Genomic DNA, 1,153,433 nt, shown 5'->3' on the forward strand with positions numbered 1-1,153,433 from the left:
CAGATGCTTGCAGCCATGTCACCCAGGCTGCTCTTCTGCTAAGCCAGCCCACCAAGCTTGCCTGAAAACTTCCGGGACGTATTGTCGCTTACCATTTCTTGCTGGAGCTTCCTTTTTTCCTCTTCCTGAGCAGATTGCCAGTGTCTGAGAGCCTTGCAGCACTGCTCTTCTGCCCAGCGGAGCTCTTCAGCCATTTCTTCACACTGCTGCTTGCTGAGAGATCTTACAGCTTGCAGCTCCTGACGGAGGCCCTTCACATCCTCTGCAAACATGACAAACGGCAACAGTCAGACACCACACTAGCAGAGACTCTACTGACCTGAAGCCCTTTCAGTTTCAGGCAAGGAGGGACTTGTGCTCAGTTCCTTTCCTCCTCAGGAGCCCTGTGGACAGAGCTGCCTTTGGAGCAACTGCACTAGGCTGGGCCATCACCAGGAACAGAGCACACCAGGCTCTCACCGAGTATCACCTCCTGGGCCCGTGTGGCTGTGCGCACTTGGGCTTCCAGACGGCTCCTGGTGATCTCCAGCTCCGACACGTGCTGCTGAGCCTGCAGCAGGCTGCTTTGCAGGCTCTCCTTCTCTGACCTACAAGGTGTGAAGATGAAGAGAAATTGTTCCTGGCGCACAGGGGCAGTTGCTCCAGCTGGACATGCCTTCAGTTACATATCCTGAGCATGGAAAAGGGTGTGCATGCAAACTCAGCTACAGCAAGATTGTTTCTGCTACTTAAAATAGCAAAGCAGCCAACCTCCAGGTGGTTGGCCAGCTTTTCCTCATGACCTAGCCCAGCACAGAAAGGCCAGCTGAGTTTGATCTCAGCAGCCAGTGCTCAAATTGCTGTTGCCGGACACATTCCTCAGGGGTGGCTGTGCCCACAAAGTCTCTGCCAACAAGCAAAAGCCCAGCCTGTGATCAGAGCCCTGAGCTCATCAGCCCTTCCAAGTCACTCTGCAGGGGGACAGAAGCCAGTCTTCTCCTGAACACTGCCTCCTCAATGTTTACTGCTATTCCTAGTGCACCTAGAGATACTTTGTTTACCAGATGCTCTCAAAGTGACTCAAAGGGACTAAAGGAATGATAGATGGAAGCTCCACCTTCTACGAGTATGAGTAAGAAACCAGAACTAGGTTTTCTCTGATTTAGCAATGTCTTGGAGGAGGGCTGTCAGCTATCCTGCCATTTAAATTACTGGATTTTCATGAACAAGAATGCTTGCTCCCTTGATTTTTGCTAAACGGAGCCAGCAATGCCCGAATGTCTTGACACTCTTTAAGAAGGGAGCTGCCTAAGGACCTTGACAGGTAACAGAGGCGGGTGGAGAAGTGCTCAGCAAGAATCCCTGGACATTGTTGAGAAGCCACAAGACCTTTCCCTTCTTCTGCTGCTCCTTGTAAGCAACTTGAGGTTCCTGCACCATAACTGACAAGAGTTATGTCAGAAGGGTCTCAAGATTTTCAGCTCAACCCTGCAGCTTTCACCTGAAGCATCAGCACCCTACTGATAACCTTCACATGGAAGAGCCTTGAATTCTGGGAATGCCATGTTAAACTACTTGGCAAGGAAAGATTGAAGTTAAGATGCACTGAAGGAGAAAGCAAAGCCTGCGGAAAATTCCTGAGATCAGCAAACATCCGCACAGTTTCCCTAGTACTCCTAGATGGCTTGCTTTGCACTTGGCCCAGGAATGTGCAAGGGGGTCCCAGGCGGGCGCCCAGAAGAGCTTTGACAGGTGGAGCTGTCAGAAAAGTAACACTCAGGTCACAGTATCCTTTTCTTTTTTCTCTTGTCTCTTCACTTCTCAGACAGAGACACATCTGCAGCGCAAACAGGAGGCAGTAAATCCTGACTTAATGCTCACCCCCTTTGTCATTCCAGAGCCTCAAGAATGTCGCACCCAGGTGCTCCTCCCTGCCCTTACCTGGCCTCTGCCAGCTGCTCTGAAAGGCCTCGTAGGTCCCGCTCCGTGGCTGCCAGTCGGGCTTCCAGGGCAGCGTTCTCTTGTGCCTGCGCCGCCTTTTCTCTGCACACCCGGGGCAGTGTGTGCCCTTGGCGAGAGAACTCCTGCAGCAGCTTCTCCAGACCCCTGTGGGGTGGCCGCTGCCGGCGGCAAACCTGGAAGTGGAGGGGGCACCATTTTTCAAGAGGAACAACAACAGCACAGTCTCAGTCTTGGCTTGCTGCCAGAAGCAGCCTTAGGGGCCCGTCTTGCCAGGGGCAGCTCCCTGTCCCTAAGTGCTGCCTAGGAATAAGGTGAGCGTACCTTTGGCACCGCCAGAGGAACCTCTTCCTTCAGCAGGTTCCTCGCAAGCCGTGGTTCCTCGGCTGTCTCTGCTGCCACTTGCGACACCCTCTCTCGTGAGGAGTGGCGCCCGCTCTCAAATGCAGCCAGCTCCTTCCCTCTACAACAAGGGGACAGACAAGCAAGCCTTTAATTGAAACACAGTCTCCTTGCAAGACCAGGACTACACACCATGTCCCTCACAGGGCGGTCTCAGGGGCTTCCAACAGCCCTCTACTTCCACCTCAAGAGAGTGCTGGCATTCCCTCTCTAGAGCACCATCTCTCTTTGTCATTTCTGCAGGTGAAAGAATCACCAGGGAGGAAGTCAAAGTAGCTTTCAGAAGCCACAAAACATTTCCAGAAAGCTCAGGTACTCTCAGCTTAGCAGCTTCCTGCCTGCTAGTGCTCCTCTCTGATACAGTGGATACCAGACTTGCAAAAGTTCCTCTTTGGCTAAGAGAGGCCTGGTAAGTCCAGATGAGCACTCCCACAATTACTCTTGCTTTCACTAGCGCAACAAGGAAAGAGCCCGCAAGCTATAGCCTGGGGAGGACGTGGGTACAGATTTGCAATCCAATAATCAAAGGATCCCAAGATGGTTTAGCCCGGCAGGGACCCCAGGGAGCCTCTAGGACCATCTTCAGCTCCAAGCACTTGGAGTCAGCTATGGCATCTGGACAGGCCGCTCAAGGCCCTATCCAGCCGGGGTTTCCAAATTTCCAAGGGTGGAATCTGCACAAGCTCTTTGAGGCACTTGTTCTGCTGCCTCTGCAGTTCAAAGGTTTCCTTTCCATAAACCCAGCCTGAACCTCCCTTGCTTTTCCTCTGGTCCAGTTCAGCATACTTTTTGTCAAGGTTTGAGAAGGTTTGAGAAGTGAGTCCTAGCAGGCAGCCAGACCTGCCCGCAGATTGCCTTCCCCTGTCTATGCTGAGCAAGTCAAACCATGAGAAAGCCAAATTTCTTCTTTGACTCTGAACCTCCTGAAGCCCAGCAATGCCCAACCCTGCTCAGAGAAAGCGAGAAAGCTTAACCACACCTGAACTCCTGGGCACTGCACACTCTAGCTGTGCTCTGCTCCCTCTCTGCCTTTCCCGCCTGGGCCGAGGAGTTCTGAGAGGCAAGAAGCTCTCCTAGCGGGGCCTGCAAGGAATGGACAAAGAAAAAGGAAAACAAGCAATGAGGAGCAGGGAAGTTGCCTCCTGAGAGCTGCAAGAAGCAACAAGCGGCCACACAGCTCACCTGAAGGCAAAAGCTGTTGTGTGGGGCTGTTTATGTGGGTGACCAACTAAGCCTGTGTTGCTTTGAAGGTCTCAGAATGGAAGCAGGGAACATTTCCCTGCTCAGCTCTGGTCAGAAGGCTTCCCCTCAGGATTTCAAGCATTAGGAAGCAGCCAATAGGAACTGCATTCCAGCCCTTCAGACACAGACCTTGTCTCTGCCATGCAGAGCTATTCAGGATTCTCAGCAAACTTGGGTCATGTCAAAGTTAAGGGTGTAGTCAAAGCAGAGACTGTAGCTCCTTAGACAGTGCTTGGAGATGGGCAAGTCCCTGCAGCAACGGTGGCTCCTGTGTTCCCCACAAGGCTGTGAACTGCGCCTTGGCACCGCTCTCTCTGCTGGCAGCAGGGAGCCTGCACAGACACTGTGCACAACGGGGCTCACTTTCTCACCAGCAGCACTAAAGGACATCACGCTACAGCTTTTTTGACACCAAGGCAAGTTCACAGTCCCTGTCAGAATGGCAGGAAAATGATGCCTGCGTGTGAGAGTTCCGACCCCATTTCCCATGTGTCAGTGGCTGGGCTGAAGCGCTAGGTTATGGAAGAACTCCAGCCCTCAGCATCTTCAGCCACAAAGGGCAAATGCTGCGTGCTCAGAAACTTGCAGCTCTGCACTGCACCAAAGCTGAGCACTGAAGCAACCAAAGCTGCCACTGATTGCTGCAGGATGCTCAGGCCTGGACTGACAACACAGTTGGAGGTTTGTTGTCCCTTGCCTCCCCTTTACCCTCTGGTGGAAGAGAGCGAGCCAGAGCAGGTTCTGCTGCTGCAGCTGCTACTGTGCTGCTCTGCAGACAGAGAGCAGCATGAGGGACAGGCAGTAAGCTGTCATAGAGAACCTTATTTCTCCTGAGCTCTATCACCAGTGGTCCTAGTGAGAAGCCATGAATTTCACTACAAATGGGATCCTCAGTCACTAATACTCATGTCAAGTGGGCTGATGAGACTAATGTTTCAACAGGACTCCATGTGCTTCTGAAGGAGATATTTTAGCCAGGCTACAATCAGCATGTAGCCTTCTGTCAGCTAAACGTAGTTTCATTAGTTACATTAGTTAAAGCCTCTTCAAGGGAAAAGGAAGAAACTGAGGGAATTGTTTTGGTAGTGCTCATGCAGACGTGGACTGGTGTGGACTTTCCTTTGGCCTGCCAGCCTGGCACTCTACTACAACAGTGCAAGCCCGCAGCTTGCTGCATAATCCTCAGGCACCAGGAATGTCAAGGGTGCCCATCCCACTCACCGAACCGTAGACTTGACTCCTTCCACCTCTGAGGCGACCTGCCACGGCAAGAGAGAACAAACCAGGCGCTGTTACAAGACTGCTGGTGCTGAGGAATCCCACAGAACCAGGCCAGCCAAGCAGAGAGCATTTTCCTTTCACAACCTCCCTCCCGGGAGCAGCAGTTCTGTAGCCCAGCAAGCAGGACTGCAGGCCACTATCCTAGGCTGCGTCTACCTTTTGCTCGGCTTTGCCACTAAGGAACTAGAAACTTGGGGCCGGGAAGATGCAAATTGTTCCTTAGCAGTCACTGCCTGCATTGGAGCTCATTGTCCGCCCTACAACTAAAGCAGCTTCCTTCTCTTCTCCTTCCTGCACTTCCTTTTCTTTCTGTAAATTGCATGCAGCATGTGCCACGTGGTTGCTGTAAACAATTCCCCACAAAAGCTTCCACTGAACCCCTCTTGGCGCTTGCAGCTTTGTTTGGACACAGCACAGGCCCAGCTCTGGGGTTCAGGAGCCCACACTATCTGCTCAGCAGTTTGCCCTTCAGTGCAAAGCCAGTCCCTCTTGTGGCGCACAGAGGGGGGCCAGTTAGACAGGCACATCCTTTAAGGCGGGAATGCAGAAAAACGATGCCTTGCTTAAGTTCCTTTAGAGATCTGCACAGTTTACAGAAGGACGCCTGCACAACTCTTCCAGCCTGCATTTTGGAAGTTGTCCACACCCTGCTGGACAAGGGACACCCCCTTTTTGGCTGGAACTGTTGCCAGGAGCTTTACCAAAGTTATGGCATCTTCATGGCACTTTTCTTTCATTGTTCTGCCCCCAAGGAAAAAACTTCTACTTACGTCTCAGACCATTAACAATTTTGCGGGCTGATATCGCTGAAAAAGCCCTGCTGACTGCTCTACGGACTCGCTCCATCGTTTCAGCAGGGCTGCTTCAGTCGTCGGGCCGTAAAACAAAAATGGAAGAAAAACCACCTTGCACAAGTCCCCAGACTGTGCAAGGAAAAGAGGAAAAAAGGAGACCCGCGGCACTCTGCGGACTGTACAAACACAAAGTGAAAAACAAAAGACACCTGCACAAGTCTGCAGGCCGTACAACAAGAAAAGGAAAATAAAAGGACACCTGTAGGTGTCTGCAGACCCTACAACCGCAGGGGAAACAAAAGGATGCCTAGACGAGTCTGCCGACTCGTACAACGGCAGGCAAAAGAAAAAGACTCCCTTTTCAGGGCACAGACTGTTGCCAGAGAACTCCTCTGTACAGGATCCTCCTGCAACGAGAACGCCAAGAGCTGTTCTGGACGCTGAGGCCTCGCGTGCACCAGGGCAACCTCCTGATGACCACCATGCTGTGACGTGGCAGCTCTGCACTGACATCACAATAGCAGCAGCCCTGGGTTGCTCTGTGAATTCATGCATAGCAACCAAACCTTCTCTACAGCTAACACAAAAGAGAGCCTGGAAAGTTCTCCTCTGTCCCAAAGCAGCACAATCCTCTCCTTCAGTCCATAACCCGTAGCTCAAAGGATCCCAAAGGAGCACAAAGCAGGCACCAAGCGCACACTCAGCACTTTGGCCACCAATGCTTCTGACTAAAACAAGCAACCCTTGCTTCAATTCAGTGGATAAAATCACGCCTTGGTAATATCCCTGAGAGTTCCCTAAATTGGAATGCCTGTCCTTCCTGCCCATTTACTGCATGGCTAACATCTACCAGAAAACTCTAGGGCTTGCTCAAGGAAGAACAACACCTTAGTGGGGAAAATAACCTGAGGAACAAAGTACCCATAGGTGTTTGCATGGCACTGAACAGCGTTGGTGTTGTCAATATGACAGGGACACCTCCTCTGCACGGGGCAGTGCCCGTGTCCTCGGCATGGCAGGGAGTGCCCTTGGAGCAGCCCTCACTCTGTGGGTGCCCACATGGGCGCATTTGCTCCTTCTGTCCAGCACCCAAGGCAGCTCTGCCCCTGAAAAAGTTCTCTGTCCAACACTGAAGGCACTCCTGGTGCCTTTGCAGAACCCCACTCCCTTCAGCTTGTGGGAAATGGGCAAGGGCAGATTCCTCCATGGAAGTGGCTTTTAAGTCTCTATCCTGCCCACAGTGCATACTGCATAGCACTCCATTTTTCAGTCCTTTGCTGCACTCTCATTTCTGGCCTGCAGGAGCTCAGTGGCTTGATCGTGCTTTTCCTGGGCCAACTTAGTTTTCCCTTCCTGGATGGCACAGCTCACAGAACTGCAAACTCCATGTCTGCTGGGGATGGCTGCAACCACCAAATGGGGCAAATGATCCAAAGTTCATGTTTTGTGCAATGCTCTGCTGTCATTTCATTCTAGACTTCCCCACAATATGCCACAGGAAGGAGCAAACAGGTGCCAGTGCCATGGGGAACAGGAGAAGGCCGCAGGTCAGCACCAGGGGCTCAGCCCATGGCTACAGGAAGCAGAGGAATTTGCAAGGCAGGTGAGTGCTGGGGATGCTGGAGGCCTGCCAAGCTGCCTGCTCTTGTCTTGCTGCTGAAAGCCTGACCTGCAGTGCTCTTGAGAACAACACCTAAATCCCACTGGAATCAGCATTTCTTACAGAGATTGGCATGTGCTGAGGAACGATTTACACTGCTCATCCTCATGGCAGCTAACCCAGGCCATGTTTTAGATAGGAGGGACCTAAGTGAGTCTCTGGAGTTTCCTGCAAGGAACAAAGCCCTGTGACAGCAAGCAGCATTCCCAGGCTGCTCCCACAGGGAAAATCCCAACAAGCTGAAGACTCTGGATAAAGGGGTGACTGTGATTTTGAACTAAGTTGGCCTGCAATGGCAAGGTGCTGGACATGAAGGTAAGGGGCACAAAGTGCCCTCATGTCCTATTCCTGCATCCTTCTGGGAAGCAGAGGAATCTGGCTCTGCCTCTGCGGAACTGGGCCTGGGAACTAATACTGCCTTTCTGGTTTGGCTTTTGTAGATTTTTGTTTTGGACAGCAGCTCTTTGCAACATCAGCTGAGCCGGCCTCCAGCCTGGCTGATTGGACCCAGTCAGCAAAGGCCTTGCAGGAAGCCTGGAGAGGAGGCAGCGGTGCTTCAGGAGGCTTTGTGCTGCCCAGCTCAGCGCAGGACTGGCATTTAAAAGGCCTAAATCCTGAACTCCACGGGAAAATTCCCTTGCTGGTCAGCCTGCGCTGAAGCTGCGCATTGTCGCGGCGCTGTGCATTGCCCGGGTGCTGTGCTTTGCCCCGGCGCTGTGCATTGCCCCGGCGCTGTGCTTTGCCCCAGAGCTGTGCATTGCCCCAGTGCTGTGCTTTGCCCCAGCGCTGTGCTTTGCCCCGGCGCTGTGCATTGCCCAGAGCTGTGCATTGCCCCGGCGCTGTGCTTTGCCCCAGAGCTGTGCATTGCCCCAGTGCTGTGCTTTGCCCCAGCGCTGTGCTTTGCCCCGGCACTGTGCTTTGCCCCAGAGCTGTGCTTTGCCCGGGTGCTGTGCTTTGCCCCAGCGCTGTGCTTTGCCCCAGAGCTGTGCATTGCCCCGGCGCTGTGCATTGCCCCAGCGCTGTGCTTTGCCCCGGCGCTGTGCTTTGCCCCGGCGCTGTGCATTGCCCCGGCGCTGTGCTTTGCCCCAGCGCTGTGCTTTGCCCCAGAGCTGTGCTTTGCCCCGGCGCTGTGCTTTGCCCCGGCGCTGTGCTTTGCCCCGGCGCTGTGCTTTGCCCCAGCGCTGTGCTTTGCCCTGGCGTAGCTGCCCGAGGCTCTCCCCCCTCACAGAGGGGCCCCGCCCCGCCCCGGGCGCCCCCTGGTGGCTGCCCCGCCCCGCCCGCCCCGCGCAGGGGCTCTCCCTTCCCATGGCGCCGCCCAGCGTCAGCAGCCCCTCACTGCAGGCACAGAGCAGGGACCGGGCCCTGCTGCTCCTCCTGGCACTTGGGTCCCTCCTTTCCAACAGAGAAGAAGATCTCAAGGGAGGCATTTTCCAACTGTGTCCCTCTGCTTTATTTTTGGAAGCCGGAACTCTGCCCTGAAGGGGGCCCTAATGCGTCCATAAGTGCTGGAACAGGAAAAGTCTCCTTTGTTCTCCTACCCCTTGTCATTACTGACTGAAAAGCACCGCCCAGCTGTGGAAGGAGAAACAGCCCGCGGCACAGTCCTGCCATCCCTGCCCAGCCGAGGCTGTCTGGCACAGCAGCAGCAGCTGCAGTGCTTGCCTTGGCTTCTGCTCTGAAGGCTCTTCAGTGAAGGCTGTAAAATTTCAGTGGCCACATCAGTAGGAATAAAGGAATCACACTCACATTTCTAATTTTCCATTTCAGAAGTTTATTCAGATAAAAGTTGAGATCTTCCGAGAGAAGATTGCGTGCTTATTGCAGCCAGGGTGAAATGCCTCGTTCAGAAGCACACCTAGGACTGTCTAATGGGTCTCCTGAGCCTTTCTGACATTTAAGGCCTACATTTCAATTTCTTTCCAAACTTGCCATTTCTGCTTAGGAGAGCTGGTGATAGAGCTCGGGAGAAATAGGGGGCCCCATTCAGACAGAGCTTCCCCTCCTGGGACACTTGAGGGGCGGTCGGGGGCCGTTCCTGGACCCGGGCCCAGCGCCGCCAGCCGCCTTTGGCCCCAGGGAAGGCGCAGGAGGCCCTGCAGGGGTGAAACCGGCTGGGCTCTCTGCTGGGGCGCGGCGGCTGCAGCAGCGTCTGCAAGGGGACGTGCCTGGAGCACAGCGCCCCGGTGAGTGGGGGTCTGGCGGGGGGCAGAGGAGGGTGAGGGAGGAGGAGGATGGGGCTCGGCAGAGCGGGCGGGAAGCTCAGCCCGCTGCACCCCTTGGCTAGCAGGTGGCCGTCAAATGTGTGTCAGGGGATTGCACCCATCTTTGGGGTGAGTTGGTGAGGGAGTGGAGTCAGCAGCAGAAACCGGGGTGTGCTGGACGGGATAAGTTGAGCTCAGCAGGGTGGAAGGCACCAGAACGCCTCGAGGGAGAGCAAAGGGAGATTAGCAGAGGGCACAGAGCATCCCAGTTTGGCTGAGAGCTTCCAGACCCCTGGCACGGCATCAGTCCCACGGACAGCATCGTGGTCTTCCTGCAGCCCAACAGCACCTGCGTGCCCCAGATCAAACTGCTGGGCTTGGTGTCCACTGGGTTGCATGCTGTTGTCCAGCTCCTGGATTGGTTTAGGCGCTGCCAAAACTTCTTGTTGGTGATGAAGCGCCCAGAGCGATCCCAGGACCTCTTTGATTTCATTCATGTGCGGGCATTCCTGTCGGCAGACTGGTGCAGGGGCTGTTCCGCCATGTGCTGGAGGCTGTGAGGCACTGCAGCAGCTGCGAGGTCCTGCACAGAGACATCAAAGCTGACAACGTCCTCCTCCACCTGGCCAGCGGACAGGCAAAACTGATGGACTTTGCCTGTGGCACCTACCTCCAAGTCTGCACACAATTTGTAGGTGAGCCCACCCAGGGCTTTGCTCACGGTCCTGACATCTCATGGATAACCTTAAACGGCCCAAGCTGGGTGTGGCACTGGACATTCCCCTTCTTGCTGCCAGTCATGGGTGTACCAATGAGCCACAGAGGTGTGCCTCTAATGGTCAAGGAAGGGATTCTTCCAAATGGCTTGTGGATGTCTAGGATTTTTCTTCTGAGGTTGGCTCCGAGCTGGCATCGGAGAAAGGAATCCTGAAGTGCTCCTGGTCATGAAGATCTTTCCTTCCTTTTCATTTGAAAAGCACCTGGAGTGGAGATTTGCATGGCGGGTGCCCAAGTGATCTGTAGGAGGAATAGTAGAAGTCATGAAACAGTCATGATACAACACCAGTAGGAAACCAGCCCCAAAGCCAATCCATTTCTCTGAAGTATTTTGTCTCCAGTGACTGCCAACATGTCAGGAGTCTAAAGGGAAACCAGGAAGCCAACTATTCTGATCAATTTGGCCAGATGAGCACACACGCAGCACCCTGCTCAATGGGTCAAAGAATGCACAGGATGTTCCCAGCAGCTTCAGGCACCTCCTCCGCAGCTGGGAACATCCAGCCCTCTCCCACAGCTCTAGCCTGGCTCTGCCGGTGGCATCCTGTGAGAGCTCCCTCCTGCTGAGACACAGCTCTGGCCTTCCCATTCCCTTCACGCCTGCAATGCCACTCCTGCCTTGCTCAAATCTGCACATCACTAGTGACTTTGTGCCCTCCAGCTATGCTGTCCTAAGCAGAAATTTAGAAGGAGGATGAGCAGATGGGAGAAAAGGAGGTGGCACCTTCTTTTCCCACTCTGTCTCAGTCTGCCTTTTTGCTGGGCCCTCTCTCCTCAGGATTCCTGCCTGTTCTCAGAGGCTCCGTTCTCTACCTGCTGAAGTGGTCCTTGTCATCTCCTCTGCTTCCTGCATTACTTTGCTGCAGGGATGACAGCAATCAGGCTCTCAGAGGAGGCTGAAGAGAGGCTCCGCTAGCTTGAGAAATGGATGCTGCCCAAAGGGAAAAAGAAACCAAAGCAACAAATTAAAAGAGACCAAGGGAAAAGGAACCAGTATTTTCCAACTGAGCTTCTAACAGGGTCAAGCTGGGTTCTTCTAGGGCCCAGAAACACACAGACAGAAGGGGCAGAGCGCAGATGGATCAGCTCTGGCTTGCAAGGAGAGCAGTGTCTGCCTTGGCATGCCCCCCTCCTCCTGGCCTGGCTGGCATCTTCCTTCACAGCAGGGAGAGCCGAGGAAGTGGCGCCGTCGCCAGCTGCCTGTCTGCCACAAAAGGTGGCAGCAAAGCTGCAGTGGTTCTCATCTACTTGAGCGGGCCAGGCAGCAGGTGAGGCTGGCACAAATCCTGCTCAGCTGTCCCTCTTTGGCTGGCAGAAACCTCTAAGAGTGGGGCAGGAAGGACAAACTGGAAGCCCTTGGATGCTCAGTCAGTCCCCCGAAAGGCCCCACCTTCCCACAGAGCAATCTAGAACCGTTTGGCAGGGAGTGCTTTTGTTGTGTTCTTCAAGCCCCACTGCAGGCCTCCTTCCCCAGCACTGCAGTACTTCAGTTCCTTTGCTACCAGCTAAAGCTGAAAACAGCAGCCGAGAGCAAAAGGGGGCCTCAGCAATGACCAGAAGGTGGGAGCTCTCCTCTGAGGAACGGCTGGGAGAATTGGGCTTGTTTAGCTTGCAGATGGGCAAGGTCTCCAAGGACACCATTCAATATTTGAAGGGGCTCAGAAGAAAGATGGGAACATATCTATTAGCAGGGCCAATTGCAAGAGAAGAAGGGAGAATGGTTTTAAACTAAAAGAGAGTCAATTCAGAAAGGCTCTAAGGAAGAAACTCATTATGAGGAGAGTGCTGAAACACTGCCTCAGGCTGCCCAGAGAGCTGGGAGGTGCCCCATTGCTGTCAGCATTCGAGGTCAGGTGAGCTGGGGCTCTGAGCAACCTGATCTATTGGCAGGGGCTTTGGACTAGATGACCTCCACCACTCCCTTCTAAGCTTTACTAGTCTTGGATCCTTCTTGGTTCTCATTTGAAAAGCAGCCAGAGCAGAGATTACCCTGTGGGGGGCCCATCTGATGCCCTGGAGTTGGGCCGAGGAGCAAACCCAGACAGGGAGCAGCTGTTTGGCCTGCAGCCCCTTTGCCTCGTACCTGCAGAAGTTCCTTGGCAGAGCCTCTCCTGTCCACATCCATCTGCAGGCAGCAGCCCAGAAATTCACACAAGGCAGGGGGTAGGCTGAGCTTGTGCACATCTGGTATGCCTTGCGTGCCTATCAGGTGGTTAGCCTGAAGTGAAAGGAAACACAAGACTCTACGTGATTCTTCCACAGCCTTCAGTGCTCACCTAGAGCCCGTCTTTTAAGCCCCAGTCTGCAGTGGCAATTTCTTGCCTAGCAGATGGTTAGAGATGAGCCTTCTTCCCCAAAAGTAGAAAGGCCCCAGTGCAACTCCAGCTATTCCAAGGGGCAGCAGGTCTTGCCTTGACAGCTGATGTGAGCTGCAGGGACATTTTTAGGAGTGCACCTTCTTGGAACTCATCCAAGCTGCGGGAATGGGATTTAGTCAAATGGAGACAGACCAGAAGGATCCCGGATTCTGAAGCATATTTGCACCTTACCCTGTCACTGGTCTCCCAAACATAAGGAGCCTCTCCTTTGGCCATTTCAATTCCCACGATGCCAAGGGACCAGGTGTCCACTTTGGGACCGTAAGGCTCTCTTCTCACCACCTCGGGTGCCATCCAGCAAGTTGTCCCCACCATCGACCTCCGTTTACTCTGCTCAGGTGTGAGCAGAGCACAGAGGCCAAAATCAGCTGAGGAGAAAAACAAACACTGCTTCAAGTAGGAAAGCAAGGAAAAGATTTCCTCACTCTAAGTCTCAGAATGTAGTACTGAATCTAGCTGGAAAAGCAGCTGTGCTCTCTTTCCTCAGGGATGCAGCCAAGAAAACTAGCAATTGTCCATTTCACAAACCCACCACCATTCCCAGGGTGGTGGCTTCTCCTCATCTACACTGAAGGTTTCCACTGTGGCCTGCCTCCCTCCCTCTGGAAGGGACACACACAAACCACAGCTCCTCTTGATACTTGTTGCTCTTCTAGACTCCCAGCAGCCTACAGCTGTGCCCTGAGCAAGAATACCCACCCAACTTGACGGAGCCATCCCGGCCCAGAAGGATGTTGTCACTTTTGATGTCTCTGTGGATCACCTGGTTGGCATGAAGGAAAGCCAGGCCTTTCAAGCACTGAGAGAGAAAAAAAGAAACAGGAGGCCAAAAGTTAGCCTGATCTGATTTCATCACGTGCAAAAGGAAAGTGCTCCTGAAGATTCATGGATGTCAGAGGAGCAGCGAGTGCTGGCAAGAGGAAGAGCTTGCTGCTGCAACCCTGGGAGAGCAGGATCTCTCTAAGGCAAGGCCTATTGGCTTTGAGGGGGAAACAGCACGTGCTGCTCGAGACTGTCCCCTGCAAAGCCAGTCAGAATGACCGCTGCTGCAGCGGATGCGCTCTCCCCATTCAGAGGACAAACAACGGTTGGCCAAAAGAGGAGGAAAAGTCCCTGCTTTGGGTACCAAGGGCATCACTTGTCAGCTGGGAGACTGGAGGTAAAGGGCTGTAAGGCTGCCTGGTCAGCAGATTTGAAAGACATTTTGAGTCATTTGCCAGTTTTCAGCAGCAAGCACCGTGGTGGGTGCCATGCCCTCCTTTGACGCTGAGACCCATGAGAGATGAGTCTCTCTTGGCCTTTGCTGTTGGTTTAAAACTCACACACCGGCATCTTTGTGCTTACCGGCAAAGAAGGCAATGCAGAAAGGTTCTGGGCAAAGGCTTGGAGGGGCAAAGTGCAGAACAGAAAAAAAAAATTGAAAAGAGGCAGAGAGCACAGAGGCCAAAAGCAGATAAAGAGCAGACTCTAGTAAGGGCAGGGACACTGGCAGGCACTTCCGTCCAGATGCTCTTTCTTCTCTGAAGCAAAAGAAAGAAAGCTCTGAACGCGGAATCACTCACTTAGCAGCGCTTTTGAACTATGAGGCTGTCCAAGGCATCCCAAGCACAAGCAGGATCCCTTACCTCCTGACAGACAGTTGCCATGTGTCCTACGGCCATCCTCTTCTCGCTGATCACTTTTGCTAAAGAGCCTCCATCCATGTACTCCAACACCAGCAGGACAAACCCATTGGCAAGGTAGCTGGAAGATGAAAACAACAGTGTAGAGCTGAATGGGCACAGCTAAATTGCCATACGGATGAAAAGACTACAGCTGAGTTTTGCTTCCAGGTCACTGGGAAATGAAGACGGAATAAAATGGAGACACGCTCCACCCAGGCTATGCAGGGCTTGCAATCTGTGCCATCTAATTGCACACCCGTTGGAAAGGAGACGGCTTAGGGGGCAAGCAGGGGAAAACGGCAGTTTGTGATAGCAGAGGCAGATCTGGAAGCGGACACATCCCAGCAGCTGCTTCATTGTCTTCATACACAAATTGCACCATTAACTCCAACAGCAAGGAGACAGCGTTTTCACAGCTTTTTCAGAGGGGAGGTGCAGGTGCAGCACTGCCAACACCCTTTGGGAAGCCTTGCATAAAGGACAGCCACAAACAGGATAAAACTACCTCAAACCCGGCAAATAATGTGTCTCTTTTGGCATGCAAGGCCATGGAAAATAGTGGGAACAGCACAAGGGAAGTAATTTCTGTGATGCTTTCTCAGCACTTCTCTTCCGGCACTCAGAAAAAAAAATCACGCCTCAAAACAGCAAAGAAACATTCAGCAAGTGAACATAGAGGCTGCTGGCTTAGTAAGAGAGCCAGGTTTCTGAGAACAATCTTGAAGCTATTTCTGCCAGGAACCAGAAGAATGCCATCTCCTCCCATGCCTCATACAGGAGTGGACTGATGTTCATAGCAAGATCAATTTTCTGCCACTGAGCAAAGTGCTTGAAACCTTTGCCTGGCAAGTATGGAAACTGGCATTCCCATAAAAATACAGAACTACTTACCTTTCTAGGTAGGTGACAATATTGGGGTTCCTCATTTCCCTCATGACCAGGATTTCTTTCAATACTTCCTTGCAGCGCTGGTGCCGGAGATCAATTTCCTTTACGGCCACCTACAATGACGTTGAAAGCCGTTAGCAACAGACATTACAAGAGCCTCTTCCTCCGTGCACTCGCAGGCCAGGATGCCTTGTCACCTCGGTGAAAAGGGACTCTAAAGCATCAGCCACAATGTGCTAACAGCACTCTCGGCCCTTGCAGACTCCTCCGCAAGACCTCCTTTATCACTGCTGTTATCATTTACACGCGTTTTGCAAGCCAAAGGAATTTTGCTTCTGTGAAATGAAACTCAACTTGTGGAAAAGAGGTTAGCATTTCTAGGGAATTTGATCAGTGTGTCAGAAACTGCTGCCATTCTTGATTGTGCTCCAAAGTAAATACACCAATCCATTGCAGAGAAAATGCTGTCTGAAAAAGAACAACTCCAAGGCAACTCAAAGGAAAATTAACATCCTAGCACATCCTAACTTCTTCTGGATTTTGCATCTCTGAAGAACATTCCTCAACACAGTTTAGATGTGTAATTATTGAGTGTGTTAAAAAATGAAGAATCCTTTCTGTGGACCACTACGGATGCACTCCAGGTGATAAGCAGGGCTTAGGGCTTTCAGACTCCTTGTAGACATCCCTCCAAGTGCAGTTGCTGAGCACAGCACTGCAGGTGGATAAGGAGCTACCAGGAAGATGGAGTTGTATTTGCTGAGAGCCAGAAAGGAGAATTCAGCACTCTGAATGTTTAGCCCCAAAGAGCCTGGGACTCTCCAAGACACCAGCATGTCAGTTCAGTACCAAAAGCACCTCTGTAAAGGAATGTCAGCAACAAAGGACCAACACAAGGCGGTATTACTTAAGGCTCTTCATCAGCTTCTTCTCACTGATCCATGTGCGAGTGTCTGTGTGTAATTATGTGACCCTGGCTCCCTAGGACTGAAAGGCAAAACTGCGCTCCAGACAAGGCCTCTCCTTCTTTAGGTCTTTTCAAAGTGTACCTCATGATGAGAAACAATGGCAAATCCTATCTGTGTCTGAACCTCAGCTTAAGAGGAATTGGGCCAGAATGACGGCTGCTGCCATCAACTAATCTCTGCACACTTATCCAGGCAGTCCAAGATAGCATGGCCTTCTTGGAAAGACACCACTGCCATCCTCACATTGATTCAGAATGCGAGACAAAGTCTGTCCAAAATGCATTTTTCAGCCTGCCTCTAGGCAGCCTTTGCAGCAAAGACAGGTAACACAACGCTCTGGCCACAGATCACATCCCAAGGGAAAGCGCTCAAGAGCTGCAAAATCTGCAAGGGCTGTTGGCACTTACCGCTTGTCCTGTGGCAGCGTCCAAGGCCTTACAAACGGTTCCAAAACCCCTAGGAACAGAACAGCGGCAAGAACAGAGAAGCTGTTCAGTGCTGAGAAGCAAAAGGCAGCCCAGGCAGGAGCTCTCTGCTGCCTGGAGTGTCCCTCAAACACCAGCCTTTGTCTACTCTTCAGACAATACCACAGCAGCCCAGCAACCCTCTGCCATGCAGCTTGTCCAAGAGCAAAGCTGGGTCCAAGAGGAAGAAAAAAGAGCTGCTACAAATCTCAAATGTACACACCAGACTATGGATGTGACGGTTTGCTTTGCTCCTTTCTTGTTGTGCTTGTGCATGTGGTGCGCCTTTCCAAGCAATGAAACACACACAATCCTGTTGGACTCAGAGCTCTCTTTTGATTCTGTCTGCTAAACTCAGGCAGCATCACACAGCCTGTCCTATTGTCCTGAGCACTGAAAGTTGTGTTCAGCAAAATATTGGAAAGAAATGCTGCTGAGAGCTGCTGTCTGACAGCTCTCAGGGGGGAAGCTGCTCTCTCAGTTTTTTCTTCCTTCAGTTGTGGGGCCATCTTACTTGGAATCATGCAAAACCATGTCTGCTGGGAAAATGAGGAATATCGTGCCACACACTTGAGGGACAGGCAAGTGTCTCCTTGAGGCAGGCAAGACATTGGTTGCCAGCATGCAGTTATCTTTGATGATGCCTTGTGGCCAGTACTGAGACAGGGACAATCTAAAGCCAGGGTCTGAAGATGCTTGCAGCTTGCCTGACTTCCCTCTGGATAGTCCAGCAGCCACGTACGTGACCCATGGTTCTGGAGGAGTAAGCGTGGCTGAACTCACCCTCTGCCAATAATTCTCCATCCAGTGTATTTCTTTTCTGGATCTGCCACGCTCACCACACTCCCTGAAAGAAAGAAAGAACATGCAAGAAGCAAACTTCAAAACAGAGATCCTGACTTCCAGTGGATCAGAATCTCAGCTCCACTTTCTGCGGCGCGGAGCAATTTCTGGTGGGTTGGCTGACAACAGTGTCAACAAGAACAACAACAAGAGCAGCCGCAGTAAGAAGACAGGCAGCTCTGTAACACACGTGGCCTGCACAGAGTCTGATTCTGCACACTCCTTGGAAGAGGAGACTAAGCCCACGGAGAAACCGTCAGAGCAGACAGAGACCAGAAGAGAACTGGCACCGTGGCAAGTGGTTGTGCTCCACAAAGGGGAAGGAGGGCTGAAAAATCAGGACCCTTCCTTGTCCTGGGAGATAACACTCTCTTGTGAGATTCAACAAAAGGTTTCATAATTCCAAGATTTCAATGCACCTTGCGATCTGGGATGAAGTTTTATCAACAGCTGCTTTTTGCAGAGCTGAAGGAATATTGCAAAGTGAAATCCAGGAGAGGAGGGGATTTCCTCTACCTCTCAGCAGTTTGCCTAAAGAATGCCTTGGCATTTTCAGAGAACAGCAGCTCATGCTGTGCTACATCCAAGAACAATGGCTGTAAGAATTCGGACCCTCTTCTTTGATGAGCAGGCTAAGTTCTGAAGATGATTCTGCACCCATTCCCCATTTAGTGAAGAACAACAAGTCCATGTCTTCAGCCCGGGCTGCAGCAGTCACTAGCACTGCCCTCGGCCCCTCGGACACCAGCCACGTGCCCCATCTTCCCAAAGGGCACAGCCCAGACATGGAACAAGGACAGCGCCGCTCCTCAGGCGCTGCCGTGGCTCAGACACCTGCACAAACGAGATGCTGATCCTCTGACGAGTGCAGGCAAAGCTGCAGCAACGTGGTGGCTGCTGAAACCTCACAGCTAAGGAAGGCTCCAGCCCCTGCAGTCACAGCAGCCATCAGTGGCAGGGCAGGTATGACAACAACCTGGGCAGAGCCCACAAATGGCCACAGACAGGCACTGTGAAGAAGCCAGAGCCAGACTCAGCACTGCTACAAGCTGTTGACCCCACTCGAGACAGAACATGGGTGTCATTGAGTTCAGAGCCCAGGAGGAGTCGATCCATTCACCTCTTGTCCCTACAGCTGATGGCCAACACTGAGTAAACTGGGCTCTGTTCTGTACCTGCCCGCTTCTTATTCTCTGACAGCACTGCACTGGCAGCTATGACCAGTTGCAAGGAGCAACTGAGTTGCACTGCAGAGTCACCAAGGCCTTGCTGTGCTTTCCAAGAGTGCAGCCATTGAGGCCAATCCTTAGTATCCCAAGAGTATTTACCGGCTGGGCTTTAGCCCTGACAAAGTGCCTTGTACTGGAGGAAGATGCAGCAGAGGGGATGGAGGCTTCCTCCTGACAATTGCCTGCAGGGCAGTTTTATCTGGCCCTGCCACATAGAAGTGTCTCTTGATGCGTCTCCCTAGGCATACAACTGAACTATCCAAGGGGGATTGGAAAATCAAAATGTGTTTTTCTTTGTTGGCTGCACTTTGAAAACACCTCTTGCTCTCTGATTCCCAGGGATTGTTCTAAGAATACAATTTCTTAACATTTGGGGTGTGCTGAAAAGACCCCTTCCTCTGTTGTTTTGCTATGACCTGATGCTCCTTCCAAGGAGGTGACCCTAACAAAAATGAAGAATTTTTATCCAAGCAAACTGTAGAAGGAATAGTAGAAGTCATGAAAACACCACCAGTATGAAACCAGCCCCAGAGCCAAACAATTTCTCTGAAGTGTTTTGTCTCCAAATGCAGTCCAAAGGCAATCTAGGAAGCCAGCTATCATGATCAATAAGGCCAGACCAGCACACACAAGCTGACTCAGTCGTTGGATAGGTTGCAGCCTTCTGCTGCTCAGGAAACAATCTCTGCTTTTGCCTTTAGTGCACATGGAACCTCAGGCAAAGGCCACCCACACCCAGCTGCCCTCAAAGGCAAAAGGAGTGCCCCAAAATGCTCCCTGGCTGCCTCCAAGCACAACAATGGCTCCCGTAGGGAGTCCAGAATGTCTCCCCGACACCAGAGTCAGGAGGAAGATGTGCTACAGCTCATGCTGAGGCACACACCCCATAATACACTGCTGGATTGCACAAGGAATCCCCAGGACCTACTCAGCAGCCTCAGGCACTGCTTCTCGCTCTCCTGGACGGAGCAGGGCGAGTTGCTCCTGCTCGGGCTCTCAGGCTGCGGAGGGGAGGCTTCTTCGGAGGGTGCTGCTGCAGCGGCGCCTTCAAGGGCAGAGCCCTCGTTCATCTGGGACAAGAAATTTGTTTGTGTCAGAAATGTGGCTGGCAGAGATGCCCCTGACAGCACATTCCACAGGCATGCCATCAGGAACAACACTGGTGTTTGGCTGCACAAGTCAAAGCCAAACAAGCAGAGACTACAGCTCGTAACAGCCAGCCAGAGTAGAGATGCTTAAAGGGAAAGAACACCTTAAAATTTCACCCCGTTCTGAGACCTGCATTCACCGTGGAAAGGGACAACTTGTTCAGAATGTGCATGGGTCACCATGGTCACCTGAGCAAACTCCTCAATAAACAAAGTGGGCACTAAGAAGCCAGCAGAAATACATTCACAGGATTGCTGGCCCACCGGCCAAAGCACAAGCTTTGATGCCCAGGGCAGCAAAGCTGAGCTTCAGTGGCCCAGTAAGTGTTGTGCTGGCGAGCTGCAACGCAGACCACAGAGCATGGCAGTCAGGGGCCTTGCCCCCATCCACCTGCTGCTCTGCAGGGGAAAGGTGAGAAGAGCAGAGACCACTTGTTGCATGACTGCAGTGCCTACTGCTCTTTCACTCACCTGCCTTTGTTCTGCCAGCCTGTACTGCAGCTGGATCCTGCACATCCTTTCCATTTCTTCTTTGTGCCTCTGCGCCAGTGCCTTCATCATCCTCCAAGCTTTCTGCAGCTCTGCCTGCGTCTTGTCCTTGATATTCTGTCAAGAAAAGTCTCACTAGCTCCTGCCATCATGCTCAGGCTTCTCTATTCCAAGTCTCGTAGGCACTTCCATTCTGCTTCCCCACCCAGCTCTCACTCTTTCATCTCAACTCTTCTTCCTGGTGCACAGTGCTGGAGCCTGCCCGGCTCTGTGCTCCCAGTGCCTGCAGTAGTCCTTGCCTCCCCTCTCCTGAGATGTCCAGCTCGTGCCTCCATCACTGCCCTTCCCTCTGCAGCCTGCCTGGTCAGGCTCACCTGCCCATTCAGACGCTCCTCATTCAGCTGCTGCCTCAGCTGCTCCAGCTGCTGCCACCTTTGCTCTAGCTCCCATTGCAGCTGGTGCACCTTGGCTAAGAGAGCAGCATTCTGACCCTGGAGCTGCACAGGAGCAAAGAGAAGACGCCTTTTAACGTCCCACACACCACTTGTGTGGCAACCAAGATTGAGGTGCACACGCTTTCCAAAAACACTTTGTTCTCCTCCTCATGTTTACCACGGGCTGGCTAAGAGTCCCGCTCAGACAGACAGTGTCCAGACAAGCAGTGCCCATAAGGAGCCCAGAGGAGACCAAAGCAACACACAAACTCGCTTTTCACACTCTGTGCTGCCTCTTGACTGGCTCTGGTTCCTATCTTTTCTTATTCAGGTTGCCTGATGGCAACATCCTGCTTCATCTCAAGCAGCCTTTTCTCCTGCTCCCTCTGTACCTCTGCCAGGAAGCTTTCCCGTTCCTCCAGCATCGCCTGCGCCTCCAAGTGCTGCCGTTCCAGACATTGCTTCTGATGAGAGGAAGAGACACTTCCAGATGAAGTCCCAGCCGTGCTCCCCAAAGAAAAAATGACAGCATCATCCCTGCCACAAGCCCCCTCCCTGAAGAGTCTCAAGTAGTGGCTTTGTACCCTCCAGCACTTCTAACCAAGAACTTGACAGGAGGCTCAGCAGGTGGAAGGAAAGGAGATTCCGCCTTCCTTCCCCACTCTGAAGGCTGCCTGTTTCCTGTCTGCTCAGCATTTCTGTCTGCTCTCACAGGCTGTGTTCTCAAAGTGCCGCAGCCCTTTGATCAAGGAAAACCTGCAGGTGGACTGCAGGATGAGGAGGAAGCCAGCACCCCGATGCCCTAGTCACAGGACAGGCCACCAGCTGGAATACCAGCAACACGGGGCCTGTTGCATATGCTTCAAGCCCAAAGGGGAGACTCTCTGTCCACCGTGGAAGGACAGAATGCAAGGAACCCAGTTGCTGGGGCAGCAGAGTGCAGCAAGGTCAGCAGCCGTCTGCTGCATGGCACGAGGCTGTGGGCAAGATCCTTCGCTGCCATGCTTTGGGTGGTGACCATCCCGCTCTCTGGGAAACTTGGCTTATACCCAGCCTGAACCCGTGGCTGCAGGTACTGTCCTGGCACCATCCTCTTGGTCTTCACAGGCTCTCTAGTAGGAGCCCTTGAAGCCCTCTGCTGCCTGGCCCAGCAATGTGTAGCCTACAGCAGATGCTTGCAGCCATGTCACCCAGGCTGCTCTTCTGCTAAGCCAGCCCACCAAGCTTGCCTGAAAACTTCCGGGACGTATTGTCGCTTACCATTTCTTGCTGGAGCTTCCTTTTTTCCTCTTCCTGAGCAGATTGCCAGTGTCTGAGAGCCTTGCAGCACTGCTCTTCTGCCCAGCGGAGCTCTTCAGCCATTTCTTCACACTGCTGCTTGCTGAGAGATCTTACAGCTTGCAGCTCCTGACGGAGGCCCTTCACATCCTCTGCAAACATGACAAACGGCAACAGTCAGACACCACACTAGCAGAGACTCTACTGACCTGAAGCCCTTTCAGTTTCAGGCAAGGAGGGACTTGTGCTCAGTTCCTTTCCTCCTCAGGAGCCCTGTGGACAGAGCTGCCTTTGGAGCAACTGCACTAGGCTGGGCCATCACCAGGAACAGAGCACACCAGGCTCTCACCGAGTATCACCTCCTGGGCCCGTGTGGCTGTGCGCACTTGGGCTTCCAGACGGCTCCTGGTGATCTCCAGCTCCGACACGTGCTGCTGAGCCTGCAGCAGGCTGCTTTGCAGGCTCTCCTTCTCTGACCTACAAGGTGTGAAGATGAAGAGAAATTGTTCCTGGCGCACAGGGGCAGTTGCTCCAGCTGGACATGCCTTCAGTTACATATCCTGAGCATGGAAAAGGGTGTGCATGCAAACTCAGCTACAGCAAGATTGTTTCTGCTACTTAAAATAGCAAAGCAGCCAACCTCCAGGTGGTTGGCCAGCTTTTCCTCATGACCTAGCCCAGCACAGAAAGGCCAGCTGAGTTTGATCTCAGCAGCCAGTGCTCAAATTGCTGTTGCCGGACACATTCCTCAGGGGTGGCTGTGCCCACAAAGTCTCTGCCAACAAGCAAAAGCCCAGCCTGTGATCAGAGCCCTGAGCTCATCAGCCCTTCCAAGTCACTCTGTAGGGGGACAGAAGCCAGTCTTCTCCTGAACACTGCCTCCTCAATGTTTACTGTTATTCCTAGTGCACGTAGAGATACTTTGTTTACCAGATGCTCTCAAAGTGACTCAAAGGGACTAAAGGAATGATAGATGGAAGCTCCACCTTCTACGAGTATGAGTAAGAAACCAGAACTAGGTTTTCTCTGATTTAGCAATGTCTTGGAGGAGGGCTGTCAGGTATCCTGCCATTTAAATTACTGGATTTTCATGAACAAGAATGCTTGCTCCCTTGATTTTTGCTAAACGGAGCCAGCAATGCCCGAATGTCTTGACACTCTTTAAGAAGGGAGCTGCCTAAGGACCTTGACAGGTAACAGAGGCGGGTGGAGAAGTGCTCAGCAAGAATCCCTGGACATTGTTGAGAAGCCACAAGACCTTTCCCTTCTTCTGCTGCTCCTTGTAAGCAACTTGAGGTTCCTGCACCATAACTGACAAGAGTTATGTCAGAAGGGTCTCAAGATTTTCAGCTCAACCCTGCAGCTTTCACCTGAAGCATCAGCACCCTACTGATAACCTTCACATGGAAGAGCCTTGAATTCTGGGAATGCCATGTTAAACTACTTGGCAAGGAAAGATTGAAGTTAAGATGCACTGAAGGAGAAAGCAAAGCCTGCGGAAAATTCCTGAGATCAGCAAACATCCGCACAGTTTCCCTAGTACTCCTAGATGGCTTGCTTTGCACTTGGCCCAGGAATGTGCAAGGGGGTCCCAGGCGGGCGCCCAGAAGAGCTTTGACAGCTGGAGCTGTCAGAAAAGTAACACTCAGGTCACAGTATCCTTTTCTTTTTTCTCTTGTCTCTTCACTTCTCAGACAGAGACACATCTGCAGCGCAAACAGGAGGCAGTAAATCCTGACTTAATGCTCACCCCCTTTGTCATTCCAGAGCCTCAAGAATGTCGCACCCAGGTGCTCCTCCCTGCCCTTACCTGGCCTCTGCCAGCTGCTCTGAAAGGCCTCGTAGGTCCCGCTCCGTGGCTGCCAGTCGGGCTTCCAGGGCAGCGTTCTCTTGTGCCTGCACCGCCTTTTCTCTGCACACCCGGGGCAGTGTGTGCCCTTGGCGAGAGAACTCCTGCAGCAGCTTCTCCAGACCCCTGTGGGGTGGCCGCTGCCGGCGGCAAACCTGGAAGTGGAGGGGGCACCATTTTTCAAGAGGAACAACAACAGCACAGTCTCAGTCTTGGCTTGCTGCCAGAAGCAGCCTTAGGGGCCCGTCTTGCCAGGGGCAGCTCCCTGTCCCTAAGTGCTGCCTAGGAATAAGGTGAGCGTACCTTTGGCACCGCCAGAGGAACCTCTTCCTTCAGCAGGTTCCTCGCAAGCCGTGGTTCCTCGGCTGTCTCTGCTGCCACTTGCGACACCCTCTCTCGTGAGGAGTGGCGCCTGCTCTCAAATGCAGCCAGCTCCTTCCCTCTACAACAAGGGGACAGACAAGCAAGCCTTTAATTGAAACACAGTCTCCTTGCAAGACCAGGACTACACACCATGTCCCTCACAGGGCGGTCTCAGGGGCTTCCAACAGCCCTCTACTTCCACCTCAAGAGAGTGCTGGCATTCCCTCTCTAGAGCACCATCTCTCTTTGTCATTTCTGCAGGTGAAAGAATCACCAGGGAGGAAGTCAAAGTAGCTTTCAGAAGCCACAAAACATTTCCAGAAAGCTCAGGTACTCTCAGCTTAGCAGCTTCCTGCCTGCTAGTGCTCCTCTCTGATACAGTGGATACCAGACTTGCAAAAGTTCCTCTTTGGCTAAAGAGAGGCCTGGTAAGTCCAGATGAGCACTCCCACAATTACTCTTGCTTTCACTAGCGCAACAAGGAAAGAGCCCGCAAGCTATAGCCTGGGGAGGACGTGGGTACAGATTTGCAATCCAATAATCAAAGGATCCCAAGATGGTTTAGCCCGGCAGGGACCCCAGGGAGCCTCTAGGACCATCTTCAGCTCCAAGCACTTGGAGTCAGCTATGGCATCTGGACAGGCTGCTCAAGGCCCTATCCAGCCGGGGTTTCCAAATTTCCAAGGGTGGAATCTGCACAAGCTCTTTGAGGCACTTGTTCTGCTGCCTCTGCAGTTCAAAGGTTTCCTTTCCATAAACCCAGCCTGAACCTCCCTTGCTTTTCCTCTGGTCCAGTTCAGCATACTTTTTGTCAAGGTTTGAGAAGGTTTGAGAAGTGAGTCCTAGCAGGCAGCCAGACCTGCCCGCAGATTGCCTTCCCCTGTCTATGCTGAGCAAGTCAAACCATGAGAAAGCCAAATTTCTTCTTTGACTCCGAACCTCCTGAAGCCCAGCAATGCCCAACCCTGCTCAGAGAAAGCGAGAAAGCTTAACCACACCTGAACTCCTGGGCACTGCACACTCTAGCTGTGCTCTGCTCCCTCTCTGCCTTTCCCGCCTGGGCCGAGGAGTTCTGAGAGGCAAGAAGCTCTCCTAGCGGGGCCTGCAAGGAATGGACAAAGAAAAAGGAAGACAAGCAATGAGGAGCAGGGAAGTTGCCTCCTGAGAGCTGCAAGAAGCAACAAGCGGCCACACAGCTCACCTGAAGGCAAAAGCTGTTGTGTGGGGCTGTTTATGTGGGTGACCAACTAAGCCTGTGTTGCTTTGAAGGTCTCAGAATGGAAGCAGGGAACATTTCCCTGCTCAGCTCTGGTCAGAAGGCTTCCCCTCAGGATTTCAAGCATTAGGAAGCAGCCAATAGGAACTGCATTCCAGCCCTTCAGACACAGACCTTGTCTCTGCCATGCAGAGCTATTCAGGATTCTCAGCAAACTTGGGTCATGTCAAAGTTAAGGGTGTAGTCAAAGCAGAGACTGTAGCTCCTTAGACAGTGCTTGGAGATGGGCAAGTCCCTGCAGCAACGGTGGCTCCTGTGTTCCCCACAAGGCTGTGAACTGCGCCTTGGCACCGCTCTCTCTGCTGGCAGCAGGGAGCCTGCACAGACACTGTGCACAACGGGGCTCACTTTCTCACCAGCAGCACTAAAGGACATCACGCTACAGCTTTTTTGACACCAAGGCAAGTTCGCAGTCCCTGTCAGAATGGCAGGAAAATGATGCCTGCGTGTGAGAGTTCCGACCCCATTTCCCATGTGTCAGTGGCTGGGCTGAAGCGCTAGGTTATGGAAGAACTCCAGCCCTCAGCATCTTCAGCCACAAAGGGCAAATGCTGCGTGCTCAGAAACTTGCAGCTCTGCACTGCACCAAAGCTTTGCACTGAAGCAACCAAAGCTGCCACTGATTGCTGCAGGATGCTCAGGCCTGGACTGACAACACAGTTGGAGGTTTGTTGTCCCTTGCCTCCCCTTTACCCTCTGGTGGAAGAGAGCGAGCCAGAGCAGGTTCTGCTGCTGCAGCTGCTACTGTGCTGCTCTGCAGACAGAGAGCAGCATGAGGGACAGGCAGTAAGCTGTCATAGAGAACCTTATTTCTCCTGAGCTCTATCACCAGTGGTCCTAGTGAGAAGCCATGAATTTCACTACAAATGGGATCCTCAGTCACTAATACTCATGTCAAGTGGGCTGATGAGACTAATGTTTCAACAGGACTCCATGTGCTTCTGAAGGAGATATTTTAGCCAGGCTACAATCAGCATGTAGCCTTCTGTCAGCTAAACGTAGTTTCATTAGTTACATTAGTTAAAGCCTCTTCAAGGGAAAAGGAAGAAACTGAGGGAATTGTTTTGGTAGTGCTCATGCAGACGTGGACTGGTGTGGACTTTCCTTTGGCCTGCCAGCCTGGCACTCTACTACAACAGTGCAAGCCCGCAGCTTGCTGCATAATCCTCAGGCACCAGGAATGTCAAGGGTGCCCGTCCCACTCACCGAACCGTAGACTTGACTCCTTCCACCTCTGAGGCGACCTGCCACGGCAAGAGAGAACAAACCAGGCGCTGTTACAAGACTGCTGGTGCTGAGGAATCCCACAGAACCAGGCCAGCCAAGCAGAGAGCATTTTCCTTTCACAACCTCCCTCCCGGGAGCAGCAGTTCTGTAGCCCAGCAAGCAGGACTGCAGGCCACTATCCTAGGCTGCGTCTACCTTTTGCTCGGCTTTGCCACTAAGGAACTAGAAACTTGGGGCCAGGAAGATGAAAATTGTTCCTTAGCAGTCACTGCCTGCATTGGAGCTCATTGTCCGCCCTACAACTAAAGCAGCTTCCTTCTCTTCTCCTTCCTGCACTTCCTTTTCTTTCTGTAAATTGCATGCAGCATGTGCCACGTGGTTGCTGTAAACAATTCCCCACAAAAGCTTCCACTGAACCCCTCTTGGCGCTTGCAGCTTTGTTTGGACACAGCACAGGCCCAGCTCTGGGGTTCAGGAGCCCACACTATCTGCTCAGCAGTTTGCCCTTCAGTGCAAAGCCAGTCCCTCTTGTGGCGCACAGAGGGGTGCCAGTTAGACAGGCACATCCTTTAAGGCGGGAATGCAGAAAAACGATGCCTTGCTTAAGTTCCTTTAGAGATCTGCACAGTTTACAGAAGGACGCCTGCACAACTCTTCCAGCCTGCATTTTGGAAGTTGTCCACACCCTGCTGGACAAGGGACACCCCCTTTTTGGCTGGAACTTTTGCCAGGAGCTTTACCAAAGTTATGGCATCTTCATGGCACTTTTCTTTCATTGTTCTGCCCCCAAGGAAAAAACTTCTACTTACGTCTCAGACCATTAACAATTTTGCGGGCTGATATCGCTGAAAAAGCCCTGCTGACTGCTCTACGGACTCGCTCCATCGTTTCAGCAGGGCTGCTTCAGTCGTCGGGCCGTAAAACAAAAATGGAAGAAAAACCACCTTGCACAAGTCCCCAGACTGTGCAAGGAAAAGAGGAAAAAAGGAGACCCGCGGCACTCTGCGGACTGTACAAACACAAAGTGAAAAACAAAAGACACCTGCACAAGTCTGCAGGCCGTACAACAAGAAAAGGAAAATAAAAGGACACCTGTAGGTGTCTGCAGACCCTACAACCGCAGGGGAAACAAAAGGATGCCTAGACGAGTCTGCCGACTCGTACAACGGCAGGCAAAAGAAAAAGACTCCCTTTTCAGGGCACAGACTGTTGCCAGAGAACTCCTCTGTACAGGATCCTCCTGCAACGAGAACGCCAAGAGCTGTTCTGGACGCTGAGGCCTCGCGTGCACCAGGGCAACCTCCTGATGACCACCATGCTGTGACGTGGCAGCTCTGCACTGACATCACAACAGCAGCAGCCCTGGGTTGCTCTGTGAATTCATGCATAGCAACCAAACCTTCTCTACAGCTAACACAAAAGAGAGCCTGGAAAGTTCTCCTCTGTCCCAAAGCAGCACAATCCTCTCCTTCAGTCCATAACCCGTAGCTCAAAGGATCCCAAAGGAGCACAAAGCAGGCACCAAGCGCACACTCAGCACTTTGGCCACCAATGCTTCTGACTAAAACAAGCAACCCTTGCTTCAATTCAGTGGATAAAATCACGCCTTGGTAATATCCCTGAGAGTTCCCTAAATTGGAATGCCTGTCCTTCCTGCCCATTTACTGCATGGCTAACATCTACCAGAAAACTCTAGGGCTTGCTCAAGGAAGAACAACACCTTAGTGGGGAAAATAACCTGAGGAACAAAGTACCCATAGGTGTTTGCATGGCACTGAACAGCGTTGGTGTTGTCAATATGACAGGGACACCTCCTCTGCACGGGGCAGTGCCCGTGTCCTCGGCATGGCAGGGAGTGCCCTTGGAGCAGCCCTCACTCTGTGGGTGCCCACATGGGCGCATTTGCTCCTTCTGTCCAGCACCCAAGGCAGCTCTGCCCCTGAAAAAGTTCTCTGTCCAACACTGAAGGCACTCCTGGTGCCTTTGCAGAACCCCACTCCCTTCAGCTTGTGGGAAATGGGCAAGGGCAGATTCCTCCATGGAAGTGGCTTTTAAGTCTCTATCCTGCCCACAGTGCATACTGCATAGCACTCCATTTTTCAGTCCTTTGCTGCACTCTCATTTCTGGCCTGCAGGAGCTCAGTGGCTTGATCGTGCTTTTCCTGGGCCAACTTAGTTTTCCCTTCCTGGATGGCACAGCTCACAGAACTGCAAACTCCATGTCTGCTGGGGATGGCTGCAACCACCAAATGGGGCAAATGATCCAAAGTTCATGTTTTGTGCAATGCTCTGCTGTCATTTCATTCTAGACTTCCCCACAATATGCCACAGGAAGGAGCAAACAGGTGCCAGTGCCATGGGGAACAGGAGAAGGCCGCAGGTCAGCACCAGGGGCTCAGCCCATGGCTACAGGAAGCAGAGGAATTTGCAAGGCAGGTGAGTGCTGGGGATGCTGGAGGCCTGCCAAGCTGCCTGCTCTTGTCTTGCTGCTGAAAGCCTGACCTGCAGTGCTCTTGAGAACAACACCTAAATCCCACTGGAATCAGCATTTCTTACAGAGATTGGCATGTGCTGAGGAACGATTTACACTGCTCATCCTCATGGCAGCTAACCCAGGCCATGTTTTAGATAGGAGGGACCTAAGTGAGTCTCTGGAGTTTCCTGCAAGGAACAAAGCCCTGTGACAGCAAGCAGCATTCCCAGGCTGCTCCCACAGGGAAAATCCCAACAAGCTGAAGACTCTGGATAAAGGGGTGACTCTGATTTTGACCTAAGTTGGCCTGCAATGGCAAGGTGCTGGACATGAAGGTAAGGGGCACAAAGTGCCCTCATGTCCTATTCCTGCATCCTTCTGGGAAGCAGAGGAATCTGGCTCTGCCTCTGCGGAACTGGGCCTGGGAACTAATACTGCCTTTCTGGTTTGGCTTTTGTAGATTTTTGTTTTGGACAGCAGCTCTTTGCAACATCAGCTGAGCCGGCCTCCAGCCTGGCTGATTGGACCCAGTCAGCAAAGGCCTTGCAGGAAGCCTGGAGAGGAGGCAGCGGTGCTTCAGGAGGCTTAGTGCTGGCCCAGCTCAGCGCAGGACTGGCATTTAAAAGGCCTAAATCCTGAACTCCACGGGAAAATTCCCTTGCTGGTCAGCCTGCGCTGAAGCTGCGCATTGTCGCGGCGCTGTGCATTGCCCGGGTGCTGTGTTTTGCCCAGCGCTGTGCTTTGCCCCAGCGTTGTGCTTTGCCCCAGCGTTGTGCTTTGCCCAGAGCTGTGCATTGCCCGGGTGCTGTGCTTTGCCCCGGCGCTGTGCTTTTCCCCGGTGCTGTGCTTTGCCCCGGTGCTGTGCATTGCGCCGGCGCTGTGCTTTGCCCCGGCGCTGTGCATTGCCCCAACGCTGTGCTTTGCCCCAGCGCTGTGCTTTGCCCCAGCGCTGTGCATTGCCCGGGTGCTGTGCTTTGCCCCAGCGCTGTGCATTGCCCCAGCGCTGTGCTTTGCCCCAGAGCTGTGCTTTGCCCCGGCGCTGTGCTTTGCCCCGGCGCTGTGCTTTGCCCCAGAGCTGTGCTTTGCCCCAGCGCTGTGCTTTGCCCCAGAGCTGTGCTTTGCCCCGGCGCTGTGCTTTGCCCCGGCGTAGCTGCCCCAGGCTCTCCCCCCTCACAGAGGGGCCCCGCCCCGCCCCGGGCGCCCCCTGGTGGCTGCCCCGCCCCGCCCGCCCCGCGCAGGGGCTCTCCCTTCCCATGGCGCCGCCCAGCGTCAGCAGCCCCTCACTGCAGGCACAGAGCAGGGACCGGGCCCTGCTGCTCCTCCTGGCACTTGGGTCCCTCCTTTCCAACAGAGAAGAAGATCTCAAGGGAGGCATTTTCCAACTGTGTCCCTCTGCTTTATTTTTGGAAGCCGGAACTCTGCCCTGAAGGGGGCCCTAATGCGTCCATAAGTGCTGGAACAGGAAAAGTCTCCTTTGTTCTCCTACCCCTTGTCATTACTGACTGAAAAGCACCGCCCAGCTGTGGAAGGAGAAACAGCCCGCGGCACAGTCCTGCCATCCCTGCCCAGCCGAGGCTGTCTGGCACAGCAGCAGCAGCTGCAGTGCTTGCCTTGGCTTCTGCTCTGAAGGCTCTTCAGTGAAGGCTGTAAAATTTCAGTGGCCACATCAGTAGGAATAAAGGAATCACACTCACATTTCTAATTTTCCATTTCAGAAGTTTATTCAGATAAAAGTTGAGATCTTCCGAGAGAAGATTGCGTGCTTATTGCAGCCAGGGTGAAATGCCTCGTTCAGAAGCACACCTAGGACTGTCTAATGGGTCTCCTGAGCCTTTCTGACATTTAAGGCCTACATTTCAATTTCTTTCCAAACTTGCCATTTCTGCTTAGGAGAGCTGGTGATAGAGCTCGGGAGAAATAGGGGGCCCCATTCAGACAGAGCTTCCCCTCCTGGGACACTTGAGGGGCGGTCGGGGGCCGTTCCTGGACCCGGGCCCAGCGCCGCCAGCCGCCTTTGGCCCCAGGGAAGGCGCAGGAGGCCCTGCAGGGGTGAAACCGGCTGGGCTCTCTGCTGGGGCGCGGCGGCTGCAGCAGCGTCTGCAAGGGGACGTGCCTGGAGCACAGCGCCCCGGTGAGTGGGGGTCTGGCGGGGGGCAGAGGAGGGTGAGGGGGGAGGAGGATGGGGCTCGGCAGAGCGGGCGGGAAGCTCAGCCCGCTGCACCCCTTGGCTAGCAGGTGGCCGTCAAATGTGTGTCAGGGGATTGCACCCATCTTTGGGGTGAGCTGGTGAGGGAGTGGAGTCAGCAGCAGAAACCGGGGTGTGCTGGACAGGATAAGTTGAGCTCGGCAGGGTGGAAGCCACCAGAAAGCCTCGAGGGAGAGCAAAGGGAGATTAGCAGAGGGCACAGAGCATCCCAGTTTGGCTGAGAGCTTCCAGACCCCTGGCACGGCATCAGTCCCACGGACAGCATCGTGGTCTTCCTGCAGCCCAACAGCACCTGCGTGCCCCAGATCAAACTGCTGGGCTTGGTGTCCACTGGGTTGCATGCTGTTGTCCAGCTCCTGGATTGGTTTAGGCGCTGCCAAAACTTCTTGTTGGTGATGAAGCGCCCAGAGCGATCCCAGGACCTCTTTGATTTCATTCATGTGCGGGCATTCCTGTCGGCAGACTGGTGCAGGGGCTGTTCCGCCATGTGCTGGAGGCTGTGAGGCACTGCAGCAGCTGCGAGGTCCTGCACAGAGACATCAAAGCTGACAACGTCCTCCTCCACCTGGCCAGTGGACAGGCAAAACTGATGGACTTTGCCTGTGGCACCTACCTCCAAGTCTGCACACAATTTGTAGGTGAGCCCACCCAGGGCTTTGCTCACGGTCCTGACATCTCATGGATAACCTTAAACGGCCCAAGCTGGGTGTGGCACTGGACATTCCCCTTCTTGCTGCCAGTCATGGGTGTACCAATGAGCCACAGAGGTGTGCCTCTAATGGTCAAGGAAGGGATTCTTCCAAATGGCTTGTGGATGTCTAGGATTTTTCTTCTGAGGTTGGCTCCGAGCTGGCATCGGAGAAAGGAATCCTGAAGTGCTCCTGGTCATGAAGATCTTTCCTTCCTTTTCATTTGAAAAGCACCTGGAGTGGAGATTTGCATGGCGGGGGCCCAAGTGATCTGTAGGAGGAATAGTAGAAGTCATGAAACAGTCATGATACAACACCAGTATGAAACCAGCCCCAAAGCCAATCCATTTCTCTGAAGTATTTTGTCTCCAGTGACTGCCAACATGTCAGGAGTCTAAAGGGAAACCAGGAAGCCAACTATTCTGATCAATTTGGCCAGATGAGCACACACGCAGCACCCTGCTCAATGGGTCAAAGAATGCACAGGATGTTCCCAGCAGCTTCAGGCACCTCCTCCGCAGCTGGGAACATCCAGCCCTCTCCCACAGCTCTAGCCTGGCTCTGCCGGTGGCATCCTGTGGGAGCTCCCTCCTGCTGAGACACAGCTCTGGCCTTCCCATTCCCTTCACGCCTGCAATGCCACTCCTGCCTTGCTCAAATCTGCACATCACTAGTGACTTTGTGCCCTCCAGCTATGCTGTCCTAAGCAGAAATTTAGAAGGAGGATGAGCAGATGGGAGAAAAGGAGGTGGCACCTTCTTTTCCCACTCTGTCTCAGTCTGCCTTTTTGCTGGGCCCTCTCTCCTCAGGATTCCTGCCTGTTCTCAGAGGCTCCGTTCTCTACCTGCTGAAGTGGTCCTTGTCATCTCCTCTGCTTCCTGCATTACTTTGCTGCAGGGATGACAGCAATCAGGCTCTCAGAGGAGGCTGAAGAGAGGCTCCGCTAGCTTGAGAAATGGATGCTGCCCAAAGGGAAAAAGAAACCAAAGCAACAAATTAAAAGAGACCAAGGGAAAAGGAACCAGTATTTTCCAACTGAGCTTCTAACAGGGTCAAGCTGGGTTCTTCTAGGGCCCAGAAACACACAGACAGAAGGGGCAGAGCGCAGATGGACTCAGCTCTGGCTTGCAAGGAGAGCAGTGTCTGCCTTGGCATGCCCCCCTCCTCCTGGCCTGGCTGGCATCTTCCTTCACAGCAGGGAGAGCCGAGGAAGTGGCGCCGTCGCCAGCTGCCTGTCTGCCACAAAAGGTGGCAGCAAAGCTGCAGTGGTTCTCATCTACTTGAGCGGGCCAGGCAGCACGTGAGGCTGGCACAAATCCTGCTCAGCTGTCCCTCTTTGGCTGGCAGAAACCTCTAAGAGTGGGACAGGAAGGACAAACTGGAAGCCCTTGGATGCTCAGTCAGTCCCCCGAAAGGCCCCACCTTCCCACAGAGCAATCTAGAACCGCTTGGCAGGGAGTGCTTTTGTTGTGTTCTTCAAGCCCCACTGCAGGCCTCCTTGCCCAGCACTGCAGTACTTCAGTTCCTTTGCTACCAGCTAAAGCTGAAAACAGCAGCCGAGAGCAAAAGGGGGCCTCAGCAATGACCAGAAGGTGGGAGCTCTCCTCTGAGGAACGGCTGGGAGAATTGGGCTTGTTTAGCTTGCAGATGGGCAAGGTCTCCAAGGACACCATTCAATATTTGAAGGGGCTCAGAAGAAAGATGGGAACATATCTATTAGCAGGGCCAATTGCAAGAGAAGAAGGGAGAATGGTTTTAAACTAAAAGAGAGTCAATTCAGAAAGGCTCTAAGGAAGAAACTCGTTATGAGGAGAGTGCTGAAACACTGCCTCAGGCTGCCCAGAGAGCTGGGAGGTGCCCCATCGCTGTCAGCATTCGAGGTCAGGTGAGCTGGGGCTCTGAGCAACCTGATCTATTGGCAGGGGCTTTGGACTAGATGACCTCCACCACTCCCTTCTAAGCTTAACTAGTCTTGGATCCTTCTTGATTCTCATTTGAAAAGCAGCCAGAGCAGAGATTACCCTGTGGGGGGCCCATCTGATGCCCTGGAGTTGGGCCGAGGAGCAAACCCAGACAGGGAGCAGCTGTTTGGCCTGCAGCCCCTTTGCCTCGTACCTGCAGAAGTTCCTTGGCAGAGCCTCTCCTGTCCACATCCATCTGCAGGCAGCAGCCCAGAAATTCACACAAGGCAGGGGGTAGGCTGAGCTTGTGCACATCTGGTATGCCTTGCGTGCCTATCAGGTGGTTAGCCTGAAGTGAAAGGAAACACAAGACTCTACGTGATTCTTCCACAGCCTTCAGTGCTCACCTAGAGCCCGTCTTTTAAGCCCCAGTCTGCAGTGGCAATTTCTTGCCTAGCAGATGGTTAGAGATGAGCCTTCTTCCCCAAAAGTAGAAAGGCCCCAGTGCAACTCCAGCTATTCCAAGGGGCAGCAGGTCTTGCCTTGACAGCTGATGTGAGCTGCAGGGACATTTTTAGGAGTGCACCTTCTTGGAACTCATCCAAGCTGCGGGAATGGGATTTAGTCAAATGGAGACAGACCAGAAGGATCCCGGATTCTGAAGCATATTTGCACCTTACCCTGTCACTGGTCTCCCAAACATAAGGAGCCTCTCCTTTGGCCATTTCAATTCCCACGATGCCAAGGGACCAGGTGTCCACTTTGGGACCGTAAGGCTCTCTTCTCACCACCTCGGGTGCCATCCAGCAAGTTGTCCCCACCATCGACCTCCGTTTACTCTGCTCAGGTGTGAGCAGAGCACAGAGGCCAAAATCAGCTGAGGAGAAAAACAAACACTGCTTCAAGTAGGAAAGCAAGGAAAAGATTTCCTCACTCTAAGTCTCAGAATGTAGTACTGAATCTAGCTGGAAAAGCAGCTGTGCTCTCTTTCCTCAGGGATGCAGCCAAGAAAACTAGCAATTGTCCATTTCACAAACCCACCACCATTCCCAGGGTGGTGGCTTCTCCTCATCTACACTGAAGGTTTCCACTGTGGCCTGCCTCCCTCCCTCTGGAAGGGACACACACAAACCACAGTTCCTCTTGATACTTGTTGCTCTTCTAGACTCCCAGCAGCCTACAGCTGTGCCCTGAGCAAGAATACCCACCCAACTTGACGGAGCCATCCCGGCCCAGAAGGATGTTGTCACTTTTGATGTCTCTGTGGATCACCTGGTTGGCATGAAGGAAAGCCAGGCCTTTCAAGCACTGAGAGAGAAAAAATGAAACAGGAGGCCAAAAGTTAGCCTGATCTGATTTCATCACGTGCAAAAGGAAAGTGCTCCTGAAGATTCATGGATGTCAGAGGAGCAGCGAGTGCTGGCAAGAGGAAGAGCTTGCTGCTGCAACCCTGGGAGAGCAGGATCTCTCTAAGGCAAGGCCTATTGGCTTTGAGGGGGAAACAGCAGGTGCTGCTCGAGACTGTCCCCTGCTAAGCCAGTCAGAATGACCGCTGCTGCAGCGGATGCGCTCTCCCCATTCAGAGGACAAACAACGGTTGGCCAAAAGAGGAGGAAAAGTCCCTGCTTTGGGTACCAAGGGCATCACTTGTCAGCTGGGAGACTGGAGGTAAAGGGCTGTAAGGCTGCCTGGTCAGCAGATTTGAAAGACATTTTGAGTCATTTGCCAGTTTTCAGCAGCAAGCACCGTGGTGGGTGCCATGCCCTCCTTTGACGCTGAGACCCATGAGAGAGGAGTCTCTCTTGGCCTTTGCTGTTGGTTTAAAACTCACACACCGGCATCTTTGTGCTTACCGGCAAAGAAGGCAATGCAGAAAGGTTCTGGGCAAAGGCTTGGAGGGGCAAAGTGCAGAACAGAAAAAAAAAAATTGAAAAGAGGCAGAGAGCACAGAGGCCAAAAGCAGATAAAGAGCAGACTCTAGTAAGGGCAGGGACACTGGCAGGCACTTCCGTCCAGATGCTCTTTCTTCTCTGAAGCAAAAGAAAGAAAGCTCTGAACGCGGAATCACTCACTTAGCAGCGCTTTTGAACTATGAGGCTGTCCAAGGCATCCCAAGCACAAGCAGGATCCCTTACCTCCTGACAGACAGTTGCCATGTGTCCTACGGCCATCCTCTTCTCGCTGATCACTTTTGCTAAAGAGCCTCCATCCATGTACTCCAACACCAGCAGGACAAACCCATTGGCAAGGTAGCTGGAAGATGAAAACAACAGTGTAGAGCTGAATGGGCACAGCTAAATTGCCATACGGATGAAAAGACTACAGCTGAGTTTTGCTTCCAGGTCACTGGGAAATGAAGACGGAATAAAATGGAGACACGCTCCACCCAGGCTATGCAGGGCTTGCAATCTGTGCCATCTAATTGCACACCCGTTGGAAAGGAGACGGCTTAGGGGGCAAGCAGGGGAAAACGGCAGTTTGTGATAGCAGAGGCAGATCTGGAAGCGGACACATCCCAGCAGCTGCTTCATTGTCTTCATACACAAATTGCACCATTAACTCCAACAGCAAGGAGACAGCGTTTTCACAGCTTTTTCAGAGGGGAGGTGCAGGTGCAGCACTGCCAACACCCTTTGGGAAGCCTTGCATAAAGGACAGCCACAAACAGGATAAAACTACCTCAAACCCGGCAAATAATGTGTCTCTTTTGGCATGCAAGGCCATGGAAAATAGTGGGAACAGCACAAGGGAAGTAATTTCTGTGATGCTTTCTCAGCACTTCTCTTCCGGCACTCAGAAAAAAAAATCACGCCTCAAAACAGCAAAGAAACATTCAGCAAGTGAACATAGAGGCTGCTGGCTTAGTAAGAGAGCCAGGTTTCTGAGAACAATCTTGAAGCTATTTCTGCCAGGAACCAGAAGAATGCCATCTCCTCCCATGCCTCATACAGGAGTGGACTGATGTTCATAGCAAGATCAATTTTCTGCCACTGAGCAAAGTGCTTGAAACCTTTGCCTGGCAAGTATGGAAACTGGCATTCCCATAAAAATACAGAACTACTTACCTTTCTAGGTAGGTGACAATATTGGGGTTCCTCATTTCCCTCATGACCAGGATTTCTTTCAATACTTCCTTGCAGCGCTGGTGCCGGAGATCAATTTCCTTTACGGCCACCTACAATGACGTTGAAAGCCGTTAGCAACAGACATTACAAGAGCCTCTTCCTCCGTGCACTCGCAGGCCAGGATGCCTTGTCACCTCGGTGAAAAGGGACTCTAAAGCATCAGCCACAATGTGCTAACAGCACTCTCGGCCCTTGCAGACTCCTCCGCAAGACCTCCTTTATCACTGCTGTTATCATTTACACGCGTTTTGCAAGCCAAAGGAATTTTGCTTCTGTGAAATGAAACTCAACTTGTGGAAAACAGGTTAGCATTTCTAGGGAATTTGATCAGTGTGTCAGAAACTGCTGCCATTCTTGATTGTGCTCCAAAGTAAATACACCAATCCATTGCAGAGAAAATGCTGTCTGAAAAAGAACAACTCCAAGGCAACTCAAAGGAAAATTAACATCCTAGCACATCCTAACTTCTTCTGGATTTTGCATCTCTGAAGAACATTCCTCAACACAGTTTAGATGTGTAATTATTGAGTGTGTTAAAAAATGAAGAATCCTTTCTGTGGACCACTACGGATGCACTCCAGGTGATAAGCAGGGCTTAGGGCTTTCAGACTCCTTGTAGACATCCCTCCAAGTGCAGTTGCTGAGCACAGCACTGCAGGTGGATAAGGAGCTACCAGGAAGATGGAGTTGTATTTGCTGAGAGCCAGAAAGGAGAATTCAGCACTCTGAATGTTTAGCCCCAAAGAGCCTGGGACTCTCCAAGACACCAGCATGTCAGTTCAGTACCAAAAGCACCTCTGTAAAGGAATGTCAGCAACAAAGGACCAACACAAGGCGGTATTACTTAAGGCTCTTCATCAGCTTCTTCTCACTGATCCATGTGCGAGTGTCTGTGTGTAATTATGTGACCCTGGCTCCCTAGGACTGAAAGGCAAAACTGCGCTCCAGACAAGGCCTCTCCTTCTTTAGGTCTTTTCAAAGTGTACCTCATGATGAGAAACAATGGCAAATCCTATCTGTGTCTGAACCTCAGCTTAAGAGGAATTGGGCCAGAATGACGGCTGCTGCCATCAACTAATCTCTGCACACTTATCCAGGCAGTCCAAGATAGCATGGCCTTCTTGGAAAGACACCACTGCCATCCTCACATTGATTCAGAATGTGCGAGACAAAGTCTGTCCAAAATGCATTTTTCAGCCTGCCTCTAGGCAGCCTTTGCAGCAAAGACAGGTAACACAACGCTCTGGCCACAGATCACATCCCAAGGGAAAGCGCTCAAGAGCTGCAAAATCTGCAAGGGCTGTTGGCACTTACCGCTTGTCCTGTGGCAGCGTCCAAGGCCTTACAAACGGTTCCAAAACCCCTAGGAACAGAACAGCGGCAAGAACAGAGAAGCTGTTCAGTGCTGAGAAGCAAAAGGCAGCCCAGGCAGGAGCTCTCTGCTGCCTGGAGTGTCCCTCAAACACCAGCCTTTGTCTACTCTTCAGACAATACCACAGCAGCCCAGCAACCCTCTGCCATGCAGCTTGTCCAAGAGCAAAGCTGGGTCCAAGAGGAAGAAAAAAGAGCTGCTACAAATCTCAAATGTACACACCAGACTATGGATGTGACGGTTTGCTTTGCTCCTTTCTTGTTGTGCTTGTGCATGTGGTGCGCCTTTCCAAGCAATGAAACACACACAATCCTGTTGGACTCAGAGCTCTCTTTTGATTCTGTCTGCTAAACTCAGGCAGCATCACACAGCCTGTCCTATTGTCCTGAGCACTGAAAGTTGTGTTCAGCAAAATATTGGAAAGAAATGCTGCTGAGAGCTGCTGTCTGACAGCTCTCAGGGGGGAAGCTGCTCTCTCAGTTTTTTCTTCCTTCAGTTGTGGGGCCATCTTACTTGGAATCATGCAAAACCATGTCTGCTGGGAAAATGAGGAATATCGTGCCACACACTTGAGGGACAGGCAAGTGTCTCCTTGAGGCAGGCAAGACATTGGTTGCCAGCATGCAGTTATCTTTGATGATGCCTTGTGGCCAGTACTGAGACAGGGACAATCTAAAGCCAGGGTCTGAAGATGCTTGCAGCTTGCCTGACTTCCCTCTGGATAGTCCAGCAGCCACGTACGTGACCCATGGTTCTGGAGGAGTAAGCGTGGCTGAACTCACCCTCTGCCAATAATTCTCCATCCAGTGTATTCCTTTTCTGGATCTGCCACGCTCACCACACTCCCTGAAAGAAAGAAAGAACATGCAAGAAGCAAACTTCAAAACAGAGATCCTGACTTCCAGTGGATCAGAATCTCAGCTCCACTTTCTGCGGCGCGGAGCAATTTCTGGTGGGTTGGCTGACAACAGTGTCAACAAGAACAACAACAAGAGCAGCCGCAGTAAGAAGACAGGCAGCTCTGTAACACACGTGGCCTGCACAGAGTCTGATTCTGCACACTCCTTGGAAGAGGAGACTAAGCCCACGGAGAAACCGTCAGAGCAGACAGAGACCAGAAGAGAACTGGCACCGTGGCAAGTGGTTGTGCTCCACAAAGGGGAAGGAGGGCTGAAAAATCAGGACCCTTCCTTGTCCTGGGAGATAACACTCTCTTGTGAGATTCAACAAAAGGTTTCATAATTCCAAGATTTCAATGCACCTTGCGATCTGGGATGAAGTTTTATCAACAGCTGCTTTTTGCAGAGCTGAAGGAATATTGCAAAGTGAAATCCAGGAGAGGAGGGGATTTCCTCTACCTCTCAGCAGTTTGCCTAAAGAATGCCTTGGCATTTTCAGAGAACAGCAGCTCATGCTGTGCTACATCCAAGAATAATGGCTGTAAGAATTCGGACCCTCTTCTTTGATGAGCAGGCTAAGTTCTGAAGATGATTCTGCACCCATTCCCCATTTAGTGAAGAACAACAAGTCCATGTCTTCAGCCCGGGCTGCAGCAGTCACTAGCACTGCCCTCGGCCCCTCGGACACCAGCCACGTGCCCCATCTTCCCAAAGGGCACAGCCCAGATGGGGAACAAGGACAGCGCCGCTCCTCAGGCGCTGCCGTGGCTCAGACACCTGCACAAACGAGATGCTGATCCTCTGACGAGTGCAGGCAAAGCTGCGGCAACGCGGTGGCTGCTGAAACCTCACAGCTAAGGAAGGCTCCAGCCCCTGCAGTCACAGCAGCCATCAGTGGCAGGGCAGGTATGACAACAACCTGGGCAGAGCCCACAAATGGCCACTGACAGGCACTGTGAAGAAGCCAGAGCCAGACTCAGCACTGCTACAAGCTGTTGACCCCACTCGAGACAGAACATGGGTGTCATTGAGTTCAGAGCCAAGGAGGAGTCGATCCATTCACCTCTTGTCCCTACAGCTGATGGCCAACACTGAGTAAACTGGGCTCTGTTCTGTACCTGCCCGCTTCTTATTCTCTGACAGCACTGCACTGGCAGCTATGACCAGTGTCAAGGAGCAACTGAGTTGCACTGCAGAGTCACCAAGGCCTTGCTGTGCTTTCCAAGAGTGCAGCCATTGAGGCCAATCCTTAGTATCCCCAGAGTATTTACCGGCTGGGCTTTAGCCCTGACAAAGTGCCTTGTACTGGAGGAAGATGCAGCAGAGGGGATGGAGGCTTCCTCCTGACAATTGCCTGCAGGGCAGTTTTATCTGGCCCTGCCACATAGAAGTGTCTCTTGATGCGTCTCCCTAGGCATACAACTGAACTATCCAAGGGGGATTGGAAAATCAAAATGTGTTTTTCTTTGTTGGCTGCACTTTGAAAACACCTCTTTCTCTCTGATTCCCAGGGATTGTTCTAAGAATACAATTTCTTAACATTTGGGGTGTGCTGAAAAGACCCCTTCCTCTGTTGTTTTGCTATGACCTGATGCTCCTTCCAAGGAGGTGACCCTAACAAAAATGAAGAATTTTTATCCAAGCAAACTGTAGAAGGAATAGTAGAAGTCATGAAAACACCACCAGTATGAAACCAGCCCCAGAGCCAAACAATTTCTCTGAAGTGTTTTGTCTCCAAATGCAGTCCAAAGGCAATCTAGGAAGCCAGCTATCATGATCAATAAGGCCAGACCAGCACACACAAGCTGACTCAGTCGTTGGATAGGTTGCAGCCTTCTGCTGCTCAGGAAACAATCTCTGCTTTTGCCTTTAGTGCACATGGAACCTCAGGCAAAGGCCACCCACACCCAGCTGCCCTCAAAGGCAAAAGGAGTGCCCCAAAATGCTCCCTGGCTGCCTCCAAGCACAACAATGGCTCCCGTAGGGAGTCCAGAATGTCTCCCCGACACCAGAGTCAGGAGGAAGATGTGCTACAGCTCATGCTGAGGCACACACCCCATAATACACTGCTGGATTGCGCAAGGAATCCCCAGGACCTACTCAGCAGCCTCAGGCACTGCTTCTCGCTCTCCTGGACGGAGCAGGGCGAGTTGCTCCTGCTCGGGCTCTCAGGCTGCGGAGGGGAGGCTTCTTCGGAGGGTGCTGCTGCAGCGGCGCCTTCAAGGGCAGAGCCCTCGTTCATCTGGGACAAGAAATTTGTTTGTGTCAGAAATGTGGCTGGCAGAGATGCCCCTGACAGCACATTCCACAGGCATGCCATCAGGAACAACACTGGTGTTTGGCTGCACAAGTCAAAGCCAAACAAGCAGAGACTACAGCTCGTAACAGCCAGCCAGAGTAGAGATGCTTAAAGGGAAAGAACACCTTAAAATTTCACCCCGTTCTGAGACCTGCATTCACCGTGGAAAGGGACAACTTGTTCAGAATGTGCATGGGTCACCATGGTCACCTGAGCAAACTCCTCAATAAACAAAGTGGGCACTAAGAAGCCAGCAGAAATACATTCACAGGATTGCTGGCCCACCGGCCAAAGCACAAGCTTTGATGCCCAGGGCAGCAAAGCTGAGCTTCAGTGGCCCAGTAAGTGTTGTGCTGGCGAGCTGCAACGCAGACCACAGAGCATGGCAGTCAGGGGCCTTGCCCCCATCCAGCCGCTGCTCTGCAGGGGAAAGGTGAGAAGAGCTGAGACCACTTGTTGCATGACTGCAGTGCCTACTGCTCTTTCACTCACCTGCCTTTGTTCTGCCAGCCTGTACTGCAGCTGGATCCTGCACATCCTTTCCATTTCTTCTTTGTGCCTCTGCGCCAGTGCCTTCATCATCCTCCAAGCTTTCTGCAGCTCTGCCTGCGTCTTGTCCTTGATATTCTGTCAAGAAAAGTCTCACTAGCTCCTGCCATCATGCTCAGGCTTCTCTATTCCAAGTCTCGTAGGCACTTCCATTCTGCTTCCCCACCCAGCTCTCACTCTTTCATCTCAACTCTTCTTCCTGGTGCACAGTGCTGGAGCCTGCCCGGCTCTGTGCTCCCAGTGCCTGCAGTAGTCCTTGCCTCCCCTCTCCTGAGATGTCCAGCTCGTGCCTCCATCACTGCCCTTCCCTCTGCAGCCTGCCTGGTCAGGCTCACCTGCCCATTCAGACGCTCCTCATTCAGCTGCTGCCTCAGCTGCTCCAGCTGCTGCCACCTTTGCTCTAGCTCCCATTGCAGCTGGTGCACCTTGGCTAAGAGAGCAGCATTCTGACCCTGGAGCTGCACAGGAGCAAAGAGAAGACGCCTTTTAACGTCCCACACACCACTTGTGTGGCAACCAAGATTGAGGTGCACACGCTTTCCAAAAACACTTTGTTCTCCTCCTCATGTTTACCACGGGCTGGCTAAGAGTCCCGCTCAGACAGACAGTGTCCAGACAAGCAGTGCCCATAAGGAGCCCAGAGGAGACCAAAGCAACACACAAACTCGCTTTTCACACTCTGTGCTGCCTCTTGACTGGCTCTGGTTCCTATCTTTTCTTATTCAGGTTGCCTGATGGCAACATCCTGCTTCATCTCAAGCAGCCTTTTCTCCTGCTCCCTCTGTACCTCTGCCAGGAAGCTTTCCCGTTCCTCCAGCATCGCCTGCGCCTCCAAGTGCTGCCGTTCCAGACATTGCTTCTGATGAGAGGAAGAGACACTTCCAGATGAAGTCCCAGCCGTGCTCCCCAAAGAAAAAATGACAGCATCATCCCTGCCACAAGCCCCCTCCCTGAAGAGTCTCAAGTAGTGGCTTTGTACCCTCCAGCACTTCTAACCAAGAACTTGACAGGAGGCTCAGCAGGTGGAAGGAAAGGAGATTCCGCCTTCCTTCCCCACTCTGAAGGCTGCCTGTTTCCTGTCTGCTCAGCATTTCTGTCTGCTCTCACAGGCTGTGTTCTCAAAGTGCCGCAGCCCTTTGATCAAGGAAAACCTGCAGGTGGACTGCAGGATGAGGAGGAAGCCAGCACCCCGATGCCCTAGTCACAGGACAGGCCACCAGCTGGAATACCAGCAACACGGGGCCTGTTGCGTATGCTTCAAGCCCAAAGGGGAGACTCTCTGTCCACCGTGGAAGGACAGAATGCAAGGAACCCAGTTGCTGGGGCAGCAGAGTGCAGCAAGGTCAGCAGCCGTCTGCTGCATGGCACGAGGCTGTGGGCAAGATCCTTCGCTGCCATGCTTTGGGTGGTGACCATCCCGCTCTCTGGGAAACTTGGCTTATACCCAGCCTGAACCCGTGGCTGCAGGTACTGTCCTGGCACCATCCTCTTGGTCTTCACAGGCTCTCTAGTAGGAGCCCTTGAAGCCCTCTGCTGCCTGGCCCAGCAATGTGTAGCCTACAGCAGATGCTTGCAGCCATGTCACCCAGGCTGCTCTTCTGCTAAGCCAGCCCACCAAGCTTGCCTGAAAACTTCCGGGACGTATTGTCGCTTACCATTTCTTGCTGGAGCTTCCTTTTTTCCTCTTCCTGAGCAGATTGCCAGTGTCTGAGAGCCTTGCAGCACTGCTCTTCTGCCCAGCGGAGCTCTTCAGCCATTTCTTCACACTGCTGCTTGCTGAGAGATCTTACAGCTTGCAGCTCCTGACGGAGGCCCTTCACATCCTCTGCAAACATGACAAACGGCAACAGTCAGACACCACACTAGCAGAGACTCTACTGACCTGAAGCCCTTTCAGTTTCAGGCAAGGAGGGACTTGTGCTCAGTTCCTTTCCTCCTCAGGAGCCCTGTGGACAGAGCTGCCTTTGGAGCAACTGCACTAGGCTGGGCCATCACCAGGAACAGAGCACACCAGGCTCTCACCGAGTATCACCTCCTGGGCCCGTGTGGCTGTGCGCACTTGGGCTTCCAGACGGCTCCTGGTGATCTCCAGCTCCGACACGTGCTGCTGAGCCTGCAGCAGGCTGCTTTGCAGGCTCTCCTTCTCTGACCTACAAGGTGTGAAGATGAAGAGAAATTGTTCCTGGCGCACAGGGGCAGTTGCTCCAGCTGGACATGCCTTCAGTTACATATCCTGAGCATGGAAAAGGGTGTGCATGCAAACTCAGCTACAGCAAGATTGTTTCTGCTACTTAAAATAGCAAAGCAGCCAACCTCCAGGTGGTTGGCCAGCTTTTCCTCATGACCTAGCCCAGCACAGAAAGGCCAGCTGAGTTTGATCTCAGCAGCCAGTGCTCAAATTGCTGTTGCCGGACACATTCCTCAGGGGTGGCTGTGCCCACAAAGTCTCTGCCAACAAGCAAAAGCCCAGCCTGTGATCAGAGCCCTGAGCTCATCAGCCCTTCCAAGTCACTCTGCAGGGGGACAGAAGCCAGTCTTCTCCTGAACACTGCCTCCTCAATGTTTACTGCTATTCCTAGTGCACCTAGAGATACTTTGTTTACCAGATGCTCTCAAAGTGACTCAAAGGGACTAAAGGAATGATAGATGGAAGCTCCACCTTCTACGAGTATGAGTAAGAAACCAGAACTAGGTTTTCTCTGATTTAGCAATGTCTTGGAGGAGGGCTGTCAGCTATCCTGCCATTTAAATTACTGGATTTTCATGAACAAGAATGCTTGCTCCCTTGATTTTTGCTAAACGGAGCCAGCAATGCCCGAATGTCTTGACACTCTTTAAGAAGGGAGCTGCCTAAGGACCTTGACAGGTAACAGAGGCGGGTGGACAAGTGCTCAGCAAGAATCCCTGGACATTGTTGAGAAGCCACAAGACCTTTCCCTTCTTCTGCTGCTCCTTGTAAGCAACTTGAGGTTCCTGCACCATAACTGACAAGAGTTATGTCAGAAGGGTCTCAAGATTTTCAGCTCAACCCTGCAGCTTTCACCTGAAGCATCAGCACCCTACTGATAACCTTCACATGGAAGAGCCTTGAATTCTGGGAATGCCATGTTAAACTACTTGGCAAGGAAAGATTGAAGTTAAGATGCACTGAAGGAGAAAGCAAAGCCTGCGGAAAATTCCTGAGATCAGCAAACATCCGCACAGTTTCCCTAGTACTCCTAGATGGCTTGCTTTGCACTTGGCCCAGGAATGTGCAAGGGGGTCCCAGGCGGGCGCCCAGAAGAGCTTTGACAGCTGGAGCTGTCAGAAAAGTAACACTCAGGTCACAGTATCCTTTTCTTTTTTCTCTTGTCTCTTCACTTCTCAGACAGAGACACATCTGCAGCGCAAACAGGAGGCAGTAAATCCTGACTTAATGCTCACCCCCTTTGTCATTCCAGAGCCTCAAGAATGTCGCACCCAGGTGCTCCTCCCTGCCCTTACCTGGCCTCTGCCAGCTGCTCTGAAAGGCCTCGTAGGTCCCGCTCCGTGGCTGCCAGTCGGGCTTCCAGGGCAGCGTTCTCTTGTGCCTGCGCCGCCTTTTCTCTGCACACCCGGGGCAGTGTGTGCCCTTGGCGAGAGAACTCCTGCAGCAGCTTCTCCAGACCCCTGTGGGGTGGCCGCTGCCGGCGGCAAACCTGGAAGTGGAGGGGGCACCATTTTTCAAGAGGAACAACAACAGCACAGTCTCAGTCTTGGCTTGCTGCCAGAAGCAGCCTTAGGGGCCCGTCTTGCCAGGGGCAGCTCCCTGTCCCTAAGTGCTGCCTAGGAATAAGGTGAGCGTACCTTTGGCACCGCCAGAGGAACCTCTTCCTTCAGCAGGTTCCTCGCAAGCCGTGGTTCCTCGGCTGTCTCTGCTGCCACTTGCGACACCCTCTCTCGTGAGGAGTGGCGCCTGCTCTCAAATGCAGCCAGCTCCTTCCCTCTACAACAAGGGGACAGACAAGCAAGCCTTTAATTGAAACACAGTCTCCTTGCAAGACCAGGACTACACACCATGTCCCTCACAGGGCGGTCTCAGGGGCTTCCAACAGCCCTCTACTTCCACCTCAAGAGAGTGCTGGCATTCCCTCTCTAGACCACCATCTCTCTTTGTCATTTCTGCAGGTGAAAGAATCACCAGGGAGGAAGTCAAAGTAGCTTTCAGAAGCCACAAAACATTTCCAGAAAGCTCAGGTACTCTCAGCTTAGCAGCTTCCTGCCTGCTAGTGCTCCTCTCTGATACAGTGGATACCAGACTTGCAAAAGTTCCTCTTTGGCTAAAGAGAGGCCTGGTAAGTCCAGATGAGCACTCCCACAATTACTCTTGCTTTCACTAGCGCAACAAGGAAAGAGCCCGCAAGCTATAGCCTGGGGAGGACGTGGGTACAGATTTGCAATCCAATAATCAAAGGATCCCAAGATGGTTTAGCCCGGCAGGGACCCCAGGGAGCCTCTAGGACCATCTTCAGCTCCAAGCACTTGGAGTCAGCTATGGCATCTGGACAGGCCGCTCAAGGCCCTATCCAGCCGGGGTTTCCAAATTTCCAAGGGTGGAATCTGCACAAGCTCTTTGAGGCACTTGTTCTGCTGCCTCTGCAGTTCAAAGGTTTCCTTTCCATAAACCCAGCCTGAACCTCCCTTGCTTTTCCTCTGGTCCAGTTCAGCATACTTTTTGTCAAGGTTTGAGAAGGTTTGAGAAGTGAGTCCTAGCAGGCAGCCAGACCTGCCCGCAGATTGCCTTCCCCTGTCTATGCTGAGCAAGTCAAACCATGAGAAAGCCAAATTTCTTCTTTGACTCTGAACCTCCTGAAGCCCAGCAATGCCCAACCCTGCTCAGAGAAAGCGAGAAAGCTTAACCACACCTGAACTCCTGGGCACTGCACACTCTAGCTGTGCTCTGCTCCCTCTCTGCCTTTCCCGCCTGGGCCGAGGAGTTCTGAGAGGCAAGAAGCTCTCCTAGCGGGGCCTGCAAGGAATGGACAAAGAAAAAGGAAAACAAGCAATGAGGAGCAGGGAAGTTGCCTCCTGAGAGCTGCAAGAAGCAACAAGCGGCCACACAGCTCACCTGAAGGCAAAAGCTGTTGTGTGGGGCTGTTTATGTGGGTGACCAACTAAGCCTGTGTTGCTTTGAAGGTCTCAGAATGGAAGCAGGGAACATTTCCCTGCTCAGCTCTGGTCAGAAGGCTTCCCCTCAGGATTTCAAGCATTAGGAAGCAGCCAATAGGAACTGCATTCCAGCCCTTCAGACACAGACCTTGTCTCTGCCATGCAGAGCTATTCAGGATTCTCAGCAAACTTGGGTCATGTCAAAGTTAAGGGTGTAGTCAAAGCAGAGACTGTAGCTCCTTAGACAGTGCTTGGAGATGGGCAAGTCCCTGCAGCAACGGTGGCTCCTGTGTTCCCCACAAGGCTGTGAACTGCGCCTTGGCACCGCTCTCTCTGCTGGCAGCAGGGAGCCTGCACAGACACTGTGCACAACGGGGCTCACTTTCTCACCAGCAGCACTAAAGGACATCACGCTACAGCTTTTTTGACACCAAGGCAAGTTCGCAGTCCCTGTCAGAATGGCAGGAAAATGATGCCTGCGTGTGAGAGTTCCGACCCCATTTCCCATGTGTCAGTGCCTGGGCTGAAGCGCTAGGTTATGGAAGAACTCCAGCCCTCAGCATCTTCAGCCACAAAGGGCAAATGCTGCGTGCTCAGAAACTTGCAGCTCTGCACTGCACCAAAGCTTTGCACTGAAGCAACCAAAGCTGCCACTGATTGCTGCAGGATGCTCAGGCCTGGACTGACAACACAGTTGGAGGTTTGTTGTCCCTTGCCTCCCCTTTACCCTCTGGTGGAAGAGAGCGAGCCAGAGCAGGTTCTGCTGCTGCAGCTGCTACTGTGCTGCTCTGCAGACAGAGAGCAGCATGAGGGACAGGCAGTAAGCTGTCATAGAGAACCTTATTTCTCCTGAGCTCTATCACCAGTGGTCCTAGTGAGAAGCCATGAATTTCACTACAAATGGGATCCTCAGTCACTAATACTCATGTCAAGTGGGCTGATGAGACTAATGTTTCAACAGGACTCCATGTGCTTCTGAAGGAGATATTTTAGCCAGGCTACAATCAGCATGTAGCCTTCTGTCAGCTAAACGTAGTTTCATTAGTTACATTAGTTAAAGCCTCTTCAAGGGAAAAGGAAGAAACTGAGGGAATTGTTTTGGTAGTGCTCATGCAGACGTGGACTGGTGTGGACTTTCCTTTGGCCTGCCAGCCTGGCACTCTACTACAACAGTGCAAGCCCGCAGCTTGCTGCATAATCCTCAGGCACCAGGAATGTCAAGGGTGCCCATCCCACTCACCGAACCGTAGACTTGACTCCTTCCACCTCTGAGGCGACCTGCCACGGCAAGAGAGAACAAACCAGGCGCTGTTACAAGACTGCTGGTGCTGAGGAATCCCACAGAACCAGGCCAGCCAAGCAGAGAGCATTTTCCTTTCACAACCTCCCTCCCGGGAGCAGCAGTTCTGTAGCCCAGCAAGCAGGACTGCAGGCCACTATCCTAGGCTGCGTCTACCTTTTGCTCGGCTTTGCCACTAAGGAACTAGAAACTTGGGGCCGGGAAGATGCAAATTGTTCCTTAGCAGTCACTGCCTGCATTGGAGCTCATTGTCCGCCCTACAACTAAAGCAGCTTCCTTCTCTTCTCCTTCCTGCACTTCCTTTTCTTTCTGTAAATTGCATGCAGCATGTGCCACGTGGTTGCTGTAAACAATTCCCCACAAAAGCTTCCACTGAACCCCTCTTGGCGCTTGCAGCTTTGTTTGGACACAGCACAGGCCCAGCTCTGGGGTTCAGGAGCCCACACTATCTGCTCAGCAGTTTGCCCTTCAGTGCAAAGCCAGTCCCTCTTGTGGCGCACAGAGGGGGGCCAGTTAGACAGGCACATCCTTTAAGGCGGGAATGCAGAAAAACGATGCCTTGCTTAAGTTCCTTTAGAGATCTGCACAGTTTACAGAAGGACGCCTGCACAACTCTTCCAGCCTGCATTTTGGAAGTTGTCCACACCCTGCTGGACAAGGGACACCCCCTTTTTGGCTGGAACTGTTGCCAGGAGCTTTACCAAAGTTATGGCATCTTCATGGCACTTTTCTTTCATTGTTCTGCCCCCAAGGAAAAAACTTCTACTTACGTCTCAGACCATTAACAATTTTGCGGGCTGATATCGCTGAAAAAGCCCTGCTGACTGCTCTACGGACTCGCTCCATCGTTTCAGCAGGGCTGCTTCAGTCGTCGGGCCGTAAAACAAAAATGGAAGAAAAACCACCTTGCACAAGTCCCCAGACTGTGCAAGGAAAAGAGGAAAAAAGGAGACCCGCGGCACTCTGCGGACTGTACAAACACAAAGTGAAAAACAAAAGACACCTGCACAAGTCTGCAGGCCGTACAACAAGAAAAGGAAAATAAAAGGACACCTGTAGGTGTCTGCAGACCCTACAACCGCAGGGGAAACAAAAGGATGCCTAGACGAGTCTGCCGACTCGTACAACGGCAGGCAAAAGAAAAAGACTCCCTTTTCAGGGCACAGACTGTTGCCAGAGAACTCCTCTGTACAGGATCCTCCTGCAACGAGAACGCCAAGAGCTGTTCTGGACGCTGAGGCCTCGCGTGCACCAGGGCAACCTCCTGATGACCACCATGCTGTGACGTGGCAGCTCTGCACTGACATCACAATAGCAGCAGCCCTGGGTTGCTCTGTGAATTCATGCATAGCAACCAAACCTTCTCTACAGCTAACACAAAAGAGAGCCTGGAAAGTTCTCCTCTGTCCCAAAGCAGCACAATCCTCTCCTTCAGTCCATAACCCGTAGCTCAAAGGATCCCAAAGGAGCACAAAGCAGGCACCAAGCGCACACTCAGCACTTTGGCCACCAATGCTTCTGACTAAAACAAGCAACCCTTGCTTCAATTCAGTGGATAAAATCACGCCTTGGTAATATCCCTGAGAGTTCCCTAAATTGGAATGCCTGTCCTTCCTGCCCATTTACTGCATGGCTAACATCTACCAGAAAACTCTAGGGCTTGCTCAAGGAAGAACAACACCTTAGTGGGGAAAATAACCTGAGGAACAAAGTACCCATAGGTGTTTGCATGGCACTGAACAGCGTTGGTGTTGTCAATATGACAGGGACACCTCCTCTGCACGGGGCAGTGCCCGTGTCCTCGGCATGGCAGGGAGTGCCCTTGGAGCAGCCCTCACTCTGTGGGTGCCCACATGGGCGCATTTGCTCCTTCTGTCCAGCACCCAAGGCAGCTCTGCCCCTGAAAAAGTTCTCTGTCCAACACTGAAGGCACTCCTGGTGCCTTTGCAGAACCCCACTCCCTTCAGCTTGTGGGAAATGGGCAAGGGCAGATTCCTCCATGGAAGTGGCTTTTAAGTCTCTATCCTGCCCACAGTGCATACTGCATAGCACTCCATTTTTCAGTCCTTTGCTGCACTCTCATTTCTGGCCTGCAGGAGCTCAGTGGCTTGATCGTGCTTTTCCTGGGCCAACTTAGTTTTCCCTTCCTGGATGGCACAGCTCACAGAACTGCAAACTCCATGTCTGCTGGGGATGGCTGCAACCACCAAATGGGGCAAATGATCCAAAGTTCATGTTTTGTGCAATGCTCTGCTGTCATTTCATTCTAGACTTCCCCACAATATGCCACAGGAAGGAGCAAACAGGTGCCAGTGCCATGGGGAACAGGAGAAGGCCGCAGGTCAGCACCAGGGGCTCAGCCCATGGCTACAGGAAGCAGAGGAATTTGCAAGGCAGGTGAGTGCTGGGGATGCTGGAGGCCTGCCAAGCTGCCTGCTCTTGTCTTGCTGCTGAAAGCCTGACCTGCAGTGCTCTTGAGAACAACACCTAAATCCCACTGGAATCAGCATTTCTTACAGAGATTGGCATGTGCTGAGGAACGATTTACACTGCTCATCCTCATGGCAGCTAACCCAGGCCATGTTTTAGATAGGAGGGACCTAAGTGAGTCTCTGGAGTTTCCTGCAAGGAACAAAGCCCTGTGACAGCAAGCAGCATTCCCAGGCTGCTCCCACAGGGAAAATCCCAACAAGCTGAAGACTCTGGATAAAGGGGTGACTGTGATTTTGAACTAAGTTGGCCTGCAATGGCAAGGTGCTGGACATGAAGGTAAGGGGCACAAAGTGCCCTCATGTCCTATTCCTGCATCCTTCTGGGAAGCAGAGGAATCTGGCTCTGCCTCTGCGGAACTGGGCCTGGGAACTAATACTGCCTTTCTGGTTTGGCTTTTGTAGATTTTTGTTTTGGACAGCAGCTCTTTGCAACATCAGCTGAGCCGGCCTCCAGCCTGGCTGATTGGACCCAGTCAGCAAAGGCCTTGCAGGAAGCCTGGAGAGGAGGCAGCGGTGCTTCAGGAGGCTTTGTGCTGGCCCAGCTCAGCGCAGGACTGGCATTTAAAAGGCCTAAATCCTGAACTCCACGGGAAAATTCCCTTGCTGGTCAGCCTGCGCTGAAGCTGCGCATTGTCGCGGCGCTGTGCATTGCCCGGGTGCTGTGTTTTGCCCAGCGCTGTGCTTTGCCCCAGCGTTGTGCTTTGCCCCAGCGTTGTGCTTTGCCCAGAGCTGTGCATTGCCCGGGTGCTGTGCTTTGCCCCGGCGCTGTGCTTTTCCCCGGTGCTGTGCTTTGCCCCGGCGCTGTGCTTTGCCCCAGAGCTGTGCTTTGCCCCAGAGCTGTGCTTTGCCCCGGCGCTGTGCTTTGCCCCGGCGCTGTGCATTGCCCCAGCGCTGTGCTTTGCCCCAGCGCTGTGCTTTGCCCCAGAGCTGTGCTTTGCCCCAGCGCTGTGCTTTGCCCCGGTGCTGTGCATTGTCCGGGTGCTGTGCTTTGCCCCAGTGCTGTGCTTTGCCCCGGCGCTGTGCTTTGCCCCAGAGCTGTGCTTTGCCCGGGTGCTGTGCTTTGCCCCGGCGCTGTGCTTTGCCCAGAGCTGTGCATTGCCCGGGTGTTGTGCTTTGCCCCAGAGCTGTGCTTTGCCCCGGCGCTGTGCTTTGCCCCGGCGCTGTGCTTTTCCCCAGAGCTGTGCTTTGCCCCGGTGCTGTGCATTGCCCCAGCGCTGTGCTTTGCCCCGGCGCTGTGCTTTGCCCCGGCGCTGTGCTTTGCCCCGGCGCTGTGCTTTGCCCCAGAGCTGTGCTTTGCCCCAGAGCTGTGCTTTGCCCCGGCGCTGTGCTTTGCCCCGGCGCTATGCTTTGCCCTGGCGCTGTGCATTGCCCCAGCGCTGTGCTTTGCCCAGAGCTGTGCATTGCCCGGGTGCTGTGCTTTGCCCCGGCGCTGTGCATTGCCCAGCGCTGTGCTTTGCCCCGGCGCTGTGCTTTGCCCCGGCGCTGTGCTTTGCCCTGGCGTAGCTGCCCGAGGCTCTCCCCCCTCACAGAGGGGCCCCGCCCCGCCCCGGGCGCCCCCTGGTGGCTGCCGCGCCCCGCCCGCCCCGCGCAGGGGCTCTCCCTTCCCATGGCGCCGCCCAGCGTCAGCAGCCCCTCACTGCAGGCACAGAGCAGGGACCGGGCCCTGCTGCTCCTCCTGGCACTTGGGTCCCTCCTTTCCAACAGAGAAGAAGATCTCAAGGGAGGCATTTTCCAACTGTGTCCCTCTGCTTTATTTTTGGAAGCCGGAACTCTGCCCTGAAGGGGGCCCTAATGCGTCCATAAGTGCTGGAACAGGAAAAGTCTCCTTTGTTCTCCTACCCCTTGTCATTACTGACTGAAAAGCACCGCCCAGCTGTGGAAGGAGAAACAGCCCGCGGCACAGTCCTGCCATCCCTGCCCAGCCGAGGCTGTCTGGCACAGCAGCAGCAGCTGCAGTGCTTGCCTTGGCTTCTGCTCTGAAGGCTCTTCAGTGAAGGCTGTAAAATTTCAGTGGCCACATCAGTAGGAATAAAGGAATCACACTCACATTTCTAATTTTCCATTTCAGAAGTTTATTCAGATAAAAGTTGAGATCTTCCGAGAGAAGATTGCGTGCTTATTGCAGCCAGGGTGAAATGCCTCGTTCAGAAGCACACCTAGGACTGTCTAATGGGTCTCCTGAGCCTTTCTGACATTTAAGGCCTACATTTCAATTTCTTTCCAAACTTGCCATTTCTGCTTAGGAGAGCTGGTGATAGAGCTCGGGAGAAATAGGGGGCCCCATTCAGACAGAGCTTCCCCTCCTGGGACACTTGAGGGGCGGTCGGGGGCCGTTCCTGGACCCGGGCCCAGCGCCGCCAGCCGCCTTTGGCCCCAGGGAAGGCGCAGGAGGCCCTGCAGGGGTGAAACCGGCTGGGCTCTCTGCTGGGGCGCGGCGGCTGCAGCAGCGTCTGCAAGGGGACGTGCCTGGAGCACAGCGCCCCGGTGAGTGGGGGTCTGGCGGGGGGCAGAGGAGGGTGAGGGAGGAGGAGGATGGGGCTCGGCAGAGCGGGCGGGAAGCTCAGCCCGCTGCACCCCTTGGCTAGCAGGTGGCCGTCAAATGTGTGTCAGGGGATTGCACCCATCTTTGGGGTGAGCTGGTGAGGGAGTGGAGTCAGCAGCAGAAACCGGGGTGTGCTGGACGGGATAAGTTGAGCTCGGCAGGGTGGAAGCCACCAGAAAGCCTCGAGGGAGAGCAAAGGGAGATTAGCAGAGGGCACAGAGCATCCCAGTTTGGCTGAGAGCTTCCAGACCCCTGGCACGGCATCAGTCCCACGGACAGCATCGTGGTCTTCCTGCAGCCCAACAGCACCTGCGTGCCCCAGATCAAACTGCTGGGCTTGGTGTCCACTGGGTTGCATGCTGTTGTCCAGCTCCTGGATTGGTTTAGGCGCTGCCAAAACTTCTTGTTGGTGATTAAGCGCCCAGAGCGATCCCAGGACCTCTTTGATTTCATTCATGTGCGGGCATTCCTGTCAGCAGACTGGTGCAGGGGCTGTTCCGCCATGTGCTGGAGGCTGTGAGGCACTGCAGCAGCTGCGAGGTCCTGCACAGAGACATCAAAGCTGACAACGTCCTCCTCCACCTGGCCAGCGGACAGGCAAAACTGATGGACTTTGCCTGTTGCACCTACCTCCAAGTCTGCACACAATTTGTAGGTGAGCCCACCCAGGGCTTTGCTCACGGTCCTGACATCTCATGGATAACCTTAAACGGCCCAAGCTGGGTGTGGCACTGGACATTCCCCTTCGTGCTGCCAGTCATGGGTGTACCAATGAGCCACAGAGGTGTGCCTCTAATGGTCAAGGAAGGGATTCTTCCAAATGGCTTGTGGATGTCTAGGATTTTTCTTCTGAGGTTGGCTCCGAGCTGGCATTGGAGAAAGGAATCCAGAAGTGCTCCTGGTCATGTGCTCCCCTTCTCCGATTGATTCACTGCCTCTTTCCTTCCTTTTCATTTGAAAAGCACCTGGAGTGGAGATTTGCATGGCGGGGGCCCAAGTGATCTGTAGGAGGAATAGTAGAAGTCATGAAACAGTCATGATACAACACCAGTATGAAACCAGCCCCAAAGCCAATCCATTTCTCTGAAGTATTTTGTCTCCAGTGACTGCCAACATGTCAGGAGTCTAAAGGGAAACCAGGAAGCCAACTATTCTGATCAATTTGGCCAGATGAGCACACACGCAGCACCCTGCTCAATGGGTCAAAGAATGCACAGGATGTTCCCAGTAGCTTCAGGCACCTCCTCCGCAGCTGGGAACATCCAGCCCTCTCCCACAGCTCTAGCCTGGCTCTGCCGGTGGCATCCTGTGGGAGCTCCCTCCTGCTGAGACACAGCTCTGGCCTTCCCATTCCCTTCACGCCTGCAATGCCACTCCTGCCTTGCTCAAATCTGCACATCACTAGTGATTTTGTGCCCTCCAGCTATGCTGTCCTAAGCAGAAATTTAGAAGGAGGATGAGCAGATGGGAGAAAAGGAGGTGGCACCTTCTTTTCCCACTCTGTCTCAGTCTGCCTTTTTGCTGGGCCCTCTCTCCTCAGGATTCCTGCCTGTTCTCAGAGGCTCCGTTCTCTACCTGCTGAAGTGGTCCTTGTCATCTCCTCTGCTTCCTGCATTACTTTGCTGCAGGGATGACAGCAATCAGGCTCTCAGAGGAGGCTGAAGAGAGGCTCCGCTAGCTTGAGAAATGGATGCTGCCCAAAGGGAAAAAGAAACCAAAGCAACAAATTAAAAGAGACCAAGGGAAAAGGAACCAGTATTTTCCAACTGAGCTTCTAACAGGGTCAAGCTGGGTTCTTCTAGGGCCCAGAAACACACAGACAGAAGGGGCAGAGCGCAGATGGATCAGCTCTGGCTTGCAAGGAGAGCAGTGTCTGCCTTGGCATGCCCCCCTCCTCCTGGCCTGGCTGGCATCTTCCTTCACAGCAGGGAGAGCCGAGGAAGTGGCGCCGTCGCCAGCTGCCTGTCTGCCACAAAAGGTGGCAGCAAAGCTGCAGTGGTTCTCATCTACTTGAGCGGGCCAGGCAGCAGGTGAGGCTGGCACAAATCCTGCTCAGCTGTCCCTCTTTGGCTGGCAGAAACCTCTAAGAGTGGGGCAGGAAGGACAAACTGGAAGCCCTTGGATGCTCAGTCAGTCCCCCGAAAGGCCCCACCTTCCCACAGAGCAATCTAGAACCGTTTGGCAGGGAGTGCTTTTGTTGTGTTCTTCAAGCCCCACTGCAGGCCTCCTTCCCCAGCACTGCAGTACTTCAGTTCCTTTGCTACCAGCTAAAGCTGAAAACAGCAGCCGAGAGCAAAAGGGGGCCTCAGCAATGACCAGAAGGTGGGAGCTCTCCTCTGAGGAACGGCTGGGAGAATTGGGCTTGTTTAGCTTGCAGATGGGCAAGGTCTCCAAGGACACCATTCAATATTTGAAGGGGCTCAGAAGAAAGATGGGAACATATCTATTAGCAGGGCCAATTGCAAGAGAAGAAGGGAGAATGGTTTTAAACTAAAAGAGAGTCAATTCAGAAAGGCTCTAAGGAAGAAACTCATTATGAGGAGAGTGCTGAAACACTGCCTCAGGCTGCCCAGAGAGCTGGGAGGTGCCCCATCGCTGTCAGCATTCGAGGTCAGGTGAGCTGGGGCTCTGAGCAACCTGATCTATTGGCAGGGGCTTTGGACTAGATGACCTCCACCACTCCCTTCTAAGCTTTACTAGTCTTGGATCCTTCTTGGTTCTCATTTGAAAAGCAGCCAGAGCAGAGATTACCCTGTGGGGGGCCCATCTGATGCCCTGGAGTTGGGCCGAGGAGCAAACCCAGACAGGGAGCAGCTGTTTGGCCTGCAGCCCCTTTGCCTCGTACCTGCAGAAGTTCCTTGGCAGAGCCTCTCCTGTCCACATCCATCTGCAGGCAGCAGCCCAGAAATTCACACAAGGCAGGGGGTAGGCTGAGCTTGTGCACATCTGGTATGCCTTGCGTGCCTATCAGGTGGTTAGCCTGAAGTGAAAGGAAACACAAGACTCTACGTGATTCTTCCACAGCCTTCAGTGCTCACCTAGAGCCCGTCTTTTAAGCCCCAGTCTGCAGTGGCAATTTCTTGCCTAGCAGATGGTTAGAGATGAGCCTTCTTCCCCAAAAGTAGAAAGGCCCCAGTGCAACTCCAGCTATTCCAAGGGGCAGCAGGTCTTGCCTTGACAGCTGATGTGAGCTGCAGGGACATTTTTAGGAGTGCACCTTCTTGGAACTCATCCAAGCTGCGGGAATGGGATTTAGTCAAATGGAGACAGACCAGAAGGATCCCGGATTCTGAAGCATATTTGCACCTTACCCTGTCACTGGTCTCCCAAACATAAGGAGCCTCTCCTTTGGCCATTTCAATTCCCACGATGCCAAGGGACCAGGTGTCCACTTTGGGACCGTAAGGCTCTCTTCTCACCACCTCGGGTGCCATCCAGCAAGTTGTCCCCACCATCGACCTCCGTTTACTCTGCTCAGGTGTGAGCAGAGCACAGAGGCCAAAATCAGCTGAGGAGAAAAACAAACACTGCTTCAAGTAGGAAAGCAAGGAAAAGATTTCCTCACTCTAAGTCTCAGAATGTAGTACTGAATCTAGCTGGAAAAGCAGCTGTGCTCTCTTTCCTCAGGGATGCAGCCAAGAAAACTAGCAATTGTCCATTTCACAAACCCACCACCATTCCCAGGGTGGTGGCTTCATCTACACTGAAGGTTTCCACTGTGGCCTGCCTCCCTCCCTCTGGAAGGGACACACACAAACCACAGCTCCTCTTGATACTTGTTGCTCTTCTAGACTCCCAGCAGCCTACAGCTGTGCCCTGAGCAAGAATACCCACCCAACTTGACGGAGCCATCCCGGCCCAGAAGGATGTTGTCACTTTTGATGTCTCTGTGGATCACCTGGTTGGCATGAAGGAAAGCCAGGCCTTTCAAGCACTGAGAGAGAAAAAAAGAAACAGGAGGCCAAAAGTTAGCCTGATCTGATTTCATCACGTGCAAAAGGAAAGTGCTCCTGAAGATTCATGGATGTCAGAGGAGCAGCGAGTGCTGGCAAGAGGAAGAGCTTGCTGCTGCAACCCTGGGAGAGCAGGATCTCTCTAAGGCAAGGCCTATTGGCTTTGAGGGGGAAACAGCACGTGCTGCTCGAGACTGTCCCCTGCAAAGCCAGTCAGAATGACCGCTGCTGCAGCGGATGCGCTCTCCCCATTCAGAGGACAAACAACGGTTGGCCAAAAGAGGAGGAAAAGTCCCTGCTTTGGGTACCAAGGGCATCACTTGTCAGCTGGGAGACTGGAGGTAAAGGGCTGTAAGGCTGCCTGGTCAGCAGATTTGAAAGACATTTTGAGTCATTTGCCAGTTTTCAGCAGCAAGCACCGTGGTGGGTGCCATGCCCTCCTTTGACGCTGAGACCCATGAGAGAGGAGTCTCTCTTGGCCTTTGCTGTTGGTTTAAAACTCACACACCGGCATCTTTGTGCTTACCGGCAAAGAAGGCAATGCAGAAAGGTTCTGGGCAAAGGCTTGGAGGGGCAAAGTGCAGAACAGAAAAAAAAAAATTGAAAAGAGGCAGAGAGCACAGAGGCCAAAAGCAGATAAAGAGCAGACTCTAGTAAGGGCAGGGACACTGGCAGGCACTTCCGTCCAGATGCTCTTTCTTCTCTGAAGCAAAAGAAAGAAAGCTCTGAACGCGGAATCACTCACTTAGCAGCGCTTTTGAACTATGAGGCTGTCCAAGGCATCCCAAGCACAAGCAGGATCCCTTACCTCCTGACAGACAGTTGCCATGTGTCCTACGGCCATCCTCTTCTCGCTGATCACTTTTGCTAAAGAGCCTCCATCCATGTACTCCAACACCAGCAGGACAAACCCATTGGCAAGGTAGCTGGAAGATGAAAACAACAGTGTAGAGCTGAATGGGCACAGCTAAATTGCCATACGGATGAAAAGACTACAGCTGAGTTTTGCTTCCAGGTCACTGGGAAATGAAGACGGAATAAAATGGAGACACGCTCCACCCAGGCTATGCAGGGCTTGCAATCTGTGCCATCTAATTGCACACCCGTTGGAAAGGAGACGGCTTAGGGGGCAAGCAGGGGAAAACGGCAGTTTGTGATAGCAGAGGCAGATCTGGAAGCGGACACATCCCAGCAGCTGCTTCATTGTCTTCATACACAAATTGCACCATTAACTCCAACAGCAAGGAGACAGCGTTTTCACAGCTTTTTCAGAGGGGAGGTGCAGGTGCAGCACTGCCAACACCCTTTGGGAAGCCTTGCATAAAGGACAGCCACAAACAGGATAAAACTACCTCAAACCCGGCAAATAATGTGTCTCTTTTGGCATGCAAGGCCATGGAAAATAGTGGGAACAGCACAAGGGAAGTAATTTCTGTGATGCTTTCTCAGCACTTCTCTTCCGGCACTCAGAAAAAAAAATCACGCCTCAAAACAGCAAAGAAACATTCAGCAAGTGAACATAGAGGCTGCTGGCTTAGTAAGAGAGCCAGGTTTCTGAGAACAATCTTGAAGCTATTTCTGCCAGGAACCAGAAGAATGCCATCTCCTCCCATGCCTCATACAGGAGTGGACTGATGTTCATAGCAAGATCAATTTTCTGCCACTGAGCAAAGTGCTTGAAACCTTTGCCTGGCAAGTATGGAAACTGGCATTCCCATAAAAATACAGAACTACTTACCTTTCTAGGTAGGTGACAATATTGGGGTTCCTCATTTCCCTCATGACCAGGATTTCTTTCAATACTTCCTTGCAGCGCTGGTGCCGGAGATCAATTTCCTTTACGGCCACCTACAATGACGTTGAAAGCCGTTAGCAACAGACATTACAAGAGCCTCTTCCTCCGTGCACTCGCAGGCCAGGATGCCTTGTCACCTCGGTGAAAAGGGACTCTAAAGCATCAGCCACAATGTGCTAACAGCACTCTCGGCCCTTGCAGACTCCTCCGCAAGACCTCCTTTATCACTGCTGTTATCATTTACACGCGTTTTGCAAGCCAAAGGAATTTTGCTTCTGTGAAATGAAACTCAACTTGTGGAAAACAGGTTAGCATTTCTAGGGAATTTGATCAGTGTGTCAGAAACTGCTGCCATTCTTGATTGTGCTCCAAAGTAAATACACCAATCCATTGCAGAGAAAATGCTGTCTGAAAAAGAACAACTCCAAGGCAACTCAAAGGAAAATTAACATCCTAGCACATCCTAACTTCTTCTGGATTTTGCATCTCTGAAGAACATTCCTCAACACAGTTTAGATGTGTAATTATTGAGTGTGTTAAAAAATGAAGAATCCTTTCTGTGGACCACTACGGATGCACTCCAGGTGATAAGCAGGGCTTAGGGCTTTCAGACTCCTTGTAGACATCCCTCCAAGTGCAGTTGCTGAGCACAGCACTGCAGGTGGATAAGGAGCTACCAGGAAGATGGAGTTGTATTTGCTGAGAGCCAGAAAGGAGAATTCAGCACTCTGAATGTTTAGCCCCAAAGAGCCTGGGACTCTCCAAGACACCAGCATGTCAGTTCAGTACCAAAAGCACCTCTGTAAAGGAATGTCAGCAACAAAGGACCAACACAAGGCGGTATTACTTAAGGCTCTTCATCAGCTTCTTCTCACTGATCCATGTGCGAGTGTCTGTGTGTAATTATGTGACCCTGGCTCCCTAGGACTGAAAGGCAAAACTGCGCTCCAGACAAAGCCTCTCCTTCTTTAGGTCTTTTCAAAGTGTACCTCATGATGAGAAACAATGGCAAATCCTATCTGTGTCTGAACCTCAGCTTAAGAGGAATTGGGCCAGAATGACGGCTGCTGCCATCAACTAATCTCTGCACACTTATCCAGGCAGTCCAAGATAGCATGGCCTTCTTGGAAAGACACCACTGCCATCCTCACATTGATTCAGAATGTGCGAGACAAAGTCTGTCCAAAATGCATTTTTCAGCCTGCCTCTAGGCAGCCTTTGCAGCAAAGACAGGTAACACAACGCTCTGGCCACAGATCACATCCCAAGGGAAAGCGCTCAAGAGCTGCAAAATCTGCAAGGGCTGTTGGCACTTACCGCTTGTCCTGTGGCAGCGTCCAAGGCCTTACAAACGGTTCCAAAACCCCTAGGAACAGAACAGCGGCAAGAACAGAGAAGCTGTTCAGTGCTGAGAAGCAAAAGGCAGCCCAGGCAGGAGCTCTCTGCTGCCTGGAGTGTCCCTCAAACACCAGCCTTTGTCTACTCTTCAGACAATACCACAGCAGCCCAGCAACCCTCTGCCATGCAGCTTGTCCAAGAGCAAAGCTGGGTCCAAGAGGAAGAAAAAAGAGCTGCTACAAATCTCAAATGTACACACCAGACTATGGATGTGACGGTTTGCTTTGCTCCTTTCTTGTTGTGCTTGTGCATGTGGTGCGCCTTTCCAAGCAATGAAACACACACAATCCTGTTGGACTCAGAGCTCTCTTTTGATTCTGTCTGCTAAACTCAGGCAGCATCACACAGCCTGTCCTATTGTCCTGAGCACTGAAAGTTGTGTTCAGCAAAATATTGGAAAGAAATGCTGCTGAGAGCTGCTGTCTGACAGCTCTCAGGGGGGAAGCTGCTCTCTCAGTTTTTTCTTCCTTCAGTTGTGGGGCCATCTTACTTGGAATCATGCAAAACCATGTCTGCTGGGAAAATGAGGAATATCGTGCCACACACTTGAGGGACAGGCAAGTGTCTCCTTGAGGCAGGCAAGACATTGGTTGCCAGCATGCAGTTATCTTTGATGATGCCTTGTGGCCAGTACTGAGACAGGGACAATCTAAAGCCAGGGTCTGAAGATGCTTGCAGCTTGCCTGACTTCCCTCTGGATAGTCCAGCAGCCACGTACGTGACCCATGGTTCTGGAGGAGTAAGCGTGGCTGAACTCACCCTCTGCCAATAATTCTCCATCCAGTGTATTTCTTTTCTGGATCTGCCACGCTCACCACACTCCCTGAAAGAAAGAAAGAACATGCAAGAAGCAAACTTCAAAACAGAGATCCTGACTTCCAGTGGATCAGAATCTCAGCTCCACTTTCTGCGGCGCGGAGCAATTTCTGGTGGGTTGGCTGACAACAGTGTCAACAAGAACAACAACAAGAGCAGCCGCAGTAAGAAGACAGGCAGCTCTGTAACACACGTGGCCTGCACAGAGTCTGATTCTGCACACTCCTTGGAAGAGGAGACTAAGCCCACGGAGAAACCGTCAGAGCAGACAGAGACCAGAAGAGAACTGGCACCGTGGCAAGTGGTTGTGCTCCACAAAGGGGAAGGAGGGCTGAAAAATCAGGACCCTTCCTTGTCCTGGGAGATAACACTCTCTTGTGAGATTCAACAAAAGGTTTCATAATTCCAAGATTTCAATGCACCTTGCGATCTGGGATGAAGTTTTATCAACAGCTGCTTTTTGCAGAGCTGAAGGAATATTGCAAAGTGAAATCCAGGAGAGGAGGGGATTTCCTCTACCTCTCAGCAGTTTGCCTAAAGAATGCCTTGGCATTTTCAGAGAACAGCAGCTCATGCTGTGCTACATCCAAGAATAATGGCTGTAAGAATTCGGACCCTCTTCTTTGATGAGCAGGCTAAGTTCTGAAGATGATTTTGCCCATTCCCCATTTAGTGAAGAACAACAAGTCCATGTCTTCAGCCTGGGCTGCAGCAGTCACTAGCACTGCCCTCGGCCCCTCGGACACCAGCCACGTGCCCCATCTTCCCAAAGGGCACAGCCCAGACATGGAACAAGGACAGCGCCGCTCCTCAGGCGCTGCCGTGGCTCAGACACCTGCACAAACGAGATGCTGATCCTCTGACGAGTGCAGGCAAAGCTGCAGCAACGCGGTGGCTGCGGAAACCTCACAGCTAAGGAAGGCTCCAGCCCCTGCAGTCACAGCAGCCATCAGTGGCAGGGCAGGTATGACAAAAACCTGGGCAGAGCCCACAAATGGCCACTGACAGGCACTGTGAAGAAGCCAGAGCCAGACTCAGCACTGCTACAAGCTGTTGACCCCACTCGAGACAGAACATGGGTGTCATTGAGTTCAGAGCCAAGGAGGAGTCGATCCATTCACCTCTTGTCCCTACAGCTGATGGCCAACACTGAGTAAACTGGGCTCTGTTCTGTACCTGCCCGCTTCTTATTCTCTGACAGCACTGCACTGGCAGCTATGACCAGTGTCAAGGAGCAACTGAGTTGCACTGCAGAGTCACCAAGGCCTTGCTGTGCTTTCCAAGAGTGCAGCCATTGAGGCCAATCCTTAGTATCCCCAGAGTATTTACCGGCTGGGCTTTAGCCCTGACAAAGTGCCTTGTACTGGAGGAAGATGCAGCAGAGGGGATGGAGGCTTCCTCCTGACAATTGCCTGCAGGGCAGTTTTATCTGGCCCTGCCACATAGAAGTGTCTCTTGATGCGTCTCCCTAGGCATACAACTGAACTATCCAAGGGGGATTGGAAAATAAAAATGTGTTTTTCTTTGTTAGCTGCAATTTGAAAACACCTCTTGCTCTCTGATTCCCAGGGATTGTTTTAAGAATAGAATTTCTTAACATTTGGGGTGTGCTGAAAAGACCCCTTCCTCTGTTGTTTTGCTATCACCTGATGCTCCTTCCAAGGAGGTGACCCTAACAAAAATGAAGAATTTTTATCCAAGCAAACTGTAGAAGGAATAGTAGAAGTCATGAAAACACCACCAGTATGAAACCAGCCCCACAGCCAAACAATTTCTCTGAAGTGTTTTGTCTCCAAATGCAGTCCAAAGGCAATCTAGGAAGCCAGCTATCATGATCAATAAGGCCAGACCAGCACACACAAGCTGACTCAGTCGTTGGCTAGGTTGCAGCCTTCTGCTGCTCAGGAAACAATCCCTGCTTTTGCCTTTAGTGCACATGGAACCTCAGGCAAAGGCCACCCACACCCAGCTGCCCTCAAAGGCAAAAGGAGTGCCCCAAAATGCTCCCTGGCTGCCTCCAAGCACAACAATGGCTCCCGTAGGGAGTCCAGAATGTCTCCCCGACACCAGAGTCAGGAGGAAGATGTGCTACAGCTCATGCTCAGGCACACACCCCATAATACACTGCTGGATTGCACAAGGAATCCCCAGGACCTACTCAGCAGCCTCAGGCACTGCTTCTCGCTCTCCTGGACGGAGCAGGGCGAGTTGCTCCTGCTCGGGCTCTCAGGCTGCGGAGGGGAGGCTTCTTCGGAGGGTGCTGCTGCAGCGGCGCCTTCAAGGGCAGAGCCCTCGTTCATCTGGGACCAGAAATTTGTTTGTGTCAGAAATGTGGCTGGCAGAGATGCCCCTGACAGCACATTCCACAGGCATGCCATCAGGAACAACACTGGTGTTTGGCTGCACAAGTCAAAGCCAAACAAGCAGAGACTACAGCTCGTAACAGCCAGCCAGAGTAGAGATGCTTAAAGGAAAAGAACACCTTAAAATTTCACCCCGTTCTTAAAATTTCACCCCGTTCTGAGACCTGCATTCACCATGGAAAGGGACAACTTGTTCAGAATGTGCATGGGTCACCATGGTCACCTGAGCAAACTCTTCAATAAACAAAGTGGGCACTAAGAAGCCAGCAGAAATACATTCACAGGATTGCTGGCCCACCGGCCAAAGCACAAGCTTTGATGCCCAGGGCAGCAAAGCTGAGCTTCAGTGGCCCAGTAAGTGTTGTGCTGGCGAGCTGCAACGCAGACCACAGAGCATGGCAGTCAGGGGCCTTGCCCCCATCCACCTGCTGCTCTGCAGGGGAAAGGTGAGAAGAGCAGAGACCACTTGTTGCATGACTGCAGTGCCTACTGCTCTTTCACTCACCTGCCTTTGTTCTGCCAGCCTGTACTGCAGCTGGATCCTGCACATCCTTTCCATTTCTTCTTTGTGCCTCTGCGCCAGTGCCTTCATCATCCTCCAAGCTTTCTGCAGCTCTGCCTGCGTCTTGTCCTTGATATTCTGTCAAGAAAAGTCTCACTAGCTCCTGCCATCATGCTCAGGCTTCTCTATTCCAAGTCTCGTAGGCACTTCCATTCTGCTTCCCCACCCAGCTCTCACTCTTTCATCTCAACTCTTCTTCCTGGTGCACAGTGCTGGAGCCTGCCCGGCTCTGTGCTCCCAGTGCCTGCAGTAGTCCTTGCCTCCCCTCTCCTGAGATGTCCAGCTCGTGCCTCCATCACTGCCCTTCCCTCTGCAGCCTGCCTGGTCACGCTCACCTGCCCATTCAGACGCTCCTCATTCAGCTGCTGCCTCAGCTGCTCCAGCTGCTGCCACCTTTGCTCTAGCTCCCATTGCAGCTGGTGCACCTTGGCTAAGAGAGCAGCATTCTGACCCTGGAGCTGCACAGGAGCAAAGAGAAGACGCCTTTTAACGTCCCACACACCACTTGTGTGGCAACCAAGATTGAGGTGCACACGCTTTCCAAAAACACTTTGTTCTCCTCCTCATGTTTACCACGGGCTGGCTAAGAGTCCCGCTCAGACAGACAGTGTCCAGACAAGCAGTGCCCATAAGGAGCCCAGAGGAGACCAAAGCAACACACAAACTCGCTTTTCACACTCTGTGCTGCCTCTTGACTGGCTCTGGTTCCTATCTTTTCTTATTCAGGTTGCCTGATGGCAACATCCTGCTTCATCTCAAGCAGCCTTTTCTCCTGCTCCCTCTGTACCTCTGCCAGGAAGCTTTCCCGTTCCTCCAGCATCGCCTGCGCCTCCAAGTGCTGCCGTTCCAGACATTGCTTCTGATGAGAGGAAGAGACACTTCCAGATGAAGTCCCAGCCGTGCTCCCCAAAGAAAAAATGACAGCTTCATCCCTGCCACAAGCCCCCTCCCTGAAGAATCTCAAGTAGTGGCTTTGTACCCTCCAGCACTTCTAACCAAGAACTTGACAGGAGGCTCAGCAGGTGGAAGGAAAGGAGATTCCGCCTTCCTTCCCCACTCTGAAGGCTGCCTGTTTCCTGTCTGTTCAGCATTTCTGTCTGCTCTCACAGGCTGTGTTCTCAAAGTGCCGCAGCCCTTTGATCAAGGAAAACCTGCAGGTGGACTGCAGGATGAGGAGGAAGCCAGCACCCCGATGCCCTAGTCACAGGACAGGCCACCAGCTGGAATACCAGCAACACGGGGCCTGTTGCATATGCTTCAAGCCCAAAGGGGAGACTCTCTGTCCACCGTGGAAGGACAGAATGCAAGGAACCCAGTTGCTGGGGCAGCAGAGCGCAGCAAGGTCAGCAGCCGTCTGCTGCATGGCACGAGGCTGTGGGCAAGATCCTTCGCTGCCATGCTTTGGGTGGTGACCATCCAGCTCTCTGGGAAACTTGGCTTATACCCAGCCTGAACCCGTGGCTGCAGGTACTGTCCTGGCACCATCCTCTTGGTCTTCACAGGCTCTCTAGTAGGAGCCCTTGAAGCCCTCTGCTGCCTGGCCCAGCAATGTGTAGCCTACAGCAGATGCTTGCAGCCATGTCACCCAGGCTGCTCTTCTGCTAAGCCAGCCCACCAAGCTTGCCTGAAAACTTCCGGGACGTATTGTCGCTTACCATTTCTTGCTGGAGCTTCCTTTTTTCCTCTTCCTGAGCAGATTGCCAGTGTCTGAGAGCCTTGCAGCACTGCTCTTCTGCCCAGCGGAGCTCTTCAGCCATTTCTTCACACTGCTGCTTGCTGAGAGATCTTACAGCTTGCAGCTCCTGACGGAGGCCCTTCACATCCTCTGCAAACATGACAAACGGCAACAGTCAGAGACCACACTAGCAGAGACTCTACTGACCTGAAGCCCTTTCAGTTTCAGGCAAGGAGGGACTTGTGCTCAGTTCCTTTCCTCCTCAGGAGCCCTGTGGACAGAGCTGCCTTTGGAGCAACTGCACTAGGCTGGGCCATCACCAGGAACAAAGCACACCAGGCTCTCACCGAGTATCACCTCCTGGGCCCGTGTGGCTGTGCGCACTTGGGCTTCCAGACGGCTCCTGGTGATCTCCAGCTCCGACACGTGCTGCTGAGCATGCAGCAGACTGCTTTGCAGGCTCTCCTTCTCTGACCTACAAGGTGTGAAGATGAAGAGAAATTGTTCCTGGCGCACAGGGGCAGTTGCTCCAGCTGGACATGCCTTCAGTTACATATCCTGAGCATGGAAAAGGGTGTGCATGCAAACTCAGCTACAGCAAGATTGTTTCTGCTACTTAAAATAGCAAAGCAGCCAACCTCCAGGTGGTTGGCCAGCTTTTCCTCATGACCTAGCCCAGCACAGAAAGGCCAGCTGAGTTTGATCTCAGCAGCCAGTGCTCAAATTGCTGTTGCCGGACACATTCCTCAGGGGTGGCTGTGCCCACAAAGTCTCTGCCAAGAAGCAAAAGCCCAGCCTGTGCTCAGAGCCCTGAGCTCATCAGCCCTTCCAAGTCACTCTGTAGGGGGACAGAAGCCAGTCTTCTCCTGAACACTGCCTCCTCAATGTTTACTGTTATTCCTAGTGCACGTAGAGATACTTTGTTTACCAGATGCTCTCAAAATGACTCAAAGGTACTAAAGGAATGATAGATGGAAGCTCCACCTTCTACGAGTATGAGTAAGAAACCAGAACTAGGTTTTCTCTGATTTAGCAATGTCTTGGAGGAGGGCTGTCAGGTATCCTGCCATTTAAATTACTGGATTTTCATGAACAAGAATGCTTGCTCCCTTGATTTTTGCTAAACGGAGCCAGCAATGCCCGAATGTCTTGACACTCTTTAAGAAGGGAGCTGCCTAAGGACCTTGACAGGTAACAGAGGCGGGTGGACAAGTGCTCAGCAAGAATCCCTGGACATTGTTGAGAAGCCACAAGACCTTTCCCTTCTTCTGCTGCTCCTTGTAAGCAACTTGAGGTTCCTGCACCATAACTGACAAGAGTTATGTCAGAAGGGTCTCAAGATTTTCAGCTCAACCCTGCAGCTTTCACCTGAAGCATCAGCACCCTACTGATAACCTTCACATGGAAGAGCCTTGAATTCTGGGAATGCCATGTTAAACTACTTGGCAAGGAAAGATTGAAGTTAAGATGCACTGAAGGAGAAAGCAAAGCCTGCGGAAAATTCCTGAGATCAGCAAACATCCGCACAGTTTCCCTAGTACTCCTAGATGGCTTGCTTTGCACTTGGCCCAGGAATGTGCAAGGGGGTCCCAGGCGGGCGCCCAGAAGAGCTTTGACAGCTGGAGCTGTCAGAAAAGTAACACTCAGGTCACAGTATCCTTTTCTTTTTTCTCTTGTCTCTTCACGTCTCAGACAGAGACACATCTGCAGCGCAAACAGGAGGCAGTAAATCCTGACTTAATGCTCACCCCCTTTGTCATTCCAGAGCCTCAAGAATGTCGCACCCAGGTGCTCCTCCCTGCCCTTACCTGGCCTCTGCCAGCTGCTCTGAAAGGCCTCGTAGGTCCCGCTCCGTGGCTGCCAGTCGGGCTTCCAGGGCAGCGTTCTCTTGTGCCTGCGCCGCCTTTTCTCTGCACACCCGGGGCAGTGTGTGCCCTTGGCGAGAGAACTCCTGCAGCAGCTTCTCCAGACCCCTGTGGGGTGGCCGCTGCCGGCGGCAAACCTGGAAGTGGAGGGGGCACCATTTTTCAAGAGGAACAACAACAGCACAGTCTCAGTCTTGGCTTGCTGCCAGAAGCAGCCTTAGGGGCCGTCTTGCCAGGGGCAGCTCCCTGTCCCTAAGTGCTGCCTAGGAATAAGGTGAGCGTACCTTTGGCACCGCCAGAGGAACCTCTTCCTTCAGCAGGTTCCTCGCAAGCCGTGGTTCCTCGGCTGTCTCTGCTGCCACTTGCGACACCCTCTCTCGTGAGGAGTGGCGCCCGCTCTCAAATGCAGCCAGCTCCTTCCCTCTACAACAAGGGGACAGACAAGCAAGCCTTTAATTGAAACACAGTCTCCTTGCAAGACCAGGACTACACACCATGTCCCTCACAGGGCGGTCTCAGGGGCTTCCAACAGCCCTCTACTTCCACCTCAAGAGAGTGCTGGCATTCCCTCTCTAGACCACCATCTCTCTTTGTCATTTCTGCAGGTGAAAGAATCACCAGGGAGGAAGTCAAAGTAGCTTTCAGAAGCCACAAAACATTTCCAGAAAGCTCAGGTACTCTCAGCTTAGCAGCTTCCTGCCTGCTAGTGCTCCTCTCTGATACAGTGGATACCGGACTTGCAAAAGTTCCTCTTTGGCTAAGAGAGGCCTGGTAAGTCCAGATGAGCACTCCCACAATTACTCTTGCTTTCACTAGCGCAACAAGGAAAGAGCCCGCAAGCTAGAGCCTGGGGAGGACGTGGGTACAGATTTGCAATCCAATAATCAAAGGATCCCAAGATGGTTTAGCCCGGCAGGGACCCCAGGGAGCCTCTAGGACCATCTTCAGCTCCAAGCACTTGGAGTCAGCTATGGCATCTGGACAGGCCGCTCAAGGCCCTATCCAGCCGGGGTTTCCAAATTTCCAAGGGTGGAATCTGCACAAGCTCTTTGAGGCACTTGTTCTGCTGCCTCTGCAGTTCAAAGGTTTCCTTTCCATAAACCCAGCCTGAACCTCCCTTGCTTTTCCTCTGGTCCAGTTCAGCATACTTTTTGTCAAGGTTTGAGAAGGTTTGAGAAGTGAGTCCTAGCAGGCAGCCAGACCTGCCCGCAGATTGCCTTCCCCTGTCTATGCTGAGCAAGTCAAACCATGAGAAAGCCAAATTTCTTCTTTGACTCTGAACCTCCTGAAGCCCAGCAATGCCCAACCCTGCTCAGAGAAAGCGAGAAAGCTTAACCACACCTGAACTCCTGGGCACTGCACACTCTAGCTGTGCTCTGCTCCCTCTCTGCCTTTCCCGCCTGGGCCGAGGAGTTCTGAGAGGCAAGAAGCTCTCCTAGCGGGGCCTGCAAGGAATGGACAAAGAAAAAGGAAAACAAGCAATGAGGAGCAGGGAAGTTGCCTCCTGAGAGCTGCAAGAAGCAACAAGCGGCCACACAGCTCACCTGAAGGCAAAAGCTGTTGTGTGGGGCTGTTTATGTGGGTGACCAACTAAGCCTGTGTTGCTTTGAAGGTCTCAGAATGGAAGCAGGGAACATTTCCCTGCTCAGCTCTGGTCAGAAGGCTTCCCCTCAGGATTTCAAGCATTAGGAAGCAGCCAATAGGAACTGCATTCCAGCCCTTCAGACACAGACCTTGTCTCTGCCATGCAGAGCTATTCAGGATTCTCAGCAAACTTGGGTCATGTCAAAGTTAAGGGTGTAGTCAAAGCAGAGACTGTAGCTCCTCAGACAGTGCTTGGAGATGGGCAAGTCCCTGCAGCAACGGTGGCTCCTGTGTTCCCCACAAGGCTGTGAACTGCGCCTTGGCACCGCTCTCTCTGCTGGCAGCAGGGAGCCTGCACAGACACTGTGCACAACGGGGCTCACTTTCTCACCAGCAGCACTAAAGGACATCACGCTACAGCTTTTTTGACACCAAGGCAAGTTCACAGTCCCTGTCAGAATGGCAGGAAAATGATGCCTGCGTGTGAGAGTTCCGACCCCATTTCCCATGTGTCAGTGGCTGGGCTGAAGCGCTAGGTTATGGAAGAACTCCAGCCCTCAGCATCTTCAGCCACAAAGGGCAAATGCTGCGTGCTCAGAAACTTGCAGCTCTGCACTGCACCAAAGCTTTGCACTGAAGCAACCAAAGCTGCCACTGATTGCTGCAGGATGCTCAGGCCTGGACTGACAACACAGTTGGAGGTTTGTTGTCCCTTGCCTCCCCTTTACCCTCTGGTGGAAGAGAGCGAGCCAGAGCAGGTTCTGCTGCTGCAGCTGCTACTGTGCTGCTCTGCAGACAGAGAGCAGCATGAGGGACAGGCAGTAAGCTGTCATAGAGAACCTTATTTCTCCTGAGCTCTATCACCAGTGGTCCTAGTGAGAAGCCATGAATTTCACTACAAATGGGATCCTCAGTCACTAATACTCATGTCAAGTGGGCTGATGAGACTAATGTTTCAACAGGACTCCATGTGCTTCTGAAGGAGATATTTTAGCCAGGCTACAATCAGCATGTAGCCTTCTGTCAGCTAAACGTAGTTTCATTAGTTACATTAGTTAAAGCCTCTTCAAGGGAAAAGGAAGAAACTGAGGGAATTGTTTTGGTAGTGCTCATGCAGACGTGGACTGGTGTGGACTTTCCTTTGGCCTGCCAGCCTGGCACTCTACTACAACAGTGCAAGCCCGCAGCTTGCTGCATAATCCTCAGGCACCAGGAATGTCAAGGGTGCCCATCCCACTCACCGAACCGTAGACTTGACTCCTTCCACCTCTGAGGCGACCTGCCAAGGCAAGAGAGAACAAACCAGGCGCTGTTACAAGACTGCTGGTGCTGAGGAATCCCACAGAACCAGGCCAGCCAAGCAGAGAGCATTTTCCTTTCACAACCTCCCTCCTGGGAGCAGCAGTTCTGTAGCCCAGCAAGCAGGACTGCAGGCTACTATCCTAGGCTGCGTCTACCTTTTGCTCGGCTTTGCCACTAAGGAACTAGAAACTTGGGGCCGGGAAGATGAAAATTGTTCCTTAGCAGTCACTGCCTGCATTGGAGCTCATTGTCCGCCCTACAACTAAAGCAGCTTCCTTCTCTTCTCCTTCCTGCACTTCCTTTTCTTTCTGTAAATTGCATGCAGCATGTGCCACGTGGTTGCTGTAAACAATTCCCCACAAAAGCTTCCACTGAACCCCTCTTGGCGCTTGCAGCTTTGTTTGGACACAGCACAGGCCCAGCACAGGGGTTCAGGAGCCCACACTATCTGCTCAGCAGTTTGCCCTTCAGTGCAAAGCCAATCCCTCTTGTGGCGCACAGAGGGGGGCCAGTTAGACAGGCACATCCTTTAAGGCGGGAATGCAGAAAAACAATGCCTTGCTTAAGTTCCTTTAGAGATCTGCACAGTTTACAGAAGGACGCCTGCACAACTCTTCCAGCCTGCATTTTGGAAGTTGTCCACACCCTGCTGGACAAGGGACACCCCCTTTTTGGCTGGAACTGTTGCCAGGAGCTTTACCAAAGTTATGGCATCTTCATGGCACTTTTCTTTCATTGTTCTGCCCCCAAGGAAAAAACTTCTACTTACGTCTCAGACCATTAACAATTTTGCGGGCTGATATCGCTGAAAAAGCCCTGCTGACTGCTCTACGGACTCGCTCCATCGTTTCAGCAGGGCTGCTTCAGTCGTCGGGCCGTAAAACAAAAATGGAAGAAAAACCACCTTGCACAAGTCCCCAGACTGTGCAAGGAAAAGAGGAAAAAAGGAGACCCGCGGCACTCTGCGGACTGTACAAACACAAAGTGAAAAACAAAAGACACCTGCACAAGTCTGCAGACCGTACAACAAGAAAAGGAAAATAAAAGGACACCTGTAGGTGTCTGCAGACCCTACAACCGCAGGGGAAACAAAAGGATGCCTAGACGAGTCTGCCGACTCGTACAACGGCAGGCAAAAGAAAAAGACTCCCTTTTCAGGGCACAGACTGTTGCCAGAGAACTCCTCTGTACAGGATCCTCCTGCAACGAGAACGCCAAGAGCTGTTCTGGACGCTGAGGCCTCGCGTGCACCAGGGCAACCTCCTGATGACCACCATGCTGTGACGTGGCAGCTCTGCACTGACATCACAATAGCAGCAGCCCTGGGTTGCTCTGTGAATTCATGCATAGCAACCAAACCTTCTCTACAGCTAACACAAAAGAGAGCCTGGAAAGTTCTCCTCTGTCCCAAAGCAGCACAATCCTCTCCTTCAGTCCATAACCCGTAGCTCAAAGGATCCCAAAGGAGCACAAAGCAGGCACCAAGCGCACACTCAGCACTTTGGCCACCAATGCTTCTGACTGAAACAAGCAACCCTTGCTTCAATTCAGTGGATAAAATCATGCCTTGGTAATATCCCTGAGAGTTCCCTAAATTGGAATGCCTGTCCTTCCTGCCCATTTACTGCATGGCTAACATCTACCAGAAAACTCTAGGGCTTGCTCAAGGAAGAACAACACCTTAGTGGGGAAAATAACCTGAGGAACAAAGTACCCATAGGTGTTTGCATGGCACTGAACAGCGTTGGTGTTGTCAATATGACAGGGACACCTCCTCTGCACGGGGCAGTGCCCGTGTCCTCGGCATGGCAGGGAGTGCCCTTGGAGCAGCCCTCACTCTGTGGGTGCCCACATGGGCGCATTTGCTCCTTCTGTCCAGCACCCAAGGCAGCTCTGCTCCTGAAAAAGTTCTCTGTCCAACACTGAAGGCACTCCTGGTGCCTTTGCAGAACCCCACTCCCTTCAGCTTGTGGGAAATGGGCAAGGGCAGATTCCTCCATGGAAGTGGCTTTTAAGTCTCTATCCTGCCCACAATGCATACTGCATAGCACTCCATTTTTCAGTCCTTTGCTGCACTCTCATTTCTGGCCTGCAGGAGCTCAGTGGCTTGATCGTGCTTTTCCTGGGCCAACTTAGTTTTCCCTTCCTGGATGGCACAGCTCACAGAACTGCAAACTCCATGTCTGCTGGGGATGGCTGCAACCACCAAATGGGGCAAATGATCCACAGTTCAGGTTTTGTGCAATGCTCTGCTGTCATTTCATTCTAGACTTCCCCACAATATGCCACAGGAAGGAGCAAACAGGTGCCAGTGCCATGGGGAACAGGAGAAGGCCGCAGGTCAGCACCAGGGGCTCAGCCCATGGCTACAGGAAGCAGAGGAATTTGCAAGGCAGGTGAGTGCTGGGGATGCTGGAGGCCTGCCAAGCTGCCTGCTCTTGTCTTGCTGCTGAAAGCCTGAACTTGCAGTGCTCTTGAGAACAACACCTAAATCCCACTGGAATCAGCATTTCTTACAGAGATTGGCATGTGCTGAGGAACGATTTACACTGCTCATCCTCATGGCAGCTAACCCAGGCCATGTTTTAGATAGGAGGGACCTAAGTGAGTCTCTGGAGTTTCCTGCAAGGAACAAAGCCCTGTGACAGCAAGCAGCATTCCCAGGCTGCTCCCACAGGGAAAATCCCAACAAGCTGAAGACTCTGGATAAAGGGGTGACTGTGATTTTGAGCTAAGTTGGCCTGCAATGGCAAGGTGCTGGACATGAAGGTAAGGGGCACAAAGTGCCCTCATGTCCTATTCCTGCATCCTTCTGGGAACCAGAGGAATCTGGCTCTGCCTCTGCGGAACTGGGCCTGGGAACTAATACTGCCTTTCTGGTTTGGCTTTTGTAGATTTTTGTTTTGGACAGCAGCTCTTTGCAACATCAGCTGAGCCGGCCTCCAGCCTGGCTGATTGGACCCAGTCAGCAAAGGCCTTGCAGGAAGCCTGGAGAGGAGGCAGCGGTGCTTCAGGAGGCTTTGTGCTGGCTCAGCGCAGGACTGGCATTTAAAAGGCCTAAATCCTGAACTCCACGGGAAAATTCCCTTGCTGGTCAGCCTGCGCTGAAGCTGCGCATTGTCGCGGCGCTGTGCATTGCCCGGGTGCTGTGTTTTGCCCAGCGCTGTGCTTTGCCCCAGCGTTGTGCTTTGCCCAGAGCTGTGCATTGCCCGGGTGCTGTGTTTTGCCCAGCGCTGTGCTTTGCCCCAGCGCCGTGCTTTGCCCCAGAGCTGTGCTTTGCCCCAGCGCTGTGCTTTGCCCCAGAGCTGTGCTTTGCCCAGAGCTGTGCTTTGCCCGGGTGCTGTGCTTTGCCCCAGCGCTGTGCTTTGCCCCAGCGCTGTGCTTTGCCCGGCGCTGTGCTTTGCCCCAGCGCTGTGCTTTGCCCGGCGCTGTGCTTTGCCCCGGCGCTGTGCTTTGCCCTGGCGTAGCTGCCCGAGGCTCTCCCCCCTCACAGAGGGGCCCCGCCCCGCCCCGGGCGCCCCCTGGTGGCTGCCCCGCCCCGCCCGCCCCGCGCAGGGGCTCTCCCTTCCCATGGCGCCGCCCAGCGTCAGCAGCCCCTCACTGCAGGCACAGAGCAGGGACCGGGCCCTGCTGCTCCTCCTGGCACTTGGGTCCCTCCTTTCCAACAGAGAAGAAGATCTCAAGGGAGGCATTTTCCAACTGTGTCCCTCTGCTTTATTTTTGGAAGCCGGAACTCTGCCCTGAAGGTGGCCCTAATGCGTCCATAAATGCTGGAACAGGAAAAGTCTCCTTTGTTCTCCTACCCCTTGTCATTACTGGCTCAAAAGCACGGCCCAGCTGTGGAAGGAGAAACAGCCCGCGGCACAGTCCTGCCATCCCTGCCCAGCCGGGGCTGTCTGGCACAGCAGCAGCAGCTGCAGTGCTTGCCTTGGCTTCTGCTCTGAAGGCTCTTCAGTGAAGGCTGTAAAACTTCAGTGTCCACATCAGTAGGAATAAAGGAATCACACTCACATTTCGAATTTTCCATTTCAGAAGTTTATTCAGATAAAAGTTGAGATCTTCGAGAGAAGATTGCGTGCTTATTGCAGCCAGGGTGAAATGTCTCGTTCAGAAGCACACCTAGGACTGTCTAACGGGTCTCCTGAGCCTTTCTGACATTTAAGGCCTACATTTCAATTTCTTTCCAAACTTGCCATTTCTGCTTAGGAGTGCTGGTGATAGAGCTCGGGAGAAATAGGGGGCCCCATTCAGACAGAGCTTCCCCTCCTGGGACACTTGAGGGGCGGTCGGGGGCCGTTCCTGGACCCGGGCCCAGCGCCGCCAGCCGCCTTTGGCCCCAGGGAAGGCGCAGGAGGCCCTGCAGGGGTGAAACCGGCTGGGCTCTCTGCTGGGGCGCAGCGGCTGCAGCAGTGTCTGCAAGGGGACGTGCCTGGAGCACAGCGCCCCGGTGAGTGGGGGTCTGGCGGGGGGCAGAGGAGGGTGAGGGAGGAGGAGGATGGGGCTCGGCAGAGCGGGCGGGAAGCTCAGCCCGCTGCTCCCCTTGGCTAGCAGGTGGCCGTCAAATGTGTGTCAGGGGATTGCACCCATCTTTGGGGTGAGTTGGTGAGGGAGTGGAGTCAGCAGCAGAAACCAGGGTGTGCTGGACGGGATAAGTTGAGCTCGGCAGGGTGGAAGCCACCAGAACGCCTCGAGGGAGGAGCAAAGGGAGATTAGCAGAGGGCACAGAGCATCCCAGTTTGGCTGAGAGCTTCCAGACCCCTGGCACGGCATCAGTCCCACTGACAGCATCGTGGTCTTCCTACAGCACCTGCGTGCCCCAGATCGAACTGCTGGGCTTGGTGTCCACTGGGTTGCATGCTGTTGTCCAGCTCCTGGATTGGTTTAGGCGCTGCCAAAACTTCTTGTTGGTGATGAAGCGCCCAGAGCGATCCCAGGACCTCTTTGATTTCATTCATGTGCGGGCACTCCTGTCGGCAGACTGGTGCAGGGGCTGTTCCGCCATGTGCTGGAGGCTGTGAGGCACTGCAGCAGCTGCGAGGTCCTGCACAGAGACATCAAAGCTGACAACGTCCTCCTCCACCTGGCCAGCGGACAGGCAAAACTGATGGACTTTGCCTGTGGCACCTACCTCCAAGTCTGCACACAATTTGTAGGTGAGCCCACCCAGGGCTTTGCTCACGGTCCTGACATCTCATGGATAACCTTAAACGGCCCAAGCTGGGTGTGGCACTGGACATTCCCCTTCTTGCTGCCAGTCATGGGTGTACCAATGAGCCACAGAGGTGTGCCTCTAATGGTCAAGGAAGGGATTCTTCCAAATGGCTTGTGGATGTCTAGGATTTTTCTTCTGAGGTTGGCTCCGAGCTGGCATCGGAGAAAGGAATCCTGAAGTGCTCCTGGTCATGAAGATCTTTCCTTCCTTTTCATTTGAAAAGCACCTGGAGTGGAGATTTGCATGGCGGGGGCCCAAGTGATCTGTAGGAGGAATAGTAGAAGTCATGAAACAGTCATGATACAACACCAGTATGAAACCAGCCCCAAAGCCAATCCATTTCTCTGAAGTATTTTGTCTCCAGTGACTGCCAACATGTCAGGAGTCTAAAGGGAAACCAGGAAGCCAACTATTCTGATCAATTTGGCCAGATGAGCACACACGCAGCACCCTGCTCAATGGGTCAAAGAATGCACAGGATGTTCCCAGCAGCTTCAGGCACCTCCTCCGCAGCTGGGAACATCCAGCCCTCTCCCACAGCTCTAGCCTGGCTCTGCCGGTGGCATCCTGTGGGAGCTCCCTCCTGCTGAGACACAGCTCTGGCCTTCCCATTCCCTTCACGCCTGCAATGCCACTCCTGCCTTGCTCAAATCTGCACATCACTAGTGACTTTGTGCCCTCCAGCTATGCTGTCCTAAGCAGAAATTTAGAAGGAGGATGAGCAGATGGGAGAAAAGGAGGTGGCACCTTCTTTTCCCACTCTGTCTCAGTCTGCCTTTTTGCTGGGCCCTCTCTCCTCAGGATTCCTGCCTGTTCTCAGAGGCTCCGTTCTCTACGTGCTGAAGTGGTCCTTGTCATCTCCTCTGCTTCCTGCATTACTTTGCTGCAGGGATGACAGCAATCAGGCTCTCAGAGGAGGCTGAAGAGAGGCTCCGCTAGCTTGAGAAATGGATGCTGCCCAAAGGGAAAAAGAAACCAAAGCAACAAATTAAAAGAGACCAAGGGAAAAGGAACCAGTATTTTCCAACTGAGCTTCTAACAGGGTCAAGCTGGGTTCTTCTAGGGCCCAGAAACACACAGACAGAAGGGGCAGAGCGCAGATGGATCAGCTCTGGCTTGCAAGGAGAGCAGTGTCTGCCTTGGCATGCCCCCCTCCTCCTGGCCTGGCTGGCATCTTCCTTCACAGCAGGGAGAGCCGAGGAAGTGGCGCCGTCGCCAGCTGCCTGTCTGCCACAAAAGGTGGCAGCAAAGCTGCAGTGGTTCTCATCTACTTGAGCGGGCCAGGCAGCACGTGAGGCTGGCACAAATCCTGCTCAGCTGTCCCTCTTTGGCTGGCAGAAACCTCTAAGAGTGGGGCAGGAAGGACAAACTGGATGCCCTTGGATGCTCAGTCAGTCCCCGCAAAGGCCCCACCTTCCCACAGAGCAATCTAGAACCGCTTGGCAGGGAGTGCTTTTGTTGTGTTCTTCAAGCCCCACTGCAGGCCTCCTTGCCCAGCACTGCAGTACTTCAGTTCCTTTGCTACCAGCTAAAGCTGAAAACAGCAGCCGAGAGCAAAAGGGGGCCTCAGCAATGACCAGAAGGTGGGAGCTGTCCTCTGAGGAACGGCTGTGAGAATTGGGCTTGTTTAGCTTGCAGATGGGCAAGGTCTCCAAGGACACCATTCAATATTTGAAGGGGCTCAGAAGAAAGATGGGAACATATCTATTAGCAGGGCCAATTGCAAGAGAAGAAGGGAGAATGGTTTTAAACTAAAAGAGAGTCAATTCAGAAAGGCTCTAAGGAAGAAACTCATTATGAGGAGAGTGCTGAAACACTGCCTCAGGCTGCCCAGAGAGCTGGGAGGTGCCCCATCGCTGTCAGCATTCGAGGTCAGGTGAGCTGGGGCTCTGAGCAACCTGATCTATTGGCAGGGGCTTTGGACTAGATGACCTCCACCACTCCCTTCTAAGCTTTACTAGTCTTGGATCCTTCTTGGTTCTCATTTGAAAAGCAGCCAGAGCAGAGATTACCCTGTGGGGGGCCCATCTGATGCCCTGGAGTTGGGCCGAGGAGCAAACCCAGACAGGGAGCAGCTGTTTGGCCTGCAGCCCCTTTGCCTCGTACCTGCAGAAGTTCCTTGGCAGAGCCTCTCCTGTCCACATCCATCTGCAGGCAGCAGCCCAGAAATTCACACAAGGCAGGGGGTAGGCTGAGCTTGTGCACATCTGGTATGCCTTGCGTGCCTATCAGGTGGTTAGCCTGAAGTGAAAGGAAACACAAGACTCTACGTGATTCTTCCACAGCCTTCAGTGCTCACCTAGAGCCCGTCTTTTAAGCCCCAGTCTGCAGTGGCAATTTCTTGCCTAGCAGATGGTTAGAGATGAGCCTTCTTCCCCAAAAGTAGAAAGGCCCCAGTGCAACTCCAGCTATTCCAAGGGGCAACAGGTCTTGCCTTGACAGCTGATGTGAGCTGCAGGGACATTTTTAGGAGTGCACCTTCTTGGAACTCATCCAAGCTGCGGGAATGGGATTTAGTCAAATGGAGACAGACCAGAAGGATCCCGGATTCTGAAGCATATTTGCACCTTACCCTGTCACTGGTCTCCCAAACATAAGGAGCCTCTCCTTTGGCCATTTCAATTCCCACGATGCCAAGGGACCAGGTGTCCACTTTGGGACCGTAAGGCTCTCTTCTCACCACCTCGGGTGCCATCCAGCAAGTTGTCCCCACCATCGACCTCCGTTTACTCTGCTCAGGTGTGAGCAGAGCACAGAGGCCAAAATCAGCTGAGGAGAAAAACAAACACTGCTTCAAGTAGGAAAGCAAGGAAAAGATTTCCTCACTCTAAGTCTCAGAATGTAGTACTGAATCTAGCTGGAAAAGCAGCTGTGCTCTCTTTCCTCAGGGATGCAGCCAAGAAAACTAGCAATTGTCCATTTAACAAACCCACCACCATTCCCAGGGTGGTGGCTTTTCCTCATCTACACTGAAGGTTTCTACTGTTGCCTGCCTCCCTCCCTCTGGAAGGGACACACACAAACCACAGTTCCTCTTGATGCTTGTTGCTCTTCTAGACTCCCAGCAGCCTACAGCTGTGCTCTGAGCAAGAATACCCACCCAACTTGACGGAGCCATCCCGGCCCAGAAGGATGTTGTCACTTTTGATGTCTCTGTGGATCACCTGGTTGGCATGAAGGAAAGCCAGGCCTTTCAGGCACTGAGAGAGAAAAAAAGAAACAGGAGGCCAAAAGTTAGCCTGATCTGATTTCATCACGTGCAAAAGGAAAGTGCTCCTGAAGATTCATGGATGTTAGAGGAGCAGCTAGTGCTGGCAAGAGGAAGAGCTTGCTGCTGCAACCCTGGGAGAGCAGGATCTCTCTAAGGCAAGGCATATTGGCTTTGAGGGGGAAACAGCACGTGCTGCTCGAGACTGTCCCCTGCAAAGCCAGTCAGAATGACCGCTGCTGCAGCGGATGCGCTCTCCCCATTCAGAGGACAAACAACGGTTGGCCAAAAGAGGAGGAAAAGTCCCTGCTTTGGGTACCAAGGGCATCACTTGTCAGCTGGGAGACTGGAGGTAAAGGGCTGTAAGGCTGCCTGGTCAGCAGATTTGAAAGACATTTTGAGTCATTTGCCAGTTTTCAGCAGCAAGCACCGTGGTGGGTGCCATGCCCTCCTTTGATGCTGAGACCCATGAGAGATGAGTCTCTCTTGGCCTTTGCTGTTGGTTTAAAACTCACACACCGGCATCTTTGTGCTTACCGGCAAAGAAGGCAATGCAGAAAGGTTCTGGGCAAAGGCTTGGAGGGGCAAAGTGCAGAACAGAAAAAAAAATTGAAAAGAGACAGAGAGCACAGAGGCCAAAAGCAGATAAAGAGCAGACTATAGTAAGGGCAGGTACACTGGCAGGCACTTCCGTCCAGATGCTCTTTCTTCTCTGAAGCAAAAGAAAGAAAGCTCTGAACGCGGAATCACTCACTTAGCAGCACTTTTGAACTATGAGGCTGTCCAAGGCATCCCAAGCACAAGCAGGATCCCTTACCTCCTGACAGACAGTTGCCATGTGTCCTACGGCCATCCTCTTCTCGCTGATCACTTTTGCTAAAGAGCCTCCATCCATGTACTCCAACACCAGCAGGACAAACCCATTGGCAAGGTAGCTGGAAGATGAAAACAACAGTGTAGAGCTGAATGGGCACAGCTAAATTGCCATACGGATGAAAAGACTACAGCTGAGTTTTGCTTCCAGGTCACTGGGAAATGAAGACGGAATAAAATGGAGACACGCTTCACCCAGGCTATCCAGGGCTTGCAATCTGTGCCATCTAATTGCACACCCGTTGGAAAGGAGACGGCTTAGGGGGCAAGCAGGGGAAAACGGCAGTTTGTGATAGCAGAGGCAGATCTGGAAGCGGACACATCCCAGCAGCTGCTTCATTGTCTTCATACACAAATTGCACCATTAACTCCAACAGCAAGGAGACAGCGTTTTCACAGCTTTTTCAGAGGGGAGGTGCAGGTGCAGCACTGCCAACACCCTTTGGGAAGCCTTGCATAAAGGACAGCCACAAACAGGATAAAACTACCTCAAACCCGGCAAATAATGTGTCTCTTTTGGCATGCAAGGCCATGGAAAATAGTGGGAACAGCACAAGGGAAGTAATTTCTGTGATGCTTTCTCAGCACTTCTCTTCCGGCACTCAGAAAAAGAAAATCACGCCTCAAAACAGCAAAGAAACATTCAGCAAGTGAACATAGAGGCTGCTGGCTTAGTAAGAGAGCCAGGTTTCTGAGAACAATCTTGAAGCTATTTCTGCCAGGAACCAGAAGAATGCCATCTCCTCCCATGCCTCATTCAGGAGTGGACTGACGATCATAGCAAGATCAATTTTCTGCCACTGAGCAAAGTGCTTGAAACCTTTGCCTGGCAAGTATGGAAACTGGCATTCCCATAAAAATACAGAACTACTTACCTTTCTAGGTAGGTGACAATATTGGGGTTCCTCATTTCCCTCATGACCAGGATTTCTTTCAATACTTCCTTGCAGCGCTGGTGCCGGAGATCAATTTCCTTTACGGCCACCTACAATGACGTTGAAAGCCGTTAGCAACAGACATTACAAGAGCCTCTTCCTCCGTGCACTCGCAGGCCAGGATGCCTTGTCACCTCGGTGAAAAGGGACTCTAAAGCATCAGCCACAATGTGCTAACAGCACTCTCAGCCCTTGCCGACTCCTCCGCGAGACCTCCTTTATCACTACTCTTATCATTTACACGCGTTTTGCAAGCCAAAGGAATTTTGCTTCTGTGAAATGAAACTCAATTTGTGGAAAACAGATTAGCATTTCTAGGGAATTTGATCAGTGTGTCAGAAACTGCTGCCATTCTTGATTGTGCTCCAAAGTAAATACACCAATCCATTGCAGAGAAAATGCTGTCTGAAAAAGAACAACTCCAAGGCAACTCAAAGGAAAGTTAACATCCTAGCACATCCTAACTTCTTCTGGATTTTGCATCTCTGAAGAACATTCCTCAACACAGTTTAGATGTGTAATTATTGAGTGTGTTAAAAAATGAAGAATCCTTTCTGTGGACCACTACGGATGCACTCCAGGTGATAAGCAGGGCTTAGGGCTTTCAGGCTCCTTGTAGACATCCCTCCAAGTGCAGTTGCTGAGCACAGCACTGCAGGTGGATAAGGAGCTACCAGGAAGATGGAGTTGTATTTGCTGAGAGCCAGAAAGGAGAATTCAGCACTCTGAATGTTTAGCCCCAAAGAGCATGGGACTCTCCAAGACACCAGCATGTCAGTTCAGTACAAAAAGCACCTCTGTAAAGGAATGTCAGCAACAAAGGACCAACACAAGGCGGTATTACTTAAGGCTCTTCATCAGCTTCTTCTCACTGATCCACGTGCGAGTGTCTGTGTGTAATTATGTGACCCTGGCTCCCTAGGACTGAAAGGCAAAACTGCGCTCCAGACAAGGCCTCTCCTTCTTTAGGTCTTTTCAAAGTGTACCTCATGATGGGAAACAATGGCAAATCCTATCTGTGTCTGAACCTCAGCTTAAGAGGAATTGGGCCAGAATGACGGCTGCTGCCATCAGCTAATCTCTGCACACTTATCCAGGCAGTCCAAGATAGCATGGCCTTCTTGGAAAGACACCACTGCCATCCTCACATTGATTCAGAATGCGAGACAAAGTCTGTCCAAAATGCATTTTTCAGCCTGCCTCTAGGCAGCCTTTGCAGCAAAGACAGGTAACACAACGCTCTGGCCACAGATCACATCCCAAGGGAAAGCGCTCAAGAGCTGCAAAATCTGCAAGGGCTGTTGGCACTTACCGCTTGTCCCGTGGCAGCGTCCAAGGCCTTACAAACGGTTCCAAAACCCCTAGGAACAGAACAGCGGCAAGAACAGAGAAGCTGTTCAGTGCTGAGAAGCAAAAGGCAGCCCAGGCAGGAGCTCTCTGCTGCCTGGAGTGTCCCTCAAACACCAGCCTTTGTCTACTCTTCAGACAATACCACAGCAGCCCAGCAACCCTCTGCCATGCAGCTTGTCCAAGAGCAAAGCTGGGTCCAAGAGGAAGAAAAAAGAGCTGCTACAAATCTCAAATGTACACACCAGACTATGGTTGTGACGGTTTGCTTTGCTCCTTTCTTGTTGTGCTTGTGCATGTGGTGCGCCTTTCCAAGCAATGAAACACACACAATCCTGTTGGACTCAGAGCTCTCTTTTGATTCTGTCTGCTAAACTCAGGCAGCATCACACAGCCTGTCCTATTGTCCTGAGCACTGAAAGTTGTGTTCAGCAAAATATTGGAAAGAAATGCTGCTGAGAGCTGCTGTCTGACGGATCTCAGGGGGGAAGCTGCTCTCTCAGTTTTTTCTTCCTTCAGTTGTGGGGCCATCTTACTTGGAATCATGCAAAACCATGTCTGCTGGGAAAATAAGGAATCTCGTGCCACACACTTGAGGGACAGGCAAGTGCCTCCTTGAGGCAGGCAAGACATTGGTTGCCAGCATGCAGTTATCTTTGATGATGCCTTGTGGCCAGTACTGAGACAGGGACAATCTAAAGCCAGGGTCTGAAGATGCTTGCAGCTTGCCTGACTTCCCTCTGGATAGTCCAGCAGCCACGTACGTGACCCATGGTTCTGGAGGAGTAAGCGTGGCTGAACTCACCCTCTGCCAATAATTCTCCATCCAGTGTATTTCTTTTCTGGATCTGCCACGCTCACCACACTCCCTGAAAGAAAGAAAGAAAATGCAAGAAGCAAACTTCAAAACAGAGATCCTGACTTCCAGTGGATCAGAATCTCAGCTCCACTTTCTGCGGCGCGGAGCAATTTCTGGTGGGTTGGCTGACAACAGTGTCAACAAGAACAACAACAAGAGCAGCCGCAGTAAGAAGACAGGCAGCTCTGTAACACACGTGGCCTGCACAGAGTCTGATTCTGCACACTCCTTGGAAGAGGAGACTAAGCCCACGGAGAAACCGTCAGAGCAGACAGAGACCAGAAGAGAACTGGCACCGTGGCAAGTGGTTGTGCTCCACAAAGGGGAAGGAGGGCTGAAAAATCAGGACCCTTCCTTGTCCTGGGAGATAACACTCTCTTGTGAGATTCAACAAAAGGTTTCATATTCCAAGATTTCAATGCACCTTGCGATCTGGGATGAAGTTTTATCAACAGCTGCTTTTTGCAGAGCTGAAGGAATATTGCAAAGTGAAATCCAGGAGAGGAGGGGATTTCCTCTACCTCTCAGCAGTTTGCCTAAAGAATGCCTTGGCATTTTCAGAGAACAGCAGCTCATGCTGTGCTACATCCAAGAACAATGGCTGTAAGAATTAGGACCCTCTTCTTTGATGAGCAGGCTAAGTTCTGAAGATGATTCTGCCCATTCCCCATTTAGTGAAGAACAACAAGTCCATGTCTTCAGCCTGGGCTGCAGCAGTCACTAGCACTGCCCTCGGCCCCTCGGACACCAGCCACGTGCCCCATCTTCCCAAAGGGCACAGCCCAGACGGGGAACAAGGACAGCGCCGCTCCTCAGGCGCTGCCGTGGCTCAGACACCTGCACAAACGAGATGCTGATCCTCTGACGAGTGCAGGCAAAGCTGCAGCAACGCGGTGGCTGCTGAAACCTCACAGCTAAGGAAGGCTCCAGCCCCTGCAGTCACAGCAGCCATCAGTGGCAGGGCAGGTATGACAACAACCTGGGCAGAGCCCACAAATGGCCACTGACAGGCACTGTGAAGAAGCCAGAGCCAGACTCAGCACTGCTACAAGCTGTTGACCCCACTCGAGACAGAACATGGGTGTCATTGAGTTCAGAGCCAAGGAGGAGTCGATCCATTCACCTCTTGTCCCTACAGCTGATGGCCAACACTGAGTAAACTGGGCTCTGTTCTGTACCTGCCCGCTTCTTATTCTCTGACAGCACTGCACTGGCAGCTATGACCACTTGCAAGGAGCAACTGAGTTGCACTGCAGAGTCACCAAGGCCTTGCTGTGCTTTCCAAGAGTGCAGCCATTGAGGCCAATCCTTAGTATCCCAAGAGTATTTACCGGCTGGGCTTTAGCCCTGACAAAGTGCCTTGTACTGGAGGAAGATGCAGCAGAGGGGATGCAGGCTTCCTCCTGACAATTGCCTGCAGGGCAGTTTTATCTGGCCCTGCCACATAGAAGTGTCTCTTGATGCGTCTCCCTAGGCATACAACTGAACTATCCAAAGGGGATTGGAAAATTAAAATGTGTTTTTCTTTGTTAGCTGCACTTTGAAAACACCTCTTGCTCTCTGATTCCCAGGGATTGTTCTAAGAATACAATTTCTTAACATTTGGGGTGTGCTGAAAAGACCCCTTCCTCTGTTGTTTTGCTATCACCTGATGCTCCTTCCAAGGAGGTGACCCTAACAAAAATGAAGAATTTTTATCCAAGCAAACTGTAGAAGGAATAGTAGAAGTCATGAAAACACCACCAGTATGAAACCAGCCCCACAGCCAAACAATTTCTCTGAAGTGTTTTGTCTCCAAATGCAGTCCAAAGGCAATCTAGGAAGCCAGCTATCATGATCAATAAGGCCAGACCAGCACACACAAGCTGACTCAGTCGTTGGCTAGGTTGCAGCCTTCTGCTGCTCAGGAAACAATCCCTGCTTTTGCCTTTAGTGCACATGGAACCTCAGGCAAAGGCCACCCACACCCAGCTGCCCTCAAAGGCAAAAGGAGTGCCCCAAAATGCTCCCTGGCTGCCTCCAAGCACAACAATGGCTCCCGTAGGGAGTCCAGAATGTCTCCCCGACACCAGAGTCAGGAGGAAGATGTGCTACAGCTCATGCTCAGGCACACACCCCATAATACACTGCTGGATTGCACAAGGAATCCCCAGGACCTACTCAGCAGCCTCAGGCACTGCTTCTCGCTCTCCTGGACGGAGCAGGGCGAGTTGCTCCTGCTCGGGCTCTCAGGCTGCGGAGGGGAGGCTTCTTCGGAGGGTGCTGCTGCAGCGGCGCCTTCAAGGGCAGAGCCCTCGTTCATCTGGGACCAGAAATTTGTTTGTGTCAGAAATGTGGCTGGCAGAGATGCCCCTGACAGCACATTCCACAGGCATGCCATCAGGAACAACACTGGTGTTTGGCTGCACAAGTCAAAGCCAAACAAGCAGAGACTACAGCTCGTAACAGCCAGCCAGAGTAGAGATGCTTAAAGGGAAAGAACACCTTAAAATTTCACCCCGTTCTGAGACCTGCATTCACCGTGGAAAGGGACAACTTGTTCAGAATGTGCATGGGTCACCATGTTCACCTGAGCAAACTCCTCAATAAACAAAGTGGGCACTAAGAAGCCAGCAGAAATACATTCACAGGATTGCTGGCCCACCGGCCAAAGCACAAGCTTTGATGCCCAGGGCAGCAAAGCTGAGCTTCAGTGGCCCAGTAAGTGTTGTGCTGGCGAGCTGCAACGCAGACCACAGAGCATGGCAGTCAGGGGCCTTGCCCCCATCCAGCCGCTGCTCTGCAGGGGAAAGGTGAGAAGAGCAGAGACCACTTGTTGCATGACTGCAGTGCCTACTGCTCTTTCACTCACCTGCCTTTGTTCTGCCAGCCTGTACTGCAGCTGGATCCTGCACATCCTTTCCATTTCTTCTTTGTGCCTCTGCGCCAGTGCCTTCATCATCCTCCAAGCTTTCTGCAGCTCTGCCTGCATCTTGTCCTTGATAGTCTGTCAAGAAAAGTCTCACTAGCTCCTGCCATCATGCTCAGGCTTCTCTATTCCAAGTCTCGTAGGCACTTCCATTCTGCTTCCCCACCCAGCACTCACTCTTTCATCTCAACTCTTCTTCCTGGTGCACAGTGCTGGAGCCTGCCCGGCTCTGTGCTCCCAGTGCCTGCAGTAGTCCTTGCCTCCCCTCTCCTGAGATGTCCAGCTCATGCCTCCATCACTGCCCTTCCCTCTGCAGCCTGCCTGGTCAGGCTCACCTGCCCATTCAGATGCTCCTCATTCAGCTGCTGCCTCAGCTGCTCCAGCTGCTGCCACCTTTGCTCTAGCTCCCATTGCAGCTGGTGCACCTTGGCTAAGAGAGCAGCATTCTGACCCTGGAGCTGCACAGGAGCAAAGAGAAGACGCCTTTTAACGTCCCACACACCACTTGTGTGGCAACCAAGATTGAGGTGCACACGCTTTCCAAAAACACTTTGTTCTCCTCCTCATGTTTACCACGGGCTGGCTAAGAGTCCCGCTCAGACAGACAGTGTCCAGACAAGCAGTGCCCATAAGGAGCCCAGAGGAGACCAAAGCAACACACAAACTCGCTTTTCACACTCTGTGCTGCCTCTTGACTGGCTCTGGTTCCTATCTTTTCTTATTCAGGTTGCCTGATGGCAACATCCTGCTTCATCTCAAGCAGCCTTTTCTCCTGCTCCCTCTGTACCTCTGCCAGGAAGCTTTCCCGTTCCTCCAGCATCGCCTGCGCCTCCAAGTGCTGCCGTTCCAGACATTGCTTCTGATGAGAGGAAGAGACACTTCCAGATGAAGTCCCAGCCGTGCTCCCCAAAGAAAAAATGACAGCTTCATCCCTGCCACAAGCCCCCTCCCTGAAGAGTCTCAAGTAGTGGCTTTGTACCCTCCAGCACTTCTAACCAAGAACTTGACAGGAGGCTCAGCAGGTGGAAGGAAAGGAGATTCCGCCTTCCTTCCCCACTCTGAAGGCTGCCTGTTTCCTGTCTGCTCAGCATTTCTGTCTGCTCTCACAGGCTGTGTTCTCAAAGTGCCACAGCCCTTTGATCAAGGAAAACCTGCAGGTGGACTGCAGGATGAGGAGGAAGCCAGCACCCCGATGCCCTAGTCACAGGACAGGCCACCAGCTGGAATACCAGCAACACGGGGCCTGTTGCGTATGCTTCAAGCCCAAAGGGGAGACTCTCTGTCCACCGTGGAAGGACAGAATGCAAGGAACCCAGTTGCTGGGGCAGCAGAGCGCAGCAAGGTCAGCAGCCGTCTGCTGCATGGCACGAGGCTGTGGGCAAGATCCTTCGCTGCCATGCTTTGGGTGGTGACCATCCCGCTCTCTGGGAAACTTGGCTTATACCCAGCCTGAACCCGTGGCTGCAGGTACTGTCCTGGCACCATCCTCTTGGTCTTCACAGGCTCTCTAGTAGGAGCCCTTGAAGCCCTCTGCTGCCTGGCCCAGCAATGTGTAGCCTACAGCAGATGCTTGCAGCCATGTCACCCAGGCTGCTCTTCTGCTAAGCCAGCCCACCAAGCTTGCCTGAAAACTTCCGGGACGTATTGTCGCTTACCATTTCTTGCTGGAGCTTCCTTTTTTCCTCTTCCTGAGCAGATTGCCAGTGTCTGAGAGCCTTGCAGCACTGCTCTTCTGCCCAGCGGAGCTCTTCAGCCATTTCTTCACACTGCTGCTTGCTGAGAGATCTTACAGCTTGCAGCTCCTGACGGAGGCCCTTCACATCCTCTGCAAACATGACAAACGGCAACAGTCAGAGACTACACTAGCAGAGACTCTACTGACCTGAAGCCCTTTCAGTTTCAGGCAAGGAGGGACCTGTGCTCAGTTCCTTTCCTCCTCAGGAGCCCTGTGGGCAGAGCTGCCTTTGGAGCAGGCTGGGCCATCACCAGGAACAGAGCACACCAGGCTCTCACCGAGTATCACCTCCTGGGCCCGTGTGGCTGTGCGCACTTGGGCTTCCAGACGGCTCCTGGTGATCTCCAGCTCCGATACGTGCTGCTGAGCCTGCAGCAGGCTGCTTTGCAGGCTCTCCTTCTCTGACCTACAAGGTGTGAAGATGAAGAGAAATTGTTCCTGGCGCACAGGGGCAGTTGCTCCAGCTGGACATGCCTTCAGTTACATATCCTGAGCATGGAAAAGGGTGTGCATGCAAACTCAGCTACAGCAAGATTGTTTCTGCTACTTAAAATAGCAAAGCAGCCAACCTCCAGGTGGTTGGCCAGCTTTTCCTCATGACCTAGCCCAGCACAGAAAGGCCAGCTGAGTTTGATCTCAGCAGCCAGTGCTCAAATTGCTGTTGCCGGACACATTCCTCATGGGTGGCTGTGCCCACAAAGTCTCTGCCAAGAAGCAAAAGCCCAGCCTGTGCTCAGAGCCCTGAGCTCATCAGCCCTTCCAAGTCACTCTGCAGGGGGACAGAAGCCAGTCTTCTCCTGAACACTGCCTCCTCAATGTTTACTGTTATTCCTAGTGCACGTAGAGATACTTTGTTTACCAGATGCTCTCAAAGTGACTCAAAGGGACTAAAGGAATGATAGATGGAAGCTCCACCTTCTACGAGTATGAGTAAGAAACCAGAACTAGGTTTTCTCTGATTTAGCAATGTCTTGGAGGAGGGCTGTCAGGTATCCTGCCATTTAAATTACTGGATTTTCATGAACAAGAATGCTTGCTCCCTTGATTTTTGCTAAACGGAGCCAGCAATGCCCGAATGTCTTGACACTCTTTAAGAAGGGAGCTGCCTAAGGACCTTGACAGGTAACAGAGGCGGGTGGACAAGTGCTCAGCAAGAATCCCTGGACATTGTTGAGAAGCCACAAGACCTTTCCCTTCTTCTGCTGCTCCTTGTAAGCAACTTGAGGTTCCTGCACCATAACTGACAAGAGTTATGTCAGAAGGGTCTCAAGATTTTCAGCTCAACCCTGCAGCTTTCACCTGAAGCATCAGCACCCTACTGATAACCTTCACATGGAAGAGCCTTGAATTCTGGGAATGCCATGTTAAACTACTTGGCAAGGAAAGATTGAAGTTAAGATGCACTGAAGGAGAAAGCAAAGCCTGCGGGAAATTCCTGAGATCAGCAAACATCCGCACAGTTTCCCTAGTACTCCTGTCAGTGCCTAGATGGCTTGCTTTGCACTTGGCCCAGGAATGTGCAAGGGGGTCCCAGGCGGGCGCCCAGAAGAGCTTTGACAGCTGGAGCTGTCAGAAAAGTAACACTCAGGTCACAGTATCCTTTTCTTTTTTCTCTTGTCTCTTCACTTCTCAGACAGAGACACATCTGCAGCGCAAACAGGAGGCAGTAAATCCTGACTTAATGCTCACCCCCTTTGTCATTCCAGAGCCTCAAGAATGTCGCACCCAGGTGCTCCTCCCTGCCCTTACCTGGCCTCTGCCAGCTGCTCTGAAAGGCCTCGTAGGTCCCGCTCCGTGGCTGCCAGTCGGGCTTCCAGGGCAGCGTTCTCTTGTGCCTGCGCCACCTTTTCTCTGCACACCCGGGGCAGTGTGTGCCCTTGGCGAGAGAACTCCTGCAGCAGCTTCTCCAGACCCCTGTGGGGTGGCCGCTGCCGGCGGCAAACCTGGAAGTGGAGGGGGCACCATTTTTCAAGAGGAACAACAACAGCACAGTCTCAGTCTTGGCTTGCTGCCAGAAGCAGCCTTAGGGGCCGTCTTGCCAGGGGCAGCTCCCTGTCCCTAAGTGCTGCCTAGGAATAAGGTGAGCGTACCTTTGGCACCGCCAGAGGAACCTCTTCCTTCAGCAGGTTCCTCGCAAGCCGTGGTTCCTCGGCTGTCTCTGCTGCCACTTGCGACACCCTCTCTCGTGAGGAGTGGCGCCTGCTCTCAAATGCAGCCAGCTCCTTCCCTCTACAACAAGGGGACAGACAAGCAAGCCTTTAATTGAAACACAGTCTCCTTGCAAGACCAGGACTACACACCATGTCCCTCACAGGGCGGTCTCAGGGGCTTCCAACAGCCCTCTACTTCCACCTCAAGAGAGTGCTGGCATTCCCTCTCTAGACCACCATCTCTCTTTGTCATTTCTGCAGGTGAAAGAATCACCAGGGAGGAAGTCAAAGTAGCTTTCAGAAGCCACAAAACATTTCCAGAAAGCTCAGGTACTCTCAGCTTAGCAGCTTCCTGCCTCCTAGTGCTCCTCTCTGATACAGTGGATACCGGACTTGCAAAAGTTCCTCTTTGGCTAAGAGAGGCCTGGTAAGTCCAGATGAGCACTCCCACAATTACTCTTGCTTTCACTAGCGCAACAAGGAAAGAGCCCGCAAGCTAGAGCCTGGGGAGGACGTGGGTACAGATTTGCAATCCAATAATCAAAGGATCCCAAGATGGTTTAGCCCGGCAGGGACCCCAGGGAGCCTCTAGGACCATCTTCAGCTCCAAGCACTTGGAGTCAGCTATGGCATCTGGACAGGCCGCTCAAGGCCCTATCCAGCCGGGGTTTCCAAATTTCCAAGGGTGGAATCTGCACAAGCTCTTTGAGGCACTTGTTCTGCTGCCTCTGCAGTTCAAAGGTTTCCTTTCCATAAACCCAGCCTGAACCTCCCTTGCTTTTCCTCTGGTCCAGTTCAGCATACTTTTTGTCAAGGTTTGAGAAGGTTTGAGAAGTGAGTCCTAGCAGGCAGCCAGACCTGCCCACAGATTGCCTTCCCCTGTCTATGTTGAGCACGTCAAACCATGAGAAAGCCAAATTTCTTCTTTGACTCTGAACCTCCTGAAGCCCAGCAATGCCCAACCCTGCTCAGAGAAAGCGAGAAAGCTTAACCACACCTGAACTCCTGGGCACTGCACACTCTAGCTGTGCTCTGCTCCCTCTCTGCCTTTCCCGCCTGGGCCGAGGAGTTCTGAGAGGCAAGAAGCTCTCCTAGCGGGGCCTGCAAGGAATGGACAAAGAAAAAGGAAAACAAGCAATGAGGAGCAGGGAAGTTGGCTCCTGAGAGCTGCAAGAAGCAACAAGCGGCCACACAGCTCACCTGAAGGCAAAAGCTGTTGTGTGGGGCTGTTTATGTGGGTGACCAACTAAGCCTGTGTTGCTTTGAAGGTCTCAGAATGGAAGCAGGGAACATTTCCCTGCTCAGCTCTGGTCAGAAGGCTTCCCCTCAGGATTTCAAGCATTAGGAAGCAGCCAATAGGAACTGCATTCCAGCCCTTCAGACACAGACCTTGTCTCTGCCATGCAGAGCTATTCAGGATTCTCAGCAAACTTGGGTCATGTCAAAGTTAAGGGTGTAGTCAAAGCAGAGACTGTAGCTCCTCAGACAGTGCTTGGAGATGGGCAAGTCCCTGCAGCAACGGTGGCTCCTGTGTTCCCCACAAGGCTGTGAACTGCGCCTTGGCACCGCTCTCTCTGCTGGCAGCAGGGAGCCTGCACAGACACTGTGCACAACGGGGCTCACTTTCTCACCAGCAGCACTAAAGGACATCACGCTACAGCTTTTTTGACACCAAGGCAAGTTCACAGTCCCTGTCAGAATGGCAGGAAAATGATGCCTGCGTGTGAGAGTTCCGACCCCATTTCCCACGTGTCAGTGGCTGGGCTGAAGCGCTAGGTTATGGAAGAACTCCAGCCCTCAGCATCTTCAGCCACAAAGGGCAAATGCTGCGTGCTCAGAAACTTGCAGCTCTGCACTGCACCAAAGCTTTGCACTGAAGCAACCAAAGCTGCCACTGTTGCTGCAGGATGCTCAGGCCTGGACTGACAACACAGTTGGAGGTTTGTTGTCCCTTGCCTCCCCTTTACCCTCTGGTGGAAGAGAGCGAGCCAGAGCAGGTTCTGCTGCTGCAGCTGCTACTGTGCTGCTCTGCAGACAGAGAGCAGCATGAGGGACAGGCAGTAAGCTGTCATAGAGAACCTTATTTCTCCTGAGCTCTATCACCAGTGGTCTAGTGAGAAGCCATGAATTTCACTACAAATGGGATCCTCAGTCACTAATACTCATGTCAAGTGGGCTGATGAGACTAATGTTTCAACAGGACTCCATGTGCTTCTGAAGGAGATATTTTAGCCAGGCTACAATCAGCATGTAGCCTTCTGTCAGCTAAACGTAGTTTCATTAGTTACATTAGTTAAAGCCTCTTCAAGGGAAAAGGAAGAAACTGAGGGAATTGTTTTGCTAGTGCTCATGCAGACGTGGACTGGTGTGGACTTTCCTTTGGCCTGCCAGCCTGGCACTCTACTACAACAGTGCAAGCCCGCAGCTTGCTGCATAATCCTCAGGCACCAGGAATGTCAAGGGTGCCCATCCCACTCACCGAACCGTAGACTTGACTCCTTCCACCTCTGAGGCGACCTGCCACGGCAAGAGAGAACAAACCAGGCGCTGTTACAAGACTGCTGGTGCTGAGGAATCCCACAGAACCAGGCCAGCCAAGCAGAGAGCATTTTCCTTTCACAACCTCCCTCCCGGGAGCAGCAGTTCTGTAGCCCAGCAAGCAGGACTGCAGGCCACTATCCTAGGCTGCGTCTACCTTTTGCTCGGCTTTGCCACTAAGGAACTAGAAACTTGGGGCCGGGAAGATGCAAATTGTTCCTTAGCAGTCACTGCCTGCATTGGAGCTCATTGTCCGCCCTACAACTAAAGCAGCTTCCTTCTCTTCTCCTTCCTGCACTTCCTTTTCTTTCTGTAAATTGCATGCAGCATGTGCCACGTGGTTGCTGTAAACAATTCCCCACAAAAGCTTCCACTGAACCCCTCTTGGCGCTTGCAGCTTTGTTTGGACACAGCACAGGCCCAGCTCTGGGGTTCAGGAGCCCACACTATCTGCTCAGCAGTTTGCCCTTCAGTGCAAAGCCAGTCCCTCTTGTGGCGCACAGAGGGGGGCCAGTTAGACAGGCACATCCTTTAAGGCGGGAATGCAGAAAAACGATGCCTTGCTTAAGTTCCTTTAGAGATCTGCACAGTTTATAGAAGGACGCCTGCACAACTCTTCCAGCCTGCATTTTGGAAGTTGTCCACACCCTGCTGGACAAGGGACACCCCCCTTTTTGGCTGGAACTGTTGCCAGGAGCTTTACCAAAGTTATGGCATCTTCATGGCACTTTTCTTTCATTGTTCTGCCCCCAAGGAAAAAACTTCTACTTACGTCTCAGACCATTAACAATTTTGCGGGCTGATATCGCTGAAAAAGCCCTGGTGACTGCTCTACGGACTCGCTCCATCGTTTCAGCAGGGCTGCTTCAGTCGTCGGGCCGTAAAACAAAAATGGAAGAAAAACCACCTTGCACAAGTCCCCAGACTGTGCAAGGAAAAGAGGAAAAAAGGAGACCCGCGGCACTCTGCGGACTGTACAAACACAAAGTGAAAAACAAAAGACACCTGCACAAGTCTGCAGGCCGTACAACAAAAAAAGGAAAATAACAGGACACCTGTAGGTGTCTGCAGGCCCTACAACCGCAGGGGAAACAAAAGGATGCCTAGACGAGTCTGCCGACTCGTACAACGGCAGGCAAAAGAAAAAGACTCCCTTTTCAGGGCACAGACTGTTGCCAGAGAACTCCTCTGTACAGGATCCTCCTGCAACGAGAACGCCAAGAGCTGTTCTGGACGCTGAGGCCTCGCGTGCACCAAGGCAACCTCCTGATGACCACCATGCTGTGACGTGGCAGCTCTGCACTGACATCACAATAGCAGCAGCCCTGGGTTGCTCTGTGAATTCATGCATAGCAACCAAACCTTCTCTACAGCTAACACAAAAGAGAGCCTGGAAAGTTCTCCTCTGTCCCAAAGCAGCACAATCCTCTCCTTCAGTCCATAACCCGTAGCTCAAAGGATCCCAAAGGAGCACAAAGCAGGCACCAAGCGCACACTCAGCACTTTGGCCACCAATGCTTCTGACTAAAACAAGCAACCCTTGCTTCAACTCAGTGGATAAAATCACGCCTTGGTAATATCCCTGAGAGTTCCCTAAATTGGAATGCCTGTCCTTCCTGCCCATTTACTGCATGGCTAACATCTACCAGAAAACTCTAGGGCTCGCTCAAGGAAGAACAACACCTTAGTGGGGAAAATAACCTGAGGAACAAAGTACCCATAGGTGTTTGCATGGCACTGAACAGCGTTGGTGTTGTCAATATGACAGGGACACCTCCTCTGCACGGGGCAGTGCCCGTGTCCTCGGCATGGCAGGGAGTGCCCTTGGAGCAGCCCTCACTCTGTGGGTGCCCACATGGGCGCATTTGCTCCTTCTGTCCAGCACCCAAGGCAGCTCTGCCCCTGAAAAAGTTCTCTGTCCAACACTGAAGGCACTCCTGGTGCCTTTGCAGAACCCCACTCCCTTCAGCTTGTGGGAAATGGGCAAGGGCAGATTCCTCCATGGAAGTGGCTTTTAAGTCTCTATCCTGCCCACAGTGCATACTGCATAGCACTCCATTTTTCAGTCCTTTGCTGCACTCTCATTTCTGGCCTGCAGGAGCTCAGTGGCTTGATCGTGCTTTTCCTGGGCCAACTTAGTTTTCCCTTCCTGGATGGCACAGCTCACAGAACTGCAAACTCCATGTCTGCTGGGGATGGCTGCAACCACCAAATGGGGCAAATGATCCACAGTTCAGGTTTTGTGCAATGCTCTGCTGTCATTTCATTCTAGACTTCCCCACAATATGCCACAGGAAGGAGCAAACAGGTGCCAGTGCCATGGGGAACAGGAGAAGGCCGCAGGTCAGCACCAGGGGCTCAGCCCATGGCTACAGGAAGCAGAGGAATTTGCAAGGCAGGTGAGTGCTGGGGATGCTGGAGGCCTGCCAAGCTGCCTGCTCTTGTCTTGCTGCTGAAAGCCTGACCTGCAGTGCTCTTGAGAACAACACCTAAATCCCACTGGAATCAGCATTTCTTACAGAGATTGGCATGTGCTGAGGAACGATTTACACTGCTCATCCTCATGGCAGCTAACCCAGGCCATGTTTTAGATAGGAGGGACCTAAGTGAGTCTCTGGAGTTTCCTGCAAGGAACAAAGCCCTGTGACAGCAAGCAGCATTCCCAGGCTGCTCCCACAGGGAAAATCCCAACAAGCTGAAGACTCTGGATAAAGGGGTGACTGTGATTTTGAACTAAGTTGGCCTGCAATGGCAAGGTGCTGGACATGAAGGTAAGGGGCACAAAGTGCCCTCATGTCCTATTCCTGCATCCTTCTGGGAAGCAGAGGAATCTGGCTCTGCCTCTGCGGAACTGGGCCTGGGAACTAATACTGCCTTTCTGGTTTGGCTTTTGTAGATTTTTGTTTTGGACAGCAGCTCTTTGCAACATCAGCTGAGCCGGCCTCCAGCCTGGCTGATTGGACCCAGTCAGCAAAGGCCTTGCAGGAAGCCTGGAGAGGAGGCAGCGGTGCTTCAGGAGGCTTTGTGCTGGCCCAGCTCAGCGCAGGACTGGCATTTAAAAGGCCTAAATCCTGAACTCCACGGGAAAATTCCCTTGCTGGTCAGCCTGCGCTGAAGCTGCGCATTGTCGCGGCGCTGTGCATTGCCCGGGTGCTGTGTTTTGCCCAGCGCTGTGTTTTGCCCAGCGCTGTGCTTTGCCCCAGCATTGTGCTTTGCCCAGAGCTGTGCATTGCCCCAGCGCTGTGCATTGCCCCAGCGCTGTGCTTTGCCCCAGCGCTGTGCATTGCCCCAGCGCTGTGCTTTGCCCCAGCGCTGTGCATTGCCCCAGTGCTGTGCTTTGCCCCGGCGCTGTGCATTGCCCCAGCGCTCTGCTTTACCCCGGCGCTGTGCATTGCCCCAGTGCTGTGCTTTGCCCCGGCGCTGTGCTTTGCCCCAGCGTTGTGCTTTGCCCAGAGCTGTGCATTGCCCCAGTGCTGTGCTTTGCCCCGGCGCTGTGCTTTGCCCCGGCGCTGTGCTTTGCCCCGGCGCTGTGCATTGCCCCAGCGCTGTGCTTTTCCCCGGCGCTGTGCTTTACCCCGGCGCTGTGCTTTGCCCCGGCGCTGTGCTTTGCCCCGGCGCTGTGCTTTGCCCCGGCGCTGTGCTTTGCCCTGGCGTAGCTGCCCGAGGCTCTCCCCCCTCACAGAGGGGCCCCGCCCCGCCCCGGGCGCCCCCTGGTGGCTGCCCCGCCCCGCCCGCCCCGCGCAGGGGCTCTCCCTTCCCATGGCGCCGCCCAGCGTCAGCAGCCCCTCACTGCAGGCACAGAGCAGGGACCGGGCCCTGCTGCTCCTCCTGGCACTTGGGTCCCTCCTTTCCAACAGAGAAGAAGATCTCAAGGGAGGCATTTTCCAACTGTGTCCCTCTGCTTAATTTTTGGAAGCCGGAACTCTGCCCTGAAGGGGGCCCTAATGCGTCCATAAGTGCTGGAACAGGAAAAGTCTCCTTTGTTCTCCTACCCCTTGTCATTACTGACTGAAAAGCACCGCCCAGCTGTGGAAGGAGAAACAGCCCGCGGCACAGTCCTGCCATCCCTGCCCAGCCGAGGCTGTCTGGCACAGCAGCAGCAGCTGCAGTGCTTGCCTTGGCTTCTGCTCTGAAGGCTCTTCAGTGAAGGCTGTAAAATTTCAGTGGCCACATCAGTAGGAATAAAGGAATCACACTCACATTTCTAATTTTCCATTTCAGAAGTTTATTCAGATAAAAGTTGAGATCTTCCGAGAGAAGATTGCGTGCTTATTGCAGCCAGGGTGAAATGCCTCGTTCAGAAGCACACCTAGGACTGTCTAATGGGTCTCCTGAGCCTTTCTGACATTTAAGGCCTACATTTCAATTTCTTTCCAAACTTGCCATTTCTGCTTAGGAGAGCTGGTGATAGAGCTCGGGAGAAATAGGGGGCCCCATTCAGACAGAGCTTCCCCTCCTGGGACACTTGAGGGGCGGTCGGGGGCCATTCCTGGACCCGGGCCCAGCGCCGCCAGCCGCCTTTGGCCCCAGGGAAGGCGCAGGAGGCCCTGCAGGGGTGAAACCGGCTGGGCTCTCTGCTGGGGCGCGGCGGCTGCAGCAGCGTCTGCAAGGGGACGTGCCTGGAGCACAGCGCCCCGGTGAGTGGGGGTCTGGCGGGGGGCAGAGGAGGGTGAGGGAGGAGGAGGATGGGGCTCGGCAGAGCGGGCGGGAAGCTCAGCCCGCTGCACCCCTTGGCTAGCAGGTGGCCGTCAAATGTGTGTCAGGGGATTGCACCCATCTTTGGGGTGAGCTGGTGAGGGAGTGGAGTCAGCAGCAGAAACCGGGGTGTGCTGGACGGGATAAGTTGAGCTCAGCAGGGTGGAAGCCACCAGAAAGCCTCGAGGGAGAGCAAAGGGAGATTAGCAGAGGGCACAGAGCATCCCAGTTTGGCTGAGAGCTTCCAGACCCCTGGCACGGCATCAGTCCCACGGACAGCATCGTGGTCTTCCTGCAGCCCAACAGCACCTGCGTGCCCCAGATCGAACTGCTGGGCTTGGTGTCCACTGGGTTGCATGGTGTTGTCCAGCTCCTGGATTGGTTTAGGCGCTGCCAAAACTTCTTGTTGGTGATGAAGCGCCCAGAGCGATCCCAGGACCTCTTTGATTTCATTCATGTGCGGGCATTCCTGTCGGCAGACTGGTGCAGGGGCTGTTCCGCCATGTGCTGGAGGCTGTGAGGCACTGCAGCAGCTGCGAGGTCCTGCACAGAGACATCAAAGCTGACAACGTCCTCCTCCACCTGGCCAGCGGACAGGCAAAACTGATGGACTTTGCCTGTGGCACCTACCTCCAAGTCTGCACACAATTTGTAGGTGAGCCCACCCAGGGCTTTGCTCACGGTCCTGACATCTCATGGATAACCTTAAACGGCCCAAGCTGGCTGTGGCACTGGACATTCCCCTTCTTGCTGCCAGTCATGGGTGTACCAATGAGCCACAGAGGTGTGCCTCTAATGGTCAAGGAAGGGATTCTTCCAAATGGCTTGTGGATGTCTAGGATTTTTCTTCTGAGGTTGGCTCCGAGCTGGCATCGGAGAAAGGAATCCTGAAGTGCTCCTGGTCATGAAGATCTTTCCTTCCTTTTCATTTGAAAAGCACCTGGAGTGGAGATTTGCATGGCGGGGGCCCAAGTGATCTGTAGGAGGAATAGTAGAAGTCATGAAACAGTCATGATACAACACCAGTATGAAACCAGCCCCAAAGCCAATCCATTTCTCTGAAGTATTTTGTCTCCAGTGACTGCCAACATGTCAGGAGTCTAAAGGGAAACCAGGAAGCCAACTATTCTGATCAATTTGGCCAGATGAGCACACACGCAGCACCCTGCTCAATGGGTCAAAGAATGCACAGGATGTTCCCAGCAGCTTCAGGCACCTCCTCCGCAGCTGGGAACATCCAGCCCTCTCCCACAGCTCTAGCCTGGCTCTGCCGGTGGCATCCTGTGAGAGCTCCCTCCTGCTGAGACACAGCTCTGGCCTTCCCATTCCCTTCACGCCTGCAATGCCACTCCTGCCTTGCTCAAATCTGCACATCACTAGTGACTTTGTGCCCTCCAGCTATGCTGTCCTAAGCAGAAATTTAGAAGGAGGATGAGCAGATGGGAGAAAAGGAGGTGGCACCTTCTTTTCCCACTCTGTCTCAGTCTGCCTGTTTGCTGGGCCCTCTCTCCTCAGGATTCCTGCCTGTTCTCAGAGGCTCCGTTCTCTACGTGCTGAAGTGGTCCTTGTCATCTCCTCTGCTTCCTGCATTACTTTGCTGCAGGGATGACAGCAATCAGGCTCTCAGAGGAGGCTGAAGAGAGGCTCCGCTAGCTTGAGAAATGGATGCTGCCCAAAGGGAAAAAGAAACCAAAGCAACAAATTAAAAGAGACCAAGGGAAAAGGAACCAGTATTTTCCAACTGAGCTTCTAACAGGGTCAAGCTGGGTTCTTCTAGGGCCCAGAAACACACAGACAGAAGGGGCAGAGCGCAGATGGACTTGGCTCTGGCTTGCAAGGAGAGCAGTGTCTGCCTTGGCATGCCCCCCTCCTCCTGGCCTGGCTGGCATCTTCCTTCACAGCAGGGAGAGCCGAGGAAGTGGCGCCGTCGCCAGCTGCCTGTCTGCCACAAAAGGTGGCAGCAAAGCTGCAGTGGTTCTCATCTACTTGAGCGGGCCAGGCAGCACGTGAGGCTGGCACAAATCCTGCTCAGCTGTCCCTCTTTGGCTGGCAGAAACCTCTAAGAGTGGGACAGGAAGGACAAACTGGAAGCCCTTGGATGCTCAGTCAGTCCCCCGAAAGGCCCCACCTTCCCACAGAGCAATCTAGAACCGCTTGGCAGGGAGTGCTTTTGTTGTGTTCTTCAAGCCCCACTGCAGGCCTCCTTGCCCAGCACTGCAGTACTTCAGTTCCTTTGCTACCAGCTAAAGCTGAAAACAGCAGCCGAGAGCAAAAGGGGGCCTCAGCAATGACCAGAAGGTGGGAGCTGTCCTCTGAGGAACGGCTGTGAGAATTGGGCTTGTTTAGCTTGCAGATGGGCAAGGTCTCCAAGGACACCATTCAATATTTGAAGGGGCTCAGAAGAAAGATGGGAACATATCTATTAGCAGGGCCAATTGCAAGAGAAGAAGGGAGAATGGTTTTAAACTAAAAGAGAGTCAATTCAGAAAGGCTCTAAGGAAGAAACTCATTATGAGGAGAGTGCTGAAACACTGCCTCAGGCTGCCCAGAGAGCTGGGAGGTGCCCCATCGCTGTCAGCATTCGAGGTCAGGTGAGCTGGGGCTCTGAGCAACCTGATCTATTGGCAGGGGCTTTGGACTAGATGACCTCCACCACTCCCTTCTAAGCTTTACTAGTCTTGGATCCTTCTTGGTTCTCATTTGAAAAGCAGCCAGAGCAGAGATTACCCTGTGGGGGGCCCATCTGATGCCCTGGAGTTGGGCCGAGGAGCAAACCCAGACAGGGAGCAGCTGTTTGGCCTGCAGCCCCTTTGCCTCGTACCTGCAGAAGTTCCTTGGCAGAGCCTCTCCTGTCCACATCCATCTGCAGGCAGCAGCCCAGAAATTCACACAAGGCAGGGGGTAGGCTGAGCTTGTGCACATCTGGTATGCCTTGCGTGCCTATCAGGTGGTTAGCCTGAAGGGAAAGGAAACACAAGACTCTACGTGATTCTTCCACAGCCTTCAGTGCTCACCTAGAGCCCGTCTTTTAAGCCCCAGTCTGCAGTGGCAATTTCTTGCCTAGCAGATGGTTAGAGATGAGCCTTCTTCCCCAAAAGTAGAAAGGCCCCAGTGCAACTCCAGCTATTCCAAGGGGCAGCAGGTCTTGCCTTGACAGCTGATGTGAGCTGCAGGGACATTTTTAGGAGTGCACCTTCTTGGAACTCATCCAAGCTGCGGGAATGGGATTTAGTCAAATGGAGACAGACCAGAAGGATCCCGGATTCTGAAGCATATTTGCACCTTACCCTGTCACTGGTCTCCCAAACGTAAGGAGCCTCTCCTTTGGCCATTTCAATTCCCACGATGCCAAGGGACCAGGTGTCCACTTTGGGACCGTAAGGCTCTCTTCTCACCACCTCGGGTGCCATCCAGCAAGTTGTCCCCACCATCGACCTCCGTTTACTCTGCTCAGGTGTGAGCAGAGCACAGAGGCCAAAATCAGCTGAGGAGAAAAACAAACACTGCTTCAAGTAGGAAAGCAAGGAAAAGATTTCCTCACTCTAAGTCTCAGAATGTAGTACTGAATCTAGCTGGAAAAGCAGCTGTGCTCTCTTTCCTCAGGGATGCAGCCAAGAAAACTAGCAATTGTCCATTTCACAAACCCACCACCATTCCCAGGGTGGTGGCTTCTCCTCATCTACACTGAAGGTTTCCACTGCGGCTTGCCTCCCTCCCTCTGGAAGGGACACACACAAACCACAGTTCCTCTTGATGCTTGTTGCTCTTCTAGACTCCCAGCAGCCTACAGCTGTGCCCTGAGCAAGAATACCCACCCAACTTGACGGAGCCATCCCGGCCCAGAAGGATGTTGTCACTTTTGATGTCTCTGTGGATCACCTGGTTGGCATGAAGGAAAGCCAGGCCTTTCAGGCACTGAGAGAGAAAAAAAGAAACAGGAGGCCAAAAGTTAGCCTGATCTGATTTCATCACGTGCAAAAGGAAAGTGCTCCTGAAGATTCATGGATGTCAGAGGAGCAGCGAGTGCTGGCAAGAGGAAGAGCTTGCTGCTGCAACCCTGGGAGAGCAGGATCTCTCTAAGGCAAGGCCTATTGGCTCTGAGGGGGAAACAGCACGTGCTGCTCGAGACTGTCCCCTGCAAAGCCAGTCAGAATGACCGCTGCTGCAGCGGATGCGCTCTCCCCATTCAGAGGACAAACAACGGTTGGCCAAAAGAGGAGGAAAAGTCCCTGCTTTGGGTACCAAGGGCATCACTTGTCAGCTGGGAGACTGGAGGTAAAGGGCTGTAAGGCTGCCTGGTCAGCAGATTTGAAAGACATTTTGAGTCATTTGCCAGTTTTCAGCAGCAAGCACCGTGGTGGGTGCCATGCCCTCCTTTGACGCTGAGACCCATGAGAGATGAGTCTCTCTTGGCCTTTGCTGTTGGTTTAAAACTCACACACCGGCATCTTTGTGCTTACCGGCAAAGAAGGCAATGCAGAAAGGTTCTGGGCAAAGGCTTGGAGGGGCAAAGTGCAGAACAGAAAAAAAAATTGAAAAGAGGCAGAGAGCACAGAGGCCAAAAGCAGATAAAGAGCAGACTCTAGTAAGGGCAGGGACACTGGCAGGCACTTCCGTCCAGATGCTCTTTCTTCTCTGAAGCAAAAGAAAGAAAGCTCTGAACGCGGAATCACTCACTTAGCAGCGCTTTTGAACTATGAGGCTGTCCAAGGCATCCCAAGCACAAGCAGGATCCCTTACCTCCTGACAGACAGTTGCCATGTGTCCTACGGCCATCCTCTTCTCGCTGATCACTTTTGCTAAAGAGCCTCCATCCATGTACTCCAACACCAGCAGGACAAACCCATTGGCAAGGTAGCTGGAAGATGAAAACAACAGTGTAGAGCTGAATGGGCACAGCTAAATTGCCATACGGATGAAAAGACTACAGCTGAGTTTTGCTTCCAGGTCACTGGGAAATGAAGACGGAATAAAATGGAGACACGCTTCACCCAGGCTATCCAGGGCTTGCAATCTGTGCCATCTAATTGCACACCCGTTGGAAAGGAGGCGGCTTAGGGGTCAAGCAGGGGAAAATGGCAGTTTGTGATAGCAGAGGCAGATCTGGAAGCGGACACATCCCAGCAGCTGCTTCATTGTCTTCATACACAAATTGCACCATTAACTCCAACAGCAAGGAGACAGCGTTTTCACAGCTTTTTCAGAGGGGAGGTGCAGGTGCAGCACTGCCAACACCCTTTGGGAAGCCTTGCATAAAGGACAGCCACAAACAGGATAAAACTACCTCAAACCCGGCAAATAATGTGTCTCTTTTGGCATGCAAGGCCATGGAAAATAGTGGGAACAGCACAAGGGAAATAATTTCTGTGATGCTTTCTCAGCACTTCTCTTCCGGCACTCAGAAAAAGAAAATCACGCCTCAAAACAGCAAAGAAACATTCAGCAAGTGAACATAGAGGCTGCTGGCTTAGTAAGAGAGCCAGGTTTCTGAGAACAATCTTGAAGCTATTTCTGCCAGGAACCAGAAGAATGCCATCTCCTCCCATGCCTCATACAGGAGTGGACTGACGATCATAGCAAGATCAATTTTCTGCCACTGAGCAAAGTGCTTGAAACCTTTGCCTGGCAAGTATGGAAACTGGCATTCCCATAAAAATACAGAACTACTTACCTTTCTAGGTAGGTGACAATATTGGGGTTCCTCATTTCCCTCATGACCAGGATTTCTTTCAATACTTCCTTGCAGCGCTGGTGCCGGAGATCAATTTCCTTTACGGCCACCTACAATGACGTTGAAAGCCGTTAGCAACAGACATTACAAGAGCCTCTTCCTCCGTGCACTCGCAGGCCAGGATGCCTTGTCACCTCGGTGAAAAGGGACTCTAAAGCATCAGCCACAATGTGCTAACAGCACTCTCGGCCCTTGCAGACTCCTCCGCGAGACCTCCTTTATCACTACTCTTATCATTTACACGCATTTTGCAAGCCAAAGGAATTTTGCTTCTGTGAAATGAAACTCAACTTGTGGAAAACAGGTTAGCATTTCTAGGGAATTTGATCAGTGTGTCAGAAACTGCTGCCATTCTTGATTGTGCTCCAAAGTAAATACACCAATCCATTGCAGAGAAAATGCTGTCTGAAAAAGAACAACTCCAAGGCAACTCAAAGGAAAGTTAACATCCTAGCACATCCTAACTTCTTCTGGATTTTGCATCTCTGAAGAACATGCCTAAACACAGTTTAGATGTGTAATTATTGAGTGTGTTAAAAAATGAGGAATCCTTTCTGTGGACCACTACGGATGCACTCCAGGTGATAAGCAGGGCTTAGGGCTTTCAGGCTCCTTGTAGACATCCCTCCAAGTGCAGTTGCTGAGCACAGCACTGCAGGTGGATAAGGAGCTACCAGGAAGATGGAGTTGTATTTGCTGAGAGCCAGAAAGGAGAATTCAGCACTCTGAATGTTTAGCCCCAAAGAGCATGGGACTCTCTAAGACACCAGCATGTCAGTTCAGTACAAAAAGCACCTCTGTAAAGGAATGTCAGCAACAAAGGACCAACACAAGGCGGTATTACTTAAGGCTCTTCATCAGCTTCTTCTCACTGATCCATGTGCGAGTGTCTGTGTGTAATTATGTGACCCTGGCTCCCTAGGACTGAAAGGCAAAACTGCGCTCCAGACAAGGTCTCTCCTTCTTTAGGTCTTTTCAAAGTGTACCTCATGATGGGAAACAATGGCAAATCCTATCTGTGTCTGAACCTCAGCTTAAGAGCAATTGGGCCAGAATGACAGCTGCTGCCATCAACTAATCTCTGCACACTTATCCAGGCAGTCCAAGATAGCATGGCCTTCTTGGAAAGACACCACTGCCATCCTCACATTGATTCAGAATGCGAGACAAAGTCTGTCCAAAATGCATTTTTCAGCCTACCTCTAGGCAGCCTTTGCAGCAAAGACAGGTAACACAACGCTCTGGCCACAGATCACATCCCAAGGGAAAGCGCTCAAGAGCTGCAAAATCTGCGAGGGCTGTTGGCACTTACCGCTTGTCCCGTGGCAGCGTCCAAGGCCTTACAAACGGTTCCAAAACCCCTAGGAACAGAACAGCGGCAAGAACAGAGAAGCTGTTCAGTGCTGAGAAGCAAAAGGCAGCCCAGGCAGGAGCTCTCTGCTGCCTGGAGTGTCCCTCAAACACCAGCCTTTGTCTACTCTTCAGACAATACCACAGCAGCCCAGCAACCCTCTGCCATGCAGCTTGTCCAAGAGCAAAGCTGGGTCCAAGAGGAAGAAAAAAGAGCTGCTACAAATCTCAAATGTACACACCAGACTATGGATGTGACGGTTTGCTTTGCTCCTTTCTTGTTGTGCTTGTGCATGTGGTGCGCCTTTCCAAGCAATGAAACACACACAATCCTGTTGGACTCAGAGCTCTCTTTTGATTCTGTCTGCTAAACTCAGGCAGCATCACACAGCCTGTCCTATTGTCCTGAGCACTGAAAGTTGTGTTCAGCAAAATATTGGAAAGAAATGCTGCTGAGAGCTGCTGTCTGACGGCTCTCAGGGGGGAAGCTGCTCTCTCAGTTTTTTCTTCCTTCAGTTGTGGGGCCATCTTACTTGGAATCATGCAAAACCATGTCTGCTGGGAAAATGAGGAATCTCGTGCCACACACTTGAGGGACAGGCAAGTGTCTCCTTGAGGCAGGCAAGACATTGGTTGCCAGCATGCAGTTATCTTTGATGATGCCTTGTGGCCAGTACTGAGACAGGGACAATCTAAAGCCAGGGTCTGAAGATGCTTGCAGCTTGCCTGACTTCCCTCTGGATAGTCCAGCAGCCACGTACGTGACCCATGGTTCTGGAGGAGTAAGCGTGGCTGAACTCACCCTCTGCCAATAATTCTCCATCCAGTGTATTTCTTTTCTGGATCTGCCACGCTCACCACACTCCCTGAAAGAAAGAAAGAAAATGCAAGAAGCAAACTTCAAAACAGAGATCCTGACTTCCAGTGGATCAGAATCTCAGCTCCACTTTCTGCGGCGCGGAGCAATTTCTGGTGGGTTGGCTGACAACACTGTCAACAAGAACAACAACAAGAGCAGCCGCAGTAAGAAGACAGGCAGCTCTGTAACACACGTGGCCTGCACAGAGTCTGATTCTGCACACTCCTTGGAAGAGGAGACTAAGCCCACGGAGAAACCGTCAGAGCAGACCGAGACCAGAAGAGAACTGGCACCGTGGCAAGTGGTTGTGCTCCACAAAGGGGAAGGAGGGCTGAAAAATCAGGACCCTTCCTTGTCCTGGGAGATAACACTCTCTTGTGAGATTCAACAAAAGGTTTCATATTCCAAGATTTCAATGCACCTTGCGATCTGGGATGAAGTTTTATCAACAGCTGCTTTTTGCAGAGCTGAAGGAATATTGCAAAGTGAAATCCAGGAGAGGAGGGGATTTCCTCTACCTCTCAGCAGTTTGCCTAAAGAATGCCTTGGCATTTTCAGAGAACAGCAGCTCATGCTGTGCTACATCCAAGAATAATGGCTGTAAGAATTCGGACCCTCTTCTTTGATGAGCAGGCTAAGTTCTGAAGATGATTCTGCCCATTCCCCATTTAGTGAAGAACAACAAGTCCATGTCTTCAGCCTGGGCTGCAGCAGTCACTAGCACTGCCCTCGGCCCCTTGGACACCAGCCACGTGCCCCATCTTCCCAAAGGGCACAGCCCAGACGGGGAACAAGGACAGCGCCGCTCCTCAGGCGCTGCCGTGGCTCAGACACCTGCACAAACGAGATGCTGATCCTCTGACGAGTGCAGGCAAAGCTGCAGCAACGCGGTGGCTGCTGAAACCTCACAGCTAAGGAAGGCTCCAGCCCCTGCAGTCACAGCAGCCATCAGTGGCAGGGCAGGTATGACAACAACCTGGGCAGAGCCCACAAATGGCCACTGACAGGCACTGTGAAGAAGCCAGAGCCAGACTCAGCACTGCTACAAGCTGTTGACCCCACTCGAGACAGAACATGGGTGTCATTGAGTTCAGAGCCAAGGAGGAGTTGATCCATTCACCTCTTGTCCCTACAGCTGATGGCCAACACTGAGTAAACTGGGCTCTGTTCTGTACCTGCCCGCTTCTTATTCTCTGACAGCACTGCACTGGCAGCTATGACCAGTTGCAAGGAGCAACTGAGTTGCACTGCAGAGTCACCAAGGCCTTGCTGTGCTTTCCAAGAGTGCAGCCATTGAGGCCAATCCTTAGTATCCCAAGAGCATTTACCGGCTGGGCTTTAGCCCTGACAAAGTGCCTTGTACTGGAGAAACATGCAGCAGAGGGGATGGAGGCTTCCTCCTGACAATTGCCTGCAGGGCAGTTTTATCTGGCCCTGCCACATAGAAGTGTCTCTTGATGCGTCTCCCTAGGCATACAACTGAACTATCCAAGGGGGATTGGAAAATCAAAATGTGTTTTTCTTTGTTGGCTGCACTTTGAAAACACCTCTTGCTCTCTGATTCCCAGGGATTGTTCTAAGAATACAATTTCTTAACATTTGAGGTGTGCTGAAAAGACCCCTTCCTCTGTTGTTTTGCTATGACCTGATGCTCCTACCAAGGAGGTGACCCTAACAAAAATGAAGAATTTTTATCCAAGCAAACTGTAGAAGGAATAGTAGAAGTCATGGAAACACCACCAGTATGAAACCAGCCCCACAGCCAAACAATTTCTCTGAAGTGTTTTGTCTCCAAATGCAGTCCAAAGGCAATCTAGGAAGCCAGCTATCATGATCAATAAGGCCAGACCAGCACACACAAGCTGACTCAGTCGTTGGCTAGGTTGCAGCCTTCTGCTGCTCAGGAAACAATCTCTGCTTTTGCCTTTAGTGCACATGGAACCTCAGGCAAAGGCCACCCACACCCAGCTGCCCTCAAAGGCAAAAGGAGTGCCCCAAAATGCTCCCTGGCTGCCTCCAAGCACAACAATGGCTCCCGTAGGGAGTCCAGAATGTCTCCCCGACACCAGAGTCAGGAGGAAGATGTGCTACAGCTCATGCTGGGGCGCACACAGAGTCCATATCCACATCCACAGAAAAATTCAAGGTCAGGTTGGCTGGATCTCTGAGCAACCTGATCTACTTGATGATGTCCCTGGTCACTGCAGGGATGGTTGGAGTTTGTGACCTTTAAAGTATCTTCCAACATAAACCATTGTAAACGTCTACTTTATTTTTGTTTGAAAAGCTATGAGATCAGAGATTAATATGAGTTGGGGCCATCTGGTGCTTTGGAGTCTAGTGGATGGGCAGTTTTTTTATTTGCAGCCTCTTTGCATTTTGCCTCCAAAAGATCTTTGGCTGACTCTCACCTGCCCTTTTCCATGTGCAAACAGCAGTTCAGAAAGTTGTAGAACACAAGGAACAGTTGCTTCTGCATCATTTCTTTTTCTTCCATAGCTTTGAGACTCAGTGATAAGAGAAAAAGTAAACTTGTAATTCTACCTGTTTTTTTCATTTCCATATATGCTCACCTAGACCCCATACTTTAAGCTCCAGTCCGCAGTGTCAGTTTCTTCCCTTGCAGAGGACTGGGAAGAAACTACACCAAAAACTGACTCCAGTGGAGCCACAGCTTTTCAATATCCAAAGGATCTTTTCTGATTTTATTGGCTGACCTATTTAGTAGGAGCTACACCATCAGAAGCACAGTTTTCTTCTTTGAGGACTGACACCAGCTTGATGGCTATTTTAAACCCTGAGTTTTGTTTACTATCCTATTTCCAAGAATTGATATTAAAAATGCATCTCAGCAGTGCTGACTGGCCCCTGAAGTACAGTGTCAATTATCTGGCACAGAGCTTAACAAAAATATCTTCCTCATATCTTTATATTCCTCATAAAAATCATAACCAGATGACAAAAGTGAAACCCATCAGCTGGTTCCTTGGATAAAGAAACAGAGATATTTGGAACTTCAGTTTCATTGCAGACTCAATTGTATGCACAAATATAGTGAGATGAAGAAGCATAACTGGGCAGATTGCAGATGCCTGCAATTATGTGTTTCAGTAGCCTCCAAATGCTAGATGAACCTCATTTATGTGGACTTTCCATCCTCACCTTTTTTTTTTTGCTTGACTAAGCTACAATTCTTTCAAACATCTTAGTGACTACAAAGTTTTTTGTTTAAAGATATAATTATTTCTAACCTTAAATTTTTTTTAAGATTATGCAGAGTGTAGACTTTAAGTAATTTTTGTTATGGTTAACATTAAATTAAATACCTGGGAAATATATCCTATTTGTAGTCTGTAACAGTCTGCCAAACTAACTAAGTGACCACCCCTGTACCAGTACACTTTAAAGAAATTTTAAGGCTGGAGAATATTTCTAGCTTAGCTGAAGTGAAAAAAGAGCAAATTCAGATCTGAAGCTACAAGGTCTCACATAAGTAAATGATATGGCTCCCTCTGCTGACTACAGAAAGACAAGTCAGGTTTTTAAAATATAAATAAAAAAAAAAAAAAAAAAAAGGAGAGTTGCAGAACAAAAATATGAATAAAATCCAGCAGCTGAGAAACAACATAATTATATTAGGACCATAGAGGGCTATAGTTTCTAAATATTTATTTTATCAGCACTTTCATTAGCTGAATTACTTATATGTTGACTCACTTTATACACATAAGCAAGACTTTAAAAGTGGACAGAATAATGCAAAGACGAGAAGGAGCAGCATTTCTGGTGTGGCCCACTTGGATCCAGTCTGCAGCCCTTGGAAATTAAGTAAAATGGCTTTTGAGTCAGTGAAATGGACTATGATCCTATGATCCTCTCCATTCCCAGATGTATTCACTTTTGGTTGTAACAGTCACTAGTCTTCCAAACTTTACACTAGGGCATGAGCACTTGAACTCTTTCTGGTGAAAAATGTAACATCTTTTTTATCATTGGAGGTGAGTGTGTGTCTCTCCGGAGGAACAGAAGGCTGCTACCTCTGACTGAGGTAGACTGAATTCAAGTGTTAAATCCCTTGCTCCAAAGGAGAGGAAGAGCGCAGAGGCAACTGGCATGTAGTCATCCCCTCTGCAATCATTCCAGGCAGTGCACAGACCTGTGCAAGGAATTCAGGCTAAGATTAGGCACAGTGTGTGTGACACTAAAGATTTGGGTTCATATCCAAAACAGTCTATGAATGACTGATTGGCTAATGAATGAATAGGGTATAAAGCAATGTTAAAGAGCTACCTGGGTGTTTGTAGTGCAAGACATGAGAAAATGTGATTTTGAGCTGAGAGGCTAGCAAAACTAGACACATGGTAAATGCAAGCTGTGGAAAAGAACCCCCACAACATGACACTGAAGTTATTCAGATTGGTTATGGGTATATTTTGCTTCCATACAGTGAAAATTAAGATATATATGCGTGTATCTGAATTGTACAGATAATCTATAAAAGGTTTAATTTCAGGCTACTAGTTCTTAGCTGTTTTGCAATTGATCTACAAGAGTCTAATTCTCTTATTATTTCCTTTTCTCCTTTTACCACAAATCACAGATTGTCTTCCATTTTCATTTTTCAACAAATAATTATACTGCCTGACATCTTAATGAATAATCATTTCTAGAGAAGCAAAGTTAATGAGATATATCCTGCTAATTTCCTGTCATGGACTTTGAAAATGCTTTATGTTCCACACATAAACATGTATTCTATTTAGGATTATCTCCTCCCCTCTTTGCCCTCATTAAGTGCTCCAGGAGGGAACCAGTTGAGTGTACCAGAGCCAATACCACCTGCCCCCAGATTTTCTATTACATCATTTTCTATGATTTCTTTTCTTGGTTTTTCCCAAACAAAGTGCCAGAGGAGGCTGTTACTGACAAAAGATGCCCGCAAAAACACACACAAAATCCCTAACAACACCCCTAAAAAGCAAAGAAAGAATTAACTCCAGAACAGAATAAAATATGAGGCACTTCATAGTAGTCTAGAAACTAATTTCTCTTCATGAATTTATTTCTATCCATTAATTACAGAATTAGTTTTTTAGTTAAAGCTAGCAAATGGAGTATGTTGCATTCCACTTGGAAAGAAAACACAGATTTTCCCAAATCATAACTAAAAATATATATAGTGTATTCCTTAAAGAATGGAGTTCTAATGCCATTTCTAACATGATGATTCCTTGCCACAGCTTTACTCTGAACAGATTTTTAGCAATTCACTTTTATGCACTTGGGTTTGACTTCTAAGAAAAAGGTTTAGTAACTTTAGCCAACAAAGAGAACAAGACAAAAGGATTTGGACATTTCCTGATTTATTTTTTTCCCCTCCTCCTAGACTTAGGACAAAAAGCCTAAGGCAGAGTAGCAGAGATGCTTAAAAAAACCAAAAGAAAACCAAACCAAACACCAAGCAACCCAACCAACGACCCATCCACCAACCAAGGAAAAAAAAAAAAAAAAAAAAAAAAAAAGAAGAAACAAACCTGAAGAGCTTAAAGTCTGTACAGAAGAGACAGTCTTGTTTTCCTTTATTTAAATATAAAAGTATATGGGCAACAGCTGATATTTTTACTTTACTTTTAGAAGAGTAAAAAGAAAAAAGAAAATACTGTTTCAGTGTTTGGACTTGAAAATATTTAACCAGTAACGGTTTCCAGACCTTTCACTAGGAAAAGTAAAATACCCTGTCTCTGTTTTGTTTTGCGGAGAAAAGATGAAACCTCACAACTTCGTAAAAGTTGTAAAGTTCGGTATGCTTTATTATGACACGTGCCGGACGCAAGCCTCCCCAATAGGCAAGCGTACCTCTGAAGATCTCGGGTCTTCTTTTATCCCCCTCCCAAATGCATATGCATACAGTTTCACAATAAGTTCATACATATTCATTCCGCGTGACATTTAGCACTAGTTCTTCTTTATCAGAGGAATTCCTAGGTCTGGTGCAGATCGACCTTGCGGTAATTTCTGTTTTCCTTTCTCTGTCTCCTTGCTGTCTCTGGAATGCGGCCTTTCCTTCAGCTTTGGCCCCACAGACCTCTCACCTCTTCCCGGCACTTCACCTAATTCAAAATGGATCCCCACTTTGTCTCATTCCCCCCTTTCCTAGGAAATAAGTAAATTCTTTTACTTAAGGAAAACCCCTGCGACGATAAGTGTCTTTTAATGCTTCACCATGCACATTTGACAAAGAGGTTAGTACAGCTATTCGTTGTAGCATCCTACAGTTCCAAATTAACAATGTAATAGATAGTCCTAAACTTATCCCAACTAATATTAGTAAAACTACAATGGGGTGACACAACTTATTAAAGATTCCATTTGCAGTTGGTGACCACCCAAAGATCACATCCCACCAGTGATGATCCATATTTTGTTTTATTCTTTGTAGAACCCTGGTTATCTCCTTTGTATCGTGTTGGACAGTAATTAAGGTTTTCTTTCCACTTTCTTGGATTTCCTTCAGGATTTCCAATAAGTCTTGGTGCTCAATTAATTGTTTCACTAATGTAAGGTTCATCCCAATAGGGGTAGGTGGTAGTCTGTGATACATTGTGTAATTAGCTTTAATCAGCTGGTGGGATGTCACTGGGGCCAAGTACGAAAAATCACACCCGATAATCTTAACAAAATTAGAAATACAGAAGTTAGAATGATTTTTACTAGACAGAATAACATCATTGCTATCAATATTTACTGCAGCACAGGCAGTCCTTAGACACACACACCCTTTTCCAGTATATACGAGCACAGTTCTCTAGTCAGTGACTGGATGAATTTCAAAGTGACAAATACTCTGTTCAGTGTCCAAACACACATCCTGAGCATTAATAGTATTGCTTTCGCAAATGAATCCCATCTGTTCTCTAGTAATGCAGGATTCTAAGTTTACTGTCTGCCACTTTCCATTCATCTTTCGTGCCCACACTCTATGTTCTGAAGGATAGAGTATGGTTTTTTCATGGTTTAATCCTAGGGCAACGATGGGATGGATAACATAAACAGTGGCATTATGTATGGTAAGCACAAAGGCAGTTGCCACATTAGAAACAGGATCATAGGTGAAATTCACCATAGTCCACCAGGACTGAAATTTCCTTTCAAAATCAATTGCATTATCCCACACAACCTTCCGAATTTCAGCTGGAAAATCACCTTCACCCCCTTCCCGTATGATCAGAGCTGCTGTTGCCTGCATCCATAACTGTGCTTGTATACAACTGAAAGCTAAGGACACATTATCTTGAACTGTACCAAGTGCTTCTACTATCAGCTTGTGGTCTTGGTCCCCGGCCGTTTCCCATTTTGACAGAACTTTTGAAATCTGCCACTGGCTAGTTCCTAATGCCAATAGAGATGACTGCAAGGGTTGCTTCAATTTTGTTAGGCTACCTGCTGCAGTGGCCAGTCTATTCATCAGTATTTCTGAATCAAATCCATTTAAAACTCCTAATCCTGTCCCTAATATGCCAGTTAGATCCCTTCTTGTTCTGTTCCTGAGGTATGCCTGTTTTTGTAACCATGTTGTCCAGCCCCCAAATGAAGTTTTTAGGAAGGAGGAGCAGGCTGGTTGGATTTTTGAGATGTTAATTTGCATTATCAACTCCACACATTTGAGAGACCATTCTGGATTGAATAATAGTTGCTGCTCACCCACATTCCTTACTACATAGGGGCCTACCCCATACACCTCAGGTTCAAGTTTGGGTTGAGTCTGAACTATTTGAGTCTTGGTGTGGGCTGTATAGGGTTCTGCTGTGGTAAAAGGTGTAGTATCTATTTTGAATTTAAATGAAAGCCCGATATCTTCCTGTGCCCAAAGGCAAGTTATTTCTACAGGCTGTATTAAGGTGAAATTACACCAGCAGTCTGATTCATTTAGGCTATCACAGATTTTCTGGCGTTCATGTACACCAGGAGAGGTTGAGACACTAATCTCATTTGGTCTCTCATAAGCTGTCCCATTTATCATCCAGCATCCTACCTAATTTCTTCTCCTCTGATCCCTTGAAGTGTCCACAGCCTCCGTTCCTGCCATTCCTGCTCCCCATATACCTGATCTCCATGAATTACCACAGTGGATAGGTTTAAATCCTTTATCTCAGAAGGTTTTGCCATGGATCCAGTATACTGATTAAACGCCTGGGACCAAGGCCATTCAGCATTGCTCTGAATAAAGGTATTTTCAAGTTCTAAAACCTTAGTTATGATTACATACAAAACAATTCTACAAACTAAAATATGAGCTACTCCCGACCGCAATATACTCATTTTGCCCGAGTAAGTTTTAGTCTCAGTTCATTGTCTCCTGGCGTCACTCCTCAAGAGGTTTCTGGGCCTTCTTCACCCGAGAGTGATGAATCCAGGCGTTCTGCTCCTTGATTTTGATTGCAGTGAAGGTGGTGAGAAGCACTTGGAATGGTCCTTCCCACTGTGGTTCCAAGGTCTTTTCTGTAAGAGACTTAACATATACATAATCTCCAGGTTGTATATTATGTACTGGCCCATCTAATTCCCTGCTCCGAGTTCCAGCCACATGTTTCTCAATTTCCTTGAGCTGTTTGTTTAAAGCCACCATGTAGGTGGCTAGTGTTACCTCTCCAATATGGGTGGACACTCCCTTTTGTATTCCATATGGTCTTCCATAGAGTATTTCAAAAGGGCTTAACTTTTCTTTAGCTCGAGGTTTCGTTCGAATTCGCAACAGTGCTATTGGAAGAGCCTGGGGCCAAGGTAGATTAGCTTCCTGCCCCAGTCTTATGATTTGCTGTTTAATCAAATGATTCATCTTCTCCACCTGGCCGCTTGATTGGGGGCGGTATGGAGTGTGGAGTTCCCAGTCTATGCCCAGGTGGCTACTAATCTGTTGTACTATTTTGGAAACGAAATGTGATCCTCTATCTGAGGATATTGTGGCTGGAACTCCGAAGCGTGGTATTATTTCTTGTAATAATACTCTGGTCACCTCTCGAGCTTTGACAGTTCTGGTGGGGAATGCTTCTGGCCACCCTGAAAATGTATCTGTCAATACCAGCAAATACCGATACCCCCCTTTCCTTGGGAGTTCTGAAAAGTCAATTTGCCACTGTTGTCCAGGCCCATGGCCTCTCCCAATCTGACCGAGTTTCAGTCTGGGGGTATTTTTGGGGTTAGTCTGGAGGCAAAGATCACACTGTCGGGTCACCTGAGTAATAGTGGCATATAAATTCCTAGCAACAATTCTTTCAATCAGGTAGGTGTATAGGGCATCTATTCCCCAGTGTGTTTTCTGGTGTTCCTCCCTTACTAGTGACCACAATAGATGGGAAGGGATTACCAGCTTCTTTTCAATGGTAGCCCACCCTTCTTGGTTATACGTCCCTTTTTGATCTTCAATTAATTTCCTATCTCTCTTGTTGTATTCTGGCTTACCTTCAAGGGAGATTTGTCCATCTGGAATAAGGGCTCCTTCAGTAGCTACCTCACCTTTTGCTGCTTCTTTTGCCTCTCTATCCGCCAGCTGATTTCCTTCTTCCAATTCTGAGCTCACTTTTTGGTGTGCCTTAATATGCATAATTGCTACCTTTTCAGGCAGCTGAACTGCTTCCAGCAGCTGGATTATCTCTTGTGCATGTTTGATGTTTTTTCCCTGTGAGGTAAGCAGTCCTCTCTCCTTCCAGATGGCTCCATGTGCATGTATGACTCTGAATTCATACCTCGAGTCTGTGTAGATGGTTATCCTCCTCCCTTTTGCCCTTTCCAAGGCACGGGTCAGGGCAATTATCTCAGCCTTCTGCGCGGAGGTACCTGTTGGTAAGGGTCCAGACTCGATTACCTCTCTGTAGGTGGTCACTGCATACCCAGCATGTCGCTTCCCATTGGCAATGTAGCTGCTCCCGTCAGTGAACCAGGTCTCTGCATCGTCCAGAGGAGTGTCCTTTAAGTCTGGGCGGCTGGAGTAGGTCGCTTCAATGGTCTCTAGGCAATCATGGTGTACTGCTTCTCCTTGATTTCCGCTGAAAAAGGAAGCTGGGTTGACAATATTAGTCACCACTATCTCTACATCATCTTGTTCTACCATGATGGCCTGGTATTTCAGAAATCTCTGTGGCGAAAGCCAGTGGCCACCCTTTACTTCCAGTACTGCAGATACAGTGTGGGACACTAGCACAGTCAATTTTTGTCCCAGGGTAAACTTGTGTGCCTCTTGAATGTTCAGCACAACTGCTGCTACAGCTCTGAGGCAACCTGGCCATCCTTTGGCTGTTGCATGTAGTTGTTTAGAGAGGTAGGCAACTGCCCTTCAGTATGGACCGAAGTCCTGAGCCAGTATTCCCAGGGCAATTCCCTGTTTCTCATGGGAAAATAGGAAGAATGGTTTACTCACATCTGGAAGTCCCAAAGCTGGAGCTGACATGAGAGCATTCTTCAGCTGGTGAAAGGCCCGTGTTGCTTCTTTTGTTCACTGGAGATCTCTGCTTCCATCGGCAATCAGGGCATAGAGGGGTCTGACAAGCAGTCCATAGTTATAAACCCACAGCCGGCACCATCCTGCCATGCCTAAGAAGGTTCGGAGCTCTTTTATGGTCTGGGGTTTTGGGGTCTGGCATATGGCTTCCTTGCGAGCCTGCCCTAAAGTCCGTTGCCCAGCACTCACCTCGTACCCCAGGTAGATAACTTTCTGTTTCACTATCTGCGCCTTTTTCTTTGATACTCTGTATCCTTGGAGTCCTAGGAAATTCAAAAGGCTTACTGTCCAGGCCACACATGCTTCCCTCGTCTGAGTGGCCACTAGAAGGTCGTCCACATACTGCAAAAGCCTTCCTTCTTCCTGTGGAGCTTCCCAGGACTCCAGATCCTCTGCAAGTTGCTCCCCGAACAAAGTAGGGGAATTTTTCCAGCCTTGGGGTAGTCTGGTCCATGTGAGCTGGGTTTTGCGTCCACTCTTAGGGCTTTCCCATTCAAATACAAAAATTTTTTGGCTGGCTTCATGGATGGGGAGGCAAAAGAAGGCATCCTTTAGATCTAAAACAGTAAACCAGGTTAGCTCAGGAGTTAGGCAAGTTAATAAAGTGTATGGATTGGCTACCACCGGATACAGATCTTCTGTTATTTTATTGACAGCCCGCAAATCCTGTACTATCCGGTATGACCCATCAGGTTTCCGAACAGGTAAGATGGGGGTATTGAAATCAGATTGGCATTCTTTCAATAATCCTAATCACAGAAAATTTTCAATTATTGGGCTGATTCCTTCCCTATCCTCTTTCTTTAGGGAGTACTGCTTGATTCTCACTGGTTGCGCCCCCTCCTTGAGTTTGATTATTATGGGAGAGGCATTTTTCGCCCTCCCGGGCACATCAGAGGCCCACACCCCAGGAAATACCTGACTCAGTATTTCTTCATCAATTTCTTCCTTAATGCCAATAGCTGTCAGAGTTAAACTTAATAACTCTATGTATTTTGATCATTTACCTCCAGAGTAATTTCCCCCTTTTTGAATGTAATGGTTGCTTGTAACTGTTCCAATAAATCTCTCCCTAAGAGTGCTCTTGGTGAGTTAGGCATTTACAAGAATTTATGAATACCCCATTGTTTTCTCAATTTATACCTCAAAGGTTTACAAAAATATGCCCTTTCAGACTGGCCAGTTGCCCCCTGCACTACAACATAATCATTTTCCACAGGTACTAAAGCCTTATTTAAAACTGAATATGTAGCCCCCGTGTCAACCAAAAATTCCACCCCTCTCCCTTCTTCCCCCAGCCTCATTGTTATAACCAGTGGATCCGCTGGGGTAGAATCCCCCGGTCCTCCTCAGTTTTCTTGTACGTGTGCAGCCATCTGCTGGTTACTCCTTCTTCGTTCTGGGCATTGGCCTTTCCAGTGACCAATTCTTTTGCAGATTGCACACTGGTTCCTGTCCAGCCGAGGTGGTCCCTGTCTCGGCGGTCTCTGGTTGTATTTCCTCTGCCTTTCCTCCTGTACCACTGCCACCAACCTTTTCATTCCCTGTTTATATCCTTCCTCCCGGTTACTAAATACTCTCCAGGCTTCCTCTAACAAGGCTTCGAGATTCCTCCCATCTGGTCCCCGAATTTTCTGAAGTTTACGCCTGATATCTCCAGCAGACTGCCCCAAAAATGAATTAACTAGTTGATTTATCCCTATCTCAGACTCCGGATCTAATGATGTATGACGACGCATAGCATCCCTCAAACGCTCTAGGAATTCAGATGGAGTCTCAGAAGGCCCCTGCTTAAGGGAATATAAGGCAGACCAGTTTATGGTTTTTGGCATAGCTCTTTCTACCCCTGTTGCTATCCACTCTGGATACTCTGTTAATTTCTTTACCTCTGCCGACACATTAGGATCCCATTCTGGATCTTGGAGGGGGAAATGTTCTTTTACATCCAGCTGTGTGGCTTTACAGTAATCCTCTGCCAAATTCCCTGCTGTCTTTAAGATCAGCTGTTTCTCAGTCTCAGTGAAAGCATCTAGTAGTAGCTGGATGTCAGCCCAGTCTGGATTGTGTTGTTTGATAACATATCGTAAGCGTTTGGCAGTGAGTATCGGGTCAACACAATAATTCCTTGCAATCCTTTCCCATGCTTCTAAATCAAGGGTGGTAAATGGCACTTTGATCATTAATTTGGCCCCTTCTGGTCCCACTGCCTGTCGCAGAGGGGCCTGTAGCACTACTTGCCTCCTAGTTCTAGATGCAATTGGACTCCCACGCGTAGGGTGGGTTCTAGTAGATGTGCCCTCCCCACCTGAGTCCTCCTCCTTTTTGGGGAAGTTCCCTTCCTCCTCATCCTCGGTTTCAGCCTCAACCTCCTCCGCCTCCCCACCCCGGGGAGGAGCTGGAGGACCTTTCACCCACTCAAATGAGTCTCGTTCTTGCTCCTCAGAACGATAGACCTTATCTGATCTCATACACCGTTGTCCTATACTGCATGCTGAACAACAGCGTTTGATTTGCCCTCTCTTTGCCTTGTTATCTTTTTCGAGGGCCAAGACCAGTGGGTCTGAGGGTGATTTAATCCCACAGTCCTTTTGCCACTCTTGGTGATTCCTTAAAACAGAAAACATATCAGCATATGAAACCTCATCCCATTTACTTTCCCGTCTTAAAAACAACATTAACTGCAGTAAAGTATTATAGTCTAGGGTTCCAGTGGGTGGCCACCTTGCTCTGTCCCCTAACCTGTACAAGGGCCACCAGCGTGTGCAATACTGGATTAAATCCTTTTTATTCTCAGAGCCCCCCCGGCTAGTGATTTCCTTCCAGTGGGCCAAGATGCACCCTAAGGGGCTAGCCCGTGGAACTTCCTTGCTCTGGTTAGTTCCCATTATTTCCTTCTTGCCCTCTCTCACTTCCACCCAAACCTCTTTTCACAGGACTTCACAGTAGCTTCCCAGTCTTCCTCCCACACACTCCAAGTGGCAGGTACCAGATGCGATTTTCCACACAAAAGCTTTAAGATCTTAGACTCTGAATCAGTTCGATGAGAAACCTCTAACTTACACTTGGGGCAAGTGCCCCGTCGCCTGCTGGAACAGCAATACCAGCGTTTCCCACAAACTATGCACTCTAATAATACCCACGCAGCGTGCCAGCCCCTTGATGCACCAAAGGCTACTGGAAATTTCCCGCAAAGGCAAGCTATTCCATTTATTACAGGGAGCTCTAAATCCTCTACAGCAAGCTGTTCCCAGTCCAGGCTTACGAGAGCGCCAGCTGAAGTCCAGTAGAGCCCCTCTAAATGAACTCGTTCGTCTCCCCTATCTATCCAATAATTCACCGGATTCACAAACTCCCAGGGGTCGAGTCCAAACCACTGAGGCAGAGGAACCCCTCGGGTTCATCTAGCCACGGTGAGAGTGTACACAACCTACACCACAATTTACCACCTTTATTCAACAACCGTCCTCACCCACACTTTTCTACAGTTTACTCTGTTTTCCTCTGTTTTCTCTGTCGGGCGCTCCCCGCCCCCACAGCCTGCTCCGGCCGATGTTTACTCAGCCTCTCCAGCGGCGGGTAGGGCTTCCCCCCCTGCGCAGCCTGCTTCGGCCGGCACTTACTCTGCCTCTCCGGCGGCGGGTAGGACTCCCCTCCCGCACAGTAAAGCACTATGGATCTGCTCTCTTTTATACAACATACACTTTATACACTTGCACACTTGCATATATAGCACGGTGATCACTCAATGTAACATACAGCCACACAGTGTCTGGACACCACTCACACACACAGGCAAAGAAAACATATGCGGGTCCAGCTCTGCCCCATCAGAACAATGAACCCCAATACACGCATACACGGGTTCACCCAGCCCACCCCCAGAGCTGCTAGCGGTTCCACTCTATCAGAATGATGAACCCCGTCTCTAATACAGTTTTCAGCTGCTCTATCAGCTGAACTCAGCTGCTCTATCAGCTGATCCCAGACGTCTCTGGGTCTCTGGGTGATTTACTCTCTTGCTCTTCTTCCTCCCCCCCGGGGGCCCCTCAGTACATACCGTATCCTCCTCCGCAGGCCAGCAGGTCCTTGTCTGTCCCAGCAGGAGGCAAGCCGAGACGAGCAGAGCCCCACCAGGAAAATCCTGGGGCGCGCCTAGGAGTCCGTCGGTCCCCTCCCTGCCCCTGCAGGGACAGAGATGGAGACGAAAAGTATCTCCTTCTCCTACCTGGCTCGCCAAGAATGTTTTGCGGAGAAAAGATGAAACCTCACAACTTCGTAAAAGTTGTAAAGTTTGGTATGCTTTATTATGACACGTGCCGGACGCAAGCCTCCCAATAGGCAAGCGTACCTCTGAAGATCTCGGGTCTTCTTTTATCCCCCTCCCAAATGCATATGCATACAGTTTCACAATAAGTTCATACATATTCATTCCGTGTGACATTTAGCACTAGTTCTTCTTTATCAGAGGAATTCCTAGGTCTGGGGCAGATCGACCTTGCGGTAATTTCTGTTTTCCTTTCTCTGTCTCCTTGCTGTCTCTGGAATGCGGCCTTTCCTTCAGCTTTGGCCCCACAGACCTCTCACCTCTTCCCGGCACTTCACCTAATTCAGAATGGATCCCCACTTCGTCTCAGTTTGTTGTCTTTTATTGGTTCAAAGACCTTTCTCATTCACTCACTTGTACTGTGGGTTTCTCTGCTTTGTACATCTCCCTCTCCAAGAAAAGGAGAATGTCCCGTTCCACTATAAAAGGGGAAGCAGGGAGGATTCTTTTTGGCAGATTTCTCAGATGAAAATAAAACACAAATGCAGCAATATTATATCTTGAGAACCATTTATTGATGCGAAAAAGTAAGTGTTTCTACTAAAAAGAGGTTGGAAAAAGGAGCAGAGGGAAAAAGAGAGGGATAGAGAAAGAAACAGAAGAGAGGGACAGCGTTACCATAAGAAGGCTCTGTCAGCATTGGCATGGCAGACGGAGCAGGCATGCTGCCAGCCGCGGTGTGTCTGTGGCGGGCGGGGCACGATTTTCGAGCAGCAGCGGTCTGTGTGTCCCTTCCATAGGCGACGGAGACGGGCTGCCGTGGCTATGAGAGTGCTCCTAGAGAGAGCTGCGGGTTCCCGGGCCGGTAGTGTTGTAAGCAAAAATCTGCCAATTTTTTTGTGAGAAAAAGGTTACCACTGTTGCTGCTGGGGTGCTGTTTGTGTGTTATGATAATTATGGGTCGTTGTCGTTAATAGTTGCTTTTGTTTCAGTAAAAGCCCTAGCTGGGGCCGAGTTAATGGCTCTTCTCTGGGACAGTGAAGGGTGGGGACCTCCCCAAACAGTGAGGAGGAGAGACTTAGGAGGAGGGGAGACATGCAAAATAACCCCAAGACCAGCATGCCATGCGAAGCTACTGCTTCTAGCTTGTTAAAAAAGATCCCCAAAACAATGAGCCAACATAGAGTTGAGAGATTAGAGTGATGTCTGGACGTGAGGAACAACAGAGTGCTGAGCCTGCAGAGATGCTGAACACCTTTGTGACCTCTCACCCTGAGCACAGGAGACGTCGGGACCCTGAAGGGAGGCAAGGCTGGGGAGATGCAGTCAAGGGGTCACCGCGCACGAAAGGCTCCCCCAAGGACCGGACCTCCAGCTCTGCCCGTAGTGGACACCTAGTGGACAAAGCTGCGCATATCTTCCCCGTCTTCTTCGCCCTGGGAGAAGCAATGGAGACTCCAGATCCATTGAGCTGCCCAGTCCTGAGCTGATCACTTTTAATAAAGGCATTGAAAGGAGAAAAAGTCTCCTGCCCTGTTTATTTCAGGTAGGGGCACCATAGCTGCAGGCGTATCTAAGAGCAGTTGGCAGCGATGGCGGAGCTGCGGCTGTGGTGCCCTTGGCGGCCACAGGCAGGTCGCTGTGACCCAGTGCTGCGGCAGGCCATGCGGCGGGCAGCGCGGCAACCGGCGGCGGGCTGGGCCGGGCTGGGCTGGGCCGGGCCGGGCTGGGCTGGGCTGCGCTGGGCTGGACTGGGCTGTGCTGGGCTTCGCTGTGCTGTGCTGGGCTGGCTGGGCCGGGCTGGGCTGGGCTGCGCTGGGCTGGGCTGGACTGGGATGGGCTGGGCTGCGCTGTGCTGGGCTGGCTGGGCTGGGCTGCACTTGGCTGAGCTGCACTTGGCCGGGCTGGGCCGGGCTGGGCCGGGCTGGGCCGGGCGGGGCTGGGCCGGGCCGGGCTGGGCCGGGCTGGGCTGGGCTGGGCTGGGTGCAGGCTGTAGCCGCAGCCATTGCGGCGGCAGCCGCTCTGCTGGGGAAGCAGTGGAGCACGAGGTTGTCCCTGTGCTGAGCTGGTTCATGGAAAAGATGAAGCAGGGCAAAGCAGGTACGGGTAGGGAAGCAGGACCACGAGGGGAAAAAAGGAGACACGGGGAGAAAGGCCAAGATAACCCTCGCAGTGACCCTCTGATCCCTCCAAGAAACGGGAAGCAAAAATGGCTGGCGTGGTGTCGCAGGTATTTGCTTCAATGTGCTAAGGTTTCTGCCATAGCCCGACTCCATGGGCGTTTTTGGGAGGCTTCCTTTGCGGGCACCCCGGCATCTACCACCCCCAGCCTGTGGCCGGCTCCCTTGCAGCCCGATCGTGGAAGTTTTTTCTGCCCTGATTGGCTACCAGGTGAAGCCTCTTCGGGGACAGGGCTGTCACCACGTGTAGAGCCCTTATAGGAATCGTTTGCCTCATGTGTACCATGCGTTGAGACAAAAATAAAAATCAGATTGGTCCCCCTCAGGGAAGTTCATTTCATCCCTCTGAACATGTCTCATAACTGGGCTGGATCAAATAATGAGCCTTTGGCTGTGCCACAGATGCAGGAAATAGCCAGCCTGTTAGTGTAACTGTTTTGAATGAATGCATTAAGTCCACCTTGAATCCTGCAAAACCGCCTCCAAAGAACAGGAAATAGCAGCAGAATACAGTCCTGTTTGTCATTCCAGTCACCGAATGAATGAACGGCTCTAAGAAGGTTTTTATAACGCTTGCTTTTGTAGAGGTCAATTTTTCTGCCATGAGTTTGATCTCAGGTGTGAGTTTTGAGTTTCATTATGTTCCCATTACAATAGTTTGATAAATTTTCAGAGACCAGTTTGGATAATGGCAACCTGTGGAAATGCAGGAGCTCACAAATAAGAAGTAACAAACTAAAGACATTTTTTTTCCCAGCATGTGAAAGGGCAGTGTCAGAAACAACAGCAGTACAGGCTGGCCTTCAACATCACACTCAAGGCCTGCAAAGACCATCAACTTCTTTAGTTGTTTTGCTCTTTTTTTTCTCTGCTGTATTTTGTATTTTGGAATTATTTTTTTCCAATGGGCTGGTATAAAGAATGATTAATGTAGGCCCGTTGAATGAAATCAGCTCATGAAATGCTGGCTAATAGCAACAAAATGCTATGTCAAACTAAGGCAGTGATTTATCACAGTTCCTGCTCATTCCGTCCTCAGGAACATTCAGGTGGTTTGAGATAGAAACCCTGGCAGACACTTGACATTCATCTACCAGTAAAATTCAGCTTTTGGTGTGTTATTTGTAACAGACATTTTGAGGGTCAGACATACATCACAAAACTCAGGGTCATGCACTGGTGATTCTAAAAGTTGATTTCTTTTGAGTCAGCTCAGACTTCCTTCAGTTCAACCTTCTTCCCATTTTTATAACTATATGTCATATCCAAGTAACTCTGAGGCAGAAACACAGACTGGGCAAGTCTGATTTCATTGCCATGGATGATCATTTTAGAAGAAAATGATCAGCAGATTATTTGATCAGTGCATTTCAAACGCCACTACTAAAACAAAACAGTATTTGTGCAATTTTCTGGTTTTCCTACTGATTTTTTTTCTGCTAGGAAAATCTAGCGCAGAATTGCCTAATGAAGTGTGTCCTGTCAGTGAGACCTGTTATTTAAGGAAATTAGCTCTCCTTCCCAGGCACATGCACTCCCTCATAAATTGATTGACAAAATCATAGAACCATAGAGTGGTTTTTATTGGAAGGAACTGTAAATGGCACCTTGTTCCACCACCCCTGCCATGGGCAGGGTCACCTCCCTCTAGAGCAGGTTGCTCAGAGCTCCATCCACTCTCCTTGACCAGCACCTTGGGCAACCTGTTCCACTGCTCGGAGAGCTCAGAGAGCTCATAGGTCTGCCTTCTTTCAGTTTAAAGCCATTATTCCTTGTCCTATCACTACAAGCCTTTGTCAAAAATTTTAGGTCCTATTTAGGTATTACATACCACCCTGTTAGAGAAGGACAAATGCAGTATATTGGATTATTAGGATTTTGGGGGTGTAAAGAGTTTTTCAACTAGTAATCCCTTCACATTTTATCATGTCATAGCTCCCTGGAAATTAGGCAATCAAGTAGATAGATTAATTTACGATTGTTATGGCTGGGAGTGGCAACTGGGGGATCAGGTGACTTAATTCTTGGACTTAACTCTGCAGGTCTTACCTGTGTGTGTCCCTGAAGCTACTGGTTGCTATGAGATGGTTTGGACTGCACTGTTAGCTTATTTCTCTGATTATTTTCTAAGATAAAGCCTCAGAAAGTTTAAACAGGAGGTGGAATAGTTTTCTTTATTTTGTTAACATAGTACAAAGTGCATGTACATTTAGTTTACTGAACACTTGTCTTCTGGGACCATGATGGAACAGTTTGTGGAAACATCTGATTTTTACAGCTTGAGACCAGGAGAGGCTGAAAGACAGAGACTATGAGTGAAGTGCACTCCAGCACAGCGTGGTGAGACAAGGCTTGGATAATCACGTAAAGCTGACTTTAGACCTTACATCTGCAAACTCATGAGGTCTTCTAAACCTGGGCTAGAATTCTGTAACTATCACTGCATCCAGTGATTCTGTTTTTACTAATCAACATTGATGCCAGTGTGTAGAAAACAAATTGACGGTTTGTCTAAAAGGACAGACTGCTGAGACAGAGACCACCAGCAATAATGGATGCAGCTTTGTTCAGTTTGTTCCCAGCCATTTTGATGTTTTGCTGCTCCATCCACACAAGACTAGGTGTGTTCAGCAAGAGCTGTCCTCCGTTTGGTGAAAGTGATGTCACTTTTTAGAAGCCAGTCTCTTGCTATGAGGCCTTTCCAGTGCATGAGCTGGTGGCAGTTGCCCATTGCAAGTCAGAAAGGAACATGAAACATGCTTAACACCGAACCAAAAAAAACAGTGTCCTGATTTGCAGAGCTGACTAGCCTGACAAGATTTTATGATGCTCTAGGAGTACTCTTTGACACAGTTGATAGGATATAAATGCCAAATTTTATAACTAGTCCGGTTTTGGTTTTATGCTTTTTGTAGTTGTTTTTTTCACTTTTCAATGGATAGAATGTGATTATACCAAGAGAGCCCTACTGTTCATGCACTCTCCTCCTAACTACTGCTACCCTTTGTGCCGTATTTATTCCTGAATGGTTAGTAATTACCTACACTGTGGCTTTTAAGAGTGTAAGTAATGTGTGGGTTTTACTCTGCCAGAAAGGCTCTACTTTCCAAAATGCATGGATCAGGTGGGTGACACCTTCAGATGACCTGTAAATTTACTTTAACTGCTTTAATTGCCATGAAATTAAACACAATCTAAGGTTTCAAACCATAAGCATAATCTGTTTTGTGTCAGATGTAAATTTTTTTTTAATCAGGAAGATCTGCTTGTTTTTCACCTCATCACATGCTAGGTTTGCCTCACTTTTATTTTAGGCTCTCTCCAAGGACTGTGAAGAGCAGTTTGGAATGAGAAGGAGGCTGGATCCTGCTTTGCCATCATATTGAACAGCAGCAGGAAAAAAATTGTCCCATTTATGGTGGTAATGCATAGCTGAGACAACTTGGGTGGTGCAGCAAGGCATGTGAGCTGCAATAGCCAGTGTCACTTCTGCCCCACTCCTTCACTTCTTGGCTGATGCAGGGAGATGCTTTCCTCTTGCTGCTCAGCTTTCGCTGCTGTATGGAATCAGGATAGGAAGGCATGCAACAACATTTTATAGGAGAGTTTCTTGCTGTGCTTTCCCCTGACAGGGGAAGGTCTCTTCTGGCCTTGACAAGGGGATTGTGTACAGCACACTGAAGAGCCTCATCACTGCTGAACAGCCTAGATAGGCTGCTGTGGTAGCAGGCCCACCAAACCACTGGACTGGAGGCACTGCTGGCAGTCCCTAGTCCAATGCCACACTCAGAGCAAGGTCACTTTGAACAGGTTTTTCATGTTTGTAGTATGTGGTAGAGATAATTCATGCTATTAATGTACAAAATATTGTAAGATCCAAGCTATGTCTTTTGACTATCCCAGCTGGACAGAGTCTTATTCATCCAGTTCCCGGACGTTAAGATAGTATCAGGTCCTTTAATGCAAGAATGGAACCTTCCTGAGCGATGATCACTGACTTCCCTGGAATGCCAGGACCACTCAAGAGTGATTCCGCACCTCAAAGATTGCATCTACTGTGGTGATCACTGGCGCTACCCTGTTACCCTGTGAATGCCAACTTCTTCCGTGTGAATGCTGACTTCTCTGGAGGGCTCTGACAACATCCAGATAGCTGGATTGGACTTTTGTCTAACTCTGCACATGTATGGCCCTAGTTCTGCATGTGAAGGGACACAAAGGAACATTCGGTCATCTCTGCCTCAGGCAGAATAAACTTATAAAAGCTTGCTGGGTGAAACGGCGCGTGTGAACAAGGGACACTCTGACACTCGGGGGTCAGGTCCGTGTGTTCACCCAGCACCAATCCCAGGCTCGGCACTGCCTTGGCTGTGGTGGTTTTTTGCCTATTGAAATATTGTTTCGCTGACAATCTAATAAATCATTGCTAAATTTTCTTATAAATTTGGCTCTCGATTTGATAATTTATAACAATGTTTAACATGAAAACATGTTTAACACAAGTTTCCTGTACTTTGTGTCATTGGATGCCACTGAGAAAAGTTTGATTGTTTTCTTCACTCACCTCTTTAAATGTTTATATATAGGGATAACATTCCCCACTGGGCTTCTACAGGATAAACAGTCCCATCTCTTTCAGCTTCCCCTTGTGTGAGAGATGCCCTTGTTCATTCATCATGCTTGTGGCCCTTTTCTGCATTCCTCCAGAGTGTGCTGTCTCTTGTATTGATGCATCCAGGAGTGGACTTAGCACTCCAGGCATGTCTCACCAGGGCTAATCACAGAGGAAAGATCAGCTCTTGAACTGCTGGTAACACTCTTCTTAATGCAGTCCAGGAGGCTATTTGACATATTTGTCATGAGGGCAGATTACTGAGTTGTGGTGAGCTTGGGGCCCTCGGTCCTTCCCTGCCAAACTGTTTTTCAGCTGGGTGACTCTTGCATATACAGGCTGAGCCTGGTACTCTCAATTGCAGGACTTTCCACTTCTCTCTATTCAATTCCCTTCATGAACTTTCTCTTGGCATTTTTCTACAAACTTTTGAGAGCCCTCTGAATGGTGGCACAGCCCTCTGCTGTACAGAGGTACACATGATACCCTGCAAAATCTCCTGCTACTCTTGCAATTGGGCTTCTTTCAGCTTGCCAAGTTCCTCAGCTTCCCTCCGCAGCTGTTTTCCAGTTACTCCATTAGTCTCAACATCTCTACTCTTCAGTTCCTCCCCATGCCAGAGAGAGTCCAGCTCTCCTACTGGGTGTTGTCTCTACTGTGCCATTCTAAACCCCAATGCTCCTGCTCCCCTTGAGCTCCATACCTGACTTGTATTAGGTACAGTAATTTCAACATGTAATTATGCACATACATGTGCTTGTCGGTGCTTTAGGAATGAGGACAAAGAGAACAATGCAGTGAGGGCCACAGTCCATGTGCTGGAGATAGTTTCTATTGCCCTGTTAGAGCTCTTTTCCCTCTGTGGCAGCCAAATTCTAATTGAGGCTCTTGAGTTTTGTTTTTAGGAGACAAAACTTTGCCAGTAACTGGCTTGTTGCTACTTACCCATCATGCGTGGAGGCTCCTTGGAGTGTCTCACCAGGACTCAGGTAAAGGACATGATGAAGCCCATGAGTTACCCAAGCTCAAATATTTGACAGGCAAAAATGAGCAGGCCAGCTTAGCTGAGGAACAGCTACTCACATGCTTTGTTGCACGCCACAGTGTTGGTGAGAGGCTGGCCAGTTCTATCAGCATGACATTTGGTCAGTTTTTCTTGGTATCACATTGGTGACAGGAGGTCTGTGGAGCTGGTGCATTGGCAGTGATGGGTCTCACTCACCTCTGCATCCAGGGAGCCTGCCAGAAAATTCTGCTCTGTGGTATGAAAACCACATGCATTTTTCTTGCTGAAGAGTTAGAAGGCAAATAATTCCACAACACTTCTGCAATGTTATGTTTATTTTATTTTTATTTGTATTCCATTGCTTCATCTATTATGATTGGTTTGAAAAGTAAACTTTCCTTTTCTTTTAAGACTACAACAGTTAATGTTGGTCTCTCTTCCCATACAGTTGAACAATTATTTAATAACAACTAAAAAAGTCCAAGACAAATGTGACAGCATTAAAAAAAATTAACACACCAAACAGAGCTGATGCATGGAGGAAGAAAAGGAATCAACCACTTATTTCTCAGAAAGATGCATTCCCCTAAAAAATTACCAAAATTTAAATAAATGTATTTTATGGGAAGGAGCAGGGAGTGTACACGTGCAAATGCTGATGCTTCCACATCCATATCCCCAAACACACAAAGATATGTATATATACACACACATGCACGAACATAGACACACATGTATTAGACTGGACGAGTAACTTACTTTTTTCTCTGTGAGAAAATTATTATAAATTTTAATTATATTAATTATATCTGTCTTTAAAACAGGAAAACTTATTAAAACACAGAACAGAAACTACCTTAAGAGCTCTAACATAGTTGGCTAAACCTTGGAAATCACTGCCTATTTAGCATAGAACACATAAAAAAATCAACTTTGATAACTTTTTATTTAAATGTACACCATCACCAGGTTCTTAGTGCTGATTTGGCTTGCTTTGCCTTTGGAATATGCTCCATAATTATTAAAAATGTCATTTAATAAAAATTTCTTCCAACAGGTAGGAAGAAATATCTGACCACTATACTGGATGCCCCAGTGTTATCCCCTTTCTAAAGCCCATAGAGCATGCTTTACTATAGTAATCATATTTCTATTTTACATGTAGTGACTACTGTTTTGCTGCTCTTGCAGGAACCTCCTGTTCTTGCTTTTATTCTTCTGAAGAGATGGTAAACAGCCAGCTCTTGATGGTCTCTCTTCAGAGGGCATAGGTGAGAAGTAGCCCTTCTAGAGGCACGGAAGCAGGTGAGAAAGCTACTTTTTGTAACAGCAATGTCCTTGGGGAAGCAAAAGGAACACTGAAAGGCTGAAGGCTGGCTCTGAGACCTCCCATCCAGAAAATGAAAAACCTCAAGAACATGCAGAGAAGGTAAAAAGCAACAGGAAGGAGTAGCTTTTTGTGAGACATCTCCAAAATATGTAATTCATTTAACCCAAAGGTGCTTAAAGTCCTTTTAATCTGTTAATAGATACTTGACAAGAGTGGCTTCCCAACTACAAAGAGTATCATTCTCTGTATTCTCTCCACAGACAAGGAATTTGTGATCACTGAGGACAATGTTCACCCATTAAGTTTCTGCACATCTTGAGCTGTTGTCTGTAGGTCCCTGTAGAGTTTTACCTTATCTGTTTTCCTCTCTTTCCCTGCCTTGTTCTTAATGAATCCATTCATCAGGAGAGTCAACTTGCCTGATGTAAGTTTTGCTGCTTTAGAGCCTGAGTTCTTGGAGAAAACTAGTAAATTTCATAAGTCTCCAGCTTCTCTCAAATCTGATAGAAATCATCAATTTTGCTGTTGGGGATTAGTAAAAAACCCCACCCTTTAAAAGACTCTGGGACTCCATTGTTCATAAAACCTAAGGGAGGTTATGTTCAGATTTGTTTCATATCACAGTTGTCACTAATCTATGTTAACACAAACCAGAAATTCATTACAAAATCTCTTATTACAGAGACAGTCAATGAAAGTTCTCAAGTCTTTAACAACTGAAGTAAAGTTTGGTGTCATAGGATCCTTTCACAGCCTTTCAATACTTCAGAGTATTGCCGAGTTTCTATCAGTTGAAATGATTTCTCTATAAAGGCAGTATGAAGTGCCTTGAAGCTTAACACAACAGCATCTTTAAAGGTAAGTATCAAGGAAAAGAATATGTAAGAAAAGCAAAACCTGACTGAAGAACTAGAAAATTTAAAAACCACAACAAAACAAAAAATCCAAACAATAACCTCTTTTTTCTCTCTCCTTTCCCCACCCTCCCCAATCCCAGAACAATGTGGAATGCTGGCATTATCAGAAACATATGTAATAATAAGATCAGGTAGAAAAAGCATTAACAAGTGAAACACGGTTCTGTCTGTTTGTGGCCCTGAGAAAATTACCGATGAAGCTGGAATACTTGATCAGAAGATTCAAGAGGAAGCTGCTTTTCTCTCACTATGGGAAGGGGTAAAATGATAATTTTACCTACTGATGCCACATTCCAGACATTTGTATTTGCTTGTCAGCTACCACAGAGTGGAACAGGAGAGATGGCCTGTGGCATGTGATGGCCAGGTGGTGGCTCACCAGGTGTGCTGCAGAAGCAAGAATACCTGTTGGGAAATACTCAGCAGAAGGCCACACCTTGTCAGGTGGAGGAAGGAAACTCCATGTTCTTCCTAGCAGAATAAGCAACCAAAACAAGTACACTTTTCCCTCCTTTCCAGCTGGTTCATTTCCTGTGTAATAATGGGCTTTTACCATTACAGGGATTTTGGCCAGGTCAAACACAAATCCTCTAGAGTTCAACCCTGCATTTCACTCTTTTGCTTCATACAGTGTGCCATACCAGAAAATTAAACATAGGGGTTTGTGGGGAAAAAAAACCAGTTAAAAAAAGAGGAAAACACTTCCAACTGATAAGTTTTGCATTCAAAAAATGTATGCATTCACAAAAAGGTAATTTAATTTTTTCTCAGGTAACTTTTTCGTAGCCTAATCTTCTGACTCAGCTACAGTGAATAGTCTCAAAACAGCATGTGGTAAGTAATGTAATAAAATGAAGACTAAATTATGCATAAAACCCCATGTTTTTCAATTTGTGTAGTGACTTTGATCTTTATGTGCTAAATTCCACACCTTTGCATCTTTATGTTAATCTTTCAAATACAGTGTTGCCCAGACTGAGAGCACCACATGGCAACCGTCCATGGTGGCAGTGAAATTCAAGTGCACTGCATCAGCTACAGCTTCTGTAGCTTCATCTCAAAGAGTGCCATAGCCCAGGCACTTTGGAGGAGTTCAAAACACCCTTTATAAGCAATTAAAGTTGTAATTCCCGGCAGTTGCCAGCTACATGAATCACCCCAAAGAAGTTATATTTTTCATCTTCTTTAAAATGAGGCAAACTCAAGAGTAGCTGTGGCAGTGAATTCCAGAAGCTAGTTATATCCTGCAGAAGTGCCAGCAGAACAGAAATCATCTGTGTGTGCATTCCAATCCCCAGAGAATTAACCTGATTGCAAAGACTGCCAAAGGAGGTAAGAACACTTAGGTCCATCCCCTTGAAAGCAAAGGATAATGCTGCTTATGTAGTTCTAGAGATGCAGAAAAGCTCCCATCATAGGTATACCAAATGTTCACAGACAAAAGCACTTTTTCCCAGCAAGAATTTTACAAGCCCTGATTTAAACATGCAGGTAAATAAATCATCATGTGCTACAACATTGAGCTAGAAAATATTTGCTGTTCTTCTTTAGTGTCTGCTACCGCTCTATTTCAAATGTTCCAACCACTGGATAATCCATGAGATTTTCTTCTGTTTCTGTCTCAGAAGATGTAAACATACCTAAACTTATTCAAGGAGAAGGCAGCAACACGGTTCAGCACTCACTCAGGAAAAAGTAACTTTTCACAATAACACTAGTGTGCAAAATTCATTACAAGGCACAGAATACATAGATGTGTTCCACTTGATTCCCATTTATTCAGAAGTATTTGTCTTGTGATATTCTGTATCACTTTCATTTTTAAATTTTTTTTTTCAGAAGAAAGCCTCCTCAGGGCATATTTGGCATAGAAGATTTGATTTGCTGCAATGGATCGTTCTAGACTATCCATACACGTGTTCATTTTCCAGAATTAAGTTCTGGAAAAATGTATTGTGTTAGCCCAGTGTATAAAGCAAGTCACATTACTGGGCACTGTTCAGCTGCAACAGGGACCTTCAATTAGTCCCTCCTGCTCTAACCTTTTTTACTACTCATCTTTACTGTATCTTCCTGCAAGTTACCCCAATAAATTTATTTTTCTCTGAAAAGATGAAATTTTAGGGTGATTGCGAAGGATCATTTTCCTAAGGGGATAAAAGGATATGAAATTACATGACAGATTGGTGTACTTCATTGGGTACTTCAGGAAAATGATGACTGTAGCTGGTTTTTTTTAATGTAATATAGAGGTACTGAGAACATTTGCTGTCAGTCACAGCATGAATTCAAGGAAAATACCCCAGCACTGCAGAGCTATATTTGGATCCCTGTTCATGTATTTGAAATCAGAAATCCTTCCATTGTCATTAAATTATGAATCACAATGAAGCATACTCTGTTCAGCTGAAGGACATGGCTGTCTTCCTGGAAACACAAGGCTTGATAGCATTTGGGAATGGTGGCCAAGCTTTGGGTGGCCTGGAGCAGGGCAGGGGGCATTAAAGGCTAAGTGTTCTTTCATTCCAGAACCTCTTAATAGTCTGCTGCAGTTGGGAAAGAAAGCACATACCAAGAGACAAAATAAAAAGAAAGCAAAATTGCAGATTTCATTTTGAGACAACTGGTCTGGAGGTCAGCCCAAGGACCTGAATTTCAGTAAAGCTTTAGCAGCAGGGGCACTGTCTGCTATTGTCTGTGGCTGAAGAGGTTCTTATCCCTGATAAAGGAGCTAGAACTGATATAATTCTTTTTCTCAATAATCCATGTTCTCAGCTGAGGTTCCTAGCAGCATATTTAGGGTTAACAACATTGACACTGGAGAGAAGCATTTGTGACAGTAACTGTGGCTCCCAACTTTCCTGCTTTCAGGGATGAACAAGCAGGCTCAGTCCATGAGGGCTGTCATATTCTTGAACTCTGCAGTAAGAAGGAAATTGGACTTTGCTTTTGTTCAGTGGGTAGTTTTTAGTGACACATCCTGGTTGTCATCTCTTTCTGTAAAACAAGAAGAGGAAATAAAAACACAAATGGCATTTATGATGAAGTGTGCACAGGCCTCTTCACTGTTAGTGTTTCTGCAACTCTGCAAATTCATGTGGTTTTATATGGCACCATGTTTCTGCCCCTTTCTGTCACTTTCAAGGACAATGAACATACCTGCATGTAAAATACAGCATTTTGTCATTTTGACAGCTTTAATAATGTAATAAATCCCTACCCATGTCAGGTAAATGGTGCTGCATCCCCCTGCCCTAAGAAATAAATCAACTGCAAATGCCAGAAACCTTAAATTTAATGTAAGAAAAAGGATTCAAATCATTATCATTGAACCTGCAGCCAACAGGAGTCCTAGATATATCTTCTCTGCCTAGCTGTTTTACCCACAGGCACAAAGGGAACACAAACCTTGAGGACTTGACCAGAGCTGTGGCATTCATCTCCAGGATAGGGTTTTGGACCATTCACAGACTCCGTTAGGAACTGGGGCTTGGGATCCACATAGGATTTTATTTGATCTGATTTACAAACACTCTCATACAAACTCTCTAGTAACTGGCTGCCCTATTCTATAAAACTTCATATTTGTCAGCAGATTTCTGGAAAGGCATTATTTGACTAACAGCCATACACATACACCAGACCACACAGCATTTACCTTGGAAAATCAATTGAGATTTACCAAGTTACCAGAAGTCTCTGAAAAATCTCTTAGCTTGCTTGAACTTTTTTTTTTTATAATTTATCAGGTCATTAAGATCTAATGCAAATAGCGTCATGACAATTTTGTAACTGTATCTTACTCTGTGTTTAACAAATTCCTTTCCACCTAGAATCATACACATAATCATGGGACTTTCTCCTCCTTTTCTGAATCTTTAAATAGTTTTTCTTTCTTCTATATTTATCTTGCATTACATTTTATTTTGTTGCCATGCATGTAGCAGAATGGGATGTTGTCATTTGTTATAAAGACAATGGTAATCAGTACAGGAGTTTATACAGTAATATGTGATCTCCACAGTGATATATACAGTAAACTGAACCAGGACTGGCTTCTCCTCCAATTTGTTAAAGATGACAAAGCTGACTGTTAATGGAAAAGTCTGTCTCCTTTTCTCCTTAAATGTTTTTGTGGATTTCTTCGGGAAGTTGCTTTGTTTTGTTTTTTGTTTGTTTGTTTGTTTGTTTTCCTTAAATAGCTGGGATTAGGTTTATTTCATTAGAGCAACAAACACAAATGCAGAACTAAATAAAATTCAGCACAGTGTTGGACAGCTTCCTACTGAAGATTAATTAGGTGTCCAGGTATTTCAAGGCAGTTTTTATCTTTGCTGGCCCCTAATTTTACACATATTCGGTGTCTGCATGTTTGTAGTGTACTTCCTAAAATCAAGGCTGATAGATCTGTGAGGTAAAACACTGCAACTTCCTTCTGCAACTTCTGCTGAACAGTGATTTTCAGTCAGACTGTATCATCTTGCCCTGTTATAAAAACAGTCCAGGGAGTAATGTGGACCGTATCAGAGCCATTGTAAACTGGGGCACCCTCCTTCAGACACAGTGGGAGGCAAACTGCAATAGCATCAGAGGTAGGAGTCTCGATATGGATAAATGTGTCCAGGAAAAGGGCAGAGTAGGAACTTAGATGATCTATGCATAAGATGTAAACAAGAGGCCTTTATGACACCCATGAAGCATGAACCTATCATGCCATTTCTAACTTCTCTCTAGAGGCAGAATTTATTTTTTATAGTAATACAAATTCTCCCAAAGCCTCTCTCTCCCTTAATTTCTAACTTTTTTTGGTTATACTATTACATCCACAGTCTTCTCCCTAGATCCTATATCTCTACCCTGGAGATAGGAGAACATTGCTGCAAATGGCTCTGTAACTTCCCTCCTGCAAGGCCTTCTCTCCCAATGGCTGCTAGGCTATGGTATTGGAAATTACCCCAAAACTGTAAAGTCAGAAAAACATTTAACCTTAATAAACATTGACATCACTGATGCACAGAAACATTCTCTGTGTTGATGTATATTGTTAGTGGTAAATGAAGGGCACACACACAAGTACAGTCACAGTGCATGCCTGCATATATGTGAGCTTCTACTGATTTCACCCAATGACAGTGAATTAGATGTGCTTTAAAAAAAAGATAAAGCCCATGAGTCCTGTCATAGTGAACTGGTGCAAGCTTTGTGGGAGTGACCCACTTCTACTTGTTATTTTCCTAGAGGAATTCACAAAACAATCTGGAAATAGTTTCTCAAGAGACTGATACAATTTGGATGCTGGCAAAGAAAACGTTAGCTTCACTCAAAATGCTGGTGAGAAGGTGAGGAAGGGTCACACCCCTAGTATCCAGTCTTGGCTGGGTAGCAGCATGAGGCATGCTGTGTGCTGCAGAGCCTGCTGCTGAGCCTGTTACTGAACAAGCTGGTCCTACTTGCCAGACTCTGCCCCCTCAGAGATACCTACCTTTCAAAATTACCTGCCCCTCTTCTCAGAGCCTGCTGGCATATCTCTCACTGATTCTGACGGGCACCAGAGAACTTAGCACGCATCCCCCCCTCAACTCTGCAGAACAGTCCCCCTCAAACCTCACAAAAGATCTGATCCTTAGTTACTCTGCTGCAGCATTGCCTTGGGTGGAGCACTGTCTAACAAAAAGCTAACAAAAGTTTTTCACTGTCTCCTGAGTCTGCTTGGGTTTGTCCTTCTGTGAAACATCAATGTTCATTTTAAATTGGGAAAGGTGGAGAAGAATGCTCTTGACTAATAGTTACTGATTAAAAGCACAAAAGAGTATTTCCCAAACACGGCAGATGACAAAAAGCTATCAACTGACTCTTCTGAAAAGGCAGGAAGACTGGAAATGCACTTTGCCTTAAGGTACTGTGATACCCAAGCCCAGCTGGATCTTGAATGAAATATAAAGGCGAGGGAGTCAGAAAGTCAAACACAGAGACACAGATTTGCTTGTTAACAGAAACTCTCCACACCAGAACTTTTGCTACCAGATGCACTTCCTTTTGAAAATTAATTACAAGATACTCCAGAGCATTATTCTGCATTCAGACTTACTCCTGCTCTCAATTCTGTATTACATAGTTAACTCAAAAAAAAAAAAAATGAAGGCAGAAGTAGTTGTTTTTCAAATCCAAAATGCAAATCAGAGGCCTGGACCCATTCTATGTGTTGGATATGCCCAAGACTAGTAACTGAGGAGAATTTAACATGGAACTCACTTCTAAGGAACATAAAGAGAAACATTTGCTATTCTTTATGAAGTCCTTCAAGTATCTGCTTGCTGGAATTAATGGTAACAAGCCACTCTGTAAGCATCAAGAATCTATCTGATTTGTTGGGATTTATGAATTCATGGAAGGACACATTCCTGAACATTTTCCAGGGAATACCAACTTGATTTCACAGATGAAGGGAAAAAATAAGTATTTATAAAGGTCATCAATATTTATATCTAAACAATGTCTGGCCCTCTCCCTTCCATAATGCTCCAATATAAATTTCAGATACATTCAGCACATAAATCTATACCTGACCATTTCAATTTTTACTCCTCAGTTAACCTTTAAATGCAACAGGAGGAGAATGGAAAAAATGCAACATAGCTGGAAGTAGCTGAGAAAATCTCTTTTTAATGTGACAAATTTACCTGTGCAAACATATTGATTGCATCTGAATGGATTACAAGAAGAATGAATTTCCCATAAAGAATGATGTTCATCAAAGAAAACTGTGTTTCTGTGCTGATGAGAGTATAATCTATAGCTGCCAAAACACAAGGCAAAAACCCTTCAAACAAGTATCACCTTTGTACCAGTATATAAGAGAAGCCAGAGGACCCTCCTGTGCAAAAACTGATGAGAAAGTAGATGAAGTGAAAAAATAGTGTAAATAATAGTATTCTATAAAATAATAATAGGAAAAATAGGAAAAATAATAAATGCAATAATGACCGTCACTAAAACCAGTGTTACTTTAAAAACTCAAATCCTCCTTCAGTGGCTGGGTCTCATCCTCACTTCCAGTTCTCCAAATTGAAGCAAAGCATGTCTTGATATTCCCTCTCCTCAGCTCCTCCTGCTGCTACTTAGGAAGCCTAAGGATGATGTGGAAACATCTCTTTTTAACCCTTTGACAACTGTTTTAAGCATAGTGAGGTTTTAAAATGTATATACAAGGGTATTCACAGACAAGTGGGTAGAGAGAAAGCATTACCTGCTGACGGGCAGGGATACCTTGCCTGGAGGCACCCATCAGCCTGGAAGACCTGACCAAGAGGCAAGGAGAAGGACATGCCAGCAGCGGGCACCATGCCAATTACACTAGCCAAGCTTACTGACTCCACAGAGAGCCACTTATGTCTGCAACCAAATACTGCAACCAAAAAAACCCAACCCAAACCAACCAAAAAAAACCCCCACAAACAAAAAACATTGCCCAGCATTAATTGCAGTCTCACAGGTAAGGAACTTACAGTCTATTCAACCATCCTGTGAGGCAGTGCTGGGCAGAAAGGCAATACACAAACAGGCCTCCCAGTTTATGGACTCATAACAGTCCAATCCAACCTGACCTGAGGCTCTGCTGGGCAAACACAAGCATCCCTGGGACACACATTTCTCCTCCCTACTCTCATGGACAGAAATGCAATCCACAGCCACAGGGAATGGTATATGCACACAGAGAGGCACCAGTGCAGCCAGTTCAGAGTCTTTCTGTGGTTCAAATCACAACTGTAGAATAAGCAGATGAAAAAGAGAAAGATCAGTTAATCGAAGCACAAATGGCTATGACATCAGCTGCTTTTTATTGCTGCTTTCTTCACAAACCTCTCAATAGTTAACAAATAACTAACCTGTGGACAAAGTTCTTTGTGTCCTGATGACAAAAGAAGCTGTTTACAATGGAATAGCACTGGATCACCATGTCTGTGTTCCTGTGCTGCACAACTAATCTGTATTTAGATAGCTGATTGATCAGGATGGGAAGACTGACAACAGAATTGTAACAAGAAATTAATCTACAAAACTTTTTTTTTTTTAAATGGAAGTTTTAGTTAGAACCTTGTACCCTGAATATTAATTTAGAAATTGTTCTCCAAAGTTATTAAAAAAGAAATTCCTCCACTTCTTCCATTACTGCTCTCTCCGTATCCTGACTGAAAAAACCTCAACAGACTGGTAATTGCTGTCCAGTGGGTATATTGATCATCCAGTTATTTCCTTTGTTAGGTTTCACAATGTCTTCCACTTGAATGAGTCTCAATTATCATGATGCACAGCATTAAATTAATCTCTCAGACAATCTCTTTGGCTTCAGGGTAGTTATTTTGAACCTAAGGACAGGCTGACAGTAATCCTGTTTGGTTCCTCCTGAATTTGTTTGGTGATGTTTGCAGGACACAGATAATACTCCTGTCTGCAAATGTAACCCTTTATCACTGATGACAAAGGTATTTTATCAACTGACTGCAAGCAGGAACAAGATCAGGAAATTACCCTGCCAAATACTCCTGTGAGTAGAGCTAGACCCAGCTAGATACAAAGTGCATGCATTTGGATGACTGACTTGCTTAAAATTGTCATATTCCAAGGAGGTATTTTCACCTTCTGCATGTTTTTGTCTTCTGTAACAATAAAAAAAAAAGTTGGGTTTAGTGTACTTTACCATATTAAATGGACTTGAAATGTGTTACTTTTTACACTGAAATGAAGCAGAGTGAATAAGCAAACACTACACTATATTTTGCATAAAATTTTTGCATAACATTAATCAGGAGACATGTTAGTTCTCTACTATGAACTACAATTTTGTTGCATATAATAGGTATTTTGCATAGATTATTTTATACACTAACAGATCTGATTAAATGGGACAATAAATACATCTTTCCTCATTTCTTCTTTCTTTTGCAGAACTTCTAAGTTCATGTGACATGAGATTTTTTTTTCCTTGGACAATTAGAAAAAGTGGACTTGTTTCTCAGTTTTCTGGTTCTTGAAGGTTTAGAGAGAATATTAACAGTTCAATCCAACACGCAATCAAACTAATAGAGTCACTCAACAAGTACTGGTCAAATTAAGAAAACCCATACTTAAGTAAAGTAGCTTTTCTGAAATTTTTTCTGTATACTGCCTTTACATTTGCCTTATGACTAGCTAGACTATTGAAGGGAGCTGTTAAGTGCTGTAAAAGAAAGGAGATCATAGGCACTTTTTTAACAGTTAACCAAAATCTCACTAGGAAAGTCCTTCTGTCTTCAGTCAAGTACAAACAAAGCAGCTGATGCAATAGAAATAGTCACTAAAAATGTGCCAGAAATTATATATTCAGAAAATCCAGTGCACCTTAATTCTCTGCTTTCTTTGAGCACCAGCATTGAGAATTCTGTTTTGCAGCAATGTTTAATCCTAGATTCTCAATTGCCTTCTAATTTCCTGCAGGATGTGGAAAAGATGGCATTTACCTAAAACTGGTTTCTTTAGTTAGTGATCAGATCAATTTTTTAGAAATTCACACTGCTTGTACAATGTAAAGAAAATTCTGTTAGATATTAACACTGTAACTAGACTGGGGGCAGGAAATACTAGGTTGTTTGAGTTGGTTGGTTGGTTTTCTTGCACTTCTGAAAGAAAAAATGAACCCCTATTTTCTAGTTGACAGCAGTGACTGAACAAGTCTGAACAAGACTAAAAGTTACAGGTTACCTGCCCAAAGCTTAAGCCATCCTGGCAGCAGTCACAAACACACTGGGAAGTCTGGAAGGATAAACAGCTGGAGGTATCTTTAAAAGAGTGTCTTAATATTACTGTTGTCTTGCTTTTTCTAAGTGCAGTAACACAGGACACCTTGAAAAGACCTGAAGGGCTGTACTTTGATGGCAATGAGCAGCAGTATGAAAGTAAAACTGGGTAGCTATAAAGGATAATGACAACAGGAACACAGTAACTATAATGAGATTAGTTCTCCTGTACTCTTGATCTCAAACTGTCCTCTTCTGATTGGCAAATAATTTGTATTTCAGACTCTACTGATTTGTGGATGCATTCACTGCTTTCATGAAGTTTATAAGTGGATATACAAAGAATATGGACTGGAAAGTTTAAATTCTAATTTTCAGCATCAACATAAAAACATAGGTAAGTGGACAAACAGATATTTTGGGAAAAACTCCAGTGAATTAAAATAGGAATACTTTTATTTTAAAATATATGCTTGAAAATTTTGTCTGCATAAAAAATCTCTTCTAATCAACCTGTTTCACACAGCTGTGCCTCATCTGAGACACCTTTGTCAAAATGCCAATGTTTTTACCATGTTTTTCTAAACCTGCTACAGCTGAGTTTTCCACTCTGAGTTCTGAATGAAATTAGTGCCAGAAGTGTTAGGTTTATAGTATTTTTACTACATTTACGGCATTTCTGGCAATGAATTGCCTGATGAGCAAACATTCTTTTGTGGTATAGATAAAGATGCAACAAAGCTGCTAATTTTTTAGTGAAAAGACATAAATTAGATATATACCAGTAGCTACTTTGGCCTCATGCACAGAGGCAGAGTAACAAGACTTACAGAGCTGAGGGACTGATATTTATGAGGTCTGTAACCCTAGAAAAACAAAAAGCACAAAACAGAAATTCTCAAGTGTTTACCTGAGTACTGTATGACTACTTTACTATTAATGGCAGATTGTGAAATAGACAGAAGACTTGGTGAAACTTATGTGAAACAGAGGCTTCTTGCTTTGGTATCTTGACTTCCATGTCATGTTTTAGGCAGCTCCAAATACCAGATGAAAATGTTTTCAGAAACCAATCATACCACATGGAAGCTTTTACAGTGAGAATAATGAGGCAAGAAAATCCTAATTTCCTTGTTTATCCTGCAGAGGAAGTCCATACTCATAGAGGCAATTACCAACTTCACCATTTTTATACACTCAGCTTCACTGATGGTCATCACTTCCAGACACAATCCCAGCCAGTTGCTACTGTGGCTGATAGTCTCTGCATCTAAATGAAACCAACATTTCAAAAGTAAGCAGAATAGTGCATATAAGCAATATATTTCTCTACTTTTTGTCATTCAAATGTAATTGTTCCTTTCTGCTCTTATGAAAAAATGTTTATAAAAATTACTTTGAGAAAAAGCTCAATGTTTTCATAGGATATGATTTATTAAAAAAAACAGCTTGAGAAGAATAAGTGACGCAGATTACTGTATTCTGCTATCTATTACCCCAATCTCTGAAGAAAATTTTGCTACCATTAATAGTTTCCAGTTATTTAGGAATCCGCTGGGAAACTAACTGATTTGCACTGCTATCAAACTAGTAGGAGTGGGATGGACTGAGGTTCCCCTCCTACTGGCACCCTTAGTTTAAAAACCTCTTCACCAGCTTGGCAAGACTGTGGCTGAAAATGCTCTTCCTGTCCTCTGACAGATGGACCCATCAGCGCCCAGCCAGGAAAAGCTTGCTCCCTTCCCATTTCCACCAGTGTAACTCCTATAGAAATAGCAAAGCAAATCAGCAAACACCAAGTTAAGGAACACAGAAAGCTTTGGTCTTCCCATTTCTTTTGTATGTGGCAAGGATCTAGTTTGCTGCTGAAGGTAGGGTGTAGAATTAGGAACAAGCTCTTCTCTTGGTACAACTCTTATTTTGTGGCACCAGAGTACTTTGCAAATACTGTTAAATTCAGGCTCATAAGACTTCTGTCAAATGCTAGATATTTTTATATGTCACATAAGAAGATTGATGAAGAGACCTATTACCCAGAGATAGGCAAAAAGCCTAAAATAAAATTGGAAACAGAAACTAAGTCTTTAACCAAGAGATCCCATATGAACTTAGTTACAAGAGGTTTCTTTCTTACTGGGCCTTACTGGGAGGGTTTTGGTGGCAGGGGCTAGCAGGGTGGGTTGTGGTGGCAGGAGGTCATGTACTGCCCTGTGCCAGCCAGCTACTGCCATCTGCCCCTGACACCACTGCAATAAACCCACCGTGTGCCAAAATTTCTGCTAAACAAGCACATGGTTCCTCTGCTCAGATATTTAAGAAAGCAGCAGCTGTTAAGAGGAGAAGACAAATGGTGGCACTGTTGGGATGTGGTTGGAGACATATTTTTGGAAGGAAGGGCCATGTGCCAGAGCAGACACAGCCCCGAAGGGACTGTGGGTCCCAGCACAGCAGAGCAGGGACACTGTGGAGGGACTGTGTCCCACAGGAAACCCACGCCGGGGTGGAGGAACACAAGTAAGAATCAAGAAGCAACAGAGACCTCCCCAGTCTCCTGCATTGCTCCTCACCTCCATGAAGGGATTAGGAGTATCTGAATGTAACCTAGCAAACTCAAGGTGAGTGGAGACCTGCAGGAAGCAGGAATAAGTTTTATACTGAATTAGAGCCCAGGGAAGAAAGGTGTTTCTTTGCCAACTGTTTTGTTTAATTCCCTTTTTTCTCCTCAATACACAGATCCGTAATCAAGAGTTTTGTTAACTCGCAATAAATTAAATAAACTCCATGAACCAAGATTGTTTTTACTCATGATGTGTTTATAAAGTTATATGGTATATTTCTGAAGTCCTATATACTGTAGAATACATTGTCAGAGAAAAGGGATCCCAGGAAAGAAGTAGAGGGGCAATACTTGGCATAGCTGTACTAACGTTTGAACAACAAATTTATGTGCTGAGACGGCTGTGTACAGATTCTCACTAAAAAGTATATTTAGTTGCTATGTCTGAATTTTGACAAGCTGTCACCTAACAAAGGGTGAGGGTGGGATGGAGGTAATAGGCACTCCCATTCCTATGGTGTTTTGGCCATTGGATGAGGCTCAGAAGTGAATTAAGGTGAACTACTGACAGCGGGAAATAAAGCTAGCCACACAGGAAAACAACATGAAACAAATAACACATCTTAAAGCTAAGAATAGCCCCCCATAGCCTCCCCATGGATGCACTCTTTAAAGGTCTGAGAGCTCTCATGGTGCTGCCTTGTCTGTCTGTTAGCTGCAAAGAAGAAATCATATGCTTTCAGACATCTTTTTCCCTAAATAAACCAACTGGACATGAGTTTTTTCTTCAGGATGCCCTGTGGGGTCAGTGACTATGTCAGTTTCCTCTTTTGTCCCCATATAAAACAACTCTATGAAAGACTCAAGAATCTTGCAAATTGACCTGCTGATGGGTATGGGAAAATGACATGTAGCATTTTAAACTATAACCATCTCTTTGACTGCAGAAAGGACGAGTTATGCAACTCCCACATGGGAGGGAGAATTCTCTTTGAATTATTTCTTCATTTGATTTTATGACTGCTCCACTGGGTTGCAAAAGTCTGATAAAATCTATTTTAAACATAGAGCATAAGTCCTGCAGACTAATATTATGATTCATCTACTGCCCAATTCATCTAACTTCCCCAATTATTCTCCCTTCTAAAAGTTATGTTGATAAATCAGTTGTCTGCCCATTTATTAAAGCATGTGGCAGTCTGTTTATTTAATCATCTCTTGGCCCATTTTCTAATTAAGGGAAATAATGCAGGCTCATTTCCTGTTATGGTGAACCCAGCAGTCCACAGGTTGTCCTCAACCAACTACCCAAGACTATTTGTAATGCCTGATTTGTTTGGCAATTCCCTCCCTTCTCCTTGCTCAGCTGAAGAGAAAAATACAGGCATGTTTTTTTTTCTGCATTTCCACACTGCTCACACCCACCCAACTCAAGGACAGGAAGAGGGAAGCAGGTGAAGCTTTTATCTGGGAGATTGTGAATCTCAGCAAAGTTAATAATCATACAATGATTCCAAGGATAATTTTGTGAAGGGAGGAATACAAAACAAGGAAAGCACACACCAACTAGAGCACATTCCCATCTTGCTCTGTTGCTGGGCTTGAGTAACCTCCTGCACCACTCTGTCCCTATCTGTCAACTTTGTGCAGGGGTTTTGATACCCACTAACTGCAGCATTCAACCATTTTTGTCCTCTCTGTATTCTAAAGCTCTTGTAATAAACTTAAGATCACCTCTATTCCTATCTCTGAGATATTCTGATTTGTATCTTGCTTATGATTTAACTTCAGTATTTAATAGCTACGGGATAACCTAGCATCACTACTCTGGCAGAAAAACTCTCTTTAGCAGGACTGCCTTCTACCCCTTAGGACATATTTATATAGCATATTAATTCTCCTGTATAGAAAAAAAACTCAGCTGTCCTGTGATTCTGTGCAAAAAAAAAAAAAAACAAAAAAAACCAAAACCAAAAAAACCCTCCAAAAAAAACCAAGCCAGTGATTCCAGAACTTCCTAATAGGCTGTATGATACAGTATAGTCCAAACTCTAACCTATGGGGAAATGTCTCCCCAATCCCTTTTAAAGTTGGCTAGACACCCACAGTGAGGATTTGAACTGCTTTCTGAATTGTTCCTTACTTTTCCTTCTCTGCTTATATTTTTTTTTATTTGCATTTGCAAGCAACAGCAAAAACATTTCCATTTCTGGGTCCTTGCTTCTGGAAACAATGATTTTAATTTTAATCTATTTCAGTCCACAAGGAAGTGTCTGGTTTTGTTACACTGCTAATTATGTGAACCTCTGTCTCACTTCATCTATCTCACTTAGATTCAGAGTGTGCTCTGGATCTAACACACTCAATACCTTCACAAACACCTACTTAAGGACTTAAATAACCTCACAATTCACCTTTATATAGATAACTGTTCCCTTTACACGCATTTAAGTGACTGCTATGACTTAGTGCCATGCTGTTACTGACCAGTGAAAACAGACTGAATAAAATTATATACTAAGTATATAGTACAGGAAGAAGCAAAAGAAAAATTAACTTCTATTTTTAAATGCCAGGATTTTCCACCTTATATTTTTCCACACAACATACATTACACTTTTTTCTTTCTACAGAGCCTACTGAGGATTGCACAAATACTGCAGCAGAAAGAATGCAGAAAGGCAGAGTTAATCCCTTTAAATTGTCTGTGTGGGATGAAAAACCTTGTTCCTAGAGGAAGCTCACTGCAACAAGGATGAGAAAGTCTTGGTAAAGGGAGAAGGAAAATTTCCTAGAGCTTTTGCCCAGACCCCACACTTACCAAAGGCTCTAGTTCTTTGCGGTCTATGAGGTTGAGCTCTGTCACAAAATAATAAAAATGCTTGTAGCAGGTGTTGACGTGGGCCTCAGCCCCCATAAGGATGATACGGTCAAAGTGATGGATGTAGACATGAACGAACACCCGAAAAAGCCGACAGAGTATCTTCTTGCAGATCTGGAGAAAGTTCTTTGGAAAGGGAACACCTGTGAATGGAGAAGGCAATGTTGTCATAGCCATCTTGTCAATCTCAAGACAAAAAATTTACAGCCAAGTGTGAGACTGTAACTGCAAACCAGGTTATGACTTTCTAGGCCTCCCTTCCAATCCAGAATATCACTTTATGCATGCATTTCTTTGAGAGCTAGCACCAAAGATAGCCAAATGAATAAACAACTTTAATGGATCGAGGCTGACAGGAACAAGTTTTTTTTTTTCCTATATATAATTTGGTGAATCCATCCAGTATTGTAACATGGGTGATTTTCACTGCAGTGCACATCTATTAACATCAATGGATTTACATCATGCAGTAACTGTTCCCAAAAGTGATGCATACAGAGCACTTAGAAGTAACACAGTTCCTGCTCATGTTTCTCAACAGTGGCATTTCACAGCATCAAATTTAATAACAAATTTGAAATAATTGGCAGAAGGACCTTTTTGCTTTCAACTTCCTCACAGTTACATGTACCAATCTGATTGCTCCTTTAATAGAAAATCTCTTCAAGAGATACAGGAACGGCTCTTTCAAAACACTTTTAAAGTTACCCTGCTTTGTACCTGGGGATTCCAAATCAGATGCAAAAGCACTATTTGCTAATAAACTGTCAGGCATCAATAATGAGGCACAAATAATTTCTTCAGAACTGCTCTCCATTAAAGACTGATCTTGCATGGAGTTATGTGCCGCTAGGCTATCCCCAAAATCCTAAAGTTTTATCTCCTTTTATGATTGTCTCTCAGACATAATGACTTTAGTGCCATGCTTGGAACTTTACTGCTATTCTGCTTTGTTGTACAGTTTCCTGATTTTTTAGTTATCTAATTTATGCTTTAGTTGGATTTGAACCACATAAATGCAGCTATTTCTTCTTAAAAAATTAGAAAAACCCTCACAATCAAGCATTTCCATACTGCCTAAATGCCCATTTCATGCTCTGAACAAGAAAAATGTTTATTATTGGCAGAAAGAAAGTGGAGGTACTAAACTAACACTTTTGCAACCTTTCTAGTTTTCAAATTTCAGTCCCCTGTTAAATGTTGCTCAGCACTCATAAGAGTGGTGAATTGACAGACAAATTGCCCAGTTTCACTGAGGGTTATGTGAGGACATACAGAGAGAATTTCCATACCAAAATTTTTGATTACAGATGACATAAATTATCAACTGTGCTGTAACCAGTCTGCATCCGATCGACATAAACATGCATCTTCTTTTGGAATCCCTGGCCAAGGAGTTACCAGGATATACCCACTGTGGATATTAACATTGGTATGTCCAACAGCATGTGAGTAGGGAAACACATCAGCCTCCAGAAGTATCCTTGAACTGCTTCTATATTTGCCATTACTGAGGTGCAGATAATGTTGGGAAATATTTTGGGGTTTTTTGGCCTGTACTGGGTTCACCAGACATTTCAAAATCCTTTTGAAATAATTTTAAGTAGCTTGTAGACATGCAGTGCTGCTTTTCTTATTCCTGATGTACAAACCAAGGATCAGATGATAGTTGCATCTATCAAAGCACAGCTGCTTTATCTTCTTAAGAAATGTTTGCTTTTTGTTGTCAAATCCATTCATTTAAATGCTAAAGCTATTATGGAAGGTTAAGGAGAAGGCTTGAATGCTCAAGGCATGAACTGAGACATGGTTAAATTACAGAAATGACAGTATGTACAGATGTCTTGGCAATGTTTAAATCACAACTCCACACAATTACCCAAGCACCTGGATTATAACAATTGTTGTTATTTCCAAGGGCAAAATAAACATAACCTATCAAAAACATATTAGAAACTCCAAGTAGTTGCTCATTAACAAGGGGGATCACATTCACATTCCAGCCATCAGAGCATGGCTAAATTCAGGAATTATTATAACAGCAACCTGCTTTGCATTTCTGTAACATATACCTATACCAGAAATTAAAAAATATACCCAAGAAAATATCCAGTCTTTAAAAAGGAGGAAGGGGAATAACTGACACTTTTCCCTGCAAGTCAGCTTGCTGAACTGAGATTAACTCTTGAAAGCACTGTATTTTGTAATCCAGAACAAATATGTTCCAAAATGGAGAATAATTAGTTTCATCTTGCAAGGGCTGACACATAATTGTTACTGAAGAATGTTGCTATAATGAAGACATTTGTACTTCTGTATTAACTGACTAAAACAATCTGAATAAACCAAGCTGATAAATCCTTTCATTTCTCTTCAGGCCATGCTCCTTCACAGTTACAAGCAGTAACTACAAGAGCCGCAGAGCACTGTTTCTGCTGCAAGAGAGGATGTTCACCTGACAGTTCTTTAGATGCATTACACTGTCAATTTGAGGACATGTAAATAACATATGTTTAAAAATAGTTGGTATAGAACAGCCAAGGATTCATAATAAACTTGCAGTGTTTCCTCCTGCTCCTCACATGAATCAAGGTTTTAGACCAATTGCATAGTTTCACTTGCTGTTGCAGAATCTCTCCTATTTTATGGAGTTGTATATGATTCATTAACTCTTAAATAAACAGTGAAACATTGCTGCTATCACAAATATATCATTTGGGCACAGGAGAATTAGTAGTGGCTCTCCGATTTCTTTCACATTCCAGCAAAACTGATTTACAAAATGACACAGTGTCGTAAAGAGTTAAAAAGCATCTCCTAGTATCACTGAAAGCAACTGATAACTTTTTAGTGAGCTACCTACACTCCTCAATCTTGGAGAGCCTGTCAGTCTGTCTATCTGAACCTGGCACAAAGAAGAGGCTCAAATCTGGTCAGCCTCAAGGTACCAATGGCATATCAAGGTGCCAACAGCCCTAGTTTGAAGATACACCCTGCTGCTCTTTGTGCTCAAAATTAGATAAAAGAGAACAGATTCTGACCTCAATCACAATAGAATGAACTCCAAGTAATGTCATCAAAATTGAAAAAAAATCAGAGCAAAATGATTCTAGATTTATATTCTGAGGTCAGAATTTGGCCTCCTGTTTTGTTCCCATTGCAACTTTACAGTTATAAATATATCAGCCACAGAACAGAGTAATTACAAGTGTCTCTTGGGACTGGACTAACTTATATTTAGATTCATTTGATTTACTAAGAAGCCTGTTCTCTGTCCTTCATCTCAGCCACAGCAGTCTTTGCCTTAGAATCGTCAGTTGGAAGAGACCTGCAAGGTCATCCAGTCCAATTGTCCACCCAGAACTATCACTGTAGTCCCTAAACACTAAACCACATCACCAGCACCAGACCCAGGTGCCTCTTGAACATTTCCAGGGATGGCAACTCCACCACCTACCCAAGACAACCTATTCCAGTGCCTGACCACGTGGCAGAGAAAATATTTTTTCCAGTTACTCACATGAATTCTCTTGTCTCAGCTTAAGGCAATTTCCTTTTGTCCTCTCACTGCAGGCACATCAGGAGCAACCAATCCCCACCTCCAGCTGGAACTTCAGTTAACCAAGACTGCTGGTAGATGATGGAGAGGGGTTTGGCAAGTTCTTCCATCATTACTATGGGGTGGATCCCATCAGGTGCCATAGGCTTGTGTCTAACTGGCATAGCAGGTCACCAACCACTTCCTCCTGGATTATTTGGGCTTCACACAGCTCCCTGTCCCTAACTTCCAGTTCTGGGGGCTACATATCCTGAGGACACCTGATCTTGATATTAAAGACTGAGACAAAAAAAGGCATTAAGTACATCAGCCTTTTCCTCATTCTTTGTCACTACATTACCCTCTGTACTCAACAAGTGATGGAGACTGTCCTTGGCCTTCCTTTTGCTGCCAATGTAGTTATAGAAAGTTTTTTCATTGTCCTTAACTGAAGACCAAATCAAGCTCTAGCTGAGCTAGAACTTGGCCCTTCTAATCTTCTCCATCCATGGCCTTACTGCATCCTGACAGTCCTGTGAAGTTACCTCGCCCTACTTCCAGAGACAATAGATTTCTTTTTCCCCCTAAGTTCCAGCCAAAGTTCTCTGTTTAACCAGGTCAGTCTTATTCCTGACAACCTGTCTTTCTACATGTGGGGATAGCCTGCTTCTGAATATTTAACAATTCCTTTCTAAAACACATCCATCCTTCCTGGACTCCTTTGCTCCTCAGGGCTGAGTCCCAATAGACTCCTGTCAAACAATCTCCTAGACATGCCAAAGTCTGCCTGCTGGAAGACCAAGGTGAAAGTTCTGCTGGTCCTCCTCCTTACTTCACCCAGTATTGAAAACTAACATTTCATGGTTACTATGCCCAAGATAGCCACTGACCACCACATCACCCACCAGTCCTTCTCTGTTCACAGTCAATCAGTCCAGCAGAGCACCTCCTCTAGTAGGCTCATTTACAAGTTTTGTAAGGAAGATGTCTTCCACACACTTCAGAAACCTTCCAGACTGCTTTCTCTCTGTTGTATTTCCAGCAGACACTTGGCAAGTTGAAGTTGCCCACAAGTACTAGGTCTGGAGACTGTGAGACTTCTGCCAGTGCTTGCAGAATGCCTCGTCAGCCTGTTCATCCTGGTTGGGTGGTTTAACAGACTCCCACCACCCACCCTGCTGATCTTTGCCCTGATCTTCACCCATAGGCACTCAACCATGTCATCTTCATCATAATCACTGTCAATACAATCAGAACACTCCTTAAGGTACAGTGCTACCCCAACCCCTTTGCTGCTTTGCCCATCTCCCTTCTGAAGAATTTATAGACATCTATTGCAGCACTCCAGCCACGGCAGTCATTCCACCAAGTTTCCATGATGGCAAACACATCATAGCTTTTCTGCTGCACAACGGTTTCCAGCTTCTCCTGTTTGTCATCCTTGTGCACTGGTGTAGGTGCACTTCAGCTGGGCTGTCCATTGCACCAACTCTGGTATGTCACCCTCAGGCTCATCTCTAGAGAGCCTGGCCTTGTCCCCTTCCCCTTTTAATCCAGTTAAAAGACTGACTATATTGCTACCAGCAATGTGACACTGTAAAGAGACAGAATGTAAACCTACCAAACCAGACTGCTCAGTTACAGTTATTAAAAGACAAACAAAGATGTTACTGAAATTTTTGAGCTAGCTGAATCTTTCTGCAAGAAGTATTTCTAAATGAGTGAAATGGCAGCCTTGTTCCTATGTAGGATGAGCCCCAGTGCTGCCATAATGGAAAAAAGTAACAAAAGGATCATTTTGGTTAGGTTGACATTTGAAAGTCTAGAGTTCCCCAATATGTTCCAAGAATGTGCAAGCAGCTTTTAAATGTTTCAGTCACACAGCAAAGTTCCTTTAGCTCAGAATTACATATGTAATTGGGAAATAATACAGTGGGGCTTAGATAGGCATGGTAACAAGCTTTGTGAATACAACTGTTCCTGTACCTCTCAGGAGTGTGGGCCATACATGCCACTTTTGTACCAAGGGATGATGTACATGTGCAGAAAAGCTGCCCCAAATGCTCTGGTGAGAGATCACAGAATTGTTAGGATTGGCTGCTCCCAGCCTTTATGTTTTCAAATGGTACCTCCTTGTTTGTTAATACAAGGTTCAGCAACACACCTTTCCTCACTGGCTCCTCCACAACTTGCATCAAAGAACTTCCTGGACTGTGTGTGCTGGGCTGTGTAGCCCCTCCAGCAAATACCAGGGTGGCTGGAGTCCCCCAGGAGAACCAGAGCCTATGCCTCAACTACTTCCTTTTCCTGACCATGTAGCCTACAGTGAACAGCCACAAGAGTGCCACCCAAATTGTGCCTATCCCTAAACTCTCAGCTGGGTAAAGCTTGATACATTCCAGTTACTCTCTCACATAAAGAGCAACTCTAACACCTCACGCCTCTGACCTGTCCTTACTAAAAGGCAGATTCCCATCATACCTATCCATGGCAATATTCCAGTCATGTGTGTGTGGTGGTTTGACCAGGAAGAAGTGGGAATTCTGGGATGTTGTGGTCAAACCAATGGGTGCTTGGATTTTGATATTGGCACCTGGGATAACCAGTGGGTTTTAGGACACACCTCCGAGAACACACGGGGGTTAAAAGCAGAGCTTCGGCCCTGGGAGGCTCTCTTGGGACTTCGAGGGACGCAGGTCGGAGCTCTCCCCTGTCCAGCCGCTGCTGCTGGGCGGGGGAGGGGCAGCCCTGCGGTAGGCCTGGGCCTGGACAGAGATGGGAGTGAGGAGGCCCTGGAGGATGGAAGGGTGGAGAGCAACAAGAGACATCGGGCAGCCATTCCCCCCCCCCCCCCCCCCCCTTTTGGAGACAGACAGAGAGAGAGAGAGAGAGTGCAGCCTGTGTTACCTTGAAACTCAGTAAATATGTCCTGGCAGCAGGCAGCCCAGCTGAGGAGATGGGGGGGGGGGGGTGTAGCCAGGAGTCCAGCCGCCTGGAGGAGGTTTTTAACCCTTTTTTTGAACAATGAAGGCCTTACAGAACATTAACCCTTCCTAGACGAGTGATAAGAGAGGAGGAGGATGAAGGTAATGAACGAGTGATGGAGGTCTGGACCAGAGAGAGAGAGAGAGTGAGAGATGTTGAAAGAATGGAGAAGATGGAGTGGCATTTAATGCTGGACTCTTTTGTGTAGTCATGGACAGAGCTATGTTTCCGTGAGATACAGAGACTGAGTCCAGGGGAAGAAATGTCCCAGAGCCAAAGAAGAGTCAGTGTGTGGACCCCTCGGCCCCAGGGGGTATATAAAATATGGGGGGGACGGATGTCCCAGAGGATGAGAAGGTGAGATACTGTGCTTTTCTGGAACTGGACATAGCATCCTTAAAAAGACAACCCTGGAAGCAGCCCTGATCCCTGTTTGGTGGTGAGAGCACCGGAACAAGGACGGAAAAGGCCACCATGACACATGGAAGGACTCCCTCTCCTCTTGAGGAGTTGAAAGTTTGACCAATCTAAAGGGTGGTGCCAGACGGAGTGTGAATAATTTTGGGAGTGTGGATAATTTTGGGAGATGAATTGTACGGGGATCTGGAGGAGGAGGGGGAAGTGTTTCTGTGTAGTTTTCATTCTCCTTGTGATTTTTTTTTTTTTTCCTTTGTGTATGTGTAGTTTAGTGTTTGTGTGTAGTTTAGTAATTGTTTGTATGTAGCTTAGTTAATAAACTTTTCTGTATGTTGAAGTTGGAGCCTGCTTTGTTTATTCCTGGTCACATCTCGCAGCAGACACCGGGGAGAAGGTGTCCTCATGGGGGCTCTGGCTTTGCCAGGCCCAAACCATAACAGTGTGCAATCTCACCATGTCTCAGCAACTGCAATGAGATCATGGCCCTGTGTACACATATATTTTGAGTGCTTATTTATTTTTCATGCTGCATCCATTTGTATGCAGGCACTAATATATATTTATGTGTATATATATATATGTTTTATACATAAAATAATAGAATCAAGAAGCCACATTGCCCGGGAGGAGTGTAAGAGGATTCACCACAGCCATAAGCACCTATGATGTGTTTTGTGCTTGGATCCTCAACTCCAGGGGCAGCCAAGGTACATCTGACTCTGCAGTGGTTGCTATAACCTGCTTCCCAGGAGGAAGTAATTGCACAAATGTTGCCATTTGCACCCTGCCTCCCAAGTCCTTCAGTTTAAAGCCCATCTCACCAGACTGGCCAGAGTGCTGCTAATGATTCTCTTACCCATTTTAGCCAGGGGTAATCCACTTCCCCCATAACAGGCTGAAAATCATAAAAACACCACCCACTGTTATAGAAGCCAAAACCACCTTCATGCTTTTGGCCACAAACCCAGACACTGATTTGCACAATGTGTCTGTCTCTGGCTGTCCTGCTTTCTCTAACAGGGAGGACAGAGGAGGAGATGACTTGGGCACGGGGATGACTTATGATATTTTTCACCTGTCTTGTCAGCATTTAATAGTCTTCCTTGATCCCATCTAGTTTTTGGCTTGTGGCGTTATTTGTACCCATATGAAGAAGTGATGGGGGTAGTGGTGTATGACAGGTCAGGGTACCCTCTTGGCAACACCATGGATCCCAGCTCCTGGAAGCCAGGATAACCCTTGTGACTGTCTTTCAGGCCAGCAGAGAACAACTCAGTGCCCCTTAACAGAGAGTCAACCACTACAATTCTGTCTTTCTTTTTATGGTAAAGTCCTGCTGGCGAGGTTCTCCTTGTTGGCCTTGTTCATGGATATACAAAGCCTTTGAAGCAGCATATCTGCTTGTGGACCACAGCAGCATAATAGAAAAACCACACTATTTCCTTGGTGTGCCAGTCTCCCAATGCTCCTTTGATCTTTTTGCTTCTGTTGACTTGCTGGAAAGGCTACTTCTCACATAAAGCAGGGCTCTCTAAAACTTACAAAACTCAATTGGCCCAATGTATTCCTGAAGGTTTTAAGAAGGACCTAAAGTCTTTCTTAAGTCTTCATAAAATAGAGGGATTTTCTTTTTCTTTTTATAAAGGGCCATATACCCATGGATCTCCGTGGCTATCAACTTCATTTGTTACATTTTCTTAATTTGCTGTCAGGTGATCTGCTCCTGTGCTGGAGCGAGGATCCAGATCTCATCTACCCATCATCAAGCAGACCTACAGCGCAGTGCTTCAAAAGCGAATCATGACATTGATCTTTTGCCTTATTTCTTTGCATATTCCATCTCCATAACTGCAGAGAGTGTCATGGCCTTCCTCTCATGACTCACTCTCCAAAGGCACAATTACAACTCCTATCTTCTCAAAAAGCTGGTCACAATCACATGGAAATATATGCTGAGCATCTTGCACAGTGATTACCAGTAAGGTAATGATATGCTGGTTTAAAACATGGATGTTCTGATGTCATGATGAAGGCTCTAATTTAAATCCTGCTGATAGAAAACCTATTCTTTGCATGATGGAAAAAAAAAAAGGAGATGGATTAAGAAAGAGAGATTAAAAGGTAAAGAAACTTACTTAGGTGGGAATAAAAGACTCTAACTAAACATCTGAGATGAATGCCACAGGCAAAAAGCTTATCTCATTTGACTTATAAATCTTGAATCTTCTTACTTCAATATGCATCACAACGTCCCTGGAGTAGGTCAATGGTACAAGTGAGAGAGGAAACAGAAGAAAAGTCATTATACACATGGTCTTTGTTGCCTGATTTTCTCTAGGCAAGAATCAGAATGCATAAGGTCACAGAAAGACAATGTTGAGGAACCAGAGAGAACAACCTGGCCTTTTGTCTGCCACATTACCAGCAGTTCTCAACTGGCCCACAGTCCTCCTATCTGGAACATGCAAGGAAAATGATTGCCTAGTTAAACCTTGAATGATCCAGATGCATGACCAGTTTTACCTCCTGTATTTGTATGGCTTGAAATTTTTCTCTACTCAAAGCAGCTGTTAAGTCCTTTGGCAATTGTGCACAGAAATTTTGATGCACATTTGAAAATTCTTTTACAGGCCCCAATCATAATTCATTCTTTTTTAAAAATACATGTGGAGGGAAAAAAGATTGCATTCTCCCTTGTCAAAAGGATTGACACTATTCTATTGCAAACACACCTTAAGAATGTAACAACCTGATAAAACAAGAACTTTCCAATTTTATAATAGCTATCAAAGTAACAGTGTTAACAGACTCTAACAAAGTTGAGAAGTTAGGTGAACCAAACCGTTCCACTCTTCCTCCTCAAAGCACAAAAAATTGCAAAAGACGCCCTTTGCTGCAAAAGCATCTATCCTGAGCTAAGCCAATGTGTAATGTTTTCATAGTATGTTAGTCAAGGAAGTGTCTATCTAAAAGGCCAATGAAAACAATGTTAGTTTTGCTGGACTTTGTTCCTCAAATAAATAAGTAGATAGCTGCAAAATATTAGGGATAATCTACACTACTGTGTACCTATATCATCATGATACGGCCCTCCCTTCTGCTGCCAAGTCAGAGGGAGCAGAAGAAAGGAAAACAATCTTGAGATTATATGGCTTCCTTAGCAAAGTGGTGTACCACTTCCTTTTTAAATAGGAATACCCCTAACAGTGTTACTCTTCAGTAACATAAATCAGCAGGCAGGTCCACTGTCAGTTCTTCAACAAAAGTATTCATATGCTGTCCTGAAGAGAACTCTTAAAGGCAACAAGTTACAAATCAGAAAATTGTTGGAAGCATTGAAGCATTTTAACATCCCTAACAGCTCCCTCTGCTGCTCTATTTCAAGAAATGTGTGATGGCACTAAAATCTGCAATTTAATTGTCAATTTCACCACAAGGAAAATCTTGTAACACAAATACTGTGAAACAGTATGCAAAGTACCTGAATTAAACTCTTCTTCTCAAACTCAGAGTAGAGAGACTTAAATTTCGGCCCTGCAAAAGCCAGATCCCTTGGACTTTGAGCAAATTTACAGAGGCTGTTACTTGACTGCAATCTAAACTCCTCCCCTTTACTGATTACTTCTGCTGCTGCTGCTTCAGAGGAACAGAAGAGAAACTCTGAAATGCCACAGAGCAGAACACTCTTGCTGCCTGTTCCAAGCAAAGGCAGTTTTACTCCAGACAATAATCAGCCTGATAAATTCATTAGAACAGCTCTGTACCTCTTCAAGGCAAAGAGAACACTGACATAAAAAGCTGCAGAGTCATGATTATGTGTCAGTATAATTCATCTAATTCATCTGCCATGGAAGATTCATTTTCCATATAGTAACAAAATTAGGTTTGTTGGATTGCTGCATTTGAGCAAGTCTGTATGGCATTTATATACATACATATATATATATATATATATATATATATATATCTTAAACTGGCTTGGAAAACTATTAGAATACTTCTTAGAGCAGAAACCATAGTGCAGGTGCAAAATGCAGCCTCTTCTGGGACAGAAAATATAGCAGCCATTTGGCAGTATAACAGCTTAGGAAGGAAAAAGAGAATTTATTAACCCATTGAGTGAACATAAGGAGAAAGTATGTACATTTGTACAACACTGGAGCCTGGCCAAGTTATCAATGGAAAAGCATTCGTCCCTACTCGTTAATAGCCCTGTTCAAACAATACTTACAATGAACTGACAATTTCTGGGCAATTATGTGGTCTTGGCTTTCCATGCTGAGTGTACCACAGCACAGTTTTTACTTTATTTAACTCCTGATGTCTTCAATACCAAACATTCTGGCTGCCCATTAATTTCACAGGGACACTGGAAGACGCATGCAGTTCTACGGGCCCCTCTTCAGAAGGGCTGCAAGAAGCAGCAAAATGAAACATTATCAAGAGTAGCAAGCAGCACAGTCTTGGTGATGCACTCAGAACCAGACTTCCTGTCTGCAGCACACAGATATTCCAGCAGTTAGCTGAAAAACACAGGCCCCACATCTGACAAAATTCATCATGACACTAACAAGCAGCTGTAGTTGACAGGTTAATATCACAAAAGAAAATTTTTCTCTTAAGATGATTACTGTGCTAAATTCATTTTCATAGGCCATTAGAAGAAATAGAAGAAAGGCAACTTTAACTCCTCACACTGCAGCCCTTTGTGTCCTCTAATGCAAGGTGTTTTCTGACTCTGTGCCGACTTACAAAGCTCGTATGTGTACAACAATATTCTCAGTGCATATCAGGAGATGATTCATAAAAAGAAAGCCATTTCGAATTATTCTGGAAAAGGAACCAGAGTACACAGGAGTTTACACTCACAGGTGACAGCAATTTCCAAGAAATTTTAGGTTATATCAGTAGGCACACAGACGCACACACACACATGCAAATTCAAACACAGGAATACAGGGAAGGCTGCAGGAAAGCTATCATTGACTAACAGGTTTTGGGTCCAGCATAATTCCAAACCAGGAACACAACCCATATAAAGAGAATTTGAATATTTTGATTGCATATGCCCCATAACTCTTATGTTAACTGATAAAGTATAGGCCAAAGATGTTTGGATTTACAAGGCACTCAAAACCTATAATTGTCTGTGCAGAAGGAGCCACTATCACTTAAACAGATTATTCCAGTATGTCATTAATAGATGATAACATCTGACTCTTCAGATGTCATGGGGTCCATCTGATACCTGGAAATCAAAGAAAGCTTAGCCACTAACTTCCTTGAAAATAAGTCTGGAAAATCAATAAGCAAAAGTATCCTACCTCTTTCAAAGAAAGAAAACCTTAAGCAGAATAAGAATATATTAATGTCATTAGCTTAGTTAGTTACAGAATGTCATTAGCATTAGTTACAGAAAAAAATTCAAAAGATGAAATAACTAGACCTACACAAATTACTTGTAAGACACATTCCGGACCAAGTAAAATTTTGAAGAAAAATAAATCAATAAACATGAAATGCACAATTGGATAAAAAGTTTTGAAAGAGAACAAATTATTTTAAGACATAACTAGACAAAATAAGTTAATTTGCTCTGTCATCAAATTCAGCTGAAAAAGGGAGGCACTCTGATTTTACTGGAGTAAATTTTTCTCTTTTACAAATTAATTACAGGGTTAATACAAACTGATTCCTTCCCTAAGTGGGCATCCATCATCCAATTCTGAAGTAAGGCAACAATAAGAAAGTTAATTGTGTCATTCCCTGCAGTAGCACCTCATTAACATGAATGCTTATATTTTTCTGGGATGACCAATTTCAGTAGCCATTGAAGCTGCAGTAGAATCTATTTCAGCATTCTCTGTGTCTTGCTCTTTATTCTTTTAGCTCACCCACTCATAACAACTTGGCCTGCCTGACTTTCTTTGCCAGTTATTCACTTGGCAGTTGAGCCATTTTCTGCTATTCCAACTTAGTGCTCAGGTGAATTGCATCATCAAGAATAATCTCATACCCTCGCTGTATAAGACTTTTGTGAACATCTCCTCCCACTTTCAAGATCAAAGAAAACTCTTAAAACTTTCCTACTTTACTTTATTCCTTCAGGCAGTTAAGTTTCACCACACTCCTAGAAATTAACGCTGTGTATGGCATTAGATTGAGATGGTCCACTGCCATGAATTATGTACTGCCTCTTATACATTCCCAGCATCCACTGTAAGGCTTATCCAAAGAACCTTGTTTTTCTGCCATTCACACAGTTACATGATCAAATCGTTAATAATTTCTGAAAATTTAAAAGCTACTCCAAGCTTTTCCTTTTCCTTTGAGACCACCAGCATTAAAAGTAAATATTAAGAGAGTTTCATGCTTCTGCTTGAAAAAAAAAAAAAAGAAGAAAAACCCAATTCAAAATGTGGATGACATTGAAAAGCAAGTAAAATATAAATTGGAAACTTTGTGGCTAACTCTCTTGGAATAACCATGTTAGGAAAAAAGCACTGCGTGGAGTTCAAATGTGGTATGCAGATGATAAGTTTAATAGGTATCCTTAAGCACATTCCAGACCAAGTAAAATTTTGAAGAAAAATAAATCAATAAACATCAAATGCACAATTGGATCAAAAGTTTTGAAAGGTAATTTTTTCAGCTTGTCTCTGGCTAACAAGGGGAAATGGGTTATTAAAGATGCAGTACTAAGAAGGAGCCATCTGCCAAAGCCTTCAGAGGCTGGCTGGTTGAATAAGTGTCTGGGTCTACAGCTGAGAGGCCTTGTACTCATGTCTCTGTCTAACACAGTCAACAAGAATTAACAATAGGAAGTTTAGAAAAGAAAGCAGTGTCCATTTCGCTCCGCAAAGAGTACTGGAAGTTCCCCTACTTGCCTTTTGGGGATCATATTCTGACAAATAGATTGTTAGTCAAAACTTTACTCATTGGGTAACAGAATTGGTCGTGGAAGGTAAGAGCTTTAAATTCCTATCTGCCTGAATAAATCTAGACCAGATGAATATATACATTATAGAGGAGAATGTGGGGAACATATAACAGCCAAGAAGAGAGAAAATATAAACAAGAGAAAGATATTATTTGTTCTATTCTAGAAAAAAATATTATGAAGAAAAGGAAAAGGAAAAATAATCTGAAACTAGTAATCCTGATCTTCAATAGTCTAGTTTTCATAGTCAGGCATGCTACAGTGAAGGCAATTTTCAGTTTTAAATAATTTAAAATTATCTGGGATTTGATTAATAATCTGGATTTCCATCCTATCTTTTTCTCTTTGCCTACAAGACATATCATCCAAATGTATTTTCTGAACAAGTAAGCGTGTATAAGTAACTACACTCAAAGAGGTTTTATGGACATGGATTTTGCTTGCCACACCTTCTGTTATTCCTCCCCAGAGCCACCTGCCTGTGTCTCCTAGCAGCTGCCAGCTACACGGCCTCAAGGGGTTTTGGAAGAAGGGGTTTGATCCTCACCAGATACAGCAGAGAACATTTTGGCTGGTCAGATTCAAGCTAGTTTGCCATCCAGGGTTATACCACAAAATGCCATTTAAATGTAGTTACATGCACATCAGAAACTGTAACACTTGTTCTAAGTGACCACATTATAAATGTTGACAGAAGGACTGCAGTTAGAAGGGATGCAGGCTTTTAAGGAAGCAGAGACAAGCACGGTTATGTGGGGAATAACCTGCTTTGTGATAGCATTTGAAATGCAAACAGGTCTGCCTTAGGGCAGGACAGGAGTCAATGAAGAGCTTCTGCATCAAGATTAGTGGACAGACCAACACAGGCACTGTTAAGGTGGGAATGTGCTATGGCTTGCCTGCTCAGGAAACTGCAGATAATGTCTTCAGCAAACAAGCAGAAGTTTTCACTGCCTCTGGTCCTCAAGGGGAGCCTTAACACCCTTAAGGCCTCTTGGAAGGAGAGCCCAGCAGGACTCAAGCAATCTATGATACTTCTTGTGTTCCTCCTGGAACACATAATGAAGGAGTCAAGAAGGAAAGGTACTCTACCAAGTCTGATTGTTAAAGAAAATGGAAGAACTGTTAGGAAACATGAAAGTTAGAGGCTGCCTTGGCTGCAGCGACTTTAAAGTGGTTGAGGGCAGATCCTAAAAGGAGATAGGAAGGCAAAAATCAAAACCACAACCTTGGATTACACAAAAATCCACTTCCATCTCTTCAGGGGTCTGCCTGGAAGAATGCCATGGGATAAAATCCTGTTGAGAAGAAGGTTCCAGTAGGGCTGGCTGATATGAAAGGATCACCTCCTGGAACTCAAGAAAGATGTGTCCAAACAAGTATGAAACAAAGCAGGATAATCTGCAATGAGCATATTGCTCCTAACAGGAGCTGAAATCTTGGAAGGTATGTGAACAACATAGCAACAATGTGAACAACTTAGCAACAATAAAGGATTTTACAAGTAAACAAACTGCAAAAGAAAAACAAAGGAAAATACATGTCTGCTGCTGAATGGAGCATGGGAACTGGTGACAAATGACACAGAAAAGTTAGAGCCTTCCTAGGCTCAGTCTTTACTAATTAAAAGGGCCTTTAGAAACCCAAGGCCTCTAAGACCAAAGGAAAAGTATGGAAAAAAGAATCATTACCCTCAGTGGAGGAGAACTGACTTAGGGGAAGGTTAAGCTATGTGTTATCTAACATCCATAAATCCATGGGGCCTGAAGGGATGCACCCAAAACTGTTACAACAAGGCCACTCTTGATTATCTTTGAAAGGTCATGGTGATCTCATGCTGCTAGAAACAGGGAGAAAGTAAAGATCACTTCTATCTTCAAGAAGGCTGAGTTGTAAATGTGGGGAACTCCAGGACACAGAGCCTCACCTCAGTCTCTGGGAGCTACTGGGAGAAAATCTTCCTGAAACACATTTTCAAATACATGAAGGACAAGAAGTTTATTAAGAGCTGTCAGCATGTATTTATGAGGGGAAAACACACTTGTCCAATCTGATGGCTTTTACAATGAGGTCACTAACTAGGCAGATAAAAGTCAGGACAGAAGCTGATGTTCTTTAAATTGACTCCAGTGAAGTCACTCTATCTCTGCCACCACAGAGAAGCTGGAAAAATGAGGGTATGAAAAGTGGATAGTGACATGGATGGAAAGTGGGTTGAGCTGCTGGGCCCATAGACTGGCTTGAAATCCAGCTGGAGGTAAGTCAGTGTATCTCTATATGTGTATCTCAAGGCTCAGTACTGGGGCCAATACAGTTTAACGTTTTCACCAATGATCTGGTATACTGGGTCAGAGTTTGAAGAGGACACAAAGCTGGGAGGAGTGACTGACAAACCTAAAGGTGCAGTGCTCCTCAGACAGACCTAAAGAGGCTGGAAAAATAGGCACAGAGAAATCTCATTAAGTTCAGCACAGGTAACTGCATAATATTTTTTCTGGGAAGAACAATGGAGGCACCAGTACACTTTGGCAGCTGAGAAGCTGGAAGGCAGCTTTGCTGAGGAGAACATTTGAGCTCTGGCAGACCAAGCTGACCACAGGTGAACAGTATGCGCTCAGGGTGAAAAAGGCCAACAGCACCCTCGACTGCATTGAGGAGAGCACTATCAGCAGGTCAAAGGAGGTGGTCCTTCCCTCTCCTCAGCCATGGTGAGGCTGTACCTGAGCGCTCAGTCCCGTTCTGGGCTCCTCAGTAGAAGAAAGGATTTAACTGAACAGTGTCAAGCGCAGCACCCAAGAGATAATGGATGAAGGAACTAAAACATCTCTCATATGTAGAGAGGCTCAGGGGTAGGACTATTCACTTTGAAAATGGAACACTCAGGGGGTTTTATCTATGTGTAAAAGTACCTGATGAGAGAGAATGACGATGAGGGGCAGATTGCTCTGCATAGTCCAGCTGGCAGGACAAGAGGTGGCTGGCACAAATTAAGTCATGAAATACCACATAACCACTACAAAATGAGTTTTTGCTCTGAAACGGGTCAAGAACTGGAACAGGTTGTCCAGAAAGGTTGTGGAATCTCCATCCACGGACTGGACAACCTGTTCTACATGGTCCTGCTTTGAGCAGGATGGTTGGACGAGATGATCTCAAGAGGTCTTTTCCAGCCCAAATTATTCTGTGATTCTAATTTTGTCAAGTACAGCCCCAAATGTGAGGATCAGTGCCAGAGAGCTCACTGTCTTACCACGCTGCATTCATAGCCTTTAAGAAGCACCTTTACACCAGACCTGCTAGGGTGTGATTTAAGCATGATCACTTTAGGAGGTGAGGAGGCTTGTTCCCATCAACCAACCTGGAGCTGTACTGCACAGCTCCCATCTGGACTTGCACAGCTCTAGAAGTACTTTGAGAGAATAACTTAGGTACCAGACCTAGACCAAATGCTACAGATTACAGGTACTTTGACAGGTTCACAAAGCAATTCATTCCCCAACAGCAAGAGGGGAATGGACAAACACTTGCACTTCCATCCAGCAGCAGAGCCTAGAGTGGAAACAGATTCAGGGATGCAGACAGCTTAGGCACATCCTCAGCCAGGTACCTTGCTGAAGGCAAAGTATGTCTTTGGCACTGGACAGGTTGTTTTCTCATTGCTGGAAGAGTGAAATCTAGTTTTTTAGTTAGCCACTGGAAACATTTGTAAATATCTAGCTTGCAGTCTGGGGCCAGAAATTTAGCAAGTGGCAGTTTACATTATTACAATATGTATCACAAAATAAGTCTGAAAAAGACTTGTTCAGTTCTAAAATTAAATATTTCAAAAGTCAAACTATTAAAAGAAATGGGGACTGAATTCTCTAAAGGAACTGTATTTTAATAAGACCTTTAAATCCATTTGTGGCCTCCATAGCTATATATCCCCATGATACTGAAAGGACTACAGTTCATTAGCTGTTACTATTTCCAGTGAGCTTTTATGGGTTTAACTGCAGGATAAAGCAAGAATTGAAATAGCTTTCAAAGGTGGCTGCATTTTTTCCCACGATCACTGCAGCTGCTTGGCACAGAACTTTTTGTCAAAGCAGAAATCCAGTTTTGTTGTGCCGTGCATAGACAGGGTTTGGTGCACTACAGTAGTACTGGTGTACGTCTGAGGATCCCACCTGTTCAAGAAAATTTTTGTTTTGGCTAAGCAGTCACTTAGCCAAAGTGGTAAGTGGCACTAACTGCGAGTGGTGGAAAGAACTGTTAAGTTTTTTTTTTTTTTTTATCTATTTTTTTGTTTTGGCCTAAACACTCTGACATATTTCCAATCATTAGTATATTTCTCCCAGTTATGCCATAAAGAATCAGCCTGTCTTAGAAAGGTTTTATAAAAGATTCAGATTTTAGATTCAAGAGTGTCACTGAAAGTCAATGATATTTAGAGCCTGACTGTTTCCCCTATATTTATGAAACCAAGCCTGATGATAAAAAATATCAGGGGAAGTTGCACTACCAACAAAACACAATCCTGATACAATAAATATAGCTTTTGTTAATTAGCCCTATAAAAACATACATACAGACAAACCTGCTCAAAAAATTCAAGGAAAGTCCTGTTGTCACCAGCATTCACTTTGACAATAAAAAGATTTTTATGGTTTCTTTAAAGAGGAACTGTTAAGACATTGTGAATGAAGTTTTGTGTGCTTTAACAGCTGAGGCCTTATAAGAGGAGACATGCTAGAGTAAGCTTGGGCAAATGACAGGAGGGATTAACAAGGAAAACCTTCATTTTAGATAAGGCTATATTCCATGTGATAATTTTCTCATCTTGAATACATACAACATTGCTTGCTTTATGTCAAACGTTTCAGCTCACACACAAGCAGCTGAATCTTTAGAAAGACATCCTCAGTGTCCTGCAGCCCAGTTATCTGCAGGAGGCAGAAACTATGCAAAACTAAAACTTTATCTCAATGCTGGTGACAAATGTCCACATGAGTGAATAATGCTAGTTTCTTTGAGTCAACAAGGTTCAGCTGTGTTTAGGTTTTTTCCTTCTTTTCTCTTTTTCTGCTGTTGATTTATCAGAAGACAATTACATTATTGTAATTTTTTAAAGTTTCTTGACACCTTTTGCCATGCCTTGGGACATTTATTAAAGTCTGCAATCTCTGTGGCATAAATGTATCATGTTAGTTAACTGATATTCAACCAGCTTCAATTACAACACAACTTGAATACTAAAATTATCATTGCTTTTTGCTCAAAAATTTTGGGTCTGGCTGTGACTGCTACTGTGACATAAAATGTTTTCAACATACAACATATGCCTGTCCAAGGACAATTTATCATCTTCTCTTTTCTTTGCCAGGAAAATTAATGGGCAGAAATTCTCAATGCAGCCCAAAACAGTAGAAAATTGAAATGCATAAAATAGGGAGTCACCACCAAGATAAAACAGTAAGATTGTAATTTGTGAGATTTTCATTCTTACCAGAATTCCCCAAGTCAGAGAATATTTTGACTCCTCCAAGACAATCTCTATCATGCAGATTGCTGGAAATTGGGAAATAGCATATTTCCCTTTCTCTTTCTTACACTGAACAATGAACATTACCTGTTTGGCTGGAGGGACCCTTGCTTTGACCTTTACAGACTTGCTTCTTCAGATTGTGTGTTTAAAAGCCAGGGATCTGGGACCAAATGTTCAAATTGTGATCTTATGGGTCCAGAGTAAACAAACACCTGGGCAAAATCTTTCTGTTTGATCTACAATTTTAACCCTCTGTCATGGTTTGACCCGGAAACAGGATTTCTGGGATGCTGTAGATAGGGCCAATGAGTGCTCAGATTTGAATATTGCCATCTGGCCCAACCACTGGGCATTGGATCCACCTCTGAGAACACAGGGTAAAAGCAGGGCTCTCCCCCTGGCAGTTCCTCTTTGGGTTTCCGGCGGGAAGGAGTTGGGTCTCTCTCCCCCGGCCCAGTTGCTGGCTGGGCGGGGGGAGGGGAAAAGCCATGCGGCCCTGCCCGGGAGAGGTAGGCCTGGCCCCCCGCAAGGCTGGAAGGAAGAAGTAAAGAAATGCTGGGAAGCAATGAGCAGCCTGTTCCCCCCCCTTGGAGACAGACAGAGAGAGAGTGCAGCCTGTGTTTGTGGCCGTTACCTTGAAATTCAGTAAACATGTGCTGGCAGCAGGCAGCACGGCTGAGGAGATGGGGGGGGTGCAGCCAGGAGTCCAGCCGCTTGGAGGAGTTTTTAACCCTTCTGGGACAATGAAAACTTCACAGAACATTAACCCTTCCTAGACGAGTGATGAAGGTCTGGACCAGAGAGCGAGAGAGTGTGAGAGATGTTGGAAGAATGGAGAAGATGGAGTGGCATTTTATTCTGGACTCTTTTGTGTAGCCATGGACAGAGCCATGTTTCCGTGTAATACAGAGACTGAGTCCAGGGGGAGAAATGTCCCAGGGCCAAAGAAGATTCAGTGTGGGTACCCCTCAGCCCCAGGGGGTATATAAAATATGGGGGGGATAGATGTCCCAAAGGTGAGAAGGTGAGATACTGTGCTTTTCTGGAACTGGACAAAGCATCCTTAAAAAGACAACCCTGGAAGCAGCCCTGATTCTTGTTCGGTGGTGAGAGCACCAGAACAAGGACGGAAAAGGCCACCATGACACATGGAAGGACTCCCTCTCCTCTTGAGGAACTGAAAGTTGAGCATTCTAAAGGGTGGTGCTGGACCCAGAACTGGTGATTTTGGAAGACGTATTGTATTGTGAATTTAGGGGGGAGGAGCAGGAGAGTGTTTTTGTGAGGTTTTCATTTTCCTTGTGTTTTCTTTTCTTTTGTGTGTAGTTTAGTAATTGTTTTTGTAGTTTAGTTAATAAATTTTTCTTTTTTTTCAAGTGGGAGCCTGCTTTGTTTATTCCTGGTCAAAATCTCACAGCAGACACCAGAGAAAGTGTATTTTCATGGGGGCATTTGGCCTTGTGCCAGTGTCAAAACTTTGACACCCTCCCAGAAAATGCATCAAGCGTTCTCTTGGAGGGCTAGAAATGCATAGGATTTGGAGTCTTTCTAAAGCCTTTCAGTTTTCATTCTCTTTACTGCTGTGTATACGGAGCTACGAGTTTTGGAACAGGTAAAGAGTACGCTTGGCATCACTGACACTACCATGTGTTTGTGACCTCTTTCTGGATCAACAAACAAACAAACAAACAAACAAACAAACAAACTGCAATTCAAGAAAAATAATTTTTACTTAGAATTTCCTACCTGAACAGCTACTTACACACTATGTAGACTACTTTGGTTACCTGAGATTTGGCCTTCAATTTGACAAGTGAAATAGTAACATCTACCATGCCTTACAGGGCTCTTGAACAATTACACCTAATTTAACAAAACCAAACAAAACCAAGCCTTAAAAATCCAAAAGAAAGGCAGTCAAGAAATGCAACTAATTCTAAAGCATATAAATTCTAAACAGATGTGTTGTTATAATACCTAAATATTCATTGGCACTTTTCTAAAAGATATTATGTCACCCAGCATGTGATTTGGACATGTTTCTCCTACTTAGTACCATAGCCAGCTTCAGGGATTTGTCTATTAGAGGACTGAATTTTGTCTGTTAAGTCTGTTTAGAGTCAATGCTGTACAAATAAAATCACTATTATTTCACCATGCTAATGTTGACAGCATACATTCATTGGTCAACTATAATGTTTCTCAGTTCACCTGAACATCATCTTCTTAAATGAAAAGATACTTCTTTCCATATCCAGATGAGAGGTTAGTCTATCAAAGATACGCTGTTCATTGTCCCCCCTTTCCCCTCTAACTATTAATTGACTTTGATTATTCCCTTCTCGATTATCTCTGATTCCTGCTGATTACTCAGCAACCATCCTTTTGTTTCTAAATGAGTCAAAGTGCCACTGATTCACATTATGAGAAGGAAATACAAGTTTCCACTGTATGTTTTCAAGCATATGAAATGACACTGCCTTCCTGAAATTCCTAGACATGATTCACTGTGAGATGGAAAGAAATAAAAAAATCCCCTGTGTCAGCACTGTCAGTAAAGCCTGTTTCACTCCATAGTGTTGCTGAGAGGTTCTCAGCATTTGTAATGTCTTTCCTAATCTTTGAGTTTCCTGCAAGTGTTATTTTCTGCTCAGTAATACAAAACAGTCACTGAACAGGTATCACATATACCCCCTATTACAAGCATTCTAAGCATGACTCAGAGGATTTTCCAAGTGAAGCTAACTTCTGGAAAGGGAGACACATGGAACACTACATTGATCTGTGTGTCTAGGAAATTCCTATGTTCATGTGCACAAGGAGGAAGCTACTGCTGTGGAAAATCATCTGCTGGACAGCATCTTGGGTGAGTCTTCAGGGAAAAGGAAACTATTTATGCCTTGGCTTTTGTGGTTTTTCTCTACTTGGAAACAATTTTTCCAGGTTAAATGTGTAATCAAAAATTGTGTAATGACTTGCAGTTTCATATAAACAGTGTCAGGCACTAAAAATTATTTTATATTTTCACAGTCCACAATATGCACATGTAAGTTTTGTGACACTGTAACGGAAGAATTTGTATTATAAAGGCTGTTAATCCCTGCGACACAGAGCTTACAACTCAGCCCAAAAATGACTGTCAGGCTGCTGAGCCTTTCTCTGGGGAGCCTGTCATTAATGTGAGTTACAGGGTAGTAACAGCTGCCTGGTGTCTCAGTCACTGCTTAGGCCCACAGAGCCTACATTGAACAGTAGGGTAGGAGAAGGAAAGTTTATTGCCTCAATACAGCTTACGCAGACCTATCCACATCCACATGGCTTGCCGAAGGTAACAGAGAAAGCAACTGTTTACATTATTTCTTTTACTCATCAGCTCTGTTTGTAGTTCAAGCATTTGGCCCTGCCACAGATCCATTTACAAGATTGGCTTTAAATTTTGGCTTTGAACACCAAAAAGCATATGCAGGATGCAGTTTATTTTTTCTCTGCAAGTAGTTTCTGGAATGTGTTGGTTGATGGGTTTCAATCAAAACTGCTCAGCTTACAGTCAGTTACAGCATTAAGAAGAGAATGAAAGAGAATTATTAAATTCCAGATTCTGTTGTATATCTGTGCAATTCCAGTCAAATAGAAAGTAGATTTTCATGAGGTAACTATCCATAGTTACCTCTGCACAGAGGTAACTTATGGATAGATTAGAGACTGTAGATGAAATTCTACAGTGCTTAAAAACCATGACCCTGTGAAGTTGTACACCTCTCATGAACAATCACAGGATGGTTTTTTAAGGAGCAAGAAAGCAAGTCACATAGAAAGGCCTGTGCTGGTGGACTGGGAAAACACAGCTCCCAGTTACCAAAGACTCAACACCAATTAGCTCTCACCACCTACAGACATTCCTTATATTGGTCATCTTTATAGAAGTGTTTGCATTGCTGCTCTGAAAATTCAAGGCTTCTGCTTTGATTTTTCCAGGACATTGAAAAGGTGTAAGAAGGCATTTTATGCTTCCTTGGATAGACCCATAAATGCAGAAAGGAATAACCTGCCAAAGCTTCTAAGTTTTGTTTAGGTTTTCTGAAGTCAGGCAGTCCCTCGGCACATAACAGGTTTCCATGCTAGAACCAAAGCACAGATTTGCCCTATCAAAGCATGGAGCATAAGCTGGTGAGTATCCATTTTTGTTGAGTTGTTCTAGTGTTTTCAGTTACTTTATTTTCTACCATTCAGTATAGACCTATGCCTACTTCAAAAACTTTTCAGCTATATACTTTGCAAAGTTTCCATTAGCTAGGAAGTTGCAGAAACCCTGTCTTGGGAGTACTACAGGACTGCCAGCTAATATGAACAATTCTATGCTCAAACACCATTTTTGACAGGAAAACAATTTTCCATTTTCAATTTTCCATAAACAGGGAAAAAGCTCATTACTTTAAACTCATTACTGGAACATTAAATGAAGAAACATGTTTTACAGCAGTGTCACTAGTATTTGTGTACACAGCACCAGCTGTGAATTCTGTGTGGTACCAATAGTTTGACAGCTATGACAAAGGCACGAATGAGCTCTTTTCCCTTAGTGAACCAATTATGACTAAACCTGCTTTTAAGAGTAATTCGGCTTTTTCTGAATGTAGCACATAAACTTAAATCTGTTCTATTTTAATGAATGGCTGAATTACTCTATCACAGTCTTGTGGAACATACACAGTAAGCCTTGGGTCCCTTTGCTAAGGACAGAGGGACAGTGAATAAGCAGGAGGTTTGTGTGGACTTAGAAAAGTTTTCTAATAAAATTAACATTGCCCTTAACAATGCAAAGACTGGCAATGGTGCAAGACTGAAGTCTGCTTTTTTCTCCTCCTCTACTTCCCAAGCAACCTTATATGTTCATGTTCAGGGTTGCATGCACTTACATTTTTCAAAAACAAAAAGGAATCTGTTGTCCCTCCTACTTAAAGTTCTCTGTTATGGTCCCAGGCCTCTTACAACCCTTAATAATCAATACACTAGAAGAAATACAGCTGTCTTTTTCAGAATCACATTATAGTCTAGATTTCAAGTTGCTTACCTCAAAGTACTGAGTAGCTAAGGAACAGAGTATTGACAATCCTCTGCATAAAGGAACACAGTGGCGCGCATACCACAAAAATAGTGTATACAACAACCATAGAGCTAAAGGGAAGCCACTCAGAGTGTCTGAAATGAACTCCCTTCAAAATGACCCCCGTCGTCCCTACCTTTAACTTCTTTGGTATCACTATTACACATGTAAACACACTCATGCAGAAAAGAGATATGTAAGATGCAGTTATGCAGACAAGGACTAATCATGTCATGCGCAGCACAACCAGTAAGTGTTCAGCTGAAAACACTGACCAAACAAATATGATGCAGAAAAATCCATCCTCGCAGAAACCATACTAAACTGCTTTTCTTCCTGTTATATAATATAATAATTATATATATATATTTGTATAGCTATTGTTATATATATAAATATATAATTTTTCTTCCTGTAATCTCTTGCTGACTTTTTTTCTATGAGCATGTAAAGCTCCTCAAGGCAGAGAACTTCTGCAGAACTAGGCATAGAAATGTACAAATACAATTGTCTTTTAATGTTAACACACAAGTGACTTAATCACACCTATAAATACTCCTATTGAAAAAGTTTGATGGTTTTCTCTGTGGCATTATCAAAATGAACACTTACAGGTTATCTGAATATATAATTCTTGGCTCTGTGTTTAAAGACAAAAGAATGAAATTAATTAGGTTTGAAAAGACTCTTGAGATCAAGGTGAATCATAAACCTAACACGGCCAAGTTCATCACTAAGACATGTGCTCAAGTATCTTCTACATGACATCTACACGTCTTTTAAATACCTCCAAACGACTCAACTGCTTCTCTGGGCAGCTTGTTCCAATGCTTAACAATGCTTTTCATGGAACAATTTTCCCCAATATTCAATCAAAACTCCTCCTAGCACAACATGGGGCTATTTTCTCTTGTCTGGTTGCTGACTACCTGAGAGCAGCAGCTGACCCTCGCCTGGCTGCAACCTCTCATCAGGTGGCTGTAGAGAGCAATGCCCCCCTCAGACTCCTTTTCTCCAGATTAAACACACTCAGGTCCCTCAACCACTCCACATAAGACCTGTGCTCCAGACCCTTCACCAGCCTTGTTGACCTTCTCTGAAATCGCTCCAGCACCTCAATGTCCTTCTTGTAGGGAGAGGCCCAGAACTAGGCACAGGATTCACGGTGGGCCTCACCAATGCCAAGTACAGGGGGAAGATCATTGCCCTGGTCCTGCTGGCCACATTATTTTTGGCTTTTAGCTGCATAATGGTATTTTTATCCAACATATCTGACTTTCTTCAAAAAATACCTATAAAAGACATGAGAACCTCATTTAAAAGTAACTAATAAGTCTTCTCCCTCCTTAAGTTTCTGTTCTTGCTCCATATACATAATCTATATGAACTTAGAAGGCCAAATTTCTACTTGAAAGAGGATGGAGAAACTTAAAAGAGAGTATTGGTGTTTCTGTCTGAAGCAAAAATCTTCTCCTAGATTTAGGACTTCCAAAAGTTCCCTAAGAGCCACACTAAGCGTCACTCCAGCCACTCACCAGTGAAATCAAATTGAGGTTGTTGTTTAAACCAATTAGGACTAAATAATTTTATTTTCATGTTTCTATGATCACACTTCATTCTGATGATTTTTACCATATATCTGGTGCAGGTGATGATGTCGTGTTATCAGGGCATACATCTCTTCCCTTGGCCAGACTGTGCATAAAACATGCCCCAAAGTACCAGTGCTGTGCTCAGAAGATTGACCTTAAGGATGAAAATACATTTCTCAAAGTAGGGAGTACCATGAATTTTCTACAATATTTCTGAGCTTAAACAACAACTTCAATTTGGCAAAAAACATAAGCAAGAGGTAGTAACTAAAAAAATTTATTCCTCTGAATCTTATTTTGTGTTCCAAACAATGAACCAGCAAAGTCATTATGATATGTAAATTCTTCTCCTACACACATTCTGCCTTGCAGCCTGTGACACAAAGTCTTTTTTAGAAGGTTTTACATAAGAAGCTATTCTACTTGTTCATCACAGGAAGGAATTCACACATCACTGCAGAATGCAGAGTGCTCAGTTCACAAAAACCCACTTTCCAAGGTAAAGTATGTTCAAGGTACCACATTTCCCACACTTTTTGAGTTGGGCACAAGCTCAAGCCCAGCATGCCTACTTAAACATTGTAGACATCAGCTGTGCTGTGAAGGTGGCTAAAGAGAAGAGGTCACAAGTTCAGTTAGGGTAGAAGTTGTGGTCATGGCATTGCTGAATCTCTGAGAGGCTAATTTAAGTAATTCCCACAACATATGTACAGACAATGTGCTGGAAAGCTGAATTCCTTAAGAACAAGGGAGATGGCAGATATTGGACAAACCATCCCAGTTCCTACATGGGACACCATTTCTTGTGGGTGTTCTGTACTTTTTTTTTCCTCCAAAACCAGCATCAGACTGAGCAGAAATCCTGAAACCTTTGCAGAGCCACTTAATACATCCATTTCCGCTCAAATTTTCACTCCACCACCATTCATGCCACCACTTAAGTTGATTTCCTTCTATTTCCCTCAAGTTTGAGACACAGAGAATGGAGGAAGAAAGCCACTGAGACCTGCTTCTTAGTCTATTAGCCAAAGTGCTTTGTAGCCCTTAACGACTACCACAATACTGAAAACATGTCACACAAAGCATCAGACTCCCAGTACACATTCTCCAGGTGAGACAGCATTCCTTCATACCAGCAGCGCCAAATCCTTCTCATGGAAAAGCAGAGAATACACTAATAGATTTGCACTTAGTTTCTACTGCACGTATTTTCTTCTATCATCAAAACTAGATTGTAGAATGGGTTAATTCACATGTCTGAGCTGGCAGTGGACCTTTAGGCACCTCAAATGATACACAGAGCAACAGACCAAGGGGATACACTGAGGAAGGCTAGCAGGGATATGGCTGCAGGACCAGACTACTAGTCTAGACAACTCCCAAGCTTCAGTCCCTATTCTTGTAAAAGTAGAATACTTAAACTAATCAAGACATTTTAGATATCAGATACAAATAGGGAATCAAATTCCTCCAAGATATAATCAGTCAGCAAGAAAGTAATTCAATGCTAAGAAGACCAGATTGCTAACTGCTAAACTGCATCACTCGCCATCCAGATGGACTTAATGCAATTTTCATCAATCTTTTGTGATGATACTCTTGAAGCATGCTAGGTTTGTGGGCTGGTTCATATGCCAGCTTAGATTACTTTGAATCACCTGTTAGATCCTGAACGACAGGGGCAGGAAAAACGTGTGAGGAGGAGGAAGCTCAAATGTGCAATCTAGTAAAAATAGTAAAATATCTACCTGATATTTTCCAAGCACATATATTTCAAGACACCAAACTCTCTAAGAGCATAGCTGTGCTGCTGCTATAACATTCATATAGGCACAGAATTCATAAAGTTTAATAACTGAAAAAAAAGCTGTAGCCACAGGACAGTCTGTATTTTGCAGAATTTTCTTTATTTCATTGACATAAAGAATAATTCAAAGCTCTTGGCAGCCACATCCATGTTGAAGGAGTGACCAAGAAAGGGCAGCAACAGGGACAAGCAGGTAAACCTTACAAAATAAAACCCTTCCACAGACCAAATTCATCAATAATTTGCAAAGGTGCAAAGATCAAGCAGAAAGGATTGTTTGGATTTTACATTGGTCTTCAGGTGGTAGACTACAGCTGCATGTATTGAGGACTGGGTGACTGAATTACCAGTTAACAGATAGCAATCTGACTTCTCCCTTTGGTCCCTGGCAAAGCTTTGTCTTAAAAAAATGGAAACATACCAGCTATAGAGATTGTATATTTTTGATTGTGGGATGGGTGTGCATGAAACAATGGCAGTTCCTAGGTAGTGTGCGACACTACAACAATAGTGCAATTGCAACAGCAGAAAAAAAAATGAATAAAAAGTGTGTGCAGGAAATGCCAGCAAGCACCACTTTGCCCACACTGTGGACACTTCCTCATACTTTGGAACAGGAATAAGACAAACATAACTGTAAGAAAAGAAAACTGTAGAAAATTCCACAATAATAACTGTAAAAAAATCTACAATACCACAATATTAGGAGGAAACCATAGAAAATTTTGAATCATATCTACAAAGGCCCTCCAGAATCTTGGTCTGCTTTTGTAGGTGAATTGTTGTGACATACTAGGCTCCTTTCTTTGAAAGCAGCATCACACACATGCTCTGTGCAAAACCTGAAGCTGTTAGATACCAAAATTTGCTAGCCAAACATGGAACAGCCAAAGTATCGATAAAGATAGATTAATTTTTCAGCTGAAGTCCTAGGTTTTAAATATGTTTGAAGTATTTTTATTTTGATCAGCCATAACTAGGCTATTTGATTAATTAATAACTTTTAAAATCCTCCTATACAAGAACTCTTATACCTTAAAAGTGATTTTGTACATCCTTTAAATGTCAAACTGTGGTTTCTTAAACTGCTTAATCAGGTTTCAATTAATTAACTCTTTTAGTTCCTTAGGCAGCCTGGCAGTGCTGAAATTTGAATTAAGAATCACAGAATATTTAAAGCTAGCACTGGTTTTGGGAAGTCTGCATCCCACCAGATTAGGTTGCTTGGGGTATTATTCTGCCTGGTCTTGCAAACCCTGAAGGACGGAGATGGCACAACCTTTGTTCTCTCTCAACTACTTTTCTTCAATTTTCTTCTTCTTCTTTCCCAATTTTCTTCATTGGGAAAAAAAAATCATTATGTCAAGCCATAAAAGAAGTCAATTTTCTGTTAGTTTCAGCAACATTTTCTGTTGCTTGACCATCTTCTCATTTCAATCTGTGGACCAGATGAAGAAATCATGTGGTGATGTTCTTTGGCCTGTGTTATGCTGGTGTTCAGATTAGAATAAATGACATAATGCCTGGTGGCCTTAAATTTCTGTGTATCTTTCCCAGTAACTCTTACAACAGAAAAAACCTCAGCATTCCATTCGCTGAAAAGTGAATGGAATCCCAACAATACATAATTATTCTCATTTTATGGCTGCAATGAGTACAGGAAAGAACCTAAAGCCAATTGTTTTATCATGTTTTGAAATCAGAATTTAAAGGGAGCACAGAAAAATAGAATTCTTCTGTAAGAATTCTTTCCAAGAAAAAATTCTTTCTTAGCTCCTTTTTTGAGGTTGCCAAAACTCATTTGGTGAAAGCTGATACAGTTCAACAAAAAGTAAATCTTTTCCTAGGATCTACCACTTTCCATTCCAAATTATTTCTTCAGACTGTTTACCAAAGGCTGAGAAATATATTCCTTGAAAAGTGTTAAACAGTGAGACTAGTAGGTGCACTAAAGAGCAACTAGTACTTACCAAAGAATTTACTCTAAAGCTAAATAAACACCAGGCACATTACAAAAACTAATTTTGGAGATGGATAGATTCAGCAGTGGCTGAGCAGGTGTACAGACTGTTCTATTCCTGCATTCTCACCCACTAAGGACATAAGAACATGAACATAAACATGAACAATCTTCTACAGATGGTGAGGCCATTTTATAAAAACAGTCGTTCAAGGTTTGCTATACAAAGAAGTGGTCTTGATATTCAGCACCTGCTTTTATCACCTGCACACAATTCTCGACAGTTCTTTTTCCATGCAACCAGCTCCCTGTAACTGGGAGAGTGGTTGAGGGATGAGGCTCTTTATCATAAAATGAATAAACCAGAAGGACAGGGGAAAGCATAAAGGAAATCAGATCACATCAGACCACAGATGACTGGTAAGAGGCCACAGGCCATTGTGCCAGTACAAACACTGACAAGGTTAAATATAACGTTTATAACAATTTATAACTCAATTGCATTTGTGGGTTTTTTTGTTGGTTTTTTTTTGATTTGTTTGTTTTGTTTGGTTTTCTTTTTGTTTGTTTGGTTTTTTTTACCACTGAGGAAAACCACCACCACAAAATGAAGATCCCACCAAACCTTGCTATCCCTACTCAGAAATTATTTTCCTTGAAACTAGCTCCTCAGTGAAAGCTGCACTTAATTACAGTTCTTGAAATCCTTCTTTAGATAGTTTGCATAAGACATGCTAAATGAAAGAGGAAAAGTTTAATATGATTAAGCTGAGAAAAGTGTGTTCAGGGTTTCTGTGAACAGCACTTACTAACCCAGCTCTGGATCTCCTCATTAAACTTATGTGCTAATGAAAAAGTCAGCCCAAATACCATCCACTGGACACATTTTTTTTCCTAGAACAATTATCTTTAGACTAGAAAGATTCAAAGCAATGAAGCAATCTCTAATTTACAGCCACTCAACACTTTAAAACTGTTGTCCTATTAGTAAGGTCATATATAAGCCTGTTTTGTTTTCTGAGTATATCATCTTTCAAGATTTATTTCAGCTGCTGTGAAGAATGAAGAATTGTCGTATTCATCACCATTAATTTATGTGAATGAAAATATATATTTTAATTAGCACTATGCCTATGGTGCATAGGCTAACCAAAAGGCTGCTGCAGAACAGATAGGAATAAACAGTATCTAACACAGCAACAAAGGTTCCCTCTCTGATCACTTGTGAAATGCAGCACAGGTAACAATACACACGCTCAGTGAATTTCATTCAACAGCTTTATAATGCAGTACTCAGATAGGTTTACAGGTAGTATCACATCCAAATTTGGGACTGATATGAAAATCAACCAAAAATATTCTTTTGAAAGGCAACTTACCTCAGGAACAGATCCAAACTTCCCTTTGCATGTTTTGAGTCCCTAAGCAGGGACTTGCTCACATAAGAGATACCCAGAATACTAAATTCAACATACCATGTGTTTGTCCCTGAATTGAAAGATCTAAAGCCTCCCAAACAATTTTATCAACAGTTTCATATGGAAAGTGGTTAATCAAAAAGAAAATGAGAAATATGCAGGGGGCCAGCATGGTATCTGTAACAAAGGCTGAAGAGGAGGCAAGAAAGAAATAGGGGTACAAGCACTGCTCCAATAATGCTCTAAAGGTATCTACAGAATCTCTTTACAAGACTGTCCAATCATTTCAGTCTGTAATATGAATACAGCAAAATCCAATACAAGCAGACTTGTCACTTTCCTTTGGATCAATTCAGAGTAAGACAAAGATTTTTATGAACATTGGGCTTTCCTGTCTTTACTTTTATCAGAGTCCAGCCCCATTTTAGAGACCAGACGTCTTTCCCCTCCATCAGTTGTTTCATGTTTGATTTAATTGACAACAGCAGAAGCAGCTGGGAGAAGTAGACTGAGAGTATTTACTGATGTCATTCTTAGCTTACAATAAGTAAACCATCAGGACAAAGTTCCTTCAGAAGTGTCTTATTACAAATATAATGGTGGAGCATCTAGGGCTGAATGCTTGTGTGTTAGAGATTATTAGCTGCTTCAGTAAACCCCATCAGCACACCAGTTGTGCTACCTGTTCCCCATATCTGCTGACAAACACTTTCTACATATGCAAATGACACAAAAACAGAACAATACTGGAATACTCCAAGGCAGAAAATTGGTATAATGAAAGCCTGCAGAAATACCAGTGGAAGCAAAATCATATATTTCTCAGCACCTTCAGACAATCTTCAACTCCAAAAATCATTTACTCTGAAGAAACAAAAAGCAACTAGTGCTTGAGAAATCAAACCCATTTTTCACCCACAAAAAATATATGATACTGCTTCTGATATCATCCTTCTTCTTGCCATGTTGTCAAAGTCCAGATTAAAAATATAATTAATGCATCCTTTCCACCTATCAAAGTAGAACAGAAAAGTGATAGAAACTATGAAACAAACCACAGATTTGTCCGGATAGATAGCCATCAAGTCCAAGTGTAAGGTATTTCAAAGGTCTGAAACACTGATAGACACAGACTCTCGATGCATGATCTACCAATTAGTCGCAGGACCTAGCTGCCTATATAAACTCCAAAATATTGGGCTGAGCTTATCTAAACATATGGCATTCTTCCTGTTTGTTACTCATCTGGGCCAACTAATACATAACAACTTACATTTCTTACAGAAAGCCCCCAGCTTTTACATTTGAAAACAGTAAACCATTCATTAAAATTGCTAAAAATCAAGCAAGTACATTTTGAAAGCATAGCTTTTTTATTGTTCCATGCAGCCATAGGTAAATATTTATGCTGTCTGCACTATGCAATGCATTCTTCCACTTTCAGCAAGGATACCTCAACCTACTTGTGCCACTCTTCAGAGAGAATATTATAAAAGGAAATATGTGAAGCTGTTAACAGGTCTCTCATCTAGGCTGTCTGCTTAAATAATAACAATGCTTATTAGTTATATGTAGTACTGAAAACAATACTTTGGAGAATAATTGACAACTTGTGAGTTTTGGACGAGAAATCAAGAGAAGGTGGGAGGGCTAAGTTCATTGCATTCTTGATTCTCCACTGTCTTGTACATAAATGTACACTATGAGAGCAGTCTGACCAGTTTTGCTTTCCATCCATTCTGTATGTGAGTAGTTGGACAAAGGGCAAAGCCATACAAATTTGATTAATTTTCCAGAAGGTATTAATGCAATGCTGATCACCCTCAGTGATTAACCTGAGGAATCATTAGGGATAAACATTTAAGGCTAACAAACACTATCATACCTAGAAACCATAGTTAACATTTCATGAACTACATACTATTTCTGATCCCTCCTACTCCTCACCTGCTGTTCAACAGCTTTTATGTCCCTAAATATGTGGGAAGAGAACATGCTTAGTACAAGAATGAAAGGCAGTTTATGCTTTAGGACTTCTTCCTTACACTTACCTACACTTGTGGGAAATATATCCTCATTGTTGATTTGCACCTCAATCCAGTCCATGAGAAGATTCATATATTGGGGTGCAGGCAGTGCTGTGGGCTTCTTGTACTTCAAGTCATCCTGCCACCGATACTCGTACTTGGGGCCTCCAGACATCACTGGGCAACTCCTCTCCGTGCAGAACTCACAGATAGTCCCATAAATGAGGTTGATCCTATTGAAGAAGTCGACAACATGAACAGCCACCCAGTCATTCTGGTCTTCTCCACTGGGCAACTGCACAGCTGCTTTCAAGTCCACCCCTGAGTTGAGAGATGCTTGTGCTCGTTTGTGAAGTTCAAACCTCTGGGTTCCAGGCTCAAACTTGCGTTTTGGGCGGAAAGTCTTATCTTTATTAAAGACTTGCTTGAGTGCTATGGACATGTCTGTTAATCTTCTGCACTGAAGCAGCTGGCAGGAAAGCACGTCTGAGATTTAATGCAAGTGTCTGGAAACAGCTGCTCTCTATCACAGGCTTTCCAGGCCCTGCTCTTTTTCCCAAAGAAGATTGCATCAACTTCAGAGCAATTTATCAGCTCTTCCTCTTGAAAGCCCCCCTGAAAGGCTTCATTTCCCTAAGGATACAGAAACAATACACATCAATGGCAAATTCAAGTCTGGTCCCATCAGTTTGTTACTGTTTTACCAGAATTTTCTAGCAATTATAAGATGAAATATAATGTGTAATATGCTAGCCTTAAGAACTGCCCAAACCCTAACTAGAAGACTTAATTTTTTTAAGTGATTCATTTTTTGAAGTATTAAGGAATTAACTTCTCTGTTTTAAAATATCTACCCAAATAGAGGCTCTTAAGTTATAAAGATGGGAATTCAATAAATCTTGTATGATATTCAAATTTTAAAACCAACTTTTTCACTTTGCTACATTTTTACAGCCACTGTATAACATTCAAAATGTGCATATAAGTCAAGGAGAAAAAAAAAATGTGACAATTTAGAATCTTTAACTGCTCCTGAAGCTACCAATGGGGCCTCTAAGCATTTGCCATAGCTTCAGTGCTCATCTCTGTGGCAAAAAGAAATCAGCAAGCAAAACTTATCCATATTTGTTCTCTGTCTTAAATTACTGAGGTGTTCACTTTTGCACACCACATAGAACCAAATAAGAAGGATAACTATGGTATTACACAGAAATAATTCCTGTTTCCCACAAAACTGTATGGAGATTGTTACTTTTATTGACACATCTTCAGAAATTCAGTAGTGGACTTAGATTTTTATTGGATTGTGTAGAACTATTAGCAATTGTGAAGCCACCACTTTTTTATAGCTCTATTAATCTTCTTTACAGGGGAATACTTGGCATTGTCCTTACAAAAGCAAGAGCATAGACTTTGTGTTGTTCCATCTAACCTAAGCTGGCAGTGGAATGGTTCCAACAGTGAGCCTGACTGAACAAATAAATTACTGCATTACAGCTTTGTTTGCTCTCATGTATGTACAAGAAAGAAAGTATATTATTACTAAATGTATACACTTTGGAGTGACAGGATAGATAGGTGCTGCTTCAATTAGACTTTTGTTTTAGTACTAAAGATTTTGTGAATAAATATAAACATTTCATTCTGTGCAATATTTAAATTAAATAACACAATATATCTTAAACCTGCATAGCAATACAAAAATCCTCCCCTATTAGTGGCCAATTCTTATGGGATTGTCTGTGTTCCACTGTTTCCCTTAACCAAAATAATGTCCACAAAAATTTTACTAGGCAGTGTGTGCCTAGCACTAAATTCTTCTGAAGACAGTTGCCTAAGGCTTTGCTGAGGGGCAAAAAGGAAGAGAAAAAGGTGTTGCTTTCTTCTTAATATCCACAAGAAAGTAACACCTACCTTAGCAAAGAGAAATTTGGTGTGCTAGACCCTGTGTCCACACAATAGGATGTAAGTGCCACAAAAAAATCCTCTTCTAAATATGTGAAAGACTAGCATGCAAGCTAATTTGTTGGCAAGCAGAAGTCACATGGAATCAGCAGAGAAGTGCTTGCTTTAACTTTTCATGATGGCATGATGGAGGGATATTCCAACCATTACCTTATAAACAGTCAATTTTCCATATCTGCAAAATCCAAGAAGTCTTGGAATTAGCTCCAGGGAGATTATTGTCATATCTGACATGCCCCTTGATCTCTATTCAAAGACTGAGATCCTGAATATTCCAGTCCAGAAATTCTTTCCCTGACAAAGATCAGGGAAAGAAGACTTTAAACAAAAGTAGCCCTGGAACAGTTAAGTGTCATTGGCAGGAAATGAAGATACTTTTAAATAGTCAACTTTGCCCTAAAATTTGTTGCTTGTTACTAAGACCCAAAACTTCCAGCCTCAAATACTCTGGGGCAGCCATCTGTTTATTTAAAAGCCCTTAAAAACACACGTGAGTAGTGCTGCACAGGCTCAGCCTGTGACTGACACACCTTAAGATGGCATGGAGCCAATGTCCCAGTTTGTTATAATAAGCAGGTTAAGTCCAGAATTTTACAGCTCAGGTAATTACTTTCTTCCCCACATTAATACACCTGGTGCTCTTATGTGGTTTGACTCCCTTCATCACCTGCAAATATTCATCAGAATATGCAAGGATTTTTATTTAAAACAACAAGCTGAGCAGCAAATAAAACTCAACTTCAAAAGAGTCACTTTGAAACACAGTACTCACTGCAATTAAAGCTCCTTCAAGAAAAACAGAACACACTGTATTTTATAAGCTATTTTCTACTAAATATGCAAACAAAATGAATCACATTAAATAATGTTTCCCACTCCCCTCCATATATTCAGGAAATCTGAATAAAGTTAATTAATTCAGAGAAAATTCAACCAAAACATTCAGCAAACAACTCATTATCTCAAGTCTTATGTTGATGTTGAAGGTCTCTGTGGAAGCACACACACATTCTGGTCAAATTCACCTCTAAGACTCATCCAAAAAATTATTCTACTATGCAGCCAGTTAAACTGCTCTTTAACTAACCAGGCCAGAAATCAGAACAAGCAAGAGCTTCCTATACATTTTGTGTCTGGAGAACTTCTGTTCAGTATCCTGCAATAAAAGTCAAGGCTGTTCCTCTTTCATCTTCCTGTAACTTTACAAAATACAAAAGTACAAAACTTGTATCTCACTGTTTAACTTCTCTTAAGAGATACAGCTCTGCTAAGAGCTTATTTTTTCCCTCTTTCTCTGTTTAGAAATATGACTGAAGACTGTGCAATGCTAGGGGATGAACAGACTTGCTTTCTCATGTAGTCTCATATTCAAGAATGAAAAATAGAAAATTATAAGACCTGACCTTCACAAAATACTGCAGTGAATCAACCCTATGAAATACGGGGGTTTTTTTGCATCCTGGTTCTTGATGGTATTTGCTATCTAATTAACCATTATCTTTACTCAAAAGCTAACAGAAATGAATAAAGAAATAAAAATTTAGGCTTTTGTAAACATTTACAAACAACATTACCACTACTTCCTTGGAATAAAGAAGCTTTTCCTTTATTGACAGGAGACAAAGGAGCAGGCTCACCTTATTTTCAGTAGTGTTCAAGCACAGGCATTTTAGGTTTGGATCCTTCAGAGGCTGATGCTAATGGGAGAACTCTACACAAAATCATTGTGCTCTAAGACCATCTTTTCTGCTTAGGCAATAAAGTGGCTGGTGTTAATGACAGGATGGCCACTCCTTTGCTGAGGCCTGATTCACTAATCCGTTTCAGGAACTCAATTACCTTGAGACTTCCAGCACTCTCTGTACTGTGCTTGAATCAACAATCATGACAAGAAGTTTTTCATTTCATCCTAGACCACATACTGTCAATTAAAACTTTGTATCTTTGTATGGAACAACTTAATAATCAAAGCTATTGCTTCAAAACTGCATAACATCAGCAAAAATGAAAACTCATCAGATAGCTTCAACAACAAATGATAAACAAAATCTCACCATTTTTAAAGCACTGAGAATGTAACTTGTTTTTCCAGTCATCACATTCATTTCTATGACAGTTTTCACCTTACAAGAATGAAAAATGCTTCCAGTTTCATGATCTCAACTGGTCTTGGGGGAACTGCATCAAATCTGAAACACTGCGGACAATGTGATATGGGTCACACTGAATCACAACTCCTTGAAACCTGTGGTACAGTAGCACCCACTCTCATTCCACATAAAACTAAATTTGTCTCTTGGTAAGAGATACTTTGCAGTTTACTGTTACAGTAATGCCAACAGAACTGCTCCTGATTTATACTTGTGTCAAAACTGATGAAAACTGGCTTCTAGTCTTTATGACAGGTTCTAGTTATACATAAAGGCATAAAGAATAACTCATGGTTATCACTCATGGTATTTGGCTTAATGGTATAGTGGAACAGTGTCCTGCACACCCCTCTGAACTAAATGACAATCCTGGTATGGGCAGCTCAGAGAGGTAATTGCTCCCAATGATTTAGTTTCTCTTTTTCTTCAGAGCAATGTATTTCTGGGACAGGCACCAACATCTTGTCCTGGTGGACTATTCCAAAGCATGTATAATGCAGCTGGGTGAAATCCCTCGCTGGGGAAATTACCATTTTCAGAGCTATGCCTGAGAATGGTAAACACAGATGTGGAGATGGTCTCAGGACAGCCAGATCTCATAAGCTTCATCCATGGCATCAGCACCATAGTGACCAACTCTGTCCTCCAGTTTGTGCACAGACGGAGACAGAGACTTGGCCCAAAATCACGCATACCAACATCTGGAAATAATAAACCAGTCCTACTGATGCAGATATCATTAAAAAAAACCAAACACAACAAACACACATCATGACCAGCATCATATCAGAGTCACTGCTGTGTTAAAAGCATACTGTATACTTTCTCCACATATTTTCTATTAAATCACAGGGAACAAGAATGTTAAATGACACACGGTTTCTAGACACATACCTTTCATCATGATATTGTAGGGAGAGTTACACAAGCTTTAGAAGTCTGCTGGGAAGGTAGCTAATATAAATCCTCTTTTATTAAACCAGACAGTGAGGAAACATTACTTCTCCAAGAAAAAGCACACACAGAGATGATTATCCAGCAATGCACAATATGAAAACCAACTCTGCATCAGCTCGCTTCTACATTTTTATATTCTTCTTTTTAAAATCTAAGTCTCCACTCCTCATTCTATCAGGAATGATACTGGTTGAGTGGCAATTTCCTTTCCTCTAAAACTGCTGGGATTACTTTGTGCTAGTAACCAAAATAATGACCTGCAGACTCAAGTCACTCAGGTGGTTTAGAAAGAAGCCGTCTCACAGTCAGAAACACTTCTAACATATAACTATATGCATTCATCTGACATGCAATAACTGCCTTATGCTCTGTCTGGGCATGGGGAAAAAAAAGGAGCAAGAGATTTTGCAAGACTAGCAAAAAACCACAATTGTAAACAATCACAGGAATCAGCATATTGTTTCCATAATGAAAGTATTAAGGCCTAATGGAGCAAATATAAATAACCTTTGATACTTTTCTAAAGTAGAAGGCTGGAAAGGGAAAGATACAATGGATAGCTGTCCATAAAACAGTGTGCTTTAAAAATGAATGCAGCTATGAAACAAGAGAAAAATAGTTGCTAAATTGGATCAGCCTGAAATAAATGATTTATGGTTCTTAAAAATACTGAGGTTTTCATTGGGATAAAATTGAAAAATAATATTTGGCTAAAGAACACAATCACTGTCATGACTGAGTAGGAATGGCTGGGGCTGGGATCAGGGCACAACACATTACATTTGTAGTCATTCTTAGACTGATGCCCTTAAATACTGCATCATATTTTCCATGAGCATGTTAGGTGATGTTAGGTAGAACTATTGAATTTATGTATCCCAATAATTTACTTTAAAATATTTAATTTCAATTCTTTCAACAAAGTTCCCTCCTATACAAATGCAGATGCCCCTCTTTCCTTTTAGGAAAACTGGTTGTACAAAACAATTAGAAGTTGACTTAAACAGCAGTAATTTCTATGACGAAGTGCATCAGCTGTTTAACAGCAGCAGAATCAGGTATGAGTGCTCAAATCTTAGATTATAAGTGCTGTTTAACAATGTAAATGAAGCATGCTTTTTCTCGATGAGGATAAATGTCTATGTTTTAACAGATGACTGGCTGCTCCAGTAGTATAATTCTAGTACCTTTTACAAATCTTAAATCCAATTACACCTCATCTGAAATTCTGCAAAAGTACACTTGCAAAAGGGATTGAAAATACCATGATGCTTATTTGCTACAAGTTTATATTGGTTACAGCATCCATGGCATTCTAGTGAGGAATGTGCACTTCCTGTAGTATATAATTTAGGGTGAATTGAAGTAAGTATCTCTCAGAACTACAGTAAAGAAACTACAAAAGATACGTTAGTTAGATTACACTGAAATTCACCTTATGAGATCTTAACTCATGACAGGCTGAAAGTCATGCAGGGGTGTGCATGGCCACATTATTTTTCTAAAAACTCAGTCCCACTTCCTCTTCTCTCTTTTCATGTTCCTACCTTCTTGACATCTTCCCTATGATACCTCGTCCAAGCATTTATACATCCCCTTGCAGGGAGCTGTATGACACTCACACGTAAACTGTAATAATTAAAAAAAAACCAGATTTTTCATCCCAAACAACTTCTTTGATCCTGTTTGGTCACACAAAACAGAGAAAAGGAGAACATAAGAAAAAGTGTGTGGAAGGCAGAGGGTGAGACAGATGGACTAAAACCCTATGGGAGTGGTTATTTAGCCACAGCCACTTAAGTGAATTACAATGTTTGCCATAACAATTTCAGACCTCCAAAACTTTCAAGCAGATTGGGAACTCCCTTTAGCTCAGGCAACTACTGACAGAGTGACAGATCACAGTGAAGCATGCAGTTCTGACATTCCCTTTGAATGCTGTTTTTTTTTAATTGCACACAGGTTTTACCAGTTCTCTCTCTGGTTCACAAGCTTTTGACTGACCTGAGCTGTTGGTAGTACATGTGCAAGCACACTGAATCCTGTGCCACTAATCCTGAATCACTAAACCACATTTTCTAAGTACAAAACCAGCCTCTGCTTTCAGTTATCATGCGCCTGTTACCTGCCACATCCTTCCACACCAACAAAACAAAGCCTTCACAGCTGCACGTGGCTTGTTTCACCAGCTGCTGTTACAATCACTGCTCTTGTACACAGCTGACCATACTGTTGGACGGCGTGGGTCAGCTTACTAACTGCAGTATGAAGATCAACAGAACCAGCTCACTAACCCTGCTTCTGCCAAAATCTCTTGGTATCTGGGGACAGAGACTTCATGCCAACAGTGGATGGTTGTTAGGCTTTTGCAGTATGCATACTGCAGCATTTGCTGCAACAGAGAACAGTTATCCTTCATTCCTTTAAAGTCAATATACTAAGATCAGGTGAAAGGACTAAGGTAAAAAAGCCTTGAAGAAGAAGAGGACACAAATTAAAATACATTTTGATTCTCTATTATACTATAGCATGTATTTCCTCCAGCTTGCTTAACTTCTAATTCCAAGCCATTCCTGAAGATGAAATGTTGACTAAGCTGCATTCAGTGGGAGCTGTGATAATGAATTCAGAAAATAGAGCTAAAATTTTACAGTTACACTCAGAAAACTCTCCTTTACAAAACAATAACATGTCCTTATCAAATTGTGGTTGAACTTCAAAAATCTCTCTGTTCTGTTCAGCTTAAATCCTAAATCTACATTCTGGCTGTTAAAAGCACTGACAAAACCGAGTAAACTGTGAGAGAGTTAAAATATTACTTCCTGCCCTCTCCAACATTATCAGATCATCCATACAATTCCCATTATATGATAGCCTAAAACCAAGTCCACTCAATTCCACTGAAGATGCTAGTCAGCTATATGAGCTATAGGGAACAAAAAAATGTGCACACGCAAAAATGTGATTTCAGACCTCATTCCAGGGCCTTTCTGTACAAGGCCTATCTGCTAGAAGTCAGTAATTTATATGCCCTAGAGCTTCAGGTGTCCTAGTCTGCATGTCCTGGCTAAACTCAAATTTTATTTTTGGTCTAAATCTCAGCTTTAGGAAACTGTGTATCTGTTCTGCTTTACGAAAAATGTCTAAATCATATGTTACATCTCAGTGACATTTCAAATAAAGCCACTCATTTTCTTGTCCAAGTAAAGCATGCAAAGAACAGGGATACAATGGCAGAGTCAAGTTACAAACACTATGCTGGCAGAGACAAATAGCTAACACTGGGGTTAAAACAGCACTTCCCACAAGCAAACACACTGAAAACAAGATGTAAAAACTTCAGCTGACACCCATTTAGACCCATTAGCCTTAGTCTGGCTTCTCCTACCAAAGCTCAGGTTAATGCAGCGAGATAGCACAGACACACTGTTGGTGACACATTGCCTTTAGCAACTTTTCTAAGATATTCATGATATCAGAGGGATTTTCCAAAGCAGAGGAGGCTATGACATCCTTTAGTTGGTGCACTGCACCCTTAACAAACACTGATAAATCTGTACATGAACATAATGATTTTCAGTTAGAAAAAAATTACCCTTAACTCCATGTTGCTAAGAAACAAAATCCACCTAAAATCATGTGGTAGTGCAGCCCCTCAAATTAATTGCAAATAACTCAAAGGTGATAAGTTGATTGTGAATATCTTCCAATTATTTATACCATAAATCTGTAATCTTGTTCTGAAACGGACCTCCAGCAGCTGTAGGACCTAATCCATTAACTTTAAAACACAGCTCCGCATGATTATCAGTAAAGCTAAGTGTATGAAATAACAGCAGAAGTCTACTTTCTGCGGTTTGGATCAAAGCACTCAATATGGCAATAGACAGAGTGGCAGCAACTACAGCTGATTATCACAAAATTCCTGAGTAGGAAGGGACCCATCAGGATCATTAAGTCCAGCTCCTGGCCCTGCACATGACATCCCCAAGAGTCTCAGCATGTGCCTGAGAGTACTGTCTAAACACCCCTTGAACTCTGCCACGCTTGGTGCAGTGACCACTTCCCTGGGGACTCTGTTCCAGTGTCCAAGCACCCTCTGGAGGAAGAACTTTCTCCTGACATCCAGCCTTAACCTCCCCTGACATAAATTCAGGCCACTCCCATTGGTCCTGTCACTGTCATCCCAGAGAAGAGATCAGTGCCTGCCCCTCCTCTTCCCCTCATGAGGAAGCTGTAAGTGTAATGAGTCTCCCCTCAGTCTCCTCCAGGCTGAACAGACCAAGTGACCTCAGCCATTCCTCACACAGCTCCACCTCAAGGCTCTTCACCATCCTCATGCCCTCCTCTGGACACTCTCTAACAAACAGCTCAATATCTTTCCTGTTCTGTGGCACCCAGAACTGCCCTCAGTACTCAAGGTGAGGTTGCCCCAGTAGAAAGCAAAGTTGGGACAATCCCCTCTCTCACCTGGCTGGCAATGCTGTACCTGATACATCCCAGGATGGACATTTTCAAACTTATATCAAGGAGACAAAGGAAGGGTATTTGTACAGATGTCTTTTAAAGACTTCACAGGTTTATGATTTCACAGTTTGATAGGTCAAGCGCATGGTATAGTCATAGCCAGCAATTTGGCAAGTGATAAGATGATTTAGCAGCATGCAGTCACATGGCATAGCCTCTACAAGTGGTGGTGGGGTCATAATTGTCTAGTTGTGGGATTTGTGCTTTCAAAATTCAAGAAATAAATCATCCACAATGTTGATTTTACATAGGTTTTAACTTGCAGAACTGAACTGACTTGACAGCTGAAAAAAATTTTCTCTGGAGAATAATTTTGATCCCCACCATGTAAACTTTAGCATGTTCAAACTTGCCATTTGGCCAAAAAGACCTACTACCATGCATAGAGGAAAAAAAGAGAATCTGCTAGATGGAAACAGAATACCTAGGGTGGAGCAACCATCCACAGTAGAGCTCTAAATCAGCAGTCTTGAAGGACTCACTTGGAGGAAAAATCCTGTTTTCCTTGCCATCCATGATATGTGAAATATGAAAGCAAGTAAAGGAAGTCAGTGACATCATAAATAAAAAACAATATTAGAAAGAACACTTGAGCATTATAACTACTTCCTCTGAGGAATGCCAGTCTCCTCTCCAATGACAATACAACTAATTGTTGCTGTAACAAGGATTTTTCACCAGGAAAGAGTTTAGGATAGCAAAAATGTGCTGCTTTTAATGCAGTTGAGCATATAATAACCAGCCAGCATTGTATTGACTGCACAGCTCTGCAAAGACCAAAAAGTACCAGCACTAGAGGAGCAATGCACTAGCAGTATGCCCCGGGGAACAACTGTGGAATTGCCTTGTTCCCCCTACACACTGAAAAGTAACTTCTCAGTTTATGACTCTGCTTTACCTTTCTAGTGAACTAAACTACTTTGAAAGCCTTTTCTGCACACTGCCTAACCCCTGGTGTGTGTCAGAAGGAATTTAACAAAGCAAACAAAACTAATCACAAACTGATCTGGAATAAGGGTTTGGGTAATTTTTTATATCAACAGATCACTGTGGCGAAGCCCTCTATAATCAGGACAGTATTTGATTACTCTTTACAATTTGTGGTCAGAGCAAGTCTCACACAGTACAAGCTCTCCTTCTAACCATATACACAAAAAAATTACTGTAACAGAGCTATAGCACCAAACTCTTAGAAGGTATAAATAGAGTAAAACTACCTTCACTGCCAGTTAAAGATCTTGCTTTTCAAACCATGTTGCCCACAGCTGTGGCCAATATCCAATACTAAAAAAGAAAGGAACAAAATTCATTATTCACACAGCATATGAACATAACCAGCCAGCAGGGCTGAGTTCTTTCTCCTATGACCATTGCAAGCAGTTTACTCTGAAGCAAAATAAATGAGTGCTCCTTGTTGTCTGTGTGGCCACAGCTGCCAGCACACAGGGAAAGCACAGATGATAAGCTCTGGAAGGTGCCATCTGCATTGCAGTACAGTGGTTCCATACAGCCTGGCAGTGCCCAGTTTAGCTCTAAACAAAAGTCAACTGCTGATTTTTATCAGAAAATTGATAGTAAAGACGGCACAGTTTGAATGTAGGAGTTGTCAGGTGGCTAAGCTTCCTCCTACAGTATGCATTTATGCAGCATATTCCCACAGTATGTCCCCCATAATTTCTGATCAAGAAAAAGGAAAGCCTGGTAGCTTCTTACTTCTCCTTGCACATTTTTGTGCAGCACATGCTGTGACTCAACAGGAAGGTCTTTGTCTCAGATCCCAATCAGAGTACACCATAAAAAAACTTTAATTTGCTGCTCTAATTAAAAGGTCACTGCGGGGTTCTGTGGTGATGTTTATTCAGGACCCCTTGAAACCTTAAGGCCGCTTTACACCATTTCTCATCCCATGGCTTCACAGAAGAATTTTAGTGGGAACTGTTAAAAGCATCAAAATCTTTGCACTCTCTAAGACAGTGTAGATGCTAGGAAAATATACTGCAGAACAGGCTGTCTTATCAAAGGCACATCCAAACCAAAAGATGATTACTGTGATTACAGCAGTGGAGGAATTCACAGCATTTTCAGTATATCACTAAACCAGGCATATAACCAATTCACCAGTAAGATTCCTATTCTTCCAAGGTAAGATTTCATAAGACTGGCACACTCGCTTGACACTTGAAGACATCAGAAGCAGAGGTTGGTTCAAAGTAATCATAGCAAAAAAAGAAACCCAAACCCCAAAGCACCACCACTAAAATCAACAAAAACACCAAAACCAAACAGACAAACAAAATCACCTGCCAAAAACATTGTCTTCCCACTCCCCCCACCCTCAAACAACCAAACAAAGACCCAACTCAAAAGAAGTCCAAAAGCCAGAAAATCACTGAAGAGAGAAAACATGTGAGATAAGCAGGAAAAGCCACCAAAATGGTAGAGAAGTCACTGGGGCAAACAGCCCTGTATTATCTGGACTACCTGCACTTAGTCTGAGTCTTCTATCTTATTCTTTTAACAGGTTGTCCCCAGTTTGAGAATCTGAATATATGCCACTTTATTACAAGTTAATACTCAACATTGAAAGACTGAGTTAAAAGAAAAGCTAGGAGAGCTTCAAAATAAACCTTTGCAGATAATCTGGAGAACCTTACACAAATAATAATTCATACATTCAATATCATTGTATTCAATTGTAGAAAAATGACAACAAAGAAGATCCTCCCAAAACATCACTTACTGCTTGATTAGTGCCTGAGGTTGCTACCCTACTGCAGTCTTCTCCTCACTTCTGTGCATTCTTCCAAATGGGAAGCACTTGGATTGGCAATAGGTTTTTCACCCATTCATCCAGACCATGGCCTAGATGCCATGCCCTCTCAACATCATGACAGAAACAAGAGTATTTGTTGTATATTTGAATGTCCTCATGCCCAGGTTGTTCTATGTCCTTTCCTCTACTGCTTCCTGCCAGAGACACACATTCTTCAATGCATAAAAAAAATGGCGCTAGATTTTTTTATCTATGTAGCACTTCTGTTACATAGCTTTATTATATTTATTCTAACATTTTATTATCCACTAGAATTTGGTGGAATCTTTAACAACATGGAGGAAGGATACTGATTAAATTCACACAGATTTTAGCACTTGTAATTTGCTTCTGAATTGGCACAAAGCCAAAACAACCTTAGACCTACTTCCCCCTAGGATGCTTTCATAATTATAATTACTACATAATAAATGGTTAGGGAATTGCATTGCTACCTTGCTATTCTTTACCCCACTTCAATTACATCTTTTGCCACTCATGCATTCCATATGTTTATGGTTTGGATCCAGCCCACAAATTATTTGAGTATACCCAGCTGTATCACAAACAAGATCTGCTATTAGAGAGGCAGATACCATCAGGATTTTTGAGGTAGCAATCACCACAGATCCCAAGAGTACTCCCAAATAATAATATATCTGTTCTCTGAAAAGAATGCCACCCGGGTGACTGACAAGACTGAATCCCCATCCTAGTACAGCAGGGACTGAAGTCCAAATTTTCTTCAGAAAAATGAGTGAGAATCCTGGATAATGAGCCGCAAAACCAAGTTTCTAGGCAAGAGCCACTGTCACTGTCTTGGGGATCATAACTCTGGTGTCAGCAAAACTGGAAACTTCAACTATGGGTATGTCTTTAGGAGCCACTAGTAACACCTGAGTACCAAGGTGCAAAACAGGCAGGCGCATCTGCAGTTGCCATGATTACAGCCAATTGGATGATAATGAATAAACACACTGCTTCACATGCAGAAAACACACACCTCACTGATGCTGTAAGATCAGGCAAAATTCTGAAATGCTTTCCCATATTGTTCTTTGTGAGGAACTTCTATACCTTCTATTCCCTTCTTAATTTCAAAACACGCTCTTCCCTACCTTAACACTTTTTTTTTCTTTATTCTCTCCTTCACTCACCCAGACACTGCACCAGGCTTTGGTTGAAGTGTCAGCTAAAAAGCAGTTCAGAAGAATCACAGGCAGACACTAAAGCAAAGGCTGTTGGCCACACGGCATTTTGTCTCCATTGAGTTTCTAACTCTAGGTTCAACTGTAGAAAACAATCAGGCATATATACAAAGATAGTGTAAACTACCTACATTTGCTGCCCTTTACATAATCATGTTCAGACAGGTTCAATTTTTAAATTATTGTATGTATGTGGGAGTACATGCAATTAGAGAATTATTCTTCTTGTGGACTTCCTGTTTTTATAACATGACAACATACTACGAGTTAGACAGCCTGTAAGACCAGAACCTATCATGCAACTCTTCACCTGCTTGCTCTAAAATAAAACCTCCATTTAGGTCAGAGCCATACTGATGTGGCACACCTGGGAATTCAAGATAAAAACCACTACTCAATCTGTTATTCAATTTTAATACAATTTTAATCTGCTTAAATTGACATGAAAAATGTGGTATAAGTGGCACACGTATTTAGAGAACATGGTCCCTCTAAAGGACCATGATAAAATATTTCAAATACTGAATATGCCAGTTATAATTGCAATGGAAAGTCAACTCTTGCCAGAAAATCAGGATTTTCCAAAATCTGCTAAACACCATCATTCTTCTGTTTCTTTCAGTTCCAACTTCTTTGTTATAAAACAAACATGGACACTGGCACTGTATTTTCCACAACTTAATTAAAAAAAAAAAAAAAAAGTAGGCAGAACAACAGACAAAACTTGTTGTGTCCTAGATATTGAAAAATATGAAAAATAAAGACCTAACTTGCAACGCAAGCATACATTCATATTCAAATATATTTCAATCACTGTATTGAACAGAAGCAGTTAAATAAGGCTTGCAAAATGATCATGTCTATATTTCAACAAAAATAATTTTCAGAAGTCTATCCAGACTTATCTAATGGGTTAAATGAGATTTACTTTATTGCAAACATACTGATAGTCTTGTGAATATAATAAGAAAATGTAAAGTAAGGGTGCTTCTGTAAATGTGTAGGCCCCAAGCAAACCATATAATTCCAAGGTAATTATAGCAAAGCAGATTCTGTCTAAAGAGTCACGCAGATATAGGCATGTAGCTTTTCTGTCCCACAGGAATATTGTAGGTGCTATCCAGTTCTATAGATTTAATTCAAAGCTTCTAAATGTGATGCAATCTCCAGAAGACCCACCCATGGAAGTAGAGCATAAACCTTAGCACAGGTGCCCATCCAACACCCCTAAAGCCAAGTGACACAATATCCTGAAAAACTCCACAGAACAGATGTCATCTGTGGTAGGTTGGACACATAAAATGTATCTGTTGACAGCAGTCTTTAGATAAACTGACTCATATTTCAGCTCCATGGCAGAGGTACCGTACCTAGACTGTGAAACTGCATACTCCATGCCTGAACTGTGCCTTTTACAAAAGAGATTTCAACATACGGCTGCTAAAGGGTAAGAGGTAACCTTATATGCTCTCTTCTGATCTCTCACATCCCTTTGTCATTAGAACTGTTAGATTAATTGCATGGTTTATTCCAGCATCAGGCAGATGTTACAGAACAGCTCCACTGAAAAAATGCAGGAAACATAATGTCAAGCTTTATGCTTCTTGTCTGTTTACGACTTCATAATATTTTGGTTTCTAAGACATTATCAGATGAATAAGTCTAAGGTCTAGATGGTGCACTGTACTACTGTTCACAGGAGCATCAAAAGATGAAACTTTGATGGAACATATTCCAAAGTGTAGGCAGCAAGTCAAACAAGTGAATTGGCTCAACTGTACTTCTTTTTTTGTGATAAGGTATAGTGAAATGGACTGAGGAAACGAGACATCTATGGGGAATACAAGGAATCATCTAACGAATCCAGGCCCCAGTATCCCAGAAAACTAAAATGATCCCTACTATTATCCTACTGTCAGCATTTGAGTTGAAACACTAGCATGCACACAGAAAAATCTTTAGAAATAAATTTTGAGTACAAACACAACTTCTCATTTAACCTCTAAGTGCTCTAAACAGAGAATAAGAACTGAGACAAACTTTTTTCTCCCAAGACAGAGGTAAAGAGAAGCACAGAATAGCACAAAACTGTCTCGTGAAGACTTATGACCCAGCTAACACCTTCTTAAAGCAAAGCAGATGTCTTTTTGTGGGTAAACATGTTCCCACACTAGGTAAAATTTCAAATCAATTTTCTGTGTCTGTTTTTGCAGACTGTGTATCAGTTTTCTCTGCTATCATACCTATAACACATTCTGTCATGCTTGCAGATCTGAAAAAAAGTATTTGCTAGCAGTGGAACATTAGTTGCAGGGGAAAACTTGATGACCCTGTGGAATGTTAATAGTAACAGTCCCTTTTACCTATTTCTGTTTAAGGGAAAAAACAACTCTGGAAATACTTTACCTATCAACCATGAGATTCAATGTGATGTTAAGGACTTCCTAACTATGACACTTTAAGAAAGAATTCTCAAAGAGGATTTAGCATTTCAGAATTGGTCACAGTTGCTTCTTTTTATAATACCATTCTAAACCAGTCCACTGATGGCAATTCTACCATCTTCTTTCTACTGAACGTAAGAGGTAAGTGGGTAGTCTGCAGGGCAAACAAATATTTGCCCTGATCTGATTTCTTGTGTGCTTTCTATGAAGTACTTTTGAAATAAATCTTGGAATTCAAGAGTCTGAGAGATGTTTAAAAACATTCTGCATGTCCCTTCCTCTAGTTAAACTAATAAAAGTAGTCTGACCTGTCTACAGAGAAAATTAGCTTTGATAATGAAAAACAGTGAGATTGTGGTGAACATAGGACAAATGCCTGATAGTATTACTGCAGCTACATAAAAACAATCATTAGTGCATAATTAAATGCCACAATTTACAAATGAAAGAGCAATACGAACAACACAACAATGTAGCATTAGCTTAATTTACTGCATTGCTGAGAACAAGTCTATATTATGAGCAGCTAATGGCCCTGCCTTAGAAATATAATGATTACAAAAAATAACTCAGCAACACCACTTTTCTGGACTATATGTCAAATTGCACAGCATAATAAACAATCATACATACTACAACAAATAAATGCTGAACAAAGTTCCTAGCAAGCAACCCCAGGAACTCTCAATTATCTATCAGTATGTTAATTCAGTAGAAAACCATTCATGAAGAATAGAAAGTAAGACAACTATGCCTCTGGACTGGCATGGTCTAAAAAGGACTAAATTCTGAAAAGGCATAGGATTGAATTTTGACTGTATGATTTGAAGGGTCAGATAGACAATTCCACAGTGGACACAGCCTGATCACCCAAGCCAAGTGACCTAGCCAGCACTGATGCTTCATCACTGCACCCCCCGGACATAAAAATGTATTGGCTTTCTGGTTACCAGCCCAGCCCAGTTCTCAATGTTTTAGTTGCTCAAAGCATGAAAACCAGGGAAGCCTTCTGGCCCTCTGGAGCGCACTAGCCCAGCAGTATGTTCAGGCTAACCAATGCTTCAATAATGTACAACATTTGTGCCACTGGCTCTGGCACAAATAAATACAGTAGTCCAGCAGGACCAAGTGCAGCAGCCACTGCCACAAATAGAACATGGCAAAAGCTAAAGCCTTCATCTAAGCTATGTGGGTTATTTTCATAGCAAAGTACATAAATCTGGAGTATTTCCTCTTGGAAAAGGCATTGGATAGTGGTAAGATACAGGGAATTACAGTTAGAGCCAAGCCTGAAATGATCTTTTGTGGCCTCCACTTGTGCCATTACAGGCTATCAGTCACCTCATTTTATTTTCACTGTATTAAATATGTTGCCATGAGCCTTTAAATTAAAAGAGTCTAACCAGTTGAATTCAGACTCTCAAAGTTAAATTCTTTATCTAATAAATCATATATACTCCCTATTATGGTGTGAACCTTTCTACTATGGTGTAAATTAACTTCTTATACCTACCTTATTTTGTCTTAGAAGACATTGAGTTATGACCATCTGTACTGGAGTTCCATGGCCTAGTTCTGGAAATGGCAGTGGGGAAGGAAAGGGAGGGATTCTGGGGTGGCTTTTGTGACAAGATGTTGGACACTTCTTCCATGTCTTACAGAGCCAACTCCAGCTGGCTCCGAAGACAGATGAGCTGAGCCTCTGGCCAAGGCTGGGCCAATTAGAAATGGTGGTAACGCCTCTGTGTTAACATATTTAAGAAGAAAGAAAAACAAAAAGAGGTTGTGCAGTTGTCATTGTGACCAGAGAAGAGCAAAGTGAGAACATGCGGGAGGAACAATGCTGCAGACACCAGGGTCAGTGGAGAAGGGGGGCAGGAGCTGCTCCAGGCACTGGAGCTGAGATTCCCCTGCAGGCCGTGGTGCAGCCCACAGTGAGGCAGCTGTGCCCCTGCAGCCCATGGGGGTCCAGGGGGATGCAGAGATCCACCTGCCTCCTGTGGAGGAGCCCCATGCTAGAGCAGGTGGATAACTGGGGTAGACTGTGGTCCTGTGGGAGACCCATGGAGGGTGGGGCCCTGCCCCCAGGCTGCAGCAGTCTGTCCTTGATGGACTGCAGCCCATGGAAGAGTGACCCACACTGCAGCAGTTTGAAGGGGACTGGTGCCCAAGGGAGGGATTCACGTGCAGCAGGTCACAGGCAGCTGTTTTTAATGAGATGGAGCTGCATCAGAGACATTTATGGAGAGCTGTCTCTCATGGGAGAGACCCCAGGGTGCAGCAGGATAATGACTCCTCTCCCTGAGCAGTGGGAGCAGCCTCAGGTGGTGAACTGACCATAACCCCTATTCCCTGTCTCCTTGCACCGCCAGGGTAAGAGGTACAGCTGGAAAGAGGAAGGAGTGGGGGGGAAGGTGTTGTTAAGGGCTCATTTTGCTCCTCATTTCCCTGCTCTGATTTTCGTAGTAATAAATTCAATGCATACCTCTAAGTTTTGTTTTGTGTTAAGTTTTGCATGTGACATTATTTGATGAGTAATGTCTCTCCTGGTCCTTATCTCAACTCAGGAACCCTTTGTTAAATTTTCTCTCCTCCGTCCAGCTGCAGAAGGGGGTGAGTGGGTGGCTTTGGTGGGTATCTGGCAATTGACCAGGGACAACCTATGACACCATCTTTTAATCCTAACTAGGTTCCTAGATAAGAACATGAGAACAGACTTTGGAAAACAGAAGCTGTAGTGGTGATCCACAGCTCTCTCTCAGGCCTTTATTTATTTGCTAAGTTCTGTTTTGTTAACATGTTAGTTTACAGTATGGTGCAGAATATAGTTCATGGAAAAGAGGTTATTAGTTACTGAGGTTATCACAGCAGACTCTGATGCCTCGTGCCATGTGAATTCTGCAGCTTGTCTCGATGGAAAAGCCTTGAGAACTTTGAAGACTCTCGAGGCTCTGCAGGAAGCCTTTTTGGTTGAGTGGGAGAGCTGGGTTACACAGGCATCTCCCAGCTTGTGCTCCAGTTGTACTGCTAAAAGATTGATTATTAATACTTTGCAATTCTGTCTAAAAAATAATGTGACTTGGGGATTGCATTTGGGTGATTGTATTTTGTAAAGCAGATCACACCAGAACTCAAGATTGCCTGAAGCAAACAGAAGAAAGTTCTGTACCCTTCAGACTCCTCATAAAACAGAGAGAAGCTGCTTAAATATGTAGGCAGGAAGGAATGCAAAATCTCTTTGCTTGCAAAGGATTTTGAAAATAAAAAACACTAAAGAAGAGACTAAGGAAGTTAAATCATATTAACTTGTGTTTTACCCTACAGATAACAGCCAGGAGTTAACTTTGACAATCCTCATGTATCCCTTCCAACTCAGGATACTCTGTGATTCTGTTTTCCAGCAGCTTATCCTCTCCTTTTCCTCCAAAGTGCTTCAGCAGAAGGCTTTTCAACCTAAGCACTTTCATTGCAAGACAAGATTTTTTAAAGGTAATGTGAAATCAAGATTTTGTTCAGGGATTACAATGGAATACCAGCAATGTCTTACATACTATATGTTACATTATATTGTCTCATTCCATGCTTCCAATGGAAGCACACTGCCCCTGCAATCTCCCACATTTGATGACCTGCAGAAACCAGGTCATTTCTAATTTCTAATTACATTTCTAATGCAAAGCACTATAAAAATGAAGAAGATAAGAAATTACACCTGCAAGCATAATGAGATATACAATCTAAGAGAAGTTTTCCTTCTTTATAATTCTATAAAGGTCATTAATGTAATTAAGTTGTGTTTGGTAGCTTTATCAGTACAATAAACAAAATAAATCAGATTATGAAAGCTGCTTTATTTTAATAGTGAAAGATCAGGTTTTCAAATGACTGCTCTCTTTGCTGTAAAATATAACCACAAAATTCTTATCAAAACCACTGTATCATGTAAAAACTGTCTCCTCGAGTGCTTTGGGAACAGCAGATGGAAGCAAGAAATATGAGAGCAAGCCATTTGTCCAAGGCCACACACCAGGCCAATAGAGATCAAGGAAGGAAAACACAGTTGCCTCATTTGGAGTGGCCATCTGTTCATAAAGCTGCACTCCAAATATATTCTTTAAACAGATTTGGCCCCTCTGTTTAACTCAGCTTGAACCTGCTCAACATAATGTATATCCCAATTTCCACTGGATAATGGAGTCCTTTGGATCTAATAAATTCACAGTGTAAATGAAATATCTGATGGATAGCCCAAACTTGACATCTACACGTACATTCTTTATTCATCAAGGGTTTCAAAGCTGTCCTTACAATAGACTTTGAAATAAGCATTAGAGTGAACTGGTTCATGGCTTCAGCACATCAAAAGTTCCTGTGTTCAGAGCTTTTGTCCTGCCCAAAACATTGATCTGTCATATGCAACCCTCTTCAATTGCCTGTCGTGTGTGGCTAAGCAATTTCAAAATAATGGGTGCCAATGACCAGTTACTAATGTCACAGAATCAAAAGACTCATGCCAATGCACAATTCCACAAGTGATATACTCTCATACAGTCCAAGTGCTTACTCAGCAAAGACTAAGACAGGGCTTAGGAACCCACCTAAGTTTTAGGTTCTATGCAAGTTCTTCCACAGACAGACTTCTGCAAAATTCTAAGTAGCAAACAAGAGTACCAGCAGTTTTTACTCTAGCTTTTAGTGTCACAATCTACACAGCAAATCAACTGAATATCACTGGATTCACTGAGGGTCTTCAAGCAGGAAATGTGACAGATGCAGTGATATTTTCATGGGGCTACATGAGCTATTCCTAACATAGAATCCATCCTGTTACAGGAACCTCTCTGGTCACGCATTCCTGGAAAGGTTTATGAGAGCCTTCAGAACAACTTTGTTACTTAGTAATATATCAACTACAGAACGAAGTGTTCCTGCAACCATTTAGCATCCTTTAGCCAAGATCATTAGCAAGGCAGGCTTTTAGACTTGCTGGTAATATCCATTTTCATACGTGACCAGGTCCCGAGGGGAAACAAAGCTTATCTGCAACAATAACATTTGAGGGAGGGGCGGGACAAAGATGTAAATGACCCAATGAGATGGGTACACAAGAAAGGAAAAATAACCAAACACAAAAGCCCCAAACAAATGAAACAACAACTAAAAAACCAATAAATAAGCTGAATTTGGCATGGTTATTATGCCTGTTGTCAAACCAAGCTGATGTAAACATTCTTGGTTCCCACCTTATTTTGCAGTTTTTCACAAAAAGTCCACAGCCATGACACTTGGCAATAATTGCTTAGACTTTTTTAGTTCTCTATGAAAGTTATTAACTTTTAAGAACTTTTTAGGGGAAAACATTTAATTATCTCTCTATTACATTTTTTAAACTGATTTCGTGGAAACAAAACTTTCCAAGAACAAGAAAGTCCTAAGTGTCTGTCTTGCTAACAATAGCCTTACAAACCACCATCCCCCTTCAATGATGTTTGAAAGAGCCATTCAAACCTCAAAAAACCCCTCAAAATAAACTCAGTCCTCAAGAGCACACAAAATTAGCTGCTGAATGAGGAGGAAAACAAGCTACTGACCAACACAGGAAAAATCACTAAGCACATAGAATCGTATAATAGCTTGGATTGGAAGAAACCTTACAGACCATTCCAATCCTCTTGCTGTGGACAGGAAACTTTTCACTAGATCATCAGAGCCCCATCCAGCCTGGTCTTGAACGCCTCTAACAATGGGGTTAGTTAGAGGTGTTCAAGACCATAAACTCACATTAGTTAGTTAGTTTCATAAACTAACACAACCCCTCTGGGCAACCTGTGCTACTTTCACAGTAAAGAGTTTTTTCCTAATATCTAGCCCAAACCAGCCATCGTTTAACTTAAGGCCACTCCCCCTTTTCCTATCACCACACATTTTTGTGCAAAGGCCCGCTCCAGCCTTCTTTTAAGGCCCCTCTAGGTACTGGAAGGTGTTACAAGGTCTCCCCAGAGCCTTCTCCACTCTAGACTGAACAGCCCCAACTTTCTCTGCTTGTGTTCATAAGAGAGGTACTCCAGCCCTCTGATCAACTCAGCGGCTCTTCTCCTGACTTGCTCCAACAGGTCCACATCTTTCTTGTGCTGAGGCCCCCAGAGATGGATGCAGTGCTCTAGGTGGGGTCTCACCAAGGTAGAAAAGAGCAGAGAGACAGAATCCACTCCTTCACCCTACTGGCTGTGCTCCTCTGGATTGTTCTCATCACCATCATTCCTGCCCAGAGAAAGGAAAGGTGATTAGCTTTCCAGTCACATTATTTTTCCAAGTTGAAAAAGTATTGAGGCCAAACAGGAGAGAAAAAGGTCCAGCTCTTTGGGCCATCACATCAATTTGGCTGTGCGCAGTAAACTTCACCTTAAGCTTGGAATCATTCATGTCCTGTTAGAGGCTTGCTCCCAGGAGTAATTTGGCTGATGGTGATCTCTTAAAATACATTCAGTGTGAAATATTTCCTCTGCAGTTGTGGGTAAACAAGTCAGTGGAGCTTTTCCTATTATGTTTATTGGATTCTGTGATTCAGGCCTAAGGGTTTTCTAGGGGAAAAATGAGGTGATGCACGCTTCCCAGAAACAAAAACACTGTTCAGCAGGAAAACCAAGCAAATCTAATCTGGCATTTTGATTTCTTCTTTTATCACACAACACCTCAACTTTAACTAGACTAGCACTAACTCACACAGGTGAAAAAGCATCAGGAACCTTGTATCTCCTATTTCTTGGGTAGTGTTTTCATAACCACTCTTTCACTAGCTGCCAAGATGACCTTCTTACAGACAGATGAACAATAACAGTTAGTCTAACTGTTTATTACAATTGATTGCAAACAGATGAGAACATTAGTCATGAAGATCTAACCCAAAGAGTCAGACAATGCAGCCAGATGGAAATTCCTTTGGAAAGTCAAACAGTCCCTCACCCAGGAAAATATTTAGAAATGGAGTTTGCTGGGAGGGCATAATGGTGTTCAGGTCATAACAGAGAAGAGTTTTGACCAGCTGCTGTTTAAACATGACCAGTCATTTTTCTCCCTCTATTTTCACCTGCTTTTTCCTTCCCAAACAACCCAGTTCCATTCCTTTTCCTGCTTTTAATTTCTCCCCTAAGCATCCCATAAGTCCTGTGTTCCTGTGTATGCTGCAATGTGTCCTCTACCTCTAGGCAGCAAAACCAGGAAGTCTGTGAGGTGCTCCAGGACGGGCTCATATTGATGCATTTCCCTCCCATGCCATGGGGATGAGGCTGCCCCAGCACAATGCTGGAAGGGGCCTTTCCTCAGAATCCTTACATTGGGTCTTTGCCTGCCACTGTCCCTTGTGCTCCTCTGGGTTTGAGGAGATAGGATCCAGTGATGGGGCTGGGAGCAGCCGCGGAAAGGGTTACTAAGGCTCCTCCACACCTGCCAGTGTTTCTCTGCACTACCTTGTGGAGCACAGGCAAGTTTTTATCACATAAACTAACAGTTTATCACTACTACTTCTTAAGAAAGAAAAGAGGGCAATGCTGAGGGAAACAAAGACAATATGGAAGCTAAAGTAGCTAAAGTAGCATCTCTCTCAGAATTTAGCGTTGCCCAAAGTCAAAACTGATTTTCAGGTCTCTGCCTTTTTTTTTTTCTTCTTTTTTCTGCACTATTCATAATGCTTCCATTAGACAATCTTAACAAATAGCCTGGGTAAAACTGTATAATGCTCCCAAGACATGTACTAACTAGATATATCTACTTTGTAAAGAAAGATATAGTTAAAATACAGGAAAACTAAGAAACTTTGAACATAGACAAATTCATTTAGGTGAATTCAGATATGGGATCTCAGTTCCATTCAGCTGGCACCTAGTCCTCTGTACCAGACCTTCACCTTTATCCTCTGGATTTTGTTTTCACCTCCCATATGAGCCATAAAATGTTCATTTTGTCATCTGCTTTGGTGCAAAATGGGATCCTCAGTCCAAAAGTTCTTTATCCTTCACTGAAACATAACAGGTTACGTAAGCATAACTACAAGACATTTTTATGCTCACATTTGTCACAGACATCTGTGACAGACAGATTTTTAAAATTATTATTATTGTTGTTGTTGTTGAGAAAAACAAACCACAAAAAGAAGCAACCAAAAAAAATCCAAACCAAACAACCATATTCTATCTCACTAGACAAAAAAAACGGTTCTTTCAGCAAATCTTGGTTCATCCACCAGACTTCAGAGAAGTGTTTAGGAGGCAAGAACACAATGAAATGCAAAATCCTGAAGCACTAAAAGTAAAGCAGATGCATAGCTTCTGACTCAGTCATTCAAACCCACTTTTCTCATTCCCACAAGAAAAGTATTTTCTTATGTACCGGAAGAGATAAGGAAAGAGCCAGTGTGAGGTGCTTGGTCACAGGGTGGCTGGTTTGCACTACAGGAAAGAATGTGTTTATCACCCTCCTCTGTTTTCAGGAAAGAAGAGTTCTGATTTAGAAGATGGTAATCTCCATGTGGATCCTCAGATGTCCCCAAATTAGGGAGGCTATGCATAATATTAGGTAGACACATAATATTAGGTAGACACATAGGATTTGCACCAGTTTGATTAGAGACTCCATCAAATCCTCTCCAGCTACTCCGAGAAGCAATTGTCCTGACTTGTCCTTAGACAAGCTGCACAAAGCAAACAGGTCACTGATGCCTAACCATGACCTGAACTTTCTTACACAGGATATTCTCCTCTTCATCATTTACAATCACTCCATACTGCTTAATCTCCACTTGGAATTTTTATTTTTTTTCCTACAACAATCAAATATTTCATGGGTTTCTTATGAAATGACAATGGAAGGAAAAGAGGTATGAGAGTGTATAAACAGAATAGAACCACTTAACAGTGAATCAGATCCACTTTGTTACGCAGCACTAAGCTGCTTCTCATGTTACTTTAGTAGATGAAAGGACTGGTCCTTATTTGACTTAAATCAATGCTCCATTTAATGCAATAAATCCATACACATGTACACAAAATTAAAATTAAAAATACATCTGTGGCAAATCAATGTGCTAAATCTACCTCAGTCCTCCTGATTCTCTTTTCAGTCTTTCAAACACAAAGACATCCCTACCACATATTTCATTCATAAACTAACTTCTCTGAAGACCTCTGTGTGTAGATAATTTGTGACAATACCACAACATAACTACAGCCTTAGCATCAGCAGAATCAAAACAAGAATAATTGTGGGAGAGTTCTTATATTTCTAGGATACTACTGTGTAACTACTGAAGTCATTCACTGGTTTGCTAAAAGAAACTGCTTATCCATAGCAATTTTTCACTCAGTCATACTATAATAGATGCTTCCAAACCTCAATAGGATTTATTTTTCCTTTATAAAAATACTTTCTTTCATTGTGGAAATCCTCCACTGCTTGCATCTGTCATGGTTTAACCCCAGCTGGTGACCAAGAACCACACAGTCACTCACTCACTCCTCCCCCTTCCCCAGTGGGAAGGGAAACCTGAAAGAAAAGTAAAACACATTGGTTTAAGTAAGAACAGTTTAATAAATGACACATAATGTAATATTATCATCATCATCATCACAATGATAAACAACAACAACCACAAAAATAGTGATAAAGAGGAATAAAACCCAAAAAAGATAAGTGATACACAATACAATTGCTCATCACCTACTGGCCAGTGAAAGATCCGCAGCTCCTGTACAACTCCCCCCAGTTAATACACTGGGCATGATGTTCTCTGGTGTGGAATATCCCTTTGATCAGTTCAGGTCAGCTGTCTTCGCTGGGCTCCCTTCCAACTTCATCTGCACTTGTTCATTGGCAGAACACAGGAAACATCAGTTCTAATGGCTACAGCCAAATCACTAATGTTTCATCTACACTACCCTCCTGCTGAATCTAAAACACATCGTGCAATTAGGAAAAAAATAAATCCTATTCCAAATGAAATCAGGACAACATAAAATATTTCTGAACTTATACATTTCCCATATTCTTTTTCAAATATTCCTGTAATTATGCAGACTGAATAACATAAAGGTAAATCACTTTTGTTCACTATTAGAATTAGCAATCCATAAAGATTCCCACAAGAAGAAAAGCAAATCTGCCTGCTGAATAGTTCGTAATTTTTGCTTATGTTAATGGTTATTCAGTCTTTGTTTTCAACCACCAGTGACTTCCTATATTGTGATTATAGGAATGAGTTCAAAAGGTGGTACTGCGCTAGAGGAAGTCAGTGATACATAGAAACATGGCACTTTGCTAATGCATATTCAGGAACCAACCAAGCACTTCAATTTCAAGCCACAGGGCTTAGTGGCACTTTCTTAGAAGTGTCATTATCAAAGGCTCAGATTGATTCAGACACTTAGAATTCATCCAGTGATGCCTACCTGCAGTCCTACTACAGCCTGGCCCAAAGACCTGATAGTCAAAGAAGTACATCAGCCAGACCCTCGGAGAAAAACTTCTGCCTTACACCAGCTAGAGTAGTCCTGAAGATGGGACATTTTCCTACCAACACAAGTGAATTCAGTCTTCTTGAGAGCTTGTATTCACAAGAGTGATATTCAGGTATTAGAAAGATTATTTACTTGCTCGTAGAATAGTCTTGTTAAGGTTTAGGGCTTGTCATGCTTCAATGATCACAGACCTAGCAGGAGGTTAGCAGAGCTGGGGGAGAATGATGCACCACTGAGAGCAGACACAAAGAATGCAGAATTTATAGGCCACAAGGTCATCTGGCAGAATTCCCAAGATAAGAAAGTAAAAAAGGCAACACTTCAATAGGGTGAAGGGTAATTCTGGCAAGGGAAAATAACAACCATGGACTCAAGAAACACACTAACTCAAGGAAGAGAAAGACGGAGCGAGCAGACTAATTAGCAAAAGAAGCAAGGGAATAATTAAACCAAGAGAAGACAGAACACTAATTAATAGCAGAATTATGTAACTTGTAACAAATGAACATTAATGTCTTTGTTTGCTAAAATGTAGAAACAGTAAAAAGCTTTGATAGTCTGTGTGCTGGGTTTGTGGGTTTGTCACCCAGCACCCCTTTCTAGCAGAACTCTAAATAAATCAAGTACCTGAGCTTTGTGTGTGGATCAGCCTCTTGTATTAACAGGTGAAAGAACCCACTTTGGGACAACAATCTAGGTGATCCAAATGGGAACTATAAAGCGTTGCCTTGCCTGGATCACCTTGCTGCTACCAGCAAAGGAGAATCAGATCAAATAGAATTTGCACCAGTTTGGTTGGAGACTCCGTCAAATCCTCTACCAGCATCAAGGTGGTGAGCAACTCAAAGGTAAAACACTCCAGAGATATTTGAACAAGGGCAAAAGTGATGCGAATTTCTAGACTGGTGAGTATCAAATTTCATTTTGTTGTAACTGATCAGTGCGAGCAGTTCTGGGCTGACCAGCGGGATTGGTAGTTGAAAACTTCAAGCTCTGTGTAAATTGGATAAGGAAGATTTGGAACAGTGACTATCACTGTACACAACATAAATAGTGTGTGAAAGAGAGGAGGTGTCCTCCTATCTTTGCTGACACAAGGTCAGGGCACTGTGTAAATATCAACAGGACATCAGAACTGGGAAATAAATAAATAAATGCCTAGGCATTAAAATTGTTACAGACAAAACTGTGATGGAAGAGAGGGCTTTTCCTTTCTCTGACAACAAGGAGCTGGAGCAGAGAGTACAAAATTATTTGTATTAGAGGTCTGGAACCTAAGGATAATGGAACTGGGCAATTGAGTATTGGCAAACTAGTCCGACAATTCTACCCGGTAGCTGTTGGGTTTTTAGTTTGAAAAGCTGGAGTAAGCTGGGGAAGATCCAATGACTAAAGACAAAATGCATACATACTGTAAGCAGTAGTGGACAGCTTATAAATTGGTGAATGGGGAAAATGTATTTTTGTGGTTTTATTTTAGAATTGGTGTTTTGTTGCTGACTTGGTAAATGGGATAAGTTTTGGTTTATGCTGATGCTTTTATGACATTGTATAGAGACCTAGGTATTCAGAAAAAGTATATGTTGGGAGGAGATATGCTGATGTCATGTACTAAGGCAAAGGTCGTGTGTTGCAGCGGGGATAAGGCAGAAGATGCGTGAATGTTAGTTCCCTCCTTTTCCCACCATATAACATAGGAGTGGGGATGGATGAAGAGAATATGGATCAATATAAAGAACATATAAGAAGTATGGATTTTAGTCCTTTTGCTGGCCAGACTCAGGGAAATAAGCAAGCAGGGATACAGCAACTTTAAAAAAAACGGCAGGGGTCTGCCAGGTTTTATACATGTCCTTTCTTATATTTCATAATTGTCAAATTGGAAGTGATCTGTTGGTTTCAGCTTTTGAAAACTGTTAACCTAACAGTTAGGTTACCCTAGCTGGGGTCATACTTAGGCTAGATTGATTACCATGTTACTGTGGAAAGAAAAGAGACTGGCATTACAAAGGTGAAAGAAACATGATAGCCCCAAGCAAGGGGCTTGGGGCCTGAAAGGCCCCTACTTCCCCTGCACAAATACACACACACACTCTTCTGGCCTAAATCAATGTGATATTTGTAGGCAGTAAGGGTCACTGAAAACATGGAAACATTATGATGCTGGAGAATTTTTTTACAATGAATGAGGAACATTCATTGGGGAACATATCAAGGAACCCCCAGGAGACCCTGTAGTTTCAGGAAGACCAGAGAAAAAAAAAAAGAAATTTTTATAAATAGCAGAGACACATATTGAGTAAAAACTATCTGTAAGGGCTAAGGGAAGCTAGCCTTAGGATTTAGCCTTAGGAAGCAGCTTCTGATTTTTGGGGCAGCTTTATGGCCATTCCTGCAACTCACAGAGTAGCCAATTGGAGACATTAAACTCACTCGTGAGTTTCTATATGCCAGAATGTTGCTGTCTTTTCTAGGATGAGATTTATTATGCAAGTTAAATGCTTGAATCAGAAGGCTCTATACATCTCACAAGGTAAGGCACAGAAGGCTTAAATCTGTTTACTAGTGACCCAGACCCCAGAGGAACAAGAGAGTCAGAAGGAACAGGATTTAAGAGCAATAAACCAAATAACTGTGGACAATTACTGATGTGACTGGTTTGGATTTAAAAGACGCTTTCTTCTGCATTTCAGTGGATGAGCAGAGCCAGACTCTCTCACAAACCAGGTGAAAGAACCCACTTTGAGACAATGGGAGGAGGCTTCAGAACAAGAATTTTCCTACTCTGAAATATAAGGCATTCCTTTTTTTTAGGTAAAAGCATGCTTTCCTTAATGGATTTAAAAATTAAGGCTGATTCATCAAGTGATGGAGTAGAACAAAGCTTCTCTGAACAGTGAACTATCAGAGATTTTGGAGAAAACAGCATCTGTCTCAAGAGTTGTATATACTTCTTTTTTTTTGCCAATATAGTCATAGCAACATGTGCCCCTAGTGATTCAATGCTTGTGTCAACAAAAAGGTTATTTTGCTAATAAAATTTAAGCCATTGCCCAAACAAAACAATTTATCCTACTAAAAAGATATTTGTTCTTAAATCAATAAAATTACATCTTGCTTTGGTTGCATATCTGTTAGCCAGGGATGTGATTATCTTTTACTGTCTTTGCCAACTTAAGCATAAAAGTAAAATTTTTCAAGCAGGATCACCAATTCTAGTAAGAATATAAGAAGATGAAATGTTCTTGCCACATTCTAACCTGCTAATCTGCCAATATCCTGTGAATCACTGGATTGACTGATTTACTCATTTTTCAATTAAATACAGCAGAAATGAGCAAAACCTTTGCAACCGTGTGAAACTGAAATAAACAGTAAACCTTGGCAGGACTGTAGTTGTTAGAAAGAGCAACTCCCACACAGTGAGTAATACCCAGTGTGTTGTACAGATGAAATAAATTGAGAGATGTGAAAGAGAAGCATGAAAGCAAGATAAGACAACCAAGAAACTGCAAGCTTACAGATCTGCAAAAAGGAAAGGAAAATAGTGCTGACTGCTTCATCAGCATGACCATTATGGTTCAGAGAAGTTTACTGCAAATTTGCATGATAATGGCATTGTACATCAAAATCTCACGTTCAGTTTGTCTTTTCCAAGGAAACAAAGTGAACTACCATATCATGAACTTTCTGTGGAAAATGGGTGGTTATTTTCCCCAGCAATGTCTCAGCGAAACAACTGATTTCAGATTCCCTGTAGAGATTATCAAGGTCACAGAGAAGAACATCATAAGGATCATCTATGAATTTCTTCAACACATCTTCCAACTATTTAGCAAAAATCTTCCTGTTGATGTTTGGAATACAAGCAAGATTGAGAGCTTCCAAAATGGAATTCATCATCAAATTGAAGAACTGGAGACATGTTTGTCAGAAGAACAATCAAAAGCAAGAAACAGTTTTCAAACATGGATCCTAAAAAGCTCGACATATAGCATAAAAAAGTACTTTCAAAGAATCACCAATTTCTTAAAAGATAAGCAATACAGCCATTGTTCTTGGGAAGCAGTTCAAATGGAACTGAGAACATGTCACAGAATTTTTGACAGTCTTTTGAAAAAAAAAACTACATAAAGAGGTAAAATCTTCTATGTTTTGTTTCTTTTTAATAATACAATAATTTCCCTCATCTTGATATGTTTTTCATATCCACATTTTAATAACTTTCAAATTGACAGTTGGGACTTGGTTTCAAAAAACATTCAGTGCTCTAAGTTAAACATGTAGAGTACTCAAATGAAAGAGCATTTGGTATCATTGCTTCTGTAGGTCTTTAAAAATACAAGTGGATATTGCTCCTGTATTGTTTCTCTGCACTATTTTAAAAAGGTTTTGTAGTTCTTCCACATAAAATAACAGTTGATTTACAACCTGAAAAATTTACATACATTACTGCATAGATTTTTTATTTGCAGTACTTTCACTCAGGAAAAAAGTACGAGATGCAGACATGCATAAGGAAGATGGACCTTCCTGTAGTCTTATGCATTATGAAGATCTTATTTTACAAAACAAATGAGAATTTAAGATGACCAAGATATCTTTAAACTCAAAAAGTAATGACAGGTCCTCCCAAACAAGAAAAGTCAATTACCAGCTTTGATCTTTATTTTTCAAATATAATTGTCTCCATAGCCTATGGAGATATATTTATAGATATGAAATATACATATATGAAATAAATACACATGAACTATATATTTATATTTTTATATATATAGACAGATTTATATATATAGCTTCCTATATATATACAGCATACTGAATAACTATAGCATAGTTATTCAATACAGTTATTTCTATACAGCATATTGAATAACTATAGCATAGAATTTCAGGACATGTTGATTCACAACACTATGTAAAATATGTATGCATTCAATGTGCTTCAAGTTCATAAGCAGAAAAAATTAATCTGAAAAGAACTACTGTATGAACACATACTAAAAAATTTCTTCCCTCCCTCTTCCATCTTTCTTTCCTTCATTCAGGCAGAATCAAGCAGTACTTCAAATTATCATCTTCATCAGTTTAACCTTTACTCAAGACACCTTGAATACCCTATGGTCTCTATATCACTCCCTACTCATTTGAAAACTGGATGACCTCTAACATGGATTTTTTCCAGCTCAGATTTCATATACCTTCAAGTATATCTCATTTCTCATGTATTTTCATCACAAATTGAATATGTCAAACTTGAATGTAAGAAGGAGTTAAAATATGTCCATGACTTCTGGAACTGGAGAAGAAAAAGGGATTATTTTGACAAAAAATGTATATACTGTTACCATTACCTTCAGAATATTGAGATTTTGCTAAGAAGTTTAATTGCTGGATTGTAACTTGGGTTGCCTTCCTTTTTCTTAATTCAAATGAAATAGATATTTAAAAATCCCTTCTCACTTGGGGGGGGGGGGAGGAAAACTGATTCTGCATGCAGCTATTGCAATGAATTGGTATAATTCCTTATTCCAGGAATGCAACAACAGGGTATTTACAACTGGATGCCTAATTTTAGGCATCCAAATAAGACACTGGGCTAGGAAAATCAGGCCCACTCACTCCCCTCTCATATGCTCCTTCTTTACATAGACAGGGAGGAAAGAATGAGCTTCAGACTCCTGAATATAATTCTGCTTTCAATCACCAACAGGAGAGCTCAGTTCTGAACTGGTTGTATGGGAACATAAGACAAGTTTGGCACATAGATAATGTAACATTCCCAACTTTATTAGTCAGTCTGTTTTATTAATTTAAATATTTTGCAACTATGTTGACATTGAAGTGATGTCTGATGTCTGCAAAATATGTTCAAGTACACTTAACTCTGATTTTTTTTCCTTAATTTGCTGCTTTTAATGTGTGATTACTGTGGGGAATTAATGTAAACCAATTTTGGATACCAAACTCAAGGAAGTTGACAAACTGAAGGCTGTGACCTTGAGGTTTCCCTACACATAATGTATCAGGCAAGATGACATAAGGTAGTACGAATGTACCTATGTTTATATTTTACTTTCTTTGCTCTGCTCTACACTTAGATTCCAGTCTCTAAAAAGCCAAGAGTCAGCACAGACTTCAGCAGCTATGACTAGTAACAACCCTGCACAGCCTAGTGGATTCTAACTGGATTCTATCAGTTCTCCATGGAATCACAGCACGTTTTCGTTAGGTAATGACAGCACCTTGACCTAAAAAGAGCTCATCCCTGGACGGCATGGAAACATTCACTTCCTCCATCTGCTCTTCTGGGGAGGAACCTCAATGAACAGAATAAAGATATGCCTACTAACTCATGCATTCCTCATTGTCAATTTTGACTCACATTTCCAAAATGCAGACTGCCTGGGCTTTTTTGAAAGAGGGGAAGAGAGACCTCATCAGATCATAATTTGGGGTATCCAGGTGAGCTTACCTAACTGACATCAGCTAAGCTTTTATAGGGAACACAGCTATTTAAGAACTGCCCGTGCTAGCTCTCTGTAAAAAATCTGTGCTTTCACAAGTTACAGTTAACTGTATCTTACAGAAGAAAAAAGAAGTAACTGTAATCAATACTATTTTCACATTTCTCACCGGGAATTCAGTCTTAACCCTCCTTGAGGAAACAATATGCAACTTTCTACTCCTGTGAAAAGAACTGTATTTTCTGAAACTGAATATGGTCTTCTACTATTTAAAGTCAAATAGCTAAGTATTGCCTTTTTTTTCTTTAAATGAGTACTTAAAAATTAAGCACTGAACATTCTCATGAAAAATTCTAGACTAGTGCTGTTACACATAACTCTTAAAATTAAACTGTTTGTAACTTTCTATCATTGCTGTAACTGGAGATCAAAAGAAACAAAACCACGTCTGTTTGTTGAGGTTTGTTTAGTGTATTGGCTTTAACATATCTGTGAATAGACACCACTTCAATGTCTATCTTCATTGAGCACTCCAATACCATGCCGGTGGGTACAAGAACAAAGAGGGGGTGGGGGGAGGGAGGGAGACACTAAAATGGGAAAGTGAAAATAATTACTAATTATTAAAACTAGTAAAAATTTCAAAGCTATTTAAAATTTCGTTTAAGAAAAAAAAAAGAGACTAAATTTCAAGATCTTCTTTATTTTTTTTCCTGGTTAAAAGAAGAAAAAGTTAAAGCTCCTAGCATTTGTACTGTATTATACTGATCAATGAAAGGTTGGATTACTTTGAAATACAGACAGCTGTGAGCTGGAAAAGATAAACTGCAGTTCTGCTGAGAGGAAGAGCTGAAGTAAGGAATGAATAACCAAAGGGCAAGAAATCAGCTCCCCTCACACCTTTCCAGTTTCAGGACACTGGAAGTGCCACCCAAGTCAGTGCCTGGTATGAGGGCTCATGAGGCTGCTTTAAACACCTGCTCAGCACCCTCTCCAGAGGGTGCATTCTTCTATCTGCTAGAACTTGCTTTGAAACTTTAGAGTGGCATAATTTTTTTTTTTCATTTTTTCTATACCCAAACAAAAATCCAAGATCCAAAACTAATGCTTTCTACAGTGGAAAGAGAGTTATCTTTAAGACAGAAATGGACATCTATTACCAACCACCTGGATATACTACATGCTATTATCCACAGAATTCACTATATTCTTTCTAGATTAAAAACCTACACCTTTTGTCAGCATAAGGGTATGTTGAATCTTCAAAAAAAAAAAAAATTTTTATTTGATTATATTGGTGTGGTAAGCAAATGCCCTCAACAGCAGAAGCAGCAGATGTCTTAGATTAAAAGTGATGACAGACTTCCTAGACCAAACAGTTCTTAGAAACTCTTGGCCAAAGAGCCCCCTGCTGTTAAAAAGTGTGGTCCCATTAAGCTACTTGATTAGGCTAAGTCCCCTGTTTTCCTTCCAGGGGAAATCAAACAACAGTGATGGTTCACAAGATCAGATGACCCAGTTTTACATTCTTTCTTCCTCCCTTTCCCTCTTTCCAATCTCACATCCTTGTCCTGCTTTAATACTTGTTGAACTTTTTCCTGAGCCCACCACACAAACAAAAAATTATACAAAATACCCAAACAAATAAAATCCATAGTTTTGTTCAAAGGTAAAGCTTTAAAATCAGAGAAGAAGACCCACTGCATATGAGAACTAGCACGAAAGAGAAAGGGGAGTGTTGCAGCAAGACTGGGTAACAAGAACAGGGAGCAAAACCTCCTCTGCTTTTCTTGTCTGGTCCAAATGACTTTAAAAGAACCTCTCAGTTACACCACATATAATTGATCTTCAGCTGTATCTGCAGGTCCTCTGTAAGTATTTCTCCTTTAATATACTAATATGCTAATTACCCATCACTACAACCTTAGTGGAATGGCACAGTATAGTTTCTCTGGAAATAAATTTACTTCTGCAGTGCTTAGCTTAAAATTCCAGTTCTAGCTGACTCATGTTAGGTTTCTCTCTCCATCTTATCTGGACAGTTCTTGCCTAAGTCAGAAGAGGCTCACAAGAGGCTCAAAGACATTAATCTATCTGTCAATGGTGCCAAAGCCTCTGAGATAATACCCTAAAACAGAAGACTGAAAATAGCATTGGGTTTTGCCTAAAAAATTCCATCTGAAATCTCAGTTTACCTAACTAGTGATAAAGACTAAATATTAAACAAAGATGAGCACCATGTTTGTCCTATAAAATTTTTAAACCACTGCTATTCCAAATTACTCTGTGGTCCTTGTTCCCAGGGCACTAGGACCTCTCTGTTTCTCTCAGTTTCTGTTCCAAAACACAAATACCTTCCCCAGGGGCCTAACGATTCCAGGTACTTTGCTGGCAGTTAATAAAGAATATTTTTCAGGAGAGAAACACCAGCAAAGAAACTGAAGTGATCTGGTCCAGTCCCAAGTCTCACATCACTCGCTAATGCGTTCCAAGCAGCATCAGCTACTACACCAACACAACAGCAAACTGCATAAAATCATCACTGCAAGAGGCTTGATGCCAAGCAACATCCTGCCATTCTGCACCCACCTCCTTTTCTCTTTAGCACTTTCTGGATTTCAGTATTGCTTGACTGTACTCTATCTTGTGCTCCTTTTCTTTCTACCATACAGTCCACTTTCAGAATGTGCATATTGTCTGTTTAAAAAACATCAGTTTCCTCCTTCTGGTGTTTTTTTTTTTTTTTTAATTTTGTTTTGGTGGTTTTTGGGGGTTTTTATTTTGTTTTGGGGTTTTTGTTTTTTGTTTGGTTGGTTTTGTTTTTTGGGTGTTTTTTAGGTTTTGTTTTGTTTTTTGTTTTTTTGTTTTTGTTGTTGTTGTTCTTACGTTTGGGGGTTTTTGGGTTGTTTTTGTGTTCCCGGAATGCTCCTTTCTGTGTGCCATGGAGCAGGGAAGCACAACCTGTTCACCGGTCACAATTACTGGTCCACTCAGAGACTTGTGCAAATCTTTAATAACATGCTTTGCTGTGGAAAAGCAGGAAACAGGCTCTCCTCTACCTACTGCAGTGCAACCAGCACATAAATTGTCCAGTTAGGTATGTCCAAAACATTGTCTTACAAGTATCTCCTATTAAATACAATTTATATCTGTGTGTAAAATACAACTAAAAATCTCGGAGAACAGAGGCAATCCTGATGCCTATATAAAAAGTTGCTGAAATTTAGGCAGGGCTGGGAAGAGTCCTCAAACACCTTTATCCTTCAGACCACCATACAGCTATTCAATCAGAATATTTTATTTATGAAAGCTGTCCACAACCAATCCCAGAACAGGCTGATTTGACCATCAAATGGGAGCAAGAAGGCTTCTACATCTTCAAATGCCGGCTGGCAGCAGTCTTGCCAGAAGACAGATGATCTGCAGGGTCGATCACCTTCAAGCAGGACTCTCCAGGAGCCTTTGCCTGCGCTTGCACTGCAGTTCTCTTTTAAGCCAACAGCGGGTACCTCTAGGGCGTGTGAGTCCTTGCACCGGCAATTAAGAATTTTTCTGTAACAAGCCCTGGGTCCGTCTCTGAGACAGCAGCTGTCAGACTGTCACACTGCGACTGCAAAGACTTGCAGGGATTTCAAATACTGTGTTCCACTAGGGAACAAGAAGTTTAACACAAATCATTTTTCCTTGAGAAACCCTGCAAACTGAAAGCAAAATCCAGCACCCCGAGCCTGTGTATTCACAACAGACCTGGCAGATCAGCTGCACGGCACGTTTCTTGAGACACTAACTTCGCACACAGCATTAAAGCAAGGGCAGCAAAACTGCCCTTTTTAAGAGGCTGTGTCTCAGCATTTGCCACGGAAGACGACAAGCTACTGGCTGAGACTCCCACCCCTCTGCTCAACACGGTTACAACAGGACCAGCACGCAGGGCTCCGGACCTCGCCTCCCTGCGCCAGAGCACGGTGCGGAGAGGCGGCGGGAGCTCTGCGCCAGCCCGGCCCGGCCCCGCTCGTCGCCCCGCGCTCGGGCACCCGCCGAGGGCAGCAGGTCCACAGAGCCCGCGGCTCCCGCGCAGCAGCGAGCCGGCTCCTGAAGCTCTGGAGGAAGGACACAGAGACCTACCTCTGAAAGACGGGATGGGGAAAAGGGAAACAAACAAATAAACTAAACAGATAACGCACACCCCCTCCCCTCCCAAGGGAAAAAAAAAAAAAAAAAAAAAAAAAAAAAAAAGAAAAAAAAAAGAAAATAAGAAAAAAGAAATAAAGAAAAAAAGAACAGTAAAAGGAAAGAGGAGCACTTGGGAAAGAAGCGCACCTTCGTGCGGGCTGCAGCCCAGCCGCTGCTGCTCGGAGCGGAGCGCGCTCACCAGCACCATCCCATCCTCCCAGGCAGCGCCCACCACCTGTCGTTCCGGCCGGCACCAGGGGCACGTTCCGCCCCCGCCCGCGCTCGCCTCAGGAGAAAGCCCGGGGGCGCCAGGGCAGCGCGGCCGCGGGGCAACAGGAGCCGCACCCCGCGGGGCCAGCACCGGCCGAGCCCCAAAGCACGGCGGTCCCCGCGGGCTCGGAGGAGGTGAGCAAGGCTGTCACCCCCGCTTGGACCGAGCGCAGCGGGGAGCGGGCGAGCCGCTCCCGCACCACGAACGCGTCCCGCTCACGGCGGAAAGTTTGTGGGCGGCGGGACCGACCCTCCACCCTCTCGTGCGCCGGCCCAGCCTTACCTCCCATCCCTCTGGGCGCCGCCGCTCCTTCAGGTGCCTTCCTCGCCTGAGGGCCGGGAAAAGAACGCAACAGCCTGGTTTGGCTCCCCCGCGTATAGTCGGCTCGGCTCGGCTCGGCTCGGCTCGGCTCGGCTCGGCTCGGCTCGGCTCGGCTCGGCGCCCGTCCCGCCCCCCCGAGCGCCACCCCCGACGGGCCCGGGCCCCCGCACAGCCCTGCCGCGGCGGAGGGCGCCCCCTGGCGGGCATTGCGCCCCTGCCCGTGCGCGGCGTGACCCGGGCCCAGCGCGCTCCGCGGCCCCAGCACACACTGCCCCAGCACACACTGCCCCAGCCCCAGAACACACTGCCCCAGCACACACTGCCCCTGCCCCAGCACACACTGCCCCTGCCCCAGCACACACTGCCCCTGCCCCAGCACACACTGCCCCTGCCCCAGCACACACTGCCCCAGCCCCAGCACACACTGCCCCTGCCCCAGCACACACTGCCCCAGCACACCCTGCCCCTGCCCCAGCACACACTGCCCCAGCACACACTGCCCCAGCACACACTGCCCCTGCCCCAGCACACACTGCCCCTGCCCCAGCACACACTGCCCCAGCACACCCTGCCCCTGCCCCAGCACACACTGCCCCAGCACACACTGCCCCAGCACACACTGCCCCTGCCCCAGCACACACTGCCCCAGCACACACTGCCCCGGCCCCAGCACACACTGCCCCAGCACACACTGCCCCGGCACACACTGCCCCGGCCCCAGCACACACTGCCCCGGCCCCGGCACACACTGCCCCGGCCCCAGCACACACTGCCCCAGCACACACCCCAGCCCCAGCACACACTGCCCCAGCACACACTGCCCCGGCACACACTGCCCCGGCCCCAGCACACACTGCCCCTGCCCCAACACACACTGCCCCTGCCCCAGCACACACTGCCCCAGCACACACTGCCCGGCCCCAGCACACACTGCCCCAGCACACACCCCAGCCCCAGCACACGCTGCCCCAGCACACGCTGCCCCAGCACACACCCCTGCCCCAGCACACACTGCCCCGGCCCCAGCACACACTGCCCCTGCCCCAGCACACACTGCCCCAGCACACACTGCCCGGCCCCAGCACACACTGCCCCAGCACACACCCCTGCCCCAGCACACACTGCCCCGGCCCCAGCACACACTGCCCCTGCCCCAGCACACACCCCTGCCCCAGCACACACTGCCCCTGCCCCAGCACACACTGCCCCAGCACACGCTGCCCCAGCACACACTGCCCCTGCCCCAGCACACACTGCCCCAGCACACACTGCCCCAGCACACACTGCCCCAGCACACGCTGCCCCAGCACACACCCCTGCCCCAGCACACACTGCCCCTGCCCCAGCACACACTGCCCCAGCACACGCTGCCCCAGCACACACTGCCCCTGCCCCAGCACACACTGCCCCAGCACATACTGCCCCAGCCCCAGCACACACTGCCCCTGCCCCAGCACACACTGCCCCAGCACACACTGCCCCTGCCCCAACACACACTGCCCCAGCACACACTGCCCCAGCACACACTGCCCCTGCCCCAGCACACACTGCCCCAGCACACACTGCCCCTGCCCCAGCACACACTGCCCCTGCCCCAGCACACACCCCTGCCCCAGCACACACTGCCCAGCCCCAGCATAGACGGCCCTGCCCGAGGGTCAACCCGCGTCCCTTGGAATCACAGCCCATCCTGAGCTGGGAGGGACCCACCAGCATCATCAAATCCAGCTCCCAGCCCTGCACAGGATATCCCCAAGAGTCACAGCCTGTACCTGAGAGCTTTGTCCAAATGCTTCTGTCAGGCTTGGTGCTGAGGACCCTGTTCCAGTACCCAACTGCCCTGTGGGTAAAGAACCTTCTTCTGATAGCCAGCCTAAACCTTCCCTGACACAACTTCAGGCCATTCCCTTGTGTCCTGTCACTGGTCACCTGATTTATGGACTTTGTGAGTTTGTGACACTCGTCACAAATTCCTATTCTGGAGAGAAGAGATCAGTGCCTTCCCCTCCTCTTCCCCTTACAAGGAAGTTGCAACTGCAATGAGGTCTCCCTTCAGTCTCCTCTTCTCTAGGCTGAGCAGGCCAAGTGACCTCAGCTGCTCCTCATATGGCTTCCATGAAAGGCCCTTCACCATCTTTGTGATCCTCCTTAACACCCTCTTTAATGGCTTTATACCTTCTGTTATGGCACCCAAAACTGCACACTGGTCTCCAGACGAGGCTGCCCGACTGCAGACAAGAGCAGGACAATTACTTCTGGGAAGAGACAGCTTCTGGGAAGAGACCTAAAACCTAAATTAGGTTTTGGGAGAAAACCTAACTTCAGTTTAGGCAACAAATATGAGACTCTCACCAACCATAGAACCTGTAGCAGTAGCAGTAAAAGCCTTGGTCCCATGGCCCTCTTTCACTGAGCTCCTTGCAGACACAGTGCTCTGGAGGAGTTTGCCTCCTTAACATTATCCCAGCTGATGTGGTAGTCATCAGCATAGACACAAACCCTTATCTCAGGGTTGACTGATAGAATAAGTAACAGTATCCATGTTACTGTTTTATCAGCTAACGAGATTTTTGGTTTATCTAACCCATGGCATTTTTGGGAGTATGTTGATGCACAGTCATGTGTATAGAAATGCCCACCTTCGCAGTTATATTGTACTGATTGTCTCAGTAGGGAAAAACCCCGACCATTACATACATTCTCCCAGCTGACTATATATATACACACAAACTGGAAAAAAAGTTCTTTCTTTCTCATGCCTACAAAGATTTCTTACACCTTCCCATCTGACCCATCTTTTCTGCAGACAAAAAAGAAGCAGGAGGTGGGAGGAAAGAGAGAGAATAACAGCAGAGACCCATTTCACTGACACTCAACTAAAAGTAGGGTGGTTATAGGCCAAACTCTCTGTTCTTAGGTGGAAAAAATGCAAACCCAACAGCAATGCAGAATGAGTTTGGGAAATCCTGGTTTCACTGAGTGAATGAACCCCAAATTTCCCTATTTTCCAGCAGCAAAGACCCACAAGGGTACAACCTGACAAAGATGCAAGACAAATAATCATGGGAAATTGAAGGTGATTTGTGAACAAGAGCAGTGCGGCAAACATTGAACAAGAACCGTCCACTTAATAGGTTTGCAGAAAATAGCAGCAAATCAACCAGGTTTGTTGAAAACTACTGTGCTTCCTTTCCCACTGTGAGAGGCAAAGAAGGTGGCCTCTTGCCCTGCTGTGGATCCCATCTGTACTGTCACTGAAGGCCCAACTTTTGTCTCCCTTCAAATTGGAGATGAAGTCAGGTAGCATCTTCCATGTGGCAGAGTCAAAGCAGAACCTTAGCTGGCCTGAGGGAAGGACTGAATCTGTGGCCTCTTAGATGAGAGGTTGGATTAGGAACTACTGGCTGCCAGACCAGAGGAGAAAAAGTGGATGGGTACCTGAGAAGCTGCCAGCCTGTTGTGACTGGGGCAGAAGACTGGTTTGCTTGGAAGGAAATACTCTACTGTGACTGATTAACTTTTATTTCCTAACACTTGCAAATAAAGATAATAGAAGTAACCCTTGCACCTTCACAAATACTGTAAGAAAAGTCTGAAAAGTGACCCTTTTTGAAACAATTTTCTATTTTTTATGAGGCAATCATAATGTTCCTTACAAATATATCTGAACAAATAGCAGTAGAAATAATCTTTTTTTGTGATAGCAGAAAGGTTTAAGTAGGTTTAAATCACTGGTAGAACTGCTTTTTTATATCATTACCAATTCCCTGCTTTCAGGCAGAATCAGTTCTTTTTTCTGCCCTGCAGAAACAGTTTGACATTGACATTACTGTGTTTCATATTTCTATGTACAAAATTAAAGACAATAAAACATGCATACAGAGAGTTTGCAGGATCACAGCCCTAAGAAGGAGTAGGTTAAAAAAGAGAAACTGTCAAACTCCAAATTTCCTAAGGTATTTGGAAAGGCTTAAACATAATATAAGGACAATGCCAGGTTAAAAAACAGTGACACAGTAAAATAATTTTCAGACAAGCACCCTGTTAAAACAACCGGACAATGAAAACAAGTAACTGCCTTCCCATTGTCCCCAAAAGTTAAAAGTTTGCATCCCTCTAAATGCTCCATGGAAAGATGTTTCAAAAAATGCAGTATGTGTAGTTTACAAGATCCATTTTGTTATATACACTCAAACAGGGACAGACAGTGCCTTTGAGGACAGCATTTTCTTTTCTGTGATTTATAATAATTAAAGCATATCAAGAACCTGCCGGCTTTGCTTAGGCAGAACCTATTTTTGGTGACAAAAGAAGAGCCCAGAAAGGACAAACTACAGACACAATTCTTTTCCTGAACTTCAATCTACAACCCCTTTATTTTCTAACATCAGAAATTACTAGAGTGCTGAAAAGCACATCAAGGACAGCTGACTTTCTGAACAGAAAGATGCCTGCTTTTCCATTCTCTGTAGTCATGTTGCAGTCTGGATCATTGCCATGGCTACATTCACCAGCATGTTTGATGGAAGCTGCTCCTTTGCTTCTGGGAGAGAAGCCAGAAACCAGGGCTGTGAACCCAATCAGTCAATTTACTTCTGCTGAATTTAACCAGGAGTCGATTCAGTCATCTATGCCCTATTATTCTTATCTCATACTGCAAAGTTGTTAAAGTCAAGGCTCTTTCCTCTTCCTACTACACAAAATACACAGCTAAAAAAAAAAAAAAAAAAAAAAAAGTAGGTCTTCAGATTAATTGTTGTCAGTACAAGCAAACTGAAATTCAATTTAATTTAGCATCAAATGGAGAATTACACAGATTGGACAATTCACATTGGTACGAACAATTTGAACTAGTAGGAATAACATGTTTTGATGTTGCTGTTTAGTATTAGGTGTGCTTGGATGCTCTGAAAGAACCAAAATTTTGTAAGTGGATCTTACAAGGATTGTTTTCCTGTGGCTCTTCTCTGCCTGTTTTTTTGTATTGTTTTGGGGTCTTGTGCCTGATAGGACTAAATTAACTTTGTCTCCTTGGTACATGACAAAATTTGTGTACATCTGTTTTTCTGCCCTGGCATAATACATACATTTTTTGTATTTTTGTCCCTTAATTTATCCTTTGATTTTACAAAAAGGGCTAGCAGGGGACAACAAGAATACAGGCATGTATGTAACCATGATGCTATCATAATCACTGTTTTCTTGGGAGAGCAGGATAAAATGAGAGCCTACTTCATCCTCTTTCCTTTTTCAAGTGGCCAGCTTATGGTTTTGATTTGAGTCTACAAGAAATTGCTGTGGCTTTGTTAATCCCAATTTAAACTTAAAGATAATTTTTATGACAGACTTCAAAGTACAGCATTTTTACTCCCTTCTACATCAAATATACTGGTTTCATTTTATGTGAAAGCCCTGAATCAGCTATCAGATGCTGGCACTAGACTGGCCCCTGTGTGTTGCAATGCCCACCTGGACTCAAGCAGGGTCAGATACACAACCTCAAAGCACACAGAAATGGCTAGAAGGCATTTACTACCTCAGCCCTTTAGGTACCCTTTGTATCTGTAGAGATGTTTTATGTCCCTCTTTAAGAGAGTTTTCCTTTTTCATCACCAGCATGACTTAGCTTTCCTCTGTTATCTTTAGAAAAATTACAAACATAAAAATTTGAAAGCATATAAAAATTCAACACATGCAGGCAATCAATTAATGAAACCTTGAATAGGCTCAAGTCACAATGTATGCAAACCTAAATATACTTTCTCCCTACACTCTTTCAGTTGGTAACCCAGAGGGTACTTCACATCAGTATCCATCATGGTTGACTCATGATTTTAACAGCTCTTTGCTGTTCACAGCATGACCATGTGGTACTGGGCATTAACTGCTGACTTAACTCCACCTTTCTACACAGTGAAGGCCTGTTGTCACAAGGACATATTTAATACAAGAGTGCTCTTTCATACTACACCAGATCATTCACACCACACTACATGAAATTTATGTGTATGCCACAGATCTAGCACAGTTGCTTCTCAGATATTTCTGGAAACATGCAGAGTGTTGACCAGCCTAGCCAATAATAGACAGAAAGATGGGCTGCAAACAGCTGTGGCTGCACTGCTGCTGTGTGCTGAAGGCAGGATGATGATGGGGTTGCTGAGGGAGTGTCCAAAGTACAGTGGTGAAAGAAGTGTTCTCTTGAGAGTTGCTGAAGGTGTGGTCTCTACCTCCTGTTCATGTGGGACAGATAGAGAATTTACATTCCATACCACACACATGCGCTCTTGTGATTACAGATAGAAGGAAACTGTTTCTTTCCTATAAAAAGAAGATGCAGAATTTTCTCCTTTTCTCTTTTCTTTTCTTTTCTTTTCTTTTCTTTTCTTTTCTTTTCTTTTCTTTTCTTTTCTTTTCTTTTCTTTTCTTTTCTTTTCTTTTCTTTTCTTTTCTTTTCTTTCCTTTCCTTTCCTTTCCTTTCCTTTCCTTTCCTTTCCTTTCCTTTCCTTTCCTTTCCTTTCCTTTCCTTTCCTTTCCTTTCCTTTCCTTTCCTTTCCTTTCCTTTCCTTTCCTTTCCTTCCTTTCCTTTCCTTTCCTTTCCTTTCCTTTCCTTTCCTTTCCTTTCCTCCTTTCCTTTCCTTTCCTTTCCTTTCCTTTCCTTTCCTTTCCTTTCCTTTCCTTTCCTTTCCTTTCCTTTCCTTTCCTTTCCTTTCCTTTCCTTTTCCTTTCCTTTCCTTTCCTTTCCTTTCCTTTCCTTTCCTTTCCTTTCCTTTCCTTTCCTTTCCTTTCCTTTCCTTTCCTTTCCTTTCCTTTCCTTTCCTTTCCCTTTCCTTTCCTTCCTTCCCTTCCCTTCCCTTCCCTTCCCTTCCTTTCCTTTCCTTCCTTTCCTTTCCTTTCCTTTCCTTCCTTTTCTTTTTGGAGTAAGTATTCTTAATAGAAAGTCTAAGTTCTGTACTCCAAAGTCCATGACTCACATGTTATTGTGCATTATTTTGTTTTGTTGTGGTTCTTTTTTCACTATGGAAACTGTATACTGAAGTTTTTGGCATAAAGCACAAATATTATAGCAGTAAATCTTCTCTCTGTTATATTTAGGAACTGTGCCACCAGTCCTGATTGACTTATTCTAAAGAAATACAATCTGGAAATCTCCCACTGATATACCTGGCAAAAGAACGTGTTAGGGTAAATTTCAAACAGGGTCCTTGCTATCATAAGTAAACACAGAAACAGCCTTTTCATATATCCACTAATTTTCAGGGGTATTGTGTTGGGGATTTTTTGCTTTGGTTTTGGTGGTGTTTTTTTTGCTTTGGTTTTGGTAGTGGGGGCTTTTGTCTGTGTCCATTTTAGTTTGTTTGTGGTTTGGCTTTTTTTTTAATTTCCAATTTAGGATTTTATTTTTTTTTTGCAATTTGGAGGTGTTTCAGTAAACGCTGTGTAGTGGCAACAGCTGCAAAATACCATGTTACAAAAACACGGTAAGACTGGTTTTGTCATTCTTTTGGGTGATTTATGGAGCATCCACAAATGCCTTCTGTATCATGGCTACTTCTTACAACCAGACTTCATTATTCACAGAACTGCCAAGAGCCAGGTTATGAGGAGGGAAAGTTCAAGAATTCTGAATAAAGCCATTGGATGGCTCCACAACAGCTTTATTAGGTTTGGAATCCTTTTTTGTTGATGTTGGCCAGAGATTATGATGATCCTGTCAAAAGCCTATTTTTTGGTTCAGTGATTCAGAAAGGCAGCTATTCCCTTTGCTGATTGTCCTGATAATTATAGTTGCCCACAGAAAAAATTATTTCCAGCAACTGAAAGGCATCAGCAAGAGCATTTGGTGGTCTTGTGGTGGTGCCAGAAGCCTAAGCATGTTTTGCTGCATGTGTGCTGTTGGTTGCCAGCTTTTATTCCAGCTCTGTCACAACTGCCTCGAGAGCTCATTATGGGCCTGGGCCAAAAAATTGGTAAGGAGAGAAGAAAAACATTTATCCAAGGTCTGACAGTGGCGCTAACCTGTAGGTTGGGTGGTCAGAGGCAGTTATTGCTCTGGCAGTGTCTCATGGAAGGAATCATGTTTTGTTGGAAAAACAGGTGAACACCAGCAGACTAAATTTGCTGGTGGTTTCATGAGTGAAAGAGAAACCTTTCTGAGGTCAAAAGACTGGCATGAATCATCTTGTTTCCCTTGCTACCTGCCTGTTTCTGCTCATCTGTGGGATATTCTCACGGTTTTCTGTGGTTGAAAACTGAAGGAGAGAGGCAGAGACTTGTGCTTTTCTACAGTAATGAAATCTCTTTGATGTTTGCCAAGCAGTGTGAGTGATGCTAAAATTAAAGAGAAAACACCTTGGAGTACCTAGAGCAGAAAGGCAACGTGTGCCCAAATTAGTAGCCTCACTTTTGCATTAAGATAATTTTCCTAGAACTCTGCAAAGCAAAATAGAACTCCTCTGCTGGTAGTATCGTCCTCCAGATTTTATTGTGAAGTACATGGAAACAAGTTTTACCCAATTTCAGCAGCATGAACTAGGAAAATCTTCTGCTTCTAGAATGAAAAGATTATATGTTTTATATGAAGGTCACCAAGAGGGGAACTCAGTGCCCTTTGTCCCTCTGAGATTAGAGAATTATTTGCTATTCCTACCTGCAAAAAGTAAACAGCAAAATTCAATCACTGTTTCCTCTGACTCAAACACTGCTTAAAGTTTCTCTCAGGACAATGGTTATATTCAAAATGCTCTCTGGACTTACTTTAGCTTTTATATTGACAACATCTCTTTAGGTTTGTTTTTTTCAGAAATGTGTGGATCAGAAAGTGCTATAATCTTAGTGTATTTTGACAAAATGCAAGTCCTCTCCTTATAGTTTTTGTGGGTTTGTTTGTTTGGTTTGGTTTTGTGGGGGTTTATTTGGTGGGGGTTTTTTTTGTTTGTTTGTTTGTTTGTTAGTTTTAAACCTTTGCTTCCTCTCTCCTATCAACAGCAGAAAGAATGCTTTTCTGGAACTAATGCCAGAATTTTGTCTCCTCCTGGGATTGCTGCAATATTAATATACCATGAATGGGCCTAGGACTCTCTCAGGTCCACAAAGGACACACTGGTTCAGTTTCTGGCTCTACTAAGAGCTATTTGATGAAGGATTTAGTTTTCAGCCACTCAAGGCAGATTTAAAAAAAGGATCAGCCAAAACCAGCTTTTCCCAATGACTCCATATAGCTGAAGGATCTATTTCCAACAAGTGAAAATCACTGTAACCTTTAGAGCACCAGACAGGACAGCCTGGATGCTTGATTTGCCTGAGAACATCAGCTGAACTAATGAGCTCTGTGCAGTGGAACCCTCTCCTTCAACCCCTGCTGCCAGAGTTTTATAAGAGGACACCAATGCACAATAACCTCTTCAGGAGAGGAAGCAAAGAGATCTCCAGGTTTCATCAAATATCAAACAAGCTTATATTCTCACCTAGGCCCAGCCTACTCACCTGCATTTGCTACAGTAGGAAATGAATAAGAGGAATATTCTGTTTAATGTGGGACACACAATGGAATGGAGAGGCAAGAGAAGTATCCCTCAGAATTCAGCCTGGTTCCTTCCTGGTGTACAAGAGATACTTAAAATACATTGTTAAGCAGGGCTACTACTAGATCTACTAGCCTACAAATTTTCTCCTAATCTATTTTCCCTCCACTCTTAGAAGTCCTCCATGGAACATCTAAAATCCTGCTTAAAGCTACCATGATCCCTGCTCCATCTATGCTTACATAAGATCATCAAATGATCATATGCAAACTGTCCTCTTCACCCTAGTTTTCAGTGATTCCACTATTTATTAGGGAAGCTATATCCCTTTTCAAACACACTCTGAATTATTTTTCATGAAAAAAATCCATTCAGTCCATGTTGAATTAGTTTGGCCTGCCATTATGGGGAAAATATCTTAGGAAAGGAAGACAAATATGAAAACTGCAGAATTTCACTATTCTAATATTTCAAGAAAGGAGACCCACCATGAACCAATGCCTGTCATGCTTTTTACTAAATTCTTGACAATATATAGGAGGTATAGAAAAGTTAATGGTGTCTCTTGCATGAAATCTGTTGTGAATGACACATCAGAACAGTATGGGTATGATCATGCACTTTAAAACATATCCTTCCCCACAATGATAAATATTTTTGATTTGCACTTAGCCTTACCTGATGAGTGCTGACATAGCATTTTAACACTTTCCAGAAAGATGTATCTGCAATTGGAGAAGCTATGGATTGATGTTTCAGATTCTGGCTGGCCTATTTCCTATCTGGCCTTAATCTCTCCTTCTATTTAATGACATCACTTGGACACCAAAACTAATTTGGAACCTGGTAGCTTGCTTAAGTGGGACTTTGTGACAGGAGAGCATTACACTGCTGGTCAGACAGCTGCACTGGCGGCTTGGAAGTCCCCCAGGAAAATTCAAAGCTTTCAAGGCCCTAATTGTTTTGGATCTGGTTATTTTATGATCAGAAGAGGCACTCAATGTTGAGAAGCCTTGATATAGAAGAGAAGTGGATGGCAAGAGCACTTGAATATTCAGGTCTGTTCATCCCCAGATTGAACTCCCACATGTGTTATTAAAGCCTATTTTCCAGTCTGATGACTGGGAGAGGGAAGGCTTGCAGAAGCTTTTTGCAGCATATAATTAGTTTACGAGCTCAGTGCAATAGCATCAGCTGGAAGAATATATAGATGATGAAATCTTGCAATTTTGAACAGTATTATTAATTAGAAGACTATACAGTCCTTGGAAAGATATTTCTGGTGTTTACATCTTGTAAACATACCTAAATAAAATATACTCTCAGAAGTTTTTCTTTGAAGACTCCACAAATCCAGAATGCTAAATTAAATTTGGATTCAGAATAGCAACACAGACCATGGAGCACAATGTCATGTGTTTCTCTTGAAAAAAAAAAAAGTGTTATTTAATTCACTCTTTTATGTAAGGATAACCCAGCTCTTTTGGATACAAAGACGTCTGGGTTATATGTCAAAGCATGGACAAAGTATTGATTCAGTGAATCGCATGCACTTGCTTGAATAGCCCACAAGATGAGTGGTCTGAGGTACCCAAGAAGGGCTCAGACCCATGCATTCTACAATGGGAGAAGAAAATATTGAGGTTCTTTCTTTACTTGCCACCTGGTTCTCTCTTTAACCCTGGAGGTTGCAGCCTCAGTTTTCAGCAGGGATGTGTTGACCCGCCTTATGTGCACTGTATACCAGGGCAGAGCAATTTTTTTCTGTCTGCACTCTGTTTCACTGAGTGGATTTACAGGAACGTCCAGATGAACACAATAACTCTTCATTCACATACAGCAATATCACCTGTGTCCTACAAGTTTTGCAATGTTATTCCAACCACAGCAATTGAAGGAAAGGTAAAGGCTCAGTACTGCCTTTAAACACATACAAGACTAAAGGACTAAGGTAAATGCAACTTCAAAACACAGTTAAGCCACAAGGCTGACATTTTTCAATGTGACTGTCTCCTTCAAAAAACACTAGCGACTCCCTTGATAATAGAGGCAGACTCATAGTCTAAAATCTCATCTTTAAGCATTACTTCCTTTTTTAAATTAATATGCTAGCTTTAGTAAAATTCCATCTCTTAGAGCACCAAGTCCTTGACCATTGGTAAAATATGATTTTTCATTAAAGAGAAGGTAACAGCACATCTTGTCCCCTCCCTGAGCTGTGAAAATGTGAACTAATTCATCATAAGATAAATTGTACATTACAGCTGGTCAAAAGGACTAATGGAAGTGAGTGGGGAATGTATTTCAAAATACAGAAGTAGTCTAAATATTCCTGTGGGTTATCTGCAATGGTACAATTTGCCTAGAAATATAATTCTCTAGTGAAAAGCTGAGGGTTCAAATAAATTAAATAAAATGTGCATAAGTGGGTCCTGGCTACATGCAGGACCATCCTCTTGGTGTAACTCCAGTGGGATTCTATAGCCTGAGCATGAAGTCAGGTCCAGACACTTTCCTTTGTTTTCACGATGACTATCTTATGAATATTTATGTAAATACATTCTCAGACTACGTAAACTAATCACTGTTTGATATCCAGATGACTGAAAAACCTTTTACAACAGCCTAATGGGAAGAACCTAAAATCAAAATGAACATAAAAGGAAAGTGAAGAATAAAACTCAAATTTCAGTTTCTAGTGCCATTTTGTACCTCACCTGAAAAATTCTCTGTCCACAATATTCTGTCCTTGCTGATGGTGCAATACCTATACAGTAAGATAGAGGTTGCAATAATGCTTTAATTCCTTCTATACATAGGCAGATGACAGAAAAAGTTCTTTCTGTCACTGGAAACTCTCAGTGGTATCTGAATCAGACTTTATACTCTAGCAAAAAAAGATTCGAAACTGAAGAGAAAAACCATCAGTCTGAACTGTCCTTGTGTTTAAAGTCCCCATACATTTTTAATCACACACACTTGTATCAGGCTTTAGTAAACTAATGCACGATGTTTCTGTTCCTGTTACCATCTCACAATTTTAGATTCCACTATGGGACCAGTGGTTTTGGTCTCCAAGTTGCATCATAATTTTCAGATTTAGGCATGGTTCCCTGAGCCTACCTGAACCCACTACATTCAAAGAAATGTGTCTTCTAAATCCACTCAAACCATGCATTCAGCAAGGTCTTCTAGTCCAGTGAAGATCTTAACATAGGCTAGCTCATGACAAAACAGTCTTTACAGGTATCTCCAAAAAAAAGAGACAAAAGAGATAACTGAACAACCCTGAAAGTAATGTCCATTCACAAATCAGGATCAAGACTGTAAAACCCCATCTCAAACTCCTACAGGGAAGGAGACACCAAAGGAGGAGTGAATCCTTGTCTGAAAATATTGGAATTACTCTTGAATTACATCAGAGAGAAATTTTTCCTTGTATATTTTTAAAGGTCTATTTAATTCTGGGGTGTTTTTGATTTTATAGTCACTAAATAATTTTCATGAATTACTTGAACTGGGAAATTATTCCGTCATGGTTGCTCCACTCCAACTAGTTCTGTGATCATTCTTTCTGAATGGGGTCCAAGGGTATGATAAACTGCATGCAAAAACATGCAAGAATTCAGAATGCCTGAGATTAAAGATAGAAATTTTAGTTCATCAGTTTGTCTCTTTAGCAAGTGAGACTGCCAATTATATGGGATGTAACACACTTTGTATATAACAAATGGCTATGTAAAAAATGTCCTTGCAAGATTTGAAATTAGACAGTAAAAAGTATGTGAAATCAGAAATCTGTTGCATTTGGGTTATTATTTAGGGTTTTTCTTTTGTTTTCTTTTTCTCTCATGTTTTTTTAACTTGCTTGTAGTTGTTTTACAAAATGGTTATCAATGATTTAGAGTTTTCATCTCACTCTTTCTAAGCACCTTATTGAAAACTAGTCATATGGCAGATTTTCAGGAAGGTAATTAGTAAAACCTTCCTTACTTTCTCCCTTGCTTTCTGCTTCCACTTCTGCTTCTATTTCCCCTTCCCTTCTTCCTGAAAACAATTAGGTCCAGAAAAAGGAGCAGACAAGCTTGCCATCAGAAATATACCTGTCATTTCCCATCAGGAAGATTCAAGAGTGACTGGGTGAGCAATTTTGCTGCACAGCCAGCAGGGAAACCTCTGTGCATAACAGAGAGACTAAACTGCAGACGAAAAGAAGAGAGAGACTTAGGCTGGGGGCTGAGTTTTTTTGCCTTCCCTTACTGAGTGAAGATCAGCATTGTGGAAACATCACTGTGGTTCATTGCTGGTTTGGGGCATCCAAAAGAGCAATCCTGTCAGAAGCTGATCATGAGTGTCTGCATCACCAAGGCTGTGAGATGTTGCAGATGTACATTACAGAGCAAAGCCTAGCTTTCTTACTGACAAGCCATAACTTGGTGCAAATTTACTTTGGGACATGTCTCTGCTTGGGGCAAAACCTAGCTGTTTCGTTTTCTACTTTCTTTACAGTAGAAAATTTCATAAAATTTTCTACTTTAGTGAATGTTTTCTGCCACCCTTTAACCAGAACAGTTGTCATACAGTCCCCCCAAAATAACAGTAAATAAAATGTCTCCTTCAGAGAAGTTGCTTAATAAAGCAAACCAGTACTAAAACCTATCAGACCTTGAATAATTCCTCTGGACTATTTCTAGCTGGCTTCAAGTTGCTTACCACAATCACTTAGGTAGATTAATGAGGTATAAACTTCATCACTTTTTATCTCTGCAGCTGCCTATCAGTAAAGTCATTTGTACTCATCAGAGCAGTCTCTTAACAAGACAAGTGAAAATAACAACCCAGAGCATCAAAAAGCTGTCTAAACATCACTCTATCCAGATGACTGTACAATCACTGGAGCTGGTTTTTCCAGGAATGTTCCACAGATGAAGCTAAAACCCCAAGATGCTGCCACAATATAAACAACTTGTGGTTGTACTAGCTCCTTCCAGCTTGTGATAGATGACATTTAGCTCTCTCCTGGCTCAAAAATCAGGGAAACACATAGATCTTGCCCTTGTCTTTTTTCCCCCCTCACCTACAGCTTTCCCCTGCCTAGAGTCAAGGAAATTTCAAACATGAAACACTAAAAATATTCTGGTTCCGAAGTCTGTCCTAAGTCAGCAAAATCTGCATTGCTTAACACAGCCTGAAACACTATAAGAACCAGATGGGTCGTGCTCTTTTTGGAAAAAGTAACAATGCTGTTTTAAATAATGGCTTTATTTTTCTCCAGCTGTTGGCAAGATCTGACATGCAGAATAGTCAGCATTCCACAATTTCTGCCCACAAGCAAGTGTGAGATGGCTCCAAGATGCCTTGCTTCTCTGTACTGTAGGAGTTTTTAAAATGAGAAGCCCAACTCCTAATAATTGGAGATACTGCAACACGAAAAGCCCTGGGAAAGGAACCTTGTGAAAAGTAGAAGGGAATTAAATTGGTCTACACTGGAAATACAGGAACCTATAGCAATGAATGCAGTAACAATTTTTTATCTGTATACTTTTTCAAACAAATGGTAAAAAACTTAAAACATACTAATTTTTTCCACAAACTCCTCCCATGGTGGATATAAATAGATGTATTTCAGTCCACTTCAACTCCTTCTGAAGAGGTCCCATGTCCTGAAAGGCATTTCAATGTATTATAACACTTTTTAAAATTCACCTTTTAATAAAGCATGTACTGAAATATTTGCTGAGGCATGTTCCTGCTTGCTTTTTCTGACACACGCTGCTTGAATTTTCTGCTAAAAATAAAAACACTGCCTACATTTAGTGATAACTTGAAAGGGAGGAGAAAGGAGGAAGGAATTGGATAAATGCATTTTAACAGCCTTCTACAAGAAAGAAAAGCATGGTAATCCAGACCAGATGAGGTGAAAAAATAAAAGCACATAAATATGGTCATACTGGTATCTATTTGATTTCCATCATTCAGATTTTTTTAGTGCTGAATATTCAAATGCATTTGTGATAAAAAAGAGATCATTTTTCATTTTTTTTCCACATTTTCTCCTTTCTGTTTTCCTTCTTCCCTCTAGTTTCATTTAAACACTCCTACTTGTTATTTGTGATCAGCAAGTTAGGGAAGAGAGTACATCTGTAGTAGCATTTCAGTTCACATGGGGAATGCTCTCCTAAAATTATTCATCTGATCATCATTTTTCTTCACTGTGGTTTGCCTCACCTAATGGTCTGCATTAACTGGATTGCATCCCGTTAAGCCGAATGGGAAGAGGTACTCCAGCCAGTAGGCAGACAGGGTGTGGGATAGAACTAAAGCTTGTCTGAAGCACGGTACTGCTAAAACACTGAAATCAATGCACATGGATCTCAGTCCTCAGCACCAATTGTTTTGCTCTTTGAAAACACTCTCACAGCATTTCACCAAGTGCTAACACAATGTAGCAAAACAAAAGGCATGCATTTGAGTGCCCCCCTCCCACACTGAGGCTGCGTCCTGTGAGTGCTAATGCTGGCTTTCATCTCAGTGCTGTGGTTGTCACACACAGCTTTGACAGTATCCCTTTGCACCCCCTGACCACTGGGCTCCCCAGCACACCACTGCTCTGCTCTTGCCAGCATCATTTTTCTCCTCTTCCTTTCAAGAAGTCTTCTATCAGTTTCTCTGACCTCCCACTTGGGAAGAATTTCCCAAGAGCCTAACCACTCCAAGTCTTCCTCCTTCCAACCAAATCCTCTGTTTTCACTGGAGTAAATGCTACCCTTTCAGCACAGTCATAAGCATGAAGTTTGTTCTTGCTGTGTCATTGGGCTTTTCTTCTCAGCTTCTTCCTCAAAATATTCTGTGAATTCTTTGCAAACAGAGAGCATTTGAAATCCCACTGGCTGCTCCAGGATTGGTTCAGTCACAGGCTCCACCGACTGCAGCAAAGCTGTTTCCAGCAGCTGCCTGCAGATAGACAGGAGGTCTCTGTGCACTGAGCAGGGCAGAGGATGGCTTTGTGACCCCTGTTATCCAAGTTATCTAAAAGCCTTCTTTTCACAGCCCAAAGAATTGATCTTTCATTGCACAGCAGAATAACACTAGCTTGTTTTGAAGGAAAGTAGTAGCCCTGTTTGGGTTTAAAATCAAAAATGTTTTCAATCTCTGCACAATTGGGGTCTTTGGAGTTCAGACAAATGGTCTCAAGTGAAAAATTCTTAATTCTTTCTTATTGAAACTGCTTTAAGGTCATGGGGAGATTTCTCTATTTATAGTAAAAATCTCTGTTTCTCTCACTGAGCTGTAAAGGTTAAAAGGCAGAATTTGAATAACAGGGACTGGTGGGAGGTGACCAGAGTTCTTGTCCTGCTCCTTTTCACTGGCTAGAGCAACATTTGGTCTGGGACTCAGAACACCAAATTGTTGCCTCTTGGATTCTCTCTTCATTTTCTTTCAAAATAACTTATGTCACTTCCTCTCTACCAGTCTTCAGCTCGCCCCCGCCTCTTCTTTTTTTTAAGCTAATTTGATATTTTTTCTTAGCATCTGAAAATCTGAGCAGTCCTCCTCCCACAGAGGGCAACAGCAGCTTTCAGAAATGGGGCTGAAACTGTTTCAAAACTGTTACTCTCAGGTTCCTCCGTGGTCGCAGTCTGTGGCTTCAGCATCACTCCGGTAGCTCTCAGTTGTCGGATTCCTGCCTCAAAATTGCCGCAGTTTCCAAATATTATCTTTTGTTGAAGGGTTGTGTTGATCCAAACACACACCTTTTGGCATTACCCCAATGTCATGTTTTTTATAGTATTTGACATTACTGAGCATCAGGAATTAACAAAACCAAGGGACAGGTCTGTATCCAGTTCATGAATTTGCACTCCTAGATAAAATTACCAGCAATAAAAGCCACAAAAAAGCCACATTAAAAAAAACCTGTAACATTAAATACAGCCTCCACCAACATAACTCTCCATTTAAACACTATAATTTATGCATACACTCTATTAAGAAAACTCCATAATTAAAAAATAGATACACTAATGTGTGATGCTATAGATTTGGCTACCTTTTATTGGTAATAAGTACATTTACAAGCCGACACTTCTCTGCAACTAATTAAAGACATCACATTGTCACCACATCCATGAGAATAGTTAAACAGACAGACATTTATTTTCACATGTAACAGAGTGGTAGGTTTGCTCATAAATGGACAAAGAAATCTATTGATATATGGAAAGATGTGAATGAAAATTCAGCGATTAGTCTGAAAAGAGACATGCCAAAAGTTAATGAAGTCTATTAGCTAAGAATATTTTTTAATTTTTTTTTCTTAAATGCATTATCAGAAAGGTGACTGGAACACTTTTTTAATTTTATTTTTGTTCCATCTTCACAGTTTACACTTTATTTATATAAGTTTTATATCTATGTGAAAATCTTGCTTGAAATACAGATAGCTATAAAGACAGTTCAGCCCAAGGCTCAGTAACACTGCAACTATCCTAAAACATGTTTAAAAATATAGCTGTTTTTTTGTGTCGAACTAGAGAGAGGGTGAAAGGGTCCAAAGTACAATTCACAATTTATAGAGCTACCATGGCAACTATTAGCTGGCATCGAAGAGTAATTTTATTTGATGGAGTCACAGGAAGTCAAACATCCACTGCAAACATCCACTGCAAACATCTATGTCCATCTTGAGTGCACTGCAATCAAGACATGCTGGCATCATGCAACTTCCTGAACCATAACAAAAACCTTGTTTTATGAAGTGCTGTACTGCTACCTCATGCTCTTATGCCCTATAAGGAACCTTGTTAATGACTATGTTTCCCCACCCTGGAGGTCCTGGCACTGAAAGCTCGGCTTCCTGCCAATTCTGCAGCTCACAATCCTCTTGGCCTTGGCATACCAAAGGTCCTGTGGGACATGTGGCCCTACAGCAGCCAGGGTCCTATGGGAGACCTGTGACAGACCACAGCAGGTGTGTGAAAAAACAAGTTAAGTTACTCTGCTTCTGTGGTATGTAAACTGTCGGTGTGTATAGGGAGAACTTGCTCATGCTCAGTTTGAACTAGCCAGGGGCATGGAGGATAAAGTCAAGCAATTATGTCTAGGAGTAAGTCCAACCAGGCTGAAGTGAACAATGGCTGGACAGGTTTGAGTGCAAAGCTACTCACACTGAGCTTCACTGTTGGTAAAGTTACATATGTCCAATACGGCCAAAAAAGCCACGTATGCCCAGTGCTGCCTAAGTGAACAGTATCAGAGATAACACGTTTGTGTGTCGATGCAGCAAAACTAGGACTAATGGGAAAAAAAAATCAGGTGTGGGGTGCTGAGAGGAGCTTGGTGGAGTAAGATGCAAAGATGGCAAAAATGTCAGCTTAAAATAATAAAAAATGAGGAGTAAAGTATGAAGTCAGGTAGAGAAAAAGGAAGATGAATCCCCTATCAGCAACAGCATGAATATTGGCAGAAAATGATGCTGACCTGCATGCCACCACACACTGGGATGCTAAAGGGACCCTCCTTGGACAACCCATCATCTGGATGGTGTCCCTTAGATGTGGTGTGGGAGGGAATCACTTTGCACCTCTGCATCTGCACACTAACAAAAATGTAATTTGACAGCAATTGCATGCTTATGGGTTTCACTGGACTTCAAACCTATAATTAACACAGTCACAGTCAAGGCTAATACCCTGCATTGTTATTTAATTAGAAGCTGGTATATCTGATTGCCTAGATCACTGAGAACTTTGCTGTCCTACACATTTCCTTCTAGTGTGATCATTATTCAAAAACATGACAATCATGTTTGCATCAGCTGCCTCTCAAGTCTTCAACCTCAAGGGAAAGCTTCAGACTTTGGCAGTTATGATGCTAAAAGCAGACTGAACCCAAAATGTTCTTCGTCCTGCCAGCATCCAGCTCTCTGCCAACAGAGAATACAGCTGGTATACAGCTGGTATAAAGTTAATTAGTCATTACTTATTATCCAGGTCCCTTGTGCTATTTGTGTTTTGTCTGTGGAGGTGCCTTTGGTTACTAAAAAACCCCAAAATGCCAGAAGGTCCTTCCTCCAGATGCCATGTTATCAGAAACTATTTTCATATACTGCTGTTACAGAGGCAAGGCAGAGAATGTGATGAAGTGACACAGGACTAATCTCCAGTGAAGAGGCAGTCTGAGACACACAGGACAAACTGCTTTGTATTTCCATGGATGAATGTTGAAGGCCAAAACTGCAGTTTCATCAGTCAGCTTAACACTTCAAAAAAATATTGAATTATTCTGTGTATAGGCGGCAGCACAAATTTCCCTGACCTTTAATTTCTTACATTCCTGCTTCTACTGAAAACAAGTCTGTCCATTAATCATATTTAATTGAAGCTGTAAGACACTCTCTTGTTCTATAATGAGACCATTTTATAAATGGAAGAGACTGGCATTGACCTCAAAGTTGCATCCATTAGCTTCTGGCTGTTGTACATTTTCAAACATTTTGGCTTTTTGTTAGATACAGATTAGGGATGAAGCTTCAGATATTTGCCTTTGAGAATCACACTTTTACTTTGAAATTCAGCCAGAAATGAACTTTACTTACTCCCCCTTGCTTAGATGTGTAAATTTCTCTATCTTAAGTCTTTGTTTCCTTGCTATAGAGAGATGTTTCTACAAAAAGTCCTGATTAATCCCAACCTTTCAACTAGAGGACATGCTGCCATTAATTTTAACATGTGCACTAGACCCTAGAGATGAAGCATTCCTGATACCTATACTTTTCCTTTTGAGATTCATGTACCAGCATTATCTCCAGTTTTACTGGTGAACCAAGGCCACCTCAAAACTTTTGGAATGAAGTTCTGGTCAGAACAGACCAGACAATTCTGTGAGCAATGTTGACAGGAGTTGGCCTGGTCCACACAGGGGGTTGGACCCTTACCCTCCAGAGGTCACTGCCCACCTGTTTTCTCTGGCCTAAGGAAAAATGGCTGCAGCCTGCCACCACAGCACACTTTGTGATGGTAGGCACCTCAGAGGGTCTCCATTCATCTTCCTGCTCAGAGCAGGCTCAGCCCTATGGTCAGACCAGGGCTCAGGATGTTATCCTGTGAAGCCTGGGAACCCTCCAGGCAAAGAAATAGAACCCTTCTCTGAGTGATCCCCACTGCCCAGCTGTCCTCCTGGGCCATAAGCTCACCAGCACCCAGGGCCGTCTCCCCAGAGCTGCCCATGGTCTCGTGGCTTCCAGAGCCCAGGGCAGGGCTGCCCTTTTCTGCAGCCCCAAGGACATGGGGAACGCATCCTTTCCTCCCACCCTCATCCCTATGGACAGCTGCCCTGCCCTTGTGCATGCTGAACAGCAATCCCTGACTTGGCACCACCTGCAAACCTGAAGGCCTTGGTCACGTCCTCAGGTCACAGATAGAGACATTGCACAAGTCAAACTCCAGGGGAGACCCTTTGGGATCCCACAGGGCAGCAGCCTCCAGTCAGATATGACCCAGTGGCCACCACATCTAAGCCCAAACACCCAACGAGATAGATATCGCTCTTGTGGGGCACACATCCCCACCTCAACACCAGCTTGGCTACAGGGAGATTGTGGGAGGGTGCTGGAAGCCTTGCTGAAGTCAGTCTGTTACATTCCATTATCCTCATCCTCAAATCCAGTAATTTATCACAAAATATGATGAGATGGATGAAGCATTATTCACTTTTCTGTGCTGGTAACTCCCAATCACCTTTTCCTCCCTCATGTGGTGAGACACAAAGTCTAAGAGAACACATGGCATGATTTTAATACCTGAGTAAAACTGGTCTTGGCTCTTTTCCAGTTGTCAAAGGCCTCCTCCATCTATGTGACAATAAAGACAGAAGTATCTTAGAGAAAGGAACAATTACCAGTTGCAATTCTGTGTTAAGTAATTTCTCTTTCCTCTGATCTTTTGCTTTTAAAAGCTGCCCCGGACTTACTTGATGGCCGTTGTCAGGAATGCATCCTTTACTTCATACTTCTGAACTTCAATTGAAAATCTTCTTGTTTGAAACTTTTGGGCAGGTATATGAACAGCATGGCTTTGAGAAGTGAGATAATTACTTTCTATAACTGAAATATCATGTGAACAACTTTGCAAATAACCACATGCTGCCCTGGAGCTTCCTTAGTGTTTTGCCCAAGTAGGAAGTGCAACAGGAGCTCTGTGTCAGGATGAAGGCAAACAAGACAACCAAGTTCTACTCTTGTGCAAAAACCTACTCTGCATACTAATGAGTACGGTTTGTGCCTTCCAATTGCTGAAGAGGACAAAGTACTTGCTTGTAGCCTCTGATTAGACAACAGAGGGGACTACCCTACCTGTTTATCCTCATGTTCTGGGTCACATTCCTTTGTGCTCACAGGTCTGAGAATAGGAAGAGAAAGCTTTCTAACATCATTTGCCAGTACAGAACTGAGTGCAGAAGTCCTGGCACTCTGTATTAGTGTAGCAAACAGCTTGCTTAGATATAAGAACCAAAATGCCTATTCTGCCCTAGAATAAAGCTGACACTACAACATACTGGTATATATGGACAGGGAATGTCCTCTGTGGTCCTAATACGTAAGACATTCCAGTGGATATCTTTCTGTGCTATCTTTTTAGGTGTTCAAAGACCAGGAATAATGTGCTACTAAAAATGCTTGAAAACAGTACTTTCTTTTCAAATCCAGCTGGAAGAAATAAATTTGCCATTTTCTTTCAAATGTAAGGAAAGAAAATCCTGAAGAAAGGTATTCACTGACTGCTAGATAGAACATTCTAACCTCTCACCTATGGGATTTACAGTTTTTAAAATTCATAATTGAGTACAACAGAGGCATAACAAGTCCCATTGGTCTCAGCCTGAAATGACTAAGTCCTTAACAAATGAAGGAACTAAATAACATGTGACTTTCATCAGTGACAGCAACCAAGCATAAATAAATTTAACAAGAAGGAAGAAAGTTTTCTTCTTTAATTCAAAGCATAAAAGATAATGATGCTTTTAGATACAGAGCAGAAGTATGTGAAAAAAAATCAGCAACAATTAAAGTCCAAAAATTGTGCATGAATTTTATTACTTTGTTTCCTGAGTTAGATTTACAACACAACATGCAGATACATTTAACAATGTATTTAACTATACATTCTGCACTTGTGACAGCTGTGCAACAAAAGTAGCAACTGAATTTCCAGTTTTTAGTAACTTCAAAAAAATAACAGAATCTTCTGTAAACAAAAGCTTCTCTGTTAGTAGTGACAGTGTCTAGTTTCCAATGCTTATCAAACTGAAAGGATTAATTTCAGCAGCAGATTTAAAGCTCCTATATTTTGACACAACTTCTACATCAGAAGTTTTGGCAGTGTTATTACATTTCTTTCACTATTTACCCATGAGAGTAGCAAGTTAAGCCCATTCAGGCTCTAATGTCTTGATTAAAAACACAGAAGGGAACAACAGTGGTAGAATGACAAACTCAGCACAAGTAGCTTATGTAATTCTGACAAGTTCCTTTGATGAATCACCAAGTTAATGCAAGAGTTCTACATGCATGTACAGCAAAAAGATGTCTGCACAAAATGTCAGTTCTTTTGCAACCTGGTAATACTGATGATGCAAACTCACAAAAATGGTGTGCAGATGGGGCTTAATTTCACATCTTTTAGAGGTTCTAAACATTTGATAGAGGATCTTTGTCTTTCAGGAAACATACTGGAATTTTGGGCATCTAAATAAAGGACAGTATTTCTTTTAAAATCTGAGTATTAGACATTTCAGGAAAAATGGGAGTCCAACTTCTAACTTTTCTGTCACACCGCATGAAAGTAATACTAAAACATTATCTTGAAAATAGAAACCTATTTACAAAGGAGAACTATAAACAAGGTAAGCAATAAAGCAGCCATGGCTTCTCCAGTCAGTGCAGATCTTTCCCTTTTCCAGGGAAGACTGAGTTATGACTTTATGCTGAAACATGACACAAAGAAATTCCTAAACTTGTCCAAAAAGAGCAGAGATACAACAATGTGCACTACAGATCTATCTCTGATTTCTGGGTTAAAAAAAAAGTCTGGATTCACCTGACACTGCATTGCTCTATATGTTACTGAGAATGAAAGGTTGAGACATACCAATAGAAAATGTGTTTTGACTTTCAAGCTAAGTTGGAGATGCGCTAAGCTGAACTAAGAAGATAGGTAAGCTTAATGACTAGAGTTAACTCACAAAAATGCTAATCACATCAGTTCATAGCCGCACACATCTCTAAATTAAGGATTATTAAATATATTAATGGTAATGTAAATGAAAAAAGTGTACTGTTTTATCTTTTATCTCGGCTATCACCTTTATGTTCTTTGGAAGGGTCTAATACTTTAATCTGAATATTTTGTCAAGCACTGGAACAGTCTGCCCAGAAAGTGGTGGAATCACTGTCCCTGGAAGAGTTCCAAAAATGTATAGATGTAGTACTTAGGAACAAGGTTTATAGGTGGACCTGGCAATTCTGGGTTAAAGGTTGGACTCAATGATCTTGAAGGTCTTTTCCATTCCAAACGATTCTATGAGCCTCATGGAAACTGACAGTGCAACTACCAGTAGCAGTTTACACACAGAAGGACTGACAACTGCTGTGAAAGACCTCAGTGAGCTGACTACTGACCAGGATCACTGACTCCACTGCAGGACAGTCCAGAAAGACATGATAAGAGTATCCTGGCTGGCACTTACATGCATAAAGCTGCTTGAGTAATGATCTAACTCCCACGTGCAATGCACTGCAATTTAAGCTGCAAATAATCAACAGTCTGCACTCAGAAATAGCACTTTGTAGTATATTAAAACTGCAAATATGTTTAAATGCTCTAAAGGAAGAAGGCAATAGTGTTAAAAGAGGCAGAAGAGTAAAAGTCGTATTTAAGATTTGCACCACATACATAAGAACAACAGTTTTAAAAACTCTTGGAAGGAACATTTTCTGCAACCTCCATTGTTAGTGAGGACATATATACTGTTTTCTGTGGAAACACTGAAAATACTGACACAGCAGGACAGAGAAAATCTGACACACACTTGAAAGAAGTTTCTGGGGAATAAAAATTAAAATGCTTCCTTTTACCATACACCAAAACATAACCACATTTATCCACCAAGCCAATATGGCCAAGGAATCTCTGGTAACCTCTGGTAACATTTACAATTTAAAAAACACACAGAAGAGACCAATTAATTAAAATCATGCTTATATAGCTAAGCTGAAATTCCCTCTAACAAGACCCTTACTGCCTGAGACACACCTCAACGTCACTGTGCTCCTGATGCTTTACCCTCAGTCGACAAAGCTTGTCACCAGTTTGAGGGTGCCACTGACAGATTTCGTGTTCTGCAGGACTGCAATATCAGATGCAGGGAAGACTTTAAAATGTCATGAGCATGTCGCGTTCTTGTACACTGGTGTAGAACGGCCTCCCAAAGATAAAGGAGTGTAGACCTGGTTTAATCTTCTCAGCCAAAGCCATTATTATGTTAAGATCGCCCTCTGCTGTCAAGTCAAGATCTATCTTTAAGCTACGAAGAGACTTAAAAGGTTTTTTGCCTTTTTGCCTGCAAGGAAATAAAAACATGTTTTCAAAAAGAGCAAAAGAAGCTTCTCTAAATCTACTTTCCATCATCTGTTCACTTACGTGTCATCCTCTATGTACTTTATTAAAGTTAAGGCTTTTCTGTGAAGGACTAGCAGAAATTGTGCAAGGAAAGTACTTCTTAGAGACAAGCCAGGCTTCAGGTGAAAAATCTGTTAAAAATCAAGAATATTAGGTAGACATGGAAATTCAAGAATCATTTCAAGAATCTGGAAAATAAAGAAACATTGCATACACACATAAGATATTCTTAATTATAACAAAGCAGGCCAATAATGGCAGATTTGTACATAGAAAGCATGCTTCCTATGTTTTCTATCTGCTCAGATACAATAAATGAAGCTGTATTACAATTTCATTTGGACAGTTATCTGAAATTATTCCTGGTCAGGGAGTTTTTTCAATACTGTAATTGTAGACACTGCTGCACAGCAATAGAAAATGTCCCTTGTTTTTCACACTTAAGCAGGGATTTAGTTTTATATCAATATTTTTCTTTCTACTTATGTAGAGAAGAATCACAGCTGCAGTATGAAGAAAAGCTACCAAACCAGTGAATGATATTTGTGTATTTATGTAATTAATGTATTTGTGTTAAATTATCTGTTCCTAGGGGTCAAAGTACTGAACTGTGTTTCTTTTTTTTCTGAAAAAAGCAACAATTACCTGATCCAGGAAGGCTTTTACTAATGTATCTCTATGCACGATATCTTGAAAGACATTTCTATGGAAAAGAAAACAAAGGAACATGTGAGTTACTGCCAGTAAGGGATAGTAACCTTCTAAGAGTTGAACACAGCAGTAGCATTACTGTTGATAGTCTGATTGAAATTAAAAGTGAATTTAAAACTGTAGTAAATTACAATTCTGGTATTTTTAAAGATAACAGAGAATTTTAAGCACTCAGATGAAATTAACTAAATCCAGAAATGCCACTGGTCTCTGTCAAATACACTTATCTCTATTATACCCCTAATTACAACAGGCAATAAAATTAACATGACATGGTCAGAATTATCACTGAAAATTAATTTCAATAGTATTTGATATAACCAAACTACTGAAGGATCTGGTCAATTCTGCCACAACAAGTGTAAATTCCAGAACTGAAGAAGTTTTTTTGCTTTTAAGAAGCTCTATGTACTTTATTAGCAAGTAGGCTCTGTACTCTACACTCTCATCCCAAATCAAGTAACTTGGTGAGATGTGAGAAGAATACGTACAAATCAGGTGTGAAACTCTCATCTGTGTGGATAATATGATCTTGAGACATTTCTTCATCTGAATTAGCTCTCCAAAATGCTGTCAGTTCAGATCTCATGTATCGTCGTTGGTTATAGATGTGTTCATGACAAGGTGGCATCTGCTTCACTGTATTGACATCCACATCTATATGTGTAGTAGGGTATGGGGCATACATTACTTGACGGAAGGGCAACACAAAGCTTCCTGTTGCATCCTGTTTTAGTGGAAAAAAACCCTATTTCAGTTAAAAATGCAAAGCTGTACTGGGACAAAACAATATTAAAACATCATGCCTACATTTTATAACCCATTTGTTCATATGCATTTTGCTTGGAACAACTGGTGGTTGTATTACAGTACTAAGTCCTTAATAATGGATGATTTCCTTAACAAAAAGGTGAAAACAGGTGCTGAGGTGACCTGTCTATTAGAGTATTGCATCACCTGGTTTGTGAGCCATTAGCATTATAGTATTGTAATTACCTGGTAAGTTCAGACTGCTTGCTAGAGCAAGAAGCATTATTTTTCTAGTCATCTCCACCCATTGCTACAGACTGTTTAAAATACTTGGAAACTCCAGGCCTGATATCCTTGGTTTTGTTAAAACACAAAAACTTAAATTACTTTTGGAATTCTAGCCCCAAGCAGACAAGAGCATATTATTATTGTACCTCAAAGTACAGGAACAATCCTGAACAATCCTCAAGAAACAGATGTGTCATAGAAAAGACTGGCTTGGAATTTTAACATGAAGATAATTACAAGGAGAGTTACAATGCCAGAAAAAATGACATCACGGGACAATTTTTGAATGTGAATGTCTGTATGTGTGTGCATACCATATGCAAAAACATACATTGAAGAATGTTCTTACACTACAGAAGAACAGAACTTTCCCAAGCATACTTACTTTGAGTAAGCCTTGAACAAAAAGTCCTGACTCATACTTGAAAGAGGACTCACTTCTACAGAGTCTGGAACACTTCCGCTCAGATGGTGTGAGAAACAGGCACAACGTTCTCACAATCTGCATTATAAAGAATAGTTTTGAAAAACAGGAAAATGTAAGGAAATAAGTCTGACTAGACTATTGAAATGCCTTGTACTGGGCATTTCAAATTACAAACAAAAGAATTCACCATGTTTATTAGAAAAGCCAAAACTTAATAACAGGCCACAGAACAGTGACATGCTTACTTTTACTTATTTTTTATTTACTAGCACCATAAGCCATACTACTCCAACTTCTTGTCAAATTATGAAAAAAATCCTACACATTCTTGCAACCAAGTTTGTTTTTTACCCAATTATGTAGAACAAATCACTTACTTTTTTTCTTCTACATCTTTCTTTTAATAAACATGAGTTACTGTGATTACTTTCCTAGCCTTTCAGGTCTCTTATTTTTTGTTCATTCCATATTGAAATAGCAGTTATTGTCTCAAATCAGGCACAGTTAATTTTGTAAATAAGCACTGATGCTTATTTCCTCAGTAATTTCCTTAAACTCTCTACTGTAATGAACACAGGTACTTCATCACCCATCTTCAATCTTCTGAGCTGAAACAGCTACGAGTTATCTCTCCAAATACAACACATATTCCATTCCACTCATCTCTTAACGGTCTTAACCTGTAGTATCTTATCTGTGTCTGTAAGATATTTGAAAAGACTCTGTCCTTGCACAATGTGTTTCTGCAGTACCTAGAACAATGACAACGTAATTTGTGACTGACACTTTTTGTCACAATATGCCACAAGTGGTTTTTTTTCCTTTGAGATAAGCTGAAATATGCTATTAAGGAAGCAGTTACTTCAGAAGAGTTGTACCATGACACAAGGAGCATGCTGCTGATAAGAACATGTGTAGAATTAATTTATGAAATTTACCTTTGATGTCTTGAGGCTCACATTCTTTTACATTGTTTTTTCCCTATACTCTCTAGCTTATTGATATATTACTTTACTAATTCATAACCATTTAGACATTAGGTCCTTTTTATTAACTATTCAATGATCTATAAGTGTTTTATAACTACTTAAGCTTCTAACATTTCCTCTTGTATTATATATAGCATATGTGCGTACATAGATAGCATGATAGCATTTCTTTTAAGCATGTAACATGTCCAGTAACTTAAATGCGTGTAAATCTTAAATTTCTGAAACCATACATATTAGCTATGGTTAGCTGTGATTGCAACTAAGATCTGAGAATTTTCTTTTCTCTGGTTTGCCTGTTGCTTGTGGGCACCTGCATTTACTATTGATTTGATCAGAGGTCCTTTATCACTGCTGGTAATACACATGAAACAATGCATTCCCTCTGCCCCAGTTTTGTATAAAGCATAATGAACTGCTTATTTCAAAACATAGGTTTACTAAATTACCTTTAAATTAAAAAAACCCCAACTTTTATACTTCATTAAGGCAAGAAGTCTTTATGCTATAAAATAGTATAATGGGCTTCTTGTATATAGCATGCTATACATATATAGCATGTATACTCTACAAGTAATATACAATTTAATCAGCAGGTCCACTGTTCAAAATTTTTTTATTTCACATTGAAGAAATAGATGCATGTTCCACAAAACACAAACAGCTCATGACACAGAAGCCTGTTTACTGCTCAGTGCAGGAGAAATTATGGAGACACTAACTGTTTAAGAGCATACAGACAATACCCAATGACATGGGTATTGTCTGTATACTCACCACTACCAGTGTTCCCCAGACCTCACTTCCAGGTTTGATCATATTCAACATCTTTATTGATGATCTAGACGTGGGGATTGAGTGCACCCTCAGTCAGTCTGTAGATGACACCAAGTTGGGCAGGAGTGTTGATCTGCTCAAGGAAGGCTCTGCAGAGAGACTTGATCAGACAGACTTGATCAATGGGCCAAGGACAAACTGCATGAGGTGCAAAAAGGCCAACAGCTGGGTCCTGCCCTTGGGTTACAACTACTCCATGCAGCACTACAGCCTGGGGACAGAGTCACTTGAGAGCTGTTCAGGAGAAAGGGACCTGGGGGTGCTGGTTGACAGCCAGATTTAAATGAGCCAGCAGTGTGCCCAGGTAATAACCAAGGCCAATAGCATCCTGGCCAGTATCCCAGCAGGATACTGTGGCAGCAGGATACTGTGGCAGCAGGATACTGTGGCAGCAGGACCAGGGCAGTGCTTGTCCCCCTGTACCTGGTTCTCATGAGGCCACAGTTCAAATGCTGTCTTTACTTCTGAGCCTCTCGCTTCAAAAAGCACACTGAAGTGCTGGACTGCTAGAATGTGTCCAGAGAAGGGCAACAAGGAAAGGATTAGAAAACATGTCTGAGGGGGAATGGCTAATTAGTCTTGAAAAAAGGAGGCTCATGTGACCTTATCACTCTCTACAGCTCCCTGAAAGGAAGGTGCAGTGAGGTGAGGACCAGTCTCTCCTATGTCTCCAGTCTCTGCTGTGCCCGCAGTGAGAGGACAAGAGGAAATGGTCTTAAAATGAGACAGGGGAGACTCGGATTAATTATTATAAAAGAAATTTTCACTGTTAGCTGTCAGGCACTGGAATAGGTTTCCCAGGGAGGTGGTGGAGACCCCATGGCTGAACATGTTTAAGAGGTGTCTTAAATCTGGTGCTGGGTGATGTGGTTGAGTGGTTTAGGGACTACAGTGGCAGTGCCAGGTGGATGGCTGGACTGGATCACCTTAAAGGTCTCATCCAGGTTTGATCATTCTGTGATTCTATGACATAGCTGAAATGGACAAGCCAGTCAGGTCTCTTCTATTTGTGTATTTTAGCTATAAAATCTGATTTTAAAAGCTCAGACTCATTTAATACTCATTTATGTATTGTATCAGTTAAATACATTGGTTTTCTTATAGTTGTCAGAATACAACTGAAAGGCAATCTTCTGGCAGAATTCTCTTCTGCTAGACCAGTCAACTGAAGACAGCCAGACAACAGTACTCCTTCCTTCTTCAGCCTCAAGAATGTTTATAGATTAACTTTGTTCCAAGTAACACTCCTAATAATCAGCATTTAAGTTCAGTTTATTAGAAAGTATTTACCTTATTAACTTTTTCTGCACTGCTTCCTACAACTACAGAGCAACCACAGGTCTGCAGGTGTGAACTAATTGCACTGCAAGTAAAAACAGACATAGGTTAATACATTTAATCAGATTTTTTAAATGAAACAATTGTCACCTTCACAAGAAGAGAAGTGTTTTAATTATAAATATAGCCTACATGTCCATAACTATAGGACTTTAAACAGCAGCATAGGTTACAGCTGAAATCCAAAAGTTCAATGGTTTCTTCAGTATCGGAAGCACATGTGATGGTGTATAAAGAGATGGCACCAAGCACTACATATATGAATGCAGTTATGCAGGAGATACAATGAAATGCAACAGAACATCAATTAAAACCTATGAAACCCTCCCACAGGAAGAGGCCAAGCTGCTCTCAAGTTCAACTATTTCCACTTAAAATTAAAACCAGGGGTAAAACAGAAATACACAACTCAACAATAAGCATGCTATATGCCATACTATTAAGGACTCTTATTTAGACTTATGCACAACCCAGGTTTTTTGCTATTTAAAAAAATGCAAGACTTTAAGTCAAAGTCTTATAAAATTAGATGTAGGTATCAAAGAAAAACATGTATTAAATAGGAATTCTATTATCAAACAAATAATCCTGTGACAACAGAGTCTACAGAGATGCAGCTATTAGCTCAGAACCATTCTTTTAGAATGACAGAAAGTTTATAACATTTTATTGACAAAAATCTCAAAAAGCCAAATATATGTCATTTTCCCCCCTCTTATAAAGAAATCTATTCCAATCCATGTTCACATGCACATGCAGATAGATACACGTAGATGCATACACAAGTTTAAATCATTTTACTACAGCATAAATCAAAACTGAATTTCATACTTGAGGAGAAAGCCTTCATGGCAACTATCCCCAATGTCATCATCATTTAGCACTGTGTCACTTATCTGAAATGCAAGTAAATATAAACAGAAGTTAGACAAAAATCTGATCACCTTCCAATTAATTGATTTTTGCTTTGCTACATGGGAACTGTTTGGAAACTATTTAAGTTAACTTGTAAGGCTTCCCCAGAAAGCATAATCTTAAGAAGACCTGTCTTCAGACAAAGCATTTGGAAAATTAGAGTCACTTGATTATTAAGTCTCCACCAGTACAAGTCAGGTTTCTCCTAGTGTATTTTTTTTCTGTAAAGAATGTCCAGAATACTTTAGATTAGTGCACGTCATATCACTTCTACTTTTTCCATGAGAACACTATAATGCACTGAAACAGGTATCCACATCAAATCCATTAATCTGCCCATTCATTTTGGTTTGCCTCTCCATTTGTACAATGACATAATCCTATGCAGTCAATTTTGCTAAGTGATGACAACAAAAAATACTGCCATGCACTTAGCAGAACTTGATGTGAAGCAACAGAAATGTACAAGAATTTAGGAAAATGGGCATTTTCTCTGGGAAAGTGAGTACCAAAGTAAAGGCCCAATGCTATGTTTTATCCACAGGAAGAAAGTCACTTTTCAAAAATTCAGAATAAAAATAAAACCAGAACTTACATCAATTTCTTCTGGAACACTGTGCGATTTCATAGATGAAAGGAGTTCCATTACAGGAATGACTTCTCCTGTCAGCATTGGAATGATGCTCTGACCCTGAACAATAAATAAGATGCTTGAAGTAAAAGCACATTGGGTAGTATCAGAAGTTACTCCTAACATGCACTTGCAGTATTACATGCAAAACATCCTACCCTCCTACTGCTCGGAAGGGTAGTATGAGCAGAAATTGATGAATAGATTTGGGCTTTGCTCACCAATAATTATAAACTGGAAAAATGTATTTGGCTTCTCAACGTCACACCTAACGTGTATCTGGGTCTTATGCTAATTTTCAGCATTAGTTTTGATTGGCCTAGACAAGAAGTATTTGATGTGAGATAACTTGATCATACTATGTTACATGCAATCACTGTTAAGCATTTTACATTCAAGTCTGATCTTATAACAATGACTGGAAAACAAAACCAGGCATATTACTCATTAACATACAAAAATACTTTCCTGACTTATCTATCACAAGAGAAGGAAGCCACAGTCTCATATTTAGAGTTTCAGAAATCAAATTCTTTTCACAGTCTCATCCATTAAATCCCCAAGCACATTTCAACGTCACAGAGTCCGTGTGTCTCCATAATTCTAAACCTAACCAAAAACAAGCTTGATAGGAGGCTGGCATGACTCTATGGAAGCTGCTACCTTTACAGAGCTTCAAGTTCAAGTTAACGAGTTTCCTTTTCTGAAAGGTAATATTCTTCACAAACTTCTACTTTATCCCTAAAGTGATGAAATATAATTTCCTTTAATTTGATCACAGCTTCCATCATCCTATCTTCAGAAATTTTGCCTAGTGTGCATGTCACATTATTAGCCAGTCTAATGCATTCTCCCGGATCCAAAAATAAGAAGCAACATCTTCTTCTACAGTAATAAGAGGCAGTCAAATGGTTTTGCAATGGTGTCCCACATGCATCCGCCAGACGGCCCTTACCTGATCCTCCATTCTTTCTGTGCCTTCCAAGACAATCTTCTGGAAATGTTCTTGCCTCTCCTGCAAGATAAGCAGTTAAATATAAACTCTCTGGCATTTGTTCATGTATGTAGGCACACACCAGTCACTCAGTTTCTTCTCTGTGGAGTCAGGCTTCTTACTTTCAAATTTTGATGTTCAAGTGCTTTTTCTTTTACAGAGTTAACTTTAGGAAGAGGTGATGTCATGCAACACAGATCAATGCTCCCTGCTCTGCCCTCCACTGCACATCTCCCATGTTTGGGCAGGAAAGGAAGGATTTGATGACAATGTCAAAACATTTTGTCATTGCAGATCAAGAAAATGCCAGATGATGAGATTATGGTGAAGAATTCCACTTTATGTATGGATTTTTATTTTCAGATGGATTGAGGATTCCTGACATAACAGGAAAAAAATAAGATCTTCAGAATGAGAAAAATTATTGGATTGGGGAGGGTGGGAAACAAAAGACTTTTTTTCCCCATCTCTTGAGGCACTTACAGGTCTTCAAAACATTGTTTTATAAACAAGTACAGGAGACACAAAACCTCAGAGTACACAAAACAATGTACAAGAGGCTGAACAAAGCTCTGAAATCAGGCTCACCAGCAGCTGAATAGCAAACTGCATTTAAAATGAACTTGCAATGGAATGAAGTTATTATTCATGAAGAGGATTTGGCATTAATCGCTGCAGCATCAATACAAGTCACAAAAAATAGCAGACGCTGGGAGAACTAATGATATCTTTTGCTAGACGCTGATGGGTTATTGCATTTTTATTGGTTAATCATTAGTTTCCTGTGACTGACCTACTCAGAGTTAATCACCTTCAAGTGTGAAAAGAGTTGGCAAGAGATTTTTTGAGCAGATGAATAGGGAATAAGCTACAGCAGTTTGCCCTTAAACAGCAATAAGCCTTTTCTAACCATCTAAAAGAAGCATCAGTGAAAAACAATACTGGAACAAGGCAGATTCCTACAGAGCACCTCCACTCTTCAGTCCGAGAAGGAAGACATCCTTGACAATCATTTTAAAAAACTCAGTCTTCTTGAAGATAAGGCTGAACAAATGGTGTAGGCCACTTCTTTTCAAAAATATAACTGTTGAAAATTATTAGAAAGACATACAAAGCATAAACTGGAGTAGGTGAATGGGGTTTTAATCCCATATTGATGACTTGCTCAGAGTTGCCTGCTTTCTTTGCCAGCCTGAACACTGCTCCGTGTTTCTCCTAATTCTTGAGTTCAAAAGGCTCTTCTCATCTCAAGTCTACTTGGAAATGTTGTCTGACTCTACACAGAATAATGAGAGCTAATATTCACAACTATTAGAACTTCCAGAACAGATCCAGATTGGACTTGATCATTATTTTGATTTGCTGTATGTAACCATAGCTGCTAAAATGCCTCAAAATGCAAACTACAGAATGAAGCAGTTTTAATTTATTATCATAGTTACAATTATTCTACAAATCATGCCTAAATTTTAATCTAAATTTTCCAATGAGTTTTCTCTTTTCTGAATGAGACTGAAAAACTGCAAATATATGCAGAGCTCTCTCAAAAAAAAAAAATTTCTAATTAAGCATGTATTGCTGTCTCAGCTAATTCAACTGGCCTACCTGCTTAAAGAAATAAAAAATCATTCTCAATGCTGTTTGAAGGTCACTTCTGCTGTGAAAACATATTGGCATGGAGCAACATAAAAACTGAGAAAATTTATTACAGCTAAAATTTATGAATAATTCTTATTTGACCACTCTCATTAGAACGCAGTGCAGAGGACACTAAATGAAAGAAGCAAAAGAAGCAAAATAAGACACCATTCACTTACATTAAAACCACTAACATTAACAGGGGTTTAAAAGACTAGATAAGGAACTAAATATATGTGTTTTTACTATATTGAGAAAGAAGTTTATGTCCTATCTTTCCTCTAAAAAATGAACCCCAGAAACTATGAAAACCCAGTGTTTCAGAAAGCACTACCAGCCATAATAAGGCAATACAGCAAAAGGAAACACCACCATAAAAATAGTATCAGCTTGTTACTTGTGTAATTAGTTCAGATAAGAGCACTCAAAGAGTAAGTTTAAATTGTGTTGACTACAAGCCTCAGAACAGAAGATACCAGACAAATGTACATCACCATATTCATTACAGCTGATGGGCACTCTACTGCTCTAAGACAGCTTGGACTCCATAAAGGTGACAAAAATTTTAAATTTTACCATTAGACTGTTATTTAGTTTAAAGAAAAATACATAAAACATTTCACTTAATAAAGAAATATCGATGATTTATCCAAAGGTCAAAGTTTCACCACTTAAGAAAAAATTAGCATGTCTTCATTTTTAAGTTCCAGGAGTAAAAATATTTGGACTAAAGTAGATGTACTTTTGTAGATCTCCCTTTAGTTCTACAAAGTTTAAGTCCTCACAAACTGTTTGTTAACACTCTCTTTTTTTTTAATAAACATGTAACAGGAATGGGAAGATAACTGCATCAGTTCCCATTTCTGGACCTCAACAAGGAAAACAACTATATGAAACACAGTAAATTTACAATTATACCTACTTTAAATACACAAATTAACACAATTAAAAGCAACAATTAATATGAAATTCAGAGAAATAAAAAACTATACAGGAAGCATCTTTCAACTACACAGTCTTGTAGAGGCAATATAGTATGAACAGGATAATCCAAGCTAAAATCCCAGCCTTGAATTTGCTGATTTACAATCTGACAACCTTTAACCGTCAAAACTGTACAGAGACCAGCCTTTTCTGAGTTTGTCTCTCTGGACTCCACATAACAGACATCACAGCATCTCAATTTTTGCTACTGCACTAAGACAACCTAACACTTATTTTAAGGAATGAACAAAAAACTTACCTTATGCATCCATATCCTTCCTTTCCTTATAATATGTGTTAACCTATCCACGCACACTCTGTGAAGGGGCAGGTAGAAACCAAGTTCACTTTGCGGAAGTATAATTGACAGTCCATATGTGCTTCTGTCTCCGTTCCAGTTTCCATCAAAGATTAATGACACAATGATTACTCTTTTTTCGGCCAAAACAAAGAACTTCACATCTATTGCACCACTTTCTGCATTCCGAAGTATTTCTCCATTCAGGGTGTGGTTAGCAAGAAAAGTTATTTCACCGTCACTGAGAAGTACCTGTTCTGTCTTTGGAGCCCAAATGTGCCGCACTCGGGGGCCAAGAATATTGTCCCAGTAAGCAAAAGTGGCAGCTAATAATGGTGACTCGCCATTCAATGAGATCTCTGTCTTAGCAACTGCAGGAGATGGTGGTGGACAAAGAGCTGACATGCCTGTTTCCTCTCTCTTGTCTAACTAAAATGCTTACTTTACCTAAAAAAAAAAGAAAAAAATTACAGAGACAAAAAAGTTAGACCAGCCATCATCATTATCTCATCTTCTTTTTACATGGGCAAATAATGTTAGGACTTGTTTAAAACCTTATTTAAAAGAAAATATTTAGATCAGATGTTACGAAGTAATTCTTTATGTGATGGTGGCGATGCACTGGAAAAAGGTGCCCAGAGAAGTGAATACCTGCTCTCTGGCAATGTTCAAGGCCAGGCTGGATGGAGCACTGAGGAACACTAGTGGGATGGCATGCCTGCCCAGAGCTGGGGGCATTGGAACTACATCCTATCTTTAAGGTCCCTTCCAATCAAAGCCTTTCCACAATTCTTTTCTTTCCAAATGACACTTTCAAGAGCAATCTGGCTTCTTCACCCGAGATTTCATCACAGATTTCATTCAGAAAGGAAGTTTGTGTATATACATATGTATGTTTCACATAAAAAAGTGGCATGCTTTACAATCATTAGTCAGACCTCAAATGCCCTTTACTCACTAGAGAAGCATGATGAACTTGCACAACGTACAGCTTGTGTATGAAAACTGACACAATAAATCTATCCTTTACATCATATGCAGGGTGTTATGACACAAGCGCTCAGCACTTTATAGAATATATTGATGGAAAACTTCTTATCTTGCGTGGACACAATCCCTGAATATCTTTCCTAGCTGTTTCCACCAAGTCTACAGCTTCCCCATTATGATAAGGCTGCAGAAGCTAACAGGAAGTTCCATCTTCCCTAAAAGTTAGGCTAAAGTCACAGGACGATATGAAATAAAAAAGGTTTGCCAACAAATTCAACCAAGGACGGAAAACTTTAACAGCTAGAACCCACCCATATTGAGGAAAACCTCTCATGAGCAGTTGGCAGCTTTCCCCGCCTTTCTGCCTGCAGCACTCCAGATGACAGCAGCAGGGAATCCCACCCGGGACCAACGGAGCAGGAACACACACCTCACTACCACAGCTCAACTCGCCAGAAACTCTGTATCTGAAGTTCTTTTTTTATTTATCACCTCACAGCAGAAGTGTAAAACCTCTTTCGCTCCGGCTTCTTCTCAGGAGGCAGCCGGTGCCCCGCCCGAGCGGCAGCCGGGAAGCCAAGGCCATCTGACTTGGCCATCTGACACCGTGACTTTACGATTTTCAGGGAAGACGTGGCGCCAGCCACCCCCACTGACCCCTAGCACCCACGGGCTGACCAGAGGCTCGCTTTCACCACCGCCTCTCCACCGCGGCCGCCGCCACCTCGGCGGCTGCGGCACCTCCGCGCTCCCGGCCCGTATCAGGCCCGTGTGGCACCGTGCGGATCTGGTCTGAACCTCTCGGGGAGGCACCGGGGAGGCAGACGCAGGATGGCCTCGCTCCTTTCCCCGCAAAGCAGAGAGGCCGCTGACACCACCCCCGACGCTAACACAGCCCCGCCACCCCGGCCCGGCGCCCGCCTCACCTCGGCTCCGGCCGCTGCCCCGCGCCTGCGCCGCCCCGCCCCTGCCGCACACCGCGGGCTCCGCAGGCGCGGCACCGCCCCGGGCCGGGGCAGCCGAGCCGGTGTGACCGCCCCGGGCCGAGCTGCGGGGAGCTGTGCCGGTGTGACCGCCCCGGACAAGGGAAGCCGTGCCACTGTATTCCTGGCGGAGGAGGTGTGCCGGTGTGGCTCCCCGGACAGGGAAAGCCGTGCCGGTGTATCCTTGAGAGGGGAAGCTGTGCCGGTGTGGCCCCCCGGACGGGGAAAGCCGTGCCGATGTATCCCTGGCGGGGGAGTGTCTTGCGTCTGGCGGGTCACAGTGGAAGGAAACAGGCGCAACCCTGTGCAGTTTGTGGAGGAAGCCAAAAGGCGAAACTGCATTGTGCTGGGAGGAACCGGCACAATTTACGGAGGGGCTTTTAGGCCTAAAAGAGGAAGCTGGTAATGACGGATTTGGGTTGGTATCCCAAAGATAGAGCACGGCGAGTGGTGAAAGTGAGCGGGTTGGGTGTAGTGTTGCAGGTACGTGGTGAATGTCTATAGTCCTCTTACTTAATTAGCAATCCTGGCCGGGGGCCTGCGGGAAGACCGGAGAGGAACTCGTCATTAGGAATTGTAATGATAGGACAAGGAGAATTGGGTACAAATTAAAAGAGGGGAAATTTAGATTAGATATTGGGAAGAAATGTTTTACTATGAGGGTGGTGAGACACAGGAACAAGTTGCCCAGAGAACCTGTGGATGCCCCATCCCTGGCAATGTTTAAAGCCAGATTAGATAAGGCCTTGAGCAACTGGTGCAGTGGGAGGTATCCCTGGATGTGTTTGGAGGATGGAACTGGATGGTCTCTAAGGTGCCTTCCAACCCCTTGGTATTCTATGGTTCTATGATTGAAATAAACACAGACACATATTAGAGGCATTTATTTATTTACAGCCTAGAAAATAGGAGTATCCTGAAGTACCCTGGGGACTTGTGTCTTTGGCAGCTTGAACAGGCCCATACAGGAAGTTTTCATAGGACACAAGAGACCTGAAGTGGGACTCTTTTATTTATACCCTCCAACTTTAATCACCAAAACCACTCACTTCAAAATTCACAGATCCATTAGGGTTGGAAGGGACCTCTGGAGATGATCCTGTCCAATCTCCCTGCTCAGGCAGGCTCATCTAGAGCAGATTACACAGCAAGGTGTCCTGGTGGGTCTTGAATGCCACCAGAGACACTCCATGACCTCCCTGGGAAGCCTGTAAAAATGGCTTTAATGACAGACTATTGAATAGCATCACATTGAAAAATGTAGTCTTCAGCCAGCTAAAATTTGCCTTTTAGATTACTTTAATTAATGATTTTAAAAACATGCTGAACATGAAATTACTTATGTCTATCTGTTAGATTGTAATTTTGATTTCTGAGAAGCAAAGCTCCAATAAAAGTGAAAAAATAAACTGGACAAAATTTTTGTAATCATTACAGAAAAGCTTGGAAGAATAATGGAAGTAAACTAGTTTGAAAAGTTACTGCTGTTTAATTTGTTTAGTACAAAGATTGGATGTCAAACTGGGGCATTTCACTACTCACCTCTTGTCTAAATGGTAATCTATGCAGTTCATAAAAAAAGGGTTTTTGTCTTTAGTGTAAATTGATTATCATGCAGTTGTGGACACCAAGGTGTACAGTAAAAAAAATGCAACTGGTATTAAATCAGTAATGATACTGAATAAGTGGACTTCAGAAATGAAGATGTAAGGATTGTCTAATTTTGTAACTGGATTATCATGTAGCCTTGCATAAGGAACTTGGTATTCCTGTATCAGTTATCCCATTATAAACTGCCTTGTGAATTCTAAATTTAAAGTAAAATCGTCATGTTCTACCCAAAGCAACATAATCATGAATTACAAGTCCTTTATTTTTCTCTCAAAGTTATAGATGAGTCTCTGTAAGTGCTGTGTGAAATTTCTGTCTACCATAGCACTGTGGTTGTTGTCTTTTTCTTTTCCTTCACTGTTGAATACTTTCTTCTCATGGAGAAGACAGTAAGTCTCATTGCATATAATCTGAAGAGACTTAATGTTTCTGCAGGTGTCTTTTGTGGCCACGTCAGGTAAGCGACAGGCTGCAGTGCAAGCAGGTATTTTTCCCCTGACAGAAAATACACCTGGCTATGAAACCTAATGCTGCACATTTGCACAGAAATTAGAGTGTATGCCACACAGAGAAGATGAAAACAAGTTCAGACACTGAGCTCAAGTGAAAACACATTATAATTTTATTTTTGTTTTCAGTATGGCAAGCTGAATCATCATCATGACTTAATGCTTTAGAATAAGGGAGAATAAGAGAGTTCATAGGCAAAAAGGGAAAGAGATAAAATATAGTGGAATTCAGTTGCTCAGCCTGGTGGAGTAAGGTCAGCGAAACGTGGTGCTACCTAGCTGCCCTGCTTCAGTGAAACCATGCATGCACTCAGACAGTGCAGGCTTGCATCACTTCATAAAACTGATGTTGAAAAAATCTAATTTTACTGTAATGAAATTCTTTTTTAGCCAGAGCAGATTGGCAAAAAAATTATGTCCAAGGTAGAAGAGAGCAAATGGGAACAGTTGGTTGAGGCTTCAAGAAATAGGGGCGCTCAGTGGTAGTACAGGTATCAGTGCCGAGATTATATTTTATGTACATACCAGCAACACGAAGGAAGATTTTTGAGAAAACAAAGCTTGCACTGCCCTATCCCCAGCTACTTATTCTTATAAGAGGTGAATGACGGGCTTTTCCTCAGTTTATGGTTTAAGGCAGTTTTGCATCTATGTCAAAATCAGTGAAGTGTGCTTGCACGTTCATTGAGTCTCTTGTTGCTAGTTTTAACATGTTAAAACCACTAGCTTTGGTAAGTACTAGGACCCATGCAAATTTGACCTGAATATAAATTGATTGCACAGTATTTCTGGTATTGATTCTAGCTGCCCCTCACCAGTTGTTTTTATCTGAGCAGTGCTATCCCAGACTGCTGTCATTATGTCAGTACTTTGCTGATTACAGAATGGGTCAGATTGGAAGGGAGCTCAGTGGGTCACCTGGTTCAACCTCCCTGCTCAAGCACAGGATTGTGTCCAGATGGTTCCTGAATATCTCCAGTGAGGGAGAATCCACAACCTCTGGACAACCTGTTCCAGTGCCATCACTAAATGCACAGGCCTGACAGTGTAGGGACCCATTAGTAACAGAAAGCAGCTTGAAATTACAGAGCCACTCAGTTGAAGTTAACAAATTTTAAACAGAAGTTAAGGATGCAGAATTTTGAAGTGCTGAGGTATTTCATTTTAAGAGAACTCCTTCTTCCCCTCCCCATGATTGTTACACACATGGAAAGAGTGATTTGATCCCCTAAAGAAAAGTGTTATATCTTTGAGCCCTCATGACTGGTGAAACAGCTACAAGAGATCTATATAAATGAGTGGTAGGAGGAAGCTGTATATGACAAAAGAGCTTTTAAAATAGCTGCGTTGGAGCTCAGGAAAGAGGGGTCTTCCTCTGAACAAATGTCACCATCTTTTACACAGTTCAGCTTTGTACAGGCTGGAGCAACAGCGTGTGGATTTAGGCAGTAAAGATAGTTAACTCTTCTTTGACAGACTATGGATTTAGGCAGTAAAGATAGTTAACTCTTTCTTGACTGCTGAACTCACACTGACTGTTCCTCTTCAGCTGCCAGAAATGAAAAAAAAATGAAAACCAAAATCAGTGTCTTAAAAGATGCCTACCATCAATTAGAAACATGTAAAAACTGTTTTATTTATGATGGATCAGTAGTCATTTGAGTTCCAAGTGTTTTCTTGATTCCAGAGTTATTTTTAAATCATGGCAAGACAGGATCTGCTATACTAACCACTAGAGTAGTTTTGACTTGGCAAAATAATAGGAAATAATAGGAATGTGGCAAAAATAATAGGAATGTGGAATCTACAGTGTATTTCTGTGTCATCAGTTAGAAATAAATAAATAAATTACAAAACTGAAGAAAAGGAGAATTCACCCCAGGATATAATAGAAATAAATTAATAAGTTACAAAACTGAAGAAAAGGAGAATTCACCCCAGGATATAACCAGCTGTGTTGTTTTATTCTAACACTACTGATGGGGAGAGCTGTCTCAGTAAGAAAGTAAATTATGTCAAAGAAAACATACAATTATCCATGAAGAGTTTTGCTGGGAAGTGGAAATAGACATGAAGCTGGAAAGTGGAAATAGACAGGATATTTTTGATAAATAAGAGATAAGGTCATGTGGTATATATATCTCTCAGATATACTTACCCTAAGTGAGAAACCCAAGTTTCTTCTAGTAGTAAGATCTTAGCTAAAGGTAGTTTTCATTAACCAAGTTCCGCTGCTGGGTGTATTTTTCAAATAAAGGCATTGTTCAGATGCAGTTACACAGCAGACTTGTATAAATTCTGAATTCATAAACCTATTAAAAACAGCTGGTCTCATCTGATCTGACTTCCCAACTCCAGGTCAGTATTCCCTCTCTCCTTTTTCTTCTGTATTAATATTTATGTGACAATACAACTTAGCTCTATCACAGATCAGCCTTAACCTGTCTAAACCTCTACAGCGGTTTAAAACAGTTTCTGTTTTGTTTGGGTATGTAGGCAGGCAAACCTAACTGCGGGAATAATGTTGCACAGAGGCAAGCTTATGTCATTATATCCTGTTGATCTAACAATGAAACAAAGTTGGTTGTAACCCAAGACCAGATTTTAAAATTGGAGATGTGTATTTTGGGAAATTTTCAAGTGTGAAAACAACTGAAAGCTTCTTCGATACATGTTACAAAGGAAGAAGGCCAGAGAAACTATAGCAGCACTGCTTATTAGGACTACAACATAAACCACTTCTTCCTCATTTTCTCTTCTTCTGCAGAGTTTTACTTCTCTTGTTGGAGGAGACTCTGACATGTATTGATGAAAATCTGTGGGAGCATATTGATTTTAAAGGTGGTAGATAGTCCCTGCAGTTTGCCATGGATATGCTGATTGCCAGCAGCAAGGGGTTTTAAGGAGGAAATTTTTGTCCGTTTCTCCAAAGCTTATGAAAATGGCCCAGTACTGCTCTATTAGGACAGTCATATTTGGAAGATGTTTTAAAATCTTCTGCATGAGTGCATTAACCTTCATGTACCACTGAGTAGGGGAGTGTAAAGTACTCTCATGGACCTTCCACCTGCCATAAAAGGCCCTCTTGAATTTTCGGTGGCAAAACAGACCAAGTACGTGCCATCATGAGTAGACTGTGCTAAAAAATGCACGTCTTTCATAATCAAGTATGGCTGCAGAGGATTCATAATGAAGTGTGATGTTTGATGGACACTTTTCTATTCTACTGTTTGTGCATATACTCGTGCTTTTATTTGGTGAAGAAAGGAAGTCAGGAAAGGCAGAAAATACTTGCTTTTTTGAAACCCAAAGATATTTGTACTAAAACTGAAAATAGGGACTTCAGTTTGTTCATCTTTTGAATCAAAAATCACATCTTTTGCAATACCTTGCACAGCTATTTTCTTGGATGAGTAGCGTTTTCCTACTTTCAAGCATAAAAACTTTTGAGACATGGCATTTCTGTACTTGAAAGTCTTTTTCCACTTTCAACAAAATATTGAAATACACACTTTTTAAAAACACTGATTTTCTCTTCATTATTTCCAGTGTCATTTCCACTTGCAAGGAGGTCACTGCTTTCAAAGGCATGTCCCTTACTGCTGCTAGAGATGTTATTGTACCATGCTACATGCAAGGAATACCTCTTGTTTCTGGAGGAAGTATGTAATGTATTATAAAATTACCATGGTATTCTTTCAAAATATATTACTGTACACTCTTGAATAGCATGGCAAGATCCTGGTTCTGTTTTGTCTTTGGAATGGGTCAGACGCTGGATAATCAGCAGAAGCTGGTTGGTAGTTGACTAACAAGCCCAACATAGGTAAAAGGTCTTCCAGTGTAGTACCTTTGGTTAGTACTCAGAGGTTTTTCCTGGGAAAATGGTAGGAAATTTCTGAAGTCAGTATCTGTGCTGAGAGAAAGAAGAAGGGTTCTGATGTCACTGCTATTCTGGTTCAACTTTTCTAGGTCTTCTTGGTGTCACCAAAAGACTGCTGCAAATCTGACATTCTTTAAGACTTCATGTAAGCTAGAGGTCAAGGAAGGACAGACTGGTTTCCTCCGGGGTCACTGAAGATCAGTACCAAAATTGGAAACAGCCTGTAGATTTCTCCTAGTGTAGTCCAGTTTTGGACTCAGTGCTAAAATTTGCTTGAATACCAGCCAAGATTGCAACTGTCACCAGAAGCAGACAATACTGCTGAATTCTCCGTAGTTGCAATTTTCTCTAGTCAGTCAACCTGATTAAATTGCCAACTGTTACACATCCCCTTTTCAGTGTTTTTACAATAAGAAGCCGTTTGGTTTTCAGTAGTTACCTTGGCTACGCCTATATATTCTTAGTATCACAACACATCAGAGCTGGCATAACAATCTTTTGATAACATATACGTGCTTCACACAGGATGACCATACTCATGGAATAATGAACCCCAGGTGCAGCTTATTTCATTTTTGCCTGTTTCACAAAAAAACAGCAGCTCAGACTGCCAAGCCACTGAGGAAGCCCCCTCCAAGGTCACATAGGCACATGCTGTGAGGGTTCCCTCCCATGTGTCCTCCACAGAAAGAGGGTGCAAGTGCCCAGCAGTGCCCTTCAGTGAAGCTGCTCTGTCTGCCCAGCAACAGCAGCTGCCATCTCCACTGCTGCAAATGTTTTTGCTGCTTTTATATTGCTTTTTAGGGGGATTTTTTTCCCCACCAAAGACTCTGTTAATTGCCTGATTACCGTTTAATCCATCTGATTGTTATCTTAATCTTTAGCATTATCAGATTTGGATGAACGCCCCCTGAGACAGTTTTGGTAGTCCCATTCACATACACCATTACACCGATATCCCTATCTGATCCTTTCTTGTTAGCTGTCTTAGAACAAGAAGAGGCCCCTCACAAGCACCCCAGGACTCATTCTTGAACTCTAGGTCTTTGCTATCTAAGAACAGAATTAACCTTAAAAAGATGGTTTGTAGCAGAAAGGATGAGGATCCAGAACAGCCAAATTCTGTCCTGTCTAATTGCATATTTATGACTTGCCACATATTTAAATGTATTTCAGTTTATAATGCAGAAGGCATTATAAGAGTAAAAATACAGCATGTAAACTTGGAATCAGGACAGTATTACACTTTGCATAAAGGACACTGTTTCTTTGATTTCCAGATGGAAAACACTTCCACACATACTTAGAGTTCTAGTAATACCTCCTTTTCAGATGTGTGACAGAACATTCTGTATTAAAGTCCCCAAAACGGATTGAAGATGGCCTTACTACTACCCATGCTGTATGGCTAAGTCACGTTGTCTGTCTCTACTACTGATTTCAGTGCTCCTACTTCTAGAACAAAACAAACTGTAACCAGGACTTCCTGTTCAGAATGTTCCATAAGCTAGGTAATGTCTTTTTGTTGTTCTGATAGTGTTTTGAGCATGTAATTCTTTGGCTGAAATACTTTAAAAAGAGTCTCAGTGATGCTAGTGTGTTCTGTACCTGAAATGGCAGCAGCTGAAGGGTAATCACAAGTTCATGAAGTTGTAAATGTTGAGCTAGTCTATCAAGCTGCTTATTTGGCTTTATTGTCTTACTGGTAGTTCATTTTAATCTCTACTATCCTATTGTCATTATTGAGACCTTTACAGGTGTTGAAGAATCTGACTTCTAATTCCGACAAAAATATGGTACCCAAAATTCATGTGTTGTTAGAGCAGCATGTTTATCTCTCTGCTGCTTTTCCACCTGTGTGTCAGAAGACTTTTCAACTGGATTTCATGCAAAACATTTATATGGACTCTTAGATACGTAAACTTCTTTGTTCCTCCTCTTGAGCAGAACAAAGTTACTATGGCTGTTTTCCTGCAGCTCCAAGGCCAAAGAAGTATATTCCACTACTTAGCCAGACTCAAAGTTTGTATCCAAGTCTTCCTATATCCACAAGACACGAGGAATCTACCAGAGGCCCGGCAGTTATTTGTAAGCAGAAAATGGCCACAGTTCTTCACTGAGGGATAGTTGCATATTCAGCTAGACAGCAAGGCAGTGAAGAATGGCCGCCTTTAGCATTCCCTTGTGGCTCACTTGCTTGCATACTTGATCATCCAGCAGCCTTGTCCTGTCAACCAGCAACCCTGTCCTATCACCTTGCTACCATCACTGTGTGCAACTCCAGCACAAATACTACATTTGAGTTTCCTAGAGCTGCATGTGACCGAGGAGCCAGTCCTACACACACTTGAACTGAGCAGTGAAGAGGCACAATTTTTTCTTAGGATAATGGTAGTTCCGAGTGACATAGCCTTTCCATATGAGAAAGTAGTTAAAATCCAAATACCGCTCAGCTTTTTATTATAGTCAGCTGGAAGGAGAGTTTCTCTGGATGGTAAGTGCAAGCCACACATGATGAAGTGTATGCAGGCTGCATAGATTCTAAGACAATTGAAAGTGACTAAGTTTCTTCAAGCATCCACAGAACTGGCTAGCAATCACATCAAATGCGTTTAGCAAGCCCTCTTAGCTATGTGTAAAGACTTCTGGGTAGTGTATGGTGTCAGTTTAGAAATACAAATAGTCTTTCATTATACTTAAATGATTCCAGATACTCATTCATCTTGTACAGTTAAACAAAACGGTGACACAATATGCAGGCAAACCTTGAGTATCAATGAGGGCTGCAGAAATATATCAGCATTGGAGATGTTTTTATTTTCCTGTATCTTTTTTCATTCTCTGCATTGGCTTTTACTTCTACTGGGATCAGTGGCAAAATTTCCTTTAGATTTGCAGGAGAGGACAACCTTGCCTTGAGGCAGTGCAGGATGTTGACTGCAGCTGTCAAAGACAACTTTATCTTAGAACAACAATGTGGGTATAATTCAACACTGCCTCATAATGTGTGCAATTATTTTCACTGGAGAAAAGATTTGGAATCTTTCTATACCTTGCTTAATTGATCCTGCTCTGAAATGTTGCAAGCAAAGCTTGGTAACAGACACTTCTCTGGCATTCCATCTTGACTTCAATATTTATTTTCTGTGCCCTTATAATTCAGGCTTGATTATCTTGTTTGGTGGGTTCAAATATTAGAGAGTCTTTCTAAGAGGTTCTGAAAAAACATGATTCATCAAATATTTGTTTTAATTGTTGGTTGACTGGTTAAACTTTGAGTGGGTTATGGTAGATTCGTGTCTTACAGAAGCTTCTGTCTACATAACCTAGTAAGGCATTTTTATTAGACATTTTATTTCTGCTTTACTTTCATGTATTTTGTGTATTTTCATCAAAAGCGTGATAAAAAAACCAGTGTGTGTTGTGATACTGAGTTTTTAAATACTGGTGGTAGTGGCACCATTATCATCCTTAATAACTTCAGGTATACACCCAATTTGAATGTAACATTCACCCAATCTTAACTTTCTTCTCTCTTCTCTTGGGAAGATTGCTGTTGATCTTGGAGAGCTGGAGCACAAGTGTTGATTTTGTGCTATTCTGGTGCTTACAGTTACTGATCTTGAGTGTCAATGGCCAAATCCCCAAACACCTCTGAGTGCTTTTTTTTGGGTGCATTTTCAAGGAATTTCCCATTTTTCCTATTTTATAAACCTGCTTTTCTTCATATAAATATATGTAAAAACACATGTAATCTGCCTCTAAGTTGAGAGGTTTGCCTTGTGGTATGGCATATGCCTTTCTTTATTGCAGGATTTAACTTCTGTTAAATCCAAGATATTTCTATGTTTTACAACAAGACTATACAGGTTTTAGCTAGCAAATAGACCCGTGCTTGAGAATTCAGAAGCTCAGTTTTGGACATTCACCCTTTATGTCTATGGTTGTCTGCTGCCTGTTGATCTTAACAATCTAAGGTATTGTCCGTGACAGTTAAAAATACCAACATTTAAGAAGTGTAAAGAACAGAAATTATTCTGTGGTCTGCTTTCTGTTTTTCTAGTCTTGAACTGAAGATTCTTATACTTACTTACTTGTCCATTTCTCTGGTAGCATGCCATTAATTTTCTGCTTGGATTATTAAATTCTTATCAGGCATTTTAAAGCTACTCTGCTATGTACCCGGTTGAAAGGTGACTGATGTGGCCTTGTGTCATTGCCTTGTTGAAAAAAGCAATTGTACATTTAGATGATGCTGAAAACAATCAACAGTTTCAGACAAAGCAGTAATTTTTAAATCTTTTAAAGGCTATAGCAGCGAGGTACCACATCAAGTATAAGAAATATTTATATTTAGGAAATATAAGAAAATACTCAGATTGAAATGCCAAAGAACATATAGTATTACTTACTCTTCAAAAACAGAGAAACACACATCAAAACCAGGGTCTCTCTTCTCTCCATTTGGCAGAATTATAAAACTTCCAGAGGGAGTTTTGCCTGAGAGAGTAGCTTGGATTAATAGCTAAAAATAATAATGCATCCAGGGAGGAATAAAATTGGCAGGCGAGAAATATGGCACTAAGAGCGCTTAGTGACATGAATTTGTCATTTCTGCAACACTTAACTCCACAGGAATTTGTCCCATACATGTCTTAAATCTTCAGGCAAATTGTAAAATCTGTATACCTTCACTGATGAGGTTAATAATTGTTTTCTTTCCAAAATGCAGGACAAATGCAGGCCTCCAGGGCAGAAATGCATAAGAGAAATATGAGATATTAGAACTAAAGCTCAGGTGCTGAAGAATAAGCTCTTTCCATAGAAGTAATGCGAGAAAATGGTGTAATTTTTATTTTCATAACATTAAAAGCTAAAAATACTGAAAGAAGAATTGAATTTGATGAAGGAAAAAGTCAACACATTTTCCCCACTACTGGTTGATTTTTTTTTTCAAGATTTATTAATGGCAGAGGAAGCAAACTTAAAATATTGGAACCAAGGATCAAATTTTCCATTTTTTATTCCAAATTGGCATGTTTACTTATTGCTTAAAAATAATTTAGAAATCTTGAAAGTTGTTTCCTTGTTCGCAGACGGATATAGGGAATCTATCAATCATGGCTACTGTAACAGGAGAGGAGAATTGCCCTGTATTTTTTTGTCCTGTTATAATGCACTTTACAAGAAACTTAACACACTGCAGTGCTGAATTTTCAATCCCCATGCTATTCTAATACTTGTGAAAAACATATTTTCATATGTTTTACTGTGTTCTATCAAGAAACATAACAAAAGTGGCAAGGAATGAGCTCATCTCTTACTGAAATAAATATTTCAGATCAAAACCTGTAGCAGGAGTTAACATGTAACGTGCCTGTCACTAATGAGTTTGAAGCAGCAGTGCTGCTAAGATGATGTATGGGTGGTGGGTGAGCAACAGCTCTTTAGGGCAGTTTGTGTTGGGTTTGCATGGCAAGGGTTTGGTGCCACAGGGGCTGCAGGGGTGGTGGCTTCTGTGAGAAGATTCCTCTGTAGCCCATCATGAAGACCGTGGTTAGGCAGCTGCCTGCAGCCTGTGGAGGTCCATGGTGGAGCAGAGATCCATCTGCAGCCCATGGAGACCTCCAGGCCTGGAGCAGGTGGATGTCAAAAGAAGATTGTGACCTGGTGGAGGCCCTGTGGTGGAGCAGGCTCCTGGCAGGACCTGTGGCCCCATGGACAGAGGAGCCCACACTGGAGCGGGTTTGCTGGCAGGACTTGTGACCCCATTGTGGATCCAGGCTGGAGCAGTCTTCCTGAGGGACTGCACCCCATAGAAGGCACCCACGATAGTGCAGCTCATGAAGTGCTGCAGCCTGTGGGAGGGTCTCGCACAGGGGAAGTTCATGCAGTTTTCACTTCCATGGGAGGGACCTATGCTGTAGCAGAGCAACAGTGGGAGGAGACCTCTCTCTAAGGAAGAAGTAGTGGCAGACACAACGTGATAAACTGACTGCAGCCCCCATTCCCCATCTCCCTTTGCTGCTGGTGAGCAGGAAGTAGATAAAAAGGGGAGTGAAATGAAGAAGGGAGAGCTGGGGGAAATGGCATTAGGATTTTCTTTTACTTCTCATTGCCGTACTCTGATCTGATGAGTAACAAGTTCAGTTATTTGCCCCAAGTTGAGTCTGTTTTGCCTGTAACACTGAGTAATCTCTTCCTGTCCTTAGCTTGACCAACAAGCCTTTTGTTTATTTTCTATCCTCGGTCCAGCTGAGGCGAGTAGTGATAGAGCAACTTTGGTGGTACTTGATGTCCAGCCAGGGTCAACCCATCATGCAGTTGCTAGCTGACATTCAAGATTTTGTTTCAATTTTTTTTTTAAGATTTTCAATTTGAATGCCCTCTATTTTGTGCCACAGCACAGCTAAAGAAACAGAGAACAGTATGTTGTGACCTGTTGGTTGCAGTGTGCTTTTCACCAAGGGAAGGAAAAAATCCCTTCTGGATTCTTTTTTTGCTAGCAAGCCCTAGAGCACTTCCATCTTTCCTTGCTGCTCAAAGTCCCTTTCAAGTTCTCTTACTTTTTTACTGCCTTTTTTGAATTCATGGAAGTGAAGATACTCACTGGTCAAATATATATATTCAGTAATATTGCCACTGTCAGTTGTTTCAATCTGTCCTTGTAATTACTGTCCAGATGCCATGGGAGCTTATATGCAGTAGAAGAAATTACTTCAGAGAGTTAGGCCCTCTGCCACAGAAATTCATATGTGAGCCAAAGACTTGGAACGCACTGATGTCATTATATTAAGTGAACTTGCATTTTAACAGCTCCCATGTACTTGAAATGTCTGTGACAGGAAGGTCATTTAGAAGAAACAGTGGTTTCATTTGATAACCCCTTTATGTAACTTGATGAGCAGAAATTTCCAGTCTCTGGTGGAGTAGGTGTATACTGCTGACCTTTAGGGCTATCAGCAAAAAGGTCGGGAGTATCCATTTGTTTTCATCTACTCCTTTGGTCCTATCTGGGGACAGGTTTTCATGGCCTAGCATGTGACAAAGCGTGATTTTCCAGTGTCTAGATTTTTAAACACCAACACCCATGGCCACTAGAGGAACCCTGCTGACAACCTCAAAATGTGACCAAGTTGCATGCTTTCACTCCAAGATGATATTTGAAACGATGTTTAGATATATGTGTTTCTAAACCTCTTCTGAAGAAAAACCTTCAGCTTCCAGAGCATCGTTCAGAATGTGTATCCAAAATAAAGACCAAGAAACCCCCACTATATTACCTAGCTTCCACTTTCTGAGAGGAATAAAAGGCCCAGTTATTTTAGTGTGTTCAAAAGGTCCAAGAATTTCTGCAACACAATACCATTTAGAATATTGTTGAATAAAGTGAGATAGGTTCTTCTTGGCCTGTTTTCCAGTGTGTTACAGCTAAAGTTGTCAAGATGACTTTGGGTATGATATGAACACACAAGTTCGTTGATTGTCATTTGCAACTCCAAATGTAAATTGTTGTCCTGAATGTGGGTTCATTATTCAATGCCAATGCTCACACTGAGTTGAGGTATCTCTATTTTTTAATCCTAGAGTGTGCAAAGAAGGGAGCTGGGTGGTAGCACACAAAAGCCTGGAGATCATGGAGTCCCATGATCATCTAAACATGACACTGGTTTTATATTTTAATAAACAAAGGCATCAGCATTCATTGGTCACAGTTTCCACATTTTTTTCATCAGTTAGTACTCAACCCCCAGTTTGCTCTTTATGTCTCTCACTTCTCATGCTAATTAGTCCTCAGGTATAGTTCTTTCCTCCATTTGAGTCTGTGGTCAATGAGTTGGTGGTCAGGATCTGCTGCTGCTGGAGTTACCTTTCTCCCAGTTACTGCTCAGTCCTGGTTTCACTCCTGGTGACTCTCATTTATCTTGGAATTGTCTTCACTTTTTCTTGAAACAAAACGTTAGGCAAGAAAACAAATTCACAGTGCAATTGCTTAATTGTAACTATCCATCTATGCTACTCATAAATAACTAAAAAAAATTAAATTGCCAAATTCGGTTCGAATCTTGAGGGTTTCAAAACTTGAGGGGCTTGAGTGAGTTTTGTGTGCTAATGTTCTGAAGATTGCTCTGACAACCCTTGCTCCATAAGTTTTAACTAATGAGCAGTTTTCCAGGTATTTTCATGTAAATCATTAATCCAGTCTTGATAAGAATATCTGAGAACACTAACTTGTACACATGCAAAGAGGACACATGCAAAAGCCAGTTAAGCTTTTCTGCTGATAAAATAAATGGTTTAAAAGTGTAAACAGTGCTAAAAGTGAAGAACACAAATGAGGAAGATACACCATGCTGTTATCTACATTTGGTAGCTGTTAAGCTTTCTCAAACACCGTGGTAGGGATCAGCCACATGAAGCGTAATGTCACCCTGCAGTGATTTAATTATGGTCATGTCTGCTTTCAGTCAAGAGCTGGTAATGAGCCACTTTAATTTGCCTATTCAAATATTTCTGTGGAGCATTTTGTCAGTGTACAAAATATTTTAAATATTTTACTTAACAGGTGAAGACACTTCACTCTGCAAAAGCATCACCCTTAGTCACCTGGGTGGTAGGATGTAGGTTTATGTGACAAAAGTTGCATAGGCAGATGTAGTTCAGGTCTTGTGGTCCAATCACAGAACATTTCCATGCCCAAAGAAACTAATAAAACTGCTTATGAGCAGAAAGCTCTCCCATCAGGAGATTGTCTGTAATGCCTGCAGCCTGAAACATGAGGTATCTAAGGATGATTATGATGCAAGTGTGTTCAGTATCCACTCTAACTACCGCATGCCCCAACTCCAATTGCAAACTTTATTAAGAACATTGGGAATGATGCTATGAGAAGTTATGATGTTTGTCTTTTACTGAAAGCTTGTTTGAAGGATGTTTTTAAAGGAGCTATATGCAAAGAGAAGTATTTCTTATATGGGGCAGTGGTATGGTAAATTTGGAAACTGGAAAAATGAGCTATCTCGGCAATAGGCATAAGCCCCAGAAAATGTAGTAGGTAACAGGGCAGGCATGGTATCTGAGACCTGGTATCCCTGGAATCAGAAAAAGAAGTAGCTATCAAGGTCTCAGTTGCCTACCCTGGCATGCAATGAGATGCAAAGAATGTATGTGAATCCTCAGGGGTTTAAATGATGTAGTGTTATTGCCTAGGCTTTCTCTTTTATGTTACAATACACAGGACTGTCCAAAAATCACAAGAGGCTTTAACAAGAGAGTAGTCAGGAATCCTAGTCAGTTTGTAGCTCCCACTGGGACCAAGGACCAGACAAAATTTCAAGTGTCTCTCAAAGTCATAAGTTCTAGATCCACAAACATCTATCAAGTCTCACAGAAATTATAATCAATTCATGATCGGAGTTGCTAAGTGTATTCCTAATAGAACATATATGTTATTTTAGGAATTGAAAATTTACTTCATTATAGTGGAGTTTGCTGTGGGACAACCACAGCACTTTAGTCTAAGCAAGGAAGCAGCATAATCAGCTTAGAGATTCAAGCAATCTCTCTTTTGCCTACTATTGCATAACTGGTTCTTATCTCTACTTCAGGAAACTTTATTTTGGGATCTTCTATAACAACAGTCTGTTTCTGCCTACGAATTCACAGATGTACCTTTGATTGAACCTTGAGTGCATTATTAAATATTGTAAGATATTGTCAAATTCCTAATACCTAATGAAATATATTTTAATTTTTAGATTTTTAAAAAGGAAAATTACAAAAACCATTAGTTGTATGCAGTGTTAGAGGCATGCTTGAGCAATTTTTCACGTAAGCACACCAAAATGGTAAGCTCAACATTCGGGCAGAGAAGGTTTTCAGTTACAGCATCAGCCCACAAATGTAATAACAACAGCATCTGATGCAGACTAGCAGGATTATATCCTTCTGGTGTTATACTGAGGAAGATGTGGGATCTGACTAAAGAATTGGCAAGTCAAATGCTTAGGGCTAGTGGACAGCACTGCTGATTAAACATAAGGCTCCTGTAATCAATCACTACTATTTCTGTATGAAGTTTATGAATAGAAGTTAAAAGAAAAATGTCTTCAGACAAATTACAGTGGAAGGGGAACAGGACGTGAAATTCTAGTTATTGAAGGACATTGAGATGTGCACATTTTCTAATATGCCAAAGAGTGCCTTTGTAAAATGAGAGCTGATAAAAAATAGCGTGTATGTTGACAACAGCAAAAGATTCCATAAGCAGTGACACCTTAAAAATGGTCGACAGAAAATTAGTTGCTGGAGTTTTCAGGGAGTACATTTTGCTAGCAAGTATTTGAGAGGTGACCAAATGGCAAAACAGTGACTTTCATGCATGGGATTGGTACCTCTGCTGGGTCCAATGGACTGCCATAGAGCTTGGCCATTTACACCAGAGAAGGACATGTCCTGCAAACAACATGTCAGCAGTCAGATTACACTGAAAATTTTTATGTTTGTTTAGTGCTGTGGTAATATCATAAGCCTTGCCCAGCCTTTCACTTTCTGATTGTTATAAATGATCAACTGAAAGCCAAATTATCAAAAATGCGAAAATATTTATTTATCTTTTTCTGTGACCTAAATGCGGTCCTCAAAACCACCACAGTCAAAGAGACAGCGTCGAGCCCAGGATCTATCGAGCCCAGGATGTATCACATCGGATCCCCCTCTGTTCACACATGCCCCTTCCTGACAGGCTATTTTATACAGTTTTTTATGCCTGAGGCAGAGGTGCCCCGATTTCCTTTGTAACCACGCATATGCATAAGAGTTTTTTTAACTGTGCTGGGCTGGACAATTGCTGTTTCCTGAGTACTGGCAGGCGCTGATCATGTCAGGGAAAGTCACGTATTCAGATGTATCTTTCTGGGGACTTCTGTTATCTCAATCAATGGTACCAGTAGAGCAATGATTACTCTTGAGTGTCTCCTGATTGGAGGATGGAAGACTATCATCATCACGATGGCCATGGCTATTCATGGGTAAATGGGGTGTTGTTCTCCTGCTGCCTTCAGCAATTTCGACATTCTGAAGTAGACAAATGTCCCTGAGCTGCTTGTGGTCAGAGACTCATTTGGATTTTACAATCTTAAAAAATACATTCTCTCTTTAAGCATGAATTATTTCATAACCTATATTACACTGATCATTAAAATGCTTGTGCTGCTATATGAATCACCTCTACTTAACAATTTTCATCGAGTAAGAGGCACATGTCCTGATAGGATTCAGGCACACTATGCTCACAGCAACAATGAGTTAAATTTAATTGGAGTACTCTAGCCTGCAGAAGTTCATATTCTTACTTTGTGGTCATTAAAGCTAAAAAGAGCATAATCTTGCAACTAAATATGTGTTTACATGTAGGGAATTAGAGATCATTATGACTGGAGTTTTTAGCAGACTGATAAAGCAGGCCAATTTTAAACTCAAAAGCCTTTATTAAATACATTCATTAACAACTCATTTTGTGCTAATGGTTAATGCTTAAACAATATTCGTGTCTTCACTACATATGCAAAATTATTTGTCCTTAGCATAGATATCTCAAATCACTGCTGTATATCTGGGGCCATGATAGTGATGCCATGAAGTCTGATGGCTATGTCCTTGGTACTCTTGGTTATGGAGGTGGAGGCAATAAGGCTAGATAGCTCTACCATAGGGAATGTCTGGTAATATGTGGGCCTATCCTCTTCCTTTGCTGACCTTCCTCTTGCTGCCTGATGTTAATTTGCTCCTTGCCTGCCTTCTGAACGAGAGGTATGATCTACTTCTCTTACTGCTTACCTTGGTTCTGGTCAGTCCTTCTTGGTTTGTACGTATCAAGATGTCCTGCCCCCTGTGACCTTTTGTATCTATCTCTTTTGCATCTATCTTTGTGTTTATCAGGTTTTTTTCTTGAATTGATGCTTCCCATGTGTTGCTGTATGCATACTTGTTTCCCCTGCTGGTGGTCACATTACTCAGATACATACATAAAATATATGGAAGAAGCTTACAAGCTTCTGTTGGTTACACTTTTAATTACATTTATATTGGGTTCAAGGCAATTTCATGTTCGTTATACCCTAAATAGTGCATGCTCAGTTTCTAGATTTCACAAAGCTCTGCTTTAGCTACAATGAGCTTAATCTTTCTCTGCAACAGGAGTAGTAAAATATGGCTGTCTATTTTGGCATAGGAAAAGCTGCTTTGACTTCATGCTTGTCAGTCCCTACAGGAAAAAACAGGCTTTAAAAGCAATGCTCTTGAAAAGGTATCCTGAAATCCAGGGGAGGTCCTTGCCTGCCTTGAGGCTAGATCCTGATTTTGTTTGTACTGAGATTTGTTGAAGCAAAGTGGGGAGGGCAGCTAAAAATATGGCATAGTTCTCATATGTTGAATGCGGATGTGCCTGAAATATCTAAGAAAGATAGACATCTAAAAGAGGATGCAAAAGTTATGCACACATGCAAATCAGGGCTAGATATGTCTCATCCAAGATCAGATCAATACTTTTCCCAAACTGTTATGAGAATGAAAAGACAAAAATACCCAAAAATGTGGATAAAATTTTGTATTTTTCAGAAGGAATTAGATTTAATGCAATTCAGTCATCCTTAGATATTGTTTTGGAACACTATTTTATGTGGACAAAATGCCATCTGAGGTCATGCTGTCATTTTCTAGTTGCATCACTTGTGTGCCAAATTCAGGCAAGAACTGGATGCATGGCTTATTTATTTCTATATATTTATACTGAAGGCATGTCACCAGTGCTATTCAGTACCATTCTTATGCTGCACTCTTTTTTTTTTTAATGCAGGCGCCTGTATAGCTAGAAAATGCACATCCTTTCCCTTTAGAAAGCTCTGAAGGAGAACTCAGCATCTGTACATCTGGAAACTTCCAGTCATGGAGACTGTGATTCAAAATTCATATGATTTGCGATGACTTACGTTTTAATTTTAGCTAGTTTTAAAGAATGAATACTCTTCTGAAGCCTGTTGAAAGAACTTTTAGTGGTAAAACCTCCTGAGTATCTAATTGGGCATAAATGCTCTCAATGAGCAACATGTGAAACTAAAGATCACCTTAAGTGAAATAAATAACTTTAATCTTCTTTTGTAATATAATAGAGGAAAGACACATGGATTCTTTCCAGAGTGATGTGACTGAAGGCAGTAGCACAGTATGGTGCAGAGAAATAATCAGTTTCTCAGGATGGCAGTAAAAAAAGAAATATTTTGTTTTCTCAAAGACTAAACAAAGGTCTTAACAGACCTGACTAGAGGAATAGAAAGAGTACAGGAGCTGCTAGTGTTATCCATCTCACAGGTGTTGTAAGAGAAGGTTATGAGAGTTATATGTATTCTGTGGAAACTCTCTAGAGAAAACAAAAATGAAGGAAAACAAAATCCTCTCTGCTATGTCAGCACAACTAAAATTAAAACAGATGCCAAAGCATGTCATTAAGGGAGACATTTTCCAAGACAGCAGTAGTTCGGTGCCCAAGTTACATCAAAAGTCGTCCTTTAAGAGGCTTTTGCAGCTGTTGCAGTAACTCGTCCCCTCACTCAAGAGGGAAAAGAGGCCTTTAGGACAAGTATCCTAGTAGCTGCAGAGAAAAATAGGTGGAAATAAAACAGTGATTCTAGGCCATAACTTTTAAAAAGCAGAGTTTTTGTGTCACAAACTAATACCTAATTTACTCAGGGAAAAAAAAATTCACCCCTTTGAGTAAAGGCTGCAGAGACACTACTATCAAAAAAATCCCAGTATTGTCTGATCTATGAAATATACTCCATCAGCAGTGAAATGTTGCCATGACAGAGTCAGCTGGAGGTTTCAGGATGATGGATATGGTTCAGTAATTATATCCTATATGGAAAGCAAGGATTTTGAGGAGTGAGAGTGCTGTCTGGAGAGCTGCATGTCACTGCCCAGGAGATTACTTCACTCTATCTATAGACACCCAAGTCATCCAGTCTGTCTGTCTATAAGTGATCAGCATTAGAGTGCTTTCTTTATCCCTACTGAGCAGCAGCTCTAGTGGAATCACAGCTTCCTTATTTACAGCACTTACTCCTTAACTGCTTGCACATACAGGGTATGAGTTAGTAGTTCCCTCAGTTATTTGCTTGCTGACCCAACTGACCTTTTTTTTGGACTTGGTGAGTATGTGCCCAGGCATAAATGACAGCAACCATTTAAGAATGAAGCTGGTGTCCTTTCTTTTGAAATCAAAGATATTGGATGACTGAGAAAAAAATGCTGCAGCAAAAAGGTTTCCCTTACTGCTCTCACAATGGATCCATGGTGAATGGTGTTAAAATTCTATCATGTGTGTGAAATTGAACAGAATAAAGAAAGAATAGCAGCGAAGGAGTTATATCTATTTTTAAAAGATATTTGGTGGAAAGATTTAAATGAAACCAGTAATTTTTTAATGAAACTAGTAATGATACAACTTTTTGACACAACTTGAGGATTCAGTACTGTGCTGAAGAGGCAAGGTACAATTTTTTATTGTATCTTTCATTTTGCAGTGAAGAAAGGAAAATGTGATATAGCCAACTGTACTCTTTTGTTCACCCCGTCTCCCGCATTAGATATTTTTCTGTTTTCCAGCAATGTTTGTGGGCCTTAACAACAAACAACAGCATTATTTTTAAAATAAAAGCTGTTTAATGCCCTTCCTTTGTAATCTGTTGTGATGCCTCTTGTTTTGTGGCAGCAAGCACAGAAGCATCTTTTAGAGGCCTAGGTAGGCAGTGATGGGTCACAAAACAAGCCAGGAAAGGATGTTATTGCTGATTGAGATGTGCAGGAGAGAATAACAGTAAGAGCTGCTTCCCCTGCTTGTGTCTTCAGATCTGGGAAGGGATGTGGCTACATTCCTTGCTCCTGTTTCCCAGAAAACTGATCCTCCTTCAGTCATCCTATTAGTACTAAGTGAGCTCTAAGTGCTGCCATTCTGGGAGTGTAGAGAACCCTCTACAGAGTCATTTTACGATACTGATGTGCCTTTTTATGTCTTCTGTCTCCTTGTTTGATTTATCCCAACGGTTTTAAATGATGGTGTTGAAGGTGACCTGCTCCAAATGAGTAGCTCAAGCTTACAGGCACTGTCAAAGCCTTGGGGTTTAAGGATGCTCTAAACCTTTGATTCTCATATGCTGGAGCACTGATTACAGCACCCTCTTTAAAGAAATGCCTTTTAAGGGACATATACACATCATTAAAGCTGATTTCTGTACACATCGTTAAAGCTGCTTTTCCATGAAATTTTAGGTTATATCTCCTCTTTACTAAGAGGAGACACAATAACACAATGAAAAAATAGCACTTCCGTTGACAGAATGTATTTTCTCAACAATCTTTTTTTTGGCACAATGTTCTATGCCTGATCTATCTGTGAAGGAAATATCCATTAATTTAAAAAAGTAATATTGGATGGTTAAACTGTGGATACTCAGCCATGGCTATAGCTCTGTGCAATCAGACATGCGACTGTCTTCAGCCTGCTTCGTGCTTGCAGTCTAGACCTAAACTTACAGAGGAATGATAATAGCTAGCTACAGGTCCGCCAGCATGCACTTCACCTGTGTACTAAATCTGAGCACAACCTCTTAATGTCATTAATGTCACCCAGCAAGTGATGAGAGTGTGGGTGCTTGAGGATGGCAGGGCTGGCCCTTGCCAGAAGTAGGTTGCTGCCGTGCGCTCCAGCGAGGGCCTCAAGCTTACTTTTCCATCAGAGCTGTGTATGACAGCACACTGACAACCTGAAATGCAGTTACAAGGACACTTCATGCTCTGCTTGCAACATTCTTCAGAATGAGAAAATATGCATCATCCTCTTCTGAGAAAAAACAGAAAAAACATCAGTGAAGATATATTTCAGCTGATTACAGAGTTCCAATAATATGTGGAGCATAAAGAAAATTAGTAGTCTATATTCCTCTCTCATTCTCAGCAATTGTTCCCTTTATTATCCTTGTTAAGCTGAAAACAGAGTTGATAAAAGATAGGTAATTTTCTGTAAGAATGAAGCATAATGCATTGCAGAATATATGATGATGTCTGTAAATCAATAGAGAAAATTTTAATAATTTCCTTGGGAAACTAATGGAAAAGGGAATTATTAAAATTTAATGTTTAAAGGCATAGGTGAGAGAGAAGGAGGGTGGGCTGTTTTAATGGTGTTAGATCTGAAAGCACATTGTATGTCTGAGATTGGGACAGGAAGAGGAAAGTTTCATAATACACGCTGAAGCTAATGAGGCATTAATTAGGAACAAAATGAGTTATTTTTGTTAACCACAGCAAGACTTGTAGTTTTAAGCTCTAAAGTATTAACAACTGTTGGCTGGTTGGAATAGTACTTTATACTGAACAGATATGAAAACATCACTTTATCATTGACCAGTCTGTGATACTGACCAAGCAAAACTGAACCCCTAAACAGTCATAATGGAACCTGTTTGTCCATATAGTGTTCTGCTGCTTTTCCTCACAAAGGCCTAAATAAGCTTCAATGTAGTATTTAATTTATATGTAAATTAGGTATTAGTATATAATCTGTAGCAAAAACCAGCAAGCAAGTAAGGACAGGGGACTTTTGCAGTACAAAAAGAAGACAATTTTTTGTACAACAACTAGACATTAATGAAGAAGGTAGATTTTATTTGCTTTAAGGACTATTCTGAGTTAGCTGTGAGGTGGTTTATTTTTTCAGTAGTTACTGTTCTTGCTTAACAGGAGGGTGCCATTTCTCTCCTCTGAGACATACTGTAGACCTGTAGGTAAATGTATGTTTATGTTCTTAATATTGACTGTTGAGTAACATCCTGGGTGATAAGCCCAGGAACCACTCTCACAATAACCACAGAAAGAAATGAACATCCCATGGTGCCCTGCAGAGATCTAGGAATGGCTCTGCCCTTGTCTCTAGTGTCGTTCTGGCCAAGCCACCCTGTTGCCCAAAGAATGGCTCCAGTGGCACCAGATGTCAGCCAGAACTGGAGTTCCTGTGTATGGCACCATTTATGTGAGGGTAGATGCTCAGTTCAGATGTAAAAGAAGCACTTTCTGTCTTCAATCCTGCTGCGACTGAGTGATTTATGAAGTACTCAGACGTCTTGATTGTTTGCTTTTTGACACAATAGTGGTAATGGACAGTTATAAGAGTAACACACTATTTTCTAAATACTGTAAAATTTTGGGGAGGAATGTGATGCATATTCTGGAGTAACACATGAAAAGGGGGAACTGGCCTGGCAGAATGACAAATGAGCAACCTTCACCACTGACCACCAGGGAAAGGTGAACAATTAGGGCCACAGAAGACTCTCTCTGCAAGCTCACCTCCATCCTGTACTGCAGGGGGGCAATGAGAGTCATCACAAACAGCTGTTGTCTTCTACCAGTGAGCTATTCTGGAGTTTATTTCCCTCTGGGTTACCTGGCCTGTAGCTCTCTGTCATACCAAGATTTTGGTATGAAGCACAAGGCCAGTATGGCTTCCCAGAGGCACAACAGCAGTGAGAGAATTAGCACTGGTGATATAAGTGTATTACAAATTTTCATGGGTTAAAAAGATCTACACATCTGATCTGGAGAATTACTCGAATTAATCATTCTCTTAATTCTGCAGTTATTCCATTTGCTGCATTGGCCACCTGCTAAAAAACTGCATAGAGTTCTGCAATCTTCCATTTGAGAAAAAGAAATAAAAGGATGATTTGTAACACCAGGCTGACAAAGAAATCCTTCCAAAAGGGAAAGGAATTATGAGGATCTATCGGGATGCTTTTCCATAAGTCTGCAAACAGACTGTCACAGTAATTTGCATTATCATCCATTAGTTAAATAGTCCTTATCCTTCCCTACTGTTTTCTGTATTATATTCAGAGAAAATCACATCCTTTTCTTGAAGCCATTTTTTTGGTTATTAAGACAAGCTGAGCTTATTAGTGCTATGGCATAAGGTTTATTCTCCATCACCAGGCTTGGAAGGTGTTAGTACAAGTTATAAAAGTGAAAGGGAGAGTTGTAAACATGAAAATGTATGGACAAATAGTACAAGAAGGCCATGGCTTCTGAAGTGATTTGATAACAGTTTGTCAGACTTTTCGGAAGGAGCAGCCCTCCTCTGAAGGGCTCCTCCTTAAAGACAGTATTTGTTAAAGAGCAGCATGGTTTCCCTTTTACTGGTTCTGGCAAGGTTCTATCCAAGATTTTTGATTTTGTACAGGGAGGCAGGTGACTTCAGTCTTGCATACACACCCAATTAAATCTGGAATAATCTCCATGGAATGGGTACTCTGCTATCACTTTGTACCGTGACCCCTGCCAGGCTGCACGAGGTGATGGGAGTGGAGCTGAGGAGGCTCAGTGGAACAGTGTCAGGGCTCAGATGCAATGCCTCAGAGACCTGTGGCTGTGTGCACTCTGGGGTGCTAAGGCCAGGCAGGTGTGGGGAGACAGGGTTTTTCTGTCTTCAGAACATTCAGAAGACTGACTGTGTACAGGTCATGAGAAAGAAACACACAATTTTTCAACAACACTGACAACTACACTAATGAGGGAGAAAAAATACTAGTAACATTGCCAGATACCTTTTGTTTGGGGAAAAACCTGAACCCAAATTCTTTAAACATTTATAAAGGGTATTTTTGTGGGAGTGTAGGGAACATGGCAGCTTTCAGATGAAGCCTGAAGCACTGAATCAGCAAATGGCCCTTCAGGATATCAGTTAAGAATGTGACAAACTTTGTAAAGTTTTTCATTCTACCCAAACTTCAGTTGATGGACAGTTTCCACTGTGTCTGAGTACATACTTAAAACCTGATTCAGCAAAGCACTTCAGTGACTTATTGTTCAATGATTTTCCTCCTTGACCCAAGTTAGTCTGCTCTTATCAATTTAAGAATGACACAGCTGTGACAAGTCAGTCTCCGGTTCCTGCAAAGCTCTGTAAGTGCCTTCTTCACCTTAGGTACCTTGATTAAACAGATTCATTTGTGAAATTGCTGGCTGCCATTGACTGGTCAGTCAACTAGAAAGATTCTTGACAGGTTCACTTGTGTGCTGAGGCAGACTGATGTAGAAAAAGGAATCAAAGAGTATAATACATTTGATAACAGAGCAAAAACTTCAAAAAAGTGAGAAAAATATTTTAACTAGTCTTAAACATGAGACTCCTTTGGACAGGTTCTTGTAAGTGGAAACACTTCTGCACCTATTCACTGCATAAGTGCTTACTTTGTACACAGAAGAGTGTAGGGTGCTCATGAAATAAATTTTTATCCTGTCATCCCTGTTTCAACCCTCATTTAGCTGAGGTTTGTGGAACTGGACTACAAAACCAAAAAGTTTTGTAGTCTGTACTTGTAAGAAACATTTTTTTCAGGTTCACAGATCACTGTGACCTGCCAGATGTTGTAGTCTTCTGGGTACATGTCTATGTCATCCTGCAGAATAAGAGGCCCTGAAATGTAACAGTGAAAAAATATCTCTACAGTATTAATGCTGTTTGCTTTCTAATTTTTGTATATCTTTGCTTAAAAATTATTCACTGACAGTGAATATGAAGAAAAATATCTGGAAAGCTAACTCTGGATACAAATTGTCATGTATAGGTTCACCCGTTTTAATATTTTTTTCTTTTGAGTATACTTCAGTACAAAAATGCTCTGGCAGTGATTGTTCTCTAGAGGTTTTCCATTAAGAATTTTTATGCTCTATCGTCTAATGCAGTGACTTTGATCAGCAAGCAGAACAAGGAAATATTCATATAGGTAGCAACAAAACACAGGAAAAGTCTTAAAAACGTATTTATTTTGTATTTTTTGATTGTATTCAAACTGTTCTTCTGCCCTATAGATTTTTTTTTTTAATCAACTGTTCTACAGCCCTTTTGAAAGAAAGCAATGAAAAATAATGAGATCTGAACCCTATAAGCCAGTGGACCTTAAAACCAAGAAAAGACTTTGAAACAGAGTTCTTGGTGCTCTGGAGATACTATAAATGTCTTTAATGATGCTACAAGGAGCACTGCCATCCTTTCCAATATTTGGAAAGTTGAGGCAGAGTTACATGATGTCCTAATGATATCAAAAAGAATACACATCAGAAGATTTACCAGTATTAAATATGGTAAAGACCATTCATCCCACATGCTTTGTGTAATGAAATAAACTTCAGTGAATGATAAAGAGTCTATGAGGTTCTATCATGCACGAGTAAGCCATGTAATGGCTTTGGAAACTAACTAAGGAAACATTATGTCTTTGGAAAGTACTGAATGTTTTTAACAGGATCCTCAGGAGATGCTGTTCTTCCTCTTTTGCAGCAGAGGAGTTAGATTCTAAAAGTCTGGGTGAAAGCTAATCCTGCAGTAGGTGGGAAACAGGGAACAAATAATCCCCATCTTCATACTCTCTTTTCCACAATGAATGTAATCAGTAAGCCATGAACAGCCAGTATCCAACAGTTTACAGCAAGCCAGTCTGATGGGGTTTCAGTGAGGAGTATCAACAGCTCTGCCTTTCCCTTCTGTCCCATCTAGTCCCATCACTTTTCTCAAAGAGCAATGTTTCAGGTTTTTCTGTCCATGATATCTCTCCCAGTTTTCCTGTCCCATCTTAGTCTCAGCCACAGCCTTCTGTTAAAGGCCTGACGCAGTGTTCCGATTAGCATCTTTTTCCTCAGTTGAAAGATCTATCCTACTCAGCCTGTCCTCCTTGCTCATTGCTTCCTGGCCTCCCAAAAAGCTGCAATACCTTTTGCCTCCCACTGAAATCACTTGTCTGGGCTTGTAGCCTTTGCTCATAGTTGTCTGCAGAGAGCAATCTTGTAGACTTTAAAGACAGGGTCTGACATCCACAACAGGAAAGGGGGAAAAGAAGAAGTAGGAAAACATGCACCTTAGGAGAGACATAGCCTGAAATATGAAAGATGCAGAATTCAAAGAGGCTGAGGAGCATTCCTCCTTCATGCGAAATGAAGGATGAATCTTTCTAGGGAAAGACTATCACAGCTCTTTCTGTAATGACCAACTCACCTCAGCTGACAGGAGGTAGCAATTCTAGCCATCTCTCCACTGGGTTGCTTACTGTGTGCTTTGCTGCCTGGCTCTCTATCTTCCAACCAGAGGCGTTCCAATAGTAATTCCCAGAGATCACGCCTGAGATGCAGTGATGGCTGTGAGGCAACTCGGTCATTTGAGACACGTGAACCCAAGCCACTTAAAAGGTAGATGTCTCTTTTCTGCCTCCATGTAGGGCAAACTGAGAGGATAGCAGTGTTAAATAACAGTAAGGGAGAATCTGCTGGGAAGTCAGGAGTAGTAATGGGCTTATTCAAGCCCCAAATGAAACCATCCTGGGGGTGGTGGGCTCTTCTTTATAGGTCTGTGGGAGCAAGTTGGATATCTTGCAGTGGCTGTGGTGGTTCTGCTTTGGCCTCAGGGCAGGGGAGTTAGTAACTTGATTGCAGGTCCTGGTAGTTTTATGATTTTACAAGTGTATTGCAGTGTGTAGAACTAAAAAGAAGTTCAACAATATCACAAGCTATGAACCGTTCTCAGTGGAATCACATCTAATTTGATTGGGCCTCCACCCCTTGCCAAAAACCCCCACTCAAATTAGCAAAAAATGGAACAAAATGCTCGAAGAGCACTGAGGAAGCAAAGCTGTACTAATGAGGAAATGTTGTCACTTCACAGAGGAATGTGACAGAATTTCTCATGCCAGTCCAGAAGAAACTTTTTTTTTTTTTCATACAGAAAGGCACAAATTTTAGAGGCTTATCAAGTGAAATGAAATGGTGGCATGCCTAGTAGACAAGCTAACAGTCTGCAAAGGTAAAGATTGCAGCAAGTATGAATGTGCTCAAGATTTTTATGTCTGACTATGTTGTATACTATATGTTTTTGAAACTTCAATTGCAGTACTGGGATTGTAACCCCTCTGCTTAAAAAGTAGAGGTGTCTGCTTGAAAAGTACAGGTGTCTGCCTGATAAATTAATGAAGAGTGTTTCAGAGCCAGTGTAGAGACTAAAACCTCTACAACACTGATCATTACAGTGAAATGGTCTTGAAAGGCGAATCTCAAATGGCATTAAGGCTCTTCAGAAAGAAAGAGGCAAAAGAGAGGAAGAGAGGAATGGATTTGCAAGAATGAAAATTCCAGTATTTCACCCCCAGAAAGAAAATTAGTTGTTTGACAGGTATTATTGCCTGAGATCCCTACTTATAGTCTTTTCTTTTAGCACCAGGCTGAACATTGATTCCTGTTCTCTAAGTAATGCAGCTCTGTTAAGAGGCATTGATCTTGGTTAAATGACATTTCGTGTTAAAAAAAAGAAAAAAAATAAGAGTGCTTGGAGATGTCTTAGTTACACAAGGTCAGGAAGGAAGTGAGGCCTTTATGGCAGACTCCTTTTTTCCACTTATGCTCCTCAAATGACGACTGGAAAGTAATAATTTTTATAAGTGTTTTATATTAGAAAAGACGGTGTCGGGGCGGCGTGTGCTGCATGGAGACTCTCCCCGCGTGCACCAGAAGGGGTCACTGTTGAAAGCTAAATCATCTTCCCCAAAACTGCATCAGCGAAGCACAAATACCTGAGCCTGCACCTACAAGGCAATAAAAATCCATGTAACTGCTTCTCTCCATTTTCCCGATGTATAATGCCTTGTCATGAAATTGCTGTAAAATGTCCAGGCTTAACTGAAACTTACACTACCAATGTTAAGGGCAATAAACATGTGTTTAAATAATCTAGATGAATGAAACACCCCATCTCTGCACCAATCTGGAGTGATTGTTTAGGGGCTAGAAAATATTAGTACAACCGTAGAAATTATGAAACTGCAGACATGATAAGTCGTGATAAGACATCAAACACATGCAGCAATCTTGCAGCCTTGCATATGTATGTGCAGGTGTACCTATGCGTAGAAGTACATGTATGTGATCCTTGGCTGCAAAGCAGTCGGGCAAATTTGTGAGATTTTTCATCAGTTCCATATAAATGTGAAATGTTCACTCTGCAGAGTGCATTTTGGCTGCACACAACATATATTTCTGCACAACTTTAGAAGGGAGTGTAGAGAACAAGCCTGAATAAGAACCTTATTAAATGGAGTTTCTTTAGAAACACTGTGCTTTGCAGATTTTAGTTTCCTTTATGTCACCACAGCTACTGGACATAGAATCATAGAATATTCTGAGTTGGAAGGGGCCCACACAGATCACTGAGTCCTACTCCTGGCCCTGCATAGGATGTTCCCAGGAGCCACAGCATGCACCTAAGACCATTGTCCAAATGCTTTTTGAGCTCTGTCAGGCTTGGTGACTGACACTTTCCTGGGAAGCCTGTTTCAATGCCCATCCACCCTCTGGGGGAATAATCTTTTCCTGATATACAACCTCCCCTGATACAACTTTAGGTCATTGCCTTGGGTCCTGTCACTGTCACTACAGAGAAGAGATCAGTGCCTGCCCCTCCTCTTCCCCTCCCAAGGAAGTTGTAACTGCAGTGAGGTCTCTCCTCGGTCTCCTCCAGGCTGAACAGACCAAGTGACCTCTTACTTGACTTTACCAGCAATCTGCTGCAGATAACCAGCTCTTTAAAAATCAATGGTCAAATAAAATGCGGTAAAAGCCTTCAATAATTTCCCCAGAGATTGCATATTCAGGCCTCTGAAAGATGTCTTCTCTGAACATTGCATATTGGAAAGGAAAAAAAAAGATCTCTAATACATGATTTAAATTTCAGTGATTGAATGTTCAACACAGTCAAGTAGGTAATTTCTCTAGGACAAAAGAAGAAGAGGTGGACAGTTTTGTGACATTTTTGCTCTTATGGAGTTAGCAGCAAGCAGTCCAAGGCCATCAGAGCCTGGGACAATGTGTTGCCTTTGCTGTGGGCCTGTCCCCACTTGCACGTGTACATGGCAAGGAAGGTCTGTGTGGGGCTGCAGGAATTACTTCTATCATCAGCACTCCTATAATTGTGATATAATTGTGTTCATAAAGTAACCGATGGCTACAATGAAGTAAACAGAAATGAGATTTTTTTTTTTGTAATAAAAAGGATTCATATTTAAGTTTCCAGTTAGCATTGTTAGGTAATCTTCTGCATGACTAGTTTTGTGCTTGTGTGTTGGTGCCAGTTCCTTCATCTTGGCACATTTTAAATTTCTGCAGCACCATGTGCTGCTTGCCTCATTACCCAGGAGTGATCTATGACAAGCAGACGTGTTTATACACGCAACCATTTCTAGGCCCCTGGAACTGACAGCAAAAAATAGCATCTTGTGCCCAATCTGTTTCTCCAATTCTTGTGCATTAGCTTGATCAAACCAGTTGTTTTCCTTCGATTTTTCAGATACGGAAATAGATTGTTACAATATGTTCATCTGATCCAAAGACATGCCAAGTTCCCTGCGTAAAGGAGCAGGGTTCATTTCACATTTTATATCATGCTCATAATAGTTCTTAGGAAATAATTGCATATCATTTGACATTTTAAAATCAAGATTGTCTCTCCCAGAGAGATGCTGCAGCACAAAGGTTATGAGACTGGTACAGAAATTGTTAGGTAAAGAGCTGTGATCTGTGTTAGGTACAAAAGCACACTATCTAGACCTGTCCTTGCCTTAAAATTTAAGTAAAAAATGGTGTCCACGAGGCCCTGAAAGTATAGCAAAGGAAAAAACTGAATATTAGAGGAAAACTCTCAGCAGATCATACTTCCATCTGTAGAGCATCTGTGATACGATAGCACTTCAAGCTATTGCAGTTTTGGGGTGCAAACATCTTCCGACCATGACTTGACTACAACTTGAGGCCAAGGTGATGCTTCTAAAATGAGTATACAGAAGCACAAGTAGATATTTTCAAATGTATTCAGGAAACAAGCATTAAAGTTAGTCTTCTGTGTGTCTTGCTAAGGGAAAACACCCTATTTACTCCAAAATATGTCCATAAGTGCTACACTACAGCTGCTGCATAATAACTTTATATACTTTTAAAAAATTTATGTGTGGCTGCAATGCTGCCTTTTGCAAAGCTGGCCAGTTTTGCAACTGAACTTGTAATTTAATTTTTCTTGGCTGTAGGATTTTGTATGTTGACATTAGTGTTAAACACAACCAGATATCCAGATTTCTAGAAGCATGCTTTCATTATGATGCATTCTAACTCTTTGTCAGTGTTCACCTGTAGTTCAGTGTATATTTTTGTACTTATCATACTTGTGTAGATATAAGTGTGCATGTGCTGAGGCATATAATATTTATATAGAACAAATGCCTATTTATGTGAGTAATAATGGGAGATTTCTTTGCAGATTCTTTCAGTTCTTATTCAGGATTTTTTGCCACTGGTTCTCCATAGATTGAAATAATCCAATATATTTCTGGATATTAGCTTCTGACCTCTTTCTGGGCGTGGTTAGGAGCACAAGAAGTATTTTTGCATGTCAGTGCCCATGTCAGCATATTCAGCTTATCTAGCCTGAGGACAGCTTGGTAAGCAGCCTGTTGCTCATCTCTGCGGTGGCATTGCAGGGCATGCCCTGACGCAGGTACCTGCAGGAACATGCCATCTCCCCTTTCCTGGCACACACAAATGGAGTATGTGCTGTGACAGCAGCATGATAAGTGCTTGCCTGACATCACAGAGGGAGAGATGACTGAAAAGGGCAAAACTTTTCTCGTGGGACACGGCATGTGCCTCAGCACTCCTCTGTGCAGAACCACTCTGAAGCAAATAAATCTATTGGAGCAATATTTTACTTTGCTACAAAGCCTCTAGTGTGACAGTGGTGAGGGAAAGTTTCTTTCTGTGCATTCATTCTGCATCAATATCAGATGTTTTAACAGAGCTAGAAGATGATAGTCCAACACATCTTCCTACTCCGACCCAAATAAAGCTGCAGTTCTCTCCCTGTGCATATATAAGATATTCAGTATTCCTGACTCCTTGGGCAGGCATCCAATGGGACAAGCTGTGTGCTGGAAAGCATTCCTGCCATTTCTCCAGGTCCAACTAACTCCAATCGAAAGCAGATTTACCAGTTTAACTGTGGATTGCATCAGGTTATGAATACATCTGCATTGCATTGCACATCAGGGACACTGTGGATTAGTATACTCTGTATCTTCTCCCTGAAACAGACTACATTGAAGATGAAGCTTTGATCTTTCCTTTTTTGTAGAAAAAAATTAATCCCATCAGAAAGTACTCAATATCACTGAAGGAAACATCCCCGAGCTGGGTAACTGTTCCTGCCTGTGGGCTGAAAAAGATTTACTTTTAATTTTCACAGCAGATTTTATGTCAGTAAAGGCAAGCAATAACTTTTTTCCTCCATCACCAAAAAGACTACCTTTAAAGGAAACATATGGACTTGCTCTTTGAAATCTCTCTTCTGACATGCTTGTGCTTTCTATCCATTCTCAAAAGTGAGTCACTGTTTTAAATATATATGTGTATATTACTGAATAAGACAATACCAGGAGTTGCTGTTTTCAATGGCAATGTGTCATTGCTGCGTCCTTCATTGCAAACGGGATGCTCCCTGAGCTTTCTGAAAATAGCTGCAGAGAGGCACTCCTTCAAAATGGATTAAAACTTGAGTACTAACAATGCCTTTTCTCCCAGTTAGTTAAGTGCTTCTAGTTGGAAGGCTTATTCAGGCTTATTACAAAGATGGCAAAGCAAATTGTTCCCAAGAGAAAAAAGATGTCTTTTTGCTCATAGTTGTGCCATTTCTGTAGTTTGTGCTATGTTATATATCTGAAATTCAGATAGGATCAAGCTCATTTAAGAGGTAATGAGACAGCTAAGTATCAGCCAGCCCTATATGTAAAACTGTCAAGATCTCCATGACAAAAATAGCCAAACATCTGCTCACCTAAGTTATACAAAGAACTCATTTTTGTTCTGGATAATTCCTTGTTGAGGAATTAAGTGGTAAAGAATTAGTACTTGTTCTGCCAGAACACCTTGTAATTATCTATGTAAGACATCAGATGTATATGAGTAGTTTGAGATAAGACCTGGTATCTGTGGTCTTTATGTTAAAAAAAAAGGCTTTTTTTAAGCTGCTTTTTTTTTGTAAGTTTTTTTTTTGTAATTTTTTTTTTTTTTAATTTCTCTTCCACAGGGCTCTATTACTTAAAGAAAGAAACACTTTAATAAAGCATGGAGGATTTGTACCTATGGGCCTCACCCACGCAAAACTCTTCTTAATACATCCCATATAAAACTCAAGATGAAAAGTTCTAGGCAGGTTTATGAGACACTTAAGTGACCATCCACACTTTTGACCCGGACCTATGCATACAAAGGAGATGGAGTTTGCTGCAGAAAAGAGATTTCATCCTGCAAAGAGCTATCAAAACCTAGTTTATTCCTCCCAGCAAGCCCACCTGCTTGTAAAACTAGTCTCTTGGCTCTCTATAAAAGTAAGTATAAATAAACCTGGTTTTCTGTGTTCTTCACCAGTGTGAAATGGAGCACAGCTTATAAAACCTGTGATGTGTTATGTTCAGTGACGATTCAGCTGACATCCGTATGGTGCACAGTGGTTTTGCACAAGTGGGTAGAAAGAACAGGGGAAAAACAGTGGGAGCATGTAAGAATGGAAATAAATTCTGGTGTGGTTTCCTCACGCCAAAGGTAAAACAAGAGGGTAGGGCAGGTCACTGAAGGTACTAACCTCTCATCTGCAATAGTAGTTTTACATTTTTCACCTGCCTGCTGACAGAAGGCAGGAAACTAGTGGTTTTAGGACATGCCATGTGAAATTGAGGATGCAATTCTTTCCTTTGTAGATAACATCGGCTTCTGAACAGACCTTATTATAAGGTTAAAAGAACACAATGTGCTTGGGAGCACAAGCTAAAGAGAAATCCTAACTGTTCATATGCCTGACAAGGCATGTCTGGAAAAGCAAGACATAAGGAATTTTCCAAGGAAAGGCCAGAGAAAGACATGCAATAAAAGAGTTGCCTGTCAAGATTTTAGTGCTTATGCCAGTTCTTGAAGGATTTTAGAGAGCTGTCATGCTGTGAATAATAGGAGTATCCCTTAGTAAGAGTAACTCGTTAGAATCATGGTATCACAGAAAAGTTTGGATTGGAATGGACCTTAAAGAACATCTAGTTCAATGCTTGCTGCCCTAGGCAGGGGTCCCTTTCACTTGACCTGGTTGCTCAAAGTCCCATCCCACTTTGCCTTGGGCTCCCTAGCAGGGATGGGGCATCCACAGCTTCTCTGAGCAACCTGTGCCAGTGTCTCAACATCTTGGCAAAGAAGGCCCTCCTAGAATCTAATTTAAATATCTTCTTTTTTTGTTTTAAATGGTTCCCCCTTGTTGTGTTGCCATCTACCTGTGTAAAAAGCCACTCTCCATCTCTTTTGCAAGCCATATTTAAGTATTGGAAGCCTGTAATCAGGCCTCCCCAGAGCCTTCTTGTCACAGGGCTTGCAAGGGTTTGCAGGATGAAGAGAGAGACGAGAATGTTGGCCTCATGTTCAGAAGGCTTGATTTATTATTTTATGATATATATTACATTATAACTTTACTAAAAAGAATAGAGACAAAAGTTCTCAGAAGCTAGCTAAGCTAAGAATAGGAAAGGAATGAATAACAAAGTTCTGTGTCCCAGCAGAAAGTGAGAACAGCTCTGCTGTGAGTGGTCAGTAAATCCATACATCCACAGGAGACCAATCATGGATGCACCTGTTGCATTCCACAGCAGCAGATAACCATTGTTTACATTTGTTGCTGAGGCCCCAGCTTCTCAGAAGGGAGAAAAATCCTAAAGAAAGGACTTTTCACAAAAGATGTCTGTGACACCTTCTTTTCTCCAGTCTGGGCAATGCCTGCTCCCAAATTGTCTTCAAGCCTCGGATAGTACACCAGCAGTACAAGATGAGCCATAAAGGACTGGAGGACAGAAAATGAGCAGAAATTCCACTTTGAAATTAAACTTTGAAAAATATTGCAGATAAGATAGAGTCCAAAGACTCATCATTACCAATGTGAGGTATTGCAATTTTAGTTCAGTGGTGTGAACTAAATGTGCCAACCCATTTTGCACCAACTGTCCTATCTCTCATTCTGGTTGGGAAACTGCATTTCATCCAAAGTTCAGGTTTAGCTCTCCACACAGTCATACCATGCTGTTGCATTTGGTCCAGAAAACACATTGCTGGATGTTCCCCTCCAAAAGACATTTACCAGAAATCTTCCTACGACATAAACCTTGTTTCTCAGAGGTTTGCAATACCTCCTACTGAACTCTTCCAACTGCCTAATAAAGAGGTGTTTCACAGTTTTTTGTTTTTCATGGTTTTTATTATTTTATTTTCAGTGATGCCTTTTATTTTATTGGCCAGTGTCACAATTTCTGCTATTGCTGATAAACAAACACTTATATTCACGTGTGCATATAGGCATTATTTTCTTAGCTACATCCTTACTTTCAATAGTAAGAGCAAATTAGGCACACCTGAGGAGGTAGTGCTACAAATGCATACCACAATTGGTTTCAGGAGTTCTCAACACTGTATTTCATCTATCTCACAGTCATGGCACTGCTTCAAAACTGAAAAGAAGCATGATGACTCTTTCTTTATTTAGCAAATTGTCTCTGCTTGTTGTGCTGTAAATAGCTCTACACAGCTTCATATCTTCAATGCTTCCCCCTTTCCTCGCCCAAACGGACTCCAAAAGCAATGCATAAATACCTTTGACTTATCCAAAAGTTAGTTTAGACACATGTTCTGTCCAGTTAGAGGCTGTTTTCCTCTGACTACCTGTAATATGACATACATAGGTTGTAAGGGACCCATGGAGGTCTTTAGAGCCCAGGCTCTTGTTCAAAGCAAGGGTATCTTCACAGCTCAGTCAGGCTGCTCAGGAATCTTGTAATATTGTGTTTTAGGATAGAGTGACCACAAAATGACAGTGATGACAAGTTAGATATGAAGCAGATATTGTGCTGTGGTGTAGGGCTTAGATTACAATGTCCCAGAGTTGGCCTGGAACTGACTAGGAGAGAATTCCAAGTTAAAATTGAGAAAACTGAGTTTTTGATTTATAAAAAATTTGCAAAATTTCTGGATATGATCTTAAAAAAAAGGCAAATATGTAAATTTTAATGCAAATATGTATATTAGTTTTATAAGTTACAAGCAAGTCGGTTGAGAATTTTATATTAAATAAGACTATATGAAATTATTTTCAAAAAACTAGGCAAATTATTATCAAGAAGCAATAGCTACAAAGGCCAAAGAAATTTTAGGGCCATTTTTTAGAAAGAGATTAGTGGTCTCATGACAAGGACAATGTAAACAGCACTTGTGGAGAGAAAATTATTTACCTTTTCTAGGTTACTCCTGTTCTTTCCCTGCAGATATCAACAGCAGCACCTATGAAGGAAAAACAATAGGATTCTAAAGTGAGAAAGGTTTTTTCATTGTTACACTTGGAAAACATAATTTGCTCTAAGAACATCTTGGGGGAAATAAATTATAACTTAGACAAGGTCAGTTCTCTTTGATATCTTCCATGTGTTAATCTCAGTCATACAAAAAATAAAAATAACTATAAAACAGGAAAGGAGATGTAAATCAAAACCCAAATTATTTCCAGCAGGGTGATACCCTTACATATCTGTCAGGACCATAAGATTGCTTCTTTATCATAGTGTAACAGAGCTGCTCCATGTACCTCAAGAATGTTTTGATTTTCATCTGTAAGTTAGAGTCAGTTCACCTGCACAGGTACATCAAATCTCACTGTTACGTACCTGCATGTGTGAAATTGCACTTGACTTTTGAGATGATCTGAGAACCATTGGCATGCAGAAATAATGAAAATGTGGAAGTAGGGTAGAAATGTCCTGTAAATTGTTCTTGGCTTGCAGTCTACTCAAGCTTCCATTCTACTCAGAAACAATCATAAAAGCTTTCTAGCGTGCGCAGACACTTTTATTTAACCACTACGATGAACCAATTACATGAATTTAGCTGATGTCTTGCACCCAGAGGTTCTGTTCCAAATACTTTTATGCCATGTGAAAGGTGAGCAGACCTCAGGTGGCCACCTTTAGAAGTCAGAGATATAATAAGGCTAATAATGTCAGAAAAGAGACTAAAGTGATGAGACGGGCAGTTAGGCAGGTGGTACCTCACTGAGGCAGGTGTGGAAGCTGATGTTACTAAAGATATTGATTCTGATGCTAGAAGACAGGGGAGACAGCTCATTTATAACAGATGCAAGATTAGTGGAATCATAGTGCCTGACTGTTGAAAAATTTAGCAACAAACACACATAAAATGTGGTGTTGCACTGCTTGACCTCAGGCTGGTGTCACTCCACATCCTGTCTGCAAGTCTAAAGTTCACAATCGAAACCAGAAAAAGCTGCAAAAATCCCCAAACAGGTTCCTAAACCTTAGCATGTCTGTGGAATGCTAAGGTTTAGGAGCCCACTCTCCCAGTTTTTACTCACAGTAACATTCTTCTAATGGCATGTCTGAGTTTATCTGTGCCAAGCATGAGAAACAGCATGAGACAGGCTTGGAAGTAGCACTGCCATTTGAACATGTTCTTCTTAAACAGTAAGTTGACAAAATGGATGCAGAAGTATTACTGATAAACCTCAGTGATACCTGCTATTAGAAAAACATCTCTGTGCCAATTTACTGAGATCACAAGATATTGTCCAAACAGTTCCAAGGTCAAACCTCCTTGGTTTCAAAAAGGTAAAAATTTATTATACTTTCCCGGAAGTATAATTCTGCTTATTGCCCAAGTAATTTGAAAGAAATGACTGATGTTTGGGGAAGAATAAAGAATTTGCATGTAGCACAATAATTGTGAAAAAATGTGTGTGAAATCTATTGTGGAGATGGAAAAAAATAAACCTCCAGTATTGCTGAACATAGGGGAATCATAAATGTGTTAGGAGGCTACAGTTCCAAAAGAACAGTTCTGTTTTTTCTTGCATTGTTCTTATCTGTTTTCATAAACATGCAAAGCCAAAACGTCTTCTCCAAGCAGTGAAGACCCTCCCTTTTAACTCTCAATCACACAACATCCAGCCAGAAATACCCAAAAATCTCTTAAAGTTCATGCCTACTGACTGATTAGCAAAGCTAACTGCCTTGCAGTGTCTCAGCTTCAGAGTGAAGTTCCTGTGGTGGAAACACAGGGTGTGGCTTTAGATTAGCAAAATGAAAAGGCAGAGATGATGGTGCAGTGGTTCTTCATTCCCCTTCACTCACTGCTGTGTGACATGGGCTCCCTGCCATGAGAGTATTTGCCTGACAACCTGCATGGGGATGCCCCAGCCTCAGAACTGTCTGTGGGAGAGTTCTCCTTAGAGAAGCAAGTCCTGGGATAGCAGGGTCAGCACAGCTGGGTATCATGACACTTACTCAGCTGAAGGCACAGGCTGAAGAGAGTTGGAGACTTCTGTCCTCTTAGTTTCTGGCCTAATAAACTGTAATCCTTTGTCTGTCCATTCCCAGCAAAAGGGTTGGAGAGGTGAGCCAGCCCACCCTGCATGCACCTGAAACTCATGGATCTGAAGTGATTCTAGCAAAATAGCAGTTTATGAAAGGGACATCATAGGATATTCACAGTAACAGATACTGTTCTGCTCTGATCTCTTGGGACCAGCTCTGATCTCTTGGGACCACTGTGCATTTTTAAAACTGATTTGCTTTGAATGCCTGATTTGTAAAACTCAGTGTGACTACAGCGTCATAACTATAGGCTAAAGAAGAAAGTAATGTATGAGGAAACTGCCTGCATGTTGAGAGTGCTCACATTCAAATACTCAAGGTAGTCAGCCATACATGGTAACTGTCTATTGACTGTACTTGGAGGCCATCAAAGACAGTCCTACAGGCTGCAGGAGAGCTTTCCACTGCGCATGAAAAGCACGCCTGGCTGTCATCCTGCATCTAGGAGCACTCAACTTTGTTCCAATGAAGTACTTTTATGCTTACCATTTCAGCACTTGCCCAGAGCTTAAACATTACAAGACATATTTTTCCTGATAGATATTTTGATAAAGGCATTCTTAACAGAAGAGCTCTTTGATTTTAATAACCATTTCAAAGACTCTTTTTCTGATTAGGAGGCAGAGTATTTTCTTACACGGGCCTCTTCAGCTGACGCTTTCTGTTTTAGTTACTTTCACAAATTCACCTTCTTGTCATACAGTTTCTTCAGGTCTCATTCATTTTATTCAATACTTGCTGACAGCGTCTGGGCTTCTCATTTCAGCATTGCTCTTCAGAAATGCAATTGACTTTAAGTACTACTCTATTCTTCAGGTCATTTAATTGCAGTGCATTGAGCCCTTTTGAAGGTGACAGCTCTGCAAATTCAAAGAGCTCTGATCAGTTCAGAAAAATTGCTTTCAAATGTAACTTTTCCTGACATTACAGAACCTTCTGTTAAAACTTTTTCCATTTTCCAGACTATCATTTTGTTTTTGAACAGAGGTTTCTTTTCTTTGAGTTCTAGCAACAACTTCCAACTTTCCTATTTTTCACCCATTTTTCCTCATCTTTCCTCATCTTTCAAACTGCTTCACTATATTTCATATTATTATAAGCACACTTTTCTGCCTTCCTCCCTGGTTCAACCCTGTGGAGTGATATGGCCTTTTGTAATTCCTTTCCTGCAGTGCTTAGCACAGAGGAAGGCTCTACCTTTTACCCAAAGCTATAACAAACATCTGAAATTAGAAGGAGTTCATCCCCCTGTGGTGCAAAGCCTGGGCAGAGCTCAGAGCAGAAGGATCCAGCTTGGAGGCTGCTGCTGCACCTCAGCCCCTCTCCGTGCTGGCCACGCATCGTCCCTGAAGGGCAGGGGTCTCTGAGCAGAGCTGGGATCCCTCCCTGCTGCAACCCGGCTTGGGGGCTTTACCCTGCTCAGTGTCTGCTTCTGAAAGGGGCCACCTGCCCCTGCTGTGCTCTCCCCCTTCATTCTCTGCCTCTGAGAGGACAGGACTATGAGGCCAGCAATGGCTTCAAGAGTAAGAAATGAAGTAGCTTAACAGTAACTACTTCTTTTATGGATGAAAAGATCTGCAGAACAGGATTTTCTTTACTAATGAAAAATTGTGTAAGATTTTTCTTCTATTGTTGCTCCTCTATTATCAGTATTCATAGTTACAGATTTCCTGCTCCTCTGAGTTCTTCTTGCTAACTCAGGAAAAAAAAAAAAAGAAAAAAAAGGTGTAAAATACAACTGAGCACTCACAGCTCTGACAGCAGCTGGAAGTTCGTGGTTCCCAGAAGTGCAGCATCTAGCATCTTGAAAGACATATGCATATGACATAATGTAATCACAGCAACAGCAAGGTTTTGAAATTGACTATTTCTATTATTCCATCATGTTCTTCTTCAGTCCTTTCTGTACTCTTTCAGATCAAGCTTTTTAAGTTTGCTTTCAGATTTTTTTTTCTTTCCAATATTTACTAACGCAGTTATTGGTGTGTATTTTTCCCCATTGATGCTTGCAGTCAGATGGGTAATAGGAAATGTCATGATTAGCAAGCCAGTCTGCATTAAAACTGACTTGTCTCTTTATGATCTCAGCCATACATCAGGAGACCTTTGGGGAACTGAGACCCAGAAAATATGTTTCTAAAATGCTACTGCCATAAAACTGCAATTGGATTAGGGAACTTCCCAGTATATCTAGGGAGTCAAACAACAAAACCTTTCTTAAAGGAAGGTCACCTTCAGTTCTGGTTACTCAAGTCACACTCTGGACTGTTTTTTGCCCTCCACTGTCAATCTCTGACACTTTGTATGGCTATGCACCTTCAACTTCGCCTTTACAGAATGCAGCCTTGGCCGGTATCTCACTCCTCTTCAGTGCACAGTAAAAAAAAAAAAAAAACAACGAACTTCACTTTAGACCACAAACAAAGGCCACAAGCTCCTTTAGCTCCTTTTTTTTCCAACCAGGAAAATTTTCAATAATAGAAATTGTAGACTAGAATAAAAGATGATAAAATAATAGAAGCATCTGAAAGGGTTACTGAAACCAATGTATTTCAAAACCCCTGAAAAAAAATATAAATCAAAGCACAGCACTACTGAGCAATTAGCAGAGGTACTGAGTCAACTTGCTAGGCAATTTTCACTATCAGAGACAACTGACATGGGAAGAAATGGAAAGAACACTAATTAGTAATTAAGTAGGGCTTCTTGAATCCAGAATCAGGCAGAATCCTCTGTAGCTGAGGAGGGAAAAACTAATCTTTTTGTAGAGAACCTGGTATTTACTCAGGTGACGGAATCCAAGTTACATAGGAAAATACAAAAGAATTGAAGAACAAAGAAGGCAGTTCTTTGCTGCATTTCTCTATTTTAAAGTCTGAAACAAATAATAGATGAAACCATTCTATAAAGACAGGTACCAAGCAGCAGCAAATACCAGAACATAGGACAGCTCAGTAACTGTAGCTTCTGCTCCTTGGGATGATAATCAGAGATGCTCCTCCCAGCCAGATCCTGTTAATGCTTCACAAATATCTGGGTGCTTGGCATAAGTTAAAGAGAAAAAAATCATACTGTCTTTTTAAAACACAGCCCTTAAAACAATGGTATCTACTAATATGTGGCTTTGTAAAAGAAAATAAAAGCCAGTAAATATTACCCAGTAATTTTTGTTTCTTTTTTGCTACAGTCTCTGGGCTAGAGTAGTCAAGTGAGTTAAGTGTATGAGTGAAAATGTAGAAAGGTATCTTAAGGTTTCAGAGAGGTGTCAGGAATCAGACTGACTATCCCCCACTGGCTCGTTTGCACACACGAGTTTCAGATCTGCAGACGTGGCAGATGTGTGTGCTGAATGCGGCGAGCAGGGCATGCAGCTCCTCTGGAGTGGAATCTGCATGGCAACAGTACAATCACAGCTTCCTTAAGTACCTTGGGCACAATGTTATGCATTTCAGTGGGGACATGCCAGATGTAGCCTAACACGGGGACAACCTGACCATTTCAGTAATAATAAGAATTGAGGGGATTCTCTCTCTCTTTTTTTTTTTTTTTTTTGGTGATGTTCTGCACAGCACCTACAGCCTGGAGTGTGAACTATGCTAATGTCTAAAACAAAATCTTCAGGAAAACTCTGCACTCACACTTGTTTAAATAAATAATATGTAGTACAGAAGTGCCTATTCCCTGAGTTGCATGCATTCATGAAGTGAAAGATGACTTGCAGAAGAGGTCACTGTAAAGCAATATTATCTGAGCTTTTATTAGAACCTGGTGCTCTAATACTAGACAACAGCATCATTCACAAGGGAATAAAGGCTTGTGGGCATATGAATAGGGAGTGTTGTACAATTACAGAAACACCTGTGTTAAATAACCTTGCAGTCATCCCCTAGGAAAATCTGCATGCTCAACAGTCCTGAAATTTCACTTGTGTATATTGAGTTACAGCGTAAAAGCATGGTATGATAAAACAGGGTAAAAAATATTCTTCAAGGGCATATATATAAAACCTATGGGTTTGCCTCTTTTTTTTTTTCCCTCCTAAACACCCTCTGCAGTGTTAAGCCACATTTTCCTTCTGAGACAGCAGAGACCGCCCTCTACATAAAGAAACATTGCTTTGCATCATGCCATGGTGGCAAGGATAGCCTTTCTGATTTTTAGCAGCTTAGTCTCTAGCCTTCTTGTTCAGAAAGCCTGTTCAAACTTGCCAGAACAATGGCAGTCCTGATACCGCTTTCTTTGGATAAAAAGGGTGTTTCTTCATCCCCTAATTTTTCATGGCCTCCTGCATTTATGAGCCTCTGAAATGCTACCTGCCAGAATGAGTAATACTGCAGAGAGGTTACTGGCAGCCCCCAAGGCAAAAGACTTTTGATTAGGGATCTGACAATCTTTCAGAAACTCATGTATCATACAGACACAGATATTTCAGTCTTAAGTGATGCTTAGCATTAGCAATTAGCTCAGCTTGTGTTCACTTGCATTCGAGTGTACACATAAGGACTGTGTTGCAGCTTTCACTGTAACAATGCAGACACAGCTTGGATGCCAAATGAAAGACAGAGCATCCTTCATGGGTCACTGTTTGGCCTAGAGGATGTTATAAATCTCATACTGGCTACAAGTTGTACTATTTAAGCCCAGGAGATTGCTATAGGGGTGAGCATTAATAAAGGTGGGGCTTCTGTTTCTAAAAACTTCAAATCTGTGTCTGTCCTGTTTCACACATAGAATGACCCTCCCTTAAATGTACAGAAAGTGCAGAAGGAGATTCCCTGTCACTCTGCCACAAATCAGTTTAATTGACTACAGTTACCTGCCTTTCCCTCTTTAACTCCTCCTTTAAACCAAAGAAAAATTAATCCTTAGCACAGGGCTGGACCAGTTAGAGAGCAGAAAGATCAGATCAGTAAGTCTGTTCAGCTGGCAGGACAGAATATCAACTCTTGACAAATAGAATCATAGACTGATTTGACTTGGACAGGACCTTAAAGGTCATCTTCCCATGGACAAGGGGACACCTTCCACTAGACCAGGTTGCTAAGGCCCCCATCCGACCTGGACCTGAACCATTCCAGGGATGGCGTTTTCAGAAATTCTCTGGACAATATGTTTCAGGGTCTTGCCACCCTCATCAAAGGTGAATATGTTCTTCCTAATATTTAATCTAAATCTATCTGACACTTGACTTTATACAGAATAAAAAGGTAGAAAATTAGGACTTTCCAGCTGATCCATGAACATGGCTACAATACAAGGACTTGATTTGCAGTCAGATCTGTAGCAAGAACCAGTTTAGGAGGGGAATGGAAAGTGCTAGTGACATGTATATCCAATGACAGGAGAGAATCTCTTCTGTGTTCTGAAGTGTGAGAGAAAGCGAAAGGATACTGTGGTTGTGAAGCTGTCCCTGTTAAGCTACTCTGAGGCCAAGAAGCTTGCCCTAATTATGACTTGGAGCAGCTCACTTGGTCTTCACCTGCATGCCTTAATTTCTCAACTCTAAATGTCACTACTGTCTGTGCCAGGAGATTTTATGAATAGGTATGTCCTTTATCAAATGCTGACATTGCAGTTCTGTGGCCATGCTGTAGATCACAGGCACTGGCAGTGCTAACAAGCTAACTGAAAATTTGTTGTTGGACTCGGGGGATGACTACGAGAGCAATGCTTTCACTAATTTTACCAAATTAGTTGTGACACAAAGAGCCTGAATTCTCCTTGTACATCTTCGAGTAGCCCATGCAAACCCCTACTCATTACTTTTCAGGATACCGGGCTAAAATGCAGTGGTAGTTAAAGGATGAAAAAGTTTAAATAGCCACATGTATCAATATTAAATGCTCTTAGAAATTATTCTGAAAATAATTATCATCCCCGAAGCAAAAACTCAGGCTGAAAAAGGGAGCAGGTCTTACCCTCACATTAATTGAAACAAGTCAGTGCTTTACTTAATATGAGCTTAACGCATTCTCCTAGTACTCAAAGCCAAATCTTCCAGGTGGATATCACCTTCCAGAGGGAATAAGGAGAGAACTGCATTTCTGAGTTTGAGTGTGCAATGGGCAAACACCAAGTGAACACTTGGATAGTTCAGCTTCTATTGCAGCAATTTGGCCGGCCCATACAAAAATAAACCTTGTGAAGGCATCTTTTTTACTTTTCCTCTTCAACACTGTAAGTCAAATATCCAGCTTTTGCAAGGAATAAAAAGACAACATATTGCTGAGGTAATAGAAAAACTATAATGGCTTTGCATTTAAAGAAAACAAGGGGAGGACAACACAGCTTGTCTGGCCACATTTCTACCTTCACTTTCATTAAAAAAAAAGATTGTAGGAGGAAATATTTGAAGTGTAGGCACAAATAATCAATCCAGATTCTAGTTGGAAAGTAATAGTTTTTTTGCGTGGAAGATTTAAGAGAGAAGAAGCTGCATAGTACTCAAACAAACATCCTCTTTACTTTGGTACATTAAGAAGCAGAGTCAGAAGGGGGCTTGCAGAAAAAGCAATGTGATCACATATTTCCTCAGTCGGATTTTTAACCTGGCTTAAACTTCCATCAACTTTATTTTCCCGTGAGCCAAAGGGAGTTCATAATATGTATATCTATAAGGCCACCCCCTGCTCCCTACCCCCACCAAATGATCTACCAAATTGAATCTTCTTTGAGTCCCTGCTGCACTTACAGCTTGAGGCTTCAGCTCCAGAGCAGCTTTCCAGCTCTGGTGTAATGCAGCAAACAGGGCTAGTATGAGGAAGCGTCCCGCTATTCCATCTGTAATTGTCACTCTCCCCTAAAGTGTTATCTCGTGCTGAGCTTCAGAAGGTGTGAGAAAACAACCATTAACTTTATTAGATAGAGGACATAACCTAATAAAAACTTCTGGGCTTTTTCAGGGGAACCGAAAATATTCCCTGAAAATATTCCCTATTGAATCTTGAGACTGTATAGCCAGGTTTACAAAACATTCTGATTAAGGAGAAAATGCTGATTCATTCCTATTATCAGTCGGGTTTATTATTTCCAGGGAGTGGTTTATAACACAGTTGGCACCAATACTCACAATCATATACAACACATCAACACAATAGCTGTATCATTTTGACTGGCCCTTGCTTGAGTTATAGTAATGCTGATGGCACTGTCTTGTTACAGGAGGCTTGTCTCAGCAGTTCTGATTCTGTATAAACCCATTTGTTTAGCAGATTATAATAACTTCGCCATAAACATTTTTCTGGGGTTGAATTATTATTATTAGCAGAAGTAATGCAAATAATATCTTAAATTTATATTTTGTCTTTCATCCAAAGAATCCCCAGGCACTTCCAGGAACGAAGAGAGTACCATTACTTTAGTAAACCCTCAGCAATGGTACTTTTCAGGCTAAAACAAAGCGTACTGAATTACATCAGATTTTTTTTGTAGGGGAGAAAATGTGTTTAACTCTTTCTTATGAGCAAGAAGTCAGGTGCACTTATGTGTACATCCATCCCCTCTAAAACACAGTGAGACCAAGATTGCATACAATGAGTTCCTACTCATGAGTGCTACTTAATTTCAACTTTTAAATTAATGGTTTTAATAGTTTTAATGCATTAAGGTTTGTGTTCTTAACAAAACTTGTAATCCAAATAATTACTATTTTATGGATACATGAAATTAAGCAAGAAATACTCGTTTGCTTGCCCAAATGGATAGCCAGGTGAGACAGTGAGTGAGGGAGACTTGTGAAGTGAGCTTAAACAGGTCTGTCTAAATGAGCAGAAGAATTAAGAATCAAAGAAGCATCTACACTTCTGCTGTAAACTCTCTAAGGAGCCAAGTCAGATAGCCCAAATACATAAACTACATTCTCTATAAACTTAAAGCCATTAAGATAAATTAAGCAATTCCTACAAAATCCCAAAGGATGGAAAGTCTCACATAAAGACTGTCTGCCTACAATAGCTGTGATCCATTGAATGTAAGGGGGAATGTTCGCCATCCACAAACATGTACCCACCAGTAAACGGAGAAGTTAAGACAAGACTGGTGATGAAGAAGATTTTAGCAGGGAAGATTGCTGCAGTGTGCTGTTACTGGACTTTTCCTGAGCAAGACAGGTACAGTATTCTCCAGCCATGACAGTCTGCCCCAGAGTTACAGTAGAGATCTTGCCCAGGAAGTAGAGCTCTGGCAATGAAGGCTCGCACTATGGTTCAGTCTGCAGGGACCAACTATAATTCCAGTGTTTTGCAAAAGTGAGCCCGTTAAACTTTGTAACTGCCAGGAAAAGTTTATTAAGCCTATTACAGAATACAATGTGAGAAGTGTAGGTCACTTTTTCCTAGCACATGTTCAATAGTGTTCTGTTTCTTATCGTGTCTAAATAAATCAGAATGAGTTTGGACATGTGGAGCTACTGGAGCTGCAGAACAATGAATCATAAACTGAGACAAAGACATGACCTTAAAATCATAAAATCAGAGGGGCTTGGATAGGAAAGGACTTTAAAGTTCAAGTTCCAAATGCCATGGCCTGTGAACATTTTTTCTGGGAATCCACGAGCTGCATGGACCTGTGCCTCATGGAGTAAGAGACTCAGTCCAAACCGCCATAGGGAGCATGTCATCCAGATCTCCTTTTGGATCCAAGAAGACATTCATTAACATGATCCTTGAGACAGGTACCTTGTTCCTGCATACTGTCCCCCAAAATGGGAAATATACAGATCCAGATTTAAAATGTCCAGACTCATCCAAAATCATATCCATTATGGAAACCTGGATGATAGAAAAATTCTACAAAAAATTACCACTGAAGGATCATCACTGGGCTAATATCTTTTCACTATTGAAATTATGAGAGAAGATTTACAAGGTAGACTTGTTAGACTGACTTGAATTCATAGTCTAGCTTGTCTTCTTGATGCTAAAAATCCTAGGGCATAATTTCATGGCTGATGATAGTAATGAAATTAAACTAGATAACCATAATGAATCTTTCTGGTCTTGAGCTGTGTTAGTCAATTTAAAAAGGATGCAGGATTCCTCTGATTACAGTGCTGAAGTATTCGCTGCACGTGCACAAGTTATTTGCTGCAATCTGGTCAGCACTTGAACCCTGTGTTAACATAAGGTTCAAAAAAATTCCTTGCTCCATAAGTTTGTGTGTTTTTGAAAAATTTGAATTATTCTCAGCAAAATAATAAAATTAAAGAAAGAAAGCAAAGATATGATGGTGCAGCTGTACCATTCTCATATTGTCAGTATCACTTACCACTTTTAAATCCACAGATGGGAGGCTTAGCAGCCATGGGTATGTGAACATGGGAACTGCTGCCCATGGCATATAAAAGATCAAACACAGACCACAGGTAACCTCAGTCTAACAGCAGCTAATATTCTCTTTTAAGGTGTAAAATGTTTAAGACAGTCCATCACACAAATGCAGATTTTTCTTCCACATCCTTAGGTCAGTTACTATTAAGTCCAGGCTGTACCCAAAACAGGACAGAAGAAGGAAGTCTAATCTGTATGAAGGCATGCTCAGTCAGAGCAAGTATATTATTTCGATCAGCATTGCAGGGTCAGTGTTCAAACACTAGACCATTAGGAAGTCACATTTCAGGGTCTTTAAACATGTAGGATATACAGAAGACGCTCAATTTCTGCTGAGAGTCCATGAGCCTAATTTTATTATTCCTGAAAGAGCAGGAATACTTTAATTTCTTTTTGGTTGACTGAAAAAGACTAGAAGAAGGCAGATCAAATGCTGGCAATTATTAGCTGTATTTTTCTTTCTTTTGGATTACTAAAATGGTTGTGTTAGTGTTTGGCCATGATTTTTACACTGTTTTACATAGTAAAAGTATCCAGCTTTTCAGCAATTGCTCTTGGAATTAGGATGGCTGTTTTCGTCAGAATCCCAAATATAAGAAGGTGCTTTAAAACTAAAACTTGTTTGAAATATGTTTCAGACCAGAATTTTTATAAATGAAAACTGAATTTTGTGACTCTTTCGGAAGGTAATCCAAAGTCATCAGACAATCAGGTGTTCACTTTGTAGTTCCTGTTTTATGCAATAAACTGTTCAGGGTTTCACAATAGGCCCATCTTAAACATCTATTTACATCTGAATTTTTTCAGATTGCTGAATTACCAGCTATGTGAAAATAATGCTCAAGATCTCTTACCAGCAGAGGGCAAAAAAACCTGAAGTTCTTTGCCAGACTAAGACATTGGTGTTTTCTCAAGGCACACATCACCATCCCCATGTCACCACCAAACATCAGTTTCAGTGCACTGGTCCACTCACTCAGACTAATTAACTTGTCTTGCCAAGTGTTCAAATGCATCAGCACCATATGGCTGGTGGAAAATAAACTAGCTATTATTTGCACATCTGCTGAGTAATATTATGTTAAAACATTACATGCACAATTATGTTCAATTATATTAAACAAATCTACATATTTTAAATAAATAAATAAATAAAATAAATCTACGTAAATTAAGCAAATTCATGTAATGCTGAATCTTCAGGGCTTGCACATATTTAGTTACAGGGAATTTAGTGCAGGGTAGCAGATGTTGCCAATTTATTAATTGGATATAATATGTTTAAAATGTCAAGTGCACAACAATAATTTCAAAATGGATATTCATTTTAGGTAAATAAATAAAAGTCAAAGTTTTTTAAAGACATCAGAGGAGTTGCACAAAACTTATCATACCAACATAGTCTCTAACACATGTGAACAAACACGGCATTTTTCAGACTGCAGGCAAGAAAGCAATGCTTACACTTCCACTTCAGAATTTTTCCCAAACTTATTTTCAATATGACTTGAATATGCTTGGTACCCTTCTCACCTTTACCTTCTAATGGTTTTGTTTCATCTGTTCTTGCTTTTTACTTTGCTTGGTACTTCCTTTGTCACAGATTTTACTTATGCATTTTCTTTTGCCCACTCTATTTATGGAGGTATATTTGTCCAGACTACAGATTAACACTGATAGTACGACTTGGTCAGTCAAAAACACACTTTGTGAAGTACAAAATTTCTTTATTTTCTTCTTCTAGTACTCACTTTCAACCTGCAAATGCTATCCTGGCTGGCCAAACTGTGTAAATGGTCTTGTCAACACAATACACAACATTAAATCCAGATGTTTTTATTGGAAAGAATGTGGTAGATAATAGCATGCTAGCACTAAATAAGGGATCTGTGGTTAGTGAATTGTAATATTTCTTTAGCATTTTATCCTACCAGGTATTTTAACGACCTACTTCATCAGCTACTGTAGATGCGCAACAGTATATTTCATAATATTTCATAATTCAACTTAGTCATACCAGCTGCTAGAAAGCACTATCACTACCCAGTTCCATGTATTTATAATCCTTGCCACACCTGTGGGGTATTTTCTCCTAGCTTTTCCTTCTGAACCACAGATAGGAGTTTGTGGCAATGACGAATATTTTACTCCAGCTCAGTTACAAGAGAACCCAGATTGGACCTGTCTATACCCATGTTTCCATCTGATATTACACAATATATTTGTGAATAATACATACATATAGAAACAAAAACATTTTTTCAGAAAAAAATACTGCCTTTTTTTGAATATATCCATTTCAGAATACAGTGATCATCTGTGGTCTTCTGCATCTCAGGGGCTCAGAAAGGCCAAGGGGGAGGAAAGGCATCCTCTGCAAGACTGTAGGCTCCCTGAAGGTGAAAGAAAAGATGTCCAAGAAAGGGCTTTTTCAGCCCACAAAGGATCAAAAGCCAGATGGAGAAATTAAAAATTAATGCACTTATCCTTTATTCAGCTCAATAAAGCATTAATCCAGTAAATAATAAACACCTGAGTCAAAGGAGATGAAAAATGGTGTGCTCTTGTGCTACAAAAAGGTTTTGGCCAAAACAATACAGAAAGAGCAGATTCCAAGGGTTTACTTTTCTTATTCTGCAGGTGGCAGACAAAAGAAGTTTTCTTTTGAAATTGCAGTGCAAGGTACGGCTTTGCAAACTGTAATATGCCCTTTCTGGGTAGTCCCTGTTACATAACGTTTTGCCATACTTCTTGAAAAAACATAAGACAATAAAGCATTTTAGGAAAGTTTCTACATGTGAATCTGGCCATTTAAGTAAGTATCTGGCAAATAAACAGAGCTGACAGAAGGATTCCCAACCCTCTCCATCCCCACCTTCCAATTTCCAATAGATTTATCTCAGTTTTCTCCAACTCTGTGATTTAACATAGAAATGCTTAGTTTACTGTTGAGGCTGACCTGGAAACATGACAAGGGGTGTACTGGCTGGATACCAAAAGATAGCTTAGCAGGAGAATGAATGAATGTATTAGTATGGAGGGTTATTTGTGGAAATGCCACTGTGATGTGAAAAAATCCTCTGTTCTCATGCTGTTCATGGTCCAGTATCCACCAGACACGAGAAGGTTCATGGCTAAATTCAGCTGATCCTAAGCCTAAATAATTTTAACCACTCCTAGTGCTAGGCCATGCCAAGGTAGCAAAACACTGACTTGACTCACCCTCTGAAGTCGTACCTACCGCCTGCTAGTTTGTTCACAGGTGCCTGCTGATGAGTTACAAGTAACAGGACAGCACACACACACCTTTCCCACCTGTGTGGCTTTTCCTGAAGCTCCATTGCTTTTGAGGCTCTGTTGTGCCCTCCCTGTGTCCCTGCCTGTTGCCCCACTCCTGATGACACCAGGCGCTGCAGCAGCCACTCCCCAGCTCACCTCCTGCTGCAGACACATGGCTCCACAGCAGCACTGCAGGGATTCCCAGGGGAAATACTGCTGTGACTCCGTGTAAAACTGGTCTTGCCCTTTTAATCACATTAGGTCTTCCTCCTTACAAACCCAACCTAACTCCTGCTGAAACAACATACATGTCTTTATGTTTGCATTTAATGAAAACAAGGATCTGTCTTACAGGGTGTCTCCCCACCCCTGAAATGCAATGAGAAAAAGCCAACAGTTTGCAGCAGGAATCAAGCCTCTGATTTTCAGAACTGTGAATAAATCTCATTTTTCTTTCTCACTTGGGAAGCCAGCAAGCAGAAATACACATTTAAAAAAAGGAGACCAGCTTTCTCTGTACCTTAGGAACAGTAGCTAGGGGAAAGGAAGACAGACAACTATTGAGGGAGATGATTGACCTAGATTATTTCTCGTGATAAATTGAAGTATCTTCCTTCCAAAATTTTACAAGCACCAACTGCATTTTGATGAGGAGGAATTCTACTCATCACCAACTGTTGCCTTCTAGATCAAGGCAGGTGACCTGGTTCTGAGGTACAGCTTGACAGCCCTCTCTCTAGGGCCGTTCGGGCCAATGACATACGCAGACACCAATGTGGTGGACGGTCAAAAGGCGTTTATTACTTCTTCTCTTGGGGTCTTATAGTCTTAGGGGTCTCTATGTCAAAAAGGGGTTTGTCCTTCTTACCTATGGTTAGTAGGGAATGGAAAAGTACTGGGTAAGGGATGGAAAGTTACTGGCTTCAGTGGGGCAACATTCCTATTGTTAGTGGGACCACATTCCTATGTTAATTTCTTATCTATGAGTACCTGAGGGTCTTATCTATGGGGAACCAAGGTCCTGGCTTTCCGTGACATCACGAAATCTTCCGCAGCGCCTCTTCCCTAGCTACCACATCTTCCCCCCCCTTTTCACAAATGAATGAGGTAGTCATGTACATAGGTGCTGAATTGAGGTATAAGGTTGTAACTTGTCAAGGGAAAGGGATTTTGGGAAACCTGAGTAAGCTTTTGCCAGACAAGTTTGGAAAATCTTGTGACTGGCAGTGTTCTTTGGTCGAATTCCTTGGTTGAATTCACAGCAGTTGTCGTCGCCCTATGAACAGGATGTTGGTCCGTTCCAGGCGGCTCTGAACGAACGAGACCAGCTTGTTCAGCAGGCATGGTCCGAAGGTGACTGTTAGAAACAGCATCACCAATGGACCTATCAGGGCAGAAATCAGAGTGGTTAGCCATGGTGATTGATTGAACCAGGACTCGTACCAGCCCTGTTGGGCTTCCCTGTCTTTCTGCCTCTGAGCCAGTCGGTTCCGGAGTTCTGTCATGGAGTCTATCACGACTCCCGTGTGCTCTGCATAGAAACAGCACTCTTCTTTCAAGGCGGCACACAGGCCCCCTGCTGCATGAACAGGAGGTCCAGGCCTCGCCTGTTCTGCAAGACCACTTCTGAGAGTGAGGAGACTGACTTCTCTAGATAGGAGATGGATTTCTCAATCCTCTGCAGGTCTTCGTCAATCGTTGCCTGCAGTTGGGACAGTCCTTGGTGCTGTGTTGCTAGGACTGAGACACCCGTGGCCGTTCCTGCTGCTCCCAGGCCGAGCAGCATTGCGATAGTTATACCTGTTATTATTTCTCTTTTGTGGATCCGGCTGGGTCCCTCAAGAAGATGGTACATTTCCTCGTCTGAGTGGTACAGGACCCTAGGAACAATCAGAACTTGGACACAGAAGTCGTTAGAGTCATTGAATTTGGGAAGGAACACACAAGGACTCACTCCGGATCGCTGGCAAACCCACATCCCCGATGCGGATGGGACTGCCCACTTATTGTTTTTCCTGTTCAGCCTGCCAATTTTGGTGCAGATGTTGCCTCCCCGCTTAGCTAGGGTTGCATTGCCAAAGCATCTGCCTCGGCCTGTGACTTGACTCAGGGTGATTCCTTTGCGAGGGGTGTCCCATCTGCACTGGTGAGGGGCGTCGGCTGAGGAATAACTGAAGGGAGTGTTTAAAGCGACTCCTTCGTAAAAGGGAGGTTTGACATCGTAACAAAGCCAGCAGGATTCGGTTAGGTTAGGGTTGGATTCGTTCAGGGATACAAAGGTAGCCTCTAACATACGAAGGATTGGGTCTGCGTCTGACTCGGTTAAGCGACTCATCTGAAAGGTTTCCGCTTGACCGGTCGGGACATTGCTGACCCCTGTGGGTAAGGTTTTGGGGTAGGTTATGTTTCTCCCTTTCGGCACGCTTTTAATCACTTTGTTGGGTCCGACTGCTCGGGGTGCTGACGGCTGGAGCCTGATAATTTGCACGTTCACCCTCTCTTTTGACCCTTGAAGTACCACTGTCCACGTTCTGCCTGTGGCCCAGCTAGGGTGATCTGGCTGCAAGACCGTCATGTTGTAATCAGTGCATGCCTGAAAGTTAGGGATTTTATTTTGGTTTCGATGGGGGTTTTCACGAAAGAAGAAGGGTATTTTGCAGCCGATGGGTGCCCAGGTGAACTGTAAGAATTTGTCTGGCTCTTGTGGATCCCACCCAGGCCCCGACGGTCTGGCATCTGTAACTATGGTTTCGCAGCCCCAGTTCCCACAATATCCCCACCCTGGGTGATTGCAGTAGCTTTTCCCAGGGTTTGAAGCTGGGCACCAGTAGGATAGGTACGAGTGTTTGACGTGTAGGGAATAGGGGTTTGCCCTTGGCTGTCCTGGAAACAGGTCGGTGATGCGGAGCATGAAGGATGGAGTGTTGGGTGTGGTGATTTCTCTGAGTGCTTTGCCACTACTAAGGTGTCGCATGACCCACCTGAAGGGCTGATGGGGGTAGTGATCTGGGCTGGCTTGCCCTCTGGCAACAAGCCCCAACAGCAAAATCACACAGAAACACCCTTGGTGCTTGGGTCTCACCCGTGCGGGTCTCTCGGGTGCTGCCTGTCGGCTTGGTGGTCTGTCACTTTCGTCTGGAACTGGGATGTACACGTCGCGAGGGCGTCCCACGAGCAGGTCCTGTAAACAAAGACTCGCAATTCTCGTCAGTCTCATTCTGCTCGCTATGAAGGTCCAGTTTAATCGACTTAAGTGGACACCACCTGATTTTGCCGTCCTTTTTGACAGCCGCGTACCCTCTCCCCGTGAGCATCAGCCTCCAACCCCGTTCCCACTCGCCTAACTCATTTCTGATTACCACCTGTGGGCCCTCTTCTAGCGCTCGAGTGGCCCAGTGTTTTTGGACGGGACTGTTTGTTTCGTCCCCCCTAGGGAATTGATTCAGTGCTAGCAAAGCGGTTGCCAGCATATGTGCCTGATTTCCTGGGGGAATGGCATTGGCAAAGCCCTCTGCTTTTGCCAACATTTCTATCTTGGTTTTCAGGGTTTGGTTTGCTCTCTCAACTATGGCCTGCCCGGTACTGTTATATGGGATGCCTTGCACTAACGTGATGCCCCATTTCGAGGCGAATTCCTGTACTTGTTTGGAGGTGAAATTGGAGCCGTTATCCGTTTTGATCTGCTTGGGGATACCAAGCCAAGCCATGGCTGTCAGCCAGTGCTGAATTGTGTTTTTGGAGTTGGTTTTGGGGTGCTGTGTGGCTATGATCGTCCCACTATAAGTGTCTACTGTCACTGCAAGCCATGCTCGGGGCTTCATCAGTTCGCACCAGGTGAAGTCCGACTGCCAGATTTCTGAGGGCTTGAGACCTCTCAGGTTGACTCCGTAGGTCCAAAGGGGTGACTTCTGGCAGTAAGGGCAAGTGGCTACCACATGTTTCGCGTCCGCCGTCGGGATTCCGCATCTCTTCGCCAGTGCTTTGACTCCGATGTGGAGCAACTTGTGCAGTTGACGAGCTCTTTGCAAGGTCCAAACGCCTTTTGCTGCGGCGTCCGCTTTGTCGTTGCCGGTCTGGAAGTAACCTTTGACTGGGTCATGGCTGTTGATGTGGATGACTGACACGGTGCCCTGTCGCGAGGAAAGTGCTTCTTCCAGCATTAGGGCTGCTGCTGATGTCGACACTCCTGGTCCTGCCATGGCTAGGCAGAGCCTTGCCACGAATATAGAGTCCGTTACGATGTTGAGGTGTTCGTCTTGGAAGAGTCTGCACGCCAAAGCCACTGCTGCTGCCTCCAGCTGTTGCACTGACAGTGTGGGGTCACACGCTTTGATGCAGTGCCATTGCTCTCCTGCCTGCCACACTGCTGCTGCGTTTGAAGTCGTGGAGGAAGCGTCTGTGAAGACCGTTGGTCCTGGCTGCGGTCTGTCCTTGACCTTCAGTGGCACGTCCATGTTGACTACGGTCAGCAGCTTCGTCCAGGGTGGCTTGGAGGAGTAGGAGATTTCTCCTCCGAAGCTGGAGAGAGCAAGGGCCAGGTACTCTGATATTGTGGCTGACTCCGAGGTCGGCTGCTTGCGAAACGGAAGGTGGATGCTTGTCGGCTCTGTCCCTAGGTGTTTCAAGGCGAGTCTCCTGCCTTTCATGATGAGGCTGGCGATGCATTCGATTCCTGGGGAAAATGCACGAGCGGGTCTTCCGAGGACCACCCATTGGATCGGTCGGGCCTTTTCAGCGAGTCCTTGGGCCAGTGCTCCCACTCCCCCCTTCGGTGTAAAGTGGACATACAAGTCCAGTGGCATGGCTGGGTTCCACCTGGCAAGCGTGCCAGTGGACATCTGGTTTTCGATGAAGTCGAGGGAGCTCGTTGCTTGCAGCGTCAGCTCCTTGGGATCCCAGGGGTTCTTCCCTTTCAGGAGGTCATACAGAGGGTCCATGACCTCGGGAGGAATCAGGACAATGTTGCGAAGCCACTGCAGCGATCCCACCAGGCGTTGCACGTCGTGGAGCGTCTCGACTTCTCGGTTGATCTTCATCTTGGGGGGTGTCACGTAGGAGCTTGTGATTCCTACTCCCAGGAAGGTCACGCAGGGTCCCCTCTTGATCTTTGCGCTCGCGATCTCGAAGCCGTTGGCCTGAAGGGTCTCTGTGATTGTGGTCACCAGGTGATCCACTTGGCTTGTCGATGGTGCTGCGACCAGGATGTCGTCCATGTACTGGATGATGGTTGCGGTGGGATTGGAGTGTCTGACTGGCGTCAGTGCTTTGTCCACGGTGATCTGGCATATGGTCGGGCTGTCGACTAGGCCTTGTGGAAGCACTCTCCATTGGAAGCGAAGGTTGGGCCGCTCGCCGTTCCAAAACGCCACGGAAAAGGCGAATCGTTCTCTGTCCTCAGGGTGCAGGGGTATTGAAAAGAAGCAGTCCTTGATGTCCAGTACTGCGCACGGCTGCCCTTCGGGGATGGCTGAGTTCGCGGGTAGCAGTGTCTGGACTGGACCCATGGGTCGGATCGTCTTGTTCACCTCTCTCAGGTCGTGGACGAGACGATAGCCTTGTCTGGACCTCTTGGGGATCATGAATACAGGGGTGTTCCATGGGCTGGTGGAGGGTTCTATGTGACCCTTTTGCAGTTCGCGGTCGACCAGTTCCAGCAAGGCTGCCATTCGAGGCTCTGTCAGGGGCCACTGCTCAACCCATACAGGGTCTGATGATTTTCAAGTCAATTTGATTGGCAGCGGGGGGTGCACGGCAGTGGCCCTCAGGATAAATTTGTAATCCGAAATCCTAGCAAGGAAAGAACATCCCTTCCCAACAGGGGTGGAGAATTTTGCAAAATGTAGGGGTAGATTGCTACTGTCTGTTCTGTTCCCTTTTTCGTGTGAAGTGTTATAGCCACCAGCTGGGTGCTTTTCCATGCCCGGGACTGCCCCCCCACTCCGTTCACTGGGGGGACTTCTTTGAATTGCCAATGTCCGGGCCAATGTGCTTGGGGAATAATCGTGCAGTCTGATCCCGTGTCCGCCCAGAACTGGAACCCTATGACGTGTGGATCTTGACTACCATAAAGGCGGCATGTCCCCCACACCATCAGGGGTTCCTTCCCTATTTTCATGACCAAGGCCACCTAGGGATCCCGCTCTGGGGTGTCCCCTGCTGTTCCTGTGACTCCGGCGCGGCTTGTGGCGGTGGGGGGTGCGAGGGTATTGAGGGTGCTGCACAACTCTGCCATTGTATTGCTGGAGGGGATGCAAAGTTGACTGCTCCCTGTGGGGGCATAGGGTATGAGGGTCCCCTGCCCCACTGGGGGTTGCTGTAGCTGGGCCGCTGCATATTCCAGGTGGGAGGGGGCTGGATACGGCCCGGCTGCCCCCTCCCTCTCCCATTTCCCTGAAACCTGGATCTGCATTCCTTAGCTAAATGCCCCTTCCTTCCACACACCCAGCACGGCCCCCTACCTCCCCCTTGGCGTGGTGGAGCATCTGCTGATGGGCGCCTTGGCTGGGGGCAGTTTGCTGCCAACAGCCCTGCCTGGCTGCACTTAAGGCACGCCATCACACTGGTTATTGCAGTGTGAACTGCTGCTTGGATGGGAACTAGATGTTCCTCCTTTGCAACATGTCTGATCATGGCAGCTATATTGGACCCCAGCGGCAGTGACCTTAAAATGTCTTTGGTGGCTGAATTACATTGCTGGCGTAGGCAGTCTGCCAGCACGGGACCCTTCGCCTCTGAGGGTAACGCAGAGGAATTTAATGTGGCCTGAAGTTTGTCCACAAACTGAGTGAAGCTCTCACTCTCACCCTGTTTTATGAGAGACCACGGGGATGGTTTAGCTACCACTTTCGAAGCGTCACGGATGGCTTCTCGGGCAGCACGGGTGGTTGTCATGACCTCATGGGCCCGCAAGCCCTCAGCCTGTTGCTGGGGGGTGATCATAGTGGGGTCTGTGCCCATTAGCCTCTGTATGCTGGAGCCGTGTAGTGGGTCGTCTGCCCCTGTTACCAAGGCTAGCTGTTTGAGGCAATTATCTTCCCATTCTTGTTTAAAAACGATCATTCCTGCACCATCAAATATCATTCTACACGTCTGCTTAATATGAAAGGGAAGCATATCGTCCCCACCAAAAAGGCCGTCAATGAGTGTGCAAACCATGGCAGAATTAATTCCCTTATCCGCAATCGCTTTAACAATTGCCTGCACATCTTTTGGATTAACCGGTGAATAAATCCTTTGGTTTCCGCCTGCCCCCCCCACACGGACCGGGAACACCAGAGTGGCAGACGGAGCCCATTCCGCGCAAGCCATTTTTATTTTCCGCCAGTTTGTAAGCGGGGTTCGGTTTTTCTCTGGTAATTCCTTCACCCATGCAGGAGCGCTGTGGCTAGTGACCTTACATGCCGCTGCTCTCTGTCTGTTAGAGCTAGAATCTGAGTCGGAATCCTCCGACCCTGTCTCGGGCTCCGAGCTCGAATCCGAGTCCGAGCCGGAAGTCGAGTGAAGAAACGCTTCCGGGCTGCTCTGCCTTTTGCTCGGGCTCCGACCCCGCCCCTTCTTGCGGGGGTCGGGCCGTTCCCTCCCCCTGGGGTCCCCCCGCCTGCTGCTGGGGGAGGTCCTTGCCCTACAAGGACTTAATTTGAATAAAGCGCTCTGATTGGTCTTACGCGCCTCCGTGGGGGCTGCCCCGTCTCCCCGCTGCCCCGCGCATGCGTTGTTCAGCGGGCTGACTGCGTTTCCGCCCCCCGCCTCCTCCTTTCCGCCCTGACCATGCGGTCCGGCGCCATTTTCAAACGCATAGGGTGGGGAGGCGTTTCTATCGGTCCCTATGGGGTCCGACATTCTGGCCGCGTTCCGCGCCTCCTCCGCGAGCCCCCGCAAGAACACCCGCGTGTGCTCCCCCCCCTCCGATGGTGAGTCCGCTCGCTGAGGGGGATCCGGCGTTCGCGCCTCCGTGTGCCCGCCCGGGTCAGGCACCTCCGCGGTTTGTGTCGCCGCGCCCACCCCCAACCGCGGCACAGCTAATAAACAAGCTCACGCGGCTTTCCAGGTTTCTTGCTCTTGTCGAGCTTTTTTCAGAGCCTGGACAACTCTGCCCCATGATTTTAGGGCTTTCCCTGAGCCCAAGGACATAGCGTCCTCCGCCAGGGCTTTTGTACAATTATCCCACACGTCTGAATGTAGGACGTCCACGGGGCTTTCAATAGCCCCAAGATTAATCAATCTCGTCAATGCGAGAGTTAAATCCTTAAATTTACATTCTATACCCCATTGCGCATGCATCTCTGTTACGACCTTCGCTATGGCTTCCATCGTCCAAGCGGGTCCGGGAGCGTCCTCCCCGCTGCGATCAGTCCCGCTATCGCAGCCGCCGTCCTCTTTCCAGGAGTGTCCCCGTTCGCCGGGCGCAAGTCGCTGTCCCGGGTTCCGGCACCAAAATGTTGCCTTCTAGATCAAGGCAGGTGACCTGGTTCTGAGGTACAGCTCGACAGCCCACTCTCCAGGGCCGTTCGGGCCAATGACATACGCAGACACCAATGTGGTGGACGGTCAAAAGGCGTTTATTACTTCTTCTCTTGGGGTCTTATAGTCTTAGGGGTCTCTATGTCAAAAAGGGGTTTGTCCTTCTTACCTATGGTTAGTAGGGAATGGAAAAGTACTGGGTAAGGGATGGAAAGTTACTGGCTTCAGTGGGGCAACATTCCTATTGTTAGTGGGACCACATTCCTATGTTAATTTCTTATCTATGAGTACCTGAGGGTCTTATCTATGGGGAACCGAGGGTCCTGGCTTTCCGTGACATCACGAAATCTTCCGCAGCGCCTCTTCCCTAGCTACCACAACCAACAAAATTTTTTAACTGCAAGTTGACACCTGAGTCTTAAAGAGCCAGAGTTTTATGCAATTTTCATGAGCATAAACAATATTTGAAGTCTTAGACTACTCTTTTTCAAAGAGTAATTAACCCCAGGATTCATTAAGAGATTGAAAAGAATAATTTGTTTTTGTAGTGTGGGAGCACATTTTATTCCTGGTCTAGTTCTTTTAGATGAAAAGAGAGTTTGCAGTAATTTGACTACTGACTAATATCAAAGTATCCTTTATCTCAAAGCCCTGAAGCTACAGAAGAAAATTTGGTAAGTGCTCAAGAGCAATGGCAAGATCAAGATGGAACAGCCAATGAGCAGTATACGAATGGAGGTGTCCTGGAAGGAGTCATATGGTTGAAAATCTTCTCATGCGAGGCTTTGGTGTCAGGCACTTCCTGTTGTAGAGTTGTTGTGAATGCAGCATGGAGGAGGGGTACTCAGTTTGTCTGGGCTGGCACACATGTAAATGCTGCAGAATTTCAAGGCGAATGCAAACCTTCCCTTTCCACCTCCTCCCTTAATCCAGCTGGGGCTAGGGGGAGAGAGAATTACTAACAGACTGAGTGTGATTCTCCCACTTTGCATCAGAGTATGGTAGTATACAGCTGGGAAGAAGGGAAGAAAAAGCCTTTCTTTGCATATGAGCACAGCATAGATTTCCTTCTTGCAAAGGAATGATTCTTTTTAAAGTGGGCCATTTGTGGGAAGAAAGCACAATGCACAGCCACCACCGTGACTGGTTTCCTCACTTGAAACCATTGTGTAGATATTTACCTTAGGGGAGTAAATATGAAAGCCTTGAGATTCTTCCTTCTTAAATGAGAAGCAGTACCAAGCCTCACTGACCTCTCGCTCAAGAAAGCCTGGGGCTTTCTCAAAATGAAGAAAGAAAGAAGCTGAATAGATTTATGATTTGTGGAACAATGCAGGAAAAGAACTGTCATAATAATCCCAAACCCTGAACTTCCCTGCTGAAGCAGAATGCCAATATTGTTAAATGAAATTCTACCAGCTCCACATAAGCATTCTGCAGGGACCCTTTGTATGAATTTTAACCTGTTTTCCTCAGTGATCCCTCATTAATAAGGACTGGTTCATAGGCCAGCTGAAGCCCAAGTATATCTTTCAGCTTTGTGACCTCCTTGTGGAAGATCATGGATCCATTATACTGTTTTTCTACAATGTGTTGCAGAAATGAATTACTCAGCTGCATCCAGGACAAGTCTCCACATGTTGGATGAATTTTGCAAGCCATACAGTGTATACAAAAGGCAACCATAGCCATATGCTTTCATGCCCATGGACAGTCCCCAGAATGCAAATAAAGTCACTTCCCACCCACAAGTTGTGTTTTGTCTTTTATAGACATCGGTCTATAAAAAAGACTAAATCTGAAAAAACACTTTGACTTACAAAGTGCTATCCTGTCTCCATACATCCTTATCTCAGAGGCAGGACTTCAGAAGTTCTACACACTCAATTTTCCTCCCCATTCTTCTGTCTTCGCCTAGTGCAATGCACAGCTGACTGGCTCACTGTGAAGATCATGGAACCAAAATACAGACACCTGCAGTGAAGGTGTGGATCTGACCCTACACTCTGCCTTTGAAGGATTCAAGAGGAGAGCTCTGAAGAGTGGAAGAGGAAAGATGAAAACAGTGTGGCAGGAGAGTCACCAGGGGAAGTATGAAATAGATGGGTCTGTAGTATACAAAAGCTTATAACTTTCCAGGACTGCAAAAGGGAAGATGGGGAAAAGAAAAACATGTAAAGACAGGAAATGGTAAGACAAAGTAACGTGGCTATTCTAAAGAGATGCTGTAGGTAGGCATGCATATGAAAAAGAAGTGGAGGCAAATCTTCATCCCTTCCGCAAAAACTCTCCTAATCATTTTACTTGCGAAGCTAAGCTGTATTTACCCCTCTAAATGCTTAGCTCTTCCTTCAACTATCCAAATCTCAGCCTGCTGCACAATGGCCATGGTTCATATGTGCATTAATGGGCAGAGCTTGCCTCAAATCTGAAGGGTGTAGGAAGGTCAAAGGCTAGGCAAAAACCCCTCTTTTTTTATGGGTCAAGGATGTGCTACTGCCAGGTTGAAGCACTGTAGCAGGCATTGCCCCAGGACCTTTGGACAGCAATGGTGATGCTCTCCTGGGAGGCACCAGCTCTTTGTGCAGCAGCACAGAGAGGAGAAATCTGCATTTCAAATACACAATAAAGAGAAATATAGATGCATGTCAATAACTTGAGAGAAAGAAGAAGGCACAATGTCAGTCAGAAATCCACACTGCAATGGCAAAAAACTTAGCTTGGGTAACCTTGACATCCAAGGCATACATGACAAGAAAAAAAGAAATTGGACAGGGGAGGGTGAAAAAGCTTGGTTTGCAGCTGTTTGCATTGTGAAATAACTGGACAAAATGCAGGGATTGGAGACACAGAGTAAAGCATACTACAGCCACATATTTTGGCACATGAAAATAATTTGTTTAATATGATCTAAAGAGCTTGTGAAGTCACTCTGAACATTAATTCAGTTTACTGTGGTCTTTTTATACAGAAGACAGAAAACACCTTCCCTTCCTATTCACTCCCCTTTCCCCATGAGATTTAAAATTTTCCAGGGCAGCACAGGTTACTGTACCAGATTAAATAGCAGAGAAAATTATACCCTCATGTTACTGCAATTAGAGTTAAGATGGTATCAACATTTCTTTTACACATTTCTATGCATATAGGATTTATGAGGCTGACACAATCACAAAAATTCACCGTAACATGACCTACAGGACCATACCCTGAGACCAAGAGGTCAATTTATTTCATTATCTCATCTCAGTTGTTATTGAAAGCTCCTACATTTCATTTTTATGAAAGTCACAGATAGAGAAAGAGAGAGATAATTCATGTGTCCCCATTTTTCAGAAAAAAATGACCACATTACTAATGTTTTAAAAGATTCATGAACTGAACATATGTTCAGTAATTCTTTCAAAATTAAAAGGTCATAAAACTTTGGAGTGCCTTGTTATAAAGATACTGCATGGTTATTGGAACTAATGGAGTACAGAGATAGCTCTCACTGAGTTCTGGGTGTGTGTTTTGTCCACTAAAAGAAAGCTTTATGACAGAAAGCACTTTAATCAAAGACTTAAATCCTTTTTAAACAATGTGTTTGCTTGGCTACGGGTCAGAGAATCAGTTTACTTCTTCATGTCGCTATTCGTCTTGTTTTGCAATGCTGGAGTGGAGTGATCAATAGTATTGAACTTGCCAGAGTTTCCCAAGTGCAATCCGGCCCATGTGACATGTGCTTTGGCCCCCTCCCGATCCTTGAACTTGAACAGTCAGATTAGAGTTGAAAGAAAAATCTTATTTTAGGGTCATGGAGATGGAGAGAGGCCTGGCTCCAGGCTGCCAGTGCATTTTTTTCTCTAGCAGCATAGTAACAGGGATTCCCCAGAATGAAGTATGACATCTGATAGGCCCAGTCCCAAGAAAATCTTCAGGCAAGGGCCACGGGTTGGATTTGCATCTGCTGTCAACTGCTGCAGTTTTTCTTATTTGCATGCTAGTAAAAGCTGAGTGAGGGAGCTTTTGCTGAAGTGCTGACCCATCTTGTGAAGTGATGATAGATTCTCTGCACACATCTGATGTTTTAAAATCATAGTTGGACTCACCTGCCTCTGCTTGCACACAAGGTGGCTGGTGCTCTTCTCCACTGATTTTAATCTGCAGATCCGAGTTCCTTTGGGGACTCTGTCTTGCTGTAGTAAAACCAAGTCATATCTCAGACCAGACAGCACCTTCATCAGATGTTGAGGGGCTTCTTCTAAAGAATGGCAGGAGATGGTCTCCCATTGCTTGCTTCAGGATCTGCTGCAAGCATCTCTTTTCTCCAGAATTGTCTTCACACCTTATTTCAAAAGGGAATTTCTCACATGGGGATTTAATTTCATGCTTGGTGTTTGCCAACGCTGAATCAGTAGGTGATAAAGAAGTGGATGACTTTCTTTTTCAATTCACAGAAAACAAGTCTCCAAAAAATACTACATTCCTCTATTGTTGTGTTAATTTCAACAAACATACACACATAGATATCCCTCTGACTATGGCCTAAAATTAAGGAGATACAGGTATCTAAAGGTTATTTGGGTGATGTATCATCTAGCACAGGACACTAGTGCCACATCCTTCTCTTAAATTACCGTATGACCAAACTTCCATTTAAGAAAACTCAGTTTCAAATTTATTTGCATAACTTAAGTTATTTTGGTGTGATCAGGCAATGGTAGTTTGCTGGGTACACACCAAATAAAACCAACCTATATCCTAGTCCTGAGGAAACACTTAGGTGGTTTGCTTTACTGTAAACAGATCTCATAACTCACCTTCACAGACTGGTACTTAATGGTAAATGTGTTTATATTTTTTGAACTGGGACAATTAAGAAAGACAGAAAAGGAGACTTTGTTTGCTGGCACTAGTGTTCTTTGAAATAACTCAGTTATTTATATTATGACTGATGTGCAAAAACATTCCTGTTGAGGTCCAAGGCAATTAGTGCACCAGAAATTCAATTCTGGAAGACAGGCATCTCCCTCTATCTCAACATTTAGATAAGTATCAAAAAGTCTTACTTGAGACAATGTCTTGAAAAAAGATTCTGGAACTCTGTAGTATAACAACCACAGCAATTCTGCAACTGAAACTTTTGTGCAGGTAAGAGTCCAGAATAGGTGATGCAGGAAGAAAAGATATTGGCAGATATTGATATGTTACAGTTCTCCTCATTATATCAGGTGATACCACATCTTATGATAGAAAAGAGAGAGGAAAATGCCTTCCTCAAAATGGAAAACAAAATGGAAAACTCCATTTGTTTGTAAAATCTTACAATATATTCTGTTAGAAAAATAGAAGCACATCCCAATTCTCTTCAGAGATCTGTCACAGCTGTGGCCTTATAGGTTAATGGGAGCTGAAGAAAGGGTATTGTGGTTCACAAAGCCCTGTCCAGATTAACTTCTTGATTGCTGGCTTCTGTTCAACAGGATCAGGATACTCCCTTTACATGCTACATGCACCTATGAATGGGGAATAATGCATACTGAAATGAGTGTTATAGTATAAGTTTATGAATTTTGCTCCCTCTCTGACACTTAAGCTAATGGTCTAAAACATTATATTCAAATGAGACCCTATAGAGGTCTTTTTCCCCTCTGGAAATTGAATTGTCCTAATTTATTTAAATTCCTAAATTGCTTGAATTGCTCATTCAGTGGATTTCTACCATTTTACAACATTTGAGCATTACCAGAAAATTAGTCTCTCTTTCTAATTTTTTTTTAAATCATAACAAGCATACTGTTGTCCAGAACTTCACACCCTATAAACTCATTCAATCTTAAAAAATATACCATCACCAATGGGACATTTTTGGTTCACCAATACTTAAATATACAGTACTGTAATACAGTAGTGTAGAAACATGGAAGAACTTTCTACATTGAAAGGAAATTGCGTAATAATAGTGTCAGAGGTGCTATGCTTCTTGGTACATTTCTAAGTATCAACTGAGTGTGCATTCAGGTGTTTGCCACAGCTGTTAAACTGCCAAGAAATAAAGATCTTTAATAAAAGCCACTTGAGGTTCATCTTGCAGTTTTTAATCTCAGGTTTTCCAAGTACTGAAAGCAAGAAGATGATAAGGTTTCTCTGCTGAAGCATTGTATTTTGAGTAGGGTGATGAGTTGCTGGATGCTGGGCCAATAGGCTAAATGCTCATAAACAGGCTGGATCTTGGAAGTAAGTTAACATAAGTATGTGGACATATTAGATTTAGAATTGACCTGGCCATAAAGCTAACTATTGGCAGTGAAGCAGCAGGAAACACCAGTCTGAGACGTGCTGGCTAGCAAGCCCTCCAGTAACCCAGCATCAGTAGCCTGCAGTCCTGCATTACTTTTCCTTCATTGTTCTTACATGCGCTTGCCTTCATCCCAAAAACAGGGTCTCCAGAACTGCAAATTATGCATAGACATATTGCATTTTCAGTAACTTTAATAGTTACTGAAAATGCAATATGTCTATGCATAATTTCTCCTGTTGCATTCAATAGTACTATGTGGTTTGTTTAGCCTTGCAGTGACTCCTGCTTCTTATAAAGCTCTGAGTTGGGTTGGGTTTTTCCTCTTTTTCATTTTTCATTACGATTTCAGAGAAGAGTTTTATTTGGGTTTCATATCAGATTATTGTATATCAAAATGAAGAGTCTGTGTATTACTTACACATAACATTGCCTTTCTCCATCTTGCAGCATTCATAATTTAATTTCTTATTGCAAATGAATAGCTTTTGTTATTTAGAAGCTAATACATGCTTTTGGCTTAATAATACTTGGAAATAAGGAAAATGTAATTACAAAGGCTATGCTCCCCATTAACTTGTTTGTATACTAGGCTATGTCCAGTCTTAGCAGTAATGTCATCATAATTTTCCAATAAACTGAAGATAGAGGGAGAAATGAGCACAGTGCCAATGTTAGCCTTAGCTGCAAGAAGGGATTAGCTTTTAATCCACAAAGATATCTTCCCTGCTCTGCTGTTTGAAATATTTGGTTTCTCAATGTTCAGACACTCTCCATCACTCAGCAGTATTTTCAGGCTCCTCCTTCAATAAGGCAAATCTCAGCTCACACATAAAAGGGTGGAGGAAAGGGACAGTGCCAAAACAGGGGTTAGCTAAACCTTTAATTAGCATAACTAGCATGCATACTACTTTGTATTTATTTATTGGTAGCATAGACTAATCTCTCCTGGGAAATCACTATCTTTCTCCTGAGTTGGGACAATTTTTCCACCTGAGCCTTTGACTCGGGATTGCTGGGGCATGCAGGACAGTGATGGATTTCTTTCTTTTCTGCTAAGGATGTCTGTGACAAGAGAGCAGAGTTTTTTTCTCATTGATCTCCTCTTGTCTTTCAAGTGTTAAAACAAGTAGGGTCATAGCAGCAGAAGGGAGCAGGGCTTCCAGCAACCCCACGAACTCTCCTAAATTTAGAAACCACCTTGATGAGAGAAGCAGCAGAACATCTTGCACTGCTAATAGCTTCCCTCTCTGAGAAGTGAGTATTCACACATCTGCTGTGAATCCCAGCAGGCCAGAGCTAGAAGAAGGGGTCATATAGATTTTTCTACACTTAATAAAGTCTTTAGGATTCTAAACACTTGGACTGTGGCAGAAATAGGCAGCTTTGGATACACTTACAACTCTGAAGCAATCAAGATATCATCCAAGTAAAAGGCACTTTCACTCCCAGGGGCCTTAGGAAATGAATAACTCATCTCATAACCATGACTATTCTTGGAGCAATGCACAGTCAAACACCCTTGTGTACTTCTGATGTATGGTGCCTCTCTCCAAAGACCTTCAAAGTTGCTCTAAGAGACTTAAATACAAAAGGGTCAGGTTGCTGAATGAGGTTTTACCTGAAATCTATTTATTTCAGAAAAGGTCTGTTTTTGAGATGTAGCGTTTATATATGAAAATTGACATGAGCAGCCTATCTGCATTTGCAGAACAGTCTGATGTGGAGAGTTTGACATGATGAAACTATGTTAATTAAGCACCAATAAACAAATCCCTTTTACAAGTAGCAGTGGGTTAGATTTCTCTGTCTTTTGTATAGCATGGATTAAGTTCAGATGTGAATTTCAGATTTGCAGGCTGACCCAGATCGGAATTTTAATTTTTTTTTTTGTGAACAAGGATCAAAGTTTTATTAGTATTAATATAACATATTATTGGTAGAACTGGAAAAACAGAGGTAGAACTGTTTTAGTCAGGTACAAGTCAAGGTACGCCCTCATCATTCTTTTCTGGTGTCCTTTCCCCTCACATAATCACGAAGTTACTGGTTTTGTAGAGCTAGAGATTAATGTACAATTTTCAAATTAAGCTGCTCTTCATTTGAGCAAATGTATGTTTGCTGAAAGAGGAGCTTCATCTGACCAAAAGACACATTGCATTGAAAAAAGTACACAAAAAGCATAAAAGGGGAAATGCCAGCCTTTCTTAAGGTTAGGATATATTTTGATGGCCTGAATCTATCCTTAATTGTATATTTAACAATCTTTTCTAAGCTCTGAAATTTAGCTGAACCTCACTTACATTAATGAGGATATGCTAAGTAATATCAACTATGAATCCACACTGAAAATCTGAGCTGAAGAAAGCAGAAAATGACCTTTTAAAGCTGGAAGGTAAGGATGAAAATGAAGCTGCTTTTGTGTAGGAGAACTGGCAGCTTAACCTTATGCAGCTGGGCCTGTGAATTTTTGCCTTAGGCTAGAAGAGCACAAGATGAGCATTTTCTTCTTAGAAGGCTGAAAATGTATTGTTATAAAATCCAGTGAGTCTGTATTGACTTTGCTATTTTCTGTGTTTCTTCAGTGTCTTGTTTCAAGACTTCTCCTTGTTATGGAAACAGATACACAAATTGGTGCGTGGCAATAATTACCTGGAATAACTTTTCCAAGAAATTAATCTTTTACAAGAAAGCAATTTGAATAATCAAGAAAAATGCTAACCAGTTTTTTTTCAGATTTCCAAACTACCCTAGGCATCTTTTCTAAACACTTATTGCCCTCTCACTGAAAGACTGAAACAGTACTAACTCCAAGAGGTGATAAATTTTTTTTTAAGGAAAACTAACCATTACTATATGATTTTCTTAATTCAGGGTTCTTAAGGCTTGACTTCTGACAGAATAGTTAACACCTTTAGCTGGTTTAAACTTATGTTATGTTAAGACTTGGAAAACTTTCAGGTTCTCCATGATTCTTTTGGTTTACAATTTACGAAGTATTTCAGCAAATGAATCTGCAAAACTCTTTCTGAGGAACTAGAAACTGTCTCAAATAATAATGTGTCATTATGAAGGAATAAATTCTGTCTCCTTATCTCATAGCTGTTCTGCATGGACTTTTGCTCCTGCTTCACAGAAACCACTTTTTCTAAAAGCTGATTTCTTAAGAGTCTAATTTTGTACCTGCACAACAGGAAGATGAATTGTCTGTCTTAACACTAAGGACATTTAAGGGTTAAAGTAACATTGGAGTTCTGTTCTGTAGTGTTAGAACTCTAAGAAGAATAAAAATTTGAAATAGATGGGAATACACTGGAGTCTTATGAGCAGATTTATGGAGTCTTCCAGCAGTGAACTGGAAAATGTTTTTTGTTTCCTGAGCATAGTTCTTTCCATTGTGTTAAAACCATCTTCTCCATCCAAACATAGCAAGAAAATGAAGTTAGCTGTTTATAGGATACATTGAACTCTTTTTGTCAAGAATGCTTATACTCAGTACTGGATTGGGTAGAGCTTATTTTTCATCTACAATCCATGTACATCTGTGTTTTTATTACAAACCTCTTTGTAATAAAAACACAGAAAAGACATGATAAGTTCTGGTGGCAGAGGACATGTACTTTTTTTGAAATTATTTTAATTTCGTTATTTATTTCTGAAGATGATATGAAGCTGCAGAAGAATTCTCAAATTTCTTACAGTTAGTCTTAATAAAAGATGCATTCTACTTCTGTAGAGTTTTTATATTCATAATTAAGACAAATGCAATAGTAAGTCCCCTAGAAGGAACACTTGTCAAATAGTTTAATATTATCTATTCTGAAGCTTTCAGTCGAATCCAATTAATACTGGAGTGTGACAGTGGAGGACCTTCAGCTGATGCTTTTCAAATTCATCAAAAATTGTAATGAGTACTTGTATCCATATTCTGTCTAAGCCAATAGAATGAAGGAGAATAGGAACTTTGCCAGTCAAAAAATGCCACAATTTACATTTAAGTTGTTAATCTTGTGCTATCAATAATTACATGTAATTGGTTTCTTAATTGCATCTCCTCAAAATCCTATCTGTTCAAGTTCAGAAACCTCTTGCTGTTCAGACCAGCAGAGTCCAGTCTTCACTTGAATTTATTCACTTTTTCCAGGTGTTATCAGAATTTCAGTAATGAATTCACTGAGATATACCTAACACAGTGTCACTAAGTGAAGAATGTGATGCCATACCTTGTGTGGCATTAATCATGCTTTAAGGAAACCAGTGACACTTTATTGACAATAACAAAATTTTATTAACTTAGATGGGTAGTTTTCAAAATCTTTTTCTGCCTTCTGGTAGTGATATGCATCTCTCTACAGTGAACAGGCAGATTGGCAACAGTCTGTATTTCCTTAGTTATTTTTTAAGAATCCCTGGATCGCTTTCATTCTTAACATCAGAGATATGTTAGTTGAAATCCATTGGCTTAGTGAATAAATGAATAAGACAGGACATCTGCTTAGAAATATTGTAAGGAAAAAGAATGTACATAATGACTAATGAATTTATTTCAGGCTCATTGCTCTGATGCAGGTCAGTACCCAAACCAGCAAACCCAAATGTATAAGCATATGTAGAGATAAAGCTGCAAACAGATGAAGACTTTTCAGGACCTTGAAAAACAGTCCATCTCTGCATTTGCACTTTTTGTATAGAAAAATAACTCATCCCTTTAAGAAAAAAAAAAGGAAAGACACCATGAATATCAATGCATGAAACTCGGGGATAATAGAACAATAGGTTTCAGTTCATGAATATGTTGTAAATTCACTTAGATACCTTGCTTGGAAATTACTGATTCTTGTATCCAGCCATTACCAGCTCACCTACTCACTCGAAAGTCATCTGGGTGAGCTTTGCCACTCGCCTCAGAAGTTGGTTATTGTACTACAATCAATGCAAACTCCATGAGGTTATATAAAATAACCCTAAAACATATTGCATTTAAAACAGTAGCCTGGTTTTTGTATGATTTTTGTTTTCTGTATACTTCTAGAATAAATAGTTTTTCCAATACAAGTAACTATGAATGCTGTTTGGGTGTTTTGAGCTTACAGTACACATTGCATACAATTTGCAAATATAGATATTCAGAAAGCAATGCTGTGATCATTCTTTTCCTGTTGTTAAAGTGCAGTTGCATATAAATACATAGATATATTTAAGTGTTGAGTTCAGTTATAGATGCGTGTCATTTTAAAATTTTATCAAGAGGGACCCTCAGTTTATCATCTGTCCACTCAGTTGCCTCTGATAGTTATCAAAGGAGTTGATACATGACAGTAAAATTTCTTTTACTTTGGAGGAAGGAGAGGGACAGAGAAAGAAGATTGTCTAAGGAAGAACAATGTAGAGTAAATGATTTATATAATATCATGGTTGCTAAGTAAACCTAAGCAAATGACCTCATTTAATAAGCATTGTTTTCCTGATCAAAACATGTCTTCTTTATGTGTAATATTTGTGTGTATTCCTTAGTATGACTTATAGCAGAATTTTCATTCTTGCTTCACTCCTATATCAAGAGACAATTGCTCACATGCTAATCTATCATTTTAATGTAGTGGAAAAGCATCATCTTGCAGAACTGATGAGTGAATATTTTGAGGAGAGAGCCTCAGCTGAACTGAGAACAGGCACTTCAGTAAACAATAAGTTGCAATTCTATTTGAGGTATCTTGGTAGCTTTGAAAACATCCTTTTAACGGCAGTGACTGAATGAAGGCAAAAAGTTGAAGAGCCACTTACAAGACCTGCCTGTGAATGACAGAGTGAAACCTTGTAAAAAGTGGAACAGGAGCCCTTTGCCCAGCTCAGGCCCAAGCTGAGATGGACATGCCTCTCCCAGAGCAGTCACAGAGTCATCCTTTTGAAATTCAGAAGTGGGACAGGAAGTGCACACAGTGTTTGTTGAATCGAGACATGGAAACAGATAAAAGGTCTGTTTTTCTCAAAAGGAAATAGGTGCTGCAGCTTTGGAGAAAGTCTCCATTGGACAGCATTTTGAAGACCTTGAAAAATGACATTTTCTTCTGTGGCATGCAATGTGTTTTGTAAAAGTATTAATTTCTCTAATTCTATCAAATTTTTATCTCAATTTGTTTTATTATTCTTATTTTTTATGTGACAGGGACAACTTCATTTTTGACAGGACTTAAAAAAACTTATAAGACTTTTCAAACAGTTTTTTTTTCTTATTTCTATAATGAAATGCAATTCTAACAACAGTATATAGGTACATCTTTTATTGCCTTTTTGATACTTTCGTTGCCTTAGAGTAGGATAGATTGGACATAATTGGACAAATTACATTTTCAAAAGCATCATTCTATTCTTTCTATCATCCCTTTCCCTAGTAAGTGTTAAAGAGAATCTCTGGTTATCTCAAAGATTTAAAGGAAAGTTATGAGTTGTGATGGTTGAATGCAAAATTTCACAGATTAACTTAACTGTTTACTATTCTCATACATTTTAGCAAGTCCCAGTTACTTATAAGCACTGCTCTACAAAAAATATGTCACCCAATTATTGTAAAAGTAATGCAAATATAGAAATTTTCCTACTTTTCATTTTATTCCAAGGACAAGAGAAAATGCAAGCAAATATGCAATATTAATTTAAAAAAACAAACAAACAAACATATTTTTTTTTCCAGAAGCATAATGTGGAGGGGAATAGAGGATATTTGTAGGGAAAAAGAACACAAAAAAACAAACCTGAACTAGGCCTGATCTGCTTTTAGAAGATCTTGTGCAGGAATAGATGGGGTGATTCTCTGTTTCGTGGTTTAGTGAACAGTGATAGATTTCAATACTAAGCCAAATAGTAAATCAATAAAAAGATCACAGAAACACCCTGAATTTAAAAAAATGGTTGTTGTACTTGATCAGCTTATACTGTTGCACCAAGATGTTCTTAGTCAGAGTTCCTAGGGATACAATTATGTATTCTTATCATGTTTCCCTGCAGGATAAGAATACATAATGGCTCCAGGCTATTGGCTTGTAATCTACAGTACCGTTTCAGTCAAAATTTATAAGGAGAGAGAATAAAACAATTTTAGGTAATATGGTAAGACCCATGCTTTATTACTTCTCTTTCTTACTTAATGGTTTGTGCTTTTCTGGCAAGGCAATTAGGAATTTCCCTTTCACTTCAGCCAGACTGGACTGCATTTACTGTCCCTCAGTTCATCTGATATCAGCCTTCTTACTGATACCACAAAGTAAGCCCTTCACTACTATGTTTAGGATATTATGTAGCCACATAACCCACCTAAAATACCTTATCAGGCCACATGCTTTGCTTTGCCTCTTTGTTGTACAGGTGTAAATTGCTTTCCAGATTGCACAGGAGTACAAGACAAAATTAATATATATCAAAGATGCAGAACACCATGGTGTAAAGAATGTAATTCATTCAACAAACGTCCATTTAAATCAAGAATGTGAAGATGTGTACAGGACACTTCTGTTTCCCTGAACTGAAGTCCTGCAAAAATCCTGGCTGTGAAGAATTAAGAGGCTGTTATTAAATATTCCCTGCATCATCTTAGTTCTGGTCCTCTCAAGCAATAGTTAAAATTTCTACCAAGTACAGAGATGTTAGCATGGAATATTAGAATGTTGAAAACACAATCTAGAAAATCATTTCAGCATATGAAGAACTGCTGAGATGGCTAAAAATAAGGCTTAACTCTCTATAAACCAAAAGGCTTCAGTGGACATCGACATGTAGTATATGGTAGAGATAATTCATGCTATTTATGTATAAAATATTGTAAAATCCAAGCTATATCTCTGACCACCCCAGCTTGCAGCAGAGCCTTATTTTTATTCAATTCATTCCCAGACAATGTTAATATCGAGTTTGTTAATGTATGAATGGAACCTGCCTGGGCCATGGTCACTGACTTCCCTGGAATGTCTGGGCCACTCAAGAGTGATCTGCTCATCCGCTGCATCTGCTGCCAGCGCCACCCTGTCACATGTGAATGCCGACTTCTCCGGAGTGCTCTGACATCATCTGGACACCTGGATTGGACTTTTGTCTACCCCTGCACATGAATGGCCCCAGTTCTGCATGTGAAGGGACACAAAGGAACATTTGGTCGTCTCTGCCTCAGGCAGAATGAACTGTACAAAAGCTCGCTGGGTGAAGCAGCCGGGGTGAACCGAGGGGGAGACTCCGACATTTTGGCGGTCAGATCCAGGTTCACCCAGCGCCAGTCGTGGGTTTGATGCTGCCTTGGCTGTGGTGTTTTTTTTTTCTGATCGAAATGCTGTTCCGCTGACAATCTAATAAATCATTGCTAAATTTTCATATAAATTTGGTTCCCAATTTGATAATTTATAACAATGACATCTTTCAGTTCACTGCAGCGGAGCCTTTTGTGGCTTTCCAGCATTCTGCTGACCCTTTCTAAATTGAAGTTTAACAATGAATTATATAAAAATAATGTTATTTAACTCAGTGTTGGAAAGGGATAGTTAGGTCTATGACCTGTGTAAACAAGAATCATAAAGAATCCAAAATCAAGAATCAACATGTTAATTGACTGAAATTCTTCTCAAATTTCAACTGGAATCTCCTTGTCTTTCATTTGAGGGGAAGTTGAGTCCCCAGGATAGAGTTCCGTACATTTTTTTCAAATTTTGTTTCTGAGTTGGGTGTAAGAGACTGAAATGTTAACTGCTAATGCTTCAAATAATTGGTCTTTTGAAAAGGCAGAGGCCGTGTTGCTAATGATGTGTAAGATAACAGCCTAGGTGCAGAGGGGGTGAGCACCAGAGAGTGACCATCACAAATCAACCTTAGTTTAGCAACAAGCTAGAGTTTAAGCCAGGTAAGGGAGAAGGCTGGTAAGAAGCAGATAGTGGGTTAGAGCTTTTTATCAGGCCTTCCCTTAAACAACCTGAATAGGTGTAAAGCTCCTCCCTCCTGTCTAGGGGCAGACTGGGACAGTACTTGTGGATATGAAAGTATCTGGCCCTTCTGATGGGGCAAAACTGGCTCAGCTACTCTGATGTGAGAGGCAGCTGTCATGTCTTAGAAGGTGCCTGGGTGTTCCCGTAAACCTAAAGGTTTATGGGAACATAACCCACAGAATTTTTGTGGCCTTCCCCTGCCCCTGACAGATCCAGACTATGACCATCACTTCAACCAGCAGACATTGAAATTGCAACAAGCACGTCTCATTGCTGACCCATGGGTGGTGACATCTTCCTATTCTTACTCCTTCTCTCTCTTTCTTTCTCTTTTTCTTCTCCTAACTTCTTTTCAAAATATATTGTAAGCCAGACTAAAAAATCCCAGTGTATAAATTAGTTAGTACCTTGTGGCTATTATGAGTAGAACAGCTGCCCATTTTTTTAAAAGGTTGCAGACTTCACAGGTTGGGCCAGTTGCTGCCAGGGTGGAGTTCTGTTTGTTACTGTAATCACCTGTCGCTTTTGTTAGCTACCTGTTGTTGATGGTTAAGAATTCCCCTTTTTTCGAGTGGCACCCTGCTGCTTCCTGGAGGATGGGACCCAGATGGTGAAGAGGAGGGGACATCGGAGTTAGCATGCAAATGACATCGGAACCAGCATGCAATGGAATGCATGTTCACCAAACCTAGCAAGAAACCCCTAAAAACAACGAGGCAACATGGAATTGGTGGGTCAAAGTGATGTCTAGACATGAGGAACAGAATCCAGTATCTGCTATGACCCTTTTTACCCCTCACTCTAACCTCAAAAGATGTCAGCTGGATGGAGGATCTTGAATATCGAACCAAAAAATTGGGAATCTCCTGATGCTCTTGTGGGGATGGAATCCCCAGCTCTGCCCACAAAGCAGTGGCCAAAGTTGCACACTTCCTTCTCCTCCTCCTCTGTGCTGGTAGCAGCAGCGGTGTGAGTGCGGACCTGTCGGTTCTCCCCACCTGAGCTGGTCACTTTTAATAAAGGATTAAAAAGGAGAAAGATCTCCTGCCCTGTTTATTTCATGTCTGGATAAGTTAAAGTTGGCTAAGATTAAGTCTGCTAAGTTAAAGTTTGTGAAATGCCTTACTCTGTCTGGACGTTGCTTTAAATTTGCCAAGTACCTTTTTCGAACTTAATTATTACTGTGACCTGTGAGGTCTCCATGGTGAGAGAAGGATGAGAATCTTGTTTGAAGATCAGAAGGCTGGATTTATTGATATATGCTATATAATACATTATTACTATACTAATAGGAATAAAGAGAGAAGTTGCAGAGGCTTGTTAAGCTAAGAATAGAATAGAAAGAATCCATAAACAAGAGAGTTCTCTGTCCCTGTGTTCCAGAGAGCTTGCCCTGTGATTGGCTCTTAATTGTACACATGGAACATGAACCAATCACAGGTGCATCCTATTGCATTCACAGCAGATGATAACAATTGTTTACATTCTCCTTCTGGGGCCCTTGCTTCCCAGAAGACGGACAATTCTGAAAGAAAGGATTTCTATGAAAAAATGTCTGCGACACTTAATGTTCTAAAGTTTGCAAATAAAATTTGCCATTGAACATTCTGAGGGTTTTGTTGTTTCTCCTGTGCACTGTCCACAGTGAATCAAACAACTTTCACCAAAACCATCTGAGCAGTCCAGGGCATAAAATCTAAAAACTTGAAAATCATAACACCAGAACACCTCTTGCTGAGTTGAGTCTAGCAAAAAGTTAAAAATAAAAATAAACAAACAAAAGGAATTGCAAGTCTCAATGTTGCAAGTACTGCAGAGCTGACAAAACCAAAGAAATTCTTCTGCGATATTGCGAACATTTACTTCCCAAGTGGTTCTTTTGTTTTTAGTGTGATTTGATCTCCCATAGGCTGGTAAACCTCTCAAGTCCAGTGCACCTGTGTCGTGGCAGTTTGCCATCAAATTGTCCAAGTGTGTGCTACGGCTGCTTTTTCTCTGCAGCAGAGGGCTGCTCAGGAGAGTTGATCTTTGAACCCTGGAAAATATCGTGCAGGCTACAATAGGAACCATTTGGAACTTGATTGGCCCTGTCCTTTTATCTTCCCACTAAAATTACATAAATTTAATATCAAAGAATTCAGAAACTCCACAGGTAGAAATGTCAGAGTTTGTCCAAATACCATTGCTTGGGGTTAGTATCTTGATTTCTGTGCAACTGAATGGAACTGCCAGGATGAGATTCTTATGTCATCAAGGGTGTGCTTCACCACTGTCTTATTCAGAGGAAATAGGCTTGTCCTATTTTGTGCTAATTGCAGGTAGAGAAGGGAAAAGTAGAAGGAAATACAGGGGACTGTTAAGTATAAAAGAAGGACAAAGTAGTTCCATTTCATCTGGATGATTAAATTCAAAATATGGATGAAACTAACAGAAGATATACCCTCTACCAGTCCTTTTTTTTTTTTTTTCTGGATTCAAGTTCAGCCTTTTCTCAACAAACCATGTATAATTTCTAATTACAACACAGCTGTACAAGCCTAAGATTGTTGCTATAAACATCTTTAATTTGTTTAACTCTAAATATATACTCATCTACTCAAAGAATTTGTGGTGTTAGAGAGATTCTGACTCTAGAAAGGACATAAAATGGCAGGAGCAGATGAGTTTCTTGGCCAAATATGAAGTTGTTTTCATGAAAATGCATTCAAAAAGAAAGCAAGAGTAGTGCTTACACTACCTCTCACTTTCCCATGCTTATTCTTGAGAGGCAAATGGCAAGGTTAGAAAACCTTTTGAGTGGAAACAGATAAGTCAACCTGAATTTATACAAGAAATACTTTGAGAATTTTGAGCATCTTTAAAATGCCAAAGGAGTTCTGTTGTTCTTACTCTGTCTGCATCAAATATCCCAAATGCTAGTTCATGTAGGTTTGAATACATTGATCTCCATGACCACTTCTGATTGCCACTCTATTTTGACCTTTTAGCAGCCATAGGGTACCTAGGTATGAAAGGACTTCTCACGCATGCTTTGGAACTTTGTGGAAGGAAGCTGTGACATAACCTTCTGTAACTTCCCTTCATTCATTTGTACTAATATTTAGTGATCTGTCCCTTCAAAATCAGACTCTTAGTTAAAAAATTGCTCAACCCAGCCTAATGCCAGCACAACTATTTCTGCTTTGTATTCTTGTTTTTGCTTTGTATTCTTGTGATGAAGAAGGAAAGAACAGAATTATTATGTACTCCATCTCTGGTTAAGCGCATGATAAAGGCTTAAAAGAGTCAGTTAGAAGAGTGGCTACTGTACCAAAGCTGCAGAAACAGGCTAAGGATGTGGATCAGATGGAATAAAGAACATAATATCAAAGTTTCACAAAAATTTGGAATTCTGTACAGTTTAAGCCATGTCTGAAACTTTAAGTCCTGTCAGAACTAAATTTCATTAATATCTAAAATTTTCATGCAGTGCAAGTGCTGTTTCAAGTTTTCTCTCTAATTCTGTGGTTCAAATGCTGTTGTGTTTTGCTTTTAAATTAATCTAAGGTAGTCCAGGGAAAAGATATTGTCTAAGAGCATCTTTTAGGATTTTCCTCCATAATATATGTATCTGTATGCCTTTTATGGAGAAGGATGACACTATTTGTAAGTATGGAGGTTTTACAAAATTGGGGTTTAAAGAGAAATTAAACCTACGAGCCTTCACATTTCTCCAAACCTTTGTAGTGACTTAACTATACACAAATATGTTCCCAGAAAAAGCATATAAATCAATCATAATTCATTCACCAGTTTCAATAAATTCTGCTACATTGTTTTGGTATTATTCACCTGGGATAATCATCATAGAGCCCCGGTGGATTTTTATTTTTCTGAGTTAAACTCTGGCAATCAAACAGGCTGTGTACTTTCACCTCAGAAAGATAAATATGCTGAGAATTAAGTGATAGGCACAGTTTGCCCTTCAACACAAATCAGCTTCTAGGCTTTTGTGGACATCAAGACACAAGATTGGACACTTCATGTCCAGTAAATATCGTGCTGCAGAAATCTGCCTAAACTGCAGTTATGGAAGACATTGAAGCTGTCCTTCCAGGTCAAAGTCCATTTTGAGTCCAGTCTATTTTCTTATTAGAGAAGATCAGGGGAATCTTCACAAAGCCTTCTTCATGCAATCATAGTTACAAGCTGTGTTTTTTGGCTCATGTAACTCATTAATGACATGAAAAGCAACAGCGAGCCAGCTCTTCTTTGAGGAAATTATGTGGTAATGATACGCTGCCTAATCCTTCAGGAGAACAGTCCATTTTGCAGAACAGATAATTTACACATAGTTGAAAGAACACCATAAAAGCCCCTTGAAGACTGGCAGCTGGCTGCCATACAGAGGGATGGGTTTTTGTTTGTGTTTGCCAACCAGTCTAGGCTATCAGCCTAATAACTCTCTCTCAGTGCCTTATTACAGCTCTGTGTAGACCTATTCAAAGCCCTTGATCACACCAGAAGGAGAATAAAGAGGCCTCCATACTCATGGAAGGAGGAAAGAAACCAAAGCATCTGCTTCTGTGAAAGCAAATCTGGGTAGCTGCTAATGACTCTTTACAGCAGCCCCAGAGATGCCATGAATAACACAAGTTTGAATAATGTTTCTGATCTCGATGCCTTTTTTCATTACTCAGCAATGGAATAGCTTCATGTAAGCTGCAGCTGCTTTGAGTTGGAGAGAAGAGTAGATAGCCATCAAGCTGCTAAAGTCCAGGGTGGGCCAAATAGCTCAGAAAAATGTGACATTCATGTGAATCTATTGAGAAATGAGGTTTGTTGCAATCCAGCCAGACAGTTAGGTTTATAGTTCTGCTGTGAAAGGTGCAAGTATTAAAATTGTGATAATGAAGAGTAAGACGGCTTCATCCAAAGCTGGAATTTTCCTTCCAAGCAAGGCAAGATTGAGCAGTGATAAAGAAAACCGTCTCTGAATAGCAGAGGAAAAAGGAAGCTGTGACCCGTTAGTTACTGTTAGTATTCCCTGCTGTTACACTCAGGGAATGCACGATATTCCCTGTGCCAAACCTTTCCCCCCTCCAAGGACACTGCAACCAGGCAGGAAACCAGCAGCTTTCCCCCCTGGCCTGGGCGCTTGGAGGAATACCCTCAGTCAGTTCTGACTGAACAGACAAACACATCTGGTCTGCCACCTCTTACAGGAAAATGGTGCCTTCTGAAACCATGTGGACAGTGTTTTCCAAGTACTTCTTGTGCTCTCAGGCTACCTATTTGCCTGTGTGCTCCACACCTCACCACTCACCAGTGACTGTAAAAAAATGCTGATCTTCACTGTCATCACAGTGTCCACAAGTGAGCTAGAGTGATTGGGTATGCTAGTTCTCTTATTTCAGACAGCAGCCAATAACATTGTCTGCACCAATGTTTTTGATACAAAAACCCCAAACACACAAAAACAAACAAATGAAAAAACAAAACAAACAAAATAACCCAGTCTAGGCAGAAACTATTCCATGAGGATAAGTGCTCAAAAAGTTATTGTGTCATAGAAAGATGTCCAGGCCATTCTACCCCATAAAAATGTGTACAATAGTCCATGACTTCAGACCTGAGTTCTCAAATGAATACTATATAATTTTGTGTGTCATTTGCACTAACAGTTTCGTTGTGGTGGGCAAATATGACTCCACTGAAAAAATCTATTTGCAGCAAAGGCACTAATTCAGTCAGGAATACCACTGTAGAGAGAACTTAGGTTTGCTGATAAAACTCTAAAATTAAATGTAAATGAATTGGTAAGCATATGATGGTTGTATTTCAGGTGATGGACAGATGCATGTCCTTTACTTAGTTTGGATTGATAGAAGCCAGGGGCTGGGCTGAACTCTGATGAGCAGAAACCTGGCCTTGTGCCATGCTGTGTATTGCAGCAGAGTGCACAGTTTCACACTGTGTTGAGGGTGAAGAAAGATTAGCATTAGTTAAACTTCTTAAAATTTTCCAGCATTTAATCCTAGAATGAATATCAAAGGCAATATGAAAACACTAAACGTTATTTTCCAGAGAGTGAACAGTTTCTTGGTGGGTTGTGTTTTTGCCATGCAAATGAATCTATTTTTTCTTTCTAGTCAATATATCACTTTCTGAAAGAACATCTGGAAATCATGGTTGAATGACTCCTTAGCTCTTTCTCTTATACCTTCACTGAGCATATCTTATGTTGTAGATGGTGGATGAGATACAATTTTCTGTAACTTGTGCAAGAGACGTAAGTGTGTGCACAGCACCCCAGGGGGCAGTGAGCACCCAATGAGGGCAGCTTTGGGTAAAGGTTTTAAAAGGGTTGCTTTGTAAAGGGAAGTTCCTGATGATCAGGAGCAGGAACTGCAACTGGTGCTGCTTCTGTGTTGTGGAAGTTGTTGCTACTTATGCTGTAGCTCCTGCAAAACTATGGCACTGTGCTTGGAGAACTTGCATCCTATACCTCACATCTCTTTCCAGTGCATGACTCTGATGTCAGCCGGCCAGGAAAGGACTAGTGAAGGATGGGGTTATGAGGTTACCCTGATGGGTGTGCCTCTTAGCCCAAGGGATCAAGACTAGGTGAGACTCCTCTTAAGTCTTAAGGCTTAAGGCCGAGTTTGTGATTGTCAAACTTGTACTGATTCATTTTTCTTTCTTTTTTTCTCCATAGGTTTTCCATCTTTACTGTCTGTAAGCATCAAAAACTATGTGTACTGCTGTTCAGATTAGAAGGATTATACACAAGTCCCATAGCCAGTCTTTTGAATTTGGAAAACATCCATAATGGAATTAAACAGAAAAAGAATATTTAAGCAGTGACAGAAATGCAAGAGAGAAGATTCTTCATGGATATTTTCCAAATGACTCTCTGGGAGATTCATTCTGATGTTGTAAATTCCCTATGAATGTACCATTTGCTACAGAATTCAGTTTTTCCATGACACAGAAAAATAAGTGGCCTTGCTGTAAAAATAAAACTAAGACATTCTGACGTGGGCATGATGTCTATAATATCAGGGTTTAAATTTAACATAGTACATTTTACTCTGCTATTTATTATTGCCACTCTGTAGGATTTTGGCGCAGAGTTTACTCTCAGTGATTTACTTTATACATGTAGTTTATTTCTGTATTGTGCCTGCTTTAACTCATAATTGAGAGTTAAAGCAAATGAACACGAATATATTAAAAGGATTCAGTTGAGAGATCAGAGAAAAGTAATGGAAGCAATGCTTACCTGGTAGTATTTTCTCTAAGGTGCAATACAATGCAGGACTTGTGGTTCACTAAATCACTTTCCATCATATTCCTGGATAGCTGGGGAGGTCTCAGATAATAGCGTTGGTTGGCCAATGTGACACAAATCCACAAGAAGGGCTACAAGAAAGATCCAGGGAACTACAGGCATCTCAGTTTGACCTTGGTGTCTGACAAGGTTTTGGAGCAGATCATCTTGAGTGTGATCATGTGGAACATGACAACCAGCAGAGCAGAGCCAGCCAACAGGTGTTTAGGAAGAGCAGGCCTAGCCTGACCAACTCCCTGATCTCCTTTTATTTTTTTAAAAATCATTTCACAGAACATTATGAGTTGGCAGGGACCCACAAGTATCATTGAGTCCAACTCTTTTTACAGAACTAGATGACCTATTTTGTGAATGTGGGAAAGGCTTTGGATGTCATCTACCTTGACTTCACCTAAGCCTTTCACACCATCTCCTGACAGCATTCTCCTGGAAAAGCTGGCAGCCATGGCTTGAACAGGTGCACTCTTCATTGGGCTAAGAACTGGCTGCACAGCTTGGTCCAGAGAGTGGTGGTGAATGGTGCTGCATCCAGTTGGTAGCTGCTCACTAGTGGTGCTCCCCAGGGACCAGTGTTGAGCCTAGTTGTGTTTAACATCTTTATTCATGGTCTGAATGAGGGGGTTGAATCTACCATTAGCAAATTTGTGGATGAAACCAAACTGGGGGAGAGTACAGATCTGCTGGAGAACAGGAAGGCTCTGCAGAGGGATCTGGACAGGCTGGATTGATGTGCAAAGGCCAAATGTGTGAGGTTCAATAAGGCCAGGTGCTGGGTCCTGCCCTTGGGTCACAACAACCCCATGCAGAGATACAGGCTGGGGGAAGAGTGCCTGAAAAGTGGCTCAGCAGAAAGGTGGGGATTGGGGGGCTGGTCAGCAGCACCTGACCATGAACCAATGTGTGACCAGTGGCATCCTGGCCTATATCTGAAATTATGTGGTGAGCAGGAACGGGGAAGTGATTCTTCCATTGTACATGACACTGGTGAGGCCACAGCTTGAGTTCTATGTCCAGTTCTGGGCCCCTCAGTTCAGGAAGGATTTTTATACCAAATGGTGGTTCTAAATGAAACAAACCTCAAGAATGTAGCAAATAATGAAATCATCAGTTCCCACATCAGATATCTTGCTGCAAAAAGGAGTGTGGATCAAAATGAAGAACTAATAGCTATGTTAAAGAATGAGTGAGAATTGAATTTGGGGAGTGGTGATTTCAGCAGCCACTGACTAGTGCGGCTAGTCAGTGGTCCCCCGGTCATTGAAACATCTCAGTGTTACCTGTTTGAGTATTCCAGAATCAAAAACTCAGTAGATCTTGGGGAAAAAAGTCTACAGAATAGTGTAGTACTGATCAGAAGTAAAATGACATCGAGGAGCTTAAATACCAGACCTCTGTAATATGTTTTGGGTTCAAAGCACCCTGCAAATCTGGCATGTCTGATTTGGAAATCAATAGTTCTTTGCCTTAATCACCTCAGTAACATAGAGTAATTACAAGCTATTACTTCTGAAGGAACATTAAAAATATCAAAGCAATAAAGGAAGCGTGAAATAAGCAAACACTAAAGAAAAACAGCCATTCTTATTTACTTATTAGTTATCTAGCTGTTCAAGGAACACCTGCTATTCAGAATTACCCGCTGATTTTTTCTTTTCAGTTACATTTTGTAATGTGTTTTGTTTTTAGGGGAAACCATAGACTGAACTGAAAGGAAAAAAATATGCAACTGTATGCTTTTGAGCCAGAAATTAAACTTTTTCTAAAGGAATTTCTAGAAGAGGCACTTCTAGAAATTCTGAAGACCTGGCTGAAGAAATCAATACAGACACAAGTTAGTGGCAGAATAGTCAGACAACAGAATTAAAGTGTCCCTCAATACTTAAGTTTCAGACCTTTGAAAAAAGATGGAGGTTTAAATGATTCAATAAATGAAAAAGTGTTTATCCTTTATAGAGAAAATTTTACAGAGTGTTCTACGTCTTTTATTTCATAAACTTTTGGCAAACTCAAGATTTTTCCATTTTGCAGTGAACTAACCAATGGTTGATTGGATCAGTCAGATGGAACACTGAGAGAGCACAAGGTAAAAATGTATCTGCAGATGAAAGAATTCAGCAGTTTTGGTCAGTGAGCAGTTCAATGTGGGCCTGGAGATGTTTTCATCCATAGACTGGTTTGGTTGTACAATATTTTGCTCTAGAAAAGCAGTGGAACGAGAGCAGTTGGAGAAAGCAGAGTATGGAAAATAATGAATAACGAAATGGTTTGAATAGGAAGAAGGTTTAATTTTGAGAGGTTAGTTCCCTGTCCTTGTAACACAAAGCAAATCTTTGAAGATATTTAATTGTAGCAAACTGCTAAATAATATCCAAAGAGCTCTTCATCTACCGTGCTGTCAGACTGTGGAAGTCATTGTCCAAGAAGTTATTAAAGATCAGAGCACATCAGGATTAAAAAATTCTAAAACACTTTATGTTTGATGTATTTAGGCAGACCTCATGTATGAAATATGCCTTATAATGCTTCCCTCTTCTCAGTCATTTACTGGAGTTGCTCTAAAAAGACCAGCCACCTGGCAGAACAAATTAAAAATATCTGCTTTGTCTCTACAGGCTGAAAAAAAGGTAAGAATTAAAGGATCAGAAACTATAATGATTGAATCAGGACGTATTTGGGGGGATTCCAATTCTCAGTAGCCTCATGCTATTTATTACAATTATTTCTTTAACTTTATGCAATTTTCCTGTCAGACCTCTGATTAGTCTAATCATCATTTTCTGCACCTTTCTGATTTTTTTCAGGTCCTTTGTAAGTGCAAGTTATTTGATTTTGATACCACTTTGTAGGTATGATTTGGTATAATGTCTTTAGTATTCCACTGCATCTGCTGGAATTATCCTCTCTTCTTTCATTAGTACGTAAAATCATATTCACCACTGCCTGTGAATGAGATTGCAGGAAGAGATTTGATAGAATTTGTGAGTTATAATGTAGTGATCTTTTGACTTGGCAGGAAAGCCATCACTATATAGTCCTGGGTACATTAAGGACAATGTTATTCCATGTGCATAGAGCTAACCAACTTCATCTGCTTGCAGAGCTACTATATCAGACCCATAAAGAAGGAATGAACAGAGACTAGAGTTTAAAATTTACTTGTTTTGCCCTGCTTACTGTTACCCAGAGAGAGTCTGAATTTCCTTGGAAATTGCTGATGACTTCTCTAGTAAACTTCAAATTTAGTCTTTATTTCAGTACTCAAGACTGGAAATATAATAAGAAAGATCCATCAAGCCTGAACTCCAAGCAATTTGTAAGCGCAGACTTCACAGTTCAGAATGACTGTCCATGTAGCAGTAATTTTTTTTTTTTTTGGGACAGAGAGGGTGGGTGAAACAAAGATTACAGAGTTGAACTACCCCTTGCCAGCTTATAACAATACAAAAATAACCTGCATTAGTGTTGTTTCCACACCTATTGGCAATCAAAGAACCACTTGGAGTTCTTCCAGACACCAGTTTTTGCCCTTAGATTCATCATCTCCCCACAGCCTTATATGATATGATGTTTTGGAATAATCCAAGAGAAATAATCCAAGAGAAAGAGGCCAATTTTCCAAAAGGATTTAGTTTCCCTCATGTAGGGGTTTTTAAAAGAACTTAAACCAATTGTCAGTCACCAAATAGTGACCAAAAAATTATTTTTACACAACTGTGACTGAACTTGTGAGCAAAAAGTTGTAGGGATAACCAAAGCCTTGTAAAGGATGTCAATTTGATTTGATGAGAACATGGTTGAGTTCTCATGCCTAAAAGGCAGAATTTCCTACTTGTGCCCAACAATACACCAGCTCTCAGTTTCACTGGCAGAGGTGGATCCAAAGCTACAAGGACTAAAAGGAGGGCTTGCCCAGCCACAACTGGGGGTGACCTGGGCAGGAGCTGTTAGCAATAGTGATCAGATGTGCATGACTGTCAGTCTCAAATGCTTCTGTGCTAAATGGACCCTCCCATGACAACTCAGGGGTCATAACACTTTGATGACTGCAGGGTGGCAATGAATGATCCTGCAATCTCCTTCCAGGCATGATAACTCCATCTCCTATCATGAACATCTCTCATTTTCTGGTAGTCCTGCTCTAGGTGGGATTTCCAAGCTAATGGCTGTCCAGCACCTCTTTTTTATTCTCAGCAGAAAAGGTCTCCCCCCCCTTCCCTGGCAGTCCAGGATTAAAAGCAACTCTTTAGTCTTTGCTGATACTACTCCAAATAGGGATTTTGGGTTAAGAGCCTCTTGTAGTTAACACAGGCAGATCTTAAAACCTTCCACAAGACTCAGTGTAAGCTTTAAGTGTAAGTATGGGGTCTGCAACCTGCAACAACAGAGAGAAGTAGAGGAAAAGAAGAAAGGAAAGCAAGCAGGTCAAAACCCAAAACCAGGGTTCCTGTCATCATTAAACTTAAGGACAATCCTCCTCATTTCACTTGTATGAGAAAGTGAAGTGGTCTCTCAGACACACTTGCATGGTCTTTCACGCTCCTGTTTTCTGAACACTGTCAGAGACATCTATCTTTAGTCATCCTTCTTTAAATTCCTTTAATTTGATAATTTTCTATATTTGGAAATTAGTGTGCATGTGCCCTTTGTCAGAATAATTCCTGGTTAGTACAGCCCCATTTGATGAAAAAAGGAGTTGCTGAATTAGCAAGTGAGCAAAGATGTGGTTCTTCATTTATTTTTATTATAAAGAATTTTATAATAAAAATAAAATATAATGCATTTATTTATTTATAATAAACATGTTTTACCAACAACTGGCTTTAAGCAGCCCTATAACAAATGATTTATGCTTGTACACTCATGTTCCTATGTTTTAGTTTCTGTCAGGTTAAATTCTGAATTTATGCATATTATGTTCCTTGTGTTTTTCTCATTGATAATTTGGCCATTAGTCTATGCAATTTCTACCCTCAGTCCTAGGGATCCCAAAGTATAGGCACCTTTTGATCTAATTTCCCCAAATGAGTTTCCATTTTGCCCTTTCTCTGAGTGTACATGTGGCCTTTAGTCACATGGAAAAGACATATGTGTAACTCATGAGTTTATGAAGATGCATTGGGGTGCTTGCACTCAGAAGGGTAGGAGAAAAACCTACCAATGTCATGAGTAGCAAATAGTACCTTCTCTTCGATTAAAAAGTCTGTGGCAAATGGGAAGGAAATGTCATCCCCATACGTGCCACCGCTGAAGCAGTCAACAAAATTCACGTAGGTGAGATGTGGGCTAGCAACGCTCCTAGCTGGCCAAAGGACAGTCAGGGTAAGTGTGAATAAAATAGACTTTGATACCATGATGGACTTTGCTGGATAATTTTAAAAGTCAGCTCAGGGCTGGAAAAGAACTCCTGTCTTTACATTTTTGATAAAGGACATAATATGACTCTTTTCTTCTTCATAAATTTTCTTAGGAGTTTTTAGTACAATAAATTCTCAGAGTATTGTATTTTATTAAATTAGTGAGCATCTGAGGTTTTAATATAGTCATTGTTCAGACTTATGCATCCCAGTTAAGTATTCACTACTTTCACTACCTCTGGGAATATTTGCTGTTCACCTTCTGTAGGGTTGCAGAAAGAAGTGCTTAATATATACTCAAGAAACCTTTGTATTGCTTGCCTTTGAGAGTATAAAAATATACTACTATTTGTAGTATCTTTCTCAAAAGATTTCAGATATCTTAAAAGGAGAAGGGCTCCCTCTTTCAATATTCTTACTGCAATATAAGCACTCTTCTTTTTCAACATTTCAGGGCGATTTCAGTGTGTCTGGCCTACGGACATAGTTCATGCTCCATGGATTTCACTTAAACTCAGCCAAAGAAGTTCTGATTTTGTAGCATGAAAACTGATAAAGCCACCTCTATTTGAAAATACTCTGCCTAGATGAAAAGGATATGTTTTCACAGTTAACAGGTACTGAATTAGAGCAGTGCAGCCTAGTGAAGCACACCAACCCAGGAACCATGCAAAGATGCACTGGTCATACTTTCTAATTCCCTGCATAATGCTTTTCATCCTTGTATCACATGCCCTGAGCTCAGATAAACTTGCACAAACAGAAATTCACAGAGTGTAAATAGTATTTGCTGCCTTCTTTGCTATCGCCACTTTTACAGTTCCAAAGAGCAAAAATTCAAGCTATAAGTCCCTGTTTGAACTTCCTGGTAAAGGCACTCTGCAGATTCTAAAGGGTAAATCCAGAATCTGAATTTATATTGAGAGTTACAGGTTTCTGAACTTCTTCATATCAGAGAAGAAAGACAGCATCTCGAAGAAAGATATGAACTACTCAGAACTACTTGTAGGTTTGCATTCTAAAGGATGATGTTAAATATAACTCACAGAAAAAGAGACATGACTAATTAAATTGTAAATTATATAAACAGGCGAGAGAATGCTATTAGCATTTAATCTCTGATAATCTATGACCAGATATCTTCAGAATACTATTAATCAGCCCAACTGTGCAAAAGGAAGACCTTCAAATCTGTCAGGCAGCTGTCCCTGGACACCTTATAAGTGTCTTGCAGATAACAGACAATCATTCATAGTATAGCCCTGATCATTATCTCAAATACTTCAGAAATTATAGAATTATTAAAACAGTGAAAAATCCCATTACTCATTTCACTGACTCCCACTTGTCTAATTGCTGCCTCCACCTCTGAACTTTAAGCCTGCATGTTAAATTTCCCTTGCTCTGGTTAGCATTTATCCTCTCTTCACCTGGGTTTAAAATTTTTCTGTAGGCTAGCAATGATTTTTCTAAACTGAGAAATACAGGTACCCTTTGGAGGCAGCCATCATGACTGCTGCTAAGAGAAATTTTTTGATAGGCAGCACTTCATTCTCTTTTTCAGGAATTAAGTGGGTGATGCTATATTTCCAACTGTAAAAGCTTTTTAATCTAGCAGAGAAAGAACAAAATATGTGACACCAAGCTGCTGAATTTAAACTGGAATTGAGAAACACTTCATATAAACGCCCACTCATGCAGATGCTATGCTTCCAAAGAGAGAATAATATCATTACATCCCCTATGCCTACAGTTGGACTGCTTGCTGAATTTTTTACTTTCTCAATGGCTCACTCCAGTTGCGTAAAAAGCAGAATTTTCCTAAGTACAAGTGTAGTGGTTTCTACACAATGCAATTGTGTAGAGAGTTCTCTTCCAGCTTGAAAGCACTAGAAATTCCTCCTCAGCTTGCTGTTATTTCAGTCCTTGTCCAGGGCCCTCATTGTATCTTCTAATAAATCTGGAACTAGAAGCCCAATACTAGAGTGACATGCTTAAGCATAGGTTGTGAAACATTGAGTGTGAGCAACTTACTAATTCGAGTTCAGATGTGTTACAAAATGTGCCTTTTTTTTTGGAGGGCATGGTGGAATGTGGGTTTGGGGAGACAGAAGGCTACTTTGTCTCAGCAAGCCTGCATGACACATTCTCAGTTTACAGTACTCTGGTCATAAAAACTATCATTGATAGTGCATGCTGATTTAAAAATAATGAAGCCTGATCAGTAGAAGAGTTACACCACCAGCTGTAGCACTAGTACTTGTAGCCCCAGCAACACCTTCGGGATTATTTGATTTGTACTCAATATAAATCCTTATTTTCTGACATTAGAGTGTGCTGTGCTTTTTTGGTGTACACTTACACCAAAAAAGCAAATCAACACAAGTAAGAAAAACACATCTACCAAAATATTAATTATATTTTTCTAATACACAGCCCAATCATCATGTGCAAGTTTTTACAGCCTTTGTTTCTGCCAAACACTGCAATTCTAAGGGAACTACCACACGCAAGCACTGCTGGGCCAACCTCTTTAGTGAGGTCAGCAGAGTCCTCACTGACAACTCCTTCAAATGACCTCAATTCCTTGTAATATGGAGGAAAAAATGAATGAACTAGTAAAAATAGTAATGGAGGTGAAGGGGAGTTGAAGGAAAAGAAGGCGTACCAAAAATTTTGTGCTTTTGACACAGAACTTTTTGGTTACTCACAAACAGATGCGTGATAGAAAAAGATGCTACACTTGGATTTGTCCAGGTGCTCTGACTGGATGAGACATTCTGCTTTGCAGCATCTGCTAGCAAGCAAGGGAAATAAAGTCCCAAGTGCTGAGATAGGTGATGAAATGTATTGTTTTTAATAATGTAATTAAATAATAGGAATGATGTATTGAATAATGCTAAGGTTAAAAGTTTTATCCAGCCATCTTGTGGTTGAATGAATTGTTTTATCTCTGGAACAGTCATTATTCTAATTGATGAAATTATCAGTGTTAGTGTTTCATGTAATAAATGTTCCAACATGATGGATTATGAACATGAATTCATTCTTATCTTCACCAGGGATGTTTCTGTAAGCTCAGCTGATGTAATTTAGATCTGACTAAGAATTCTGACTCCAGAATAGGAAAGGAAAGGACAATGTGATGAAATATGTCCAAACTTCCCAATTTAAAGACAAGAATTGTTGATATTTGTAGGATTATGTTTTAACTTAGAGTTTCTGTGTATATATTAGCTTAGTAAAACCAATGAAGATTCAATTGCCAGTTCTCCTCAGAAAGTATATTAATTTGGGTTTAGAATTCTATTTACAGCTGACACTGATATGAACACTATCAAATTAAAATCTTAAAGGACTAGAACATATGAAAGTTTGCCCCTTTTTTCCCAGTGGTATCAGTTGCTCACATAAAAGGCTTTACTTTCCATCGGGAAGTCCCTCACAGAGAATCACAAATTAGTCATATAATTAAAGTGAAACAGCAATGCGCTCTAAAGAAATAATTTAAGCCACACCAAACTAATCTGCAGTTTTGGAAGGGAGGGTTCCATAAGAGCTTCTGTGGTTTTTAGAGTAGTCATGCATACATTTCAGGAGATTTCAATGAAGTTTATTGACAAAAGGAATGGGACATCCACTGCTGTATAATTTATATGATATTTTCAAACTTTGCTGCATGCATGTTTGCTAGAACAAAAGATTACATTATGGGATTATTTTCTTTCCAGAAAAGAGGCCAACAGTATTCTATTACTGAAACTGAGGAGTGCATCTTCAGCACTTTAAACCAAAGAGGTCTGGGAAAGGCAAGAGATCAGGATGGAGATATTTTCCCAAGTCTCTATTATGTATGACCATGTTTTTCACGACCAACCATCTCTTCACCCTCCTGTTAAAATGTATTTATACGACTCCTTTGCTTGCAACCACAGTCATTTATATAGATGCATTCAAGAGACCCTTTGGGTCATTGCAAGTTGGCTTTACTGTGTGCTCTGTCTCCTGCCTGCTTTGTCCTTTGTAAACTGTGACCATTTGACCACTCTGAGATAAAGTCAATCATTAGTCCTTTATCACCCTTTCTGCACTAGAGAAAAACATAACAGTATCATCATCTGAATGTTTGAACATTGATAATGAAGCTCTGACCAGCAGCGGTGGGCATGATTTGTCAAAGAATTTCTGATGTATTTTATTCTTGGTTTTCAGTTAGTAAAGCATTTAGACTTGCAAGTCGTTAAACTTGGGAGAATGGATTAGTGTGTGCTAATATTCAAGGCCAGTAAACAAAAATTGTACATATCTCTTAGATTTGAGCTGGTTTTCCAGTGGTGATGTATATCAGGTCATAGGAACTGTCTTGTGCATTAGAAGGTACAGCATTTCTTGTATAAACTTTTCCTCTTACTGTGTTGTGGCTACTTCTCTTCATATCACATTAACTGGACTCCAAATTTTGGGATTGAAACTCTGCTATGATGACACCTCAATAAATCTATCTAATTTTCCTTTGAGTTAAGATTGAATTAGTGTCTTTCTATAATAAATTGTTTTAAAGCACTGGGATGTTAAATTATTAAATATTCTGAGCATTAGAAAGCCACTACAGAAGTAGTGGGCCAGCTATTTGCATGTATACTGATAGTATTATTACTTTGAATTGTTTTGATCACTCAGTTTCTCAGATAATCAAAATGTGCATTCAAGATTGACAGATTTTGACTGCACACTATCTAGGACTAAAGAATTTATGAAGTATGTCCCTTTGTATTCTTCAGTATTTCAATATTTTTTGACTAGACTAGTAAATAGGTTTTAAAGTTAATAGATTTTAATGAGGGAGGGATTAATTCTTCAGCATAGACTAATACATTTCTATAAATAGCTAGAGGATAATGTTATATTTTTTCTAATGTACCTCTTTCAAATTATCACCATCAATTATATTTATTTTATGAAATTTTGGAAAAATATAGAATTTTCTCCTCACAAGTATTTTTGTGGGTATCTGTTAAAGAAAAAAGTTGTTAAATTACAGATGAAATGATCCATTTAATATTTTGACAGTTGTAGCCTCCTCAGGCCCTTATCTTTAAGCCTTAAACTAGTTCAGTAGCATATAGTTTACTTAGTGATTTTGATGTTGACTAGATTGCAAATTTTTCTGTCCAGATCCTGCATTTATTTGGAGATGTCTTTATTACTGTCTTGATTATTGATGCATTATGGTGGGAAGAAAAATAAACCAGAGAACACTACATGAGGCCCTGTGCAGAGATATTATTACAGCATCACCACTCACCGCTTTGCAAAGTGGCATCTTGAATTTCATTCTGCAGCAAATGCGTGTGATTTAGAAATTCACTCAGTTTATAACCTTGAATGCTTGATTCTTTCCTCTGTAACTTTACCTTGTCTTTAAGTAGTCCTAATTCTTTCCTGAAACCTTTTTTTCAGTCCTGTGAAACTCAATATTTTGTTTCCTGCAACATGGCAGTTGTCTGTCTCTGGGGTCAACGGAAATATACCTGAAGTATCCAGTTACTAGGTGAGGAGAAAAAGACAAGAAAGTTGAGGATTTGGCCAGGATATATCTTCAAATTACAGGGTTTCTCATTACATTCCTGAAAGAGATAATTGTAAGAAAAATATAGTTTTGCTTGCAAAAAGAAAGTCAAAAGATGTACCTAAATTAAAACGAAACAAAGCAAAATAAAAACAAACAAACCACCTGCTGAAATGTGGAAATGACTTCTGCATACCTGTCTTCCAGAGAGTTTCTAAAATTGCCTAAATCTCTCTATTATTATCTGAGACAGCTGCCGACACTCTTTATCCAGGCTGAATTTTGCTTTCTGATATAATTCACACTGGTTCTCTGAACTAAAACAAAAGTCTGAATAAATTTATGTGGCTTCCTCCCACACACAGATTCACTAACTTGCAGATACATGTTTAGTCTTCTGTTCTCTTCTCAGTGATTCTTATCTCCAGGAGCAGCCCACCACTTTTATGACTTGAGAATGAAGTTTACTGGGATACTTAAACATGTTATTTATGTATACTTTAAATTTCCAGTAAAAAAGAATAATTTAAGATACATAGTTTTGAATAGTGGTAAACACTGCTTGTCAGGGTACATTTTGAGGAATCTAATTAAAATTTTATATTATTTACCCTATCTTCAAAACAGACTGCCTTCAGGAGCTGGAAGCTCAGTTTAGATGAAAGCTAAACCATCATTTTGCATTTACCTACTACAGATTATATATGGGTGCCATGCCCATGTAGGTGTACTCTGGCACTTCCCAAACATGCTGTTGGGCAAGTGCCAGACTGTCACACTTGTTCTACCTGACTGAATATTTTTTTTTTCTGTCAACACACAAGCCAATTTTTATGCTTGGAGAGATGTGCAGCATGCGAAAAACTTCCAACCTGCAGAAGCAGTGCTGGGTAGAAGTGAAGGAAACACAAAGAAGAAAATTGTATTTATCAAGTATCTGTTTTATGACAGAGACTTTTGAATGTTGTCACTGTTTTACCATCTACATTGTTTAAAGTCTAGTGAATGGCAGTCAACTCAGTACTAGAGAAAATCTAGTTTTCTCCACTATATTCATGTTGAAAAATGGAGAAGTTTTTTAGCAAAAAGGGCCAGGAACATAAATCCAACATTCACGCAATACTAGAATCTGTTCATTGACTTCTCTGTAAATCCAAATTTGCAGGAAGAAAAGCATTTCACAAGGTAACATTTTTCAAAATTTCTTTTTTTTCCTCCTTAATAAGCATATTCAAGATGCACACAGCTTGAATCCAGGAGAATGTCCCTAGAAAGACAAAAACCTAATTTATGTTCAATTTTATTTTCTCTGTAACACTTTGTTGTGTAATGAAAAGTAATTTGTTTCCAATCAGAAGGTGGAAATGGAGAATCTGGAGACAAAAGTGGCAAATGTTCTGTGGAAACACAATGACACTATATGAAATGGCAAAATGGCAACTTAATTTGTGCCATGACTAAAATAGTTTTGTCATGCAAAAGCATGTTTATAAGAGGCAATCATGGGCTTAGGCATATGTGATAATATGGAAGACATTTTTCTTAGAAGGGGATGCACTCAAAAAACTCTTAATTACCACATTAGTATCATTAGTGCATCTAGCAAGATCTTACCCATTCTGTTTTTTAACTGAAGTGGCTAGAAATTAAGCTAGCTGCTTGGCATATTTCTTTCTCTTGTAATATATGAGCCTGTGAAAATCTTACATCCTTTGCTACTCTTAAGGTCAAAGAAACTAGTTAAAGAAGTTTTGTCTAACCTTCAGACATCAGTTCATCAGATACCATGGCCCTGATTTAGACCAGATTATGTTCCCATCTTGTAATTACATAAGTCAGGAGGATGATACACGTATTTAGTAAGTGAACAAGCCATTAGGGGAAAAGATTTGAGAAGAAGGGGTTATTGACTATCTTAAGAAGAGCACATTTGGGTGATCACATGATGAGGTCTTAGCATTCTTCAAAAGTAGAATGCACAGTACTTTTCAGGAAAAACACATTCTTGTAAAGCAGAGGATTAAAACTGCTGTAATTAATGTCAGGTTAACACCTGTGGTGCTTTTCAGTATTCCAGAAGTGCCTGCAAAGCCAATGATCATTGTGAATGCAGGGAAGAACTTAGCCTAGAAAGTTTTCTTTCCAAAAACTTTGCAGAAATGCTTTGGCTCTTTTAAACCTAAGTGGGATTTTTTCAACTCAGAGATTCTTCTAACTTTTAGAAACTGGAACAGGTTCCTGAGGCAATGTGGACAATGCTCTCAGGCACACAGTGTGATTCTTTGGGGTGCCTGCTCAAGGCTGGGAGTTGGACTTGGTGATCCTTGTCAGGTAATCACCATGCAGTTGTACTGGAATCCATTCTAGTGACTGCAGACAAGTACTGGAACTATTCTGGCCCTTTGTCCTGCAGCCACATATGCCCTTACATAAATTTTCAACTGGACATATGCCCTTACATAAATTGAACCCTTGCATTTACATTCAACCCTGTCTTCCCATGTATCGTCATGGGTGTCCAAGTCTGCTATGAGTCCCAGTCAGCTATGCCAAAATTATCTCCTGGATGGAGCAACCTGATGAACACCAAAAGGATTTTAAATGAGTCTACTACAGTGTAGAATCACTATTACTAGAATAAGTAAGGTAAGATTCTCAATAAGTGTTTGAAAGCCTAGCTCATGTGTTGTGATGGACTAGAAGTGTAAGGGGTTCACATGTACATTTTTGAATTCACTGTGTCCCTTTAGAAGAAACATCTTGCATTTAGGCATGGCTTCTGACAGCTCAGAGGCTTTCTGTCCTGCAGCAAAGTGCTTAGCCAATTCCAGAAGATAGAAAGTGCCTTTTCCCTCTCCTCTGAGATCTGCCAACTTCATCCTGCTCTCAGCAGCTCCTCTGCATGCACCACAACCCCTCAATAGCAAGCAGCAGATCTTCTCAATGTTTTATCCTGTTTCATGCTTCTCTCTCACAAGCAGATTTGTTTCCTCTCCAGGGTATTCCCACACTGTATGGAAGCAATGAAGGAGAATGAAGCAATGAAGGAGAATGAAGCATTTAAAAAAACAAAACAAAATCCCTCCTTTTTTTTGTTGTACCCTTTTTTCATTGTTGAAAGTCAGATGTAACATTATTTATTTAGCAGTTTTCTTTTTAAAAGCATATATTATTCCACTGTTTCTCCTGCCCTTCCTATTCAGGTGGAGGAAAAGGAAATCCACTATCCTTACTCCATTTAATCCCTTGTCCAAGAGAGTGTTGCTGGAGGTAGTGCATTAGTTTTAACAATGTACTTCCCTGGCTGACAGATGAAGAGGAATTTGATCTAAATTGATTTGAAGAGTTAGAAATATACTTTTATGAAGGCATTCAAGAATGCTGTTCTCTTCACAGTGCCCTTTCTCAAATAGAATTCACAGGTGGTAAATAAAAGTCTCTGCATTGTTGTGCAGTGGACATTGCAGCTGGCTTTTACATCTGCCACATTATCACAGAATCATTGAATGGTTTGATTTAGAAGGGACCATAAAGATCTCCTAGTCACAGCTGCTCATGGCAGGGACATCTTCCACTAGAACAGATTGTTCAGAACCCTACCCAACCTGGCTTTGAGTATTTCTGGGGATGGACCATCTGCAGCTCCTCTGGGCAACATACTCCAGTGCCTACTGCTCTCAGCAAAGAATATCATTTGTATTTCTAACCTAAATATACCCTCTTTCAGTGAGAACCCATTAATCCTTGTCCTACCACTACAGTTCCTGATGAAAAGCTCCTCTCCAGCTTCCCTGTAGGACCCTTCAGACACTGGAAGGGTGCTGTGAGGTATCCCCACAACCTTCTCCAGGCCATATAGTCTCAACTTTCTCACTCTTTCTCCCTAGTCCCCTTGTCAACTTTGAGGCCTCCCTCTGGCCTTGCTCCAACAGCTTAATGTCCTTCTTTTATTGGAGGCACCAGAATGGTATGCAATATTCCAGGTAAGGCACCCCAAGAACAGAGTCAAGAGTAAGAATTATGTTCTACAGTGTCTCACTGTAATGTTCACATCGTTGTTAAACTGAACGATCAGCTAGTGCAATGGTTGCTACTTGTCTGAGGTTCAGGGTTTTTTCCCAGAGAAGAAAGAGGTAGTCTCAGCTCTGAGACTCTGCACTGTAACTGCTGTGTGAAACACCACAAAACATCATTTGTTTGGATCTAGAATATATTTTTCTTGATGTAGAATTATAGTTTTTCATTTCACCAAAAAACTTTCAAATTTAGAATAAGTTGTTTATAATTGTCTCCAATAGGAATTGATTAATAGACACTACTGATAACCATTCCAAGAAATAAATTCTGACTGAAATTCAGGAGCCATGCATTTTGACAAGGAATGGTCCTGCTCTTGTTCAAAACAAATGAGGATAATTGAGTTAAGTTCAGTGAGAAGACAACTGTGAAGAGCCAGGAGTTTTCCTTTCACTAAGAAATGGAGACATCTGCCAGGTGCAACTGTGCAAAGTGAGGCAACAGCAGCTTCCAATGAATACACTAGAAAATGACTGATTAAAACTGCTTCAAGCCAGAATTGCAAGTCTTATGCCAAAAGCAATGTGTCTGCTGATAGTAAAGCAAGAATATTAAAATTAGTAGTTTTGGCACAGAGGGACCCAATGTTTGTAAAACTAACAAAGCCCTAGAACATCTGGCTTGCTTTCTAGACCTTTGTATTGGTTTTGCTTAACCAGGTTTTGGTAGCAGGGGGGCCACAGAGGTGGCTTCTGTGAGAAGCTGCTGGAAGCTTCCACCATGTCCAACAGAGCCAATCCCTGCTGGCTCTGAGGATGGACATGCTGCTGGACAAGGCTGGGCCAGTTGGAGAGGTTGATAACACATCTGTGTTAACAGATTTAATAAGAAAATCAAAACTAAGTGTGGCACACTGAGCTATTTTTCAAGTCAGAGAGGAGGAGGAGGAGGTGAGAAGATGTGAAGGAGACAACATGGAGACCCCAGTGTCAGTGGAGAAGTGGGGGCAGGAGCTGCTCCAGGCACTGGAGCTGAGATTCCCCTGCAGGCCGTGGTGCAGCCCATGGTGAAGCAGCTGTGCCCCTGCAGCCCTTGGGGATTCACAGGGATGCAGAGATCCACACACAGCCCATGGAGGTGCCCATGCTGGAGCAGGTGATGCCTGGAGGGGGCTGTGATCCTGTGGGAGACCCGTGGAGAGAGGGGCCCTGGCCCCAGGCTGGAGCAGCCTGTCCCTGGAGGGCTGCACCCCGTGGGAAGAGAGCCACACCACAGCAGTTTTGGGAGCACTGTCAGTCTGTGGGAGGGACTCACATTGCTGCAGTTTTGGGGGGACTGCTTCTTGTGAGATTGGAGCCATGCTGGAAAAGTTAATGGACAACTATCTCTTAGGGGAGGGACTCCACAGCGTAGCAGAGGAAGGACTCCTGTCCCAGAGTAGTGGAAGAAAACCTTGGTGATGAGCTGACCAAACCCCTGTGCCCTGTCTCCCTGCACTGTCAGTGGGAAGGAGGGAGGAGATGGGAGAAAAAGGTGGTTTTTTAAGGGCTTATTTTACTTGTCATTTTCCTCCTCAGACTCCGTTAGTAAAAAATTCACTTTTTACCTCTAAGCTGAGGCTGTTTTGCCCTTGGAGTGTTTTCTCCTGGTCCTTATCTCAACTCATGAATCCTTCATTAATTTTTTTCTCCTCTACCCAGCTGTGGCAAGGGAGGGTGAGCAGGAACTTTTGTGGGTACCTGGTACTGGGCTATTGTCAAACCATGATACCTCTGTGTTGCTATCAGTTTCTATGTAAACTCTAAATATCCATTTAAGAAAAGGAAGAGTAGATAAGAGCTGAGAAAATCACTCAGCAGATAGACTTGGAAATGGAAGGCTTTCTTGATCCTCTTATGAGAATAAAGAACATTGGTAGCTGCTGGGCTTGTAGTTGCCACCAAGTCTCAGTTAATATGAAGGACAGTGAAAATGAGAGTTCCAGGCATGCCAGAACTGCAATGGCTTCACTGCGTCAGATGACAGAGCACTTAGGTAATACATCTGTTTTAGAGCTTTCCAATTCCTATAGTAAAACGTCAACAGAATGGGAAAGGGATTTTGTGTCTGCTTTTAGCTGGGAAGCCAGTCTGTTGCATGATATTTTCGGTATGAGGGTTTAGTAACACAGTTAGGTGTTGAATTCCAGTTGCTCTGGATGTAGTTTAAAAATAAACGCCAAAAAAAGTAATTAACTTTTAAGACTGGAAATGGGTCAGACACATACTAATTAGGGTTTCTGAAAAGCTGCATTTTCTTGCTCCATACCAGGTGAATGAAATTGCTGGTATCTGTGAGGAAGACAAAGCTCATATTTCACAGCTCTTATCGCTCTCTTCATTTAACAATTATGATTTTAGTGTGGTTAAATATTTGAAATGGCACCTTCTCTGCTTAATTATGAAATAAAACTAATAGAACCACTCGTTGTTTGTTTAACTTTGTGTTATTGTGCCTACACAACAACATGTAAGCACAGTCTTTGCAAGTTATATCCAGATTTGTCATCATATGTGTTTACTTATGCTGGATTTGTCAATGTTCAAGGTTAGTCTGCATCAGGTGCTGTACAAACATGTACAGAGTGAACTCTTAAGGTAATACATCAGCAAAAATAAGAGCACAGAAACTCCTTTTTCCTCTCAAGTGTGAAGTGCCTCCTAGCAGATATGCACCTTTGATTTTTTTTGTTGTATTTCAGACTGAACCAGAAGTAATATGCTCTTGAAAGTACAGATTTATTTTGTGTTTGGAAGTAGTCATGCTCCTAAAGTTCTGTAGAATAGAACAGAGAACTTTATTTCTTATAGTTCTTCAACTATTTCTGTGTTACAAATCTTTGCAACTGTGGTCATCCCAGCTGGTGCAGGACACAACAAGGACTTGACTACCAGGCTGAACACTGGTGATGCCTGCACATCTCCAACACAATCATGGCTATCCAGACCATTACAGTCCTATCAGAATCCGCTTCATGTGAATTGAATGCTGCAGCTTCTAACAGACATTTCCTGGTACCTTCCTTGGGCAGATAGGCTGCGTAATTTCTTCTTGTGAGAACCTCTGAAATTGTTTCAACATCCTTCATTTTCAGCAAGTGATGTTCTTCCTCCCTGGAAGGCATTCACCATGAAGGCTTCCCTTTCCTGTGTCTCCTTCCTCACCTTGTGTTGTCTTCTGCAACAACCCAGCTGAATGTTTAAGTGGTGCCCATGATTAAATACTGAGAGCTTTTATTATTTAGCTTGATGTCTCTCATCTGTATTTACCAGAGATATAGTGGAATGTTAAAGTTATCTTATCCTGACAGATTCTGAGATTTAAGCAACAAGATGTTGATCTATTTGAAGTTCTCTGCAGAAAGAATACTTTTCTCCAAGAAGTGTGGAAATATGCTGTTTAGATTTTTAGATGTTTATTCAATGAGTCTCATGCTTCAGCCAGGGACTTCCTGTCTGGCAGCCTGCTCTTTTAATGAAAATTTTCCATGAAATTTCTCTGCAGGATATTTTGTGTATTTCTCTTTTCATATTCTACTCCTCTTTAAGTGTGATGAGCACCAGCGCTTCCACTCAGAACTGCTTCTTCATGTGCCACGTTGCTGTTATCTGATATACAGTGCTGCTGGAAAGGTGCTCAATGAGATTTTTTAAAACAAGTATTTTGGAATAAACAATTGAAATAATTGCTTTTACTTATCCTCAGCCATATCCTGTACCATTCTAAACTAATGGATTATACAGTAAAGTGGTCAGCAGGACCGAAATGGGGCCCTGGAAATGTCAGGTTCTGGTAGTCCTGCACATTATGTGTTTCCATTGGCAGGGATAGCCTAGTGCCTGTGCTTCTCCAGGGCAGAGCTGTCTCCAGGTCTTAGAAAGATGGCATGATGGACTCTGTAACTGAAGTTAGACTCATTTGTCCGTTCAGTTCTCCACCTGGGTTTGCAATTCTTTTATATGTGTGGGACTGTGGACCAGTGAAACTCCAATAAGGCCTATTACATATCAGTGCTTGAGCAGATTCTGCCCAGCTGGCTGTTAGGTACTTGTATTTCCAGTTTGCTCTCTTCAGAATCCCAGAAGCACATAGAGGGTGCTATGTGAACAGACCTGGGACAGTGAGTAACTGTGTAGGATGATACAAATAGCAAATAAATTGGGAAGAAAATCTGCAGGAGCCAGTTATTTCCCCAGATTCTTATTTTCTTCTTCTTTCTTGCTAGTTGATGCTATTATTTCCATCTCTAGGAAGAATCACTTTTAATGGAATGCTGCCAGTTAACCATCAGTTAATATTTTAATCACTGCAACACTATTCATTCTACTCAGAGCATCTTACTCAATGTTAGCTCAGGCTATTTTAATGTCTTAGCACTCAGCACACACTTTTAATTTATGGAAAGCTTTTCTCTGCCTTCAACCATATTGCAATTTTTCTTTCCTCTTATCTGTGTTAGTTATTATAATGCATTTTGCATTAAAAGCTTTCTTTATTGTATGTTTTTTTCTTAATTCAACTGAACATATAATCAAGCTATCACTAGCGAGTATCTTGAAAAAAAACTTTAACCAAACTACTGTGCAGCAATTATGCAAATAAGTGGACTTAGCGATTTTAGCATTACAAAATTAGCATACTGTATTTAAAAATAAATAAAAAGTTATAATGGATTTTAAATATTTATAATAAGTTGTTTATCACTGAAAATCATCACAGCACCATTTTTTAATGTTATTTTCTCTACCAATTTTCTCCTGGCTTACAACATGCTGTTATGACTAAGATTTGAGACACAATCCTCAGCTAATTTAAATTAGAAGAACCCTACTGTTTTTGATGAAGTTCTGTGAATTTATAACTGCTACAATTCTGCACTTCTTCTATGACATGCTGTGCAAAATCTGGACAGTAGTCTGGAATTTATGAAATACATTGTACTTATTCTTTTACTGAAATCCTTTCATTGACTTACATTTTGTCAATCTACACTTGGGGACAAATTAGCATTCTACATTTTTGTCACTCTGGAGCTGTAGAGAGTAGTCTCTGTGCAGATGGTTCATCAAGTCCTGTCACTTCTTGGAACAGACACGCACTTGATTCTTTCTTGGGCTTACTCTGTTACACTGGAAGAAATCCCACTAACCAAATATTCTTACCTTCAACCAGAATGAGGCCTTAAATTGATGCTTGGAGATATTGTATCCAAGGTTTTAAGAGTTTGCTGATTTGCAGTGATTAACCTTCAACATCTGCCTCTTGGATTGGGGTCTTTTAGTGAAGCAACACCACTCAAACCACTGTTCAGCTGCACCAGATGAAAAAATTCAGTATGTTTCTGGAAGGCATTTTCAGGGGACAAAATCCTTGAGGTCAGCAGGTGCTCCTTTCTTTTTGCTGCAGTCACTTCAGAAGAGGAAGAACAGATGAGATTACCACCTGCTATGGGGCACATGAAGATGGAGCCCAGGCAAGGGAATACTGTCTGCCCCATTCTGGGTGAATGAAACTGTTGTGTATCCTCATCTTCACCCCAACTCTAACGTAAATTACTAGATAGAGTAGTGTCACTGTGTATTTCTGGATATTTTTAAAGTTTCCATTTTAAGGGAAAGGATAAGATGGAGAATCAATGATACATTTAGAGCTAGAACTTACAACAAAGACAGGTGTCATCCAGATTTTGCTGCACTTGTGAGAGTCTAAAACATTTCTTCCAGAGAAACTAACTACAACTTTTCCTTTCCCCACATTAGGCAACCTTTTCTGTGCTTCAGCAGCATAGCAGCTCTAGGGGGAATTTTCCCCTGAAATCTTATATTGGCTAATGTCATGCCCTGTGATTGAGTTTTCTATTTTCCCTTGTTGATGCTTGAATAGACTATGAAAGCAGAACTCACTTGGAAAATGATGGTTTTTAGTCAAATTTAAAAAGTAGCCTCAAAATTAACTACAGAAACCAAAAGCCTGAGACTCATGACCCTCACTTGATAGACTCCCATTTTTATACCTCCTGGTCCCTTTATTTGATAGAGAACCCAATATATGCCATTGAAAATATGGTGTATTGGGCCTAGATGAAACTGTGGAAAGCTTCAAACAGGACTTAGTGCCAGGACATTCTTAGACAATTTTCAGGAAAATATTTTGTGATCAACATTGCCCTTGTCTTCCTTACTGGCTCTTGGAACATTTTAATTCCTTTATTCTGAATCTTGTGTCTAGTCAGTTGGTTTTGTAGTTTTCGGTTCATGCTATTTAAGAAGAACCATACTTACTTCTTCTTTAGACTCAAACTTCTTTAGACTTTAGACCAGATGATTTAATTTTGAGCAAGAATCAGACGAAAACTCAGCTTGGATCCCTAGGGTGGGTGTCAGTGCTCGTGCTGGACCCTCAAGAAAGAACTGATCATAGAAGGAACCATTGAATTATACAGACATAGGGAAGGTTTTTCCCACTTTAATTCCCCGCCCCCTTGTATCCTGATAATCACGGAACAAACTTGTGGCAAACGGTTCTGCCCTGAGCACTGGCCTGAGAGAGTGCAGTCTCTGTTGTAGCCAGTTTATTTGTTACGTTTCTGTGTTATGAAGAGCAACAGAGTTATTGAAGAAAGCTTTTATGAGCTGTTATGCCATGGAAGATGGGTAGCATTCTGCCTACACTGCCAATATTTGTGGTCATGGGGCAAGGTGTCAACACATATTTACTTTAAGAGCAAATATTCAGGGTGGGGCTTAAGAATTAATGTTTTTCTTTATTTTTATCTCAAGAATATTGGAAAACTGCAGATTTCAACATTTAAAGGAGGTACAATTTGATTTTTTGCTCCTTCATGATGGTGGGATCCACTTGGAGTGGGCAGAAACATGTTTTACACAGAAACCCACAAAGCTGGGCTATTTGTTAAGTAAATAGAAAGTTTTCTTATCATGTCCTAGATGATGAATATGAAATACTTAACTAAGTAATGCCTTATTTTTTTGTTTATATTTGTATTACTTAAGAATACAATAAAAGAGAGATAAGGTATTATCAGATTGCAGGAGAGGAGCAAGTGCTACACACTATTCAAACCCAGGAAAATATCTTGGTAATATTATAATGATTTCATGCAGATAAGTACTGACTCTATCTATGCCTGTATGTTTAGAAGACTTAGCTTGCAGATCACAGAATCATAGAATTACAGAATATCCTGTGTTGGAAGGAACCCACGGGGATTATTATTGAGTCCAACTGCTGGCCCTGCACTTCACAGTCCCTAAAATCACATTTTCAGACCATTATCCAAACACCTTTTGATCTCTGTCAGGCTTGGTACTGTGACCACTTCCCTGGGGAGCCTGTTCCAGTGCCCAGCCACCCTCTGGGTGAAGACCATTCTCCTGATATCCAACCTATGCCCTGACAAAACTTCATATTGTTGTGTCAAGCCCTCGACTTAGTCTCTAGACCCTCCTCCAGTTTTGTGGCCTTCCTTTGGTGGAGCTTTCTATCTTTCTTATACTGTGGTACCCAAAACTGCCCTCAGCACTCAAGGTGAGGCTGCCCCAGAGCAGAGCAGAGCAGGACAATCCCCTCCCTTGCCTGGCTGTGATGCTGTGCCTGATGCACCCCAGCACACAGGTGGCTCTCCTGGCTGCCAGGGCACTGCTGACTCATGTTCAGCTTGGATCTCTAGGTCCTTTTCCATGGCATTGCTTTCCAATATCTCATTCCCCAGTCTGTGTGTACAACCAAGATTGCCCCGAACAGGCACTTGCCCTCATTAAACTTCATATGGTTGGTGATTTCTCATCCCTCTAATTTGTCTATGTGTCTCTGCAGGGCCTCTCTGCCATTGTGACAGTGAGCAACTCCTCCAATTTTATTATTGTCTCCAAAGTTGCTTATTAACTCTTCCAGTCCACTGTCCAAGACATTTATGAAGCTGTTGAAGAGCACAGGGCTGAGGATGGAGCCCTGTGGAACCCCACCAGTGACAGGTCACCAGTCTGATGTCACCCCATTCTCTGTAACCCTTTGTGCCTGATCCTGAGGCTCCTGCTCACCCATCACATGAAGTGTTTATCCAGCTACATCCAGATGCTAAAATATAACTAAAATTTCACTTACAAGTACAACCCTCTTTTGACATTTCTAATTATGATCTCAGATAGAAAAACTTTTGGCCTCATAATTTATCATAGCCATAAGTGGTTTAAGGGAATCATTCTATTTTTGGGGTTTCTTTCTGAGGATTTAGGACAAAGTGTTTTGGCTATTTTTTGAGTTTCATAAGTAAAAAAAATCACTTTATCATACTGTATCAAGAAATTTAAAAATCTTAATCCCGTATAATTGAAAAATGAGAGGCAATAGAAACTTGGCTTGTAAGAAGGTAAGTCAGGGTTGAAACTTAAGAAGACTGATGAAATTTTCCAGCTGGGTTATCCAGAATGCAAGTAATCATGCATGCACTCTAGGATGTGTTTTATTTTAGTGGAATAGCTGTTTGGCATACTGCAAAAGATATTTCTGTCTGTTCTACAGTGGCTTTGGACCATGAAATAACTGTTGTGCTTTCAAAGAAATTTTATTTTCAGAAAAATATTTGTCTTATTTTTCATTGAACAAAGGAGATTTATTCTAAGAGTTGCATGTAATATTAAGATTTCTCCTTTCGTAGTCACTAAATTTAAGAATGATTGGGAAAATCCCAGTAATTTTACTTGATATTAAAAAGCTTTTTCAAAGATTCTTTTCCTCCATTTTTAGGTGTAGTCTTCAGTACATTCTTATGATGATATTTTTAATCACTGCTTTAAAAAAAAGTGTCTGCATAATTTTCTGTCGCACCAAAGTTGATGAAAATATTGAATGTGGGGTGAAGTGGGAAAATCAGTGGCTCAGCCAGTGAATTCTTTGCTTCAAAAAACTTCGACCGTAGACTGGGAAAATAAAATATTTTTCTTCAGAAGGTACATCAGATTAATTGCAGTGGCAAATGTATTGATGTGATTATGCATTGCAAAATGCTATTATATTAGACCATATTGAGCCAAATAACTAATATGGAATTACTGTTTTGCTGAATAAATATGAAGTGAATTCCTTGGTTGAGAGAGGAGTAGAAAATGGGACTCGGAGATACAGAACACAAAATTACTCAGTTCTAGTTTATGTCACTATAACTTTAAAAAATGAGTACAGAAAAGGGGGAATCTCTGGATTATCTCACTTCTACAGTTGTACAGTCCTCTCTACAATGTTGTCCAATACATAGGCTATGTATAAATGTAAAGTCGAATGGGAGAAAACAGCCTGCACGTAGGTATTAAATGCTGTACTTATTAACGTGAGAGTAAAAGAGTGAGAACTCACAAACACTTACAAGGGTGAGCAGCAAAATTTTTTTTGACAGAAGTTTTACTCTTTTTCAGCCGGATCAGTTGGACAGGACTTGACTTTCATACTGTTGCTCTTTCAAGGTGAAAATGGCCATCAGCCAAAGAATAAGTGGAAAGTGCTCTGTGTGTTTTACACTCTGTAAAATTAGTTTCAACCATCCTAATCCCATCCTGCAGCTTGATTTTATCAAATCAAATTGTGGGCATCAGAGAAACTGTAATAGAAGACAGTATGTCGCAACATGCTGAAAGAGAACTCTGTAGGCAGAGGCATCCTACCACTCTTCACTTCTATCAGTGCCTTGCATTCCAATAATATCTGACATGTTCAGACGATCTGTGGTAGAAATACCTTCCTTCAGTGAAATTTCTATGGCAATTTCCTGCTTTTCTAGTCTCTTTGGGCCTACAGAGCTATGATAAGATGAATGACTAGCTATAAACACATAGCAAGGAGAGAATGTTGATAATCTTGCAATAATTCTCTAGCATCAGCTCAGCAGCCTGGTACCTTACTGTATGGTAGTGGGCCATCACCAGTAGTCATGGCAGTCATCACTATTGCTCATGGGTGCAGGCATTTTCTACCATGCAAGCTCATCTTTCCTGTCCTCTGATGAGTGCTGTGCTGGGAAACCCAGATGGCAGGTTCACAATATTCTGTGCCAAGTAGATGGGCGGCTAACCAGAAACCTTAAATCACATCCAGCACAAAATGGATTAAGGTAAAAATAAAAGTGCTTGCATTGATCCATGACATCCAAAAGAAACAAGTTACAAATGATGCTTACATTTACCTATAAAATTCCCAAGCTGAGAAACAAAAAGGAGAGATTCAATCCATTTATAGTAAAGTTACATCGCCGTAAAATTTCTTTAAACAAAATAATCTTCTTACTTGCAAAGGACACATGCAACCATGCCAGATAATCATAGTAATATAGCTATTATGAAAATAAAGCCATTAGTAGAAGACATTTCTTGGATGTTTAGATTTTTGGAACACTTTTTCATGGATATTGCAATTAAAACTGCCCAAGCGGTTGAATTCTTTTCAGATATTAAACAGCTAAAAAGAGATAGATTATTAGATGTAAGCCCCGGAGATAAATTTGGAATTCCTCTAAAGTAATTTTTGCTCTCTTGTAGCTAACCCACTTGCTCTGCTAATCTTGGTACTGTAATAAACAGGTAGCACACTGTCCTATACAGTAGTCTGTGCAGGGTGTAAGAGTATGGGAGAGGGTTTTATTGCTATTGGTTGATTTTTCTTCTGGATTAAATTTTAATTTTTTGGCCAATCTGGAAAAATCTGATTATATATTTAATAAATTACCATGCTGATTCTGGAGATATGTCTACTAATTTTCTGCCTCTCTATCTACTGTTTGCTTGTTTACAGGAAAATAAAGGTCTCAAAGGAAAGAAAGGCAGCAAAAGTTATCAAAGTCCTTGCAGAGAGAAGACCAAAAATGACAGCTCAATTAGCTACCCTAATACTTTGTGCAAAGACCGCGAGCCACACTTACTACATATGAAATGGAAAGAAAGATGGGATGGCAGGCAGCCAGGAGTGTGCCCAGGTGGCCGTGGTCAGTGGCACCCTCACCTGTATCAGCAATACTGTGGCCAACAGGGCCAGGGAAGTGGTTGTCCTGTGCTGGCACTGGTGAAGCAACATCTCGAGTGCTGTGTCCAGTTTGCAGCCGCTCAATTCAAAAAGGATGTAGAGGGGCTGGAGCATTTCCAGAGAAAGGCAAAAAAGCTGTTGAAGAGTTTGAAGCACAAGTCTTACCAAGAGCAGTTAAGAGAACTGCAATTGTTTAGCCTGGAGAAAAGGAGACCCATGGAAGCAACCTCATTGCCCAACAGCCACCTGAAAGGAGGTTGTAGTGAGGTGGAAGTTGGGATCTTCTGCCACTTCTCAAGCAGAAGGATGCGAGAAAATGGCAGAAAGTTGCGCCAGGGAAGGTTCAGATTAGATATTTGAAATTAATTCCTTTTCACTAAAAGTGTAGTTAGATATTGGAATCAGTTGCCCTGTGAGGAGGTGGAGTCACCATCTCTGGAGGTATCTGAATGTGGCACATGATTTAAGTGATATTGTGGTGGTACTAGGTTGATGGTTGGCTAGATAATCTTGGAGGTTTCTTCTGACCTTGATGATTCTGTGGCTCTGTGATTTATTCTTCCCTAGTGTCTGCTACAAATTTATTCTGAAGGAGAGGCTGTTAAAAGCAGAATGTTCTTAAATCCTTCTACAGAATGTTCTTAAAACAACCTCCAGAAATCAAACTGACCAAAAAACCTAACAAAAAAATTATCCCCAAACTGCCATGAATAGTTTAAAATATCAGGGACATGATCCATTTGACATTTACATACATGATGATCTGAGTGTTCATAAGCCCATGACAGACCTCTGCCAAAATCAGTGATGCCAGGAAGTGTTTAGAAGGATGCTGTGCATTACAGACTCACAGGAGCAGAGCCTGGGGGGCTGGTGAATGGTGCAGAGGTGCAGATTGATGAAGACCTGCTGTAGTGCAGATTGATGAAGACCTGCTGTAGTTGTGGCCTGTAGCCTTGCTTCATAGTACAAGGATTCTAAAAGTCCCCTGAAACCACTTAAGAGGCTAGACTCATTGGACAACCAAACAGACATACCAGCCTGCCTGCAGCATTGTTTTTAGGGGAAATGATCAAACAGCAGTAGATATTTCAGTAGCTGAAGCCGTGAAAATAGTGTTTGTTTAAAAGTATCCAAATTTAAAAACATGCCTAATAGTACATATACAACTAGGCAGTGCTGTTTATATTAATGAAGTACAGGTACCTGCCTGGTGGGGAAAGCTGAGAAAGTGGTGTGCTTTCAGCCAGAAAAATGTGACTATTGAACCTTAAGGTATGTATTCACAACATTAAAACCAAGTAATTATTCTAAATCGATGGAGAAGTAAAATGCCACTTGTGTCTACAGTTGTTTGTAAGGAAATAGGGGAGTGCTGAGCAACGAGAAGAGAAACCAGTAATGAGTGAATCTCCTAAGGTTTGTTCAGGTAAACAAAAGTGATCCTGTAATGATTTCAAGCATAATACATTATAAGATAATTTGATGGATTTTCTCTGCAGTGCTTTGAACTTGACTGGATGCCAAGTGACCACCAAAGGTGCTCTTATCACTCACATCCTCTTCTGGACAGGGAAAGAAAATATAATGAAAGGCTTGTGTGTTGAGATACGAACAGAGAGAGATCACTCACAAATTACCATCATGGGCAAAACGGACTCAGCTTCGGGAAATAAATTGAATTTACTAACAATTAAACCAGAGTGGGATAACGAGAAGTAAACCGAGTAAAAACGTAATCCTCCTCCATCCGTCCCTTCATTCCAGGCTTAATTTTACTCCCAATTTTTTCTATTTGCTCCCTTCCAGCACTGAAGTAGGGAAGAGGGACTGTGGTCAGTTCACCTTATATCTCTGATGGTCCTTCCTCCTCACTGAGAGGAATCCTCAAAGCCATCCCCTCTGCCACCACGGGGTCCCTTCTCACAGGACACAGTCCTATTAGTTTTTCTCTGTGAGTCATTTCCGCAGTCCTTCATGAACTTCTGTAACAGTCCATTGTGGGGTCTTTTGTGAAGTCACAAATCCCACCTGCAAACCTGCTTCAGTGTGGGGTCATCTCTCCACAAGACCACAGATTCTGACGGGAGCCTGTGCCAATGAGGGGTCACGACTTCCTTCAGGCATCCACCTGCTCCACTGTGAGGTTCTCCATTGGCTGCAGGTGGATCTCTGAATCCCTGTGGATCTCCATGGGCTGCAGGGGCACAGCTGTCTCAATGTGGCATTCACCATGGGGTGCAGGGGAATCTTAATGCTGGCACCAGGACACTTCCTCTCTCCTCTGTGGTGACCTTGGTGTCTGAAGGGCTGTTTCTGTCAGATATTCTCTCTCCATTTCTGGCTGAAGTTGATGGGGTTATTTTACGCCTCTAGTCTATATTACCTCAGAGGTGGTACCACTGCCACTGATGGGGTCAGCCTTGGCCAGTAGCAAGTCTGTCTTGGAGCAGGCTGACATTGGCTCCACTGGATGCAGGGGAAGCTTCTAGCATCTTCTCAACGAAAGCAACATCCCTGCAGTCTACAGTGTTATCTTGCCATCAAAATCTTGCCTTGCAAACCCAATTCACTATCTGTATCTAATCCTTTCTAAAATCTAACTGGAATTTATTGCAAATGACTGGAACCTAATGATTCGTCTGCTAAGAGAGAGATCAGCTATTCTAGACTGGGTGTTATACAGAGTGATAACTTTAGCAAGGCATTGAGCTGAAAATTGTGTTTTTCCCTTTTTATAAATGGAACCCATAAACACAAAAGTTGTTCCCAGACTCAATTTATAGCAGACACAGTTTTCATAAATAGTTGAATTAAATGAAAAAATTTGGTATTGTTTGCTACAATTAAAATTTATGCATACGAACGTTTGTTATAGGCAGCAACTAAATATCACAGTTACAATTATACTCCCCCCTTGTATCCTGTAAGTGCTTACATTTAACATTCATTAAATTTAATTTCTTGCTGACTGGAGAAAAGTGAGCTTTTTCTTATAGTCAAAGGTGTCATAAAGTCCCAAAGAGAGACTTGTGGAATTCTGGTTTGTGTCCCCTGTGCTAGTTATGCATTCATGGCACAACATGTACAGGCTTCAAAGGCATATGTGGTGAATATGTAATAAAAATTTTATTTAATTTACTAACGTTTGCCACAACCACCTCTAACTAATGCAAGAGAGAAAGTGGGAGTTCTGCATTCTATGAGCTCATTACTTAATAAGCGCATTGTACAGTGCACAAACTCTGAATATTAATGAATTTCTAAACATAAGAATCACATTCTTTTGGAACACAATATACAGACAACATAATGGCAAGGAGAAAAATGGAAAATAAAATTGTTGAGAGGAATTAGTATGATAGGAAATGAGGCTGCTATCAGCAAAAGATCATTTTCACTCAGTGATGGGAGTGTACCAGAAGGCAACACAAAGTTATTGGCTTGGACATATGAGTATTATAGAAATGGGTATTTGGGATTGAGGAAGGATAGTGGTGGGAGACTTAGCTGTGAAACAAGCACACAAGTGGTGTGTATCGCTTCTCTCAGAAATCATATTGAGAAGTTGACTGGGGTACAGGCATGGTTAATTGCCTTGCTGTGTGCTAGAGCATTCTGAAAAGGACTGAAGTTTCTTCTCTGTATGCATTTGCTAAGATAGTGCATCCAGAGTGCAATACGATGGTCTTTCCATCAAAACTGAGTACTTTCTTGTTAAAAACCAAACCCAACCAAACCAAACCAAACCCAACCAAACCATCAAACAAAAAAACCCCAAAACCAGGTAGTGATCTTTCAAAAAGGAGGCTGATTTCCTGATTCTGGCTGCTGAAAGCCAAAGAAATGTAAAAATTAAATTAAGGCATGTTATTCCTGCATAAAAGCAAGGACTTCCTTGTGTGGTATTAGGTCCCTTCTAGAATAGGATTTCTATGTGACCTGGCATTAGGAAGCCAGCCACATATGTACAGAAGACAAATCTGAAAAGAGCTACTGCTAAAGACTGTGACTGCCTGTATTTGATCTAGATTATGCTTTTATCTAAAAATGTACAAATAAAATTAATATTTCCTCATAATTTTCCTGTAAAGTTTATTCAAAGGGAGGACACAGCAACAATGAAACCTATCAAACATAGGACGATGTATGAATTACAAGACAGAACATTAACATAAAAACCCTCTTCCACCATTGAGTTTCAGTCCTGGATAGGTAAGACCTGGTTGATTTCTGAGGTGTCCCCACAAGAATGCAAGCTGTCACTGAAAAGATAATTAAGAAATCCAATATACTGCCTTCTTGGCCTGGATTTAAGCTGTAACAGAAAACAGTTGCAGTATTGCAATAGCACTCAGTACCATTCCTGTTATTAAAAATGTATCCATAAAGTCTTCATCTTCTAAAGAACAATCTTTTCTGGAAGAAAATTGTGCATAACCTCAAGCAGAGGTACAGGGTGAATATTTGTGGGTGACAAGGGCTTTAACTATATTAGTTGTGCGCTGGATGCAAGAGCTGTGTTGTCACTCTTGTTTTTGTGAAATCCAATAATTCAGTTTATCTAACTGGCATAAAATACCACCAGCTCCAAAAATATTGTGATGCACATAGACCAAAGAAATATGCAGTTACTTGACAATCTTCAGCACTCATAACAGCAAAAGGATATATCTTTTACAATCCCTTGTTCTAGGGCACAGAACACTTGGCTTTGATTGTTCTCACTCTAGTTGACCTTTGTGTTCAAACTTGCTCTGGGCCTCTGTGCTGTAAAATTATTTCTTTCACAGGCCTGTTTGAGTACATCTTTGTCCTTTACCTTTATGGTACTCCAGAGCCACAATTTCTTTTCTTGGTGGAAAGGTATCACTTAGCAGTGAATATCTACAGGGATTATTGAGATAGTATTTATCTCTGCAATGGAGGCAGAAACTTTACAAGACATTTTTAAAGAGCAACAGCATTAACTGGCTGGAAGATCTGAGATACAAACAATGAATTGTTATTTGGCTTCACAGACCTCTTTGAGCTCCAGCTGAAACATCAGACTGGAATATCAGGATGGCTGTGGAAAGGACTGCCCAGCCATCATGCTGGAGGTCACCCACTGCAGCTCTGGGCCAGGTCCCAGCAGTCCCCTGCCCACTGGGAATGGTGTGTGCTGTGGAGAGGATGCCAGGGAGGCCATGGGGTGATGGCAGCTGTGGGTTTGGGGTGCCTGGGAGCTCTTGCCAGCTGTCTCTGTGGCAGGCATTGTGCTGTGCTCTGAAGTCAGCTGCTGTTTGCACTGAGAACCTGATGGGTTGGGCAGCTTCTCACAGGGAGCAGTCTGGCTTCCTGTTGGCCACCCTGCAGTGCCGGCTGCCCGCACCAGGAAGGGCCAGGCAAGCTCAGGGAGATGCTCTGGGGGTGGGCACAAAGAGCTGCCACCCACAGCCCCTGAGGCAGGAATCAGCACCAACCAAAGGCACACTTGACTGTCCAGGTGTTATACACACAGCTAGCAGATTTCAGGCTGAACCAGGGTGGACACACTCTGCCAGTGCCTGGGGATGAGTGCCAAGTGTGGCTCAGTTCATCATTTTGGTCTGTTGCAGTGGGCCATGGCAGCAGTGCTCATTCTGCTGGGGCTTCCCAAAAGGCACTTCTCCCCTGATTTTTTAGTCTTCTTCTCAGAATTAATGTTTTGTGCTTGTCACCAGGGACTTGGCTGGGTTGTCCCAGAGCCCTGTTAGATGCCTCTGGCATTTACTTCCTCTTGTTGCTGTTAGATACCACTTGGTAGCTCACAAATACACATGTCCCAAGGCTTGTCTATGCCTCAGGTGATCCTGTCTGCTATTCATGCCACTCTACAGCCCTCCATATAGGCTGATTGTCATTGGAACTGTTCCAGCTGTTGTCTGGAAGCCAAACATCAGCATGAAACCAGAGCCCAGAGGTGTAAACACCCTAACAGAACATGTGCTGAGGGCATGTCCATCTCCATAGCAAAGAAAAATTGTTTCCACCTGTGGGGGGCAGATGTGTCTCTTCTTTGGCAACGATGAGCACAAAAGTAGAAGTGGACAGCAGAAAAAGGGCTTGAAGTGTGGAAGGGACCATTTAAAAGATTACGGATCAGCAGCTTTTCACCACCCAGACCCATCTGCCCACACTTGCCTGGGAAGAAGGCACTGGGACAAATTCATACATTTAATGGTCCTGGGACTCAATGGGAACATCACATGTGGAACTTGCCAATCACACCCTGCTTGGAAAGTGTGTGGAAAGGACAGTCTGGGAGATAATACTTCATGGCACATACTATCCTAGTTGGGGGAAACTAGATTGTATATGCAGAAAAGCAACTTTATTAGATTATTTAAGAAAAACCTTTTCTCTATACAAGCAATATACTCGCTAAAAATTATATGCATATTTCCAAAAGTATAGAAGAGGACTGGACTGACAGCCTTAAACTTTTGTCTTTAAAAACACAAGTGAACCAGTAGTGGATTTTTATATTTATTTTTTCTCGTTTTTCTTTTATTTTTCAAGGAAAGCATTCTTTGTGCCTCAGCAGATGAAATTCATAACTTTGTTTTGTGATTAGATAATTTAAACATAGAAATTAATTACAACAATGCGCTTTCAAGCCTTTATTTCTTCATTTAGGTAACTGACAATTCAGAAGGACACAGACAATAGGCTTGTAGCAGAACAGTGTTACAATTAAAATTTATTTCTATGGAAAACAATTACAACAGCTGTTGAAAATCCAGGAAGGGTTGATATTTTCAACATAACAGAATGCATTTTAGGAAAGTATTTGTACTGAAATGAGGTGGTTTGTAGATCTCCTCTTTGAACAAGGAGAGAGGAGAATCCTTGTGTTTAAATACTGGAGGAAATGTATTTTATGGTCCTCCTCTCTGAAGGGAGCATTTTATTACATTGAAAAAATAATTTTCTCATCAACGAGTTCACTTTTTACTCATGTTTCTGACTTTCATTCTTACAGTGTAAAACCCACCAGAGGTATTTTCCTTTAATGCATACCTCCTTTTATGTGCAGCATTTAGATTTCTGCTTCAGTAATTTAACCCTTAAGGGACAAATTTATTTCTCACATGCCTTTTTGTATGCAGTTCTCTAAGATGACAAGCACATCCAGCAAATATTTCCTTCAGTTCTAAATGACTTGGACACACACCTTCCATTGTCCTGAAAGCTGATGGAGGTCTTGAAAAATAAAATGTAGGTACTGGTTAATCTTTTTCCCAAGGAGTAGTTGTTACTTTTAATCATGCCAGAGACGCCATACCTCAGAAATAGTTCCCAGTGACTGCTGGATGCAAAGCTGTAACCATTAACTATCAAACATACTTCACTGACATTCACAGCAAAATCTTCTGGCTTCAGTTCTAAAGCAGAAGTTGGGAATGGGGAAGTTCCAAGTGTTTGGCTCATGTATAAGCAAAACAATCTTGATTAAAAGATGAAGATGAGGTTGGCCACAACTCAATGTTGTGGCAAATTGAGTTGTGTCAGGACAAATTCCCTATGATAAACACTGGCAGCAGTAATTTGAAAAGTGTATCCTTGCTACTTTATCTATTAAAGAGCTGGGAAACATGTGGAAATACTAGTTTTCTTTCAAGAAACTTGGATTAGAGAGTGGAGAAATTGTGGGACTCAGTTTTGTTAGTCTTGTATAAGGATGAAACATAAATAATTTTGTAGTAGTCTGAGTGCTTGGTGTGACTCTTGACAATTGATGTGTGTTTTGCATTCATTTCAGCATTTCTCATCTCTAATCAAAGGCAAAGACACAAATTGTGTAGATGCTTTAGGAAATAAAAATGTTTTTCAAGCATTGCAAACCAACTAATTAAGTGAGGCATTAAGAGGTCCTTTCATTGAAAATACCACTGAACTGCATAAAAGTCAGCATCTAGTTGGTGTGCATCTCTCATGACAATTTTCTTTCATTCACTGCCACTGCTCTGCAAGATCCTTTAATTTAGAACTGTTGGAAAGGCTGACCACAGGGCAGACCACTGCTGTCACCACCTTGCCAAGAGGAGTGCTTTGAGTAGCAGGGTTTGCATTTCTTAAAAAAGATTTTCTTTGTTTGGTACCAACCTCCATCAAAATTTTCATTCCTCACACAGGTATGGGTGAACTATAGCTGCTTGCCTTTATAACCCTTAGGAAAATTATAGAATCAGCCTTTTGAAAGGTAACTATTATTGTATTCTCTGAAGAGTTAGAGGCCCAGGGTTTTGCTTACAGCTAAGAAATCCTGAGTTGCAGCCTTCTGTTTGTGTTATAAACTAAAAGCTATGCCTTCTCCAAGCCAGGAAAGGATGATCTGATATCCTTTAACAAAATGTAACAGTCTGCCAAACCTGTAAAAACCAACAAAAATTCAATAAGGCCCATTAAAATGCAAATGTTGCTGCAACTCAGAAGGCTGCATTGCCTCTAACCCCTCTGCATGGCATGCCTGTTCAATGTGAAAGCAAAATGTTTTTTGCAGTGCTGCAAAAAACAGATTAGTACTGCTGCACTGCACAGATGAAAAAAAGTCAATAGATTCTTAAGGTGAGATGTTTGACTTTAGTGATAGCTGTAATTTTGATAAGGATGTTAACTATTAATCTTTGTAAAAACAGCAAAGAGGTCTCTTAGCAAAAGTAATAGATTAAATTTGTTATCATTGTCTTCCTATAATAAAATAAGTGTGCTCTCCATCACTTGTGCTTTTGAGTAATACAAATAGGAAAGTTATTGGAAAATAGCTCAGAAAAATATAACTTCCACTTAGGGACTGATGAGGTAAATAAGATATTCCAGCTGGTGATTACAGTATTAACTGGCTGAATGAATCCCCTAGCTATTAATTAATAAACCAGATCCTGCAAACCAAAATAATTCCAGAATTACATAGACAACATGCTAACTACCAATGTAACATAATTTTTTAGGTACGTTTTAATTTCTATTCATGTTTACTATCCAGTCCCACATTTTACTAACTTCTTACTGTATTTAATTTCCCATTGATTACTAAGGTTGAAATTTAACCTTCCAATAAGAGAGGGAAAATGAGGATTTTCCTGTATCTAGGAAAGAAGGAATTTAGACTAAATGTCCCAGACTGCTACAGAGCCTGAGTAGACAGAAAGGCCGGTTCCTTTGCAATAACTCCGTGTTTCTTAATCCAACACTTTCACACTTTATTTGTGCTTTCCCAGCATGAATTACCAGCCTCTCCTCCAGTTTCAGATAGTACCAGAGATGAACAAAGCCCTTTTTTTTTGTTTTTTAATAGCATGTCATCTACAGCTGTACGTGGGAAGGTTTTATGATGCAGAAAATTCACTGTGAGCATTCCCTTATATGAGAATAACTCAGTCTCTGTGAATTGAGTTTACTTGGTAAGTAGTGGGATTTTCAATTTCCCATCAGCTTTTAAAAATACAAAAATATTAAACCCAGGCATTTCTTAAAATAAACTTTGGATGTCAAGATTTGTTTATTTAAAGATGTCTGTATTATCCAATATAGGGCTAACAACTCTATGGCAAATCCTGTATAGCAGATGTGCAATAATATAAATATTATTAAAAATTTTTGAAAGTAACTGTGCTTTAGAAAATTTTGTATGCTTTTAAAAATCTAAAGTGTGTTTGTCTGTTAGGAGTTATTAATAAATTTTAATTTTTTTTCTTAATTTTAATGAATCTGTCAGTGATTGCCTGATGTGATGGTGTTTTTCTCTACCTGGTTATCATGGAGAAAACTAGTAGCTGCTTCTACTGTAAGAACTGGAAATTGCTCAATAGATCTTGTGATATAGGAACAGGTTCTACCTCTTGATATAGAGTAATCTTAGGATGGAGGAACCTTTGAAGATAAACCTCTGTTCCCTGTGCAGTGGTAGGGAAAATGGCTCTTTTTTCATGTCATACTGAAGGCAGTACTGCAGTACATTTGATTGCCAATCTGATTAAAAATATTATAAATAAAATAGATTACTGTAATAAAATTAATAGTAAAGTTTCTCTGACAATTTGCATTTGCATTTGACATTCTGCTCCAGAGGAGGGTGCAGTGGTGTAAATCATTCAAAATCTTTTGGAGGTGTCAAATGCATATGCAGGAGGATAAGACACATTTCAGGGGACATAGGAGAGCTCAGATTCAGCCCCTGTCTGTCTCTGCTCCTAGCAATCTATCAGAATTTCAAGCTGCTTCTTCTTTTCCTGAGGTAGTAACTGTTTTCCCTTCTAGAGAACAGGACCCTAGGTTAGAGTATAATGGGTATTCAGGTTTTAAATCTTAATTCAGATTATCCCAGAAATAATGAAAATAATTTGCTGTTGGTAAAAGTATCTAACTGTGGAAAAATAGGAGTAGCAATAGCTTAGATTACAGCCTGCGTCCTTCTCCAAAGCTGATCTCTGATGAAGGCTTGGTAGATTGTGTCAAGTCTCAGGGGGTTAAAATGGGTTTCAACCTCAGCAGAATCTACTTTCCACCACTTAATTTTTTTGTAATTACAGAGATGTTTGAATACTGATGATTTCCTCAGTAACCATGTTTCAAATGCAGATTTTCAGTATTTTTTGCCTTCCAAGCGACACAGCTGGTAAAATCTATCTTTCTGCTGTTCTCTCCGTGGTGCTGTTAAGTGCCATGCTTTTCTTCCTCCAGCATCTGCGTGATTGGTGTCCCCATCAGTTACCTGAACACTCTGCATGAGTAAAAGTGAGGACACAGGCTCCCTGATACTTTGTACAGATAATAAATCCCAATACGCATCTGAATGAGACCCAGGTATTTTCTCTGTGTTTGAGGGCTTCATGCAATGAAGGAGGAGAGTGAGTAACTGAGAAATACCTGCCAGAGTCTTCTCTTTCTCACTGTGTTCATTCAGATTCTCAGTTCAAGAGGGATGGGCCTGAAAAGTTAGCTTGTTGTGAAGACCTGGCACTAAGGACCTCTGTAAGGAAAGTATTTTTCTGGTGATAGTTTTCTACACTACACCCTGGGGAAAAAAGTGATCAGTCACAATAGGGGAAACAATGTAAATTTTCTTCACTTTTGCAAGTAAATTTTGCCACTCCATGGAATTATTTATTTGGGTTTCATTGTGGATAAGTATGACACACATCATGACATAAGCCCTAAAGTAACTTTTAAAATGACATTCAGGACAACTGTCTTAACAACAAAGCGCTTTTTTTTGGGTTTTTTTTTTTTTGGTTTTTTTTTCCATTATATTTGCATATTTTGCTCAAACATGAAGCAAACTTCCGGACAAACCTGAATTGTCATGTGCTTCATGGATCATGACAGCAAGGCTGTTTCATTTCCCATCCATACTCATGATCATATATATCAAAATAAATTACAGCACAATTTTTCATGTTAATCTTGTCACTTTTTAAAAACAATATACATTTAATACTTGAAATAAGAAAGGAACAAAACAAATATAACTATTTTTTTCACACACAAACATGTACATATGAACTACATGTGCTTGCAAACAGATTTCAGTGTGATGATATTTTAATATATCTGCACTATGGCATTCCCTCAACAAACAGTGAGAGACTTGTTACCATGTGTACTTGCTCAAAAGCCAACTTCCTACTATATGGCTGTAAGCTCAACAGGTCAGTGTTATAATTTACTTCCTACTTATACAGTGCCCAGTGTAATGAAGCCAAGGTGTTTACTTTTAGTATCAAAATGACATAAATGAATTCTTTAAGAAGCAATAATATTTTGTTTTCTGAAAGACCAAAATTACTAAAATGTGTACAAGTTGATCATCTTCTTCATAGACGCCTGTGCAGCTGCCTATACACAATGCTTTAAAGCCATTGTTCTTGGCCTGAAGTGTGAGGAGATGATGTTTCTGACTTGCAAATGCCATGAGTAGAAATAGGCAGACTTCTTCAAGGTCAGAGATTTCCATTTTCCTTTTGTCCTTCTCTTCCCAGAATGTATATTTTCATGTTCTGCTGCTGTGTTAGAAGTGTAAATATTAAAGCAATCCAGAGTAAAAGGCACAAGATGCCACAAGATGAGAAATAATTAATACATAAGTTCTGCTTATTGTCCCCTACAGCCTGCTTAGTAGAAATCAAAAATCATAGATTGATTTTTCAAATTTCTAGTGTAACCAGGACCAACATATTGGTGTCAAGAGGATTTCTCCTGATTTATATTGCCTGACTACAGAAGAGAATCTGTTTTCAGTCTCTTACTGCCACAGTTCTGCTTCATGATAATTTTGGTACCGTTGAATAAATACAGAAAATCAAATTATGAGGCAAAAGTCTGTCCTTTTGTATGTATCTATAACCTATTTTAATATGAAAACATCTTTCAATTTAAGCTGAAATAACATAGAGCATTTTATTGACTGCACAGTCTTTTTCCTCATTCTGCTGATGCTATAAATACAGATTTTTATTTCCAGCTGGCCTTACACCCAACCACCTGCTTCTAGTGAAAAAGATAAAACAAAACAAAACAAACCAAAACCCCCCAAACCCTAAAAATTCCTGCAGATGGCTTTTCACATGTAGCTATCTTAGTGGCAGGATTTTCACAAAATTTGATTTATTTACTTTGCAAGAGGAGGCTTACTCAAGCTTCTTCTTTCTTTTTTACTTTTATTTTTGGTTTGAAGAAAGTTTAGGATCCTGCTTTAAGATTTAGATTCCAAAAGCCATGTGAATATTCAATGAAATTCAGCCTAATCCAGAGACTTTCCTTTGGCATTACAGTCATTGGAAATCGAGAAGGGAATTTAGCAGAGCTAGGAGACAGACAAAAGGAGCATGTGTCTCTGAAATAACTGTGATTCTTCTAAGCTGCCAAGGAAAATTGAGATTTTAATTCTTATTACAGATAATAAGAACAGGGCATCCAAATTGCTTGGCTAACTTGAAAAATCTCATTCATTTCATGAAACATTCTCCAGCAATCAGGCCCTTTGACTTTTCTAAAGATGTCCCTTTAACTCCTTCAGACACAATTGAGTTTTAAATTACTTCTTTCCTGGTTCTTTTTAGCACAAAGAGCAGTCAATCACACAGGATACTGAAAGAACATCAGAAAGCATGTATCCAATTTTTTCCCACATGTGGTTTATGGCAAAACCATGGATCATCTGCAGCAGACCAAGATTTCTAAGACACTGCTGCTATGCTGCTCATCAGAATTACAGTTCAGTGAGGAGGAACAACTTGACTGTATATTATTTTCCCTACTACTCCACGCCAAGCCACATGGTGAGCAGAGGATGGGAATGGACAAACAGTCATCATGATAGCCCCAGGTAGACTAGGACCACTCAATAGCAAAAGCTTATTAGCAAACTGGTCAGAAGGGGCTTCCTCTTCCTCACTTCTTGCTGGATGTTTCACTGCTCTAACTGGAGGTGGAACAGACTGTATTTGCCTATTATGCAAATGTTGCCTCCTGTGAAGAAAAATGAGTAAGGGTTGTGCATTTTATTGGTGGCTAATGGACTTCATTGTCACAGGATGCAGTAGTGAATAAGGCAAAATAACTGCATGATTGTAGTTTCTTGTCTGTCCTTGCTGGAAATTGCTGCTGTCCTTGGGCAGCCAGAAATTGCTTGCTCACCTGGATTTCCAGCAAATGCTTTGTCTTTTCATGAGTTAAATGCAGATGTCTGACATTCATACATCCTGAGAGTCTTTCTGGGAAAGTCTAATGTCAAAAACAGATATCCAGGCATGGTGTATGAAAGTCAGTTTCACATCTTAGATGTGATTTAGTTGCAACATGGCCTACATACCTCAGTAATCTCCTTGCCAGTTTTTTCTTCTATTACAAAGTTTAGATATGACTTTCTGTTAAATATTAATGCTGACTTCTTATGTTGTCTCATCTGCCTAAATTACAATTTGTCGTGCTGAGGGTGTAATGTATAACATTTCTTAATTTTCTTCATGGTGTTATAATTGTTGTTGTCATAGGTGATGCAAAATCAAGCAAATAAGGAAAAAAAAGATAGCTACCATTCAAGTAAATAAAGGAAACCTTGAATGGCAGTATGATAATGAAGCCAGCTGAAATGAAGTTTAGGTAAAAAATGTCCAGTTAGATCAGCAGTTCTCTAGGGGCCTTGGTGTCTCCAGTTGTATCAGGAGCTGTTGCCTGTGCTGGCACGTAGAAGCATGTGTGAATAAGGTGGGTACAGAGGGTAAAAGCAGCTTCCCAGTCTCAATCTAACATTATGTTTTAATGGACAAAGCCTTTCTGCAAAGAAAGTTGCAGAAAAAAGAAGAAGGGACAAAAAACAGAGAACTGACTCAAAACTTAAAAATAAGGCTGAGGTGGGGTGCTGCTTGCAAATGGTTTTTTGCAAATCATAGCAAAAATCCCTTTTCTGTATACATTGCTTCAATGTTCTCTTTAACTCAAGAAAAGTTTAACTGGCTTGGAAAAGGGCTAGATTAAAAACTGTTTGAAGTTTTTAAGGCCCAAAGAAAGGTGAATGCTGCTGCAAGCAGTTGGTTTCTGGTCACTGGTTGTGTTCCCAGGGCTGAGGACTGGGCCCAATCTGGTTTAATATCTTTATCAATGATCTGGAGTGCTCCCTCAGTGAGTTTTCAGGTGACATCGAGTTGGATGTGAGTGTTGATCTGCTGGAGGGCAGGAAAGCCCTGCAGAGCCATCTAGACAGGCTGGATTAATATTTCAAGGCCAATGGAAGGAGGTTCAAAATGGCCAAGCACTGGATCCTGTCCTTGGGTCACAACAACCTCATGCAGTGCTACAGGCTGGGGATGGAGTGGCTGGAAAGTGGCCCAGCAGAAGACCAGGGAGGGCTGGCTGTCAGCAGCCGACCATGAACCAGTGTGTGCCCAGATGGCCAAGAAGGCCAATGGTGTCCTAGCCTGTACCAGTGATGGTGGGGCCAGCAGGAGCAGGACAATGATTGTCCCCCTGTACTTGCCACTGGTGAGGCCACACCTCAAGTCCTGTGTGCAGTCCTGTTCCACTCACTACAAGAAGGACATTGAAGTGCTGGAATGTGTCTGGAGAAGGGCAACAGAGCTAGGGAGGAGTCAGAGCTAGGAGAGACTTACAGTGTAAGTCCTATGAGGAGTAGCTGAGGAAACTGAAGGTGTTCAGTCTGGAGAAAAGGAGGCTCAGGGGAAACTTATGACTCCCTACATCTCCTTTGGAGGAGGTTGTAGCCAGGTGAGGGTCAGCCTCTTCTCCCAGGCAGCCAGTGACAGGAGGAGAAGACATAGGCCCAAGCTGCACCAGAAGAGATTCAAGTTGGACATCAGGAAGAATTTCTTCACTAAAAGGGTGTTTAAGCATCAAAATGGATTGCCCAGGGAGGTGGTGGAGACACTATCCATGGGGCTGTTCATTAAATGACTGGGCTTGACACTTAGTGTTATGGTCTAGTTGTCAGGGTGGTGATCAGTCAAAGGTCAGAATTGATGATCTTGAAGGTCTTTTCCAACCTAAATGATTCTGTGATTCACTGTGATTCTGTAAACACTTGTACATTCATCTGTTCTTATCTTCATACTGATCTGTGTAAGTGGACTTCAAAACATATTTGCGAGAGGCCTGGGCACTGCTCTTACAAGAGTTATTGACAAGGATATTTTAGTACCTGTTTTCTCAAGTTCCTTTGCTGGTTCGGACATTTTCAGTTTTCTCCTTTTTTGCAGAACTATTGCTGCTTCTCAGAGTTTTGTTGCACTGGCTGCCAGGTAAATTCAGGCTAGTGTCAGCATGGAGACCAGCCAGTATAGAAGTCAGAGGTAGGTTAAAACCTTTGATTCCTCTTTTAGTGCCAGGTATGCACTACCAACCTGTTTCTGAATATATGATAGGGGAGCCATGTGGGTCAGATGCCTTCTCACAGCCCAGTCCTTGTTCTCCCCTGCAGTAAAATAAACTGTGGTGCATCTCCTTGATCTCTAGCAGAGAATTGACTCCTTCAAGAGGCAGGGTAAGCATTCAGCCAAAGAATTGCCAAAAAGGTTCTTGTCTGGGTCTGACTTTGACACTGTATTCCTTATTCACCCAAAAGAGCCATAGTTAGTATGTGTCCCACAAATACATAAGAAGGAGACTATGTGGAGCAAGACAAAAGCGTCTCTGGGTCCTGCTGTCCTCACTTCTGTTAAGAGGTGCCATATGCCTTGTTAAGTCCATGCTGAAATAAGTAGGCTGCAAAAAGTAGAACATTGCTAGAGGCAGGGAACGAACACTGATTCTGAAAAACTGAATACTGACTGAACTCAAGGCAATACACAGAACGCTGACAGCTCTGCAAGGTGGTGCTCAGCAACAGCAAGCGGTGATTTCCATCACCAGCACACATTCACATAGATAACTAAGCACATTTCTGCTCACAAATCCTTGCAGTGCACTAGCTGCAATCACTTCTTAGAGTCATTCCAAGGGATAGGGGAATACAGCAACTCATAATTAATCCTAAAAATACATGTTTTCTAGGGTGGTGTTTTTTGAGATTTTTTTTAATTGTGTAATTTAATATGAAGAAATCAGGTGAAAATGTCTAGAAGGTGGGTGAATTTTTGCTTCTAACACTGATTTTAACATTTAACATGAAATGACTGCAGGGGCAATAGATAACTAGTTGAAAAAAATGACAATTACAAGGGAAAGGCACATGCAAATGTCTTCAAGGGACAGTTCAGAAACATTTTGTTTTATCCCCATTTGTTTCTTTAACTGCCCGCATTAAGGTACAGTAGAATTTTGGACTTCAGTGCAGTGGTTATTACGTCAACAAAAATAATTTCCCTGGTGTTAGAATTTAGTCAGGGGTTGTTCCATTATATTAATGTTCTACAAATGTCATAGAACAAAGAGTATTCTTATCAAGCATGTCCATAAATCTCCAACTATCTAGTTCAGAGCATAAAACAAAAGGAAGCAAGAAAACCCAATTCTAAACTTAAAGCCAAGTTAAGTGAAAAAAATTCTATGAACCCTTGCAACCTCCTCAGTTGGACAATCTAAAATGAAGTAACAAAGCAACCAATGATCAACCACTAAAAAAACAGATTCTCAAAGCTGCATAGCCTTGGGTCCTGCAGCTAAGTTATGGGTATCTCTGGGGAGCGCAGCTGGGTTTTACAACTTTTAGCACATTTCCCTTGATAGAAGTGGGAGACTTTTTATCCTGCTTTTAAAATCTCTGCAAAGAATATGGATACTAATTTTAGAAGCACTTGCATCCTATCATATATCAGCCTGACTTTGGTTTCAAAATGCCAAAATCTAATACTAAGATTGAACACAGGCTCTTTAATCACATTAATCTGAAGGTTCTGTCTTATAATATTTCATATTAATCTTGGTTAAACATAGATGTACGAATTGTCATCCTTTCTCCAGATTATGCCAATCATTTAAAAATGGTATTTGCTATCAACCATGTATGACAAACTTATGGCTCCTAACTGGTGGAAAACTTGAGAGGTGGCTGAACAACTTTGCATCTTGAAATTGCTAAGGATTTAAAAATAAAATCATGGTATTTATGAAAAAGCATAAAATTTCACTTTTCGGTCTTTTGAAGATTTCTTTGGAAACATAAAACAAACAAAAGGTTACTTGTACTGAACTAATGTTCCACTTCTGTCTTCTTTCCATTTAAAAAGATTCCTAAAATCTGGAAAAAACTTGCCCCTCTTGCTCTAAGATACTGCCCCTGAAAGAAACATAACCACATTGTTATTAAAATGGCATCAAGAATAGCTAAGGAATCTGTTCTTGGAAATCAGCTTTGTGTTATCTACAAATATACAAGATGAGAATGACAGTGGCTAGAGGTTCATTATATCTGGCAGTATGTCAGCCTTTTTGAGGCTATCGTGTTTTAAACATTATTTTAGTGTTATAAATCCCCATATTATGCATGACCAACTGTAGTTTACTTGGCATTGGAGAAGAGTTCATTCTTAGTAACAATGTTTGTATGTTTTAATTCACTTGTATAAAGAGTAAGATAACCATATTTCCCAAGGAGTCTGCAGAATGTATTATGCTCTTTATTTGGCCCAGTACACATTAACATTTTAACAGTAGGTTTGAAATTAATATCAGGGCTAACAAAACTGATTCTCTCTCTTCAAAGTAGAACTCAACTCCTCCATGCCAGCATTGACTAGTGGGTTGCCTTCCCTGTGTGAGAGCCAGGGCTGTATTACAGTAAACTGGTCCAGTGTGATATCACAGATATAAAAAATATTCCATTCTGTATCAAAACTAGGCACATGCCTTATATTTATATGAAGAGTAGATCGACAGAGTTGAGTGGTTTTGCTCTCAACTATTCAGGTCTGGCCTTCTACATGAGGAGAAAAATATCTTATATTATTTCTAATTAGTAACTACAAGGATCTAATTTGGGTTTTTATGGTAGTTAAAAGATGGGTGACATCACACTTGGGTCAGTATTGGTGGATATCTAAAAGTACAACCTCTCATTTGTATTGCTTCAAAATGTACACAGTATAGATGTAGATTTAAAAAAAAAGCTACCAATTTTTTTTGTGTTGAACCAACTAGAAGGGAGGATGCAAAGTTTTACCAAATGAGATATATGGATACAAATTTCATTGTTGAGTGTGGTTTAGACAAATGTGTCTTTTTCTTTAAGTATGTAAATCCTACACTGTAGGTTTTTTTCTTTTCCTTTTGTAGCAGTAGAAAATGTTGAACAATTGTCCATGAGCATGAGCCAGTGGTTCATTGCTGATATCCCCAGAATGCCAATATTTGCAATGCAAACAGTTAGTACAATTTCCCAGTTCTATGAAAGGCCCTGACACATCTGCCTCAAGGTCTGGAGGCTCTGTTGTATAACCACAAATAGTCTTTCCATTTTCATATAACCTTTTGATACACTGACAGCTGCATTAAGCTGCTTCTGCCTAGCAATTCCACATGCCAGGCTGTTTTAATTGGTTTTAATGCCACAGAAAAAGCACTGCTAGCAGAATATCATCAAATCATTTTCATATTGAACCTTCGTGGTCCAGAAACCTCCCCTTCAACCACAGCACCATTGTTTTTGCGAGGGACATATTCAAGGTCAATGCTGGTTTTGTGTTTGCCTTTCCCTCGGCTCCACACAAAAAGAAGAAGGAAACAAAATAAAACCACTCCAAGGAATGTGAAACAGCCCATAGCTGTGGACACCAATATTGTCTTAAGGTCCAGAGAGTAGCTGTTTGCATTAGTTCCATTAGAACTTGTGTCGTTGGAGTCTGTCATATACATAGGGGTCCTGTTGGCATAAAGAAAACGGTCTGAAGTAAACCCCTTTACTGTCAGGGAGGCTGAGTAGGTGTCATTCCCAGCTGCATTACTTGCAATACAGACATAGATCCCAGTGTCCTGGTCTTGGGCAAATCGTATCTCCAGGGTGCCATCTCCCAGCACAGTGGCTCTACCATTTGATTTAGTTGTGATCAGCCTCCGGCGTGGGGTAACCCAGGAGATGGTAGGCTGTGGGTCCCCATCAGCATTGCACATCAGCTGCACGGTCTGTCCTTCCTCCACTACCAGGTACTGCAACTTCTTGTCTTGTATCTTGGGCTTCTTACAGGTGAAATAAAAGGAGAGAGCTGTGCTGTGAAAGTCTCTGAATGACCTCTCTCTGACACTATCTGGGCCCGCACACATTGGTGGCTCACCACCAAACTGCAAGGTGGGCTGCCGCTGTAAAATCCAAAGAAGACGACAGTCACAGGCCAGAGGGTTGTTGTTAATGCAGAGGACCTCAAGGCTTTTGGAGGAATGGAATACATTCTCTTCTAGGGTTTCTAACAGGTTTTGGGACACGTTAAGCACGCGTAAGAATCGGAGCCCTTGGAAAGCATGTGGTTCAATGGTGCGCAGTTGTGCCCCCACCATGTGGAGCTCCTGCAGGCGCACTAAATCCGACAGCATGCCTGCCTCGATGGTGCTGATGGGGTTGTAAGACAGGTTGAGATGTGTCAGGTAAACCAGATGTTTAAAAGCAGAGTAAGGTACTGCAGACAGGTTGGTGTTTGTGATGGATAGAGAAGTCAGGTTGAGACCGTACAGACTGTTGGCAGGCAGCATGTCCAGGAGGGGCCAGGCCTCTATCTGCAGGTCCTTCAGGCGAAACAGTCTTTTAAAGGCGTACGCCGGCAAAGCATTAATGTTGAGCTGTTTCAAATGCAGGCTGATGAGGTTGTGGAGGTGAGAAAGAGCTTCTGTTGGTACAGCTGTGAGGTTGCATCTCTCCAGGGTGAGCTGCTCCAGGCTAAGCAGTCCACTAAAGGCCCTGTGTGATATATACACCAAATCATTGTCCCCAACCTCCAGGGATTTTAGGTTATGCAGATCTTGAAACATGTAGTCCAGCAAAATGACAATCTTGTTTTCACTTATATCAAGCTTTGTTAAGTTTGACAACCCAGTGAACACCCCAAGGGGGACCAGTTTCAGACGGTTTCCTTTCAGCCTCAAGGAGCGCAAGTTGAAGAGATTGTTAAAAGCTCCAGGCTCAACATTGGAGACAATATTGTCGCTGAGGTCAATCTCCTCCAGCAATGGGTATGATGTGAATTCCTCAGGGTTAACGCTTTTCAGTCGGTTCTTGCTGAGGTCCAAGATTTTGGTCTCAATGGGAATGCCTTCTGGGATGGACATCAGACGTCTTCGGTGACAGCTGACAGACTTGTTTTGTGCTGAGCATTCACAGCGGGCTGGGCAGCCCACAGTGGGGCTTGTGAAGACAAGCAGCACCGCCAGACCCAAGAGCAGCTGCCAGCATGATAGAGCTGTGTGACGCATGACTCCACTGATCTGGGCTAACCCTCCGACACGGGCCTGTGGGGTGAGGATGGGAAAGGGGAGAAGTTAAGTCTGCAGAAAAAGAACAGTACCATTGCAAAGCAAATGCATGTGTTTTCATATTGAGCAAATCAATAAAACCTTTTGTGAATGTCATGACCTACATAAAGCAGATCTTACTTCAATATCATAGGGCTAGTCAAAGGATTTGTGTATCCAGCATTTACCTCCAGATGTTGATGAAGACAAAACAGCTTTTCCTACTGCAAACAGTAGAAGACCATTCAGTCTTTTCTCAATTTCAGTAGGTTTCCTCAAGACAGTTCTATAATTAACCCAGAGAAAAATACCATTCACTATGCAAAAAGGGCTAATAGCATTTGTGATAAGTTTACAGCATTGGATTTCTGTGAGGTGATATGAAACCAAGCTTTTGCCTCCCGTTAGTGTTTTAAGGCAAATGTTAATGATGTCATATAATCAAGAAAAGGAGGTCCTTGACAATGAAAAGATTCCTCTTATTATTTATTGAATATATTACAGTTATAGAGAGATGAAGCTTGTTCATGCATACACATATACAATGGCTCAGATGAGGAAGGAAAAACTGGTGCATCTCTGATTAGAATTTATAATAGGTCAAATTGATTCTTTGCTTTTTACTGCACAGAGATATTTTGTGTGACTGTTTAGAACCCAAGATCCAAAAAGGGTTTGCAGAATACATCTTTGTGATTCCAAGACATATAAACTAGTTTCAGGAAGACAAAAACAAGGTAAGATGAGCTGTCTATATTTAAGCAGCGCAGTGTCCAAAGAAGCACCACAGATTTAGTGAAAATCACAGTTTGTAAAGGATTTATTCATTCACACCTTCAGGTTAAAAATGAGGATAGAAGAAGGCAAGATACCTTCTACTAAAGTAGCTACCCTTGTCCAAGCAATGCACTTTTCTGGTTTAGTCACCAAAGGCAAGAGACTTTTTCTAAGTCTACTTAGAAGCTAGTAAATGAAGACAAACAATAACCCATTTCAAAAGAAGAAGAAGAAAAGATATAGGTGTTCATCAAAGGAAGGTGTGTTTGAGATGTTCAGAGTAAAGCAAATTGCAAGCAAGGACCATGGAATTGCCTTAACTCCTACGGTACAACCAACTTGATGAGACTAAGTATAGCGCTGGGATACAGGCTTCAAAATATTAATAAGCCTTATAATGGGCCTCAGGCTTTTGATGCCTTTTCTGTATTGTTTAATTTGAGCTTAATTTTAATTGTACTTGTAAAAATACTTAAATAACTCCCACCAGTAACGACCCCTTGGACCTGCACAGATGACTATGACCCATCTGCTCCAAGGCACAATGACAAAATTACACAATAGCTAAGAATCCACCAACTTATCTGCCTCTTTGGGCTTTGAGGATCATCTGGATACTGCATAAGAAATTTGTAAATTGCATTTGAGTAAATTTTTTTTGTGTTGTCATATGGATTGTAGCATAAAAGAAATCCTCCCATACACAGAGGATAAATGCATTTAAACAAATATGGTATAACTAAATTGATGAGGCAATCAGACAGCTATTTGAGCAAATAAGCTCTTTGAAGCACATGAAAATAGTCCTGTGTAAATCACAGACTGATGAAAAAGAAAGTCCCACCAGTAACTCTGCTACAGCAACACTGCACTCCAATGGTACACAACTTGGAATATGATAACTCACCAAATCATCCTTCCTGATGGAGAAGAGTTGCACTCAGACTGTGGAAGATCAGAACAGTGGAGATTCAAGATACAAGAAAAGGAGCAGATATTTGGATCTATTGATCTTACTGTATCTAAAAAATTTCTAAACAGGAACTCTAAGGTTTGGATTGTATGCATTTGTACTGTTGTAACTGGACTGAGAAATAAACAGCTGTTGTGCTCTGACTGTTAAAAACTAAACTGAGTGAAAAAGCATTTATCTTGGAACTTTGTATAAATTGTGTTCTTTGACTGACCAGACATGAATGATGCACATATTACTCCTCTCACAACTCTGTGGAAGAATTTCACTCTTGACTGATGTGGCTTTGTATTTCCATTTTTACACTTCCATGCAGAGACTGTTAATGTGAGGCACACTGCACGCTGGTTTTGACGTATAGACTGGAGACTGGATGAAAATTACTCTGTATTATATTACCTATAAAAGCACATTTCCACTTTGTTCTAGAAGGACAACCTACTGAGATTCAGTTTTCCTCTTAAATTGTAGTCTTGCAAGTAACTATTGCTAGTTATCTCCAGCTGTGACAAAGGTTTTCAGAGATAAACTTGACTTCATTAGGCACTAACTTAAAACTGGAAACCAACAGGGATTCTGAGTTAGGTGTTTTCAATGAATTTAGATCAGAGAGGCTTCTGGGTGCTCTGATCTTTACTTTCAGAGCTCAGTCTGTGAGGTTAGTGCTTTCATAGTGATACTTCTACCACACAAGGATTTCGTTTCCTACTGTGTCCATCTAATAATGTATGAAGCACAAAGTAAATAGGTTCAGTGGAAGATGAGCATACTGGAGTGTTTGGTTTAGATAGTGAAAATATGAAGCACTTTTTGCAGCTATCCAATCCATCTGGTAACTAAAACTTCTGAGGAGTACAAAGTAGAAGATAGACAGTATAAAAGATGATAAAAGGCTTTTTTGACTGTGGCTGGAATATAGCAAAAGTAATTCAAAAATTAACAGTAGTCTTCTGCAAAGGTATGCGTAAAGACAATGAGATATATATTCATCTGTAAGGGTGGATGCATGCGTATGTATGCACTTGAAAGGAATTAAGATTCAGGACTGAGATATAATCTGGAGTGGATACATTTCAATAAGGATGAATAATAAATTATGCTAAATATCAAGTCAGAAAAACAAAGATTAGGTGGATCAATAAGTACAGGTTAGAAGAAAGTATAAATTAAATTTATTATTATTACATTTTCCATTGAGCCAGATGATACTACCATTCTTTCTTCTAACCAAATCTGTGACTATACCCTTCACTTTGAACTGCTTTATGGAAAAATGACTTCATCTTCATTATGCAAAAAATGTAACCTTATCTCCAGCTAGGGTTAAAAGGTCTAACAAGAAAAACATGTGGGACAAGGTAAACTCTGGGAGAAGCCTAGAGTGAATTTGACAATCTATTGCACATGGCCCCCATTTGAATTAAGTGAATATAAAGTTGTATTTTCAGGACATGTCCAATAACACCACTAGCTAGGCCTACCTTGTGCCTCCAGTCTATAAAAATTTTGAAAGGATACAGTTTAATCTGTAAAGTACCTTCCATGTCAGTGTGATCACAATTATTTATTAGTATACATCCATTAATAAAAATGCTACTTTAAAAAGAAAGAAATTATGTCATTAAAAGATATTCTTCACTGCAAGATGATTTCTTGAAGCGAAAAATTATTTTCTGCATATTTTTAGAATTGTGGTATGTTAATTGGTGACTTCACTGCAGAGGATTGAATTGTTAGTGTCAGTGTTCAACATGATGACTTTCTTTCCTGCTTAAACAACCAGCACTACATACTTTATCTTTGCCAGTGTAGGTATTTCCTCTAAACATCTGCAGCATTGTTATTTTTTTATTCCCTCTCTTCATTGTGGTACATACAGGGCAATAAGGTGTATGAATGCAAGTATGTACACACACACACACAGAGAAAAATGTAAGCTAAAAGTATAGTCTTGCTGATCTGTGATTGTACCATGCCTTTCACTACATCCTCTAAAATTATAGCTTGTTAGATGAAAATTCAAAAACCATAAATTATTATGAACTAAGAGTTTTGCTTTGTTTGGATGTGGATGACAACATTTAAAATTGTTTTCCTGACCTTTCTGGGGTATTTGTCATACTTTGATGGACTCTGGGAAATGAAATATATGAAGGAGTTTTTATTGAAAAAATAAAAATAAACTAATTACCATTTTTGTCTTTGGCTCTGTTCTTTAAGTCCAAAGTCAAGAGTCAAGTTACGGTTGGCTGATACTCTTTTTTAAAAGAGGACCCTATTCAAAGTTCAGCCATGCAAATATGAAAGCTCATTAAAGTTATTAGTTAATAGTTCTGTGTGATCTCACCCAAAACAGCCACTACTACTTTGAAATGCAAATCAGTTTTTAAAAAGTTCTGAAGCTTTGAATCTTCCTAAAAGTGCTTTACAAGAATGTATAGTGCCCTGTAGCTTTTAAATTGTAAAACTATAATTAAAAGAAAAAAAAAAATCCAATGATGTCCTAGAATGCAGTGCAATTCTAAATATCATATATAAGAATGTGCCAAATCATGCATGTATTACATATTTTTCACTTCTTCCTCAGACTAATTTTGAAGCCTTTAGAACTGAAAGCGAGACTGCACTTGACCATGGTCCTTTCCATGTCCCATCGGATGCTGTGTCTCATCTGCATTTTATGGTAAGTAGCTTTAGCCAGAAAAGATGAGAGTCACAAGATCTGTTTCTGTCATTAGCTGCATTATCATCACTTGATGCTCTGACTCAGTAGTTTTGATCTCACCTTTCCCACCCCTTTTCTCAGTCTTTCAGACAAAATCTACCCCAGTGGATCATATCAGAGATGACAATTTTGCCTGACAGTCACTTAGTAATTTACATTCTAAAAGCCCCTTTACAAAAACATATTTATTCAATAAATGTTCTAGGATTAAATGTTGCATGACAAAACAGACTTGTACTTATTATTTACTCAAATGCTACCAGGTAATCCTGAGAACTCAGTGAACTCCCTGTTTGAAAAGTGTTTGCTGGGTTGGCCCTGACTGGACACTGGATGCTCACTGAATCTGTTCTACCACCATCCTCCTAAACAGGACAGGGCAGAAAAAAATATAAAAAAAGGTTCACACATTGAAATAAAGCAGGGGCAGAACACTCACCAGTTACCATCGCAAGCATAACAGACTTAGCCAAAGGAAATTCATTCTGTTTATTACCAGTTAAATCAGAGTAAGATAGTGAGAAAAAACCTCAAATTTTAAAATACTTGCCCCAGCCTTTCCCCTTTTCCTGGGCTCAACTTTACTTCATCTTTTCTCCCATTCCTGAATGGCAGTGCAGGGTTTTGGGAAATGGGAGCTGTGGTAAATTCATCACATTTCCTCTGTCACTCCTTATACTCTTCCCCTGCTCCAGCATGGGGTCATTTCCATGGGAGACAGTCTCTGATTAATTTCTCCAGCGTGGGTCGCCCTCTTGCAAAGTACGCAGTCCTTTGAGATGGATACTTTTTGAGACTGTGTTTAGGGGTAGTAAATTGTTCTGCCTGTATAAGATTGTTTCTCCTATGAATGTTGAATTTTAGCATTGTTGTATTTTAAAGCAGGCAACAGATACTGGGGAGTATAAATGTTCTGTCTTTACATAGCTGTCATCATCTTTCACACTTCAGCAAGCAGTCAGCCAAAGCCATTGTTCAAATCTTTGCCACAAAACACCTTTGCTTGTGTGCTGAGCAGACAGATACTAATGATAATATATGTAGCTAAAACTACTGAATTTCTGTGGTGGAAAATTTTGCCCAGCTCAGTGTGGTTTGGGAAATTTTCTATTCACAGCTTTATCTGTCAAGTACCTGTTGCATTTATGTTGGAAGTGCAGTTGGCCTGGCTTTCTTGAACTCTCCTTTGGTGCTGCACCAAACCAGGTAAGGGCACGAAGGGTAAGTAACCTTTGCTGGTGGACTGTACTCAAGGTGCCAGTGGTGGGAAGTGTTGCCCAGGAGATGAAGGGAAGATGAAAAACAAACTGAGATGGTTTTAGGGACAGCCAAAGGACACATGAAAATATGGGACATTTGGAAATGTTCTTACTGTGGGACACAAGGCCACCAGAATGAATGAAATCTTGCTTGTGTCATTTTCTGACCCGACTGTGTAAATTAGACATTCCCATCATATGTTCTTTCAATGTAAAAGCTAGTTTGTAAAAGCAAAGGTTTTGCCTCATCGTGTCTCATGCCTGAAATTTGCCTCAGCTTAGTGTATTGTTCCCAATTTCTATCATAGACTAAGTCAAGACTGCCTAGGTACTCTAAAAAGGATGTTTTTTCTTTAAAGTAGAGCATCTCAGAAATGGTTTGAATGAATATAGGTTTCTACTTTCCCTGTGTCTTTGATCGAGCCTTTGTGCTTATGCAGAGATTTGGTTCTCCCTTCTTTTATTGATCTCTTAAACATTTCAGCATTTAAATAAACTGTAAAACATTAAGTAGCTATCTGGATTCCAATAATAAATAGATTTAAGAATTCTTGAGTAACAGCAGCAATAACAACAACCACTAGTCTGACAATTCATTGAATTGGAAGCAAAGATTTGATTCAATTATACTGCAGTATTAGGATTGTTCTCATCTACTAAGTCATCAGCAAAAACTTCATGGGATACCATCAACTCAGAAATTACAGTCAAGTAGCATTTGTTTTCAGAAGAAAATATTGAGATTCAGGTCATTGAAAAAGTCATAATACAGAACTAGGAAACATAAGCAAAAAGGCAACTAGAGCAACATTCTTCATTAGCTTACTCAGTAGAATTATTTTAAGACTGCTTAAAATATTTGTATCAGATGTTTTAAAACTAAACAAGTGGGTATAGTTTTCACCGCAAATACTTATATTTTTGTCTGAATTGAAGTGAAAGAAGCATGAGTTCCAAAACACAGAAGGTAAGAAAATCACGGTGACAAATTCATGTAATTATACAAATTATCTGTACAAGAATTTGAAGTCCACATTCTCCAAATTAAGCAAAGAAATGAAGCCATCACCACATCCTCTGTATTTAAACCAATGTTTTTAAGATTAATTAAAAAATTTCTTTCATTTTTTACAGAGAAAATGAACCTTAGGAAGAAATCTGAAGGAAAAATAATAATAAATCTTAAGGATTGTCTTGCAGGAGACATTTCATGCATAAGTAACAGGAAAAGAAAGTGGAAATGTTTGCAAGAGTTATAAACTTTTCCACTGACATTTCAACTGACCTTGCTGCAAAGTTGGAGGGGAAGAGATTTATGAAAAGCTGATAGGAAAAATTATGTGAAGGGATATAAGATGCTTGGATGTAAAACAAAATTCAGACTTTTTTGGTGCAAGTTAATGATATAAATCAATCATTCAGGGAGGATAGCATTACTTTCATACCCACACAATTGCCTACCTTATAAAAGTTGAAAATATTTGCATAGAAACACATTCCGTCAAAGAATTCCTAATTGAATAAATTAAAGAATTGACATCTGTGAATAACAGATCTCTTCTACCATCTATTCCTTCTGAATGCAGAAGCAAATTTTTGAAAGGTAGAGTTAAACAAAATTTCTTTTGCAAAGTTCACTTAGTTCTATTAAATTGTATTCCTATTTCAGTAGTAAAAAGTGATGTCACTAAGAGATAATAGTTCAGTGGCAAAGAGCAGAACAACACAATCACCATGACAATAAATGTGTTGATATGATAATGCAATAATAGAGAAAGGGAACTTGTACCTCTGAAAACAGGACAGCTCCTAAGTAATTTGTTCTGTGTTTTGTTAGGGCTCTTCAGTGTTGAAAGACCACCCTCCTGCTATAGCTGAACTCCGTCCCTAGACCTGGTGTATGCATGGTAGCCCCCCTGAGTGATATGTGACTTCAAAAACAGTGCATGAGCCCACATTTTTATGAAGTTGATTTGTCTTAAGTGTTGCAAAGCAAAATTCCATTGTACTCTTTTTCTTTGATGATTCTTGCAAGATTTTACTGTTCCAAATACTGAGAACAACTAATCACAGGGTGATAATATTTGGAAGGTGTGGTTGAAAGATGAAGTAAAATTGTAGTACAGGAGGATAAATCATATGACAACAAAAGCTAAAGTTGTAACTCTTGGAGAATGTAGCAGACCAAATATGTACAGATTAGGGACAAGATTAAAAATCTCTTGCAAGTTAGGATTCATTACGTCGAAGTAGATCTTATGTTTCTAGTATGTCTAGGCAGGTGAATCTTAAAATTCTTTGCTACCTCAAACAGGACACTGGTGGGAGAATGTGAAAGTGTTAAATACTATATTCGCTTTCCATATCTGTTGTAGCTAATGAAGTCTGAATAAATTAATTGAAAACTAAAACAGTATGAAGGCTAACTTCATTGATTAAAGTTTAGGAAGTTTTTTTCAACAACAACCCTGCATTAAACATTTATCTTCCTCATGAAAAAGACAGTCTTTCTTCTAAAAGTGTCTGAGCATAATAGAACAGATGACACCACTGCAGCCTGCATAATATCTCATAAGTAGAAAAACATGGATAGAATTTCCTCTGAAGATTTAATTCTAACATCCGGCTACTTCTCATCTTTAATGAGTGAAGATGTCAGTAACAGAAAGCTACTGAAAAGAAAGGAACCTGCTTTTTAAATCTGGATTGGTAGAAGAATTTTGAGGGCTAGTGTATTCAAACATTTGAATTTCACTTCAGTAATCCAATTAGGAAGCCACAATCTGCACTATATCTAGGTCATAATAAAAACAATCTTGATATAGCCTGTTATAGATGGATGTTTCTTTCAAATCTGTGAACATTTAAGTCCAAAGAGCTCTGCTATCCCAGTAATGTCCTGACTTCCATCTTTTGTAAACAGACACTCTCATTGGTAACTTTAGGAACATATTTTGCAAGCTTCTACCTGTTGGCATGATTTCGTTTTTGTTAGCTTTAAAGGCAAATATTCTTATTTGCTATCTTGCCCACACATGAACGCTAGGTGACAATGACCTTATTTCCTATTAAGAGAGGCAAACAGATTAATGTGCCACTAGCAGCTGAAAACTTTTTCCCTAGCAGCTCTATGTTTGCACAGGACAAAAGTGAAACCAAAAGTACTTCAGAGAGTATGGGCCTTGAAGAGTTACTTATAGTGTTTACCATGGTCCTGTGATTACTGCCATCATAAAGGGTTTCAAACTATTTAATCTACTGACATGGATCTCTGCAGGGTATTTTTTGAATTTTTTTTAATTTTAATTTTAATTTTAATTTTAATTTTAATTTTAATTTTAATTTTAATTTTAATTTTTATATTTTTATTTTTATTTTTATTTTTATTTTTATTTTTATTTTTATTTTTATTTTTATTTTTGTTTTTTATGGCAGCAACACAGGGCCTGATGACAAATCATGGTATGCAGGGGCTAAAGTGTACGGTGAATGTGCATGGAAAGATAAGAGATCATTTAATTAGTACTACAAGGGCTGTTTCTTCATAGCACAGTTCAAAGGATCTTTAGCCAAAAGGGGCTGAATACTTACACCTGTATTTTTAAGAAACATTTTTTGTTAAATATGTCTGAAAAAAGCAAATGTATTTTAAAAGGTAACATTCATCTGTCTTACCTAGGAGTGGATAAAGTTTAAGTTGCTTGAAATTGAATTAAATGGGAAAGCTGAAAAAATTTAAACCAATATATTTTCTTTTGTACTAAGACAAGAATCTCAAAAGTATAGCAAAGCTGCAACAAATTATTTTAGTACTACTTATCTGGCTAACGCAAGAAAAAAATGAAACCAATCCTGTGTTATTTTCTCACACCTTGATATGCCTGTTAGCAGCAGTTATATTTGTATCTTTCACTGAAACCCTATCAGACAAAGCAAGGTGTATTTTCTCTGGGGACTATCTTCATTCCATCACGCACAAGGCCTTCACAGCACAAACTTGCAGCAAGCTGCTGACCTATCTGCTGCTGCTCTTTTTGACTGCAGGAGTAGTGAAAGTCTGGAAAGGCAGTACAAGTGCTACAGCATTATATTTGGAACATTATAAATAAGCAAAAGGAAACGAGTATGATTCTTAGTCCTTGCCAGAAGGCCCTCAGTTCATATTATGGCTTTGGATTCAGAGTGGCTATCTTAGCAGAAAATTGTGGTCAGCATTTGAGGTGGCGCAAAGGAAAGAAGGGATATATTTCAACACATTGGTCAACAGTAACTGGGCATGTGTGAAGAAATTTCATGATAGACCTAACTGAAGTCACTCAATAGCACAGATAAGGAAGATATCTTTGGGACAGCTGCACAAAACTACTGCACTTTGAATTAAAATAAAGTTGATTATAATTTATGCAATTGAGAGAAGAAGAGAATAGCCAACTGCCTTGGAGATTTCCTGTTTGCTAAAGGCATTCTTAAAATATACTTAGACTCAATATCAGCCTGCAGATGGATTAAGGTAGGACATATGGAAATAAGACCTAACATGTTTTCAGGTGGACAAGACACAACCACTATTCTCTGCTTTATTCATACCCATACTCCATGAATGTTACTCCAGATATTTACTGGTGTCAGCTGACCTTAGAACTAAGCCTCTTTGTTCAGCAAAAAAGGAACAGAAAGAGATACATTGAGCAAGACACCAAGCAGATGAAATTTGGTAGTCAGAATTTTTTTCAGCAGGATCAGTAATAATTCAGCCCTTGATTTGAGCCTGGCCCATTGCAGAGCTCTTAGTGTCACAGCAGTGCTGCAGGTAACTTCCAAGTGATGCAGACAGAAATTTGCTAACTCTTCTATGCTTCACAGACAAATTACTCAACACAAATGAAATCTATTCTTCAGAATTTACAGTCGCCCATTTGCTTGAAATGTGTGCCCATATTTGTTTGCTATGGTATCAGAAACAACTTTCCAAATGCTGGTAATGGAGACCTGTTACCTCAGTACTTTTTTTTTTTTTTTGGTATTCATAAATTTATTCAGAAAAAAGGCACTTCCTAAGAAACTGTACCTCATTCAGTTAGTATGAAATCTAATGCAAACAATTTTTTTACAAGACAGATCCTCTGCTACTAGTGTGTATTTGGTTAACATTTTCTTTAATTACTAGCAGAAGATGACTAATACTTCAGCAATATGCCAAATACATTTATTTTCCTGGTTTATCAAGATAAAGGGATTAGAGAGCACAGCTTTCCATATTGAGTTTACTCAGCTGTCCTAATGTGCTAGCACTAGTTACAAAGATAATTGTGTATAGTTTTTAAGCTAGTAAACATTTTTTTCCTTCTTACTTTTTCATAACAACACAGTCTGTGTCTATGTAACCTTGCTGCTTCCTCAAGAAACTGACATATTACAGGAACAGTGGATGGTGCTGCGTCCTACAGTTGTCCTGATCTATGTGTGAAGTCCAGAGGCTGATGCCAGTCAGAAGACACTTGCCTTGCAGAGTTGGCACAAAGCTACAAGCACTGTGGCTGCTGCATTGTCCAGTACCTAGGACAAGCTCATCTACAGACTTACAGTCTCTTGGAAGATCTGCAACAGCTCTTTATAGTACTGCTGTACTTCTTTCATCAAGGTGAGGAGTAAGCCTCAACTACACCCATAACATATTTGTAGGACTTTTATCTTGGTTTAGATCTACAGATTTCAGCTCAAAGATGGTGATCTAGGTTATATTTTCTGACTGAGTCTACAGATGTACAGCGGAAGTATACAAAAAACAAAGGCCTTTTTCTCTTGAAATTATTTTATCATTTGTTGATAACTTTTTTCCCAGTGAAGTTTTTTCAAGTGATTTTTTCCTCAAAACATTTTCTAAACTGTTATAGTTCATTAAAAACATAATATTCTAATATTCTATCTAGAAACAGTTTCAATTAATAATTCTCAACTTCACGCATACTAGGACTCACAAAAACACATATATGCTCAGATGTCCTTAAAGGAGAGCACTATTTATACCATCATATTAATACTCTACAATACTAATGTACTTGTCCTTGTCCTAAATAAAATTAATGCTAGAATAGCTTTCTACTGCCAGAGCACTTTCAGATGGCCTTAATTAAAAAAACTTGAGTCTGCATGAATATCTATCCATAATGATTTCTCCATTTTATTCCTAATTATAAGCTCATTAATATCAACGACAACTGTAAGAAACCCAGATGAGACTATATCATTTGGGATTTTAAAATTGAAGGCACTCGCCCTGCCAACTCAAAATCACTTATTCAAACACTACTGTAGGTGTTGTGTGAAATAATTATACTACAGCAAGCATTGATGCTCCGCTTTATGTAGGCTGTATGTGATTTTTCATCCTTTCTGTTAGCTTCTAGCACTGAAAAGTAACTTAAGCCACAGAGTAACCAGAAACATCAAAGAAGAGAGGAACTGGAAGAGATCTGAATTAATTCATTCTCAAAAGCACTGCACATTTTCAGCATTATTAGTGCATGGGCGTTGGAAGGGATTTGCAAAAGGAGGATACATGAGCAGAAAGGATAGTATTGGAGCTGTGAGATCTTCCAGCATCTCCTCCAGAAGAGATCTTGCACATCTGTGTAATTTTTGAACAGATACTATATAAACGCAAAATCTCAGTAGTGGCTAAGAAAAACAAGAGAGCCATTTATTTATCTTGAATGCTGAGGTATGAATAATATGAATATTATCATTTGAATCTGGAAGTGAAATGATATCCACAAAGGAATGGGTGCTAATGATGTCTCTTTGCTCTAAAATGTATAATATGACTTTCTCTAAGCTCCTTGCCAGCTGGTTATAATTCACTTAATTTAAAAAATTCACAGCAGTTTTAAGCTTTATTACTTATCACAACGACAAATATTGCTAAAATTATTTAGAATTTAGGAATAATATTAAAATCAGTGTTTATTTGAATGTATAGGTACAATGGTGATATCAATTAGATGGAAACTGAGATTTTCTTTTCAAGCTGCTCCTGAACAAGGGCTATGGTCATCACGATGATCATTTTTTCAGTCATGGAGTCATAAAATCTCTCAAGTTGAATGAAACCCATAAGGATCATTGAGTTCAACTCCTCATTTGTCACAGAACAACCTAAATGTAAATCACAAGAGTAAGAGCATCATATTCATAATTATTGAACTCTGATAGGCCTGGTGCCATGTGCACTTCCCTGTGGAGCCTGTTCCAGTGATCAGCCACCTTCTCAGTGAAGAATTTTTTCCTAATCTCCAATCTGAACTTTCCCTAATGGAGCTTCATTCCATTTTCTTATGTCTTATCACTGATCATCAAAGGGAGGAGACGAGCACCTTCCCCTCTGCTGCCTCCCATGAGGAAGGTTTACATTACGATAGGGTCACTCAGTCTTCTCTTCCCCAGGCTGAACAAGGCAGGCGACCTCAGTCATTCCTCCAAAATTTTAACCCTCAAGACATTTCACCATCTTGAACACCCTCCTCTGGACACACTCTAATGATTTGCTGTCCTCCTTACACTGCAGCACCCAGACCTGCCCCCAGCACTGGAGGTGAGGCTGCCCCAGAGCAGAGCAGAGCAGAGCAGGACAATCCCCTCCCTTGCCTGGCTGTGATGCTGTGCCTGATGCACCCCAGCACACGGGTGGCCCTCCTGGCTGCCAGGGCACTGCTGGCTCATGTCCAACTTGTAATCAACCCAGACACACAGATCTATTTCTGCACAGCTGAAATCTCTTCTCCTCCAGTTTAAATGTACAGTCAGGATTACTCTGTCCCGGGTGGAGATTCTGGCACTTGCTCTTGAATTTCACATGGTTGGTGATGGGCCAGATCTCTCGTTTATCCAGATTTCTCTGTAATGCCTCTCTACCCTTGGAGGAGTCGTAGCTTTGTACCATTGGCAAACTCACTTAAGATACACTTGATTCCTTTATCCAGTGACTTTATGAAAACATTAAAGAGCACTGGCCCTAAAGTTGAGCACAGGGAAATCCCACATGTGTAGCCACTATAACTGGTTAAACCCAACCCATCATCCAGTTTCTTATCCAAAATGTTATGGACTTGTCTAGCATTGTGATGGACATTTTGTCCACAATGACGCTATGTGACACAGTGTAAAATTTTGCTAAAATTCAAAAATCTCATATAAACTACTACTCTATCCATGACCACTAAGATGCAGCTCTGTAAATCTAGCAAGGAGATTAAAAATGAAAACCTTTTTCCTATGGGATATTAATTTAAATTACTTCATCTTCAGAAATAACTAACTTCAAAATCAGCTACAGGCCAAAGTCACACATGTAGTATCCAATGATCATCTTCAACTGGGAGGTCTAGGTAGCAAAAGTACATTTAGTTATCTAAAAGTGTCTTTGAGTAGTTTTAGATACTTTGTGAGCTCCTATTCAATAGATCAAAATTGAACTCCACACAAATCCGAAATAAGATTTTATCCTTGAAATGACACATTGAAATGGAGATTTCTACTGCTCAACAGACTGAAATCCATTGATCAGTAGTGTAGAAAAATTTTGTTTTGTGCTGCCATAAATCTCACTGGAATTAACAACAGCTAACTTTCCATATGGTATGAAATTGCCAGATGTGCAACTATTCTAGGTTCAGGAGCTGGTAAGTGGGATGAGTAACACAGAAAGACAATAAAACCTGCAACACCAACAGTCTTCACTCCTGTAAGTCTATTAGAAATAGTTATCTGTCCTAGCATTTTTTTGAATACACGACACTATTATTCATGACCTCTAACTGTACAAATGCTGTAAGGAGGAGCCATAAGCCTCAATGGACTGTTTTGACTGGCCAAACTGAGTCCTCAAAAAACTCTTAAGATCCATGAATTTTTATTAATGTGCAGGGCCTCACATAAAGTAATTTAAGATATACTCAAGTCATTTAAGATATTCTCAGTCTTGCATCTCAGCCCAAGCTGACTTTCGTGTTTCAGTATACAGAAGAATGATACTCAAAAAGGAACAACTGGGCTGCACTGATCTTGTTTTTTTGGGCACCATATTTTAATTCAACATCTTTTATATAATTCAAAGCCTAGAAAATCCTCTGTAAAGCAACAATCTTTTTTCTTGTGCATGACAGAAATACAAAACCAGCTCCCTCTCTTCCCCAAGCTATTTTTTCCCAAAGCTTTCTATGCTTTTCCATTTGATTTCCTTGTTCCACATCCAACTGGTTCAAAAACATTGTAATAATATGGCTCAGAAATTCCACTAGTTTTTTAAATGAAACCAGGAGAAGAAAAGAATGCAGCAATGTCCTCTGTCTTTTACTGAAGCAGCTGTTGTTGGGTATAAGATTCACAGAGGTTAAAATGATATCTTTTCAGGGGTGTTTTTTGGAAAGGGAAAAGAGCTATGACTATAGGTTTCCTTCCTCCATATAATTATAAATACACAGAACTGAGTCATAGATTTAAAGAAAATCAATATCTCACCCTAGCAGATGATACAAAGCTGTGAAAAGTGTTCAGTGTTTCCAAAATATTGTCTTTTCTGGCTGAGAAAAAATAAAAATTGTTTGCTGTTTTCTTCCTTTGCTGAGGTTATAATAACTTCATGATTATAAGTAGTTATATACCATAATTGGATGAGAGAATAGACTAGAATAAAACAACAATCACCCAAAATTCCATTTTCAGCTTTCTTCAAAGCACAAACTGTGGCTTCAGTTATTAAAGGAGCACTTCATTAGTGAATATTAAAAGAATGACCAATTCAGAAGCATCATTATAAATTCTAGGTAGCCTCTTCCCCATGTAAAACTGTCAGAGCTTAGCTCAGCAGCTTCATACGCTTCCTTTCTGTTACTTTATGCCTTTATGCCATGACAGAAGGACTGAATACTTCAGCTTAATACTGAGGACAGAACCAATTTGCTCAGAGGACATCCCCCACATCTTATATGCACCTGTGATCAGGTTTGTTATTTCATGCACCTCTTTTTTTTTTTTTTTTCCTTAGGATTTAAGTATCTGACCTAACATTGATCGTATCATCATGATTTTACTTTGATTGCTGTCATTGCTGAACCCAGGCTTGTCAAATCAAACTTTCACAGATTATATAAGTAAATGTCTATTTTACTTTAGGATGTAAAGGTGTATCTCTAGTATCTTGTTTTATTTGAAAAAGAGCCTGGCCAAAGAGCTAGTCAAAGTCTGATATCTCAAAAGCGAGAGAGATATCTTCAACAGAACAGAGAGAATCATCATTTTCTTTGGTGCAAATGTGCATTCATGTCTCTCCTGTCTCAGGGAGAGCTAAGCGTGAGCAAGTTTGTGTTGAAATGCATGAAGGTATGTATGACTTCAGCACTGCAAAATGTGAACCTCTGCCTTGTACTCACAACCCTTGAGACTCCTGTGCCTCTTGCAGGTGGACAGCTAAAGCCTGGACTAATTGTGGATATGGGAACCACATGTGTTGTGCTGAATGGGCATGTTGTCAGATGTCACTACCACTGCTGAATAGAAGCACAGCTTCCTAAAATAACATTGTGGTTTTTGAAGACAGTTGAGGTCTTGCAGACTAGTTTCACTTCCAACTAAATCTTCTGCTAGGTAAGAAGATGAAAAGGAGCTTGTTCCACTGAAGTCAGAGCAGCTTGCTAGTGGTATTGCTGGAAGCTGCAATGCTGTGAATCAAACTTCAATTAATTTCCTCAATCAAGGAATTTTGTCAGTGTCTGTGTACTTGAGAACAAAATGTATGATCAGATTCATACTAAATAGTAACAATTCTTTACTCACTGTCAGGATTTCCCTAGGTTTATGAGTTTTCCATCAGCTTTGATGCATCTGGTATAGTCTCTTGCACCCAGGCAGGACTTCCTCAGATAGTTTTAGGTACAAAAACATTTTTTTTTAAATTATCAACATTGGATATCTCAGATTAGAACCCTGGATTTTCCTTTCTTCTTTACTATATAAAGAGAGTTCAAGTGAAAAGCCTTTTTTAACTTGCACTCAGGTTCCTGTACTCTCAAAGGCAGCAATATCACACAGTACACATAAGGCATACGAAGATTTAATGTGACAGGATGACTCATATACATGAAGTCAGTCAGGTAAAGGATAATTGTTTGCTCAATAGATTGTGTTACTTTTTCCATTTCTGTCACTCTAGCATTCCTAGAAGTGCATGGGGTTTTTATTTTTTACTCCATCATAGAAAATCTTTATTTTTAATAGGGTCATTTAAACATAATCCTTTGTGCTAGAAGAAAAAAAATAAATTAGAAAATGACATCCCATCTTCAATCAGCCAGTATCATACAAAGCATGCGCTTCGGAGTAGAAACAGAAAAATACAGGACACTTTTTAAAGTGCATAGATCCACTATAGTGCAATGATAATGACAATGTTGATAAATTTTGAGCCTTCAGGTTTTTGCCTAGGCTTCAGGAATCTAGTCCTAGAAACCAAGCCCTCTATCATAGACATAAGTTCAAAATGTCGTGTTTAGGAACTGTGAGCTCTAAAATACAGAAACAAAGACAAACTAAAAAAGCATAAATGATAAAAGGAAAAAAAAAGAGAAATATTACTTTTATAGAATTTTGAGACTAAATCATGTTAGATTTGTGATTTACACTCTGATTACTGAGGTCTGAATATCTGCTGGTGCTTATCCAGTGGCAGTTTGAAACATGTTGGTAACTGGTAATGGGATATGGTGGAGAATGAATAGCAAAGAATTGTTGTGCTGTCTGTACATGTATAAAATAAAAGCTTTTTCTGTAGAAGACTGATGGATGAGAATGACACAGGTTAAGTCTCAGCGCTGTAATTCAGAACTTTTCTGCACAAATTCCATTTTCAGTGTTTGGGGCCTCTGACAATCACCTGGGAAAGGAAAGCTGCATATTTTAATTTTTGTCCAATACCTGACAGAGAAGAACACAGAGTTAATAATGGGCATTATTAACTGTTTTTTTTGAGTCAATGATTCAGAGAGCCTCATTCTGCATTCTGCTTGAAGGTCCTCATGAACTGTGTTACCAAAAAGACTTAATAAAAATATTGTATAAAAGAAAGAATTGGTAGGCAGTTAGCCACTCTGTGAGGATCTTTAATTAAATAAAATGAAATAAAAATAAATACAATACTCTTACAGAGACGGGATAAATTAACTCCGGGCTACACAGAATAGATAGCATTACAAATACTACTAAAAGAATCTATATGAGCTGCGAAGCCTTTGAGCAGTGTAGCTGAGCAAGTAGCTTCCTATTGTACTCCAGACATGCTTGGTGCTGGATGGCTAGGCAATTCCTGTGTGAATTAGGACGTTTCGTAATAACTTCCATATAAAATAATGAACTGGGACTTTGAGTAATCGTGCAGAACAATGATGACAAATCTTTTGCCAGTTGGTGTTTGAATTTTCAGAACTAAAGTTCCATGTTTATTTCATTTACAAAAAAATCTGAGCCATATATTTAATCAAATAGTGTTCTTGCCTGCTACTGTGAGAACAGATTTTGCAGAATCACAGAGTCATTTGGAAGGAAGCTGACCCATTTTCATACGGATTATTTTAGTGCATATATATTTATAACTTTTCAGTAAGTCACTGATAATTTGGAAATTAAAATGACTAATTTGTTAAACATTATTTCAATTCATATTTAAGGAAAGGCAGATTACGTATGTACAATTAGAGATTATCATGCTTAAGTGACTTTAAAGTCCAGTCTTCCACCCAAATGCAAAAAAGGCTTTGGAGAGTCTACAGATAAAGGTTCATTATCAATCAATGTTCAGTTTTGTGTCTGAAAAGGTAACAAGCTGAGATTTTACAACAGACTATTTGTTGATTCTCACTATTCACTACCTCTGAAATGCGGAATAAAAACCATGAAACCTACAAAATTCTGGGACTCCCTCTGTTTCAAAGATGTCCCGTCCGAAATCAGCCAGAGTGGGAAGGTCACTTTTATCCTTAATGAAATTAAAATTTTAGACAACCACTATGACATCTAAGACAGAACCATGAGAACATCATATAAAAAATGAGCACTGGCAACAGATGTTTCTTCTGTGAAGCTTTGACTCAAATTCTTGTATTAGAACTTATCATTAATGGAGAAAATGCATTATATCTATCAAGAGAGCAGTGAACATAGTAGGTTCTTCCATACCAGCATCTGTATTTTCTTTTCAATACGTATGCATTTTATACATGCATCACTTGGCTGCCAGTTTTGTTCACAATCAGGAAAATTAATGCCTGACTCAATTAAGATAGTTGATCAATATTTGCTTCGCTGTTTTTGTGAAAAGGAATTATGCTGGTAAATTTTCATTATTGCCGTTGATTGGTATATATTTACTGTCAGCAAAAGTGGGTGGTTCTTTCTTTAACAATGTGGTATCTGACTTTGCCTGAATTGACTGACACATGGATAAGTTTTCCTTTAAGAAATATTAATTCTAGCTAATTTAGCTTATTTTCTGCATGGTCACAACATCCAAATACTGATACTGAGTCTGGAAAAATCTCACCAACAGGCATATATGAGATGAAGTTAGCATCCGGCAGATGTTTAGAGAGTGGAACTTGGAGTTTGATCAACACTTTACTGATTTCTGAACTATCAGCTGCACAGAATAGGATTTTCGTAGCTGCTGAGTGTTCCTATCTGCTTAGCACATAAATAAGCATACTGTCAGGACTCAGTGACCTGAAATTCTCACTGTAAGGGAAAAGAAACAGTCCAAACCTTCCAATTTATTCACAAATATGAAGAGAAGAAAATGAGTAAGCACTCTTTGTTTCCCTCTGCCTCCCCTGGGACTGAAAGAGTATGTTTTCTTTGAACATTTATCCTTCTTTTCTAATATATTATGCCATATGGATGAGACTAAAGGGAATGAATCACTGACTTCACATGGGGTAGGATGAAGGACAAAAAGGCACAGAGGACAGAGGAATGGTGTTCTGAACTCAGACCAGAAATCCTTCTGATCAGTTCCAAACATCAGTTTGGTTGATGGCTTGGAATGGCAGCGCATCCTTAAAAAAGCACGGGTGAGGTGGATGCAAAGCAGATTAGGCATATCAGTCTCTGATCCACTTCCCAATGCCTGGCTAGCAAGCGTGTCCTCTGCATCACTTCACACAATCTGGTGGGGCTGGTGGGAGGGCCTTCTTGTTGAGAAAATTTCTGCTGTATGAAACAGCTTTCCCAAATCTGTCCTCTTAACTGAGTCATCATTTTGAGCAAGGGTTCTTCCTTCCTTTTAATGACTCTCCTGTTTAATGACTATCTGTATTAACTTTTTTAGCAGTGCAAAAGTTTTTTTTTTAGTTATGGAAGTAAATCATAATACCCCTGGACAACAAAATCTAGTTGTTGTATGTGACATTTCAGTCATGCTCAAACTCTATCTGACTGAGTGGCTTTTAGCACTTACAACATTGTAAAAGGGCCTGATGATGAGAGGACCAAGTCCAGCTTGGCACATTTGTTGTACCTACACAGCAGCATCTGACTTGCAAAACCCAACTTTACCATATCTCAAAAGGATGATTTAACAGGAGCCATTAAATTTTTCCAAGATCTTGGGAAAGAAAAGTTTGCTTTTATTCTTCCTTTTCATTCCTTGAAAAGCCCTCTAAATGTGAAAAATATTGGAACTAATATAAACAGCAAAAGTTCTCTTTCTGAATAAATAACAAGCCTTTATAACAAAACCTGTAACACAAATAACTGAAGCTTATATAATTGCTCCAGAAACCCTCAACCTATTTTGAAATATACATTTCAAATTCATGGAGTCTCAAAACTGGGTAAGTGGATTAACACTGAGGTTACTATTTCAATAATACACAAACCTAAGTGGAAATGGGAAAAAATGAGCAAGACACAGTTCAAACAAACTTCTATTTCTAAGGAGTATCTTATATTTAGGTATTTATAGGAATTTTCTTGGGGAGTTTTACGTATGACCTTCTTTGCAGAAAAGCAAATCTTTGACGTTTTAGTTCACAAAATTTTTAGACAGTGTCCTGCCATGCCATCTGGTGCTAACTGGCTGTTCAGTCAGAGCATTTGCCATGCATTCAGAAACTGTTTTTAGATGGATGTAAGCATGTGGACTTGCTAGTTTGAGGTATAATGAATGAAACAGACTAGTCATCAGTAACAGAATCCAAAAAGCCAAAAATCCAATCTACCACCTTGATTTGACTTTGTTCTTATTTGTGATTCATAGCTTTTCCAGCTAGGAAGTGACAACTTTGTTCCTTTCTCTCAAATTTTAAATTACACTTGCACAATGTTAAGTATGAAGTCACATCCTCACACTGTATGAAGCATGGCAGTCAGTTCTTGGTAGTACAAGGACTTTAACAGAGACAATTTTAATTAAGATAGCATTGGAGGTCAGCCCTTCACATTTCCATTCCATTATATTCCAACAGTCCCTTCCTCTGTAGGGTAATATTGGTACATATTCTATAAACTTTTCCTTCTATCATATTCTACTTGAATCATACCGTAAACATACCAAGAGAAATATCTGTTCCCTACCATTAATTTCAGAAGAAATGCAAAAAAAATCTCATACATTTCAGTAACTGTTATATGAAAAAATTATCTGGAAATATACACCTTTATTTGCATGAAATTATATGTACCATTTAAGAAAATGCCGAATACATCATTCTCATCTCTGATTCAGACCCTATTTCTCTAAACACATGCTATAGTACTTGAAATATGTTTATCATTAAGTTTGCAAGACACTGATGAATAAATATTTCCATACCTATATTCAGCCTGATTGTCATGAGACTCCAAAATCTCTTTAGACCAAAAGTGAAACTGGAATGTTTTAAGGCAAATGGAAAAAAAGAGTGTGAAGAAAGCAAGTACATGACTCTTTCAAATTATGAAGAATAAACAAGTCTCAAAACAACCATGCTATTAGAGTTTGTTTTCTCTAGTTGAAGTGTAAGAAATTAAATGTCTAATGCAAACAAACCATTCATTATTTGGTAATGATGGATAGAGCAGCTTTTGATTCTCAGATAGTGAAGTAAAGCCAGAATCAAATCACATTAAGAATGACAGCTTCAGCAAAAGGTAGGTATTGCTAGTGCACAAACTGCCAAGATCTCAATACATTTCCTTTTCTAAAACCTTATATTATCTTAATAAATATAAAAATACCTTAAGTAATATTCACAAGTATCCACACTTTTGATGAACTATGTATTAGTGTATAGTAATGGTGCAGTAGCACATGGAAGCTTTTTCATATTTAAAATAAAAACATAATGTAGAAGCAAAGTGAAATTAACAGAATATGTAATGAAGAAGTGTACTCACAGCAATTTGAAAAAAATGCCAAGTTTTACAATGGTTCTGTATGTAGGCAAATGATAGAGAGGCAAAAGACACGAGAAGAGAGAATTTCAACAATCTCTTTCTCAAATGATTTACTCAGGCCTCCTCTCAGAGCACCTTGTGGGAAAGACAAGGGACAAAGTGATTGTCCCTCTGTGCTTGTCTCTGGTGAGGCCACATCTTAAGTGCTGGTTTAGGTTCTGGGCCCCTCAGTACAGGAAGGACATTGAGGGGCTGGAATGAGTCCAGAGAAGGGTGAAGGAGCTGATTAAGGGTTCAGAGGTAATTCCTAGGATGAGCAGCTGAGGGAATTGGGGGTGCTCAGCCTGGAGAAAAGGAGGCTCAAGGATGACCTCATTGCTCTCTGCAACTGCCTGAAAAGAGATTGTAGGAGGTAGGGTTGGCCCCTTCTTCCGGGCAACTGCTAGCAAAACAAGAGGAATTGGCCTCAAGCTGGGCCAGGAGCAGTTCATGTTAGACATCAGTAAGAATTTCTTCACTGAAAGAGCGATTAGGCATTGGAATAGACTGCCCAGAAAAGTAGTGGTGATACCATCTCTGGGAGTGTTCAAGAATTGATTGGGTGTCACACTTAGTGTCATGGTTTAGCAGGCATGATGATGTTTGATCAATGATTGGACACAATGACTTTGGAGGTCTTTTCCAACCTTAATGACTCTATGATCATTAATATCAATAACAAATATCCAAGGAGCATATGGAAATTTTAGATCAAAGCTGGGAGAAAAGCCTATCTCCCTTGCATGGAACAGGCAGGTCTCTTGAAAGATGTGTAACCCGATGCCATTATACTGAAACACTATAAAAGGAAATCATGGGCTTATGAGGACTAGCAAAATCCAATGATTTTGAAACCTATCAAAGCCACTTCTGCTCAGTGTCATCTGTTTGAAAGCAGAGGATGATTATAATTTATTCAGTCTATCATTAATAGACTGAATATGCTAAAGAATAGAATCAGAGGGTGTGTTTTATGCCATCTGATGAGGTCAGAAAAGAAAAATCCCAGCTAATGACTTCATTGTCATCAACAAGACTTGCTACCAGCTATGAATTAAGTCATATCTAGTTTTTACAAGAAATGAAATTATGGGAAGATAATTTATGTAGATTATCTCTGTTTCGATAAAAGTACTTTGTCTGGGAAAGGGATGGCCTCAAACTTCTCTAGCAACTTGTTAATGACTGTGTATCATTACTGTGTTACCTTAGAGCAAATCCTCAAAACATTGGTTTTCTGTACCTGCTGAGAAAGATTGCTCGAAATTCATCTGCATAGGATCTCAATGGGCCATAATTAAAAGCCTACCAGTTGTGTTTCTCTCTACTCTGTAAAGCCATTCTCTTTAGAGCTCTTGACTGTAAGGACCAAGTTCCCTGCAACTGGATCCTAAGCTTTTCACCCACTGGGCTACCTATTCTGTTTTCACTTTACAATCTTGACGCTCTCTTGGCAATGCTTGAGGAGTCTTTGCCAAACTGGCCATGAAATGCTGCTCCTTGCTGGCAGCTGCAATGGCTGCTGGTGTCTGCGAAGGTCATTAGGGCAGGATGTAGCTCCAACGCAGAGCAGCAGATCAGCACAGAGAACCATTTTTTGTTCTTGGTGAACTCATCTACCCTTCAGATGCTATTAGATTTTTTCTGGTTTCTTCAGGAGGTATCCAAGACCCTGGCAAACTACAGCTCACTCACATTAATCACAGGTACACTTCTGATATTGCTGCCAGCAGCAAATGAGACACAATACGGGGCTAGATAGATCCTGCCTAACCTGATGTGGCAGCAGTATCTGCTGCACTACAAGGTGACCTTGTACACTCAGTGTCTACTGGTTTAAATTTCACTGAGAGGTTGACCTGTGGCTTTCTAAGAAAAGCATTTTACACGCACAGATTCCTCAAGTGTCATTTAAGTGCCTCACTTTCATAAGAATTATCGATTTAGTGGGAATTACTTAGTCCCAGAAGAAATAAAAATGAGGTAATGCATAATACCTATATGACAAAAGAAGACATCTATATGCATTACATTAAGAATGGTTAGCTTTAAAAAAACCACCATCAGGAAAAGCACTTCCTTGCTGTAATGGCAAAAAAAATATAAAGTTGATATGTGGAATTTGTGACTTTAAGTGACCTCCTGCTTTGTTCTGAAACCTCTGACTAAACCAGTCATGCAATAAGCACCAACATTCTTTCTTCTGAAAGTCTGTCACAGCACTTAAAACACACGAGGGGTTTTTTTCCCTGCTTTGTTGAATGCAGAAAAAAGTGCGGAGAAGAACTGTGGTGCAGAATGCTTTGAGACAACACAGAAGCAGGGAGCAGGGAGACACTGAGAGCCTGTTCTGAAAAACCTTGACAGTGTATCGGTAAGGGGAAGAAATAATTCCAGCTGCATTTACCGGAGCCACTAGGTGTCCCTGCTAACCTGCAGCGGCAGTGGCCTGTTCAAGTCCTGCTGGAAGATACAAACACACTTCATAAACCTGTCCAAAAAAAAAAAATTCCGCCCTACCAAATCAGGCAGCATCATCTTCCCAGATGTGCATCACTTCATCGTACTGTCCATTACTTTTACCTTGCAGGCTTTCAGGGATGCAATGCTTGCAGGCAAGGTCAGTCAGTACTAGTCAACTGCACGGTTTCCTGTTCATTAAATAAACCAGGTATGTCCTTGGCAAATGTGTTTTGAGACTGGAATCTTTCTGAGACCACACAGTTCTCAATCGAAAGCCAGGAAGTTTTCAGTGGTGTCTGTTGCATTCGGTGCATTAAAATTAATTATGCAGCATTATTGAAAAGGGCACAGATGCTGTTCCTTTAGTACCGACTAAAACAAATATATTAAGGAGCCATTTTTTTAATGCTCCATTTTTTCAGTTTTTTTATATGAAAGCATGTGATTTGATTAAAAATCTCATTTCTGGGAAGGGACAGTTTTTGCAATAAATCATATCCAGATTTAGGGGCTCTTCAAGCAAGGGTAAGATATTGCAGCATGTTATTTTGAAAAAGCTTATATCACATGCAAATAAATAAGATGCTTATTATTAACTTTAATGGGAACAGAGCTCATCCAGTGTTGCACTTCCAACCTTAATTATTCCATGATTCTATGCTTCTTCTAATACTGAAACAAAAAGGATACTTTTTTGAATATAGTCTCAATTCATGCATTAGCAGTTAACTCCCTCTAACTTGCTTTCTACAAATTAGAGCTTCACAAACCCAAATATTTTATTCACAGGTTGCTTTGTCTTTTTTACCATAAGAAAGGACTGCTTTCTTCTCTAGGAAAGAAGAAAAAAAACCACCAAAAGCCTATCCTTCTTCTTGTCCCCTTCAAATAGAAAAAGAACCCCAGGCACTCTTTAAAATCTTCTCTATTTTTTCTGATCCCCAAAATGCCTGGGCATGATGGTACCTCACTGAAATTACAATCTGACTGTATCCTACTTATATGACCTGGGATTTCTACAAGCTGCAGTGCTTCCCTCTGGGATATATCACTATTTTTTCCTAAAAAGACAGTTTATGTCACAAGAATAAAACAATTATGCTACACTAGTAGCTTTCTGAAAATATAATTACAGAACATTTTAAAATACACATATGCTATTTACAGTGCAAATTATGTTCAGATTTCTATTTTTTACTGAAAATACTTCAATGGTAGATTTTTGGGTTTTTTTTTTTGATCCCACTTTTATATGGTCATTGGTTTTAAAGTTTCAGGTGTTTGACACCAGGCTTCAGAAGATAATCTGATCATTTTTCCTCACTAGTGATGATTCTTACTTTTACACTGCAATTCATTACTAGAAAAACCTTCCCATTTTCACTAGCAATTTTTTTTCATAGTCAGTTTATGTGGAAATTCTGAAGAAATTCAGTGTGACTTTTACAAGATTCAATGACTGACTTCTTTTAAAGCATGAGAGCTCTTTAAATCTCCAAGATAGTACAGCTTAATTTGGTGGCTATAAAAACAAAAAAACACATTAGATTTTTACTCACTACTGTTGGTTGCCCCTCTTGGCCTTCACTAATGTATGTACAATAGTTAAAAGCAATGGAGATAAACGCTTAATGAATGCTATCAAGTTTTCAATATTGACTTTAAGCAACAGATGGTTCTTAGGCAAAATAGGAGTAATGAAACATTTAAGAAATCACTATTATTTATTGAAAATTTCAACCATTACCCACTTAGGTTGATGGTGGTTAATTTAGAGGTGAGGCCAGTTGTATTGTTCTGGTCCTGATGAATATTTATAACACCCTAAGATACTGCACACAATACATTTATGTTAGAAGGAAACATCCTTTTGCAGCTGCCTTACCATTGGCCAGGGCTGTCCTCTCAGTTCATTGCTGACATTCATACACTGCTAATCCTTTAAAATGAATATTTTAACTGCAATACTATCAAATGCAAGCGAAGTTCAGGTCAGAATGCTTAGTAAGAATAATATAAACGATAAAGAATAGGATGAAATCTCAGCACATGGTTGAGCACAAGAGCTAACAAGGCCTCACATGTCATCAGTGTAGCATGTGTCTACAAAATAAAAAGGAGTCCTGGGAATCAACTTTAACATTGCAAAGAAAACTCTTAGCCTTGACACAAAGGAATTGTTTTGCAAACATCAGGCTCAGAATCCTTTTTTTTTTTTTACTTTTCCTTTTCCTTCCTTTTGTTTTGCTGTTCCAGTCAACCACAGTAAGACATGACTGACAACTCCTCAGTGATGCTGTGTTTCAAAGATCACTCAGATTTCTAGGGTCTTCACTGGACCAGCTCTGTGGGAAGAGACCAAGATATAGGGAAAGGCAGGCCAGTTTCTGCAGGAGGCAATCCTTCTGCAAGAATAAAGCTGTATAATAAGAAGCAACAGGATGCAACAGGAGAATAAAATAACAAAGAGTAGAGTTGAAGGGGGAAATAGAATAGAAGCAAAAACAGTAACACAGGACAGTTTATGACTCAATAATAGAGGAGCTGGGGAAAAAGAGAGCTAGTGAAAAGGATGTGTGTTCTCCTAAAATGCAAAAAGAGAAGGAAAGATATAAAAGATGAAAGAGACTGTACTTTTCCAGGTTCAAGACTTTGTATATTACCCTGTTAGACAAGCCACTGCTGTTCCATATAACTGGATAATAACCCCTGAATGTAGGACTTACCACATTAGCTAAATCAAAAAAAAAAAAAAAAAAAAAAAAAACAAAAACCAAAAACCAAGAAAAAAAAAAAACCAAGAAAAAAAAACCATCTTAAAAGCAGATTGTTTGTGATTGAGACAAAAAGATAGAATCCCATAGCAAGGCCACCGGGATGTGCAGAAAAGTTTTAAGGCTCAGGCTGGGATTTGGAAAGTTCAGGCATATACCTGGCCTCTGCCACTGATGCTCAACTCAGGTAAGACTCATTCTCAGGTCCTGGTCTTGCATTATTCTCAGTTCTTCAACACAGCCTTCCTCTCACCACTTTCCTTGTTTGTGTAATTGATTCGTAAGCCATTTGGGAACTGACAGCCTCTTGCCATAGGAGCATGAACTGCTGACAGCCTTTTAGCTCTCAGTCAAGTGTTAACTGCTGCCTCTTCACAAACCCGTAACTCACATAAAAATCCCTTTTGATTTTCTCTCTGCTCAGCAGGTTGCACCCTGCCCCTGGCAATGGCTGTAGACTGGTACCATGGTCGTTTGTGTTTGTGTGTGTGTGCGTGAGTGTGCAATACCATCTGCATTGCTGTCTCCAACTCCCTGTGTGCAAATGGCATGATGTTGCCCTGTGTGCAGATGACTACCAGCATCTCCTCCCTGTTTGGTTCTGAGGGTCCCGGATCTCCCCTCTTTCATGTGGTGTGGGCAGAACAGACCAGGTGCAGCCAGCTGAGAGTTAGGGAAGAAATGGCTGACTGCACTGGAGTGTGGCACAAGGAGGAGACATGGCTCTCCCTCGTGCAGCAAGTTTCCCCACGGCTGAGCTCCAGTGTGAGGGGTCATGGCCACTGGCTAACTAAGAAGTGTGAAAGAAAGATCCCTTTCCTATCCCTAGATAATTTACCTTTCAAGAAATGTTACACTTCCTTTACTTACGCAACAACTTCTTTGGTATTAGTACCGTGAAAAGCACAGGGTGTTGGCATTTGCAAAATGCAACCTAAATCATAGAATCATAAAACATCCTGAGCTGGAAGGGACCCATCAGGATTATTGAGTCCAGCTCCTGGCCTTACACAAGACACCCCAAAGAGTCACCCCATGTGCCTGAGAGCATTGTCCAAATGCTTTTTGACCCCTGTCAGGCTTGGTGCTGTGACCACTTCCTTAGGAAGCCTTTTCCGGTGCCCAAACACCCACTGGGTGAAAAATCTTTCTATTTCACTGGGTGAAAAATCTTTTTCTAATATCCAACCTAAATCTCTTCAGGCCATTCCCTCACATTTTGTCACCATTTGTGTGGTGGTTTAGACCGGAAATGAGATTTCTGGGATGCTGTAGTCACTAAAATCAAGCCACCAATAGATGCTCAGATTTTAAAATTAGCATTTAGTACCGCCACTGAAAACTAGATCTGCCTCTGAGAAAAACACAGGGGTTAAAAACCACAGCTGCGCCCCCAGGAGGCTCTCTTTAGACTTCCATCCTGAAAAGCTTTGTATCTCTCCCCCTGTCCCAGCTGCCGGCTGGGCAGGGGGAGGGGAAAAGCCATGAGGTAGGCCATGAGGTAGGCCCAGCTCAAGGATGGAAGGGTGGAGGAGCACCAAGAGACATCGGACAGCCATTCCCCCCCCAGGGGAGAGAGAGGGAGAGAGAGAAGAGAGAGAGAGAGGAGAGACGGCATCTGAATGTGATAGTGGTGCTGGCCCAGGAGGAGAAGGGGGGTGAGTGTGTGGAGAAAGTGCTGAAGTGCCCGGCAGGGCAGTGTGGGAGTTCCAGAGCTCTGGGACAGGCAGAGACTGAAATTTTTAACCCTTTTCTTGCATGTTTGAGACTTTGCAAATGCTGATCCTCCTAGAGCTGAATAAGAAGAGAGATAAGAGATGAGATAACAAGGACTAGGCCCCAGGGAAGTAAAGAAGACTCTTGACTGAGTCAAGAGATAACAAAGTGGCCTTTTAGCTAGACTTTTCTTGTGTGGCCATAGACTGAACCAGTTTTTTTCCTGTGACACAGAGACTGCATTTAAGAGGAGGCAGTGCCTCAGAGCCAAGAGGGTTCAGTGTGAGTACCCCTCGGCCCCAAAGAGTCAAAAATTGAAGAAGACAGATGTCCCGAAAGAGAGACTGTACCTTTTTTAGAGTGAGACAAGGCATCCTTGAAAGACAACCCTAAAAGCAGCTCTCGCCCATGCACAGTGGTGAGAGCACTGGGCATGGAAGGGATGATGTCACGATGGCAAAGAACTTTCTGGGTGGTGCTGAGTGGCATAGAAGCGCACGAAGTTTCAACATGTTTCCAAGGGAAACCTATGGTGCAAAAAGGACTCCTCTCCTCTTCATGGACTGAAGACTGAGTATGCTAAAGGGTGGTGCCGGACTGAGAGTTAGTGATTTAAGAGAATGTATTGCATTGAGAAATTTGGTAGAGAGAGAAGAAGAAAGTGCTTTTGTAAGGTTTTCATTTTTTCCCTTATAGTTTTTTTTCTTCTTTTCTTGTAGTTTAGTTAATAAAGTTTTCTTTATTTCTAAGCAGGAGCCTGCTTTGCTTATTCCTAGTCACATCTCACAGCAGACACCAGGGAGAGGGTATTCCCATAAAAGCACTGGCATTGTGCCAAGCCTAAACCATGACAATTTGCTACGGGAAGAGATCAATGTCTGTCCTTCCTCTTCCCCTCCCTAGGAAGTTGTAATTGCAGTGAGGTCTCCCCTCAGTTTTGTCTTCTCCAGGCTGAACCTTATCCACTTCTCCAGGCTGAATCTTATCCACAAGAGACCTTATCCACTCCTCATACAGCTTTCCTTCAAGGCTCTTCACCATCCTCACAGCTTTCCTTTGGGTGCACTCTAAGAGCTAAGAGTGCCCCCAGCACTAGAGGTGAGGTTGCACCAGTGCAGAGCAGAAAGGGACAATCAGATTTTTTCCAAAGTCTCTCTGAGTTTAGTTTAGTTCCATCAAAGTTAGAGCTGCTCCTGCTGTTTCAGCATACAATTCTATGAGACCATATTTATTAACATGAACCACATGTACTCTGATGTTTCTTATCTTTGTATCTTTGGACTTGCGAGGGGATGAAAGCTGTGGTGCACTTAGAAGCATTCTTAATGGGAAAACGAGGAATGCAGCAAATATTTTTTGTTTAGATTAAAAATATTTTGCATTGTTTCTACCCCTGTTGACTTCAGCATAACAGAAATTAACCCATGGAAGAGGCTTGTCAGCCTCTTCCATGCACAGTGTGTCACCATCATTCACTTTCTATTAAAACCACTACAATCTGTGCACTGGATTCAGCTCCTATTATGTCTTTGCTGCAAATCATGAACTCGGTGGCCTCAGAGTCACACCAAGAAACCTGCTTCTGTTGATAAGCAAGTATCACTGACATGAAAGGAGGCAAGCATAAGACAGAAGGACAGTGCCATTCACCTCAAGTGTTATCAATTATGTAAGGATAGTTACTTCTGAGAAGAAATATGTAGGAAGTTCAATTGCTTGAACACATTTATCTGACATAATAAGATAAATTAAATACAAATTTAAATGCAATTAAATACATAAACAAAGAAATTAAGTCATTAGCACATTTTCATGAGCTTTAATAATAAATTTCTTCTGGATTTCTGAAAACAGTGTCAAGTGATAGATTTTAAAATGGGGCTGAAATAGCAGTAGTCTGACCACATGGAACAGAAGGCTAATAAAAGGGATGGATAGGGAAAAAAGGATGTGAAAAGAAATCCATGTGCATGAGGGAAAGAATGCACACAAAATTAAATGTCTTATACACCTAATAGAGAAGAGAAGAGAAGAGAAGAGAAGAGAAGAGAAGAGAAGAGAAGAGAAGAGAAGAGAAGAGAAGAGAAGAGAAGAGAAGAGAAGAGAAGAGAAGAGAAGAGAAGAGAAAGCTAGAAAGTTTATACTCTTGTACTTAGGGATTTGGATTTTATCAAAGCTATGTCAAAGTTCAGTGCAGGAAGATTTTTAAGATGAAATTAAAATGTATAGTTAATGTAGGAGAAGCTGTTGCACAGGTACTGGTCTATGTACAGTTTCTTCCTGTTCAAAATATTTTACTTTCCTGTGTTCGTCTTAATGAGATCTGCAGTGAGAAGTCACAGTATTTCTAGATGTGATAACTGAGCACATTCTATCTCGAACCTCTGGTCCTTTCAGAATGGAAACACCTATGCTGAATTATAAACACCTGCCTCTGACAGCAAATAAATGAGGCAAAAAGAAAACAAACAAAAAAGCCCCACAAACAGTTTTCCAGTAGTTAGCTTCAAAGCTAAGGAAGTCCTAGAAAATTGTTCTGCTACAATATCACACTGATGATGAGTGAAAACACTAAATATCATCACAGTTGAGGCATCAACAATTACTTCTACCTATCTGGCCTGATAGGTGAATCCAATCTCCTGGCAGTAAGAGTGATCAAGATATGAAAAATTGACATCTGCCTATTTCCATTTACAGGACTGGTGCAGACATGCAGAACTTCTCTCCAGCCACCCACTTCCTTGAGAGACTCCCTTCAGTAAGAATATTTTGAGTAGTTCAGAAAACTGATTATACCTTTGATTGCAGGTAATGATTTGGTGTCTGTAGCTAAATACTTCTTCTCAAAATGAACTGCTAGAAAATCTCCATCTCAGGCAGCAGTTTCTCATAAGCAAGGTCATCAGAACTGAACAAGCACAGGCATGTGTGAGGGCATATGAACAAGGTGAGCTATCATCCCAGTATCATATATGGCTGTCACATATGCTGGTCTTAACTTTAGTAGCATGCCTTTTGTTTCAAACCTGTTTCTCTGACACTTTCATTACTTTAATTTATTTAGTTTCATAAACCAAGAACAATAGCAAGAATATATATATTATAGCTATAGATATAGATATAGATGCAAATAGATAGGTATAGATTTAGATACAAGTCAGGTATATATGTAAAGCAACATCTAGTTTATCAGCCTGAGGGTATCCTCCATTCAATAATTCTTCAAAATGTCTGTCTTGATGTTTTCAAAATTCACCATTTTCAAATTGGTTTAACATTTTTAGTCTAATTTTATGACACTGCAAGACTAACCTCTTGTGCTAGCACATTTTTCCCATGCCATCTTTAGATTAGAGAAGATCCTAGAGCTGTAATTACCTAGAAAAGAACTGAGATTGTATGAGGATGAATCTCTGCAATGAACTTTACCCCCAAAATGAAAAATGAGGAAAGTGCTTTCCTGCAATTTTTAAATTCCCAGGTGTAGATAGCAGTCAATCTGGAAGCCAAGGTAACTGTACTAGACCTGATGGCATCAACAGAGTTAAAACAAGAGTGCCAAAATGAAACAGAGCATCTTCCCAGAAGATGGGATAAGGAGGTATCAGTCATAGTTTCTACTAAATAGGTGATTTTTAGAAGATCAAATGCACAATGCTGCTTATGCAGACTGTCTGTTAAAATCTCACTGACCATCTACCAATTTTAACTAAGTCTGACAAAAGCTTACTGTGTTAATACTTCAGTGCTTTCTTCTCATTCCTTCTTTCAAACTCTACATGGTCTTTGTGCTATTCCAAAAATAAGAGATGCTGCTGGTAGTGTGCTCAGAGCTCCGACTGCAGATGCCAGGCTGCAAAAATCTGCATACACTCTTTGTGTATACAAAGGAACATATCCCCAAATCATGCAGAAAGAAGGAAACCTACTGCATTCTATAGATCTTTGCTGTGCTTCCTAGCTAGGAAATCTGCTTCTCTATCACTTACATCCACAACAAAACACATTAAATCAATATGTTCTTTTTTTATAAAGGAAATTATTTTACCTTGGAGGGATTCAAAAGTCTAAAGAAAATACCCTTCTATTAACATGTTTTAATTTCACAAAATAAAGTCTCATGCAATTTACAGCCAGTACCTTAGTGCCTTTGTAACCAGTATATTCATGTCAGCAATCAGATCTATGAATATTTTTTGTGTTTAATAGGTATAATTTCCGTGAATCACTAATGGAATCAGTAGGAGGATATAATATGCATGCAAAAAAATGAGGTGGTGCCCTTCAGAATCCTGGAGGGATTTCATCAGCACAAACCAGTCTGCTTCTTTACTTTACAAAGCCAGGGTTTTTCTCTCAAGTAGGAATTTCACAGCAATCTCTAATGCAGCTCTGGGAGGACACACTGGCATTTTATTCATATTTTGTGAACAATATTTTATTAAAAAAAAATCAACTGTTTTAGCTTTTTAAAAGTTTAGATATATGGAAATAAAGCTCTTTCTTAGCCTGGAAAAACATTAAGCAGTTTGGCTAATACAGCCATTTTTTCCTCCAGATTTAATGCAAGGCAATTGGGTGTAAATGCGCAGGTCGTATGTTGGCTCTAGAGGACTGAATAATTGGAAAGAGAATTAGTTCATTAATGCTCTAAGAACTTACCAGTACTTCATCACAAAGAGAAAGGAGTAGGAATAATTCAGCCACAGTAGAGCTTCATTTCAGTCATAAACTGTAAGCAAGATTCAGCACTTTGATTTTCCTAGAGCTCCACATTGACTTCAATTGGCTTTGGATCAAGGACTACACTAAGCCTCTTCATGTTTGGTGTTTATAGACCACATTCTGTCTGTGAGGCATAATCATATACATTTAAAAGGATTTTTCAATGCCTAGTGATAACTGCGGGTTGCTACCTTTTCTCTTCCCCTAATGCAAGGTGAGAATCAGCAGTAGACTCTCACTATTAATTATCCATATCTTTCTGTCCTGTTTCCTGCCACCCATAAAAACTCCTGGGTAACTGACACTGCCAAAGGACTGCTATGTATGTTAGTTACAAATCTTCAACAATCCATTTGAGGAAGAAGAGTCACTACAGATACTTATTTTCCCAGCTGGCAGCACCTCCATTATGGGAGGGATGTTTATCAGTCCATAAGAATTATCTGCAAGATTGGCACACACAGAAAAAGACAAAAATTTGCTCCCTTTTGAGTGCACAATGGCTTAGCAGTTACTCCTTTTCAGTTAGGGAGGTGGGTATGTTGAGGATAGCTTCTGGGGCTCAGTGTACTTTTAATTTGAATATTCCAAGAACCAGTGAAACATGGAAACATTTCCATCTTAATGCAGCAGACCAGGAAAGTGCGAAAGTATCTTTTGGGTCAACAGGAAAGGAAGAACAGATCCTGTGTGAAACTTAACATCATATAGACTGGTAAGCATGCGGTGACTACATATCACATGTAGTGGCTACACATCACACATAGATATGAATCATTTGGAGGAGGGGGGGAAACTGAAAAGTGGAATTAACTAAGGGAATTGAGTTATCAAAAACACTTGAGTACTTAGTCCTGGTAAAATAAACACACAGATTCCCCCTAGGGTTCTTGGCAAACAAAGAACTCCTCACACTCTTTCCCCCCCCAGAATAGAGTTCTCCACAAACTTCTTCAAAGCGAATCCTTCTGTGGGCTGTAGTTCTTTATGAACAGGTTGAGCACGTGTCTGTCCCGTGGTGCAGTCCGTCATGAGCAGACTGTTCTAGTGTGGCTCCCCTGGAGGATCCCAAATCCTCCCAGAAAACTGGCTCCAGTGTGGACTCCTTTCTCTATGGGGTCAGTGATCTGCCAGAAGCCTGCTCCAGTTCAGGCTTCCCATAGGGTCACAGTCTATTTTGGGCATCCACCCGGTCCAGCCTGGGGATCCTCCATGGGCTGCGTGTGGATATCTGCTCCTCCTGGGGTTTGCATGGGTTGCAGGGGCACAGCCTGACTCACCATGGGGCTGGCAGGTACCTGCTACCTGACAGGCACCAGGAGCTGCAGAGGAATCTCAGCTTTGGGAATCTTCACCTTCTCCCCCTCGTGCTTCACTGTCCTTAGTGTCTACAGAGCTGTTCCTCTCACGTGTTCTCACTCTTCTTCTGGATGAAGTTGTTGGGTATTTTTCTTCTCCCCTCTTCTATAATAGATTACCCCAGAGGTGATATTATCGTCACTGATGGGCTCACTTACAGTCAACAGCAGGTTGGTCTTGGAGCCATCTAGCAATGGCTCCATTAGACACAAGAGAAACCTGTAGCAGCTTCTCAAAGAAGTTGTCATCCCACTCCTATAGTCCACCCCACCACCCAAACCTTGCCATGCAAACCCAGTGAAGCAGTGTCAGCAGAAAACTGGCAAATGCAGTAATTGCTTTTTTCCAAGGCAGAAGATCTGATGAATGAGCAGGTGGAATTCCACAGCAGGCTCAGCTCAGTAGCTATTTAAAGGCATGCCTGCATCACAACAAAGGAACAGCAATTAGAGACCTTTTCTACTGATACCCATTACTCTTACACAGTTGTCCTTTTTGTGATAGCAGCACAGAAGAAAAGATATCTGAAGTAATTGCAATTATATTATCGTGTTTAAGCTCATTTTACCACAGCTTTCTGAACATCATCTTCCATTTTACTAAGGAAGTAAAGCTGAATAGGATTATTACAAGCTCTCTATGCCAATCCATCACTGATACCTGTGGAGTTATGCCAAAAATTAATATTGTGCCTGGAATTGTCATAAATGAAAGATTTATTCAAGTAATTAAATTGTGAGTTGTAAACACACTACTTTCAAAAGCAAATCACTTACAAGAAATCTGCTACTAAGACATTCAGATTGCAAGGTTACCCGACAACTTTGTACAAATATATGTTCCTGATGTGCAGGTATTTTAAAGGAGACTCATTAAATTAGGAATTCAGTTCAAGCACAATATTGCACTGCATTTAATGAATGAGGTGGGAATAAAAGGGGAGAAATTGGGGCACCCGTAAGACAACTATTCTGCACAAGCAGAATTTTAAAAACTGACAAGTGAGTAGAAGAGAAGAGATAACACACCATAAAATTCACATTAGAGGGCTTGTTTGTTCTTGTTATAAAGAAAATAAAATACACATAGCATGAATGCAAATTATTACTTTATGAAAATTATAGAGAAGCACCTGTGTGAGTTTCTGTTAGCTGCTGTACATAGTTAAAAAGCTTATGAGTGTCTGGCCCCAGTGTGTTAAGGCTGGTATGGTGGGTTGATCCTAGCTGCACACCAGTCCCCAACAAAGCTGCTCTATCACTGTAGTCGTCAGCTGAACAGGGGAGAGAAAATAAACCAAGGGCTCACGGGTTGTGATAAGGACAGGCAGAGGTTGCTCACCAGTAGCAGTCATGGGCACCACAGACAGGACTCAAGGAAATTAGTATAATTTATTCCCAATGAAGTCAGAGTGGGACAATGAGAAATAAACCCAAATCTTAAAAACACCATAATCCTACCCCCTGCATCCCCCCACCCCTGCCACCTTTCCTCCCTTTCTTCCTGGGCTCAACTTTACTCCTGATTGTCTCTACATGTTCCCCAACAGTGGCACAGGATGACAAGGACTGGGGTCTGCCGTCATTTCATCATATGTTGTCTCTGATGCTCCTATCTCCTTTGTGGAAGGACTCATCACACTCCTTCCCTGTTCCAATATAGAATCCCTCCCACAGCAGTCCTTTCCGAAGTGCTCCAGTGCTGGACCTTTCCATGGGCTGAAGTTCTTCTGCAAGCGCTCCAGCATGGCTCCCTGCCATGGTGCAGTCACTCAGGAACAGACTGCACAGGTTCCTGTGGGGTCACAAGTCCAGACAGCAAACCTGCTCCAGGGCAGGCTCTTCTCTCCATGGGGACACAGGCCCTGCCAGAAGCCTGCTCCCCTGCTCCAGTGTTGGCTTCCCATGGGTCACAGTCTCCTTCAGACATCCACCAGCTCCAGCATGGGAGTCCTCCATGGGCTGCAGGGCCCTCATCATGGTCTGCACAGGGGCTGCAGGGGAATCCATGCTCCAGTGGCTGGAGCACCTCCTGCCACTCCTCCTTCACTGGCCTCGGCGTCTGCAAGGTTGTTCTTCTCTCTAATTCTCCCTCTTTCTTCTCTGACAGCAATTGTTGCACAGTAACTTTTTCCCCCTTCTTCAATATATTTATCTCATTTGGTGACGGGGACTTGGCCTTGACTACCAACAGTCCTGTCCTGGGGCTTCCCACAGTTTCTCACACAAGGCACCTCTTTAACCCTCCTGCTACCTTTCCAGGCCTACCCAATACAGACAGGTCTCTAAGAAGAGCTGAGATGTGGTAATAAAATAAATGAAACTAAAGAAGTGGTTAATCTAGGAAATTCCTAGATTTTTGTATTAATTTTAACTTGCAGACCTTGGGAAAAAAACATTGCTGATTTCTAACAGGTTGTTTTTTAAATACAATCTATTTTCTAGTCATGGGAAAAACTGGAACAGCACAATGGACATAGACAGAATTGGATACAACCGGTAAGAAAAAGAAGGAGTGGCAAAGTGAAAAGTACTAGATTGGTTAGCGTTAATTTGGACAAAATTGGAATAATCTACAATTTCTCTTAAAAGACATGAAGAACTGAACCTCCCAAAGGGTAAGAATCCTAGCATTAAAGTAAATTTACTTGTTTTTTTAAATTGTGAGTGTTTACAAAAATATCTTGAAACTCATTTGACAAATTTCTCTACAGGAACATCTCTTGTGAAATGCATGGCTAAGGTAACTGGTTCTCAGAAAACTGACCGAACAGGCAAGGATTCTGAGCTAGGTCAAATAAAAGAAAACTTTTATTTTCTGAGTGGAAATAAATATCTTGTGAAGCCTTACTGGGCCTGCTTTGGACAGATCCTTAAACACTATACATCTTCTGCAGTAGGAGTGAGGAGTAAGGCTAAAAGAGCTTTTTTTCCCCATCTAACAAACAGAACTAGAGATGAGTTAGGAAATCTTGCAAATGCTTACAGATGGAAGCAGAAAACACTAGCAGTGAAAACTCAAGCTGCCCTCATGAAGGCCTTGTAATATTTTTTCCTTTTTTCTATCCTTAGTCCTTGGATACATGCTTTAGTAAGTGAAGTGCTCATGGTTACATATGTCCATATGCAAGTAAAAAAATTCACTTACTTCTCCTCCTGCCCCCCAGAATGTATCTAACAAATGTAGCTTTTCTGGAGAGGATATATTACTAGAGGGGTATCTAGGTGATCATCCTGAATCAAATTATTTAATCTTTCATTTTTCTTTCTGCTATTGTGACCTTTTGTGGTACTTAGAAGGAGGCGGAAAGTAATAAAAATCAAGTGAGAAGGTGATTTTTGAATCCTCCACGCTCCTTTTATGGTACTGTTCCATCAAGACTTATTGTCCCAGCTGTAGTTAAAATAATTACAGAGCAATTACAGTCTAATGAGGAAGAATGGTGCAATCTACTCAAAATGAGTAAGAGAGAGAAAGTAGTATTCCTTGGGACTGATAAAGCCACCTTACATGCATGTTACCAACCTGGAAAAACAACAAGAAATCTAATGCATTTGGCAGCTAAAAGTATCAGACAGTGCTAAACTTTTTCCATACACAGGGAGACAGATAGTTCATATTTCAAAGAGCTGTCCTTAAAAACTAAAACACTGGTGCAGAGAACCTATGACATGTCTAAAAAAAGTAATTTACTTTTACATTTTCCCTTTTTGTATTTAAATCCACAGAGCAGGCAAAGTAATAGGATTTTCAAAGATTTTAAAAACCTTGTGATTTCATTACTTATATTTGCAAGGATGGACTCTAAAATTAGGAGGTGATCTCATATTGACCAGAAGGGCAAAGATGAAACAAGGAGTGTTGTCTGACTTCCATGAAGTCTTCAGTTCATAAGTGCTGAACATCCTGTTGGTGACAGGATTATTGTTTGTAAGCCATTTGGTGTGTGTGCACACTGCCAGCTACAATAGAGTACTGAGATATTTGATCTGGCTCCCATCTTGTTGAAGCTCAGGTAAAACTAAGGATGAAATTGCAACTCCTAACAAATTTGCTTTAGTCAGCAAATGATCTTTGTTCAGTTTCAGGACTCATTATTCAATTCTGACAGCTGACAATCTGTATCACTGTAGATACAAACTTGCTATTCAACTTCAAAATCGTGCTTGCCCACCTGCATTGCGTAAAGCAGGATTCTTATGGAATACAGGAGAAGCCTCTTTTCTGCATGGACTCATCAATTTACAGCAGTTTTACTCTCCAATCAGCATTTAGTTCAAATTCTAAATATGGTAATAACATAGTTAGATTGATGAGTTTCTGGATGAAGCCCAGGTTTCCAGGACTGGTAAAGCAATAAACCTTGTGAAGTTATAGTGATGCTACTGTTGTGAACTGTAGGTATAAATCTCCCAGCCTTCCCTCCTACCTCTTCCCTTCAGCTCTCCTGAAGTTTTTTTTTATTCTGCTCATTATTTCTTATCTCCTGAATATAAATTGGCTTTGCACTCCTTTGTGGTTGCATTTTAACACACGTCCTGGACATCCAGCAGAGCAGAAGCAAAGCCCAACAACGAGAAACCTTAAGAGCAGTGGATGTTTAAGTCACTTGCAGGCAAAAGTGACTGTGGTGTATTCTCACCGTTATCATTTGTTCCTTTTAGAAACAGATCATGCAGACACCCCAATAATTAAATCATTTACTTACTGGGAGTTACAGCAATTGGTAATGATCAAGACATTGCACAATCAGCAGGCTGTACTCATTTGTTCTGCTGCTTAACATCACCACTGTGAGAACAACATTGTTTATTATGGCTCACAGGCAGTAATCATTTTATGTAACATGAGGATTTTTTTCACTCAATTGCTTTCATGCTTTAGGCTGATGAAAATAATCATCGTGCAACAATTACTTGCACCTCTACAGATGATGCTCAAGAGTTCAGGTCACTGAATATGAGGTATATACATTTTTACTGGGGTAGACATTGTCTTTTGCAACTTTGAAGAGAAAGTAATACAAATCTGGATCACTTCTTTCTTTCCTGTGTTGAGAACCCTTATTAAATTCAAAAGACTAACAGTGTAAAATAGCAAGACATCTTCAGTTCTATGAGAGAATTCAGAAGCTAAAGATGAGGTGAAGAATTAGCTATGCAACTTTGACTTACCAACATATTCAGAAGTGAAATGTCTAAATCCACTAGGCACTGACCTGGTTTGAGGATTTATGTATGAATAATTTAAGATCTACTCATTTTAATTATAGGCAGCTGAAAATACTCCAGCAATCTTTTCAGGAAATAGGTATGTTAAACACTATATTATTCTACGCACTCACCTTTTGTTCTGCTAGTAGCTGAACATAACTACACACTGCATCTGAAAAGGTTTGCACCTCATGTCCAATTCAACATTAAAAATAATGCTATATGAGCTTGTAATTGACACTGTAAGCAATTTTTTGCTCTAACAATGGAGGCAAAACTAGCTTGAGATTGAGAAGTACTCAACTGAAATGAATGAATTGAGAATAAGGGGGTCAAGTTTATTAGAATTTCAGAATTTAACTTCATATAGAGGCAACTTTATACAGAAGCATTTTCATCCTGAAGAAGAGAATTCCAGGCTAGGCTCTCTGCACAAATCCATTGATCCAATTCACTCCAAGAATTCAAAGTTATAAGATAGTTGAGATCTGTGAAGGCAGACACCCTCAATAAGGCAACAAAGGATTTCGCAGGGTACTCAAAATACTTCATAGTTTAAGTATATTTTGTTTACTCCTTTTCATAATTACTCTCACATGGGTGCAAAAAAAAAAAAAAGAGATATTTCAATCTCTAGATGTTAATACAAAGGAGATATGATTTCATGACAAAGAAATTCAGTGAGTAATATTTTTAGGTAATGGGTCATCATGGAAGGAGATACAGAAAAACCAGAAAATTTAAGTCATAATTTACTTTGTTACAAAGGAATAGCATAATTTACTTTGTTACAAAGGAATAGCATATGAAGAAAAATGAAACTGGAAGCACAGTGTCCTGGGTTGACAAAGTTGACAATGTATATCTGTCTGAAAGTTTGATGAAGAGCCTTGTGAAATGAAAAAAACTACAAGAGTGTCATGTAGGAATCTTTCTACAGCGGCAATATTTTGAACACATGGGAGAACAACCTCTGAGAAGCTCAGGAGAGAACTGGTGTGCAGGCCACTTGGTGGTGAACGAAAAGCAACTTAGTGGAGAAAGATAAGAAAATTATGCTATTTAAGGGTAAAAGAAAGAAGAAATGGCTCAGGCTGCCTTGACTGTATGGGACCAGCTGAGGACCTAAATGACTGATATCAAGTCAGATCTTTTCTCTAGTGACAGCATTAAAACATCCATAACCAAGATAATTTGCTTATCACAAGGTGAGATATAGCTACAAGAAACTATAACAAAGTGACAATAGTGCAATATAAATTACTTTCTTTAACTGTGGAATGTGCAAGACTTGTTTATATTAGGCTGCATATATGAGCAATCTCTTTGTGCTATTGTGAAAAAAATGGGGATTTTGTATATAAAACCTTTCGCATACAATCACTAGCCCATTGCTACCCAAACTGATCTTCGTTTCTGATACTTCCTAAATTTATGCTGGTTACAGCTATCATGGTTAGGGCCTGAGTGAGTTCCTGTTCCAGTTAATTATAAATGAAAGATATTACAAAACATTAAAAGCGTAATGCTTTTTAAACCACTCCTTCATGTCTGGTCCACTTTTTCTAAACTCTCAAAGATTAATAAGTCTAGTTTTAATACATGTTTTCTAGTTTTAATACCTGTTCAGAGAAAGAAATGTTCTGCTGTTCAGAGGACAACATTTTGAACTTCAAGTACTGTGCTTAGTAGGCAAAATTTATTAGGGGCAAAATGAGATCAAGAGAAAAATAGAGAAATCTGTAATCACAGGAAGGGTACAAAGTAAAAATCTAGCAACCCTATTCAGTCTGAAGAGCAGTGTACTTATTATCTCTACAAGCATGAAATTATACATCTCCCAGTGAGTCTGACCCTAACATTGACTGCATTCATGATACCTGTTTGATGACATCATATTTTTTCAGATTTCAGGTAGCTTATTTATGCTGTAGAGACAGTCAGGTTTTCTTATACCCTTTTCTGCCACACCTGATTAGTCCTATTGAATGAGAGAAATAAATCCACTCTTCTGCAATGCTAGGCTATTACCATTGCATAGGAACAATAATCATCCATCACAGAAAATCCATATAAAGTTGATATTAGATGTTCTGAAACAATTTGGCAATAAGATTGGACAAGGCCATATCTTATTGTAATCCACTTGCTCCCAGCAGTCTCCTGTTCCTACAAAGACAGTGAATCAAGAGAAGGAATGCAGAAGGTACTAAAGCTCTGTTGGGCCAGGGAACAGCAGAATACTGCTGCTGGGCAGACTAAAGGTGGGAAACAACAGTTAACCTTAGAAAGAAGAAAGAATTGAGATGCTACAAAGATAGAAGAGCATTTAAACTGTTATTTTAATGTTATTTTACTAAACCATGCAAGTAGTATGAATATCCAATTGACATCCTAAGTATGGAAAAAAAAAGCTAACACCAACCTAAACCAAGCCCTTCTAACAACAGGACACTTTGAGGTAAGTGTGGCTGAAGGTTTCTTTGACAGGACAATGATCACAGACCATGCAGCAGTAAATGAGGCACTGGTTTCTCTCTGTTTTCTACAGTTTCTTAGATGAAAATAGCTGAAAACTCAAGTGCTAATACTGGATAAGTACTGTGAAGTAATGAAATATTTTAGCAACTCTGTCATATTAAGTCTTTAATTAATGAAATAATTTTGTTGTCATGGTTTAATAAAGGGAAATGAAGGAGAGTATAAGAAGGCAATCACAGGAATGAAAGCGGAGGTTTCTTTCATAAACTAATGGCATGTACTCATATATCAGTGCTCACCATTTTAACTGAAAACAAAACAAAAAAACCACTGCAGCAAAAGTGTTGATTGTGAAGCCTTCCATTAAAGTTCTTGTTGTTCCATTGGTATTCATGTTTTATACTCCTCAGGCTACCCACTCTTTTTTCACAAAACTAAAACAAATGGTGTGTGAAACACATTTCTCTTATCTTCACTTTACAGGGGTTAGAATGGACACCAAGGCAAAACAAATGGTTCTTTCAAGGTCCTGAAGGAAGCCTTCCTTTGAGCCAAGAAATCTATATTTTTGAAATTTTACTACAGTGTGATAATAACCCAGAACTCATTATTTAAGTAGTTCTGCTCTTATTTCTTTGATTTTCTATGGGAAAGATATGTTAAACAGCCTTAGTATTTTAAAAGTGACATCTGTAAACTGAGAACTCATCTTTTGCTTTGCTGTGTTTGGAAAAAAAACAACAAAAGAAAGAGTTTAGTGAACTGTGGAGAGATTAATGTAACTGGACTGAAAGAACTTGGTGTGATCTGGCCAGACTTCTTCATAACGTGGGCTTTGAACTTGTGAATTTTACTGCAAAAATCTAGGAGAACAAATTTCATCCAATAAATATTCTAAACTGGACATAAACTCAATTAGTTGTAAGGTTCCTAAGCTCCTAGATGTACCAACTGGGAAAACACAAAGTGCTTTCCAATTTATTATTTACTTATTTGTTTATTTACTTATTAGCTTGGATAATCATTGAAAAGCTTTTAAACCACTTTAAACTCAGTCTTGAAACCTGTAATCTCCATTAATGGCAAATCTGCTGTGCAAATGGGAGTGGGACTTCTGAGTGGTCTCTGATAGAGACACCTCTTGATTTTTCACCGATTGTAGAGTATTGCCATTTCTTGGCCAATCCTGACAACAGAAATGTTTTACAGTTTGTTCAGAGCATACACTACAGGGTGCCTAAACATTACAATAGTGTACAGCTAAAAACATTTTAATACTTCATTTACTGTTATGTTTATTCACAAGTATTTCTAATAATTACAGAGTGCTATTCACACTATTTACAAGTTTGGTGAAAATTTATTCATATTTTTATGTTAACACACCTTTGTGAGTTTTCTACTTTAAAACTATGACTTTTTTTTTCAAATACTTTAGAATTACATGTCTGTGGGCTACAGTTGCAAAATACATGGTTATTTAAAGTGTATCATAACTATTCTGCTGGTAAATTCTCCTTAGTTCCTCAATGGATGAGCAAGCAGCACACGATATGTATCTTGGGCAAAGCAAAGGAGTCTCTACTAAGTTTCCATCCAACAATGCAGCAGGACTGTGGCTAGAGAGGATTCAGATTTGATCAGATTTTGACCTTCATTGTGTCAGAACTCTTACTTCCTTGATGGTTCATAATACTACTTTCTCAATAATGTTGTGGTTTTCTTATTGACAAGGCCAACTGATTCTTCAAAAGTTATATAGATTTCTGCAAATCTTTAATTGGATGGTTTATACCTCCAAGGATGATATTTAATTATTTTGTGTAGAAAATGGGAGGCAGTGTTCTGTAGCTGTAGGCCAGAAATACTAGAGAGAGAAGATATTTCCTAGGGGAAAAAAATGGGATATTTACAGAATCACAGAATAGGTAAGATTGGAAGGGCTCACTGGAGCTCACCTATTCCAACCTTCATGCTCAAGTAGGATCTTCTAGAGCATAGTACTTGGGGATCTATCTAGACACTTTCTGAATATCTCCAAAGGAGGAGGCTCCACAAGTTCTCTAGACAACCTGATCAACCAACCTGTGCATGGTCACATGCACGGTAAAGAGGGTCTTTCTCATATTTGGACTTCCTGTGCATCAGTTTCTGCTTGGTGCCTCTTGTCCTGTTGCCTGGCACCATCAAGAAGAGCCTGGATCCATCTTCTTGCCACCATCCCTTCAGACACTTGTACACCTGGGTAACATCTCCTTTCAGCCTTCTCTTCTCCAGGCAAAACAAGTCCAGATCCCTCAGCCTTTCCTCAAGAGATAGATGCTCCAGTCCCCTTATCACCTTTGTTGCCCTCTGCTGGATGCACACCAGGATCTCCCGGTCTCTCTTGTATTGAGGAGCCCAGAATTAGACACAGTGTTCCCTTCCATTTATTGCTTCGAGCATTTTTACTAATTCAGTTGTCTGACAAGACTTATTAATGCAGTCATTCATAGTAAGGATTTCTCTTTTTCTTTTAGGCAGTATGTGATACATTAAGTAAAAATGTCTTATGAGTCTTTCTTAAAAGCAAACAAACAAACAAACAAATGAGAAAAGGACCCCAAAAATACACCAAACCATCACATTACTACAGTTTCATAGCAAGATTTCAGGCAGCTGTTCCCGTAAGATTCATATCCTACTCAGAACAAAATTATTTGAGAAAAGTAAGGTTCTTAAAATGCTCTGGAAATATGCTTCCTTATATTCTATATTGCCATCAGTTCCTGAGGAAAAATAAAGCCCCGCAGTATTTTGTAACCAAATAGATATCAACCTACATATCCATATTATGCTTATTGGCAGAGAATAGTGCTTTATTAAGAAGAATAGCTTTATTAAGTAGTATAGCTTCATTTTAACAAGGGGACAATGCTAAATAAAACTCGAATCCACTCCTAAATAGTGGTTACTTCGCCCACTAAGTGATTATTTCTGCACTTAAAAAAATTACTTCTTTTTGAGCTAGCCTGAAACATATAGAAAATTTTTAAGCTGACTCTGACATATGTTTGGAAAAAACACTTCCATTCTTAAATTTGAAAGTAAGGATACATGCAGTGTTGTATATTCAGATCTGTGTGCATATATATACTATCTGCAGAGTTGCACAACTGCAACTGGTCTACAGCAACCTAAGCATTGCTTAGGCATTCTATATATCCCTTCACTAGAAACTAGGTGCTTCCAAGTTTTGATTTATAGATGGAGGTCAAAGTCCTCAGAAAGGCAGAAGACAGGGGAAAAAATAGTAGATAACAGCAGCTAATTTAAAAAATTATTCTCAAGAAATTTCTTAAATTATTTCTTAAGTAATTGCCCAATTTTTGCTTTTCGATACTATCTGAAAGATGGTAGCATTTATCTGGAAATTGCCTAGCAGGTACAAAAGGCAAAGGACACATCCAAGGAAGATATGTGTGTGCTTTTATAAAAGGGGAAGAGTAAGATTTCATGATGTCATACAAAACAGGAAGAACTATTTGTAACTTTTAAATCATATAAATGGATTTTTAAAGTATCTTTCCATATTGCAAAAGGCACTTATTTTCTTTTCTATTATGATGTGATCCCACTAATCTTGTTTAACAAACACTACTTTTCTAGGGTTTGCATACATGTTGAACTTGATGTGTATTTGTTGCTTATTATTCACTCTTCCTCTAAAAGAAAAGCATGGTGTATCTGATAGATTAGTATGAGATGAAAAATTGACATTTCCTTAAAATATGCAAATATTGTACTTGAGGTATTAAAAATTTCACCTCATGTTATTTTTTTGCAGTTATGTGTCTTAAAATTCAACCTTGAATTTCATAATAATAAAAATATTTCTACCAGATACCTGCAGAACCAAGAAGACAAATGTTATTCAGCGTGTGTGAGGATGTATTTTGCAATAAAGATGAATGGGAAATGGCTAAGATATACAATGACAAATAAGATCTGGAAAAAAGCATAGGTTTTACTGTACTATGAATCACAGATTATTGATAATTTTCTTTTGTTTCCCCCTTATTTCTTAATGTCTCAATTTCGCTGGCCATTTTTCAGCACTTCATTCAAGTGCATGATAAGAGGTATTAGTTAAAAATAATTGTGGAAATTCAGAGGCCTAAGTACGTATATCTACTGCAACCAAGCAAAGTTATGACACCTTACTCCAGTAAAAAACATCAAAATTTGGACAATGTCAGAAATGATTGTTTGACATTGCTGTAATGTTGGTTTGCATTGTTACTCAGAAGGTACCAGACTGAACAAACCATCAGCATTTACTTGCAGATAGTGAAATAAGATTTCCCTAAAATGTATAATTTCTATTGTCTACTCTACCTCTTTCTCTGATATAATATGCATATACCTGCATTTTCACTTGTAGGAAAAATAATGTCCCATAGTGCTTGGTCACCTGAACAGAGCACCTGGTCAGACAGAGGGAACAATCTGAGATGCACACAAATACCTTTGCTAGGGAATTAATGGATGGATGGCTCTCTCCACTGACCTCCATCTCTGCTAAACAAAGCAAACACAAAAGCTGAGGCCAGGAAACAGAGCACATATATTGCAGACTTCTACCATTTTTAGGATGCAGATATTCCTCAAGTCCTCAAAAAGTGTTTTTATATTTTGCAGCACTTCTCCTTCTGTGACCCACTTGCAACTCCTCTCGCAGTCAGTGCTGCCACAGTGCTGGTGTCTTGTAACACCACAACATACTCTGCATTCACCACAACTGCAGGAAAGAGTATCTCCCACCCTATCCCTCTCTCCTTCTCCTAAGATGTATCAGTAAGTAGGTGATAATTAGTACTTTGAATGGAGTTGTGAAAATCGTTTGACTTAAAGCAATATCTTTGTTCTTCAATCTAATATGTACAGTTCAACTGATTACATGCCTTGGTAGCACAGTTAATAATAAGAAAAAAAGGGAAAAACAAGGATTTGTGTCTGTTTGTGTCTTTGGGAGCAAGTGTGTTTTTGACCAGAAAAATGTTAAAAAAATGTGATTTTTATCTTCTAATGACATTTCAGAGCTTACCTGGGCAACTCTGAGACTACCATATGCAAACCTTTTCTTCACTATCTCCCATGACATTTGTAGAGTGAGCAGGTTGCCACACACTGGTCTATCTTCTCCACAGAACAAGTATTTGCTGTGTAGCACAGGTACAAGGTATGTAAAGCTTTTGTGATTTCAGTTTTGTCCTATGGGAGTATCATGGCTAGCTTCCAACCACACCTAATTATCACCATGAATAAAATCAGGTACCAATTGGCAAAGTTATTTAGTGCAGTGGTACATGCACACACATAATCCTTGTGTGTTTAATGGAAATATTCACTGAACTTGTCAGAATAACATAATAAGAAAAGTCGTGGTTTCTCATCTGGTAAGAAAATTAGCAATAAATGTATAATCTAAGGTGAGGTTGTGAAACACACCAGAGAATATAAGAGGAAGGAGGTTTATCTTAACTTTATATTCAATAGTGTTAGACAGAAAAAATACCTAAAAAAATGCCTAAATGATATAATAGAAAAAGTGCACTGGGGAACCAGTTCTGGTTATTCTTTTATTTTCTTTTGAAGTTGTCTTAGCTTCAAAGACCTTGATGACCACTAAAATGTTATTTTTTAATTTTCAAATTTTTAATTTTTAAAAATCTAATTTTTAAATAAGAAAATAGACAAGCTGTAATTTCTAACGACATACAACTTTAGGGTTGCAGATAAAGAAAGAACTTATTGTCTGTGGATCTGTCAACTCAGAAACAGGGAGGATACACATTTTTTTTTCTTTGTTTTTAAGTTTTTCCACCTTCTGATTATTTTAATTTAGCTATGAAATGTGCAGAAAAGCCCCCTAAAAATTCGAAAAACCACCAACAAATCAAAGAGATAAATCTAGTTGAAATGATGACCGAGAAGTCCAGGAGCAATTCACTGCTCATTAAGAAAGATCTTAAAGATCAAATAATACCGGAAATCCAAAGGGCACCATGATGTATCAGTGTTAAACTTTGAGCTAAAGAGTTGATTTTACTGTGCTAATAAATCTCCACCACATGACATGGAATCTCATCAAAAACAATCCACCCTCTCACTTTGTACTCCAAAATCCCTTTGAGGAGCTATATGCTGCTGCTGCTGTTCCAGCAGGTTATTACCAGTGTGTGAAAGCAGCTCTGGGTCAGAGGCTTAGCCTTTATGTGCCAGCCTCCACTTCCATAGCTGCTCCTGATACAGAATGGAGCTCGTAACCTGGCCTCTCTTCATTACCAGGCAACTATCATTCAACCTTCTCCCAAAGGTAAAATTATATGCCTATTGGGATTATTATTGTTATTTTATTATATTTATGGATCCTATTATCCTACTTCCATTCTTATTTGCTGTCCATGTTCTCTATTTCTGTGAATGGATACTGAGAAAAGATTACTGGTACAACTAAGTCAAAATTCAGTATATATCAATGAGAATGGATAGCTGTTAGGTCAGTTAGGTTTGTGGTGACTACAAGCAGGATTCATTTATGACTAATGCAACTCTAGAATGGATCAATGTGTGAAGATGTATCCCCATTAATTAAACAGATGTGGTGCTCACAGATACTCCTGGTTATGTAGCATCCTGAGGACAATTTAGATGATATCCACCTCTTCTCAGCCATACTCTGCAGCTGTTTGCAAAACATTGTCATATACATCAAAACCAGTGACCAAAAAAAAAGAGGTGATTTTAAGTGGTTGAGCTCAATAAGGTTGAAAGGAGCAGAGGCCACTGAAAGTTCCACTTAAAGAAGAGGCCTGCAACTATATTGCAGCTCAACTGACTAGATGCAGATGCCTAGGAGACAGGAAAAACTTCTTTCCTAATTTATGCCTGATTTGTCTCTCCCCTTCACTGTTTTCCTTTTTTTTCAGTCCTTATATAAGTATTCTGCAAGGTTCTCCAGGGGACACTATCACAGCAGCTGTGGAAGTCTGTCTTCCCCACAGGCCTCTCCTGAGTCACAGGATCCGGTGGACACAGCAAATTTTCAAGTCTTTGAAATGTGGGCAGAACTTCATAAACCTTGACTTTTCACCTCTCTCCCTCCTGAGCTAAGATGGTGAATGCACACTTAATGCTGAAAGCACACCTTCTGAATAACAGAAGAATCAAACTGCCTCCAGAAGCCAAGGCTGTTGTGCAAACATGGGCATTTAGACTCACTGCTGCTCTTTAATGCTCATTGAAAAAAACAGCCAGGTTCTTAAGCTGCAGTTCCTCATTTAATCCTTCTCTCCAAGGCATTGTGGCTTACATACTAGGAATTATGAAATGCATTCTGCCCACTTTAAAATTTCAAGGATATGGTCTTTAAAATCAAACATCTCCAAGCACTAATGTTTTGGTTAATTGAACCTCTCTGACATGTAGTCCCTTAGGTCTCAAGTGCTAAAAGTTCAGAAAAATTCACCAGGCTGTGAATGCATTATTCCTTAAAAACACTCGGACAAAAACAAAGATACTCATGTTCTGAACTTGCTGTCATGTTTCATCTAGTAATACTTTTCCCATTCACACTTTTGTGATGCCAGGTTGCTTCTGAAGTAATTTGTTTCAAACTCCAAGATCCCATTACTATATGCAAGAGATATTTCTTGGTAGGGAAAATTACTTGCTTTATAAATCCTTAAAGGCAATTTGATTCCTAATCTGATATATTATATTTATATACATAAAACAAACATACCTATGGACACATACTTGTACAAATCTACTTCACATTCAACCAAATCCAGCCTGGAACATTATGAAGGAGAAATATAAACACATTTAACACCCAAAACCCTCATTCAATTAAAGAAGAAATGAAGATTGCAAAGAAAAACAGTGAAAAGCTGGGAAAAAAACAGTTTCAAGTTTTTTTCAACCAGTTTGCCAGATTACCTCCTGCATTTTAGATGCATGTGGTATGAAAGCCTTTAAATACATAATATTTTTTTACCACAAAGGATTTTGATCACTCAGCAAATAAGAAGAAAATTCTTCCTTTAAGATCATATATTCTACATTTTGCTTTGATTTTAACGTTTAACTGCATCATACTCTTGGCTCTGCCTATAACCAAATATTGCTTCCATTGTAATCCCTGCAAATGTTAGAACTGACTTCTGATATGGATTTTTCTTTGCATTTTTCCTGCAGTTCTCTCTATTTAAAACATCAAGATGTTTTTATTTTGTCTTTAGCACACCCTTGAGTGTTTCTTTATGTACAGAAGGGCTATGAAAAGACATAGCACAAATAATTATATGTCTCTTGAAGAGGTCTGATAATGTGAATTAATTCAAGTTTTGTGTCTGTAAACTGTAACAATTATTACAAATTTCTATTTCTAATAGACCTGGGAGGGGTTTGGAGAGGAGTGGAGGAGGATGGTAGTGAAAATGTGAAAGAATTCAGAGACTTAAGCTCAGAGTAAATGAAAAATATTTGTTATATAAACATAGAATTTGAAGCAGATCTGTTTCCCAGTTCTGTGCCAGGTATGGGACTAATCTGGGAGCAGATGCCAAATCAAGGCTCAAGCATTCTTATAAAACCTATCCAAGGGTCTTAATGTATCTCAAAGTTATTTACTATTATCAAATCCTGCCAGTTTATATGATTCATTTATAATTTCCAATAACTTTAAGATGTCAGAACTTTTCATTGCAGTATATTTTTTTTATACCAGCAAACATCTTCTAGGAAGTTCATCCTCTGCATCTTCTCACATAAAACTGTACCATTTATTTTTCTCTCCCTTTCTGTGACTAATTTGAACTGATCTAGGGTTATCTGTTCTCTGAGATAATTCAGAAGAAAAGAAGAAATGTCTGCTTCCTTTTCTCAGGTGTTTTTACTGTGGATTGTAATCTTTCTACAACACTTTGTTCTGTTGAGTGCTAATAATTGATTCTGAAGAGACTAGAGCGTAATTCCTGTTCGGTTGTTGTTTATGTTTTTTTAACCTCCAAAACAGTATTTAGCTATGAGGCTTTAGTAGTCTTACAGTCCCTCCTGATTTAAACTAAAATCAGAGGATGAGATCAAAAGTCACATGTAGCCATGAAAAAGGAATTTTTTTGTTTTTAAGATTTGTTCTCCATCTGCCTGGCAGGTGGATGAGGAGTGCAGTGACACCAGGGGCAGAATGGGATCTCACCAAGGCTGCTTCTTCAGTTTTCTATGGCACAGAGAATATATTTCTTAAACCACAACAAAATCACACTAAATGGAGAGACCCTATGACACGCTCTGATTTTTGCAGCCCATACACATTTCCACTGTGTCTGTGGACATGTTAATTGAAAAGATGAAACAAAAAGGGTTTTTGTTGTTTTTTTTTTTTTCTGTTTTTTTCTTTTTTTTAAGTTGGCGAGAAAGAGAAAAAAAAATCATTAATTTTAAAATTCTGTAAAAGAACAGAACACTTTGAATGATAACAAGCGCACCTCGCAAGGGCAGGGAAGAATTACATGAACAGTACTTTGCCTTTTGAGACTATGAACAGGGCTAATAAAGAGCAAACTCATTTGTCAGGAAACAGCAGCAAATCAATTGTATGAGATCACTCAAACAGCTGCTCCCTTGCTAAGTGTAGGACCAGGCAGCTGGTAGTTCACTAGCTAAGCCCTGCCTGCTGGCAAGGTTTGTAAGGCTCATTTCAGCAAGCCTGGGAAAGGCTTCCCCAAACACACACCCACGATGCTGTTTCTGCTTTCATCCTCATCCTGAGAGTCCTGTCACAAAACAGCCCCAGTTTGACTCTTGCTGTGGGAGAGGGCACAGCTCTCACAACTTCTTGGTTTTCATGAAAAGATGACCTTGTCTGTCATTCCTCATTCCCTCTCTCTAAGGATGCAAACTATCATAGCAATGCACATCAAACTCTTGCAAGAAGGAAATCAGTACAACCCGAATATGAAATGGAGGAGCTACACAAAATGACTGCAAACAGGGGTAGCTGAATGCTCGGTTGAATCGGCATTCTTGGGATAACAAAATGGGGCATTGCTGACAATGAGAAACTGCAGTAGTCTAACCCTGAGATAAGTTCACTGACCAGCAGGTCTGAGCCTGTCCTGCTGAGCCTGACAATACTGCCTACACAATAATGCCATATTTGACTTACTGATGGAAGTAGCATCCATTCACAACTTTGAAAAACAAAAATCCAAACCACACTATCCTGCAACACCCAAGCTAGTCATGAAGGAGGACAGTTACAAGCAAATCACTGCTAGGTCTTGACTGCCTCGACTTTCCACTCCCTCCCTTTGGTACAGGCGACCAGCTTTGTGGTGAGCAAGAGAGCAAGGCAGAAACTGCTAGGTCTATTGTACAGAAATGGTATAAATGGAAAAGTCTTCTATGGTACTATAAATATTCAGGTCAGATAGACCTGTGGTTCAAAATACAGAGATTATACAAAGGACATACATTTTCATTCAGCACTTTCTACTAGACCTCAAAGGAATTCACTGTCCTTTCTTTTCCAGTACTCCAGCAGTTTTTACCTATAGCCCTCAATGTACACACTGTACATTTGGAGTGCAAGTTGTCTGGAGGAGTTGCCTCTTACATACATTGTGCAGTACTGGAGACAAGTAATTTGGATTGGGAACTATACCTGATGATGGATTACAAATAATATTTTAATGAATAAATTGTTTTCAATAACTGAAAGATTAACGCTATATCCCATGTGGAAAAATGTGTTGTGGAATATACAGCTTGTCTGACTACTTTATTATTATAGTATAGAGGGAAAGCTTTCATGTTTTCGAGGTTTCAGAAATATTAGTGGTTTGAAAGTGCATGTTTTTTTTTCCTGCAATTCACCTTTGGGGTACTCTTAAAGAATTATGGTCTTATTTGAATCTAATTTTTTTTCCCTAAGAAACAGAGAGCAATCTACCATACAAAATATCAATGCCTAAAAAGGTCAGCCTGACACAAGTTGATTATTTTACTTATAAAATGCTTAATACTTGTTGTCTTAAATGATTTCTCATATCATATTCTTTATCATATTCTCCTTTTTACTGCATTAAAAATTTCTAAAGTGACCAATCTTTTATAGAAATTTTATACTCCTCTAAGGGCAGAAAGAGTATATGTACTGGTTTTAATTTCAGAAGCTGAAAAGCCTGAATAAACCAAATCAAACTTCAGATTCTGAATTTAAATTGCATTTCTTTTCTTATTTCTCGTTCTAACTTTTTGCAGAGCATTCAGTCTTTATTAAGCAAAGAGTGTAGCTGAAATTGAAAAGTCCTTGTAATTCCTAAGGAATTTTAGGTTGTCACAGAGGATTAATTCTCCATAACTTTCACATTGTAAAGGAGATCTCATTATTGGGTATTATTCATAAGCATTCTTTCCCAAATAAATAGTTATTTTAATGAATGGTATAGTTAAACACTGATCAAAACCATTATTTTCAAAGAACAAAATAGAATTGTAAAATCTCGTTTATTTTTTATTTTGTGTAAGGGTTGACCTTATCTGGATGCCAGGTGCCCATCAAGCCTCTGAATCACTGCTTCTCCTGAGCTGCACAGGCGAGAGAGAATAAGAAAGAAAACAATTTCTAGGTGGATATAAGGCAGTTAACTACAGCAAAAGTGAAAGCTTACATATGCGCAAGCAAAGAGGAGAAGAAAAGATTTTTTTCTCTATTTCCCATTGGCAAGCGCATGTTGCTATTGCTGAGGAAAGCAAAACTTGTAAACAATGAATGTCCTCCCTTACTCCTCCTATTCTTAGCTGTTACATCTGGGCTGACATGGAACATCCCTCCAGTCAGTTTGGGCCAGCTGGCCCAGCTGTGTCCTCTCCCAGGAAACACTGCTGCATTATCTGCGCCTGTGTAGCCACCAAGGCACAACACAGCAACACTATGGGGGCTGCTGGAGGGAGATGAACTCCAGCACAGCCAGACTGCATTCAGTGTGCCATCATTTGCAGCTTTCTCTATTTTAAATTTTCTCAATGGACTGCTTTTCATTTAGATTACTCAGAGTATCTTCAGGCTGGATCTTCAAATAAACCCCTGATATTCCTAACAAATTATATCTCTGGTGTCAGAGTTCTGTGTAAAATGTAGCCACTTCTCTTTTAAAAAGAAAGACCTCTGTCAAAATTTTCAAAACAATTTAAAATGTTTTCACCATCTTTTGGATGACAGCAAGAGCCCTAATAATTCATGGAACTTTTTTCTCACCTATAATTTCTATGGCTTCATTGGGCAATGCAAACAAGACATTTCCCAGATGAGAGAGATGCCTTTTAAACACATAAATAGATAAATACCATATTGGTGTTCCATATCCCATATGGGAGTGAAGTTGGAAGATAATGAGTCTGCATATAGTTTCAATCCTGCATGTAGTGCAGGTCCATGAGCACAGAGCTTGGTATGGACTCAACAACCTTGGGGTTATCTATAATGCCTATAATGCACTGCAGGATGCACTGTGTGTGTAATTTTGGACTCTGCCTGGTGTTTTGGGGCTTATGCAAAAATCGCATAAAAAGATAAATGTAGTGGGGACAAGAACACCCATTACACAAGAATTTAATAACATAAGTTGCAACACCACCATACTTGACTCAGCAAACACAGATGCACTTAGCATTGATCAATTACTGAAACAGAATTTTTGTCCTCATGAACTTCTCAGTGGGTGAAGACTTCATTTAATGCTTTACTGGTTGGAGGTATCTGTGTTTACAAAAAACAATGTGCCTAAGCACATCAGACCTCACACAAACTTCTTAATGGATCTACAGTAAATATAGCTCCAACACCCCTCAGAATTAAATACATTTGTAACTCAAGCTACTTCAAGAATGGGAAGAGGTCTCTTAGAAAGACAATTCAATACACATTAAATATGTAAATGTGTGGATTAAATTAAAATATTGAAATAATTTTAGTTAAAGACTACAGGTTTATTAACATCTCAGTCAGAACCCACATAGTCCAAATATTCACCATTTTTTTCTCATAAATGTATTAAACTTCACAGATCAGTCCTTCAATCATTACTTTTTTCTGTTTTTCTTGGACTATAATTGAGCCTCCATGCAGCATTTTAGAAGCTCTCTTTCTCCATCCCTCTTTTTCCCCTACATTTTCTGCACTTACACAAGGCAAATTTTCTGGGGTGACCCTTTCTCAGAAAAACACTCAGCATTGAAAGAAAGAAAGAAGAGATCAAATAATAAAAGTCAGATCACTGAGAGGGCAGTAGCAGTATCAGCAATGAAAAGAAGTTGTAAAAGATGCAATCATCTTACCATTCTTTTCTCTTCCTGCTGCCCTCAGTGGTTTCTGAAGTGGACAGCATTTAAGTGCCAGCTTTCCGGTCTTCTAAGTGCCTTTGGCTACAGTCACAGGCATTTTCACAAGTGCTGCACATTTAACCTTATTCAGAAAACTACCTTTGTAGGGAATAAGCCTAAGTGAAAAGCAGTTGAGATTTCTTGGGACTTTTGAGATTCCCTATGGGCATCTGCAAGGCAGAGCCACGATGGGGAACAAGGACACACACCAACCTGGGTTATTCTCAAAGCCAGGAAATGAGGGGTAGATGACCCCACTGGCTTTAAAAAATATACTTAAATAAACTGGCAGAGATTGTGAAAAATTTAAGTGGTCTTGCTTTCTGTAAAGATTTGGGCACTACCTCTAGTTTGATTAATCACTGGGGAAAATTCTACAACACTGCTCAAATTACAAAGTAATGGGTCTATCAGGCATAATTAGACCTCAGCTGAACACTGTAGTTTGCTTGAAAACTGTTCAAGTAAGCCGTTGTGGGTGCTGGATGGGACCCCTTTCCTAATTAATCCACAGAGAATTGAAGTATTATCTTTTCCTCAACAAAGCATTTCCTAATGGGTGTGAGTGTTTTCCTTCGAGGCCTGCTGCTGATTCAAGGCAGATTTTCATACAGGTATTCATTCCATTGCCACAGCACTCTCTTAGAAATGCTGCTCCCTGTGGCATGCCAAGCTGCTGTGTCATTACATCAGTCCCAGAGGTACCTCATGTGACATGATGTAATAGCATCAGGGAGAAAGAAGTGCTCACAGTGACATAATGCTCTATAAAGCATGTCTTTGGTGACAAGAGAATTTACAGGAAAGATTGCCCAGCTGCTCCACTGGGGAAGGTTGGTGACAGCAAATTACATTCAAATTCTGTGATTGCAGGTAATTGCAGGTACCTAAAAGGAGAAGAATGTCTATTTGTTCAGAAATTCAGATTTTCTAAATGATTAATAACTTTAATCTGATATAAATATTAAGGTGTCTGACCTTAACTTTTGAAGAGAAAAAAGAGCTAACTAGTTCTGTTAAAGGCATTTAGCTCAGTGGTGGAATGGAAAACACACTTGAATACAGAATATGTATTGGAACAATCATACACAACACACAATCAGATGAACCTCACTGGAAGGGGAAAGTTTTGGTGCTTCTACAAGAGTATAAAAATCAGAATAATAGAATTGTTAAGGTTGAAAAAGACCACTAAGATCAACACATCTAATAATTGGTAGTTAGTGCCTTCTGTTCCTATTTTCATTCTTTCTCTTCAATTTTCACTGAACATTTCAGTCATGTTAATCTGAACATTAAATCAAAAATGAACAGTTTTCTGCATGTGCAAGTGAATACAGTAGAGACATATCTGTAAAACATCCAGAGCATGTCAGTTCCAGATAAATGGAAAAGCAAATCATGACTCCTTTCAACAAGAACTAGACATAAATGGTGCTTCTTTCCTCATTCACAAAGCAACAAAGTCTATGTTTCTCTAATATCTTATTCTCTTACTGAAATCAAATTTCTGGTGGGGTGTTGGTGTGTATGTGCAGAAGAGCTTGAAACTCATGACCAGCTGTGAGAAGTTCATCACCTTAGTAACTGCTTCTTGCTCAATGTCAAATGTGCCTGCGTTTGTGCTGCCTTCTAAATGGATATTATGCATCCAAGTAGACTGAGTATACATCTGAGTTACTGAGTGTTACAAGGCATTTTTATGGATAGGCTGACACTGAGGGAAAAGAAAGGGAAAGTTTTATCTAGGTCATGGTCCATTTAAGTTACACTCCTGACATGAAGAGCCACTTAGCTGTCATAGCTAAAAGAACACCTCAAAACCTCAATCATTCCACACTGAAAATTAATGACTCTACTGCAAAGAAAGTGCTGCATATAGGAAGCATCTCATCTGATATCCAAACCATAGCTGAAGTAGGTGTATGATTTGTCCTTGTTGTTAGCCTGACTTTGTAGTCTGATAGGTGAATATGACAAGGGAATATGTTGCATATTCAAGGCATAGTGCTTGTTAGAAAGGAAAAAAGTATCCTACATCAATGCATAAAAATCTTGACTTACAATAATGTCCACATACAAAAGTAATGTACTGAGCAAAATCTTTTCTGTTTCATTTTCATGTTTCCAAACATGGTGACAGGGGTTAAATATGGGTTTTTGGTTTTCTTTTGACTTGATATTTTATGAACTCTGCTAAAACTTTCGCAGCTTTACCATCTGAAGTCATCTAAGGCTATCCTGAAAAATAGAGATGGTCTCATTTGCCAAAGAATAAAAACTTTCAGATGACCCTTTTTTCAAGATCATAATTCTGGGATGGTAAAGAGGAAAATATTAAGACAAGGCTCTCTTTATTTTGGTCAGCACAGTCTGGGCTGTGAAACTTAGGTGATACTTAATGACTCATACTTCAGTGGTAAAACCAGTAGAACTTGCACTTCTCACTTCTCAGGGCTGGATCCTATTCACAGGATGCTGCAATATCTCACATACACCCTCCTTCTCACAGAATCATAGAATTGTAGGGTATCCTGATTTGGAAGGGGCCCATAAGTTCGACTCCTGATCCTTCACAGGACATCCCAGGAGTTACACCACGTACCTGACGGCGTTTTACAAATACTCCTCAAACTCTGTCAGTCTGGTGCTGTGACAAATTTCCAGGGGAGCTTTTTGCAGCGCTCAACCATCCTCTGAGGGAGAAGTTTCTGAGTTAGGAAATTTATGAATCTTCAGAAGAAGATTCTGAAGCTATATATACTTTTATAGCTTTCTTTTTGCCTCAGAAGCAGTAATTTAGGGCATAGAAGCTATTATTTTCTATCTAAATAATAGAATTATATAATCACAAAAAGGCTTAGATTGTAAAGGACTTTAAAGATCATCTATTTCCAATCCCCCTGCCATAGACAGGAACGTCACCCACTAGATCAAGTTGCTTAGGGCTGCATCCAACCTGGCCTTAACACTGAAAAGGCTGGGATACCCACTGCTTCTCTGGTCAAGCTGTCAGTGCCTCACTATCCTCTGGGTAAAGAATTTCTTCCTGAAATCTAGTATTAATCTCTCCTCTTTTGGGAGGAGACTACCCTTTGTCCCATCTCTGCAAGCCTTTTTAAAAAGCACTCTGTCTTTTTTTATAAGCTCACTTTAAGTACTGAAAGGATTCAATGAAGGCTCCTTGACATCTTCTCTTCTCCAGACTGAACAATTCCAGCTCTCTTAGGCTGTCTTCACAGAAGAGACATTCCAGTACTCTGATCATCTTTATGGCTCTCCCCTGAACCAGCTCCAAAAGGTCCACATCCTTGTGCTGCAAATCCCAGACATGGATGCAATGTGGGGCCACGTGGGGTCTCACAAGGGCAGAGTTGAGGGGAGAAGCTGAAAGTTATCAAAGCACTTTTTAATCTATGATTCAGTTTGATAGGCTTTTTATAATCCCAGAAATTCTCAGACTGCATTCAGGCTAATGATATCAGAGTTATGAATTTATTGCCTTCTACTGAATTCCTTAAATCAATTTGCTCTGCCAGTGAAGTACAGCATAATCTCCTGCTGCTCTCCTTCAGTAGTACCTTAGATTGCCCTGTATAGCTCAGCTTTCAAAAGTGATCAAGATTAAAACTGAACTTTCTCTGATTGATTACAGTCAATAGCAAATTATAGCATACAGAATCTTAAATTCTCATTGACATACATATTCAGTTCTTTAATTTTGCAAATTCCTCCTCAATCAGAGCAAGCTACAGATGTTGGGATGAAAGTGACAAAGCTACATCATTACAAAGCAGCAATTTTGTACGGTATACGATTTAAACTGGTGTGCTCAGCCCAGCTGAATCCCGCTGGGCAATTTCTGAAGAAAGGACTGAAACTTGACAGATAGAGCTAAGCCCTAAAAGCTTAAGGGCCTATCATTCAAGAAAAGGGGCAGGCTGTTTGTTCTCTGGGAAGAGGACTTTTGGTGTAAGTGTTGCTAATCCAGCAGACTGCACCAAATGCAGACAAAAAGAATCTTTTGAAAGAAAAAAAATCCTCTTTGTGCACTCTCAACCTTTCTCAATAAAGACTGTATTTTTTTTTGTGTGTGTGTCTGGAACCCTTTGCTACAGCATTTGCTATATTGTGCTGTGATATAACAAGGCCAGCTAGGGAACACTTCTTGGTAGTATTTCACCCTCCCTCTGTGAAGTTGTCTCATGCATTGAACTCTCCTGAGCTTCAAGAAGGAAATAGGGTTGGGAGAGCAGTAAGTTTGAGATATAACCATCTAAGTATCATAAATATCCTCATATCACGTTCTTTGTGAAAATAGAAATCACTCCTTCTGCTTAGCCTTCCCCCCATTTTTACATGGAGAATAGCAATATCTGAGAGACAAAATCCCTTAGCTTTTTATTTACAAGATTTCTTACCCCCTGCAGATGCATCTGACTTCCCTAGAGAAGTTGGTCTTGAAAATCTCACATCTTCAGGCCTGCTTTTGACAACCCATTCTTGCAATTTCTTGTGTCCTCAGAATGTTTATCCCCAATGTCAGACATCGTGCTATTGATACTTTCTGAGTGCTACTATGTTATTCATATTTCTCTGAGTTCATCAGTGTCTCAACTTGTTATTCTTGCTGTTCCTCAGAATAATAGAGTTTAGTGAGGCAATTTGTGCTCAGCTTCAGCTGCATGTGCAAGTAAAATATTCTATTCAAATTGATAATAGAAAAAATAGCAGCTGCATCTCATCACCTTTCCTCCAGAGATTTAAAGTACAATAACATTCTGTCTAACTGTATTTACTTAATGGTTTTTTAAGTAATACATTTTAATGTAGAATTGCTTATATGCTCCCTTCAAAGGAGCACATTTCCCTCCACAATTTGGCTTTAACTCGTGATGGACACTGACTTGTGATCATGTCTCACTAGTGTAAATATGGGATATGCCTCAAATGTCAAGAGAGTTACAATGGAATAAGAAAGAAGACAGACTAACTCCTTTTGTGTGATATAAAATCTGCTTTTATCTACACCTTGATGATATCATAGTGATGCCTGCTTGTATAATGATATAGTTCTACACAGGACTGATTTTTCACAGACAAGATAGTTGATTTAAAGTATTAAAGAATTATAATGAAGTATTATCTAGGTCAGGGTTCCTCAGCACAACCAAACCAAATGCTCCAGTTGTGCCTGATTTTGATGCACAGAATTTCCTCCTGCTCTATTGTCTGCTCAGCACAGTGTGCAGACCTGCATTCGTCCTCATGCATATTTGAGATCAAGTATTGCAAGGCATGAACAGAATACCAAAGTGTATTTTTGCAAGTTCTTCAGCCTTCCTTTCAGCATCTCAAGTACCAAAAATATGTATCAAAATACATTATTTAGAGATGTTTTCATTTTTACAGTTTATGTGGCAGGAAACAAACCAATATTTAAAACAACAGCATTAACAGATTTATGCCTGAATTATCCATAATACCTAAATGTTCCATGTTCTTTAACCATGCCCTGTGAATATATTGAATAAATTATTCTTACTTTAATTTGAGAACTTAGAAATCAAAATGCAGTCTATTCAGGGGAAAAAAGATGTGTTTAACTTAACATTTCTATTCAAAGGTTTGAAGAATATAAGTGCCTAACAAAACAATGAAAACCACACTATGCTTACTTTCTTTCATAGTGAATGCAATATTTTCTCTGTTTAAATTGATTTGATGTAAGGAGCGCACTGGATTTATGTGTTAATTTTTCAGTTTTTCATATGTTACACACAGGATAGAGGAGCTGCTTAATGTACACAGGTCCATTAGTACTTAAAGGAGTGCAGTTGCCCGTCTCAAAAGACTGTCAAGGCCACAGAACTTCCCATAAGACAAGCCACCACAGTGGGAATTTGAGGTAAGCACAGAAGGGAGAAATCTGTGACAGGAAGGTGTTAGTTCCAAGCCTGGTGAGGTGAAATCTGGTTACCACACCTTAGTTAATGCATTACAATGCATGTTATAATACAGTAATGTGACAGACTGTGGAAAAGAAAGCAACTGCTCAAGCATATGATACTCCAAGTTACACTCCAACATCTGTGATCACCTTGTGGATGCAGAGCTTGGACTGCACAAAGGTGATGCCTCAGAAGAACAACTCTGGGACCCCCCCAACCGAGAACACAAGGGTGAAGAAGGATCAATGGGATGATGCTGGATCTACTTGTCTCTTCCTCCCCTCAATGCCTCCTCCTCCTTTTTCTCTCCTTCCCTCCTCTTTCACTCTCTTCCTCCCCTCCCTCTCTCCCCATCCCCTTTTTAGTTTCTTCCTCTCTACTTCACATTGACTATTAAATAAGGTCCATATTATTGACTTCAGCATATGGTGTTGTTTGCACCTTAATTTGGGCAGAAGCCTCTCTCACTAGTTGGATTTTAACAAGATTCCATATAAACTTCTCAGCTACTCTTCCCTGACACAATTCAGAGTCCAAAGAAGCATTAGAGTTTGGAGTCTCTATGCCATCCTTCAATTCATTAAACTGATGAACACAGCAGATATGATTTTTTGGGTTCTTGGTAAACAACTGCCTAGGTTTGCCATGCTTCAATTCCATTGTTTATGTTGTCTAATAGGAAGTATGTTTATTGCAAAATCAGATGGCTGATATTTTCCTTGCTCTTACATATCTCTTGTTCTTAAAAGTTGTGGTTCTGCTGACATCAGCTTCATGCAGGAGACATCTAGGATACTCCAGATGTGGAGCAATCACTGAAGAATCATCTTCTTTATATCAATAGTATTTTTGTAGTTTAAACATATTTTCAGATCAAATAAACCAAGTTTTCTGTGGATGACACTTGATCAAAATCTTAATAAAATGAGCCCCAATTTATTGTTACACTCACAATTTCACATGATGTTGCTGTGCTTCATGAGACCAGAGAAGCTTTCACAGGTTTATATTTTCAAGCCAGCTGCACTATGTCAAAAACAATAGCGCAAGTGCTAACCTCAACTAGCATTTAAAATATGTTCATAAGAAGGAGCTATAACACTGCAGATGTGAAGGGTTAATGTTTGAAAATAAACCAGAGGAGTAAAATCAGGTTTCAGTTATTCCAGTCTAGCCATCAGAAATGGTTATCTTGGGATATTTGAGGATGTAATAATCCCTAATTTCATAGGGGCATGCCAGAGAGGGTATGTCTAATGTGAAAACTGCACAAGTCCTTTTTAAAATTGTATTTGAGGGCAAAATCCCACAGAAAAGAGCAGACATAATCAGACAGGTTCTTTTATCTCTGTTCCTACCATTTTCTCTTGTTTTCAAGATCTGACAGTTTCTCTCCTTGTATAATTATATTATGAACCTCGGCACACATGATGTTTACATCAGGAAATTTTTGAAGGATGTTCTCTGGGTCCACCCAAGCTCAGGAAAGATTTTATTCTGAAACGTTTGCCTAGGAAGATATCTGTAAATCTTCAAATGCTGTAGAAATTATAATATATAAATAACATGGTGCTGCAGTTGTTCTGATGGCCGTATGGACTATACCTTCAAAAATTATTTTGAGAAAGAAAATCAATATTTCAAAATGAATCAAAAAAAGAAAGTAAACTTGTAAGATTTAATAAACAGACAGAGATATAAATGCTGATTTTCATGAAACATATAGACTGTGAGTGTAAAAAATAATCTACATATGAAATTCAGATGTTTGGATCCAGATGATTTTATCATTTACTCCATACCTTGAAGAATTTGCATCAATACCTTCCACTGTAATTTTTGTATGTCATTGTATTCTTCTCTAAACATGGCATGCTATATTTCATAGCAATGGAAAAAATTGGAACTGTGGACTAGGTAAAATCATGCAGAAATGCTCCTTGCAGAGGGGTATCTCTAGACTTTGATAAGTCATTAAAAAAAGAAAAGTAAAATCTGCTATTGAAGTGATTTTTACATTTCTTTGATGCTGACAGGATCACATGATGAGCAAAGGGTTTCAAGAAAATAACATGTTTGTTATGCCAGGAGGAAGGCAACAAAGCTGATGACAGGGCTGGAAGTTATGTCCTGTGAGATGCAGCTCTAGCTTGTCTAGTTTAGAGAAAAGAAGGCTCCCTACAGCTTCCTGAGGAGGGGGAATTGTGGGGGAGGTGATGAGCTCCTTGCTCTTGGATCCAGTAATAGCAGGCTGGGAATGGTTCAGTTATGTCAGGGCAGGTTTGAAGGTTTGGACTTGACATCAGGAAGCACTTCTCTACTGAGAGCATGGTCAGATGCTGCAAAGGACTTCCTCAATAAGTAGCCAATGCCCCAAGGCTCTCAGTGTTTAAGAGGTATTTGAGCAATATCTTAAAAGCATATTTTAACTTGTGGTCAACCATGAAGTGGTCAGGCAGTTGGACTGAATTACCATTGTAGGTTCTGCCAACCAAACGTGTCTATTCTAGTGTAAATTACTCTAGTATAGTCTAGCCAACTCTATTTTGCATTTTGATTGTTAATTACATTTTTTTTCATTTCACTTATTTTTACTTCAGATAATTGCCATTATCACTTTGATTCCTCACAAAGATTATGGGAATCATAAGAACTAGACCATAGTGTTTTTTGTTTTTTTTTTTTTAATCTGGAAAGGGACTCCATTAACTAATATATACTATATATATAATATTATATATTATATATAATAATAATATAGTATAGTATAGTATAGTATAGTATAGTATAGTATAGTATAGTATAGTATAGTATATAAAAATACATACTGTATTGCAAACCATGAAACATAAATTATAAGACCTTTGACTTTGGCTTGGCAGAGCAGGGAAATAAACCAAGCCATGATACAGGGATATTTCTATTATGAAATCCACTGTCCCAAATTGGCTTGTTTTCAAACCACAATGCAAGATTTCAAGACAATGTACTATGCTTTGCTGTTTTCTGATTAAAAATATGTTTTCCCTTCAAAGAGAGAGAGTAGAAAAAAACCCCACAACTTTTTTGGCTATGGTTTTGTGGTTTTTCAGGGTTTTTTTTGGTGCCAGCCATTGTATATGTCATTATGAAATCTATGGTTTAAAAGAAGATAAAAGCTGCATTACTATAATCATAGATGCCAGAAAAATTCAATCAGAATATAATTACAATAATAAAAGCTCTTTCAGATTCAATGAGATACAACTGGTTGGGTAATGATTGCTTCTTGAAAAACAAGAGTGCTTTCTCCATTTCACATGAGTAACATGGTTTGGTACTAGCTATCTTTATTGAAGTCACAGGATAAAAATGCATTCAGTTTAACATAATTGACAGACATCCTAAGGAAACAAAGAAGAGCAGTGAAGTTTGGTTTTGGTCAAACTGAATTGCTTATGGATTATAAACACACTTGAACTATCCTCCCTTTTTATGTTGTGACTCAGGTAGGCTTTCCCTAACAGCATTTTCCTCCTGAGTTAAATAACAGAATTTTATTTTGACTGAAGTGTGATGAAAATATGAATTTTCATTTTGGCAAAATATGAGTGAAAAAAAGTTACTTTGAAATTTTAACAGTATCCAGAACTGGTCTCAGTTCTACTGCACAAGACCTTTCAAATGAGATGAAATGCTGTGCCTAAGGGATTCTGTGAATATGAAGATATTTGGTACAAAAACTTATAGGAAGGGGCCATGAACAGTAGCACACTATCTATACATTAGAGGGATGAACCAGGATCTTATGGTGTTGTGATACACTGAAATACAGAGCAAGAATTCCTCAACCTTCAGAGTTAACGAAGACTTGTAATTTAACCAACAGTGTATTCTTTCAATATTTTAGTTCCCATGTGCATTGTTTTATGACTAGTACATGGTATATTATCTGAAGACTGTTTTACTGAAGGTTTGAATTAGGATCTTTCTCTTCTTGTAGGCTTCTCAAAAAATTAATTGGAAATTTCTAGTTTTTGAGATACAGTCCTCTGCCAAACTTGGTTTGAAGCTGAAGCGTTCAAACTTTCTGTCTGGACATCAATCCAAAACCAGAGAAAATAGCTGCTACAGCCTCCTTCATTTCATATACACTCTTGCAAGGAGTGTACCAGGAAAAGTGACAGAAGACAACAAAGTCTTTGGCAAGTGAGGGCGCTCAAAAAGACAGCTCTAAAGAACACGTCAGAGAATTAGAAGGTTGTTACAAGTATTGTGAGTATTGCCTTTGCTAGAAGCTGCCATGAGAATTATAGAGGCACTTGAAGGAAGATATGAGGTTCACAGATGTTTGCAGGATGATTCTAGTTTTAACACAGGGACAAAAAATATGCAAAAGATAATTGTCGTGACATAAAATGACATCATCAAATATATGACAAAGTGGTATACCTACAGGTAGACTTTAAAGTCAGGCTATTTTAAGTATTTTTAAATTCACAATGAATGTAATATGGGAAACAAGAACTGCCGTTAAAATTTATTTAATTCTGTCTTTTTGAAATTCTGTCTTAATTAATAATGGCTATTGTTCTCAGATATTCTAAAAGGATTAATTAAAAAAGGACTAGTTCAGATGATTCCAGAGTACTTTTCTGAACAAGTACTTTGCTTTCAGCCATTGCATACCTGCAGCAGATGCTCAAAACTGCTTTTAACTTTTGTATTACAAAGTACTTCAAAACAAGTACAGATAACTTAAATCATGGACAGTATTTCATACATCGTTCACCACCTAACCTTAAAATACAAGATGCCTTGATGACTTCAGCACTTATATCTCTTAACAAACTCCAAGTACTTCGGTGAGTGATCACAGCCTTGGACACAGGGAGAAACAGTTCAATAGGACCAAGAACAAAAAATAATAAAGTGCATAAGAAAAAAAATTAAGAATAAAAATAAGCACAAGAAAGAAGGTAGTATCTTTTTTTTCCACAATTTTTCACCTTTAAATCTCACCTGAAACTGAGAATTAATCGGAAGCCAGGATTTCTGTTTAAAGTTCTGAAAATTCTTTGATCAATCAAATGAAATTAAGGTACAGGAGAACTGCTAATAAATAATAAAAATAATTATTTTATCTAGCTGCTATGTAAGTAGACTATTTGCAGGGAAAGCTTAGCTGAGTTCTTTCATGTGATGGGCGTCTAAACTGTTTTATCTGTAGGGAAGACATATGGCAGTAGATGATTTTGTTCTAATCACAATACTTTCTCTTCATTTCCACTTTCAATTTTTCCTGGATGAGTTAATGTTTTCACATCTTTCATTTTCCAGTAGTAGAATGGATGGATTCCAGACATGTTACACAGCTGAAGATAGAGACAACTATGCTGCCTTTTTGTAGTCCACAGTAGTTTTATAATTCACAGCACTAGGAAAATAATCAATCCCTCTATATGAGAAGCACTTTATTTTAAAGTAGAGCTTTAAAAAATAAATTTAAAAAGTGCTTCACACCTCAAAACATATGAGTTGCTTACCCCTGGCTGAGAGGAGGAGGGAAAACTCATTTCAGAAGATGTTCGCTAAGAGGCGTGAACCCAGAAACAGTCAGCTATGGTAACTCAGGTATGTTTTTCACAGTAAAATATTTTGACATTTTTGGCTTAAATGAGAGCTTCTGAGAGGTGTTCACACAAAATTGAAACTCTAGTGAACAAGTCACTGTAGGTGGCATGAATTCATACCAACATCTTCCCCTCAATTACCCTGCCAGGCCATATTCTTATTCACTCTGTGGGTGTGGAGACATAGAGAACAGCACAGACAGGGTTTTTTCACCCCTGAGGGGCTCTCCAGAATGTCCTGATCCTGGCAAACAGTGGATGGAGTCAATCACAGCCCATCTTCCTTCCCTCCTGCTCCCTGCAGCCAAAGAGCAATGCTTGAGTACTGGAAGATGGGACACAGGCATGGCTTCACCTGGCTTTCAAGAGCTGAACTAGAGTTATTTGGCCAACTGAAAATAACATGCATAGAGGGTTACACACAAAACTGCAAGGGAAAATTGCAATTTGAATAGATACAGATGCCTTAAATCCATATGCCATCCTCTACCGAGGTTTGACATGATGCCCAAACTTCTCCTCTTGCTTTGAGAATCCCAGCATCAGCCCTTTCCACTGCTCCCACATTTATGTAATGCAGGAAAATTAGAGGTGGGAAAAAGGGGTGATACAAAGAGATAATGTGTAAATAAGAATGATCTAGATTGGTTTTGGAAAAAAAAACCAAACAAACACCAAAAAAATCAACAAAAACCCATAAGACTAACCAATGAACAAACAAAAATCACCTCCAAACTGAAACAAAACAGGTGGAAAGAGAAATGGAATAACTTGCAGGAAAGAGGAAATAAAGGCAAAATATGTAGAAGGAAGACTGCATTCAGAAAACAAGAGGAAGACAGGAAATACTATAGTTTTTAAATTGGGTGGGGTTGGAGAAAGGGAGGAGAAAAATGAAGGAAAATGACAGAGAAAAGGAAAAAGGGACTAGAACAAGGCACAGTGGAGCAAAAACGTCAGGATGCAGAGAATGAAATGGAAGATAAGAAAACATTGAAAGCATTTGGAGCAGCAAAAGTAAATAACTTTGTAGTGGACTAAATTTAATTTTATCTCCTTGCTTTATCTCCAGGCTTAAGCTATTTTTTGGTACTGTTTATAAATATTTATGGGCAAAAGGATCCTTACAGGCTACATCTGCCTTGTTAAGACATAGAAGATATACAGAAAAAAATCAAAGTGGATGATGCAAACAAAATCAATTTTGAGATGACAGATGTTTTTCCAAGATGCTATAATAATAATAATAATAATAATAATAATAATAGTAGTAGTAGTAGTAGTAGTAGTAAAGAAGTAGATTAAAGGACTGTGGCATTAACTAACAGCCATGATAGATTGTTGTTGATAAAAAATGGGGTTTGCTAGAAAAATTTTACAGAGTACATGATTTTAAGTGTCATGTGAAAATGGATAAGCACTGTGCTTCAGAGTTTTGTGTGAAAAGAAAAGAAACAAATGAAGGGATGGAAGGAGTAATATGCTGAGTGAACAAGAATCAAGAAAGCAGGATAGGTAATGCCCAGTCCTTCTGTATATAAGATAAACTGGGAGGGGAGTGGCTGGAGATGAGCCCTGCAGAACAGGGTCTGGGGTTGCTGGTGGGCAGCAGGCTCACTGTGAGCCAGCAGTGTGCCCAGGCAGCCAAGAGGGCAAGCAGCATCCCGGGGGCATCAAATGCAGCACAGCCAGTCGGTCAGAGAGGAGATTATGCTGCTGTGTCCAGCACTGGTGTGACCTGAGCTGTGCTGGGCCGCTCCTCTTGAGAAGGACGTACTGTCCCGGATTGTGTCCAGAGGAAGCCAGCACAGCTGACAAAAGGGCTGGCTAGCCTGTCTTGTAAGGAGTAACTGAGGACCCAGGACTGGCCTCATTTGCAGAAAAGGAGGCTGGGGCTGAGCTCATTGTTCTCTACAGATTCCTGAGGAAGGGGAGTAGAGAGGGTATAGACGATATTTTTGCCCCCAACTAGGGGAATAGAATGATGCATCTGACTCCATCTTCCCAGAAGGCTAATTAACTACTTTATTATGCTATACTATATTACATTTATTTTATTTATATTTATTTAGATTATCTATTATATTTATTATTCTATACTATAGAATAATTCTATACTATAAAATAAATATGTTATATTTATTATTCTATACTGTATTACATTATGTTACATAACATCTAAACTGAATCTGCCAAGCACTCAACTCTGCACACAACTGCACAGAATCTCGTGGCTGTCAGCCCACAGTGCCAACACACACACACACACTTGGCCCTGATAGGCCAAGGAAACAAAACACCCTCGCCTTGGGTAAACAATCTCCATATTGCATTCTACTTTGGCACAACACAGGCACAGCAAATAACATAAGAATTGTGTTTTCTTTTCTGACATTCAGAGAATGTGAAACCCAGAAATATTCTTGGGAAAAATTGTGCCTTCCTTTTCTCTGAGAAGAGAAATGTAGTGACAGAGAGGGAGGTGCTGAACTGCTCTCTCTAGGACTCAGTGTTAGCAGATATGTGGAAATGGTACAAAGTTGCATCAGGAGAGGTTCAGACTTGAAATAGGAAACAATTTTTGCCAAAAGGGTGATCAAATCCTGGGACAGGCTTACTAGAGAGGTGTTTTTTGCTCTATTGCTCTTGCTTTGGCTGGGATAGTGTTAATTTTCTCCATAGCAGACATTATGGGACTGTTTTGGATTCATGCTGAAAATAATTTTGATAACACAGCATTGTTTTTGTTATTGCTGAGCAGGGCTTACACAGAGCCAAGGCCTTTGCTTCTCCTCACCACCCCACCGGTGAGGAGCCGAGGGTGTGCAGGGAGCTGGGAGGGGATGCAGCTGGGACAGCTGACCCCAACTGACCCAAGGGACATCCTGCATCCTATGATGTCTTGCTCAGCACATAGGCAGGGAGAAGGAGAAGGATGGGGGAGTGCTCATGCTCCTGGAGATGGCTGAACATCTGCCTGCCCATGGGACGTGGTGCATGAATTCCTTGTTTTGCTTGACTTGCAAATGTGGGTTTTGCTTTACCTATTTGGCCTTCTTTATCTTAGCCCATGAGTTTTCTCATTTTTACTCTTCTGATTTCCTCCCCTATTCCATGGCAGGAGAGTGAGTGGGTGTGTTTGGGGTGCTTCTTTGCTGGATGGCGTTAAACTACAACAAACAAACCTGTCAGATTTAATATTTTCTCATCCTATGATTGTCCAGGTGTTTGGGCTAGAGGATCACTGTAGGTTCCATCCAACTAAAATGATTCTCTTTTATTCTATTGCCCATGAGATGGCATTTGACACTCCCTCTTTCCTCCCACAGATTTATCTCATTTGTTAACAAGTATCTTGTCCTTAAAATGAATTCAATCTCCTTTATTCCCATTTATGCTATTTAGGATTAACTTGATTATGAAAATAACATTTTTATTCAGTCCAGGAAAAATAAGCCCATAGCAGGACTCTGAATTAAATAGTATTCAAATAATAGCAAAAAATGATTTAGGTTCCTAACTCTTGTTGCCATTCTTTCTGGAAATTATTGACTAGGATTCTATAGCCAGGAGGAAGAAAAAAATTAGAGCATAGAAGAATTTTGTCATTACATCAGGATTAGAGATAATGCAATTAAAAAAAATAGGTTACATTAAGAAAATAGCATTTTCTTGTATTAAAACAGAATAAAGCAGGTAAGATAATAGAAAAATCCCCATTACTTTAATTAACATAAATTTACACATTTGAGTGCAAGCAAAAAAATAAAAATCCTGTAGCTTAAGAGTCAAATGTATAAGAGAATTTCTTAACATTGTGCTTTTCCCCAAAAACACTGTCTTCAATGCAGCGTTAGAGTAGAAATGTCTCAAAAGGACATCAAAACAGACACAAGTATTTTTTAAAGTAACAAGACATTTCAGCCTGAAAAGGCTGGCAAGGTCCAACATACCAAAAGTTAGCATAAAACTGTCTTCCTAATAACTATGGTATGCTTAAGAGACAAAAAGAAGCATTTTTAGCCTTCCTATCATTTCTCAGGACATAGCTGAGTAAGGATATTACAGACATAAAAGAACAAAATAAAGAAACCTCAGTTTTGCTCACTATCTTCGTGCTGTTTAAAAACTTGAGTGATAAAAAAGTTTCAAGGGAGCTACATGCACCTTCCTAAATGTTCACAGGTGTTCAAAAAGTGAACTTTAGTGTCCTTGAGGCTAATCTGGTCTACAAACCAAAGTCCCAATGTCCAGCATGAAGATTACGTGGACTGATAGATTTTTTACTTAAATTCTTAGAGGCTTGCTTGAAAGTCTTCACTGCAGACTGCAATGTAATTGTATGTAGTTCTTAAAATAGTTTAATGCAAAAATGCAATTCTTAAATTAGCCCTGTTTAAGAATCAGAGAAAATTGTTGAGGGCTGCAAGATTCTTTCATTTTGCAATCATCCTTTCTGTAGCCATGTTAGCCTTCTGTGTAGAAAAGTGAATTTGAAAAAGGTAATTTCAGTGCTTTGAAAAAAGTGTGTTCTCTAATGCCATTATATACATTTAAAAGTCATGTAAGAGAAAAGAAGAATAAAAGTGTAGAACTCAATTTGTAACTCTCTTGGCATTGTGTTGAAATATGCTGAAGATGGATCAGTCATGATTAAAGGTGAAGCAGTTTTTATATACCTATTAGCCATGTATGCAATATAAATTAATCCTTATTTAATGATGTCTGTGTCATTAGAATCAAGTTTGTATAGATACAGATAGATATATAGATATAATTAGTGCTTCAAAACCCCAACTTTTATGTGTGAAATGAAGGTCATAACTACAGACAGACACTTTTATTATTAAAAGAGATGCCAAACTCTTTATTGATATACTGCCTGGGCTATTGTTGTGATAGTTTCAGAGTTAAGGCTCTTGGAGAGGTTGATAAAATGTAAACTATTGCTTTTCTTGTTTCAGGAGAATGACATACTCTATGAACTGTAAAGACAAACTTTTGGTGGAACTGAAAGTACTGCCTGCTGAGTCACTCAGTACTCTGCGTCTTGGAGTCAATAACTCCTCATTGGGGCAGGCACAGCAGTCTGTCCCATGGTCAATCACAGTCAGGGGGAAAAATTAAGTAAATTGGAGGCTAGCGGGGAAGCAACCTCTTCCTCTGAGTGCTTAGAATAACTTCTCTACAAAGCATATTTTGCCTACAGCAAGAGAGGAAGACATGCCCCAGATTCAGAAAACTACCCACGCTGTTGTGTAATTCTCTGTACACGGCCCTCAATGAACTTAGGCAAACCTATGCATTTGTTTTCAGATACTGCCAAGAGCAGGAGGTTTAGGACTTCCATGAGACACAGACAGTTAGTCATACATTTTTTTGGCTAATGTGCTGAGTTTGGTCATGGAGGTGTTTTGTCTGTGTTTACCCAGGGGCATTTTCAAGTGCTTGATATGTCTGCTGATGTGCTGGAGAGAAGCCTATCAATATTTCCTCCTCATATTTCTCCTAAAGGAAATGACTAGGCTCATGGTTTTGTACCATAAGTTGTATTTTAAGAAGACTTTGATGTTGTGTCATGATTTGGCTGATCTTTAAATGCCAAAGGAAAAAGGAGAAAGAAATAGGGGGGACTAATTCCTACCTTTAGAAACTACTCTGTAGATGAGATTCCCTGTCTCTTCCAGGTGGGTCATCTGAAGAAGCTAGGAAAGAACATTCGTTTTAAGACCTGAACAGAAATAAGACTGAGATTAGTGATTCAATCTATTTTTATTTTCCTCAGGGACATTACAAATCCCTCAAGACTTACAGACACCAGTTAGAAAAAGTTCCAGAACTGTGTTTTAGACTTGAATTGATCAAGGATCTTGAAAACAGATGATGTGGTTTCAATTAATGTAAAGAATCTGCTTATGATAACCAGAAATAAAGCTCAAAAGTAGAAGCTGTCCACTTGAGTCGCAGGTGGAAACCTGAACCAGTGGAACTGCTGATGGATTTCTTTCTTTTTTTGATTTCATGGATGGGAAAAAAAGGCCATTCTGCCATTATTCTTACACTTCCAAAAGCCGTAATGAAAAAGAAACAAATTAGCTTTAATTCAGCTCCCCAGAAGAATACATTTCCTTTAGCTAGTCTGCTCTTGACACAGATATAATTCTGATAATAATTCTGGAGAAATCAGAACACTAGATATACATGTGATCAACCTATTCATGGCTAGCTAACTGAGCAATTAACTAAATGCCATGCAAAAAGAAAAGGTATGACGAATACGAAAGTGATGGTTTCATGTTAGTTTTTTTTCACATAAGTGCTCTTTTTTATGTACCTGAACCTCCAAGCACACAACTTAAACCTTCTTTCTAAAGCACACAACTTAAACTTTCTTTCTAAAAGAAAGAAATAGGAATTTTCCATTTCACCATGAAATGGAAGTGACTTGTACAGCACTTCAATTCCTGACACCAAGAAAATGCATGAATTAGCAAGAAAGTGCATGAACTAGCAAGAAATAACCCACTAGTTAATTTTCTTCACTCTTACTGCAGAAGCTTTGGTATTATAAAATATTGGAATTTTAAAAGCAGAAGTTTTGGTATTTTATTTTTAAAAATTTTTTTCTTCCTCCCACTATGGTGAGGTGATAAGGCAAACAAGGGAGTATATAACTGTGTACATATCCCCTATCACACTTAAATTTAACTGTCAAAATATGAGAAGGATTTTGATGAGAAGATTTGTATCCTACATTCAAACATCTTGCAAGTGCCAACTTTAAATGGTGCCATTATTCTAAATGAAGCTTATAGACCCAAACAATTTTTGTGCAGCTCTTTCACTTATTGTCATTGTCAAGGAAAGTGGAAACCATCTTGGCTAAAGGAAAGCAAATATTAAAAATACCAAAAAACCAGTTTGCTGTGAGTAATGGAAAAAAATTGATGAGAGAATCATATTCACATAATTCACCTTCTAATAAAATTGGCAAAAAAATTAAACTTTTAAATGAAAAAAGTATTTTATTTTGAAATACAGACTTAAAAGAAGCCTGGCATGACCATGTAAAACATCTACAAATCAACATTAGGTGTTAAGAATATATTATCTAGCTAAGGCCCAATATGTTTATTTTTTATTTTCATAAAAAGAAAAATTCCCTAAACAATCTATGCCTTTTCCTTCTTCTGTCTGAAAGATCATCACAAGTTGATGAAACTTGACATATGATAAACCGTACAAATGTCTGGCCTAAACAGACACTTCTGTACTTGCAAATATGGTGGTGCACCATTTCTGAAAGAATGGGTGAGATTTTGTCTATACTGCCCACTCTGACTCAGCAGCAAAACCAGAAAAAAGTGGCAAAATCCTTCCAGAAAAAAGGAGCACAACATGATTGCTTATATCAGAATAAATCAAGTCACCACTCATCTGTCTTGTTAAGTTTTTTACCTCATGTCCAAGTTTCAATTCCTTATACAACATTTTAGCTTTCTGTTTTGAGGCCTTCCCTTTTGTTTGTGTTCTTCAATTTGAGACAGAGGCTCCTCAAATGACTCAGTTACAGAATCTAAGCCAAAGGTACTTCAGACAGTACACTTCAGGAGAAAAGGGCCAGAATTAAAATTTATTCACCACCAAAACTGAGGGTGATTTGTACATCCATCTGAGCAACTCAGAGGAATGATGCAATTCTGGAACAGCATCAATCAATTTTCATAACAAATTGCTTTTCAATAATGGTAATAATGACAGATCAAAGAAATCTGAACATATATTTTTATGGTAAGATGATATAGGATACATGTATTTGTACATACATATTCAGTATAAAATCCTCTCATGTCTTCAAGTATAACTGTCTTATAAGAACAATTAATTTTTCCCAGTCCAAAGTCATTACATGCTTTCTCAAGAAATTATATTTGGTTTGCATTCTTCTTATATAACAGGAAACAAACAATTATGGATACCCAATTACTATTTCAGGCACTGAAGTCTTAACTAGGAATCTGGATCTGTTGAACTCTTCCTTAATTGCCACTGCAGGGATTGTTGCTATGAGATTAATGCAGGCAAGATTTCACTGTCACTGGTAACAGAGAAACAACTGAAGAGCCAGGGGCACATTCAGAATCTATTTGAGATGGACCTAGACAATTCAGATCTGAGTCACATTGTTCTCTGTGCTCTGAATCATAAGAAAGATGAGTGTACTTACAAAGAAACTTAAAGCTATCTGAGAGGGCAAAACCAAATTCAGCAGTGTTGCAAAAATGGGATTAAGGTGATATTTGGAGAGATTTTGAGGTAGAAAATGTGAGGTGATCAAAATGACTCTCAGGTTAGTTGAAAACATCTCATAAATTGAAGTATGCTTAGAAATCATTCAATATAAAATTGCTGCAGCAGTGTGTCATTCACACAAAAGCTAATCTTCTGGTATAACATCTCTTCTAGAAAGCATAGTAGGAAAAAAAATGTTTGCAAAGTGGCAGCTGATTTGGCAGATTTGGTTCCAATGTTACCCTGTCTTCAGATAAAATTAGTGGAGTTGGGAGTCCCTGACAGAACCTCTCTATCCCTTCTGTCATGCAGCTTTGTTCAAAGTCATTGTCTGTGCTGCCTGTTGATAACCTGCACTTCTCCATGCTGTGAAAAATTTAAAGAACATTCTGCACTTCCAATTCATTCTTGTCAATGCTTTACTTTAATGAATGCAGAAGCAGAATGATCCTTATTGTGCTAGGGGCTCTATCCCCCGTCCTTGGGGTAATGAGATGTAGTACAATTTCTCAGATGCAGATTGCTTGCAAACTGCCCTATGAAGCCTCTGAATGTCTGATTATCAGGGGAGTACTCTCCTCCCTACCATTTATTTTTGGCATTATAGACACTATCCACCTGCACAAGATAAACTCCTATAATACTGTATAGAGGAAAATATTATCTTTCTTTTGTTTGAATTCTGACATGCACGAAGACAAGTTAGGAATAAACAAGCGTTCAAAAAAGGACTAAACTGAAGTTTCTGTTCTACCAAGATGTCAGAACTAATGTTTTTATTGTCTATTAAAAAAAAAAAATCACTAAATACAACAAAAAGGAGGATATTCTTTGAATCCCACATTTCTCTTTAAAGAGAAGGGATGTGGAAGTTTTTGCTCTGTTACCTGAAACCAAAGCACTGCCAGGGTGATGAAGAGCTTGGGAGTCTAGCTATCTGAAGTGTTTCATATGACCAAGTCACAGTGTCTGTCAAATCAATCTGAATTCCTCAAATTGTTCTGGTATCTACCATGGTAACTCCATCCCCAGCTTCAATTTAGAAATCTAGAAAGGAATGAAGCCACCTCTTCTACAGCCCCCACCTTCTGAAGTTATATAATATCGAATACTTATTGTTTCCAGGGAAACTGATACTCGATTTCTACACCATAACCCAGTACTATAGAAAACTGGTAACAGAGAAACAGAAAGAAACTCATAAATATCAGACCCAGACTGCTGTGAGAAAAATCCACAACAAATTCACTTGCAACAAGGTTTGTCAGGCAGAAGCAGGTCGTGGCATAAAAAAGGCAGAAGTCAGAAGAGCATTGTTTCATCACAGGGATGAAGAAACTGATTCTGAATTCTGAACGGAACATATGTAAATCCCATCAATATCAGTGTAAATAAAATGTCAGAAAGCAACTAAGATTTGAAGCTAGTTCAGCTATTCTCAGGATTACGCAGGTATATTGAGAAACCTAATTCTTGTATAAACATTCAAGAAAAAATTCTTAAAGAATAAGGAATGGACATCCTTCCAAAGGTGTCAAGAGAAACCCTAATGATTGCAATTTCTCCATGGTTTTGTGTTTCCATTTTTAGCCAGGTTTAGAGCAGCTTTTGTCAGAGAGAAGACTATTTTAAATCAGCACTGGAGGCAACACAATGTGCTGCAAACATAATTGAAGGAAAGGGATAACTAGTTTTCATATATACTGATTTTCATCTGCACTCTATGAGACATGACAAAAAAATAATGATCAATAACCACTTAATTTATCACTAGCTAAGCAACAGCCCTATTACGTCCTCCAGTGAATGAAGTCCTGTCAATCAGAAAGGCTCTTAGCTGATAAAATTGGAAAGCACAGCAAAAAAATCATCTGTTTTGGTCTGAAATTCTACTCATAAAAGCAGTATTTGACTTCATCATGTTTTCTCTTGGTGCCAAGAGAGCCTTCAAATATCAGAGTGCTGAGACTGATGACTTGCTAGTTTTGCTTGACTATTTTGTTCTCTCTGCACTAAGCACAAGAGTGTGAAAAATTCTGAGTTGTTGTTTGTACAAAAAATAACACTGTATGGCAACTGTTTAAATAACTGTTTATGGCAGACAATTCTACCTATTTGGGTTTTTTAAAATCATTATAAATTTGAAAGCAGAATGTCTGTATGTAGTTTCTCATAGTTTCTTGGAACATGGATATTGCACACTTTAATCTCAGTTTAAACCTGTTCAATCAGTTTAAAATTATTTATGTTATGAAACTTACATGCCACCATGTCTTTCCTGGAAATTTCCTAAATTTGAGAAGTCTACAAAGGTCCTTGGAGACTTCTCGCTCTGAGAAATGTATGGTAGCTGCTGTGCCATTGGTATTAGGAGGGAATAACAGTGGGAGGTAAAGTTATGGTTGTCAGGAGGCCTTCAAATACATAGATATTTTGTTCCCTCAGAAGAGTTCCACAGAAGGTAGGAGGGGTGAAACTTTTGGTCCTTGAGAAGTGACTCTCAAATGCAAAATCACAAATTTGATTGCCTTTAAAATGTATTAAAATGATATTGAGTACACAACAATGATTAAATGGCTGAATAATAAACTAGAGTAGTCAAAGTACATAGACTGAGGGGGAACTATTACCAGAATGACTGTAATTAAATATAATTATAATTGTATAATATAAATTATATATTGTAGATAGCTACAATACAGAGTTGTATTATGTATTATACAGTACACACTCAATTATGCATCACATAATTAATTATAGCTATAAATATTTATTACTTATTATTTAATTATTTTAGCCACATCCATTCTCTTTGACTAGCAGAACTAATTTTTGCTCCATAAGAAATCAAAGAAGTAGGCAGTTTCCACCCAAAAGAGTAAACAACGGCCTTGTCCTCTATGGCCTAGATCCTCCAATGCACAGGTAGAAGGAAGGATGACCAAATGGGAAACAAATGTACACTTAAAATGCTAAACATTTTTAGAGAGGTTTAGTAAATATGCTGAAAGGTGATGTGGCCAGGTTCAAGTCTGCAGACCATGCACACTGCCTTGCATTATCACCTCTGCTGATTAATTACACCCAAATGTTTTTTACTTCTCTGGGCCTCTGTTTCCAATCAGGATGACAAGAATAATGATACTGATCACTCTAACAAGAAAATTTTAGGTGTGTGATAAAAGAAATCTAAGGTGACGCTAGTACTGTTGTTTTCCTTTTGAAGAGATTTTAAAGGAAGAGCCCTACACAAATCAAATGAGTCTGTACATGGAGGCAAATGTGTCATAAGTAAAGCAGAAACTACATGAATGTTTCGGGAATTTTCCCTTGTTCTATATTCCAGATAGTATTAATGGTTCCCAGATTTCACTGGTTAACCAAAACAGTTCAGCACAATTTGAAGAAATCATACCTCCATTTTATATCTCTGTGGTATATTTTTAAAGGCAGAAAGTGTTAATTATTGCTGAAATAATTATAAACATTCGAGAGACATGTAACTGGTCTGTTCTGAAGAAAAATGAATTGCTTTGGATGAATTTGGCCCACACTCTATTTTTCAAAACACCTCATGTGACCAGTTCTCAAAGTTTGTGCTAAAAGAATAGAGATGTGTCTCTAATATTACACATTCCAGTGTCATACTATTCCAGTTTGTACATCTGTCGATATTGTGGTGATTTCAACATGGGTGGATGCCAGTTATCTGCTAAAGCCACTCTATCATTCCCTTCCGCAACTGCATTAGAGACAGAAAATATAGTAAAATGGTTGTGGTTTGAGATAAGGACCAGGAAAGATCACTTACTGATTACCGTCACTGGCAACACAGACTCAGCTTGAAAATATTAATGAAATTTATTACCAACAAAATCAGGGCAGGACAATGAGAAGTAAAATGAATCTTAAAACCACTTTTCCCCTATCCCTCCTTCCCTCACAGTCTTGCTCCAGCAGTGCAGGGAGAGAGATAGTGGGGGTTATGGTCAGTTCATTGCACAAAAGTTTCTGCTGCTGCTCACGGAGAGCAGCACTTCCCCTGTTCCAGTGTCCTGTTTCTCCCACAGGAGACAGTTCTCCATGAACTGCTCCAACATGGGTCACTCTTCCATGAAGTGCAGTCCTTCAAGGACAGGTTGCTTCAGGGAGGGTCCCACAAGAAGTCACAAGTGCTAGCAGGAAACCTGCTCCAGTGTGAGCCTCTCTCTCTTATGGGCCCACAAATCCCTACCAGGACCCTGCTCGAGCACAGGCCTCTCATGGGTTTACAGCCTCCTCTAAGGCATCCACCTGCTCCAGCGTGGGTCTCCTCCTTGGGCTGCGGGGGGATATCTGCTCCGCCATGAGCCTCCATGGGCTGCAGGGGCACATCCTGCCTCATCATGGTCTGGAACATAGGCTGCAGGAGAATCTCTACTCTGGCGCCTGGAGCATCTCCTGGCCCTCCTCCTCCACTGCTCTTGGTATCTGCAGAGTTCTTCCTCTCACATGTTTTTCACCCTGCTCTTCTCTGACCCCAATTACATCGGCACATTTTTTTCTTTTACCCTTTCTTAGCATGTTATCACAGAGGTGTTATTACCATCTCTGATTGGCAAGGTCTTGGCCTTGGATCCCACACAGATTGGGTCTGCTGGACATGGATTCAGTTTCCAGCAGCTTCTCACAGTAGGGTAGTCCCCTTGTTACCAACACCTGGGCCTGCTACCCAAATTTAATGCTCTGAATCACTTGACAAATGATTTCATGCATGCTTAAGTAGCTCTTCCTCTAGATTTATTACTCAAGTGGAGCATTCTGCAATGATTTGGCTATGAATTAAATTTGGTAGAATGGCATTTAAAATTAATGTGTAGTCAGCAACCTAAGGCAGAAGTAAAACAAAAAAAAAACCAATCTCCTTTACCTTCCAGATGACTCAAGGCAGGGTTCTTATATAAAGCCTAGGAAAAAGGTGGTAACAGAATGGTTGTATCTAACATGATATTTACATCAATGCATATAAGTACTTATCCTATAAATAAATTTATATATATATATATACATATACATATAAATGTGCACACACACATTTCTAACCAATAGTTTAATTTGATCTTAGAAGTCTTTTACAACCTTATTGATTCTATACTAATAAATATTTTTTAAATGGAAGAAAATGACACAGGCAGAATAGTCATTCATCAGTGTCAGTCCTAACTATGGCTTTTCATTTATAGATGTTTCCATACATTCCATGAAATCATAAAAAGTAGACTATCCTGAGTTGGAAGGGACTCATGAGGATCATCAGAGTCCAATTCCTGTTTCTGAGCAGGACAGCCTGAAGAATCACACCATGTGTCTGAGAATATTGCCCAAAAACTTCTTGAGCTCAGGCTTGGTGCTGTGACCACTTCCCTGGGGAGCCTCTTCCAGTGCCCAATCACCCTCTAGGGAACTCTCTTTTCCTGATATCCAACCTAAACCTCCCCTGACACAACTTCAGACCATTCCCTTGGGTCCTGTGACTGTCACCACAGAAAAGAGATCAGTGCCTGCCCCTCCTCGTCCCCTCATGATGAATTTGTAACTGCAGTGAGTTCTCCCCTCAGTATCCTCCAGGCTGAACAGACCGAGTGACCTCAGTTGCTCCTCATATAACTTGCTCTCAGGGCCCTTCCTCATCTTCATTGCCCTTCCCTGAATGCTCTTTAACAGCTTAATATCCTTATATTGTGAAGCCCCAAACTGCTCGCAGGTCTCAAGGTGAGGCTGCCCCAGTGTAGAGCAGAGTGAGACAATACCTTCCCTTGCCCAGTTTTGATGCACCCCAGGACACAGACAGCATTTCTGTCTGGGCAGGGCACACTGCTGACTAAGTGTGGGAGTTCCTATGAACTGGGAAAGGCCAAAGAAATTCTGATTTTGAGAAATCCAGCAGAGATCTGAAGTACTACCTTTCCTGTGTTGTACAGAGCTATCTAACATAACAAAAATACATTCAGTTCAGCAAGTGATGTTGCATTTCAGAGTACAGTTGTATGCTGGAAATGCAGCTAGATGTGAATGAATGAATCTGTGCTGAGCATCATTCCTGTACTGCTGGACTGCATCTAGCATCCAATCAACAGAGCTTCTAGCTGACTCAGTAGTCTGGCATTCTTTGGGGTATGTATGACAATGCTGCCCTGACAATTACACATCCCCACATGGGTATTTCTCTTTTATTTCACAAAATGACCTAAAAAACCCCCAAAAAATTAAAAAAGAAAAACATACAAACAAACAAACAAACAAACAAATAAACAAACAAACAGTCCCTAAGCCCCCCAAACAAACAAAAAACCAAAACCACAAAAAAAAAAAAAAAAGAAAAAAAATTTAAAATGCCCGCAGTGAAACTAATGCCATAATGCCATTTATGATAATGATACTGTCTGTTGTCTGGGAAATCCAATTTCCAATTTATTTTTTTCTGAGATAAATTTCATATGACTAAATAAATAATGCAAGTCCTGACTGGAGAGCAATATAAAAGTTTCACTCTGCAAAATATATTCTTGCTGCAAAATATATTCTCTCTCTGAACATTCCATTTTTGGTCATAACATTTTCTCTATTCATGTTTACAGGAAAAATAAACTACTTTATTCCTTCATTTTTCCAAACAAATTAATGAAGACATTGCTTTGTTTCAATATTTTTGCTTTCACACTCTCTAGAGAGACGGAAAATTATGCCATATTCAAACTGAGACATTAAGTAATTTTCAATATCAGAAAAAGGAGACAAGCCCTGCAGTCCAGAAAAAAAGCAAAAAGATAAACAGCATAAGCAACTGCAGCAGTAGGGTATATGAGATTTTTTACTGATCAGCAAAAGGAGTGAATGGAAAAAATTTCTTTGGGATTTAAAACACTGCAACAAAGTATGTTAATGGTATGAACATAGGGCAATAATATTTCCTTTTTTTGCATTTTTTTGTACTTCATATGCACTAAAGAAAAGAAACTAAGGAACCCTTTGTTGCCTTATTGCTGCAAAAACAGTTAATTTCCTTTTAGGTACAGAGTAACATCCGTGGTTTAATTGGCAACACTGACATGTCTGCATGCTGTGTGTCCATAATGACCCAAGCAGTGCTTTTGCCTGCACTACTCCACCTCTGCCAGCTGCCTGATGGGCCCCTGCTGGCAGGAGTCCCTTTCCAACTGCTTGGCACTGACCCTCATGGTTCAGTGGAAATCAAGCCTGGGATGGTATGTCCCTTAAATTCATACTGGCTGGTAGATACCTTCAGGGAGAGCACTCAGCTTTCAAAGGCTATTTCTGCCTTCGGTCCTTGAAGGTGAATCATCCAAGCTACTGTCCTTTAGTGCTGAACTCGGAACAGCCAATTTATTCTCCATTTCTCATCCTCTGTCATTTTTAATTTATCAGTTAGATAGCAGATATTGTGAGTGCTCAAGTGAAAGTTTGGGAGTTAAGCCTGAGGATTTCCAAGGCCAAGAGAAAACATAATGCTGTTCTGTTAAATCACCCAGGGAAGCCAACTGAAACTACAGAACTCATTACCTGACCTAACTTAAATTTTTGTGTTGCTTCTTTGAGCTAATTAACTAAGTGTCTTTAGAGATCGTCTGAATAAAACATCAACCACAGCAGTGAGAGAAAAAAAAAACTACTCCATGCACATATATTTTGCCAGGGTTCTCTCTTTTAATGCATCTTTAGCCCAACCTTCTACAAATTATGTCTTTTATACAAGTGCATACTGAACCATCTACTTACATTTTGCTAAGTAAAAATAAAAATTAGGAAACAAAAAGTCTGTCAGGCTTGTGTGCCTGTGTGTGTATGTATATAAATAAGCTAAAAATTCGGCTGATAATTGGTGTTGGGGATTATTTTTTAAAGATTGTTGGGCAGAGCCCAAACACACCATGAAGGTGAAAATTTATGCCTCTGTGTTAATAGCTGCTGGTCTCATCAACACTGTCTAACTGGGTAACCAAAGACTCAGGTAGCTAGCAGGACAGCTGCCAGCTTTCATTAGTAGCTTGAAGAATAACAGAGAACAAGAAGCAGTTGCTGAAGAGGGCTGGTCTAGAAAAAAAACACGAGAAAGGTTAAGTTGATGCATCACTTCTTATGTTCCCTTTTGGTTGCTCATAATATGTCATTTCCCTTTGTTCAGTTTCACTCAACCACATATCATGTGGTGCCTAAATAAGTTGTTCTTTTCTTAACAGTGATATTGTAGCACAAATTTCCTTAGAAGATGATTCCATGTTGTGTCAGAAAAAGTCACAGAATCATAGAATGGTTTAGGTTGGACATGACCTTAAAGATAGTCATATATTATTTACATTTCAAATACCTTAGATAAGAAAAAAATTGACTTCCATAAACTTCAACAAGGATATTTCCTCATTTATCAATCAAGTTCTACTTTTTCCTTGTTATTTTTGTTACAGCTTTTTAATTTTGTTTGGTTGGGGGTTTTTTGTTTTTGTTTTTGTGGGTTTTTTGCTTGTTTTGTTTTTAAGTTACTGTCATGATTAAAGTTTTCATAAAACCCAAGATAAGTTCTAGCTATACATTCTGAGAGGCTTTCAATGGTCCAGTAAGCATGATAATAATTTTGCTTATGGGGAAACAAATGACTCACAGTCTATTCCAAAAATGAGGATCACCCTATAACTAAGCTAGCTGTTTCAGTCTCTCTAAAGAGTATTTATATGTGTTAGAATGATATGTTGACAATGGAAATCATAACTTGTTATAGGATAAATACAAAATACAAATACTTGTCTGCCCAGACATAAGAAATACTTTCATACAGGATTCCCGGACTAATGCAGCTGATGTTTTTTCCTCTTTTTGTAAGATAAATAGCAATGGCAAATAGCAATAGACATGATCCATACAAACAGGTGTTTTTCAGAGTCTGTTCAGTGAGGCAAAAAATGTTTCAGTTTTGGCTGGTTGATGTATACTTTGATTGCTGACCCTTGAACCCCAGGGAAATAAGAAAAGGAGAATGAAAGAAGAATTCAAGTGGCCTTCCCTCTGCTGAAGTGGCAGAGCACGAGTCTAGCCATTGACATTAATGAAAAGCTGAGGCATTGCACAAGCATGATCAATCACAGAAAACAGAACAGTCATATCTAAATTCAATTTCAGGGGCTGATCTTTTATATTCCCCCAAAGTCTCTAATTGCCAAAACACTTATTCCTTCATTTGCAGTAAATGTTCTCTTGTGAAAATCCTTGTACTCATCAACTAGCTCCTAGATGTGACTTCAGTCTAGCAAAATAGTGTTGAATTGAGATTTTCATAAATCTTAGCTATCCAAGCTTATATCACAGCTCTTGTTTAATTAAACACCTCTTATTTAATAATTTTTGCCCATCGTAGTTAAAAATGTTTTTTAACTTTGTTTACAAATGCTACTTAATTTTTGGACATGACAGCAGAGTCGGAAAGCCTGCCGAATGTCCTGTGACAGATGGGGGTGGCTGGAGACAGCCTAAACTCACAAATGGGTAAAGGTGGAGCCTCCTTTCTTAAGAGTAGCTGCCCTTGAGCACAAGAAGGAAATAAGCTATGCCATGGTAAGTTAAAGGAGGACAAGGGAGATAACTTACCCCATTCCCTTGCATACCAGACTGAACTGGAGGTTAGGGGAAGGAAAGAGCTGGTTGTTACCAATTCATGCGGTGCCTTTATCTATCTGGGCCAGAGAAACTCTCTGCTCTTGAAGAAGTTATCCTATTTCCATCACTACAAAGACAATTCTTAAGACACCTTGATGTTAGCAGAACTTTAGGTGCAAGATATAAGGCTGGCAGACGAGAGACAAGCTTAGAGTGGGATGATCATCAGGAAAGCTGGTTTGGCTCTACTGGAACATTAAGTCCATATTTACCCTTGTAGAGGCAAAGTGGGAAAACTGCCACAGACTGCAAGGCAATGGGAATGGTATTAGAACATTTTTCAGTAATGTCTATTCAATTGCAAAATTAATTTTCATTTTGCCATGTTTGTAGTGTCTTTTCATTGTTTTCAGCTGTGTTCTGAGCTGTCAAACATTTTAGTATGAAAAAACATAATTGAACTGTAATCTTAATTCCTCATATATTTGAAATACCTATTTGATTTTAAGAGTTATTGTCCATTCTTTGTTGGACATTGCCAAAATAATTTAATCATTGTGAGAGGAATCGGGGTGAGAGGAATCAGTACCTTGTAACTTTGATTACTAAAAATGAAAAAACCCTGATATTGACATACAAGAACTAAAACTGTTCCAAAATGACATTAAAGCTCTCTGAACATAAAGAAGAACATGCATAAGAAAAATATGGATTTGAAGGGTAGAAATGGGAATACTCTCAGTGATTAGTGAGCAATTAATACGCTAATTGAAAAACAAAACTGTTAAATAAAGAATCAATTTAAATTCTTTCAAATTATTTTACAAGAAAACAAGTGTAATTTCAATTTACTAGAGGAGAAAAGAGAAAATATATTAGTAAGATCTGTTTTCTGACACAATACTTTCTGTCCTCTTTTCTGGCTTTTAGCTAGCAGTGAATGTTAAAGATATACATAATAAATTTTAAAATATATATGCCCAAAATTTCAAATACTGGCATCTCAGCTGTCTTTGGATTTTTTTTTCTTATTGACTTGCTATATCTGTCCTCAAAGATACCACTCTCTGTGAGTAAAATGGCCAATCCTAAAACACTGGAATTGGTAATAATAATAATAATAATAATCTACTTGTAATTCTTGTAAATCACTACAAATCCTGAACCCCATTTGACAAACTTGTTTATTCACTCAAATTCAGAAGAGTGCACAATGCTGTTTTGGAGCTTGTACACACTGTAACAAATCAGTATGCAAATAACAGCTTGCAGTAAAGCAGTTCATTGTCAAAGTTTAGAAGCATGAGAAAAATAAGAAATAAGGAATTTATATAACTAGTGTGATCCGACTATTAGTTTTGCTATTCTGAATTATGCATTATGAATGCATCTGCAGTTTCACAAAGCTCAACTGTTAGCTCAGCCCAACCCTTTAGATAAATGCTAGTGGAACAGTATAAACCAGACGAACTTTATTATCAGAAGTATGAAGGACTCAGAACAAGATTAGCTGCTACTGCTGCTCTTAAGTACAAAAAACCCCAACAGCTCCATCCCTTTTGCAAACCCAAACCCAAAAACTACACATATACACACATACATGTGCACACATACACAAAGATTCACACAGATGCATCAATCTGTGAGAAGAATATATTCTGAGAAGAATGAGGATATATTACCTGAAAGCTGAAAGAACCATTAAAAACATATTTGTGGAATCAGAAGGCACTACCAGGGGAAACATTAGAAAGAAGTGACTTGAGAAAGGATAATTTAAAGATCTTCAAGGCCAACCAGTCCTTGGGTTTTATTTCATCTTATTGTTAGTGTGTAAAATATACTGTGCCATATTTGATCTTTATTATAATCATAAAGAAATTGTTCTTATTTTTTATCTTGGGCATGCCATAACATCATGAATGTGTAACAGAAAAATGTTGTGTAAGAAGACCCAATCCCGAAGACCTATTTAACACTGCCAAAGGAACGATGGAAGGCATAAAGTAGCCTGCACTTCTGCTTTTCTGCGGCTTTGAAGAAAACCAGAAACAGATGTCTTTCCTGCCCTCCCTAGTCTTTGTCAAAGAGTCAAGCCAAGGAACAACTCCAGAAAGTCAACCTAATTCAGAAAGGCTCAACTCTGACAGTCATGATTAACAAAGCATCCATTTGGCAGAGACTTGACAGTTAGATGAGTGGAGTGATCCTTTCAGAGAAACAAACAGTTCATTTACAAATTACACTTCATTAGTTTGGAGACGATTAATCTAATTGCAGATGGCAAATTGCAACTAAAGCTCCGTAATTTTAGTGGAAGCACCAGTAAAACTTAATCTTCACTAAAACTACAAGTCCAGAGGTGAATGGCTACCTCCATGCCTTAAACTGAAAGAAGGTATAAAATTCTTACAACCTGGAGTCTTAAAGCATGTTTAATGTGACTGGGAAGTAGAACAAAGATGTTTCAGGAACACATGAACTTAGCTGTATTGTTTACACTTTTAAATATACCCACCATGTTTCTAGGCCTATTAGGAATACAGAGGAATACAGAGATGCTTCCGCATAGGGGTGGTAAGGGATTTTCTTTAATCCAAAAGTTTATAGTCAAAACCAAATGCACTCCTCAATTTGGAAGATATTGAAGGGAACACAGAACTCCAAATAAAAGTTTTAAGAAATTACTGTTCAAGCACAGAACTAATTTAGCAGGTAAAAAGTCCAAAAGATATCGAGAAAGCTATTAATATGGTTCAAGAGTCTTCCCTTATGAATTTCCTTCTAGCAGTTACTTAATAATTAATACAGAGGTTGTGAACTTCAATAAGGGACAAAAGGCATTCTTACGAAACAATGGTACTTAGCTGGTTTGTGAAAGTACCATAAGGAGGGATTTGAAAGGGGGCATTTTTGTCAATGAATAAATGTAATCATAAAGATGGGCTATCCTAGATTAATGCCTTTACATTTTTTTAATAAGCTTGGAAGACTGGTTTCATCCCAATCTCAAGAAGGAAATTCCTCCTGCATCTTGCTGCAATATTCTTCTAAATGGATATACTAGTCAAAAACTTTTTACTACACCTATGTAACTGTCTTTTAGCTTCAGAATTACAATGCCTTAATCCTCTCTTATAGATTTCCATAGCTAAGAATCCTTTCCATATTTCCTGCACAAGACTAGTGACATCTAAGTCATCACATTGACCCTGCTGCGTCAATTCACTTTGGCAAAAGCAAAAGCATACAGAAACTGGAGTGTGAGAATTCTGATGACAGATGACATCCTTACAACGGATGATATGACATATTATTAATAATCCATCTGCATCTCTGAAGACATAATAATGTAAAACAGCAATGATATATAAAAAACACAAGAATTATTTTATTTCTTTTTCTATTTCCTTCAGGTAGTTTGTCAATTTTTTGATGGATTTTTAAAATCAATTTATTTGAATCTTCTTAAATGACTTAAAATGACTTAAATGACTTAAAAAGACTGTCATGTCAAGCAGGCAAAAACCAAAGGAATAGGCAAAGCAAAGTAAGTGCAGAGACATTACAGTAACTGTAATCACTGTGTGACGTTATGTTCATTCGTGCTGACATTTCTGTTGGTCAAGTGGTAACTCTGCAGTTCCTTAAGTGAACAAGCAGTGCTGTGCATGCTTTATGCACACATCCCATTTTTTTTTAACAACATTGCCACTAAAAAAGCAGAAAGCGAAAACCAGACATATTCTTAACATTTAGACAAAACCAAATAAAACCAAAAATAAACAAAAAATGTCCGCAACAAACCAATCAACCAAACAAAAAAACCGAAACCAACCCAAAAGAAACTAAAAACCCAAACCACTAAAAGACAAACCAAAATCCAAAAACCTAAAAAACCCTGCAGCAGGCCTCACCAGGGAGAACTGATTCATTATGTCAGCTCCTCAGGGGTTTCTAAAATAGATTTGGCAGGGCAGTGACTTTCTGACATGACTCAGGTTGTTGAGCCAGTGATCAAGTGATTTGTGTTGTGACAGTTCTCTACAGGTCAGTTCTAGGAAATGAGATTATTTTTGTTCAGCAGGAAATAATGAGACAATGGCAGGGTCAGAGAATGGAGCAGACACGAAGACTGCATAAGGGAAACTAGTGATCAAGAGATGGCTTTTGTAGCCATGTTTCCAACCAAAGAGTTCTAATTTATGGTCCAGATACATGTCTCTTACATAGGATCCACAATGCCTTTTCAAGCATTAAGTTAAAAAATGATAGCAAATGTACAATATTTTAAGGACCTAAATTTTAACAACATTCTTATACATCTTTAGTGTATGCTAATGAGATTAAAGAGATAGTAAAGATATGAATCCAAACTAAATTTTAAAAAGAGAAAATTATATGAAATTATGACAACTGGTGAGGAAGACATCAGTGCAGATACAGGACAATCTGCAGTAATGGTACACACAAAAGTTTTGTTTGGACACCCAACTATGGGCTTTGAATACTGGTCAGCCTAAATGCACAACATATAACAACTGTGGAACTTTATCCATTCCAGGTCAATTAGAAGAGTATGGGTTAACTGCCTTGTCTAAAACTTCACCACGCAGCTGGGGAAGAACTTCTCTTTGAAACTGTAAATGCATTGAAAAAAAACAACTTCAAAGACAGCTGAAAGCTATCCATCTATTAAGTCACATCAGGGTCTTAAATATATCTATGGTCCTATTCAGCAGCTTGAAAGGCTGTTGACCATTACACATAACATATCAAGGTCCCTATTTCTTCTTTTTTGCTCACACACACTATTTGCCTTATATAGTTGTATGTTGAACATGTGGGCTTGGCTGAGAATGGGCATATATGCAGTGCAGCATAATTCTGCCGTGTGGATTTCATCATATTTGATTTAAATTATTTAAGTAATATTTCTAATATTTTCAAATACCTATAAATTGATGTTGCAAATCTTAAAACTAGAGTAATTTCTATTATTACTACACTTGGATATTTCTATTTAACCAAGGACAATTATACCCATGTATAACCCTTGAAAGTGGTAAAATTTCAAAGGTAAAAGTGAGGGCATATTTATTCTGGTACACTCACTTCATACACTGTTGCAAAAGATTATCTGTCAGTGGCTGATGTGGACACTAGCCCTTCAGTAAAAAATGTTTTTCTACTTTACATGGGAGGGAATGTTCATTTCTTAATAGCAGGAAGCGATTACAGTCGTGTTACTCCTAGAACTATGGCCATGCCCAAGGTGATATATCACTCAGTTTTTATATTACACGATATTCAAGGATTGCAGTTGTTTGCAAGTGTCATATTTCATAGTTGAAATATAGTAGAATTGATGTTTTCTCTGCAGAATAGTTCTTTATACTTTGTAGAGGCTTGACTTCAGAGGATTTGTGGATGTTATTAAAAATATTGTGGTGACAGAGGTATCCCTTGATACTGGAAGAATCATTCACAAGAGGCAAAAATTGAATCTAAATGGAGGGTAAAGAATTTAAAGCACAAAGCTTGCAACGTCTACACTTACTAAGGCTTTTCTATATTACAATAAAATAAAAATAAAAGTTCTTTTGCATTTGGGTAGGACTTCTTTTTCTAAGGCATTTAGATATTAACTAAAATAAAAGTCCATGAAAAGCAGGGGAAATCCACTGCTAAGATTAACACCTTAGTTAGCAGAATTTCTATTATTTCATTTTGTTGAAGACAGGTCTTCAAAATGTATGTGATTTACAGTGGCTGATCTTTGGGTAAAAATGAATAAGCCAGGTGAACACAGTTGTGAAATACCATGGAGGGGATCAAAGCAGTTGCATAAAACATCAAGCCAGCAGAAACCTCAGAAGGTTCTGGACCTAATCCCTGCAAAGAACAGGCTCAGACATGGGGTCTGACTGGGTTTCTTAGGAATTTATTTCAAGGAGTTTGGAAATCCTCCAAGGAGAAAGGCGCCGTCACCTTCCTGTGTCCTGCACTGATGCCCGGTTGTCCTTGTGGGGAAAAAGCTTGTCTTAAACCTTAAAACTTCTGTTTGGGCAGTGTCTTTCATTCTCCCACCAGAAATCACTGTGAAGAGAACATCCCCGTCCCTGTGATCCCCTGTCATCCCCCTTCACTCTTTACTGGGGTGCAGTCAGATGCTGTGAAGCCAAATCTGCTCCCACCGAACCAGTCCTACAACCTCCTTTGCTGAGTGAGTGTTCCAGCCCTGCTGTCTCTGTGAGAACCTCCAAGGTGGTAATATTTCTCCTGCTCTCTGGCCCAAGCTGGAAAATGTTTTACCCTTAGCCAAGCCATGATGAAAGTTCCCCATTAGACCCCTCTCTCTCACGTGCCCACAAATGCGCACCAAGAGGGTGCGGCCTATGAATATTCTTGCAGCTGTACTGAGGCTGTGTGGGGAACTTAGTCTTGGTCCCCCGCCATCTCTCAGAGGGCTAACATGGTTAAATGACAGAACTAACATCTTTGGAAAAAATAGGTTTCTTCATTAAAACTGACAAGAGCAGCGGCTAGTTTCAAGTTAAGAACAGGTGAAAAGCAATAACCATAAGTTGAACCTAATTAAGTTCATTAGTTGAACAAATAGAGGAAAAGAAGGTAGTTAGCACCACTATTCTAGCAATGTGCTTGACACTAGATAATTAGCCTTTTGGAAAAGCACCACAGAGCACCACAGTGCCACAGCTATGCAGGTTTTCAGACTAACTAAGAAAGATCTGCATAATGGAGTCATCAGTGTAATAATTTCCCTGAGAACATGAGAGGAATGCTGTAAGTAACTTTTTTGGAAGTGGAAAGATGTTTTTGTTCTTAAAAGATGCTTTTAACACTTACACTGTACAAAAGGAACAAAATGGCTAAGTGCTGCCTAGATATGCATTCGTAATCTAGCTGTATAATTTGCTTTATAACACTAGTATGAAGAACTTTCTCATTTTGAGAGGAAGGTGGAACAGGACTGTGCTTCAGCCACATTTTTAGTATTTATGTGACTTTCATAATATCAGTATTAGCAGTATTGTCAAATTCTTCTCAGGCCAAATGTCAATAAAAAAGACCCTTAAATAAAATTTGAAGACAGGCAAAGCAACAAATGGGAGAAATGCTAATCAGTAAATAATGTGTTTCTATTTCTCAGTTATTTGGAGCATTGTCTGGAACTAGGGCCTCTTTATTGAGGCAAGGCTTGAAGCAGAATATTTATTACTTTACTGTTATAAAGGCATGTTGCATTGCTTACAGTTTATTTTGCCCTTGAGTGCCATAATGACTTTTTACCTGTACTAAATCCTTGTGTTTTTGTAATGAAATGCATGCTTTTGTGCCTTAATGAGCCCTCAATTGTAATTTATAATCAAACATTATGACTCTGTGATTACTACACTTCCTGTTCACACATACCAGTTTCCAACACAAAACACAACTTTATTTCTGATGAATCTGTCTCTATAGCCTACTGGTGATTTCCTAGATTTGAAGTACTGTCAGTTGTCAGTCTCATCTTCCTTAGAACCTGATGGAAGTGTGGGTGTTTGTTTCTAAAATTCCTTATATTAAAACAAAAGGACCAAAACCTCTAACTAGGTAAGGTTGAATGTTGCTTAGTAGATAAAGGAGAAAAGGAAAGAAATAGTGATTGCATGATTATTCCAAATGTCCTCTGCAATAATTGCTAGCACTACTACGTTTTGGTTCAATCCATGTAGGTTTCCACTGCTTTGCATTCACACCAAGGGAGAGCTTCTCCCTGATCTTGACAGTACCACAGCTAATATCAGCTCTGAGGGAGAAGTTTGTCACTACAGTTTCCTTGTTTTCACACTGCAAAAAAAGCACAAAAATTAGAACTTAAAGTGGCACATCTGATTAATTAGATAGACACTGTTATGAAGCTTGAGCAGGTATGAATAACCAAGTATCTCTTTACTGTGTCTAGTCATCCAATCTCATACTACATAGTTTGGCTATTTTAATAAAACTTGGTGTAAGATCACCTAATAAAAATGCTTCAATTCTTTTAAAGTTTTTCTGAAGCTAATGGATCTCCTTATAGGTTTTCTCTCTAGCAGATATTCCATTGAACTTGTTTTATCTCAAGTTATGTTACCGTATACCATATTTTAGAAATATTTCATTTACCTACACTGACAGAAATCAAAATTTTCCACTACCTGTGACGATTGTATTAATGAGTTAGTGAATTACTGTAGCTAGATATATTTTCTGTCAATTCCTTATGAATAGGAAAAATCCAGTTAGCTAAGCTATATCACTGTGAATAAATTAGGAGTAGTAGAGATGATTGATCAGAGTCTCATCTTGCATGTATGTAAAAAGGATATATGATTGTGCAATAAGTCAACTTATTTTACACCTTAGAGAATAACTATCTTCTTGTCCCTTTTTCTTTCTGTGTACATAACAATATATGGCTAATATATATCAAATCACTATTTTCAGATAGAAACTGTGAATCTAAATGCTTCAAACAGCCACAAGGGCATATTTATTCCAAAGAGTGATTCTGAAATGACACAGCTAATTAGTATGTCCTTGAAGGACTTAGGCTGCATTTATGCATATGTAATTTGGTTATGATGGATTCACTAAGGAAAGGCAGAGTTGTCCATATTACCTGAAGCCTATTTGAATTGAACATCTGTTTTGCTAAATGAGGAGCATTTTTGAAATGAGAATGAGCAAGAAACCTCATCCTTGCACATGGAAATAAAAGAAGAAAGGTCTTAATACAGAGCAGTTAAGTACCAATATCTGCCAACATGATCTGGTGCAGCAAAATAACCATACAGAAAACTGCATGTTTTCTGGGCTGCCTGGACCAACCCATATATTTATAAATATGAATATTCACCATGCTGTTATAATCCATAGAAATAAAAACTAAGACATTTTTCCCTATGCTGTGTTTATTGCTACTACTTTCTAATATTTCTCAGGTAATCCACACCTGCTCATTTGTTCAATAGTACAATTATTTCAGCATTCTGAGAGAGACATTCAGAGAGAGGCGATGACAAAGCTTTCAGGCACATGTTCTGCATATGTATGTAGTGTGGCAATGGACCCCAAAAAGATTCCACTGGCACTTAGTTTGGAATGAGAGTTGGCATGTAATACAGTTACGGCTAACTTCATCTCTACTCAGCTTCCCTCCTAAGTCAAAAAATCCACACAGTTACTTGCACCCTGTGCAAGTCAAGTATATTCTCCACATGTAATGTCTGGATACACAACAATATATTTTGTAAAGTCACATTCTGCAGAATGAAACATTAACAAGGTATACCATAACAAGGTATACCGGTAAAGGAATATAAATAAATAACCATATGTATTAATAAATGATGAATGACCAAAAAATTGTGTCTGGACCGACAAGGCTATGCTTACTGGTGGTTTCTAAGGATTATGCAAGGATTCTGCTTTACAGATATCAGAGTGTTGGTACAGTGAGTTCTGATCATCAGAAAATTCTGAATTGTGGAGATCTTGATTCTTCATATGAAGTTCAATACCCTTGCAATATAAGCTTGGCTTTCCTATATTAATCCTTCTAACAATAGTAACTAGAAAGATCTTCTTACTCACTCTCCACCACTGAAACAAAAGGTTCCAGTATGAAACAGAGCACAGATAATGAAGAATTTGGTTATACTAATGTACTGAATTTTGTGTAATTTCACCATATTTTACCACATTTCAAAATGTAAAAATTCTGTATTTTTTAGTTCTGAACTGCTCTTAATGAAGTGCCATATCAGATTTACATTATTCACTGTAAAATATTAATGTTTTCCTGCTGAAAAGTAAGAAAGAGTTAAAGTTTCCCAGTTGTGCCTTACAGCATCCTTCATCTTCAGACAGCAAATCCCTCAGGGAGGGCTAACCTTGTGAAAACCTCATGTTTTACTGTGTCTATTACAATTCATTTTGTGAAGCTAAGAAAGGTGTAAGATATCTCACTGCTTTCCTTCTCTGTTGCTTTATCAAGACAGTGGGTGAGTCTTTCATGTTTTCATGGTGATTATTGTTAACATAGTGATATTTGCATGTATACCAGAGCTCAGATTTTTAATTAAAAATAGGTTCTGAGTAGCAGGACAAGCACTCTATGAATGTGAAAAATTATTTCTTGATTATAAGGTTTCAATCATGTGTTTACCTGAAGCATGACAGGAAATGCATAAGTACTTTTATGCATCTATCTCTTCCTCATAAAATTAAAATCACTACACAAATTAGGCATGAGTCATATGTATAAGAGTGCAAAGGGTGAAAATTTCAGAGGTACTGCATTTTGATCATGAGCAGCTGAATACCTGCTGTTTATAGTCTCAAGCTTTCCCACAATAAGATCTGTCATCCATTAGGCACTTAGACTAAGAGGTAAAAGTAGAAGGTAGACAGGGACTAAAGGCAATGATGTTTGTTTTACAGGTTCAATAAAATAAATCAATTAACTGTTTGATCAATATACTAGAAAGAAGATAAAAACCTCCAAACCTCCAAATTTGGGAACTTTAATTTAGTTTAGGAATTTGGCAGAAAATGAAGACAAGTTGATACACAGCTTTTCCTGTTCTACTTCATGATTCATCACTCCCTTAATATAAATATACTGTCCTAAGAATACATTATATATAAGTAAGATGAAGTGGAAAGTGGAATTTGTATTTACTAGCTACAGACCATAGTAGTGTTTCTGGCAAATAAAATGAAAGAATCCAAGTAAATGTGCACTTCTTATTAGATTAATTTTTCATCCCTTTTCAAAAACATGGACGTATATCATAAACATGCAGCTGTATTTTGATGATGGCAAGTGTTACTCACTGCAAAATACAATTAGAGCATAAAAACTGAAACAATTCTGAACATTACCTAGCTGAATTTTAAATAAAAAAGACCTTACATACAGAAATAGGGTGGTGGTGAATGGAAATAGAATGTAGCTGTGATTTACCCCAACTTCTTAGTAGCTTGCTTCCCATTTTGTTCCAACCCCCTGATCTTTATTTCTCAAAATTCAGATATAGAAAGCAATAAAGTAAAATTTTTCTTCCTCTTAACTTCAAGTGGGGAACAAAATTGACTTAATTTCAACTTTGAGCAATCATACTGTTTTTCTCTTTTCTAGATCATGTCCTCCTACTTGAAAATATTTAATTCCTTTTCTTTCCCTTGGAAGAACTAAGAGACAACCCTCCCATTTTGCTAAGGTAGAGGAAAAGTCCCCTTCAACTAGCTGAGTGGACTGAACTGATTGAAATTGGATTCCTCTTCTGACTTGTTACTTTTTCAACTGTGCATCTTCCTTTTATGTGATGAGAATATTGATCGGTCAATTGATCAATTATTGACTAAATAGTGAATTTCAAACCTGCAGGACTTTTATTTCTTTCATCTTACAGTCAAGACATGTACTTCCTCCTGTTAGATGCACTACTGCAAGGACGGAAAGCCTAGGAAAATCATCAATAAGTGAAAACCTTTTGTTTAATGGATTGAAAGGCTCAGCAGACTTCTGTTAAAAAAACTGTGAAAGGCATAACTCTACATAGAAAAAATGTTTCCATTAGGCACCTGAGGCTGACTGCCTCAGGCCTTTACTAAGCAGTCAAACATCATCCCTCATTTGGGCAACTCTCCCTGTATTCTCAGCTGTGATTCTGATCACTGCGCAGTCACCCTCTTGAGAGGCTGTTTTTTCCTGTTATCTGTTCCGTATTTTTCTGAAGTTCACTCACTTTGTGATTGCCATCTCATGCCTCTAACACCATTTCTACAAGAATAAACTCTTAGCACTAGACTAGCCAATGCTGTGGTCTCACCCTTCTGCAAAAGAGAAGCGTTCCACACCACCCCCACTTTTACATTCCTGCTCTCTCTCCAGACTGTGCCACTGATTCTCACAGGAGTCTTAAATCCAGTGACTTCAAAATGTTAAGGGGGGAGAAAGGAAGGGCTCCATAAAGCAAAGTTCTTCTGAAGTACTTGTGGATAAAGCACTTGATCTTTGTTTCAAACCCGGCATACATAATCATACAGAAGTTGTTTACTAGGAGTGGAATAGAAAATAAAAAGAAAAGAAAAGAAAAAAAGGAAGAAGAAAACAGAACCACAGAACTGGTTAATGTTATATTAACAGCGTTACTGAAAATGAGGGAACCTACAGGAAGCCTAAAAAACAAGTAAAATCGCAAAAAGCAAGCAAGCAGAGTTCTGCTTAGAATTACAAGAAAATGATAAAAGCTTTTTAGAATCACTTTAATATAGCATACATTAAATCCAGGATCAGATTTTTACCATTTGAATTCTAAATAATACATGAGTCATTGGTTTACCAAATTTTTTTCAGTGAATTCTGCTTTCAAAATGAACAATGGCAGATTAGGACTCAAGGTAAGAAAAGAATTGTACATGCTCAGCTGCACATGTATTTCAAGGAAGCCAACTGAATGTACAGGATTGATGGAAAAAAGTGCAAGTTTCTTACCAGCCAGCAAACAATTTTGTTTAGAAATGGTGATTTGAGAAAAACTGTTTGTTAAATGGATTCAGTTCTTATTGTCAGGTGCGGCAATGTTTTCACCTCAGTCCCTTTCACATGCAGATGATGACGCAGGCTGTACAGTCGGTACCACCAGGGCTTAGGGCTGCAATGCTTCTCGAGCTGCTGTGATGCTCCTCAGCCATCAGAGACAGCAACACAGATGACAGACCATGCACCACAGCTGTGCCCTTCAGCTTTGGAGTATTCAGCCTCACCGAGCCCACATTTTTATTGTGATTTGACTGTGGCTTTTTTGGTTTGGTTTGGAGTTTTTGTGGGTTGTGTTTTTCCTAATAGTGAATGTAAGCAAGATGCAAATGAATCAAAAACTCCTTGCACTAACATACCTGGTGAGACAGAAAAAATTTCAAATCCTTCTATTCAGTGAATATTAGGGCAAATATTGCAGTATTACTTCTTCAATGTCTAAAGTGCTTTTCATTTTCAGAAACAAAAAAGTAAGCACCAATTACATGGGACAGATTTCTTTCTTCAGAGGTTTTACAACTGTGTAAGACCAGTAGAACAACAAATGTGAAAGCAAAGAGTCATTCTTCTGTTTTAAAAACTTCTGTGAAAGAAATTATTTTGTAAGAAAATTCAGTCAGAATCTGCAAAAAGAAACAGATAAAATGAAGATTTGTCCCCCATTCTTTTTAAAAAACAGGCAGAATATAATTTTTCATTAAAACTTATTTAGTGATCAAGAAAGCGTTAAGAACAATTTCTTTGCAAAATTTTATGCAGTATTTTAAAAAAATCTTCAAAAAGTCTTCAAGATGTGGACCACATCTCCATATATTGAGCCTGTGAACTAAAATTTGTCCGCTTTGGATGTCAAGAAGGAATTTTAGATATGTGTGCAATGTATTTTACCCCATCTTTTTTTTGCAGCTGAACTATTTTTAGCACCATTTCTATTACATACGCTTCTCACAAACACTGTCAGCACTGTTTAAGTTTTCATTGTAGACAAATCTCAGCTGTGCTAACTAAACTAAGACTTTTCTTCTCTGATAAATGAGCTCACTGCTGGCTATCCTATATATATATCACATTATTCTCTGCTAGGAAGAAATGGATCAGCAGAAGTAGTTATTTTCTACTTGAGTTCTTAAAGTGGTGAAACAGAAATCTTCAGTATATTTTATTGCTTTTGGATTTTTATTTTATATATTGATAAGAAAAATTAATTCTGACATTTGGAGAACTTCACAGGAAGTTATAGCCATCATTAAAAACACTAACCTGAATAGTCCTTAGCAGAAAATGATACAGATTTCTGAGACTGGAATTTTGACAAACAAGCAAAAATGTTTTTGACAAATAGTTTTAGACAGTGAATTTAATGAGGAGTTTTTAATTAAGTAGACTCTAAGGTTTATAGAACAAGGATGATACTGCAGAGGTTCATTTTTTATTCAATGGGGACTCAAACTAAATAATATTAATGCTATATATATTTTCAAAGGAAGTTTATCATGGCATTTCATAAAAGCATGATTTCAACATAGATTTCATCTCCTTTTATTTTTTCTCTTTGAGTGATTTTTCAAAGACTGGACAAAACCATGCAGTTCCTGGAATGAACTGGCATTCTGTGTGGGGTTCTTTCTATGATGGACTGCCTGACTGGACCTCTACTATTGCTTAAAAATATGAACACTTAAGCTTTGACTTTAGCACATAACTCTGGGTTATGTTCCAATAGATTCAAAGTATTTTCTTATTTTATAATGCCCTTGTGCTAGTACTTGTAATTTGCTTTATTATTTATTACTGCATTTTATTAAAATACTAAATCTGTACGTGAATAGTTTGATGATACACTATTATTTCATAAAAATTTGACACAGTGTGGTGGGAAACACAAAAAAGCTATGTAGTTCTAAGTGCACTTCTTTTTTTCCACTATCTGAATATCAGTGCTGTGAAAACTAAAACATAAGCAGTGAAGAGCCAGGTGTTTAATCTCAAAGATAGGAGAAGCACCAAAGTGAGGTTTGGAAGTTTACTTGTTTAAGTTAGTTATTGAGTTAGCAAAGGAATGGGTTTTATGTGACCATTGGGAGGTCATCCATCTTGTGACTTACTCAGCTTGGAAAATGTTTCTAATCTTACTGAATGATCAGTGAAGAAATACCTTGGTCATGCCACTTTTACAGCCAGTGATCAACTACTGATGCAGGATAACGAGAAAACTGAGGCAAGCCAATGAAAATGATAAATCAACAAGAATCATCAAGAAGTCTGGAAACCAGGATTTATCAAGGATGACCAAAAGAGCAACAAAAACCAAGATGTTGCTTCGTACTCAAAGCTTGTCTTTTCATGTACTTCATCTCTCTACATCTACTCTATATGTCTCTTCAGGAAGATACCAAATTTGTCTCATTAAGGGACATATATTCTGAAGCAATGTCTTAGCATTTGAAGTATTTTATTTAATCTGCAGCAGTTGGCAAATAAACTAATAAAATTTAAGTTATTTAGTATCAAAGAAAACTGGTGGTTATGTAGCTGATTTGGGTTTGAATTATTGTGATCAGGTGGGCTTTTCAACTTGCCTTTGTAGTTTTTATAAGTATTCTGTAAAGAAAAAAATAATTACGTCTCTTACAAGTACTGAATATTGATTTGGTCTAGAGAAGCACGCTGCAAACAAACAATTTTGCTTCAAGTCTTTCATCAGACTTCTCAAAGAAACAAAGTCTGCAAAATATGGGAGATAGGAAATTTGGAAGATAGTGTTGATATTGGCAAAGATTTCCACCTCGCACGTGATTTTTGATGTCAAAATTATTTTAAAACATAACAAAAGATAATAATTAATGTATTTTATTTTATGAAATCTCTGTATACTTATCTAGTCAAAATACTGGTGTAACTTCATGAAGCATAACTAGGAGCTAACATACAAAATTTGTACTTAACCAGTACAAAGCAAATAAAGGAACTGATTATTTCCAGAATATGAGAACAACTTAGGTGATGAAAGCCTTCTCACTAGATGTTATGACTGATCATAGGTTTACCCTGCTCTAAGCAAAACTCAAAAGAGTTATTGAAAAGTAATCCACTATGGGTTGTTAAAATATAAGGAATATCTCCAACTCATAGTCTTCCTAAAGCAGCTTTTTAGAGGCTGGGCAAATATATCAGGGAAGCATTGTATATAGTTGTTTAGAATCTATGTTATTCTTGAAAAATTATTTTGTCTTATCACTAGGAATGGAATGCTGGGACAGGAGGATCTTCAATTTGACTTTGTATATCTGTTCTTATAGTTTCACATTTGCTTCATTTTTCTGGCCTTTTCTGCATTGCAATTCCATTCTTCCTTTATCAGTTTCTTCACAGGATTAACCTGGTGATCAGGTCATATGCCACTGCTGTTGTCCTTTATTTGATATGAAAACTACAGGGTGCACAAAAGTTTGTTTGTATGATGTAGAGACATTGCCTGTTCTGGATGATGTGTTGTGTGGCGGAATCTGACTCCTACTCTGTCACATGGAAGTCATCTCATTGTTGCCATGAATTTGACAAGGTAATCACACCTTGTCACTGGAGTGCAACAATAACTGCTATTACTTGCTATGTGCTTGACTAGCATTTCAAGGCTCATCTCAAGAAATTATTTTTTCTTGCAAATTATATAAATGTATTGCAGGTGCTGTTTTATTTCTTGAGATGGTATACATAATTCACTGTATTATGTATAGTGAATTTTGGCTCCATCAAACAAGTCATTACAAATCCTTAGAAAAGTTTGAAATAATGCAATCTACCTGCACATGCAGGCCTACATGCAGAATTCTCAAAAAATTTGCAATTTTATCTGCCAGTCCAAATATCTACACATATAGCTGTCTATGTATTTTGATTTATACTTCTTCAAATCTTTTCTATTGAATGATGGCTAATACTAGCTTTGCCTCATCCTGCATCAAGCAGTAAGCATACAACGGAAAATTATATGAAATTTCCTCATCACTATTAAAGACATTCTCCCACAGGAGAAAGGAGTTTCCACTTGCTCCTCCAACACTTCTTCCACAAAACACAGGCACAGATACTTGTAAAAGATTGCATTCATACATCATAGTTGCATTTTCAAGTTTTAGATTTTTTTTCATCTCTCTTGGCTAAAGAGTTTGATTCTAAATTTTGGGTCAAATCAATGATTTAGTTCTCATGTTTTGTTTTGGTTCTCCTATGAATGTAATAAAAATCAAAACAATGAAACTGATCTTGAATTGATGGGGAAGCTGCCAAGCATGTAAGCTAGTCATAAGAAACATAATATAAAATAACTGTCCCTTTCAAATTTTCAAATAGTGAAACTCTACATTAATAGATAAAAGAAATAATTGCTTGAAGAACAGCTACTCAGAAAGGATTTTTAACAACCTATGGATATGTCAATAATTCTCCACTGCTTTAGAATAAATTTTCTCTTGGAAAATGGCTATATTTAAAGAAAATATTTGTTTTTCAGGTTTTTTTATGCAATAGGCATCAAATGAAAAGAAAGTGAAGGGCAGACTTTGAAGACTGATGAACTTGATAGGAGTCCAAAAATTATTTCAACATCTATGTGGCAAAAGTTATTGTAGGTTCCATTTAAACAAGTCACTGTCTAATATTCTATTTCTGATATGTAAATCATTTGACTACCATCCAAAGAAGAACAGTGTTACTCTGCATTGACCTGATTTATTATACAGTGGAAAGAGGAACACAATTTTTCCATCTCTAAAAGTATTTTCCACATGGAATGCTTCATACCTGAATTTATTTCAATAAATAATTAGAATATGTTGAACTTATATAGTTTTGAATTTCCACATATCTTCTTTGTATGGAGCATTTAACCTTCTCAGAAAGAGGCAACTTTGGTTTGATGTATAAATTACGCAAATAAGACACAACTGTGAATAACAGACCTGAAAGTGGATGGGTGATCAGTAAAATTATTTTGTCATGTGCACTGAAAAGTCTGCTTAGGATTCTGGCTTAGGAACAGTCAGTAAAACCTGTTACCTATGCTGGCTTCACCATAATGGCATGCTGATGTTCTCAGGGGCTGGAAAGGTGTCCAGGTAATCTAGGAGGTTTGTTTTACATCACAGGGAACCAAATGTTGAGACTTATCTTTCAGAGAAGACTTTGCTCACTGATGTATTGAGCCACCTTGTACTTGTCAATTTATGTGCCAAGAGGCACTAATCCTCCTCTCATTAGCCTACTAAAAACATTCAGTAATCAATTACTATAGAAATATTGAAATAATTTATGTTCCTGTCTAAGAGAATGTCAGGTGCGCATTTCTGTACAACACACATGTTGGCTGCATGGTTTTAGGAGCTTGTGTCCCACAAGCTGGGATGTGTAATTTCTGGATGTAAGTCAAGCCCAGATGATGAACAACTTCAGAACATGTAAATCTATCTTGTACTTCTGCGAAGGTAAAAAGGCACAAGATAAAATATCTATGTGAAATAAAAATATCTACATGAAAAAATGCTACTGTTTTCCATCCAGTGTGCTCTCTGTAGGTCCAGAGATAAATCACAATCAAGTGTGTTATTCCCATGAGGTAATTCATAAAATAGGGAGTGCTAGCTTGTCATTACTGAGGTCTTAGATAGGAAACAAAATGGTTTTCCCTTCCCATAAGAGCCTGCCTTTTCCCCATGCCACCAGCAATATACTCAGTATGATGCCATGTCAATCCCAGAAGTGAATGATTTATTCTCTGCAATATATCTACTAACTGGTTTCAGGTTTTTATAGTTTTTAGCTGGTTCTCACAAGACAGACTACAAGTGAAGATGTAGGGATTAAAAAAAAATCAAAAAGCATTTTCTCTACTTTGAGGGCTGGATGGGAAGAGAAATAAAAGGAAACCTGCATGCATATGCATAAAACTAGACCATTATGAAAGCAGCTAAATTGTTCTGTCTTCTGTGTAAATAATTGTTCTAAAAAATTTGTTAAAACTTCAGGGTTGTAAATTTTTTTTTATCCCTTTTACACTCTTGAAAATATAAAGTACAAAATAAAAGAGAAATTCAATGAACAGAGAGAAAACACAGTGAAAACTCTTTATCCAGATTGCCATTTAATGCCTTGCTCACTTCTCTTATTATAGAAAATTCATTTCTCATTTAAAACCTGTTGTCAACTGCAGCCGTTCCAATACTTGTGCTCTTTTCTCTCTCCTTTCCACGTGTGCCATATTTCCTCCCACAGGCCTGAAGATTACAAGTCGTGTATCTCACCCTACCTGAACAGGTGTTGTGCCCAGGAGTCCACAAGGCTCAGACATCAGCCTTTGCCTCCATGGAAAACTGATCTAGGACTCCTAATTTTACTCACCATTGACTTCAACAAAATCTGCAGAAATTCCAATCTTTGATTCATCTACTTTGCTGTATTTGATCCAAACTTGTCAGCTCCAGGTTCCTGGAGGAACAAGAATGAGAAAAAGCAACCAATTCTGTAGGATTCTTTCCTTAGGCACATACAATACAAGGGAGAGTGATGACAGCATGTACAACCCTGGATCAAAAAAGCAGCATTTCATGAAATATCTAAATGTGTTTAGGCACTTCTTAAATGTCTATTAATGCAAAATACAGAGACAGAGCAATGTACAGACTGAATAGGTTGAACGATTTCCCCCAAAATTACCTACTAAATGAGATTCTATGACATTTTTGTGACAAACTCTAAATCATTACATAGAAAAAGCAGAGCAGAATTCTATTACAGTCCTCTAGTGCTGGCCATCAGAACTACCTCACACTTCCCCTCTTGATGGGGGCCATTAAGAATCTATTAAAATCTGACTATTCATTTACTCAGATGGAATGAGATTTTTATACATATGTGGTGATCTGAGGTTAACTGTAAGCACAGGAAGGTCCCTGATCCACAGACCCATCATGGACCTGTTGTCTTCTGTCAATAGCAGGATTTGTAATATAGGATCATTCAAATAGTCTTAAAACATATTCTTAAGATATATTTAATGCTGATGGACCATCTATTTGGCAAGAACTGCTCCATAATGGGAATAGATTGGTCTATTCCAGTTAAACATGATTTCTCCTCTCTCTTTTCAGTATAAAAGAAGATTAATTATTACAATATTTATCCTATTTCTTCAAAATTAGGCATCAGCATGTGCTGACATGCTTAGTTATTGATGCCACATTATATAAAATATTGCTGTTGTGGGGGTACAGACTTTAGAGCTTTTGAAAGTAGATGAGTAAATTTTCATTTTCACCTTATTAGGTCAGCGTAACCTTGTCATTAAAAACTTCTGAAGATCTCAAAAGAGAATGAAGAGTTTCAACAGTGCAAGGAGGAAAACTACAATCTTCCAAAAGCAGCTAAGCAAGCTTCATTTGACTTCAAGAGGATGTTTTAATGAAGAGCAATAAACATTTCTTCCCAAAATTAGTTTGAAAGTATATGAGACTGACACAGAAAATTTCATCCCAACTGAATAAAATTCAGACCCCAGCCCAGTGTGCTCTCAGCCTGCTCTATAGAGGTAACTGCATCATAGAAAGGCAACTGAAGGTAGCACTTTTTAAAGCATCTTGTTGTCATGCTGACAATATCAGCAAGTTTTCATGCTTGACCTCACCCCAATCTAATCATAGTCTGACAATCTGCTACACAATACTCTTGTGGCAACCTCTGTATCTTCCTCATTGTTTAAATGCCCTGTAGAGTGGGTTTCTCCAGGGAAAGTACAACGTGGGAAAGAGAGGGGAGAAAATAATTTGCTACCTATACATACTGTTCTAGCTGTAATTAGTAAGATGGGAGAATGTTCCGGTTCGTATCCACAAGAGATGTTTTCACTATGAAATGAAATTGAACCAATAAGCCATAACTGTTAAACAATTTCCAGGAAATAAACAGACGTGTTAATAATATATCTAAGCATATTTTGGACTTACTGATTTCTTAATATACCTAAAGGTACTACTAAAGAGAATGAATTCTTCAGTTGAGGGCTGAAATACTTTACAAGGAGATAAATCTTATTCCTAGTTTTTCCAAGTTTAATTTTGAAGGAATCGTTATTACTTCTGTCTTCCAAAGTTTAAACTTAGAACTCAGTAAATGAAAATTTTTCTCAAATTATGTAGCAAAACTCCTCCACAAGATTTCATATGATTCTTGGCATTGCTTACACAGCATCGCAGACTTTCGAGAGCAATGTGACTTCTTATCAACTTTGTTTAAAATACAGGTTTAATTGTCCACTTTGAAATAAGAGATACCCCAAAATTACAGAGTGTTTTATTTCTGTGGCCTCTGTTATGTTTCTTTGGGAAGAGCAATCCAAATCAGATCTTTGGAAGGAGGGAAGATTTCCTGGAACTCCTTTGGAATGGGACTGAAACTTCAGAGAGCAGCAAAAAGAATTCTGGGAAAATACATCTTATTCAAAGAGAGAAAAACTAAATTAAGGGATAAAAACATAAGCCTCCAACAGATTGAAATAATTGTTTCTAGGGACAAACTGCATTACAATTTAGATAGTCATGTGTTAACAAAAAACAAGAATCCACCTTGGCAAATACATAGCAAGTAGGGGAACAGCTAATATATATGTATGTATTGCATAAACCTTTTCTGTTCAAACCAGTACATTTAAGCATTCTTTGTCAAAAATTACCTAATACTTACCCTACTGACATAGTAAGGGAACAGGCTTTTCTTTAATTTAAAAGTCTCTCCTTCTTTAGAGTGTTTGGCACCTGGAAGTCTCAGCAGTTCTTTCCCAAGTTCTACACAACTTGCATTGTCCAACACAATATTTTTCCTTTTTATTATTTTTCTGAGGAAATTAATTTCCAACACAAAATACATTAAATTTTGGTTAGAAGAAACTATAAACCAACCTGGCCACCCTCAAACTCCTTTTTAAGTTAATGGTCTCTTCTGTGAGTGGAAAAATATAGGGGTGCCACAAAGAGAAGCATAGAGACATATGTAATGCTTAGTACACTAGAAAAATTGAATTTATTTAGATCCTGAAAAGATTTGCATAACATTGGTCTATCTTGTACTTCAGATTTGAGTTTTTAAAATTATGTCATCTTCCCTCATGATTCTGCGATTCCTTAGAACTGAATTCAAATAATTGAAAACATCCTTTCTTTTTCTACCACCTTCCTCCTGACCCATAGGTAAGAATATTTAAATTGGTGAGTTATTCTTGCACAGTTATAAGACATTTCCTCACAATATCTGATCTATGAACAGAACAAGAAAATGAGAATGTGACTATCTTAGGCTCCAAGAATTAAACCTTTGAATTGTGGGAAAATTTGTCTTCTCTGTTGCCTAGACTAGGTTATTTCAAACTATTTACAAGAGAGAAAGAATACAAAAAATCCATAGCCCAGCAATAAGAATCGTATGAAAATTGCAACTTACTTTCCAGTTCTCCTACAACTCTGAGTTACCAAAAGAGCTTGTAATATTTTAAAAAGAAACAGTATTATATTTCTCTTAGGGGCCTGTCTTCCCTTATTTTTAAAGATTATCCCTTCCCTAGTCCCTAACAAACTAGTTCCTTCATGATTTATAGATATTCAGCATATACATTGTATAGATAATAAGAAAATTTATATTTGCTTAGTTTGCTGATGAAACCCTTCCTTTTCTTCACCCTTAGAAGAAGAGGAATAAATATCATTTTACTGTCTCTAATAGACTGTCAGAAATTGGAATTGAAACAAATGGGCTCTCCAGGACTCTAAAATGCTGAGCCAGGAGTTCAGACTGCTGGAGTAGCAGTGGGAGACTACCAGTATCTTCTGCAGAAAAGCTGAAATTCTCTTTTATTCTTTTTAATGGAAATACATTAGAACTATGTTTTATCTTTTAATCTCTGGAAAACATGGGATTAACTCTTTTCTCTCCCTCAGTGCACATCCTTGGGAAAGCCTGCTGTTGACTTTTTCAAAGTATGGAGTAAAACTTCCATTGAAAACAAATCAAAATGTTGTAGAAAAAGATTAAATACCCCAAAAATGCACTATCTCGGTTTATTTATTAATTAGAATAATGCAGTTATATTTCTATTCCCTTTGTTTTTAATTTGAACTTTATTCTTGACAAATAACTTTGATTTAACCCTCCCCCCCATAATTTTCCTATGCTAAAAAAGAAAATCTGCAGTCCTTACTTTTGTATGAAGCAAAATTAATACATTGTCCCCATATATCTAAACTGGGTATCTATGGTCTCTGTTTCTGGTGTGACTTACTTTTCTGTTTTCCCATATGTTTGAAATGCAAGTGTGCCTCTGATCTCTCTCTAGTGTTACAGTGTTAAACTGTCACTAAAAATCACATTTTCCATTGATAAAATTGGCAGAGACGGGTAATCAAGCCCCTGGCATTACTTTCAGGTACCAAATTGAGTTTGTCAGCACAGCAACTCAAAAGCTTTTGGGTTAGGATGTGCAATGATCAGATTCACTATAGAAATCACTAAAGGAGAATAAATCTGAAATATCATCAGGTTTTTACCATAATAATTTCTCAAGAACAGATTATTCTTAAGTTTTAAAATGAAAATCCAATTTGAATGCTAAGTGTGAGCTGTGCAGAAGGAAAAGTGCAAAGCAGATGTACCAACATTTTTCTGCAGCAGATAAAGTGCAGAACTGACACACAGATTTTTTTATATATGCTTAGGTCACTAAGAAAAGAGAAGTGAATAGGAGAAGTAAAGAAAAGCTGATGGACTGTGACATTTCTTCTGTTTATGTGTCTACTTCACTGACACTTGACAGTTATTAAAGTTGTTCTCATGTATGAAGGAGTCATTTCCAATTGCCTGTACATGTAAAAGCTTTCAAGAGAAATACAATGCATCACTTCAAGAGTTCTGCAGTTTTAAATTTTTCCTATTTAGACCTCTACTTTATACAAATTTGCCAGGCAGAGGGAGAGCACAAGGATTGACTTGTTCTGACATTCTCTATTGCGGCCTCTCTCCTGACTTTTTCTTATGCCCCAGATGCTATATCTTTACATAATGACAGTGAAAAACAAGCACAACATGGCATTCACATTTCAAACTAGGTGACGTACTTCATTTCCCTTTGAAAGCACGTGCCTCATTTGACAACTTTTTTTTTTTGTCAATGCAAAGACAAAGATGCCTGTTCAAAGGCAGTTGGTAGATGACACAGAAATAAAGGATGATGGCTGAGCTAAATGAGAAAATTACAGATATAATTTTGAAAAATATGGAAACCCAACATATACAATGCAGATGATACTTCAGGAAATTGCTTCATATTGAACAAAATTTATTCAAGAAAGATGCCTACCAACCCATCCTTTCACAAGGGTATAGGTGTTAAGGTTTGGCTCCAAGTGAAAGTTATAGCATTTAGATGCCGTAACGTACTTTCTGTAAAAGGGAAAAAATACAGCTGATGCTTCTCCTAGGTTGGATTAGTCCCACAGTCTTTAAAGACTTAATAAATGCAGCTGCAGTTTCCATAATTCTGAATTGCATAGGCTTAGCCTAAAAGCTAAAGTGTTTGTGACTGCCTGTGCTTCCTACTAGTCTGGAAAATGAATGTTACAAACTCTACATGAATATATTTTTTCCTACCAAATAAAAACCCCAATCCAGTGTGACTTTAGTAGCAAGAATATTAAACGGAAATCAAATGCCCTGAAAACCCAAATCCTCTACCATCTCTCTTTTCCAGCAGCAGTGACTGCTCCACTAAGGCTACCATATTGTGCTCATCTATTTTGAAACAGCCCTGTTAGAGAGTCAAGAATCAAATAAGTGTCTGGGCTGCAAAGTGTTAAAATCTGCCTGGGCCTGATTCCTGTCAGCAAAATCAAGTGTTCCTATGAGTCTGTTAATTTGTTGGCACCTTTAGTAAGCTTTCTGTGTAGAGAACAGAATGTAGAAATGTACTCTGAAATCCATATCGACAAATCTGTTAATTAAATGTCAATCATAAGACCTGTTCAGCTAGACTCTACTTCCAAGACTATCAATGTTTCTAGTGTTGAGAGCTGAAATAAAAGCACATCAAGGAACAATAAAACCCACACAATATCACTATCCTTACATTTTCCATACAGAATCTAGTTTTCATAAGGAATTTAACTTTCCATTTTCCAGGAACTGAAACCGGTGGGAGATTTTCCTGAACAAGCTTACAGAAGAAGAATGACACTATTCTTGGTGAACTCATTAATCTTTCTCTCTATCAGTATTTAGTCATGGCAGCAAAAAGTAAAAAAAATCTGTGTATAAGATATGGGGTTTTAAATGAATCGAGTAGCTGATGTTCAGGAATGGGTAACTGAAAAAATAAGAGCATTAAGTGACAGATGTGCCTGCGCTTGAATATCCATAGAAAAGATTCATATCACAGTGTATTTTAAAGGTTATCAAGAGCTGTAGGACAACAAAACTATAATGTAGTGCTTTTAAATGCATTTGTGCTGCAAAGGAGATGTGATTGGTAAATATGTCAGAACAGCCACTTATTCTAGGATGTCACCCTGGGAGACAATTTGGGGTCATGGAAGAAAGGAAAAAAGATTAAATCTAAATCAAGTTTTCGATTTTTGGAATTGAAGTTAATGTAAGAAAATTAGCATAACTAAATTTAGCAGTAAAGAGAAAAAAATCAAAATCAGTGCTTGTAAATAAAGGCAAGCTATATAAGTTTACCTCACATAGCAGTGTGAGTTCATATAGTGTTCTGAACAACTTTACATACCTTTTTCATGTATGACCTTGTTCTTTATGACATTTCTACTTTGATTTCAAACACTGTACTGTAAGTACAGTGTTTGAAATCAAAGTAATACAGGGTAGTATTAATAAAAAGGGAAAATATAGCTAGAGAGGCACAGAACAAATACAGACAAGGTATGTTGTAGTCAAGGATTAAAATCTAGCTATAAAACAAAGGCAATAGAAAACTTTTGAAATAACATGTCAAGCATACTTCACAACAAATTACAAGATCTCATTTTAACTACTGCTACAATCCATTGAAGTATAACATAAAACAGTAGCATGAGATATTCAGGAAATCCAGTTACTTAAAGGAAACTATCCTTGAATCAAAACAATAAAGTGAAAGAGTGAAAAAAAAAGTCTTAAGTTGTGAATGGGGCTCAACTGTTATGTCCTCTTTGTTTCCAGGAAGATATAACAAATGTAACTGTCATATCACCTTAGAATTTTGGGTTATTTCACAGGTACTGCATTTAAAAATTATGCTTAAAAACTTGAAATCCTATACAGCTCTACAGTGTAGACCCAAAAGGAGCTCAACCAAAACCAGAGTCAGACACATATACACCAACACTTCTGTAAATTTAGCAAAAAAGAAACAAAATCTGGGTTTTATATTGTGATCGTCACCACGATCTTTATACCGGACAGCGGATACACAGAAGTTCAGTTTCTGCTTGAAAAGTAGGCATAGATTTTGTCTTGATTCACTTCCCCTACAGAAAGGACAGCTGAATCATTTTTTAAATGATAAAAACTTCCACATACCTCTCAATTGTTTCCACAGCTATAGTTCACTTTTCAAGACTTTCACCCAAATACTGCAAATTTCTGCAAAACTACCTAGTTATCCAAAATAGTTTTGGGAGAACATAATTCTTTCTCTTGCAGAAAATAGGAGCAATATTATTCCATAACCTGTATCTTACTGAATAACCTGTATCTTACTGCAGAGTTTTGTAACCAGAAAATAGGAAAATTCACTCATATAAAGTTATTACACAGTAATAACTGTGGTGACAAGTACATAGAAATACAGTGAGTATGGAGTGAGTATGTCGATATGTTCTTCACCTTTGTTATGCAATAAGGATTTACAAGAACATTGAAAAATCTAGGAACACCTAAATATGTCTAACATGAACTACACTTGGAAAAACTAGAGAGCATTCAGAATGTTCATGTGCATCTGAGAGAACTTCATTCATATTAAACTTATAAAAGAATACACCTGAATAACAATCATTATCTTGATGGATGGTATATGGATAAAGGCAAAGAACACTGAATATTAGTGGGAAAACTAATTAATTATGCTAATGGTTGGAACTTCCCCAAGATTTTGTATGTAAGTCAGTAACAAACGGGTCTCCCTTCTGCCACAAATGTTACTTTATTTCATTAAAGGGAAAATTCTGTTTGGTTTATTTCATTAAAGGGAAAATGTTTTAATTTTCTGGGGTTGGTCTGGCTGTCTGCTCTTCAGAAATCCTTGCAATGCCTGAGTGCAAGAAAAAGGCAAAAATTACTGCAATAGAAAAGTTTCTGGCTCCCCCTCAGTATACCATCCAGCACTTATTGCCATAAGAAGTCCTGTACATACTACAGCAAATACATGGTTCAGAGGCATCATACATAGCAGAATGTACAGGTTGAACACAAGGATGTCAACATCATTTCAAAAATATTTATTATCTCCTCAGTAGTTAAAATAAAAATCTACAGTTTGTTTCTGACAGTTTATTAATTACGTATTTAATTCGTATGCTATGTTTATGAACAGCCTTTAATTCTGAATCCTACTATATATTTTTGTAGCTTTAACTCAAGGTATTTAAAAAGTGATTAAGGAGCTTAGAAATAAAATCTTATTTCTCAATTTAGGTGAGTTTATACTTGAAAGGGAAAAACCCACCCAATACCTTGCTAAGTAACTTAGCCTAGATGCCTGTAATTTACTGGTTCACACAAGCCTATTCTAGGATTAAGTAATTTTTTTTTTCCATCTTATTTTCTCCCCTCCTCATCCTACTGAGGAGGGGACTGATGGAGTGTCTTAGTGGGCACCTTTATCCAGCCACAGTGTAGTTTATATTCCCTTCTCTATGTATCTGCTTGGTAACATTCACTGTCTAAGCTCATATAGCTCAACTCTTAGAATGGACAAAAAAAGGGGTAACCAGCAAAACAAACTGGCCACTGGAGAGGCTGGAAGTCATGTGTTCAATGACAGCATACACTTTGCTACACAGACTCATAGAATTACCTAGGCTGGAAAATACCTTTAGGTCACTCAATACACCCATCCACCCAGCACTGCCACGGTAACCCCCAAACCACATCACTAATGACTGATCCAGATGCCTCAAGCATCCTTAGGGGTAGGGAGTCCACCATTTCCCAGGGAAATCTATTCCAATTGCTTGATCACCTCGACAGATGATCATAATATACAAATTGTATATTGGTCCAATATACAAATTGTATATGAGAAAAAATTATTTTCGAATATACAGTTTGAACCTCCCCTGTTACAGCCAATGGCTTATAGCCATTTCCTCTTGTCCTGGCTCTGCAGGCTCAGCAGAAAAGAATGAAGCCCTCAATACACCCTCCTTTCAGGAGCTGTGGAGGGTGATTGTGTCACCCCTGAGCCCCTTCTTCTGGAAATTAAACAACCCCAGCTCCCGCAGCCATTTCTCATAAGATACATTTTCTGGGCCTTTCATGAGCCTTGTTGCCTCTCACTGCTGTATTGGATTTGTATGGCCTGGTTTTGGTGGGGATGAGGGGGCTGAGGGGGCATAGAGGAGTTTTCTGTGAGAAGCTGCTGGAAGTTCCTGCCATGTCTAGCAGAGACAATCCCTGATGGCTTTGAAGATGAACATGCTGCTGGCCAAGACTGGGTCAATTAAAGATGATGGTAAAGCCTCTGTGAAAACATATTTAGGAAGAAATCAAAGAATATGGGTGACACTGGCCAGGGGTTTATTTACAGACATGAAAGAGACGGGGCTGCTGGGAAAGTGCCTCGAGCTAATAATGTTTTCAGCATCAGTCTCATTACATGATTATGATAATGGGAAGATGCTAACAGCTCACAATCCAGGGAGCAGGCCAAAAACCTTAATGCTACAACATACTTGATAAGCTTCTTGAACAATCACACAAAGCAAAAGCACATTGACAGTAGTTCTATCCAATCACGATAAGCACACGGACCTTTGGTTAAAACAAGGCTTGCTTATTTTGAATACAATACCTACTTGTAAGCCTTAAAACACAACGCACAGAGCTCCATTATTAAGCTTTAACCTTCCTAATATCTTGCTAGATAGACTTTTCTGTAGCTTAGAGAGCTATTCAGACAAGCATTAATACACAAGTTTATTGTTTTATTTGCCCTTGCGAATAGAGGGATGACTCTTGTGAGAGGAATGGCTATGTAGACACCAAGATCAGTGGAGAAGGATGGGTGTAGCTGCTCCAGGCACTGAAGCTGAGATTCCCCTGCAGGCCGTGTTGCAGACCATATTTTGCCCCTGCAGCCCATGGAGGTCCATGGGATTGCAGAGATCCACCTGCCTCCAGTGGAGGAGCCCCATGCTAGAGCAGGTGGATAACTGGAGTAGACTGTGGTCCTGTGGGAGATCCATGGAGGGTGGGGCCCTGCCATGGAAGGACAGACTGCGCCCCATGGAAGAGTGACCCACACTGCAGCAGTTTGAGGGGCACTGGTGCCCAAGGGAGGGATTCACGTGCAGCAGGTCACAGGCAGCTGTTTTTAATGAGATGGAGCTGCATCAGAGACATTTATGGAGAGCTGTCTCTCATGGGAGAGACCCCAGGGTGCAGCAGGATAATGACTCCTCTCCCTGAGCAGTGGGAGCAGCCTCAGGTGGTGAACTGACCATAACCCCTATTCCCTGTCTCCTTGCACCACCAGGGTATGAGGTAGAGCTGGAAGGTGGGATGGGCAGGGTGGGTTTTTAAGAGCTCAGTTTATTCTCATTATCCTGCTTTTTATTAATTTTATTAATAAAAATTCACTCCATGTTTCTAAATTGAGCCTCTTTTACCCATGATAGTATCTGATGTGTGATCTCTTTCTGAGTCCTTAATTTCAGCCCAGGATCCCTTTGTTAAATTTTCTCTCCTCTGTCCAGCTGCAGAAGGGAATGAGTGATGAGCAGCTTTGGTGGGTACCTGGCATCTGGCCAGGGCCAGCCCATGACAACTTGACATGCTTCAGCACCTCAATGTCCTCTTTGAAGTGAAATCAAGTTTTCTAATGTAGAAAAATAGAAGTTGGAATGGACTGCTATCCACTTAGAACTCACTTACTAGGAGAGATCCCTATCACTCTGAAATGAGTGCAAACACAGACTGAACCTACACACTTTAATGAATGTAGTTAAATAAATATAAATCACTCTTGAAAAAAGTGGTGAATGATGTGAATTAAATCTAAATAAAACTCAGGAAATCAACTAAAACATGTCTTTTCTCCAGTTGTACAGAAAATTTTTCAAAATTTCAGTTTAGGAGTTGTATGTGAAATTTGCTGAAAGCACTTTCAAAATCTCAAGTTAGATTAAAAATTATCTAGCAGGTTACATAAAACATATATTTGCATAGATTCAAAACTCATCATGTAAATTGTTCCTATAACTGGGGAAATTAATTTCAAATTACAAATGCAATCCTAAACAAATCAAAAATGAGCAGTTATTAATTTTAAAACCCTAAATATTCAGCTCCTATCAACTCTTATCTTACTGGAAAATAATTTATTAAGCCTTTTAAGAAATTCTTTTTAGCTTTTATTCCTTGTGTTTAAAATACCCTGATTTACAAGTAGAAACTTAATTTTTTGTTCCCATTTTTCAAATCACCTATTGCAGTCAAAATCATTTTACTTTTTCTCTTCCTTTCAGAGTTCATAGCTCACGAATAAATGATGGTTCAGTCACCCTGGAGACTAAATGCTGCTAATCCCTTCTTCTTATGAGTGATAAGTGAGGGAAGGTTCAATATGTCTCAACTTTGATTAGAATTTAAAAGAATTCTTATTTTGATGGAGACTGTCACAAGGTCTCTGATCCTCTGATGAGTCTTGAGTTGTGTCAAGTAAGATAGATCAAGTGCTTATAAAACGAGATCAGTAGAAGAGCTTTAGAATTCAATGTGCTTTTGTGGAAGGCACTAGGTTGAGGGGAGATCGAAAGGCAAAGGTCTGTGGACTCTCAACTCTTCTGTTCATTATCTGGGTAAAGCAGGGGAGAAGAGTGGGTATTGCACATCCTCTTAAGTGTTCTAAGATGACTTGAAAAAGTCAAGACTTCTTCATTCCTAGTCAAGCTGATAACCTGCAGGACTTCCCGTTCTGTAAAATCTAGATATACTGAATGACTTCATTCAGGAACACAAAGGCATTCATAGATTGCACATCTTGACATGCATTGCTCACCACAGGTACAAACTCATCCTTCCACTTCCTATATCTGTTACCCAATAAAGCTGGGTCATGTTGCAGGGATACTTCTCCAGCCCCATGATGAAGAAATGCTTTCACCAGCTTTGCACATATCCTGTGCTTGATATGACAAGGTCATCTTTATGCCCTGCAAAAATCCTGTCTCAATTTTAAACTGCTCTCCCGGTTTCTACACTTTGTGCGACAAGTTCAGCTTTCTACTAACGCTTCCCTATCACAAAAGCTCAGTTCAGACAGTAGCCCAGCTGTCTGCCTCATGACCAAAGCAGCTGGCTATAAAAGCCTCCCACCTCTGTGCATGAAGCAACCAGGCTCAGTCTGACACAGTGATAAGGTGCTATCTTCTCAAAAGACTTGGTCAGCCTTTTCTGAGGACATTTAAAACGTCACCTCGGTGTGGTCTGAGCTGACATCTCTCAGGACTGTCTATCCCTTGGACTCCTGTCTACAAAGCTATAGCAGCTGTGTCTCTCCTAGCTCTGTCACTATCTTCTAGATTTGCCAGCTGAGATGCCTAGTTGATGCCAATCCAATGCTCGTTATTAATCAGTACATTTCCCCCCAACTTGTTCTTTTCTTGTGGGACAAGGAGATTTCTCAGAGTACTGCCCGCTGTCTGGCCCTGCCTTCACAAGTATGAGTGAACAAATTGCCAGAATTTGCTTTTGAGCCAAGTCACTGGCTATCATTAGGTTTAAAGACTAAATTAATGCTTGGATAGAAAACTGAGCAAATGCAGAAGGGAATGAGCAACAGTCCAGCAAAAACGTGCAAGTATCTGTTGGAATTCTGAATTCCCAGCCTTTTTTAAAAATTTGAGCCCAATAAGAGCCACATTAGTAGAGGTATTATGTCTTTAAAAAATACCTTGCTTCTGAACCTAGACACAGTTCTACTAGTACAATATACATGCAGGACAGAATTAAGCTTCAGGGAGAAATTTGCAAAATCAATTCTTCTTTCAATGTTAGTTAAATTGAGAGAATTGATTTCAGATATAAATCTTGGTAGGAATTCATTTGCTTATTTTTTCTTCTCAAAGAGTGTTATATATGGCTACCTAATTTCAGTCACAGTCGTGAATTACAACATGGAGACGCAAAAGCATACTTGTTATCCAGCACACAAAATCAAGCTAATTTTAGGAGATATCCTTCAGCAGGGAGGTTAGATTTTGCAGCAACTGTCCAATTTAAGTTTGTCTCAAATGCTGGTGCAGAACTCTTAGAAATGCTTTCCCATCACTTTTACTTATTGAAGTCATCTGAAATTTTTTTATCTCAAATTTACAGAAGTTATTTACTTTTCATTATTATGAAGTGTCATGTGTATATATATATATTCTTATTTAGAAATAGTTTCTAAAAACTATTTCAAAATCCTAGAAAGGATTTCAGTAATGTATAAAGATTTAAAATGTTTAAATAATAATTTAAATATTTCAGTTTAAATTATTATTTACATTCATCACAGTAGTAATGAAAAAACTACTTTTACTGTCAAAAACCAAATTTGTCCTATTTGTTAAATGGGCAGGCTAAGACATAAAAGCTCCAGGTATTTTGTTTTTCCTGATAATGTACATACACTGGGTGATCAAATAATATGTTTTTTGAAAAAATTTTAAACAAAAATCAATGGAGATCGTGACACCTTGATTAGCATTCTGGATTTGGTCTTCTGTCTATTTTTTTTCAGCCTCCTATGAATTCAGTGAGTATAATAGCCGTTCTCAATCTTCTAGGTGTATTGTGAAAGTGTTGCAAAAGTGAAGCATCCACACATAGATGTCATTTTGATACCATAATATGCTCTTTCCTTGATTTTTCCATATCACCATAAAGACTCTTTTCATTCAGGCCACATAGAACATAAGAAATAAAGTCAAAAAAGAAAACTAAGAGGCATTAAAAGATCATACTGCCCAATCTTAAGACATTCCTCTGGTCATGAAGAAAGCAGACATACTGTAAGAAAGGAACAGTCATATCTAGATATAATAAGAACAAAAAAGTTTTTATAAGCAGCTGCTGGATAAATATATGTGAAAGACATTGAGATCAGATATTCTGGTATCTGAAAAGTCATACAACAAAAAAAGGCAAAAAAGTTGGTGAAAATTTAAACACTTGAAGCCTTTAATACTCTGAGACTAAATCTGTGAAGTTAGCCTTAATGATTTTTACTGCATATCAGCTGAATGTGGTGCATCAGAAGCCCAGAGGTTCAGTGAAACAGATATAAATAAGCTTAGAGGACATTTAAATAACTTTTTTTCATCTTTCTTATTTCAGTTGTGTGACAGAGCAATAAATTACATTGAACTCTTTTCAAGCATGTGGCATTCAACACTTCACTGAGCTATACAGCAGCTATTTCTTTAATTCCTTTAAAGCACCATTCATGACTTATGTGTTGTTGTATAAAAAACACTCCATGGGGTCAAAAAAAAGTCATTATTTTATCCTGTATAGATGTGATTCTGCATGAGACTAGAAATGCTCAGTGAACATCCCACAGCAAAATGATGGCTCATTTTGAAAATTCAGTTGCCTAATGGAATAACTTCTGAAAATAGGGAAGATGGTAAAAGAAATATTTATTTTTCACTTTCCAGTGATACATGTATAAGGAATATCAAATTACCAGTGTAGCTGCACTTGTCTAGCTTATAAGAAAGAATTGACTGCTTGTGACTACCTTACAGAAAACATTATACAGTCTAATTGTCTTTTGGAAGATTGAGAATTTTGTCTTCATCTATATAAAGCTGCATATAGACTCATACATATATGCATACATGACAATATGTGTAACTTTTGCTACAGTTGTGTTTTTAGTCCATTTGAATTTTAATTGTGTATACTGAGACATTTGTAATGCTTCTCCTCTACTATAGCCAGATTTAATCTAGACCTCTGCATCTCAATCTTTTCTTAGAAGACAACTTTTCAATATGAGCGGAGAGACCCACACACCTCTTTTTCCTCAAGCTTTTTACTGGATGTAAAACTATAGAGAATTGCCACCAAATTGGGCAAATGAGCATCTTTCTATTCCACTGTAGCTATAAAGATCGAAAGAGATCAGGTTAAGCAAGCTACAGTCATTCATGCAAAGTAATAAAATTACTGTATTGCAGGAATGTACAAACAACTTTTTGTTACAGCTTTAGTCTGAGGGATGCCACGTTTTGGAGTCCAGAAAGTTCAATGGGCTTTTAATTATGTCCTGTGAGAAGAAATTCTTTTATTAATCACTATTATGTCTCTTCTCCCTTGAGTTTCCCTAAACAACTTCTCTTGTTGTAAGATGCTGCAGCATGCAGCTTACAAACATAAAAGTAAAAATGTAACACAGTGGAAAAGCCACAATACTTGTTTTGAAGTCTGACCTTTTGAGTTCTCAAAGTTACTGCTTCACAATAGTTATATTGAGGTGCGCTTACAATATTATATCCAATTATACATCATTATGTAACCTAGCAAAAAGCACAATAGGCTAACAGCAATACCTAAGCAAGAAGTAATTACTGTTCATTATTTTAAACACAATAAATTCCAGTAAAGAAAGATAGTTCAGCAAAGGTCATATAGCCTTTCGTAATGCAGAGGTCACTGCTTGTGCTCAGGCAATACAGTGACTCACAGCCATGCTGGCTGAAGTGTGTCCAAAGACACAGGGACTAAACAGGAAAGCTTGCCCAGCCATGCCTAAGGATAAGTTACGTAGGAGCTGATAGCAAAAATTATTGTTAACAGCAAGTGGCCACAGCCAGTTTGACTTTGAGGGGAAAGTGCAGCTTGTGAAACTCAATTTTCTTCTATGACAAGGTAGCCCAGCTAGACAAACAAGAGAAGCCAGTCGACATAAACCTTTCAGACTGCAGTTAAGCTTCTGATGCCATCTCTTACAGTAGCCTTCTGGAAAAATTAGAGTGCTGCACAATCACCAGTGATGTTTAACAAAGACAATTGATGGATTCTGCATCTGTGTCAGGCAACCATTGTTGTGCATTCAAACAGTGGAACAAGACTGGAGAGCAGCTCTGTAGAAAGGGGCCTGAGGTTTCTGTCCAATGGGAAGCTGAACATGAGCCAGCAGTGCCCTGGCAGCCAGGAGGGCCAAGCATGTCCTGGGGTGCATCAGGCACAGCATCACAGCCAGGCAAGGGAGGGGATTGTCCTGCTCTGCTCTGCTCTGCTCTGCTCTGGGGCAGCCTCATCTTGAGTGCTGGGGGCAGTTCTGGCTGCCAAAATGTAAGAAAGACATTGAGCTGCTAGAAAGTGTCCAAAGGGGGGCAACAAAGACAGTGAAGGGCCTTGAGGGGAAGAGTGAAGAGTATGAAGAGTGGCTGAGGTCATTTAGTCTGTTCAGCCTGGAGAAGAGGAGGCTTGATTTTGTCATGGTCTTCAACATCCTCCCAGGAGGAAACGGTGAGGCAGGTTTTATTCTCTTCTCTGTGGCGACCACTGCCAGAACACATGGGAATGGTCTGAATCTGTGCTGGGAAGTTTAGGCTGGATACTAGAAAAAGGTTCTTCACCCAGTGGGTGGTCAGGCACTGGAAGAGGATCCCCAGGGAAGTGGTCACAGCACAAGTGAACAGAGTTCAAGAAGCATTTGGACAATGCTCTCACAAAGTGTGGCACAGTGTGACTCTTGTATTTGTTCTATGCAGGGGTATGAGCTGGACTTGACTATCCCTGTGGGCCCCGTCCATCTCAGGATATTTTATGCTTCTATGATTTTATATTTCTATGAAGATCAGATGGAAACAATCATCAATCTCAAATTCTTCTGTGTTAAATGGATGCTCCCATGACAACTCAGGGATCAAAATACTTTGCTGACTGTGGGCAAGAAATGTATGATCCCGCCATCTCCTTCCAGACATGATACTTCCATCTCCTCCTACAGTCAGTTTCCAGTACTTGATGGTCCTGCTCTAGGTGGGATTTCCAAACTAATGGCTGTCCGGAATCTCTTCTTTTTCCCAGAAGAAAAAGCCTCCCACTACTCCGCCCCACCCCCCACGCCCGCCCTGCCCCACCCCTTCCCTCCTGCTCCCAGTCAGGCCAGGACTAACAGCAGCCCTTTAGTCTTTGCTAATACTACTCCAAATAGACACAGAACTATTTTTGTTAACACAGGCAGATCTTAAAGCCTTCCACAAGACTCAGTGTAAGCTTCAAGTGTAAGTATGGGATCTGCACAGAGCAACAGAGAGAAGTAGAGGAAAAGAAGAAGGAAAGGAAAGCAAGCAGGTTGAAACCCAACACCAGGGTTCTGCTTGTAATTATACTTAAGGAAAGGCCCAATCCTCCTCATTTCGCTTGTATGAGAAAGTGAAATGGTCTCTCACACATACGCTCTTTCACACTCCTGTTTTCCTAATGCTGTCAGAGACATCTATCTTTAGTCATCCTTCTTTAAATTGCTTAAATTTAAATTTAATAATTTTTCAGGTTTGGGATTGAGGGGTGTGTGACTTTGCCACTTAATTCCTGGTTAATACAGCCCCATTTGATGAAAAAAAGGAGTTGCTGGATTAACAAGTGACAAAGATATGGTTCTTCATATATAATAAAAATCTTGTTTTACGAAAAACTGGCTTTAAGCAACCCCCTAAGAAATTATTTATGCTTGTACACTCATGTTCCTGTGTTTTATTTTCTGTCAAATTAGACTCTGCATTTATGAATATTATAATGCCTGTGTGTGACTCACTGTGATCTTGGACTTTAGCCTATGTTATTGCTGCTTTAAATTCTAGAGATCAGTACCTAGATGCCCTGTGTTGGCACCTTCTGATCTAATTTTCCTGAATTGGTTTCAGTTTTCTAAGTATAGAGGTGGATTTTAATCACAGGCAACAGTCCTATATACAACCTTTTACATCCCACAGATAGACAACAACATTACAAAATCCAGCAAGACTGGATCTAAAATGAGATGCCATGCCTAGCTCTCCTATTTTAGATCATTCGAAATTTAATGGACCAGTTTATCTTGAGGTACTGCATCATTACACTGTATCAGTGATAATATTATAGGACTATCAAAGGATGAATTAAACTACACTGTAAGTGGCAACACAGAGTTTAATTTATTTCTAGTGGATATGTAACCACTATTGTTTGGACAGGCTTTGAAACATTATCAGAGAGCAGGAAGAAAAGTTTTTAGGATTAGAGCAGAAAGCGGATGGAACTGACAGAGAACTACTAACACATGATATATTTGAAGGCTTTCTGGCACGATATGCTTCAGTTCAGAATTTTACTGCAGCATTCTCTATAACATTTTATGGTTTTGCCATAAATATAGTATTTGAGTTCCTGATGTTGTTGACAATACTTCTCATTAAACATACATCTTCAATAGAAGCTATTATAATTTTGTTTTGCAAAAGGGAAGCATACTACATGCTTCAGGTAAGGAATCTGCACTATTTGAATACCAGAACTTCTTACACAATCACTGTGAAGGCATTTCCTATTCAAATAGATGTTAGTAATTTTTTTAAATTGCTGACATGTCATGATTTTAGTTTGTATTTCTAGTTCATATTTCATGGTTTGTTTTTTTTTTTTTTTTTTTTTTTTCAGTCCTGAATCTCAAAAAATACATTGAGCAAATTAAATTTTTGTGGGATCTGCTAGTGTTTAAGTACCTTGTGTTACTTTTTTCTTCCACACTTTAAAATGGCAAACAGAAAACTTCCACATTTTAAAACAGAAGCAGAGAGGCTGATCTACTAATTTTTGTGGGTTTTTTAATTTCATTCTGTTTTTGCTTTGTTCTGTGTCTTTTTTTTTTTCTTTTTTGGCATGTTGCTTTAATAATAAGTACAAACGAAATATGAATTCCAATATTGGAAATATTGTATTCTCATTTTCATGGCTTTTAAGGTGAATGCATTTTGTGATACTTTCTTTTTCAGATGCACTCATTCAAATGAAAGAAATCTATTGATTATGTTAATAAGAAAGTAGATTTTGTATAAACTGTAAGTTACATGGTTGTAGGTTGAGAGGAACAGGAAAATGGGGAAAAACTTCATAAAGTTATGACAAAGTATTTCTGGTTACTAACATCTATTTATCTCTTTGAAAATGCAACTAGAAAAAATTATATTAACTTATAATTGCCTTGTAATGACCCTTACTTCTCTGATCTCATTGTGGGAAATCATCTGCTATACTGGCACAGAAAAGTCATGGCATTTTAAAAACAATCACCACACAGCTATAATGTAGACGCAAGATTGAAGGTCCATGTTGCATCTCAAATATTCATTGAATCATGCATGCCAGTCAGTTGATGAATTTTTAATTAATGTAAATTTTTTATGCAAAAATAACATTGGACACATTTATCCAATGTTTATTTTTATTTTTTTTCCTTTTAGCATAGTGCTTATTCAAAGATGAAGTCTAGAGAACAGCCTGTGTTTTTCTTTTGTGTAATAAGTTCATTTCTTCAGGCCTCAGCCTTCCATGTCTACCCATCAAAATGTATTTGTTCAATCGATCTACTCAGAGATAAAAATGAGTAGAAAAACCATAGATATTTCATACAGACTCACTTTTTATATAGTTTGTTTTTGGATCTTTTTTGTCCAGATAATATACAAAAGTTTTATTTAAAAGTGATCAGAAAAGACTGAAGCCAAACCACCTTAATTTGGTTAAAATAATTTCTCACATATTACAGTGAATTATCACAGCTCAGTGAAACCTGAAAAACAGCTGTGGCAGTAACAGAACAAGTATTTTTACTATAAGAGGAAGGCAATGTCCCTACTGAATGTAATTGTCATATAATACATTTTGCAAAGTGGTCTCTCCAGAGCAGATGAAAAGCTTTTAGTCTGGAGGAAGGAGACAGGCAGCTTTCACCAGAGAATAAATTGGGAAAATTAACTTTTCAGGAAGAGAAACAACAACCCACTTCGGTGGAAGATGAGACATACAAAATAAACTAATGCATTTATAAATAAAATAATAAAGCAGTTATTGGAAGCAGCTGAGGTGAATCAGACCATGGCTATTTTCAGAAATTCTTCCTGAGATCAGCAGGGCTTGTTACTTCTCGCTCGTCTTTGAGGCGGACCACATAAAAATGCTCAGACAGCATCAGAAGGAATTCAGTGTGTGGTATGCCTTCTCTGAACAGAGCTATGACCCCTGCTTGAGGTCCCATGCATTTGAAGAATTGTTTTCTACCTCAGTGTGCAGGGATTTAATAAAGTAAGCTCTTCATAAGCAACAAAGAAAAATAGGCTTTTAAAATTTTATTACTACCTTCAATACTCTTCAAACACATCTCAAGCTAAATAAATAAAGTCAGTAATTTTATGTAGAGTGCATTATTAGAAAGTGACTTTAAAAAATAACACTTCACATTTAATATGAATAGGCCAATTCAAGGACTTCATGATTCTGCAGACTATTTGGAACAATGCTTTGGTGGCCATTAAATTTGTCTAATTCATCTGCACTGTTATTGATTACTTTTACTTTTTCTCTTCATGAAGGAATATCTTTTTCCTAAGGGAAGAAACAAAAGGCTTTGGGTTACTCTGAGCAGGTCAAACACTTGCATGTTACTCTTTCAACGTGCAAAATTTTCAGGAAAAATGACAGTTTTCTCTGTCCTATAACAGCATACAGGATATTAGTGCACTATTTATAAAAACTGATGGGCCTGTTAGAAAATCAGAGGGCTTAAAAAACTCATTGGGGAAAGTTGTACAAGACAGGAGATAGTTTTTAGAGAAAATCATATACTCTCCTTAGAAGACATTACTCATTTTGCTGTGATGTCTTAGATGAATATAATGTAGTCCTGAGAATTTGCTTGTCTTATCTGTTTTTTGTTTTGTTTTTTGTTTTTTGTTTTGTTTTTGTTTTTGTTTTTGGTTTTGTTTTTGGTTTTGTTTTTGTTTTTTTAATTATAAATACACTCCTTTGCCATGGCTAGCATTACTATAGGCAATCTATTAAGTTTTTCTTAAGCTTACTTGTTCTTTAGCTGTTGGTCCTCAGAGGCTCAGCGAAATTCCCTAGTATCACACACACACAGCATGAGAAAATAATTTATTGGTTTTTTTTCCTCTTCCAGTGCTCAGTGATACAGGACAACTATTGATTAAATTAAGTGTAGGAAAATTTGGACTCTTTCATATTTTTGTTTTTCTTTACTACTTGCTATATTTGAATGTGTTGATATGTATGAATGAATATGCAATAACACTTTCTTTTATTATAGATATCTTTGAGATAAATTCCCCCAAAGGACTGCAATATTTTAACAAGTTTAGCTATAATGATAATAATAAAAAATAAATAAAATTTTGGAATATAAAAAAATACAACTATTCTAAAATTGCAAGCATGCTCCACAATTTTATGGTCTCTTCTTCTCTTAGGCTTTAGACTGCTATTTTACTATTTTTCTAGAAGAAAAAGTGCTAAAAATATTTGTAATAGATTAAAAAAAAATCTATGCTGACATGTCATTTAGATAAACTCAGTACTACCTGAAGCTGTGACATGACTATTAATATTTCTTTATGATATGCACAGTTCCACAAAAATGTATAGATCTACCTCAAAGCAAGGTGATGAACAATAGAACCTGTCCTAATGCTATGTCTGATTTAGATTTTTGAATTGTTAGTTTTTGTTTTTCTTTTCTAAATGTGGAATGTGTCAAATTTGTGTTGGAAAGCTTAAGTTCTTTCTCTCTGTCAAATACAATCCCACATATCATTTAAGTTGACATAATTTCTCCTTTTCATCCAAATGCAATCTAGAATATACAAATGTTACCAAGCAGTCTGCTTGGTAACATTTGTATATGTTGTGTCTACTTTTATTTTCAAAAACTGGTTTGATTGGCAAATGATGTAGTTCTTCAAAAATATTTTTCTATGAAGTTTTTATAGGTTTTTTTACATCACCTTAAAATTGAACCTGTTTTTATTAGCTTAAGACAATATTGAAATAATTTTCAACTATCAATGGAAGACTCATTGTATTAATATTATCAAGGTAATGACATCAATACTTGATATTAGTTATGACACCACACCTAACAAGTATAGAGAATTTGGAATATGGAAAAAATTACTGAAATAGTTTTTAGAGAATAATTTTTCTGGTGAGAAATTATTTGCAAAATTCTGTATTTTTATAGTAGGAAGTGTTTCACAAACCAAAAAAACCCTAAACAGGTCATATAGTAACTAGTTCAGTAGACTGCATAGATTATTTGCTCACTTGCAGCATACTAAAAAGCTTTCTAGTAATTCCCATATTAGACTCATTGTTTGTTTCTACTACTGACTTTTTATATAAACATAGACTTCCAACCCAAAATTTCATATAAACCAGGACTGTATCATTCCTTATTAAGCAATTATGTTGTCACTGATATTAATTATTATTAACTATCACTATTGTTAAAAGTGGTTTCTATTCTAAATGTGCTGAATGCTGTTTTCTACTTTTTTGTCTATTAAGAGTTAACTATTATAAATTATTTTACTATTCATGTAGACATATGTAATTTTATTTCTAATATTAGATCTGGAAGAAAAAAAAAGTAAGCTATTAATTCTGTCATGTAGAATTTTCTGAATCTTTTTCATTGCTTCTTGCAAATTTTTGAACTATGAATGTCAGTAATAACCTCATGTGAATAATATTCATAGACAATAATGCTTTCTGCTTGCACTTCGTGGTTTTTAGATTATACATTTGACTTATCTGTGTCACACTTTAATTTCAGCAATATTATCACTTTGATTATCGTACAATTCTGTTAGGAAGATTACCACTATTACTGTTTTTCAGGTGAAAATCCAGGCCCAGTTTTCACAATCTTTATACACATTGGAATGTGTGCATCCTAGCAAAAATTCAAAGTAAAATCTCTCTAATCAGATTTGACAGTTTTGCTTTTCTGGGAAAACCAGTGACACAGTTCCTCAGTGAAGCCAGTGGCAAAATTACAGAGGAATTCAGTGAAGCAAGGATTCCTTATTCACTACTAAACAGCACCTAGGAGCACACTAAGAAAATATACAACAAGGAATTAACTACTCACACAATCATCAATGAATGTCTTTTATTTTCAAAGGCTTGCAATTGAACGATTAACTTTAGTCTCTTCTTAGAAATCTAGCTTAGTTAGGAGAGTTGCTAGTGAGGTTGAAATACATTTGAAATCCAATTTTTTTTTTTTTAGTTTCCATCAATGTCTTAGTTTAGAGCAACAGTTACTCTGTTGTTTTTGCTCAGTGTGTCCTTCATTTCAATGAAGAATTCGTAGCTGAATGCATATTAAAAAAAAAATTACAGTACAATATAATATCTCATACGTTCCCCAAAAAGGTCAGAATGAATATGATAGCTTATACTAATTTACTGTATTTTACATGGATCTATCCCTGTCGTATCACAATAATGAGTATTGCAACAGGATGGAGAAAATAAAATACTAAGATAGCAGACTTTTTAAAAATTAGTTTTCTATGATTATGCTACACAGGTGGTTGTAAGGACTACCAGCATAACTCCAGTATAACACTGAAATACTGCTTTTGTAGGCCAAAATTTTCAAAACCATTAAACATAACATCAAGCATATCCCAATGAGAACAATAAGAGTAATCCCAAATAGTTCCTTTCAAAGCACAGCTCCTCATAAAGAAACAAATATGCTAGAGGCAGATCAATTTACAGCACCATGACAAAACGGATGCTTCCCTGGAATTATGTGCTATTAGAAAGGTCAGCTTTACAAGTACAGAGATGTGCTGCCAATTTATTCTCATGCATCCTTAATAGGTTCTATTTTGTCTCTCATCTGGTGCTAAGGAAAGGTATTGATCCCCAAAAGGCATTCTATTTGTTTACTCATAACAGAAAAGCAAATAGGAACAACTTAGCTAGCTTATCAGGTATAAAAGAGTGACATAAAGTCAAGGGACACTGAAGGTAGGAATGGTTATATAAAGCACCATTACTTCCCAAGTTTGCTGCCCCGGTTGCTGCCCACTGACACCAGTAATGAATGAAGGCAGCTACCAACTTCTCCCGTGATTCTCCCAGTGCAAAGTCAATTCTCTGACTCTCTTCAACAGTGAACATCAAAAGGTTGTTAGTTTTCCAAGTTACTCATATTTATTGATCTGCTGTCTAAAAAGGAGCAACAGATAAAACATTGCTAGCCTGTACATGAATTGCTTATGCTTTTCTGGGGAGTGAATGTTTTTTAAATAAGCACTACTCCCATGAAGAATGCATTACACAGGGTTTAATTTAAAAGCTTCAAGAAATGTACACTGTTCTCATGTACTGCTTCACAGACAGATCTGTCTCCAATCATTTCTGTTACAACAGTATGTCATAAGTCATTCTCCTCAGTCGTTGCTATGTGCTCAAATGTTGTGTAGAAGCAAGAAAAAACTTGTTGTCCTGCAGTTTAAGACAACCAACAAAGTGGTTCATGCAAGAGAAATACAATTACTGCACAGCAGACAAGCTGTTGGCCTGAATTGAAATTCCTCAGAGCATTGCCTAAATAGAATATCTAATCAGAAAGTGAGAATAAAATCACTCTTTGTCCACCTAACAGATGACAACAGCAGGAATGGTCACTTGCATCCTATCACTTTGATTTGTGTATTGGACTTGCATGACAAGGTTTCATTCACAGAAAAGCTACAAAGGAAAGGGCAGCAGTGACAACATGAGATTAACTGATCACAGCACATCCACCAGTGCTGCTGTGGGGGGAGGAGGAAAAGAATTCAAGACAGAAGTTGTGATAAGAAAAGGGAAGAGTGGGGGAGAGGGGTTTTTTAGATTTGGGTTTATTTCTTATTACACTACTTTGATTTGATTAACACCAATTAAACTAAATTCAAGTAACGTCTTTTTTGTCCGTGACAGTAACAGGTGATTGATCTCTCTTCCCTATCACAGAACATGAGATATTGGTTATAATTTCTCTTCATTGTCCAGCTGAGAAGGGCAGTGATGGAGGGGTTTTGGTAACCATCTGGCATCATGTCAGGGTCAACCCATCACTGTCTGTTAAACTCCCATTTTTTGAGTAATACAATCCTATTTCCTGCAGTGCTTTTGAAATTACATCTGCAGTCAGTCACCTCTGTGGTTTCACAAATTCTATTCTGTTTTTTGGACAGTTTTTCAAAGAAGCTGAAATGAAAGCACTTTTTTGGTTTTTTGGTTCTATTGTGTGTTAACTTAACATCAGCTCCTCCAAATGGTGCTTGGAGGAGTAACTTTACAGAGCAATTTCCTTGCCTGATCTAGCAGGATACTGATGAATTAGTGAGTACTATAACATCAAGATAGTTAGTGGTGAAATGTGGATGAAGTGAGGCTCATTATTTTTCTAATTAAAAAGATTATGGGTGGAAGAACAAATGAATGCTGGATTATGCCTATTTATAGTCAGACAGACAATTTTAATAAGATGCCCTTTAAGAAGCCGTACACCAGCTTTTATTCTGATATGCCCAAATACTGGACAAAACCAGTACATCTGAGTGCAGTATCAAGCCATGCGCAGCTGACTCCTGAAAATGAACAGAGGAAACAAGGTGCCCAGGAGCTTTGTGAAGTCTGCAAAATGTGCGTCAATGGGATTTGGAAAGGAGCCTACCATTTTTATGTAGTTTTGGCAAGAATTTTTGTGTTGCGTGCTCATACTAGCTCAGATACGTGCTACCCAACTGCCTGTGCACTGATCATAAGCTCAATGTACAAAAATTAATTAAGACTGCCATGAGTGGTGATGGAGTACAATGCTTTGTATTATATGTATCAGGCATGAGGAAAGTTTGTCTTCTCTACACCGACAAAATTCCTTCCAGTGAATGACATTGAGGTGGAAGGAGAAGACAAATGTCCATCTGCTGCTTTGGATTCAATCATGGGAAACACTTTGTCTCTCCTAGAAGTGATAGGTAAGACCAAGTCTCAGATGTATTAAATAAGTAAAATAAAGACTGCTTCACTCTTGCTGTTTATGTCAATTGTGATCCATTGAAACAGAAAACTCTTCAGTTGCAACTGCAGGAAGACACCAACACTAAAAAAAGCACAAACAACTTTATTGCTGTTATTATTATTTAACACCATTACTTCTCTATAAAAGGCAGGCCTCCTTGTCAACAACTCCTTAAAAATCAAAAATGTTCATAGGGAGTCTGACAATTTTCTTTTTATGCATATAGTTTTCTCAGAAAACTAATGAAAACTAAAATTTTGACATACATATTCACATGCATGGATGTTGAGCTATTTTCTAAAGAACTAATATTTCACTTAACTATAGCTAAAATTCAGGCAATAAAATTTAGTTCTCAAACCAACTGGTACATGAATGAAAACAAAGAAAGCAATGGAGGATTAAAAGTCAAGGAAATCAAAATAATTTTTTTTCTTCAACCAAGATAATTCCTAACTCTTTGTCTGTACAGCTTGAAATTTATTTACAGAATTCCAGGAAGTTCTTGAGAGTCATATTAACACATGATCAGATCCAAAGGCTAATGACAAAAACCTTTTCAAATACATGGTCAAAGAGTAAATTTAAACATTTGGAAATTTGTATTACTTTAATATCAAGACTGAAAACTGTGTCTGTTTTAGCTGCAGTGCTCCACAATAAGCAAGAAAACTCTGAATCTAAATGTAAAAGGATCCTGATGGAGACTATGAAAAAGAGGGACCAGCAATCTGATCTGTGAAGGAAATAAATAAAATCCTGATTTTTAAAATATCAGGTTTCCTCTTGTGTTTAAACATAAAACAATCAAAATGAAGTGAGGTTGTGGCAGAGAAGAAATTAGTGAAATAAATTGAAAAATCACAAGCCACACTCTCAAGCAGGTTGGAAAACTTGTTCTTCTCAAACTCTAAAAAGGAAAAAAAAGTCATTTTGCTCCCTTTCCAAAATTATTACTCCAGATTGGTTTCTGTTCAACATGTAGGGCAAAAGAAGGATTTGGAGAACTATAGACCAGTAACTCAAACTTACCTCAATTTCTGAGAAGGGGATGAACTGCATCCCCCTATGGACTCTTGTAGGGGGATGACTGGGAGAATGGATTTATCAAGGTTAAGCTGTGCCTCACTGACCTGAGTACCTTTTGCAGTGACGTACTGGTACAGAAACGGATGTTTTGGGTGAGAGGATGCCTCTGGGTACTGTATATTCTGATCCCAGCAAAATTATATACCAAGCAAATCAGGAGAATGCCATTGGTGGCTGTTTTCTCTTTTATTCATATCAAGTGAAATAGTTGTACTAATCATGTGAGCCATTGCTTTGGACTGACACAGCTCTCAGCCCCTCTTTGTTTGCCCTGTGCCCTGGCCATGGTGAGGACTCTCTGCTGCATTCAGTCCAGAGTGATGGAATCTGACTTGCACATCAGCCCAAATCTGGGCAGCACTCGGTGCCGCTGGCCCCCACTCCCCTCTGGCCCATTCCCTGGTGCTCCTGTGATGCCTGAGTGCACTGCTGATTCCTGGCAAGTCACTGCCTCCCAGGGCCCTTCCTGCACAGCTCTTCATAGCTGGTTGTCACCTATGAGGCCAGACTGTCCTTGGCCTCTGGGGAGCCCCACAGGATTCCCATAAAGGCATTTTTCCATATCCTTCTCAACTAGAGCCCTGCCCTCCTGATCACTAACTGCTTCTCCCAGGCTGCTGTCATCCACAAACAATCTAAGAGTGCTTTCCCAACATCTAGGCTCTAATAAAGGCAGTAAAATGAATGGATAAAACATCAACTCAGCCACCAGACAACACTAGTTAATGCCTGCCAGCTGAAATTTTCACTACCAGTCAAAATCATTTGAGCCTGTGCATCTAGGCACCATGTCATTCATCAGTCTAAACTGGATCTCACTAATTCAGTGGTAAGGAAACTCTAGGATGCTGTAGAATGGGGCTTTCTACAAAACCCCTGCTAAAGTCAGGGTACATCCAGACCCTTCCCAGAAATTTAAGGAGGAGGCTGACCTGCCTGTATGTCATGGATTTTCCTTATTACTTTTTTTGAGGATGATGTGATGTTTAGCCTTTTTCAAGCATCAGAAACAAAGCTTTGAAGGCGGCAGATGTAAGCACTGCAAATACACCAGACAGCTGCCTATGTTGAGTTCTGTCTGTCCCATGGACTGGGAGGCTCAGAGCCTTAAGTGTCTTAAGAGCACTTAAATCTTAAAATCTTAAGATTTTACTAGCATAAACTGAGACAAAAAAATGTACCTCCACCATCCACAGTCTTTGGTCACTTCCCTTGTAGTAACAGGCACACATTTTCATTACCTTTCCTGTTATCAAGAAGCCTGTCTCCACCTACAGTCTTTTATGTGACTGAGGTCAGAGGCTCCATGTTCATTCCCACTAGCTTTTTCAGACACACTTTCTTGACTTTTCACACAGTGAAATGAACCATTCTTGTGCTCTGATGAAGCTATCTTTCCACCTAGTCTCTCCATGACCAAGCAGGTCCTTGAAGAAAGCATAAGCCTAAATTTTAGCATGTTCCTAAGAACAGAATCAGGAACAAAACACCAATTTGGCTAAAGCTCTTTACTCCGAAGTATTAAGTATTATTGCTCACACTTTTTTCATCTAGTTTACTTGGCAATCCAGCATGGCAAAATATAATAGATGAACTCTTTCCAGCCTCAGCATCTTATATGGTGCTTATATGACCCTAATACTTTTCAGTATTTTGACTTTAGATCACTGTATCAGCTCTGGCATTCAGTGCAGCAGATGAGTTCATCATTCATCCCATCCCCATTCCAGACTTCAGAATCAGCAGAACTGACTGCCAGCTTTAGGAGATCTACTTCCCATGGTAGTAGGGTTTTAGCTCAAGACACAAAAGAAGGTTAGGTTTCCCTATCAGATCTCCTGTTGTAACCACAGGGGAGAGCCCCAATATTTCTGTTGCTTTCTGCATTGTGTTATTGATTTTCCTGGAATAAATCTACATTAAGGAAACATAAATGCTACCTGTAAATGGATATTGCAAGAGTTGTTATTAAGATACAGTTGCCTACCAAGGTCAGGTCATATAATGCATGAGTCTGTATTTCTGAGCCTTATTGGACAATATTACACGATTATTTAGGTGCTTAAAATTTTATTTCTTTTAGCAGCATTTAAGCCATTTCAAGGATGTTTGAAAATACAAGTCTCAGGCATGCACAGGAGCAACTGTCTCCTGTAACTCAGGTATGTAAAAAAAAGCTTATATGTACTCCATTACAATGATTTTAAGCCCATATGAGTCAGTCACAAAGAATTTAGGAACTGGTGGATAAGAACTCTCCTAATATGCCTACAATCCTATTGTAAGCTCTTCTTTAGTCTATGAGCAAAGAAATAAGTCTGTTTCCAGAATAAGTCTCCAAGACTTCAGAAATTATTAAACAAATGTCTTTAAAACAAAAATATTGCTAATTTATACTTGACAAGATTGATAGTTACTAAAGGAAAACTACCAGTATATCTTGACTCTTCTGTCCTGCTTATATTTTTTTTAGTATTCTCCACCTTCTCTGCATGTGAATCTTGCTGCAAGAGTGACACAAGCCAGAGAAGAAAGTGAAGCTGAAATAAACTAGCAGACTTATTTATTTATTTATGACTTTTTTTTTCTTTAATCAATCATGTCAGAAACCAAAAAGCATCACTAAACTGATGGACCATAAGTGACTTCCTGGATTGAAGCAGGTTGATTGAATAATCAAATTCTAAGGCATAATGGAAATAATAAACCTTATTCAGTCTAACCTTTCAAAAATGATAAAAAAATACCACAACCTCCTTAGACTTTTTATTGGATACTTTTTTATATCAAATGTCTAATGAGATAGCAAGCATGTATGAGTAATCACTATTACTTACTGTTCTTATGATAGCAAAAATGAGCTACAATTCTTTCAGTTGGAAATGAAAATTCTTCTGATGGCTAGAATACAAAATAGATCTTCCCAATTATGTTGGAGTGAATGTGAAAGCAAATCTTTACTTGAAAGCTTTCAGGTACATAAAATGGGAAAAATAGCATGGGGTATAAAAATTCTACAATTTTTATAATGTTAGTTGATTAGTACTCTTATCATATACCGTCCAATTAAAAGGCTAGTTGGTTAGGGGTCCTGCCCCTCTGGGAGAATTCCAGAGGTTTTCTTTGCCCCATTTTTGTTATATCTGGTCCAGATTCTGGTTGGAAAACAGAACATCCTTGTAGCTGTTTCTTTTCTTGGCATAAGACTAAATAATATTTAGGAATGTATTAATAAGGTTAACTTATTGTTCCTAAATGCTGGGAAGAAAGATATGAAAAGTACTAGAAGCTGCAGCCATGCTTTAGCAATCTACAAAGCATTCAATATGTGAAAAATTTAAAAAACTATAAAACTTAGGCATCACTTCCCTGATCAGTAACATTAAATTGACTCTTTATTCAAAGAAAGTAGCACATTTAAATTGAACTTTATATAGGAAGAATAAGTATCTGTCTTTAATAAAATTAATGGTTTCCCTTCCCTTGTCTATATACCACTTCTATTTTTTTAAAAAGTCTTTAATGTGTTTAGTAGAAAAATTTTTGCCTTAGCAGATGCCACAAAATATCCCCACTCTTGGAAGTATAGCTGAATTATTTTCAGGCACCAACTGGAAAATGGTTTTCAGGTTTTTATGATAAGAGCTGCACTTCCAGCAACTCCAGTATTTGGTGTTGGAGGGCAGAAGTCTCAATACAGTTTTAAACAATTTTCAAGGTGAAAAGGTAGCACTGATGTTGAATGAGCTAAATCTTAGTGTGGAGTAAAAATTAGCGGACAAATATTTGAATTCTGACATTGGGTGAAGAATGCATCCTGTTTTATTGAGCTTTATGGATTTCAATTTCTACTTCAGATGCCATAGAATGGAAGCCTGTAATTATCCTGTAGGTTGGATACATACAGAGGGCCCAATAAATCTGTGGTGACTCTTTTTCTGGTCTAAGAATCAAAGCTTTCAAAAGCCTGTCACTGAGATACAGCTATAAGCCAGATAAGTGCTAAGAAAATAAAATTGCCATGGAAATTTTCCATAAAAATTGTAGTATGTAGTATTTTGCTTAACAAAACATGACATAACCTTGTGGACTTTCAATATTTAAAGGGTGTTTTATATGAAATACAGAGAAAGACAAGACAACTGGTGCAGGTTTTAAATTGAAAGAGGGAAGGTTGAGGTGGGATATAAGGAAGACAGTTATGAGGGGGGTGTGACTGGAACAGTTTGCGTAATGAACCTGTGGGCAGACTTCTTTCTGCTGTATTTTGCTGCATTTTATATAAATATTTAACATCTTTTCTAAAATCAAGTACTGTCACTAAAACTGTTCTTCTGAAACAAGGGATCTGCCCCTTGGAACCATATTTCTCCCATTTTGTTGTTAAACATAAGAAAGTTGACTCACAGACATAGAAATTCAGGGAAATTCTAGAAGAAAGAGCATAATGTCATCCTATCTTCAGGCAGAATATCCAGCAAAGACTTTCAGGTATTCTGCAGCTGACTGGGCTTTCTACAAAAAGAGACAGCTGAAATGAACCTGAAATAAACTCTGATGCTCCATAAAAACTCTGAAAACTCAAAAAACTATTTATGCCAAGGCCCTCTATAAGTGCTAGATGGAGAATATTTCATTTCAGATTACCTGGTATGTTGCCCGAATATTACCAACATTTTTTCAAACACAACATAATTGTCATCTCCCCGTTTACAGATTTGACACAATATAATATATATGCATCTGTATCTGTGCTTTCTCTCATAACTTTAGAACTTTCTATAAGTTGTCTCAGAGTCTCCTTAAAACTATTGTGGTGCTGTCTTATAAAAAACTGCATCAATTAAGTACTGCCCAGCATATTGATCAGTATTGCCTTAATCTTGTATTCCCTGGTGTGTTTTTTTCTAGCTGCTGTCTCACCTTAAATACACAAACACCCTGGGAAAGAGAGTTCTTATTATTTCATACACTACCTAGGAAAAGTGAGCCCTGGACCATGGCCAAGGGCTGATGACAGTGCAAATACCAATATTTTACAGGGAAAAAAGCATGACAGCATATCACAAAGCAAAACATTTCTGAAGCAGGTAATTATCTGGGTCATATTTTTAAAGACCATAAAATGATTAGACTGTGATTCTTTCAGATCATACAAGTAGCATGTCTTCTCACCAAGACAACATTTTTTGTTAGAATTATTATCACCTAATAGTTACTACTGAATATTCACATCTGCAGATAATTCGTTTTCCCAAACCCAGCTGCTCTGTAATTCCAATTACAATGGAAGAATAAAACTAGAGTAGCACCTGTCTGACAGTAGAAATAACTATGGAAGAACTTGCTGCTTCCATTCCTCCAAGACAGATGCAGTTTGGGACTTTCTCACCACCTGGAAAATCTCCTAAAACATTATTTCGGTGACCATGACAAACTAGTAGAAAAAGCAGTCATTCCCAGAAATTGCATCCCCATGTCATGCCATTGATACGGTGACATGGGTCAGCTTCTGTCATGTTTCATTATGATAAGTGGTACCAAGAAGAGAAACATGATACTATATATCACCAAATATATAGCTTATTATATAGTTTAATATTATATTAATTATATAGTTTATTATTATTCATTACTATATATAATATATATTATATATGTATTATATATATAATTTATTTATACACCCATGAGGGAACACTGGAGATTGTGTGTGGAGATGCACATCATCTTTGCCATTTGAAAATATTTGTTAGCTAGGAGATGAGACCTAATTATAGCCTCCAAAAAAGGTTTAGCCTTAGGAGTAAAAGAGATTTTAGGGAGACAAGTTTGGAGGATGATAGATGCTAAATGATGCTCAGAAAATGTTTAATTATCCTAGGATTATGGACAGCATGAGGCACTCTTTGGAAGATTGAGAGCATGATACTAAGTGTTGTCCACCTGAACTTTATCACTAACTTCAATAAAGTAATATGACTGACCATAGTATAGCATATAATCAAAAATGAAAAAAATTTTACAAACTATTTGACCTTATTTGTGAAAGTGAATAATTAAAAAAATTCAAAAATTTCAAAAATGTATTTATTTTCATATGAAGGAAATTTAACAGGAAAGCACAAAAAATGAGCAAGACTATGCTACTAAAGAAATTATGAAAACTCTGGAGCTACTGAGACTATATGGGAAGAGCTGAACAAAAGGCAAGGACACTGTGGCAAGGTGCCACTGTTTCTGTCAGCACTGTTTCTGAGACTGGCAGGAGGCAGCAAAAGGGGAGTCAGAATGAAAATTTAGGGATTACAAGGTATAATATATTAGGGAATTGCTACCAGCACTCCCTCTTTTTGAATGCTTGTTGCTCTTTAATAAGCAGTAAAATAATCTTCAGAAGTTGGCTGCCTTCATTTTAATATGATGCATAGATATGGATACTCAGTTCCTATAACTCATTAAAAAATGTCTTCTAGGAATATTTTTTTGGGGGAAGTGCAGTCTGTGGAGATTAACGTCCATCTCACCAGAGTCTTGTTAGTGAAGTATGAAAATAAATCATATTTCTGCAGCACAATGAGAGCTGTGAGCTACACCACAGAATACCTTTTCCAAACCATTTTTCCACACGATCTTTATTCTCACTGACTTACGAGCCCCACAAAAGCTTACACAATGAATATAAATCATATCCATGAGGAATTTCTCTCTTTCCTAAAGGCTGAGAGCAGACACACATATGTTGTTTTATTCTTCAAACAATGTGATGAATATTTTATGAGGTATGAAGCTCAGTCACTTCCATGAAAGAGACACCAAAGAAAGGCTGAGTCTCTGCCCTCCCATTTCCTCTCCTCTGGCTCCAAATTAACTTTCACACACATGAGAAATAGAACAGACTGTGGTCATACATACCCCCAGGAAATCTGTGACTTGCGTGGCAACAACTTGTACTGTGTCTCTTACATTTGTCTATGCTACTTAAAAGAGAAAAGGTTTTCAGCAGCAAATTCATGTGCATCTAATCTGTTTTTTCCTTGGGGAGGCCAGCGGAGGTGGGGGTTAACATTGTCCCAGAGCAGAGAGAATTAATGCCAACAGACTGAGAACTTGGCAGCAGATCACCGCTGACAAAGCTCATGAGATAACACAACAGATTGGAACAATTACCTGCTTGAAGTTCCTTGAAGTATTTTTTTTTCCAAGCCTAGTTCTGGCTCACAGGAAACTATTGAAGTTCAGAAAACATAGATACTTCAAACTTGATTCTTCCCTACTAAGCAGCTCATGCATGATTTATGTCTGTATATAGCAGATGTAAGAGAACAAGACTGAAGTGATTGCATTTCATACCTGCTTTTATCTGGGTATAAATGACTGCATAAATAGCAAAATGTGAAGCATCAGGCCCATTTTCTTAAATGAGTAGCAGAAGAATCTTTTTATGAAGTTCAGTCCATACTCTCAGAGGGGAAGTCTAATCACCATTGCACTGAGAGAAGATCCTTTTTTTCATTGATCATTGGTAGAATTTTTGTGTTTGTAGAAGGCAAAATAAAGTCAAGGGAAAAAACAAATATGTTTCCTTTCAACTCTGACAAGGAAATTGATGACCCTCCTAGTGTAAAACATTTTTCCTTGTTCAGTCACACTTTTTTTTTTCCCCGTGTACTGTTTTACTATGAAACTCAACCATATGAAGGCTAAAGCCATGGAAAAAGACGTTCTACTTTGGAGTGACAGCTTTTACCTATATGGGTGAAAATTAAGGATGTTAATTATAATTTACAGCACACTGCCATTTTTGCTTTGACCACTGTCAAGACTTCACACACATTCATTGAAATCCAGGTGACATAGTGAAGATTGTCCCCTTAGATGTCTTCACCACTCGTTCTCATCTTTCTCATTTTAAGATTATTAATTAAGATCTCCTTTAGTGGATCCTTAATCTAAACCAGAAAGATTTTCTGAGCTAGAGTTCAGTTCCATTCCAGAAGCTGACTCTTAAAAGTACTGCTCAAGTTGGAAGTAAGAACTTTCAAAAGATAAGGCTTGAGGGAGTAAAATGAGCATTTCTTTTTTCAGTCTGTGGTTGTACTGCACAACTATATCAGAGACTTCTGAACATCTTGCTGATGAAATCAATAGGAATCCTTTTTACTCTCTTAAAAATGACTGAAAAGCTGAATTCCTACTCTTTCCTTTTCTCACTCTCTAGCCACTCATAATACAGTGACACTTAAAGCTGTCTATACTTTTTTAATGTTTTGATTCAAGAAAAGTCATCCAACCTTCAATTTCCCACCTTCAATGCATCTGATAGAGAAAAAAAGCAGAGAGGAAGCACAAGGGATAAAAAGACTAGACTGAGAAACACTAAAATGCTCTTTAATCTGATTTCTGTCTCCTCAACCAGAAACCAGAAATCTTTCAGCATTTCACAAGGTTAAGGAGAAATTAGTTAGTGTTTCTATTTATCCATCAAAATTATTAAGAATTTATTCTGGGATAATACATTAAATATTTTCAAAAAAAGTATATAATTTAGTAATCCAATTATATGAGCTTCTAGTACTCTGAATGCTGGACTGTGACACATCTGCTTTGCTGCAAAACTTCAGTTATCGTGGGCAGAGCTATTAGACATGAAACTAATGTCTACTTATATTCTGAAAAGGTATAAGGTGTGTTTCTTGTTTTCTTCTTATCCTTTTTATTTTTTACAGCAGTAATTCATGTTTAAAAGCAAACAAAATCTGAAATTCTAGACAATACATATAAGAAAGAGATGTCATCCCTGTGGACTGGAGAAATGACAAAGTAATAGAGAGTAATAGAAGGTTTTTATCTAAGAAAATACACTAAAATAAATCAAGCAAATATATAATTTAATTTTAGAAATTAATGCTGTGAATTTTTCAAAAGATTTTTCTACCAATGCTCTGAAAGTATGTACAGTAGTACATCCAGGTCCACTGCTGCTCCTCTGGAAGTGGCTGTAGGAAGAAATAGCAAGTAAAGGATATTGCATGCACCTGTGCTCTCCTAGAATCCTTTAGCATGGATTAGTACCTTCTTTCTGACTTTCAGCTATTCAAACATTTTCTGAGTCCAATGTAGCTTAAAACTTTCAAATAATATTTCAGTAATATTTAGCATTGCAAACCAGAGACTTTTATTTAAAACTGTTTTCTGGGGGAGGAGTGTGTGTTTTCTTCTTAATTTTATTTTAGTTATACCTTACTATCATCTGTTTAGTGGATTATGTAATACAGAAAAAGGTAGAGGAAGAACATATCCCTGATATTTAAGTATATTATTATTTAACAAAGCAGAGAAGACTATTACGCTATTCTGGGGTATTTTTCAAGCTATTCTACTCTTACTTTTATTAATCAAAAGGGAGAAAAAAAATTGACCTAAAAATGGTAGGCTGGAAAATATATGTATTTATACCATCTATATCTATACCATCTACATCTATCTATCTATCTATCTATCTATCTATCTATCTATCTATCTATCTATCTATCTATCTGTCTATATCTATATCTATCTCTTCATCTATATCTATATCTATATCTATATCTATATCTATATCTATATCTATATCTATATCTATATCTATATCTATATCTATATCTATATCTAATCTATATCTATATGGATACATACACACACATATGAAATTGTCTTCTAAGGGCTTATGAAAAACACGAAGTAAAATAAACTAGGTTTAGATTTGACATTAGGAGGAAGTTCTATACTGTGAGGGTGATGAGGCATGGAACAAGTTGCCCAAAGAAGTTGTGTATGCCTCATCCCTGGAAGTGGTCAAGAGGCCAGGCTGGATGGAGCTATGAGCAACCTGGTCTAGTGGAAAGTGTCCCTGACCATAGCAGCTGGAATCATACAATTTTTAAGGTCCCTTCCAACCCAAATCGTCCTACAGCTCTATGGTTACGTTGGATTTTTTTTTCCCATTACACAAAAGAGGAAAAAAGGATATCTACTACTGCCAAAATAATTTGAAGTTCCAATCCATCTGATTTTACTTCCACAGAAATGTTTCTTCTCAACCTCTTTAATTTTCTGAGATCTCTTTTTGCAATAAAATACTAGTAAATACAGGCAGAGATACCAACATTTCTGTTTTTAAAACCAGTTACATGCAGTTTAGGAAATCTCAATAGCTGTATCATATAAATGCCATAGAGGAACTGTAAAGAAGAAGACAATATCATGAGCCATCTTCAAGACTGTCTCTGAGAGTGAAATGTTCTATGGGTCTTTCAAGCAGCTTTCTAAGTAAAATGGAAAACTAAATGCAAAGAGAACCATTCATTAAACATTTAACTGTGAGAAAAAAATAACAAAAACCACCCAAACAAAACTAATGGCCTGAACCTCACTCTCAAAAGAGTAAATGCTTTCAAATGCAACATCAAGCCAATATCAAGTTACTATCAACCTATTATCAAGTTAATGGAAAGAGATCTGCTAATGCTGTCTAGCTTCTGAAATACCAGTCCCCAGAACAGCAACAAAAATGCCTGCAGTTACTTGTTGAAATGTTTTTGTAAATATTGACTCCCTCTTTGGGTGAGATTCAGATGGTTTAAAGTCACTGTGGCTCTTTGGGCCACAGAGGAAAAAAACAACTGTGCGCAGAGGCAGGTGGCATCAGGGCTGGCTAAGTCCAATCCTCTAAATCCAATCACCACCACCAATCACTTCTCTGTCCTGGTACCAATAGCTGCTGTGAGCACATGAGGAAGTGTAGGCAGACCAAAAACCCTTTCAGAAATGAGAATTCAAAGGCATAGATGGCTTTATTGTCAGGTAATGATATCGGGAGCTTTTAACCTCCAGATAATGGCATGAAATTGCCTGAGGTCAGCAATGACTGAAAATTGTGACAATCAGATAGCTTCTTTGTGGCCTATAGGAAATGAATTGGTGGCCTCATTCCAGTTCTCTATCATAAAACAATTACAGCTAATGCTGATTGACATCTTTGATTGCAACCATGGCTCAGAGGCCAAGACTGAATGAGCCTTGAAAATAAACTGCCCTTCAACCCAGAAAAGTCAATCCTCTGAGCCAGAGGTGAGGCAGAACTAGACTGAGAAAAAATGTATCTCTTTTTGCTCCCTCTACTGACAGAAACTTTGTCTCTCCTAACTCTCAGTGCCTTCTGCTTATGATGGGACAGAAAATGCAAGTCCTTAGGGAGGGTTTAGGAAGAGTTATTACATATAACTCTTTATGGATTTCACTCAGATAGGCAAGACTTCAGGTGGTGTGGTGCTGTGGTGCCAAGCGCTGTGTGGGTGCTGTGTTCAACAGTCCACTCTCCGAATTGCTTGCCATCAAAACAAATGGGACACATGTGGGAGCCAAGAAGCACCATTACAGACAGTGCATGAGGGTCCCTGAGACAGGTAACAAATCTAAGATGAAACACTTAATGTGTGGCAGAAAAATAAGCCCAAGCAGAGGATTGGGTCTTGGCCATAAAAGTGAGTTAAAGGCAAATAGTTCTGGGTCACACAGACACTTTATACCTTTTACTTATGGCATCACAGAAGGGGAACTGTGTGTGTCCATGTGTTTAATGACAGTCTAGCATTACTGATGTGCAGTGGAAATAATGAAGGGTTTTAGACTATATTTAGATGTAAGAAAAACCCCCAATTTCCTGCCCAATGCTTAAAGCATTTGTGACTAGCTAAATCCTATCCCAGACCCAACTAGATCAGAAGGTTTTATTTGAGCAGCCGTTCTTAAATCTTATAAAAGATTTTATGTGCTGGGAGACATCTCAAAACTCCTGTTCCCAACTGTTTATTTCACAGCATAAAGGTCAGTTTGCACTGGCTATGTAAAATATGAATAGTGGTAAACTCACACATTGATTAGCATTTGAAAATGTCATGCTAATAAAAATATAAATGAAAAAGAAAAAAGAGAAACTAGAAGTTAGAATGTTCCTATACAACACATGGTTAAAATGTGTTTCTTCTGAAGTAGTGGGGATTAAAAAAAGAACACAGTAGATGTCTGTAGAAGTGTATGACTCCATTTAGCTTTCCTTGGCTGGACAGGGTTCAGCCTCCTCACCTTCTTCTGTCCTCAGTTATAGAGCATGGGCTGTGTCTGCTTGTCTTAGACACTGCAGTACAGTTTCATTTCTGAGAAAATCTATGCAGCAGCAAAAATTCACAACAGTGCTTTTCCAGTGGAATGAAGCATTTCAAGCATAACTCTTGAAACGACCTGAGGCGAACACAGAAAGATCAAAGAAACCTAAAGGAAATTATGCTAATGCTCAGATGAAGCATAATAAGCAACCTCTAACTGCAACTTATATAATCCATCTGGCTTTTCCTCTAAAGACAACAAATGTCTTTCACTGGTCTTACATTTTGAGATGTTAAAACCAAAGTATTTCTTTATCAGTTGTCCCACTGTACAAATGAAAAGACCTATAGAATCACACAATCACTTAGAATCATAGAATAGTTTCTTTTGGAAAGAACTCTAAAGGTCACACAATTTCAACTACTCTGCCATGGGCAGGAATCCAACCCACTAGATCATATTGCTCAGGGCACCATCTTAATATATTTTGAACACTTCCACGGGTGGGGCATCTCCATCTTCTCTGAGCATCCTGTTCCAGTTCCTCAACACCCTCACAGCACTCTCAGCCTGTCTTTGCAGGAGAGGTGTTCCAGCACTTTGGTCATCTTTGTGGCCCTCTTCTGGGACAATTCTAACATGTCCATGTCCTTCCTGTGTTGAGACATCAGAGCTGGATGCAAGGCTCCAGAGGGGCAGAATCTCCTCCCTCCCCTGCTGGCCACGTTGCTTTGACTACAACCAAAGACACATTTGGCTCTCTGGGCTGAGAGTGCACATGGCAGGGTCATGTCAAGCTTTTTATTTATCAGAACTCCCTAGTTGTCCTCCACAGGACTGGTCTCAAGAAGTTCATCTCCCAGTGTGTGTCTGTGCTTGGGATTGCCCCAACCCAACACCTTGGGCCAACACACTTGTTTTAACTTCCTGAGGTTCTTGTAGACTCACTTCTTGAGCTTGTCCAGGCTGCCCTGGATGGTATCTCTTTTTTCTCTTGTGCCCACTGCACCACCCAGCTTCATGTCCTCTGTAAACTTGCTGAGGATGCACTCAATCCCACTGACCATGTCACTGATGACAATACTGAAGAGCACTGGTCGCGGGACAGAGCTCTGAGGGACAGCATTTGTCACTGGCCTCCACCTGGATACAGAGCCAAAACTCCCTGTGTCCATCCATCCAATTCCTTATCTAGAGAATACTGCACCACTCAAATGCATATCTCCCCCGTTTGGAGATGAAGGCCCTGTCAAAGGCCGTACAGAAATCTAGATGACATCTTAAGGTTTAGATTGGAAAAGTCCTTTAAGACTGAGTTTACCCAGCACTGCCAAGTCTATGATCAAATCATGTCTCTAAATAACACATCTATATGACTTCTAGATACTTCCTGGTATGGTGACAACCATTTCCCTGGACAGCTTGTTCCAATGTTTGACAACCCTTTTGGAGAAGGTTTTTTATTTTTTGTAAATATCCAATCTAAGCTTCCCCTGGCACAATTTGAAGCTCATTCGTATTCGTATAGTCCAATCAATTGTTACTGGGCAGAAGAGACTGACACTGAACTGTTCACAAATCATTCTTTTTTGAATTAGTTATGAGCTGAAACTGTTTCTTCCTGCACTACATTCACATAGCTATAGACAATGTGCTTAGTTCCGCTTAAGATTTAACCACTTCTCAGCTGACATGTAAAAATGTGGCATGTGAATATTCTTAAACTATTTCAGTTGGAAAGTATATTGATTAGCTTAAATTGCTTGCATATTTTACATAATTCTCATCAAAGTAAAGGTATTACTATTTAACTGAATGCAAAATGAATGGAGAGGGCCCTAGATATCAGGCTAACAGAATGATATATGATCAACTTTTTATCATGGTTAAGATGTAAAAATAAAAATTTCCTATCCCTTTCTTATGATGGTTGTGTTGTCACATGCAATAATATTTTAACAGAGGACCAAGATGCTATAATTTATACGCTAAATGGATGAGTCCTGAATAGTTGGAATTATTTTTCATTGATAATAATAAAAAGAGAGAAATAGGAAATCCTGTTGGTTATTGCACATATCCAAATGGATTAACAGCATGAGTATATAATATGAAAAAAAAAAAAAAAAAAAAACAGACAGCAAAAACTTAAGTTTCTACTTTAAAATGTTATTCTAATAAAATCCAGGACAAAAATCTCAAGACTTAGTAATCATGATATCTGAGAATCTCATTAAAAGATGGTATAGAAGCAGGAAACATATCAGGCTTGATATGAAACTTAGAGGTAGTAAAGGACATATATCAATATGCAAAAAAATGTTACAGACTTAATAAAAAACACCAAATCATCAAAAAAAAAAAAAAAAAACAAAACTGTATGAATTCAGATTTGAGCACAGGGTGCTCCTAATTTTTTTTTTACATTTATAACTAAGAATTAGTGACTTCATGGTTTCTCTTTTCTCCCAGTGGATATTTCATGTATTTTCATTCATTCAATGTATTTTCATTTAAGGACGTAACAACTTCAGTAACCTGTATTAGTAAGATTCCTGAAAGCTACTAAATGTATTATCCATAATTTCAAAAAGTGGAATTGTGCATAAAATTGTACAAATGGTATAATTTTTATCCCACATACATTTCTGTGAGATACTGAAACATTAGTGGTTAATGACTAAAAAAATTGTCAATGTGAAAATGCAATGGCTAATTTGCTGAGGCCAGGTTTGCACTCCCTGCCCTGAAAAGAAGGGGAGGAGGAGAGTTTTTTGTGTGGTGGTGAATGCTCTGGTCCACATCAGACAGAGCAGCTGAACACCCACCACTGGATGACACAAGCTGGGTTTTGGTACAGATAAGGGAGAAGGCAAATAAGAAGCAATCTGAGGCACCACAGTGCTTTTGATCACACCACTGTCCTCCCTTACACAACTGGCTCAGGTGTAAAGCTCCCCAGGGAGGTAGTAGGATATTCTAATCTGCTGCAAGAGGACTACTAACAAGAATCTGAGTTACCTCTGCCTTCAGGGGCAGGTCTATCAGTTTCAGAAATGGAATTTCTTATTCTCCAGTGCTCCGAACAAATTAAAACGTTGTCACCTGCGCTGTTTTCCTCATTCTTCCTAAAGCTTTAAATATTCAAGGACAATTATGGTCTGTGTTACATCAGTAAAATTTTCATTCCATACAAGTGGCAATGTTTTGATAGTTGTGGAGCTGCAGGGGTGGCCTCTGTGAATAGAAACCAAGGCTGCCAGTGCAGAACAATGTCTGTTCCAGTAGACTGCAGACTGGTCCTTGCCAAGCCCATTGGCCATGATAATGGTAGTGCCTCTGTGATAACAGTTCTAAGAAAGAGTAAAAGAAATCCTGCAGACAAATTGTAGAAAAGAGGAGTGAAAAAATGTGAAAGAGCCCTGCAGGCTGCAAGGTCAGTGAATGATGAGGTGGAAGAGATGCTCCAGGTGCCAGACAAGAAATTCCTGGCAGCCCCTGGAAAAGACCACGGTGATGCAAGTTGTTTCCCTGCAGACTATGGAGGGCCACAATGGAGTACATATCTACATCCAGCCCATAAGGGACGCCATTCCATAGCAAGAGTGTGCCTGAGGGAGGCTGTGTAGAAAAGCCATGCTGGACCACATTCCTGTCAGGAGCTGTAGCCTATGGAGAAGAGTCCATACAGAAGCAGGTCTTCTGGCAGAAGTTGTGGCTGGTGGGGGATCCTTTCTGGACCAATCAATTTCTGAAAGATTCTTGTCTGTGGGAAGAATTCACACTGGAGCTGTTCTGAAAGAACAGTGTCCTGTGATGAGGATATCCCATGCTTAAGCACATGAAAAATGCGAAGGAGTGACAGAGATAAACTGTTATGGCTTAATCTCCATTCCCCATCTGGCTGCACCACTCAGAGAGGAGGTAGAAGGATTGGGAATGGAGGAGCAAAGCTGATCCTGGGCAAAAGCAGGGGAGGCAGAGGGAATGGAGAGAGAAGTGTAGGTTTGTCTAGATTTTTGTCTTTGATTTTCACTATTCTACTCCATTTTAAATTTTCCATATATAAAATCAATGAAGTTGAACCTGTTTTGCCCATGATTGTAACTGGTAGGTGAACTCCTTGTGTTTGAAACAACCTATGAATTTTTATATTTTTTTTGCTGCTCTGTCCTCTTGAGGAGAGGGAGTCAGGAATTGCTTGGGTGGACATCAGTCATCCAGACCAGATCAACCCACAGAATGCTGTAGATTGAGTTGGAAGAAACTTCCACCTTAGGAGAAACTGCAGAATTGCTTCTTTCCATTATATAAAGCAGCAGTGGAACTAACAGAATCAGAGAGCAGAATATATTCCCAAATACAAAGAGGAATCCAACATGTCCACCTCCTTGCTAGAGGAAAAACTACCAGAGGAAAGCAAGAGGAATACTAATGTTCTAATTTGACAGAATTTGTTACAATGAATCATAACTTTGCCTTTCAACTGCAAACACAATTATTACTGTGATAGCTGCAGCACAGAAAAGCTGATAGAGGAAATTCAAAGTTCATGTCACTACTTAATGAAATCTATCTTCTGTAAATATATACGCATATGTATAGTCTGTAGGCAGAATTTCTGACATTGCCATGCATGCCTTTGAATGTGGTTTTGTCCATACAGGAATAATGTATAAAGATGTCCCTAAAAATATATGAAATATGCATATATGCCATTTTACCACTTGCATCGACCATTTGCACATTTAGTTTCACTTATGCTTTAAGCTAGATCTACACAATAGAAGAGTATGTTATTCTCAAAAATACTTTTTTGATCTTAAACATACCTCATTACAGAGAGGAACCTACAATATTGAACTCTGTTAGTACTAAATATTTATTTGTGATGAATGGCTATTTGATATGATGACTAGAATAATTTCATTGTGGTCTGTGCCTAATAAGCCCTCACAATTTAATTGCAGCAACCCATGAAGTAAAGTAATTGTCAAGGATACCAACAGTGTCAGATCCTACTCTCAAGTTTTTGGAAACATCACTTGAATATTACTCAAATGTCTGAAACATAAATTGTTGAAAAAAAAGTGTTGTTCAATGTACTTCATACATAATATCTTATGCATTAATGTCTTACAATATCTTACAGCCATGATCTTAACTTTCACAATTAAGATGGATGTTTAATAATGTTAATAACATATGTATTTCCATGAATTAATAGATTTTTTTAAAAAAAATTACATTGCAATATTAAGAATGGAGATTTTAATTTTTATTTTTTATTTCTATGGTTTCAGCATTTTTTCCAGGAAGTTATTATCACTCACAGAACTTTGGAACACTGAATCTGCTATGAAACATGCAAAATTTCAGTTGTCAAGCTACAGAGATTGCAAAGGACATTTTAAAGGTGATTTTATTGTATGACCATATACTAGAAGATTTCCATTCTACCTCCTGACTTTTTGTAGGAAGAAAGAATGGGGTATTATTCAACTGACTTGGACAGCTTATTTCAAGATTCTAAAATGTATCATTTCCAATGTTCATTCAGAGAGTTCTTAAAATGCTTACTGTTTATTTGACAGATCATGAGATTTACATCCAGTTTAGGAGCTTTATATCTCAATATACACGGGCTGCTGAGTGTGTTTTCTTTGACAATCTGTATTGAACCGTCCCCAACTATAATAGCATCATCAAGCTGCATCACACTGAGGCAGCCATTTGTTCATTCCCATCTCATCACAGAATGATGGTCTTGTAGTCTCAGATGTGTGCAAATACATGTTTTATTCGTGGTATCACAAAAAATCAGCCAATAAGAATAGAAAAGCAAACTCTCATAAAACTTGAACTATGAAATAATGGAATTGTAAAGAAAGAAATTCAAAGTGCCAATTGAATTTGATGAAATCCTCAGACAACCAAATTACAACCTGAACCAATGTAATGTAGAGAAATGTCGGTGAAAAATAATGGAACATTTTAAATGTGCCTATGGTGGAACAGAAATCTAGCCCAATAGGACACTGAGAAAAAGAAAGAATAAGAAGAGATCTTTATATCAATTTTTACGTAACCACATTTTGCATAGCAAAGGGTTGGGAACTAGAAGGAATGGCTCAAATTACTTGACATTTTCTTTGATACAGTGGTCCATCTTTTCTTTCTTATTTTTTTTTCTTTTTTCCAATTTATCTATTTCTGTGAAGTGATGAACATCCAAAGGGGTTTACAGACTTTAAAAGTACTTGAAAAATGTTAAAACAATGTTAAGATTCAGGGTCTTGATTGCTAACCTGATCTAGATTGCATGTGTTCTGCTTTTCAGTTGCACCTTGACTTGTGTCGGGAAAGACTTTATTGTAGAAGTCACAGTGCTCTGTGGTTTTAACTTCTCTTGTCAGCAACAGGATAATTGTGTTGACACACTCAGGATGTCCCTAAGCCTTTTTCCACACTTCTCTTTGCCTCATCTTTTTGTAAGATCCTCTGTAATGAAAAAATTTTTGTAACTTTCCCTAGGAATGTATTTTTTTTTTATTAGGGAGCATGGTGGTGTTTGGTACATTTGATTTCCTTTGTCGGCCAGCTGAAATTGCTAGATAATTGAAATTTATTGATTGATGGAGTGATAAAATGATGAATAGAAGGATAAAACCTGCAAGATAGAAGCTGAGTTAGAGAAATAAAATTCAGAAGTGACTTTGTTTTTAATTGCAACATAAATTTGAGAAACAGGGTTATGAGATTTCATTTCTACAAATTCTTATGGGGGTGAGTTTGAAGAGGCAAAAACTCTCTATATTGAGCCCTTCTGGGCTGATATTCCCATTGTGTAAAGTTGTATTTATGTAATTAAGGGCAGGAAAGGCTCAATGGAGAGGACCAACTAGAGTGCTAAGCAGGGAAATGGACAGTTCCAACGTGCACCACTGACAACATAATTTGTTTTCATCATAAGCTATCAGATTTGGAAAAATCTGTTAAAAGACTGGAATGGGATAGAAGAGTAAAAAAGAAAAAAAAAAAAGAGGAAGAAGTCATCCTTGATTTTCCAGTGAGACAGTGTACCAATAAAAGTATCAGTATACTGCCCGTCACATTCCCACAGTGTTTACACAGGAAAAGCAAGACTTGCTCAGAGGTCTACTGACTAGATTTTCCCTGATTTAACTATGCAAACAGATTTTATCTATAATAATTTTAAAAATTATGATGATTGTAGTAAAATTAATAACCTGACCTCAAATGGAAAGGGAAAAATATTTTTAGAAACTTGTCTTCTTTCAGGAAGAAGATCATTATAGCTTCAAAATCTAAAAATGTTACTAACAATAAAAAGACAATTAAAATTAAAAATACAAAGGATTAAAGGTTTAATTTTATTTTGTTTTCTGGTTCTTAAAGGACACAATCTTTTAAGGACCATTTTCTGCCTCTAAAAATCACAGAATACCTTAGATAGAAATAAACACTATATTTTCAAGCATTTACATGGCTTAGGAGCCTTTTATTCCAAGAAGACAAAAACCTCTAAATTAGATTCAAGAAATCACAAATAACTAAAGAGAACTACTAATAAAACACAATTTCAAAAGAAAAATTTAAAAATGGATAAAGAAAAATCAAGTCTGTCAAGCTCAGAATACCCACCATAAATCACTGGAGCAGTCAAAAACTTGATCAGCTCATTCCTGAACTCCCAGATATCCTCCCTTCTCACTTCATTTTGTAAATAGACTACTGTAAACAGCCCTAGATTAACTTGGAACTATCAGTCGATTGCACATGGTATTATTATTAGTCACTCAAAGCCTCCAGATATAAAACATACAATTGCCCTCAGGTCTTTTCTGAAATTACAGTACAGTTAGCTAGTTTACATACCATATTCAGCTTTTGTTGTGAATGGCAAATGTAAAACTTTCATGATATGAACTCACCAAATTTTGGATTACTTTCATTTTTGTTAATACTCATGGAAATATCCTGAGTTTGCCATGTGTATTTATATAATATTTAAATTTCTGTTGTGCAGAAACTTTAAAAGACAAATCTTATTTGTTGAAAAAAGAATAAGATGTGGAAAGGCATGAACTTGGGAGGGATCATTTTAAAACCATGTCATAAGAGGCTAAAACCAGCATTGAAATATCCTGACAGACTGCTCATACATTAGCAATATTGCCATTAAATTAAAGTAGAACTCAAACTAAATCAAAACAGAAAACAAGATTTCCTAGCAAAAAGTCCCACTAAAAGTAAACCTATAAAATAGTGCCTTATTTTTACTGTTTGAAGAATTGCTTTAAGCCTCCAGGTACTGAAAAGAGTCTCTTACAAAAATATTTGAGTTTTTCATTACATGACAAGGTTACCATTGTTCTCCCTCCAGTCCCTAAAAGAGCACTGGGCCTTGATAGGATACGAATTGCCCTGTGCCATAGTCCTACCATGCAAAATTCGAGGGGAAAATAGGAAGATCTTGATTTGGCAGTTAATTTTCCCACTGCTTCTTGGAAAATTTTCTAAGTTCGTTGGCTAGTAAAGCAATTTAAGACTTATGAGAAAGGATTTCTCCCACCAGTTGTTTGTACAGCTCCTAATTTTTGGCCCATTTTTTCAGCCAGAAGTGCATCATAGAAAGCTGGAAACAGTTCATCCTTTGATGTAAATGGTGAAAAGTTTGAACTGTTATTGTGACAACAAACGTAATAACAGTTTAAGCGTACTTAGGTTTTACAGTAGAGATCACCAAAGACTACTACAAGTGAGGGACAGCACAGCAAAAAAGTAATATTTTCTGAAATGCAAAATAAGAATTGCATATGTGATTAGCTTCTTGTGTTCCACATACTACACAGTTTGAAAGCCTTGACTTCTATCACTGTTGACTTCTATTTGACAGATAACTTTTAAATTAAATGTTACAATTTCTTTTAAAAATGAATAAAAAATTGAGTCTTAAGGAGATAAATATTAGTGAAGCATAAACAATCCTGATGCAACAGGAGCCTGAATAACAATCCTGATCCAACTTCCCACTCATATCACCAGAATAAAGCTACCATAAGAAATACAGACAGACGAGAAGAGCATTTTAAAAGGCTGTAGATTTCTACAGGAAAATAAAATGAAACTAGAAACACATATATAATATATATATATATATAATATGTGTATATAATATATATACATATATAATACTATATATGTTGTTACTTTAAACACTTTTCTTCTCATTATATATCAGCATGAAAATTCCCCAGTTATGATGGGGATGATGAGTTGCAACATTGTGTTTATGAAATTTTTAGTCATATTTCAGTCACTTGCCAAGATTTTCCCTTTTATTTTAATTTTTTTTAGTTTTTCAATGTTAAAAACTGCAATCTGTTAAAAATCTATTAGTTAAATTACTAGTTTTGATGTCAGAGAATAGTTCAGTTGAAGCAATAAGTGGTCAATATGTATTTTTCTTGACAGTTACAAAAATAATTCTGTTGCAAATACTTTTTCCTGAAAACAGGCAGAATACAATGGTAGTGCAGCTGTGAAATAGATACAGATACAGCTGACCTGCATCTATCTGAGTGTACTCCAAACCTAAAGCCTGGAGAAATGGATGTGAAGACAGATTTCTGTACTTCTCTTTGGCTGTCTTTTACTCATGGGGTCCTGTCTGGAGGTTGTACAGTGCAGATCACAAGGTACAGTGTCACCTGAGCACTGTCCTCGTGTTTCCTGAGCCAAACTGTCTATTTGTATGGTACAACTCACGTTGGCGTAAGCCTGGAATTTGTTCAGCAGTATCTAGTGCTGCCCTAGACATACTTCAGGACAGTTTTGACTAGATCTGGTAAATGAAATATCAATTCTTTATTCTTTACCAAGGAGAAAATCACCCATTAGCTGGAAGAATCTTAGCTTAACACATTGTCTTGATTCTTAGATTTAGTTTGTACCAGAGTGCCATGATCCTGCATAATTTTCAAGATTCTTACTTGAAAAGATAAAAGTTACAGCAACATACAGAAAAAAAGATACAAAACTGTTCTTGATCTTCCCCCTGCCTAGTGAAACATCCATCAAAATCAGATAAGACAGACTGACTTTTGGCAATGTTTTAGTGCATCCTTACCACATTGCCTTATTTTAGGTCAATTGGTTTCTGCAGGTTATTCTAAGAAATGAGATGGATTGTTTAAACAGGAGTCTTAGAGATGAAAGACATTTCTCAGTATCTAATAATAAACCAAATATTATGGTAAAATAAACAGAAAATCAGCCCTAAAATTCATACATCTAACAATGTTTTAATAAAATAATATACATAGATGCCACTAAACTCTGTTAACTGAATTATTTACATTATTTTTATTGCTCTCACAGTGGCTATATGCTTTTGGGTGTAGAGATTCTTCTTGCTATCACAATGTAAGGAAATAACTCTGTCTCCTTTTGTCAAATTTTTTTCTCTAAAGAAAACAGTTTACTGTACAAAATAAAGAGCTGCTCAGAATAAAAATTGTGAAAGTCATTTGCATTTGTGATTGTGAAATAGATTTTTTTTTGGACAGAGGGAGCACTGAGATAGAACTTGCAATTGAAAAAACCTGAAAACTGACAATAAAAAAAACCCAAAACTATTTCAATAGACTTACCTGTTTAATTCTCTTAAAAGTCCAACACTTCTTCTTCACCCCACAAATCTTTATGCCACTGGGTGAAGTCAAAATACAGCACTTGATCATAATAATCCCAGCCTCTCATGGACAACAGCATCTCTCAGGACACCACACTCATAATGACTGAAACAGACCTGGAAAATGCAGATATTCTTACATTTTTATAGAAATTTACTCAACCATGTCCTAGTATAAGGAAATACAAGCACTTTATCAATGGCTACATTATAAAGGAGTATAAAACCATCAATATCACTTGGTGAACAAGACAAGGACTGAGAAGCTCATGTTCCAGAGAAAAAACTATAGCTGAGTATATGCAATGTTGTCGCACTTATTGATCCATTAAAACTCTCAGAAATAAGAAATAGTATTTATGTTTTTTAAAAAAAATCACAGATTTTCAGACATAGACTCGTAAGTCCTTTCTCATTTGAATTTCAAAAATAGTTTCTTCTTCTGAGCAAATCAGAATCTTATCTGAGAAAGGTCATGGAAATATTTCAGTACAACTGTAGTTAGTTGTTCCATGAGAACTTTGCTGAGTACCATTTTGTTGAATATCTTTAATGGAAAATTGTACCATCCAACCGGATGATGCAATGCAAACTGATAGCAATAGTAGGCTCTTCTCTTTACTAAGCAAAATGAATAATCAGGTGGTACATTGAAAGATGCTTGCAACATTAATCTAGATCTCTGCTTCTGCATGGTTGCAATATTTCTTGAAGAAATTTGCTACCATTTAGAAGTACCTGCCAGTAATTCACAGAATCACATAATGACTTCTGCTTAAGGAACTAATGAGGAATGTCCCTGGAAAAGTGCTTTTCAAGTCACTGGAGTCAGTCAATTCTGGACACCTTTTGAGCACCACCTCCAAAGGGCACAGTAACAGGAAATTCCAAAGTGTCAGAAGTCAAGCAAGCAGGACAAAAGGCCAGCCTGCTTATCAGGGATCTTCTTTTGAAGATAAGGCAAAAAAGGAAGGTTTAAGTGAGAGCAACATCAGGTAGCGTGGGAGGAATACAGAAATGCTGCTTACCACTTTAAGGAAAAAATTCATTCAAAAATAGTTCATAGACCTAGCTGATTTCTTTGCAAAGCCTCTCTTGATGATTTTTTGAATGGTCTTGGGAATCTGGAGAGGTCCCAGCTGATAAGAAGCTGAGGAACATTCTTCTAATCTCTAAAAAGGGCCAGAAGAATGAGACTCGAAAATACAGGCTTGTCAATCTCACTTCACTCCCTGGTAAGGTTTTACAGAAGACTATTCTGGGAGAAACTGAAAAACTAAATGGAACCTGAATGACAGCACAGTCGCCAGCATGGCTTCTTGAGGGGAAAGTCCTGCTTGTCAAACCTTTTTTCTTTTTATGACAAGGCAACCCACTTTGATCAAGGGAAGCCAGTTGATGTAATCATTTTGCATTTCAGTAAAGCTTTTGATACTATGCCTCACAGAAATTTTCTGGACAAAATAGCCAGCACACAGCTGGATTAACACATCCTGATATAGGTGAGCAATCACAAGTCTGTGTGTCTTGCTTACAGGTCAGGCACAAAGGATTACACTGAATGGGGTGACTGAGGAACTGTCATTGGTTGCCTTCCACAGGCCTCCATCCTCAGTCCTGTGCTCAACATCTTCATTAGCTGTGTGGACACAGGACTAGAAGGGATTCTAAGTAAGTTTGCAGTTGATACAAAATTGGGAGAGTCTGCTGACTCTCCCTAAGTCAGGGAGACCCTGCAGAGAGACTTGGACAAATAAGACTGCTGGGCAATCATCACAAATATGAAGTTCAACAAGGGCAAGTGCCAGGTTCTGCACATGGGACTGGGCAATCATGGGTTTATGTACACAACAGGGAATGAGATACTGGAAAGCAGTGCCATGGCAAGGGACCTGGGAGTCCTGGTTGGTGGCAAGTTGAACATGTGTCAGCAGTGCCCTGGCAGCCAGGACGGTCACTTGTGTCCTGGGGACACCAGAAACAGCATCATCAGTGGGGCTCTGCTCTGCACTGGGGCGGTGTCACCTTGAGTCCTGGGGGCACCTTTGGGTGCCACAGTGTAAGAAAGATGTAAAGCCATTACAGAGTGTCCAAAGGAGGTCAAAAAAGATGGTGAAGGGCCTTGAGGTGAAGACATATGAGGAGAGGCTGAAGTCACTTGGTCTGTTCAGTCTGGAGGAGACTGAAGAGAGAGCTCATTGCAGTTACAACTTTCTCATGAGGGGAAGAGGAGCAGCAGACACTGATCTCTTCTCTGTGGTGAGCAGTGACTTGGACACAAGAGAATGACCTGAAGTTGTGTCAGGAGAGGTTCAGGTTGGATATCAGGAAGACATTGTCACTCGAGGGTATTTGGGCACTGGAGCAGGGACCTCAGAGAAGTTGATCAGAGAGAGTTCAAAAGCTTTTGGACAATTCTCTCAGGAACAAGGCGTGACTCTGGTGTATGCCCTGTGCAGAGCCAGGAGTTGGACTTTGACAATCCTTGTGGGTCCCTTCCACCTTGGCATATTCTGTTATTTTTGGATTTATGTTGGAAGAGAACTCTAAGATGATAGAGTCCAACCTGTGATTGATCTAGACCATACAACCAACGCCATGTCCAGTCATTTCTAGAATACCTGCAGGAGTGGTGTCTCCACCACCACCTCAGGCAGTCAGTTCAAAGGCTTACATGACATCAAACCTTCCATAACATCAAACCTCAAACTTACTGGGAGCTATTCAAGGCTACTTGAATAGCTCTTGTTTTGTCACTGGTTTTCTGGGATAAGAAACCTGTCACTGGTTTTCTGGCAAAGCCCTGTCTTTCCACTATTTCCTTTCATATACTTGTAGAGAATTATAAGGTCTCTCTTAAGCTTTCATTTCTTTGGGGTAAACAACCCCTACTCTCTCAGACACCTCATATGACTTAGAATTCAGGTGGACCTTTCTGCTACATTCTAGCTGTTTTTTTTCAGTGCTTAAACTACAGTGCACCTACCTCTTTCACTAAAAGGATGAATAATTTAGATAAGTTTACTTAATAAAGCTGTTTTACCATCTGTTCTCTGTCACTGAAATGTTTGGACCAATGAACAGATATCATGGAAAATACCAAATGGCACTCAGATAAGGTAAGTTCATCCAGGTGATACACTGATTTATGCTTTCCTTAAGAGCCCCAAATTGTTATTTCAGTCCTTGTTGAAATTTAAAGAGCACTGCTCCTAAACATCTCAAAAGTTCTGTATGTTCCCCTTCCACGAATGTTGCATATGGTTTTTAACAGAGAGAAGCAAAACGTGTACAGAAGTGTTAATTCCATGCATATGTATGTGTGATAAAAAGAAAACATTCTATCTGCATTGAGAAACATCTGAAAGAAAATTACAGTAAAATTAGTTTTGCAAATATTTCTAAAGTTAAAATATAGTATGGCTTTTAAGCAAATTAAAGCCTTCAGCCTACATTTAACCTGCAGCAACTGAAGTAAAATGAATGAATCAAAAGAGAAACTGCTGTTCAGCCTTCATCAGTCTTTGCCCAATTTGGAAGTGAGAGTTCAGTGCATCTGAAGCATGATGCATTTCCATGAAAAACAAAGTTCCAAGCCAAAAAAATTTATCATCCATGACTTCAAATGGAAGAGCAACTAACATCCATGGTTTTAGGATCATACTGGGCTAAATGACCAGAAATTACAGTATTGTTTTCATCATACGCTAGGCGAGATGAATGCAGGAAAAGATAAAGATTAGTGGAACATACTTTAAAAATCAACTGAATATGTTGCATTGAGGTGCTGGTGGGTTTTTTTTCTATCTAATCCAGTGCATACAGATCAGTCACTGATTGATGCCTGGGTCTCCATTGTCCAACACAGAACAGAATTTTACTGAAATTGAGGAATGTACACACTAATATTCACATTATCATAATAAATCTACTGTGGACCTCAAAATACATGGGAAAGGATTCTTTATCTTTGCTTGTAATTTCCATCATAACACCTCCTGTGGAGCAGCAAGAAATTTTTCTCCTGAAGCATAATATCACAGACACCTAAAGGAGTATAAACAAAAAGTAAAGATTTTATGAGCATCTTCCAGAAATGCACTGGAAAATTTTATTCATAAAATCTTCAGAATATGTTGGACTGTGTATATTGAAAGTTAAATACTCCAAATATTTTTTAAAACTGTATGATATTTCTGCATCTTACAGGAAAGAAATTAGCTAAGATTTCAAATTTGGATACATCCAAACTATATGATCAATTTTGATCTTTAATGTAAGTGACAAAGGCAGAAGGTAATATGAGGGATAAAGTTTCTCCAGAAACAAGAATTTGATAATAGCATACACAGGGGACATTCTTGAGTCAGAAAAAGAGAAACTGGGCTGAAATGGTCAAAATGAGAAGTGATGCCTGACCTTAACCATTTACTTCTCTAAAGTGATAGCATGGAAGATAAAAATTTTCAGTTCCCTTGAAATTTCAAGATAAAGCTTAAAACTAACAATCAATTAGATAAAAGAATGTGAAAGTAGACACACAGGATGGTAAATGTAGCTGGAATCAGTGGATAAACACACAATGAGGAACCTAAGTGATTTTTGTGGCAAACTTCTGTAACAAAAAAGAACAGTGCATGTCCTAATAATAGTGTAAGGCAGGGCCACTTACAGTTTTGGGGGCTGTCAGTGAATAGAACCACCAGAAACTCCTTTACATGACCCTCTAAGACCACAAAAGGAGTTCCAGTAAAAGGGATGAGATATAAAAGTTAGTGCTAGGAAAAGTTATATTTATCTATTAGCTAGGAAGTATGTTGCAATGAATGTGTATGATCCTGATGGAATAAATAACCTCTTGTAAACTTTCATGCACACATTTGAGTAGAGGAAAATCCTCCAAATGTGTCCAGCGTTGTAATAAAGAACACCTGCTTTCTAATACCTCATATTGTGTTAGAAAGTTTATTCTCTGGCCAATTTTGGTGCCAAAAGAAAAAGAAAACTGCTTAAAATTAGAACAGTCTGGAGCAGAAAAAGTAGATAGGAATGGTGTTTAACCCAGTGAGGGTAGGCATTTATCTCTAAATACCAATAGATGGAGCAGCAGGCAAAATTTCCACTAGTATGCTAACCCAAACCCACACACCTGTGCTAACAAATGGGGATCCTGTTAGTTCAGGACACCACAAAGGAAGATTCCTTCTTCAGAAAGGCCCAAGGCCATCCTTCACTGGATTGGAGGGTGAAATGAGGGAAGAGAAAGACAAAGACTATGAACTACATGCAAGACAAGCATTGGCTGAGAGGTATGAAGAGATTTCAAGGATAAAACTCAAACATGTGGCCACAGGTGGCTTTACAAGATTTATAAATAATTAAGCTCTGAAGACAGAGCATTAAAAAAAAAAAAAAGTAAAGGAAAAAGTATGTTTGATTCTCTGTTTTGCTGGTTTTGGCTGGGATGGGATTAGTTTTCTCCCTATTAATTGTATGGGGTTCTGCTTGCATTTGTTCTAGAAATCATACTGATAACAAAGGCATATTTTTGCTACTGCTGAGCAGTGCTATGACAGATACAAGGCCTTTGTTTCTCCTCACCTATGCCTCCAGTGAGGAGGTTGAGGGGTGCACAGAAAGCTGGGAGGTGACACAGCTGAGACAGCTGACCCCAAAAGACCCAAGGGATATCCCATACCACATGGCATCAGGCTCAGCATATAAATCTGGAGGGAAAAGAGGAAAGGGAGGAGAGATTTGGAGAAATGGCGTTGGTCTGCCCAATTCTACATTAAGCATAGTGGAGCCCTGCTTTCCTGAAGATGGCTGAAGAGCTGCCTGTGGATGGGAGTAGTGAATGATTTCCTTGTTTTCTTTTATTTTACCCATTGAACTGTCATTATCTTAATCCACAAAAGTTTACTCACTTTTACCCTTCAGGAGGGAATGAAGGAGTGGGTATATAAGGAGGGGTTTAGTTGCCAGCCAGGGTTAAACTAAGACACATGATAAATTATGTTTCATAGGTCAGATCCACCATAAAAATCAACAGAGCAAGAAGATACCAACATAAATAAATGAGGAGCTGAGGTCTGTAGAGAAATCTGAGGAAGAAATATTGAGCAATAAAGAGAAACAATGTCATGAGAATTTAGGAGGATTTATATGAATTAATTAAGAATCAACACAAAGTGGGGAAGCAGGGAAACAAAAGAGCAAACTACCTGTGATTTCCCTGGTGTGTATAGTGTCTGATTTTTCCAGAAAAAGCAACTCTCCTGGCATAGAACTCAAATTTTGTGTTCGTATCCCAGGTGCAAGGTTATACCTTGACTACTCAATGAGTTAAATTTAGATCACTGTGGACAGCAAAAGCAAAAAAAAATTATTTAGGAATTAGATTTCTTGTAATCTTCTGAAGAGTTCTTTTAGCAGACCCACTTGTGTTTACTGTCACTTTTTTCCTTACTTTTTAGGGGAAAAGATGATTGACTTTCAAGGAACACCTCTACAAAGCTCAGGGGTGTACCACCACCACCACATACAGAAGTTAAGAAGAATTTGCCTTCAGTAATTTGAAGATGATACAAACCAGGAAGGAGTGGTTGATATATCAGATGGGTCTACTGCCTTTTAGAGAGCATTAACAGGCTGGAGTAATGCATGAACAGGAACTTCATGCAGTTCAATCCATGAAAATGCAAACCCCTATGTTGGGGAGGAAGGACACTTCCAGAATAAGTTCATGGTGGGGGGTGACTGGCTGGAAACCAGATCTGCAGAGAAGAATCTGGAGTTCCTGGGAGACAAGCTGACCATGCTGCAGCATGTTGCCTTTGCAGCTAAGAGGGTCTGCATTAGCAGAAGTGTTGCTTGCAGATCGAGGCATCTGATCCTTCCCCTCTGCTTTACACCTGGTGAGACAGACTGAGGGGATTGTGCACAGCTCTGCCCTCTCTGAAACAAAGGACATGAGCACACTAGAGCAACTTCAGCTCAGGGCCACATAGATAGTGGATCAAAGCTTGTCTTACATGAGTAGTGGCTGACAGTGGCTGGGACTCTCCAGTATGCAGAAAAAGGACTTGGGGGAATCTAATCAATGTGTATAAATATATATCTGGAGCAACTGAAGAAGATGAAGTTAAATTCTGCACTAATGCCAAGTGGCGAGACAAGAGACAACCACAAACTGAAATAAATGAATTATGTCTAAACATTAAGAGAAGAACTTCTGCTGTGATGCTGTTTGAACACTGGAGTAGGTTCCCCAGGAGATTGCGAGGTTGTCATCCTTGGAGATACTCAAAATCTGACTGTACATTGTCCTAAGTTATTTACTCTAGATGACTCTGCTTTGAGCAGAGGCTCTGAACTAGGCTATCTCCAGACATGCTTAGCACCCTCATCCATTCTGTGATTCCATGAAGTCTTATAAAATGAAAGAATGAAAAAAAATCATCACACCTTCTGTTTACTTCGCAGTGCTTTGAGATGCATCAGTGTAAACTCTGTTATAATAACATAATCTTTTACAACAGCAAAAAAAGAGAAGGTTTATTTTGTCTTTACTTTTCTAAGACAGTGGGTTTCATGGAAGAATATTAGCTGTGACTTTTGAAGTCATGGATATTCAACAAAACTAGAATTTAAATAAAGAATCTGCACAAGAAGGTCATGCCACTATATCTAACTCTCCAGAACCCCATTTAAATAGACAGGTTTAATATTTAACATCAATTTCATCCTCTACTTGTTCATTTTTACCATAACTGCATTCCAATTTTTGAAAGTGAACTGAGGTAATACTGGAGAGACAGTAAGGGTAAAGTCTGGAGAATACTTTTAAAAACACCTTCCCACAGAACAGAACCCTAATAGTGTGCTACTTAGTAGGGGCTAACAAAATCAAACAAGCAAGGCATGCAAAATAAGCCTACACATTCTGTTGCATTTCCACCATCATGGAAACAATATAAATGGCTATGTTTTGCATTTCTTTTGTTCAGGCATGTTTTATTGAAGCAGAATCCAATTTCTGCATATGAGAAACTTCATGATATTACTGGTGACAGCACTCTGCTATTTCTTTACACCTTGGGAGCTTAGATTCTGTGATGGCCTGAAATTCCACTCAGGTTTGAGAATTGCACTGCTAATTGCACTATTAGCATTTTGCTGGTCTTGCTTAGCAATTTCATGACTGTGCCTAGGTCTCAAAGAAGAAAGAAATGGGAGATGTGGATAACTGCTCTTTGGCTTGTTCTGTATAAACTCCAGGGAGATATTAATCTCTCACTCTATTTTTTTATCATAATTTTTTAATAGTGCTAATGGAAAAAGAGGGCACCATAGCGGGAGTTTCATGTTGCGTCTGACAGTATAAATGTTATGGACCATTAATTGACCCAAGGGTTTAACGCTTAAATCAAGAGTTTGGACAGTTAAATCAGACAAAGGGTGGAAAAAAAGAGCTGGCTGAGAGAAAAGCACATGGATGCAATATAATATCAGTTCTGACGACTTGCTTTAAATGCTCATTCTGAATTTTGAGACCTGTCAGTGGGTTAGTGACAGAGTGATTTCAGAGGCAGCATAGCAACAAAACAAAGAAGAAAGGTGAAATGTGATTGGAACAAAGAATGGGAACTTTCAGAATAGAAAGTACTGTGATGGTGCTATCACAATCTCATACAGATTTCGAGGTCTTTTTGGAGCTATAGTGTACAGTGAAACAAAAGCCAATGTAAAAAATACGTCAACCGTAATTCAGCAACATCCTGGATTCCAGAAAAAGGACCAGTTTGTTTTCAGGGGCATTCAAAGGATATTAAAAATTTTCACTGTTCTATAACACTAGTGTAATCAGCCTGGAGCAGGAAAAAAGGTGGAGAGAAGGAGGGAGGAAGAAAGGAAGTGGTGGAAGGAAGTCACGGAAGGAAGGAAGAGCTCTAAATCACTCTTGGGTTTGAACTCCAGTTGGCAACTAAATACTCCCTTCCCTTCCCTTCCCTTCCCTTCCCTTCCCTTCCCTTCCCTTCCCTTCCCTTCCCTTCCCTTCCCTTCCCTTCCCTTCCCTTCCCTTCCCTTCCCTTCCCTTCCCTTCCCTTCCCTTCCCTTCCCTTCCCTTCCCTTCCCTTCCCTTCCCTTCCCTTCCCTTCCCTTCCCTTCCCTTCCCTTCCCTTCCCTTCCCTTCCCTTCCCTTCCCTTCCCTTCCCTTCCCTTCCCTTCCCTTCCCTTCCCTTCCCTTCCCTTCCCTTCCCTTCCCTTCCCTTCCCTTCCCTTCCCTTCCCTTCCCTTCCCTTCCCTTCCCTTCCCTTCCCTTCCCTTCCCTTCCCTTCCCTTCCCTTCCCTTCCCTTCCCTTCCCTTCCCTTCCCTTCCCTTCCCGGAACTTCCCTTCCCTTCCCTTCCCTTCCCGGAACTTCCCTTCCCTTCCCTTCCCGGAACTTCCCGGAACTTCCCTTCCCTTCCCGGAACTTCCCTTCCCTTCCCGGAACTTCCCTTCCCGGAACTTCCCTTCCCGGAACTTCCCTTCCCGGAACTTCCCGGAACTTCCCTTCCCGGAACTTCCCTTCCCGGAACTTCCCGGAACTTCCCTTCCCGGAACTTCCCTTCCCTTCCCGGAACTTCCCTTCCCTTCCCTTCCCGGAACTTCCCTTCCCGGAACTTCCCTTCCCTTCCTGGAATTTCCCTTCCCGGAACTCTTCTCCTTTTCCCCCTCTATTCCTATCCACAGTGCTGCACCAAGCACCCTATTTTGTAAAAAAATGGAAAGATGAGGTTCTCAAATAATGAGTTACAGGAACATGACCTTTGATACACAGTCGATCAAAATGAAGGCTCAGTAAAGAAAAGTTCAATATAATAATGCAGAGATTGTATTTTTCTTTCTTTTTCAGACTTCATGATTTACAAGTGTAAACCACAAAACAGAATAAAACTTACCAGTCTATAAATTTTTAAAGCTATTTCATCCGTTTAAGAATGATGACGTATATGACCTGCGACCCACTTGCCAGGCAAAAGAAGAAAAAATACATACATCCCACCTTTTCCATTAGAGAAAAAAATTCATTTGCAAATGTAAGACAAAACCAATTTAATTTTTAACTGTCTTGCAACATATACACAAAGAGCAATAGAAGGCATATGCATATTGAGTTGTTTTACTATGGAAATCATAAACAACATACCTTAAAACTTAGAGGGTCCAAGTCCTGGAGACAATCACAGCACCTTTGAAAAGAAAATTCCTTCATTAACACTATTGAAACTAATTTAGTTTAGGATAAAAGTCATTGTCCTCTGAAGGCTTTTGTTCATCACAGTTTTCAAACTCCTTTATTACCTAGCAGCATGCTCCTGTCTGATTTCCAGCTACCTTCAAGAGATGAGTGCAATTTCTTCAGTCCCTCAGTTCCTTTTTTGAGTTTTCCAAGAAGAAGTTTCACTGCACTATCCAGTCCTCCTCAGTCCAGCCTCCCTTCCTGGATTTACATTCATTCTATATCATGAAGCCCCTAGCAAGAAACCTTTCTAAAGCAACCATTTTATGAAGTGGGTATCAACTATATTTTGTAGTCCCTCTGCAGCACCGTTTACTGCAGCAGCAGTTAACCAACAAACTGTTGAAGAATAAATACTAATCTCACAGGTGACAGAAAGAAAATACCTAGCACCAACTTCTTACTCAGCTTTCTTGTAATGAAGGAGAATGTAATGACTGGACCTTTGGTTTACCAGGGTCAGCACATTGGACAAAGCATTATAGGCACAGCGCTGGGAACAGTTTATTTTGCCAAGGAACATCTTGATAAGCCTTTTCTCATCCTAACTTTTGTTGTGTACATGTAAGGTGAATGTCATCACACACTCTCATACTCTTGTATAATTGGAACATATCCTTTGCTCCTCTGTCTGTGCAGTGATTTCAGAAAAATAAAAAAAAAATTATTTTATTTAAGTATCTTACCCCTTGAGTTCAAGATATCAAAGCCCCATTGACAAACAGACGATGCCAGCATATTTTTTTCTGAGAGAAGATACTTCTGTGGTAGTATGTCCTTGTCATCCCTTGTTCGACCATAGATATATATTTATAAATGTATACTTATACTACTGTAGATCTATACAGACTTGCATATGTATGAGTATAGCATTGGCACATATTTTATAAATACTGCCTGAAAATATTAGTTTATCCCTCATCCCTTTGAAAATGTCTTAATTCATAAAATATCAAACTTGCCACATCCAATTTTCTGTAAGTGTGAATTTACCTTCCACCACTGAAATATGATAAAGGTATAGTCCAAGTTAGCTACTGTTACTCTATTACAGAGCTTGCCTTATTATGATATAGATAGTAGAAACATCCTATTCGCCCAGATTTCACAGGTTGATATGTTTTATAGCAAAATACACAGTTGTTTGGGGATGATCCAAGACAATTTGTTCATGTCACTAAGTGGTCTCTGTAAAAGCAATCGCAGTGGTGTAAGAATCAGAGTAACCTTGTCTCTAAAGCAGTTGTTTTATTGGCTAGCATATGTATAAGTATAGTTCCTCACCTTTAACAACATGTCTTGTGTCTTATTATAGATAAGTTCTGATTTTTTGATGTACCAAAATTATAGTTTTCTCATTAATTATATATTTTTGTGTACAGATAAACATGCCAGCAATTTATTTAACTTTAAAGACACTGAAACTCCTGACAAACATTTTCAATTGCATTAACCTGCATACAAAAAAAGTAAATTTACTTTTTTTATTCTAAAAGTAAATACTTATCTTTAGATAAGTATTGTTGCAGAAGAATAAAATTTAAAAAATACAAAATGAAACAACAAACACCCAAAGTTAAAATTTGCTTATTTGAATCAAGTATCTCCAAAATGAACCTTAAACAAATGCATTAAATTCAAGGAAGCAGGTCTTCCTTCTAACTGGAATGATTCAGATAAACACACTGATGTTTAAAACAGTATGAAAAAATTCCCTCCAGCTATGAAAAAAAGCACTTGAAGAATGTAATTTTTAGCTCTAAATTTTAACTTAATAGAATACATGTCTCTATCACATTGCATAAGAATTATCAAGTTTATTCCATCAAAGCTTTCTTTCTTCTATACATATGACGGGATTCTGATTTTAAGTGAGTATTCCCAAAAAGATCTTTTGCTAATGTTCTTTTCAAAAATCCCACAACTCTTATTTCATGATACTATCTACAAAATGCTTTTCAATCATTCAGATTGAAATGGTGGTTCAGACTTCAGCTGATGTAACAGCTAATGTTAAAAATTATTGTCAACTTGGTTTGTATTTGCCAAATTCAATACAGAAAAAGATTACCAGTGACCTCACAGGCCCTGATTCTCCCCATTACTGTATTTTTGACAATTATATATTTCTTGAATTCTTGACAAAATGACATTGAAACCAAGACTATCAGCTCCATTAATCACTGATGAGAAAGTAGCTGACATTCTTCAGTGATGACTACACTACATTTCACTAAGGAACAGTATTTTTTGGAAAGTACATATATTCTGAAACATTTATTTGATTAAAAAACCCCACAATTTTCATATGCTTAGAAAAATCTCACAAGAGACTAACATACTTCATGTACCTAGTCAATTTATTTCATCTCAAGAACTAATTAATTCATTCTCTGGCACAGTTTGTTCAAATGCAAAAATAGAAATCCTGATTTGTAAAACAAAAAGACATACATATATCAACACATAAGGTGGTGGGATTAGTTTACTCCAAGGAGCAATGGGCTATGGACTGGATTTTCTTTTGTCTGCTAGTTATGATCTAGTCTGCTAGTTATGATCTTATGAGCTCTTAGAAATAAAATTATGCCAGTGATGGAATTGAGACATTGAGCTTTGCATCAATGACAGAACAAGATGCACTGTGATGAATCATAAAATATCAAAAATATGATTGTTCAATTGGTGAAGGATTTACAGCCTATGGTGTTAGGTAGAAATTTCTCTCAAGGGTTGTCATGTTATAGTTCTAGTGCTCCCACATTTCAAAGAAGTCCTCATTCTCTGCTGAAAGAGCAGCCTTTTGAAGCAGTTGCCAATTTGCTGATCCTCTGAAAATCTGGAAAGAGTGGTCAAGTTAGGGGGCTTGTGTGCATACACAGTAGAGTGAAGAGGAAAGTCAAACTGTAGCTGCTGAAACTTGGTAATTTGTGACCAAAAAATGATGTGGCATGGAGGACAAGAATGTAGAAGAGGTTGAATGGTTTGGATAGAATAGGAGTGACAGGACAGAAGGACTGTCTATAAGGGAGTGAAGTTTCCCTTGGGAATGAGGTACATTGCAGAGTTGTCTTGCAGCAATCCATCACTCATGGACATAAGGGCTCAAAGGCCAAAGGCCACCTAGGGGCAGCAGAACTGTGAGGGAGAATGGGTCCAATATTGGGTTAACGATCATGGGATTGGTATCACTGAATGTGTACATAAGGAATCAACTCCTGATGCACCTCTGCATGCACCAGGAAGAGCAGCTTATGGTGATAAGACTGCCCAGTGCACTGTACATTAAATCTTCTGTATTTAAGCACAAGCCGGTGTTTAATTCAGCTCGAGGCATGCAGTAAAATTTTCCCAACCAGAGACTTGTGAATTAGTGGTTGAAAATATACAGATTATTCCTGCACAATTGACTGGACCATAAACATGATATTTCCACACAAAGGATGGGTTTATCTCACCCACAGTTATAATATAAAACTAATTTTAATGTGATGATGAAGCTCTTGGAAGTTTCAGGCATGCTAGAGATCTCTACTGGGGTGTTCTGTAAATATTTATTAAACATGTTTATTTTAGATTAAATTTTCTCATATAAAATCAAAATGTATTGTGTACTCAAGTAAGTACTTTTTATGCATCCTATTGTATGTACCAGAAGGACAATATTAATTTCTCTTAATATAATCTATAGACCTTGCTATCTACACTGAAAATAAGGGAGAATCATCCAACCTGCAATAGTCAGCTGAATGAGCTATAAAAATAAATTTCCTTATCTAAAAACAATTAGGAATGTAATATTGAAGGCACAGTTCTCACAATGATTGAGGTAATTACTAAGCTTGTTCTGTATCTGATAGACAAAGACTTTGAAAGGAAATTAAATCACTGATTTCTTGTCCTAGAGTTAGATGCCAAATGAGATAATATAATTACAGATGAATGAATTTTATCTAAATTTTATGACTAAAAGAATATCTAGCATGCACATTGCAAAAGCAAGGAAAATCAGAAAATTTTGTGTTTACTTAAAGGAATAACAGTGGATATTCACTTTGTGCATACAAAGAGTGGTGCAGTCTTGCAGCTACAGGCGATGAAAATTATTCAGCCCCAACGAAATCATCTACATCCGCAGGAAGATTTCTCACGAAGTTAAGCATGCATCACCAGGACTCTCTAACAGGAATTAACATCACAACCACAGACGGAATGCACTGATGGCAGAATGTGCTTAGGAAGGCACATAACCAGCAGATTTCCATGCTGGTCACATCACATCCCTTTTTATTCTGTCCTGCCTTAAAAAGCATTGGCTTCTTTACCCGTACAAAAGCCTCCATCATTTCTTCATTCTTAGTGGCATACTCACATGCTTCACTGACAGCTGCTTCTCATATTTTAAAAGACCTTTCAAGCAACAATCAGATTGTCACAGGAACACGTACATTTCCTGACATGAGGATGAGAACAATGTAACTAACATGTTGCTGCTAAATGGAATAAAAAATTGCTATGTTCCTCTACCTTCTCTACAACTAAAAAATTCCATCTTTCACTAAGAAAATTGAGTCTGCATAGTTCTTGATTTGCTATAGATTGATTTCTGCTGAATTAATCATAGCATCATTACTTAAAAGCCAAAACATACCTTAGTGCTGGCAACTTTGTATTTAAATCAAGGTTATGGAAAATAAGAGTAATGAACCTCATGGAACTGAAAAAGCATCCAAATAGTAGCAGAAAATGAAGCAATGTCAAGTCTGTCAAAGCGACAGTAGAACTTTTGAAATTCATGGCTTTATCAGAACATGATATGCCACTGTGAACAATTACAGTTCTATGGAAATTTTTTGAGAGTGATGGAAGTTTTTCTTAATTTCTGCTAAAATTTGTTTGGGATGTAGCCAACAAAACAATACCTGAGGACCAAAGGAAGAGCAGACCAATTTCTCTTGTGCTGTCTATATTGTGCTTTGGGTTACCACGACTTTAATAAAATGCCAGCGCAGGCACAGCAGTGCATTTCAGCCACGAGACAGCAATACATTCGGGAAGGATAAAGGCCTTCAGTGCATGCAGGTGTCCCTTACAGGCAATAAGCTTTAGCTCTTCATGGAAAGACACAGGATTGTGCAGCAAAGTGTGAGGTAAGGTTTGTGCTTGTGTGAAGGAGCTGCACTAGGTAGAAGATGCTCAGAGTGCCACAGCCAAGATCACATTGCTACAGTCAGGCTTGCACAATGCTCTCTATTTCTTACAACATATGTTCTTTTCTTATATTTTCTCTTTTAAATTCTTATATTTTCTCTTTTAAGTAAAGTAAAATCCAAACCAGTTTCTAAAACCTTTTCTTCATGTGATATTGTAGACAACACAAGGCTGTAATAAATGTTATCCACTATAAAGCTTTTTCACAACACTTTTCTGCTAACCTAGTTTTAGGAATATTTTTACCAGAATAATTTAACTGTAATTGAAAACACATCATTGAACCACGAATTTGGAGGAGGGCAACAAATAAACTTCCATAAGCTGTAGTATTCTGCATATCCTAAAATGGACCAAGTAAAAACCAGAAACTAGAAAATAAGTGTGCCAAAAATGCAGTTAAAAAAAAAAAAAGGCTTTTTGAAGTGGTAAGTTGTTACAATTCCCTACTGACCTTTAATTTACACATTCTGCTAACACTTCATAATTCAAAAGAAATCCACTGTACCTTTCTTGCCTCCTTTAACATCATCCCAGAATTCAAGTAGTCTATTTGTACGTGCTGGCTGCTGTGATGGAAAGTAAAATCTGCTATTTATGTTGCAAACTAAAACAGTGCTATAGCCATAGTAATACTCTCAAATGGAGATATTCCTGTTACTTACCAATTTACATAATTTAAGAGATCAGCAAAGCCTTGAAGAGCAGCTGTTTCTAGGATATCTTGTGATTCTGACTCTACAAGTGCTGTCAGAAATCACAGAATCACAGAATCACAGAAATTCTAGGTTGGAAGAGACCTTTAAGATCATCGAGTCCAACCCATGTTCTAACACCTCAACTAGATCATGGCACCAAGTGCCACATCCAGTCTTTTTTTAAAATACATCCTGCTCAGCTGAACCAGAGCTTGATATGTACCGACATATACTTTGAGATTGTAAGAACTACCAAAATTAACAACCACTAAATACTTTGTTGTCAGCATGAATCTTCTCACACTATGTTAAAAACCATAAGTAAATTGATGGATTAAGGAGCACCTGGCTTGAGAGTAAAGCAGGTTAAAGACAATGCCCTCCATCAGCTGGATATGAGAACAGTTTCAGCAGTGTGTATCAGCAGGGCTAATATTTCAATTGTTCCTCCCCAAGTCCATATATTGCAATTATGCTAACAGTAATTCCGCCACTCACAGGTTTTCTGGTAACTCTAGTGTCTAAAGACAGTTTAGAAAGAGCTAAAAGAACTATGCTTCAAATTGTTTTCACAGCAAAGATTTCAAGTATTGGTTAAAAAGATTTTCAACATCCTACCTGTATGTTCCTTTAGACTGGTTTAATCAGATATTATCAGAAATGCCATTAGCAAGGACTAACAGGGAATAATGATGACATTCAACAGTAGTTTCTGAGGTTCCAAAGTTTCTAATTTAGAAAAAAACTCTAACGATGTAGAAATGTTCCTTCTCTTTCAACACAGACCTCAGAGCTGAGGTCTGTATTAGGTGCAAGCTGAAATTTTGCTTAGCTGTAACTGCTTATATGTGTCAAACAGACCAGCTGGACAACAGCCTTGATATAACTAGTTTAAAGCAGTCTGAATATAAATAGTTTTGCTGACTCAGATCAGTCTTTCCACCTCTTATCTCTCCAAATCAACATAAGATGAATATGAATATGGGTTACTCACACCTCAGCAATTTTAATTCTGTTCCTTTTTGGACTAACTCAGTTCAGTTGAATTCAACCAAATATAGCTGCTGAAAGAACATGAATAACAGTCCTAATAGCATTTTGCTTCAGAAGATATAAATAAGAATACCTCTGCTGCAGGCAGTTTAGATTAGCTGAAAATGCAGCCAATGTGGACTATCCTAGAATGCAGAAGAGTGCAGAAGAAAAACAAAAAATATATTTCTTGTCCTGAGATATTTTCAATTTTATCCACAATTATAAACGCATACCTATTTCCTTTTTTTAAAACATTTCAAATATATCAAGTGGGAAGGGACCCACAAGGATCAAGTTCAGCTCTTGGCCCTGCACATGATACCCCCAGGAGTCACACCATGTGCTTGAGAGCATCATCCAAACACTTCTTGAGTTCTGACATGCTTGGTTTAATGACCACTTCTCTGGGGAGCTGTTCCAGTGCCCAACAACACTCTGGGTGAAGAACTTCTTCCTGATATCCAAACTAAACCTCCCTCAACACAACTCCAGGCCATTCCCATTGGTTCTGTCACTGTCACCACTGAGAGAGATCAGTGCCTGCCCCTTCTCTCCTCCTCACAAGGAATTTGTAACTGCAGTGGGGTCTCCCCCAGTCTCCTCCAGGTTGAACAGACCAAGTGACCTCAGCCACCTCTCATATGACTTCCCCTCAAGGCCCTTCTTCATTGCCCATCTTTGGACACTCTCTACTGGCTTTATATCATTTTTATATTTCAGGGACCAAAGCTGCGTACAATGTTCAAAAAACATATGAATTTCTTTTCCTGGGAGGAGAGAGACAACATGAAATTATGATGTTAGAAAAGATTGCCACAGGCAAACTGAGCTGGAATCAGGCACCAAATTAAGAAGTAGCTTAATTTTTACTTACTGTCTTTATTTCATGCCTATTGTTACAGTATCCTTTCAGGAAACAAGCTATTTTATACTCAAGGTGTTTTATGGAGCACAGAATTAGGAACGGAGAATTGCTACATATTAATCTTAGCTCTATTTCTTCTCACATAATTTGGACTAAAACATTTTTCCCCCCCTCCATCATCATGCTAACAACAGAGGTTGCCTTACTGGGCCCTGAGAGCTTCGTCCATGATAGAGTATTAGGTGCTAGTGCCCATGGGGAGAGATAATCCTAACGAATTCCCAGATGTTCTCTTGAGCGTGACTTGGGCAGAGGAATTTAAAAATGAATGAAATAGGCAGAGAAGACGTCATTATAAATAGACATTGTCCATTTATAAAAAGGGCCAGGTCAGATAACCCCCTAACTCATTGGTTTTTAGGACAGATTCTCCTAAAGTGTAGCCATGCCATTAATTTGAGTCTGGAGCAATTTTAATCTAGATATTGTACTCTCAATACCCAACTCCAAATGAAGTAAAATACGTGCATATTTCAAAAGGAGAATTATAATGCTTCAAATTCATATGATGTTATCCAAAATGCTCTTTGAAAGCAATATGACAATTTTGAATAGTAAACTGTGCCTATTTTCAGGCTACCTTACAGTACTAAACACCCCCCGTATTACTAGAAATAGCTCCTACAAAAAAAAAAAAACAAAACAAAACAAAAACAAAAAAAAAAAAAAAAAAAAAAAAAAAAAAAAAACAAACCCCCCCCCCCCCAAAAAAATCAAAAAACCCCAACCATTTCTATAAAAAAACCCAAACCCACCTTATGAAGCGTATTGACAATATGCTTCACTAATCAAGCTGAAGTTGTCTGGCTTCTGACAGCATGGAGCTTGAGAAGAATGACAGTTTAAAATAACCAGGAAAACTTAAAGACACAGACTACTATGTTAAAACTTGCCCACACAGATACACGCTGACTTTATAAGATTTGAAATTAATAGCTGAATATGTGAAAACACTCAATCCTCCTGAATGGACATTTTTTTGGACTTGCAAAATTAGCTGCTTTATAAAAAATGAATTCTGAACAAATCAACACAAGGGTGAGATTGATGGCAGTTGGCATCAAAACTAAAGCTACAGCTGGAAGCAGCCCAGCAAAGTATCTTTCCCTGTAATGAAGACAGCAAATAATGTACAAAAACCCAAGAACATGAAGAAGGGAGACAAGCAAAAATGGTGAATAAAATAAAATCAGTCTTAAAGTGAAACAATCCCCATATTGTAAACAAGCCAAGATTTCAATTTTAAACAAATGAGCCCTCAGAGAAGAATAGGGAGGGTAATGTGCTGAAGGACATTGTTAATAAGTGATAAAGTACTGGAATTATCTGTCCAGGGAGGTGGTGGAGTCACCTGGATGTGTTTAAAGGGAGATTGGATGTGACAGTCAGTGTCATGGTTTAGCTGAGATGTTACGGGATATGTTGGACTCTGTGATCTTGAAGGTCTCTCCCAAACTAGTGATTCTGTGATCAAAGTTCATTGCTATCTGCACCTGAAGAGCCATTGTAAATAACTTCAAAGCATTCACAAAAATAATAGAAAAAGACCATATTGGTGAATGAGAATTTCTATTATTTAACCGGCATTATTAGAAAACAATAATAACTCATTTAACGACAGCTTCCTAATTGAGATTAGTGAACAAGATTATAATTGCTCTTATTGATCATTGTCTTGGAATGCTCATTTCCCTTTTTAAGAGCCACGTTCCTGTATAAATATTTATTTAGAAAGTAACCAAATGTAGTGGGATTTCCAGGGAAGGTAATTTTTCAGGAGACAAAGATCAGAAGTATACAAGTGCAATTAAGTTCATTACCCTCATAGAGGAAGATACACATATATATATATATATATACAGGTTCTCCCACCTTACTACATTCTTCCATCTTGCATGCGGTAATCCTCCAACTATAAAGCCAAAGAAAAGTTACTAACTCTGTATTTATGCCTCACATCCAAGAACACATGGCTGTTCCAATGCAGCTAGTGTGTAAGGCTGCGTAGGAAGGATAACCCTGAGCAGGACAGTCTGGCTGTGAGGAGCACGCACCCCACCAGGGGCCATTGCAGCAAAGGGCGCGGAGGGGGGACGCTGCTCCCAGGTGGTGCAGGGGTCAGTGGGCTGCAGGGGAGCGCAGGTGCAGGTGGGGCTGCAGTGCCTGTTGTGCAGCGGAGGATGGAGGAGTGAGCGTGTGCACGGCCCCAGCTGCCAAGGGGGAGGTGTGCAATGCTCAGAACCTGTAAGGCAAGGGGCTGTGTGTGCAGCTATGGGGCTGTGCAACTGCGGAGTCTTCCACGTGAGTGTGTGTCTGAATGGCAATTGTATTGTCTTAGGATTTGCCACAGAAGGCTGCCTGGAAATTTGCAGGTGTTTACTAAGCTTTTAAGTGCTTAGTGTTGTGGGTTATACATCTTTTTTGTTGATATTGTTACCAAATATATAATTCACTGACTTCAATTTATTTCTATGCTTTTAACACAAACAATTTTGATACTGATTTAAACCACTTCAGCAGGACAATTTTTTTCTATATTGTGCTATAATGTCTTTCTTTTATTAGAATGAGTTAACTTGAAACAAAAAGCCCACACTATGAATATACACACTGTCTTAACAGCACCTTCAATACAACGAGTGAAAACATAGTTTGCTCCCCAACCAGACGCAGCTACTATGTGATTTCAGAGACAGATACCCTGTCCTTTGGAAACTAAGTGTAATGGTAATCACGTTTGAACATCAAGTACATATTCCATCAGTGACGGAATGGTGTGCAGCTGTTACACTGGTAAAAGCCATTAAAAGAATAATACAGCTAAATAAACTTTTTGTCATTCTATTAGATCCTGTGTACATTTATAGGTGGTGTCTATATACATACTCACTAAAATTTGACATTCTCATAATAATACCTAAAATGAAGGAAGCCTGGAGATGAATAATTAAAATTACTAATAGAAAATTAATTTCTTTAATGGCTTCAAATAAAATATTCTATGTAGTTACAGATAGAGTTTTGTTTCTTTTGTATTGTCATTTTTAATGGTATATGGCATACATTTAAAACCAAATCTGCAATTCAGCTTATCAAGAAAAAAATCCTTAGAGTTGTTGTATACCGTGTTTACTATTCTTTTTAGTGGTTTAATACTGGCTACCATTTGCCTGTGATATTACTAATTAGTGAGAAGCACTGAAGTTGAAATGAGGAATCACTACATTCTGATAACCAGGACCAACTATAGGAAGTGCAAATAAAATTATTTGGGAGCCCTATCTATAAGAAAAGACCTTAACAAGAAGGTGGCACCAGCAAAGGTAGATGCAACCCAGTTACAAGCTAGGCTTTTAAAGGAAGCAGGAAGAGGATTTATATCATACACACAGCAGAATGCAGTTCTCTGGAAAACGGATGAAGGCAAATTTCATTTAAGTGGAAAATAGAAAATTAGAAGATATATTGGAGAATAATGCTAAGTACAGTAATGCTTTAGAAATAATAGAGATGAACACAAGAAAGAAAATAGAATTGTGCAATATGTCAATTTCTATTCCTCAAATGTTACAAAAGAAGTTGACATTGTTTAATAGAGCAAATGAACTATACTTTGAGGTTTTTAGATGTTTTTAAATACAAAAATCCTTTGATTTACATTGGATATAAATCTCACACTCTTTTTAGCCAAACATCTGCTCTTATTGAAAACTGAACTTGTTTCCTAAAACCAAAAGAAAGCTTACAGAATGCTCTCAGATAAAAGGGCAAATGACATTGAATTTTTAACTTTTTAACTGATATTGTTAGATTTTATGTTAAATGAAAATACAGGCTGCATCTGAAGCTTACAAACATAGAGTCTACCTTCTTTATTAGATATCTTGAAATGCCACTTATACTTTGTACTGTGATTACACAGAATTTCTCAGTGCAGATAAGAACTAGTGTAGACTAATAAATAAGTCCATACTAGACTAGTAAATAGTCTACACTAGGTGGTTCAAAGCTTAACTCGGCTGATGTACACTCCAAGAGCTCTGAAAGCACTTTTTATTATACAGGGAGCAAATGGAGGGATCATATTCCAAATGATATGTGGTTTATTTGCCATCATGGATCATGCTGAAGAATATGAAATTAAGGTTGTAGAATTCAATTCCTATTTAAGGAAAAAAATATCATAATAAAGGGATGCTGTTTATTATATATTTGCTTCAAATGTTCAACACAAATGCTGTAGTGAGATGACCTTACAGATCATTAGCATTTATTTTAGTAACAATCTACAAAGCACATAAAAAGAATTCAAGGTGATCATGTATCCTAAAATGATTTTTTTACACTGGAATATCTCAAGGACAATAATTGTGATGAATTAAGAAGGATACTAACAACTCCTCTTCTAAATGTCAGCTCTTACATCTGGATACTTGAATATCTCTATGGAAATCAAGATAAAATGTATAAATATTTATTAAAGAAAATAGAGTAGGCAGGAAACAGAACTTGTTTTTTTCCTATTTACCCTATTTAAACTAATTCCCCTGGTAATCACTGTTGCTTTTTCACTACTGGAGTCCTCAACTTTTTCTTCAAATCCTGCAATTTTTCACCCTTATATCTCTTTCTTAGATCACCATGCTTTTTTTAGAATTTGTGCAACACTGGCTTCTGTCTAACTCATGGAGGACTTAAATATACCACAAGGTGAAATAAAACAGAAATAAAGAAAATTTCCTGTTAATAAGGCTCTTAAGACACTAGACAAGAATAGAATTATTTAAATGAAATGTGATGGTTCAAAGAAAACATTTTCTTTCTTTTTTAATGTTCTATTTTAATTCTGTTCTTAAATTTGCAACCCAATTCTATCTTTGAAATACCTCAGCTGAAACTTCTCAAAGCTGATGGTGCTTAACTGGATCTGTAAACACTAATTGTTATAGAGGCTGAAATTGAGGCATTGTAATCCTTTTCTTCAACTCAAAGGGAAGAGTACAAATGTAAGGTTAATTAAAGTCTTATTTTTGAGTAAGCAGTTAAGTACTTCTTTAGTTCCAATTGACTTTAGTTGCTATAATGTACATTCATAAATGTCCTTAAGCAGGAGTGATTCACTGAACTGAAGCCCAGAAGTGCAGTGTTGACACTGCTAAGGAGTATAAAAGCAAAAACCTTGTTGTTAGATAATTTATTACAAACTATTTATAGATCATTAAAGATGGCAAAGAAAGCCAAACTTACTTGAATCTTCAGTTCCCATTTCATATGCAATTATTTTCATTCTCCAAAATAACTGGGGAGAATTTTTATGCTACTGAAAAACTGATATGAACATTTTATTTAAACTCTTTTTCTTTTGTGGGAAGCATGTTATGAAATACCACCATATTCAGCTCCTCAAAGAGAGTGCAGGGGTGAAGAAATAATATCTTTTATTCAGACTGAATTGTTAGCAGAAGGGTGTATACCCCCCGAATTAACAGGCCAGTGACTTCCTCTGACACCCCCAAAATGTGATAGATAAGCAGTGGTCACCTATCTGTATATAAGATATGAAATTAATAATGCACAATGAAGAATGTGTGAGCATAAGCTTCAGTCCCTCTTGAACATCAACTCTATATGGAACCTAAGTTAGTGTCTTCCATCAGTTAGTACAGGTAATGGCATGACTTGACTACTATGAGGGAAAACTCAACAAAGATAGGGGAAAACCCAGATAAAATGGTAGCAAATGTCTGATAGCTATCTAAGATGAGAATACAATACAGAAATACTGAATGGAAGAAAACTAAAATCAGGAATAAGACATTATCTAGTATGAAAAAAAATCCAAAATGGTCTAGCATCAAATACAATTCAAGGCACTACCTAGGTAATTACCTCAGTATTGCCCTTTTCTACATGTATTTCAAAAACTCGCTTTTGCCAACTCTCCCGCAACTGTTCTCACTCATTATTTGTTCCAGAGGGACACAAAACCTAAGACAATATTGTTTCATGGCATAAAATTTGGACTAGACACAGCAGATGACTGTGAAGGAACCAAGGAGAAGGAGGTGAAGGGCCTTCAGCCTGCAGCCTGCAGCACAGTTGAGGACTAAGTGTCAGGTCTGTGGTTCCACCATTAGGAACACTACAGTTACATTTCACTGTTTTCTTTAGATGTTCTCAGGGTTTGAGAACATTGAAGCATCTATTTCATCTGTTTCATTTGCTCATGCGAGAATTAAAAGCTGTAAGAAAGAAATTCTTTCAAGCAGATTTGCAATCAAATCTGGTACCAGTGGTGGCCCGACAGAAAGCACCCACAAAAGCCACTCACTCACCCTCCCCTGCTACAGCCGGGAAAAGGACAGAAAAAAAGGGTTCAGGAGTTGAGATCAGGACTGGGAGAAAACACTCCAAGGGCAAAACATGCTCAATTTAAAGATACAAATTCAGTTTATCACTAACAAAATCAGGGGAGAATAATGAGAACTAAAATTAAGCCCTTAAAACCACCTTTTTTTCCCCAGCCCCTCCCTCCTTCCCACCACGCAGCACAGGGGGTGGGGGGCTGGTCAGTTCATCACTCAAGGTTTTTTTCTGCTTGGCTCAGGGAGAGGAGTCCTTCCCTTGCTGCACCATGGGGTCCCTTCCCACAGGGGCAATTCTCCATAAACCTCTCCAGCATGGCTCCAATCTCACAAGCAGCAGTCCTCCCATGCTGTGGCATGGGTCATTTGTCCATGGGGTGCAGTCCTCCAAGGAGAGGATGGGAGCAAGGAGCCCCCTCTCCACAGGTCTCCTACTAGATCACAGCCCCCCCCAGGCATCACCTGCTCCAGCATGGCATTTCCATGGGCTGTGTGTGGATCTCTGCATCCCTGTGAATCCCCATGGGCTGCAGGGGCAAAGCTGCTTCACCACAGCCTGCACCACGGCCTGCAGGGGAATCTTGGCTCCAGTGCCTGGAACAGCTCCTGCCCCTCCTTCTCCACTGACCCTGGTGTCGCCATGTTATTTCCCTCACATGTTCTCATCTACTCCTCTTCTCTGGCCAGAATTATAATGGTTTCACAGTTTTGTTTTGATTTTCTCCTTAAATCTTTTATCACAGAGGCGTTACCAACCTCTCTAATTGGGCCAGCAGCACGCCCATCCTCAGGGATTGGCTCTGCTGGGTCTGGTGGAAGCTTCCAGCAGCTTCTCACAGAAGCCAACCTCTGTGCCTTCCCCCTGCTACCAAAAACCAGGACATGCAAACTCAACACAGTATGTTCGTCTTATTCTAGTAGCACCACACTTGCGTTTCTTGAAAAGATCCCCTCTCTAGGTAGGGGAGTGGTATTCAATACTATTCAATGTTTATCCCACTCATTTTTCCAGTGTGCTTCCATTCAAAATATAATAACTATATTTTGCTCTAGAAACAAAATCTCCACGGCCTGATAAAATTACAGAAGGCCCAGAGAAATTATATAGATCAGCACAGAAAAAGCAACTGGTTGACTATTAGCATGTCACACACATGGTAATGAAATAGTATTTGACTTTAAAAACCTTCTTATATAATTCTTTAACAAAGAAAAGAAAAAGAAGGATCCAATAAATTACTTGGATCCTGAATCCCTTCTTGGACTATGTTGCTCATATTTGCTTTTGAAGTCCTGTTAAACCGCAAAGTGATATTTATAGCTAAATGCAGGGTTTGAGAACATCAAAACACCTCAGGTAAGTGCTTTCTGTTGGATTAAATTGCCAGGAGGATTCAGTTATGCATATTTTCTCATTTGTTTTAAATCCTCTAATATTACGGGAAAGTTGTCGACTAGCCTCATTCTACAGATGAGAAGTTTTATTAACTTGGATTAAAGTTATGATATCTGTACATGGCGAATGGAGTGGTGATTGCAATAATAATTCTCACTTGGATAGAAGCAGTGGATTGTGGTTATAAATCTTGGCTTTGATTATATCTGCATAATAAAGTGCAAGGGAGCCTACAGTCTTCTGAACATTTGAAATGGGGATACTTTCTTGAGGAAAGAAAAAGTAATAAAAAAGTCCAAGCTCATAAACTAGTGGCATTTTCAAGCTAATGACATTTACCTGCCTGTGTGGCACTTATGATGCAGGTATACTAGATAATTTTGAAGGTCCATTCCAACCTAACCCATTTGGTGATTCAGTGATACTATGATATTAAAGTTTTTAGAAACCTAGAGATTCAGAAAAACATTTTATATGTAGATTTAAAAAAATCTGACCGATTCAAAACAAAAAACCCTTTAGTACCTCCCTTCACTTTCTTCCAAAAGATGCAAATAATTGATTTATGACATATTATACATATTGATATATATATGAATAATTGTATTTATGAAAATAAATACATTCTCTCTTCACCCTCTGTTTTGAGGCTTTCCCATCTCTCTGGCATGAAGACAGCCTTTAGGAATATGGTCCATAGAGCTTCCATTACCACAGGAGAAAGAGGCTGGAAAACTTGGCTTACGGAACTGTGTTATGCCTTGTGATTAGTGCAGTAAAAGAATAAATTAGTGAATTTCTGATACCTCCCATCCCTCACAGCAGAGGATTTAAGTTGCTATGTTTGCTGAAAGGGAATATAGCACATCATTATGTCTGCCTGATGAGGAAGAAGGGTCTTTGCATACATTTTGACCTGTGTGTCAAAAAAAGAAGGTAAGAACTAAGACTATTTTTAATCGGGGGTTCTAATTCTTCTTGCCAAGCTGTAAAGTACAAGATTATTTTCCAGACTACTTTCATAGAACATAGAAGCAGTCCCTGGAGAACTGAATTATGATTCTTCTGCAATTACAGGTGATATGCCTGTCTTCACACTATGCACATCTGTGTTAATTGCCACCAGACCCAAAGCTGGAGGGACAATCTAGAGTTACCTTCCCAGTATTGCACACAAGGATTATGGAATGACAAGTATTTTAAGTTATTTTTCTTCAGTGATATAAAAGCATCATAACATTGCATTTCAGGGAAAGCCAGCTCTATCTCCATGAACACTAGCATGGTTGAGAGATGCTTCAATGGAAGAGAAGAGGAATTGACAACTATTCACTAGAGGCAACTATAAAAAACTGATACAACAAACTGTAAATTAGCCAAAGCCCCCTCCATTTCAGGGATTTTCAGTTCAAGAGTAAAGGAGGTATTTCCTAGGTCAATAAAGGCCTTAATGAAGGACTTTTCTAGAATTTTTATTTTGAAGATAATATTTTTTTATAAAATATAGTGAACAGATAACAAACATTTTGGTCACTTTGAACATGCTAGGCGTGGTGGCTACAAATAGATATTTCAGTCTACAATACAAAAGAAAGGACTTCTTGGGAAGCCTTCTTCTTAAAGAATCATAAAATGGTTTGGGTTAGAGGAGTCACTTGATGATCATCTAGCCAAACACTCTTACTGTGGGAGGCATATGTTTCACTAGATCATGTTGCTCAATGTTCCATCTAACCTGATCTTGCTACTTGCAATGATGTGGCACTCACAATGCCTCTGATTTTTTTTTTTTTTATGTCCAAACTAAATTTGCCCTCATTCAGTTTAAAACTGTTGCTCTCTATCCTGTCACTAGAGGCCTTGGTAAAAAATTTTTTGGTTTTTTTTTGTTTTTTTGATTGGTTGGGGTTTTTTGTTGGGGTTTTTGTTTGGTTTAGTTGTGTTTCTCCCATGTCTCCTTTGTATATTGAAAAACTGTGATAAGGTCTCCCTGAAGCCTTCTCTTCTCCAATCTGAATAAACTCAATCCTGTCTAATTTTCTTCATAGGAGAGATGTTCCAGAAATCTGACCATTGTTGCATCCCTCTTCTGGACCCAGTCTAACACATTTGTGTTCTTCTTTCACTGGGGCCCCAGAATGAATTCAGGTAGGGTGTCCCCAAAGCAGGGTAGAGAGGGACTTAATTGACTGGCTGGCCACACTTTTTGTGCAGCCCAGGACACTGTTGGCTTTCTGTGCTCCAACGACATATTGCTGCCTCTGTTGCAGGTTCAGGAGGCCCAACTATTTTCATTATGCCAACAACACCTTAAGACTACTGGATTTTGCCATTTATTTCACTGGCACTCTTTAGCAGTAATTCCCAGCTTCAGTTAGACATATGATCTGAAGCTTGCCTAGGGATATAGGAAGGATTTCTTCATATTTATTTTAAGAAAAATAATGAAGAACAGAGTAATAGAACATTAATCATAATCATGGAAAATGTTACTAAGAATGGGGTAATATCACTTCATAAGAAAAGGTTATACCTCTCTGTAGATAGAGTCATAGAATGGTTTGGGGTGGAAGGAACCTTGAAGATCATCAATTCCAAACTCCTACCATGGGCCACTAGGCCAAGTTGCTCAGAGCCCTTAAACCCTTCTATCATCTAAAGATGTAAGGGAGATCAGCAAAACTGGAGAAAGCTGCATGATTTATTAGTTTGCTGTAAAGTAGGAAACTAGTCATAATAGAGGCACTTCTCCTTCAACACATCAAATATTTTCTTATTAATAATTTGGATTAATAGCCATCTATGAATCAATATTTTGTTATCAAAGTAATAGTCAGCAATCTCGTTGTATCAGAGGTAACTTTAGTAAAGATACACAAAAATAGAGAGGGCTGCCAGTGGTAGATAAATTTTCTTCCCATTAGTTACACTTTCAAAACTAAGTAGGGAATGTTTGAAACGCTTGATGAAAGAAAGACTATCAATACTGAAGTCATCAGTAGTCAAACTATTAAAGGATTAAATACTTTATTTGAACCAGTATCAAAGATCTGGATGCTTTTGTTTAGTTTCTTCATCTACATTTTCTGCATCTGCAAATTTCCTGAAGCTTCAAGGGATAAATTATCATAAGGCACATTACAAGGAAGATGCATCAAGAAGTGCCTGAATGTGTTTTCACCACAAGTAGTGAGCTGCAGAAAAATGTCACCTCTATTAAAAAAAAAAAAAAAAAGCAGCAAGATACATGTGATGTTATCTATACCATAAGGCTGCAAGTTCAATCGATTCAAACTGGATTCAAAGGAATGAAAAGATACTATTTATTCTCACCAACACTTCTTTGTTTAAAAGATATTTTCCTTATTTGCATTAAGTGTTCAATGTTTTACATCCTGAACCCATTTATGTTCTGTATAGGTGCTTAATTCCAAATTCAGGTATAAATTTTGGTATTTCTGGTATAAAGTTCCTTCTGACAGGAATTTAAATAGAATACAGTACACATAAAGAAAGTAAGGACTTGCAAGCCTGAGCTGATTAACTACACATTAAAAAAACTGAAAACAAACAAAAAAAACTGAACAAAAAACCCCCTTAAAATAGCAATCCTATCATTTGGAGCCAATTTAAAATGCTATATGAAATCTTTTATTCTATGTTACAGAATATGGAAGAAAATAAAAATTCTTTGTTAAAGTAGCTGGCAAAAGTGTTTCCTAGAACAGGAAATTCAAAGGTCTCCCTATAAAGAATCAAAATAGAATTAGCAGATAACAGTGTATATGCTACAAGAATGAACGTAAACCAGGAAATGTAAATGAAAACAAACTTAACAAAAATGGAATTTTTGGAATAATGGAATAATGTTTTCTGCAGGAGAAGACAGTTTCCAATTGATATAATACTGTTTCGACTATACTGACTTCCTTGAAAAGTTCATTTTGAACATAAATCTTATTCAAACATTTTGAACCACTGTACAATAATACATATGTTCCTAATAAGCCAGGCTGAGAAGAGTATGTAGCACTTCTGCATACAAAATAATGAAGATTTTCAATTTTTTCAATTGAAAAAATGTGAAGGAAGTGAGGAAGTAGAAATCAAGTATGAAGATTTCTAGGATGGCCTGGGAGGATGCCAGTGCTTTCAATGACTTTTCTTTATCTAGTTCATCTGTCCTGTCCATCACCCTGACAAACACTAATCGCAGGTGCACACTGATTTCCAGCTGGGAACTTCCACAATTAACTTCTTGATGATCTAAGAAAGGCCTTTGCAACAGACCAGATTTTGAAAGAAACTGCTTTATCATGGATTCCATGATTTGCTCCAAGTCCTATAGCAGTAAAGTCCGAAAGAAGACTATTGCAAAGTTACAATTTAGACAGGAGAAACACAATAGGGGATGTTCTCCCTCTTTCATTGCATGTGGGTACATGAAGAATGGCAGAAACATTGATTTTGGAAAGATGAAGATGGTACTATACAAAGGGTACGCACCCATGGAGATCTCATTCCCATTAACTGAGTATGGCATTGAGTGAGAAAATCCATTATCCACTTTTGCATTAAGGAGCATAAAAGGTCTTGCAAGTTGCACATAATAGTGAAAAAAGTCTATTGAGCCTTGGAAATTAGGGTTTGCAGAAAGTGATAAAAAGTGGACAGATGATAACCATGTGAAGAGTGATCAAACTCCAAGGAAATTACAACACCATTTATAATATTTTGTTCGGCACTTGTTCACGTTCAGAACTTGGGAAAATACACTGGCTTTGCAAGAGACTAGGGAATTACTCATAACATTAGCAGGATGTACAGAAATGCTAACAGTCCAACCACTCTAAAATTCTTATTAGCACGAGTCCTTTTCTCTAAATCCACTAAGAACATGTGATCTACTAGAAAATTTTACTCATGGTGGGATGTTTTACACTCAGAATCAGAACAGATGGTGAGATTTGAGAAATAATCTCAGCAAAAGGACACCACTATAGGTACAGATTTCTAAGCATGCTTTATTTAAAGTCATCTTTTGGGACCAGAGTCCTGTCTGGTGTAGATCATCATTAATCCATTAATTTAAAGTTATTTCATCTTGTAAAGCATTGGAATTAGAATTATTTACAGTTAAAGTTGTGGATCTTTTGCTGTCTTTAATTTAAAACAGAAATTAAATCTCCAGGCATTTGTTATGAAATGTTGCAGGAACTTGCAATCAATTTTGTGAAAGGTACACAGAAAGATGGTGACTTTCTAGAAAAAAGGCTTTATAGAGGCCTAGAAAAAGTTGAGCACATAAAAAAATACAGTGAAGGAAGCCATCTGAGCCATCTTCTCCAGTACAATGAATTAGTAATGAATGAAACAGGGAGCCAGGAACAAGAGATTGCAGAAAGCAAAGCATAGTCCCAGCTGTCAGTCAATCAAATGAGGCATGAGCTAGAAACTTATTGCAAAAAGGACAAATAGGAATATATACTAGGAAGAGGGATACACAAGTGAAAGAGAAACACAGATGAATCTGAAGAGAGCAGGTAGAGAAGATGATGGATAAGCAACGTTTTTGGAGGAAAGGGCATCAAGCAAGGCTGAGGTGTGTGCAAGATACAAGCATTTGAGCATTGGTGATGTCTTAGAATAGAAAGGAGGCTAACAACAGACAAACATAACAAGTAGCAGAAAAAATAAAAGAAAAAATATTGAGTATTATGTCCTTCCCTAGAGAGTGAAAACTAATTGCAGAAGCTAACTGAAAATTTATAACCTGCTAATATCTAATGTAATACCTTTTTTCTTGCACAGCTATAATTATGCCAAGAAAAAGTTGAACAGAGTCATAATAAGGGAGCTTGGAGTATGGGTAATCTGTCTTAAAGTACACCCTGCAGAGTGAGACAAGTATAATTAGAGATGAATTTAAATCTGCACAATGACTGGAGATAATTTTCCAGCTAGCAGCACAGACCATACATGACTAGAAAAGCAGGTAGTAAATAGCAGTCCATTAACCTTTTTCAAAACATGACAACAGGACAAATATTTGCCCACAGAGATTCACCTCTATGGGCAACATTCTGTGCTAAAATAGACTAGGGTCATCACCAAGCTACTATTGTTCTGAAAACTGGGGGAAAAAAATAAAGCTGATGTATATCATCTTTGTGGGCCTTTCAACTTCTGGAGAAAATTTATATATAGTGCATTACTTTCTCAAACAATATTAAAATAAGTACAAATGAGCTACAAGGACAGTCTCAAAAATTAGTAATGCCACCTACCTGCTTCAAACACTTGAAAAAGATTAAATAAATAGAGCACTGTATCCATATATATCAGTATCTGAGAGCGTGAGTAGATAATCTATTACCAAGCAAAACTTTCATATAACTGCCTTGAGACTGCTGTCCCTGCCACTTCCTTCACATCCTATTACACACACAGTAGTCCTATGATGTAAATATACATATAAGCAAATGTAGTCACACAAATAATATGTATATAGAATAGACCTAAGATACAAACATATCTATATCTATACCATCTATATCTATCTATATCTATTTAATCTATATCATCTATATCTATCTATATATCTGTATCTATTTCAGTCCAGTTTAAAATAGCATAAAATAGCTCCACCATATGTCCCAGGAGAGATCTGAAGTATGAATGATTTGAGACAACCAAGCATCTTTTGCACCTTTTTTAAAAATTTCATAAATTCCATGTAAGTTATTGCACCCTTCTTCACTGGAAAAATCTTTCTCACAGCGATTCAGTTTTTAGCACTGGAATCTGGAAATTATTTTTCAGTTCTGCCACTGCCACTCACACCTGACCGTTGGTACATTATGTCATATTTTTTTTTGTGGTTCAGTTTGCTAATCTGCAAAATGGTATAACTATATCTCTGTTGCAGGAAATGGATACTCTTGCATAATGAGATGAAAAGCTACCTAGGAATATCCTGGGTAGATAGTTGCAAGAGCAAGTGCAATGAAAGGATTACGGCTGGCTAATCACATAAGTATTAACTCTGTTAAAGCCAAAAAGCAAAAAAATTATATAATAATAGATTACGGAAATGCACTTTTGATAGGACATGCATCACATACCATATATTTAATTTCTCCTAAAAGTGGAACAGGAGACAAAGCAGATTTTACAGCCACTTTGTTATGGCTAATGAAGATATGGAAAATAACACCAGGATAGAAGATTTTTTAATTAATACAATACAGTCATTTTGCCAATGCAATTAGCAGATATTTTCACTCATAAATACCCACATATAAATGCACATTTCTAAAAGGAAAATAATTTTAGAATTGAAATCTTGTTTTGGCATTTCAATATTTCTGGTCTTTTTGCTCTATTTTTTTTTTGACATTTTATGGTGCTTTTATCTCAAGATTACCCCTTGGAAGCAAAACCAAAAATCAACTGAAAGACTTTGAGCTTGTAAGAAGCTAAAAGTTAGTTTTTTGAGAAGCTTGTAAGTGCTAAAACTTAGTTTTTAATTTTTAGACATCCATTTGAAATAGATATTTAATGTATATAAAATCTGCACATAGTAATAATACTTAATTTAGGCAATTTTTCTACTACAGCCAAAATTCAAAGTTCAAAAAGTTAGTATAATTTGCTAATTGATACTCTGTTGCTGAACAGGGTACAGCATATAATTACAGATGTAATTCTGTATAAACAGATGTTCCTAAATCATAAAAAGATAGATTAATCACTGCAATTTTATTATTTTCACTTTCATGTCTCTTTAAGTAAATGGTGAATTTTGGAGTTATTAAAAGTATTTATAAAAATTTAACTACATAGCAAACACCACGGAAAAATATTGCTTCAATGCCTTGAAATAATCAGATTTTTAATTAATTTATTATTATTTTGTGCTGGACTTTCCAATTAATTATTTTTTCTTTACTATTTCCACAATTTGATATCTACTCTCTGAACTCATTATTCTTTTCACCAAAATTTTTACTTTTTAAAATTAGTCCCAAAACTAGTCTAATTGTTCAAGAAATTAAAACTGCCAGGTGACCTTTATTTTTACAACTGATATGATATTTAAATTAACTAATTTGCACTTGGTTTCTTGGACTCTTATTGACCACTTGAGTTTTTACTAGAGAGGAAAGCTCTTGTTGCATCTGGTCTGTCATTACAAATAGATTTTTATTCACAAAGATTGATATAAGAGAATAGGAGTAGAACGTCCACAGCATATTGCCTCTGACAGCTTTCTTTGAATTACTAATCTCAGACAGCAGCTCTCTCCAGTGTACTTTGAAATGAGCCTGAACATAACACAGCAGTACATCCCTGGCTGTGCTCCCTTGCTGTGTTCTGGTTCTCCCATCCACAGTTTCTTCAGACTTTGTAGTTTTGGATTTGACTGACTACTGTGTCATTCTCAAGTCATAGTCACTCCTGACTCACTTTACATCTTTACCTGGATTCAAGGCTCCCTCTGTAGATTTGTTGGAAGCCAAATTTCCTACTTGTATTCTTCTACAGTGATATCGCTTTCCAAAAGATGTATACCAAAGGCACATGAAATATCACCTTTACACAGTCTGGTGGGTTCAATATTCTGATCTATTCACAGAAACACTTGTAGTTCCCAGAAAAGAACATGTTTGCTCAAATGAATATTTCCAATTTACTTCAGAAGACAGTATAGATTGAAAGTAAACTTCATTAGAAGATAAATAAAAATGCTATTGTAAAATCATATTTATTTCATGACTTTTATGGGAAAATCAACTTTACTTTGCCACATGTATGCCTAAGTTAAAAAAGAATATGTCATAATCCTTCAATATTCAGGAAAGAAAAATACTCGCACTGACCAAGGAACCTGGACTACCACAGTTTTTGCTCAGGTCAACTTAAGTGCAAGGTTTTGTGATTATCAGACTATAATGTCAGACTATATTAGACTTTCCTTCAAGTTACATTTTCCTTTGACATTGCTTATATCTTTAGCCTTCCTTCTTCCAAGAGAAAATATTTTAATATTTTCTTACTCTATTAAAAAAAAGTAAAATTCTATGTCATAAAATCTTTTATCAAAAATACAGACATCCGCAAGCTGAAGTTATTCTTAAAGCCACAAACAAAAAAATCTTATTAGCTTTTGAAATTATTATTCAGGAAAATTAACAAAATCAGTGCATGTTCTAGACAAATCTCAGTAATTCTCACAGGAATTAACATGATCAGAAAATTTTAAAGAATAACTGATAGGTTTTTTTCTACTGACTAGTAGTTCATGTAGATTTTGAGCAGTTTCTCACTTCAATGGCTACAGCTGGTATTATCCTGTACAAATCCAAAAGTCATGCTACGTAAGCCATTAGTACTGAAAGCACTAAGATCAGGGTTTCCCAAATATCTTTGATAAAAGGAAGCACAATGAATTTGTGATTAAAGAATGAAAAATTGAAAATAAAATAAAAAAAAGAAAATAAAATAAAATTTCCTTCAGTGTCAAATTATAGGGATTTTTGTCTTTTATAATAACAAGGGATTTACAACGTGTGGCACCTAGATGTCAATAATAAACTGCAGATATATCTGGGTCCTCAAAGGCATACTATTCAACTTGGTAACTGTGTTACCAAGTTTGTAACTGAGATGATCAGTAATGTAATACAAACTCATTTGTCTAGCAGAAAGCCTCATATCAAAGTGTTTACCTCGGAAGTCCCAAGTAGATTGTGTCACAACATTATGGAGCCATGCTTAAGCCAAAATCATCTCAGGAATAATTCAACATTGCAAGCTATATATTACAACTGACAAAGATAAATTTATCACTTAATGTTCTACATATAATATTATTGAAATATGATGGCATCCTGTCTTTTCCAGTCTTCAAAGAAACAAGAAAAGGTTTGAAGAAATTGATACAATTATAATGGTTGATAGAAAAGTAGTAGTTTCTCAGTAGTGCAGGGGATAGAGTCCTGTATTGTATGGTAAGCCGTTCTGATCTTCACAGTTATTGGTTTCTATTACTCTACTTGTAAATCTCTTATATTAGAAGAAAGAAAAAGATATATTTTAATATGTGAAGAGAGAGGAAGGTGAGAGAAAAGAAAGAAAGAAAGAAAGAAAGAAAGAAAGAAAGAAAGAAAGAAAGAAAGAAAGAAAGAAAGAAAGAAAGAAAGAAAGAAAGAAAGAAAGAAAGAAAGAAAGAAAGAAAGAAAGAAAGAAAGAAAGAAAGAAAGAAAGAAAGAAAGAAAGAAAGAAAGAAAGAAAGAAAGAAAGAAAGAAAGAAAGAAAGAAAGAAAGAAAGAAAGAAAGAAAGAAAGAAAGAAAGAAGAAAGAAAGAAAGAAAGAAAGAAAGAAAGATAACCCCCCCAACAAAAACTAGCAATCATTCGACCTGGAATTTGCAGATGACCTAAGCAGATTCAAGGGAGCTTTCTGTCTCTAATTTTACTGCTGATGTAATGTCCCTACTGTAAAGAGAACTTGCTGAGCATTCAGTTGCCACTGCAAACATGTTCAATTTGAAAATTAGACCTCTCCCAGATGTGCTGCATCCTCAGTACAATTCTTATACTGCTTTTTTTTGCTGTTGTGTTTTCTTTCTGGAGACTTTAATAAAAGTACATTCCACTACCCCTCTGCGCTAAGGTTCCTTTTAAACTATACTGTAACATCTACTGTTTATAAGACATTGAGAAGATTGTTGATTAAATATCTATCTGTAAAACACAGATGGATATTTAACCTTTGGTCACATGTAATAATAATAAAAAAAAAGACCAGGGTTTTAAAAATTATGAAGAAACTTCAGCAAAGTTTATCATTTACACTAATTCCAATACATACACAGGATGATATTTGAAATGGTTCAAATAGAAAACACTGGTAAAAGAAGTATTACAAAGCTAGAGTTGCAGTCTACACTTCATGATACATAACCATTCCAATTTGGCAATGATATATTGACTGAAATCAATAAATATTTGGCCATTTGTTACACAGTTTGGAAATGTCAATTAGATAACACCACTGAAGTTAACATGGTAAGGTGTTCATTTTCACTGACTGTGGACTGCACCCAGTATTTGCTGCAAAACATTTTCTTTACATTTTATGCTTGGAAGCCAAGCATCAAAAACGACAGACTTGATTCTATGGTGCTAAAAATGTCTCATTCTGATACAACATATTTGGTGAGAAAAAAAGACCCACATTCATAAACTCAATGGGACTACTAAATTTCTTTCTTGGAAGAAAAAACAATTAAAATGTAAAAAAAAAAAGGATCTTCCACTATTTTTGCCAAAAATATAAAAGCTACTTAAATAATAGGTATATAGTTATCATCTGGAGACTTTTTCAATGCAAAAGAATGTGTGGAGATCTCTCTAGTTTTCAAGGGAAAATCATTTGGAGCCTTAACTATTCAGACAGGAGGAAAATCAACAAATTGATGATAAAAAACACTTTTATATTGCTAAATTAGAATTTATACACTATAAGATCATGGTTACTATAAGTGTAATTTTTAGAATAGTGTATGAAATGGACCTCGTCATAAGTCACCTACTGAGTTTTAGATATGGATGAAAAAATGGTGAATCTGAGGTTGTCTGCACCTGCCTGTGTTGATGCTCTCATACATTTCTCAAATGCCTGACTTATTACTGTGCCTCTTACTTCCAATCCACATAATCAGCACCTGGAGCCAAGTCACAGAATCATAAAGGCAAAGACCGGATTCAGGGATTTCAAAAGATTATATGGTCCAGTCTTTATGGGAAAGGCAACCTGGGTGAGATTGTCTAGCAACCTTTCAATTTGCATCTTGAAAAAGTCCAGTGCAACTAAGCAGATTGGTGCATTCAAAGATTTAAACCTCACTTTTTACCTAAATTGTGTCTTCTCTAGTTCAGAACAGTGACACTTCAACAGTGTCACAGCACATGGATTCAGCAGCACAAGAATTTATTGTTCAGCGACTAGATTGTAAAAAGGTTTCTGATGCAGAATTTCTTTATGTTCTTGTCACAAACAAGGTAAAGATACCATGCCCAGTGTTTGCCTCAAAACTAGAGGGGGATTCCTTGATGTGCATATATAAATATGGTGAATTTAACCTAATCATAAGAAATATTAATTGGGTACTGAAACAGAAAATAGCAACTTGGTGGTTAGCTGTAACCTTCAGATTTCTCATTGGAGTAGGAATCACCCTTTCTTCTTAATTTTGTATTTTCTACTGGATTGAAGTAATGGAGAGAAGTAAAACCTATCACTTGTTTCTACAAAAAAAGAGGCCTGATATGGTCAGATTTGGTGTAGTAAGGAAGAAGAGGTTCAGGAAACTGGATTCCCTTTGGTAGAGAAATATTAAGCAACTGAAAAAAGGACTAAGTTGATATAAAAAACACACTACTCATACATTTATGCAAAGTTCAGTGCCAGAGACCTCCTGATTATGCTATACATAAGATGACCAATTTTTTTATTAATCCGAGATCTATAAGCAATTTTAAAAAGCAAAATTTGCATTTTTAAAAGATAAAAAAATAAATATTCACATCACTTAAAAAGAGATATTTAGTGAAGTAGCTACTACCCTTAGTATAAGCTTACTAGAGAAATATGCACCCTTAGCAACCAAGAGGATTTTCTGTGTAATGAAACAGCACAATTCATTACACATTTTACTGCAGAGTATCATTAATAAAATACCACTGCACCAGCCCTTCTGGGAACTCAAATCTGACAGCAGTAGTTAATTGCCTTCAGGAGGAACACAAGTAGCTTAGAGAGGCTGCAGAATCTTTTCCTACAAATACATTGGTTTGCAGCAGAGTCGGGACAGAACGAAACACAGGCATTGTTTCCCTATTTTTCACAGACTACCTTGCCAATTACTCTTCACCAAAGGTATTATCACGCATTTCTTATCCTTCCATTGTCTATGCATTTATGACAGAAACATAATTCAGAGGTAATCATGACAACCAATACTTACCATGTTGAACCTCTGTGCATGATAATCATATATGCATATGGACAGTGAAGGATAAAATCCTCATAATCAAATCCAAAGTGAGGGGAAACTTAATGCTCTTTTAATTGATAAACAAAGTAATAAAAAAGAAAGATGTATTTTATTTCAGACACTGCAATGCACAATGAACACATTCTTTTACATCACATATAACCCATCTACAGAACAGAAAGAAAACCCTCCATTTAAGGTGACTGACAACAGATTTCTAAAACCAGCACAAGCATGAGACAGTTAATAGGCTTTGCGAGAAATCAGATGAGATGTGTCAGAGTCAACTGACCAAATAGCACCTTATGGGGCATACGAACTTTTCTAATGCAGACTCATTTCCAAAAACTGGAGGGAGCAGAATCTGTTCCAGTTTAACATTCAGTAATTAACTTTCAAAGTACTGTCTGTACCTAAGGAAAGTACTGTGGTTTATAAAAAATAATTGTTCACTCACAAAAACAAAACATGAAGGAAGTGTCCCATTTAAGTACAAAATGGTCCTGAGAAAAATTCTTGCTCTGATTGCTTCCATGTGCTACTCTCTAAGAAATAGCTGGTTACCTTTTCACCAAGAGTAACCTGGAGTTGCTTTGCTCTCACATGGTGCTATCAGACCTTCATTCTGGAAGCCATAGTGGTCTGGTGCTGATGAAAATCTATGAAGGGCAACTCTAACCAGGTTCTGCGATAGCTGACTTGACAGAGTGTTTGGGGGACAGAAGTGGATGTTGCACACTAAATTTAGCATGCCCTTGACATGATCACGTGAAGACTTCTTGTAGCCAAGAGAATGTCTAGGCTAAGAATGGACAAGAAACAGTGAGAAGAAAATGCTCTGGAAAAAGGCACTTAAAGTGTGGGAATCAGTATTACAATGCTCAAATAGTGGATGGTTAAGAGTGACATTGCTCAGAGACGGATACTGAGTCCAAACCATCTTAGTGCCTTCATTGCCTGTTGGATGGACATCAAGGCAATGACAACAGTGATTGAGGGGGCCAGAATATTGAGAGGAATACATTGTGCTGGAGAGTAGAACTGTTATTCAGAGGAATTCAATCAGGCAGAAGAAATGAGCTGCAGTTGGGGATAAGTAAGGGATGTAGTAAGTAGTATTAGTGATGAACTACTTATGGAGTTCCACAAAGTCCTGGAAAGTACTCACTCCTGCAGCAGGACAGGTTGGGGCTCCCTGAGCAGAAACATCTCTGCAGAAAAGACACCAAGAGGCAGTAAGTTCCTGGGAAGCAGCAATCTCTTCCCAGGAAGAAGTGCACCTGGGCAGCAAAGCATCCCCTGAGTCTTGGGATTCACTTGCACAGCCGCAGCAGCAGGGTCAGGCACAGATGCCGCTCTAGTGTTCAGCACCAGTGTGATCATCCGAACAGTGCAGGGTCCTGGGATTTGGCACAGGACAGATACTGACATTCAGGAGTGATTTCAGTCGAGTTCACCGTGATGGCCAAGGCTACAGCATGTGGATGAGAAATATGGGTTTCTTCAACCTTAGTGAAGTGAGATTCTTCCATTGGTGAGGAATGAGGAAGAATAAAGAAGGTAAAGTCAGAAAAAGCACAGCTTGGAACATGGGAAATTCAAGTTCAATATAAAGAAAACTTGACATTTATAAGGGTTGTCAAACAGTGGAACAATACATTTGTGGAGACTATGGCATCCCTTTCCTTGGAGATGCTTAAACCTAAAAGAAGACCTAAGCAACACAGTCAAACCAATACAGATGTAATACTCTTGCAATCCTACTCACCATTCAGTTTTGTATGATGTCCTCTAGTATATTTAAGAACTGTTGTAGTTGCCCTTTGCATGATTCACACCAGTAAGTAGGTTTGTGGTCCTTGTCATTTTATTATGGCTTTATACTTCTCATGCATCAAATCAGTGTATTATGGTTTTAAACTGTCATGTATCAAAGGTAGGACAGACATGAAAAAATAAGTTGAAAATTATCAGTTGTCTACCTTTTTTTTATTTGACACTTCAACTGCTATTTAAAAACACACATTTTAAAAATTCTAACTCCTAAGTTACTTTTCTGAAACAAAAGTTGACTTGGATATTACATGCTTGTATAGTATGCATGGTACACAATTTACTTTATAAAACCCATTCTCTAGAATCACTGTGTTCTATTGACTGTCTTCTCAAAGGAAAAAAACAAAACAAAACAAAACCTAAAGACAAGAGGCTGTTACAAGGTCCTTGCAAAGATGTGTTTGACATATGACTATTTCAGCAGTAAATACACTAGTTTCTACTTCAAGTGCAGGTGTAATTGGAAGACATCATTAGCAGATGTCCTTCACCAATGCACTTGCTGTGACAAAGAACTCCAGGTGTATATCCTATCAGCTCACATCTAACAGTGCACAGCACTGCAGAAATTCTCTTTTGTGCCTCAGCAGAATGTGCCATTTGATGGGAAGGAAGGAGGAAAGGAGTCAGTCATGAGAAAGCTTCTGAACTTCTCATTACAGCAGTTCCAAAGTAGTAAGCCCCTTGATATTAGTGGAATGCAAACTTAAGTAATGTAAATTGACATAATCACCAGTACAGTGATATCTCAACTAAATCCTTCATTTCAAGGCTTCTTATAACACAGTGTAGCATCTGTGATAGGTTCCTTGTTCCATTTTTCATCTAAATGTTTCAGCTAAGATAGATTATACTTTCAGTAAGGACCACACTGTTTCATTACTCAAATATGTATTTTTTTTTAAAAGGAGATGGGGAAATGACCAGCAGAGTGTATTATAAAAAGAAGTTCTACAATTTGCTTTTGTTGCATCTGTTACACCTTGAAGACTCTGTACCGCAAGAAAAGATACTCCCTTACTGATAAGCACAAGCATATACCCAGAGTCCTTTGTTCTTCTGTTCATATACCACACAAGCCAAATGACAGATTGTACATTATACCTGTTGAGCAAAAGCGTACTGCTCACAACTTGGCATTTCACAAATAAGTTTAACCTTTCTCTCCTCTCTCCCGCCACTGTATCAGCCTCTCATTTTTTCTGACTTAGTCTCTTAGACATCTGAGAAGGTTTACATTAACATTTTTAATGGTCTCATGAGAGAGAATGAAATTCAACCATCTATCAAAACTCTTCTTGCAGCCTTCTTGAGAAAAAACCAGCAATGATACACAAAGAGATCTTTTTGAGTTAACTTATTTTTTTATATTGACATTCTAAAATACAAGAGAGAGCCCTGCTTCTGGAATTACTTCACTCCAGTGAAGACATTATAGAGAATGAGATTAAAGAATACACATTCACAGAACCACACTGGCCTGATGTCTAAGAGTAGCCATTCTCCAGAGTTCAGCACAGGACATCTGCTTTTATTGGCAATAATTTTGCAATTTGATCTGCTCTCTGTGCCACCATTTTCACACCCCAAATGTTTTTAGGCCTTCACCAATTTGGAGTGGTAATTCCCAAGATTAGACTACTTTACATGCTCAGCAGTGCAAACTTTCTCGTATCTAAAACATCTAGTGGAAAAAAAAAAGTCTCCTGGGAAAAATTCAAATAGAGAAAATATTACTTTGTTTCCTAAAATTATATAACAAAGACATCAGCAAAACTCTCAGTGTTTTTTTCTCTTCTTTCCTTTGAGAACCAAGTCCTTTCCTGCTTCCTGTGGTCTGATAATGAAAGGGAGTCTGCAAAAATTTTCTCTGAGCTGGATGTTAAAATTGAGAATTTATGTTAAAAACTGTATTATAAAAATAGAAGCAAGAGAAAAACCCCCAGAATTCACAAAACTTACTCTGGAAAGTGTCAAAAGCTAACCTTTCATCTCAAAACTATAAAATATTCTCTTAGAAAATCCTGTAAATATAAGCTACAGGGTGCTTTTAGTTTTGTTCATCCTAATTGGGAAAGAAAAAACCCTAAAAACCAACAAAACAAGACAACAACAAACCCACAAAAACCATTATCCAGAGCTTTGTTGGGTGCAAGCATTGTGTTTCTATGACTTCAGTGCTAATTTGTAACACCTACAGACTGAAGCTTCTACCATTTCACTAACTTTGATGGTATTCCCATGCAGTAAATAATTTCTAAGCATTGTTTAGAGAATAAACAACCCTTTCATAAAGTACTGAAATTATGTTGTGATGAAAACAGACTAAATGATAGATTTTAAATTACAGGGTTTCCACTTCATAAATTCTCATTATTTTTGTATATGCATGATTTCCCACATCTAAAAGATGGTTCTAAAATACTTCACAGAAGAGTATACCCAAACACTACATTTTTAGAAGTCATGCATTCACAAAATTAGACATATTCATTCTTCAAATGAAGAAGATGACTCTACATAGTCCTACAGAGGAAGAATAAATTATTTATAAAGACAAAATTATGAGTTCAAACAAGGAAACAAGTCCAATAAAAGGAAATTAAAAGTACTGCACCAAGGGAGAAATAACCCTGTGCATCAGTACAGAAGACATGCTACTGGTGGACAAGTTGGTCTTGAGCCGCACTTTGCTGCAAAGTGTGAAGGAGCTATTTTGACTCATTGGGAAGAGGTTTGCCAGCAGGTTGAGGGGGGTGAGTCTTTCTCTCTGCTAAGTCCTGAGTCCAGCTCTGGGCTTCCCAGTGAAAGAAAAATGTGGATTTACTGGAGTGAACCTGTTGGAAGGCCACAAAGACAAGGAAAGATGCTGGAGCATTTCTCAAATAAGAAGAGGTGGAGACTTGCAAATTTTCATCCTGCAGAAGAGAAGGGCAAACCAGACTCCCAGAGTGGTGTACATGGACGGGACAAGAGTTAATAGGCACAACTAAAAACTCATGAAGTTTTCATCTCTAAACAAACAAAAAAAATTAGTTTTCTATTGTGAGGGTGTTTGGAGACCAAAAACAACTTCCCAGGGAGGTTGTGTTTTCTCCACCTCTGGAAATATGCAGAACTTGACAGAACACTCTACTGAGAAACTTGGTCCAGTAGAGGTGTCAAAAGGTGGCACCAAACTCTGTTTATGTGAAAGTATACTCTCCATTCCTGTGTGAAATATCTCATAAGTGTAGATAATATTTTTTTTTCTTCCATTTTATTTTGGAAGGAGATACTAGCACATTTAGAGACATGAAACGTCTCTTTCCTTTTTCACTTTATAAATATGGCAATAATCTTAAATCTATACCATTCCAATATTTCACTTCAAAGATACTGATTTACATCCAACTGGAATTTCAAAAAGAAGTAATTTTTGGTTTTCATGTAAATCTAGGGACTGCTTCTGGATTAATTTTTATACCTTCTCTCAGCTATACTCCATTATTTTCTGAATTATATTGTCCAGTAAACCATATTTTCTACATATTATTGTAGAGAAAAAAAAACCCATGTCTTTTTTTACTGGTCTAAATGTGGCAGAATTTAACAGTGCTGTGTAGATGTCTCTCAGGGATGGACAGGGAAAGCAGAGAAAAGATAATATTTTCACAGAGAAATTTATGCTGAGGAGATCTCAGGATGTAATTATTTCAATATCTTTCTTAAAAATTTCAAGTTAGATCAGCTTGCTCAAAACCTTGTCCATAGAGGTTTTGAAGACCTCCAGTGTAAAAGTTTCACAGCCTTGCTAGGCAAGGAAGGAAGAGACACCAAATGTATCTCTATTATCAAGCTTTAAATTCAATAATGAATTTTATTTGGACAGAAAAATGGGAAATAATTTGCCTTTTTAATCATAGAATATAATTTTCTCTTGCAGGATCTGCAAATTAGTCTTTTGTTGGATTTCAGACATGCTGAAATATCATAGTTATATTCCTCTAGACTGGGCTATCTTCCTTAAACACCAGAACCTTATACAGAAAATAAACTTAAAATATTCAATAAGATAATTTCACAGTATGGAGAAATATTACTGAATAACTTTCTACCTTACCTTATGATCAAAATGACACATATGTACATTTTTCTAGATATACCCATACTTATTTGTCTACATCACAAAATCACTTTAGAAGTTTGTTGATATAATGTATCTAGAAAGATGTCATAACGCTGTCTTCAAAAAGAAGGCATTATGACATATATTTTTCATTTAGCTAATTGTGAATTTTAGTTTTCTGCTTGTTGTACTGTTGAAAGATCAAAATGGAGAACTTTAAAATTACATCAATAATTTTGTTAAACAGTCAGAAATGGGGATGCATCTCTTACCAGTTAAAGTAATTTGATCTACATTATTTATAGGAAAATGCATTTTTTTATGTTTTAATAATGAGTTATATACTGGAGCAAACCTCAAATCAGGTAATGCTTTTCATATTAAAGGACATCTTAAAAAGCTATACAATATATTTCTGTTTTCTCAAATCAATAAAAAAATCAGTTCTTGTTATCAGAGCATAGCAAATAATTTGCGTACACTGTGCTCGCCAGAAAGTTTGAAGGCTGAATTTTTTCTTGAATAATATAAGAATTAATTATAAGATTTTTAGCTTCATTGGAAAGGGTTCAGAAATGATGCCATTTTCCCTTCTGATTTCCAGAAATTGTGTTTATTGAGGCACCTATGAATTATGCTACAAAGTCTATTTTATTTTGATGCTATTTTGGTTTTTTAGCTGCTTTTCTCCTATCCTTCTTGTTTTCACTTTCCTGTTCCATCTGCACCATTTTCATTCTTAAGATGCTACTTTTGAATATTACATATTACACAGGACATACAGTTACATTGGTCCAACACTAAATTTCTCTCTTCTCTATTACCAATTTCACTTTGTGTCTTCAACAACAACAGAATTCTAAGCAAACCAAAAAATAATGCAAATTTATGTTGAATATTATCCAGAGAGAACAAAATGGAAAAAATTGCACTAGATTACTTTTATGTTATTGCATTCTACATAACTAAAATGGAATTCAGTGTATTTACAGTCAAGAAATGTGTACCTTCATTTTTGGCAAGCATAATGTGACATGAGATTGAAAAGGTTGTACAGAATTAAGGTTTTGAAAATAAAAATAAAACAAGCAATTATATTTAGGAACATAAATATATCTGAACACACTGAACCACCATGTTATCCTAAATTGTATCCATCCTGTTATCTTTGGTTTACAGTTACAAACACCTCTAGTTATATCATCAGCCTTTAGTATCAGTACAAAGTGGATTTGGGAAGTGGGCAGGGTCACAAATTACCTTAAGTCTGCATTTAGATAGGTGCTGTGGCTGGAAATCTATTTAAATCCCATAGCAGTGCAGTGAGGTAAGACAGCAAATGGGGTTCGTAGCAAGGGTATTCTTGGTATCAGTAGCAACAGTTTTCAATGCTAGACCTTTGTTGTCTGAATTGAATAAAATAATATAGCTTAAATAGAGATAGAAGGTCAATATGGCTGATATAGTGTGAAATGCTAACCCTGTGGGAAATATATTTATGACACACAGGATTCATATGAGTTTTTAATAAAACACATTGACTAGAGAAACCACTGTGCTTCCAAAGACACCAATTAAATAAAAGTGTAGATGGATGTTTAGTGTAGATGAACATTCTAGACATTTATCTGCTGCATGCTAGCAATGACCACAGAACCAGCACTTGCTTTCTGTTTGTCATTACAGTCAAGACTCCAGTATTTACCATACTCAAACACCCTTAGTGCAAATTTCTACTTCCTGGGAGATACCCCACAACCAGTGCATTCTGCCATTCTTTTTTATCATGGTTGACAACATTTAGACTAAAGATAGCCTGGCTGAACCTGGACTAAACACATGTGAAAGTGGTTATACTTAGCAGGCATGGCCTCTCATTTGATTTGAGAGCGTACGGTTTCAACTGTGTATATTGCTTTTGAGGTTGTACTACTTCTGTACATTTGAGACTTTACAATGGAGTTGGCTGGAGGGGACTCCTGCATCCACAGCATTTATAATAGAGTTAAGAAGCAGTGGTTCTAAAATTTATTCCCGGGGAACCCCATTGGTGACTGACCACCAGCCTGATATAACTCTGTTTCCTTACGTCTTGGAGCCTGACCCACCAGCCAAAGGCTGACCCAATGTAGCATGGATTTGTCTGGCTGAGTGATGGACATTTTGTCCAGAAGGACACTGTGCAAAAGAGGGTCAAAATCTCTGCTAGGGTCAAAAAACACCTCATCTACTGGTTTACCTTGGTCAACTAGATGGGTGACCTTGTCATAAAAACAAATTATGTCTAGCAGGACATTCCAATCGTGAGCCTCTACTGGCTTTGACTGGATATTCCTACTTTTTTTTTCCACAGAAGATTTCTCAAGTCAGACACAAAGAGTAACAAAACCCACCACCATTTAAACACTTGCCAGTGGATATTTTTCCTCTCTTATGCTGAAAATGTTCGAATATTCTTTGTTATAGAGGCTGTGTTATATGAGACAATGAGTTAAATAACAAATATTTTCAAAAAAATCCAAAAAGACTGTGGACTGAATCCTAGCTATAAACTAGATATGGTTTTGCTTTCTTTTCTTGTGACCAGATGTGGAAATGAATCTTTCCTTGCTGTTTTAAAGTAAATAATAAATGGTAAATTCCACTGAATTCTGCAATCTACCGAAAAAAATCACTTCTTAAGATTTCCGCTGATAATTTTTTTTCAGAGAGGAACCATATTTGCAGTAATATTTCAATCTATTACAGATCATAAGTGTACTAAGTATGTAATTTATGCAAATCAGTGAAAAAAGTGAGTCCAAAATAAATACACAGTGATTAAGACATTTTATGCATAATTTTCCATGTGGCACTAAAGGCAAGCACAACTTCTAGACTCTTAGGGGTAACGAATGCAGGAAAAAGTGACCTGAAATGGTAGACTTCAGAAGGCTTCTTGCTTGCCTGAAATCAGCTCCCTTTTTTATTGTGCTGATTACTTCTCACTCTAGCCAGGATTACAAATTAGGGTTGTTTCAAGCATATTATAAAAAGAAGAGATAACAGTGGAAGGAGAGTCAACTCAAGGGGGGACATACCTAAGCACAAGAAAAGATCCATGGAAAAGAAAATGGAGGAGCAAAAATCAGAGTACAGGCCATATATTAAGCAGTATTACTGAGAAGATGAATAAGAACATAAACATTTCACAGATTTTGCATCAATCTTTCAGATACAAAGATGCTGAAATATGAAAAGTTGATCCTTAATTGGCCACATATACTTGAAAAATGAGAAACTTTAGACCATCTGCTTAAGATATCTTAAATTCAGGAGATTATTGCAATGCTTTTTTTGTGCTTTTGGTAGGGTTTTTGTTATATTGGTTGGTTTTGCCTGGGATTTTAAATTCCTCTTGCTATTATCTCTCCTTCTATATGTTACTTAGAAATGTAATTCAGCTTCTGTGGAAAAAGTGAGAGACAAAAGTTGTGGTAAAGTAGTCTGAGTCCAGTCTGTACTTCAAATATGGTCTGCAGGATTCAAAGGATTCCAGTGGTTAGTGTTGACAGAAACTGGAGATAACTTATATGCAAAATAATGAAGGTTATTTCAATTCTTTAAAACAATATATATGCATTTTCAGTACTAGCACAGAAGCTATCTACCTTCCAAGTCAGTTTACTAGTTTCAGGTTTCTTAAGTCTGTTTCAGAGCAGGCTAAAGGAAAGCTATGGAAAAGGGGATTTATGTACATCTGCTCACAGAACCCACATATGTGGAGGCTGCATTTGAATAAGTACGTGTCATGACTCTTATTTTGGTAAAGATGATAGAAATAAAATATGGCATTTGATATATTATCATGACTCATTCTTTTCCCCATCTTTCTCTGAAATCCTAAAGTATTTAATTGTAATTTTCAACAGGCTATCAAATTCAGTGTACAGAAAGGAGGAAAGTGTGTCATACCTACAAATTTATGAAATATTTTAGAAATTTATCAACTTTCAAATATACCTTTCTGGGCAATATCTGGGGGGCAACAAGAATGCACTGAAATAATAGCTACTACTAATTGCAAAGTTTCAGACATAAATAATGTCTATTGGTCTCTGATGCATAAAAGTGCTCATATTTGTTTAAATGTAAACCTGCAATCAAGCCTGCAGCTGTTAATGGGAACATTTGCATGCAAAAAGCTAATCTGCTGCTAAATTAGCTACTTGAGTCAGCATTTAGTGCTGAAATTCCACTAGGATTCACAGGCTGAAAAAAAATGTAAGGCTTATTTTATATATTCAGGATAGCTAATATCATGCAGTTCTCTCAGAAAGTGATCAGAAACACCCCTGGATCAAATATCTACTGGTAGATATTGTAAGTGATGCTTAAAGACACACCAGCATTCAAGGTGACTGAAATATGTCAACACAGCTGTTGTGTGGAAAAACATCTGTTTTCTGAGCATCAAGTATCTTGGAATGATCTGCCTACCCCACACCTGCCAGAAAACCTGCATCATGATGCATCATAATCCAGCTTCAGAACTACCTCTGGAAGGAGTACAGGAATTCCATTTGACAGTGATAATACCACACTTAAGATTTGTTTTCCTTTGTCATCTGGACAAAGGTCATGACAAAAGGTCTTTGTTCATGACAAGCAGTGACCTTTAAGGTTAAAAGCACCAAACCAGCTTGCACTGGCTGCTGTGTGCTTTCTTCATGGAATCTGGCTTCTTTTCAGGCCTCAGCCTTCTTGAATGGTAAAGTCATCAAGACAGAATGTTGGAGCAGAAGATTCCTTGAATCCATGTATTCTTCCAACTTATGTGCAGGTAACAATAGAGGAGTGAATATTTAAGTAGTCAGATAATTGAATTTAAGGAGGAAATTAGGAAAAAGTATAGGCATGCTGCACATAAAATTTTAAATTTAAATATAATCAGGGTTATGTCATGTGATGCCCTGGTTTCCAGGTATTTTCATGCCCGGGAGTTTGCCAGGTTTCCGCTGCTGTTCCACCCTTGCTTTATAACATAACTAGGGGAAAGAAAACCAGCATCTCTACAACTTTCCAGCTTGTGTCCCTCCACAGACAGCAGGAAATTTTGAGTGATACTGACTACTGTTACGACAGTTTTCTTTACTTGCAAGCTTTATGGGTGGGGTACCAAACATCCTACCTGTCATTCATTTACTCCACTAAGAGAAAATTTATGAACTCCTCATTTGGATTATTGAATTTTCTATGTCTCATTTACTATTACCTCTAAGTCATCTGGATATACTTTCACTGGCATTGTCAATCAAATTGTAGATTCACAGAACTGTAAATGTTGGAAGAGATCTTTAAGGTCGCCCAGTCCCACCATCCACCTGGCACTGCCAGTGACGCCCCTAATCCACTCAACCACATCACTCAGAGCAAGATCCAGGCCCCTCCAACACCTCCAGGCATGGTGACTCCACCACCTCCCTAGGCAACCTGTTCCATGCCTGACCTCCCTGATGGTGAAAAATCTTTTTTTTTAATATAAAAACTGATTATCCTCTGTAAATCTATGTTACAAAGCCAAAAAAAGCATAGCTCTCTATCTACCAATCAAAGAAAGCTAAAATTAGTAGCATTAATTTTAAAGATGTTCTAAAACTCAAAAAATGTATCATTTTTGTTGGAAATAAAAATGCTCTTTTTCTCTAGTAATGAATAGTACATGGGAGGTAAGATTTACTATTTCTTAATGTAAAGACATGTATTATATTATGATTTTTTTGTCTGTTGCACATGCTCAATATTTTTTAATAAAAAACCACTTTTGATTCTGATGAATTAAAAAGATTTAGAGATGCATGTGTATTTCACAGTGGTTTAGAAAGAAACCATTTTCATAAATGTAAACATTGATTTAATGCTGGTAATGACACTGAGTGAAATATAAACACAGAAATAGTAAACACTTTTATGGTAGAACTACATCATCCTATATTTGGCTAAATCTGATAATTAATGCAATTTCCTAGAATTTTTTAGAAGTTTGAATGCCTTACCAAGAAACATTGCTGCCAAGGTTCTGCCTTAGTATATAAATGTACTTTAATGTTACAAATCATTTTTTGTGAAAAAAACCCTGTATTATATTAAACTGAAGATTTTCCAACACTTCAAAAGCATGTCTAAACCTACCTGTCTTCAGAATAGTGTATTACATGGATGCAATCCTTCTACAATATTACACTGAACATGAGGACAGTTAAGCATGAGAAACCCTATTTATAAGTGTGACTTATGTTATGGATGATGGTTTCATGGCTTCATTAATAACCAAATAAACAGATTTTTTCTTTTAATTTAACAGACTTCTGGTCCTACAAAGCTTTCTAGTAGTGTCTAAAGCACTTCAGGGATATCTCAGCCTGTCACAAATTGAAAATTACAGACGAAGTAAAATTAATTATAAAAGCATGAATAATGAAATAATGACCAAAATATGCAGAGGAAATCTGAAGGATGTGGACAAGGATTATGGTTAAAATTCTGGTCCCGCATGAGTTATTGACAGTTTAGACTTTGGCTTCCACTGGGGCTCCCCACGGCCGCGGTGACAGCACCAAGCCTGGCAGAGCTCAAGAAGGGCTTGGACGATGCTCACAGGCACATGGTGTGACTCCTGGGGCTGTCCCGTGCACGGCCAAGAGTCGGACTCTGATGCACTACATGGGTCTCTCCCAGCTCAGGATAGTCCAAAATTCTATGCTTTCTGGTTGATGTTTAAATCGAACTACTCGTTGCAAGATTTGGGAAGAAAGACTACCCTGAAAGTCAGGAGGAATAGTCTTTGTGACAAAATGACATCCTTTCCATTTTTATTTCAGCTAAAGTTTCGAAGTATGCTAGAATATGCAAGTATCTTCCGATGTCAGATCTACTTCTACCTTTTTTTTTTTTTCCCTTGTAATTTTTTCATGCCACTTTTGGAAATTTCTAAGTTAATTGTAAATTTTTCTTCCTTCAGTTCATATTCAGAATTGCATAGCTTTCTTCAATCTAACTGATAAAATCATCTTTCCTTTCCAAGGAGTACTTCCACAGATTGTTCTGGGACTCTGAAATTAGTCTTGCCTATACTACAACCTGTGAGGCAGCAAGTGCTTTGAAAAGAAGCAAAACAAAAGAAACGTCAAATACTAAAATCCAGGTTTTTTGTCCTATAGACAGACTTTTCAAGATCATATCATGTCACATTGTTCACTGTTCCTATTTTTTCATAATGTTAAATACCACAGGATATAAAGTGGAACAGAAGACAAAAGAAATAAAAACAAAAGTCAAGTTTTCAGTTATGTTCCATCTGCTTGAAAAAGAATCCTTCTACCTACCAAGTTGATTACTAGTTCAAAGAAATTTTCAAAAACCTGCACTAATTTTTCAAATTTTCAAGTTGCTATTAAATTCAAAGCTTCAAATAAGTAGCATATAAAAAAATCCACAGATAAATCTGGATTAACTCAATTAAATCCAATTTATCTAATATAGCATAAAATTTTCTTAAAATTTTCTGGTATTTCCTTTATTCCTCTTTGAAAAGTGTAGTAGTCTGTTATATCATCATTTAAACTGAGTGAGGTCAAGTCTTAGCTATCTTTTTACTGCTTTTCCAGATTTTTTATATTTTAGTTTGGTTTGGTTTTGCAGCAAAAAATGAAGTTATATTCATACTGAAAGAAATAATGCATACATGTGCAGGAAAAAAATATTCTACAATTGAATCTAAATTTTTGTCTCTTCTCCGTAATTTTTATCTATCTAGTGCTTGAAAGCTGTTATTGCTCAATACCTGCGATTAACTGGATTACTGATAGTTGAAGTGCCATGGAATATAGATAATTCACACCACATACACATATATACACACATATGAATAGGGATTATATATGTGTGTATATATATACACATTTATAGCATTTATATTACATTTATATTAAATGTATATATTCAGATATAAATACTGATATATTATATTATATATATTATATTATATTGTTTTATATTAATGATATGATATGATATGATATGATATGATATGATATGATATGATATGATGTGATATGATATGACATTATATTATTACAGGTTATGACATGGTAAGTAATTATAATATCATATACCTCAGACAGGTAATTAGTCAAGGACACAACAGAAATACAAAAGAATATTTCTACATTGTAAATAAATTATGAAAACTTTATTACATTGACTTTTTCAGGATATATATCTTCTTTAAAACCTTGAAAGTCTAATGCTCATGTGCTCTTTTTCTCTTTTCCCACCTGTCAAAGAAACCCAAACCAACCACCCAACCAAAAAAAAAAAAAACAACTCCCAACAAACAAACAAACAAACCCCAAAAAAGCCCACCTTGAAGTTTTAGTTAGGTAGCTGATATTTTTCACAGACATAAAAAATCACACTGATCTGTTACAACCCTCACTTTCCATAAGCTGGCATAGATCATTTGAAAATATGTGCCAGTGTTGACAGACAGCACTTTTCAACTTTTTAAAATTTTCTTAATGTAACAATTCCAAAGTCATGAACAAAACAGCATTTTTTTTCAAAACAGCTTTTTTTTCCAGCTGTTCCCTTTTTGTTTAATCATTCCATGATTCAGGGGAAAAAAATAGCAGAATTGTCAAACATATCACAGGCAATTTTGCATATGTGTTTTTGATACAGTAGGAGAGCTCTGAAGTGCAGGAGAACCAGAAGAATACATTCAAAACTGAGCAAAACCCTACAGAATTGCCAAATAACCAGTGTAAAATTCACAGACTTTAGAGCTAAAAAAAAAAATCAGGAAAACTTGTGTTATAATTTCCTTCTGCAAAAATTCCTTAAAATTCTTTCAACCTTTTAGCATAGGTTTTACTCATTTTGATAAGATCCTGATAGAGTTTTTTCTGAAATTCTGGCCTGCTTTGAAGGACCAAAAATTATCAGATTGCATTAATCTCTAAAAATCTACTGATATTATAGTATTTGAAAGACGAGCTAAAGATTAATACCAATAGTAATAAAATAAAATAAAATAAAATAAAATAAAATAAAATAAAATAAAATAAAATAAAATAAGAAAATAAAATAAAATAAAGTAATAAAAGTTTCACATATAAAAATGTAGAATCATAGTATCATTTAGGTTGGAAAAGGCCTCCAAGATTATCAAGTCCACCCATTAAGTTGCTTTTGCTAATTCCACCACTAATCTATCTCTCTAAGTGTCACATGTATGAGTGTTTTACATAAATCCAGGAATGGTGACTCAGCCACTTCCTCAGTCACTTCCTTGGCATCTTCCAGTGCTTGGCAACTTTTGGTGAGAAAATATTTCCTTATCCAATCTAATCCTCCCCTGCTGTAACTTGAAACTATTGCCTCTTATCCTACCTCTTGTTACTTGGGAGAAGAGACTGCCCTCCACCTGGCCATATCCTCCTTTCAGGGGCTTCTAGAGGGTGACAAAGTGTCCCTTGAGCCTCCTCTTCCTCAGGCTAAACAACCCTGTATCCCTCTGCTAGTCCTCATAGGCTTTTGCTCAGTGAGCGTCCAGTGTTCTGGAATTAATAAACCTTGACAAAAAACATTTTTATCATTAGTTTTTACTCAATTTAAATTAATTTAAACAAGTTGGAACAGTATAGCTATTTTTTGTTTCAATCTTATTTTATTTAGGTCTTAAGTTATTTAAGAATAATCATCTTAAGAATAATCATCAAAATTAAGACCTCATACAGGCATGAGTGCTGGGAATCCTAACAAAAAACCTTTACTGAAGCATATTGAAAAAAAGATATTTGAAACAACTATGTCATGCTTGCTACATATATATTGTCACACAAAACAAAGCTACCTATTAATAAGCAGTTTCATTAGGCTGAAGCGCAAAGTAAGTTATGTTCAAAAGTTAAACCTAGCCTCCATGAAGGAATGGAATAAATAGTGATTAAAGGGAGACTTCCTATCTTTCTAGTTTCAATGTCAAGACACAGAACAAGGAGTCCTTCCTTAAATATTTATATGTTGAATTGGAGCTATTTGACAGTCATAGCCTTTCATATCAACTGCTTACATGAAATGCTTTTATAAATATATTTTACATGTATGTTTATAAAACACGGATGTGAAATGTTGTATTATTTATAGAGTTCTGCCTCAAAATTTAAATTATAAACAAAAGATATGATGAGACAACAAGGAGGAAATAAATGTGCATGCATGTTTCAATTTCATGGGGTGTCTGTTACCATGTCTGCATTTATCTCCTTGAAGCAATGTTAATATAACGTAATTAAACAGCACATGGCTGTTTAGCACTGAAGAACAGTGCTAAATGCTTCTAAAAATATATGTTGCTAGGTGTCACAGTGTTTCATTTTTCATATGAAAACGTACGTATAATCAAATACTAACTGAATCCTCCCGTTTCACAATTGGAGTTCAGAGAGAAGTTCACATGAAAAGAAGATGCCTGAACTAATAAGCCTTCCAGTTAAAGATGCCTTTTCTAAAAGGACATTGCAGTCATGGCCCATTGTCATTCAAGGGCTACACTGAGGTAGCCTGATGCCTGCCCTCCACCTGTCCTCTCTGTGTTTCATATAGAAGAAAAACAAGTGGATTGTCTCACTAGGCAGCTTTAATGGGTCCATCGTCTAAATTAACAGCAAACAAATTAAATGTTACAATTTTCTCATCAAGAAGATAACAAAAGTGAGGCCAATTATTTTATTTTACCTGATTTACTGTGGCTTAGTTGGGACCTTATTCTCTGTGCCTTGTTGAAGTGATGCCCTATTTTTTTACTGTGTTTTTAACTTATTGATAGGTGAGGTTTCCCAATTGTTTTCTTCTGTAAGTCTGATGAAACACAAACATCTGCACTCATTGGTTAAAAAGAAATCTGCTTTCATCTTCATTCTTTGTTTAGACTCCCACAAACCAGTGGCCAGATTGGACATATTTATCATTTCTCTGCCTTCTAATGAACTAACCCTCCCTTTGGTGTTTGGATTGCTTACAAGGCTGAGCACTGAACTTGGCCGACTACCCTTTCCTGTATTAACAAGGTCTGGGGCTGCTTGAAGCATCAATGACCATGAAAGAAGTTGTAATTTTTCAGACTGACTGATAATAGTTAGAAAGTAATAAGAAGGGAAGACAGGCTAAAAAGATGTAATAGAAGTACAGTCACAACAGAGACAGACAAATGACATGGTCATTACATAAAAATATATTTTGCACTGTTCTTTTGTTACTATTTCCACACTGATACTTGTCTTGGTTGGTGTTTGCTCACTGTCTTTGTCAGTCTTACCATGTCATCCAAATCCAGCCATTTTCAGGCAGAAAAACACTGATCTCTTCAATTATTTTTCCCTCAAAATTATTTAGAATTATTTTTTGTTCTTTACTTAATTTGCAAGCATCTTTTTCTCCCAAGGTCTCATTTCTTTGTTCTCTATGTTATTTGAAATTTAATCTCAGACAGGTAACATTGTATAAATTCAACTGAATTAAATTAAACTTTTGCTTGATGGTTTGTAGGACCATTCATCCGTCTCCAACCATAATTAAATGGAACAATTTGAAAAAATTTATGCATGAAATAGAAAAGCTGAAATGAAAAGCAATACACCAGTATAAATAATCTACTTAATATATTTGCTCATAAACCACAACCATATCCAATATAAATGTAGGATGGCAGCAAGCCCAAACCTTGACAAAACCAACTTCTATAAAGCCATATTCTTCTTCATGCAGTGAGTAAGGTTACCTGGCACTGACATAAAATAATGGTGTAAACTGAAAGTCTTTGTTGATGTATCTTTGGAATTAAAAACTAAGCTGTTTGAACTATTCCTCCAAGAAGAAAAGCTGACTAGATCTGCAAAATAGTTTTCAGAAGTACTTGAATTCTTTCTGTCCATAAAACTATACTGATCGTGTACAACCTCTAGGCCCTAGACTCAAGGAATCAACAACAAAGCTCATCAAGCATAAAGGCACCAGGCACTCAGCATGCAAACCCCAAGAGGAAAATAATGGGTTTTTTTTCAGGCTTTTGCAGAGCAGAAGGGCAGAAAGTATGCGGAAATATAATATTTCAGAAATTCTTTTAACTGTTAGAATCTGACGATGGCCTGATTTTCATGTGATCTATTTATATTTGTCTATAAATCCAAAATAATTATTATATCTACTATTATTAATTATTATATCTAACTGCATTAGAAATCTTTTTTTGTGGCTCACCAAGCATGCTGCTGTAGCTGAAACAGCTGAACAGTTCTATATAGTGACTGTAAATTTCATTTTTATGAACCAACACAGGAATAGGACAATGCTCAGACTAAAGCTTGCTTCAAAATACTGAATACCATATCAGCTTGGAAAAATGAAGAAATCACAGATGTGTTGCTTTGTAGTTATTATTAGAAATAACTCATCTTAAATTTATGAGATATCCATGAAATTTTTTTTTATGAATAATAAGTGGAGATTTTATTTATATTTAAGAAAACCCAACAAAAAATAAAAGAAGGAAAAAAAGAAGCAAATAATTATTTTCAGGATTTTGTGGTAATTTTGTTTTTCAGGCAATTTTTTCTTCAGTAAGAAAGAACAATATTAGCGTAGTATTTTAATTAATAGTCAAAATTACAGTGTTCTCTTTTGGTAAGAAAACAGACAATTTCAGCACTATATATGTTTTAATGAAATCTTTGAAAATGAATACAAATAATAAAATAGTAATAAGTTGCCTGTATGAACATCTACATGAAATTCATATAGATGTTCACTGACAAAATGACACCTCAGCGTATTCATATCTAGAGACAAATACTGGGAGTTCTTCAAAATACTAAGATTAAGACATATAGATGATCCATCTCACTTCAGTGATCATTTGGGCAAATTGATTTTAATGTCTCAGGATTAGGGTACTTGATATCAGAATTTACTGATAAAATACCAAATAAATATTGCTCTTGAACTTTTGTTGAGGAAGAACAAGTAAAAGTCTGACTTTTATAGGAGCTGAACATAACCCAAACAAGTATTTTTTGCTCATGGATTTTTTTCCCCCTTTTCCCCTTTGGATACTTTTGACACTTCCAAGGTGGGTGGAAAAAATCACAATGGGGCAAACTAGCAGGGCACTATAAGCAGAGCTGTCTGAAGGAAGAGCTGTGCAGCAGAATGCGACCAGACTGTGCGGGGGTGTCCTGCAATCCCCCTTAGCTCGCAGCGTACCCAGCTAAACACATCTAATTCAAGCTTGGAAGAAAACAAGGAGAAGGGAGACTTTAAAAACCAGCCTCAGCAGTTTTTCAATTAAAAAAAGCCTTAAAATTAAATAACAGAATTAAAAACCAGATTCTTCTCAAAACAAAGCCTGTTCACTCATATTCTCAATGATGATGCTGACTAAACAGTGAAGAACCACTTTAAACAGTTTTGTTTGGTGAAAAATGCATAGTCCCTGAATATTCTCTTAAAACCAAGAGAAAAATATATTTACAAATAATTAAAATTTATTTTGTGGCAATCCTAATGACTATGTTAATTTCTTTATTTTTTAGAAAATATGAAAAAGAAACAAAGGTAAGTGAAAAATATTTATTCTCAGAAAAAATCAGCATTTTTCAAGGCATTCCATACTTTTCATATTTCATAATTCTACCTTAATTCCAGGCTTTTCATTTAGAAAAGGGAACTTGTCAATTTAGAAATCTATGTATTGCATCTAGTGCTGTCATTGGTCAAGAGTGGCACCTCTAAACTATTCCAGCTCAAGATAACTATGCTTGATTTCATGATTGCTCAAATCCATGCACAGTAAATAAACTAAGATATGCTACTGGAGTTATAGATTTAGAAGTTATGAAGAAGAGTTTAAGCCCTTTCAGAATTTGAGCCTGCCTTTATTTTCACTACATTTACAGTTACATGTATCATAGATGTAAAAGAAAAAAATCTGTTATAAGATGCATTTTAAGAATAATATCTGCATTTTTAAGAAAAAGTGTTTCAATTTATTTCAGATAATTTTTACTGTCCCAACTGATTGCTGTATATAACAGTAATACTGTACATAAGTAGTTACCTTTGATTATTTCTGTTATTTATAAGATGAATGTCCTTTAGAGCAATCACATTTTCATAGATAAAAAAACCTGCAGTACTAAGCTAAAATACCTTTTCTGTTGAAAATATAGAAAAAATAATTAGTTCAGGGACAGAAAGGCTGCACATGTGATCACAGTTTACCTACACATTCTCCACATTTAAGAGAGGGCTTTCTGTTTGGTTGGTTTTGGGGTTTTTTTAAACTTTAAAACAAAAACCCCTGAAGGGCAAAAGAGCTGATGGACTGTGGAGACAGGGTTACAAAAAGGCTCCTAATCAGAAAACAAGCAAACCACCAAACAAAAGAATAGTTGTAAATAGACTTTTTATTTCTGACCCAACTCAAATACTACTTTCCTTCCTAGAGAAATGTCATTAAGGTAGCCTATGATAACAGTGTTAGTCAAATGCTAAAAAGCACCACAAGAAAAAAAAAAAAACAAACCAAACTAAAGAAACGTTAAGAAGCAACTTCACTAAGAAATATGTCCCTAATTCCAAAACAACTTCAGCCATAAAATTGTAACAAGACAATAGGTAGAGTCATTGTCAGGCGGCTTTGCTTCCACACACAGCAGTTTAAATGCAGCTATCTAGCTGTCTCCAGCAATTACTGAAGTGGCACTGCAGTCTTTTGTACTAAAGGAATGCAGCAGATACAGCCTTGATAACACAGGAGGATTCACCCAGAACAAACTATCCACAGAGGACAAGAGAAAGTGTAAATGAGAAGAGATCTTAAGGCCCTGAGGTTTATTATTAACCTTAGTAGCAGCAAAGGAAAGTCAGGTTTTTAGACAAGATTTTTTAACTTAGAGATCTAATTTTAGATGTTGGGATTCTCATGAGTGGCCCTGTTTGAAAAGTTAATTGCTATCCTCCATAACGTCTGGAAAATAAGCTGTTGAGAATGCCAAAGGAGACCTAGACCTGTAATTAATAACAAATGCCATTCTCTGTAGTGTCTCACTTCAAATCTTACATGGCAGTGACAAAATATTTCTATATTTTATTGTGATTCTGCGACAAAATTGTTTGAAGCACACTGAGAATGTGAAATTAGCACTTAAAAGGCAGTGAAGAGCTTTGTCAAAGTATTCTTCCTGCTTTGCAATAAATTTCCACAAATGTGGCAGACACTCTGCCTGGACTTCACAATTGGTTTTGTGTAAGCTGGGATGTTAAAGGCCATAATACTCCCTGAACTTTCAGAAGAAGATATAGTCTTGAGAGTTTATAGATATTACCTGCATAAAAATAAAAGACGAGGGTGTCTAACTTCTGCCTTCTAATGTAAGATGATGTTATAAATATTGCTAATCAGAAAATGACCCCTGAAATGCCTTTGTGATTAAAATGAATACTTTAAAATACTTTTGTCAAAGCATTCCATTTTGCTTTAGGGGGGAAGAAGAAAAAAGCTGTAGTGTCCTCTACCTGACTTAATTTTTCCTGTGCCAGTGTGTTGCCTTCTGCTAATCTCTAAAAATTTTAATCAGTTGTAGAATACTGACTAAGCCAAACATCATGATGGTTCATCCTAGATGCATAACAGAGCCTCTATACTTCCTGAAGGAATAACAGAAGCAGAAGGTTTCCAAATAAATATTTCTTAAAGATTCATAGTTCCAAAAAACTGGTGGTTTGAGGGTTTTTTATTGTTTGACTATTGCTAGTTTTTTTGGTTTTTTTTTTTTTTTTAATTTTTTTCTCTTGTGTTCTGATTAACAATAGGAAAATTTACCTCTTCTGCAGCTTATATCAAAAACCTTCTTGATCATGGATAGCCCAATATTTGCAGAATAATAAAACAAAATTTATGTCCCTTAAATATGCCATTGCTGAAATTTGCACAATTTCATTGCTTGAGTATGTAAACGGAGCTACAATCTGTGGAGCTCTTACACTCCACAATAAACAATATGACTTCAGTTTAAGGAAGGGGCATGCTGAGGTGTATGACAATTGAGATAAGTATTTGCCAAACTCAAATGTCTTCCTAACCAACTAAACAGTCATACCCACTCATTTTCCTTGTTAAGCCTTTTAAATCTGTCAGGTAGCTTGCCATATTTTCTTGAGAAACTCATGGAAGTTAAACAAAAATACAGAGGTATTAGTACCCTGCCAGGCTTATGAAATCAAACACCTTGCCCTTTACATCTAGAATTTCAATTAACACACCATTCATAAAATGGTAGCACATACAAAATTTCCTTAAATCTGAAAACCAAAAGGACTTTGTCAAAAGACTCAATGGCTTATTTCTTATTTCCAAATTTTCTTCTTTCTAGAAGATGGAGCATTACAGAAGGTTTTCACTACTTACATATCACGCAGTCCAAGTGTTAGTCACTATTAGTATTTTAACTCAGTCACAGTCTAGGGTTCCAGGGGAATTAAAATTCAACACACAAGCAAAAATAGAACACAGAAAATATTAATGTTCAGATAACACAAAACTTCTTCAAATTTCAACATTGAATGAGCATAACAGCAGTGCAATAAGAAGAAAAAAACCACCCCAAAACACTGAACTAGTTAAGCTACTGACTTTTTGCAGTTAAATGTTAGTGCTTTTACCTGCCAACATCCAGAGAAGGATTTAATTTTGATACTGTAGCAAAATTTAATATGTGAAACTCCTTCCAAGTTTCACAGTCATATAAATACATAACTTTTAAAAGAAATAAACACATTCAGTAGAGTATAAAGATAAGATACAATGCTACACTTATATCTACTCAGAACTTGAGAATATGTTGATCAAAATTTTAGACCCAACCATACTGCCTTACTGGCAGTGCATTGAAGGTGGCAATGCAAACCCTCATAAAAAGCAAGACAGAAAATCTTCAAAAAGTCTTGCTAGTATGTAATTCAAAGGAGGAAAAAGAAAGCTGAAAAGAACAACCCTCCCTGGGACTGCTCTTTTTTTTTTTCTATTCTTTTTCTCTACAGTGACTTAATGAATTCTAATGAAATTACATGCTGGTGAAAAAGTCTTGAAGGATTTCACCCATTTACTTCAGATACAACTCTAACTTTGGATTTGAAATTCATAGTAATGCATAATGAGAAGAATCCCCTCCCCCCCCCCGCCTTGTTTTGTTTGATATTTTTCTCACAATCAACTGGGAGAGAAGAAATGGACTCTGATCAGCTTCCTAAAGGCACATCACCACCCCAGAGAGCAGCTGGTCCTTTACAAAAGCAAAAATGCATGCATCTATGAATGTAGGTATGCTTGCATATCCTTTAGACATCTGCAGTTTCATGAGAATTGATGTATTATTTTCAATGAATATTCTGATTTTATTAATTTTATTTGTTTCCTCTCCTTTCCTTTTTACAGAAAGTTTACAGCTGGAAAATTCTTCTGTATCTTGGTAGGCTACAGATAAATTTTTAATTTGACAACAGCTGGATAGTCTTAAAAGGATGAATTTACATATTGAAACAAACTGGAAGAAATAGAAAGAATATATTCAGTGGCTTTCACATTCCTGAAAATGGCTGTTGTACATCTTATTATCCGTATTTATTGCCTCTTGTGACACATTAGCCATAATTATTACACATTACCAGCCCATTCCTGTATTAATCAAATTTATTCTTTTACTTTAGGTGAGGAAGATTTGCAATTTTGATTATGATGTGCTCCATTAGAAAGGAAAGAGCTTCTAGTGAGAGAGTGCACTAGATTTATTTAAAATTAAAATGAATATAAAAATGCAACTTGGAGTGTTCTGGGATGTCCCTTAAGCATGAAAAGAAACAGCAAGAATAATGCTCAGTTTTGTCAATATACACTGACAGAGATAGAGAGAGAAGATTAGGGGATAAGAAAAAGTGAAATGAGGAAAAAAAAAACCCAACTAACAATCTGAAGCCTTAATACAGTTATTTGGAAACATTTAAAAATGGCACAGAAATGGGACACCGCTCCTATGACTAAAGGCTGAGAGAGTTGAAGTTGTTTAGCCAGTAGAAGACTCCTCGCTAACATTTAGGCACTGGCCTTTCAGAACTTAAAAGGGGCTTGTGAGAAAAATGGGACAAACCTTTTAGCACGACCTCTTGCGACAGGATAAAGGATAATGGTTCTAAATGAATAATTGAATGATTCTCTAAGAGAATTCAGGTTCCTGAAATTTGCTGAAAACAGTCCTCACATGTACCTGCATCTTCTAAGACTGCCCTGGTTTCATTCTCTGTCCTTGCAGAGGACAGAGCTTATTTAAAGAAGGAGTGTCCAGTGATAGAAGTCCTTTGCCCTAACAAGTGAGGGGGAACCTGTGTGTATTCCCTTTTCCTTCACGCAGGATTGTCTTGGGCACACAGATAAATGGGCTCCTCACCTTCATAAGTTCTCTCCCCTCACTGTTCACTCTTGTTTCCATTTATGCAGTCGCTCTCTATTTCAAAGGCTTTCATGCTGGCTATTCCAGATGTCTTGCCAATGTCTCTTTTTTTTTCCCCTCAACCCTTGCAGTAAAATGGCATGGAGCCAATTGAGTAGAAGAACAAAGCACTCTGGACTTTTTGTAGAAAAGCGGGCAAAGGCCAGGAGAAATATATTTGTGCTACTAAAAGCATTTGCAGAGATGTTAGAACATCTTTTTCGGTTATACATCATAATAGAAAAAAAATTCTTGCTACTTCTTGCAGCTCATAAAACAAACAGAAAAAGGAAACTCACAGAAGTTCCTCATTAAGCCAATAGTGGATTTAGCATTTGAGAATGCTTCATCCAAGCCACCTGTCTCCTCTGTCCTGCCACATGCATCGCTATTTTTTTCCATTTTCTTCTTTGATTACATTTAGCTTGGGCAAAACACAGCTTATCCGATTTTTCATGCAATATCATGGGAAGACATTGGTTTGTAAAGTAACTTTGGCCATTAATTGTGCCATAAAGATTGTAATATATTCATTTTCTCTCTATTAATATAAGGTGAGAAGTTCTTTATGGCCCCTCCACAAAGAATAAATCAGTTCTAGCTCGAAGTCATAAAGTAGCAAATTGAAAAGGTACTTTAATTAAAATGTTTTAACATATAGGACTACCGAATAAGCTTAACTTACTGATAAATTCAGCACATTAAATTATGAAGTGAAAACACACTTTTGTCACCAACTGCCTTCAATATCACCATCTTGCCATTTTGAGAGCAAATTTATGCATCAGTGCTGAAAAATAAAACCTTTTCTGACAGTTAAAATGAAAAAAAAACCCCAACATTGTGTATAAGTTTGGTATTATAGCTTCATTTTCCTTTTTACCCCTTCTACATTTTATTTTGCTGTAGGAATAGTTGCTAAAGGTGTAAATTTTGATTAATAACATAACACAGCTAAGCATTTTCTTTGATAGTTAAACATTTCTCAACTATCTAGGTAAGGTACAACAAAGCAAATTTCTACAAGAATATTTTATATATTACAAAGAGGGTCATATTTAGCAGTTTTGTGCAGTGTCCTTCGATTTCTTTGAGATAGAGAGAAATTTGTTGGGAAAGTTGTTGTAGCATATATTCATGAACTGATCAGCCTACTCTTCTAGAAGAACATAAAATCATCCTTAGACTCAGTTCACTGACCATGTGAGTCAAATATCTGAGTTCTCAAATATAAAAATGCTTCTCAATATTAAGGTCTCTCAGGACTTTTTTCTGACAAATGATTTCTTCTAATATGAGTAAGGCACAATTAAATAAAATCTATATGGGCTGGCATGCTCTTAAATTTTTATTTACTGTTGGTATTTGAAAGTTAATAAAGTGTAAAGAAATTATGGATATGTGTTTTTAGTACTAATAATTGCAAAGTAAATATTAAAAAATAATAAGCCAGAACTCACGGAAGAAGTACATTTATGCTCGTGTAAAGTCCAAACATAAGATTGGGGACCCTAACTCACTGCTGCATAGGTCAGGAGATGCTTTCTTTACCAGCATTGGATAGTTAGCTTTCAAAGTGGATCTGACACCATTCCATTCCTATTATAAAGCATACTTTTTAACAGAGATATCAGAAAAGAGCAAAAAGATTTTGCAATTTCACATCATAGAATGTTTTCTGCTTTTTTAAAAAGTAAAGACCATTGTTAAAGATGGTATACTCTGTTCCCTTAATGAGCCTTCTTTTTCTGTTTTCATCACAGGTAAATGCTCATCAGAAATTAATAAAAGGGTTATAAATTCTACTTCAAACCAGCTGAAGACTGGATGTCCTTCAGGAACACAGTGAAACATATGTATAATTTAAAATCAACCCTGCAAAATACATAGAAATCCTTAAAAGCAAAAAAAGAATTTCCTCAAATCTGACTTGTTTTTACAGAGCTTTAATTAGGGTGTTATTAGAAGAAAGAGTTCAACAAGAAGGGTTTAGAAAATTTACTAACCTCTTAGGCCTACAGATGGAAACAAAACGAATGGTAAAATTGTATAAGAATAGTGCATGAACTAAGCCAAGGGAGGTTTAGCAAGCAAATATGATCCCTATATTTCTGAACTGTTAATGCTTGACAGTACCTCCTTCACTGTTCCATGGTCTGATGAAAGTCCAGCAGAACTAGCAAGAAAATCACAAAATCTTCCTCCAGATTATTTATTCTCCAAATTACAGAATATTCTGAGTTGCAAGGGACCCAGAAGGATCATCAAGTTCAACTCAAAAAAGGGGCATCTCCTGAATGAATAGGTTAAGTAACTTGGGTAAAATTTTCTAATAATTGCATGATATCCCAAAACTAGAGAAAATATTATGAAGGGAAGAAAACCATACATTTCTTATGATATCAGGGAAGGGACTGATGATATTCCTTGTTTTGGAAATTTACAGCTTCCTCATAAATTGGACAGTGGTCATAGTTCTGGGTTACTTTTGCATAGTTATTTTGCATAGTTTTACATAGTTACTATTGCTACAGCTCCTTTCCTACTTTCCGAGCTGATCTCTCCCTGTCATTTATGACCCTTCCACCCCTCCACACCTACTCTTTGCAAAGCGTGTAAAAATCAGCTTTTCATACCTCTATTAAATTGGCAGATCAAAAAGCAACCTTTCCACAATTATTTCATAACATTTTCACTGTCACAGATGTCTCCTAGACAGGAAGAGCAAGCCAATATGAACAAAAACCCCCTGAAATAATAAAGAAGAAATAGGAGATTCCTTTTCTTAATGCATCTGGAAATGCAAGAAAAGCCCTAGAAATTTTTATTAAAACAAGAGGACAGAGAATTGCTAACCCAGAGTGGCTTTGTTTATTTGATTAAATTGAATCTGATAACGTATACTAACTGAGAAACTGGACATGCACAGAAGTATCTTCTACAAGCTAATATGAAGAAACATAACAACATAAGAGAAGCATCTTGTGGCTTCTGTATTGAAATAACACAGTGACATGAGCATGGCATGCACCTTTATTCCAGAGCTTTACACCACTCAGTTTACCAATGCAGGAATAGAACAAGATCTTGAATATGAAGGTAGGTGTGGGATTCTAAACCTGTGAAGCTGATTTTGAAGAAATATATTTGTATAGTTAGTACAGTCATAGTCAAGTAGACTCATCTACTCTTTTCAGCCAAGGGACGTAGACATGATCTACTCTTTTCAGCCAAGGGACGTAGACATGATAGCTCTTGAAACATTTACTCCAGGCATATTTATGCTTTGTCTCAATGATGGCAGGGTACAATTCTGTATTACTCAGAAGAATCACAGTAACATTTGGTTCTGGGAAAACTCTCTACACTAAATGGAATCTTTTGGAAGCCAGAACAACACAAGGGAGCCAAGGCATAAATAACACATTGTCTCAGGACAGCACTTTGGTTCCTTCCCTGTATAAAAGCTATTTATGAAACTGTTCCCATACCTGTGGAAAGACTTCACTACTTTTATCTTCCCAGACTGAGTGTGAAATTTAACAGACAAGGTTTCATCTTGATGATACTGCTTGCTACAGTAATGTCATATAACTTTTTTATATATATATCAAAGACCATAATTATATTAAAATGAAATATTCTAATTTTCTAATATTATAATTCTAATATTATAATACTATAATTCTAATATTCTAATTTCTCTTAAGAGTGTTTAATATTGCATTATCTTTGAAATATTGCTCACAAAACTGATAGTAATTTTTTTACACAACAACAAAAGCAACAACAACAACAAACAGTAACAAAAAACCCCAAATCAGCATGCTATACTTAATTATGTGTTTACTGATGCAGTTTCCCAAGAAATCTTTTCTTTCTCATTCCAATTAATATGCTTAAAAACACATAGACAGCAAAAAAAGTTAAGGACTATAAATCATTGTTAAAGCTGCAAATGAATTCCGTATTAAATGAAGATATTTTAGAAATGCCAAGAAGATCAAGGTAGGGAAAATGTTAACAGTTATCAAAATAGGCTGTCACTCACTGAAAAGAGTGACAGGGATTAGATGGCATTTGGAAGTGGTTAAAAATAAAGGCTAAAATAGTCAATAGTAGTACTTTTTACCTGTTCCATTACTTATGGCAATGCTGCTTTTAAGAGTAGTGCTTTTTCAGTAATCACTTTTGGGGTGTGGGATACTTTTTCAGTCAAATTACTCTGTTTTCCTTAAACAGTATTTGTCCAGATTTATTTCTGATGCAATTCCTTTGACTTGTAGCAAACTATACCTTGATCATTGCTCCTATGACATTGAGACAGCACTCTACTCTTCTGCACTTAAAAAATGAAGAAACTACATTCATAAAGCCTTTCTTGGTTTTCTTTAGGTAAAGCAACATACAAGTACATCTGTACACTAAAATAACCGTACTAGTAACTTTTAATGTTACATGTCCGTTACGATAAGCTGCTTTTGGAAAAGATGACAGCAATAACTAAACCAAAACAAAGGGGGAATCTCAGAAGTCTGCAGTTGAGTTTTTACCTCAGCTTCCAATTTCCCAAAGAAAGGTGAATTAACAGATTTTCAAATTTCTAGATACAAAATTTGGTTAGAGTTTCCTGTAGTTTACCAATTACTCCTATTTTAAAAGCAACGATATGCAAAATCTTGTACCTAAGAGCATGAGATCTTCTCAAAGCTGAGCTACTTTTTCTCACAGTTTAAGTCACTTGGCAATTTCCTTAAGCAGAACATGCTGACATTTCATGCCAGTTTCATTTATATTTCACAATTAATTCCATGAAGTGGTCAGTGAATTTAAGAAAAAATGCTGATAAGACTTTCCTCCTTCTTCTTGGGAATAACTTTAACCATAGAATCAGAAATCTCTAAATCTACAGAATGATTTTGAAAGGAAGCACACTTTGGAGGTCATCTAGTCCCACTTGCGTCTTAAAACAGGACTACTTAGATCAAGATGCTGAGGATCATGCCCAATTTATTCTTCAAGGACAGATATCTCATAATTGCTCTAGGAAATTTTCTTCAGTATCTAATCCCCCTCATGGATAAAAAACCAGCCAAGTAGCAACTAAAAAACAAGCCAACCAACTAACCAACTAACATAAAATCTTATATCTAATGGGAATCAAAGCAAGTTAAAATTTTAAAAATAATTCTCAAAGGTGCATGAATCCCTGACACACCTAAAGTGGGGCATGCTGGTAGGTTTACACAAAATTATCTGTTCTGCATATTGGATTTACAAGCTTTTCCTCTGCCAAAGACATCCTATAGATGTTTTTTCTCTTTCTGGGTGGCAAGTATTTTCAAGAAGGACTGAACAGCTGCCAATTTAAACACATTTAAACACATTTTAAACACCTTGAAGAAACGATGCATTTTTGTGCCACCTGAAATATAAGTGAGAGGTGGCGATGTTAAAGCATGAAAGTCCCAAGTGTCCTGGGGCAAATTTAACCTCTGGAAAGCACTGCTGTTCCCCAATACCTTCTCATGTTATGTGCAGGATGTGAGGAGGGGGCTGGGTCCATTTCCAGTTTGGCCAGAGCGTGTAGGTTTTGCAGTCAGGTGGCGCTGGGCTCCACGTGCTGAGCAATGGCCTGTGAATAATTTTCCTGTCCTGTACACTCTGTATCAGTATTAGCAGTGTTATTTTGCTCTTCTTATTTCATTACTGTTTCCAGTTAACTGTTCTTATCTCAATACAGGATCTTTACATTTTAGTGCCACCCCTTCTCCTCTCCATCCTGCCATAGCCAGGAGGGAAGGAGTGAGCAAACAGGGTGTGATCTTAGGTGTTTCAGTGGGAAAACCAAAATTGGAAACATCACTCCTAAACTAGGACAGAGGGGTTTCTTGCTTTGTCATTATTATGTATTATGCTGTCAAAGTCAGTCCAGAGGTAAAGTGCTACTCATTAACTGTCAGTACTGGTAGTAAAACAGAGAAACCATTGTATTTCCTTTAAAGAAAGGATATAGATCATCAGAGATAGATGGATAGATAGATAGATAGATAGATAGATAGATAGATAGATAGATAGATAGATAGATTATTACATATATACATGCATACATACATACATAAACATATATACAAACTTAAATTACTACACTCTTATACATATATATATATATATATATATGAAATTAAATATCATAAAAGACCTGTCTTGACAGAAGGCTGCAACTCCTTATCAGGTCTTTTTTTAATGATCAATTTAATGCATTTATAAATCTGGTTTTATACTATGTTATATATGTGATACCACAGTTTTTCAGTATTTTCAGATTACGAACTTGAGTTTATTATTCTTTTAAGTGCTGTAATTATTTTTGAATTTCTAAAACTGTCCTTCCATTTCCCAGCACTTCACAGCACACCAATAGCCAAAGGCTGTGTGTATTTGTAAAGAAAACAGAAGGGTTTATTCCAGTCACACTGGGGAGTTAGACACTATTATCCCTAAACATTTCCTACTACTTGTCCTCCTGAAAGAGATAGCACTACTTTAATTGCACTGACTTTCTTCAGGGAAGAAAAAAAATCCACAGAAAGATTTTTCATAAAAGGAAAACTGAAGCAAACATTTGTAAGATTGAGGCTGGAATAAATACCTGCTTTAAAATTACAATTTGAAAGCCTAGAAAAGTTGTGGGCTTTTGCCCTTTTTTTGCTTTATTTTAATTAGTTGTCTTGTTTTTTGGCCAGAGCAGAGTTAATTTTTTCAGTGTCCATGAGAGAGCAGAGCCTGGGGCTGTGTGGGTGTGACTAGGTTATTATCCTAAACCACCTAAGGTCATGCTTGGTGGCAAGAGTAAGGGGTTCCTGCCTCTGAGAAGAAAGAGGGCATAGCCTGTGGTCAGTCAAAAAGCATGGAAGCTCAGAGGGTCTGTCCGCAACTGTTTCTTATTGTCCCAGGCTTTTGAGCATTTTTCCATGTAAATCACCCTCTTTTGCACACCTTTGGTTTTTCATATTTTTGTAATTGCTGTCCATTTTTCTTATCTCATTGATGTTTCCAGTACATTGGTTTTATCTCAACATATAATCTTTGCCTTTTGTCTCCCAGAGGAATGATAGGCTGAGGAGTGACTGGTGATTTGGAATGCTATTCCTAAACCATGACATTGATAGAATAAATAAACCAGAAAAATAAGATTTTACACACAGATCCTTCATTTCATAGTTTTTCTCAAATTGCAAAATATAGACCTGACAAAGCTGGGAAAAAGATAGGAGCATTGTATACACACTTAATGGATAAAAAAATAATTTTTGTGCTACCTACTCTGTCTGGAACTGAAACTATTTGGATCCATGACAAAACTGCATCTCAAAGAGCTAATGAGATACTGAGCACTTGTTTTTTTAAAACATAAATCAAAATTTAAGACATTAAGACAGAAATATTACATCAAGAATAAAACCAACAGTAACTGTGATCTTGCTACAAACATAAATGAGAACATCAGTAGGAAAACCATCATCAAGACAACAATAACAAAAAGATAAACTTACCAGGTTGACACTGCTCATTTTTCAGAATTGTGGTGAAAGTCTTTCACTACTTCCTTCCTTCAGACTGTCTTAATACCAACCTGATAAGAAAATAAATAACAAAAAACTCAACTCCCAACAAATAAAATGCATAAAATAAAATAATATTTTAGACAAAATGACTTGAGTTACTGAAATCCTTGACTAGATCAGTGAGATGGATGATTTTTTTCCTTTCCCTGTTTTTATAGTTCAAGAGTGAGCACCTAGCACATATTTGACATTAAACACTCATAAAAAAGAAAAACATGTCTGTGGAAACTGTTAAAGTTGCATATCTATTCAGTTTCTGACTGTTTTTAAAATTTAGTAAATAATAATGGAATCTTTAGAAATGTAATTTATGAAGTTGTAGTCCTACATGGCAGGAGACAAAACTTGTTGCACATTGAAATCTAGGACTAGAAGTAGTCTTTTATGTCTCATTTTTTTCAAAATGTACTTAATGCTATTGCAGGTTTATATTACTTAAGGAAGAGCTTACACAGCACTATAGCACAGTCATTGATTTAAAAAAAATTATAGTTTTTTTTATGGAGGGAGGAGGTAGGGTAGGTTTAAAGGAAAACATCACTGGGGAGCTGAAATCTACAGTGTGGTGGCTCTTTAATAAAAATCCTCCTTCTGGTTATATAACAGTTGCAGTATCATTCTTAAAAGTGACAGTACAGATATTTAGTTCATGAAATCAAATAGTCTTCCATATCTCTACCTGGCACAGGGTTTGACATGAAAATATTGACTTATTTTTAAGATTTTTTTTTAATTAAGGTGGCATTTTGGATTCAGGATTTTAAACAACTTCTACCATTTTTGTTTTGAGAAGCACTTGGTTGTAAATGATATCACCAAAAACTAGTAGCAAACTGACAAGTGATTTAAGAAGATCTCAGTTCCTATGCTTTTATTTTTTTCCTGAAATAATAACCCATTGGTTTATCATACTGATGAGACAGGGTTAGATTAGTTAGGTTTATTTTAACTTTGAGGTGCCAGAGAAGTCAGAGAGGAAGGTTTCTTTGCTTAGCAAATGTCTTTTTGCATAATCTAATGCTAATTTTTCTCCAGGTGCACTTTTAGGTATGCTCTTCTAAATCACAGCTTTGTAGAAAAAAGAGAGAGGTTTGACTTAGCTATCACGAATATGCTTCCAAAGTTTATTTCTATAACTAACAAAATCTATTTCTCCACTTTCCATTGTTAAGATCTCAGTCAAGACAACTCTTTGTATTAGAGTAGTCTCTGCTTCTTAAATTCCATTGCCTTGCAGCTTTTACAGCCACAATATTGCGATTCATGTTGAGAACTGGACCTAACGTACCAGGTTTTTTGAATTTTTCTAAGAAGAAAAACAAAGCCACAGAACAATTGTCTGGAAAGGACCTCTGGAATTCTCCTGATCCATATCCCAACTCATATGCTGGATCAAGACTGAATTCAGAACAAAGAGTCGTAAACCTAAGTATTGAAAAGTACATTTTCATGACACATTTAATCTTAAAAGTTAATAAAGAGCTATAATTTTAGCAATTCTGTGTCATTTTTACAAATTTATAATTTAGTTGGTTTTGATTACTATTTTAAAATGAATTGTTTAATATAATTTTCTTTTACCTTATTGCTATCCCTAATTTGAGTACATTACATGTTCTATCTATCCATCCAGTTTTAGATATTCCTGCTTCCATATCTGGATCAATGAATGCATTAAAATTTGCCCCATTTATGTGACAGAAAAGCTTTTCCTTCAAACTACTTTTAAAGCTAGCAAAAATAGTTACTTCATCCTCTGTATAATGAATGATATGTTTTCTAAGAGTAAATATTTTTTAATAATCTACTTAGATGGTATAAAGGTTATCAGAATGATTTTTGTGTTGTTTCATGACTTGGAGAATGTTTTTTTACTGTCATAAACCAGGAACATTAGAAAATTTATTCACTGTTCAATGAACTTCTTTACTTTCAGAATGCAATGTTTAAAAACTTTTCCTTCTAAAGTATTATGAGGAATTGTGTTATGTCAGATGCACTGCTAAATGGTACTCTAATATTGACCTGTGTTATGCACAGGTATAATACAGGTCAATATTAGGAACTGAGGAAAGCTGTAAGAATACTCATTTGACTTGTGAGGCATTTTGTAGAATTCTTGACAACAAAAACCAAGCAGCATAAGTTAAATTCATCTGTTAATGAAGATGAAGAGGCAATCAAGGTGACCCCAAGAGGCAAACATAGAAATAAGCTTTAAGAATTTGGGATTAAGGCAGGCAAGACCTTTGATATTTCTTCTTAAATTATTTATGCCATTCAAAAGATTCAACTACTGAACTTCTGGATTATGCATAAAGGGTGACATGATAAAAGATTTAAACTCAATATGCTGAACATAAATGTCTGCTTAGAATCCTGTACCTTTTCATACTGAAAAGTCAAGGCCAAGAATTTAAGCTTAGTTCTTGTTTCATTCTACACTTTTTTGTCATTATGGTAAGATCAATAATAAATTATTGTCTCACTGGGAAAAGAAGAGAAACAGAGAAAACTGAGACTTTGAGTTATAGTTCTTTTCTGGAGATAATCTAGTAATTGCTTCAGGAGAATTTATTTTCTTGTGTTACCTGACTTTGGGCCAGTATCTGAGCAAAACAAGCTATTCACAAACTACAAAATAGTTTAAAAAATTAAAATCTACTCTGGAAGCATGGCTATTAGAGGAATACAAAAGAAATTGTAGTTCAATTTTTACAACCTTTATGTCATGCATTCAGTGTGTACTTGGCACTAAAAAGAAAGCAGAAACTGCCTCTGCCCTTCTCTGACACACCCATCCTGAAGAGTCCCAGCATTTCCATAAAGGCATTTTCTTACTTCAAGCACATGCCTTATTCCCTCCCCTCAATTTTTTATTAATGAAATTGAAATGTACAGTGAAACCACATGACCAAGACAGCAAAATTATAGGAGAAACAATGGAAAAAACTTAAAAGAAAAGCAGAAATACTAATTGCCAATGTTCAGAGCAATCATGTGAGAGTCCTCCGCTTTGAGTAAAGCCTAATTTCCTTTCATAAAACCATGTTTCTCCAAATATATTTTACTTGACAATTATAACCCTATTTCACATATCTAACACAGTTTCATAGACTCATAGAACAACTTGGTTTGGAAGGGATATTTAAAGGTCCTCTACTCCAAATTGCCAATTGGCATTTTCTCAAAATTTGTTTCCTCTAATGAAGTGCTTCAGCAAAAAAACCTCCCACAAATTTTTCATTATAATCACCTATACAAAGATATAATTGATCTAGCATGATACTTTCCTAACGGACTAACCAGAAGGAATTTCCTCCAGTCCTCACATTAGGGCAAAAACATTACATGATCAATACAAATATTAATGTCTTGAGACTAACAGAACTAATGGAAAGACTGCGGTAAATCCATGTTTTTGTCATATTAGATATCAAATTTTTGGTTTGCATCTGTCTGTGGGCAATGAGTACTCATTTGTTTTTGGATAAACTTACTACATGACTTGCAAATAGAAAGAGAGCCAAAATTTTTCCTAATACTTGACTGGAATTTACCACACTGAAAGAACAGCTACTCTATGGTCAGAAAGTAATAAAAGAAAAAAAATATCTCTATCTCTCTCTCTCTCTTTCTTTCTCTCTCTCTTTCTCTCTTTTTAGAGAATAAAAAAGGAAAACAGCAAGATATATCCTCAATAGCAAATCATGTTCAGATTTTCCACAAAATTTAAGGATTTGACTGTTGAAATAATAAGATAACTGCTTATGAATGATGGCCAAACACAGACATCTTATTATTTTGACTATACTTATGACTTTTAGAGGTTTATTAAACATACAGGTGACATTCAGCTCTGATCTTTAAACTGCCAGTACTAGGATCCAAGAGCATTTAGGAAAAGGTTGCTCATTTTATACAAGAATCCTCACTTTCCCTTAGCAGTATTTGAAACAGACTGCTGCTGAGCTTAACATCTGGTCTGAGTAAATAAAGAAATTCTCAGGGTGAAGAAATCATATTTTGCTAAGTTGTTTAAGTGTCTTCCCAGCTGAGAAATCAGAAATATCTTTCCCATAGAGCAATGTGAAAAATGATGGAGGACATGATAAGCATTTGAATTAGGAGACATTTGAATTTTTGAGGGCTTATTTTTTGTGCTGTGATTTTATTTTTTTTAACTATCACAACTAGGAATATTGAGGTGCTGTTACCTATTAAACAGGACCTATTAATTTCAAAAGGACTATTTATGCAAAGACATACTTTCTCAGTGTAATCAAAGAATGTTAAGTGTTGTTTTTAATTCTGTGCCACAGAGAAAATGAAATGGCACCTGGAGAAACAGCAGCTTTCACCAGGAAACCTACTATTAACCTATTAACCAGTTAACAGAACAGCAGGTATCTACAGTCTGACATCCCAAGCTTCATGAAGAGATGAAAATAAACTTTGTAATTGATTTCTCAAATGGCTGCATTAAATAGAATGCTCTTCTGCCTAACAGAAAATATCCCCCTCATTACATTAAAATTGAATGGCACACTTTCTAGAAGGATGGTTTGTGCATATATACATTTCAGCTGCAAGGCATCTGAGAGATCCTGTCTCTACCCACAGCTGATACCACAACTTAATTTATAACTTGGACAAGATGCAATGAAGAGCCTAAGAGCAGTAGGCTTGAAAACTAAATATTTTATGAAATTGATCACAGGTAGGAACCCACAATTTTTTTAACAGAAAAATCAGATAACTTGCATGATTTGTTTGAGCACAAGTGGAGGATTCAATGTATTGTTAGGAAATGGTGAAAACAAGATTTCCTATAAGCAGTAAATTAGTTTCTTAATCATTGCCAGCAAAATGGTTTTCAATTCAGACATACAGGGACTCCCTAACTGCGATTTCTTATTCTAAAAAGTCAGTTGGTATTCCACATGACCATGATTAGAAATAAAAAAGATTTAGGAAATTTGTCTATGGAATTAATGCATGAGTTATTAGGAGTCCTACTTCTGTACAGTAGAAAAGAGGAACAGCAAAGTAATTCTGAAAAAAATAGACCATTTATTGATAGTATTTGAAAGGGACTCCTGCTAGTGGATCTCTAAACAGTAGACAGACTTAAAAAATATTTTACTTTGGATTGTTTTGCATTGAAACCTTTATTACTCTAACAGATTAGATTCTTACATCATAAGGATGGTGTATCTATTGGCAAGTCATTAGACTATCCATTGATAAAGTGCTTTTTTGAGTAATACAAGCATTTTGGAAACAGCTTTTGGGTGAAATTAAGTGAGTTTCAATATAAATAAAGAAATTAGAAATGTGCAAAAATTCAGGGAGTATTCAGCAAGATGTTGCTGTGGCAGATGCAAATACAGGCAGATACAGCATGAATCAGTGCAATGGAATTATTGTTTTCAGTAAAAGATCTAAGAATGGTTGTTATATTATGGAGCTTACTCTAAAATAGAGTGGTATAATCCTCAGCAATTAAATTTTTTTGGCTTCTGACACTGAGATGGAGAGACTATACGAAAAAAAATACATCAAGCATTATGCTAAGTAATGCTAAAACTATAAGTAATCATGTTAAATCTGTCTTTTGTAGTTCACTATTAGATGAAAAAAATGTATGTTTATTTTAATTGTGTTCTATCTTTGTATAATTTCACAAAATGCTAAATTAAGTTCTATCCTGATGTCTCTTAAAATTTCAGACCCATTTCTTCCTACTTATCATTATTTCCCAGCTATACTCCTCATTTACTAAAGTGAATTATTTTTATCCCAAGAGACATACATTTTACTTAGAAATACACTAGAGAAAAATGCAAGTGCGGTAAAATTCTATGACGTGGTGAAGTGTGGGGTGCTCACTGGAGGCAGTCATGAATAGTGACTGCTCTGTCCCTCGGGAAATGGAAGATGGGACAGGCGCAGAGGTTTCTATTCATTCACAGCTCATGCTGCCAAATAGTTCACTGCACAAAATACACTTCCCTCACATTTACAGCTTGCATTTTTCATGTTTGCTTCTCTGATATTTCTCACAATGACAAGTCTGAAAGATACCAGAGCATTTCTGAAAGAGCCCTTCCTCAGGGATTTCTTAGACTTCAACCAGTTTAAGCTGCACCGCAATGATTTTCTGAAGCAGACTTCTTAGTTTACATTATTCCTGCAGTCAAGCTAGTGGTTGGTACCTACGTTTCACAGAGAAAATACAGTAAGTCATATTAAGCTGGAAGAGCTAATGTTATTTCAGACAAAGATTTAATCTTAGATTTCTAATTATTTTAATTATGATAATACCATATACTACAGTATTGGGAATTCTACATTGAGAATACTAGAGAACACTATATGAGGATACTACCTTGATCTGTTATCAGCTTCTTCAGTAACTAAAAATTGTCTTTCAAGCACAGATTATTTCAGCCTCCTCTACTAGTACTCTGAAGGGTGCTCAAATCCACCTCAGGGCTGAATCACATCCTTGTATTTATCAGTTTCTTTCTTGATGCTTATTGCGGCAAGATAACCCCCAGCTGGGGAATAACATCCACAATCTCAGAAGGCTTTATTAAGCTATACTATATTATACTGCATACTACACTAATATTATGTTGTATGCTCTGTACTAAACTAAGGAAAAACCCTTGACCCCTTACAGACAGTCACAACACAGCTTTGACGTAACTGGTCAATCAATCCAAACAACCATCACCAGAGTCCAATTAACAAATCAATTTTGGTAAACAATCTCCCTAACACATTCCACAAGTACCAAACAACAGATACAGCAACTAGAGATAAGAATTTTTTTATCTTCTTTCTCTGAGCTTTCTCACTGCCTTTCCAAGGAGAAATCCTGGGAAGGTTGTGCCTGCTGCTCTCTGTAAAGACACCTGTGGCCACAGACACTAACATTTTGTACTTTCCTATCACGTTAGTCAAGTTCAAAATCCAACCTTCATCTACACGGAGTACTTAGGGTTTTATGTTTCCTTAACCTTCTGAATCTCCTTCATCTTCTTAACATGACAGATTTTAAGATTCTATCTATGATAGTAGCTGAACATAATTTTTTTCTTATTTGCACCCATCATTTCCATCCCAATCTTCTTTTCAATTCTTTGACTAATGTTGTCTTTCTCGAATCAACTCAAAAATAGCATACTGGAAGGAAAAGCAGAATTTTAACCTGGAATTAAATTTGACAGTACTTATGCTGCAATAATTTCCTTCTGGCGAATTATTATTAGGGAAGGTAAAATTTGGAAATTTTTGGCTATCCACTATCAAAACATAGATGTATAACTGGTTAATAGAAAATTATCTTAATAATTTTTGAGGTTAACATTTCCTATTAATCTCCTCAATTTGAATGCAAGTATTAAAAAGGGTTCACCACCAAATACACAATAGTATTTGAACTCCCCCAATCAAATTTGGTTCTTCTGTAAATTTCAACCCCTTGTGCCATTGTAGGGTGCATTGTGCTAATTTCTAGTTTATTGGCAATTTACTGTTGTAACATCACCATGGTAATCCAATAATCAATAAAACTTGCTGCCAATTCCTTGAGTATAGGAAGCAACTTATGGGAGCTTCCAGGTTCATCTTGGCTAGTGCCTCTGAGCAACTCAACCTCCATGACTTAGGAGCACCCAGCCGTCAGCCCCAAACAGAGCTGCATCACTCTGTGACACTGCATGCACAGTTATGTGAGGATATAGATTTTACATACATAATGGTAGCGTGGAGTAATGTGTAGAATAAATCATTAGTGCTACAGTACACTGCCAGTGTGTGAATTTATGAATGACTTGATTTGAAATTTAACTAATCAGATTGAAAAGTATAGATTCATGACATCACAGAATGGTTAGGGTTGGAGGGGACCCTAAAGACCATCTAGATCCAATCCCACTGGCATGGGTGGGGATGCATTTCACTAGACCAGGAAACTCAACGCCCCTTCGAGGGACTGGGCATCCCTAACTTCTCTGGGCAACCAGCTCCTGTATCTCACCAATCTCACAGGGAGGAATTTCATCCTAAGAAGTGATTGACTGACATACAGTGTAGCTGATATTTTGTCAGTATCAGACACTTCCAGAAAAGGAGTCTTGTGTATAGATATACACAGATAACCCATGCACACAAGTGCACTATCAGTTGCAACATAGACCCTGTCCAGCGTCAATTTTCAGACATATTATGTGGGGAAGTACAATATGCATAGTCTAGGAGATCCTGTCATTCTCTCCATCATGTAGAGAGTAAAACTTTGATTATTACATACAAGCCTGTTCGTAGGATGCATGTGTAAGCACACAGGTTTTTGTTTCTTTTATTCCATATCTAGATATTTTTTCCAAAGCAGAAAGACAACTGGACTCATTGTTCTTACCTTTTAGGGTGTTGTGAATCTGTGTTTCCAAAATAAATATTATTTATTTTTAAATTATTAATCTTAAAAAAAGCCAAAAAACCTTCAGTAATTTCAACACAGTTTAAAATATACTTATCGCTGGAATTTTTAAAGGTAATATAATGATAGTAACAAAAAAAAAAAAAAATTTTGATATTTTTTGTACCAAAGGTGAAATTTTTGTCCAGGCAGCTTAACCAGTAGCTTAGTGATTACCCTTTTTTCTGTTTCATAGAGGCCCTTATTTTCAATGATGCGATACTCTTACTAGTAAATATCAAAATACCACTTTGCAGATCTAGTTGTAAACTTTATTTCACTGTAATACAGGTCTTGCTTCAACTAGTTATGCATTACATACTCATTCAGTTAAGCTATATTTTTAGTGTGTGTCTTTCTTATATTTTATAAATATTCATTTTTAGTTTAGTTCCATTTTGTTCTTTATATGCGTAAATTTCTTCAATAAAAAGAGATACAATATTTCTACATATTAAATTTTTTCTTCATTTATAAAATACCATAAACATAATTGGTTCTATGTAGTTATTAATATTTATGTTTGAAATATTTTCCAAATATTTTTGTACATTGCTGATATTAATTAAGAAATGTTAAATTCCCAAGACAATTTACACAAGAATGGAAGAATCCAGGAGAGGAACAAATCAAGAAAGAGCTAGAAATGATAACAGAGATAAGTGGTATGATAAATAAATCAGTTTGTTCAACACAAGAGAAGGCTGAGGTAGTACATCACTTGACATGAAGAGGATAATGATTAACTGTTTTCAAGTTTCACTGCAAGCTGGACAGCAAATGTTGATTCAACTTCAGAAAACAAACCCTTTGGGCATTTAAATAACGTAGAAGACTTCTGTCTTGCATAAATCTGGCAACCAGGAAATGAATCTGTCAGGAATGACCTGGATATAATGAAGTCCACCTCAAGCTCTTGCTCACTTGCATCTACTCATTGCATGTTCCTTAGAAACAAAAATCTACCTGAGAAATTAAATATTGTTTCAATAGCATCAGAATCTGTGAGAATAAAGTTTAATATTATATGATATGTGAGCATGCATAAAGCTTGCTTTCTACAGACACAGAACTTTGAACTTTCGCTGTGGCAACAAAAAGTTTGAATTTATTCTCAAAAAATGTAGCCATGATGCATATGTGTACCTATTAGGTATCTGGAAAAATTCAACAATGACCTTGCACAGTAAAACACACAATTATTGGAAAATAAAGCTGGAAAAAAAACCCCATATGTTGACCTCACATTTGTTAAACTTAGAAAGTAACAAAAACCAATTTACAACAAAATATTTTGTGTATAATTGAATTAGCAACTCATTCAATTTTTTTTTTTCCCTTTATAACCTTAAAGGCACTTGAGACTTCCTCAGTCCAGGACTTGCATAATTAACCCAATTGAATTTCTGAGACCCTGATTCGTGCTCTGACTTCACCAACATAAATCCTCATGCTCAAAAACTCACTCTATCTGAGTTAAATCACATCACTCCAGGTAAGGCTGAGAAATACCAAAGATTTACTCATCATCCTCTCAGGAAGGTACACAGACAGGGATGTTAAAATGCCCATGAGAAGTAAGTGCCAGAAAATCCCACAGCTCAGGTTCTGAAATCAACCTTTACTGGGCTGCCTAGAAATTCTCCTTTGTAAATAAACAGTGCAGAGTTTGGGTTTTTTAACTTACATAGGAGACCTCCTGATATATTACTTCTGCTCTGAAGGGAGGGAAAAAAAAAGTAAACAGAGGAAAGTGATTTCATTTATAAATTCAAATGCCTCTCATTTTTCTTTTTTTGGATCAGCTTATAGGATTTTCAGCTAGATGAAGGTTGCTCCAAAATCTTCAATCCTTCAGATTACATTCTGAAGAGTCTTGTGATAACCTAAAGGTGACCAGCAACACATTTTAGAATCCAGCACTGCAGGGCATTTCAGATAAGTGCTTAAAGTATACAAAAAAACTACAGAACCTTCAGCAAGAGTTTAATCTGTAGACTACTTCAAAAAAGTCCACAAAGATTAATTCTGTCACCTCCTCCAGTTAGAATATTACAAGATGGAGGTTTTCACCAAATATTTCAGTACATGCACATAAATGCTAACCGGCCTAAACTCATTTTCAGCTGTTCTTCTTTTGCATTATTTTTTTTTCTTTTCCTTGCCACAAAACTGATGGCACAAAATCAATTTTCATTCACCAGAATGCTTGAATTTCAACAAAGAAGCACAAAGATCTAGTTCCATCAGTGTGAAAGAAACACTATAATTTGCAGTCCAAAAATCTGTGTACTGAAACTGTAGGAACTTCTACCAGGGGAAAAATATATGGGAATGCCGTGGTTCAAAATTATTGATAAGTAATCTTATCAGCATTACAATCTGAAATCCAGAGGTATCTGCTTTTTGGAAATCATTATTCTACTTTTGTTTTTAAAGAGATCAAAATATAATTTAAAAGTAAAAATTAATTAAAAAAATACTTCCCACACTACAAAATTTTACTATTCTATACAATACAGCACATCAATAAAAAACATCAGTAAAAAGCCTTTAATGCATAACAATAACTTTTTAGTATCTTAGAAATCTACTTTCAAGACAGCAAAATGTTATATTTTAAGTGAAGCTCCTCATTAGACAGTATGAGGCATGAAAATAAGGCATGAAAGGAAGATAAAAAACTCTTCTTAATAGCCCCTGTGCAGATAACATAGGGCAAAGACAATCAATACTCATGCTTCATTTATTTTATGGTTTTGAACATTTAAAGACAAAATGTTAGTATTTTCTGTCCTGTTGGGCTTCACAGACTTGCAGCAGTAATGATAAAACAGCAGTAATGCCAAAAACGGATTTGCATATTTGCATTGCCATTTATATGAATTTATATTCCAGTGGCAGGTGGCTATTATTCCCCAGTATGAAAGGTAACACCTACTCCATTAGTCTGGGTTCACTAAAGAACCACATTGCTACTTGGGATAGTCATCAAAATGACAAAAAAAAAATCCAAAGTATCATAAAAACAGTATAAAATCAAATAAAATATATGCCAATCATATAAACATCACATTAAATACCTTCATAAATAAGAGTAACCTTTACAGTCTGTGCCTCTACTCCTGACTGAAAAATGAGAATACATAAAACATATATATTTTCAATGCCTTTTTCATGGTATTTGAACAATTATTTTCTGGACGTGTTTAAATATAATTTTGTGTGACAGTTGTACTACCATGTTTCAAAGCCTTACAACCTCAGTCAGATGCAGTTCTTAGAAATAAATATGCTTTATTTGAAACAAAACTAGGAGAGCCAATTTGTGAAAGAAAATTTAGGAAAAGGTTATGCAGGAAAAACAGAGTATTTCATCATGTTCTTTTAAAAACTGAGTGAAGCAATTTTATCATATTTAAAATATACAGCATGGTTAAGATAGAAGCTGGTTAGTCCTCTATACAGTTTTAGTTAATAATAATAGCCTAAATGAAACATTAAGTTTTTTTCTATTATTCAAGAGAAGTAAGAAACACCTTGAACTTCCACAAACTTCTACCTGCAGTTTTCCTGTATATTTAACAGTCTGAGAGACTGGAAAAAAGACATATCCTATAAGCCTCTACATTAATTTTGTTTAACTGACTGGCTTCAGTCCTTCAACCTGCTTGGCAGTGCCCCTATTTTTATCACTCCCCAAAGAAAACAGTTGCTGAATATACACACTCCAGTAATCACTCATACAGATAAGATTTGACCTCTTGTTTACAACAGGTTTCACTAATGTTTAAAAGTCAGACCACACTAGTAATCTATTTGCTAACCTATACAATACTATATATAAAGTGATTTGTTTAAGCTTGTGAAGGAAATTAGAATCCAATATAATTAAAATTAAACTGTGTTTCACTTGTGCTTGATCTTTTATGAGCAGAGATAAATCAACAAAGATGAGTTGCAGCTTCATAGCAAGGCAAGTTATGCTTACAGAATTGAGAGTTTTACCAAGTACAGCTCTGACAGAGGTGACTAAGAGGCTGTAATGGATAAACACCTCCAAGCATGTGTACATGGCAACACTCACCACCACAACAAGTGCATGCAGTTCTAGGACGGGTAATAGTCTGCTGAGCAGATTTTATAGCTGAAGTTATTGTCATCTATCTCCCAGAACAGAGATGCAAATCTTGAAGAAAATAAATTCCTTTCTAAAACTACTCTCTACACAAAGTAAATGCATTAAAATCTGGAATTCTCCCTGATTTATTGGGCTCTTCCTCTTTGGCACACTAGGCACAGAAACCTCTAATACTTTTTCAATATGCTCTCACTGACTCCAGTCACACCAAAAGATGGTGTAATGAATGATTAGGATAAATCATTGGTGGAGCCATTGCCAAAAATATTTTAATTTAAAGCTTAAGTGGCAAAGAAATAACACTTCAGTGCTAATCTAATTAAAAAGCTTTGTAATTACAATAAATGGAAATATTTTTATCTTTATATGAGGCCACCAATGGAATGCCTCATAATATTTGACATTAACAGGGTGCTATGCCTTACAGATTTACAAAGCAGAGTTATTTCCTAAATCCTGTATCTTAGAATTGCAGCTTTTTCTACAGCAACACAGAAGTTATGTTTATATCTCTCTTGAGATTTCTTGACTGTCAGGGCCTCAACACAGAGAAATAGATATTGTAAAATGTATTTTTCTGTGACATATAAATTGCCAGAGAATTTGTGTGCTTAAGTTGAAAGAAAGCACATATGCCAAGATATAGAGTACAGGCTGGAACAAGATTTGGGACTCACATCCAATGACTACTGTAATCTAAAGCTGAAATGAAAGGATGGTATCTTAAAAACTACCAGATGCACAAATTATCTGATACATTTTCCATTAAAAATCTGCTAGAGATACACAAAATCCACTTCCTTCCCAATCTTTTACATATTCTTGATTGTACATTCCTAAATTATGTATCTGAAAGAAATGCCATGGGCAACAATATCCTTCCTACGACAGGACATGACTGTTATAGAAAGAGAGAAAAGAGTGAGAAAGGATCTATCAGCAGTACCTGATACCTACATGATGGTGCTGCAACCAAAGGATGTAATTAATTTCTCTAGAAATCCCTTTTTTAATGCCAGATAATATTTAGTAGCGTAACCACTCTGAAGAATACCACGGGATGAACGAAGCATGAATAAAACTATAAAAACAAAATTGCCATAAACTTTAAATGTAATATGTTTTTAAGTGTGATCAAAGAATTTACAGCTACCACACTGCAGTGGTTTTTAAGGATGGTATTCCTCAAATTAGTGTTCCTACTAAACAACACATCTCTGGCTCATTCTGCCTCCCCATATCCCCTTCCTCTGCAACAGGATCGGGAGGAGAATTGGAGACATGAAAGGTAAAGATCAAGGATTGAGATAAGAACAATTTACTGGGAACATCAATGAGGTAAGAAATGGACAGTACCAATATTGATAATAATGTTTTGTGCAGGAAAGATGATCAATTCACCGGCAAATGCCCACCCCATGAAACCTGATGTTATCCTGGATGGAAAAGACCCCCATGTGTCCACCCACCCGTGTAGGTGTGAGGTGGTACAGGATAACCTCCAGGTCTGAGTTATGCCCCTCCTGGCTATGGCAAAAAATTACTGTCCTGGCCAGAACCAGGCCAAATACTAAACTGCTTTAATCATAAAACTTTCATTACTCACAAGGGAAATATTTGGGAAGAAAAGAGAAAGAGAACCTTGAAAGTAAGGTAGAAATTTAAATAAAATATTCAGTTTCAATTATTCAGATAATCCTTTTTTTATTAATTCTCACTAATTAAGAGTTCCACAAAATGAAAGAGGAGGGTTTTGTGGGTTTTGACCTTGATGAGGTGAGGAGGGGAGATAAAAGACGCAAGAGTAAAAGCTATCAGGAAATATTTAAAAATACTTAAATAACACTTATGATCAGAATAAAAAATTTTGGTTATTTTTGCATGTCTAACAATTTCACCAACAAAATCTGTCTTATGGTTTTAATTAAATAATGCTTCCTAGGCTTGATGTTTCAAATATAGCAAGTTTGAAAGAAACTGGAAAGTTATAATGTCAAGATCTGCATGGCATTTGGCTTCCTATGCACAGCTCTGAGGTATTCACTTGGATCCAATCCATCTTTTTGTAATATCTTTGCACAAAGTGGTGAAACAGGATCTCTAATGTAATCCAAACATTTCACTCTATCCATTATGCAGATAGCTCTGTCCCTCAGACTGGCCTGTGAGTATTGAATATGCACAAATCTCAGAACAGACTGGGCAACCTGGGGAATGAGATGCTAGAAAGCAGTGCCATGGAAAGCAACCTGGGAGTCCTGGTCAGTGGCAAGTTGAACATGAGTCAGCAGTGCCCTGGCAGCCAGGAGGGCCACCCGTGTGCTGGGGTGCATCAGGCACAGCATCACAGCCAGGCAAGGGAGGGGATTGTCCTGCTCTGCTCTGCTCTGCTCTGGGGTGGCCTCACCTCCAGTGCTGGGGGCAGTTCTGGGTGACACAATGGAAAAAAGGCATCGAGCTCTAAGAGAGTGTCCAAAGAAGGGCCATGAAGGTGGTGAAGGTCCTTGAGGTGAAGCTGTATGAGGAGTGGCTGAGGTCACTTGGTCTGTTCAGCCTGGAGAAGAGACTGAGGGGAGATCTCATTGCCTTTACAACTTCCTTGTGAGGGCAGAGGAAGGGCAGACACTGATCTCTTCACTCTTCTGACCAGTGAGAGGACTCAAAGGAATGGCCTTAAGACAAGCTGGGGGATCTTTAGGTTGCGTATCAGGAACAGGTGCTTTCCCCAGAGGGTGGTTGGGCACTGGAACAGCTCCCCAGGGAAGTGGTCACTGCACCAAGCCTGACAGAGCTCAAGGGGTGTTTGGGCAATGCTCCCTGGCACATGGTGTGACTCCTGGGGATGTGCTGTGCAGGGCCAGGAGCTGGACTCAGTGGTCCTACTGGGTCCCTTGAAACTTAGCATATCCTGTTATTTGATTCTTAATAAATGCCTTTACAAACAAAAATGGAAGGAAATTTTTTACCAATTGTCAGTAAAATGTCTTGTGTCCCTTTTTCAATTATTTTTTAAATTTTCAAGTCTTAAGTTTTCATTTTGATTAATATACAAAGGTGTAATTTCAGCCTGAAGTATAGGTATGGTGGAATGACAAAATAATTGGTCTGGCCATCACATGAATTCCTAATATACATTTGTGTAATTACTTCTGTCTACCGGGGATCATTTTCAAGGGCTGAAAATAGAGATACTTTGTTATGAATATAGGCATAAAAATATTTAATAACTGGTAAATAGCTGTGAGGTGCTTTAATAGGTTATTTTTACACTTGTTCATCGAGGTCAACAGAGAAGATAAGATAGAGACCATATCCATATGGTTTTCAAGGCTTGTCAGAGTATGTCCTTAAGTATGTTAATTGCTGCTATTAATTTCTGCTATTATACTCAGGTAAAAAGAGAAAGAACAAGAACAAAATTCAAATCCTTGAATCAGAATTCTGGTGTTGCACAGTGTGGTTTTACCAAGAGTGCGGACAGGCTCAGACATGAAATATTGTCATTCCTTTATGGAATGATCAACAGTTTCTGCAACCCCATTAACACAGCATAACTCTTAGCCATAAGCCATTATCTCTGGTGGAAACAGTGCCTTGAGGTAAAATCAGTCATCAAATTTACTACAAAAGAAGTTATGGAAGGGCATGTGGTCTCACTGTACATCTTAGTTATTTTAACTATTATTTAAACTCCTTCTCTCTAGTCACATTTTATAGTCTTTCAAAACACATGCTTTACAGAGCCTGAAATTTGATGGAATCCATGGGATTTAATGAACTGCATGAATAAATAGCAAATAGGAAACTAAGGTGAGAATATTAAAGTTTTCATTATTAATTTAACTCTCTTCATAAAGAAAAGGATAAGAGTTTTTGCATTGATTTAATGGCAATTGAAGAAAACAACATTTCTTTGGGTTTTTGGGGTGATTTTTTGTCTTCTTTTTCAAAATAAACTTACTCTAGATGTCAATGTAGATAAAAGAACTTTGATTTAAACAAAAAAATTGATCCATGTAGTGAAAGACTTATTCCTGGTGGAAATCACCAATACTTTATTTCAAGTGGATTGATTCACCAAGATCTATGTATTGCTAGACCTTCAAATTAATAACTGAGGAACAGTACCCCCACCTATACAAAACATTAACAAGGGAATGTTATTTCTTTTCATAAAAGACATTAGGACTGTTCTTTGTGTGGACAGGGTAACTAAAAGAAGTATTATAATCCTCTTTTTAAAGAAATTACTCATTGAAATCCATAGCAATCACCGCAATAAAGAACAATAACACCATTAAAATAATTTGAAAAAAAAAAAGTGGTAGTAACCACAAAAAAAGTTGAATTTTTGCAAGTATTCTCATACTTAGCAGTAATTTCACTGTTGACATCTTTCAAAAAGGACCAAACACCAACAGTCTTCAGTTTTTTCTACTACCTTTGATCATACAGTTTACAGAATTCAACTTACAAGGCCTAAGAATTAGCAAGAAATAAATGAGTGATTTTCATTTTTTGCTGACCCAGACTGCGGTACTGCTGAATTGCTCATCTGTGACTAAGCTTTCTCATACCACATACTACAATGTTCTGACTTAGTGATACCTCTTTAGTGTACATTTTCTTCTCTCAAATTTTTTTTGAGGTCTGTACCCCTTTTCCTCTTTCAGACTCCCCTTGTTCCTTCTCAGGTGATATCTTATATATGTTGGCATCGCTGCAGTCCCCCAGGAAACAGAAATTCAAGTTTCCTCATCTGTTCAGCTGAGAATTGAGAATCTTTTTCCTATCAAGGAGTGCCCTACTCACTGAACTACTATCTACCATTATTAAAAGCAATTTCTCCTCATTATTCATGGGAAAGAAATCCAAACAACAGAAAAGAACCAAAGAACCTACCATTACTGCATCATCTTGTTTAGCAAGATAGAGGTGTCTCTGTGGTCAAAGTGGATGGTGGTATTACAATACTGGAATTCCAGCACATCACATCATTGAACTACTTGGGATCATACTGGTAACCCACAAACCAGTGGACGTTTTTCCACCCAGCTGAATCTGCCATCAGGTATTTAGCTTGGAGTGTTTGATCGTCATATACATTGTAGAAAAACATCCTTCATCTGCCCACGCTTAAATGCACTGTCTTTATACATTCTCTCACCATGTTCTTGGGTTTTTTAAACTCTGCTACTGAGAAATTATTCAGCTATATTAGCTCTTTGAAGAAAAGAGAAGCTTGTTCCCTTTGTCTGTCTCAGCCAACTTACTGCCTTACATGAGACTGCACACTGCCATTTCAATTCAGCAATTAGCATTTCCTTATAATACCATGGAGTACCATACTAGAGCAAAGAAAATGCTAAATAAAGTAGTATTTTATTATCTGTTTTTAAGTGCTTCTATCAAAAATTATAAATTCTCAAGCAGTACAATGTATAGACTATTGAATTTTTTTTAAAAATGACAATATAACTTTAATTCTTTGATTTCTGCACTAGATTTATTTACAAGATAGCATTTAAGGAAATAGCTAAAATAAATAGGTGCTAGTGTAAAAACATCCTCCTTGCCCTCTTCTGCTCCACAACTATCACAAAAGTTTAAATATGATTAGAATAGTTCAATGTTCCTTTATGCTAAACTGATTATCTGTAATATAATATTATTATATATATATATATATATATATATATATATATATATATATATATATATATATATATATATAAATGAAAATATTTATGCACTCCTCAAGTTTAAACAAAAATATCAATCAGAATTTCAGTAAATAACGAGTAAAACTAAAAGAAGGAGGCTAAACAGCTCATTGATCTTTCCTGATTATGGATGGAAACAATACTGGCTTCAAATGTCTATGTGCATTTGTTACTTTTGATTGTTACTTGAACCCTTTGGTCTAAGACTAGAAAGAACATTGAAGAATACCATGTCTTTGATGCACTATATGTCATCTAAAAATAAGCATGCCTTCTGAAACACATCCAGAGAATTGCTGCAATAATTCTGAAGGGTGAGACATAAGTTCTCAACCTATTATTACCAGCTTGAAAAAAGAGATGCATATAAGAGACCAGCATCATCCTAAATATTCGTCAAGAAATTAAGAAGGCCAGATGCTTCAACTTTTTGAGTGTAATTCTCTAGTGCTTAAGAAGACTGCAAAAAATACATTCAAATACAATAACATTCAAGCACAAAGAAATTTGATTAAAAGTATCATCCATTTTTCAAAACAACAAAGTTGTTCCAAAAACTAGTGGAAGATGGTGTCACAATTTGTTGAAGAACTTATTAAAATAGGTTTTGAATAAAGAGGGAGATGGAACCAAAAAAAAAAAACCAAATAAACTCAAAAAAACCCACTAAAACCTTATTGAGTAACAGAGGGAATTCTGGGAGGCGCTTTGTTGATTTTTTCCCCACCAGTAATTTAACAAAAGCTGAGATGCTTGGCAGCATATTTATTTTACATTCAACTTGTTGAAGCTGTGCATCCTGACTGGATGAAAAAAATATGTCAAAGTGAGATAAAATGAATTGTACCAAAATGGTGGTAAAATGCAGAAATTGTTACATCTAAATAGCACAATTAATAATGAAATTTTGCATATTTTTCCTTAATTTGCATTTTAAAAAATATTTTCCTAAATCTTCTTTTCTTTTAAAATCAGAATCTAAGCTGTAGATTTAATGTAGATTTAAATATCTATATGGCTTAAAATATTAAGCTTCTATTTAAGCACAAGAGTCAGGGTCTCTAATAGAGTCTATAAATAGGTTTCAGAGGTTTGCATTTGATTTTAAGGAAATGAAAGTCCTTCATTATGCATAATAAGTGCTCTCATTGTTGGAAAGAAAATTATATATGGAAACCAATAAAATAAAGCTATCAAATAGAAAATATTGCTTTAAAGACAGTGACACACAATTCTGTTTAAATAAATTGTATATACATAGTTTCTGAAAATATTTACTTCACCCAAAATCTAAAACACAGTTGATCAAATGTTGGAATAGCTTTTTAGCTATCCAGACAGTAGTAAGTAAATATAAGGTTGCTGAGAGCTCCCCACTTTAGACTGTTTAGGGAAAGGTGGCAGTCTTTTATTCCTCTACAACTCCCTTTTTTATTTTCTTCTGATGGACAAAAATATTCAGGGAAAATAAGAACAATTAGTTGGAGTTTTCAACTAGGAAATATTACTTTAAATGGACACACTACATCAACAACAGAGTTAGGAATATGACCTTCGAACTTCAAGTCTGAATTTAGTTTATTGAGCTACAGCTTACACAATGCCATTACTGTGTATACTGCCACATGTTGTCGAATATCTTAGCATATAGAATTAGGTTGCTTTCTGACTTTCTGAATATTTCCCCTAGAAGCAATTTCTTCCTAAGCATACAAAATACAGATACTGTGACTTTGCATGCACTAGGAGGTCTCAGTAGGAAATGTGAATTCGGAAAGAATTACATAGGCTTACTGTTCACCACCAAATTGATTTTAAAATTGCTATATGACAACCTACAGCATAAAGCTCTACACAATTTGGAATCTCTGTTTTTATCCGGACTATTATCTTTAAGAGTTTAGAGGGTGTTGAGATTTGAAGTTGGTCATTTCAAAGAAGTGCACATAATGTTCAGCTGTTATGCTTTTCAATTTCAAATCCACTTCCAGCTGAGGTCTAGAACACAGATTTAGGTTCATTTAAACATAAAATTTGATGTTTTCCATCTGACATCTTCAGCCACTGAGCACTTGTGCTTTGTGCTTTATGTAGCTGAAAGTACAAAAATAAACAAACCTAAAGAAAATTACTTAGCAAAGAAACATCTTTGCTTCCAAAGAGATTTTGCTTGTTTGTCCTTGTGCTGTAAATAAACTTCAGGTTGTTGAAGTTGTGAGATTGCTTTTGGTAAATACCAAGGTTTGATCATAGATAGCAAAAAGTATTGACCCATTGTTCTTTCATTAGTCTGAGGATCAGATTTGCAATATTAATTCATAACAAGAATGGAGATAACAATCTACTGCCTTCCTGTGAATGGATATGAGAGTGGCTGAACCTGAGCAGAGCAAAAATTCATCTGACTGGGGCCAAAGACAGGTGCCTAGGGAAGAGAATAAGCATGATGCAAACATACTTTTGTGATAATAGTAAACTTATATTCTAGCCAAGTTTCTAGTAATGCACTGTTCATAGACATCCTAAGCAAAGGTATTCTCTTGAGGTTTAACAGTCTTGTATGGATTTTTCTTTTAAGTGCCTCCTGACTACATGTAGGTCCAATAGTTTATATCCTACAGAAACATATACATACCCAAAATACAAGCTTTGTGAAAGGGACATACTCTTTCACTGCTTCTGAAGTGACTTTTGGAAATATTTTTAGAAAACAGACATATTGTGGTATTAGTTTGTTATAATAAACATGATTATGTTTCTGCCTGGAAAACCTGATTTTAGGCCAACATGCTCAAAATGTAATACCAAAGACACTCCTTCATTTGTTATTTATATAAATCTCCCAGGGATATCTAAAGATCCAAAACTATATTTTTTCAGACATTACCAATTGACTACTGTCTTCATTCTTAGGATGAAGAGATTTAGCCCACTGTTTTCAAAAGATTTTGCAGCAATTTTGATGAAATTTTAGAAAATTATTGCTAACTTATTATAGTTAAAGTATTATTACTAATTAAATTTATTTGACTTAACAAAAAGGTACTAACAGGAGTGATATTGAAGATTGAAGATACTGAAAGATATTGAAGATACTGAAGATTTTTCTGGTACAGTATATTATTATATCAAAACTCAATGTCTGCAACCCATGTCACAATACGTTTGCAGCATATAACAGATTTTGCTAAATTTGTAGGTAATAGGTACATAATTTCTGTGTTCTTAACTTTGTATTTCCACAATTTACATAAATGTGTCTTTAGAGAGATTGTTAGAAACATATTTCAAATTATCCCAGTATAAAAATCCCAGGGATTTTTATACTAAAAAATTTTTAATGCATGTTTTTATCCATCTGAAATTTTAGTAAATTTAGTTAGGTTGAAAATTAGCTAGGTTTTCACAAATAGCAAAAAACAGTAAAAATGGAAGTTCTAGGGTTGATATAACGATATATATGACTATAGTTTTTAGCTGCAGACTTTTCACCTGATACTGTTGAGGTAATCTTGAAAATAACATATTGCTTTTGCTGTAAATTGTCAATAAATGTAAAAGAATACAGTACTAGTACACCTTTCATGCTTTCCAAAAAACAGCAGTTATACAAAATTACTCTCAAAGCACTGTAATTTAAATAAAAACAAAACACTCTTTAATGAAAATAGAAAATGGTAGTTTTCAATGACCAGAGGTAGTAAAATCAAACAGAATAAATCAAACAAAAGTCCCCCTCAGATTTGATAGTTTAACATCAAGGTTTTAACATTAGAGGTAATATGGCCAGCTTATGGAATGATTGACAGAAATTATATTAACATAAGAAGTATTGCTCTGACTGTATTTGGAAAGCTACAAAAAATTTGTGGTCACTGCAAATTTTGTCAGAAAGGTATATTCCACTTACATGAAAGAATATCAGAGTTGGCTTGAGACTTGGAATAATCTGTTTCTGAGGTACCCCTTTCTTTGGGGAAGAAGCAAAGGAATTTTAAATAGGCATAATGAAAAAATAAGAATGGTTCAAAATAAGAGAGGTTCAGAATCACAGTAGGTACAGTACAACTTTTATATTACCATCCTTTGAAATATCCAAAATTACTGAAGAAAAACCATAAGTGATCTGGCCTGACTTTGATGTTAGCCTTGGTTTCAGAAAAAGATTGGACTACGTATCTGCAGCAAAAAAAGCTTTCTCTAAAAGCTATATATATCAGTGCTGTGCTTGGCAAGGTGATCAGAAGAATATAAGAAAAATTTATTTGCATACGATTCTGTAATGTAGTTTGTGAGGAAGAAAACTGATCTCCCTACTGACTCAAAGGACAGAGTGTCAACCAGCATTTAAAGTCATAATGTTGCCTCATTTAACAGCTGGGGAATACTCAGAGGCCACTCCCTGTCCAAACTAAGGTAGGTCAACTAAACAAGCATATTTGACTAGCTTCTTTGGTTCTCAACTCACTAGTGTTTGTTTGTACCCTTAATGCCTTGTATTCTTGCATTTGTACGCTACGTAAATGGAACTACCAGGTTCTCCTTCTCTTTCTAGTTCTTCCTTCCCCAGAGTCATAACACAGGTTACCCTACTCTGAAAAAAAAAATGAACAGTCACAATCACAGCCTTTATTTCTGTGCTGGGTCACTTGATTCCAAACAGGAGGAACCTTGTCACACCATGTCACTTCTACAGGAAACACCACCAGCCTTCCTTCCTTCCTTCCTTCCTTCCTTCCTTCCTTCCTTCCTTCCTTCCTTCCTTCCTTCCTTCCGCCACTTCCTTCCGCCACTTCCTTCCTTCCTTCCGCCACTTCCTTCCGCCACTTCCTTCCTTCCTTCCTTCCTTCCTTCCTTCCTTCCTTCCTTCCTTCCTTCCTTCCTTCCTTCCTTCCTTCCTTCCTTCCTTCCTTCCTTCCTTCCTTCCTTCCTTCCTTCCTTCCTTCCTTCCTTCCTTCCTTCCTTCCTTCCTTCCTTCCTTCCTTCCTTCCGCCACTTCCTTCCTTCCTTCCTTCCTTCCTTCCTTCCTTCCTTCCTTCCTTCCTTCCTTCCTTCCTTCCTTCCTTCCTTCCTTCCTTCCTTCCTTCCTTCCTTCCTTCCTTCCTTCCTTCCTTCCTTCCTTCCTTCCTTCCTTCCTTCCTTCCTTCCTTCCTTCCTTCCTTCCTTCCTTCCTTCCTTCCTTCCTTCCTTCCTTCCTTCCTTCCTTCCTTCCTTCCGCCACTTCCTTCCGCCACTTCCTTCCTTCCTTCCGCCACTTCCTTCCGCCACTTCCTTCCGCCACTTCCTTCCTTCCTTCCTTCCGCCACTTCCTTCCTTCCTTCCTTCCTTCCTTCCTTCCTTCCTTCCTTCCTTCCTTCCTTCCTTCCTTCCTTCCTTCCTTCCTTCCTTCCTTCCTTCCTTCCTTCCTTCCTTCCTTCCTTCCTTCCTTCCTTCCTTCCGCCACTTCCTTCCTTCCTTCCGCCACTTCCTTCCTTCCTTCCGCCACTTCCTTCCTTCCTTCCTTCCTTCCGCCACTTCCTTCCTTCCTTCCTTCCGCCACTTCCTTCCTTCCTTCCTTCCTTCCTTCCTTCCTTCCTTCCTTCCTTCCGCCACTTCCTTCCTTCCTTCCGCCACTTCCTTCCGCCACTTCCTTCCGCCACTTCCTTCCGCCACTTCCTTCCTTCCGCCACTTCCTTCCTTCCGCTACTTCCTTCCGCCACTTCCTTCCGACACTTCCTTCCGCCACTTCCTTCCTTCCGCCACTTCCTTCCTTCTGCCACTTCCTTCCGCCACTTCCTTCCTACAAGTGTGAGTTGTCATATCACACATGATCTCACTATACATCATGCTACCATATCAATGCAAGGACCTATAAAGAACATAATCATCATACTGAAACCAAAGCATAGCACCATTTGAGCGACTAGGAGAAAATTAACTATGCACCAGCCAAGAAGAGGGCACCCCATATAACATTTTCACAAAGTTCCTACTGTGATTAACGCTGGACCTAGTCTAATTTTTATAAAGCAATGGTGGTTCCAGCCCCTGGCTCTGCTGATCCTGTAAAATCCCCATGGGAGTATCTAGAAGCTATTGCTCAGTGCTGTCCTACATTTGAGACTACTCAGTCCAAGAGCATTAAAACACAGCCTTAGACTATTAAAACAAAGCAGGGAGATATTAAGTCAAGAATTTCTCATTACTTATGTTCATGTTAATTTTTCTAGTGGTTTCTGGTTTTTTTTTTTTTTACATTTGTCTGGAGGATTTTACCCTTCCCAAACTGTTAGCTTTTCATGCATACACAAATCTAACCTGTCTGCAAGCAAAGTTTGTCCAGAGTCCAGCAAGTTTATGAATCTGTTTCTGAGGGGAAGAATGTATTTGTTGGAAGGCTCAATTATGTAAATCAGTTTTTTTTTTAAGGCAGGTAACTGTGGACAGCTGGGTGAGGCAGGCTGATTTGAAATGTGGTTGTAATGTACACCAGCATGTTTTGCAGGGAGAAAGGCCTGGTTTGGATTCTCTGAGCTGGTTGGTGCTTCTCGACAGAAAACTCCTCTGAATCCCTGGATTAGCTAAACAGAACTCAGCAGTATTTCCGGAGATTAGGACACAAAAATTAAATTTATGGAACTTTCAGGTTGGAACGCTTGCGGGAAAGAAACAATGTCATAAAATGGCCTTGTAGATTGCACCAACCTCCTTCTGCATCAAAGCCTTGAGGCAAGTTTCTGCCTAGAGCAAATTTTCACAGCTCAGTAAAGAATCCTTGAAAATTAGTGTTTTTAATGTGAGTGCTAACATTGCTCATGCCATGAGATAGATTTGTACTGGAGAAATGCAGAAGACTCAAAATAAAGAGGAAAAATCTGATAAAAAATATATGCTAAAGCTCAAAAGAAAATGAAGATTTAGAGCAATGTAATTTTACAGAATTGCTGACACTTCTATGTCATTTTCCTTCTTTCAACATTTTTAATTTCCAAAAAAAACTATCATGGTACTACCGTAATGAGCTTGAGGACACAACTAAGAGGTAAAATTAGATTTAATGAAACCTCCTGATCCCAGATTCCTGCTTTTGATAGGATCAGACCTACATGCAGAACATCTACCTCAATGTGGGAGAAAAAAAGAAAAACAAAAAAATGGGGTTCTGTTGTTGAATAATGGGAGCAAAGTTCCAAGTGACAAGCTAAAGAACAAAGCTGTTAAGCAATGAAAGAAACAAGCACAGGCATGCAAAAGATAGAAAATTCATTATATAAGTCCTGGAAGTAGTGGGAACTGAAAAGATTATATCCTTTTTATCAAGGATGTTGCATGATAAGCCAACTGCAACTCCAGTTTTGACCAGTTCAGCAGTGGAATTTGCTCAAACAATGACTGTTACTCATTATACAGTAAAAGTACACCCCAGCTCAGATGGCCCCTGCCCACAAGAGACCACTACATACAAAGCTTGTGTTATTACCTCTTGGGTCACATTCACCTTTAAAGGTGGAACAGATGAGCCAATAAAAATGACATTGCTTAGCCAAGCAATGACTTAAGTGAGGCCTGCTAGTAGCCTGAGATCATAAACACATCTCTTTCCGTGTCCGTGTATTTTCCACCCAGCTTCCTACTTGGGCAGAAGGAGTAAATAAGTATCTCAGCCAGTGTGTGGATGGCTTCTTGCACAGTGTGTGAACAAATGCCATTTTGAAATGAAAGCCTTCAAAGGCTGACTAGCCAGTAGAAGGTAAAGCCATGACTCAGTGGTCTGAAATTTGACTTTTCAAATCATGTTGTCCCCTAAAACTCTCCTTCTCCTTTGTTTCAGTGTTTTGTTCTTTGTTTTGTTTTGGTTTTGTTATCTATTTATTTTTTCTCTTTTTAAAAGGTGTTAAATATGTTAATATTCACGTTTTATAAAATAGATACATTTTGATTTCTTCTGTGGATACTGCACTTCCTGCTTAATAACAGTAAGGAGTGTTACCGTGACATGCCTCTGTTTTTCACTTCAGGATTTTCTCCTCCCTAAGGGTTACAATCATTCTATCCTCTTGTTATGGATCTTCTTCCTCTGAATTATCAATCTTCAGTGAAGCGCCTCAATAACTGACCTTATTTTCAGGTGCTGAGCCCCTGGCAGCTCCCTTTAAAGTAAATGGAAGTTGCCAGAGGCTCAGCATTTCAGAATCAGGGCACTTAAATTTGTTGCCTATCTCTGGATTTAAAAACCTGGCTTGAGGTTCTCTTTTCTTTTTTAACTTTGCTCTATAATCCAACATCAAGGGAAAAGTGATGAAAGCTTACTTGACTGCAAGAAAGAAGGGATCCAGCTTTTCTGTCTGTTGGAGTTCATTATTAAGAGACAGTATGCTTTTAAATAGCACCTTTTAATTCAGGCATATTTTTCCTAATATGTTACAGATATGAATAAAAATTAAGCTTAGGCAGCTCAGAAAGGGTTTTTTCCTTCTTCTTCAGCTTGTTAACTTTATGTTTGTAATAAGACATTTTGTAAATATGACATTTGCTCAGGCTTGATCAGGTTTACCTGAAATATTTCTAATGGACACATCTTTTAGTTTGAACCAGCCTGTCAATCCTGTCAAATCTTAAGTGGGTACTGAACTGCTTTCTTAATAGACTAAAATCAAAAGAAAACACCATACCTACAGTGGTAATACTGTATCGTGTTCCAGACCACAGATATTAATGAAGCAAGGTTATCTCAAGAAATATGTACTTGCTTTAAAGCAGCTAATGCTGCTCAAAAACAAATGATGAATTACTCTCTGTACACACAGGTTACTGGGATGATATTAATCTTTTCTTAAAGCTATTATTATTCCATATTTTGTACCTTTTTTTTTTGCTGCTGAGTTGTTTGTGACAGCTTTTTAGCTTTGATCCACAGCAAAATACTGCACTTGGACCTGAATAAAAGTAGACACACTTTTTGGGCTAGAGTTTTGGGAAAAAGAGTCAGTTACTGCTGGTGTTTTCCTCTTTCAAAGGAGACATATATGTAGTACTAAAGATTCAAAAATTTTATTTCTTCATGAGAATATTTCTTGCAATGTTTTACATTGCATTACAAATGAGGTAATTTACATTCCTCCATTAAAGAAAAATATGTATGCAATATGAGCTGATGAAGAAGTTACCAAATATGCAAATCTTCATAGCAGAAGAAAACAGGATGGACTTTCTTTATTGGAAATTTTATACAGTGACAAATAGTAAATAACCAGGTAAATAGGAAGCAAAACACTGCACAACTAATTTTAAAGTTATCAGGACTTGAATGATGTGTGAAAAAAATAAGTGAGACTGGAAAAAAAAGAAAAAAAATGTCAGGAAAAGGTATTATCTACATCTTCAGCGTCTCTGGAGTAGTTCGATGACCATGCAAATATCTTATGTATTTCTGATGGTGGTTAAGAATTGTGTAAGACTTACCAACTGTGAGTACCTCAAACGTTTCCCTTTTGTCATGGGAAATTCTTGCCTGTAGAACTTCTACTAAATGTAAGTGCCTCATACGCAGGGCATTATAAGTACCACAGCCTCCCAAGTAACACTATTGCTCCCCTCTACCAATCAATATTTCTTATTCAGAGATTATTTTATACACATCATTTTGAGAATGGACCCCTGTAAATCTGCAGAACTAACTAAATAAATCCCAATCGTTCAGTGACATAAATCATGCTGAAGTGAGTCATGTCACTAAAATGTTTTAATACTGCCCTTTAAAGATTTCTTTTCTCTTGTTATTAATTCCTCAGTATTAAATCATTAAAGCATTTAACTTATTACTGAATCATTTAGACTCAAAATTTTTAATGAAAGTTTTGATTTTGAAATAGAATTTTATCAGAAAGGAAGAAAATCTTAAAAAGAAAAAAACTCCCAAATATAAAATAAAATTACATAAGAGCTAGAGAAAAGCTAAGTGGCTCAAATAACACCCCTTAAGAAATAAAAACATGTGTTACTGTTTATGTTAGAACAAGGCAAGCCAGGTTTTTTTCCGTTCAAGGCTATATATATATATATATATATTTTTAGGTATCTATATGTAGGTGTGTCTGAAAACAATTGAGACAATTGAGATATGTCAAAACAGAAAGCAGAGCTTAGAAATTGAATTGTTAACTAACCTTTCTCTTTTCACAGAATCAGTGAATGGTTGAGGTTGGAACGGTACTCTGTGAAAAAACCTATCCAAGTCTTCTCAAACAGGGCTACCCAGAGGCAGTTCCAGTACTATATCTGAATGGCCTTTGAAATCGTCAAGGATGGATCCCAGCACCTCCCAGGCAATCTGCTCTATCACCCTCACGCATACCCAGACCTACTTTATATCAACAGGAAACTTCCTGTGTTTCACTTTTTGTCCATTGCCTCTTATTCTGTCACTAGGCGCTACTGAAAGCAACGTGGCTCAATGATCTAAATTTTATACATTGGTAAAACCCTCCTGAGCATGCTCTTCCTCTGCCTAAACACTCACAGCTCACTCAGATTTACCTCTTTTGAGAAATGCTCCAGTCCCTTCATCATCTTTGTAGCCCTCAGCTGTACTTTATGTGTCCGTTTGTCCCTTGTACTGAGGAATTCTGAACTGGACAGAGTACTCTGGTAGTGGCCTCACCCAGGGCTGAGGAGGGGGGCAGGATCCCTTTCCTTGGACCTACTGGGAACACTCCTCTTAATGCAGCCCAGGATACCATTGGCCTTTTTTGCCACATGGTCTCATGTTCAACTTGATATTCACCAGTATGTTTTGGCCCTTTTCCACAGACCTCTTTCCATCTGGATGGCCCCCAGCATACATTGGTGCTTGAGATGTTCCTCCCCACATGCAGGATATTGCCCCTACCCTTGCTGAACCTCATGATGTTCTTATCAGTCTGTTTCTCCAGCTTGCTGAAGTCCAACTGGATGGCAGCATGATTCTCTGAGATATCAGCTACTTTACCCCTTTTTGTGTCATCAGGAAAGTTGTTGAGGATATGCTCTGGCCCATTGTCCAGTTGATTAATGAAGATGTTAAACAGGATTAGACCCACTACTGACCACCAATAACTGGGCACTAATTATATTTTGTGTAGCTGATCATCATCATCATCTGAGCCTGGTCATTCAGATAGTCTGATAATTCAGCCTACACATTGGCATCTTCTCTCTGAGGATCTTATGGAAGCTGCACCAAAGGAATTGCTGAGGTCCACGTAGACAATAACCAGTTGTCTACCACACTGCCCTTGACACAGCAGTCATTTCATTGTAGAAGCTTAACAAATTGGTTAGGCTCACCACAAGATGGTCAAGTATGACAGAGTAACAAAAGACTTTCTCTAGACATCACTAACAGTGTTACCTAGAACTCACTGAAAGAATAAGTATTTGGTTCATTTGTAGAACTACATACAGATCCTTAGCATGCAGGCAGCCAATGCCTTTGGCTGTGTGGAAGCGAGATCCTGCTTTGCCAGACCTTCTTCCCATTTGTAAAGATAATAAACTCAGGCCTATCCTTCCCACTGACTTCCCTATCTCAAAAATTTGAGGTGCTCTTTTGTTGCAAAGCAGAATTCTGAAGAGTTGGGGAAGGAAGCAGTTAGGATGGGGTGGCCTGGCTGTCTTATCCTTAGCGCTGGGTTCATGGTGCAGCCAATGTAAAGGTGGCAAAAGCATGGGGACTTTTCTATTTCCTAATTACAAGCCATGCTGCAATTCTAAATCTCCAACCACTTAATGGTGGAGGATAGACACTTCAGCTTTTTCTAGTCTGAGTAATGGTTTAATTTTCTTTCTTTCACCTGAAAACTGGAAAGTCAAAGAGAAACATCCTGTGAAGTGAATTCAGCTCATGGGTTGTTGATCACCACATAGTACGCATAAAGGTAGCCTGACGTCATAAAAATTAGAATTTTACTGCATGTATAATGTAAACCACTTTTCACTGCTACTTAAAATTAAACACAAGTGTTGAATTACATCTATTATATTTATATCCATTTGCACTGTAATATAAGTTCAGGAACATCTACTTAAAAATTGCAACAAAAAAATCATAAAGTTCAATGCCAAACTTAGATCTATCTTTTGTACTCTGAAATCTGGATGAAGTAATTTACCAGAATGGGAAGATATATAAAAATATTCTAGAGATTGGCATGAATTTTGGTGTATACTCTCATCCTGGCTGCATAGAAACAGTGACAGCAGAGACTGGGTTGCTTGGGATTAGAAATTCTGTGCAAAGTAGAAGGACAATTAATTCACCTTGAAAATATTACTGACCTACTTGGCTACTGAGAAAGATGTAACACAGAGTTGTGCCAGCCTCAAAACTTAAATTAATATCCAACCCAACTTATTAGTTATCTCATATCCATGAAGTTTTACATTTTTGATCTGCACAATGTAAATACACTAACTAAAGAAATAGAATTAGAAATATTCATTTGGCTTTTATTTTGCCAACCAATTTATTACAGTTTGCAAACAGATTAGTGAAACATCAAGTAATGTGTTAATTAGTCAAATTTATTTCTTCATAGAATCTATGAAGTTTCATGAAGTGAAAGAGAGCTTAAAGTTCATATATTCCTGCTAGATGATTTGCTATGTATAGGGACACTTTCCATTAGACTAGGTTTCTTGAAGCTTCATCCGGCCTAGCTTGAAAATTTCCAGGGATAAGGCATCATTTGAAACACAAAACAGGGACACTAACTGAAGATAAAACGGCTTGACTTTTACTACAAAAACCTACAGAAGATTTCAAAATTTCCTTCTAGAACAATTTTCAAAGAAATAATATCGCTTCTAAAACTTGTGGTGATCCTTCCAGTAGAGGTGCTATCTTACCTATTCTGTCGTGCAGCTGAGCTATCATTTTTCATTGCACACATTTATTTCCTGATCTTCTTTTTTCACAACACAGTCCTATATCTCAGTAGTTTTTCTGTGAACATAAGCACATTTTGATAACTAAAAAAAAAAAAAATCATCCTAAGATTCAGAATTTGAAACATACTGCTGATATGTAGCAATCTATTTTCTATTCATATTTTTCATATTTCTCTGTGAAAATCCAGTTGGTTTCACTGGGAATTGTAACTGACAGATTTATAAAATTATCAGAACTCTGACCTCTCTTTTATTTGCATAAAAATATAATATCATAGAGATACACATTCTTGATAAAAGAATTAAGATAGCTGAAGATCTTCCCATTTCCGTTTTCAGAGACTGACTAATTTAAGCTAAACATCATTTGAAATGGCAGCACAGGGAGTCCATATGTTTGCAGTTAAGGTGTTAGTTTTACAGACTTAGAAAGAATGGAGTCTGCTTTACCATAAGTCTCGAGGGAGTTTCAAAGCTTCCATTTCAGTTGGACAATTTATTAAATCTCTATATTCTAGTCATCTATGCCACTGTATTTCAATGTCCAAATCTCTTGAAACTTTAGATTAAAAACCTCAAAAACAAAACCCCTAAGATTCATATTAAGTAAATATCTTTTCAGAAAAAATTTCTATTAAAATGTTTTCAGTGGACATGAGTAGGTCTTGGCGAACCTATAGGCTATGTCTTAATTTAAATGCCTTTCTTCCCTTATCCTGTGTTGTGCTGACCTAATTTTTCATGGAAGAAAAAGACAAAACACAAAATCAATTAGATGATTACTCTTTGATGTTTCTTCCCAATGGAGAAGGAAAAGCTCTCAGGCAAATATTTTAGGAATAATCATGATCTAATGCTAGGGGAAATCATCCACTATAAAAATACACCGAAGGGGGAAAGTTTTGCAAAATAGAAAGAATCAGATGAAATTATAGAAGTTTATTATTGAAAATATAGTGAAAATTATTACAGAAGTTGAAATCTCAGTAGTATAGTATCTGTGAACAAATTATCTAGCAAAATTTGTAGTAGATCATTTCAGTTTTGTTATTTGACTGGATTCTGGGTGACTGGATTCTATCACTGTCTTCTCTACTTATGGCAGGAATTCCTGTGACTATTTAGCAGCAAAAGAAGCCCATTAAATCCAGCTAACATAAATTTCATACTATATGTATCTGCTAAATCACAGTTCAGTTTTCACTGCCAGTCTTGGATATATAACCACATATCCTGCACAATAAACAAACATTTTCTTTGAGGAAAAAAAAAAGCTTGCCATAGCAGTTATCTATTTAATAGCTTTTCCATAGGGGTTCTACCAAATAAAAGGGAAAAAAGCCACAGCAAAGACAGCAACAACAAAACAAAAACACTTATCTCTTCAATCTAGTGGGAGGAACACCTTTTTTTTATTCCCTTTCTCCTGAAAAGAATGTCCTAATGATAAAACACACGATGAGCATTAGAGAATCAAAACCTTGGGTAACTGGTACTCTTAAATTACCTGTGGTGGTCAGTTGATCTAAAAATATTACATAGTGTATCTCTGGCAGAAGGAAAATAATAATAATAAAAAGAAAAACCACCAAAACTGAGCATGCCAGTATTCAGATCTGAGCTTTATCTTTACAGGATGGACCCATTGTAAAGTCCATTCTTGCCCTCTGCATCGTTCTGTGTGTTACACTGACCAAGCATCAAAACAACAGTATGGAAGGCCATAAAATGAAGGCAGCAGCTTAAATTAAAACAGATTTTCTGACTTGCAGAAAGGCATACATAATTTTTCTATAAAAAATATATCTTCATCTTCTATGGAACAGTCAGCTGATGGACTCAGGAATGCTTGAAAATAAGAGTTATCATTTGCACATAACCAAGTCCAGCACTGGGAAACTTTCACTACAAGCAACCAGATGGAGTCGCCTCCAGAATCACACCATTTGTTTGATAAACTGTGGTGACTGTGACTCATACTAAAAAAACAATTCTATAATATTCTATATATTGCTTCAATTTGGTTAGTTTGACATTAGATTAAGCTCTTGTTTAGCTTAAACTTTAATATTACTGGCACAAGGGGATCTTCAAAAATTGTTTTCAGCCTGATTGTGTTGCTGTTTCATACACATGTCAACAGCATCTGCTAAGCATGCAATGTAAATTTCTAGTTCAACTTTCAGCTCTAAAACTAGTCAAAGTTCTAGAAAGAGAATGTAAGCAGGTGTTAAAACATTGAATTTGACTAGACTGATCAGCTGAATATACCTTGGAGCTACTTCTGGTCCAGATCCACCTGTTAGGATTACTACTATCAGGTATAGTGGCCATGAATTGATCTATTATCTTTGGTGGAGATCCTTCACCCTCCTTCCTCTGGAGTCCACACATCCTCAAAAGAGCAACTTCCACAGCTTAGAAACACTCTGTACCATGAAAAAAACAACTGATAACAGCAATAAAACTTACTTTCAGATTTGTTTTCGAAACTTGTCTGAGACTACAGAGACTTTGAGTTACATAAAATGTGGATAAATTTAGCTTAACATCTAAGAAAGCACTTTAAAACTCTAATTTTTGAACGCAATTCTTTCATTTCATTTGGCTTAGAAAATTAAAAAGCTCAGACTGTTTTACTGAGACAAAAGTGTTCTGCACACTTTTATCTCATCACATTTTAAACAGTTTTCTAATGTCAGGTTTATTAGGAAGAGCCTACCTTTATATAATGTACTAGCAAAGATAGTACTTTCAAACAATTGATGATCTCAGTTAAACATTGCTATTTCCTTCAGCAGGCTGCACCTAGTGACCTCTGCTTCTGTGGTAGCACATTGAGAAAAGCAAAAAAGAAAAGATTCAGCTTTCAAGAAACCCTGATAATCAGACACTTGTGCAGCAAAGTGCCACACCTGTGCGCTGCACTGTGTGTGGAAAGGCAAAATCAAAAAGGCTGTGCAAAATTCCTCCTGTATCTGAAAGGCATCTGGCTGTAATTCTCCTCATGGCTCCCAAGGACAGCATATTTCAGGTCTCTTTTCTACCCCCATAAAAACTTGAAAAATGCATCCATGAGATCTTTTGGTGCTTAATGGTTAAATATTTGGCTTGAAATCATTTAACATAACAGTTTTAATCAGTTTATCTTTCATCTAGCTGCATCTTGAGTAAAACAACAGATCTAAGAAAAACAACCTACAAAGAATAAGAAATATTCTACAGCAAAATTGGCCTCTGACAGATATTACATATGAAAGGTAATGAAATGGTTGCCCCTGGGGCACTCCAGGCTACAGAGAGACAGCTAGGGAATTCAGTCCAAATAAAAATATACCAACAGAGATATCACAATTAGCATAATTTCTGGTCTTAACAAAGATTGAAACTTCTTCCAAATTATCTTACAACAATATTCTATTTTCCAGAATGTGAGATTATCCAAAGCTTCTCAGGAAAGCACTATCCTATTTCCAACTTTTGTCTGGTGGCACTTATGAAAATAGAAATTAGGTTTATGGTGAGTTGTGAATTAGTAATTTAAATTACTATGTTCAATTAAAATGGAAATAATAATGCAGGAGGTGCTTGCCGCACCTCCATCCTTTCAACATGTTTAGTGACAACACTGCTCAAAAACAATATTACAGTATTCAAAGGCAAAGTTACATGAAAAACATTATATTAAAAGCTAATTCACTATTAATTAAATATTACACAGCACTTTTATATCCAGATTTATCAGAAGGTTATTTTATTTCTATCTTACTCTGGAAGCAGTTTAGGGAAGGGATCACAATCTGAGGGGCAGTGTTCATGCTATATCTGTCTCAAGCTGCAACATATCAAAACTTCTTCTTCTTCCTACTGTCTCTTCAGGCTCAGTGAACCTGGAGGGTTCAAAGCACTGTCACTGATCCTCTCTACTTATTTGTACCTGAGAGAAATCAAGGCTGACAACTAATTCACATTCACCTGCAATCCATGCTTAGTGTTTATCCTCATTTTCCTCATATTGCAGAGTTATAAGGACCAGGAATTTTAATGAGATTCACTTCAGGAAAAATAGTTCTTAATCATATTTAAAAAGGAAAATATGTCTTTGGCAAATTTGTGATAGAAAAAAAAAAGTCCCTTTTGGAGGAGATTACAAAAACAGGTTCTGAAATAAAATTTCTTTAAAGTCTGCAGTCGGGCTCTATCAAGAGAAGGAATCTTTCCTCGAGGCATTAAGAAAGCTATTTTACTAAATTTGTATCCCCCTCATTTACATGTAGACATAAAAAGAAACAACTACTACTTTTTGTTGCATCAGTTTCAGCTGTTTTTCTGGTTCTTTTAAAGTTATTCTTCTAGTTATTTCCGTCTCTTCCTGAACAAAGTGACAATGGCTGTGTAAATGCTACAGGCTGATGGTATTTCCTGGAGCTGCTCTCTCTGCAGCTGTGGCACTGGACTCCCCCTTGATCACCTACCCTGGGCGTGATCCTGCCCTACCCACAGTCAGAAATCCTGTCCGGTCTCGCCTGCCCCTATTCCTGGGAATGTGGGGATAGGGTGCTAGTCTTGTCTCTAGCAGTACCCAGCACTCTGCAACACCCAGGCAGTTGTTTTGGAAAAATCTCACTTGGAAGAGTGCATTGAGGCTGTGTAAACCAGTAATTATCCTGAAACCACATTAACAGTCAAGCACGATGGTGCCCCCTGAAAGAAGGTTTTATGGAGGAGGAATGGCATTTGTTTCCAGGCCACCTTATTAACTGAGGTCACCCAAATGAGCTGAGGTAGGGGAGGGCATTCAAGCTGGCCCCATGGAAAAGACTCTGTGTCAGAGCAGCTGACACAGCATGTGGAGATCCCAAAGCAGCAGAAACAGGAATTACACATGGGCTCCTATAGCCACCTGTCCTCAGTCCTGAGGGCGGCCCTCAGAGTGCCAGGATCTCCCCAAAGAACACATGTAGCTCAGAGGCTGAACCTGAAGGTCTGCTCTCTCCTTGCACAGGACCAACTCCAGATCCATCTGTGCTGGGAGTGGGGCAGATTCAGGCAGCTCTAGAGCCACAACTGACCAGAGCTGAGCCTGGCAGCCATGCAGGTGGTACCTCTGGAAAAATATACTTAAGACTGAAAACACCCCACAGGCAGAGGAGGAGGGAGCAAAAGTGAGAGAAACAGCAGTGAAAGCACTGAGGTCAGGAAGGAGGGAGGGAAGGAGGTTGCTCCTGGAGCAGGCATTCCCCATGGAGCAGGCATTCCCCATGGAGAGCCTGCAGAAGAGGTTTTTGCTCCTGAAATCCTGCATCTTGGGGGAAAGAGACCCACTGGAGCAGGGTAAAGAATGAGGAAGAAGAGTAAAGGCAAACCATTATGGGGACTGACTACAAGCACACAGTCATCAGCTCTGGAAGAAAGAAAGGAAAGCTGAAAATGAAAATTGGCAGAGAAAAAAAGGTGGAGGAAGATGAGTGAGGGAACAGCTGGTTGGGAATTTGACAATAGCCACAAACAGCCACAACAGGGAAAAAGTTTCTGCTCTGATATTATTAGGTTGGGGAGAAGATAAGGGAGATATAGCATGTACACTGCATTAATGTGTGTTATTCTGCTGTGAAATATTTGGATATACCATTACCTGAAGACATTTAAAGTTAAATAAATAGACAATGAAATCAGAGGGGTGTCTTACTTTATTTAGTAAGAAAAAATGTCCTTTATTTTGGGCTTAATTATTTCTTCTCTCTCCTTCCCTCTATGAAACTAAGTTACACATCTTATCAGCTCCTCCCAAACTTTATTACATTAACCAGATTTTTGAGGCTGCGATAAGCTTACTGCAATTCTTGGGGCTCTACTAAGCAATTTCAGTTTTTAAACTGAAAACCTATAATGGATTTTCCTTTCCACAAAGTAACTCCTAAATGTAAAGGCTGAAGACTTCCATTAGTGATTGTGACACTTCTGACCTTAAACTGTGGTTTTATTTTAGAAGATATAAAGTACTGACTGCAAGGTGTTCCTGAGTAGAAAATAATTTCATGGTTTCAGTGGCTGAACAACAGGTAGAAATTAACACTGCTATGGTTTGTTTGCATGAAGAACTTAAAATGGAAACAGAGAAACACCAGTATTTCAAAGATTCCAAAATTTGTTAAAAGACTAAAGCAACTAAAATTTGAGAAAAAAATCCAAACTCAAACCCAAAAGTAATCATTCCAGACCGAACCGCTCAATAAGTTTTATAAAGGAATTAGAAGAAACATTTCCATACAGAAGATGTTTATAAAACATCCTTTTCAAAAAATGGCTATTGATACAGATAAAACTGTTTGCTATAGTGGTAATAATCCCTAGTTTAATTGCAGGTTATTTGTAAAGAAAAGATCAACTAGTTTCAAGTTCTGTTGCTGCGCTTGAATGATAAACTATCACAATGTAAGGAGAGCTGAAGAGGATGGTTATACATGGGCATGTTTTGAAACTTGTGTAGAATGTTAAGCTACCTAGAGAGAGGATGAGATTTTTCCCAAAGTCAAGGGTTGTACCTTCCTACCATGGCTGTGTTTTATGCTTTTCTGAAAATCCTAAATATTGCACAAAAACCTGTGAAAACTGCTTGCTTGTGTTCTTCACCATCCCAATTAATGAGCCAGAGGTATGGGAAATAAACTTTGAAGACATATTTATTCCTTTTATGTTTTGCAACTGTTCCCATCAGAGTGCAAATCAATTTTCTCTAAAAGTCCCATAGGTTCCGAGTGACTGCAGCTACTGTCCCATCAAAGATCAAGGATCAACTATCTGGTTAACATTGCCTTTTGACAAGTCTGGTACAAAACATATATTTATACAAAACTGTCTGACCAGAGTTCCTTTCTGAGGAACCAGCGAGGAAAGGGTTTCTATGGAGAGAACAGAGTTTACAGCCATAGAGCATCATCAGGTGCTTCCATCTCCTTCTTCAGTGTGAAATCTTTTAAGTAAATTTTTCCTGGAAAATATTTGGATCATTCAGTTTGTCCAGTAAAGTATCTGTAGTACAAAATTCTAGTCCATACCTTCTCCATGAGGTCTCTCTGATAAACGTGTAATAGAGTTTGCATGTGCTAGGAAAAAGTAATTTGGAGCTCCTCACTCTGTGCTCCCCAGGATGGCAGGCAGACTGCGATTTTACTCAACAGCTGCAGTTCTACCTATGAAATGAGTAAGAAGCATAAAAGGGCAATTGAAGGCTCCTTGAAGCATGCAGAAATTCTGCATGTCTGCTGCAAAACTAACTAGCAGCAGACTGTTGTCCTCTGGTGATTGTAATTGGGTCCCTCCATCCTTGTCAAAGCTCCTAGCAAAAATTGCTGAAAATAAGCTCTTCTTAGGGGGTAAATTGTTGCTAACACAGGAAGGTGTAATTTCCACCTTTCTGCAACATCTTTATTGACTTTCCTTTTTCCCTGTACTCAGATGGATTAACATTATACAGTCTTGAATATATCTTTAAAAAAATCCACAAAAACTCAGCAGGCTGCCAGAATTATTTGAAATTGCAATTTATGTTCATAGCACAATGATATGTGAAAAGTTTTTATGTGTGTTTTTCATAAAGTTCTTTCCAGTTAATGAGCTAAATGTATGGTAAAGAAAACTCTGAGATATTCTTGAGTCCATTTGTGCATCAGTCAACAGCAGTCTTTTCTTAAAAAAACACAATCCTAAAATTAGTAATGGTCTCACACCTCATCTGAGTAAGACATTTTTCTGACATAATCTGACTACAGGTTCTCAATATTGGACTTAGGAATGGTATAAGACCTATTAATAAAGGTTGTTTATTTAAACTTCAGGTAGACTTAGCCATTTCGAAAAGTTTTTTCTTAGCTATTTTAATCTTTCAAGGTTTCTAATCACAGTAATTTGCATTTGTATCATAACTCCTCTACAATAAGTACCAAAACCACTTTAAAAATTTATTTACAAACTTGGGAAAACAGTTCTCCATCCATCACTCTGCAAAGCTCAATAGACTTTTAAAGGTTTGTCATATTTAGGTCAGTCACACCAGAAGACAGGATTGGGACCCAAGGATACATGCCCCATATTAGGAGCATCTTTGGCTTAAGGACTGTATAGTCCTATATAAGCCTTCATTTACACACCCATACAGAGCTCAAGAATCCTTTGGACAGTGCTCTCAGGCACACAGTGTGACTGTTGGGGATTGTCCTGTGTAGGAACAGGAACTGGACTGTATGGGTTCAGCAGGTCTCAAAGGAACAATTTCATGTATTATCAGATTTTTCTACAAACTATTCAATTTTATTTAACAAAATTTTCATTTGGTTAAAAAAATCAGATGAAAAAACCAGTGCTATGAAAGACAATATGTGGTGATTGCAGGGAAGAAGTGCATGACGTTTTTTTCACCACAATCAACAAGACCATTCACTGGTTTATATTAAAACAGCAAAGTAAAATATATTTTTTTCCATTTGATATTAATGTTAATAAGAAAGTAATTCAGAAGCTGTGATAGTGTCTAAAATACTAAGGGACTCTTATTCTAGCTAAGATGTCAGGGAGCATGATTAAGCAGGATTTTAATAATATTGTGAAGAAACACAATAAGATAACAAATAATTATTTTCCAGTATTAGAGATGTGCATTTCAGCTTATATTCCCCATGGAAAGAAGAAACTAAGAAAAAAAGATTAATTTAAATTAATAGGCAGTTATCATAATTTTACATTAAATAATTCTTCATGCTGTCCTGCCTTTAGACCTTTGTAGAATATCGCCCTTCAAATTTTAGAATAAAAATGTTGCTGATTAATTTATTCCATTGTTTTCTTAATGTTCAAAAATATGTTTTTGACAATGTTTTAATTGGAAAGATTTTTAACTTTTATGTTATTGCTGGGATCATAATTAAAGCTGTTTATATCGCTATAATTGCATGTATGAAACATTTATATGTTCTTTAGGAAATTATTGCTTATACCTATCATGAATTAGAAATTACATCCCACACATCTTTAGATGTAAACACATTCAAGCAGTCTTTACTGCTAATATAAGCATTGCTGAATATCAGGTAGTTGGTTTACAAAATATTTTGCTGCAATATCCCTAGGTCTAGCTGAGACAGTTGTGCGAGAAGGAATCAGATACTTGGCTATCAGTGAGCTTTGCAGCTTCAACTGTCCAGTTCAGAGAAGCACCAAAATGTCTGAAAATGCTTCTGTGATTCTAGAGATCTGACTGGTGTTTGAGACCTAATTCTTCTTACTGTGCTGAAGTGTTTAACAGAAATAGCATGAAGGAGAAACACAACTAGAAAATACTCGTATTTCAGAAAGAAGTTTCTCTCTGTAGGGCATACTTCGCACACACACACTTTTATGGATTTTATGGATACTCACACATGTACATGTATAATCCCTTGATAGAACTGTAGGCAGGCCAGGTTTTCAAGACATTACTGGACATGCTGTCATCACCCCACAGAGCAAGCTATAGAGTTCCTGAGACTTGGCCAAGCAGAAACACTAAGCAGCTCCTGGCAGGCACTGCCCTGTGTAACCCATGACACCTGCTCCAAATTTCCAAACTACCTTAGTTTACCTGAGTTAACAGAGCTCCATATTTGCTCTACGCCATAAATGCACCAATTAATTAAATTAGCATAGAAATCTTATCTTTCCATTTAAATCCAGATAAGTCTCCTTCCTCAGTATTCTAAGATCATTCAAGCACTTCCTAATTTTATATTGAATTTTTGCTCTCTTTCTCCTTTCTGTGTGGATAATATCCCCAAAAATTATCCTAGGTGTTTAGTCACAAGGTGTGCAACTGCATAAAGAAGAACAATAGCTTTGTTTTCCTTAAGAAAGGTGCAACAATAAAAAGTTTGTTGGAAAAATCAATAATTTATTTCTGTATGTGTCCTACTTATCTTATTCCTCTGCTACAAAAACTTGAGGTGTCAACCATCATTCAAGATGTCTGCTTCTAAAACAGAATCCTTGCCCAACAGCTTTAAAAGATACTCTCCTTAAATTTCTCTGCAGTCACTATGGGTTTAAACATTTTCAAAATAACACTTTGGTAAAACATTCAAAGGGATTTTCCTCTAAAAAGTGTTGCTAAAAATACAACATTGTAGGAGTCGAGATTCAGCAATTAAAGGGAGCGCAGCCGATTTGCACTGTGTTTTGGTGCTGCTTTTCACTTTGTATTACAAAGAAAGCATTCATTTTTTCAGGGTTTTTGGAAATTTAACACTTTTTAAAATAATTTTTCATTCTGTATGTTTCTGTCACTTTTGACAAAATTATTTCCTTGTGGCTCTGCTTCTTAAGAAAACCTAGCAGGAAGTTATTGCGAGAGAACGTCTTAGCTAGAAGTTACGGGGATGAAAATTTCTTGTTAATGAAGTGGAACAAGCTACCCAGTCTCTATGTCCTCTCCTTTTTCATGCAATTTTGGGTATTTCAAACAAATTTGAACAAATTTGTTTGCAAGACCTTTCTTGCTGATGTTGCAGCAGCTATCTAGCCACAGAGAGAAACACAACTTTCCCAAGCATCATTCTAGTGAAGGATGTGAGATGATCAGAGAAAAAAATGAGAAACAATTCTTATCTTAACTTGCTGCACCTAGTATTGTGAGCACGTGGAATGTGTTATATACTAAAGGGTGGTTTCTTAATTAGCCAATGGTGATGGTGTTTTGATTGAAGGACCAATTAGATCCACCTGTAGTGAACTAGGGTATAAAAGTATGGGTTTCTTAATAAAGATAATCAGCCTTCTGTAAATGCATGGAGTTAATGCAACTTATTGCCGTGTTCTAATGCCCATTGTGCTAATGCACTGAAGCATAATTGACCATACAGGCCCAAGAAACAACAATTAAGACAGAAGTCATCCAGAGCAAGGATCAGATAAAAGATAGTAGATGTAACCAGAGAGTTACTTAGCTCTCACTAATATAATAGTGAAGATAAACAGGACAGAATGAGAAAACAGGGAAAATAACTTTTTTATAGTTACTAGGTATAGAGGATAGCCAGGGCCAGGGAATATCTCTTTAAGAGGGAATATTCTCTTTTCAGGCAAGGATTCTTCCAGGCCTATCAGAAACACAGATATTTTCCTTTTTCTACTCTTTATTATTGAACAAATGTTTCTTCTATTCAGACTGTAATTTCTAGAACAGCCACTTAAAAATATATGTGCTAGGTTTCTTCTTTTTTTTTCTATTCTTCTCTTCAATTGATGGATCAAAAACGAGAATCCTCATTTCTTAGTACTGATTTTTTAAATTTTACATTGTATTATCTATTTATTTAAAAAAAATAACTTCTGAAAACATTTCATATTCTGCTTATAAAAATAAATGCGCAGATAACATGACTACCTGCAGAGCTCTAACATAAATAAAGAAAATGGTCAGTTTTCTTTTAAAGCAAGCTTCTTGTATTTCACTGTATTATCCCACCTCTCCACCTTTCTTATTCAAGTTGCATTTGTTACAGACAAGCATTATTAGCAATAGGACTCTAATGAGACATTATTATATAAATATGTAAACTAAAAAATGTCCAGGACATTTGATTAATGTCTTTAACAGTTGTAATCATACTTACATTTGAAAAATCTAGCTACCCGTTTTATTTATGTTTCAATTATACTATTTTCTGTAATTAAGTTAAATACTATTCAGCTGGCTAAATCCTGTAGTTGCTTTCCTATTCCTTCTGCTTCAAGAATATCTGGAGGTTACCTTGTAGTAAGCACAACATACATAGTTGTTATAATCAAAATTGTCTACAATTCTGTGGTATTCAGTGGTCATTTACAAGCAATGTGTAGGGGTTTTTGGCATTGATTTCTCCTCTTTACACTCACAACACATTTTTATGTTCAATTATTTCACTTTAATACTGCCATTATCAAGTCTATCATCCCAAAACTTTTTATTATGGATAGTATTTTCCTTTCCTTACATAAAATTGTTGAAAAGATGTGATGGCCAGTATCTTATGAACTAGCAATAAATGTGAAAACTGTAAGTGGAACAAAGAACTGGTGTTTAGAATAACAAAGTATGAAAGTGTACTTTAAAGCCGTCACTTATTGCTCTCTGCTGCCACAATAAATTTATCCAAATATTTTTCTGGTCTTCTGTGATGATGTCAAAAGCTTTAGAGCTGAAGGGGAAACAAAAGTTGTTAAAGGCAACCATCATGAGATGAGCTTCCAACACACAGCATCAGCCTTAGCAAGAGGCAAGATCCTCCTTCAAGTGCTCTCATTCTTGGAAACTGATGTCCCACTGAAACTGCCAGACCAAGTAGGTCATTGCTTTCTCAGAAAGGCCTCAAGTCAGCCCAGTCTTAAAAGGATAAGTAGCTGCTGTCTTTTCCTAGGAATGACAGCAGCAAAGGAAAATTTAGAAGGTTATTCAGAAGCATGTTTTGAGGCAGAGAGGATTGAGAGGCCTGTAGGGTAGGCAGGGCACAAAAGGCAGCCACACAGAGCCACTGGGCTACTAATTAACTGTGAATTGTATGAGAAATTACCCTTTACAGAGAGCTGCCACTGCCCCTTCCCTGGGAACTGTGGCTCATCTTTTTAAATGGCATGTCTAATTGAAACTCATCTGAAGGAATGGCAAAGGAAGAAGATTATGATCTTTCTCCTAAACTCAGATTTTTGAGGACTCTTCCTTGTTTCCCTAACAGTAAGAGTCACTTAGATCTGTGACACAGAATTTTGTAACATACTTGGTGAGATCAGGAAAAAAAGCATTTTTAGTGCAACTACAGATTCATCCTAAACCATTGATTTAACCTGGCCACAAGCCATAAAAAAAACTTGGCAACCATGACAGTAGATAACTTGATAATCATTATAATTTATTTCAATCAGCTATGTGGATACCCTTCTATAAAATAACTTCATGTGAAAACCGAACTTTCACTTGCTGACAGCAAACGTAAAACAAGTTATCTTAGGTCACAAAGGGCATCTTGTGTTGACATACAAGTGATCACCATAAGAAAGTCAGCAACAACCCAATTACCATACCAGCATCTGACATGCAAATTTTCCCTGCACATGTTTCAAACAAGAACTAAACATGGTGATCATGCAGGTCAAAACAAGCAAAAACAACCCACCAAAACAACCTGATGTTTTATGCAAATAAAAAAATCTTGTCTGCATATTTAATTCAAGTGCAGTGTCTTGCTTAAAGAAACGTGGGTTTGCCAGAGCCCAGGGCTGGCAGGACTCAGTCTGGGAAACAACATGGGATCAGCACATTTGGCTCATTTTCTGGGTGCTATGCCACCACTTGGCATTTGTGGCCCCTGAACAAAGGGTGTTGATTGAGATGCTCATTTCTGGTGTTTGCTGCTGCTTGCAAACAGTAATGCAGCAGTTTCAAGACAGTTGCACAGGAATGGTCTGGCTGGAATATTTGTCTCCAGCAAGGCAGTGTATTTCTATCTGCTGTCATCTCATACAGGGAATTAAAGGGAATACGAGTGGAAAAGAAGCAGTATGGAGTTTCTACTTTTGAATGTTTATTTATGTTTTTCAAAAGGGGTATTGCTCTAATGTTGCCCAAACATTACTCTAAAACTCCCTCTCAATCATTACAAAGATACTCTTTTCCTAGGAAAACTGTGGTTACACCTCCACGTCCTGTAACTCACCACTTTGCATCTTACGCTTGGAAGTTTTCTCATGGAATAATAAAATGGTCTGCTGGTCCGCCAGAAAACCTCAATAGCTGTGATGGCTGTCCACTCTAGTTCCTGTGCGCTCAGTCCCGGTGCTCTCGTTAAGGATTCAAATCACAACCATATGTTATGGCTGGCTGCTCCTGGCAAGATGACAAGAGCACGAACCTGAGAGAGCCACCTCCTGTCCTCTTCACTGGGTTTGCCTAGGCCAGCACTGGGTTAAGCAGTGGAGAACCTTGATTATAGCAAGGCGCCAGGATGCTGCCATCTATGTTACACATTAACACAACTTTGACATTTCCTATTAGGTGTTTATTCGCCAGTGTCTCTCCCAAAGAGTACTTTGGAGACAATGCCAAAAATAATGTACATCCTCTAAAGACTGCCTTGCACAATGTATATACACAGCCCTTCTTTTGGCTATGAAAACTCTGCTATTTCACACTTGTGAGAGGAGATACTTAGTGCTGGGCAGATAACATGAAGTTATTACAGCAGCTACATTTTAGGTTGGCTATATTATCATTAAAAAGGGGTCTGTGAGTGGGAACATGGACATATATGAAATATTGAAAAATGTAATTTGTGTAAGAAACATTTGCAGCACTGTAGCAGAGACCAGGGTACTGCTGCAATTGCACTCCATGTTTTAGAAATGCAATGAAGAACGTAACACAATCTGAAGCTCCTATGAACAGCACTGCTCCCATTTAATCCAAACCAGCATGCAGAACATCTCTTTCCCCTCTCCCTGGAGGCAGTTTATACAAAATTTTGTATAAACTACCTCCAGGGAGAGTAATGTCTGTACATAATTTTTCAGGTATAATGCTTCAGTCCTTTAAAACACTGGATTGTGTTTTCCTACAGTAAGATAGCTGCAGTGTTGTCAGCTCTCACTGCTTAGAGGTTAGTGTATTTTAAAAGTCTCAGCTGGGGAATTTTGTCTTGCTTGAGAATTTTAGGAACTCTATAAAAAGAAACTGAGATTTTTATTCATATAGCAGCACAGTATCCATGCATGTATGTGACCCTAAGGCAGCCTAACTACACCAGCAAATAAGATTGATAAAATTTTATCTACTAGAAGGTATCACAGGTTTTGAATGTGTGGCTTTGAACAGCCTGATAGTCATCCTTGTTTCCCCAATCAGTCCAAATTTTGCAGCTCTTAAATGTAAGTAGAACAGGCATACATTTTTGTACAACCTCCTCATAAGAGGAAAGATGGTGATACCTTTTAAAGCTGAATCATTTCAATGCTTAACAAGTCACACACAGAAAAAAGCCTCAGAGTTACTACCAAACACAAAATAAGCATGAATGAATGAATGAATTAAAGAATGAGCACAGCTTTCTGCAGCCCTTGTAAAATTTCTTCTATTTGTGAAAACTCATGTGGATTTAATAGCTGGACTTGTTGTTAAATCAGATTATATTATGTTCAGCATGTAGCAAAAGATTATTGTGTAAAAAAAATTAGTGATTTATGTTTGACTCAACTATCAAATGTGTATCAATGACTGCTCTTCAGCTATGAAAATTGCCTCACTTTCATCAAAAAATGCACAATGACTAACATTAAGACTAAAAAAGATGCCACTGTGTTTAGGTTTCTCTTAGAGGAATAAAAACAGTAACTATTATCATTACTATTATTATTATTAATTGTTATTATTTATTTTAAATAGCTGGTATATTTCTATATGTGAATGCATTTCCTAACTTCATATGAACTCTGTTATAGAAAATGCCTTGTTTAAGCAGGTTATATCTTCATCTCTTGGATATAAGGGTTCACAAGCCCCAGGGACCTGCCTGCCCATAGTCCAGCTGCTTCTCAGATTCCCTCAAGACATCCATGAAGCTTACAGGCATAAGCACAGGCTCAGCCTCAAGTCTTTTTGACAGAGGTCAAGACATTACAGTACCTGAGACATAACTCTGGCCACAAGGCAGCTTTCAGAAGAAAAAATCTCCTGACTCGTTCTCCCAGCAAAAAGAAACAAGGAGGTCCTTTTTTTCTATCAGCAGAATGCTCAACCTGGAAAATTTTGATGAAAGGACTCTTTTATTGTGACTATCAGTGTCATTAAACATGCAGAGGCAAGGTTATCACTCCAGGACATATCAGTTGTACTACAATGAAGACAGTCAGCTCTATACTACTTGCAGTTTTCAGAGAATGGCATCTTTAATATTGTTCCTAGTAATTAATCCTTTCTTTTTTTCATGTTCTGTCCAACTGCACTAATCCACATCACATCAGAATTTCATTCTCCCACTATTTTTCAGCCCCTCAGAACAATACAAATCTTGTTTAACTTCAACCTAACTTAAAGTTGCATGAATTGATGTATGTACCACACTATCTTTCATGAGGAAATGAATATTAAAAAATTGCATTATGAATTTTGGCTCCAGCCAGTATATTTTAAATGAGCTTTGCTGGAAGGAAGCCAAGGAGAAGGTATAAACCGACAGTTTTTGATGATGGTGCTATTTCATTGAAAGATATTTTTTGGTCATTACATAACTCCTGAAATTCTCCTGCTTGCCAAAAGAAGTGATAGCTGCAGACAGCACTGACTGCAAACAGTCACCCTTCTCCTTTCATTGTTATGTAACTATTAACAGAGACATAAAAGTAAATCACATGTCATTAAATGTGTGTTTGCCCATTTTTTCTCAAAGTTGATATTGTCTGTTAGGTCCCAGTTGAATCCTTAATTATAACCACATGATTTCTGCGAGAGAAAAATTCTATTTAAAAAAAATCACTCCATTGACAAGAATAGAATACTAAGTGATAAGTAGTAGATATCATCAATGCTGGTGTAGTGATAATTCTGTTAGTACCACAGGTATTCCACAGTGCTAAAAGGTACAGTTAGCATCAAATATATTAGTTATGAGTGAAAATGAAAAAAAGAGAAAAGCCCAGAGTTTTGTTGTAACCTTTAGTAACAGTTAATAAATGCCTAAAATAGGTTTAAATTTCACTCAACTGGTAAATTTTTAAGCCCTGTAAGCTCAAAGACATGGGTGCATTTTGAATACTAAGAAACAATGCCATGTATTAATCAGCCCCTCTCTTTTGCTCGCTTTCCCTTTTCCATGTATTAATATGTGCAGGACTGCCCTGAAAAGGATCCAAAGATATTACAATCTCTGAGATGCAAAGCAGAGTCTGACCCTTATTTTGGGACCCTCTCCAAGCACAGCTTGGAGCTTCGTGAAGTTTAATATATCCACAGTCAGGCAAAAGGTTATACATGTGATGCACCAAAAACTGAGGTGTTTCAAATAACAATTTCTTACCCTTAGGGTTATTTCATTTCACCAAATGAAGAGATTAAATGAGCAAATGGCCACTAAGATCAAATTACCCTTGTCATGATGAACTCTCAAAACATGAATTATCTACACTGGCACCATTTCACATCATTTCACCATGATCCTTTATTTCAGATTATTGGCATACTGTCTGAAAAATTATGATCAAACTTGCCTTGAAGTGCAGATTCAAAGAACCAAGCAGAATCTTCTGTTTGGATTATTAATATACAGGACAATATCTTACAATCATGCTTGAGGAATGAAATTTTCTCTGCTTTTAAAATGATTACTAGTTTCTATAGTCATAAAAATTTATAATCTTGTCTAAATTTTTAGTAAATAAGAAACTTATCAGAATTTACAAATATTTTATCCTCCTTTAAGTACCAAAATCAAACACATTTTTTGTTGCTTTGCAGAGGAAACAGGAACAAAACTTGATATTATTCCCCTCAATAGCAAGAATCCGACCAACATAGTCTGCTAAGAAGGAGGATTAAGCCTTAAGAACAATTGCCAGCACTGTCCCAATAATTACACTGTCATTTAGTGTGGCTGAGAAGATGGAGGCCTTAATTTGCAAATGCCCATATTTCTCCAAACCTTTGTAATGCATCAGTTTTATGTTGGGTCACAGATGACAGTCTCTTAGGTTATGATACTAAAAGAAATACTCCACCAATTTGTGTAAAATGGTGCAAAAAGGCAGCTAATAATATGAGGTTTTTTAAGAGAATTAGAAAACAAAATTCAAACATTTAATTATTTTAATTATATATAAAACTTGTTGCAGTTTAATTTTTACCTGGAGACACAGAAACAGAGAATTTGCTGTGGAAAGGACCTACAAAGATCATAGAGTTCAACTCCTGGCCTTGCACAGCAGTCGCATCATATGTTTGAGAGCATTGTCCAAGCACTCTTTGAACTCTGTCATGTTGAGCTCAAGCCCTGTCACTACTCACCACAGAGAAGAGATCAGTGCCTGCCCTTCCTTTTCCTTCACAAAGAAGTTGTAACTCAAATGAAGTCTACCCTCAGTCTCCTCCAGGCAGAACAGACCAAGCGACCTCAGCTGTTCCCGATATGGCTTCACCTCAAGGCCATTTACCATCTTCCTTGCCCTCCTCTGAGTCCTTTCTAACAGATTAAATTTTTGTTTGTTTTTTTTTTCTATTGTGGCACCCAGACCTGCCCCCAGCGCTGGAGGTGAGGCTGCCCCAGAGCAGAGCAGAGCAGAGCAGGACAATCCCCTCCCTTGCCTGGCTGTGATGCTGAGCCTGATGCACCCCAGCACACGGGTGGCCCTCCTGGCTGCCAGAGCACTGCTGGCTCATGTCCAGCTTGGATACCCAGGTTCCTTTCCATGGCACTGCTTTCCAGCATCCCATTCCCTACTCTGTTGGTACATTCGCGATTACCGCATTCTAGATGCAGAATCCAGCATTTTTCCTCTGTTGAACGTCATATGGTTGATGATTGCCCATCTCTAATTCATTAAAGTCTCTCTGCAGAGCCTCCCTTCTTTCAAAGGACTTGAAAACTCCTCCTAGTATAGTGTTTTTTGGCAAATTTGCTTAGTATCCCTTCGATTCCTGCATCCAAGTAATTTATGAATGTTTCGAAGAGCACAGGGCCAGGGGTGACAGAACCCACTAGTGACAGGTCTCAAACCTGTTGCCAGCCCATTCACTGTGACCCTTTGTGCTTGTGTTCCAAGCCATGTCACCATGCATTTGTCCAGCTATGAGCTGGACAGTTTCCCCAGAAGGATCCTGGGCGAAACAGTATCTAAAACTTTGCAGAAATCCAAAAACATTACACAACAAGTGTGAGCAAGAACTTGAGATTTGAAACAATCAGCAAGAGTCCTTTTGCATGAAAGATGATTGTGTACCTACACGGACAGATGGAAAGCTCATTCTTTTTTAAAATATTCAAAAATGTGTTGTTAGGTCATCACTTTTGCTTAACTTCCCTCTGCTTTTCTTGTTTCATTGGGATTTCTGTATTAAGTCAATCAAATTTCAAAAGAGCAAGTCAGATGTACATAGAAAAATTAAACAGAAAAGGGATTACACTTTTTTTCTGGGGCTAGTAGAATCATAACCATGTTTTTTACAACAGGAATGCTGGACCCAGATTCTAATTAAATTTCTAGTCTGTGAAAGAAAACAAGCTAATAGCTACACAGATGTCCTAATCATTCTTAAGGACATTATTATTCATATTAAAGATTGCTTGATCTCATTTTATCTTTTTTCCCTTTTCACACTCTTTTGTTCTCATGGCACAAAAAAAAGATGGGGTAAGAGGATGCATGGTCTTACTTCCTTTTTTTGAGATTTGAATCATATAGCAGCTTTTCTGACATGTATTGTTTAGAACATTTAGAACATTTAGAACATTGCTTAGAATATTTAGGACTATCATCTGGTCTCACGTTTGTGACCTGCCTCCCATCTCCTGAAAATATTTAAAACAGGATTGTAAAAATTACAAAGAATTAGAAAGATATCACCTTTCATTTTATTTGGCATTTTCATGCAAGGTAACCCAAATATAATTTTCTGTATTTTGAGAATCATACCATAAAGTATGCTCTCACCCCTAGGGAAGACCATCCTTTACAGTATGATTCTAAAAAAAGAGAAAAGGGGGAAGAAAACCCCCTAGGGAAGAAAGGCCCTTTCTTTCTAACAGAGGAGCTTCACTGAAAGTCTTAGAGGGTGATAACTAGGTGTTCTGGTGTCTTTAATTTACAAAAAACTTAGATGGAGCACCGGAGAGAGACACACGAGTTACGACTCTCATGGTAACATCAATTTTTATACCTAAAAAAGAACTACCAACAATTTAAAGAATCAATACACTTCAGGAACAAGCCTCAAAACCCAAGATAACCTTAATAGTTATCCTATGAGAGCTGGTATATTCCCTGAAGAAATTTGGTGCATCTTTCCGACAGATATTAATACTCTTTCATACATCATCCACTTTCCTAGACACTTTATTCTCCATCTCTGTGATATTTATAAAAGTTTAAAGCTAATAGCACAACAACTACAACTAATGGTAGTGCAGATGCATGTAAATCTTGGGAAGAATAAATTATAGAGTGTCACAGTAAACTGAAATTAATGGAACTGAAGCTGAGTGCCTGAGAATAAATAGGTTTAGTTGTATTAGAAGACTATCCTCTCAAAAATTGAGGCAAATAACCCTCTTGCTGAAGGCTAATTGCCTCTCTGGCACCATACTATACCATGTTTGTATAAACAAAGAAAAATCATCTGAAAATCATTGGGGGACCTAGTACTGGGCTGGATACAGGAGAGCTGGTAGAGACCTGAAGAAAGGTAAAAGACTTACCTTTCAGGAATGCAGAATAGATTAAGGCTTTTATCTATATATGGGATGCTAAGAAAAGATCTGCTTAATCCTATATGTTTTCAGAGACACACAAAATAGCTCTTTTCCCATCCTTCCCTTTAATTCAATCACATTCTTTGTTATCTGTTATTTGAATTTAAACTCTCCTCTGAAAGGAAGCAGCTAGACCTGTTAGCTTAGCCTGTTTCTTACCAAGCAAACTTTGTCTTTTTGTTTTACTGGAGCTGAAGGTCAGTGTACTGCTGTTACAGTCCTCATCCTCTGTCAAGGAGGCAGCATGACACTCATTCCAAAGTGAATCAACTTTGAGAAGAGGTGAAGTGAATCAGCTTTGAGAAGAGGTGATTTTAGTCAGCGCCCAAAAACAAGTGAGAGAATCACAGAATGGAATCACAAGGTTGAAAGGGACTTTAAATGTTGCCCAGTCCAAGCCCTCATCTTGGGCAGGCACAGCTCCAACTAGATTGGGTTGCTTAGAGCAATCTGGACTCTGCTGTCAAGATGAAGTAGAAGGGGTGTCTACAAACACCTCTTTTTGTATTAGCAGCTTTGTCCTTACCTGGATGGGTCTTAGTATGGAATAAGGGAATAATTTCAAATAAACTGACATTCAGACAACAACAGCTTCCTTATTGAATGAGACTGTCAAAGAGACTGATAGAGTAAAAAGTCTGTGGTATTATCTTTGCAGTTATCCTGAAATTCCCCAAAAAGTGTAAAATTCACCTTTTCTTGTTAATTCGTGTTTGAAAAATGTCATTGTGCTTATGAGATCAAAGTTAAACACAGAGTATCCATGAGTAAGAGAAAAACAAAATAAAACAAAACAGCAAACCCATTAACCTGAAGAAATATTACTCTGACCCATGGTCTGAACTTATCCAGTAGGAAAACAGAAAGCTAGACATTTTCCTCTAGCATAAAGACCTCACCCAGCATCTTGAATCTTTGAAAAACAATAAGGAAAGCAAATATATAAAAAAACCCTCCACATTTGTCCAGCAAAGCTGCAAGAAACAATCAGACTCCAGCTGTCCTCTACATCCATTTTTCTCACCTGTATTAATTTTTTTAGTTCCATCCTCATGGCAGCTGCAGACACTATTGCTAGGACATTTATAAGCTGGTGACCTCCTAAACTTTAAACATAAAAGATGAATGCAAAATATAAGGGGTGCCTCAATGCCTTGTCATCTTTCACAAACTCATCCATATCCCTCAAGATAGTGTGTGCAGAAAACTTTCCTAACACCATGGTAAAATACAGGAAATAACCCACATCTGTTTACAGATGTGAGAGAAGGTGATAATAAATATCGCCCAGAATAACTACCTTCAGATAATTTATTCATCTTTTAGCTCTGTTACATCGTTCTGTCATCCATACAAGTTTAAAATGCATAACTGAAGAAAATATGGTAATTTGAATGTCAATCTATGTAGCAAGTGTACTTTTAAAACTTCTTCTCTATAGATAACTTCTGCAGAAGTATATTTCACATTTTCATCATAAAAGGATTATAAGTAGAGGAATTGCTTATTTAGAGTTGGAATGACAAAAGCACTGCTAAGAAAACATCTCCCCCCTTATTTCTGACTTTTCTAATTGATTCTTTACTCTTTCACATATTTTAATCTTTGTATACATTAACCATATTTCACACATATTTGTCCTGTTTTCACCCACATCTCAGTCATTTCCTCAAAAAATGTTATTCCTTTTATCTGCTGCAGCATCTCCTGACACTTTGTAAACAGCAGTACCTTTCCATCTAAATTTTTAAAGTAGCCTGTCTGCAGATGGCAAGGGAGTCTGTCTATCAGGAGGAAAAGCTGAGACCTTTCTTGTGAGATGCTGTTCTGCCTGAGCAGTTCTGCTGGTTACCCTTAATGGAACATAATCCATCCCTGGTGCTCTCCTTAGTACTTGTCTGTCTTTTGTGCCTGCACAAAATTTATCCCTCATTTGTTTTTTCAGATCCTGCTAGTGATATTCTATGCAACAATTACTATTGGCATAGAAGCACCAATAACCCCTGCAGAGAAGACAGAAAAATATCACTGCCACAAGTGGGCTTGTAATTTCCAATTAACAACTCAGAGCTGGTTGAAACAGAGCTAACCTGGTGAATCCATTGGAATTCAGTGAAAATACTCTCTCTTCATTTTGTACAATTTGTTCCTCAGTTTTTATACTAACAGAAGGAGTAACTGGAATGTTTGGAAATTTTCAGTTCTACTCAAATAATTTTTTGCATATTTCTCAAGGATTTTTTGTCATTATTTCTGACCATTATATTTGGAAGTGCTGTAACTCTGAGGAGAACAGAAAGTCAGTTCCTCCACTAATATAATGAATGCATAATTTGCATTTCCACTCATTTTTTGCAAAAGAGAGGAAAGATCTATAATTGGTGGCTGTGACAAAGGTTGCTATATGCAATGCAGTTCTCTTGATAGTCTGACAGCTTTTTAAAAGAAAAACAAAAATCGCCTCCTTATGTCTCCAAAAAATCACACTAACCACCGCTTATGAAATAGACTAGAAAATTGATTTATGTTTCAAAATTATCTGTTATAAAGGAACAGAACTCCTTTTACTGAATAGCCATCAAAAAGGAAATCAAAAAGCAGAAACTTCAGATGGGTTTGCTTGAATAATGGATTCCCAAATATATTTCAAACTAATAAAAAACAAATAAACAAACATACAGATTATAATTTGAATAAATGCTATGCTGGCTGACTTTTTTGGGATGAAAAATGAAAAATGGAAAAAATAATTTCAGGACTAGCAAATATTCTGGCCCTAGAAACTCATTTTGCCTCTCCACAGAGTTACCTAGTTTTATCATTATGCTTTCATTTTCAAATGAAAGGAAATTTATTATGAAATCAAAAATAAGAAAGTTTTGATTTATTGAATTTTCTCTGCCTTATCTGGGGAAAAGCCATGTGGCAATTTTCAGACAGAGTTAATGAAAGATATTAATTTCAAAGGATTTTATTTTGATCTAGAAGCAATCAATAGGACAGGCTCTGTGCAAATCACAGTAACAAGAAACCAAAGACCATATTAAAACCTTATTAAAAATTCCAGGGACCAAGTACCTAAATTGTCTATATTAAAATAGTTGCATAACTTCACGTTCCCCTTCTGATTTGACTTCTATAACTCTTTTAATAACAAGATAAAATATTCAACCCTCCTAATAACCTAAACAGGATTGGGCCAGGTTTTAGCTTAGTTAAAATATAATATAAAAAGGAATAAAACCTGCCTATAATTACATTGGTTAAATTTAAGAAGGGGCAACAATTTAAAGTCTCTGCATGTAGAAAAATAAGGCTTCTGACAAATCAAATTACTTCTTGAGTATATTTTTTTCCAGCTCTCTCAATGGCAACATTTCAACAGGTTTAAATGGGAGCAGGATTTGACTCTTGCAGATGGAACATTGTGTGTCTCAAACTTTGTCTTTTTAGGTTCATCTTTCAATGCATGTTCAGTGATAACAGTAAACTCCACTAGTCATTTCTTATTTTTCTAAGTCCATGCTGATTTCTGAAAGAGAAGAGATTAGGAAATGAAAATCTTCCCTACTGACATGGCCAATAATGCATAGTTGGGAAGAAGGACTGAAATGAACTGTGGAATTTAATGAAGTTACACAGTATTATACAGAAAAAAATATGCTATGTTTGACTATACTGCAGCAACTAAGGCTGAAATATTCTTCAGTGAAGTAACAGAGGCTGGCAGCGGCTGACATAAAGAGATTTCAAAGAGCAAATTCAGTAAAATCCATTAAAACCCTCACAAAATTGATGAAAAACTGCAAGGAATGTTTCTGTGATAATGGTGACCTTTAACTTCACTTTCAAGAAATGTCCTTATCTTATTAGTGACTTTCCTGGTGTAAAGCAAGATTTTCTGTGGGAAAATGTGACATATACAGAGCATAATAACTTCTACCTAGGCAAATATGCTGTGTTCAAAAGGGGAAATTAGGAATTTTTGCACAGTTAAGAAACTGCTGGGCATGTATGAAGACTGAGCTGATGGCTCTCAGTGTTTTATTCTTCCTAGGCTAGAATTACTCTGGAAGTAGTTTCTTAATTCCCTACCAAGTCATCACACACACACACATGCATGCAACATCTGCATTTAATTTTTCATTCATGCTTATCCAATAAGTAATGAAAAATAGAGTCCCATTAGATTAGAAATAGTCTTATTCGTTCTCATTTATTCCTCCTAAACATCCTGTTCTGGTAGAACAGCATAATATCTTTGTAATCTAAATAACAATCCATCCTTTCAGGAAAATGAACTAACACTCTTAGAATTTATGTATCTGCCCATCACCTACCTTCACCTTTACTTTGCCTTTCTCTGAATTTTCAACACTACTATTTCAAATAGTGCAGAAACTTACATAAGATTTTTTACAGTGGTGTGGAGACTCACATGTTTATTATTGTACCCAATTCAGAAAGATGCTGACTTAGATTTGTTCTGAAAAGTTTATCATTTTGTTGTTTTCTTAAATGGCAATCTATCCCTAAGCAATTAAAAAGCTATTAGTATTAGGATTCTAGGAATAATAAAAATTTAGTGCATTGGGAAATCCATGTGTTTACTTGTTAGCAGTGAAAAGAAAAAAAGAAACTCTTTTATAAATTCAAACTGTTAGATTCCCAGTGAGTGCAATAAAGAAATCTTTATATCTGACTTTGTTCCCATTTTTCATCTGTTAAACTCTGAAGTTTTAATCTAACAATGTAATTAAAGGAATAGTTTACAAATAAAGGTTTTTTTGTTTTCATTGTAAGTTTTATATTTTATTGCTATTATTTGCATTTGAACACATCTTGACTGCCTTTTCAACTGTACCTGTTTGTATTTTCTTCTTTATAACTTAGATATGATTAAATAAAGCACAAAAACTTATGAATATACTGTTCCTACAGTGTCATTGTGTTATTCTTTCTAGGTCTCTATCTAAACAGTCAGAACTACACTAAAATCAATTGCATTCTGTTTCTTATTATCTGTGTTTTGAAGCATACAATAGGTGCCAGTAATTTTTGTCCTATTCCTAATACACATTTAGATATAGAATAAAATTTTGTTAGAAATAATTTTCTATATAGTCAATAAAAACTACTGATGATGTGCATGTCTGAGTCTTTATACAAAGGTCTGATAAACTCAATTAAAAAAGTTATTTTCAGTATTTCTAAAGTAAGACTAATCCATTCCATAAAGTAACACAGAATACTCATATGTCCATGTTGTTGTTCGTGAAAGCCGTTTATTTAAAATGTTGCAAGCTGATCTAGAAACTAGAATTTTAAAACACTGTCTGCTCACAGCATGACATCTCCAAATTGCCTTTCAATAGAAGAGTTCCAGTGTAGTGGTGAATATCAGCTCACTCTCCAGAGCACAATTTCATTATGCGCAAATTCTTCTGTTATCAAATTTCCTAAATGCTCTTGCAAGGTGAAGTACTGGGAAATTCTCTGGCCAAGTGGTTCAACTTGTCCCTCCTTCCCACAGAGCAACTTTCAGAGAATAGTTATAGATTTTTCACTTCTAGGGAGTTCCATCTGTTCATGAATTTTCAGATTATTTCTGTGTAGTTGCCTTTCTTTCCAAAAAGAGACTTTTTGGAACCATGAAAAAAAGTCAGAATCTACTTTTTGTAATTCTTGTTGTGCTTATGCACCTTCACAAAGCTTTAGGTAAGAGGAGTACAACCTGAGAGAGCATTCCTACTTCCAGCAGGGTCTACAGAAATAATATCAGAAAAAATGTCTTTCTACCAAACTCAAAAAGGAAGGTGAACTGTCTACAGCAATCATACCAGCCATGTCAAGATATTTCTATAAGCACACAGTTTGCTACTTTGCTACGCAGTCTTCCAGGGGATATGGCAGAGTCCTTGTAAAGGCAGCAAAGCAGCGGCCATAGCTGTCTCTGGAGATCGGCAACCACATTTTCAGGCTGTTAACAACACAAACAGATACTGTGTGACTGTTCTGTGCCCTACACCAAGAGTTGCAGGGCCATGATTTTTATTTCTCAGTCTTGCATGCACCCAGGTACCTGAACTGCTCTACAGATGAAGTACATCAGAAAGACTCTTGCCTTCTTCTCCCCGATTGCCCAGGGAGTTGGTGGAGTCACTGTCCCTGGACGAGTTTAAAAAGAAGACTGGATGTGGTGGCACTCATTGCCACCGTTTAGTTGATGAGGAGGTCTTAGGTCATAGGTTGGACTTGGTGATCCGAAAGGTCTTTTCCAACCTAGTTCATTCTGCAATTGTTTGATTCTGTCACCTTTTCCACTCTCGCCTCCAGCTCCTCCTGGCAGCATCTCCTCTGCTGAGCGCCAGCTAGTAACTCTTTGCAAAGCTGCACTTTGTGCTCCCTGACAGGGGCAGTGAAGCTCAGTTGCTTCCAGGAAACTGTTTACTCATCCTATGAAGGAAAGTGTTTACTCTTCCTGGAGTACATATGACCAGGGGCAATGCAAAGTGGCTTCTTTATTGCACAGCAAAATGACACTGATACAATGCTGAATACACAGAACCCACATTGTTAATTAAGATCACCTTCTGTTGCCTTGTGCCTGTGATGATTCTGAACAATTTTTTTCCATCTCCTTTTATGTATAAGATCAGTTATTTATAAAAATTATTAGCTATGAAAAGTAGTTCCTGGAAAGTCCAAGGCATACAATGGAAAGAAAAGTACTTGTAGGTTCTTTCAACGCAAGTTCCATATTTCTTAAAGCCTCAAACCATTTTCTGGGACTTGTTTAATTTTCATATTACCCTATTCACCTTGTGGTTAAAGCTAGAGAATATTTTCTCCTGATAAAATTTGGGTGATATAATATTGTCAATAGTGTATTTCATTATGATGATTTACTGAAAAGTAAAATAACTTAAAATTTTCAATAGAGATAAAAAGCATCACTAGGGAATATTTCAAAAAACTATTTCCTGTACCTGATATTGTAGGTTGAAATCCAGGTATGGATACAGTGCAATTCTTTTAAGAGCATAGACACACATGATTGGAATTACCAGTTTATTACATGGCCTCAATTACATGGTTGAAAATTACTTTGTTTTGCATACCAAAACCAAATAAATTCAGAGCTCTTTGTCTAGGTGCGATGTTGTGATCTACTGAGAGAAGCTGTTTACTACATTTTATGGTTTGAATAATTGGCTGCTGGACGCCATCTTCAAATTTCTGACAGACTGATGAATGCTTTATTTATGCTTTTTGTATTACTATTCCAGTCTTTCTGTTGAAATTTATTTTCATACTCAGGAACATAAGTGCTATTGTCATTTTGCTATAGTTTGTAAGTTCTGGTCATCCTCCAATAGGTGTTCTTTAAAAATTTAACTGTATTTATGCAACTGTGATAGCTAAGAAATTTGAATTTATTTTAAGTTCTGTTCTTTGCAGTGTTATATTTTCTATGCTGCTTAGCTTTCTTCCAGCTCTTATAAGAAGGATCAACAGATGATAAAGGTTCTCAGAGTGGCTACAACTGGCTGACTACACCATATGTTCACTTTTGTAACTTTGTTTTGATGTTCCTAATCCAGATGGTGGTAGAATGCATTCTATGTTTTAATACATTTTAGATTTTTTTTGCCACATCCTTATATGTTCTTCAGATGGCAGCCAAATCAATTTCTTGTCATGGATTCAAAGCTTTTTATTCTCTTTTGCACTGGGTTGCTACATTGCTTTGCTAATCTTAATTTTGTTATTTCTTTATTTTAGTATCATTTTATGTCTTTAGGTACACAAGAGAGAACCTAAATTTTATGGTCTATTCTGTTATCTAACCTACTGTCAGAGCATTAGAACCGCAGAAATGCTTTCTGACATATAGGATACCCCCTCCATCTGCATTGCCTTTATCTATCATCTCAGTATTTTTTGGATTACGTACAGTCTCTTGTCAAAGTCTATCTTGTGTGTTTGGAAGGGAGCGGCACTTCTGCAGTGAGCCAGAATGTGATCTTGGTCACTATGTTGTGACTTTTCTGGTGATCTGAGCCACAAGGCCTCATTTTCACCTGACAGCTCTGATGGTTGAATAACAGGGATTTTGGTCAGCTGGATGCTTTCATCAATGGCTTTCTCATGGTGCTTTCTGAAAGTCATGATCAAACCTACCTGGAGTGATGATTTTATTCCAAAGAGCAAAGAATATTCCTTTTAAGTATATTCACACACTCTTACTGAGTCTTTAGCGGACCTTTTATCAAATGGAGCAGATTGCCACTTTTCTATCACTACAGCTCCCTGGATAAATCAAGTAGTACATTCTCAATTGTTAGTAATAGGCAGCAACTTCTTTTGCAGGTGCTATTCAGCAGCTTTGAATCAATGCAAAGCCTTAGAAAGAATAGCTAGTTCCCAATAATGTGATTTCATAAAAAAGGTTTAAGTTGAAGCATTTTCTTCATGCTCTGAAAATGAAACAAAGCTATTAGGATTTTCATTCATGAGAAAAATAAGGTAAAATGCTAGCTTTGGAATAGCCAACATGACCAAGATTAGGACACTAGTCTGATACTAATATGTTAGAACAGCCACATTATACACATAGTTTTTCAATTTTTCCTGTTAGTGTTCTTCCCTTTTATGAATGTAATTAAATACCCACTTCACCAGGAATGTGTTCATTTTACAACAAAATAATTTGAAGACTAAATAGTGTGGAATCTGGAGAATCAAATTCCAATACAGTCTTAGAGATCAGTCTACTGCCTGAAGATTTTATTTTCTCTTTCATTTTGTTTTATCTCCTAATAAAGCATATAATAATTTAATGGGCATATTTCCATGAAAAAAGATGTGACTATTGTATGATTCCATTTCTGCAATTCCTTACTCACCAAATGCACACCAGAGTGATAAGTGAAAATACTGAGGTTTCTTCTCATTTCTGTGAGTACCTTTCTTTCATAACAGCAGCAGGACTGAGCTGAATCCATTTTGGCAGCCACACATGCTATGTTGTGCATTCTGCTTAGAATTTGCTGGTGTTATTTATGTGCCCACTTCACTAAAATGGTTCCTTATGTTGCTGATAAAGGTCCATAGCAACTATTTTTTCACTTAATGATTATCTTCTCACTCTCCTCACATAGTACTGAGTGGTTTCAAAAGGGCCTATTGTCTTGCAATGCTACATGTACCTGTATTTCAAGTCCCATAAAGTCTAACTAATATCACCTTTTGGGGGTCAAGGTTTTTTTCCCTATGAACAGACGTTGACATAACAAGCACAAAGATTGTGCCAGCACATTTCTGCACCTTTGTACTGCATTACAGATGCATTCCTGATCCCGCTGTGATTCAACTGTTGTTGATTTAGCAACAGAGTGGAAAATTTTGCTGCTGTCTTTGTGTGTTATGTGCACACTGAGAGTCTTAAAATCTGTTAAAGCCATGCTCCTGGAAACCTTCCTTGAATTGCAAGGCTTTAGTCTTCAGTCACCTTCACAGTACTGCACTAAGGAGAACCCACTACCTCAGAACACAAAATCTGTATGCACCTCAGCTTCCTATATTGTTTACAAACTTGTTATTGCCTTTGTGCTCTACATGTTCTCTGAATAATTTGGATGGTAGAAACCATTCATTTTTAATTCATCTTTCTCCAATTCCCCTCCCATGTTTCTTGATGTAGTGATTCCATAATTCTGTCCCGAACTGCAAAGGTTAACACTATTCTGTTTCCTGTTTAGGATGAATCACATTGTTCTCCTAGAAGCATTTCTCCAAGGGTGGGCTGGTTTTCTCATGTATGTTTCCAGCAATCTTGAATTGTGTGTGCCAGAACCATATCATAAATATCTGTATCAATTGTGCATTGACAGAGATGGATCTTGAGCTGGAAGGAAGTGTATTCTAAACCATTACAATCAGTTTCATATTCTTAAGCAGCCCTGCAGAAGGTGACCTGACATTCCTGGTCAGTGGCAAGCTGAACGTGAGCCAGCAGTGCCCTGGCAGCCAGGAGGGCCACCCGTGTGCTGGGGTGCATCAGGCACAGCATCACAGCCAGGCAAGGGAGGGGATTGTCCTGCTCTGCTCTGCTCTGGGGCAGCCTCACCTCCAGTGCTGGGGCAGTTTTGGGTGACACAGAATAAGAAAGAAGTTAAACTATGAAGAGAGCATTCAGAGGAGGGCAATGAAAATGCTAAAGGCCCTTGAATCCGCATGAGGAGTGGCTGAGGTCACTTGGTCTGCTCAGCCTGGAGAAGAGGAGACTGAGGGGAGAGCTCACTGCAGTTGCAAGTTCCTCATGAGGGGCAGAAGAAGGGTGGGTACTGATCTGCCGATCAGTGATTGGACTTGAACAAATGGCCTGAAATTGAGTCAGGGCAGGTTTAGGTTAGATATCAGGGAAAGACTCTTCATCGAGAAGGTGGCTGGGCACTGGAACAGGCTTCCCAGGGAAATGGTCACTGCACCAAGCCTGGCAGGGCTAAAGAAGCCTTTGGACAACACTCTCAGGCATATGCTATGATTCTTGGGGATGTGCTGTGCAGGGCTAGGAGTCATACTTCATGATCCTGATGGTTCTCTGCCAACTCATATTCTGTGTTCCTATGATAAATGCCTTTGTCATCAAATCATAATTTTCTTTTTCTTTGTAAAGGTGGCATTATCTATTAAAAAATCCTGAAAAGTAGCTATCATTGAATAAAACACAGGATCAGTAGAAGGATGCCGATGGAAACATGTTACCAAAAAAAAAGGCATGGGGTAGTAACCTCAGTTGTAGCAATTTTTTCACCTATTATGGGAATAGAATTGGTGCTGTCTCACCTTGAGTACTGAGCGCAGTTCTGGTCCCCACAATTTAGTAAGACCATGGTGATGCACTGGAGACAGAGCTGAATGGTATCTCCAATGAGGAGCAGCTGAGGGATGATTTCATTCCTCTTCTGTACGGTGAGGGAGGTGAGGCACTGGCACAGGTAGCCCAGAGAAGTAGTGGATGCCCCATCCCCAGCAGTGTTCAAGACTAGGCTGAATGAGGCTTTGAGCAATCTGGTCAAGTGGAAGGCGTCCCTTCACAGGACAGGGGAGTTGGTCTTTAAAATCTCTTCCAATATATACCATTCTGATTCTCTGATGCAATCACTGTCTTTTACAAAAAATAAGAAATCCCAATCTTTTTTTGCAGAAGATAAGTAATGAAAGTGTAGCGCAAGGTAGCTGTGGGGCTGTGGCTTTTTTTACAGATTCTTACCCATTTCACTTCACTCCTCGATGTCTGAGACAGCAGAGCTGATGAGACTGTCTGTGGTCTCAGAGAACAGAATTGCATGGCTTCTCTCAGCAAGTGCAGAAGGATTAAATAATTCTTGATTTTTCTGAACATCTCTTTTGAGGATATGATACTTATGAATTCTTAAGATTGGCAGAGTAATTTCTGTTTTTCAGCTCTGGAGTAAGAATTTTTCTGAATTACTTGATAGGAAGGTATAGGAAAGTTAATGAAGCTATTACCAATGAGATGGAAAAGGTAAGATGCCTTACTACTTGCTATTAGCAAAGCATAATCAAAGTCAATAATTTGGAAGATCCAAAACTGCCAGGCTTACTATCAACATAATCTTGAGTGTCAGATGACAGCACCTTCCTTTGAATATTTTATGCCATTTTTGCACATTTTATAGCAGAACAATCCAATATACCAATTATCATCTGACTTCTACAGGTTGTGCACTTAGATACAGTATGTTTTTCCCTGCCAGGTAAACAGAGATTTCATGATGATAAAGTTTATTTCATGGGCTGGATGCTAGCAAGAATTGTTGACTCTATGACTTTTCATCTAAAAGGACAAATCTCTACTGGCACATTTAAATCCACCTGCCACAGTATTTATCATCTCTCCTGTTACTCAGCCACATTCCTGGAGGCACAAGAAGAGATGGGAAAGATAATACTTTGGTTTCCATTCACACTAAGTTAATTATGAAGGTAAGAATAAGAAAACAGACAATGTGCAGCTCCTTCAGTTATCAGAAAGATGTGTTGGGAAATAAAATGCAGCAACAGTGAGAAATTTTTCGTTCTATTTTTCCTGCTCTAAAAAGTAGAGATAATAGTGGTTTTGGTAATCAATATGTATCATGTTTGTTATGTTATTAATTAGGGACAGACTTGGGTTCCTGGAGTCAGCCTTCGATGCAAGGACATATCATGCTGCCTAGAGCTTCATACTAGTGGCAAAGTGATGCATTTCCTGTTGAGCTGGTCTTTCCATTCTTCCTCCTGATTCAGTTTCCTGTGATGCTATTCTGCAAGTAGAGTCACAGAAAGGACTGCTCTGAGAGGCAGCTCTGGGGGTGTCTGAACCAGCCACATGCACTGAGGAGGTCAGATTGGGTATTTTATCAGTATGTTCTTCCATGGTATTTCCATGAGAACAGGGAGCCATGGCTCACACAAATCCCCTGGGGTTCATTCTTTCTGCATTTCCCCAGGGGCAGTGCTGTGCTACAACACAGGTGAGCACTTCTAGCCCAGGGTGCTGGGAAAAACTGAGCCAAGGTGACAGACTACTGTTCCTAGGAGATTGGAGGCTAGATAGTATTTCACAACTTGAGGCGAGTTGTGCAGAAATGGAAAGAAGTCAGTGACTGATACCCAAAAGATGACAAAAAAAAAAAAAAAAAAGCCACAAAAAACCCACAAACAACAAACAAAAACAACAAACCAAACCAACCAAGCAAACAAAACAAAAACAAAACAAACAAACACATGAAAAATATATCTGTCTTTCTATCTACATGCAGCTTTAATCAATCTTCTTCTGAGAAGTTCACTTCATGTATGTTTTCCACATCTCCTGTGTTGACCAACCTATGAAGCAGGACACCTAACTTTGTATGTAAATGTGAAACAGCCAGTCTTGCCCTGATTTAACTTTACTGATAAATTTCAGTTCTTCCCAAAGCTACGGATGATGCTTTATGCTATCACTGATATCAAGAATCCAGCAAGCAGATTTTCCCAGTCATGCTCTTAGCATGAACTGAGATGAAACACCTTGGGAATTTCCTGTAAAGCAAAACTCACAAATACATGTGTTGTCCTCTAGGCTAGTGTAAGGTTCTACAGGAAGGGTAAAGCCCTGAGATCATGAAGTGGTTTTTTTTTTTCTTTTTATTTTCAATGGTGTCCTATTTTGTGGTATTATTTACAATAAATTAAAATATTAAAAGTTGTGTTGACAAAATATTTCATTAATAAAGTTTTTTCTCATGTTAAATAATGTATGCAATGTCTGTTTTTAGTATACCTTTTAATTACAGCAATTTTCCATCAGTAGCTAACTAAACTTGTTAGACAAACAAGGAAAAGCACACCAGATGCTTTTTTTGTAAATCAACTGTATACTTGGTTTTGAGAGAGAAGATAAATTGATGCTACTTTTGTTTTTCTTTTTTTTTTTTTCTTTGCCTTTCAGATATATTTCAGGTCTATATTTATGTCTGCCTCATTTACAAGAGATTTTTAGAAGTAATAATGCACTGTTTCTCTGCATGGTATGGTGACAACCTAAGAGCTAAACAAAGAAAACCTGTCACCTAAAGATTATGAGGCTTTTTAACAAAATTGCTGAAAAAATTTACTGATATCTGCTTCTTCCTTTTAAAGTTTCAAACCAAGGCAAGTCAGCCATGAAAAGATTAATGGCTGCATAGATGTAACTGCTTGTGTTCTGGTCGTGTTGAGTGGCTGTCAAGACAGAGTGGCTAACGGTGAACAGCAGCTGTTCAAATATTAAGAACAAGATAGCAGTTTTAATACACTGGCTACAGTACTTTAAAGAACTAGGTATATATGTGTCAGGATGGTGGGAAAAATAATTTCCTTTTGTTCAGCATCAGCACTGATAACTCTCCTTGCAATTCTCAGTAGTGTATAAACAGTGCTATGCCCTTCAATGCTCAAGTTCACTGATCTTTAACTTGACGGAGTTAACTTGGAGCTGACCCTTAGCCAAACCTGAAGAAATTCATACAGGCCCTGATGGCCAAAGATCAAAGTGATGAACAAACAGAGCTTTTTCTGGTTTCACTTAAATCTAAAACTTGAGATGATGAAATTTACATGAAATTAAATAGACCAAATATTTTAATTAACCCCTTTGGGAACCTCAGGAAAACTTCATAGAGCTTTGCAAGTAATGACACAGAATATGAATAAGGGATGTCCGAGCTACCATGCCCAGGAAAAAATGTGAATTTCTCATTCCCATCAAAACCTGCATGTATCTGCTTATACAAACCTGACTTTAACAGTGGTATTTACAGATCCTTACCATCCAAGTGATGTGATTGAGCCCAGCATGGCATCTGTGTGTAGCACAATTTGATGAATAAAGCCAACTAACATTTATGAAATCATTTATTAACGGCAACGATATTTATTTCAAACTCTCAAATGAGACTTCTGCCATTTTATGGGTATTATCAAAGACTGTCTGCATAATCAAAAAGCAAAGAAAAGGGATAATCATTTGTGACCAGTAGATTAGGTGTTCCCTATATCTTCCATGTTGAGGTAAAAAAAGAATACAAAATTTTCATAGGACACTTTGTATCCTGATATAGAGAACATGCAATACAGAGGTTTTGAAGGATCCACATAGTTATTTACTTATTTTCACTGGGTGAGACAGTGATGGTAGATGGTGCTCCATTTGGGTCTGGGAGGAAGTAGTGGGAGCTCATTAAGTAGCCTACTCAATGGAGAAGCACACTGCTGCTTTTCAAAATGCCTGAATCATGTCCCCTCACAGGTTCCCAAAGAACAGTGAATTAATGGGGAGGAATGGCACAGCAAAGACATCCATGCACTCCTAGATTTCAAGTTGATGGTCATTTAGGTACAACTTTTCCCACTGTCACAAAAGTAAATTAGCTATTTACTAAAATATTTTGATTCCCACCATTTCCTTTTTGTCTTTAACCCAGGGTGTTATCAAGTGAAACAAAATACTTGGAATTTTGGTCTTTCATAGTCTTCCCTCTGTCCCACTGTCCAAAACACACAAATTTTAGAAAGCATATTTTTGATGCTACTGCATATTCTTGTGTACTTCACACTGCAATTCCCAAAGGAATGGGTCTCCAGCCATTTCATTTGTACCTCTTGTCTGTCTGGGACTTTTGAATTGTTCTCTTGAGATCTATATTAAGAAGTAAAACAAAATGTTTTCACACTGCATTTTAAACAATGCAACTCAGAAAATCACTGAAAATAAGTTACAATAAAAAATGAGTGCATTCTTTCTCTAAGGATCTGCTCAGGAGAAAAAGGAAGGAAGAAAGGGGGAAAAAGCCCCAAGTGGTGATTTAACTTCACTATAAATATATAGGCTGGGTTGTAAAAATCCTTAGGACTTTGTGAAGGGAAGTATGCTGCAACTTTAACCTGACTCCATACATGGAATAAGTTTTTGTCTATTTATAAATTTAAAATATGAAGTGGTTTCACTGACTTTGCTTTGCTTGCCTCTTAATAAAAGATGTATTTTGCATGTTAACAGCCAAAAAATACAGAAAAAAAAGCTTCTTCTAGCCATGAAAAATTCAAATATTTGATGAGTAGAAATTGAACACCTAAGAGATTTTATGAGGTAAAAATGAGCAATTTCTCCATATTTTTGGTCCATGTTTTATTAAAACAGGAAAACCATAAGTGCAATAGTTTAGAGAGGATTAGCTTGGACAGTCTCTGCTGCATGCTTGTTCTATGTCACAAACAGCAGAAGTGAGGTGATGGGTGTTACTACAGCGTAAACACAGCACAATGACATCTGTCAGCCCAGGCACATAAAAGAGAGCACCATGTCATCAAAACCTACTATACTTTATTTATACATGCCATTTTTAATACAGCTAGGCTTTTTCAAGCTGTTGTTTTTCTTCATGTCTGCTAAGGAGTCAAATTTTCCAACTCACAACTTGATAATATTGACATATTTCAAGGAAATTTTTTATGAAATTATTATCTAAAGCTCTCTAATGAATCTCAGACTCAGCCTGCCCAACAGGCCTGAAGGATCAGCCATTCCTAGCTTTTTGTATTTTACGAAGGATCACCAATTTCCAGCATTTTTGTGTTCTACTAGTAATGGCACTGCCCCATAAATACTTGCCTCCTGTGTGAAAATAGTAATCAAAAAACTGCATATTATGATGTTTAAGGAAGAAAGCCTCTTATGTTTTTCTAGTTACAATATTTCTGAGACCTAAATTTATTTTTCAGAAAGGATGGAAATCGGCCTCAACACGCCTGGGGAAAGTCAAAGAAATTTGCCTTTGGACTAGTGGTATGTGTGAAAATTTAAGAAAGTTTAACCTAATCCTAGATGCTAATTTTAGGAACTTTAGTGCTATTCAGACACTGAAATTCAGAGACAGATGTTTTTCCGTGTGTAAAGACTCATTCCTATTCATAATTAATACCTTGATATTAATATTGTCTTCAAAGGAAAGAGGAGCTGGATTTCAAAGAAATCTTTTACATTAGTTTACTTTAAAATACTCTGTGGAAAGATCACTTGCTGATTTAAATTGATGTCCAAAAAAAGTAGGAGCAATACTAAAGAAAACCTTATGTATGAAAGAAAATAGATAAAAGAATGAAAGACTGCAATAATAGAAACTAAAATTCAGTGAGAAAAGGAAAATTTAAGTATTAGAGATTGATGCAATCCAAATCAGTGGAAATATGGACCCACTCCTTTTCATCTAGTCCAACATCTATTTGAGAGAGAGACAACAAATCATTGGATACCTGTATAACATTAAAGAAAATGTAATTAAACTGTGTGAAACAAACCCATCAGAATCTGACTACCGGAATATTTATAGAAAGGATGACTAGCATGTGAAACCTATAATGGTATTAGATGGCTGTTTTACCTTTGTAGAGCTAATCCTGTAATGAAAGTTATGTTCAATATATTTAGTAATAGATGTTTACATATAATTTTTTTAACAATTACATTATTTTAATTTAAGTGTCCATAGGTTTATTCACAATTCTAGAGATAAAAGAGGTACAATACTAGAGGTAAAATTTTATCTAAATGGAAATGAAGATTTTTTTCTTCTGCCTGTGTCAGGCCAAATATATGCTAGCCTTAAAACCTGCAAAACAAAATAAAATATAATCCCCACCTCTCTCAGTTCACTATTGCTTTCCTCCAAGCATTGCTAAAACATTTCATTTGGGAGTTAGTCTGAGAAACCATGTGAACTTCCTACCAAACAAGAAATTTAAGTCCTTTGAATTTGGTAAAAGCTGCCATGCAAAATTTTGGCCTTGCTCAGCAGTGCACCTAACTTCCTTCCTCTTTCATTTATTTTGAATTAATGAATTAACCCAGACTATATCATGTGAAAAACAAAAAAGAAATAGAACAAGACAATTCATTTGATAAGATTTTAACCATGCTCAATTAAAAATACACAAAACCAAGAAATAACATCACAGTGGATTTGTATTTGAGTTAACAATAATGTTATATATAATGCTTAAAGTGTACTAGCTGAGAACCACTTACACTTTTTGACATGAACCTTGAATATAACCCAGTCTGTCAGTTAATCCATGCAATCTTCTTTCTTTTAATCTGAGCTGACTTCTCCCACTACATAGCTTCCACATCTGAGTTTATCCCACCAAAAGGCAAAAAAAGCAAGGTTTTAAGGAAGCAACAGCAAAATTACCTTTTGTTCTCAGGTGATGAATAACTGTATCAGGATGCTAATTCTATTAGATTGTGTTCAATTATTTTATATTAGCTTAGTATTTCATTCTACTCCACTCTATAGAGCAAAAACCTGTTAGTGTCAAGAGACTATTTTCTTTAAATGTAACAAGACTAGGGAGTTATTTGGTTCATATTTAATAACAGTGGAAAACACAATTATAGAGGAGATATTAAACAAAGACTTATATCTTCTGCAAGTCTAACAGCCATTATTGTTTTTTGTTGTGTTTAGTATTTTATGCATTTTTCCTAACAGTAAATTCAGTAATATACAGCAGTTAGAGTGGTGAGTCTGTTTTAATGAAGGAACCTCCTGTTCAATTCTAAACAATTAGAGTAAATTAGTGCATTCCATTTATGTCTTTATCATAATATTTCATGGTCAGACTGTGAGATAGGGAGGAGCTGTTTGCTGTAGAGTGTGGAAACAGAATGGAAAAGAAAACAGAAAACAAATAAATGAAGCAAGTCAATGCTAATTCCATCCAGTTCCAGTTGGTATAGAATTAATTTTGCTGCACAGCAGGTACAGCGCAGTGTTTTTCATTTTGGATGACAATAATGTTGATAACACATGGTTGGTTCAGTTGCTGAGCAGTGCTTAAAGTAAGTCAAGGACTTTTCAGCTTCTTATGTGGCCCTGCTGAAAATGGATTTGGTGGTGCCCAGGCAGGTGGGAGAGAGCACCAGGGCAGCTGACTCCAGCGGCCACGTGGCATCATGCTCAGCACATGAACTGCAGGGACAGCCGGCTATGGGCTGCTGCTAGGGGAGTGGCTGGGAATCTGCTAGTTGGCGGTGAGCAGGGGTTTTTTCACTTGTATCCCTTGTTTTTCTAGAGCTTTATTTTTCTCTTTTTTTTGTTACTTTCTCTTTCATTACATTTTTGATTATTATTTTTGTCGCTATTATTTCATTTATTAAGCTGTTTTATTTTCAATCCAGGAGTTTTCTCACTTTTACCCTTTCAATTCTCTCCCCCATCTGACTGGAGGGAAGTGAGAAATTTGTTCTGAGTTACTTAATTGCTGTCTGGAGTGAAATTATCACATGCATTTCAAAGTTTCTTCTGAATGTCTGCTGCAACTGAAAATCTGCTTATTTTGTTTATTTTTATGATCCTTTAGGAAAGTGACATGAATCTGAATTTCTTATTATACATACTGAAGTGCTGTACACACATAAAAATTAAAAGAAACTATACCAAACATTTGATAACCTTTTACATTAAAAATGTCATTTTTTCAGTGAAGAATTTCTTCAATTTCTCATGAATATGTTTGGAGGACATGTTTTTTGATAAAACAAATTTAAAAAAAAAACAAACCAAAACAAACAAAACCCCAACAAACCAACAAAAAAGACCAAAAATAAAACAAACTTTTTTTTCAAAGTAGCTTGATCTGGCATGAAACAGTCTTAAGAAATGCTCTAACCGGGATTAAAATGGGACATCAATACATTTTGTTGTTTTGTACGGCATTTTTTTTTACGTGGAAGTGCAAGGTCTGAGTTGTTCTTTGTAGTTTGTATCAATGATAGTCTTTATCTGCTATTTTTCACCCATGAAATTTCTCACATTTTTTTATTTAAGCTCACTAGAGCATCAAATGGACTGATGACCCCAGATCACAGTCAACAAGTTTAGTTGAAAGCATTACACGGCTTTCCAAAATTTAACCACCTAAGTACTCTTTCTCAGGCTGTATTTAAAGAGTGTGTTTTATTCACATCATTGCTACTAATAATGGACTATCTTATTAATACATCTGCTTCCCCTTAGGAGGCCATAGAGAGATAGGAAAATTGACTTTGTTTAATATGAACATTTATTTTCAGTGTGTAAAATCCTATTAAAGTAATTTATACAGCAGGAATGTTAACAAAAGAAGAGCCAGAGAACCAATTTTACATCATTTGTATCTAAATATCAATGAATTTCACTGCCTTGTGGCAAGCTAATATTTAATTAAATAAAAATATTCCATAAAAAGTTCTTTAGGCTGAAGACTATAATTGGTTCTACTCTGCCTGTCTTAACCTCAAGAGACTTACTTACAAATAAGAGAATTAAAAGTCTTTGAACTTGTTCTAGGTGAATTTTATCTTTCTGAGTTTTTTGAATAGATTTTATACCGCTTCAAAAAAAAAAAAAAAAAAGTGTCCACTAGCAGCTGTTAACAACAATTATAACTGTGTGGCTCATTTGTGTTCAGTTATCACATACATAATTTGCCAACAATTGCTGATAATTGTTAACAGTGAGATTCATGTAGGGGAGAATTAAAAAAAAAAAAACCACCAAACAAAAAGATTTGAGTTTACAGTTGGTTTTTGCATTTATGAACTTTTTATTAAGAAAGGCTTGTGTGTTTTATATGATCTAAGTCTAATACAGTGTCACTAATCTGTACAAACAAGCCAGCGAGACATTGCATAAACAAATGCTTTTATGAGAAAATACCCATTTATTGAAAATTCAGGTAGTATCTGTTTTCTCAAATGTCTTGTCTTGTTCAGGAGGAGAGTGCTTTCTTAAGAAATGAATACTGTAATTATTTTTTAAATTTTATTGATATTTTTAAAAAGAGAATTGACCTGAGTTACCTCACAATTGCTTCTGTTATAATAAAAGTAGTAAGGCCTCTGTTCAAAAATGCACATTAAAATAATTTGTCCTTTTTTCCTTCTTAAAGGTATTATTCATCCAGCTTTCATTTGAAAGAAATTATGAAAGAGAATATAGAGGATCAAAAAGAATATATCCTGACTCACATCTCCTACAATTTACATTAAGAGCAGCACGGAGTGTAGAGGTAGAATGTAATTTTTTCTAGAAATCTGCTCTTAATAAACAGAAGCAAAAAACCAGCAATGCTTATAATGCAGAAATGTTTCCACCATCATTAACGATTCTAGCTGTACACAAAAGCAGATGTGAGGCTTCCTATAATTAGAAGTCTAGCACCAGCTCATTAATAAAGCAGTAACTTGTAGCCCTAAAATCACTGTGTTTGCAAGATGATAGAGTAGCTACCAACAGTTATTATTCTTTCCGTACAGGAATACATTTTCCAAGGAAATACTCACTGACCTAAAACAAGCATTGTGGTATGTGACACTGGCAACTTAGGTCAGCTGTGTCTGCCCATGAGATGACACATTACGCTATGCACTCTTCAATGGAGCTAATGGCTGCAGTGTTTTCCTCTGTAGAACTTATGAGCTTGACAAGAAAAACAAGACCCATGGACCAGCTTCACAGGAAAGAACACTATCAGTTGGATATTGCCTTAAATCATCGGTAACTTGTATGTTAAGCAGCCGTTACTGTGTCTGCAATAGGAGTTAGTGGGATACGTATTTGTAACTGCAATATTCTTGTCAGAAAATTCTGGTCTCTGCCAAGGATTTTCCTTCATTTTTTTCATATTCATTTTCAAAAAATAATGGAAAACAAGCTACTAGCTTAGACCTAAGGAATTTCAGAATTATTTAAGACAAGCCATATAATTTTCTATTTCCTTATTATGCAAATCACATGTAAATTTCTGAATAAACAATGGAGGGAAAATAAAGCTCTCTCATAAAAGAAGTAAGCCTAAAATGAATTCTAACATAATAATAAGCAATTAACAAGAGTATAAAAAAAAGAATCCTAAGAATCACTGACCAGTCAGCCTCATCTCTGTTCCTCATAAGGTGCAGTTTCTTCTGGAAGAAAGTCTGATCTCTGTATGTTGAAGCGTATGGGATACTGGGAAGCGACACAACCAGTGTGACTTCACAGACCAAATCATGCCTTACTAATTCAAACAGTGGCTTTCTGTGACGGAATGACTGAATGGTGGACAAGGAAAAAACTACAGTTGTCATTTACCCATGAGGCCTTTGGTACAGTCCTCCAAAACATTCCTGCCACTAAATGGGACAGATATGGGATGGATGGATGGATGGATGGATGAATGGATGGAGGGATGGATGGATGGATGGATGGATGTTTAACTAGGTGAGGAATTGTCTGGATGGCCATACCCAAAAAGTTTTATAGTCATTGTCTCAATGTCCAGGTGGAAACCAGTGATGAGTGATGCCCATCAAGGGGTCTATACTGGCAACTATGCCATAAACATCTTCCTTGATGACATAGTGGGATTGAGTACACTCTCAGGAAGTTTGCAGACTACACAAACTGGATTTGATGGAGCAAAGGGATGCCATTTGGGGGGACCCTGACAGGTCTGAGAGGGGAAATCTCTTGAAGTTCAACAAGGGCAAGTGCAAAGTCCTGCACCTGGGTCAGGGTAACCAACAGTATCAGTATGGGCTGGGGGATGAAGGGACTGGCAGCAGCCATGCCAAGAATGGTTTGGGAGTGGTGATGGATGAAAACGTGGACGTGACCCAGCACTCCCAGCCCAGAGAGCCAAATGTGTCCTGGGCTGCATCCAGAGCAGCGTGGGCAGCAGGGGAGGGAGGGGATTCTGCCCCTCTGCTCTGCTCTGGGGAGAGCCCACCTGGAACCTGCATCCAGCTCTGGGGTCTCAGCAAAGGAAGGACATGGACCTGTTAGGGCAGGTCTGGAAGAGGACCATTTAATGATGCTCCATAATCCATGAATGACCAGAGGGCTGAAAGATCTTTATGAAGGAAGATTGAGAAGACAGAATTTTTTTGGCCTAGAGAATAGACCACTCCTGAAGGCGTCATTGCACACTAAAAGGGAGTCTGTATGAAAGACAGAGTCATCTTTTCTAAGATCCTTAGGGACAGGAAAAGAGGCAAGAGTTTTAAATTGAAAGAGGTTTGAGCATATTTGAGTAGATTTAGTATAAGGAAGATATTTTATACATGAGAATGGTAAACATTGGCACAGGTTGTCCAGAGGAGTTGTGGATAGCCCCATCCTTGGAAGTGCTCAAACTGCGGCTGGATGAGAATTTGATCTAGTGAAGGATGTGGATCATGCAGATAAATTGGACTATATGATCTTGGAAATTGGGTACTTTCTAACACAAAATAATCTTTTGTTCTGCTTTCTGTTCAGAAGACCTATACCACCTTAAACTATATAATATAAACAGAGAGAGGTTGTGAGTACGTTTTTCAGCATTCTAATGTGTAATCCCAGAAAACTTGTTTCATTTAATCATATTAAAATGAATTTAAAATTTAAATTCCTTTCTGTCTTAACCATTATGGTCTAGTAAATTTCTTATTATCAGAGTGGAAAAAGGAAAAAAATCCTGAAGGTGAAAGCCCATTCTAACAATTTCTTACTAACACCCAGATCTATTTCATGGCCCAATATCACTGAATACAGATAATCACATTACAAACCTGAATATACAAGTAAAGCCAGATCCCTAAAGTTTTCAGACTGAAATTGTATCTGAAAGGTAAGTCTCTTTGCCCTAAGCTGCACTTCACTTATTAGCAAGACAGTCTAAAATGATGCCTTGCAAAGTGACAGGAAATGGCAGAAACCTTCCTTCCTCTGATCCCCTTGGGGAAACAGCCACCTTGGCTGCCATACAGAGTTACTGGAATTGCACAGCAGTGCTGCAAAGAAATCACTTGTGCTTGCATGCACAGACCTGAGATCCTCAGGCCAAAATATCCTTCTACACCTCTGCCCTGGCTCTCACAAGGTGCTCCTGCTTGTTGAGCTGCTCAGTTTTTGAACAGAGCTACTGAGCACCCTACAAGGCTGGTGCAACAGCTAAATATTTCAGTATTGCCAACCCACTTATTCAGATCTCCCTGCCTGAGAGATTGTACCCTGGTTGTAGAAGCAAAGATTATGCTCCATTTCACTTTCCTGTTTCGTTCTTCAATCTAGATACAAATTATACTTAACAAATTCCAGGAATAACCAGTTCCAGAGATTTTCCCTTCTGTGAAAATATTCCCTTTTTTGTGAAAATATTCCCTTTGGAACTCCCATATTTCTTCCAGGACATTTCTTTGTTTGTCCTTATTTTTCTGAGAGGAAGCGCTTATTTATTCCTATTGACATTGTGTTTAGAAATCAAAATCTCCCACATTCCTGCAAATGTCTTTTTTAATCAAGTGAAAGAGATTTCAGTCTTCATATGGAAGTCCAGTGCATCTGATCAATTTATAGCAACTGCTTCCTTTTTAAGATTAGTCACCAGAATTTAATGCACACTTAATTTTTGGAGCATTATAGTTATCATTTTTCCTACTCTTTTTTACACATAATAATAATAACTGAGAATAATAATAACTGAGAAAGGGGACATAATAATTCTCCCTTTGAAAGACTCTGATAGGAGATAAGACATGTTTTTATCCAGGCTAACTAATACATGTTAATTACTTGAAAAAAACCAACCAAACAAACAAACAAACAGGAGAAAGCTCATTTCATCTGACTGTCATAAAAATTAGCTCACACAAAGAGACAGTAATTGGGAACTTTTGCCCTATTTCTAATAAAAAATTTCAGTGATACAGATGTTTTATAAACTCTGTTTTGGTTTCAAATGGTGCCATCAGATACAAATCAAATAATGTCAAAGAAGTTGTAATATTGTCCTCTTTTCAACTATAAATGCTGTTTTCTATGTTTACAGGCTTCAGCAGTTTTAGTTTTAGAACTAAATGTGCTCAAAACAAAGCATTTTTCTAGAAATTAAATTTTTAAGCTATGATCTATTTAGTTTGGCTTAAACTTGTTGAACAATTCTTTCTGTCTTTCTTTCTGAAAGCTTTTAAAACTTTCATTTGGAGACTTTTAATGCTTACTTTTATTTTTGTGCTGCCATAAAAGAAATTAATGTGACACCTCCAGGATGGTTTTATGGTGGGACATAAAATAAAACCAAAATTACATAATAATTTAGCTAACACTATTCACAAAAAAATGAATTCCTATTGTAAAAAAAGAAAATTTCTCCAAAATTGGTGCTTCAAAGTTCTTCAAGAATCTCTGCCTTTACTGGTGCTCTGTCCATTCACTCAACACTTAAGACAATAAGCAAAAAAAAAAACAAAAACAAACCAAAAAGCAATGTTTAAGGTCTATCTACATAATTGGTCCTGTCTGCAGATTTTATTACACTTTCCAGACATAAAAAAAAGAACATCCTACAGTCTATAGTGGTAACATAATTTAAACTACAGGTTTGGCAATTGTGTTACAGTATTCCTAAATATTTAAACAAAACAATGCTTTAATGAAGTTTGAAGACCAAAGAATAAACACCTTCTATCAGTACCTGAGAGAAGAAGGGGAGCAAAATCACTGCAAAGAGAAGTTAGTCCTTTGTACCACTTACAGAACTGTGCAGAATTCTCTTATGGAGTTCAGCAGAGGTTCCCTAGTTAGAGAGAAATGTCAGTGATACCTAAGTAAAGACTTACTTACCTCAAAATCCTTTCATATTCTCTTGGATTTTTGAAAGGTCTCTTTTGAATGCTTTTGTTTACCATTTAGATAAATACAGGCCATAAGAGTCTATTGTAGTAAATATTCTTTAAAATGTGTGTGTCAGGGATAGAAGAATAGCTGGAAAATATACAAAAGAAGGGGTGGGGTTTTTCCCCCTGAGGACGGTAATTTCAAAACATAATAAGTTCTTTATTACTTTTCATTTTTGCAGCAATTATGATTCATGCGGGACTAAAAGGACTAAAACTCTGTAGGACTCCATTTCCTCAGCGGTGTTTCCCATCACCAAATAGGACGCAGTTAGAAGACTCATAAAGGCACTACACTTGTCTAGTCCTCTGTGTCCTTTAAAGGCTACAAAAATGTAAAGCTTTTACTTCTCCAAGTCTTGATTTCAACCGAAAATAAATTAATGAGATATAATAATGTAATGAGACACATTTTACCAAACTACCCAGCTAATTTTGTGTTGTCTTTTTTTTTAACCTTTTTTTTTGCATGTACTTGAGATCTGAGAACCATCTCATAAGAAAGGATAAATTATTTAAAAACATTAAATATATTCAAGTACAATGTGCTTACTTTGAAAGACTTCAGTAAGAGTGTCCTTAAAGGCAAAATTATCTAAGTATTTTCCAACATGTGTTAATTCAAAATTCATTCCTCTGCTAAATACCTATTTCAGAAATCACAATTTTTTTCCTTCTCATAGCTTTTGTTCTTATTGAGTATGCTGAATGTACCACGATGTTAATTTGAGAGTGGAGATAAAAATCCCAGCATTTTAACTGGAAATATATCATTAGAAGATTATGTAAGATAAGTATGGTACTTTAATTGAAGGAGAACACTAGGCATTGTAGTAAAGAGAGAACTTATACTAATGGCAGCTTAACTATTTATATAAATTTTCCTCTGAAATGTTTAGCTTTTTCCTTTATGCAGAAGCCTCCAGATAAATACATCATTTTGGAAACAAAATCCTCATCTGGTTTAACAGGAAAAATTCTTCCTCTGATCAGTGAAATGGCACTTATGATTTTCCTTTTCAGTCTTTAGGCAAGACTCACACCTGTCTCTATGAGCAGTTGTTTTTTGGAACTGGTTCTCCCATTTGGCTGTCACTTGTTTGCTTACAGGTACAAACCCAACCTTCCATGTGAATCTCCAAAGTGACTTGGGCAGGAGCACAAGTGCAAGGCAATGCAACCCCTCCAGTCAGACCCCAAAGGGGCGGGCCCAGCCCCATGGCAGAGTCCTTCAGAGGACTTCAACTTTATTCACAGCTGCTTTGAAATTAAGTTAATACATTCATTGCTGAAGACAGAAAAAAACTAATGCCTCAGAGCTTGCAATATCCAATGCTGGTCTCAGCCATTCTCAAAGCAATCTTGGTTATGTTCAAGGGTTCACATAATCCCGGAGTGACAGCGTTGAAATTCTTGTTATTTATGTAACTGAAGGGAAAGAAATGAGAGACGGAACGTGACAGCCTTCACAGCATTTCACTGACAGACAGACTATCTGAAACTGTCTGTGCACTGAGGGAGAAATGAATTTAAGGCAAAAACTGGAATTCAAACTGCAGGGGAACAGCCCAGAACCTGGTTAGTTCATAAAGGAAGAAAAAAACCTTTTCTGACCACCAAAACCTGTGTCTTATTTAAGTGAACTAGAATCTCCAATCCACTGCCACAGCAAATCTTCTACCCTTCAATTACTATTTTACCTAAAGTGAGTGAGCTGGCCTTTTAGTGACCCAGAAAATGTGTCTTTCTCCACCAGATGCAGTTCGGCTAACCATTATCTATCTACCTGCTGCTACACACAAAATATACATTTTGCTAACAGTAGCAGTAACTATTTTTTTTTTTTGTTTCTGCACACTGCATATCATCTTTGTAAAATGAATTCCCATAAACACGCTTAGTAGAGCTGAGGAACTCTATAAGATGGTTAAATGAAGCTAGAATATTATCACACCACATAATTTACACCTTAAAAAGTGTAAGCTCTTCACACCCAAAGAATGCACTAGCCTTCACAGCCGTACAGCTTAAATAATGTGAAGGAATTTTGCATGGGTAGAATCAGAGTCTTAATGCTAGTGGATCAGAATGGTGTCCACACCAAGTTATTTTTTCCTCTGAGAAATTTACTTTTCTCTTCGGGTTCATCAACCTGTCATCTTTGGCAAATTTTGGCAAATACCACTGGGAATTTCTTTCATACTATAACTTAATTCCACATTTCTCTATATCTTGTCTTCTGTCTATTGTCCCCATTTAAAAAATCGTATCACTTTCACTTTCACTGACATAATTTTAGAATGCTATGCAGCTTTTTTAGCCTGTGCACATAGATGTGTTGAAAGTATTTTTTTTCCCCAGGGTTGTCCAAGCATAAAAAATATGATCTCACTACCTTCTGAGGCTTTAATTAATTATTTTTTTGGGTTTTTTTCCTGCTCTGCATCATGTTATTGCATTGCACAACTGCATGATTTTTCACAAGGCCACACAGTAATAGGACAAGAGGTAATGTCACATTGTCATTAACCTGAAAGAAGGAAGGTTTAGATCCGATCTCAGGAAGAAATCCTTTACTGTCAGGTTAGTAAAAGACTGGAAAAGGTTGCTCGAAATTGTGGATGCCTCATGCCTGGAATTGTCCAACGTCAGGCTGGATGGGGTTTTGAGCAACCTGATCTAGGAAGTGGCATCCCTGCTCATGGGACTGGAACTAGAGGGCCTCCTTTCCAACCAAAATTATTCAATTCTGATTCAATGCTGGTTGTCTGATTATAGTGTATGTTATGGGTCCTATTGACACTTCAAACACTACAGATTCCTTGAATTTTTTTGATTAAAGTTATAAATGCTACAGTTCTGTTTTAATCACGAGCAGCCCTGCCTCATGAGGGGTCAACTGCCCAATTATGAAGAGCTACTTTCCTTTAAAGGGTGGCTCATGAAAAAGGGGGGAAAGTGGGACACTGTAAATAGCATAAAGTATCTAGACAGATAAATCTGAATGTGATCAATTGTGATAATTTGACATGCAATGAGGAAACTCCGTCATAAAAAATAAATTCTTCCTAAAAATAAGAGTGGTTTTCAAACTAAAGGGGGCAAAGGAAGCAAAAGAAAAATCAGGCAGTGCATAAGATAAGCACAGTTTTAGAAGTGCTGACTGTACCAGTAACTGCAGTGGCTCAATATGTCATTACTATTTGGAAGTCTGGCTGTGACAGAATTGAGTCATCTGACTCAAATTATGATTCTGAAAGAAAACATTACATTCAAATGCCATAATTAATAAAAACATAGAACCAAATATTTGAAAGTATGCTGTGAGGTGTTAGGAAACACATAGGCTTAAGATATTTGCATGGTTTTAGGATGTGTATCCTTAATTTCCTTCACTATATACCATTTTGGGTCTACTAGGTTTTTTGCATGAAAACAAATAGATTTGGTGCATTTAGTTTAAGTTTGATTTTGGTTTTGGTAGGCTTTTATTTGTTTTGGGGGGTTGCTTGTTTGTGATTTTTGGGGTTTTTTTGTTTCTTTGGGTTGGGTTTTTTAACTTTTTATAAAATTTCGGCAGCTATTAGCTTTCTATGGATACTGTAAATACTGCTTTTTAAAGTCGGGACAATATAGCTGTGACGTCTTTTCCCTCTTTCTTCATAACATTTATTAAATTATTACTGATTTGATAGCGCAGTGTAGGTGATCCTAATATTGAGTGACTGAAAGTAATAGATGTATTTTTGGTTGCTGGATACCAAGTGAAGGATATTACTGCATGAAACAAGCTTCTCCTGAATTTTGATATCTGATATTTTTTTTTAGGTAGAGCAAAATCGAAGTCATAGTATATGGATATATCATAGTAACCAAAAAAATCATAAACACCTTCACTCTGAAAATGTTCAAATTAATAAATGTGGCAACTTCTATAAAGTCTTTCATCAGAAATATTTCAAAATATTTCTTCCATGAACTTCAATATAGAGTCAGCATAATTTCCAAAACATAACTTCTTGTAAATTAATATAGCTTCAGAGATAACAGGATTAAGATTAGTTTAGGATATGACCTTTAATTTTCATGATAAATTTGACTTAAATGAAAATGGAAAATTTTCATATATGCATGAGTACTGCAGAAATAGCCTGCTTAGTCCTATAATGACGAGTCTTTGATTCTGAAAGGCATCACTGTTGTAATCAGAAAATTATAGAAAGACTTAACTTGGAAGGGTCCTTAAATGTCATCCCATTCCAAAATCCCAGTGTTCAAAGGAAAACTAAAATAACACAGTTCTTGGTTTATTCCCTTTTCTCTATCCACCCCATCTTCCAGGTGCACCTTTATGTCCAACAGAGGCACTGATCTTCTAGGCTAATGTGACATCAAGAGATTGAAATGGTGACTGCTTTCTGCTTAATGTAAATGACAAGTTTTAGAGTGAATACGTTTAAATAAATGATATGACAGCTCTCCTTTCATTGGAATCTTTAAATTTAATCTGTTCTGATTTTGTGTCATTGTTTCCAAATTATTTTTTCCCATTAGAGCACCAAATTTTGTAAAGAAATGATTACAGACAGGTTTCATTTAAATTCAAATTTGCAGAAGCAGAAACACCTTTAAGTTTGAAAAAAAGAAAAAGAATTTTGCACCGTTTTCTTCTGCATGATTACTAGACTGAGTTCAAATAATGGCTTTCAAGTGGTGTCAGCATGCTTCAGAGACAAAACAGGAACTCTACCTAAATAAACTAACAAATGCAAGAGTAGTCTTGACAAGATCTTGATGATCCTCTCTGAAATTTGAAGATACTTTCTTTCTTAGCCTTCTACTTAAATATAAAGAAAGGAAGATTATGTTCCTTTGCCTCCAAACTTTCATTAAAACACTTATATTTTACTGAGATTATCTTTTTTTATTATTCCAGATTCACTCCTCATCCTTCATGCTTTTAAGCACAAGCATATGATGATGTTAGAATTTTCTGTTCTAATATTTAAAGGGACAACACTTCCAGACTTTTGCAGAAAATACCATTTTCTACATTTTGAATACTCTTAACTCGTTTTCCATGTTCCAGAGAGGCCAAGAACTGTCCTTTCTTGTCTCTCTCCTTAAGTGCTCTCACAAGACATGTCACATTACATTACTTGGGAGTTCTACTGACCTGTGGCCGTTCTCATTCTCACGCCTGGGTCACCAGTTCTTCCTGGCACACTAAAGGGGTTTTTACTAGATTTGGGGCAAGGCTTGCCCAGGGAGCTGGCAGAGCTCCTCACTGTCTCTCACTTGATTGTAGCTTTTCAGCATCCTGAGCTCTTGGATTTTCAGGCCTGAGGTCTCACATTATTAAACATTCCCTGTCAAAAAGTCCACTGTATGTGACTAAAATGAGGCAGAAGGCAGTGGCTTTCATGATTAGACTTAAAGGTGTAGTGCATCTGATTTTATAGTCCAAAGATGATTTAATTCATAGTGATGTAGTAAACAAGGATGAAATAAAGCTCTGAAAGTTGTTTTTCAATACTGAGACTTAATGTTTATGCCAAAAGCTTCTATACAATCTCTACTGGTACTGAAATTATTTTACCAGAAACCACAGCTACATTAAAAATAGAGATTATGTAAAATAATGTAAAGTGTGAAACTGTGGTCAACTATATAGTTATTAAAAATCTGTATATCAGTGGGCTGTTACATAGCTGATTTTTTATCACAGAACCATAGAGTGGCCTAGGTTAAATGGGACTTTTAAGATTATCAAGGTTATGGTTTGGTTTGGCTTGGCTTTTGCCAGTCAGGAACTAAAGACCACTTTGAGCATGTAAATTCTTCTTCCAAAGTCAGAATAAACCAACTGACTTGCTTCAGTTTTGGAGATTTACATATATTATGTTGCTGAATTCTCCTTCTACCTTCTTTAACTCTGGTGTAACCCTTGTATTGACAGAAATAGTATACAAAGTTATTGCTTTTTTTCCTGCTCACATACCTTCTGATTAATGAAATGCAGCACAGTATTTTTCTGTGCTGATCTCTCATTTCAAAATTCCATACCAAAGATTGGGCTGGAAAGATAAAAATGCAATCCACAATGATTTAAGGATGCACAGTAGGATTGTGAGTGAGGCATGAAGGAAAGTCAGAGAGGCTGGAATTAACTGTTTCAACCAAGATACACAATCTAAAATGATACTTCTCTCTTAAGACAGAAAATGGAAGCATATTGACATTGTTACTAAGATTTGGCAAGAGATCTTCTAGCAATTCTTAAGATGTCTTTATGTTCTGCCAAACATAGGAAGTGTCTTCAGAGTAGTTGAATAACAAAGCTTTCCTACATTTCCAGGCCTAAAGAAAACATCTTTTTATTTGTGGTTCGTAACTTTACTTTTCCAGCAGATTGCTTCTCCAAGATATTTTTTTCATCTCTGCTTGACTTTTCTAAAACAAAGAATACTGGAGTTAAGTTTCTATTTCCTAACCAGCAATTTTAGTACCCTGCAAACATAGACATTGCTTAATGTTTGAAGAGACCAGGGAATAAACTGGAACATCTTCACTGGATAAACCATATCTCTCCAAAGAAAGGCCTTGTTTACTGTATTTAAACAGTTTTAAACATCTTTTGATTATATTGGAATGTGGACTCCTAAAGCCCATGGTCTAAAGCATATTTCTGACTTTCATCTGGAAAATCAAGACTGAGTAAACTTAAGGACTCCAAATAAATCCAAACACTTTTTTAAAGTCCAAGTGTAACTTGGATTACAACTGCCTGTTCAACTCAAAGTATGCAGATGACTGCATACATAACAGCACAAGATTACACCCAAAGAAAACTGAAATGAATTGTTTTAATTTATTCTAACAGTTTCAAGAATCAGCAGGTCTTGCATCTCCAGTGTAAAGATGTCTCTAAGTGACTTTTTGGATGTGCATTTTGAATTTAGAAGAAGCCTGAATTTCATGAAGGAAATGGTAAGAATTTAGTGAATATCAGACCCCTTCTGGCTGTAAAATCTGACTGTCTGAGGTCACCTGCTACTTTTGAAGGTACTAGATAGAATTTTTAGAGATTATTTGAGCATGTGGATTAAAATACGTATTTTAAACCTGAGGGAATATATTCTCTTTTATTCACCTAAGAGCACATATGCATTTCTAGTAATTTCAGCACAGCTATTCCAAGTTTTCTTTACAGTTGAAGAATATCAACTTTTGGTCTCAAAAACAAAGCATTATGATAACCTTTTCTTCTTTTCAGGCACGCTGATCTTCTAACACTGAGAACTATGAGAAACCTTAACTAATTTTATTACCCAATCCCTGGATAGGTACTTTTAATAACCTAGATTTGTAGGTTAAAGAGCAGGAAAAAAATTACAATCATCCAGAACCTTTTGTGTTCTGCTCTAGGAGTGTTCTAGAGCCACATATTTTCCTCAATATATAGACACTAATCCACCAAAATGAGAGCATTTACTCAAGAAATGTAGAAATTTAGACTATTAGAAATATGAGTCAATATAGAAGATTTTGGAACTGATAGTAAATTATTTTTATACAAGTACTGCACTGATAAAAAATATAGCTACATTTGGTAATATTAAAATTATCTGTTGGACTGGTAGGCTGAAATTGAGGGTTGGATGAAAAAATCAGTTCTTACAGCAGTGTTGGCCTAGGGAAGTAAACTAAGTTTATCTGCCTGCAAAATCACACTTTCAACAACAGCCATAGTTATACAACACCACCTCTCATCTAGTTTTATTTGAAACATCCTGGGCGCAAAAATGTATGATATTTGCACGCATGAAAAATTTCAGTTTATCAAATCATTCTCTTTTCTCTTTTGAAAAGAAATACATATGCATGTATGAAAACACATTTTGCCCCCCTTTCTTTTTTCCTGAAATGGTAAGAATCATTAAACTTATTGGTATATAATGCTTTACAGCAGCACGTAGTATAATCTAGATCAGTAAAGACAGAAACATTCTTGAGATGCCTAAAACCTACTCAGGGAGGTTTCTAACATCAAATGGAAAGCATAGAGAAAACTTTCACAGCCTCATTTTATTGAAAATTCACAGATGTTATGCACTGTGCATTCCAAATTCACCACAAGAATGTTAGGAAAACAAGTTGAATAGTCAGTAATTAATCTTTTCAGAGGGATGAACACAAAAGGCAGAATAAAAGGCAATTTACTTCCAATAGTTCCTCAAACCTTTTTAAAAATAGAATTTTAAATTACAACTCTGAACCTACCCTTTTGTTTGATTAAAAACATCGCATTACCCCATACAAGCTCATCATCATAAAGATATATTAGTCTATTCTTACTGACAGTGGCTTATTGCTAACTCAAAATTGAATACTATTTGTTATTGTGTTTTGTTATTGAAATGCCAATACCAAAAATTGCACATAAGTCATTAGAATCAATGGCACCTTCAGATTTAATTACACATACAGTCAAAGGAAGACCAGTAAGTCAGAAGTGGTTATTATGCATAAAAAGTCATAATACTAGTTTGGAAAAACATAAATGCTCTTTGCCAAATAGGTTTTAAAACATTATATTATTTTTTGTGATTTCTATCTTACAGAAGCTACAAAATTATCATATGTAATGCAGAAAGAGCATCTTAAGCCTGCTGCTATGTCACCTACAGATGCTTTGGAAATTCTACTCATGGTTTTCACTTTCAGTCCTTTTGCTGTAATTCATCCAAATATATCCAAATTCTGCAAGTTTTTAAGTACATTCTTAAATTTCCATTAAACACAATGAAACATAATCATGGAAATTGTGATTAAACCCATGTAAAATTATAGCTTTAGCCGTCAGATTTCTGACTGCTAGTGTTTTTCCCTCTTCTGCTGGCTTTGCAAACTCAAGATAGAAGAAACCTATGTACAACATGACATCTGGGGAATTGCACCAGAACCACTTTGAAATGCACCCATTTTTTTTTCCATAAATCTGATTGTAAAATGCCTGGCTATCTGCATGGAAAATCATTGTGTCTGGGCTCTTCTTAAAATATGGAAATTTTCTGCCATTTCTAGTATTTAAAAGAGACTGCCAGACACTTTTTTTTTTTAATGTCTTCCATCCTCAGAAGGAGTCCTGAAAGCAATGCTACTACTTTTCTCTTATAATCACCACCCACCATCTCATAGGAAGTTTAACTCAAGCAAAGGCTAAGTCACTTTTCTTTCCTCTCCCTTCTTAAGAAATTCAATATATTAAAATGCCCAGCCTTGGGGATCAGCTTGTTACCCAAATACTGCAGAGAAGAATATTCACTCCCTTGTTCCAGGTGCTGGGAAAGCTGCTGATTTTGTTTTTCAAAATGCCCAATTTTCCACCTTGAACATACAAGTGCTCCCAGTGGCACTTCTGTCAAGAGGGGTAATTCTTTTCCCCAACACAAATTTGGAGTGGCTGTTGCATAGCTTGCTGTTGAGGACACACATAAGAGGACATATTTTGAAAAATTTGTTTCACCATGTCTAAAACAGCAGAAATGGCCATTTCAATGGCAAAAAGACTAGAGAAGAAAGAACTTTCCTAACGACAATTAAGACAATTTCAAAGATAAAATTCAGGGCTGGGACAAGAAAAGTGTCAAAGCAAACAGCAACAAAACCTGAAGGAGGTATCCAGGTTAATATTTTCTTGGTAACATATTTTTTCTGGTAGAAACAGCAGCCTTCCACAGTACTTAATTATAATAAAATCATTATAACAAAATAAGCCAGCTTCGCTGAGGTATTCTGAACTCTAGAAAACTAGATTTTCCAAATATAGAATACAATTACCTTTCAGATATCATTATTAAAAGCTATGTTTAAGAGCAGGAATAAGAATCTCTTACTTTGAAAACTATATAGCAATGAAAATTGCAAACATAGGCCAGGGGTCTCAAGAATTACCTTCAGTCTTCCTTCTAATAAAGTCACGAATAAACACAACAGTCCCAATAAACACACAATACAGAAAATACATATTGACATAATGAATGTATTCACATTAATCTAGTTTTTTTTTTTTTCACTCAGATTGATGGAAATGTAATAGAAATACCTGAGAAATTCAAAAATTACTTAGATCTTGTCATACTTTTCCTTTCTTCCTGAGAGTGAGGTTTATTTTTTAATAAATGCAAAGGAACTAATTGCATTTATTTAAAGTTGCAAGAGTATTCTAGTAGAATTCACTCTAAAAGTGTAAATTAAACACTGAGCAAGGGTATTTTCTTTAAAACCTAGAGGTACCATAAGATCATTTAGACATTTAAAATTTTAATAGCATACAATTACAGTCAATTAAAATGGAACATTTACCTTGCAAACCAGGTTCCATAGATACAAGCAGGAAAGACAAAAGAGTTTTCTGCCAAGTTTTCCAGCTCCACGCCTCACTTACTAGGTAAAAACAAGAAAAGAAAAGAAAAGAAAATTTATTTAGTCATCAGTTGTACAGAGATTTTTGAAATGGTGATGGTCTCAAAGAAAATGTCTTGAGACATTTTCAAATTATATTTAGCTCTTGTCCGAAAAGGAACAGAAAAAAATTTCAGAGACATAAATGTGTCTGCCAAGGTAAATAGGGTTAGAGGCAATTGAAACTTCCCAATAACACCAAAAAATAGAGTGCAGTCATTGGCACTCAAGGGGAGCAGGCTACTGCGCTGCCTAGGGTAGGATAGAGAGATATTTACTGGAGATCTGAAGGTGAAACTGACAAAGCACTAAACCCAAATAGAGACAAAGAGAAAAAAATCACTTCAGCAGTAGGATTAACTTTTTTTCTCTGCTGGTGATAGAACTTCTCACCTCCACAGATTTCTCCATCCATGTTTTCAACTCTACAGTAAGAAAGGAGGGTTTTAGAATGTCTTGTCGCATTTAATTAAAATCTGAACTTTCCATTTAATTTAATAGGACAGATGAAGAAACACCTGTCTTACACAATGAAGGTTGAGGAGTTAAGAAAACTTCTCAATCACATGTATGTCAGGACCAGAACATGCCTGAAAGAACCACAGATTGATAAAACAAAACTATAATGATACGAAAGACTAACAAAGACTGCGCTATTTCAAAATTAATGTGAAAAATGCCATAAGCTCTTTCGATCAACATGTCTCACACAAGCTTTTAAAAAAAACCCAACAAAAATAACAAAATTATTTCTCTTCTTCCATATGCAAATTACTTCTCCAAGACCTTTCCCAATACCTGAAAAAGGTTACCCTGCATATCTACATAAAACATATTGTGATTTATTTGAGATTGTTCTGTAAAATGAAAAACATCATATAAAAAAGAAATAAGAATATTATTTATAATTATTTATGTTCTTAGGATATAATAGAAATATACAGCAGTTACAGAAAAGATTAGATATCACAAGTAAAGGCAAACTTGATGATGAAATATGTTTTATCTAACTCTCATTCAACTAGCTTGTTATGTGGTATACAAATATATGAGCTAATTCAATGATTTTATATTATAGTTTGTGGTTCATAATGGGCAAGGTAAATAGACTAACAGCTAAACTGCAGAGTACATCTGTAACATAAGGAATTTATGCAACTTGCAGAAGCAGTCTTGAAAGACAGCAATGAACTGTCAGCACTCCAGGGTCTGGTACTGTCTCCACTAAACACAAATATTTCCCTAGAGAAGAAGCTCGGTTGCATATTCACCAAAGCTGTAGTTTTGGCATGATATTTGCATCAATTCCCTAATATCTCTGTAGGACAAAATTTCAAGACAAAACAGAAAATTTATTTAAACTCACAGCAATATTTTTTCCAGGTTTTCTCTTCCTAGAGAATTGTAACTATTTATTGATTTTGAAATTTTTTCTCTTTGAATTCTTTTCAGAATTAACACACAATGTAATGGAATTGGAAGAAGAAAAAAAAAACCAAAAAATTTAATAATAAAAAAAAACCACAAAACAAAAAAAAAACCAACAAAAATAAAAAAGTGCAAAAATTCCACAAATAAGCCAATTCATCATGACTCTATTTTTTTTTTCATTTAGTTTATGCTGACGCCAAAGAGAAATATTTTAAGTATTATAGTTGTTTCCCTTCACCTTTGGTTGGACACACAACAAACCTGAAACAAGGGTGAGCATGAGATTTTGGAGGCTGAGAGAATTAAACTCTGAACCCAGCATTATATTCTAATTAACCTTCAAAGGATATTTAGATATCAGATCTAAAGAGGAAGAAACAAATGCTCAGGAAGTTCCACCTGAATATGAGGAAGAACTTCTTTCCTTTATGTATGATTGATCACTGGAACAGATCATCCAGAGAGGATGTGGAGCCTCTCTCACTGGAAATATTCAAAAACTGGCTAGATGAAATCCTGTGCCATGTGCTTTTGGATGACCCTGTTGAACAGGGACATTGGACCAGATGACCTGTTGGACGAGATGGCCCTTCCACCTTGAACCATTCCAGATTCTGTGATTTCTCTCCTCACCAAAATGTAGCAGCAAAATGGAGTATCAACATCAAAAACTCCTCCATTAGAGAAGGTCAAGGGTCAAACTGGTGATAACCCAAATGTTGATAACATCTCCATCTCACTACTACATTATTTCTAAGCGTAAAACTCAAGTGGTAGGGGAGGACTAGAGGGTTGTTGTTATTAAGACCCTAGTGGGAATTCAACAAGGTCAATACAAGAGACTATCAGAGAAGCTAAATTTTTCTGCAGCAAGAAGCAGCTTCTTCAGAGATAAGTGATTGCCTAACAGGTGAGACACAAACGAGCTAATCAGTTTTCCCAGCTGCAGGATAACACTAGTATCTCACCTAAAAACACGCTGCCCCTGGCCCCAAGCTGCTCTTTAGGTTGTACAGAGCTGATGCTGGTGAAACACACAAGCTTACTAACCAGCTGTGGAAATGGAAGAGGATAGTCAGTGCCAGTGCGTGTACATGTGGGGGAAAATGGGCAATCACATCGGAAAAAAAGTATTGTGTGCCCCTCAGATATAACATCTGGGAGCTCTAGAGAGCTGCTTTATGAGGGCATCAGCTTAGTTGTCAAGAAAAATCTTAAAGGTAAGTATTATTGTGAATGGAAGAGATAAAAAAATAAAAAGTACTGATAGACAAATATGGAGGCACTACTGCAATTTTCTACAAAATCTTTAATGGTACTAAGAAGCCAGATGATGTTTTATAATAAAAATAAAAATCCAAAATTAAGTAAAATATTAATTTCCTTCATAGACTGCACATGGAAAATGCAGAACATTTTGCCCCAAATGCTGCTTAGCCTAGATTTTTGAAGGAAAAATTATCTGCAAGAATTCCCCTCTGGTAACTCTGGAATATTTTTGTCTATTGCAACAATGTGTGTGCAGCCTTAATTAAGATACTGCTTTACAGAAGAGAAAAACTCTCATTAAAATCACAGTTGAAAATTTAACAATATCAAAATCAGCAATTATCAAAACTAGAAGTCACTAAACCATGCTACACAGAGACAGCCTGGAAATATTGAAGATTCCATTGGATTTTTTTGAGCTACATGCCAAACATGTGAAATATACTAAGACAGTCTTGTTCTAAGATCAGACAATAAACATGAGCAACAGGAAAATAAGTAATGTGATCTACATTGACCTACATTGAAAAAATTAAATGTCACAGAGCCAAATGTTGAAACACAACCAAAACATGACTGCTTAAACTGCAGAAAAATAAACACAGCAGATTTACAGAAGGATGATCTACACCAGAAGAAAGAAGATCCTCCAGAGCTGTATCTTGAAAATATAATGAACTAATTTTATATATAAATGAAAGCATGAAAAAAATATCTTTATACAATAGAATTTTGTAAGGTTACTGGCCATATTTTTCTTAGGATTAAATCATAGTTCAGGATTTTTTTACAGAAAGAGCTGTTACCCAACATACATGGAGGAGAGGAATAGCTTGTTTTTTAATATGTTGTTTTTCAAAATATTACCTTATAAAGTGTGTTTTCCTTCAAGCCCTAATGTTTTGAAGATAAAAAAAAATTCACATAAGCTTAAGGTAAGAATAGATTTTTGTTGGATTTTTTTTTTCTTTCTTTCCTTTTTTGGGGGGGTTTTTGGCTTGGTTTGGAGGTTTTTTAAATTTTTTTTTTTAATTCAATGCATGCTTTAGATTTCTTACAGTACATACATACATATTAAGCTTAGAGACAGTTTTCTACAAAACCTAAATAACCAGCTAATAAAAAAAGTAAACTATGTGGGACAAAGATATCACACTTTCTCTGAAATCAAAATCTCCCAGACTTGATATTGAAGAAGTTAATTAAAAATATCTGCTGCACACCAAGACAAGACCTTCACGAATCAGCATTAGGAATAGGTAGCAAAACTCTTCAGAACATTTCTGCTTTCAGTACAGTTATTAAGTTGTGCCAGACCACTGTAACCTAGAGGCTCCTGTATATTCTCCTGTCTCCATTCCATGCTCCCCAGCCACAAGAAGTTCCAGGGAGACACAAAGGAAGTGCAGCTTTGTGAGGGCAGACATTACACTGAAATATCCGCAGCTTCCTATTTGGAGTTAAGGGGCATACTATACTCTCTGGATATGTAGTTGAACTTCAGCATCCTAAACAAGAAAATACTGGTAATAACAAAATCAGATCTTGAAGTTGACACAGCTGGAAGTATTGAGTTTAAATTGCAGAAAAAATAGATCAAAGTTCAATGGAAAAATCCTAAGGATGCTTTAAGCACTGAAATAAAGCGTCTTTGGGAGCTGCGGAACACGTATATGGCCAGAAGGCATCACTGGGGTAGGGCAGTGGGTAATAGGCTCTTAAGAACCCATCCAACTAATCTTCAATGACATTTTCAATAATTTCTAATATTTAAACAATACAAACTGGATGTACTTTTTGGTTCATATTTAATCATCTCACCTAAAATACACATCCTTCATCACTTTATTTGAGGTATCAGAAGTGATCAAAAGTGAACAAAGGCAATATTTTTAGCTTCAAAATCAAGATAAAACTGAAGAAATGTCAAATATTTTCCTTTTAAAATATCCTCAAGATTCATATAATCATAAATTACTACAGTTCCTATTCTAATGATTATGCATGAGATTTTTGAAAAGTAATCAATTTTAGACTTGTGAAGCTAAATTATTATCTCATTTCCTTTCCACAAAGCCCATAAAAATTTATTGATGTTTTCGTTCAAAATATGGATGGATTTAGCAATAAAATAATTAACATCTGTTATTTGCTTCATTTTTCATCATCCTATAACCTTCAGTTACAATGAATGCTTAGTAAGTCTAATATTTAATTAATTACTATTACAGACAAAAGTGATGTAAAGAAGCTTGTGGTCTCTGTAAAATCATTACTTACAAACATTTATTTTCTATGACTTTAGAAATTTGATAATTTTCCAATGAAAGTCACAATGTTTGGTCATTATTAAAATGTTGCAAACAAAATTCAAAATTATCAAGAAAGCAAAAAACCTTCACTACAGGATAAACTTCACAGAGTCAACTGAAAAAATCATAATCATTTGACTCTCTCCTTTCAGTGCTTATTCTCTTTGCCATCAAGAGCATTCCTCTATAAATACAATAAAAGTGTTAGTTTGATTCCTCTCCCTACCTCCAGAGATTTCCTCAGGTTTACAGCCACCTGTCAAAATCAACTTAACATGAATCTTGAAAAGCAGAAGGCAGTTTTGTTAATGTCTTGTCAATATATATGTACCATCTTTAGGTTTTTATTTTTATCTGTGCTATTCCAAACGTTAAGGTAACTGATATGGATATATGCCTCCTACTCAAATCTCTCCCCAGCCCATCCCACTTCCTCTCATAGTGGATGAAACACTGCTTGGTGTGTTACTCATTGACAAAATTACAGCTATTAAGAATTCCCTAAGGACAGACAGATATTCTACATATTTCTTGCAATGAAATATCATCATCAGCTCCCTTCCAATAACCTGTAACACCACCATTTGTCAGATATGTTCTCTAACAGCTTTGAATACCTCATGATGGACCATTGTTCTGTAAACCACTCCTATAATTTTGTTTCATTTTGGAGACATTTAGGAGTAACTAGTTAAAATAGTTGGAATTATTATATCAGTCTCCTAGGAGAAATCATCTCTTTTTACCATGGATAACAGGAAGACACAGAGTCTTATATGAACAAAAGACTTGATAAAACAACATTACATAACAACTCAAAACTGGCAGAGTCAAAGACAAAGTTTAAACATGTCATATTGAACAGGACAAAGACAACATGAATAACTAAAAGACTCAGTACACACACCAACAATCATAATTTTTAACTGTAGGTTTCAGTCATGCAGAGTTTCACAGACTGTTTTATTTTGTTGCATGATAGCTAGTTCAAAGAAATTGCTCTTTGGTAGAAATAAAAAATAAGTTTATGAAATTATATTGTATATACTAAACTGTTGCACAGCCTGTTTTATATTTTTTCCTTTCTAGTTCAGCAAATATGATTTGTCATAAGATAAAATTAAGTACTAGGCATTTCATTCAAGAGTGTTTTCCTTTCCAATCAGAGAGCTGTTGAGATAGGAAGACAAGAGAAATTAAAAGAATAGATATTAGAAAAACTTTAATTTGTATGAGAATAAGTCCAACAGCACTCTTGTATTTTCTATGTGATTATAATCTGTGTTTTCATGTACCTCCTATCCCTCTATCTTTCCCGTCTCTATTATTTAAAAAAAGAAACATTGCTTCCCATTACATAATGCTTATTTCTTGCAGAACATTGAGTATTTAGGGGTTTTTTTTCCATTAAAAACCAAAGACAATTTACTACAAGAACTTTGGGAGAAGTTCATTAAGAAAAAAAAGTTTAATTTCAATGCCACTTGCGCAGTTACAATAACCAACATGAGACAGCAAATCCTGGAGTTAAGGCACTGCTTGTTGGCTTTGGTGGGTAAGCATCTTTTATCTTTTGTTTGTTACTCAAAGTTGCCCTGCATAATTTCTACAGCTGACAAGGATAAGAAATATGCTATTTGCTTTAGCCATGGATATACAGAACAATTTCAGCGCAAGTGACATGGCTTGACTAAGAGCGGCTAAAATACAGTGGATTACCAAAGGGCGAGAACCAATGAAGGAATTGCTTTGCTTATAGCTTCTCTGACTTACTCTGAAACAAAATCAAATTGCCCCTGAGATTGCCTTTCTCTTCCACACCCAGATTTATCTTATTCACAGTCATATACACAAACAAGTGACTGAATTAAAAATGTTACATCTATAAATCTTCAGCATGCATACATAAGAGTTACTATGTTTTACAGCTGTAATCTACCTGTAATGTAATTGATACCTTTTTGCAATATAAAAGAGAATATGGAACTGTCACAATAACTAAATCAACTTTATATGAAGCTCTTATACTAAGCCAAGGGTTGTTCGACCTTGTACTTTTAGCTTGATGGGTGTTTCAAGAGCAGGCCTGGCTCATTTCAGAGGACTGTGTTTATAAAATATATGACATTCATCTTCAGATTGGGGAGCTGAGCTCCTGCACTTAAGGTTTCCAGTAGTTTTAGCAGAATTATAATCTGGAAAAGGGTAGCAACACTTTTATGATTTCCTTACCCTTTGGCAACACTATTTTCAGAGTAAGATCTCTAGCAATAAATATTTTGTAATATAGTAAGAACTTGGTGAAAGTATTGAAGCAAATCAAAACACTCTAAACTCCAGATGCTTCATCTCATGAGTTTACCCCAAAGCAAGCTGATTACCATCTGGGCATATAAAAGAGAAAAATAAAATATACACTTAAAGCAGCCTGTGTTTGATAGCACAGTGTGTATAGCATGATCTAACATACTATAAATTAGAAATGTGTTTCACCTATTTGAGACACTACCGAAATGCTGAGCTGATATTTCAGATGAAGTGCAATATGATTTAATTTAGTAGATAATTACTCCAATAAAATAAAATAAATTTAAAAGCGACCAACATCATTAATAACAACTGGACTGGTAATTTATTTTTCCGGATAATTTCAAATATACAGAAAACATATTGACATTACTTAAAGTATATTATTTCAAAGAAAGGACTGTAACTGCTCAAGCAAATTGAACTAATTTCCCCAAGTGGCTTTCACAAACACTCTTCTTATCCTCATACAGGTTTAAAGATCACAGAATAAATACTTATAAAGGAGATCATAAAATCTTCCCTCATGGTTTCTACATATATGCACATCAAACTTCTTGACAAATGAAAGGATTTTCATAAGGTTTATATTATTTACTATGAAATTTTCTATATAATAAAGAGCATGTAGAAGAATTTCTACTTCAATTATTTTTTTCTACAGAAAGACATTTTATAGCAGCCAATAATCTGAAATGTGGGTAATAATGTAAACTGAAGCCTTATTTTTGTACCATGGACATGCTTATTTTCTGCACAACAGGGCATAGTCAGAAGCAAATATTGTCTGAGTGAACTCTTTTTGGGAAACAAGATAGATACTTTTGTTCCTGTACTAAAAACTCCCAGCAGTCACTTTGGATACAGATGCTCTCCACTGTCTTGCCAGAAAAAGAAGATATTGGAATCCTGACAAATGGATGGAAAGGCTTCAGGAGGAGAAACTTAATATGTTTACTGATTGGTTACTGCAGATATACTGACTTTGAGTTAATTCCTCTAGAATCTCTACCACTTACTTGTGTTACCGGTGTTATATTAGATGTATTTTCCATTTTGGAAATGGAATAATTTCCATTCCATTTAGATTAATCACATCAGATGTCTGTGTTTACAAGAGTTGATATAGTTCCTGCATATTCCCTGGTGTTTATGGTGTGAACATCTACTGCAGAACACTGACACTGGTTCAGAGCAATTTTCGTCATATCTGCAGTGCCTACTGTGACTTCCTTTTGTTTATCTCCATTACTTTAGTATAAATCAGCATGAACATGGACCTAATTCTGCTGGACTCAGCCACTAAAATGAAATGCTGGAGTTCTAATTCCATACTAATCCAAGACCCTCAGCCCCCTCTACTCTTTTTAAATACTTACAGAATTTCTATTAGGAGTTATCCACTTGAGAACACTCTTGCCCTTCTTTTCAAGTTCTCCGTAATTATATTCTTTGTTATAATTGCTCAAAGTTTCTTTGAACTTACAAATGAAATAGATTTAGAAAAGTCTGGAAAAGACCATAAAGGTTTCAAGCCTAGTGGAACTAGGATCACTACACGAAATCCACAACTAACTGCCCTGACCTTGTGTTGACATTGCCTGGTATAGAGAAAAGTTTACACGTTACAGACCTTGTGATACATTGGAAATATCCACTACAAATTTTGAACAGATTGTTGCAGTATGAAGTTTAAGGAGTTGCAACTCCTTACAGCTAAAATGTGTCTTTCCAAACTTAGGGGAGACAAGAAAAATGCTGAGGATGACCTGTTGAAAAACAATAGTAAGCAGTAATAGTCTTCTCCAAATTTGTCAGGACTTAAGTGGAAATGAATTAACTCTATGGTAGCTTACAGTAGAACTGAAAAAAATTATTTTTAAACCACAGATGGCCTCCCTAAATAAATAAATACAGTACCAAGAAGTCTATAAGGAAATTTGATGACTCTTTTTTGAAGAGCAACATGGAACTTCTGCCAAAAAACCCCTATGTTTACTTTTAGGTCATCAATATAAGCTTCCACTGCTAAATTAATATTAAATTCTGTTTCTTTAAAACTGTTCTATGCTCTTATTGCTATATTGATCTTGTTTCCCTTCCATTTCAGAGGCATAACAATTAGCTGTCCTCATTTAGGTACTAAATGCTATTTGCCTCCTACAATGGAATATATTTATCTAAAGGCAAGTGTAATCCAAAGAGTAATCTATTCACTTCTGGAATGCTATCAGATCAGCCTGGATTTGCATCTCTTATGAGCCATTATCCCCATGCAGCAAAATAAAAATTAACCTCTAGGTAAGTCAAAAGAAAAGTCAATTTTAACTCGGTGACTTAAAGCATTTTGATTCCAATTAAAATGAATAAATATTCAATTTAAATTTTACCATGGAAAGCTCAGAATGATAATGAATTTACATATTTTAATTTTTTCAAGAAAGGATTATTCTGATTTGACAAAAAATACTCCCTACCTAAAAATTCTCAACCATGTAATTTGAGAAAGGTTTATCTTCACAACAGAAATGTACACTTTACATTGTATAACTTCAAGGCCTGGAATTTTAAAATAATATTTTATCTGTGGTTATATTTATTAGAAAAATATGTGAAAATCACTACTAAATTTTTCAAATTAAAAAAATCAAAAAATTAAGTTTAATAAAATAAAGAACTATTCCTCCTTAAGTGATATGATTTGTACATTAAAAATTTTTTCCACTATTTGCTAAATTTTCTCCAAATCATCTGAATACGTTCTTCCATTTACATGGATCTTTAGTACATTTTTTTTTTTTTTTCTGGAATGAAGTCAGCAGTCTAAAAGAAGAGTTCCCAACACTGGGTACAGAATAAGGCATCTTAATATAAGATATAGTAGATGATATCCCCACTTAATGTTGACTTTTAACTTAGCCATTTGATTTCCCAGTAAAAGTAGATGGACCAGATTATCTTAAAGAACATTCCTGCCTCAGAAAAATAACAGCTGGAAGCAGCAATGGGTATATAAACCAGCTTTTCCTTTTAAGAGCATCTGGATATCGTGGGTGTCTAAGTACTGACTGAGAAGGAGAGAAAGAAACACTGTATAAGGAAGAGTTTAATGGCTGCATTCAGGACACAGAAAGTTCATGATTTCCTTAAAAAATGTTAAGCGTATTGGTTTAATTGTTGTAACAAGATATGTGGTTGTATCCCCAGAAGAGATAACCTATGACAGCTATTTCAAGAAATTTTGCAAAGCTGCTTTCTGCACCCTTTGTTTGAGAGTCAATAGGGGTTTTGTATACTTGGAACATTTGGGGAATAGGCTAGTAGTCTCTACATCTTTCATATCTGGCAACTTAAGGACAACATTTAGTGTCCATGATCAACTTGAATCACAACAAAAATTTTAAGTAAAGAAATGCTAACTGGCATTCCTTAATGCAAATGTTTTAGGAGGCTTAGTACATTTCTATAAAAGTATTACTTTTGTTTGCTTAGTCTTCTATTAAAAAATGAGTTCAAAGGATTTTCAATAGCACATTTATGGTTTTGAGACTGAAAACCAGTAAATAACTAATTTATTAAGAATTATTTACTAATATTAATTACATACAAGTTTCTTGTCAGGTTGGAGTGAAAATGAAGGATGGTACAGCTATGTGCCGTATATGCTGTAGTCTTTATACCTGAACAGTGTCAAACCCAGAAAGCATATAACCATCACAAAGAAGAAGCTAAGCCATCTGCTCAGCATTTCTATAAGCAAAAATAATTGGTTTTATGCTGCTGCTGTATTTTCTATCACTATGTCAGAAAAGCTAATACTTCCAGTATGTTTCAGACATCTGTGTTTAAAACAAAATAACAATTAATTTTACAAAATTAGATTCTGCATTATTTTCCTGTGATTAATAAACACAGTTACATCAACATGTAATGATTTATGCAAAACACGGACATCCTTTTTTTGTTATATTCTTTTACTTGTTAGCAATGCTAAAAATTCTCATTGACTTTCCTACAATTTATAGAAGGATCAAAAATGAACTGAAACTCTGGTTTAGATTGACAATAGACAGTCAGGACTATCTTTCTCTCCCAATGAAACCTAACAAACAGTGCTGTTGCTGATTCATACAAACTATGATAAGAAGTAGAACATTTAGGTAAGAAACTACTAACTTTTCAGAATTAAATTTTTCAGAGTCACAATGTAACTAGACATTTCATCAGCTTATTAAGAGTTTATTAATGACTCAGAAATTCAAGCAAAGAAAAATGCAACCCCATTTTTGAGCATATTCATTCAATATAAAAATGTTTAAAATATGATAGAAAATATTCTTAATGAATTTTGCCAAACCTTAATTATAGAGTCCCATTATTTTCCATAATTAATTTACAGTTGAATAGTGTCTCTAAGAGCACGTGCAAATCAGAACTATGATGCCGTGCAGAATTCCAATCATGCTTGAAGGCCCCTGATATGCCAAAATAAAGAAATCTTTCTGAAAACATTTCAATGAGTAGCAAAAAAAAGAAAGTTTTTAAAACTTCAAATTCTGTGTGCTTGCAAAAGGACTCAGACACTCAATTTATTTCTACAGCTTTAAGAATAATCTTCTTTGGCTTCATAATAAGCAACAGAACACTGTCTGAGATAATTCTCTACAAAACATGCAGGTCTATATAAAACAATTGCTATGTACTTAGGATATTTTGTATCAGAACTGTGGCATCTATTGCAGGGAAAAGATAAATATATTGAAAAGATACCCAAGTTGACTTATAAAGAAGCTTTTTGTTGTTAAACAAATACATGAAATCTGTAAGATATTCCTTTCTGTATAAAGAACATTGAGAGCTGCTGATTGAATTTTTATTCATAGTTCCTTTCCAGGAGAGTACGCGCACCAAAATACGCACCTTCTCTCCCTTGCCTCCAGTTTCCTTCCCAGTTTTTTACATCTGCCATTAAGGAGGGAAGACACAAACAAGTATAGTTACTCTGTTAACATTGTACAGAACAAAGAAAGAAAAATGAAGACAGTTCTGATGCATGTCTGCTTCTTGATATTCATTATTCCTATAAATCCCCTTTAAGTACTGAAAGGCTGCAATTATGTTTTCCTGGAGCGACCTCTGCTCCATGGTCAATCATCCAAGTTTTTCAAACTTTTCTCAGAGAAGAATTGCTTCAGCCCTCTGATCATTACTTCCATGGCCCTTCACTGGACCTGCTCTAACAGGTCTGTGACCTCCCTGTGCTGGGAGCCCAGAGCTGGATGCAGGTTCCAGGTGGGCTCTCAGCAGAGCAGAGCAGAGGGGCAGAATCCCCTCCCTCCCCTGCTTTGGATGCAGCCCTGGACACATTTGGCTTTCTAGGACTGGAGTACTAATAACTGGGTCGTGTCCAGCCTCTCACTCATCAGCACCTCAGGTTGTTCTTGGCAGCGCCACTCCCAGTCCCTTCAACCCCCAGCCCCTACTGATACTGTTGGTTACCCTGACCCAGGTGCAGGACTTTGCACTTGCCCTTTTTGAACTTCAAGAGAATTGCACAGGCCCCCTCTCAGACCTGTAAGGGCCCTATGGACAGCAACCCTTCCCTCCAGTGTGTTGATCATGCCTCACATCTTGGTTTCTTCAGCAAACATTTGAGGGGAACATTCAAACCCGCTACATCCTTGAAGAAGGTGCTGATGGTAAAGATCCTTCTGTAGACCCTATAACAATATGGTCTTGCAGAAGAAAAAACTTGGCTAACTCATCTAACATGGTAATGACAACTACTAGTAGTCATAGCAAAAGTTATTTCTACTATTATTCAGTTGTGGGGTTTTCTTTTAAATCAAGTCCCATTGTTTTCATTCTATGTGTAATCACTTGCTGCAGATTTCTGCTGGCTCACAGGAATGATTGTCAAAAGAAATGGCTGCCCTTTTCAGCAAATACAGCAGAAGGGAAATTCTCAATTCATAATTCACCCAGGGAGCATGATTCAAGGAGCTGCTCTGTGCATTCAACCAAGTAACAGAAATATATCCTAACTCCTGTGGAGCCATAAAATTGTGTTTGAGTGCGGGACACCTGGAGGAATACTTATAACAGAGAGTGTGGGAGCAATTTATTGCCTGAAATAAGCTACTCCATTCATGAAAAAATTGATGACAAACAGCACACTATTAGAATTGGAAATAATTCTAGGTATTTTTCGTCTGTTAACAAATTATTTACATTATATATATTTCAGACATATTCATTTCAGCAGCCTTCTAGCAGTGAATCTTTATCCTCTTCTTATGAGCAGGAAGACATTCTCTGATTTCATATTATGGCAAATTTTCAGGGTAAAAATGCATTTTCAACAGATCTTGTTTGTAACTGTGAGTGTGTGCTTGAATTATGTGAAAATTTCTGCAAGTCAGTAAGACAGTGAGGAGGCTGAGCTCAAACACAGAAAGATGTGGTCACAAAAGCATGGTCTTTTTCAATATCAGTTCGTGTGATTATTTTAGCTGTAAGTTGATTCCAGGATTATGAGTATAATCTTCACTGTCAGAGATTTTACTCTGAGATCTTCCTGACTTAGCTGAAGACATTGCAACTAAAATCTAAAATGGTAGCTGGAAATATTTCCTTCTCTTCCTTTACTGCAACTGTAATGGTCAAAGTGGAATTTAAAAAAAATGGGATTGCCTTTAAAACAACTCAAATTTTCACTATAAGCACTTGTTAATGCCAAAACCCACCAAGGTTACACAGGTTATAATACAGTCATTTTGACATGCTAGTAAGGATGGCTACCTAACTGAAGTCTGAAATGTTCAACACGTTCTGAAACTGCTAACCTAAAACTGCCAAATATGTAGGGACAGTTAGGTGACTAGAATGGTTTCTACTTTGAGTAGTCTTTGAGTAAGGCAAGTCATTTAGCTAAAAAATTGTCTGACACACCAAGGTATTGAAAAATTTTAATCTTAATACTTGACATTGGATTTCTGTAAATGTAGTTGCAAAATTAAAATTTTTGTTTCTAGCTTGACTGTATATTGAGGATTAACTCATTATGCCTGTTCATGAGATTTTCTGTGTATGAAAGGAAGAACTGTGCATGAATATATATGGAAGAAATGAGAATATCATGGCAATGATCGTAATTTAAACAACAAAACCCTTAAAATTATTCATAAAGCTTAAATTTATACCTATCAATTCTTAATAAGAGCTTACACATATAAATATTCTATTTTATGAGGAAAAAAGTAAAGATATAAAAGCTTTAAACTATGAAAACAAACTTCCAGACAGATTAAAAACGCAAACACTTACAGAAATTCATACAGCAATGATAGGTTGAGCTTCAAGGTTATAATCAGAAAAATATGACAAAATCAGATTGTTTTCAGGAAATTATTGTCATGCTTTATCAGCTATAAACAACTAGTCACAGTCGTTCTTCCTTTACTTAGTGTACATATGCTCTAAAATCTGAATAATGCTGCTGTACACAGAGTGGCATCATGACTTCAGAAGCCATAGGCAAGACTTAAGGCGGGGAACAATATCTCCAGGTAGGAGGGAAGTAACAATATAAAACCCATATCTCTCCTTGGTAGTAACAATGTGGAAAGTATGATTTCTGAGGAAAGATTAAATCACACTGACAAGTCTTTTAAACAGAAGCAATGGAGGAGGGAGATGACAACCCAGAGACTAGTAATGAAATGATGATTAGAATCGAATAAAAAAAAAGGGTGCTTGGAAATGGGAGCAGAAGAGACTACAGGACCAGTTGCAGGATGTCAGGCTCCCACGCCAGGGTAGACACACAATTGCACTTGGATGGAAACAAAACCACAGTGACTGGGATATGGAGGGAAAAGTCACATGACTGAAATAGGCAGTGCATGAGTAAAAACTTACAGTAAAGGTAGATGGGGAAGAGGCTCTCATTGAGACAGCACCAACACATAGGGCTCTCATACAGGGGCAGATGAGCTTGGCTTAAACCAGGAATGACTTTTGTCTGTTTATTCATTAATGAGGGTTTTCTCTATACTTAAGGATAGGATTCAAGAACAACAATAATGACCAGCAGAGGAGGAGCCCACAATTACTGTGAGCTCTAAATAAACTCTCGGGTTTTACTACTACTTAGTTTTGCTAAGGAAGCTGGCTAATGTTCTTGCAAGGCCATTCATCAAGAAAAGTCTTGGAGATTTCTGGGAGTCTTGGGAGATCTCTGTCTATAGGGAGAAAGTAAACTACAAACTTTACTTTGATCCCTGGTACAATCAAGGAGTTGGTCCTTTATAGGGCATTCTGGAATATGAAAGAGAAAAAGGTGATGGGGAATTGTTGTGGTGTTTTGACCAAAAGCTATTTGTGCGCAAACCAGCTGGATGCCTTCTGTTATAAAATGACTGAATTTACAGACATGGAGAAGGTAGGAGCTATCATTTAGGTTGACTCAAGCAAGGCTTCCAACACCTTCCCACAATGTCCCTGTAGCCAAGCAGGATATGGGGTGTGTGCCTCATCACTGGGGTAAACATGGATTGAGTGGCTGTGCCCAGATGGGGTGGCCGCTGGGTCACACCTTCCTTCATTGGTGCCCTGTGTGATCCCACAGGGGCCACCCTGGGGTTGGTTCTGTGTTACATCTTGGTCAGTGACCTGGAAAGGTGACCAAGTGCATCCTGTCAGGTTTGCTGGGGGCAACAAACTGGGGCAGCAGACAGGCCCATATGCAGGAGGACAGGCCTTCTGTACAGGTGGAGAGATGAAGAGGCCAGTGGGACCTTCAGGTGACCACAGCAGGTACAAAGGGCCCCAGGCAGGGAGAGCATTTCCAGCTGTCACTGAATAAAACCCTGAGCAATTTGCTCTGATCCACAGCTGAGTTTGCTAAGGACAGAATGTTGGAGTAGAATCCTCCTGAAGTATCCATCATCCTGAATTGTCCTGCAATCCATAAGTATCCATTCCTCAGCAGATTAGTAACTTTTTGGCAAAAATAACTGGGTGGCATTGTTTGGGGTTTTCTTGACAGAAATAGAATTCCAGGCAAAACCCCAAAATCTTGCAGCACAGTATGCACCTGACCCAAAGTGAAAACAACGTGTTTAGGACTACAGAAATAAAACTACAAAAGTATTGGGAGTCCCAAAAAATAAGTTAATGTACTGACACGTGGGGAACTGTTCTTGGGTGCTAATGCCTAAACTGCAAAGCTCAGAGTGTTCTGCCTCGAGACTCCAGACCGTAGCTGTGTGCTGTTCTAACTACTGGCTATCAAACCCAAGTTACCACAATGCTAAGGATGGTCCGCTCACTCCAGTGAAAATGCAACCAGAAAAACAAAGAGAAAGTATGCCAGGTGGACATGACTTTATTCTACTGTCAAGCTCTGCCCCACAGATTGTACAGGTCCTCCTAGGAGAGGTAGATGTGGCTGTTGTTCAAAATTCACCAGTTGAGTTAAGAAAGAGAAGATAAAATTTATTCAGATTCAAAGGGTAGTACAATTCTGTGTCTCATAATTAATCATTTCAAACCTTCTAATAATCTAACTGAAATCAGAAGACATTTCTAATGTCTTCTAGGAACAAGATCTGAAGGAAAAGAGAAGTAATTAAAGAAAAAAGACTGAATTCACAAAGTTAATTTTCACCAAAAAAACATCCTGCACATTGTTTATCTCACTTATTATTCCTTTTTTTTTTTTTTGGTTTAAACTTCCATGTTTTATAGTAAGCCAACTCACAGTTAATTTGTTGTCTACAAAAACACTGTCTATTTCATTTCTAGACCATTAAATTTTAGACAGACAGATGACTTTGGAAACCACACAAAACAATGACCCAATCTTTGAAGTGCAGCAAGCTTGCTAAATATTTGCTAGTCATAAACACATCCTTGTACCTACAAGTGAGTGAAAAGCCTATGTTTTATGGGACCACAGGAAGAATTTTACAGAAGACCAGTCTGACATCCTGCTTCTTAAAGAAATGACATGGGAAAAGAAGTTGAGAAGATGATCATGAACTTGCATGAGCCTGCCAATTAAGGCATCAGTAAACTGAGGCATGGTGACAACTAGAGGAAGGCAACTTGTAATTCTGTGTTACAGATGTATAAGGAATGAGTACACAAGGAAAAGAAAGACATATCTCTCATATACAGAAGCAAAGAACAGCTAGACCAAAGAAAGTAAAATAATATATCTGAAGAAAGATTGTAATGGCAGCATAAGTTTTAAAAACCTGGATTAGTGCATTAAAGCAGTAACAACCAGTAATAGTTTATGGCAAAAACTACTCATTGCTAAAAAAAAACAGAGAAAGAAGTAAGGTTAAATGCAAGCTCAGGAATGCTGAGCACTTGAAGGTCTCTAAGGAAAAATATTATATATAGGAGCAGAGGAAGGCCATTACAATGAATGGGCTAAATTGGAACACCCTAAACTGGAACCCAAATGCAAATGCAAACCTCAAGGATAATCTTTCATAAATATTTTCACTCTGGATTAAGGGTGATAGTCAGTTACAACCAGAAGTCAGGCATTTTGATTTTTCCAGCATTCTCTAATTAAATGCTAATAAATTTCTTCTTATCCCAGCTGTCTCTACGGCATTGACATGTCCTGAATGCAATGAACAAGACTTATAGATTCTTTTATGTTTTATGGAAATGTATGAACTTATTGAGTGACTAAGCTTCTGTAAACAAATGTGTTGAACATGCTGAACTAGATACTAAAAAGCTGTAAAGCAGCTTTGCCACTTGTTTGTCCACAAAGTAAAAACTTTCCACTGTTTTCCGAAGACCTATACACAAGGTCTTTGGTTTGGGTTGACAGAAAGGCAAAAGATTGAAGTTTGAAATATGCCTCATAGGATATCTAAACAAGGGTGAAAGAGTGATAGAAATGCAGCCAATTTTCGTACTCACAGGGGTTCAATCAGTGTAGGGTCAGGAAAAACCAAACTGCTCAAACACAAATTACTGCTACTTTAAAAAAAGTATAAACATTTTTAATATAAATGCGTATGATTGCATAACACTCCTGACACTTCCTTGTTTTGCAGTTGTATTTACAATAGTAAAAAAACAAAAAAACCACTAAAGCAGTAAGAAAAAGAATATCATCTCATATAAACTGAATAAAAAATTTAATTCTATTCTTGGCCCAGTATCTGATTCCATAGATAAAAAAACTTCAAACATATTTCTTCTTGGTTTCCATTCTAAGCTTCTAAAATGAGGTACTAATGCTATATTTTTCAAAATTGTAGAGACATGAAGATTGATCAATATCCGCAAATTACATGAAATCCCCAAACAAGACCAAGAAACAGGTCAAATTGAGTCTAATTCTTGATGATACTCAGGTTACACCTCTTTTTTCACAGTAGGAGAGTAATGGATATAAGGTGAATGTTCTGTTTTTTAGAAAAAAAATCCAATTAGAACAGTCAGGACAGTGCTACTCCTGGGGCAAAGGGCACTTTGAAAGATTTTTTGTGTTTGTATCACAGGAAAATAAATTATTTTTTATAGCAACTGATACTTTTGCACAAGGCACCTCACTGAAAAAAGAAAACTTGGTATTTAAGGAATTGCTTACCTAAAAACTCCAAGTCCATTAAAGGGCCAGATGCCACTTGATGATGGATTAATAGCTGAGGAAGGTGTTAAATCCATGTGAAAACATTACACTTCTGAAGTGTCAATCTGTTCTTATGAGATTCTCACTGCATACAATCCAGAAAACTCAGTCATATGGACTACTATGATGATCTCAATAATTTCTTTGTATTCTAATCCAATTCTTACCTATCAAAAGGTAGGTAGATACACCAAGACATTCCTATCACATTCCCAAGAAATGTTGACTGAGGTGGGATATGTTTTCTGGGAGGACTATCAGCCACCTAGCACTTGTCATAGCGAACCAGGCAGAACTAAAGCAGTTCAGCAGGAGCTGTAAAATTATAAATGAAACCTCACTGTAAGAGCTCGGTTTCCCAGTGCTCTTGATATTTCAGAGTTACATTTGAGATTAACTGGAAGCTTAAAAAACACCTCAACATATAACTTGTGACAAGGAGGAAGGAAGACACAGGATATTCATGATTTCCACCTCATGGACATAAAGACTAAAATATGTGAACTTTGGAAAACTTGTAAGGGTAAATTAATTTCTTTGAAACAACAGCAGTTTTGTCTGTCCGCACTGGATATGATGACAATGATTTTTTTTTTTTTTTTTGACATAAAGCCTGTACTTACATTACAATAGGGAATATAATACATTATAAAGTAAGAACCTTTCATTCATTCTGAAAACTGTGTCCAAAAATACTCTCTGATGTTTCTGTGGTTTTGTGTTATGGGAAGCAGAGACTAATAATACTCTCCTAGCCTTCACACCATTCAGATTTACAGGACATCTAGATCATATCTCATTGACTTACCTTTTTCAGGTTAATGAATAACTATTTCTTCATACAAAAGATGTTCCACATTTTTGGCCTTCTTTGTACTCTTTTTAATGTCTTTTATGGTGCATTTCTTGAAAAGAACAGTACAGGAGATACTTAGTACTCAAAGGTTGAATTTATATTGTTGGTCTCTTCCCCAAAAGACCCTATGATTCCTCAGTGTCAGTGTTTCTGGCACGCTACAGACAACTCTGTTAACTAGGATCATAAGGAGGCAACTGGAACCACAGGGTAACCAGGGTTCTAGAGAGCACACTTTGATTTTTGGTGTAAGGACATTCACAAAAATGCAGACAAGCCTGAATCAGTTTATGTTCAACCAGTTAAACCTTGGTTACTGGTAAAAGATAAGATCCAGCTGGACTTCGTTGTTCCAGTTCATGCAAACCATATAGAATTCAGATGGGCCAGCAGATTAACTCCATGCAATTGCATCGTTCCTAAGGGATATTTGTGAAGTACAGAGACAGGCCCAGATATAGTGACATTATTGTGTGTTTTTTTCACCATAAGATCCCAAAATTTTTGAAACTTGGGAACAAGTAAATAGATGATGAATCCAAGAGAAGAGGACTTCTATTATTCTCAATTATTTCTTAATTTCAAATTGCCCAAATGGCTGAGCTGTCACTGGAAATAGTTCAGCTAATCTATCCTTGAAAGACAAGCCTCTGATTCAGTGACAATCTCCCATGTCTGGCATCTCCTCACTGAACAGAGTAGATACTATCCCCTATTAATGCCAGGAGACCGGCAACTGGGTTCACTTTCACAGAGAAAATTTTTGTAAGTAAATGCAATGCCAAGGAAATTGCTAATGACAGAAAACCGACCAAAACTCAGTGAGTCTGGTTTCTGTATCTCCAGATTCTCTCTTCTTCCACTTAAAATATGCAGAAAACACTCCTACTTTGTCTCATCAAAGCATTAGAAAACTTACCTTTATATTTCTGTGGGTTTTTTTGGCTGAAAAATGCTGCAGCTGTATTTGGCTCTGAAGCCACCAGGAAACCTGAAAGCCCAACTCTTTTTTCTTCTCATGCTGGTCTAAGAAAATCAGTGAAATCACCAGAATGCCAGGTAGAAAGGCAGATCTTACCCAGTCTCAATCTAGATTGGTATACATTGCACACAAAGGACAACTACTAAGATATTCAATCTGCATGGAATTTTAGAAAATGAAGATAATGAAGAGTTCTACTGAAACCTCTCAGCATGCATAAATACTATCTTAACATCTTCGCTGCACAAAATACTCTCTAGTTCATTGCACAAGATAAGATTAGTGTTAAACAATTTAAGGGATTGTCTTGTATCTTGATGGTATTATTACTATTGTATCAAAGAATGATTATTTTGTATTTTTTTCTATTATTCCGTTAATCCTCATGTTTACAAGTCTTGACAGTAGTACTAAATGTACTTTCTAAAGCAAATGCTTCATTTGCAGAATTTCAAGCAAGAGAAAAAACTGAGACAATTCAAATTTCACTGACTAGTTTTGAAAGGTTTCTCCATTTATACTCTACTGGTTATAACTATATACACACAAGCAAAATCACAATTTTATTACATAAAAATGTAAAGACTATTACTGCAATTCTCTACTGCAATTTAAGAGATAAATATGTCAGAATAAATTCTCCAACTAAACTACTTTCTTACATTTCCTGGGTTCTTCCAGTATTTCTTCAGTTGAGAATATCCTTGTGAAAGGGAGAATATTTTTTTTTTTCATTTGGTATGACTCAGAGAAAAGTAAAATCAAAAGAGACCTCAGAGTCATCAATCACATTCCCTTAACCCAAATTAGCTATACTTACGCCTTACTTGACTGACTAAGCTACTTCACCCAGATCATCTGTTGAACAAGTACCTTATACGTACAGTTACAATTTATTTTTTAATATATTACAAAAATCACATTGCAGTTTGATTTCATTCTGCTTTTTTGACTGACAATGGGAATGAGGTGTACCTTAGTGCAAAAGGCTTTCTTGTTCCCAAAGATAGCTATACAGATGTGCTATAGAGAGAGTACATATTATGGCTTACATGAACAAATCCTACTTTTGTTCTATTTTAACTTTAAAAAAACCCAAAAAAACAAAAAACCAAAAAACCTTCTAAAGGTAATGAAAGCTTTAGCTTTATAAAACTAAAGTTTGGACTACTGTATCTCTGCAATGAAGCACAGAGCCCAGGTTCTTCTTGTTAAAGAGTTATTCTGCAAGAATAATAACAAAACCATCAAAAGTAGAAGGTGAAACTTCCCATGAATCAAAAGCTTGAGTGAGATGGACATCTATCTTTAGCAACAAATTGTGCTAATTCTTGATAGCCTCAATCAGCTTCCTTGAGAGAATCAGTAATGTGCATTCCTGTTTGATGCCTTTTCTCTTATCATTCATTCGTGAGGCATAAGCTAGAGACAAGTACCTTGTTGAGCTTTTGAGGCATGAGAAAACAAATATTTCTTCCTTATTTTGTCTTTAAATGTAGCTGCCAAACTAGAATTTTTTTATATTCATCAAGACTAAACTATTTGCATCTCTCTATACCTTTTTTCGACATCTCTAGTTTGTGATCAATGATAGCATGTAAGAAGGGCAGAACTTCCTTTCCAGTATTATATTTCAGTACATTAAACCTGACCATCTTCAAAAAAATTTCTAGTAGCATGTCCAAACAGAACTCTTCTCATCACTTGGCTTGGTCCAAAATATTAAAGAGTATTGAATTTGAAATAAGAAATCTTTCCTTTCTCAATAGAATAAGCTTATCATTGTCCTACAGCTGCAGAGGATATTTTTGTCACATTTTTAGACATTCATTTCCTTTTACTCTATGTGATACACTGTTTTTGGTTGCAGAATCTTGTCATGTGGCTGGATGTATTAGCCTGTGCCAAATGCTAAAAGTTTATCAGTGGCTGGGCTAAGAAATTCTGAAGGGGTACCAAGGTAACATACCGAGCAGACAACCACGTTTTGTTGTCTATCCCATAAAACTATGCTTACTGAAACAAAAGGGTAACTTTACTAACCCACCACAGGATTCCATTTAGATGATTGAGATCTTTATTTCTCTTTGTTTGACTCCTAACTTGGAATATAACGCCGTTTTGTCCAATACTTTTAGCAATATAACCCATTCCCTGGAATGAACTGCAGCAAATGTTAAAAGTTTCTAGTTGTGCGGCCTGGAATTTTAAAAAAGTAGAATATGTCTATCAACCACAAACTTTCTATAATAAAAGCTCCCTTTATTTTTTCCTCATGTTGTCCAAGAACAAAAAGTCAGTCTAAAAATAATAAGCTGAATGAAACAACTGATTAATAAAACTGTAAAAAGATGTTACTACTGGTCACTGCCCAAAGCCATTGAAAGCATGTGGTTCTGTGCACACCTGCAGCAAAAAGAACAAGCTAGTTGATTGCCTAAACATAGAAATTAAATATACAGGACAGAACAGATAATGATGCTTCCTGATACATTTCCCTCTCTCAAAAACAAAGATGTCGTAAATGACAAGGGTTCTGAACAAAGACATTGTATTTTATGCCAACCCCAAAGAATGTATATTGGCAAAAAGGTGAAGAAGGGTGGACTTATTTTAACCAAAGAGATGTTTTAAGTGACCTGGGAAAAGCATAAGCGGACATATTATTCTTCATATAACGGGAATGAAACTATCAAGTAATGATGAAACATAAAAATCTTTCATCCAGCTATGCTGCACAACTTCAACTAAATGTACTTAGACCTCCAGAGTTTTATAAATATATCTATATCTATATCTATATATATATATAGATATGCAATTAAAAGTGACAAAGGAAAATGGGTAGACCTCAATTCCCCTTTCTAATGGGAATTATTATTAATAATGGCCTTTGTCAAACTGCTGTACCTCTCTTAATGAATCACTTCATGTTCCTTCAGTTAGTTTCATGTACTTTTTTTAAAACTAAAATCTTAGATGCAAATGTCCCTACATGAAATTGAGAACTAGGTCTGTTTATGTGAAAAATCTCATTGTGTGTAGATTAAAAAAAAATACAATATATCCATGGAAGCAATTTTTAAAATTTGAATTTATCCATCTAGTGCCATCTATGCATCTGTCAAATTAATTGAAAAAGCCTAAATCGAGTTTTCCTCTCTTAAAAAAAAATTGCATTCAACTATGTGTCCAATCGGTGTTAATGATGGCCACATGGTTGATCACAGAATTATGCAAGAATATAATGAAAGTCAATAAATCAAGTGGAATCAGGGGAATATTTGGAAGGGCAAACCTAGCATTTCCAGCAAATACAAACTGCTAAAATTAAAAACTGCAGCTCATACCTTATTGAGCTATGACAGCAAACATTTTTCAAACAAAGGAGAAGAATAACCCCAGAGTAGAGACAGCTCCTGCCTCTTAAATTCTGAGTGAACAGTGTGGTAAGTCTATCTAAATTAACTAAAAAGAGCAACAGAGGGCAGGACTACTGAAGGAAAAATATAGGGTAAAACTAGGATTCCAAATTCACTCAAGCACAGATGACTTTAAAATGCCTGGACTGATATCATATATACAGACTGCTAGTAAATCTTCCTGCAAGATTGCAAACCAAGCTAGATCAGTCCAGATCTGGCTTTCCTTCAGTACCTTGACAAAAAAAAAAAGTATCTCTGAATATGTTCTGAGGACAGGCGAAAACTTTCTTGACCTTCTTGTCAGGTAAAATATCACATCATTTGGAAAGATAAGCCCTACCATTACAGTACTTATTCTTGAATATACTACTACCTGTCTAGCTTAGCCTGTAACAAAGTTAGCTACTACCACCAGAAAATATTTGCTACAAAGGGGTATTACATATTCAGTAAAGTTGCTGCAGTGTGTTCATAACTAGATTTACAGATGTTATTATGGATAAACAATTGCCTTTAATGTGGGATGAAAATTACCCCAAATGGCAATTAAAAGGAAGCAGACCTTGGCTGCAGAATACAATTAATCATGGTGGTATATATATTACATAGCTGTTATTCCAGTTGTTGCTCTAATTTTATTACACTGCATTCCCACAGATACCATGTGCAATATTGACCATAATAAAAATAGGTATAATCTCCCTGCCTGAACACAGGAGATTATATGAAATATAAAAATATTTACGATGTTAATGAGGAAATAGAATGCAAATATTGTTGGCATTTTGCTTACTTCTCATCCTTTAGCTATAAAACACTTAACTGGTAAACAATGACATCACCAGATTATGTAATAATCAGGTAAAGCAATGAGCATTTACTGTAAGATGGAGCATGAGAATATAATCTAGAGCTAAGTGTACTGAAATGTTATTGTTTTGGTTTGCTGGGTTTTTTGTTGGTTTTTGTTTGCTTTTTTGTTCTTGGGTTTGTTTGTTTGTCTTTAGATTTTTTTGGTCTAATTTGGGTGTGGTTAGAAAAGTTTTGTCTAATTTGGATGCTGTTAGAAAAGTTAAAATAGGAAGCCAAGAAGAGTGCAATGCTTCCTTTGACTCCATTCTTTCAAACACCAGGTATATTACCCTACACATGTCATGACACTAATTTGTTCCACTTCTTTATTGCCCTTATTAAACAGAGCAAAAGGAAATCAATCAAGAATTATTAGTTACCCAGTTGTACAGGACTGAAGAAAAGCTCTTTCCTTATTGGACAAATATCTCTATTATGGTTACCCCAAAAAGACCCTACCAAAACCAACCAGATACTGCTTTTTGGTGCAGTACGTCTGATGTACATCTATGCAACTGGAGGCTTTTGCCTGAAGGGACTACATCTCACCTCCCATCTTGGAACAACCTCTTGTCTGTTGTTTTAGCAAGTTTCCATAGATACATGTATTTTTAAAATACAGAAACAGATCATAAAGTTCTTACAGTTTCATTTATCTACATAGTAAACCTCAGTGGAGACTTTGCTAGCTATCGCAGTAATAGCCACTACAGACCATAAAAAATGATGTGCAAATGGGAATGCTTTCCAATGTGTAAGCATTAAACATTTAAACTTGATAATACATTGTCTATAGTATTCTTGAATTTGGATGCTGCTATTCTACCAAACTTCCAGTAGTGTAAAATAAATATTAAAAGTTCACAGTGAGAGACAAGAATAAAGTTAATTTTTAGCAAATTTTATTAAGTCCTGTTGTGTACAGACTGCCTAACTACCAATCCATGATCAGCTTCTTTGTCTTATGAATATACATGATACAGCATGGTGAAAAGTGAAATAAATGCAGGAGGCTAAGAAGCACCTTTCCTTGTGTTAGTGTTGATCTAACACTAACACAATAATCACACTAATAATTGTCCAAAATGAACATATAGCTATAAGTTAGCAAAGAAGTTAGCAAAAAATTTATGTAAAGGCCATGAAAAGACATATTGCCTTTAATTGCTCCTCTTGCATTTGGGAAAAACTATAACACAAATTTATGCATTTCAGTCCTTCCTGCATGAGCTGTGACTGAACTTTCTTATCCTAAAGCAGGGTGAGAGATGGGGATGAGATATCTCAGCCACTCAGGTTAAATAAAATTAGTATAAAGAGGTTCTCTGACAGACTTTTATTACTGCAGCAAAGTCAGTAACCTTTCTGTTTTATGTCAGGTCTCATATGAACCAAAAAGAAAGGGAAAGGAGATGGAAGGAGAAGATAGGGCAGGATTTATGGAACTGATGTACCAATGCACAATGCATTTTTAAGGCTGAATCCTGCTGTTTCCAATGTGACATCATTTCATCTGGAAGCATCAATTAAAAAAAAGAAAACACTTCATGCTCTTTTTTATAGTTTAACAATTGATACCTATTTTAGGTGTATAGACAATCTCTGCATCCTTTAATGAAATCCACTGCTTCCTAAAATCGAAAACAAAAGCCATCCTGTTATTAAAACTATTAAAACTATCTTTTTATATTATCTATCTATAAAAATTGTCTGTCTATAAAAATTCCCATAAATTTTGTCAAACTATCACTAAAAATACAATTCTCAAAGCAGAACCAGTTTACTGGAAATGAACAACACTGAAAATTTGTTGTTAATCTTTGATTTTCTTTACAGCAATCTAGCAGTATGACAGATTTTTTAATATGGTGATTCATTGTCACATTAAAGTATAGTCTGTGCTTTCCATGGGACATAGTTGAGGCAAATGGCAAAAGTCCATGAAAGAGTAGACAAGAGGAAGCCTGCAGAAAAAAAAAGTGAAAAGACAATAAAAAATTCCCCTGGGACTGTGAATCTGATGAGAGTTTGGGAACTGATTAGAAGAAGAAAGACAGCTGACAGTGCTTTGTGGCATTTCTTTCAAGGACAAGAATATCAGCTCTGTCAGCTGCAAAATGGGCAGTTCAGCTTCATCTCTGAGCCGGTGTGTCAGGGTGTGAATAAGAGGTGACATTTCTACCTGTTTCCATGTTTCCATGTTCTTCCCTCATCTCTTTTGTTTTTCACTTATATACACTTACTACTGTGTTCTTTATAGGTGGTCTGAGATTGGAGAAGCAGTGACATGTACCAACTCATCCACCCTGTCTGATCACTGCAAAAAATTGTCACATTGTATGTGATCCAGCGCAACCCTATGGCAACAACTGGGCTGGAACAAATCCTAAATCAATGTCTACATCTTGGGAGGCAAAATTCATTCTTCTACCTAGAAAAATTGAAAAGAAAAACTACCCAGCTTCATATACCTGTAACCCTACACTGAGAGGAGATTTCCACTAGCAACAGCTACTTTCATGTACAAAAACCTTTTTTTTTTCATTTTTATTATGCCTTTTACTGTCTTTTTTTAAGTTGCCCCTACATATATTATTAAGAGAACGCTGATGAATTCTTACATCAGTGGTCGGAGGTACAAGGTCATGTAGTATGCATGTAATGTATAAGGTCATGTAGTCATGTAGTGAATATTAGAGAAATAATAAAAAAATCCTAATTGCCTTATAATTTTGTTCTAACAATTCATGTTCTTGGTTCTTCCTAATAGGTATTATCTCCATCTCTTACTGAGCCATTCCACAATCACACAGGCAATGAAAGACAAAAGTTCTTATTTCACTTTTAAAATCTTCAACATCAAAACTAGAAACATGAGTAACTGAATGATACCAGGTTAGAATGTCCTTTCTCTGAATGTTAATAGTGAGGAAAGATACCATGATTTTCTTTGGTCTTATGCTTGTATTCATACATTATTTAAGTGGCTGGCAGAGAAGGGCAACTTCTTTACAGTCCAGTCACAATGCTAAAATTAGCTATTTACATTCAGTGTACTGCTGCTAGAAAAAAGGAGTATTGAAGTGTCTCCAAAATGTGTGGTGTTAATTTATACCAACCTGGTATGAGTAAAAAGGCCTTTAATCAGCAGCTCTGTGATGCTCAGTACTCATTTAGTCAGCACTTGATCTGATACCCCTGGTTTGCAGCAAATATCTCAGGGTTCATTAAAAGCAGCAGGTAGATTTGAATATTCTCTCTCCACATAACTAACAACATGTCAGTCTTGGCAGGTAAAAGCAGGGTTGTTTGTGCATTTTAGATATTCAAATTTCTTCTCATTCCTTCTCAGCATACAGCATTATAAAACATTCAGGTCTTTGGTAGCTCCAAACTTGCAGTTTCCTTTCCAAATGAAAGATTAACCTCTAGCAGGTTATGGTAAATATCATGTTCAATTTCCATATGGACAAGCCAGGTAGCAGAACAATTAGCACACAGGTTTTGGGAACCCTGCTGCTTTTTAGCTGTTGCCTGGATGTACTGTTTCTCTCCTTCTGTCCCTTCTGTACACTGTTTCCTCTTCCTTCTTCGTCTTTCTCCCTCTTTCTCCATCTCTTATTCTTCCATGCGCACACAGAGTCAACTGCTATTTATACAGCCAGAAAAATCTTAGCATAACAGCACCAAATAATAGGAGAAACATGTCAAAGCAAAAAGTCCTTGCCCTGCAGTCTGATGATATTGTATCGCACTATAATATAAACACATGGCAAGGAAGTACTGAACAGCAAGTGGTCCTTGCAGTCAAAATTTATTTATATTGAGAATAAAGCTATCCCATAAAAATACTAATAATCAATTAATACACAGCAAGATAAGTAGACACCTTTGTCATAATGTTTTAAAAGTTAGAAGAAAATCTGTCATTCTTCTATGTATCTCTTCTGTGTTATCACCTTATACTGAATCTTTTTCATTTTGTTATTCTAACAGATGATCTACCTGACTTAATGATTAAATTTGTGCTGCTGTTTCCACAGTACATTGCCACCAGTTCTGCTCTAGAAATCAGCCAAAAGAGATAGAAACTTTGTATGTAATTTACTGGACAGAAAGAAAAGCAGAAGAAAACCATGCAAGTGAAATTTTCCTGTTATAGGTACATTGGTTTAATTGTTCACTGACCCTCACAGGTACTTCCTAGACCCATGTCATGCCACACGGATCAGCTCTGGCACTTCCCCCCCTTTCAGGTAAGCCAAATGGACTCACAAACATCAAATAAAACTATTTTCTTTCTTGTCAGGTTAACATCCTGACAGTTTAGCAAGATGAATCAGTACACTGAGTAGTCAAAAAAGCACTGAAATCACTGCATGGGAAAAAACCAGCAAGGAGCTTGGTGTCAGAAAGTAGTTGGTAGAGTACATGAAAGAGAAGGGGGAAGCCTTTGACAGTTATGATTTGTTAGATCATATCTGCCATCTTCTGAAGCCTCACCACTAATTAGCACAAGAAAAATTGTATGAAATAGAGAGGCATATCCTTTCATTTTTCCAGAGGTCACCTTACAATTTCAGGTTATGTGTCATCCTCACTGAGAAAAGATTACATTACTGGAAGATGAATGCGTCCAACTATATTTAGCTCTTCAAAGGGAATTAAAAGTTGTTTCTAAATGTAAAAGCTAAAGGTATTCCCAAGTTAATGTGACTATAAAATCTGACACATTTAAATAGAAAAACACAAGCAGAAATCATGATTTGAAAAAATGTTACCAGCCCTCTTTTTCTTTTTTTTTTCCCTGCCTGCCTTGTTCCTAGGTTCATCTGCATACTGCTGCCTGTTTGACTGCAGTGATGGAAATGCTGTGGGCAGGAGGACAGGAAACTATCTGCCCTACAGATCTCAGTTCTGAGCAGTGCCTGCAAATGAATATACTGAGAAAATCCTGCTCCAAAAGAAAGTCAAACAGTTTCTTCAACTGCTTCTTTGTGGAGTTGGTGAAACAAAAGCTTTTTCCTTCTTTTCTTTCTATTTCCTCTATGTCTGCAGTGGTGATACAATGCTTTTTTTAATTATGAGCAGTCCCAACACACATGAATGTAAATACCAAGCAAGTCTAAACTTTTGACACATTTTAAGGCCAAATAAATCTTAGCCAGCAAAATATTAAGCAGAACAGCACAGATGATGAAATCACAAAACCATGTTCGTATTTTACTTGGAAAATTTAATATGCTATTCCTGACAGACTTGTGTTTTATGTAGAAATTGCTGAAACTTCATAACCCAACTTTTCTAACAAGAAGAATTTTAATAGCTATTGCAATTTTATAGAATCAGTGAATGTTCTGAGTTGCAAGGGACCTACAAGTTTCATTGATTCCCTGTCCTTGCACAGGATGTCCTCAAGAGCCACACCATGTGGACAAGAGTATTGTTCAAACTTTCTTGCATTCTGTCAGCATGGTGGTTCTGTGGCTACTTCCCTGGGGAGCCAGTTCCATTGCCTAGACACCCTCTGGGAGAAAAAAAGAGAAAGGACCATTGTCTGCCCCTTTATTTCTCCTAATGAGGTAGAGACTACAATGAAGTCCCCCCTCAGTCTCCTCTTCTCCAGGTTGAATAGACCAAGTAATCTCAGCTGTTCCTCATACAGCTTCTCTTCAAGGCCCTTCACCACCTTTTTTTTGCCCTCCTTTGGACTTTCAAACAGCTCTACAGCTTTCTTATTTTGTAGTGGCCAAAACTGTATGCAATATTCAAGGTGAGACCACACCTTATGCAGAGCAGAGCAGGACAATCACTTTCTCTGACTGGTCTCCTTCCCTTATCTGCATATTCATCCAGGGTTTCCTCAGCCCCCTGCACAATATGGCATTTTCCCTGGTTATATTTAATCACATTTTACAATTTCTACCTGTTTTCAAGGGCTGAAAAAACCTTCAATAGGTGTAAAGGAACCTATCAATATTTTGGACACAAACATGGACAAAATTTCTGATTTAAAATCAATCTGAATTCTAGAAACTCACAGGTTGTATTGCATAGTAGAAAAACTTGATTAGTGGCAGCTTCCTTCATTCATTTTTTTCTGCCACTTTATTATTATGCTCTTTTTCAAAATTCTCTGCAGCTAGTAGGAAGCCAAGAGAGATGTTTATAGAATTCAGAAACAGCTCTCTGATACAGATCACGTTTTTTCATTTGCTTGTGGACAGGCCTAATTTTCATTAACAGTTTAATGAGAAGGTTTCAGAAGGATCAGTGTGTCATTGCCAACCAAAATGAGGAAGTCCAGGTGTTTCCTTAAGTTTTTCACTTTGGAGTATTTTTTTCAGAGAAAGTTGATACTTCTCACCATAACAGAACTAAATGAACTGTTCTATTTTTACATGGTGAGGGGTGGCAGATAGGAAGATAAAAGAAACATTTTACTGGGTTAGAGTTTAAAATTCACTTGCTATGCTATCAGTTGAACGTTAAGAGTTGACATCAGGAATAGAATGGGTGGGAAAGGAAATTAGTTCCCCCACTCTCAGCCCTCCTTCCCCCATTGTAGTAGCCTGGAAATCAGCTAGATCCAGAAAGAGATTGCTAGAAACAATAGTTTTCATCAGCAGCTAGCTTGGGTGAGGCCTCCACTGACACAATGCTGGAGCCAGTCTTGAGCCCTGCAATTGAGTAGTATGTTTTAACCATTTTATTCCTAAATATATCTGCTAGAGACTTTCTTCTTAGAGAAAGTTGAAAAGAAATTTAATTTCAAAGAGCTTCTGGAAAGCTACTTCTTTCTCTTGTAGGCATTTTTTTCACAGTGCAAGGCCTTAAATTTTTGTGTTCTTCCCTTTTTAGTATGAATGATTGGGTGTTGTGCACAGCAGATAAGTTTCTGGGTCTGTGGGTATCCCTTGTGGCTTGGTCATAGGTAGGAACGCTTGGGCTATATGGTACCTGAAACAAGAATGTATCTGGTGGGTGTAGTGGTTGAATACCATCTGTTTAGGAGAAAATGTTTGGGTTTTTGATGGCGAGGCATAGCGTATGATGTGGATTCTCCTACGTTTCATGAACTGTCTGATGGGGCAGAGTGTGATGCATTACTATACATGCCTTTCCATTTGCTTTCTTATTAGTTGCAGATAACTGAAAAATTACCTACCCCTTTATATTCTTTGTAACCTACATTTACCAATGGTGACTTAAATTCATGACCTTCTTCCTATATATTCTACATGCTGTGGCACCTTTTGTTCTTCAAATCCTTTATATTTTGGACTTTCCACCATTTTCATTTCCCACCACTTTCACTTCCCACCACTCCTTTTCGTGTCACAGTGCCTTCATTTGTCCCCAAAATGCAGACATTTGTAGAGTTAACCTACCTCATAAACCCTCTGGTTCATCACCAAGATTCAACATCCTTCTGAAAGAATCACATGAGCTATCTCTCCATATTGTTACTACACAGTACCACAGTGTTGCTAGAGGCCATCATGACCTCCTGATTTTCTTGAGAATTTGTAAGTGTGTTCCTTAGGCAGAAAAATAGGAAGGACTAATTTGGACTGGTTGAGTATGCAATTGTTTAATGGACTACTAACTAAGAAGCACATTTTAAAATATTTGTGGCAATTCCTAACATGTGCCTGAACTGGAACTGCTCATCTACAAGATCTGCATGCAGATCTATGAGTGCAGTCATGCATCATTGTCTTCAAGGTGCAAAGCAAATTGGTACACTCCATTTTCTAGCATGTGACACAGTTAAATAATAAATTCCATTTTAAGACTGATTTATTTGAATGCGCTATATTTGGTATATTTTTAATTCTTGAGCTGACACATCAATTCCTTCTCAGTATCAGATTATTAAAAAGGTCTAATAATTAGTTACCTTTTGCAAAATAATTGTATTGTCTTTGCATAACAAAATTCTCCTAGAATTTTACTAGTACTTTTCTTTTCTAAATATACTCAGAGTAAGACAGTTTCTGGGTTATTTTTTGTAAAGTGCAGCTTTCTATCTTTATACAACATATTAGAGGTGAATTAATCTAAAAATCCCTGGCTAATTAACAATACACACAATGCTTCTGTTTAAATACACAATAATTTGGTTTAATTTGCAATAATTGTATTATCAGTGTTTTCCCCCAATGGTAGTTATTACAAAGAATGAGTTAATCACATTTCTAACCAATCATCCTATTTCTTTATTTCATTTAATTGATTGCTGCTTTCTAGATTCAGTAACACAGTCTATTTAGGCTATTGACTGTCCACATCCTTGTACCTCATGCAATAGTTTTAAATAAATTATGCCCAATTCACAAATCCACTGTGCTGTAAACAAAACAATTAACATTTATTATTTCTTAGTGTAGTATGGCCTGTTAGTCAGCCCCAAGACCATGGAAAAAAGACAGACCTAATATACGTGTCTAACAGAACAGCTTCCTCCCACCTCTCATGCCCCTGCTCACTATTTTGGTTCATATTTAGTAAAGCACATGATTCATTTAAAGCCTATGAGTTTTTTGAATTTAAATCACATGCCTAAAAATATTGGGCATTTGCTCATGAGTCCTATGAATACAGAATCTGGGACTTGCATGGAAGAAAGTTAACTTTTTCTGTAAAACAACCCAGAAAACAAACAAAAAATCCCCACAACCCCAATACTTATTAAACAGTCCAAGGGTAAGAAAAGTATCTAGTCAATTTGAAATAATGGATGAAAACAGATTATGATGGAGATTTATCAACTGCTTAATGATGGAGTATATTTGTCGTCATCCATTTTTCAGTCATTCCAAATGAATGTGCTCTGGGACTGGATTTAGCACATCCATTTGCCAAGAATATCCAAGCCACAAGAGCATTCATCAAAATGAATGGGAAGCTGGAATAAACAGTATTTGCTCACTGTTCCTCCAAAGCCAAATGTATCCTCAGAACACTGACTCCCTCTGCCTATCACAACTCATTGTCTATGCCCTTAATTTAGCCCTATGTTAACTATGAAGTTCTCATCCTCTCAAATGTGAATAAATATTTATTTTCAAATCACTAATCGAAAGAAAAGTTCTGCCTAGATAAATGAAGAGAATTTTATTGAATAGAGAATGGCCACTTCATGGCTCCTCCCAATACCTCTCAGAGTCAAGAGAAATTTCTATGAACACCTCTGAAAATGATAAGACTGAGATCTGTGTGAATATTTTTTCCTTAGAGAAAATATATGTATGTTCATTTTGCTGCTTTGCAATTTGTTGGTTTTTCTGTGTTTTTTTGTTTTGTTTTGTTTTCTTGTTTTGTTTTGTTCTGTTTCACTAAAATACCACTTTCCCAACAAACTCTTGTTTTTTATCAATAACTGACCAACTAACTTTAATTTTCTTGAACTGTGTGAATCATCAAGACAAAATCACAAAATATTTCTCCATATCTCCATCCTCATAAGATAAAAGTTTTTTTTTTTAAAGACATTTCTATAATTAGTGTTACTTTTTAAAATGAGCAGTGACTAGAAATCATAGTATCTATCTGACCAATGAGCTTTTTCCAGCTGCTTTAGCCAAGTCATATGTACAAATATTTCAGGATATATTTAAAGCTTTTTTGCTTTTCCTACGACCTCTTTCTGCAAGTTTATTCACTCTAGGTTTTTATTAATCAACAACAGCAGAGCACACCTCACACTACACCTGGACAAAAATCAAAGTGCTGCTTAGGACAGACACAGCAGCACTCACTGTCCTCCACGTGGGTAAAGCTTAGCTGATCACCTATAATTCTGCTCTGCACTGGATTACAGCTCAGCAGCAAGCAGATGATGGGCAGTAACAGGGACAAGATCAACAACATGTACCCACAGATGCTTCTTAGAAAGTCCATTTGACTTCATTTCTTTCATTCATTAGATCCTTTAAATCAATGCCATCTATCATTACATTTCCTTTCCTTTTCTGTGCCTCATTTCACTGAAAAGCATGTCTAAGTTTATGGAAGATTCCCAGCACTTTTTCAAATAGGAAAGATTGATATGATATGATATGATATGATAATATAATATGATATGATATGATATGATATGATATGATGATATGATGAGATTATATGATATCACAAAAAATGCAATCCCCTTGCATGCACCCAGTGTCTCTTTAGGAGAAGTTCTTTGCTGTTAGGGTGGTTAGGCACTGGAACAGGTTTTCTGGGGAAGTTGTGGATGCCCCATCCTGAAGGTTCAAATCCAGGCTGGGTGGAGCTCTGAGCAACATGGGCTAGTGAAAGGTGTCCCTATCCGTATCAAGTGGGCTGGAACTAAATGATCTTTAAAGTACCTTCTAACCCAACCCATGATCCTACTATTCAAATTATGATAATAAGTCAACCCATGGAACCCCATATTTTAATGTATGAAGAAGGCAAGTACTGTTCTCACTTACCTGACTGACAGAAGGAAAAAAATTCATGGGAACTGCTAGCTTACCAATGAAAGCCAATGGGGTGTTGAAGTAAATTCTGGTTTTCTCAGATTTGTAAAGCTATTAACCATTCACAGTTCTCATGAATTCATTATACACATAAGCATCATTCTCCAATAATTCATATTTTGATGTATTTAGGCAGAATAAGGAAATCACAAATTATCAAACACAACATAATAAGGTAACAGAGTGCACAAGCAATTAAAAAATCCAAATAACCTCAATAAAAGCAATTTTGAAATAATTTAATCTGGATTTATGAAAATATTTTTCCTTTAAAATTAGTCTCCATTAATTCAAAATGGCTTAGAGTTAGTCACTCCTCTAAAAAAAGTTTTAAAAGCAACATCCCTAACACTTACCACAAAGATCAAGGTGCTGTCCAAGGTTTAAAGATCACTCTTATTCTTTTATTATGAAGTCAATAGAGAATAACAGTGACTCATTCTCAAAAGAAGGACTTCTACCAATTTGAGGAGTAGGACCATCAGTAACTGACCTGTGGCTAAGAAAAGCTGTCCATAAGAGCAGGCACAGACAGCAGTTTGAGAACACATGTAAGATAAGACAGCAGCAAGGGTGGCTACAGGGAATGCTGGGTCTAGGTAAAAAAGCAATGGCAGACCTAGTGCTGCACTTTGGTACTTGTTGCTCCTCTTGAGGTCACCTGCAGTACTAAAACTGGAGCTTAATTTAGCAAACTGGAGTTTAGTTGGGAAATACAGGGGTCTAGGTGTAACTGAAATCAAGTTTCTTTTGGAGAAGAGAAAGATTTTCTCTACTTTAAGCTGGCTATTTCTCATTAGTCAGAAATGAAAACAGTTGAATCGCTCTGCTAATGTACATAACTAATTAAATTAATTACCTAAATACTAAAATAAATGAATATGATAAAAGCAAACCATGCTTTTTATTTTAGTCTATAATTTACAGTAACACTTCAAAAAATTACCTTCAAGATAAAATAAAAACATACCTTTTCTTTCTGTTGAAGATAATTGAGCAGATCTGCTCTATATCTAACTAAAATATGCATCTATATAGAAAGTGACTTACTATATGAATGAAAAGTATTCGTAATTAACCTGAAATACTGATTTATTGTAGTAGCTGAAGAAAACTTTAAAGCAAGCTGGAATCACATTAGTGTAGTACCTTATTAGCATTATCTAATTTAGTATTCAGTAATTTTATATTCGCTTAAAAGAAAATAAGCATTTTTATTCAAATCGTTAACAAACTGCATGGCTCTCTAGTAAATGTACATTAAATACACATTAAAATCAGCAACAGTTTTAATGAATACCTTAGACATCTAAAAGTCTTTGTCAACTTACTTTCTAAATGATTTGTCAATTTTTCTTTGTAAGTCGAAATTTGTGACCCTATTTGATAAAGATTCCTTGATATAAATCACGCAAAAAATGCAAATATAAATAGCAAAAGATGTAAAACTTTGATGCAGTGTAAACTAGACTTTCAACCAGATTTTAAATATAATAAGATGATTAGTCTGCGGATAAAAAAACCCAACAAACTGTCCAAAACAAAACAAAATATACTTGTGGGCACCATGACAAATCTCATCTATTCAAAAATTCTGCAGTGAAATCATATTAATTTTAATGAACTCCTAAAATTTAGACATATTAATTATATTATTTAAAAAGAGAAAGTAAAGATATGCAATGATAACATGCAAAGCTATTACCTTGAGGTCTGTAACATGACTACCTCCTGCCATCCAGAAATTTAGATTATTGAAGTTAGCAACAAGAATCATGTACTTGTGTCTTAAGCCCTAGAAGATCTGAATAGCCATAAGCTATGTTCCTGCACTGCTTTAATTATTTAAATAAATAATTAATTTATTATTTAATTATTAATTAAATAATTAATTAATTTAAATAATTAATTAATTATGATCACTGCTTGAAATACATCTAACTCTTAATGCTTGTTTTTTGGCTATTTTTTTTCTTCTTTTGTAGTGTCATACTACTACTATCATCAAATAATTAAATGAATAAAATAATTGTATGTTTTCATCAAACACACCTTGCCCTGTACTTTTTAATATTCTATTGGCTAAATTTTCAAGATGTATTTTTTTTCAGCTATTACTATTCCATAATGGAATCTTTGTTTTTGCCTTCAAATCTAAATGATATTTCTTATATTACCATATTACCACACAGCCAAAGTAATCAGCTACATCATATAATTTTCCAGCAGAAAATCTCCCCTTGCAGTCAAACACACTTGGAAACTACTGATGATCAAGTGTTTAACAAGATTTCACAGGTATCTCATTAGGAGATACACTTTTTATTTTTTTTAGGATCAATGATATTTCAAGAGACCTCTGTGATTCAAGATACACACAAAATTAAAAAAATATATTTCATTATCATGATTAGTCATTGCTACTGATGACTTTTCAACACTAAAATCACAAGCCCAATAAAATTAAAGTCTCAAAACAAGTAACTATTTATTGAACGTCCTCCAGGTGTACTTAGGATGGAATGCACACATGATATAGGGATCTGATATTTTCAGAATGTTAGAAAATTAGCATAATTGACAAGAATCCCCAGTTAGGAGTACAGTTAATGAAGTAATTCTCCTCTTGGTTTGGCCCATTATTGAAACCTCCTTTTTGCTTCTAGTCCTATATTTTTTATGTCTAAATCCATGGGAAAATGACATGGTCTTGGTTTACAGAAAAAGCAAGATTAGAATTGGATTCCAGGAATGTGTTTGAATAACAAAGTACTGAAGCTAGGTAAGAAACTATATAAATATAAAATAGACAGCAGAGCTATGAATATATGAAAAATATATAAAAAAGCAAAAATCTTTTGGCATCACTACCACCAGTAGTGAAATGACTGAACTATTTATCTCAGGGCAGTAATTTCCTTTTAATAACGATTAATTACTAAATAATTATTTTAATTTCACCATGTTTCTTGGGATAATCTCACCATCATTACTGGTAATTACAAACCTTAACATTATTTGGCAGTAGAGTTTGGATTATATTGCCCTTTACACTAATCTTTTTTATTCTGAAAAACAAATACATCTTATCCAAAGTAATTGGTTCACAGTATTTCTACCCTTAGAATATCTAACAGCCATTTGCCAGACTTCTGTGCTGGACACTTATTTCTTATTTTCAAATAAGAAAATCAAGGTGATTTAGTACCTAGATTCATATCAAGTGAATATGAAATTGGAGACAATGAACCTTGTATACAATTCCATGCTAAAAAAAAAAAAAAATCAAGGACATGTTTTTCTGCACCTCTGTCTCTCATATATTCCATACCAAATCATTGAAAATAAATAAATTATTCAATGCACCAAATTTATAGAGTACACTTTGGGTATCTTTCTCCTTAGCCGTTGTTTATGAAAGGCTAGACTCTAAGTTTGGATGCTAAATTTAAGTACAGAATAATCATGGTGAAAAACAATTAATTTGACAGAAAAATTCTGAACTATACTATTCAAAGTTCAGACAAGCATAATGTACTGAGTTAAGCTTTGTCACCTCCATTTTTTAAGGTAACAATTTAACAGAATATTTTGGGATTTGGAAATGAGAGGGTAATGAAGGGAAGGAAGATTTAAGTCCTTAATTACCTCTTTGAATGAGCATACCATGAACTTCAATAGCCTTCACCTTCCCTGGGGTTAAAAGAGGTTTATTGTAAGCAATACTTTTATATTACATTCAGTCATATGGCTTCAGAAATTAGTTATGATATGAACTGTCTTCATGTGTAGTAGTCAAGCATCTCGCCCTACTTTATTCAATGGCACCTCTGCAAGAAAAAAAAGTAATTACAGCCAATAGTAATTTAAGGGGAATAATTAAAAGTGGTGTCAGAGAGTGAAAGGAATATGATGCCATTTTCTAGTTAAGTGGAGCATTTAAAGACTCGCTATCCTATTCTTTGAGCTTAATTAAATATATTAAAATTGGTTGTGAAGCTAATATATTCAAGTTGTGAAAAATTATTAAGAATTAGTAGCTTTTATGAATAAACATACTCTGATTTCTTCACTTACAGAAAATAACTTAAATTTGTAATCGGGACAAAAGAAGTAAAATTTAGAGTTTATGGCAAATTTCAGCATCGTCATATCTTAATTGTGCTCAGAATTTATTTGTAGTAGAAAACAAAATTGAAAATTACAGGAAAAAATCTACATCCCTTATGCAGGGTATTATCAATAGCAATACTGTGGATAAAAAGTGCACCATCTACTAGACCAGTATTTTACTGTGCAAATCCCTCTGTTTTGAAGCTGGATTTTACTTGAACTCAATCCAGCACTGCATGTATCTGTAACAACATGCTGATTTGTCAGTAATACCATTGTGGTCTCAGAAGCTCTGTTCTCTAAAACACGCTATTTTGCTAATTAAGTATAACTTTGAATCCCATCTGTGTGATACTTATAAGAGGAACATCCAAGAAGGTGTCTTCCAGAGGCAGATAAGTTTTGATGCATTTGAATAATTTAATGCAGAGGCAACCATTGTGAATACTCATTTTAGAAAAATAAATAAATATTCCATCCAGACTAGAATCTGCTATGAAGTCATAAAACCATAGCCTCCAAAGACCACAGAGTGTAAAAGAGCCTTTTGTCTTTCAATGACACTATTTCAGAACTACAGATCAAATGAAAACATCTGATTAAATAATATTTTAAAAGAAATTCTGATTAAAAATATTTGAACAAATGTTGACACACATTTCTGTATCAATTTCATAGTTGATATCTGACAGATATTGTTTTTTTTTCATTAAGTAATGTAATGTAATGTAATGTGTCAAACTATTGACGATTCTACTCCAATATTAATTAGACGTTTTGAATGTCTCTTTGGATATGAACGTTTCAGTGGAATTTTTGACAACCGCCATATATTCCATACCAAATGCTTATTCACAGACCTTGAAAAATCTTGCAAACACAATACCACTTTATTTTAGAAGTAAAAGGGGTTTATCTGCATATAAAAAAGGGTTCATGAGTTGTCTTTAGATGTCTGTAGCTTGATGTGCTGGTTCTGCACCTGAGAAATAGGTGTCTGGAAAAAAATGCAGAGACATTTTGTATTATGATTTGCACTGAAATCCAATTCATTGCTGTAGATGCTCAGGGTCTGGATGAGTGAACTCTTCACTGGGTTAAAAAATGGCTCATTGGCCCAGACCAGAGAGTGGTGGTGGATAGAGTCAAATCCAGCTGGAAAACAGTCAAAAGTGCTGGTCTCCAGGGCTCAGTACTGGGGCCAGTTCTGTTTAATATCTTTACCAAGGACCTGGATGAGTGTACCCATGTTGTATGGGAGCACTGATCTATTTGACAGTTCAAAGCCCCTATCTGATGTAATGCAAAGTATGCTATTTTTGGGAAGACATTACTTTTCCATTTAGCAAGAATTTTGTGGCTAAACCAATATCTAAATTCTGTTTTCCTTTGCTTTACTGATTTTATGCCACTGACAATGTTTTAGATCACACTCTTTAGATTTATTTTCATAATTTTAAATTAGAGTTTGAGATTGATAGGTCAGTTTAAATATGATGGTGGAATATTAACGCCAACAACTAAAGAATTGATGACTGGCTACTGTATAATACAGCTCAGGAGTACAACAAGCACTTCCACCTAAGTCAATGTCCACATGACCAGTATTTATATAAAAATTTTGTCTCCCTAAATGCTACAATTTCCTGTTCAGACACATCCACTTGGATGAACTATAAACTAAAGGTTATTTCTACAGCATTTGTCATGAGCTAAGTCTTTCAGTTTGTAAACTAGCAAGAGCATGGAAGTAAACTATGCTGTCCAAAGCTCAGAAGTCTTTTTAAAATGAAAGTTTTAAAACTCATGGACACATAAATGGTATCTGAGGAAGTTTTAGAAATCATAAAAAAGAGAATTATCTTCTATCAACTGTATACTGAAATTCAGTGTAACTTGTCCACCTGGCCAATAGATATATTTCTGCAGAAGGCAAAAGTATGGATCATCTTCTTCCTCTTCTTCTTCTCAGATCAATAAATAAGGGTGACATTAATATCAGTGCATTATAGGCCTTCTGCACTTAGGAAATGGTACCATGAAGCATTTTGTATGTCAAAATTCTACATTATTTTCAAAAATATATACTTGTCAGACCCTTACTAAAAATCATAGTGGTTTTGAATGTATTTTTTTGAATTCTGAGTTTTTCTAGGGCATGTGACTTTAGAGAAAGGATTGAATGTTGTGTTTTCTTTCCATGGTTCCCCAAAGTAGTGTTTTATGAAACAGCTCACTAAAATAACTTATTGAGTCATAGACCTGGTTACTGAGTCCAAATATGAATCTTCATTGCTTTTCAAGTCCTACAAAATGACCCAAACTTTAATTTTACTTGTATTTTTATTCTAGTACAATTCTTTATGGTACTTCATAAAACATAAATTGTCTTGCATGGGATTTAAGAAAAACTAATACAACCATGACACACACAGTCTCTGCTCCAAGAAAGAAAAAAATCATTTAGGTAACCCAAAATTACTCCTAACACTTCACTAGGGAAAAAAAATTAAAAAGCACCAACCAATGTATTTTATAAGGAATTAACTTTATGGCAAACATTTGATCCCTTGCTTGAAATTTCTGGTCAGCCAAATTCTGAGCACTTAGGATCTAGGAGTAAATTTTAGGAATTATCTGTCACAGGTTGTCCTCAGCATCTAGACATAGTTCTTATGACTGTAGCATTTCCAAGAAATCTCTCTGTACTTACAGTCACTTCCAAGGGTTTAGTTATGAAAAATTTAAAATATGTTAAGCAAACTGCAAATTTTAGATGAGATTACTAAAGCAGCATATATAGAGAGAAGAACCTTAATACACAATGCTTTTCATTTCTGAACACCAGCCCTTTTTAAAACTAATCCTCAAACGTTTAATGTGTTACATAAATCATATAATATGCCACAATACTCTTTGTTGTAATTTATGGTTAAGTCTACTCTTCACATTTCCCAATTCATGTATGTGGAATCATGCTACCCTTCACCATAACTGATTGCCAGAGCCTTAGATTTGTATAGCTGTGGAACAGGAGTCTAGAAAGAGTCAGCCAACATTCCTAAAAGGAGATAATGCCTTTCGCATTGATCATAAAAAATGGTTATTGGTGGAATATAAAGGTACATTCAAACTTTATAGTGAATACCTTGAAAAAACCCCCTCCCACAATAGTTTACATGTGTATGTTAAAGTGTGCCTGCTTTTAATTGACTGAAGGCAGGTTATGACTTCTTTGAAAGGCCATAAGTCATGCTTGGTGCTTTCTCTATAGTTCTCTATCTTGGGCTTTATTCCAAGGTCTCCTCCAAGGGGTCTTTACTTGCAAATCAGGTCTGCTAGCTGTCTTAGAAATACATGAAAATGCCAATTAAACCACTGAGCTTCATGGAGGGAATACTTCCAGTATTTTTGTGATCACAGATTTCATACCTTTAGTCACCTGAGATTCTAAGTAAATGGAATGATCCGGAATACCAATGCAATTTGGAAAGCAGAGACATAGCTGACAAAGTATTTATACTTTTAATTTCTATCCTTAGAGCAGAATCAGTTTGGCCATGGAATGACAAAACACAAGATTAAGAGCTTATACCAATTCTTCATGGCTTCACATTATGGTCTTTTCTAAGCCTACATTAGCACTGGCAGACACTTCTATAACCATAGAGCAATTGAGAAAGTAATGAAGACAATATGCTTTATGATTAATTCTCAGTATTGCTGATCCTGCTAGAAACACAAATGTCATTAATAGTGACATCTTTGAAACTTCCACTCAATTATGGACAGATAGACTTTTAGATCTAGCACTGGACACCAGGAAAAAAAACAAAACAGGAACTATTGGCCCTCTGGTCCTGGCACAAAACTGTGCTGAGCCAAACTCAGTTATAGTAAAAGTCATAAATATTTATAGTGGTATATACAGGAAAAAGGGATGCAATAAACACCATTGCTGTTTTCTGTTTCAGACTCATATTTCTATTCCTGTCACCCTAATTTCACAGTGATTTTCTGACACAACTCCCTTCTTTGCTACTAGGCAGTTTTCTTCAAAGAATATTGACTGGCAGCAGCTAAACAAGTTCAATCATGATCAAAAGAAGATACTTTGAAATAATAATGAACATCATCATAACCACTCCCATTAGCTCTTTCTTTTTCTGTTTTTCCTTCCTTTATGAATAAAAATAACTAAAATCTAGTAGTGTGAATAAAAAGAAAAAAAATAAAAGGGAATGCATTGCATTCTATAAGAATATCAAATTCAGTCATTAACCCATCACTGCTCAAGTCCACCGATAAGCTATATCCCCAAATGACATATCTAACAGGGATAGAGACTCAACCCTGGGCAGCCTGTTCCATTGCTCAACAACACTTTTCTCTGAAGATATTTTTCCTAATATCCCATATAAACCTCCCCTGGGCAGCAAAAGCCATTTCTTTTCAGCCTGTCACTAGTTACCCAGAAGACACTGACGTTCACCTCACTGAAACCTTCTTTCAGGTAGTTGTAGAGAGGAATAAGATCTTCCCTGAGCCTCCTTTTCACCAGCCTAAACACTCCCAGCTCCCTCAACCACTCTTCAGAAGACTTGGACTTCCAGACCTTTCTACACCTTTATCGCCTTTCTCTGGATATGACACAGCACTTTAATGTTTTTATTTTAGTGAGAGATTCAAAACTGAACACAGGGTTCAAGATGAGGCCTCACCAGTGCCAAGCACAGGGATGTGACCACATGCTGGTCACACTAACGCTCACAGATTTGCTTGTAGGAAACTATAGTTATTTTACAGAACAGGTTTAACCAGTGGAAATATGGATGGACTTCTGGACTTGAGAAAATGGCAGTGGTTTATATTTACTAGAAACCAAGGTAAATGGGAATCCAGAGACATCCTAGCTGATCAGAATTTGGCAAATATCTTCCGGATTTTCAAAAATGGAAAGAAGGAGGATAGAAACAGGAGGCCTGTCAGTCTCACATGTCACATGATGAGTGATCACCTGGCCCTGTGCTCTTCAGGACCTTCATAAATTACTTGGATAAAGGACTGAAAGGGATACTAAGTAAATTTACAGGTGATTCAAAACTGGGAGATGTTCCTGATTCTCTCCAAGGCAGGCCCTGTAGAGAGACCTGAACAAATCAAAGGGCTGGGCAATCTCCAACCACGTGAAGTCTAACAAGTGCAAGTGGGATGAGGTAACCCTGGATGTACAAACAGATTGGGGAATGAGAGGCTGGAAACCAGCTATGCAGAAAGGGGCCTGGGCTGATTACAAGTTGAACGTGAACTAGCAGTGCCCTGGCAGCCAGGAGGGCCACCTGTGTGCTGGGGTGCATCAGGCACAGCATCACAGCCAGGCAAGGGAGGGGATTGTCCTGCTCTGCTCTGCACTGGGGTGGCCCCACCTCAAGCGAGTCCTATGTGTAGCTCTGGGTGCCACAGTATAAGATAGATACGAAATTTTTCTAGAAAGTCCAAAGGAGTGCAACAAAGATGGTTAAAGGACCTTGAGGAGACACCTTGTGTGGAATGGCTGAGACCACTCGCTCTGTTCAGCTCGGAGAAGAGAAGAATGAGGGGAGATCTTGTTGCAGTCTACAACCTTCCTGTGAGGGAAGAGGAGGGGCAGGAACTGACCTTTGTGGTGGCAGTGACAGAACCCAGGGAGATGGCCTGAAGTTGTGTCGTGTGAGGTTTAGGTTGGATATCAGGAGAAGGTTCTTCACCCAGAGTGTGACCGGGCACTGGAACTGGCTCCCCAGGGAGCCTGGTCAGAGCACCAAGTCTGACAGAGCTCATGAAGCATTTGGACAAAGCTCTCAGGCACATGGTGTGCCTTGTAGCACATTATGCACATCTTGGGGACAGTGTCATTAAGGAACAGGAGATGGACTCAATAATCCTTGTGAGACCCTTCCAACCCAGGGAGTTTCGTAATTCTGTGATTCTGTGAAACATTTTTGCCTCTTTTTTAGATACAATGCAAAACATGCTTAGATGAAAAAAGACTGATCCTGCCTCTTAGATTTTCAGGCAAATAAAATCTGATTTCTATATTAGAAGTCTGGTCCTTTATGGGCAAGAAAACTAACAAGACAAAGCTATCTAGGGATTATGACCATCATCCTGATGTGTACATTTTCTTGACACTTGAAGTGAAATGAGAAAATTCATTATATGTAGGAGCTAAGAAGATACTGTGGCATCAATGAAAAACAAGGAAGTTCCTTGATGCCCTAATGAATACTCTTATTTAAAGCAGATTTCATATCACTGAAATTATACTCAGATTTTTTTTGTGTACAGTACTTTTCTACAAGTTTTTTGTGCAAATCCCAATGGCGTTGTTTCAACAATGGTCTTTCCCCTGCAATTGTTTTGACACAGATAAATAAAGTCTCAATTTATTCATGGGCCTGGATGAGTTAAGTTTCATTTTCACAATGAGGACTCAGAATAATTCCTTAGCTAAAGGATTGTCCTTTTTTCTATACCATCATTGCTGCCAAGAGTCTTATCAGATCTGTTGATTTGAGAAATTGAAAAAGGAATTCATCAGAATGCAAACACAAGTGAAAAATAGTATCTGCTGCTTCTCAGATTCATGGCTGATGTATTCAGTGTTTGAATTGAACAACCCAGAAAAATGCATGTTTTAAAAATCAAAATGAAGCATATTTAGTATGGCTTCATATTTTTGACTGCTTGCATTTGCAGATTACATCTTGCTTTCTGTAACCAAGTAAATTAACCAGAACAATGCAGTTGAACTACTGTGAAAGAAAAAAATTTTAATCACCTTGACACAGTCTAACAATCACTATGACAATTATGTGAAAGAGTCAGCTGAATGTTCAGCAAAATGCTGTTAATACTAGGTCTAAGATGCATAGCAAATAAGGGTTTCTGCCCTTAAGAATGTATTAAGAATGCAAACCTAGTCAGTCAGTTAATTACTTAACATGCAGAAGATTCCATAACTTATCCTACATTTCAGATAATGACAGACTTCTTTCAGTGAGCAGTCTGCCTTATCAGTACAGGTACTGCAGGTGTTTCAAATAGCTGGCTGATTGCCTAGTGAACAGTCCATTTGAACAACTGCAAATGACATGAAGAAAACAGAAAATTACAAGTCACATAGAAGAAAAAAAAAATGCAAGCAGCTTCCTACCCTAGCTAAAATAATGTAGAATACACTTCAAATCCAATTGTAAAATACAATAAATCTTTATAATATGAAATTTAGGGGAAAAAAAAACTTACAGAAATTTTTGAGACTTCCTGATTATTGCCTAGTACTGCGAAGTCAACACATAGGAACATTGTGGAATCTGAAGAGATTGAACATGATTATTAGCTCCTATTAGTTTTCAACTCTAGACAGCATACTGACGTAACCATCTGAATAGATGCTTTCTGCAAAAGAATGTTGTTGTTCAGTATATTCAGATAGTTTCTTTAAAAAGCATGTAAATTGAAATATTCCATATATTGTATGGATGCAGCATCCCACCATTTCCTGGAGACCTTAATGTCTGTTCTCTCATATTTTAGCTACAAAATTATATACAAACAAGAAAATGAAGCAATCCCTTTTCTCTGCTTAACTCTTACCCCTATCTAATGGATGTCCCACATATTTCACTTGTACTACATACTTTCCTTGAACTTCTTCCCTTTATTAGCTTGAACTACTGTATTTCAATTATTTGTCATAACCTATACAGCCTAATGTGTTTTTCACTTACAATCTTTCAAACAAGCAGGTATTCAAGACAGAGCTTCTCTGTGTTTTAAAGTACTTTTCCCTCTAAGGAACTCCTAATGCCGCTCTCTCGACCCAAATTCAGATTTCTAGGGTTTCATACAAATGAATTTTCTATCTGATAGACAAAAGATAGAAATATTACTTGCAATTAGAAGCAGCAGTGACCATTAAGGTATCACAGTTATCATGACGGTATCAGAGGGAGAAAACAAGCTTGGTTTCTGACAAAGAGTATAACCATGTAAACCTTATTTTCATGGGAACTAAGATTTTAAAACAAGCAACCTTAGTAATTTCATATAATAAATATAATATAATATGACATAATACAATATAATATGATATAATACGATATAATACAATACATGATAATATAATATGATATGATATGATATGATATGATATGATATGATATAATATAATATAATATAATATAATATTATAATATAATATAATATAATATAATATTATAATATAATATAATATAATATAATATAATATAATATAATATTATAATATAATATAATATAATATAATATAATATAATATAATATAATATAATATAATATAATATAATATAATATAATATAATATAATATAATATAATATAATATAATATAATATAATATAATATAATATAATATAATATAATATAATATAATATAATATAATATAATATAATATAATATAATGCCTTCCTGAAACATAGATATTATAATTAAGAATATCCATGAAATATGGGAAGGTGTTTAGAAATTGCTAAGTAAAATGGTGCATTTCATAATCATATAATATTCAGTGAAGCAAGACTACACTATATCTTACTATAATGCTAGCATAGAGAAGAACCTTAATTTTAAAGAGAAGAACCAAGCAAGCCATTTCAGAAGAAAATAAATAAGATAGGAACCAGAATAAAAGGGATAAATGTCTCAGAACATTGTGAAAACTAGAAATTTTAGATTGAAAGCTCATATGACCTGATTTTACTTAAATACAGAAGATTTGAGAGAAACTGCAGTCCCAAATTTCCCTAGAACATGAATTGCCAGAACGTATACATTCCCATTTTCTTACAATCCCCCTTACTTGAATATTTATGGGGAAAGTCCAGGAACCTGAGACAGGACAAGCTGCTTAATTGATCTCCATGATGGATTCTGAAGTGTGTCACTCCTATGTTATGAGGCTGATATTTTAGAGGGAAGAGTTGTAAATCCAGAGGGGCCTCGACAGGGTTGACAGGTAGGTCTGCACAGCCTCACGCAGTTCAGCAAGTCCAAATGTCAGGTCCTGCACAGGCATGAGGGCGCTGTCTGGACCAGGAGTGGATTGGGAGCAGCCCTGAGGAGGAGGACGCAGAGGTGCTGGTACATGAAACACTGGCCGTGACCCTGTAAAGTGTGCTCACAGGTCAGAAAGACAAACATCTCTTGGGCTGCATCCAAAGCATCCAAGTGTGGGCTGCAGGGGACGGAGGGGATCCTTCCCCGCTGCAACGCATTCAGCTCTGGAGTCACAAGGAGGATTTTGATTTTTTTTAACTGAGTCCAGAGGAAGGGACAAAGATGATCAGATGTATGAAGCACCACTCCTGTTAAGACAGGCTGAGAAAGCTGGGTTAAGCTCTGCATATAAACAGTTCCCTTGATTTTAAAGGAAACATTTTTAGGTGCAGTGCTAATTATCAACATACAAGAGTTTCATGTAGTATAGGTTTTAGACACTCACAAACTGGCTGCAAGGACTGTTGTTACCATAAATTGTTTCTTCAAATAGATATTTTTGCAAAAAATCTAATGAAACAAGTCTGTTACTCAGCATTTCCTGATTTTGAGAACTATGATGATGTGTTTTCAGAGGGCCTTTTTTTTTCAATAGCAGATCCAAAGCAGACTGAAAAGTCAGGCATAATTTCCAGTTGATTTTCATAGACTGAACTGAAGAAAATAATGGAAATACTAGATAAATTTTTTTGGTCTTTTTTATGGTCTTTGAAAAATCTTTATAAGTGACTGTAGCAATGCTCAGTTCTTAGAAACATAAAAGTACATCTGAGCATTTAAGACTGCAAATCTAAAATTCCAGAAATGCAGTAAGGGAAATCTAAATTCTTAATCTACTCTTTCTGGACAGCAAATTTTAATTTTTTTAAAGTTACAATTATTTTTAGTAACAAAATGAGTTGCCATCTGACCATAAGTTTATATAGTATGTCTTTGATTGAGCAGTCATTACATTCTCATGAAGTAGACTAATGACAAGTCTAATCTGACTTATATTGGTTTCTCAAAAGTATATAAACTACATAAATTTTAAATACCTGAATAAATATTATTAAACCAAAGCATCAAAAAATACAGGTCATGGTATTTGTGAAGGAATATCCTGGACTGATACTCCCGAAGCTCCATGGAGTTAATTTCTTCTCAGATCTCAACTGAGGTCTGTCAACTTCTCTGAACATTCAACAGAACTCAAAAGTAAAAAGGCATCTGCAGTCTTCAGAAAATCCTCAGACCTAAATCCCTTAGAGATTTTCTGGTTTCTGAACTGCGTGCATGGAATAATTTTTGAGATTTAACCTTGGCACTACTGAAATAAAGGTTGGAATTTTAAATTACTCTAGCTGTTATAGCAGGATTGAAGGCTTAAGTTTTAGATCTCTTCAGTTTTATATATTATTATTATTCACTATGATAAAACAAATTAATTTTTCATCTATTTATAGGTTTTTAAAATATATCATTATTGTTGATTTCCTGAGACCTAATACTTAAAGAAACAAAATAAATACAAAATAAAGAAACAATTTAAATACTGCTTATATTTCTCAATTTTTCAGTAGGAAAAAAATTAGTCTAGGAAAACAGGGGCATAATTTTATTAAGCCATGATGTATCCCCCTAAAAACTTTTAAAAATACTATTTATTTATTAATATTTGAAGAGAGTAGCAAAACTTATATTAAGGTGTATTATGAAGCAAATAGGAATTGCTGTGAAAGCTTAGGTACTTATTTTACCGAGGTAATTCCAGGCAACCTATATTTAATATGAAGCACATTTGTACAAAACTGTCATAAAATGCATAAATGGGAATAAATCTATTTATGCAGTCGCATTTCATTTTTCTTATAAAAGAAAATATGAAAATATAGTCTGATACATGAATTGTAATTTGTTTACTTACTCAAATGTTACAGAAATTTCTATGAGAATACCTGTAATTTTTCAAACCTGCTTGGAAATAAATATAAGTTTTGAAGTCACTACTACAGAAGAGCAGAAAGTGAGTAGGAAACAGGGTCCATTGCAGTTAGATGTTAACACCATACAAAGAATATTCCCGTTCTAGGAGGTGTACTGCCTAAACTGAAAAATTAGTTTAGATTTTGCAAAGAAAAAAATTAACCAGAAGGAAATGAAACAACTTTTTCAGGACCATATGTTGATATGTGCATAGAACCATGATCTAAAAGTCCACCATAGTTCACAATTCTTCTGTTAATTCCTGTACTGCTCTCTATCCTTCTAATTAAAGACATCAACTTGCTTATGCTTGAAGCTGTATTTTAAAAGCAACATGTCAAAGCCTCCCAGTGATTCAGATAAAGATATTCTGCTTTTCATCTGACGATATCTAGATTCTTGGTGACACTTGTCAAAGGGCTGAAGATTGTTCAAGTTTTATCTCAGAGAGAAAATAGGCAGAACTGATACAAACAAAGGGACTTATTGGCCCTTTATTTTATAGTTAGTGTTTTCTTATCTGAAAGTTACAGAGCTTACTCTTTCACCCCATCTTAAAATTAAACCTTTCTAAACACATGTATTTGACACAAGGAAAGAGGAGAAGGCAGATACCTGCATTAACAAAAATCAGAAAACTATGAGATTAATTTTAGAGTTTAAACCACAATATTTTCAGTTTGAAACCATAACAATATGTGCCCAGAAGAGAGTGTTTGTAACTCTCACTGATGCCTGAAGAATTTGTAGATCTCTCTGTTCTACAGCCTTTGCTTGACTTTTAAATCAGTTTGTCATAACCAAAGTTAGCTACTGCTGTTCCTTGGTTCATAGATAGAAGACCCAGACTACTAACTGAATTTCTGTTATTTTTATCTCCATTTATCTCCATTTTAATTTTAGCTCCATTATTTTTCATCTCAGAAGTGAAAGAGCATGGAAGAAGAGAGCAGGTAAACAATGGTTGTGTGAGCTCTTCTGCGACCTCTTAGTGGCACTAAATTACACAGGGAAGACCACAGACTACCAAGAACACCAGGAGTTAGCCCTAATCAGGAGTTTAACTCCATAGAATGATTTGCAAAAGCCTTGCTTGATTCATAGGTGAAAAATCAGGTTTTGCAGCCTTACAAAATCTAGGTCATCACTGTCTATCAAAATCTAGATTATTGCCTTGTCTAGTAGCAACACAGGTTCCGAACGAATTCTTACAGGACACGGCTTTGGCAGATTTCTGCAGTCGTGTTTGACTAGAGCTAGACAAGATCACTGTAGGTCCCTTCCAGCTGAATTATTCTGCTCTATCCTATCCTATCCTATCCTATCCTATCCTATCCTATCCTATCCTATCCTATCCTATCCTATCCTATCCTATCTTATCCTATCCTATCCTATCTTATCCTATCCTATCCTATCCTATCCCATCCTATCCTTGTAAATCAAAATAGTAATCTTCAAGATGACTGCCTAAAGGATATATTATTTTTTCATAATATTGTGAATTAGTTGAAGAGAGACAATATGGCACTTCTCAAATCAATTTATTAGTATGGTTTCCCAGGGCTGAGATCAAAAAATTTGACTATGACTTTTCCTATAAAAAACTGTTCTGTTTAAGTAGCAGAGGTTTAGATAGCTTAGAAGATATTCTACTTTTTCCATATGCAAGCAACTGGTAATGTTAAATATATTTAAGGTGACTTTCAAAGTAGATCTTATTAGAGATCACAACATGATTTCAAAATTTTTGGGATTAAAATAAAATCCTGTTTTGAAATAAAATCGAGGACCTATTAGGGAGGCACAAATGAGTAATTTGTAGTTTGATACCTGTAGCAGGTTGACTGCTGGCCAAACGCCAGTGCACTCACAAAAACCATTTACTACATTGATCTGGAGCAGGACCTATATCAGAACCCTACTAGATGATTTATCACAGGAAAATTGTGTATTTCTATATTGGTTCTGAAATATCAAGTAGTAAAAAAATAAAAATAAAAATCTAACTGTTTAGCCACATAATGTATTCAAAAGAGAATCTTTCTCTTAAAAATTTGAAAGAAAGCTTTTTTCTTTTGTACAGAGAAAGTTCCAAAGAAAGGTTGGAAACATTTCCATTAGTACCTTATAAGAAAGAAAACACAGATAAAGCTTGCATAATCTAATAGCATTTCACAAAGTATAAAAGTATAAATGGCAGATACATGTTTTAATATTTTCATGAATACAGCCATGACACCACCCTTAAGCAGTATTACCCATGTCATTATGGATTCTTAAATTAAAATGTGCTTACCTTACCCTGTATTTTCTACAAATTTTTCCTATATATATTACAAATTTGGAGAATATTATTTATGCTATGTTCAGAAATACATTATTTTTGTTGCTGTTATTTTGTTTAATTTTTCTTCTTGAAATGTGATTCAGTACAGAGGATCATCATGTTAGGAATTGTTGATACTGGTGAAGACGAAACACAAACACCACCAATTACTTAATCACCAGTGTTTTGAATCTCGGGTTTTCTATTACAGTGACTGTCTCTTAATTTATTTAAATCACTGATGTGATTTCTACAGTAGAGAAAATGGAGAATGTGAAATTCTAGTTCATCTAAATCACTGTACAGCTAGAAGGCATTGTAACATGATCTCAAATATCTTCATATAACTGATACAAATGCTTACTGAAGTGACTGCCATTTTCTTGCATGAGAGAAAATATAAAAAGCTTTATAACAAATTTTCAACACTTTATGCAAATATAAGCACCAATACAGAAGCAATTATAAGATAGAATAAATTGAATAGATGACTTCTACTTTTGATAATGCAGTATTTCTGAAAAACTGAGTGCTACTGATGTGATAGGAATAATAATTTTCCATACTTGAAAGCTGGCGTCCTGAGAAAACCTTGATGTGATCAGCAAGGGAAAATCTTCATGCTCTTACTTTCTTGTGGTTACCATAGGAGAATAAAATAAAACCATCTTTTTTGGGGGAGGGCAGAAGGTTTCCCAGCTATTTAGAAAACATACAATTACATTAATTCTGAAAATAAAAAACCACTGTATCTCAGGTTTTAACAGGATTTAGAAGATAAAAAAGGATATTTCTTGAACTCTAATAATCCATAATTTCTCCTGTCTGTGGGCTGCAAATTCATTATTCTTTTTTTTCTAATTTTATCCCACCAAATTACCTTATCTAAGGCAATGTAGATGCAACAGAAATAGAAAATTCAAAAAATACTATCTATCTGTTCCTTTTTCTGTACACTCATCATGCCATCACCTTTCTGCAAAATGCTTACAAGATACTAAAAAGTCAGGATGCGACCCTGGAGGAGCATTTATCATTGTAGAAAGTGATAAAGAACCATACTTTTGGAAAATGAGCTTTAAAACTTGTCTCTGGAAGACAAAAAACTGATTATGGCAATTTCACGATACAAGAGAAAAGTAAAAATGTAAAGAAATCAAGATGAAATCTCCAGGCTTCCTTTAAATTTACTAGACCTCAGAAGAATGGTGCAGCTGAAATACTGAAGGTAGTTTTGGAAGCTTCAGGAAGATGAGGGGAAAAAAATTTTAAACACTCTGTGCTCTGAGTAACTCAGAAACCTGTTTTGTTTCAGATGTGGACCATCTCGAAACAAAAAACAAATCTAATGTCAGTGTTTAGTTAAGAATTTGGCACCCAATCTTTCCAAGTAGCACAATTCAAAACTACTGCGTCTATCTCATATCACAATATTTTGTGTTAAGAAAATAATCCTCACAATCTACAACAACATTGCCTAAAATATACATTCAATTATTAATCAAGGTTTTCCCTCATCACAGCCAGATTGGTCTTGTTAGTGAGCTTGCATTCTTTGATATTTGGCCTAGAAGGAATTCAAAGTTGAAAAACATAACAGTTAAGAGAAATAGGGATTGCTGCCCTCATTCCGTTACTACTATAAAAAGCTGTACCATCTTCTCAGAGGACAAGATGAAAATGGAGTGTATATTAAAAAAAATTAAAAATTTATCATAAAGCTGTCAATATAAGCCAGCTATGGAATTTATTGGCTGTGTAAAGACAAGAATTTGGCCTTGCTGGAAAAAGATTGACTTACTTATGAGTATTACTGTTGTAATATTATGGAAAAAACTGGATTTTCATAATTCAGATGTCCTTTTCGCCTCTCAAGTTCAGCTTAACACATTGTTAACAGGCACTTCCTTGTAAGACAGAGTAAATTCTTGTACGACGCAGTGATTCCAGTCTTGCTGAATGTTAAGCATGTGATATGCCTGGTCTGCATTTTCAATGAGAGCAAATGGAGTGCATAAACCTAGACACTACTGCAGCTCTTGATAAGAAGACTGCCAACCTAAGAGCCGCAATCAACATCTTGCCCTTTACTATCTCTTCTGTAAAGGTTACTAACATCTCTTGGGACTTGTTTCAACGCAAGTGAACTGTTCAACATTTTCTGCAAGCTTGGTCATTTCTCTTCCAGTTACTTCATCATTTGAAGCAATGACAAGAGACACAGCAAAAATGGTGAATAGGCTGTAATTTAACTCAAACCAATTAAAGAGCTGGTCCTGACCAAGAAAATTATACAGAGAGCATATATGAGACATGAATTTGTCTCATTAGGAAACCAGATGTATTAGGAGAGTTTCAAATGCAGTAATTTTTAAAGTATCTGTATCTAGCAATGGAAGTACATGGTTATTTCCATAGTGAATCCACATGGCCATTGATAAAGGCTGAAAAACTATTAAGGATTTTTTTTTTCTTGTTTGCAGTCACATTAATTAAAAAAAAAAGTTTGGACTGCTATACAGTGGTGAGAGAAAAATACAGGTATTTCTCATAAACTCTGAGAATAAGTATACATTCCACTGACATTTCTGGTACACGATTTTTCTGTTAAATTCTTATAATTTATGAGATAAAAATGGTGTTATTACACAAAATACAAAACATAGCTTCTCAAGCAGATATTTAAATAAAAAACTGTTTACCTCTAGGTTTAATATCTGTTCTACTTTCCCAATCTTTATAAGAGTCAGAGATCTAAATTATGGTAAAAATTTTGCCTGTGTACCAACATTTCTGTTTATGATAGAAAAATGGGACTGAATTCAACTGTCTGTCTGGTCATGCTGCCTATGAATAAAACATTATGAAAACCCCTTATTCCTCTCCCTTTTCCTCTTCCAACTATAATTCAAATTTTCATTGAAACTTATGTTGTTTCTTTTATTACATTTGATTATAAATAATTTATCCAAATTATTTTCTCTCCAGATATATTATTTTTTTCAAAATAGCAAAAGATATTTTTAAGTTAATGTCACCATTTTTCCTTTTCATCCATATATTTGTAAATAATGCTAGTCACTCCATTTGGTGTCTGAATGCAAGCCACCAATGAAAAAGCATTATTTCAGAGAACTTACATAAAACCAGATAAAGGTGTATTCCCAATATTAAAACACAAAAATAAAGGATTAGAAAGTTTATATAGTTTGACAGAGGCTATGGAGAAATAGATCCAAAAAATCTTGGCACATTCTGTAACTACAAGACAATCCTATCAGCTTTCTTTACTGAGCGCCAAAATAGGAAAGAAAAAGAAGCAACCTAATGTTGTCCAAATTCAAAAACTATTGTGTGGCATTATATGCTCCTGAGTTTACCTCTCACAGTCTCCAGTAACTCCCAGAAGCTAAACTTTCAAGCGAGAGATCTCCAAAAATGAGATTTTTTCAAAAAGTACGTACAGTTCAGTATGAAAGTCTACTAATATCTAAGGAAGCTCTTTTCTTCTAACATATAGGGCTACAATTCTATCTTTGTGAGATCCACTGCCAATTACAAGGCTTTAGTCAGTGAATTGAAGGGAACAGCTACAGAACTAAATAATGCAGAAATATTACTACAAATTATATTCTCACATTTTGATTTTTGAATAGTTTCCACTGGGCATTTTACTACTGTGTCCATTACTATATGGACTGCTGGCATACAGTTTCTTTATACAGAATCTGAGGAGCACAATTACTTAGTAGAGAATGGATATGATGCAGAACACAGTGTAACACCAATGGCCAATGGGTATTCTATTTTCCTGGCTATTTTCTGTTTCAGCACATTTGGTCAAGATGAAAGAAAAATTTCCTTCTTGCATTAGTGTAAAAGGGAAAAAAAAAGGCAATAAAAGAATTACTCATTACAAAAGCTGAAACAAAAGCTGAATATTCCCTTCAAAAACAGACATTGGCCCAAATATAACTTTCTCAGTCCAAGGCGCTTCTGGTCAACACAAATGCTGTTGTGTTTGCCAGGAAGAGGAGGAAGAAGAGTACTACATCGAAGTGTATGCACACCCATCTCTAGTGACAATAGTATACAAAAAGGTTTCATTCATTATCTCTTTGTTACCACTTCAAATAATAGAATAATTATGCTTACATCTGAAGAAGGAATATTTTTGTCAAGGCAAAAATCTGCCATGAATAACACAGCTGTGTTTTGTTTAGGCCAAAAGAAAGAATTTCTCCATTTCTTCTATGGAGAAATACTACCTATAACCCCCAGTCATTATTGTTCATTGCCTTTGAATCATCTCCAACTGAATTACTCTGTTTGTAATGCAGCAGCATGACTTCCCTCACTTCCACTTTAACACATTTGAAATGAAAATTAATGTCTTTATGTATTTTTAAAGTCTTAAGAAAACGGTGATAAATCAAATGTATTCCGCTCTATTTTTACTGGAAGTCAGGTTTAATGCCTCTAGCACTCTCATTCAGAATGTTTTTCTACATTTTAAATAATTTGGTCATGTCCATGGTCACTTATCCAGTCCACCAAGTTTGTGTTGAAACTCAGCAAAACTCTTTAATAGCTTTTAAAATAATTTACTGGAGTTATATAATACTTTTGTAAATAATGTTGTGGGCTACTCCCATTTGATCCATGGTCACTTATCCAGTCCACCAAGTTTGTGTTGAAACTCAGTAAAACTCTTTAATAGCTTTTAAAATAATTTACTGGAGTTATATAATACTTTTGTAAATAATGTTGTGGGCTACTCCCATCAAATGTTTTCATTTAGGTAGGTGTGCTTGTACTATGGTGCTACAAATGCTTTTGAATTGTACAGATAATGAAAAAATCTAAATGTATGCACTCGCAGAAACAGTAAAAAATCACAGTGGTCATTAAGCATAATTCTTTACAGAAGGATATACACAGTTTTCAGCTACATACAAATAGCAATTAACCCCCCCATTGACAGTGCGTTGGATTCTGCCTATAGATTACTATTTCACTATCTGCTTCTTACTCAAACCAAGGATTGCAATGCTTGGGTCCTCTGATGACTGAAGATGCCAGTAAGAAGAAACTCCAGTACAGACATGTTGTACAAGAGGTGCTTTCTGGGGAGCTTTAAAACACTCCTTTCACAGATGCTTCATTCAGTTGCAGGTCATAGTCCTGTAACCTGGCTAATTGAAAAGGCTGAAGCTCCTCTAGGGTTAAATGACCAAAGTGTCACTGCTGCAACAATTCACACTTATGGGAAAGAAAATTATTTCTCCTCAGTGTAAGGCATAAAAGGATATATATATACCTGACACTGTGACTTTTGTCAGGGAATTTTGACTGAAATCAGAAATCCTCCCAAGAGTTGCTGGAACAATTTGATTTTTTTCCCCCCAAGTTAAGGCAGCTTTTATTCTAGAGAGATGTGGAAATACTACAAGAATATCTACAGGACATGTAGCTAAACCAGAGAGTATACTTTGTACAATAGACTATATATGTTTCTGTAAAGTGTACAAAGGCCCCCAGATAGGCTGTGAAAGGTTCTGTGAAAATTCCTAATATCCTGTACTACAAATAGGTACAGATATTCTGTTCACTAAACAGCAAGCTCTGTCACTAAAACACAAAATGATTGTGCACTGAGCATATGCCTTCATCTTGCTTACCTAGCTTTAGCCAAGTATCATAATTTTATAATATTTTTTTCCTGTAATTTAAAATCCTTCCTATTCCATATTTGGGAGGAAATTAAAAAAATTTAATGCAGGCATTATTAAAAAGTCTTCTATGGTATGGTAAAACATTTCCTTTTTCTAGCATGTTTTGATTTCTTATAAAATGAATGTGCTCAATATTGTAAGCTCTTTAGAGATTTTATTGTACTTGCTCTAGCTGCTGCATCATGTTGCTACTCTAACTTTCACTTTTATAGACAGGCAAAAAATGTTGATACGGAGTCTCTGCAAAGACTTCAGAATAATCTCAAAAAATATATGTTCTTTAAAACATATAAAACAGAAATATTTAAGTTACTGTGGAAACGATGTGGAAAACCCTATTATTTCTCTCTGAGAGAAATAACTTTTCCTACATATTTATTGCTGATTTTTTCTTCCTGGATTTGGATGGACTGCCTCACAAGTACTTGTATAAAACAAAGGCTCCTAATGAGGTCTTAAGCCTACTTGTGACACAGCAATTCAGTACAGCCACTAAATCTGTGCACAAACTACAGCCAAATACCAGCCTCAATTATCATATTACACTCATTTTCCAAAAAGACCAGCAATAGCTGAATCCTGAGATAAAAATGACACTGTCAATTACATGCAACATCTATTCAGCAAATGATGCGGTGTTTCCTTATGATAATTGCTATCTAAGTAACTGTGATAAGACACTCATATCACAGCATCACATAAAAAACAGGAGTTTTGTTTCAAAGAATATATGTAATTTTCATTGCTTATTTTGAATGATTAGTTAAAATAATTTTTTATTATTATTTTCTCTAAATTTTAATTGCTGCATATTAACCACAAAGAGCAGCCAGATTTGAACAGTGCCTTGAATGATCTCTGGTTTTGTCATTTTCTAGTTCTTGAATAAACTTCTGATGTATGCATGCTTTCAAAATAAAATTAAATTAAGTTCCTAAATGAGCTTCTGTCCATAAAAGCAGGCTTGCCTTTTCACATTCTCTTGATTTTAGCATTGCTAATGATTTGATTAGAAGAAACTTGGTGGAATTCTTCATATACTAGAAAAATTGCCCTATGACTGCTGAAGCCAATCTGAAACAAGTGAAGGTTGCTTTATCAGTGTTAAAAAAGAAATAGGTTGGATACGGAAGAAAATAAATTAGTACTTTGATGGGACTTTTTTTCACTGAGACTAAACCTCCTATAACAAACACACAACAAGTGACACTAGAAAGTTAAACACATTTAAACACCAGCAATAGGAGAGTCAAATTTCTTTTATAGCAAGAGTTAAGAAATAAGGTGAGAATGTGGTAATAAAAGTATCAATTCCCAGTCATGTGGAGGCCATCCAGAAAGAACAGAAAACAGTAACAAATTATGTTTGTCTTGAAATAATTAATATACCACTAAAATTTACAATGAACTCTGAAACCTATCACAAAACTAAGAAAATTATTTTTAGACTGATTCTCTTTTTCTAAGGGGTATATCAAAGATACCAAATTTAGTATTTCAAATACAACTTAATGAGAGGAAGTTAATATATGCACAATACGATGTAAGAAATACAACATATATTCAAATATGAAAGGTAACTACAGAAGAGTTCTTTGTAAGATTTTCAGACTTCCAGAATTCAGCAACTAAACAGTACCAGTATCCTTCAACTCCAACTGGCCAGCCAGATCTGCCCAGACTCCTGGACAAGCTTCAAGAGATGAAGCTTCAGGTACCATTGAGAAAAAGTATTTTTGGGAGCTTTCCACCCCAGTTTTCTGTTAGCATCTCCTTACTTTCACACACCAAGAGGATGTGACAACCTCAGCTTTCAAGGTGAATATTTTTAGAATAGTAACCATCTAGAGATCAGCATGACTCAGCTTTCCTCATTTGAAAATTTGGTTAATTTAGTCACTTGAGATCCTCTTATCTTCAGTAAAATTCTGTGTCTGAATTACTCTTTGGAGAGGATTATTCAGTTACTTCAATAACAATCAGGATTGCAGAACAGCTCCATACATTTTAGATATAGGCAAAATTCTAGCTTGCACGCTGCAATACGACTTTTGGCATAAAACTCCCATGTGTGTGAGTTATCAATGCTGGTTTGTTTTAAGTCTTAATTGTTTTTTGCCATCTTAATCCTCTGCAGTCAGCAGACTGGTTCTATCTTTCACCTACCATGAAACTTTACCAAGTGTCACTAGGACCTGCCCAAAAACCTTATGCAAAGTATAAAATAAAATTGCCATCAGTTTACAAAGCACTGTTGACCAACCACTACCAGCAAACTGTGCCTGCTTTCTGGCAGCAATAATAAATTCAAGCATCCTGCTGCTTGCAGAGCTTTATCTGAATACAAAATGCCAGTGCAGGCTGATCTCTTCAGGACTATGACAAGTACCGAGAGAGTTTTGCAATTAATATTATTATGCACTTTCTGCCAGGAATGCCCTTGAAACTATGAAATGCTCCCTGCTGTATCTGGGAAAGAGAGAACCACTGAGAGACAAGGAAGAGTTCATTTCATAATCAGAGTTGTCTTAAAATGTTAAACTGTGAAGAAGCAAAATCCTTCTGAAGGTAATTGAGCTAGTCATTAGCAGCACTTTAACCAGAGCCATTTTGGAGAATTGTGACAGGTGCAGGAAAAAGTAAATAGCCTTGATATGTTTCTCATTCTTCCAAGCCTGTGGGATTAGGGGATGCATTTCCATTAGGAATTTAATTCTTATCAGAATGCTGTTATCAAAAGTTTGGTACTGTTCATAGAGCTGTGAATAGAGAAGCTACATTTTTATATATTTTGATTTAAGATAGATCTAATTCCGTCTTAAAGAGGACACCCACCCAGTAACCTAACTCAACTGTGTTCTTATTTCTAGCAATGCTGTGAAAAGCACTCCATGACTAAGCACTCCATTTGATGTAAAGCACTGGAGACTCTCTCAAGTGTACTGCTAATGTCAAATCTTTATATAATGTTTCAGTTCAAAGTAAAACAAACAAAAACAAAAAGCAATCAAACAAAAATATGCCAACCCACAAAAATGCTACAAATTTTTTTACGATGGATGGTAGACCATCCAATTGTATTCAGGGCCTGTCCTTAAAAATTCTTAGTTTTTTGTTGAAGAATAAGCTAAAAGTTAAGTCTTGTCTCCTGTATTAAATTAACTGAAACAAAACAAATACATCTAATTATTTGAAAATTACATAAAACCTCAGTTTTTATGAATATTCACTATTTCTTACCAATGTTAAAAATACTGAGAACGGAGGTAAAACCAGATGGTTCTGTATGAAAACAGTAATTATTGCATCTGAACAATGGTTCATATCCTCACTCTGAGAATAGCCAATAACAGCTGCTTTAATGAAAAGTACAATAAACTCAACAGTAGGCTGTTACTGCTTTTCTTGAATTGAAAACATCACAGAGCCAAGTAATTATTTTTTTCATCAGCAAATTCTCTGTAATAAACACATTCCCAAACTATAATAACTATTTTAAATGGCTGTGCATTTGAGCAAGTAAAAGTAATTATTCTTCAATAATATTTCACACTAGGTTTAGAAATACTCCAGTCATTATTAAGTCACAGAAAAAATGCACATGAACAAATCAGGCATAATGCCCATATTTTCCACAGGATGCCACAGATTTCTCGGTTATTCAGTTTTGGGAAATTATTTCTTTACAAGACTTTAAAATATTTGGTGGCCACAAATGAAAGATTAGAAAGGTGAGGAAAGGCCACATTTTCTCTACTAACTTCAAGCTAAAGTTCACATCACCACCATTTAAAATTAAACATATTGATTTAAGCTTCTAAATCAGCACCATGATCTTCCAAGGTGCTGAGCTAGGCAACCCATCAATTACAGATAGATTGTATCAATTATTTCTGCAATTGAGGCTTTAAAAACATTCTCCAAAACAGACAGAGAAAGAAACCCATCATCCTCTCTAACAAAAGAAGCAGAACCCTTCTTTGTGTCTACGCAGTGTGATCTGCATATGGTCCACTTCAGATGATCCAGTCACTAGCTTTCTCCTGCGATTTTACATTATTACTTTATGGTTTGATGTTGGTATCTCGAAGCATCAATGTTTTTCACTAAAAGATACACAACAAGAGGTTTGCAACCCACCTGCTGAAACTATTTGCTCTGTCTGTGTGGGTGTGCATGTACATGTGTGCATGGCTTGATGCTTAAAGGCTTTTCAGAACCTAATCTGTGCAGGAGCTTAGCTTTCTCATCCTCAAATATTCACTGGCCTTACAATGTTCAGAAAAAACCTATTCAACACCACAGAGCCCCCAGTCTGTAGCACCATAAGCTCTGTAACTGCTTTTTCTGCAATAAGTGAGTACTCAAGCCAAGTTTTAACCAAAGTCTGGTTTTTACCAAAATATTAATCATATGGGGAAAACAATGACTTAGCTGATATTTTAGCCTAGCTACATTTAAACATTTTGTTAAAGGAAAAAGCACAAGTTATACATACATCACACATATATGTCTCTGGATATACACAAATATTTACACTATTAAACCTTAGTAGGCAATGCAGTAACAATTTCTTCCTGCCTGCCCCCAGAACAGGGGGCAGGCAGGAAGGGGGATTTCTTATTTGGGCATTGCAGGCAAGTATTCTAAATACAGTATGAAGGTGCTGTATCCAACTGTTCCACAGCACAGAAAAACATCTCTCTAATTTCAATTTGACATTTTCTTTTCTAAATGATACAAGATAGCCATTATTTGAAGAAGTATGAATGCAAACTATATCCCAAGAGTGAAAAGATGCTTACAAAATTCTTATATGCTGCCCTGCAATGCCACCCTATTAGAATTAAACATGATTTCTCAGAATTTCTATGAAGAGTCTTAGCTTTTTCTAGAGCTGCAGAGTTTCACTACAGGTAAAACTGTTTGAAGATCAAGCTTTGAATTCAACTACTGCTTGACTAAACCGACCTTGTACAAGAGTAATGTTGCACATAAATAAAAGAAAATAATTTTATATATTGGACTGACACCATTGATCTAGAGATTCAGGAAAATCTTCTTGGCCTTACCATAATGCAAAGTGAATTATTCCCTTCAAGTAGAGGTGCACATAAAATTCTATCAACAAAATCATGTCCAGAAAGTTTCCATGTTTTTTTCTTTGAGAACACAAGCTAGGTACTAGCTTTCTAATTTCTTACATGTCCATGTCACCTGTTATCTCCCTTGTCTCTCCACCACAACAGGGGTACGCATGGATTGATAGTTCCAGATGATTCACTAGCCTTTACAATTCTGAATATATTAGCTTTGGCAGATAGATATTTGATGCATAATTCAGTATAGAGTGTATAAAATATTAGGCATGACTACTCAATTGAAGTTGCATAAATATTTCCAGTGAAATATTTCTCTATCAGCCACTTATAACTTGCACTTCACAGGCTGTCACACAGACTCTTGGTCTAGGTCTCACGTTGACAATTGAAGCAAAATTAATTTGATCACTTTGCGCACAAAGGCGTACCCATACCCAGGCTCCCCCCATCTCTGCACAATTTTATGCGAATTGTCACTGCACAGAGCTCCCTCCCTCATAGGTATTTCCCTACTCTTTTAGAGATACGAATAATAGCACACAACATTCAGTACACTAGAAAAAGCAGAGCCTGAGGAAGGATTACAAGTTTACTGAGGGGAGCATCCCCAATGTGGTCATGTAAAAACCATCGTGTAACCTGTGCCCTTCCCCAGGCAGCGCCTCGCACATAGGCCGTAATCTAACAACAATTCTGCTGTGGAGGTTGCATCTTTGATAGAAAGTTTGTGGCTCTGGACATGATTTAGTGTAATTTTGAATGGTAGCAGACATATTAAGAAATTAGATCTCAGGAGAACACAGATTTTTTCCAAAACTATTATTTTAAAGTTTGTGTTACTGAATACTTTAAGGAATTCTCTTCATTATGAAGAAAAACCTTGACATTTGTGTGCTCAAGCACACAAGAAGATCTCTTATAAATCAGTGATAGTAAGATTAAATAATTAATTGGTTTTTAACTATTATTGACGTATACATAGTAGGTTTCTCCATTGCAATGCATGCTAATGGATTGATTCTGTTTAATAACTTTATCAGTAAATTGTGTGAGGGGATTGAGTGCAGGCTCAGTCAGTTTGCTGATGATACCAAGGTGGGCAGGAATGTAGACTGCTTGATGGTTCAAAGGCTATACAGGATGGTAAAAGTGAACTGCTCTGTAAATAACCAGTTATTCACAGATGTATCTTTGTAGAAATCCAAGTTATATAAATTAATTTTTAAAGACTCTCCCCACACATTGAAGATTGTTTTTATACATTTATACAGATAGTATAAATGTCTTTATTACACTTCAAAGATCACAATTGTTCATCTTATTTTCAGTTTTCAGTTGTTCTTTTTCTTCTCCCTTCTATCTTGTTCTTCTTTTTAAGGGTTTGCTTCATAAAACTCAACATATTTTCTAAATTTAAAATGTTCTTTATTCTCATCTTCATTTTAAATAATAAATACATACACAATAGCTGCCTCTGCTCTAAATTCTGGTTAAATACTGCAGCAGAGAAAGCCTTGTTTTTTTCTTTTTTGACTGACGTTCCAGTTTCTCATCAAGTTTAGCTTTAGGAACATATAAAACTTGCAATATGCAATTATGTAATCAATCAATTACCCGAAACAATCCTAATGAACTGAATTCTAGCATGGTTCGACAGTTCCTCATTCTGTTTTGAAGCATGAATGCACACTCATACAAAGCTAATGCCTGCTCCCCATTTCTTCCCTGTGGCCAGTGCCATTCTACTCTGACAAGTGATTTTGCCCTTTACTGGGACTAGATAACATAAAAAGTGACTTACACAAGCCCATGTCCTTGAAAAATGCCAGGAGTCTGACAGGAGGTGTTTTTTTGTTTTAGTAACTTGGTTAGGGAAGCTGAAGAAAAATGCTTTTCTCAGTGAAAGAAGGCTGTTCTGCTACTTGCTAAAGGAAAAGAAACCTATGTTTTATGCTAGGTGTTCTTTATGTAACTAATTTTACCTAATATTTTTAAACAGTTTAAAATCTCTTTAAGGGTCAAAACTGAATCTAAATATTTTGATTGAGGTTTTCAACTCCTGGTTTTATCCTAAATATCAAGTTGTAAAGAACTCACCCTACACTTTTTGGGCTTTTTTGGTATTTCAGCAATTCAGAGTATGTTCAAAGTTTGAAGAAGCCATAACAGTTTTTGGTACCCTGATGGTATAAGTTAAGACATATTTTGCAAAATTCTGGCTCACTAGATATGACACAGGAAACACTATTTTCTCTTGATAGCATATGTGCTTCCTACTGATCTCATTACTAACTTTGCCCTATTTAATGGGGTAGTATAATTTTTGCACCAAGAAAAATTTTCTCCCCCTTACAGAATCTGACATTTTTCTTTCAGACTGTGCACTATATAATGAAAACATGATAGAAAGGTACAAAACTTTATTAAATAGTCCTTTCCAGCTAACTATTACCAATTTATTTAGGGGGAAACCATAGAAAACATCACCAAAACTGGATCATTACCAGGGATCCAAGATGAACCCTGCTGATACTTCCTGTACTTGCTGATGTTTCACTGGCTGTGTTTACAGAGGGCTGACGTTCTCCACAGCCGGTTACCTGTGCTTTACTCTGCCTTCTCAGTCTCTTGGGAGATGGAAGATGTCACTAGAGCAAAGGCTGAGCAGTGCTCACTGCACACTTTGCTGGCCACCCGCTCATTCTAACAGCTGTCATCAACCAAGGCAGCAAGAAGTCCAACATGGGGATGTTCTAATGCAGGATGACTGATGACAGCAATTTCAGTACCAGGCACTTTGCTTTTAGCAGTCCTCACAGGGAGGGCAAAGTACTCATTTGAAATTTTCATCTATGCTTGTTCTCTCTTTTTCCTCCAAAAATATAACAATTACTGAAAAATTATTCAGAGAAACCTCACATTCTGATTCCTAAAGAGTTCACTGGTTTGAGTCTAGCATGACAAGGGAATGACACCTCTATGGTAGGGCAATACATAATAACCATCACTGTCTCTAGTAACTACCAATTATTTGCAGTCATTTTCAGACTTCCAACAAAACATATGCTGATGAATACAGCAGGATTTTACTCCTCCTCAACTTGCCAGTAATAATTGCATTGCCTGAATTAATCATGTTCTTGTTAGGCAACGAAAAAAAAACCAGTGGCTGTCAGTGAGCAAAGCCCCTGGTGTGCCAGAAACCATGCCTCCTGGGCATGCTGAAGCACCCAGAGCTATCTTTGGCATCTAGTATGTGAGATACAACATAGAAACCTGCCTGGAAATTTTAATGTTTCAAGTAAATGTCTCATCCAACAAAATGTTTTTGGGACTCCTGGGCTGGGCTGTGCTAGAAGCAGAGGGCATAATGCACTATGAAGATAACACAAGAACAACACCTTCTCTGGGTTTTCTGCACTGTAAGAAACCACTAACTGGGCACACTGGGTCTGCATGTCATGCACCAGCACATTAAAAGCCAAGCTGAATGTCAATAATTCTGTCCCATTTCCATTGTGACAAGAAGTCAATAGTTGTCCATGGTGGTTTTGCCTGGGATAGAGTTAATTTTCTTCATTCTAGTATGGAATTCTATTGTGTTGGATCTGTGCTGGAAACAGGTTTGATTACACACTGCTGTTTTTGTTATTGCTGAGAAGGGCTTACACAGAGCCAAAGCCTTTGCTGCTCTTCACCCTCATCTCACCAATGAGGAGGCTGGGGGTGTGCAAGGACCTGGGAGGGGACACAGCTGGGACAACTGACCCAGCTGACCCAAGGGATATCCCACAACATATGGTGTTATTCTCCACATACAAAGCTGGGAGAAGGAAGGAGGGGACGCTCAAAGTGATGATGTTTGTCTTCCCAAGTAACAGTTGTGTATGGGGCAGTCCTGCTTTCCTGGAAAGTCCAGGCACCTCAACACCCGCCTGTAGCTGAGAAGTGACAAATTAATTACTTGTTCTGGTCTGTGCAGCTTTTGCTTTATCTGTTAAGCTGCCTTTATCTCAACCTATGTGTTTTCTCACTTTTAGTATTCTGAATTACCCAACAGAGTAGTTTAAGTGAGTGGCTGTGGGGTGCTTATCTACTGGCTAGAGTTAAATATGGCTCATCTATATGTAAATGGTAAGTGTCTGGATAAAAATGTTGGTAAAAATAACATGGTGTAACCACAGCATAGCATAACACAGCATTGTGTGGTAAGTTGACCTCACCTGGATGAGAGGTGTCTACCAAGCCCCTCTATCACTCCTCCATAGTTGGACATGGAACAGAAAATTTGATGGAAAACAACTTGTTTTCAGCTAAGTTGAAATGAGACAGTTTACTAAGCAAAAGCTGTAAGTTGTGCCTGCACAAAGAAAAAAAAATATTTTGTTCTATACTTCCCATCAGGAAGAAACCTCTGGCCACTTCCCAGGCAGTAGGGCTTCTGGAAGGCAAATACTATAAATAATAAATGCTTCCCTTTCTCCTCTTTTTCTTAGTTTCTATGTCTGAGCTGATGTCATATGGTATGGAACACACCCTAAGTAAAATGTGCTCAGCTGACCTGGTTTTTTCACCTCCCATGATCTTGCCTGCTCCCAGCCTACTGATGTGATGCAAGATGATAGAAGTCCTGCTGCAATGCTGACATTGTACCAGAATTACCCAAAATATCGGTGTGTTATCAACACCTTTCCAGCTACCAATATAGAGCACAGCACTGCATTGGTATGCACTGCTGCTATGGGGCATTGAACTGCATCTCAGCCAGACCGAATATACGTTGCCACTTATATACTCCCATTTTTGACTCTCCTAGTAGACTAGGACTATCACAGAGTCATAAAATTGGTTTGGAAGGGATCCTGAAAGCCCATGCAGCTCCAATTCTTCTTGCCATGGCCAGGGACAACTTTCATTAGACAAACTTGCTTAGAATCCCAGCAAGTCTGGCCTTGAATACTCTCAGGGAAGAGGCATCCTCAGCTTTCCTGGTCAAGCTGTTCTAGTGCCTCACCATCACCACACTGAGGAATTTCTTCCTAATATCTAATCTAAACCTGCCCTCTTTCAGTTTGAATCTGTTCCCCCTTGTGCCATCACTACCTGCTCCTGTGAAAAGGTGCTTTTCATCTTTCTTGGTGGCCGCCTTCAAATACTGAAGGTCAAAATTAGGTAAACTGGAAGCCTTGTCTTCTCCAGGCTGAACAATCCCAGTTGTCTTAGTCTTTCCTCATAGAAAAAGAGTTCTATCCCTTTAATTATCTTGGTGGCCTCCCCTCTAAGCAGTCCATGTCCTCCCTTTGTTGAGGACCGAGGACCCCAGAGCTGGATGCAGGTTCCAGGTGGGTTCTCACCAGAGCAGAGCAGAGCAGAGGGGCAGAGTCCCCTCCCTCCCCTGCTGCCCACACTGCTCTGGATGCAGCCCAGGGCATGTCTGAATTTCTGGGCTGTGAGTGCCCATGACTGGCTCATGTCTAGCTTCTTGTCAGTCAGCACTGAACCAAGGCTGCTCTTGATTTGCTCATCTCCCAGCCTGTGCTGATACCAGGGACTGCCCCATCACAGGTACAACACCTTGAATCTGGCTTTGTGGACCTCCTTAATGAAGATATTAAATAACACTGGTTCCAACACAGACCACTGAGGGTCACCTCTTGTCACTGGTGCCATCAGGACCGTTGGCCAATACTCTGTGGATGTGAGCATCCAGTCACTTTCTTATCCATCTAACAGTCCATATAAGTGACATCTGTAAACCTTCTCATGCCCATTGGTGTAGTCACTACAACACAGAAAGTTACTAGTGTTCCTGTCTGACACTAGGCTGGTCAGAGAGGACTTGTCCTTGGTCCCAAATCACCTCCCTGTCCTCCACGTGCCTTAGCACAGCTTCCAGCAGGATCTGTTCCATGATCTTCCCAGGCACAGAGGTGACACTCACAGGTCAATTGTTCCCAGAATTAACTTTTCCACCCTTTGTAAAGATAGGTACAATGTTATTCCTGTTCCAGTCACCAGGGATTTTATTTGACTGCCATAACTTTTCAAACATCATGGAGAGTGCTTTGGTAACAACACCAGCCAGGTCTCTCAGGACTCTGAGATTCATCTCATCACGTCCCCTGGAGTAACTAATGTATTCAGTTTCCTCAGGTCATGAACCTCATATTTCCATACAGTGGGAAGGACTTTGCTTCCCTTCCCTATCCTGCTATCCATCCACTCAAGAGATGTGGGAAGCAAGGCTGCCACTGAAGACAGAAGCATAAAAGTTATTAATTGCCTCAGCCTTCTCATTTGTTGTTACCAGTTTGCTAACACTGGATGCCACAACACAGTACAAAGCATAAAGCCAAAATGTATTTTTTCTGTTATCTCTTAAAAAAACTCTCAGAACAGTGTGTGCAAAATGTTTTTCAAGACAGGAGACCTTTAAAATATTTCTATCTACAAATGCGGTTTGAACATATAGTTATCAAACATGCTATAATGTAATCCATATTAAAATACTGATGCTAAGAATGTCTCATGCCGGCTTCCATAATTTAATTTTCTATTCCCCTAATTACCTGGTAATGTAATTAGAGGTAAGGTACCATGACATTAATTGAAAAGAAATCAAATTATGTTTAACATTTATTTATTATAATCACAATATACTTCACTTTCCAAAGAAGCCAAAGTAATTGGCAAGGCTGGAAATAGTTTATACCCTCAGTCCAATAAAGTATGTGAAGCTTGAAATCAAATGTCAAAGCTGAATTTTGCTCCACAATATGCATCTCCAAATGATAATTTCTCAAAGGGATTATTAATGTTTAATAATCTCTAGAAATAGTGCTTCCCAATTTACTCTTTAATATGCAAACTAACTTATCATCCTGCTGATATTTCCTAAGAAAATACACAGAATATTTCTGGCAAGACTTCAGAATGGTAACACTCAGCTAGGAAGCTGTAACTGCTCAATGCACACATAAAACCCAGCAGTTCTGCTTTTGCATTCCTGCAAAATTATTAAGTTTTACTGGTATTTAAATAAGATAGAACCCCCATAATTAAGAATTTAAAGAGTTGAAGTATATGCTCCATGAGGTTTATGCTGTTCATCTACAATTTTCTGAATTCATCTTGCAAACCCAACCTACTAAAAATACTGTTGACTGCTGTGATGAAAATCAATTTCAATTTTCTTGTACTGTTATAGGGATTAATCCTTGTATCAGGTTGTGACAGTAAAAAACAGAGAGGGCAAGAGGAAAACTGATCTTTTTAAACAAAAACAGGGGAGGCCATGATAATCTGCTTTCAAGAAAAGAAAGTGACTTTTTTAAAAGCTTGTTTTGGGAAATAATAATGAAGAATAGTATCTACAATATTTATTTTAAACTTTCATTTTAAACTTTCATTTTAAACTGTTTTGAAGCAGTCAACTGCCTCGCTCTTCTTCCCCTAGATATTTTTGTCTCTTCCATTTTTTATTCTGTTAACAAATTAAGTTTGGAAGTAAGGAGGAGGAGGACAAGATCTGAGATTCTGAGATTTTTAGGAACAAAAGCTCTAAAAGATGATATAACAATGGAATAAGGATGTTATCTTCCATCATTAAGCTGAATTGCTAGTGGTTAGACAAATATTTGTGACAGCTGAAAAATGCTAAGCATCACATTTCCTTTTTTTTCCTTTAGTGGCATCTGGAATGACAGTAGGTATCAGAGGAAAGTCCAACACATGGATTTTGAGTCTCCTTCTGGAAGCATATGAGGCTCGGGGAACATGGGTCTGTAGCATATGAAAGACAGCATGAGTTTCTGCGCAGTTTAGTCTCAATATGCAATACCAAATTCCCACAAAAGTAGGCCAAAGATAAAGTCCTTGTGTGGCAGCCTATTCTGAACCATTCCAGAAAGGAAAGCAGCCCTAAAGAAGTTCAGGGAAGACTCTGAAGTTCTTCTAAGTCACAGTAGCAGCTGTGATCTGGCCTGCAATTTTTAACATCCTCCGCTATATCCAAATCCACTTTCTTCATAAGGACTTACAGAAAAATGTTTGCGAAGATGATCTGTGGTGATTTTTCAGAAAGTACTACGATCATTCCTTCCCTAGATACACTGAAGATGCCAGAATGTTATTCAGACTATTAAGCCAGTAACTCTTTTTCCAAATATGCTATATTTCCTGATATTCCTATCCTTGGGAAACTACTTATTTCTTTCCTTCATCATTTTCCTTCATCAAAGGGGAAGCTTGGGTGCATCTTGCAGTTATGCAATATGGTGTAACTGCCATTGTCTAAAAATGGCCTGTGGGAACAGAGCTGCCAAATGCATGGCACCACAGAGATGTATGACAATTGGAAAGATGCCACATACAAATCTCAAAGACACTCACTGCTCTTCTAAAACGATGTGCTTATAAATCCTTTATAGAAAACCATCAGGGTTCTGATGATGATTTAGACTGTTGTCCAAGTTAAAAAAAAAAAAAAAGTCAATGCAATCTGTTCAGAAAACAATAGCATCCCAAATGAAGCCCTGTGTTCTTGCCTCACTCACTCACAAGAAAATATTTTTACCTGGTAACAAACAGGAAGATTTGAACCTTCAGGGATATTAAAATATTTCTCTGAACAGCTGAGCTGCAGAGATGATCTCAGGACACAGCTGCTAGTCCTGACATAGTAACTGCATTGCAGCTTTGGCTTACCTCAAAAGCATCTCCCACTGAGATAAATGATGCTAACTGATGCCAACAATACCACAGAGTATTGCCAACCACAACTAAAACCCACAGGCCCTGACAGTCACTCACTACTTTCTGTAACAACCTTCCCCACTTCCATCCTGTTTACCTTTGATGCTTTGCCCTCTTCACTGCAGATAGTATAGCTGTGCTACAAGGAATTTATATTATCACTTTGTCTTAGAATGCCAACATGAAATCTGGCAACATAAAAATGCTTATGTAAAAGAACACATGTCCTTCCACTTTCTGTTCTCCATTTTTAGGGAGCCAGCTATAAAGAAATGGCAGAATTGCAACTAAATCATTGCCCCAGAGAGTTAGAAATGTAAGAATGAACCCTCTCAAGTGGCAGTTAATTTTTTTTCAGAAGCCCTGAATTCAGGATAGTTGACTTTTTGCAGATTCCTTCTAAATTTTAAGAAAAAATAATTAGCTTCACTTGACATTTTTGTGCTCATTTTTTGTGCTAGTATTAAGTATAGCACATCTGCTGTACTTCAATGGCAGCCCAAGGCAGGCATTTCAGGCTAATGTATCTAAAATCTCAGGCAGGAGCCTTATGAACACAATAAAGGCTACATGCGAACTAACATATAATTACTCTGATCTTATGATCAGTGTAAGCATGAGAGGGATCTTTCATTAATGCTCCAATAAATCTGAGCTGAGTGCTGTGCTCATCAGCTGGCTGCTGATTACACCTAATTAGACAATCCACTAAACTGCAATGTCACTGATGAATGAGCACACTGAGAAACAGAATTTCAGCTTCTGAGATACCATTTGCCACTTCATGCCTACACCTTTGTTCCAGTTCCTATCCCAAATAATTACCTGTGATATGGCACCTAACTAAACATTTTCTTTTCTGGAGCCTGAGGCTTCATTAAATTATTTTGCCAGACTACAAAGCTTCTGTAAACTATGAAGTATGTAAGATAGCAGGTATGTGAAGTGCACACTTTTCATTGAGTAAGCTATTTTTCCTCACATTAGGTAACAAAACTCACTTTCAGTTTTCTTCTGCTGATTTGGTAAAATATATGGCACAAGACAACAAGAAAATACTCCTCCTCTTAGAAGACCTGTTCAACAGCATATCCATTGAGAAAAAAAATACTTCAGAATCACATTCTATGCTACTGCCCAATAGTGAAGGCATCTTTTCCTCCTTTGTGGGCTGTAAGAATAATTTATTCTTGCTTCCCATAAGTAAAAAATTCAATTATCTGCAAGAAGTCATAATGGGGAGAAATTATACCATTCTACAGCATTTGCCTGAATCAAATTTAGAGGTCTACAAATGGATCTGGTAATAACATACCACATGGCGAGAAACGGAAAATAAACTCCAAAACACAACCTTCACAGGCCATAGCAGTAACTATTCAGATGAAGCATTCTGGAAACAAGATTTTGAGACGGGAGAAAGTAGTGAAGGAGTTGCAGATTTCCTGCAAACTATCTGCGAAGAGGTTACTTAATAAGACAGCAGAAGCTTCCAGTGATGGGATAGGGTAAAATCTGCATTTGAGGGCAGGAGGATAGAGAAATTTCAAGAAGCTTGAACAAAATTTCTACCAGAGGCAATAACTGGAGAAAGAGGCAGCATCTACATACAAGAAATGCAGAAGAACAAGTACAGACCAGATAAAATGTTGGGAAAAGCCATGGTATTAAAGATCTAGGAGGAGTAAAGACAAGCCTTGGGGACAGATCAGGTAACATGGCCAAAACAGAAAGGCCATGAAGGCTCTATGCTTGCTATGCAGGTAAGGATGTTGACACATCATTCTGACTTGGAAGTCATTCAGTTCTCATTTCTTGTGTGAGACACAGCATTGCAAACGTATGTGGCTGAGACAGCTTGGTTAAAATAGCTCTGAGAAATACTAGGCAGGAGTTGCTGGCCTAAATTTCTATAAGAGACAGGACAATAGAAGAGAGAGCATGAATGAAGAATACCTGCCTGACAACAATGACCCTCTTGAAGGCCACTCAAAAAGATGTAAGCACAACACTAAAACAGGTGAGAAGGGTAAACATGGAAATGAAGGCAAGCACCAATAACCATGCGAAGTATTAATGACCAAATTGGACAAAAGAAAGAAAGGAAGCACCAGAAATGTTGGGATTGGTATGTCACAGGCACGACTTCTAAGAAAACCAAAAAAAAAATTAAAATTGTGAGAAACAAAACAAGTCAAGGTAGAACACAAACAAAAAGGATTACCTGAAGAGTGCATATAAAAACAGTGAAAGTGGGACTTCCCTAAAATATGTAAGCCAGCAAAGCAGTCTGCTGCCTCTTCTAGCTTTGCCATGAAGAAGACAGTTTTCAGTACTGTACAATGTACAAAAAAGCAAACAGAAAATGAACAATGGTGGAGAAATCAACAGAGAAATCTGCTGTCCAGTCTATTTGCAGACAATCGGACAACTTGAGTGGCTGTAAATCATTCCAGTGTCATTAGTGTTAATGGGACTTCCCCTTTGTGTCATTTAATGAACAGAACAGGGACTATTTGGGAATTCAGTCACAGATAGCTAGGAGGAGGGCATCCTAAAAGATAGTTTTTTACAAACAACTGAGAAAATCTAGAGAAAGATTGAAAAATGTAGAAAACCATTCCTCATTACAAAAATATTGGAGGACTGAAAGTGATACACCAGCTCAAAATTTAGTTGGATAGAATTTTATTAATCACCATCAGCTCCCAGAATTGGACTTTGAAGGTTCTTTTAACTCAATGTATTCTATTATTATACAGTAAGAACCCTATGCAGACATATTTAAGTAAATGTTGAATGGAAAGTACTGTGAGTGTTACTTATACTCTCTCCAATAAGATGACTTTCTTGCCCATGAAATTTTCTCAGGCAATTCAGTTCTTTCACTTTAAAGCTATACACTGCTGAAGCACTGGTGACTGAGAACAGGCACACTAACCTGGTAACAAAAACATTCACCAAATTTACAAAAGAGAAAAATAGCTCGAGAGCTGAGAAGGAGAAATATGTCAAGAGCCAAGTGAAAGAATGTAAATCAAACACCCACCTGCTTGAAAACTTATTCTGACATGGCTTGCTGAAACTGGGCCTAGTTTTTCACTGTAAAATATGTAAAGAGATGTACACTGTATAATATATAGAGAGATGAAAAAATATTGTAACTTTAATTAGAGTTTTGGACAGATCAACTATAAATATCTCAAAAGAAATTATTTTCAGGAAGGTTTCTGGTATCATATAATGCTCACTGAAATCATGGCATAATTACTTATTAACCCTGAAAAAAATCCATTACTTTCTTTAGGCTAAGGATATAGATTGACAGTTCTAATTGAACAAAGAAGTCTAGGGCTTTGATATGAAGCTCAGAAAACTGTGGAGATGGCTTGAATCACAGGATGAGAGACGGATTTTGGGAGCAGCAACTTGGAAGCCATGCTTATCCTTTTTGTCTTTAAAATTAAATAATACCAGTGCAAACACTGCAATGCAATCAAAGCATATGTGCAAAAATATTGCAGTAGATTTATACAGAAGATTGTTTGTTTTAATTGCAAGGCTAAATACTTGTAGAAAAGAAAGTCAAATGGAACATTCTTATTTTAAAAGAGAGGAAAGGAATTAATATTAAAAAAAACATTTGTTCAAAATTATATGACAAAGTATTCCTTTTGAAATTTCACATAGCTTTCTAAATACCTTTCCTACAACCATAAAATATTTTTGTTTGAGGTTACAAAAGAGTAATTGCCTATATGCTAAGTATTTCTTAAATGAAGAGAACTAATATGCCATAAAATGATTTCAATGAGAATTTCTGCTTGCATGCTGAGTCTATTTCAAATGTAGCAACTTTATTTCCACTTTTCCATAATGTGTTTCTATGCAACCTAAGTAAATAAACATGCTGATAGTTAACAAGTCAATTTTATGCAATTTACTGCAAATTATAGCACTCTTTTGTTGAACTTTTTGTATGCAAAAGCAGAAAAAAAAAATGCCCAAAATATGCACACTTTTCACTTTTTTTCCCAATTTTTACGATATCTTATTATTACTGGAACTCAGTGTCTTGTTATAAGAAACATACTACACTTAAAAAAGAACATAGGAATGATGCCAGAAATTTCCTTATAACATATAGTGTGGAACAAATTTTTCATTGCTAACTAACAATAAACCAATAATGTAGATACTAGGTTATAGAAATGAAAAATAATGCAAAGTAAATGCTCACCGTGATTCCTGGCACAACCGCTTATTACAGAGGTGATTGTAAGGTACTTCCATTTCATAATGGAATTATGAAATAATTTCATTTTTTTCTTTACCCATATAACTTCCCAGGAGAAACTTCTCTACTTGCTGTTGAATGCATTTTCTTCAGCCTTTCTTTAGAGAAACAATGTATTTAATTGTTCCTATAAATAAGTGCATTCTTAGCATTCAACATGTTTCAGTAACATCCAAATTGTCACCAAATGTCGATGGGTGATTCCACAAGACAAAAAACTACATTTACCCCTCTTTGCTCATGATTACATCTGAAGCCTGGGGGCTGTGCTGTTCAGTTAAGGAAGATTCTGACACCCTTCCTAACTCATTGAAACACCATGCAAGCCCTGATCCCACCGGGATTTTGAGCATGGTGTTGTCAAATTACATTTGTACCCCTCACTATATAAGGAATGATTTATAAATCAACATTTTTCCTGGTGAAACCAAAGGCACCAAGGCTGCCTCTCCCTTGACAAACTTGGTATGGCTTTCAGTCAGCCTCGCTGTACAGATCAGAACCTGCTGCTCTTTGTCATCTCCCTTCTACCGATCTTCACTCAAGCCTTGACAATCACTCCAAAGTTTGTTTCAAATCAAAGAAGAAGCCTAAAGTTGTGTTTTTATTGGTAAATATTCTAATGGGTTTATGATGGAAATTTCTGGAATTTTCCTATGCCAAAGGAAATACCTGAATACCCAAGCAACCATACCAGTTCAAAAGTTTTATCTGTGAAAATATTGCATATAGTTACATTTTTAAAAAGTAAAATGTGTAATTCTCTTACAATATATTTGTCTAAGCTTCTCAGTAATTTTTTATGTGTCATGACTGAGAAAACAGAGCAAATACAATAGAAAATGCATGGGTTTGGCAAGAATTGAAGTTTTTACTAAAAAATAGTTAAAAACAAAAGAAAAACAATTGAATTATAAAGAAGATTTCTGAGAAAAAACATTCATTGCTGCCATCCACCAAAAAGGTATAATCAATCTCAAGAGTTAAACTCTACTTTAACATGCAACAAGATTTTCAAAAGCTGACCTGGGCTGTGAAGAACAGGTATTTCCTCTACCTTCCCAGCTCAGTGGGAGCTGGATATCAGAAATATCCAGTCTGGCTGGAAATAAATCTTGCCTCTGTTGGAGATAGGATTGGGCTCCCATCTCCTACTGAGGGAAGATCCAGAACTCCCTGTAAACTAGACACAACATAAGACTTGTGATTTTGGGCTCAACAGCTTCCAGTTAAATTAGCCATTTCAAAGAATTCAGCAGAGAGTCTGTAGCTGAACATATCACCTATTAAAATTTTTGACTAGATAAGAAAAAAAGGCATTACTACATTCCCCTATGAAATGAGCTTGCAACCTGATGGCCATAATGGAGACATAAAGTTTTTTAATTGGCAAATACATGAGTTAATTTGTGGGTGAAAATTCTCATTTTGAAATATTGTGGGTAAAAATCCTCATTCTGAAATATTGTCTAATCTGTCATCCGATTGCTTCATAAGCAACTGTATTACAGATCAGACAATATTTTTGTGGATGGTGTATAAAGAGACATTATATTCTAACCCAGAACATCTGCTAATTACTCAGTCTATCAATTAGATAGTTTCTCTCTAGCAAAATTCTATTTAGTGCTTTTTATAATAAAAGGACTTGGGAATGAGGAAAACTCACAAACACAACTCTTGAACATAGAAGAGTCTGGCCCAAACTAACATAGAGACAGACTTTTAGTATAGATTATCTGAAAAAAATTTTGTCTCTATTTTGTAGTGACCTGTAGTACCACAGGTTTTCCCATTACAGTAACAGATCTTTGGTAAGCAACTAAGTCATTATGTTTTTTTACATCACATGGAATCAATGGATATAGCAGTAAATACCACTGACTAAGATGAGACGGTAAGGAATCAATTTTTGTTTCATTTCTGTAAAGAAGTAAAATAATTAACAATCAAAATGTTATTAAGAGTAAGTAGGCTGCCCAAAACCTTTTCAGTGTACTTGAAAAAAAAAAAGTGCTTGACTTCTTTTTGGTTTGATAACCCCTACTTTCTTGTATAAATGTCTTACATGATATATTCTTAAGACATAACTGGGCATTTCCCCCAACACTTGCTACTTCGCATATTTCTTTAACTTTTTTTTAGCTTTTTTTTTTTTTTCCTTTGAAAATCAGCTGTACCTGAACAGACTTAGAAAAATCATGGTCTAATTGTGTAAATCAGACTTTTAATGCCATTGGAAACTGACAGGGATTTCTGAAGGACTCATTATAGGTATACTATTCTTTGTCTTGGTTATAACCAACTATCTCTACAGCTAGTTAGATGTTGGTTAGTTCTTAAGTTAGAAAGAAGAGTTGCAGAGCTATCTTCTGTATACTAGAAACAACCGTAAAAGGTGTCACCAGCAGAAAACAACTCCCTATGTTTGCTTATATTTTACAAAATTATGTGTCTTCATGCAGAGAAGGCACAGTCTTTTTTTCAAAAATTCTAATAATGAGATGAAAAATATGAAGACTTTGAATCTCTTCATATTTTCTAAATGTCTAAAAGGACAAAACCCCACATATTTTACATATGTTTCCATGGAAAATATCTATGTATGTATCCCTTCTTGCATAAAGTGCAGTTTTAAAGTGTTTAAAATTCATTTGCATTTGGGAGTCTAAATATTACAAAAAAAGGTGGGACAATCTATTACTATGTTTAGATGCAAATATCCTTTTACCTGTAAAACTACAAAATACCCTTCTACCTGTATTTTCATGGACCTTCATTGCCACATTCCTTGCTCTTATGTTCATTAACAAGAAGCAGATATCCTAGTTCAGTAGCCTCATGGGAGTCCATTTCTGCTCTGCCTCTTAGCAGGAGAATCGGTGTCTTTTCCTGCTGAAACTGTTTCATTCTCCAAAAAAAGGAAACTGAATGCACTGCAGTCAGTCAAAGGAAACAAAACCATACCATCCAAAACTAGTAATGAAGAAAGAAGAATGATTTCCCGTTTGTGCTCCAGCAATCGTGTGAGTCCTCTCTGTAATATGTACAGTAATCTTCAGGGCTGTTACAATTTTGGACATTTCTGAAATAGTTTTTAGCCTCTCGCTTTTGCACCCAGAAAGAAGGATGGCTGAAGAACCAGACTAGGAAACAGAAACATGGAGAACTAGAATACATATCCTAGTGCATGTTCTAGTTCTGAGTAAGAGAAAATTATATGGACGGCTTTAGTTGCATTGACCTCAGAACACTGGTATGTGTTGCTTTATATTTTTTGTAGACTCCATGGTGAAATCAGAACCTGAAGCACTTGTGGACGCCCACAAAATCTGAGGCCATAAGGAAACTTCACGCTGAGAAACGGAGGTGACCACAAAGCTAAGACATGCCCACGATTAGGTGTCCATTGGACATGAGATTTGGGGATTACAGTTTGAGACTGAGGTGACTGAAATGCACCTAGGTTTTCCTTTCACACATGAGACTCAAGACAAAGATTTTGGCTTTTAAGAAAATATCACTGTGAAAGAGACAGTGAAAGATTGCAAAGACAAAGCTAATACTTCCTTCATCCTTGCTGTATGACCAAAACCCCCAGTTTTTCCTCTTTTTTGTTTTCTTCCAAAGTAATAAAATAGCATAGGTATTGTCCTTTGGAACACATTAATTGTCCTGTGGGATTTTGCTCTGCAGAAGGCATACTTTAGAATGTATCAACAAAGAACTATGAACTGTATTGAAGACCATTACTCTCTACTTAATTACTTTTTGCCTCTGGCATTTCAGAGACTCCATAAACCTAAGGGCAAAAAAAAAGTTTCATTAGAAATGTTATAAAAAGTTAAATTGCACAGACAAAAGCATATTAAAGAAAGTCCTTTACAACCAGTAAAGTTCAGCTAAGGCAATACCACTGGCAAAGTCTGCTCAAAGAATACCATGTACCAACTACAACTGCAGCAAAAAAGGCAGGTTAATTCCATCTTCCCTTTATATTAAGAAGCTGGACTCTATGGGGTCTTCCGACCCAGTGTCTGTCCTTTGCTGAGGCACACTTACCTCTAATATACCTCTTTTCATGAGGATCAATTTTCTCCTTAAAGGTAGTCAGGATTTTTTGTCTGCATTATCCAAATAGATGACCTATTAGAGTCATGGGGACAGTGCTGCCAAGTCCAGTTGCCACATGCAACATGACAGAGTCATGAAACTCAAAGTTTAAGACTCTGAAGTCCCTGTGAATATCTTTCATGGACATCAGAACAAATGTGTTACCTTGTGCTGGTCCTGTAATTCAAGGGGGAATTTCTATTGCTGCTGCTTACCTGATATATTTGTACTTAAACCCTGCCACATGGCTGCCTCTGTTTGTCCCCTCTTCACATGTTTGCTGTACAGTCTTTTGCCATCTGTTAACATCTCAGTAAGCCTGAAGCAGTTTGAGTCAACCAACAGAGAGAAAAATAAGAAATCAAGCACCAATCACTAACTTTTTCCTATGCTGTGCTTGAAAAGCGATCAAAAGTTGTGTGATACTGCATATCCAATTTTGAAGCCTTGTGCACTACCACTGTCACATCCTCTGCTTAATAGAAAGGCTACTTGGCAAAGCTTTTCCTATTTCAAAAGAAAAAAATCAAATGCTAAACTAATTCTGGATAGGTAAAAGCAGATTTATGCACAGAAACTGGTAAAAGTATTCAGTGGGGAGAATTTCAAAGGATAGACTGGGAGGAGATACACAGCTGGAAAATACCACAAGTAATTGCAAATCCCACTATGTAAAATTTCTATGGGATAAACTGCAAAATAGAATCAAGGATAGCAACTCAGCTAACTAAAAGAAACTTAGGGTAAAAGTGTAACAGTTTTGAAAAAAGAGAAGATTGGATTTAAAATTCTGCTTAATCTACAGTGCCTTGAGATTTTGCGTCTAAGAGAAGTAATTAACACATGACCGTGGTCTTGATGTAAGTTCCACAACTCACATCAGCTTGTACTGCCCTTTTCATGATAGAAAGGATTAATGTTTCTAGGAGACTCCTTATACCTGGAAAGTTACTAGATATGTCTCCTTGTGGCTTTCTTTGTTCGAAAGATGCTTGTGTGTCCCAATCCTATGATGAGATTACTACTAAAACAAGCATCTAATAATTCCTTATTAGATGAACGTGAAGCAGTATGTCATGAGATGAGAAACAGGACTTACATTGTATCAGAAACTCTTTGAGATGAAGAAAAGTACTAAACTTTTAGAGAACTCAAATCACAAAATCATAGCAATTAAAAGAGACCCAGGAATCAGGGGAATGAAAGACATAAACTTCAATGCAAATGCCAGGTATTTTACACATTGTACAGATTTTGATTTGCTTTCTACTTCCCTATTTCAATCTATTGCTTTGTCTCCTCCCACAAAATCCCTACTGACTGAAAATAACATCTGAAATTGCTGATTATCCTAGATACTTCTTAATTCAGACATAAGGAAAAGTTTCTTGTTTCCTAATCTTCATCACACTGCTGAAAGCATTACTGTGCTGTTTCTTATGCAGTCATTTCTATGTATTTTTTAATCTAAAATGAATATGGAACATTATTTATGCATAGACTTAGCATGATTGGTTAAAATGGAAACCAAATGAGAAGCAATCAAACAAGCAAATAATCAAAGCTTGTCTTTTTCTTCCCTTCCTCCTGCTGCTGCTATTTACACAGTATCTTAAGCTCCTAATAATTAAAAATCATGGTTCAGTTACCTTTTCCCCCGCTAATCATTTATAAGTATAGTTTCTTTGCTTCCTAGTTACTAAGTTTGATAAAAAATACAGAATACTTTTTAAATTTATTTCTGTACAATGGTTCTTCAATTATCCTTTTTGGTTTCTTTGTGAGAAGAATGAGTCTGGGGAGGTCCTTCATCCCTGGAAGTTAGCCAACGTAATTTCAATTTACATGAAGAGCAAGAAGGAAGATCTAGGAAACTACAGATCTTTGAGTTTAACCTCAGCACCTGGAAAAAATGGAGAAGATGATATTGAATCCTGTTGAAAGGCATCTAAAAGACAATGCAATCATCAGGCATGGTCAACATGGGTCCACACTGAAAAAGTATAACTAATTAATATCCTTCTACATACCTGCCTCCTGGATGAAGGGAAGGTGGTGGATGTAGTAAAGGTGGATTTCATTAAGGTTTTTGACACTGTCCCCTATATCATCTTTCTGGACAAGTTATCTAGCTGTTGTACAAGCAGGTTCAGGATGCTGGGTGAAGAACAGGCTGAAGGGCAGGCCCAAAAGATTGTAGTGAAAGGGGCTGTTGACTGATCACCAGTGATGTTCCTCAGAGCTCAGTTCTAGGGCAAGCTCTGTTCAAGTCTTTAAGGCAATGATTAAGATTCAGGAGTTGAATGCTCCAATAGCAATTATACTGATAATATCAATCTGAAATGTGATTTTTCCCCCTTGAGGGGAAAAAAGGCCTTGCAGAGTGATTTAGATAGACTGAGCACTGGGCAATCATCAGTGGCATGAAATTTAACACTGGATTCTGCACCTATGATGATGTAACTCTGGTCATGAGTATGAACCAGGAGAAGAGTGGCTGGAGATGTGTCCTGCAGTGCGGCTCTGGGAGTGCTGATTGGCAGCAGGCCAACTGTGAGCCACTAGTGTGCCAGGGCAGCCAAGAGGGCAAACTGCATCCTGGGCAAACTCAGTGCAGCCAGATGGTCAAGAAAGGTGATGATTCTGCTGTTTTCAGCACTGGTGTGGTCTGAGTCCTGTGTGCAAGACTGGCCTGCACAGTCTATAAGAGGGTGTGAAGGTTCTCAAATGTGTCCAAAGAAGGACAACAAAACTGCTGCTTCTATGAGGAATAGCTGAGGACTTTAGGTTTGTCTAGTTTGGAGAAAAGGAGGCTGAGGGATCATCTCATTTCTCTCTACAGCTTTGGGAGGAGAAGTGGAGAGGGAGGGGTTGACCTCTTTTCCCTGGGATCCTGTGACAGGAGATACAGAAATGACTCAATGCTGCATCAGGGAGGTTCAGACTTGACATTGGGAGACATTTTTTTATAGAGAGCCTGTTCAAACAGTGGAACAGACTTCCTATGTTCTCAGCAAACCACGTCTCTCAGCGTTTAAGAGGCGTTTGGACAATGACCTTTTTATAAGGCTTTCCTGTTTGCTCAGCCTTGAAGAGGTCAGGCAGTTGGATGGGATGATCATTCTAGGTCCCTTCCCATCAAACTATTCTTCCTTTCTTTCCCTTTCTCAATAAAAGGCTATGACTAACCATGGTTCTGATACTACGATCAAGGAAAAATATCAAATCTCTCTATAACTCACAATTGGGAACAACAAACTGTGAAAAGGAGATTAAGAAATTGACAGAATTTCTGTTATTTTAAACAATTTTGAACAATAATAGCCAATGTTTAGAATTAAGTAGCAAGTCTACTGCCTTGAAGACCTTTACCACAGCACAGGGCCCAAAACAAAGAGGCTTTTTCCAACCTTTCAAGTACCAGATGGTTAGAAAAGGTCCTTCTCTCATGCCTGAGACCCTCTTCACCACTCTTCACCTCTAAGGGATTATGATAAAATATCACCATTATGATAAAATATCTTTTATACGCGTTGATGCAAAAAACTAATTTTTAACGAGAATGCTGACTTAAGAAGAACAGGCAGCTTAAGTCTGGATTTGTATAATGGAAATGAGAACGTACTCATATCATTCTACTTTCCTATGAGCTTAACAGCAGGACTCTTTCTCTTTATTTTTTTTAACTTGTTTCAAATGCATACCGAATCCAGCAATCGTGTCTCTTTCCAGCTATTCACCTTCTTCCCACACACAAGCTATACCATCTAACATGCCCCCATTTTTTCTAAAACCTAAATTTGGTTTAGATCAACAGCAGTCTTGGCAAAATGGATTAAAAAAGATGTACACCACACCTGTCTGGGAAGAGCAAAATTACTTGTCTACAAAAGTTTAATGTAAAACTATCATCCAGCACAAAACAGACACATTTGCGGTAATGCTCTGACTATAATGCAAAAATGTAGCCAAGGAGTTCTGGAAAGAAGAAAACATCCTGCTAATGGCTTGCCTTGAGATACAGTAATGTCTGAGAGGTAAGAGGAAGAGGTGGTGACAGAAGGGTAAATCCAGAGCTACACTATATACTATAATAAACATTTATAGCAGCAATAATCAGGGTGATTGTCTATCAGATTGAAGGGGAAAAATTATTTCTAGCCACCCTTGTCTTTCTCAGTGACAAGAGCCCAACAGAAAATTCAGGATTGGTGATGTACGTCAATTCTGTCTCTATGTTATGTACATTATCCTAGGGGAAAAAACCCTTTTCATTAAGCACTGCATTAATATTTCTTTGCTTTGCAACAAATATATGGATTGCTAAATTTAAGCAGAACATTTCATAAAATATAACATTTGTGTTTGCTAAGCAATAATCAGTTATATTAGTGAATTGTGTCTAAATGCATTCCCATTAAATTTTACTGTGTATGCATCAGGCAGTTACTAATGAACTGAAATTACAATTTTAATCTGAACAAAAAATAATTTAATATAAAGAAGTCTCTGTGTGATCTACCTGTACTACAGAACTGAGTATGGCTCTGATAATTAAAAACGTTACTCACATGAGTTAGTACAAGCATGTCTATCAAAACACAGTTCAGGAAAATACAAAAAAAAAGATTTAAAAAGTCCTTCCACTCTTTGTCCTTTCTATTTTGCTTTAAAAGTCTGGTTAGAAGGTATTGCTTCACATATGATATGTACCAGTTGATGCAAATAACAAATTCCATAAAACAGTTTTTAAAATCATTTTCTCATGTACATATTCCAAAATTATAGAAAATACTTGAAAGATAATTGTCCCATAACACTGTTAAATTCCTAGTTCCTCAGTGCAGAGAAACGCCTTCTGAAATGCTGATAGCTATCAGCTGATCATTGCAGAGAAAGATGACCTTACAGCTTTAAATTTACTGGGGACCTTGTCATTTAACAGATGAGGATGAAGAGCTTCAGGTTGTGGTGCCCTTGTCTTCAAGTGACACATACAAATGCCATTCAAGCAGGGTTTTTTGGGAATATGATGGTTATATGGGAAGGGCATTCGCATGTGTCTGTCTTAAGAACAGAAAAATCTGGGCTTGGGCCATCAAAATGTCTTCGTAGTAAGGGAAGTCTTATTGATGTACTGTCAACATACAATTCAGCTGATGGTTATTAGTTCACAAAACAGGAAAGTTCCAGACACCATTTAAAGGCTACATACATAATCTCTTCTGTAACACTGGCCAACTACATTTCTGTAAAAATGTACTTCAGCAACTGCATAATATCTAAGGATTTAATTTTAAACACAGATTATTCAGACAGAATGCTGGAAAATATGTTCAGAGTTTGGCATAAGTAAGCAACACATTTTTATTTTCTCTTGGTGCAATATTTAATTGATTCTGAATTTGAAAATAATATTTATGTGATGCTGTGAAACAACATAATTATCACAAAACCATCTTTATTGTATATTATTTTTACCTTATCTATTGTTTTGTCTTGAAAAAAAACTTAGTAAAGGGGTAAAAAGAGTAAAAATATCCCAGAACTATCAGAAAAAAAGCATTTTCCAATGAGCAAGGAATGATACCACATATGTAGAGAGACACATTTTTCACAGGCAATTTTTATGAGCTGATGGAGTAGAACTGACATGAGAAAATAATTTTTTAGTGCTATTTTAAGTTCATAAACCCATCATAGTTTTAGCATGACAGAATTTTTGAACTCTGGGTTAGTGAGTAAAATAACATCTATCCACACATCATTGCGAAGAAAGAAGGAGTATGCTTACATTTCTGGATTCAAAGGCATCACAGTGTCTTCTGACCATTACTAAAGCTTGTAAATACTCTGTTAAATACTGATAAAATAATTTTCAACTTTTCATATTTTACTGCTTTGGAGAGATTAATCTATATTGCAGGATTTTTAACAAGTATTTGACATAGTACATAATTACTGCATAGTTGTTCTAAATTCCATCAGATAACTTAATATGTCAATGACACTTTCAGAATAAAGACAAAAGAGAATATTCCAGATCCAGTACACTACAGCACAAGACTATGAAAAAAAATTATATTAACTACTTAAGAGACCAAAAATTCAGGAGGAGATGTGGATTTCTGATTATAACAATAGAATGAGACAAAATTCAATTTGAATCCACTGTTCTCTTTTAAACCCCTCTTACAACATAATGCTATGCATTAAAGTATTTTATATGATGGCCTCATTTTTTCTTTTAAGGTTCCTAGACTTTTCTTTGCTAGAAAAACTGACAATGGAGAAAAATTACTTGACTGTGCAACTTCCATATGTCAGAGATTGAAATTTAAAAAAAGTATCCTCAGCTTGCAGACACACAGATGTACTAAATGGTAGCATCCAGTATCTTGTAGAAGAGGTTGGCATGGGAACCACCTGCTCATGCAAATAATTTAATATTTTCCATAAGAAACTTTCAGGCTTGCATCTGAACCCTGAACGATTATCATAGCCTTTAAACCTCTTGAACCTAGTACACTGAAATAGATGCAGTTATATGGAGTACTGAAATCACAAGTTTGCTAAGCTAATGCAGCTAGTTTGAACTTAAAATATGACAAAATAGGTTTTAGGAAGAAGTACCAGCTTGACAGGGGATTGAATCACCTCATTCTTTCAAAGAAACAAACTAAAAACAAACACACTTTTGGAAGTGGTTATCCATGCAAGTGGTGGAATCACCATTCCTGGAAGTGTTCAAAAAACGTGTAGATGTGGTGCTTAAGGACACGGTTTAGTGGTGGAAGGAGAGGTTTAGGTCAATAGTTGGACACACTGATCCTGGACATCTTTCCCAACCTTTAATTGGGAAGATTCGATTCTGTGTTTTTCCCCCCAGACAGAACAGATGGGATAATAGCTCTCAGCAATGTAATGAATACATTTTAGAGGGAAGCTGTAGGTTTTGCTCATTTCTATTGTTAGTCTGAAAAACTTGCTAATTGATTCATACTATGCTACTGACAGGCACTCTTGGAGCTGGGCAGAGAAATACCTAAGGAAGTTCAACAAAGGCAAAGGCAGAATCCTGCACCTGGGGTGGAATAACCCCATGCATGAATAGAAGCTGGGGGCTGACCGGCTGGGAAGCAGCTCTCTGTGGAGGACCAGTCTGGGGGTGCTAGTGGGCAACAGGCTGTCCACGAGCCACTGTGTTCTAGGGACCACAGAGGCCAACGGTATCCAGTGAGGTATCAGAAAAAGCACTGCCAGCAGGTTGCAGGAGGTGCTCAACCCTGGTGAGGCTGCACCTGGATTGCTGTGTCCAGTTCTGAGCTCCACAGTTCAGGAAAGATAAAAAAACTACTGGAAAGGGGTACTACAAGGATGATGTGAGGACCAGAACATCTCTCTTAGGAGGAAAGTCTGGGAAACTGGGCTTGTTTAGCCTGGAGAAGAGATATCTGAGAGGAAATCCTAGCAAAGTCAAGAAATGTCTTAAAGGTGGGCGTCAAGAGGATGGTGCCAAACTATTTTCAGATGCCCAGTGTGATGCCCAACAATGGTATAAGGGACAATAGGCACTCACTGAAAGAAAGGAAGTTCTATCTAAATATGAGGAAAAACTTTGAGGGTAACAGAGCACTGGAAACAGGGTGCGTGGAGAGGAATATTCTCCTCTGGGTTTGTTCAAAACCTGCTGGGATACAATCCTGTGGAACCTGCTATAGCTAAACCTGCTATGTTAGGAGGGTTGGGCTATGCTCTGTACTACAGAAGAGCAGTACAGAACATACAACCCAGCCACTCTGTGTTACTTCTGCTGCATGAGCATCACCAAAACTGCAACTATGCAACTTCATTTTCAACAGATATTGATCTACAGATAATACAAATGTGGTCAGAGTAGACTTCCTCCTCCAGAGTGGAGCAGCTGGGGGCTCCTGTCTTTTGTGACTGTGTCCAGTAGATATATTTTGTATAGAAATCTCAGAAATTTCAAAATAGAAATTTCCTGTTTACTAAATAAATGTAACATTATAAGTCACTGAATGTTATATTTCCATAGTTCTGTAGCTACAACACACAAATTCTGATGTCACCTCCTTATATCATACATAGGAAAGTCAGAGCTTCATTGATTCTGCAAAATACTAGTGTCTGTACTGTATTCAAAACTACAGCTATACTGTCAGTTATAAAAACAACTTACTTTGTTCCTGCTAATAAAGCAGAAAAAAGACAATTTTCCTCAGGCTCAAGAGAGTGATATAGAATCAACAGATTTATGATATTTGCCTATTAAATTGTAGAAATATTTTATAGAAATTTGGAAAAGTTTTATGATATGCAGGGTGATAAAGGAGCATTTAGAAATTGTTTCAGTCAGTTCACTGTTTCCAGGACAAACTAGTATTCTGTTTGAGTGAATCTTCTGATGGGATGGAACAGCATTGCTGTTGTGTTTTATCTCTCAATAGAACCTAGACTAAGGCTAGAACCTCTTGTCTGTCACTATGGCAAAACTGCAAAAATTGATTTCACTGAAACTTACAAAGCTAAAATATCTCCTATGAAATAGGGAGTTCAGTTTTGTTTTTTTCTTCACTTTCACTTTCAAAACTTAAAAGCAAATTCAAAACTTTTACCACATGGTTGCACAATTAAAAATTAAATGCACATATAATAATTCTACAAAGTAAGGAAGTATATGCATATGTGTCTCCAACAACACTGAAGAGAAGCAACAGAGCTTAGTACAATTTCAATAGAATTGCTTTGGGTCAACACTCCAAAAGTTTTTTCTCATTAAAATTTATGCATATAGACCCCATATATAGGATATATGTATGTATGTATATGTGTAGGTCCCTAGGAGAAAAAACATTCATATATATATATATATATATATATATACATACATACATATATATGTATATATATATATATATATATATAAATATATATTTATTCTTAACAAACACTATAGTAAAAGATTTTACCTGAGTGCTAATAATATATTGGGATTTTTTTTTCAACTATTTACATTGGATAAACCTGCCTCCATATTCATTTTGTAACTCATGTTCTTTTCCAGCAATAAAGCCTTGAGTTCCCCAGGACACTTCTTGAAGAACAAGGTGTTGTTGAATAGTTTTTTTCATCATGGAGCCTTACTGACTACACTGAACTGAGGATGTAACTCACTGTATTAAATCTTACTATAGACATCAGTGGAGCTAGGTTGGCATTATTCTGTTTCAATATCCCTGGATACCTAACTGAAATAAAGATGTCTTTTGAAACGAAACTCCTGACACTTTCTGAAATCTGGGGAGACTCTGCCTGGAATATATTGAAAAAGTTAGTACTTTTTTAGTACAACAAAGAGTGATTGCTACATTTGTAATCACAAACATTTACATTAAATTACCCCTTGTGGAACTATTCCTATTTAGTCAAAGTTATTTACACATATTACCAAAGTAATGAACTTTGTATGAATATACTAAACCATTGCATTAATCAGTACAACCACATTAACCAGCATTAAATTGTTCAAAGCAATTTAAAAACTCCAAGCATAATTGAAAGAATGCCACACCATCTGTCATTGCTGTAATTCTCACAGTTAAATACTCTTAGGTTCTACAAATTTTGGACACATTTTGATGACTCAAGGATTCTATCTTTATTGAAAAGGCAAAGCAACAAACTGTTTTTTACATCATTAACATATTTTACTGTCATTGAGATCTTATAGCAAGTCACACTTCTTTTCAATTCTTGGTTCCAATAAACTTTAGGAACTTTTTAAGAATCTTTAGTAAATAATTGGCTTTGAGCCCTGCTAGTTAAGAAAGACAGCTTACAAGTCTTTCCCTTACACATCACAGTGTCAAATACCACAGGACAAATAAAACCTGTTCAAATGGACTTAACATTAATATTTTGAGAGTATTTTATTGCTTACTTTTTATTTTTGTCAGCAGAGCTCTGTGATTCATACCTTGAAAACATTGGATGTAGTGATACTCAGGTGGACATGGCTCTGGCTTTATGACCAGCATGAGTGGCAGGTCTCTGCGCTACAACATGCAGATGCAAAGCCTGCCACAATTTAGCTATGTGAATTGTCACATTAAAAAGAAAAAAACTACCCCCCCCCCAAAAAAAAAAAAAGTGCAATATGTAGTATTAAAGCATCACCTGCCATCCACACCAAAAAACAAAAAAATACATGTGCTTGCATCTGCTGGAAGATCCTCTTAACACACCTTATTTTGACTGCAAAAAATTCAACTCTAGCAACAGTGCAAATGATGTTCTCCTACACAGTTTATCAAACAAGAACATTCCACTAATACTTCTGCCCCAGATACTATAACTCAATCCTCCCATTTGTTCATTCTGCCCTCTGTGCTTTTTTTTTTTTTTTTTTTTTTTTGCTATGAGGTACTTTTTTTGTGGTACTTTTTTTGTGCATGTGTCAATAATTTCAATCCCAAGAATAGGTTTGCAGGTTTGGGCTCTTTTGTTTGTATTTGGCTTCTGCTTGTAGCCTGTGGGCATCTAGCCTGTCTTTGGAAGGAACAAGTACAAATGTGTAGGTTTCAGAAAGCTGGTGCAGTCATCCACCAGGATTTTCCACAAGGAAATAATTTGAAGTAAAGAGCAGCGTATGAAAGACAAAGCAACTTGCAGGTTTCCTGTCCAGCACAACTACAGGACTGTGCCATAAAGCAAACTGAATTTAAAAGGATATCAAAAATTTGAATTAGAGATTAAAAACCACTACACGATTTTGCTCTACTCCACATTACATGAAAGAATAAGCACCAAGCAATAACAAAACTGAAATAATGAAATACGAAGAGAGGAACACAAAATTTACATCAAACCTGCTGTGTCCAGGCTTCCATTTCATGACCACAATAACATCAGCCACAGCAACAGCTTCTGTAACAGTTTTTCAGTGTTAAAAGATAAGAACACCTAAATAACTTCCTTCATTATATATGAAACACCTCTTTTCCTTCTCTACCCAACCCATCCAAATAATTAAAACAGATTTTAAATCAGCAGTAAGGTATAAATACAATTCTAAGTACAAAAACAACTAAAAAACAAAAGTCACAAGTAGTGGACTGATTTAAGGTTTCTTTCACATTGCTTTTCAGCAAGTAGAAGTTTTATTGATGAACAGGCAGTAGAGTGTATAATTATGCTGAGAATGTTATTCTGTGTAATGGATGAGATTCTTGTTAGAGACACTGCATTAGGGAACTCATTGTGTCTGACAAGGATTAGATCACAGAGTCCACAGGTCTAAAGAGATAAACATACACAGGGGTCAGAATGAATTTTAAATTTCAACATTTTACCCAAATGTTGACCAGCCCCTGAAAATAAATTTATAAATATATTTATTTCAGGTCCTCAGTTTGCCTTGAAGTTGTAGCAGCAGTCAGATTTTTGACTTTTAGTGCATGGTAATCTTAGCCTTACCCTTGGATGGCAAGGGGCTGGAGCATAGCATATGTTGCACAAGCAGGAAACAAATAATTTTAATTTTTATTTTTTTTAGTATTATAATATTATTGGGCTGCCATCTTCCTTCAAAGTGTCATTTTCCACCAGGGATTCATAGCCACAATAATGTCCTAATCATATCTGAGTTGAAATCTCCTCCTTAAATTTAATTAGTATCCATCCACTAGTTCTTACAGTTGTTTTACTGGGCTCCAGTAGGAGGGACAAAGGCTATCTAAATTCATGTGACCATATGGCAACAAAACAGCAGCAGACCTATGTGATACCCCACCATATAAGACTACACCATGGGCAGCCACAATTTAACTTTATTGTGTATAAAAACAATGGTGGAGGGAATTGATTACTTGGAATGATGAGATAGTCTATAGTGTCTGACTTTTAATGACTTGAAAACATTAATTTCCATGATTTCTATGATCAGTCAGAATTACTTGATGCAGCTCAGTTCTAAATATAAAATACCCAGTACTTTAGTGATTATGACAGTTACAAATATTTTCTTAAAAAGCAAACTGAGGACAAAGCAAAAAGGAAAGTTGAGGAAAATAATTATCTTATCACAGAATCCTACTCCCCCAATAATTGATTAAATTCTACTATACAACAGAAATGATATCTCTATCTCCTCAACAGAGACAAGAATGGTGATGACTGCTGGTTTACAGTGGAAGCATGATACAGGGACAAACTGTGCATTGATGGAACTCACAACAAATTAAAGAGAATATCTCATAGCTATCAAGTTTTTTAGACCCTCTTTAGCAACAATGTTATGACTCATCTGTATTTCATTCATTTTTTTAAAAATGAATGGGTGATTGGGACTGAGAATTAAATACTAAAACTTCATGGCTATAGGAAAAATAAAATTAAATCAAGCCTCAGAAAAGTAGGCTTTAGGGGTGTAAACGTGGTAATTACACAAGTCTGCATCATGGCTGATGTACTGTAGCTTCAGAGATCAAAGGACAAAAGCAAAATGGAACAATTTCACTACGGCTCCAGGCCCTTAGTGCTGCTAAGTGACAGGGTGATGGTCAATGGCAGAATCTGATGCTCAGGAAGTTCCACCTGAACATGAGGAAGAACTTCTTTACTGTGGGAGTGGCACTGGAGATACTCAAGAACTATCTAGATGAAGTCCTGAGCCATGAGAAAACTTTTTTTTTTTTAACAGAAAATGTTTACCTAAGAACTCCAGGCTTATGACATACAAATAATTTATTTGCATTAGTGCAAAACAATGCATTAGCCCTGACAATGACAATAGAACATCTGTAAGCAACTGGTAGTGTTGGGATATGTTCCAGTATGTTCAGCTACCAGATACTAAGTAGACATGAGGATTACACCACAGAAAGAATGAGGCAATTACTCATGATTATATGAAGTTATTATATAAAATATATTGTAATTGTCCAGACAACTGAAATTAAAATGACTAGGATAGAGTGACTTAATTAAATACTGGAAATTTTTTGGAATGTATGATATTATTGGCCTGTTCAAAGCTACAGATGGGAGGAAGTTTATTTGGTCCTTTGCTCTTCTTGTGTATATACAATGCATTTCTCAATAAAATGCATTCCTGTGCTTCCAAACAGTGATCAATTCACCACATATGATACCCCAATGTTGTCTCTCCTCTTTTAATTCTCTGTTCCACAACAGAGTTTGAAACTCTGACAATTTTCAGAAACAACAGAACAAAACAAAATAACTACAACTGCTAGAATGACTAAATTGCTCAAAGGCTTCAAAATGTTATACCAATACAGCTTTATAGTCCCACCACACTTCAGAGGGCCTAGGTAATTGTGTAAAAACTAGCATCTAGAGAGTTCTCCGACTTTGCATTTTGGGTTTTTTTCTGAAGTCACTCATTTTGGGTGAGGAAATTGAGATAACTCTAAAAGACTATGATTTAGGTGAAATAAGCCAGAAAATGATGTTATTTTAGACCTGAGGATTAGTAATGTCATCAACTAAAGGACAATGTGCTGCAAACTAGTGTAACAGCTTAAAGAGCAGCTACTGTGTAATCACTTGGGTAAACATTGCACTCCCAAGAAACTTTGCATCAAAATCCAAAGTAAACCAAACAAAAAAAACAAAGAAGAGTCTCAAACAAACAAAACCCCCAAAACCAAACAAAAAATCACTGCAAACCCTAGAAGAATCATTCTTCCCCAGAAGAATGGTGTGAGAAGTTTGTCATACTTGGATCACAATGTATTCCCAGTATTTTTTCAGGTTCCAGTGGACAGTGGAGACCCTATCTTCCGACCCATTCCCACTGAGAATTTAACATAAAAAATCATGAGTGAACTTTGATAAAGCATACATAATGTTTGCTGTGATATTTTGCAATGACAGCAATTGACTATTATGGTTTGGAAAATAACTTATCTATTTCCAGAAAATAAATCATACTGAAAGGTTGTTTTCCTGAATTTTTAGAGAAATGTTAAAATCCTTTACAAACTATTATGCAATTTTTCCTAAAGAAACAATGTGGGTACAGAAAATGTCAGAATTTCTACATGAATTTCTACAGAATGCTACAAGTCAATACAAGTTTCAAAAAATCATAAACAAAGAAGGGGTAAATAATGAGAGTGGATAACAGAGAGGGAAGAATTCAGTTACAGAATGGATGACACTGATAGCTTTATAAAAGACACAGTTATTCCTTTACATTTTTATAAAGTGTAAAGAGCTCAGAAAATTTCCATTCAAGATCCAAAAAGGTAGACTTGAGTCTGCAACTAATTTCACAAAGATTAGTCAGAATTCCAGTTCATTTGACTTAAGAAGCTTATACAGCCCTTAGTGCCACTGCTGGAGTATCGTTGTTTTTTTGACCAGAACTTGACTGGTCTGTTTAACACAATTTTCTGAAGCTTGTTTAATCCAAGCCCCAGCTCTCAAATGAGGATAAAACAGTGATCTCTCTGAAAAGAACATTAGTGTGCAAGCTGCTCGACTGTACCAGCTGTCCACTGAGAAAACTGAGGAAGAAGTGCTCCGAAGATAAAAAGAGCTAAATAACACAACAGCTCATGCTAGGTGTGATTGCAGCAATCTGGTGGCAATTTGTTGCTGTATAATGAATGCCCAGAATATACTGCAGGCAATGAATCAGACGCTGAATTTATAAGTTGTCGTTCTAGAAAACTAAATTTAAAAATAATTTTTAATTTCAAAAATTGTAAAAGAAGCATTAAGAAATGGCATTCATAAGTCTATACTTTTCTCTTGAAATAATTGAATCTGTTGATTGTCCAAAATTTTAAAACTTGTTTTGCTTTTCCACATAGACCCTCCAAAACTTACAAAAAAGTAATGCTCTCAATTTACACCATTTTACTTATAAGCCAAGCACTGAAATGCCATACTTTTGAAAAGCATTTTAACACAGTGGAGGTCCATAGAGATCCATACCTTCTCCCAAAAAAATGTAGTTCAGCAGTACTTTGGTTGATTTCTCTTTAAATTTTGAACTAGCATTTGCATATTTTGATTCTCCCGATGGCAGAAATTGTCTTAGTATGCCAACAAGCATTTATTTGTGACAAGAAAATAATGAAAAAAACCTCAAAAATAGGAAAAAAAATATCCACAGCCCACTTCATTAGTCGCTGGTGCCTTGAAATTGTGCTCAACAAAGTACTTCCAATACCATAACACTATCAACACCATTCTCAAAAGGTTATTTATTTTTTCTTTGTCACTGTAACAATCTGTTTTAATGAAAGAATGCACTGGCAAGAGGTTTTTCTCATGAAAAATCCTATTTTTCTCTTGATTATTACCTTTAATTATTCAAGGAAACACTAAAAATCTCTCAAACTGGGCTTGAGATAATATGCAAAAAGAGATCTCTCCAAAGCAATCATAGATCTGACTTATCTTTCAAATCAGTGGCATTACTTCCCTGATTGTGGAACTCACAGCAATGGGACTTACAGTAAACACTATGTATTCTCATGGCAGCAAAACCTGCAAAATACCCCATGTAACTAGAGAAGAATGACATCTGGTCTCTGTCGCTGCTAAGGCACAAAAGTAGCAACATTATTTTGACAGGAATTATTTTGTTATTTTAGCACACTGAAGACCAGAATTTAGCCCAATATGTCAGGGATGAACACTTGTCATTAAATCATTCTGCATGAATGTACTGCTATTCACTTTTTGTCCCTCAAAATATGAAATGTATTTGGCAAGGTTAAACACCTCACCCATAAACATAGCCCTGAGTGTAAGGCAAGGAAGATTCCTCAGACAGTGTCAAATGCAGCATTCACTGTGCCTCTTTCAAAGGAATCCATTTAAATATACACTAAATTCAGTTATGACCTTTATAACCTTGCAGTGTTAAATCCAGCTCAATTTCCTTTTTAAAAACCAAACAGTCAATTTTCAGTTACTATTTAACATATCAGTTACCCATCTGCAAAGCAAGACTTAGCGAATTAATAAGCCTGTAGTAAACCAAGCGCATGAAATGTCAAAAGTACAAAAAAAAAAAAAAAAACCAATACCTAATGCTACTAAACTATTTACAGAATGGAAATATGTAGTATAAATCTGATTAAAATTTTGAGGGCAAATTAAAGATAAAACATGATTGAGAAATGGTCCATGAAGTTATTCTGCAAAATAAAGTTTTTACTTGAATCACATTTAGATGACTAGTAAGACTTGGATACTTTGAATACTGCTTGTACCTTTAAAAGTGATCTGAAATACTATAGGTTTGACATTTCAAAACAAACTAACTCAGCACAATTTGAATGTGAGTGCCTTGTTCTCAGGCCAATTAATCTCATTGATAAATTCAGGCACATAAAATAAAACCACAGACTCCCAGATTATCTTAATTGGAAGGAACCCATCAGGATCACCAAGCCCAGCACTTAGCCCTGCCCAGGATGTCCCCAACAACCACAATGTGTGCCTGACACTTTTGTCCAAACACTTGAACTCTGACAAGATTGCTGCTGTGACAATTTTCTGGGGGAGCCTGTTCCAGCACCCAACCACCCGCTGGCTGAAGAACCTTCTCCTTATATCCAACCTAAATCTCCTCTGACACAACTCCAGGCCATTCCCTTGGCTCCTGTCACTGTCACCACAGAGAAGAGATCAGTGCCTGCCCCTCCTCTTCTCTCAGGAGGAAGTTGTAACTGCAGTGAGTTTTCCTCTCAGTCTGAACAGACCAAGTGACCTCAGACACTCCTCACATGGCTTTCCCTCAAGGCCCTTCTCTCTTATTTTCTTTCCCCAGTTCTTTGGTGATGAGAATTTATGTAACATATGCCTCAGGTACATGGACAAAATTCCAGTTTTCCTTACACTGGACCATTGACCAGTGTCTCTGAATAAATGTACGCATCTGCATATTTCAAGCACAATATACAGTTATCTTTATTGAACTACATTTCTTGCTGAACTTTATGCAAGCTATTTTGTCACTAATTCTCAAATTTCCTGAGTAATATCTTGTCTGGTAAGCTAATACTCTTAGTCGCACTCCTCTGAACTCACACCAACAGGTCCATATCCTTCTTGCGCTCTCTCCTCAGAGTGGGGAGAGCAGAAGGGCAGAATCCCCTCCATGACCCTGCTGGCCATGTTGATTTGGATGCAGCCCAGGATATACAGTGGCAGGGGCTTTCCTATCCCTGCCCTCATGTCCCACTCCATCGACAGGTTGTCACTGAAGATTGAGGCAAAATATTTGTGTTCAGTTTTTTCTCAAATATTAAAGCTGACACTGGACTATTCTATTTTTTCATGGTTAAGTCTGGATCCCAAGATAGACGGCTATGAACAGACATGAGTTCTGTTGCTGATATCAGCTAAGAACATGAGGTATTTGTCAGGTAGTGAAAAACACTTTTATGTTCCTTATGACAACATAATATTACTTTTTTTCAGATATGACATGCTCAGAAGTTTATGGCAAAATATAAATGGTCACTAGAGGAAAGCAGAAATCAGCAACATGATGAGGGAATTTTAATTGGCCACAAAATTGAGCTTAAGAGGGTCCTCCAAATGGATAAAATAGGATTAGATGGATGGAGCATCTCATCTATGAGGAAAGGCTAAGAGAATTGGGATTATTCAGCCTGCAAAACAAAAGGCCTTTTTTTAGGGTGACTTAATTGCAGCCTTCTAGCACCTGAAGGGACTCTACTAAAGAGGAGAAGGACTTTTTACATGGTCTTGTAAAAGAGCCTGAAGATGCCCCAATCCTGTGAGTGTCCCAGGCCAGGCTGCATGGAGCCTGAACAACGTGCTCTAGTGAAGGACGTCCCTCTATATGGCAGGGAGATTGGAACTAGATGGTCTTTAAGTGCCCTTCTGACCATGTCCATTCTATGATTCTGCAATTAACATGCCAACTATTATACAGTTAGTACTTCTAATTGTCAAGACCGGTTATACTGTCAAAAAATAATAAAATTTTAATTTTGTTCTGAAATTAAAATGAAGTAAAATATTTTCCTGTGGCTAATGCCTTCTGACTCCTGGTCTGTAGACAAGTATGCAACCATATTAGATTTGTCAGCAAATGTTAAAGGTAGTATGAGAGAACCGATCTGCATTACATGATTTAGAGTGATTCTGAAAAGGAACTTTTCAAGACAGGGGAAAGAATATTTTTTCAATATTCCTGCTAGAATACTGCTCCTGCCGTACCTAATACTTATTCTAAAGACCCACTTTTACTACTCACAGGAATGACAAAATATCACCTGAAACCAAAAGTTACCAGAACTAAATTTTATTTTCCTGCATTATCAGCAACAGCAGCTAGCAGGGTCTTGTTAACACATCATTTATTGCATTAAGTTTTGTGTTACTTTAGGGATTTTGCTGGCTTTGACTTAAGCTGTATTTGTGCAAATTTTTTATTCCAACACTTTGTTTCTAGTAACTGAAAAAAAATTATTACAAAGGTGTATTTCTAAATTCTGTGAAATTCTCCTACAGTGAGAGGCGGAGATATTTCACAGAATGTATGGGAAACTACAAGGTGATGGAAATGAATAACATTTTTGTGAAGATTTATTTATAGCCAAATTGCCTTTTAAATGAGAAAAGTACAAAAGTATAATACTTGCAAGCTCACATAAAAATCAATTGTTTCTTGACAAGAATGTACGCTACTGACAGCTCATTTTATTACTAGAAACCTGTAACAAAACAGGTATATATGGTATTACAAGATAAATGGAAAGCTGGCAGCTGCTTTGAGCAATTTTATTAGCTAATATATTAATATATTCACTTATTCTTTTTATAAAGGCCTTGGAAAAAAAAAACCCAAACAAATCCAAAACTCTACCAAAACCCCAACCCACCAAAAAATCAAAATCAACCAAAAATAACCCCAAAAGACACAAAAAACCCCCAACTAATCAACCAACTAAGCAAAACAGATCAAACTCTTAATCTATTTCATTTGCTACATATCAAGACATTACTTCCTTCACTCTGAATAAAAGAACATTTTACTTCAAAAACATTCCAAGAGATTATTAACAAGCGTGGACAAATAACTCTAGATTCCACCCATGGCTATGTGTCAATTAAGTTCCAGGTTCACTGTCACTATCTGGCAATTTTCTGTTGCTTTGATTTTGCCTGTTATGTAAAACTTTTCTTAACTATACTGGAAGCCTCTCTGCCCCATTACTGTGATGAGGCCACACTGCTCTCACCATCTGACATTCTTTTCCACTATAGGGGAAATGAAATGAATTGCATTGAGGAGCTCATATTCTTCCTCTGTGCTTGCAGGGCTGGTCTTGGAATGCTCTCCTAGCGTTACACTAGGAATTGCAGTTTGGCAGACTTCCTTTCTGCTGCAAGGGAGCCAAAACCAATGGCATGCAAGGATGCAAGGATGGCTAGGAACAGGGTGACTATATGCCAGCCTTGAAAGCAGCTTTATAGTGAGTGTACTGGGCAGCAGTGCAGTCAGACCAGTATGAGCCACAGAGACGGGCCAGAAAGCCAGATGAGAATCCAGATGTCACTGCTGGGAAAAAAAAAAAAAACCTAAAAAAAACAAAAAAAAAGAACAACAAAACACCACCACCAAAAAATTTTCCACATTTCTGAGCTTTCTATCTGTATGACAGAGTTGCCAATTTATCGCTTTAACTCCTTTGAAATGTCAGATGATTCATAACAGATTGATAAAGCTTAGTTCTCTGATAAACATTAATAAAACATGGCAGAGGACTGCAAGTCAAACTGAAAAAAAGAGATTACATTGATCTACATTATGTAAATCAGATTTTTCTGATTCTCTGTCTGAATACATTAGGATCAGACTACAATGTTTGTAAAGTATAAACACCTCTTCATTTATAGCAATTTTTAAAAATCAGTGCTTTGATGACATTATTTCTCAAACAATACCTAAAATGAGTTTTTTTTTGTTTTTCTCTCCAATGCAATGCATATGGCAAACACTATAGGTTTGATGCAACATTTTTCAAAATCTCACTGACTTCCCAAACATTCTAATTATGTCTGAAAATGTACATTTCAAAACACCTTTATATTTGTAATTACTGAGCATTTAGAAATAAATGCTCACCTTAAATTTTCAACAGTAGTGTTGCAGTGTCAAAAAGCCTTCAAAGATGTGAACTGTCTAAATTAACACTTCTGTCAGAAATATTTTACTTTTTCCACACCAAAACTAGCACTCTCTTTCAACATGGCACCTGCCTTCGATAACTTAACTAAAATAAAGTTTTAAAAAATAAAATAAATATTTTTAAAATAAAAGTTTTATTTGTTCATAGTATATTTTTGGTTTGATTTTTTAAAGAGTAATTTTTCTCATTGCTAATTAAATTAAGAGATGTAAAACTAATTATCTTAACAGTATGCCATGATGGCCTTTCTTGGTAATATGCGCCCACATCACAAAATTTTTATAATTTTTCCTTTTTTTTAATGGAGTGTTTTTCACTTTGTAAGTTACATTCATTTATGTGTTATGTTAGGTTCATTTTGGTGTGTTCGTTTTGAAGTCAAACACTATACTGACCTGTTTCCTCTGAAAAATTATTTCCCATTTCTTGAAAAAAGGAGAAAAAAATGTTTAACTCTAATGACACCTTTAAATGCACTTGCATTTAAACTGTCTCAATTAAGCTTCAAAATTCGCACCAGCAAAGCTAAGTGGATTGAGGAACAAAGGGTTTCCCAGCTCAATTATTGCAAGATTAGGTTGAGACATCGCCTGCATGCTGATTAGTTTACAGCAATAAAACACTTGAACTTTAGAAAAAATTAAATGGAAAGCTGAAACTACCACAAAGTGCTTTTACACAGGAGTCCTGTCTTTCGCTCATACTGGTGCATTTGTCTTATGGCCATGCAATTAAATTTCATATCAAACATGGAGTTTCTAACTATTGCTATGCAATAAATCAGTTTTCTCTCTCACTTTATCTTATCATTTCGATTCTAGATGGTTTGGCTGTGTAGGATTCTGGAGGATTTGAGACTTCTTCCAGAAGATTCTACCTGCATTTTGATGGCTTCAGCTTTCAACAGCATCTGGTTTTTGTGGGTTTTTTTTTGGTTTTTTCCTACCACAAAGTCTATGCCATTACTCCTGCTTGAAATCAGAGGAAGAAATAAATATGGGAGAAATTTTATTAGTTTTACTACCTTCCAAATTAGGTATCCCCTCTATTCATCATGACAGTTTTAAAAGTTCACTAGGGCGTGCACCATATTTTTGTTCATATTCCTCATTCATTCTCTGAAAAGACCTTAAGTGCAGAAAAGTTTCAAATATATTTAAGTCAAGCCTGTACTATGGAACCACACCACATAGAGGGCATTTAACATATATGAACCGTTCAAGTATTGACACATGTAAAGGTAGAGAGAAAACAAAAATCGTATGTCTTGTATATGCCAAATGTGAATTATTCTTAAGATGTGTTTACTCAAAATCTTGTATTGCTTACAGAACACATTGCATAAGTATTTTAAGATTAACAATTCCTAGTGGGATTTCATTTTGGATTTTAAAATGAATTTTTTTAGTCAGTAGTTTTCTGTGGATTTATTAGTGCTGATTATAGATCAATAGAAAACTGTTTTCCTAGTTAACTGTATCAAAAAAATATTTTCATAAACAAAAAGACAAAGAAACATAAGGGATCTCTGTTGCAAAAAACTTTTACATATAGACCCTATGAAAAACAAGTACCTGTTAAATTATATTTTATAACTACAAAGTTATCCAAAGTGAAAACAGAATGTTAAAATATTTATTGTATCAGCACAAAAGGCTATAGTTTTTCCATGCTGGCCGCAATATGTTTTAAGCACAGAAATAATGTGGGTTGTTTTGTCCATTTAATCTCTAGAATGGGGAGACTGGGGATTTTATCTCTAAAGCAACATTCATTTAATTCTGGTCCACAGGAAACAGGCATGATAATATGCCCAAATTATTTGCTGTGAGAAAGATAGAAAACTCACTGAAAAAAACCATATATTTCCATGCATGTAGGAAACAAATTAATGGAGAAATTCTAAAATCATAAAGGATCATGCTAAATTCAGTGTGTTCTGCTTTGTTAGTCACATAGAACAAAACTATGCGAGGAAGGCCATGGGTCTGATTTTGCATAGTTTTTGCCTTCAGTTTATTTGGTTAAAGACATTTATAAGAAGTCTTGAATCTAAAGGTGTGAACTTTTGTATAAACACAGAGGGCCTCATTTTCACTAAGCTTTCCTTACATCAAATAAGGAATTTTCCTAAATGAAGATAGATGCTCTTGCAGCTCTACAAGCAAACAGACCTGTTACAAACACACTGAACTGTAATAATAAATCTCAGTTCTGTGGCCAGATCAACCTTTCCCATAGGTTTTTACATTTACTCATTTCTTTTACTACTGAATATTCTTAGATGAACGGAAACAAGCTGCTGTAACAGACATGTTGACAGTCACTCAACAAAAATCATATTTGTAATTGTAAAAACAAAAGTTGATGATGACACTAATTAGCAATTAACATTAGCCATTTAAGTGACTAAGAAAGTGAAACACTAATGCATAATGTTCTTGATGGTGTGCCTGACAATACATACATCACATTTAACAGATGGAAAAAAAAGTAGAAATATTATCTTTCAGGAAAACTATTATTTTTCACAATCTATCAACACAAGGATTTCTTAGGAACAAACCAAAATAGAAACATGGATTTCATTCAACAGCAACATGCTAAGATATTCTGCATTCAAATGTCACAATGTTTTGAAGGCTTCCTAAAAGTGTATCACACTTGCAATTCAAACTTAACTGGGTACAATTCATAATGATATTCTGTCATTCATTTCCACAAAATTCAGTTGATGTCACCTATGCACTTGGAATTCTTATGATAAATACCAAAATAAAAAATTTTAAAATTTCATATTTTCATCTTTATCTCATATTTTAATGTTAATGGAAAGGGATTTCAGTCCAAGGTCAAGAGTTTTCTACAAACACCACTGGAATTTACAGGACAGGGAAACAAACTTCCTCATTATAACTAAATACTAAATAAATGTACAATTGAAAATACATAAGATTAAATGACTGTCTCAGGAAAAAAAGTATTAGATCAAACCCCTTAACATGAGTAGCCATTTTTTATGACATTACTTTTCCCATTTTTTTTCTTCATTTTTTAAAACACATTCTTATATTTTTGGAATCACAGGATTTTACAATTAAAAAATTATATCATATCCTCAAATTTGAAAAACAGCCTACATCTTCAAATTAATTATAATTTATTTTGTCTATTCAATTAAGTAAAGGAAATTAAAACTGACAGAACATAAGGGAAACAAAAACCTACATAAAATCTACAAGCATTAAATTTTTCTCAGATTAATATGAGAATTATTCATTATTAGTATTCTAATAATTAGTATACTCCTGATTTATTTATGAAAACCTTTACATTCAATAAAATCTTAAAATATCCTAAAATATAATCAGATCAGACCCTAAGTAGTGACTCAGATTTCAAAGGTTTCTAAAGAGGTAGAGGTATCTAGTGTAAATAAAAGACCTGGCAGCATTTGACACCTGTATTATCAAAATATAGGCTGACAAGTGACAAGATGAATTATCAAAGTGACAGTAAGCCCTTGAAAAATAATGTTACATAGCAGTGAAAATAACAAAGTCTAAACTAAGTACAATCCACATGCATAAGGCCACATTTAGTATTCAAAAATAAGACATTCATAATAAAATAAGTGGAGGAACAAAGCACCTTAGATATCTGAAGCAGGAGAGTAACTCACCCTAATGCACTACACTGTTGCCTTCACTTGTATATTTTTCTAATAACATGATCACGTATGTGTCATATATCTCTTGGACTTTAATCAAATAGGATAATGTAATAAAGTTCATTTTCTCATTTTCTCATCCATAACATCTGAATTTGATGTTCTGTCAGTAAGCCAGTTAAAAAAAATTTTTAACATAATTTAAGAGCAGGTGGCAAAGAAAACTTTATGAAGAAATTACAATTGCTACATTTTTCCATAGCATTGAAGTGAAATTTTATTTATTCCGAGTACTTCTGTGTCCTTTTATTAATAATGTAAAAAGAAGACAAAAAAGCATATCATAATAAACTGTTAAAAGATATAATAAATAATATAACTGAAGATAAAGATACTACACAAATTAATTAGCAGAAACTGTGAGAAAAACCCAGTCTTCTAGTATGTGTCTTCCTGAAAATATAATCATAAGGACTGGCTCTTTGGAGTAGAAGAATGAGAATATGCTTCACTGTGCAGCAAAGTTTTAAACAACAATTTATGTGCTCTTCTCAGTTTATTTCATAATTAAAATCCAACCAGAGAAAGGGGAAAAATATATACATCTGCCACTGTTGATGGTCTAGACTCTGTTGGAGAACATTTGAGTGTTTTTTGGTCAGAAATTTCACTGTATTTCAATTCTGTGTTGAAGACGTTGTAGTGTCTTTATTCTAACTAAAAATAGGCCTTATAACATCACAGAAACAATCAATACCCTCTAAAATATTTTAAAAATAGTAGTCCATTTATATGAACAACAAAATTCTATTAAGCTTTTCCTTTTAAGTGGGCAAAAGAAAGTAAATGTACCTTTCAGCCTTAACAGAAACCACGTCAACTACCACCAATTCTTATCCACTTCACTAAAAATGTATTTTTGAAAGAGTAGCAGGTGTACAGAGCAACCCATAATCAGTCTACAGAGTCCTTCTTTTGGTCAGGACTGAAAATGAATAGGAGTATGATTCATCATTCAATTAACAGGAGAACCCACCTGTGTCTGACTCAAAACCCAGTAATCTGTGCATGTCTCAGCAGACTCAATGGGTTTGGCTACACTTAACATGTTCATAATGCTCAAATGGATTATACAGAGATATTTTGGCATTCATACTGAAAACAAGACAAAGAAATTCTCTTAATTCCCTCATATTCATAAATATATAGTTCAGTTTTCCTAGTGCTTTAACAAAGTTGATTCAAATTATGCTAGGATTCAATGTTTTCAACCCCATGCATCACTGGAGGAAGAGTGGCTGGAAAGCAGAACTGCAGAAAAGGACCACAGAGTGCTAGTTGACATACAGCTAAACATGAGGCAGTGTGTGCCCAGGTGGCCAAGGAAGCCAATGGCATCCTGACCTGTGTCAGCAATAGAGTGACCAGCAGGACGAGGACAGTGATTGTCCCCCTGTATTCAGCACTGGTGAGACAGAACCTCAAGTTCTGTGTCCAGTTCTGGTCCCCTCAGTTCAAGGAGGACATTGAGGTGCTGGAGCAAGTCCAGAGAAAGGCAACAGAGATGGTGAAAAGTCCAGGGATATGAGGAACAACTAAGGGAACTGGCATTCTTTAGCCTGGCAAAAAGGAGACTGAGGGGCCTTTACTGCTCCCTGCAACCATCTCAGAGGAGGTTGTAGCCAGGTGGGCTGGCCTTTGCTCGCAGGAAACCAGAGACAGGACACAGGGAAATGGCCTCAAACTGCACCAGGGGTGCTTCAGGTTGGACATCAGGAAGGATTGCTTCACTGAAGGGATGGTCAAGCACTGGAAGAGGATGCCCAGGAAGGTGGTGGAGTCTATCCTGAAACACTGTCCCTGAAAGTATTCAATAAATGATTGGATGTGGCACTTAGTCATATTGTTTAATTGATATGGTGGTTGGATTTGATGATCTTGGAGGTATTTTCTGATCTAATCTAATGTAATCTAATGTAATCTAATTTAATCTCATTTTATCTCAACATTTTATGATTCTGTTCTATTATTCTATCTCAAAAAATACTGTTAAAATCTTCACAAGAAACCTTTTAGCTAAAACCATCTCTTCCCATATATGCTTCCAAAACCCATATTGAATTATCAAGTTTTATCTTCCTAAAAAGGCAGCTTTATTTTATTTTTCATAAGAGCTGAATTGCATACAAGTCCCTGAACTAATATTATGCTAATTTTCTTGGCAGTGGAATGTAGTCTTCACACTCAAAAGTGTATAGAAAAACACCAGAATCTGGATGTTCACATTAGCAATAACCGTCTTTCACCTTTTTCAGTATCTTTCTGGAGTTGATATCACCAGATGCAACTACAAAAAACAGCTGTCTTTCAGCTGCTGCTTCTAGTCATGCCCTGGCCCTCAAGGCTCCAATAATAAAAGACTTAGGCAGAATTGACCTAGGCAGTCTGAAAATATTCACTTGGTAAATTTCATAGCAGTCTCATTTTAAGAGCATTTTGGGGGTGGGAGAAGAAGTAAATGGAATCGTGAAGAAATGATAAATATAACTATTCCTGACAGCAAGTTTGGCAGGTATTCAACACCTTACAGACTCAGGACCACTAGTTAGCACCATTTCCTAGAATGAACCAGAGATTCTATAGTCTGCTGCTGTCACTGTAAATTCATAGCATCATCATGTAGACTATTCCAAGGCTTCTAATGCTACCTCTGTAAAAAAAAAAACAAACAAAAAAACATACAAATATTTTAGAAAAGAAGAAATGGAGAAAAATATAGCAAAGAACACATTGGCAGCCATATGTAAGCATAAAAGTCTGTATTTTAAGGTTTAAAGTGACAATTCTACAGAAAAAAAAAAGAATCAATTGTACGGAAATTTAAAAGTTTTTAAACTTTTATTTAAATACATTTCTTCTCAGAATTTTTATTTGCTTTTATGTTTCATAAAAATAAACAAAATCCAGCAAAGAAATATTTTTGACATCATGAACACTGAAGAACTGAACAAATATTAACATTTTGTTTTCTTAGTCTCCAACAACCTATTTGCAAACAAGAAAATAATAGTCAAAATTAATATGTATGTCAAAATAGGTTATTTAAAAAAAAAAAAAAGAAAAAATGCTAAACAAGAAAGAACCTCAAACCAAACTAAAACTAACCAAAAACAAGAAACAAAAACCAAAAAATTCTCCAAAAGTGACCTAAAACCAAACAAACCCACAGAAGATCCTTAAATATTAAGCAACAAATAAATATTTCCAGATAAGTTTTGGCTCTACTATTGCTTTCCAAAAAGATGTCTTCTGGCTATATATGCTGTAAGAGATCACCTAGCTTTTCGTCTCCAAGTATGAAGGTTATCTGTTGCAAGATCATAGAAGAATAAAATTCTGTTCATCTCTTTGAAATACTGTTAGAAAATAATTTTATACATAACCTATATTGTAAAACGTAAATTTATCCTAAAAAATAAAATGCAACATAAAAATCATTACATATTTGAATTATAGAGGTAGAATGATGAAAGAAAATTATATATATTCTGTAGAGAGAAATGGCCAAAATCAGATCTGGAGTGTAGACTTCCATAGTCCATGGTCAAAATTGGATTTTCAGCCAAGAAACCTCATATTCAGCCAGTATACTGAGGACATTAGGAAAGGATCAAAGTACTTTTGGAAATATTCAAGACTTGTTTTCTACAAAAAAGGGATAATTTTCCACATGCACTTCTTAAACCTAAATGCTGATTACATTACTTGATTGGTGTACGGAAATGTAATGACAGTAGTTTTTATCACTTGTCTTATAGAACAATTTCCATTGCAAAATAGAATAAAGAGACATTTTAACACACTGCTTATGGTATTCATTTTCAGTACTCTTACATTTCAAAAAGCATAGCAGTCTTGAACAAAGCAGATTTATTCATCAAAGGTGATCACTTAAAAAGAAAGGCTTTCATTTTGGGAATAGTACATGGATAAAATTTTCGTATTTCCAGTAATTATAATCACTCTTAAACTGCTAAGTTCTGTGTCTAGTTGAATTGCCACAGACCAATATGAAAAGCTCACCTTGAACACCTCTATTATACCAAAATTTAATGGAATGTAAAAATGTTTTAACCTTCTTTGAACTATATGTCAAAGTCAATTTGACTCAGCTCAGGGAATGAAATGAACCTTGATATTTTAAAGAGATCTAGAGAAGACCTTCTCAGTGTCAAAACATAACCCTTATTGTACCTTGCCTTTTTATAGGTGTTTCTTTCCAATGAAGTTTTTATAAAGAAACTATTTCCTTGTATATGACCATCTTTAATTTCTAATTCTAGTTGGTTTAATGTTACCAATTTTTGCTATTATAAATTTTCCATCATATGCAGTCTTCCAAATACAAACTTTTTATAGCCTAACTCAGATGTGGTTCAAGTATGAGCAATATTTCAAGTCCTAATAGTAGTGTTATCCCAAACACAGCTGTATTTCTTGGGTGAAACCAAGATATAAATTAAGAAATTTTGGAGTGCAATTAAAAAACCCACACTCAATCAGTTGCAGAAAGTCTAGGTGCAGGTCATTCTTTACTGCTGACCTCTGGGAGTGTATTTTGAGAACAACACCATTCAACATTTTCATTAATGGCCTGGATGATGGGCAAATTGCACTCTCAGCATATCTGCTGAGAAATAGAAAACAGGCAGGAGTTGATTCATAGGTCAAATCATCACAGGTCGCCACACTTCTGGTGAGAGTCAGTGGGAAAGTGATGGGTTATGAAATTAAGGGTGGGAAGTTCAAAGACCTCTGCCTGGGAAAGAATGACGCCAAGAAATAGTTGATGTAGCTGTCTGGAAAGCAGGTCTACCGACAAGGATCTGAAGACCCTGCTGGACCATAAGTTGAGCATTAACCAGCAGTGTGCCTTCAGACAGTCTCCTGTGCTCCACTAGAAGTGCTGTCAGCAGGTATAAGGATGTGATCCTTCCCCTCTAACCAGCCCTGGTAAGGTACTCCTGGAGTGTTGGGTCCTGGACTCTTATCTTCAGGAGACATATGGACATTCTGAAATGAGTATAGTGTAGAGACACAAAGACAGTAAAGACCAAGGAGGAGAAACTAAGAGAACTGGGACTGTTCTTACTGGAGAACTCTTAGACAGCAATCTCAGCTATATGGAAAAATACTTAATGGGAAGGGATCAAGAAGACAGAGCTAAGATCTCCAGACAGCTAGCAAATTCAGTGACAGAACAGAAGGCAACAGGCACAGACTGAAATGCAGAAACTCAATACAAATAAAATACTTCTCTAGTATGAGACTGACTGAACACTGAACAGGTTGCTCAGAGTCTGTAGTCTCCCGAACCTGGAGTCAGTAAATATTGACCTGGACAGAGCCTGGACAACTTGCTCTAGTTTAGCATGTTCTGATCCAGGAACTTGGAACAGCTGACTTGCATGGGAGTCTCTAACATCAGCCTCTCTGTGATTCCATAATACCACTGTGAAAGCATTAACAAAGACTATGTATTCAGGACTAGTATATTACAGAGGGGAATGACACACAATCAGATGTACAAATGCAAATGTACAGTTTCTGTCTTAAACCAAGTAGATGACTAAACATCATTTCTATCATCAAAACCACTCTATCCTCCCTTTAAAATGTACTGTGAACTGTGAGAGTTTCACGTAAAACATTCAGGTCTCAGAAAACATTCAAGACATTTGTATAATTAGTTCACTAGTTGCTAGATACGTCAAGATATGCCAAGGATATACTGAACACCAGGTGTGCACTGGAACATAGCCTCTTTCACATCTATAAAAGGGAGACCATAAAAATAAACAGCAGTCATTGACCTGCTGAATAATAAGAGAATGTATTAAAGAAATTGCTACCTTTGTTTAAATCTCATAATTTGGATACAGTACACCTGCATAAATATGTCAAAATTGTAGATGTTTGTTCTGTTACTAACCTCATGCTGCTTCCCAAGAAGAGGGAACTGCAGAGACGGAAAAACTATTGCTTTTTTCTTTAACAGATAGGCATCTTATACCATGAAAATTTATTCACCGCAGACAGAGTAGCCTAGCCTTATTATAATGTAATTTACAAACAATATTTCCCCTTATCTCCTTTAAACATGTGTCCTGGGTAATAAATCCATAAAATGTAAAGAAAACAGTGCCAAAAGAGCAGTAAAGAAATTCTTTTGTAGAAACTGTCCAAAGAAGAATAAACATGGTCTTCTTCTCATATCTTCATGCAATAAATATTTCTCAATTTTTATTTTAGCTAGTATGTTTAATCATATTAAAATACTCAAAATTATATTAAATATTCAAAATTACAAAATAATTTGAGAAATAGAAACTAAATGCCATCAAAAAAAGAGAAGTTCCCCAATAAACGGTTCCTCTTGTGCACAGCTAGAAATAAAGAGCCAGTTGCTCAGAACTCTGAATTGCAATACCAATAAAGAATTATTGAGAATTGATATTTAGAATTGAGAATTGAATATTTATTAAGAAAAATATTATACAGCTATTAATATCTAAATTATACCAGCAAAGTAATCTTAGTACTGCAAAATTATTATCAGCATATCATCAGAGTTTAGTGCATAAGAAATTATTAGTCTTTCCCTTTCTTATGCCTCTGCTTCCAATTCTGTGCAGCATTTATGAGAGTCTTTTCACAGCTGTGAGTGTCAATAAGGTGTGCCACAAAATGATTTTATTTCTGTGCTTCTCTTCCAGAAGTGGATCACTTGAAAAAAGAGAAGCTTACTCCTAAGAGTATGCTTTACTAATATAGAGCCTAGGAACATGAAGTAATCAATAGTCATGTTAGGAAGGAAAAGAAATATTGGAACTACTTCATATGTCTTCAATTTCGCTTTCATTCACAAATATATCTGCAGAAACATATGCATGTGAGGGGTAATATGACTATCCCAATCATATCCTATATATTATCACATTTTTTTCTTTCATCTTTATTTTGCAGTCCGTCATGTGCAGTTTTGTCTAATAAAGACAGGACCTTAATGTGCTGTTGCGCCACACACAAAAAACATTGTGTCCTTCACTACTAAGAACAAATTATTCATTAGGCAGAAAGCCACCCTTGATTTTTTACCGTCAATGGATTTTCTTTGCATAATCACTCAGTTATTCACTGAATGATAGGAGGTGTCCAATTCACACTAGCAAATCCTAACACCAGAAAGAAACTAAGATTTTTCTGGACTATATTCAGGATGCACCTATGAAAAGACATAAAATTAAATTTGTAGTGCTGCGCTTTTCTTCAAATACATTCACTGTGATTTGCACCTGAAAATTTATAATTTCTCTCTAATAGAAAACAATTATGCTCTTATGCTGTATTATTTGCCATGTCAGCTGCAAAATGTGCAGAAAAGGGTGACGCAGCACTGGTGTGCTGCCTGCTTCTGATTGCCCTGTTCTGTGCACAAAAAACATTCAGTTCCTAGAAGGCAGCACCTAATGCTCTTTAGATACCTCTGAGACAATCCTTTAAACAAATACTTCCACATTTTCCTTTAGTTAGAGGTTTAGCTGAGCAATACCTTAACCAGAATTTTTAACTTGGGAATTAATTGCTTGAAATCACTGTATACTTTTTTCTTTGTTTCTTAATTGCTACACTGAATTAGAAAACACAGTATATACATATTTTAATCATACAACTATAAAAAAAAAACCCAACAAAAGCAAGATAAGCACTATTTGCTTTGCTATGGAAAGGAAAGGAAAGGAAGTGTTGACACAACCAGTATAATTGGAAGACAGATACGCCACATTCACTGTTCCACAGTACAATAATTCAGGTATTTCGTTTTGCCTACTCTTCCGCGCACATTGCCTTTTGCTGCTGTTGTAATTTGCAAGTAACTCATGAATATAATATAACCACAGAAGCTCAGAATGTACCACAGCAAGATACCTCACCTTTACCTCAAGGCAAGATCAGCTACGTACGCAATTCAGAATCCATCACAAGATATTTGCTCAGTCTGTCTTTCCAAACTGCAATGATGGACCAACCACAACCTCTGTAAGTAATATTCAGTCAGCCTTAGCAAATTAATGTATTTTCTAACATGTAGCTTACAGCAGGAGCTAAGGAAAGCACTCCAATTCAAATGGACACTACAGAATAAAGATCACATTTTTTCTTGAATAAAGTTGTGGTAATCACATATTTTCTGAACAGAGAGAGACATAGCTCTCTTAAAATTTTCTTAAGAAGGTGTGAGAAGCTGTGAGAAAGCTCAGAGAATCTCTCAATCTCTGCACCTAGCAGACAATCTCTGTTTTTCAAAGACATTTACAAGAGGGAGTTGCCCCTTCGTGACCAATGAGTGAAGATTCCTAAAACCAACCAAGTCTTAAATCCACCATTGTTTCTATAAGAACTGTAAATTTCTAATAATAAAGTACTTTTTTCATACCTTCTCATGATGGAGTCTCTGTATCACCTTTGTCTGTCCCGAATACCCCTTTGGTGATATAAAGTGATAAAGAAGTTAACATAAAGTCTGTTTCTTTATGAATGTTATACAATTCAATTTCTTTGATTATTTCAGTCAGCTGTGTATATATCCTAGAACTGACTCTCTGCAATTTATTGATGTGCAGAACCTCACTCATTTAAGGAAATGAATACATGAACAATATGCGGGGAAGCATCTAATGGTATATTTGAACTTTAATTTTCACCTTTTCCTTTAGTGTTGGATTACTATATTCCTAATGTTTGAACTCCCAGTTTCCAGATGACCATTTTCATTCCAAGTTGACTTTTAAAATGTATATGACGGTTTTGATTGTCATTTTGGGTGGTCTTTGAGGATTTTAGCAGTAAGTGAAAAGTTAATATTGCCACCATAAGGAAAAAATTAATCTGACCTTTTCAGGCATCTCCAGTTACTAAAGAAGATGTCACTCATGTGACATTACTACGTATGTGGCATTCTATCTGCACTATAATCAAAATTCAGCTTAAATGTCTGAAGGCAATTCTATGATTCTAAAATGATAAAACATATGTCCTAACAAAGCCTGCACAGTGTTTCTCTCTGAAAAGCCTGGCCATTAACAGCTATTGGAGATAGTGTTGATGTCAAATTCAAAATCAAATTAACTCTTATATTCTCAGCAGTAAGTTGAAAGGTGACATTTCCTCAGCAAAATCAAGAGCAAACAATGAAAAAATTAAAAAAAATAAAAATAAAAATAAAAAGTAACCAGGTCAAGGATATTTTGACAGATAGCATCCTGTTTAAACTGAAATTATGTTCATTACAAGTGATGATTAAAGCAATTTTTGCATGTCCTAGGGGAATTTTGGTAACATAATGTCAGTAATATTTGCCGAAGATCAACTGGTTCATCTCCCAGATGAATGCAATTTATCTGCTTTTTGTAAAGGAGGGGAAAAAAAAGACAAGGAAGTATAGGGAAAATAGATTAATAATTAACTTTCACTATCTTTTCTATCTGCTTCTTTTAAAGTATTTTTTCTCAACTGTGCACATGTCAGGGCTAAGTAAAAGTTTCCAAAGTTGCATATACATCATTACTTTAAGTTGAAGAAAGACTATGCATTTTATACAAGCATAAAGTTAAATTTGATCGCAATTCAACATGTTCCTTGAAACAAAGAAGCAAGAATGTTCAGGGGTCTCAAAACAGAGACCTGAAGATCGCTGAATTTCCAGAAAAAAATTAGGGAGCTGAGAAATCAGAGAAAATGTTGAATTTATCAAGCACAGTAGAGGACAAGAAGGTTATTTACTCTAAAGAGTTTTAGAAAATACTTTTTACTTTTTCACTGGTACAACCTCAATTAATTCCATAGTGTCACTCTGGATGTAAAAGCATCAGCTCAAGTATAGAAATCAACCATAAAACTTTTCTCAGCAGATGAAAGTGAATTTATCACATCTGAGAATGTAACTCCACATTTCAAGCTCCACATTTAGTCACTGATTTTCTTCAACAGCAAGTAATTCCCTCTCTTTTTTATCTGAGCCATAAAAAAATAACAAAGAAATTAAAAAAGCAAAATGTTTTGAAACATTTCATTCACCATCTGGATTGGCAAAAGGAATATCAATTAACTTCCATTTCTCCAGTTATTAGACTTAGTATTTATTAAAATGTATTTGGTTTCAGTGCCTAAATATCACTTATATCTTCAATAGTTTACAGAAGTGCTCTGTTTCCCCTTTTTTTTTGTGGTCCCTCTAACCATGGTCCTTCCTCCTCTGTCTCTATAGGTTACCAGAGTGGAAATTGCCTGCAGCCCATATGAGAGCTTGGTGAATAATATGGTGGAGGAGGTGACTGTTTCCTGAAGGCCAAAAGTCCATAGGAGGAACCTCACACTGGAGCAGGGCAATAGGGTGAGAAGGAGGGAGCAGCAAGGAAGATCTGTTATATACTGACCACAGCACTGATTACCTGTCCCCCTCTGCTGCTCAGGATGTTGCTGGGGAGCAGGCAGATGATTTGGGAATGAGGAGTAGAGGGGATTGTGGGTAAAAGGAGTGGAGCAGTGGGAGGAGGTGGGTTTTAAATTTTGTCTTTGCTTCTCAATATTGAAATATATTTTAACTGGCAACAAATTACATTAATTTTTCCTAAATTGAGTCTGCTTTGTCCATGACAATAATAATTAAGGGATCTTCCTGTTCTTATTTCAACCTACAAGTTTTTTAATTTTCTCACCTTGCCTCAGGTGGTTGGGGTCTAGTGGCCAGCCTATGTCAGGCCACCACACAATTGCACGTAGTTACCCATCCAGATAAATTTAACACTGCCATACTATAATTTTCACTTGAGTACTGAAGAAGCCAGCCAGTTGTACATGGCATATTTACCATGAGAGCTAAACAACTTTCCCCTTTTAAGGACCAGAATTGTAATTACAAATTTTGCAGAAGCGAGCATCATAAAATTTTCAGTACTAAAACTGCATTAGGTGAAGCCACCATACTTTCACTGTTTTAATTACCTAAATAAAGAATTCATGAAATGGCAGTATCATCAAGGAAAAAATATAGTTATCTTTTGAAGGTTATGACCAAAAATTGTATTTTGAGTCCATATATATGCAGACAGACAACAGCTATATTTCAAGTAGTAATGTGTTGTGTACATGCAGACTCTCATACATTTCTCAGGCAGAACTGAGAAAAAGATAGCAGCTCAGGATTCACGTTTTGTAGACACTGCTCTAAAAACCATTACAAAATTCTCTTGACTTTATGTGTATGCTTCCTCCCTTATGCATGGCAATTCACTGTTTTGTTTCTGCAGTCATACCATGACCACCAGAATCTGAAGCAAAGTCAACCATGTAATGTCAAAGCCACAAAAGCAATGTATTGCAGGGTAAGTAAGAAAGAGAAATAAAGACATCAGGCACATACATTCTGGAATTCATTCCAAATTTCAGCTATAAATGTAAAGACTTCCTGCCTGCAAATCAGTTTCAAAGAGACAAAAATTGAAATATATTATTTATTTAGTAGCCTATACATATGTGCTTTCATAAGACTACCAAAAGGACAAAAAAAAAATTAAACAATTATACTTCAATTTCATGTATACAGGCTGTTGAAGAACATCAGAAAAGGTTTTGCTTACATAAAAAAAGAAGTAATTTTATACTGTTTCTGAATTATCTCTTTATGAAGTTCTAATATTAATTGATATTTAATCAGATTTTTAATTAGTCAGAGGAATGAAACAACAAGTGACATTCACATGTTGCTAAATCCTTCTCCACCTTGTGCTTGCCAGATAGTGGTTTCAGTGTGCCAAAGTACCTTCTGAGACCTTTTATTCTTTAAGCTGTATTCTTTGGTGTAATCAAGTAACAAATCTCAGCATGAGTCCCAAATATTATAATGCTCAGACCCTAAAAGTTTTGTGTAATCCTTTGTTTGAAACATTCAAATTTCAAAACATACACTTTGCTCCCTGATAGCTATATAAATATTGTCATTATAAATATTATCCTAATTTACGAGGAAATAATTTTTTTTCATCATTATAATGTATCTTTGTTCCTAGTTTATGAGTGACCATAATTCAGACAGAAATTAATGCTGAATTTTACTTTAAAAAGTTACTCCCTAGAATCTGATAATAGCAGAAAAACCTACTAAACTACAACTTTATATTCTAGTTATTGGTTGGATTCCCAAAGCAAAGAAAGGACTTGTGATCCTTTGTCCAAAGTAGGTTGAAGCTACGTATTAGCTGCAGGATAACATTTTAGCTTGTTCAAAAGTAAAAAAAAATACTGAGACAGTTTTTTCTACATGTACATTCAACCAAATATCACATCTTTTTAAATAATAAACTATGCCAGGTTAGGCACAACTGTGCACGTGAGCATGAGTTATCTTATACACATACACATATAAGTTTTCTCTTGTACCTTAGGATCTTGTTAGTAATACTCACAGTTATCACGTTTCCTATTTAGAAATGAGATTCAGCAATCACTGGCTTACTGACATGACAACATGTAAATCAGACTAGCAAAATACATATTAGGATTTCACAACTTTCTTCTTATTCAAATATTTCATCATCTGTCAAAACATGAATAAGAGAGCTCCGGGGAGGTGCTTCCTTCGCTACCATAGTCTAAAATATTTTACAGAGATTCAAAATCTCTTATGCATTTGAGAGACATATCTTATTTTATAAATATATACATTTCAGATATATACTTTATTTCCTTTCAGGAATGATAAAGAAACTAGTGTAAGGACTTTGAGATTATGACTTGCTATCAGGATTTGACTACTTGTTGCCATCCATGAGAAAATACCCACTGCCCAGACTGCGGCTGTCAGGCCACGGTCTTGCTCCCTGGTGAGGTGGTTGGACAGTCCTGGCTAACTATTCCTTCCTTGCTACTGCCATGGGGAGAAGATCTTTAAAGCTTAAGTATGGCATATGTGGCCTTTAGCATGCACTATCAGCAAAATCAAGTTGAGTCAGCTGACTGATCAAAATGACAATTTTAGGTGTTGTAGTGCAGTCATCAAAAATGAATTCTGTGCATTTTTCAGATGCAGAGGAAAGAGTCTTTGACAGGAAAGAGGGCAGAGTCTTCTCCTAAGAGGGAAGTACAACTCAGGATAAACTGCAGCTACCAAAAGTGTCCAATCAAGAAGGAAGCCCAATTCCCTCATTCATTAAATGGTGGTTCTAAACACAAAGGAGGATTCCAGGGCTCCCTGTCTCCAGGATTTATTGAAGAATAATGCTCACCTCCTTAAAATACTCCTTTAAACTGTAGAAAAGGTACAGAGGTTGGAAAGACTAGCATTTTAACAAATAATGAACAGTGCTCATCTAATTTGAATCTCTCAGCAACACTACCCCTCTTTTTTTTTCTTTAATCTAAGAATCAGTAATCTGTTATATACATAATGTTACTGTGTGGTATATTGATTAATAAGGAAAATGATAAACCATTGTAAATAGATATTTAAGTCCTGTAGATAACATTCCTCTTACTCAATACAATGAAGAGGTGATGTTTTGAAATGAGTACATTAGACTTAATACATCACAAGTTTAAATGACTGTTTACAAAGCCCAGGACAGACAACATTTCAACACTGACATCCATGATGTACAACACAGATACATAAATTTTAGGGGTTTTACGCTCATAATGGCACTGATTATAATTCTAGGGATATATTCCCTAAGTTACTTCTGTAAGTTACTATTGTACCATTGTGCTTTACTGCAGAAGGTGTCTAACACCTACACATATTTTACCATTCCCTTGGTAACAGTAAGAGCAACATAAACCCTGTGTAAAATGTGGCCTGTACAGTACAAAACTAACCATAAAGTTTGATGAACTAGAATTTTTTTTTTTCAAATGCCCATCAATAACTTTCAAATTTACAGATTATCAGGAGTGAAGTAATTTCACAATGTAAAATGTGCACAGGGGAGTGCAGCATGTACATGGAGGACTATACTCTCTTTAAACAACAAGAAAAAAAGTCTTCCTTATAACCAGCCCTAAAACCATCATGTGCTGTTTTACCTTCAGAAAGGTAACATACTCTACGTATCTGTTTCATTTAGATTTCACTGTGACTATAAAAACAAAATATGAGACTGGTCTTAAGAGACACACTGCAACAAGCATTTGCCTTAAGTGGTAACAGAGAAACAAACAACAGGTATACTTGCTAAAACAGGTATCTTTCTTATTGCTTCCTGTCCTTTACTTCCTGGTAATATTCTGCTTTACCACTTTACATTAGAACACAGGGCAAACAATTTTCAAAGCTAACTTGCCAGAATGCAGCCCATCTTGACTGCAGAAAGAGCAGGGTCAATCTTTGTCTAATTCACTAACTTCACTCAGCTCACTCTGATACTCAAAGGTAAGGCTTTCAGGGCAGCTACCCTGTAAATTGCTGAGGTGTGTCTCCCAACTACATCCAAAATGTGGTTGTGATGCAGAAGGACGGTTGTACACACAGCTGGAAAAGGAATAAACAAGTGAACAGAAGAGCACAGGAAATGAGATTTGATAAAATAAAGGTAATTTTACACTTCCAAGAAAGTGCAGTAATACTTATTGTGGTGAATGGCCAGACTGCCTCCGAAATCAGAAAGGTAAATTTGTTTCAGAGAAAATGATTCTATCTGGAACATCCAGAGGTCTCAAAGGAGAACTGGAGATAAAAGCTAAAAATGGTCCACTGAGAATGGATAATGTCTGACACTCTGGAGCATGCAAGTGCAGAAAGGCTCCCAAACAGCAACAACAGCACATCAGCTGAACAGGCAGAAGAGATTTTTTTCCAGTTCAAACTCAAGCTTTACACTTAACTATTCCCATAAAAGCTGCACTAATTGAAGTCCACAGGGGATGTACACTATAACCTCTGATGCCTTTAAGAGACAACATTATGCCTATCAAACACCAACATAGTTTTACAGCTTTGACTTACAATTCATTATACCTTTCTAGCAGTATATTTTGGTGTACATCTAATGCACAGAATGAAACCTTTTTCCTATTGAATATGAACATTTCAAAGTTCTTTTAAGTGAGTTTAAATTATTTCAGCCTGCTTTCTATGTTCATTAGAAAAACTGGGGCTGTTAGCATTAGACAGGCAGCTAAACTCTTCGGGTGTTCCTTTATATTATCTTAGATCTTGATCTTAGATCTTGGGGTGCAGTTTCAATTTGAGTAAAAGTTATTCAAGGATAGTTGCAAGTTTTCCTTTCTGTGTCATCAATTTCAAAGGCTTAATAAAAAAAAAATCTCCAATCCTTCTTACTAAAAGAGCTGAATTAATCTAATCCATACAGCACTTCTACACTAGAAGAAGATAGAGGATAGTGTAGATAGAGGCTACCAAAAATAATTTTAGATGTGAAGATATCCAGTCATAAAAAAAAAGTATTCTAAAGTAGTCCTTTAGCTTTTTAGTAGAAACATTCCTTTCTTTTTTTTTTTTTTTTTAATAATAACAAATATATTATTTGTTTTTAGGTAAGTCTAGTATTTAAACTGGCAACAGGTAGCACTTACAGTTTAACTATAAATTATGATGGAGAGTCATTCATGATGTTTTAAAAAAAAGTAGATGTAATTCACAAGAAAAGCTTATTTTGACAAAAAACATCTGCATGGTAAAACACATATATTAAGTATAATATTTTTCTGATGGCCAGGTAGATTGCAACAGTTACATCCCATTTATAGATATACTTTTTTAAATGTTTTGAGCGTTGATTGAATAGGCTTCAACAACTAAAGTGAATCTGCAAGCTATTTAAAAATAAAGTACACATCAAATGAAAAAAGAAGATCTCTAATACAACTTTATGATATAGAAAGGCTCTAGGTAATTACCATTGTTCTGCATATATAGTGCTACCCTGATCTTAATAAGACTACAAACCTCCTTTTAAAATTATGAAGTCTCCCAACCTTACTCTAGGCATTCATTTTTATTTCAAGGGCTTTGAACCCCATGATAACCTTGAAAAACAATCTGAATTCCAGGGAGTCTACTTTCTTTGTCTTGAGATGCAACAGCCTTTTTTACTGATGAAGCTTCCTCTTAAAAAAGCTCTAACACATAAGTTTGCCTCTGAAAAAAAAATTGGAAGAAATAAGTAGGAAAATAAAATAATTTGAAACTCTGCAAGTTTACACTTTTCTCATCTTAAGATCTATTTTCTCTTCAGGAAAATGTTTGAATTTTACTCCACAATTGAAGAAAAAATAATTACATCTCCGTCCATAAAGCAGATACTCCACCATCTGCAAGGCTCCTAATCTTATTCTTCCTAACTGTGATCCATTGCTCTATATGTCAGGATGTACCCTATAGAGGTAGGGTAAAGTCATTCATACTACATATGAACAAAAGACCTCTCAGTATTATGAAGTGCTACTTCCATTTTTTTTATGAACTTTTTTACCATTCTGTGTGGGACTTGCAAAACCATTTCAGTCATGCAACCAAATGCACTTAACACTTCCAATGGGAACACAGTCTTTAAAAAACTTTAGCATAAATATAACATTGGTGAAAAAGAAAGATGAAGATACAAAAAGATGAAGAAAGGGAAAACAAAACCTCTGTGAAAGGATCCTGGGAGAACAGGTTCTAAGATTACAGAAAACATGTTTCTAAGGATGATATTATTAGAAAAAAAATTATTAGGCTGGGAAAAACCTTTCAAGGAGTTGCGTCCCTTTCTCCTCCCTATATAAGAGAGATTGGCTATGCTCAGACCCAATGTCAAGAATACTATGACCTCCCCTGGCAAACTATTACAGTTTTTCCTTAAATCTCTGTTCCTAAATGTGTATCTCCCCAAACCAGCACATCACACCCCGAAACCTTTATGTATGTTAAGGAAAGAAAGACTACTTATATAACTAGTGGGTTATTTTTCTACTTGTTGTTCAGAATTTTTCTACTAATCTTCAAGTTTATTATCCACTATTGCTCTTTTCAAAAGAATTGGCCATTACTTGTATTTGTACAGTTGGCTTTTCTTAACTAAGTGTAGTACACCTCAGTCATCCATGTCAAAATTCTCCTTTTCCAGCAATTTCTCGAAAACAGGTGGAAATCTAGTCCCAGCATACCTGCAGAATTTTCCATCTTCTTGTCATCTACAGATTCAGAAAGCATCAATTTCAGACTGTGAAAATGTTAAAAAATCATACTTGAGAAAGCCTGTGATACTATTGCTTTAAATTTAAATGGGAATAGCTATTTACATTTAACATACAGTAGCACCAAGGTCATTCCCATATCTAGGTCAAAGACCCAAATTGTCATGTTGATCTTGATGATTTTTCAAAGACTTCCCATGTGTTGTATTATCTACAGAAAAAAAAAAATTCCTCTAGCTTTTTCTATTAAATTATTGAATTCCTCCTTTTCCATCATATATAATTCCTTCACTGCTGAGCTGGGCAAACCTAGTAAAAATGCAATACTAAATCAAGTGAAAGTTGTATGCTACTTGGTGTAAGAAATGAAAGGGCATACTTGGTACAGAGAAGAGGACCAACAAAGTCCAGAGAATAAAGTAAAATAATTTTAAGGAAAAAGCAAGAGCAAGAAAAAAAAATTTATTTCACTCTTGCCTTATAGGAATGAAAACTAGCCAGATAAAATCTAAAACACTTGAAATACCCAAAACCTCTTTTTTCCTTTTTTCTTTTTCTTATTTTTTTTTCTTAAATTGAATCTTGGGGGCAGGAATCCATAGAAAGAGAAAATAGAACATTAATCAGTTGTGCTTCTTGCTCCTGCTTCACAAAACAATTGCATTTTCACAAACAAAACTGTGAGAAATTTTAAATATCTCTTCTCCGATGACCAGGCTGTATTATGTACAATACTTTTTAAGAGCTCATATATTCCTCAAAATTATGACACAATTCAGTTTACCTGGGTTCATATCCAGGATAATTTTACTTATTGTGGTGTTCATTTTCTATTACATCTTTGAAATAAGCATAGTTTGAGGAAAAACTATTCTCATCTTTTTTACTAGTAAATACTACAGGAAACTGGACAAAGAAAATACATCAGCAGTGAAATTAATCATGTAAAACCAACTGCACTATAAGTTTAGTCTCTACAGTTATTTGTATTATTCTTAAAACACAAGGAAATAACTCATAATTCTTTTGTAAAATTACAAACTCTCCTTAGGTTAAGTCCCATATCTGGAAAAAAACTCTTGGTTGCAATCTTCAATTTTATTCTGTCTTTTTCATTCTACTCAGAGACTAAATTATGCAGACACCTAAAGAGACATTTCTTTATATCCTTATGGAGAGCCTCACTCATGTAAATTTCCTTCCAATCCAAGAAAAAAGATCTGTAAGCACTCAAAGGGAAGGCAATACCAGCATTTCACTTTTAGCTCAGAAAATTTCACAAAAATATTTCACTTTGAGCTCAGAAATATTTTTTTCACTAGTTGTCTTTAGACACTAGTTGTGTCTAAAAATCACAAACTATGTGAAGAAAGAAAAATAAAGACTAAATAGTCCAATAAAATTAACACAGAAGAGAATTTTAAAGATTCTTGAAAAGCATAGTACATATTTTCAAATTGACATTTTCATATCTTGCATCTCTACAAATGTGACAACTTCATGAGTTGCCTGTGAATGTCAATACTGTGAATATCAGTAAAAAACAAGAGATCCCAGAAGAAAACATATAAAAAGTACATTGATACATATAATATTGATAGCAGTATTTATTAATAAAAGCAATGTTTAAAGACCATTTAAAACTTTTTTTTCGTCTGGACACAAGGGGGTTTGATGTTTTCTGTGATGGAGATGATTGCTACTTCCAAAAACCGTTATATATTCTTATTGGATTTCATACCTATTTTTAATGCATTGTTGGTATTTTCAATAGCATAGTCTCATGGTATCCCCTCTCATTTCAACAGAGAATTTTAGTAGAAAATTACAAGACAAGTTTTCTTGAACTCTTAGTGTTCAGTGGAGATGACAAATCAGTACATATTAACCTTGGCATCTACTTGGTATTGCAAAGAAGAATGAAACTATGGTGTTCTTTCCTCAAAATTTGGATCAATATTTCAAATATTATACCTTCAGGGGAAAAAGGAAGAAATAGCATGAAAGGCTCAAAAGTCTGCAAAATTTTATTAATAGCTTCAATATACTGCAATGACATCAATGTTTCAAAGCTGTATTTTCAGACACACAAAAATTCTCAATCTTCCTTCTACTTCTTTACACAGGACAAGAGACAAAGTAATAAAAATGAAAAATTAAAAAATTTTTCTTCAGCATTCCACAGCATACAGTGTAATTGTCCAAAATTTAAAGGTAGAATGAAAAATGTATTTGGAAGCAGCTCAGCAGAAATCTAGAGTAAAATGAAAGATTTTTGGTTTTACGTTTGGAGTCATAAATCTTAAGCTTTTAAAAAATTTCTCTTTACTTTTAGTAAGATGCATCAGAAGTCAGAAATACTAAAAGCTACTATTAAAAACATTAGAAGCTATACTGCAAAATGAAGTAATTGAATCTCATTCACTGTAAAATGAAACTGAGAAGGAAAGTCGAGTTATGTTTCAAAGAAGACTAGAACTTCTGTATGTGTATTATAGGAAAGATAACTTTTGCTTGAAGGTGCTTTTTTGGAGAGGTTATTTTTTTCTTTTTTGCCTGTTCCTTTCTTTTGGTTTGGGTTATTTGTTTCCTTGTTTATTGGCTTGGTTAATTTGTTTGTTTTGTGGTTTAGTTTGTTGGGTTTTGGGGTTGGGTTTTTGGGGGTTTTTTTTGTTTGTTTTGGGGTTTTGATTATGTTTTTATTTTTTTCTGAAAAATTAGTGTATTAATAAGGTCTGTAACTCTGGCTTGAAGCTCCAAACTGCAGCTGAAACGTCAGTGTATGGGGTAATTATATCACACCCCTAACTATGGTTCCAGCACTCAAAAAGACAAATTCCCATCCTCAAAAAAAAAAAAAAAAAAAAAGCAAAAAAAAAAAAACAAACAACAACAACAACCCCAAACAAACAAACAACAACAAAAAACCCTAATCAACCAAACAAAAAGGTTTAAGAAAAAAATCAACAGAACAGCTTTCTTGAGCTAGAAAACAGAACCATGATAGTGAATCCTGGGCATTATTTCTGAATTACCTTCTAAGATGGGGTTTTGGAATCAGATGAGCTCTAAGATCCCTTGCAACCCAAAACTTTGTGTGATTCAATTTCTACTATTCCCTTTAATATATCTGAAGTATCACTATTTCCATGCAAATTCATTGGGGAATAAAAAGTTCAAAATGATAAGGAACAATTCAAATTTAATCTTGTGTCTCACAGCTTTCATATTGAACAGATATTCATCCCATTATTTTCTGGATTACTTTCTAAATAAGGTAACTTTTCTATGACTGGTCTAGTTTTCTTGTTATTAGATTTATTAATTAAATCAGATTATATTCCTAGAACAATCCAAAAGTGCTAATGAACTAATATCTTAATCATTTACATAATACAATAACACAAAATTAAAAAAAAACCAAACAAACAAAAACCAAAAAACAACAAACCTACAAGCTACTGTTGGTGAAATGTATCTTAATAAATATTATTGTTAATTAATAACAATTATTAATTAATAAATATTAATAAAAAATATTTTTAGAACACAGACTGGACAGAAATTCTTAGCTTATAAAGATTTTTTTTTAACTATTCAGATTCCATTTTGACACTAAAGTACTACAGTTCCTGTGTAGCTCCTCAGGACATCAGTGGAGGCGTAATGAAAATCCAAGACTACTACTCCAATCTTCTTCAAGCAATTTATACCATTCTTCCAGTATAATTTTTAAATTCAACCCAGATATTTCTCCATGAAAGATTTTAATCAGGAAACACTGAACTTGGTGCTGATTTAGAACACGTTTTCAGTCCTACTTGCCCTTTCCCATCCAGTCTCACCACACTTATTAGTTAACTAAATAATGCATTTAGATTTAATTTGTGCCTCTTCAATTCCATCAATTCTCAGAGCCAATTAGAATGTGGAAATAAAAAAAGAAAATAGATAATATCAGAAATTCCATGCAAATATCTGTGAGGAAGCACATGAATGTGGGGGAAAACTCATGCTGTTCAGAACATATCCAAAGAAAGAAGGCATAGTTTTCTGCAGAGTCAGATTTCTACCATGCAGATCACTTGCAGTAATTGGTGAGAAAATAAGAGATTCAGAGGGAATTAAAACAATATGGGATTGCATTTCTTAATTTTTCTCTTTGCAAAACTGTTTCATTTTTATATGTATGTATATATATATATATATATATATATATATATATATATATATATATATATATATATATATATAAAATGTTTATTATTTCATTTGTGTTTTCATATAATTCCTAAGTAGAAAACCTGAGGGTCAAGCTGATGTAACACATGGCAGTCAATCATTCTAAGAAGTTCTTACATATAATTTTACCTTCAGACTTTTCAAACATTATCCATCCCTCAGTTTTGTATTCCTACTGTTTCATTTCTATTTAGTGACCTGCTAGAAAACTGGAAGGTCAATCTGGCCACTTTTTCTCCTTGGCAGATATGCTTATTTCAACTCTTATCTAAATTTGCCTCAGAAGTGTTAAAAAGGAAACAAAGCCATATGACTGCTTCACAATTTTACAACATAAATTATTTTAATACATTATTTTAGGATGCTGTTTGTATTCTAAGTTGACATCTTTTTGGCAGTTGTTTTCTTAATGGGATTCTGTAAACAAAAAGGATATAGACGAGTTCTACTGTTTTGTAGTAACATGCTTCTATATAAATAAAATACTGACCAAAGTGAGAAAGGATAAAAGAAAGGATAATTATAACATAAAAAGGATAATCCAATGGATATTAATGATGTTAGGTTTGACTGGAATCATAATTGTTCATTTTCATGGAAAGATAATGCAAGAAAAAAGAAACAGAGAAAATGTTTTCGCTTTTTTATTGCTTTATTCACATAATTTTACCACTAGTATAAGAAATAATTAAAACCTAATTGTTTCATGCAATGCCTAAATCTCAAAAGACCCAGTTTCTCGACACTGCAGAAATTTCCTCATATAGCTGAACTTATACCACTTGAGAGGGAATCACTGATTGTTTGCACTGCCATCTCAAGGACGTAAAATAGAATAAATAACTTTTTAGTTGTTTATTTCAGTTACTGTCTTACCAAATACATATTCAGTGCCTAATTAAGAGCATTGTAAGTGGGCAGTGAGGCACAAATATAAAGTGCTAATTTATCTGGCACTTATTTCAATGCTTCTTTTAAAAATCTTGATTGAATGTCATGGTTTAGAAACCACATATTTAAATGAAGTTTCACCAGTTTAATATCTCTGTAAATTAATTTTGTAAACACGCAATATAATGACATATTATGTCATGAACCTATCTTGAAATATAGCTCCACAATGCTAGATTTCACCATGACAGGTTAATTATCAAAACATTCTAAGAGATTAAGAATTAGCCAGTTGTCCTTGGTGGACTGGCAAGATAAAATAAGTTTTACATACATCAGAATTCACTAATTAAAAAGCAGTGTTTCAGCTTCATTTTAATGAGGGACTACAGACATTCAATTTTCTTTTTACACGTCCTCCATTTCATGTAACTAAAGAAATTTAGGCAAACAGGAGATAAAGCAAATGGCTTTAATTTAAGCTTGCAACTTTCTCCGTTTGAAGTAAGAGGTAAAAAGTAGCTTGAACATTGAACTTATCCTTGATAATAATTAAGTATGGATATTTTTCTACACTCATTTGTTTTCTTGGCCTAGTATATTTACAGCAAATTGACAACTAATTAGGAAACATCCTAATTTTTGTGTTGTTGGCAACTTATCAATAATGTATTTTAAAATAGAAAATATTAAAGTTGTTGTATTATAAGAGTGTATAAAATATATTTTTTACTAGAACTAATAGCTGTTTTACTAGAACTAATTTCCATTACACCAGTCACAAGCTATTTATCTAAGGCCCTGGGGTAAATATGAATGCTCAAAATAATTTCAGACATCTTTTATTTTACTTGCATGATAAGCCAAGTCAGTTTATCCACATGAAAAGGGTTTAAAAGATATGATTTGTATCACTGGTCAATCATACAGAAGAATTCCTGGAAAGGTTTATTCAATTTATGGGCTTTTAAAATTGAATTTGCAGATTTTGATATGTCTTTTATAATGAACACAGTATATAATTCACTTTCACAGGCTTATTATTGTCCATGACTATTTTTCATCTGAAAGAGTGCTGAATCATGTAGTCTTTAACAGTTTTTTTATATATTTAAGAGGTTCTGTGTAGGATGAGCTTTGCTGTTCATAGATGAATCATGACTTTCAGCTGAAGGTGGGCAGAGCCCATCTGTCTAACTGAGAGAAAGAAGCCTCCATGAGAGGAAGTATTATTTCAGCAACATACCTTTCTTGTTTCTTTAAGACACTTTTAACCGTTATCTATTAGGCACTATTTGCCACAGCAGAATAAAGGAGATCACAAGAAAAATAATTCTGTTGTATTTCCAGTCTTAAAACACTTTGTTTGGCATCTGTGCTACCAAATTTGACATCCTATAATTTAAAAAAAGAGGAAAGTCAAACAAACAAACCAAAACCAAAAAACAACTAAACATGATTTTCAAAGAGTTTACCAAAAAAGTAAATTTTCAGGAAATCTTGAAAATTAATTACTTGAGGATGAATTAGACATTTCTTTGAAGACAGAAGAATTGAACTGTAACCCAACAGTTACACTTCGAATATTTAAGCAAAACACAATGCTACTTGATAAGTTTGTCTTGATAAGTTAAGAACCTATCTTGATAAGCTTATCTTTTGAATAAAATATGCTGTAAAATTGAATTTCCTAAGATCATCAATATCAGGGACATTAATAAGTTTTCTGTGACTTGAACACATTGCCTGTTCTACTTTAACAAGTAGTTCGATGAATGTGTATGGCAAAATAATCCACATGTCCTGTATTTCAGGAAAGTATACTTCAGCCTTGGTCTTACCTGGCCCAAGAATCTGACTGTACAGAAGTCAAACAGATCATCCATCTCTTGAGAATGCTAACAATGAAGGAAAGAATGACAATTGGAAACAGCCATGAGGTTTGCTTCAGAAAAAAAATCACACTTCAAATCCAAACAGCTGGATCAAGGCAGGAATACCCCATGGTGGCAGAAAGCAAAACTAAGTGGCGATCCTAGTCCAAAGAAAAAATCTTATATAAAGAAATTTAAAGTATTCCAAGATCAAATATTATGCAATAATAATAGAATGGTTTCTGTGAAAGGGACTTTACAGGTTATCTAGTTCTGATCTCCCCACCATGGACAGGAATACGAAGATGCTTTGTCATAGAAACTAGCATTTATATTTGTTTATGAGCTGTCACATGGTTTTCAGAACACTGGCAGTTAATACATCACTGAAAAAGACAGTATTTTGCTCTTGAAAACAAGCTATTATGTAGACCAAATTTATCCAGAGCTTATGAAATACTGAGGTATGATATAACTACCTATTACAGCTTCTCACAAATGGGGAGTTCATTTAAAAATCATACTCCTCAAGAAGAGGAAAAAAAGCTGCTAAAACCCTGGTATTGCTTCTGTGCAGCATCTGCATCAGTTAGAGAGCTCCATTTGCTCAGAATCAGTGGCAGGTAAAATACAACATTCATGAAATTTGGACTCTGTTGTAGTTATTTTTGAATGACTTGTAGAAGAAACATTATTCGGTGTTTTAAGAAAAGCTAGGCACTGTGTTTCCATATAAACTACAAACAGGCAATGTGTGTTTATATGCCTCTGTCACACAGCATATAGAGAGAATGTATTAGTTTCCCATAAAAGCCTTTGTGTCGAAGTATAAATGAGACAATTACAGTACCATTTAGAACAAACACATTGACATCCTACATTTTTACTAAACTACTTGAGTAAGAAATCTATAATAAATATTTAGAAAATTATTACTCTGTGTGGGGCTAGAAGCAATTAATTATCAACAGCTCTATTTAAATTTTACTTAATTTTATTTCTCTATTTGTATTTTCTAAAAAACCCGTATTTTTACAATGATGGGAATGTAGAATAACGAAAAGATATTAATCTTGCTGGTAAGTCTTCATTGTGTAAGAACTCATATGAACATGATAGCAAAACCAGCATTCCTACTTTAAGTTCATTTTGATGAAGTATGTGTGCCTGAGCAGTACCTGACATATTTTTTTCTCAATCTTGACTACAAAGCAGATAGATAATAGAAAAACATATGACACTAAGATATTTCAAGGTATTTGCATTATCTTAACTTTAAAACTAACTTCATAAAAAATTGCTTTATTTATCTGTAATTTTAATCTAATGGAAGCAAAGAAAATCACAGAAACTGGAAATAACCAAATACAACAAAATGTTATACGAAAGCAAACTAAGTACTGTATCATCAAGGTAAAATGAGAAATCTACTTTAATGATGAAAGGAAAGGAAGTGTAGTAATATACTTGCTCTCCACACCCAAGTAATTGCAATTAGGAATAAGAAATTATTATTAACACTAAAAACTGGCAGATAAAGATCTTGAATAAGGCTAAAAGTGTATTAAAATTACATCTAATTTTCTGAATTTCAAGGTTTTGTGTAAAATCACTACATCAGGCTTCCTTAGATGTCAAGGAACAAAATTTTTACCTTGTACAACCTATGCAGTAAAGTGACTATTTCTTCATTGCAGGAAATTGAAGAAAACTGATAAAGTATCATGGCAAGACTGCCAGGGACCATATATTTTATTTTGTTCTGATTGAACTCTAATTTCATATTCAGCTCAAAGTCCAATGATGCTGACTAATGAGATGTAACACAGCAGGTGAATGCATAAATTGAAATAGTTGTAAGTTGGTTTTAAGTCAAAACTACCAAAATAATCTTTTAATGCCTACTGATGCTTGTATCATTCCAAGATAAAGTATTTCCCTAGAATGGAGTTAAAAGATAGATCAGAAAAATCATACAAGTTCTTCTGACAGATCACTGCCAGTCATTAAAACATACTCCTTTAGTTGTTTAAGTATGCCCTCCTTTTGACACACATGACAGGTATTTAATTACCTAAATTTAGTTTAGACTAATACAATTACACTAAAACTTAATGTCTTGTTACAGAATTCTTTCAGCAGAATGTCATTCCAATAACAGAGTGAAAAGTTAGCACTTTTATGTGAAGTGTCTAAAATTATCAGTGAGACTACATGTAAAAGAAATGATCAGCAGGATTTGGCACAGATTCCATAATACCCCTTAAGCTGGTACTGCATGCAAATTATTCTTAAAACATTTTAAAATACTATTTATACAGATATCAACATTAGATCAGTCAAGAAACATACTATTTCTTCTGTGGAAAAGAAAAATGCTAAAGAAAAATTATAAATGTGTGCAGAATGGTACCCATGTTTACCAAGTCTCAAATTGATAATATTCCAGCTTGTTGCTTATGATTTTTTCCAAAATAGTACAATTTCACAAACAGTAAACAAACAAACAAAACAAAATAAAATTACCAACCAAGCAAATAAAAAATACAAGGACTAACTATGAGTTGGCCCTACTTGCTTAATTCCACTCGTTTATTTTGGTAAAATTCATCTTATGAAAAGGAAAATAAGCATCTCTTGCCAGTTTCACATGGAAAGACTGTATTATGAGGAGAATCCTCATAATAATGCAAATCAGACTATATTTTCTGCACCAAAGTGGCATATTCTAGAGCAAGGTGAAACCACATGACAAAACCAGCATACCCAGATGTTCTCCGCCTTTTTTCCCCATTCACATTTTAATGACTCAGACATGTAAATATACAGTTATGGTTAGTTTAGCTTTTAAATGAGGCTTTTGTGTGGGCAACCTACCTACTGACTTCTCCTAAATTTTTGTGTAACAATGAAAAGTGGAATTTAGAATATGTATGCTAAGAAAAAAATTTTCTTATAATAAAAACAATTAAAACTATTATAACACATCTAAACAAAAACTTTACAGGTTTATAGACTGTGGGCTACTGTGCCACATCACAAATTCCAGTGATGGGGGTCACAATCTGTAGTTCCCAAGTCATCCCTTTTGGACCTACTAATTTGTTTCCAAAGAGCTTACAAATTAGACAGTAAATATTCTGGATTTTTCTCCCTGTTTTGTGTACGGAATGCGAAATGCAGAATTCACTACATCACATACATTTTTTTAAATTGATGTATTCATTGCAGAGAAGGTTTATCCTTGCACAAAAATACCCACACACAAAATTTTGAAATTTATTTCAATGCAGCTTTTGCTGGCTGAACAATATACTATGTTGTATTAAGAATTTTTAAATTATTCTGAGAGTATTAAATGTTTTAGTTTTGCTGTCATCACTGCCTGTGTACACATTCTGATGCATACTATTTCTATCTAAAAGCACATTCCAGTTTTTGATTTGGTATTCACTTATACCAAATATGTACAGTCAGATTCTGATTACACATATGTACATTTTATGGGAGTGCATTTCAGCCCAGCAGGAACAGAAATTAATTTAGAAAAGTATGGCAGTTTTAGATGTATATATTCCCCAATGATGCTCATCTTTTTAAAAGGTAAAAAAAAGTAATTTCTATAGTGTGTGCAGTGTTTTATGTTGATTGAACATCATAAATTATTTAAATTTTCAAATAAAATTTCTCTTCTGTATTGGAAGTGAAAAATAGCTTAAAAGTTTTCAGTGTTAGGACTACACATAGTAACGCTCATAGAATCAGTCTGAAAGGAAATCATGGTCTTCATGGTTTCCAGTTATGCTTCATATTTTAGCAGTGTTATTACGCAGTTGCTTCTTGTTCACACTCAGAGTTGGAAGTCACCGTGTTAAACACAAGTCATATATTACACCCTAAACCCATACGTTTCTAAAACATTTTAACAAAATCCATTTTTAAAAACAATTCAGCACTGAAAAAAGATTTTAATGAATTAGCTTGAATTCTATACATACAGCAAATTCCTATCTAATTCTTGGTATTAGAGGCATAGTAGTAGAATAAATTTAAATAGTAGAACCTAAATCAATTTTGATTAGGTTAAAAAATATAATAGAATTTTAATGGAGAACTGATAGAGACTTCCATCATACCTGGAGAAATAGAGGCAAAAACTGGACGTTAGAGGTGGGGATGGGTTTGCTCTGGGGGACAGAAGCAGCTGAGATTGCTGGTTTTTCTCAAAAAAAAATAGCAAAAAAACAGTGGAAATCACTTTATGAGATTGAATATGAGAGAGAAGCAAAACTCAGAATCACATTTATTGACATATTAATTAGAAAGTGTCTCCATAAAAATATAATGAAGGTGTCCCAACTGTACAAGTAGAACATTTATTTTGAGCTTGCTTGCCTTCTCTCTCTCTTTACTTTTCTTTCTCCTTTCCCCTTTCCTTTCCTTTCCTTTCCTTTCCTTTCCTTTCCTTTCCTTTCCTTTCCTTTCCTTTCCTTTCCTTTCCTTTTCCTTTCCTTTCCTTTCCTTTCCTTTCCTTTCCTTTCCTTTCCTTTCCTTTCCTTTCCTTTCCTTTCCTTTCCTTTCCTTTCCTTTCCTTTCCTCCTTCCCTTTCCTTTCCTTTCCTTTCCTTTCCTTTCCTTTCCTTTCCTTTCCTTTCCTTTCCTTTCCTTTCCTTTCCTTTGCTTTTGAAAGCCTTGCCCAAAGAACTTACTTCCTTTACCATAGAAATTATCTGATGATGCTGAGAAACCCCAATTTATTTGACAAGGTCTCCAGACAAAACATAAATTCTGATCAGGCAATAATTTAATAAAATTCAACTGCAGAGGTTAATTAATACTGCCAAGAAGAGAGAAAACAGCTGTAATTTATAATATGAAATGGAACATGCCTATATTATTTTTTAAGAGAGGGGATATGCCATTTGGTATATTCCTGTGAAACAAAAGACATTATCTGCAATGTCTCTGAAATGAGAGCCACACCATCATAAATTCAAAGAGTCATCAGTGGCTTCTCATAGAAGAAAGAGTTTTTGCTAAACAACATGTCTTTATTAAACACATTAGCTGTCCAAATTTCCTTGTACTGCTAACAAAATGAAGGTTCAATTAATTTTTTTGGCTGAAAGGGACCCAAAGAAAGGTCCTGAAATCTTTTGTGTATCTGGGCACTACTCTTGGAAATTAAGATCTCCAGCAGATAATATAAAAGAACCATAATAATTTTTTTCTGTATTTGCTATTCCCCTATGTTTTACTAAACACCTGTGTTTAATGCAAGCCTTTTGCTAAAGCGAGTCCATAACTGGTTTCATATCCTGTCAGGTTAGAATACAAAGAAAATTTCAGAATATTTTTCATTTAATTATGGTGGTCTTTTAGTTAGAAACAGGAGTCTTTTAATTCCTGTTTCTAATTAAAAAAAAAGGGGGGAAAAGAATGGTAAGAACAATGGAACATAACTGAAACACCACTATTTGATGTAAACTACTGACTTCCATTTATGCTAAATGATTTGTAAGCTATTTAGTTCTGCTTCCCTCAAGTAAATTATCCATTAAAATATGTAGATATAACTCTGTCTCCTCAAATATCTGAGGTTATCTGATATGGAAACCACAGGTTATCTGTGATGATGTGCCAATAAATGAGCCTTAACATTGCACTTTGAGACATAATTTAATTTTTAATTATTGCTTTTTGACCTTTTGTCTTTCATCCAGACCTTCCTAATACATATGCTTGAACATATCAATTATCAGTAGTAATAGCACTTAGAGTAGAGAAAATGCTGAAATTAAGAGAACTGCTGGACTGAGCACTTCATTAAAGACTTGCATATTGTTCACCAGCAGTCTACTCATTAGTGGGCAGTCATGGAACAGAACAACATTAAGCCCATTGCCAAAGGGATGACTACTCTGCTGTGCAGTGCAGCAGCTTGAAGACTACACCAGGTAAAATTTTATTCACGCTAATAAAACTTGACAAACGAATTCTCAAGTATTCAGTTGGTAGCATCACTTTCAGGGAAGCAAGATGCTTGATGTTTCAATCAGAAAAGACAGTGAACTAATGCCCCTGAGCTCTGCCAAGCAACGGTACAAATATAGGGACAATGACTGCTGAAACTTCTGCTCTTTTTAAGCTGTGCCATTTTCTACCTCCATTTCTTTCTGTGCCTTGAAGACCACGGCACTGAGAAACAGAAAGACAATGAAGAAAATGGTAACAGCAGGAAATACAATACAAAATATTGTCACTGATAATTCATCTGATAATACACGAGAAAATGATTTAGGAAAAAAGTAAGTGTAAAATAACAGGAAAACACTGAACAGTTTTCATGTGATTATCTAAAATACTGTGTCATTAGAATCCAGAATAATTTTTCTCCCTCATAGGTCACTTTTTTGCACAGATATTTAGGATAAAGTAGAGAGTGAAGGAATGGAGAAGAGAATTGATACTGCATGTTATTACTTGTATAAAAATCGAGTATGGTCAGTAAAACATTTGATTAGAATATGCAGAAACTATTCCAAGAGTTTAATATGCTTAAGCATTGTAAAGTTTCAGCCTAGAGCATAAATGTTTTCTATTACCTATTATCTGTCCGAGTGATATGAAAAGATAATCCAAAATCAACAAGGTTCATTTTTTGGTCTACAGAACTTTGGACACAGCTCTTCCCTTCTGTGTTCATCTTCCTTTTGACCTTTTATCTGGTCAGGTCAAAGACCTTCAACTTCTGCACTAACTTTTCTGAGATAGTGATATGCCATTTTTCTGTTGAGAGCTCTAACAACATTACCACACAGGATTATTCAAACATCTTGGAAGGAAAAGTCCCCACAGTTCCTCTTTCACTAAACTTCCGGTAATTTTTCAAACTGCTGTAGAAATGGAGTCTGTGCCTACAAGCTGGTCACATATAGATAGCTGGTTTTGAAGTGCATGATCCAGAAAATTCTTACACATGTCCATTGGTTCTTTAAGATCAGATACAAGATATTTAAAATCTAGTTGCTAATCATGATGGAAGGTCTCTTTTTGTTTTTTTAAATAATAAAAATTTTCCAATGCTTGAAATACATAGCATAGAAACAAATTTTAGGAATTAGAATATTATTTTGTTTGTTTAGATGTAGGATCTATGGATCTTGTGAAATAAAACCTTTGCACCAAAAGGTTAATTTTGTTCATGTGATTTACTCTTTTTCTTTGAGGGTGGAGCAGATAGTTAACAGCTTATTCACCTCATTTATTTTATCAATGCTCTCATGTTCTTTGTAATGATTCAGCTACAGTGTCTTAAGTGGGTGAGCTCAGTGAGCCAGAGGCAATGTTGACCAAGCAATGCAGAAGCCAACTAATCAGTTTGTAGATAATAGCTAAAATTCAGAAACATCTGCATTCTAAAACCCAAAGGAAAAATCTCCCTGAAAGAGAAAAAACTATAGGCTTAAGAAATAAAAGGAGAAATTTAAACAGAGAATAATCAGTTATCCTTTGTCAGGTGTAGGTGTACTGGTTTTGCCTGCAATAGAGTTAGTTTTCTCCATAGCAGCTCACAGGGTGTCATGTCTTGGATTTGTGACAAAAACAGTGTTGGTAGCACACCCATGTTGCTGCTATTGCTGAAAAATATATCATATCTGCACAATATCAGAGCCATTTCTCTTTCTCACACTGTCCCGAAAGCAAGTAGGGCTGGGAATGCAAAGCACAAACTGGAAGGAGACACACCTGACCTCAACTGACCCCCACAGTAACTCACACCACACAGCATCATGCTCAATAAAAGATAGGAAGAAGGAGGAAGAAGGAACATTTGGACTTTTAGGAATTTTTCTTCACAAGTAAACACTACACAAGGTGGAGCCCAGCTTTCCCACAGAAGGCTGAACACCTGCCTGTTCATGGAAGCAGTGAATGAATTCTTTGTTTTACTTTGTTTGTGGGTATGGCTTTGCTTTACCTAGTAGCTGACCTGATCTTAAAATACAAATTATTACATTTTTCCCCTCCTGATTCACTCGCCCATCCCACTAGGGGGAAGTGAGTCATCAGCTGTGTGAGCCTTAGGCGCTACCTGGAGTTAAACCACAATAATATGAAAGAAGATCCTTTTAACAGATCAAATTAAATTAAAAAGCTGTAACGAGAAACAACTTATCATAACTGAATCAGAGACCATGCTTTTTATTTTCAAAAGAAAAAAACATTTCATAGTCAACAGAAATGGGGCTTTGTTATCTAATATGTGATTACTACAGACCAGACAGGATAATGATTCTCCTAGTGACTAAATGAAAAGGAACTTACATTAAAAAACCATAATGCAGGTAAGAAGTAATACTGATGGAACACAACTTTATAGAAAATTGAGCGATATTACTGACAGAGAAGACATAAGATCAACCTACTCTACTTTGTAGTCTATGACTGCTAGAGAACACTGTGAGCATGGTAGAGAAACTGAAAAGACTGAAGCATATGGGGGACTATGCCAGCAGATTGCAAGCAGCTAGCATGCTTTTCTAAGGAAACCTTGGAATGAAGACAGGCCAAGCAGTGAATTAGGCACAGGCATTTTCCAACTCAAGTTATTCTATGGTAGAACCAACCATCAAGAACATACACATTAAAGGAATTATAACAAGGACAAAATTATGGATGCACCAATCTTTGAAAAATAAATCCTCCTGGATCATAGACTTATGAAGGGAACTCAATTTGGACTGGCTGTATATGGATACGGATAGGAACCCATGTTCAGAACCTAAGTAAACGCTATCTAAGTAGATTTTTAAATGAGGAAATGAATAAATGGTTGTATATAAAACAAAGCCATTAAATTTTTTTATCACATCAATTGCTTAAGAACTGGCAAAGTAGCAGACCTCTGCATGAAGGCATTGTGATTCAGAATCAGCAAAGGAGATAAAGGTGCATAACATAATTCATGAATTGTAGCTAGAACTGGATGGAAGTATTTGTGGAACTGTATCCACTAAATTGATAGCCATAAGCTGCGATTTCACTTCAAACAATGAATATGTAACATTTCAATGACACATGAAACCATGACGATGAAGTAGGAACAAAAGACAACACAAAATATTTCAGATCAAAATGTCACTTTCCTTATACCCTTCATAGAAATAGTACTTCTCAAGTAGAGAAGCAAGTTCTTCAGTATATTTATAAAACAAACACTATTTAAAGTGCTCACAAAGCAGATTTCCAGACTGGTATCATTGCCATTAAAAATTTCTATATATAGCAAAATCTCCCAGTGCAAAATACTGTACAAAAACACTGAGCCTTTAGATTAACTGATCACTGAAGTCTCATTTACTCAGTGGGAAATGACGTACAGATGTACATGACAGTAGATTTTTGTTGCATGTTGAATCTCAGGGAATTTCTTTTCCCTCATTTACTATGAGATCATTTTTTCACTATTCCAGCTCTCTGCCAACCCCCACCCTCCCCACCCTATCTATCATATTGCTCTTCTTTTAAATGCTTTGGACATTTTTACATACCCCTAACATAAAATATGACAAATATGAAGCAAAAAATCAACCAAACTAGAATAAAAAGACTGAGCTACAACTATATTCCATCTCATATATTCCATCACAAGATACATTTGTTAGAATCCAGTTTTCAGTTGGGAGGTTCACTTTGGAGATAAAAAGAAAATATGTTCTGACAATGTCAAAATTGCTCTCCTTTCAGATTACGTCTCCTTTCAAAATCTGTTTATATTAATATATATTTAAATGACACATGAAAACATGAAGATGAAGTAGGAACAAAAGACAATACAAAAATACCTCAGATCAACTGTTATTGATTCATTTTTAGTTGTCTCCTGGAAAATAACAAGTTGAGAAAAAATGGATTTATCTGGAAGGGAACCAATTCTCTAATTTTAAAATCATAAAATAGAAATAGAGTCTTAGAGCATTACTGCATGGTACAGATGAATGCAAAAGCAGAGAGTGAGCATTATGTCTCCTAGAGCACACTCTTTCACTCAATAAAAAAAACCCCATGTCTAGCAAGAAGCAGTAACAGATCTTACTTTCCAAATGTCTATGCAAACTAGGATTTACAACTTTGAGTTTGTTTTGATGTCCTCTTCCTAAGGAAAGAAGTCAAGAAACATTATTACTTAAGACTAGAAGTCTTAAAAACAAACCCCAGTGTCTTCCTCTCCCACTGCATGCACATTACTGCAAATCATATTTCAGAATCTGGTCTTCAGCTTCGTATTCCCAACAGGGATTACAAAACAACCTAAGTGACTTAAATTGCAAAAATTAATGACTACCTATTTTCCATTATGAAACAACAAAGATGTATCAGCTTATTTCAGAAGCCAACACAGTGTATGTCCTCTATCTATTATTGTTATCTATTCCTTATTCTGTGTATATGGACATAACAAACATTGGTAAAAATGGCAATTTATTTATTTTAACTCTCAAGTCAGTTGCACATATCAGTCTTTTAAAAGTTACATTTTTTTTCTAATTGCTTTATTTTCTAAGTCAGGTTCCCTCTGCTTTTTGGTTTTGTTTTTTTTTTTCTTAACAGGTTATCTAGAGAAAATATTATGTTATGTTCCTTCATCATGGATTTGGGGTTTCCACTCAAATAACGCAGCTGAAATTCTCAGAAGTAATTAAAACTGAAACACTAAACACTTACATGCATAATAATATGCAAAGTAAACTTAATTTCAGAATTAAGATCCAAGCTTCAACACCTTTCAGAGACAAAAGATCACCTAATACCTGAGAAACTGCATGCTGTTCTTGGAAATGGTATATCTAAATGGCAGCTAGTTACAAGTATAGTACAGTTCATTTGCCTTCAAGAATCTGAGATTGTCTCGTCTCTCAGCAGATAACCTACACTCACAATTAACTCTGTCAATGTCTCCCACCTTACACATAGTGAAATAATCGCACCATTCTCATTTACTTCCCTTCTAAAAAAGCTGGAGGGCATAGTTAGATAATGATAAGTTCATCTTTAATTGTGCAAATAAACCTTAGTGAAACCTTACTAAGATCTACTTGTCTGATTTGCCACAAATCTAAGCAAAATCTACAGTCAGACCTTTCATCCTCTTGTCTCCAAAAACTTTACCTTCCTGCCCCAGCATATCTTTCCCACATTTTAATCTTTTTTATGCTACATATATTAGGTTTTCCAAGGCTGACTGCTCCACCAGAGATGATAAAAAGAGTTCAGAAAACCTAAAATATAATTGATAATCTAAATTTGGAAATTTTTACCTGCATCTATTGAAATTCTAAATGGTGACAAATATTCACAACATTTCAGAGCTACTGAAGTTTTGGTGATTTGGTTTGAATGAGTTTTTGTGTAGGTTTTTTTCATATCTACTAGGTCCATTCAAGATTTGCTGTCTGTACAGGGTGATTCAGCACAGGAATATTGTCAATGGCACTTACTTGAATTTTAGGAAGAAGAAACAGAAAATAGAAAAAAAACCCAACCAAACAAAAAAAACCAACCAACCAACCAACCAACCAAAAAAAAAAAAACCCTACAAAACAAAAAACAAAGATTTACGAAGAAAAAGCATAAAGCTCTAGACACAGAATACCATTAGCAAATATCAGTTCTGAATGTAAAGTTGTTGTCCACTGCTTTCAAGGTTCCCAGATCATCTGTCTCAGTTTGGTTGAAGTCAACCCACCTCTGTAATGCGACATGAATCATTTGCACATACAACACTGCTCACACAGACTCATGATCAACAAGACCAAACACTTGGCCTACTTGCAAACAAAATCAATTTAAACAAAAACCTCTTTTTCATTCAGATCAATCCAGCTTGGGTTGATCAGAAAAGTATGCCCAGAGGACTATTTACTGGAGAAGTGAATTAGAATATTTACTTTGCGCTGGGTCAATTCACTCAAGGTGAATGTCATCTGAGTACATTTATCTGTTACTTTTAAACTTTCTCTTCTAATTTCTTGCGCTTTGAAAAAACAAAACTATTCAGTTGCTGGAAGTAGCATGGTAGGTCTGAGGAAATGGATGTGTATTACAGAACACTGTATATTTGACAGCTACGTTAAGTCTTTGAGATGTGGGACTGGTACTAAATCTCTAAGAAAAATCCTTTTACAAGATGGGATGTGTAAAAATCTTAGTTTCCTTTTTGGTCTCTGGAATAAGGAATCTTGTTTCTCCCACTACACAATACACAAATGAAGGAACAAGGACAGGAAGGTATGTACCATATGGAGTGACAGGTGAGATATTTCAGGAACAAAAGTCAAACAAAGAAGAGCACTTTAAAAATTTCAATTTCAAAGAAGGAAAATATTTTCAGTCCTTTGATCAATAAAAGAATAATTACTGGTCAAATATCTCTCTTGGAGGAAATGGCCTCAAGATGCCTCAGATATGGCTTAGATGAGATATTTAGAAAAATTTCTTCACTGAAAGCGAAGAAATTTTTGTAGACCAGGTTGCTCATGGAAGTGGTTGAGTCACCATCCCTGGAGGTATTTAAAGGCAGTGTAGATGTGACACTTAGAGACATGGTTTAGTGATGGACTTGCCAGCTAATGATGAGGAAGGGCTCAATGATCTTAAGGGGTTTTTACCCCCATAAAATATTCTACTTCCCTTCTACAGTGACATGTTGAGGTTACATGTTGTTCATATTTTAAACCTCCAACTCTGAAAAGTCCTGTTATCCATCTCTGATATGACAACGGTATCATTTAGTTTCTTCTTAGTTCATGGAAGCCTTCAAAATCTAAACACCTATAAATCAGGTATTTATCTGCCTTCTACACAACTCAGACTCATGATTTGTGACTTAGAAACCTCAGGACTCAAATATTGACTATCTTTGTGACTGCTTCTTAACCTATTCATGTAAAAGCAGCTGGAAACAAGTTGAAACAGATTATATATAGATTATAGATGATAACAGATTATGTATAAACAGGAGCAAAGAAGGTAACTGTGAAAGAAAGACAGCTGGAAATAAGCTTTCCAACAAGAATACTGTCCAGGCTATACCGTGTGAAAGAAACCCACAGGAATTTACCCTCAAACGTCTATCATTCTGATACAAACCTGTTGGATCTGTCATGCAGAGTAAGAACTTAAGAACAAAATGACCTACACACAAGTGTCACTGTAATCTTTGATTATCAACTTGAAGAGCCTGATTTTTTGGAATATGTCCATGTTTACTGGCTTCTCATAAATTTTACTACCTCCATTATTGATTTCAACAGCACTTATCTGGCAGCCACACCTCTTCCTCACTAATCTAAGATAACACTATTACTCAGCATTCCTTAAGACATTTGAGTAATCCACTAGCATCACAGAGATGCTACCTAATGGCAAGGAGGAGATAAAGACTTATCCCTTCACCTAAATGTTATGTTGAAACTGCCTTTTTTATTTTAGATCCTTTGATTTTCAAGAGAAAGTACTGATCAATTCTGGAACCGTCTTGAATGACTTTTGTGACTAACCCTAACCACAAATAACTTCCATTTGTAAAAATCTTTGAGAAAATTTCTGTTTGTTTCCTGATGGCCTTAATAAAATCTAGTTTAAATGAAACAAATTTAATTTCAAAGTCTCTTTTTGAAAACAAAACACAGTGGTTTTTTTGAATAGTATTCCAAAAAATGCTGGGGTTGTTTGGATACAAATTCAAAACTATCAACTGAACTCAACACAATCTGTATTTGGGGCAAAAATCTTTTTTCCAAGAAATTTTATTCAAATGGAAGATAAAAGGCAGTGGCACATAATGTGTCGAGGAAATATATTTATACATGATTCTTACATGCAGCAAATGAACATTGATCAAATTATCATGATACTGTTAAAGCTTTTCCCTTTTAAGCCGATTTTTTTTTTTTACCCCTCATACAAATACCCCTCATACAATCATCATCACTTATGACAAAGTTCTAGACAAAGATAAATAATTTCCTACCAGGAATGTGTAGGTTCCAGCCCTACACCTTTTTTTTTTGTTTGTTTGTTTTGACCTGAAACACATTTTGTTCCCTTGGGCAGAAGTAACATTGGCTCAGTCACTTTCACCAGATGGTATGTTTCTTACTGAATTGAAAACTGCACTGAAGAAAGAGTATAATCTTACTGGCATGACAATTTTCAAACCAGTCCCTCTTGCAGGGATCTAGAGAAAGGAAAGACTTATCTTTGAAAATCAGTTTTTTGTGCTAACAAAACTTACAGAACCTCCTGCTCACTAACTCTATAGAAAACTAAAAATATTAATTAGTTCAAACAGCATATTGGTAAAAAAATGCTGTGAAAAAAAGAGGCTGAGCAGATATACTTTCATTATGTTTACTAGTAATAAGAACCGATTTTTAAATTTTATTTGTATTAGCCTTACTTCTAGTATGAATACCTACATTCCACCTGAAAAAGAATAGCACTGTTACATGAAAACTTGCCCCAGAAAAGTTTGTAATCATTACATAGTTTGGGTAACATACAGACAAAAAGGAGTATAACAAAGCAAAAAAGCCTGAGGTTTAAATTGAATCAAAAGACAAAATCAAAAGATCATCAGTGACTTAAGTTCAAGAAAGAGCTAAAAAGCATGTGTAATGCCTTTTATTAATGGCTGCACATTTTCTTAAGTCAAATGCTTCATGGCTTTTCCAGTAACAATATGAACAAGCTCTCATGTTGAATCAAAGCAAGAATGCTATTAAAATATTGTGTAAATCTTGAATTGGTTTACAAGACTGTTTTAATACAATAGTTTGTACCACTTGAATGGCTGTGAAAGTCCAACTGAATTACAGTGGCATAATAAAACAGTCTGTTTAACTGTAGTAAAATAAGAACATAGCAGCATTACTTACAAAGTCCTTTTTAAAACTTTTTGAGCAGAGGGTAGGGATGGCGAGGCAACAGGAGGAGACAGAAGGATGGGAAGAGAGAAGAGGAAAGGAAAATTAATTCAACCACCACTTGGAAAGCTCAGTACTACTTAACTTCTATTTACATATTTGTCTACTAATCTAAAATATTGGTCTATCTCCTTCACAGGACTTCCTTCAGCAATCATTAGGCAATATATATCTTTTTGCTAGGAGTGATTTGTGAAATTCTTATTATTGTGCCTATTTAGAAAACCTTCAAAATTATTTTTCAGTCCAATATATCATTGTTATGCTAAATGTTAAAAGGTAAATAACTAAAAGATAGCCATTGTTATAGCTATTGTTCAATAAAAGTTTTTATTTCCATGTAAGGAATATCCATTTTTCTTTCTTAATGACAGAAGCTACAAAGAACTTGTTATGAAAGCAGTAAAAGTTTATTCATGTTCCTAAAATAAAAATCAAACTTTTCCAAGAAATGTTAAATTTCTTAACAAAAATACAGAATGTTCTCTATGAATATGTATACATGCGCTTGTTAAAAACTCTAAACTTCTGTTTTACCATATTCAATTAATGCTTAAAGAAGTGGCAGATAATTAATGTATAATTAAGATAATGGTGTCTTACTTTAATCTAAAGGAGAAAGAAAATACCACCCTACTTAGTGGCCTCTGTACTTGTTTCCTTGTAACACAACCTGAAAGTGTTGTGTCTTCATACTCACTATTCCATAACTGTTTTACTCATATTAATTCAAAGACCCACATATAGATAAACTGGTGGAGTCTGGCTGTTCCCTTGGAAGAATATCCTTTTCCTAAAATATCTATGGAGAGAAGTCTTTGGTTTGATTTTCATCTGGTTTCTTTGAGACCAGCGTGTTGGGTCATGGGAAAGAGCTGTACTGTTACCTCTTACTGTTTAAAAAATACTCTGATAAAGGAACAAAAGCTAGACATGCACTCTGTAGCATATGCCTTTTCATAAATCGGTACAGAAAATACTCCTCCTCTCAAATTTACTGTCAGCTGATTCTACTGATTTTACTGTCAAAGATCCAGCATTGACAAACTATCTGTACAGATAAGTTCACTAAATTATTGCTATGACAAAAATGCCACCATGTCGTACAATACAAAACCAATGTGTTTATTAAGTACAATTTAGACTACATGTTTTAGGACAATTCAGTTAAGCCCCTGAGACTTATACAAAACACAACTTCATTAGATGAATCAACTCATGTGATATTGTAAGCAAAAATTAGTAACGTTTGAAATTCTAGATTATTGTGCAATTTACTAAGTACAACCTACTGAAAAGCTTGTCAGATATCTCTAAAACTTCCTCAAGTGCTCTTGTAGTGCACAAAGCTATTTACCACTTCATACAGTTCACCATTACAAGCGTTTATATTCAGCATTTATAACAAAGCTTCATTGTTTTCTACAGCTTCTTAATATGTCACATTCTATAAAGCAGTAACTGTCCATGATAACTTAAACGATTTAGTAAGTGCATTTGTTAGGTTATCTAGCTCTATTCACTGTACATAAAAAACTGCAAATATTTTTGGATTGACTGCAGTCATGAGATGCAGTGTAGCAGAATGCCCAGCCTCAGTAAGGGTTAAAGGCAAAACAGTTCATGCTTTACCCTATTTTACAAAAATCATCCTTGGTGGATAGAGGAAGGAGAGTTGCACTGCTTTTGGTATTGAAGAACGCTGAGACCAGACTGACTCTTCAATCTCAAAGCCAAATATTCTGAAGATGGGAAGAACAACGTCTTTCTTGAAGGAAACTGACACCAGTCAATGGCAAAATTTTGGTAAGAGAGCAAACAAGCGATAGCAGTAATGACTTACATAAAGCTTCTGAGCTGACACAGCTGGCCTGAAAGTATGACTGATAGTCAACCACTTTATACAGCAGAAGCCACATCCCACTTTTTAATGGAAGGGTCTTCTAATATACAGACTCTTTCTGGAGTGTGTGTGGAGGTTTCTTCCTTGAGTTAGACAAACCTGAAGGTGTGTGAACAGGACACACCTCAAGGGTCAGTGAAAAAGGCTTCCCCATAGTCACTGATATGGGTGAGTAACGACAATCTGAACTTAATTATTTTGCTAGTTTTTATAGAATTGCTTTAATATGGTTTCAAAAATATTTCACTATAATAGTTTAACTATATTCTGTAGTTAAAAATTCTGAATTCTTTTAGTCTAATCATTAACATGATCATAATCTATTTAAATAATTTTTTATTTTATCCTTATAAATACATCTGAGTTGCCATCCTTAATCATACAAAGTCATATAAAGGGTCAATCTCACATAAAGAATCCTTTAGACCTAAAACATTGAGGAAGTCTTACTAGGATTGGCTCCAGATGCACTTAGACTTCTCTCTGAGAAGGTGTTGAGAAGGGTAAGTGATCCTTTCTGAACCTCAGGATTAAATGGCAGGGTCTCTCTGACAAATCCTTTTTGATGCTCCCTTTCTGCTCACAACACTTGTAAAGAAGGTGCTTTTATATATATATATATATATATATATATATTATTCTCTGAGGATATCTCCTGGATTACTACTTCATCAAAGAACAACCAAGAGGTCATTTCCCAAGGGAAAAAAAAAGTTGTCTATGCTTTTATAGTGGAGGGTTTTTTCCCCCCAACTTTTACTAAAATAGGATCCTTATCAGTAAGTTTTCTACAAGGAAACAAAGACAGAAATGCAGCAGCCTCATTCTCCTGCCAGAGTATAAAATGTATGATTGTTTTTTTATAGCTTTAACTGAAAGCAAGGCAGGAAGGGGAGTAGGGGAAGAAGATTTTAGTTTAACTCAGGTCAAGTAAAACAGAACAGCCTTAGGCACAGCAATACTATCCTGTGTTACTAAAATCACTTTCCTACGTGTATAAGAAAGGGACTAATTTTAAGACATTTCTGTTGTTACAATGCAGTCTATATGATATTTCTTCTATAATTCAGTCATACTTCATCCAGTCTCTTTTAAGATATTCACCAATTATTTACATCTTAATATATATCACTATCTCTTAAGATATATCACCAATTCAGTGAACTGTACTCTGAAATTAATACAGAATGAAGTTCAGATTCCAAGCGCTGGTGAGAAGTACTCTTCAACAGGACTGCTTACTCAGGTCCTGGTGAAGAGATGGTTTCCCCACTGCAACACAGGCAAAGTCCACAAATGTCATTCTTTAAAATGATACAGCAAATTTGGAAATCAGACACAAGCATATTGTTATAGAAACCTGCAGATGATAAAAGCCAGTAAATATTCTTGTACTAATATGCCTATATAAAACACTTGGTTTCAGCATGGAGATATCAACAACAGTCTCATAATCTAGGGCACTTAATTCTTCAGCCTAGATTCTTCCAATTCAAAGGTAGCACCAATACTGCCTCCTCCTGCATTCTACTTTTGTCTAAAAATACTAACCAAAATCATATGTAAACTGACACCCTCTTGAGCAGAGTGTTACCACGCCAACACCAAACTCAAGCCCCCAGAATCTTCACATCAGAAATGATGGATTATAAAATAAATGAAATTTTATTGATTTCTTTGGAAATCATCAGTGAAATTCCAGAATTAATAATTTATAACTTCTGCAAAATTTATTTTCATCTAGCTCTCTCTAAGGCAAATGACCATCACCAAAGCCAAAAGTACAGATTATTTAAAATTATTTAAAATTTCACAAGGGTAACCAGATTAAATAAATGCAAAATGAAATTTACATCTTCATTTTTGGAAGTAATTTAAGAAAAATAATTTAATTTCTTTTTTGTTATTAAAAAGGCAATTTTTGGAAAGCAATTAATGCAAGAACTTCAACATTTTCTTTTAAAGTATCTATAGTTTTGTCTTTGAAAAATATTTTCTGAAAGTTTCAACCTAATTACTGTTTTCTTTATGTGAATGCATTTTTGAAAGGATAGCCACAACATATCAAGCACATAAAATTTCCAAGCTGAAAATAGCCATTCATTTAAAGCCTCACAGTCATTATGTCACACAGTACGAACACATGGGAGTGTAAATTTAATCTTCATCAAAAGCTAGACTAGTAAATCCTGTATCTGGAAATAAGCCCTATAATCACTTGCACAGGTCCAACTACCATCCTAATTCCAAAGGATAGAATTCTTTGCAAATGCCAAGCTCAAAAATTAGTGTCTGACCCTTCAATCATTCAAAATTATACAACAGAGAATGCCTACTGGCTGTCATTAGTGACAGTATTGGCACCTACTCTGAAAGAATCCCACAGTGAGTTTCATATTAAGAGAATCTCAGTCACTTTCTGGTTAAAAAATGCCTTGCAGTTCTTCCAGCCAGAACTGAAAACACTCCTGAGACAGCTTTACTAGAGATCAAAAGAAGTTCCATTTATATGCAGCCATTAGACACATGGACTCTTTTATACTGTTCTTCAAATAATTAAGGAACCACACAGATGTGGAGCCATGGTGTGCCAGAGCGCCCTAATAAAAAAACTAACAAAATACAGGAGTAAAATATACAAATGCATAAGGACTTTTAAGACACTCCCCTCTGCAGCAGTCATACAAAACTTGTTACCACTCCATATTTAACTTCATTAATAGTCAGTGATGTTACCCTAAACTTTGAAAAGACACCACACACAAACAACAGCTCCTGCTTCTTTTTCTTGACACAGTTCTGTTGCTAATAGTTTTATGTCTACGAGACCCTTTAATTTTGTAGTTGCTGCCTAGTAACAGTGTTGTTGCAGTGATGATGTCCTAAGTACATTTTTGACCTGTGAGTAGAGCAGTCTATTCACAGAAGTGTGTTGAATCAATAGCATCAGCCATACAATGTGCTAGCACTCCAGTGACAGAAGGGATTATGTCGTCTTCTACCTTTTTGTTCCTTATGCAGTTGGCTAAAGATTGCATTGACAACTGAGCAATTGAAGCTTAGAAAAGCTAGAATTGCCAGCTAGCAAGTTCAGGATTACACAATCACCTTCCTGCCAAGAAGTAAAAGATACACTTAACATGCTGATTTACAACTGGCGAAGATATCAACAAACAGAGAAACTGAAGAGCATTCTCCTTGTGGCTTTTTTTGTGATGCTTCCTATTTTTACTAGTTCAGGAACAGAGATTAGCAAACAGCATGTTTCTCCTCATGTCAAACACTTAACTGAAACATCGTGTTCAAGGATTCCTCAAAGTATATTTATTCCTCAAAAATATATATATTCAATTTTTTTACAATTTGCCACATATCTCAGATAAATAATACCACTAAATCAGTAACAATTCATTATGCCATATAGCAGAGAAGAAAATTATTATTTTAAGAAAAGGAAAATGTAACATCTTAAAAAGACCATAGAGCAGTGCCATCTAGTGATTGACAGTACAAATAAAAAATGTTTGCATTAATATGTGATGCAGAGGGAGTATTCTTGGTTCTTTACTCAGGCAAAACATTTTTGAAAAAAGCTGCAGGGGTAATAACAAATTATATCAGAGGTCATGCACTTACCACTTCAAGAGAGCTCAGCATTTGCATTTCAAAGCAGAAATGCTACTGGTAGCAGATTCAAAGGAAGAAACTACCATCACCCATCACAATACAGTGTTAAGAAAGGAGTTAATATTTCCAGTGCTCTACAAATAGCACAGAATAAGTATTAGTGAGCAGTAGCTCTGTTGCTCCCTTTGAAGGATGTACTGGTAATTATTAACTGGAATTAAATTGCAGGAGAAAGAGAGAACTACATAGTTCATACACAGGTCCAAATTATTTTCCTGACAGAAGCAGAAAATGCTCCAATTGTACTCTAAGTGAACCCTGACTTAAATATTGGATTTCTTGTATAAAAATGCAAGAATCAAAGCATGGGAGATACTGAAAAAAAGCTGAAATATTGAGGTTTTTTCTTTCACTTTGTGGAATATTTCATTATTACCAGTTGTTCTTAAAAAAAATAGCATGCTTCCTCATAGGATATCTACTAGCTACAAGTCACTGAAATATTATTTTGGAATTCAGATCTCAAATTTGCATCAAAATATATGCAAAACTATATAATAAACTTTTAAATGGATATAAGTTTTTATTATAAGAGTAGCAGGTCATTTCTGCATGTGTGTACATAGACTGGTAGAGCAGAAGTTTCAAAAGAACCTGAAGTTATGCTGCTTACTGTAAATTTCAGTGAGTTTTTCTAGTGTAAATCCTTCTGGTTAGTTTAAAATGTAATTGCTTTAATTTAGATCAACAGCAAGGACCACATTACTATGTATATATTACAAGATTACTTTCTACCGTTTTCTGTTTGCTTCATAAATGCTGAACAAACAGTAAATTATAAAGTTTTGTTAGCTGAATAGCCTATATGAAACATAAGGTACTGGTAACTTGTCATAGCCCCAAAGCCATTACCTAATTTCCCAGTTATTCCCAATTTCAAATCAGAAATATGATCATATTGCCTTCAAATAAAATATTACAGCAGAACATGTTCTATTTTGACAGCTGCTGAAGAAAGCATATGTGTTATGTAGCCCAAACTGACTTTGCATGTCTGACACCACATTTGAAGAAGTTTCAGGAACTTCTAGCTATGTTGGCTTTCAGTATCTCATTGCTCTCCTTTTTTACTTCTGTGCTGATCCAAGAAGATGTCCAGAGTGAAAGTACTTGAAGACAGCAATAATGATATCTCTTTCAATCAAACGTAGAGAGTTTAAAAATTGCACCAGTTTTCCGCATGTCTTCTTCTCTATCATCCTTGCACAGTGCTTTTTTCATATGTCCAGAAAGCATATAAAATACTACTAGTACCAACAAAAGCACCATATGGATGGAATTAAAACAGAAATTTAAGCTCTCAATACATTACAGACACTCTTTTAGTATTCTTCAATTTATCAATAATACTGTGCTAGAATGTGAATAAAATAAAACTTGATTACATGGTGACCTTGATTACATATTTAAATGTAAATTCCAGCAGCCATGGACGTAACATACATTACTCATACAGAACATCTAAAATGATGAAGATTGATTCTTCTATATGAAGCATTTCCTTACTTCCAGTAACTCCATTTTCTAGCTAAACAACTGTCTCTAAACTGCAGACCAAGCAATAGCTTCATTGCTCTATAAAAGGCGACAGTGAAAAAAGCCATTATCTTTAGATGCACCAAATATTCAGTACTGTTAGCGTAATAGAATGAGAAGTTAGTTGTTTGAACCTCCTAGCTGTTAAATCTAACCATAATCTCTTCTCTGCAACTCTCACCTGATGTACATTCAAATTAAAGAGAAAACAAACAAACAAAAAAAAAAAAAAACACTTATAAAAAGATTTTAAGTAAGATCAAGCAATATTAAACAGAAGTAAAAACTCAGATTTGGTTGTTGTACAATCTAATATCAACATGGTATATTGCTATAACACACTGCACGATTATACCAAGGTGTTGATGTAAGTATTTGAAGGCTACTGTCTACCCACACAGCAAATTGAGCTGTTTTTAAGCAAGGCTATGAAGAGTAGCATGTACTGGTCAAACAGCCATGTAAATCAGGTTGCTTAGTGGTGCAGTAACCAATGGTGCAACAATTAAATTGATGGTTCCTACTCTTTAGTACCCCTCCTTCTGAGCAATGTAAGTAGCTTCAGCCAACAGCTAAAGCCCCACAGGAAAAGATAAATCTCCCAAATCTGGGGAAGCAATTGAGCAACATGGCATAGTGCAAAAGATTTTTTTATGATATTCAGAGCAATCTTATTAATTTTTTTTTACTTGTGCTTTGTTCTTCTAGTGCTGTTTAAAAGATTTTGCCTGGCTATAATACCTTTATGGTTTTAGGAAAAAAATCCTGATATTCTTACTTCAATACTGTCTGGTTAATGGACTATTAATTTTTAAATAGATAGTAATTCAAATTTCTTTACCCATCACATTTTTTGTTTGTCTAATGGGGAAAAAATCATAGAAACTAGAATATTTATTATTATATAACTTTATCATATCTCTACTTTTTCCATTTTGAAGCTTTAGCATGTTAATCTTTAAGTACATGCAGGGTTTTTTCTTATACATCACAGTGATTTTTTTTTCTTTTTTTACCTTTGGCTGTTTTCAAAACCGCAAAAATTGTTCACAAAGGAAAAGTACAAAATAATTACTGAATAAATCTTAGCAAGATTTTTGTAGAGTTCTTAAATTTTTTTTATTTTCATGTGTAAGACTTTTTAACTTGTCTTTCCCCAGTATTTGTTTGACAGGAGTAATTTGATGACTTATTTTGCAGTCCCCAATGCATAACACTGCCCACTAGTTAATTACTTCTATGTCTCAGTAGAAATTATATCTGTTTCTTACAAGAACTAGTTTTTTCAAAGCCCCAAATGACTCCTATTCTGGAAACTCTATCCCTAAAAGAATAGGAGAGACCTAATGGCTCAACACAACTTCCATTTTCAGAATACAGTCTGAGAAAAACAGAGAAGAATTGGTTGCAAAGAATAAAAAAACTAAATTATTTACAATCTCCTTCTTTTCTTAAGAACACCCATGCAATTTTGTTCCTTTAATCAAGCTTTTTAAAACAGTATATGAACAATTTGAAGAAATGTTATCAGCAAGAAAAGTATTTTATAATAAGAATGCAACTGTACATTCACTTTAAGCCATGCTGGCAGTAGGAATGAAGCTGGACAAGACTGTTATTACAGTGTATTTGTATATTTGTCCCCTTAAAGTGGGCAGCAATAATATCCTCCTGATATGTTCATCTAGATATTTTGAGATGTTGACTTCATCTATTTTTCTGAATTACTTCCTCGGGGTTTGACTACTATTCATAAATTCCTGACATAATTTTTCTTCCTAATAAGTGGCTATCCTCCAGATCAGACATAGCATTTAAAAATAAATTATAGATTCAGAAGTCACTCAGGCCCTCAGCTATGCATTTCCTTTAGAAATCTAGGAAGCAAGCTATTGCAAGCTTATTATTTACTGCAGTTTAATTTCTACAATTGTTCCACTGCCTTTTACCTTGATACATCTTTACACTACCTTTGCAATAACTCTAAGATAATTACTTCCTCCTCATTGTCTATGGAGACAACAGAAACAAGAATTTCTTGGGGTTTAAGCTTATGTGAATCTACTTATCTACTTTATAACCTATTCTAGCAAACTGAATCCATTCCCAATTGGAATGAATTCTTGTTTGCACTAGGGTCTGTTTATGTTGTGAGCACAGAGGAATTTTATCTCAAATTTAACTGGTCCTCTTACTCTTTGAAGGCTTTCACTACAATAAATGAATATATCTGTTTCCACGTTGCCTATAGCCCAAAGTGCTTCTTTTTCATTGCAATGTGCGCCAGTTTACACTGGGAATAGAACAGTGAAAAGCTGGCATGAGACAGCTATTTTCTCAATAGATTTGGTTACTCCCACTCTGTAGTTCAAAAAAGAAACGAAACAAAAAAAAAAAATTAAAAAATATACTATAAAGCCTATAGAGCCATTGGCTAATGTAGAATTCTGCATATTCTTCCAGACTACCTCCTCATGTGCTGCCACAAACACAACCCATTTCCACAATGGTTCTTCCCCACATACATTATTAACATTACATTTTTCCTGACTTTCAAATCAAAAATCTATTCTGGATACTAATGGTCAAAATAATACTTCCTATTTAATAGAATGGTAAGTCTCATCTTTTCTTCTTTATAATTGTTCTGGTTTTCATAGTTACATACAGCACTGGAGGCATTCAGAGGAATATCTAAAGCAAGTCTTGTACTCGCACAGGGCCATTGAAGATGAGTGGCTTTCTGAATCTCAACACTTTCTAACACCTATGAAAGGAATAGCAACACAGTCTCTTCTTTCAGGACAATTACTGCTATGCCAGGAAAATTGAACCACAGTGTTCAAGCATACGTGTAGTTGGTTACTTCTGAGAACATCAAGGCAAATTGATGCTGAGAGGCCACGGGCTTGTCTGGCTCTCTCTTTCCCAGTCACACTCCACTGTTCCAGCTTCAGTCTTTCCTAGTCCTTTCCACTTCAGAAACATGAGATTTTGTCACAAACAGCCACAAACTGTATCTCCTCTTTAATACGTCTGACAGGTGTCATCTAGACCAACTATGGGTCTGCAGAGGTGTAAAATCTCACAATCTTGAAATTTCTCCCTCCTTTTTATTCTCCAGGGCCTAAAGGGAAGCATAATTTCTTCTTCCCAAGGAGTTTGTTTCTGTTTTTTGTCTCTCTCTTGAGGCTATCTCAGTCTCTATAAACACGATAAAACACAGTTGAGTCTTTGTATACTCAACACATTACCTGCCTGCAGAACTCATGCATTCCAGATGTGGTGGAGTTTTGATGATTTTAACTGACTTTGGTACATGCTGGCCTGCAAAAGGTGTAGGGCAGACATGGGACAATATCATTGCTGAGGCTCATGTGTGCTGTGAATGGGATACTTGATGACTTGTCACAGAGGAAGACAAACCTTTCTACATTAAAGGAAACAGAATCCTGAAGATGCCAAAGTGAGCTTTTCCTCAAGAAATTCTCTCATGAAACTCTTCACAACCAGCATCTACCACTATTTCATAAACACTTCACCAAAACATGAGTTGAAATGCATTTTATGAATTGCAGCAACTGAGAAATAAATACCATTTGAAGAAAACTTTGTGTTTTCTCAGAAACAAGATAAAGTGAAGGAAATAATAGGATGAAAGTTCTTCAGGTTGGAAAGTGAACAGAGGATGACAATCTAAGTAGCTGTCCTGTTCTAAGACCAGACTATTTGGTTTCTCTAGTGACATGATTCCCCATATTAAACTCAGTTACAGGAAAAACACCAGACTCCAGTGAAATCCCACTCTTCCCTTAGAGATGGAGAGCTGCATTTGTACAGCTCAAAGATGGTCTTTGGCCTACCTCAGTAAATGCCACCCCATGGCTCTTATAAATTTTCAGCACTGAAGACAGGTCGGCTTAAAGGGAGCTGAGGGACAGGGAGAAGTGAGGGGTATGGAGTGCTATTAAATTCCTATAAACTTAACTAGTGACCACTGGTTGCTCCTAGGCATTAAACATGAATATCAGAACAAAAGCAGTTTTCTAAATTATAACTTCTAATATTAAAAAAGTAAGGGTTCATTTTTCTTACCAATAGTTTTACAGGACATATTTGGGGTTTTCTACCATTTAAAAGAATCTGTGTCCACCTGAAGAATAATGACTTTAAGAAGCCATGCAAATTTTATTGAAAAAAAAAAAGTAGAAATAAAACATGTTTATTAAAAATTATAAAACATTAATCATAGTACTGTTGTATAAATACTAGCTAAAAAAAAAAAGAAATAGGACTTTAGAATACTTATTTTTCCTCAATCTGACCAAAGGACAGGCATTTTGCAGTTAATCAAACAAAACGCACAATAAAGAAATATTTTATAGAAACAAATATTTCTGCTGAAGATGATTCTGTTTACTCTATTGAAATACATTATAGTTTTATTTCCAATGATGACAAAAGTTGAAAAATACTCCATTCCTTTTTCTTTCATTGCAACTTTAGTTTTGAGATTGACAGCTAATAAATTATGTCACTTTATTTGCCCAACTAAAACCCAATTTTCTCAGTTTTCTTAGTTTTTAGGAAATGTAATAGGACCATCAGATGAAAATCAAGATATCCATTTCCCTCAGAAACATTTATTCTTTTGAATTTCTTTTTAAGAATCACCTACTTTGACTATGCCATTTAAAATACACCAACTCAGGTAGAATTTTGGCATTTACTTGCAACACTTGCCTATTATGAAGGGAATGAGAAAACTATTAGCAGAAGTGCAAATCAATACTAAGAAGCAGTTTAAAATATTTCCACTTTCTATAAAATATTAATTGCAATGCATTCTTATTTCTATTTGCATGTAATTAGGAATAGTTCTGAAAGATGGGTTGAATGGTCCACTAATTTCACCACGCAGAAGAGGTGTTCACTAAATATCCACACTGACCTAATAGGACCTTCACAACAATAATCAATCTGAAAACATTAACAGTATATCAATATAGAACAAGACTGCCTATAGTCTGCTGATACAAGTATCTACTTCCAGTTTCAAAAGCAATAAGAGATTAGGCAATAAGAGATCTAGAACAGTAATCAAATTGCAGCTCTGATCAGTATGTTTATAAATAATCTCGTGAACTACTGCTTCATAGAATAGTTTTTGATAGAAAAAAAAAAAAATCACAAGATTTGCATTTTAACAACAGAAAATGGGCCACCAAAATGTCATTATACAACACAGATGACAGTTTATCTTCCTTCCTCCACAGATTTTCATCATTAAGAAATGAAATTGTCCCCCAGGAATCAAAAGCTCAAATATGAATTCTGCTCAGCATATCTCATGGGAATAATATTGATATCTCAGCACAGAAAACATTGATTGGTATATTGCATATCTTGAAGACCAGTGTCTATATATTTCAAATATTTCAATTCCATAATTTACAGAGTCATCTTATCTATTTTAATGTTTTTCTAAGTAACAGAAAGGCCACACTCTCCAGAAAAGAAGAAAAGTCTTGATTTTATGCTTTCAAATTAGGTGAAAAAAATTATTATCTGGCTAAAACCACATGAGATTAAAACATTTTGGAAGATCAACAGTTAAAGTAGTCACTGTACTAATTAGAAATGAGCAATAATTTATAAAGATTCATAATTAGACACACCTTAGCCAAATCAGCCTTATGACAGAGGCATGTCAATCAGTGGCTACTTAGAAATATAATTTTCTTAAATTTCCTTAATAACTGCACAAAAAATGAAGAGAAAGCACAGAGAATTAGAATGCACTCAGCATAATGTGTCATAGTACTAGTAACCAAATAAGCTCCTTTGCAATAGGAGAATGCAGCAATATACATACCTAATATCATATAGATTTACTGAAACTGATAATTTGTCCATCATCTGGATTTTTAATTACCAGCAACAGTTATAAAGAAATTCACCTTCTCACAAAGGACAAGCCAATAAACCAACAGACAGCTATATACAGAGCCTTTAGAACTCCTTAATCCTTTTGCCCCCACTCTTTTCACTGGGGTTTAGACAGCCAAAAGGTATACAAACAAAAAACCATAACCTCTAAAAACAAGCAAGAGTCATATCAGCATGACTTAGAAAAATCACCACAGGAATCCTCTTAGAATCCTTATCGATACCCTCCCTCTCCAATAACCACACCCACCCTATATTTATGTTATTTGAATGGCTTTAATACAAGACAGGAAAAAGGCACTAACATAGACTTACATTGTTAAACTCGGCACAGGGCCACTGATATTCCAATCTTCAGACCTCCTTAACTGTCTGTGTTGGAGAAAAACGATACGGCTTCAGAACTACAAAGGGCAAGTTACTTTAGTCTTTTTTCTTAACTGCAGGATACCCAAATCCTTGTATTAGTTCACAGTAGCATGCCAACAGAGTATTAATCACAGTAGTTGCGGACAGCTCCTTAAGCTGACAAGCTTCTCTAATACTTTGTATTTTGTCACCTCTTGCTGCTACTACGCAGGGTAACATTTCCTCCTAGAGCCCTTTCACAGAATGTCTGGATTCTAGAACAGTAACAAAAGATCTGATACCTGTTATAGTACCAAACCACGCTGTTTCTATGTAGCTGATCACACCTTGTGTTGTTCAATCTATGTAGGTGTTATTCATACTCTCTGAAGAGGGAATTCAGAGCAGTAAAAGCACTTTTCAGGGATATTCTGTTTACTTAAAATGAATAGTATCACTGTTCTGATTCACATATATTAGCTACTGTCAAAAACACTCCTTTTCAAGAAAAATAAGGAGGTGGTACAGTAGCTGAGGAGTCAATCATTTTAAGTGCTGATCTGAAGAAAAAATCCCAAATCCCAAATCCCATTTTCCCATTTTGACTGGGATATTTACATGTGTGTGTATATGTATATATATATATATATATATATATATATAGTAGGAGTAGGATCATATTGATATTAGTGCACTCTTCTGTGTGGCACATTATACAGTAAGGTAGACCACATAGCAGCTCTGACTCTACAATGAAACACTTCCTGGAAAGGGTGTAGCCTCTAATGGAACTACTGGTGCCTTGATTGCATACAGTAGGAATAGAGACCATCTCTTTTAATTTTAGGCTTTTCACTGGAAGGTAGAAGCTCAGGAAAGCATATCCTTTTATTCTACCTCCTAGCGCTTTTATTTTTTTTTTCCTTGTGGAGGCAGCTGTTGTAGTTCTGAATGGTAAATTAAATGCTAGATCATTATCTTAGGCCATATACATTGGTTTGAGGTAAAATCTTACACATACTTTACATTGTAGATCTGTTGATTCCAGATGTGTCACTATAAAAAGTGGGGTAAGGCTTCACAATTATTGTGTTCATGGCTTTACAGGTTATGGCTTACCTCCATGAACACTATGCAAACTAATTTTCACTTCCATTCCCCTAGTGCTGTAGTTTTGACTGAAATAAAGACTGCATGGCTCATTTTCATGACAAAGGCACAGAAAAGCTGTGTGCTTCTTTCTGCCCCCATCACCACCACCCAGCACTTGGCAAGCAATGCAAGTTCAGATCTGATTTATTTTTTAAGTGCTCTGTGCTCAAACGTTTTGCTTTTTATGTGAGAGATTTGGTTTTGTTTTTTTTTTTTTTTTTTTTTTTTTTTTGTAATGAGAAAATCTTTTGAAATAACAGTATTTTAAAACAGCAGCATGTAATAAAAACACACTGCAGTTCTTTGCTTGGCAAGAAATGCTAGATGGGAAAATGCTTAAGAACATTCAAAGCACTGCTGTTTACTCCAGCAACTATAGAACAGGACTTGCAAAATATTATATTTTAGACTCAAGAGACTGGACAATGATGAAACAGTGGATGATTTTCTTGCCGTTGTTTTTCTTCCAGGTATGTTCAGAAGCACCTGCATGTACTTCGAGCAGCTCCCTAAAAGGGGGGGCTATTCTGGATTTGCCGTGCAGAAGGTAAAACAGTGCCTTCACCGTGCAGCAGCACCATCACCCCCCTAGACCCACTTTACTGATGCACGTACTCCAGCGAGCACATCCACCACAGCAGCGGACACAGGGGTAGAAGCATCTCTTCACTGGTGACAAAGGACTATTGTGTTTGTGTCACGTCTCTCGGAGCCCCCGGAGAACTCCTGCTCCCATGGCACTGTTCCCCGCCCGGCGGAGAAAGCTCTTCCCCAGGGAAGGTGTGATGCTGGGCACGGCGTCCCGCCCCCCCAACCCGCCACTGGGGCAGCCCGACACCCCCCTTCACACGGCGGGCAGCGCCGTCCGCCGCTGGTCCAAGAGCCCTCGGGGGCCCGGGGACGAGGCGGCCGGGGCGGGCGGCGGTGGAGAGCTCTGCTGCACCGCGTCCCGCCGACTCTCGCCGCCCGCAGCCCCCGCATCGGGAGGCGCAGACCCCCGCGACGCGACGATCCTCTTCGCTTCCAGAGGCCCCTCCGCGAAACTTATTCTGCCCTCACAGGCGGAATCCCCGCGGCCGCCACCCCCGACGGCACCGGGAGGGTTCCCGTCGCTTACCTGGCGGCTGCCGGGGCGCTCCCTCACGGCGAGCGGCAGTGGGGCGCGCCGCAGCCGAGGCTGCCTCTGCCGCCACCTTCACAGCCCCCTCCCGAGGTGAGCGATGCGCGGGGTGGCGGCGGGGAGCGGACGGGGAGCAGTGACATTTAACCGGGGTGCCTCTCCTCCCTGGCGGGCTGGGCGGACGATCACCGCCCTCGTCTCCACGGGCAGGCTGAGGCGCAGGACGAAGCCCAGTCCATTCCCGGAGACCCAGACGCAGCGCGCTGCCCGAGCCGCCGGCGGCTCCACTCCTCTCCTGTCCTCTCCTCCCGCTTGGCAATCGCCGCTGCGACTTCCCTGCAGCGGGGGACGAGAGACGCAGCAGCCGCAGCAGGCAGCGGGGGAGAGGGCTGGGCTGGCCACCTGCCCCTCGGCGGGGCCAGGCGCCAGGGGGACAGCAGCGGGGCGCAGCGGCGAACGGGCGAGGCGCCGGCGGCAGAGCGGGGAGGCAGCGCCAGCTCGAGGTGAGGGCGGGCGGGCGGCGGGGAGGGGAGGAGGGGGCGCGTCTCTGTCAGAGGCGGAGCGGCTCCTTCCGCGCGGCGGCTCACACGCCGGCGAGTCCCGCCGAGGCAGCGGCGGCACCTCGGGGAGGCAGAGCGGTTAGCGGAGTGGCGAGCGACCGAGCCACCCCTATGCCGGTGACTGCTGGGCCGCGGAGAGGCGCCCCCGGCCGCGGGCAGCCGGTCGCCGGCCTTTATTAACCCTCCCCGCCGTGAGGAGGGAGCGTGTGCGGCGCCCCCACAGCTCCGCAAGAAGCGGTGCCCCCGCCTCCCCGACGCGGGCGGCGGCGCGGTTGATCCCCCATCTTCCACCCTTGCTCCCTCCCCGCCGTGTTCCGGGGAGAGCAGGGCGGCTCCGCGGCACGGAGGTCGGGGCAACCCCGGCTCGGCGGGGTGCCGCGGTTCGGGAGGTGTGCCTCCCCCGGGAGCGGAGGGTGCGGGGGTCGCGGAGGAGGGGAGTCCCGCGCGGCTGGGCGGCCATTTCAGGGGCGGCGCGGTGAGGGGGCACGGGTTTGCGGCCGGCGGGACCCCGCGGCTCGCACCGGGACCGTCCCGATGCACGCCCGACGGCGCCGCTCGGGGCCGCTCCGGGCACGCTTCGGAAGAGGCGGCGGGAGACAGGAGGGCACTGTGCGGAGGGCGAGGGGGCGCCGGCGCCTCAGGGAGGCCCCGCGGGCGAGGGCTGCTGGGGGTCTGGCGGCGGGCACGGGCTCGACAGGACGGGGGTGCAGCTGCGGAGCGATGATCGTCGCCGTCGGCCTTGTGTTCTGCAGGCGGCCGCGTCCGAGGCTTCCCCGGGACCGTACTGCGGAGAGGACGCTGGCCGAGTCGGTGGTGTGAGGGCGTCTCCAGCCTCCTCGTCGCTTGCTTGGCTTGCGTTTAGCTGATGGAAGAGCTGTTGCTGGCCCCGTTCCTCCCTGCACTTGCGAAGTTAGTGCTGCGTGGGGTTTGGAGCTCCGTACCTCACTCTGCGTTCTTTGTACTCTTTTAAATAGTCGGATTTAACACATTTTTTAATGGCGGACACGGAGTGTCAGGTTTACATTGAGCAATTCAGGAGCAGCAATGAGCAGCAATACGAGGCCCTAACATGATTCTAAGATGACCTGTTGGGGTTTGGGGGGATTTTTTTGGTTTTTGGGTTTTTGTTGTTGGTTTTTTTTTGTTGTTGTTGTTGTTGTTGGGTTGTGGGGTTTTTTTTTGTTTGGTTTTTGGTTTTTTGTTGAGTTTTTTTTGTTTGTTTTTTGGTTTTTTGGTTTTTGGTTTTTTTTTTTTTTTACTGGCAGCAAGTCCTATCCCTGTCATATCCCTGTCTGTAGAAAGCTTCTGGAGGCTGCAATCGTCAGAAACCTGCATATTCTAAAACGGATGAAAAACTGATGTAGTTGAGGAATTTTACTTACCGGTAGGAGCAGTGACATGAAAGTTTCAAAGAATCAAATAGTAACTGTGAGTTGTACAATATTTTGCATTCTCCCTTCATTTTGGTAAGTGTATGAGTGTATGTACATACACAGTTTGCACAGATTTTTGCTAACATAAGAGGGTGTGAGGTAAATGTAAACATACATAACCCATATGGTGGAAGACTTAGAATAAAGGAAACTTACATAAGTGAAATATAGCATTTATTCTTTTACCACCAATGTCCAAGGTTAAGTGTTTGGGGTTTTTGTTTGTTTGTTTTTTTTTTCAAGCAGTATCCCCAAGCAGAAGCCCTGGTAGCTAGCCATACTTCACAGATAAGAAAATTGTTGTCTTTACAGCAGAAGCTTTTCCATTTAGCTTCTTTAGTCAGCTTTAGGGTTAATTTCTTACCAAGTGTTTAGGGTTAAAGTCTTACCAAGACTTTCGGTTTCCTCTTGGCCCCTTCTGTGTCATAAGCCACCCAAATAGGGAGATGAACCAAAGGCCAGCTAGTTACCTTTAACCATTGATAAATATAAAGTTAAAGAACAGTATCTTGGTGTTCGTCCAACATCTGATCATGCTATAATGCGTATAATGCACTCATCAGTAAAATGCAGTACTATTAATCCAGAATCATGCTAAACATCCACATAGGAGAACTTTGGTTTATATTATATTACAGGGAGAAACAATAAGAAGGAATGATCCATAATGAAATGAGAGTTCCTGCAAAGTTGATAGAACACAGTAAAATGATACCTGTTTTTATTTTTCATAAAATAAACAGCCTGTTATCTGGATTCAAAAGCAATTAAGTGACTGACATCTTTGAATTAACCCATTTTTATAAAGCACTGACAACATATTGCAATGTTCCTTGAACTGGCCTCAAATTGAGTACCCAAATATGTTATTTAATACTGAGTCCCAGCTGTTGCACAGTAGTTGCAAAACATTTCTATGATTTCTGTGGAGTGCTAGTAGCACAATTATTTCTGAGGAAATTGCACTAATACCCCATAGAAATTTTATATTGCATATAGATGTTTTTAAAATTTGCCAGTTCAATGTAATTTTTCTGAAGGTGTATAGATAGCAAGATAAAGTAGTTCATCTACTCTAAGTATACTGTCAACAATAAATTAATCTCTTCTGAATACTGCCACCTTTAGTGTGCTACTGTAAGTGGAAGACAAAGCTGGATAACTGTGCATAAAGACTGAATTACTACAAACTAAAAATAGGAACAGAAAAATGCTCAGGTGATCACTGGGGCCCTTGGAGTTTTTCTTGAAGAAAGGAGATGCTACAGGTGAGATATGGAAAAAATTGAGACTGAAGCTTAAGCAGAAGGGATCACCAAATGGAACTTCATTAAACAATGGAGCAATAGCAAGCTTTAACAGCACTCCTCTGTCTCTTCAGTCAAATCTCAGTTGTGATGACCACTTCAAAGTATTGTGCATATTTTGTGAATCACAAAATGTACTTTTGCAGTAAGATGCCCAACCTTAGTGCAGGTTGAGAAGCCTACCATTTCCTTTCACTAGTAGGTATTTAGCTTTCAGAAGAGATAAAACAGCACTGCAGAACAAGAAATCAAATGTTGCTGTACTGCTGGCCATTCAGTCAGGGCTCCATATAAAAATCGAAGCAGATGAGACTTGTTTTTTCCTCTCAGAAGGTATGTGCATAACGCAATCTAAAAGCATTTTCAAAAATGCCCATTAGCTCTTAATTGGAAAGGGACTTTGAAAGGGTGTTGTACTTCTATTTCACCATAAGGCCTGAAAAAGGAAGGAAAAAGAAGATCAGAACCATACTTTCTTTGTCATTACCTCTGAAAAAGGAGTTCCTATAGAAACAAGAATGATTATGCATTTACCTTCAACTGTATTGTAAGTAAAGACTGTGCCTCTTCAAATGAAATTAAAAAAATCTTTGAATCACTGAAAATTTAATATTAAATATTAAATCTAAATATTAAATGTACAAAATGTTTCAGCCATTTTTAGTTGTCTAGTAAAGATTTCCTTCAGTAACTGTACTGGCCCTCAGAGGTTTCTGTAGTAAGAATTCAAACAGCGCTCTTCCTATTGGATTTGGTATCTACAATAAGTTTCTTTCAGATTTTTTGCAATGCTTAGCCTTATGAATCTCTGAAGAACTGGGCTCGCAATGGTGTTTGCATGGTGGTTTTGTCTCAGCATTTAGCATATTATATGACATCTGGCTAGGATGAAATCATAGGTTAAATCATGGTTTGGACCTTATCATTATAGGTATCTCTATCTTCAAGGAGAGAAAAACACATTAAAGAAAATTAAAAATAAGAAAAATTTATTTAGCATCTACATATGCATATCAGTATATGGCTAAAAGTTTTCAAAAAGTGCTTTCAATGATGAATTAACTCAAAACTTCAAATTTTAAGCATTTTCAAAATATGTGTATTTTAAAAATGCTGCTCACATATGAAGTTACAATTTCTTGAGAAAATATTATATTTTGAAAAATTCATATTCCTTTTGTAATATTCCTAACCATGAAAGAGATATCAAAAAATAAACTGCTAGTCAAAGGTTTTTGGGTTTTTTTTCCTATTACCTACCTCTTACACTGCCACTAGTTTAATTCAAGATCTAGTATCTTAGTTCATGTGCTTTTACATCTCCTCCATTTGGCTGTTTGAGAAGCAGTTTGAGTGGAATTAACAAATGTTCTGCTGAATTAAATATAGTCAGTGGATTTTAAGGAGAACCTGCTTTGTTCCTTTAAAGCCTGTACTTGCAGTGTCTCTGCATGTAGGATGAAAGCTGGAAATGGTGGCTAAACCTCCAGAACTGAGGGGTGGGCACCACGTGTTGTGTAGGTCTTCTAACTGTGGACAAGGTGTGCTCTCTAGCAGGTGGTGGAGCTGGGGCTGTCACCATCCGCACCAAAGGCGACATTCTTAGTTTGCTGAATGAGAAAAGGACCTGTGCTGGAAGTACAACTGCTGCATGAACGGGGCCCACATTTTTGCACCAAAATAGATGCAATTTAGAATTTAGTGGCATGAGATATGCTATGGGAGAATCATCACGACCACATATGTCTGAGCTCAAATCGTAATGATTACCAAAATAGTACTATTCTGCAGTTCTGCACAGCTTTTGTACATGCTGCAGTAGCTCCTCAGTGGGAATCCCAGAGTTCTTCCTAGCCATACAAGTTTTCACTGCAGTATACCACCCTCTTGCCCCAAGCACCACTCACTGGGGAAGGAGGTTTCATAAAATATGTGTCTATATGTCACTACTTACTGTAAATAAGTTCAGACCCAATGAATAATCTGTTCTGCTTTTTTCATCACAGAGGTGAATATTTCAAGATCTTTTACTACTAATCACATATAAAGTGTCTCCATTATGTAAAAAAATATTCAGCAGCTAGAAATCATGTCTTTACAAACTAGAGATCAAAAATTTAATTTTTAGAGATCATCAGATAATTCTGGATAAGAAACAATCCCTCTTAAATACCAGTAGAAAGATAGAAGTAAAACTCCAATGCAAATTACACATTTGGCTTCCAAAAGATGGAAGATATGTAGTTTTTCCCTCTCTTAAAAGTTGGTAAGGCCAGAATTAGATGCATCTCTGACTGAGCAGGAATGATACATTCTCTTTTGTGCTTAATTACCCACCTTTCCTTTCTTTGTTCAGAAGGAGGGCTGTGGTAAACATAAACTCTCACAAAAGTAGCGTTCCTATTCATCTGCTTTAGATTATAGAAGATGGGCATGGAGGGGCATTATGTACTTCCATTTTATTTGAGGATTGCATAAATGTTAGAGGTAGAAAGACTTTGAGAAAAGCACTGAACATTCCTAAATCAAAATCATAGGAAATCTAGCTTAAAGAAAACTAGCTTATAATTTTCTTAAATTGTTTTTTTTTGAATCTTATTCACTGTTACTTTGCTCCAATTTCTATAAGTATGATGTCAATAGCATTAAGAGGATGTAATTTACCAGTGTAAAATAGTGTAAAATAGTATCTTCAGGTGAAGCCAACCTGAATTTTCAAAATTAACATTTTCTCTCAGCAATTTCTCTTAGCTACAGAACATTTGTACTCTTCTAAAGAACAGGATGTAGCTATTGTTGCTGTTCAAAACCTGCTCTAAACCATAAAATGTTATTTAGGACTAATTTCTAGTACTTGTCATACATGTATACCAGGAGGAGCAATAGTTTTGTTGACAGATAAGGAAAAAAAATTAACATTGTCATTTCTTGAAGAAAGGGCAATTTAAGTGGTCAGCCTAAAACTGATTGTATATATTATTACTTCCAGCATTTATTTTAAATCTTATGATAACTTTTTAAAAAATATTGACATAGTTGTCAGTTATCCTATCAATGCTTTTGATTAAAATACATGTATACAACTTGAACATGAGGTACATGCAAGAAAACATGTTTGAACAAAAGCTAATAGGTTGTGCCTTGTACCTGCATGAAAGTCCTAAGTATGATGGTATTTGATAGATAACTGGGTCTGTTTGTAGTATTGTAGAAACAAGGGCTCGTGGCAAGAATTTATAGTTGCTGTAATGAATAAACAAAACTTATTTTCAGTGTGCTGTGATTTAAGCCAAGCCAGTAACTAAGTACCACACAGTCACTTACTCACTCCCTTAGAGTCAGCCTGGGTAGAGAATTGTTAGAGTAGAATTGACAAAAATTGTGAGTTAAGACAAGGACTGTTTGATAGGTAAAGCAAAAGCCATACACACAAGCAAGGCAAAACAAGGCATTCATTCACTGCTTCCCATTGTTAGGTAGGTGTTCACCCACTTCCAGGAAAGCCAAACTCCATCACATGTACTGCTGACTTGGGCAGACAAATATCTTCACTACGAACATCCACCACTCCCTCCTTCTTCCCCCATCTTCATATGCTGAACATGATGCCATATGATGTGGGATACCACTGGGGTCAGCTGTCCCAGCGGTGTCCCCTCCCAGCTCCCTGAACACCCTCAGCCTTCTTGGTGATGAGGTGGGTGAGGGACTGCAAAGGCCTTGACTCTCTATTGCTAAGCCCTGCTCAGCAATAACAAAAACTCCCTGTTTTATCAACACTGTTCACAAATATAAACATTATCTCATAGCAGCTACTGTAAAAAAATTAACTCCATCCCAGCCAAACCATCGCATAGTTATACCTGAAATAATTTATATTTAACTAAGCAGCCATTTTTTGGCAGTGTTCACTGAGTAGTATTGAGGATATTAATTTTTTACAAAATTGTCATGCATTCAAAACAGCTCCTGTAACACAGAGCCATTTTTGCCGTCATCAAGATTCTTCACATGGAGATAGAAATATTCCAAAACCATCCGTGCATTACATAATAATCCCATGCTAGCAACTGCAAGACTTCAGTCACTTGGTAAACAAAAGCACAATCTGGTTTCAGTCCTCCTCACATTTTGGATGGGTACGAACAATAGCATCGCTTTTTCTAAGCAGCAGGACTCTTGTTCTAATGTATTAAATAGTCCTAGGGGTTGTTCTGTGGATTAGATGGCAAATTAATGTCCTGTCCACACTCCTGCTATCAAAATCTCACTATCTCCAAGCAAGGCTGGCCGCCAAACTCTGGTGTGGTCCCAGAAATCATCTAGGATGTTGTTGGTTTAGCCAGGCTATTTTTCAGTCTCCTCTCTCTGGAGGTTAAGCTCACCAAGTTCCAATGCCTGTATCCTTAGACTGCTTATTTTAGTCCTTCATATGCAGCTTCTGTTTACCTTGCAAGTTGAATGGTTTAAATTCCTAAAACCTTTGGTTAAATTTGTTCTGTGACTCTGTCACTTGACTGTGGTACCAGATGGTGATAAAGAAAAAATAGACTTTGTTGCAGTTCCATAATCGAAAGCCAGATGGTGATACTAAGGCTGATAGAGGGAAAACAATAATACATCACTGCCCTACTCTGCCTCAGATTTCCAGCTATTGCTATTTAACAGAAAATGCATCTGTTCAGACATTACTCATATTTTGTCAGGCATTTCTGGAACAAAAATTTCTGAAATTGCTACAGATGCAAACACTAGGAAACCTTATATTTCCAAAGTATATTCCAATAATAATTAAGGTGCAATTTTAAATCCAGTTTTAGTCAGAAGATGAAAATATCTGACTGTCTTCACCTAAAACCAACTTAGTATGGTTGGGGAGACAAATCCTCATTACCTGAATAAAATGGATTTAATCTGAGATAACTAGTCACCTATAAAAAAATGTTCTTTTGCTTTTTATGTAATGAAAACTGAAATTTTATCTCTAAATACCTATAAACAGGTTTATATATGTTGATCTGTGAATGATAATTATTTGCTAAAGAATTTTGAGAGTAATTTTAGAACATGCTGTGCATAGCTGCCAGGTTCAACTGAAAATGTTTTGACAATTTTTTAAGAAACTCTCCTATTAAAATTTATTCAAGTTTCTTTTACTGATTTGGTTCCTTTTGTATGAGGAGGTTTTCACTAGTCATCAGTGATTGCCTCACCAAAGTAATACAAAAACTGTAGATATTAAACAAAAGTTGAAATTGGCAGGCAGACAGTGAGACGAAAGAAAAAAAATAGCAAAAATCTTGCTTATTATTTAAGATTATGTTAATTTCTGTAAATAAAATTGCAACTCAAGGACATGTAGATAGTTAATTAGTGGCTTTTTTTTAATTATCAGCGTTGTTCTTATTCACAGAAAGGGTATCAAAATTTATTTATCCACAAATCTAGCTATTAAAAAATTTTACTGATGCACTAAAAACAGCACCCTGTGATTTTAATTTTAATTTTATTTTGTACCATTAAAAGAAGAAAAGAAAGCACTGGTGTCTGACTTGTTGCAATCCTGTGCGTTGGATGTAGGATTTGGGATGAAATTCACCCTCACTGAGGTGAGTAGAGCCTTTTGGGCAAGAACTAGCTGCTGGATTTCATTATTTCTGTGTTGCAGGGTGGGTGTGATAGCTAATGCTTTAAGTGAAGACACAAAGAAAATTCTTACTTCCAAAGAACTCCTTCAGTTATTTGAGTAACCTTAACTCCAATTGCTGAAGTCATATGATGTGCTCAGCGTGCCAAGAATTTAGAACAAAAAATGAGAACATATCAAAACTTGAGGATAAGGAATATTTTTGCTGTGCATCCACTTTCAATTGAAATAAAGTTTCTACAATATTTAATTATTCCAATATTTGCATTCATGGTCAAAATTTGAAAGAGAAAGTTGTGAAATTCATTAATAAGGTGAGTAGATCTGCCCTTAGCAAAAGAAGGGTGTCTGGCTCAAAATTTATGGATGTATCAAAGCATCTTTGACTTTGGGCACACAGGTTGCTATCTGCTCTATCTCTGCTATTGGCAGGGCTCAAGGCACACAAAGAGACCAAGACTGGACTCAGTGGAAGAGTATAGTGTTCCTCTACAGGCCTTTCACAAGCACAAGTCTTCTGATTCAACTGGGAGTTGCAGAAAAGAGGGACCACACATCTGATCTGTGTGAATTCCCATTCACTCCTTCTAGCTTACCTACAAGTAACTTTTAAAGAGAATTGGCCAGGCTCAGAACTTGAGGTTGCATAAACTGTCGGGCAATCTGCACATACAAAGACTGATCTTCATCAGCTACATATTGTGGCATCTTCCAGATGCAGCTTATCTAGTTGAAATACACAAGTAGGGCAAGTCCATGAAGTTGTGCTCAAATATCTATTTCTTCTCCATAAAAGTCTGAGTAAGGCAAAACCTGTTGGTTTTATTTTTCTTTGTCTTTTTTTTGGTTTGTTGTGGTTTGGGGGATTTTTGGTTGGTTTTGGTTATTTGTTTTTCTTTTCTGTTGCATTTTTGTTGTTCGTTTGATTGGTTGGTTGGTTGTTTTTTTGTCTGAAAGGCTTAATACAAGGTAGATTATATTGTCCCTGAAACTCCTTAAAGACTGTGGAGAATAAATATTCCTTGTTTTGAGTTTTGTTGCCTGGAAGGAGCTAGAACACTGGTAACACATTTAGCAGTACTTACCATTGAAAGCCCACACCTAAGTACTGGTTTTGTCCTCCACAGAATTTCTTATAGGTAAGAGCTATGTACATTTTGACTCTGTATCACAGAAGCTACTTACGAAAATGTTAAGATGAACTATATTTTCTCTACTGAACTGGCCTTTATTATCTCTATACCTATGCAGATGCACAAAGAACTTGAAAGAACACTTTAAATTGCCATATTTTAATGGCATAAAAAGGGTGTGGTGAGACACATCTGTTTTTCCTGGTCCAATCAGCAGCTTGGCCCAAGATGTGTTCACAGTAGATACACACATAGAGAGCACATGTATAGAACACAGACACATATATACACATATACACACATGCGCATATATATGCATTTACGTATATACGTATATACATATACACATATACACATATATACATATATACATATATACAAAGAAGGGAACTTAGTATCTGAAGATGAGGAAAAGGCAGAAGTGCTTAATGCCTTCTTTGCCTCAGTTTTTGGTGGGAAGATGACTTGCCCTCAAGACACCTGCCCACCTGGGCTGGTTGATGGTGACAGGGAGCAGAATGGTCCCCCCATTATCCAAGAGGAGGCAGTCATAGAACTACTGAAATGCTTGGATATTCATAAATCTATGGGACCAGACGGGATCCACACCAGGGTGATGAGAGAGCTGGCAAACGAGCTTGCAAAGCCACTCTCCATCATTTACCAACAGTCTTGGCTCACTGGTGAAGTTCCGGATAACTGGAAGCTGGCCAATGTGATACCCATTCACAAAAAAGGTGCAAAGGAAGATCCTGGTAATTATAGACCAGTCAGCCTGACCTCAGTACCTGGCAAAATAATGGAACAGTTTATATTAAGCGCCATCACGCAAAATTTACAAGATGGCCAGGGTATCAGACCCAGCCAGCATGGATTTAGGAGGGGTAGGTCATGTTTGACCAACCTGGTCACCTTTTATGACCAGGTAACGCACCTAGTGGATGCAGGGAAGGCTGTAGATGTTGTTTACTTGGATTTCAGCAAGGCCTTTGACACTGTCTCCCACAGCATTCTCCTAGACAAGCTGGCAGGCCGTGGCTTGGACAGGAGCACTCTTTGCTGGGTTCAGAACTGGCTGCATGGCCGGGCCCAGAGGGTGCTGGTGAATGGTGCTGCATCCAGCTGGCGACCAGTCACCAGTGGTGTCCCTCAGGGATCTGTGCTGGGGCCAGTTCTGTTTAATATTTTTATTGATGACATGGATGAGGGTTTAGAGTCCTTTATTAGCAAATTTGCAGATGACACTAAGCTGGGAACGTGTGTAGATCTGCTAGAGGGACGTAGGGCTTTGCAGAGGGACTTGGAACGGTTGGATGGATGGGCAGAATCAAACGGGATGAAGTTCAATAAGTCCAAGTGCCGAGTCCTGCACTTTGGCCACAATAACCCCCTGTACTGATATAAGCTGGGGACGGTGTGGCTGGACAGTGCTCAGGTGGAAAGGGACCTGGGGGTGCTGGTTGACAGCCGGCTGAACATGAGCCAGCAGTGTGCCCAGGTGGCCAAGAAGGCCAAGGGCATCCTGGCCAGTATCAGGAACAGTGGGGCCAGCAGGAGCAGGGAGGTCATTCTTCCCCTGTACTCAGCACTGGTGAGGCCTCACCTGGAGTATTGCCTCCAGTTCTGGGCCCCTCACTTTAGGAGGGACATTGAGATGCTTGAGCATGTCCAGAGGTGGGCAACGAAACTAATAAGGGGCTTGGAGCACAAGCCATATGAAGAGCGACTGAGGGAGCTGGGGTTGTTCAGCCTGGAGAAAAGGAGACTCAGGGGCGACCTCATCACTCTCTACAACTTCCTGAAGGGTGGCTGTGGTGAGCTGGGGGTCGGTCTCTTTCTCCGGGCAACAACAGACAGAACAAGAGGACACAGTCTCAAGCTGCGCCAAGGGAGATACAGGCTAGAATTAAGGAGGAAGTATTTTACAGAAAGAGTGGTCAAATACTGGAATCATCTACCCAGGGAGGTGGTAGAGTCACCGTCCCTCGAAGAGTTAAAAAAAGACTGGATGTGACACTTGGTGCCATGATGTAGTTGAGGTGTTAGAACATGGGTTGGACTCGATGATCTTAAAGGTCTCTTCCAACCTAGAATTTCTGTGATTCTGTGATACATGTGTACATGTATACATATATATGTGATCAGGCGCAGATGACAAGACAGACGGTCCTCTCTGAACATATGAATCTTGCCTTCCAGAACAGCAAAGGTCCCATCACTAGGGACAGTTTCTGGCTCCCTCAGTTGATTTAAAGGGTGAATGAATACAACTAAGCAACAAGTTCAAGCAGCACTTGATAGGGCAGGGTGACCTTTTCTGTTCCCTGAATGCAGTATTCTGAATAACTGGGAGCAATACACCGCAGAGGATACAAATGATCTTTAAGAGACCAAGAGCTGTTTGGCCTTCACATAGAGACTTGGTAAATACCTGTCATTCCTCAGAAACTTCATGAAGAGAAAAGAGAAAAGCAGATAGTTTAGGCATTTGCTCATATGAAGACTTCCATCACTCTAAGCATAACTAAGAGATCCTTTAAAAAATCAAAAAGCAATACATGAAATAAAACTGTGCAAAGAGAAATTTTCTATCTTGAATCTCTGACCTAAGTCAAACATTTCTTTATGCTGATTACAACATATATTTCAGGTACAGCAGGTCAATGTCAAATACAAAAGCACATCTCTTTCATATTCAAGGACAACCCTTTAGTCAAGGAAAGCTTTGTTTTGTCTTTAAAAACCTTCAGAACACAGTCTCTATAAATACAGCATATATGTATGTGTATTTAAAGGACTTTACATTTTAAGCAGTGCAGTTTTGTTATTCTACTTTGTTCTCCAGAGGATGCCCTATGAATTTCTCATCCACCGAAAGAGAAATTCTGTGATGTATCCTAGAAAATATTATGAGTTTATCTTACATGCAAATAATTTTTTTTTAAATCATGCCTAAAATCGTGCATTAAAAAATAAGAGTTCATATGCTGGTCTTCTCAACAGCTATGAATTTATGACTGTGTAACAAGAATAGGAACGACAACAGTTTCTGAATGAAAGTCAAGTTGCTTGGTTGTGTGTATCAAATGGCAGTCTACACAGGAAGCTGAAGCTGGCAAAATAAGCCTTAGAAATCTACATCTTCCTTACAGCACTTGGAAAATCTTGATAGTTAAAGGGAGAGGCTGGATTCTGGTGCGACTACACATCATAAGAAAAATACGTTGATAACTGTGATTACTAAAGAAAAAAAAATAAGGTGTACCAAGAATATTTTATCTGTACTTGTGACTATTAGATTATTGTGCGTGAATCAGACCAGATCACTCTGAAATGCATTAGTTGGTAGAGGTTTACTCTGTTTTCAGTGACTTTTAAAATGTAATTTTAGTGGCAATTCTAACTCAACAATATATGTCCTCTAAGTGCACTCTGTAGCATTTCCCTCCCACACCATATGTGAGCTACATTTTTATAATGAGAACAAAGAGGAATATAATGGATCTTTGCTACTGTTTAGTGAATGGAAATTTTTAGACTTGCTGGATAGTACTGCATTAGTGGTCGGAAATCAGGTTTTCCCACAGGGGCTGAAATATTCTGACTGAAAACTTTGGCTTAAGGATTCACTCAGGAAGGAAGCATGCTGCATGTTAGAAGACAATCCCAGTTATTACTGTGCCACAGATGCTTATCTGGATGTATGTAATTCCCATTGGGCTGTATGAGTGTTTCACAAACACTGGGATAGATTTAGCCTCCTTCTCTCTTACTAAAAATAGAAAAGTTAGGAGAAAGGAAAGTAGCAGAACTACAACTTTTAACTATCCTTAACTATTCAAAGCTTAACTCTCAGTAAACAGGAAAGATTAATGAGACTGTGAGAGTGAAAATTGTCTTCCTTTCCTTCTAAATAAATGAAATTTTCTTAGCTAAACAAAACTGAGCACAAAAAGTAAAATAATACAGAATTGATATCTCACACTTTTTCTTCACACAATGCCTGTAAGAGACAAGTAAAACAGTGTCCATATCTCCTGTCAAAAACTTAAATTTTCTTAACCTGGAATTGTTTTGAATTATGACATAACTCTTTGGGAACTGAAGACAAATAAATTGATACTTTACATCTTTCCTTCAGATCCTTACGCAGACATTAATTTATTCTTACAAAACTAGTATCGTTATAACAGACTTACTGGAGTCTTAAGATTCATAGTGTAGTATATGGTAGAGATAATTGATGCTATTAATGTATAAAATATTGTAAAATTCAAGCAATGTCTTTTGACCACTCCAGCCGGGAGATGAGTCCTATTTTTATTCAGTTAGTTCCTGGACAACGTTAAGATAATATCGAGTTTATTAACGATGAATGGAACCTTCCTGAGCGATGATCACCGACTTCCCTGGAATGCAGGAGTGATCTCGCACCTCGAAGATTGCACCTACTGCACTGGGTACCGGCGCCACCCTGTCACATGTGAATGCCGACTTCTCCGGAGTGCTCTGACATCATCTGGACACCTGGATTGGACTTTTGTCTACCCCTGCACATGAATGGCCCCAGTTCTGCATGTGAAGGGACACAAAGGAACATTCGGTCGTCTCTGCCTCAGGCAGAATGAACTGTACAAAAGCTCGCTGGGTGAAGCAGCCGGGGTGAACCGAGGGGGAGACTCCGACATTTTGGCGGTCAGATCCAGGTTCACCCAGCACCGATCCCAGGCTCAGCACTGCCTTGGTTGCGGTGGGTTTTTTTTTTCTGATCAAAATTCTGTTTCGCTGACAATCTAATAAATCATTGCTAAATTTTCTTATAAATTTGGCTCCCGATTCGATTATTCATAACAATTGTCTTCAGGCTAAATGTTCATTAAACTTTTTTCAGGAAATTTTCCCAAGGAAAATGATAAAATCTGGCGTTAATTAAATAGGGAATGATTTTAAGTTTCAAACAGAATTTTCTATCATCCTACAGACACAGAAATAATGGGAATTCAATTTAGTTGAGGTCAGAGCAGGAGCAGTTTATTACTAAAGCTATTGCAGAGTTGCAGGTGTATATACCTCTGGGATGTACAGTCTGTTCTTCACCATACCCTGTCAGATAGGCAGTACTATAGTACATTGCAATAAAAATAAGTGATGTGTGGGTTACTTCTGGAGACTCCAGGCATTCAGATAAAGAAGTGGCAGTAGGAAGTAGCCCCTCAGCAGTAGCATGGTTTTACAATTAATTTACTGCCTTGTTAATTAATTTGTGCTGACTCGGTTAGGTCAAGCTGATTTATATTTCCTAGCTAGTGGAGTGTGGAGTCTGCAAAGGATTCAAAGCCACTGTAAAGTTCACCCTAAATTTAGAGTTAATATTTCTGTTCTTGAAGGCTGCTTTTCACAAAATTTTGTTGTGAAGATTAATTCTGTTGTGGTATTGCACAGAAGAAGGCCCCTGAGACTGTTTACACATGAAAGATTTTTCAGCTCTGGTGAGGAAAAAAAAATTGAGGTTCCTACTTAAACTGGTACAAACAGTATGCTTTTCATCAATTCAAGGTGCATGTGAAATTATTTTTCCTTGACATTTCTGTAGTAATGATAAGCACTTGGAAAGAGCTAGTAATGTGTTAAAAATGACCCAGATCATTAATCCTATGGAAAATGGGTGCAGGCATGGGATGAGCTTAGGGCACAGTCACCTGCCAACCCACAAATACCATGTAATTTGGCAAAAGGGGCTGTAAGAATAGAAACCATTTTGTCAATTCCTTGCTTGAGTGACAGATCCTAAATGAGAGAAGGACTGAAAAACTATTGTGTAAGTCCAACTCTCAGCATAAACAATCTCAACACCCAAGACTTTATCCTTCATGTAATATGAAAATGTTGAAATACACACTATATTTTTATGGTGAATAGATCATGTGTCAAATAGATTGAGGGACATTTCAGAAAGAGACATAAGTAGTCTTTAATTTTTTTCAATCAAAGGAACCATAAGAAGTCCCAGCTAGTTTTGCTGAGCTGGTTAGGCATAGAACAAATTAATATTCAGTAAATACGCACACTTCCTTTGTTCATGAAAGATTCCTTCCACACAGCAGATTCTGACACAAGTCATCAACCACTCTCCCAGTCTGTTCCTCAAAATGCTATTTTAATGGTCGGCTTTTCTCTCCCACTTAAATAGCTTTTAGCCAGCCATTATGACTTAAACAGCAACTGAGTCATGAAAAACAAAGTAACTGTAGTGTGAAGGTTAGATCAAATGACAAACCATTGGCATCTCACTGCTGAATTTTTTCTTTTATCACAAACCGCTGTTTTCTTGTTACTGAATTTTTCACATATTATTTTTAATGTAAAAGGAGGCTACTCATGTAGAAATGGCGGTATGCAGTCTTTTCAGCAGTCTTGGAATCAATGTTTACCATGACCACGGAAAATATTCTGAAAACTATCATTTATGCATTTGGTGTAAGTTTATTGGATATGTTTGGGGAAAATAAAATCTTTCTTTCTCTCTCTCTCTCTCTCTGTGTCTCTCTCTTTATTTTTTTTTTTAATGATTTCGTGAAAGATTAAGACTCTGTGAGGAAAGAGGAGAAGAGGAGAAGTGAATGAGTGTTTTCACAGGCAAGATACTTGATAATCTTTGTGGACAGGAAAATGCCCCTTTTCCATTACTTCTCCATATCTACACTCCACATCTAAGTTTAAAATTCTTAAAAGAGGAACTCGAGGATCTTATTTTGTTTGCTTGATTCTTTTCTATATTCCAACTATTTATTAAAAATTGTCTGGATTGATTAATGCTTTTATAGTCTCAATACCTCACTTGTTAGCTTATGAATAAGTTCAACATCTCACAAGTTAACTTATTAACAAGCTTATGAACAAGATTGGAGGAGTAAAAAGCCAGCATGGGAGGTTTGTTCTGTCCAGTCTCTCATTGCCAGTCATGGCAGCATTCAAATCAACTATTTGTAATTTAGAGTTTACTGATAGCACTCTCAGTTCAGAAAGACTGACTAGATTTAAAAAAGTTCAACTTGGTCAGTTAGGAATCCAGCACTATGAAAATAGTTAAGCAGCTTGGCAGCTTATCTGTCTGTATGACTATCAGCTTATAGTCCCAAAAAACAGGACAGAGTTGAGTTAATTTAATCTCTTGTCAGGAATCTGGATGAGAGAGAAGTAACAGTGATAATCACAAGTGAATTCAGTTGGAAGTACATAGGAACACAAAAGTTTCTGCATACTCTTCTTGAAGCAGCTGTAATGTATCCCTCAGTGGAAAGTGTCCCTATAATCAATGCCTTTCAGAAATGCCCTTCTTTGTCTCCTCAGAAATAAAAAAGGGGATCGCACATACAAAAAGATAATAGACACAACAGGTACAATTTTGTTTGTTGGTGCTTAAGAGGGAAATACCTGCCTTTTAAGAGCTGGAGCTCATTTAAGGTGTCATAAGAAGCCAGCTGGTCCATATACACACTTTGCTCATGAAATTTAATATGCCTGACAGAGTATAAATTAGATGTCAAGGTCACAGGCTACAGCACCTGTTTAAGCTGACAAATTCTGTCTTTAGAGTGCAGTAGTTTTGCTGCCAACAGTAGTCTGTATTTCAGTTGGCGGTTTTCCACACAGACAGAATGATGTGCTTATGCTGCAACTGACTTATAAACACATCATGTTAGCAGAGTAATTATAGACTAACACAAGCAAAACAGTTTGCAAAATAATTTTTATACTTCTCAGTGCTAGAAGGTTTCATGTTATTGCAAAAAGTAATTCCAAGTTTAACGTATCTGTTAGTATTTTCTGGTTTGCATTTTTGATACAGAAATTTTAGAGAGAAGCATAAGGTTCATTTATCATAGAAAGATGATACAAAACTTACTGATTCTGTCTGCAGGGGTGAATTGCATGCTAAAACCACATAAAAGAATACTGTGAGCAAATATCAGACCTGTAAGACTCAGAGTTTCATTACATATGGACTGAAAAACTAGTATTTAAATAGAAAATATGAGTCACAAAGCATTCAGGAAAGGATTCCTTATAAAGAACTGAAAGATTTCTAGGTAAACTGTCTTTATAAAATTGTGAAAACTCACTTTCAAAGAACAAAAAAAGAAAACATAAATCCAGCAATGCAGCATGCAGAATCTTGAGATTGAAAATCTGAAACACAACATGATCTTTACTCAGACAACTTGTTCAGGTTGTTATCAACAATTAGTATCTGGGGATATATGAGCTCCTCCCCCCATTACTGCAATGATCACACCCCACACTCAAATAAACTCCATCTGGCCAAATATATCTGAACTACTTACTGTATCTACATGGACAATCTGTTTCATTTTGGACATGATATTTAATAAGGCTTATTTAGAATAGACTTGGCTTAAAATCCTCAAATGTCTTGTGTAAATACCACTTGTGGAATATCATAGTAGTGTAAAGTTAACAGATGGAGAGTGTCAAATAATGTAGCATCTTTGTTAATATTTTTCTCAGGAGTTCAGTTTTTTTCCAGGAATACAGTTTGGGCACATGCCTGTTTAAAAGGCTAATAATCCAAAAATATCTTTCTCTAGTTACCTATCATAATATGGTTTTCACAAGAGTTTCATGAGTCTGCAAATAGTGATGCCATAATACAATTGAGTGCATGAGAAGTCCTCAGTACAATATTTGTACCTTTTCTTCTGGATATACACGGCAAGACTTCTAACAGAAAATACTGTAGAACTTGTGCACAATAGTTCTGATGTATTGCAACATTCAGGGAAGTGTAGTACATGCCTGAAGTAACTGGAAGCACTTGCAATGGTGACTGAAGATTCTTTGTGTGGAAACAGTTATCCCTATCACTGTAGGCATGAGTGTAGCTTTTCTCAATTTCCCTGCTCCTTCTGCCCTGCTCTCTCTCTTATTGGTCACAGATAATGCTTTTTCTCAGGACAATGAACAGGACTATTCGGCCCTTTTTCTTGGGCTGTCACTTAGCATGACTTACATCCTCAGCTTTCTGGAGGCTCAACTTATTTGCCTTTCTGGAATATGACAACAGAATTAACTCTGGTGATCACTGGATAGTGCTGACAACTTCAAACTGGTTTAAGTGGTGAGCCCTGGCTCTAGCTCTGTGTTTCTGTTGGTACTATGTCGGTTTCTCGGCTGTTTAGGTGGCCTGGAAAGGCCCAGAGTGACCTTGGGCAGCCCGGCGCTTCAAAGGACGAGGAGAGACTTCTGATCTTGTTTCGGTCTCAGTGTTTATTAATTGTTTATCTAAAAGATTTTCTTTCAGCCCAACAGAGGTCTGCTCAGCATGTCAGCCATGGGCACACTGCGAGTCCCCGGGGCGGTCACTTATCTTTATACCTAAGGTTACGTGTACAATATTTATGATTTTTCCCCAATACCTTCTATTCTTATTAACCGGTGCACTTTTAGTAAAGACCAATCCCAAAGTGCCACCATCACCACAGAAGATGGAGGCCAAGAAGAAGAAGAAGAAGGACAGGACACGCCCCAATTCCTCCATCTTACTTCTCTAGACCCCCCTGTACAGAAATCCTAAATCCTGTGTATTATACTCTAACTAACTTATCCCTTCACCATTCACCCCTGTGAAATCCTCCCATCCTCATACAGATGTTATCTCCTGTGTAGGATCAAAGTCCAGCCACCAGACACTTCTGGCAACATTCCAGGACTCCCGAGCCCCCCAAGGGTGGTCTTGGTTGCTCTGCACCCTCATCCTGAGGTGCTGAGATCCCACAGTACTAGAGCCCATCTTCCTTTCAAAGAATCCTAGTCTCTTTCCTTTCTCATTGTCCACGTTTTCAACAGTTTGTGAGACCTCATAGCTTCAGGAGGTGGCACCACTGCAATAAATTTTCATCCACATGATCAGCTTCTCACCACCAACCCCACAGGTCCCATCTCTGCTCTTGTGCTGGTGGGACACTCTTCTGTTTCTCTTCCTTTGGCTCAACAGCAGGTTGCTAGTCCTATTCACTCAACAGTAAAGTTCGTTTTAAGCCACATGTCAGGAAAATTCCTAAATTTCAGGAATCAGTACAATTTGAAAGCTAGTGTTGCCATCCCTGGGAAGACTTACAAACCCATGGATTTTTTTGTGTCCTTCTTGTATCAGGACCCACTCAAAAAACCATTTTTGATTCATGGTTTGAAGTAGGAGGAAAGTAAGGGTGAACAGTAATCTCATTTCTTTGCACTATGGGTGAGGCCCAAGCCCCAGCTGACTTCCAACAAAACAGATGGTATTTTTTAATGTGTAGCATGTAAGGATGTCTCTTATTAAGAAATTCTGCAACTTACAGAGACTCTCATAGCCTAACATAAAACTGTATTCAAGTAGAAAGTACAACCTTCCAAGCTGATATTAATAGCAGAGAGCATGATAGAATGCCTCAAATAATATATTGGAAAATATGCCACCAAACATTTAATAGGCATACCAATCTTTTGTGTAACAGTTCATATACTTAATTTGAACTTAAACCTCATTTTTCCTTGTGTTAAATTTGGCTTATATGTTGGTTTTTCTTCTTTAATAGTTAAAATGTTTTTCCTCTTTAAATATTTATGTCTATACATATAGCATACAAATAAAAGCTTTGAGTATTTAAATATGTAGCACAAATATTTTATAAATTTCATGCTTCCCTCTTGATGCAACTACACCAATGGAACAAAGCTGATTTGTAAACTGATTTACATTAAATTAAATAATATAAATTTCAATGTTCAGTTTCAAATGTAAAAATCTTAAGGCTATTGTTTCCAGTTCCTCAAACAACCATTGAACTTGTACTAGCTTTATATTGGCTTTAATTAAAATTCAAACAGGTGGATCTAGATATGGGGATGTGGCTGAACTTCAAATGTCTTTTCTCAGTAAGGGACAAGCTAATGATAGGGTCACCTTTACAAACAAGTAACACTGGCTCAGAACTATTCCATGTCAATCCTTCAAGCAATAGCTGATATCTAGACATAATCTAAGACTCAAACCACTGCAGTAGAATATGGGGTCCTTTTCTGCCTGTTCATCAGCTATGCCACCAGTTTTCCATCATGCAATGCAAAATTCCCCAGACTCCCATGAAGCAACCTTTGCTACTGATTCCTGTGTTTTCAGGCACGGTCCTCTTCTTTATATATATGTAGTAGGTTGTTTCCTCTGTATTTTTTTTAAGAACCATGGTGCTAGATAAGAATGAAAAAATGCCAAGTACTATATGCTCTTGAAATTATGAAATTCTCAGTATTAAATTGTTTTTCTACCTGCAAGACATAGAATCAGAAATAAATATTTGCTGGTAATGCAATTGTATAATCCCTGAAAACACTGTTGGAAAGTTGTCCTCAAAATGGTTGTCATGGTGTTTTTGCAGGCATTAACTGTGTAGCCCAGATCTTATCTTTGTTGGTGTACCTCTCATGTTCAGAAGATGAATCAGAGTAGCATGTATGGGTGTCAGCATCTTTCAAATACAATGAGTATTGCAAAACACTTAAAGCCAGTAATATAATTTTTTATCTTTAGTCTGTAATGGGAGGAAAAAAGTTATAGTTGTAGGCTGTGACAATAAATACTCCTTTCCATGTGTGTGCTCTCCCTTGAGCCAAGCAGCAATTTGCCAAATTAACTCCTCCAAAGGAAACTCTAAAGGCTCTGCAAGCGTCTCAAAATCCTCTTGGCCCTAACTCATGGTACAGAGTAAGAAAGTTAATTGACTCCTGGCATTTCAGATCTAGCATAGGATTACCCATGGCCTGACTTATGGAGATGCTGAGTATTCACAATATGAGGATGTTAAGAAAAGGAAAAAAAATATTCAGGAAAAAAAAGTCTTTAAAAACAGGCTTTTGATATCTGATATCTGTGGATCCTTTAGCAAGAATTTGAAGCACCAAAGTTCTGTAACCATATTTGAAAGGTCTTATGTGCGAGATGATAACAAGAACTTTGTCTCTTACACCAGCAAGGGAAAGAGGCAAAAAGCAAGAAACACACCCAAACAATCCAGAGCATTCTATACAAGCACGTTTCTCAAAATCACTCTTCTGTCTTACTGTTTAAATGAATTCCTGATGAATATATGTGGGTTCTGCCAGCTTACCTGGCAAAGGTGACTTTGAGGAAAAGGACACAATCATCTTCAAAGTAAATGAATCTTTGCCTCTGCAAGATTGGTGTGTCCATGTATTTCTGCTGTACAGGTTCTTGGGCAGAGGAAGGAGTAAACTCAAGGATGAATCATGTTGGTGAAGTGAAGCAGAACAAAACCTGGAGTAGTTTCTGCAGATTTGCTCATTTCTGTAGCATCTCTACTTGGTTTGGTAAAAACCTTTGTTCTTCTTAATGTGTGCTATGTAGCCAAGCTTGACTGTATACTCCGTCTCTCATGTATTTTTTTCTGCTTGTAGCTGTATGAAAAATTAAAGAACTTATTCATCTGTGTACATCCTACCAACTATTTTCACATGGCTAGTCCAGTTAATTGATCCAGCAAGAGTGCACTGTCATGCCTGAAGCAGTCCAGGCTTTAACAGATGCCTTGAACCTCATCTTCTCCTCTGCTGGCCTTGGAATATTTGTGTGTTTGTCATAGGAAATATTATGAGATTTTTTTTTCCCCCTGAGAACTATGCTAATACAAAAAAATGCTTGAAAACATTTAGCTTTCTGGAATTTGAAGAGGTCCCAGAACTCTTGGAGCACATATCAAAAGGAAAAAAAAATTGTAAGAGCAATTCTGTAAATGCTCTCTGTAGGTATTATTATTATTATTTTTGGTTGCTTGTTTTATTTTTTTTTTTTCTGAGCTGAGAATACTCAGGTTATTCCCACAGAGTAAGAACCGCTGAAAAGCTCAGCAGCCACAGTGGCAGTCAGGCTTCCAAAACAGTTCACTTCTCCTTTTAGACATCAAAATAATGGCACCCTCATTCATAAAATTATACAGCATGCTGTAGTGAAGATATTTTGAAAATGAAGCACTATGTGTTTTATCTATATGACAAATTGAAGTTGATTTTTTTGTTGTTGTTTTTAAAAGGAAAGATTGAATAAGTAAAATTAAATAAACATCTGAAAAATACCCAAAAACATTTTCAGTCTCTGAAAAACCAGGTCTTCAGTGGTAACCATGGGCTTTTCTAATAGTAGAGCATGAGAAAATTCTAATTTCTAGGTTATTCTTGTTTCCTACAAATTCAAGCACACCTTTCATCTTAAATCATTTCCATGTCATATCCATTATTAGTGCTTGCTTCTGTGGTCTGCTGAATTCACCCTTTGGAGATGGGTCATTCTCAGAAATGTCAAAAAAGCTAAACAAAATGTAGACAACTGAACCCAGAGTTTGAGGCAAATATTTTTCCAGATAAAAATAGCTATTGTATCCTTCAATAAAGACAGAGGAGGAAAAACATACTATCACAGCTAGCCATAATTTTTTTTTTAATTCTATACTGTTAGTTTTCCAAGAGAGTGTGCAGTAGCTAAACACTAGATACACAACTCTGCCTAAATACGTAAGCTGTTCTATTCGTAGGCCAGAATAACCCTGGCACATCTTCACTTTTTTTTGTGAAAAATGGATAATATTGTTTTACAATCACTGCATCACAGGAAACTCTAAATCTAAAGCTTCAAACACAGGAATGAAGCTTTATATACAGAGGAACCAGTATTAGTAATATTATCAGAACCATATATCCTTGCCCAATATTCTCAAGACTTCAGTGATCTGCCAGATTACTTGCCACCTAAGTTGTGGATCCAGGCACTTTAAATTCCTCTGCCCTCTTTTATGATAACACCACATCTCAACATCTGGCTGTAAATGTGTAGTCTGCTCTTAGCTTGGTGAAAGATTTTCTTTTGGTAATAGTGTCATGTAATACCTACAAAACCTAAATCCACCCCTCTAAATCCTGGCCCAATCTATCTGAACAGAAATTCAGCTGTAGAGTTTGTGTGTCTGGCTGTGTAATTAACAAAAAACAAAAACAAAAACAAAACAAAAAAAAACCCTGAAATTATATATATTGCTAGTTTTTCCCCTCACTTGTGAGAATGCATCTCCCAGCTATTGCACCATCAACCTGACAAAAAGAAGGAACATGGCAAAATATTGTTATTGTTAGCTTAACCCAAAATTTTCCTTTGAGCAGAAACAGCACCATTACCTAATTGCCAGCATGGTTCCATTATTTCAGGGGTATCAAAAGAAGGTTATCTTCTCAGAGTCCTGAGTGCTCACAAGCCTTAGTGAATCTCACTAGCTTCCCATGGAACCTGCCACAAACCTTGGCCCAGCAGCCCCATTTCTACACCCTCAGAACTGCATGTTGGAGAGGACACAGGTGTCACTGGGATTGCCATAGGCTTCCATGCCTGAGGAAGCACAGCTCCTGCTGCTTCTGGACCATACCAAGTTCATGCCATTTGAGTTTTTTCTTCAGAATTAACATGGAATTTCACTCACTGCTTTGTTTAGAAGAAATGTGAAATTATTACCTAGAAACTGAGTAAAATAGCATCAAGCTATCTTAATGGAGCATCAAAATGTCAAGTTATCAGGTAATAATTAGATGCACTCATTTTGGAACTTCTGAGAACATTGTGTGTTTAAATATAAGCCCTCACCTGGAGAAGTGTGGGATTGCTTTTGCATGTAAATGGAGGTAACAGGCTGTTATATTCTGGAGAATGACTGTAAGCTCTTGTTATATGGAAAAGCAGAGAAGAAGAAAAACAGTGTGAATTTTCTTTCTTTTATTCAGAGAATCGCTAAAGTTAAACATTGAATTTTGCTGGATTTTACAAAGAAAGTGGAAGATCATTTAAAAAATCCTCCAAGAATGCCTTTAAGACTAAGAACACAACTTTCTACTGAAGAGTATTACTGCAATTGTTCCAGAGCCAACTATAGTACATTAATTTATAATACCAGGTTATTCATGATACTTTGCAAACAAATGAAAATGCAGACATTCCACTTAAATGAGGCTCTTGCTGTATTGTTCCTTACAGACATACATTCACATTCAACAGAGCCACAGAGAACATGTTTGAACAAGAGGTCAGACAAATTTATGGAAAGGTATGAAAATTTTGTTATTACTCATGCAGTGCCACATGCATTCTCAAAGACTTTCTGTCAGAGAAGAATAAATTATGAAAACAGAAAACAATGTCCTTTGGCTCAAAGACTTTCCTGCTTCAAAGTGCTAGAGTACAACACACTGGATATGCAGCTGATGCAGGTTTGGGAGGGTTTTTTTGTGAATAGGTAAAAAAAACACTGCGAAAAAAATAATGTTCAAATTATCTAAAACACAGAGGTGAACTCATGTTTCCTGTAGTGCATTTTCCAGAGCATACTGAAGTTTTTAAGTCTGAAGGTCACTTTTGACACAGCCCTTGCAGAGCGAGCAGATGTGTCTACTTGGTGAAATGGAAAATATTTATTCACAATCCTTCCCCTATTCCCTCAGCCCGGCCTTGCAGACTAATTCTTTCAGATTGATTTGAAATGGCCCACCTTCCTAAGTGGGAATAACCATTGTCCAGTCATTACTGGTAATCAGGAACATTTTTTCATGCTTTTCAAAAGCCTGTCTGTCTTCTCCCAGGGTTTCTCAGACTTTGTTTAAAAAAAAAGCTCGTTTCATTGCTGGATCCAGCTCTGTGGGCCACAAATTTCACAGCTGGGCAGACTCATGGCAAAGAAGACACTCTAGCCAAAGGATGTGCTTGACCTCCTCCTCCTCCAAGAGTTTGACCCAAATAAATAACCTGGTAGGTCAAGCATTCATTGTCTGGCTGATACAAGCACATGTCCAGGAAATCTCCTTTCCCTGCTTTCCTGGTAATTGTTACTATGTTGTGAGGTCAGATTCTGATACTTCTGTGTCAGAATCAGAGTAAAGGCAAGGGGAGCTGTATAAGGAGAAGAAAATACTGATTTGGGTAGGGATTGTTTTAGTGTTATCCCAGTTCAAGGCCTAATAATATTAAACTTTGGGTTTTTTTTCATAATGAGAGTATTTATTTACTCCATGCTTGTTCATTTTTTTTTTTATTTTGGTGAGCTATATGGCAAGACAAGTCATATTCTGGTCCATAAATGATCCAGAAACTGAAAGAAATTGTAATCGGAAAGAAAACTCTGTAACTTCAAAGTTATAGAACTTACAACTTGATCTTGAAATAAGATTTCACATATGAACAGCCCAAAAGAACTTAAAGAACTTTATCTTCAAAAATTATAAACCAAGTATATCCCTTTATGATCATTCAGTGTACAAAATACTTAAAACCTTTTGTTTTGCAAAATATGACAAAAATTCTTCAAATCAGTTGCATGCTATTCCAGCAGAAGCTGGACTTGAAGTTTCTGAGAAAGATAAGAGATCTTATTTGAAACATCTGAGGTTCTAGACAAAAGTTAAACCTTTTTTTTCTTAAGTTAGGAAGATTAAATGCCTGATCTGTGGGACAGTCATTGAATGCCTGTGTTCTTATCAAAAGAATATCAAAAGCAATACCTGAATTGCTGGAAAAAATTCAGTGTTGTTTATTTTCTTACGAGAGTGTCAAGCAGAAAATTGTGAGTAGTAGAATATTTCCTTCCAGTTTTGTTGCTCAAGATTCAAATTCTAAAAGAAAGTGAAAACATAAGTAGGAAAGAGTGATAGACATTATTTAAAAGCTAGGACCAAAAGTTAAAAACTAGGAAAAAAAATATTGATATTGTCTTACACTTTATTAAACACAATATTTTACCTAATACTGCAAGTTAGGCAGAAGTTAAGGACCCTGTGTCTCTCTTTCTAGGTTTGAGTGTGAGTTTCTCTCTCTTAGCAGGCTTTAGGCTTGTAATATTTTTTGCTTTTATAATTTTTAGAGTAAAAGGTATGAGGTCACAGAAAGACATAATAACACAGGCTCTGAGATCTAAGAAAAACAGCGCCTGATGCACTTTTTGCTAATTTTCCACGTCTTTCTCTCTTTTTTTAACTAAATTTTTCTGAGGAGTTGAGGGGAATAAATAACTCCTTCAAGTAGGGATGTTTTAGAAATCACTATTATGTAGTATTTTCTATCAGAAAGATGTTAGTTCTTATTAGGTGCTATTTGTGTGACTTCCTCTTAACATTACTTGAATGATGCTTCTTAATTTCCTGTAGTAGCGGATTTGCAAAATGCAAGGAAGAAATACATATGTAATGGAACTAGTCAGCACCAACTGTGGAAGAAGTTCCTGGACAAGTAGTATGACGGTATTTTACTACTTGCCACAGTCTGCAGCAATGAGCTACATGCAAATACTTCAGAGATTTGCAGGCAGGCACATTAGGAGACTTTAGGTGATCAACATTGCCTTCCGTTCACTGACAAACAGGTTATTGCATAAGAACTCTTGAAAAATGTGGCACTAGGGAGTCCCTGGTAGAAAAATATGTTTTATCTATGTCTACTGAATTTAATATCAAAATCAGGGTGACAGCTCCTTGTAGCAAGACTGCATTTTCTAAAGAACTTGAAAACAAAAAAAAAGGATACAGTTAAATTTCTTTACATCACTCCAACACTGTCAGGCCCAATGAAAAGCTAATGGGAAAAAAATGTGGTCTTTCCCAGTATTTCCTTACAACATTTTAGGGATTCTTTTCTGTGGCAGACACTCAAAAAATGTCTGTTCTTTGTTATGCACCTCATGTGAGATTCAGGGCAAGCTTTTAATAAACCAATAAATATCTGTGGCAGAGAATAATATATACCATAGGTCTCACAACAAGGACACCCATGTTAGCGCAGCAGAGTTAGAGCAATCACCTTTTTAACAGAGCTGATCAGCTTGCAGAGAATACTACCACAGTGCTGCTCCATGTTCTTGGTCCACATAGAAGCACTTAGAGCGTCTTTGCAAAACAGTATACATGTATGACTTAAATCTTTTTAGAGATAACTGAAACAGGAGTCAAGACAAAAGTGAAAAAAAAATGAGACAATTTTAACAAACATTAGCATTTAGAAAGACAAGAAAGCAAGAATATAAACAATATAGGACCCTAGCTTCAGTAGCCACTGAAAAGCAGCTGTCTCCTAAAAGATGTTACTTGACAGTGAGATTGATGATACATGAATTTTCAGTGTTTTACATTGAGCTCCACAAGCTTGTTCTTGTTGTGCCCCCAACTCCAGGTTCATATTGCACCATGCTTTCTTCTTAGCCACATTCTCCCTGCAAATTAAAATTTTTTTAAGTGTTTTACTGTGGTGCAAGGCTGTGGTTATTTCAGAGTACAAACTATCGCACACTGACTTCTACAAGCTGACAAGCCCTGAGATTTCTGGAGAAATAATTGATTATCACACCAGGTATTTTGAAACTGCTTTAAGTAGGGTTTTAAAGCTTAAAACCAAATTCAAAAATGATGCTTGGTAGATAAGAAAGCATAGGTTTAGTTTTAACTTTTCTGAGATATAGAAACAATTTGAAGTATTTTAGATTTGAACATTAATATTTTGCCTGTAATTTTCAGAGGATGCAAGGCCTCAATGTATAAAAGAATATTGATGTCTTGGTCATCCATTTAAGCACTGCAAAAAAATCTACTTGAATGGCACTGGGTTTTTTCCTGCCATTAAACTCAGTAACTTTCGTGTACACCCTCTCTTTTTGCACTGAAGGTCATGTCACCAGGATATGTACTAGTCTGTCTCAATAAGCACAAATAGTACCATAATATGGAACAAGGTCATTCTGCTTGCTGTTGGTCTTTTGTTAGGATATTTGGGTTTAAAAACCCATTTTAAACCCATCCACTGGCATAGTGGATGGCCAGTCCATGGAAAAGTAACTTGGGAACATGTCAAGTGCTGTACTCCTAAGCTGCACCAGGCACCTGAGCTTTGTTGAGTGGGTGAGAGAACATTAGGTTTGTTTTTTCCTAGCTGCATCTAGATCAATAAATAATAAGCATTAGTTCAGAATATCATCTGTTGCAGCGGTGTGTATGTGGCCACTAAGGCGAAGTCCGGCTAGCTGAGGTGGCCGACACCCCAACTGCATAAAGTGCCAACCCCCTTTGGCGTCCTGGCCTCAGGCTGGGCTGGATTGCGGACTGGACTCACTGCTTAAGGACGAGAAGGAAAGAGCTGGACATTTGCTGGGGGGGGGAGCTAAACTTGGTTTATTGGAAAGCCCACGATGTCCCAGCGAATGACGACGAACAAAGCGTGCTTAGGGGTTATAAAGGGAAGGAGTGGACCCGGGAGGGGTTTACAGAAGACCAATAGGGTGAGAAGAGGGGATGAACTTAATACAAATGACATAGTGGAGAGCCCAATAAGTACCAGGTATAGGAGGGGCCCCTGGACCACAGCCAACCACAACCCCCAAAGAGGAGAAGCTTCTGGAATACTAGGTGGAGTGGGGGGTGATTGACTTGGCCCAGGGAGGAGAAAAAGCATACATATAAGGGAAAAAGGGGAGGAGGAATTATATAACCTAATAGATTGACAATAGAACTGGCAGGGCTGTGGCGGGAAAACTGAGGACGGCAGAACCATTTTACACAAAATGGGGGGGAGCAGATACATAAAATGGGGGAGGAATCAAATGAACTTAATGAACACACTACAACAATCTGTTCTTCAAATACACCTACAGGAAGTTCTGTAAACAGTAGAGCTGACCAGATTTGCATTGACAAATGTATCCATCAGATACATGTGGACTTCTCCCTACACAGAGGTACACTGACCGTCATACCAGAGCTTTTTGCTATGCAACAGCAGTTTGGCTGTATGCTTGCATATTTCTTAAATACTGGGTGAAACATCATTTTTTGGCATTTTCATTATAGCAGAAAGACATAAGGGAGGAAAATGAAGGGGCTAGACAATCTGCTCTCTGGCCACAAGGAATTTCAATATTGCAGAAACCGCTTTTTCATTAACATTCAGAGAAAACAGACAAGTTAGGACATTTGTGTAGAGGGAAACACTGAGTTTTTGAGAAAGTGCTTCTCTTACATTACCACAGTATTATTAACTTAGAGATTTAAAATTAATGTAATTTATTTTATTAATGTGGAACTTGCAAAGATCATGTAAATGTAAAATCAAGCTAAGTTCACAGAGCAACGTTTTCAAGTAATTTTAAGCTTTTAAAATCTGGGTACTGTAAGATGTTATGTTTTCTTTAGAAGGTGCAGCACTTCTAGGAGATGTTAATATCTGGGTCTTTTGCTCTGGAAAAAAAATTATCTTTTCTCAAAGTGTTCCAAATTGGTATTTTTATTAACTTACATTATTGTTTAATTAAGAGATACCTTCAACAAGAGAAAATTCATAATAAAAAATTTCAATATTTAAACTCCTTTTCCCCTCAAATATGATTTTTTTGTTAAGTTTACAAAAGGACGTGCGTATACACTGATGCTGCCTTTGAATGTCACTAGCTATAATTTCAACAATTTTCTTTGCTTTTTCCAAATTTTATAAAAAAAAATCTGCTTGAGTTTTTTCTGCTGTAACTGAAATGATTCAGCTCAGCCAAAGGATAACCAAGCAATTTAAATAGCTGTGCACTCATTATTATGCATACTTTTCTTTACCGAAGGGCTCCTGCTCATTTGTGTTCCTGCTCATTTGCCAGGAGACCAGTAATTTATTACCATGAGTTTAAATTACCATACTATCTTACTGCTCACATTCACTGCAAAACAATTGGGCAGCAGCAGTCTTTTAACACATGTATTCATAGCATGAATAGGAGCTGGGCACTGGGTATGTGGATGAGCACTTGACCAAGAAGTCGCCAAATCTTAGGTCTTCTGACAAGCTCAAAGGATCTCAGCTGAATACAGAATTACTTTAGAAAGATGAGAACAAGGAAATTCTGTTAAGTAAAATGTATGGTAAACACCACTGAAATCATAATCAAGGCAGCAAGGGATCCTACTTGGCAAGCTAGACTCTAACAGACTTTGAAAGAAATTTGCATTCTTTATGACTGACAGGCAGACTGAATAAACTAATATCAGACTGCAATGGATGAAAGAAGACTGCACAAGATTAGAGGGAATGGTTATGGGGTCAAATAAATCCTGCATCTGAAAAAGTTTTGAATAAAACAGACAGTATTTGTGATGTCACTTGTCTTACTTGTCAAACCACTAAACCAAAACACCAAAATCCATATTATGAAAAGTTTCTTTTGAGAAACGTTGGAGAACTTAATAACTAGCATGACTGACTTAGCACTGAAAAGTCATTTGTTGCAGCAAAAGCATAGAAATAACTGAAACACTCTTTTTACTTCAATTTTGTGAGTTAAAGAAGAGATCCATAGGAGATCCTCTAGAACAATGATTTTTACATTAGCTCTAAGAGCTCTAGCACTGTGCAGCTTATTTCTTACTACAGCATAGTGTAGGAAAAAACTTTATACATTTTGCAGTTTTACTTTGCTATTTTTTTTCAATGAGGCACCAGGTTAATGCAATATATTAAAAAAATATCTGTATTATTAAAAAAGTAACTGTAAGAGAAAGGCTAAGTCAAAGTAGATTTTGAGGATAGAAAGAACAGTTACTTGTGTTTTAAATAATTTAAACATTTTTATAAACTTCTTAGGTGGCTTTTCCTCATATGAGGAAACGTAAAACCTGAGAAATAACAGTTAATAATAATGAAAGAAATAAAAGCATATTGAGCTTGAAGTCAGAACTGTGGTATAGAGAAGCATATCATAAAGAAGGCTATCTAGGGAAGGAAGAGATCTCAAGTGTGCTGAAGTTTTGCATGAGACCTTCATTTTGAATCTGTTACATGCAACATTACACACAGGAGGATCTAAATGGGTAAGAAGTAAGGAAGTACAGCAGTACTTTGCATTTAGTCATGCTTATTTCCCTGACACAAGCAAATTCAAACTATTTCTGTGCAAGATTTTGAGAGCAGAGGCTTGGGAGACATATTGGACTCCATTGTGGATACACATCAACAATTATGTTACCTTAGTAACAGCCAAAAAATCCATGCTGTGAATGGTGATTTTTGAACTAGAATTAATTGTCCTGACTTTGTAATGCTGATAGCTAAAGAGATAATAATTTTAGTGCTACTCTGAAAACTTTCTGTGCCTGTCACTTATATTTCAAAGCACACTAGAAGTGAGTCAGCGTGTCATTGTATTGTAAATTGTATTTTAGAGGCTGCATTTCAACAACTTGAGAAGATCACTTACCAATCCATTGAACAAACACAAATACAAAAATAAGCCATCTGAAATGTATAAATCACAGAGTTTCAGTGGTGTTTGGGATTCTATATTATTGTTTCAGTATGTGAACACTGGCATTTTTATTCTTTTACAGTTTTGAGGTCTAGTGTGAGTCTAAGGACAATGAGGAAAAGGCTGAGTTATGCCTCCATCCCCATCTACAAATCTGACCACTACAGAATTGAAAAGTAGCATTCATTCTTTCCAGTGGAAGGTTCATAAGAAATCTTCATACACATGTAGAGAGGAGGCTGTCTAGCTGGATCAGGCTGGATTTAATTTCAGCTACAATAGCTGAATGTTATAAAACTACAGGATGGAGTTTTTAATGGAATCAGGAATTCTTGGACCATTTTGCTTTCAGCTTAGTATAAGTAGCTGAAGGTGCAGGGGGCATTTTCTGACCCTCTGAAGAACTCTAAGCAGATTTTATTCAGTTTTCATTTCATTAAAGGGTACATTTACAGGTATTCTAGCTAAATGACCCACATAATGAATTCAGTGTAGCCTCCCTCTGAAGAGAGAGAGAATAATTTTATACATGGACACTGTGATATCAAGTAAATCATGATAGTTAAGGCAACACATTAAGTGTAGATTATCTCTTTTTAAATGTTTTCTCCAGCCTTCCACATCATGCACTAAATTTACCTGTTCATAATTTCCATCTGTGTTTTGGCTATAAAACTCTGAATTAGAACACACAGACCAATGTATCATAAGTTGTGTGAATAGTTCCGTGTTTAGGAGACCACTTGTCTCTGGGCTGCATTCTAGAGCACTGGGTTTCAATGTTGCTACATAAATTTATTCAAATTCAGGCTTGGGAACCCTAAAACTGTTCAATTTCCTTGAGTGCTCCATTTGTACATTCTGCAGACAAATAGCCACAAACTGATCATAAGACTGAGTTTTCAGAAGACATAAGTAACCAAACAAAACCAGACAGACCTCTTTAAGTCAATGCAAGAAGATTTTTTAAATGTAAATAGCATATAAGCATGTGCACAAGGCCATAGTCTTGACTTCAGTAACATTTGAGTCCATGAACTAAATTTTAGCAATTGTTACCTAAGATTCCTTGCCTTCTTCCTTATCTAGAGAAATAGAAGACCAAATTGTTATAGCCTTAATTTGGAAGCATCTATAGATGCAGACATATCAGCATTCTGTAGATGCTGAGGTTTTACTGCCAGGTGTAGGATAAGAGGTGGCCCAGCTGAATAACACTGATAGAAATTAAATCAGACTGAATATTTCATAAAAGTCTCAGGAAACTAAGCATTTGGCACTAGTCTCAGTCATTTTGGCACTTTCACATGCTTATATCCCATCAAAAATGCCTTAAAGGATTTGATCACCATAAAAGTTTTCAACTTCACAAAAATAATAGACTTAATTGAAGCAGGGATAGCTAGTCTACATAAAATTACAGAAAAGTACTAGGGAAAGAAATATAGTTGTCATTAACTTCACAACTCTGATAACATCTATGTCATGGTAATCCATCATTCTTGATTCAGTATGCTTTCCCTTTAATGCATAAAGACACAGTAGTCTTGTTTTTTTGAACCACAGCTTTACAAAACTAATTTTTCTGTGTAAGGATGCCAAAATCCCCCTTTTTCCTGGGGTAATTTTTGTCATTTCAAGTTCTGCCAAGAACAGATATTAATTCTTACTTCTGTCTCTTTACAAGATTTCATAATACATTCTGTGTTCTTAACTGAGGTTCATTTCAAGATTTCCGTTTTAATGCTTCAATACACCTTTAAATATAAAACATGCATTAAGAAGTACAACATCTCTGGAAGCTGGTTAGGCTTTTAAATTCAGTAAACAACACTTTTGTCTAGTCATTAATGATTGATTAATTAATGAATAATGATTAAGTGTAATACATGAGATTCTCTAGAGAAAAAAATAACTTCTAATGGAAAAATATTTGTGCACCACTTTCTAAGATGATCACATGATATCAAATGTACTTTTTAATGATAAAAGCATTTTCCTCTCTCCTTCACTTTAAAGCATGGAGGAGACTCATGACTCTCAAGGCTATGACAAATAAACTTGGATCTTGCAGTAGTTTTCTTTTGTTCAAGCCTGCAGCCTCAGTTGTCTGTTCATATGAAAATTTCCATAATGTAGTGTTATTAGCTACAGCTTTTTTGTAAGAAGGGGCAGACTGATATTTTATAGAGAAAGCTTTGAAAAAAAATATACCACACAATATACACTGCTCCAAATTAATTAGATTATCGTATTCCATCAGCAGTATCCCTAGAGAAGCAGGCATATAAAAGTGTTATCTTTCTTTTGCAGCTGAGAAAGTGAAGATGCTAATTTCTTATTTTCTCCACAAGCTGCAAATTATGGAAGTCCACATATCAGAGTCCCTGGGCTAATTGTACTTTTGATCCATCCAGATTGCCAGAGGCTGTATTTCAACATCAATACCAGTTAGATTGTGAGGCCTCACTGCACTACTCTTTCAGGAGCAATCACTGCAATAGAAAAATGCAAAAATTCTCTTAAAGCACAACACGATTTAAGCAGAATGAAAAAATCAGAGAGAGAAGAGGTATCCAAAGGAAAAAGAAATAGGCTATGTAAATATATAAGCTCATTGAAAATGTGATCTTCTTCTATATGACAACTCCAACTGACAAAGCTTTCCTTTCTTTGTTTACATCATCGTGGAACTGTTTGCCATTTTGCTTTTCCATTCAAATTTTCCTTCAACTCAAACACTCAGTAAATGATGACTAAATTTACACACAATCTTATCAGATTCATCATCCTGCTATTCTATGATAATTCGCGACAGCCACACAACTGTTAACAGGAACACACATTTAAGTTTTGGGTTTGCCAGTTTTCTTGATCAGGGATGAGAATCTCTTCATTTTATGATTTGCACTGTCTCTGTTTGAGCTAGTAATACAGCTAAGATATGTTTTATTTAGAAAATATGTTCTCATTAGATGTTTCTCCTTTAGGTTTTCAGTAGTACTCCAGATTTCAGTTAGAATTTAAACCTTTAATAAATAAAATACACAAATAAACATATGCTTTCTGTATAATTTCATGACATATGAGGAAGAAATAAAGCTTAAAGGAGCAAAATTTACTTAAAAAATATTAAAAAGCAAATAGACAGGACCTACTAATCAGATACAGGGGAATCTAAACCCAAAGAGGTAGATTAGCAAATAAGCAATTTTATATAAAGTGGTTAGTATAAAAATATTGACATTGAGGAAGTGATTATCATATAAGCCTTTCATAAAAATCTTCTTTATGCAGGATGTGATTAAATTAGAACTTGCAAAGATATGGATCTTTTAGAGTTTTCTCAAGGCAAAAGCTCTAAACAGAACAACACTGCACACATGGTACTGTGATCATCACCAGGTATTTCATAGCTACAGCAAGATTTTTAGCAGATGCTTTTCAGTCTCCAGTTACTGTAGAAGAGCACTCTAACTGATAAATTTGTATGCCATATAGTGATGCAGAAGGTACCATCTTGGTAGAACTGCTCAGAGAATATGACTCGATATGAGATTAGGTCAGAGGAATTAGTTGTGCCCTGTTACTTCTGGAGAGATTCACTCTAATTACTGGAATCAGTAGAGATTTGTCACTGATTACCAGGTGCATGAAACATAATAACCCAACACCTACACTTGCCAGGTATAATACTGGGGTCTTAAAAGTCAATTTTCATGGTTGTCAGTTCTGTAGCAAATATTTTACGGAAAATATTTTCAGTTTATATAAGAGTAGCAAAGGAAGACATCGCTAAGCATTACTGTAATTCAAATATAATTGCTTATCAATGGTATTTCATCTGAGGCAACTCTTTAAGAGGTGAAACACCTGTCATGATATCAGTGTACACACAGAGACTTGAAAAGGGATGTATTTAAAATGGTGATTTAGAACATTAAAACCTTACTTAAATGGTGATTGAAACATTTTTAGGATATTTTTTCAAGAGAATATTTTTACCTTTTACATTACTCAAACTGAACATAGATATGTGTATTTCTATTTTTAGCTTTTCATCTTGCAGTTTGAAGTTCATAATAGCATGTTTGAAGAGAAGTGCTGTACACCTATATGTGGATTAACATAGCAGTGTTAAGCAGTTCTAGTTTCACTCTTCCATTTTAGGTTCATGATAACTACTCAGGCTTAAGGCTTGTTATTATTAAAATGCACATATATCAGAAATTTAAACTCATATGTGTACTTTTGAATTCTGGAAAGGTATTTTCTGCAGAATGAAGAGCAAAAGCTTTGACTTAAGATTATGTAACTCTGCTTCACTCCCTGTTTCAGAAAATGGTTTCCTTACATGAGGATCAGCTATGTACCAGCTACATTCAGAAAGGAATGATGTGTAAACTTGAATATACAATCACAAATGTTTACCTGGTTTATTGTAAAAACTTCTTACTTGAAGTATTTAAATTATGTTGTGATTTTTTCTTCTGCAAATTTGTTAAATATTTCTTCAAAACTTCAGTGAGACACTCTTTTGACTCTGTTGAAAACCTTAAGAGTTCTATTCCTCTTTATTATTGTTGTTATTACTATTCATCAAAAAAGATATTCTATGGATAATTTTTTTCTGTAGATCATAGTCATGAAACTTGTACAAGGTAAGAGAAAACCCTTGGCAGCAGTATTTCTTCAGCTCTTTCCTCTAGAATAGGTTGTATTAAAACATGAGAGAAATGCACATAATATAAGCAATGAAGAAGGAAATATACAGAAATGAAGTAAGAGTGAAAGACAGAACTATGGATTTGTACCCATTGCTGCCTTCAGGGATGATCCCTCTCAGGACAGCTGACAAAACAATTTCTGTACCTGTGATGGTTTTACTAAAGTTCTATGGACTTCTGAAGGTCATACTTTGGTCTCTTTCGGAGCCTGGCTAACAGAGTTCTCTGGCAATCTGTCCTGAAGAGCCCAGAAAGACTGGGCTGGGCTTCCTTAAAGAAGGAGTCCTTATAAGCACAGGAGCAGGCTGTCCCCATGTGTTGAAAGATGAGCTGGTGAGGAAGAAGATTAGCCTGGCTGACCAGAGAATTTTGGCAGGAATGCAGGGACAAAAAGAGGCTTTATGACCTTCAGAAGAAGAGGCAGACAACCCGGGAGAACTACAACAATGTTGTGAAGTTATCCACAGAGAAAATTAGAAGGGCTAAAGCCCAACTAGAACTCAATCTGACTACAGTCATAAAAGAAAATAGGAAATGTTTATAGAAATTAAGAAAAGGAGAGTTAGGAGAATCTCCATCCAGTATTGGATGCAGAGGAAAACATAGTGACAAAGAATAAGCAAAACTAAGAGATATTTAAGGCCTTCTTTCCTTCAGTCTTTAATAGTAAGACCCGTTGTTCTGGGGCCACCCAATCCCCTGAACTGGAAGAAAGAGACAAAGAGCAGAATGAAGGTCTCATACTTTTTCTGACAGCTAGAAAATATTCTGAAGGGACAGACAGAGAAGGAGAAGTGCAGGAGCTGCCCTTTGTGTCAAAAATGGGGCTGATTGCACAGAACGGTCTTCAAAGAGCAACAATGCACAGGTTGAGAACTATGGGTGAAAATTAGAGACCAAGAAAACAAGGGTGACTTTTGGGTCGGTGCCCAGTATGGCCCCCTGGTCAAGATGAGGGAACTGATGAAAAGTTATTTATAGGCCGCAGATAGCATCATGGTCATGGGCTCTGATCCTGATAGGGGTCTTCAGCCACCAAGACATCTGCTAGAAAAGTGCAACAAGTAACAACAAGCAGTCCGAGAAAGTAGAGGAGTGCATTAAGGAAAACTTCCTAGTGATTGAAAATCCAAGCAGAGGAGAGGTGCAGCTGAACTTATTATTCAGTAGAAAAGCTGTTGCAGAAGAATTTATCAGAGAGGTGGGGTTAGAGGTAGAACAAGAAGTCAGACAGGAAGGGCTAGGTCAGTATGGCAAAGTCAATACCTCTTAGCCAAACCAAAACACAAGACCAAGTGGAAAGCACTGGAGACAAGGAATATGCATCTTGGAGAGATGATAGGGATGTGGCCTGATAGCACAAGGTGGAGATCAGAAAATTAAAGGCACAGATGGAATTGAATTTACCTACAAATGTAAAGTATAATAAGATTTTTTCCAGGCACACAGACTAACAGAAGAGGATGGAGGAAAGTGTACCATCTGCCTTGAGCAGTGAAATGGGGGACTCAGTTACAACAGACATGAAGAAGGGTGAGGTATTCAAAATTTTTTTGCCTCAGTCTTCACTAGCAAGAAGTTTAGCCACACAACCCAATTCACACAATCCAAAGGAAGAGACAGCAGTAAGATCAAGCTCAAACCATCTCAGGAGCGTCAATATACTCAAATCTGTGGGACCTGATGAGATGTATCTAAGAGTTCTGAGGGTACTGGTGGAAGAAGTTGTTAAGCCCTTGTCCATAATACCAGTGTGGCATTCTGGTGAACTTTCCAGTGATTGAAAAACATATTCCCCATTTCTAAAAAGAGAAAAAGGAACATTTCAGGAACTACAGGCCAGTGAATATCAAATCTGTGTCTGACAAGATCATGGGGCAGATCTTTCTGGTAACTATGCCAAGGCACATGGAAAACAGAAAGTTGATGGCCAATGTAGCTTCACCAAAGACAAATCATGCCTCACAAATTGAATGTCATTCAGGGATGCATTACAGCATTTGTGGAAAACGAAAGTGTGACTGATGTCATCTGCCTATACTTGTTCAATGCATTTGATACTGTCCCACACAATGTTCTTGCCTCTAAAATGAAGAGGAATTGATTTGATAGAAGAATGACTTTGTTGAAAATGAATGAGCTGAATGATTTCATTTACAGAGTGTGCATGCAGCACATACAGGTCAGTGGTATCAGGTCCAGTCAGAGGAGGTTCAGGAAAGGCATGGTACAGCTTGACCAACCTAATCTCCTCCCACAGCAAGGTCACCTGTTTATTGGATGAGGGAGAAGCTATGTGGATGTTATTTACCTGGACTTTAGTAAAGATTTTGACACTATTTCCTTCAGCATTTTACCAGAGAATTAGCCTAATACCTAATCAGACTCAAAACTTTGGTACTGTTGGTACTACACAAACCATAGAAAGCCCTAACAAGAGTGCCTGTCATTGTTGAGCTGACCAATTTCATCATATCCACTAGCAAATGAAAGTAGAACAGTTGTGGTGACAGGATGAAACTTGAATTATTAATAGAAACCCAACCCAAAAAAACTATTTAATGCTTAAGAGAAAGTATCCTCTATTTACTTAAGAGGACAGGAAATTCTTTAATGTTTAAAGCACACTTTTTCTGAAATTATTTTCTTGTCACAAGAAGAAGAAGAAGAGGAAGAAGATCTGCAGCCATTTTTGCTGGTTAAACACTTGGACCCTTAAAAGTAAATTAAAAAAATACCCTTGTTAGCAGTAGAACTTCTAAATATTGCGCAGGGAGGTTCATTGATAAATCATGAGGTCTTTTAGGCATTGCAAAGGACGTAATACAAAAAATCATTTCCTAATTCTGTATAGGTAAACTTCCATTTAGTATTTTAAATTCAAAATAGCATAATTATTACTAGTAAAAGATTCCTTCTGAGTGGTGCAAAATGACAATCTGCAATGATAAATAGGTTTGTTCCCTTTTGTTTTCTGGCAGATGTTCAATTATTTGCTTTACAGTTATACAAAGATAATATTACATATTTCTTTTATTCAGAGACAAACTAAAAATGAAGCTTTTTACATTTTCTTATTTCATACATCAAAATATAAGTTTCAAAGTAACTCAAACTACATTATGTAATCCAAGGAGCAATCTAAAGAGTTCAACATTGAATATTTGACTCTCTCCAACCATATTTTTAAAATTCTTAAGGAAAAAAAATCCTCAAACAGAGCACAATGGCAGTATCTTCAAGTAATTAATGCAAATTTCAAACAATAGTTGTGTAACCAAATACTTCACTGAACTTGTACAATTCGTAAATTTATGCTTTTCTAGTACTTATACACTCAAGTGGTCTGTCTGTGCTTTTCTAGATTTTTCCTGCATGTTCCATGCCACCATTGGCACATTATTGTGTAATAGAAAGAGAAATGATAGCCAGGTGGGCCAAAACAAATGTATTGGTTGTTTGGAAAAGAAGAAAGATCAAGAGAAACATCTCTGGCAGATATCACTTAACTTCCCATAACAATTGCATTTGGTCATTAACAACCTATCTCACATAGAAGAAAACACATTTCTACAATGATCTGACATTTCAACCTCCAAAGCAAAACTTTGTTATTTGATTGAGAGAAACTAGTTGATTGTGAGAGATAGGCTGTGAAAGCTTGCACAAGGAGACATCTGTTGACCTTTCCTTCAGTTAGAGGACTTTTTTTTTAATCTTTCCTACAAATGAGCCGCAGGTGATTTCTTGCATGCAGCCACACTCATACAGAAAAGCCTCTGTTCCCCCCAGATTTTCAGGGCTGGGCCATGGAGGCTGTGGACCCAGGATAGACAACACCCTCAGTAGAAGGAAACATCTTTTGCAGCAGAAACATTCCATGAAGAGGCAGCAGCAAGAGAACTACCATTCCAAGTGTATTGATCTTCATGGGCAACAGTAGCAAAGTCACATAGAGAGTAAACTAGGGCTCAAGTATATTCCCTTTTCTAATTTCTCCTTGGTTCACCTTTGTAATTATTCTTACAAGCTTAGTGTATAAACACGATGGAAACTGAGATGTCTTCCTGAACAGATTTCCTGCCTCAAGACACAGTTTTTGAACAGAAAATACAAAAGCCAAACTAAACAACAACGAGGTAAAATATAGGCAACACAACACTCATACCAGTAAAAAAGCAATTAAACAGATGAACAATATAAGGGTCACCTGCATTCATCGGGCAAAGCTTGACCTATGTCTTTTGCAGATTTTGTTTCCAGCAACCAGACAAGTCACCTTTACCCAGACAATGCTGAGTCCCTCTAACAAGGCATTGCTTGAAAAAATCTTTTAGAGACTGCATATGGTAACACATCACTGTGCATTGCAGACTATGCAATTCACTAAAATGAAAACTGTTCCTTCTGTTTGACTTTTCCCCCTTCTATATGCACCTATGTATCTGCACATTCTGGCTGTGGGTTCTGTTGCTCATTAGGAAAAACAGTGACTGCCCAGTTAACAGGCTACTGGATGCAGAAAAGCAAAGTATGTACCATCAGATGCCAGGTGCAAGATAAGGGTGAAGATGAACCACTTTTGAATATGACATAAAACATCCAGGCACCCTGAAGCCATGTCTGGCCAGGCACCTATATCATCAGCTTACAGGTTTATTTATATTTGTCAGTAGGAATAGCAGTGTAGAAGGACAAATGAGTTGGTAGGATGTGGTAGGTGAGAAAACCATGAAAGAGATGCACATCCAAGCTCAATGTTAAATGGATATGAGACAGTATCAGACTCAATTATTAATTATTATGTGTAATCAATCTCTTTAGAAGATGCCTTTGTAGGCCTAGAGGCCACAACTTGGAAAGGGCATTGTGCAGCATCAGCAGTTCTGTTAACTCAGGTCTGGGAAGGGTGCTTAGGTTAAAGAGTATAAGGCAGAAGTGTTACTCACAGGTGGCTGTAGGTGACAGCAGCTGTGTGTTGGAAAAGTCCCATAGACCCATGTGGGGAGCCCAAGACTACTCATGTCCAGGTATTAGAAGGTCCTGAACACCAAGTGATGCTATCTCCCCATTCCCCAGCCTCTTGCTGAGAGTTTCACAGTGTCTCTAGGAGTAAAGGCAGCACAGGTGGTCATGAAACCATGCTTCATAACTATTCCACAGCATGAGAACCAACTCACAAACCCCAGCGAAAATGAGCTGCACAGAACCAAAGCATTTCTTAGCTCTGTAATACAAAGAAACTTAGGAAGGAGACAGAGAGAAGTGGGGCATGCATCCACACTGCTACTTTACTCAAACTACCACATTTACCAGACTCATCCAGATACTTCAGAATCTGCTGTAGACGTCAGCCATCACTACTTTTTTTCACAAGATTAGAGCCAAGCAGTTCTACAGGCACTCAAGGTACAACTAAACACACAGCTGACAACCTGAAAGCTGGCCAGGAAAGCAGAATGTAAATGCAATTCCACACTATGCAAGCAAGCAGTCCCAAGAGAATTTTACAGATATCCAGTCCTCTCTACTCAAAGGTACTAAAAGCCTCTTATAGGACTAGAACCAAAATATATCTCTGGCTGCCCTCCTATTGTTGAGGGCAACTGTTGAAATAAAAACATTATGTTTAACAGTGAGAAGAAAAGAGCTTGTGGCTAGAAGTGGAAAACCAAAATACTGCTTTCATCAATATGTCAAATATAGTGAAAATCTATTGGAAGGTGGTATAAAATAGTAAAAAAAACCCCACACCACCAAATCACAGGCATTTTCCCTAAGTATGGCTATATTTGGTGGCTTTGAAATTATATTGTATAGAAAACACAGATATACTAAGATGACATATCTTTTTGTGAACTTCTAGTTGCTGAAAAGGTTGAAACTTAGTGAAGGAAGAAGGGAGAAGAAAGTTTAAGACAATTGCATTAGATTACCATGAGGAACTTGTTTTTTTAGTATTATTCATAAATTTTTCTGGTATATTTGCTTTCTGGCTATCAGAGGAAGCTCAGGATGTGCAATTTGGAGTATTCAGAAGTCTTTCTTATGCTGGTGAAATCAATATTTCTAAAATCCTGAAACCATGTATGTGTTTAAAGTTATACACTTTATGCATTTATTAAGCTTTCCCACAACCTCCTCTCCCCTGGAATTTACTTCATGCTTTAATCACATATGGATTCTGCTACTGTTCCCAGCAACAATAAGCATCAACAGAATTCCTCATGTAAAACTCTACATGGTGAGAGGTGTAGTAGGTTCAGACAATAGGTATGTTATTACCTGTAAAACCTGTAAGACCAGATGTTCTGAAACAATGAGAAACGGACATCTATACTTGTAGGGACACATCTCTTCTATCATTCCCTTCTTGGGACACATTGATTTTGTAGTAAAATATTCCAATAAAAGCTAGTTTGTTTTACAAGTGCTTCTCTGCAACTCAGGAAAATGCAGAATCAACATACGCAGACTTCCAAAGCCTGCATGTCAAGTCTGTACATGGCCTAAAAGCTCACAAAAATCACCTGTTTTATCTATTAAAATGATTTCTTAACTCTGATATTTAATGATAGTTATTTTTTATATTTATGTTAGTTTTCCAAACCTCTCTCTGCCCCACACAATATCAATCAGTTTCTGCTTAAAATAGCAGCCAGCTCCATAAGTCACATGGAAATAAAATTTGACCCTTCATGTACTATCCCCACTCTCTTAACTTTGGGAAACAATTATACATTTTGAAAAGCAAAATCTAGAGTAATTTCAAATGAGAAAAACATGAAGATAATTTTATCTTTTATTCAAATTTGATACTGATTTCCCCTCAAATCACATCATATCAAATTCATGCTTTTTTCCACTGTGATTTCTGGTGACATATAGAATCACAGAGTCATAGAATGATTTGCATTGGAAAGTATCTTAAAGATCATCTAGTTCCAAGCCCCCTGCCATGATCAGGGACTCCTTCCACTATAGCAGGTTTCTCAGAGCCTCATTCAGCCTGTCTGTACACAGTCCCAGGGATGGGGCAGCCACAGCTTCTCTTCTTGCCAATGTGTCCTAGGGCCTCTTCACCCTCACAACAAATTTTTTTCATAATATCTAATCTAAACCTGCTGTCTTTCAGTTTGGAGCAATTTCCCCTTGTTCTGTCATTACTTGCTCTTGTAAATAGTCTCCCTCCACTTTTTTTGTAGGCTCTCTTCAGGTACTGGAAGGGTGCAGTAAGGTCACTCCAAAGCCTTCTTTTATCCAGTGGGCAGTCCCAATTTTCTCAGTCTTTCCTCACAGAGAGGTGCTCCATCCCTCTGAAGAAACATGTGGTCTTAAAATTGCAATCTTGGCTGTAGAGGTAAAGTGCAGACCATGGAATATTCTGCAGAGGCTTTCACTTCTTTTGTTTTCAATAACAAGTGTCTATCCCTTCTCTTGAAGCTTCCATTATGCAAGAGGTTTTACTCATTTTATGTTCTTCAGGACAGAGGCTCCAGTAGTAGAAATTAAAAATTTACCTTTTTTTTTTTTCTTTTTTTTTCATTCATTTTTCCACCTTTTTTAATTTGATATTTGGGAGCCTGGAAATGCTGAGTGGAGCTACAGACTCAACTAGATTTAATCCTGATTAATAGTGATGTAAAAGTAGAATTAGGCTACATGTTAATGACCATATCAAATCCAAATCAATTAGTAGTATTTATCTTGTGGAAAGTGCTAAATGCCAATGCAACAACACTTATCAGCCTTTCAGTTTCTTTTATGAATTGTCATATCATATATTATACTGTTTTTAATTTTCTACCCCAGGCAGTTTTCCTTGTAAGCCTGTTAATAGATAATTCATCTCCTTGTAGCTTGGTTGCCCCTCCAACAGACCCAGTTTAGCCTCAATTTGTCAGTGAAACTCTGTCTAAAGCAGTTGATATCTGGTACTGTCCTCAAGATTCAAGGCTCATTGTGTTTATTCAGTGCAATGCTAAGATACATAATTCTGTGCTCAAGTGGACAGACAATCAACTCTGATGATGAAAACTTTTAAATACACCTTCGTCTATAGGGCCCTTCTTGGTGAGGAGGCCCTTTCTTCAATACTTGAGAGCAACTTAATATAGAGGACACAAGCTTCATTCATTTTAGGATTTGATCCTCTTTGAATATAAAAAGAAGATATTTTTTAGACTCTTCTTTTATTAGACTGACTTTTACATTGCTGATGGCCAAAATGCTAGTACAGATACCTTCATTTCTGAAGAACATGACTTCTTTGTAGAGATCACCTAAATTGTACTTTATTCTTATTCTTTAGGTTGTTTTAATAATGAGCACAATACAGTACAACTACACATACAGCTTGATTCTACTAATTCTGGCATTTGATTGGAAAGTAGAAAACCTTTTGTTTTGATTTGATTTGTTTTGTTTTTATTATTTTCAAGGTTTTACAAAGGAGGGAGGAGATTCCTCACTGAGATACATATAAAAAGTATAAATTTCTTAGTTTAAGTTCCACTCAAACTTTCACACAGGAAAAAAATCTGCAAATATTTTATTAAAAGAGCCAAAGTTACAGAATTGCTTTAGAACTTTTAATTACCATATTTTACAGGAAGAAAGTCCAACACTTACTGAAAGAACAACTAGTTACAATAGGATCGGTAACATAAATGTCCAAATTTCAAGCGACTCAACTCATTAACCAAAGATTAAGCACGGAAAGTTTGGAGTACTTTTTCACAGTTAAAACAATAGTAGTACATCTTTTTTTATAGTTTTGACTGACAGCTTTAAGGGAAACACATTATTTTACACATTTCAACATTAACTTCTAACAATATTACAGTGTTATGATGTGTAGACCATTACATTTTAATTAGGTTTTAAAATTGCAGCTAGGTCTTATTTTATTGTGTGGCCATGCCTTACCTGCTTGGGCTTCTTTTTGGATAAATAAAGTCAAGAGGTCTCATCAATGTACCTTTAAAAGTACAAGCTTTTACTTTTCATGAAGACTTGACCTGAATGCTCATTCTTTCACGCTTCTGTACCATCAACATTCAGATTTATGAATTTTAAGCAAGATGCAGGCCTAAGTCATCAGAACAACCACTAAAATTTTCAGAACTAGAATAGTTCTGATAAATAAATACTCTTATAATAAATGAAACATTTAAATTGGCATACTGATAAGACTGGTAACACAAACTTGACAACTGGCCTTACAATCTAAGCTGCTGAGTTATACTTGATTTTCCCATTTGTTGATTTCTGTACAACAAAGTAATTTGGCTGAAAATTAGTACACATATGCATTTGAATCAAACCATATTCAGCTCTTCCTCTTAAATACAATAATTTGAATTTTCACACTTTTTAGCTCAAAATTCCGCACTTCTTATCTTTTCCTATTAATTGTACAGGAAAACATTACTGTTAGAGAAGGCATTGTTAGAGGTTAGGTGGAGCTTGCCTTGTGAAAGAGTAAATATTGCTAAAGCTCATAGCTTGAAAAGTTACAAACCAGGACAAAGAGCATCACAGAGGTGCCAAGAAGTACATGATACCTTGTCCCAGTAATACTGCGGAGGTCAATTGATGGTGTTGCTGGTGTCCTAAACTTCTTGCTGAGCCTTGCTTCAGGGATAGAGGCAAACTTTGGGCTATCAGCTTGTCTGGTGTCATTCATGACCACATGAACTATAAGGCTCTGGGAAGTACTGTCAGGTAGCATCTGAAAGACGGGATTTGGCACAGAAATCACACAGTTAATTATAGGGAAGATGATTTCACACATGGCTGGTAGATTCCTCATGGAAATCCCTCCCTGGCTCTGTGGAAGCAGAGTAGCTGTGCTGGGGGGACATCTAAGCACTGTTTATCATATGAATGCTGTTTTGGGGTTCTAAAGCCTTGCTTCTGCCATCGGATTAGCCCCAAATGGGCAGAGAATCTCCACATGGAGTAGCGCTGGGCAGTGCAGAAAAAACCTGACTGTACTCAAGTTCAATATGGTCAACTGATGGTGCAAATTCATTTGTACCAAAATGAAATACAGGCTTCTTGAAACATTTATAGAAAGGCATGGAATGCATGGTGAGTGATTTCATAGCTGGAGCCATTCTCTCTCCTGCTGGCATGCTGCAGTTTCAACACACAGGTGTGTGAAATGGATGTTCTGGCATTTCTGTCACAGACCACCATGTCTTATGGTCTGCCAATGGCCCATTATTTTCCCTGGCTTCCTGAGCAGGCTCAGATAGCAGAGTTGTATGCAAATTGTTGCAGATTCCTGCTCGGACTGCCATAATTAATAATTTCTGAATGTGGCATTGTAAAGGGCTTTTGACAAATTACCTGATTTTTTTCTGGAATACTCACAAAATACAGATCTTGGGTTCCAGCTGCTCTGAATGAGACTAGTAGGTTCACAATTTTATGACACATTCACCTTCAAATTTAATAGTCTTAAATTGATAGAAAAATGCTCCAAATGAAAAAACCTACAAAAAAAAAAAGAAAATATTTATGCTATATATTTAGGACATGATCTGCCCAAAACATATCTCTGATTTACCCTAAACAAAGCTGAAGTACTGTACTGCTCATACAAACTCAACAACATTAAAAACTGTAATAAAACAAGCTGTTCTTAATATGATTCTTCATGTTTCCTGACCATTTCAGGGTGCTGCTAGCACTTCATAGCTCAATCAGTCTAAAAGCATACATATTGCCAAACTTTTTTACAATGGAAAAAGCACTCTGGGATATCCCAACAGTATGCATAACTAAACAAGTGTTGTAAATGATCAATTGAAAGCCAAATTATAAAAAATGCGAAAATATTTATTTATGTTTATGCGTGAGCAAAATATAGTCCTCAAAGAGACAGTGTCGAGCCCGGGAACAGTGCTGGGTGAATCTGGATCCGACCTCTACGGCATCTAATCACCCCCTCCTCGTTCACCCAAGCCACTTCCAGCAAAGAGGTTTTATACAGTTTATTTTGCCTGAGGCGAAGGAGTCCCAATTTCTTTTGTAACTCTTCACATTCATAGCTGGTTCTTTCATTGTGCAGAGCTGGACAAGTGGCCATCTCCTGGTTGATACCCAGTGTTGATTCAGCTATCTTGATTGATATTATCTGCAGGACCATGATCGCTCTTAGGCAGTTTCTGATGACTTGGCATACCAGTGATCATCGCGCTGGGTGCGTCTATTCTTAGGCAGAAGCGCCGATTGTTGTCTGGCTGCCTTCAGGAATTCTGGAATTTGAATAGACATCCGTCCCTCAGGCTGCTTGTGGTCAGAGATTTGTTTGGATTTCACAATCTTTATAAAATACATTATTTGATAACATGAATTATTTCTAGCATGTATTACACAAATAAGGCAAAAGTAATCCTGTTTTGTTACTTTAAATGCAGAATAATTTGGCTTGATTTTATACTTAATAGAAAGACCATGTATGTTACTTTTCACAGATTTTTATGTGGAGTTTTGGTTTTGCTATACCATGCATCTGGATGACACAAGAAAGCTTCTGCTGTTTTAAAGAGTTTTAATTTCAGATACTTTCTTTATATAAATACTTCGGATAATTTATATATATGCATAGACACCTTTTTTATTTTCACTCATGAAGACAAAAAATCATCTTCTCTAAACAAATGCCAAAGGACCACACATTGACACCGGGTCTGAGGAGATGCTGCACTACATCTTGTTAGAAATGTTCTGTTTTATTCAGCCTGGACTGTAGTTATTTCACTTTCAAAAGATATTCCAGTCAATAAGTTCACACCTAGTAATTTTCTAAGTAGACTTGACTTTGGAATGTGCAGATTTTTAATCAGTTGGAAGCTGTAACAATCTACATAAATTTCATCAGCTTCATACTGTAGTCACTGAGTCAGTTAACGATATTTATTATGTTTTCTACATGCATTGCTTCAAGTTTATATTTTAAAATTTGATGCAAATACTTATGTTATAAATGATCAAATCGGGAGCCAAATGTACAAGAAAATTTAGCAATGATTTATTAGATTGTCAGCAAAACAGAATTTCAATCAGGAAAAAAACCACCACAGCCAAGGGCAGCGTCAGCTCCGGGATCGGTGCTGGGTGAACCTGGATCTGACCGCCAAAATGTCGGAGTCTCCCCCTCGGTTCACCCCGGCTGCTTCACCCAGCGAGCTTTTGTACAGTTCATTCTGCCAGAGAATGCAGAGAGGCAGAGACGACCGAATGTTCCTTTGTGTCCCTTCACATGCAGAACTGGGGCCATTCATGTGCAGGGGTAGACAAAAGTCCAGTCCAGGTGTCCAGATGATGTCAGAGCACTCCGGAGAAGTCGGCATTCACATGTGACAGGGTGGCGCCGGTACCCAGTGCAGTAGGTGCAATCTTCGAGGTGCGAGATCACTCCTGCATTCCAGGGAAGTCGGTGATGATTGCTCAGGAAGGTTCCATTCATCGTTAATAAACTCGATATTATCTTAACGTTGTCCAGGAACTAATTGAATAAAAATAGGACTCTTCTCCCAGCTGGGGTGGTCAAAAGACATAGCTTGAATTTTACAATATTTTATACATTAATAGTATCAATTATCTCTACCATATACTACACTTACAATATTAGACTTATGCCCTAGTGCTTTTATAAGTCACAGAGTTTGTACATTTTTGTACAAACTCCTTTAGTTTTGAGATTTTTGTCTTTTTTCTCTTGCATGTTCAAGAGATCAGGCCTCTGTCATCACCCATGGCTCATTCCACAAGGATACACAAAAAGCGCCAGAATAATTTTCAAATGGTTTCAGTTTAATTTAACTTAATTATTTTAAGCAATGCAAAATGCTCTTTTCTGAGTTATATTTTCTGTAGAAACTTAAACTTTAGAAAAATTAGATATGGAGGATTGAGATACCTTGTCATTTTACTGACTGACAGGGGCAGAGCACAATTATGTCAGCAGTTATTTGAAAACCTAATTCTGCTTTTGTATTTGATTTCATCTACAATTATAAGACAGTTTTTCTACATGGCGATCCTCCAGAAAAGAGTGAAGTTAATGCTTTATTTCACCAGAGGTTAGTCCTACTGCAAGGCATTTATTGAATGCCTGTATAGATGCTTTAATTTAGAAGTCACATGGCTTCAGTGAAGTAGAACTGAATGAAATCTCTTAGGGAATAGGCTAGTGATGGTTGCTTTCCTTCTGAATAAGGGAATTCACATGAAGCCTTAAGAGGCTGTAACTTACCCTTATTTTTTCACCCCTCTGGCTAATTTGTGTTACCTCCCCAAAGTAATCATCAATACATTACAAATTATACTTCAGTACCAACATTTTTAATCTGGCAAGTGATAGCTTTTCTTTTGGAGCACACATGCTAATAGGAAGCACCTATGTATAAGAAATAATACACAATCCTGCTAAAGAAATAATTGCACATATGTAATGAAAGTGGAATATTAATCTCCTCATAAATACCATGGAGTTTGAACTATCTGGTGGCTTGTAATAATCTGTGAAAATTATAGATAAGCAGGGTGGGAAATAATCACCACTTGTTTCTTGTAATAATTTTAAGCAATAGCTTCCCTCTGTATCTGGTACAAGTTAAAATTGTGTACAAGATCATTCTGAATGACTGAAAAACAATGTAACACAGCAAGGGAATAAAATATTGCAGAAGATGATTCCCATCACCACTACCACCTTCTGTTCTTACAAGACAAATTCTGGGAACTTTTGTCTTAGTAAACTCCCAAGAGAACTTCTGTATTTTTCCAAGGAAGATAGACTTGCATAATGTGTCCTGTTTCTGAACATTAGGAGTTAGTTTTAGCAGCTAAGAAAAAATTTACGCCATGATTTGTCCTTTACATCCTGCTGGATGCAGGATGTAAAGAGCAAAAGAAGTAGCCCTGCCTTGTCAGTGCAAGTGGATGCATATGAGGTCCCGTGTCCCCTGCATGGATCAGGTTGTCTCATGTCAGGCACTTGGTTAAAAGCGGACCAGCTGGAAGGGCAAGCACAATCCCTAAGGCTTTGTTGATAGCCTTTGTGTTTATTCATCTGAAACACGGCATCTGTAGGATACAGAAATGCTCCTAACACCTTGGGAGGAGATTTCAGCTTTTGCATTTCAGGCATTATTCTCTTTTATTTTACTGTCAGGCTGTTCTGAATTCTATATATTCACTTTCTAAACCTTAAAAGCATGCCTGACCATGCATGGCCAATTTACCTTGTATGATCTATCACAAGGGACTAATCTCAGCAAATGCCTATCCCCTTCCTTCAGATTTGTGTGAACCAGCAGCTGGAAGTACCACACCAGAAACTCTTGAGTCATCTACTGATCCTAAGCTCAGTCCCATCTGGCGCTCCAGAGGCAAAGCAGGTGTGCTGCTGCTTAAAGATCTCCACGAAGACCATACATCACTTCACAGAGAATGTATTATCATTACAGGGAACACTTTCCTTGTATATTTGGAGAGAAAGGTAATTGCTGTGCAAATACCACATATGTTTTAAGGCTCATTGACCAAATTATCATTTCCTATTTCCTATTTCCCATCTTCAGGCAGAGAAAAGTGAGAATCCTGTAGCCTGACACAACAATATGTGAATCGATTTACTCGCAGGCTCCAGAGTTCTGTGAGCTACTAACATAAAAGTCACTAGGAAACTGTTAACACAGATAAATTATTTTTCTTTATTACAGAGGAGTGTAGGTACATATCTCCTGCTAACAGTCATGAACTTCTAGCTAATAGTTTCTTTGACAAAATCACACAGTCTTAAATTAATTAAATAAATAAATAAGTGAACAAACGGGAAAACAATAGGCAAAAGAGGACATAATTATAAAGTGTAATTATCTGCGGATTTGAATATTCTGCTATAGGAGTGAAACTCAAGGGGCTTAAGAAAGAGCCATAATAGGAAAGAGAAACACTAGAACAATATAAATTCCCTTAAGGGAATTCATACCATTAAAATAATAATAATAAAGTAGAAATACTTGAAATGTTGGGAATGTCTACAGATATGCAATATAGACAATGTCTACAGGTATCCAAATGCAGACCGGTATCCAATTGTTCTAAGCAGTATTCAGACATGTGGCAAATGTCAGCCTTTAAACTAAAGAATTTGAAATAAGAATTGTATAGTTGGGAAGCTACAAAACATCTTTTTCCCTTGGGCCTAGGGAACTCCTTGGTGTATCCAGATTGCTATGGGTTCTCTGCCAGAGGAGCTAAAACAACATTCTCAATCTTCTATTGCTTTGGCTGGAAGAGATTTCACATCTGTTGCACTTCTAGCATTTTTCATGCAAATTCTTGAATTTCTCAGTCACTGCTTTTAAGGACTCTTCTCAACTCAGATATTTATTTTCTTCATTCACTAATAAAAGAATGCATAAGGTGTCCGTGAAGTGGGATACCAATAATAACATGAAAAAGGACCTCTGAAAATCATTGGGAGAGAAATGCACACACGCTGATATGAAATCAGATGTTACACTAAAGGTGTGAGGAGTTAGTGAGACATTCAACATGACTGCCTTTCATTCTGCTCATTGAATTCCCACCTACTGCCATCATCATTGGTCTAAAGCTCTGTGTAAAATCCAGCATTTCAGCAACAAACACCAATTGACTTTGTCACAGAAAAGCCAGAGTGAAATGTCTGCATTTTCCAAACTTAAGCCTTCTCAGGAGAATCTTAATCATCAAGATACCCTGCCTATTTATTAAAGGTCACAAAGAGAAGACAGCTCAAGAACACTGTAATCTACACACACTGCAGTTAACCAGAGCTATGAAGTCTCCAAAGTTGGAAGACTGCTTCTCTTTCAGGTCATTGCAGTACAGGGTCTCAGCCCTACCTGACAGCCTAGCTGTACCTTGGCAAATGGGTCACTCTCTACCAGGAAAGGTCAGGACAGACATTTTTTCTCTCCCAATGAGGATTTTCTCTTACACTATGAGAGAGCCTGAAGGCTCTCACTGGCAAACAAGGACCAATCTGGGATTAGAGACAATTGAGAGATTCTGACATTAGTACCAGAAGAGATTGTAATGGCTTTCCTCAACAAAACAGAATTGATATTAACAGCTGGAGGCAGCAGCAAAGAGGGAATAGCAAGAGGAGTGCATGAAACTTTCCATTAAGGGATGATTACCCTTAAGATCACATATGACTAGACAGCTCTGGTGAACTGATTTCAAGATCAGAGAAACCAAAAAAAAAAAAAAAAAAGCTCTGGAAATCTAAAACTATTAGACAAAATGGTGATTCAGAGATTTCCCTTTTTAGTTTCCTCTCCATAAGAAGTTTAGTAATGTTGGAAATAAAAAAAAAAGTGCCTAGGAAAAATCACTTTTCTCAACCTCCCCATGAGCTCATGCAGAGTGAGAGAGAAGCAACATTTTAGTTGCTTCTAAATCAACTAAACTAACATTTAGTTAATCTAACCTTTAATCACACATGATAAGTTCCTGAAAGGTCATCTTTAGCATTGATTCTTGTTGTGGGTAATTTCATTGTATCTACAATCTCTAATCTTAACTACTACAGTGAAACCAGGGATGGTGCTATGATCTAGACATTTCCAGAATATTTCAACAGCAAGCAGACTTAAAAGAAGTGAGTAGAAAAACAATCAGGTTAGAAACAGTAGAATAGAGTGACACAAGAACAATTTATTGTGGAAAAAGATGACTGGCACAAGTTTTTCTGAGCTTTTAAGGTTGGGTTGTTTGTTTGGTTTTTTTCCTTTGTTTTGTTTTTTCATTCTCATTCCAGTTTACTATTTGTTCAGCTCAGTTTGCTTCTGGTTCACTTAGTTTTGACATATGACTAAACAAAATTGCCAAGGGCACATAGATGATGGATGACACAATGATGGCAGACTTATTTTCATTCAAATTCTAAATTCTTCTAAATAGGACATTTTTCTTTCTACATTCAATATATTGCATGTATGAAAGTGGAGAAGTTCACCTGATCTCATTGAGAGGGAAGAAAAAGGAAGAGAAAACTGGACTGCAATTTTGCAGCAATATAAACTTTATTTAGATTCTTCACCTCTAGGAGTTCTCATCCATTACAAAATTACAAAGAGATATAAGTAAGTGCTTTTTGCTTTCTGATGTGTTGCATGGCAATCTTAATGAGCTTCTTTCTCTGTCCTGTTCAGGAAGCAAAGAAAACCACAGCAGAAACATCACAGGCTTGAAATTGCTGTTACAGTGGTGAGCAGAGTGCTGGAAATAAGTGGCAGCAGGAGAGGAGACTAAGCAGCTCAGCAGGGCCAGCATTTCAGTGAACACAGAGGAAAGGCTGAAGAAACAGAGCCTGTTAGTCGTACCACATGGCTGCTAAAGGAACTTTGGTGGTTCCCTTGTGTGCATCTATGCTGCTTTTACCTTTGCCCAGTGGCACAGCTGCTCCAAAAGGAAAAGAAGGAAAATCTTGCCAAACATACCAGGGGTCATTAATTAGGCCAATGACATCTTTTCCTTCGTGTCCGACCTCCCCTTACCAGGTCACGGAGAAGATACAGTTTTAATTTTTGCTTGCTTTTTTTAAGGCAGGCTTCTCCTGCCTTATCGCTAGTAACAACAGACACTAATTTTGGAGGTTAAATGCACAACTACTCCCCCCTGCAACACATCCAGAGACTTAAAAAAAGTGATAACTTGCTGCAAATTTCTTGCCAATGAAAATGTTAAGGTTAAATTTTAGATTTTTGTGGTGATCCACAACACTTAGGATTTTGATATTAGAATTCTGCACAAACTTTTTTTTCTTAAAGAAAGCCTGATAAAACTAAATATGTACCACTGTAACACATGGTTTTCACTCCAGTATTTAAGACAAAATTTTGAAATTCCAAAGGATTCTCTGAAGTGAAATAAATGTGAGACATGACTCTTTTGTCACTTCTGTAAAAAAGGACAAAATCATGGTACCTGTAGACCTTGAAACATTTGTAGGAGATTTTAAATCCTGATAATCTATTGCTTTACCTACAGTTAGACATAACTATGAAAAGCACACTAACCTATTTAGACCACACAGCAGAGTACACTAATTAGACCTGTAAGTCTTGCAGTCATAAGAAATGACAAAACCTGTTCAAACACCTTTTGAAGTTCTCTTAAATCAATGGACCTCAAAGATCTTACAGACTTGGCAGACTTCTGAAAATACTGCTTTATTGCCCTATCTTTGCACTTTTTCTTTTATACCTTCCTTCCTAGAAAAGCTTACTCCCCAGACCTCTACTACTATATCTTTTCTTCTTTTCTTACTGTGACCTTCTTTTTCTCCTCAACCTTCATGCTACCATCAATGTAAACCAGGCTGATAATCAGAATTGGTTTGGGCCTATCACCATATCCCATTGATAATTTGGCATAAATCAGCAATTATTGGTAAAATTATATGCAAAAATTTTACAATGGTACTAATTTTTTAGAGAAGTGCAGAGAAGATATTGTTTGCATTAAACTTGGACTTCACCTCCTTAGTATTTTGTTAAGCTTAGCTTGGAGAAATGTTAAGGTAAGGCAAAAGAGTCAATTTGAACTTTACATCAATCTTCAGGAACAGATGATTTTTTAAATTTGCTTTTGTTGTAGGAGAATTAGAAAAACTTGCTTTCATTAGAATTTTCTAGAATTATGTAATCTGCCCTATTTTTTAGCATAAAATTATTAATATTTGGCAAAGATGCAAATGACCACTTAGAAATTGATGCTTCTATAGAGAAAAATTAACTTGGTGTGCATCCAAGGTCTTCAATATTTTGAGAAAATAAGGCCTTGAACAGAAGTGGGCACGAAGCTGAAGAAATAACTTGCAGGAATGTTTGATCTTTGTCTAGTTAATCACACAGAGCACTTAGGACTTTTACCCTTCAAGGTAACTCTGCAAAAGAGCCAATTCTGATAATTTCATTTTGGTTTGGAGGTTTTTCCCCATGAGTTTTTTGTAGTTTGTTTGCTTGTGTTCCTCAGATTACACACAAAATTAGGTAACAGAAACGGATTTAAATGGTACTAGTGAGATTCAGACTCTCGTATTAAAAAAAAAAAACCAAAAAAAAACAACCAAAAAACAACAGCTCAAGTTTTATAATCATCCTAATTTCTCTGTTTCCCTCATAATTGATAAATCAAACAGTAGGATAATGCTGCAATTTCCAGACACATGCAGCTGAAAAATTTAATTGCTGAGTGGGAATAAGAAATTTTTTCAAGCAACGCTGACATTCTAGAGTGTCTTTTCATTCAGTCCTCGTCGCTTCACAGCAACGGTTTTATTCTTCCAGGCTTCAAACTGAAAAACCACAGCCTTTGGGGAAATCTTTCATACATTGTTTCTAAAACAGCCCAAGCAATTGGTTCCTGTAGTGCTGCACAGTGCTGTCTCGAGTAACCCATTGTAGATATTTCAGGATAACAGAAAACTAAAAGGCAGAGACGGAAGGTAGGCAGGTAAACTAGTCTGATGTCAGTAGATCAATTCTAAGTAAGGCTAAATTTAAAATATGCAATGCAGCATAGAGTTAAATATATAGAAACTAGCTCAGAAGGCATGCTAAACACCATAAAGACACTATTTCATAACCACAGTTCAAATTTTTTACTGTGCACTGTAAACGTGCATTGAATTCCATAGAAGAAATATTGATCTTTGAGAGCATTTTCTTGCATAACCTTGACAACATGACTTATTGCATATTTCTCTAGGAAGTATTTACTTTTTTAATGTAGCTCTTCATGGAAGATCCTTTGTCCGGCTTTCCTAGACAAGATCTTTCCCACGGTCTCCAAAGGCCATTTCTTTCCTGAGCAGAAATGAAAGGTATCCTTCAAAGGTGAGTTTTACTTTAGCCCTGTATGTGTTTGACCTTTTTAATAAGCTGTGTCTGATATGTGGCAAAGGCCAAGCTATGAATTGATTTTGGTGCATTCTATGCAGACTCGTTATGACCACAAAGGATGGTTCTCAAAATAAAAACTGGGTCAGGATCACTTACTGTCATAATCTGCGGTCAAAACTGTTATTTATTATTTAGCATAGGCAGATTATTTAGCATAGGATAGTTTTCATACTTTAAAATACATGTTTGCTGTCTTGTCTCAGTCAATTTTATTGCTCAAAAATAACCTGAACAACCTAATCTAGTTGTACTTTGAGCTGAGGATTGAACTTTGAACTCCAGAAATCCCTATCAATGTACGCTATTCTATTTTATGGTATGCTGATCATATATCAATAAATCAGCCAACACTAACCCACAATGTCATGTTCTGTTATACTATTTTTTCACTAAGAGTGACTATCTCCCTCTTTACCCCCAAAAAATTATTTAATCAGAGAATTAGAGTCTGTCTTTGACAAAACCTTTTGCTTGAATAAAGGTTAGCATAGAAATTTCAGATCAAGGCATTCAGGGTACCAGGGTGCATCCATTCCTGGTAATACTTAAACAGATAGTCTTGGCAACCTCCTTCAAACTTCATTCTATTTAAATTGAATTTTTCCATATGTCCATTTGGGTCTTCCCCATTTTTATTTATCTCTTCTGTCTCTCTTCCTGCCTGCAGGCACCTCTATGAAGGTTTCAGGTGCTCTGAAGCTGTCTCTGCTCCAAGTCCTGGCCCCATAGCGTCTCCTCATAGGGTGAGTGCTCCAGTCCCACTGTCCAGTGACCATCCCTGAGCTCCTATAAATTGCAAGCATCATTGACGTGCTGGGAGACTGTAAACTGAATTTGGTAACTGCGTAGGGACTAAAAATCCTGAGTGAAGGGGTATAATCATTTCCCGAGTGTGCTGTTCATACAGCCCAAGAAAAACATAGTCTTGGTTGTCATCTGGAAACACTGCTGGCTGATATTTCCTTACTGCAGAGTTGTAGAGCTGCTCCCTGGCTGATGAGCCCCATGTCTGTATCATACCAGGAGGCATGATTATTCCATCTCAAGTGCAGGATTTTGCATCTGTCCTTAGTGAATTTCATGGACTTCCTTTTGGTCTGTTCATTGTTTTCTGTCAGATTCCTCTGAATGACCATCTTGCCTTCTAGTGTGTGTTAACTGGTGCTCCTGGGTTGAAGCTATAAATTAACTTGGTGAGTGTATACTCTTTCAGCCTATTCAGCCCTTTCAGTGCTTTAAACAGCATATATTTCAGGACAAACCCTTGAGGAGCATTGCCTGTAACTACCCCCTACACAAAACATGAACCACCAACTACTACAATGATCCAGCTAATTTCATCTCTTCTTTTTGTCCACACACCTACAACATGACATCCCATGCTAATAGAGACAGATTATATCTACCTGTTTCTGCCATTTTATTGCAAGGTCATTCATGGCACACCCTCAGCAGCCCACACTGACTTTCTCATCAAATTCTGGTTATTAATGTGCTCAGAAAAGTGGTCAAAGATGACCTGCTCCATTTTGAGTCCAAGAGAAGCTGACTAGCCTGCACTTCCCAGCATGATCCTTTTGGACTTTTTTGAATATGGGTGTGGCATTTCCCATTCTGCAGTTGTTGCAGATTGCCTAGAATTGCCATGATCTTTCAAAGATAGCAGAGTGCAGCCTTTCAAAGACACTCTCTGTGCACCCTTAGACATAGCCCACTGGGTCCCATGAAACTTTATGGGTTGAATTTCTTCAAGTGACTCATAAGCAGGATCTTGTTCATTATTGATTGTTATTTTTGAAACTTGCCTTTAGAAAAACGGCTTGGGAGACCTTGCTGGTGGAAAGAAAATGGGAAAGGAGCTCTGCTCTGTCAGAGGGCAAGATGACATAAAATACCAAAGCGTCAATATGTAAGTAGTAAATAAGAGAGCAACCAACATTGATCTTTAAAGCATTAAGGAACAGAAGCTAATGCATCATTGTGAGACATCATTCTCTTATTGGTTGTATAAGCTTGCAATCACGTGTAAAATTTCTGCATGGGGAAAAGGACCACTATTTTATCACCAGTAATGAAAGCATCACTTTCAGGGATCCTGTGGGTATTTGAAGCCTAGATGTTCCTCAGTGCAGTAATTGAAGAATGTTGGTTGTTGTATCCAATTTGCAAATTCATTTCAATGTAATTTCACCTTGAATTCATAATTAAGGTGTATTTTGTGAATCCGGACAACAAAAGGAACATGACTTTTCAGACTAGTTTGGAAATTGAAGGCCTCCTTAAAAAATAAGGAAATAAATGAACCTGTATTGGATCACGGCAGGAGCCACAAAATCCCACTTCTGTCAGCAGCAGCCTCAGAAAATAAATCATTCACATACAGGAAACACCCTTTGTGAAAGAAAGGAGATAATCATGGGGGTTTTTTATGTTTTACAATGTGGGACCACATATCAGAGAGGCTAAGAACTCCTGAGATAAAAAAAGAAATCATATTGTTCTGTCATAATGATTAGCAATGCTTATGAAAATCCGCACAGAGACCAGGGAAAGTGATGACATTAGCATAGGCATCTATCAAGTATATTAGGCTTAGATCTCTAAAGCAGCTTAAAGGACTTGGATATCACTACTCAGTAGCATATAGGTCTAACAATTAGGATTGAGCAAATCTAGGGGGAAAAGAGCTGCTTAAACAGCTTCTAAGATTTTGGAAACATAGAAACAGAATACATGGTCTAATTCTGAAAACACCAAAATAGGACCAACTTTTCCCTTGTTAATAATCTCATTAACTCAATGGGACTGCTGACATGAATATAATTACCTCATACATAAATAGGCATTTTTAGGTTTCCATGTACCGATACCTCTCAGCACAAAAAAAAACCAAAAACTTTAATAATGAAATCTCATTACTTGTAAGTGTCTCTTTACAAATGTTTGACAATAAGCTTAATGGCAGAACAAATATGGTATCAACAGAATATTGCTTAGCTGTGTTTAGGAAATAGTAGAGTACACACATTATAAATTAAGAAAAAAAATGAAGCATTTTTTTTTAAGCTATGTGTCTAGCACTTCAGTTATGCAAGTGCACTTTACACTTGGGATGCAATTCAATTCGATGAAAGATCCTTTAAAATAAAAAGGTCCTCTGAATAAGAATACTCAGCGGAAAATAATGATCTAGTAAGAATTTAATTTTGGAGTTTTCCAAACATAAACAAATTAAGAAAAGTTTTAAAGCTCTTTCTTTCAAAGAAATATTATCTGGACACTCCAACAGTTAAGAATTTTTGGTCATCTAAGAAAACAAAATTTCTCCAGGTAAAATGACAAAACAGATTATCTAAATTCAGGCAGTAAAAAGACATTTTACATAATCCAAAGAGGAGAAAAAAATTATCTTGTCAGAAATCCTGCTGTAGCTGACTCTAAGCAGTCAAAAAGCAAGATGATTCCATTTAAAACTGTGTTTTGTTGCAATTTATATTACAATTTAATCACTGGAGTTTTTAAACTGCATATGTTTCTACCTACTTATCAACAGGATTTAAGGATTTAATCCACATACCGAGGGCACAAAGTTTGAACTCTGTGAGCAACATATTTACACTTTAGAAAGTATTTAAAATCAGAAACCTGCGGAGTAACAGAACATGATGCCTTATGGATGAGTGATTATGGTTCTGTGAGTCATGTTTTTGTGAAGAACCAAAGAAAATGACTGTATACTAAAATCCTGGTGATCGTTGTGTACTTTTATTCTGTAAATTACGTACCCCAACCTGGGGTGACTTCCAGCAATAATCATAAAAATTACTTCCCTGTCTATGTTTGTCCAACATACTTGCAAAATTGGGCAAAAATTCACTACATGATTACCTGTGCTTTTCATAGAGGATAAAATAAAACTTCAAGTATATATGTGTTTGAATTTCATTCATACAATCATTGTACTTGTCATCTGCTCTGTCTTTTGCCTATTAACAACCACTGGAGTGAGAGGACAAACTCCTTTTCACCACCAAACCAACTGTTTTGTTGTATATATACAAAATAGTACATGAAAGGAAGTGAAAACTGTGAAGTAATAAAAATAATTTGATAAAAAGACCAGAAAACATACTTATGAAATACATAATTTCTCGGACATTCATTGTCTTTTATTGGAAATAAAGTTTTTTGGGGTTTTCTTTAGGTATTGATACTTATAAAAATCTTCAGCCAGTGGCCAGACGCTGAATCTGAAATGTCTGCTAACTAATAACAAGGATGCAAGATACCCATAGATTGCATAGTTTTTACATCTTTATCTTTTCTATCACCACTCTCACAATACTTCATATTAATAGAAGCGGCTGTGGAGGAAACACTTTCACTGGTGGTTCAACAGATTTTAGTGGAGAGTACCAGGACCAAAGATATGTTTCCATGTCATTTTGGTGGCATTATTTAAAAAAGCTCCAAGGACATTTGCCGCAGAAATTATACTCATATCAAAGAATTGAAACAATTAATGTAACTGATGCCTAAAGGTATATAAATAGGTTTGCAGTATAAAGCACTTTTCAGGATTGGATGGATGCTCAGCACCACAGTATGACAAATGTGTATAAAAAATCATGTCACTAAAGATGGAAGAATCACTATTAACCATACTAATTTTGCTGAACGTGGAAAAACAGAGACCTCTTCTCTTTTATGCTAAATATGACTATTCTCTTTCCTGTCTTTTCTGCATGGAGGTTTGAAATCAAATGCAACAGCGAAGCAGACATGACCCATCTTAGCTTCAGTGTCTACTGCTTTGCTTTAAAGTGAGTCTAAATGAAGATCTTTGTTCATTTGGATGATGCTCTTGGGCACATGGTGTTGTCCTGTGCAGGGACGGGATTTGAATTTCTGTGACCCTTGTAGGTCTCTTCTACCTGAGGATACTCTAAGATGCTATTATCCTTTTTCACCTTCAGCAATAATGACTGCTAATTTTCCCCTTTGACTAGTGTTGAGGGAGAAAATATGTATTATCTGGAGCAATTACATTTGCATAAGTACAGGAAATCTCACTAGTTGCCAATAATATTCTTCAGTTTATCTCTAACAGACTTCTCAGTAATTCATCAGTTTGCCTGGAAACAAGCACAATCCCACCAAGAAGTCATGAAATAAAAATGAACAAAATCGCAAAAGCAGTGAAGACTTAATTGCTTAATTGTCATTCACCAAATTCCACAAAGTTAGAATGATGTAGCACTTAGTGAAATATGGAATTTCATGAAAGAGGAAACAATTGGTTTGCTTTTACAGTGAATAATGAACTTGAAAAGTTTTGGAAAAAAGTTTTCCCCTCTCTGAAGGGAAAAACCTAATGTCAAAAACTTGGGAAAAGATTAGACAAATTGGTAGGATTGAAATGCACATACCAAAAGGAATTGACAATGTACATCTAATAACTTTTACCCAAAATTTTAAAATATATAGTCTAATAGAGCATATGGAGGATTGAAGATCAAGTTGAAGAATCAATCTTATGTTTTACTGTGCAAAGAAGATGAGAAGATGCTGTCATGTAAGTTGTATCAATGAGGTACTTGAAGCTTAAGTTTTGGTTCAAATACAGAAATTATGAAGCTCACAAACTCACTTAAAAATTCTTATCCTAAAATATGACATTCATACTCAGGAAATTTTATTTATATTTGATTAATAATTGTTACTTTTCTTTTTATTTAAAATGTCATCCAAGGTCTTTGACACAAAGGCCATAAATATAGGTTTGTTAGTGAGCTACCATCTTAAAGAGTTTTTATAAGAAATGAGAATGGTCATATCTTGTGTCAATACTTTTAATTATTATGTGATGTTTTATTTATTAGCCTGCCTTCCTTGTTTTGTTCAGACACATAATTTCATATTGACAGGGTTTTCTGGTTTTTTCTATGTCACTCTAGTTTTGGGATTAAATCTCTGAAGAGCTGGAATAAATGGAAAATGTATGAATGAATACTCCATTAAAAAATGACATGTGTTCCAATTTATTTAGCTGGCCAATGAGAAATAAACTTAATGGTAAGACGGAATATTTCTGGAAACCATCCCAGTAATTATCAATTACTTAAAGACAAACAAGAGTCAAAAGTTCTTTGCCAATTGCCTTCCCCTTTATAAAAATATATTGTGTTTACTCAAAAGTGAAAGAGAAAAATCTGTATTTTTCAGTGAAAGGGTTAAAAATTCAACCTTGTATATATATTTAGCACTGTCCCTCAATAATTTTCATTCAAATTACATCTCACTTTACAAAAATACACAAAGAAATTATCAATCAAATGAAAACATCCTCTCTGTTATGTGCCTTGTACTCATTTGTCTACTTCTATCTTTTGCTGAAGAGGTCTTCATTCATACATTAAGAAATAATTAGATCTTGCAAAAAAAACTTTAATCAAATTAAGTAGCAAAAAGCTAGTAATATATAATCTATGGAGACTGGTTTCTTCTCCTTGGTCATAAACCAGGTAATTTTGATTAGAATAATCCACACCATGGTCAGAAGCATGTCTACATGCTACAAAACAGCACTGTTGCATATGATAATCCATGATTCTGAAGTGCCCTATTTGCTCCCTTTTTTGAGCATCTGTCTACAATCAAACACTAAGTGGCTATAGACTACAAATTTGATAATCCAATGGTAGCAGACCCTTTGTATGAGTTCTCCCCTCCAATGCACACCCTCTGCCCTTTGAGTTCCCCTGATGGGCAATGTGATTTGTCCTAAGATAAGAACACAAGGTGGGAATTGCAGGAAGAGCTGTCTGAATGCTCTCATACCGCAGATGTGTGAGCTGTGATTATTGGGATTGACTTTGTTACATTGGCCTGCAAAAGGATATAAAATGCTTCCGGAGACTGGGCAAACAGGGCAAAATATAAGCAGCTTCTAAATGGAATCCCTGGCTAAGATCTGGTCACATAGGGAGACAAAATCCTACAGTAGCTCCATAGCTCCTTTGTTGCTTTATAATTGTGCATTCTGCAAGGTTGAAGACTGTAAACCAGTACATATCTAGCAAACAAGCCTAATATCATCACCCTTTAGAACTGCTTGCATTATATACTGCACTGGCAAATAAATCTAATTGTAATGGAAGACTGGTTATCTTATCTTTGGACAAGTCCCACCTGGCATTCTTAGGATAAATTATATTGCCCATCAGAGAAAATTGCAAAGAGTAGTATGTGTACGTGGCTGAAGACCAAACTATTTTCATTGCTGTGACAAGCTGGAAGGGAAGAGGCACTGGAGGCCCTCTGGCATCCACTGAGACATTAATTATCAAGAACTGTAAAGCAAGTGAGCCAAAGTGGGTGCTTCTGAGGCACTAGGAGCTTGAAACCTACCTTTGGTACTATGATTGCTTCTTATGTAAGAAACAAACCTAAACATACAGCATGAGATTAATTTTCCCTCAGAAAGCCATTTGAAGACATCAAAAAAATTGTTTTGTTGAATTTCTGCCGCAAACTATTTCTACTCTGTCTTATCTTACCCTAGAAATGGAAGTATTTAAATGTTAAGTAAATGGCAGGCAAATAAATTTTCAAAAATAAGTTCTATCAAATAATTTTGAAAATAAACAAGGTTTATATTTGGAAGTTCACATTTGTTGTTAAACCAAGAATCATCTGGAACAAATCTTGAACTGCTAAAGAGCACTAGAAAGTTTGAAATCACTCATTTGCTAAAATTAACATAATATTTTCAGACTAGATTTATCAACGGAGTGTAACAAAATTTCAAACAAACATCATTCATAGATGAGTCTTTCTTGGTTGCTCATCTTTTCTAGTCTTCTAATTATATCTTGTAATTTTCTTGATTCTCCAAGCTATTTATTTAAATATTAGGTCTGTGTCTGGTTGTAACATTTTTTGTGTTTTGCCTCCTGGTGCTTACAGCTTATGCTTTTTGTTTTGTGCCTTGATCTAATATAACCTTCGGTTGTACTATAAAATATATCTAATATTTTTGCATTTTTTCTAATGAAATGAGAACAAACTAACTAGGTAAACACCAGAAGTAATAATATGAAGCTCTTGCTCGAAAATTTAACTTTGAGACTTTTACTTGAAATCTAGTTTTCCTTTAGCACTTTATTTTCTAATCACTAGACCTGTTAATGAAGTGTTAAAGACTATTCAAGGGATGGAAGGAATTCATATGGCAATAATGTTTACAATTTCTGTCCTTCTGCTACAGTGTTCTGAGAAAAATCCACTTATTCAGTTCTTGAAATTTCCTACTAGGCAATTTCAAATTTATCAGCACTGCATGTGTTAACAATTCATTGTAGAACCTTTTACTTTTGGCATCACAGCACCTGATTGCTGTTTATTTCACAAACCAAAATGTTTGAATTTCTAAAGTCCTAAAACAACTTTATCTGGAGGTAGGACTTAGAGATTAAAAATAAAATCAGCAAGAGGACAATATCTTTCAGCATATCCCAGAATGATACAATAAAAACTCTTGACAGATTAGAAAAAAAAAGATATGTAGAATTTCAAAGAAGATGAGCTTAAAAATTACTAATATTATGTTAAGTAAAACAATTTGCAAATGAGTACATAGCAAAAAAAAAAAAATGAAAACAACTAAAAATATCCACTTATCTACAGAAAATGGAGGGAATGAGGTGTTACTGCTGCCCATGGACATCACTGGGAGTGCAGACACAGTAATTTTATGTGTGTTTTATGTATAAAATATATTAGCTTCAACCGTCAATAAATGCCCTGTTTGGAATAGCAGATACAGCATTACAGATACACATAGCAACTTCTTAAAAAAGCATGCTTTTTTATTCATTTCCATGAGAGTGTAAAAACTGATTGTTATTGTCAGATATTAAGAGCTGAATAAATGAATTTTTCTACTGATCTAGAAAGCTCTTTGTTTCCTGCTATATGCTGTTTCTCCAAATAATCCAGTAAAATAACACTTAATTGTAAAATGTAATGAAACTCCAGCAAGTATAGTAGCCAATAAAAAGAAAAGCTTTCCTTCTGCATGCATATGGAGTCCTAATAGAAAGATTTGTTTAAATTTAGTGTTGGTTTGAAATAAAATGCAAGTATCTCTTTAAATGTTTTCACTAAACAACTATTATAGTTACATAAACACTCTCCTCCCCCACCAACCAACCAACCAACCAATCAATCAAAAACCAAAACCAAAACTCCAGACGTGGTGGAAATAAAATCGTGCTTTAACTGGCAGAGCTTCAAGATTCATATGTGTTTAATTCAACAAGGACAAGGTGCATAGGCATGGGTGATTATTTAACCAGAAATCTGGCTAATATTAGGAATGATTTCAGCTGATAAGTGGACACACTATACAATACATTATTGGTATTTTGCCATTTTCAGTGTGCTATAAGTATGGGCTGTTGACAAGCAGGAGGTAATAAAAACTACACTCCCTTATACAGGGAGCCAAAAATACATTACAGATCTGAGGGCTGCACTGCACCAACTAAGTCCAAAACAAAGAAGTGTAGTAAAGCTTGTGTGTTGTTTTGTGCAGCCTGGTTTTTGGTAGTGGAGGGCAGTGAGGGGCACTAGTTTCTGTGAGAAGCTGCTGGAAGCTTCCACCATGTCCAGCAGAGCCAATCCCTGATGGCTCTGAAGATGGACCTGCTGCTGGACAAGACTGGGCCAGCTAGAGAGGCTGGTAATGCCTCTGTGATAATAGATTTTAGAAGAAAATAAAGACAAAGTGGGGCACACACAGATATTTTTTCCAGTCAGAGAAGAGGAGAAGGTGAGTAGATGTGAGGGAAGCGACATGGGGACACCAGTGTCAGTGAAGGAGGGGCAGGAGCTGCTCCAGGCACTGGAGCTGAGATTCCCCTGCAGGCCGTGGTGCAGCCCATGGTGAAGCAGCTGTGCCCCTGCAGCCCATGGGGATTCACAGGGATGCAGAGATCCACACACAGCCCATGGAGGTGCCCATGATGGAGCAGGTGATGCCTGGAGGGGGCTGTGATCCTGTGGGAGACCCGTGGAGAGAGGGGCCCTGGCCCCAGGCTGTCCTTGATGAACTGTACCCCATGGAAGAGTGACCAACGTTGCCGTAGTTTTGGGAGGACTGCTGCTTGTGAGATTGGAGCCATGCTGGAGAAGTTGATGGACAACTTCCTCCTGTGGGAAAGACCCCATGGTGTAGCAGTGAAAGAACTCCTCTCCCTGAGCAGTGGAAGACCTCAAGTGGCAAACTGACCAAAGCTCCATACCCGGTCTCCCTGCACCGCTGGGGGGAAGGAGGGAGAAGTTGGGGGAAGAAAAGTTGTTTTTGAGGGCTTATTTTACTTCTCATTATCCTCCTCTGATTTTTTTTTTTTTAGGAATAAACTCATTTTGTACCTCTAAGAGAGCCTGTTTCCCTTGGAGTGTTTTCTCCCAGTCCTTATCTCAACTCATGAAGCCTTCATTTAAATTTTTTCTCTCCTCTGCCCAACTGTGGCAGGAAAGGGTGAGTAAGTGATTTCCATGGCTGCCTGGTATTGGTTCAGTGTCAAGCCATGACAGCTTGTAAAACAGAAAGAGTGAAAAAGTGAGGCAAATGTATTTCATCTTCCAAAATTTGAGATTTTAAATATCTTTTTGGAATCTGTTATGCTTCTGTTTTTTCTTCCCTGTCTATAACTGAATGAAACATTTCAGGAGACTGTCATTTTGGATACTCGAGTTATACTGCTTCCAGACCACTGGAGCCTATTACAAACAACTCATCATATTATATGTTTTCTGAAGAAAAGCTTTGTCGATATATATTTCCTATGCACAAAACCGTTCCATCTCCACAAAATGAGCAGTAGAAAAAGCAGGCTTTTATGACCATTTTGCATAGGACTTGAGTGGGGAAAAAAAATTAACTAGAAATATTGCAAGAAGAATAGCAGTGGAACAGAGAGAAGTGTTTTCTCCAAAGCTACAGTTGAACAGCTCAAAATCAGCAAAATCAGTCTTCTAAGTTTTCTCAGAGGCAAATGATCTGAGCTGCATTCATGGGAATCTTTCAGATTATTTTTGTCACCGAGAACATTCCTTGTTTCAGAGTTTGGATCAATCAAATTCCTTTGGAAGTGTGGACCTGCATTTCATTATAATTCAAAGGAACCCAGCTGTTGTCCTGAAAAGGGGCCTGTTACCTGGTGCAGTAGCACCTCACATGCCCAGGTGAGATATTTCTGTGATTTATCCTAGAGTGCACAAAGGAGGGAGCTGGGTGGTAGCACACAAAAGCCTGACTCCCTGATCATCTAAACTTTACACTGTTTACACATTTTAACAAACAAAGGCATCGGTATTCATTGGTCAGAGTTTTCACGACTTTTTCATCAGTTAGTACTCAACCCCCTATTTGCTCCTTATATCTCTCACTTCTCATGTTAATTAGTCCTCTGGCATAGTTCTTCCCTTCATCTGACTCTGGGGTCTGTCTGGAGTGGGTGGTCACTGAAATGGTGGTCATGATCTCCCACTGCTGGAATTACCTCTGCCCCAATTACTGCTCAATCCTGACTTCAGTCCAGGTGGCTCTCATCCAGCCCATTCATCTTAAGATGTCTTCCCATGTCCTTGAAAAAAAATATGAGCCAAGAATACAACATTCACACTGCAATTGCTTAATTATAAACCTAGTAAATCCAACATAATTGTCCAGCTAGAGCTTCTGATTAACAATGATAAAAAAAAAAAATCTAAGTTTGACTCAAACCTTTAGGGGTTCATGTCTTGAGGAGATAAATTCCACTGTGGCAGAAATTCTTGAAAATATTTAAGGTCTTAAAAAGACATAAATCCATATTTCCTCCCAAGAAAGACCATGCACAACATGAGAGAATAGTGCAAGTTTCTGCTTGCATTAAGATGCATCTCTTATCAAAACTGCTTCCACATTGGTGTTAAATTTTCACTCTTGTAAGACAGTGAAACAACATTTGTGCAACATTTGTTTTATCATGGCACAACTCCACTGTCTGCTGAATTGTTGTTACTGATTTTAAATTAAAGAATAGAAGATTAATTTAATTTTTCACAGTGAAAAGTTGTCTTTTTATCTGCAGGTGTATTTTCCTTTAGATGATGGAAGAATGTTTCCTAATAAAAAAGTAAGGAAAAAACATGAATATCAAATGCAGTTAGGAATATATGTTTTCATAAAAAGCTGTTATGATTGCATATTGATTCCAGAAAAAAACTATTTTTAAGCTTCTACATAATATTTCATTTCTACCTGTCATGCACAAATATTATATAGATACAGAATTTAAAAAATTATTATTAATATTGATGCCATATAAACTTCTCAGCACCTTTCTGGATTATTTCTACTTGCGCATTTCTCCTCTGTGTTTGATGCAATACAGGTGGTAGTGTAGCTTACTCATATACTTCTATGTATGCATATGCATATAGTCAAATTAATGAAGAACTGTCTTCTGTAGCAGGAGTATTCTAATTACATCTGTCACAGTTTGAAAATAATCACAACACTGCTCAATAAACAAGGTAGTTTAAACCCCATTCAGAAATCCCTGTCCTATTATGTTGATGTAACAGCTATTGTTTCAGCTGCAGAAAAGCCTGACCCTTTTCTCCTTTTTCTCTGCTCAGAAAATAAATTCAAGACCTGTTAGTCTTATCTTGTTAAGAAAAGTAGGTCAATTATGAAATTTGTAACAATTTTCAGCATCACTTACATAATTTTAAGTTCAGCTTTATTTTGTGGTGTACAAAGTACATTTGGTTTCATCAGTAAAAGAAATTGATATAGTTTGAATATGGAGAGAGCCTAATACTGATGTAAATCAATATAACCTGATATAAGCCAAGTACATAAATTTTCCCCAAAGGAAGATTTAACCTGAAGAGTCAATCTGTTCCTCATAGAAGTGTCATTGTTTCTTTTCTGACCACAGCAACCATGTCATTCTGACCTTTAAAAAATTCCGAATGCTATGAAGACTATCCTTTACAGAAGTAAACAGCTCATGGAAATATTCCATTTTATATAGCTGACAGATGGCCTGACATTAGAAGTGGAAAAGAAAAAAATCCCCCAAAACTATGAGTTTGATTTTATCTTCATTTGGTTGTGAATACAGACTATAGCATAATATTTTGGAGTTTTTTTTCTGTCTGTTCAAAAGGAAATGATGTGCTCCCTGTCTTTTTACCTTTAAAAACAGAATCTAAAAAGAAAACCCATATTACTTTTAACTGACTAATGCTAGAACAGTATTTCTTTTTCAAAAATGTTTGAAAAACAATGGCCTAAAATCTGTGATACTAATATAGGTTGTATTCCTTTTTTTTAATCAGCAGTGTTTTGATGAAAAACTAGGGATTTTAAAAAATAATGTACTGTATTGTACGAGTGTTTCCTAATATACCATTGAATAACTGGTAATCCCCAGAAATCCATGCATTTTGCTTCAAAACAGTGTTGCAGGTGTCCAAAAAGTTGCTCATTTTCGGCTGTCTCTGGAAGTACATATTGTAATTGAGCAAATATTTTTTGCTACACTGAGAGGGAAGAAAGCCTTGTGCTCTGGTGAACAGAATTTGGAGACAGGTGCTGGTAAGGATAGGGCCTCAGGAAAATGAACCGGTCATCTCGGCAGTGTGAATGCAAATAAAGAATTTTGGTATTTTCTCTTAGTGAATGGATTGACCATTGTCTAACTAATAACTGAATAAATATGAGCATTCAAGAGACTCCTGGACTTGCTGTAAGGAATGCAAAGCCTTTGCCACTTTTCCATCTCCTGCCATGTCTGTAATACCATGTAGAGATGTCCATTTCCATGAGATACTTTATTAAGCCAGATACCCAAATCTAAACACAGATTTTTCTTTCTAGCTCTCCACCTGTTATATCTATTATTCTTGCAAAACTGATGGTAATGTTCAGTACCAGGAGATGAACAAGGCTACTACCTCCATTTAACAGATAAATCCACTAAACTGTCTCTTTTCTCTCTGTATCCTGTTGTACCCATTGAGAAAACTTTCACCTGATCACTTGCATTACCTAACTGCAGTGAAACAAAAAGCTTTTAGAAAAAGACTCTAAAATTGAACTGGGAATTCCTAGTCTTCCAGAGATGAAAAAGCTTTTTAATAACTTGAAGAAGCAAATGTAATTCGCTTACCTTTTATAGATTAGGGAAACAAGGTTTTATTTACATAATACTTTGTTTCCACTTGTCATGCACAAAAATCAGGACTATATTCCTTTCTTTTCTTCACTAGTATTCAATGTTTTAAGTCTTTCCTGCCTTACATGATCATTTACAGCAGAGCAAAGCGAGTTCTGCTGCTCCAATTTGCTACTTTCTATTCCAAGTCCTCTCTTCAAGAACAAATTACATATGAATATGAAACCATAGAAAAAGCAATAGATTGCCACTTTGGAAAAAAATGTAATACATAGAATGAGGTAGACAAGATTATCTGCAGTCTTTAAGGCCCACTTTCAGCTTATGCCTTTAATGTCTACTTGTAAGTGTGTGGGAGGTACTTCAATTTTAGGACTAGTAAGGGACGTGGAATTTTTTTACCAGAACATACAGAGCCAACAATCTAGTCTAATCTAAAACTGAAAAATTCTTTTTTCTACAAGTACTTCAACAGGCTTTGGCTTCAATACTCTTACAGTTTCTGTATAGCACCTATTAATCTTTGTCTATTTAAAAAATAGCTAGCAGCTACTCCAACATTTTCTTCCTCTTTGCCATTATTTTACAGGATTAAAATTTCAAAAGTTCCACTAAATCTCAGGCTAAAATTTTCCTGTGTTGTTGTCACATGACAATAACACAGTTAAACACAATTTTAGACCTATATGGAGAACATGTTCGCCTATACATCCAAGATCTCATTAGAAGTTTCTAATCACTGCATAATCTTTACTTGGAAGATAAGGCCTGGTGTTGTAAGCTGTATAATCCTTACACCTGAAAGTTTTGTCCGTACCCTGCTAATTACAGAGGGGTACTACATGGCTAATGTCTATCTTATGTCTCAATTACTATCTTACGTGTTGTCTTCTTCTGCCTTCCCAGTCTCGTGTCTCATGCAATGAGAAAGATACACATATTGGTTTCCTCTGAGAACAGCTAAAAAACCATTCTGAAGAGTAATGAAAATAATATACTACAGCAGATCCTACCAACAATTTCCAAGCCAAAGAATACCAGCAGATGTAAAGAAGGACTATCAGAAGTGTATGCTGACACAATTGTTTTGGTAGCTCTTAGAGAAAGACACACTAACAGAGGAGTGATGTGTTAATCTGGTACAGTTAAAACTGTGCCACTTTTTATTAACAGTGACATGTCCTTGTAGAATTAATTCGATATATTATTATTATATGCAGAGAGAACTGGGATGGCCAGTCATAGAATCAAAGGATAAGAGAATGGTTGAGAATGGAAGGGACTGCTGGAGGCCATCTGGTCCAGTGTCCCTGCTCAAGCAGGGCCACCCAGAGCCATATTTAGACAGCTTTTGAGTATCTCCAGGGATGGAGACTCCATAGCCTCTGTGACAAAACTGTGCCAGTACTTAGTCACACATACAGTATGAATTTCTGCTTCATATTCTGAAGCAACATCCTGTGTTTCAGGAGTATTATGCCTCTTCTTGTGTTTGATCACAGCAAAAGTTAAGGAATTTTATAAAGTAAACTTTCAGCTATAGAATTATCCTTGTTTATACCCTTGCTACCTTTCAAATTTCTATCACACATAGAATGAATATAGGTAAAGTTTGCTGTGTGGAAAAAAGCCGAGATGAAGCACTTTCTTTTTTGTGATAGGTTCACCTTCATTTTTGGGTTATTTGGGTTTGATACGTAGCAATTTCATCAATACAAGTTTCATTACAGATCAGAACATAGAAGAAATGAGAAAAATTAAAATGGGCCTAGAACATTCCATCAGTGATATTAAGTAGTGATCCACTTGGGGGAGATGATGAGTTGCTCATATGATAGTGGTGCATAATACTGCATAAGTGTTAATTAAGAGAAAGCAATTTTCTTGTAGCATGGGTTGCAAAAGAAAGTATCTTCCAAATCCGTATTTCTGTGACCTTTCTGTGGTGCACCTGCATGAGCTTATACTACAAATGGAAATTAAGAAAATGCTATCCTTGGGACTTTTTTTGAAATCCATTTGGCATACGTAGAGGAAAAACTCAGCACATAAAAATTCTTTGACTGTATAATACCACTGGTATTTGCCATGAGACAAATACTTAAGTGGCTGTCCATCTACAGCTTCTAGCGCAGTAAAATTCCCAGCAGTCAGATGCCCAATACATGGCATTTTTTGTACACTTCAGTGGTATTGTGTCAGTGTATTGCAAGTAATGCTTCAACTTTCATAGTTGTACCAGTAAAAACTTTATTTCAGTAGAAATACTAATCTGAAAATGCTTAGCCAACAATCTATCTGGAATTTTAATTTTTCTGTTGTCAGAATGACAGGTGTCAAGATGCATTCTCTAGAAGTCCATGTTTTTCAAATCTCTAGAAAATTGTTATTGTGACAGTGATGAACCAGACTTTCACTTCAGTCTGAACATTATGAGTGGCTTTGAAGGCACTAAGGAAACAGTGGTGCTTTAGAATCAGATATTTGAAACTGCCCTCAAGTCATATGAGACAATTTATTTGTGTGCCTCTGCAAGAAATGCCACTAGAGGCACATGGAAAAATGCTAAGGCATCTTGAATCAGGAAGACAGAGCCCTGAGTTTCTGATTCAAGCTGCATCATATATTGTTTTAACCTTATGCAAGAAACCACTCCTGTAATTTAAATTGACATTAAAACAACTGAGTCCAGCATTTCAAATTTGCATCCAAATATTATAAATAAGTTACAGTAGGGGTGTGTCACTGCTATTAGATTCAGGCTTACTCTCTTGAGAAGGCTAAAATTTTAAAACTGCTATGGTCAGATTGCTTTCCCTGATTTACACTAGCAACATACTTGTTATAAATGTTTACTCATTTAAAGAAAGGCTAAATGGTAGACAGGCATGTTTGTCATCAGACCATCTCAGCAAGTTGTTACTAACTAAGTTGAAGTAATGTACTTCCTGGTAGCATAATAGTTAAAGATATTAAGTCCACAACCAAGAACAGAAAAGAAAAACATTCCGGCCTTTGCTCATACACTGTTCCAATAAGACAATATAATAGCCAGACAAGTATAAAAATGTACATGCATTAAATCACAAGAATGTGATCTAAATTCCAGCACTATTTGTGGTCTTTACAACGCTTGTACGCTCATCTTTCCTCCATGCTTTGTCACAAATTCTGCTGCACTATTCTTTATTCTTTTTTCCCTCGTTCAATAGTAAAGCCTAAGATATGTATTTCATAAGTGAAACCTGAAAGTTATCCTTCTTGACTTATATGTTAACAGACCCTGGATCAATAGCTTTAGCTTCAAATTTTACTGCATTTCAAATGTATTTGTATCTACATTGATATAAAAAATACCCCCCACCATGTACTCTATCTTTGTACTTTACTATACAAATACATACTCAATATGTAAGAGCAATTAGTTGAAATTAAAATAGAGATTGCTAAAAATTTGGACTTCTAAGAATATACTGTGATGACCTGACTGAGGGTATTGTCTCAAATCAATATTTACCTCAATTCTGTGAACATAAAGCAATATTTCCCTGAAACGTCATTTTTCACTGTTAAGTAATTATATTGCTGAGTGCTTTCCTGGTACAGAGCAGTCGACAAAACTAAGAAAATGATGAAAGACAGGTGTTTGTTTTTTGTTTTTTTTTTTTTTTTCCTTAGGCTGTATGAGAAGAAAACTAGAAATATTTAATGGACTGAATAAAGCATCCTATTAACTAATATGAAATAGTTCATTCCTCCCTCTTGTCAACAACATACTTGTTGTGACACTGCTGGAGAACTAGAGATGTTCATTTTCTGATCTTGAATGCTTGGACCAATTTAACTTGTTCTTCAAAACAACATAACATGGGGGTGAAATTATAAAGAGATTACTTCTGCCACACAGAAACTGGTGATGTACCTCTTGGTGTGCAGGTCTAAGATACGTGAAGACCTGACGTAGGGTTGGCTCATCATAAGGACATGGAAGAGGCGCAGGCAAATCCACGTGCAGTGTGACAGCATCTTGGGAAAGGGGAAGCACTCTGCAGTGATTCCTTCTATTTGTTCTCTTTTTTCTTTCTGGCAGAGTGGATCTTCTGTTCATAGAGTCATGACAAGAGTTAAATCAGTCTATAAATTGCATGCTTCTTGTGGGCCTAATGAGCAATTTCTAGTTCCTCTGATTAAAAAGCCAAGTTAATCTTTGAAAAATGGGACACAGAGAAAATATTTGTTCATTGTAAGAAACACTATGTACACAAATAACATTAGCACTAATATTTACTACCTTATCATTATATATTATATTCCTAAGTGTTTAGTTATATAATAATATCATAGGAGAACTATATATGCAAAATGAAATGAACCAAATCAAATACATCAAACTATATTTAGACACATAAATGCAAACACTTACATATATTGATTTGAAAATGCAGGGCTTAAGGGAGCCAATAATATGTTTTACTGAATATTTTCACTGTAGTTTATATATACAGAAATATGAAGTCAAATTGCCCACATACCTTGTACCTTAGTCACTACATATAGATTAATTCATTTGGTCATTCTGGTCTATACATTTTTTTCCTTAATACAAAGAAATATAATTTATGTTATCATACTTGATCATAAGGGATACAAACCTTGTGAAGTTTCCATCAAAACCAGAGAAACAAGTCATGAAAAGATTTTCAGAGGTAAATTGATATTTGTGATGAGTTTGTGTAAGCATGCTGCCGTTCATTCCTAACCAGAATCTTCATATCTTCATAGTAAGTGGGAGAAGCAGGATATACAGACACGACCTGTGAAAGGTTTCTGTTGGAAACCCCTATTTGCTTTCTTTTTTAATCCCCTCTCCCCTGTTCCAGGGAATTATGACTGGCAGACCAATTTTTCTGATTTCTTCTTATACCTCAGAGGAGGGAATGATGGAAATTTTGGGTGATCTCCAGAGGTGTGTATTTGTACACTCTAGGCTTTCAGTGTCACGGGGTGATGACTCAAGGTACAAAGTGATGGAGAATCAAGATCAAGTGTCTAGAAGATGTGTAGATGATGGTGCAATCAGCCCACATTTGTGAGATCACACAATTTCATTTCAAGTGGATATTTGACGAGCTATGGAATTCATAACAATCTGACTAGCAAACTTCAGAGTGAAGTTTCTTGTCTTTCCTAAACAATATGACTTAACACTCTTGGATAAAAAAAGGAAAAAGAATACGCAGAAAATTAGTACTATTGTTCACATTTGATTAAAGATAAAGCATGAGAGGAGAAGTGAAAAGGAAATTATTTGAATGTTTTTAATCTGCCAGTGTCTGATTAAGTGATCAAATGTTAGAATTTAAAATTAAAGTAACATGTGTTTCATAAGAAACACTTAATCTATATCAAAAGTTCTCATATTGTTCTTATGAGAACACAGCTTTACTTCATGAAAAGAAATTCTCTTCAGGGTATCACTTAATTACAAGGCATGTGAAAGAATAGTAAATTAATAGAGATGGACTAGACCAAGAATGTGTTTCTCAAAGGTGGTTTAAGAGCTTGTTTTTTCTGCAACAGGATGTAAAGTCAATTTATTGTTCCAGAAATATCCTCTGAAGAATGTCTTGAGACAAAATATGTTCTGAATTGTTCAGTATAATGTCAGGGAAGTACTGGAGCTGTGAGTCTTTATGTTGAGGCTGCTGGAGCAAATATGGTCCATATAAACACTAACAGTCAAGACTGATAATATTTGTCCTGTAACTTTTCGTAGCTGTCATAATAGCCATGAGAAATTACTGGGTCCTCTACCATTAGGAGTTTATGGCAAGCTGGTTCTCTCCGGGGTTAGTCTTTTAAATGATTACTCTGTATAGAATATAAATTTTGTAAACACCTAAACTAGCTGTGTCTTACTGAAGACCTATAATTACCAGAATTGGATTTTTTTCAGCTATCTCTAGTACCTGCCATGCCTCTCTTCTCAGCTGCCACTGAGCAAGATACAGAGCTGTGTTAGACTGCTGGTAGATTGGATGGTCAAGGAGGACACAGGTGGAAATGTACATTCCCATCACACTGCCAGTCCTCCTCAGCTTTATGATATATTGGCAAAAAGTCATTTTTAAGGGGATTCTATTGAGTCTAGTAGGAGTATCCAATACTATGGCACTTAAAAAAATCCTACCTCCAGCTGAACCAGGTCTGCATCAGTTAATATTGCAAGGTTTGCTATATGCTTTGAGACAAGGTAGGGAAGAATGAAGCTTTGCTTGTCTTCTGTATATTACCTCTGCCCTTATTTAGTTGTGTTAAAAGTGTGCGAATATGTGAGCAAAGATTAAGACAGGTTGCAGTAGTTAATTTTTATGGCTAATAACTTTATTCTGACATTTTTGAATTGAATATTGTAAGGCTTCTCTTTTAGCCTGAAGGAGGTAAGGACGTTGTATGAGTGACATTCTGACTACTGTCTTAATTACAAAGAAAATGTAGTTGTAATACTAAACTGTTTCACCGGGAAAGCTGAATGGGTGCCAGTGTGGGATGACAGTACAGAAGAATACATTATCAGTGATCATAGCAGCGCCTGTCCTTTTCAGGGAATTTACCAGGAAAGGATTGTTTAACATGAGTTATTCTTCTATTTACCGCATTTAACTGAAAAGCAGCACTTTTCTCATATATGTACTTTCCTGTGCATTTCAGTGCTTACTACATATTCCAAAAGACTCAAGTGTTCCTAGAGTTTTGGTTCATAACATTTGGTTTGGTTTCGTAACATAAGCTGTAGATCAGCCTTATTAGCAAAGAAGAAAAAATCAGTGATTAATCATTCAGAAACACATAGCATTTCAGTTTTCACATTGCTTAAAAATCCTGAAAATTTTTTAATTCCTGTGGGACAGAAATTCGTTCTAACTTGAAAAATATATCCATAAGTGGAATATAAGTAATTAGGCTTTGTGTGTCTCAATGTTGGTTGCAGCAGTTAGGATTTTTTTGTTGCATTTTCAGAATAAATAAGTCAATCTTGCCACAAGTATCGGAATGAAAGTAATTGAAACAAGGAGGTTGTGAACAGTTCAGTATTAAACTTTGTGATACATTAGTGCATGGATTTGCCTCTGGGATGTCAAGTATGGCAATCACTTGGGACAGGAGAGTTGAAGTGTTGCGTGGCACCAGCTCAGGTTAGTTCACTGTTGTATGGCTTAGTGTAAGTCTCCCTCTCCCCTCAGATCAGATGGTTCCCATTTTAAAGACATTGCTCTAACTTGTAGCTCAAGCTATGGGTTACAACAATTTAGAATCACAGAATCAGAGAATGATGAGGTGTTGGAAGGGACTTTAAAGATCATCTAGTCCCAATCCTCTTTGCCATGTGCAGGGATACCTCCCACTAGACCAGACTGGTCAAGGTTTTATCCAACCAGGCCTTAAACACTGACTTAAAGACATATTTACTATAATCTGTGTCGCTATAGGACACAAAAGAACACAAGCACACTACCACTCTCAAGGTGAAGGAAAATAGGGAAGTTTATTTTCTGACTCCAATATTTATAGTTTTACAAAAGTGACAGTGGATTGGAGGGTGACAGTGTCACCTCTCCAATGACACTGGTCCAACCAACAGTCCATCAACTCTCTCCTCCTCCATAAAGGAATGCAAAACAATGAGTTATTTATAGAAAGTGTGTGAGAAAGTTCACTACAAGAACGTCAACATCAGAAGGCTTAGAAAATCTTAAAAAGCCAGGGTGACAAATCTGCCCTTCTTGGGCCAGGGCATCACGTTCAATGTTGTAGTGAACTCTTCCCCTTGCCCCTAGCTTGCTACCAGCAAGGTGGTCCTGCTACAGTCCACCACAAACTTCCATGGTCTTCAGGGAGATAGCCTGCCTCACCATGGTATTCATCATGGGCTGCAGGAGAATCTCCTCTTTCCCCGCTCCACTGTGGGGTTCTCCCCACAGAAGACAGCCCTCCTTGAACTATTTCATAGTCTGCACTTATTCAGTAATTGCTATAGTGTTAACTAGCCCTTCCTTGGAGTAAAGTTCCTGAGGAACAGACTGCTCCAGCATTTCACAAGTCCTGCCAGGAAACCTGTTGCAGCGGGCCTTCTTTCTCCACAGGTCTACAGGTTCTGCCAGCAGCTAGATCCATTGCAGGCTTCCCAATTCACAGTCCTCCTCATCTGCATCCACCTGCTTCAGGCTGTAGGTGGTGGCTATGTGCTCCACTATGTGAGTCCACTGACACTGGAATTGCAGCCTGTTCAGTGCAGCAGCACAGGGACAGCAGCTCGGGCACAGCAGCGATGCCTTGGCCACCTGCCAGCCCAGGCACGTTGCCGTGGCTGCTATCAGAACGTCCCCAGGCACAGCAGAGGGAGGTGATCAGCAGCGCAGCACTGCAGTGAGCGGAGAAGGCAAAAAGCAGCTGCTAGCAAGCTCGAGTGTCCAGTCTGCAGTCAGGCAAGTGAGCCCCATGGCAAGCACAGGAACTTGCTGGTTTACTGCTAAATAGCAATAACAGACATAAATTCAACGTAGCACACCCCAAACAAACCTGTCATTATTTTGAATATGTGAGCCCCATACTCGATGCCAGAAAGGACTGATGCAGTTTAACCCAAGCCAACAAGTAAATGTCATGCAATATCTTGCTTCTTCCTTCCCATTGTGGGATCAGAGAGAGGTCTGGGAAAGTAAAAATGAAAAAAATCCTTGTGGATTGAGATATAGTTAAAGCAAAAGCCATGCATTCTGGCAAGGCGTACAAGTAAGTCATAGAGGGTTCCATCATGTGTAATGGTGACTTGGGCAGACAAACGTCATCCCTCCAAAGGCCCACACCTTCCTCCTTTTCCCCCATTTTATATGTTGACTATGACATCATATGATATGGGATATCCCTTTCAGTCATTTGGGATCAGCTTTCCTGACTGCATTCCCTCCCAGATTCCTCTGCACTCCCAGTATCCTGACTGGTGGGATGGGGAGTAGAAAAGGCCTTGACATTCTGCAAATATTGTTTAGCAGTAGCAAAAACATCTCTGTACTATTATCATCATCATCATTTTAGCACAAAGGAAAAACACAGTCCCATACCAGCCATCAGGAAGAAAATGAACTCTACCCCTGGCCAAAACCAGCACACCACTGTTGAAAAACAGTGGCTGAAATCAGTGGAATGCTCAGATAATTCAACTCATGCTATTATGATGGAGCCTGGAAATCTCATCTTCTTTTACTGTCACTGGGGGGTTACATCCCCACTGGTCAGCTGCAATCATCTAGTTCTCAGTGAGTTCTGCACTCTGGAGGAGAGGCTGTACTCCTCTTTTATTGTTTCTTCACTGCACTTGATAAAGGTCCATGTGTTGAGGTCATTCTTTATGTGATCTCATAGTCATTAGTCAGTCTCCAAGCCTGTGCTAGATTTGTGGGTTTGTGGTTCTGCAGGTAATTGGGCTTAAAAAAAATCTAAGCTGTTAATTGAATAGTAAAATCCCTTTCTTCCTTCACAGACCTTTGAGAATACTCAGCCTGCCTGTATTACTGTAAAAACCTTGTAATATTTGCCTTCAGAGAAAAATACAATTACTGCCATTTTTCTTTTGCAAGCAAACTAAAAAGAAAATAGCAGTCCTAATGCAGCAACAGGACCTGATATAGCCCCTGCTTCAAAGCAATACTAAACAAGTTCAGATTAGCATGGGCACTTTCTATCCCTTTGATCCAGCTCAGAGCACTAGATTCTCATACCACAGATACAACTACAGAAGCAAAAATGAAATATCCACTCATGCTTTTTAGTACTACCATTTGAAGACATGTTCCTCATGGATGAAAAACAGCTTTTGTACCCCGTGTGGGCACTGTATTGACTATGACCCATAAAAAAAGGCAACTATTTTCTCACTGATATTGGTCTAATAAAGAAAATTACTGCTGAGCTGTTCAAAGCATTCCACTCAATGTGCATGCATAATTTCCTTGGGTCAATGGATATTATCTGCCTATAATCTACCTTTAAAACTCAGATTCATGTTCAGAATTATCTTCATAAACAAATTCAACAAATTGAAATTGCTGTGAAATGTAATGTTAATTCCTACAATATATATCAGACGCAGACAAGAGATGCATTTTTGTCCCTTTGATGAGTTTTTAGGAAAGTAATTCAAAACAAGCAATGTACTAATCCATAAACAAAAGGGAAAAATAAAATTGTGTCAGCTAAAACTGAATCATTGTATATGTGTGATACCCAAATTACATGGTTACTGGGAATGCTTTTGTAATCAATTAATGAAAAAAACCATGAAAAATACTTTCAAAACCAAAGAACATTCATACTTAACTAAACTTTTCTACTCACTAAGGAATCGCAGATTAGTTGTGCTGGTAAAGTCCATCAAAGGTGGCCTGCCTATGGAAAACTCCTTGAAAAATTTCCATAAATAAAACATTCAATCTATTAAGAGCCATATAAAGCTCTGGATAATTTCTCTTGCCAGAAATTCGAAGAGAGAAGCAACTGAGACATACATTTTTCTAATGGGTATTTCCTGAGAAATCATTATCACCATAAACCAGCTGAGAAGGTCTTTTGACTTCTGTCTGAAATTACCAGTTGAATAAGATCAGGGATTGTGGGCTTCTTTTGAAAAATATAGGAATATGGAAAGCCCTGAAGAAAATAAACTTCCTCAGATCCCAGGCAGTCATGTGAATTGCTCAGTAGTTACATTAGTTTCAGTGGCAAATTTTCTCAGGTCAGATATGTCATTACGGAGGTGATAACACTGATCCCAGAAAGTTATTTGAGCTGATGGAGGCAGTGATATTGAGTTAGGACCAAGTCAGAATTTCCTCCTGATGCTGAAAATGTACGCACAAACAGTGCATTTTATGAACTGCATTTAATGGAAGATAACAATTAAAATTGCAGTATTTTTGTTTTTAGTTCATGCTGTAGAAATGTAGCTGCAAAAGGACTTCTCATCCTAGGTCACTTATTTGTCTATTTATTATAACTAATCATCCTAAGTTATTACATATGGCTTAATGATAAACAGCTGATAGGTATAGTTCTCCTATTTTTCTTTTACTTCAAATAATTTTATATTAATTTTCAATTTGATATATAGTTGGAGTCTAATGATTTTTTCCCCTTCACTTTATAAAAGAGAAAAGTTTTTTGTTTTTTTATTGTGACCATCACTGGATCAGTTTGTGAAGTAAAACATAATTAATAGGAGCTTCAAAGTAAATTTTATTCAAATTATTGATGGATTAAGATCTCAAAAAATTGAAAGGGTAAATAATTGCATTTTTTGCTATTTCTGCAGTGAATTCACACTTGTGGTGTCCTAAACTGTGACTGCATTTCACCTGGGTTGAACTAATGCATATTTGAATAGACTTAGACTCATTGGGTATCAAACAATACTCATCAAAAATTAGTAAGTGTTCATTGCATATGCAAATTTTCTTTCAAAAGGAAGAAACGGGATATAAAATACTTTCCTATCACAATATCATGCCAAAAAAGGCCTGGTAAATAAGTGTCTTCTAATGTCAGCAGAGAAATTTGGAGCCTACATAGTTCTTCAAAGCCAAAGATGAACAATAGCCTTTCAACACTGAATTTTATGCTGCTTTGTTGTATAGACATAATAAACCTATCATCATCACTGTTGGGTATTATATTATACTATATGCATACAATTGATAATAATTACAACGTTTAGGCTTTTCTAACAATTATTTGTTGAAAACACCCTTTTCTCTACACATGCAAAGAGACAGATTTTGAGAAAAAAATTAAGTCACAAGGAAAGTCTTGGGAAAGCAGAGATAATCTACTCATGGACCAAAAACCCCAGTAGCTGACAGAGCAATTATTTTGGACCATAAAAGAGACCTGTTTTTTCAATAACAATCATGAACACTGTAGGGAAGCAGCTATTCCTCTTATCAGGCTGCTGTGAAATATAAAACTGGTTTTTGGGACAGGCAATTACCTCACATGTATATAAGGTTATATTTTAACTGTGGACTTAAATATTACCCATTCTAACAACTGTGATAGCAAGTAAGTACCAAACTACTCTAGTTCATATTTTGTTAAGTTTAACTCATTTCAAAGTGTTTTCAAGATTAGAGGTAGTGTTTTTCTTTTATAATATAAATACTGTTTCTGTGTTTAATTTTCCTCATTTTCATAGAGTAATAGAATGGTTAAGGTTGGAAGGGACCTTAAAAATTATCTGTTTCCAAGTCCCTTGTCATGAGCAGAGACACTTTCCCCTAGACCAGGCTACTCAGAGCTCCATCCAATCAGGCCGTGAATGCTTCCAGGGATGGGACACCCACAGCTTCTCTAGGAAACCTGTTCCAAAACATCACCAACCTCACAGTAAATGATTTAGAATAACACCTAACCTTATCTACCCTCCTTCTTCTTGAGGCCATTCCATGGTGTTCCATCACTACATGACCCTGTCTAAAGCCCGTCTGCAGCTCTCTTGTAGCCCCTTTAGGGACGGGAAGCTGCCCTGAGGTAACAGTGGAGCCTCCTCCACTCCAGGCTGAACAGCCCCAACTTTCTCAACCTGTCTGCATAGGAGAGGGTCTCTAACTGCCTGTTTCCATAGATAAGTTTATATTGTTTTTTAAATCCTCTAGCAAACTAGCAGCATGGCTCATAGCAATAGGCTTAATTTGCAAAAATTGTTTTTATTTTTTTCACATAAAATAATGAATTTTATTTATTGCATTTTACTTATCTTTCCCCCTTCTGAGGAAAAAACATTCTATAAAATAAACTTGTGAAAAAAAGTTTTGAGAGGGATTTGGCAGGAGTTCAATAAATATTAAATTTCTTTCAACAATGCCCTTTTTGTTTAATTTTAGCTCATGAGTGGTCAAGCAGCCACAAATGTCAAAATCTTTATAGAAAGGTGCATATTGGTATTGTGACTTTAAAAAAAAATTTAAATTTACAGTATCCCTAGAAAATTAGTGGCAGAAGAAAATAGTAAAAGATTTTTAGAAATTTTGTAAATGTTGCTTAGTTTGTGGGGGAAGCATATATTAAGAGTTAATGTGTTAAGTAAAAGTAAAAATATATTATTACATTTTAGCTTAACTTTTGGATTTTAAACCCATAGGTATTAAACTGCAAATAGACCTAGTATTTAAGAAAGGATAATATAAGTGTTGTTTCATTACTTCCACTTCAAAATGATTTCAGAAACTTTGGATTTTTCATACTGTTTGTTACAGATCCCACTACAAGGCAAAGAAGATGATCTTTAAAAAAATATCTGTAAAATATGATCTGTAAAAAGGCCTCCAGTAGTGAGTGATAATCAGAACAATTTATATCACATTTATGTTGAGATATTTCTCATCTGAATATTTTTTTTGCCACATTGTATTGTGGAATTAGTGTTTATTTTTATGATATTTTTTGTACCATATTACAACTTCTTAATATAACTACAATCCAAACACACTCAGTACTGGTGGGAGTACTGACCTGCTGGAGTACAAATCCAGAAGTTTGGGGCAGAAATCAGAGGAGCATCCTGCTGGATGATTAGAGCTCTAATTTGACCTGGTGCCTTTGCATGATACGCAGGTGCTTAACAGTTAAGGCTTTTCCCCTTCTTAGTTGTAATAGTCTGGTGAGCAAATGCTGTAGATTTCCATCTTAATAAATGAGGTTGTGGCGAACACTGGGACAGTCAAAGCAAGGCATTTTTCTCATGCACATCCTTTGGCTAAAAACAGGACCACCAATGTTAGTGCCTTTTTCCTAAAGCAGGTTCAGATCTGGTCTCCTCTGTTTGAGTTAAGGTGTCCATCATATTAATTTCTTGTAAACATACTTTGTCCTAGGGTGCTAACTGCTTCACTCTCTGCTTTCCCCCACAAAAACAAGGACAAGAAGCCACAGTTGGAAACTGATAGGAATTATCACACTATCTCAACATATGCATGTCTGATTATTCACCCATACTTTTCCCAGGGTATCAGGAGATAATCTGCGTATTGTTAGGGGCCCAAGAACTCACATGCAGACAGCATTTCAAACACTTCCTATTCATGACAATATGAAAATATTCTGCTTGCTGTGGCAGCATCAGGAGTATTTTAAATAGAAGACTTCCTAAAAGTTCATTTTTTTCCTTTTGTACCAATGTAAGAAAACTATGAATTATAGGAGAGCTTATGTTGATGAACTGTTTATAGTGAAAACAGTTATACTTGCTACCTGATTAAAATTTTCTAACTAGACTTAGAAATAGAAATGCATATCATGAAGACTCACATTTTTCAACAAGCACTCATTGTGAAGATTAGAGTAGAAAGCTGGCCTTTTGGTAAGTGAAATTCTATCCTTTGAATGAATGGATTAACACTGAAGTCAGGAACTTGTGATAATGATCTTCTGAAAAAAAAAGTTAGAAAAAAGAAAAAATAAGCATTCTGATGTTTTAGAATGTCAAAAAGGAAAAATTAATGTTCAAGATCTGATCAAGAGGTCTTGTTACTCATAAATATTTAATCACAAATAATTTGATTTTTGTTAGATATTGCTGTTCATCTCAGTGAAATTATTTCTACAAACACAGTACTTGAAAAAGTACTTGCTATTATAAAACATCTAACTATAATTATTTAAGAAATTTTTCTTTAAGAGATATGGAGGGGATTGGGTTGAAGCATCAAGTCTTGGAACCCATTGATTAGTATCAGCTTTTGTGCTAGCTGGCTAACACCCCAAAAATGACACACAGATCCTTCTCTCTTCCTCATAATAATGTTCTTCTAATACTTCTTTTTAATCCATCTCATTGTAGTTATAAACTCATATTCAGAGTTCCTAGTTCACCATATCAAAATTCTGTGTTTAGTAGCAATGCAGGCAGCCTGGCATCACCTGTTGCAATTGCATTGATAAATCTTTGATGTTTTTGATGTAGGATAAATCTTTTTCTGCTCTTCCCACTAATTTAATAAAAATAAGCATACAGAAATAAATATCTGCAAGGCTTGCCTAGCTGTTTGTTGAAATCTAATATACATATATTTGCAGACAGTTAATACCTTTAGTACTAGGCACAGTGTCAGTTCCCACAGCTACCAGCAAAGCAGAGGTCAGCACCTCCACTTTTGATATGCAGTATATATATGTTAATGTTTCCATAAATGTGGAATAGCTACCAAACCATTTTCTAATAACTCAAAAATTTTGCTGCAGCATACAGCAAAGAAACATGAACAAGCATCTAATGAACAGCCTTTCTAAAACCTTGAGATTCTCTTAGAATATTAGTAAACTACTGGAAGTGTTCTCAGAGTCAGCTGTAAGAATGATGTGGATTTTCGCAATAATCTTTCAGTCTTTGTAGTTTCACAAAGGTGTTTCTTGTAGTAAAGTTACTTGTCACAAAATATTTTTATGCTTACAAGCCATTAAAATGTGACAATTACAGAATATCACACTTTAAAATATTACTTTTACTTCTGATTCACTCCTGTAAATGAGCAGCATGACAAATTACACTGCTGTGACCTGACACAAAGTATGTGGGAGTCTCTGGGGTGCATTTCCATTATTCATCAAAGGTTTTGCACATGTTACTTTGGTTCACTGTAAATGACAGTAGAGGTATGTTGATAATATTTAAATGTTTGATCTTGATGATACATTTTAAAAAATACATTTTGCAAGGGAAAATCAGAATTGTATTCATTTTTGTTAGTATATTAGTGCTGTCTCTAGGTTTCATCACCATTTTATTCTGAAAAGTGGAATTAAAAACAAGGAAAACATTTTGAAGGGTAAGGCTTTAGAAGTTCTCAGCTTCTTTAGTAAAAGACTAGACCTGATTTTGGCCATTGGCATAAAAGTAGTGCAAAAAATATTCAAAATCTTCAGAAGTTAAAATGCCATTTGCAAATACTGAAACTGAAAGGTTATATTGCATCCAAAGAAGTTCCTAGTTTTATTAAAGGCACATAGGTCCCATATTTATTGAAGTGTATGGGTGCTAAGTGTACTTGACCATCAAATATTTAATATACTACTCCAATAAAGCTTGTGCAAAATTTGATTTTGATGACCATAAGTAGCATAAATGCATAACTAGACACATGCTTCAAAATGAGGGCACTAATGGTTATAATTATGGATTACATATTCCAATAAAGACTGAATTTCAGGCCATGTATTTATTTGTGTATTTGAATTTCTTCACCAGCTTTTGTGACTCTATAATAATTTTGTCTATGATGGCTACTAATTTTTGAAAAGAGATTTCATCTCCAAAACCAGTGATATAATTAAAGGCAACAACTATTTAATGTATCCCTTTATGGCAAATTAAGTCTTATATTTTATAAGTAAAAAAGTGGATAGAAGGACATTCATAACATGGTCTGATTTTCTATGCAGCTTCCAGTTATGTTCTTAATATTAAAATTGATTTCTTTGCAAATGTCAGAGTTTGAAGCTTCCAGATACAAAGTATTTGATGATACAGAAGTATCTGGATTATCCAAGTCAACTAAAGTGGCATGTAAAGACCTCTATTGAGAAAATCTGCACAGAACAGCTGTATTGCTGGCACAGTCAAATCAGATGCCTCCTTTTCCTTTAGCATGGGATTTAGCAAGTCAGAAATACAAGAAAATTAACAAAACACATGGACTTTTTTTTGTTAAAGACAAATAAAGGCAATAGGCAGAAAAAGGGGGAAGAATGTCTTAGACAAAAATATTTGCCATAGGAAATATAAATCCATAGAAAATATAAATCCACTAAAAAAAAAATCATCAGTTTGTAAAGTTAAGGTTTGTCAAAAAAAGGAAACCATGGAAAATTTTTTGTGTGAACTATTTGTAATATTTAGAAACCATACCCATTTCATCCAACAAATATTTCAATTAAGTTCTATTATTTAATATTAAATTATTGCTTTAAACAGCCTTGTGTTATTATGCTTTTCTACTTGACCTAATTTCTTTCTAAAGGAAAAATTATGAAGCAGCCATTTCCATTCTTTTCCCATCACATTCTGCCTCTTTCAGAGCAAGTCAACCAGTTTGTTCATTTCCCTTTAAATTTGCCTATTCCAAATTAAAAAAAGAAAAAAAAAAAAAAGAAAAAAAGAAAAGTATTTTTTGTTAATACTGTCCAAGAAGGTGTGGTGGAGCTGTTGGCTAAACCTCCTTGAATTTCTGATGTTTATTTTTCTTTCATTGGTAATCAAACACTGAGAGGAAGTGGAGGAAGAAGCACAACTGTCAAAAGAGTTAATTTCTAGTGAGCAGAAGTTGCCAGCGTCTGCTAATGGTCTTTGTTTGCAAGAGCAGAACCAGAAATAAAGATTTCTTCACACCATCTGCCTGATTCAAATCTCTCTTCCACGTTGTCCAGCTCCCCAGGCACACTGTCCTTGCCCTTGCAGGAATAAATATGGTGGTTCAAAATGTTGAGCTAAAATATGATGAATTTGTCAAAAGCTATTACAAGTAAATTTTGGTACCCATCCAAAATATTCTTTCCTGCAGTCTAGAAGAATCTCTATGACTTGTGGAAGCCTACTTCACCTAAATTTGAATTAACCTTTTCTCTGATAATAGCCCTGCAGTCTGTGATTAAATAATTTGCCAAATAAATCTGAGATTTTGTCGTTGTGTAGTCTGTCATAATCCATTCCATGGCGTCTCTGCTGCTATCACAACCACAGGTAGCTACTGTACTTGACTGAGTACTGCCAGAACTGCAGGACTTTCTGTAGACTACTGAAAAGATGAACTCTCCATCAGTATTTGTGCACAGATAGCATTCAGCCAGATGGGCAGAATTGCCCAGAAAAACCAAACATCCATAAAGCAGTCCCCACACTCCTAGTGTTCTTAGCTAATATTCTTCACACTCTTTTCATTAAATCTTGTGTCCTCACAAGGTTGAAGTTATCTAGAACTTCACTGATAAGGTGTGGTGATTCTTTGTGCAACAGCTCACACTTCCATAACTAAACTGGGTTTTTTTAAAGCAAATAATAGATATATCTGGACATATTGACACAGGTTGAAATGAGCATCTGAAGAAGTAGTGATAGGAAATTTCACAGGCTGAGTGAGATACAATGCTGACTGGTCACGGGATTCAGCTTTCTAATCTGAGTATCTGCATAGACAGATGTTCCCCAGGTAGTTTGGGGCTCATGAGGAAGGAATTCAAGCTGAAAAGTTAGATGGCTGTGATGCACTAAAACCAGGTGGAGAAAGGGCCTAAGGAAACACCTCAGGAAACATCATCAGTCACTTCATCACTTGCAAACTTTATCTAAGGAAATATGAAATGCATCTGAAAATCAGTGATGGACAGAGAGGATGGTGAATAAATTTTCGGCCTTTCTTTTTGGAATATTCTGAAGGAAGGTATAGGGTGCAGTGGTGTTTCCTCAATCCTGATTTTGTCTATGCTTCTTATAATATTGCCACAAATAACCTGTACAGAACTTCCTCTGGCATAAGGCATAGTTTAGGGTGACATACAATAATTGTAGAAGCAAAAGATCTGTGTCTGTGTTTCACATGCCACATGCTGACCTGAGGTTTCCTTTTAATTTGGGCTCCTTTGATAGTCTTCAGAGCCGAACATCCTCTTCTATTTGCACAGGTGAGTTTTTTGAGAACACGTTAGCTGCACAGCTGTCAGTCTGATTTACGAATTCAGCCACAGCCCTACCTCCATCAAGGGCCTCGTGTAGCTTAAAAGTTTTCTCCCTCCCTCTTATATTTTTAATTTCTTCACCACAAGAGTTGAAGGCCTCTCTTCTCCCAGCATTAACTGATTGGCCTCAATCTTGGATTGTCCTCAAATGTTTATAACTTATTTTTATTTCTCCCCAGTATTTCTTAAAGCATTCTGGTACAGTTAGAGCTTTGCCATCTGCTACCCTCCTGACATTGCAGCAGGGAGCAGCTTCTCTGAGCAGTGTAAGCCAAATGTGATGAAAAGTGCGTCTGTGTTCTCATTTCTCACTGTGCTACTCTAGCATATTGCATTTCTTTCTTCTGATCTATTACTGCCTGTCTTCAGTCACCAAATGTGGTATCTTTCAGGCGATACACACTTAAAGCGTACTCATCTCATTGTCCCTTCTCCACTAATTCCACCCATCTTCCTTTTTCCCCACCAGTGACTAATAACTCACTTAATTTCTACCTGTTGTTTCCACTCTCCATGCTGTATTTACAACGTTTCTCACAATGTCTAGGATCAAATATCTTACTCTAGACTATTGTTTATTAAAATCTTGTCATAAGACAGTTGTATTTATGTGTTTTTCTGAACATTAACACTGCTTTAGAGTTGGGGAAAAAAGAGGTGTGACTCAGTAGCTGTGAAGCATTATTGAACATCTCTACATCAGTAAAGAAGGATCTTCTGCTCTGTACCATCTTTTGGTAGAATATTCAGAGAAATATGGTGGGAAGGGGTGAAAATTTTAAATAATGTTAATTCAGGAAGTTTCAAAATTGTTGTGTCTTTATTGGTAATCAAAGCCTGTGATTTGTTACATCCCAGGAAGGAAGAGAAAAAATTACATTTTTACTCACCTCGCTGCTCGAGCCCAAGCTTAATTTCCAAATGAATTGAAATTTTTGGGCATTGCAGTTAAGGAGAGGTCAGACTGGACAACAGCCTCAGGTTAAGATCTTCAAATAATCTGCCCTGTGTAACACTAATTTTGACACCAATTTGTTGAAATAAAGAAGTCTCTGGAAAACCAAGCTGGCTGATCTGACTCAATCCTTTGCATTCTAATGTGCACTTGTGTAAATGTTAGCCTGTCAGTTCTGAGATGGTGCCTGCACTCCAGGTTTTTCACTGTGACTGGGAAATCCTAAGCCCAATTTTGTTCTGTTCTAGGTAGCCTACAGAGGCCACCTAGAACAGAAGTTAGACAGAGTTAAAGGAATAAAGTAGGCATTTTTTAAAAGGCCTTCAAAGGATACCTCTTAGGCAGCACAAGTACCCAGCGAGGGCTACACCCGAGATCTACCCAAGATGCATGACTGTTCATGAGTTTTCACATTTTCATAGGTTTTGGCCCATTTACCTTTTGGGGTTAATTCTCCAATTACAGCTTCAGGCTACGAAGTCCCATCCTCTCAGATTGCTCTCCTCAACTCGCTGTTGTTGATAGTGTTTGGGCCCAAAACTGCAATGGTATCCTTGGTTCTTGGGTTGGAACAGGATTGTTTTGTCTAACTAAGCTGTGAGAACTTGCTGATCCTTTATATGAAGTTCAGTATCACACACAAAGCCCAGTACAGAATCTGAAAAATATGAATGCTAAAACTTTTAAACCATCACTCATTTGCATGTGAATGTCAGAAAGATAATCTATGTGTAGACTTATTCTCCCACCTGTAGGAAAAAAACTCAAGAATTCCCCTGCTGCAGAGCACAGTTTAGTGCATATTTGAAGTCTACATGAAATTATCTGCATGGTTTTGAGAGAACAACATTACACTGGGGTATGCACATTGACTTCATGGAGCATACTGTAGGATGGAGGTCAATGCCGGCTTTCACTGATGTAATCCTACAAGCAAGTGTTAGCAACAATGCCGTAAACTCACACATATGTGACAGAGTTACCTCTGGGGGCCAGGATGGCAGGCTCACATCTGTGGTTTAAGACTGCCATCGTTTGTCACACCCAGTGACATCCTCACTGCTGAAAGTATTTCTGTATTGGTCAGAGGCTAGAGGAAACACACTTTCAAACTCTGAATGACAGTTTTGGCTGTGAGATTTGTTTAGATTCTTTATCATTGATCTGAGAAAGGTTGAAATAACACAGCACTATTTTTGGCCCTCTCTATTATTTAGGAAATTATTTGTTCTGTCAGATTCCAACTAGTCCTGCTTATGGCGCATTATTTCAATTTGGCTTTAAATGCAATGCAATTGCATTATGAGACTAACCTTAATGGCTGGACAACACCTGAAATCTGAGCATACATTGCAGTAGACAGTCAGTTACCTTGTTGGTTTTCCTGGGTTGTAAGAAGAATGACAAATTTTTTTATACCTCCTTGGTGTTCAGTGGGCAAGTTCTAGCATCATTCAGCAGCAGTTTTAAAACAGGGAAAGCTTTTAATCAGAAAATTCTCCCTCTTTCTCTTAAAGTAATTGGTAGAATAAGATATATAGTTGAGTCGTCTTGCTTATGAAATTTATGGTGATTTTCACAAAATAAAAAAAGAAACTTGTCTTTTGATCAACAGTGTTTACTTGAGCTACAACAATCTAAATTGCCGTCCCTAGCATGGTTTTTCTTTTAGATAGTTGAGAAATTTTATCACTGTCATGTTATTGAGGATCATAGATTTTTGAATGCTGTGATCCTTAACCTTTGCAAATATTACCTCCTCAACACTATTCACAAGCAGCGACAGATACTGTCCTAAAACTCCCCTAAATTAATCACTGAGTACCGTAAAAGCTGCAAGCGTGTCAGGAGCAAGCCTAAGAGATTTTACATGTACACAGAAGACTGTTGATGTACACTGTTGATAGAGGCTTCTGGTAAACTGAAAATGAAACTGGGAGGATGGACTTTTCCTAACTGTAATGCAGATATCTCCAGCTGACACTGCTGTGGTTAAAAAGTTTTTTACAGAATATGATCACTTAAGCTAGACACATTATCTAGCTGAATACCATAAAACTTACTTTGGACCTACAGGCCATGATGAACCAAATGTGACAGCACAAACTTGAAATTTGGTAGACTTGGCGCTATAGTTTTCTTGAAAATAGTTTCAGCAGATCCAAGTCTCAAAAAATCAAGTCTTCACTATTGCACTTTCTCTTTAAGCAGAAAAAAACTTTGGCTGGCTGTTGCTACTGCTTCTAGTCTACGAATATCTTAAGGTGGACATTTTATGTTACCATAGGAAAAAAAAAGATATAAAATCAAGAATAGAGAATAAGTTTATCTACTTGTAATATTTGAGTTATATAAATTTTGCCTGATGGCCTCGCTTATTCCATAACCTGGGTTTAAAAAGAGATCATATTTGTTAGTGATGATGCCCTGACAATTAAGAACAAATATCTAAAAGAAAGCCCATGAAATTATTTTTCTTGTTGTTGCCTTAAATTTAAGAAAGGTTCACTAGAACTGTGAAACACAAGGGTATTTGGTTTAGTGTTGATAGAGAAAATCTGATTTAAATAGATATTGCTGAGACATAAAGTGTCAGCCACCTCTAGTAGAAAATGAAGATAGAGTGTTGAAATTTCAGCCAGAATATAATAAGTCTTTTGCCAATAGCAATTGGCAGGTAAAGTCTTGAATTCTCTTTCTTTCTTCTTCAGGAGGAGTCTCTGTTGTCTCACAACATGGTTGACCTCATATGTCACTCTGTTTTTCACTGGACAATGCTTTATTTCCCTTTTCCACTCCAAATCTCCCATTGAAAAAGCATCACCATCAAGATCTCTAGCCCTCATTCAAACTTTGACTAAATTTTACTCTTTTGAAATAGTGCTTGCCTAAAGATAGAATAAATGAGTAAAAGAACATTCTTGTTCTTAAAGCTGAGGTAATGTACTATAGCACTGGAAAAGAAGAAATGTCCCTTTTTCCATTTTTTACTGGAAATTACCAAAATTTCCAAATCAAATCTTCTGGGAGAACAAAAGTGTTGTAGTAGCTGATGATGGTTAAAAATACTACTACTACTACTATTACCAGTAATAATAATAATGACAATGAAGAATAATTTTAGTATTAGCAGTAGTAATAGGAATAATTATACCACCTCAAAACTGTAATTGTGTTTTCCAAATGTTCTAAACTGATGTAATCTTTACTTTTTGTATAATGACTATTACATTTTGAAAATCATTCTAATTTTTGAAATCAATATCGGGGAACTTATCTCTTCCATTTTTCTGATTCAACCAAAATTTATTAAAATTATAATGGACTTTGACATGGAAGATTACGCTCAAGTTTTGACAAACTCTGGTATTCATAATAAAAATGCTAGAAAATTTGCTACAGGAGAAAGAACCTACATGGAATAAAGGACCACGTGAAAGTCACTTCGGAGCCAGGAAGTTCCCATCACACTGTGGGGCTTGGGAGAGAGGTCAAGAGGAATTTGCTACAGTGCTGGCTCTCTTCCTGCTGCTCTCTGTAGGCACCCACTCTTAAAAAATGTTGGAGGCAAATGAGATGAGCTACTGACCAGTAGCCTAACCAATGTAACTGTCCTACTGTTCTATAAAACTTTCACCAACCCACATCTTGGCCTCATTATGAATTACTGTTATTTCCCAAGAGTTAGTTCAGGCATACATCCTTTCTTTCAAGGCAAGTCAGAAGTAAGAATCACTGAAAGCAGTGATTTCATATATTTTTTCTCTGATTTCTACTTTACACCACTCTGCAGATTAACAGAAGCAGTAACCTACTGAATTAAGAGCAGTATGTAAAAGTATTTTTTTCCTCATAACATTACTGTTTAAGAAACTTCTGAATAAGAAGAGGGGATAATTCATTTCAGGAATAACAGGAAGTGATTTCTAGGACAGGCACTACTGACTTTTACTAGTTAAATGATACTAGATTTTAAAACCAAACCAATGTCTCCAATCGAGAGTCTGTGACCTCTATTTTGGCTGCTCTCTCCTTCTCGTCATTTTCATACACTGTAACACTGTAAAGGTAGTTTTATACCAAATAAATTATTATTATATACAAGGAAACCTTGGGTTTTTTTCTCATTTTCTTTTTTTCTTTTCCAGAGTTATGGCCTCTTGCATTCACCTTTTAGTTTCTGCAGAATATTTTTTCTATATTTTACCACTTGATGAGAAAATTTTTATCTCAACAGTACCAAGACTAAGTTAAAGACTCTTGACTTCAGTGCATTGAGGTGAAAGTTGTTTTGTTCCCTGTGCCACTTTAATCAGACAGAAAAGTACCTTACTTTCAGTGCCAGAAAAGAGGCAGCATCACAGAGGGGCATTGTAATTTAGTTTTTCTTCTGTTTATGTAATGATCAAGAACTTGCCTCTCCACTTTTCAGATCATCTCCTTAGTGTCTAATTTTTCTCACGCAATTTTGTTTCTCTTTTAATGCTGAAATGGACAGAAGGAAAATTTAGTATATGCAGCCAAGTGTAGAGAGAGAAATTATTTTTTTCTGTAACAAAAGCACTCATTTTTCACAGAAATTTTAGGGGGTATGTTAATATACATCCCAATGCATGTTAATATTTAACTAGCTAAATATTAAGTGTATGATAACTTGCAATTCTCTCTCAGTCATTGACAAAGAAAGAGACAAAATGGGAGACAGAATGGGAAAACAGCATCTTTTAGCTGTCCAACTCACCCTTATTGCAATGAGATGAATGTGGAAGAGTATAAGAGTAAAGCATTTCCACATACCAGAAGTGTCTCTTAGTGATCAGTAGAAAATTATAAATACTTCATATTTTAGGAGTTATGAAATGTCTTATGTTATACAAATATCCAGTCTCGTATTTATCAGGGAATAAAAACAAATAACATCCAGTATTGTCCAGTAATAACCAAAATTTCTGAAATATAAATCTGGTACTACAATCCAAAACTGTAGCTAGACAGGAATTCTGAGAGATTACAGTATTTAAATGTTGCACAGATTTGCTTCACTAAATAATATAATGACTCCTTCTTCCTGTCTCACCATTTCTGATATTTTTCCCAAGTACCTATAAAACTGAACATAATGCTTCTAGAGATGAAATTCTGTCTTCATTTGTTTCCTAATTAACAACATTTGCAGAAAATGGTTTTTAAAAATGCCCTTCGTTCTAAAATATGTTTACAAATTACAAATAAATTTTCTAGTGTGTATTTGTAAATTAAAGGATACAGGGAAGGGGTACTACCTAATTTATAATAATTAAATTACTTATATAAATACATCTCAGCTGAGCTGCTATATGAAGCATATCCACACCAAATTTTCAGCTTACTTTTTGGGGGAAAAGTTCTGAAAGCACTAAAATATACGTGTTAGCATTCATTTATTATTAAATAAAGAAATGTTCAGTTGGTTTTTTTCATTCACATATTTAACAGTAAAATATTTTGATATCAACAGTGCTAGGAAAAAACATAAGGCCAAGTTATCATACACAATAGAAATACAATTGAAAATTTTAACAGATGCAACATCACTTGAATGTCTATTTTAATACAGCAAAGGTCTTGGAAAATTCAACACACTTTTAATGGGTTTTTTGTTTTATTTTGTTGTTGTTGTTAACAAATTATAATAAAGTACTTAATTTTTAGATTAAAAATATCAATTCCTTTCTAGTAATCTAATTTAAACACAAAGCCTTTCTTGTGTAAAGAGAACGCAAACAAAGGAAGTAATATTTTCTTCAACAGTTTACTTGACTCCTAAAATGCATCTAATTAGGGTTCTCACTCTGGTAGAGTGAGAGGAAGTCTTTTCTCTGAAATGACAGAAGTAAAGAAGTTTGAAATATTTATACCTGTTTGTATAGTTAGGATAATTTAAAGCATGGCTTTCTTAGACAAAGTTCCCCTCCTTACAGGGAGATTGACAAGGGAAACATTACACAGAAGTGCAACAAAAGCCATTTTTAGAAAAATAATTATTATTTCAATGGCAAATTTTAAATTTTTAAAGTAGGATTTATAGAAGTCAAATTTTAAATGTGGAAACATATTCAATTTCAATAAAGCAGGTTGCTCAGATGTTAAGTAACCAAATATTTTAGCATCTTTGTAAGCATTATTGCATTCCTGTTGGCTGTAAAACACGGCTGTCCCCTGTCTGTGCCACTGCATTACATCCAGAGGCTGTAGGGCTCTCCCTCATTTCTGGTGCTGAGGGGGAACTGCCTTGCTGGCCTCGGTGCAGCCACACATCGCTGCGCCTCCTGCTGCGGCTGCTGCTGCTGTCAGAGACCGTGCAACAGGGCACTCCATATTCCAGCACACTCTGCTCTCCCATCTGCATAAACCCATGCTCAAGTTAGAAATGTTCGAGCTGGGTTTATTTTCTGGGTGACAAAGGCTTAGGAGAAACCCAGATACCTAGGACACATCCTTGGGAAGACAATGCTGTTTTAGCTAGGCTGTCTTCAGGTCTTGAGATACCTTTTATGTAGCTTGCCTGAGTATCTCCATGCTTCACCAGAGGCAGAGAAACTTTACATACCATAAAAGCAAACATGATGAAGAAACTAGGCTTTTCCATTAGCAGTTTGCCTTGAGCTGCCTTTTTTAAAGAGATTCCTGTGGTGGAATGATATCAGAGGGTCAAACATACCAAATCATGCTACAGAAATCACAGACCAGGTGTCTAAGCTGATCTATGATCAAATTCCCTGTGTTCAGTGCTCTCATTGTCAGAAGAACATTGATGCAGATATAATACTTGGACAAACATATTTCTGTATCATGTTCATTCTTTACTCCATAGGCTGTTTTCCTACTGTAGATAATTTTACAGTTGTCATATAGGAGTGACAAATAGGTTTATGGAGGTTTTTTTTTACATCTGCCAACCAAAAGATATTTACTAATCCTGTTTCTCTGAAATAAATCATGTAGCTCATGGTTAAAATGAGTTTAAAAAATGTTGGGAACATTTGTGAATTTCTTATCTGTTGCAGCAGTTGTCTGACTCTATCTCCTTTGTCATTTGTTATAAAACCTATGGAAAGACCTTGAAAGGTGAGATAGGTCTGGGGCTTGGGGATTTTCTTGTTTGTGTTTTTTTTTTTTGTTTTTTTTTTTTTGTTTTTTTTTTGTTTTTTTTTTGAGTTCAATAGCATATTTGACAATTATGGAATCTTTATTAACAGTGGGAATGCTAAACACAAATTTTTATCCAGAAAAAGCTGTCATGTTTCCTGCAGTCATCATGATGACAAGCTTCATGACTAGTCAAAAACTAAGTTTTCATGTCCTGTGTACCTTTGTATAGACTAAATTTCACTTTTTTTTTTTCATTTGGCTTATTCCTGGGTATGGTTCTTAATGACTATTGTGGAACTCACAGCTTTGTGTGGCTGGCGAAATTAGGTATTTGGCCTGGGATGCAGAAGACCTATGGTGTATTAATACTTCAATTTATGCTGCTTCTTCAATGTATTTAAGGGTTCACAGTTTTTTTGAAAGGAAATTAACATATAGTATATATTTTGGTTGGATATATTGTGACAGGACATTGTCTCCTGTAAGAATGCAAATAACAGTTCAAATAGTTTGAATTTCTGTAATTTAATTCCATTGCTGTGGATTAAAAACTGGTATTAATTTGCTAAGTGCAAGTATATGTGTATGTTCACTTAGATCTTTTGTATATTTAAATTAGCATCAGTTAAGAGGAGTCTAAATTTTTAAATGATGCATAATACATTTTCAGATTTTTTGAAGCTTTTTTGTTAAGTCAAGTGATTAAATATTTGGTATTAAAATTAAATAGGTAATAATGTTCTTTTCAAAGCTGTAAATCAAGTTAAACCCAGAGAAATAAATAAATACAAGACTAAATCACTTGAACACACTTATTTTAGTTTTTTCACTAAAGACACTACCGTGAAGAACTGTATTCGGAGGTCTTTAATTTGCTCTTTCTGGAATAATAATTTTTAAAAATCTTTAAAAAAAATGCAAAATGCACTTTTGTAAACCACTCCCTTTCTTACTGTTTCAATTCCACAGGTTGTAAAAGATAATAACTGACATTATGAAGAAGTTGTGTTCAGAAGAAACAGTAAAATTTTAAAGTATCAGAGATTTTTACATACTATAAACAAAATCAAAATATTACAATTTAATATGGGAATCTTAGTTTTGTAGAAGCGTGCAATGAGCTATGCCACAAAGTCTTCCAATGGCCAAGACAAAACCAATGAAAAATAGGGAAATTTAGTGTGAGCATCTAAATTGTTATACTACACACATCACTGAAAAAAGATGCATGTACGTTTTTCCAAAATGCTTTAAAATGGTAATTTCATCCTCAGAGCTCTCTTGATCTGCAAACCAAAGCTGAACTTCATATTGCAAAAGAATTTTGGCATGAATTCAAATTGTCTTCAAGAAAAATATTCTTTGGTGAATGCATTTTGCCTAAGACATTGAAAGTAAAAGTAAAAAATATGTATGTGTTACATATAGTAGCAGGTGCAGGAAAACTGACATAAACTTGAAAACTTTGTCACTGTTAACAGAGTGAATACTGATTGTGGTAGCCATTAAAATGTTATGGAACTTTTCAAATTAATTTTTTTTTTCTGGAATAGTGTTTTGCAAATAAATAAATTGCCATTGTTTTTACATTTTGTTCAGTAGTACATGATGCAAACAAATCAACTTCTTTAAACATCAATAGACATAAAATTATGAAGAATTTCTCAGATGCAATATTTAAGATAGAATTACCATAAGATATGCTATTGTATCTACTTCCTTGTCTTGTCAAGCGGTCTTGGCTTATAGTTAATATTATTTTGGCACTTCCTACTTTTCCAAAAATTAGTGATAAAATTAATTTCAAATTGTTATTGAGAAATATGGGAAAATTTTATCAAGATGAATTTTTTACTAATGTGTTTAATTGCAACAGTATTCCTAGTGAACTTCTTACTTAGACATCCAATTAATCTATGACAGCTGACTGTACCTTGGGAGCAGATAAATTTGGGATGGATGTGTATCACCTCTGAGGAGAGTGTTTTCACCACATTTGCTGGTTCAATGGAAAGACATTTTCTACATCCATTGTTTGACAGCTCCTATGCAGCTAATCAGCTATGAGGTGCCACCAAGCTTCCTCTTCTGCAAGGATTTGAAGAGAGCCTGGCCACAGTGCCTCCACTCTGCTTTCTTTCCATCCCACCCCATCATGTGCTTGTGTGGGAAGCTGGGCATGCTGACTGGATTTCATCCCAGGGGTAGCAACATATTTCTCCCTGTAATTTCCATACAGTTATAACTACAAATCTCCATGCTGTATCTATAAGTTTCTATTCTCCTTCATTCTCCTTATCATTCATTCTGTGGGGGGAGTTGGTCATGTTGACCACAATTTTTTTTCTGTTAAAATGTAGTGTTCCATTTTTCCTCAGTTTTCCTCTCAGTCTTTTTTTCCACATGATGATACTCATTTGTGGAGGTTAGGTGGTGAAAAGTGCAAAGAGAAAAGATGGAGGCAAACAAGAAGATATGCTGAGTTAATGCTATTAGTGAATTAATGTCAGAAAGGACAAATACTTCATTAACTGCTTATATATAAAACCCAATTCTTATAATTACATTTTAGCTAATAGATCCTGTGGAAGAAACTGTGATTTTTGCACATTTTTATACTAATTTATTTCCTTTTTGCAATTTTTAAAATACAAACATTTTATTCTCATATGTAAACATAGTTCTGGGACTTAATGTATTTTGCAGGTAATGGAGGAAAACTGTAGACCTGATATGGCAACACAAGCTGCCAGAAGGATATCCCAGGCAGAAAAATGACACTCACAAGTATTTAGTTCTGCTCTGTACTTGCTCAAGAATACTGGCAGCTTGGATCATCTACAGAGCACTCTCCAATACAGTTGCTTCAAGACACAGACACATAAGAAAAAAGTGAATTTGCTGAATTATATCTGTTGTCTCCTTTTTTCCCTCTTTTTAATTTTTTTTTTAATTTTCTCTTTCCTTCTTTTTTTTTTTTCCTGACAGTAGGTGAGCAGTTTCACTGCAATGTAATATTTCTATGAATTGATGTTAGGAAGTTACCATTAGTTTACTCCATATGAAATTTCTTTATGAAGTGACTATTTATAAACTTTATTGTATTGGTTTTTTTGTACCTAACACAGGTGTTTTTCTGACTTAAAAGCTGATGAACATTTGGATTTTTTGATTTATACTTCTAGTTATTAAATGTCAAATGTAGAGCAAAAGCAGTACCGAAATAGGCAAAGTAGAACTCTAATTTCAAAGAACATAGTTTCTACGGCAGTGGCTTGGTCTCCACATGTAAAATGATCCCTCTCTCTGTCCTAAATCTAGAAAACTCAAAATAAAATCCAGCTCTTTCCCCTTTGTTTTTCATTGCACCAATATGATGATATCTACAGAATACACAAATTCACAGTACTGCTTTCATAGGGCAAAGACTTAGCAATGGATTTCAGAAAGGGTTGTGAAACAAAGACTGCTAAGAAAAACAAAAGCTATATGATCATATTTTCTTAGAATATTTTCTCTGCACCGGACAGACCTCTTTAGAAAGCAGAGATGAACAGAAGTTTATCTTATTGTCAGTATCTAGGTGCAAAACCACACTGTAAAGTGAGTGAAGTTGCTGGCAAGACATATGAAATTCATTTTGCAATGGAAAATGAAAATTATTAATTTTCCACAATTTGACAGTATAAGGAAACTCATTACAAATGCATGAATTTTATGTCAACAAGCTTTTGTGAGTCTTTAATTACATCCTGTGATATTTTCAGACTATATTTTAGTTACATGTTATTTTTTACACAGACACTTTAAGGGAATAAAAAAGTGTTATGATAAAACAGTCTCAAAGTAAAAAGCAATTCTTTCTTTTTTGAGGGCCCTAGTAAATGCCTAACAGGTTTGCAGCATGTTACCATACAAACAAAAATTTAATTTTGAAATTTGGTTCCCTCACTCTTTGTTTATTTTCTTTTTCAAGTTGCTCAGAGAAATTTTATTGCTAATGTTGTGTTCTGCATTCAGATCAGGAGAGTAAGCTCTTCACAATACAACAGACCTGCATAGATGAAAAGTTCCATAAAGTTGGACACAGACATAACTAGGAAATTGTCAGAGAAGGTGGAGTGGCCAGCATTCACATGACTGTTTTCAAAGTAGAAAACATTGAGGAAAATAAGAAAAAGGAAAAGAGTGAATTGGCATTTAAGAATCTTTTTTCTCAGTTTCAGGGAACTTAGCGTCTGCTGCATATCTGCTGCATATTTTTTTCCCACATACAATGTTTGTATCTCAGCGATGGTTTATCCATGTTCAGTGTATTTCTCCTGCTCCACTCAGGGGTAAATGAGGGTTTTGGTCAGCCTCAAAAGGAAACTTTTATCTATTCTAATTACCAACATGGGGAATATATCTCACCCTGACCATAACCAAGGAAAGACATATTTTATATCCCAACCCTGGCACATTGCAGTGAGAATTGTTAACTTTTCTGTGCTCACATAACTGCCCTCCCAGGTGCTAGCATCAGAATTTCCCCTCACTTTGCCAACTCCAGTCATGAATTTGTTCCTGCCCCTGTAATAGGGTTGTGTCACAGCAGGCAGAGAGCTGAGCAGACTCTTCTTATCTACGTCTCTACATCAGAGCCTCATCTAAGTTGCAGTCAAGAGCCCAATCCTGAATTGTCATAAACTGGCCCATTTATACCTAAAAAGAAAGTCTCCAAATAACTGAAGTCCCTCCATTTCATAAGTTACAGGTCCCTTCCATGATGCAGTGATGACACAAAGAACCTAGCAATTAATATTTATTAGGTTTTGTTTTGTTTTGATAAACATATTTAACACTTTGTCTAAGTGTCTTGAAAGGTGGATAGAAATCAAGTAATTTGTAGAATGACATTAAAGGCAGCATCCTACTGCAAAGATGCAGATTGCCAGGAGTTCATTTTATATAATCTTTAGTACTTCTTAGCAAGTGACTGTTGAGAACAAGGTATTACATTTTAGCAAGACAAATCAGAAGGTGAAAGTGACTTTTAATGATTCAAGTACATTTTCAACATACTAGAATGATGGTACTCATAAATATGTCCGTAAGGAAATATCTTTATGTAATGGACCTTTAGGTCTTAGTGTTGTGACCATCATCCATCATTCTATGGCTCAATGTGCTATTCAAATGCTAACTCTGCCCTCTTGAGAACCCACGCCACCCTTCCCCAGAGGGCTAGAATCATACTCAGGACTTAAACAAGACTCAAGTGTCTTTGACTCTTAAGGTGTGTATAGCTTACATTTAAGCTATTGATGTTTTTCTACACGATACAGGTGTCAAATTATTCTTTTAATTTGCAAAAGAATGATACAACTGTGTTTCATAATTTTCTTTATATCCTTTTTAGTTCAAACAAACAAAGAACCCCTAAAAACAATTGTACTAGGTGTCCTACTCTTATAAGTTATTTAGAGAGGGAAATCCATTACATATCACTGTCACTGATTAGCATGTGAGTCCAGCAGAAAAAAAGTAGACATTTTAACAAATCAAAATTCATATTCTTTGCAAAAGTAAAGAACTTTTATTATAGACTATCAACATTCTTTGTCATTGTGTCCCTTTAATTTTATTTTTCCTCATTTTAGTTACCATTATTTTTCTTATTCCTCCACCCATGTCCCTTCACCTATTATGTCTAAAGTCTGTTTTCTCCACTTACAAGTTTATTTCCACCCTTCTGTACATTTTCTGAACAACTGCTGCATTTGCTTCAGAGGACGTGCAAAACTATGTTTGTGATTGAAGAAAATGAAACATTAAAAAGCTGTGCTTAACCACTCTGGAAAAGTATCTTGATGTCAGAAATAGATTATGATTAGCTAGCATGATGAAATTTAAAAAAAAAAAACAACCAACCAACCAAAAAACAACGAAAAAGCTGAAAATATACAAATAAAAAAACCAGTCTGTTAGAGATTCTGATTTTCTGTGGAGCAAACCTGATTTTATTTTACTTTAAAAGGTTGACTTCAGTAATGACACTTTCAGCACCACTCTGCATCAAGAGACTGTCTCAGAATTAATATGAACCTACATATGAATTGCTAAATTGAGAGAAAAACTCCCAGAGCAACCCAAATCTGCTCACTTTTAAATGAAGTACTACATACAGGTATAAAGACAAGTTTACAGATTGTGTATAAGTGTTTTCTTAATTCCTCCGTTATTTTAAAATCTCCATTGTCATGCACTGTTGACTCAGGCTGTGTATTTGATATTAAACTGACAAATCCCATATTTCAAAGCTTGAATGGTGATGTTCTAATAAGATTGACACAGTAATCCTGCCTCTGATAGTCCACAAATGGCATTGTGGCATTTATTACTATAGAGAAACCAACAGTTATTCATTCGTCTCTCAGATTTAACAAGCGTGCAAGTACATAGAATAATTTTATTATCATGTTTATGTCAGTAATTTAATAAGTAAACAGACAAAATGTTGAACAAATAGGAGCATAGTTACATTACAAAGTAGTACTGTGAGCATTTCTTAGAAGTAAGGATTTAAGAATATAGCTGCTATACACATCTAACCTAAATTCTGCATTTCTTACTATGATGGAAATTAGAAATAAATGTGAGAGAAAAGAGGTGTCTGTTGTTTAGCTCTTATATACTCATCTGTCTGCATCACTGTAGCATTATGAAGGATTTAACTTTCAGTGAACTTGTTGCTGAGATATCACCGCTTTCATTTTCAGCTTGGATTTTTCATACTCACTTGATAATGCATGCAAATCAATTTCACTGGCTGCCAAGCCTTTCATGTGCAATTCACTATCATTTTGCACTCCTTTTTCAAAAGACAGAAGGTGGATGAAAGGCAAAATAAGACAAAAGAAATAATTACATATTTCTTCGCATAAAGTCCTCACAACCTCTCCAACAGATCTGTAAAAAATTAGGAATAAAAAGTGATATATCAATAATTTTTATTTTTACTGGTTCTTAGAAAGTAAGGACATCAGTTTATGTCCTTAAAATATCCTCTGGCCCCAGGACACCTGTGCAAGACAAGTTAGAGAAAGTCTGAACCAGCTGAAACAATATAAACACTGCAAATTTCTTCAAATACACAAACATAATACAAAATTCATTCAAATTTCAGCTGCTTTGAAAATTATTTCCAAAACAATAAATTGAACACTGGATTTATGTGCTCAAAAAAGATAATTTTTAATTACTTGAATTGATATGCCTATGACTTAAAGAAGGAAATGGTAAAACTGCAAGACCTGTGTCATAAAGGAAATACAGTTCAACATAATATTTATTGTCTCCCTTTTAAAACTGCATTCTTTACAGCAAATGTTTGCTTGCTATTAAAAAAACTCCTTCAAAGTGAGTACATTTTATGAAGTCTGCATTTAATTTAATCCTGATTCACAGACAAACAATGTACATTCAATAAATATGTATGTTATCCAGGCTAAAAATAATTGTCAAAGAAAATAACCAGTGATTCCTTTCTGAAAAATCAGCCTCCTACTACTTTGATCCTAAATGAGCTGCACAAAATGCATAATCTTGCAGAGTCATTAACTATGAGGTGGAGATTTGCAATTTACATTTCTATTTTTATTTAAGCAAGAATTATTTTTGTCTTTCCATTTTGATTGCTTTGTTTTCAAAATCAGTTACGTGATACCAGAAAAGTATTTGACTTTTTACCCAGATGAGCCATTTCAAACCCAGCTTCATGGAGCTATTGTCCACATTATCAGAGAAAGAAAAAGAAAAAATATTATTTTCAGCTTATTATTATTTGTTTTGTCTACATTAATATATTTTCAGGCTCTGGAAATTATATCAAGAGCATAGACTCACTTCTTTAGCTTTAGATTCAGCAATAATGATCTAGGCATTATGAACTACATAGTGTCACGTGTTACCTTACTGACTGGGCCTACATGCAGAAAGGAAATATTTTTTGTCATTATCTGCATTATTGTGCCACCATATCTCCTCTAGTACTGGTATTTCCTGTCCTGTACTTCCAAATCCTTTGCTGTGATTCAACTAATTCACAACTGAGAAACATGTTGATATGTTGCCAGTTTTTACAAATTTGACTCTTCTCTGCAAGGCCATTATCTTCCTTTTTTTTTTTTATAAAGATGAAACAACAATGTTTTCAATATATCACTGGTGGAAGTGTTGGTCACCAAGGCTGACTCAATGCATCATCTCCTATGGTGTTAGGAATTTTTCTTCATATATTGTTTATATTTTCTTCACTCCTATTAATCTTACCAAATTAAAACCCTATCAGAGATCTCTTCCATTTTCCACAGTGAGCCAAAAGTGCCCTACAAAGGTAAGCTGATCAGGAAATTTCAATCTGCTGTTCTCATGCTCCATTTGCAGTCTACCAGAATACAATTCCTAAAAAAAGGGCTTATTACATTTAATAATCGACATTAACTGATAAATGCCCTTCCACCTGGCCTTGATTGGAAAATTAATTTTTTTCTGCCTCTCTTTTCAGTAAATGGAAAACTTCAAATTCTTTATTCAAGAGATCTAACTTGGAGCATCAGTATCTGTTAATAAAAATATATTATTTTAAAACTTTGGGATAAAAAGTACTAGTATTTGTACTGTATAGGTTAGTTATTTTTTTATTAAGAAACGTTGGAAATAATTTTTCTATGTGTATATTATATGTATACACAGAAATATATATATATATATATATATATATATATATATATGTAAATGTATGCGAGAGAGAAACAGTCTTGAAAGTCTTGGATTTGTTAGTTTAAATCTATCTGGTGTCTCATCTGGTTGACAATGAACTTGAAGTTTTCACAATTCTGCCAAGGAAGTTTTGCTCTGTTGTAATCAGTTCACTTTGTAAGTAGACACAGGAAAAAAAGAGTAATGCATACAGTCATAGCAAAATCTTCTCTGTTCTTCAACAGCTCTTCAGATAATTCAGATATTACCCACATGGAAAGTGCCTCCTGTTGAACACTGGAAAAAATTCCTACTAGTTTCTTTACAGATATTCCTTTTGCTGACAGAAAAGGTGAATAGATTTCTTCTCTTGCTGAAGAATGAAAATCAGAATGCACTTCTGAGTTGAATGAATATAAAAGTTTCATGTACCTTAAAGACCAATTGAATTTCTTTTTTTTTTCTTTTGTTTGACATGTTCAAAAAGTTATTTACTCAAAATTTTATGGCGTTTCCAGTCTGAAATTTATTTTAGTGTTAATGATTTCCCAGTGACATTCTTCTGAAATGTGCCTTGGTCAGTGTGTACTACATACAAACAGGAGTACTAAATATTTATTCATTAACATCTCTGTGCCTTCCATTATCATCTAATTCATCCAATTCAGTAATGGCTCCATCTCTTCCCTGGTATTCCTTTTGCTGCTGATGTACTTGTAAAATCCCTTCCTGTTGTCCTTGATGTCCCTTGTCAGACCCAATTCCAAGTGAGCCTTGGCCATTGTCACATCTCTGCGTATTATGATTATATTCCCATAGTCCTTCCACGTGTCCTGTCCATGTTCTAGCTGGGATTTCCTAGAAGCTCTCTTGTCCATGCAGATTTTCAGCAACCCCTTGCCTGATTTTTTCACCATGGGGATACTCTGGTTTTGAACTTGGGACAAGGGATGCTTGAAAATTTCCCAGCACTCTTGGTCTGCCTTCTCTTCCAGCCTCCTGTCCTGCGGGATACCTCCAAGGAGGTCTTTGAAGAGGCCAAAGATAGCTCTCAGGAAGATCAGGGTTTTAGTCCTGCTTGCTGCTTTGCTTCACCCACACAGGATCCTGAGTTCCAGTGTCTCAAGAATACAAGCTGACACGACTATGTAGCCAAATTCAGGTTTAATTTTCTGAGTTTGCAAAGCTTCTTCTACTTGGCCCAATTACGAAGTTAAACATAAAGAAGGCAGAGCAAGAACAAAGTAGCCCAGCTGCTCTTTCACTTTTGTAAGCCTAGGCACTCTTTCTCCATTACCTATAATCTTCTGGCTTTTTATTCCTTGTACAGAAGTAATAAGATATGCAAGGCCTGATTTGAGGGACAATAATGATGTCCATTTTAAATTTTTATACTTTGAGGTGGAATTTTCAACTCTGATTCCATTTCAACAATTTTATTTTGTCTAGGATGTTCAAACTTTATTGTTGCTCTTTGAGTGCAACATCAAAATAAGGAAAGTAAAGACTTAAATTAGAAAATAATATTGTTCTGAAGATTAATTGACATATTGAACTGCACACAACTGCAGTAACAGAACAGCGTAATGATGCTAAAGATGTGAGATTAATTGCTCCCTCACATTCATTTTTAATGAAGAGTAACAATTGAGCTGACAGGCTAATTATTATAGTTATCCAGGTCTCTGCTATAATAACAGTCATAATGTAACTCGTCAATCAAAATATAACCCTTATAAGGCTTTTGCTCTTTAAAACTCCAACCCCATTTTATCATTTAAAGGACAGTGACTCCTGACAGTCATAGACCAAGGGCACTTTGACAACCGATCCTCCCTTTTACATTTCAAGTAACAGCTTCAAAATTCAGAGTTGATTAATGAAAGAAACTTTCCAGATTAATTTTATAACTGTGACCTAGGAATAAAATTTAGAACAAATGCCTGGTTTATATTTTCCACTATTTAGAACTTTCTACAGATATGTACTCAGGGAGTCCAGGACAGATATCAAGAGCAGAGATGAAACTAGAGTTGGAGCTCCTGCATGTCATTGGACATGGTCTATGAATTCTGGTACAGAATCAACAACAATGTTCAACTTTAGTTGTTGGGTTTTTTTCTCAATATGTTTTTTTTTGATTGGTTGACTGGTTTATGAATGAAAAAGACTATTTCCAGTAATAATTATAAGACAAGACAGGAATTATGAGCACAGCTTAATCAAGTGTCTGCTTGGAAGAAAAAAGTAGCAAAAAATATGGAAAACACCTCAAAATCCCTCATCCTCACAAGTCTAATTTTACATCCATTGAAATGAACCAGCAGCTTCCTAATGTCATCAGCCAATTTTAGTTCAAGATGTGTAACACATCCTTTCCAATTCAACTTTTTGTATTTTTTAAAAATACTTCAGTTACAAAGTGTTCTCTATTTGTTATTAAATCTAAATAATACAGACACCCACAACCTCTTATTTTTTGCTTTAAGGAAAAGGTCTTTGTATCATGAAGGACAGAAAGTTTTCCTAAATCACAGTTTTTACCTTGATCTTGCACTGGAAACATATGTGCTTAATACAATTGAAAAGAACCTTCATATATACAGACCGAATATTCTTAGGCATGTCAAGTCATCCAAGTTGGACCCCATTGCCCAAGTGTGGTTAAACAAAAAAAAGACAGAGAGAGGAAAAAAAAAATCAGCTATTTTCCCTATGAATAATTTCACCAATAGCACTTACCCATTAAACTGTATTTGTTTTTTCTTACTTTTACAAGTTTGATTAAAAGGAAAATATCAGTTTCTCCACCTTACAGGCTTAAGGCTGAACTAAAGCCTGGCCACAATTACTAAATTGTAATTTCAAAGCAATGCATTTGCAAATATGGTATGGTGAGAAACATGTCACCTTTTCAGCTCTCTGGTCTGTGAATTTTATGAGGCTGGGGACCTGTGTTGGCACTCCGAACTCACTCAGAGTTAATTTTCAGCACAGCTGCTGGTTTTGTCTTTCTTGCATATATATTCTTCCTCCACAGGCTTGTTCACTTCTCCTTAGACCTGAGTAATTGAAAAATAATGTCACCTTTATCTTATCTGGAATTCAGGTGGCTTAACTCACAGTCCAAGGTCCCCTCAGGGAGGGGTGGGCCTTGGTGGTTGCAGCGTCTTTATAGAGTTTTGCCATAATGGGCAAACAGTCCTTCATAACAATGTTTAAGCTGTTAACCACTACATTTTAGCCTCTCACATGGTGCTTGCTGATGTCGTTGCTGAATTTAATTCCATGTCACCCAAGAGACACAGAATTGATGTGCTTGCTCAAGCACAAAAGGAATACTCCAAGAATGTCTAGGTTATATGGCTGAGCCTGTTGAAGCATAGTGCAGTGACAAATGGCTCTTTGTCTACACAAAGTCACATTTTACAATCCTTGGAACAGGCCTCAGAGGTTGGTTTGCCATGCTCTAATCTGACTTTGGCCAAAACACACAGTGCTGAAGTGCTATAGGCTTTTAGAGCATTGCTACTTTTGTCCTTCTCGGTCAATATCTTTCATCTCATCCTGCCAAAGATTTTCTCTTTTATATCACATCCCTTTTGATGTCCAAACTTATTTTTCACTGTTGCCTCAGAGAAATGATTTAAAAGAGCTTTTTTTTTTTTTTTTTTTTTTTTTTTATGTGGGTTGATTCTTTCATAAGCTTTTTCCTTACCTGCTGCATTGCTCTACTAACATCTTCAGTAACAAAAATATACAGGCTGTATATAAAATTTTATTAAATAAATTCTATATTCTTTCTCAGCATGATATATTAATTTACTACATATTGCTATTTGATTGTCTGTTTTGTTGGAAAAATAGTTAGACAACAATTATAATGCAATCCTTGATTAATTAATTGGGAAAATACAATGCAGGGGGGAGGTGGGGGGCAGGATTTGTTTGTTTGGGTTTTTTGTTAGCACTCTTCTCCTTTTAAAAACCTGGGTTGCTATCCCACAAAATCTAAAAGCTGAAATGTGGCATTGACATTCTCTGAAAAAATCCCTTCACCCAGGATTTTTCTCCTGAGAAGCTGAGAAGCCTCAGAGAAAAGGAAAACCATTCTTATCGCATTTGCTTCTCCTGTTTTGCTCGTGTGGAATGTGTTTGGAGACTGTTTACCACAGGTGATTGTTTCATTGGATTCTGCTGTGAGTGGTTTTCACTCATTGGCCAATCAGGGCCAAGCTGTGTTGAGACTCTGGAAAGAGTCACGAGTTTTCATTATCTTTTTAGCATTCAGTAAGTATCCTTTCTGTATCCATTAATATGGTATAGTATGGTATTCTTTAATATAATATAGTATTTTAAAGTAATAAATTAGCCTTCTGAGAATATGGAGTCAGATGCATTTTTCCTGTCTTTGTCAGGACATTCCCAGCAAATACAATACCGACAGAATCAAACAACTCATTAAATGGTGACTAGAAGACTGCATATGAACTTTAGTTTCAGTAGTAGATGTCTGCAGTTGGCTTTTAAAGTCTTAATTCATATAATGCAAGTGAAGAAATCCGCATATTTCCAAGGCCTGGCTTTAACTCTGTTTTTCATAATAACATGGAAAATACTCACAGAATAACTTCCTTCACCTGTTTTTCCTGTATCTTTCTTGATCTGAAAATGGTATTTCGTTAATCAACTTATGTTGACTTCATTTCTTCAGGTTCTTGTTTCTGATTAACTTCTCATTACATTAACATTTTTCTCAGTAATTGTTGTGCACACTCAGAGGAGAACATTATAAGCTGCAAGCTTCCACCACCTACCTGTGGGAGTAGTTTTCCCAAAGGCTGATAATCACTCAGTTTCTGTCCTAAAGTTAGCAGCAACAAGTTGTCATAAGACTGAGGAATGCCTAAGGAGACAGCGGTTTTTTTCTCCCAAGTATTGTATGAGTGCACAAGGAAGGGTTGCAGTGCATGGTGGTGGCATGTAGGCATCTCCCACAGCACTGAAAAACATTACTTGCCAAACTGAAGTGAGTGATTTTTGTGTGCTTGTTGGTGTCTTTATTTTCGATGATGCCAGTATGGATTTTTTCCTTATTGTTATGTAGAAGGCAATAATTTTCTTTCTGGTAAAGTGCACCAAAAATAATTAATAGGTTTGTAAGAATCAAAAGCCCCATTAAAGAATATGTTTTATTTTCCTTACTTATCTAAATCAGATATATGTATCTAGTCATAATTTTGAGCAGGTTAATTTTTCTCTTTCTTTTTAATTTTTTTTATTTATTTCTTGACTTGTGGAATCATGCCTCAAAAAGCCACTAAGACCAGAATTACCTATGGAAAAACTAGTAAAAGCAGAAACACCCATTAAAAAAATAATCCAACATTTAAATAAGTATAGACTGTATTTAAAACCTAATTCTTATGATATTTTTTAGCCCTTTTAGAAAAGTCAACATGATTTTCTTTAATTTGACAAGTTTTAGGAAGGTGCAGCCAACAAACACACAGGCAAAATATAGTGAACTGCAGGTATTGCATTTTCTGCAAAATACCTAAATGCTGGTTTTATGTTTTAAAAATATTGTAAAATTAATGGAAAAGAGAATTAAATTCTCATGGGTTAAAATCTACACAGACAAATATTCTAAAATTACTCTGTTACCTGACCTTTAAGTAATCAAAAGTAGGAGAGCTGTAAGCAGGATAGCACAAGCACATGAAAAAACACAGAGACAAGACATATGCAAAGAGTATCCAAAAAGCAGCCAGGATGTGCAATATAAGCCTAATGAGGTAAAGACTGGAAGTCTGCATCCACATCAGACAGTGATATATATGCGCCCTGAGACTCAGTAACACATTACCTTTCGTAGGCAGACTAAAGAAATTATGTCAGAGTTGAGTTAATGATGTGGCAGCATTTGTGGAGGTGCCAGGTAAAATGACAGTGCTTAGCAAATTTATCCTAAATAGTTGCTGCTGCTTAATGGCTTTCTTAGCAACACAAGAACCTATATGAAAAGGTCGGTCCTCCTGCGCTGCAGAAACATAACACACTGTGAAATTAGCTTCTCCACTTTACAAAATGGCATTGTCATAGAATTTAAATTTCAGACTTGAAAATATAAGGATGAGTATACTCAGAGTCATACAGATCAATGTAATACAAATTACCTGCATTCTTAAACTTTCCCCGGTAATTTTATTCCTGGAACCAAATGCATGACATAGATGAAAAATACAATCAGATTTTATCAAATTACTTCTCTAGGACAACTGTCTCTCAGGAAACTTTGCCAGCTAAATAAAATATCAAAAAGTTTTTCTTCTCCAAAGATCCAAATCAACATCCACTCAGACATCCAGGAAACTAAAACTACAGGAGTGGATTTTGTAACAACAAGTCCAAGAAAATCAGCCTTAAAGAGCTATATTTTTTTCTGAAAATTATTTTCTCTGAAAATGTTTTAGTTATTCTTTTAAAGAGTCTCTTATACCTTGAATGACTGGAAAATGTGTTATGTGCCTTCCTATTTTGTTTATCAGAAAAAAAAAAATACTGTCACATTCCAGATTCTTCTTTTAATTAAAAAACCCACAGCAGATTGAAGCTTACACAAAGTTCTGAAGTACTCTCCTGAACAAAAAAGAGAGATTGCACTTAGTATAGGGGACTATGTATCATACAACATATATTTTAAAGTATCCATGTTCAGAAGTAAGTCAGCTAAGGATTAATTCTTGTGCACAAAATGACAGGATTAAAATTATGTATTTAAATATAGCTTCGTTGTAAACAGCTGATTCAAGTTTAAATAATTTTGGAATAAATCAAGAGTAAGTGAAGCTGAGGTTACAGTGACAAAAGTTAAACTTGAAGCTTTCTTACTTCTTAATACTTTTGTCTGCCATCGCAAAACCAAGGATGTTTAACTTGTTTTTTGAAATGAAATGTTTTTATATAGTAAGAGATATGCCAGTAATTAAGGATGTATGGTAATTTCTATTTCCCCATGGTTTTATGTTGATTTCAACTTTCAAAAAATTTCTCAGGTAATTTTGTATTTGCTGTCTTTGCTTGTTGATTCGGGATGATTGGTTGGTCTTTGTTTTTGTTTTTGGTTGTGTTTTTGTTTTGTTTTGTTTTGTTTGGGATTTGAGAGTTGTTTTGCTTGCTTGTTTTTCAGTTTTCTTAAATCTGAGCAGGAAAAGTTGAAGTAAAATTATTACTTGTTAAAGTTATAACTTGTTAATGTATTGTTACATTTTGACCTAGAAGACTATTCACAGCTTACTACAATTTATCTGAAATTGCTTCTAATCACTTCTGACCAGACTTAGAGGTACACAGTTTATGTAGCTCATTGGCTATAATCATCAATTGTAATTATTTATCTGAGAAGTAATATGAGGAGAGATTGATATAATGATGCGTTTTATTTTAGCATAAAATGAAAAAACAAATCTTTACCTCTGGATGAAGTGGGAATATATTTTGGTCCAAAATGGAAATAAAGGTTGAATTCTTGTCTCTGTTCTGTAGCATTACTCTTGAACAATTCTGTTTGAAAACTCCTTATAAATATAAAATATGTTGTGTCTTAAAAACAATGGAGAAATTTTTTTTTTAGGTTTAACTGAATGAATGTATTTTATTAGTTAAATTCTGCATGGTCAAAATGGCCCATGTTTCATACTCCTTAATAGTAAAACTATACTGTGTTATATCAAGCAAGCACATTTGTTCTGCTTTTTAAAAATATGCAATTTAGAATATCAAATTTACAAGAAAAATATTATGTAGATACTATGGACTTATTGTGTAAGTTATGCAAGTTTTCTCCCAAAATAATTAAAAATTATTTTAAAAGGATAAAGAAAACCAGTTATATATGTCTTTTGAAAAGACAGCTTAGAAATATATTACTAGTAGAAAAAAATTAAAACAGAAACTCTTTGAAAATATGCTAGTGCTGTAGGATGACATCCTACAGCATGTCATGTCAGTGCTACTGACACTGGACTCAGTCTAGGGAGCAGATGGATCAAATTAAGCAGTTTCATTTTGCCTCTGAAGTCTAGTGGACAGATGCAGCTGAATCTCCGCACCAATGAATTTTTATCTATATATTTGCAAAATTTAAGGTTTTTTGCTTTTTTAATAAAGACATGCTTTTCCACAGCAGCGTTTCATCTTCTGCGAATAACTTTTTCTTCAGTGGTTGCATGAAGAAAGTTTCTAACAACAAAATATCTTTTCAGCTGAGATATGGCAATTGATACTGAAATAAATTAGCAAGTGAAATTTTCCAACCTTTATCATTGACTAAACATTTGGAGGAATTTATAAAGAAAAATATCTGAAGTTAGGGAAATGAAAAAAAAAATCAGTGAAAATAAAATATGTATATACATTTTCACCTCTTGAAATTATATGTGGGACAGGACTTCAATTTTGCTGTGTATTGCAGAAGTTTGACTTAGTTTCACTGTTCATAAGAGAGGATACAGAAAATAAGCAACTTTACAGCGATCCATGAGACCAATATTCTGTTTCCCTCTGAGGATGGAGAGCTCTTCAGATATTTTTATCCATGTCTGAAGTTTAAAAACTGTGATACTAATATTTAAAGTCTAAATAGTCAAAACAAACAGTCAGTTGTTACATTTATTCATAATTTAATTCACACACTAGTGAGAAAGTACCTAGAGCACTAAATTACTTGAAATTAATTGAAAATTTCATTTAAGTTGTTGACTAGTTTCATGCAAATAAATTAAAAAAAGAAACTAAGCTAATAATTCAGGAAAGCCTAAATAAAACAATTTTGTCTTGAAATTTTTGGAGACTGCATACATTAAAATTGCCAGAATGCCACTAAAATATTTACTTCATTTCATCTATATGCTAAGCTATTTTGATGAATTCATTCATGACACAAGTTAAAGAATCAGATATTTTATGCCCCAAAAATGGATACAGGGAAGTCTGTTTTTTCACAAGGATGACCTGAGTGGAGAGTTTTCTTTAACTGGATTCCAATTTCAACTAGAAATTTTGGATATGCTATGGAAATTACTGTTTTATGTCATGAAGGAAATCAAATTTGGTTCTTATAGTTGGGTCTCTTCAGTTCTTAAAACGTATTTATTAATCTCAAATCCTGTGTCTGAACATCATTTTACCTGTAGCATCTTTGAGAAAATCACATAGAAGTTAATTAAAAATATTTTAATAAATGATTTTGCAAAAATAACCTTGTATCAGGAATTTTTTTTGACAGTGAGTTACTTTGGCTTGGGTCATGTACACTGTACAAGGTAACAGGAGGAAAACACCAAGAGAAAGAGTGTTGAGGACAGAGAAATTAGTGACTCTGGCTTTCTGAGCCCACTGAAAATACTTACCTGAGTCTGACTCAGGAAATCAACTGCAAATTAAGTCATCCGATTGTTAATTGCGATATAAAAAAGTGAAACTTTGTATTTTACTGAGACTTATTCTCATGTCTTGTAGAAGACATGAGAATAAGACTGCTAATGTAGAGTCATATTTCCCCAATTTTTAATGTCTTCACAGAATGCTTCCAGGGAGATGTATACAGGAAAATAAAATGTGACAGCTACTATTTATTTATTTATTTCAAATGTTCTTTTAAAAATATCATTCATCAGATGTTTGTGCTTAGACCAAAAGAGTATTTTTTTTTCAAGGAGTTTTGTGGCAAAATAATGCATTTAAGGCTTCATAATTTGTAAAAATCTTGTACTAATATACAGAGTGCGCTGCTTTAACTGTGTCCTCTTTGACAGTTTAAAAGCAGTGACAGGTAAGAAATCTTTTCTGCTACTACCATATGTCTTTATTTACAATATTATGAGAAATCTGGCACATTGGAAAAGTTTTTCCATGTTTTTATTTTAAAGCACAGGACTATGAGAAGTTAAGAAATAGGAAAGACTTAAGACAGTATATTAGGAAATGAAAAATATATTCAATGGTGTCCTTCTGGGGGTTAGTAGATGGTAAATGAACTCTCCTGCTGAACTGCAAGGGAGAAATGCCTTCACAGAGCTCTAAGCTAGATTCTTCAGTGTGAGTTATTCCAAACAAATAGGGCAAGAAAAGTTTAGAAATGTAATTTTTGTAATGTATAATTTGCATACAGCATTCTCCTTTTGTCAGGTAATATTACAGATCTCTGAGAGATCAGGAGATACGAAAACACCTCAAAGTTTCTATGGCCAAGGAAACCTACTATGTGGAAGGAAAGAATAGCAGCTACAACTGTAGAAAATATTTGGATGATATCCCAACTTCTCTCTCACTTCACACAAGGTCTTCCACTGCCTTTTGCATTGCTGCTTTCTCCTTCAATTCCTTTTGCCTGGATTTGAACTACCAGATTTCTAGTGGCATGATCTACTCTTCATATTTTCTTTCCTAAAATATTTCATGTACTTCAGAAAATTCTGCTTTTCTGGAATAACTTCAACCTTGTGTTTCCAGCATAACTCCATGGTTGCGCTGCTTCCTCTCTAAATTTTGAAACAGGTTAAAAAACTTCTGGCTGAAGCAGAGTAAAGAATGTCCTTTCTCTGGTTTCATATGTTTTCCAAGCAATTAATTTTTCAGTGGTCCAACTACAAAGGCAGAAGTACAGGATGGCCAACTTTGAGGAATGTGATTCAGTTTGGGATGGTGCTTCCATTCTAGGTAAAAATAAAAGTTGGGTGTTTTTGTTTGGCTTTGATTGTTTCTTTTTCTTTGGGTTTTTAGTTTAATTTTGTTTTGACCTCAGATAATGGACAGGGTAAATAATGGAAACTGATTAGAAATGGAAGAAAAAATAAAAAGTCTATTACATTTACATGGAAACCAAATCACTGGTACCTGTGGTTCTACAGATGTAGTGCATCTTAAAATAACGTACAGGAGAACTAATCACTTGGTCCTGATCTAGACATATTAGGCACACTAAAAGAATGATGAAAGAAAGTAATTGTTGTGCTATTCCAATACTGAGTTAAAGAAACACCAAAATCTTCAAAATAGGCTGTGCTGGGGTTTTTTTGAGTAGTTTTCTGTGTCCATGGGATCTCTAGATCAAGTCCAAAGAAACTCACTGCATCAGTGAATAACAGATAATTCCAGGAGAGTAAAGGACCTGGGAAAAAAGATGAGCATTTACCTTTCATACAGGTCTGCTGATTAGGATGGCAATGCTATGTAATGGCTGATGTATAGCTTAAAAGCCACCACAGTTCTGATAATAAAAAAGGTGACCAAAAAAAGCCCCCCAAAAAATGAAAATGAACAAAAAAGCAGAAAGCTTGTTAATAAGAAATTATTGTCTTTAAGAAAACTTCTGGAATATTTAAAAATACTTCATAGTAACCCCTGTAACAGGTTTTGGTATAATAAATATTACCTTACAATAAAGGTTTGAGAAAACAAAAAATTTAGCATTCCCAGCAAGGTAAAGATTGCTAATTTGAAGCAAGAAGACAATCTTCAAAAGACTGAAGCTATTTACTAAGAGAGAAGAAATAAAAATAAACTCTCACAAATTTAATTAAAATAATTTAGAAATTAAGAATTAACAAAATAAATGTAATATTAAATCCTCTGAAGTGCAGGGAAGCCTGTCGCAGAGTCTGTAGAGCCAATTGATTGCCTGGATATCAAAAAAAAACCAAACAAAAAAAGAACCCAAACATTTAGAGAAGATAAGAGTGGTGCAGTGAAACTTAATGTATTTTCTGCATTAAATTCCTCTGTGGGAATAAAATCTCACATTCAAAAAACATTTTCATTGGGACTTGTCAAAGAATATATCTGTGAATTAAATGACAGTACACATTAGGCAATAAATGATGAAAGGAATAGACAAAAAATTTGGCAGATCCAGATGGTAGCAAGACTAGAGGTTTGTAGGAGTCCAAAGCAGTAAAATATCTACTAACAGTTTATGATGAAAAAGTACAGAACTGTTTACGTATAAGTAATGAACAAATAAGCTAGAGCTCTTTAGACAGGAAAAAGAGGCAACTTGTTCATAGGTGGGGAGACATGTCAGATTTCTAAAGACAGGCAGGATGCCTGGAGAGAAATCAACTGCTTAGTGTCATTTTTGGTGCATTAACTAATGAATTAAAGGTATCAGGTACAAATACAGAACAGAGGATATTTCATTCTGAGCTAGTAACCATGAAAATCTAATTGCCAAAGTTTGTTGCTTGCAGTTCAACTTTTTTGAAAGGAAATACATTCAAGATCCTGGACCACACTAAAAAAATACCAGGGAATCCTGGGTTTGAAAACAGGCAGGTTAAGAATGCCAGCATCAAACAGTGTGTGTGTGTGTGTGTGTGTGTGTGTGTGCATGCATGTGTATGGTGACTGTGATACACATATCTCCCAAATTTTTATGTGTGTATATATATATATATATATATATATATACATGTACATATATATATGTATATATATATATATGTATATATATACATGTATATATATACATGTATGTATGTGTATATATATATATATACACACATGTACGGCCAAATATATATATCCATATATCCCTACCAAAAAGTTATATGAGGAAATGTGAATATGGAAATAGTGGGCTAGAAAAAAATTACACAGTCATCCTATATCTACAGCAGACAGAAATGAAATACATAATTTAAGAAAATTAGTGAGAGAAGATTCTGTGTACATATTAGGAGCTCAGAGAGAATCATTTATTTTCCAGGAACAGCAAAATAGGCTTGACATTTTTAAATAATATATTGTAGCTGAGATGAAGAGGCTTTCAAATATGCATCAATGCACACCAGCCTGAGCAGACTGCAACAAACTAAGTCAATAGGACACTCAGTGAAGGAGTCAATGTGATTTGCACTGTTACTGCTAGAAATGTCATTCAAAATTGATGACAAGATTTCTGACCAAATGTTATCTTAGAATAGTCTTTATCATTCTCTGTTTGACACTACATCTGGTGGCTTTTGACCCTTCTCAGAAAAGTCTCATTTCCAGCTGAAGAATAAACTAATCCCATGACAATGTGTGAAATTAACTTAATGAAACTGTAGGAAGATAAAAGGTACTTCAGAAAGTCCTCTGCAAAATAAATGACTGTGAGCTAACAATTAGATTCTTAGTACTTCAGCTGCTGCTGAAATACCGGAGAAATAGCTCCTATTTTTTTTTCCAATTTTTTCTTGCTCACAGATGGAAGAATCTTTAATCTTTATGTTCTAAATTACTTTGGAACCTTTATAAAAATAATCACAGATGCTACAAATGCCATTTAGAATATAGCATTATTAAACCTTTTGGTTTTTGGCTGGCAAATTGCTCAGTTTGCTGTAAAAGCCCACATTACTTTCCATAAAAATGTTACTTTATTGCTACCACTGCAAGCATTTTGCACAAGGAAATTATTTCTGCTACCTCTAGCTAGAAGCGTAGCTGGTACAAAACTGCTTTGCTGTACCCTGGAAATCTGGCTTTTGGTACAGTTTTACTTGGTATTTGGAAAGACTTGGTTCACACTCTTTTTGTGGTGTCCGGACTCCCCAAGCGCTGCAGGAGACCCTGAGGAAGGAAGGTGAAGAAAGCAATGTACATGACTGACGGAGGCCAGGATTGGGAATATATTACCCCTTATTTAGAAAATAAATCCTTTTTGGTCTCCCACTTCCTATATGCTCACATCTGCTACCAATATACTGTATCACTGGTCAGTTGCACATAACAGAAAGAACTGGTTTTGGGTGGTAAGCATATCAATACAGAGTAATATGGCTGTTCATGAGAACATTCAGGTCAGTAACTTATACTGGCTATTTAAGAAGACATCTCTGTGCTCATATTCCCTCTGCTCTATATTAACTAGTGTTAAAACCTTTTGACCCTTCCTCCTCCCTTCCATTCATGATTTTAAAAAATAACTGCATATATTTACCGTGGAGATTTTGATGACAAGGGGGCTTAAATTCTTCATTCTCCTGCCAAAAATGTGCAAAAGTGGGTAAAGTGCATATATCAAAAATTGTTATATTGTCAATCTGATAATGTTAAGAAATATTTAATGATAAGAATAATACAATGCTCAGAATTAATAAATACATAAAGTGCATTACTACAGAGCCCCCTTTATTTAATCAACAGATTTCCTGTATATTATAAATAACCTAGCCTCAGGCCTACTTGACAGGTTTGGTCAAGATGACAATATTATGGTACATATATAATAAGTATATAGACTATTATGTATAAAGAGAAAAAAAAGTTATTTGAGGTTTACTGAAAGAAGCTGAAGCTTCTAGATGGTGGAATGTTAATCTTTGCAAATGACACCTTAAAAATTGCTCCAAGAAAAATGAGAAGCAATTGAATTCCTATGAGACAAAATAATTACCTAATACATAACTCACAAAGTTACAATACTGCTAGCATTTCAAACTTTTAAAAAAACCCCAACCATCCAACCAACCAACCAACCAACCAAAACAGTTAAAAAGTCTAAAATGAAATCCTCATATAAAAAATACACAGTGGCAAAGGATGAGATTAGTGGGGAAGTACCCCTAAAAGCCAGATGGCACAATGTGGGCTATTATTCTGTCAAATACCCCCAAGTGTTTCATGATAGCACAAACAGCTTAGTTGTGACCCAAAAACCCAGTCCATGTGTTTTGTGTTCCTATCTTTAAGGCAGCTTAATATTTTTCGTAAAACTTACATTTAGTAAATGTTTAAAGACTTTGATGAGACAGCATTTGCTAAATACTTTTTAAGAAAAAATGTAAGGCATGCTTTAAAGTAAAATAAAGATGGCTAGAGAGAAGAGTGGAATATCTGTAGCGCTGTAATGAATTGCTGTAGCTGACTAGACTCTCTTAGAGTCCAGTGAAGAGATTCTCATACCTTAAAATTAAGCAATTTCAAAATTGTCTGGGCAGGTTTATGGCTCTTTAAGTTGTCTTTTTTGTTTTCAGGAAGAATATTGATCATTGAAAATGTTTATTCATGGCATATAAGGCAAGGTTTGCAGAAATAATTAAGTATTTATTAGATCTACAGGATGCAAATGTTAATTGTGGCCTGTTCAGCTTGTTCTTTCACGACTTGTATCACAATAAAATGATTAGGAAATGCTAATTCATCTGCTGGCAGGCAACATACTCACAAGCACCATCTACTTTTCAGTCATAAGGGAATTAAGCATAACATTCTTCCATACATAGTAGAACATGTTCTTTCAACCTCTTCTTCAATCAAGTCATATTTAGTGAATAGAGCTCTGTTTTTATCTGGCAGTGACATAACCTCCCTTTGAAGTTCTCTTTAAGAAGAAATAATGAACTCTTCCTTTATGTAGTGAATGCAATATGAAATCAGACTGCTGTATTCTATGGTTTTCCTCAATGACCTTACTTGCATTTGTCATTACTGTAACTATAACAATTTACTGATTTTTAAAATCGATTTAGATGTTTTTGAAATAAGTTTCAGGTCAGGGAGCTTTGCTAAGTTCATGCTCAAGAAAAAAAATACAAAGACACTTCATTTATTTAGAAAAAAAAGTGTTCTCCTTGAGAGAGGGTTTGTTCTGAATTGCTTGAGAATGGGAGGAATGGAATGGAAGAAATGACATCACATTGCTATGCATAGGCAAATAATTAACTGCAGTGTATTTGCAAATTTTACAGTGTAAGAACTGCATGACTTTCTAGTCAATCAGATATAGGATGTTGTTTAGAGTGTAACCACTGAAGACCACCATTTGTTTTATCTTTTTATTGACCATTTGCCTAACCTTTCTTTAAGTTAACATACCTGTATATCTGCTAAGTAAACCAGCTTTGATATATGCCTTCAAGTAGAGCATTCCCATACTTTAATAGAGTATTAAAGATCTGTCTCTCACAAATGTTTCTAATCTCTGTTTCTGTTTTAATAAGGTGGAAAGAAATACATCTGAATCAACAGAGAAACTCAGAAAATCCACAAGACACTGTGATTGGATATGGCATAAACAAGACTTTCGAGGCAGAGCTGCCTAGATTTTCTTGGCATGTGATGATAGTGGTGTCCTCCAAGCAGAAAAAGTCTTTTACAGCAAAAATTTAAAAAAAAAATCATACACTCTGTTCTTGTACTTTTGCCGGTACTTCTTGTACTTCTTTGATTATATTTCTTCATCTGGTTTATTGTAAACTCTGGCTGGTGTTTACTATTAAGTCTGTAGCTGCTGAGATTTAGTGGTCTGCTCATCTATGTATTTTCTCTGCTTACCTATGGAGAGAAGCTCTTTTAGCCAGTGGTAATGGTGTCAATTTTTTGTCTTACAGGTCTTTTAAAACTTTCTTTCCATGCAGAGGCTCATTTTTAATCCTGAAGAGAGAAATACCTTTCCCCTCTTTCACAAGATCTCAGGTAGCTCAGACATAAGTATTTCAGGTTTATAACACAAGAAGAGTGGTTAAAAATATAAACAGATTTAAAATATATTTTGAAATAATACCTGTGACAGATATAAGCATGAACACTCTGCATCCTGCTAAAACGACAACTTGCAAATAGTTTTTAATCTGCAGTTTCAGTGTCTTTTTCAAGTTCAAAAATCAAATTCTTACCAGCTAACATAGTTTATCAAAATGCAAATGGCAATGTATCTGTACATGTGCTCCCTAATGTGAGGTGCAAAGATTGGTGTCAAAAGCTAAAGCAATTTTCAGAAATTACCGCTATTATTTTGGCAGAATATCTTGAGCATGCAGATTTTCTTCTTAAGAACTCTATGAAATCAGCACAATGTAGAATAATTGCACAAACATGGCAAACCATTAGGTATGTTCCCATTTGCTCCTCCTGACTTACTTCAGTCTGCCTTCAAAAAAGATTGACAAAAATGCCCTACTGAACTTAGTTCATATAAAGTCCAAGAACTTCTCAACTGTCACAGCAAATGACCTTTTTGTCATTACTTCAAAGTAAATAGTTCTAAAGCAGCTCCTTCTAACAGAAAAATCTTCCATACAGGACACATTGCTCCCCTAGATTTTTAGATAAAGTAAGTGATATGAGGTAAGGAAATTCACACTGTGTCTGCTCTAGATTGAGTTTATTTTTTAAATAAAATAATTTTTTAAATGTCTTGGTAAATTATTTTTTCATGAGATGATAGAGATTTGGAGGTTTTACTAGATGATCTTTAAACTCAAACAATTCTTATATGATGTATACATATATATATATATATGACATATGATATTTTTTATTGTATTTTTATTTTTATATATGATTTATATATATTATCTTATATTTTCTTTTTATCTCTAAAATATATATATATGTATAATCTTAGATGTGATCTTGTATTTTTATTTAAGCCAATACACAGATACAGTATGAAGTTTTATTGAAAAAAGACAATTCTAAATGGTATTTAGACCCATTGATTAGGGTTAGACGTATATAAAAACTATTTAGATTCAAAGATCTTGTTTTTGGAGTCTCTTTAGCCATCTGTTAAACAAAAGTCTTCAAGACAGGATTTTTTTTTTATAAACATCATCTATTCCAGACATTTTAGAGCATGAAAAAGGTTACCTTGAATAAATGTCATTAGATCTTGGAAAGAAACCTCAGAAATATTTGAGCCAGTTAAATACAAATAATTATAGATGGCAGCTGATTTACAAACCACCAACTCCTAACATTTATCAGACTTATATCAGTATATCTGCATCAGCCCAGGAAAGTATTGTAGGCACACATAAATCAGTTCAAATCCCAGAAGAGCCATGCACTCTTGGGCCCAGCCTGAATGGATCTCCCTTTTTACACTGAGAGGGATAAGAGAACTTTAGCACGTTTTCTAGGACTGACATTTGATCTAGCTTTAGATTGATAAGAGAGAAAGAAAGATAATGGTCAAGTTAAAGCCATTTTTCTTTAAGCCAGAAGTCATAGGTTTTGGGGGCTTAGGATTTGTCTCTTGGCTCCTTGTTTTCTGCAAGAAGAATAAAAGGTCTGAAAGGCAAGGTTTTGAACTTTACCATAAGAAATTCTGTTTCTGGATTTGTGATTTGACACACACCTAGTTTCAAAGGAGCTATATACTGTCATTTTGGAGAAGCCTTTTCCCCGTTGACTTCATCAGAGATAAAACTGTGCCTAGGGAAACAACTAAGGAAGTCCTTTAAAAATCAAACACATGTCTTTCTAAGATGTTAAACTTGAAAAACACCACAGGAAAAACTCAGACACTAAAAATATGAAGGCAAAGATAGTTACTAAAGCCCAGGCAAAGCAAAAATGAGAGTTTGTTTTAAAGAAAATGGTTAAAAGCATAAGTCTTTCAGATACGTAGATTCAAAGTATGTTAAGTATTCAATCAAACACGCTTTTTTATTCTACAAAGTGTATTTTCAGTCTGCTCATGCCAGTCCAGTAAAGAAACATTCTGAAAACCACTGTGGTGTGTTATTTGGTAAACTCTTAACCTGAGTAAGGAAACAAGCGTCTTCTCACAAAGCAGTTTCCACTGTAAAAAGGAGAACTGAATAAAGTGTTAACCTGTTTAAAATAGTGCAGCCGATAGTCTCAGCAACAGGGTAGGTTTATCCTCCTATATCCCACTATCTCACATAGTACAGAAAAGTATTACATTACTAAGACATAGTTTTAATCCTCCAAATAAGTTCATAGCACCTCTGTGAAGCATTAGTCTATGGACTCTATTATTCTGGAGAAGGACTCAGTGCTCAGTCATAATGAGGTGAATATTTTAAGACAGATGGCATTTCTGGAATAAAGGAGTCAAGCTGGCAGCTGCTTTGGTAGGTAGATAAGAATGCTTTTTTTAGTTGGTATGATATTTTGAGCAATGTAATTGAGCTAGGCTTGTTTATAGAGGCCATAGAGGAAAAAAAAGTCTTGGGACAAAACAGTAGGGGTGGTCTCACCAGTGCCAAGCAGAGGGTCTAGGTAATTTTGTGCTTGCCGCTGGTCACTCCTCACACAGTGAAATAACATTATTATTCCTGCTCTTTATGCACTTGAAATGTCTAAGGAGTATGAAACTAATTGGTTTTAAAGACTGGAAAACCTGAGAATAATAGAAGTACTTTTTCCTTCGATTTTTATAGCAGTAAACTTCTCATTTTTAGGATAAACATTAAGCTTTTGTTCCTGAAAAAAGTTGCTTAAGTGTAGTCTTAATTAGAACTTTGGTAGTCCCCAATGCTGCTTTATGAATATCACAGACCAGGAGAGCTTTATTCTAATTTTTCAAATGGATATTTTGAAAACACAGGATTCAAAAGCCAAAATAAGACCCAATTTGGTTAACACAACTTGAAAAAAGTCCCAAAACTTTATTATTTTTGATAGATTTGGTGTATTTGTTCAGGAGATTAAAGGTCAAAGTTAATAGGAATTTCCTCATCACTGTCATTACCTGCTCCACTGAACAACAAAATAAGATTTCTGATATTTGAGATTTTTTTCCCTTTCAATTTGGTGTTATAAAACATATGGAATTTCAGACTTTCTTAATCAAAAATCAGGTTCAAAAGTCATAATTTTACTAAAATAAAAAAGAATGCAGCTGTTCATTGTTTACTAGTCAACATGGAAGAAACAGGATGATGTAATTAGCACAGACATGACTCTGAAGAAAAATACATTAAAAAATGCTTTATCTTTTATATCCTGTTATAAATGTTTTATCCTGTTTATATCCTGCTTTATATCCTGTTGCCCTATAGGAGAAATACGTGTGTGTAAGATTCTGACTGGGCTAAGAAATTCCTTTCATGACACCTTCCTTCAGTATGGCCACATCCTTACAATGGAATTTGCAATTCCTCACTAGCAAAATGTATATTGGCAATATACTGTTAAATATACAATATGGTTTACAGCAAATCCTTCAATTTAATAGAGATCATGTTTGATTTTCTCAAATCTGCATAAGTTCATTAAACTTTGTGGCCAAAATGAACACAAAATTATCGATGTGCTGTGCCATACAAATATTGCCATACACCTGGAGAATTTTGACCTGAAGATTTTCTAGTAATTCTCTCAGCATTGCTGTGAGGCAAATAAAACTCACTGCATTCAGAACTGAGATTCATCTTAAGAGGCATAGCTCAACTGAAAATCCTGAAAATAGAGAGAACTAAACAATTAGATTGTGAAGTCCTGGGAACCTTTGAAACTCCAAAAAGATTTCATAAATCAATATATTTTATCCTGATAGTATATGCCATTAGTGAAGAGAAATCTTGAAGGAAAATTTTTCAGCCAAGGTTTGGGGACAGTGTTTTCCATGGGAAGTCTGTTTTTTGACTAAATCTGTCAAATTTAGGTCAACTTTGCCTAAAAAATTTAGGTTTAACTCAAATGACACAAATGAAATTAAATAAAAAGCTATAACTTTGAAAATGAGACATCTATGAATATAAATTATACTTTTTCTATTCTTTACTGAGGCCTACCAAATATTTGCTTGATATTTCATTTTATCAGTACCAAATGATTTTCACTGCTTTCAGGCCCAATTCCTAGTATTCTACCAAATTAGTTCAGCTTTGGTTCCAATTATGTCCTTGGTATCAGAGACAAATGATAAATAAGGGTTTGTATGGGAAGCATAATAGAATCCATCATTAATAAATGACACTGATATATAGATGTCAAAGAAACCATTCTTAGATTAACAGATGTGGTAGCATCAGGACTATCAGCAGGAACAGATTGTTTTGGGCTGCAGATGAGAAAATAATTCACAGATAATTATTTAATTGATGTCCTCTGTCTCTGTGGTTACATTCCAAAGTCTTTTTTGCCGCTGCTCTTTTTGCAGGTGTGGGAGGGTTAGAACAACAGACATTGAGACTCTTGAGCTCTCAAGAAGCTGCAACAGACAGAAAGTGACAAGGGCCCACTCTGACCATTTAAAACCTTTGTTTTAGTGGGTCACATAGACTTTGCTTGATTCATTCTTGGGAGCGTATTTATTTTCCTGCTGCAGAGTTGCAGTTTTGTCATATTAAGGAACAAACTGTCTTTTGAAAGGGTCCAGGGTCTCTATTGGAGTGTTCTTTCATGTGGCAGACTATTTCTGTGTGTGATCCAAATGCTTGGTTCCTGTCACAATACACAATACTAACAGAACATAACCAAAACTGCTCCTGAAAAGTGGCCGTGATGATACAGCCAGTAAAACAACAAGGCAAGCTGATCTTGTACTTTCTTTGAAACCTTTGATGGCCTCAATTTCCCTCTTATGGGATTGAACTCTACTCCAGCAACACAGGCTTCTGGCAAGTAATGAAGGAGTTGTGGTTAATGACAAACACTTCAATAGAAAAGGAAGAGAGGTAGATAAAATGAAGAGGTAGATAAAATGAAAGTGATTATTCTTTCTCTGAGGATAGAATTGCAATATAAATACATTAATTTGAATAGGAAGTAGAGGAATGATAAAACTAATTTGCTCAGTATTCCTATATATTTAGAGAATATCAGTATTAAGAAGCACTACAATATGTGCTTTTACAAAAGAAGTTAATAAGATATTCTCATATCTTAGTTTGAATTACAGCATGATATAATCTAGATGTCTTTTGGTGATTTAGAATAGTTCACAAAGACAATTTGCAAGACGGGTAAAGCCAGACCTAGAAAAATCATTACCAATTTACTGACTCTTAAGTGTTAACAGTTAACTAAGAGCTACATCCTTCAGAAACTTCCATCAGGCAGCTTTATCAAAAGAGAAAATACACAGATAAATATGACAGCATTTTCCTGATCATGATTGAAGCTTGAGAGGTCCATAAGTATTCAAGAATAAATGCAGTAAGCTATGATATACATACATGAAGCTTAAAGTCAAAGTGTATCAGTGATTAAAACTAGTACTTATGTTGAATCAAATTAGTCAGAATGTTTAAACTCTGATATCCTAGCAACAAAAGAGTCAGGTTGGAATAAAACAATGCTATAGTTCTGCTAAGGTTTGTGTTAAATGGCAAATGAAATATTCCAGAATTTATATTTCAAATTTGAAAAATCATCTTTCTGTTAAATTTTGTTAGCTGAAAATTTCTAATTATTTCTTGTAGAAAGCTACTTTAAAAAATGTATATAAAAATTAATAACATAATAGTATAATTTAATAAACGAGCCTTCTTTGTTTAATATCAATATGCTTTAAAATAGGATGATTGATATTGGCCATTTGAACAACTTGGCTCTAAAAGACACTGTAATGAAAAAATTGTGTTATAATTTGGGCTAATTTACTTGAGATACATTTTTGCTACTTGGGAATGTAAATTTTACACATAAATTATATTTAGAGTTATCTAAAACACTTCTATGGCATTTATATATTTAGAGGAGCTTCACAATCATAACATTTCTCCTTTTATCAGAACTTCAAAGAAGAAATATGTATGTTGTTACAGATAAAAGTTTATATAAGAAATCTTTTTGGAAAGATTAGATTCTGTAAATTTGAATTCCAGAAGAGCTAGTGTTGAATCTAAGTTACAAAGAACCAAATTTCATAGTTAGAAAATAAAATGCATATAGTATGATAAAACTAGGCTCTTGTGTCACAAAACATATGCCACTGTTTGTTAAGAGTGGAACACAGTAATGTAAAAAATGTCAACTATATACAATAATGGCCACTCCCATTCAAGTCTCCTTTTCAGATTTGCTATTGAAATGAAAAAAAAAATAAAAGTGTTTGGGCAATGATTGCATAGATGTTTACAGACAGCAAGTTAAATTAATGATCTCAGACAGTCAGAGGAGTGCCATACAATTATTTATGAAACCTGGCCTCATGCCAGATTCTTATTCAGAGACAAGCAAGGCAAACACAAGGACCTCCAAAGTCTTTCAGGCAGCTTTTCATACAGGTTGTATTTTCATGCTGTTGTGATCAAACCAATAAAAAAGCTGTATTTTTATCTGCTTTAATAGGGAAGTAAGGTCTTCAGATAGTCATACATGACAGTAGCATGCATGAAAGGGCAGTTCAGGCAGGCATGGACTCACGAGTCCCTAGACTGACTCAGTGCTCAGTGGAGATTCACTTATGTGGTCAGACCAAATTTCTCAGGGTTTCATTCCATAGAGGTTGGAAATCTTGGTACCACACCCTTCAACCTGGTCCTGCTGCCGGGTTGCTCATGTAGGAAAAGCTCTTCTTGAGCTTATGGTGAGCACACAACTGAGAGCTCTTTGCTCTTACTTAATCAAGGAGCACCACTCCTTTTTATATATTTAATTCTTCAGGTGATAATGTCATGCATGATTTGCTGTTGACATCCTCAGGGACAGAGTTAGGCTTTATTCTATGATTATAAGGAACTAAAAAAACTTCTAGGCCATATTCTAACTTACAGTCTCATTTAAATACAAATTAAAAGAAACAAATAGAAATAATTACTTCTACTTTCCCAGGTGCCAGGCTGTGCTAAAAGAGTTTAGTATATATGATCATATTCCAATTGAAATACAGAGTTTTAGCCTTGCCCAGCAATGCCAGGCAGGTCTCTTCAAGCAGAACCATGTCTGCTCTGCTTACACTGAGAAGGAAGCACATGCTCCTGACTCAGTTTGTGCTTGTGTGGTTTAAGCCCGGTCTGAGATCACGGCAGTATAACTTTCTGAGAAGAAAGGCATGCTATGGCAAGCTGTGTGAGTGTAGTCACATCTAGCATTAGAAGCTGCTATGGGCTTAGCAGAGAGGTGTAATATGTATGGAGGACCTGGATTTTTAGGAGAATATACTCAGCTCATCTCTCTTTTTCTTTTGAAATTTACAAACAAAGTGTCTCTGCACTTGTGACTGCAAAGTGTTAATTTCACCATTAGAAGAATTGGACAGAAGGCAAACTATACCAAGCATCTGTCTCCTCCAACCTTCATTTTTTTGGGTCTTCAGAGGGAATGAAGCAATTCTAAGCACCGATACCCTAACCACTAGCCTTCTTTCTTGGTTCAGTGTCCCTACACTTTACATTAGAAAGATCAAGAAATATCACCGTGAGCCTGTGGGGCACATCCCTAGGTCTCTGTGTCATAACTGCCTGAAGAATTTGGAGCTTAGATGTGTATCTGGTCAGTAGTTACTTATTCATTGATTTAATTACTGCTTGTCTGGTCTGAGTGTGCTGACTGAAGAAGAGTCTAGCAATCATTCTAAATTCTCTATGCCTAGCATACATTAACATTGTCCCTTTGACAAGACACTAAATTTATTTTTGGAATTTGAGACAGTACAGAAACAACTAACTGCAGCCAGATTTCCCCTTTGAACTTGTTATTCTTTCCTTTACAGAGAAAAACAATGACAAAACACCAACAAAATAACAAAACCCAAGAAAGAAAGCAAACAAGTAATGCCTAAACAAAGCCAAAACCAACTGAACAAAAAACTGAAACAAACAAAACCACTACAATAACCCAAACAAACAACCTCACCACCACCCCTCAAATGAAAAACAAAATAAAACAGGAAGAGTAAAAAAAGAGAAAGAAACATATTTAAAAATTTGCTGTGTTATTTTGGGAGAGGCAGCCAAACCCCAGACTGTCAGTATCCCCACTGCTGTGGGGAATCAGAAATATAAAGCATGGTACCAAATGAGCTACCACGAAGAAAAAAGGCCTCTATCCTAGACAAAACCAATGCAGGAGTATAAAAGGGAAATTATTATTTCTTTCTCCATGAAGGCAAACTGATTTTTAACACTCTGTCTAATTCTTGATTTTGGGAGCTGATACTCTTATTCCACTTGTTCGCTGTACAGAGAGATATACCCTGCTCTGCCCTCCCACTCCTGGGGAGAGCAGAGAAAAAAAAGGTATGACTGCTTCATAAAAATTAATATTATCAAGAAAAAAGAAAAAAGACATGCGAGTAACAAAAATGTTAATTGAGATGTTTGCGCGCCAGTTTGGTCTCTTTGTTTCAGAGACCTTATTTTATTTTAATGATACTACTTATATTTGATACCGAAGTAAATGCATTATAAACAGGATGTAGAAAATCTGAAACACATCAAATAATCAAGAGTATCTTGATGCTAATTATACCATTTTGATACAGCATATATATATATATATATATATATACAGATAGATAGATAGATAGATATACATATACACTGAAATAATGAACTAAATCACCATGCTTACCAAGCTGCTAAGCAAATTTACTGCAGGTTTGAGCCAATTTGATCATAAGTGAAACAACATTAAGACAATCATAAAGTATGTGGGAGACTAGAATTTGGACAGCAATAATAGCTTGTTCCTTCTCTTAATTTCCACTAAATAGCCCACACAGTACTCCTGAGATATTATTTTTCTCAGAAAAATAATAAGCTATCATAAGCTTTTATAAACTTAAGGAATACTTCAGTGATCATTATTACAAAACATTTTGGAAAATCAGAAATATTAACTTCATATTAAATTGACATCTCTAAACACTTTTTATTGTTAAACGCCTACAATCTTGTTGCTTTAATTTGATTTAAACAGGTAAGATATGAAGACTATTTTTCCTACCATAGTACAGCTAACACTATGATTTAAAATGAAAAGGTTATATTCTTCAAAATTTAAACATGTTATTATTTTACATTTCATCCAACTAGAGACAGATTTCTGAGCTCATTAGTGTCTGAAAAATGCTTTGTTGATTTAAACAGATATTGGACTTGCCCATTGCTTTGCTGGCTTTCTTTTTTTTTTTCTTTTTGTAAGTTCTGTTGTTTATTCAACATAAAGTAAGTATCTCTGATGAAATCAGTGATTTTTATTTAGAGACTGTCTTTCATTCTGCTTTGCTCTTAGTAGAACTGGAAAACAGAATACCGCTGCGGCTACACACTGTCCAAAGGGTAATAGAACCTCTTTGCTTGATTTGTTTATCTCCACTAGAGTAGGCCCCTGACTTCGGAACTGTAAAACAGAACTTCAATGAATCCACACTTGTAGAGAAGGAAACAGAAAACCCAAAACTTCTTGCATATGGCCAGAGATAATCACTTTTTCTTTCAACATGCTTTGAAACACCAACTGTTTAGCACTTTGAGCACCATCTCAATATTTAGCACTTATCTTTTCTTATGTTGGAATTAAAAAAATAAGAAAAAATTAAAATAACTACAAATAAAAGTAAGAGAGGAAGAAACTGTATTTTTACTGATCCATCTGACCTGTGCTATCTTTCACATTGTCCTTCTTGGAGGAAGAGGACAGCCCCAAATTAAGAGAGTTTATATGAGGAAATCTAAGCAAGTTTTCCAACAGCATAAACCGTTCAACTCAGATTCATAACATCTTTCTGACAACATAAGCACAGAAGGGTTAGCTGGAGGCAACTAAACCACTGAAGGAGTTAACTGTGGGGAGAAGACACCTTTAATAAACAGCTATGTAAGTCTTGACAGTGGAAAATATCAAACCGGTGGTCACACCTTCTTGTTTTGTGCATGTGCCCAGGGCATACAAGATAATATTCTCTCACACCTAGCTTGGGTTCCTCTTTCTGCAGTGATGCATGGCATATTTCTAATATTCCCCTGCTTCCTGTGAAAACTGCAAGTCAGGTGCCTACAGATCCCACCAGTGGCTACAAATTTTAGCCTGAATTCTGTTTTCAAGAGTCTGAAGTTGTATTACATTTTGAGGTCTACATTTGACACATATAAACTCAAAGGATATCAGATTTTATTTCTCATGACAGCAAGAGTAATTGCTATGATATGCAATAAGACTGATAGAGAAGTTCAGATTTGCTTGCTTACTTCACTTTATAGAACAATCTTTCCTGAAGATCGATCTTTTGATGGATGAATAGGAAAAAAAGGACAATTTTTTCTGGGATAAACACATATAGAGAGATCTTATCTCAGTTGGAATGGTGTATATCTGCCCAAAATGCAATAAAGACAGACCATTTACCTTGGGATTAGAATGTAACCTTTTATGTGAGAAGATAAATAGTTCAGGGCTTAGAAAGTTATCTTTGTTCCCACCTTTGAACAGCTTTCATGAAACTTACATTTCCCATATGTTGGAAAAATATATATACGAAAGAAATATGCATACTTTCTTAATGTACTCATTTGACTTTGTAAATAAATCCACCATAGAGAAAAAATGAAAGGCAGCAAAATTTTCACCATTGAGAACAAGTTTATTTTTTAACTCTGATTAGCTGTCTCTCTCATAAGCACTACCGGTTCTTTTTTTTTTTTTTTTTTTTTTTTTTTTTTTGGGGGGGGGGATTAATAAGTAGAAGTAATATAGAGAAACAGAAAAGCAAATCACAAAATAGAGTCAAAGCAAAGCATAAGTGAATTTATGTCCATTAAGTCCATTCCACACAGAGTACTGGAAGTGTTTCAATTATCAGTAAAACATGGGGCAATACTGAGGAGGGGAGTGCCCTCAGCTGGAGGACCATGACTGCAAGAATTATAACCCCCCAGCTGACCCTGAAATGGTGCAGGATCTGCTGCATCTTCTGTATGCATAAAAAAATCTATGAGACCTGATAGGATTAATCAGGGAATCCTCAGAGAGCTGGCGGATGTCATCCCAAGATGATTTTTGAGTGGAATTGGGAACCCAGAGAAGTTCCAGCTGACTGGAAGCTGGTAGACATTGTCCGCATTTCTGAGCGTTGAAAGAAGGAGGATCCTGGAAAATGCAGCCCTGTCAGTGCCTGGTAAAATCACAGAAAATTCACCTGGGAAGTATTGAAAATCATCTGAGGGACAGCACAGTTTTCCATTGCATCTGAGCGTCAGCACAGTTTTCCAGCATGGCTTCATGAGGGGAAAGCCCTGCTTATCAAATTTGATTTTCTTCTGTGATAGGACAACCTCCCTAGCTGACTGAGGAAACCCAACTGATACTACCTTTTTGAACTTCACCACAGCTTTTGACACTGTGTCTCACAGTATCCTTCTGGACAAAGTGTGCAGCACACAGCTGGACTTAGGTGAACAAGTGGCTCAGAATTAGGCACAAAGTGAATGGGGTGACACCAGACTGGTGACCTGTCACTGGTGGGGTTCCACAGGGCTCCATCCTTAGCCCTGTGCTCTTCAACAGCTTCATTAACCACTTAGATGCCAGACTCAGAGGAATACTGAGTAAGTTTGCTGCCTACACTCAGCTGGCCGGAGCTGTTGACTCTCTCAGGGGTGGGGAAGTCCTGTAGAGAGAGCACAACAAATTAGGGGGTTGGGCAATCACCAACCATATGAAGTGCAATAAGGGAAAATGCTGAATTATGCACCTGGGATGGGGCAGCCCTGGGTGTATGTGACAGACTGGGGCATGCGAAACTGGAGAGCAGCCCCATTGAAAGGTTCCTGAGGAGAAGCTGTATGAGGAACAGCTGAGGTCACTTGGTCTGTTCAGCCTGGAGGAGACTGAGGGGAGAACTCATTGCAGTATATCTTCCTTGTGAGTAGAAGAGGAGGGGCAGACACTGATATCTAGACTCTTGCGACCAGTGATAGGACTTGAGGAAATGGTCTGAAGCTGAGTTAGGGGAGGTTTAGGCTGGATATCAGGAGCACTGGAACAGGCTCACCAGGGAAGGGGTCACAGCACCAAGCCTGACAAAGTTCAAGGAACTCTTGACATCTCAAGCACACTGTGTGATTCTTGGGGATGTCCTGTGAAGGGACAGGAGTCTAACTTGGTGATCTTCATGAGTCCCTTCCAACTCAGCATATTCCATTATTCTGTGATTTTTCTTACCATCCCCTTTGTTCTGTCTACAAGAAACAAGCAACTGTTCAGAAGATTCATTTTACAGAAAAGAAGGAATTAGGGCTGTGATTCCTGGTTTGGGTTTCTTTGTGTAAATGTTGTTTAAATCTCAAGGTATAAAATTAATTCTGTTGACCCTATAATAATTGTGAGAGGCTGACATCAGTACTTAGAAGATGATTCAAAAATTAATACACTATTTCATTTAATTCTTCACCTGGAAATCAGAACAGCTTATAAAATATCCAGTAATTTATGAAATGTAAAATAACAACAAAAAAAAAAACTGTGCCCCACTCACATTAATTATACATGCTGTCAAAACAGTCGATCTTCAAATGTTCATGTAGATAAAAATTATATTTCATCAAATTAGTGTGACAGTTCCATACACAAAATGTATTAATACGCATTTAAGACAGGTGAAAAGGTAATACATTTAGAAGATCTCTTTTTTCTCCTTTTAATTTTTTAGTAGGACTTATACTAAAATAAAGGATTTGCACAAGCCATAATGATGACAAAACTCAAATAAAATAAGTTAGACACAAGAAACCTCACAAACCCACCTATTTGTTAAGGTCTGCCCTGAGAAATAATAAAAAGATTTAGTTTACATCCTCAGGCTGTGCTACTATCAGTTATTATGCTCATTAGAGTGTTGAAAAGGTTTTGAAATGAAAAAATAATTGTGAATGAAGCTCTAAAGAAGGTATAATTTTTAAGAAGCATACAAAGTTATCCTAACTATTTGAGCAGTCAAGAGTTGAGGGAAAGACAACAATTCCTTTCCCCTGTGATTTCCACTAAATGCTTGTCAAAGCTTTCTCTTTTCCTATTCATGTAGAAGATCCACAAGGATGATTTGGATATCTCTTCTTTAACTATCACTTACGTCTCAGCTCCCAATCCCAGGGACTACCACCTTTGTTGAGCACAGGTAAAATACCAGCAGGTGCCTACAAAAAGAGAGAATAAATCTATTCCTATGTACTCACAACTGAACTGTTTTTAAGGGGTTGGACCATTCAATCTATGATTGCTTGGCTTCATAGAAAGGCTGTTAAGAGAATGTGAAGGATGGTGTGTCTTGTCCTTAGCAAATCTAGAAAACCCCATAGGAATAGAACCTAAGTTTCAAGGCATGAGTTTTATGACAAGTTTTTAATGAAATAAATCTCTGGAAAGGTCCTTTAATGCCTGAAACTTTACTTCGTTTCCCTGATTAGAGAATGCCCAACTTCCAAAATGGGACATGGCTGCATAAGAGACCATCCTGTTTTAGGACCACTACCAACTCCTTCAAATCAAGAGCTATGATTCATCTCATTTGCTATTTGTCTTGGAATGGATGTTTCAAGAAGGAACCTGACTGGAATTTTGTACAGTTCAATGAAAGACATTTTTCCTTACTTCTACCTCCTTATTTTGTTAACAAATGTTTAATCTGAGTGAAAATAATGAAAATAATGATTGGCAATAGTGGTATAGTTTCTGAATCTAAGATGTTAACATTCAATATCTAGAGGGTAACTTTATTACTTTGAATACATTCCAGATATTCCTAAGTTATTCCTCTAATCAGCACATTACCTTCAATTAAAAACAGTTACAGTTTTATGAGCTAAAATGAATCTATTTTTCTTATTGTAATTAAATTTGCAATTCTATTAAATTTTATGTTCATGTGTAGATTAAGTGATCAATAGTTCCACCAACTTGAAATCACAATAAAACTTTCTGAATCACTGCTTTACATTCATTACAGAAGATGCAATTTTTCTGCTCTGGCTACACTTCTTGACAACAGTAACAACCTTAAAAGGTTTATGTTTTTTTCATTATATGGTAAATACCAAAATCTCAGTGCTGATGAGTGCTGCACAGTTTGCCTCAAAACTAGGTAGTTTAGAGTGGCATAACAATCTCAGAAATTTACAAGTGGCAGAAGTTAGCTTGAAGAGTCTCTGCAGATACAAGTAATAGGTTTAATTGAATATGGGAATTTCTTTAGCTGGTGCAGTTATTGCCATTGCAAAGTATGTTAGCTCCCTCAGAGAAATCCGAAAGCTGCTAAAAACTTGCTGTGCTTGGAGATGACCCCCAAAGATGTTTTAACAAGCAGAAAAAGCCAGGGTCCACTCTTACTTCTCTATAAAGAGAAGGGTTGTTCATGACACTAAATTATATTGTATAGATTATGGGCCAATGTAACTTGGCACACAGCAATAAAGGGGAAAAACTGAGGTATTTGCCAAGGTCCTACACATGGTCTGTGACAACACTATTTACAATACTTGCAAATCTTGTTTCTTTCCAATAACCAGACTTGATCTGCAGTACATAGGAAAGAAAAAGCTTATGATGAAAATTAGAGCTTCCTCAATTCTCACTTTCTGTACTTAGTTATATTAATCCAATGTTAAAGTCTGAAGTCTTATAGGAAGTTCTACAGCCTAATAAGTTGAATTCCTTTTTAAACGGAAGTTCTGTTATCACATTTGCAGGTCTGGGAATTGAAATGACAGTGTCATTATTGATATCACTGTTCTTTATCTACTGAAGGACATTTGAGATAAAGCAGCGCAAAACTGCTACGATAAATTTCAAAACCATGGCTAACTTACCTAACTTCAGATCTGGTTTAAGAAAAAAAAAAGCGTATTCTGCTATTCCTCTTAATAAGTTTTCCCAAAGCTTTATATTTTTAAGACTACTCAGGGATTAAATTTTCCTGACTTTCTCCTAACTATTCCTACAGTAGTAGTTTACTGTAAGTAGTCCTTGTGGTGTCTTTTTACTTACTCTTGTCTTTTGAAATACAGACAAAACAAAAAAACTTCCTATTGCATGACAAATTTTTTACATCGTCTGAACTAACTTACTCTACTTCAATACTGTTTTTTTTAGCTAGTCTAATGCTTGCAACTTGTCCCAGTTTACTTTGAATAACTCTTGTTTCTCCTGAATGTTTCTCAATTTGTCCTTAGTCCCTTGACAAGATTTCTACCATGAACTATTCTGCTCTTTCAAGTCTTCAGCCACTGTCATTCTTTCACTTTTTTTCACATCCATTTATATGAATGCATTGAATTCATAGCTAGATATCACAGTTTACTTACAGTTATGGTTTATTCTTTCTTGTCATCAAATTTCTAACTTTAAAAAAATCCAACAGTGTCCAAACAAAACAAAAACATGAAGAAGGTGTCAATTGCAGTTTTCAGCTTAAACAGCAGTTTTGTTCTAGCATCTAGAAAGAACTTAAAAAAAAACAGGCAATATTTTTTTCTCTATATCATAGAGTTCCATCCATAATCTTTAACTCCCTTTAAAATAATCTGATTTAATCTGAAAAATAAGGTTTTTCACAATGTCCACTGCAATAAAAACTATGGGTTTTCTTTCACCTTCACAGTCTTTGTTATCTGCGAATGTTAGTACGAAACTGATTTAGCCTCCAAAACTATTCCAAGAAAAGGCCACATAATGCCACATAACGAAATGCTTTTTCAACTACGTCAGTGCTGTTGCTTAAAATAAGTAACTCCAAAGTTATCACAGAACCTCTCTGATGTCTGTGCTACAGTAGCACTGCAAGAGGAAAAGCGATGGCCTCTCATTTGTAACAGAAGGAAGTGGTCTATGACATTAACACATGTAACAGCGAGAATTCTTGTGCTTTTATGAACAGTGTGAAAAATGAATACTGGCGTTTTATTCAGTAGTTCACATTACACAAGGGACACAGTATCATAAATGAGTGCTGTTTTTTACCCTTTTCTGTGATGCTTATTTCCCCTTGAGCCTTCTCTCTTTCCAAAATAATCCCCTATGTCTGTTTTGAAATGTTGTCTACATCCAGTCTTGTATGAACTTGTTTAGTCATTCTTTTTAGGTGGTAGTATTTTTAAGACTAAGAGTTACACTTGTCAAAAATGTAAAAATGAATGTTTTTGAGTAAATTGCAGGGTCTGTGGTAAGGAAAATTCATCAAATTTCAGTCTCTAAATAAAGATCTTTATGAGGACTGCATGGATCAAGCTTTGTTTTATTCTATGCTGCAACTTCTGGAAAACTGAACTCTAGTTTTGCAGTTGTAATGTTGAAAGAGATGTTTTGTGTGAAGAACCCAGATACTGTACCTCTCACACTGACAACATTCAAAGCACATTCTGGGCTTCAGTCTTGTATGTTAGGCCTAAAATATAAGGAAAATACTCACCAAAATTAGGGAAATTACAAGAAAAACAGAATAAGCCAAAGGGAAATAAAAGCTTTGCTTTAGAACCTGAATTCTGTCTCCACATGAGGTAAATTATATTTCATATGACATCTGACATTCTGTGTCATCATACAACACATTTTTTTCCGGAAGTATTTTGGAGATAAGCACAGATCTTATTTATCTAAAGATAGGAGGAATTCTCCTTCCAGCTCTCAAAAACTACTTAATAATGAGACAGCTTGTCATATTGATGTATGCAATATGCTTTTTAAGAATGAAACCAAACTGTGATTTTGGAATGATAAAGCAGACTCAAGTTTCATTTACAGTAAATTTTCTTGTGTTGTGATATACACTGTAGCTCATATATGTGCTGCTCTTTGACCACATTATCATACTATACTAAAAATTCAATCTGTGCCACTTGAAATTAGCATCTTTATGTCACTGAAAACAATTTCTACTTTTTGATTTTCAGTCTCAAGATCTTAGCATTTGTGGATAAATTTGTTTTTCATATTTTTTTAGTACAGCCAAAGTGGAGAAATTTCTGTTTTGTGAGACCTTCCAGATATGAATGTAAATGTGAATATACTCTTTACTTCTCACTTCAAATAGTTGTTGATCTGATTTTGTCCTTTTAATTATTTTAACTGTTAAATTAATATACACATGCAAAAAAAAAAAGAATTAATCTATTTTAAGTAATCTACAAAGTCATACCCAAACTGGATAAAAAGAAATTGCACTGGACTTTGCTTGAAATATAATAATTTTGTAGGTTGATGACTTTTACTTCTTTGGGTTTTTTGGTGCTTTTTTGTTTCTTTTCTGGTGTGCAGCACTGTAGGAAGTAATTCTCAGAAATGAAACATGAAATAATGGTCTTATTTTGAGAAGAACCTGTATCATTCAAATAGCAAATAGTTCAGATCCTCATTATTTGTTTTAATATTAAAATGGCTCCCACCTACTGTTTAAATTAAACCTATTTTAAAAAGATACATATGAAATGTAGCAATTGGGACAATGTGATAAAATATTTCTATCCTGTTTTCTATAATTGATAGAATCATAAAATCAACAAGATTAGCAGCCACCTCTGGAGGTCTCTAGTCCAACCCCAGTATTCAAGAGGGGTCCCTTGGGCAGTTCCAAGAAATATCTTCTTGGAACTATTCTTAAAATATAATCACTTTCATATTCAAATTATATTCTGCATATAGGTACAGAATAAAAATTTGACCATGTTAAGGAAAATTAAATTATAAAAATAACAGAGATTACAATCTACATTCTAAAATTTTATTACTTTTTTCCTCTGGATTTATGATACATTTAATGAAATATCCCTTTTATTTTGTTCAGACCATTAGTTCATCCTTTTTTCCTTTCTCTTTACTCTTAAGTCTCTATACTACTGAGTTTATGCTTTTGCTTTAAATCCCAGCTTCTCTGTTATTTTCAAAGCTCTCCATAGCAACATGCTACCTTGATTTTGATGCTTATCCTTTAGTCTCTGTCTACACAAGCCTTCTTTTAATTCAACATTTTCTTCTTAGTCCAGTCCTGTTTAAAACAGCTTCCCACCTAGTTTTCGTTGTTCTTGCACTCATTCTTTTAACATTTATAGAAATCTACTTCTTCTGAAAAAAAAAACTTTGATTATGTTAGTTAGTTTGATTATGTTAGCATAGTCATTGGTTCAGAATAGTATTTGCCAATGTTGTAAATGTTCACCTGAACACTTGAATGAATTTGCATAAATTAGTCAATGTTGTGCTTCTACTTATCATGCACAAGTACTCCTGTTAAATAAATTAACAAGGGAACGTTTTCTAAATTAGTGATTTTACAGAAGACATGCACTAAATATTAGAAATATATATTTTTTATAAAGGACACTAGAATATTATTGAAACATTTGATGACCTAAAATTGACCTATCTTGACACAGAGACTCTGAAGTTAGAAATTTTTATCCTCATGTTACATATAGGAAAGTGGAACACATTAGTTAAATCTACATCTCTAAGTAGGACATTATCTAGTACTTTTTTGTCTGTGAAGCTGAACTGTGGGAAGGCCATGTCTGCGCTATAGTCAATCTAGTCTTTTGTGTCTTACAGGCCTTGGCAGCTTTATGAGCATCAGATTTAATGGTTGGTTTTGTGTTTTTTTTCAAAGTGTCCGAAACACTGTGAGGGTGCACAGCAGTCTTGAGAGTAGTACAAAATGAGTAGGTATTGCATTCATGAAGGCATGAAAAAGCGCACAAATCGTTTTGCAGGAATGTGCAGGGTGATAAAGATTTAAATGAATTTTGACTGATCCATTCAGATTATTATTAATAGTGCCTAGCATGTGCCTGTGAACATGAAGTTGGCCAAACCATGCCAAGGATCTTGTTTAAAATTATATGGGGAATTAGAAGACTACTGAAAAAGTTGTTCTTTGAACTTACTCTTCCTGTGTTAAAGAAAGAAAAAAAAATGTGTTGGAAGGCTCATAGAAAATCTGTGGCAGAGCAAAGGACTCTATCTATATTGGCCAAACCTTGGGCAAAAGTCTTAAAAGGTGTCTCCCCAATCTTACCTAGTTTAAAATGTAAGCTTCTGGTTGTGTTATGGCTTGGAAAAACCTCAAGTATACATGACAGACAATTCATAAATAGACAGCTTGGGAATCCAAGCAAAATTGCTTGAAGATTTGTGTGTAGAAGTGTGAACAGAACAGGTATTTTGATTCGTGGCACAAAGGAAAAACACTTCACATTCATATTGTTTCTTTTGGGTACTTGATGTAAAAGATGTGGTCAAAGTAATGGCACTTGTTTGGTATGTAAATTCTGTTGGGAAGTTTTTGCAAATCCTACCAAAACCTATCAGTCACTCCTGGCAGTGAAAAGAGGTCTTAGTATGTTATTGAAAATAAAAGTTGCTTTCCAAAGCAAGGAGTTTATCCTTGTTCAAACAGCTCAAGGTGTTTATTCTGGTTTGCACACAGACATCTCTCTTGTTTTTTGCTAGTTTTTCACCACTCTGCTTTGTGTCTATAGCACCTGCTGTGTTTGTGGTACAATAAATTGCATGACACTGGATATTCGATCAATGTATGCAGTGATAGCTCAAAATATGATGTTCAGAAGATGAAATACAGAACTTAACTTACCAGCTTTGTCTAAGCTTTGTCTAAAACTTGAATATGCTAGAGGTGCTTGGTTTTAATTAGCTAGTTTGAACTTTTTTTTTTTATTATTTTTGGTTTGACAGTGTATCAAGCAGCTGGCAAGCGAGAGACAAGAGACTTTCTGACAGACCAGAAAGTAAAGAGAAAAATTTGTGGTTCAAAGAAAGTTGTTGATCTTGTTTATGATTCAGATAGTGATAACAGATATCGCTGTACATCACCATATCTATGCAGTTTTTCTGGCTATTTACAAATAACAGTGACTTGCTTCCAGAAACAGAGAATATACAGAAATTACTTTCCACTCTTTTTCTGTTGTTTCTCACAACTTAAGTGGGTCAAGGATTAAGGTAGTATGTGTAGCACTGAAATGGCAAAAATTATTTTTATATAACCTTCATTATGAAAGGGTTCTGATAACTTATTTTCAGTGTTTGATTCTAGAGAGTACAATATAATTAGAATGTGACACCACTTTTCTTTGAACTCTTTACTAACTCTTATTTTGGACAGGCAGATACGCTGCTGAAGCTTGTGAATTGATATACAGGAGAAAGTCTAACCCTTCATAGAGGGTATAGATACCTCACATGCTGCAAAGGAATCAGGAGAAGGCCCAAGTTCAACACCCAGATACTGTAGTCCTGCTTGTCTTTGTACAAATCACTTGTCTCAGCAGAGCCATAGCAGAAGACTTCTTGCCTTGGCTTGCCCGAAGACTGCTTGCTGCATTCAGGTGTGTTTTGTTCTTGTTTTGTTTTGAAGTCTGTGATTTAGCATTCACTACAGACACAGACCATTCCAATTGCTGTGGATCCTTCTGTATTGCTGAAACTGACATCTGCATTTTCATTTGTATCTTTGTGAAGGTCCTCACCATTCAGGCAGTAGACAGTAACTTGAGTGCTGGGCAGCCTTAAGATGCATGAAGCAAGTAAAGGTGGTGGGATTTTTCACTCACTCAGTGATGCAAGCCACTGCAATGCAACAGGCAGCTATAGTCAGAAAGCTTCACTGCTTTCTGAAGAAATTTCCATCATGCATTCAGGTGGCAGACTTCTCCTGAAGTCTGATTGACACATAGTTATACACTGCTGCCTTAGTCCTGTTTTCTATGCGACTGTGTCTGTTTCTTAGGAAAAATATACAAAGTATAGAGTAGATGAGTAAGGAGAGCAGAAGGTTTCAGCTTTGGGGGTCTTTCTTGGGAAAGTAAGGAGCAATTTATTCCACATTAAGAAAATGTTTGTTAGAAAGGAGAAAATAAATACAATAGGAATCTGTCTTTCAGAGGTCCTTGCAGAAGGTTCTTTAAGAGAAAAATACCTATGGCAAACATATGCTGAAAGGCTTTAATGCATTATCTTTTTTCCATATTCAGGTGAAGGACTTCCTTTCTATGTAGTTAAAGCCTCAAAGACATCGTCCAGCAGAGCTAATTATAGTGAGAATCTGGAAATTTTTGAGATTTCCCTGTTTCTCTTCTCCTATGTATAAAAATGTATTAACATTAAGAGTATAATAACAAAAGCCTTCACAATTATGTGGTCAGATGAAATGCATTCATAAAGAGCTTTGTAAAGGTATAAAACACTGTTAAATCTTGAAATCAATTTTAAAAACCCCACAGCATTACAAAGTCATGTCTCATAATCATGATATTTTAGATTTTCAGATATATAACACAAATTAATGGCTCGTATTTAACAGCTCTTAGGGAGCTACAGCTCCTATCCCTTCTCTTTGCAAGTAACATTTTCTTAAGAATAAACCATAAAATATTTTCAATGTCACCAAATAGTCCTTATGAAACATTTCTTTTGAAATACTTGACAGCCAGATCCCAGCATCATCTACTTGATTTCATCCTGTGGATTTTCTACACTACAGTTTAAGCTTCTTCTATTTCAATCTGCTCTGACTGTCACAGCACTTTTTAACTTTAGGTCTGAGACAGAGATTCGTCATTCTGAAGACTGCTCTGCCTACAGGCACTTCATGCACCTGATCTTGATTCAGAATTACTTATTTAGGCCTGCTGCATTAGCTGTAATTTGACAAGGGGCAGTAGTGGCAGCTGAGCTTTTGACATATTCTAGGTTCTTTTGGTATATGACAGTGGTGAAAATCAATGAAATACAAAATGAAAAAAAAACCCCAAATATATATATATATATGTGTGTGTGTGTGTGTATATGTATGTATATATATATATGTTAAGGAAATATATATATATGGGCAAAACATCTGATTTTAAACTGAAACTAACAAAGTGGATGTATTTTCCTGCTGACAATAATTCTTTGCAGGTTTGGAACAGCTTTTTGATTTCTGAAATAAATCTTTACATTGTGCTTTATGTAAATCTCAAGGAGAAATCTGTGATTCTGTGTAATTAAGGACCAATATATTTGGCAAATGGCCATATAGAGATATAGGAATTCCCCAAAACAAATAATGTATTTTCAGAAGATAATGCAGACCACGGGAAAACTTATCAGTTAGTGCAAACAATGCAGAAATGCACTGATGGGTTCTTGATATCTGGATAAGTAAGCAATAACATGAAAAGTCAGAGATTGCTGAAATATCAAGGATTTCGTAGAACAAAAATAAAATAAAAGTGTACAAAAAGACATACTACTGCATTTGTACACTCTCTAGGAGACTTTTAAAAAAAAGCAGCAAAGATCAAAACAACATGTAAGGGCACTAACATTGCAGCATTTGGGTTTAAATTGTTGGTGGCTAAACTTCAGTCTGGTGGCTCAGAATAAATGGCTGATGTGTGTGGGGGTAATTTCAGAGACATTGTGCTAGGCACCAGGGCATTACAAACTGCATGCTATTTCTTGAACCCCAAAATGTATCTTCAGAGTAGTGTTTCAAAACAGCATTATAGAAATATGCAAGATGAAACTTTAGATTTTTGCAAACAGATAAAAGACTTTGAGAACCCGTATTAGTCCATTTTCCTGATTATGCATTTCTCTGTAAATTACAGCTTTCATTCTCTGTACCTTGGGCCATTCCAGTTTTGTGAATGCATCCCTCAACGGTCCAAAGCTGGACAGAAGTCCCTTTTGTTAATGAGTTGTCAGTGGCATCCCTTTGTTTCACAATGTTTTATCAATGCAATTGATATATTTCCAGGGGGCATTCCCCAGTTTGTCCCTAGGAAATGACACTCTCCTTTCTCATATGATAGAATATGATAGAAAAGAATAATTCATTTTGAAGAGACATAAATTTATCATCTAATCCAACCGTTCTAGTGCTGGTTTTGGCAAACTGGGAAGCTTCCACAAGTCCCTGATTGGTGGGAGGGTATTCAGGAACCTTCTGATTAGCTAGATTATCTGGAACAATTCTCTCTGGATGAAAAAAAAAAAAAAAACAACAAATAAACCTGCTGTATGACCCTGTTCCATGTTCTTCTCCAGAAGTAACTAAATGTTATTTGTATATCCTGGTCATCAAGTTGGATGTGTCTATATAATCACTGTTGTTCAGCAAATTACAGAGAGATACTTGACTCACCCTAAGGTATGTATTGCAGGTCAGGAGGCTTCATGATGCCTTGAACAGATCTCTATGGCTTCCAGGCAAGGTGATAATCACTCTAAACCTTGCATGTAGAACAGGCAATTGCTTTTTTATATTAATGATGGAGTTTAAATATATTGTTTTGAATTTTAAAATTTTTGTATTGTATTTTATTTGGCTTTATTTATTCTGAAAATCTCAGTTAACTGCACACTTAGCTTTCCAGGAGTAACATGAGGTAATGAGGAATAAAATCCTGTATACTCACTTTCAAATTTCTCCAAAACAATTAGAGTTTTACTTCACAGAATCACAGAATCACAGAAATTCTAGGTTGGAAGAGACCTTTAAGATCATCGAGTCCAACCCATGTTCTAACACCTCAACTAGATCATGGCACCAAGTGCCACATCCAGTCTTTTTTTAAACTCTTCGAGGAATGGGGACTCTACCACCTCCCTGGGTAGATGATTCCAGTATTTGACCACTCTTTCTGTAAAATACTTCCTCCTTAATTCTAGCCTGTATCTCCCTTGGCGCAGCTTGAGACTGTGTCCTCTTGTTCTGTCTGTTGTTTCCCGGAGAAAGAGACCGACCCCCAGCTCACCACAGCCACCCTTCCGGAAGTTGTAGAGAGTGATGAGGTCACCCCTGAATCTCCTTTTCTCCAGGCTGAACAACCCCATCTCCCTCAGTCGCTCTTCATATGGCTTGTGTTCCAAGCCCCTCACCAGCCTCGTTGCTCTCCTTTGGACACACTCAAGCATTTCAACGTCCCTCCTAAAGTGAGGGGCCCAGAACTGGAGGCAATACTCCAGGTGAGGCCTCACCAGTGCTGAGTACAGGGGAAGAATGACCTCCCTGCTCCTGCTGGCCACACTGTTCCTGATACTGGCCAGGATGCCCTTGGCCTTCTTGGCCACCTGGGCACACTGCTGGCTCATGTTCAGCCAGCTGTCAACCAGCACCCCCAGGTCCCTTTCCACCTGAGCACTGTCCAGCCATTCCGTCCCCAGCTTGTATCATTGCAGGGGGTTATTGTGGCCAAAGTGCAGGACTCGGCACTTGGACTTATTGAACTTCATCCCGTTTGATTCTGCCCATCCATCCAACTGTTCCAAGTCCCTCTGCAAAGCCCTACATCCCTCTAGCAGATCTACACACGTTCCCAGCTTAGTGTCATCTGCATATTTGCTAATAAAGGACTCTAAACCCTCATCCATGTCATCAATATTAAACAGAACTGGCCCCAGCACAGATCCCTGAGGGACACCACTGGTGACTGGTCGCCAGCTGGATGCAGCACCATTCACCAGCACCCTCTGGGCCTGGCCATGCAGCCAGTTCTGAACCCAGCAAAGAGTGCTCCTGTCCAAGCCACGGCCTGCCAGCTTGTCTAGGAGAATGCTGTGGGAGACAGTGTCAAAGGCCTTGCTGAAATCCAAGTAAACAACATCTACAGCCTTCCCTGCATCCACTAGGTGCGTTACCTGGTCATAAAAGGTGACCAGGTTGGTCAAACATGACCTACCCCTCCTAAATCCATGCTGGCTGGGTCTGATACCCTGGCCATCTTGTAAATTTTGCGTGATGGCGCTTAATATAAACTGTTCCATTATTTTGCCAGGTACTGAGGTCAGGCTGACTGGTCTATAATTACCAGGATCTTCCTTTGCACCTTTTTTGTGAATGGGTATCACATTGGCCAGCTTCCAGTCATTCGGAACTTCCATATTTGTGACTGGGGAAACAGTAGCACCAAAGTCTTTGATAGGCTCAGACTTGTTTCTGAAGTAAGATAAGGTGGCATCCATAGGATGAAAATACTTAGAAGGAAAAAACTAGCTATGGAGTAATATTTTTTTCGTAACAAAGCAAATGGGAAATCTGTCCACAGGAAAGAAAAATGAGTTCTGAAAGATATCAAAGCCAATTGCACAGAAATGGATGAGAAGATAGGATGCTCTCATGTTGATTTTTCCTCTCCTTTTTTGTGTGTTGTACAAATGTTTCCCAGTGTTTGTGACTGCAGAGAAATCCCATGTTGGAGGGCTCTGCCCTGTCAATGGAAATGGTCACCACTGCCATCTCTGCTGCTAACACAGACAGTGCTTTCATTACCTCTCTAAATATATATTTACATGTCAAATCCTGCAAAATGTGCAATCTATGCAATGAAACAATGTTGGCAGAGATGAAATTGCATGTTTTTCATCTGACATCACAGTAACTAGCCTGAAGCTTCATTTATAGTTTGTCCTGACTGCCTTTGAAGCATGGCCCGAGGCATTAATGAAAAATGTTTTCTTAACAGACACCTGCCCAAAAGAGGACCTTCAATGTACTTTAAAGATCCATGTGCTGTCGGTTTTGTCAGGTATTGGAAAATTTATGATTTATGTAGATGGAATAAAAAGAAATTTAAAAAAGGAATGGTGATATACTGTAATGGATAGAGTTCTGTGCTTCATTTGTAAGAGGGAAGCAACCTTTACCACTATAATGAGTTTTAAAAACTCAATGGTAAATACCACAGTATTTTAATAAGATTCAGTGTCAATGTAAACTTCATTCAGTTACTTCAGAGAAGACAGAGATAGGCATACTGTCAGGGATACCCTCTCACTGAGTTGTGAGCTTCAGAAGGACTGCTTTCTGAAAGGTCTACTTTCTAAACTCTTTCTTACATTGGGTTTTAGGGATGGTTGGTTCCATGCCAAATCCCAGACTTGGTCAATGATATGTGTTAAAAGAATTATATATGTGCAATTAATCTTTTATATCAGTCACCTAAGATTTCAAAGTGTAGTGTGTTAATTATCACTGACCAATAGGTTGTGGAAAGGAATCTTTCAACCTTGGTAGGTAACCTTGAGAGGCAACCTTGACCCTACTCAAGGGAGGCAGCTGCGATAAGGGGAGCACAATGGGTTCTGGGATGTCTGATATTTAGTGGGATGATTTATAGAGCCAATGAGCAAATGCTCATTAACATGACATATGGGGCACCCTTAGAAACAGTGCTTGACTACCATATTGCCTTCCATTCCCAAAGTGTAGATTAACCTGCGCAGGGCCACCACAACCTCCATTGGTGGTTACAACCTAACCATGGGGAAGACACACACCACCACAAGTATATATAAAATTAAAATAAGGATAATAAAAATGAGGGTGTTGGGATGGTAGATGCTGCGGCCTATTTCTTGTTCCCAATAAACCTCTCTTGTTAAAAAGCAAGTTGAGTTAACATCCAGGCAATGCAGTCAAACCTCCACTCAATGCTCACTGCAACTGCTGCAGCAACGGAGGCAAGAAAGGCTCTTTTTGCAAGGTTCTATTACAACAGAGTAACACAGCAGCTGAAGGGAAACCCAGCCAGAAAGAGGGTGAACCAGGTGGAGCAGGCAGCTTAGGAAGGGGATGGGGTGGGGAGAGGAGCTAAAGGCTGGGCAGAGGGCACTGGCCTCCAGGGTAAGGGGGCAGCCACCAGGGATGCCAGGCCAGTCAGGGGACAGGGAAAGGAGAAACCAGAGGAAGTTGTGACACAAAAGGTCCATGGGGGAGTCTGTTTTTCCCCGCAGGAGAGCTAACTCTATGGTAAGTAGTTACTGCTGTTTCCAGGGCTGGGGACTTGGGGATTGACCAAGAGAAGAAAGTTCATGGGCTTCTACAATTCTCCTTTTTTTTCTTACTAAGAAGACCTCCCTCATGGACATCTGCATAAACTTAACCCAACAGGGAAACATGACTAAGATGATAAAAACAATTATTACAATCAAAAAAATTCCTTTGATAAAATATGTAACCCATCCTGTGAAACCCCACTATCTGAAAAGTTCATTGATCCAGTCTGGGTATTTTTCCACCTTTAAGTCCTTTATTTGCTCCCATAGCTTGTGGATGCTTGTGTGGATGGATTCTGAGTGTGAGGAGATGTTGAGGTAGCACATCTCTTCAAATTCTTGGCAGCCATGTCCATGGGCAAGCAGTAGGAAGTGTATGGCAGCTCTGTTTTGCAATGTTGCATGTCTGGTAGCCTCAGTGTCACTAAGGAGGTCACTGAGTGCAGTGAAGGTAGTGTTTGCCTGCTTACTAAGCCAACACTGCACGTGAGAAAGCTCACCGAGAGCCTTAGCTGCAGCCAACCGAGGTCAGAAACGAGAAACCATGACTCTCTTTGCTTTGTTCCAATTATAAACTTGGCTGTCACAGTTTTGCTTGAATCCTGAATAGGATCTCTTTTGGTGTGCGGATTTGCTTCTTTTTTTCCAATTATGTAATAGTGTAATGTTTGGAGTGAGGATAGAAAGCCTACCAAGACTACAGGGACCCCCTCTTGGAGATGTGAAGGGATCCCAGCCCACACTCAGCCATCACGGATAAAAAACATTCCTCGGGGCAACACTTTGGGATGGAGTGAGGACACAGAGAGTATGTGACTGGTGTAATTACACCAATTTTTAGGTTATTATAGGCTTTGTTAATTGGTGATATGTGTTTTCTGTACATTTTTTTTGCCGTATCAATTTTGAGCCAATGTTGACTCAGTCGTCTGAAGTAAAATTTGACACAATATGTTGCCTTGAAGGACCCCAACAAGTCCAATTCTTGGGGTTCCTCTATACCATCTGTCAGAATCTTTGTCCACTCATCACAAGTGCCTACAGGATTGGGCCTCTCTTTGCCTGTGGTGCAGAGGAGATCTGAGTTAGTGACAGGCCAGTCCACTGCTACCAAGGGAATTCCTACCAGACACATGGACAACGGGTTGCCCATGGGCAGGCAGAGATTGTTTACTTTACTTGCTGTAAAGTCTTGGCTAGTGTGACCCAGATGTTCTGATTAGGCTGAGAGACAAACTGATGGGAAGGTGAGGAGCATCCAAAATCCAGTTTGGAACAGTTGGAGGTTCCCTGCCACCAGAGACATAACATGATGCTTGGGGATGATGAATTGATCTGTGAGTTTGAGAAAATACATGTGTGTAACTTTAACAGCCCTGCCTACCTTTCCCTCTTACCCCTCAGTTTTTACTGAGTAGAAGAGGGGTGGGAAAACAGGGGGGATAACAGTGTAGCAAACTAAAGAGAAGTAAAGCCAACAAGAAAAAAAAAGGGGGTAACAGTGCAAACAATTAGTGAATAAAATTCACCAGAGAGTCTTTTGTCTTTAGGAGCAGCGGAGGATCATCATCTTCTGTGAGGGACCTTTGTGTTGACAGTCTTTTTCCTTCTCCTCCTCCATGCTGCCTGAGTTTGGTCTCTTTCTTGCCTCTGATGTTCCAGGGAAGCATCTCTGGGAGCTGCACTTGGCGATTTTATGAACGGCTTGACATTCTTGCCGGGGACCCACCTGGGGCCCGATTCTGTGGGCACGCAAACACAGCCTCTGCCCCATGTTGCTACAGGATAAATGTTTCACAAATGAAGGAAATGTCAATTACATCTCTCAAAAGCAAGATAGGCACAATATTAGTAGATTGGACAGGTAGAATTTTCTCATAGTAATTTTTTTGTAGAAGGGACTTTGAATTATGTCTAAATTCCTTTGAAATTGGAAAACTGAGCCACCAATTGGAAGCTTTGTCTTTTTCAACTCTATACTAAGCAAAGCTCTTCATTTTTATATTTGTAAGATTTGCAAGACTATTGAATATGGCAATCAGTGTACTTTGTTCTGCATATGAAAGAAACTGCTTTTCATAATTTCATACTTATGTTAGGAGGCACTAATTAATCACTTTTGTTATTTCTTACAAATTAGACAGGAAATCATAGGAAGTTTCATGCAAAGAGTAATTTAGGTCCACCTTATCTTCACTTAAAAAGAAACTTCAGGACAAAGTTGCCACACAGGAAAACTGAAGTTTTTTTTAAAAAGATCTGATGCATTATTTTTAAAAAATACAATGTTTTGAAACATAAGTTACAGCGTTATCTTAGAAAATTAGTTACATCTGTTTTACATCTGTTGTACATTGCTTCACAGACTACATCTATAAAAAACCTGGTCTGTCATTTTTGGCCACATACGAAGGCTTAATCAAAATTCATGGTAACATTTTTTGTGCTTTTTCTTACTATTTTGAGAATACCTTGAAAATATATGAAATCAAAAGCTGGAACAAATCACTGAGTCAACAACGTCAATAACAAGTGTATTTTTATTAAAATTGCCATTAAACGGGTTTACGTTCTGAAGTTAAACTCCTGAATTTCAGCCCAGCATTTGGATTCACCAAGACCATTTCCACTTGTGTGAATGCATACTTGTCTACTGCTGCGTGATAAAACACTTTTGTTTTGTCACGTAAACTGTAAAACAGCTGAGCTTGTCTAGCTGTCAGTATGGCTGTGCTTGGAGTATTGAGACCTTTGAACATGCTTGAAGATAGGAATAGGACAGCTTTTAGATGTTAAAAGCCTTGGGAGACATCATACCTACTTGAGATACAATTTCTTCTCCATGTTTTTGTAAAGGGATGACCTGTTACAGGGGAAATACCCTTTTGAGAAGGCCATGGACTATAATTTCTTTTAATTGACCTCTTGCTTCCTTGATCTTAGCATGAATGGACTACAAAAGTAATTCCTTTGACACTGCAAAGTCAGGAAAAATTAAGGCTATAATGTAGTTTCCCTGGTTTTTTAAATTTTTAATCAACATGGATATCTGATGTTTTGGTTACTGAACTGAAGGGTTATCAACTGAGAATACAATGTTATTAATATGAATTTATATGATAAGGTTTCACCAAGTACTTCTGTGTTTGTTTTAATGTTTTGTTTGTTTTTGAAGTTCTTTTAATAAATGAAGAAAGAATGGTAAAGAATATATTTTAATTTTAGAAGGAGTAAAATAATTGCAATCACTGATTTGATTCCTGGGGACATGCTCAGAAAATACTGATTTTACATTGTTTTTATTATTATTGCTAATAAGGCAGAAGTACATTTCAGACATTTGAAATGAAACAAGGGTCCTGTGGCAACTGTAAGAACACAACCCAAGTGTCATTTCAAAGATTATCAGACAGAATACAATGAAATACTACATTCATTTCCCTCATTTTACCCTGTGGAAATAAGCTAAATGTAGTGGAGGAAAATATGGAAATTTTCCAAGAGGAAATGGAAAGAAGCTTTGCTCCTTCCCAGCTTGGTGATGCCTGCAAAAGGACTGAAGATGCACTCAATTCCTTTGTGCAGATCACAGATAAAATTGTTAACCAGAACTGGTCACAGTACTTAGCCATGGGGAACCTCCCTTGTGACTGAGCTAGCTGTGACACCCCTCATCACTCCTGTCTGGGCCAGGACATCCAGTCTGTTTTTAACCCAGAAAATGTGCACCTGTCCAAGCCATAAGCAGCCATAAATTGCTCCAGAAGGATGCTGTGAGAAACTGTCGAAGGCTTTACTAAAGTGTAGGTAGATAACATCCATAGCCTTTCCCTGGCTGTTCCAAAAAAGCAGATCTCTGGTTATAGGACATGAGATTGATCAAGCAGGATCTACCTTCCATAATTCCTTACTGGCTAGGCCAAATTCCCTGGTTGTTCTGCACGTATCTCATGATGGCCCTCAAGATGATGTACTCCATGACCTTCTATGGCATCAGGAGAAGTCAGGCTGACAAGTCTGTGGTTCCCTGGATCTTCCTTCTGATCCTTCTTACAGATGAGCCTCCACATTTGCTGATCTCATCTGGGGTAAATGATTGAAAATAGCTTGAGAGAGTCCCTCAGTACTCTCAGGTGGATCCCATCCAATCCCATAGACTTGTGTTTGTCTAAGTGGCAAACACACTCTACACTGACCATTCCCTCCCACATTATTCTCCGATCATGCTATTAAAGACAGGAAAAGTAGGCAGTTATTATCTCAGCCTTTTCCCATCCTTTTTCAGTGCGCTACTCTCTGAATCAAATAAAGGATGGGAATTCTTAAACAATAAATAAATAATGGTGACTTTTTTAAAGTGTTCGAAAGAACGTCTGAAGATGGCATACAAATGATCAAACTGAGGGAAAAGATGTGCTTTATGTGCTTTATATTTCCAAGTTTACTCAGCACGTTGCAGGTGATACCTAGGCTTTTAGCACTCAAAGCTTAAATTTCAAAAAAACACAGGTTTATTTTTAGCTAATGACTGGAGGAAATATAATTAGATTATGAACTCTGGAAATTAAACCAAAGCAAAACACCTGTTTTAATAATGTCATCCATACCTATTGCAGGTCTCCTATACTACACAACTGCTATAAAAATGAAATAATGCCTACTTCTGATGCCTAAGGAGGCTACCTGGAACAGAGGCTAGACAGAGTTAAAAGAATAAAGTATTTATTAAAAGGCTTCAAAGGCTTCACCTGGGGCAGTACAAGAGCCCAGCCAGAGTTACATCCAAGATGGACACAAGATGGAAGATCAATAACAATTTTTTACACTTTTTTAAGTTTTGGGCCATTTACATATTGGGCTAATTGTCTAATTACAGTTTCATGTTATGAAGTCCCATCCTCCCAGACTGGTCTCCTCAATTTGATGTTGTTTATACCTTCTGGGCCTGAAGCTACAGCAGTGTCCTTGGTTCTTGGCTGGAAAAGGATTGTTTTGTCTAACTGGAATGTGAAGAGAACTTGCCAACACTTTACATGAAATTCAGAGTTACATACTAATGCAGTACAGAAACTGGAAAATATGAAAGCTAAAAATTAATGCATCACCTCCTGAGATCACATGGCACATGAGCATATGACACATTTAATGAGCAAACAGTCAGTTTAGAAATGGGGATGATGTGTTGGGCTGGTTATGGTACAAGCTAAGCTTGGCGATCCTGAAGGGATTCTTCCAACTCAGTATATATTTTTTTTCTGTGAAGTTGCCATCTCATGTTTTGCTTCCTTGTTAAAAAAAAAAATCCTGTTAGAGAGCTAGGTACAAATGATACCATTTTACCCCACATCCTGGAACTAGTTCGGCCAAACAGAACTTTTCTTCAGCATTGTACCCTATGTATGTCAAGGAATAGATATCAGTAGAAAGATATCTACACTGAGCAAAATTTTTGGCTTTTATTTTGCTTCTCACATAGAATTTATATGTATGTGTTGCATGTAGATTCCTCTTCAGGCTAAATCTCTCTTTTCTTCCTGTAATTAAAGTATGCACTTTCTCCAGGAGATTTCCTTTGTGTTCACTCTAATTTTTTGTTTATGAAACTGCAATAAAAATACTGAGATTAATTCTACATTTTCCTTGATGCATGAGGACCTTTTTAACCTTTTATCCAAATGACATCATTTTTATAAAAGCAACACAGAGTTTTCCCTGTTCTTTGTGTTTCAGATTAATGAGTCCATGTGGTGATATCATTTCCAATTTGTGTGGGAAAATGCATCCCCTGATTACTCTGATTATGAGAGTGGTTATAAATTCAATCATTTTTCACTTTTGCTTTCTTCTGTAATAGCTGTAATTCTTAAGATATGAACATCGTGACCTGTTTTCTAGGTCTTCAGTTTTATTATCTAAATGATGAATCTTTTGTGAATCACTTGAAAATCTTCCTTGGAAGAAAAGGTAAAGTTTTTCACAGCAGACTCCTTTACAGTTTGTTTTTATTTTTGGGAGGGTTTTTTAGGTCTTTTTTTTTTCAGTTTTCTGGTTAGTTTTTTTCTGTTATCAAGGGTAAAGTATTAATAATCAATAATGACTTGTTTCATACATGTGTACTTTGGGGAAAACTTTCAAACATGGGAGATTCTAAGGGAAGAACAAAGAGTTATCTAGTGTTACCTTATGTAAAACATAAACCACAAAAGAGTAAGTGTTGCAGTAACAATGTTTCTTCCTGTCTGTGCTCCAGGAAGACCCTTTCTTTAAAGATTCCAATGTGAGAAAAGAGGAATGTGCTTTTGCATTTAGTTTAAAATTTCAAGATTAAATGCAAGTGATCTACAGTGACTGATGCAACTCTAGGTGAACTTTCATAACTCAGATTTAAGGGCAGAGGTATCAATGACCTTTATCTATGCTGACCTCCAATAAAAGAGGAGAAAAGAGCAGCAATTGTTACATCAGGAATAGCAAATTTATTTTCTGTTTTCTGTGAGTTGTTCTTCTGTTATTTTATTTTAATTCAATTAAGATATGCCATTAAAGAGCTCTATATTTCTTTTACAAGATTATTACAATACATCTGAAGGTATTATCCAAACTTTCCAGATTGTTTAGGAATAATAAAGGACATAAGATGTGTTAAACTAAATCATATAACTAGGTATATGTTTCCTTCTACGTTAGATCATGAGCACTGCCTAATTCTACATTTCATTGGAGTCACTATATACTGGAAATATTAAGGGAATTTTTCTTTTCCAATTCGTGTTCAATATTCACATTTTATTGAATTCTGAATTTCCCAGAATCCTAGAATTCTGCAAATCAGAGCTTACAAGTTTGAAGTAGCATTTACCTCTTCGGTGAGTATTGTTAGATATGATCTGTTCCATGAGAAATGCAGGAAATTTCTAAACATTTATATTTTTTATCTTCAACTTTACTTATTTTCTGCCCTATTTAAGTTGACAAATTCCATTATTGAGGTGCCTTGAAGTAGAGCTAATGGCTTCTCTTCATAAGTTAACCTGAAAAAAGGCTGAAACTAGAACAATACTAATGAGTATAGACTATATAAACATTTCCACATTGCACTTTTGTTAGAGGATTTTTCTCATTTTAAAAATATCTTTCTTTCTTTCTTTCTTTCTTTCTTTCTTTCTTTCTTTCTTTCTTTCTTTCTCTTTCTCTCTCTCTTTCTCTCTTTCTTTCAAGAAAGAAAGAAAGAAAGAAAAAATAAGATGGATGCCACACCTGCTCTCTTTGTTCATATTACATTTTACTGCCTTCATAGGCCTAAGAGTTGTTTGGGAATGTTATTTTGCTGTGTACCAGACAAAAAAAAAAAAAAAAAAGACCATTAACACCACTCCCTGAAAATTAAGTATCATTTACTAAAGTACAGGTAATTACAGTAAGTGTTGCTAAATGTTGATAGCACACTTAGTCAGAGAAGACCCACATATAATCTACTTAAATATTTTTATACATCAAGTATAATATTTAATTAATACTTAAAAGAGTATTCCAAGTGTTTTTCTTTTAAATTCTTCCAACTGGATTGAAATAAACATCTTAGTTAACTGACTTTTTGAGAAAGATCAAAACTCCATCTGTCCAGGGACATATAAGAGGCAATGAACTGTTGCAGTGAAAAGATATTGAGGTGCTGATGCATGTCCAAAGAAGAGCAAGGAAACTGATGAAGGGCACAACTCTTATGAGAGGGGTGGGGAGAATTGTAGTGAAGGCATTCTCCTCCTGAAAAGAAGGCTCAAAAGTGTCAATCTCTAGTGAAATCAAAGAGGTACATGACAACATGCATGTCTGGAAAAATACTTTTGAAGGATGCACTTAAAAGACAGTCTATATTCTAGCATGACTAAGCCTACCAGCCTCATTTTTGAGGTGATCAGATTCTTTGTCATCTTCAGAGAGCTGTCAGAGCTGAGTAAGAGACTTATTTTGAAAATGCGTTTCCAGACTTCCAGCTTCTAGAGGTAGCAGCTTTTCTATAATATAAGATAAAATAGGAACAATTTTTAGTGAGCATAGATAGTTCTTTAGCCAGCTATGCTTAAATAGGAGATCAGTCTGAAAGTGTGAGATAAAATAAAGATAAAAGAGGAACAATTTTCAGTGAGCATAGATAGCTCTTTAGCCACCTATTCTTAAGTAGGAGCTCAGTCTGAACGTTTCTGTATATTACTGTTCAAACTAACACAAGACAAGCAAATGGTTCAAGAAAATACATATAGTTTCTGTTGTAGGTCTGTTATAGTTTCTGTTGTTATCATACTGATATTGTTGTATAAGATAATAAACCAGTAAGAATAACCTATTTGTTATGATTTAACTGAAGAATTGATTTAACTGCAAAAGTGATAGGGGAAGGAAGTTCTTATTATTCTAATTATCTGAAGAAGTAATAGTGTAGTCTCTCTCATATCATAGAATTTTCTATAATATTAGTTTCTAATAGTTTTTTTTTCCTTTGTAAATCTACAAGTATACCAACAAGTCAAAGACATATATAAAATAATGTTTTTTACAGTTAAAATTTCAATGCATTTCTTACTGAATATAATTGGAAAAAAAAAAAAAAAAACAAAAACAAAACAAAACAACAAACCAGAATCAATGTGTTAATAAATCCAGAAAGAATTGTAAAAAAAATTAAATTTATATTTCTACAGCAATATACTACTTGAACACTAAACTATTCTGCTTCAAACTATTGTTTTCCTTAAAAAAATAGCATTTGTTTTGAAATCTTTATGCTTTTTACAAAAATACTTTTGTATACACACAAATTGGTAGTGAATACAGAAAAAAAATATTTAACACATTCTTTACAAGTCCAAGTTCAAATATGAATTAGTAAAAACCTTTTCATATTGAGTATTTCCCTCTGTCATTTTCTTTTTTTACTCAGGTCATAGCAAATACCAAACATTTGTAAATCTTCCAGCTCACAAAGAATAAATACACTGCTGTATTTATGTGTATGTTTCTTTGTAAAACGAAAATCTGGAAAATTTAGGAGTGAAAAAACTAATGTTGGGAGTGATTGTCAGAAGCTCATGTTCGTTTATGTCTCACTTCTCTTTCCTGTGTCAGTGGATACTGCTGTGCAGTAACTTTTTTCCCTTCTATAATCTGTTATTTGTGGACTGTGAGGGAAAATAAGCGCAAATGGCTTGAGCTGTCCAGATTTCAAACAGCAAGACTAGCCTGAAAATACTTGCAGGATTTCAAACTGCAGTAGAAGACAAGGCACAATATTCAGACCTTATCAAACCAAGGATTTTTTTCCTTTCACTCACCTTCAAGAAAACCAAGTTGGAGGCCAAACAACTGAACCGCCAATGTTATCATGCCCCCCTGATCACTCTGGAGCTTCTGCTTCCCCACCAAACCATAATTAAGAAATTCTCCCAGCAAAATATGACTTCTACAATGCAGTTGTACAATAGCAAAGAGTTTATTTCCCCTATCACTTGCATTATATATGTTAATAAATAGAGACATCTATGTGTCACTTGTCAAATTATTTTGGGACTGGGGACAGATCTCAGATTATCTGAGACCCTGATGTGCTTCTAGATGAAACTTTTTTCCATCAATATATGCTTCCAGAGAAAGCTATGCTGATGAAATATTGCTAAATGCAAGTTTTAAGATAATACATACTTTTATTTGAAAAGAATTTTACTTAAAGTCTAAGAGAAAATATGCATCTAAAGCCTACAGAGTTCTGTAGGCTGTTTGAAGATGGCTCTCTGAAGATGTACTTTGTCAATAAGAAACATCAGGTGGTGGAATGGGAACAGCTCTGATACTGCTTCAGCTTATTTCCCAGTTACAGCTGAGAAAAGATGGGGCTGATCTCAGTGATACTGGCAGCCTTCTGGCCCTGGAAAAGAAGAAGTGATTGTGGGAATGGTTGGGAGTGTGAAATACAGTGGAAATGGCTCACGATTGGAATGGATGGCCTTCTCAGAGGAGAAAAAATTTCCAGTGAGAAAGCAGCTCATATTGAGCTACTCCCCTGTCCCTTATGTTTCTACAGTTCTTTTGAGCAACAGAATCCATAAACAGAATAGCAGCGTGCTGAAGTAACAAACAGAATATACAAAAATTTGCACAAGGATAAAGTTGTTGCTTGGTTGATTGTTTCTGCAAGAGAGGTGTGGCCCAGCAACCTTGCAGATCCTTACAGTGGTCTTCAACAGATCAAAGAGCACATCCACAATTTAAAAGATTTCTCTCTCTTTGGTTTACCAAAGGATTACCACAACATCTACGTGACATATTTGATAACGTCACTTAAAACTGGAGGATTTATTCACTTTCCATTCTCTCATTACTTGTAAAAGTTGTAGCCTCTTTCATAAAAGAGATGCCTGGTTTCTTTCCTTCCCAATGCAAACAAGGTTATTGAAGACAACAGTGAGATATTTAAATAGACAACTATTAAAATCTTTTCATTGCCATAAAGCATCCAGAAGTCTTGCCACACCTGTAAAATGATTAATCCCATCTCGCTGCTCTTTCTTCTTTCATCCATTTAAAACCTGCAAATTATAATTATCAGAGATCATCAATACAATGTGGGAAGGAAGAGAGGGGCAACAAAAATGATACTTAACAGAGCAGATACGAAACATACCACAGATATGAAGAGGTATGTCCCTCAGTATTCCTCCTCCTCTAACCCAAAAGTCAATAGTTGAAAACAAAATAGAAAAAGAACCTGTCTGTGGAGATGAGGAAGAGGAAAGCATTGCTGCTGCTGGCTGACAGACAAATGAGGAGCCATTCTTGATCCCATGGACGTGGGAAGTACCAGAGCTAAACCTCGCATGAGAAGGGGACTGCTCTGCTTGACCGCTGAAAACCCAAATGCTGACCTACCATGAACATAATAAGCAAGTTATCAAAGTCAAATATAATTCATATTAGACCTGAAGTGATTGATAAATACATGTTGTTTGCCTGATAGTGTGAGGAAGTGTTTTAAACAGTTTAAGAATAATGTAAGACATTAAGACAAAAGCACTTGCATATATGCTAACTTATCTAGAGCAGTAAAGCCAACTTGGTTTTACCCGAGTCTTTGGAAGTCTTTTTTGGCATCATTACAATTTCAATCAATTAGAGTTAAAAAAAATAAAATTAAAAATTGGGATTTAATTACTTCTAAGTCCTGAGTCTGTAAGAAATACCTTGAGACTTGTTCTTCTTTCAGTGCTTTTCCCTTGTAATTGCTCAACAAGCAAAAGTGTCTGGTCACATAGGACCACTATCATAAAAACAATCACAGCAGCCTGCTAAAATCTCTTATTAAATTTCATAAAAGTTACCTATGTGTTTTAAATTTCATAAAAGTCTCCTATGTGTTTTCTTGGCAAAGTTACACAGCGGAGTAAGATACCATTTTAGCTCACAGATGTCTCCTGCATATTTTTATAACATGTTATCTCATCCTGCTTTAAAACCATAGATTAAATAAATAAATAAATAAAAATTGGGACAATTACTATTCTATGCTATCCAGCACACTTGGAACCTTGCCCTTTGTCTTAAGAAATAAAAAGTCATATGAGATACACAAATAATTACAAGATTATTTTTCAAGGTTGTTCTCTGATGCAGTTCATGGCATCTGAGAATACAGGTTCGACACTTAAAAATTCAGAGTAGGCTTAATTGGAAAGGAAGCAGTCTACAAAATTATAAGAACTAATCCAAAGGATATTCTGCTCATTAGAGTTTTAAGAGGTTGCAGTTTCAAAGTTTTTCATGCTCAGTTGCTTCAAACCCATGTTTATAGAGTTCTAAAATATTCATGGTCTATGGATCTCTGATGGGATAGTACACATTAGGAATTTGACATAAACATTAGTGTGCGAATTTTATGTATTTAAGTAGTTGAAAGAATATGGTTCAATGTTATCTAAAGTGTGGGTCTGTGAATTATTACTGTTGGAAATGATCCCATCCATATTGGAACGAATAAGAAATACAAATCCAGCAGCAAACAAACCAATCTAGTCAATTTGTACCATGTGGTATGACTAGAAATATTTTTCAGTGATTTGGAGAATCATGTTTCCGGTCTGTAGTTTGTAGAAGTAAAAATAAAAATAGAATAAAAATAATATCTACATGTTTAAAAAAGACTGACCTGTTACAGCTAGTCTACACACAATTAATAAAAAAAAAAAAAAGGTGGGTCATTCAGCTGTTATTTACAAATTCACTCCATAGAGATTATGGTGATTTATATGGGTAGAGAATCTGCCCTGCAACAGTACTTTGAAAAGGAAAAAAATGTTTTAGAAGGACAGTAATATGACAATATGATGCAGAAACTTTATAAAAACCTGTATTCATTAGTTCTATCACTAGTCACTCATCATTAGTTCCTGTAGTGTAATAATCTGTTCCAGAATGAATAAATCCTTTTTTCCTAGTTATTTTTTCAGTTTTTAAAGGAGAGCCATTTCTAAGATTCTTTTAATAAAATGAAAATTATTAAATGAAATCCTGCTTTTTAATAGATTAGAAAATTTATGTCAATTTACATTTTATTTTAAAACCTTGGGAAAAAAATATGTTCCTATTATGTTGCAACCAGAGTTTAAGATATAGAAGGTTATGCTAGCTTCAGAAGAAGTGAGAGTTTAAGCAAGCCGCAGGAATCAAGTAGCAACCAAGAGGAGAATGTTCAACAGGTGATAATATGAATATCGAAGTTTTGCAGAATTTCTAGCCTTGGGTTCAATTTCATAATTCCCAAACACTTCTGTGTTTAGGACCAAATCATTCCAGGAGTAAATCAGTGTAGTTTCACTGAATTAATTTGAGCTATACTGAAATAGTTTTAAAAGAAAATTTAAAGAATTTAAATTCAAAATTTAAGTATTTAAAGCAAATACTTTTGTCTCCCCATAGGCTTCCAATATTGTCAGCCCTTCTATTCTCTGGTCATGTCTATGTATTAACACTCCATAGGTGTTCTTCAGCTAATCTTCATGCATATTTAAAGAAACTGTGTGACAATCTAAGTTGCACTGGAAAGCAACCAAGTCCAAGTCTAATCTTTTGAGCTTTTATATTACCCTCATGTTTCCCATTGGATTCTTCTAAGCGGTTCCCTGCCTAAGTATGCAGCCTGGAATTGCGATCTTCTTTTTGTGCTGCTGCTTCCTTTTAGAAAGTTGCACTCCATCACCTCATGGTCACCACAACTGAAGGATTCCCTTTCTTTTGATGTAATTAGTCCACATGCTCAGTCTTTATTTTCTTTTGATTTGGTGAGTTTCTTGGGTGGGTGGGTTTTACATCACAGTATCTCCCCGTCAGAATTACCTTTTACCCAGTTGGACACAGTAACTGTGTTGTGACTTCAATACAGTTAATGAGTTGGCTTTCCTTGTGGTCTGTAAATTCTTTATTCTTTTTGTCTATTATCAGTAATACATTCTTCTTCCCATCTTTGTCATCCTCCCCCTAGGTCTGACACAACACCTGGACAATAGTAGCACTTCTTTCTTATCTCAAGGTCCTGCTGTAGGACATAATTTTCCAGGTATCCATAGAGACATATTTGGGTGGGGGAGGTGGGGGGCTTCAGCAGTCAGTCGTCACTGCTGCCTTAACTTGGGGTGATCTTTGATCAGTGATATGCCTGTGAGAAGGTTCTTCTTTACACAGTTTACCACAGCAGGAATTATTGTCTGGATGTATTATCTAAGATGTATTAACCAGACCTCACCTCTGCCAGGACTGGAGTTAATACCATCCTTCTGTGCTTATCTCATTGCAGCGTGGTCCGCGGCCTGAGACCTGTTGGCCCGGCTAGCTATGAGGGCGGCCAACAGCCCCACTGCAGCGGGGGGTGTCAGTCCCGGTGGCAGGGCCCCAGGGCTGGCAGCTTCAGGCACCCCTCGGCGGCGAAGGCCTCGGGCTGTGCCTGCGGGACGAGGTCTCGGGGGAGAACTGTGAATCTGGACGAAGGAAAGGAGAGTCGGACACTTCCTGGGGTCCAAACCGGTTTAATGCCTGAGGCGACCAGCACGGAGTGATCGGGAATAGCGGGAGAGCATGGCTTATAAAGGGAGGTGGGAACCAAAGGAGGGGTTTACAGAAAACCAATCAGGAGAGGTCGGGGGATGAGTTTAACTTAACAGACTGGAAGGGAGAACCAATGGATACATTGTATGGGTGGAACCCCAGAACCACAGCCAATCACGTCTCCCACTGAGGGGAACATTCTGGAAAACTAGGAGGGGTGGGGAGTGATTGACTGGGCCCAGGGAGGAGAGAAAACTATACATATTTGGAAATTGAGGGAGGGGAATTTATATAACATAGGGGAAACCATAGCAACTGCTTAATAGACAGAGCTGAGGCAGGGCAAACTGGGAGGACAGAACCATCATAACAAAACGGGGGAGAAACAGAACATACCAACAAAAACACACTACAACATCTCATGACGGAGTTCCTCTGTTGCTTCAGCAGTGTTTGAGACATGCAACCACGCTCTTTAAGTCCCTACACCACACCAGTGGGGACTAAGCCCGTGAAGTGGGTGTGCCTTCAAGAGAGCTTCCCCTATTTCTTGCTTAGGTGGTCATGGCAGACACCAACAACACCAATCACGTTTGTCTGCCTTCTTAGCCCTGAGCCATGTGCCTTCAGCTGTCTCCTGCCCCATTGGCGGCTCATCTAAAAGACCCCAACACAGGACACAGAAACTGATGCACAAAGTCCCGTTTCTCCCTGCCACCTGTTCTTCCAAATATTATACAAACAAAAATGGAAACTTCAGCAACACAGGCGCTTAAGGATACAAAGATATTAGAACCATAAAAGTAATTGCCTGGAGATAACTACCTCTTTTAATTGAAATTAAAAAAAAAAAAAAAAAAAAAAAAAAAAAAAAAAAAGACAAAAAATTATAACAATTCTCTAAGACAGAAGTCTAATTGAAGAAATAGGGTTACATTTGATCTATATAGTAGGGCAAATAAGGTCATCCTCCTTAATAAAACAGCTCATCACCTGTTGCCACCTCTTACGTTCATGTGTTGAGCACTACAACATACTTTTCTGACTGCAAGCAGAAAGAAAAACTTCCTTATCCACTTCTAATCACAGCTGCTCAAATTGATTCACAAATTAAATAATTCATTTGGAAAATACTAGTCTTCACAGGTAATTTGAGAAGAAATAGTGTTGATGAATTCTTTTTCTGATTATTCTATTGCTGGAATGTTCTCAGGAAGAGCTACTTTCTTCAAGGCTGGGTTAGCTGCTGAGTGACTAATTTGATTAATGTTTATTAATTATTCTTTTATTGAAAATTTAGTTTTTCCATTTATCATATTTCTCAAATATGAAATTTTAATATCTAATGACAATTTAGAGATAAATTTTTCACAGCAGGTTCACATAGGACATGCACAAAGGTAGTTGAAAAAGCTTCCTAATGTAAAATTTGCATGGATTTAAAGCTATTGGTTAGATGAAAATACCAATTAAATGCCCAGCAGTTAGAGACTGCAGGTACTTATGGTGCTGCATAGGCTGGTAAGATTTAGAGATGAGGAGAAAAATTACAAAGGAAAAAATTGCAAAGGAAAAAGAGGAGTTAGCATGTTTTCATTGCTGCATTTGTTTATAAGTCAAAAATTACTATTTCTTACCATGAAGTTGAGAGGGTCGTTGGTGAAGGAAAGCACATACAATGCATTTTTAATCTAATATTATTTCTGTCTTGAGACAAAATAAATAAGCAATAATTTTCTCTATTTTGCAATGCATACGGTAACCTATTACATTGGGGAAAGATTGTGGTACCTTTGTTCTAAAGCAGGAAATATTAAATAGCAGCTCTAGTGAAAAAGAAAGAGAAGTTGATGCTTAATCCTGATTTAAATTAGGTAGCAATTGAAAAATCAGTTCTGTTTTCTACTCCTTTAATTAGGAAGAAATCCATCAGAATCAAACAGCATAGACGTCTTATGAAAATTTTAGCCCTTAAATCCAGGTTTGCGTTGGGGGTTTATGCTATAAGTTGCTTAGAGATGCAATAATAAAGGCAGATTTCCCTACTTTTTACATTTCCCAGTCACAACAGTGATAAAAATGTGTCATAATCTTCCCCTTAATTATATGACAAGGAAAACAAGTTTTTTTCCTTATTCTGGTACATCTATGTTATCGTTCATCAAACTTTGTAGCATAAACATAATGTCTACTGAAAAAATATGAACAGCTCATGGACGGTTCACATACTCATGATTGTCGTTTTTCTTTTCCTTTTTATGAAGGTATCTCCTAATTTCGCAACAACATACAACAAATTTTTTGTCTTATCTTTCACTCTTTTATTACCTCAGATAAAAAATGGGCTCATCTCTGTCCAAAAGACTGCTAGTTTACTACTAAATTGGGACCTTATTTCCAATTACTCCATTTGCTACCACTGTTGTTACTATTGATTTAGGAAAAGTAACATTTAATAAAACTTTCTTTCTTTTAAAGTGGAGACTGTTTAATCTGATAAAGCTGGAGTACAAAGTGGCTTTGTGCGAAAAATTAGTTATTTCAATATGACTGAAATTTTTCAATTCATTTAATATACCTTAAGTAGTAAGAACTAAAAGTAAAATAGTAAAAAATTATCTGTTCTCTTAGAGAATAGACAGATTGGTGCTAAGATGATCCAATTGTAAAGGGTTTATGCAATTTGGAACAAGAAGCAAGTTAGTAAGTTACTCAGATATATACTGAGGATTACCCATGATCTACTTGAAAATTGTTTATAATTTTGCCATTCAAACATGCTTCTCCTAATCTATAATTATCTACAAATTCAAAAAATCAAGATTTCACAGATAAAAGGTCGAAGACCCGTAACTACAATGCATCATGACCAAGTAATATTTCAATGAGGGGCACATTTTTAAGACATACTTTCATTGTTAGAGCAGACACAACGCAGATACTATTTCAGGTGGAGAAGAAATCCACTAAGAACCTTATCTGAAACAAAATCATCTGCTTTCTGAAAACAAAGAAATAGAGAAGAAGAGTGTGTTTTTTCTAGCCATAAGAAAGAAAAAGAAGCAGAGAAAGATTACTTACTCCTTACTACTTCAAAAAGCGGAGGAAGCCTCTGGTGAGGGTGGAAGCGGCAACTCTGCATCCTGAAACAATTTAACAAGGTTCATTCTGGAAATGTAGCTGACTAGGGAGTTATACCTAGCCTGCCCAGTAGGCTTGGAATTACCAGGTAAATGTAGGAGCTCTGTGTGCATACAGTCAAACCACAGGCTGGCAAAGAGGTGGTCAAACCTTAAGAACAAAGGAATGGAGCCAAAACCACAGATCCTCGAGCTACACCTTGCAATTATTTTTTGCCCCTGGAAGACAGTAGAAATGGCATGGATAGCATTTTGTCACTTTTCTTTTTTTTTCACTGCACCTTGCAGGGAATAAATAAAAAAGAATGAAAATACAGAATATAGCACTATCCATTTCCTTTATGTTAAAAATAAGATAGAGTTTTCTTTTCTAATAGGGCAACACTTATTGTAAGAAGCAAGTTGAAATTTGTTCACATGAACTGCTCTAATGCCCTCCAGAGGGTAAGAACTGTTTTAAACGATCTTTTTAGCTGAAAATTTTTCAAAGGTAACTTAATTAGTTGAATTCCGAATTAAGTTGTCCAGAAGACAAACTAAGCTAAGACCACAATGTAAAATTTTATTGAAAATAATATCTGTACCTAAATTTTATTTATAACTTCTTAATATCATGCTAACACAAATTATCATGCTTCAGTGATTTTTTGATACATAATATCAAAGAGACATCAAAGTAAAATACTTACCAGTCTGAAAGACTAGTGTGGTGCAAGTAGCTGTCAAATTCAGTGCTACGAGTATATTTTGCAGAAGAACTCTGAGTTGTTTGGGGGGTTTTGCTGCTGTTTTCTTTCCATGAATCATATATTTCTTACAAAAATTTTTCCAGTCTCAAACAATTTGAAGCTTTAGTTCAAAATTTGTAGATGTAGCTATTCCTCTGCAACACAGTTAAATGATAATAAAATATTGATATTTCTACTTTTTTAGGTATTTCCTACCATTTCCCCAAAAGAGCAGGGGAGACAAAACCCTACATGTTAAAACATTCATGTGACAGGAAGAAGATGTAGGCTGAAAATCTCTAGGCTTTTTAAAAATGAACGTAGTTCTAATAAGGTACAATAATGCTTACAAAATGCATGTGGTGTTAGCCAGGATGCTCCATCACTGCCATCAAAACATTTCCAAGCACTTCATAACCTCCTGGAGTTCCCTGACTGAAGAAGCGATTTAAGCTGAGACATAGTCACATGGACAGGATTATTCTCATCTTCTGAAGCACAGATCAGAAATAAGACAACTTCAGGAGAGACCCAAACTTAGCTGTTTCTACAGAGCCTTTTTTTCACTTTTCAAGTTTTTCTTAATCTCTTTCTTTGAAACAGGCCTGAAATATTTTTCTTTCCTTATAGATCCTAATTTTTGCTAATTTATACCCTAATTACTCTTTGTAATTAAGCTACCCTTGTAATTTCTGTCTTGACCAGGAATTCATGTTAATTTCTCCTTCTTTACACTGTTGCTTATTTGTGTTATTTGCCATGTTGCTGCACTGTTGGTCTGACCACTAATCAACATTGTTTTAAGTTGTATATCTTTTACCTGATTTTGCTATCTGTTATGCCTAAGTATCCTAAGTATCTTCTTCTCAGTGCCCATTATTGCTCTCAGTAAAGTGCCAATAAGTCAGATCAGAATTTCAGTATCATATTATTAATAAAAAAAAGTCTTACTCAATGTTCTTTGAAAGATGACACCGAATGGCATCAAGATTTCACAATGTCTTTCCATTTACTTATAAGACATTGACACTAAATAAACAGCAAAAGAGGAATAGTAGGAACACAGTCTTGTGATTAAAAGGTCTTTGTCTTCCACAAGGCTATTTCCAGGAAATCTAATAACTTATAGATAGTTACAAGAATTAAGCATTTTGCTCCTGTATACACATTGTCATTTCTGACACCATTTATATTTACTTCTAAATGATTTCTATATTGTCTTTTTAAATAAATGGTTCGCCACCATTCATCACAAGTATCTCTATCTAAACAACATATAGTATTTTCTTTCTGAATCAGATTCTCTGTGAATTTGTTGAAAGGGGAATTTCTCAGAAGATAATACCTGATTTTGGCTGCCTGGTTCTACTGCTCTCCAGGATGCTGCTTGCCCTCTTGGCTGCCTGGGCACACTGCTGGCTCACAGTGAGCCTGCTGCCAACCAACAATGCCAGATCCTGCTCTGCAGGGCTCATCTCCAGCTACTCCCCTCCCAGCTCATATTGGTGTCCAGAGTTATCCTTCTTAGGTGCACAATCTAGCATTTTATCTTGTTAAGTTGCATGCCAGTGGTGACTGCCCAATGCTCCAAGCTACAAAGATCCCACTAGAAGACTTCTCATGCCCCAAGAGTCAACAGCAACCCCCAGTTTTGTGTCATCAGCCAAAACATTATGAGTGTACAATTGCTGCATGCAAATTATTTACAAAAGTATTGAACAGAAAAGGTCCCTAAGTTAAACTCTGAAGGAATATTGCTGGTTTCTATTAACTGACCAGACTTAGCTCTTGTCCTGGTTCCTTCCAGGACAGAGATAATTTTTGCAGTAGCCTTGAGTAGCTTGGAGCCTGGTGCCATGTGGGCATTTCTAGATTGGTATTCTGTATTATGTCAGTTGTCAGGGGCAAGGGTAAGTGAGTCTCTGGCTTCAGAGAATGACATGGTTTCCTGGCCAATGTGTGCCAGGGTAGGGAATATGTCTGCCATAGTTCATTATCACCAGCATCCATGGTAAACATTCTTGTATGTGAATCTCTCTCTCTGCCTTGCAAAAAGACCAGCCTTAAGAGTCACATCATGTGCTTCTTGAGCTCTGTCAGGCTTGGTGCTGTGGCCATTTCTCTGAAGAACCTATTCCAGTGCCCAACCACCCTCTGAGTGAAGAATCTTTTTCTAATATCCAACAAAACCTCCCATGAAAACAGCTTCAGACCATTCCCTGTCACTGTCACTGCAGAGAAGAGATCAGTACCTGCCCCTCTTCTTCTTCTCTCAAGGAAGTTGTAACTGCAGTGAGGTCTCCCCTCAGTCTCCTCCTCTCAAGGCTGGATAGACCAAGTGACCTCAGCCCCTCCCCAAATGGCTTCACTTTAAGGCCCTTCATCATCTTCATTGCCCTCCTTGAGATGCCCTCTAACAGCTCAATGTTTTTTTTATACTGTTTTACACAAAACTGCCCCCAGCACTTGAGGTGAGGCCACTCCAGTGTAGATCAGAGTGGGAAAATCCCCTCCCTTGCCCCGCTGGTGATGCTGTGCCTGATGCACACCAGTACAGAGCCCAAGTGTTGAGCAGAATTTTCCCAGAGGCCAGCACACAATATGAAATATGATACACCCACTCAATCCCATTCTCTCTGGCCCAGGTGTCTATGAGGATCTTTTTGAAATGAGTCCCACTTCTTACTCAATTCTTTCAGGGGTGCCATGTTATCACAGTACATTGACTGTTAAAAATCACCTTGAGAGCAATGGGTGGTGGGATCTTCAAACATTGGGACAGATATTTAGCGTAGGCCACCTGGACAGTTAACACCAAAAGTTGTACCCATCAAACTGTCCCTGCCCAATCAGAACCTTCATGTATTGTAGAAGGGGATAAAATTGCCATGGTGCATATGAAATATATGTTAGGGAAAACAGTTTGGATTGAGCCACAAATTCTTCTGTATTCACAGTAGCAACTCTAGAAGTGAATATTTTCTAATTGTCTTACTGAGTACTACTGACCAGATACCATCTTCATAGAGTTCAGGATTTTCACAGACTTTTTTTGTCACAACTGTTTCATATTCCAAGTTGATATCTCGGAAATTGAAATCTCAAGACAAGGACTACTGATTCAGAGATTTCTTCTAATTCGTTGTAAAATAACCTATCTGTGGGTAACCAGCTGGGCTGGGGAATTGGTATGAGAGACCCATGACAATATGTCCTCTTTTCTCTACCCCCCATAACCCAGAGTCTCTCAACCACATCATCACTAATGCTGAGTCTGTGCAGTCAAACCCCTCCTTCTCACTCAGTGCAGCTCCTTCACCTTGCCTTCCTTGTCTATCACTGCAGAACAACCTGTAGCCCTCCATGCCACCACTGCAGTCATGGAATTTATTCCACAAAATCTTCCTAACAGCAATGACATCATAGCTCTGAGGACTGTCCAATGCTTCCAGTTCATCCTTTTTTCTCATACTACATATAGTGGCGTACAGATGTGGGTAGAGTGTGTGTAAAATTCAGGTATGTTCCTAAATCCTTAGTGTTCCTTTGAGCATTGTAAATGCTCCTACCACCTAAATGGTAGAATTAAATCTGAGAATGTGGTAAGTTATTTTCAGAATCCATTTTAAATGCCACCTAAACTTTCATATGTATTTATTAATATCTTTTTTGTTAGAAAATCCCCTAAGTTTAGAAAACTAAAAAATGTTTCCACAGTTTTCGCAAGACATCCCCAAATATGTTTCTTAAATTGACACAGCCTGAGAAAATACTGCCTTTTTTTTCCTAAATACCTTCTTACCAAATAGTATAGATCTACTCTGATTATAGAGTATATTTCTATATCTGTATCTCTATAATTTAACTTCTTTTCAAATCTTTATTAAAGTGAGCCTTTGCTCTGTTGCAGATACTATTCATACCAGGGAGGAGAGTACCAAGATAGGAATGTCTAGACAGCTGGCAGAAATCTGTATTAATGTCTTTGAAACAGCTGTTTTGTTGGTTTATTTTCTTTTTTAAACTTCTATCCAAATTTCACTAATACTGTGGAATACTCACATTAATTCAGTGAACAAATCTCACTTAGAGGTATCAGTATTTTCCCCCAAAGACATGTGGAATAATTAGAGCAGAGGCAATTGTATCCAGTGGAATCTTTTCTACAAGGAAGTCTAAAAGGAACTGTCCAGTTGTGTAAATCACTTACAAAAAAGGCAATATTCAGAGAAAAGTAAATAATACTCTAACACATAGAACATCCCAGTGCTGCTCAAAACTTTGTAAATCACAAAAGCAAGTAAAGAAAATAGCTAACTCTGTCACTGTAAAATTTCTGTGAAATCTGAATGTTCAAACCCATAAAAATAGTTTTAAACTAAACCTTTGTTTTCATTGTGTTACAAATAATGTGGGATGACCCTGGCTGCCTTCATGTCACATTTCAGACTGTTAGTTGTTATTTTGTTTTCTGCTCATAGGAGGGAAATTTGTGGTGACTGAAAAGAGAAAAGCACCTCACCTTACTTAGCAGTCTATGTTTAATTTGGGATATCTGAAAGCTAATCAAGATTTTATGCTCTGATGAGACCCTGGAGTACAAAAGAGGAATAGGACCTCAAGAATAAGACAGTTCTTAGGGTTAACTATCCCACCACATTACAAAATATGAGGTTTGGATGCTCTTCCTTAATCAGCTGATGAGACCCTTGAAAAGAATATGTTTGGCAAACCATCCTGTTAATATATTATATATAGTCAGATCCTACCCTAACTCTGACTTTCATAAATATCCTATAGTACGTATGATTCAATTGCACTCTGCGTTTTTCTAAATTAACAGAATTTAGGAGACTTTGTGTCTGTCAACAAATTTTAATAGTGTTTGCTGACACTAACAGAATCTGGCCAGGAACTTGACTCACAACAGTAAAAATAAATGCCTAAATATATACATATGAATATAAATTACTATTTTTTAACCTCTTATAATGGTGCCATCATACGTATTTTTTCCGGCATTAGTGACTAGGAAAAGGCACTACTATTTTAATTTTGCCTCTTACCAATGAAGATTTGTATGAGAAGTTAAAAAGTTTTTGGAAAACACTGACAGTTTTAGTACACTCTGCCAGCAAAAGGATTGCACTGCATTTTGTTTTTTGTGGTATGAGGGGTGCAGATTGAGTTATTTCATCTCTCCTTTGGTCATTGCTACTTCCTAAACATTAATGAACAGATTCGTAAAGGGTGTGAACAGGGGAGATATGTCGAATATATGAAAGGACAGACTGCTTGCTTCATTTAGCTTGATGGATAAAGGACATTCAGTAGTATACAGTATAAAATTGCAGCTATACGGAAGATAAATGAAATTACTGACGAAGCAATGAGTCAGGGATAGCAAATAATTTTCAAAGGAAAAATTTATTGAGCAAAAGTGGGAGACAGCAAAAGAAATTGCATCTTCTGTCGGTAAGAAAACAAGCCCAAACTCTCTGGCAGAGGACACCTGGCTAAAAGGGCAAACCCCACCTCTGTAGCTGTTTTCATGGAAACTTGACAACAGCAGTCACTAAAAAGAAATCAGAGCAGATGAATGAACACTGATTTAAACCAAACAGTATCAAATAGCTCAATTAATCTTTCTATAAGAATCAGTTAACGAGTTTCTCTTTCCCTGTGCTTCCCTGGAAGGTCCTTAGTAGGGGCCAAATGCACCCATAACATGCTGCACCCATTGCATCATCTGAGAATTCCATTTCTCATTTTCCAAGCCCGTCTTTCTTTTTTTTTTTCCTTTCCTCCTCTCCTCTGCCTTTTCCTCCATGCCCAAAAAAATGAATACTGTTAAGGATGACTTGAAAAAAAAAGTCTTACGTGATGTTACCTTTCCCCTGCTTTTATCTGCTCTTGAACTTAAGGTCAGGACCTCTGGAATGGGACAAGTACCCTGGTGATGGAATGAATGCTTGTACTAGAGGTTACCTTTCTTGAGCTGCATGAATAACACGTTGCAATAAACCATGGCAACAGTGTCACATTTCTTTTTATTTATTCATTACATTATTATAGTAAAAACATTCCACAATTAGTCAGCAAAGATCCTGCCTTCTATATCATCCACCTCCCATTAGGTCTGTTTAATCTACTTCAGGAGCAGGCTTTAAGTCAAAACAAATCACTTATATTTCTAGGCAAATCACTAGTCTTCTGCCATAATGCTTCTGATAGAAGAACCAAAAATATCCTTCTCTTATCTTAGCTTTTTTAGTGCAAAGGACAGAGCAAATAAAGAATTTAAGAAGGAGGTCTTGGAGAAAAAAAGGCCAAGACTTTGCAAGGCTTAATTATAATAACTTCCAATAATAGTTTTCTGTCCCAGGAGTAGAAATCTTTCTCTGTGAAAGATTTGCCTCTTTAGTGTTAAGTTTTTAAGCAGATTAAATATGTCCCCACTTATTTCGGTGTTGAATTGTGTTGCTCAGAGGTCCATACTGGAGTAAGTGCTGTTTAATGACTTCATCAATGATTTAGAGAGTGGGATTGAGTGCACCCTCAGCAAGTTTTCAGACAAAACAAAGCAAGTTTTGTGAACTGTGTGGTACAGTTGATACTCCTGAAGGATGAGATGTCATCCACAGTGACATCTACAACTTCAAGGAGTGGCTCCATGGGATTCTTAGTTGAGAATTCATGAGATGCAACATAGTGAAGTGCAAGATACTGCATCTGGACACCTGGGATGAAGACAGACTGGAGGATGAGTGGATTGAGTCCCAAGAACGACTTGGGAGTGCTGGTAGATGAGAGGCTGCGCATGAGCCACCAACTGAATCCGAGGGTACCTCAAAAGAAGCATGACCAGAAGGTCCAGGGAGGGGGTTCTGCCCCTCTCTTCAACCTCTTCCATGAGGAAAGTCTGAGGAAGTGGGGTTTGTTCTGCCTGGTGAAGAGAAGGCTCTGGAGAGACCTTAATGTGGCTGTCTGATGCTGGAAAGGGGCTCATAAGCAAGATGGGAACAAACATTTTAGCAGGACCTGTTGTAATAAGATAAAGGTTTTAAACTGAAGGAGTGTCAATTCTGATTAGATATAAGGAATATTTTTTTAAACATGATGGTGGTCAGACAAGTTCTCTAGAGAAGTTGTGGTTGCCCTATCCCTGGAAGTGTTCAAGGTCAGGTTGGGCCAGCACAGAAGTCTGGAGCAAGGAAAGCCTATGCTTGATGAAGAGGACCAGATTAGGGGATACTGAAACAAACTGGACATCTATAAATTCTGATGCAGCCATGAGTGCCAAAGGAGTTGGCTGAAAAAGTTTCAAGCCCACTCTCAATAAACTTTGATCATGGAAATCATGGAGAATTGGAGGAAAGAAAATATTGGCTTCTGGAAGGGCAGGACCAGCGTACTACCCAAGGAACTGCAGGTGAGTCAGCTTCACCTCCATTTGTGGGAAGGTTAAGATGCAAACAGTTCTTGAAACCATTTCTGTGCACACGAAGGACAAGAAGGTGCTCAGCAGTGGTCAGCATGGCTCCATCAAGGGGACGTGATACTCAACCAACCTGATAACTTCTAACAATAAGATTACTGTCTTGGTATCTGAGGGCAGAATAAGATATTTTATAGCTTGTCTTTGAACACCATCTCTGATACTATCCTAAAAATTTTTTTTGTTGTGAGATTGACTGAGCACAGCAACAGGTTTCCCTGAAATTTTTTGAAGTCTCTATCCCCAAAGATATTTAAAAAATTACAATACATGGTCTTGGGCAACCTGATCTAGGTGATCCTACTTGAACAGGGTGCTTGGGCAAGATGACTTTTAGAGATCTCTTCCAACCTCAGCCATTCAGTGATCCTGTAACACTTGCTGAGCACTTGAGAATAAAGGAATCTCCTTAAATCTGAGAATGTGATATGTTGTTTTCAGAATCCAGATCCAAATGAGAGAAATCTTATGTGTTAATGAAAAGAGTGCAGAAAAAAAGGCCAATATCTTGAAATTATTTTATCCCTAGAAATGTGGTGGTGCATTTCCCATACACACTCTGCCCTCATACTCATGTCTTGCTTCAAAAGGTCCTGCTAGGCTTTGACCAAACCATCTAAGCAGTGAGGCTTCCCTTGACCATACCAGTCAAGCTGTGAGACACTTCGGGATCATTCCTGGTCTGATTGCTACCCAGTTAAGGTGGGAAACAAAGGATAAGCAATTATCAGTTATAGCCTCGGTAAAACATATACCTGAATTTGCAGCATAAATACAATTGTGAATTGTAGCCCTAGTGGAATGTTTGTTAGTGTACTTTGGGAAGAAAGCCCAGTAGTTACTGACTTGGGTTATGGACAGGACGGATCCTTACTGAGGATCACGTCAATCATTTTGCAACCCTATGAGTAGCAGTCCTAAGTGAAGCCCTTTGAACTCTCCTGAACTGCATCAGGCTGAGCCAGCGCCTCCCTATGAACAGAAAGCTTCTCAGCTCTCACAGATCCTCAAGTCTCTGGTACTTGAAGTATCATTGCTGATGAGTAGGCTGATATTCCAACAGTCACATCCATACAGACTCCATGCTTCTAAGGGTGCAATCCTTTTCTGTTTGGAAACATAAAATGTGATTTGGCTATTTCACTTAAACTGGGTGAATTTTTGATAGGGACCTTTATACACATAGGGAAAGTGTACACATAATTTTATCTCTGTATCTATGAATTGATCTATGCTATGAATATTACTATCTCAAATCTATAGGTATGACATTGTTATAATTGAAGTAAACCCCGTCAAATTACTTTGTAAGTGTAAAAGTACTCAATGATTAAGTACAGCTAAACTCTTTTGCACCCTTATCTTTGCATTTATATCCTTTGTACCCTTAGCTCCTTTCTCATTCCCATCTGGTCTGTAAACATTCCCAATTGCTTCTAGTTTGATATTACTTTGTATGGTTTAACTTGTACACAATTAATACAGTGAACATTGCTAGCAAACTGTTAAAATCTCTGGTGAGGTTTCCTTAAATAGCCAAACCTCCTCATCCACTACACTCCTGGAAAGCAAATGTGCAGATGTCAGCACTCAAAAGCATGAATGAAGTTTTCTATTGAAAAACTAAAATTTCCAGTAGCAATGGCAGAGAGAACAGAAGGAGCACAAAATGTTAAAGTGCCATTTGACATTGAACCTGGTGGATGAACTGAAAGAATAAAGGAACACCAAATATGACCACATAGACAGGGTCCACTCTCCTTTGAGGTGGAATATCAAGTCTCATCAAGACAATTATTTACACAGCTTTATCTTTTGTGGGAAGAGCCAATGAGTTTTGGTAAGCCTCAACAAAAGTTGTCAGAGGCACATGAGGCAGGGGTCGCCACATGGGCAACGCCCAGGAGGCAGCCAGGAGAAGATGGAGAAAAGCCTTGTCTCTAGGGGAGCTTTGCCTGGCAAATAGTTCATGTCCTACATGGGACAGGCAGTCAGCAGGGGAATGCTGCAGTCACTGTACCCCAGAGACACTCTGCAATCGATGGCAAAAGGTCTCTGCTGATGGATTGCCCTGGGACATCAGACTGGGCCAAAGGTCTCCTGAGCATTTGAGGAGGAGCTGGGGGCATAAAAAATAACTGCACCCCAAGCTCCGGGGGCTGTTCTGTGCCTTGCCCTTTGGCTCTTTTGGGAGCTTTTCAAACCTGCTTTTGGAGTCCTGCCTTTTGGCTCTCCTGCCCTCGCTGGTTCTTTCTTGCCCTCGCGTCTGTCCTGCCTCCCTGTGTTCCTGACCAGTGCCCTGCCTGCTTTGTGTCTGCATCCCTGCCTGGAGCATCTGTGATCCAGCCGCCCTGAACCAGCCCATGGCCCTGTCCAGGTTTCTGGACCTCCTCCCCAGTCCCCCCTCACCTCGTGTCCGGCGGCTGCAGGAGCTGTCCACAGGCAGGCAGCGTCCACAGCCCTGCCTCGGGACATCAGCAGCAGTCCCAGGGCTAACACCCTCTTTTCCCTCTGTCTCCTCCCTCTCTCTCCCCCACCACTCCCTCCCCCTCCCACTTTTCTTCCTCTTGCTCTGTCCTCTCTAGCCCTCTTCAGGGTGGTAACTCCTTTCTGTTTTTTTTTTTTTCATTACCAGTGGTTCTCAGTTACAATGTTTGTCTCATTTGGTCTAATTTCATTCCCAACCATCCGTTATTAAAAGCACTCCTCACAGCTCCCCACAGTGGAATATTACATTTTGGATGCCAGCTTTATTTTTAGTCCATATGTGTGTATTTTAAAAGCGTTAAGAATTATATAAGAAAATTAATTTTTTTATTCCAGAGCTGAGACAAAGCAATAGAATCTAATATTGTTAAAATATTTAAATTGAAATTCATAGTATTCATAGTATTCAATAAAAATAATGTCTAAATATCTACAAGATAAATGTACACGATCCTTCACATTTATTTTAAAATATCCTTTTTCTAAAGATGATAAATGGAAAATTATGCCATTCATCAGATGCAAAAGCAGATTTTTTAAAAGTCACCACAATGAGAACAAAATTTTAGTCATTACATAATCTTAAAAATGTGGAGGCTATCCAGAGTTTTCAATGTATCTTCTAATGTTATCGCTATGGCCTCTCCCATGCATTCGGAAAATCTGATTGTGACAGTGAACTCTAACCTGCACCTAAGAAATAAGGTCTGGTTCTCCCTCTTCAGCTTGAACACCCCTGCCTCTTCTCTTCTGGGACTGCTCAAAATACCAGTATCAATATATATGGCTGTTATACAAGGGATATTGTATTGCACTCTGGTCTCAAATGCATCCCTACTTAGCAGAGGCTTCAGGATGGCGTACTGGCCGCAGTACACAAAGAAAGTGAAGGTGTCTATACAGACTGAGTATTCTCTTCTGAAATATTATTGTTTCACCAAGATCCAATTCTGTCCCTTGTTTACCAGAAAACGACTTTTATTAGGGTTATGGCATACCTATACCATATCACATCTGTAGCAACAATCAACGTTGCTGCAATCATCTGTCTCTGTAGCAACAATGAGCGTTGAAAATCTCAGAAATGTGGAACTAAAATATATTCAATTGTCTTCCAAAACACGATTAGAACATCAAGAAAATAATTTCATTTTCTGCATTAAAGTTCTCTGTAGAGAACACTGCAAATTAAAGTTCTCTGTAGTATTTCTGCTCCTGTTAGAAAAGCTTCTAATGACCAATTAATCTATTTTTGTTATAATTCTGCTGCAGGATTCCTAGTCCTAGTTGTTTTTATTTGGTTGGGTTTTTTAATTAGTTTAAGATATGAAAATGAAATTTGCTCTTATTTAGTCTGAATTCAGCCAAAGAATTTATATATTTTGCTATACTTCAGACACAGAGTCCTGAATGCAAAAGTATTTTGCTCAATTCGGAATGTTAATACTTTAATACATGTATGTAAACAGTAAGGTCTCTGAAAATGCTTGGGGGTTTCTGTCTATTTACATTCGTCCATGACCACGTGGTTCTGACAGACAATGTTAAGGAAATGTTAGCTTCTTGTCACAATTCCTAAGTTCTGTCTTGTCCAGTTAAAGCGCTGGAAATTATGAAGAAAATCTTGAGGATATCACTCACTGTACTTTCCATGTGAAGCGCTTGATGAGATTACAATCTATTTAGTCTCCAGTGCTGTATATGCACCAAGTGCTATCACACTGGAACAGATACTGGCCTAAATTTGAATTGAAGCACTGAATTCTAAAATATCCATGTAACTTGCAAGATCTATGAGGATTTGTCTGTGTACTTGCACTAGAATGGTCAGTTCTCCATGCAGGGCCCATCATGTAACCTGCAGGTTATATCAGTCCCATCTCTAAAGATTTGACTATGTTCTGGAAACTCCAGGGCATCCAGGTCTTTCATATTTCAGATCTTTCTGATTTCATGCTGACTGTGAATGCCACCAGAATAGGTATGCCTGGCAGCTTAAAAGACTTAGTTATTTAACCAGTTACTTAACATTAAAAGATGCTGCTTCATGCAACCATGCTGGAGGCAAAATTCCTTCTTGAGCTTCAGGACTGATCCATAAAAAAGACAACAGCGATGGCAGTCCCATCACACCTTTTGTGGGACAAAGTCCTCCAGTTCTAATGTGATTTTACATGTTGCCCTAGACAGCCTTCCCCCCTCAATTTACCCCTGATGTGAGGTTACAGACAGTCAAATCAGCAAGCAATGTCTGCAAACATTTGAAGATCTTGGCCACCAGAATCTGATCTTCCCTCAATGAGGATGATTTCCAGCTTGATCAGCCATACCTGTACTGTGCACTGGCTTATAATGAGTTAAAGACCATATAACAGGATCAAAAAATATAACTCATGGCAGTGAGTTTCTCAGTCTGAGCCTGGTTGTTGATTTAAATAAATCCTTCCTATAAAATTACAGAGTACACCTAATATTTTTGAGTGTAATAAATTCAAAAATATGTGCATAATCTTGATATCTGTCCTTCAGCATATTGTCATGGCTCTTTTATTACCTTCTTCAGTTCAAATTTCTTCAGATTAAATTTTTAGTTCATTAAAGTCTAAAAAGTAAATAAACACAGTCAATTGGTGGCCTGACTGATATATATATATATATATATATATATAGATATATATATATATATATATATATATATATATATGTATGATATACTTATTTCTACACATCATCTTTTCTTGTATATGCACACAAGTGTATCAACGTTTGGGGATAGGGATGTATACAGAACAGACAATCTTATATATCTAAATTATATCAAGCTTGACATTGTAAGGAATTTTTACTGAATGTATATGTACATTCAAATTTGCAGAATAAACAACTTGTATTTGACATCAGCAGCTGAACTTACAGAAGACTTAAAAAAAGTGTTTGGAAGAGGTCCTTTTCCACCTAAAATTGTATAGAATGAATTTTGGTACTGTAACAAGCAACCCAATCAAATTAATTTTACTACAAAATCTGTAAGGCTTAGATAAACTTAAATATTGGTGCTACAGATTACTAGAACGTGGAGTTTATGCCAAGGAACCAATGAGTTTTAAGACCTTGGAACTTCTCTCAGCGGGTATTTATGGCAGAAAGATGTTAACCAAAATTTTCAGTATAATTCTGAAAAGAACAGAACAGAGCTTACTAGAACAAAATACAGAATATTTCAGTTGGAAATGATGTGTCAACCATTATCCAGTCTAACTGTCTGAGCACATCAGGGCTGACCAAGAGGTATGGCATGTTGTTAAGAACATTGTCTAAATGCCTACTAAACATTGACCAATTTGGGGTATCAAGTACCTCTCTAGGAGTCCTGTTCCAGCATTTAATCACAATGTCATTAAAATAAACAGGCTTCCTGATGTCAATAACCTTCCTGAATTCAGCCTTGATCCATTCCCATGCATCCTGTCCCTGGATCTCAAGGAGAAGAGCTTGGCAGCTCCCTCTCCATGTCCTCTACTCGGACACCTGTAGAAAGTAATGAAATCACCCGTCAGCCTCCTGTTCTTCAAACTAGACAAGGAAAAATCTAGACTAGAAATAAGAAGCAAATGCTTCCTGGGCTTGAATCACCCTGAAAAGAAAACTTCAGGATTTCTGGAGGAGATTTTCATCATCTTTGTTCAGTTTTACAGCATTCAGGGAATGTGACCCCTTAGGAAGTTTTGGGATGAGGAGGAGGATAAACGCAGCAAGAATGTACTTGTGTCACATCAATAACTTCTCATCTGAATTCAGCTGTTTGAGTCAAAAGGTCAGGGCTATTAAGATCTTGCTTGCATTTCTGGGAAAGACAAAAACTTGTGGTAGCCTATCAGTCTCTAGCCTAATCTTTGATCTTAAAATCAAACTGAACTGTGGCCTGCAGCTATAGCAGAGAAAAATAATTTATTAATTCAATAATATGTGGTTAATATTATATAGGACTGTATTTGACTGCTTTTTTCTCTTAAACTGTGTGGGAAAACTGATGAATGAGCTTTTAGCAGAGAAACCATGTGCACACTACATCTTGTACCTACTGTTATTGCAAATCAGGCCGGTGGCACTGCTTGCATTCAACGCTGAACATGTTTTCATCAATTATCACCCAGGCCACTAGATCCATTGTGATAGGAGAAGTTGTGTTTTTCTATAAGATGCTCCTAAACCATGTAACTTTTTTGATGACTTTTTTCCATGACAGATATTTAACTATCCATTATGTGGCTGAAGCTGCTAAAAAATGATTGTCAGACATTGAAATTTTTTCTGCCTATGTGATAAATCTAAATGTTATATTTCAGTGTAAAAGATGCAGTTTTACCAAAGCTACTCTGACTAGTTCTACCATCAGCATATCAAAACAGATCCTTAAAATTATTTTGAGAAAAACCTAATGGGAGCTCTCCAGGACTCAGTTCACAGTTTACAGTCAGGTTTCATGTCTTTCGGCGAATTCTTGTGCTTTTCTTGTACCTTTGTCTTAAAAGAACTAACATGGGAAGTAGCATAAGATCCCTGAATTTTGAGTTATGTGTTTTGGAACAAGAATACCGTCCCACGGCTGCAATGGAATAGCAGCAGAATCAGAGAGATCAGAGGCTGTTAATTGAGTAAGTAACTTAGACGTGTTTTGGTTGCTGTACTTTGTCCCATATTCACAGTCAGTGAAACTGAGAGAAAAAGCAGTCTGAAAAAATTCAAGATTTTTCACCAAGTTCACTAGACTGAGCTCAAAATGAACTGTCCCTGAGTAATGCATCTGGTAGCTAAATAATATAAAAATATTAATTTGCTGTTATATATGTTTACTGCAATCCCATATCACAGAGAAATATGCCATCTCCTTCTGATTTTAAAGATCTAACTCAGAAGAAGCTACACAGTAGTGCTGGGAATGAAAGTCGTAATGAAAATGTAAAGAGATTTTGTGTGAAGTTATAGACATAGGCACTCTGAAGGCTAAATGAAACTCTACTTCCTTCAGTGCTTCTCTGTGCTGTTAGCAGAATATAACTTCAGAGATCATGGGAGAATCTTAGCCCTAAGCAAATGTACCAAAGTACTGCTACAATAAAAAAGATATTGAAGAGAACTAAAATATCTTGCAAATGTCCTTGTCAACCTGCTGCAAGTTGAAAGTGAAATCTCTGGAATACCATATTGTACAAAGACACAACTTCAATGCATTTAGGTCATTCAGGAATCTGATTCAAAGTACTAAAACTATTAATTTTTTCCCCCAGTTTTCTATTCTGCACTTGTTTGTTTGTTTGTTGGGTTTTTTTGGTGTTTTTTTTGGTGTCTACAATTCAGAGAAAAATATTCACATCCTTTAAAAACAGTAATCTGATATTTCTGAGAATGACATCAGTGATCATAGATGCCCAGTGACTAAACAGAATTTCAAAGACTTAAAAAAAGGATACCATGAGGTAAACATAAGACAACAATTTCTGTACTGATTAGGTTTCCAAAGGCTGTTTCTGACAGTAGCAGCTATACCAATATTTAGCTGTAAGGGTACAATCAATGTGAAAATGACAGGTAAATGCTGAAACTCAGACGGAGAGGTGATAAAAACTGTGTTCAAAAAAGCATTGCATTTCTTTCTTTCTATTATCACAACAGTCAATCTTCACTTTTCTTTCTGTTGTTTCTGTTCAGCATCATTTTCCATAGGATTTTGTATTCCTTGAATTTTATGCAGTGGTTTATCAGACAGCACTTTCTGTTATTTAACCTTGCTGTTGCAGAACTCTAACAGCAAAAGTTAGAGTTCTGTAGCCAAGCTGGTGAAGACTGACAGCAGCCTGTACCAGCAAGAAGCCCACATAGGTTCAGTGGCTTCTGGAGCCCTGAGGTGTGCAGGACAAGTCACAGCCATGCTGCTGCAACCCAGGTTTAAAATTTTCTCTGTTAAGCAAGTCCTGCAGTGACCCTTTACTTTTCTCAGACTCTCAAGGCAGTTATTGGTAGCATTAAAGGTGCTGTTTTTCTCCTGAATGTTGTGGTCAATAAAGAAACTCCAAATAGAAGACAATTTACCTACTTTGTTAGTTGAATTTCTTGTCAGTATCTAATAATTAGGTGAGATGATAGCTTCACATGTGATGAAATGTGATAAATTGAGAAAAGATGAGGACATATATTAAGCATACTTGAAATAGGCCCTGTCTTGGGTACTTTTCTTCATGGCAACTTTTCCCAGGGAAAAATAATTAATCAATTCCAGCAGAATGCTCCAGTAGAGTCTGGAATTCCCCAAAGCCTTGTATCACTCTTTATTTTAAAAGTTACTAGTATGCCTTCAAGATTATTAGATTTTTTTCATATTTGACTACCACATTGTACTACTGAAACTGTCTTGTTTAACACCCTGTTTTGCATTCTTCATACTGTATCCAATATTTTTTGTTTTTTGGATTAATATTTTCCTTTTACAGTAGCTAGTGCCTACAGTGGCTCACTAAAATGTGTGTATTATGTAAAGGAATAAACAGCCTGGAGTCTGAGACTCTGCACCCTTGATTTTGAAAGTCTTATTCATCCTGAGAAATAATCAAGGAATTTATTAGTGACATTCAATGAGTGGCACTCAGTGAATAGATAACATTTGTCTCATCAGAAATAGCCTTAGGTCCACCAACACATTCATGTACATTGTGCTGTATTTATAACTCTCTCCTCTGATACCTGTAATGCTTAGGTGTATCTCAGGTCTGATGGGGCAAGCTGTCATGGGCAGTAAATACCTACTTCTACTCACTGTAAAGAAGGATAAAAATTTATAGTGCCATATATACATTTTTCATTCATCTTCTATTTAAAAATATGTCAATATGACATATATGTAGTTTGAGTTTGATTTTCAAACTAGTGAAACAGCTATATCTTATATTTTTCCTCCTCTGAGTTGAACTACATCTTATTAAACTGATACAATTTAACACTGTAATCTACTTCTGGGAATATTTCAGTTTAGAATATATGAAGTTTGACAGAATTACAAAGCTTCAGGATGGCAGAATGTAGAAGAGGAAAAAAGAGAAAAAATCATTGGTACATATGCAAGTTATATTTGAATATACACATTTTATATATAGACATTTTTTAAGTAACTTTGTATAGCTAAATTTGATCTAGTTCCAAAATAATAAGCTAGGTTTGACTGCTAACAGAATTCGCAGAATGACTAGGTTGGAAGAGAGCTTCAAGGTCATTGAGTCCATGCCCTGACACCTCAACTAAACTGTGGCACTGAGCACCACATCCAGTCTGTGTTTAAGCACATCCTGGGGTGGTGACTCCACCACCTCCCTGGGCAGCCATTCCAGAATTTTATCACTCTCTCCATGAAAAACTTTTCCTGATATTTAACCTATATTTCCTTTGATGCAGCTTGATGCTGTGTCCTCTGGTTCTGTCAGCTGCTGCCTGGAGAAGGAGACCAACCCCCACCTGGCTACAGCCACCTTTCAGGGACTTGTGGAGAATGATAAGGTCACCTCTGAGTCTCCTTAACTCCAGGCCAAGCAAAAAAGAAATCTGTTCAAGACTTGACATAGCACTTTGCATTGCAAAAAGACACATCAGCACTCTTGAGACTGTAAATAACAACTGGAAAGAGGCAGGAGAAAAATGCAGAACTCAACAGTATACTTTAAATAAATATATACAATAGTCAGACAGAGTTTAAGGTGCAATTTTTGCATGAATACAGCTATCAGTCTCTGAAACTTCACATTAAATCTTGTCCCAAGGCGCAAAGTGAAACAGAAAAAAAAAAGGATAGGCATATAAATGCACAGAAATTATGTCATTAAGTAGCACTTTCCCTATCACATATAAATAATATTTATGATAATCATATGCACATTTACTATTGCTCTATTTGTGGCTTTGCTTGATTTAGGTTTTTCTCTGTGTGTGGGTGGTTTTGTTATTGTTGATTTTTTGTTTGTTTGGGTTTGTTTTACTTATTTATTTGCTTTTACTGGTGTGTTTTTGTGTGTTTGTTGTTTTTATTTGTTTTTTTTTCCTTGTTGGTTGGTCTTGGTGGGGAAGTGTTTGGGGGTTTTCTGTGTTTTGATCGTGTTATTTTTTCTACAGGGAAACCAGTCAGTCATATCAAAATCTTCAAAGCCAGAACACAGTCTTGATGTAGTAATGGGAATTGAAGTATTCATTTATTTCACTTATATGTGGAAAACAGAAAACAAATTTATCCCAGGTTTTAGGGATAGGATTATTCTTTATATCCTAAGATGCTTACATATGCATAATTATCCATGACAGATAACTTTAAAGTTACCTGGCAAAATCTGCTTTTATAATTCAAGAAAAGTTGTTTCTCTGCAACTATGTGCCAGAATTGTTCAGAATGGTTAATCTTAATGCTGACGAGAATCTTGGGAAGTGTGTTCATCTTGTCAAACAGGGACACCTAGACCCTGTTGCCCAAGACCATGTGTAGGTAGTTTTATATTAAGGCTAAAGATGGAGACTGCAACTCTGTCAGCTACTTCTAGTTCAGAAACCCTCACAGCAAACAAGAATTTCCTAGTGGTCAGACAGAATCTTGTGCTCCTGTGTGTTCCCATTATTTCCTTTCCTGTCTCTGAGGCCCACTGCAGGGAGCCTGGCCTTTTTCTCTTCACATACCCCTTCCCAGGTATTTACAAACATTAACAATATATCCCTGAGGCTTCTGCTCCCTAGATTAAATAGTAGAGTTCTTTCAGTCTTTCCTCATAGGAGAGATCTAACAGCTCCTTAATCATCCTTGTGGTTTTTCATTGATCTTTCTTAGGTATGTCCAATAGGAAGAGCCCAGACCTGATGGACACAGCGCTCCAGGTGCTGAATAAAGGGAAGGTACCAGACCTCCCTCAGACCTGTTGAAAATACTTCTTCTACTGTAGCTGAGGACATAATTTTTATTTTTTGTTGCAACCTGATATTCTCCAGAATCCCAGATATTTTTCTTTGGAACTGCTTTTCACCTGGCCAGCCTGCAGCACATAGTGGTGCATAGGGCAGGTCCTCCCCACTTCCATTTACTGAACTTCATGGGATGCCCTCATGTCAGTCACTTTCTCCAGCCTGTGAATGTCTCTCTGAATGGCAGGGGTACAATACATGGTTTATTACCCACCTACTCCTCCCACTTTGGTGTTACCTGCAGACTTGCTGGGAGTACACCCTACCCTATTATCCAGGTAGATATATTTAACAGGGCTGGATTCTATTTGTCAACTAAGGCACACATAGCTAGTCACTGCCCTCCAACAAGACTCCTTGCCAGTGATCCCCACCCTTCACACCTGGTCATTCATCAGTTTTTCATCATTTATCCATCGTGTACATCAACAGTTTCTCTATGATGATCCTATGGGAGAGAGTTTCACAAACCTCAGCAAAGTCCAAGCAGACAGTAACAGACAGAAAGTTACTGCAATAGACAGTTACTTCCACAAAGGAATTTATCAAGTAGATCAAGCACAGCTACTCCTTGATGACTGCCTCTGAACTCCTATATGTTCTTAAAAATGGTTTTAAGAATTAGCTGCTCTCTCAGCATTTTAATCTTTGTGTGAAGTGAATTTGGGAAACATGGAACAAAGGTACCTATCATACAATCCATATTACTGAGCCCTAGTCCATGAACAACTGAATAACATTCATTAGCCCCATACACATGCACACAGTGTGTAGTTCTGGTTAGTGATGATAGATGATAGAAAAGAATATGTGTCTATTATATATATCTATATTTCTATATATATCTACATAAATCTATATCTACTTCTGTAACTCTACCTATATTTATATCTAGATAATCTATATATATATATATATATCTATATCTACAACTATGTCAACTATATCAGTCTCTATCTCCAGTCATCTATCTGTCTGTCTACCTAGGTAATTTGCATTGGAAGTAGTGGCAAGGATTTAGAAAGAAATATTGCAGTTGAAACTGATCTTCATAAATTTCCATAAGTCTTTAAAATTAATATTATGAAACAGCAAAAACAAGTGAAAAATGCTACACACAAATGAAATATCAAATTCAAAAGGTTAAACTTTAACATTTCTCCGGAAAATGCACTGAAGATGGATGGATGCAGAGCCCAGAATACTGGACTACTAATGTGATCATGCTGTCAAAATTTTGGACCATAATATGGGGAGATCTTTATAAGCTGAAGGATTTTTATTTGCTGCAACATCTGACAGGAAGTCAAATGTCAAAGACCATGATTTGTGTTAACAGAAGCCTTTTGCTACTTTTTTATGTTTTCTCAAGGAGTGAAACCATAAAGTCTGAAAAAACAGCTGAACTATTGAATATTGAGGAGCTGGAGAAACAGTTCTAGAAGAAAAGGAGAAAAAAAAAAAGAAAGAAAAGGCAGAGGTAATGCTTAGAAAGTTTCCTATTCTCCCAGCATTGTACAGATTCCAATTCATGTGACTGATTTGCAAAAACATTATGGCCATAAATCAGGTGTCATTGAAATCCAGCAAGTGGAACCCTGCAGACATAATGCAGGACATAACAAAGGTCCTGCAGTCCAATGCAGGCATAATAATGGCCCAAAAATTTGGATTTCAGTAGGTTCTTGTCAACAATAAATGTTCCTAGTATGAAGGGGAGAACAGCAAACAATATTAATATGTCAGGATGCAAAGAAGCTGGGTGCATGACTCAGATGGCAAAGAGTTAAAATCACTGGAGTAAACAGAGCAAGTGTTATCTGTGAAGCTGCCAAGGTTAATTTACGGCTCCTGGGTGGGAAACAGATGTCAGTTACAAACCTCGCAATTAAAGATTGAAATGAAATTATTTTGGATTTTGATGATCTGAACTCTCAAAGTTGGTGCCTGCTGGATGGCAGTGTATGATCCTTTTGTTCAAATGTTAACCCAAACCCTAAAAGAAATCCAGAGACTGCGGTGTTCTCACTCTCCTCAGTGCCTGCCAAACCTCTTCCAATAATTGTTTGAGTAGTGTACAGCTGGACTTTTGCTGTAGCTTGAGTCGGAATTTCTGTTCTAGTCAATTTAACTCGACTGACAATAATGCAAAACTAACAGCCACTGTATGACCATACGTGTGCTCGAGTATTGATGGCATAATGGAAGATTTTGAGTGAGGAGTTGTTATCACTCATACACACCCTTCTTCCTTTTTTTTCTGTCTGCCAGGGGAAAGAGTTGAAGACCAGTGAATATGAACTTAAATAATATTTTTTGAGACATTTAGGAGGAAAGTCTTCCCTTGGATTATTTAATTTACACAAGCTTCACTTTACAACAAACATCCCTAGATATATTTATAACTTTAAGTATTATTTCCTTGTAACACAACAAGCAAGTTACAACTTCAAATCCACTTAGAGTAGAGAAGCAAGCATATACTTCATTTTTTTTAATGCTGACAGTAAAAACGAGAACAGAGAAACCCAAAAAACTAAAACCGAACAAATCAAAACTGTCACTGTGAACAAACAATCATATCAAGATTCATGGAAGAAGATGACAGTTTTTTCTCTTCTTTGTAAAAATGCTTTCCCACATGAAATTGTAAAGCAGACTATCATTCAGTCAAAAAATGAAAAGGGTAGGGTTTTTAGCTTTTTGAGATAGAGTGGTGTTCAGCTAAGTTAAAATGACTGTTAATGAGTATAAACAGTCTTGAAACAGAGATTTCAAATAGTTTATCATTACTGAATGTTTTTTTAGCCAAAACCAAAATGTATGTCTTGTTACAAAAAAATGTTGCTTAAAGCTTCTGGTGCTCTTACTTCTACCCAAAGACTACATTAATGCTTAGCACTTAGAGATATATACAGAAAAGAAAAAGAAAAACAAACTGGAAAAAAGAATTCCTTTCATATTTCATGGGCAAAATTTACCACCGTCTGTGTTCAAAGGTGTTCATTATTGCAGGACTGAACAAAATACAACAGCTTAGAAAAAACCTCACGCTTGTGTTTCTTGTTTTGTTTCTATTCTTAAGAAATGACAGACTACATAATTAAAAGGTGAAAGAATCAAATAAGTTTTTCTTCATGACTTGAAGTAAGTGGACTTCTTGTTACACAACATCTGAAGAGTTCATCTAAAAATTATAAGCATTGCTGGGTGAATAATGGTATGTTGGTCAACACCAAGAGCTTAGTTTACACCTTGTAAGGCATTTTACAGTCTTGGAAGGCATAAATCCTGTCCTGTCATACTGCATGATATGGCATAGTACAGTAATGTATTAGAATTTTATCATTAATAATTTTTTTCTTTTATAGACAGGTGTATTTCAAGACGGTCTTTTTTCAACATACACATTTCCATTTTCCCCCTCTCTTTTCCTTTTAGTATGCAAGATTGAGGATGAAATTTCAAAGCGAATTTGCTTAAGAGCCTCTCCAAAACACTCAAATCCAAAAGTATATGAATAATTTCTAGATTATAGCAATTTTGTTAAATAATCATACCAGAAGTTTTAAGAAATGTCATGTCAACTGCCTTTTCTAAACCAATTTTTTAAAATTTAAAGTATTTCACTTTTTTAAGCTATTAAAAAAATTTCTCCCAACTTAATAAATTTTGAATTTTCACAGGTTTTATTCTACTTTGCTAGGGGATTGCGAAAAACAAAAATTGAAAGCATTGTATTTTGAAATACATCACAAATATTGTAGAAACCTGTAATTGTAACTCAGTGATTTGATTACATTCAGTTTATTTAATTACTTTAGCATACTGTTATACTCCCACTCCAGCACACCAATAAGCAGCATAACTGCATATAAGCATAGGCAGAATAATTGGAGCAGGCAAGCCATGCCACTCACAGTTAATGGCCCTCCAGCATTACAATTACATTTATGACATTTCTCCTAGCTGGGGTTTCTATTACACACTTCCCTGAATGCAACATTCCTCGTTAGGTCGTAACTTTCCACGCACTACTGTCTCAGAATATGAAACATTTTCTTGTTTACATTTTTAAATCATTGCTTAAAGACCCATTCAAGTCAGAAGAAAAGTTCTTGAGCTTCACTGAGTTGTGCATATGCTTCTCACACACAGGATGCCACTACAAGAGGTAGGTGACACACCAGGGACTCAGGGGAGAAGGGATTTTTTGATTGTAAGGACTTATTAGGTGATGATTTGTGAATGAGACAGAGGTGGGGAGGAGAGAAGTCATTTAGGGAGAAACAGGTACAGAAAAATAGAGGGATAAAGAGATAAAAAAGGGTCAGTTTAAAAGTAAAATATCAAGATCCAGGGACAGCTAGAACGTCTGCATCCATGTTGTGATTTATTTGTTATTGAGGCTATTCTTTGTCTCCCAGAAACTTGTTTTGTCACATCCAATGCCACATAACTAGACATGTTATAAATTTAATATTTGGTATTTTTTAGTTTCATTCTCTGATTTCCTCCTGCGTGTCACTTCAATTTCCTTTGAAAATTTGATCCTTGTTTCTCATAAGTCTAAATATTTAGCTATGATGTGCTGTCATAAAATGACATAAAAAGGGTAAAATACTTGTCACATAAGGAGCTTTCATTGAGAATACCTTCTGGCTCTTTAAAAATTCAGTGATGCATTGTGTGATCATTAAAACCACAGCTGTCATAGGAAATGTATTTATTTAACAATTCAATTATAAAGCATTTCTAATGATCAGAATAGTTTATAAAAAATGGGAAAGTCAAGAAGACATAGATATGAGCTTTTTTAGGAGATCTAAAAATTAATATGCTCCAAAAATGATTCAAATAATTTCTCTTTAAGTTAATAGTATAAGAATATTAGCCTGTATATATGAACCCTAAAATGTATACTACTTCACCTGGGTCATTCAGAGAACAATTGCAATTCCATTAGTGTTGTGCAGTAGTCATAGTTCCCTGTTAATTCTGCATTTTCTTCTGCAGAGTAGTGAAAGACAAATATGAGAGGTATGGGCAATAGTGCTTGACGTGTACTGAAGGCATGATATTACATTAAAAATTATTAATTTATCCTACTGTTCACTGTTTTTTTTTATTATCTACTTTATGTCTCAGATAAAATTAAGCAAAGTCCTTAAAAAGACATTTACAATCTTGGTAAATGTCCTAGAAACCTGATGTAAAACTGATTGTTATCAGAGAGTAAGTCTAAATAATTCAACAGCAGACAGTGAAGGAATGTCAAGTGGGTCCTTGAGACCATTGTCTTCTATCTGAAAAATGTCCTGTAGCACCTAATAGTTTCAAAACAATTTTGATGGCTAAACATTGTGTGTGCTAATAAAATTTACAAGTGCCACTGAGAACAGATGAACTGGAAGAGCACAGATGCAGAAACAGATTGAGGTGGAAGTCAAAATTGCCTTAATAAGAGAAGACAGAGAAAGTGCTTTGAAAACACCCCTTATAAGTATATTTTAAGGTGTTTTTTTAAGAAGAAATGCTAACATGCACGAAGATGGAAAGGTTTCTAACTAGAAAAGTGTCTAATTACTATAGTCCTAATTATGGATCTTCTTGTGAAGAAGAAACTCAACAGTGAAGCCATAAAGTTTCAAAATAGCTGGAGTTTGGACAAATTCAAGATGTACCTGACCAGCAGCAGTGTCCTCTGTACATTAAGTCAGTGTTTCCTTAAGTAGATACTGTGTCAGCTGTTCTGAAGGGAAATTGCAATGTAGTCAAAGCTGCACTGAAAATGATACATTTCTGTACATAATGAAATGGCAAATTAAAGATTTAACTTCAATGGAAATCAAAGTGTACACCAGACAGAGCTTCTATAAACTTAATCACTACCGAACCTAATCCCTCCATTTATATATTAGATGGACTGAGATTATCACACCCACATTCTGTAATGCATTTCTCAAGATTTTATTTTCAACAGCATTACCTGAAAGAAATGTTCCATCTTATGGGAACAACAGGCAAAGTGTTGTACTTAAGTCTGAAGTCAGACTCCCAAGTTTTCAAACCACCTCTTCAGGAAAAAGTGTGTTCCTTTTGTTTTTAACATGTTGAAAATATTGAAGTTTTAAATATTGATAAAATTTTCACACTTTGTTTTTTGCAATCTAGCAGAAAGAAAATGCAAATACAACAAAACTGAATCTAGAATCTCTTCAACTATGTGCACTACCCTTCGTCATAGAACTATGCCTTGAGAAATGAGTGGACTGAACTGGACATAAATGTAATAATTGATGTCATCTATGTGTTGTTGTGCAAAGCATTTCATGATACCCTTGTTTTCAAACTGGAGAGCCATGGATCAGATGGGCGGACCACTCAATGAATAAGGAATTGACTGACTGATCACACTGATCAAAGGGTTGTGGTCAATGGCTCATTGTCCATGTGGAGAACAGAGATAAGTGGTGTTCCTTGAAGGCTGTGGTATGACTGACATTGTTAAGCTTCCTTACTGGTAACATTGGCAGACGGAATGACCACATGCTCATCAAGTTTGCCAAAAACATTAAGCTGTGTGGTGCAGTCCACTTGCTGGAAGAAAGGAATGCCATCCAGAAGGATCCTGACAGGCTTGACTCTCGGGCCCATGCACACCACATAAACTTCAACAAAGCGAAGTGCAAGTCATGCACCTGGGTCCAGACAACCCAAGCTGAGCTGAGTGAGAATTGATTGAGAGCAGCTCTGGGCAGAAGCATCTGGGGGTGTTGGTAGGTGACATAATCTGTCAACTGGTGCTCAAAACCCAGAAGGCTAATGGGACCCTGGGCTGCATCCAAAGCAGCTTGGCCAGCAGGTTGAGGAAGGGGATTCTGCCCCTCTGCTGTGCCCTTGTGAGATCCCATCCAAAATGCTGCATCCGTCTGTGGGGTCCTCAGCACAGGAAGGACATCAGACTCTTGGAATGATTCAAGACGAGGATCACAAAAATCATCTGAGTGTTGAAGAATCCCTCTTGTGAAGACAGGCTGAGGGAGCTGCGGCTGTTCATCTTGGAGAGGAGAAAATCCTGTGGATAACTTATTGTGGCCTTCCCCTGTGTAAACAGGGCCTAGAGAGACTATTTACAAGGACATGTAGTGCTAGAACATGGGAGAATGGCTTTAAAAGGAAAGAGAGTAAGTTTAGACTAGATAGTAGGAAGAAATTCTTTTCCATGAGTGTAGTGAGGAACTGGAAGAAATTGCTTAGAGAAGTGGATGCCTCATCCCTGGAAGACTTCAAACCCTGGTAGGAGGGGACTTTGAACTGCCTGGTCAAGTGAAAGGCATCCCTGCAAGGAGGGTGGAGAACTGGATAATCTTTAAGGTCCCTCCCAAACCCAGATATTCTATGATTCATTTAAATAATTCTGACTTTAATGACATTCAATCACTTGGACAAAGCGTGTAGTGTAAGAGTTTCTTGATAAAGAAAACTTGCACTTGACTTAGAAATAATAACAATTATTGGACCTTATCAATGTAAGCTCGTATTTTGCTCAGACTGGCATGATGGTATTGTTTAACTGGTTTCCAAAGAGCTCAAACTACTTGATTTTTTTTTCATTGAATGAATGTTTTTATCTGGTACCATTTCCAAGTTATTATTGAAAAAAAGATGACAATTCAAAGAAAAAGAAAATTAATTAATTAAAGAAGAAGAAATTAATAAATTTCCTTATTTTATCTTAAAATACTCATTCTAGAAAGATTAGAGTAATATGTTCTCTTACTGCCAGCTGAAACCAGCATTGTTTAATTACATTTTAAAAAAAATTGTATTGGCCCTTATGCCTAGAACTTTTAAACAAGTTTAGGGGACTTCAAGGGGGTTTTGTTAGGTTGTTAAATCTACTTGAGAGATACCATTGTATTCCAGTAATTTCTCACAGATTTCAATGAACTCCGTCACTAATATGATTGGTATATTTACTTATTTACTGGCATATTTACTTATTTAGTCTGGAAAAATAACTACATAGTCTATGCATAAACTATGCATGGACTATGTAAAAAAAAAAAATCAGAACAACACAAACCAAACCAAATCAATAAAAATCTCACTCCCCAAAAAAATACCCGGAAGACCCCCAAAAAAGCAAGGAAACAAAAACTAAAACAATGGGGGAGAGAAGAGAGGAAGTAATTGCCTGTGATAAAAGAAAAATAACAGAAGCTCTAGTGATATGTGCATTTAGTAAGACTGAATTAAATATTTATGATGGAATCAACATACTCTGAGAAAAAGTGATTACCTGAGTTGGATGGCATAGCTTTCCTGGCACAAACCACATTTGATCAGCTCTCAGGCAATTTTAATAGTAATTTAAAAGTACTCAGGACTCATCATTTTATGTCAGACACTCATTTGAAGACATTACCTAAAATGATATGAAGCTCTTATATCCTCATCTCAAAATACATTAGTGATTTCTGCTTAAGCATTTATAGTGGCAGACTTCTCCAATTTGTAAAATAGTGAGCTGAGATGAAAACAACTTATCCAAAGCCCTTTTCTGTTAAGGGTTACTTTTTTATTTACCCTCTGGATATGGAAATATATTTTTCCATTTAAGAAATAGGTTGATCATAATTTTACTTCCTTTGAACAGTGAACTAAATTACTATAATAGTGATACATGAAAATTGTGTAACAAAGGCAGTACAATAAAGATAGTGAACAAAGTGCTTCTGAATTATCTCTTTGGATATTTTTAAATTAAATAAATGAACATTTCATGTTTTACTAATAGAGCTTACCATCTAATCTAAGTCAACAGAGTATCAGATGTAAAAAGCAAACTTATAGGTCCAGAGCTGAGAGCTGATTCATAGTAATCAATATGATATTTAAAAGAATTTAGGATAGTAAATCAGTCTCATCTCTTCCAGCATTTGGTATGTGCAGTCATACTATAGGACTCACAGGAAACTGAGCAACTATTTAATGTTTATTTTTTTCATAATGACATGTCCTGATTGTGACTGTGCTTGTTCTGATTTCCTGGTCTGAGGTAAGGCTTACTGAGAAAGCAAAGCAATTCATGTTTACGCATAGGACACCTAGGAGCAGTTAGCTCATTGCAGTGTAGTTATTTTACTCTCATTTTTATAGGTGCTTTCATGGATAATACAGTTGCAATATTTTGATTGCAGCAAATTATCAAAGCCAGCTTGGAATCCAAATCTCTTTCATACTGCCATATATTTTCACATATTCTTTTCTCTTTTTGTTCCTTATTCTGTTCTTTTTCTTTTTCTGACTAGCCTGACAAGCCACTTGATTAAAGCTATATTGTGTTCTATATAATAATCTTAAGAGGGGATTTACAGGAATGGAGATGAAAATGACCAAGAAATTATATAAGTTACCAGAGAGAAGCTGTAAAGACAGAAATTGTTGGTATCTAGCTATTATCAAACTAGGGGAACTTTTTTTCCTTACTGAGAGCATTCTACACATTCCTCCCTTTCATTCTTTACTCCTGCAAATGCTTTTAAGGCTTTTTTTGAAAAGCCATAATTTTCAAAGTACCCATAAGAACATCTAATCCCTGTATAATTATTTTTAAATTGCTCTTTTCTAAAATAATGGCAATTTTTCAAATTACTAGTTTACACAATAAGGAAATGCTTTAGACATACTTCCAAGAAGATAATAGAGTAGAGACGAATGATTTATTACATAGTTTGGATGGAGTACATTGCTAACAAAAAGAGAAGTAGTCACATTAATATTTACAAAAAAAAAAACCAAGCCAGAAAAAAAAAACAACAAAAAGCCCTAGTATCAGACTTCTGAGTGCTGTTGGGGAAGAAATCACAACATTATGCTTCAAGGTTTTCCAAGACTTCCTGAGACATTCAATATGATAGGGACCTAACACTTCTGTACTGAAGAATAAGAGCAAAACATTCTGAGAGGGGTAAAATGACAAGGCATCCTGAGATGGTGAATCAATCAAAAAGAATTCCATTGATTCCAGTGAGAGGTTTTGGAGATTCTCATAGCAATGATTATAGGATTAGTCTGCATCAAATTTAACATTAACTTGGTATTACTTTCTCAAAATTCATTTGCAATTTGCTGAACTAGTATTTTGATATAAAATCATTAAATTGCCAGCTTTAGATAATTCTTGTTTTGTAGATAAGCATAAATACATGTGCTGAGAAAAAGAAAATGGTAAAAATTATAAAGAATATTTGCTGTTTTAATGCTTTATTTTTGCTACTTTCCATAATTTGGAGAAGTAATCATTTCCAGAATACGTCACACAGACTATGGTCATTACAGGTTAACCCATGAATTATTATTTCTTTTGACTAGAAAATGCTGGAATGTTCATATTTATGAAATTTGAATAACATTAAAATGAGTCCCAAAAATAAGGGAGAGGTATGTCAAGGTTTCACACTGGCCCAATGCCAGGCACCCACGAGAGTCACTCGCTCACTTTCTCACTCTCCCCTGCCACAGCTGGGCAGCAGAGAGGGAAGAAAACTAACAAAGTCTTAATGAGTGAGATAAGGATGGGGCGAAACACTTCAAGGTCAAAACAGGCTCAACTATAAGGTTGCAAAGTGAATTTATGCCTAACAGAATCAGAGGAAAATAATGCAAAGTAAAATAAGCCCTTAAAACATCTATTTTCCCTCATCCCTCCCTTCTTCCCACTGGCAGTACAAGAAGACAGGAAGTAGGGGTATGGTCAGTTCGTCACCTGAGATTTTCCTCTGCTGCTCTGTGAGACCGTGGGATCCCTCCCATGGGAGACAGTTCTCTGTGAACTTCTCCAGCATGGCTCCAATCTCATGAGAAGCAGTTACCCCAAAACTGCTGCGATGTAAATACCCCCAACAGGCAAATAGTCCTCCCAAAAGTTCTGTGGCATGGCTCTCTTCCCATGGGGTGCTGTCCTCCAGGGACAGGCTGCTCCAGCCTGGGGCCAGGGCCCCTCTCTCCATGGGTCTCCCACAGGATCACAGCCCCCTCCAGGCATCACCTGCTCCAGCACGAGCACATCCATGGGCTGTGTGTGGATCTCTGCATCCCTGTGAATCCCCATGGGCTGCAGGGGCACAGCTGCCTCACGATGGGCTGCAGAGGCTCCAGTTCCCGGAGCACCTCCTGCCCAAGTGACCTTAGTGTCTCCCCAGGTGACCTCCTCCACTGATCTTGGTGTCTCAATGTTCTTTCTCTCACATGTTCTCACCTCCTCCTCTTCTCTGGAGAGAGGAAAACACCTGTGACTTTACTTCCTTCTTAAATATGTCATCACAGAGGTGTTACCAACCATTCTCAATCTCACACGGTTTTGGCCAGCATCAGGTCCATCTTCAGAGACATGAAGGACAGGTCTGCCTGACATGGTGGAAGCTTCCAGCAGCTTTCCACAGGGGCCAACTTTGTGGCCCTCCTACTACTAAAAACCAAGCCGTGCAAAACCAGTACAAGGTAATTGAAATTTTGAATTGAAAATTTATTCACACTATATACCATATTTATAACAACATTGTAGGAAATTCCACTAAACAAGTTGGAGCAAAAAGGAAATAGACCAGAATCAAAAACTGACATCTGTTTATCGGTTGTCATCTGCTTATTTTAAGGATATTTTAAGAGAGATACTGAGCTCAGCAGAGATGCAAAACCAACCATGTCCTGATAGAGGAGGCATCACTGTTTTCTGGTAGTTTTTTTATCTTTCTATCAGTGGATGATGTGACCTTTGCAGATGCATGTGTAGTCTCTGCTATTTAACCACCATTTCTGATGCAGGAGTTGAATACACCCTTAAATTTTATGCTGGTGATATCACTCTGGGGGGTGCTGGGGATTCTCTTGAGGCATGAGAGGTTTCACAGAGGGTTCAAGATAGATTGGAGCATTGGGCAGTCATCAATGGCATTAAATTTAACAAGTCCAATTGCAGGATTCTGCACTTAGGATGAAGTAAGTTGGACCCAAGTACTAGCTAGGAGAGGAGTGGCTGGAGATGAGCCCTGCAGAACAGGGTCTGGGGTTGCTGGTTGGCAGCAGGCTCACTGTGAGCCAGCAGTGTGCCCAGGCAGCCAAGAGGGGGACATCAAACACAGCACAGCCATATGGCCAATAGAGCAGGTGATCCTGCTGTATAGGTGCCACCTCACCTGGTGAGCTGTGTGCAGCACTGGGCTGCACAATCCATAAAAGACATGAAGGTACTTAAGTTTGTCCAAAGAAGGGCAAAAAACTGGTGACAGGACTGAAGAGCATCCTGTGAGGAACAGATGAGGTGTTTGGTTTTGTTTAGTTTGGAGAAAAGGAGGCTGAGAGGTGACCTGATTGCTCTCTATAGCTTTCTAAGGATTGTGTGTGGAGAGGGAGGCACTGAGCTCTTCTCCCTGAGATCCAGGCACAGGATGCAAGGGAATGGATCAAAGCTGCATCAGTGGAGGTTTGGACCTGACATAAAGTAATATTTCTCTATGGAGAAAACCGTCAAACAGTGGAACAGGCTTTGTGCTTAGAGTGATTTGTGCTCCAAGCATCTCAGTGTTTAGGAGGCATTCAGAAAACATAGATATTGATATAGATATTGATATGTATAATAATACACATTAAATTTTTGGTCAGTGGTAAATTGACCAGGAATTTGGACTGGATGATTGTAGATAGGTCCCTTCTAGCTGAAATAATCTGTGATTTATTACCTATATCTATATCTATCTATACAATCAATATCTATATAATCTATCTATATCATCCATATAAATTGCTCTCTATATCTATACTTATCCATCTTTGTCCATATCTCAAAAATTATTGTTGCTAAAATAACTTGGTTATACTATAGAAAAGGAAGAAAACTATGGTGTTATAGAAGAAGAATCTCTGAGCTTAAAGCTAGAAATAGCTTAAACAATAAAATAGAACTTTTTCATTTTAAGGGAAAAGATTATTAGGTTTCTAAGCATTCATTTGTGAAGGAAACTGTTACAATTAATTTGCTCATTAGAAATGTAGAATATATAGTGACATTAATATAATTTCAAATCAAATTTTTTGGATCCACTAAAACTATTATATCTTCTTTTCTGTTTATAATGTGACATATATATATAATAGATAAATCATAATAACTATTATAATATATAAATTGAATAATGTTTTGTAAAAAGTATTTTTAAAAGCTAAAGTGTCATGTGTACCCAGATCTCAAACTATTTTTTTATTTAATGACTTTTTCAAGTGCAAAAAAATAAAATATCAAAATATAAAAATATTTTCCTCGCTATGGCAGAACATTTAGCTCCAGAGAGGGTAGGCTTCATTAAAGCGGATTCATGGTTTTTTTCAATACTTAATGATATTTTTAAAAATATATTTGTTTTTAATATTGGGCATTTTTTCTGTTGGTATCACAGAAAACTAAAGGATCAAGCAGTAGACAGAGCTTTTATCAGTTTTCAAGAATATGTGAAGAAAAAATTCCCTTAATGATTATTTTGCAGTGCAGTTTTAAATTGCAAGTAGGAAAGCAAACATATTTCTCCAGCAGTCTCAAAACCACTTGAAACTTTTCTGCTTTTAGAGGGCTTTTAGCAGTCTCAGAACCACTTAAAACTTTTCTGCTTTTCCGAGGGCTTTTGTTGTTATTATTGTTATTAGCAAGCAGTTTGGAGGAAATCTTTCAGCAAATGCATTTGTGCAATTATTGCTTTTTCTAAACAGAGTCACTTGAAACAGAATCAATGTTTATATGTCACATGGAAAAACCTACAAAACATCCTTACATGGGAAACAGAACTAGTAATGCAAATATTGAGAAAGAAAATAAATCCCATTTTTCTAGAAAAAAAGAGGATATCTATTTTTCTCCCTTATATATTTTCTTAAAGACAAAGAAGCTGAGAAAATATCCTTCTTTTCACCCTTCATAAGATCAAAATGTTTTTGTACATAAGTTAATAAAAGAGTCAGGTAATTTGTTTGTTTTCAGGTTAGTTTTTCAACTTTAGCTTTAGAATCATAGAATCACAGAATATCTAAAATTGCAAGGGCCACATTGGAATCACTGATTCCAACCTCCTTACTGGTCATAGGACTGCCTAAAATAATCCATATGACTAAAAGGATCATCCAGCAGCTCCTTGAACTTTGACAAATTTGGTGTCACGAGCACTACCCTTTGTATTCTCTTCCAGCAACCACCCAGCCTTTTACTGAAAAGCCTTTTCCGAATGTCTAATTTGAACTTCCCCTGTTCCCCTGTTGCCTGTTCCTTGGCTCCAATGGCTGCTCACCAGAGAGGAACAGATCACCACCTCCCTCTCTGCTGCCTCCCTTGAGGAAGTTGAAGATGGCAGTGAAGTCACCCCTCAGCCTTCCTTCCCCAGGGTGAACAAGCCAAGGTACCTCAACCATTCCTCCTAAGTCTTGCCTTTCACCATGTTGGTCACACTTCTCTGGACATGCTCTAACAGTTCGTTGTCCTTCTAATGAAGCAGCACTCGAGGTGAGGCTGTCCCAGAGCAGAGCAGAGCGGGACAGTCCCCGCTCTTGCCCAGCTGTGATGCTGTGCCTGATGCACCCCAGGACACGGGTGGCCATCCTGGCCACCAGAGCATGGCTGACTATTGAAACTGACCTCCAAATCTCTTTCTACAGGGCTGGTTTTCAGCTTCAGCTCCTCAGTTTGTAAGCATTACCAAGATTATTTCATCTCAGATGAAGAATTCAACACTTGTTCTCATTAAATTTCCTGTGATTCATATGTGACTTTCAATTTGTAATTATCCAGTTCTCCAGTCTATCCAGATATTTCTGGATATATTTCTTTAAGGCCTTGTGACCCCCAAAGGAGACCACAGTCCCTCCTACTTTATTATCATCGTCTACCTCGCTCTGTGTATTTGATTCATGTCCAGATAATTTATAAACACACTGAAGTATACTGGCCCTAAATTCAAGGCCTGAAGGCCCCAGGCCTCCGGCCTAATGTAAAGCCATTCTCTGTAAGGCTTTGAGCCCAGCTTTAGCCTGGGCCCTGTGAAACATAAACAGACAAAATAAGTGGGTCAGGCCTTGTCATTTGTCAAATTTGGCAACCTGTAAATTAGAATTGCAGTTGAAGAATCCTTAATACAGGCACTTTTAACTGTGTATTTCTGAACAGATATCTTCCTAGATGTTTTTCACTCCACAGCACTAACAGTAAGGTGTAAAACCAAATGTCCTGAGGGTTACTGCTGTTGCTGTAGAGGTCACCGCTAACCAAAAGTGACTTATGGACATCAGCTAATTTCATCACTGGAAGATGACATGATACCATCAACAAATTTGATTGTTTCCATGGAAAAAAATGGATTCTGTGTAAACAATCCTGGTCAAAAACTCAATAAAAATTGCATGAATTCTTAAGATAGATTGACACAGGTAAATACAATTTAATTTGGAAAGTCACAAACACATTTACCACATTCTGAGTAATTAGACATAATTATAATGTCCCTAACATCTTAATAACTATTAAAAAATGTATCACTACAAGATTACTGAAATTTTATTGCTTTAATTCTGAAGATCTTGTATATGTTTTTTCTAAATTTTTTTGTTGGCTGTTTCTTTTGGTCAAGAAATTTCCTCATCTTGCTTTGCTTCCCCTTGCTTTTCCTTGCCTTCTTTTCCTTTCTATTCCCTCTCCTCACGTGCAATGAAACAGGCCTGATCTGTTACACTTTTGTTAAAAATTAAAGGGGACTGGGAAAAAAATCAGTGGAGGTATGTAAGATGTTACAGTTCCCTGTAGACATTATTAAACGCACATATTGCAAGCTTCATTTTTTATTGCCGTTGTTCCCCACTTAGGGATCATTTAAAATGGACATTTTCTGTTATTTTTATGATAACCTCAGCAAACTGTTCACATTCAAAAATTTATTGCTAAACATGTTAAATAAAGTTCAATAACTGGAAGGTTATAATCAACAGGGGAGAAATGATGCACCAATAATAATGTTAAATGATACTAATGTGATGATTTTCTTCCACGCTCTCTCATCCATCCCATTTTGGCAATACAGTAAACAAGCTGCTCTAATAGACAGGGAAAAATAAAATGCCATCAATTCAAGAGTGAGCAGCTGCTGGGAGATTTTATATGACAAAAAAAAAAAAAAAGAAAGATAAAAAAAGATCCCAGGGTCTGTTTATATCTGATGAGTTCAGCTCAGAGTACTGAGGAAATTTGGTTTCCTGGCAGGAGCTGGGAGCTGGTTCCTTTCTGGCCTTGTGATGCTGTGTAGATGCATGTCAAGGCGTACCCCAGCATGAGATCTGGCAGTGACAGCAATTGAATAGAAGCAATGCTGCCCAGTTTGAAGTTCTGTATTGAAACGTATCATTAGGTAATGAGTTTTATTGTAACTGTGATACACTGTGTTGAGATAGATCAAAAACTTGCCTGTAATTCTGGTTTCTTCTCTTTATGCTACAATATTACCTTTGCTGCTTCTAACTCTGACAAGGTCATGACCTTGACAAAGTCAATGAGAAAAGACAGTACCTTACATTATGAATAATAATAATAAGGGGGGGGAAGCAAAGAAAAATTTCCCCAAATCACTTTGATGATACATAATATCTGAGAACAACTCCAAATTCAACTTATTTTTTTCAAATTTACTGCGATAATTGCTGTTTTGGGTTTTTTCTATGTCAAAAAATGTTCCATATTTCTAAGGGTAGGCTTTTTTTTAACCACTTCATGTTCTAATGGGAAATGTTACAAGCACTAAGGTTAAACTCAGACAAAAATGGCTGCTGCACATAATTTCCTATAAAATATTATCTGAGAGAAATTCTGAGGTACACCACTATGCATATTTGATTTAGAAATTTTTCTTTGAAACACTTAGTACAGCCAAGGATGTTGCGTACACATCTGTTAAGAAATAGTGGAGCCACACATGTCTTTCCAAAAATGCCCCTACCAAAATTAGAACAAAAAGCCTCAAAAATCCTTAGGTCAGACAGATTTCCACAGATATGAGGCAAAAGAAAATGGAATTTTCTAGACACAGCAGCATGAGCACAAGAACACATGCTGAGTACAGAGACCAGCATATATTGTCTTTTGAGATCTTTAAGCTTGGATTATCATAAATCAAATGATAGTGATGAAACAATTATTGCAGAGAAGAAATTGCTGTAAAATATGACTGCCTTTGGATTAAAAACAGAGGTAAGATAGAAGTAAGCAGTACTTCTTCTTCACTGGCATAAATACTAGGCCATGTTTTGAGCCTGTCTGGCTAACTGTAAATATCAAATAAGAATGTGTCATGCTTATTTGCCCTCATCAATTTGGTGCTGGAAGTAGATCCAAACTAGTTCAAGGGTTATTAAATCATCATTCAGGATTCATCTAATTAAATTATAAAATATGTCTTTCATCCTGTTGTCTGCTCTACCAGCAGACCATTGTTTATGTTATCTTCACGAAATCTGGGATCACAGATGAAGACAAAACTACTCCAAAAGGATTTTGATAGTGTTGATGAAATATCTGAGCATAAAATAATGTGATTTTGTGTAATTTGACTACTATTATTATGTGTAAGTAATATCACTTCCTTTTGTAATATTTTAAATCTAAACCATATTTAGAAAATTTTTGTTTTAGAAATATTTTTGTTAGGCAAAGGAATACCTGAACCAAAAGGATTTGTAGCCATGACAGTATGTAACAGATGTGGTTTGAGATCAGTGACAGTTCTCAGTTGTTTGTTTTGGGTTTTTTCTCCTGAGTAGAACGAAAAATAATCACTAAGGGATTTTTTTTTTTTTTGGACAGTGCATAGAGGAATTGATCATAGTTCTTCCCTTTAAAGCAGCCGTGTTAGCATCATGCATGCTAAATAAGTTTACAGTTATGTGCTATCATAATTGGAATTTGGTAAGCTTTGAACTACCATACTTGAATGGAGGTTTCTGAGCCTCAAGCAAGGCTTTGGCAGCTCAAATGCCATAATGAAAACTGTGAGACAACTGCAATATTTAGAGTCAAGATCCTCTTTCCCTCTTAATCCATCCATTATTTCCAACAGCATCTACCAAGACTGCAGTGTGGGTCACAGTAATGTGTCCTTTAAATTCTTCTTTGCTTGTCTTTCACAATCATTGGAAATCTACCATGCCTCCTAGAAATACTCAGAAGCCTAAAATCAGCCTGTTGCAGCCAAGAAGTGTACAGTGGATGCATGGTCAGTTAAATGCATGGTTTTCTACACGGTGTTAATGTTGATGACGACTGATTATATACACAAGGCTAACAAGGGCTGAGATGTTTTTCCTTTACTCTAGGCTGTCCCATTCCTGTAAATATTTCCCAGGGGAACAGACAAACTGGAATTACTGTTTCAAAGAGTTTCATGGAGGCAGTAATTTTTACCTCATCAAAACACTTCTACTCATCCTTGAAATCTCCTGTAGCTTGTAATTGAGGAAACTAGAAATTAGCACCTCACTGATTTGTGTCATGCAACTGTGTAGTGGAATGAATCACTACTGCACTTGAAGTTTTGTGTTTCTCTCCATTTTCAGTTTTAAGACAGAAGGAAAGATAAAAGCAACGGAATATTTTTCTTTCAGGAAACTTTTTCAAATAAAATTTTATATATTAAGAGATTTGGTAGATAACATAAAATAACAGGTAATTGTGCAAAGCAGGTGATGTCTTCATCTGTACATTATTTAATGGAACTGAGTGGCCTTGAAACTTCTAGACTGTGCTATCTGAACAAGGAAATAAAATAGATGAATTTCCAAGTTATTTGAATACCAGGAATTTCCCAAATGTGTGACTTCAAAACACTTCAGAAATTCAATCACAGTGGCATTCTTAAATCAAATGTTCCTTTTTTCTTTACTGAAATCACAGTTCATCAGTTTTGAAAAGTGCATTAATTTTGTATTGATCACAACTCTTATTTTCTTATTACCTTATAGCAGTTTTGCTGTTACTGAAATTTTTTTCATCATTCTCTATTGACCTTTTATAGATCTGCTGAGTTAGATCTTTCATGTCACCAAAAATTTTCTTATCTGCATTTTCATGTAAAAAGCATATACAAATTGCTTTTTAATAATATTTCTAATGTTCCCAGACAGGTAGTATCTTGCTCTCCCAAAAATGCTAGTTTGCTTTACAGATGTTAAGCAGAAAGAAGTCTAATTTGCAGATAATGGCAGTTTTTCTTACCACAAAGCTAAAAACTCAAACTTTTGTTACAATAATTCAAATTATATACTCATATCTGTATCAAATGAATATCATTTAAGTGAGGTCTTGTTAAACTAAAATAAGTGTTGATTTAAATGTAATCACTTGCCTTGTGGCAAGATTAATTAAATTTAATGCACAAATATTGTTCAACAGGAAATCTAAGAGCTCAATTACTTTCCTAATGTTTTCTATATTTTACTTTAAATAAATCTAGTGTTACTTCAAAAGCACCCACTACATGGAAGATGGAATTTCACCTTCCAAGGGCTTAGCTGCAACCTTAACATATGTAACCTTGTTAGCAATATTTTGAAAATATTTAGCCAGCTTTGTCCTCCATTTAAATAGAAACTGCTGGGAGGTTTGTGGGCAAATTTAAGAAAAATTTATCTATGATTTTAGTATTTTAGGAGGTTCACTAATTATTAGAAAACTGTATTACTTCTGTACTGGAACAAGACAAAAATGCTTAATTTCAGCTTAATTAAAATTCAGCTAAATTCCACGAATATATCCACTCCTTCCTGGAAGCAGGTACTCATATAATCATTTTCTTTAAATGTCAGCAAATTTCCAATCATATATAATTTCACATGATGAAACATAACTTTAACTTAATGGATTTGCAAACAAAATTGGGTGTTAACAATTGTATCATGGGAAAAGTAATTCTAGGAACTTCCACCACAGATTATCATGCAATTATAATTCTTTCAGCATACAACTCTTTAAATGAAATGTAGTTTAACGGTGCTTGGAATATTCATAGAAATTTTTTTCAGTTCAAGAAATAAGAAGGGTATTTTTTAGTTTTATCAACATACATTTGATTTCAATAAGAGGTCTGAAAACTTCATTTTTCTTGCATATGAAACAATTCTGAAAATTTTGTGTATGTTTTCAGACCTCAAGCTTTATTTAATTACACTAAATAAACCTATTTGCAAAATTAATTAATTAATTAATGATAATTCAGAATTTTTCTACTGCTAATTACAATATGCAAGTCTCTAAGCATCAGTATTTTTAACTGCTACCACAGACATGGAAGAAGTAACTCTGTTAAAGCTGAAAGAATCTTTGGTAACTGACAACTATTGCAGTATAGTGGTATTTAGAAAATGACAGCTGTAGAAATAGATTTGTCTATTAATCATATGAGCAATTGCTTAATTACTGACTGAACAAAAACAGCTAATGCAGCCCTGGAACATGATTAACTGTTGTGCATGTAACTGTCTATTATAAATAAAGTGATAAATGTGCTGTTTTTTTCCCCATTCATAGGCAAAGCAAAGCAAAAATGCATTACATCTACAGAAAACTGGACAGAAATGTCTGCAAAACTATAGATACTTACATGGTTTTATAGATCACAGTTTAACATGCCAATTTCTTTTCACAAGGAGATTTGTTCATCTTAAAATCTATGGGAGCATTTAACTCTGGGATTTCAAACACAATATAGAAAAAAAGTAGTGTTTTAAGGACCAGACTTCCTGGTTCTGCTTCATACAGGATATTTGTAGGGCTGTTTTGTTTTGTTTTACTTTGCTTTGCTTTGTTTTGTTTTTGGGGATGTCTTTTAGACCACTGTATCACTAGTTATAGAGGAAAAAACCCAAAAATATTACATTTATAACCCTTTTGGTTTCATAAAGTCCCCTTTCCTTCAACTCTCAAAGAGCATCAGTTGTTCCATCTAGCTCCCTGAAAGCACAAAGTCAAGCACAATGAGACAGCTCGGCTTAAAATGTGATCAGAACAGCTTGATTCCAGCTACCTGCAACAGTCCTTCAAAGATTTTTTCAGCCAGTGCCATTGCCACTCAAGAATATGCAACACTTGCTTTTATTGCCAAGCTGTAGCAGTCTGATAGTATGAGACATTTTGTTCTAACTATTTTGGGAACTCTAAAGAAATGTTTTAAAAATGTAAAGGCATAATTTGACTCAAAGAAATCCAGGGCCCTATAGACATGTGAATGTGACTTTTTTTCTGATGTAGCAGGTTAAAAACACCCTTTATCTTCATAGGCAGTATTGGACATCAAGTAAGAAGCAAAATGACAAGAGATAATTTTTAGCATTTTATATTCACTCCTTGCAAATAGTGTTTGCCTTCCATATCACCTTGTATCATTTTGGATCATTAAAAACAATGCAATCAGAAAAAAAAATCATAAAAGAAAAAAAAAACAACAAAAAAAACCCCCAAAACCAAACCAAAAAATTATATAGCAAATCATTATTAGCAGCTTTTGTGACCCCACATTCAATTATTGATTTCATTAATTTAATAAATTTTATTTCATAAAAATATGCAATTTTGCTTCATAGTATATTAAATTTTGTTTCACATATAGATCTTTAAATGAGGAATTTGATAAAATCCAAATAATTGATATAGATCCAGATGTGCCTTTCCTTACTTTGTAACATACAGGGTGACCTACAAAAATGCATACACTAACAATAAGGTAGAAGGTTTCTTCCTCTTTTCGATTTTTTTTTTCCCCTTAGGGAGTCCAAATTGTCACCCATCTGAAAAGAAATAAAACAAATTGCCAAATATTTTTTAAATTGCTCATAATACATTTGAGGACAACAACATTCTGGCAATTTCTATGTGCAAATAGAATAGTCTGATTTAGAAAGAGTTCATTAAACAGTAATAAAATTCTTCTTTTTTCACATTATAAAAATATAAAATACAAAGAAAAGAAATGTCTTTTTCTTTCTTTAATGTGTTGTCATGTATTCTTTCAAACACATTCAAAACCAAGCTATACTATATTGACACATAATTTTGACTCTTTTTAATCCTATATTTTCAGCCTACACAACTGCAGAAACTTTGCAAATATTTATGAAAAATGGCACTTTCATTTGCAATGAAGAATGCTAAGGAATAAGATGAGAAAATATGCTCAAGCTTACTCTAGAAAACTTGAGCAGTCTGATACATTAGACCCTGAAAGGGAAGAAAGGGTTAAGACCACTTGGTATTTGTTTGTTTCTACTTCTGACACACTGGTTTTCTCCTAGTCATTACCGTGGGAAAAGATATCAGTGTGTTAACATTTAGCAGGTGGGAAAATGCTAAAATGGTATCATTGTCAAGCACAGTGAAATTAGGTTTCAGGTCAGATTTTGTCATCAAAGAGAAAAAATTCCGTATCAAGCCCCTGCAATGATTGACAAGAAGAAATTTATATTATTATAAAGCATTCAGAGATTTCAAGAATTAACAGACTACCAATTTTCCTTCCTTAACCAGATATTGTGCTATTGTTTTTTGTGTTTGTTGTTATGACTAAATCCTTTCATAAATTTCCACTATGGAATCTCAGCTTGCATTTACAAAACTTTCTCAAAAAACCAAAATTTTCTCAAAAACTTCTCAAACAAAATACTGTGTAGTCACATGGCTTATTTAAAATTATGACCTTCCCATCTAATAAATTATTTTTCTACAAAATCACTTTTCTTTCCTCTACAGTCAAAACTGCATGCAAGGAAATTATGTTGTCTAAACTGCTCGCACCTGAAATTTTCTGTTTATAATTGGCAACATCTCTCCTTTTTATTGTTCTATGAAGCATCTGTTATGAGACAAAAATTATCTTTATTTGCTCTCCCGATGGTTCATATATCCTTGGCAAATTCCTGCCAAAGACAGATGAAGGTGCATAAAGGCTGGTGCAGCTGCTGGCAGCCGCTGCGCATAGGCGGGAGCACCGTCAGCATGTGGCTCAAAATAGGCTGGCTGTGTGTCCCGAGGGTGAAGGCTTCCCTGCCTACTTCAGTAATTCCCAATTCCACAGGGCGGCTTACACCTGTGAAGGAGCCATCTACCTACACCTTAATCCACACTCTCACATCAAGGCCTTCTCCTTGATGTCCTTTGTTGGACAGGCTTGGCCTCTAAGTAAAAGCAGGGGCGGGGGGGGGGAATCAAACACTAAGGTACAACAAAAATGCTTAAACAACTTAAACAGTCTGTTCTCCATATTACACAGGCAGACAATAACATGCTCAAAGCCAGTGCCAGCAAAGACGTAATTTACTTTCCTGCTTGCTGAGGGTTTAAAAATGCAATTACAATCTCACATTGTATAAGAAGGTTTATTCCTTTATGCCTCAGAATATCTATGAATCTGGAAGTTCACTTTGAGAAAATACACAAATCTCAAATCCCTGTCCTTCCATCTGCAGAATATTCAATGACTAGTGGGAAAAGTAAAGATGTCATTCTTGAGAATTGTCTTTCCTGTGACATTCATATTATCATAATAGAAACCCAAATCTTAGAAAAGCTTTTCATGAAAATAAGTGTTATCTACAAGGTAGGCTGAAAATATATGTCCTTATTTTTATTTTTTTTTAGGTTTATAAAATATCTGGTATTATAGCAACTTGCATTATATCTAGCACACCTAATCACCTAGTGAGTTTATGTGATTCTTGCTAATACATTTCCAAAAGGAATTTCATAATCATATGAATTTTGTTTTCTTATTTTTGAAAAATTACAGTTTGATTGTATATTCCAAAGACAATGCACTTAGGATTTGGGTCTTGTAAGTTCAGAATTTCCTGTAGTAAATGACAACCATTAAGACACTCTCTCAGAATGAAATGTGATAGCTTTCATCTTATATAGTAAAGCTGCAAAGTCTTCAATAGGGAAACTGTCCCTGATTATGTGTTTTCACAGCTCTGAGAAGAACAAAGCCTTGACCTTCCAGGGCCATCAGAAGCACCATGTAATACAAATGCTCAGTTATGAAAGTTAGTGTTGGCAATGTCATTCAGAAAAGATACTACAAATGGACTCATAGTTGGCTGATACTTAATTTCTGATGTGAACATCTAAAGCAGGTTTCAGTCCCTCGCCAAAAGGTTGTTCAAAAGTCCAGACAAAAACAAAACAAATCAAGTGGCTTTATCTGCACTAGTAAATTAAGCCTTGATAGAAAACGTTCCAAGTGTTATGTTTACATGTATTTGTCAGCTGGTAGAAAATCTATGTCTAATATATTTTCTGAATGCTGGCAGGTAGTCAGCCTGGGTCAACTATCAGTCTCTCCGGCAATCCCTTGACACCAATATGGTGTTTGAGACCCATCCTGGCTAAGTCAGATCCTCTTTTGCAATTTTAGAAGGGTTTGATGACTCAGGGATGATTCAGATTCCAGCTTTTTTGTACCAATTGAGCTCAATGTCAGCAAGCACTCCCTAGCACTGTTTTGCTTGGTATCAGAGATGTCACCACAGGGGCCACAAATCATCATATTCTCGCTTACAGTATTACCAACAATAGAGTCATCTGTCACAGCTCTGGAATGTGCTCATCATTTTGTTTAACTGATTTATATTTCAGTGTAAACTGTTTGGTGTCTTCAACTGCATCTGTTCCTGTACATGGCCAGATTGCAAACAGCAGGGAAAAAATTCTATCATCCATAAGCAAGCATTTAATTTCTTGGCTGAAAATTTCACACAGGAGAGAGATCTCTAGTTTGTGTGCTAGTAAATGCATTTACAGTTGAGACACTATCACAAAATGGACTGCCAGTTACGAGAATAACTTTGCACATGACTGAACAAGTCCAACCCACTTGCATTCAAATTATCTAAAATGAATGGTCCCAGTTCTGTTATTCTTCATTCTACACTTGTTTCATGCATAGAGGCTTAGACCTCCATAAATTCATATCAGTTGTTTTACTATTCAAACAGGTTTTTTCAAGACTTTCTCTCTTATCACAGGTATATTTTTCAAAAAAAAAAAAACCCCAACAAATTATTTCCTGATTACTCTAGCTATTGAACAGAAATTAAGGAGAAATTGTGGCAGATGAATCTCCAAAGCTGAATGATTTGGCTCAGAGGGCTCCGTCCTCTATCCAAACAGTAATTTTGAAGTGGCTGGCTAGAAGCCAGGAATATCTATTTGGAGCTCCTCTGAAGTATCTTAGTGAGTGTGGGGGGCTAGAGGATTTTTCCACAGTATATCAAGACAGTGAGGGTAGGAAGTGTCTCTGAAAGAAGTCCAAGAGAAAGCAAAGTCAAGGTCTATTTAATCATTATGGTATTGGGTGAGTTTGTGAGTAATATTCTCTTTATGCCAGACTCTTTCCAGCAAAACAAAGGTAATTCTTACTCCTTCTGTGCTTCGCACATGCAAACTGGAATTTCTTTCCAATGCTATCTGTAAAAGTCTTTTGAGTACTAAAATGGGAAATCCCTCCAGGCAAAAGCTGAGCCTCCACACAGCATGTACAGCTCCCAGTACAGCTGACTCTGACCTACACTAACAGTACAGAGAGAGCAAAGGAACTCAGATATTATGTGATCTGACATGGAGGTTAAACCTTAGTTATTACTTATTTAAACTAACTCATCCATGACAAAAGAAAATCTTTTATTAAAAAAAACCAATCATGATTGTTAGTCATAAGTGTTAGGTCATTTTATGCTTGTCTTTAACTCTTTTCTGACCAAGTTTTCTTTTTCTAAGGATGTTTAATGTAGCATTAGAAGTACAAATAACACAATAATACTACTGGTGGCCTTTAGCCATTTATACTGTATTTATACTTTAGCCATTTATACAATGTAGACAGAAAGAGTAATTAAAAGTATTTCTCTTGGATTGATTAGTAAATGAATGGCAAATGAAATCTCCTGCCAGTCGCCAAATGGTCCAACTATCAACATTTCTACAAATTTTGTTTAACTGTATGTATGGTTTAATCTTAGGTAAAATGCTTCTTGTTGGTCATGGAGATTTTTATCACAAAAGACAGTGCTTTTTATATGCAATTACTCTAACTGAAACAGTTTCCTAAGTATATATGTTATTGTGATAACAATAGGAAAATACATAGTTTGATATCAAAGTTTCTGAGATGCAACCTAAAAAACTGATTGCTATTTTGAAGTTGGGCATTTCTATCCATAGCTTTATAATTCACGCAATTCATGTTCATCCAGTAATGCCATTCATACACAGTAATATTGCACATTTTCATATATAGTAATATTGCACAGTTTAATACATTCAGCAGAAAGACTTTACTCAATATCTTTAAGTACAAAGAAAGAAAGCTCAGCAAAAATGTAATATTACTTTCATCCTTTCTTACTGAAAATAAACTTATTGCAGTACTTGTGTATGCACTAATAAATTTAGGAGTAAGCACTCAATGTGGTAAAATATTGGAGAAAGAAGTTAACACAACAACAGACATTGCTGTATTTTTAATGTGCAAAATGTTACTGCACTTGGGACAGAACTTACCTTAAAACAGTTAGACAAATTCAATCAGAATTTAAAATTCTAACTCAGATCATTTAGCTCTTACAATAATGGAACCATATACAACAAAAGCGGCGCTGTTTCAGTGCGAAAGTATGCGCTAAAACCTAATTTTCCTATAAGGCAAGTTCAATCAATTGTTCTGCATTCACTGAGCTTGATCATAAATAATACATCCACAATACAAACATGTAGAGCAGAAAAAAATTTGTCCTATTTCATCAGTCTTGTACATTGATGGGACAAAAAGCATGTTCCAAAATACACTTATATTTGAGATAGTGTTTCCTGATTAGCAGGGGAATATGTACATATGTGTGCATGTACACTCAAAATTATTTTGAAATCAGGTTCTTAGCCACAGAAATTACAGCTCTTACTGAAGTAACCCAGAAGGAATCCATAAATATACAAGGCCAGAATCTCAACTGCAGTAAATAGAATTATTTACATCCTAGTTCAAAAGGAATGCATACTATGCTATTTCTGACTTTATCAAAAAAATACAGCAGTTCCAATATTCTCATCAAAATAAAAAGATAAACTCACAAGTGTGGCTGAAGTACCTTTGTTCTGCCATGGGGAAAAAGAAAAAGAAAGAAAAAGAAAACAGGAAAAAAGAATTGATTTCTTTTCTGGCCTTGAAATCCTGTTAAGTTTGTTCCTCTCTCATCTGTGTGAAGGCCAACAGTCAGAGACTGCTCAAAAAAAAAAATTTATGGGTCAGGAAATTTCCATATGTGTGATTGCATAAGTCAGTGGAGGAAGAGAAACAAAGGACCTGTGATGCATTTAGGTTACTCAAGGAGCTTGTCATTCTGTATTTGGTCTACTTTAATTTCACAACTGTTTCACAGTGCTGAAGATTGTGAAGCAATCAGTAGTGGGTGGGAACTGATTCAAGTCAGTAAATACATTACCCTATTGTAACAGTGGAAAGATTATAAGTGGAAAAAAAATAAAACAACAGATTTTTTGCTTGTTTTAAAGTTGATTAATTAAAAAAAAATCTGTACTGTTTTTCTCTTCAGAAATATTTGTTGATGATGCAGTCAGAACCTTAAATGAAATGCATCTCTTGTAAAGTTCAGTATATAAATTTCTAACCATACACTCTTTCCCCACCAAAGAAAAAGCAAAGAAAAGAAATTTCATTGATACTTACTGCCTGATATAGGTATCCAAAATAGTCCTGGGACATGACCTGAAACTGTAGCATGACATTATGAGTTATTTTGGACTGAAAAGTTCAAGCTTAAAGTAAAAATAGCTATAGCCAGAGGTAAAAAAGCAACTAAAGAGAAAAAATAAATGCACTAGAATTGGAAGGGTGGGAAAGGCATACCAATTTGATTTTTTTCCTTCTCCTTGCGATTTCTACAGTATCCTCTGCAATCAGATGCCTTAAATAAGTATATGCTTAAATTTCTGAATATGTCACAAATATTCAGAATATTTGTGAGAGAAGGAAGCCAATCCAAAAAATTTTCTGTCTCATCTGAGATCATAAATGTTAATAAAATATAAATGTTGAATTGCACAATTAAAAGTAGTATAGTTTTTCAATATTAATATTATTTTAGTAATGCTGAACTTCCCTGAGCATATCCATTTCAAGTAAACTGATCAAACACAACTGACTGACCCAAAGTGTCTTATTTTACCACTGTTTTTCTTTAGAATTCTTTGTATAAAATTACCACAATTTGCTGCCTAACGCTGATTAGCTCTCTTTGGGTTTGTAGAGAGAGCAAGTTCTGACCCTGCAAAGGTTTATGCACCTTATGTCTCCATGCACTGCAAGAAGACTGCTGACACCAGCTGAGCTGCTCTCGACATGCTGAGTTACATGTGGTTTCAAATACTTGCAGTCTCAAGAGCAATCAGGAGAGGAAATTGTTTGTGCCGTATGTCTCTAAAACTCTAAATGCAACCTAAAACCACCACTTACTTTTTTTGGAAGTTATCTCCAGGGCACTGGATCCAATTTTGCTTGCAAGACTTGCTTTTAGTTGTCCATTTCATGTAAGGAATATTTTCAGTTGAATCCCTCTTGAATAACAAGTGCAGTTAAGTGTTTTCCTCAGCCCACGCTGGGCTGCCCTGACCTTCACAGTGCGGCAGGATGACACAGTTAAAACCTGAAGAACCTGCACCTGCCTATCCATTTATTCTCAGATGTGATCCTTTGCAATGTTACATTGCTGTAACTCCACCTGGGATGTCTTTCTTAAGCAAGAGTGAGAGAAATCTACTTTTTAGATTGTGATTTCTGGAGTGATAAGCAAAAATCTCCAGAAAAAAAATTGAAACACATGGTCTCTTCTGTGAAATACTACCATCCTTTATTCTATGAGCAGGAACTCAGTTTCTCCACTTCTGTAAAAAATTACTTCAACATAGCAATCTGTCTATGGCAGATTTGCCATCCATTTTTCAAAATGCAGTGTAGAGTATTGTACTTCAAATGCCTAAAATGTCAGAATCTGTAGTTTAAAGCTGTCCTTTGAAATATACAAGGTTTAAGGTTGAAAATCATCTCTTTAAGTTAGAAAAAAATACTTGTAGGGTTTCTCCTGGGTCACCAGATTCTGGACACATGAGCAAAGAGAAACTGTTTAGCAATAGATACTGGCAGAGCTACTGCTTCAATAAAGTGGTCGTACTTTGAGATATCTGATACTTGTAGTTAATGGTTTAATATGATGGGGTTGCTTCTCTTCTTCTGTGTTTATTTTGCACACACATGAACTGGTCCCAAGTCCTGTGACAGCTTGCTCAGGTGAGCCTGCACACTGAAGATTGTTTTAAACAGATAATTCCTCTGTTACACAGTAGAAGGAATGAGAAGTTTTTTAATTAGCAGTCTAGTAAATTTCAGGCTTCATGTGTCCCATGGGCCCCCCATTTCTATTCTTTTGGATTTATTGTTTTAACTGAAAGATTTTTAAGTCTTGTTGTTACAGTAGCAGTAGGGCAAAAATAATTTCATGTAAATTTTAGTGTTCTATGTTACTGTGTCATGCAATTGCACAGTCTAACAAACAATAACTCTTTGGTTTTTCTGACCCTAAGGTTTCTGAGCTCTCCATCTGCTGTTAAATTTTGAGTATCTCATAATATTTTGGTAAACAAAAACATATATGTGTTACTAACTCTGCACGTAACACAGACTGGAAAAACTGGAAGGTAGAATTAATGTATTCTTCCAGATTAACCAAAATACTCAGATTGGAGAACCTCCCATAGTTTGAATGAGTGTAAGACGTCAGAAACCATCAAGTCCTTGTTGCAATGCAATGAAGAATGAAGCAGGAAGCTGCTAAAATTCTGCCTGCAGCAGAGAAAAAACTTGATGAAGTCCCAGAGGTGTGTACCAAAAGGCAACTTTTTTGCTCTCCTCAGAGAGATGAATCAGGAGTTGTAGAGAGCTGCTCAGCTGTGAAGCTAGAATGGAGAAAGGTCAACCTCTTTGCTTTCTCCTTTTCCTCTATACAGTGAAAGTGAGGACAAAAGGTGGCTTTGTTCCGAGGCATGGATTTGCTTTGACTCATCCTACAGACTTAAATTCTGTGTTACTATTTTCCTCAATCAACTATATTACTTTGTTTCTCTAATGAAATATAGTCTGGAGAATGGAAGCTTTTTTATGTGTTGATGATTTTGCTTCAAAAAAAATTGAAGTAACTCCATCCTATGATGTTGGGCTCTCATAACAAAAATATTTTTATACAATGCCTTGGCAAAAGCTTCCTGCTTTTCCAAATAAGGACCATTGGTATCATCAAATACATTAAACTCATAAACACATGCCAAAGAGATAACATTGTTTTTAATTGTGGGTGCAATGGCTCAACATTTGTAAACAGAATTTCTGAAATTTTACCATTACAGAAGGCCAAAAAAATCCAGGCAAAAAGATTTTTTTATGTTTATTAAATACAAATAGGAGATTTGCAACCAAAAAATCAGATATTAGGAGGCAACAGAAATTGCTGCATTACTCATACAATTGCCTATTATTTGAAGGAAAACATTTAAGAAAACACTAACAATTGTGAAAAACAGACAACTATATTCTTTGAAAATCTAATTCTCAAGGCTGGCAGCAATTTGTACCAGCTGTTAGCTGAGGTTTTTAATAGTGTGTTCACGTAAGCCTATATATTCTTGCATGGAGAAATGAAGATTCTGAATCCTGTCCTTCATGTTTCACCTAGGAAAAAAGGGGGGTCTGGATATGGTGTTCATGAATATAAACTAAGAGAAAAAGATTGCTTTTCAGAACTTTCTGGTCTGCAATGAAAGTGTTTCCATGATATTTAATTCCAATTGAATAAATATAATCTCATATTTACTGTGCTTGCTATATTAACACTAATGGGAGATACATGTTTTGGTATAGGAGATGTCAATAGAGAAAGAATAGACTAATAATACAGTGAAGATAGTTTGAGCCATAAGGGACTTTTGAAAGATGCTAAAATTATTAAACTGTAATCTGTACCACAAAAACTTGGTCTAAATCTGAAGGGATTTACTTTTATTGACTTTTATAAATGCTAGAGCAGACTGGTTTTGAACAAATAATTTTTCCACAGCCCTTGTTGTCTTTGTTAGTAAAAATGGGAAAAAAACTTCTTTTCAGTATTACTTTTAATATAAAAAACATTGGATTATTACCTCTGGAAAAAAAGAAAAAAAAATTAAAAAAAACTAAAAAAACCCCAGCCAAAAGCTAGTTGAGAATCATAAAAATAATGAAAAAAGGTTCTGCAAATTATAATTTTAAAAGAACTCAATGAAAAATTTATTTTCTACAGAGAAATAAAACCAAAAGAAAATAAAACCTGAGAAAGCCTCTCGGGTTGACTTGGAAGACTTCATTTTTTCCCTTTTTTTTTTTTTTTCAATAAGCTCAAATAACAACTTTCAATCACATGTCTAAGCAGTCTGCATATCAGATTCCAGAGTATGGAAGACTATAAACTGTACAACCTGGAGCTGGGACAGTGTAATTGGTTATATGTATATATGTGTAATTTAGATAGTATCTTCAAGCTGTTCAGTATTTTTTTTACTCTCAAAGCTGTTGCACTCAAGGTTGAGCAGACTCTGGTAGCTCCAGACATCCGTTTTTATAATATAATCACTATTCAAAAGCTTCCTCCAAAATTCAGTCATTCTATTCTCTTTTCTTGTCACAAAAGCTGCTGAAAAGTAAAAAATCTCAACAAATCAGATTCATTAATAATATAATGTAATTTAGAGTATTCTTGCAGCCTCTGGAAATGCTAACAATTAGTGGTCATCTTTGATTATGAATTTAAACATTTCTATGCTATGTAAACTCAGGAAATATATCCTAAGTTATCATGTTTGTAGGAGTTGTTTACAGGCATTATCTCCACCAGTCTCTGCTTGCCTTGTTAGATCATCAAAATGCCACTAATCTAGAAAAACATTGGGATTATGTGAAGATTATTAATTCAAATTTAGTTACTTGTCCCTTACACACCCGTAGGAACACTGAATCAAAGTTTAACTCTATGTACAATTCCCACTAAGTGCACTGAAATTGTGAAGTCTATGTATCCCAAAGCATTTTTCCCTTTGAAGTCCTAAAAACTATGCAATTCCTACATAAATTACTGTTTGTACTCATAACTGTAGGAATTCTGGGGTAATATTCTGTAATGTTACACATCACCATCCAATACTGATGTTAATGTAATCCACAACTCAAAATATTTTCAGGTAGTCATTTATTATTTTTCAGTTTCCTTGTTAAATTAGTAGACACTGAACATTTGAAACCGTCACTTTCTGAAAAATAAAAAAACCTCCCCAAACCCACGGATGGAAAAAACAAAACCCCAGAGTGTTTAATTATGCTGAAATTCTCAAATATAAAAGACCACATGTTATAACTTACTTGTGAAGTTAATTCTTTATTTTATAGAATAGAGATGAGATTTAACTGAAGTGCATGAAATATTGTGCCTAGACTGTAATTCCAGAAGTCAAACAGGTGGAAGACTTTTGTTTGCAGGAAATTATATTAGACTCGTTTTCCAAAAATTTAATTTCAATGGTGATCTCAGAGTCAGAATTCACACTACAATTACTATAGCAATGCTGCATCATACCATAGTAAAAAGTACTTATTACCTGATCTGTTCTGCCAAAAAATCCTGTTCAGTCATAAAGATTTCTGGAGGAGAAGGGTCTCTTTTTCACTCTATTATTCTATTATTCTGGGTCATGACTTGCATTTGTGAGTTTAGTCTTTGTAATGACATGACAAGTCAATGTAGATAAGTAGTTCTTCTACTTGATCAATACAAGACCATTTTATATCTGACTTTTCCAAACTGCTATATATGCAATACTAAGACACCATAAAAGGTATCTCAAATTGGAGAGTCAGAAGTGGGGATGTCCAACATTAGTCTTCAGGTGTCCACAAATAAAGATAAGTTTTTTTATAATTCTGAGTCAGTGGATATAAGAATTTCATGTGTATGTCATTCAAGACTGATTGGAATCACATGAAAAAAATACCTATAATTACATCAAGTTACCTGAACAAAGAAGAAAATATATTCCATGCCTAAATGAGAAATCCTAGTTTGTATTCTGCAATAAACTTTCCCATACATTGTGACTCCATTACAATAATAGTCTCCAAAGAATTTCCACACGTCTTTTTCTGTTACCATCAAAACTAAAAGTTATATTATTTCCCATTTCTTGCTTTTTCCATTTCATGCCTGACCCATGACAAAAGGTGAAAATATCTTAAACAAAATAAAGTATAATCAAGAGCTGTATATTCTTCTGCAATTAAATTACTCAGAAAGCCATTGAGCAGGCAAATTTCTGCCCAGGCATGGTCCACATATATACAATGGGAAATGCACAAGGTAAAGAGGCAAAGATGAGTATGTGGCTCTTGTAATAAATTTTGTCAATTTTGGAGGGCTTTATGCTTTCCTAATTTGGTCAAAACACTGTGTGGTCCTCCATCTCCCTCAAAATAGAAGAAAAATAAAGTCTATCCAACTTTCCACAAAATAGCTGTATTAAAATTTTGTTTGAAGATGAGAGATCTCATAGCATTTCCACTTTAAGCTGGAAAAATCTTTGAACTCATTCTACTCACTTGGCAGGTTTTCAAATTTGAAATCACCTGAAACATAGAAATAATCTGTCAACAAAAGGCATCTGAAAGGTTGGAGAGTGCTCTGAGCTAAAATCCCAGAAAGGTGAGAGGCCAGATGTTCTCCCCACTGGTATTATCTGAAGTAATGTGCCAGACACCTGAGGCCAGAGGGCACCAAGGCAGATACAGCTGGGAGAAGGGTGTGGAGGACACTCTGAAAAGCAGGTGGGAAAGGATGCTATCCAAAGGTGAGACCCTGCACCTCTTGCAGCTGCCCCAGCACAGGGATTTGTGTTGCGCATGGTTGACTTCTCCTGACCTCCGCCTATTGTGGGGCTGATAATAAAGACTCTTCATATTTAAGCAGGAAAAAGAAGTGGCATTTTATTAAGATTGTACACAAAAGAATTTAAAAAAAAAGTATGCAGATATATGTACATAAATAAAGAGAGTTATGCAATAACAAATTATAGAAGGAGTCTGTGTCAAATGATGTGCAAATAAAGCTAGTTTGGTAAATGACCTATGTCTGTGAACTTCACAATATGGATGTATTTTCCACTACTCTGGTACTTTTTCTGTGAGAGACAAAATATGGACTTGAATTAAGTGTTTTTTAATTATTTCTCCTATTATATTTTTACCATTAACAAAAGTGAAGTGCTTTAATTAGCAATTTTAATTGTTTCATTCAACTGTACTTTATAGATTCAGTCCTGCTTTATAGATTTTTGTCTTAGAAAAAATAAAGAAGCTTTATTGTTATTAAAGAAATTTACTGAAATTATCTCTTCTCTGTTTCATATACTTTATTAAAATAATCACAGAACTGGCTACTTCTGCTGAAGTAACTGTATCACACAAGTAAAGAAGTAGGTGGCACAGTTTTACAGAATATTTTACCTAAAGAATGCAAAGCAAAATCTACAAAAATGTAAATCATCTTCATGTCTGCCATTTCCTAAAGAAATACATAACTATACAGAGCAACAATGTAGCATCTGGAAAACAGAATATGAGCATCAGAATACAGCGCCTAGTTATTATCCTAAAGAGTAGAAAAATTGCAATGGAAGGACATATCAGAATGCTAGCACTGTTCTAAGCAAATTGTTTGTTTTAATGAGGAACTGAATTGCTTCTTCTTTGGAAACTTCTCAGATCCAAAGCTTACTGTGTAGATATACATTTAGCAAAAGCTTAATTTAACCATTGCATAGCATTAAGCCATAAGAATATATTTTAAAAATAATTTCTAATGTGATAATGCTAAACATATTTCTTTGAGTTTGGATTTTTTTTTGTTTTGTTTTCTTTTGTTTTGTTTTCAAAAGCTCAACCCCAAAAATCATGAAGAAAAAATATACCAAAATGCTGTTCTTGTAATGCTAGTGGAATAGCTACTGTTTCTTACTGCAAGCAAGAAACACTGTATAGGGAGATCTGCATAAAATATGTGTATTACATGTCCAGTATTACATAATTACATGTCCAATCCTGGCGTCCTCAGTACAAGAGAGACACGGAGCGAGTCCACACAGGGCTATGATGATGATTAGGGGACTGGAGCACCTCACTTAAGAGGAAAGTGTGAGGCCCTGACCCTGTTTAGCCTGGAGAAGAGAAAACTGAGAGGTGACCTCATTACTGTCAATTAATTACTGACATAATTGATTGAAGGGAGGATGCTGAGAGGATGGATGATCAGTCTTTTCTCAGTGATGCCAAGTGATAAGACAAGAGGCAGTGGGCAGAAACTGATGCACAGAAAGTTCCACCTGAGTGTGAGGAAGAATTTATTACAGTGCTGGTAACTGAGCACCAGAACAGGTTGCCCAGGGAAGCTGTGGAGTCTCCGTCGCTGAAGATGTTCAAGAACCATCTGGGCACAATCTTGAGTCAAGTTCTCTGCAAGAGTCTGTTTGAGCAGGAAGGCTGGATTTAATGACCTGCAGAAGTCTCTTGTAACTTTTACCATCCTTTAATTCTGTGATTTTAAACACTTGATAGTGTGAGATAGTATGCTGGTTCTTTGTGCTGGATTATCTATGGTTTAAAGGTATATGAGTTTTTAGTGTGTGCTACTGCTTATATATAAGTTAATTTAATATCAGCTGAATTCAGGGATCTGGAAAGCTGCCTCTAATTCTTCACACCTAATTCAGTAGTAAAAAGTAAGAATATTTATGTTTTCAGATTTCTTGATTTTGAAAGAGAAATTCCTCAGACAACTTGTTTCAGGAAATAAATATGTAAATAAAGCTGGGATGGTCAATTTTACTCACAAGTGGACTCATATAATTTTTATGAATGATATAAGGCTGTATATGCACTGATTCTTCTAACAGTTTGTTATTAAACAACGCCTTTAGAAACATCTTAATAAAATAATATTTTATAATTTTACATTGTACCTGTGAGGTTATATATATAAAAGACATATTTTATACTGTACTGGGTTTACCCAGGCTAGATGCCAGGCACCCCCCAAAGCTTCTCTCTCACTGCCCTCTCAAACTGGATAGGGGAGAAAAAATACAAGACATGTTTCATGAGTTGAGATAAGGACAGAGAAAGTTCACACACCAAATATCACCTCAGGGAAAACAGAAAATCAGATATATTAGTTGAATTTATTACTAACAAAATAATAGAAGGATAATAAGAAGTAAAAACTGACCTTAAAAATGGTTTCACACCACCTCTCCCTCCTTCACAGCTCTACCTTATTCCCCAGTAGTGCAGGGAGATAGGGAATGGGGTTATGGTCAGTCCTTCTCATGTTATTTGTCCTGCTTTTTATGGAGAGGGCTCTTTCCCTGCTCCATCATGGGGTCACTCCCACAAGAGACAGTTCTCCATGAATTTGTCCAATGTGAGTCCATTTCATGAGCTACAGTTCTTGGAAACCACTGCAATGTGGATCATTCTTCCATGGGGTGCAGTCACAGAATTCCCAGAATTAACTAAATGGAAAAGATCACTGCTATCATAGAGTCCAATTTGTGACCTAACAATCCTTCCAGGACAGGATGCTTTAATGTGGGTTTTCCACAGGGTCACAAGTCCTACCAGGAAACCTGCTCCAGCATGAGCTCCTCTCTCCATGGATCTACAGGTCCCTGCCAGGAGCTTGTTCTAGCACAAAGCTCCCACGAGGTCGCAGCTTCCTCTCAGGACTCCACCTGCTCCACCGTGGGGCTCCTGCATGGGCTGGAGGTGGATTTCTGCATGCCCATGGATCCCCATGGGTGGCAGGGGCACAGCTGTTTTACCATGCAGGGGCATGACAGCTGCCCCTCCCTCTCCACCAAACTTGGTGTCTGCAAATGCGGTGCTCTCACACATTCTCACCCTGCTCTTCTCTGGCCGCAACTACAAATGCACAAGAACTTCCTTTTTTCTTCTGCTTAAATCTATTATCACAGAGGCATTACATTTGTAATTGGCCCAGCCTTGGCCAGGGGCACATCTGTCTTGGAGTTCCCAGAGACTGGCTCTGCCAGACATGGAAGAAGCTCTCAGCAGCTTCTCACAGAAGCCACCTCTGTTTGCTTTTGACCTCAGCAGCAGATTTAGAGTGAAGGTTATGTGTGACGCTCTGATAATAAATAAAATTTAAGTTGTATTCCTTCATTTCTTCCTTCGTTTATGCTTCAAATATGGTTTATGGTAAATCTTAACCAATCCTAAGTACCTACACCATCAGTGGATACTTCAACACCAAACTGTCCAGTTTGAAATGCTTAGTAGTTATTTTCCATCTTGACATGGAAACTCAGTCTACAGTTGAATGCTTACAATGCTTTAGCAACCAGGATCCCAGAGAATCAGAATCTCAGTGACACAGAGAGGTTTATTGTATCATGGACAGCTACTACAAACATAGTAGGCAGTTGATAAACAAGCCTCTTCGAACAATTTCTATAGTTCTATGAATAGCAACTAAGTACTGAATGTAGCAATTGTCTACTGCTTGCACATGGAAATCATCTTGCTCAGAATTATGGCAGCTATCAAAGTTTCAGAGCTTAATATCTCTTGAGGGCACTGAGGATTTCTCAGTCTTCGAATTTCTAAGCATAAAAAAATGCTCTCTATCATGTGTAACTCAGGTTCAGAAACATTACAACCAAAGCAGTGATTCCTGGCACCAAGAAACTCTGAAAGTATATCTTGTATTTACACCTATAACTAATATAACTTTGCCTTGAAAATGAGCACAGGCCTATTCAAATAGTGTAGTTAAGAAAAAATAAAAAAAATTGTATCACTATGACAGTGATACAATGACAGTCAGACACCATGAATAAGCATTTCACATAAAGGTGCGTTCAATGGGTTCACCAAAGGGGCAAATGAAGATCAGTGTAACTGCACTTAAAATGCAACCAAGTGAAAAAGTTGCTGGGTGGGGGTTCAGATACACAGAGGGGATTGCACACAAATGGAATCCCCTGCTGAATGCGCCCAAGGAGTGACTGGCAAGCCCACAGATAACAAAATCAGGATTAGCCAGGGACGCCCTCCTGCTGGGGGAGGCATTGAGCCCAGCAGAGCTCAGTGCAGGGAGAGAGAGAGCGAGGGCAGATGTGCTCTGGCTCTGACAGTTCTACAGCTCTTGCTGTGTCAGACAGTGATAAACCATCTTGTGAATGAGTCCGTTTTAAAGCTTAAAATTGGACAGATTTGTAAGTCTCCTGAATTCTCCCATCACATTACGCTCTGGTCCTCTGATATGTTATGGACAAAGATCTCAGTATTTATATTCATTTATACATAAACACATAAATTATATTTACACACAAATTCAGAAGCAACATTAGCACAATGATGATTATTTCAGCGTTTCTATGAATGAGACATATGATCCATTTATTGAACTCTCTATTGATATGTTAGCCCTTATTATACAGAGCTAAAATACCTTGAGCAGCATAAATGACTTTGAAGAAATAATGTATTAAACATACCCATGATAAATTTTTTCTAAACATTTATTGAAAGATGAATTGTTATGACAATCATCTGTTTCAGGATGTCAAAACATAAGACTTTCAGCCTTAAACATAGTTTCAAATAGCAAATACTGCAGTTTCTCAAAAATTTCACAAGAGAATAAAAGCCAATTTTTTATTACAATGTCTTCCCCAAGATTCATTTATTTAAAAAAAAAAAAAAATAAATAAAAATAATATCACATAGAAGGAAAAATCTGACCTATTTGAAATAAGGGATCAAATTTTCATCAGCTTCTATAGTCTGTCTTCTAATAAAAAAAAGATATTTGGACAATATAGTGGAGAATAAAAAAGTTGGTTTATTCTTGGAAGTATAAACAATATTTAATTAGAGAAGATTTTAATGGGGAAACAGGTTGAAGAAACAGCAAGTTTTAAAATATTATTCATATTTTCCAAAAGAAAAAAAAATAATTTTATATTTCAAGTGTTATAGAATGCCAATTATTTATTTTCATTTGATGTCACATTTTTGTCAAAATATGAAAAATTCAAAGAAGTGAAATAGTTTTCCCCCCATTAATTCACATTTACATTTTAACTTCTTCCAGTTTCAATACAAAATAAGATTTTTTTTTTCCGTTATTTTTTCCCAGCTGGTAGGAACATTATAATATTTAAAGACAGTCATACAGCAGAAGAGATATCGTATAAAAAATTAAAACTAGAAGTCAAGACTTCAAGGATTAATGCCAAAAGTTTTACATTCAGAGGAATTGAATAAAAGGAAGGCAATGCTTTTAATATTGATAATGGCTAATCATTGAGACTATACACATAAAAAGTAGTTATATAATATATAATATTTTTTATTATAGAACTCTTCAAATGAAATTAATTTCTGCACATGACCCAGTTGAAAAATTACCACACACAACTTTGTTCAAGTGGTGCAGAGCATTGGACTCTATGATCTGATATTGCACGTGGTTAAACACTTTGAACATTTTCAGAGATTTAATGTCCACACAGGCTTGAGGTTTTATTTCCTGAAGAGGAGAGGGTCTGTGCCGAGCTTTGCTTTACATAATTATGTTCTTTCCACTGTGTGGCTTTGTTCTTGTTAGTGGATGCCAAGAAGCAGCAGTTTGGCTCTACCAGCCATCTCGAATTCAGTGAGGCGACCAACACAAGACATGAACTGAGACCGAGAGTCAGGAACTTACCTTTGGTTGCTGGAGCTCGGCCGAAGCATTTCCCTTCAGAAATCACTTCTTGTAAAGAAAACATCTTGTAAAGAAAACAAGTGAAGAATCTCAGTGGGGCAGTGTGCTAATGGGAAAATACTACCCAGGGCTCTAGAGCCTCCCCCCTAGCTTGTCCCGCAAGAGAGGCATGCTGTCCCAAGAGCCAGATGCTTCTTTCCCTCATTTAACAACTTGCAGCTCTCACATTTCCCTGCCTGTCAACAGCCCATTCCGAAGAAAGCATGAAATGGGACTCTTCTGTACATTGCAGGTTTCTGGAAGACCTTCCTTCCCAGCGCTTCCCCAAGTATCTGAGTGCACAGCGCAACCAGAAAATGTGCACAGCAGAGGATTTTGCACGGCACAATCAGAAAATGCATTTTGTTCAGATGTGACCTGGTGAGATAAAGGATAATGGTCTTCTTGGACAATCTGATATTTTTATATTTTATTATCTTACATATTTGAATCTTTCCTGCCTCCTAGAAGAGATAAAAAGATTAAAAAATTTAAAAATCAGTAATATGTTTCCATGCAATTTGCATCTTACCTTCCATGCTTAAGTACCTTCTTATTCTGAGGAAAAGCACACTGGAAAAAAATCTTATAAAACTACAGAATAGTTGATATCCTGCAGCTCATGAAAAGAAAACATTTCATGTGAATGATAACTTTCAGTAAAAAAGTAAGAGAAATAAAAAGAAGCAATGAGTAGAATGATCTGAAAGGGTTTTTTTCCTGATAGTCATTTAAAGGCTGAATATTGCTTAAAAACTGCCTGTAAAAACGGAATTGTAGTGAGAGTCCTATGTATTGGATAGGTGGGTCCTGGTTGCTCTGGATGAGCTACAGCTGCAGGGTCCTTGGTTGGGCAGCAGCTGTAGCTCATGAAGGCAACTGGGATAAAAGGGGGTGGGTCAAGAGCCCAGGAGGAGCCTCTGTGAAGCCATGAGGAACTGCACAGCAGAGAAGAGCTACATGGTAGAAAACCAGATAGAAGGTATGGACTTTAAGATGGGACTCTAGAAATATGAAATACGATAAGATAACAACAATAATTGGTGACCCCGACGTGATGGAAGTATGCAGCCTGAAGAGCTGTGGAAAATAGGACAGCCTGAGAGCTGTAGCAGCCTGAAGAGCTGTGGAAGATTGTGTGTATTATACTTGTGTGGTGTATGGGGCCTTTGAGTCGTGGGATAAAACATGTATTGTAAAGGAAATGAATATATTGTTCATGAATATCTATATTGTATTTGAATACATCTGTAGTAATAGAAAAAAGGGCAAAATGTAGTAAGAGTCCTATGTATAGGATAGGTGGGTCCTGGTTGCTCTGGATGAGCTACAGCTGCAGGGTCCTTGGTTGGGCAGCAGCTGTAGCTCATGAAGGCAACTGGGATAAAAGGGGGTGGGTCGAGAGCCCAGGAGGAGCCCCTGTGAAGCCATGAGGAACTGCACAGCAGAGAGGAGCTACATGGTAGAAAACCAGATAGAAGGTATGGACTTTAAGAATATAACAACACCAGTATGAGACTCTGGGAATATGATATACAACAATATGAATACAACAGGGAATAGGTTTACAATTGTGATTTCTTAAACCAAGTATGTGTAAACAGAGATTGCATTGACTACAATGCACTCTGATAGTCATCTCTCAGTATTTGAAGTTGCAAAAAGATAATATTAGGTTATTATACATTTTGGGGACTGTGAGAATTCAGATAGTTCTATTAAGAACTCACAGATGGCATGAGGTTTTGATTTTGCTTGCAAACGTGTATCCTCCATTATAAAATTTCCAGAAAAGAGATATAAATATACTTTTGAGATAATTATTTTTCTCTAATTAATTAATATAGAAACAATTGTCAAATAGGAAGTCAAAAGAGAAATTTGAACATAAAATTTTATCTTTTAATATTTTTAAATTTTTTTTTTAAAACCTATTTTAGAAGTAAGAATGGCCTTGAAATTTTAGAAAATATTTCATTAAATGGTGTGTGAATTATTTTATGAACATATTTAATACAAACTTCTCTCCTTGTAGGAAAAAAACAAAAAAAAAAACCTAAAACCTAAACCAATAAAAACCACTGGAGAAATGTAAAAATAAGCTTTTAAGAGAGAACTTGGCTTTGAGATAATTTCTTTGATGCTATCACTTTCATTTTAGTGCTGCTGTTGATACAGTTTTAAAGAGTTGCAAATATCTATGTGTTTGTACCTTATGAAAAATGAGCTGTCACCTGGAGAGAGAAAGAACTCAGAATAATTTGGGATATGCTTAAGTAAAGTTTAATTCAATATTTAAAATATTTCCACATGATCTTCCCCTAATCTTATTGAAAACACAAAAGGAATTTTCAAACATGACATTTTGATTAAGGTTGATTAACTTATTTCCAGAATGACATTTAGTCTATTTTAATCATCTCAAGACTGTTTATGAAGGAAAGTAGGTGCGTGTGTGTAAATCAAAATTCTCAGTAAGATGGTATAGGGCATAAAATACTTAGCTTACTTAGCAGAATTAGCAGTAACACCAGCTAAATAAGTAGTATATGTCCTTCCATAAAATGGAAGGTCTGCTTCTGTCCTCGAAGAGGAAAGCATGTAGATAACTCCTAAGAATTGCAGCACCAGGAAAGGGGAAGGTAGTCTTGGTTTTATTTCCTGGAGTGCCATGCTGGCATGTTGATAAGGGTGCTGTTGATGTCATATAGCAGTGATTATTAAGCAACTTCTAAATAAAAGGACAAAAATTTCAATGATTCCCCATTTTTTTATTGTCCTTTATAAGATATATGTGTATTCCTTTTTTTATCCTCTCTGGAGAAAAATTCTGCTCAAATCTTAACATTTTCAAAAACCATATTCTATTACAATTTTTTGTTTTCACCTAAACATTATACACCGAAACCTTTTTTAAGAACCTAGGGGTCGAACTGAAAAAGATTCATGTCCTGATTTTAATACAAGTCTGTGAGACTTGATTGAGTGTAACAGACTTGACAGTTTTGATAAAGAGTAATTGCTTCTTCTACTAATTTTTCAGTGGAAACGTCTCTGCAGTTCGCAAATGCAACTTTTCACCAAAGTTTTCTTGATCATGAGGACTGTAACAGTGAACACTGGGACAATACTGAAAGGAAGACTGAGACTGTCATTTTCCAAAATGAAAGTATGAAATGATCATTGGTCATTTCAAGTTGACAATACAGGAAATCATCTCATCCTGTTAGTTTTCTAATTTTTAGTGCTATTCAGAATGCAAGATTTTTCTGTCTGATCTGCTTATCTTCTCATATCATAATATTCTGATGTAAAAAATCCCAACAAAATAATCAAAACCAACACACCTCCCCAATCAAGACCAAAAATTAAAATTAAGGAAGCATTTTACAAACTCCATGTTGTAGGCAGCAATATCTCATAACAAGAGACCACTTTTATTTGTCTTTTGATAGGTGGTTTACAATTTCTCAGCTAGAACTTTGGTGAAACGTATGTGCTGCAAACCTGGCAGTGTTTCAACCCATTGTAATATGCTCTTTTTAAAAGAAGGCACTCTGTCATTGATGCATAATGAGGAAGTCTGACTGTTTGACCACATTTAAATTCTCTAACAGCTCCCCTAGAAGTTGATTTCTTGTTGTAACACTATCAAGGTGTTGATGCAAACTGTCATGGAACTGTATAATCAGTTATGATGTTAACAACACCGAGAGCAACCAATCTGTCTTCTGTCTGTTCCCTCCAGAGTATCTACACAGGCAGCTCAGAAGGACTAGAAATTTCTCTGGCAATTTGGGGCATTGTGACAGTGACAGTGCAGCCTGACATTCAGAGTATGGGGAGGGGAGAATGTGGGATCAGAGCACTGGCACACACAGGGCTGGAGCAGGGTATTTGCTAAGATGAGCATTGTGACAGATCATTTGCCAGCTTGGAAATCAAGGCAACTCTTAATTAATATAAAAGAAGAGACAGGTGAGGAGGAGGGGCAAACAATACTCTTAAGATTTTGTTTAAATTATTCTTCCCATTTATCAGGCCTTATCCTTTATATTAGGCTGATAATGGAGCATCAGACTGTTAATGACTGCAAAAATTTAATATCAAAGCAAAGCATACGGTCTTCTGGGCCAGCAGAGTTTTGTGACGATGTATGCAGAAGGAAGTCAGTCTTCCAAGCTTCATTTACTGAACACCCATGAAAATGGCCATTTTAGAGGCCTCATAAGGGAAATCAAACAGCTATTGCTAACTTCATTTTGCTCAGGATTTCATTGTCTTTGTGACTTTAACAATGTGACTGTAGCTCTGAAATGCCTCTGGTAATGAGTAGTACCTTTAGTTTCTTACTGAAGACATATTGTTAACTGAAAACATACAGTTAAGTAAATTTTCTTCAAAAGATTGAATAAAGCAGAAATAATTATTTTTATGAACTCTTAATATATCTTCTTAGAGTGATGTGTTGTTTCATTTTTCTAAAGTAGAATTTAGCTTTTTTTTCAAGGACTTTGTCACTTGGGCACAGTACTATTATTAATCAAAGCATAGCATAAAGTATACATAATTGGCAGCTATGAAATATGACTTTGTTTCAAATAACTTTTGCATTACTTGTTCAACTTTTTAACTGATCTTTTCAACACCACCAGAAAACCACCTGGTTGTGTAATTTAGCATGTAAGGGACTACTAAACATTTTCTCTGCTCAATGCAAGAGAATATTAGACCAGATTGCTGAGTGCTGTGTCCACCTCAAACTGCAGAGACACCACAATTTCTCCAGTGATCCACTCCTGTACTTGACCACTCTTCTGCTGAAAATAAAAAGAAACAAATCCAAACCACATCTCCTCGCAATTTATTAATTATCAACTTATACATATTGACACTTGTTCTACTGCTCTGTATCACCAAAAAGAGTTTGATTTAATTTCCTCTGTACCCTACCCCTATATCCACATGTATTCCGCTGTACACACCACAAGTAATAAAGTCTACCCTGCCCCTCATCTTCCCCAGGTTGTACAAGCCCAGTGCCCTCCATGTCTCCCTTCATGTCCTGTACACTGCCATGGTAACCCTCCACTGGACTAATTCCTGTACGTCAGGGTCTATCCTGTGCCAGGGCGTCAAGCCTGGACTATCAGGACAGTCTTACCAATGCCTAACAATGGCTCAGGATTCTTCTCCTTGGTGGTGAAGTCCCAAGTTCAGAGGCTGTTTAACTACTTGGGTTGACTGCTATGTCCTGATAAATTGCTGGTCCCAGGCTCCCAGAAGTTTAGAATTGGGAACTTGGGACGGGAATTCAATTATCATCATAGAGAATTATCAGCCTCAGCTTACCCTGTTTCAGGGGTGAGCTCAGCTCTCTTCAGTGCCTTTGCTTCTAAGGCAACATTTCCTCTTCCTCTAAGGGCATTTTCCAAGCAAGTATTTGAGCAGGTCAAAAGACTTCTTATCTCAAAATCAAGGTGGTTGGCTTTGTGAAATACTGCTGCTTGTCTTGGTCACATCTTTCAGGTTATATTTCTCCAGAGCCCTTCAGTTACCACAGTCAAGTCTGCCTTCAACCTCCCTACATTCAACAGCTTCAACAGAGCATCTTACCTGGCTGATCTGTCAGTCATCTGGGTCAATAGTTTGCCCTCGAGTTGCTTGCATTAGTCTGCCTCTGCATCATTGGTGCAGTGCTGTCCCCTGACCCTTATCCACAGGCTAACCTTTCTCAGGTAGTAAGTTCCATGCTTCTGAGCTAGCCCTTTGCATAGATCTCCCCTTCTCTGTCCTTGACAACCCTGCAATTCCAGCAGCACCTGTACCTCTGCACTGTATCTCTGCAGGTGTGGGAGTGCTACCATTGGGTCACTCTCATCCCTCTGAAGTCACAGCTCACTTACTCTGCACGCATGGCTGCTGCCTTCCTCTCATCCCCAGAGCCTCCCCCATTTGTGTGTAAACATTTGAGATGGGTCCTGGGTTGTGCAGCCTTTGCAGTTGATGCATGACAGCCCTCTGATCATGGTGTCTCCTGGACACATTAGCACTCTTACCTATTTCTCCTCTGTAGGAACTCCCCTCCCACATTTCCATCCCTCTTGAAAAGATCAGTGTGTTTGATTACAAATATACCCTTGCACAACATTGTCAGATGTACCCCATTCTTTTTCAGTAGCCATTTCAGTAAGAAAAACTTTGCATATTAGTAAGGGAGGAGACATAGATCACAATGCTGGCGTTTTAAGCCATCCTCTCTCTCCTAACACAATGTTTGTGCTTCCACTACATATTTTTTATCAAGAATGAATCCTTCCTGCAAATAACCAAATGCCTTAAGTGTTGAGGATAAAACCTACTTATGCCTAGATTATTTTCAGAGCCTAAAATCCCTTTATAAATCTAATCCATGACATCCAGAGTTCCCTTTTCTGTAATGTTTCAGTTGGAAAGCTGGCAATAAGAGGACCTCCATGTCTCATAAATATTGCATTATTTGGATTCTCTGATAAGGTTACAATGGAAGAAGGATAATGAAAGGAAAAAAAGTTTAAAGTTTGGAACCCATTTTGAATGCATTAATTCTAATTACTAACTTATTAAATTTAATCACTAGTAAACAAACTGTTTTTTAAATGAAATTATATTACTGCCTTTTTCAAATCTAGGATTTTCCTCACAAGTGATTACCTAAGATGCAGAGAACAACAGGTTATTTTTCAGATCCCATGTTAAACTTGATGGGCTACTGATTGGAAAGGTTACTCATTGATCAGTATTATGACTAAATTTCCTAGATGTCATTAAGGGAAAAAAAAAGAGGTAATGCACCAGCCTATGCGAAGCTAATCTTTAGGGAAAAGTTTCTGACAGTAACTGCACTTTAAAATATGTTACCATTACTAATAAGGAAAACACATACTGTTTTTCCTAAAGATAGCAAATTTGCATCTAAAGAGCTTCAGTAGTTTTCTTAGATACTCAGAATGTTTTAGTGAGACAAAATATCTCCCTCTGTTACATGAAGGTTCGAAAAACCCCCAAACATTACACTGATTGTATGGAGTGGAAAGCCTCAGGCATATTTAACATGAAGTTCTTGTTTACCTGTCATGTTGGCAGGAACACAAAAGCTCAACTCAATGAACCACTGTAAAATCTTACCTTTGAGGTTGTTACATTGAGTTACATACAATAAACAAGAAAGATATTGCTTTTTTTTTTTTTAATAACAGTCAAGTTATATTTCAGTACTTCTTAAGATATAACTGAAATAAGAACAGATGAGATTTACTTGTGGTTTAACCCTAGACAACAACTAAGCACTCCGCTCTCTCAGTCTTACCCAGCGACAGGGGGGAGTAAAGGTGAGGAAATCATGGGCTGAGACAGGGACAGTTTAATAGGTAAAACAAACTTTACAGTCTCAAGCAAAGCAAATCATAGGCAGGCATCAGATGTTCAGACACCCTGAGGAAAGCAGGACCCCATGCTTATCAGTGATTTGGGCAAACAAGCACCATCTCTCTGCCCCTCCCTTCCTTCTCCCCTACCAGCTCTCTATGCTGAGTGTGACGCCTCAAAGCGTGAAATCCCTTGGGTCAGTTGGGGTCAGCTGTCCCAGCTGTGTCCCCTCCCAGCTCCCTGCACACCCTCAGCTCCTCACTGGTGGGGTGGTGAGGAGAAGCCAAAGCTTTGGCTCTGTGTTATTCCTACTCAGCAATAACAAAAACAACCCTCTGTTACCAGCCCTGTTTTCAAGCATGAATCCAAAACACAGCCCCATAATAGCTACTATTACCTGAACAGAAATTACCTCAGGAGAAATTAACTCAAAACTAGCACAGATATGCAAGATAACAAAAGGGAAAATGCTTCTCGTGGTAAGACTGGATTTTAAGATTACACACATTTTGGCTTCAGTAAATCTTGGGCACAAAGCTATGATTTATCAGAGATTTATTTGCATTCTTGGGCCTGTATTGGGCCAATAAAAAACCAGTATAATAAGTATGATAGAAACACAATTGAAAACTTCAGAATGTGGTTAGAGTATACCTTAGAATTAATTTTTTATCTCAAGTTAGACTTACATTTTTCTCTCATTTTGTTGAAAATGTCTGATTTTTACTGGGATGAAATGTCTGAATTACATGCCAGATCATTTAGCAGCAGCTAATATTTCAAGTTATTATTTGTTTTTCTGTTCTAGATTAACAACATTGCTGAAGTACAAGTCAAAGAAAAGTTAGGAAATTTCTAAGTTTAAAAAATTAAATGCACATTTCATAATAACTGAAGATCTGGAAAAAAAGTGTATCACACACCTTTTAGTTAAGAGAGATTTTTTTTGTTTGTACACTGACTCAGAGTGAGCAGTGACCATCTACAGAGAAACAACAGTTTCCAGGCAGTAAATGTGGTTGGTTACTTACTTCATTAGTATCCCAGGATGGAAAGAAATATTGGTTTTGCCTCATCCAATTCAAAGATCAACAATATCATTTCCTTTGGTAAATTCCTACCTGGAAAACAATGAAGGAGAACAGTGCCCAGGACTATTTAATTAAAGCACACAAACCAAAGACCTTTTAAGAAAGTCAACTGAATAAATGATTACTGAGCTTATTTAGTACTCTAAAATATAATGATTAAATTTTTTCCAAAACAAAATCATATTCAGAAATCTTTTGAAAAGAAAGAACACATACTTAAATTCTGTATATATACATGCATTCAATTTCATTTTCCTTTAAAAATAATGTGTAGCTAGAAAAATCCATTGACTGAACAAGATTGCTTAGACTTGAGCTTTATTTCATCTCAAGCAAGAACTTACACATATTTCAATGAAGAAAACACCTTCTTGTCCTTATTCTTCTGACAATTTGTATTTGAGAAGCCCATTAACAGAGTTTATGACTTCCAAAACATCATTTCCATGGCCTCTGTTTTTTTTTTTTACAATATAGACCACATGTAGGTCCTATACCTCCCTAGAAGGAAGCAGTTGCTTTCTGCATCTGCCTAGAAGTCTTATGTCTTTGAAATACATCAGAAATGCAAAGCCCCTCTGTCTAGTCAAAGGAGACAGAGGAATATGACGTCCTTAACAAATACAGTTTTTTAATAAATATTGCTGAAAAGAGCACCTTGATCAGGCACAATCTAATAATTGTAACTTACATCATGGAGAACAGAATAAATGTATTAAATTCTTCTAATAATATTAAAGAATAAAAAAATAATTGTACATAATACCTGCTTGTATTTTTTACATTTTACATTTGGCATTTTAAACACCTATTACTTTCCCTGGAGATTTTTAATAAGCCTATGAAAGGTAAGAGATTTGTGTTTCTCTTCCCATAGTATAAAATATAAAATAAATGGGTTTGAAAAAATTATTGTTAATTATTTTTAAACTAAGTAGCTTAATATATTAAAATCTATTTTATCTCAGTTCATTACTTATCCCTATTAATCCTATGATTGCAGATATACTCTTACAGAAGTCTCATTGAAATCCGACTTTATTTAAATCCTCCTTTTTTTAGAAGAAGCTTACAAAAATACAACATATGTGATTTTTTATTTACAAGATAAGCTCAATAAGTAACAGTTATACTAATTTTATAGCTTTTTATTTGGAATTACTTATATTGGCCTACAGCTATATTGCCTATACATTACTTTAATAACTGTGCAAGTCCTATGGTTCTCAATCACATAACAGAATAGAGAGAAAGAGAAAACCCTTTATTCAAAAAAGAACTGAACTTGTGTCACAAAAAAAGATTTCCCAACTCCTCAACAATACTACACTTTTAGGCCCATGATGTGATTCTTGGGTGTGTCCTACTTCAGGACCAGGAATTAGACTTGGTGATTCTTGCAGGTCCGTTCCAAACCAGCATGTTTTATGATTCCATCCCTCTTTCTGCTTTACTGCTCTGTCCTCAAATGATTATGGAAAAGTTTGATAAGAATGGTTAATATTGTGGCAACTAGTACCATTTTGTGTACACTCCTTTAGCCAGTTTCATGTTTCTGGGGTTTTGATGTTGCTGCTGGTTTTGTCTGTTTGTTTGTTTGTTTTTCTTTTGGTTTGGTTTGAATTGTTTTCCTATATTACTACATGTATGTGAACTGGTATATACACAGGAAATCCCCACATTTTCAAGCATTTCAGCAATTTACAACACCAAATTGAAATTTGGAAAGCTTGAAAACACTGCAAATCTACAAATATTAAAAGTGATCTTTCCCACAGTTACCTTTCTGACAACGTCCTATTAGGCCTCTCACAGTTGAGGCACATGATATTTGTGTCAGCATGTCTGTGTTTAGAGAATGTACACATGAGCAGGTTTCTAATAAGAGGTTAAAATTTTATGAAAAAAATTGTATTAACATATATATATATATATATATGATCCAGACTATTGAACCTGAACAGAATAATAGCATCAATGTAGATGACATAAAAATTGATAATATTTTATTAAACTATAATAAGAACTTTGTAAAAGTTAGTGACTACGGTTTCCATGGAGGAGACAGATTTATTTTCAGTGAGGCAAAATTTGTTATACCTGACTAAAGACAAAGGTACAGAATCTTACAGAATCTACAAGAAAAAAATTTGCAGCCATTAGGTGCTCAAAGCACAGGCAGTGTTCCAGGACATGATAGGCTGCTGAGAAAGATTTTTAAAAACCTTGTATCATTTTACCTAATTTTGCATTTTTATTAATTTCACAATCTTCCGGATGCTAATTAAATGAACTAGGAGATTCCCATGTGCCACAAATTGTGTCCAGGATGACTCAAAAGCTGACACAATTTTCTCAGAGCTCACATGCATTATGAACAATTCTACACCATTTGTGCACCACTGAAGTCTTGATGTCAGGCATTGTCTTCTGATTTTGCTCATTTTAAAATATTAAATGTACAAGTAGCTGAAGTGCCAGTTCAGTACACATAATTCTTTGTCCAAATTTCTGTCCGAAGTTTCAACAGATGGATCATCCTCCCTGCATCTTCCTGGCTCCGTATTCCACCCTTGCAGGTCGTACCTGCAAAAACATTTGCTATTTTTCCAGTAAAGCAGAAGACTGCGCAAAAATAAATATTTTCAAACAAGTCAGGATGCCTGAAAGTCAAAGACATCTGAAATTGTCCCTAAACATTATTTGAGTAAGTTTGAAACACATTCTGAAGTTAAAATTCATGGGAATATGTAAGTTGTGTGCTACAACAAAATTCCATGAAAGAACAGTTTGTCTGCCTGCTCAAAGACTCTTATCATGCCTAGATATAAGGAGTTTGACTCCTTAGATAAGATATGAGGAGTATGACTATAGAACATACACTAAAAAATCCCAAACCCCAGAAATCAGAATATATTTGCTTTACAGTTCCAGTCTGTTTTAGAGACATAACTGACTTCACAAATGTGAGCTGTATGTCCATATCCAGACAAATAAACGGACAAATACTAATTATATTTGCATTAGGGATGATAGTGAGAAATAGGAAGTGATATGAGGTGAACTTCTATTTTTCATATTCTTCAGATATTTTTGAGTATTCTTCCACAATTAATAAAATTGCTTTCATATTGAGACTGCAAATTCATTACTTTTTGATTCTTTCTTTTGTGCTACTTCATATCAGGTAATTTTATTCAATACCCAGTCCCACACTAGAATTTGGATATATCTTTCAGTGGGAACTGGCTTTATATGGATTTCATCCCCTCCCTCCCTGAGCTGCTCTGTCTTTCATTACTTTCTTTTTGTAATATACTAGCACATGCTAGGTTACTTACTTTCTTCTTGTTTTTATTTCTTTCCACAGCTTCACAGGCTGAGGTGTTTTAGAGAATTCTGTAAAGGGTAGAAAAGGGTAGAAAAATGTATTTACCTGGTATTACTACTGCTCCTGAGGACATGGTGGGATGAACTCATCACCGCAAGATGATAGGAAAGATGTCTGGGGATACAGCAAAACTTCTTTAATTAAAATTTCCCACCGGCAAATGGGAAAATGGAAGTGAAATGCCAATAAAATCTATTCTGCGTGCCGACATCTGTCTCAATAATTGACAAAGACAGAAAAAAAAGTAATGATTTGGGCAGGTAATGTTGCATTTCTATCAAACACTTTCCCATAGAGGTTTCTGAGAATAGCCAAAGGAGATTAGAATTTACCTCTCCCATCAGAGACTCTCTAAGTTTCTGTAATCTCTGTGGTAGGCCTCTTTTGCAGCAAAATAGTTGAATACTGCCTGAGAAGATTGACTTCTCTAACTAGGGGGAGGACTGAAGTCTTTAATGCAAAAAGTCCCAACTCCTTGTTATTTGAAGAAGCATGTGTTACAATGCTAGAGAAATGAAAAAAAAAAAAATTGTATCAGGAGTAGGATGCATAGGGGGTTCTATTTTCACCTATTCTCATATCTCGAAAGTATGTAGATGAATGTGAAAAAATGTGTTCTCTTCATAAATTCCTGTTTTTCTCTTCCTTTTAACAAGTCCAGGCTGATAGAATAAATTCAGAATGTAAAACTCAGAATGGCTCTTGCAGGTCACAGACTCCAAATTCAGAACTGGGGAGGCTTCTGAAAAACAGTTAATGGAATAATCATTCTAATCTGTCAGGCAAAGAAAATTGCTATGAAAAGGTCTAGGAAATATCTAGTGACTCAGATCAGCTGAAGATTCATGCCATATGGCCAACTGGTTTCAGAATTTTTCTCCCTGATCTTGTAATCCTTGTACCTTAAGGGACCTTCTCTGAATCTTAGAAGAATAAGCTAGGATTTGAAGATAATCTTTTTATTAATAAATCTTTTTCATTAACATAGCCATTAAGGGAAAAAGTGAGTTCAGGAAGCAATGATATATTATGAATCAAATTAATTAACACAATGAAACCATAATCCTTTAATCACTAACACTCTTCTGAGTTTTATGTACTTATTAGAACATACAGACTGATTTAAAACCTGATATGAAAACCAAAAAAGCAGACATGCACAGCTTAAAACAAATCTATCTGAAGTTGGCAGAATTGGGTCTTGATCATGAAGTAATAGAGTTACTAAGCGTGGAAAAGTCCTCCAAAATCATGGAGTCAACATTTGACTGATGACGACCACGCTAACTAAGCCATAGCACTAAGTGCTGTGACCAAACACCTTCAGGGATGGTGGCTCCACCATTTCCCTGGGCAATTTTTTCCCAGGCTTAACCACATCTTCAGTAAAGAAATTCGTCTTTATGTTCAACCTTAGTCTCCCAAGGCACAACTTGAGGCCATGTCCTCTTAGCATGTCAGTAGTCGCCTAGGAGAAGAGCCTGATAAGCACCTGGCTAGAACCCCCTTTCAGGGAATTACAGAGGGTGATAAGGTCTCCTCTGAGACCCCTTTTCTCCAGAACAAACATTCCAGCTCCCTCAGCTGCTCTTTGTATGACTTTTTCTCTATACCCATTACCAACTCTGTTATTGTACTATGGATATGCAGCAGCTCATCAATGTCTTTCTTGCAGTCAGGGTCCCAAACTGATCATAGGACACAAGGTGTGGCCTCAGAGTAGCATGCAGAGTACAGAGGGGACAATCACTGCCCTAATCCTGCTGGTCACACTATTGCTGATACAGGCCAGGATGTCATTTGCCTTCTGGCCACCCCCACTTCTGGCTCATGCTCAGCCCTTTTTAAAGAGCACACCTAGGTCCTTTTCTGCCTGGCTGATCTCCTGCCCCTCTTCCCCCAGCCTGTAGCACTGCACAAGGTTGTTGTGACTCAGGGGCAATATTGGATGCTTGGCCTTATTGAACCTCACGCCTTTGCCCTTGGTCCATCAATCCAGCCTGTCCAGATCCCTCTGCAGAGCCTTCCCTCCCTCCAGCAGATCAACACTAAATTTAGTGTAATCTGTGAAACTATTGAGGGTGCACTTTATCCAATTGTCCACATCACCAATAAAGATATTGAACAGGACCAACTCCAACACTGATCCCTTGGGGATAACACTGGTGACCGGCCCCCAGCTGGATGCAGCACCATTCACCTCCACTCTCTGGGCCTGATTCAGCCAGCGTTTAACCCGGGTTAATTGCACCCATCCAGGCCATGAGCTGCCAGCTTTTCTCGGAGGGTTCCATGAGAAGCAGTGTTGAAGTCTTCGATGAGGTCCAGGTAGACTACATCCTGAGTTCTTCCTTAATCCATCCACTAAACAGGTTGCCTGGTCGTGAAAGGAGACCAAGTTGGTTTGGCAGGACCTATTTTTCTTAAATGCACGCTGTCTGGACCTGATTCTTTTGTTGTCTTGTACATGCTGCAATCTCACTCAAGCTGATTTTTTCCATAACCTTTCCATGGACCAAGGTCAGGTCCCAGACAGTTGCCCGGGATCCCCTTCTGACCCTTCTTGTGGATAGAGACCATATTGGCCAACCTCCAGTCATCCCAGACCTTCCTGGCTATCCAGGACTGATGAAAAATGATGGAGAGTTGCTTTTTGAATACTTCCACCAGCTCACACAGTGCCCGTGGGTGAATCCCATCTAGTCCCATGGATTTAGATCTAATGGCTCACAAACAAGTCACTGACGACTTCCTCCTGGATTACAGGAGGTCAGTGCTGCTCCTGTCTCTGTGTACCCACTCAGGGTCAGGTTGCTTTAAGGATAACTAGTTTTTCTGTTAAAGACTGAGGCAAAGAAGGCATTTAGTACCTCGGCATTTTTCGTATCCATGATAATGTTTCCCTCCAAATCTAAAAAAGGAGGAAAGGTTTTCTTTGGACTGCCTTTTGTTCTTACTGTATTTATAAAAACAATTTTGATTTTTAGCTGAGCTTTTGCCATTCTAATTTTCTCTCTACATTGCCTAATGATGTCTTTGTACTTTTCCTGAGTTGCATACCCTTCTTCCAAGGATCGTGAACTCTCATTGAAAGCTCCCTGGTCAGTCAGGGTGGTCTTCCATGATTTGCCTTTCAGCACATAGGGACAGCCTGCTCCTGCACCCTTTAAATTTCCTACTTAGCTTTCCTGAATCCCATTGTTATTAAGGACTCTTTTCCAAGAGATTTTTTTAACTAGTCTCCTGAACATGCCAAAGTCCGTCCTCTGGAAATGCTAGATACAGTTTGGTTTATCCCCTTCCTTACTTCACTAAGGATTGAAAGCTCTATCATTTCATTGCCACTATGCCCAAGATATCTTCTGACTGCCACATCTCCCACCAGCCCTTCTCTGTTTGTAAATAGCAGATGTAGAAGGACACTGGTCCTACCTGCCATGTCAGGAAAGTCCACAAACTCCAGGGACAGGGCATTCCTAGATTGCCTCCTCTCTGCATTTTGAGTTTCCAGCACATACCGTGCAAGTGAAAGCCTCCCAAAAGAGCAAGGACTAGCAATAGTGAAATGTCATCCAAGCTCTTAGAGAGAGTCTGCCGTTTTATCCTGTCTGGGTGGTCTGTAACAGACTCCCCCTGGATGTCTGCTTCCTTGGCATTCCCTGGCCCATACCCACCAGTACCCAACCTTATCATCACTGCCCTTGAGCTCTGTAAGTCAAAACTCTCCCTCATGTACAGAGCCACTTCACTGCCTCTGCTTGCCCACTGTCCCTTCGGAAGAGCTCATGACCATCATTGCAGCACTCCAGGCATGGGAGTCATCCCACCATGTTTCCATGATGACAAATACGTTGTAGCTTTCCTGCTGCACAATGGTTTCCGGCTCCTCCTGTTTGTTATCCACGTGCATTGGTGTAGGCACACTTTAGCCGGGCTGTCCATGACACCCCCAAATCTTGCATGTCACCCCCAGACTCATCTCTATTGGGCCTGTCCTTATCCACTTTCCCCTTCTAACCCATTTTAAAGCACTCTCAACCAGCTTTGCCTACTCACTGCTGAAATTCTTTTACCCCTTTTAGACAGGCAAACCCTATCTGTCTCCAGCAGGCCTGGTTCTGTATAAATCACCCCATAAATGAAAAAACAAGATTTCAGTTATAACACCAGCCTTTAAACCACATATTGATCAAGTGGGTTTCCTGCTCCTTTCAGCATTCTTCCCTGTTACCAGAGGGGTTGAAGACAACAAAACCTGTGCTCCCCTCTTCAACCAATCCTCCTAGTATCCCGAGTCCTTTTTAAATGCCCTGGAATTTCTCTCCTCAACCTCAACTCTGCTGACCTGCATGGGTAATAATCTGACAGCTGAATCAGCCCAGGAAATCTTGTACTATGTTCTACAGCTGCTCTGGCAAGACTGTCATCATGTCAGCCTTGTTCATTAGAGCTGCTGAATCTGACCAGGTCTCTCTTGGGTGTCCTTGACTCCAGAAACTCCCTGCCTAGCTCCTTCAAGTATTCTGCCTCAGAGTTTACACTGTTTGTCACTCCTATTACTGTTGTTACTATGTACTTCACCAGCTGACTCATCCTAAAAAGTAGGATTCTTCAGAAAGGTGATATCTCATTCTTTCTATGCAAGTCTTCAGTTTTCCATTAAGTTCTCATCAGCTAACTATTTGTAGACTGGCTATCAGCCTTTACAGCAAGATTTCAGAAGGCAAACAGAATGCTGGATGCACACCTTGAAATATGTTCAGAATATCTGATTTCTAAGCTGCTCTTTTGCTAACTATTTTTAGTAATGTAAATAAAAGATAGAGCAATAAAATTTAACACTCACAAATATATGGCTGCATTAATGTGACAAAGTGCTAGGCTACATTTTGTTTTACTCAGCAGTGCTTATTAGCTTGGCTAATAATCAGACCACCTGCTACTGCATTTGGAGTACTAACTAAGCAAATAAATTTCTGTCTTTCTAAAGTGGGGACAGAGACACACTGCAGACAAACATCAAGTATCTTGCTTGAAATTATAGTTTTTCTAGCTTTCAAATGAATTTTCGACTTTTTTTTCAAGACCCTGGACAGTTCTTGATTCCAGGTAACACTGCTCAGCAACAGGAAAATCATCAGTGTCTTATTAACATAATTCTCATGTTAAACCCAAAACATAGAGCTGTGCCTGCTCCTGAGAGGAAAATTAACTCTCTCCAAGATGAAAACAGGACATCTTCTCTATTTTTCTTTTGCTATATAAACTGAATTATGTGGTTAAGAGAAATATTTATTATTTTGTCAAATTTTGCATCATGTAAATATTTAGACTCACATTTGCTCTAAGACCACTGATAAGAAAATTGAAATAAACCAAGATTAAGCACTGATCCCTACAGTAATCACACTGTACTGAAGTACTATACTGAAGTATGTTTTCTGCTTTAATACATTTACCCTGTAAAATATTAGTATTTATAAACATAATATTCTAGTCTAATAAATAAATGTTTTATAAAAGCCTAAGCCTATTATATTATCCATTCTTACATCCATCAGTAAATTTCACTATGCACATTTGTCACATTCTGGGGCAATAGTACATCTATGCCTAACTGCATTCTCCTTTAAAAAAACATTTCTTACTTGTCCTCCCTGGTTGTTTACCTTTGTACAGTTTAGAAAAGGTATCAAAGAAGAGCTAAATCTCATAGAAATCTGTGCATGGATTGGACCGCAAGTATTGGACTAATTCATAAATTATATAGAAAAGAGGGCAAGAATGTAAAGGTACACATTTGCTGAATTCATCATAGTACTCAGATAAATGAAGATTGAGATCTGTTGTGAAGAATAAAGGAAGAATTTTTGAAAGTCATGACAGTTCAGTAAAAAACAGATTAAATGCAGTATGAAATAATTTTAACTGATTCACATAATTATGTCTTAACTATCACATTTGCAAATTACAAAATGCATTTGGGAAAAGAATTGAGGTAAAGTAGACAGAAGTATGGAAGGACATACAGGCAAGGAAATATTTAAACAGCCTAAATCTCTTCAGCCTTGAAAAAATGATCACAGAATAATGTATTGGTCTACAAAGAGAACAAAGTATTCAGAAAATAGTCAGGAAAGGATTTCCATGTGAGAAGTAGACATGCATCTTGTAAAATGTGGAGTTAAAATGCCTGGAAAAAAATTAATACAATAACATTAGCAATATTTTTATCTGTGGAAATCATTCTCACTAAGTTTGGGACACTGGAGCAAAAATCTCTGCAGGAAGTGGTTTTACTAAGAAAACGCTTGAGAACATGTCATTACAGCTTGGAGGGCACTGTGAGGAAGTATTTGACAGATTTTCTTGATCTTACACCTTTCATCATGTACATTTACGGACAGAGGATATTAGGTTTCCTGACCTTGAACATCTATTCTTCCATACTTTGTATGGAAAAATCTGCTCCATGCCCTCACTGTAATCTGTCTTTAAGCAGCAATGAAAATCCTTTTATTAGTGAAGTTTGTGGTTTCTTTCTGTTTATTGTAGCTATTCCCTGTGGCTTTCACGCAATGTATGAATGAAGCCATTGCCACTGTCTCAAGCCAAAGGAATCAGACAAAAACTTTCTCATATTGAACACCGACTAGACAGAGAATGATTGTGCTAAAATTATTTATAATATTTAACAATTCCAGTACTACTTTTTTGAACTTCTTACTTGTAAGCAATTATCTGTGGAAGTGATAAATCAGATGCATATGAAGTTAATTTTGGACTCTTATTCATCTTACACATTTTCTTATCCTTTAGAAGGTTATTTTAACTTCATATAATTGAAAATGAAACTATAAATCTTGAAATAAAGTTTTGTAAATGTCAGTTTCGTCTGTAAAGAAAAAGGATTCACTGAGGCCAGTATGGTTTAAATTGTTCCAGAATTTTATTTGACGACTAAATTTTTAATTAGAACATCACTGGGGAAAATATCAAACTTGTTTTTATACCTTTTCCTTGTGCATATGTTCCTTTATATTATTGAAAACAGCACTTAAAAGAAGTTTATGTCACACTGACTTTAAGCTCACCAGTAATCCAAAAACATTTATCTGAATAAAATACCCACAAATTTCTCAAGAGTTAATATGAATAAAAGCTATTATAGTCATCAGAGATATAACTTTATGAAACAAAAATAACTTTTCGCAACTTCTTGTCAAGAAAAGACAAGACTATTTACACCTATTAATGATGTGGCATTTCTTTTAATCCTACATATACCTTAAACTGCATTGTGTGTTCTGAGTTAATATACAAGTCACATTTCTGGAGAAAAAGGTATGCAGCTCTCCTTTTACAGGCAATCATCACAGCAGGATGATGGAGGGAGGATTCATCTTTTTCTTCATTCTGTTTAAATTAAAAGCATGTATTTCCAGCTACATGTTGAAGTGCTCACTGTGCAATCTCCAAAACCTGAAGAAATAAATTTGGTCTCCTACAGGACTCAAGTTCCCCTTGTTTCATTGTGTTCTTTGAATCATCTATTGTATGCATCCACCAACAAAGTGGATTTATCACTTATCCTCAGGAAGATCAATGAATGGAGAGAAACGAGAGGATGGTTCTATACAGCAGATTTTTATTCTTTTGATATTTCATTTAGGCTTTCAAGCATATGGTGCTCCTAACAGTAACATAACAAAGTGAAAACAGAAGACAATGTTCTTCACAGACACAGAAACAGATTTGTCTATTCACAATATAGGACTGAGATGGCTGTCATTGCTTCTGATTCTCAAGTAATGCTGGAAACAATAATATTATTAAGATTAATCTACCTAATTATAGTAACAATTCAGAAATAATATTATTCAAGCTGAATAATTTCCCTATTAACTCTAGCAATTAATTCTAGGAAAAAGAAAAATATGTGCAGCTCAACCACTTATTTCACATATCACAGACATAAGGGAAAATAGTCATTGTTTGATAAATCAATATATGAGTAGCCAGGAGGACCTAGACTTCAAAGCAAACTGCCTTTAGATGAAGATGGTTAGGTTATGAAATGTAGTCTGAGGCTTTTTCACTTAGACCCATGACATTTTAATAGCTCATGTCTTCTGCAATGTTAAAATATTTGATTAAAGACTTTCTTGAAATAAGTCACTATTAATTTAATATGTGGGTAAAATAATGGAAGCTTAAAGACATTTTTTTTTCCAAAAGAGAGTCTAGTTTTGATTTTCAGACTTTTTGTTTCCCACTATCTTTTTCACAGTGTTTCTGAGGAAAGCAGATTTTCTTTAATCCTATTGGCAAATGTCTGAGCTCTCCAAGGATACTTTGTCAGCTGTCCAAATTTAATTTGTATCTAAGATAACCCAGCTAGCTGGAAAGCATTTTTTTTCAGTTTCCTATAAATAGCAAAGTAAGAATACTGCATTTAAATTTTTATAAGAACATTAAATATGGTCTCACTAAATTGTCATGGGAAAAAGAAAAAAAACCCTCTTTGCTAGGGGTTCAAAGGAATCTTTGGCAAGTTTAATATTGCCAAATAATATTAATAATATTAATAATAATATTAGTCAATATTAAACTATAAAATTTAACTATAGAAAGTTATAGTTTAAGCTATAATTGACAAACATTATAAATATTAATTTTCATTTTTATTTAGTAATAATATTATTATTATCTTAAATAATATTAACATTATTTGAGACAAAATACATAATTTAAAAGATACACCTGTTTATTTGTTTTTTCAAAAACATTTCATTATGCCAGTTTTTTGTTTCACAGTGTTATGTGGTTTACATCGTACACCTAATGAAACACCCTAGCAGAAAACAGGAGATAATAAATGCAGATGTCATTAAAAAATGTACAACCAAACAAAAAGTGCACATCTTATGAAATTACTTTATAAAATAGCTAATTGATCACATCAATACACAGCATTGGCAAGGCCCATCAGGGTGGCAGAAAAGGTGTTCAAAATTTCAAAGACCAATGTGCAAGATATGACATGAACAAAACACATCACACTGAAATGCCCAAGAGTTCAACTGTCTGAAATAGTCCCTTGGTAGTGCCTTTTACATACTGGCTACACCTAAGTATCCAAAGATACTTAAATATTATTTCCTATTATTTATTTGGAAACATCAAATCTCCATTTACTCCAGGCTATGGAATAAAACTTTGGTCATTCTTTTCTGTAAATACACTAGCAATTTCAGCTTTGGAAGTCTTAAATTTACTTACCTCCAAGTTATCAATATAATATAGTAATAGAACATAACATAACATAATGTAACATAACATAACAGTAACCTAAGCTGCTCCTCAGTAACCAGACTCTTTCAACCACCATTCTTGTCCCTTTGTACCATATTCCAGCACTTCTCACCTGGTTTTCTTTCATGCATAACTTTAAAATGTATGGCAGGAGTAGGTTGCCATTTAAATTTTCCATACTTCTCATCTTCACATGTCAACACCAACTAACAACAATGCACGGTACCCCAATATTTACAGTTATACACATCAAACTTGTTTTAAACACAGTTTTATCAATCATCTCTTTTATATCCCACTCTATGAGCCATTCTTACCTTCTTCCTTCAGGAAACCACATTAGTTGTAGCTAAAATAATTTCTTTTATCCCTGTTCCCACACACACTGTTGTCAGTATTGACATTAAAACACCTGTTTGTCCTCATCTACATCCTTGCCTTCATCACTTCTCACAATCTGGTCCTTCTTACTTCTTAATCCCTTTATTTAACTGCTTATCAATTATTATTTCCTTTGTCCTCATTTGGGACTTGAGGCCAATAAGTTCAGTGTTCAATACTAAGACTCTTTTTAAAATTTAAAAAAACCCAAAAAAACCCAAAAAACCACACCCTCTCTCCCCAAAATATTTAACAGAAATATTTTTATTATTAATACAGAATTTGTTTCAAAGAATCAGGCAGTAACTCAGAAATGTGAAAGGTTTGGATGTACATATGGCTTCTTATGTGAGAAGATTATCTTCACGGCAACACAAAAATCACTCAAACAAATGTTACACCTAGACAATGTCTGTTGAAGTGGGTTCAGAGAACATAGATGAAAACATAAAGTGAGCAATCAGTGAGTACCAGACTGGGTAACCTGGTGTGAATTTATAGTTGATTCTGCTTTGGGCAGAAGGAGGGGCTGGATGAGTATGTAAAAATCTGAAATTATTCTGGAGTCTTACCATTCTGCAAGCCTGTGCATGATCAAAGTGTGTCATCAAAACAATCCCTAAAATTTTAAACCAGTTATGGTCACAGATTTTAAGATTCTGCCATAAACATATACTGAAGTCCTAGACTTTTAAAAAAATATTATGAAGAAGTTTAAACATAAGAGCTAGTTTATGAAATTTAATAATTTTTTCTGTTTCATCTTCAAGAATTATGCCTTTTGATTCTGAATGAGAAGGTACAATTATGCATAAGCCTGCAGAAAACAAGAACTTATGGAAACACTGAAAGAAAGACAGAAAGACTTTTCAAACTTTAGAGGTATTTAGTATCATGAATGATACTAAATGCCAAATTCGTATGAAGTGCCAAATTTGCATATTTGTATTTACAAACTAAGCCCTTGTTGAAGACTTCTCATCTTTTTAAACAGATGCACAGCTCTTTTTAAAATGTGGGTTTGAATTTCATACTAAAAGTCAAGAAGCTTGGATTGGCCTTCTGCTAAATTCAGATATTCTCCAGGACCCTGCAGGAGATAATCTTCAGAAATAATGGGACTACTAAATACTTTCTTTAAACTATTATATTTCTCCAGCTCTGAAATAATGCTTAACAGGCTCTCTTGTCAACATATGTATAATGGATGTCCTGGGAAGAAATTTAGACAAAAGGTAACAGACTATAGGTCGAAAGGAAGTTGGTTTTGCCGCACCATCGTCACTATGAAACATATTGCATAGGTAAGTTTTTTTGGCCTCAAGATGGAAAATCTAGTCTCTTCATTTCCCAGAAACTGAGGGATGACTTATAGTCTTGATAAAAATATATAAGATGACAAAATATATAAATAATATTAGCTAAACATAGGTTCTGCATAAAGATGCATAAATGAGCATATATAATACACAGTTTATATAATGTGCAAACATAAACTCATCCAATTCTGTTACAATGAGAAAGATTTCTCATTTACAGTAAAGATTGTAATTTGTCTCACTGATGTTGATGGCTACATGTTAAATCATATGGATTATATGATACAGACACATAAAACAGATTAAAAGAAATAAATATCTGAGAAAGAAAAAGATTCAACTAGAATTTCAGCTGATTCATATAAAAGAAGGATACACATCTTAAAAATACTACAGTACTTCAGGAACACTGCTCAAAGGAGAAAATGTGGACTCTGAAATTCAGTATGGCTTCTTAAGGGATCTGTAAGTGGAATAAAAAAGGTGCAAGCAGTGAGAATGCTTTAAACTCTGAGGCATAATTTGGCTTGAACATTATCACTTGTAGAGTATTTCTTCTCCAGCTTTCCCCACAACATAAAACAGGCTTTGAATTACTCTTCCTATTTGGAATTAAAATATTTTCTAAACATCCAAAGGCCTCTGAGAAGAAATAAATATTTCATTCAGATATTAAAAAGATGTCACCATCAAAGATTCTTGTTGGCAGACCAACTATTTATGCTCAGCAAGATCTCTTGATGTTACCACTGATGCTACATAGTGTGATTTCGTTTGGCAGCAAGTCATGATGAACCCCCAAGTTTTAAAAGCAATTCTTCCACTTTTTTGTAGTGTTTTCACTATAAAATCTTTGTCCAATTTCATGGAACCTTTTTCATCAATTTTTATTCCACCTTTCTGTTTACAAAAAGCTTTTTGATGTTTTTTTGGATACTAGAAAAATGTTGCTGTCTGAAACAAAATTACATTTCCACATATTTAAAAGATTCTCTTGCTTCTAAGAACTATTGCAAAGATAAAATACTAGCTTAGGTCATCCATCCATAAAAGGAAGTTGATGGGTTTTGTGGGTTATTAAAGACCAAAATGAAATTCAAGTATGCCTAAAATGGCAGCAGCCATTTATATAGCAAGCATTAAAATTGTAAATACTCTCTTTTCACAAATAAGCCCAAAACTACCTGGAAGGACCTGTAAAGGGGAAATGTTAATACTATATTTCTGAAAGCAGTCTCATTGAAGGAACATATACCTGGTTTACCATTGTGTGGTAAATGCATAACTTTTTAGACACCTCAATCTAATTCACTCCCTACAACCCTAGATTGCAGAGACCTCAAATGCAAAGGATGAATAAACTACTTGCACAGATTACAAAAAAAAAAAACTTATCTTGAAATGGAAAATAAAATTATTGTAAACAAAACAACTCTACATACAGACAGTATTCAAAGGCAAAAATAATGCACACCAGTCAAGCTGAAAACAGAAAATACAAAACAAACAGATGATGAAAGCTAGATAAAAAGTATGTGAAAAATAAGAATGAAGGGAAGGGAGATAAAACAAGATCTGAGATAAGTATCATAGAAAACATGTAGAGCTCTGAGATCAAAATAAGCAGTTTGATGCTGTAAATCAAGAAACAAATGTTTGATTCATCATATGAATGAAGTGAAAAGAGGAGGAGGAAAAGATCATCCTAAGGCCAACATTATAAACAAATATTTTAAGGCAGAGGAAAGAAATGTGGAAGAAACCAGTGTAAAATAATTAAGTCAAATCAGGACATGAGAAATCATTTTAGGCTGGGTAGCAAGATGGAAAACATGCTGATATATTTAAACAGAAAGTTTTAATTTGTGGAGTCCTATAAAGTAGAGGAGTAAAATTTGTATGTACCTTAAAAAATTGGAAGAAATATCTTAGGTTTGTTCAGGGTGGCAGAGGAGGCAAACAAAGCAGAGATAGCATTTTAACTGCTCTCAGACACACAGAAAGAATGGCATATTCACCAAATGCAGAATGTCCTATTCTGGGCTGACTACACCTTCCTCTAGAACACAATTCAAGTGCACAGGATAATTATTTTCTGTCAACACTCCAGTAAAAGTGGAATATAGCTCATCAGCCCAAACTGATTATTAGTGAGCATTTGAAGTAAGGTTAACTTTTCCTTGGCATTAAATTATGCTTTTCTGAGAAAAAATATACATGTTTCTTTGAAAATCTAATGATAGAAAGTTGATGTGCATTTTGAGTGAATGGCCTCATCTTAGAAAATCTTGCTTATTTCAGGCATTATGGACCAGTAGATTTGGGACTTCTGCAATAATGCAAAACTCAGAAATAGCAATTTATAGCAAGAAAATTTGAAAGGTGACAAAATTGATTTTAATGGCAATGCGAGAGAGTAAATAAGAGATTTCAGAAAGAAAGACAATTGAAAGGGAAGTTTCTGGTTTTTTATTATTTACAGATTAAAAAAATCACTTAAGAAAATCAGCAGAAAAAATTGGTATGCTATTTCAAGTTCTCTATTAATTATGTAACAAATACATAATTAATGATCATTCAAATATTATTTTCTAAAATCTGTTGGATCTCTCATTCTGTTGAACTTTTTGGGACTTAATCTCACCTTCCCTTTTCCCTTCCACTTTCCTAATAAACAATTGCAGGAGTTGAAATGGTTTAGATAATTATTCAAAATTCATATGAATTAAGTAAACCTGATGTTTCATGCCAGGGATTCTGTCTCCTTGTCTTTCTTGAAGATTCTAGGGGAACCCAGCTCTTCCAGTCTTCAAGAACTTTCCCTAGCAGCTACAAAAATAGTTGAGAGTGGCCATGAAATTAAATTGGCTAGCACTCATGGGTCCAAATGTGTCTGGTTTTGCCCCTTCAGTCAAATGTTACCAGTTTGATCTCCTTCACCAAAGATAAGCTTTTTTCACTCCAGATTTCCCCTCTGGTTTCAGGCATTGGGGATTCCTGAAGGATTGGCCTTACCAGGATAGACCAGTCAAGGATTCTTCTGTTTCCTTTCTCAGGGCACCCCCAAAATATTCAGCAGCTAATCCATGCTTTCCTTCACTTTGCCAATGTTGTTGGTGTACTTAAATAAGACCGTATTGCTGCCCTTCATAACCAGACTCTGCACCCATATTTAAGTTTACCTTATTCACAACACTAGTTACACTTTCAGATTTTTCACAGCTTGTGAACCATTTTTAGAGGCAGAATAACAACTAAATCTCCTTTCATCATAACTGTGAATGTTATGTTTTACACTTCAAAAATATGCTCAATGCAGTTCTGGAAAATCTTCTCTGACTCTGAAACGTAAGGAAGCATGCATTTTTCTAATCAGAACACTAACCTAGCTCTATGTTTTTAGGTTGTTTTTGTTTAAAAAAAATATATTGGTTTTCCTCTTCCTTGCTTTCCATACTGTCATATTTTTAATTCACAGTGCAGGTCATTCCCTTGATATAGTTGAGACAATGAAGTTGGGTTTTTTTCTTAATTGTTATTTTAACAGAGTATTTGTATACATCTTTATCTTTTGTTTCTAAAGTCAGTTGAGAAATAAGTTTAATAGTCACCTGAACTCATAAAAATTTTAAAACAGAATGGACAGTTATAATTTAAAAGGCTTTTCATCTGCCTTTTCACCAGATTTTTCAAAGAACCACAGTTCCACCACCAGAGATGAAGGAGATAGTCTTTAAAATTCAGAAAGCATTTTCTGTCTTCTGTCCTGTCAAAATTGTGAGTTCTGAGTAAGAAGAACTCTTTGCTGTTAAATCCCAGGAAAAACGGTGCAAAATTCATGGACAGAATATTTCAGTAATGCTTTGAGTTTCTGTGTTTCCCACTGGAAGCATACCTGAGCATGAATCCTTAATGGAATACACTGTTTATACAACACAATTTTTTCTCTAAAATGTTCTCTAGAGCCATTTTGTCATTTAACCAGATAGGAAGGTTTTGTATGTTTTGCAATCTGGAACATAGAACTCAGTCATATAAATGCTCTTTTCAAATATATACTGTCATTAGCAGTTTGTTTTTTAAAACTGGACGGGAGAACTCTTTATATCTATGTGCAGAGTTTGAAGTAAAAGTAAACTCATTTTGAAAACTGCAGGATTTCATATTCTCAGGGAAAACATGGAAAAAGAAGTCAAAGAAATAAATGCCATGTGAACAGGCAAACTTCAACTGCAGAAAGAAAAAGACCACAAACCTGCTAAAAGAAATTAACTCATATCCAAAAAAATTTGAAGCATGTGCTTTAAGTAAAATGAAATATTTCATAGTCTGAAATTTCAAGCTCTTCTATGTAGAATATTATCCTTCAGCATAAGATCTCCTTAAAATCCTTCCATTAAATCTAAACAAACCTCTTCTACTCGTATTCTTAAAGTAATCTTAACATTAAATTCTGATGTATGTTACATACTTTTTTATGCTAAATAAAATCAAATGTTGTTTAAAAAATTCTTAATTTCACTATCTCTTCAGGACAGTGTTTCTTACAAGATCAAAATGAGATGGTTCTATGTAGCATCCTTCAAGAAAAAAATTATATATGGAATACAAGCTCTTGAGTAAGTAAACAGTAAATAAAGAACCTGGTCTGAAGAATGACTAGTAGTTTATGCAATTCAAATCAAGTTGTCCTGACCATCAGGTCTTCTAAGATCTTAACACTGATTCATATATTTGCAGGTTTCTATTAAATGGGTATAAAGAGGATAGCAATGATTTATGAATTAAGGGCTTTTTATCCTTTCTGACAATAACTCCTCCACTCCCAAAACTTTGTTATAGGAACAGTAAAGCCAAAGTCTTTGATCTGCCTGACCTTTCTGCTCCCATCTTCTCCTGATCTTTCCCTTCTATTTTATTTTGCTACATTTGACAGTCATGAATACAGGCAGCAGAGGGGACGTGGCCAGGACAGGTTGATCACTGCTAGGGGATGGGCTGGGCACCAGCCAGCAGGGTCATGAACACCACTTGTCTTTTTTGGGCTTGACCTCTTTCTCACTCTCTACTATTACTATTTGTATTAGTAGTAGTAATAGTAGTACCTATAGTAGCAGTGGTAGTATTACTATTGCTATTATTATTACTATTATTGTCTTTAACATTAACTTGTTCTATCAAAGCAGGTACAAGGGTTGACAATCTCACTTCTTAAAATTTTCATTTATAATTTTCTGCTTTCAAAATTAAATATTCTTGATGTTGCATTTGGGTTTTTTTTTTGTTGTTTTGTTGGTTTTTTCTCAGAAAATAAAACAAAGTAGCATAATGAGATTATGTTAAAAAGATTGATTGGAAAAAGTCTTCTTTTCTCATGCTTCCTGATAGATCATCAAAACTGATTCACTACTGCATGAAGATTTATTCAGGAATGACATTCCTAAATGAGATGTTCAGTAGAGCTAGATTTTCATGATTGAAATTATGTGAGGTAAATTAGTGCTAAGGCAGGTCAATGATCACATAATTGGCTCAAATTAACACTACTACTAGCTGTGAAATTCTTTATCGGCAACTGAGTGACACTCATGAGAGTGCAGAATTCTCATTTAGATTTGAAAACATCAAAGCAAAATGAAATATTATTATTTAGAATATAACACAAAGCCAGCTGAGACATATACCATAAATAAGGGATAATATAATAGCAGTTACCACAGAGGCATATAGATTATGGAAACCAAGAGTACTTTTACAGAAACATGATAAATGCATTAAAATTTTATTCCTGTTTTGACAGGAAACAGACTAAATATTAGCTTGGCAATTCACTGATTGTCAAGTTAAATTGCTTAGCAATTCACTGACTGTAATTTTGGTGGACCTGGAGTTTTCTAGATAGCAAAAACACATACACTTAGGATGACATTCTCTAAAAACTATTTGTATACTATTTTCTGGTCCTATATAGGCAGTCTTTATTCCTAGCTCAGAAATGTTTGAAATGTTGCACAGATATGAACTGTATCTCACAATAAACAAAAAGATACTGAAGTATGGATCAGATAAGCCCTTGACACTAATACAAAGGAGAAAACTCAGGAATACCAGTTTCCAAAAATTCTGAATTCTTAGAAAAGTGTCCCATGGGTATTGGAAGTCAATAGCTAAGGAGTGAGAAAAGACAATTGTGATTAGTAGTTCAGTAACGTATTCAGTGTTATTAAACATCTTGTTTCATATTCCAGATCTCTTAACTGTTAAGATTTATCAGGATGTTTGAAATATTACCACAGTTACTTTTTTTTTCTGCTTCAAATACCTTGTTTCCATTTTTGATGTTTGCCTTTTTAGAACATTCCTTATTCCTTAGATAAAACTCAGAAAGATTGCATTTCAATCTTAATTGTTTATTTCTATGTAAGATATTATTGAGTGAGCATAATGTTAATGACCATACTGGTACATTAATGTGTAACATATTATTTCATATCTTTCACATTCTAGCCAACTTCCATCAGTGTTTTCCAAATGGAGAAAATTCTCCACTATACAAATTGACCCTATGTAGCAAAATATATCCAGCATTCATTTTCAGGATGTGCTGGCCAGGTTTTTTTTACAAAGTTCTTTAAAAATACTTTAATTTTAAATAAGCAATTGGCTTTTTTCACTGATTAAGTAACTGAGTGTGAAGAATGGGGTGGGTGGGAGGGGAAAGAAGTAAAAGAAGGAAAAAAAAAAGTGGTTTTATTGTTTCCCAAGTATAAAACTCTCTCACTGAAATTAAGTTTTATTTAGTATGGTTCTGAGTTAAAATTTAGGTTGTACAAACAAGGACATAAAGTGAAAAAGAGAGAAAGCTTAATGAGGAATAACTGCATAACTCCTAATTATCACTCAGGATGGAGACATTAATCATGGTGTCTTTAGCATATGATTGTTTTTAAGTTCTTAACAAAGAGTTCCAATAGAGTCATAGATTCACTCTTTAACACACACTGTACTTTATTTGAAAACAAATGAAAAAGCCAAACCAAGTCAAATTTTACATTTGTAAGCAATTATGGAGACCCTGGTGGCAGGGACATTCCCTAGTCTAGGGAGACACAGGAAGCTTCCCTCAAAAAGCGGTTAGATCCCATTGCTCCTTCCTCTGTTCCCACGTCTGCTCCTATGGTCCTGAGCCACTCCTTCCCTATTCTGTGATTGCCCCTCACCTTTGTACTGCCCCCAAGAACAGGGTCAGCCCCCAGGTCCCTGTAGAGAGAAAGCAAGAGCCTCTCTGTGTGTGCGTGCTGGGACTTGAACACCTCCCCACATGGCTGAATAAAACATCTATGGATATTATGCAAAGGTCCTTTTTTCTTCCTTACCCTGGTCTATGCTAGTAGCAATTCAGACAAGTAATAAAGCAGACTTCAAGCTTCACTAGTGGTCTTCTGTATCAAACGTTCAACAGTAATGGGAGTGAATAAAACTAACACCTCCAGCATTTACGCACCAGCATCACTCGATGCCATGGCCCACACAAGAGTAGGTGGGATGACCAAGAGACTCAGAAAAAACATTCCTGATCCAACCTGATTTTTTAGCTAATGTTTAGATGTTGGCAGTTTTTCAGGTGGGTACTTCAGCAGAACAGTGAAGGCATCTGCATTTTTTATAAATTTAAGATACAAATTATTTTGTCTTTGTGTGGAGTACTCAGTGACAGATCTTAAATGCCACATTAAGGAGTCACATAAATATCTAAAGTAGGCTGGAATGGTGATAAGTGGCATGATCAGATTCTGTACCTGTAAGTAAAAAGAATGTGATCTTCCAGTTTGTATATCTGGACATAATTGTAGATTTTGCTGTCGACTGTCATTAAATATTTCATCCATTCCCAGTGTATTTTGGCACAATATAAAAGAGATTACTTATATCACATGCTGAAAACCAAGTGACTTTGACTGGATTAATTAAGGCACATTATTTATTCTTGGAAGGAATTTTATGCAAAGAAATAAAAGAAAAAAAATAGCTAATTATATAACTATAAGAAAACTACTGTTTACCCAAATGTTGCTTTTCATGAAAAATGTCTTTAATTTAATATAATTATTGACTTTGATTTAATTCCAACTCCAAGTTGGAAGTTATCAGTCCTTTATTTCTACTCTAAGCCCCATTTATTTGCTTTTGCCCCAGAAGATTAATATAATTAATATAATATAATATAATATAATATAATATAATATAATATAATATAATATAATATAATATAATAATATTATGGAAGATTAAAATCTTCAAGGACCAAAGTATGTGCAGCACAAATTCCCTCTTCTCTTCTAGTACTTACCATCTTCTATAAGATCTGGTTAATTTCTTTGGAATAGGGATCACCAACAATAGTTTAGTGCAGAGACAACATTGACTTAATTTGTAACAAGATTTAAAAGCTGATATTAAATATTCACTCAGAGAAAAACATTGCGAACTGCTTTGTAATTATAAGACCTGTGACAAAAGGAAGCTTTAATATTTCTCTTTTGGCTGGTCTATGAGATATTAATGATATTTAATGTACAGTGAAAGGCACAGTGAAATGTACATTGAAATTCTTCATTATTCAAATATAAAAATTTTTTCTATAAAAAATGGTTATGGATGCTTTTTTCTTAGTTTTTTCACTAGCTGCTCTTTCTTTCCTCACCAGTCTCATTACCATTCTTTGAATTTAAAATCATCTATTAAACAAACCTCTTTAAATTACCTACTTAAACAAAAAGATGGAAAATCTAATATTCTGAGTGATGCTTGCTGCTTTTTGTTGAGCACAATCTATGTAAATCTGCACAGCTTGCCTTCTCAGACACTGTTCTGTAACTGTAAAACATAATGACATTGAAATCACACCTTAATTCATGAAAATTAGTGCATATTTTTGTTAAAATTTGAAAATAGTACTGCCAAGAAATCCAACTTAAAATGCAAGATTTTTTTTTAATATTCAAAGAAAAATTATATTATGTTGCTGAGAAGGTAATTATTCCATTTATTCATTGTAAAACTCTGTTCCAAAGCTTCTTAAGGACCTCATAGCAATGTGTATACCAGTCTTCTCTGGACACACATTAAGTTTTGTGCTGGCAGATGCATGTAAGGGTTTTTGAAAAAAGTTCTTGAGCTCTAGTTTTTTGAGAGTTCATGATAATGATTCACACAGCTTCACTATCCAAAGTAAATGAACCACAGCACAGTGAAACAGTGTCAAAAATGATAATAAATATTTCTCTAATTAATTGCAGTTTTAATCAAAAACGATACTAGCAAAATGAGTAGCATGTGACATCCAGAAAATTTCTGTATATTAGGACAAAGCAAACAGTAGTACATCAAAAACTGACTAAGTGAAATGTTGTATAATTAAATATCAGTGTAAATGAAGAAAGAGGAGGATTTTAAATTAATTTACAATCACAGTCTCTTCTATGAGTAGTCATACAACAAGATAAATCTGAGAAACATGATAGAGCGTCAATAGCCAGTCTGAAATCTCTGAATTTTTTTCCACTTTCAAATCATACACATTTGTTTAAAGCAACCGGCACATGATCCCTTATTACTTAACTTTTTCAAGTAACAATGATTTAGTGTTTCTAATTACGTAGGTTCGTTAAAAGATACATTTGAAACTAGCAGCTTTTTACAACATGTATTGTTTCAATTCCCATGGAAGAAAATAAGTTTAATTTCCTTTCACTCTCCTTCACAACTGCTGCCAATTCACACTGCAGTTACCGAGGCATCACTTCAAATTACCGCCAGTGAAAACAGAAAGAAATTGGCACTCAGCATACATTCCCCAATAACTTTGTACTGCCCAATTCACGCCTATAAATGATTCTTTCCTGTCTGACAAGAAACACAGGTCATGTTCAGATAGATGAAAATAAACATTTTGTTTACTTCCCACAAAGCCACAGATGGAATTGATTTCTATGTTCCTTTACAAAGACTTGAGGATTAAAGGAAAGCAAAGGCTGGCCCTGCTAAATGGATGACTAAGTATACTTCAAATATCTTTTTGCACAGTTTTCACAATTATTGATAAAAATTTATTGTTTGAAGTTGTTTGCTTTTATTTCTATAACAACCATCAGTCACTATGCTGTAATGATTTAGTCATTAATAAATTGCATAAATTGTAAAATATAACTTTAAAAATTATTTTCAAATTAAAAATTCAGTAGAATCTAGAGGTATTTCCTGTTCCCTCAATTCTAGAAGAAGCCGAGAATCCAAGAAGAAATAAGGAAAAAACAGAAGTTATAATTAAAAAAAAAAATGTAAATAGGCTGTTTCCTCCTTAATTATTGAGTTCTGATTTTTATGATAATTTGGTTCTGCACTGCTCTGTGTATGATAGTTGTTGCTGATCCAACTCCTGATTGTTTTGTCTAAGAAATAGAGCAAAACAGATAGATCACATCTTAATTGAAATAACACTTTCTGTAATTTTTGACTTTCAGTGATTGCATAATTATTTATTCCATACTAAAATCTTTAACTTTTTTCTTTTGGCAGTCTAGTTTTAAGCTTTCCTTTCAAATACTTGTAGATAGGAGACCTGCTTGAACAAGCCATTTCATGCAACTCAAGAAGTTGTGAGTAGCTGAGAAAAAAAGATTTGAAAATAAAATATTTATATATCTTATTCTATATATCTTATATCTAAAATATTTAAATATCTTATTAAAGATATTTACTTTATTTTTTGTAGAACAGAAGAACAGAAGAACAAGTATGTATAAATTAAAAAAAAAAAAAAAAAAGAGGAAACTCCACTGATTAATTTCAATAACTGATTTCATAGGTCTGGCAAATTTTGTCATGCCCTGTGAAATTAAATATCTATAGAGATGGAAACAGAGAAAAAACGGACATATGTGTCAGGGCTTCTTCTACCTAGTAGCAATCTGGCCAATAAAACCAGTTTATTATGATGCTTGACCATACCAATTAATGAGGAAAAAATCCAAACAGGCAAACCTCACTGAACCCTGAATTTCAGTTGAAATGGCCTAAGATTAGCTCAACAATTATTTTCTCTTGAATCGTAAGTTGTGCACATCAAGTTGTGCTAACAAAAACATAAGCTTTCTACTTTGCCTGAAGATAAGTGTGCTGTTGTTAACTCTGGTAACACCTATTAAAAAGTAGTCTGAGTAGACCAAACTTCATTTTTATCTGACAATGTATTAGGCATCAGGTAATTTTCTGTAGTGAAATAACTGGTCATCTTGGAGTGGTTGAAGATGCAATGTTGGTTCTGCTGCCAGAATGCCCACAGACATCAGAAATGGGTAGGTTTATCTGGAGATAATGTATATGGATGGGGCAAAATCCCTCCTTGATCACACAATCACTACTTTACAGCAAATGCAAACACATAGCTATGCACCATGTATTTTTGGATGGTGTTTTTATATACTCAGTGAATTAAAAGAGGTATAAGTGTTGAACTCCATTGAGAGATATTTCATATTCATCCTTTCAGCCTTACTAACTGGATGTTGCATGGCAACTACACAGGGTTTATTTAGAGTGAAGAATGTTGAGAATGAAAGGTTTTAAAATACCCATGCCATGACAAACTCCTACATCACTTCTGCCAGACCACTTTTCCAGTACCAGTGGTTTGTGTGCTCTGTTTTTGGACACTGTGGAATTAGGATATAAAAAATGCCCTTACTAGTTTATTTTATTTGTTGATGACTACCATCCTGGTAAAAATTGCTTGTACTCCTCATCAGAAATCTAAAGAAGTAATAGGAGACAGTCTGTGAAATTATCAATTAGAGAAAACACTGAGGAGTATGTTTTTCAGTACTGTATATATACACTCCAAAACTATTTTTCATACAACGCCATGGAAACCAAAAGTGTATATAAGGATTTCAGAAAAGAGATTAGGAAAGTTCATGGAATATAGAATAATTAGGCAAAAGAATCTGGAGGAAGTTAGAAAGAGTGAGTCAGTAAACCTTATGTCTCCAAAAATCGGCAGGGAATGGCAAAATCACTCTATACACCCCCCAGCTTGTATAATTTTTCTTTAAATATTCACTGCAATCTACTAGCAGAAATAAGAGCATTTGATCTCATTCAACATTATTTACACTTACACTCTTAGACTTTTTCACAGGAGTAATAATCCTGGTGTATCCCAGATCACTGATGGTCCCCTTCTGCGGACACTCCTGACAAAAGGAGGCCTTTTATGTTAACCTTTCCAGGCATCTTTCTGCAGGAATATCTTTTGCTTTTGGCTTCTGCCTGAACTGTTAAACCAAACAGAAAACCTGTTATGTCTATAGGGATGATTACACTGATTTCTGCCACTGAGATAAACAGATTATAGCAACAAAATTACACTAAAAAACTGAATCATTACTCCTTACATTTATGTGGTGTTGATGAGTATAATTTTCTTTTTACAGTGCTATCAGAGAGAAAGGTTAATGTTCAGAGCATCAGTTAAGATCAAAAGGATAATCTTACTGAAGCTGAACATGAAAAACAGTAGAACTGTTAAAAGTTCAAGTCGCATTCATATGGATGATGAAAAAATATTCAGTAATAGAACATAATGGAAAGCAGAGATATCAGTTGTGTAATTAAAGTGAAATCAGAAGTCAGAGATTATTTCCTTTATGAATATTTAATGATTAAATAAAATTTGTCAAGTTTCTTTAGAGTTTATCTGCAAATTATTACCTAAAAGCAACATGCATTTTTGCTCTATTTTATTTTATCTGAGGTTGAAATTGCTCTTTCTCTTTTAGAATGCTCAAGGAAACACTTCTTGTATTGCTCTAAATAGTTTCCAGATCTTTCCTGATCTTAAGAACAAGCCTGTTCACATAAACTGGTATGACTTGCAGAAGGAAAAAAGAGCAGGCAAATATTTAACAATTTTGTTTCTGTTGTAACCCTAGATTTAAAGAGATGTATCTAGTAATATTTGATGCATGAGGCATGGAGCCTTACACTAGTTTTCTAATTTGGCTTTGCAAAACCAGGTATTTCAATGATTTGCAAACACGTTTCTCAAAAAGCCCAGAATACTTATCAAAGCCCAAGAGATGTGGAAATTATTTTATTATCATACTCTTTTTATGCACAGAAAAGCTGTTTATCTACTTTGGAAAATAGCAGCTTTTGCTGATTATTTTTTTCCCCTTGGGAAGATATAGTTGTCTGGTTCCTATAGGAACAAAGTGTCTATGCTCTCTTAGATAAGCAAATGTAAAGCAGAAAAAAAAATGTGGTGGTAGGCATGACCAAAGCTTTAATTCTTCTGCATGGAGCCTCTTTTGAGAATCAGAGATAAATTAACAGAAGGCGATTTAGGAAGTAAATATCTGTGACACATTTCAATTAATTTATTTTCAATTTGTTTTGCTTTCATATAAAGACCTACTAGAAACACAGACATGGAGGGTATTGAAAAACATCAATAGTGAAACCACATATGTTATAAAGGGAAGTGAGAGGTATTTAAAACATGAAATATTTTAAAGATATTTTAATAAGCTCATCAAAACCATGAATAAAACCAAAAATTGTTTAACTGTACTTTCAATTTTCTTGAAATATAAACACATCCATATATAAAATATGTAAGAATTACTATTTTTTTGCAGATTGCATTTATAAAACTCTCAGATAAATTCCTTGCCATGAGAATAGGAATGAGTCAAAATTCTTCACAAAAGTCACACCTGTTGGGGTTTTTTTTGAAAGTTCTTATGAATATAGTTTTAACTTCTGAGAGGTGGGAGAAAACAAGTTCAGATACTATATTCAGTGCTATTCTTAAACTTTACTCCTTCTAGGCACATGTTGGTAACAAACAAAACAGATTGAAATGGCTGCATGATTTCTAAAACCATTGCTCCATCCAAAGAGGTACTGCCGTCTTTTCTCTCACAGTTGCTTGTTCATGCTCCATGATACAATGTTTTTTTACCCTCACTAAGTATTTTATTTACTGAATAATAGAACAACAGAATAATTGAGTTCCACTCCTTACCCAGCACAGACATGTTCCTAAGTGCCACATCTACATAGGCTTTAAATGCCATCAGGCACGATGCCCCACAAGTGAGACAAAATGGACAAGGAAACTAAGTCAACTCAAAGTAAGGTGAGTGTTAAACAATGCTTGCTCTGCATGGCTTTTATTATTGTATTGAGACTAACACTTTTTTTAACAGAACATAGAATTCCCAGAAATACTCAATTGAAGGAAATGAATGGGAAACTAAGGAAGAGTAATATTAGGTGAAAGTTTTTATCACTTTTAGCCTAGGATTCCAAGAAGGTTAATCAATTTTGTCTGCCTCGACAAGAGAATAATCACTCAATGCTAAAAATGCTAGGTTGTTGGGAAAAAGTCCAATTCACACAACACTCTCAACCTTTGCTTACTTCAGTGGTTCTTCTTTCATGGTGATTTGATCTACAGTCTGAGTTAAGTTTGTCATGTACAATTAAGACTTCTGCAATAACATTTCTTTAGCAAGTGTTTTAACGGTAACAGTGAAAAATAGTCTTAAGGTGAGAGTACATTTCTTTTATTCTTTTGTTGTTTAAGTAGATAATGAAATAAAGTATATGTTATCTAAGCACAATATTTCACCTTTTGTAAGTGACAGTAGCTCGAGAATCCAAATTTGAGCTCCCCTTCAGGGTATTGTCCTCAGGCCTGCTTAGTCCCGAGTTAGAGACTGTCTGCAATGCAGCTCATCTCCACAGTCTTTGACTCCACAACTGTGTCTGTGAACCAGCTACGAAGACCACAGAGGTAAAATATTCTTGCTAGCTCCAGATGGCATGAAGCAGTACCAAAAAAAAACCACATCTCAGGAAGCTCAGGCTGAGTGTCAGAAAAGATAATTCCATGTGCTGCCATTTGGTGAGACTTGGAGAGGCTGAAGAGCTGTACAGGGAGGAACATAAGTTCAGCACAGGCAAATGTAGGATGCTACACCTGAGAAAGAATAACTCCACACACTTGATGACTTTGGGGAGAGGGGATGTGTGTGCGTGTGTGTGTGATGTGTATGTCTGTGTGTCTGGAGGATTTTTACATTACAGTAGCTCAAATGAGTAAATTGGCATGATAAAAAGCATTATCCCTGCTTTCAGGTTATGCTTCTTATTACCCTTTTCCTTTATCTGGCTCAAATTCTAGGTTGTATCTAAAGCAAAGATTAGTTTGCATGGTCATCCTCCAGCAGTGGGTGCATACTCCTCCTGCACCTGAAATTTTCATACACAGATCAGAGGCTTCACCATCACATGCCCAAAACCTCTCCTCTTCCCCTTTGGCTCAGGGGTGCAAACCTGACCTCACCAAAGCACCCACTACTTTCACACACTGTTTGAGTCATTAACCATTGCCATTCCAGTCTCTCATGCCAACCTGCTGGAAAACAGCTCTACAGAGAAGGTCCTGGTGGTCCTGGTGGACAATGAGTAGTCCATGAGCCAGCAGTGTGTCCTTGAGGGCAAGAAGACAAATGGTGTCTTGGGAGGCATTAAGAATGGGGACAGGAGGTGAAGGAAAGTGATCCTGCCCTTTTACTCATTCCTGATGGGGCTGCATTTGGAGCACTGTGTCCAGGTCTGGGCTCCTCAGTACATAAAGGACAATGTTCAAAGAAGGTACAGTAGAAGGCTATGAAGAGGAGAAGAAGACTAGAGCATTTCTCCTATGAGACAAGGCTGAATGAGCAGGACCTGCTTAGCCTGAGAAGATAGGAATGAGAGGTGATCTTATAAATGCCTAAAAATACCTTAAGGATAAGTGTCAAGGGGTTTGAGTCAGGTTCCTTTCATTGGTGCCCAGTGACAGTATAAGGGACAATGGGAACAACTAACACATGGTCCACCTGATTATTGGCCCTAAGCAAGTCCTGGGAAAGGCAGCTGATAGAGGTTGTGGGGTTTCTTTCTCTAAAGATATTCAAAACCCACCTGGATATGACCCTGTACAGCCTGTTCTATGTGAGTCTACTTTATCAAGGGAGCTGGACTTAATAATCTCCAGAAGCTCCCCCCAACCCCAGCCATTCTATGATCATGAATGCATTGCGTTACGTGCAATGAGGTTGCCAAAGAGGTTATGATCACCTTGAAAAATATTACGTGTTTGGTGTATGAACTAGTGACTGACTTAGAATAATAGCAACTTGAATTGGAGAGCTGTGACAAATGACCTCCAGAGTTGTTTTCAACCAATATTTCTATTCATTTGTTCTGCATGTATGTTAATTTTTTTCCCCAGAATCCTGCCTCATATCTATTAACATTTTGTGGACAGCTGGTGTAAAAAACTAACAATTAAAAACCCCTAATTTTTAGAAAGTGATACTAAATTATCCAGTTCCTGAAACTCAATCATGAAATCAGTTGGTTCTTTTTAAATTATGTATACATTAATATAACGTCAATGTTAAGGATTGTGATATAAAGGGTTCCACATCAAAAACCAGAATTCTTAGCTCTGTTTAGAATATCACAAAGACAGAAATCACTTTCAAATCTTCAGAATATAGAACTACCACAGAATTACTACAAAATAATAATAAACTCATAATTAAAAAAGGTTAAAATAAAGTCATTATTACTTTCTAAAGGACTAGCCATATAATCTAGTGTCTGGGTTGCTTTGGTTTTGTTTTTTCTTTTCCTAACACATATAGGAATCATAATTTAGATTAGAATTTATACATAATTCCTTAATTATCTAGTATTTCCCTTCTGGTCTCCAAGTTAAAAATATTGTTTAAATTTCTTCCATTTTTTAAAACTTTGCACAGTGTCCATATAAAAGGGTTTGACTGCTATGTAAATGGCTTATACATGAACAAAGAATTGCACTGAACAAATCTTTTAGTATGAAGCTTAGTTACATTTCTACCCTTTACCATGTTTGGGTTTTTTGTTGCTCTCCCCTGCTGCTCCCTGGACCTTTCTTACAGAAGCTTCAGTTTGCTCTATGGGTCCCTTCAGCTAACTCTCAGCATAATGATTTAAACATAAGTAATTTCAAAATGAAACTTTAGTTCTTTTATCATTCAAAATTAATCTCAATGGAAACTTATAGTGAACTTTCTTAAATAAAGTAGAATAATATGATTTGAACCTTTCAGAAAGATACTTGTGTTTTCTGTGCACATACAAGCCCTCTCTAGCAGCCTCTGAAAGAATGAAACAGAAAATATGAATGCTCTAAATTTCCTGATAGAAAATCAGTAAGGAGCTTTGAAAAATGAGACTATGGATGGTATTTAAAATGGGAGAAGAGAAATACAGCTACTACCAGTTGAAAAGCTTCACTTCTTGGGGGAGAGTGGGGGGAATCTTTACCTAAATTTGTTAAAGAATAAAGTAGCTACTCCATGAAGAGAAAAGTTCAGACTTCAGAAAAGTTGATGACACAGGAATGTGTCACTTTTTGTGGTTGCAAATTTTGAGTCACCTGAACATTAACCTACAGTTCATATTCAGAACCTTTAGCATTTGTACAGAATATAAGTGTCCCAATAATATCTTAAAATTACAACAAAATTAAAATTAGCAAATGCAAAAGTAAGTGACAAGATTGCTTTGAAGTCATTCTGAAGAAAATATTTCTATTTTCAAGAAAATTTGACAGCGATAGCAAAATAATATCTTAGTAAGTAATAAATTTGAAATAGTTTATTGATTTAAACAGACTTTAGAATTTGGATTATGATAAAATGTCTCTTTTTTTTTTATTTTATATTGAAATGTGAGCAGCACATGTTGGAAAACATACCCCAGGCCTCCTTGTTCACTCAGACGAGTTTATGTGAGTCCCATTTTTTAATCTTTGTAAAGTTTTTGTTTGAACTTATAATCATTATGACTAGAGTATGGAAAGTGGTTTTTGTTCCTCTTTAGAATGTGCTAAATATGCATGTAAAAATAGCGTGAGACAAACACAGAAGAAAAATTACAAAGCCAAATGAATGTGCAGGAATACAATGTACATCTCCAACAAAGACTTTAAAAGATAATTATGCTTTAATATGTGGTCAGTTATCCCCATAGGTATTATTATGTTGATTGGAATACATTAGAATGGGGCTCCTAACTTACGCAACTATATTTGTCACTACCAATTATAAATTCTATAGTTAGAATTATTCCCAGTTAACAGTATTTGCACATAATTGTTTGTCTGACAGGTTGCAAATCTGATCTAAAGCCCAGTGTACCAAACTTGGATGTGAGGGAACGTTTACAGAGATGTGTTGCTAAATTCAGCATTTTTTTTTCGAGTTAGTGGTTTGTCTTCAAAATCTAATTTAACCACTATCAAATGGATTTACAGGGAAAAAGGCAAAATACCACTGTAATTTCCATTAGAAGCAAATGGCTTAGATAAAAGTTATCTACAGAAATAATTTCTGCAAAGATATTCTGAAAGGAACCTGGGATAACAGTGTGCCTAGAGTCTTGACACTGTAATCTTCCTTGTTGGAAAATACATAAAGTTTGCCTGTCATTTTATTCTTTCTCACTTCTGTTTCCAGTAACATGTAGAAATCAGATAATAAACAGGCACTCCTTTAGAAAACAGACTGCAGTTCAAGTTCATCTTTTATATGGGACAACATTTGAAAGTGTGGACTGTAGACTTGCTTTCCAAACGCAAGAAATTGTGAGATCACATTCGAGTATCCACTGAGTAATTACACAATAAGTGTAATACAAAGGAAATAGTGAGTTTACTAAATAGAGAACCTCTCCTTTGTCCCCGGGATAGTCCAATTTCTCTGTCATTGGCTCTCGAATTGCCTAAGGCAAAGCACCATTGGTAGAGCAGGAAGGGGAAAAGCAAAATTCAAACCATGAAAATAACTTATTTTTTAGTAAATTACATCTTAATATAAGTACATTCAACTGAAAAACTTAGTTTATATTGGGAAAAAAATCGAACAAAATATCAGATTCAAAATATCAGATTCAAACAAAATATCAGATTTCCCTTGTTAGAGACAAAGGGAATTGTTATAGGCTATAACAGAGATAGACTGATGTAACACATTCTTTTAAAAAAATTTCACATGACCACATAGCACAGAATAACTTTATCAAGGTAAAGTTTTCTAAAAATTGTTAACTAAAGAAAAGTTTTTTTGGCACTCTGTTTTTCCCTGGCACTCTGTTTTTTTTTCCTGACACTCTGGTTTTTTTCCATTCTAGAGTATCTTTTCACACAGAATCTATTCTGTGCATTCTCTCCAGCTACATCTTGCTGAGACACTGACCATTATTCCTGCTGAAGTATATTTTCATCGGAAATTGTTAATAGTGTCAGTACAATGCACATACCCATAAGACTCAAAATGGCATTCAGGAATGTCCTCAGCATTACTCACCACATTATGCCATCATGAACTACTGTATTAATGTATTTTAACCTAACACAATATTAATCTAGAGCGAAATGTTAACATTTTACATGAAGGATGATATATTGACTTTTGAAAAAATGAGCTGTGATATCTGTTATCAGTTCTGCTGCAAATGGGTCCAAAACAACAGTTACTATACAACATCTCCCACGTCTGTAAGCCTTTTCTAAATCTGTTGCAGATATTTGATAGGGCTTTTATTACAAAAAACCTTCTTAAGAGGAATTTCCTTTCAAGATACATAATTTCTCCTTCACCGTTCTCTGATTTCTTGTTCTGACTTCATATGAGCTAGCACTAGGGAGAAATTTCAAATAATTTCAATTGAAAGTACTCATAAAAGTTTTGAAAAATAGAAAAAGAAACTGTTAAGTCACTTACAAAAAGCAGTCTGGAAGATAAGTAAAAAGAAGTTTAAGTGAGTGGAACATAACACTGCAATAAAAAAATGATCCCTTACCTTCTCATTTTTAAACATACACAGGCATGGACATATGTACAAAAACTTGGTGTGCTGTAAAACATGAAACAGATATTTTGAGGCTCTTAATTTGTCATATTTATGTTTGAAGTTCCATTTGAAATCACCTTAAAACTCTTTTGGGATGATAAAAAATGTGTAGTATGTACTAAAATGTACTAAAATTATGCTCAATTCTCATTGTCCTGATTCTGAAATAAGTATGTTATTTTTTTTTATAAGAAAACTTAAAAAAAGACCTTATCTCTCATATCATAAGTTAACTAAGTTAAATAAGTTAACTAACAGCCTTGTACTCTTCAGAGAGTTTTCTAACATAATTACACACAGTTGTCTCAAGGTAATTTAAATTTTTTTAGCATATTTAGAGTCTCCTTATTCTTCCCTTAGAACTATGCATTCTAAATACTGATTGTAACAGGACATGACTCATGATATCATGAAATACTAGATAAAAGCTCATTGCCCTCCTTATTTTGTCCAGCAAGACACAAAACATTATATTAAAGTCCGGTTTATATCTTCCTGAATGAAATAAATTCAGCACAATATCTGGTGGCTAGAAAAGTCATTTTTGCAACACATCAAATGTAATTCCACCTGAACATGTGAGATCTAAAATACAGATGCTCCAAAGAGATTGCACTGTAAAGACCTACAGAAAAAAATATAGGAAAAAATATTTTCTCACCTTAATTGTTGATTTTCTTTCCTACAGTGCCTGTCACTGTCCTGCTAAAGATTCCAATACTGGTGTGATGAAAAGAATTCAAGTTAATTCCATGAAGTACAGGTTATGGATATACTACAAGTTTTCAGAAAACATATCTGTTTTCATGTAAAATTTCTCAGATACAAGAGAGTACCAAGCTTTCTACGCAATCCTAGTGAACAAGTGTGTAGATGTTAAGAGAGATATTTTAACCACATACTATTAGTCTGTCCAACTACAGAACTTCAGCTATCCATTTCTACATCAGGTTCACTGACATGTATGCTACCAAATTCTGATCTCATGCATTAATTTGTGTTTTAAAACTTCTGATGAAAGCAAATTAGTTTTCAGCATAGACATTTACTTCAGATTAGTTCATCTAAATGATTCTAAGCATTAATTCTTTAATCCATATACTAAAGCAAGGCAAGAACAATATTACCAACCTGCTGGGGCCTTCAAATTGGTTTCTCAAAAGAGAGCAGCCCAATACAGAAGAAAAATGGAGGCACTGAGGATATTGAGGAAGTGACCGGACTGAGAAAGCTCTTGTACTTTTTTAGTGAATGTGGTAGTAACACAATGTGGTGAGGGAGTTCACCTCAACTGAGATCATATAACATAGAAAACACATTGAAAGAATGTTTGCTGATGCATTTGCACTGGTACAGTCTCATTGGAATTTAAGAGATTCAGCGATATTAAGATGACTGAAGTCCTGCCAATTATGCACAAAGACTTTTTAGAAGAGAGACCAGGAAAGAAAGGAGAGATTTGACTTCATGAAGCTTTGTCTTGACGAGTGTGGCAAGCAAGTCAAAAGCTAATAGAAAAAGGTCACAAGATAGGTATTTGTTACAGATCAGTTCATACCAAAGGGAAAGAAATTAGTCATTCTCTAGTTAGTTGAAAAAAACCCCAGTCTCATGTCTTCCCCCATAGTTATGGGAATTTCGACCTCTTGAAATATCCTGGGAGGGCAGAGGGATAGCTGCCAGCAGTCCAGAAGTTTGTGGATGTGTTGAAGAAAATTTATTGACATAAGTGATCAAAAGGCCAACTGGCTTGCTCCTTCCCAGCAAAGGAAGAAGTGATTAAGGAGGTGAATATGTACGGTTACCTTGGCAGTAGTAACAGTAGTGACCATGAGAGTATAAAATTCCATAGAAAATGAACAAAGCACTCAGTAAAATCCCTGTTGAGAATGTCAGAAGAGATTTTTTCTTGCTGAGCAACATAGTTTGCCTTTTCTCGTTGAAGATGGTTCTGGATGACAAAAAGGCACAGGATAGCTGGTCATCTTCACAGAGAGGCTCCTCAAACCACAGATCTGGAAAGATAAGCATTCACAGCAGGTAACTGTCATAGATGAACTGTATTTCAAGAAAATTTACAAAGACATGCAAACAAAGAGCTGACCCAGGAGAACACATATTATTTCTGTTTTCAAGGCTGGAATTAGGAAAGCCAAAGCACAGCTGGACTTGAAACTAGTGAGGAATGTGAAGGACAAAGACAAGGACGTATATAAATACAGTAGCTGCAAAAGAAGGTCTAAAGTAAATGGAAAACACTGTTTAGTAGGACAGGAAACTGTGATCAACATGGGAAATTCTAAAATAACTTGTGGTTGTACTCCAGTTTCTTTTGTGAAGAGTGCCCCAAGAATGCCCAGGTCCTTGCAGTCAGTGGTAATGTCACAGTGGAGACTGAGTACAGGCCAGCCTGGAGGGACCATGGATTTGGGACCATTTAAATGCAGCAAGAATAAAGCTTGCACCTCACCTGCCAGTTTTCCACTTGCTCCCTGTCTCCAGCAACCTTACTTAGCCACACTGTTGCTTTTTGAGCCCTAAAATCAAGAGCCAAACAGGACTAGGTGATAAAATGGAGTTACCATTTAATGAAGGGCGCACAACATGCTGGCATGCCCAGTGAAAATGCACCAAAGATGCACTCATGAGATAGGGTACATTCAGTTTTATAAGTTTAACAAATTAGCATAAATGACAAGAATACCTAATTAGAAGCACAGGTAATGAAGAAATTCTTCCTCTTGGTTCAACCCGTTGTGAAGCCCCCCTCCTTGCTAGAAGTTTATGTGTTATGGGGAAGTGTCTTGGAAAGGTGTCTTGCCCTTGATTCCCACAAAAAGCAAAATTAGAACAGGCCTTCAGGAATTTTGTTTGTCTAATAGGAAAAGCACTTGTGGCGGAATGTTCCCTTTTGTCCCAGAAGAACTTATCTGTTCCATCAGCTGGTGTGATAAATCAGGGCATTTCCACCCTCATATAAATCAGTGAAATAACCCAAGCCGGACAGCTGTCCAGTAGTGTGTTATCTCTGGCACAAAGGAGGTGGCATTCCCAGCTGACAATAAACATTTTGCCTTGAGAACAAATTGAATATAGGTCTTGAATTTCTGACTGACAGACATTTCACTTTACCAACTATAAAAGCTGCACAAAACTTTCAGAAGAAGTCTTCCACACATCCCCTGGAATTGTATAGAGCTTTTCCCTGAAGGTGGGACTTCTACTTGTACTTACTTTTCTGGAGTTTGAGTGAAAGGAGACTGTGTGTACCCCATCATCAATTCAGTGGTAAGTTATATTGAATCCTAGTCTATACTATTTTTTTGTTACCTATAATGTAGGTACCTCTATATCATGCACTGTTTTATGAAAACCAACTAATAGTTCTTTGTTTTAACCTGTGTAGTAAGTAACACTGTTTAAGACCTTTTCTCTGTTAATCTTCTGTCTATTCAATAATAACTCATTTTATAATAAACCAGATTTGCCATTTTTAAGGACTTGTGCACCAGGGTGGTTTGGGTGCAGATCTTGTGAATTTAAGTTGCTGCTAATAGGCTGAACCTAAGGCAAGGCTTGTCTAACACTTGCTCAATTCATAACAGTGCTGGAGTTAGGAAACTGTATAACTATCCAATACTAGTCTACAGAGCTACAAATATATATGAAGAAAGTATAAAAGCAAAAATCATTTTTTCATGAACAAGATCCTTAGTGCCCATTCCCTCATAGAAATCACTGCTGGCACAAGGAGGCTTGGCAGAAAAACATGGGACTTGTACTGTACAGCTGCTCACAGGCATCAATTCGAGTGTAAATGTTCACTGTCCCTGGACATCCCTGGAGTTTGTCCTCATGAAGCGCACTTTTTCTGGAACATCACCCCTGCCAACATCTTTTCTCCAGAGAGGGTATTTACCCACCTCTGTCTGAGACTCCCTCTTTCTAAGACTACTTTCTCTTTCCAGTCTTACTTGCAGCCCCTGAGCTTCTCAATCTAAATACTCATTGTGCTGAAGTACAGCTCATGGTCAATCTCCCAGCTACAGCTCTGTAGTTAGTCCAGTTGTCAAAATTACCAGCACTTTACGCTGTTGTAGCTAGCAAGGGTTCTGCTTGGTGAGGTCAAAATCTACATTACAGACATTCATTGCTTATCATTCTTCTCACCCTTGACTGTTTGCCACTTCTCAAAGTTCAGTGTTTCAGACTATATCACAATTTTGACAGGTAGGAAAGCATTTTCCAGGTTGCAGAAATGTTGACATTACGACAACATAATTAAATTGGACATGCACAAGCAATGAGGCAGAAAAAGTACCAAAGGAAAGAACTGATAACATTGTAAGGCCAAACTATAATTTTTAATAGAATGGCAACTGGAAGATGATCCCAATGACCAGGAAACAGCAAATGTAACATTCATCTTCAAGAAGGCATAACTGGGGAACTACTGGCCAGTCGATTTTGTCTCAGCACCTGGGATGACCACTGAGGAAATCCTCCTGGAATCCACATCTATCTAATCCCCCAAAGGGCTGCATATGCTTATTCCATATCACATTGGGGATTATAATTTCCATCATACAGTTTTATTTCATGCACATAGGTTAGGATGCTTGTCATTCAGAATGGCTAGAATATACCCTTTTCCTGCTAGAAAATGGCTGTGAATCCAAACTGTGCACAGTTAACAGCACAAACAACTATAAAGATACTTATTTCTGTGAAACGAAACATAGTCTGTGCTCCCTTCAATGCTCCCAAAGTAAAAGTAGGTCAGGGGAAAGCTTCCATTAACCAAAATAACACAAAAAAAATCATTCACAGTTCTCTTTTCTTTTATAAAAGTATAAAAAAATACAATACAATTTAATGTTATTTAATTTAACAATATCTATTTCTCTTCCAAAGAAAAAAGTTACATAGATTTAAAATAACTCATGTATAAGGAAGGAGGTTCTTCCTCTTCAGTGAATAACTTAGATAAAGGTTTAAATCTTGCTTGTACTTTAGTTCTTTCATCATCCAGATAAGGTGGTAAAAAGATGCTTGCACTTTTACAACTGAGATCCCAAATTATCATGATCTGCTTTATGGCAGCCATCCATAATATTTTTTGACAATTGTTTTATCCCTGAACTTCCTTAGTGTTTAACTAACTTTCAGTATCTCCTTCAGATTCTCTACTTTTATTTATCATCCTTCTTGAATTGCAAAACCTAAAACTTCCCATAGTACTTCAGCTTGTCCACATCAAAGTAAAAGGTGAAAAAATAGCTTGCTCTGTTTTAGAGACACTATATATTAATTTCTAAGTGCAGCCTGGTAGTCTGCAACAGCATATCACCTCTGATTCATGTTGGTGTTACATTTTGCTCAAATGACTTAGCTATCCTCTGTAAAATGGCTGCTATTACTGACTGGTTCCCCCTCCCATGTCTGTGTTCCCTTAAGTAAGCAATGCTTTCAAATTGATTACAGAGCCTGAAACTTTGCCTGGGCTGGTTATCTTCTGGTGTACGTTCACAGTGTAGTTTGATCTGTGAAAGTAATGAACAGCCTGCATTTTATCTTTCAGAGTACTAATGAAAAATATTGAATATCAGTACTCATTACACACTTCTGTTCTGATTATGAGCCACCGATAATTAGTCTCTGCAAACAGGTTCTAGCCAGTGTAATCCATTATGTATTTTGTACTGTATTCTCCTAGGTGATCTGTCAAAATGTAAAATCTGAAACTGGTAAAACCCTGACATAAGTGAAGATATAACATCTCCTGCTTCTCCTCTATCCATGAAATATATTATTTTGTCACAGAATAAAAAATCGGACTCATCTTCTGCAATATTTTATTTGCAATACTGTGTTACTTGTCACTTTTTGGTTTTTTACATTTTTTAGATACATTTCAGCATGTTTTTATTTGTTGATATTGTAAAATAAATTCCAGCATTATTCTGGGAACTGTTGAGAAGCACAAGTTTATACCTTTATTATTCACTTTTGGTGATATGTTCTCCTCTAAATGTGATTCAACAGTGATCACTGAAGTTTTGAACCTTAGGTTTAGCTGGCTATGTGTGAGTAATTAAATCCAAATATAGATTTGTCTGTGATAAGGGAAAAGATAGAAAATTTTTGTATAACTCTCTCTTCCCCTCATCAAATTCAGGCTAGCACTGTAGATGAGCTGCCTTCCCTCCAATATTTAGAAAAACCATAAAACAGTTTCAGACATTTTCACTACAAACCTATTGCAAATCTCTGCAACGATATTTTCTGAAAATATTACTCTGAATATTTAAAAAATATGAATTATTTATTATGGTAAAAAACCAAAGTAATTATTTTACAAATGGTTGAAACTGTCAAGCAAACAACAACAAAAAAAGACAGTAAAACAATGAGTAAAATTAACAGTATCAAAACTTTCTTTTCCTTATTCTTACAGCGACGTAAAAAAGGCAGAAGTCCAATAATTTTCCATATATTGCTTTGTATCATCAACACACATTACAAAATCATTTTGTGTCTTATAAAGAAATATATGATTTTAAATCTCTGAAAAGGGACTTGAAAAGTAACTGTCTTGAGCAGATCCAATGATCTATCTCTGGGTAGCAAGAACCCAATTCTTTTTTACTTTCCACTATTGCTGAGTAGTTAGCAAAAAAAAATTTTTGACAGGAAATTATACCTAAAAAACCCCCTAAGAACTCTTTTTCAATAAAGAATACTTACAGAAAACATTTGTCATGATTCATATTTAATATCCAGTCTATTTTCAGAATATACTGCAATTAAAAGTGCATTAATGGCAATGATTTTTAATTCATAGTGTGAGCCTGATAGCATAGCAAGTGGTAGAATTGATAGATGATTTTTAACTCTCAGAGGATAACTTTGCTTTCAATTAGATAAGCTTTGCAATATTAAAACTAAAGTTAGATAAATGTATAATAGCTTATAAATAATACTGAAACAACTAAACTTTTGTGACATTAATCTGGGGCATATAACTGCAAAATTACATAGAGACAAATTCAGGAGATAGAATGACATGCAAAATTTTTTTTTCATTTATCATGTGTTGTGATGACAATTTTTAAAGTGAAATATAGAAGTATTTTAAATAATGTGTGTAGATGTCAATTATTCAAATAAATCAACTATTGTGGGGTAAAAAGGTTACTGAAAATGACCTATCTAAATAATTGGAAGTTGAAATGCATAAAGCACCCAATGCTGAACTCTGAGGATACATATATGAAGGGTCTGGCGGAAGGAGATATTCAGATGACACAATTGACTTTTATAGGTGTATAACAAAAAAGCGAGTAGGAAGAGCAAAATACTTAGGCTGAATCCATAAATAACAGTAGCTATAGTTTTTATGGAGTTTTTTGTACTATGCTATAATTTTGTTGTAGAGAAACATTGAAAAGAAGTCCAAGACCAGCCTACAGGCTCAGGCAAAGATATCCAGCTCTTCAAACTAGCTGTATACTATTATTATTGTTGTTGTTGTTGTTATAATTATTACTACTTCACGTTTACACTTGGTCTTGAGATGTATGAGTGAAAGTGAATAGAGAAAGAAAAAGTAGTGAGGTTGTCTTGAAGTACATCATACATGTGGTTTATGTGAGGCATTGATGGCAATAAGAAAGCAAACATTTTGTACTCTCAAGAACAACAGGATAATTCAATAGAGAATTTAAAAGGAATATATACAGTAAGCATTCTATTATAGATCTCATAAGTAAAGTCCCTAATTACCCTTAAATGTCTTTGAAGGAAAAGTGATTCCAAGATAATACAGTTGTTGCTATGTTTCATATATTTCAACTATGGGACTTGGTACAGAGCATGGTCCTCCAAGGAGGCTGTTAAGGAAAGTTCTTAGTCTGACCACACACACAGGACTTCCTAGCAGCCATACCATAGTCCTACCATCAGAGACTGCCACAGTTGGGACACCTGTTCACAGTGGGCAGCTCCAATGAACCAAAGGGTATCTCCTTTGACTCCTCACACACCCCACTCTCACATGGCCAGACAAGGTTTCCTTACTAGCTCAGCCCCAGGTCTCCCTTTTGAGCGCCTCAGATGTCTTGTTCCAGAAAGCAGTTTATTCAGGGTGCAGTAACACAGAAAGAGCCTGAGTTGGTTCCTCCAAGGAGAGACCCCCAACAAAGGAACCCGTGGGCTTTTATACTCTCACAGTCCAAGGGCAAAACTATCTCTGCTCCTCGTGAGCCATCAGCTCGTGCTGTGCCTCAGTGTCTGGTCCCCTGGCTGAGGCTGCAGGTCCCAGGGCACTTTGTTGGGCCAAGGGTTGGCAGTTCCTGGCATCTTGCCTTGGGCTCCCACCCAGAACTGAACCTGCAACTCCCAGCAAAGCTGCACCTGAGCTGCATGCACTGAATGTGCTCCTGAACAAAACATCCTAGGGCAAGTGTTCCCCTCCACCAGTCCTGCATACTAGATAGAAATCTTATGAATTTTTAAGAGCAGTGATATTGGTGGTTAAGCACTTCCTGTCTTTGAGATGCTTTCCAAATATTCCCCTGTCTGCACTGGAGAGGAATTAATAGTCATAAAATGGCACTCAGTTCCACATTTAAATCTTCTTCAGTTTTTTGATGATGGAAGAGCTCTTGGACTAAATAACAGCTCCACTAGTAGATCTGAACTTACAGTTAAGTTGCACTGCTGACTTTACTGGCTTTATTTACAAACAATAATAAATGTTAATTACATAAGAATGTAAAAATAGGTGTGTCCATATAAAATATATATAGTGAATAATAAATATTCACAATATTTAATTAATTTTTGTGTGACCATTTACAAAATTGTAAAAATATTCTGCATTTAGCTAACAACTAAGAAATTGTTACCGCATCTCTGAATCTTAAAGATATCTTAAAGATATCCATTTAAATAGTTGTAGAGGAAAAGTCATTTGGAAATCTATTAAAATTTTCACTGCAAGAGACATTCTGAGATGAAGATTTTTCCTCACTTTTATATCTTTATTTTATAATTTCTCTTTTCACTACATTTGCAAATATTTATATTTCCTTCCCGTGCTTAATTAAGCAAGGCTGAAAGTATAGGTGATGCTGCATGTAATAATCAGTGAAGAAAGCAATAATTAGAAGATTTTTTTGGTGTAACAAGAAAGGGTCTTAAAAAAAATATAGACTAACATTATTAGTGATTACAAAAAGGAATAGTTAAAAGGAAAAGTTAAACTAAACAAATCAGCCTGTAAAATGAAACCATAAATGCCCTTACTTACAGCTGTTTCAGCAAAGCTGATGGCTACCAGATTTCTAAGTGAAACCAGAATGAGACCCTGACTGCTGTCAGAAAGGCAGCTTCAGCAAAGGGCTACGCAGCAATTTTTTTTCCAGCCAGCCCTTCGAAGCAAAAGAGAATACTGGTTCTGAATAGATTAAGAGCTCACAAAGGTGTTTCATTTACACTCAGGAATGTTTCTGATCTTGCTCTTTGCTTGCCACTTTTCCTCTAGGGCTTTGGTTCAAGAGGAGGATCCATAGTGAGAATAAAACACATTGTCCCACAGGGGGCAAATTGCTACAAAAGTACAACAGAAATCCCCTCTTAGCTGCAAAAACCATTCTTGTATACTTCTCATAGACAAATGAAATACAAACAGAGAAAAGCATAAAAGAAAGTGTATTTTAGATCCCAGTATGATAATTTAAGAAACCATACTTATGTTATCTCCATAAAATGGCAGGATTTATACAAGCTTTAACTTTTGCACAATGGTCTTATTAAATGTACAATCTACTTAAAGCTGCTGTGCCAGTAAGATTGAATATTATATTTTCCTGCTGTGTTGATATACAGATTAAAGTTGGCCATTATTTTGATTGCAGTGCAATAGGGAGTTATCTTGCTAAGAATATTCTTATTTCAGAAAATTATCAAAATACCACAAAAACCATGTCCTTTTGTCTAAATGAACAGGATGATTCTGAAATACAAATAAGCAAGACTGGCTCCTGTGGTCAGAGACTTTGATTTTGTAATTTAAAAATCAGATAGAGTGATGTCATTAAAAAAATAATCACATTACCAACATTTCTTAATCAGACCTGTGTTGCTACTACTTACTTGCTGTACTGGCAACTAAGCATGTTCTGTTGTAACAATATCGGAAACGGAGAACTTTAACAGGTAATAGTTCTCAGTTATAGCCTAAATTCAGTAGATAATAAGTAATAGCCTGTAAGCAAAAAAATGTAGTTTTTAAACTACTGTAGCACTAATGCATGAAAAATCCCAAACTTAAAGATTAAATAAAGACAAAAAGTTTATTCTCATCTAGTGAGCAGTAGATGCATGCATCTCTTTGTTGGATTATGTTTGGGATGCAAAATATTTGTGCATTCAAAAGGAAATAGAATAAGTTACTTAGAATTTACCATAAATTACTGTTAACATATTAAGTTAGTAAACTGAGCTAGAAATCATAGAAATAGGAGGAATATACTTTTAATGTTTTTACACAGCTTTAGGTATCATGTGTACTATTTTATATCTTCAATCAACAATTCCCAGAAACTGAAATATTTCCTCTTTCCAAAAATCCTGCAATTGAGATTGAACCTGGTAAAACTCTTCATGGATGTGAAGTATCTCCCTAACCAGATAAAATGTTTCCTTGTGAAATAGGTCCATAATTTCAAAGCAGGATTTGTACACAAGTTGGAAGAGTAAGGGTGGCCTCTTATTTTTGAGACAGGACTTTGACAACTATGCCAAAGAAATCTTGTGCAAATAATAAAATCAAATTTACTGCACTTCAGCAAGTTTGAGAGGCCAGCATATTTAAAAGTGAGGATTGAATTTTACCAGGCAAAATTGCAGTCCTGGGGTACCCCTTCAGAGCAGGACAAAGGACAAGAAAGATGTTTGGTCTGAATTCACTCAGAGGTCCTATTCTGCACATTATCACTCCAAGCACAGGAATGTAAAAGTGTAAGATTGTAGGTAGGTATACAAGTATATAAGAAAGGACTTCAGACAAAACAATGGACTTGGACTTTCTGAACATAAGGTTTTTGTTTCAAAAAATAAAATACCTAAAATTGTGTCAGGAACAGCTTCTTGCACTAATCTCTGTTCTCTGTAGCTATTACAGCTGTCAGCTGTAAATTATTTGCAACTTTGTTCATTATTTGATGTTCTTTTATAAGCATCACTAATTGCTATTTAGGAAAGATGTAGAAAACACTATTCCTCTCTTTCCCAGATACTTAGATACTTGGTTTTGAAAGAATATTGTTTCTTCCATATGAAGAGCTTCAGGTATTCTTTTAAAGAAAAGGAATTAACACTAGAAAGCCATTTAACAGCAGCAGTTGTCCCTGGACTACAGTATCAGAAACATATCTTTTATTGGGAACCTTACTCCAAGCCTTACCACATGACTTCAGGAGGCTCTGAAAAAGTAGTAGAGACTTCCAGCTTCAGATACACAAAAAAGGCAAAATCCTCCCTGTCCATGCACATGCAATATATAAAAAATAAACTATTGGTAAATAGAAATGGAAGGAGTACAGTTTGCCTACTTGCTCATCCTGTGTAATCGAGAGAGCGGTGCATTAGAAGAATATGCCTTAGTAACTGAAGTTTTTAGAACACAGCCAGTCTGCTTCAGGGGAGCTCATAATACAACACAGAATAACTGCTTTTAATTTTACCTAAACTTACACTACAACTCACAATAAAATTTCTAATTGTTATGTATAATTGTTATTATCCCCAATCACAATGCAAGAGTGTATAAAAACGTCCACATCAGATGTGAAACCATCTGCCAGGAAGCTCTTTCTATTAGAAAAAATATTTATGAAATTAACTTTGCCTTTAAATATAATCTTCTTCTATGTTCATCTCCCTATAAATGTTAAATTTTTTATATTATTTCTACCTTTTTGATAAAGACTGCTGAAGGAGGATGAGTTCAGAACTTACAAAAAATTCCATAGAAATAAATTTTGTCCAAAAAACCAAACATTAGAATATTACACAAAGGAAGTAGCTGATCTTCTGAGCTGGTCATGGACCAGTTTTAAAAAGATAAACAAATCCTCATATTCTAACAGAAAAAATAAGGTAACTAGTTTTGAAAAAAAATAAAGTATTATTGATGTTTTTAATATGAATAAGGCCTTTCACTTTCAATTTGGAAAGCTTGGGCTAGACTAGACCTGTATTGCACAGAGAGAAAGAGATGTTGCTACAAAGAAAATACTGCAACAGTAGTTCTAACGGATGAAAAAAATACCTCCATACATTTACAAATAATAAGTCTTTAAACAATATATGTGTATACATAAAAGAGCAAGTTGTTTACAAAGACGGGCTACTGAAGCATAAGGGAATTTTCATAGAATTTGAATTAGTAGATATTTTTACAGGCTTCCAGCAAAGTGTAAAAGGTACAGGACTCATTTTCCTTTAGCTAATGTTGACCAAAAGTTACCAAAGTATCAAGATTGGTTCATTCAAAAAGAGACAACTGAGAAGGTGTTGGGGTACCAGTTGTCGGTTTCTCCAAATCTAGATTGAAGGCACTTGAGATGGCAGTTTGTGTTTGGAGTCAAGTGTTTATTATTTCTTATCAGTAAGACAGTCTCACTACTATGAGTTCAGCAGCTTTTCGTTAGAAGGGACAAAATGGCTAACAATCTCTTGTTACAAGGTCTCTTAAGACCAAACTATCCAATTAAGAACTGACACCTAGATTGTTTTCCTTTTAACCCAATAATGGATCCCACAGAACCCTCAGTGTGGACTCTTCTGCCCAGTTACAAAATGCCACACAAATCCTTGAAGAAGGAAGAAGAAGCATGAAGAAGAAACACAGGACGACACCCTGTGCACTCCATCTTGCTTCCATCCACAACATACTAAAAATCCCAAAACCTAAATTTCTCACCAAGTGAGAGATTGATATAAGTGATACAACTACACTACTTTCTCTAATCTATTTCACAATTTTGTGGATTCTAGTCTATCTTGAAGTCTAGGAAACTTTCTCCATGAATGAGTGTCAAAGTCAGTGCTCCCTTGGGGATTGGGGCACCCCAGAGCAGACAGAGAAATATTCTCAGTGCTCTGGGTTTCCACAAGAAGGGTCCTTATCCATGTCTACAGGTATCTTAAGGAGAAGCACCAAGAGAGTGGAGCCAGGGTCTGGCGCTACTCAATAAGACAAGAGGAAATTGGCACAGGAAGCTCTGCCTGAACATGAGGAAAAACTTTTAAATGCACAGGTGACCATGTACTGGAACATATTGTCTTACTTCCCTCACTGGAGGTATTTAAGAAGTCTCTGTATGAAATCCTGCACCAGGTGCTCTGGGCTGACCCTGCTTGAGCAGGGAGGTTGGACCAGGTGACCCATGTGGTCCCTTCCATCATAATCCATTCTGTGCTTCTATAAAAGCCCCTAGTACTCTTTGACTGGTTTTGATGTAGAAGTTTTCTTTCACAATGAGATAATTAATCAGGTCTCTAACAACAAACATACTTTTAGAGTTATAATCATAAGCTATTCATCTTTCCACTGAATCCTAAACCTCTTAATCCTCTTACTCATCAGTTTCTTGCTGATAAAAAATAAAATATAACACAAAATAATCTCTTTTTAAGTTCCCTGCTGAGTATAACTAGCAACACATTGTATTTAGGGGGGTCAGCAGGGAATTCCCTAAGCATGGAAAGTTCTCACCCCTGTCTCAGTTCCAGCAGGCAGAGGCAAGAAGGAATGAGCCCATTACAGCTAGTACAGCTAGTACAGATATTTTGGAAGAAAACTCCAATTAGCAGAGTACCCCAGGTGGCAACAGCTGGTGCCAGAACATGGTGGAGTCTTGAAGATATCCCTCACACATTGCTTTTCTCCCTTTTTCCTGTCCCCTTGCTGAGCCTTGGCAAAACCTAGTTTGGGCAATGAGGCTTCACAAACACCTGTGTGCTTCCAGATGTTCCTCAGCTTTAGCAATTAGAGTCAGGAAGCAAAGAGAGTTAGTAAATTAGGACACAATTAGCTCCTGATAATTTATTGAACACAAAGTAACTCAATTTGCTCTGGACTTAAGGCACTCCTCCTTTTCAACTCTTTCATACACCTTGTACATGCAAATTTAGGGAGTCTCTGCGTGTTGGCTTTCTGTATGAAAGAGAGTGGATAACTACTTTTGCTCATGGAAGTATTTATTATCAGGTTTACTGCTACTACAGGGGCCATGCAGTAGAATATGAAGGTTAATATGAAACTGAAAGTAGACTAGAATTTAACAAGTAACAGAACTTTTGCAGTGAAATACTGTTGAACTAAGTAAATGCTGGCATAAAGGAAATAAAAAGACTTGTTTCAGTAAACTCAATCAAGCTGTAATTAATTAGTATACCATTAAATGCTAAGGTTTTGTACTTAAATAGGAGAATCTTTGCCAGCTTTAGGTTAAATTAAGTGAATTTTCATAAACTTGTCTGTAGCACAGAAGATATTTTGTATTTTTATTATATTATTTAACTTAGTTGAAATAACCATCTTTGTGTAACAAACCATTGACATTTTCTAATTTACTCATCCCTGTATTCTCTACAGCAGGAAAAGAGATGCTTGTTATGGAAGCAATAAGAGATGAATGAAATAGTATTAAAAAGAAGGTGGCGGTATACTTCATGCAAGAAAAATAGGATTTAACAGAAATTTTTAGTTTTGTTCATAATATATTATTGGAATTAGCTATCTTTTTGGCAGTATTAAATGTAGGACATAGCTAATAACATGTTTACCAGAAAAGTAGGAAAAATATTTATATTAGTGGAACATTGCAGTAGCTTTTTGAATCTTGGTGAGTTGGTTCCCTAAAATACAGCAAATTAATATACCTGTCCTCACCAAATGTGTGAGGACTACTTATTAACTCTGAGGCAAACACAACTGCTTCTCAGGCAAATGCTGTTGCTGGAGTTGTGAATAATACAGTCATTAATAGTAATAATAACAAAACTACTACTTTCCCTGCAGTTTATTAGATTTTTTGATGTTTTGTGAAAATGGGATAATAAGACAGCTGAACAATAAAATTACTCCTTATTTGTCTGCATAATTATGTTCTTTTATAGATCTTGGAGCTCTAAAGCAAAATCTTTCATAAATATCTTTTCCAAATGAGGATTTACTTCCAGACTTTCCTTCTCAAAACATCTGCACAAAAATAATGATGTCATTAGAACATTCTTTTAGATGTTCAACTTCAGGCTGTTTGCCATAAAGACTTCATACCAGACAGGATGATTCAAATTTGATTTCTGTCTATGGTGAAGTTCACTGGAGGTTTTTTGTTTCAAATAACAGAAGACATGCCAACATAATTGATAACATCATCATCATCATCATCATCATCATCATCATCATCAAAGAATAATAACAATAATAACAACAACAACAATAATAATATTTTGTGTCTTTTATCTTCTGTACTGACTCCGTTTTTCATCAGTTGTTCATTTGGCAGATGTCAGGAAACACCCAACTATACTGATCATGACACTTGTTATCTTTCAGTCCAACAGTCATAAAATAATGCTATGCCAAACTTCAACCTAACTGGCTCCTTTTAACAAAATTCAAGTTGTAGGTATCTGAATGACTGGGGTTTTTTAAAGGAATTATAGAGATATGTTTCATTTTACGGCAAAATTTATGTTAGAAAAAGATGCTGATTTATTTTCAATATATTCAATCCCATATTTTTGGTTTCTACCATTTCTGACTTGCTCAATATGGAAATAATGAGCAAACCACATCATCCTCAAGGCAATTTTGACCAGGAGTGCAGTACAATAATATCTGTGTGGACAACTTGCAATACTGAGCTGTTCTTTTTGCTTCTTTTGTAATAAGTATTCTCTTTGGCCTGTTCCTGAAGTGAACAACCAGACATTTAATTACTTACGGACAACAGGACACCTCTGGATCCACTTATGTGTTTCAATAAATAAAATATTCTAAAAGTTACCAAAAGAAAGAAACAAATCAAACTAAAATAAACCAACCAACCAACCAACTCCCCCAAAAAACAAACAAAAACCAAAACACAAACAAACAAAAAATTACAACCCCCCAAAACAACAACAAAACAAAACAAAAACTCCCAAACCAAACAATAAAGAAAAAAAACCCCAACAAAACAAAAAAATTTGGAATTTAGGCTGTGACTTCCAGAACTTCTCAAGTAACTCTAGAGGCAAAAAATCAGCAAATTCAATTGATATCCCTACACAAACTCTTTTAGGAAGACTTGATTTTTATGGTTAAATGAATAGAATATGGAATTGTAGCTGAAAACTTGTGGAGGCAGGTAGCCTAAATGGCTAATGTCACTTAAGAATTTCAATGACACATTTGTTTAGTCTTTAACAGCACTCCACTTATATTTAAAAGGGGAAAAAACCTCCTTTCACTTCCTCTTCCTTTTTCCTTCACTCCTCACTCATTTCTGACCTACCTATGGCAGAGGTATTTGTAAAAGATGCAAAAAGAATACATCTGTTCGGATTCCTTTGAGCTTTGACACCTTTCTTAATTATTGTAGAAACATAGGAATGCTGAGCACAACCATACCTATTGTAAAAACTGATGTTCTACACACAATTTTATCATTGACATTAAGCTACCATTGAAAATACATTAAGCTACCATGTTGAAAAACAGTCTTAATTATCCTTAAAAAGAAGTTAGGCTTCACATATTACTAGCCCCTTCTCTCCCCTCCCTGCTACCCATTCTCTGCTTTTCCCCTTGCCTTCTATTTTTTTTCCTTTTCCTTTCCTATCTCAATTCTGTTGCAGCCTGAACTGAAAAATCTCGAATAGTTAGCAATTTTGAGGTTTTTACCTAGTTTGTGTATCTACAAAAATACTTGCTTTGAGCCATATGCCTGTATTAACCAATATTTCAATATAATTAGAATACAGAAAAGACCAGAAGAAACTTTCTAAACCTGTGTTTATTGTTTTTCACCTTTAAGTAATTCTAAATGAGAATGAGAAAGTAGAAAGGACTATACTATAATTCTGAAATACATTTGGTTTTTTTCATGTTAACTTTCACAATGTTGTATAATATTAAATCATAAATCATTAGGAGAGACTTGAATTTTTCAGTGAACCAGATGGAAATGTCATAGTATTTTAGAATTCAATAAATGTTCTGGAGTTCAAAATTACCGGAAAAGGAAATGCATTTAATAAACAGGAAAAGGTAGATGATTGCATATGTTGTATTTATGGTGTCTCAGAGGTGCTGTTTCGAAATGAGAAGAAATATAGAAGAAGCCTCAGTGACCTTTAACTTCTCTATCCCATAGCAATACATTTTAAACATTTAACCTTCCTGGTTAATTTCAAAGGTTTTGACAGCTGAGAATTCCAGACAAGACCGTATTAGAGACAACATAAAAAATCAGCAGTTACAGTCTAAAAAAGTTATCTCATTGTCATGCAGAGCCTAATTAGAAGATTAGGTTTAGCAAAAGACATACAAAGCACAGGAAGAAAAAAGGACAGCTCTGTGTGAAATTGCTTTTCTCAGAACAGAATGTTCTCTGAACATGGATGGAGATGGTCACACTCCAAAAACCAGCAGTAGTAGAGGGACTTTTCTCTGCAGCAGAACAAATAAAATGCTCTTTACCTGCAGTGCCTTTGCTTCGTGATATTATAATTGAGTTTACTTCATAGAGTGATGACTGGATTTAAACCCCCCAACTATTATTAGGGAAAATTCAAGTAATGAAGAAGTTAGACTCTGTAAGTTTTCCAGAGAAGAACTGTCTTGCTGAAAGATGGTACAAAGGAAATAAGCCCCATGATAGAGGGTTTTTACACTTTACCCAATTTACAGTTGTAGCTTACTTTTAAATAGCCAGGACAACAGCATATTATACTCATCTATTAGGGTTTTAGAAGCTGTAAATGTGAGTCTTCCTGTGGCTCTGTAAAAAACCCTAAGGGATAATTTAGTGAGCATGGATGACTCACAATGTTTTCGATGCACTGCAATGGGAGATGATTTTCACTACAGAACAAAAGCATGATTTTAAATCAAAGACTTAGAGAATTGTAAAAATGTAATAATTTGGAGGACTTGTATTGAAAAATATCTATTAATATTGATGCACTTGTATTCTTTTCTTCTGATGAGACAACATCTTGTTACACCATCTCAGAGGGCATTCAATTGCTGTTTGGAACTGGAAAGAACATAGAAGCATTTTCAATAGAAAACAGTGACATCATAAGTGTTTGGCATTTAGTGTGACAAGTTTAAAAAGGGATCAGCATATGTGGAAACATGATGATTTTTCAGTAAGGTATTGACAATATGAATCTCTGACACATCACAAGAACATGTATTACTCAAAATTTTTCCTCCAGCATTGGAGCCACACCCAGAGAAGGCAAGTTAATGATTTCCTTAGCAGTGGTAGGAGCTTGTGAAATCCAAATGAGGGCTGTAATATGGACTCTAACTGCTTTGAGTGAGACTGTGTGACAATATACACATATTTCCTGGGGAAATATGTGTATATTTTTGGCTTGAAACTGGAATAGCAATGTAATGAAGTAGCTGAAATAGGCAAATATTTACCACAAAGAGGGTTTCGTCACTGCAGCTCCAAGCAGACAAAAACTCCAGAGAGAATAGAATGCATGGAATGTAATGGTGAAATAGATGAGGAGATAAGAGGAAAAATGAGGTTTGGTGGATAAGCAGATAAACAATTACTGTTAAGGAACCTGCAAGCAGTGCTGTACTTTGCTGGTTTGAAACTGGAATAGCAAAACCAAAGGAACTATTCAGTGTAGGAAAGTTAACCATTATAGATTGTTATATTTTTTGCTAAACGTTTGATAGTACTTGAGACTGATCAAATTGGAATAGTTATTAAAAAAAAAATTAACAAAACTAGTTTAAAAATAGTATCACAAAACTGCATGTAAAAAGCTTCCATATAAACCAATTGGTACTCAAAGATTAAAGATGGAAAAATTTATCAGAAATATTTGACAGCTATGTCAATCCCCATATTTCTGGTATAAAGACATGCCTTATAATGTTTTAGCACTAAAAAAAAATTAGTCTGATTCCTGATTTGAAGGTGAAATTAAATTTATACTTACCTTTCAATACAAGTTACACCCTCTAAACATGGCCAATGTAATGGATTTTTAGTTATTTTTTTCTACCAAAGTAGAAACAAAACATAGAAAACATATTATTATGCTTTCTATTACCTATGTCACTATTTGTCTCCCCTAGAATTTTAGAAATTACTTAAAAATATGTTTTCTCAATCAGCAGATACAACATATAGAACCAAAACTTTGAAATGTGCATCTTCATATTTCTATTATTTTTATTATACAACAAGATAGTTTGAATTTTAGGCATTATTAACACCTGTAAACACATTATTGCCATATTAAACTAATTAACACATAATTTTTTCTAGAATATTCCAATTTATTGTTACTATTACTTGAATTGGTGTCATACTCATTGCTATGATAAAATTAAGGCTTTGTAGTGCAGCATAAATGTATGGAAATTTTAGCACACAATGGCTAATAAAACCATGTCTATTAATACTTTAAAGATTAGAAACTTAGCACAAAAGCAACCAGCATAGATAGTTTGCAGGGTCATACAAATGAAAATCTGAAAGAACTTAACATGGATCCAATATTCTTGTACTGGTGTTTAAATGAGCCACAAGGTCATAAAGTTAGCTTGTAAAGTCCTTGTAAAAACTCAGACACAGAGTTCAGCTGTATGCTGTAATCAGACAAAAAAATTAACCATTAAAAACACTGCATTTTAAATACAAACATCACAATCAAGGAAATTCAAAATGCTTTTCACAATAACCAAACATCCTTTCTATGAAAAATTGGTTTAAAAAGTACAGGTAGGTTCCTATTTCAAGTAAAAACCACATCACAGGAAGAGGACAAAAGGGGGGAAAATGTTAGAGCTAGTCCATCAGTCTAATCCTATTGAACTAAAAAAACCTAATTACAATGTGCTAATTATGCTAAACAGAGCAAACAAGACTGAAAGGTTTTCAAAACACAATTTTTACAGAGACAATCTATGGACACAGCTCCCAGTTTTCCTTCTCCTTACTGTGAAGGTCTATGTGGATTTCACATCTTTAGTTACAGCTGAGGATAGGAAGAAAATTCTAGGAGTCATGTTTCACTTTCCCATAGAAAACAAGGAGTATGGTTTATTTTTGAAACATGAAGCTGAATTAGTAGTTTGAAATCCTGCAAGTTTTACACAATGAGCATTTAATTAGCATAACTATAAAGGCAGAACTTGTGAAAAGGGAAATTGCTGCTTCATATCATATTCAAGATAGATATAAACTGGTATCATCTGAGAGCAAGCAGTGTTTTCGATGGGGTTGAAGGAAGGACGGGGCAGTGCTTATGGGATTGCTGGTTACAGCTGCATGGATACCTCAGCACTGCAGGAATTCATCATCCTCAAGTAAACAGTTCTGAATTTCTCTGATCTCCCTCACCCATTCAAGTTAATGCAACTGTTCATGGTTTCATCTCTAAAAGGATTTGCAGTCTTTGATTTTGATCCCAGTAAGCCCTCAGCCACAGTGATCACTAGTGCAAATGAATTAGTTTCATAAGTTGATTTCATACATGTGTAGGAAGATATTTCTTCTTGCTTTAAAAATAGGCTTTCACTTCTTCAGTGTATCACTTTTATGACTGAAAACAGCATTTTGAAAAAGCAGCCAATTAAGTCCTTTCCTGACTAAGCAGTATTAAATTTAAGTGGTATTAGACAGATGAAATTTGATGATACTATCTGTGCTCCCTTTCCTTATTTCTAACAGTTCAAGAGAACACTCCACAAAAAAAAAAAATCTGCATTAGAGATTGACCACAAGTCAGTCTCAGGCATACAAGCACTTGCCTTCTCTTGAAGGGGTCAAATGAGCATTTAAAATTACTACAATTTACAATGATGAAATGATTCTCTTCTGTTTGTAAGTGGTGATGACTGAGCACTTCAGTGATATGGACAGGAAGTTCATTTTGCTAGTTATGTTCACAGGGTATCTTAGCTGTTTCTTCCTGTAAATGCTTGAGTTTTCAAAAGATTTTTTAAATATTTAAATCTATGAAACATCTGATTTTAGGCATTGTTATCAAGCAAAGATACAGTAAAACTTTTGAAAAACAAAGTATTTTTGTTTTTATGTAGCCAGTACTAAATTCAAAGTAAAGTAATTTAAATCACTTGCCTGGGTTAAAACTGGAGCTTAGATATTCATATGAGAGCAATATGCTAAAACTAGATTATCAGTATTTTGAAAATGGCGACATTTAGTGTGGGTTTAGTTAGCTTTTTGGGATTCTTTTTAGGTAGTATGCATTAGCGTTGGTTTTTTTTTTTTTTTTTATTCCACTAAAAAGAGTGGAAACAGTTCAAAAGGATTTAATTAAATTCCTCTTCACCTCTGAACAGATACATGATCTTGAGAAAGAAGGTCATATCAAAAAGGAGTCCTGATTAGGTCTAATCAAGTGTTATTTCTAACATTTTGAAGTGACAAATAAGTATCAGAGCATAAAGGTGTATAAATATTGTGGACTACTTTGATAAATCTAACTTTTTTAAAAAAAATAAATTCAGTTGTTCTTTGAAAACTTGACCTCTGATATAAGATAATAAGTAAAAGGTTTTATGTCCAGAAGAGGAGTTTACTTTCAATTAGCATCTTAACAATTCTTACAGACATAAAACCTAGAAACAGATAAGAGAACATGTACTGTAGAAAAATGTTATGTTGGTTTTTAGAATTTTTGAAAAAAAAAAGCATTCTAAATTCAAGTTATTATAAATTTCTTCATTTTGACTAAAAGTGAAGTAAAAAAGAAAAACTGCTGAAGCATCTTTTATGCATATATGAGGTATTTGTAAACAAAATGTATAAATGTTGCACCATAATGGCCTAATATATGAAAAAAAACAATAGAAAGTTTAGCCCTGGCTGTTTATTTTCTTAAAGACAAAACAATCATCATTCACGGCAGATTTCCCTTCCTCTTGTAAGAGTGAAGTACATATTGAAGACTGTCTGGAAGCTTGCTAACGCATTATATTACTCTTGTACCTATTGAGTTTTGTATCGTTCCTGACACGTCTTGATTAGAGCTTTCAAGCTGCACCAAATTTTTTGTGTCTAACCACATATACTCATTCTTGAACTTTTTGTCATCTGTCAGTTCTTCAGATTCTGCATCATATACCTGGATACCTCTCACAGTTTTCACATTTAGGCTGAGACACTGTTTTAAGTTGAGATTATTAAATAAACAAGTTTTCTTAATAAAGACAATGGCTTTCTTAAAAGTCAGTAGGGATACAGCTTCAGAGCTGGGAATGAAATCTATAGCACCTAGCCTTCAAGCCAATACATAAAAAGTAAGATATATCTTTAAGAAAAAAAAAAAAAAAAAGAGAAATGTTAGCTATAACACTCTTAACTGAAATTAAAACTATAATAATATACATTATTTTTTCTATCATTATTGTAAATTTATATTATATAATGTTTAAGATTATTAGAGAGAAAGGTTTGGAGGCTTATCTTTAGTTTAGTTTAGTTTAGCTTTGGTTTCGTTTTTCTTTATAAGTAGTGCAAGTATTGTTACTCAGGACTAATAGAATGTACTGAGTTTTAAAATTCTGCAGCTTAAACCTGAGAACCAATCTAAAGAACACTAAAAAAAAACACCAAAACAAACCAAACCAAAACAAAACAACAAAACCCCCAACCAAATAAACCAAAAACAAACAAACAAAACCCCAAAAACACCAACAAAAACCAAAACATAAATAAAGGAGTCAGGAAAGAAAAGAATGCTTTAATACAATCCACATAAACAATTCCGGAGAGACCTGAGCAGAAAACTAATATGAAACTCTCTCATAAGACATAGATCTGCATGTGTGACACAATCCCAGCCATGGACGGGTGGTTTTCAGGTTATTTTCTTGATGTGTATAAAAAGAAAACAAGTGTAACATTTACGAAGAAACAGAGAGCTAGTCATGCTGTCAGGTACCAGTCCACCAGAGCTCCTACTCTTTATTTGAAATTGTATAGCAGAGGGATGCTCTGGAAGATAGAGCTGCTAATGGTCTACCATTGAGTTCAGTTCTTAGACCTAAACCCATTAGGCATGAGGTACTTTAAAAAAAAGAACATAAAGTAAAATCATGAGCAAAAAATAGGCTGACAGAAAAAGCTTTTTAAAATAATCTAGATTTTTTTAATATATGTAGAAAATTATTAAAATATAAGGAAATTAACTTCCAGCAAAGAGCAATCTGATTTTATTGATAACTTCAGTTCCTTCTGAAAAAATGAAAAACTGAAAAAGTGACAAGGTCAGAAAGCCCACACATTATCTTGAATCTGTCAGAATTCTGATAGAAGTCAAACTGATAATTTACTTTGGATTCAAGATAATGATATCGGGAAAAGAGGAGAAGCATGAGTAGAGATATAGGCAGGCGCAAGACGAAAGCTCTCTGTAGCACCCCATTGAAAAGAACAATTGAGTCAGAAGTTATGCACGGAGCTCACACAATGAATACCAAAGAGAAAAGATGTTATTATATCCAGATCTGTGACAATCGTATTTTTTTTCCCATTAAGCAGTCCCTCACAGAAGCTGACTGCAAAGAATTTTATCCATGGTCTTGGGATGTTTAAAAGTGATCACTCGATTGAGCTAGTAGCATAATCCAAATGATGCAGTGATTAGGATAGGATTCATGGAAATCTGAATTGTTTATTCCCTAGCTGTGTTTGTCCCACAAACACATTTTTTGGAATAAACTCCATCTTCATATCTGGTACGGTTTTCATAATTTTTAACTGTAATTAGTAATTGCTATATTCAGTATTTGTAAATATTTCCTTTAAAGGAGACTTAGTTAGAGGTTTGTATTGGAATAAAAACATTTAGAGAATTGATATGAGTGAAAGAAAAAAATAAGAAAGAACTTGTGGCCTAGGTCAGCTCTTGAAAATAGATCAAATGGTCTAGTTGAAATGGTATTGAATGTGAGGTACTAAACATGAAGTATTGATGGTCGAAAATCTGAAGCATTTTAATAACATATGAGAAACCAAAAAAATTATCAAGCCCATTATTCTAAAACTCTTCAATGTTGTTAATTAAATCTAAAATGTTTTAATCCTATTACCTTTATAGGTCAATCATTGTATTCTTGGGGTAGATCTTGGTCAATACATGACATGAATACAGCATTTAATTGGCACATTTCTAAAGTTCTGCTGTCTGTGTATATATACAAGCCATGTTTCAATACCAAAGGAAATGCTATGTGAATCTTTTGGTGTGTGACATAATTTGTAGTAGGTAGAAACACATATATGTATTGGAACATAATATGTTTCAGTTCTATTTTTCAGTATAAAAAATATACAACAGAATATGAGCCAGACATAAACACATGAGCTAAGATTTGGGAATAGAGAACTTTCTGCATAGTATTTGTGGTTTCTTCAGTATTGAGGCTTATGTAGAAGCAGAAAAACAGCAATTTATGTGTATCCAAGAGATATTTAGACTCTGTGTCAACCCCCTACTGAAAGACGAATTTTAAAATCAGTGTACAGTCAGGCATAACCTATAGCATATGTGGAGCATATTCTCATATTCAAGGCAAAGGACTGTTATGCAAATGAAACTAATGCAAAATGAAGCATCCTATGGGACTCTTTTATGCAAAAATTTAGAGACTTGGAAAGACTCAAGAACACCTAATGAAGTTATTATGTATTCTAGTCATCTGAAAACAATGCAAAAAAACTGAATCCCCAAAGGCACTCTGTCAAAATAGAGTAGAAAGCAAGGAAATCTGAGCTGAGTCATCCATTCTAATCTACACCATTCAGGATCACATGTGCCATTTTCCAAGTGTTTTTTCCCTTATCCATTTAGTACTTAATGTATGTACAATTCTTCATGAGATGAAAATAGCCATACCTTAGAGACAAGACACAAACATAAAAATCAAAGACATAAACTATTGGTTTAAATATAAATACAGTTGAAGTTATTTAAACAAATCTTTTTGTTAACTTTACTTTTTCACAAGAGTTTCCATCAAGGAAAAGATGCCTTACAGTATACTCAGCCTTGGGATTCTGATTTTTGAGGCCTTTTCCTGTACTTTAGGTCAGAATTCCTGAAGAAAATTATATAAGATATATGTGTTGCATGGATATGATACCAGCAGCTTGCTGTATGGTTTAACAAGATCTTGTTTTGACAAGATACGTTTTAAATTAATTTACCATGCGCTTCTAACTGAAGGAGAGTATGTGAGGCAACCAAACTGTGTGCAGAAGAATAGTAGAGAGAAGACTTTTGGCCAGGTGAGAGAAATATGACATTGATTATGCATATAACTCTGATTAGACTTATTGCCAATATAGTATCAAATATGAATGAAGTACATATCAATCAATCAATCAATGAGGTGTAAAGTATAAACAGTCTAAAGGGTTATGGTATAAGAAGTTAGTCTAGAAACATACCAGTTTACAATCTTTGACCTTGCAGAATTCACAAGTACAAAGAAGTAAATCACCTATGGAGTTACTTTAGGATTTTATCTCCAACTGAACAGATCTTAGTGCTTTTACTCACCTATTCAAAAATAAGAGTTCCTGTCTTTGGATCCATGATCTACCCCCAAAGATTTCCCTGCAGGAGTGAAGGTGGAAGCTGCCTGCAACCTTGG

At 38.6% G+C, this 1,153,433-nt stretch overlaps 4 protein-coding genes across 7 annotated transcripts; 1 reads left to right on the forward strand and 3 right to left on the reverse strand.

Moving 5' to 3' along the window:
* Positions 1-128,376: 128,376 nt before the first annotated feature.
* MOB3B (MOB kinase activator 3B) lies at positions 128,377-216,717 on the reverse strand. Its single transcript, XM_058044233.1, has 4 exons — positions 216,578-216,717; positions 178,835-179,443; positions 145,436-145,638; positions 128,377-133,281 (listed from the first exon to the last, which is right to left on the reverse strand). The coding sequence occupies exons 2-4, from the start codon at positions 179,250-179,252 to the stop codon at positions 133,252-133,254; spliced, it is 651 nt and encodes a 216-aa protein (XP_057900216.1). The 5' UTR covers positions 179,253-179,443; positions 216,578-216,717; the 3' UTR covers positions 128,377-133,251.
* On the forward strand, positions 208,949-209,515 carry IFNK (interferon kappa). The gene has a single exon (XM_058044234.1). The coding sequence runs from the start codon at positions 208,949-208,951 to the stop codon at positions 209,513-209,515; it is 567 nt and encodes a 188-aa protein (XP_057900217.1).
* A 22,383-nt stretch (positions 216,718-239,100) lies between the features above and the next one.
* On the reverse strand, positions 239,101-254,575 carry C9orf72 (C9orf72-SMCR8 complex subunit). Its single transcript, XM_058044431.1, has 11 exons — positions 254,534-254,575; positions 252,579-253,064; positions 249,659-249,718; positions 248,668-248,763; positions 247,989-248,053; positions 247,110-247,182; positions 243,952-244,068; positions 243,020-243,255; positions 242,463-242,520; positions 241,839-241,948; positions 239,101-241,758 (listed from the first exon to the last, which is right to left on the reverse strand). Exons 2-11 carry the CDS (start codon positions 253,020-253,022, stop codon positions 241,572-241,574), a joined length of 1,446 nt encoding a protein of 481 aa, XP_057900414.1. The 5' UTR covers positions 253,023-253,064; positions 254,534-254,575; the 3' UTR covers positions 239,101-241,571.
* Positions 254,576-378,876: 124,301 nt separating this feature from the next.
* On the reverse strand, positions 378,877-857,228 carry LINGO2 (leucine rich repeat and Ig domain containing 2). Of its 4 annotated transcripts, XM_058044149.1 has the most exons (7): positions 857,143-857,226; positions 854,841-854,897; positions 697,103-697,183; positions 609,613-609,692; positions 548,746-548,788; positions 538,511-538,668; positions 378,877-383,745 (listed from the first exon to the last, which is right to left on the reverse strand). In XM_058044149.1, exons 6-7 carry the CDS (start codon positions 538,598-538,600, stop codon positions 381,889-381,891), a joined length of 1,947 nt encoding a protein of 648 aa, XP_057900132.1. In that variant the 5' UTR covers positions 538,601-538,668; positions 548,746-548,788; positions 609,613-609,692; positions 697,103-697,183; positions 854,841-854,897; positions 857,143-857,226; the 3' UTR covers positions 378,877-381,888. The 4 variants fall into 4 exon arrangements, with proteins under 4 accessions (XP_057900132.1, XP_057900133.1, XP_057900134.1 ...); XM_058044150.1 differs by lacking the exon at positions 854,841-854,897 and having other exon boundaries at positions 857,143-857,228; XM_058044151.1 differs by lacking the exon at positions 854,841-854,897 and having other exon boundaries at positions 697,103-697,179; positions 857,143-857,214.
* Between the last annotated feature and the right edge of the window lie 296,205 nt (positions 857,229-1,153,433).

The sequence above is a fragment of the Melospiza georgiana genome, chromosome Z, assembly GCF_028018845.1.
Source record: "Melospiza georgiana isolate bMelGeo1 chromosome Z, bMelGeo1.pri, whole genome shotgun sequence".
In the NCBI taxonomy this organism is placed as follows: domain Eukaryota; kingdom Metazoa; phylum Chordata; class Aves; order Passeriformes; family Passerellidae; genus Melospiza; species Melospiza georgiana.

Bases quoted from the DNA above. Each gene is read 5' to 3' on its own strand.
- MOB3B (XM_058044233.1), bottom strand. From the start codon at position 179,252: ATGTCCATAGCACTCAAGCAAGTCTTTAATAAAGATAAGACTTTCCGC. The intron at 145,639-178,834 runs GTAAGTGTAAGG...CTCCATTCACAG, and splicing joins TATATTTCCCACAAGTGTAG to GTGTTCCCTTTCCAAAGAAC. The intron at 133,282-145,435 runs GTAAGTGTGGGG...CTTGTTTTACAG, and splicing joins GCAAAGAACTAGAGCCTTTG to AAAGAGATGACAACCAGGAT.
- IFNK (XM_058044234.1), top strand. From the start codon at position 208,949: ATGACCATTATGGTTCAGAGAAGTTTACTGCAAATTTGCATGATAATG.
- C9orf72 (XM_058044431.1), bottom strand. From the start codon at position 253,022: ATGTCAGCTCTTTGTCCACCACCATCTCCTGCAGTTGCTAAGACAGAG. The intron at 248,054-248,667 runs GTAAGTTCTGGT...CTTGCATTTCAG, and splicing joins GTGTTCCAGAAGAAATTGAT to ATAAGTGACACAGTGCTAAA. The intron at 241,759-241,838 runs GTAAGTGAACAG...ATTTCCTTGCAG, and splicing joins AAGTACATAGAGGATGACAC to GCAAAAAGGCAAAAAACCTT.
- LINGO2 (XM_058044150.1), bottom strand. From the start codon at position 538,600: ATGATCAAGTGCTGTATTTTGACTTCACCCAGTGGCATAAAGATTTGT. The intron at 383,746-538,510 runs GTAAGTCTATTG...CTCACCCCACAG, and splicing joins CTTTTAAGAGAATTAAACAG to GCCCGTGTCGGAGGGTTAGC.